Source organism: Myxocyprinus asiaticus, chromosome 10, assembly GCF_019703515.2.
Source record: "Myxocyprinus asiaticus isolate MX2 ecotype Aquarium Trade chromosome 10, UBuf_Myxa_2, whole genome shotgun sequence".
NCBI lineage: Eukaryota > Metazoa > Chordata > Actinopteri > Cypriniformes > Catostomidae > Myxocyprinus > Myxocyprinus asiaticus.
The window spans coordinates 2982053-4135485 of NC_059353.1; the positions used below are offsets into that span (position 1 = coordinate 2982053).

General features: G+C 38.3%; 7 protein-coding genes across 15 annotated transcripts in view; 2 read left to right on the plus strand and 5 right to left on the minus strand.

Moving 5' to 3' along the window:
• The window catches only part of myo3b (myosin IIIB), a 213832-nt gene extending 102595 nt beyond the window's left edge, over positions 1 to 111237 (minus strand). Inside the window, exons 1-19 of the mRNA XM_051708096.1 lie at positions 109712 to 111237; positions 109523 to 109627; positions 109061 to 109144; positions 108668 to 108870; positions 105330 to 105428; positions 100330 to 100444; positions 100059 to 100185; positions 99683 to 99893; positions 95934 to 96081; positions 91638 to 91791; positions 91211 to 91299; positions 88281 to 88410; positions 56942 to 57021; positions 56372 to 56392; positions 46346 to 46423; positions 45781 to 45986; positions 17925 to 18036; positions 15856 to 16018; positions 15268 to 15348 (exon numbers count right to left, since the gene is read on the minus strand). Of these exons, the coding sequence (XP_051564056.1) occupies positions 15268 to 15348; positions 15856 to 16018; positions 17925 to 18036; positions 45781 to 45986; positions 46346 to 46423; positions 56372 to 56392; positions 56942 to 57021; positions 88281 to 88410; positions 91211 to 91299; positions 91638 to 91791; positions 95934 to 96081; positions 99683 to 99893; positions 100059 to 100185; positions 100330 to 100444; positions 105330 to 105428; positions 108668 to 108870; positions 109061 to 109144; positions 109523 to 109618 (2197 nt within the window). The 5' untranslated portion in view covers positions 109619 to 109627; positions 109712 to 111237. The remainder of the gene's footprint in view (positions 1 to 15267; positions 15349 to 15855; positions 16019 to 17924; positions 18037 to 45780; positions 45987 to 46345; positions 46424 to 56371; positions 56393 to 56941; positions 57022 to 88280; positions 88411 to 91210; positions 91300 to 91637; positions 91792 to 95933; positions 96082 to 99682; positions 99894 to 100058; positions 100186 to 100329; positions 100445 to 105329; positions 105429 to 108667; positions 108871 to 109060; positions 109145 to 109522; positions 109628 to 109711) is intronic.
• Positions 111238 to 111239: 2 nt separating this feature from the next.
• LOC127446845 (myosin-IIIb-like) lies at positions 111240 to 179487 on the minus strand. The gene is made up of 13 exons (XM_051708133.1): positions 179477 to 179487; positions 179160 to 179196; positions 176818 to 176880; positions 164972 to 165155; positions 164540 to 164560; positions 164283 to 164417; positions 162933 to 163037; positions 162564 to 162663; positions 161648 to 161724; positions 158794 to 158939; positions 137960 to 138025; positions 116749 to 116904; positions 111240 to 111588 (listed from the first exon to the last, which is right to left on the minus strand). Exons 1-13 carry the CDS (start codon positions 179481 to 179483, stop codon positions 111279 to 111281), a joined length of 1407 nt encoding a protein of 468 aa, XP_051564093.1. The 5' UTR covers positions 179484 to 179487; the 3' UTR covers positions 111240 to 111278.
• A 21512-nt stretch (positions 179488 to 200999) lies between these two features.
• Positions 201000 to 369331, minus strand: LOC127446818 (E3 ubiquitin-protein ligase ubr3-like). 2 transcript variants are annotated; one of them, XM_051708063.1, is made up of 40 exons: positions 364628 to 369331; positions 358127 to 358266; positions 350669 to 350821; positions 347689 to 347838; positions 334642 to 334682; positions 334380 to 334446; positions 332837 to 332967; positions 329155 to 329383; positions 327514 to 327693; positions 324668 to 324801; positions 323156 to 323242; positions 322996 to 323061; positions 321587 to 321676; positions 320495 to 320623; positions 318801 to 318853; positions 318546 to 318679; positions 318283 to 318368; positions 317665 to 317806; positions 314833 to 314929; positions 310012 to 310153; positions 309651 to 309755; positions 296996 to 297190; positions 296866 to 296898; positions 288987 to 289432; positions 286046 to 286134; positions 271802 to 271951; positions 267902 to 268035; positions 264254 to 264364; positions 261056 to 261256; positions 260460 to 260596; positions 254358 to 254443; positions 237744 to 237849; positions 233648 to 233748; positions 227098 to 227222; positions 222963 to 223070; positions 221522 to 221647; positions 217476 to 217652; positions 209739 to 209948; positions 208419 to 208558; positions 201000 to 205761 (listed from the first exon to the last, which is right to left on the minus strand). In XM_051708063.1, exons 1-40 carry the CDS (start codon positions 365056 to 365058, stop codon positions 205644 to 205646), a joined length of 5580 nt encoding a protein of 1859 aa, XP_051564023.1. In that variant the 5' UTR covers positions 365059 to 369331; the 3' UTR covers positions 201000 to 205643. The 2 variants fall into 2 exon arrangements, with proteins under 2 accessions (XP_051564023.1, XP_051564024.1); XM_051708064.1 differs by lacking the exon at positions 296866 to 296898.
• Positions 369332 to 389713: 20382 nt separating this feature from the next.
• LOC127446817 (kalirin-like) lies at positions 389714 to 741815 on the minus strand. 4 transcript variants are annotated; one of them, XM_051708058.1, is made up of 60 exons: positions 741443 to 741815; positions 589361 to 589435; positions 583570 to 583684; positions 570074 to 570266; positions 568100 to 568612; positions 562084 to 562206; positions 556489 to 556680; positions 556254 to 556385; positions 554165 to 554395; positions 544182 to 544304; positions 539136 to 539327; positions 533521 to 533690; positions 531011 to 531185; positions 530106 to 530301; positions 526924 to 527090; positions 526067 to 526186; positions 519212 to 519430; positions 509675 to 509824; positions 504065 to 504179; positions 503228 to 503343; positions 500224 to 500346; positions 499834 to 500016; positions 499548 to 499666; positions 499358 to 499424; positions 494076 to 494185; positions 493767 to 493836; positions 492650 to 492739; positions 492299 to 492391; positions 492081 to 492192; positions 491146 to 491336; positions 489203 to 489304; positions 488158 to 488300; positions 487939 to 488041; positions 463369 to 463615; positions 440100 to 440365; positions 436280 to 436423; positions 428779 to 428874; positions 426845 to 426960; positions 426344 to 426410; positions 424009 to 424112; positions 423828 to 423897; positions 423662 to 423748; positions 422533 to 422625; positions 421044 to 421094; positions 420814 to 420891; positions 420357 to 420542; positions 419766 to 419937; positions 419198 to 419418; positions 414801 to 415054; positions 413184 to 413319; positions 412563 to 412625; positions 410877 to 410904; positions 407335 to 407497; positions 402282 to 402403; positions 402067 to 402198; positions 399793 to 399957; positions 398471 to 398549; positions 398171 to 398371; positions 396662 to 396800; positions 389714 to 393448 (listed from the first exon to the last, which is right to left on the minus strand). In XM_051708058.1, exons 1-60 carry the CDS (start codon positions 741507 to 741509, stop codon positions 392903 to 392905), a joined length of 8916 nt encoding a protein of 2971 aa, XP_051564018.1. In that variant the 5' UTR covers positions 741510 to 741815; the 3' UTR covers positions 389714 to 392902. The 4 variants fall into 4 exon arrangements, with proteins under 4 accessions (XP_051564018.1, XP_051564019.1, XP_051564021.1 ...); XM_051708059.1 differs by lacking the exon at positions 428779 to 428874; XM_051708061.1 differs by lacking the exons at positions 487939 to 488041; positions 488158 to 488300; positions 489203 to 489304; ... (28 more) ...; positions 589361 to 589435; positions 741443 to 741815 and adding an exon at positions 480414 to 480518.
• Positions 741816 to 772715: 30900 nt separating this feature from the next.
• On the plus strand, positions 772716 to 938035 carry LOC127446819 (myosin light chain kinase, smooth muscle-like). Of its 5 annotated transcripts, none has more exons than XM_051708069.1 (32): positions 772716 to 772886; positions 803015 to 803168; positions 851674 to 851881; positions 853636 to 853681; positions 854167 to 854332; positions 854422 to 854587; positions 854717 to 854738; positions 858258 to 858727; positions 860361 to 860564; positions 863330 to 863464; positions 871057 to 871209; positions 872930 to 873067; positions 882797 to 882991; positions 883528 to 883774; positions 885112 to 885195; positions 885545 to 886332; positions 888795 to 888911; positions 890062 to 890124; positions 904439 to 904486; positions 905354 to 905481; positions 909760 to 909916; positions 911058 to 911363; positions 913594 to 913623; positions 924202 to 924292; positions 924674 to 924877; positions 925372 to 925589; positions 925710 to 925833; positions 925936 to 926088; positions 930998 to 931121; positions 931756 to 931846; positions 936164 to 936193; positions 936301 to 936419. In XM_051708069.1, exons 2-31 carry the CDS (start codon positions 803016 to 803018, stop codon positions 936184 to 936186), a joined length of 5052 nt encoding a protein of 1683 aa, XP_051564029.1. In that variant the 5' UTR covers positions 772716 to 772886; position 803015; the 3' UTR covers positions 936187 to 936193; positions 936301 to 936419. The 5 variants fall into 5 exon arrangements, with proteins under 5 accessions (XP_051564029.1, XP_051564030.1, XP_051564026.1 ...); XM_051708066.1 differs by lacking the exon at positions 936164 to 936193 and adding an exon at positions 936605 to 938035 and having other exon boundaries at positions 772718 to 772886; positions 936301 to 936417; XM_051708067.1 differs by lacking the exon at positions 936164 to 936193 and adding an exon at positions 936605 to 938035 and having other exon boundaries at positions 772718 to 772886; positions 885548 to 886332; positions 936301 to 936417.
• Positions 938036 to 945946: 7911 nt separating this feature from the next.
• On the plus strand, positions 945947 to 1103487 carry LOC127446827 (formin-like protein 2). Its single transcript, XM_051708093.1, has 27 exons — positions 945947 to 946303; positions 1025041 to 1025124; positions 1038778 to 1038858; positions 1042742 to 1042818; positions 1049594 to 1049677; positions 1051116 to 1051271; positions 1060200 to 1060308; positions 1060455 to 1060531; positions 1061951 to 1062044; positions 1064546 to 1064620; positions 1064995 to 1065105; positions 1065209 to 1065358; positions 1068218 to 1068319; positions 1069519 to 1069849; positions 1072544 to 1072708; positions 1081894 to 1082018; positions 1086525 to 1086727; positions 1089488 to 1089722; positions 1089917 to 1089985; positions 1090070 to 1090150; positions 1091158 to 1091287; positions 1092985 to 1093148; positions 1093350 to 1093451; positions 1094007 to 1094105; positions 1095475 to 1095598; positions 1098546 to 1098649; positions 1103372 to 1103487. The coding sequence occupies exons 1-26, from the start codon at positions 946190 to 946192 to the stop codon at positions 1098620 to 1098622; spliced, it is 3219 nt and encodes a 1072-aa protein (XP_051564053.1). The 5' UTR covers positions 945947 to 946189; the 3' UTR covers positions 1098623 to 1098649; positions 1103372 to 1103487.
• Positions 1103488 to 1153385: 49898 nt separating this feature from the next.
• Positions 1153386 to 1153433, minus strand: part of LOC127446856 (serine/threonine-protein kinase pim-3-like) — a 2320-nt gene continuing 2272 nt past the window's right edge. Inside the window, exon 6 of the mRNA XM_051708149.1 lies at positions 1153386 to 1153433. This exon is cut by the window's right edge and continues 53 nt beyond it. Within this exon, the coding sequence (XP_051564109.1) occupies positions 1153386 to 1153433 (48 nt within the window).

A 1153433-nucleotide genomic window follows, 5' to 3' on the forward strand; every position in this document is an offset into this window, starting at 1 on the left:
GATTTCAGCCTTTAGCATTTGTTGGAATTCAGGATTTTGCAATAGGGATACATTGAAACGCCAACTATATGATTTCTTTTTCTCCGTATGTGGCAATACCTATAAACACACCAGGGCATGATCTGAGATTAAAATGTTTCCAATTGAGCAAGCAACAACAGATTAAATGAAGGACTTAGATATAAAAATAAAAAATAAAATCTATTCTAGAGTAAATCTTATGGACTGATGAAAAAAAATTATAGTCCCTACCAGATCATACGTCTCCAAATATCTGTAAGACCAAGATTTTTACACATCCTGTGAAGCATCACTGTTGCTCTAGGGGGCTTGCATATTTTTGCTTCACTGTGATCAAGGACTGAGTCCATCAAAAGATTAAAATCTCCTCCCAATATTATATCATGAGGGATGCCAATGGCTTGCAACATCCCTTCAAGGTCTATAAAAAAGCCCTGATCATCAACGTTAGGTGCATATATATTTCCCAAAATAAGATTTTGTCCCTGAATTTCAGCTAAAACAATAATGACTCTTCCTAATTTACCTTTACTCTGTTTGAGACATTTGAATTGTAGATGTTTACTTATCAGTGTAATGACTCCCCTGCTCTTACTCGATCCAGCACTATAAGAAAAATGCCCACCCCATATCTTTCCAAATTTTTCAGCTTCCTGAGGGGAAAGGTGCGTTTCTTGAAGAAACACTATATCATATTTCTTATGCTTAAGAAGTGAAATAACCTTCCTTCTTTTTATGGGGTGCCCCAACCCATTCACATTCCACGTGGAGAGAGACAATACACTCATATTAACATTTGACATTTTGACATGTAAGAAAAAATAGACTGTGTGTCAAAAACAGGATTATAAAGACCACATTCCAACATTAGTGCAACAAACAAAAAGAAAATCCTGTGCATTAACCCTGCACATGACAGCGCCAACTGGCGTCCATCTCTCCAAACTTAAACAGTCCATGCACACCTAGGAGAACCTCTGCGACAAATTTACCATCAGACTGCTCAAGTCCGGTGATTCTATACAAATTTTGTGAGACAGAATTACACAGCAAAAGATAATCTATAAAACAAACTCCAGCCAATAAGCAGAATAAACACAAAGAGCATGTAGCTTCATCCATAAAACTGTCCTAAAGGTGTATTATTTTAAAAAATAAACTCCAGCTGCTTGGCGGAACCAGCACAAAAAGAGCACGCAGATTCTTCAGATAGTCAAACGAATGTTCAGTGAGCCGGTCCATTCGGCTGCAACATGAGTACAAGCAAATTACTTACTCTAATGACTTTGCCAGAAATACTCCACAAAATAAACTCCAGCCGATAGGCGGAATAAGCACAAAGAGTGTGTAGATTCATCCACAAAACCGTCCTGAAGGTGTGTTGCTCTACAAAATAAACTCCAGCCGCTAGGCAGCACCAGCACAAAAAGAGCATGCAGAATCTTCAAACAGTCAAGCGAATGTTCAGTGAGCCAGTCCACCAGGCTGCAACATGATCACCACAACACGACCCACTCACTCCATTGACTTTATGAAGGACATCGCTTGCTGTGGGCATGTGAATGTTTTACAGTCATCCTTAGCATCTATTCTCAATTTGGCCGGGAATATCGGTGCAAAAACTTCCTTCCTTTGATGTAAAAGTTGCATTCCTTGAATTGATCACGTTTCTCTCTTGTCGAGTTCCTAAAATCTGGGAACAAGAAAATGCTGTGGTTCTTCCAAGAAAGCCTTCCTTTACTCCTCGCCTCACGTAACACAAGATCTTTATCGGATGATAAAGAAAATTTGGCCAGAATTGATCGGGGCCTGTCTTCCTCAGTGGATCGCTAAGCCGGAACCCTGTGAGCTCACTGGATTTCCAGCTTATGGCCTGCTATGTTGAGCAGACTTGGAAAGAGCCTTCCAGGAATTCCACCACATTCTGTCCCTCCACTCCCTCCGGGACTCCCACGATACAGATGTTATTCCGCTGGCTACGGTTTTCCATGTCCTCCAACTTCTCCCAGACACGCTTCAAATCCACCTTGGTCGCTAGTGCATTACCAGATAATTCCCTCTCCAGTGACTCCAGATAATCGATCTGTTTCTCAACATCCCTCTTGTGACCACATCAGTGAATTTCACCTCCATGGCAGTGATCGATCGACGTATCACAACAAGATTCTCCAAGTCATCAACGACCTTCGTCAGCATTGCCGACATGTTTAACATCTTTCAACGCATTTCCCGCAACTCTCTGACCAAATCGACACCCTGGTCCATGGCCTTCTCAGGGGTATCAGCCTGAGCACGTAAGTGTCTTTTAATGTCTCCAGAGCCGGAGGATTTTTAATTCTCTGACATACTGTCCTCCTAGAACAGTTATGGAACAGTGTATCGAATCTCACCGGTTTATGTCATTAAAAGGTATTAAAACTAGCAAAGTGCGCAGAGCTCGCCGTTCACACGTCCGATCCTCGCATGGCGTCACGTGACTCCCCATGCCAACATTCTTACGCCACGTGAGAGGCAGATGGAACCGAGTCCCCTCGTGGATGTGCATTGGAGAGTGACCGAAAGTAAACAATTGTAGTAAAAAGAACTTGAATATTAATCTGAATCAAAATGAGCTTTAATGCCTAGTGTGCTCACATACACAAGGAATTTTTGTGGTAATAGGAGAAACAAGTGCACACAGAACATTACAGTGAGACACAGAATATAAAACAAGGCAAGAGTATAAATAGACACAAAAAAATAGGAGGACAAATAACATAGAATGGTGTATGTACATGTGCAAGTGGCACAATATGTGCAAGGTAGAGGTATGTACAGTTATTTAATTAAATATAAGTGAATTTACATATGTACACCTGTTTCTCACCCAAAATGATCGTATCGCTTAAGACATTAATTTAACCACTGGAGTTGTATGGATTACTTTTACTACGATTGTCTGTGCTTTTTTGGTGCTTTAAAGTGCTAATCACCATCAACTTGCATTGTATGGACCTACAGAGCTGAAATATTCTTCTAAAAATCTTAGTTTGTGTTCAGCAGAAGAAAGTCATACATATCTGGGATGGCATGAGGTTGAATAAACTATGAGAGAACTATTATTTTTGGTTGAACTAGCCCTTAAAAGGTCTTTCTTCAGTTTTCCGACAAAATAAAATAAAAACTTGAGGGTTTAGAACTCTAGGACTGCATAGCAATGCCCTGTGCAAGTTAAGAATTTATACAGAAATATATTACTATTGTAAAATAATAATAATAATAATAATAATAATTATTAATATTATTATTATGCAATTTCAGTAATAATTTCTTAACTTATAATAATAATAATAGTTGACAAAAATATTTATTAAAATTAAAGTGGACAAAAACAGGTACAGAGTGGACAGGTACAATGGTACAATGTACAGTTTCTACTGATATTTATTTATTGTTTGTTTTGGCCGAAGAGGAATAGTTCTAAATTTGGTTCTTTTTAAGATGGCTCAAAAGTAGCTCTTTCTTTTGGCATAGAGCCTGGGTTAAACATTACTTTATTATATATATATATATATATATACATACAGGTGCATCTCAATAAATTAGAATGTTGTGGAAAAGTTCATTTATTTCAGTAATTCAACTCAAATTGTGAAACTCGTGTATTAAATAAATTCAATGCACACAGACTGAAGTAGCTTAAGTCTTTGGTTCTTTTAATTGTGATGATTTTGGCTCACATTTAACAAAAACCCACCAATTCACTATCTCAAAAAATTAGAATACATCATAAGACCAATAAAAAAACATTTTTAGTGAATTGTTGGCCTTCTGGAAAGTATGTTCATTTACTGTATATGTACTCAATACTTGGTAGGGGCTCCTTTTGCTTTAATTACTGCCTCAATTTGGCGTGGCATGGAGGTGATCGGTTTGTGGCACTGCTGAGGTGGTATGGAAGCCCAGGTTTCTTTGACAGTGGCCTTCAGCTCATCTGCATTTTTTTGGTCTCTTGTTTCTCATTTTCCTCTTGACAATACCCCATAGATTCTCTATGGGGTTCAGGTCTGGTGAGTTTGCTGGCTAGTCAAGCACACCAACACCACGGTCATATAACCAACTTTTGGTGCTTTTGGCAGTGTGGGCAGGTGCCAAATCCTGCTGGAAAATGAAATCAGCATCTTTAAAAAGCTGGTCAGCAGAAGGAAGCATGAAGTGCTCCAAAATTTCTTGGTAAACGAGTGCAGTGACTTTGGTTTTCAAAAAACACAATGGACCAACACCAGCAGATGACATTGCACCTCAAATCATCACAGACTGTGGAAACTTAACACTGGACTTCAAGCAACTTGGGCTATGAGCTTCTCCACCCTTCCTCCAGACTCTAGGACCTTGGTTTCCAAATGAAATACAAAACTTGCTCTCATCTGAAAAGAGGACTTTGGACCACTGGGCAACAGTCCAGTTCTTCTTCTCCTTAGCCCAGGTAAGACGCCTCTGACGTTGTCTGTAGTTCAGGAGTGGCTTAACAAGAGGAATACGACAACTGTAGTGTCTGTGTGTGGTGGCTCTTGATGCCTTGACCCCAGCCTCAGTCCATTCCTTGTGAAGTTCACCCAAATTCTTGAATCGATTTTGCTTGACAATCATAAGGCTGCGGTTCTCTTGGTTGGTTGTGCATCTTTTTCTTCAACACTTTTTCCTTCCACTCAACTTTCTGTTTACATGCTTGGATACAGCACTCTGTGAACAGCCAGCTTCTTTGGCAATGAATGTTTGTGGCTTACCCTCCTTGTGAAGGGTGTCAATGATTGTCTTCTGGACAACTGTCAGATCAGCAGTCTTCCCCATGATTGTGTAGCCTAGTGAACCAAACTGAGAGACCATTTTTAAGGCTCAGGAAACCTTTGCAGGTGTTTTGAGTTGATTAGCTGATTGGCATGTCACCATATTCTAATTTTTTGAGATAGTGAATTGGTGGGTTTTTGTTAAATGTGAGCCAAAATCATCACAATTAAAAGAACCAAAGACTTAAACTACTTCAGTCTGTGTGCATTGAATTTATTTAATACACGAGTTTCACAGTTTGAGTTGGATTACTGAAATAAATGAACTTTTCCACGACATTCTAATTTATTGAGATGCACCTGTATATATATATATATATATATATATATATATATATATATATATTTTTTTTTTTTTAATTTATTGATTTTTTTTTTTTTTTTTTTTTGGAGAGGACAGCAGCAATCTCCTGACCACTTACAGTTTACACGGCTCTGAATGCCTGCTTGGAGTGTCGCGGACTGACAACATTCATTAGTCAGAGGCACACAGTTTTGATCCAGGCTGATAGAATATGCGCTTTAGGGGAAGATATAGGAGCACTCCACAGGAAGAAAATGTTGAATTTGCGCAAGTTTTGTGAGGTTCGTGAATTACATTTGTTTAAACAAGATTATCTGCATGTTTGCAGACATTGGGCTCTATTGTCGTGAGTGTGCAAAGCGCAGCGCTAAAACCATGTGCAACGTCTTATCCAATTTTCATGAGAGCACTAATTCAAAGTGCAATTTTCATGCCAACGCAAAGCGCAAGTGGCTGTGGGTGGGAGTGTATGTATACTGTGGATGTAGGTGCGCAAACTGTGGATGTATTGTAAGTAAATGAAGTGGCGCAAAGCGGAATTTGCTATTTTCCTAAGAATTTGGTCGTTGCGCTAAGACGTTTCAATACCACGTCTTAACCCAGCGCAAAGTCCAAATTCAGTTCCTGCATTTGCAGTTTGGAGATTCCACCAGCAGGTGGTAATAAAGTTAATGTCCAAACTTTTAAAATATAGTGGAACATTAAATGAAGTCCCTGACAATCACTGTCATAGCCTTTATTAAAAAAAATAAAAAAATAAAAAAATACATAATATATATATATATATATATATATATATATATATATATATATATATATATATATATATATAGGTCATGGCTTATTTTTCAATTATTATCATTATGTTTATATTCACAATTGCCTTTATGATCTAATTTATATTAGCATTTTTCTCTCGTCGAGTGATTTTTATATCACTGCAAAAGGGGCCGGTTGAAGAAATTCGACAGAGTAAAATGTTTGGATTTGGTATAATTGTTTTTGATCACTTCGTTATTTTGATTATATTTCAAATCAAATCCCTTTTATTGTCACTCAACCATATACACAAGTGCAACAGTGGGTGAAAGTCTTGGGTGCAGTTCCAAGCAACATACCAGTATGACAATTACAATAAACATCTGATTTACACATAACACAGTTTACACATCTTTTTACACAACACAATATACACCTAATAATATACAATATACAGTATACACAAAATAAGAAGACTGTATACAATAAAATGTAATCAGTGGAAATAAATATGAAGTGTTGTGTTGATATTCAGCTGTCGGTTGATAGTCAGTTGCCAGTGTGATATTAAGAGAAGTATAAAATGTGAGTCCAATAAAGTGCAGTGCTGATATACGTATCGTGAGTAATCAAGAGTTCAAAAGTCTGATTGCTTGGGGGAAGAAGCTGTCATGGAGTCGGCTGGTGCGGGTCCTGATGCTGCGATACTGCCTGCCTGATGGTAGCAGTGAGAACAGCCCATGGCTCAGGTGGCTGGAGTCTCTGATGATCTTCCGAGCTTTTTTCACACACCGCCTGGTATAGATGTCCTGGAGGGAGGGAAGCTCACCTCCGATGATGTGTCTGGCAGTTCACACCACACTTTTCAGGGCTTTGCGGTTGAGGGCGGTGCTGTTGCCGTACCAGGCGGTGATGCAGCCAGTCAGGATGCTCTCTACAGTGCTGGTGTAGAACCGTGTGAGGATGTGGCGGTTCATGCCAAACTTCCTCAGCCTTCTCAGGAAGAAGAGGCGCTGATGAGCCTTCTTCACAACGACTTCAGTGTGGATGGACCATGTGAGTTCCTCAGTGATGTGGACACCGAGAAACTTGAAGCTGCTGACTCTCTCCACCGGTGCTCCATTGATGGTGATGGGACTGTGTTCTCTGTCTCTTCTCCTGAAGTCCACCACAAGCTCCTTGGTCTTACTGACGTCGAAGGGGAGGTTGTGCTCCTGACACCAGCTTGTCAGAGTGTACAACTCCTCTCTGTAGGCTGTTTCATCATTGTCAGTGATCAGACCTACCACCGTCGTTTCATCAGCAAATGTAATGATGGCATTGGAGCTGTGTGTTGCCACACAGTCATATGTGTACAGGGAATACAGGAGTGGGCTGAGAACACAGCCCTGCGGGGCTCCAGTGTTGAGGGTCAGTGATGAGGAGATGTTGCTGCCCATTCTAACCACCTGGCATCTGCTTGACAGGAAGTCCAGGATCCAGCTGCACAGTGAGCTGTTTAAGCCCAGAGCCTGGAGTTTCACATCAAGCTTGGAGGGCACAATGGTGTTGAATGCTGAGCTGTAGTATACAAACAGCATTCTCACATAAGTGTTCCTTTTTCCAGGTGGGAGAGAGCAGTGTGTAGTGTAGATGCAATGGCATCATCAGTGGAGCGGTTGTTCCAGTAAGCAAACTGCAGTGAGTCCAGTGAAGCAGGCAGCACAGAGAAGATGTAATCTCTGATTAGTCTCTCAAAGCATTTGCTGATGATGGGGGTCAGAGCAACAGGACACCAGTCATTTAAGTAAGTGATTTTGGATTGCTTTGGTACAGGCACAATGATGGACGTTTAAAGCATGTGGGGACCACAGACAAGGAGAGGGAAAGGTTGAAAAGGTCCGTAAAAACACCAGCCAGTTGGTTTGCTCACCCACTGATGACGCGGCCCGGAATGCCATCTGGACCAGTGGCTTTACGGATATTCACCTGTCGGAAGGATCGGGTTACATCTGCTACAGAGACGGAGAGTGAACTAAGCTCTGTAGCTTCGGCCGCGGGAGCTCTCTACGCGAGGGCGGTGTTGTTTCCCTTGAAACTAGCATAAAAAGTATTAAGCTCATCCGGGAGAGAGGCAGCGGTGTTCACGGCGGAGTTTTTATTCCCTTTGAAGTCTGTGATGACATTAATTCCCTGCCACATGCTTCTAGAGTTGGTGTTGAACTGTCCTTCAAACTGTCCTTCGTTTCATTTGAAGTGTAATTTGAATTTCGAAATATGTGGTTTAATTTTTTCGGGTTTCAATAAATGAATTTATTTTTTCAAAATCAAGGTGGACAGGTAGAAGTGAAGTGTGTGCTAATACAATCACTGTTAATACTAGCCATGATTTGCACTGCATGAAAAGAGCTGTATCCTAACCAGTAGACTCCTGTATAAATCACTGTATTCAGAAATCTACTGGCCCGCTGTCTCAAATTCCACAGGCCCGTATACATCCGATTATATACCATTTCATGTATAGCGACTGACAATTCCTTCCGTGTTATGGCCATTTGTTGCCATCGTAAGTAATCCCCTTGTCTGTCAGGAGATTTTTTCACACCTGAGTGACATTTGCATTTCTCAACTTTTGGATAAAATTGTCACCCCTATTGATCATTTATCTCGAACTGGATTGGCTGCCCTTAAACTTAACCTACCCTTAAACCTTGACAACCATTGGGTCACTGCATACACTGGCTTTCATTGTATTTGTTACAATTTATTTAGCACATCCCTAAATCTTGACTGCTATTGGGCCACTGCATGAATTGGCTTAAACTTAAAATTTAGCCCACCTAATCCCAAACAGCATTTAGCTCATGCCTCTTATTACAGGCCTTTAATCAATGTTGACACAACATAAATGCTGAGACAATAATTGGGTTTAAAGATCTTTATTAAAAGGAAAATGAGAAATATACAAAATATACCAATTATACAAAATATACCAATTATAAAATATACAAATATCTGAAACACAGTGTGAAGCTTCAGAGTTGTGATTAGTTCCCAGTATATTGTGGGTCTGCATCAAGTCTCTTCTGTGGCTTCTGGAACAGAGCTTCTCAAAGCTGCTGGTTTTACAACTCACACTGGCCTCCATCTTCATCATTAGACATCATGTCCACGGAATACACAATGCTTCAGTGTCTGTCTCCGTTGACCTGGTCTCCAGCAACTGCAAAACATAATAGTCATGTAACCACTGAAAACACCCACAAAAAGAACTCCTAACATACACCGATCAGCCACAACATTAAAACCACCTGCCTAATATTGTGTAGGCCCCACCAAAACAGCGCCAACCTGCATCTCAGAATAGCATTCTGAGATGATATACTTCTCACCACAATTGTACAGAGCAGTTATCTGAGTTACTGTAGACTTTGTCAGTTTGAACCAGTCTGTCCATTCTCTGTTGACCTCTCTCATCAATAAGGCGTTTCCGTCCACAGAACTGCCACTCACTGGATGTTTTTTTGTTTTTGACACCATTCTGATTAAATTCTAGAGACTGTTGTGCGTGAAAATCCCAGGAGATCAGCAGTTACATAAATACTCAAACCAGCCCATCTGACACCAACAATCATCTATGTGATTATCTAATCAGCCAATCATGTGGCAGCAGTGCAGTGCATCAAATTATGCGGATACAGGTCAGGAGCTTCAGTTAATGTTCACATCAACCATCAGAATGGGGGAAAAAATTTTATCTCAGTGATTTGGACCGTGACATGATTGTTGGTGCCAGATGGGCTGGTTTGAGTATTTCTGTAACTGCTGATCTCCTGGGATTTTCACACACAACAGACTCTAGAATTTTTGGTGGTATGAGGGGGACCTACACAATATTAGGCAGGTGGTTTTAATGTTGTGGCTGATTGATGTATATGCATTAAAAAAAATAGTTACACTAACTGTATAATAGATTTTAAACTTACTCTTCTCTCTCTTTGCCACAATCTTGATTGAGTCTCTCAGCTCTGGATGAAAGTAGGAAAACTTCTTCCTCATAGTCTATTTATATGTCTTGCAGGACGCTTCAAAGACATAAAATATTGTTAGTAACAGAAGACTGGATAAAAGTGGATGTTAAAAGAATGCAACAAAATATTACCTTTTATAATCTCAGAAGATGCGTTGAGTTTGGTCATGTGGGAAAAATTATTCTGTGAAAAAGAGGAACCATTATGTGAGAGATTAATATGCAGTTAAAATGTTTAACTTAAATACAACAAAGTTGAAGTTAAATACAATATTGGTATTTAATACAGTATAAATCATCTGTCTTACCTGGTTAGTGGATTATTTTAAGATTCTTCTTTGAATATTGCAGTCTGACAGTCTGTCTGTAGCATCTGTAGGTGTGTTTGAAATGACTCAAGTCTGACCAGAGATCAGAACAACAAAAGTCTGTGCAGCAGGGGGTGGAGTGTGAGGTAAAGGTGTATGTGGGGTGGAAAGGGGGGGTCAATCATGAAAAGTCAACAATTGGGGAGACCAGGGATAGTTTTTACTCCAGTAAATATGTCTCAAAGTAGGTTTATTTTTTGAAGTCTTTTCTGTATAGACATACACCTTAAAGCCGTGGCTGCAAAAAAGCTGTTAAGCACCTCCACGTTATAGCCCAGGAAAAAGATACAGGTTGCAGCACACATTAACAAAACAGCATGTTGTTGTGAATGATCCATTAGCCATTTAAATTAACTATTAAGTCAGCCCATGGTAACAGGTGTTCAATATTTACATAACTAAAAAAAATTAATTCAGATAAATCTCTGCATTTTAAAATCATAGTTTTTTCTGTAATGTCTATCAAAACTATCAAGTAAAATTAAATGTAGCTATTATTGAATATCACCACTGTCTGGTTAACAATTTTTACATTCAGGGTGTTTATTTTAGCGTTTGTCTGTAAATTAATGTAGTTTGCTGTAGCCGACAATAAGCCAAACTTTCAGTTATTTGCCTTCCCCTGTACTCTGAAACACAGGAAGCACCTAACACTTTTCACTCACAGTTGTCAGTCATTAACATATAAAAGGCCCTCACAGACTGCCATCAGTCAACACAACCAGCCGAATTCCAACTGTAAATGTCCATAAAACTTCACAATTCCCTGTACATGTCCGCTGAATTTAGGTATGTGGCTTTTTGTGGACATTAACAGTTACATGTTACTTGGGTCTGTTTTTTTCCCTAATACATCATCCAGAAAATCTTACTTTTATTGGTGATTTGTAAATTATTGGTGTTATTAAAACTAGTTTTAATAGCTTAGAACTAGTAATCTCAGCTCTGTGTTTTTACTTTTTGGGGAAATCAACCTATTAATGGCTTTCTCTAATGTATAGTTTTCTCTGTATATTAAGCTGAGATGGGATTACATCTACAATAGATGACATTTGGCTTACTGTGCTGGGGGTGGCAAAAGAAACTTGACAAACATCAATCAATTTTGAACAGAAATTTCCTACAGATATTCCTTTAATAAAGTCCACCCCTCTTAAAGTCGCTGTATTATCTGCACACACATTCTATGACCTATAGATCTCAAACATTTGAAAGTGTAGTGTTTATTTAAAAAATGCTAATGTGGCCCAACTGAAAGTAGATACACCCACCTCTACATGGCTCTGAACATGTGCTTGTATACTGTACTACCTGCACCACTGAACACACTGTGTGTGAGAGATGCCTGCCAAAAAGTGGAATTGGAGTACTCAAAAAGAGGAGAGGAGAATAATAGCATCACTCCTCCCTCTCCTTCCTCCCCCCGGATCCCTGCGCCTCCCTCTCTCCCTCCCTCCTCACACCCTCAGAAGACGAGCGATGCAAATGCGCCCTGAGAAGGTTAATATGCTGGCTTTGATCTCCGTTAGGCCACACCGAGTACGAATTCATTTTCATTTCAGATGAAAAAGGGTGACAGTATGAAAAGCCATCTTGTTTCTGGTATGTGAGAGTCTGTAATGGGTCGGGAATGTGAGAAAGGAAGTGGCAGGGAACAGAAGGAGAATATCAACCCCCTCCGCAACCCTCTCTCTCTCTGCGCTCCGCTGCTGGCTGCACTGGGAAATAGATGAAAGGAAAGAGTACAGCTCAAAATGCTTAATTCTAGTCAAACATGGGGACCGAATGCTGTGACCCAAAAGAGACGCTGGCTCCACACATTATTAATTTATAAGCACTGTTTTATGGGATTGTTTGTTGAGATAAAAAAGGTACTTTATGAAAATGCTAAAAAAGTTAAAAAGTTCAAAGTTAACAATTTGAAAAAAACAAAAAATGCAAGTTTGGAGGGAGAGAGAGTTAGAGAGAGAGAGAGAGAGATCTGCCTTGCCTCCTTGTCTATCACTCTAAACTTGCAGAAGAGCTACTGTTACACAAATTGCTGAAAAACTTAATGCTGGCCATGATAGAAAGGTGTCAGAACACACAGTGCATCGCAGCTTGCTGCGTGTGGGGCTGTATAGCCGCAGACCGGTCAGAGTGCCCATGCTGACCCCTGTCCACTGCCAAAAGTACCTACAATGGGCACGTGAGCGTCAGAACTGGACCATGGAGCAATGGAAGAAGGTGGCATGGTCTGATGAATCACATTTTCTTTTAGATCATGAGGACGGCCGGGTGTGTGTGTGTCATATACCTGGGGAAGTGATGGCAGCAGGATGAACTATATGGGAAGAAGGCAGGCCGGCGGAGGCAGTGTGATGCTCTGGGCAATGTTCTGCTGGGAAACCTTGGGTCCTGGCATTCATGTGGATATTACTTTGACACGTACCAACTACCTAAAGATTGTTGCAAACCACGTACACCTCTTCATGGCAACGGTATTCCCTGAAGGCAGTGGCCTCTTTCAGCAGGATAATGCGTCCTGCCACACTGCAAAAATTGTTCAGGAATGGTTTGAGGACCATGACAGAGAGTTCAAGGTGTTGGCCTCCAAATTCCCCAGATCTCAGTCCGATTGAGCATGTATGGGATGTGCTGGACCAACAAGTCCGATCCATGGAGGCCCCACCTCGTAACTTACAGGACTTAAAGGATTTGCTGCTAACATCTTGGTGCCAGATACCACAGGACACCTTCAGAGGTCTTGTGCCTCGACGGGTCAGAGCTGTTTTAGTGTGTGCCATCCTCATTGGTGAAGACATTGATGAAAAATGTGTGTCTCAGATTTCGCCACACGGAGGCTGTGCTAGAGGATTGCCCTAATTGCGAGGTGATGAATGTACAGACACTCCGCACAAGGCTCGCCTCCTTCACGGGGGTTTCGTGTAGGAAGCGTATTCCCTCATTTTCACTAAGTACCACTGCCGTCAACATGATTTTAATGTAAACACAGCCCTTTATGTCTTGTATCTTAAAATATTGGATATGTGCAATGTGTAATTGCAGCCTAATAGTTTTTTAAATTAAAACGTAAACTTCTTCCTCCGAGGTATCCACAGTTGAACACGTTAAAATGCTAAATTGAAACTACTAAAGGCCGAAATTACCGGACATTAATCAGACTTCAAGGCTTTTTGCTGGTAAGTCTTTGTCAAGCTACCACTCTAAAGTTTGTCTTGACGAACTTCTCTATCTTGTTAGGGGCCAAGCCCTGAAGGGGCTAGCCCCTATTGTATACATTAGCATTATTATTATTATTCTGGCTGGGAGTCTATGCCAGCCCTATGAACCGTACGTAGGAAAATTATGAAATTTGGCAAACTGATATGGGTGGGCATGAATAGCCCCTCTACCAAATTTAGGGTCTCTAGGACAAACTCTAGAGCCACTACCATGTAAATAAATGCACTTTTCTTTTATGCGTATCTTTTGAACCGTTTATCCTAGAAACAATATTCATATTTTTCTGATTACTCACCTCCTGATGATTTCAATGGACACCTTACATTAAAACTCCACCTCATTGCAGTGGCCGCCATCTTGGATTAGGTTAACAGTTTAAACTTTTCACATCCTTCAAACTTGATCTGATTTGCCCAGACAATGGCACAAAATAATCTCCTGACTGTGCTGCACAGAACTGACCAGAAATCATTTTATTTTCTGCTACTGTTAAGAAATTATGCCAACGTGAAGTTAACGAGGTCAACATAAAACAGGAAGACTATATCTCGGTAACGCTTTGTCCTATCGAAACGAAATTTGGTATGCTTCCTCAACACCATGATCTGAGGGAACATCCACAGTTTGGTGACAGTGCCACCTACGGGTCAAGAAATGTCAAAATTGGCTATTTTGGACCATAACTTTTTAATCGTTTGTTCTAAACTTATGTGTTCGTGGATTCCTTGGGTCATGAGGATTTCAACTATACCAATTTTCCCAACATTGGCCATATAACCTCTCTGCCATTTTGAATTTCATGAAAATGTAATGTATATTTTAACATATTTCAACATCATGTCCTGAGGGTACCTAAGTCTTCTGAAAATGGCAGAGATACATTTCTAAATGTATTTATTATTTAAAATTTTTATTTTTATTTTTATTAAGCTGTAACTATTTTCTCAGAAATAGTTGTATACTCTCAACCTAGAATGTCTCTTTGATGTCACTCAGACTTGTTGATTGTGTGGTGCAGTGGTTAGATCTCTGGGCTTCAGTTCAAATTACTGGGTGAACCCTGGTTCGATACCCATTTCAGCTGGTATAAACGTTGTGACTCTTGGCTTGGCCCCGATCATTGCTGCTTGCAGCTATATTTATTTTTACTTTTACTTTCAGCATTATTTTTTGATTAATTATGCTTTAGTTATATAATTTACTTAATTTATTTACTTTCTACAGTTATATTAGTTTGCACTATTGCTATTTTACTTTATTTTTCACTTTCTCATTGCCTGCAGTTCAGATGCAAGAACTTTGGCAATACAAATGAATATCATTTTCATGCAGATAAATCGTACTGAACTAAAACTGACAGACAGAGAATGAAAGAAAGAAAGAAAGAAAGAAAGAAAGAAAGAGAAATATGCAGATATGCAGTGGGAATTGCACAGAAAGCACTTCCACATCGTGATATATATATATATATATATATCACTGGCAGCCAAAACTTTGGAATAATGTACAGATTTTGCTCTTATGGAAAGAAAGTTGTACTTTTATTCACCAAAGTGGCATTCAACTGATCACAATGTATAGTCAGGACATTAATAATGTGAAAAATTATGGATGGAAATAAATGCATTTTGACAAGAAAAGAAGTACATATGGTGTCAGATTTCAACACTTTCAAAATCTGCTATTAATCGCTATTAACTACAAAAAAATTATCTGGATTAAAACTTTAATTGACAGCGCTCAGAGATATTGTACCTGACTGAATCTGCACAGCGGCCTGCTTGCGCTCTCTCTTTGTCAGCTTCAGATTCTGACGGACCACGTAACCCCTCCAAGCTACAGAGAAAGAGAGAGAGAGAGATAAGCAATAAACTATGATATACAGTAGGCTCTGTTAAATCATAAATGTAGTCATGGCTAATGACCGTCGTTAGACACAAAGCACAAAGCTCTACAAAAGAGAGCCTCATTGTTTTTTTTTAAATGGTTACCACGTAATATAATTTTAAGGGCACACATTTTCATTTAAATGTTCCACTTTTCACAAAGTGTCATCCTTCTGGCTAGATGATCTATTTCCTGACATGTAACTAAGGATTAATAGTTGGCCTCTATGGGTATTGTGCAGTGATATACTGTACACAGTAGCTATATTAACAAGTGTTTGTCAGCAATGTCATAGCTGTAACTACATTGGGTATTTTAGAAAAACTGGAATGTTGTGTTAACCAATCTCAGAACTATTAATTTTATAAGAGTGGAATCTAATGCACAAAAATAATGCTACATAAAAACAGAAAACAATAAAACGGTCTGTTTAAAATGAGTCTGGGTCATGAGTACCTGACTGTATGACAATTGCCCCTTTGTGTCGTTTCTCTCTCTCTCTGCGGTAGCGTCGAGCTCCCAGCCAGCCCTTGGTGTAGGCCTGCATTAACACAACCCAAGCGATCACCTCTCGCAACATCAGATTGAGCTGCTCCACGTGATAGTACTTTAAAAACACCTGCCACACATAAACATATGATGAAAAGACATGTACACAGACTTACACGCGTGAAAGCATGCTCATACAATCACATTGAGCACAATACCTTCATGTGTGTATGTGGGAATACAAAATAATTGCAATCAAGAGGAAAAAGTAACTTTGAACTTTCCCTTTTTCCCCAGAGGATCAGAGATGTCAAGCATCTGGTCAATTAGATTCACAGATAACTATTTTAACTTCTCAAAAATAGAAAAAGCAAGAGTGAGCGATTTTTTTTATTTATTTTTTTTATTTTTATTTTTTTTAAAGGAGCTAGATGTCAGGAAATCTGGCACCTTTGCACTCTGGGAAACAATGTCCATGAGCATGATTTATATTACGGTTACTTTGTCTTAAAATAAGTGCTGCTGGAAGCTTTAGTCTGCCAGTAAATACATTGAAACAAAATGTGTTCTGGGCTATTAAAGGTACATGTAATAGGGTATACATTCCTGTGAATAGGAATATTAAAAATTATATCAAACAAATTGAGCTCAATCGACAGTATTTGTGGCATAATGTTGATAACCACAAAAAAAAAACAAAAAAAAAAAAACAAGGTTATAGTGAGGCACTTGGAAGTGAATGGGGCTAATTTTTTAATTTTTTTGAGTGTTCAAATGCAGAAATGTGAAGCTTACAATTTTATAAAAGCACACATTAATTCTGTTAAAAATTGTGCATTAGTTGATCTGCAAAGTTGTTTAAATCGTCATTTTTTTGGGATTACATTTTGGGATATAAAGGGTTTTCTGCATCAGGTTGTCATGGCAAAGAAGCTGTCAAATTAAATATATAACTTTACAAGAGAAGGTTAGTAAGAGAAGAGAAGGTTAGAAAGAGATATTTCTCACTAAAATCATGTTAACACACATACTGTTTACATCTTGTGGCAATACTTTTAAAATGGATTGCCCCATTCACTTCCATTGTAAGTGCGTCATTGTAACCCAGATTTTTTTCTTTTTAAAGAAAAGTCTAAATACATTTTTTGTGGTAATTTATATTATGCCACAAATGATGTCGATTGATCTTAACTTGTATTGAATTAAAAATATTCCTTTGGGGCCTGGGTAGCGCGGTTGCTAGGGAGGGTAGAGTCACATGGGGTAACCTCCTCGTGGTCACTATAATGTGGTTCTCGCTCTCGGTGGGGCGCGTGGTGAGTTGTGCGTGGATGCCGCAGAGAATAGCGTGGGCCTCCACACCGGTACGGCATTTCCACAGGGTACGTCTCCGCGGTAACACACTCAACAAGCCACATGATAAAATGCGTGGATTGACTGTCTCAGACGTGGAGACAACTGTGATTCGTCCTCCTCCACCTGGATTGAGGCGAGTCACTACGCCACCACGAGAACTTAGAGCACATTGGGAATTTTTTTTCCATGTGAAATAATGTAATATCACTGGTGTATTATGTATTTTTCTCTCTCAGTGTCTCTGTTTTGTCACAATGATAACATGATGCACAGCACTAATCAGATTAATACCTCCCTTTCAGTCCTATTAATTTGTTCTCGCAGTTACCATTTTTAAATTACTTTCATGCTTGATAAATCACTTTGCAGGTGTAATTTAATCCATTTATATCAACACCATCCTTTATTTTGCGCATGTTGGAGGTATGCCTCGAAATTACATATTAATTACACCAGCAAAAATTGCCAAGATGCACTATTTTACTAATCTGAAAGACACAATCCTCAGTTTAGACCTTTGGTAAATCAGGGCCTAAAACCTATCTACATGGTACTTTCAGAGTGCAATCAATCACACACTAAACTGAACAAAATAGACAGAGAGAAAGAAAGATGATAGAAATAGGGAGAAAATTTATATAGAGAGGGAGTATATTTCATCATAAGGATGATAACTGTACCTTGGTCTGGCCTAGAACCCAGTTGTCGAGTTTGGCTCTCTGCAGTATAAAGATGGCGTTCTCTCTACTGCCTTCTGGCATCTGATGAGCACGAAAGGCCAGATAGTAATACCTATTGGAAATCAAAATGATTAGTCTCTCATTATAACATTCAAGCTTGACAAGGCCAACATACTGTTATTCTACAAATTTCATTTTTTCTTCTTCAAAATTCCTTAATCGAGACCAACATTTCTAACACTAACTCCTAGAGCTTTCAAGCTACATCCACCAAACTTGGCACAGACCTTTAGACTGTTCTGATTTATGGTTTTCCTTTAGACAATTGGTCAACTTCTCTAGGTCAAACTTTTGTCTAAGGTGACTGATCATACTGTATCAAACACAAAGTTTAAAAAAAAATTTAATTGGGTAGTATTTTCGACGTTAATATACTTTATCTTAGTTTATCTTAGTTTAACCTTGTGTGACCCCGCATCCACATGCATGGACGTTGTATTTTGGCTTCACTATACACAACACATAATTTAAATTAATTTAAACTGACTGAATACTGTTCACAAGACTCTAGACTGTCATGTAAGGGTTAAACTTCTGCCGCACCGAGTTACATGACACAACCGCATACCATCGATTTCCTTGAAGCGCTCCTACGGGTACAGCACCACAGTGCCTCTGATAAGAAATCTCTTTATGCTTTTCACTGAAACCTGTTTGGGTGTAAAGAGTAGAGTCTCTAATTTCATTTCATATGCCATTTAAAACATTTTGCACGTCAGCACACTGATAAACATGATGTCCTCATATGCGGATTTTGGTAACAAACACATCTGTGGGTCATTTAACTTAATTTTAATATACATTTTGTTTATTTTATTTTGTTATCGCTTTACAGTAAGATTCTATTCATAAACAATAATAAATGCATTCCTATATTCACTGTGCATTTTCACATTTAGAATCACTGGGTGAAAAGCAGAACAAAAGCGGAAACATTTTTGCTTTCAGAGGCTTTATATGGACTTAGGATGAAAATAAGGTGCATTTTAAACTGTTTTGAGACCAGTGCAGACAGACAGCACACTGGAGGTTAAGTTGTTTACTAAACAGGGAGCAAGGGGTCATCCTATATCTTTCTATGCAGCTAAGTGCATTCACTCCTAAAATCTGACCAAAAGTTCTGTTTTAGGCTGCAGATGATGTTTGGATCACTCAACATGTTTAGCAGACATGGAACAATGATAATCAGTACATAAATTCAGAATTTATTATGTATAATTTTTAGGGCTGTCATTAGATTAACATTTTTAATCAAATTAATTACATGGTATGCCAATTAATTAATCGAATTAATCGCATACATAAATATTTGGTGAGAAAGCCCCTCAAATAACAATAATTTAATATATAATGAATAAATAATTATAAATAGTTATATTTAAATTATAAATAAAACATATACAGTATATTATAAAATAAAATTATACAGATATGCATTACATTATTTTGGCACACAAGCATTAAAAAAAAAGAAAATAAAAAAAGTGGCTTTAGAATGCAATATATTGTTTATTTCCATATTATTGAACATAAGCCTATAATTTGCCAACAGTTCTTAGCAATCCATTTAGCAATTTATTATCAGGGCTTTTGTAAGGACGCGTCAATGTACACCTGCGTCAGACGCTTTTGGAGCGTCTCGGTTGTGTTAAGTCGCTGTGTCAAGTTAAACAATGTTAATTGTTAAATGCATTCGTATTTGCGCTCTATCAAGCTGTGTTTGTAAGCAAGAACATGTTCTCATTGGTAAGTGGGGTTTGTTCTCTGTATAAGCTGTGTGTTGCCTATACAGCTGGAGTTTCCCTTACTGCCCCCTGGAGAAAACAGTTGGTACTTCAAGCTTGAATTGCTCAGATATAAGGAATATTCCTTATTGCGGTCCAGGGATATGATTAATTGCATTTATTTTTTTAACGCATTATTTGTTGAATCGCTCTGAATTAAGGTGTTAAATCGACAGCCCTAACAATTTTATTTTAGCATGGTTGGCAGTGATTGGATGATGCTGGCCATTACTTTGAATCAGAATTAACTATGCATTTCGGATGTAATGTTTGTAACATCTCAAAAACCAACACTTCTAGAAACATAAACAATTTGATTAAAAAAGTCTGACTTTCTATAGCTTGGTATTATTTAAAATTTCACAACTTAGTCCCACTGTCCACATTTGTGGACATACATTTTTTGAAAAACTATTTCCTCAAGAATTTTTCTTTTATTGTTTTGCATGTTTATTAGGTGCTACTAGTTACAAATTAAAAGGGGAAATAAAAAATCACACAGCAGTCAATCTCAGGTTAATATGCAGAGTCAAAAGTTTGAGAAACCATTTGCAGGATGACTTCCAGAAAACTGTAAACATTGTAGCATTTTTTTTTTAAGCGGTCCAACATGTCAACCTCTGGCTCAACAAATGATGTGAGTTTGGGGTTGCACCATCTGTTTGTTCAACCAATGAAAGACAGGAGAGTGTTTGGAAAACCTGTTTGGAAATAGTCATTCTATTTTTAGTTCCATTCAATCAGTGTTAATCGTGTCAATCAAATTACTGACGAATATATTTGTTGATGTTATTGCCGACAATAGCAAAGACAAAACAAATCATGATGCATCATGTTGTTAATCAAACAGTTTTAGTTAAAACATACTGTTATTTTTCTGAAATTAATCAGCTACAGTATATTCACAACATAAACGTTATATTAACTTACATCTCCGCAGACAATGAAGCGAATAAATAGGTGAAGTTGAACTAAGTTACGGCCTAGTCAGAATGTGTATTTTGCATTATGAATACGCTGTTTCCTTAAAATCATGCAACACATAACACAACAACCTGAACTTTAGGGCTGGGTATCGATACAGATTTCCAGATTGGTCACATTTGAGCTTTTTACAAATCAACAAATCAATGTATTTAATCAATAAATATGATATTATATTGCATATATTATATTTTGTTACATTTTCATTGTTTAATTGCATAAATTGTACTATTTACAGGTATTTACATTGATTTGTTGAACATGTGCTAAAATCTGGTACCGTCTCTTTAAGGAAATTCTGTATTTCTGTAAACAGCGTCTTTACAGTGCATTCAGAAAGTATTCAGACCCCTTCATTTTTTTTTTTTCACATTTTGTTGTTGAAGCCTTATGCTCAAATGCTTTAAATAATTTTTTTGTCACATCAATCTATACTCCATACCTCATAATGACAAAGCAAAAACGTCATGGTTACTGGTGTAACCTCCGTTCCCTGATGGAGGGAACGAGACGTTGGTGTCGATGTAGTGACACTAGGGGTCACTCTTGGGAGCCCGAGACACCTCTGGTCTTTGATAAAAGGCCAATGAAAATTGGCGAGTGGTATTTGCATGCCACTCCCCCGAACATACGGGTATAAAAGGAGCTGGCATGCAACCACTCATTCAGGTTTTACGCTGAGGAGCCGATATAAGGTCCAGCCATTTCAGCGGGTAGTTCAGCATTGTGGCAGGAGGGACCAACGTCTCGTTCCCTCCATCAGGGAACGGAGGTTACACCAGTAACCATGACGTTCCCTATCTGTCACTCACTCGACGTTGGTGTCGATGTAGTGACACTAGGGGTCCCTATACAAAACGCCACAAGGCTGAACTGTGTTACGTGAACTGGCGGTGTGTGGTGGGCAGACTTGCTGTGTGCCTCATAGCCAGCGCACCAGGTCGACACGTAACCTCCCCCAACACAGTTATGAGTGTCGAACGGCCCTTTTTGGGGACAAGTCGACTACCCAGAGATAGAGACAGGCTTAACCCAGTCGTGGCCTCTTTCCCCTTCTCTTTTTCCACTCCCTAAAAAAGAAGGGGGATTATCTGACTGGGCCGCCAGGTCTAGTCGGGGGTGTCCCTCCCAAGGGGAGGACACCGCGGAGACCACACCTCGCCCCAAGAGAGGGGGGGATATTTAAGTGGAAGAATACATCACATGGTCTTTCCAACCATGTGGAGAGCCTTCAAGTTAGATCCTGCCCAATGGGGGAGGAGTTATTACAACATGGAGACTGAGGGGCTCTGCCCAAGGAAGACGCAGTTTGCCAGTAGGGTAACGAACTAGCGGAAGATATAGATCGCATGGGGTTAGCCTTACAGGGAACCGCCACATGCGGAGCACCTACCCCAGAACCGGGCTCTTAGTTAGCGCGTGTACTGGGCCGGCAGCGAGTCTCTCCGAAAACTCGACTGCCACAGGGCTCGGAGGAAGTCAACCAGGGAACAACTTTTGTGAACACTACTGGGAATTAACAGCGCACGCCTTCAGCTCAAAAGGAGGTGGAAGGCGCTATGTGCAAGCGATACACCCGGCCGGCTATCCCGGACTTATCCGCTTGTGTTGCGTGCCACTACCTGGGACGAAACCGGTTCCACCCGGAGGTTGTAGAACCTTGCAAAGGTGTTGGGTGTTGCCCAGCCCGCTGCTCTGCAATGTCTGTTAGAGAGGCACCTCTGGCCAGGGCCCAAGAAGCCGCTACACCACGGGTAGAATGGGCTCGTAGCCCTACCGGGGGCGGCATGTTTTGGGCGAGACATGCCATAGTTATGGCGTCAATGAGCCAGTGGGCGATCCTCTGCTTGGAGACAGCGCTTCCTTTCCGCTGTGCACCAAAGCAGAAAAAGAGCTGCTCAGAGATTCTAAAGCTCTGCGTGCGATCCAAATAGATGCGTAAAGCGCGCACCGGACACAGCAACGACAGGGCTGGGTCTGCCTCCTCCTGGGGCAGCACTTGCAGGTTCGCCACCTGGTCCCTAAAAGGAGTGGTGGGAACCTTGGGCACATAGCCCGGTCGGGGGTCTCAGGATCACGTGACAATAGCCCGGACCGAACTCCAGGCACGTTTCGCTGACAGAGAACGCTTGCAGGTCACCTACCCTCTTGATGGAAGTGAGCGCAGTCAGGAGGGCAGTCTTCAAGGAGAGTGCCTTAAGCCCGGCTGACTGCAAAACTCCAAGGGGGCTCTCTGTAGACCCTGAAAAACTACAGAGGTCCGATGAGGGAACAAGGCGTGGCCTGGAGGGATTCAGCCTCCTGGCGCCTCTTAGGAACCTGATGATCAGATCATGCTTCCCTAAGGACTTACCGTCGACTGCGTCATGGTGTGCTGCCATGGCAGCAACGTACACCTTCAAGGTGGAAGGGGACAGCCTCCCTTCCAACCTCTCTTGCAGGAAGGAAAGCACTGATCTGACTGCGCACCTCTGGGGGTCTTCCTGATGGGAAGAACACCACTTAGCGAACAGACACCACTTAAAGGCATACAGGCGCCTCGTAGAGGGAGCCCTAGCCTGAGTGAACATGTCTACCACCGCAGGTGGGAGACAGCTAAGGTCTTCTGCGTCCTGTCCAGGGGCCAGACATGGAGATTCCAGAGGTCTGGGCGCGGGTGCCGGATGGTGCCCCTTCCCTGAGAAAGAAGGGCCTTCCTCAGGGGAATTTGCCCGGGGGGAGCTGTCACGAGGAGCGTGAGGTCCGAGCACCACGTCTGGGCGGGCCAGTAGGGTGCTTACCAGGACGACCTTCTCCTCGTCCTCCCTGACCTTGCACAGGGTCTGTGCGAGCAGGCTCACTGGGGAAAACGCATATTTGCGAATGCCAGGGGACCAGCTGTGTGCCAGCGCGTCTATGCCGAGGAAGGCCTCGGTGAGGGCGTACCAGAGTGGGCAGTGGGAGGATTCTTGGGAGGCGAACAGGTGCATCTGTGCCTGACTGAATCGACTCCAAATCAGCTGGACCATCTGAAGGTGGAGTCTCCACTCTCCCTTGAGGGTAAGCTGTTGTTACGGCGCGTCCGCCGGAGTGTTGAGGTTGCCCGGGATGTGAGTGGCTTGCAGCGACTTGGTGCTGCTAACTCCGTTGGAGGAGACGGCGGGCGAGTTATGACATACAGCGGGAGCACAGACCGCCTTGGCGGTTGACATATGCTACTGCTGCCGTGCTGTCTGTCCGAACTAGCACGTGCTTGCCCTGGATCAACGGCCGGAACCTCCGCAGGGCGAGCAGAATTGCCAGTAACTCGAGGCAGTTGATGTGCCAACGCAGCCGCAGACCCGTCTAGAGGCTGGCGGCTGCATGCCCGTTGCCAACAGCGCCCCAGCCTGTTTTGGAGGCGTCTGTCGTGACCACGACGCACCTGGAGACCAGTTCTAGCGGAACACCTGCTCGTGGAAACGAGAGGTCGGTCCAAGGGCTGAAAAGACGGTGACAGACCGACGTAATGGCCACGTGGTGTGTCCTGTGGTGCCATGCCCGTCTCGGGACTCGAGTCTGGAGCCAGTGCTGAAGCGGCCTCATATGCATCAACCCGAGCGGGGTGGCCACCGCCGAGGATGCCATATGCCCCAGGAACCTCTGAAAATGTTTCAGTGGAACCGCTGTTTTCTGTTTGAACGCCTTCAAACAGGCCAGCACCGACTGGGCGCGCTCGTTCGTAAGGTGCGCCGTCAAGGAGACTGAGTCCAACTCCAAACCGAGAAAAGAGATGCTCTGAACCGGGAGGAGCTTGCTCTTTTCCCAGCTGACCCGAAGCCCTAGTCGGCTGAGGTGTGAGAGCACCAGGTCCCTGTGTGCGCATAACCCGTCTCGAGAGTGAGCTAGGATTAGCCATGCGAATGCCCACCTCCCTTAACGGGGCAAGGGCAGCCTCTGCGATCTTCGTAAAGATGCGAGGAGACAGGGACAGGCCGAATGGGAGGACTTGTACCGATACGCCTGATCCTCGAACGCGAACCACAGGAAGGGTCTGTGTCGAGGAAGGATCGAGACGTGAAAGTACGCATCCTTCGGGTCTACCGCCGCGAACCAATCTTGATGTCGGACGCTCGCTAGAATGCGTCTTTGCGTCAGCATCTTGAACGGGAGTCTGTGTAAGGCCCGGTTCAGTACTCGCAGGTCCAAGATTGGCCGCAACCCACCGCCTTTTTTTCGGTACAATGAAGTAGGGGCTGTAAAACCCCTTCTTCATCTCGGCTGGAGGGACAGGTTCTATCGCGTCCTTCCGTAGGAGGGTAGCGATCTCCGCGCAAGGTAGCAGCGTTTCCATCTTTCACCAAGGTGAAGTGGACACCGCTGGACCTGGGCGGATGCCCAACGAAGTGAATCGTGCAGCCGAGTCGGACGGTCCGGACCAGCCCTCGTGACGGACTGGAAAGCGCAAGCCATGCGTCCGAGTTCCGCGCAAGGGGGACCAAAGGGACAACGTCATCGGATGTACCGGCGGGTGGGGCCTCGCGGCTGGGCGGAGCTTGAGGTGCCACACCACATCGTGGCTGTGCTGAGTCCGAGGACATCGAAGCACTTACCTGGCTCCTTGTGACCACCCCCGGAACAGCCTGGGACGGGGGAGGAAGAGGCCTGTCCTCATGACCCGTGGAGACTGTCACATCGGGGGCGGATTTGTGCCACAGCTGGGCGCTCAGGGCGAGAGACCGCCGCTGGAGCGCCAACCTGCCAAATGGAGTGGTGGACGGTGGTTGTGATGCCAGCCGTACACACCGAATATGTGACCCAGGGAACAAGGAAACCACTCTTGCAGAGCTCTTGAGTACTGCAGCCACTTGGGCATGCAGCACAATTAAATGCAAAAGGTAACAAAAAGAAGATCTGCTTACCAGCTCCAGAGCAGCGGGTTTCGTTGTCCATGGGTCGCCCGTCTCAGGGGCGCTTCGAAGACCACCGTGGGTTCTTCGGTGCCGGCTGTGAGACGGGTGGCGTCGGCTTCCTGCGGTGGGCTCCACGCCGGGGCCGGGCCGGAGGGGCGGGCTGAGGCGGAGCCGGTGCAGTCACCGCAGGGGGACGCCCTCGGCGATGAGTAGATGGGGTGCTGGATCTTGAGCCACGCCGGGGCAGGACAAGCCGGCTAGCATCCATCTACTGCTCTACCGTCGAGAGCTGCTGGGCAAAGTCCTCGACGGTGTCGCCGAATAGGCCCACCTGGGAAATGGGGGCAGCAAGAAATCGTGTCCTGTCGGCCTCACCCATCTCGACCAGGTTGAGCCAAAGGTGGCGCTCCTGCACCACTAGTGTGGCCATCGTCCGCCCGAGAGACCGCGCCGTGACCTCCGTCGCTCGGAGAGCGAGGTCGGTCGCTGAGCGCAGTTCCTGCATCAATCCCGGGGCGGAACTACCCTCGTGCAGTTCCTTTAGCGCCTTGGCAGACTTGCAGGAGAGCCATGGCGTGCAGGGCGGAGGCGGCTTGTCCAGCAGCGCCGTAGGCTTTGACCGTCAGAGACGACGTAAACCTACAGGCCTTGGACGGGGGCTTTGGGCACCCGCGCCAGGTGGCGGCGCTCTGCGGGCATAGGTGCACCGCGAGCGCCTTTATCCACCGGGGGATTGACGAATAACCCTTGGCCACCCCACCATCGGGGGTAGTGAGAGCGGGGAAGCTGAAAAGATCGGGACCGGGCAGTAAAAAGTGCATTTTATCAAAGACCAGAGGTATCTCGGGCTCCCAAGAGTGACCCCTAGTGTCACTACATCGACACCAACGTCGAGTGAGTGACAGATAGGGAACCAGATCTTTGATAACTTTGCAAATTTATTAAAAAGAAAAAACAGACATATCACATTGACATAAGTATTCAGACCCTTTTCTATGACACTTGAAATTTAGCTCAGCTGCATCCCATTTCTCTGGATCATCTTTGAGATGTTTCTACACTTTGATTGGAGTCCACCTGTGGCAAATTCAATTGACTGGACATTATTTGGAAAGGCACACACCTGTCTATATAAGGTCTCACAGCTGAAAATGCATATCAGAGCAAAAACCAAGCCATAAGGTCAAAGGAACTGTCTGCAGAGCTCAGAGACAGGATTGTGTCAAGGCACAGATCTGGGAAAGGCTACAAAATAAAAATCGGCCTCATTGAAAATTCCCAAGAGCACAGTGGCCTCCATAATTCTTAAATGGAAGAAGTTTGGAACATCCAGGACTCTTCCTAGAGCTGGTCGCCCGGCCAAACTGAGCAATCGGGGGAGAAGGGCCTTGGTAAGAGAGGTGACCAAGAACCCGATGGTCACTCTGGTTGAGCTCCTGTGTGGAGATGGGAGAAACTTGCAGAAGGACAACCATCACTGCAACACTCCACTGATCTGGGCTTTATGGCAGAGTGGCCAGATGGAAGCATCTCCTCAGTGCAAGACACATAAAAAAATCACCTAAAGGACTCTCAGACTGTGAGAAACAAGATTCTCTGGTCTGATGAAATGAAGATTGAACTGTTTGGCCTCAATACCAAGCATCATGTCTGGAGGAAACTAGGCACCGCTCATCACCTGCGCAATACCATCCCAATGGTGAAGCATGGTGGTGGTAGCATCATGCTGTGGGGGTGTTTTTCAGCGGCAGGTACTGGGGGACTGGTGGTTGAAGGAAAGCTGAATGCAGCAAAATACAGAGATATCCTTAATGAAAACCTGGTCCAGAAGATTCACCTTCCAACAGGACAATGACCCTAAGCACACAGACAAGACAATGCAAGAGTGGCTTAGGGACAACTCTGTGAATGTCCTTGAGTGGCCCAGCCAGAGCCCGGACTTGAACCCAATCGAATATCTCTGGAGAGTCCTGAAAATGGCTGTCCACTGACGGTCCCCATCCAACCTGACAGAGCTTGAGAGGATCTTCAGAGAAGAATGGCAGAAAATCCAAAAATCCAGCTGTGCAAAGCTTGTCAGATCATACCCAAAATGACTTGAGGCTGTAATCGCTGCCAAAGGTGCTTCAGCTAAGTCCTGAGTTAAGGGTCTGAATACTTATGTTAATGTGATTTTTCAGTTTTTTCTTTTTAATAAATGTGAAAAGTTATCAAAAGTCTGTCTGTTCATTATAGGGTATGGAGTGTAGATTGATGTGGAAAAAATATAAAAGCATTTTAGCATAAGGCTGCAACATAACAAAATGTGGAATAAATTAAGGTGTCTTAATACTTTCTGAATGCACTGTAAATTAGCGCATGTTAACGAGAGAGATTGAATGGCTTTTATCTCATCTGTGGTATGTCTGATTATAATTAAATGTTTCTTTTTCGTTGTTGTTTATGATTAACAACTGAGTGTAAAGTACAGAAAGGGTATTAAAAGAGAGATTATTCAATGATAAATGAGTTGCATGGATCTTGTCTTTGGACACAAACACATTACATGGAACAATTTTTACTCTCAACACGCAGTGAAAGGATCTGAATACTTCACCACTATACAACATATTTACTGGTGAGTGAAATCTAAACATTTACCAGCCAATTGCCAAATACTGTATATAAATTTTTAGTCGCATAGCACGAAATTTGGTTGCAAATCCGAGTGATTTCCTCTCATTGTAGTAGAGGGTTGTGCATAGAGTGAAAGATCGATCCATGGCTTTTGAGAATCTATATAGAATCGACCAAAGAAAAAAGAAAACATTTAAAAAATATATTAATTGAAAGCCCTTCATATCTTTCTAACATAAGGAATTCACAACAGAATAACTCCAGTCTGTTCATTACATGCTATTATCTCAGGAGCTCAAGTTTTCAGGACAGTTCCCTATCTGTCACTCACTCGACGTTGGTGTCGATGTAGTGACCCTAGGGGTCACTCTTGGGAGCCCGAGACACCTCTGGTCTTTGATAAAAGGCCAATGAAAATTGGCGAGTGGTATTTGCATGCCACTCCCCCAAATATACGGGTATAAAAGGAGCTGGTATGCAACCACTCATTCAGATTTTCTCTTCGGAGCCGAACAGTCATGCTCACTGAGCTGAATACTTCTGTTCATTCACCTCTACTGGATCTGACGGCGCATTTCAGCTGCTTCTCCCTCCTCTGCACTGGCGCACTGCAGAGAACGCCCCTGGGCGCTTCGGCAGAAAAACTAGAGAGTATATTTTCTGAAAGAGCATTTTTCCCCTCTAAAAGAGTATATATTTCTCTAAAAGAGCGCACACATGGAACGTCTTTTTAAAGACGCGTCTTTTTAAAGATGCTTTTCCGATTGTGTGTTATTCCTGGTTGTGCTCGTTATCTCTCACCTTCTAATGGTCACGATCACTGTTTTTCGTGTCTAGGCACTGCTCACGCGGAGACAGCATTCATGGATGGTCATGTTCTCATTGCGAGAATATGTCCATGGCAATGTTGCGGTCGCGGCTCGCCTTCGTAAGAAAGCGAGCCACCCCAGAGGCTCCCGCCTCAGTCCTTTTACCCACGGGTTTGAGGCCAGCGCGGCTAGCACTGGGGGCGATTTGGGGACCCCAATGGGACCGCCTCCGCCGGGTATCCCCCCGCGGACCTCCCATTCCCCAGCACGCTCATCTGCCCCGATCGGGCCTCCGGGTGAGTCCGCTGGCTCGTCTCACGGCGAGTTCGACCTCTTATTCGGAGCCCGCGAAAGTGATGAGCTCTCGAGCGCAGCATCGGAGAGCGGGCTCGTCCAGTCGGAAGCCTCAGCTGGGCTCCTCCCTTCGGGGTCGATCGCCCAGTCACAGGCTGACGCGGAGATGATGACATGCTTTCCCGGGCAGCCGCGAGCGTTGGTTAGAGTGGATTTCACCGCTCTTCCCTGAACCCTCGCGGCTCGGTGATTGGTTCCTGGGCTCGCGGCGCCGCTCAAAGCCACGCCCCGCCCCGTTCCTTTCTTCCCGTAAGTGCATGAAGAGCTGACAAGGTTGCGGGAGGCACTTTTTACTGCCCGGTCCCGATCTTTTCAGCTTCCCCGCTCTCACTACCCCCGATGGTGGGGTGGCCAAGGGTTATTCGTCAATCCCCCGGTGGATAAAGGCGCTCGCTGTGCACCTATGCCCGCAGAGCGCCGCCACCTGGCGCGGGTGCCCAAAGCCCCCGTCCAAGGCCTGTATGTTTACGTCGTCTCTGACGGCCAAGGCCTACGGTGCCGCTGGACAAGCCGCCTCCACCCTGCACGCCATGGCTCTCCTGCAAGTCCGCCAAGGTGCTAAAGGAACTGCACGATGGTAGTTCTGCCACGGGATTGATGCAGGAACTGCGCTCGGGACCAACCTCGCTCTCCAAGCGACTCTCTCGGGTGGACGATGGCTACACTAGTGGTCCAGGAGCGCCACCTTTGGCTCAATCTGGTCGAGATGGGTGAGGCCGACAAGACACGATTCCTTGCTGCCCCCATTTCCCAGGCGGGCCTATTCGGCGACACCGTCGAGGACTTTGCCCAGCAGTTCTCGATGGTAGAGCAGTAGATGGATGCTAGCCGGCTTATCCTGCCCTGGCGTGGCTCAAGATCCCACGCCCCATCTACTCATCGCCAAGGGCGTCCCCCTGCGGTGACTGCACCGGCTCCGCCTCAGCCCGCCCCTTCGGCCTGGCCCCGGCGTGGAGCCCACCGCAGGAAGTAGATGCCACCCGTCTCGCGGGTGCCCAGAAGGTGGCGCTCCTGGACCACTAGTGTAGCCATGTTCCGGGGGTGGTCACAAGGAGCCAGGTAAGTGCTTCGATGTCCTCGGACTCAGCACGGCCAAGACGTGGTGTGGCAGCTCGAGCTCCGCCCCGCCGCAAGGCCCCACCTGCCGGTACATCCGATGACGTTGTCCCTTTGGTCCCCCTTGCGCGGAACTTGGACGCATGGCTTGTGCCTTCCAGTCCATCACGAGGGCTGGTCCGGACCGTCCGACTAGGCTGCGCGATTCACTTCGCCGGGCATCCGCCCAGGTCCAGCGGTGTCCACTTCACCTTGGTGAAAGATAGAAACGCTGCTACCTTGCGCGGAGATCGCTACCCTCCTACGGAAGGATGCGATAGAACCTGTCCCTCCAGCCGAGATGAAGAAAGGGTTTTACAGCCCCTACTTCGTTGTACCGAAAAAAGGTGGTGGGTTGCGGCCAATCTTGGACCAGCGAGTACTGAACCGGGCTTTACACAGACTCCCGTTCAAGATGCTGACGCAAAGACGCATTCTAGCGAGCGTTCGGCATCAAGATTGGTTCGCGGCGGTAGACCCGAAGGATGCGTACTTTCACGTCTCGATCCTTCCTCGACACAGACCCTTCCTGCGGTTCGCGTTCGAGGGTCAGGCGTATCAGTACAAAGTCCTCCCTTTCGGCCTGTCCCTGTCTCCTCGCATCTTTACGAAGATCGCAGAGGCTGCCCTTGCCCCATTAAGGGAGGTGGGCATTCGTATTCTCAACTATCTCGACGACTGGCTAATCTTAGCTCACTCTCGAGACGTGTTATGCGCACACAGGGACCTGGTGCTCTCACACCTCAGCCGACTAGGGCTTCAGGTCAACTGGGAAAAGAGCAAGATCCTCCCGGTTCAGAGCATCTCTTTTCTCGGTTTGGAGTTGGACTCAGTCTCCTTGATGGAGCACCTTACAAACGAGCGCACCCAGTCGGTGCTGGCCTGTTTGAAGGCGTTCAAACAGAAAACAGCGGTTCCACTGAAACTTTTTCAGAGGGCATATGGCATCCTCGGCGGTGGCCACCCCGCTCGGGTTGATGCATATGAGGCCGCTTTAGCACTGGCTCCAGACTCGAGTCCCGAGACGGGCATGGTGCCACGGGACAAACCGCGTGGCCATTACGTTGGTCTGTCACCGTCTTTTCAGCCCTTGGACCGACCTCTCATTTCTACGAGCAGGTGTTCCCCTAGAACTGGTCTCCAGGCACGTCGTGGTCACGACAGATGCCTCCAAAACAGGCTGGGGCGCTGTTGGCAACGGGCCTCTGGACGGGTCCGCGACTGCGTTGGCACATCAACTGCCTCGAGTTACTGGCAATTCTGCTCGCCCTGCGGAGGTTCCGGCTGTTGATCCAGGGCAAGCACGTGCTAGTTCGGACAGACAGCACGGCAGTGGTAGCATATGTCAACCGCCAAGGCGGTCTGCACTCCCGCTGTATGTCACAACTTGCCCGCCGTCTCCTCCAATGGAGTCAGCAGCACCAAGTCGCTGCAAGCCACTCACATCCCGGGCAACCTCAACACTTCGGCGGACGCGCCGTCACAACAGGTTACCCTCAAGGGAGAGTGGAGACTCCACCTTCAGGTGGTCCAGCTGATTTGGAGTCGATTCAACAGGCACAGGTGCACCTGTTCGCCTCCCAAGAATCCTCCCCAATGCCCGCTCTGGTACGCCCTGACCGAGGCCTTCCTCGGCATAGATGCACTGGCACACAGCTGGTCCCCTGGCATTCGCAAATATGCGTTTTCCCCCAGTGAGCCTGCTCGCACAGACCCTGTGCAAGGTCAGGGAGGACGAGGAGAAGGTCGTCCTGGTAAGCACCCTACTGGCCCGCCCAGACGTGGTGCTCGGACCTCACGCTCCTCGCGACAGCTCCCCCCGGGCAAATTCCCCTGAGGAAGGACCTTCTTTCTCAGGGAAGGGGCACCATCCGGCACCTGCGCCCAGACCTCTGGAATCTCCATGTCTGGCCCCTGGACGGGACGCGGAAGACCTAAGCTGTCTCCCACCTGTGATGGTAGACAGGTTCACTCAGGCTAGGGCTCCCCCTACGAGGCGCCTGTATGCCTTTAAGTGGCGTCTGTTCGCTAAGTGGTGTTCTTCCCATTGGGAAGACCCTCAGAGATGCGCAGTCAGATCAGTGCTTTCCTTCCTGCAAGAGAGGTTGGAAGGGAGGCTGTCCCCTTCCACCTTGAAGGTGTACGTTGCTGCCATAGCAGTACACCACGACGCAGTCGATGGTAAGTCCTTAGGGAAGCATGATCTGATCATCAGGTTCCTAAGAGGCGCCAGGAGGCTGAATCTCTCCAGGCCGCACCTCGTTCCCTCATCGGACCTCTGTAGTTTTTCAGGGTCTACAGCGAGCCCCCTTTGAGCTTTGCAGTCAGCCTAGCTTAAGGCACTCTCCTTGAAGACTGCCCTCCTGACTGCGCTCACTTCCATCAAGAGGGTAGGTGACCAGCAAACGTTCTCTGTCAGCGAAACGTGCCTGGAGTTCGGTCCGGGCTATTCTCACGTGATCCTGAGACCCCGACCGGGCTATGTGCCCAAGGTTCCCACCACTCCTTTTAGGGACCAGGTGGTGAACCTGTAAGCGCTGCCCCAGGAGGAGGCAGACCAAGCCCTGTTGTTGCTGGGCTTGGTTCCACCTCTGGGTGGAACCGGTTTTGTCCCAGGTAGTGGCATGCAACACAAGCGGATGAGCCCGGGATAGCCGGCCGGGTGTATCGCTTGCACATAGCGCCTTCCACCTCCTTTTGAGCTGAAGACGTGCGCTGTTAATTCCCAGTAGTGTTCACAAAAGTTGTTCCCTGGTTGACTTCCTCCGAGCCCTGTGCAGTCGAGTTTTCGGAGAGACTCGCTGCCGGCCCAGTACACACGCTAACTAAGAGCCCGGTTCTGGGGTAGGTGCTCCGCATGTGGTGGTTCCCTGTAAGGCTAACCCCATGCGATCTATATCTTCCTCTAGTTAATTTCCCTGCTGGCAAACTGCGTCTTCCTTGGGCAGAGCCCCTCTGCCCCAGTCTCCATGTTGTAGTAACTCCTCCCCCATTGGGCAGGATCTACCTTGAAGGCTCTCCACATGGTTGGAAAGACCATGTGATGTATTCTTCCACTTAAATATCCCCCCCTCTCGTGGGGCGAGGTGTGGTCTCCGCGGTGTCCTCCCCTTGGGAGGGACACCCCCTGACTAGACCTGGTGGCCCAGTCGGATAATCCCCCTTCTTCTTTAGGGAGTGGAAAAAGAGAAGGGGAAAGAGGCCACGACTGGGTTAAGCCTGTCTCTATCTCTGGGTAGTCGACTTGTCCCCTAAAAGGGCCGTTCGACACTCATAACTGTGTTGGGGGAGGTTACGTGTCGACCTGGTGTGCTGGCTATGAGGCACACAGCAAGTCTGCCCACCGCACACCGCCAGTTCACGTAACACAGTTCAGCCTTGTGGCATTTTGTATAGGGACCCCTAGTGTCACTACATCGACACCAAAGTCGAGTGAGTGACAGATAGGGAACGTCATGGTTACTGGTGTAACCTCCGTTCCCTGATGGAGGGAACGAGACGTTGGTCCCTCCTGCCACAACGCTGAACTACCCGCTGAAATGGCCGGACCTTATATCGGCTCCTCAGCGTAAAACCTGAATGAGTGGTTGCATACCAGCTCCTTTTATACCCGTATGTTCGGGGGAGTGGCATGCAAATACCACTCGCCAATTTTCATTGGCCTTTTATCAAAGACCAGAGGTGTCTCGGGCTCCCAAGAGTGACCCCTAGTGTCACTACATCGACACCAACGTCTCGTTCCCTCCATCAGGGAACGGAGGTTACACCAGTAACCATGACGTTTTCTCATGTTGTTAGATTGCACATATTAATCTTTAATCTTCATGTTTGATACATGTTTAAATAACTGTAAGAATTTCATAAATTTGTCAAAATATCTGAATATTTGGTTAACATTTGGTGAAATATTTTTGCCATTTTGCACATTTTTGTCAACTAAAATATGTTATTTTTGTTGACTAAACATATATGCCATTTTAGTAAAATTAATGAATATGACATGATGGGATACTGACTAAATTTAAAGGATATTTTCATCAAAAGACAAAAATTATGATTAAAATAAAAAACTGTGAAAATTAACACTGTGTTCTGTGCCGCTGGTTTCACACAAATTACACACTTTACCTTTAAGACAGTTTAGTGCAAAACAAGATAAAAGACTGCGATTCAATCATACAAGGTAGACTAAGATTAGTGATAGTCTAACAATAACATCTCTCTACTACAAAAAAGCTTTAAAAGTGAGAACCAAAATGTACAGTATAGTGTGCTTGGTTTTCTGATAAACGGCTAAAAAATGGGGTCATTGTTCCCTTGTTTGTTATTGGGAGGCCCTCAGTTATACTTCTGAAAATACCTGCCTATAATGAAACTGACATAAAGGAACCTCAAAGAAGCTCCTGAAGCTTGCGGTTGATCCAGGGTATTTATTCACTTTGAAGAGGAAGATACCAGTCTTTGTGTTCAAGAAAGAATCCTGCCTTTGATTCCACTTGAACGCCACCTTTCATAATTATGTTCCTAATAACGAATAATAATGTCTTTGAGAGCTCTCCTTCACAACATCAGAGGAGGCTTTCCAAAAAGATACATGTAAATCCATTTCTTCACACAGAAGCTGGTTTAATGGAACCAGTGTCAGTGTGGATCAGGCAGGAAGATCTCTAGACATTGTCCGACGAACTAAAGGCAAACAGAGCAGTCACAGTGCGTTTCATTTTTTAATGCGAACTGGTCGAGGAAGTCTGGGAAAAATACGGATAATCAGGACACTTCTGTGATCAAAAGGATGACAGAGAAAAAAGCCTGAGAGAGTCTTGCCATTTGAATGGCCCCTCAGAGCGCTGAGAAATTGTCTGGGATGTTTATGTAAAAGAGATGACCTACATGTCCACCATCTCATGGCCCACAAGAGAAAGAGATAGATGGGTTGAAAGAAAAAGAGAAAAGTTTATGGAAAATGAAGTGTGATTCCCCAAGCCTCCAAAAAGTAAATCTGGAACATGAATTTCCTCAGCATTGTGAAACTTTCATCGGATTCACTCCGCCCCTTCAAAGTACCGTTTCACCGCTAATTACTCAACCAGAGTCTAATTTAGCATCACTTGTATTCTCAGAGGGTTAACAACCTATTATTGATGAGATTATGGTCATCTTTCATAACTGTCAAAATATAGAGATAACAAACCTGCGTGAGTTTCCCAGGAGCTTTAGGGAGCACCAGAGGAGGTGGTTAAATTCAATATGCGCTCATGGATCAGTCTCCAGGCTTTGATCTTTCCAACTGTCTTTCTGTCTGATTTTTTTTTCTTTCTTTTTTTTTCTTCGTTTGGTGAAGCCCAAGAGCTATGGCTAATTAAATCTAATAACATTCCTGTAGTCCAACCGGAATGCCTGGAATAATGTCATTTTGACTGTATAACCGATGGAAGTTTGGCCTTAAAATCAGACTTAAAAGTGTTTTTGTTTTTTGTTTTTTTTTTTCTTACAAGATGACATCATTATTATAATCTCCATTATTAACATGATGGTAACACTTTCTATGAATCCCATATTTATAATGCATTTTAAAGGCATTGTAATGCATTAGTAATATCTCATTATATGCCTATATGTTATAACTTCTAATACATTATAATACTGTACTTACCTATTCAGAGATATACCTTAGAGTATAATGCATTATAACACAAGCAACATCCAATTTTATCTGCAGGAGTTATAATGTATTATACATATCTGTAATATATATATATAATAGGTATGCTTTTTAAATAAAGTGACAAAAGCTATGTCTTCTTATAAAACATCCATACTGTATTTTTAAATGGTTATAAGACATTACAGGTCATGCTGGAAGTTATATACATTACACATGCACAAAATACAAAATAACACACATTCAATGTAATATTTTGAGATATTATGAAAAACACTTGTAAAAATACAAGGTTAAAATATATCAAAAACTCTCTCTGGTACAGTATGTCGATCACACATGTAGCCAATCTTCTTGGGTGTAAACACACTCAAGAATAATAATAATAATAATAATAATAAAATCAAACTGATTCTATACTGGACTCTTTGTGCATCTTATTTGGATATTATTTCATAAATAACCTCCATTGTATAAGATTGACTTGGATTGTATGTTACAAGTTTATGTTATGGCTGTTTTTAAGAAGATTTTGCTCTTGTAACTTTACTTAAAGCAGTCAAAGAACGCATAATATGATCACATCATAAAGTCTTTTGACTGTTTACATTATACAGCACTACGATTAACTTTATTAGCTTCTGATGCATTAAAATCGGATGTTGCTTGTGTTATAATGCATTATACTCTTAATGGGTTCATGTCATGAGGAATAAAATTTTCCTTTATATTTTCACATATAAGAGTTCATTCTACTATAAAAACATACTGTACATTTTAGAACTCAAAACTTAATTCCCATTGCAATAGGATTTCCGGGAACGCCATGCAAGAAGCAGATGTGTGAGACACGAGCTCTGCGAACTTTGCTAGTTTTTTAATTATTTTCATGTTATAATCTGGTGAGATTTGATACATCCAGTTACATACTTGCTCTTTGAGGTAAACACGGTAAAGAAGTCAAAATCCTCAGACTCTGGAGACATTAAAAGACACTTACGTGTTCAAGCTGAGGCCTCTGACGGGACTGCGAGCCGGGGACTCGATTTGGATGGCACGTCGGTAGATGAAATTCAGCGTCAACTGTCCAACATCTCGGTGATGCTGACGAAGGTTGTTGCTTACTTGGAAGATCTCGCTGTAATACGTCGATCGATTACGGCGATGGAAACAAAATTCTTTGAATTGGTTACAAGAGTGACAGAAGTTGAAAAACGAATCGATTATCTTGAGTCATCGGAAAGGGAATTATCTGCTAATCCACCCGCGTCCAAAACAGATTTGGAATTAATTTAGGAAAAACTGGAATATTTTGAAAATATGAGCCGAAGAAATAACTTACGAATTGTCGGAATTCCTGAGCACGAAGAGGGCAGAGATATGGTGAAATTCCTGGACGAGCTCTTCCCGAGTCTGCTCGACATAACAGGCCACAAGCTGGAAATCGAGCGAGCTCACAGAGTCCCAGCTCACAGATCTGCTGAGGGAGACAGGCCATGATGGATTTTGGCCAAATTTCTGAGATCATCCGATAAAGATCTTGTGCTGCGCCAGGCGAGGAGCAAAGGAAAGCTTTCTTGGAAGAACCATAATATTTTCTTGTTCCCAGACTTTGCGAATTCGACAAGAGAGAAACGCGATCGGTTCAAGGAATGTAAGAAACTCTTACACCAGCAGAAGATCACTTTTGCTCTGATGTTCCCGGCCAAACTGAGAATAGAAACGAAGAATGGTCGCAAAGTATTTACTTGTCCAAAACAGGCACTCTCCTTTATAAATACATTGGAGTAAGCCATTTGATGTTTCTTATATTAGTGGACTGACTCATGGTTCGGGCACTCTATTATCTGAGGAAGCTGGGTGCCACTTTTGTTTCTTTTTGCACTGACTCCGCCTAGTGGCTCGAGTTTGTTTTGTGGCATGACTCCAAGAAACGTTTGCACTGATGGAAGATTTTTTTTTTTTTACACTGAAGTTCCCGCCCAGATCGAGAATGGACACTATGGATGACCGCAAAATATCTACATGCTCACATAAAGGACGTCATTTATAAAGTTGACGGGCTGAGTAAGTTATGGTCTATTTTCCTTTTTTTTTTTTTTTTGCGGCCTCCGAGTTAGTTTGGCTCTTGATCATCTGAGGAACCGGGATGCCGGTTTTGTTTTTCGTGCTGGCTCCGCCTAGCGGCTGGAGTTTGTTCTGTTGACTATCACTCCTTTGGAACAGCTGTGGATAAATCTGTTTGTTCTTCGTGCTTATTCCTCCTGCTGGCTGGAGTCTGTATTGTTGAGTATTTTTACAGGACATTGGAATGATTATGTCATTCGCTGAACTCATAACAGCCGGCTCACTGAACAATTGTTTGTCTGTCTGAGGAAACTGAATGGCTTTATATCAACTGGAGTTTATTTTGTGGAGGAATACACCTTTAAGACGGTTCTGTGAATGAGTCTACATGTTTTTTCTGTTATTCTGCCTGTTGGCTGGGGTCTGTTTTACAAAGTATTTTCTGTTATGTAATTTTGCCTTACAAAATTTGTATAGAAGCACCGGACTTGAGCAATCTGATGGCAAAGTTGTTGCGGGGACTCTCGTAGGCGTACATGGACTCTTTGAGTTTAGAGGGATTGTCGCCGGTTGCCGCTTTCATGCGCGGGGTTAATGCGCACGTTTTTCTTTTTTCTGTTTGTTTTGTTCGGGGGGAATTTCAGGGTTTGATTGTTGCAGGGGAATGTGGTCTGTGTAATCTTGTTTTTGATACACAATTTATTTATTTTTATTATATCAATATGTCAAATGTTAATATGAATAAGTTGTCTCTCTCCACATGGAATGTAAATGGGTTGGGGCACCCTATAAAAAGAAGGAAGGTTCTTTCTTTTCTTAAACGTAAGAAATATGATATAGTGTTTCTTCAAGAAACACATCTTTCCCTGCAGGAAGCTGAAAAATTTGGTAAGATATGGGGTGGACATGTTTTCTTTAGTGCTGGCTCAAGTAAGAGCAGGGGAGTCATTAAATTGATTAATAAACATCTACAATTCAAATTTCTCAAACAGATTAAAGATCAATTAGGAAGAGTCATTATTGTTTTAGCTGAAATTCAGGGGCAAAGGTTGATTTTGGCTAATATTTATGCACCTAACGCTGATGATCAGGGCTTTTTTATAGATCTTGAAGGGATGTTGCAAGCCGCTGGCACCCCTCATGATATAATATTGGGAGGAGACTTTAATCTTTTGATGGACTCAGTCCTTGATCACAGTGAAGCAAAAGTGTGTAAGCCCCAGCAACACTGACACTTCACAGGATGTGTAAAAATCTTGGTCTTGCAGATATTTGGAGACTTTTGAACCCATCTGGTAGGGACTATACATTTTTTTCATCAGTCCATAAGATTTATTCTAGAATAGATTTATTTTTGAAATCTAAGTCCCTCATTCATCTGATGTTGATTGCTCAATTGGAAACATTTTAGTCTCAGATCATGCCCTGGTGAGTTTGGAAATGTTGCCACATACAGAGAAAACAAAATCATATAGTTGCCACTTTAACGTATCCCTTTTGCAAAATCCTGAATTCCAACAAATGCTAAAGGCTGAAATCAGTGTTTATATGGAGACCAACTGGTCCTCAGTATCCTCTGTGGGCGTGGCTTGGGAGGCACTTAAGGCAGTTCTTAGAGGTCGGATCATACAGTATGCCTCATTCACCAAAAAATCCAAAGCACGAGAATTTGTGGAGTTGGAAGAGAATATTAAAAGAGCAGAGGCAGAGCTGAAGTGCAGAATGTCGTCTGATGGCCTCAGAGAATTGGAAAGTGGAGTTTTGGTTATTCAGGGCAAGACAGTCATACTTTGAGTCAGGGGACAAAGCAGGGAAGCTTTTGGCTAGATATATAAAGCAGAGAGAGTTTTTTTCTACTATTCCCTCAGTGAAATCTGCTGGTGGTGAAATATTTACCTCGGCCACTGATATTAATAATGCTTTTAAAGAATTCTATATTGATCTTTATAGTTCTACGTCTTCGTCTACTGATGAAGATATTAGAAACTTTGTGGAACCATTAAAACTATCCTAAACTGACGACTGAGCACAGAAATTATCTTGATTCTGAGATAACATTGGAGGAACTTGACAAGGTAATTAAGGCCTTACCTACAGGCAAAGCTCCAGGGCCAGATGGTTTTGCTGCTGTATTTTTTAGATCTTATGCTACAGAACTGGCTCCACTTTTGTTATAAGTTTATACAGAATCATTAAAGAACAGAAAGCTTCCTCCAATCATGATACAAGCCCAGATCAGTCTCATTCTTAAAAAGGACAAAGATCCGTGTGTGTGTAAAAGTTACCATCCAATTTTCCTGATCCAGCTAGATGTAAAAATGTTGTCCAAAATTCTGGCTAATCGTTTAAGTAAGGTTATGATATCTCTTATACATATAGATCAGGTGGGGTTTATTCGGGGCCGCAGCTCTTCTGATAACATCAGGCGTTTCATTAATATCATGTGGTCAATACCGAATGATCAGACTCTGGTCGCTGCCATCTCACTTGACGCCGAAAAGGCATTTGATATGGTAGAATGGGATTATCTTTTTAAGATTTTAGAAATGTATGGGTTTGGGAGTACATTCATTGGTTGGATAAAGTTACTTTATAGACACCCTGTAGCAGCGGTACAAACAAATGGACTAATTTCAGATTATTTTACTCTGGATAGGGGCACTCGGCAGGGTTGCCCTCTTTCCGCATTATTGTTCTGTCTTGCCCTGGAACCATTAGCAGCTGCGATAAAAAAGGAGGATGATTTTCCAGGGGTGGAGGCGGGAGATATGGCGCATAAGCTTCTGCTTTACGCAGATGATATTTTATTATTCGTCTCCGACCCCACTCCGACCCCACTTATGCCTGCCCTCCACAGAATTATTAATTCCTTTTCCAAGTTCTCAGGATACAAAGTCAATTGGTCTAAATCCGAAGCTTTGGCTCTGACAGCATACTGCCCAGTAACGGCTTTCCAGCTGGGTGCTTTTCAGTGGCCCAAACAGGGCATTAAGTATTTGGGTATTTTATTCCCAGCAAATTTGTCTGATTTAGTTAGAGTTAATTTTGACCTTTAATTAAAAAGTTTTCGAGCGATGTGGACAGATGGGCTTCATTACATTTATCGATGATTGGGAAGATTAATGTTATTAAAATGAACTGTATTCCAAAATTCAACTACTTGCTACAGTCTCTCTCTGTAGATGTCCCCCTCTCTTATTTTAAGCAATTTGATAGAATTTCAAAGTCCTTCATTTGGAATGGTAAATGTCCCAGACTACATTCCAACAAATTACACAGGCCGATTGACAAAGGTGGGTTAGGCTTACCCAAGATTTGGTTTTATTATTATGCGTTCAGTCTCAGTCATTTGGCTCATTGGTCACTTCCACCTGAGAGAGCCCCTCCCTGGTTTTCTATTGAACAGGAAGTCCTTGCCCCTATTTCACCATTGCAAAGTCTTTCTATTAAACTAACCGGAGAAGTTAAGTCACACCCCATTATTTCACATTTGCACATGATTTGGACAAGAGTGGCCAGAGTATTTAATTCGGACATTTATTTAAATGTTGCCCCAAGCATATGGCTGAACCCAAAATTATGTATCAATATGTCCCCTTTCTGTTGGTCAGAGTGGATTGTGAGAGGGGTTGTTACACTCGGCGACTTGTATGAGAGTGGAGTGTTGAGATCTTTTGAGAATCTGGGTCATCATTTTGGGATTCCTAGATCTCAGTTTTATAGGTATTTACAGCTGCACCACATGCTCTGTACTGTATTTGGGAGTAGCACACACCCCCCTAAAGCGGCAGATGCTTTGGGAGAGGTGATTACTGCTTTTGGAAAAGGTCATGAGGCATCAGTGTATTACTCCCTGCTGGTTCGGAGTCTGGGGGGATGGAGCTTTAGCTTCTATCAGGAGATTATGGGAAAAAGATTTGAATTTGGTATTGGAGGAAGAAGTGTGGACTAGGATTCTAAAAAAATGTCAAGTCTGCATCTAGAGATGCAAGGGTTCGACTTATGCAATTTAAGATTCTACTTAGATTTTACTGGACCTCCTCTAGATTATATAGGCTTGGTCTTAAAGACACACCCAACTGCTGGTGTTGTCAATCAGAAGTTGGAGACACAACTCATGCCTTTTGGGGGTGTGATAAGATTCAAGATTTTTGGATGAAGGTGCAGAGCTATTTGTTTGATGTTTTGGGCAGTCAAGTTTTGCTTTGCCCCAGACTTTGTATTTTGGGCGACGGAGCTGTCATAAATTTGGGGGACAAATTTATAAAAAATTGGGTTTTAACAAGTGTTATGATTGGCAGACAAATCATTTTAAGGGGTTGGAAGTCTGAGTAATAGAGGGGGTTCAGTACTGATTCTGTTTGTATATGTTCTTGCTTGTATGTGTTAATATAGGAATCAATAAAAAAAAATGTTAATACAAAAACAAAATTCCCAATGCAATAAAAGTGTTTAATGAAACCAAGCTGCAAAAACGTCTCGTTCTCTACTTCCGCGATTACCCTACATGACTAGGGGTACATTAATTCATGACTGCCTCTACAGCGGAAAAACATCAACACCTACTTTACATCAATGCACCCTTGGCCCCGCCCACTGGTGCCTCAGTTCCTAAATTTAGAGAGAAGGACAAACAAGGCCTGCTGTGGCCTAACTATTCCTGAACACCAAAGGGGACCCATCTGGACTATTTTAAATAATTTTTGTATTTAAACATGCACAGACAGACGTCTTTGACCACTTGATACATACACTGGCGGCCAAAAGTTTGGAATAATGTACAGATTTTGCACTTATGGAAAGAAATTGGTACTTTTATTCATCAAAGTGGCATTCAGCTGATCACAATGTATAGTCAGGACATTAATAACATGAAAATGTACTATTACAAATACTATTACTATTAGAAAAAAAGCAGCAGCATTCTCATCAAAAAATCCTCCACTTGCAGCAATGACAGCTTTGCACATCCTTGGCATTCTAGCTGCCAGTTTGTCCACGCTTCCTGTAGAACTTGCCATAGATGTGGCTGTCTTGTCGGGCACTTCACACGCACCTTACAGTCTAGCTGATCCCACAAAAGCTCAATGGGGTTAAGATCCTGTGACAGGGCAGAGGGCGGGCCGGGTCATGGTTCTGCACACCCGGCCCCTAATTGGGCTGATTAGCCCGAGAGGGATAAATGCCGACTGGAGACGGCAGTGCGACAGAGAGAGAGTTACGGACAGCTGTCCGACACCTGTGTGTGTTTGTGTCTTTTGGTTTAAGTTCATTATTAAAATATTATTTATATTGTTAAGCCGGTTCTTGCCTCCTCCTTTCCATTGATGTGTTACACTGGTGCCGAAACCTGAGAAGGAGGAGGGATGCACAGTAGTAGAGTTCTCGCCGCTACCATCCACCCCAACGGAGCAGCAGCGGCCATCCACTGGATGCAGTGCAAAATGGAACATGATATCTGTTTACTGTTGGCGTAACACGATGCACTGCAACGGATGCTTCCATGGCAGACAGCATTATTGATTATAAGTTCTATTGCTTTTGACGTGATGTGACTCTTGCATCCGGTGTAGACAGGATGTGAGTGTTAACAGTTGTGCTTGATAAGAGCAGTTTAATATATTCAGATGCAATGTGTTGGATGTGTTATGTGTAACCCCTGACATTTCATTTTATAATGTTGTGGTGCTTGTTCATTCTATTCAAATTGAGTTTCAAATATGGCTGAATTTGAGGGGCTGCACAATATTAGCCAATCATAACAGTGGGGTTTACATTGAAGTTTTAAGGAGGCGCTTATGCCAGAACCAAGCGTTTCAAACGGGGCCAGAGACAGGGTGCAAAATGATCATATATTACAAAATTATTACTGTTTTAATGCAAACAAACTTTACTAACATTATCAGTGGACCTCAGGGAAGATAATAAAACTATATAAAAAAAGAGTATTTCATGACCCCTTTAAGTATAACTATGAATAGGGGAAGTTTTATTATTTATGAGAAATTATAACTTATTATAAGGTGTATTATGAGACATTCTGGATGCAGTATAATGCATGTATAATATCTTTACAATGCAATATAAATATGGGCTCCAAAGAAAGTGTTACCAACATGACCTCTGTCAAACTGAAGAGGAATCCCTGTCAATAATGAAAAAAAAAAACAACAAAAAAACAAACAAACAAAAAAAAAACATAAATAAATAAATTGTTGCTACCAGGCCTGGTGGTTGCTAGGGTGTTCTGGTGGTTGCTAGGTTTGTTGCTACATTACCTGGTGGTTGTTAGGGTGTTCTGGGTGGTTGCTAGAGTGTTTTGGGTGGTTGCTAGGTTGTTGTAGTTGCTAGGTTTGTTGCTACCTAGACAAGTGGTGGCTAGGGTGTTCTGGATGGTTGCTTGAGTGGTGTGGGTGGTTGCTAGGGTGTTCTGGGTGGTTACTAGGGTTGTTGCTACCTGGCTTGGTGGTTGCTTGGGTGCTCTGGGTAGTTGCTAGAGTGTTGTGGGTACTTGCTAGGGTGTTCTGGGTGCTTGACAGGGTTTTCTGGGTTGTTGCTAGGTTTTTTGCTACCTAGACTGGTGCTTTCTAGGGTGTTCTGGGTGGTTGCTGTCAAAAGAGCTCACCCCCAAAATCTATGATATTTTGTTCTCTAGATTCCTTCAGTGTAAGCCTATGGGACTTTTTTGTCCGTTTTATTGCCTGCCAGGCAAAAATCGTAAGAGTGAATGCTTAGAAAAGTAATAGCACACTTTTTCTCGACAAGCCACATGATTTGAGGTACCATTCATCTCCGTAGAACAGCGGGATGAGTTACACGCAGTACTTTAACACTCAGGGTTAGGGGTTTTGCAAATGTTTTGTTATGTTAAGGATCAGTCATATTAGTGATGCTTGCTAGCAACCACAACCAATTAAATTCAACCACTGAACCAACTGAAAACATTTTATTTTGTGTAAATAAAAAACACTCCCTATTCTACGGAAAACGGCAAACTGATTGGTCCTTGTAATCTGTAATCTGTAGACATGAAATCTGTTAGCCTATTGTATTCCCTCTTTGCCTAGCATTTAATTGCCTTTGTTGTTTGCAGGTAAGTTGGTATCACTGCAACACACTTTGATATTTTTCTCTCTGACACCCTCCTCGTCTCCAGCATCACCTTTCTAGATCTGCTTACATGGATTGTATGTATATCTGCTGATAGTGCAGCAGCACCATGTCTTACATGCTTGATGTGGAATGTATTATGTATGTATATTGTGCAGCAGCAGAAGTATCTCTAACATGTTTCTAGCAGTTGTAAGCAGATGCAGCAGCATAAGCAGATCTAGTCCACCAAGACCAAACCTACTAACTTGTCATCCATTATAATACTTAAAAATGTATTGCGAGAGTTGTCATGACCGAATTCTCTTCCTGTGAATTGTGTCAGTCTTTTCTCAGGATGTCATGTTCTGTCATGTTGACTGGTGTTTGTTGTTTCTCTGTTCCTGTGGGATGAATATGACACTCTCTCTTTGAGTGTTGTGTTACTCTGCGGCTGTTCTCTACCTGTGAACGAACTCGTTGATGAGGATGCGGTGAGAGTAGCCCTGTCGCCGGATGTTGACAGTCTCCAGGATGCCAGTGTACCGCAGCTGCACCATCACACGCTCTTTACTGAAGCGCAGAGCCTGACGGTCATCGTTGGGTTTGATACAGCGAACGAAATGAGGAGTGCCAACAACCATCTTCGACAGCAGGTCCATGAGAGAGTACTGAAAAAAGAGACACACAATACTGATACAGATACATAAATGTAGTTTTTAAATAATGGTTGACTAGTTTGTTTTTTTAACCTGTAAACAAATGATGCTAGAGATTTTCTAAGAGCTAACATTTGTGCCATCTTTCTTGTCTTTTCTAACACAATTACATTCATAGAGTACATTAATAAGTTGGTAAGAAGGCATGGTTATCAGCAATGCCAGTAATGGCCAAAAATCGTCCAATACATCCATATGTCACTACTTTGTGCATAATTTTTTGCTTACTCACAATAGTAGATTAGGAATATAATGTACTGTGATAGGAAAATATATGACAAAACTAATCATGTAAAGTGCTGAAGACTCACTCTGAAGTACGACGCCACAGTCTGTCTCCTCATGTTAGTGGTTTCCTCTGGGTGACGCATCATTTCCATGGTGTCCACCTGAACACATATATAAACACACCTGCTTTGACTACATGCAGATCACTAACATTCCATTTTTGTCCACCCATGAACAAAATGAACATTTCTGTCCATGTATGACAGATAGTACAACACATATAATCTTGATTATCAACTTGATTACTACAAACAATAAACTATAAATTACAGAGAGGTTTCTTGTTTAAACAGAATGACAAAACAAGAACTATGGACCCTAGTCAGGGTAGACGCCAAATTAAGTTTGAATGAAAACGAGGCTGTGAGGGATAAAAGTGCAGTCTTTTCAATATACTGCACTTCAGGTCCTAGATCGCATCTGATTTTCACAATATTCTTTATGTTTATCAGAGTTTTATTTATTTATTTATTGGGAAAAAACGTTTTTCCATCTTTAATTGGCTGAAAGTTCAACATAACAGTACAGCCCTTTGAGTCATCTACCCTTAATAAGGTCAATAGTTCAGCAATTAGCATTGTGATAAGTTAGTATGCTAGTGAAAATGTAGGTTAATATTACAAAATTCTATAAGCATGTGTGTTTGTGTGAAATAGAGTGAGGGGTGAATTCACTAAACAATTGTGCCACTTTTGCACAATGTGTTGCAGAGCAAAAACCTATTTCTTTTTCACTTGCAATCTGTGCCATCTTAAACTACTATGTACTTACATAAATACAAATAAATAAATAAATAAAGTATTTGATACAAGCATAAGCATGTGATACATATTTTGTCCATACATGTTGCAATTACATTTTTTGTAATTAACATTTTTTTATTGATTCAAAAAGAAAGCACAACAGAGAAAAACACAACATATACACACCGCATCAACATTTAACTTTTAACACTCATTAACATCCCTCCCCAAACACCAACCCCACCCTACCCCAAAGAACACCCCTGTGGTCACATAAAATAATACACACACACAAACAATAAAATAAAAAATAAAAATAAATAAAAATAAAATATATAATAAATATACATAATTAAACTAAACATCTCCCTTCTCATCCCTTCCCCTAGAGTCCTCCAAAACTGCCAAATACCTACCCCACTTCCTGAAAAATAAGTCCTCCCGCCCCAGCCTTCCATCTATCATCCTCTCATAAGCCGCCACCCTCCCCATCTCCACACACCACTCTGGAAATGATGGTGCTCCGTCTGACTTCCATCCCCTTAAAATAATATGTCTACCGATCATCACGCTAGTCAGAACCCAATTTTTTATATATTTGTCACCCGAATTTATAACTTCCCCATCGCCCAAAATGCAAGTCTGGGGCAAAGTAAAATTTGAGTGTCCAGAATGTCACGCAAATAATTCTGAATCTTTAACCAAAAATCTTGGATCTTAACACATCCCCAAAAACATGGGCTATGTCTCCAACTTCTGACTGGCATCGCCAGCATGTGGGTGTGTCTTTAAGACCAAGCCTGTATAATCTAGAGGGGGTCCAATAAAATCTTTGTAAAATCTTAAATTGCATAAGGCAAACCCTTGCATCTCTAGATGCAGACTTCACATTTTTCAGAATCTTAGTCCACACTCCATCCTCCAATACCAAATTCAAATCTTTCTCCCATAATTTCTTAATAGAAGTTAAAGCTCCATCCCCATACTCTGAATTAACAGGGAGTAGTACACTGATGCCTCATGACCTTTTCCAAAAGCCGCAATCACCTCTCCCAAAGCATCTGCCTCCTCAGGGGGGTGTGTGCTACTCCCAAAAATAGTACAAAGCAGGTGGTGCAATTGTAAATACCTATAAAACTGAGGTCTGGGGATCCCAAAATGTTGGAACAAGTTTTCAAACGATCTCAACACACCACTTTCATATAGGTCACCGAGTGTAGCAACCCCCTTCACAATCCAATCTGGCCAGCAGACAGGGGACTTGCCAATACATAGTCTTGGGTTCTGCCATATGCTCGAGGCAACATTTAAATAAGTGTCCAATTTAAACAATCTGGACACTTTAGTCCATACCGAGTGTAAATGCGAAATAACGGGGTGTAACTTAACTTTTCTAATTAGTTTGATAGAGATGCTTTGTAACGGCGAAATAGGGGCAAGAATTGCCTGTTCAATAACAAACCAGGGAGGGGCTCTCTCAGGTGGAAGTGACCAGTGAGCCAAATGTCTGAGACTGAACAGATAGCAATAAAACAAAATCTTGGGTAGGCCTAGCCCACCTTTGTCAATCAGCCTATGTAACTTATTAAAATGCAATCTGGGACGTTTACCATTCCAAATGAAGGACTTCACTATGCTATCGAATTGCTTGAAATAAGAGAGGGTGACATATACAGGTAGGGACTGTAGCAGGTAGTTAAATTTTGGAATACAATTCATTTTAATAACATTAACCTTCCCAATCATCGATAAATGTAATGAAGCCCACCTGCCCACATCGCTCAAAAATCTTTTTATTAAAGGGTCAAAATTGACACTAACTAAATCAGACACATTTGCTGGGAATAAAATCCCCAAATACTTAATGCCCTGTTTGGGCCATTGGAAGGCGCCCGGCTGGAAAGCCGTTACTGGACAGTATGCTGTCAGAGCCAAAGCTTCGGATTTAGACCAATTAACTTTGTATCCTGAGAACTTGGAAAAGGAATTAATAATTCTGTGGAGGCAAGGCATAGATCTAGTACTGTAGGTTCAGAGACAAATAATAAAATATCATCTGCGTAAAGCAGAAGTTTATGCACCACACCTCCCGCTATCACCCCTGGAAAATCATCCTCCTTTCTTATCGCAGCTGCTAATGGTTCCAGGGCAAGACAGAACAATAAAGGGGAAAGAGGGCAGCCCTGCCGAGTTCCCCTATCCAAAGTAAAATAATCTGAAATTAATCCATTTGTTTGTACCGCTGCTACAGGGTGTTTATAAAGTAACTTAATCCATCCAATAAAAGTATTTCCGAACCCATACATTTCCAAAACCTTAAAAAGATAATCCCATTCTACCATATCAAATGCCTTTTCGGTGTCAAGTGAGATGGCAGCGACCGGAGACTGATCATTCGCCACTGACCACATAATATTGATGAGACGCCTGATGTTATCAGAAGAGCTACGGCCCCGAATAAACCCCACCTGATCTATATGTATAAGAGATGTCATAACTTTACTTAATCGATTAGCCAGAATTTTTGACAACATTTTTACATCTAGTTGGATCAGGGAGATTGGACAGTAACTTTTACACTCACTTGGATCTTTGTCCTTTTTAAGAATCAGACAGATCCGGGCTTGTGTCATGGTTGGAGGAAGCTTTCCATTCTTTAATGATTCAGTATAAACTTCTAACAAAAGTGGACCCAGTTCTGTAGCACAGGATCTAAAAAAATTCAGCGGCAAAACCATCTGGCCCTGGAGCCTTGCCAGTAGGTAGGGACTTAATGACCTCATCAAGCTCCTCCAAGGTTATCTCAGAATCAAGAGAGTTTTTTTGCTCAATCGTCAGTTTAGGAAGTTCTAATGGTTCCACAAAGTTTCTAATATCTTCACCAGTAGACGTGGAACTATAAAGATCAATATAGAACTCTTTAAAGGCATTATTAATATCAATGGCTGAAGTAAAAATATCACAACCAGCAGATTTCACTGAGGGAATGATAGAAAGAGACTCTCTCTGCTTTATATATCTAGCCAAAAGCTTCCCTGCTTTGTCACCTGACTCAAAGTATGACTGTCTTGCCCTGAATAACCAAAACTCCACTTTCCGTGACAAAATAGTATTATATCTATATTTCAATTGGGTCAATTCTCTGAGGCCATCAGCTGACATACGGCGCTTCAGCTCTGCTTCTGCACTTTTAATATTCTCTTCCAACTCCACAAGTTCTCGTGCATTGGATTTTTTGATGAATGAGGCATACTGTACGATCCAACCCCTAAGAACCGCCTTAAGTGCCTCCCAAGCCATGCCCACAGAGGATACCAAGGACCAGTTGGTCTCCATATAAACATTGATTTCAGTCTTTAACATTTGTTGGAAATTAGGATTTTGCAAAAGGGACACATTAAGGCGCCAACTATATGATTTCTTTTTCTCTATATGTGGCATCACCTCTAAACTCACCAGGGCGTGATCTGAGACTAAAATGTTTCCAATTGAGCAATCAACAACAGATGAAATGAGGGATTTGGATATAAAAAAAAAAAAAATCTATTCTAGAATAAATCTTATGGACTGATGAAAAAAATGTATAGTCCCTACCAGATGGGTTCAAAAGTTTCCAAATATCCGTAAGACCAAGATTTTTACACATCCTGTGAAGCGTCAATGTTGCTCTAGGGGGCTTACACACTTTTGCTTCACTATGATCAAGGACTGAGTCCATCAAAAGATTAAAGTCTCCTCCCAATATTATATCATGAGGGGTGCCAGCAGGTTGCAACATCCCTTCAGGATCTACATAAAAGCCCTGATCATCAGCGTTATGTGCGTAAATATTAGCCAAAATCAATCTTTGCCCTTGAATTTCAGCTAACACAATAATGACTCTTCCTAATTTATCTTTAGTCTGTTTGAGACATTTGAATTGTAGATGTTTATTAATCAATATAATGACTCCCTTGCTCTTACTTGAGCCAGCACTAAAAAAAACATGTCCACCCCATATCTTCCCAAATTTTTCAGCTTCTTGCGGGGAGAGATGTGTTTCTTGAAGAAACACTATATCATATTTCTTACGTTTAAGAAAAGAAATAACCTTCCTTCTTTTTATGGGGTGCCCCAACCCATTTACATTCCATGTGGAGAGAGATAGTACACTCATATTAACAACTGACATATTGATATAATAAAAAAAATAACACATTCCCCATTAGTGAAACAATCAACCCCCGAACATCCCCCCGAACAAAACAAACAGAAAAAAGAAAAACGTGCGCATTAACCCCGCACACGACAGCACCAACCGGCGACAATCCCTTTAAACTCAAAAGTTCCATGAACGGCCACGAGCCCCCACGACAACTTTGCCATCGGATTGAAATACTTTGTAAATAAAACCCAGCAAATGGGAAGAATGAACACAAAGAATGTGTAGATTCATTCACAGAACTGTCTCAAATGTGTGATCTTCCACAAAACAAATTCCAGCTGATATAAAAACGTTCAGATTCCTCGGACAGACAAACGAATGTTCTGTGTTCTGTTATGAGTTCAGCGGATGACGTAATCATTCCAATGTCCCGTAAAAAAAAACTCAACAAAACAAACTACAGCCAGCAGGAGGAATAAGCACAAAGAATGAACAGATTAATCCACAGCTGTTCCAAAGGAGTGTTATTCAATAGAACAAGCTCCAGCCGCTAGGCGGAACCAATACAAAAAGAAACAAAACCGGCATCCCTGTTCCCCGGATGGTCAAGTCAATTCACTCAGAGGCCGCATAAACATATATACCATGACTTACACAATCTGTCAACTTTATAAAAGACATCCTTTGTGTGAGCATGTAGATATTTTGTGGTCATCCATAGTGTCCACTCTCAATCTGTCCGGGAAATTCAATGCAAAAGTAATCTTTCATCAGTGCAAAAGTTTCTTTAAGGAAAAGTGTTATTCACAAAACAAGCTCCAGCCGCTAGGCAGAACCAACGCAAAAAACCCAAAATGTCGCCCAGCTTCCTCAAGAGTAAGTACAGCGAGTCAGGCCCACTCACATGAGAAACATCCAATGGTTTACTCAGACATTGATTCTATAAAAGATATTGCCTGATTTGGACATGTAAATACTTTGTGACCGACCTTCGTTTCTATTCTCAGTTTGGCAGGAAACATCAGAGCAAACAAGATCTTTTTCTGATGTAAGAGTTTCTTGCATTCCTTGAACCGATCGCGTTTCTCTCTTGTCGAACTCGTAAAGTCAAGGAACAAGAAAATATTATGGTTCTTCCAAGAAAGCTTCCCTTTGCTCCTCGCCTGGCGCAACACAAGATCTTTATCGGATGATCTCAGAAATCTGGCCAGAATCGATCGGGGCCTGTCTCCCTCAGCAGATCTGTGAGCAGGGACTCTGTGAGCTCGCTCGATTTCCAGCTTGTGGCCTGTTATGTCGAGCAGACTCGGGAAAAACTCGTCTAGGAATTTCACCATATCTCTGCCCTCCTCATGCTCAGGAATTCCAACAATCTGAACGTTATTCCTGCGGCTTCTATTCTCAAGATCTTCAACCTTTTCAAGGAGATGTTCCAAATCAATTTTGGTCACGGGTGGATTAGCGGTTAATTCCCTCTCGAAGATTCCAGAAAATCAATTCGTTTTTCAACATCAGTCACTCTTGTACCTAACTAAGAGAATTTTATTTCCATCGCCGTAATTGATCGATGTATTACAGCGAGATCCTCCAAGTCAGCAAGAATCTTCGTCAACATCACCGACATGTTGGACAACTGACGCTGGATCTCCTCTCCCGCCACACCATCCAAATCGAGTCCCCGATCTGTAGGCCTGTCGGTGCTTTCATCCTGAACACGTAAGTGTCTTTTAATGTCTCCAGAGCCTGAGGATTTTGACTTCTTTGCCATGTTTTGCAACAAAGGACAAATGTGTAACTGGGTGTTTCAAATTTCACCAGATTATAACATGAAAATAATCGAAAATTCAGCAAAGTGCAAAGAGCTCATCGCTCACATGTCTGCTCCTTGCATGGTGTCACGTGACCTCCATGTTACAATTACATTAACTTTACAATTAGTCAGTTAGCAGATGCTTTCTGCAGTATCGCACTGTCAACTTCCCAGAGTAGCTAGAACAGTATAGAAGCTAGTTGGTTTTTTAATGTTGGTATGGTTTCAGCAGATGGAGTGTAGGTTAGAAACTCATTCCACCACAGAGGAACAGAGAAAGTAAATGATCGTGAAATGGACTTTGTGCATCTTTGCGATGGGACCATCAGATGCTGCTTGTTCATTGACCGCAGAGAGCGAGTGGGGACATAGACCTGGAAGAGAGAACAACGTAAGAGGGAGCTGTTCCATTGGCTATCCTGAAGGCAAGAGTCAAGCCTAGAATTTAGTGCGGGCAGCTACTGGTAGCCAATGGAGTGAAATCAAGAGGTGGTTGATGTGAGCCCTCTTTGGTTTATTGAAGTCCAGGCACGCCACTGCATTTTGGAACATCTGCAAAGGCTTAATCACGCAAGTTGGAAGGCCGGCCAATAGAGTGTTGCAGTAGTCCAGTCTTGAAATGAGCTGAAGGTGGCATTCCTCCTTCCAGACCGAGATCTCTGAGAAGCAGGCACAGATACAAATTGAGAAGGTGGGGTCATCAGAGTGGAATAATGGTAAAGCTGTGTATCATTAGTGTAGCTGTGGTAGGAAAATCCATGTGCCTTAATGATCAGTCTGAGTAATGTAATGTAGATCAAAAAGAAGAGAGGTCCATGCACTGATCCCTAAGGAGCACTAGTGGTTAGCTGGTGTGACTTGGACACCTCTCCTCTCCAGGAGACCTTGATGGATCTGCCTGTGAGGTATGACTCAAACGATCCAAGTGAGAATGAGGACAGATAATCGCCAGTCGCAGGGTTTCAGCAAGAGGGCAGTCTCATGGTTCTTGGTACTTAAGAGCATTGTACTTACATTGAAAGTACCTGCATCTATTTATATTTGTAATTACTAACCTAGTCTCATAGAATAGCATTACTACACTTAAATCTTTGCAAAATAATTTTTTTTTCTTCGATGCATTTATTGCAGCAGCTTCTGGGGAAATAAACACTAGAGGCACTACAACAACAATGACTTTTATACATTTTCACACAAATCACGACTAAAACAGCAGATTATCAGTTCATAAACACTTTTCACACTGTTCCTCACAGAATGCTACCTTATGATATCAAAACACTTTTAATATAGCGTAAGGTAATACATTATATATATCCAACTACATTTACAAGCTCTACATGTTCGAGTGCAATAAAATTGCGCAGTAACTCAACTGACCAGGATACGACAAGTTGACAAGTAAGACGAAAACATCATCGAAGCACTACAAAATGACGTGGTTGCATCAGCAATTGTATTTTTCATCTCACATGCTTTAGGACACTATCGGTTAGGTTTAGGTTTAAGGTTTGTGGTAGGGAGGTAGATTTTGTTGATTTAAAACTCGATAGAGCATTAACCATAAAACCCTGTTTTTTTCTGTTTGGGAGAAATTTTTGCTCTCTTTTAGAACTACACAGTGGACATTTCACCTTGGAATTGTCATGATATGTGCAAAGGACCACATAATATTGTTTTGCAAAAATATCGCTACAGTCATTATATCGTATTTTCATGAGACCAGGCTGAAAATTACACTGTTAACACTACCCTACCCCTAATTCTGCCCTTTGTGGAACAACATGCATGTAAACAATAAGTACATTGTATCACATGAGTAACTTTCTAGAACAATTTCTAGTGACCGGTAACAGCAGTAATTCATGAAACAATGGATAAGAGCACATATCCAGATGTGTGGTGTAGTCATGTGCACTTTTAACACTTCGGGTCTCTAGTTTGGGACCCTTTACCTCATCCATTTTTTTGGATTCCTCTTAGAATTCCTCAACCTTTGTCTTATTGTTAGTTTAAAAAAATAAAATAAAAATCTAACTGCTTTATTAGCAAAAGAGTATAGGGTCATTAGTGACCCAAGATATGTAATAGTTTTGCAATACATATTTGCACATCCTTAAATCATATTTTGATGATTATTTCATATTTATATAAGTTTACTGTTCCAAGATATCTATTTCTTTGTTTATTGCATGATTAATGAGTATAACATTTATTCAAATGACTACTATATAATGTAGATTTTCTGTGCAACGATGGTGAATTATCAGTATCCCATATGCGTGTACATACTATTTGTTCCTCAATGTGGCGCTGTTGTTTCAGCGATTGACTTGATTTACATTTGACATTGCTATTTGACAAAGAAGCAACATGGAAGTAAACTATATCAAGTACAACACATGAACAGTATGTCTATTGCCATTTGGGTGTTCATCATTTCATCATCATTTGTTGCATCAACTTTCTGATATATGAAAAATAAAACATCTATATAATGTATATCAGAAGATATTATATTCTATTATTTTCAAATTGTCTTGAAAATGCTTGGAAAATTTGACAGTATCTGGGTATTTTGTAGATCTATTTGAGACAGATGCTGTTTAATTTAGACATTAATCACTTAATTACTGTGTAAAGACACAAAACAAACTTGAAAACATAATGATAAAAGCAAAGATCCCTGAAAATTATGGTTATACAGGATTCTAATACTGAAGGGACATGTTTTTGTAACGAACTTCATGCTTTCAACTGTGTCTTAACAAGGATAAGATATGATATGTATAACTGCCATCTCTACAAAAGATCTCATGAATTTATCAAGGTATTAAATAATGTACCATGAGTCTATAGCAGCAAAGTGTGTCTTAATATTCTATTTCATCTGTGTGAGGAGAGACAGGTGTGTGTGATCTTTATAAGATATGTCAATGTATATGAAGTTTTGGACATGCAGTACGAATAAGAGACAACTGAAGTGAATTAGATCTTTAACAATACATCTGTCCAACTTCTACTTATATGCAGAACTTCTGTGACTGAAGCACTTTAAAGATGTCTTCAATATTAAGTGGAAGCAATTAAGTGGCTTTTGTGCTCTGGTGTCTAATTACAGTATATCTATATGATATAGCAGGTATTTAAAACAAAACTACTGACTATCATTATTAGTGCTCAGTTAGAAGGTTTGTAGTTAGGTTTGATCCGTTACTTCGCAGAGTACACACATAAATCCATACAGGAGAATAAACTAAAGCAATGGAAATGAAATCAGAAAACACAAAACTGATGGAATAAGGGTGAATATATTGACATGACTGAGTGGAGAGAAGTGGAAGACTCTTACCTTTAACAGGTATTTAGGAGACTGAGAAGAGAGAGGAGCATTTAGATACAGAGAAAACAGATAAAAGTACGGAACAGTGAAGAACAGGTTTTTTAACACTGAAAAACATTCACATGCTCACACAGGAGGTCACATGTTCAGACCACCAAATGCATTAATATTAACTTGCCAAAGAGATTTAGATCACAAACTTCAGTGCTAATGTTCAGCTAATTTTATGTCACAGTCTATTTTTGATGCAAAATGTATTTTGGACTTTATCATGTGGTTTATGGTCAGGCTGCTTACCACATCCAGTGAACTATACGGAACCACCTGACATCCTCAATACACAGTCCAAGATGCTGGATTTTATAAAATTTCATGTGACTGAGTTTTCTAAATTTGCACCTTTAATGTTGAATTTGAAAGTCTTTGAGCATGTGGTATATATTCTATGCTGCAATATGTGAAAATTGCTGTTCATGTATCTGAAACTGATCCCTACATATTTATGAACAGAATATTTTTGCGACTGATGTTTGAATGTACAGCAGCCTTTAAAACGGTGAACAGATGAGCAGTACAAACCTTATTTCTGCCGCTGTTCAGTTGTGGAGGCAGAGATCTGGACGCCGCAGTCACTCGAGCTCTGGATGTGGCCAAGTTACCTGCATAGCACAAACACAGACAAATCAGACACTTTCTCTGAAGCACAAATTAATATAACAACATGGTAATGTAGTGGTACAGGGTCTGGGCTGATGACCAAAAAGATGAGAATGCTTCTTTTAGGAGTGGTGGTGGTGTAGTGGACTAAAGCACTGAACTGGTAAGCAAAAGGTTGTTGGTTCAATCCCCACAACCACCACCATTGTGTCCTTGACCAAGGCACTTAACTCCAGGTTGCTCCAGGGGGATTGTCCCTGTCGCTTTGGATAAAAGCGTCTGCCAAATGCATAAAAATGTAAATGCTTCAACCCTGGATCTTGTGATCTTGAGTAAGGTAATGTAAGCTTATTAAAATGAAGGCACCTGCTACTGTACATGACAAGTAACAAATTCATACCATTTTTTTGACTATATAGTATATACAGTACTGTGCAAAAGTTTTAAGCACTTGTTAAAAATGTTGCATAGTTAGGATGTCTTCAAAAATAATGCCATAATTAGTTTTCATTCCTCAATTAACATCATCCAAAGTCCAGTAAACATAAAAAAGCTAAATAAATATTTGGTGTGACCAACTTTGCCTTTAAAACAGCACCAATTCTCCTAGGTACACCTGGACACAGTTTTTCTTGGTTGTTGGCAGATAGGATGTTCCAAGCTTCTTGGAGAATTCACCACAGTTCTTCTATCTATTTAGGCTGTCTCAATTGCTTCTGTCTCTTCATATAATCCCAGACTGACTCAATATTCAGTAGGGGTCTTTGTGGGGCCATGCCATCTGTTGCAGGGCTACATGTTCTTCTATTCTATTCTATTCTATTCTATATGCAGAAGGATTTTTTGGGAGTCTAAAATTTATATTACCTGTTGACACATTAAAGCTAAAGATATAAATAACCATCTTAAGACAAATGCTTTTGTTAAACATCTTATGTGCCTAAGACTTTTGCACAGTATATATATATATATACGCATATATATATATATATATATATATATATATATATATATATATATATATATATATATATATATATATATATATAGGGCTGGGAGTAGTAATATATGTAACAGGTTTATGTATTTAAAACTGTATTCCTCTACAGTTACAATTTAAATCATTAGTAATCAGAATACAGTTATATTCAAAAAGTGTTGAATATACTGAAGAGATTACTTTGCATTTTATTGTCATTTGTTTAAAATAAAATGTTGTCTGCTTAGTTGGAAAACATGATGCACACCATTTTATCAGTAAAACATTTTTTATGCATTTTTAATTTTGTCTTACTCTACTGGCAGATTTTTTTTTCACTTGTTATTAACTTGTTTATAGTCAAAACAAGTGAAAAAATCTGCCAGTGCTGAAAAAGTAATCCAAAGTATTTTGATTATGTTACTGACCTTGAGTAATCTAACAGAATACATTACAAATTAAATTTTACAGCAGGTATTTTGTAATCTGTAGTGGGATACATTTATATATATATACCGATCAGCCACAACATTAACACCACCTGCTTAATATTGTCTAGTTCCCCCTTGTGCCGCCAAAACAGCACCAACCTGCATCTCAGAATAGCATTCTGAGATATTATTCTTCTCACCACAATTGTACAGAGCGGTTATCTGAGTTACCGTAGACTTTGTCAGTTCAAACCAGTCTTGCCATTCTCTGTTGACCTCTCTCATCAACAAGGCATTTCCATCTGCAGAACTGCCGCATAAATTAAACATAAATTAACATGTCAACTGTAACGAAGCTCAGCAGGCAATGACAGGCAAATGAAGACAATGATGAAGTGAGAAACCCAAGTGCAGTTTATTTCCAATCGTGATAACCAGAAACTCTAACTATAAATGTAAACAAAACAAAACATAAACATGAACAACTTGACTTGACTTGACTAGACTAGACTAGACATGGAAACAACGTTACATTAACAATACCTGACAAACGACAATGGCAAACATGAGGGCTTAAATAAAAGGACATGGGTAACAGGTAAACAAAACAACCAATCACAAGACTAAACCATAAACAAGATAACAAGACTAAATTGAAATGAAAAGACAAGAATAATAACAAAGTAATGAACAATGAACCAATGAAAACAAGACACATGAACAGGTGAAACCAAGGGCCCGGAGAACCAAGGCGAGGAAACATCCTTAGGGTGGGTGCCAGGGCGGGAACCATCTCCAGGTCCAATAGCTCAGATGTGGCTATGACATGGCGTGGAACAGACTCAGGCGTGGCTGTGACGTGGCATGGAGCAGGCTCAGGCATGGCTGTGACGTGGCATGGAGCAGGCTCAGGCGTGGCTGTGACATGACATGGAGCAGCCTCAGGCGTGACTGTGACATGGCATGGAGCAGGCTCAGGCGTGTGGCATGTTCACATAAACATGAACAACTTGACGTGACTAAACTTAATTGTTTCATTTTGTTTTAGAGTATTATTCATCACTAGACTAGAGCTGTTTCTTTAATGTTTCTTAAGTGTGTATTACATTGTTTTGACTTGTCCTAAAGTATTCATTGCTAGGTTTAAAGTTGTTTGTTTATTGTGTGTTAAACTCTCACTATTCAAGTTTGTTTTTTAACAGTGCTTCAGTTGTTTTAGAGTAGTTCATTGCTAGGTTTAGCGTTGTTTGTTTATGGTGTCCTGAAGTCGCATTTGTTCCTGTGTTAGTTGAATCGCCACTGATTATTTTCACATGCAAAAGAGCTTTGCGGAAAACTTGCTGCAAATTGTCCATTGTTGCCAAAGGTTAGCTGCAGGTTCACCACTACCGGTGAAGAGCTGCAAACTTCTGGCAAACATTTGCGGCAAAAATAATTAGTGGCAAATTTGCTGCAAATTTGTATCAAGTTTGCCAGAACTCTAGATTTTTTGTAGGGGAAGGAGAAAGCAGAATATATACTATTGTTCCAAAAAACACCAGAAGAAACTAACAATAGGAATAAAGTGTGGTAATGTCTGTGTTGTTGTGCTGTTTCTGGCTATGTGTAGCACCTTCCACTCCGCAGATCCTTTTTGAAGAATCCCAATTTAACAAGATCCTTGATCTTTTCAGGTCAGTTTGAGCGGCACATTACAGCATTGTTTGTTTTGTGAATCTGCCACAGTGTAATGCAGCTTTGAAGGATGGGAAAGTTTAAAATTATGCCGGACCCGACAGCAAACAAGCAGCCCATGAATCAGCACTGTTAATCATTTAACATGTGAAGAGGTTAGCCAGTCATAACAGAGGTAATTCACAAAAAGTGTTAAAGATAAATATGTATATTTTCACTGGGTGGCTTTCGGTAAACAATGTATGATGCAGTTCTGCATGTCTTTTGTCGAGGAAAGCAAGACAAGTGCCTCAAAAACACATGAATATACAAAGAAAAGAATAATAACATTTAATCTGTTGCCATGGCAACACAATTTAAGATATCAAGTAACCCTTCACAATTTTACATCAGCTGAATCTTGACATTATTGGAAACAATTTTGAAGTGATTTGGGTAAATGTAAAAGGACTATTTCAAAGCATGTTGTAAATGCCACACTTGCTGCTGCCAGGTGGTGGCACTATGACCGTGACCCACAATAGCCACATCCATTTGATCAGCCCCAAATACCAACTCAATTTTGATCTAAATCACACAATGCACACAGAAGATAAGAGACAGTTCTTGTTTCTTATTTTTTGCCATTAATTTATTGCCTCGCCATGGCAACACTGTTCAATATATAAAAAATATGTTAGCAATTTAGCATCTTCAATATCTTGGCATAATGTTGTCAAAATGTGGTGACAGTCGCATGGATCCCCTAGGAGGAGTATTTAAAAGTTCAGAGCCTGCAATATAAAAAACATCCAAAATGGCCGAGTTACTGTTAGGCGGAGTTAATTACTGTATTTATAAAAGTTGTACAGCTTGATGAGAACAATATATGTACCAAGTTTGGTGACTCTAGGTGAAAATGGGAATGATACAGTGGCCATCTTAGCACCCATTTTAATGGGGGCGCTTCAGAGCCCCCCCTGCATGCCTTCCCCCCCTGCAACTTTTCCCAGCCCTAATGGCTGATGAATCTGAGGTGTGTGCAAAATTTCAAGAGTTTTCATGCATGTTAAGTATCCCAAAAGTATCGAAAACCTTGAAAAAAATAATACTAAGCACCATGGGTTCATTTTCACCTGGTGGCTTTTGGAAAACAATGCAAGGTGGATGTGGCAGCGGGGGCATGGTCGAGTGTCTGTCCGGAGAGAGAGAATTACAGGCAGCTGCTCTGTGTGTGGTTATGTTTGTGTGTTTTTGGTTAAGTTGATCATTAAACTATTATTTATATTCTCAAGCCGGTTCTCGCCTCCTCCTTTCCCTCTAACCCCCTTACACTGGACACGTGCATTTGGCATTTAACATTATTCTAAACTATTTTTAAGCAATTTGGTTAAATATACAGTAAGAGGACTATTTAAAGTCTGTTGTAAGAGCCACACTTCCTACTGCCAGGTGGTGGCGCTATGATCGTGACCCAGAATAGTCACATCCATGTGATTAGCTCCTGAGACTAAACATACATCTAAATTTTGATCTAGATCACACATTGCACACAGAAGATATGTAACACTTCCTGTTTCCCATTTTTCTCCATTAATTTAATGCCTCACCATAGCAACACCGTTTGATATAGCAAAAATCTGTTCACAATTTAGCATCATCAATGTCTTAGCATAATGTTGTCTAAATGTGGTGACAGTCTCATGAATCCCCTAGGAGGAGTATTTAAAAGTTCAGAGACTACAGTATACAAAAAATCCAAAATGGCTGACTACCTGTTGGGCGGAGCTAATAACTATGATTTTGAAAGTTGTCCGGCTTGATGAGAACAATACATGTACCAAGTTTGGTGACTCTAGGTGAAAATGGGGGTGGTACAGAGACCCTGTTACATGCCTATTTTAAAGGTGGCACTACAGAGCCCCCCTTCTACCCCTTATAGGCCCATGTGTAAACTTTTGCCCAGTTCTAATGGCCGATGACTCTGATGTGTGTGCAAAATTTAATGAAATTTTAAGCATGCTAAGTGCCTCAAAAACACCCAAATATAGGAATAAAAATTAATACATTGCCATGGCAACAGTATTTCAGACATCAAATATTCCTTTAAAATTTTACATCAGCAGTGTCTTGACATTATTCCCAAAATTTTTGAAGTAATTCATGTAAACACAAGAGAGCTATTTCAAAGTCTGTTAAAAGTGACATACTTCCTGCTGCCAGTTTGTGGTGCTATGACCGTGACCATAATAGCTGCATCAATGTGATCAACCCCCATTACCAAACATACAGCTGAATTTACATCAAAATCACGTCATGCCGGTTCCCCGGCCTGAGGCAAAGGAGGGAGGAGTGTGACGAGGAGAAGGGCCGGGACGGGCCGTGGGTGCCCCCAATCGAGCTAATCAGCTGAGGAGAGGGACAAAACTGAGCTGGATGTGGCAGTTCAGGAGAGAGAGAGAGAGCCACACGTAGCTGCAGTGTGTGTTTATGTTAGTCTTTTTAGTTTTCATAAAACATTATTTTGACTGTTCAGCCAGTTCCCTCTTCCTCCTTGCCCATATTACCCTTGTTACATGGAGCTTATGACTGTCAGCATGAAAGTTGTCCTGCTTGATTAGATCTATATATGTACAAAGTTTGGTGACTGTAGCTCAAAAGGGATGTGCTACAGAGCCCCCCAAACATTCCCATCTTTTAGGTGGTGCTGCAGAGCCCCCTCTACACACCCATGCATGAACTTTTGCCAAGCCCTAATGGCCGACATCTCTGACGCATGTTAAGTGCCCCAAAAGCCCCCGAAACCTTGAATAAAAATAAAAAAATAATAAAAATAATAATCCTTAGAAGAACAATAGGGTCTCCGCACTGTCAGTGCTTGGGCCCTAATAATCCTTAGAAGAACAATAGGGTCTCCGCACTTTCAGTGCTTGGGCCTTAATAAATAATCCTTAAAAGAATAATAGGGCATTTGCACTTTCAGAGCCTGTTCAATTGTAAGAGACTGACAGAGAGTTTATAATGGCCATGAACAAAATAAGCATGAGCAAAACTAAATTATGACTAGCATTATACAGTAAGTGAAATTCAGGTGAAAAATACAATGATAAATTATGGTACAACCCTTTTAACATACAGCAACAAGGGCAGTCTGTGTTGACCTTATGACCTATACAGTAGGACAAAGGGTTTGTTCAGGATCAGTGAGGCATCAATGTCACCCATCTCTCTCGCTCTCGCTCTCTCGCTCTCGCTCTCTCTCTCTCTCTCTCTCTCTCTCTCTCTCTCTCTTTATACATTGTTGCTGAGCTTTCTCTTCTCTCTCTTCCTTACACACACACACACACTTCTGGGGATATGAAACCCTACTGTTGCATATGCAGCACCGTCTGAGCTTTTCAACAGTTTCTGCACAAGATGTCCAAATGTTTTCCCTGGCTGGGTCTTCAGAGACTAAACTCTGATTAATGGTACCGAAGGAGCCTTTGAAGCCGGATTGGTGACATCAAAGTGCTAATCCATGGGTGGCAGGAGTTTTATAATGAGTGGGAAGCATTTTAGCATGTTTCAAAGGCTCTGGCGCATGAATAAACAATGGAAGCACAGATGTGCCACACACCTTTAGAAAAATACCCACCGCAGAAATGGTAAGCAACTGTAGTTCCAGCACTGCAGTATGTGTGTGCGTGTGTAAAAGTTTGAAGGAATCCAGAGAAAAGAAACATCTGTTGCGTTTGTAGTCTGTGCTCCAGTAATACACCAGATGACAGATTAGAAAGGGTCACAGACTCAAACAAACAAACAATAAGTCAACAAAACAATTATCGTTTCTCTTCTCCGTCGCCACGCTCGTTTCATAATGACCCTCTGGTGTGAATGAGTGCGCACAGATCGCAACATTCAGGGCAGATCAGGTTTAATTGCTCTATTTGTCAGGGATTAATTGAGTTGTTTCAGATCTAACTATAGCTCAGGAATCCCACGCTATTGCTGATGGGATTAGATGTGTAGCTGCTAGTAAATGTTGTCTCCGCTGTAGTGAAAACACTGACACAGCACTGTAAGATCACTGTAAGCTGTGACCATGCATGCTTTTTCCGCCAAGAAGGTGCCATCTGGAACCGTTTCATGTATTTCTATAACAAAAATAAAAATTAAAAATAAATAAAATAAAAATGATTTTGGGCGAGAAAAAAAAACTGCTAAAAACTTGCTGGTCTCAAACCAGGAACTGGTCATATCAGAGGTCAGCAGGTGGTAAAATTTCTTTAGCAAGTAAAGTTTACAAACAACTGAACAGAAGATTCCACAAGACTAGATCTTTCCCATTATAATAAACAAAGCCAAGATCAATTCAGTTTTCTCAATCAACAGCATTATATCGTAATTTTTTATGGTTGTTTTAAGGTTTATGGCATTATGTCATCATAGCAATGAATTTGTAAAAATGGATATAACTTTATACAGAAAAGGTTAGTAAGCTATTTTATCACACTAAAATCATGTTAACACACAGATAGTTTACATCTTGTTGCTACACTTTTTTTTAATGTATTTTTTTATTGCTATATACAACTCACAAAATAACATTTAACCAAATACAAATAAAACTCACAAAATAACATTTAACCAAAAACAAATACAATTCACAAAATAAACATTTAAACAAATAAAAATAAAAATAAAAATTTAACCAAATGTGGACAAAGACGTAGACAACTAGATAGCATAATATGTAATCTATATCAAGTTTAAGTGTATTAACTTTTTCCTTTTTGGTTCTGCTCTTGGGCACCAGGCCAGGGAAGCAGAGAGAGAGGGAGGAGAGAACAACAAAACCAATACTAATCATAATAATAGTAATAGTTATACCATTGTTTTAATATTAATAATAAGGGAGGGAAATTATAGAGATTTATAATATGGAGGAGAAGTGGGAGATATGGATGGTAGAATGAAATATACTGTTGTTTTAATTTTAATAATAAGGGTGGGAAATTATAGAGATTTATAATATGGAGGAGAAGTGGGAGATATGGATGGTAGAATGAAAAATAATAACAATAATAATAATAATAATAATAAAAATGTACCTACATATATTTTTATAGAAAAAGTTTAGAGGTTCCAAAAAAGCAGAAAACTATTTATTAATGTATAGTCTATATATAAAGATAATTTGTTATAGAGTTGTGTGATGATATGGTGTGAGGCATTAACTCAACCTCCAGGATAGTGGAAAGTCCAAGGCATTGATTAGGGGGAGAAATCTTTCTTGAAAATCATGATTTTGGTTTCTAAGTATTGCTGCATGTTTTTCATTTGTAATGTGGTCTGAAAGAAGGGATAGTCAATATGCAATAGACAGCTGGTTTTTGTTTTTCCAATTTTTCAGTATGTTTTTTTTTTTTATTTTTATTTTGTATTTTTTTGGCAATAGCTAGAGATAGAATTATCGTTTGCTTATTTTAGGGTGATACGTTTATTTGTGATGTATCACCTAGTACACAGAGGGTGGGGTTGAGTGGCACTTCATAACAAAAATATTGTGATAATGTTTTAGTGACTTCTTCCCAGAAATGCTTAACTGGTAGACATCCCCAAATTGCATGGAAATATTCTTCCGGAGTGTTAAGGGTGCAGTGTGTACATGTGTCTGAATTAGAAAAACCCATTTTGAACATGGTGTGTTGTGTGATATGACATCTTTGTATGACTTTATACTGGATTAATTGTATGTTCGTGTTTCTAATCATTCTAAATGTGTTTTTGCAAATACTTTCCCAGAATTTACTGTCTTTGTTAATGTTAAGGTCCTTTTCCCATTCAGTTATAGGTACTGAATATTTAGAGTTAGTGGACAATATTAGGGAATATAATTTTGACAGTAGTTTTGATGAACCCTTTATGTTTTTTTTTTTTATGTTTGCAACAATTGGAGGTAGGTTCGGCGGATTCTGTATATTAATTTTGGAATTACACTTTTTATTTGGTGATATTGTAAGGATTGCTCTTTACCTATATTATATTTCTTAGTTAGTTCTTGAAAGCTGATGAATGTATTTTCACTGAAATGATGGTGTAAATGTGTGATATCCTTTTCTTTCCATTTTACACTAACAAGAGGTAATTTGTTAATAGTGAAGTCAGGATTATTCCATAAAGGTGAGTTTGTGTTTGGAGTTATAGTGTGGCCTGCCAACATATTAACTTTCCACCATACTAATAGTGTTGTTTTAATGATAGAGTTTTCATATAGAGTCAGTGTGGTGTTTAATAGATAAGGAGATAAGGGGTTGATCAGAAATTCTATTTGACGCCATGGGTTATGGTTATGGTTGTCCTGGTCCATTTACAAAGGTATTGTACTTTGCTGGCTAGATAGTAAAAGTGAAAGTTAGGTGCAGCTAGTCCTCCTTGTTCTTTGCTGTTTTGGAGTGTGTGTAATTTGATTTTGAGTTTTTTTATTTTTCCAATAGAATTTAGATATTAAGGTGTGCAAAAAGTCAGTCCATTTAGTGGTTGGTTGTACTGGGGTGAACAGTTGTTGACTTTGGGTAGAACAGACATTTTTACTGTAGCGATCTGTCTTGCGAGGGAGAGTGGCAAATTCATCCAACGCTTTAAATCATCCTCTATTGTTTTTATGAGTGGTATGAAGTTTAGAGTAAATATATCAGATAAGTTTGAGGAGATGTGTATTCCTAGGTATGTAATGTTGCCTATTTTGAATGGGAGTGTTTGTTTCATATTATTACAATACATTCCATTTATGGGTAATATTGTAGATTTAGACCAATTTATAGTGTAGTCAGATATCTTTGAAAAGTGGTTAATAAGCTTGCAGGTTTCTTGAAGTGAAATGTTTGGGTTCTGTAGAAAAAGAAGAATATCATCAGCATACAATGAGATTTTGTGGCTTATTTTATTAATCAAGATATAAGTTATGTTCTTATAGTGGCAGCTAGTGGTTCGATGAACAATGCAAATAGTAGAAGAGATAGTGGGCATCCTTGCCTGGTCCCTCGCTCAAGTTTAAATCGTGGTGATTTTGTGTCTTTTGTGATTACTGCTGCCATAGGGTGAATATATAGTGTTTTGATCCAATTGATTCAATATTTTCCAATGCCAAATTTGTCTAAAGTTGCAAATAAGAATTGCCAGTTTACTTTGTGAAATGCTTTCTGAGCATCTAATGATGCTATCACTGTTTTGTTATTTTTCCGTTTGCAAATATCTACAATGTTGAATAAGCATTGAGTATTACTGGAAGAGTGCCATTCTTTGATGAAGCCGGTTTGGTCTAGGTGAATGAGATGTGGGATGACTGATTTTAATCGTTTAGCTAGTGTCTTACTAATTATTTTTAAGTCTGGGTTAATAAGAGATAGTGGGCGATAGTTCAAACATTCAGTAGGATCTTTGTTTTGTTTGAGTTTGTTTGACTGAAATTATGGCTGTGTTCATGCAGGTTGGGATAACAGATGTGTGTTCTATTTGTATTGCCATTCTGATAATTATAGGAGAAATAGTTTTCCAAAAGTGTATGAAGAACTCTGATGGGTATCCATCCATTCCTCGGGCTTTATTATTTGATAATGAGTGAACTACTTTGTTGAATTCATTCGCTGTCAGTGGCACTTCTAGTGTCTCTATTTGGGTTTTATTTAATCTGGGGAGATTTATATTACTCAGAAAGTTTTCAGTTTCTTTACAGTGATCTACTTTGTCACTAGTGTATAATTCTTTGTAAAATGTTAGGTTTTGTTTATTGCTTAGGGAGTATAAACCATATCCCCGTCTGAATTTCTAATGGCTGATACAAGTGATTATTCCTTATTATGTTTAAGTTGGTTTGCTAAATAGTTCCCAGCTGTTTTATTGCAGTCAAAGTGTAGACATCTTAACTGCTTATTTAAGAATTGTGTCTTATGTTGTATGATTTTTTCTTGGCTAGATTTAATTTCTTGTAGTACTTTAAGTGTATTTTCATTTGCATTGTTTGCATGAGTATATTGTAGTACCCCCCATTTTGTAGCTGTAGTTCATTCTTATGTTTGTGTGTGGAATATGGAATTATTGTCCCTCTTAGTACAGCTTTGGCTGTTTCCCAAAGTGTAGAAGCAGACATAACCAGTGTATCATTTATTTCCATGAAAGTTGCCCACTCTCTGTTAAAATATTCATCAAAGTCATTATCTTTCAGCAGTGATGTATTGAACCGCCATCTATGAGTAGGTTTGATGGTATTGTTATTATTATGTGTATTATTAAGGTAATTGGTGCATGATCTGAGATAATGATTGGATGAATTTCAGTATTGGATATATCTTTGATATGAGAGTTGCTAGTTAGGAAGAAATCAATTTGTGAATAAGACTAGGGGACGGTCGAGAAGAACGTGCATTCTCTTGATTTTGGGGTTGTTAAGTCTCCAGCTATCACCAAGTCCAAGTTCCGACATATATTGCTTGATTATTTCGACAGAGTGCCATTTTTTCTGATGAGATGAAGTGGTAGATTTATCCAGTGACGGATTTATAACTATATTAAAGTCTCCTCCGATAATGATGGGGGATGTTGAAAAGTTATACCGCATTGAGAAGTTATGGAAAAACATTCCATCATCTGAGCTGGGACCATAAATGTTGGCGATAGTTATAATGGTGTTGTTTATTGACACGCTGATAATGACATAACGTACTTCCGGGTCCGTAATAGTTGTTTTATGGAGAATTGCTGTTCTTTTATGAACAAGAATGGTGACCCTATCTTTTCTTTGAGTTATATGAGGCTGAGTATACATGGGCAATTTGTCTTGTCTGTCGTTTTGTGTTCTGATTCTGAATTTTCTTGAAGTAGGCATACAAGTGATTTAGAATTTTAGTTCTTTTTACTGGTGAGTTCATGCCTCTGACATTCCAACTAAGAAATTTTAGTTTTGACATATAAAATCATGTGTTTTAACCAGCCATTTCAGTAAACCACTTAATACTATGCTGATGTATGACAGGGAGATTACATAAGGAGCACTGGATGTACAGATAGAACATGTGAACAGAACATAACAAAGACATAACATAAAAGATCATCGAAGGGATTTATGTAACATACAGGTGTAGGGACAAACGAGATGATTCTAAGTTTTTATGTAAATATATATATATATATATATATATATATATATATATATATATATATATATATACACACACATGTACGCATATAAACATATGTTCAAAGTTTTTATATAAACCTATATATACATATACACGTATGTACACATATGCGGCAGTATGCGGCATGATTGAGGTTGTTGTTATTTCTCTCTCTATTAAAGCCATAATGTGATGTTACTGTCTCTGAATAACTGACCCTCTATGTACAGTTTATCCACAGTTAGCGTGACTCGCTTTCCTTTTCCTCGGAACTGCTCCATTACTGGAATCAGTTTTTTTCATCTCTCCAATTTCTCTGGGGAACTGGTCGTTGATTCCATAATGAGTTCCACGTAATTCCTTTCCTTTGCTTTTTACCAGTTCTTTGTGCTTGAAGTGTTCGAATTTTGCAACGACTGGGCGACATGTTATTGCGAGAGGTATTTTTTGTACCGAGGCGGTGAACGCGATGGAAAGGGATCATGACGAGGAGGAGGGCGGGGTCAGGCCATGAGGACACATGGCCAGCCCTGGATCGGGCTAATCAGCCAGGAGGGGGATAAAGACGAGCCGGAGGTGCCAGTTCGAGAGGGAAAGAGACGCACATGGCCTTGAGCATGTGTGTCTGTTCGTTTATGTTTTATGTTGTTTTAAGTTGAGTTACGTCATTTAAGGTATGTTGACTGTTCTGCCGGTTCCCGCCTCCTCCTTGCCCATTGTGAACCCGTTACAGTGATGTTATCAACAGTTTCTTTGGGAAATTTTAGAGCTGAAGGCATAAAGTTCTTGACAGCATTTTTCGGGTCGCCCTGAGGTTGTTCGGCTATCCCTGAGAATATCAGATTATCTTGCATGTTGTGGCACTGGAGATCTAGTATGGTTTTTTTCATTTGTTTATTCTCAGCTGTATTGTTGTGATTTGACTACTGTTTGCAGTTTGCTGTTTTAATTTTGGAGAGCATGTATTTGCAATTGACTAAATTCGAGACTGGTTTTCAAGTCTTTGATATCTTGATGTAGCAGGTCAAAAACTGATAGCTTATTGTTGATGGATTCTAAAACACTGACCTCAATAGTTGTGGTGTTTTCATCTGAGTCAGCTGAGTATTCACACCGTGGTTGCTTTTTCTGGGTTTGAGGTATGGTAGATGTCCTAAGGAATTGCTCGTTGATAAAGTGTTCCAATGATTCCAAGGTTTCCACGATTGCGTTATAAATGGTATAAACAGATATATACGGTGGCGTGGTGCAGTTGTGTACAGTAGCGTATTCTAAGCACTGGTTGCCGCCATGATGGATCTTGTTCGTCTTCCCGCAAGACTCTCACAGGTCCAAAGTCCCTCTTCCTACCTAATGTCTCTATGAATGTCTTTTGAAACAGTCAGTATTTCAACGTTTAAGAGTTGGTTTAAGAGGCTGGTGTGAAACCGTCTTTCCTTCGGTGGAAAGGCATTGAACAGGGCAAGATTGGGCACTGGCTCCAGCACCAGGTACTGCTGGTCTAATTGCACTGATATTGTGTCTGCCAGGTCACACAAAAAAATTGTCAAAAACAAATGAGAAGAACCGTCATTGTTTCCTCCCTGCCCTCTCTACTCTATACCTCTTCCTGTTCCTTCTGTCTGAAACTCTGCCTGTCTGAGACTCTCCCATACTCTTTCTCTGTCTCATCTCTTGCAGATTATTAAAGGACATTTGTCAAAATGAATTAGTGCGAGTGGAACAAACATGCAGCCCATAAGTGCATTTTCACGCTTTTCACGCACACATCATGGCCTGATGAAGGGGATCTACCCTGAAGTCAGCTTATAACGCACCTACGCCCACTGACACACACATGCAGACTCTCCTTCTCTCTCTCTCTCTCTCTCTCTCTCTCTCTCTCTTTCACACATACACACACACACATGGCCTCATTAATGAAACAGGAGCAGAACTAATTTTTGTAAATTGTTCGTAAAGCCAATCGTATTTTCAAAATGTTCGTTTGTACGAACAAAATTTACATCTGCTCCGGACCACATGTAAATCATAAGACATACAAAGGTGTTGTGTTCTTTCAGACAAACTGCCTTAACTATATTTTGAAGTGAAGTGAAATAAAAGAAATAATTAAAAAAAAATAAAATAAATAAATAAAAAATGAAATGAGTAAAACTAATCTTAAAAATAACATAAATATAAAAGCGGTTTGTCACTTTCTTTTTAAACCACATTCTTAATTAAAAATTGAAAATTTTTAACACTAAATCTTCATGTCAAATCATTTTAACTGACCTCTTGGACTGTTTGATTCACAAAAGAACCTCTGGCAGCCAAAATATGCAAAGACAGTAAGTTCCTCACTTTCTTTGTGACCTCACCAGCATGTTTCCTAAATTAAAACTGTACGATGTGAATGCACTTCATTCATAAAAACAATTTTAACTACTGTTCCACATAGCTGTTAAATGCATTTACTAGCAAGTCTGATGCCTTCCTTATATGGCGGTTTCATGGGTGTGAATTATGATAATTGTGAATGAACATGCACATGCCCCCTCTTTACGAATGTTTGGAATTCACTAACACACATATTTTACTAAAAAAATCTGGGGAGTACGAAGTGTTCGTGAATCCGGAGGAAAGTTTACATGAGGGTCCATTTTACGTGCAAATTACTCTGAATTTTCTCATATATTTACAAAAGTCTCATGAATAAGGCCCACAGAGTGGAGCAGTGCCTTTGTATTTATCCACATAACGATTGCTTTGACAGCTGCATACGAGTTGATGATATGTCCAAATGACATTTAATTATAAATCCATGTATAAAGAATGTGTTTACATATGTGGTTCAGATGCCACTGTCATCACTATTACCCCCAATCCAATTAACCCTATGTACTCCAAGCCATCCTATGTTTTGGAACTCCACCACTGGCTGTATTTCCTACAGATGTGTTTTGTAAATCATGTGGAAAGCGATTAGTCGACTTGAGACTGACAGTGTCAACTACATTAGTTATAGCTGACTAGTCTATGCGACCACAATATAATTATTTGGTAAATCATGAAATGAATGAATGTATGAATTATATCTAATGTAAGATTATTCCCTTTGAAGGAATCATTAATTGTTTAAAATGTTACATTTTATTTAAAAATGCTATTCCTTAAAAATACTGACAGCAGTACATTTATACAAACACAATAAATTTTTTTTAAAAACCTACGTAGAGGTTCGAAAGCAAAAGAAAGTGTGTGTGTTTGTGTGTGTGTGTGTGTGTGTGTGTGTGTGTGTGTGTGTGTGTGTGTGTGTGTGTATGTGTATGTGAACTCTCCCCATAAGGTCAATGTGTCTAAGTCATAGGCCTGTGAAAAAGTATGACACTCTCATCTCTCCTCACATGTGCTTCTGACACAAGCTGCCGAGCAAGAGAGAAAGAAAGCCCTGTCCTGGCATCTGTGTATTCACTTTGAAAATTACACCCAGCAAGAATCTCATAGAGAACAGCAGCTCAAGCTGCCATTCAAATTGCCTTTTATTGACCAGAATAGTCAATGTGCCCTGGATTATAAAGCAATCCCTGCGTCAGTATGACACCTTTTATCCGAATGCAAGTGTGTGAAGCCCGGGAACGAGCTGTTGACACACGGGACAATCAAAGTTGTCAGACAGCAGTCTGCATGAGCTGATGTGTGCTGAGGAAAGCGCCTTCATATCTTCTGGCTTTTCCTTGTACTGCATCTCTTTCTTATTCAGAAGCTCTCTCCTCTTTAAAAAAAAAAAAAGATTTATTCTTGAAATCCAACTCGGTAAGCAGGCAAATGTGATTGTTCCAGCCTAAGACATCCTGCCCTCATCTCTCCTTGACCAGAGGCAGCTTGAGGCAATCGTTTGACAGTCACAATAGATTTGTCCACTGTAGAGGTCTTTGGACTCTTCTACGTGGGTCACTTTAATCAGGAGATGGTCTGCCGTGCCCATTTGGTGTGACTAAGACCCAATATCACAGTGGGAAAAGCAGGAAAAGGATTTTGTGGACCTGACACAGTCCACGCTGCCCTCAGGTCAAGCTGAAGTTTAAAAAGTGGTTCATCCTATTTGAAAGGAAGTAATATTGTGAGACACAGAATAGGATTACTGATCTAGAATCAGGTCTTCTTGACTCCACAGTGAATATATTTCATATGTATTGAATAAAAATATGATTCAAGAAAACTTGAGTAGAATTTCTACCTGAAATCGTTGAGAATCAAAGGACCGTAATAAAGTGACACTGAACTCCAGGGATGGGAATTTTTAAAATATTTTTAAATAAGAATTTCCTGCCCTCAGCAGCCTGTCGATGAGATCACTTCAGATTTTAATAGAACAGATTCTTGCAAAATACTTTTTGATGAAGATTGCTTTTATAAGATACCACTAATTACAACAAAACTCATCATGCATATCTTTACCTTGACACTGTCATATCAACAAACAGTCAGCAATTATTTAAGTTTAACGAGTTGTACATGGCGAAATTTATGACTTACGGTTCAGTACATTTTTGATTTACTAAAAGAACCAGATGAGAGTCATTCATTCAGGAGGTAGCATTGAATGGTTTGCAGTGAAGATTCAAAAGAACCGGTTCTAGGGAATGATTAGTTAGGGAATCATGCTTCAGCGTTTGTGCTTTAAGTTTCGAAGTGAAGATTCAAAAGAAGCAGTTCATAGGAATGATTAGTTTGGGAATCAGTCTCCATCATTTGTGCTGTAAGTTTCGAAGTGAAGATTCAAAAGAACCAGATCAACTGAGTCATATGTTTGGAAAGTGGGCTCCGCTGTTCAGTCTGTATGATTTGCAGTAAAAATTTAAAGAACTGGCTCATACAAGTAATTTGTTTGTGAATCGGGCCCCACTGGTCGCCCTTCTGTCACGCTGTATGTTTTGTGGTAAAGATTAAAAAGAACCAGCTCATACGAGTTATTCATTTGGGAATTGGACTCCACTGGTCGTGCTGTATGCTTTGCCCTGTAGATTCAAAAGAACTAGCTCACTAGAGTCATTCACTGATGTCATTTGTTTGGGAAGTGGGCTCCATGGTCGCGCTGTATGTTTTGCAGTAAGGATTCAAAAGAACTGGTTCATATGAGTTATTTGTTTGGGAATTGTGCTCCACTGTTCATGCTGTATGTTTCGCACTGTATATTTAAAAGAACTGGCTCATGAGAGTCATTCATTCAGGAATCAGGGTCCACTGGTTGCGCTGTATGTTTTGCACTGTAGATTCAAAAGAATCGGCTCAACAGAATTATTGGTTCGGGAATCGTGCTCCACTGGTCACGTTGTATGTTTTGTGGTGAAGATTCAAAAGAATTATAAGAGTTATTTGTTTGGGAATAGGGCTCTGTCTTGAACAAGCAGTGGTTCAGCCTTTAATCAAAACACCAAATCTTGACCTAACTGTTTTATCTAACTTCTGACCCATATCCAAATTACTGTTTTTGTCTAAAATTTTTGAGAAGGTTGTCACATTCCCGTTTTCTCCATTCATACTGGAGAATGATATACTGGACAAATTCCAGTCAGCATTTGGAGTACATCACATCACGCTCTTTTAAAGGTCAAAATTCTGGGCTATTTTAATGATGTTAGACCTTAGGAGCACATTCAACAATGATGATCATGCCATACTCTTAGACTGCCTGGAGTGGGAAGTTTTCATTCAAGGGACTGCATTAAAATGGTTTGACTCTTATTTGACTCTTGAGTCGCAGTAAAGATAAAAAATAAATAAATAAAACAAAACGTTTCAAAAGAGTCATTATTTTTGGAATGGGGCTTCACTGGTCGTGCTTTAAATTTTATAGCAAAGGCTCAAAAGAAGCAGCTCATAAGTCATTCGTTCGGGAATCAGTGTCCACTGGTCACGCTCTAAGTTTCACGGTAAAGATTTTAAAAAGAAGCAGCTCATAAGAGTCATTCATTCAGGCTACACTGGTCACACTTTAGGTTTTGCGCTATAGATTCAATAGCAGTGTTGCATCGCCACTGAATATTAATTCAGGAAACACTGTCAGAGTAAGTTTGTACGGTTTTCCATCCACATAGGTGGAAGAATGCTCTTTTAAATCATAAATGGAACCAAAAGGCATTATTTAAAAAAAAAAAAAAAACTTTTTTTAATCAAACCACGGTTTACAACCCTACTAAAATCATTGGTGCTTGCGCACATTTAAACTTGGCACCTCAAAACACACTGACATCAAAACGCCATTGCTTCTTGAGAATTAAGAGCTATGCCCAGATTTAACACAGATTTTCAGCAAATAATGACAAAAAGGAAAAGCTCACCAAAAATGTATATGTCTGTCATTATTTACTGTTAAATAAAACATCATTAAAGTAGTCTGTATGACTAATGCAACATATTGTCATATATTTAGTCTGTTCCATTACGACCAATGTGAGGACCAATGGTACTCAAACTTGGCACGGTGCATCGTGGCACAGCATACAGGTTTGGAGTGACATGAGGACAGAATGATAACAGAATTGTCATTTTTGAGTGAACAATTTCTTTGAACATACATAAGCATATGTCAGTATACACCAGCCTGACTTGATGCATTCGGTCCATATGTACAAACTTCTCAACAATCAATTCTGCACTCTGTAATTTCCTATACAGCAAAAACACTAGCAGTTCCTCTCGAGAGACCTTCAGAGCAACAGTAACCAGAAGACCATGCGGTTCTGCTCTAACACACAGATGTTCTATGCAAATCCACTCGCAGGCCATACAGAGGGGCATAAACATACAGTGTGGCCACAGGCCTACAGTTAAAGTCCCTTGGAGTTTTCTAGAACAGGGCCAAACCAAACACAACAAACCCCCAAATCCACACAAGATCTCTGGCTTTAGGGGAATTTGTCCATGTAAATATAATCCATTTCCTCTGACAACGCAGCACCACATGGGCAGAATACAGACTGACCCCAGACCCGAACCAGAGCTCTGAACTCAAGACCCTAGGCTTCTAATGGGAATGAGTGTTTGTTCTGTAGTTTCCAAAGTTTCAAATGAAATCTAACCTCTGTGCAACATCTTATTACAATGCTGAATATTAATGTGACATTACTATAGCATTTCAAAAAATAACACTGTTTTTTTGCTGTTCATGCCAATCATTCTCTGAATTACGGATTTCTCTGTAAATTTAAACATCACAAACTGAAGGGAATCTTCTAGGCTTTTCACACTATGCTTAACTATGCTTAAAAATGTTAAACAATCATGGCAAACTTATATAATTTGCTTGTATCCTTCTATTTTTAGGGGTCCAAGCACAGAAGGTACTGGAACCCAATTGTATTTGTACTGATTTTTTTTTTTTGCCCAAGAGGTGTCTGGGCAGCAAAAACCACAAGTTCTAGAGACACCAAATTTGGAAGGATGGTCCCAAATCCCCCTCACTATCTGACCCTAGGTGGCACTATGATACACACTTTTTATGCTTTCACTAATATCTTTGCAACCGTATGGGCTAGAATCAAAATTATTTTCCCTCTGATTCCCTGCGTCAAGCGAAATACCAATAATATGACAATATAATCGTAATAATATATATCTCCAATATTATTTTTAAGACACGTCTTAAAAGTGTCTGCGCAGCAAGAATTTGACTCGTCATATCGTTCAAAAGATATTGGTATATAAGTGACTTGGGGCCAAGGCCTAAAAATTAATTGGCCTATATCTTCTAAATGATTTGATGAATCAAAATTCTATTGATTCCTTTTTGTCATGAGGGTCCCTAGATGAAACATGCCAAATTTTGTGTGAATCAGACCAATGTTCTAGGAGGAGTTGGAAAAAGTAAGTTGTTCAGAAAACTCAAAATGACGGACGGAACACTTACAATGTAACTAGAGTACTTAGTAATGAAATTACTTTGTCCCGACAGATCTGTTCTTTCAAATTGGACAATTCTGGTCACTTTCTCCACTTTTCCAAACTGCCTGGACCCTGTTAATTGCCGCTTGTGGCTATGGGTTGTCTTTTCTTTTTGTAGGACAATTATTCATGTAGATTCATGTGGCAACATTTCCATACATGGACAAGTAATTCATAAAACAGGCTGCATGCTGTCCAATAAATTTTATTAATTTGTGAATACTTAAATATGAATGTTAACCCAGTGTTTCCAATTGTATATTGTGAAATCTTGAATCTTGACTCTCCAGGAATCATTTGCTAACCCAGGGTGAAGTGTCAAATGTGGTAAACATTTGTTAATGATTACATTAACAAAAATGACCAAAAAATGACATTGCTTTAACAATTTCAAGTGTGAAAAGCCCATTATTGCAGTAAAATACTACACATTAATGTATTCTAAATATAAAACAACTTATACAGCTTAGTTTTACATCATTCTCCATTGCACTTTTGCAAACATCATTTATTCAGCACAAACTGAGGGGGCTTATGATGTAGCTATCATTCTGCAGCATGTACATATGCTACAAACATCAAAGAGATCAAAACAGCATGTATAATCAGCAGTAACATGCTCTGTGATTGTAATGTGGTTGAATCATCAAGTCTGACCCCTAGTGGTCAGAACTCACCTTGCACTCATGATGAACTACAGAAAATCACCAAGGACAAACAGATTTAATCAGGTTTTGGCAGAATTTCACGCAGCAAAAATAAATAAATAAATAAATAAATAAGTGAGGAATGAAAATTTATGCAAATTAAAACCACCAGGTACTTTGTCTTGAAGATTAAAATCATCAGGATACTTTAATGGAAAGGAAGCTTATGGGTACAGGAACTACAGTACAAGGACACAAGTGAAGTGTCTCTCACTGGTGAGCATATACCTCATAGTGTTGTGACGAATTTTCGTGAGATCGGGTTGGTTCTTTAAAGAAGATGGTTTTTAAAGAACTAGACAATATAAAGCTTTTTGTATAATGTACAGACTATCCAATGGAATCAGACTGTAAAACTGGGAAACAATAGTGTCATTTCCAGCACATTTAAAATTCTGTATTGAGTGTAATAGCATTGAAAATGGAAATGAAGCTGATGGAAATTACATTTTTTTTTAACATAAAAAAATAAATAAATAAAATAAAAATAAAATAGACTCCTTTGACTTCCTAAGGCTAATTTCATAGCTTACATTTTATGTTTCTTAAATACACATAATTAAATAATATTTTCAAATCTTTTGTGTGATTTGGTGAATTTACAGCTTGATTGGAAATGGCGCCCATTAAAAATATTCTGCTCACAAGTGGTTTTTGAATTTTCTTTGTTTTCTTCAAACATCACTTTTTTCATCTCAAGCATGCTTCTTCACTGACACTTTTGTCCAGATGGTTAACAAGTACACTAACTAACTAAAACTTTATCAAGGGCAACAGTTTTAGTTTTACAGCCTTCATTTTAGAAGGGCCCTAATTTATATCCTTTATATAATTTTCACACCATACATATTAAAATGGTTTATGTTTATTTCACTGTTTGTTTAGATTATCATAGTTTTAAACATTTTTATAATGGATTTGCATAGTTTAATATAGAAAGTCTGGCACTTAAAATACCAAGAATACATGATGAAGGCCTGCTAAAAATAGGCGGGGGGGGGGGGGGGGTGTTGATCTCTGCTCGTTTTAATTGTCCCAATCCCTGGGACATGAAAGTGCATGAAGTTGAAGAAACATTTTTTATTAAAAAATAAGTTCAATTTTTTTGCCATATTTACAAAGTCACCTCAGCGGAAAAAAACTAAATACTTAACTATTAACTATTTTTGTAATTAAAGGAAGCATGTTTTATACCCCTATTTTCAAAATGTGGGTATTTTTTTGCTAAAAAAAAATAAAATAAAAAAAATAATAATAATAATGTAATTATTAGGATTGTCAATCGATTAAAAATTTGCATCGAATTAATTACATGGTGTGCCGTTTAATTAATCGAATTAATCACAATTAATCACATATATACAGTTTAAGTCAGAAGTTTACATACACCTTAGCTAAACTCAGTTTTTCACAATTCCTGACATTTAATCGTAGAAAACATTCCCTGTCTTAGGTCAGTTAGGATCACTATTTATTTTAAGAATGTGAAATATCAGGATAATAGTAGAGAGAATGATTTATTTCAGCTTTTAATTCTTTCATCACATTCCCAGTGGGTCAGAAGTTTACATACAATTGGTTAGTATTTAGTAGCATTGCCTTTAAATTGTTTAACTTGGGTCAAATGTTTTGGGTAGCCTTCCACAAGCTTCTCACAATAAGTTGCTGGAATTCTGGCACATTCCTCCAGACAGAACCGGTGTAACTGAGTCAGGTTTGTAGGCCTCCTTGCTCGCACACGCTTTTTCAGTTCTGTCCACAAATGTTTTATCAGATGGAGGTCAGGGCTTTGTGATGGCCACTCCAATACCTTGACTTTGTTGTCCTTAAGACATTTTGCCACAACTTTGGAGGTATGCTTGGGGTCATTATCCATTTGGAAGACCCATTTGTGCTTTAACTTCATGGCTGGTGTCTTGAGATGTTGCTTCAATATATCTACATAATTTTCCTTCCTCATGATGCCATCTATTTTGTGAAGTGCACCAGTCCCTACTGCAGCAAAGCAACCACACCACATGATGTTATCATCCTTATGCTTCACAGTTGTGATAGTGTTCTTAGACTTGCAAGCCTCACCGTTTATCCTCCAAACATAATGATGGTCATTATGGCCAAACAGTAACATTTTTGTTTCATCAGACCAGAGGAAATTTCTCCAAAAAGTAAGATCTTTGTCCCCATGTGCACTTGCAAACTGTACTCTGGCTTTTTTATGGCAGTTTTGGAGCATTGGCTTCTTCCTTGCTGAGTAGCCTTTCAGGTTATGTCGATATAGAACTTGTTTTACTGTGGATATAGATACTTGTCTACCTGTTTCCTCCAGCATCTTCACAAGGTCCTTTGCTGTTGTTCTGGGATTGATTTGCACTTTTCATACCAAACTACGTTCATCTCTAGGAGACAGAATGTGTCTCCTTCCTGAGCGGTATGATGGCTGCGTGGTCCCATGGTGTTTATACTTGCGTACTATTGTTTGTACAGATGAATGTGATACCTTCAGGCATTTGGAAATTGCTCTCAAGAATGAACCAGACTTATGGAGGTCTACAAATTTTTTTTCTGAGGTCGTTTGCTGATTTCTTTTGATTTTCCCAAGATGTCAAGCAAAGAGGCACTGAGTTTGAAGGTAGGCCTTAAAATACATCCACAGGTACACCTCCAATTCAATTAAAAGTGAAACAATATGTCTGTAAACAATTGTTGGAAAAATTACTCGTGTCATGCACAAAGTAGATGTCCTAAACGACTTGCCAAAACTATAGTTTGCTAATATGAAATCTGTGGAGTGGTTAAAAAAATGAGTTTTAATGACTTCAACCTAAGTGTATGTAATCTTCTGACTTCAACTGTAAATATTTGCTGGAAAAAAATTACAATAATCCAATATATATAAAGATGAAATAATTAGAAATATTTATTTTTAATTAATTACAAATAATATATATATATATATATATATATATATATATATATATATATATATATATATATATATATATATATATACACTGGTGGCCAAAAGTCTGGAATAATGTACAGATTTTGCTCTTATGGAAAGAAATTGGTACTTTTATTCACCAAAGTGGCATTCAACTGATCACAATGTATAGTCAGGACATTAATAATGTGAAAATTACTATTACAATTTGAAAAAAAATGTTCAGAACTTCTTAAACTACTTCAAAGATTTCGCATCAAAAAATCCTCCACATGCAGCAATGACAGCTTTGCAGATCCTTGGCATTCTAGCTGTCAGTTTGTCCAGATACTCAGGTGACATTTCACCCCACGCTTCCTGTAGCACTTGCCATAGATGTGGCTGTCTTGTTGGGCACTTCACACGCACCTTACAGTCTAGCTGATCCCACAAAAGCTCAATGGGGTTCAGATCCATAACACTCTTTTCCAATTATCTGTTGTCCAATGTGTGTGTTTTTCTTTGCCCAACTTTTCTTTTTGTTTTTCTGTTTCAAAAATGGCTTTTTTTTTTTTTTTTTTGGCAATTCTTCCCATAAGGCCTGGACCCCTGAGTCTTCTCTTTACTGTTGTACATGAAACTGGTGTTGAGCGGGTAGAATTCAATGAAGCTGTCAGCTGAGGACATGTGAGGTGTCTATTTCTCAAACTAGAGACTCTGATGTACTTATCCTCTTGTTTAGTTGTACATCTGGTCTTCCACATCTATTTCTGTCCTTGTTAGAGCCAGTTGTCCTTTGTTTTTGAAGACTGTAGTGTACGCCTTTGTATTGTATAGCCTTCATTCCTCAAAACAATGATTGACTGATGAGTTTCTAGAGAAAGCCGTTTCTTTTTTGCCATTTTTGACCTAATATTGACCTTAAGACATGTCAGTCTAATGTATACTGTGGTAACTCAAAAACACACAAAGACAATGTTAAACTTCATTTAATGAACCAAATAGCTTTCAACTGTGTTTGATATAATGGCAAGTGATTTTTTAGTACCAAATTAGCAATTTATCATAATGATGATAGAAGGATAAGCTGTTGGAGTGATGGCTACTGGAAATGGGGCCTGTCTAGATTTGATCAAAAATGACTTTCTTCAAATAGTAATGTCCTGCCTATACTTTGTGATCAGTTGAATGCCACTTTGGTGAATTAAAGTACCAATTTCCTTCCGAAACAGCAAAATTTTTACATTATTTGAAACTTTTGGCTGCCAGCGTATATATGTATGCATGTATGTATGTCTGTATGTATGTATGTATGTATGTATATATTATTATTATTATTATTATTATTATAAAAAAAATAATAGTCAGATAATTACAATGCATTATTGTGGCAGAGGAGTTTAGCATTGATAAGACAATACAAAAAGTGGCTATAGAATGCAATATATTGTTTATTTGCAATTATACCACGGGTCTGTTGAATGCTTGATTCAGATTGGTTCATGGACGTTCTGAGGTGTGCAATTATTTTTCAAGTAAACGCATGGCTATGAAGAAGTTCCAGGTCTTGTCCACATAACGGTTCTATATCACTTCAGCAAATTATTTCAGTTATTTCAAAGAGCCCTACAGTCTATCACAACAAAATAACCAATTAAAACAAAGACATTGGTTAAAGTAAATTGGTTAAGAACATCAAATAATGTCTAAAATATCCTACATTTATTTTCTATTTTGGTTAAAAAGAGCCCTCACGCTCCCTCGTCTCCTCGCATTTACACATGCTCACACACACACACACACATATACGCACGCGCATGCACATGCACACACACACACACACACACACACACACATTGAGACTTGAGTCGCAACCAACAAATAGAGCCGCACCCCCGCAACTTGATCAATATAACAGTTTCTATTATCCAAACTAACTTTTAATGTTTCAATATATTTCGTCCTAACACGCACACTACCTTGTTACTCCAATGCCAAAAAGCAGCGCATCCTCCGTTGCTAGTTCTAAAGTGAAATTTTCGAATTAGCAACGAAGGCTTGAACTGTATCAAAGTTACACTTGATCAATACAACAGTTTCTATATTATCTGAAATATCTGTGGGAAACACTCTCGCACACGTGGACACACATTATACGCGTTATGCACACACTTGAGAGAAAAGCAGAGCCATCATGTCAGCGCACTCCTGCATCTCAGTAGGGTTGAAAAAAGATGTTACTGTTTACAACGGAAATATGGTGACACTCACTGCTGCTGGGCAGTGCTTAATCTTACATCTTGGAGATTTTGAAGCGATGTTACATCTGACGAGATCTGCATCAAAAAAAGGTAATCCCAGAAGCGATCTCTCTCATTTTCTGAGTTTCTCTCTTTCAATCAATCAAAAACAAACTCACACACAAACTCTCTCACACACACACACAAACGCACTAACTTGTTACTGCAGTAAGTGCTCCAGTAAAGAAGCGCAAGCTCCTCTGTTGCTAGTTCTAAAGTGACGTTTTCGAACTAGCAACGAAGGCTTGTGCTGTATCAGAGCAAGACACTGAATCCATGGCAGAAGAAAGTAGTTCCACTCACAAGAGCGTTTTAGGGATGAAAACCAGAAAATGTCTTCAGATAAAACCCTGAACGATGTCTTAAGGTGTGGTAACCATGGTATAAGCAGAATAATTGACTCCGGCCCGTAGAGTTGTTTAAAAATAATGCACACCCGAGGTGCTTAATTTTCAACAATTGAACGGTCCGTCATCAATTATTCCTTACTTACTGAACATAAGCCAGTCATTGGCCTACTGTTCACAGCAATCTATATTCAAATTGAATTTGTCAATCAGTCCGAGTTTTATTATGAGGGCTTTTCTAAGGGCGTGTCAATGAGCGATGTGAGCAGGTGGGCTTCATTACATTTATCAATGACTGGGAAGGTTCACGTTATTAAAATGAATTGTATTCCAAAATTCAACTACCTACTACAATCTCTCCCTGTAGATGTCCCCCTCTCTTACTTCAAGCAGTTTGATAGCATAGCGAAGTCCTTCATTTGGAATTGAAAGCGTCCCAGGTTACATTTCAACAAGTTACATAGGCCGATTGACAAAGGTGGGCTAGGCCTACCTAAGATTTTGTTTTAAGGAATTTCTTGCCCCTATCTCGCCACTGCAAAGCCCTTCTATCAAACTAATTGGAGAAGTTAAGTCACACCCCGTTATTTCACATTTACACTCGATATGGACAAAAGTGTCCAGAGTGTTTAACTCGGGTATTTATTTAAACGTAGCCTCGATGCATATGGCTGAACCCTAAACTATGTATTAATAAGTCCCCTTTCTGTTGGTCAGATTGGATTGTGAGGGGGGTTAATACACTCGGTGACCTATATGACAGTGGAGTATTGAGATCTTTTGAAAATTTTATTCAACATTTTGGGATTCCCAGATCTCAATTTTATAAGTATTTACAGCTGCGCCACCTGCTCTGCACTGTTTTTGGGAGTAGCATGCACCCCCCTAAAGCAGCAGATACTCTGGGAGTGGTGATTGCTGCTTTTGGGAAGGGTCATGAGGCATCAGTGTATTACTCCCTGCTAATTCAGAGTCTGGGGGATGGAGCTTTAAATTCTCTCAAAAGATTATGGGAGAAAGATTTAAATTTGTTATTGGAGGAGGGAGTGTGGGCTAGGATTCTAAAAAACATCAAGTCTGCATCTAGAGATGCAAGGGTTCGCCTTATGCAATTTAAGATATTACATCGATTTTATTGGACCCCTTCTAAATTGTATAGGCTTGGTCTTAAGGACACACCCATCTGCTGGCGATGCCATTCAGAAGATGGAGACACCACCCATATTTTTTGGGGGTGTCGTAAGAGCCAAGAATTTCGGCTGAAGGTGCAAAGTTTAATCTCGTTCTGCCCCAGACTCTGTATTTTGGGAGATGGGGAGGTCATAAATTTGGAGAATAAGTACATAAAAAATTGGGTTTTGACCAGTGTGATGATTGGTAAGCAGGATATTTTGAGGAGATGGAAGTTGGATGGAGCACCCTCGTTCCCAGAGTGGTGCGCGGAGATGGGGAGGGTAGCTGCCTTCGAGGAGGGGTCTTAGGGATCTTTTCAATAAGAAATGGGGCAATTACTTAGCATTTCTGGGGGAATCTCTAGGAGTGGCGGTGGAGGGAGTAATTTAGAGTTTAGTTTTTTTTTTATTATACTTTATTGTATTGTCTTTTTTTTTGTTTTTTGTTATTGTTTTAGTTTTGTGTTTTTTTTTTTGTGTGTGTGTGTTTATATTCTATTGACCACAGGGGTGTTTGTGGGGGGGTCAGGGTGGGGTGGGAGTTTGGTAGGGGGAGGGGATATAGTGGGGGTTTAATGTTAAAAGTGATTGATTCACTATATATATATATATATATATATATATATATATATATATATATATATATATATATATATATATATGTGTGTGTTGTTTTTTCTTTGTGTTAATTTATGAATCAATAAAAAAAATGTATAACAAAAAAGGACGTGTCAATGTATACCTGCGTAAGACCTGCTTTTGGAGCATCTCACTTTGGTTGCGTCGTGTCATAAACATAGCATTTTTAGGTTACTGTGTCAAGTTAAATGTAGTTTAATACTTAGAAAAACATGTCTTGAGATCCCCATGTCCGGATTTGCGCTCTATCTGTTTTCAGCTCTAGCTGTGTTTTGAACTCGTGTTGTTCAGTCTGCTGAAGGGTTGGTCTGTTCTCTGTATAAGCTGTGTGCTGCCTATACAGCTGGAGTTTTGCTTACTGCCCCCTGAAGAAAACAGGTGATACTTCAAGCTAGAATTGCTCAGGAATCTTCCTTTTTACGGTCCTGGGACATGATTAATTGCGTTATTTTTTTATATAATTAATTGCACTGAATAAACGCATTAAATTGACCGCCCTAGTAATTACATACAGTGTATGTCAAGTAACAAAAATGCTCATGATCATTATAACTTAAATTATGGAAAACTTACATTTAAAACTGCTGTAGCAGTGTCAAAGAAGCATCCGGGCCCCTTTGACATACTATTTTCAACATACTATGTATATGGTACTGATAGTATGTGAATTGGGATAGCTTATCTCTCCACATGCACACCACATAATTGACTAAAGAAACCTAGTATAGAGAGATAGCCAACATTTTAATAGGTATTAAACACATTCACTCTTATAAAAAAAAAAAAAAACTTCTGTTCTTCAAATCCCTCAGTTTTCCATTCTGTTCCCACAGCCATATAATGGCTTAACTAAAGAGACGTATGAAAATACACACCCTATAATTACCCAGCATGCTTCTATTCACACCTTACTAAGTGTAGTGACCGTCTAGCAACTCCTGGCTTTATTAAGCACCTGGCAGAGCGATAGCAGAAGAAAAGCAGTTTACTGGCTAAATAGCTGCTTTTCTTCCTCTGGGTATTTGTGAATCTTATCGCTGGAATATCCCAAATGCCAGGAGATTGCAGCGGGAGCCGAGAGGACAGCTTAGAGGAAATGAAAACACATCCATCCACAGCTCTAGACTTCCACTCCATCCCTATGTTCTACTGCCTGGAGATCAGCCACTCCAGAGATAATGGGGAGAGAGATTTGTATTTAAAGAAAGAGAGAGAAACAGAGATGAAGAATGTGGTGAGAATATATGAATTCAGCTCGTTTATATCAGTTAGCCTCAAATGAATGTTTACACACCACGTTAAAGCAATCATACAACAACATCGGTAAAGCACACATTTTCCAGACTGTTTCAGTTAGTGGTAACACTTTACATTAATGTTCTCTTTGTTAAGGGTTTATAAACTGGTTTATTAGTGACTAATACTTCATTTACAAATGCATTATAAATCATTGATATGCAGTTATAACAACATGGGTAAAAGAGTGACTTTCATGAAATACCTGTCAAATAGTGAACCATAAGTGGACACACATGAAGTATTTACTGTATTAAGGAGTTGTCAATGTTAGAACCCTATGTACAGTACATAAATTTCAGTTTGATTTAAGAGTCATCAGTCTTTATTACAGTATTATTTATGCTGTAAATGAGCATGAAGACCTGACAAGTGTTTTTATGTTTGGATATAGGTAACTAGGTCTAGGTAAGTTGGGATACCATTGGGAGTATTTCAAGTAAGTCAAGTATGAACAAGTGTATTTATTAAACTTTTATAACCTGAGGTAAATGGCTCACTATTTGACATGTATTGCATGAAAGTCGACTTTTTTTTCATGTAATGCAATGATTTATAAAGCATTTAAAAATAACTAATAAATCATTACTGAACCCCTTTATACATCTTTAAAAAAGGGAACATTATCGTAAAGTGTTACCCAGTTGGTAAATGAAGGTGTGTGAAATAAACCTTAAACAGAAGTTCTGGTTTCAATACAACTTGAGCTCTATTGCAACATCTGTGACACTCTGTCGATTACCTCAGAAAAATTGTAATCATCACTAAGTTTGTAAAAACAAACAAAAGCCCCATTTACAGTAATGCACTTACAGTTGAAGTCTATGGAGCAATAATGACAAACAGAACTGATCATTTCACTAAAACAGGTGCCTGGGCTGAAGTGTGAAGAGCAACACTCTCAAAAGATCACTTTACGAATTTACAGCAAACATCCCCACCAATCAAAATGTTAAAATTTTATGATCCACCATCAGACATTTTGATGTAGGGCAGGACCTTTAGGCCGCTGGCCCTGGCCTGACCCTGGCGTGACCCTGTGACCTCTGGAAGTCGAAAATGAGGTGAACTTCAAGCGATTGTGAGCATTGTAACACCATTACTACATTTTCTATACACTTGGTCCTAATTTACAAAGAACCCTAAATAAAGGGTACTAATTTGCTCATGCAATCTATCAAATTGTGTGCTTCGTGGGTGTATTGGTGTTGATTTACTAAGAATAACTGCGCAAATAATCACACTTGCAAATGTGTTGCACACACGCTCCAAAAGGAGACTTTGCGTGTGGAACAGTACAAAATGTAACCATGCCACTCACTTATGGCTCTCACTAAACACAATTTTATTTTATTTTATTGAGAAAATGTAGGATAGGGCATTTCTTATAAATGCCACTTATATTAGGCTTATACATGGCCGGGTCAAAGGGGGGCCTAGAGGGGTATGCCCGCATAGATTTGCCTTGAGCTCCCCAAAAATTTCTGAATGCCTCCCTATCCAACTGACAACAGCCCCACCAAAGATCTCATTCTAGTACCAGCCCTGGGCTTATGTTGGTCAAAATACCAGTGTATGACACTCACCGTGTTAATAGTGACATATTGACAATTGTAGTCTTTGGCACACATTTGACCAGATCATCAGCTCAGATGAGCTAGAGAGGTGACAGAAGGGATATCACAGGTGTGAACAGCACATGATATGAATGTTTTATATGGATTTGATACCTGTTTTAGTAAGAGGACTGGAGAAGAGCTGCTGTAGAAGTTTGTTCTCTGATGTTCTCAGAACCACCACAATGTCTGCAGGCAGAGTGTCACGATTCTTCTCCAGAAAACCACTCACATTATACAGGACCTGACAAAGAACAAAGAGACATTTTCAAATGTGGAATTATTACACACTTTTACATGAAAAACTGAAGGACACTTTATATGCTCATACAGTATTAGATAGAGTATGAGATAAATAAATAAATAAATAAACAAACTGCAATTTAAAGGTTTAGACACTAAATTTAAGATTCTCATGATCTCAACCCTTTTTATCTAAAGGTTTACGCTTAATTGCTTGAGATTAGTTTTATTGACAAATATAAATTGTGCTTTCATATGATTTTTTTACGAAACAAAAAGTATTTATTTATTTTTTTTCCAATTAGGGCTGTTAATTTCTGTGATTAACAGTTTATTGTTTAAAGCTTTAAGTAAGGGATAATGTACAGTCAGCCAGCTGTTATCGCAAAATAAACCCCAACATAGTGTTAAGTCTTGTATCAACCTGAAGGTATTTTGTGATATCAACTGTCTGACTGTACATTAACTCGCTTATTACACGGGTAGTAACCTAATAAATAAATAAATGGAGATGAAATATTGATTTGCATTTAAGTTATGTTTTTATGTGAGTATAAATAAATAGCTAAATAGCTGATTTGCACCTCCGATTTGTGTTGGAGTTCTGTTGGTATTTATTTTGTAAATAATGACCATCTGACTGCTCATTATCCAGATTATTACAAGACTACTTGCAAATTATTTGATTTGCTTACTTGTATAGTTCACAGAGTGATACGAGAAGTAGGAGAGATGACTCGCAATACCTGATATGTCTTAATCCCTGAATGTACGGTTGTTACTCAGAAAAATCAGTACAAGATGGTGCCATTGACCAATCAGAATTGAGTATTCCAGAGAGCCGCGTACTAAAAAAATGTGCGCAATTTTTGCAGTATACTTTTTTTCACTTCATGAAACTTCACTATTGTTTTTCCCCACTTCTTGTGGCTAAAATTGGCATTTGTACATTTCCAGGTGGTACATGCTTGACTCGACTGCACATCTTAGCCCAGAAACTGATTGTCTGGAGAAGTGCTTTAGGCCGAAACATACTCTACGCAAGTATGTGTACGCAAATGCGAGTGTCTGATTGAACATGTTTAATGTGCGTTCTTGCATTACTGTGGCGGGAAAAAACCTCAGTACTCAAGGGGGCGATAGAGTTACCTTCACATGTCTGTGCCATTAAACTGAAAGTTGCTATAAATATATTGACTTTAACTTACTTGCTCAGCAATATTCTCTTAAAACTGTTGCTCCGCCATGAAAGTAGTTGAATTGAAAGAGAAAACTAATCTTGCTATAGCGCCCGCTGCGGCAATGTTGAGAATGCATAGTTACATTAAGTTTTTAATTGCAGTCTGACACATTTCAGAACGCAAAGACCTGTGAAATCAAGCTTGCATTGCAAGATGCTTCTGTATGTTTCAGCCTTTATTCATTTTGTCAAATGCATGTCCTGGGCATAAAAAAACACGTGAGTGGATTTACTGTACAGAGAATGGAGTCTCCACCGGCAAGTGGTGAAACAGTTGTAGGAGAGATATGGGCAAGCTGTCATATCTCTTTGCATCGCCCGAAAACTGAATGGCAGCAAGAGAAAATAATAGTCTTAAGATTATAAACTTCAGCAAATTAAACTTCAGCATTATATCATTATATTGGTATGTATAGTGTCTAAAATTGCATTGGCAATGTACAATTAAGTTTATCTTGCTGATAAAGCTTGATATGAATTGAATCTGCCCATTTGATCCTATTATTAAAAAAAGTGGAAGATGCCAGAAGATTTGGCCAAACTTTTATTTGCAGCATGTCCACTGATTTTATGTATACAAATACTTGCATCAAAGATTTAAAGGGGACATATTATGCAAAATCCACTTTTTCAATTTTTTTGAACATAATTATGTGTCCCCAGTGTGTGTAGACAGCCACAAAATATGGTAAAAGACCATCCCCTCATTTCTTTCCTTTACACATCAATAAAAAACAGTGTCTCCAAACGAGCCGTTCAGGTTTGCAGCCCCTTATGACGTCAAAAGGGGAAAGGTACCGCCCACAATTGGCGAAGAGATCTGCCCGAGTAGCTTAGATCCACCCTCATTAAAACCTGAGCGATCAGCGCACAGTCCGCCATATTTATCTCCCCGCTTGTGCTAATTTCATAACATTGAAGCTGTAGCTCTGTTTCAGCAAGATGATTGACTTAGTGTGTTCTCCTTGTTATTTATAATTTTTTAACTGTTTAAGTTCTCCTTCATTGTTGTCACCGGGGTATCCATGGCATCAGCAGGAAAGGCACAGCTCACTTCCAGAAAGGGGTGTGAGGAGCAGCAGCTCCTTTGCATTTAAAGCTACAGACACTAAAACAGCCCGTTTGGAACAGGGCTACAAAACAGGGGTATAAAGGCATGGTAGAATAAACGATCTGTGAGGTATATTGAGCTGAAACTTGACAGACACATTCTGGGGACACCTGAGATTTATATTACATTGTGTAAAAAGGGGCATAATATGTCCCCTTTAAACCTGTAAACATTTGTCTAATTAACTCAAACTGCAAAAAATAAATAAATAAATAAACAGCTAAACATTTTAACATGTTTATATTTAAATAATTAAAAAATAAATGATGACCAACCAATTTATTGCAAGTTCTTTCAGACAAAGTATAAAGTTATTTATGATTATATTTTAATGTTTGTTTCTAAAAAAAACTTTCTATTCATTATAAATAGAAGGTATTGAGGAAAAGGGGAAAGTGAGATTTTTAGGAACGAAAGAAAATATATTCAGTCAGTATTGTAGCTCTTTACCTTGCCAGCATAATGCTGAATTCCAAAGCAAAGCTCCACACGCTTGGGTGTCCAGAAGTACTTGTTTCTCAGGTTATCCTGGAACTTATCTTTAAAAAAAAAGTGGGTAAAGAATTTCATCAAAATCTCCTTATATTGACACCTTTACAACATTCATTTGTCACAAATAGTTTGAGGCATAAGAAAATGATCTGAATCATAATAAACATCTCATTTAGACCTATCTATCAAGTAAAAATACATTATTTTTCATACATTTTAAACCCTTCAATTAATATTGGCGTACTATTTAGTCTATTCATTGATAGTTAGTGATTTAACATGAATGTGCAAGTGTCTCCCATGAATCAGCACACCAGCGTTCTAACACAGGTTTCTTTAATAATAAAACACACAGAGTATCAGGACAGCTATAACTGAGACTAACCGACGAGTGTCTGGTCTGTAGCCTGTGGGAAGCGGCTCTCTTCATCCAGCAGTGACAGTAAACCCATGGGCTTCTGAAGAAACATGTCTAGAATGGGCCGGTTGTCCTCGTACTCAACCAGACTGGCATCTACACCCTCACTCTGATACTCCATCTGAACACATACACATACACACACACACACACACACACACACACACCAGTTAACAATGGTAATCTCACTCGAGATACAATCAGATATCTCACACAATGGACATTTCAACACTAAAATGAGCCCGATGGTGAAGTGACAATTTAAAATGAATACATGATCAAAATAACCACATTCAAGAATCAAAATAATTCACATTATAGTATTCTTGTATAGTAGATTCATTGCTCTTGTATCTGTTTTTATTTTTATTTATTTTTTTGTTTTTGGCTATGCACTTGTTTATATTTTTGTTTTGCACTGTTATGTACTTCTAGCCTTAAAGGAGAGAGCAGCCTGTACACACTTTCCCTCTTTTTGATATTTATTTCAGATACTATATTTGAGAGTGTATAATCCAGTAACCATGACAAACAGAGTAAATGATGAGAGAATTGTCATTTTTGGGTGAACTATTTTTTAATACAATTAATATTATGATGATGATTACTTTATGGAGATTACAATGAGAATTTCATATCAGCTTCTATGTAAGTTTTATTTATTGTTATATTAATCAACAATTAAAAATAATAATAAATAAATGCATAAAATAGATAAATGGACTACTAAATAAATAAATTACACTGAATTGTGCGGATAGCCATGTAGTTGGTGACAACAAAGGTAAAAACAAACCAGCCATTGGCTATACTGCATATGTCTTGGCTTGTCATCCTCGCCCTATCCCTACCCAAAGGAGTCTCACACCCACACCAAATTGTTGTGCAGCATTGGCGTTATCACTTTGGGAAGCAAAGAACAGACATCCACTTGATTGGTGAATGTACCTAAAGCACAGCTTCCAGTCTCCTACTTTACACTCCTACTTTGACAGCACAGTGAACCTCGTTATATTCAATATTTGCTTAATAACTGACAGTATCATTCACAGAAACTCAGTGGCTAACCGCAGTCCATTAACATACGTCTTTACTGATCCAGGAAGCAATTGCACCTCGACCCACAGAATTTGTGAAAAAAAAAAAAAAACAACAACAATTGAAAACACTCATCTAATGAACGAAGCAGTGACTGTCTAAAGGCAACAGATTTTTAAAGGGACAGTTCACCCAAAAATGAAAATTCAGTCATTGTTTACTCACCCGTGTTGTTAAAACCCTATATGACTTTCTTTCTTTTTCTTAACACAAAGGGAGAAATTGTGAAAAAAATTTGTGCTCAGTGATATCATACAATCACAGTTTATGGTGACCACCTCTTCAAGCTTCAAAAGTATAATTCAGATGTCTAATAAATTATTCCATGAGACTCATGATTGTTATGAAAGCATACAATAATGTATTATTTAGTGAAAATGTTCACTGACCATTGATCTCCTGTGTGCGTTCATGATAGGGCACGAGAGCAAAAGTTCACGCAGCCCCCTTGCGACATTGGGGCGTTCAAGCAAAACTAATTTGTTTATCTAAAACAGGTCCTCCACAGCGATAGTGACAACAGAGCACAACACAGCTGCACACAAAACAGAGAACAGAACTTACTCAACATGTCTGAAGAGTTTGTAGATGAAAAATGTATGCACTTCTATACCCAGACTTATTTTTTTTGCAAGTTTTTGGGCCAGTGCCAGTTTACAGTGGTCGGAGTTAACCGCGTGATGCTGAAAATAGAAAACAAGCGATCGATAGAATGTACCGTCACTCCTCTCTGCTGTTTAGGACAAAAATTCTGATTAACATAGAAAAGATACCTTTTATCGTGTGTCGTTTGCCATCAGGTCAGGACACGGTGTGACTGTAGTTGCCTATAGCCTCCTTTATGTTTCTGTTTGATTTCCGAGTTCTCCGTTCAAAAAAATAAGGCTGGGCATAGAAATGCATACATTTTTCATCTACAAACTCTTCAGACATGTTTAGCAAGTTCTGTTCTCTGTTTTGAGTGCAGCTGTGTTATGTTCTGATGTCGCTATCACTGTGGCGGACATGTTTTTAGATAAAAAAAAACGCCTAAATGTCATGAGGGCGCTGCATGAACTGTTACTCTCGTGCCCTATCATGAACGTGCACAGGAGATCAACAGTTTCACTAAATAATACATTAGATTTCAGTTTGTTTCTCACCAAACCTTATCGTATGCTTTCATAACAATCATGAGTCTCATGGAATAATTTATTAGACTTCTGAATTGTACTTTTGCATTCTTTTGAAGCTTGAAGAGATAGTCATTATAAACTGCCATTGTGTGACATCACTGAGCACAACACCATTTCACAATTCCTCCCTTTGTGTTAAGAAAAAGAAAGAAAGTCATATAGGGTTATAACAACACAGGGGTGTGTAAACAATGACTGAATTTTCATTTTTGGGTAAACTATTCCTTTAATTCTCCACATAAAATGATCACAAAACTACATATAATTATGTATTTAATTAGGCTGAGTATTTAAGAAAATAAATGTAAACATTTCCCAACTAGGTAAATTATAACTAGTGAGTTATAAAGGTATGCACAAATATAATGAAGTTACAATGATGTGCGACACAACTCTGTCATATTTCAGCACTTCACATATGGACAGGGACTTTCTAAAGTAGCACTTAAAGTGTGTCTTCACACATTTGTGTTTAGTGCAGCTTTGGGAAATGCACGTAAAAAAAAAAAAAATGAACATTCATAAAGTCGCTCTTAGAAAACGCTCTTAACAACTACGATCAATCGTTATTGGGAAACGAGGCCCTGGTCAATTTGTAGACATTTTTAGAGCATGGCATTCAATAAATGTGTAATTTATTCACACTGTAAAAAGTGGTTACATGCAATAAATTACTCCCTGAACGAATGACTATTACGAGCCGGATCTTATCAGTGAATCAGAAACACATCTACATCAGTCTGTTGACTAATATGAATGGTTACTAAGTGATCTTATTGACATGCAACTTATGACTTTCATCATCATCCAAACAGGAATAAAATATGAACTGTTAGTGTGTTATGTAATGTTGTACTTAAAGGAATAGTTGAAGATGCTCTCATCATTTACTCACCCTCATGCCATTCCAGATGTGTATGACATTCTTTCTTCTGCAGAACAAAAATTACGCTTTTTAGAAGAATATCTCAGCTTTGTAGTTCCTCACAATGCAAGTGAATGGGTACCAAAATGTTGATGCTCCAAAAAAACAAACAAACAAAAAAAAAAACATAAAGGCAACATAAAAGTAATCCATATAACTCCAGTGTTTTAATCCATATCTTCAGAAGTGATATGATAGGTGTGAGTGAGAAACAGATCAACACAAAAAGAAAAATGTGAAAGTTAAAGGGAGGAGACTTTATAGTAAAACCTAAATGTTCATCTATTTCTCACCCACACCTATCATATCACTTTTGAAGATATGGATTTAACCACTGGAGTCATATGGATTACTTTTTTTACTGACTTATGTGATTGTTGGAGCGTCACAATTTTGGCACCCATTCACTTGCATTGTATGGACCTACATAGTTTAGATATTCTTCTAAAAATCTTTGTTTGTGTTCAGCAGAAGAAAGAAAGTCATACACATCTGGGATGGCATGAGGGTGAGTAAATGATGAGAGAATTTTCATTTTTGGGTGAACAATCCCTTTAAGGCTTGTGAGCCTTTAATCAGGCACTGCAGTTTCTAACTAGTTGTACATACAGTATGACAATGTGTTGTTAAAGACACACGAGTTTTGTTGTAATTAGTAACATTTTATTAAAGAATATATGAATGTATTGCATTTCATGTTTGTTTAAAATTTGTATTTAATATATGTTTAGGATCTATTACTGAATTGCATTTATGCCGACATAAAGTCACGCCTTTTACAAGAATTGTATTAAATGTATATCTAATTTGTTATATTTACTCTGTCAAATCTAAAATGATCTCCCATTTGGCAACAGGCTGCTGAGGGCAGTGAATGCAGTAAGAATTGTTTTTATTTCTAAATAATTCTTCCTTAAAAGAATCATTAATGGAACCGTTAAGGAACCGGAATCGCTAAGTGTAAACAAAGGAAATTTGTCATTTTCGTGTCATTGTCGTTCACCTGTTTAAAGGCACCAAGAATCTCATCTGCTCGAAGGTGTTTATATACAGAGTGAGTCTAACCTGTTCCAGGGCGAAGATGTGTTGGTTGAAGTAGAACTGGATCTGTTCATTAGCGATGTTGATACACAGCTGCTCAAATGAGTTCTTCTTGAAGTTCTCAAAACCAAAGATGTCCAGAATCCCTACGTTCATCCCACTCTCAGCCGCACTTCAAAGACACAAAGAACCAAACATTACCCAACCGTCACAAAAAATTAGGCCTTAAAACACTTTAATGACCCACACAACTAAATATTTCACAACCCTCCAACCAAAAAACATAAAAACAAAGCCCTTTAAAAACACATGTTTTTCTCAGAATGTCATTTCAGTTCTCAAAGAGCTCAGGCGCTCATATCTGAACATTCAGTCAATCGTGATCCCCTCCAAACATCTCAGACAGCGAGCAGAGGTCACCTTCTGCCGCCACTAACAGGTTATTACTGGCAATAATGCTGAATGCGCTGCTGATTGGAGTGGAAACGGCAGAATTTGGATGGTGTGTTGAGGTGGATTGTGAGTGTCTCTGACAAGCCCACGGCTGATGTCTGACGGGATTCGTTCGGATCAATGAACGGCTTTCCCACTCTCTCTGAAGTCTTTTTAATCATCTGCATCTTTTTTTTTTTTTAAGTAATTCTGTATCAAAAATTTATAAAAACCTCTTTTTGTACATCTCTTTTTTTCTTTCGATGTGGTTATTACTATTCTGAGCTTTGTGGTGGTCAGGCTGGAGGTCATCACATGCTTGTGCATGTGAAGGCAATCGTAATGGAGAGATTTGAGGAGGGAGACTGGGTTAAAACTTAAGACATTTCCAAAAGAGATAAAAAGCATGGCCAAAAGTATCATTTGAAATCCATATGCGTTAATTGGGAGTTGGTCCCTGGAGGGGACACTAGATGTTGGAACACTGCTGCAAGGATTTGCTCCCGTTCAGACACGAGCGTCGGAAATGTTGCACGATGGGGAATGGCTAATAGTCTCCTTTCCAGTTCATCCTAAAAGTGTTCAAAAGGCGTTTTTTTATTCAGCAGGGTCAATAAGCATGTTTACATGCACGATCTAGACCGATTATGCTTAATAGCTCAAGTGTGTGGTCATGTATGGGTGTTTCTTCAAATTCTGCCACTTTTAGCATGGTGGAATTCTAGAAAGTAAAGTTTTGTTAAAATATTTTTTACACTCGCTAGTTTATTTATTTTTTGTCAACTACAAATTTCCAATAGTGTATGTACATGCATCACAGGAGATTTATGTAACTTTGTCATTTTTTCAGAACGGTGTGATTTCCAGCACATCTCAAATTCTGCATTGAGTTTAATAGAATTCTGTGCTGGAAATGACGCTGATGGAAATGACATTTTTAATGTTTTTCAAATAAAATGGTTGACTCCTTTGTCTTGCTAAGGCTAATTTCATAGCTAACATTTTGTGTATCCTAAACATACACAATTAAATACATTTTTTTTAACTTTTATTTACATAATTTGGCAAAATTACAGTTTGACTAGTAATGGCGCCCAACGAAAATATTCTGCTCACAGAATATGATATAAAAAAAAAATAAAACTTTACCTTGCAATTTCTTTATTTTCACAAACATCACATAGTTCATCTCAACCATGCTCTTCACTGACAATTTTGTCCACTTGTTTTACAAGTACACTAACTTTAAAAAAAAATTATTATTTTTTTTTAAATTTGTTCGGTGTGGGGAAATGCCACAGCTGTGGGACAGTTGTCATAATAAATAAAAAATAATAAAAAATCATTTTCAAAAAGTACAAATTGAAATGGTTAATGTTTATTTTACTCATTGTTCATATGATCATAGTTTTAAACATGCAATAATTTGTATTTTATCAAGCATTTTTATAGTTTAATATTGAAAGTCTGTGTTTGGGACAAGGCTAAAACAGTAAAACCTGTGCAAAAAAGACATTAGAAAAGAATCAAAAATAAATGATGATGGCCTGGTAAAAAGTTTCCATGTTGGTTTTAATGTGAAATTCATATAACAAAAAGAAAAAAGTTTAAATCTGTTCACTTTAAAAGTGCACTCAGTAATTTAAAAAGTTTCACTCTAAAATAAATTCATTGTAATTTTGAAATGTATAAAATCATGAGCACTTAAAAAATGTTGAAGGGCTCTATTTTTGTGAGTGTGCAAAGCGCAGCGCAGCGCTACATGCTACGACTGCGCGCAACGTCTTATCCAATTTTTGTGAGACCGCTAATTCGAAGTGCAATTTTTGTGTCAGCGCAAAGCGCAAGTGGCCATGGGTGGGAGTGTTTGTTCTACTGTGGGTGTAGGCGTGCGAACTGTGGGTGTATTGTATGTAAATGAAGTGGCGCAAAGCACAATTTGCTATTTTCCTAAGAATTTGGTTGTTGCCAAAGAGAGGAGAGAGTAAAATATTTGGATTTGTTTTTTTTACCACTTCGTTACTTTGATTATATTTTCGTTTCATTTTAATTGTAATTTGAATTTAGAAATATTTTTGGTAAAATGTCTTTGTGTTTCAATAAATTAATTAAATTTTTCAAAATCAATGTCGACCGGAAGAAGTGCAGTGCATGCCGATACAATCACTGTTAATACTAGCCATGAACTATATTGTATGTCAGTAGATGAAAATGATTAATAATTCCTTTTTTTATTTTATTTTTATTTAACAGAGCCTACATCCATATCCTGAACCACATTTTCCAAGCTATAAAAGGAATGAATCCCATTTAACAAGGACACACATAATAATGCAAATCAGTATTTTTATTCTTCCAATTCATTGCATACAGTTCATTTACACTACCAACTTCTAATTAATGTTCTGTCTTTGTTTAAATCACTGGTGTTTGACAGGGAATGGACTGTATAATAGGATGCAGACGGTGCCGGAGAAGAACCTCCATTGACCCGATTAGCGCCTTGCCCGCCAATTACACTTGGCGCACGCTTGCACAAAAATACCAAAACTTCATGGCCATGCCCACTGACTTTGTGCTTATGAGTTAAGGCATTGCGCTGCACTTATCGCTTGCACGCTTAAAATAGGGCCAGAAGACACCAGTGATATCAGTAACCTTATAAAAGCTGTTTTATTCTACATGGAGAGGGTCCATGGGGGCAGCCATGTTATGATCACATGACCAGCTGTATACTCCTCGCTTAATCTCAGTAACCACTTTGTTTCTGGACATTTTCACTCATAAATTAAATCAAGCTTATAGCTGACTGTGAATAGTGAATATCTACAATGGCATCAGTAAATGAAAACTATTGCATTTAAATGATTCTACATCCACACCCCTAGGAGTCAGTAAACTAAGAAAAAATACTGAGAGCACCTTTAATAAAAATCAACCCCTGGGACATGAAATAGCCAAAATGTTAAAAAAAACAACCCATATACGCTTGAAACTGTGTTCTTTTATTGGGGGCGTGTTCTTTTTCTTAGCATTGCATGTTAAAACCTTTTCCGGCATTCTTACAGCCTTATCCAATGAGTGTTGTGCGCATGTCTGTTTACGTTTTGACATAAAAATCTGAGAATAACCCGATGATTTGAAAACTCATGTAAACGCGGTTTTCTTATGTTGTCGGATATTTTGAATACACTGATTTTTGGTAGTTATTAGCGTATTGGTGTGCATGTAAACACGCTCATTAAATCACTAAAAGGTTGGAATGGGTATATTTTAAAGATTAAATGGATGGACCCCTGATGATGATATTTTAATACAAGATGATGATATTTTATTCATACCAGATGTTTGTGTCAGGCTGTAGCAGAGCATTGATGCGGTTCACTATCCAGCTGAAGAGGCGTCCATAGAGAGCTTTAGACATGGCATCCCTCACATCAGTGGCCTTGTCCACAGTGTTGGTACGGATGATGGTTTCTCCCCGAGTGACCACACAATGGGAGGTCAGAGCTTCCTGAAGCTCCTCAGAGCCGATACTGAGCAGAGTGGCCGCTGTTCACAGCACAAACACAAATAGATTCAGCAAAGGAATCTCTGTAAGTCTTAGTTCATTGGGAAAAATGACAATAAACTTGTGGGTTCTGTTGATGGGCACACGAACTTGGTTTTCATTAATCAATTTATTCATTCATTGGTATATTAAGGTAGAGCATGTACCGTTATCTAAGGCCTCAGAGTTGGGCACCTCACTCTTGTCGCTCTGATGTTGGGATGTGGTCGATGTGAACTCAATATTCCCTGTGTTTAAAATGGCTGCTAGAATCCTGTACACCGAATTCACTTCCTGTAAGTCAATTATGAAAAAATATATCTCATGTTTCATACTGAAGCATGCAATAAACACACTGTAAGAGTCCTTCACCTAAATGACAGAATCGATTGTAAATAATTGCATATGAATCTGAAATATAATTTTAATTTGCAGTACCTCCTCTGTAAATCCTATGATACGGAAACAATCCTGAATGGCATCAAACTGCTCCTTGTACAGTTTGCTAGATATGATGTCTTGGATCACTTTACCATTAACACAGTCAATGTATCTAAGAGACATGAAAATAATATGAATATCTGCTCTCTGTCAGTGACACTGCAAATGTTAACTGGGTTAAAGGTGCACTCTGTATTTTTTTCCTCATTAAAAAAGCTTTACTTCTAAAGAAATAAATTGTAATTTTGAAACATATGTATAATGAGCACTCATATAGGATGAATACTCTAGTCAAATCAGTAACCTTATAAAAGCTGTTTTATTCTACATGGAGAGGGTCCACACATGGGGGCTGACATGTTAGAATCGCATGACCAGCTGAATACTACTCACTTAATCTCAATAACCACACTGAATTGGACAATTTCACTCATGGATTAAATTAATCATGGCTGACTGTGAATAGTGAATTTTTGAATTTTTACAATGGCATTGGTAACTGAAAACTATTGTGTTTGAATGATGCTGCATCCACGCCCCTAGGTGTCGGTGTAAGTCCAAGACGACATAAAAAAATTTACAGAGTGCACCTTGAAAATGACATGTTTTGCACTAGACTTGTAAGTACATATGCTGCATTCCATTCAACTTGAAAAGTCTGAATTTCCAACTTTCTACTAGGAAAAGTGCACTGGTACGCCACTTGAAGTCAGACTTCCAACTTGGAAAATCGTGCGAAAATCTTCAACTCCGATTCTGCCGAGATGCAGGTGCATGATGTCACACAAACATGTCGGCACCCAGGGAAATGTACAAAGTTAGTGATAAACATTCACTTTTATTAGATAATATTGATCAATGAGTTGATGTTCCTGCATTAAATGATATGAAAGCTTGTTTAACAAATGTTAGCAGAGACAGGTGTAAAAAGTATGGTAAATTATACTATCTTTTGATAATTGAACACCTGTAGCACAAATGCTAGTGTTGAAGATGGTGCCGAGTATGGCTGCTGCGTTGCGAGCTCCGACACAACATGGCAGTGTTTTGTTTGTTTTGTTCACAATTCTTATGTTTTTTGTCTTGGATGTTGTCTGCCTTATTGTCTACGACAGACAAACACTTTTGGACATTGGTTCAGCAATTTAACACCGTAAACCGGACTTCAAATTCCTCAATGCTGACCCGCTGTTTACAAAACGCAAGCAGAGCCCTTTGTCTGGGCAGTCCGGACGCAGAAACGCAGGAGGAAAAGGGGAAACAGAGCCGGCGTTCTCATCAGAGTAAGACGCCACACAAATCGACCCACGCTTCCCACTATTCTACTGGCAAATGTTCAGTCTCTGGATAACAAGCTCTGCGAGCTGAAAGCGCGGATCTCTTTCCAACGAGAGACGAGGGACTGCTGCATTATCTGCCTTACGGAAACTTGGATGTCTGCTGAGATTCCAGACTCAGCCATTGAACCCGCGGGGTTCTCCGTGCACCGAGCGGACAAAGCGAAAGACCTCTCAGGTAAAAGCAGAGGTGGTGGTGTATGTTTTATGATCAACAAATCCTGGTGTGATCAGAGGAACATACATTCTATCAAGTCTTTCTGCTCTCCTGATCTGGAATTTCTCGTGCTTCTGTGTCGACCATTCTGGCTACCGAGGGAATTCACAGCGGTCATTATCACTGCTGTGTACATCCCGCCACAAGCCGACACAGACCGGCACTCAAGGAACTGTATGGGAGTATAAGTGAGCAGGAAACCGCGCACCCTGAGGCCGTGTTCATTGTGACCGGGGACTTTAACAAAGCCAGTTTCAAATCAGTCGCACCAAAATACCACCAGCACATTAGTTTTAACACACGAGGGGACCGGGTTTTGGACCATTGCTACTCTCCGTTCCGGGATGGCTACAAATCCCTCCCCAGCCCACCATTTGGCAAATCGGACCACTCTTCCATTCTGCTTCTGCCCGTTTACAGGCAGAAACTGAAACAGGAAGCACCCACCCTCAGAACAATCCAGTGCTGGTCGGAACAATCAGACTCTATGTTACAGGACTGTTTTGATCACATGGACTGGGAGATGTTCCGGTCCGCCTCTGATGATGACATCAAGGTTTATGCTGATAGCATAATGTGTTTCATCAAAAAGTGCGTGGAGGACGTGGTTCCGACCAGAACAATACGGATCTATCCGAATCAGAAATGGATAAATAACGATGTTCGCGCGGCACTTAATGTGCGGACCTCCGCTTTTAATTTAGGGAACGCGGAGGAGCATAAACAAGCCAGTTATGCCCTCCGAATCAGAACTGCAAAACGCCAGTACAGGAGCAAGATTGAAGGACAGTTTAACACCACCAACTCTAGAAGTATGTGGCAGGGAATTAACATCATCACGGACTTTAAAGGGAATAAAAACTCCACCATGAACACCGCTGCCTCTCTCCCGGATGAGCTAAATACTTTTTATGCTCGTTTTGAGGAAAATAACACCGCCCTCGCGGAGAGAGCTCTCGCGGCCGAAGCTACAGAGGTTAGTTCACTCTCCGTCTCTGTAGCGGATGTAACCCGATCCTTCCGACGGGTGAATATCCGCAAAGCCGCGGGCCCAGACGGCATTCCGGGCCGCGTCATCAGAGCGTGCGCAAACCAGCTGGCTGGTATTTTTACGGACATTTTCAACCTTTCCCTCTCTTTGTCTGTAGTCCCCACATGCTTTAAAACATCCACCATTGTGCCTGTTCCAAAGCAATCAAAAATAACTTGCTTAAATGACTGGCGTCCTGTTGCTCTGACCCCCATCATCAGCAAATGCTTTGAGAGACTAATCAGAGATTACATCTGCTCTGTGCTGCCTCTCTCTCTTGACCCGTTGCAGTTTGCTTACCGCAACAACCGCTCCACTGATGATGCCATTGCATCTACAAACACACTGCTCTCTCCCACCTGGAAAAAAAAGAACATTTATGTGAGAATGCTGTTTGTAGACTACAGCTCAGCATTCAACACCATAGTGCCCTCCAAGCTAGATGAGAAACTCCGGGCTCTGGGCTTAAACAGCTCGCTGTGCAGCTGGATCCTGGACTTCCTGTCAAGCAGACGCCAGGTGGTTAGAATAGGCAGCAACATCTCCTCATCACTAACCCTCAACACTGGAGCCCCACAGGGCTGTGTTCTCAGCCCACTACTGTATTCCTTGTGCACACATGACTGTGTGGCAACACATTGCTCCAATGCCGTCATTAAGTTTGCTGATGACATGACGGTGGTAGGTCTGATCACTGACAATGATGAAACAGCCTACAGAGAGGAGGTGCACACTCTGACACACTGGTGTCAGGAGCACAACCTCTCCCTCAACGTCAGTAAGACAAAGGAGCTTGTGGTGGACTTCAGAAGAAAAGACAGAGAACACAGTCCCATCACCATCAATGGAGCACCATTGGAGAGAGTCAGCAGCTTCAAGTTCCTGGGTGTCCACATGAGGAACTCACATGGTCCATCCACACTGAAGTCGTTGTGAAGAAGGCTCATCAGCGCCTCTTCTTCCTGAGAAGGCTGAGGAAGTTTGGAATGAACCGCCACATCCTCACACGGTTCTACACCTGCACTGTAGAGAGCATCCTGACTGGCTGCATCTCCGCCTGGTACGGCAATAGCATCGCCCACAACCGCAAAGCACTGCAAAGGGTGGTGCGAACTGCCAGACACATCATCAGAGGTGAGCTTCCCTCCCTCCAGGAAATATATACAAGGCGGTGTGTGAAAAAAGCTCGGAGGATCATCAGAGACTCCAGCCACCCGAGCCATGGGCTGTTCTCACTGCTACCATCAGGTAGGCGGTATCGCAGCATCAGGACCCCAATGTCCAGGACTCCATGACAGCTTCTTCCCCCAAGCAATCAGACTCCTGAACTCTTGATCTCCCACGATCAAAATACATCAGCACTGCACTTTATTACCCTTACTCTTATATCTCACACCGGACAGTCATAAATTATATTATTATTATATTATATTCTCTCTTAACAACTGACTATTAACCGACAGCCTGAATGTCAATACAGTACAATACTGTACATTCTATATTTACTACTATATATACTTTTTTATATATTTTTATTTTTTATTTTTATTGAATAATGTGTATCTATATAGTGCGTATTGTATACTGTACAGTGTATGTTATTATTTGTATATTGTTGAGTGTTATTATGTGTATATCAGATGTTTAAATTGTGCTGTGTTTATTTGATGTTATTGTAAAAAAATGTCTCATCACTGTCACGACTGCTATGTTGATCGGAACTGCACCCAAGAATTTCACACACCATTGCACTTGTGTATATGGCTCTGTGACAATAAAGTGATTTGATTTGATTTGATTTGATTTGAACTTGTTTAATGCTGAATAATACATTTTACAGAATCTCACTTAATGTCCTTTCGATATCACAGTTTTCCTAATTTAAATCTACTACAATACAACTGAATTTGATTTTGACACATTAATCTTAGGTTTATAACATGGCATATTGTCGTCATATAATCCAAGTCTTTCATAGATTTTATATATTGTGCAGCCCTAGTGATCAGTTCTTTTTTTTTTTTTTTTTAAACAAAGAAACAAAAATCAAGCTAATATTTAATGTGGTGGGCCAGACAAATGTTCTCGCATTTTCTTAAAATTTGTTTTTAATATTATCCTCCTTGCAATATGTCCCTACCAACTTTTACACCAAACCTATGCCCTTGCTGCATTGTTTATGAATTGGGTTGCTAGGAGTCGTCTGTGGTGACAGTCGAACATATGCTAAGCTAACAGGAACGCTGCAGTTTTGCTTCCTTACATGTATCTTCTGAGCATCTGGCAATGGAATGCCTTTATGGTCAGAGATCGGGGAGATAGTAGGAATATCCAACATCTGATGTTGAATGGAATGCAGCATTAATCTGTTACATTACAAAAGAAAGCCAAAAAGCACATAACCACTTTCTACCTGGGGGCGGTTTTGTTTGGTAGTCTGTATTTCTTGAGGCTGTCTTGGTGGTAAAGACCAGCGTAGATGTAATAAAATATGTGGAAGTTTTTCTCGCCCCTGAAAGACAAAACATTGCCAGTGATGTGATGAAAAGACATTGTAGAGGTGTTTATTTTATTTAGAGTTTATTAAATTAAGTAATGTTTATTAACCCTCCTATGGTATTTTGTCATTTTTTGAATTTTCCTCCATTTGGCATCTAAACATAACAAAAAAATAAATAAAAAAATAAAATATTTTACTTGATTCGATAAGTCTAAGTGGTCATAAAAAAAAAATAAAAAAAGCGACACATTTGGTATTTGTGGTCAGAATTGACAGACCATTGAAAATAAATGGGTAAGACCAAAAAAATTGAGCAATTTTTTTTTATCTGTCAAATACAATCTATAAATCAGCCACAAAACAGAAAATGTGCAGGGTGAAACTCTAAAACATCCTCAGTGCAAAACATACACACCCACTCACACACAAACACACTTACAAACACACACAAATGAACTGGTGAGACTATAACACAGAGCTGTTTTTACATTTGTCACAATTTTAAACACACACACTCAGAAATGAAGGGGTGAGATGATAACACACTCACAATGCAGAAAACACACACACACACACACACACACACACATGGAGAGAGAGAACCAGAGCATCAATAAGTTGAGCTCTACTGCAATCTTTTGGTCATTGTTGACATCAGAAGTCATCTGTTGTTTTTCAGCTGATGACAGCAATCTGACACACACACATACAAACAAACAAACAAACACACACACACACACACACACACACACACACATACACACACTTTTGAAAAATTCATTTTTACTATAGAAGATTTGAAATTGCAGAATGTTTACTCTGATTCTTCTGTTTTATACTCTAAATGAATTTGCAGAATTTTGCAGTTAATTTGTTTCTTGATTTCATTTTCTCTTCATTATAATGCATTTACTTTGAGTTATTACATTAGTATGTTTGAAATAAATTATTGGTAAAAAATGCTTATTCTGTGTCTTCTCTTTGTAACACCATGGTCAGGTTTGATTGCAAGCATAATGACATTAACTGCAAAAACTAGCACTTCAAATCAAATTTGAAATTCTAAACTTTGACAAATAATAGTTTGATAATGTCTAAATATATAAAGAAATGCAAATCTTGTGATAAAATATAAAATCAGGTTACAACAAGCCATCAGACTACACAATAGGTAGCTACAGTCATCTACTGGCCATGTTATTTAAGTCATGTTATTTATATTTTTTTCACCAGATGGCAGCAATCTGCCTCCAATTAATGTAATATTCTCATATTTTCTTCATGTTTCAACTTATAGAAGTGTAGGTTCTGAATTATTATTATTTTTGTCTTAAAAATTTGCTTATTTGTATATGAAAATTAATGGAAAAATGTATAAATTTACATGTAAATAAGATGAAAATAGCATGAAATCCCAAAAGAAATGCATTATTTTATTGTTCTTAATTCAGGGAAGTAACTTACTTCACACTGGCACTTCCAGTCAAAAATTACCACAAACACCAAAGACAGGTGCCATTTTTCAATACCATAGGATGGTTAAACTTTAGTTTATTAAATGCAATTTACAAGTTGTGAGTTTAAAGTCAACATGAAATCGATAAAGTTGATCATATTAGCTTTCTTAATACATGTTGCTGGTCTTGTTGTGAATGATTAATCAGTGCATGCTATCCCAAAGTAAAAATGTAAAGGGCCGGGCAATATGGCTACAAAAAAAATAAAAATAAATATTTGTAGCTTATTGACTATATTCATATATCGATATTCATGTTTTTGCTCTAAAATAGCTTAAAAGACTGGGGGGAGTGGGGTGGGGGGGTTGTTTCAGTCAGAGGAATGATCATTTAAACTATTTTAACATCCATTGTAGCTAGGCAGATTCAAAATGTTTAATGCAAGAAGTAAAAATCTAGTTATGTCACCACGTCGACTTGTTTTTCAACCCGTCCAATCACGTGTCATATATAGAGCTGGGAGATATGGCCAATTATCATGATATTTATTTTCAAATAGTTTGAGATCAATGTTTATCACAATATACATTTCATACCATTAATAGGGAAGGAAATGCATTCCACATGCTTGTTAGGTCTTAACCTGTTGATGCTCATTGACCCCACCCATGGGTTTGACTTTACTTTGCTTAAATGAGTTCACATTTACTATATAGTGTGCTGTTCAAAATTGTTCATAATGTTGATCAGTTATAACTTGTCAACATTATTAACTCTTTTTTGACTAGACTATACAGTAAATATGAACAAATTTAAGCAAAGTGACATCAGTTCTGGGGGGGAGCAAGCACAGCAACAGGTTAAGAATGAATGTAAACACAACTTCTATGTTTACAAGTAAACTCCACAGGGTAAGCTACCCTTCAGTTTGAAGTTCAAGAAGTATACTCAGGTAAGAATTCTACATAAGACCTCTTTTCAATGCAATTTTGCCAATTTCATCATCTTCAGCAACATCTGACTCCACTGAAATACTTTCTTGCGACGCTCCACACTCCAGCTCAGTAGGTGGTGGTAATGCACCATAAGCTGGATTGCCAACTGCCAATAAACATCTCAAGAAGAAGAAATACTTTCTTGCCTTTGTCAAAAAATTTGTGGATGTGACAGAGCTATGGATCATGAAAAAAACGTTAAATAAAAGTAAATAGTACTTACTGTAAATAAACAGCAAATGTGTTGATGTCAGAGTTGCTGTTGTGTTCAGTCGATAGCTGTATTGCATTGTCAGTGCTGTCTTGTATGGTACAGAACGATATCATATTAGCCGAATAGCTAGGTGCTAGCTACCTAGCCTCATTACTGGTTTATATGACAGCAGGGCTATGTAGCCGCTAGTCAGCTAATACTTCCTAACTGGCTAATTTTATGACCATGATTCAGTTAGCTAACTTTGCCGAACTGCTTCCTTTTTTTAGCGACATGCACCTGATCCGATTGTCTGTGTACAACACAGACTAAACGTGAAAATTATTAGAGGAATTATTACTAGAGGATTTTTTTTTTCTCAATAATATCAATATAGTTTTTTCACCCAGCCATAATATAGAGACAATTTTTCAGCATCCTGTCAATTCTGTATAACATAAGGTCCCACCTTATACATTTTTTTTTTTTTTTTTCATTAAATAACCAGCAATCTGTCACATTATGGAAGTAAAATGGGTTGTGAATGCCATTTCATGTTGACTTTAATGTTCTGATGGCCATATATCTAAGCGAAATGGTTCTCACATAGCCTGTTTGATGACTCTTGATTTCTCCAGAAGATACTCAGAGATCTTGGCGCCCATCACCGCTCCAGTAGGTGTGAACTTCATCTCCAGGTATTTTCCGAAGCGGCTGGAGTTATCGTTAATGGCTGTGCATGCATTACCAAACGCCTCCACCAGGGGGTTCACTTGAAGAATCTTCTCACGAAGTGTTCGATTATTTGCCTGGATACAGAATGCAACAGATGCTGTGGGTCTGAAGCCAAAACGATTTATATCTCTAACAGCTATAATTGATTGTATCGCTGGAGGAAACATAAATTTATTTTGACTGTGTTGTTATGTTGTGTTTTTTTGGAGCATAGGAGTACGAAAGAGTGTGTTAGCTAGTATGTATGGTGGGTGAGTAATCTACCTTTCCCAGAAAGGTGAGGTGTTGGACAATGAGGTGAGCACTCTCAGTTTTACCAGCTCCACTCTCCCCACTGATGATTATACACTTCAGTTACACAGAAACAATAGAGACAACATAAACTCTGATTAATGTACACAGAAAGAAATTAAAAGACACATATATAGAAAAGCACACACACACATAGATTACTTGAAATATTGATTTGAGTTTAAATTATTCTATTATGTGAGAAGAAAGAGAGTGTGGAGTGGTATGAGAGACAATTGCAAATCCTGGGAAGGATTTGGATAGGGATAGGAAATTGGGGAAACTATAATTATTTATACAGCTTAGAGATCATTATACCAATAAATTTGACTACAGAATTCTGCTATTGATCAATCTCAATCAAGTATTCAGAGAGTCATGTACTAAATGTATCGCTTTAAGTGTAAGAGTGTGGACAGAGAGAGAGAGCAGTACCTGATCTTTGGAGAGTGTGACCATGCTCTGATAGGCTGCATCAGCAGTGGCAAAGATGTGTGGAGAGTTACTGGAGCGTTTCATCCCATGATACATCTTTGAGAACTGAGAACAGACAGAAAACTACACCTTGCTTCACTTTCTACAGGGAAGCTTTGATTCAGAAAGGATCTTAAAGTGGATGCTCACGTGTGGAGAGTAGATGCTGAGGTTTTGGAAAGGGTTCAGGGCTATGAGGATGTCACCAACATACGTGTAGATCTGCAGTTCCTCATATCGCTTCTGAAGATGTGCAATGATTGTTTCCTTTAAATGAGAGAGAAAGAGGACAATATAATTTGGTCAGATTTAAATGCTTGAAATACAGGTATTTGCTTGTGCAGTGCAGATTCACTAATGCGATTAATCTACTATTAGTCTAGTAACAGATTGCAATATTTCTCCAACAGGTTTTTATCAGTTATTTTTTTGTGAAAAATATTGTAAAGTGGGTCCCTGCAAATACTGAGGTCATGTGACTTGATATATAAACTCTGACAACAACTCACAATCTTTATCTAATAAACATTGCAGTATTTTTGAGAAAGAAGCTGACCTCGAGGCAACTAAACTAAACTAATAACAAAAAAAGAAAAGAAAACACAACTAAACTAAAAAAGAAAAGAAAAAAACACAAAACAAACAACTAAACTAAACAATTAAACAAAACTTATCAAAAACAAACACAAAACAAAACAAAAAACTATGCTAAACAACTAAAAAAAAAACACTAAATACAACAAAACACTAAACTAAAACAAAAAGAAAAGAAAACAAATAAAAAAACTAAACTAAACAACTAAACTAAAAAACCCCACAAAATAGCAAACTAAACTAAACTAAAAATCACAAAAGAAAACACTTAACTAAACTAAACAAAAAACAAAACAAAACAAAACAAAAACTATACTAAACTAAGAAATACAAAATAAAACAAAACACCAAACAAAAAACGTAACTAAACTAGACTAAACTAAACTAAAAAAAAACACAAAACAAAACAAAAAAACTAAACTAAAAAAAAAAAAACACACACAAAATAAAACAAAGCACTAAACTAAACTAAACTAAACAACAACAAAAAAAAAAACCCACACAAAACAAAAAACTAAACTAAACTAAAAACAAAAACAAAACACAAAATAAAACAAAGCACTAAACTAAACTAAAAACAAAAAAGAAAACAAAAAACTAAACTAAACAACTAAACTAAACTAAACTAAAAACAAAAAAAGAATACTAAAACTAAACAAAACAAAACAACTAAACTAAACTGCACAAAATAACAAAAACCAAAAAAAAAATTAAAAAAAATAAATACTAAACTAAACTCTTTCGATCGACTGCTGCCGTTAGGGGTTGCCACAGCGGACCATCCATGATCCGCATATTGGCACAAGTTTTATGCCGGATGCCCTTCCTGACACAACTCCCAGTGACTGGGGGACACTACTAAACTAATCTAAACTAAAAAAAAGAAAAAAAGAAAACACAAACCAAAACACTAAACTAAACAAAAAAAAATAAAATAAATAAATAAAAAATAAAAATACAACTAAAAAAACACAACAAACAAAAAAGATTTTGCTTTAAGGAATAATTCACCCAAAAATGAAAATGTAGCCATCATTTATTCAAACCCCAATGACTTTCTTTATTATGTGGAAGCCAAGTATTTCTTTCCCATGCAAGAAAAGCAAACATTAATCAAGGGTTGTCAAGCTCCAAAAAGAAAACCAAATTTAAGATGGTTAAGCAAATCTGCTTTCAATGTATAAAAAAAGAGTAGTGTGAACATTCGTCCAAATTTCCACTCTTGGGTGTCCACGGAAGAAAGAAAGTCATGAGGGTTTGGAACGACATGATGGTGAGTAAATTTATAAACTTTTGGTTGAACTGTTCCTTTAATTCCAGTTATATCTTGTAAATATTCATATCTGACCTCAACTAAAACCTCCAGATTCACCAGATCGTCATCAGGACAGCTCTCAATTATCAGTGTTTTTCGAGTATTGATCCGCTCATGCCTATAAAAGACAAATACAATGATGTTTCAGCTTCAGTACTACACAGATAAATTCAATCACACACAAAAATGAATCCACCAATTCCTGTATACAGCATCAGTATCTAATGCAGGTCTATCCTCTGGGGTTTACAGGCTATTATAGCATGTAGTGAATGCACTTCATCAGGGTTTGACCCTCTATTGTAGTTTTGACCTTTAGATCAGGAGGAAGCAGCTGCTCTATTCACAGCTCTTAAACCCCAGTGGGCACCGGGGACGTGACAGCGCACACACACATTACCCTGTGCTGTATGTGTGTGAGTGTGTGTGCCACTGTATTTCTGTGTGTGTATCAGTGTTCTCACACTCTCTAATCACTGATATTTGCCATCAGTGACTGAACTGAGAGAGCAGAGACAAGCTCATAATCTCATTATGTGTCTCTCTCTGTTCTGTCGCTATCAGTGTAGCAGATTATATGTGGCCTGGGGAATGAGGGTCGACAATCTGGCAACCCAGGCAGTGACAGTTTATTCACAATCAGAGAGCGTACCAACCCCCAATATCACAGAACTACTTAAAATTGTCTTTATAGACACTCAAAAGCAACAGTGATGAATATCCTGCCCCGATTTATGTATCTCAGTCTTGCTGAGATGAAACGAATCTTGTTGTCAAATCATCTGCATACTAATGAGTTTATCAGGGTTAGATTAATTTAGGTTTAATAGGATTACTTTGTGCATTCTCATCTAACCCTGAATCAGACATTGTTTAGTCTCGCCTAGCCAGACCTTTGACTACTGGCATAAAGACTGGTCCACTTTGAATCACAACATTACAAATTTTTATTTGAAGCAAAAATGTATTTGAAAATTGGACAAAAAGATATAGGTACAAGACTGTGTACTTAACATCTTTCATGAGGGAATGAACTACAATCCCATGAAGCATTGTGAATGACTTAATTTAAATTAAAAATGATGAAAAACATAAAACTATTGATTTAAAGTTGTTGGTTGTAAGTATAGAAAGTATATACTGTATTTATTTTTTTTATATTCAGATACAGTATATACAAATATTCAGTATAAGTAGTTTTATAGAGAGAGCGCCTCAATTCTGTCATTCACAGTGCATCATGGGAGTGGCCAGTAGATCTTTTGCCGCACTTTGTTGGCTGTGATTCTCTGATTGGTGGGTCTTTCTTTTCAGGATCAAGAGTAGTGTAGTTCTTCATCAGTAATTCCGCTTTAACACACTTTCTTTTTTTTTTTAAAATGAAGTTGAAATAATGTGAACTCATGACTTCATTGGAAGCCTATACAATCAATTAACAACTTGAGAGCTCACGGTAGGTCTGTCTTTAAAGGTTTATACATTTTTGTTCAAAATCATTTCACCTATAGAAACAATGAATGGGACTTTTACTTCTGAAACCAGACTGTTGCACTCTATTCTAGTCTTGAACCGCCCACTTAGAAAGAAAGAGATGGTTTGACTGAAAAGTAAAGCGACCGACCACAGTTTGTTTTTTTAGTATGCAAAATTTAAGGGCATGTAAATCTGAAATAGAATAGCATTCTGCCCTCAAGTGTGCTGCTGCTTAAACATGGGATATACATCTTCATTTAGGCCAAAACACGAGATGTCCCGACTAATATGGGACAGTAACTTTGAAACCCTAGATAAAGTATATACCTATGTACCCTGTCTCCTGGAATTTGCATAGCTGTCAACCAATCAGACTAAAAGTGTCAAATTCAGCCAGTTCTTGCCATTTTTGTGTGCATTATGAAAATGTTTAACAACTCTGATATTTCGCAATATAGTAGACACTTTTATACAAATCTAAAGGGTTGAGTTCACCAAATATTAAGTATACAGGGTTGGGGAGTAATGGATACATCCAACGGGATTTAAAATACAAAATATGAGTAACTGTATTCCACTACAGTTACTTTTTAAATCATTGGTAATCAGAATACAGTTACATTCAAAAAGTATTTTGATTACTGAAGAGATTACTTTGCATTTTATTGTCATTTGTTTCATTTAATATTTAATCCTTTCAGATGGAAAACATTTATACATATAAATGATGTGATCCAAAGTGCATTTGAACAGCGGTGAAACACTTTCTTATGATGTGTTACATTCATACGGGCAGACAGAGGGCACTTTCACATTGTTATGAGGGAAAAGGTGGATATGGCCTCATTGAGGAACTCAATAGAGAGAATCCACATACATACGATCAGCGAAAGATGTCGATGGGTACAATCTGTGGTGTTTAGAAGGTTGGAGCATCATAAATTGTTAACCTTGTGTTAATTGTCATGTAAACATTTAGCTTTATGCTAAGCTAAAATGCTACTTCTAGCCCTTTTCAATGCACGGTTATATTTTTTATATCAGGAAATCAGTTTTTCTCTATTAAGTAAGTACATTTTACAGCATGTAAATTCTTTAATCTGTAGTGGAATACATTTTAAAAGTAACCCTCCCAACCCTGTAAGAATACTGCATGACCTGTCTGTTTTTAAAAAATTTTTATATAGAGGTCAGAATTAGAGGTCTGCTACCCAAACAGAGCCAGATGGTTTCGGATTTGTAAATAATGAAAAATGACATGCGAAAACTGAGTTTGGGGCTGTTGATACCGTTGATTGCTTTTCAATGTAAACACTTGCTGGATGAATTAATTGTGCCTTGTTAAATCTGTGTATGTTTACTGTAACAATCCTGTTACGAGCATGGGCATCACTGTTTCGTGATGTCACGATGTGGCGAAACTCATAAATATTAATTAGGTTTTGGCAGAAAATGTCAAATAATGTCTTCCTTAATGACCAATTCAAGCGTTCCAATAAATATTTTGCATAATTAATTTGATAACTTCCGTAAATCTAATACTGTCATCTAATAATGTAAATACTTTACATAGATCAGTAAACTTTAGCCAAAATGACAGATGACAGTTTTTGCCTCTTTTAGAAGGAGTTCCGGGTTCTAATCCGCCCTAATACATTTTTACATTTTAATAAAGGAAGATTACATCTGTTTGTCAGTGGATGTACACTGATGAGCCACAACACTATGACTAAACATTATGAGGCCAGGGCAACACCTTGAACTCTTCATTATGTACCTCAAACCATTCCCGAACAATGTGTGCAGTGTGACAGGGTGCATTATCCTGCTGAAAGAGGCCACTGCCATCAGGGAATACCATTGCCATGAAAAGGTGTACCTGGTCTGCAATGATGTTTAGGTAGGTGGCATGTGTCAAATTGACGTCTACATGAATGGCCGGACCCAGGGTTTTCCAGCAGAACATTGCCTGAACATAACACAACACACATTCCTCCTGTAACCATCATTAAAATTTTCTGTGACTTGTGCCACAGTAGACCTTCTGGCAGTTCGGACCAGATGAGATAGCCTTCGTTGCCCTCGTGCATCGATGAGCCTTGGGCGCCCAACACCCTGTCACTGGTTAGTGGTTTGTCCCTCCTCAGACCACTGTTAGTAATTACTCACCACTGCTAAACGGGAGCACCCCACAGGCCTTGCCGTTTCACAGATGCTCTGATCCAGTCATCTGGCCATAACAATTTGGCTCTTGTCAAAGTTGCTCAGGTCTTTGCTCTTGCCCATTTCTCCTGCATTCAACACATTGACTACAAGAACTGATTATTTGCTTATCATCTAATCTACCAGACCTTGACATGTGGCCTTGTTAGGAGCTGATCAACGTTATTCGCTTCACCTGTAAGTGGTCATAATATTTTGACTCATCAGTGTATATCATGAGTGGGGACACTCTGTTTGAATTTTGTTTTGTGATTTAACTGGAAAGGAGCACGAGCTGCCGAACAGCGGAGCAAGAAGAGGACACATCTGGATGCACAAGAGAACATCGCCGCCCACTGTCATTCAATGTCATCGATAACAGCCGCAAAGAGCACTCGTTACAATGTAATATATAAAAATAACAAACTCCAGTGCTGGATCACCTCTTATTATAACACACACAAATGAAATTGAAACTCCTGCTCAAGAACCAGAGATGTTACCTGATGAAAGCTATATCAAAAAGTGGTGGGGAAAAAAATTGGCAAAGGCAAAAAGTGGTAGGGACATGTCCCACCCATCCCACCCATAAATGACTCCTAAGGTTACAAATGTTGCCTACAATGCTTAAACAAAATACAGCCTATTGCAATAAATGTACTTGTTTGGAGAAGAAATTATAAAAAGTGAACGATTTCGGGTTCTGGTTGGGTCGGGTCACATGGTCTCAGGTAGGAGCCAGGTTTGGGCTTCACTTTAATGCCATGTAGACCCGTAGTCTAAATTAAGCATTTAGTGGAGAAGCCAGTGGGGGCTGTTTTATGATTTTCCAGTGTTTCATGTTCCTCTTATAAGCATTGTCAGATAAATCACTTATTCCTAATAGTCCAAGTCACTGTGATGTCATCCGATTGAATCTCCCTCAGTTATTACTGTCTCCTGGCCTCTGAGGGGTTTAACTCCTCCATCAGATAACACTGCCCTCTGCTGGACAGAACAAACCCTCCTCAAAACACAGGTGATAGCACATGACACAGTCATGAAAAACTCACAACTTACACAATCTGATTCATATATTTCTGGCCTGTGAAAACAGCAGGTCATGACATATTTCCCATTTAGATGTGATAAATCTGCTATGACATCTCTGAAGGAACAGACGAGAGTGATAAAAGCTAGTCAAGCTCCTCACAATGACTACGGTCATGCTCAAGGCTGCCAGATCTTTAAGTTTGACCCTGAGAAGAATTAAAAGAAACTGAGAACATTTGAAAATGACAGTCTGTGATGGACAGGCTGTTATTAAACCTTTAAAAATAATACTTCTGTTTAATCTGTATACATTGTCCCCAAAAAAGTATTTGGACACTTAAAAATGTCATTGCATTATACAACAAAACCTAAAAGTGGCAGAAAAGTGAAGCCAGTTCTGAGAAAAGCTGTAACAGTATTTGTTTGGTATGGCATTTTTCTACCTAAAACAAAGACATTCAGACATTTTATAATGGTATTTAAATGTCCAAAAGTGTTCATAAAAGTCTGGGAGATCATGCAATGATCATATACCATGTTTCTTGTACTTTGTGTTGCGATCACTATGTACCTGGTCTTATTGCTGCTGCTCACGTCTTGTTGCTCACGAATGAGCACTGACAGCTGCTGACTGAGAGATGTGTCCTTCCCATGTGCCTGTTTAATGAACGGATGCTCTAACAGATGAGTCACCGATGGACGTGTCTCAAAGTCCTTTATTAAACACCTGCAAACACCAAGACAAGAAGACAACACAAGAGAATGAGACATTTTACATACTATGAGCATACTACAACTGATTACCCACATATGAAATTATAAATGATTAAAAAATGAAAAAGTACAAAGTTAACAAGCAGCAGGTCTGGCATAATAAGTCATGTAAAGGCCTTCATTAAGGCTATGGAGCATGTCACCTGTGCATCTTCATATAAGTTCAACCTTAGATAGACACGCCTAACTGGAGCCTCTCTGAGATCTGAACATCTGACCAGTCTCTCTCTGTCTGTATGTCTCTCTCTCTCTCTCTCTGTCTGTATGTCTCTCTCTCTCTCTCTCTCTCTCTCTCTCTCTCTCTCTCTCTCTCTGTCTGTCTGTCTGTCTGTTTGTCTGTCTGTCTCTCTCTGTCATCACCATAGCATCCAGTATAAACAGCCTTATCATGTGTCTTCAGGCCTGTGCTATGCTGTATCTGTTGGTCTGACATTAGTCAGAGTCAACACCTTATTTAATTTCTTTGTTAAATAAAACGTTAATTAAAACTTTAATTTCTGGCACTTTTAGCACCGAGAATTTCTAGAAAGTAAAGTCTCGTTCCAGCACATCTCAAATTCTATATCGTGTTTACAGTAATAGAATTCTTGTTGGAAATGAAAGTGATGGAAATGGCATTTTGAATATTTTTGAAATAAAATGGCTGATTTGCTAAGGCTATTTTTCTTAGCTAACATTTAATGTATCCTAAATACACACAGTTTAATAATATTTTCACAGTTTTTGCATAATTTAGTTTCTTTGGAAATTAGACCCCATACAAATATTCTGCTCACAAGTGATATTTACCTTGATTTTTCTTAGTATTTTTTCTTCAAACATAACTCATCTCATATTTCATCTCAAGCATGCTCTTTTGTCGCATACTGTAAGTTAAAAAGTACACTAAATGTAAACAAAAACAAAAAAAAAACAACAACAAAAAAAAAAACTGTGGGACAGCTGTAATTGTTGAAAAAAATTACTGAAATAATTTTCTCACAATAAATACTGAAATGGTTTGTGTTTATTTTACTCTGTGTTTAGATTATCACAGTTTTAAACATGTAATAATTTGTATTATGGATTTTCATTGTTTAATATTGAATGTCTGGGTCTGGAACAAGGCTAGAACAGTAAAATCTGTACATAAAAGAAATTTGAAAAGTACCAAAAATAAATGCCGAAGACCTGTTAAAACATTTCCAATTTATTTTTAATGTGACCTTCACATAAGAAAAATAGATTTTTTGAAATCCGTTAGTTTTAATAAAAATGAACCCCTGGTGACATGAAAGTGCCTGAAGTTGAAGAAACACTCTTATATAGACACAGAAAAACAAATTTTCACACATCAGTAGATATACTATTCTTTAAAAAAATACATAAAAACAATTACATAATTTGCTGAATACTCTGAAAATGTTTATTTGACTAAAGAAGGTAATCAAAAAGGACAATCTTCGACACCATAGATCACGATATTCTCTTGGATAGGCTTGAGAATTATGTTGGCATTTGTGGACAGGCACTAGTATGGTTAAGGTCCTATTTATCAGACCGTTACCACTTTGTCTGAGTAAACGAGGAATTGTCAGATCAAAATAAAGTATGGAGTGCCACAGGGCTCAGTTTTAGGGCTTCTGCTTTTCTCCTTTGAAAATTGCTTCCCCTGGGAGACATTATCAGAAATCATGGAATTAGTTTTCACTGTTATGCCGACAATACGCAACTTTATTAGGACCCAAGCACTGAAAGTGCCGAGACCCTATTGTTCTTCTAAGGATTATTATTAGGGCCCAAGCACTGAAAGTGCGGAGACCCTATTATTATTCTAAGGATTAATAGGGCCCATGAACTGAAAGTGCAGAGACCCTATTGCTCTTCTAAGGATTTTTCTTTCTGGAGACCCTATTGTTCAGTCCTATTGTTTATTTTTATTTTTTTCAAGGTTTTTGATACTTTTGGGGTACTTAACATGCGTGAAAACTCTTGAAAGTTTGCACACACATCAGAGTTGTTGGCCATTAGAGCTGGGCAAAGTTGCGGGGGGGGGGGGCATGCAGGGGGGGCTCTGTAGCGCCACCTAGAAGATGAGCATGTTTGGGGGCTCTGTAGCACATACCTTTTGAGCTATTGTCACCAAACTTTGTGCACATATAGATCTCATCAAGCCAGACAACTTTCATGCTGACAGTCATAAGCTCCACCCAACAGGAAGTCTGCCATTTTGGATTGTTTGAAAAATGTATGCTCTGGATTTTATGTTACAGGTACCAAATGTGGGCGACATCATGCCAAGACACTGACGATGCTAATTTGCGAATGGATTTTTGATATATCAAATGGCACCCCCTTTTGACTAAAGTGGTGGTGTCGGTTTTACCTACAGTCACCAAACTTGGTACATACATAGTTCTCATCAAGCTGGACAACTTTCCATATTACAGTCATTAGCTATGCCCAACAGGATGTTGGCCATTTTGGTTTAAATGTGGATTTTTTGACAATCGCAGGCTCTGAACTTTTAAATACTCCTCCAAGAAAAATCATGCGATTCTCACCAAATTTGGTCAACATGATCCCAAGACATTGAAGATGATAAATAGTGAACAGATTTTTGCTATATCGAATGGTGTCACCATGGCAAGGCAATAAATGCATGGCAAAAAAGGGAAACAGGAAGTGTCTAATATCTTCTGCATGCATTGAGTGATTTAGATCAAAGTTGAGCTGTATGTTTGGTCATGGGGGCTGATCACATTGATGTGGCTATTCTGGGTCATGGTTGTATCGCCACCAACTGACAACAGGAAGTGTGACACTGTGTGATTTTGAAATAGACCTCTTATATTTACCCTCTCAAAAGCATGCTTTGTTTTCCTAGAGCCACCAGGGGGCTATGGCGGCATAGTGCTTGGGCCCATCATCGCTGCTTGCAGCTATATTTATTATTATTTTTATTCTTTTCATGGTTTTCGGAACTTTTGGGGTACTTAATGTGTGAAAACTCTTGAAATTTTGCACACACATCAGAGTCATTGGCCATTAGGGCTGGGATTGTCAACAAATAAACTTTGGTTCAAAATGAAATATGACCATGTAGGGGGCCTGGGTAGCTCAGTGAGTATTGATGCTGACTGCCACCCCTGGAGTCGTGAGTTCGAATCCAGGGTGTGCTGAATGACTCTAGCCAGGTCTCCTAAGCAACCATATTGGCCCGGTTGCTAGGGTGGGTAGAGTCATATGGGGTAACCTCCTCATGGTCATGATTAAGTGGTTCTCACTCTCAATGTGGCACGTGGTAAGTTGTGCGTGGATCGCGGAGAGTAGCATGAGCCTCCATAAGAAGAGTCTCTGCAGTGTCATGCACAGCGAGCCACGTGATAAGATGCGTGGATTGACAGTCTCAGAAGCGGAGGCAACTGAGACTTGTCCTCCACCACCCGGATTGAGGTGAGTAACCGTGCCACCACGAGGACCTAGTAAGTAGTGGGAATTGAGCATTCCAAAATCAGGGAGAAAAAAGGGGATAAAAAAAAAAAACTTAATATGATCATATCAGCCCAATTTTATCATCGCTACATTGGCTATCTGTTAAATTTCATATTAATTATTAAAATACTTTTAACTACTATAACAAAGCTTTGAATGGTCTAGCTCCACAGTACTTAAGTGACCTTCTATCACACTATATTCCATCACATTCACTACGATCACAAAATTCTGGCCTGTTAATAAAACCTAGAATATCAAAATCCACAAAAGGAGGTAGATCCTTTTCCTGTCTGGCTCCTAAATTATGGAACAGTCTTCCAAATATGGTTCGAGACTCTCTCAGTTTAAGTCTAGACTAAACACTCATCTTTTCAGCCAGGCATACACCTAATTTATTTATCAACTCATAGTTATGCTGCATTAGTTAGGTCTGCTTTTATATTCTATAAACCTGTTTTAAAGTGCATGGCATCTACGCTAATATTATTCTATTTGTTTCCCTGTCTTTGAGCCTGTTGTCTGACTCCCACTGCTACGTGTTGCTGAGTGATGATGACCAACTGCAGCCTGTGCCAACATATATCACTTCAGTCTACTACGATGGACTTCACAGTGGATGAACTGATGACAACTCCAACCATAAGGCATGGGGTACTTCACTGGCCACAGCCTGAACCTTGGACTTAGGATGGACTTCACTGAAATGAGCTGCCACAAACTGCCAGTTGAACTGCGATACACGTCACTTATCTCTGCCTGCATCACCTTGGTCAAAGGATGGATTAAACTTAAAATAGAATACATAGATAATAAATTAAATTAATAACTAAAGCCTTCATCAGCAAAAATACAAAGGACAATACATCTATGTGAACTTCCGCAGTTAATCCAGCATGAACTTCAAAGATATTAGTCATTAATCTTACAGTTCATACAAAATCTTTTTGTTTAAACACTGGCCCTTAACACTTATTTAGTTTACTAATTTTAAATAATGATTTGTACTACACATAAATAACTAATTTTGGCATTATATTCATGCTGTTTAGCCAGAGGGGAACTGGCCCCCACAGTGAGCCTGGTTTCCCCCAAGGTTATTTTTCTTATGGATAACATCTTATGGAGTTTTGTGTTCCTTGCCACAGTCACTTTTAGCCTGCTCACTGGGGGTCTAAATATAATTATTATTATTATTTACTTATTTATTTATTATCACGTTTTTATCAAACTCCACAATGATGATTCTGACATTACAGATATTACAGCTTTATTTTCTGTTAAAGCATGATTTTCTGTAAAGGTGCTTTGAAATGATGTGTGTTGTAAAAAGTGTGCTATACAAATAAAAATGAAAAAATAAATAAATAAATAAATGAAAGACAGAGTTGTTTGTAATCTAGATTGACGCTGTCTCTGAACTGGGACTGGCCCCTCTAGAAACCATTAAATGCAGTAGATTAGGCCAGTGGGTCTGTCATTAGTGTTCAGCATGGCTGAGGGTCCAGACAGCAGGCGTCTCTGATAGCAGAGGGGAAGAAATTCAGCTGCACAATTACAGAAATATTTATAAAGGCGGAACAACAGTTCTCTGCTATAAACACACACAAAGAACAAACAGTCTGCACCTCCTGATAACACACTCACACACACACACACACTGACAGGATTTATTTGGGAGAATTATTTCTGATCTGATAGCCCTCAGACACCTTTTTTATTTTCAGTTGGATGTTTATGAGAAGCCTTCTCAAGAGAATGCAGTAGATTTATTTTGCCAAACATGAGTGAATGAAGCATTGCATTTTGACAGACCAATGCAGATATTGTGGATTGTATAAGCTTTATTTAATTAATGACCACATCATAATCAAACAAACAATATTTTTACAGATTTTTTTGGATAAGCAGTTAAATTGGATCATGTAGGTTTGCAAAGTGGCTGTTATTGTTTTGTGTAAACGTACAACTTTTACTATAAAAGTTTAACCCCTAAACCAAACCTAAACCTTACCATGAGTTTAATAGGAAAGTACGTTTTGTGTACCACGGAATAAAGACAAACTCGTTTGGAACGAGACGAGGGATATGTATTACAGGTTATTAACATGCATCAGTCATTTGTATTGCATAAATAAGAAATGAGCAATCAAATTTGTCCACACACTTTTTTTTTCTTAAAATGAAGTGTTGGATAGGAGGCTAACTAACATTTGATGCTTGCATTGTATCAATTTAAAATTCTGTTAGTCAATCGGTCTCTCTCTCTCTCTATGGGAATAAAAGTCGTACGATATCTTTTACGAGTTATCATGAGACTATGTTGGGTAGTGCAAACTACAGTATACTGGACTATCTGTCTATCTGTTTGTCTGTCTATCAAAACAGCATGTTTAACTGTAAGGATCAGAGAGAGAATAGCAAATGATCATGCAAAAACTAAATTATGACTGATTATGACGAAACCTTGTCATACCACGGTGATCTGAGCTTTTGGGACTCTGGTGATGACACTGGTTTATCATGTTTAAGATTTTTACCATACTGATTGGGCCTTATTCATGAAACACTAACAGAACTGATTTCTGTGTAATTCTTTAGTAAACCTGTTTGACACAAATTGTGACATTCAATACAGTGCAACACTTTATGTAAGAATGGCTTAATGAACTATATATCCATTTACACCGACATTCGTTCTGCACGTGTTTAATCAAAAAGCCCACTGCACTTTAGACATAGGCCTATGTCAATTATTATGCTTATATGCACTTTAAAAGTTTGATTTCTGTCAGACCAAACAATAATTTGTCTTTTTAAATGTCATTTAAATGCTAAAGTTCAAATAAAATCATACCAGTCTGATTTTTGCAAAGTTGGACTAACAGACCTAGATAATGTGATTGTAGCTCCACTTAGTCACACGTAAATGTTCTGATAGCCCTTTTGCACTGAACTTGCGATGGTTCTCATGCCGAGCCTGTGCTCGACTGGTTCATGGCTGGGGCAGTCTGGAGCCTATTGTAATTTGGCCGCACTTTTCCACTGACTTGAAATCTGAATGGGTTCCGTGGCTACGTGGTAGCTTTATGTGACTACCTCATAAACAAACATGGCGTGTCACAGTGTTTGTGTACAGCTTTTACTTCTGTTTTTGAGGACATATTTAAACAAAGTAAATGCCACCCAACGTTATTACATTGCTCAGCAAGATTGCCAGAGATGTCATCTACGCTCAAGACGTCAGGTAAAGAAATTACATTATTTTGTATGAACTTTTTAATTGGGCTCAACTTGCTAAGTACTATAAACTGTAACAGCGTAATCGTTATTAACATTGGTGTAGCAGATTGTTATATTTAGATTTTTGCCGTAGCATATAATATTATGTTTACGTCTTGATTGAGAATCCCACCAGTTTAATTAACAGATCTTCCTAACTAAGTGTTCATGACCTCAAGATTAGATTATTGTAATGCATTACTGGGAGGATGTCCAGCAAGTTCAAAACATAAACTTCAATTGGTTCAAAATGCAGCTGCCAGAATGCTGACAAGAACCAAGAAATATGATCATATTAGCTCCATTTTATCGTCGTTACATTGGCTACCTGTTAAATTTTTTATTAATTTTAAAATTCTGTTAACTACATACAAAGCTTTGAATGGTCTAGTTCCACAGTACTTAAGTGACCTTCTGACATGCTATATTCCATCACTTTCATTATGATCACAAAATTCTGGCTTTTAATAGTTCCTAGAATATCAAAATCAACAAAAGGAGGTAGATCCTTTTCCTATTTGGCTCCTAAACTATGGAATAGTCTCCCTAACACAAGAAAGGTCATGGCTAAAAGTACATTTCCAAGGCACTTCAGTTTCCAATAAACAAAGTTGGCAGCACCATTCATACATTTTTTAAATATGGTACAACAGCAACCTTCTTGGGTTGTGGAAGAAAGCAGAACTTCACCAATGGAAATGTTGACTCCAGTTGACTGAATATTCAAGAAGTAATTAGGAAAGACCTGTGGAGTCCTGGAAGAAGGTTTTATAGACGTATGACAATAAACTGAAAATGAGTTTTACAGGGGCCTGGGTAGCTCACTGGTAAAATACGCTGGCTACCACCCTTGGAGTTCGCTAGTTCAAATCCCAGGGCATGCTGAGTGACTCCAGCTAGAGTCACATGGGGTAAACTCCTCGTGGTCACTATAATGTGGTTCGTTCTCAGTGGGGCGCATGGTGAGATAAGCGTGGTTGCCACGGTGGATGGCGTGAAGCCTCCACATGCGCTAGGTCTCTGTGGCAAAGCGCTCAACAAGCCACGTGATAAGATGCACGAGTTGACGGTCTCAGACATGGAGGCAACTGGGATTCGTCCTCTGCCACCCGGACTGAGGCAAATCACTACGCAACCATGAGGACTTAGAGCACATTGGGAATTGGGCATTCCAAATTGGGAGGAAAAAAAAAAGAAAAGAAAATGAGTTTTAGACCCATGGGTCAGCAGTACGTCTGGAGTAAGATGACAAGAACGACACCATCCCCACAGTCAAGCATGGAGGTGGGTCAGTCGTGTTATAGGGGTGTTTTGCAGCTGCAGGAAACGGCTATCCTGACTATGTGTCTGACACCATGGATTCTTTCAGGTATCAGGCCATTTTGGCATGAAAAATGTGATGCCTTCAGAGTGTAAATTGAAGCTCGGTGATCACTGGATTTTCCAGCAAGACAAAAACACCAAGGATACATCCAAGTTGTCAAAAATCTGGTTCAGGGATAGGTCGTGGAATGTCCTTAAATGGCCCTTTCAGTCCATCATTAAAATCCCATTGCAAACTTTTGTTGGGATTTCAAGGAAGCAGTGGCAGCACAGAAACCAAAGAATGTCAATGAGCTGGAAGCTTTTGCTCATGAGAAATGTGTAAAAATTCTAATAGAGAGGTGTCTGAAGCCTGAGAACACTTACCTGAAACATGTATTTGCTGTTATTAAGGATAAAGGATGCTCCATAAATGACTGACTTTGGGGGTTGAATAATTTTGATTGCAACTGTATGTGAACTTCTGCAGTTAATCCAGGATGAATTTCAAAGACATTAGTCATTAATCTTTGTTCATAAAATTTTTTTTTTAAACACTGCACCTTAACACTGACTTAGTTTACTAATTTTAAACCATGACTTGCACTGCACACAAATAACTAATACTGGCATTATATTCATGCTGGTTAGCCAGAGGGGAACTGGCCCCCACAGTGAACCTGGTTTCTCCCAATGTTCTTTTTCTTCATTAACCAACATCTTATAGAGTTTTGTGTTCCTTGCCACATTCGCTTATAGCTTGCTCACAGAGGTTCTAAATTCAATTATTATTTAATTTAATTTTTATACACAACTTACAATCATATTTAATCAAACTACACAATGATCACATTATAGATATTACAGTTTGATTTTCTTTAAAGCTGCTTTGAAACAATGTGTGTTGTGAGTAGAGCTATTCAAATAAAAATTATTCGACTAAGTGACTAGCTGGTCAGAAATCCCCTTACTGAACAAAACAATGCACAAAATAAGATGAGTGTACAGAAAGCTAGCAAAGTTGGCAAATCTAATAACTTACTGAGATCAGCTGCAGAGGACACCAAACACTATGCATCATTTCTTGCTGTATCTCTTCATAGACTAATTTTCCCCCTTTGTGATCTCTCTATTTATCTCGGATCTCCATAGAAGACTATTTCGCAAGCTTTTGAGGCCAGTGTGAAAACAGATTTTTTTTTTTATTTTATTTTATTTTTTTTTATGAACAGGTTGTGCAAAACCTACTACTTCTTCACTCAATAACATTTTGGAATTCAGTTGTTATTTCCTAATATTATAACCCAACAATAATTTATTGTTGTCCAGTTTGTCATTATAATATGATACAGTATTATTATTATTACTTTGAGGATTTGTTGTATACAATAGTAATATATTCTTGTCTTATTTATTTTACTTATATCAGAGCTTATATTCTGATGCTACAGTGTATTGTTCACCATGTTGCTAAAGGCTGTATTTTATGTTAGTATCGTAGGCAACATTCGTAACAGTATTGTAACAGTAAACATACAAGGCACGGCAGCCCCTCAGCACACTAGAGCAGAAGAAAAACAAAACAATGTCTTTTATCAAGCGCTGAAACTTTGCTTGTTGCAGAACAATCTGAAATAATGTTAAATATTGTAACAGTCCCCTCTTTGCAACCTGAACTTGTTCAGAACATTAAATCTTTGTGACACCTGCGCTAAAAACAACCTAGACGCAGCGCAAATAATGAAACAGAACACAGGTGTCTCAACATGCGTTCTTGAGATCTGAAGTTCTTTTTAACTTAACACAGTGTCTAAAAATGTGCCAGTCCTGTGAGACACTGTAGAAACAGTGAGACGCAGTGCAGCAGTCAAGGACGTTCATCCAGCGCATATTTACATTGGAAAACAATGGAAAAACAGACCAGATGCATGCAAAAACACATCCTGTGTGAATGGCCCCTCATAAGTTTGCGCGTATCTGTAAGTGAGAGCGCGTGGGCGAAACAAGTTAGGAAGGCCTGTATATTTTTTCATAAATTACAAACCCAAAGTTCTGCATGGAAAAACTGACCCGAACTTGGTGGACCTATAATGTGAACCACTCTGAGATTGCTGACAATAGCCCCTCAAGCAGTTTTTGCAGAGCTTTCCTGCTGGAGTGCAACAGTAATGTTCTGGAAGTAAAAATCCCATTAATTTTCTCCATAAACTAATAGATCTTTATCGATAACTTATAAACCTTTTAAGGTAGACCTACCATGATATCTGAGGTGGTTAATCAATGGTATATGCTTCTGTTGAAGCCATCAGTCTGTGTTACTTTTAAAAATCATGTTTATTAGTGAAGAACTACACCACCCATGATCCTGAAGAGAAAGATCCTCCAATCAGAGAATCACGGCCAACAAAGTACACCAAAAGAGCTCTGCAGTGACCGCCCACTTCCATGGCACACTGTAAATGATGCAATCGAGTCGCTCTCCCTGCACTCTCAAACTACTATATTTGAATATATCTGAATATTTTGCAATATACTTTAAAAAGTGTTTTTATACTTTTAATCAACAACTTTAAATCTTTCATATTTTTTAGTGTTTTAAAATTGATTACATCATTCACAGTGCTTAATGGGATTGTAGTTCATTCCCTCATGAAAGATGTTAAGTACTTACCTCTTGTACTTTTGTCTTTTTGTCTGATTTTTAAATACTTCTCTGCTTCATATCAAAGTTTGTTATGTTGTGATTCATCTCAGAGCTGGTTGGTTTGGTTCATGGCTTAGAACGCTTTTATGAAGGATTTTATTAAATCCCTATGGAAAAAAAATATTTTGAAAAATACAGTACTTCTGGAACAAAGACTGCTGAAAAAGTGGAGGGCACTGTTGCGCTCTATGGTGATTGTTTATTAATTAACCATCTTCCAGTTACCAGCCCAGACCTTCAACCACTACAGCACACCAGCCATTTGTTTGTCAGATTGCATGTGCACATAGACACTCAGAAGCACTTACAGAGAACAAGAAAAGGCCAAATGAACAGAACACAGTCAAACACTCAGGTTAAAATCCCACCAGCACACACACACACACACACACACACACACACACACACACACACATAATTAATATGACTCCATCTGTGCTTTTAATTCATCAGGACTGGATGGCAGACCTGCCACACTGACAAATGAACAACAAACACAAATAAATGAGTCAATTAACTTTCACAGCCCTCCTGCTGCAGACACAACCTCTTTCTCTCTCACTGATGTTTTCATTTTCAATAATGAAATAATCTTGCCTTTCATTGCTTTTATACTGTACATACAGTACAGGCACATACACAGAGCTGGTGCACTGGCTCTTTTATTTACAGTCTCTCTGACAGGATTAGGACTGTATATCTGAGCAGCGCTTGTGGGAAATAAAAGTTCTAATTGCACGTTTTGCTCATACAGGAAAAGTCATAATTTGGCTTGTCAAGATCAAGTGGATGTATTGTATGATATTCTTTAAATAAATAGCAAATCAAACATATGACCAGATATCAAACAATAGCACTGACTGGTCCTAAAGCATTCACTGAGATCATTTTCACAGCCACTGAAAGTAATGCAAATCACTGAAAAAAAAAAAGTTTGAGAAGTTTTAAACTGTAAAACAATAGATATATTTTCATTAAAAATGTATATATACAGTATATACCATCTTTCATGTCTTTATTGAACACATCCCATTAAACATTCACAGTGCTGTGGAAAAGTAAGTGAACCCTTGGATTTAGTAACTGGTCGATTCTCCTTTGGCAGCAATAACCTCAACCAAGTGTTTCCAGTAGCTGCGGATTAGACCTGCACAACGTTCAGCAGGAATTTTGGACCATTCTTCCTTACAAAACTGCTTCAGTTCAGCCATATTTTTAGGATGTCAGGTATGAACGGCTCTCTTGAGGTCATTCCACAGCATCTCTATTAGGTTAAGGTCTGTGTTCTGAAAGGGCCACTCCAACACTTTCTTTTTTTTTAAAGTCATTCTGTAGTGGATTTACTTTGATGTTTAGGGTCATTGTCAAGCTGCATCACCCAACTTCTACTCAGCTTCAGCTAGCGCACAGCCACCCTGACATTATCCTGTAGGATACCTTGATAAACTTAGAAATAATTTTTTCCCTTGATGATGGCAAACAGTCCAGACCGTGAAGCAGCAAAGCAGTCCCAAATCATGATGCTCCCTCCACCGTACTTCACCGTTGGGATGACATTTTCATGTTGGTATGCGGTTCCATTTTTTACCCAATATGTAGTGCTGCATGTTCTTCCCAAACAATTCAACCTTAGTTTCCTCAGTCCACAAAACAATTTCCCAGTAGCATTGTAGAGTGTTAAGGTGGTCTTTGGCAAACTTCAGGCACGAAGCAATGTTTTTGTTGGAAAGCAGCGGCTTCCTCCGTGGTGTTCTGCAGTGGACACCATGCCAGTTTAATGTTTTCCATATAGTGGACTCAGAGATGTTAACCAGTTCCAGTGATTCCTTCAATTCTTTAGCTGTCACTTTAGGGTTCTTTTTTACCTCATTGATTATTCTGCGGTGTGCCCTTTGAGTCATCTTGGCTGGACGGCCACTTCAAGGGAGAGTAGCCACAGTACTAAATCGTCTCCATTTATAGACAATTTGTCTAATTGTGGACGGATGAATATCAAAGCTCTTCAAGATAAATTTGTAACCCTTTCCAGCTTTATGCAAAGCAACAATTCTTGATCGTAGGTCTTCGGAGGCGTGGTGCACATCAGCAGATGCTTCCTGTGAATAGCAAACTCAAAATGTTTGAGTGCTTTTTATAAGTAAAAGTAGCTCTAACCCACACCTCAAACCTTGTTTCATTAATTGGATGCCAGGTTTGCCAGCTCCTGAATTTAATTAGCTTTTGTTGACGTCTTTAGCCTAGTGGTTCACTTACTTTTGCCATAATATTTCATGGGATGTGTTCAATAAAGACTTGAAATATTATAATTGTTTGTGTGTTGTTAGCTTAAGCACATTGTGTTTGTCTATACTTGTGACTTTGATGAAGATGAGATCATAATATATGACCAATTAATGAAGAAAACCAGCTAATTCCAAAGGGTTCACATACTTTTTCTTGCCACTATATATATATATATATATATATATATATATATATATATATATATATATATATATATATATATACGATTGGCTGATTAGATAATCGCATGGATGATTGTTGGTGCCAGACGGGCTGGTTTGAGTATTTCTGTAACTGCTGATCTCCTGTGATTTTCACACACAACAGTCTCTAGAATTTACTCAGAATGGTGCCATAAACAAAAAACATCCACTGAGCGGCAGTGCTGTGGACGGAAATGCCTTGTTGATGAGAGAGGTCAACAGAGAATGGCCAGACTGGTTTGAACTGACAAAGTCTACGGTAACTCAGATAACCACTCTGTACAATTGTGCTGAGAAGAACATCATCTCAGAATGCTATTCTGAGATGCAGGTTGGCGCTGTTTTGAAAGCACGAGGAGGACCTACACAATATTAGGCAGGTGGTTTTAATGTTGTGGCTCATCAGTGTATATCATTATTATTATTATTATTATTATTATTATTTTTCAAATTGTAATAGTAATTTTTGGAATAATGTACAAATTTTGCTCTTATGGAAAGAAATTTGTACTTTTATTCACCAAAGTGGCATACAACTGATCACAATGTATAGTCAGGACATTAATAACATGAAAAAATTACTATTACAATTTAAAAAAAAAAAAATACAAAATGTTCAGAATACTTCAAAGAGTTCTCATCAAAAAATCCTCCATGTGCAGCAATGACAGCTTTGCAGATCCTTGGCATTCTATTTGTCAGTTTGTCCAGATATTCAGGTGACATTTCACCCCACACTTCCTGTAGTCTTGTCGGGCACTTCTCACACACCTTACAGTCTAGCTGATCCCACAAAAGCTCAATGGGGTTAAGATCCATAACACTCTTTTCCAATGATCTGTTGTCCAATGTCTGTGTTTCTTTGCCCACTCTAACCTTTTCTTTTTGTTTTTCTGTTTCAAAAGTGGCTTTTTCTTTGCAATTCTTCCCATAAGACCTGCACCCCTGAGTCTTCTCTTTACTGTTGTACATGAAACTGGTGTTGAGCATGTAGAATTCAATGAAGCTGTCAGCTGAGGACATGTGAGGTGTCTATTTCTCAAACTAGAGACTCTGATGTACTTATCCTCTTGTTTAGTTGTTCATCTGGCCTTCCACATCTCTTTCTGTCCTTGTTAGAGCCAGTTGTCCTTTGTCTTTGAAGACTGTAGTGTACACCTTTGTATGAAATCTTCAGTTTTTTGGCAGTTTCAAGCATTGTAAAGCCTTCATTCCTCAAAACAATGATTGACTGACGAGTTTCTAGAGAAAGCTGTTTCTTTGTTGCCATTTTTGACCTAATATTGACCTTAAGACATGTCAGTCTAATGCATACTGTGGCAACTCAAAAACAAACATAAAGACAATGTTAAGCTTCATTTAACAAACCAAATAACTTTCAGCAGTGTTTGATATAATGGCATGTGATTTTGTAGTACCAAATTAGCAATATATACTGTATATATATATATATATATATATATATATATATATATATATATATATATATATATATATAATATCATGTAAAATAAAATAGGGCTGTCACGATTACTCGATTTAATTCAATTACTTGAATTAAAAAAAACCTTGATTACAAAATTGCCAAATCAAAAATAAGGTAGAAGTGAGTCCATGGATGAGGGTCCTAACACATAATGACAAGAAGTGTCAGCTGTGTGAGATCACTTCACCTAAGATTTGAAAAAAAATATAGTTGTCTGTTGACTTGAAAAACTATAACATAATTTCCGCAATGCATCAGCACTTGAAAAAAGACATTCAGTTTTCACAGACTCACTGGACAGAAGGTAAGTCCACTGGGTATACTACATGTGATTTGCGGTGCTGCGTCCAGATGCAGGAGAGAAGTTGAGCCCTTTGTTTGGAACATGCTGATTTCATTGGAATGCACTCTAAACCTATTTATCTACACAATCATTTGCAATATAGGTTTTTATAAAGCAACATAAAATAATACCATGAAAAAGACGTCTGTCTGACTTGATTAAAGGGGTCATGACATGTGGAATAAAATTTTCCTTGAGTTTTTGACATATAAGATGTCATTGTACTATAAAAACATACTGTAAGTTTCAGAACTGAAAAGTTCCTCAATAGAAAAATGGTTCGTTTGTATTCGTGGAATTTGTGACATCACAAGGACCAAAGACATCTGCATATGCAACGCATATTTGTCCGCCATTGCACTCTTGGCCCTGCCCACTGGTGCTCAGTCAGTCACAGTTGAAGTGGAGACAGATGGGCCTTTCATGGGGAATTTATCCTAAGTGGACTTACACAGGACACCTTCATGTGCCTGTCTGGACTTAAATGTTTTTCTATATAAACGTGCACGGCTTTGACTGTTATCATACATCTCACGCCGCTTTTAAAAGACGCAATGTCAAGTTATAACTCTAAAATGGAGACCCCCATTGTGTTTCATCTTGCTGTTTGCTCTATTGCTGTTGTTCTGTTTTGAAGGTGTCCTGGACCAGTTTTGCAACCATCTGTTCTATTTTTAATTGTTGGGCTTTTGTAAAAATGGATGACTTTGATCGTATTGGTGCCTTTCCTCACAACACCAGCGATGTGCGCCACATTTTGAGAGCGTACAAGCGCAACTTTTAAAAACACGTCCCATTCTGCTGCTGCCACTGGATGGGTGAATCACATTCAGTCCTGTGTGTAAACAAACACGGAAGATGTGAGATTTGAAGACCAGTGTTTCTGCTTTGGCCTGTTGAAGCACCCAACATCATGGATTGTATGACAGTCACAATATGATTCAAGCTTTGTAAAGGAACTGTTATTGAAGGATGGGGCAGTTAAAACACAATTGGACTGCAAATCCGTATGTAAACAATTTCATTCATGATTATTTCATATGTCATGACTGTATATTTAATGGTTTGATAGTGGTTTGAGTTAGCAAACCTTTGGCAACCACTTATCTAGGCTGTAAAATACAAATAAAACTGCAATAATTAACTATTTTATTAATTTCTCTATTACAATGCATACATTTTTCAGTTCATGCCATATTGTACATTTCAGGATATTAGATAATTTAATTTTTTGGAGGGGCACTGAACAAATCTAGCATGTGGCAAAGAATATGTGGACATCGCTTGTTATTTAATTATATTTTAGTTGAATGTAGTATTTTGGGCCTTTATAACAGTTAGAGCATTTATTACAAAAGTTATTGCATTCAGCACCTTTACTATTTTAAGGATAAAAAAAGAATCATTACATTTGTGAACTCAGGATCAAACTCTGAGTTGACAGAGAACATTTATAGCCAGTGTCTTGAGATCGCTGAACCAGATCTAAACCAGTTTGGCTCTTTTTCCACCTGAAACTTGCTCTGAAACTATGAGTTTGTTCAACTAGCTTTGTGCAACAGGCCACTAAACTACCCTACCCTAAATGCTCTATGAGTTGAGCTAGTGTGCAGCTTGATTGATCATGAATAAGCTTGTAAATGTAGTTGATTAGGTAATGCAAACATTAAAGCTCGTCCTCTGTGTGTGTGTGTGTGTGTGTGTGTGTGTGTGTGTGTGTGTGTGTGTGTGTGTGTGTGTGTGTGTGTGCGCGTGTGTGTGTACCTCGATCGATTTCAGTAAATGTTATATCACCCTCTTGTGGTCTCCCAACGCTAATATGCCAGATTGTTAAATGGAGGCCAACTGAGTGAGTTGAAAAGCATGCAAATTAGGCTTCTAATTTAAATGCTGGTTCATTTTAATATATCAATGCCTCAAAAATATATCGATAAAATAACGTACCGAGCAATAGTCAATATATTGATTTTTTATGACATCCTTAAACCTTTCACAAATTGTATCTCTTTAACTAATATGTGTTGTATAATACAAACATGGTGTGTAATGGATAAAACACTTGTTTATCTTCTTAAAAGCAAGTAATTCAATAGCTACAAATCTGTAGGTACAGACAGGCACTAAAAGCTGCCAGGTCAGCATATTTTAGCAAATTCATAGAAAATAACCACAACAGTCCTAGGTGTTTATTCAGTACTGTGGCTAAATTAGCTAGGAATATAGGATCGACTGAACCAGATATTCCGTCACAGCACAATAGTAATGACTTCATTAATTTATTTATTGATAAAATTAAAATAATCAGAAATAAAATTGGAATTTGTCATCTGTCACAGTACCTCAGAAAACAGTGTCTTATAATTTTCCTCACAAGCAACTTCAATCCTTCGCTGTCATAGGTCATGAAGAGCTAACAAAACTTATCGAAAAATCAAAAGCCACAACATGAATGTTAGATCCAATACCAACCAAGCTCTTAAAAGAGGTATTCCCTGTAATCTCAGAACCTCTTCTTAATATTATTAACTCCTCGCTATCCTTAGGACATGTCCCAAGAAACTTTAAAATGGCAGTTATCAAACCACTTATTAAGAAGTAATTTATGACAGACATACTAGAAAATGTAGCGTCCTCCCAACTATGTTCATTTCTACAGAGAAATACTACACTTATCAGAGTTACAAATGACTTGCTCTTATCATCTGATCGTGGCTGCATTTCTCCTCTAGTGCTTTTAGATCTTAGTGCTGACTTCGACACCATAGATCACAACATTCTCATGAATAGGCTTGAGAATTATGTTGGCATTTGTGGACCTGCATTAGCATGGCTTAGGTCCTATTTATCAGACTGCTACCACTTTGTCTGTGTAAACGAGGAATTGTCAAATCAAACAAAAGTTAAGTATGGAGTGCCACAGGGATCAGTTTTAGGGCCTCTGCTTTGGAATAAGTTTCCACTGTTATGCCGACGATTCCCAACTTTATATTTCTTCGAAACCCGATGAAATTTCACATTTCTCCAAATTAGCAGAGTGTATCAATGAAAACAAACATTGGATGGCCAGAAATTTCCTTTTACTCAATTCCGACAAAACAGAGGTACTAATTATTGGACCAAAAACCTCTAAAAATAAGCCGCTAAAATATCATTTGACTCTCGATGGATGTACTGTTACATCTTCTTCTACAGTGAAGAACTTAGGTGTTATATCTGATACCAAACTGTCCTTTGAAATTCAAATTTCCAATGTTTGTAGAAAAGCATTCTTCCACCTAAGTTACGACACATGCCCTGTTGCTGATGCTGAAAAACTAATTCACACGTTCATGACCTCAAGACTAGATTATTGTAATTCATTATTGGGAGGATGTCCTGTAGGTTTAATAAATAAACTTTAATTGGTTCAAAATTCAGCAGCCAGAGTGCCGACTAGAACCAAGAAATATGATCATATTAGCCCAATTTTATCGTCATTACATTGGCTACCTGTTAAATTTCGTATTAATTTAAATATTTTGTTAACTACGTACAAATCTTTGAATGGTCTAGCACCGCAGTATTTAAGTGACCTTCTGACATGCTATATTCCATCATGTGCATTACGATCACAAAACTCTGGCCTGTTAATAGTTCCTAGAATATCAATATCCATAAAAGGAGGTACATCCTTTTCCTCTTTGGCTCCTAAACAATGGAATAGTCTCCCTAACACTGTTCGGGACTCAGACACACTCACTCAGTTTAAGTCTAGACTAAAGTCTCATCTATTTACCCAGGCTTACACCTAATTTATCCTTCAACTCATAATTAGGCTACTTTAGTTAGGTCTGCAGGAACGAGAAACATTTATCATGATCTATAACTCTGCAAAAAATGTAATGGAATCTACGCTAATATTATTCTATTTGTTTCCCTGTCTCAACCTTGGGATTCATATCCCGAGGTTACCAGAGCTGGTCCGACCCAGCTCTGTACCTGCTTGGTGTCGAACTCCACTGCTTCGTGTCTCTGAGTGATGATGACTAAATGCAGCCGGTGCCAGCCAGACATCACTTCAGTCTATTACGATGGACTTCAGAGGATGAACTGATGCCAACTCCAACCATGAGACATGGGATACTTCATATGTCACTGCCTGAAACTTGGACTTAGGATATACCTCACCGATATGACCTGCTGGTTAAACACCTCACTGATCACCTTGGTCTAATGTTGGACTACACTCTTAAAATGGAATACATAGACTATCAATAACAAAAGACAATGTTGGCAATTCTCTAACTAACAAAGGACAATGCATCTATGTGAACTTCTACAGTTAATCCAGGATGAAGTTCAAAGACATTAGTCATTAATCTTACAGTTCATACAAAATCTTTGTTTAAACATTGACCCTTAACACTTACTTAGTTAACTAATTTTAAAGCATGACTTGCACTGCACATAAATAACTAATATTGGTATTATATTCATGCTGGTTAGCCAGTTCAATATTGGCCCCCACAGTGAGCCTGGTTTCTCCCAAGGTTATTTTCTCCATTAACCAACATCTTATGGAGTTTTGTGTTCCTCGCCACAGTCGCCTTTGGCTTGCTCACTGGGGTTCTAAATACAATTATTATTTAATTATTTATTTTATACACAATTTACAATCATATTCAATCAAACTACATAATGATGGCTAAGACTTTATAGATATTACAGTTTCATTTTCTATTAATGCATGATTTTCTGTAAAGCTGCTTTGAAACGATGTGTTGTCACAAATTTATACAAATTTGTATTTATACAAATAAAAATTATAATATCAACATAAGAAAAACATGTTATGACTGCAGCTCTGCAGGTAAATATCTCAAATCATGAGATTCATCTTAGAAGATCGGTGCTGAAACACTGACATAAAATGTTCCTCAGCAAGTTACTTGCAAATTTAGGTTTCTATCACAGATGTCGACAGATAGCCCAAAGTTCTGTAGTGCAGCTTGTATCGCCTTACAAGTCATGGGCTATTGTAAAAATGTGTTGATGAACTAATATTTATTATATTCGTAAATTGTGTGAAAGGGAATAAAAGTAATTATTAAACCACAAAAGGCTGCAATCTTAGTCTGCATGAGCTGCATGAGCTTTAAATGAATGTGTGAAGCAGACCGCTCCTACACTGGAAACTCCACAGACTATGAGAATCATTCGTGTTGTATGAGAGATGACAGAGCACTAATCCACTGTGAAGCACATGTAGACCATATATTTATGTAGTTAAATCACAGCATTTGCGATTTAACGATCACACTGGGCCATGTAGCGAACAGTTTATCCATCAGAAGAAGAAAGTGAAGCTTCCGGCAAAACCACACATCAGAATAAAAGCATGATTCAAAATAAAAGCTAGACACCTGAAATTGAAGAAATAAAAATTAAGCAATATATCACAAGCAAGAGCGCTGTTGTACTGAATAATTTTTTTAAAAATGCATTGGTGTGTTAAAAGGTTTTAAAAGTTTTGAGAATTAAGTTGATTATACACAGTTTGGTTGATTAAATTACATTTTTAAAACATGGAACTCCTAATTAAAAACACTTAAGCAATGCATACTTAATTGAGAAACACTTGAATGAAAGGTGCATTTCTTTTCATTTACTATTTACATTTAAATTAAACTAAATGGTCTAAAGGAGTATCTCTTAATAGCACATTACCATATTATCATATTTTTGCAGTGGTATTGAAATTGGTATCGAGATCTGTGAAATTTCACTGGTATCGGTACCGACTACTGAAATTTTGGTATCATGACAACACTGGTAACATGATTCTATGAGATCAGGTTGCATAAAACACAATACGACTTCCACTCAAATTGAGAATTACCCTTAAACATAGAGAAATACAGAGAAAAAGAGAGATGAAGCTGTTGTACTCACTGAGTAATGAAGTGACTGAAACTTCTGCACCACTGATCTGGCTGACGAAGTGTAGGAGAAGGGTTCCTGCAGACACATACACAAAGAGGGAGAACAAGCATGAATGAGAGGGAAACAAATGTGTATTGACATAATTCACTGGTAAACTAATTACAAAACTACTAGGACAACTTTGTTTGTTTAGAACAAATGTCTGTTCATATTCATCTTCTAACACAAAGAAAACCTGAACACATGCACACACACTCACACACTCACACATTGTTCAAGTACAGAACTGTGCCAAATGCTGAAAAACCCCTCTAGTATACAGTAAATGGCAAGAAATACATTCTTACATACTCTCATAATCAATATGTTCTCTCCACCTCTCTTTTGTACAATCACCATCACAAATGTAACAAACACTTTTTATTTATTTAATCACAGAGTTCAAATGAGATTAATGTTTCTTTGGTTAAGGGTTTAAAAAGGGGGTTATTAAACAACTAATGAGTGATTTACAAATGCATAATAAATCATTGATGCAGTTATAACAACATGACCAAAAAGGGTGAGTTTCATGCAATACTCACCAATTAGTGAGCCATTAATATAAAGTGTTACCAACCATGCATTAGTATCCATATCTTTCAAAGTTTTAGCAGCATTTTTGTATTTGATTTTCATTTGTTTTATATTTTCATAGGTTTAGGGGTTTGCTCAAATCATTAACCCTCAGAATGAGCAATAGTAATGGTGATGCTTGCCTTAGCAAACACCATTAGCAGTGACTGAAGCATGTCAAATCCCATTAGCCATCAAAGTTTTGAGTTTGTGCTGCAGAGAAACAGTTCAACATGTCTTCAGTTCTCCAGTAGAGCAGGTCGTAACTCAGATGTGCTACTGTATATCAGTGAGGTGGAGTTGTAAGTGTTTAAGTCTTTAAGGCATATCGAGTGGGCCAGGGACGCCCCGGCCTCCTGTTGGATGACAAACGAGCTGCCCCACCGTGAGTCTGGCAGGCAACATCTGTCCGCAGAGCAGCCGAGTTATGAGAACGAATAATCCCTCTGTCAGCGACACTCAGACAGAGCCATTTATTAAGTCACACACACAGTTTCACATGCCCATCTATAACACACAAGCAGCTCTCAGTGGCTGCTATGGTGTGAGGAAACTCAGGCATTGCCAGAGCACAAACTTTGTGTAGACAGTTGTGAGCGACATACAGTACGAAAACATCATTTTAGCTTTTAAGGGTGACATGCTGGGAAATGTGTCTTCCTATAAAACATCTTGTGACTGTAAAACAAGGTTTTCTACAGTACAGAAGCCTCCACTGAATAAAAGAGCACTAAAAAACTTTTTCATTCCTCCTTTTCTTTAAAAAATAAGAAAAAAACTAAATTTGAAGTTACAGTGAGGCACTTGCAATGTAAGTTAATTTTTGGAGGGTTTAAAGGCATAAATGTGAAGCTTATGATTTTATGATAGCACTTACATTCATTTTTCTGTTTAAGCTCATGTATTATTTGAGCTGTTGAGTTGTTTTTACAGTTGTTTTAGGGTTTACGGCATTACGTCGTCATGCAACAAAGTTGTAAAATTGGATATAAATTTACACAAAAAGTTATTAAGCAATGTTATCACATAAAATCATGTTAGAATGCATATTGTTTACATCTTGTGGCTATACTTTTGAAACAGTGAGTATTTTAACATTTTCCGATTGGCTCCTTTCACTTCCATTGTAAGTGCCTCACTGTAAAAAAAGGAGGGGCTTTTTGTGGAAATCAGCATTGTCACAAATGCTGTTAATAGAGCTTAAGTTGTACTATTCTATAGTCTGTTCCAATTCTCGATTCTTATTGGCTGGAATACGTGTGTTAAAAAATGTTAATGCACAGATGATTCCAGTTTATTAATGTGCCTACTCTGCTGTCCTCCGTAGGGAGAGTTTTAAGCCTTTGTTTAAACGACCTCCGGGGGTGAATATAGTCTCAGAGCTAGGATTAACCATCAAATCACAAAACAACATAATTTAACATCGTATTACTCACCCAAAGCACTTACAAAGGAAAGTATGGTTTGACATTCAGCTGTTTTGCAGAGAGGAAGAGAAAGTAACTGGGACCTTTTAAATGCATCTTTTGCTGTCTGGCAAGACGAGGCAAGACAATCTATGCATAGTCACTTCTGCGTGTTGCCTCAGGGGATGCACTTACATCAGGCGCAGAACCAGATATTATTTCTTCCTATGCTGATAAATGCTTTCAAGATGACTCGGCGGAAATTACTTTTTACACACGTTATTTACAGGAGTTTCTGAGGATGACACTGAACAATATCCATCACACATTGTGACACAGAACTGTTTTGATGTTATAAGATAACATTGTGTGAGGAACAGTGTGAAAAGTAAGTGTTTATGAACTGATAATCTGCCTTTTCACTCATGAATTGTGTGAAAGGTAATAAAAGGCATTGTTGTTGTTGCACCTCTAGTGTTTATTTAACCAGGAAACTGTTGCAATATGTACAACGAGGTCCATAAACTCATTTAGCAAAAATGTACATATAGTAACATGATTCTATGAGACCAGGTTGAAAATAACAAGGTCTGCATTCAAAAGTCAGAGATTTTAGTAAGATTTCTCCTCAAATTGCTTCAAGATCAAATTATCCAAGCTATGCTCTTCACATTAATTCTATAGATCAATGCCCTTACTGTATGCCAACAATTGTCACATTTATGTCCTGTATTATTTATCCATGGTAATTTTTGGAGAATCATCTAAGGGAAAATTTGAAACTGTGTGAGAACTCCATAAAACCTCCTGAGCCACGAAATAAAAACCTCTGAGCAATAATAGTGTCCCTCTTGTACTCTGTATCACAATAATGGTGTGTGAACTGTGTCAGGGATCTTGGGGGTCCCCAATCCTACGTCCTGGGTTCAAATACACTGCTGGGCTGCATCCGAATATGCGTACTTCCCTACTATATAGTATGCCAAACAAAAGTATGCCAATGGAGTATGGTGTTCGAATCCTCAGTATTCATAAAACAGTGGGCGAGAAATACCTGGATGACCTACTATATTCGGTGTGAGTGCATACCTAAAGAATGTAAAAAATGTTAGCGGCCAAGAAGTATGTTCTTCATCATATGCAGTACATTTATTGCCTGGCCAAAAAAAAATTAAATAAAAAAATTGCATACTATAATATTTAGACCATTATCATCCTGGAATATCCCTGTGCCATCAGGGAAGAAAAACTCCATTGATGGGATACCCTGGTAATTCAGTACATTCAGGTAGTCAGCTGACTTCATTTTATTACCATATAACGTTGCTGAACCTAGAACTGAGCAATTGAAGCAACCCCAGATCATAACACTGCCTCCAGAGACTTGTACAGTGGGCACTATGCATGATGGGTGCATCGCTTCATGCACTTCCCTTCTTACCCTGACGGGCCCATTGCTTTGGAATAGGGTAAATCTGGACTCATCAGACCACATGACCTTTTTCCATTGCTCCACAGTACAATCTTTATGCTCCATAGAAAATTGAAGTTGTTTTTTTCCGATGAGCCTCACTAACAAGTGGCTTTCTTGTGGCCACACAGCTGTTTAGTCCCAATCCTGTAAGTTCTTGTCACATTGTGCGTGTGGAAATGCTCTTACTTTCACTTTTAAACATAGCTGTGAGTTCTACTAGGTAGTGATTTCACCAAATTGATTATCCTGACCTCAAAGCAGCGATAAACTCTGGCCTTTTCTGTGGCTTCACTTAAACCTAGTCACACCCAGTCATCCAACTACTACTGTTAAAATTATCTAAAAATGCTATTCATATATGGCTTTTTTTTTTTTTTTTTGCCTTCATGTGCAGCGTATGCACTCTTTCCAATGTTTTCACTCAGTTCAATAATCAACACTCTCAATATAAACATAAACTTCTTCACAAATACTCAATAGATTCAACACTCAATGTAAACAGATGCCAATGCTGCACACTCGTTCTCTCTCTCCCTTCTCCATGGTGCTCAGCTGTTTTAAGGGCTCTCTATCACTGTAATGAGAAACAGCTGTTAGAAATCATGTCAACCAGCTTGACGAGCCACACCACTCCCTCTCTCCCGCAGACAGACACACGACCACACCCCCATCACCACATTCTCATTGTTGGATGCAGTCATTTTGAGGCCGATATGAGTGTGGGCCTCTCATCTTTCTATTTATAATCCTTCTACTTCTACTTCTGCTTTAAGACTTCCCTCTTTACCTCAATTACTCTTAATCTGGTTTTGGCTAGATTAAAGTCTCAAACACACATAAAGAGTGGTGCAGGTCGAAGGCATTCTACTTAAAAAAACGTATTTCATCAGAAACTATCAGCAAGAACAAAGTGTCAGGCATATAAACCAACCCCAGCTAAACACAGTTTTCTTTTTTTTACCCCGTAATCTGTCATTCTGGGCTGCTCCAAGTCACTCGCTGCTTTGATAGATATTCAGACAGCTAGTCCTCTCTGAAGAACAGATCAAAGGAAAATAACAGACTCCTTCAATGCAAAATATAATGCACGCCTGCAGCCACTCGTTCGCCTTGATGTTGCAGTGCTGTAGAGAGCTGCTTATACATAACAAAGTGAAGGCAGCATCGCTGATGGCAGTCTTATTGTGCTTGGTAAATTCTGCCGTGTTATTGGCCCTCATTGGGTGTTTGTGAGCACACTCAAACAGGATGTAAACATGCTAGGTTTATTCTAATCTAGCCGCAGAGCCGCTAAACTCTAACAGTTACACTGTCAGCCATGTTGCTCATAACTTCAGTTTGTTACGCTGTAGATGACATGCAAGAGACAAACACAGAGGGAGAAGAAATTAATATACATACAATCAAGTACATGGACAAACACATACAAGGGTGGATTTCACGAAACCTGTCAAGAACATGTCTGGCTCATATTTCCTCATATATATATATATATATATATATATATATATATATATATATATATATATATATATATATATATATATATATATCACTTAAAGTAAATTAAGTCTATTTTAGGGCCATTAAGATTGTTTGTGCATTAATACATTTTTCCATTACACAGTGTAAACACAGTGTGTCTGTGGTGCTATCAAACACCTTTAAACTTAAAGTATTTAAGTTTAAATAATTATCTGGTTTTATTTCATTCAAAAATGTTACTTGATCGAACAGATTTACCTAACAAGTAAAAAAAAAAAAAATCCCTTTTTTTTTTTTTTAAGGGATATATATCAAGTCCTACCGCATTTGCAGGTTACCACTTTTTTTCAGTGTATAGTAAAAAACACTTTATTAAAGTAATGTGAATTTAATGAGAATCACCACTGAGAATAATGAGAATTATAGAAAAACACCCAGTTGCATTACGGTAATAAGGACTGAGAAAAAGTGCTTAATTGTCATGACATTAATTTCACAATGTAAAAAATATTATTAAAATGTATTTTCTATTTTTATTTTATTTATTTATTTATGTTGGGGTGAAATGTGACCTGGACATATTTCCGTGAGATTCATCCACAAACTTCGAATGTACTGTAAATATATTCTCATTTAGTTAATTACAGCACAATGTGAAAAAGTAGATTAACATCTGCCCTATAGAAGGCAAAAACCAGAATCTCAGTGACAGAACAAAGATTTCTTCTAAACACCAGACTATACAATAACACCTCATCAATCTTTTTCACACACACATTCACACACTTAAACGCAAGCACACAAAAACACACAGATATGATGCTGTGTTCAGTGAAAGCAGCCGCTGCAGTATGTAAAGATAGACACACAAACACAAGCGCTGTGGCCACACTACTCTCTCATGATAGATGACACAGCAGACATTTTGTCAATACTAATCTGCCACATATGAAAGACTCTCACAATTTCTCAACCACTTAAAGGCCAGCAGATGATATGTGGGCAAATGGAAATGCAGGCCTCACGTATGCCACCAGCTAAACATAGAAACTGCACTTTGTGTAATCTGAAAAAGTGATGATACTGTAAGTGTCAATTTAAATGATTCTGTACAGTACATACCAATGTTAAAAGTCAAAGTTAAAAATGTAGTCTTCAAGTAATGGCACAGCTGTTACCACAGAATGCTTAGCTCCGAAGTATTATTTATTCAGTTTTATTCACATTTCCGGCTTTGGAACTTGGAAGTAAACAAAAGCAGGATACATTTCTATAGCGATGAATGGGAGACCAAGGCAAATATTATTTTTGTGTTCCCATTTGTTCCAGGAGCAAAAAAATAAATAAAATAAACTATTACTTTTCCACGACTTTCCAAAAGAGGACAAAAATAGAGAACAATTGATTACTGCAGTCAGAAGAGAGAGATATGGCAAATTTACTGTCGCTCCCTAAGCAGCTGTATTAGAAATCTCATCGCAGCTGTATCATGCCATCATTGTCTGTAATAAAAGGGTCCATAAGTATTACCAATTCCGAAAACTCTGGACAATATCAGTATTTACACCGATGAGCCAAAACATTATGACCACCTGCCTAATATGCTGTTGGTTCTCCACATGCTGCCAAAATAGCACCGACCCGCCAAGGCATGGACTCTACAAGACCCCTGAAGGTGTCCTGTGGTATCTGGCACCAAGACATTAGCAGCAGATCCTTCAAGTCCTGCAAGTTCCAAGGTGGAGCCGCCATGGATTGGACTTGTTGGTCCAGCACATCCCATAGATGCTCAAACGGATTGAGATCTGGGGAATTTGGAGGCCAGGGCAACACCTTCCACTCTTTATCATGTTCCTCAAACCATTCCCGAACAATGTGTGCAGTGTGGCAGGGTGCATTATCCTGCTGAAAGAGGCCACCACCAACAGGGAATAGCATTGCCATGAAGGGGTGTACCTGGCCTGCAATGATGTTTAGGTAGGTGGCATGTGTCAAACTGATGTCCACATGAATGGCTGAACATTGCCTAGAGCATCACACTCCCTCCACCGGCTTATCGTCTTCCCACAGTGCATCCTGGTGCCATCACTTCCTCAGGTAAATGGCATACACGTACATAGCCGTACACGTAATTTAAAAGAAAATGGGACACATCGGACCAGGCAACCTTCTTCCACTGCTCCAAGGTCCAGTTCCAGTGCTTGCATGTAGGCACTTTCGAAGCTGGACAGGGGTCATCATGGGCACTCTGATGCACTGTGTGTTGTAACACATTCCTACTGTAACCATCATTGAAATTTTCTGTGACTTGTGCCACAGTAGACCTTCTGTCAGTTCGGACCAGATGGGATAACCTTCATTGCCCTCGCGCATCGATGAGCCTTGGGCACCCAACACACTGTTGCCGGTTTGTGGTTTGTCCCTTCTAGGACCACTGTCAGTAGGTACTCGCCACTGCTGACCAGAAGCACGCCACAAGCCTTGTCGTTTCAGAGATGCTCTGACCCAGTTGTCTGGCCATAACAATTTTGCCTTTATCAAAGTCGCTCAGGTCTTTACACCTTCCCATTTCTCCTACATTCAACATGAGATTTGGTCATGTTAGGAGATGATCAACATTATTAGCTTTAACTGTGAGTGGTCATAATGTTTTGGCTCATTAATGTATAGACAGGCCAGTCTGGGCACACGAGAAAGACAGGGAACATTGAAAGTTTAAGTGTTTCAAATAAAACACTTCTCTCTCCAGTTTCTCCATCTGAATCCATCCATGAAAGTGTCATTTTCATTCATCTGCATGTAAGGATTGAGAACTAGTGGATCTGAACATACTGCTGATACTTATATGAACTTAAAACACATGATCTACAGTATCTTGTTCTAGGAATGCCCGGTTATTGTTTTTAACCAAAAATGTCAACAATAGTTTACTGTAAAAGTAAATGTATTCTCTTTTTTAACATAATATACATTTTAACCATTAATTATAAGGTGAAATCATACTTTTTACATCTAAAAAACATTTTACTGTAAAATTACATGTATTGTCTTGTTAAAAACATATTTTTTAACGTACACTCTCAGAAAAAAAGGTACCTGGTACTGGGGTGGTACCCTTGATTTGAGTCCATATTTGTACCCTTAAAAAAACAAAAATGTAATTTGTATGGCTATAAATGTACCTTTAAAGGTACACAATAGGCCCTTAGGGTACAATTATGTTCCCAAAACAAGTTTAAAAAAACATTAACCAGAGGTACAAAGGTCCCCTTGAAGGTAACTTTTTTTCTGAGAGTATATGTTAAGGTAACTAATTACCTATAAATTATTCTTTTTTCTTTTTTTTTTTTACTGTAGCATTTTTACATCTTTTTCCGTTAAAATGAAGGACATTGTAAAAGTATGAAGTCAGTACACTGCCCTCAAACATATTTTGTCACAAATGTAATGTTTCTAACAATATGATTATAGTTATTTTAGTCAATTCTATGTATTGTTACCTTAAGATATTTGTGCTTCACATGAACTTTACATTTTGCAATTTAGAAAGTTTTTATTCAGAACAAATTATTTGGGTAACACTTTATAATGACTACTTGGTATAAAGTATTTGTAAAGCATTAGTTAATAGTTAATTAATCATTTATAAATTTTTGTTCCTACATTGTTAATACATTACATCCTTAAGAGATTGTTGACAGATCTGTCTATAAATGGTTTTCTTTAAATACAATTTCAGACAGAATTTGAGTATTTCTTGCAAAACTCTGGATGTTTTCTGTATCAATTTGCATTATGTCTGTTTTTTAAAAAGTTTTAGACCCCATTTCCACCTGATGTTAAGATGCATTTCAGGTGATCCAATCACATGTGGTCAGCCTTAAATGAATGTCTAAACAGGGTCTAAAACATTTTGTGATGTGAGCACAGAAACCACATACGAACGTGCTCAAAAACACGTGACCAGATCGTATTTGAGGTGTAAACACTAATCTGTCCCATATGCATCCCGGCAGGAGTGAAGTGCCACCCCTCACCTGTCAATCAACCACTGCGCTAAAACAAGATTTTAAACTTTGCCGTTTACAAGAGGCTTTAAAAGGAAATAACCGTCCGATCAGAAAATTTTAAAAAGCAGATACATACACAATCACCAGAGCTTCACGGATCTTCTTTCATGTGTCTGATATCAACACAGATGACAAGCACGAACACCTGAAGCTCCTTTAATACAGGTAATACAACTAAATTAACGAATAATTCTGCTTGACATGTTGCGTTTGTGCTTAGATAAAATTGTAACTGTATCTGGGAGAAACACCGTTTTCTTTTTTTTTTTTTTCTTTTTTTTGCTCTTTTACACTGACATAGTGATTGATGTATGTCATCATGAAACAGAGACCCTCTCCTCCAAATCTGAACACAAGTGGTCACAGGAGACACATTTAAGATACCAGGTGTAAACAGCGATGTGTCTCACCTGACCAAAAGTGATCGGATCACCCAAGATGCATCTGAATACCAGGTGTAAATGGCGCCTTAGCTTCTGTTTTAAGCCTCAGTTAATGTGAGATGCTGTGGAGATAGTTATTTCGTGGCCAACTTGTCAGAGTAATTAATAGATCATTAATAAATGTTTAACTAGGCACATATAGTTGTCACATGTCAGTTTAGATTAGGACATGCAAAATATTAGCTATTCTTAGTCAGTGCTTTATTTTGACCTTTATTAAGCATCAGTTGCTTTAACAGTAAGTGTTCCAAAATCAGTTAAAAACACATTAAGCATAAATGCATATCCAATTCATTACACATGTAAATGTATAAAACATTCCTTTATCAATTATGGATTTATGCCTTTTAAAGTTATCATTTATGAAATACATCAGCTCAGATTTGTTAGTAAGTTGTTTAATAAGGAAGAAAAACCATTATCAAACTGCTTATTTATGAAGTTATTAAACAACAATAAATACTTTGTAACAGTAAATATAACTGCATAATGTACTATTTGTATATCCTTTATTAAAGGGTTTCTCAAACTTTTATTAACCAAGGACCCCTTTCATAACCCCAAATTCTTTGTGGACCCATGCCACAACTTTTTTTTTTATATTAGCTTTATGAATATATTGTTCTAAACTTCAGTTATCTTGTATTTTTATATTAGTCAATAGCTTTATATTGAGTTGTTTTTTAGTTGCTTTTTTATTGCTTATTTGATTAAAACATTGCAAAACAATGTTCACAATTTAGGGATTTTCCACAGACCCCCTGGCTATTTGAAGAGGACCCCCGGGGGTCTGCAGACCACAGTTTGAGAAATGCTGCCCTATTATTGTATTAACAATGTAGAAACAACAATTTATAAATAATGAATTGAATAATAACTAACTATAAACATACTTTACAAACACCTTATACAGTGTAATTTATTTATTTATTTCAAATAACTAAAATCTTATGGAGTTTTAGGTTCCTTGTTATAGTCACCTTTGGCTTACACACTGGGGGCCTAAAGACAAACCATTTTAAGGTATGATTTTCAATGACGTTTTTCAGTTTAACTGCTCATTGGGGATTTGGGGACATTTAGACATAACAGCATTACAGCAGTAAAACTGCTTTAAAACGATGTGTATTGTGAAAAGCGCTGCACAAATAAAAATGACTTGACATTACTAGTTATTATAAAGTGTTACCTATCTGTGCCTCTGAGTAAGGTTTAGTGAAGATGTTCTGTGAAGTCTTGTGCGTGTAATATACTTTTCAGAGTATTTTGAAGGGATGGTCATTTTCTTTTAAATCCACACTACAGGGGCAAAGTTTAAAATCCTTATTTTGTCGCAATTATTAATTGACAGGTGAGTAGGTGGACCTGTTGTCAGGGACGTATAAGCATTGACACTGTTGTCAAATGCATTTTTTAAAAACCTCAGAATGTGATTTGAGTGATCGAATCACAAAACTTTTTATTTGACACTGTCCATTGATCAGATCACCCGAAACAGATGTTCATACCAGGTGTAAACAAGGTCTGTCTTTCACAATGAACCTGTCTGATCATTGTTTGTTTGAGTTTCCTTGTTGAACAGACCAGCTTATACCAATTTGAATTTCCATGCTGGTGCAGGCAGGTTTATTCTAGTTATTTATGCTGAATATATTAAATGTTTAATGGAGCCACAGTGTACACTTGTTGGGGAAACCAACCAACAAATGGCTTACTTATAGTGTGGGATCCATTATGGGGATCAGAGTATTTTGACATTGAAAAAATTAGACACTTCGGCTTTAAACAAAATAAAATCTGTCAAGGCTACAATGCGAACTAAAAGTTTATTAGCTGATTTAGATTAAATACAGTCCACTTTAAACCTCAACTATTTCAGGCTTTGAGGATTTCCAGTAAATATAAGTGATTTAGTCTTAATTAAAAAACCCAGAATGCTCTTATGGCGGTGAGAAAACCACTGAAGCTTCAGCTGTAATAATTGTACTGTATTCAGGCCGGGGATTGTGCAGCCTTGTGTATAAGATGTTATTCACTTCTCTCTGATGTCCTTCATTAGACGTCAAACATTTCACACTGACAGGCTGTGATCACTCCACGCCCCCTCATAATCTCTCTCTGTCTGAGAACAGGCGGATGGTGGGAACATCACCCCGGACAGATGACATGTTAACAGAATCATTTCACGCTCCAGTACACACACGAACACTGATTTATTCACCTGCCGCCATGCTAAAGGTCCTGCGCATCTGATTTATGTGCCTTCACCCAAATATCTAATTTCATTTGGAAAAAAAGAAAGAAAGGGAGATAGAAGAAGAGAGAGAGAGAGAGAGAGAGAGAGAGAGAGAGAGAGAGAGAGCTACATATAGATGGAAGACAGTAAGAGAAAGAACAGAGAGAGACAGGTGCGTGAAGAAGGAGGGTGTGCACATCATTTTAAAGATGTCATAAAGGTGTAGATACTATTCATGATTATTGCACTGAGGCATAAACGACAGAATATGACAAATGGGCCTACAAATGCACAGCACAGTATTCTAACATTATAATTTCTCATATCCAGCATTCATAATCTAAACCTGAAGCAGCATTAAAGCACAGTCACAACACCAGCACAAATAAACAGATCTTACCAGCCTGGTCTGATAGAATCACGTACATTTTTTTTATTATCGTGGCAGTTTCCTTGTGAAATGAACACTTGAGGCACTACAACAACAATTACTTTTATTCACTTTTACACAAATCACGAGTAAAATGGCAAATTATCAGTTCATAAACATACTTTTCGCTCTGTTCCTCACACAATGCTATCTTATGATATCTAAACAATTTTACTATTGCGCATGACTTGTAAGGCGATACATTTTAACGTTTGCATACATATACAACTACATTTACAAGCTTGTTCGTATGTGATCAAATTGTGTGGTAGCTCAACAGATATAGCGTTGCACTTGCAATGCAAAGGACTGGGGTACGAATCCTGAGGAGCATGTGAGTCAACACATGAGCCGAACGTGTCATAGAAGCACCACAAAATGACGTGGTTGCTTCAGCAATTGAGTTGTTCATCTCACATTTGCTTATCATGACACTATCTGTTTGGTTTAGGCTTAAGGTTTAGAATAGGGAGGATGGTTTTATTGATTTAAAACTTTAAAATGTTCGGAATAACATAGTATGCAAATTGTTTGTGTGCATGGAATATCTGGATAACTGCATTTACCAAAATGTGCATTATACAACAGAGCACATTGTGTGGAAAACTGTATCCTACAATGCATGCAATGCACACAACTTTACTCTTCATTTGCAATATGACAAATGAACCAGAGGTTTTGACCATGATTTTAACATCCCTTTCTTGACTCATTATTTAAACAGACTGCCAAAATGTAAGAAATGTTTACATGATACTTAAAATGCAAAATAAGCATATATATTTTTTAAATTATAACTTGATGCCACTTAGTCAGAATATTTATATGCACAGTTAGGGTTAGGGTTACCAGTTATACTGACCTAATTTCGGACTAAAGTGTCTCCATGACATTCAAAAAAGTAGTGCTGTCAGTCGATTACTGTAGAGCCGAGGAGGGTGGGGCCGGGCTGGAATGACGCACGCCCGGTCCCCAATCAGCCTGATGGGACGCGCGAGGGATAAAGGCGGCCAGGGATGACAGTTCGAGGGAGAGAGAGAATTACAGGCAGCTGCCCTGTGTGTGGTTATGTTTGTGTGTTTTTGGTTAAGTTGTTCATTAAACTATTATTTATATTTTCAAGCCGGTTCTCGCCTCCTCCTTTCCCTAGAACCCCCTTACAATTAAATTTTTTAATTGCAATTAATCACATAATTTTTCGTAGTTAATCGCAATTGATATTTATTTTCCTGTCAAAATGTACTTATTTTCTTCTTAGAAAAGAAAACAATATAATGCTTTATTAATATTTTTCAAACAAAGCCTTCCACAGTATAAAGACAGAAATGCACTAAAATATCACCAATTCAAGTAACATTAAACGTTTTCCAAACTCTAAGTGGGAGGTTAACTAATTAACTAGTCCCCCCATAGGTTGCGTATTCACTGCAATGCACATTATGCTATCAAATTGCTTGAAATAAGAGAGGGGGACATCTACCGGGAGAGACTGTAGCAAGTAGTTTAATTTTGGAATACAGTTCATTTTAATAACATTAACCTTCTCAATCATCGATAAATGTAATGAAGCCCACCTGTCTACATCGCTCGAAAACCGTTTTATTAAAGGGTCCAAATTAACTCTAGCTAAATCAGACAAATTTGTTGGGAATAAAATCCCCAAATACTTAATGCCCTGTTTGGGCCACTGGAAGGCCCCTGGCTGGAAGGCCGTTACTGGACAGTATGCTGTCAAAGCCAAAGCTTCGGATTTAGTTGACCAGTTGACTTTGTATCCTGAGAACTTGGAAAAGGAATTAATAATTCTGTGGAGGCAAGGCATAGATCTAGTGGGGTCAGAGACGAATAATAAAATATCATCTGCATAAAGCAGAAGCTTATGCGCCACACCTCCCACAATCACCCCTGGAAAATCATCCTCCTTTCTTATCGCGGCTGCTAATGGTTCCAGGGCAAGACAGAACAATAATGGGGAAGAAAGAGGGCAACCCTGCCGAGTGCCCCTATCCAGAGTAAAATAATCTGAAATTAATCCATTTGTTTGTACCTCTGCTACAGGGTGTCTATAAAGTAACTTGATCCAACCAATAAACGTACTCCCGAACCCATACATTTCCAAAATCTTAAAAAGATAATCCCATTCTACCATATCAAACGCCTTTTCGGCGTCAAGTGAGATGGCAGCGACCGGAGTCTGATCATTCGCCACTGACCACATGATATTGATGAAACGCCTAATATTATCAGAAGAGCTACGGCCCCGAATAAACCCCACCTGGTCTAGAGATGTCATAACTTTACTTAATCAGTTAGCCAAAATTTTAGCCAAAACTTTTACATCTAGCTGGATCAGGGAAATTGGACGGTAACTTTTACACTCACTTGGATCTTTGTCCTTTTTAAGAATCAGACTGATCCGGGCTTGTGTCATGGTTGGCGGAAGCTTTCCATTCTCTAATGATTTAGTAAAACTTCTAACAAAAGTGGAGCCAGTTCTGTAGCATAAGATCTAAAAAATTCAGCGGCAAAACCATCTGGCCCCGGAGCTTTGCCTGTAGGTAAGGACTTAATTACCTCGTTAAGTTCCTCCAGGGTTATCTCAGAATCAAAAGAGTTTTTTTGCTCATTCGTCAGTTTAGGGAGTTCTAATGGTTCCACAAATTTTCTAATATCCTCATCAGCAGACGAAGATGTGGAACTATAAAGATCAATATAGAACTCTTTAAAGGCATTATTAATATCAGTGGCTGAGGTAAATATTTCACCACCAGCAGATTTCACTGAGGGAATGATGGAAAGAGACTCTCTCTGCTTTATATATCTAGCCAAAAGCTTCCCTGCTTTGTCCCCTGACTCAAAGTATGACTATCTTGCCCTGAATAACCAAAACTCCACTTTCCGTGACAAAATAGTATTATATCTATATTTCAATCGGGTCAATTCTCTAAGACCATCAGACGACATTCGGTGCTTCAGCTCTGCCTCTGCACTTTTAATATTTCCTTCCATCTCCACAAGTTCTTCTGCTTTGGATTTTTTGATAAATGAGGCATACTGTATGATCCAACCCCTAAGAACCACCTTAAGTGCCTCCCAAGCCACACCCACAGAGGATACTGAGGACCAGTTGGTCTCCATATAAACATTGATTTCAGTCTTTAACATTTGTTGGAAATCAGGATTTTGCAAAAGAGATACATTAAAGCGCCAACTATATGATTTATTTTTCTCTGTATGTGGCAACATCTCTAAGTTCATCAGGGCATGATCTGAGACTAAGATGTTTCCAACTGAGCAATCAACAACAGATGAAATGAGGGACTTAGATATATAAAAAAAAAATCTATTCTAGAGTAAATCTTATGAACTGATGAAAAATGTATAATCCCTACCAGATGGGTTCAGAAGTTGCCAGATATCTACAAGACCAAGATTTTTACAGATCTTGTGAAGCATCAGTGTTGCTCTAGGGGGCTTACAGAGTTTTGCTTCACTATGATCAAGGACTGACTCCATCAAAAGAATATTATGTCATGAGAGATGCCAGCAGCTTGCAACATCCCTTCAAGATCTATAAAAAAGCCCTGATCATCAGCGTTAGGTGTGTAAATATTAGCCAAAATCAACATTTGCCCCTGAATTTCTCCTAAAACAACAATGACTCTTCCTAATTTATCTTTAGTCTGTTTGAGACATTTGAATTGTAGATGTTTATTTATCAATATAATAACTCCCCTGCTCTTACTTGAGCCAGCACTAAAGAAAACATGTCCACCCCATATCTTCCCAACTTTTTCAGCTTCCTGCGGGGAAAGATGCATTTCTTGAAGAAACACTATATCATATTTCTTATGCTTAAGAACAGAAATAACCTTCCTTCTTTTTATAGGGTGCCCCAACCCATTCACATTCCATGTGGAGAGAGATAACCTACTCATATTAACATTTGACATATTGATATAATAAAAATTAAAAAAATGAGTGTGTCAAAAACAAGATTACACAGACCACATTCCCCATTAGTGAAATAATCAAACCCCGAACTTCCCCCCGAACAAAACAAACAGAAAAAAAAAACGTGTGCATTAACCCCGCGCACGAAAGTGCCATCCGGCGACAATCCCTTAAAACTCAAAGAGTACGCCTACGAGAACCCCTGCGACAACTCTGCCATCGGATTATTCAAATCCTACGCACAAATTTTGTGAGGCACAATTACATAACAGAAAATACTTTGTAAAACAGACCCCAGCCAACAGGCAGAATAACAGAAAAAACATGTAGATTCATTCACAGAATTGTCTTGAAAGTGTGTTCCTCCACAAAATCAACTCTAGCTGATATAAAGCCGTTCAGTTTCCTCAGACAGACAAACAATTGTTCAGTGAGCTGGCTATTATGAGTGCAGCAGATGAGGTAGTCATTCTACTAGGAGGCATAAGTACAAAGAACAAACATTTAACCACAACTGTCCCAAAGTAGTGTAAATCCACAAAACAAGCTCCAGCCGCTAGGCAGAGCCAGAACAAAAAACAAAACCGGCATCCCGGTTCCTCGGATGATCAAAAGCCAATCTATCTCGGAGTCCGCGAAAAAACAAAACAAAACAAAAAAAAACACCATAACTTACTCAGCCCGTCAACTTTATAAAAGACGTCCTTTATGTGAGCATGTATATATGTTGTGGTCATCCAAAGTGTCCATTCTCAATCTGGGCGGGAACTTCAGTGTAAAAAAAATCTTCAGTTAATGCAAAAGTTTCTTGGAGTCATGCCACAAAACAAACTCCAGCCGCTAGGCGGAGTCAACGCAAAAAGAAACAAAAGTGGCACCCAGCTTCCTCAGATAATAGAGTCCCTGAACCGCGAGTCAGTCCACTAATATAAGAAACATCAAATGGCTTACTCCAATGTATTTATAAAGGAGAGTGCCTGTTTTGGACAAGTAAATACTTTGCGACCATTCTTCGTTTCTATTCTCAGTTTGGCCGGGAACATCATTGCAAAGGCGATCTTCTGTTGGTGTAAGAGTTTCCATGAACCGATTGCGTTTCTCTCTTGTCGAATTCGCAAAGTCCGGGAACAAGAAAATATTATGGTCCTTCCAAGAAAGCTTCCCTTAACTCCTCACCTGGCGCAACACGAGATCTTTATCGGATGATTTCAGAAATCTGGCCAGAATCAATAGGGGCCTGTCTCCCTAGGCAGATCTGCGAGCTGGGACTCTGTGAGCTCGCTCGATTTCCAGCTTGTGGCCTGTTATGTCGAGCAGACTCGGGAAGAGCTCGTCCAGGAATTTCACCATATCGCTGCCCTCTTCATGCTCAGGAATTCCAACAATTCGTATGTTATTCCTTCGGCTCATATTTTCGAAATATTCCAGTTTTTCCTAAATTAATTCCAAATCTGTTTTGGATGCGGGTGGATTAGCGGATAATTCCCTTTTCGATGACTCAATATAATCGATTCATTTTTCAACTTCTGTCAATCTTGTAAACAGCTCAGAGAATTTTGTAATCCATACAATAATAATGTAATTCATAATCGATCGACGTATTACAGCGAGATCCTCCAAGTCAGCAAGAACCTTTGTCAGCATCACCGACATGTTGGACAGTTGACGCTGAATTTCATCTACCGACGTGCCATCCAAATCGAGTCCCTGTGTCGCAGTCCCGTCAGAGGCCTCAGCTTGAACACGTAAGTGCCTTTTAATGTCTCCAGAGTCTGAGAATTTTGACTTCTTTGCCATGTTTACCTCAAAGAGCAAGTGTGTAACTGAGTGTATCAAATCTCACTGGATCACAACATGAAAATAATTAAAAAACTAGCAAAGTTCGCAGAGCTCATGTTTCACACGTCAGTCTCTCGCATGGCGTCACTGAACTATCCCTGGTTTATGTTTTATTAAGGTAAATGCATTAATCGGCTTAAAAAAAAACTAAAAACGTTAAACTTTTAAAATTAATCACATGATTGACGTGTTAACTTTGACAGCTTTAAAAAATTATTGTTTTTGTCGACTGCAATTGAACTTTAAAGTGCATGTTAATGTACTGACTGAATTAAACATACAAAATAGTGTACAATATAGAAATGTGACAATTTTGCAGTTTGTATATTGCGCACAATATGCTAATTTTCTTTAAAAATAGAATAGACAGATGACCTATTTATATTTTATATAAGCTGATACCGATACTGATACCATATCAGTTTTGATTTAGAAATATGTTTTAAAAAATGTACAAAGAGGTATAAATTGTACAAAAGCTATTTTGTTGTTTTGTTATGGATTGGAACAACTGAGCACATTACAGGCCAAGTTTTTAAAAGAGCCACAAAGAAATATAATCATTAAAATTACAAGACAAAAAGTAAAAATAAATAAATAAATAAAAAATAACATGATCCCTGAAGAAAGGTTATTTTGCAATTTGAAGGCATTTTTTGCACTCCTGTTTTTGCAGTTCTAAACAATAGAACTCACATTTTACTATTTTCGGATTTCATTTAATTTGGTAAGTATTTATTTTTATTACACTCTTTATACAATAAATGTATTAATTATAAATAAACCATATTTTTTTCATATCACTGTTTTAATGCTTATGACTGACAAGCTGATGGTTTTATTTGGTCAATAATTGGCCGATAAATATCGGTGGCTAACATATCTGTGCATACCTAATTCATGTGCATTTCAATGCGTCAGATCAGAAATGCAAGCTCATGCAAAGAAATTTCACATTCCATATTTTAAAGCTGCATGTTTTATTTGTTTCAGGAAATATTTATTTAACATTTTGAATATAATGTTACTGGTGATATATTTTTTTTATTAAAACCAGAAGCCCTCAAGTGTGACATTATATTCTGTTTGCTGCAGTGTGTCCACAGCTTTACTATTTCTGCTGTATATAGATATGAAATGGTAAGAGTACTATGGTAGTATGCTATTTCAAACATATCTTTGTGTCTCTCTAGACTAGAAGAGCTAACCGCTGTAGTTTCAGAGTCATAAAGTGTGTGTGCATGTGTGTCAACACTGCCAGCATCCTGACAGTGAGCAGCTCTTCCCCTGCAGGCCTGGAGCGCAGCAGATAACATGACTGTCAGACTCATCTACATGACAATGGAGGAAGAGAGGGCGGCTAATCACAAATGCAAATTACAATCAAAGGACATCACCACAATGCATTCTGGGTGATAATGTTGTGATCGTAAAGATGATGAAAGGTCAGATGATCATCAACGGTCTTAATCAGATTATTGTGTCAATATTAAGGAGTCATATCATGGAAAACAGGATTTCTCTTAGTCTTTTCAAATAAATGCATTGCATTTACTACAGCATGACCACATACTCCAAATACTGTACGAATACAACATACGTAAATAAAAACTGAGCTGCAAAAACAGCATGTTTAGAAGTCGTTATTGTATTGATGTCAGAATCATGAGCACCTTAAAATATATGCCCACATTTACACATCAACACAGACTCAGAGTGATCATTTATATCAGTGTTTCCCAACCTTCTTTCTGCCACGGCACACTTTTTAACGATGAAAAAATTGTACAGCACACCACTATCCCACATAGGCTAATTTGATATAGAGGTCTTAAAGGTACAGTGTTTAGTTGTTTAATTCTGTCAGAGAAAGGGTAGTTTTTGGTGCAAGAAAAGATTAACATTCTAGACACATCACCGTAGTAAAATAATCTGATAGTATTTACTGCTACCACTCAGCAACACAGCTAATGAATATATAGCGTGAAACATACAGAATGACCAGTGTAGTCCGATTCCCAAACAAATGACTCTTATGAGTCAGTTCTTTTGAATCTACACCGCAAAACAAACTTCCTACCGAACAAATTACTTTTATCAGCCTTTTTTTTTTTTTTTTTGTGAATCAAAAACGTACTAAACTGCAAATCATTAATTTCGTTATGTCTGATTTGAAATAAACCAATAATTTAGAGTAATTTTCTGGATGGTTATTGATACGGCATTGTATTAGTTAAAGATTCACATTAGTTTTGTCGTAATTAGTGGTGTTTTATAAACAGGAATAAAATAAATAAATACAATATCTTCATTAAAATATCTGTGTAAACACCTTTTGCAAGAATATGTAATGTTTAAATATGAAATAAGCTAATAATTTGGTAACAGGCTGCTGAAAGCATTAAATGCAATAAAAACTGCATTTCTAATTTCCAAATGTTTCTTCCTCAAAAGTACTAAAATAATAATTAATGGAACCGTTAAGGAATCAAAACCTGAATTGTTAAATTCTTCACGATTCCCATCCCTACTTAGGAGTACAATAAGCTGTCTTTGATTTTGAATACTTGTTTATTAAGTTCAATCTGTTTTAATCTGCTGACTGTTTATGAAATAACTCTCCAGTCAAAGAGCAATATGAATGCAGGGCTATTTCCTGTCTGTCTCTCTCTCTCTCTCTTTATGGTGAACTCATATCTCTCTCCCACTTTTCCACAGTCTTTCTTGTCTACCCCATTGCCCTCTATTTCTCCCTCTGTTTGCTTTCCCCAGCTCTCCCAGTCCTGCGTGAATGGTGTGTGTGTGTGTGTGTGTGTGTGTGTGTGTGTGTGTGTGTGTGTGTGTGTGTTGTGTGTGAGTGCGTGTGCATATAGCACCTCCTGGTGTCTTACCGTGGTATTTTGAAGAGCGCTTTGACCGGGTGCATCTCCGCCAGGGGTGGGTCTCCATCTGCCAGCTCAATGGCAGTGATGCCCAGAGACCAGACATCACAGCGGGCGTCATATGAGTAATCATACTGCTGTTCACAAGCTATCACCTGCACACAAAGAGATACACACACGTGTCACACTCGCCAACAATGACATTCACCTACTGTCAGTGTGTCAAAAATCACAGATGAGATCTCTTTAGTCTCTCAGTTGTTTCTCCTACATGGAAATGAGATTAAATGGAAAGCAAATGGAGACTAAAATGGATTTAAAAATGAAGATACAAAAAGGAAATATTGTTCTAAATAAGAATCTAAAGGGATATTAAGATATCTTGGTAACACTTTACAATAAGGTTCCATTCATTAACATTAGTGAATTTAACCTTACCATTTTCTATATAAAACTCATTTTATAAATGAAACTCATCTGTCAGAAAAGCGCTATATATTTTATATATTTTATATCATTTTTAAATTTTATTTTAGCTCCCGCTTACCAATATTTGTGATGTTTAATCATAACTGGACTGTAAATAATTGCAACAATTATGTTGCACTCCACTGTTCAGTCACTTGTCAGTAACACTGTGACCAATCGTTATACTGCCGAGTGTTTAATTTAGATTGTATTTTAATTGGCCCTGAGGGGCCTCCCCCACTGGCCCCATCACCTCACTTTATTTCACACTCACAGAGGAGCGGCACTCAGCTATTAACCTTTCCATGACCCACACAACACACACACACACTCAGAATTCAGTCACACATTTAAGTTGTGTAAACTGAGCAAAGATATAAATTTTTCATAAATCTGTGCTGAATACTAAACTATCCTGGAACAACTCACAGGTTAAAGAAATTGCTTCAGTGAGTAAAACTACAATGTTTAAAATGGTTCTTAGGAGAAAAAAATAAAAATAATAATAAGTTTAATAAGGTTTAGTCATATAGGAGTAATGCATCCAAAAATTCTGTCATGATTTATTCACCCTTATGGAACACAAAGAGAGAAATTCAGGACAATGTCCAAGCTATTCTTTTCCATACAATGATAGTAAATAGACTGGGGGTGTTAAGGAGCGGTCACATTTATCTTTGCACGCTGAAATTCCGCAGGCGAAGCGGCCAAGCAGCCTCTTTTTTAATGCAGCACTTTATACTCTGTGAGAGTGAAGATAAAAAGAAACTCGCTGCTAAAATGATATTCTTGTCCATTGTGAATATTTAGTGTAGCTGTGTATGAAGCACCGCCCACACAGAGGTCACTGCCAAACCAAGCAACTTCCTATTGGTCAACGAGGCGAATTCGCCTGTCAGAATTCACCAAACTCCATGCAATAATCATGAGGGGGAATTCTTCTTTGCCAGAATGAACGATTGCGCGGATTCCTATTGAGATAACTGTATTTCACCCACAAAATTTCACTGTGCAAAAGTAAATGTGACCGTGCCTTTAAGCTCCAGAAATTACATAAAAGCACCATAATAGCTCTATATTCCAAGACTTCTGAAGCTATACGAGAAACAGGACGAAATTGTAAATCTTAAACTCGGTGGAGTTTGTAAAAACTTAAAATGTGGTCCCTGGATACATAAGTTACATGTGGTACCATTTGAAAGCTTAGAATCTAAACTCCATCACTTTTATAAAATAAATCCAGCATTTATGTTACATAAAATAAAAATAAGACCTGAAAACATCCGCATCACAAATGAGCGCCACCTTGTGATATAAAAGTTTTTCAAATGGCATCTGCATTTCAGATCTGAATATTGTGTTGTAGACCCCATTTCCACCTGGTATTAAGATGTGTATCGGGTGATCTGATCACATGTGGTCAGCCCTAAATACAGGTATAAACGGGGTCTAAAACGTTTTGTGATCAGATCACAAAAACCACGGACGAATGTGGTCAAAAACACATACACATTTGAAGTGTAAATGCTAATCCGTCCTGTATGCGTCCCGGCAGCAGTGAAGCACCACCCCTCACCTGTCAGTCAACCGCTGTGCTAAAACAAGTGTTTAAACTTTGCCGTTTAAGAGAAGCTTCAAAAGGAAATAACCGTCCGATGCAGATACATACAGTAACACACTGACATAGTGATTGATGTATGTCGTCATGAAACAGAGACCTTTTTTTACCTAGTACTTGCTGCCAATCCATGGCTGGATTCACTTTAGCAGGGACGTTTAGCAAACAGAGCCTGAATCACAGACTTTCAAAGACAGGATAAATAAATATATGTCCATCATAGGATTGCAAACATATACCATATTATTTATGAATTATTGGAATCTTTTCATTTATTTATTTTTATTTGGGGGTTTTTCTTTAAAATGAGACCAATATTTTGCAATTAGTCCACTGTATGTGTGTAAGATGAGCTTTTAAATTTGTGTGAAAAATTGGCAGCCAAAATACGCAGCAGAGCTTAAGGTGTTAAGCCATTATTTAATGATAATCTTCCCCTCTGCGAGAGTACGAAGATGCGAGAACCAATGAAGTTTAATATGTTTGAATGTCAGTGTTAAACCTGCAACGATGCATTTTTATGCACCATATTTGAATTGAATTCATTTTTAATTATATTGCAATTCTATGCAAAAGAGCAGGCAGGATAAAAGGTAATCAAGTCATACAGGTGTGAAACAACAAAGAGTTGAGCAAATGATAAAGAGTTTTCATTTTTGGGTAAACTATTCCTTTAAGAATAAGATTTTATTGCAGTTTATCAAGAGAAGCCTATTGCTTAGCATAAGAGGGAAAGGTATAAATAACGAAAGGGAGTGAGGTAATATAAGAGCAGACCTCAGGAGCCATCCAGAACGGGGTTCCAACAGATGTGTTTCTGCGCAGACGGGCGCTCGTCAGCTGAGCTGAGACACCTGCGAAGGAAAAAAGTTCTCATGTTTCACAATCATAGCTTAGTTAAATTTCTTTTCATGTTTTTTCTTTAGTAGATCATTTTCATTATTTGTACTTAATGCAAAAATGTATACAGAACAATAAATTTACTAGTATTTTCCAAGTAGAAATAACAAAATAAAACAGCAGAACAAATTCAGACGTAGTAGGTGGCAAGTAATCTGTCGTGACATGAGGGCAGGGAGAGGGCAACTAGCGTTCATTAGCATTATGTGACGAGGGCGTTTGGCTTCTCAGCCAGGTTCCAATTCTCTCTCTCTCACACACACATACACACACACACACACATAAGATAAACATGCCCCAGGCAGACAAGAATCAATGGCCCACACACCCCTTACCCCTCACACATACTTTACATGCAAAACACCATTTAACCCTTTTATCACAGGAGCAGCTCAGGGTGTGTGAGGGTGAGTTTGATAAAGCAGTTACATGCCTGAGCGGCTAGAACTGTTACTCTGATGCGCCGCCTCAATTTAGTAGCATTTAATTTGTTGACAACACATGAGACATGACAGATCTTTAGCATTCAGCTTATTGTATTTTGTACACAATAACAATATATGATGATGTTTATGTGCATTATAATAATATTCTGTATTTCTCATGTGTTGTCAACAAATTAAATGCTAAATTATTATAATAGAATAATTTTCATGAGATCAGGCTGCAAAGTATTAGGTTATCACGATCTGACAACATCACTGGACCATGATATCACCATAGAACTTTTTTGTAATGGTTGCCATGCTTTTTTCTATGTTTCTCTCAGTGGAGAAACACTGTCAGCCATTACCAAAGTCCACAAGTTTGACTCCACCATCTGTGGTGAGGAGGATGTTGTTGCCCTTCACATCACGGTGGATGATTCTGTTGTTGTGGAGATGCTGGAGACCCTGAAGAGAAAGGCCAGAAAAACTTGAATCAGTTGTTGAGGCCCTGAGGGTCAGACTGCCTCTGCGATCGTCGCCTGAAGCCTACAGCTGGATTCTCTCTATCTCTCTCTCTCTCTCTCTCTCTCTCTCTTCACTATCACAGCACAAAATAAATGCTCTGGCATGCTCAGAGAGCTGAGGCAGCGTTCCCTGTGCTGGGCTGTGCAGATTACCTCTATATGAGTGTGTGTGTGTGTGTGTGTGTGTGTGTGTGTGTGTGTGTGTCTCACCAGAAGCGCTCCATACAGGATGAAGGAGATGATGGGCTCCTCCAGACGTTTTCCCCTCATCAGCAATCCCTTTATCAGGTCAGTAACTGAACCTCCATTACACAACTAAACACCAGAAACACACACAGAGAGAAGGGAAGTAATGAGGAAAAAAACAAGAGTTGCAGTTACTGAGAAGAAAAGAGGGGAACCAAACAACAGGAGCTACATTAGTAAGATTTCAGCACATTTTATGATTTATAGACTACGAAATGCACCACACAGCATTTTCAGTCATCATATGTGCTTGAGTGTATTTGTCAAAACAACAATGGCACAGTTTCATTCAAGCACATGTTAAACCATTGAAATAATTGATCTGAGGCAGCATGTTTAATGTTTTGACTGGGGTTGGGAACCGAGAACCAGTTCTTGCTGAGAACCGGTTCCATTTTTAAAAAAATACCGGAACTATATGATTTTGGATTTCCTTTAGTTCTGTTAACTGTCCCTTAACATGCTATTTTACACCACGTGGATGGAACACCATTTTAAAATACTCTGACAGTGTTTCTTGCAGTGCAATTCAGTGGTAGCGCTGCCTCTCTACTGAATCTACAGCATGAAACATACAGTGCGGCCAGTGTAGTCCAATTACTCTGAAAAGTAGGTTCTTTTGAATCTACAGTGCGAAACTTACATTGCTTCCAGTATAGGACAATTCCTGAACAAATGACTCTTTTGAGCTGGTATTTTGAATCGACAAAGTTAAACACACAGTGAGACCAGTGTAGTCTGATTCCCGAACGAATGATTCTAATGAGACGGTGCTTTTGAATTGACAGCTCGAAACACAGTGCGTGCAGTGTGGTCCAGTTCCCGAATGACTCTAATGAGCCGGTTCATTTGAAACAACAGCGTGAAACATACAGCGCGACCAGTGTAGTCCGATTCCCGAAAAAATGACTCTTAAGAACCGGTTCTTTTGAATCAACAGCATGAAACACAGCATGTGAAGTGGAGTCCAATTCCTGAACAAATGACTCTTTTGAGCTGGCCTTTTGAATCGACAGCGTGAAACACAGCGAGGCCAGTGTTGTCGGATTCCCGAATGAATGATTCTAATGAGCTGGGTTTTTTTATCGACAGCTTGAAACACACAGCTTGTGCAGTGTAGTCCAATTCCCGAACAAATTAGTCTAATGAGCCAGTTCTTTTGAATCTACAGCATGAAATGCTTTGACAAACACAATTTTTGTTTGCATATGCAAAGACTACTAGAAGTTTATTTTGTCAACTTTTAGGACAACATTAGCAACTAACAGCAAAAAAAAAAAAAAAAAAAAAAAAAATTATAATGCTAAATCTCACCTCCAGAACAAGCCACAGCTGTCCTCCTGAGAGCTCGTCTGCTTTGTAGAACATGCCAAAGAACTTGACCACATTGGGATGGTTGGTCAGCGAGCGCAGGATGTTGTACTCTGCCTCAATCTCCTCATCCACATCCTGACAAAACCCATCATCACAACTGAATTATTATTATTATTATTATTTTATTTTATTTTTTTCAAAATCAGTAGTGCTACAAACAGAAAATAACTGCAGGGGAAGGAAGAATATCTGCTTACTCTGTTAGTGTGACTGGGATTCTGAGAAAAGCCAAAGGACAGCAGAAGAAAAGAAAGAAGTTTCTTTTCTATTTTTGTTTTAGTATAGAAGTCATGGTAAGTGGTTGTGAGAGTATTAAGCCTCTTAAATTCACTTGACTGTGGAGGCAAAGGTTACTTGTGTTTACAGTAAGCCTGCTTTTTTTCACAATGCAGTCTTTGCAACTTAATTACTGAAGAGAACACAGTGCCCCCTTTAGAATCTTTTGTTACTAGTACATAAAATAAATTAAGGTTTAAGACTCTCAGGAACAACCCAGGTACAAAAAATGGTCAAATGCATGGAGATCTTTTTCAATGTGCATACATCAGGAAGTGGAAACATTTACAATATGTTAAACAGAGAAGAGATGTCACACATGAAGAATAGCATCTAGCCCAACAGTGACTCACATTAATGGGATCCAGAACTTTGACAGCTGCTTGACTTCCATCTTTCTTGTTGATGACTTTGTAGACTTTGCCATAGGTCCCTTTTCCAATGGTTTCCATGATGTCCCATTCAGCAGATGGATCTGCCAGTGACTCTAGACCGATCATGCTTGACTTGTATGGGTACAGCCCATAGAGAGACCTCCTGAACAATACAAACCCAAAATACAAATACATTAATTCAAAGCTGTGTGTTAATTCTTCATACATTTTTATATATACACTACCAGTCCAAAGTTTGGACACACTTGGACATGCAAGGCTGGCTACTTTGAAGAAACTCAATTATAAAATTTCTGATTAACATTTTTGGTCACTACATAATTACCATTCTGCCATTTGTGTTATTACATAGTTTTTATGATTTTACTATTATTCTAAAATGTGGAAAATAGTAATAATAGTAATAATAAAGGAGTCTGTGTGTCCAAAATGTTGACTGGTAATGTATATTAAGACAAACTTTGACTTTGCTTGTAAATGGCTTAATTGGACAGTCACACCTTTAACACCAAGATTTCCAAGTTTCATAAAACTGTTATACTGACTTTTGCTTGACGTCAATGTTTGATAAAAAAAAAAAAAAACTTTTTATCAGGTGGGATGCCAAAAAGCTAATCTCTCTCTAGAGATTACAGTGATTTTCTCTTTGCTAAATGTCAAGGGTTAAACATAATTTAAAGCACAGTTCAAGCAATGCTGTAAGCCTAATATGCTCTAATAGGTTTTATGTTTTATATAACTATCACTAAAAAAAACTTCAGTTGCACATTTACTTATGGAGCATGTCAAGATTTGTCAAGACTTTGACCAGAAACAGGCACAATGTGTGCCTTTGGAAAGACACCTTGTTTGTAAATGAAGGCATCTACTGTAGGCACTATGTATTGTGGGTTCAGATACTGTATGATCAACATTACAGGTCATGGGGCCAACAATACCAGATTTATAACTGCCATTACAGGTCTGTGCATTGTCTGTATAACAAAGAAAGCTAATGCCATGAGTCCTAATAAAATATCTCAAAGAGCAAGCATATAGCAGGAAAACAAAAAAGGACCTAAGACTGAGCCTTGTGGCACACCACACATTTTAAATTACCGTGTTAGGTCAGACAATTCAATTGCACAAACAAAGAGCTAGTGATCTGACAGGTTGGATCTAAACACACTTACCCAAGTAGGGATGGGTACTGATACGATTTCCCGATTCGATTCCAATTTCGATTCGATTCAATATTGATTCATATGGATATATTTCAGTTACAATGTCATTTTTGCTTAAAAATGAAATAAATTCTTTCCCAGCTAATGCTGTTAATTATACAGGGGACATTCTAACTAGGTACATTCAAAAAATATTAATAAAAAAAAAGAAATCATAATTTTGCTCACATTTAAGCTTTTAAAAACTACACAGATCTAAGTATTCCATCAATAAATGTGATTTTATATTGCAAATAATCTATTTTGTTATATGTTTATTGTTTAATGCATAATTTATACTATTTACAAGTATTTACATTGATTTGTAGAACACGTGCTAAAAATTGGTACCGTCTCTTCAGAAAAACCGGCAGTTCTGTAAAGAGCATCTGTAAAGAGCGTCTGTAAATAAGTGCATATTTACAAGAGAGGACTTGGATGGCTTCTTTACCTCATCCGTACTATTCCCGATTAGAATTAAATGTTTATGTTTTATTGTTTTTGATCACCAATTGAAAGTAAAGAACAGAAAGTATATAAAAGAGACTTTATTCAGTGGCAAATGGATTGCGTGGCTCTCGTCTTTGGACATATTACACGGAATGAGTCAAACCAAACATTTTATCTCATTACACAGTGAAAGGATGCTGAACTTCTTTGCCAATATACTCAATCAGTTGTGAGAGAAATCAGAACATTAACCAGCCAGTGGCTAATCACAAACATTTTTAGTCACATTGCGTGATATTTGGAGTTGCGCAGAGTAAAAGACTGATCTTGGGATTTAAGAATCAATATCGATATTGCTCTAATGAAGATCTCGATGCACTGAAAAAGACAGACAGGTTAAAAGTACAGTGCGATCACAACAGTACACAAGTACTTACGTGGAGAAAGAGACCTTTCTCTGACTCATCCCTTCAGCGTCAAACACACAAGTCTAAAAAATTTCATCATAGTGCTCCAGCCAGGACAAAAATAAATAGTTTTGGTAAAAGGAAAGACAAAAAGGTTCTACATTTACTTTCTCAGAGAGAGAGCTGCATGGTTCTCAACTGCACTAGCACTCAAGAGTATTAGTTGATGGATTCAGATAGCACTTTCCCGTCACTGTGCTCTAAGAAGCTACAATCAGCTCAACAAGATTGGATTTAACAGAGATCAACTCTGTCATCTACCTCCAGACTACCACCGTCTCATTTATCACTGAGAGTCGAGATGTCCAAAAAAACCCATCCCCCGACTGCATTCCTGTACGCAGTCTAGAGTGGTATGGAGAGAGATACCATGGACAGGGACTGCAAAGGTACCAGATGCCTGTCCTGTCTGCTGGGTGATGATAAACAAGGAGCTCTGAATGTGCTCTTATGCTTAGCTTTGGTTTTAAAGTAATGGAATGGAATTGGAAATATTGACTTCAAGTGGTAAAGCATAAAGGTTATTGTCAAATGAAAAAAAATAGTAAGATCCTGTAGCATAACTCGTAGAGTATTGTGTTAGCAATACCAAAGTCATGGCTTTGATTAACAGCTAAAACACACATAAAGCATAAACAGTAGATTAAATGCAATGTCCCCAACAATGATCATGACATGGTCAATATTTAATGGTGTTCTGCCTGTTCACCCATTTCATTAAAAAGTTATAAACATAGGTTAAAGGTCAAGTGTCTTAATTTTGAGCTGCTAGTGTCACTAAACTGAGTTGCAAAAACTGAGTTTTCAAACAGGTTGAAATGTCACTTCCCCCACCTTTCACTGGTTAGCCAAATAGAAAATCCTGCCCAAAACTCATACCATTGGTTGAGTCAATTATGCTAGATGTGCCACAGTGTTTACACTTTTCAGGAAGTCCACCTACAAACAGCTTACGTTTAGTTGCATATTAAACTGGGATATATTTTTCAAATATTTCAACATTGGAAAAACATTGAAAAGTGCATCTTCACCATAAGTCAATGTTAAGTTTAACAGTTTATGATATCACATCAAAATAAATGGTATTCCGCCCATGTAATGTTCATTGTAGATCAATAACCAATCACCCACCCATCTCATTCATTCAGTCTTGTCAAATTTGAACCCCCAACACAAATGGTACCAAAAGTGGCACATGTACCTATGTTGCCGATCCCTGTTGTAGAGGTACAATAAATTGCAAGATGAAGAAAAAAAAAGTTTAATATACTGCAAGAGATGGTGATACTTGCTTGCATTTCATTTTTACCTTCAAAAGATTTTTTTAAATAAATGATAACGCTTTTAAAGAGTCTAATATATCAGATCCATATGATGAATTTTGGCACTCATACAGCCTCCTGTGGGAGGTAAGCATTTATTTTGAGGTAAGGTTGAAGCAGAAAAGGTAAATGGTGTTGTGCCCGTGGGAGCACTGAGCCCTGCACACAGAGTTATGAATAGCACCAGATATCAGACTGATGGATGCTGTGACTCGTGCTTTATGAGATGGATATTTCATACTGCTCATTTGTTAGCTGGGAAGGTTCAGAGCGCACCTGAATCCTGACTAATGTGCTGTTTCCGGAAGAAACAAACATTTGGTAGACCACACAACAAAACAGAACAGACATCAAGCTTTTGATCCTTTATATACCAGGGTAGTGTGTAGGGCTATCAACAGGGCTGAGAAACTACATTCGAATTTTTAACTTAAATATTATAAAAATTTGAATTTTAAAGTCATCAGACTTTTAAATCGATGTTGTTTCCTTACTCCACAAAAAGGTGCAAAGAATACATATAAACCATACAGCACCATGTTATATTGTAAAGAATATTCCTGGCTGTTAAAAAAGAGCATTCCATTTTAAACTAAAGTGCATATAAATACATACATAAATGTAAAAAATTTAGTCGGTTCATATTCTCCAATGTTGAGATGCGCTTAGTCTCCACGGTAGCGCGCTTAGAAAGCCACGTGATAAGACATGGAGATAACTGAGATCATCCTCCAAACACCAGGATGGAGGTGACTAAGGCCCCAGTATACTTCCGGAGAAGTTCTTTTTTGTTCTTTGTTCAGTGGTTAAAAGAAGTTTGAAACAAATTCTGACCCTACCATCTCTGTGCATCAGCAGAAATCGAGATTCATCAGACCAGGCTATGTTTTTCCCCAGTCTTCAACTATCCAGTTTTGTTGAACCTGTGCCCACTGCAGCCTCAGCTTTCTGTTCTTGGCTGACAGAAGTGAAACCCATTGTGGTCTTCTGCTTTTGTAGCCCATCCGCCTCAAGGTTTGACGTGTTGTGTATTCTGAGACGTTATTCTGCTCTCTACAATTGTACAGAGTGGTCATCTGAGTTACTGTAGCCTTTCTATCAGCTCAAACCAGTCTGGCCATTCTTTTTTTACCTCTCTCATTAACAAGAGTTTCCGTCCATAGAACTGCTGCTCACTGGATGTTTTTTGTTTTTGGCACCATTCTGAGTAAATTCTAGAGACTGTTGTGTGTGAAAATCCCAGGAGATCAGCAGTTACAGAAATACTCAAACCAGACTGTCTGGCACCAACAATCATGCCACGGTTGAAATCACTGAGATCACATTTTTTCCCCAATCTGATGGTTGATGTGAACATTAACTGAAGCTCCTGGCCTGAATCTGCATGATTTTATGCATTGCACTGCCACCAAACAAATTGGCTGATTAGATAATCACATTAATAAGTAGGTGTACAGGTGTTCCTAATAAAGTACTCAGTGGAAGCAGTCTTGTTTAAATACTGAATTCATGATGCTAATTTGCTAACATGCTATTTGCGGCCTAATATGCACTGATTACACTCTGTTATTGTAATTTATGATGACACTGATACTACTGCAAAGATGGATGTATAAAAAAGTGTTAATGGGCAAAATACAGACAAAAGAATGATGATAAGTATATCTTACTATGGGCAGATGTGAATGGATTTCACTGCAAAAGGCACCTGAGAGAAGCAGCATATAAAACAAAAAAGTGAATGGGCACTTAAGACTGTTTGAGTAGATTTGATTCCTTTTGTAGACTATTAAACAAAAACAAAAACATGCATGACATGTTGGAAAATGTTTCTCTCTACACAAACGATACAACAGATTTAGGTAAGTTAACACCAGCTCGCTAATAACTCTGAATGCCGGTGTGTTTATGTTGACTGAGCTCCTGGTCACACCTACCGATGACATGGACAAATGGCAGTAAGAAGGTATCTAGCAACGGGTAAGAAGATTTGCTAAAAGTTTGCCCAGGCGAGCTGTTACGAAACACGAAACGAAATCAAAAACACTTTCTTTTCGGCCAGATTTTGTTCTAAATGATGTCACACCCGTTCGTTCTTCAATTTCGTATGAAGTATATCGGGGTCTAAATAACTGTATCACCTCAAGGAATTATATATCATTGGGAATTCAGTGTTAATCAACAACACTGCTGTATAAATGAAACTGTCATGCATTTTTGTTGTAGACATTCAAACGTACAGTGTTATCATGAAAGATCAATTATATAAATAAAGAAATAACGATATAAAGTAGTGTAATTTTAACCTTCTAACAACTGTAATGTTTTAAAGATTGTTACTCTTTCATGGTCATTATGGATGAAAGACATTACAATCTCTTTTAAAGAGAAAATATGGCTTTGACTTCTAACAACTTTAGAAGACATGACAACATTTCTGGCAAGGGAACATAGTGAACAACTATGCTCACTGGTTTTTACAGTGAATTCTGGAAATTTTTGGGAGCGAACGTTTCAGTACACTGTAACAGTTTTGCAATTGGGACAGCCCAAGAAATGGGCGACTTACTGATCAGTGCCCTGACTACTGAAAAAGGGAGCTGATTGGGATGCACCTACAGTGTTTTTCATTCATTAAAGTTGAACGTACGGTAATGGACCCTTTCCACATATCCAGGTTGGAGAGTGGAAGTAGACGCATAGCAGGGTAAACTTGAATGCTGGTGAATGGGGGACCACAGCAAATAAAATTTTTGCATACTTGTTTGCTCCAACAACAAAAGAAAATAAATCAACGATTATGCTTTTACAGCTTTGCAAACGAAGATAAAAATATACAACGCTGGATTACAGCAGTAAGAAGAGAGAAACAGGCCAAATTTTCTGTCACTCTCTCAGCAGCTGTGTTAGAAGCCTCATCGCATCTGTGGTAACTATTTTTTTTAAACTTATTCCAAGGTAATATAATACAAGGTACACTGTTACAAATGTACAATATTCTCAGATAATACTAGTATTCGGCTGAACTCAGTGGTGAACCAGCTCAGACTCTGTGCCAGGAAGGGGCTGTTCATACAGACGTAGCCCAACAGAACGGAACAGAACGTAAGGATCTTGAGACACACATTTCCAGATTGAACTCATTTACTGACTAAGCATTTTAAAACCCATTGCTTAATCTGAGAGACGCTGATAAGAGAGCAAGACGCAACAACCAAAGACCTCTACCTAAGGTGCTGTTCACACCAAATGCTTTTGCAACCATCCAGTTTGCCATTAGTTTTTCTTTTTAAACGTGCTAGATGAACATTTTTGATCGTTTTGCCATTTTCATTGTTTATTTAGTTTCTCGTGCAAGAGTGCTCCGTTTTTCAACTTCAACTTTTAAAAACACTCGAGAAACTTATGTTCTGTCACGATCAGAGAATGAGGCTCAGGACCCAAATGCAGAGTGAAAATAAACAGGGAATTTATGAATACAAAATAAATAAAAAATAACACCCACAAGGGGGAAAAAACAAACATAAACTACCCCTAAGGAGAAAAACACGAAGTAAATAATCCAGGCAGGGGAAACAGGTAACAGGACTGACCGGACTGGGCTATGGGAACCAGGGTAGGCGGAAACAGACCGACTGACAGGACCGACATGAGAGGAACAAACAGACTGGAAACAAGACGAACTGGCACTGGACACAAACATGAGGAGACTAAACTAGGGAGAGAAATCAACAGGTTAACAGGCGGGACAGGTGAGGCTAATAAACTTATAATGGGCAAACAAGGAGGCGGGGTATGACATAAGACAGAGAGGCACGTGGCGATACAGAAACAAAACAAAGCCACGTGCTCTCATAAGACAACAAAACACCCGAATGGCATGAGCGCACATCACCAAGACAATAAGACAATATACGCTCATGCCAACTGACAAACAAGTCGAGAGAATGCATAGTAATGCCAAACAAAGCGATACCACGCATTCTCACACTAAATGAAACCTGAGCGTACATCGTGAGGTGAGGCAAACGCCACGCGACGCACGCAACAGGCACACACACCGGACACCTTAGACCGAAGTGACCGAACTGCAGCACAACATGAAGACAGCTCGCGACCCGGGCGCACAACGCCAGGCGCACCCGTGTTCGCGAGAGACATACAAACTATTGATGCGAGTGCATGCTGCCAGGATGACATAAGCGCAATGCACCCACGTCAATAACAGACAGAACATGGAGCACGAGTGTCCGGATCCTGACACAGACCGAAACCGAACCAGACAGGAAGTCAGGATCCAGACACAATGCTCCGGACATGAAACAAGACAGACCGAAATGTGCACGGCAGGGAATACAATTGAAACCGTACGCTCACACAAAGACAGACAACGAATCGCAAGACAGACATATGATGATGATGCCACGGTCCTATCACTCTGTCAGTTTGGGTTTTGGTCTGACAGGACTGTGGCATCATCGTCATATGTCTGTCTTGTGATTCGTTGTCTGTCTTTGTGTGAGCGTACGGTTTCGGTTGTATTCCCTGCCGTGCACATTTCGGTGAAATGTTCTGTTAAACTGTATTTGTTACGCTGCATCGAGCCTTTTTAAGCTCAACAAAGCGATTGGTCTGAAGTCATCCTCATTGCTAGGCACACATCCAAATTTCGAATGCACATTTTTAGCATTCAAATGTGCATTTTTTTCTTAAATTCAACAACAATTCAAATAATTTTTTTAATCTGACAGCCTTAGTAGTGCGCTATTCAGAATTTAATTGAGAATGCCTTTTAAATTCCAATTTAAATCCTGAATTTGAACTGAATTTCAATTGATGTGGCAAAAAGAATGCAGAGTTATAATTCAAATTTGAATTTAAGGAAATCAAATTAAAATGGAATTAAATTCAAGAAAATATATATAATCAAGGATGTCAAAATTAAAATTAAATAATGTGAATATTTGCCGAGATAAAACTGTACATTCGAATGCTAAAATGACTGACAATTGGAAGTATTTGGCCAGTTGTGTCTTACTCTCTTATCAGTAGAAACTTTACAAAAAGGTTCTATTTGTTAACATTAGTTAACAATATTAGTTAACATGAACTAACAATGAACAATACTTGTACAGCATTTATTAATCTTGGTTAATGATAATTTTAACATATAATAAAACAATTTTAAAATCAAAAGTTTTAAATGTTAACATTAGTTAATGTTCCATGAGTGAACATGAACTAACTATAAACAGTTGTATTTTTTATTAACTAAAATTAACAAGGATTAATAAATGCTGTAATATATATATATATATATATATTGTTCATTGTTAGTTCATGATACCTAATGCTTTAAATAATGTAAACAAATTAAACCTTATTGTAAAGTGTTATGTTAAAGCATAAAGTATTTCCATACATTGACATTAAAGGTTGTTATTTTATAAAAGTCACTGAAGCATCTGTCAGTGTGGAGGGTTGAATTGTCAGTAAGTTTCATCTGATCTGCTCATCTCCATATTTACTTTCACCCTCTCTGATATACCCTCACCTCTACACACCTCACCCCCCACACACAGTGAGTCAGTTTATCTATATTAGATAAGCCATCACTCATTTAAACTCATTTCAAAGATCAGTCACAAGTTTTATATATTTAAATAAGACAAGTTAGAAACTTCAAAGAAAAAAATAATCCATTAGAAATTATATTTATATAAATATTATAAGACTCTAAGTCTTTACAAGTGCTGAATCACTCTGAGAATCTTGCAAAACTTTGTTACAACCAAAAATGTAATTGCCCGCTAATATAACCATATGTAGAACCAGTACAAAAGGTCACCAGTATGAATCATAAGCAATTCCAACACATTTTCCTCAAATTTCACAAGTGGCGCCTTAATAATGGATTAAAATGGTTAAAAATTATAACCAATAAATATGCAAATACACCTGGATTAAAAAATAAAGGACATACCTGAATTTGATAGACCTTCCTAACAAGTTGCTGAAATGTTTGTGAGGGTTTGTCAATGCTACAAGCCTAAATCATTCTAATCAGCCACTGTGAATTATTCATTAGGTTGTAATGTGTAATATGATCCTGTTTTAAATATTCATTAGCCAGATGGAGCTAGTCATAAAGGAGATGTATAAGGTAGACAGATAGTCATACAAATACTAACAGGTGCAGTGGGAGGAATTGTTTATGAATTGTTTTAGTCATGTGACCTGAGCATCACCCATCGTGTTTTGTTCTCCATAATCACTTACATTCACAGATGATCTGTTGACATGTAACAGATTATGAAAGTCCATTCATAATAAAACAGTACCTGATGGCATGATCAATATTTTAAGCTAGAAGGTCTATGAATACATTATTATTAGCACTAGCAGTAGTAGTAGTATTAGTAGAAGTAGTAGTAATACGCATTAACCTATGAGATAGAATGTATAAATATCTCATGGATAAACTATTAAGATATTGATGGTAGAAATATTTTGATATGACACATCACAGCCAACGATCAAGACCAGAAAAATCTACACCACCATATAGCAAAAGAAAACTGGTGCTTAAATGTGCATGCATTTGCAGAACCCTGGATATAAACATCAGTTTCATGCCAATAAAACAGGGTCCCTGTGTACTGAGCTATGAGAGGATGACACTGTTCCTCTGCAGTCATTAACAGACTGTGTTGCTATGGCTTATATTCATTCTCATGGGGATTGGAAACCATTGAAGCAGGACCTGAGTGAAAACAGCCCAGCACAGCAGTACAGCACAGGCTAATGCTGTCTCTCATTCTCTGATACTGCAAGTGTCCGTTTATCATCTGTACAAATACACATTGGTAACACTTTGCATGAATGTCCCCTTTGTTAAGGGGTTATAAAGGGTTAATTAATGACTAATAAGTAATTTATAAATGCATTATAAATAATTTATATTCAGTTATAACAACAAGCATAAAAGACTTTCATGCAATACTTGCCAAATAGTGAACCATTTCACATAGGGTTATAAATGCTTAACACTTATTCAACATTAATAACCTATGAATGCACCTTAACGTAACGTGGACACATATGAAGCATTTATTAAAGAGTTGCCAATATTAGAAACCTGTACTTAAAGTTCAGTGTGGTTTAATGGTCATATGGCTTTATTATATAATATTTGCTGTTAATAAGCATGAAGTGTTTTTGCATAGGAGTTTTGGTAACTAGGACTAGGTAAAACCAGAAAAGTCACCTGGAGAGTCGAGCCATTACAGAAATGAATATAAACACAAAGTAGACAGTAGCAAAATGACATAATCCCCCATTTTGCTGCATTGTGACATAAATCATGAATTAGGGCATTTTCTGTTTTTGATTAATATAGGTATGATTAAGTGTATTTATTAAGCATTTATAACATGTGAGGTAAAATGGCTCACTATTTGGCAAGTATTGCATGAAATTTGCTCTTTTTATTTATGTTGTTATAACCACATATAAATGATAAATAATACATTTGGAAAATGTTACCCAATAAATAAACTAACAGCGTCAACATTCAGTGGCTAATTTGAAAGGTTTTTAATTTTTAATCGCCAAAAATTGATTTGACATACTTTCACAAAATACATGTAAAAATGCGTAATGTAGTTACTTAAATTTAGGTGTTTGCTAAGGCAATCATCACTATTAATTTTGCTCATACTGTACTTACAGTTAGTGATCTGAATAAACCCCTTAACCCTGAGTATTACACTTTAGTGCGTAACCCAAATTGTGACCTAAAATTGTGCGGCTTGTTGAGGAGAGGTTTGACATACTACTACACCTTAACTCAGAAATATAAAAGCAGGCATACTGAGCATAACTTTCAATTGAACAGTTCTCTAACCAACCAGTACAGGCAGAGCTAAATTGTGGAGCTGGTCTAGAGAAGTGTGACAGTATTGGTCGAGAAGCGTGACAGGTAAGCATGTATGTGAAATTAGAGTTGACAGCAAAGGCAGAGAAAAATAAGTTTTTACAAGATAATCTGATTTTCTGACCTCCTCTCTCACATACACTGCAGCATGACTTCATTCAGGGATGAAGTACACAATCCTCCTGTCTGCTGTAATCCTGTTAAGGGGATGCAAGGGACTTTGCTGTCTACCAGCCAAATGTGACTAGTGAATGCTGGATTTAGAAGCATGACCTCTCAACTCTGTCTGACCACTGCTAGCTGCAACCTAGTCTCATCAGACATGCACATTTATAGACTCAGTCTATATTGTAGAGATGTGTGTTCTTCAGTTGTGTACAGTATGATTCATTATTGACACAGTGAAGAACCCCAGTCTGTCTCTCACCATATTCTGCCGTGGAGATGGTAAAACTCTTTCTTGTCTGTTTCCTCAGAGTTATCCAGCCCTCTGGGCACAGGGTAAAAACACATGTCTCAGGGTTAGTTAGCCCTCTGAGTCAAGCATAACACACACACACTTACCATGAGCTTTAATTGGATCCATACACACACATATGGTTCACTACACTCTGAAAGACAAGTGTAATTTCTTTCTTTCCTTTCCATATTAGTCTATTAATAAGTCCATATAAGCTTACATACTATTTATATTTATATTTATCCAACAAACCCTACCTCTTCTGTCATACATTCCCTTGCATCTGTATATAACAGATTTGTATTTGTATATTGTACATACGTGTATATATATATATATATATATATATATATATATATATATATACACACACTACCGGTGAAAAGTTTTGAAACACTTACTCATTCTTTATTATAATTGTTTTCACATTTTAGAATAATAGTAAAGTCATCAAAACTATGGAATAACATAAATGGAACTACAAAATCCAAAATAAATCAAAACTGTGTTATATTTTAGCATCTTCAAAGTAGTCACCCTTTGCCTAGAATTTGCAGACATGTACTCTTGACATTTTCTCAACTAATTTCTTGAGGTATCACCCTGGGATGATTTTTAAACAGTATTGAAGGAGTTCCCATCTATGTTGGGCACTTATTGGCTGCTTTTCTTTATTATTTGGTCATCAATTTCAAAAAAACATTTTCTTTTTAATTAAATTGTAGTTTTATAATGAAATAAATTAATATGGTGGCACAATTAGATTTTTGTCTACAAAACTAATTTCAAACATTTAAGCATACGCCTTCAGATCAAAAGATTTTTAAGATCATGAGAAACATTTCAGTCAAGTGTTTCAAAACTTTTGACCAGTAGTGTGTGTATATAGTCTTATTGTGTATTTCTATATATACTCATATTTTCTATTCACTGTTTATTTTTATTCTATTTTTTTATTATCGCTGTCTTGTTGCTGTATTGTTTATGCACTGGAAGCTTCTGTCACCATGACAAATTCCTTGTATTTTTTTAAGCATACTTTAAGCATATTTAGTGGCCCCAAAAGTACCTGGAAACGTAAAAAATGTTTGTCATTGCATTGGAGTATCAATGTAAGTGACACTCATTTTAAAGAAGGACATGATAATCACACTTTTCAATCAAAAGATTTCACAAAAATATGTTTGCTTGAAACGTGGATATACAGTAGATGTCCTGTTCAAAATGAAGTCAAAAAGTATTTGGATACTCTCTGGTAATTAAATGTTAGTGAAACATGAACATAGTTAATGTGATGAGCTATACTGTACAGTTGTGGTTACTCTACAAACACACCAGTTACTTTAAAGTAATGGCAAAAATGGCTCAGAAAAGTGAAGTTAGTTCTGAGAAAGCATCTAGTATCATTTGTTTGCTGATGCCACTTGGTTTCATGATTTGTTATCTAATGTAATGACATTCAGATATTATAAACGGAACATGTATATCCATCTTTCACCATTTAAAATCTAAAAAGCACCTTTTTGTGAAATATTTTTCTTGAAAATAAATGTCACTTGCTGTGATAATTTGCTCTAATGCAACCATAAATAACTGAACTAATATCCAATGTTATGAGTATGATTTAGGCCAATCCCTTAAAGGAATATTCTGGGTTCAAAATAAATTAAACTCAATTTACAGGATTTATGGAACAATGTTGATTAAAAAAAGAAAAAAGAAAATAATAATAATAATAAGGATACAGAGAGGTACTTACAATGGAAGTGAATGTGGCTAATTTTAGGGGGTTTAAATGCAGAAATGTGAAGCTTATAACTTTATAAAAGCACTTTATATAAAAGATGAATTCTTCTTTTAAATCTTTTATATTATTTTAGCTGTGACAATTTTAGTTGCTTAGATCATCCTTTATCGGCCATAACTTTATACAGAAAAGGTTAATAAGCGATTTTATCACACTAAAATCATGTTAATGCAAATATTGTTTACATCTTGTGGCTATACTTTTGAAACAGTGAGTATTTTAATGTTTACAGATTGGCTCCATTCACTGCCATTGGAAGTGCCTCACCGTAACCCAGATTTTAGCAATTTTTTTAAAGAAAAGAAGGGACGAGTCGAAATTATTTTTTGTCATAATCAACATTATGCCACAAATGCTGTCGACTGAGCTTAATTTGTATATGAAATATTCCTTTAAAGTAACAGAGGTGTAAAGTTATGTAGGTTTTTTCTCAAACTAAAGAGAAGACCGTCTCTCTAAATGGTCAAGATGATGAATGATTTTGGAAAAAAATCCAAATTACCTGTTATTTACCTCATCTGTTCTTCCATTGGTATGTCCTGGAAGAATATGGAAAAATTACAATTGACATTCATTTCTTACTTTATTATCTGTCATTTATTAAATATTAGATAACAGAACAACTGATCGTGGTTAGCCTACACTAGCTCTGTCTCGATGCTTTAACTCTGCTTTAACCGGTCTGTATCAAATAACCTATCACAGCACACTAGATCACCAGCACATCACCTGTAACCACATCCACCTGATTCTTTCTTTGCAGACTTAGATTGCACTAATTTTTTAACCATTTAAAACAATATTTTAGGGAAGACCTACCTGCCATAGTTGTTTTCTGACATATCCAATGTGATTTTCAAGCCTTGCTAGCTATCCTGAGGTTAATAATTTACTAGAATTTGATAAGTTCCTGTGTGAGCACTTCTAAGAGGAAGCAGTGCGCACACATGACCAATCCCAGAGCACCTGACAGCTCAAGCACAGGTGCAATATTACACACTGTTTACTTACAAACAGCCTGACATTACACAAGCCACATGACATGATATTATGCAGGGGTGGGAGAGATTTAAGAAGAAATGTATAATCTATAGGAACTACTAGGCCTATTTGAGTAAATCTCACAAAACCTGTCAAGAACATTGTCTGGGTCATATGTCCCTCTAAACTTTAACACACATTATAGTCTTTTTTAGGACCACAGAGACCATTTTTGCATTGTGGCATTCTTTGACAATAAAGCACATTTCCTCCCAAATTTGTATTACTGCTATGCCAAAAGTAAAACTACTGTATTGCATTCATAAACATTCTATGAGAATCATCACTGAGAATGAAAAAAAAAAAAAAAAACCTCTACGGTAAAACTGCTTTTTTGCCATATTACTACATAAATCTTAAATAAATAAATATATTTTTATATCTTTCATACTTCATAACATGGCACACTTTGTACTCCATATCATGGTGTTTCTTCAACTTTTGGTCACTTTCATGTCCCAGGGGTTGATTTATTAAAAAAACAATCAGATTTAAACTTTGTTTTGTTTGGTAATATGAAGGTCACATTAAAACTAAATTGGTGAGTTTTCAGCAAGCCATCATCATTTATTCATGGTACATTTCAGATGCTTTATAGATTTGACAGTTTTAGCCTTGTCCAAGACACAGACATTCAGTATTAAACAATGAAAATCCATTATTAAATGTTTAAAACTAAAATAATCTAAACAATGAGTGACAATCATAAACCATTTCAATACTTATTATGATAAGATGATATCTATACATTTTGCAAAAAGTAAGACTGTCCCAAAGTTCTGCCGTCATTTCTACCACACCTAAAAATTTGCACCAAACAATATTTTTTTTTGCCTTAAAAGTTAACGTACTTGATAACCAAGTCGACTGAATTCTTGAGATGAAATATGAGACAACTGATGTTTTAAGAATACAAAGAAAGTTCAGGTAAATATCACTCTTATTGGGCAAAATCAAAAACAAAATGTCATTTCCATCAGTCATTTTCAGCACAGATTGCCATTAAACACAATTCAGAATTTGAGATATGCTGGAAATCACACTGGTGGGATTTTTAATGACTTTCAGAAAAAATGACAAAAATGACATACATTTTATGTGATGCATGTACATACACTGTTGTACAGGGGTGGGACAAAATACAGAATTTCGAATTATCACAAATCAAAATAAATGACAAACCACATCGAGGCAAAACTTGATAGGCCATATTTTAAGAGCACTAGCGCTAAGCGCAGCACAATGCCATAAATCATACACGCAAAGTCAATGGGCATGGCCAAGAAATTTTGGAATTTTCGTGCAAGCATGCACTAAGTCTGATGGGCTGGGTCCAGTGCAATTTAATTCTGACACAAATCATGGCTAGTATTAACATTTGTATCGGAATGCACTACACTTCTACTGGTCAAAAATGATTTTGAAAAATCTAATTAATTTATTGAAACATGAAAAAATAAAACCAAAAATAATTCTAAATTCAAATCACACTTCAAACGAAACAAAAATATAATCAAAATAAGGAAGAGGTCAAAAAATCATACCAAATCCAGCATTTTACAGTTTTGCAGTGACTTTACGATAACATAAAAATGAAAAATAAATAATAATAACAATAACAATAATAATAATAATAATAATAATAATTAAAAAATAAACCATGACCTAAAGATAGTTTAATACGAATCTCATAAATATTTTTTTTTCATAAAACGGCTATAACAGTGATCGTCTTGGACATAATTTGATAATCCACTTTATTTTTAGAGTTTGGACATTAACTTTATTATCACTTGCTGTTGGAATCTCCAGACTGCAAATGTAGGAACTGAATTTAGACTTTGCGTTGAGATTAGACGTGCTTTCAAACGTCTTAGTGCAATGACCTATTTCTCAGAAAAATAGCAAATTGCACCAATTCGTTAACATAAATTACATACACAGTAGTGCAAACACTCCCACCCACACCCACTTGCACTTTGCGCTGGCACGAAAATTGCACTTAGAATTAGTGCTCTCACAAGAATTCTATAAAATGTTGCGCACGGTGCACTGCGCACTCATAAAAATAGAGCCTGATATTTCTAAATTTGCAACATTGTTTTCTATCCATGAGATCATAAATAAAATGACCCCATCAAACATCAAAATCTCTCTGTCACTTTTTTCTGCATTGTTTACAGGGTTCACACATGGTCCTGGAAGTGCTTAAGGTGCTTATTCTTACAAAATAAGTACTGGAAAATCGGCTTGTTTTTTTGTTTGTTTTTTTCTTCTTTTTTTTTCAAGTGCTTGAGATTAAAACTGAATGTTTTTTTCCATGTAATGTGTGTCCATTAAAGATGAGATACAGGCACTCCACCTTCATTGAGCAATGTATCTTTTAATATCCTTTCTGTTCATTTCAGTCAGTTTTTGATCAAATTAAAAAAGAAACATTAATTTTAATCACACACAGCACAGATGTGGTAATGAAAGCAAGAGACTCCTCTCTCAAGGAACACTGTGTGAGAGCTCTTTGAACTCTAAGAGACAGTACCATCCTAGTGCTTGCTATAAAAATGAATGTACAGTAAATTCAAACAGTGACAGCTTATATCACTGTTATATATGCAATTTGATGATATAATTTAATTGATAGAATGTAGAATTTTTATATTTTTAAAAATTTAAAATGTGATTATATTAGTAAACAAAGTTAAATATAAATATAATAAATATAAATATATATACTGTGTGTGTTTTATATACAGTATATTGAAAGTGTGAACATTTTTTAACGAGACTAAAAAGTGCACTTGTAAAGCAAAAAGTTGTAGAAGTTGAAGAAACACTGAAAAATTTCACACATTGAGTGTCTGTACTTCATTAACTAGTAACTAGGTAGAACTGCACTTACTGAATTAATAAATTCTCAAAGAATTATGATAAATAATTATACCTGTTGCAGAAGCTGGAATACATGTGGCATCAAAATATTCACTGCGTCATTACAAAGCATGATGATCAACAACTACAACGATATTGGTCAGTGTGTCGTCCGGGCAGCTATTGTGTTGCCAACCCACTTTCCATTCAGCACACAAGCATGTTTACAGGGGTTTGGTTTCTGGGCCTCAGCATGACATCATTGAACACTGAGACATAACACAATTGAGTTATACACCCATCGAGGAAACTGAGAGAGCTGTGAATCTAATGCAGTGTATGTTGTTCTAAATGTGTGTGTTCTATGTTCTAAATCTATTATAACACAAAAGAAAAATTCATTTCCATCTGAAAACAGAGTGATGTATTCACTATTAACTTCTCCAGAACTGATATATTTTTCTTCTGAAACTAATCAGTACAAAAAGGGGTCATTATATTCTTTCTTGGCCTGGATGAACTTGAACAGACTCAGACCTTGGTCTCTAGTTAACCCTCTTGAGAGAGAACAAAACAGCCATTAACAGTGTGCGGTGAAATCACTGTGTGAAACTCAATGACAGTAGCCGCAGATGTCTGAATGACAATGTCTGGCAGCACCCATTAAGACAGTGCTATTCAAAATACACCCTTCATCATGCTTTGTCATTTAGAGTGATGACTCATTTCAGGTGAAAATATAACAATACCACTAGGGGAAAGAAACATGTCATCATGAATAAACAGTCACTGACACTAGTTATCCTCAGCATTTTGTGTGATAAGTTTGTGTCCGTGAATTAGGGTAAACTGGGGCACAGTGGAACAACTAAGCATGATCCCCATTATATCCATAAAAAGAAAATGACACTGACATCTCTGAGCTAAATCTTAAGTTAATATAAAAAATAAAATAAAAAATAATAAAATAATAAAAAAAGTTGACTAAATGTTCATATAATGATGTATGATGTGAAAGTGTATCAGAAAATATAGGCTTTCCAAATAATTTGTAAATATTTTCTATAGAATACATTTTTCTCTGTCTCACTTTACTAGAGGAATATTGGCAAAGTGGGACCAGGTGATACTGGTAAAGTGGGACAGCATTAGGGATGCACCGATGTATCGGCCGTCGATATTTATCAGCCAGTTATTGACCAAATTTAAACCATCGGCAAATTGGTTTCAAGCAAAAGTAGACAAAAAAAACAATGGTTTATTTATAATGAATTTTCATCAAACTTTGTTAAAACTCTTTGAATTCTGCACAATCCAGAAATAATGATACATATAATGTAGAAGGGTTGGCACTCCCAAGAATATGTAATATTACATTTTTTATCATTCTCATTCTCACATTAAAGAGGAAAAACCACTGTTACTTACGTGACAGTTGTGAAAGCAGCACTTACCTATACATGATTAGGTAAAGGTAAAGCCATCCAAAATGCTTTTAAACCAGAAAACTTTAAGATTGGTATGGTATCCATTAAGGCTACATGACTGATTGAGTTAAGATTGTAACAACAAAGTTGGCACACTGTGGCTTCCAAATCAATTTAATGAGCTCACCAAGAGACAAAAATCGTGATGTTTCGAGCTACATGCTCTTCATCAGACATCAGTATATAACTGATATATACCCAATAGAAATTGGAATTGATTCATAGTTTAATCAAATTATGATGCATCGCAATATATCAAATGTGTATTGCAATATGTATCGTGAGGTGCCAGGTGATACCCAGCCCTAGTGCTCAGTGAGTTTAGACTGCATTCAGCGATTCAGTTAGCATTATGTAAGCAAGCGGTGTCATCTAGCGGTGTCCATTATAACACAATGGGTGTTTTGTTCCTTTGGTAACTTTTTATTTCTCCATGATCTGGTTGACGTTTTCATGGAATTGCCCAACATATGCATAATATGAATTTGTGATGTTCTATCATCTACAGTACATGTACAGTTCTGTTGTTTTGAACAGCAAAAGTACAAAAAAATATTTGTTTCACATCAATCATCATGCTTTGATATTTATTTTAAATATATATATATATATTCATATTTTTTATCTTTTATATATCTCTCATTGTGCCTTTCTTTAAAATTCTGGCCTGCCTTGTGCTCAACAGATTCAATCCATGTTCAATGGAAATTATTTCTTTTTAGAACATTAAAAACCTTTTGTACCTCTTTGTGCAGTTTTAAAACATAATTTCTGAGCAAAACAGTGATCTGATGACAAAATATGGTAAGTGGCAAAATATCGGTATCGGACAATAGCTTGTTAAAATCGGTATCGGCCAAAAATCTTCAAATCTTCACATCCCTAAAAGGGCAGTGTAGTGCAGTTCAATGTATAATGTTGTGTTTTTTCATACAATAAAAGGAAAATGTATTATTTCGATTTGTTCTCTTGATAATATTCTAATCTTTATGCATCATTATTTTGAAATACAAATGAATGTAACCTGTTTTCCCTTTTTTGATGGTTTGTTTGAGTTGAGCACCTGCACCTTTGTTGTGGATATCCATGCGAACAATATTATATTATTTTCAATACTGAACTGCATTCATTTTCTTCAGAAGGATTTTTTTGTTCTGTTCACAAAATTGTTTGCACGAATGTTTAAAAACACAACAAATGGTGAATCATAATGGATATTTTAAGGAGAATTAACAACTTAAATTTGTTAATTTTAAGTTAATTTAAGAAGTGTTATTTTATTTTATTTTTTTCATCTTTATGTAGGCCTAAATTAAGTGTCCCACTTTAGTGGTATTGTCTGAAAAAATCTGGGATTTGGTCAAAAGAGGGTTTTCAAAGGATCTTCATCCAGTATTTAATATTTCTCTCTCCTTTCTTGTGTTTAGGTAGGAGACATCCTACACTCTCTATAAAATTATGATGTCAGGTTATTTGACATTTGGATCACAATTAAAAGTACCAGGAAAAGAACATTTTCAAAAAGTCTCACTTTGCCACATTCACTCTATACTGTTCAAACTGACAGGATACTTAATGTATTGTCACATTGTTTGACAGATTTGTTCAAACGAACCAAGCTTCTTTATAAAACATTTTATTCTACAATGCTTGGTTTCGATCAGAAGTTGTGTAGAAGTTGAAGTAGTGTGCCGTTTCCCCTAAAAAATAATGGCTTGATCTTCTGACATCACATTTAATGAAGTGACTTCATAAAAAAGTCTTTTTGACCACATGGTTCAAACACAAAGCACAAGAATATTGTCTGCAATCTGCATCACTGACTGGCAAAAATGTCTAATTTACCTTAGTAAATATCATCGCACCACACCACAGTCTACTCACAGTTTACGTTTTGGCGGAAATTCACCGTTTTTAATCCAAAACTTGTCACTTACTTGATTCATCTACTGTAGATCTGAAGAGTGTAGAAGTTCTGCCTATTTTCACAATACAGTTAATTTGTCAACACAAGAGCTAAGAATACACTTATTCACTTAACTGACTTCAGTGCACTTCCATATCAAATCAAAAGTCTGTCAGTTTTAGTGTGCACAAGGATTCCACACTGACAGGAATGGCCCAAAATATCTGAGGCGAGGCATTTTTACTTTATGAGAAACTGTATACTCGCATTATACATTAATTTTCTTCATCTAAACATAAACAAACATGCTGTTATTTACTTTCAAGTGAAAACACTCCCTACTATTGTCTTTTGTTCACTTACGATTCAGTACACTTGACATTGCATCACTAAGCTGACGTTATGGGGAGTGTCCTTCTACACGACCTAGCTGAAACGGAAGGAAGAGCTCGGTCTTGAGTGGTCTCCTCTAGAGGAACCTGAACAGTCTTGCCTTGATGAATGGTTCTTGCAGTCCGGACGCCATCAAGCGATCGCGTTCCACAGATCTGCCCCATTTTTCCCAGAAGTTTATAACGAACTGACAAAATCCTGGCGTGCGCCCTATTCAGCTCGCTCGCACAGCGATTCCACTCTTCTCACTAAAGTGGACCATGGGAAAGACAAAATTTATGCCCAACTACCCCGTGTGAAAGAGGCGGTAGCGGCACATCTCTGCCCAGTGAATATTAGGGTGTGGAAATCACTCCACATGATGGCAATGCTCTAAATTTTCTAAGCTAAGCTCCTCAAGCAAATGGACGAGCAAAGCTACAATCCAGAGACATTCAAAGAGCTCCGCACCTTTATGGACTTAGCGCTGCAAGCCACGAAAGTCACTGCACAGGCCATTGGCAAGTCAATGGGCAACCTGTTGGCTTTGGATCATCACATCTTGCTGACACTCATGGAAATGAGTGACGCAGAAAAAGCCACTCTATTTGATGTGATTTGGTGTCTCCAGCCGGCCTTTTCGGCGGCTCTGTGGATAGATTTGCTGAGCGCTATGTCACGACTCAGCAGCACTCTCAGGCTATGAGACATTTATGCCAAAATGGAGCAGTAATTCATCACATCCAGCTCGCTTCCGCTCTGTCTCGGGCCAGCGCCCGGCTAAAAACCCCACACCTGCTGCCTCAGCGCTGCTAAATGTCACCACTAAGCCGCCGGTAAAGCCAAGCAAGCCGTGGCCCAAACGAAGGCAGCTGCCTCAGCGCAAGCCCCGCGCCGAGGGGAAAAACCCCCTCCATGCAGCAAAAGTGCTCCTGACGGGCACAGCCCTATGAAGCGGAATGCAGAGCTCGCCATTCCCGAAGAAGGCTCAATTGGAGACACACAATACTGTTCCCCTCTTCCCCACTGCTGTTTGTTGGGAAAGGAATATTGTTGTTCAATATGTTGTTTCTGTGTCTCACATTCAATCTCATGCAATAAAGAATGCAAAAAAAAGAGTACAGCGCTCGTTGCATATGCACGAGACGCTCACACATTTTCAATAAAGAGCTCTTTCCCACTTCAAAGCCCACACATTATGCACAACCGCTTCCCAATGGTGAGTGGCACATTATATAATAAAATGAACAAACCAAATTGCCCTCTGTCCCATTACGCAGACACGTGGCGAGCCCTTACGGGCATTTCCGTCTGGGTGCTAAAAGTGATCGGACATGATTATACGATCCAATTTGCACGTCGGCTGCCCCGTTTCAACAGTGCTCTGTCTTCCACAGTTCCGTCCGTAGACCTGCCGGTGTTACAATACACATTCTTCTCACAAAGAACATGATAGAGGTTGTATCAGATGAATTAATAAGCCTGCTGTCCCGCTGCACGATTGCCTAGCAAGCCCTCACAGGCGTGTCAGACTGGGTGTTTAAAACGATCGAGCATGGTCATACGATTCAGATTGTACACCAGCCACTCCTTCATTTCAGTCTGTCTCTAGCTCCCCGCACATTCACAATGTATTGATGTGGTAGCCAGCCAGCCCCAGGAACTGTCTTACCTCCTTTTTGGTCTTAGGACTCAGGGAGGCTGCAATTCGCTGTGGTTTTATCAATTTGGGGCCGCACCTGTCCGTGGCCCAAGTGGAAGCTCAGATACCATAACTCCACCTGCCCAATTGCCCACTTCTTCAGGAATGCCGTGAGCCCCACTCATCTCAACGATCTCAGGACAGCCCGCAGATGTTGCAGGTGCCGCTGCAAATCATTACTGTAAATAATTATATTGTCTAGATAGGCAGCGGCATAAGCACCATGCGGTCTGAGGATTCGGTCCATTAGCTGCTGGAACGTAGCTGGGGCCCCAGACAAACCGAATGTAAACGTCACGAATTGGTGTAAGCCGAACAGTGTGGAGAAGGCTGTTTTCTCACAGGATATTGGGGTTAAGGGGATTTGCCAATAGCCTTTTGTCAAATCCAGTGTCGAATAAAAACGAGCTGTGCCTAACCGATCGAGCAGTTCATCAATATAAGGCATTGGGTGTGTCACAAATTTAGACACCACATTTACCTTTCGATAACCAATTCAGAACCGGACCGACCCGTCGCTCTAAGGAACCAGCACTACTGGGCTGGACCAGTCCCTGTTAGATTCTTCTATTATTCCCATAGCAAGCATTGCATCCAGTTCTTTTCGTACCACTTTTTTCTTGTGCTCGAGAAATCGGTAGGGATGAGTATGTACCACTACCCCAGGTGTAGTCTCGATATGTTGCTGTATGAGGTTTGTATGACCAGGTAGAGGCGAGAACACGTCCGCATTCTTTCTGCAACTTGGCAACATCTGTGAGCTAAGACGGTGAGAGGTGGTCTCCACAAGTGAGGTGACTGGCTTTTAAGTCCACCTCCGGCCCGAGCTCCGCCCTCTCCGGAACCACCAGTGCCAACATCACAGGGATCACCTCCCTCCATAATTTCAGGAGTTTGAGATGGTATAATTGACGTGCGTCACCTCTATCTGTTTGTTTTACCTCATAATTGAGATCCCCCACTCGTCGTGTGACCTCAAAGGGCCCTTGCCACTTGGCAAGTAATTTGGAGCTCAAGGTTGGGAGTAGTACAAGCACTTTGCCTCTCAGTGCAAATTCCCGTAGCCGAGTTAACCTAGCATACAGCCGGCTTTGGCATTCTTGTGCTTTTCATTCCAACATCGTGAATCACCACATTCTGATTAGTTCAGACAACACAACAGCAGTAGGGTATATAAGTCACCAGGATGTGCTGGCCCACATATGGCTGGCGAAACGCAAGTATGCATTTCCCCTGGTGTGCCTCATGTATTTTGTCATCAGCAAAGTCCGAGTGGACATGGAAACAGTTCTGTTACTTGCGCCGAAATGGTCAAATCAGAGATGGTAGAAAGACTGGATCAAATCAAATCAAATCAAATCAAATCAAATCAAATCACTTTATTGTCACACAGCCATATACACAAGTGCAATGGTGTGTGAAATTCTTGAGTGCAGTTCTGATCAACATAGCAGTCGTGACAGTGATGAGACATATACCAATTTACAATAACACCAAATTAACACAACACAATTTAAACATCTGATATACACATAATTACACTCAACAATATACAAATAATAACATACACTGTACAGTATACAATACGCACTATATAGATACACATTATTCAATAAAAATAAAAAATAAAATATATAAAAAAGTATATATAGTATATATAGAATGTACAGTATTGTACTGTATTGACATTCAGCTGTCGGTTGATAGTCAGTTATTAAGAGAGAATATAATATAATAATAATATAATTTATGACAGTCCGGTGTGAGATATAAGAGTAAGGGTAATAAAGTGCAGTGCTGATGTATTTGATCGTGGGAGATCAAGAGTTCAGAAGTCTGATTGCTTGGGGGAAGAAGCTATCATGAAGTCGGCTGGTGCGGGTCCTGATGCTGCGATACCACCTACCTGATGGTAGCAGTGAGAACAGCCCATGGCTCGGGTGGCTGGAGTCTCTGAAGATCCTCTGAGCTTTTTTCACACACCGCCTTGTATATATTTCCTGGAGGGAGGGAAGCTCACCTCCAATGATGTGTCTGGCAGTTCGCACCACCCTTTGCAGTGCTTTGCGGTTGTGGGCGGTGCTATTGCCGTACCAGGCGGAGATGCAGCCAGTCAGGATGCTCTCTACAGTGCAGGTGTAGAACCGTGTGAGGATGTGGCGGTTCATTCCAAACTTCCTCAGCCATCTCAGGAAGAAGAGGCGCTGATGAGCCTTCTTCACAACGACTTCAGTGTGGATGGACCATGTGAGTTCCTCAATGATGTGGACACCCAGGAACTTGAAGCTGCTAACTCTCTCCACTGGTGCTCCATTGATGGTGATGGGACTGTGTTCTCTGTCTTTTCTCCTGAAGTCCACCACAAGCTCCTTTGTCTTACTGACGTTGAGGGAGTGGTTGTGCCCCTGACACCAGTGTGTCAGAGTGTGCACCTCCTCTCTGTAGGCTGTTTCATCATTGTCAGTGATCAGACCTACCACCGTCGTGTCATCAGCAAACTTAATGATGGCATTGGAGCTATGTGTTGCCACACAGTCATGTGTGTACAAGGAATACAGTAGTGGGCTGAGGACACAGCCCTGCGGGGCTCCAGTGTTGAGGGTCAGTGATGAGGAGATGTTGCTGCCTATTCTAACCACCTGGCGTCTGCTTGACAGGAAGTCCAGGATCCAGCTGCACAGCGAGCTGTTTAAGCCCAGAGCCCGGAGTTTGTCATCTAGCTTGGAGGGCACTATGGTGTTGAATGCTGAGCTGTAGTCTACAAACAGCATTCTCACATAAGTGTTCTTTTTTTCCAGGTGGGAGAGAGCAGTGTGTATTGTAGATGCAATGGCATTATCAGTGGAGCGGTTGTTGTGGTAAGCAAACTGCAATGGGTCCAGTGATGGAGGCAGCACAGAGCAGATATAGTCTCTGATTAGTCTCTAAAAGCATTTGCTGATGATGGGGGTCAGAGCAACAGGACGCCAGTCATTTAAACAAGTTATTTTTGATTGTTTTGGAACAGGCACAATGGTGGATGTTTTAAAGCATGTGGGGACTACAGACAAAGAGAGGGAAAGGTTGAAAATGTCTGTATAAACACCAGCCAGCTGGTTCGCGCACGCTCTGATGACGCGGCCCGGAATGCCGTCTGGGCCCGCGGCTTTGCGGATATTCACCCGTCGGAAGGATAGGGTTACATCCGCTACAGAGACGGAGAGTGAACTAACCTCTGTAGCTTCGGCCGCGAGAGCTCTCTCCGTGAGGTCGGTGTTATTTCCCTCGAAACGAGCATAAAAAGTATTTAGCTCATCAGGGAGAGAGGTAGCGGTGTTCATGGCGGAGTTTTTATTCCCTTTAAAGTCCGTGATGATGTTAATTCCCTGCCACATGCTTCTAGAGTTGGTGGTGTTAAACTGTCCTTCAATCTTGCTCCTGCACTGGCGTTTTGCAGTTTTTCGGAGGGCATAACTGGCTTGTTTATGCTCCTCCGCGTTCCCGGAATTAAAAGCGGAGGTCCGCACATTAAGTGCCGCGCGAACATCGCTATTAATCCAAGGTTTCTGATTCAGATAGATCCATACTGTTCTGGTCGGAACCACTTCCTCAATGCACGTTCTGATGAAGCACATTATGCTATCAGCGTAAAGCTCGATGTCATCATCAGAGGCAGACCGGAACATCTCCCAGTCCGTGTGATCAAAACAGTCCTGTAGCGTAGAGTCTGATTGGTCCGACCAGCACTGGATTGTTCTGAGGGTGGGTGCTTCCTGTTTCAATTTCTGCCTGTAAGCGGGCAGAAGCAGAATGGAAGAGTGGTCTGATTTGCCAAATGGTGGGCAGGGGAGGGATTTGTAGCCATCCCGGAAGGGAGAGTAGCAATGGTCCAAAACCCGGTCCCCTTGTGTGTTGGAACTAATGTGCTGGTGATATTTTGGTGCGACTAATTTTAAACTGGCTTTATTAAAGTCCCCGGTCACAATGAATGCGGCCTCAGGGTGCGCGGTTTCCTGCTCACTTATACTCCCATACAGTTCCTTGAGTGCCCGGTCTGTGTCGGCTTGTGGGGGAATGTACACAGCCGTGATAATGACCGCTGTGAATTCCCTCGGTAGCCAGAATGGTCGACACAGAAGCATAAGATATTCCAGATCAGGAGAGCAGAAAGACTTGATAGAATGAACGTTCCTCTGATCACACCAGGATTTGTTGATCATAAAACATACACCACCTCCTCTAGTTTTACCTGAGAGGTCTTTCTCTCTGTCCGCTCGGTGCACGGAGAACCACGTGGGTTCAATGGCTGAGTCTGGAATCTCCGCAGACATCCAAGTTTCAGTAAGGCAGATAATGCTTTCTCGTTGGAAAGAGATCTGCGCTTTCAGCTCGCAGAGCTTGTTATCCAGAGACTGAACATTTGCCAGAAGAATAGTGGGTAGCGGGGGTCGATTTGCGCGGCGTCTTACTCTGATGAGAATGCCGGCTCTGTTTCCCCTTTTCCTTTTGCGTTTCCGCGGCCGTGCTGCCCAGACAAAGGGCTCCGCTTGCGTGTTTGTAAACAGCGGGTCGGCATTGAGGAATGTGAAGTCCGGTTTACGGTGTGAAATTGCTGAACCAATGTCCAAAAGTGTTTGTCTGTCGTAGACAATAAGGCAGACAACATCCAAGACAAAAAACGTAAGAATTGTGAACAAAACAAACAAAACATTACTATGTTGTGTCAGAGGCTCGCAACGCAGCAGCCATACTCGACGCCATCTTGAGTCCAATCCTTGAGTGGATGGGACTCCATGGGAAATACCGCTGAGGAGAGACCTTCTCTCTCAAACACAAGGCATGATTTGTCATCTGCAGCCTGAGTTATGAAGCCTACACGTGTGTCTTTGGAACGGAGCACAGCGGATGATCCAGAATTGGCTCAGTCAGTTATAAACACCATTTTACAGGCTAGAGAACCATCCACAAGATGCCTTTATGCACTAAAATGGAATGAGTTCACTAATTGGTGCTTTTCACACGGCAAAGTCCCAGTGAACTGCTCCATACCTGAAATTCGTACATTTCTTTAAGAGTGATTGGCTGCAAGGCTAACTCCGTCAATGCTCAAAGTTTATGTGGTGACTATATCTGCATATCACACACCTGAAGCCGGCACCTCTATAGGCAAACATGATTTAATCATAAAATTCCTTAAGGGGGCAGGGCGGCTAAATCCCCATACCGTCAGCTTAGTGACGCAATGTCAAGTGTACTGAATCGTAAGTGAATGTATCGGTTATGTTTGTAACCTCAGTTCCCTGAGATTGAGGGAACATGTTGGATCAGAGTGATATTTTTCTTAAACCATAAAGACACAGACAACCAAGGATGAAGGGCAAAAAAATTATTGCTTAATTGAAGCTCAAGCAAGCACTGGTTGATATGCACCTTGATATAACAAAGTCTGCAAAATAACAGCTGTATTTTATACTCCTCTATCTAGGGCATGACCATGGTCACACACAAACCCATGAGATGCACTTGCTTGCGCACACATACAGACAAAAGAACACTCTGTTCTCTGAAGGTTGTCGCACTCCCATATCTTAGTTGTTTCCACATAACCTCGGACACACACACACACACACACAAAAGGCAGTCAAGGAAATGTCAGAACCTGAGTCACATGAAGAAACAGAGTAAAATCAAGTGGTTATGGTATAGTTGATTAATTATGTAATAAATACATTACAATAAAAATGAATGTTCTCTGGGAGCCGGGTTAAATGAACAATCACTGTTATTGCATTCCTGATATACAGACCCTCAGTCACACCTCAGGTTACATACATGTTACTTGCATCCACAGTTTCATTTATGTCACATGCTGTAACCAAAACAATCCTCTAAATGAGTTAGACATGACAACAATTAAGCACTATCTCCTCTAGGATGGGAGTTTTTCTCATTATCTCGATGGAATGGGGGGCCTCTCGCCTTCTGTGAAAGCAAGACATAAACAAAGCATACAAAGCCTGGTGCAGCACATAGTATGAAAATAAAATCACAAAGAAACTAAAATAAAATCTCTCCCATACAAGTAATAATGATTTAATTAATATAGAATCAAATAGTAATAGAATAGTTGATTAATTATGTACAGTAACATATACATATATTTGTGAATAAATGCAGCACAATATAAATGCATATTCTCTGGGAGCTGGGTTAATTGAATGGTCACTGCCAATTGCATTAATGATAAATCAGACCTGCAGTCACCCTCAGATTACGTGCATGTTACTTGCGCCTTATAGTAAAATAAAATAAAAAAATAATTAATATAATAAGAATAAATGAGGCATTCTAGCGCAAACATAACAATCTTTTCCAGGCGAATGTGGCTTTGCAGTAAAATTTGCATATTTCCAAAAAAGCATTATGTTCATAGTGGTGTCTCAGAATGTTAAAAGCGTGATTTTCATAAGTAGGCACCTCTCTCTTGATTGACCTGCTGTTACCTAAATAAATTACTCCAGAGAGGAGCAGTAAAAATGCGAAGCTCTTCATTTTATCTTTAATTAGAACGTCAGCTAGAAACCAAATCTTAGCGAATTTTTTGTGTGTCTTATATCTAGTAGTTTGTTTATCCTGAATCAAACAGATGTCTCCTGACTAGTAAATTTCACAACTCGGGTCTATATCATCGAGGCTCATTCAAAAACCATGGGTGGAAAATACAAGAGATCTATCTAACTCATGAGTTTCCCCCCAGCTTGGTGTTATTTTTCTTTTAGGAACTGTTTTGAGTTGAGTCTGGGCTGCCAGCCAGGAGATCCAGTCTTTACTCATTGACATCAGCGGATGAGTCAGTCCTCCAGGGTCACACTTGTGGCAGTCAGGCCTGTGTCCAAACAGCCTGCACATCCAATTCCGCCTCTCAATTGTGGCGTTTCACCTGTGAACATGAGCACAAAAACCTAGGCAGTAATTTGTTTTAGAGAGGGTTGACCGGTGTATTCACTCCTCCCTGATTTCCCTTTTCCTTTGTTTCTTTAAGCATTGGCGGTGAGCAGTAGAGCAGAGACATAGAGCAGTCGAACATCTTCACCGTGCAGGGTGGCCCCTCACCCTCTAAATAGGTAAGTTCTTCCTGATGGCTCTCTCATGCCTCTAGTCTCTATCCCCACCTCGGACCGGCCGGCAATGAGAGCCATGTACCCAATGTGTCTTTTCCTGGACTTTTACTGTGGTAGGAGTGATTAGCAAAAAATCAGATTTCTACAGTAATTAAATGTGCCCATTAAAGCTCTCAGTTCATTAATAGTCAATGGGGGTGACATTTCTTTGATTGCAGCTGTTCTGTCTGGTAAGGGCGCTCGAGCACCCTGTCAGTTGCTGCCTTAAATAAACTACAGCTTTTTGTCCTAGTTGAGCTTTCTTAAAGCTTGCTTTGTGTCCTTTCTCATACAGAAAGTTTAAGTGACTCAGCATCTTTACTATGTTGTTCCAAATCCATGCTGCATATTATTTATTTTTTTCAATTAACATTTTTATTGATTCATAAATATATATAACAAAATAAAAAAAAACAACAACATATATACACTGAATCAACATTTAACATTTAACCTCCCTTAATACCCCTCCCTGTCCCCAATCCCCAAACACACCCTAACCCCCAACAAACACCCCTGTGGTCACAAACAGATACATACACACACACACACACACACACACAAAAAAAAAACAACCCACAAACAAACAAACATAATAATCATATATAATTAAAACAAAACATCTCTCGCCACAGCCCCTCCCTGAGAGTCCCCCCAAAACACCAAGTAATTACCCCACTTCCTGTCAAATAAATTCTGAACCCCCAGCCTTCTGCTTGACATTCCTTCATAAGCAGCCACTCTCCCCATCTCTGCACACCACTCTGGAAATTAGGGTGCCCTATCTGACTTCCATCCCCCCTTTTTATGTGTTTATCCCCAAAAATGTATGACTGCCCCATCGCCCAAAATACAAAGTCTGGGGCAGAGTGAAATTTGAGTGCCTAAAACATCACACAAAAAAAATCTGAACTTTCAACCAACATTCCTGAATCTTAACACACCCCCCCCAAAAACATGGGTTGTGTCTCCATCTTCTGACTGGCATCGCCAGCAGGTGGGTGTCTTTAAGACCAAGCCTATATCTAGAGGCGGTCCAATAGAATCTTAAATTGCATAAGGCACACCCCTTGCATCTCTAGATGCAGACTTGACATTTTTTAGAATCCTAGCCCACACTCCATCCTCCAATACCAAGTTTAAATCTTTCTCCCATAATCTCTTGAGAGAAGTTGAAGCTCCGTCCCCCAGACTCTGAATTAGCAGGGAGTAATACACTGATGCCTCATGACCTTTTCCAAAGGCCATAATCACCTCTCCCAGGGTATCTGCCACTTTAGGGGGGTGTGTGCCACTCTCAAAAACAATACAGAGCAGGTGACACAGCTGTAAATACCTAAAGAACTGAGATCTGGGAATCCCAAAATGTTGAACCAAATTTTCTAAAGATCTCAGCACTCCACTCTCATATAGGTCACCGAGTGTATTAACCACCCTGCCAATCCACTCTGACCAGCAGAAAGGGGACTTATTAATACATAATTTAGGGTTCTGCCATATGCTTGAGGCAACATATAAATAAATGTCTGAATTAAACACTCTGGACACTTTTGTCCATACCGTGTGCAAATGCAAGATAACGAGGTGTAATTTAACTTTTCCGACTAGTTTGATAGGCTTTGCAATGGCAAAATAGGGGCAAGGACTTCCCATTCAATACAAAACCAGGGAGGGGCTCTCTCAGGTGGAAGCGACCAGTGAGCCAAATGTCTGAGACCGAACGCATAATAATAAAACAAAATGTTTGGGTAGGCCTAGCCCACCTTAGTCAGTCGGTCTGTGTAATTTATTAAATTTAATCTAGGACGCTTACCATTCCAAATGAAGGACTTCGCTATGCTATCAAATTGCTTGAAGTAAGAGAGGGGGACATCTATAGGGAGAGATAGTAACAGGTAGTTACATTTTGGAATACAATTCATTTGAAGCCCACCTGCCCACATCGTTCGAAAACCTTTTTATTAAAGGGTCAAAATTAACACTAACTAAATCACACAGATTTTCTGGGAATAAAATGCCAAAATACTTAATATCCTGTTTGGGCCACTGGAAGGCGCCCGGCTGGAAAGCCGTTACTGGGCAGTATGCTGTCAGAGCCAAAGCTTCGGATTTAGACCAATTAACTTTGTATCCCGAGAATTTAGAAAAGGATTTAATAATTCTGTGGAGGCAAGGCATAGATCTAGTGGGGTCAGAGACGAATAATAAATGATCATCTGCGTAAAGCAAAAGCTTATGCGTCACACCTCACGCCACCACCCCTGGAAAATCATCCTCCTTTCTTATCGCGGCTGCTAATGGTTCCAGGACAAGACAGAACAATAATGGGGAAAGAGCGCAACCCTGCTGGGTACCCCTATCCAGAGTAAAATAATCTGAAATGAATCCATTTATTTGTACCGCCGCTACAGGTGTCTATATAGTAACTTGATCCATCCAATAAAAGTATTCCCGAACCCGTATATTGCCAAAATCTTAAAAATATAATTCCATTCTACCATATCAAATGCCTTTTCGGTATCAAGTGAGATGGCAGTGGCCGGAGTCTGATCATTCGCCACTGATCACATGATATTGTGGAAACGCCTTATGTTATCAGAAGAGCTGAGGCCCCTCGTCAGTTTAGGAAGATCTAATGGTTCTACAAAATTTATAATATCTTCATCAGTAGACGAAGACGTGGAACTATAGAGATCAAGATAGAATTCTTTAAAAGCAATATTAATCTCAATGGCGCAAAAATTTTACCACCAGCAGATTTCACTGAGGGAATGATGGAAAGAGACTCTCTCTGCTTTATACATCTAGCCAGAAGCTTCCCTGCTTTGTCTCCCGACTCAAAGTATGACTGTCTTGCCCTGAATAGCCAAAACTCCACCTTCCGTGAAAAAATATTATTATATCTGTATTTCAATCGGGTCAATTCTCTGAGGCCATCAGATGACATTCGGTGCTTCAGCTCTGCCTCTGCACTTTTAATACTCCACAAGTTCTCGTGCTTTGGATTTTTTTATGAATGAGGCATACTGTATGATCCAACCCCTAAGAACCGCCTTAAGTGCTTCCCAAGCCACGCCCACAGAGGATACTGAGGTCCAGTTGGTCTCCATATAAACATTGATTTCAGCCTTTAACATTTGTTGAAAATCAGGATTTTGCAAAAGGGATACATTAAAGAGCCAACTATATGATTTCTTTTTCTCCGTATGTGACAACATCTCTAAACTCAACAGGGTGTGATCTGAGACTAAGATGTTTCCAATTGAACAATCAACAACAAATTAAATGAGGGACTTATATATATATATATATATATATATATATATATATATAAGCTGGATTTCCAGCTTATGGCCTGTTATCTTGAGCAGACTCGGGAAGAGCTCGCCTAGGAATTTTACCATATCTCTGCCTTCTTCATGCTCAGGAATTCCAACAATTCAGATGTTGTTTCGCCAGCTATGATTCTCCAAATTCTCCAATTTTTCCAAAACGTGCTGCAAATCTATCTTGGTCGCTAGCGGATTAGCAGATAATTCCCTCTCTGATGACTCCAAATAATTGATCCATCTCTCAACGTCCCCAATTCTTGTAACCAACTCAAAGAATTTCGTTTCCATCACAGTAATCGATCGATATATTACAGCAAGATCCTCTAAGTCAGCAACAACTTTCATTAGCATCACAGACATGCTCGCCAGTTGCCACTGGATTTCTCCTGCCGCACAGTCCAAACCGAGTCCCTGGTCTGCGGGCCTGTCTGAGGTTTCAGCTTGAGCACGTAAGTGTCTTTTAATATCTCCAGAGCCCGAAGATTATGAATTCGTTGTCATGTTGACTTCAAAGAAAAGATATGTAGCAGGGTGTATCGAATCTCACCGGTTTATGACATACAAATATTAAAAAACTAGCAAAGTGCACAGAGCTCACCGTTTACACGTCTGCTCCTCGCATGGCACCACGTGACCCTCCAATCCGTGCTGCATATTAAAATGTCATCTACATATTGAATTACTGTGGACTCGAGATGTAGGCCAGACAAATGCATTTTCAACACTGTACAGTAGGGCTATTATGGAAACCCTGTGGAAGCCTAGTCCACGTGTATTGATTACATCTGACAGTGAAATCAAACCAGTGTTGAATATCAGGATGGAGCGGGACGGACCAAAATCCGTTAGACATATAAATTACTGAAAATATTTTCGCACTCTGTGGGACCGCTGAGAATATGGTACTGCGGTCAGCAATCAAAGGCGTTATTTTGTGTACACATTTATTTAGCTCCCGGTAATCTACTGTGAGGCACCAGGAACTATCTGGTTTTCTGACTGGCCAGACAGGGGAATTACAGGGAGAGGTGGTTTCTTTTAGAATATCTTGTTTAGTAAGGTCATTTACCACCTGAATAATCCAATCTTCTGCCTGTTTGCCAATTGGATATTGCTGTGTGAAGGGTGGTTGTATGCTCGTGAATGTAACAGGTGGCATGTTTAGATGACCACAGTCATTTTTTGATTCTGCCCAAATAGGGTGATCTTTCACCCTGGTAGGTAACTCGCCTGGACTCTCTCCATCGAGCACAGCCTCAATGGCCGTTGCCACCACATGTGATCACCTGACAGCACTAGTTTTCCCTGTAAGTCACATAACACATCTATCCCCAACAGTGGTTGTAAATCATCCCCTACCCACACATTGGTATGTATTTCATTCTTCTGACAGCTCAGCGAACTGTCGATTATATTCATCACCATGTCTAGCTGCATTGCGCGTACTATTTGGATTGTCTATTACTTTACCGGGGTTCCCTTTACCTTGCTCTATCGCAGTAATCTTTGACCAGTCAACTATCCTTTTTCTCAAACCCCTAAAATACTGACTCAGAGCATTCCATCCATCCTAATCATTTTCAGAGGTGGTATGCCCGCTAGATGTTTTGTCATGACTGTCCTTAGTTCACATTTTCGAGCCTTACTACCCCCATTGACATAATGGCAATGCTATATGCATCCCTGTATGAATAATTATATACATCTCTATAGATGAGAATCTTTTCCAGGGCTTCCCTACAGGGTCGATTTCTTTAACTAAAGCGCAGGCTGTTGTGGGATCAAGAGCTTTGTTCACGTAATGTACTGTCTCGTCATCTTCTTTACCCTCCTTAGCCTTCCTCGCCACTTTGAGGGGCCTGAGCTGTGCGCTAGCGCATGCCAGGCTCGTCACTCTCCGTATCCATGATGGTACTGGTGCCATCGTCAGTATTATCATTTTACCCTATGCGCATCATTTTGTTTTGTTTTTTTTAGCTCGGACATGGGATATAAAGGCTTGTGTGGTGGGTTTAACTGAGTTTTCTTATTAAAAACCCCTTTTGGCCTCTTTTTGTATGCTTGTTTAATCTCTGGAGCTGTCCACCCTTTGCCTGCATTTTCTTTTAGACTTATGGCTTTTAGCACCTGTTCTACACAATGTTTGTATCTCCTCTAAGGAGAGATCAGGTCCCTTCATCCCCGGGCCTGATGCCTCTGGATTCTCTGTCCCCTTTTTACTCATTTCGATAGAGATGAAACTAGGAAATACTGTCACCAACTCACACACTGTATGCGTCGTAGGCCGTAGACCATTCAGCGACTCCAGTTCCTCAACACCCTAGGGATTTATGGCTTCCAGAAACCTTCATAGTCTTTCAGTGTGAGTTCTGCCCAGGTTCCCTCAGTTCACTGTCTTTTATCCTGCTGAACCATGCCAAGAATGTTGGATCCGAGTGATATTTTGTCTTAAACCATAAAGGACACAGACAACCGAGGATGAAGGGCTAAAAAAATAATTGCTTTATTGAAGCTCAAGAAAGCACTGGTTGACATACACCTTGATATAACAAAGTTTGCTAAATAACAGCTGTATTTTATACTCCTCTAACTAGCACATGACCATGGTCACACACAAACCCGTGAGATGCACTTGCTTGCGCACACATACAGACAAAAGAACACTCTGTTCTCTGAAGGTTGTCGCACTCCCATATCTTAGTTGTTTCCAAATAACCTCAGGCGCGCGCACACACACACACATAAAAGGCAGTCAAGGAAAGGTCAGTACATGAGTCACATGAAGAAATAAAGTAAAATCAAGTGGTTATGGTATAGTTGATTAATTATGTAATATATACATTACAATAAAAATGAATGTTCTCTGGGAGCCGGGTTAAATGAACAATCACTGTTATTGCATTCCTGATATACAGACCCTCAGTCACACCTCAGATTACATACATGCTACATGCACCTTATAGTAGTAAGAAAAAAATAGAAAATTGATTAATATAAAAAGAAACAATTTATAGAGATCCATCAAACGCGACATTGCGTAAGCGGCCACATAACGGACTCAGGGTTTTTTTGAGGTGCGAGCGGTGCGCTCTTTGTCCCTCAGTCAGAAAATTCTGAGGAATGGTGTTTGTGCACCTGCTTTTATACCGGACATCTTCACGCCTAAAAGGGTGGGGCTTAAACACCATAGCCAATCCTGGTGTTATTGTAGAAAGGTTTCAACTAGGCTGTGTAGAAGAACACTCCTCATAGAGTCAGCTTAGTGATGCAATGTCTCGTTTCCTACATCTGAGGGAACCGAGGTTACATATGAAACAGAGACGCTTTCATGTGTGAAATATTTTCCCCTTAACAAGATGCCCTTCATTTTTGTAGTTTTTTTGTAAATGACTTGGAACAGGGGGACCTGGGTAGCTCAGTGGTAAAAGACGCTGGCTACCACACCAGGAGTTCGCTAGTTCGAATCCCAGGGCTTGCTGAGTGACTCCAACCAGGTCTCCTAAGCAACCAAATTGGCCCGGTTGCTAGGGAGGGTAGAGTCACATGGGGTAACCTCCTCATGGTCACTATAATGTGGTTAGTTCTCAGTGGGGGCATGGTGAGTTGGCCTGAAGCCTCCACATGCACTATGTCTCCGTGGCAACGCGCTCAACAAGCCACGTGATAAGATGCGTGGGTTGATGGTCTCAGATGCGGAGGCAACTGGGATTCATCCTCCGCCACCCGGATTGAGGCAAATCACTACACCACCACTACAAGGAATGTGACAGAGTTAAAATGAAGCGCTTAGGGATAGTAATCATAATGTCAATACTTGCTAAAGCTGTAACCACATATTTAACCCCTTATTGGTTAACTACTAATCTCAATATTGGGGTAGTGAACCCTATGGTGGTCCCTCAATGCCTATGGTGTTACATCCCTGGTACTTTGGGCATGGAGTGGGATAATATGATTTGATTGACATCTTTGCATATCCAGCAGAGCAGATCATATATTAATCCGTGGATTATTCACAAATGCAAAATATCTGGAGAAAAAGTTTAAGGCACATCAACAAACAAACAAAGGTACATCAGAGCATCTGTATATTTTATTCACATATGTTACATTTTGCATTAAATGTCATTAAAATTCACCCCTTCAGAGATGACATCAAAGAGTCTAAATCAGCACTTACAGTAATGTACTGTATTACTGCCTGCCTTACACGCATTCACAGCAGGAGAACACACCAGCTTCCACATCCATTATCCACCAGCACATTGATCAAAAATGTCTGTCTATACAAAGTGGGCAGGAAGAGAAAGCAGAGTGCTGAAAGGGAAAACAAAACCAAAAAAAAAAAAAAAAAAAAAAAACAGCAGCATGCATGAAATCAAGAATTCAAGTGCACCGAAAAACCTTCTTCCTCCAGCATGGCGTGACTGCAGCAATAACAATATCTATCAAATCAAACTGATCAATACAAACCAAAATGCCGTTTCAGTTGAATTTGAGTGTCTGAATATGTGTGTGTGGTATTGTAGGTGCTTGTAAGTCTTAAAGAAGGAAACAAAGTAAGAAAAAGTGCCCTCAACATAGTTGGGTTACATGTGTCCATATAATTGCATTAAATATGATTTTCAGAACAGGCTCTAATGTTGTTATTTTGATTGTGGCTCACAATCAAAATGACATACAAAAATATCATATGGGAAACAGTACTGCATTTAAATTGGTCAATTAAATAAAAAAAATATATACAATGAAATAAGATTTTTTTTTTTAATTTCAAGAGCTCTCAATGTGATACCACCAAAAGAAAATCCATAAAGATAAATTGTAGAAATGAATAAAAATAAAATTGGGTATATTAATGTGAAACTTGATTTTTTAAATTTGAAGTGGGCAACAATGAAAATGGGACATACTCAAACTAAACCACCCCCTGACAGAAAAGCTGAATAAAATAAAAAGTGCACCATACTTTACTGTAAATGTCCACACCTGGACTGGGCTGTAATATTTAGATTTTCATGTGATCCAATTGAATGCATTTTAAAATATTATATTGTGCATAATGCCCTATCTAATGCTATGAATACCACAATTGGCAAAGGTCCAATGACAGATCCTTGGGGAACACCACATTTTTTTATACACTAAATAAGTAATCTAACCTTCACTAAAAGTCTATTTGTGAAGAGGACCACAACTTTTGTTTTTGGTTTTTTGATAAGTTATTTTTTTCTTTTGTTGTTGAGGTTTTAAAGCATCTAAACACAATCTGGCAGAGCTTCAAAGCTGTAGAAAACAGAAAATAGAAATTGACATCATTTTCTCAGGAACATATTAAATCAGGACAGGATTTTAAATTCAATATCTGGGTGAAGTGTGCATCAAAAAGTGTCATATTGACACATAAATTATGTCTTTCAACAAGATTTAACAAGAGAAAACTTCTTAGTCTGCAAATTCCTAAAGAAGGAGAGTATAGGCTCCTTGTAGATATATGTAAGTCCAATAGAACGGTCTTAAACTGTTCTGTCTTAGAATTTAACAGTTGTGAGGATCCAGTTGATGAAACACTGCCACCTATGGACCAACTAGTCTTGGCATTATCATGTAATTCGAATAAAGGAAATACTGTATAGTTAAGACTTTGAGTGACAGCAGTCAAATATTTTGATTGCTATAGTTGGGTAAATCTCACAAAACCTGTCAAAACATTTTTCACCCAAAAATCAAAACATAGAAATAATTTCTATTTAGCATAAAGTAAATGCAAACTTTATGACCATTCAGATTTTTTGCACATATTTTATCACAATCAAGCAGAATTTACTCTACATATTCTCATTCCTGTAATGCAAGCAAAAAAACAAACAAAAAAAAAGTATGACAAAAGTATGATTTAAATCATACAGTACTGATACAACATTGTAGTATTTGTTACCATTGAGAACAATGGGAAACTCAAAAGGGTTCAGACTTATAACCGTAATGAGAATTTGGTGGTAAATGTGCTAAATTGTCATGAGAATAATGTAAAGCAAAAAATAAAATAAAAAAATAATCTTGATGGTCCCCAAAAAGGCTTTGTTGTCCTTTTTTCTCTTGAGTTGGACAAGTTTTTATGACATTAAACCAGCTGTTAGAATCAAATTCAGTCTTGATTTGGAAAATGAAAACCTTTAGACAAGGAAAATGACCAAAGAGCATTGTATATAGACTGGTTCTGAGATAGAATGTGCTTAGAAACACTGTACAAGGTTGCAGGGGAATACTTTTATAAACTCAACAGACCAGCCAACCACCATCAACAGAGCCTTCATTAGGGAAAAAAAAAAAAAGATGCAAACTGTAAAAAGTTTTTTACAAAGCTATAATTAAAATGTTTAAACAAGGAATAGCAGCACTTTTTAAATATTAAAATATTTTATCTGAGACTACAAAACAAAAATAATAAAATACAATTCCTGAGGATGACTGTAACTATACCAGAGACAAATCTTGCTTCATTTCTAATTGGTTGAAATTTTGTCTCATACCCTGCTTTAGTAATTCTCCTTAAAGGGTGTCGAACCCACATCAGCATATAAAGGTCTCTGAGCTTACAGAATGAATCTTATGAGATGCGTTTCAACTCAAATATTATGACATCACTACACATTGCACTGGTCATGGGGTGGCGGGGATATGTGGAGAGTCTACATGTCTTCGTTACTTTAGTGCTCAAAGGTTTGATAATAATTCTGATATCTGTACATGATTTGTTTAACATTGGTCAGATTTTTTTCTCCCAAAGTCTCAAAACTGTCCATTTTCCAAACATAACCGAACAGAAGCATTTTTCCACTTATGCGTCCACAAGGATTAACAGATTCACTCAGTGTAGGACTAGCCTTCGCTTTCACTGTAAGCTTGCTGGGACAAAACAAAACTCTCCCTTTGAATTCCACACAGAAAATCACTTTTAAAACACACACACACAGTTAGTCATTAGGCTTGATTGTACACTAAACTTCACATGAACCCAGGCTGTGGCAGAAGCCAACTCAACTTTTTTTATATTACACAACAGAAGTCATCGAGGCTGCGCTGACATCATGTGTCATCTCCTTTCCAGTATATGGTTTGGGATTGGGACGCTAATGTTAAAGTCCATTGTAGTGGGGACCCCAGCGCTTGTTGATGTGGTCAAAGGTGTGCGAGACCCACTGCTGCTCCAGAACACGGTACCTCTCCTCACATAAATACAGAGGCTTTCCTCGGCTATGGAAAAGAAATGGACAAAAAAGTTACAGCAGGCAGGGTCAATTACTTTCTATATAAAATAATTGAATAGCCTATACAAAAAGTAGTTACAAAAAGATACAAACAACTGTAGTTCTTCTCTGTTCGTAACCCTAGTGAGATGTCCCACCATCTACATAGGCCCTGTTTGCATCACAAGGCTGATCTGATTACAAGTGGACAGGCAAGACACATAACCATTTATACCTGGTAATAATATGTATTTCTATTGACCACTTGTGTTCAGATTTCGAGGGGAAGGTCTCTAATTTCAAGACATCAAACAATCACTATGTCAGTGTATTACTGCATGATAATAAAGTGCAAAAAAGTCAAAGTCAAAAAAATTCTCCTAACTATACTTGCATTTAATCTGAATGCAAACATGATATACATTAATTACCTGAGCTTTAGGTGTGTGTGCTTCTCATCTGTCACTGCATGTTGTTATCAGGCACACTGTAGAAGGTTTGTAAAGCTTGTGCATGTACATGTTAGAGGTCGACCGATAGTGGATTTTGCCGATACCGATAACTAAGGTGGTGGGAAAGGCCGATAGTAGTTTTAAAATCTATTTATAGAATGTCAAAAATACTTTTTGACTTTCTTTACCATGGCAGGCAAAGACAAAGAGTCCAAAATAAATAAAATTCCAGGTGCAGTTTTTTTTTTTCAATCAAAATCCCAAATAATAAACAGAAAAAATTAAGATTTAGTGCATAACACAGGACTTTTTTTTTTAGCATAAACAAGCCCAAAACACATAGTGGACTCTTATTTTGAAATGACAGGGAAAAAAAAAAATATCTGCAACAATCGACATAGATTTTTGCAGTTAACCGATATAAAGCTGATGCTGCAGTAGGCCTACCATCTGTAAGATTCATCAGACCAGGCTATGTTTTTCCAGTCTTCAATTGTCCAGTTTTGGTGAGCCTGTGCCCACTGTAGCCTCAGCTTTCTGTTCTTAGCTGACAGAAGTGGAACCCGACATGGTCTTCTACTGTTGTAGCCCATTCGCCTCAAGGTTCGACGTGTTGTCCATTCTGAGATGCTATTCTGCTCACTACAAATGTACAGAGTGGTTATCCGAGTTACCATAGCCTTTCTGTCAGCTCAAACCAGTCTGGACATTCTCTGTTGAACTCTCTCATCAACAAGGTATTTCCATCCTAAGAACTGCCGCTCACTGGATGTTTTTTGTTTTTGGCACCATTCTGAGTAAACTCTAGAAACTGTTGCGCATGAAAATCCCAGGAGATCAGCAGTTACAGAAATACTCAAACCAGCCCATCTGGCACCAACAATCATGCCATGGTCGAAATCACTAAGATCAAATTTTTCCCCCCATTCTGATGGTTGATGTGAAAATTAATTGAAGCTCCTGACCCGTATCTGCATGGTTGTATGCACTGCACGGCTGCCACATGATTAGTTGATTAGATAATCACATGAATAAGCAGGTGTACAGGAGTACCTAATAAAGTGGTCTGTATATTTATTTTGGGAAAATACAGTATACATATGCACAAGAACTTCACTTAAATTCTTCAATGTGTCTGATCAACATGCAGTGAAACAGATGCGAAGCATGCACATTTTACTCTCATGTTTGTGCTTAGTCTAAACTAGGGTTGCGTGGTTTAACGGTACTAAAGAAGTATTGCGATACCAAAACAATTAAAACGGTATGATGTCATCTTGTTGCTAATTTTGGTACCATTTTACAGTATGCTGTCATTAGCAAATGATAGTTTTTAGATGAAATCAATGACAATTTGAAAATAAAATAAAAAACCTCTGGATATGGCCAAGTGTGATCATTAAACAGCAGAAGGATGTAATTTAATGAAATATTATATTCACATGCGCTTCATGTTACAAAATGAACAAGAGGTGCCACTCTGCTCCGTCATCAGCTTCACACAAACACACACGCACGCATGCTCACACACTCACACAACTCAACACACACTACTGGTGCTTGATGTTCATGCAGTGTGTTTAGAGTTAAACGGCTGTTAACACTTAAATGAACTCCTCTGGTGCAGCTCTAAGATTTCAGCTCCAGAGTTGTGACGGGATTATCCCAGCATTAATGGGAAGCTTGATATAACTAACCAATCAAAAACAGGAAGAACTCAAATATATATATATTTCATTAAAGCTGTATGTATCAATTTGATTAAACACCATTTGATCATAACATTTAATTAAAACATTTAACATGGAATCCAGAAAAATTCAAACCGAAAACGCATAATTTGTATCTGTGAGACTTTATGCAGTTCTTTTAATCGTCATTTTCTGTGTAATTTCATCAAAAATCAGAGGCTTTTTATTTGTTGATTATAGTATCGATACCGAGGTACTAGGGCTGTTATCATACCGAAGGCAAAATTTTGGTATCGGAGCAACCCTAGTCTAAACGCATCTTAATACCAGATGTAAACAGGACCTATGACGCCTTAAAATGCTGTCTAGGTACTGGTAGGTAGCTCAAAAGGGTTTATCTGAACAAGGCATCCAAAAATCAAGACTTAAATGATATTTTAGTAATATCCCCAGACTGAAATCTAGATCCAGTGTCTGAGCATCAGAGCATGAAAAGGTGTGTCAGAAGAGTGTAAGTGTACCGTAGGTCTCTATCCTCCTCTCCATGAGCATCCAGATACACAGACCCCCACAGACAGAAGCGATGGCCTCGGATGATTATGATGACAGAGGCGTTTATCAGGAGGAAAATACCCGTCGCCGCTCCACAGTGCTGGGAGTGCTACAGATTATAAACAGTTATCATCATCAGTATAGTGGTCATTCCAGCCTTATACCAGAAAAAATACGTGACTGTGGCGAAATTTTTCGAAATTATATTTCATGGTTCATTACACCTATCGCAGCAGTTGAAAGGTAAAATGTTGACTATGTTCTACTAAAATACTGTTAATGTTCTCTAGGTAATGCTCTGTCTATTGAGTTTTAAACCAACTAAACCTACCTCCCTACCCTAAACCTTACCGATAATGTCATAAAAGAAATGTGACATGAAAAACACAATTGCTGAAGACTTTGTGGTGCCTCTATTACACTTTCATCTCACGTGTCTACTTGCATGCTCTTCAGGACTTGTACCCCAGTCCTTTGCATCACAAGTGCAACGCTCTTTTCAGTTGAGCTACTGCATAATTTGACCACACTTCAACAAGCTTGGAAATGTAGTTGTTTATGTACTGCAAGCATTAAAATGCAGGGTTTTTCTTGCATAGAGAATTATGAGGCAGCGCCTCCGTCAAATTTCGTGCCGCCTCCGACTGTCGACGAAACTCAGGCAGGCAGTCACGTGCACAGATAGACCCCAAGTGGTGCTCAAGCACCCACCCTCTTTCACTAGATAAGTGTCCTTTATGCAAGTCATTTCTTATTTTTTAATGTATATTTTAGTTTTTATTTAAATTTGGCCCTTAGCATCAATTCTCAATTAAACGTGTGCCCGACATCTGCATTTAAGTTGTAATTCTGCGAGACCACACAAGCCTCTGCCCCTCCCCCTCTTTGACATTCTTTGTCACAGCCTCCACACAAGTTAATGCACATGATCAGGATGGTACCACCTCTGCCTCATTTTGAGCCAGGAAAAACCCTGTTAAAATGTATCGCCTTAAAAGTCATGTGCTATTGTAAAAGTGTTTCAATGTCATAAGATAGCATTGCGTGAGGAACAGGGCAATGAAGTGTTCATGAGTTGATAATTTGCTGTTTTACTTGTGATTTGTGTGAATGGGAATAAAAGTCATAGTTGTAGTGCCTCTAGTGTTTATTTCACCGGAAAACTGCCGCGATACCTACAACGAGCCACGTAAAAATAATTTTGGAAAAATGCAGGTATAGTGACGTGGTTCTATGAGACCAGGTTGGGTAATTCAGACTTGAACTGGTATTGTAAACAGCATACTCACCAGTACACACTCACAGACACCTTGCTGCTTACAGCAGTGACCCTTGAGACAGACGAACGCTCCACACACCAGACACAGCGCAGGGTCTTTGGGGGTCTTGCCACAGCTGGTGCAGGATTTCCTGTGGTAGTACTGGAAGATGGTGTTGTAATTGTCTGGGAGCTGCAGTAGACGAGGGGCCGCCCACTGAGGGTCCTGAACTAACAGAGACTGCAGAGAGAAAACAAAATTACATTTCATTGTTAAGGTGCCAATATACAGTACTTCTAGTGACAATAAAGAAAGAGCAATTGTGACATAATTTTTTTTTTTTTTTTCAAAATCTGGCCAAAAAGGTGTTTTTGAGTTTGTGTGGTTTGAAACAGCTTGCCAGTGACCGACTTGAAAGGGAACATCTCAGTTACGAGTGTAACCGCGGTTCTTGAAAAGAGAGAACGAGACACTCTGTAGCTGTGCCACACTACTGATCTTTCGCTGTTAAGGCGCTAAGCACCACCAGCCAATCACATTGGCGTGACGGCATATGGTTTCAAGGTCACCGCCCTTAGTAGGAGCTCCCATAGCAGCTTCTGATGCAGCATCCTGTTTCCTCCTTTTAGGGAACCCAGGTTTCTAAATGTCTCTCCCAGCGGCATAGCTGGTGTCTGAATCTCTTCACAATCATTATACCATTACTCAGCTGTTTCAACCTTCTCTCTAGCTCTGAGCAAAGAATAAAGCAAACTTTGCCATGAGTGTATCAGCGCCTTTAATCAAAGTGACAATATTTTCACTTTGTAATGTCTTGACTTTACCAGCCATAAATAAAGTTGAAGTGTGGAATTTTTGCATCACTAGTGTCACCGAATAGAAAAATCTTCCAACATGTTTCCCAAATATTACCCCCTCTGCTATGTTGAATTTTTTTTTTTTCAATGGAATCACATGAACTGATTAATCATGCAAAATAAGACCATGAACATGTATCAACCCTTGTGCTGTGTTTACATTTTTTGAAACTAATTTGGTGTTCCGAATCCAAAAATGACCGGCCTATTAAAAATAGCTTATAAATCTCTCGTTATGCTATAATATCACCAAATATTGGATTCGATCTTTTTGTCAATTTGTTTTCTTTCAATTAGCAAAGATTTTGTATTTCTTTTTGGAGCTTATTGATCGTAGGCCTCACTGACCTGAGCTTATGCACCTCCATTTTTGAGTGAAAAAAGCATTATTTGTGGATAATTTTGGCAATATTAATTATGAAAACATTCTGTACTATTTATCACACTAGTGTGCTTTAATGTTTAACCAGGAAGTTTGTTTCGAAATGCTTTTATTTTGTACAACATGGCACAGTCACACTTGTGGTGTTCCCGGTCAAAATTGACCTGCCATTGACAATGAATGGGGGAGATCAAAATAAGAGAAAAATGTAGTGTTCAGGAGCATGGTCATCATGCTCACATATGTGCATTTGTGCTTGCAAACATAAAGGCCTCGGACCTGTGCACACGCACATATACACACACACACACACACACACACACACACGCGCGCACTAACTTTATGTATTTTCTTTAAAATGTATATTTAAAGCACTTTGAATTGTCATTGTGTATGAAATGTGCAATATAAATAAACTTGCCTTGCCTAACACACACACACAAATGCTCACATACACGCACAAACTCTTTTGAGTATTACATGCTTTCTTTTTCACAGAGATGAACTTTATCCTACCCTGAACTGCATCCAACATCCATTCATCCATCCAACATTACCACAAACACACACACACCAGAACTGTATTTACCCCACAGTGGCCCCTCTCCAACAGAATCTTTCTTTGATGATCTTTCTTTCATCAGTCATTGTGTGTTTCAAATGCAGAGCACATATTTGCAAGGCACATGCATTGTCAGTCATGTGCATGAGGACACAAAACCATCAGGTGTTCGTTGATTTGGTTTGTTGTTGAATAGAAAATATAACAGAAATATGAACAGTGTTGGTATTTTTGTTCCATGAAATGTTTTTTTATATGACAGTGTTAATGTGTAAATAGGCTTAGGCCAGTTTTCTTTGTCACAATGGTCAGATTTGACAGGGAACACCACAAGTGTTACTTTGTGCCCCTTTTCAGAAAATAAAAGCATTTCAAAATAAAAGTCCTGTTTTTTGTGATCTTCCCCATTCATATTTAATGGCCGGTCATCTTTGACCGGGAACACCACAATTCTATTGTGGAGGGGACACTGTGGGGCAAAGACAGTTCTGGTGTGTGTTCGTGCATGTTTGTTTGTGTGTGTGGTAATGTTGGATGGATGAATAGATGTTGGATGCAGTTCAGGGTAGGATAAAGTTAATCTCTGTGAAAAAGAAAGCATGTAATACTCAAGAGCTTGTGCATGTACGTGAGTATGTGTGTTCATGTGTGCACCAGAGCTTGTGAGGAGAGCGGAGTGTTGAGTGGAGTGGTGATAATTCCACCTGAGCGGAGAGCGCCTTTTTGAAGATTCTGCTCCGCTCTCTCAGGCCGCTCAGCGCCACTCACTCAACCCAGAATGCGCTTCGCGATATGCTGGTTTGGGAATCTGCGAAATAAGCAATAGGTCTGAAGTTATGGAGGTCAAACATTACTTTAGTGAAGTTGCAAACCTTATATCCTAAATAAATGCAAAGTATAAATCAAAGTTAAGAACAAGGAAATCAAAAGGGAGTGTGGAGAGACCGTGAGAATTAGCAAATATTCCTTTTAAAATCATACGTGTCACACTGCCAGAGAGCACGAGGATGTGCTACATGAACATGGTAGCGCTGCATAAGGTGAGCTAGTAGACTACACTACTGTTCGATAATAAATTAATAGATAAGTAATGTATCTTGTTGTTTTGCCATCATGTCAGCGCAGATGCGAGCCCGGTTACGCAGGGTTGCGAACGTTAGAACACCCTCAATTGAATATGTAAGCTTAATAATACTGTATATTGGCAAAGCATTTTTCCTTGAATCCCGGCGAACACACACAAAATCCCTGCATCAAAACCAATAAACACGTATGATCTTGCAGATCAGTGTGTCATACCTCCATTGTACAATTGAGCATTTGATTAGTAAAGATTTACTCGCATAGAGAATTTCATAGCTCAATTATCTCACTTAATCGCCTGTTCTAGATTGGTGGTTTCGGATAACATGTTTGCTGCATTCATGTGCAGAGAAAAAAACTATAAATGATTGTACATTAGAAAAAAACTACTTTTCTTAAACGAAGGCAGTGTAATTTGTGAATTCAATTATTTGTATTTGTTTTGGGATCATTAAGCATGATTTAATCTAATATATATATATATATTGGACAAAATCTGACTTTATGCAGGACGAATATTTTTTATTTGTTAAATTCATGGTTAAACCCTGCTGTACATATAAAGAGCGCATGCACAACACATGATCGTTTGACATATAAAGTCCAGATTCACTTTATAATGCTTTAAAAATATCAAGGAAAAACAAAGGGGGCACATGGTATCTACTAATATAATCATTATTATATAAATATCCACAGTCCTTTAGATTGCGATCTGTACATATACAATTGTAGGGAATATTAATAAAGCAACAACACTGAAAAAGAGAAAAACATTCACTGATGTTTTCTGGATAACTTAATACATCCTTTAAAACTGAACACAAAATGAGGATGAGAAATTGCTCATTTTAATTTACAGACCCAAAGTCTGTTAATGTATCAAATCTACAGTATAATCATTCCGTGAAGACAACTGAAAAACAATTTTGAATTTCACTTTTACCCGCAATATTTTTCCTGGTACCACTCCATGTTTTCATTATTGCCATAAACGACTCGAACAAACTTTAAAGTTGAAAAGATTGTGTTTTTCTGGGTCGGTTGTATCACTCAGGTCCAGTTTAAACTGAAAAGCGCAAATTTGCGCATGTGCGAGGTTCCGTGCCAACACACATATGTTTTATCACTTGTAGAGGCATGTTTGATGACTTGTTTAAAGTAAATAGAGGTAATTAGAACTGAAAACAAATGTTATGGCATTATTTAAAGATGTTTAATGACATATGTGCTAACAGAGAAATATTTAACTGATTATAAATGATAATGAAGGTCTGGTAGACCCGATTATCTAACAGCAGTTGTAAACCAGTCCAAAATAAACAGCAAGAATTTATATACTAAAACACAACAATACAATCACATAATTTCAGATGTGTACGTTACTAATCATTTGATAATTTAATAAATGTTGGCCTATAGTCTATATTTCACCTAGAGGGGCACCTCATCCCATGTGGGCAAAGGGGCAGTTGCTCGGGCCACTGTAGCGACCCCCTGTGTACGTGCTTGGAATCATGTATACTATAGAGAAATGTAATGTCAGAGCGGGATTTGAACGAACGCTTTTTTACCGGTGAGCATGAGTGGTACTTGTGTGGAGCGTTTGTTTGGGCCGTGACCGGTTGAGTGGAGCGCACACACATGGAGCGGGTTATTGAACAGAGTTTCACACTGCTCACATGCTCTGGTGTGCACGCATGTGTGTGTGTGTGTATGTGCACAGATCCGAGGCCTTTATGTTTGCAAGCATACGTGCACATATGTGAACACCAACATGTAAGAAAGCATGTAATACTCAAAGTTTGTGCATGTACGTGAGCGTGTGTGCACACGTGTGTGTGTGTATATGCACGTGCACAGATCCGAGGCGTTTACAGTGCTAAAACATAAAACAAAGGCAATTTGAGTAAACACAAAATACAGTTTTTAAATGATAATGTCATTTGTTGAAGCAAAAAAAGTTAAAAATACCAACTGGGCCTGTGTGAAAAAGTATTTGCCCTCAGTTACTAAATCCTCAAATCTATGAAACTGCAGGGTTCAGCTGGACTAGACACACCCAGGCCTGATTACTGCCAGCCCTGTTCAATCAAATCAACACCTAAATAGAACTTTTTCAGCAGCACGAAGTTGGCTAAAAGGTCTCACCTAGTAGAACACTCTGCCAAGGTCGAAAGAAATTCCAGAAATGATGAGGAAAAAGTTGATGGAAATTACTGGGAAGGGTTACAAAGAAAACTTGGCACAGTAGTGAACCTTCCCAGAAGTGGCCAACCTTCCAAAATTCCTCCAAGAGCACAGCGACGACTCATCCAGGAAGTCACAAAAAAGCCAAGGACAACATCCAAGAATTGCAGGCCTCTCTCGCCTAAATAAAGGTCACTGTTCATGACTCCACTATCAGAAAGACACTGGCCAAAAATGCCATCCATGGAAGAGTGGTGATGTGAAAACCACTGCTAACCCAGAAGAACATTAAGTCTTGTCTGAATTTTGCCAAAACACACCTTGACGATCCTCAAAGCTATTGGGAGAATGTTCTGTGGACTGATGAGTCGAAAATTGGAACTGTTTGGAAGACAGGTGTTGGAGCAGAGTGATGTTTCTCTTAAACCACAAGAAGACACATGAGGCTGAGGAAGAAGGGCTCCAAAGAGTGGCTTTTATTAGAGCTCAAGCAAAGCACCGGTTGATATACAAATGAAGAGATCTGCAAAACAAAAACTGTATTTGTATTTTATAACCTCTAAATGGGTCACGGGTGTGACCACACAAGTCATGAAATATGCCTGTTTGCACATATACACACATGCTCAAAGGTCGGCGATTTGTGACACTTCGTCCCTTCTTGCAGAAACACAAGTTTCCACACCTCACTTATATCAGGCAAACACAAAGAGAATGTCATAAAAAGGTCAATGCATGGAATGACAGCAAAGTAATAAGAAAACATGTATAAATATATTGATTATAGATCTCACACAGGAGTCCCGTTACATCTGGTGTAAATCAAACACAGAATTCCAAAAAAAAAAAAAAAAAAAAAAAAAAAACATCTTATCTACGGACAAGTATGGTGGTGGTAGTGTGATGGTGTGGGTAAGCTTTGCTGCTTCAGGGCCAGGGCGACTTGCAATAATTGAGGGAAACATAAATTCTGCTCTTTACCAGAAAATCCTAAAGAACATCCGGTCATCAGTCCGTGAGTTGAAGCTCAAGCGCAACTGGATTATGCAGCAAGACAATGATCCAAAGCAAAGGAGTAAGTCCACATCTTGAATGGCTAAAAAGAAGCAAAATTTAAGTTTTGGAGTGCCCTGGTCAAAGTCCTAACTTGAACCTAATTGAGATGCTGTGGCAGAACCTTAAACAGGCAGTACATGCTCGAAAACCCTCCAACATGGCTGAACTAAAGCAGTTCTGCAAAGAAGAGTGGGCCAAAATTCCACCACAGCGTTGTGAAAGACTGATCTCTAGTTATCCAAAGTGTTTGGTTGCAGTTGTTTCTGCTAAAGGTGGCACAACCAGCTATTAAGTTTAACAGGGCCGTTAGTTTTTCACATGGGTGATATAGGTGTTGGATAACTTTCTGGCTTCAATAAAAAACATATATATTTGAAAACTGCATTTTGTGTTTACTCAGGTTTCCTTTGTTTTATGTTATATCTTTTTTGAAAATCAAAAACAATTTAATATGAAAAATACACAAAAACAGAAGAAATCAGGATGGGAGCAAATACTTTTTCACAGCACTGTACTTGTACTTGTTTGCAAGCACACATGCACATGTGAAAATGAACATGCAAGAAAGCATGTAATAAAGAGTTTGTGCGTGTACGTGAGCATGTGTGTGTTAGTGCACGTGTGTGTATGTGCACGTGCACAGATCCGAGGCCTTTATGTTTGCAAGCACACATGCACGTGAACATGAACATGTAAGAAAGCATGTAATAAAGAGTTTGTGCATGTACGTAAGCATGTGTGTGTGTGCATGTGTGTGTGTGTTTGTGTGTGTTAATGCACGTGTATATACAGTATGTGCACAGGTCTGAAGCCTTTATGTTTGCAAGCACACTTGCACATATGTGAACATAAACTTGATGAACATGATCCTGAACACTCAATTTTTCTCTTATTTTTAATCTCCCCCATTCATTGTCAATGGCCGGTCATTTTTGACCGGGAACACCACAAGTGTGACTGTGCCATTTTGTACAAAATAAAAGTATTTCAAAACAAACTTCCTAGTTAAACATTAAAGCACACTAGTGTGATAAATAGTACAGAGTGTTTTCATATTTTATTTAATATTGCCAAAATTATCCACAAATAATTATTTTTTCACTATAAAACAGAGGTGCATACTGCAAGCTCAGGTCAATGAGGCCTATGATCAGTAAGTTCCAAAAAGAAATACAAAACCTCTGCTAATTGAAAGAAAACTAGCAAAAAGATATAATCCAATATTTGTTGATAATATAGCATATTGAGAGATTTATAAGCAATTTCTATAGGCCGGTTATTTTTGACCGGGAACACCAAAAGTGCAACAAGGATGTTGTGATCCCCAGTGTGAGCAACGTCAGTAAGTTTTAGTCCAATAAGATAACATTAACTAGCATTTTCAGGCAAAAGAAAATCATCTTCAGGTCAAAATGACCGGAACACAACAAGAGGGTTAAGAAAGTAAATAGGGTAACTTTTGATTTCATGTTGAAAAAATAAGTGTTGCAATACATGTAATGTTGTCAAACAAACCAAAATTCAACATTGCAGCAGGCTCTTCTGAAGTAGTTGTTCTGTACAATATCATTGGTGTTAGCAATGTATCAAATAAAACAGGGTGTAAATAAATATAACCTAGGAACACAAATACTGACCGCAGACTGCTGGGTAGGCGTATCGGAGAGAGTGATGACCTCTGAACACCACTGAGAGATAAGATCATAGGCTTTGAAATTCCACTGGAGACACGCTGCACTGCTCATGGTCGTGCTGGACTGAACAGAACCAACCAAACCCAGACAGCCGGTCAGCAGGGAGAACTCCTCTTCCATCTGTGACAGAAGAGAGCAGTGAGTGTAACGAAGAATGAGAGCGAAAAGTCATAGAACCTGTTTACACCTGATATCAACATAGATCTCAGGTGATCTGATCACAAGTGGTCAGCCACAACATTAAAACCACCAGCCTAATATAGTGTAGGTCCCCCTCGTGCTGCCAAAACATCTCTGACCCGTCGAGGCATGGACTCCACAAGACCTCTGAAGGTGTCCTGTGGTATCTGGCACCAAGATTGTTGGTCCAGCACATCCCATAGATGCTCAATCAGATTGAGATCTGGGGAATTTGGAGGCCAAGTCAACACCTTGAACTCTTTGTCATGTTCCTCAAACCATTCCTGAACAATTTTTTCATTGTGGCAGGGCGCATTATCCTGTTGAAGGATGCCATGAAGGGGTGTACGTGGTTTGCAACAATCTTTAGGTAGGTGGTATGTGTCAAAATAACATTCACATGAATGCCAGGACCCAAGGTTTCCCAGCAGAAAATTGCCCAGAGCATCACACTGACTTGCATATATTATATTTTGTTAAATATTTATTAACTACATAATTTGTACTATTTACAGGTATTTACATTGATATGTTGAACACGTGCTAAAACTGGTACTGTTGCTTGTTCGAAAACCAGCATTTCTGTAAACAGCTTCTTTAAATTAGCGCATGATAACAAGAGAGACTCGAATGGCATTATCTCATCTGCGTTATGACTGATTAGAATTAAATGTTTATTTATGGTTGTTTTTGATCAACAACTGACTGTAAAGAACAGAAAAGGGTATTAACCCTCTGGGGTCTGAGGGTGTTTTGGGCACTGGAGAAGTTTTGACATGCCTTGACATCTGTGCTTTTTTCAGTTGCTTAAAAACATATTAATGGCTCAAGTCTGATAACACTGTATTCAGCACAAACTGGGCTACAATAATATGTGAACAACATGTATGTACATGTTTGTATTTTTGAGAAAATAACGTTTATGCATGATTTTTGAAAAAATAAAAATGGTAAGTCACTGAAATAAGGCCATATAACACATACTAAACATTTGTTCACAAGACTTTTGAGAACTGGATCTTGTAGCCTAGAATTTTTGCTACAAAATGATGTGAAAACCATCCTGATCACTCATTCATACAAAACAATATAGTCATTTAACTTTTGTAAGACACTTTTAGTGTTAGAAAGGCCATATGCGAGGAGGCATGGATGATCATGAATATTGATGTGATTCACACCTGAGTAGACAAAGACCCCTCCCCTGAGAGAGAATGAATGTGAGGAGACTTAATTATTGAATGTATTGTTTGTAGCTTATTTACAAAATCATGTTTAAGTTAAAAGAAGTAATCTGACTATACATTTTCTTTACATCAAGACTTTACTTAAAAATTTTAGACCTACACTTCCGTTTAAAAAAGTTTTTTTAGATTTTTTAATGTTTTTAAAAGAAGTCTCTTCTGCTCACCAAGGCTGCATTTATTTGATCTAAAATACAGCAAAAACAGCGATATTGTGAAATATTTTTACAGTTTAATATAACTGTCTTCTATTTGAATATATTGTCAAATGCAATTTATTCCTGTGATCGAAGCTGAATTTTCAGCATCATTACTGCAGTCTTCAGTGTCACATGATCCTTCAGAAATCATTCTAATATGCTGATTTTCTAATATGGGCATATTGACAGCACATTTTACACATTTACACCCGAACAGATATTTGCAAGCACAAGCTTTGTTGATGATAATGAGGCAGCATAAACACTAGTTAAAATATAATCTAAACATTCATATTGTTTTTATATCATATTACATATCATATTTATATCATACAGCATACAATTTAAATACCTGCTTTAGCTGAAAAAGCATTTAAATGAAACTAAAACTTGCCTATTAGGACATATTTCAAATGTCAATACTTTGAATACTGGCTGGTAAGTCTGGAAATAGTCCAGCTAGTAAAATATGTCCATGTCTATGTAAAATAGCATGTCAACTAATGTACGTAAAATGAAAAAAACTTACTCATCCGAAATTGTATCCTCGGCTGGATCAAGTCGCTCTTCAAAATGCAAATGTTCCTCATCGGATTCCTGCTCTTCTTCTGAGGAAAATGTGAACTCTTCGTCACCATCCAGGACCATCTGTAGAGCTTCCTCACCTGTGTAGTGTACCATCTTCCAAACGTGCAGAAAAGTGAATGAACGATGTTTTTTAAGGCACTGTCAGGGGACGTTTACCATTTGCATTGATCGCCTCAGCACATTACCGTATGAATAGCACGCTCTGCTGGTGGGTGTGATCACATTAGCGATAATTAGCTGAGCCAGGAGAAGAATATTTGTTTCAAATTTGAATAGTTATTTAACAAGTAGACATTTTAAGCTTTCTTTAGACATATATGTTTCATGTTTGTCTGATAAGTACTTGCTGAGTTTCAGTTCATTTTTGTGACGTGTTTCAGAAAGATGCTCGCGGAGACAGAGACGGCTGAAAGTGCACCCTGTTTATTTTCTTTATTTTACAAAAGCACAATGTTTTGATGTTATTGTGAGTGTACACAAATAAAAGTAGACTCTTTATAGTCTCTAATGATGTCTTACACTTCTCTGTATGCCCAAAAATGACAGAGTATTTTAAGTATTTTAAAAAATCCAGCAGGACGCGCCGGCGTGTCCGTCGACCCCTGAGGGTTAAAAGAGATATTATTCATTGACAAATCAACTTTTACACTCAACACGCAGTTAAAGGATCTCGCTGCTGAATACTCCACCACTATACTACACAATTCATTCACTGGTGAGGGAAATCTAAACTATATAATATATACTGTACATTATTAGAATATATATTTTGAATATATACATTTTTTGGTTGTAAACGCGAGTGATTTCTAGTTCTAGTCGATAAATTCTGAATTTTTTAATTATCGCATCAGCCGATAAATATTCCCATTTGACCGATAAGTTTCTTGAGGGTGCCGAGAATCGCCTGCATGCATGTGAAGCGACTGAGACATGTCAACGACCAGTCATCGTTCATTTTCTTGTTACATGCCTTCCTGTTACTACATGAATAGACCAGTGTGCAACACAGTGTCATTTAAACAGTCCGCATATCAGAGCCGCAGCAGACGCGTTTGAGCTCATAATGTTAAAGTGCTCTCCTGTTTCATTCTCCCTCTCTTTCCTCAACAGTTCCCTGTAACTTTTAACTGTCTTGTCTAATGATAAAAAGGCAAATATCAATAAAACTAATATCATATACCGTCTGCAAATATGTGCACTCTGAGCGGGGAATATCGCGAATGTAAATAGATATGTGGAAAATGAATGCGTTTCTCAGACATGCTAAATGTATAGAAATGTTCCATTTTAATTTAAAACACTTTTAAGCACTTTTCCTAAAAATAAAAAAACAAAGCATGTCAATTTTCCAGGTATTCCAGTACTTAAATGTCTAAAAGCTAAATTCAAGCACTTTAAGTACCTTGTGTGAACCTTGAATCTACCACTCTGATAAAACAAGAGTTTTACCTTTGCCAGTTATGAGTGGCTTTAAAAGAAAATAACCATCCGATCATAAAATTGGGAAACGCCTATGCTTTTACAGTACATACATATCCCTGAAATCAAAATGCAGCAACAGGTTTAGTGAAGCATGCACAACTGAATTTCAGTTAATACAGCAGCTCAATTAGAAGATCATTCCACATGAAATGTCACGTTTGCTATCAGATTTGACATGCAGCAAATATCCTTCCAAAAATTTGAGCTGACCACTTGAGACGGATGTAAATGCCAGGTGTAAACAGGGCCATAGACAGAAAGTGTGTGTGTGTGTGTGTGTGGATGTGTGTACCGGGCAGCCGGGTAAGCTGTCTCCATACAGGTGGTGTTGCAGCAAACAGGACAGTCTCAGGAAGGGCAGACAGAACTGCTGTAGGGTGAACTCAATAGACTGAGGAGACCACACACTGGAGCTCAGCTACAGAGAAACAGAGAAGACTTGATTAATTACAGTTAATACCCTGTTGATAAAGCTCTGATAAATAGCTCTGTCCACAGTAGTTAGGTCTGTGTCAGAGACAACTTATTCTGAAAGAACAAGGTTCAAGCTCAAATAGCAGAGAGCTGCACATGGACATTTCCCATTTCCCTATAATAGATAATGACCTCCATATGGGTGATGCTTATGAAATTCGAACCATAGCAGCAAGGTTATGTATGTATATATATATATATATATATATATATATATATATATATATATATAAAAACAGAAATAGGAATAATTAAATCATATTCTGAGTTTAGACACATTTGACTGAATTGATGTTTCTTTCTGAATTTATGTCTTGTGTGCTTTGTACATTTAATGTTTTTTTTGTGGGGGTTTTTTTTTGTGGGATTTTTCCCCTTTTTCTCCCAATTTGGAATGCCCAATTCCCAATGTGCTCTAAGTCCTCGTGGTCACATAGTGATTCGCCTCAGTCCGGGTGGCGGAGGACAAATCCCAGTTGTCTCCGCGTCTGAGACAGTCAACCCGCGCATCTTATCACGTGGCTTGTTGAGCGCGTTGCCACGGAGACATAGCGCGTGTGGAGGCTTCGCGCCATCCACCGCGGCAACCACGCTCAATTCACCATGCGCCCCACCAAGAACAAACCACATTATAGCGACCACGAGGAGGTTACCCCATGTGACTCTACCCTCCCTAGCAACCGGGCCAATTTGGTTGCTTACGAGACCTGGCTGGAGTCACTCAGCACGCCCTAGGATTCGAACTAGCGAACTCCAGGGGTGGTAGCCAGCGTATTTTACCACTGAGCTACCCAGGCCCCTTTGTACATTTAATTCTTTAATATCTTGAAGTATCTTGAAGTAAAACAAGGCAGCAAGTATCCAGTATACATGGAAACTCCTTTAACGCTGTTTAAAAAGCATCTCGGATACTCTCCACACTTTTATTGAAAAATTAAAATAAAATAAATATTGTAGTTGTATCTGCTTTTTCAACATGTTTTTCTCATTACCACTAACCACTACTGATGTTGAATTTTCTAAGACAATGATTTTAATGATCAATTCTGTCCACTTAATTCATATTTAAATTGCTCCGTAAGATGATGCAATATTTTAGTCTCTATTATTAGCATTTGTAGGTCACCTCATTACCGCAATGCATTCAAATGAAATCATAATGGCTAAAACAATAATGATTGTTATTTAATGATGCTATGAAAGTGTTCTCTAGTGTTGTATGGTTCATTTGTGAGGTTTTAATGTTTTAATTGACCCACCACAGAAGTTTCCTCAGAGTTGGTGTCATATACATCTTTGGCATTCTTCAGCTCAGAGATCACATGACCCAGCAACGACTCCCATGATTTGTCAGAGTTTGGCGTGTTCTGTATATGAAACATCACCACAAATAAATAAACAAAAAAACAATTAACTCAAAGTACATTAAATCCCTCACTCAAAACTAAAATCATTGAAGATATTCCATTGATTTAACTGAAACAAATCAGCTATTTCAAAACCTAGTGAGCCAATTTCCTAGACAGTATTTTCTGGGCATCACTGGTGCATTCTAATATATTTGTCTGTGGTTATTTTCCATAATTTAAGAATGTTGCTTTGCACTAATTCCCTTGAACGCAGCTAATCTGCAAAAGCTTTGGCTATATGAATGTGCAATTATTTGTCATGCCAATATAGCACATTTTAACTGTGTGTGTGGAAATGAGTGGAAGAAGTGAAGCATGGCTCTATAATGTGGAATTAAAGCACTCTAACTGATGGCTCTTCACATCAATCCATTTATTTCCCACAAACCCACTCGACAACAAAAAAATAGACTTTTAATAGACTGCAGAGCCATTGCTAATGCAACACTCTTCTCTGCTCCTGAAAACCTCTGCAACAATGACTTATATTCTGCATTCACAACCGCTGCATATCACCATCTCACAGAGAGATTTATCTGAAAGATTTACCATAGTAACTCCTCACTCTATGTGAAGATTATTGTGATTAGTTCCTTAAACAGGATTGAGGGGCAATAACATTTTATCTCTTAATTTACAGCGCTAAATAAAATATGCTTATGCTTAAGGCTCTCAATACTCCATAAAATCTACACAACAGTGCAGTTTAATCATTATAAAACTGATTGTTCTGCCTCTAAATCTTATTAAATTAGTTAACTACAAATTAGAAGTGTCGTAAAATAACCAACATCGACACACACACACACAGTACAAGCCCACGCACACACACCAATAGTGTCTTTAGCCCACCTCAGAATAAAAAATTAAAAAAAAGCTCTAACTTTAGATCTCACAAATAAGGAGAAATAAGGTGGCAGTTGCAAGACAATCTTGCGATATTAACCTTGCATGTGCATTTTTATATCTTGCGATTGTAAATTTATATCTCGCAACTGTGACTTATAGGTTATTACATAGTGGCAAGATGTAGTGGCAATTACCTTTTAGAATTACCTGCATTTATTTATAAATTTGTCTCAAAATCTGGTTCGATCTTCATCTAAGTTACAATAATGAACAAACAATCAGTTTTAACTAATAAAACACAAATTATTGTATTGTTCTTGTACATATTGAATACATCATTCAAACATTCACAAGCTGATTAGAGTCAGGAGTTGGCAAACCTGGCATCCAATTAATGAAACAAGACACTCAAACATTTTGAGTTTGCCATTCACAAGAAGCACCTGCTGATGTGGACCATGCCTTGCAAATACATTATTCTCAGAAGACCTACGATAAAGAATTGTTGCTTTGCATAAAGCTGGAAAGGGTTAAAAAGTTGTTAGGTATTCATCTGTCCACAGTTAAACAAATTGTCTATAAATGGAGCCTATTTAGTACTGTGGCTATTCTCCCTAGAAGTGGCTGTCCAGTCAAGATGACTCAAAGGGCACACTGCATAATAATCAATGAGGTAAAAAAGAACCCTAAAGTGACAGCTAAAGATGAAGGAATCATTTGAACTAGTTAACATCTCTGTTCATGAGTCTATTATACAGAAAATATTAAACAGTCATGGTGTACATGGCAGGACACCACGAAGGAAGCTGCTGCTTTCCAACAAAAACATAACTGCATTTCAAGTCCATTGCCAAAGACTATCATGACACTCCACAAATTTACTGGGAAAATGTTTTGTGGACAGATGAAACTAAGGTTGAATTGTTTGGGAAAAACACGCAGCACTACGTATGGTGTAAAAAGGGCACTGCATACCAACATGTAAACATCATCCCAACGGTGAAGTACAGGGGAGGGAGCATCATGATTTGAGACTGCTTTGCTGCTTCAGGTTCTGGACTGCTTGCCATCATCAAGAGAAAAATCAATTCCCAAGTTTATCATGATATCCAACAGGATAATGTCAGGGTGGTTATGTACCAGCTGAAGCTCAGTGGAAGTCCAGTGTTGCAGCAGGACAATGAGCCTAAACATCAAAGTAAATCCACTATGAAATGGCTTCAAAAAAAGAAAATCCATCTTTTGGAGTGTCCCAGTCAGAGCCCAGACTTTAACCCAATAGAGATGCTGTGGAATGACCTCAAGAGAGCCGTTCACGCCAGACATCCTAAAAATATGGCTGAACTGAAGCAGTTTTGTAAGGAAGAATGGTCCAAAATTTCTTCTGAATGTTGTGCAGGTCTAATTTGCAGCTACTGGAAATGCTTGGTTGAGGTTATTGCTGCCAAAGGAGGATCGACCAGTTATTAACTCCAAGGGTTCACTTACTTTTTCCACAGCACTGTGAATGTTTAATGGGATGTGTTTAATAAAGACATGAAATATTATAATTGTTTGTGTGTTGTTAGCTTAAGCACATTGTGTTTATCTATACTTGTAACTTTGATGAAAATAAGATCACATTTTATGACAAATTAATGCAGAAAACCAGCTAATTCCAAAGGGTTCACATACTTTTTCTTGCCACTGTAGTTTTGCTTTTAAAAATTAGTTTTAGTTTTAGTTTTTAATACCGTTTTCAATTTTGCTATAAATTTTAGTTTAGTTTTAGTTAGTTTCATTAATGGTTTTGCTATTTACAGTTAAATTTTTATTTTGTGGACACATTTCTATTTCGCTTTCTTATATTTTAGTTTCAGTTTTAGTAAGTATTGTTTAGGAATCAACAGAACACTTCCAGAGTTACCCAAAAATTAAGCAGTCAAACCTGTTTTACTCCATCCATCTACACATAGGCCACAGTCACTTTGCCCGTCTCTCTCAGCTTTTCCTTTTGCATTTTTAGCGCAATCATGGAATTCATTCGTGCAGTGTTTGAAGTGATGAACTTGGGGTCAAAAGCAGCATTAAAAGTTTTGAACCTTGCTGAATCACATAGTCTAGTGGACATACCAGTCTCAACAAACACATCTACAAGTGGGTTTTCACGTTACTTATATTCATGTAAACTTCAGTGTCCAAACCTCAGATCTTTGGAAACACAAGGTCAGAGTATGATATTTCCACACTTTGAGAGCTACTAGCACATACTTTATCATTATCGATGCACTTTTCGCATCATTAGCCATGAATAATCTGTACTCCTTATGATGGTTGATTTGCAAATGCTCTTTGAGGTTTGTGGATATTTTTTCCCTTTATTTCAACACCACAAATCATATGATTGAACGTGACGGGCATTTGCTTTTCCAGTTTTATAGTTAAACTTGAAAACTGTCCCACACAGGGCTCTATCTGCCAGGATGTTGTAAATAATAATTCTGTTCTTAAGTGACTTGCCTGGTTAAATAAAGGTTAAATAAAAAAAATATATAGTTTTCTACCAGCCATCATTCACGTCCCTGTCTTCTTTATCAGTATCACTAACCTCACCTCATATCGCCGTTTGCAGGTCTTCACATACACAGCCATTTGGGTCAACTTATTCCGCTGTGTGACGAGGGAGTGCACAATGATTGTGAAAACAACTATTTATTTTTGACAATGGTTTTTCTATTTCAGTTAGTTTTTCATTTGCTTTGCAATATATATATATATTTTTTTCAGTTTACCGAAATATATATTTTTAAATCAAAAGTTTTCGTCTTATGTTTAGCTTATGAAAATAACCCTGATATAAACCCAGATATAAACTGTATTACTTGGCAGATTCATTCATTATTAATGAATAATATACTATAATAATTATTATATGAAAAAAATTATTATGTATATCACTAACATTACCACACCTTAACTACAGTAAAATAATGGTAAAACACGGCCTCCCATAGCCACATCATCCAGTGTTAATACACAGTCTCTGCCATGATTGGTTTGAGCATGCCTAAGGAAATGTTTTGATTGGTTGTTGAGTGGTTACGTGGTTGGTTTAAATGCTTGTGATGTGTAGATTGAGTCTTCTGATTGATTGTACCTTCTTGGCAGCTCCAATGTTACTCCAGGCTTGCCTCTCCTCTCGGCTAAATCTGATGGACAGAGCAGCCAGAGCTTGTGTGTACTGCAGACTGTACAACACCTGTACTACACACGTGAAGTGCTCTGCAAACAAACACAACACAAATATAGCATGGTCAGATGATCAGATAACACATTTCTCAATATAAGATGGAGTATCTCATGATTAATAACATTGAAAATGTAACTTTCTACACCACTGAAACAACATATCTGCTTACATATCCAAGGCTGTGTGGGTGGGGAAAAATATCATCTTAACCTTGACGCACGTACAATCAAACCGATGAGATAACACGAGGCTGGACTCGGAGGCGTGCGATGAAACTGGTGTGATCTGGATTTGAGCAGCTGTTTACCAGTAGAGAATGACTGAAGCAGGTGACATAATAAAACAGCTGCTCAAATAGTATTTTCAACATCACAATATCTGTATTTTTTTTCTAATCCAAATATTCAAATAATCACAAAATAAAAGTTCAAAGCCATTACTGTCTGAGCTGTATTGATGCAGTGATGCGCCGCTTTTTACTGACGTCAAACAAAGAATGTATAAACTAGTTAGTCCACTTTAGCCTAGTTCTCCCACCACTCATTCTCATCACTTCCGGTGTAACAAAGAGGAAGGGCTAGGTTTTAAGAGCCATCTATGCTTGACAAACTCAGAATCCCATGCCGCATTGCGATGTAAACAACATGGCGGCACACATAGCCCGCAATCGCATTCACGATCGCATCTTATCTATTATAATAATCGTCAATCATTATAAAAATCACATTAATGTCTGATAATATATAATCTGTCCTCCAGTGCATCTGCTGTGAAGTGTAAAGTGACATTAAAGAACTCACGCTGGGGGATTAGTCAGTACAGTAAGAGTTCACATGCAAAGAGGTTATTGCCCAACATTATTTCTTGTAGAACATTCGGTTTCACTCGAAAATACACATTAAAGTGGGTCATAACAATCTTAATTGTGCACCATGTATTGTTAAATTATAATCTTAAACACTACTCCATACTGTAGCTCTCTCATTGTGATTTTAAGGATAGGGATGGACAAAATATTGCAAACTGACAATATCAAGTTTTTGGCAATAAAAAAAAAAGTATCATTGTAACTATCGCAATGATTTTATTTGGTCGTTAAGGGCATTTTCACACTTTGTCCGATTCAGGATTGTTGGCCCATATGTGAACAATCCAAACGATCTCAGACACCTTTAAAGCGAACCGAACCGAGACCATCTCGGGAAGTGGTCTGAGTACGATTCGCTTGGAGTCTGCGGTTCAGTTCGCTAGTAATGTGCATTGTGAACACAAAATGAATGAAATTTTTACTTCTGGAATCCAACATTTGCACTCTATTGCATACTGAAATTAGCCATAAAATGTAAGAGGCAGGTGAGCGTTAAGACAGAGATCTTTATATAGATATTAAAATATATGTGGGCAAAGTGCTGTTATTACTATGCATCCCTATACTAAACTGGTGCATATAAATTAAAACGATTACATTTCATTTTTGCATTCATTTAGTGAAAAACAGAATGGAAAACATGATTACTTTTAGACTTTTACTATATTTTACTGCATGCATTTAACATTTTGAATCAACTTTTTAAATAAATGTCTGTTGTCTAAATTATAATTATATAATTTAAATATAGAGATCAAATTCTGTTCAGAAGGCTGAAAAAATAGAGATATCACACAGCCCTATTTAGGATCCTAATATTTTTTAACCCAAACCACAATGTTTTTTTTTATTTTTTTTTTTTTTAATTAAAAAACAATGTTTTTTTTCTCCCAATTTGGAATGCCCAATTTCCACTACTTACTAGGTCCTCGTGGTGGCACGGTTGCTCACCTCAATCCGGGTGGCGGAGGACAAGTCTCAGCTGCCTCTGCTTCTGAGACAGTCAATCCACGCATTTTATCACGTGGCTCGTGGAGACTCCGCATGTGGAGGCTCATGCTACTCTCCGCGAGACACGCACAACTTACCATGCGCCCCATTGAGAGCGAGAACCACTAATCGCGACCACGAGGTGGTTACCCCATGTGACTCTACCCTCCCTAGCAACCAGGCCAATTTGGTTGCTTAGGAGACCTGGCTGGAGTCACTCAGCACGCCCTGGATTCGAACTCGTGGTCAGGTGAGACACATCGCCGTTTACACCTTGTATCTTAAATGCATCTCCTGTGACCACTTGTGTTCAGATTTGGAGGAGAGGGTCTCTGTTTCATGACATTGACATACATCAATCACTATGTCAGTGTATTACTGCATGATAATAAAGCACAACAAAGTCAGAAAAGACAAAGCAAAAAACAAACCAAAAAAAAAAAACGGTGCGCTGTTTCTCCCAGATACAGTTAAAATTGAATCTAAAAAACATCGTAACATGTCAAACAGAATTATCCGTTATTTCAGTGGGTTACTTGTATTAAAGGAGCTTCAGGTGTTCGTGCTTGTCATCTGTGTTGATATCAGACACACTGAAGAAGATCCGTGAAGCTCTGGTGATTGTGTATGTATCCGCTTTTTTTCTCTCGATCGGACGGTTATTTCCTTTTAAAGCCGCTCGTAAACGGCAAAGTTTAAAATCTTGTTTTAGCGCAGCGGTTGATTGACAGGTGAGGGGTGGAGCTTCACTGCTGTTGGGATGCATACGGGACAGATCAGCGTTTACACCTCAAATATGATCTGGTCACATGCGTTTTTGACCACATTCATATGTGGTTTCTGTGATCCGATCACAAAATGGTTTAGACCCTGTTAAGCCCTAATGTATTTAGGGCTGACCACATGTGACTGGATCACCTGAAATGCATCTTAATACCAGGTGGAAATGGGGTCTCACTCCAAGAGCTGTAGTTGTGTGTTAATATGCCTTGCGTCACCTGGAATTGTAAGTGCTTCATAAAAAGACACAAAGAGTGCTGTTCGCCACTAGTGGATAAAAGCATCTGCTAAATAATCAAGTTACCAAACACAAGCACAACTACACACAGACAGCCACTTGAACGACACTATAGACCACAGAGCTTTTAAAAGAACCATGGCTCTTTCATCTGGACTCAAAAATCAATCACGTGACTGTGTTTGAAATAGGACATCTGAGTTTTTGAGAGGCGGTAATTAGCCCTGTGTGTATGGTGGCAGGACTGTTTGTGTGATGAACATGACACACACACAATGGCAGTCCATTAACATTCCTCACGAGAGACAATGACACCTCACACATACCACTGTCTATATGACAGCACACACGGCTTGTGCTTTAATATGAGCTCTATTGTCATGTGTCTGCAGTGTGACGGGCTCAAATCGATACTATGCTCACAATGACAGCACACATGAGGTTTATTGGAGAGCCAATCAGTGATCAGCCAATGATGGTCACGTTACATCTAAAAGACTAAACACACATGTGAAGGGTAGAGTGTGATGAGGGAGGTGAGAGAGAGAGAAATGTGTAAAGCGTGAGGGTTTTTTAAATGCTATAAATGGTAATGCCGCAGAGAGCATCGTGGTAATTTCCTTTCATGTGTTTTCTGTTGGTGGCCTTGTGCATTAAGGCCCTGACACACCAAGCTGACGGTTGGCTGTCGGCCAATGTCGGGCCGTCAGTGGGCGTCTGTCGGGCTAGTTTTTGCGGTGTGTTCCACATCGTCGGTGAGTCGGATCATTCTGATTAGCTGTTCAGCTTAGCGAACCAGTGCATGAGAAGAAAAATGGAAGTGACGAAGCAAGCAAACGATGAAGTCAAGAGGGAGCCCTTTGAGCCCGTCTCTGGAGTATCCACGATTTCATCCATTTAGTGCGGTTTCGCCACGGATCGAACTTGTTGGTCTAGCACATCCCACAGATGCTCAGCTGAACTGAGATCTGGGGAATTTGGAGGCCAAGTCAACACCTTGAATTCTTCATCATATTCCTCAAACCATTCCTGAACAATGTGTGCAGAATGGCAGGGTGTAATATCATGCTGAAAGTGGCCACTGCCATGAGGGAATACCATTGACATGAAGCATTGTACCTAGTCTGCAACAATGTTTTATGTAGGTGGCACATGTCAAATTGACGTCCACATGAATGGCCGGACACAGGGTTTCCCAGCAAAACACTGCCCGAGCATCACATTCCCTCCACCGGCTTGTTATCTTCCCACAGTGCATCCTGGTGCCATCACTTCCACAGGTAAACGGTGCACACGTATACGGCCGTCCACATAATGTGAAAGAAAGGGACTTATCGGACCAGACGACGTTCTTACACTGCTCCAAGGTCCAGTTCCGACACTTGCATGCCCATTATAGGCACTTTAGACGGTGAACAGGGGTCATCAGGGGCACTCTGACCGCTCTCTGGCTATGCAGCAGGGTGCGATGCACTGTGTGTTGACACATTCCTCCTGTAATCATTAGTAAAATTTTCTGTGACTTGTGCCACAGTAGACCTTCTGTTGGTTCGGACCAGACGGGATAGCCGATTCATTGCCCTCATGAATCGATGCCGTTGTATTATGATTTTAATGGTGGACAATTTTATTCAGACAAATAATCAAATTATTTGTCATTTATCTTTCTTATAATGGTTGTCTAACACGACTAATTCCATTATAAGTTACTTACATAATGACGTAGACATGCGGACAGTTTAATTTAATTCCCAGACCTTGACATGTGGCCTTGTTAGGAGATGATCAATGTTATTCGCTTCACCTATGAGTGGTCATAATGTTATGGCTCACCAGTGTATGACATGTCAGACATTTTCAAAATTCTCAAAAAAGGAGTTTTAATTGTTAAGCAAGTATTGGTATCAAATTCATATTGTGATAACTGCTGAAGCTTTTATAATGCGGTATTATAGGCTATTACATAAAACAGTATGAGTCTTAAAAGATTACAAAGTAACTTTGAAAAAAACAAAAAAAAAGTCATGAATATTTGATAAAACAATTACCAGTAAAATAAACCTTAAATAAATATAAAATCAACTGGTCACTATGTATTAAAATATTTCCACACTTCACACTTTGTTTTACATCTACATAAATATTCAAAAAAATGCTAAATCCATAATACCGGCTGTGAAACTGTATTTTGCATTTTTTTAATTTAAATAAAAAAAGTTATGTCCTTAAGGTCACCGTCATAACCGTGCTTGTAAATTATTGCTGTACACCGTATTACCGAATACCAGCACGTCTAATTGTTATTATTAATCTGGATAAAAATTCTGATATTAATAAATATAAATAATTTACTAATAATGGGCCTTACTCATATAAATCGTACTTTATATTAAAAAAAAAATAAAATAAAAAAAAAAATTCATAAATTGTTCAATGAAACAAGAATTTATGATTTACAAAAATGTGTCCTGCTAATGTTTTTTTAAACAAGGCCAAATCTCTTTTAACACTAATCATCTTTAATAAAACCTTACCTTCGATGGTCATACTGTATGATATATATGCAATATCATATGAACAAGAGTGTTGTACTGAATATCAGCATGGCTGTGATGAAATATAGCCAACTGTTTTTAATTGAAATTATGAGCCAGAACCAACAGATGTATATTATATCATGTATACAATTTGTTCTGAAGGTGTGTAATAATTAGGGCATTGATTTAACGCGTTAATTCAGTGCGATTAATTATATAAAAATTTTATGTTTATAATTAAATAAAATGAATGCAATTAGTCATGTCCCTGGACCGTAATAATGAATATTCCTTCCATATAAGCAATTCAAATATTGTTTTCTTCAGGGGGCAGTAAGCGAAACTCGCTTTATAGGCAACAGGAAGCTTAAAATAGACAGAAAACAAACCACACTTACAGAGAGCAGTCAACACAAGATGAGAACATGTTCTTGCATACAAACACAGCTTACAGGAGCGCAAATCTGAAGGCAGTGATCTCCAGTGTTTTTCGTGTTTTTCTAAGTTTCAAACTTTGTTAAACTTGACACAGCGATCTAAAAACGGCATGTTTATGACACAACCGAGACACTCCCAAAGCATCCGTCTGAAGCAGGTTTGACGCATCCTTAAACAAGCCCTTATAATAAATCTTGGACTGATTGACGAATTAAATTGTAAAATGGATTGCTGTGATTTGTAGGCCAAATGATACGCTTATGTTCAATAATATGGAAATAAACAATATATTGCATTCTAATTCCACTTTTGTATCGTCTTTTTTAAAAAAAAAAAAACTTTTTTTAACTTGTGTGCCAAAATAACATTTTTTGTATAACTTTTTTTAAATAAATATATTTTATTTATAATTATTTAAATAACTACTGAAAATTATTTAATCATTATATATTGAATTATTGTTATTTGAGGGGATTTCACGGAAAATATTTATGTACGCGATTGTGATTAATTCAAATAATTAATCAGCACACCGTTTAATTCATTTGATTACAAATTTGTATTGATTTACAGCTCTAGTAATAATGGTGTGTTACTCTGTGTTACCTCTGCGTAAAGGCTGAGGCATGGTGAGGATGAAGATGATGAGGAGGGACGGGACATCTCTGAAGAGCATTGGCACCTCAGGATGCTCTTCATCACAGTACCTGCACACACACAGTTACACAAATAAAGCAAATATTAGCAAACAGATAAACACACACACACAAACACAGGTAAACTATAGACATAAACTGAGATATATGCTGTAGTGACAAAATACACAACCGCAAAACTGAAATCATTATGTAACATGACTTATCACTGTGGGTGAAGATTCATGAGCCTTCACATCTTTATAAGAGTAGCTTGTTGTTAATTTACTATAGGTGGACAGGTTACATTTACAAAAAGCATTTTGTAACAAATAAACTATGAAAGCAATAATTAAAATATTAAAAAAGGTCAGAAAATCTGGCAGATACTTATTTGAGTGTGTATGTGTGTGTGTGTGAGCTTTAAGTGTTCTGAAGTGAACACTGTGTACAGCACACACAGAGCAGAACTCTAAACTAATGCTGAGTGCTATTTAAATATGTTTAATTCAGCACAAGTGTCATATGCTTTGGTGTACTGTGGCCCCCAGCAACCAAGTATTTTGCCACAGTTAAAATGTTACTGAATTACATTGAAAAGAAATCTAAGCATTCATTTTAAAGAGAGATAGCACAAGCACATTTTTCAAACAAAACATTTCACATAAGACGTTTGTTAGGTTTCCAGGAATGGCACAATATATATACACATACACACATACATACATACATACATACATACACACACACAGGCAGCTAAAAGTTTGGAATAATGTACAGATTTTGCTGTTTCGGAAGGAAATTGGTACTTTAATTCACCAAAGTGACATTCAACTGATCACAAAGTATAGTCAGGACATTACTGATGTAAAAAACAGCACCATCACTCTTTGAAAAAAGTCATTTTTGATCAAATCTAGACAGGCCCCATTTCCAGCAGCCATCACTCCAACACCTTATCCTTGAGTAATCATGCTAAATTGATCATTTGATACTAGAAAATCACTTGCCATTATATCAAACACAGTTGAAAGCTATTTGGTTCATTAAATGAAGCTTAACATTGTCTTTGTGTTTGTTTTTGAGTTGCCACAGTATGCAATAGACTGGCATGTCTTAAGGTCAATATTAGGTCAAAAATGGCAAAAAAAAAAGAAACAGCTTTCTCTAGAAACTTGTCAGTCAATTATTGTTTTGAGGAATGAAGGCTATACAATACAAAGGTGTACACTACAGTCTTCAAAGACAAAGGACAACTGGCTCTAACAAGGACAGAAAGAGATGTGGAAGACCAGATGTACAACTAAACAAGAGGATAAGTACATCAGAGTCTCTAGTTTGAGAAATAGACACCTCACATGTCCTCAGCTGACAGCTTCATTGAATTCTACCCGCTCAACACCAGTTTCATGTACAACAGTAAAGAGAAGACTCAGGGGTGCAGGCCTTATGGGAAGAATTGCAAAGAAAAAGCCACTTTTGAAACAGAAAATCAAAAAGAAAAGGTTAGAGTGGACAAAGAAACACAGACATTGGACAACAGATAATTGGAAAAGAGTGTTATGGATCTTAAACCCATTGAGCTTTTGTGGGATCAGCTAGACTGTAAGGTGTGTGAGAAGTGCCCGACAAGACAGCCACATCTATGGCAAGTGCTACAGGAAGTGTGGGGTGAAATGTCACCCGAGTATCTGGACAAACTGACAGCTAGAATGCCAAGGATCTGCAAAGCTGTCATTGCTGCATGTGGAGGATTTTTTGTTGAGAACTCTTTGAAGTAGTTTAAGAAGTTCTGAACATTTTTTTTCAAATTGTAATAGTAATTTTTCATGTTATTAATGTCCTGACTATACTTTGTGATCAGCTGAATGCCACTTTGGTGAATAAAAGTACCAATTTCTTTCCATAAGAGCACAATCTGTACATTACTCCAAACTTTTGGCTGCCAATGTGTGTGTGTATATATATATATATATATATATATATATATATATACACACACACACACACACACACACACACACACACACACACACATATATATATATATATATATAAGATGTTTCACAAAAGCATTTGTCTTAAGATGGTTATTTATATCTTCAGCTTTAGTGTCAAAAGGAAATATAAATGTTAGACTCACAAACATTACTTTTGCAAATAGAAAAGATTAGAATAGAAGAACAGGGTGCTCTGCAAGAGATGGCATTGCCCTCACAAAGCCCCCCACTGAATATTGAGTCAGTCTGGGATTATATGAAGAGACAGAAGCAATTGAGACAGCCTAAATAGATAGAAGAACTGTGGTGAATTCTCCAAGAAGCTTGGAACATCCTATCTGCCAACAACCAAGAAAAACTGTATCCAGGTGTACCTAGGAGAATTGGTGCTGTTTTAAAGGCAAAGGTGGTCACACCGAATACTGATTTAGATTTTTTATGTTTACTGGACTTTGGATGATGTTAATTGAAAAATGAAAACTATTTATGGCATTATTTTTGAAGACATCCTCACTATGCAAAGTTTTTCACAAGTGCCTAATACGTTTGCACAGTACTGTGTGTGTATATAAGCAATATCACACGAGCAAGAGTGCTATATGGCCCTACATCAGCACTGCTGCAGGCCGAGTGCCGTAGTTAATCACAGCAGTGCTGATGTAGGGCCATATAGCACTCTTGCTCATGTGATATTGCTCAATGAACAGTTCATTGTCCAACAGTTCAATGAAGAAGTAAATTTAAAAAAATTAGGAAAAACTGATTAAGGTCATAAAAACGCATTTGTGCATGGAACTACTTTATTACGTGACGGATCAGAATCTCAGAACTTGAAACAATTCTTACATGGTTAACAAATCAGTTAAGTGTTATTATTTGTTGTGGTATTGAAGCTGGTATCAAGAATCGTCAAATTAAATTACTGACTACTAAAAGTTTGTGCATTGTGACAATGTATCATAATATACCGGACAAGTAGCTTTTTTCGTCAGACAAGTGAATAACCAATTTACTGAACTCACTGAATCAGTGCTGTTTAATGTTCAAATGACAGTGTAGCTAGCTACAGATACACTTTGCAATATTTTTTCAATAAAAATACAAATTAATGTTACTTATATATAATAAACAAATATAATAAACTATATAAATAATGTAGTATAAAATAATATAATACGGGGGGTAGGTGGGGTGTTTTCCCCCCGCTGCAAGAGCTGAATTCTATAGGAAACACTGATAGATTTTTTCTTTGATAAATTATTGCAGGCTGGCATAAACAGGGACAGCGGTGGTTTTATTCTAATGTCTGTATAAATAGCTCAGATAAAGTGCCTGAAGCCTCTAATTGACAGAGTTTTCCTTCAAAAGCCCCTAACAACGTATTTATAACCATGCCTGCCTCCCCTTGGAGTTTGATTTCAGTCCGGCTAACACTCCTGAGAGACATACAGTAAAAGTCCTGTCTTACTGCCCAAACACAGGAGAAATTAGGCCACTTAACCAGTCTGAGAGTGTTAAGTGCCTTTTAAAGAGGAGATGCGTTGGTAACCTCCACACAGCTATAAACCCTCAACTCTCATGAAATGTAGTGCTGCACTTCATTATTTGCCAGATGCAGCAGTTACTGGTATCTATGGAAACCCCCATTTGCGTGAGTCTCTCTCTCTCTCTCTCTCAAACAAAAGATGCTACAGAAGCTGCGTGTAGACCAAACCGTTCAGAGAGGTGAAAAGAGCAAGGCCATTACAGCCAAAGAAAGTAACAATACTAATACAATTTTTTTTTTTTTTTTTTTATATTTTAACATATTTTAATGTTTTTTTTTGTTTGTTTGTTTGTTTGTTTATTCCATTTATTATACAAGACAAAATCCAGCACACTGCTGTTGCTTGCAAACAGTATACTCATTTATTGACACAAATACAGTTGTCTCACATTTTGCACATTACTGCGGTACCCAATCTCATCATATTCAGTTCAGATTGCAAAAATCACACTTGGGTAAAATGTAATTTATTTTGTCGTAGCACGGGTGCAGGAAACTTTGTGTGTTGTGTGCATACTCACTCAGTCTCTCTGCTGTGCGTGCTCTGTGTGAGTCTGGTCCAGGGGTTGTATGCTGAATCTATGCTGTACAGTTGCATGTGCATGGCCAACACATGAAACAGCTGATCTGAAAACACACACATTCAGCCATGTGTTAGTGTGTGTAACATGATGAATGGAGTTTACTTAATGACTACAGGCATGTAGAAGTAGTAGAGTATGAGTGACAGATGTTTGACGAGTCATTCCATGAAAACCTGTTTCTTACACACTGATCAATCCACAAAGACACACACACACACTGACTCTAGATCAGCAGTCATAGACCACTGCTGCCCCCTGCCTACAGTTCATGAATACACCTGATACCTGCAGGGATTTCACAAGCAGTGAAATGTGTAAGGAACCTTTAACTGCAGACAAATCACATCACTCGCTCAGAGAATGACACAACAGCTACTGGCAAGAAAAGCGATTTATTCCACTCTCATCGGAGGCATTCTTCAAGACAACAGTTTGATGCTCTATTCTTAAACGTTTAACTAAGGCTTTGTTAGTATACTACCATACTACTCTTATAACTTCGGCATGGAGTATGTATACTGTATAGTAGAGATGTCATAAAAATACTGATTATTGACAAGCTATTTTATCGAAATATTTTTGAGGCACCGATATATTAAAATTAGCCGACATTCAAGTTAGGAGCCCAATTACCGTGCTTTTCAATTCACTCAGTTGGCCTCTGTTTAACAGTCTGGCATAACAGCGTTGGAAGACCACAAGAGGGCGATATACCATTTAGTGAAGCTGGTCACGATCACACACAAACATACACTGCATCCGAATATCCATAATTTTCTACTATATAATATGCCAAAAATAGAAAGGCAGTTTTTTTTTTTTTTTTTTTTTTTTACTTCAAGAACGAACAAAGTGACGTTGATGAGTTTGCAGGTTAGTGAAACTGGTGTAACTGCACAAAGTTTATTATTCAATTTCTCTGTATGCGGCCATGGAACAGGTCTTTCATTCAAGCTGTCAAACCACAAAAAGACAGACTTGTTACTGAAAATACAGGTGCATCTAAATAAATTAGAATGTCGTGGAAAAGTTCATTTATTTCAGTAATTCAACTCAAATTGTGAAACTCGTGTATTAAATAAATTCAATGCACACAGACTGAAGTAGTTTAAGTCTTTGGTTCTTTTAATTGTGATGATTTTGGCTCACATTTAACAAAAACCCATCAATTCACTATCTCAAAAAATTAGAATATGGTGACATGCCAATCAGCTAATCAACTCAAAACACCTGCAAAGGTTTCCTGAGCCTTCAAAATGGTCTCTCAGTTTGGTTCACTAGGCTACACAATCATGGGGAAGACTGCTGATCTGACAGTTGTCCAGAAGACAATCATTGACACCCTTCACAAGGAGGGTAAGCCACAAACATTCATTGCCAAAGAAGCTGGCTGTTCACAGAGTGCTGTATCCAAGCATGTTAACAGAAAGTTGAGTGGAAGGAAAAAGTGTGGAAGAAAAAGATGCACAACCAACCGAGAGAACCACATGCCTTATGAGGATTGTCAAGCAAAATCGATTCAAGAATTTGGGTGAACTTCACAAGGAATGGACTGAGGCTGGGGTCAAGGCATCAAGAGCCACCACACACAGACGTGTCAAGGAATTTGGCTACAGTTGTCTTATTCCTCTTGTTAAGCCACTCCTGAACCACAGACAACGTCAGAGGCATCTTACCTGGACTAAGGAGAAGAAGAACTGGACTGTTGCCCAGTGGTCCAAAGTCCTCTTTTCAGATGAGAGCAAGTTTTGTATTTCATTTGGAAACCAAGGTCCTAGAGTCTGGAGGAAGGGTGGAGAAGCTCAAAGCCTGGAAGTCCAGTGTTAAGTTTCCACAGTCTGTGATGATTTGGGGTGCAATGTCATCTGCTGGTGTTGGTCCATTGTGTTTTTTGAAAACCAAAGTCACTGCACCCGTTTACCAAGACATTTTGGAGCACTTCATGCTTCCTTCTGCTGACCAGCTTTTTAAAGATGCTGATTTCATTTTCCAGCAGGATTTGGCACCTGCCCACACTGCCAAAAGCACCAAAAGTTGGTTAAATGACCATGGTGTTGGTGTGCTTGACTGGTCAGCAAACTCACAAGACCTGAACCCCATAGAGAATCTATGGGGTATTGTCAAGAGGAAAATGAGAAACAAGAGACCAAAAAAATGCAAACCTGGGCTTCCATACCACCTCAGCAGTGCCACAAACTGATCACCTCCATGCCACGCCGAATTGAGGCAGTAATTAAAGCAAAAGGAGCCCCTACCAAGTATTGAGTACATATACAGTAAATGAACATACTTTCCAGAAGGCCAACAATTCACTAAAAATGTTTTTTTATTGGTCTTATAATGTATTCTAATTTGTTGAGATATATATAATACACGAGTTTCACAATTTGAGTTGAATTACTGAAATAAATGAACTTTTCCACGACATTCTAATTTATTGAGATGCACCTGTATATTGTGTAGGCTCTATGAAAGATACTTAAACACAATATATCATCCAGTTAGAGTAAATAATCTTTGTTCTTTGATAATGATTTGGTTCGAATTTCATGGAAAACTATGCGACTTGCGCTCTGTGGCACTTCAGAATGTTAACGCTGAGACTTGGCTGTGTGCGCATACCTTTGTAGAAATAAATAATTGTTTTTAATTTTTGAACACGCCATGTCGTCCACCAGACTTGTCTGGTGCGTGACCCCCTTTAATTTAACCTACCACTCACAGTTTACCAAAGTTGTATTATGAAATACTATATGTCTGAAGAGACAAAGACTATTGTGCAACAAGCAGCCCTATTTATATCTGAAAACAATCCTGATAGGGAAAACCTTCAGATTAATGATGTGTGAAAAAGGCATTGATCCCAAGCCTACTGTATGGCCTACTACAATAGCCAAAGTGTGCAGTATACTGTATCACAATGCAATGTGCTTGACTTGACCTTTCAATTCCAGTGTGACTAATGAAACCGGTAATAATATCAATCAAACTGAACATCTTTCTTGCCTCATTATTTGACTGAACTGTTAAATGTTACGATATTTTTTCACAAAACGGGATAAAAAATGCAAAACAATTTTATGATGGATATTATAACTGCTGCACAACTATACATACAATCCCCTTGAATCAGATCTAGACCAGTGGTGCTGGGGAGGAGGAGGGTTTTAGTAAGAAAACTCTTGAAGCGCATTGCAGTGAAGCCAGCTTAACTGCAAATAACTGAGGCAATTTAAATGCTAGACAAAGAGGGAGTACACATGTTGATTGGATAACTGATTACCAACATGTGCCATGTAGAGTTTCATGACTCAATGTATTAATAATATTCAACAAAAAATGTTTTTGCCTGATTTGAGCAAAAGAAGCAGCATTTGCAATACCACTGTATACCAAAGATTGTATTACAAATTTTACATAACTAAAAAAAATTTTTTTTTAGATTTTGTGCATTCCCATTTCAAGTAGATAGGAGCTGTGCCTGTATGACTATTGCCTACTTAGAAAATAGCTGCATGGGGGGTTACCAAGATGGCTACCAGGTGAACTGACTTGCATAACCCTATAAAGCAATGTGTATCAAATATGATACACAACGTTTGATGGCTCCTGTTTCACTCTCTGTTCAAGCTGACGAGCCAAACAACCTATGGTATGTAACTTTCACGTTTATGGCACCATCTAGTGGTTATTTGTGGAAATAAAGTGGTTTCGATGTTTATATCGATCTATTTAAAATGTCAGCGGACTTGCGCAAAAATTGACTTATGTTGGGATAAATGACAGCTTATTTTAATAAAGTAAAAGTGACAGTAATGATTATATTGTTAATGATATTTTAAAATAAGTATTTGCTGAATATAAGCAACTTGTGCTTGGTTAAAATTGTGTACATTATTTTAATTGAAAACACAGGCTGAAATCCATGTATCAAATATAATACAGTCTTTTGAAGTATATCTCTCAATCACCATTACATTCATGCCAATATATGCAGTCTACACTGTCATTATAAGATCTCATTATTTTACATTAATAGCTATTATGGTCAAGTTCCTGAGACCCAGCAAAAACGTTTTACAATTTACCTTTTTTTAAATGTCAATATAGTGTTTGGTGCATAAAATACATATGATAAAAAATTTTTATTGAAAAATGAATATTTTATTAATATTGTATTTGATGTGCTAAATTGAACTGATACATTTCAATCCATATTTATAGACCAAGGAGAGGAAGTGGTCATGGTCAAACACTCAAACATTTGGTATCTCTGAAAAGCTCAGGGAGTCCTCTGATAATACGGCTGTATGGGCTAAGAAAAACTTCAATAACAAATGTCCAACACAGAAAATGAATTGCTGGGCCTCAGGAGGATAATAACCTTTAAAGCCTAATGTATCAAATATAATACATAAAAAAATTAGATAAAATAAAAAACATGCAAATTTGTATTATATATATTTGTATAGTTTGTCTAATGGTACTAAACACAGTTTAATTAGAATTCTTTCATATGTCAGGCTTGACAGGGTTAAAAGGAATTTGACACCACTCACTGAATTAAACCAAAATCCATTTCAATGCAAATACAGGGTTGCTGCAGAGTTTTTAAAATCAAACTGAAGACTTTTTAAGACCTTATTCAAGACCTGAACAAATAACATTAATACCGTATCCCCATTCCTAAATAAACCCACACAATCTCAAAATAAATCATGTATCACAGACTCTTACTTAAACAGGCAGGGGCACATATTCAACATGGCCTTAACATTGCTTATCAGTAAAACAGGGTAGGATCTACTGTATGCAAGACACGTTTTCCACATATATATCACATTAAAATTGGTTTATGTATTACATAATTAAATACAAATTAGAGGTCAACCGATATTGGATTTTGCTGATAAGATAATGTGTTAAAAGAAAGAAAATTAATCTGCCAATAGTTTTTAAAATTGGTAGCCTATATTAAATGTACTTAGTCTTTCCTTCCTGTAATGTGGAGGGCCAGACAGGGGATAAGAGTGTCCAAATTGAATTAATATATACCAATAACTAGAAAAAATACAAATAAAAAAAAGATTTGATTCATAGCCCGGAACTTGTAACTTTAAAGGCTGAAATACACCGGGGACTCTTATTTTGAAATATATGCGTTTCACTTCTTCCAATTGCTCATTCAAACAGATAAGGGAAATAAAATATGCACTCCTACAATATAAACAGTTAAAAGTAAGCATTGTCATATTTCATCAACACTATATCATCATTCATCAGCAGTTGATCATTAGTGATCGCTTGTCATAAATTTCAGATATGGCTTAAAGATTGCGAACTGCTCTGCAACAGCTGAAAATGCTCACAAGCCCCCGCGTGCTTGGAAAAAATACACCAGTCATGTTTTCACTCTGAAAGACGCAGCACATGCATTTATTTAATTAAATCGTATTCTTTTGAAGTTTGATAATCACATTGGGTCATATCACAATTCCTGTCTTTCCGCCCCCAAATTTAAGACCTCTTTAAATGATAATTAAGACTTTTGTTGTATCATTTAAGATATTTAAGACTTTTTATGACTTTAAATTTTGGAAAACTGAATTTAAGACATTTTAAGGATCCACAGGAACCATGAAGTAAGTCCACTCTGCGGCCATCTTGCGAACGCTCCCGGGCAGCCATTTTCTTTAGATACAAGCAGTTATGTATGTCTGCTGGGGAAAGGACGAAATCTCCAGAATGGTTGGTCAAGATTAGGATCAAATAACATATTCCAATTTATCAGTAAAATCTGACAACAATGTTATCATAAATTGTGCTTCTTACGCTCAAATGAGAAAAAAATAAATCAAAATAAATCAAGATAGTCTAGCAAATGCGCAAGCACGTTGTCAAGTTAACTGACAGGCGATGTCTGTATATAAAAGGTGATTGACTCTTTTACCTGCAAGGTGGGATTTCTTTTTGTACATGCCCCATATTGGGTGTTCCAATTTTTGTTCATTTTTAAAAAAGTGGTCCGTCCCAGACTGAAACTACAATCCTGAAATCTATTAACAAACTCGTGCACATAGTAACGAGAGAGTTTATTTGTGATAAGACAACAAACAACATGAAAGACAAGCTTGTGCCCGTTACTGCACTAATTTGTACAGAAGGGGAACAGTGGAAATTATGATAAGACAGCCATTCGGGAGACGTAGGTGGTGTTTTAATTTTCTTTTTTTCCTTTTGTCTCCTGCTTCCCAATGCCATTCTCTCCTCTTGTGCTCTCTCTATATTTCATTGGCTGTTGCTAATTGCCAGTCTTTTGCTCGTCAGGACAGTGCGCACACCTGACAACTCGTCACACAAATTTCAAGCAGGTGAGACTTCTAGTCGCAGAGCAAACAGATAGAACAGTGCATACAAGATGCTTGATACATTTCTTAAAAAGCTATTTGTGTCGCTTTACTATAACCTGTGGTGAAGAAAAAACTGACATCTGCACTCCAAAGAAGCAGACCTCATGTAGCTATCCTTGGACATCAACCTCTATTTGTGGTTATAGTTAAAAATAAAAATGAATAGGCTTGGGATATATTAATTCTATTAATACAGTTGTGCTCAAAAGTTTGCATACCCTTGGAGAATTGGTAATATGTACCATTTTTAAACAAAACATGAATGAGCAGGCAAAACAAATTTATTTTATTTCTTATGGGATTCATATTCAACTGTAGGTTATAACAGATTGGCACAATCATAAAACAAAACATGGCAACAAAGAAAAAAATGAAATTACCCCTGTTCAAAAGTCTGCATACCCTTAGTTCTTAATACTGTGTATTGCCCCCTTTAGCATCAATGACAGCGTGCAGTCTTTTGTAATAGTTGTCTGAGGCCCCAAATTCTTGAAGGTGGTATAGCTGCCCATTCGCCTTGGCAAAATGCCTCCAGGTCATGCAAAGTCTTTGGTCGTCTTGCATGAACCGCACGTTTGAGATCTCCCCAGAGTGGCTTGATGATATTAAGGTCAGGAGACTGTGATGGCCACTCCAGAACCTTCACCTTTTTCTGCTGTAACCACTGGAGGGTCAACTTGACCTTGTGCTTAGGGTCACTGTCGTGCTGGAAAGTCCAAGAGCGTCCCATGTGCAGCTTTCATGCAGAAGAATGCAAATTATCTGCCAGTATTTTCTGATAACATGCTGCATTCATCTTGCCATCAATTTTCACAAGATTCCCCGTGCCTTTAGAGCTCACACACCCCCAAAACATTAGTGAGCCACCACCATGCTTCACAGTGGGGATGGCATTCTTTTCACTATAGGCCTTGTTGACTCCTCTCCAAACATAGCGCTTATGGTTGTGACCATAAAGCTCTATTTTGGTCTTGTCACTCCAAATTACAGTGTGCCAGAAGCTGTGAGGCGTGTCAAGGTGTTGTCGGGCATACTGTAACCGGGCTTTTTTGTGGCATTGGCGCAGTAAAGGCTTCTTACTGGCAACTCGACCATGCAGCTCATTTTTGTTCAAGTATCGTCGTATTGTGCTCCTTGAAACAACCACACCATATTTTTCCAGAGCAGCCTGTATTTCTCCTGAGGTTACCTGTGGGTTTTTCTTTGTATCCCAAACAATTCTTCTGGCAGTTGTGGCTGAAATCTTTCTTGGTCTACCTGACCTTGGCTTGGTATCAAGAGATCCCTGAATTTTCCCACTTCTTAATAAGTGATTGAACAGTACTGACTGGCATTTTCAAGGCTTTGGATATCATTTATATTCTTTTCCATCTTTATAAAGTTCTATTACCTTGTTACGCAGGTCTTTTGACAGTTCTTTTCTGCTCCCCACAGCTCAGTATCTAGCCTGCTCAGTGCATCCACGTGAGAGCTAACAAACTCATTGACTATTTATACACGGACACTAATTGTGGCAAATTAACCTTTAATTGCCATTTAAACCTGTGTGTGTCACCTTATGTGTCTGTAACAAGGCCAAACATTCAAGGGTATGTAAACTTTTGATCAGGGCCATTTGGGTGATTTCTGTTCTCATTATGATTTAAAAAGGAGCCAAACAACTATGTGATACTAAATGGCTTCATATGATCACTATCCTTAAATAAAAGACAGTTTTTTGCATGATCAGTCATATTTTCAAAATCAATGCCAAAATTTAAAAATTTCTGCCAGGTTATGCAAACTTTTGAGCACAACTGTAACTTAATACTATTAAATAAACATGATTGACAATGAAGGCAACAACGCTGGTAATGTCTGAGGATCGCTTGCCAACCCTATCGGTCATTGGACCTTTGCACGCACAGCTGTTGGAGAAAAAGTAAGCAGTGCCTCCACCGACACCACAATGATTAAGGACATTAAATCTGCTGTGCATGACAACTTGAAAACATGTTTATTCTACTATAAATTATTTCTTTTTTTTTATAAAGTTCCATTTGTATTTTGGAATTTCTAAAAAAGAAATGTCTTTGTTAACAAATTTAAACATTATTGAATTCATTTTTTGAGTTCTCAATTCATTTCACATTAAGTTTAATCCTAAATATTTTCATCTTTCAGCAGCAAGTATCTCATGCAGATCTGGTTCTACATGAGTGCTTGAAAATGCTAAGCACCCTTAAACGGACATCAAAGCAACCTCACGTGTATAACACTTGTGCCTTCATATTAACTACTAGCACACCTACTAAATTCAGAAGCACCCTCAGAGATTTTGATCTTGAACCGGGATTGATCTGATTGTGCATGTGCTGAAGGCACTGTGCCTGTAAAGCAGAGGGATGACTCTCTGGGTCCTGATGATGTGAATGATGCCCCTACTCCATCAAAGCGGTCAAAGCACTAATCTTCTGCACTGATAGATCTCCTTGGGCCAGTCTACATGCCAGTAGCAACAACATCCCAGAAAACTCCAGATGACAGGGCAAAAGGAGTAGCAAGACACAGGGAAGAGAAACCTTTTCCACTTTTTGAAAATCTCACAATATCAACCCACATATAAAAACTGTCATTTTTATTTAATACATTTCAGTTAGGACAACTCTCGGAGTAGTTTATAAAATATTTTATTAATGTAAATGGCATTGTTGTAGGTTTGGTCGCACTAGATCTGCTTTACGCACGCTGCAGCTGCTGCTTGACATTAGTCAATATGCTGCTGATGTTAGACAAGAGAGAGATGCTGCTGCTGTTGGAAACGTGCTGCATCTGAGACAAGAGACATGCGGCTGCTGCTGAACAAAATCACCCCAGCGTAAAGCAGACCTAGACCAGTGGAGCTGGGGAGGAGGCGGGTGAGTGCTATGCAAGGCTGCACTGCTGAACTTGATTTGAAGCTGTTGAGGTGAGTACCGTTTAAATAGCTCTGGAATAAATTAAGAGACCACTGCAAAATTATCATTTTCTCTGGATTTACTGTTTATAGGAATGCGTTTGAGTAAAATGAACATTTTTGTTTTATTCTATAATGTACTGACAATATTTCTCCCATTTATTTGCAGAAAATGACAACTGGTCAAAATAACAAAAAAGATGCAGTGTTTTCAGACCTCGAATAATACAAAGAAAACAAGTTCATATTCATTTTTAAACAACACAACGCTAATGTTTTACCTTAGGATGAGTTCAGAAATCAATATTTCTGACTCAAACACATACCTATAAATAGTAAATCCAGAGAAACTGATAATTTTGCAGTGGTCTCTTAATTTTTTCCAGAGCTGTATATTTTGACAGAAGGGTGTGATTGCCTGACTGGTTCACGTAGAAGCGTGTTGGGATCTGCCTGCACCATGTAGAGTTTCCTAACTGAACTTAATAGGACATTTAAATGTAATTTTCTTTTTGGAAGAAAAAAAAGTATTGCTCCTTTATCTCTATTATACAGTATCATACCATTCAGTGATGGAAATGAGTACTGCAAGTATTGGAAATTTGTACACAATAGCCAGTGCAGATATTTGTGCGGATAATCATTTGCAAAAGAAGAACAATCTCAGCTGATGCTGTTAGTGATTGAGAGGGCTGACTCACAGCTGTTTATAGAACCAAACATAATCAAGATTCAGTTTTATGTTATTACTTTAAGAGCACTACACACCATTAACAGATGAGACATGCTTGTTTAACACTTTAAGAATAGTGAATTAAAAGCAAAGTTATTTGGCACATTTTCTTTTTTTTTTTTTTTTTTGAGAGTTCGGATTTCATCATCTATTTTGCTCTTGTTGCCTATATGAGCTGATATCATTTCTGTAACAACTGCTGTCTGTGATCATTTTTAACATCAATAAATTTGACCGCACTCCACGCAACTAAACAATTTACATTAATACATTTGATTGAATAAAACACGAGCAAATGTTCACCTAAATAGTGTGATTCATGTTTAGCAAAGCAGTATAACTGAACTATGGTCAAAAAAGCGTAAACGCACACTCCGGTCCGGACAACTGATGATGACTGAATGCTGTTGCTCGCGCCTATGAAAGCTGAGTTTTGCAGAGCAAAATTTGATCAAAAGTCAGTCGGAGGGCCAGATAAAGACGATTGGTGGGACAGATTTGGTCTGCGGCCACCAGTTGACTAGCCCTGCTTTAGAACCTCTGTTAACTCTTTCAGGTTCAGGTTTCAGTTCAGTTTACACATGTGGTACATGAAACCTGCCTTAGGTGCAATTTAAATGTTTGCATACAACTCAGTTTTTGTTTGAGTTGTATGCAACTGTTAATTATTATATCTGAAAATAAATAGCAAATGAATTTAATAGTTTGGGCTCTGTTGCTCATTTTAAACTTTAATATTGTTGTAATGCACCAAGTGAGAGGGTTCCCTATATTGTTTAGAGCAATGGTTGAGAAATAATTTGTTTGTTTTTTATCTTAAGAAAGATTTACATTTTACAATCTCCAGCCAAAGAGTGATTGGCTTTCTCTTTTTCATGTAAATATTATTGCTTGATGAATATGTGATTTTTATATGTGAAGTTGCTCTCAGTCATGTATAAATGTTTTGTGTACAAAGTTGATAAAATATAATAATATATGATAAAATGTAAGTTAAAGAATATATACTATACATACACACACTATATATAATTTATAAATCTAAACTTCGGCCCCCAAGCAATTTCTCTTGGTCCAATCAGGCCCGTGACCCACAATGAGTTTGACACCCCTGGTTTTATGATGATGGTTTAACTAGTATTATAGCACACATTTATTTTTTTACATGCCTTTTTCATCAGGGAAGCAGATTACTAGCTCATTAAAACTCAAAATATATCAATATATTCTCATATACTATTTTCATATAATACTTATCAAATATATTATTATATCAAATATAATAAATATCCTCTTTAGCTAGTCTGAAACTTTTACCTTTCTGCATATTTGTGTCCAGTGGCATACATGAACCCTCATGATGATAAACCTTTGCCTTGCCTTTTTCTCACTGCTTTCCTTTTTGCGACATGGGCCGTGTTTTTTTCTGTGGATTAGCAGAGTAAAACCAGGAGGGAAAGCAGTCCTAAAAATGGGAACATCCGATCATCCTTCATAGCGCACTCGCTCCAATATTTACCATTCACGCTGTCGCTACAGATGGATCTGTTACGGACATTCTCCTGATTTCACCGCACCACAGTGGAAAAAGAAACAGTAACCGTGCCAACTGGCCCGGATCAGCACACAACAGTACAGTTTTGCGATGAGAACTGTTTGGCCCGATTCAGCCGCTTTTAGCTTATGAGAGCTCGTGAATCAGAATCAAATTCAATCGTCAAATCTGTATCAATATTCAGCCTTATTCTGAAGTGTGCATTCACTGGACACTGTACTATCTCATGATGTCACGGGAGCTGAGACGACATCATACTCAAATACTTTAAATAAATAAATAAATAAATAAATAAAAAAGGCAGAGAACCATGAGTCGGGTGGCTCATTTCAACTGTAAGTGCTATACACTCACTGAGAACTTTATTAGGAACACTATGTTCCTAATAAAGTGCCCTACGTGGTCTTCTACTGTTGTAGCCCATTCGCCTCAATGTTCAACGTGTTGTGCATTCTGAGATGTTATTCTGCTCGCTACAATTGTACAGAGTGATTATCTGAGTTACCATAGCCTTTCTGTCAGCTCGAACCAGTCTGGCCATTCTCCGTTGACCTCTCTCATCAACAAGGCGGTTCTGTCTGCAGAACTGCCCCTCACTGGATGTTTTTTGTTTTTGGCACCATTCGGAGTAAATTCTAGAGACTGCTGTGTGTGAAAATCCCAGGAGATCAGCAGTTACAGAAATACTCAAACCAGCCCATCTGGCACCAACAATCATGCCACGGTCCAAATCACTGAGATCACATTTTTTCCCCTTTCTGATGGTTGATGTGAACATTAACTGAAGCTCCTGACCCGTATCTGCATGATTTTATGCATTGCACTGCTGCCACACGATTGGCTGATTTGATAATCACATGAAAATGTAGGTGTACAGGTGTTCCTAATATAGTGCTCAGTAAGTGTATCAACCTTTTTCTACGTCCCGTAATGCTTAGTGCGAAATGTGGCCGTTACTTCAGTTATTAAGTAAACAGTTGTTGTTGCAGCTTACTTCCATTCATTCTTTCGTTGTGGTGTTGGGATTTCTAGGAGAGGGCATCTGATTTATTGATGATATACATCAATCACCATGTCAGTGTGTTACTGATCGATAATAAACTGCAAAAAAGTCATAAAGACAAAGAAAGTGCAAACAAAACCAGTGCACGGTTTCTCCCAGATGCAGTTGAAATTTAATCGAAGCACAAACGTAACATTTTGAGCAAAATTATCTGTTGTTTAGTGAAGTACCTCTGTTAGTTCAGCTTCAGATGTGTGTGCTTTGTCATCTTGTCAACATGCATGTTGATATCAGACAGACACACTGAGGACGAGCCATGCTTGGGTATGTAATCGCTTTTTCAAGTTGTCTGATCAGACTGTTAATTTCTTTTAAATCCATATGCAAGTTTAAATTTTTGTTTGGGGCAGTGGCTGATTGAGAGGTGGCGTGTCGCTGCCGTCCGGGAAGCATCATTCAGGACTTGTGGTCGACCAATGTATCGCCTAGGCTGATAAATCGGTCGATATTCTGACTTTTTTTTTTATTTCCCGTTTGGCCATTTTTTTTCTTGTTACGTGCATCGTATTACTACAATAATAGACCGGTATGCAACAGTGTCATTTAAACGGTTCGCATATCAGCAGACACGTTTGAGCTCATAATGTTAAAGTGCTCGTCTGTTTCATTCTCCCTCTCTCTCCTCAACAGTTCCCTGTAACTTTTAACTGTCTTGTCTACTGATAAAAAGGCAAATATCAATAAAACTAATATCGTATACCATCTGCAAATATGCGCATATCTCGTTTAAACAGATGTAATAAACAAACCTCACACAACTTGAGCAGATCCAGCATCCTGTGGAGTGCTCAATTATTTACCTCTAAAGCATGTATTCTAACTGTCTCTCCACAGCAGTTCCCTGTAACTTTTCTAATGATAAAAGGCAAATATCAATAAAACGTCTATTATATACCATCTGCAAATATGCAGATATCTAATTTAAACAGATGTAATAAACCAACCACACACAACTTTAGCAGATCCAGCATCCTGTGGAACACTCATAAATCTTCCTCTCAAGCAAGTATTCTAACGGTCTCTCTTTTAACTTTATTTTCTAATGATAAAAGGCAAATATCAATAAAACTTGTATTATATACTGTTTGCAAATATGCAGATATCTCGTTTAAACAGATGTAATTCACGAACCTCGCGGAAATCCAGTGTTTTCTTCCCGTCGAGCGCTCATCTAATGTCTTCATCTGAAGCGCGTATTCCATCAGCCAGAATCAAAAACTTCAGGATTAAAAGTTCCTCTCATTCACATATCATGACGGTCCATCTGTGACAATCCAAGCAGGCAATCCAGGTCATTTAAACTGTCAGGAGATTGCTGCTCGGGCTGGATCCGCACAAGCACGTAAATTCAACTTCAAGGCTGCATCCTAAACCAGGAAAATGCTGCTTCCGGTGGCTGTATATGGAGGTACGATGAAAATAAGGTTCTTTTCAAACTGTTCGGAGACCAGTTTGCTTAAGAGTTCCATTCATTCAAAACAGCAGTCAGTTAAGCCATTAACTGATTAGGCAGCAAGGTAGCAAGTCAGCTGTCTACGTTTTCGGATGCAGCCCAAGGTAAAAGCGCTTCACGTGTGCTGTAAGTAAATGTCTTCTTCACTATGCACTATATGTACAATTGATTTGATTCTGTATTTTTTGAGTAAATGCGATTGCTATTGTGGACATGCCATCCATGTTTGCTGGACTACTGTGTGTACTGTTATTTCCTTCTTTCTTATATATTAACAATTTTTTCATGTGCAAATAAATTATTAATTTGATAACTAAACAGAAATCTGAAGAAACTGCTATGTACCTTTAAAATACAATATATCTTTTTTTTTATTTTGTGTGAAATTGGGTTCATATAGTCCTAAATAAGAGTTGCTGTTTGTTTGTTTTTTAGCAATTTTATGTTTATTTACTATATTAAATTGTGTGATATAAGGGCATTGTATTGGCCACCCTGCTCTCTGGATATTGGCATCGGCCATTAAAAAACCCATATCGGTCGACCACTATTCAGGACGGCATTTACACCTCAAATGCAATGTGATCACGTGCGTTTTAGACTACCTCTGTTTGTGTTTTTTATTTTTATGTGATTCAATCAAAAAACCCAGTTTACAAATATATTTAGTGCTGACAATTCATATCATCCAAAATGAGTCTTAATACCAGCTGTAAAAAGGGTCTAAAACTACTGTAGCCGACACTAGTAAATACTAAGGAACGACTTCGGCAGAAGAAGCACCCACATCCGTTTCCCAAGTAAGAACACAAGGAAAAAGGTGCTTGTGCTTAAATTGTATTTGCTTAACTAAACCAGAGCAGATTATAGTCACATATCGTCTGATTACTTCACCTCATTGGCTGATTAAGGTTCGTCATTCTACATAGCGTACCAAAATCTAAGTACCAAAATCTCCCAGTGTCTTGTTAATGGATAATGCACATTGTCTTTTTTTTAAATATTGTAAACACATTTTGAGCAAATACTCTGCTGTTCACTGAATTTTTTAGCAATTTGGTGTACATCTTGATTTGATTATATGTAATCGGCATTTAATTGGCCATCAGTCAGCCTAAATATCATATAGGGCATTTTTTTCAAATGCAGTCAAGCACTATTAAACAAGCCTTGAGACCCCTGCATTCTGTTCCATTTTGTTGTGCATCAACTGGCTGTTTTTGAATGCATGAACGTTTTCTGTGCAAACACCTCCAAACTTCAGTAATGGCACGTGGCAGCATGAGTGGTCTCCAGATATTTCCTCCATTCTCTCATTTCCATTCATCAGAGATTCTCCATCACTTCATTATGCAGACTGACGGCTGAAAGAGAGATCGCTCCATCTCTATATTCCTCACACACTTTCCATCTCTATATTGAACTTCCCTCTCCACCCACCTGTGATTACACTGCTCAACCTCTACTCTATGAACATGTCATCAATCACACATACTGTATAAACTAGACAGAGGGAGAAACACTGAGATATTCAAAGTTAATGTTCAAACATACATTAGCATCCTGAGAAAGAATAAGCACCTTCAAATGAGACTCAAATTGTCCTAAATACAAGAATCACTCCTAATGAACTACTAAAGAGACTACTATTTTAGGGAGGGACTGGAGTCATATCAAGAGACTGGACTTTTAGGGTGGGCTGTTTTTACAACCTAGTACGCCCTAGTAACCATCCATAACAATCTAGCAACTTCAAAGCAATGCACTAAAAAACAGTCGTAACACCTTAGCAATGTCTTTCAAATTGTTATTTCCTCTATTCATCTAAATTTTCATCTCGCATTTCTCAGAACTTCTTCCCTAAACATACATTTATTCTTTCCTTCTCTATATTTTATGTTTTCTTATACTCTCGGTGAGTTGATCTCTAATGAATTGCGAATGAGTAAATCTGGCCATTTCTGTAGATACGTGTTTAATGTAGCTCAAAAAATGGCTGCATTGCTGGAGTGTGAAATCTCTTCAGCTGTGCACCAGTGGCGGGATTTTTCCCCAGAGCTCAAAGACCAAACACACACACACCTCATAAAGCCAGTGTGTGTCTGTATGTGTGACTGGTTTTGACAGGCAGCTTTCAGAAGTGACAATATTCAACCAAAAACCCAAGAACAGCACACTGACAGAGGTGTTCAGTTGTGACATACATTTTTATGATTTTTACAATCATTAGTCAAACACATATCTTGCATGCTTGGCGTGTATACATACCTAATGTATAAATCATGACCTGTGTTACAGAAGTGTTAAACTGACCTGATCAATGCCTGTTTCACATGGCTTTGAAGGGTATGGATACATTATGTACTGTATGTATGACATCAGAATTGGTGTGTTAGACTCACTGAGACAAGAGCGTTTGGCAGCAGCACTAGCCCCTCCACTGCATAGATTTCCTCCACGATGAACCAACTCTAACTCCAGATTTGTCCTGAAAGAGAGAGAGAGAGAGAGAGAGATAGAGAGAGAAAGAGAGAGTGCAGAATGTGTCACTTCGCAAAGACACTATTTTTCCAAGTCAGTTACATAAAATAAAATAAAATGTGTTTTCTAATTTATTAGTATATATTAACCCTTAAACGCATACATCAGACCCAGGACCTAATTTCACCCCCTGTACCTCATCCATTTTTGGAGTAGTATTCATCAATCTCTTATCTAATCTCTTATAAACAGTGTAACACACACACAAAAAGATGCCAATATTATATATATATATATACACACATACATACATACCATAGACTTCGTCAGTTCAAACCAGTCTGGCCATTCTCTGTAGACCTCTCTCATCAACAAGGCATTTCCATCCACAGACCTGCTGCCCACTGGATGTTTTTTGTTTTTGGCACCATTCGGAGTAAATTCTAGAGACTGTTGTGTGTGAAAATCCCAGGAGATCAGCAGCTACAGAAATATTCAAACCAGCCCATCTGACACCAACAATCATGTCACGGTCCAAATCACTGAGATCACATTTTTCCCCCATTCTGATGGTTGATGTGAAAATTAACTGAAGCTCCTGACCCGTATCTGAATGATTTTATGCACTGCACTGCCACCACACGAATGGCTGATTAGATAATCGCATGGATGATTGTTGGTGTCAGATGGGCTGGTTTGAGTATTTCTGTAACTGCTGATCTCCTGGGATTTTCACACACAACAGTCTCTAGAATTTACTCAGAATGGTGTAAAAAACAAAAAAACATCCAATGAGTGTCTGTTCTGTGGACGGAAACGCCTTGTTGATGAGAGAGGACATCAGAGAATGGACAGACTGTTTTGAACTGACAAAGTCTACAGTAACTCAGATAATCGCTCTGTACAATTGTGGTGAGAAGAATATCATCTCAGAACGCTATTCTGAGATGCGGGTTGGCACTGTTTTGGCAGCACGAGGAGGAGGTGGTTTTAATGTTGTGGCTGATCGGTGTATGAAAAAAACCCCCATCAAAATATATAAAAATATATTTTATTATTTTCTAATTGTATTGAAAATATTGTGAAATGTTTACACTATCTGGGCATTTTGTATATCCATTTTTATAGATATAAGTGCTGGGTCTCTAATGACCTGAATAAGTAAGAGTGTTTGGTAAAATGCCCATGCATTTAAGGGTTAAGTGTGAATTAGTTAAATTTGATGTTGTCACCCTATTTGTTTAACCCTTCTGAAAATGAAAAATGCTTTTTCTTATAGTATTGTAGTAACCATGACTGTAGTAACAATGGCTAATTTTGTGGTTACTACGGTTTTACTACAAATACCATGGTTAAACTATGGTTACTGTAGGACAAACATGGTCAATGTTTGTAAGGTACTATCTGGTGATACTGAAGTCTGCAATCTTGCAGAATTAAATAATATCATCCAATTGTTATACATGTAAAAATATTTTCTTCTTTAAATGGCTTAAATGTAGTTAGCTTCTTTTTGTTAGTATCATAATGCATGTTTTACAAACATTATGAACAGTTGTATGAAATCCTGAATAATTATAACCACATTTATTATACTTGACTATACATAATTATACCTTTTAAAATATAATGCAACAACACATTTTCCACACCCAATTGTGTTATATAATATGCATTATACTGTTTGAATGAGTGACCATAAGTAGGTAAGAATTATCATGTAACAATGATTAATATTTACAAATTTATGAAAATATATAATGCATTGTTAATGTAACAATAACAAGTGTTACCAGCTGTTCCTCCAATCACAGGAAAAGAGGCTAATGGACATACATACAAACACACATGTATTTTAGCACTCTCATGGTTTACCCTAATGACAGGAGTGAAAACACATTAACACACACCATTAACTGAGACATGGGTATACATGATGCCCCACTCTCTAAAACACACACACACACACACACGTTGATGAATTTGAGTTGTGCATCTCCTCCATTATTACGAGAGCAGAATACAGTATATAGCCGTTTGTGTGCAATAAAATCAAGTGTTTTAAATGAACAGCGAACATGTTGTGTCTTACAGACACTTAACACTGGCAGAATCATAAAACCCTTCTGGAGGAGAAGAGGGAGTGGGGAGGGAAAGAAGGGGAAAACAAGGAAGAGAAAGGCAATTTCACATAGATAATACACTGGTGTGTGTGTCACCTGCCTGCAACTGATAAGTGAGAGTGAGACACAGACAGGGGGAGGTGTGAAGGGCTAATGGCCTGAGCATTATGAGGCTCATCCTTTTGAAGAAAGGATAGAACTACAGATGATGAAGAGAGAGCAGGTGGACATCCTGCAATCACTGAATCATATGAAGTTAACAGACTAAACAAAGAGACCATCACTCAACAGAATGAGATCAGATGAAAAAAGAAAGACAGACAGACAAAGCAAGACAGACAAAAGCCCTATTCGGACAGGATTATTTTCTAAATGACGGCTGAGTTATAATTTATTATCATCCGACGTCTGAGATTTAATGTACCGATATGGATGGGACTAAAGATCTCTGTGTTTATTACAAAGGTGGGAGAGTCTGTTTTTTAGGTGGTAAAATTAATGTATCTTTTAAACTTTATCAGTTTAAAAAAAATTACTTATTATAAAAATATATTATTTATATTTATTTATTAATTATACATTATAAATTTACATGGGTTTATAGAAGTGGCTGCTTATAATAAACCCAATGAAAAAATAAATAAATATAATTATAACATTATAACATTATGTAACTAAGCGGAGAAATTAAGGTGAGTATCTTACCAGACGCTGATATTACAGTGGCCAGTCTTAGCAGTTTCCGCAATTTGGCTCTCCTTGTTGATTTTATTTTCTTATTTTTTGATTGATGGCAAAAAACCTACATCAATACTGAAAGGTACACAGCAGGCAGAAGACAGGCACGCACCGCGCAATTAAGTGCGATCTTAACGGTAGTTCATGTATGTCAAAATACATGAGGAGAAGCGTTGTGAAAATTCAATATCACAGACATTCACATTCAGACGGGATTCTATTTCTCAGAGGGCCCTTGAATTAGCCGAAAAACAGTAGGTAATTTGCTCTGGAATTTTATACAGAGGTTGTGAGAGAAAAACACAGACTTGTCAACTAACTAGTTCCATCTGAACAGGGCTAAAGACAGAAAAAAATAAAGAAATAAAACAAGAAAAAGAAAAAACAAATGAAAAACTGAAAGAAAGACATAGAACAAATGGAAGCATGAACAAAACAAAGAACGAATTAAAGCACAGAACAAATGGAAGAACAAAGAAAAGAAACAAGAGAAACAAAGAAAGATTAAACAAATAAAACAAACAAACAAAAGAAACAAGCAAAGGACGAATAAAACAAAAATGAACAAAAAAGAAACAACAAACAAAAGAATGAACAAAAACAAAAAGAACAAACAGAAAAATTAAAGCTGCAAGCAGCGATGAACGGGCCCTTGCACCCTGGTGCACATTGGGGCTGCTGTGCCAGGGGAATGCCACTCCAATTTTTTAGCACTTAAATGTCGTTAAGAGTGTATCACAATGTAAAACATGACATTTCCTGTTACCAGTAGGTGGCGCTATGACTATAACTGAATATTGGCATATAGAAGTGTTCAGGCTGGGACTCTTATAAAACATGTAAAGTTTGGAGCAGATTCGACATTTTATGCTTGAGTTATAACAACTTCCTGTTTCATGGCGCAACATCAAAATTTGTCAGAACGCCATGGACACGCCGTTCAAAGAAAACTCAAAAGCTTAGCAATTTAGCATCACCAAGGCCTTTAGATTAGACTGACCGAATATGATGTTGATCTGATTAAATCTCTGGGAGGAGTATGTTAAAGTACAAGTCCTGGAACTGGCTGTTGCCAGTTGGTGGTGCCATGACTATAACTGAATATTGGCACGTAGATGTATTCAGGCCGGGACTATTATCAAACATGTTAAGTTTGGAGCAGATTGGACATTGTATGTATGAGTTACAACAACTTCCTTTTTCATGGCGAAACATCGAATTTTGTCAGACCGTCACGGCCACGCCGTGCAGTGAAAACTCAAAAGCTTTGCAATTTAGCATCGACAAGGCCTTTAGATTAGAATAACCAAATATGAAGTAGATCTGATCAAATCTCTAGGAGGAGTTCATTAAAGTACGAGGCCTGGAAATGGCAAAAACTGAGCAAAAATTGAAGAGAACAATCAAATCAAATACCTTTTTTGTAGGTATTGGCATGTTACACATGTGTACCGATTTTCGTACATGTAGGTGAAATGTAGCGTAAAGCTCACATCGTTGAAGGTTTGTAGGTGGCGCTATCGAGCCATTTTGCCACACCTAATTCTGAAACCCATATCAGATGTACATTTTCGCCACTTCTGATGTGTGTGCAAAGTTTCATGAGTTTGAGTATGTTTAGGTCCTCAAAAATGCGATTCATTTGGGAAAAAAATAATAAACGCCTAGAAGAACAACAGGGTAATCGCACCTCAGTGCTTGGGCCCTAATTACCAAACAAAAAAAGGGAAACAAAGAAAGAACAAACAAAGAAACAGAGGATGAATGTAAGAAACAAAAGAAGCAGAGAATCAATGGAAAAACAAACAAACCAAAGAACAAACACAAGAAAGAATGAACACATGAAACAAACAAGTGAAACAAAAGAATGAATGGAAGTGGAACAAAGATGACAAACAAATGAACAACCAAAAGAAACAGAAAGACTGAAACAAACAAAAAAGAGAAACAAGAACAAAATAAACAAAAGTAAAAAAACAAAAGAAACACAGGAACAAACAAAAGAAACAAAAAACAAATGAAAGAATAAACAAGAGAAACAAAGAACGAACAAACACAAGTGAACAAACAAATGAATGAAACAAAAACAAAAGAACAAGCAGAGAAGAATGAACAAGAGAAACAAAGAACAAAGGATGAACAAAAAACAAAACAAAAATAACACTGAAAAACAAACAAAAGAAACAAAGAACAAATTAAAAGAACAGATTAACAAAAAACAATGGAAAAAAACTAAAGAAAAATAATGAAAGAAAGAACAATCAAACAGCAAAAGAAAGAAAGAAATTATGCTGACAGATTGGGGATGAATAAGTGGTGTTGGTGGCGGGAAGGAAAAACGTATTTTAAGCAGATTCAATGTGTTCAGTAAATGCATGTGGTGAAACCAGGTCCCCATACACGCCTGCTGGTAAATGCAGGAACTACACCCTCAGGTGCTTAAAGGGATAGTTTACCCAAATATGAAAATGCATATTTTTTTTTTTTTTTTTGCCTAATTTGATTGCCCAGGCCACACTCACATAACTGCAGCCTACCATTACAGTGCACACGTTGTGTTTTCTGCAGCTGCAGAGCAAGTCACATGACAACTGGTAACAAGATTGCGCATACTTCCAGAGGAATCGGGTGGACCCTGCACCGACTGAGCACCACAAAAGAGATGAATGGGAATGCTAACTGATTGCTCTCTCCTTGAGTGGAACCGCTGATCTGAGAACAGTCTACACAAGCAGGTAAAACTCAGCCCATAAACTTAACTGCCACCTGAGTAAAAGTCAGTGCCATGTATATACAGCGCATATGACACACGCACGCCAGGAAACACGGATCCTATTCAAACACAAGTCCAAGCTAAAATGCTGCAGAATCACTTTTATGGCACATTCCTGACTTTTAACACACTCCTGAAATAAAACAGAGTAGAAAATCTATAATGCAACCTGCTTCTAATATTAACTACCCCTTTCATGTCTGGAATTACGCCTTAAAATGCAGCTTACGGAGGCAGCTCACTAGGTTTTTCAGCTTTAACTTTAAAGCTCACAAAAAATGTGAAGCTATAAAGCTGTATGAAGCTAAAAATGAATGATTCTGCTGTTAGAAATGGCTTATATGGGATGCACAATGCGTTTATAAAAGGAATTGCATGCTCTTACTCACCTGGCCACAGAGTACATGAACAGGAAGTCATTGTCAGGCGACCCTGGGTTCTTCCCGTAATCCATGTATTTCTTCTGCGTGGTGTTTTTAATGTTCTTTATAACTGATTCCATCTCTTTACTCAGATTTGACTCAGCCTGAAAGAAATTCACAAAACTCATATGAGATTTGTAATGTGTTGGGAATTTTCATGACTTTCAGAAAAAAAAAAAAACATTCTCCTGTGATACATGTACATACACCATTGAACATTGTTAGTAGACAAATTAAATAAACGTGTAAACGTGTAAATAAAAGTGCTAAAAGTGCACAAAGTTGAAGAAACGTACATATAGCTAAAAATTGTTAGTAATTTGTAGTGTTGCCAACTACTTTTTCTAAAGAGTATCTTCACTGTAGTCAAACTACTCTACATAGTAGTTTGTGGCTTGGCAAGTTAAAGCAAAGTATCTTCCCCAACACCGAAGGTGAGTGTCACATCATTTGTCACTGTGAATGAGGATGGAGGGATGAGATGGACAGAACAGAAAGAGGGCAGGGCAGGGTGCTCTATTAAATACCAGCATGAGATCTCTGTGCTTTACATTGCTGCTTACTGGGAAAATGCCCATCTGCTCCTGCAGGTCTTCCACCTCCTTCACCAGTGTGCTCATGCTCTTGTTGCTGGGTGTGTGCCAGCCGCCTGTCTCCATGCCACGCCCAGGCCGACAGGGCAAAACACTGTTGGCAAACTGACGACACAGCGGGCAGGTGAACTCGCCCTTATCCACGGAAAACCCCTGCAGAACCTGATCATTCTGTTGAACAAATATATGACCAAGATTAATGAACAAATACTGCATTTCGGAATATACTAGGACTGCGCAGTTTACCGGTACTAACGAAGTATCACGATACCAACAAATATTAAACAGTACGATATCATCTTGTTGCTAATTTTGGTACCATATTACAGTATGCTGTCATTAGCAAATGATAGTTTTTAGATGAAATCAATGACAATTTGAAAATAAAATAAAAAACCTCTGGATATGGCCAAGTGTGATCATTAAACAGCAGAAGGATGTAATTTAATGAAATATTATATTCACATGCGCTTCATGTTACAAAATGAACAAGAGGTGCCACTCTGCTCCGTCATCAGCTTCACACAAACACACACACACGCATGCTCACACACTCACACAACTCAACACACACTACTGGTGCTTGATGTTCATGCAGTGTGTTTAGAGTTAAACGGCTGTTAACACTTAAATGAACTCCTCTGGTGCAGCTCTAAGATTTCAGCTCCAGAGTTGTGACGGGATTATCCCAGCATTAATGGGAAAGCTTGATATAACTAACCAATCAAAAACAGGAAGAACTCAAATATATATATATTTCATTAAAGCTGTATGTATCAATTTAATTAAACACCATTTGATCATAACATTTAATTAAAACATTTAACATGGAATCCAGAAAAATTCAAACCGAAAACGCATAATTTGTATCTGTGAGACTTTATGCAGTTCTTTTAATCGTCGTTTTCTGTGTAATTTCATCAAAAATCTGAGACTTTTTATTTGTTGATTATAGTATCGATACCGAGGTTCTAGGGCTGTTATGGTACCAAAGCCAAAATTTTGGTATCGGAGCAACCCTAGAATATATATAGGTTTTATTTGATTTTTTCATCAACTGAAAGGTCCTGCGATTTATAATATTTTATACATAAATGATGTTGGCCGGTCAAGTGCACTGCACATCAGAACACATATACTTACACACAAACAGATAAAAACATCAGTAGTAGCGTTTTAAAGTAGCCTATACAGAGTATTTTGTCTTTACAAAGTAGCTACTTTATGTTAGTGGTGCACTGCTCAATAAATTTGAGGCCAATAACGTTTACTGATGATCTGATTGTCGCTACACACGCTACATCATGTATACTCCGATTTGAATTTGCTCCCCAGTCCACGTTTTGAAACTAAACTGTAAAATCAGCTCATTCAGAAATCTGTGATGACAAACCGTGAGCTCATTAACATGTGGCCCCCACACTTACATATCAACAACTAATTAGTGTTCAGCACCATACTTGTCAACATGTATCTCAAATGAGTTTTGTGTGACCACTTGTGAATAGATTTTTAAGGGGAGGGTCTCATTTTGTGATCACACACTCTACCAGTCAGTAGTTTTGAAACACTTGACTGAAATGTTCTCATGATCTTAAAAATCTTTTGATCTGAAGGCGTATGCTTAAATGTTTGAAATTAGTTTTGTAGACAAAAATATAATTGTGCCACCATATTAATTTATTTCATTACAAAAAAATTGTTTTTGACTTGGACCAAATAATAAAGAAAAGCAGCCAATAAGTGCCCAACATAGATGGGAACTCCTTCAATACTGTTTAAAAATCATCCCAGGGTGATACCTCAAGAAGTTGGTTGAGAAAATGTCAAGAGTTCATGTCTGCAAATTCTAGGTAAAGGGTGACTACTTTGAAGATGCTAAAATATAACACAGTTTTGATTTATTTTGGATTTTGTTTAGTCACAACATAATTCCCATAGTTCCATTTATGTTATTCCATAGTTTTGATGACTTTACTATTATTCTAAAATGTGAAAAAAATTATAATAAAGAATGAGTGTGTTTCAAAACTTTTGACCGGTAGTGTACATTTACACATGACAGTATGTTTTAATGTGCTTTTTGTGATCCAACAAAATGGTCTGCAACCCGTTAACACCTGTATTTAGCGATGTCCACTTGTGATCAGATCACAAGAGACAGATCTTAAAACCAGGTACAAACAAGGTCTAGTGGTAAGAGAGATGGTGAAAAGTTATGACTGTTTTTGTCACAAGAAAGCTGATTATAAGTGATGAGCCCTTTAACAGCTGCCTATAGAGCACATCATCAGCTTATCATGTTAGAAAGGACATGTACTAATGGCTATGTGCTGTCAACTCTAAAGCTAAAAGTACAGCACCTTTTCTTTCTCTGAACATCAGTTTATATCTGCTCATGTTCCAGTTTATTAAGCAAATGGTGAAGTCATACATTAGCATAAACACAACGGCCCTCTGAAAGCTTGTGCTCAATGATGGATGAGCCAGTAATGACAGATCAAACCTAACCCCTGTCTCTTTCTACCCCTTCATAAACCCCTCTCTCAGAGATTGTCTGGAATAAATACATTGATTTAGACATATTATATTCATACATGGTGCAAAACTATTGAGCATATCGGTTTGTGGATCGATAAAATGAAACAAAACAAAACAGAATATTATTGCTTAAACTTCATATTTGGCAGACAAATGCATCAGCATCAAATTGATAGTCCTCATTTATTACACATGACGGCAGCTCTCTCAGTCTGGGTTTTGTGGTTCACAGGGGCTCAGCTGCTGTGGGACATTTTAATAAATGATGAATTGATTTTTGAAATGCAGCTGACAGTGTGTGTGAACGCTAAATACTGAATATGCTCTTTGACAGGAAAGTCACACTCTAGCACTGAAGACTGTAGATAGATCAGAAGTCATTTTACATGAGAAAGCATGAATGATTGCAGGATCATCTGTTAAGTCAATTAAGAGCTGCTGTAAGATGAGGCAGCTAGTGAAAGGGCAGTGCATAGTCTAGTAAATCAGCGCCAAATTTCTAATTTTTAAAAAGCATTTCCTGTGTAAGAGTATGGATTCCTACGTTGTAGTTTAAAAAAATAAAAATAAATAAAGCTCTTTAACTCACTGTGCAGTATAAAGTATAAAGACTTTATGGTCTCTCACCCGTAAGGACTCCATGTATGACTTGTGACAGTCTATATGTAGAGTGTGACCGCACGTCTGCACATACACACCCCCATCCCAGCCAATAGACACTGACTGCAGACAGGAACTCTGGGAAAATAAAAACAACACAAAGAAGTCACTGAAAGATTAAGATTAAACTAAAATGTTGCATAACTGATTTTAGAAGTTTGGATGGATGAAAGGAAGGGATTTTGGAAGGAAGAAAGAAAGGAAGTTTGGATAGATGGATGGAAGGAAGGAAGTCTGGAAGGAAGGAAATTTGGAAGAAAGGAAGTTTAGAAAAAAGGAAGAAAGTTTTGAAGGAAGTTTGAAAGGAAGGAAGAAAGTTTTGAAGGAAGAAAGGAGGTTTGGAAGGAAGGAAGGGATTTTGGAATGAAGAAAGAAAGGAAGGAAGTTTGGATAGATGGATGGAAGTTTGGAATGAAGGACATTTGGAAGTATAGAAGGAAGGAAGAAAGTTTGGAAGGAAGTTTGAAAGGAAGGAAGGAAGGAAGTTTAGAAGGAAGAAAGAAGGTTTGGAAGGAAGTTTGGATAGATGGATGGAAGTTTGGAAGGAAGGAAGTTTGGAGGGAAGTTTTGAAGGAAGGAAGTTTAGAAGGAAGGAAGGATAGATGGATGGAAGGAAGTTTGGAAGGAAGGAAATTTGGAAGAAAGGAAGTTTAGAAAGAAGGAAGGAAGAAAGTTTTGAAGGAAGTTTGAAAGGAAGGAAGTTTTGAAGGAAGAAATGAGGTTTGGAAGGAAGGAAGGGATTTTGGAATAAAGAAAAAGGAAGTTTGGATAGATGGATGGAAATTTGGAATGAAGGACATATGGAAGTATAGAAGGAATGAAGAAAGTTTGGAAGGAAGGAAGGAAGGAAGTTTAGAAGGAAGAAAGAAGGTTTGGAAGGAAGTTTGGATAGATGGAAGTTTGGAAGGAAGGAAGGATAGATGGATGGAAGGAAGTTTGGAAGGAAGGAAATTTGGAAGAAAGGAAGTTTAGAAAGAAGGAAGGAAGAAAGTTTTGAAGGAAGTTTGAAAGGAAGGAAGTTTTGAAGGAAGAAATGAGGTTTGGAAGGAAGGAAGGGATTTTGGAATAAAGAAAGAAAGGAAGTTTGGATAGATGGATGGAAGTTTGGAATGAAGGACATATGGAAGTATAGAAGGAAGGAAGAAAGTTTGGAAGGAAGGAAGGAAGGAAGTTTAGAAGGAAGAAAGAAGGTTTGGAAGGAAGTTTGGATAGATGGAAGTTTGGAAGGAAGGAAGTTTGGAGGGAAGTTTGGAAGGAAGGAAGGATAGATTGGAGGAAGGAAGTTTGGAAGGAAGGAAGGAAATTTAGAAGAAAGGAAGTTTAGAAAGAAGGAAGGAAGAAAGTTTTGAAGGAAGTTTGAAAGGAAGGAAGGAAGTTTTGAAGGAAGAAAGGAGGTTTGGAATGAAGAAAGGAAGGAAGTTTGGATAGATGGATGGAAGTTTGGAAGGATGTTTGGAAGGAAGGACATTTGGAAGTATAGAAGGAAGGAAGAAAGTTTGGAAGGAAGTTTGGATAGATGGATGGAAGTTTGGATGGAAGGAAGTTTAGAAGGAAGGAAGGAAGGAAGGGCAGTAGGCAAGGATGCAGGGTTTGGTGCAGATGCATGGTGTGAAGATAATAAAAGAAAACATGCATAAGAGCAGTTGTTCTAAACTGTTCTAATAGATTTGTCAGTTCCCACTCTTTTATGAACACCAGATTCAAGAACTTTCAAGGGCTTTTTCAAGCATCTTTCATTTAATATCAAGCACCTATACAAATCACGCTCCAGCATACATGGTGTAATAAAGGTCTAAATTTAATGTGTGAACATATTATTAAACATTGTATTTATCAATACTTTCAGGCCAACATTATTGTGTATTTCACCTTTCAAAATATCCATCTATGAACAAAGTGAAGGGAGTATTTATTGGACTAGATTTAGCCAAGACTTGTGCTTCATACAAGCTCCGTGTCATTTGAGCAAATGAACTGAACACCCAAACCTCTGTTACTACTGTCCCAGCAAAAGAGACAGCAGCAGAAGTGGACGGCACACTTTCCAGAGTTTGTGGAATTTCTGATCTTTGGACATGTACCCATGCAGTGTCCACAAGGGCTGAGCAATATGGGTACAAAATAATCTCAGTAATTTTCGGCCAATTGACGATATACTCGTATATCTCAATGATTATGTGTTTGCTCTGAAATGGCTTTAAAGTGATTTGTTTTTTGTTTTCAGTGGAACCATTATTTCAACTAAACCGGCACTGTGGACAAGTAGATTCAAAATGTTTAATGCATGTAAAAATCTAGTTAAAAATAAACTAAATGAACACAAGAATGAATGATATTTAATTGTTTTCATTTATATGTACCCATATAAAATGAAGCATACACTCAAAATAAATTATTTTAAGAGTTACACATTTCAATTTCATAACAAAATTCTATCAAATTGAATTGAGTAATCTTTAATAAAGTAAAATAAATAAAAACAAATATTTTACATTTTATTAATTTAGTTTTGTTAAACACAATTCAATTATGGAATTTTGTTATGAAATTGAAATGTGTAAATCTTATAAATAGGCTAAAATATATTTTTTTAGTGTAGTAGCCTAATAAAAAGCATTATTTACCTTCCCTCACTGATTTTTGGAACCGAGTTGAACATTATACAATACTGATTAATAATTGTAGGACCCAGACAAATTCATTATTATATAATACTGAATATATTTTTTTCTATTAGTTTAAGGATTAGATTTGTTTTATTCAATAGCAATGCATTTCTGTCATATTTATTTCACCTGGAGTTTTACATTTTTTAAATATTTTTTTTTTTAATGAAATTCTGTTTGAATGATGTTAGATATTAGGAAACAAACCAGCCATGCCTGCCTCCAGATATTCATATATTCTCTATAGAGATTACGTAATTTATTGAGAGCCTAATGAAGTGTTCACTTTCGTTGGATATTTTGTTACTCGTGTATAATTTCCTTTGCTGCATTGAGAAAATGTTGAGTTTCTTGATGAAAGTTGATAAGAATAAGTCAACTAGTCACTAGTCAACAACATCAAACTGAAATGTGGCATAATGTGAAATTTAGCATTATGGTAAGGTTGATTTAAAACCAAAATGAGGTTTGTTTTTTTTTGTTTTTTTTATGTTGACTATGTCAAGTTCCAAATAAAATGAAAATTATAAAAAAGAAAGAAGTTTTCATTTATAAAGTATTTAATTCACTTACTGAATTATTCAAAAATGGGCATTACAATATGGTTATTTAACATATAAACCAATATTTACTGATTTTTGAATTTTTTATTATTTTATTTTAAATATATATTTTTAAATGTAACTACATTGTTATATATATCTTTATCATGATATAAAATGACTCATATCATGATATACTATTTTGGTCATATCACCCAGCCCTGCATGCATAGTTAAGACGGCAAAATAGAAAATAATAAAAAGTAGGAAAAAGGGCTTTGCATATCATTTGTTGTCACTTTTATACAATAAACATCATGAACTGAGGACAAATAAAAGACAACTACATTTCTGCACTGATGTGCAAAACAAATAGTGTGTGTTTATGAGCTGGATCAACCACATACATCTTTAAAGTAGCGTTGCATAAGGGTCAGTCTAACGTCATGGGTCGCTCCACACGTGTCCTCGGGGTAAATATGTTCTTCATCTGTAGTGGGCAATTGCTTCGGCGTGTCACTACGGCAACGGTGCCCCAACACTGAAACACACACACACGCACTCTCTTTATGAATGGCAATCATATACTGATTAACTCCCATCATAACATTTATGGCACTCGATATTTGCATACTATAATGAAAAACCATGTCAATGTCAAAAGTGTAACACACGTCATTTTCAGAGAGCAGCAGATGTTTGTTCCCTCAAATACTACAAAACAGACTGATGCAATAAACATTAAAAACCATTCAAATCAGCAGTCTGTAAGTCTGTCACACCTCAAAGCAACTGTGTGTTCATTTCACAGCTCATCAGGGGCAGATAGGACTGCTACAAACTAAAGGCAGGTGCACATTGTACGATTTTGGCAACGAGTCTGCCGTCTGAGACAAATTTTGTAAATCCTTTAGGATTTCTGTCTTCGCAGGGCAAAATCGGCAATCTTACAACGTTCAGTGTGACGTGTTCACAGACGGCCGATTAATAGACTTTGCGATGATCTTAAGGAAGGGTCAGGATGGTCAACTAGTCATCCAACAACCGACTAGTCAAATAGTGAGGTCGACTAGTGAGCTTTTTTTATTTATATTTTTATTTCTAATCTTTATAAAGTGCCAATGATGTAATGGCGATGAAGGCATGTCAAATTAAAAGTAAAAAAAAAAAAAAGCATTTAAATATACTTGTACTCTGTTCTATTTCTCTGCACCTCTAGGTGTTTTTCAATGCAAAAATGCATCCTATGTGAAATGCATCAGATTGGTGTGGAGGATATGACTCCAAACCAACCTAATTATACAGGGCTTCCTTTAGATCAATCAGTCGACTAGTCGTTCAGACAACCCACTGACTAGTCCTTTTGAAAACATGTAGTTTTGCACATCCCTTCTACAAATGCATGAAGGTTGTCATCCTGAACTTTAGGCTGTGTTTTTTTTAAGAGTAATAAAGTGCTAAATTCATCACAGCACTGGGATGGAAGAGGACCAGACCATGTCTGCATTCTGAGAGGTTTGGCAAATGCTTGATAAATGAAGCAATTAAAACATTGTTGTTAGAGGATACACTATAAACTGTGTGTGGTTTAATCGACCATATTTAATCTAATATGAACGAAAAACAGGGATAGACATAACGTCCGTTCAGTAGGTTCTGTTGTGTGCACAACCGACAAAAGTTAAAACTTCCAGAAATTTCCAGTAAACGAAAATGAAACAAAAACACAAAAAACAACTAAACAAAAAAAACAAACACATGAAATAAAACTAAACAAAAATACACACACACTAAAAAAAGAACAAACAAAAAAAACATGGGAACCTGCAGAAAACATGGGTTGTGACTATACTTCTATGCCTCACAACCTCGTTTTCATTTGGGTCAGATTAAATGTATAGTTCATAAAAAAATCAAATAAAAAAAATCTCGTATTCCCCCAAAAACTCGTATTCTGTTATTTTTTTGGAAGAAGAAAAAAAAAAAAAAAGGAGTATTTAGGAACTTTCATTTTTGAAGAATCTGTCAAGCCATGGTCATTATGAACTCATTGTTTGGGAAGGAGCATCGTGATTTTCGAAAATGTTTCTTTTGTGTTCCATGGACAAAATACAGTAACAGTGTACAGGTTTGGAACGGCATGAGGGTGAGTAAATGACAGAATTTTCATTTTTGGGGTGAACGATTCATTTAATTATGGTGTCTACTCAAATCAGATTCAGAATGCAGGCATGTTATGTTATATAGTCTGAATCTGAATCTGAGAGGACCTCCATGACAAGCTTCCAATATTGCTTAAACAAACACCAATATTCAACAATACCAGTACAGTCACTGACATATTGTGCAATGCTAAGTCAAGTCAAAATGTATTTCTATAGCACATTTAAAAGCAACAGAGTTACGCCCAAGTGCTGTACAATAAAACGTTGAGCATATAAAAAGAAAGCATTAAAGGAAAACATGCAGCGAACAAAATATAAACACATTAAATAAAATACAATCAGAAAACTTCAACATAAAACCATTAAACTAATCTCAACCAAAAGCCAGAGAGAACAAATAAGATTTAAGAGCTGATTTAAAACTGGCTAGTGAAGGAGCAATCCTCACATTTACGGGCAGACTGTTCCAAAGTTTAGGTGCTGCAGCAGAGAAGGCCCGACCACCCTTAATTTTACAGCGACAATGTGGGACAGTTAAGAGAAGCTGATTACTAGACCCAAGTGCTCTTTGGGGAGAGTAAGGAATCAGAAGGTCACTAATGTATTTTGATTTCGATTCTAAACTTTACAGGAAGCCAATGTAAAGTCGCTAAAATGGGAGAAATGTGATCCCTCTTTTTTGTTCCGGTAAGAAGTCTCGCTGCAGCATTTTGGACAATTTGCAGGCGAGAGATCGCAATTTGAGGCAGGCCACAGTATAGGGAATTACAGTAGTCCAGGCATGATGTTATGAGGGCGTGGATTACAGTCTCCAAATCTTTCGGGGGTAGAAACTGTTTTAATTTCGCAACCAGTCTCAGATGAAAGAAACTGCCCTTTACCACTGTACTGATTTGTTTCTCAAAATGTAGTGATGATTCAAATGTAACCCAAAGATTTCTTACATGAGGTTTAACACTGGCAGAATGAGAACCTAAATTAAAAACAGATGGAGACTAAAATCAGAATTTCGCTTTTGCTTTCGTTTAATTGCAAAAAATTATTAGCCATCCAACATTTGATCTCCTTAAAACAGTCGCAAAGCGCGTCCAAAGGATAACTACTGTCAGTTTTAGCTGATAGAAAATTGTGTATCGTCAGCATAGCAGTGGTAGGAGATCTTATATTTCTTAAAAATGGCACCCAAGGGGAGCATATAAAGTGAAAAGAGAAGAGGGCCTAAAATGGACCCTTGGGGCACACCGCATAATAGGGGAACAGACGAAGAAAACTTCCCAATGCTCACTGAGAAGGTTCTATCTTTGAGGTAAGAGGCTGGGGGGCACTGCAGGGCAACACCCTGAATACCCACCACCTTTTCCAACTGATGTAACAGAATACTATGATTGTATCGGATGCAGCACTTAAATCCAACAAGACAAGCACCGCATACGAACCAGTATCGAGAACTTGCAACAGGTCATTCCTGACCTTCAACAGTGTGGTTTCCATACTGTGCATTGATCTAAAACCCGACTGAAAAGTATCTAAAATATTGGACATACTGATATAAGAACTCAACTGACGATACACAACTCTCTCTAAGAGCTTTGAAATAAAAGGCAATTTGGAGATAGGTCTGAAATTGCTAAGGATAGATGGGTCAAGATGGGGTTTCTTAAGCAGAGGGTGAACCATAGCATGTTTAAAAATAGCAGGTACAACTCCATTTGCTAGAGAACTGTTAATAATGCCTGTTACAGCCGGGCTCAAGGTTACAAACACTTCCTTGAAAAGACGAAATGAAATGGCATCGGACTCACAGCTGGAGCATTTAGCCTTTGAAACAAATGCTTAGCAGCATCAATCACTCTCAGATTTGTTACAGGGAAACCATGTGACAACACCAGATCCAATGTGTTCCCCAAATTATGAGTAGGGCAAAAACTAACTGCGACAGATTTAAAGATTCAATGAGGCATAAAAACTCTTTCACCAAAGGTTTAGACGGACAGCAAAGGTGAATATTAAAGACTCCTAGAATCAACAGTCTATCACAGCGAGACACATTATTAGAGAGGAACTCAAGAGAATTGCTGAATTTCGGAGGCCTGTAAACCAGTGTAAATATGGGACCAGTGAGATCATTGATGTGTATGATACCTGATGAAGCCTGCAGCAGTACCACCAGTCCTGTGGGTCTATCTTCAGTTGATGGGCCGCTCTGACCACAGATTACACAGTCATACAGAACCTCTGAGTCCAGAGGTTCAGCTGAGCCCACGTCCATCACGGCATCTGCTTCAGGTGTCTCTATTAAACACACACAAACATCAAACATCAATACAACACTCACACAACCATTCATAGGCATAATAGTGCAAATTCTCCCTTATAATTAACAAGATCTATCAAGATCTTATCGATCAAATGTTTTTTATATATCGCCCAGCCCTATAGGATGCAAAATGTTGCTGCAAGATATCTTGTTTTGATGGCAACAAGTTGAGAAGTATAAAATAATTATTTCATTCAATACAAAAGTATTCATAAAAATAATTAAATCCAATTAAAAATTAACTAGTCTACCTAATGTGTGTGTACAATGTATTTGATATCACTATCTCAGCAACATGCTAATGTCATACTCTATACAGTGCAACAGTGCCCGCCAACTTTTTCAGCTCTCTCCCCAAAGGGATTTCATAAATTCCTTGTTGTTCATTAAAAGTATATAAACAAAGTTTAAGTTTAGTGCAAAACATTCAGATATATACTAATATATAAGTAGCTTGAGAGTGTAGGGAGAGCGACTTGATTGCGTCATTCACAGTGTGTCACAGGAGTGGTGGTCGCTGCAGAGGTAGTGTAGTTCTCAACCAGGAACCAGTCACTCACAGTTGGAATGTCTTTAAATGTCTATAAATTATGGTTAAAATCCATTCGTCTATGGAGAAAATGAATGAGATTTTTAACCGGCTTTTGTGCTTTATATCAGAATGCATTGCAGTGACCTCAGTGGAAAAAAATAAGATGGCAACGAGTTGAGAGAATTGCAGATTATAAATGCATTTGATTTGATACTAAAAAGAATGAATAACATTTTTATGCATATTAGTGTATCACATTGCTATCTTAGCAAAATGCTAATGTCAGACACTATAGTAATCAATAAGTCGAATATCCTATCCACTCCACATGTTGCTGCATATGTAGTGTTCTAAATCAGTCACTAAAGACCTCTGCATACTTCCTACGAATTCAAAGAATGAACAGCTGTGACATTATTTAGAGCTACATTTGGTGAAAAGGGTGTTTTTGAGTTTGTTTTGGTTGTTAGTAACAGTTCGTCTGGGCTGGCATGCAGAGTTATTAGAAAGCTGGTGCAAATTTACCTACATCTGTATGATTGTTCACGTAGAGACAATTTCCAAGAACACATCATTAATTTGTCATTTTTTTATATTAGTCTACAAAAGGAATCAAATCTACTCAAATACTCTCAAGTGTCCATTCACTCATGTGCCATCTGGAGTGAAAGCCATTCACACATCTGCCCATAAGAAGATATGCCTATCATCTTTCTTTTGTCTGTATTCTAAACATAAAAACTCTTTTAGACACCCATCTTTGCAGTAGTATTAGTGTCATCATAAATCACAATAACAGAGTTTAACCGGGACATATTATGGTGCATACAGCATGTTAGCGCGTTAGCTCTATGAATTCAGAATGTAAACAAGACTACAGCATATATTTTACTGTAAATCATCATTGAGTGGTTAAAAAAGCATCTTTTACTGATCTCGTGTGAATTGATAACACATTTTCATGTCATATTAGCTTATGTATTCCATGTAGTCTTGAGCGTCCCCCTTTTTTTTTCTTTTTTTTTTTTTAAATGTACCTCTAGAAGTGTGGCGGGGGTCTGAATGTTCACAAATAGTATACAGTTGCTCAGCTGTTTCAAACTTACTTTTGGCTCCGAGCAAAGAAGCACTTCTCTGTGAGTATGCTGGGGCCTTGAGGAGGTTTTCAAAGGCAGCTCACTAAATTTTGGAACAAAGCTAAAGAGCATCAATTTGGAACCAGTTTCAAGGATAGTGTGAATCAATACAATTCTATTAGGATGTGAAGATATAGACCGCTTGCAGAGTTTATTAAACTCCACTATCAAATCAATCCAAATGGTGCTACCATGGTTTTTTGGACATGGCAACATGGTAATTTTTGTAGAAAGCTGGGAACATGGGGAACAATGTAAATACCATGGCACATGATTATGGTAATCAGTCAGTACCATGGTATTGCCATCTGACACCATCACAGACCATGGTACTGTCAAAGTACTTTTTAGAAGGGTCTGGTATTTTCATTTACCACAGAAACAGAACCCATAGAGAAACCAAGCATGAGAGCCTGAGAGGAAGAACGGTGTAAAAATTACATAACTGAACATGAATTATGAGTGCAGCAGATTGGCAAAACTTAATTAGTTTTTTGCCCTCTCCTGGTTAAATGAACAAACAGTTGAAGGAGGTTTGAGCAGTCATGCATTTAAAACAGTAACAACAGTGCTAATGTAGTGTGAACCCTATTGTATACATATGCTATGTGCAGAGGGAATAGAACAGTCTCTGGTCTGTGAAGGGCAATTTCAAAACACAGTATCCAAACAAAGTTCATGTGCCTAATAACAGTAATTTCATCATGTTTTTTTTTATTTTTAATTTTTTTATTATAAGACCTGAAAAATCAAGGGATGACTCAAATATGTGAACGAAACACTTTGAACTACAGAAGCTCGATTTCACACACTGCCTTCTGATATGTGAAGGTATGCAATACATAATAATGAAGATTGTGTAGCATTTGCATGAAACACAATAGCGGACATCAGCGTAAACTGTCTTCAATAGTCAATTTTCTTCTTGTTAAATGAGGTTCCAGTGTTAAATATTCACGAGTCTGTTGAACTCTCTTATTCCAGACTGACATATTCCTGAAGATTAATTACCTTTGCTAAATCACTGCTAAATGTTAAAAAACATGTTCAATTTCAGTGTAAATAGAGGGTCTGTAAATGTCACAGTGTATTTGGATTGATTTACTGCTTAAGGTGCAAAGAGAGAGAGAGAGACTATGGGGAAATGAGACATTTGTGTTAAAAGTTCATGTGACGTGTTTGCCTGAGGCGTTCTGTCAAGAACCGCTGCCCAACACACACACACACCTGGCCTTTACCGAATACTACAATACTAGAACAACCTTTTTTCTCATTTATGATCTTTGTACATAGTGCAACAGGGCAAAAAGGTCAAATGTCCTAATGTTTTTTTTTGTTGCAGATTACAATCATCTATCCATATATTGTTGTCAAAAATCCCTCATTCAGCATTTAAACTCACGAGTATGCTGTAGGTTCTCCGTTCCATCTCAACTGAACAGACGTCTAAGATTAATGAACCAGATCAACAAACTAACAGCAGTACATACAGCTTAATTAACACAGGAGGCATTTCTATAGCAGGTCATACAGATTTATGCTAATGAATTATTACCCTACGCACTATTAAATTTAGGATTATGAAATCTGTTACAGTGACAATCACTTTACTGCTGGTCAAGACAAAAAATGCCTTTGAATCCTATAATGATGTAAAATTGTCAAATGTTATACAATTCGCATTATTTTAAGCATCACAACAAAAATATACTACTACACATTCCATGTTATATGCAGAATAAGTACAGAACAATATACTGGCCAGGTTGAATTATCAGCCGATATTTGGCCATTTTGTGATTACTGGCATCCGATAAGTGTGACTGATTGGCTGATTTCCTCCTAATTAGTTCCAAAATCTACAGAAAGCCTTTTCAATGGATAGTGCACGTTCTGTTTGCAGACAATTCTAGTGAATTTTGCGTAAAATTAGTGTTAGTTTAATTTGAGCAATTTTGCTATCATGACATCTGTATCAGTACTGCCATTTCTAAAACTCGTATAAGTCAACCACTTATCCAGACAAACTATGCTATATAAGATATATATTAGGGCTGTCAATTGATACAATTTTTGAATCTAATTAATCAAATTCATTAATCGAATATAGGTACTTTAGATTATAATAATTAAAATAATTATTAATATAATTATTTATTAAATATTATAATTCAGACATTACATCATATACATATATTGTCTCAACAAACAAGTAAAGCATTTAGGCAATACAAAAAGTATCTCTAAAAGTGAAAATATTGTTTGTTTTGTCTCCATATCATAGTATTGACCTACATCCCACTGCTCTATTTTTAATGGCTGGTCTATGTACTCCTGCATCAGACTGAGGCTTTAGAAGTGTCTCACTTTGGTTGCATCACGTCTGACTAGTTTTAAGCACCTGTAGTCATGAGTGCTGTGTTTTTAGGACGTGTCAAGATAAACGTCATTTTTAAACTTTAAAAAATGCGTTGAGATCCCAGCACTGTCCAGCTGTCTTCAAGCGCAAAAGCACATCTGTGGAAGGCTAGACTGCCTGCTTGTTGGTTTGACCTATGCAACTGGCACGCTGACTGCCCCCTTCTGCATCCAAGTGGTACATCAAGCTTGAATCGTTCCGTTAGTATGAACATTAATAATTACAGAATTTATGTACAGGTCGGGGCATGATTAATTCCATAAATGTTTTTATCACCTTATTTTTCATTTACTTAATCGCACTAAAGTAACACGTTAAATCAAGTTGTTTGGACAACCAGGATTTTGCAGCAATTTTTTCTGATTATTTTGGTGTAATTTCTGCAAATGACAGTACCTACTGTACCTACAGTATTCTAAGCCAATCCATATTTGAATGATAAATAAATCTGTACAGGCCTACTAATAAAATACTGGTGTTCCAGTACTCCAGAAATCAGTAGCTGGGAACTTGTGCAAAAGAGTGGATTTTTAGGTCGTAGTTTTAATTTGTCCAGTCTATTTAAACAGACTATCTGTGTAAAAAGGGAAGTGGAAACTGATGCAACAGCTTGTAAATTGCTCTGACTGTGGTAACAAATGGCCGTTCTGAACCCTTACTGTATATGTAGGCTATTTTAAAAGAAAGGAGAAAACGATGGTACAGATACGTATTTAGGTAACTTCAAAACTACAGAAATGTTATACTAAAATAAATAAAATGCATGAATATTGGTAAACTTCACACGATTTTTCTGCCGATGTCAAACATGGAGAAGCGATCAAATAAAACCAGGTTCACGATTAATGTGGAACAATTGCTGAAATTATACAAAATTGCAAGCTATCGCAAACAATGTGGAGAGTGGTTGAACTTGCAGTAATTTGTGTGTTCGAAATGCCGATTTGATCCAAGAGGGGCAGGATTTTGATTTGGGGGTTACTGGTACATCAACAAACTTTAACACCTTTTCTGCAGTTTCTACTCCATTCTTATTCCTGCAATAAGACCTCCAGTGCTGCACTGACAGTCATTACTAGGAGTACAGATCTTTTATTATAATTTCAATGCAAATATCCAAGTGCCACAGTGACCTTTGATTGCAATCTGGAAAACAAATGGAGCCCGTAGAGCAGAGCTCAAGAGTGTGTTTTATCCTCAAACAAACACATCTTTAAAACAGACAGCGCTCAATGTCAGTAAGGACATCCGACACGGCCGTCTAAAGGTAATATTTCAAACAAAATATCAACGTCACTAGCATTCGCTGGTGACTTCTGATGGGAAACAAAGACAAAACCTGTTTCTTTAAACAGATCAGATATGTTTCTCATTTAAATTACATCTTTCTAACCATAAAATGTTAATTTATTCCAAAGCAACTTAAAGTGCATTCAAGGTAGACATTTTATCAGTACGTGCATTCCCTGGGAATCGAACCCATGACCTTGTCGCTGTTAGTGCCATGCTCTACCAGTTGAACAAAAGAAACTGAAATCCACAATTTAGAAAAATTATTGCACTTTCACAATTTTATTTAAACTCTAACCATTCCCATTTCACTTCCCAAACATCACAAATACAACATATTCAGGCATGGAATACTAGCAGCACACCAATAAGGTTATTGGCTGACCACTACTCAATACATAAGGTCTCCTTTGTATATTTCTGTAACACATCCTACAGCTACAAATTCAGAGTTAGTGAAGATCAGGAGATTCTTGTAAAAATATCCCCTGCACATGGGTGGTCATGTGTAAATATGATCTTGACATTACAGTAGGGCTGTATTATTGTTTAAACACAGTGTCTGTGTGTTCTCTCTCTGTGTCCACAGGACCATTAGCGCTCGCACCAGAACCATACACCCCTGAGAATCACACAAGCTTGTGCTAACAGGACCTAAGGGAGTGAGCAGGGCAGGAAGGAGGTGGTTAGAGTCACCTTCATTCAGAGAATGAGATTACTGCCCAGTACCCACAGCTTCAGCCTGCAAGTTTATCACGACCTCTAAACTCAATACCTATTTTACAGTCTGAGTGCAAAAATGTTTTGTTTGCTGTAGGTCTATGCCGATTATTACACCTGATTGTAATTATTTGTTCTAATTGTGTTTATTTGAGCTAACAGTGATTATTGTGCACTTCAAAATCACATTTTACAGTCCAAATAAGGGAATTTTAAGCAAACAAAAACAAAAATGTACTGCTTCTAAAGTGACATTTAAAAAATGCAATGTAATGTAGGCTGTCAACTGGGCTGAGAAACTACATTCACCAGATTTTTAAATCAAATTTGTTTCCTTAGTTTACAAGAGGGCACAATGAATACCCATAGTGTTACAGTATATTACTGCAAAGAACATTCCTGGCTGTTAAAAAAATTTGCATTCCATTTTAAACCAAAGTCAAGCGCATAATACAGTGTGTATACACACCGATCAACCACAACATTAAAACCACCTGCCTAATATTGTGTAAGTCCCACTCGTGCCGCCAAAACAGCGCCAACCTGCATCTCAGAATAGCATTCTGAGATTATACTCCCTCCCTTCCCTCGTTCCTTTTCTCCCCTTTCTTCCTTTTCCTCTCCTTCTCAATTTTTTAAATTTATACAGACACACTGTGGATACTGATACATGTCACTATGAAAAATACAACTAAATAACAACCCCCACCCCCCCATAGATTTTCAAAGATCCTCCTCTCCAGGTGCACTAGCCGAAACACAGAACTGTAAAGTCTAAAGTCAAGTGATCTATAAATGGAGACCATAAATTCCGAAAGTACTGAACGTTACTCCTAAGCAGAGCGTCCATTCTCTCATGGGAGAGCACAGCAAAAATGTCTTTATACCACTGAGTCACAGAGGGGGCAGTCTCTTATATCCACCTATTAAGAATGCATTTCCTTGCCACAAGCAGTAATTTATCTAACAGTTTGTAACCTGATGAGTCCAGTGACAGTGTTACTGCCTGCGTTTTGGAAGGCAGGCCCAGTAAAAAGAGACCAGGATCCCTTTTCAGCTTTATCTGGAGAATGGTGCTGATTTCACAAGCAATACAATTCCAGAATCTGGAGATGTATTTACACTTCCAGAAACAGTGAAGGTAAGTCCCTAAGTCTGTATGGCATTTCACACAGAGGGCCAATATGCTATGATCAATTTTATTCATTATAACTGCCGTTATATGTATCCTATGTAGTATCTTGGGTCTCTCTGAGACGGTTACAAATAAAAGTGGACCTCACACATTTAGTGGCCTCATACCAGTCGTCATCTATATATCTGTTACATCAATCTTTCTCCCATTTATGAGCTACATTATTCAAAAGTCCTGAGACAAGGGGGCCTGGGTAGCTCAGTGAGTAAAGATGCAGACTACCACCCCTGGAGTCGTGAGTTTGAATCCAGCGTGTGCTGAGTGACTCCAGCCAGGTCTCCTAAGCAACCAAATTGGCCCAGTTGCTAGCGAGGGTAGAGTCATATGGGGTAACCTCCTCGTGGTCGCTATAACGTGGTTCGCTGTCGGTGGGGAGTGTGGCGAGCTTCCACACACACTATGTCTCCGCGGTAATGTGCTCAACAAGCCACGTGATAAAATGTGTGGGTTGATGGTCTCACACACGGAGGCAACTGAGATTCGTCCTCCGCTACCCGGATTGAGGTGAGTCACTACGCCACCACGAGGACTTAGAGCGTATTGGGGATTGGGCATTCCAAATTGGGGAGAAAAAGGGGCGAATATCTATAAAAAGAAAAAAAGAAAAAAAAAAGTCATGGGACATGACAGTATAAGAAAGAATAAAGCTTAGATATAAAATGAGCAGCATTACTTGTATTGATTAAAAAACTCTCTAAGTCATTGAACAGTGGCATGTCTGAAGGGGATCTCCGCTTTGAGATGATATAATGCTGAATATGAAGATAGCCATAATTATGTTCTTTAGGGAGATCAAACCTCTTTTGTACCTGCTGGATGGACATTAGGGAATCACCCCACCACATGAATCCCCTTTCTGTGCCATGTTTTAAAGAGTAGTGAACCTATACCGGGAGCAAAATCCTGATTCAAATAGTGTCTGCAAGAAATTTCAACTTTTGTCTGGGTTTTCAGCCATGCAATACAAATCTAGAATCTGCAGAAACTTTCCTGCTCACCCAAAGATGTAACATCTGAAGAGGATCCAATAGACGAGGGAGAATATTCATCTTGATTCAACTTGTCCTACCAAAAAGCGAGAGAGGAAAGGCTTGCCAGCGCTGCAAATCTTTTTCCACCGCCTGGATGATCGGGGCAAAATTGAGTTCCCACAGTTTATTCAAATCAGTTAACACCTTAATCCCAAAATAGAGAAATCCTGAGCTAGACCATTTAAAGGGGAAGTTCATCAGAGAGTCAGTATTAAAATTGCCTAGTGGTAGTCTTCCAATTTCCTGAAGTTAATTTTGTAAACTGAAATTGAACTGAACTCATCAAATAATGACTGCATTTGTTGGTAAAGATGATTCAGGGGATGATAAGAACAGCAAAATATAATCTGCATACAACGCTTTTTTGTGCTCAGTACCCCCTATTGAGATGCCTCTTATGCTTTCATGTTGTCTAATAACCTCAGCTAGAGGTTCCTGGGCCAGCGCAAACAGAAGTGGGCTAAGCGGACAACCCTGTCTGGTGCCCCTAGCAAGTACAAAAAGATCTGACCACAAGCCGTTAGTAATGACACAGGATGTAGAGGAACAGTAAATAATTTGGATCCATTTAAAAAAATCGCCTTCTATACCAAATCTCTGCAAATCTTCAAACAGGTACCCCCACTCTACCCTGTCGAAGGCTTTTTCTGCATCAAGTGACACAGAAATAGCCTCATAGTGTTGCTGATTGGTGTACTGAATTACATTCAGAAGTCTCCTTGTATCTGTAATAGAGAAATTATTCTGTATAAAGCCAGTTGGTCAGTGTTTATAAGATTGGGGAGAACCCCCTCGAGTCTTCTGGCCAGCAACCAAGAGAGCAGTTGTTTATAGTGGGTGGAAGCTGACCCTTTTTCAATGATTCTGCGAACATTTCAGTGAGTAGTCCAACTATGTCTCTTCCCATTTTTTTTTTTTAAATTCCAGGCAGAAACCATCTGGCCCAGGGGCCTTCCCTCCCCTAAGGAATTAATGGTATTAAGAACGTCCTCTTCCGTAATTGGTCTGCAGAGGTCCGCCAGTTCTTCCAGTGTAAGGGAAGGGAGCTTAATTTTATTGAGGAAATAACTCCTCCTTTCAGAGTGGCATTCTGATGAGTAAAGATTTTGATAAAATTCCTTCATAATTGTATTAATATATTTGTTTTCAAATCTGTTAACCCCTAAATTATCTTTTAATGATGATATTATATTAACCTCTGTCCTCCCTCTTGTCAGATGGGCAAGAAGGCGTCCTGGTTTATTGCCTGACTCGTAGAGTCTATGTTTGGCAAAGAAGATAGAAGATTAAGCCTTCTTAGTTAATAACTGGTCTAAAGCCGAACAAGCTGCACTCAACTGTTGAGGCAGAGCCCTGGAGGGTATTAATTTAAATTCTCTCTCCAAAGTCTGAATTTTCTTCTCGAGCTCTACTTGATTTCTAATAGCCTCTTTTTTTTTTTTTTTGGGCTGAAGTATAAGATATGATCGCACCTCTCAAATAGGCTTTTGAAGACTGCCAAAAAAGGGACGGGCTGTTTCGAGAGATTTATTGGTTTCAATAAAGTATTTCCATTGCTGTTTAAGATACTGCATGAATTGAGGGCAACTCAATAAAGATGGGTATAATCGCCACTGTCTACTGTATGGATCTCTATACAGGGGGTGAACAATCATTTTAATGGGAGAGTGGTCGGATAAAGTCGTAATACCAATAGAACATTCCACCTATCCAGCATCCCTCTTGATGATAAAAACAGATCGATGCATGAAAATGGCTGAGAAAACAAAAAAAAAAAGGATAGTCCTTCCCCTTCCTATGTATTAACCTCCAGACATCAAACAGTTCCAAATCATTGCAGAGTTCTAAAAGCCTAGTACTTTTCCTTGACCTGTTACATTTTAGAGGAGATTGGTCTATGGTTGGATCTAACACAGTTAAAATCCCCTCCTACGAGTATAAAAGAGCATGAAAATGAAGAAATGTCTGCAAGTAATTTGGGAAAAAATTGGGACTCATATGCTGTGGGGGCATAAATACAACCAATCAACACGTTTCCCATATAGCAAGTCTGAAAGGAGTACATACCGGCCTTCATTACCTATGATTTTTCTATTTTAAAAGAGAGGTTCTTGTGGAGAAAAACTGCAACTCCCCTATTGTTGGACTTCCGCACAGCTTCATGTGCTCTATATCAGAGAGATGGGTTTCCTGAAGAAGTGCAATCTGACATTTCTCCTTCCGAAAACAAGAGGGAAGTTTCTGCCTTTGGACCACATGTTTTATGCCTTTTACATTAAGGCTAATCAGTTTAAGATCACTCATGGACAAATATTACCTTATCACTGAAATAGCCTAGGCAGTGTCTAAATTCCAGTATGAAAGTGACTCGGGGTGTTGAAATAGTATAGATGATGGTCAGAACAATGAACTAAACCACACATAAAACAAAACCAAACCTGCACAATCCAGCTATTAAAGAAGTTTGGCAAAACAACCCCCAACCCAGTGTACGTACAAGAAAAGTAGAGGACGCGAAAAAGAGTGGCCACATTACACCAAAACATGGAGGTTCAACTCAATCTAACACTCCCACTCCCATCAAACAAATTATCACATTATAATAAACAAGTGGCATTAATCACTGTATGTGCCATCCATAATAAAAAAGGGACACTTTAAATTACATTAAGCTGTATAATTTTAACGAGGTAGAAGCAAACAGCGGAGTATCAACGGAACTCAACACCGTGCAGGGTGAACTGGGGTGTCAGTATTACAGTCTTTAAATTTACCATGAAGGGAACCTTTCTGTCTGTCTGAGCACTCCCTGGCTGAAAGAGTTGACCTTAACACACATCCCAACCAGTGGGGTCTGACCCACAACAGATATGAAGTCCAGCCCATTCAGATACGCTTGGGCATCTTGTTCCGGGCGAAAGGAGTGATCGACCCCATTAAAGTTGAAGCACAGATTAGCAGGATAGCGCATCACATAGAGGACTCCTTTTTGAATGAGCTGGGCACAGACGTCGTTGAATGCCCATCTCGCCTCCCTGACTTTGACCAAACAATCCTGCATGATAAAGATGTTACATCCATCATAGGTAAGACGACCCTTCTTCTTAGCCACAGACAGGATTTTACTCTTGTTCGTGTAGTTGTGGAGCTTAATCAGCAATGGCCGAGCGCAGATAGTTTTAAGCGGGAAAATTGTCCTGTGCACCTGGTCGATTTTACCAGCACCATGTTTTGTCTCCAGATCCAGTAGCCTGGGCAGCCATGTTTGAAAAAATGTAACAGGTTGACGACCCTCCGTGCCTTCCTTCAGGCCAACAACCCAAATATTGTCCCTCCGGCTACGATTTTCAGCATCATCAGCTTTCTCAGTAAGAGACTGCATGGTTTTTTTCAAGCACCGCTATCTTGTTGTGAAGCTCTGCCACTTTGTCTTCAGTCTGGGAAACATGACTCTCCTCCTCCGTTATATGTTTCGTATTATCCTCTGATCGAGTTGTAATTGAGTCCAAGGTCTACTCAAAACGAGCAAATTTCTTATCTAGCAAACACTTAGGTTATCAGTTACAACCTGTGCTAAGCTGGCCTGCTCTGCTGACAAGCTGCCATCTATGTTACTGTGGTTAGAAGCCAGTTGTCCTTTTGCTGTAGTGTGACCCCTTCTAGTTTCTTGTTGGGAAGCTGCGGAGCCTGTCCCTGACATGGTTGAGAGTTGGATGATGAAATTTAACAGTGTAACAGCAACCAAATTTGGAATAAAAATAAGAAAATTGCGCGATGTTCGCAGGAGCTTGGCGAAAACATGCCACTCAGAACGAGAGCGTCACGTGACCCCTAGAACGCTATTCTGAGATGTGGGTTGGTGCTGTTCTGGCAGCACGAGGGGGACCTACACAATATTAGGCACGTGGTTTTATGTTGTGGCTGATCAGTATATATATATATATATATATATATATATATATATATATATATATATATATATATATATATATATGACAATTTATGTTCTCAAATGTTAACTTGGTGTTGCACTGGAGACACAGTCCTATTCAGACTCAAGCTTCATAATAAAAGCGATACAACAGTGTTTTTCATTCATTACAGTTGTATGCACATTAATAATATTCTCAGATAGTAGTGGTATTTGGTTGAATTTGTTGGTAAAGTCTAGGGGCTGTTCAAACAGACGGACCATAACAGAATGAAACAGAATGTAAGGAACTTCCTGGTTAAGCGCTGTAAAACCCATTGCTTAATCGGAGAAACGCTCACCTAAGGGGCTGGTCACACCAAAAGCTTTTGTGTCCATACACAGTTTTCCAATTGTTTTTCTATTTAAACACGTACTAGATGGTCACCTTTGATCTTTTCGCCGCATTTTGTAGTTTATTCAGGGTCTTGTGCAGGAGTACCGTGTTTATACATGCCATTAAAAATATTGCATATATTTCCAATTTTATGATAAACATACATTTTTCAATCTTGTTTTTGAAGTCTGTGATTCAGTCTCCGCAAGAACTTAGAAAAAGAAATCCTCCATCACCTTTCATTAAAATATACAGATCTGAAATGCATGTGGCTCTCTAACGCAGTGAGCACTCACCATGTGCTTGTTCATAGACGTACATTTTGTGATCCAACACACTTTCCCTACTGTTTCATAGAATTGCTTGGCCTCTGAGTGGACTAGAAGCTTAATTTAGGTGTCGTTGGAAAGTGGAGATCCTCATCTTTGATGTATGATATTTTATCATTGGTAGTTGGGAACATATTTTGCTGACGATTTGTTTATCATGCTTTATCTGCTGGACTGCACATTTTGTTCTGGACATCTGAGACATAACATTGGATTATTTACCTAAGCAAGCTCACAGACAGAAGAAAATGGCTTGTTTAATTTAGTGTTATTTTAAAATCTTTCATATTAACATTCCTACATCACCTCATGGTGGCACTTATTGTGACATGGTGGTTTTCAAATCTTTTGTTTTTTTATTGTAACATAAATGCAGAAGTGTTGGAGTTCTGTGAAACGTTCAGATTCTAAGCTTTCAAATGGTACCACATATGACTATTTATGTATCCAGGGGCTTTTAAACAAAATTTTGACCAGGACTGCCAATCGAATAAAAATTGCAATCAAATTAATTACGTGATAATTACAAAATAATTTATAAAAAATAATCGCATATCAATAATCACTGAGATTTGAAAAACATGTCTTGAGATCCCTGTATTCTATGCTTGGTGCAACTGTATTTGAGCGTAATAGCACATCATCGGTGAAAGGCTATAGCCTACTGCATGTTTGCCAGAGCCCCATCTCTGCTGCTCTTGATGTGGCACGTTTCCCATACAGCCCCAAACTGAGGCTGCGCTGACTGCCCCCTACTGCCATAGATTCACAAAAATATCCAGATGTTACTTGAAGCTTGAATTGCTCTGACGGAGCACACACACACACACAGCCTTCCTGCAACCATGCCACCCATGAAACATGCAGAACAAGAGACGTCATCAGCGCAAGATGGCAGTGCCCGTTTCCAGGGGGAGGAAGTGGAGATGCTTCGACCATCTTTATATACAGTCTATGGTGCAAACACATCCCTGCTGTATCTTTACATCAGAAATATGTCAGCCTAAAATTCAGCCATATTAACATGAATCTGATCATCTACAAATCTTGTTGAACTCTTGGATAGATTTCTCAGATTTTTAATAAAGGTCAGCTCATTCTCATGCTCACCAACATCCATGGCCGTCTCCATGAAGCTCTTCTGCCTGGAGGCAAACTCCGCCAGTAGCTTCTGCTGTCTCTCTCTTGCCCGTTGACGCCTGCAGCAAACAACCAATGATGAGAGGCAAATCAGAGTTATGACTTGTGGATTATGAAACGTGTCAATTTTCAAAGGCTCTGATAATGGGATGGAATTAAATGTTGACGCGGGCTTGTGATCACTCTACATTTGATGACTGTTTGAAGGATGCATTTGACCATCATTTACTCCTGTATTCATCAAGTCTGATGGAAATGCTCACTAATTATAGGGATACACTGATGATGAAATTCTGGTTGATACAGATTACAAGGTAATTATTTTAATTCATGTTATTTTATATCATATGCTATGTGATGGCTGACATCCAATAACGATGTCTATAATTTACTCGAAAAGAAAAAAAATGGTTCACAACCCAGAAACGTAGGGGTGCAGCAATGCTTATACCTGAAATGTATACTTTTAGAAATGTTCACCCTCCAAACCAAGTTTACCCTTCAATTTTATGATTTTTCTTTTAACTATTTTGTTTTGCTTGTGGTACAGACAAAACCTGTTGTAAAATTGCCTGTTGTGATTTTTATATAATCATCTGATCATGATTATCTGATCTAACCATGATTATTTGAGATAACTGTTATTATTGTGCACTTCAAATTCCAATCACATTATACTATCCAAATAAGGCAATTTTAAGCGAATATAGAAATGCCATGAACGTCAAGTTTTTGTGTCTCATTTTCCACTGTTATTGCATTATGTGAGGACAGGTTTCTGAGAAGTGCGCATGTGCCTGAACAGACCGGATAACAAATGTCATAGGATGGAGCCCAACAACAAGTCAACACAGTGGAAAGAATTCAACATTTTTGGGAGTACAGTGAGAAAAGCACATATACTATAAACTAGGGATGTCATAAAATATCGATATATTAAAATTAGCCAAAATGTAAATTAGAAGGCCAATTGGCATGCTTTCCAATTCACTCAGTTGGCCTCTGTTTAACAGTCTTGTGTACTTGTGTTGGGAGACCACAAGAGGGCAATATAACTGAAGCCGGTCATGGTCATGATCACACACATAAACACACACAGGATGAACTGAAGCATTGCAGATGGCAGTCCAAAGTTACAAAGGTTTATTTTACTTCTTTAAGAATGAACAAAGTGACATTGAGTTTGCAGGTTAGTGAAACTGGTGTAACTGCACAAAGTTTATTATGCAATTTCTCTGTATGCAGCCATGAACAGGTCTTTCATTCAAGCTGTCAAACCACAAAAAGACAGACTTGTTACAGAAAATATATTGTGTAGGCTCTATGAAAGATACTTAAACACAATATATTATCCAGTTATACTAGAGTAAATAATCTTTGTCCTTTGATAATGATTTGGGTCTAATTTCATGGAAAACTATGCGACTTGCGCTCTGTGGCACTTCAGAATGTTAGCGCTGAGACTTGCCGGTGTGTGCGTACCTTTGTAGAAAATAAATAATTGTTTTGAATTTGAGAACGTGCCATGTTGTCTGCCAGAAGCGTCCGGTGGGTTAATTAACCCTGCCGCTCACAGTTTTTAAAGCTTTAAAGGAAATCATATATCCCTATTTTATAATGCTATTCCAAGTTAAATGTGAATAAATGTGTTTTTGCATCATTTAAGCTAGCCAGCTAATATTCATTCAGAATTTTGTCATTTTCTATAATAAACATTTATTAAATTAACCAAAATCGCTTGAATGCAGACAAAACATATACTATTATAACTTTCTAATTATTGGCAGTACGTTTCATCTGCCCATATCATGCCTTTTGTTCTCCATTTATTAACAAAAATGATAGAACATGAATCAATCATTTTACAATTTCTATAATTTTAAGTTATATCCAACACCACAAAAACCTATTACTATAATAAGTGTCATATTTATTTAGTAAAGTGAATTAACTCTAGATGAAGTTCCTCTGTCTGTCATTCAGATTTGTTCAGTGACAATATTTGTTAAACCAGTAGGTGGCAACAAATAAACGTCTTTATGTTTTGAGAGTGTCAACCAAAACAAGTCTAATTATACTTTATTAAAATCTGCGTATCTACAAATCTGCTAAGAGAATTCAGCAGAGTGTTTAAGCATCATAAGTGTTTTCCCCACAAATGACAACAAAGCATAGCTATCATTTTGTGAACTGCTGTGCATGCCTATACAAAAAGACAACAATTTTAGCTTAAAAATAATCATCAGTGATTCAATTACGTCGAATGCCACTGGTCCGTGCTATAGTCAATTTTTACAGGCATGAAAAACCACCAAAGCAGTCTCGTGTTTCAAACAAGAGCTCATTGGCTTCGAAAGGGAGAGACGTCAGTGAACGAGAAAGATGAGTGTATGGAGGTGAAAGAGAACAATTCGTTAACTTAAAAGATTCGTTTAAAAAGACTGATTAGTTCATGAACAAATCATCTACACAGCGGTGCACCGCTGTTGAATGCATACAGGGGAAACACTCTGTCAGTCTCTTTCTGTCCAAGTGTCTTTTGGCCAAAATAAACTACCAGGTGTACCAGACTTTTGGCTCAGTTTGGCTACGCAAGACTAAAGTATGTCAGAGATAGTACAAAGACTTGCAAAAATACACAGACATGATGTGTTGAGCATGTAAGACATGCATACAATCCCCCTGAAGCACATTTAGAGAGGTGGTGCTGGGGAAGAGGACGGTTTCAGAGTGAAAACTCTCGTAGCGTGCTGCAGTCAGATTGGCTTACAAGCAAATGACAGAGGAAAGACATTTTAAAATGTCAGACAAAAAAGGAGTAGGCAAGTTGATTGACTGACAGATTACATGCCAAGGACCCATCAGCTTGCTTCATGTAGTTTAATGACTGAACTGAAAAATAAACACACACCTCTCCTCCTTGTCCATGTTCTTCTTGTCTCCAGGACTGTTCTTCTTGGGTGGTATGGGTGGACACACCTTCCTGCAGATCTCCTGCAGACATCTCTTGCTGTGTTGGCTGCGGGACGCAGCTTTGGCCAGGATTCTTTCGATGGCTGTAAGGCCGTCTCCGTGTGTGTGCCGGGCTGGATCCGACTCGGTCAGCCAGCTCAGGGACAGAGAGTTCTGCTTGGCAGACAATTTCTGGTGGAGCTTCACCAGGAGAGACAGCATGCTCTCACGGATCTCCAGGATCTCAGTGACCAGCTGCGGCGGTGAGCCCGGCGGCAGCCAGCGAGAGGACGAGGACTTGGGCCGCACTGCCTGACTGGCCTCGTGGTTACTGCGATTTATGATCTCCTGGAACTTCCTCCTGCGCTCTGCCACCAGACTGAACACTTGAGCTTCACGCAGGTTCTGAGGAGACACCAAGGAAACAGAATAAGCAGGTAAAACAGACCAATAAATGCAAGCAGCAATTATGGGGCAAAGCACACCCAATGGTATATTGTAAGGTTGTGCAGATGTTTTTGGTCACAGCAACCCCAATGGTGATTTTTAAATAAAGCCGCATTTGCCACTCTGGGAAAAGAGTGCAGACGGACACAAAAATGGTTCTGTATGAACAGCCGCTTATGTTGCGAGACGCTGTTAAGAGAGCAAGATGCAATGACCAAAGACCTCCGTCATCATCAGTGCTTTGCACACATCTCAAATTCAAATGCACAGTTTTTCATTTGTGTGCATTTTTATCTTAAATTCGACAAATATTTGAATCGCGAATTTTAATTTGACAGCCTTAGTGCTTGTGAGGAAGAACTAGTCAATGGTACAAGTTTATACACTGTGGACCAGACTGCATGCCACATGTCAAGTAAAAAGTCTGGCTACAAGATACTATGGGTAGATGGACCATTATTAATACTTTGAAATGTTGACCAGAATGTTATACTTTAACCAAATTTATGTGGTTTTCTTTTCTTCAGGAACTGAGGCAATGATACATGCACAAGTCTGTGTCAAAAGGCTTTTTGTGAAAACCCTAGACTAAATGTCAAAAATAAATTGGTGACTTTTGTGGGAATTGGACTGAAGACTTGGATCTGAAATTTGTTGAAGATTTAAAAAATTGTATAGGATAAGTGTTAAATAAAATGGTAAGAGATTTAGTTCAAGATGACAAAAAGACCCAAGGAGAATAGACGTGCCAGTTTTCGGTAGTACGGTATGTCGCAATAATTAACATGAATGGTTATGTTATTGTGGGCACTACAATATACAGTTAACAAGATATATATAACCTCTTAGCCAAATTGTTCAGATTTTTCTCACCGCACCGTAGCTGCCATCCACAAGTCAAGATTCACAACTAGGGATGAGCGAAACTAGTCGACTAGTTGACTAAACAGTTCTGATGCTGCTAGACAACACTGGAATTACTAGTCGGTCAATATTTTTCTCCATAAAACTGTTCAGCATTTTTACACATTTACGTTTGGCTTTATAGGAATTGAACTGAATTGGAGCTTTATTGTCATTTGACCATAAGCAGTTGCAATACAGTTAAACGAGATATCGTTTCTCATGGACCACAGTGTATACATAAACAGAAACGTTTTTTTTTTTCTCTTCTATACACATTGAAAACAATGAAACAATGAGACATGGTCAGATTTGGACATATATACAGATTACACATTAAAACATTACGATGCATCATTAAGAAAGAGTTTTAAGCAGTGTTCAAGTGTTCCAGGATATAGAATAGCAGCAATTTTGTTTTATAGTCTTTTCTATTGTCATTAGTGTGTTTGTGTGTGTGTGTGGGTGTGCATATGTGTATAGTTACTTATATCAGTTCCAGATTGCACGGAGTACCTCTAAGTGTTGAGGATTCTGACAGCTTGTGGGAAGAAGCTGTTGCACAGTCTGGCAGACCTAGCTCAGATACTCCTATACCTTCTGTCAGAGGGAAGAAGATTAAAGAGGCTATGTGACAGGTCGTAAGGGTCATTCACAATCCTGGAGGCCCTCCCTGCACACCGTGCTTGGTAGATCTCCTTGATAGATTGAAGAGAGACTCCGGTGATCTTACCAGCTGCATTCACTATCTGTTGTAGAGTCTTGAGATCTAAGGCACTGCAATTTCCATACCAGTTAGTGATGCCGCTGGTTAGAACACTCTCGATGGTGCCCCTGTAGAATGTTAAGATGGGCGTCGGTAATCTTGCTTTCTTTAGCCATTGCAAGACGTGAAGACCCTGTTTGTACCTCTTTGCAAGGGATGTGGTGTTGGTGATCCAGGTTAAGTCTTCCGAGAAGTGTACTCCAAAAAACTGGCTTGGAAATTGGCTGTGCAGTCGTAAGTTAGCAACGTGAAAAAGAGCAGACTGAGCACACAGCTCTGAGGCTGAGGATCTGTAGATCTGTTGGTTCTATATGCGAACTGAAGTGGGTCTAATGAGGTGGGAAGGCTGGATTTGATGTGATGCATAACTAACCTCTCAAAGAACTTTGTGATGATTGGGGTCAATGCTATTGGACGATAGTTATTTAAGCAGGACACAGGTGACTTTTTGGGCACAGATATGATGGTGGTAGTCTTAAGGCAATTGGGGATGACAGCCTGTCTCAGAGATGTATTGAAAATGTCTGTTAGGACCCCTGCCAACTGTGCTGCACAATCTGGTATGTCGAGTACACAGCCTGGTATGTTGTCTGACCCAGCTGCCTTGCTTGGGTTGATCCTGGTCAGGGTCCTCCTCATGCTGTCTATGGACAGATGAAGCACCTGGTCACTGGAAGGTGGGGGGGACTTCATTGCTGGTTCGTTGTTTAGTGCATTGAATCATGCATAACATACATTCAGCACATCTGGAAGGGAGATGTCATTGTCACAGGCCTGTTGCAGTGGCTTATAGCCAGTGATGGCCTGAATGCCCTTTCATAAGCACCTTGCATCTTTGGTGTCTGAGAAATGGCAGTTGATTTTTTTGGCATACAGTTTTGCTTCCTTGATACCATGGTAGAGATTGGCTGTTTCTGTCTTAGTGCTAATTATCTCCAGATTTAAAAGCATGATTACGGACACTTAACAGTTCGTGAACCTCTGCTGTCAGCCATGGCTTTTGGTTGGCTCATGTTGTGATGGTTTTGATTACTGTAACATCATCGATGCACTTACTGATGTAGGCAGTCATTGTTTCTGTGTAATTCTGTAGGTCTGTTTGGTGACTATAAGTAGCTGCCTTCTTAAACATGCCCCAATCTGTCTGTTCAAAACAGTCTTGAAGTGCTAAAGTAGCTCCTTCTGGCCATATTATTACAAAGGCCGCATTAAATTACTGTCATGTTAACGTTACACATTTCAAATATAATTAATAATACAAATATTATAAAAAAAGAGGATATCTGGAGCAGATGTATACAAAGATTAATTTCACTGTGCATGTGCTTCTTCCCTCTCTCACTAGTGACCCACGCAGGAAAATGTCCTCTTGCAAGACCAGCAAAGCGGATTTCCAAAACGTTGGCTTACAAGTCGCTATGGATGTTTTCACATTTGAGTCTTTAAATCTGTGCATGATTAAAATGTATTTCCTGCCAAATGGTTTTCTAGCGCAGGATAATCACCTCAGTCAGGTCCTGTCTTTCACCGTACCATGTTGACGTTCATTTTGTTAATCAAAAATGTATGCTTTTGAGTAAGCAGCCACGAAAATGACAATTTTAAGCTAGGTACGCAAATTACTTTTACCCTGCTGATCAAGGCAGCTATTTTCAAAGATAATGGCTGCAACTATAAGTTAAACCATTTTATTCTGTGTGCACGTCATGTTTAGAACAATACATCTGGGTTATTATACATTTCTCACAGGCCTATTTATTTTGTATTTTTTTAAATCGTAACTGTTATTGTTTAACATTCTTAACCAAACAGCTGCCATATTAGAACAAAGGCTAAAGCACGTCGTGAAATACGTGCAACTTTTCAGCGCATTTTTTCTCTCTCGTAGATTTGGCTTTCCTGCGAATTATTTTCAACAATGTCCTGACTGTTTTAATATGTTAGGTTACTTTTGCTTGCCGATTTCCATTTAGAACAGGCTATTAAGGGTTGCTCTATTGGTCCTGCACTATCCATTCAATTGTTTTCAATAAATATCCTGTATTTGCTAACGTTGAGTCATTAAATGCATGTCATGTTCTATATTTAATGTAGCCTACAATGATGATAATGCAAGTTAAGCACATTGCAGATAAATGCACCTTTTTCATTGTAATTTACCGTCGGATTTGGCTGTTGGAATTATTTTTAATGGGTCGCTGAAAAACACAGTGTTTATTTTACTGTTTTCTGAGGGTTTCTTTTTAGACTAGTCGACTCCAAAATTTTAAATGTCAGTGAAATTGGTCGTTCCAACCAGGGATTATTTGCTTTGGTCACCGGTGACTTTATACTGCACCATAATACATAAGTCAAATTGTAAGAATGACAGGCAGACCCTTATGTGTTCGTGAGCTATTCAAATCAAAGACATACAAACTACAACCCTTTTAAACTTACCAAGTGCTTTATAACTTTTTAAGGGATTGCAGCATAATGGACCCTTTTCACAGACCTGTTATGATGCATTTCCACCGTAGAAAACATTTGTATGTATCCAATTTTAAAAATATTTAGTGTAAATTTGTAACCGTGTACTTTGCATTATATTACCCTGGAATAAGTTTTAAAAAATCAGTTGTTATAGCTGCAATGATGCTTCTAACACAGCTGCTCAGAGAGTGACAGAAAATTTGGCCTGTTTCTCTCTTCTTACTGCTGTTATCCAGCACTGTATATTTTTACCTTCTTTGCAAAGCTATAAAAGCATAATTGTTGATTTATTTTCTTTTGTTGTTGGAGCAAACGGGTAAGCAAAAATTTTATTTGCTGTGGTCCCCCATTCACCAGCATTCAAGTTTAGCCAACTATGACGACTTCTGCTTAGCGGCAAGTGGACGTGTGAAAAGAGTCCATTGATGGTTTAAGTCTAATTGTAAGATTGATAAATCCCTTGCTGATGTACGGTAAGCAACGCAAGCAATTCAAAATAAAGACATTCAAACTGTCAATTAACAAAAACATGTTGCGAGTCTAACAGCTTACCTCATTGACAATATTTAGGTTCCCAAACGTAATGTTTATTTATTTTTATTTGTGTATGTGTTCATTAGGGATGTGCACAGTAGTCATTATTCAGTTAACCACTCGACGCACCTGTATTAGAATACCAAAATCACTATTTCGTAATTCCACACGTGCAACAGAGGTCTTTGACCCCATCCAAGCCCGACGGTACCTGACAAGTCATCAGGTTTTGGGACAGGTTCGGGTCAGTTTTTCAAGTATAGGGCGAGTTAGGGGGTGTCTACACGTTATGCGTGCATCTGTGCTGTTTTTTTCCAATTGCTTTTTTCCATGTAAACACGCTCTGGACAGATGTCTGACCATTATGGCACTCTTATTTTTAAATTTCTTGCGCAGGACTGCCGCATTTTTTAGACATCGTGTCAAGTTAAAAACATCTTCAGGATCTGTAAATGCATCTCTAGACACCTGCAATCTGTTAATTCATTCTAGCTTGTTTATAAAGCAGGTGTCACAAAGACTCGACGTTCTGAGAATAACCCGCAGCAGTGTAACTCCATGCACATGACAATATTAGCGTTTGCTGCCTCACGAAAACGTCAACCTAGCCAGGTGGAGCACATTTTAGGTTTAACACTTAAATTATGTATTTTCCATTAGTTAATAATACTATGTTGCAGGCAGTGACAGTTTGATTATTTTTGTTTGACTTTGATGAGTGTGTTTTTATCATTTGAAGATCAATGTATTGTGCTATTTAGGCTCATAGCTCACTGTGGACCTTATTCCCTGCTGTTTTTATTAGTGTTTGACACATAATCATTGCAATACATTTTCTTTATTCCCAAGTCCCGACAAATAACCATTTGTGAACCCTCGCAGTTAATCAAATATTACAAACGGTTACTGTGCACATCCATACTTTTCTTACAGTTTCTTAAATGTTCAAGGCTCTTTTCTTCAAAGAAACTTTATTTGTGATCTTTTAATTTGAATTACAAATTTGTTGTTTTTTTCTTAAAAAAAATCTTGTCATTAAGAACAACAATAAGGTTTTACATTTTAACTTGTTTTGAAATGTAATACAATCCTGCGATAATACCCTATGCTGCGATATAAACTCTCGAAATTATGAAGTCTAAGACATGTCTAAGGTAATAACATTATTCCAGAATCCTCCAGGGATGTATAGAGTGAAGACTCATGACTGTATGCCACATTACAAGGAATCTGAATTCCTCAATGTGGAATTCCTGAATGTTCTGGTACCAGTATAACAAAGGACAATTCCGTCACACATATGAAAAACTAACCCTTATTAAATGTGTCACCTGTCTAATGTGTGATTAATTTGCATGCTGAACTCACTGAAGCAAATTAATATTTAATAATGAGCATTGAAGCGTCTCGACCACTGAACTCAACACTCATTTTATCAACATGCATCACTACAACACATGCACTCAAACACATGCTCTTATCTCTGGACTAGTCTGACATGTCCAAATGTGATCCGACATGTTGTAAACACATGTACACACATTACATGACACGGTAAATACAACAAACCAAGCAGGAAGAGATAACTAGACAAATAACAGACAAAAACATATATACACACACACACACACACAAATTAGGGTTGGGCAGCAAGCCGCTGTATACCATCAAGTCAAGCAGTACAGATTCTGCTGTATATAAAACTACAATCTACATGTAGACAGGTTTATTGGTTATATTGGGAGTGATTTAGTATTTCACGTTGCAACGCACCACTCACGTCCAGTGTAAACATGGGTAATTGTTAAGTCGGTTTACCGTTTTCAAGCAAGGTAGCAACTTGGTACATTAATATAGATTTCAACAGGTGTGTATATATCAGATATTATACAACAGCTTTAAACATGGCTCATTCAACCATAGTTTTAATGCATTATTGTTTTGATTTTTTTAACATAAGTGTTACCTAATGTTCTGTTTTTGTACTAATGACAGAATTGGGGATAATTTGTTATGAATAATCGTATCTTTTAAAAGAGACCAAAAAGAGCACGATCAGCAGCACGGAGGACAGGGATGCGTGTGCGTGCGTGTGTGGCTTTGATGGGAGCTGCGATGTAAACCAAAGCCTACTGGCCGTTCAACAAGTCCCGCCCCAACTTCATGTTTCACTATAAAATATGTCAACAGGCCAAAGAAAAGTGAGCTCGTCAAGGCACTTCACGGGGACTATCAGTATATAATTCACTGGCTTGTCCAAAAATAGGCATTGATAGTTACTGCATTATATAACTTACTTTTGGGTTGAATTTCCAACAAAAATAACTATATTGTGAGATAAACCATAAAGGTTATATTATCATGCTGTAATATAAGATTATAGTCACACTGCCCACCCCTAATGTAAGCAAAAGCACAAAAATAAAAGGTATTACAAGGTAATTTAGTTATGACCAGTGCTCCATTTCAAGTGCACTAATGTGTAATTTCCAAATAATTACCAATTGTCCCATGTCTGAGGTTGTCATAAATTAATTAAATGATAAAAACACAGGAAAGGAGCAACAAGTCTAGAAAATGTATTTCAAAGAAAAATTAATAAAAAACATACCAAGGAGTGCAGACTTCCTGTTTCAGACCACTCCATACTTATTATTTAAAACACAACTCTAAAAAAATAATTCCACAAAACTTTGAACATTCCCAATCTCTCTACCTCTCTCCAATTCCCTGTCAGCCTCCTGGAACTCTGTGAATTGAGAGTGATGTCATCAACAGGACATGATGCAAAGATCCATCAATACAGTAGACTGTCTACAAACTCTTTAAACCTGATAGTGACTCACCTGTCCGAAACTGCTGCCATCTGCACTGGTGCTGGCCGGAGTCTCTCTCTCTCTCTCCCTCTCTCTATTTTTCTCCACCTCCGGGGCCGTCTCTGGCACTCGCACCCGCACAAAGTTGATGATGTGATGGAGGTTAGACAGCAGACTGGTGCCGGGGAACCAGCTGTCGTGGCAGTGCTCCTCGATACAGGGCTCCTATGACAGAGAGAGAGAGAGAGGAGATATCTCCGTAAAGACAGAGAACACACTGATGAGACACAAAATAACCTTAAAGTGTGTATCTGAAGTTCCTGCTTTCAGCTGCCAAAAAACATCTGGTTCAGAGTGGGTTCTACTCTAAAACTCTGGTTTGATTCATCAAGAGCTAACAGAGTAATTAGAAAATGTAGGCTGGTAGTTGAGTCGAGTGTCTTAGGACTGGGGAAGAACTTCCACGCAAGGGGTTCTTTAAGATTTTAACTGTAAAGCTGTATAACTGTACAAACTGACTATTGGAATATAGTCTTGTTTTCTTTACTTATTTTGGTCAAGAAATGCCTACTTAGGAGGAAAACTGTTTGACTGACATGTTAGTTTCAGACAAATGTAAGGGTCAGATAGATCGGAGGTCAAGTGGAAGCTCACCCAAATAATGGATCAACAATCTCCGCAAAAGATACAGACTATGGCTGTCAAATTAAAATTCCGAGGAGTCCCATGACCCGCTGGCTGAGAAGGCGGCTTAGTTTTTAGCTCTCTACCAACATCCCTTAAATTTCTGTTTTTTAGCATCAGTTGGCATTTAATTTATCTCTATTTCACGTGGGTGTAAAAAATGGCTTATTCCGCAAAAAAACCGTCATTCACTGCAGCTTCAAAGTCGAGTAAGTCGGCTAAAATGATATTCAAGCTATTGGCGAACTGTCATGGAGTTGCAGCGTGAATACCTAGAGCCTAAGCAGGGCCTCCTTCACGAGATGGGTCAAGGCAAGGATGAAAAATTTAACACTATTCAGTCAGAACTTTCATCTTTGATGGCTAGACTCGCATACGTTGATGCGGTTGTTTTAAATCTGAAAGTCGAGGTTGAGAAAAACTCAACAATTATTACCACGCCAGCTTCGCAGTTCGAGGACTTGGAACGCAAGATAGTTGACATGGAGGACCGCAGCAGGTGCTGTAACATTCAGCTTATCGGTCTGGTGGAAGGTGAAGAGGGATCCAACCCTATATTGTTCCTTACACGCTATCGTCCTAAGTGGTTCCCTCCCCAAAAGGATGTGCAGCTGGACATCATGCATGCCCACAGAATCTACAGAGATGATGCCAAAGACAACGGGAGACTCCGAACCCTTATTTTCAACGTTTTGCAATACTCCACACCCATAGCCACTGTCCGAACGGCGAAGAAGAACCCCCCATGTTATCAATGACAGGAGGATTAGATTCACCGCTGACTACAGCAACTACACAGCCAAGCGGCATCAAGCTTTCTCACAAGCTATGGGTCTGGCTCGGACTAAAGTGTTCGAGTTCTTCCTTTTGTACACTGCTCTTCTATAAATCAAGGTCGGTAAGGGGCTCGGCTGTTCCACTCACCTGGAGCAACAAGATTGTCTGACCTCAGCAGCCGCTGCAAACTGAGATGCTACTGCAGCTAACGAAGTTGGTGATAAGCACAGCATTGCCCGCGAGGACGTTGACACAGAAGACTAGTCGCCTATGTCCTGATCTTCGGAACAGTTTACAGTCTATCTGCTGGTTTCACCCTCGGACATGATGCGCCAGATTACTATAATTTTCCAAAGGAACATTATTTGCATTGGCAGATAAAACAGTTTCTTTTTGAGGCTGAGCCTAGTGGCAACCGAAAATTCACTTACTGTTCTCAAGATGTCAACCAGCTGTTGCCGTTGATGGGCCTATATTACATATGTTTTTCTTTTCTTTCTTATTGTTAAATGGAGTGTGACTACGTTTTTATCTTTTAAAGTAGAATGCTGGCCTCACCATTCGTTCCTTATATGGCAATCACCTAAGACTATTTTGTATAATTGGGGTTGTTGGGTTAGCTATTAGACTGAGTATGCCCGCTTCCACACTGGCCACAGTCTTAGTTCTTACATGGGTAGGGGTGGGTTTTTCGGTAAGTGGTTGCTCTCTGATGGGGAGGGGGATATTTGGGAAGCATGAGAAGTAACCGGGAACGCACTGCATAAACGGACCAGTGTTTTAGGTTTATTGCGTAGAAAAAAAAAAGTCAATATTGCACTGTTACAGGAAATGCATCTATTAACTGCTGACGACTTATTTTACGACTCATCCTCGTATAGCACTAAAACTAGAGGAGTGGCTATAGTAGTCAGGCATGGTCTGAAGCTCAAGCTTGTGGATACATGGTCTGACACAGCAGGCAGATTGGTCTGTGCTAAGGTAGAATATTGTGGTAGGAAAATTGCCTTTTTCTCAGTATATGCTCCCAACACATTTGACAAATTTTTCTACACTTATTTAACTATATGCTGGAATTAACCAACTACTACTTTGTAGTTGGTGCCGATTTTAATGCTGTTTGGGACCCTATTATGGACAGGTCAGGGGTTTCGGAGACCAGTGAGCAGTGTCTATGGCCTTGTGTGCATGGGCCACTGATACAGGACTTAAGGACATATGGCGTTTGGTTAGCCCATCTTTGAAAGATTTCTCCTTTTCTTCGAGACATAAGTCTTTTTCCAAAATCGATTATCTATTTGCCTCCCCCCAACTTTTTGTTAATATTTTGAATGTATCCTTACTACCTATGGCTTTGTCTGACCACAGGGGAGTGCTTAGTATTGTAATATTTAATACATTTTCCTCTCGTGCTCCCAGGTGCTTTAACACCATGCTTTTGAATAGTGATGCCTTTAAAACACAATTTAGAGAGAAACGAGTTGAGTTTCTAGATTTGAACTCGGAATCGGTTGTCGACCCCAGAATACTCTGATGCTGTAAAAGATTTCATTAGGAATAATGCGATTCTATTTTTGTCCAATATATGTAAAGCGAGGCTGTCTAAATTCGAAAGCCTAGAATCCCTGTTTGCACATTTTTATACATCCCTTAAGTCAATTTATTTCTGAAAAACTAGCTTTGCAATGAAATCTGGCAAAAAAAAAAAAATAAATGAATGCGATTCAAGCAAAATTCAGAATTTCTTATTCATAGAACTAGATAAAATTACTATTTTTACAGTTCAAGACCAAGTAATCTTTTAGCCGTGAGTATTCGTACTAATGAGCAATTCACTGATATTTCATCTATTAAATCTAGTACCGGGAATATAACAACTGATCCTGCAAAAATTAATTACATTTTCCGCTCTTATTATTCTGATTTGTACCAGTCTGACATAACTTTCCACCAATCACAATGTAATGCTTTTTTGAGTAGAGTGTTATTGCCAACTCTCTCTGAAATTTACTTCAGCCATCTGGGTGAACCCATTGCCTTAGATGAGTTAAGAGAGGCTGCACTCAGAATACAGAAAGGGAAGTCGCCTGGCCTGGACGGCATCCCCCCATAGTTAAGAACTATGGGGCTTGGTGAAGGTTTTATACACATGGTAAAACTTTTATACTCTAATCCTTCAGCGATGATTCTGACAGGGAAAATGTTCTCTACTTTGTTTAGGATCTCAAGGTCCTCACGTCAAAGCTGCCCTCTGAGCCCAGGGCTTTCTGCCTTGTCTCTTGAACCCTTTGCTCAGCTTATAAGACAATCCACTAATATCAGTCATATCTCCGCTCATGATACACTACACTGAAGAGTTTGGAGCTTAATCGGGCTACAAAATAAACTGGTCCAAATCTTCAATGTTACTGTTAAACTAGGCAGCTACAGTAGAACTGTTACTCCCCCTGTAGGAATATGTAAGGTTGAGCACTTCAGATATCTTGGCATGGAGATATTCTCCTCTCTTAACCGCATTAAGCAGAACTATATTGAAACTTGGAATAAAAGTTCTTAAAGATCTTAACAGATGGTCAGCTCTAGCTAGCTCTTTACAGGCACACACTTCCATTGTCAAAATGAATATCTTTCCCAGAGTTAATTTTATTAGTCCCATGCTCCCCTTATCACCTCCTACCGACTACTAGAGTAAATTACACTCTCCACAGTTTCCAAATATGTCTGGAATGGGAAATGACCACGCATAAAGTTTTCCACTATTCAGCTTAAGAAATCAGACAGTGGCCTCTCGGTCTCCAATTTCAAATTATATTATTGCGCCTTCACAATGAGATCTCTGATCATGTGGTTTAATCCCCAAGCTGATGTCTCCTGGTGGGATTTGGAGGAGAAACTAGTCTCCCCCTTTAGGTTACAAGATGTTGTTTATGCAAACATTCCCAATAAGCAATGTCGACTTAGATTTGGCTCTTTAATCACACAGTTAGTACAAGTATGGCGGAGTGTACATCAAGCAGGCTCTACTCATTGCTTATGGCATAACAACACTCTAGGGCTGGGAGATTAATCAAATTATTTTCAATTATGATTTTGGCTTATAACGATTATGAAAACAAGCTAATCAAGATAAAAAAAAAATGATTGTGCCGCATTCCGTTTCACAATGAAACACCCCGGCGTTATATCTTTAAAGCATCCTTTATTAAAGTTCAAAAAATAAGGAAGCGGGTTATGAAAATAAACTCCGAAACCGGCATTTCTCTGTGTGGTCAGTGCCACACCTATGAGTTGTGTGAAGTGACCGGGGAAGAGACTGAATCTTCTCCCAACTGATGCACACTCGTCACTCGTGCGCATTTGCTGCAGCTAGATTATAACGTGATGGCTCGCGACATAGTGAATCATAAATATATGTGTCACTGTGTGTATCTTATCATAAAGAAAATCGGTGATACACAGCTCTATTAAGAAGAGAAAGTTTGTTTTTTGTGAGTTAAAGATGGATCGAAGTGAACATAAAGGTGAGAGAGTGTAGTTTTAGCCCATTATACACTGGAACAAAATACATTTTGATTAGTCTTTTTTGGCTTGCTTTCCAAAATAATATCTAAAACTAATTTAAAACAACATACATTTGCTTTAGGAGCTATACTGCAAAAGAAAAAATTGTTATCAGAGAATGCTAAATACAATATTTAATCAGGGCTCGACATTAACGCTTGTCCAGGACAAGTGGATTTTTGAATGGGCAAGTGAAAGAGAATTTTACTTTCCCGACCGGACAAGCAGACTGATTAAAATGTTAATAACAAAAAAATATACGGCTATATTTGCGATAGCCTAGCCCTGTGTCACTTATAAGAAAGTTCATATTCTTATTCTGCTGTTGAAAGTAATCCAGATCAGAGTAATTTTATAATTCGCTAGCGATCTAGTAACAGCTGTGCCCTGTTTGATTGACAGGTGGTGTATACGTGTGTTCTGAACATGCGCGTGCGTTCCGAAAATGCTTGCACTAATGCGCACCTGACCGGTCAAATACGTTTGAAAATTCAGCCTATATATACACTACAGGTCAAAAGTTTTGAAACACTTACTCATTCTTTATTATAATTTTTTCACATTTTAGAATAATAGTAAAGTCATCAAAACTATGGAATAACATAAATGGAACTATGGGAATTATGTAGTGACTAAACAAAATCCAAAATAAATCAAAACTGTGTTATATTTTAGCATCTTCAAAGTAGTCACCCTTTGCCTAGAATTTGCAGACATGAACTCTTGACATTTTCTTAACCAACTTCTTGAGGTATCACCCTGAGATGATTTTTAAACAGTATTGAAGGAGTTCCCATCTATGTTGGGCACTTATTGGCTGCTTTTCTTTATTATTTGGTCCAAGTAAAAAAAAAATTGTAATGAAATAAATTAATATGGTGGCACAATCAGATTTTTGTCTACAAAACTAATTTCAAACATTTAAGCATACGCCTTCAGATCAAAAGATTTTTAAGATCATGAGAAACATTTCAGTCAAGTGTTTCAAAACTTTTGACCGGTAGTGTGTGTGTGTGTGTGTGTGTGTGTGTGTGTATGTGTGTGTGTGTGTGTGTGTGTGTGTCTATATACAGGTGCATCTCAATAAATTAGAATGTCGTGGAAAAGTTCATTTATTTCAGTAATTCAACTCAAATTGTGAAACTCGTGTATTAAATAAATTCACTGCACACAGACTGAAGTAGTTTAAGTCTTTGGTTCTTTTAATTGTGATGATTTTGGCTCACATTTAACAAAAACCCACCAATTCACTCTCTCAAAAAATTAGAATACATCATAAGACCAATAAAAAAAAACATTTTTAGTGAATTGTTGGCCTTCTGGAAAGTATGTTCATTTACTATATACACTATATTGCCAAAAGTATTCGCTCACCCATCCAAATAATTGAATTCAGGTGTTCCAATCACTTCCATGGCCACAGGTGTATAAAATGAAGCACCTAGGCATGCAGACTGCTTCTACAAACATTTGTGAAAGAATGGGCCACTCTCAGGAGCTCAGTGAATTCCAGCGTGGTACTGTGATAGGATGCCACCTGTGCAACAAGTCCAGTCGTGAAATTTCCTCACTACTAAATATTCCACAGTCAACTGTCAGTGGTATTATAACAAAGTGGATGTGATTGGGAATGACAGCAACTCAGCCACAAAGTGGTAGGCCACGTAAAATGACAGAGCGGGGTCAGCGGATGCTGAGGCGCATAGTGCGCAGAGGTCGCCAACTTTCTGCAGAGTTAATCGCTACAGACCTCCAAAGTTCATGTGGCCTTCAGATTAGCTCAAGAACAGTGCGTAGAGAGCTTCATGGAATGGGTTTCCATGGCCGAGCAGCTGCATCCAAGCCATACATCACCAAGTGCAACGCAAAGCGTCGGATACAGTGGTGTAAAGCACGCCGCCACTGGACTCTAGAGCAGTGGAGACGCGTTCTCTGGAGTGACAAATCACGCTTCTCCATCTGGCAATCTGATGGATGAGTCTGGGTTTGGCAGTTGCCAGGAGAACGGTACTTGTCTGACTGCATTGTGCCAACTGTGAAGTTTGGTGGAGGGGGATTATGGTGTGGGGTTGTTTTTCAGGAGCTGGGCTTGGCCCCTTAGTTCCAGTGAAAGGAACTCTGAATGCTTCAGCATACCAAGAGATTTTGGACAATTCCATGCTCCCAACTTTGTGGGAACAGTTTGGGGATGGCCCCTTCCTGTTCCAACATGACTGCGCACCAGTGCACAAAGCAAGGTCCATAAAGACATGGATGAGCGAGTTTGGTGTGGAAGAACTTGACTGGCCTGCACAGAGTCCTGACCTCAACCCGATAGAGCACCTTTGGGATGAATTAGAGCGAAGACTGCGAGCCAGGCCTTCTCGTCCAACATCAGTGTCTGACCTCACAAATGCGCTTCTGGAAGAATGGTCAAAAATTCCCATGAACACACTCCTAAACCTTGTGGAAAGCCTTCCCAGAAGAGTTGAAGCTGTTATAGCTGCAAAGGGTGGGCCGATGTCATATTAAACCCTATGGATTAAGAATGGGATGTCACTTAAGTTCATATGTGTCTAAAGGCAGATGAGCGAATACTTTTGGCAATATAGTGTATGTACTCAATACTTGGTAGGCACTCCTTTTGCTTTAATTACTGCCTCAATTCGGCGTGGCATGGAGGTGATCAGTTTGTGGCACTGCTGAGGTGGTATGGAATCCCAGGTTTCTTTGACAGTGGCCTTCAGCTCATCTGCATTTTTTGGTCTCTTGTTTCTCATTTTCGTCTTGACAATACCAGGTCTGGTGAGTTTGCTGGCCAGTCAAACACACCAACACCATGGTCATTTAACCAACTTTTGGTGCTTTTGGCAGTGTGGGCAGGTGCCAAATCCTGCTGGAAAATGAAATCAGCATCTTTAAAAAGCTGGTCAGCAGAAGGAAGCATGAAGTGCTCCAAAATTTCTTGGTAAACGGGTGCAGTGACTTTGGTTTTCAAAAAACACAATGGACCAACACCAGCAGATGACATTGCACCCCAAATCATCACAGACTGTGGAAACTTAACACTGGACTTCAAGCAACTTGGGCTATGAGCTTCTCCACCCTTCCTCCAGACTCTAGGACCTTGGTTTCCAAATGAAATACAAAACTTGCTCTCATCTGAAAAGAGGACTTTGGACCACTGGGCAACAGTCCAGTTCTTCTTCTCCTTAGCCCAGTTAAGACGCCTCTGACGTTGTCTGTGGTTCAGGAGTGGCTTAACAAGAGGAATACAACAACTGTAGCCAAATTCCTTGACACGTCTGTGTGTGGTGGCTCTTGATGCCTTGACCCCAGCCTCAGTCCATTCCTTGTGAAGTTCACCCAAATTCTTGAATCGATTTTGCTTGACAATCCTCATAAGCATGCGGTTCTCTCGGTTGATTGTGCATCTTTTTCTTCCACACTTTTTCCTTCCACTCAACTTTCTGTTAACATGCTTGGATACAGCACTCTGTGAACAGCCAGCTTCTTTGGCAATGAAAGTTTGTGGCTTACCCTCCTTGTGAAGGGTGTCAATGATTGTCTTCTGGACAACTGTCAGATCAGCAGTCTTCCCCATGATTGTGTAGCCTAGTGAACCAAACTGAGAGACCATTTTGAAGGTTCAGGAAACCTTTGCAGGTGTTTTGAGTTGATTAGCTGATTGGTGTGTCACCATATTCTAATTTTCTGAGATAGTGAATTGGTGGTTTTTTTTTTAAATGTGAGCCAAAATCATCACAATTAAAAGAACCAAAGACTTAAACTACTTCAGTCTGTGTGCATTGAATTTATTTAATATACGAGTTTCACAATTTGAGCTGAATTACTGAAATAAACAAACTTTTCCACGACATTCTAATTTATTGAGATGCACCTGTATATGTATATATATATCAGACTTTTAGTTGGTACCAACACCAGTGAAATTTCACTGGTTCCATTCTTGATATTTGAGATTCAACACCACAGTAAAAATAGATAATATGCTATTATGCTATTGAACACACTCCTTTATTTAAAAAGTTAAACATTCGTGTAAATATACACATATTAAATAAAAACAATGTCATGTTACCTTGGTAATGTTTTTTTTTTTTTTTAATTATTCAGGTAAATAGTCATAATAATAAAGTGGCCAATACCGATTATTGATAATTTACAGCTTATTGTGGGCAGTACAATAACTGATAATTCACATCTCATTGTGAGCGATACGATAACTGATGATTCTCAACTTATTTTGGACGATATGATAACTGATAATTCACAGCTCATTGTGGGCAATACGCTAACCGATAATTCACAACTTATTGTGGCCGATACGATAATTGATAATTCACAGCTCTCTGTGGGCAATATGATAGCGATAATTCACAACTTATTGTGGGCGATACGATAATCGATATTTCACAGCTCATTGTGGGAAATACGATAATCGATAACTCACAGCTCATTGTGGGCGATACGATAACAATAATTCACAACTTACTGTGGATGATGCAATAACCGATAATTCTTAACTTATTGTGGCCGATACGATAACTGATAATTCACAACTTATTGTGGGCGATACGATAACGATAATTCACAACTTATTGTGGGCGATACGATAACGATAATTCACAACTTATTGTGGGCGATACGATAACGATAATTCACAGCTCATTGTGGGTGACACAATAACCGATAATTCACAGCTAATTGTGGGTGATACGATAATTCACAGCTATTTGTGGGTGATATGATAACTGATAATTCACAGCTAACTGTGGGTGATACGATAACCGATAATTCACAGCTATTTGTGGGTGATACGATAAGTCACAGCTAATTGTGGGTGAAACGATAAGTCACAGCTAATTGTGGGTGATACGATAACTGATAATTCACAGCTAATTGTGGGTGAAACGATAAGTCACAGCTAATTGTGGGTGATACGATAACTGATAATTCACAGCTAATTGTGGGTGATACGATAATCGATAATTCACAGCTAATTGTGGGTGATACAATAATCGATAATTCACAGCTAACTGTGGGTGATACGATAACCGATAATTCACAGCTAACTGTGGGTGATACGATAACCGATAATTCACAGCTATTTGTGGGTGATATGATAAGTCACAGCTAATTGTGGGTGAAACAATAATTCACAGCTAATTGTGGGTGATACGATAACCGATAATTCACAGCTAATTGTGGGTGATATGATAACTGATAATTCACAGCTAATTGTGGGTGATACGATAATCGATAATTCACAGCTAACTGTGGGTGATACAATAATCGATAATTCACAGCTAACTGTGGGTGATACGATAATCGATAATTCACAGCTAACTGTGGGTGATACAATAACCGATAATTCACAGCTAATTGTGGGTGATACGATAATCGATAATTCACAGCTAACTGTGGGTGATACGATAATCGATAATTCACAGCTAACTGTGGGTGATACGATAACGATAATTCACAGCTATTTGTGGGTGATACGATAACGATAATTCACAGCTATTTGTGGGTGATACGATAACGATAATTCACAGCTATTTGTGGGTGATACGATAACTGATAATTCACAGCTAATTGTGGGTGATACGATAAGTCACAGCTAATTGTGGGTGATACGATAATTCACAGCTAATTGTGGGTGATACGATAATTCACAGCTAATTGTGGGTGATACGATAACCGATAATTCACAGCTAATTGTGGGTGATACGATAACCGATAATTCACAGCTAATTGTGGGTGATACGATAATCGATAATTCACAGCTAAGTGTGGGTGATACGATAACGATAATTCACAGCTATTTGTGGGTGATACGATAACGATAATTCACAGCTATTTGTGGGTGATACGATAACGATAATTCACAGCTATTTGTGGGTGATACGATAACTGATAATTCACAGCTAATTGTGGGTGATACGATAAGTCACAGCTAATTGTGGGTGATACGATAATTCACAGCTAATTGTGGGTGATACGATAATTCACAGCTAATTGTGGGTGATACGATAACCGATAATTCACAGCTAATTGTGGGTGATACGATAACCGATAATTCACAGCTAATTGTGGGTGATACGATAACCGATAATTCACAGCTAATTGTGGGTGATACGATAACCGATAATTCACAGCTAATTGTGGGTGATACGATAACCGATAATTCACAGCTAATTGTGGGTGATACGATAACCGATAATTCACAGCTATTTGTGGGTGATACGATAACCGATAATTCACAGCTAATTGTGGGTGATACGATAACCGATAATTCACAGCTAATTGTGGGTGATACGATAACCGATAATTCACAGCTAATTGTGGGTGATATGATAACCGATAATTCACAGCTAATTGTGGGTGATACGATAACCGATAATTCACAGCTATTTGTGGGTGATACGATAACCGATAATTCACAGCTATTTGTGGGCGATACGATAACCGATAATTCACAGCTAATTGTGGGCGATACGATAACGATAATTCACAGCTAATTGTGGGTGATACGATAACCGATAATTCACAGCTAATTGTGGGTGATTCGATAACCGATAATTCACAGCTATTTGTGGGTGATACGATAAGTCACAGCTAATTGTGGGTGATACGATAATTCACAGCTAATTGTGGGTGATACGATAATTCACAGCTAATTGTGGGTGATACGATAACCGATAATTCACAGCTAATTGTGGGTGATACGATAATCGATAATTCACAGCTATTTGTGGGTGATACGATAACGATAATTCACAGCTAATTGTGGGTGATACAATAATCGATAATTCACAGCTAATTGTGGGTGATACGATAACCGATAATTCACAGCTAATTGTGGGCAACGATAATTCATAGTTAACTGTGGCTGATACCGACAACTGACAAATCACAGCTCATTGTGGGCAATATGATAACTGATCATTCACAGCTCACTGTATCCGTTACCGATTATCGATAATTCACAGCTAATTGTGGGCAATAGCGATAACGAATAATTCAGTTTATTGTGGAAGATACGAAAACAGATATATCACAACTCACTGTGGCTGATTCAGATAACCAATCATTTTACTTTTGAGTTTTAACCCTTTTCAACGGAGCTGCTATCTAATTAACTAAAAACCACTCACTTGAACAAGCACGTTTGACTGCTTTACGGATGTTCTGCTGGTCTGACTGAGAAATAAATTATACTTGCTTATATTGTCTTGTGCCAATTTATATGATTACTATAAAAGTGTAGAATGATCAAACATGTTATAATGAATGAAACCAAATTAAGGCTAGAATTTAACAGCATGTAACAAACATTAAATAATAATATAAAAAAATACACAATACAAACAAAACACAAAAGCAACACCTCTATATACATAGTGTAATATTTACGCAAACAACCAGACTGCATGTGCAGTGGTGGTTTGTGTGCGTGTTTGTGTGTACATGCGCAATGCGTAGTGTCTTTCACAGATGATCATTATTATATATTTGGTTGCTCCAGAGAATCGAACTAATTATCAGTGACAATATTGGCAGTAATTCCACGTTTATTCCACTATCAGCACAATAATAATAAATTTTCCGAATTTTCAGTCGCCAATATATTGTGCACCTCTAAGGAAAACATGCTCACCTCCTCTACTTTGTCCTCCTGGATCTGGTTATCCATTCCGAGTTCTATGAGGTACAGCACCATACACAACACATGTTCAGACATATTTTGATGATCCATCCAGATCTACACACACAAACACACAAAAGAGCATTATGATAAGAGTTATCAAACACATTACTGCTAATTTGATGAATGAGTGCTCAAGTGAAAACATTAATTTCAATGTTCCATACCGTCATTTAGCAGAAATCAATATATAAAATGAAACAGTAAACTTAAATTTTAAAGGGTCAGATTCATTACATTGAAGCTCACAATATCCTGTAAAATTAACCGCACACATCTCTTCTAGTGCATTTTATTTGGTTATAAGTTTCACCTTATAAAGCAGTGTAAAGATGACAATGTGCAGAGTTTTGCAGTGCAGCAGGCGCACCAGTCCTCTATAGCACGGGTGCAGAGGGGTCCTCTCTTTATAGGGCGGCCAGGGGTTCCCTGTATGAACGCCTGACTGCTTCAGACTACAGAAGAGACAACCACAATCAAATTCAATCAAATATAATCAGCCAGCAAACCAATTTTCATATTAATTATTAAAATATAAAAAGACCCTTTAGGGCACTGGTCAGTGAAATCTTATAAGGCAACATAAAACAGCATTTACAATACATTTAACTTCCATAATGTGATGCATATCACAGTTCTTCTAGAATTAATGTAGGATGGGACATTATTTTATCCATCATGATTTGATTGGACCATGGATGTTAGGCTATGATATTACATGTTAACATTATTTTGCACCACCCATGTGCCCTTGATTAAATCAGCAGAAAATAAAAGTCATTCAGAAGTGAAGAAAGTTTTTTTTTTTTATTTAACATTATGAAAAAACTTGTTTATTTTCTTCTTTAGAGTAATGTGCACAGTAGGTCTAGAATTTTTTTGTTAGAAAGTCAAGAGATCAATTGTATTTTAATGCTGTCTTCTGGGATAAAAAATAACAATATGACTGACAATGCAAGTGTATAACGTTTCCAGAGATTCAGGAACAAATACAAAAATACACAGTATACACAGACAAAAGGGGCTCTAGTTGTCAGAATGCAGATGTATTTAAATTACATTTTATATTTATTACACTGCTTGTATTATGTTGTTAAGCCACATGATACGTGAATGTAGCCCTGCTTTAAGACATTGACTCCATTAATGTTGAATGGGATGGGAGATATAAAATATTTTGTCCTCTTGACAGGTAATTCATCATCCAGCAGCCGTATGGAGCTAGGACACTGCCTAAAGTATTTGAATCTAAATTGTGTTCATTTAGATTCTAGACATGTGACATTTAACAAAAATTCTCTCATCATTTCCTCACCCTCATGTCATCCCAGATGTGTATGACTTTCTCTCTTCTGCTGAACACAAATGAAGATTTTTAGAAGAATATTTCAGCTCTGTTGGTCCATACAATGCAAGTGAATGGTGGGCAGAACTTTGAAGCTCAAAAAATCACTTAAAGAAAACATAAAAGTTATCCATATGACTCCAGTGATTAAATCCATATCTTCAGAAGTGATATGATAAGAAAAGATATGTGAGAAACAGATACAAATTTAAGTACTTTTTTTTTAACTCTAAATTTCCACTTTCACTTTTACATTTGAACATCACATGTGGTGCCTGTTTAGTTTCACTTTTACATTTGAAAGTGAAAGTGGAGATTTATAGTAAAAAGGACTTAAATATTGATCTGTTTCTCACCCACACTTATCATATCGCTTCTGAAAACATGGATTTAACCGCTGGAGTTGTATGATTACTTTTATGCTGCCTTCATGTGCTTTTTGGAGCTTCAAAATTCTGGATACCATTTGCTTGCATTGTATGGACCTACAGAGCTGAAATATTCTTCTAAAAAATCTTTTTTTTTTTTTGTGTTCACCAGAATAAGAAAGTCATACACATCTGGGATGGCATGAGGGTGAGTAAATGATGAGAGAATTTTCATTTTTGGGCGAACTATCCCTTTTTTTTTCTGCCATATTGCCCAGCCCTACATGAAAGCCATTTGAAAATCTTTCCCCGCTGTCAGTCGCCACATCTTCGGGCCATGCAGCACAGCTGGCTGCCGATCCAATGCAAATCAGGATGGCTCTGGTAAACGATCGATCGCTGGTAAACAAGACGTTTATTTTGCATGACTTCTTCACCCCTAATGATTTGGATTTTTTATTTGTGACTGAGACTTGGCTGAGTGCTGGGGATATAAGTCCCTTTTCTGAACTCGTACCCACACACTGTACATTTTTAAACTGCCCCAGAACAACTGGTAGGGGTGGAGGGTAAGCATCTGTTTTTAGAAGTAATTTCTGCTGTCGGACTAAAAAAACTGAGATGTATTCTAGCTTTGAAGTATTATTGTTCCATTTGGATCAGGATCAAGCATTAGCGATTGCAGTGGTATATCGTCCACCGAAATCAAACAGATTTTTTAAATGAGTTCAGTTTTCAAACTTCTTATGAGAAGCTGTTCTTAAATACGACAGACTCTTGATTGTTGGGGATTTTAATATTCATGTTTGTTGTGACTCAAATTCCCTGGCAAAGGATTTTATTAGTCTCACTGACTCCTTCAGCTTTGTCCAAATGGTGAAAGGACCCACCCATAAACAGGGTCACACACTAGACCTTGTTTTGCAGCATGGTTTTTCTATATGTGACCTAGAAATTTGTGACTTAAGTTTTTCCGATCACAAGCCTGTTGTGTTTACCTGTTCTCTCATAGATCGAATCCCACAAACCAAGAAGCCGGCATACTGGTCTCATATGTTTAATTCTACATCTGGTGATGAATTTTCTGTTTTATTTATGGAGGCTTGTCAATTTTCTACCCTTGATTGCCTTTCCAATAACTTCAGTGCAGGAGAACATCTTATGTTGTTTAACTCTATTTGTAATGACATTTTAGACTCTGTAGCTCCATTGAAAGAAAAAAAACCTAAGTCTGAACCTTGGTTAAATAATACTACACAGGCACTAAGACGGGCAATAATAAACAAGTGTCTCCTCACAAGGACAGTTCCAGAATACTTTAAACATGCAACTGTCAAACCATTGCTTAAAAAACAAATCTGGACTCGACTGTCTTGGCTAATTTTAGACCAATGTCTTCAGAGAAAGTTGTTCTAATTCAACTACAAAGCTTTCTAGAGCTAAATGGTACTTTTGAAGTATTTCAGTCTGGGTTCAGGAAACATCATAGTACCAAATCTGCTCTTTTAAAAGTCTCTAATGATATCTTGCTTTCTGTCAACTCAGGGGACTCGGTGATACTTTCGCTCTTAGATTTAAGCACTGCGTTTGATACTGTTGACCATGGCATCCTTATCCCTCGCCTTGAACACTGTGTGGGCATTAAAGGTCAAGCTTTAAATTGGTTCAAATCTTACCTGGATGACAGAACTTTCTCAGTTTGCATCAATGGGTTATCTTCGTCTAGATCTACTTTGACTTGTGGGGTCCCTCAGGGCTCCATTATTGCCCCATTTTATTTTCATTGTACATGCTTCCTTTGGGATCAGCTTTTAACAAACATGGAGTGTCGTTCCATTGCTACGCAGACGACACTCAAATTTATTTGCCTCTGAAGCAAAATGAAAATAATGGTTTAATAATGTCTTTTGCTGCTTGTCTGTCAGATATTAAAGCATGGATGTTCTGTCACTTTCTTTGCACTGGTTGCCAGTCCGCTACAGAATCGATTTGAAAATTCTTGTATTTTTGTATTTAAAGCTTTAAACGGATTGGCACCTATCTATCTCTCTGACATTTTGAATACTAGTACACATGTCAGACGTCTAAGATCATCAGATCAGACACTCTTGATGGTCTCTAAATCCAGATTAAAGTCGAGGGGTGATCGTGCTTTCGCTATAGCAGGCCTGAAATTGTGGAACAGTCTACCACTATCTCTTAGAATCATTTCGACCGAATCAGAATTGAAATCAAAGATAAAAACCTCTTCGAGCTGGCCTACAACTAATCCCAGAGCCTTTCCTTGGGCGGTGTAAATTTTATTATGTGCTATGATGTGCTTTGGGGTTGTACATAGATGGATTTGTAATTGCATTATGTTATGTCCTTTTAATTATTGTTGTACAGCACAGTGGTCAAACAGTGTTGTTTTTACTGTGCATTAAAAATGATTTGATTGATTGAAAATTAAAAAAGGGCATGGTAAATAGCCCCTAAATCAGTTTTAATAAGACCTTCATATAAGAAAAAGAAAAAAAGGGGAAACATTCAGCAATACAATTTAATCTCTTGTTTTGCAGGAGTCATTTTAGGCTGCTGCTGTTTAATTCTTTTTAGCTGCAGTACATTTGGAAAAATCTCATCTTGCTGATCTGAACAGGAAATTAGTTAATGGACTATCTCCTGCTTGTAAAGGCTTTCATTAGAGTATGAATCTGTTGGTGGAGTAGTCGAGTCTTGATCTACCTGATCTAACTGTTAAAGCTCATCTCAGGTGTAAGCCCTAACAGAGCAGTAGAACTGAGTGACCCTGAATATAATCTCCTCTATCACACGCTGACCCTGAAACTCAAGATGAACAGCACACAAACCCAAACAGTTTAAGGCTCCATTTGTGAGTGTTTTTCTTAGTTCAGTGTGGTTTCAAGATGATCAATGACCACATCTAAGAGAGCTTCCACCTTAGACTGAAACCGTTTTATAGAAGTTGTTCACTATTTTACAGTATTAAATGGCTGGCCACTTCCGGCTCTCCAATTTTCTCATTTAGGACTGACAACATTTAGAATTCTTTGTCTATTTCTGACTTTTGCACAGAGAGACACTCATCATCATATCATATGATTTTAATGACAAATGTTATACTGAAACAAACACCAAGCCCTCTTACTTTTCATCTTCTCTCCAAGCACCCATCATATAGCTACTCTTTTTCACCAACCAATCAATTCCCAATAGATAAAATCAAGACTTGTCCTACACTTTTTGGTTAAATATCCATGATTCACTTGGAAACACTGGACACTTATGAAGTAAAATGGGTTGAGAACAGCATTTCATGTTGACTGTAAGGATAAAAACTAAATATATCAAGGGTATAGTCTGTATATAAAGTAAATGGCAAGATGAGGTGGAGGTGTGGAGTATTTCAGAGACTCACAATGCGGAGTATCGATCCATGGCCGACTGCACGTCTCTGCGGTACACCGTGCGTAAAATCACCATTATAGGGTCAAACTCCTTCTCCCAGACTTCAGCTGAACACACACACATACAAACAAACAAACAAACAAACAAACAAAAAGAGTGAGTGTGAGTAATGCAAAAGACAGCCACAATACAGTTATAATTATTATACAAAAAGTGCAAAGTATCAGTAGAAATGATGGGCCTCCATCAGAAATCTATATTCCACTGCTAGAGTGAATGAATTGACCTTGAAATTATCCCGATATTTAGTTCTAGAACAGATATGGCCATATAATGAAACCCAATTAGAGCTGAACTTGAAATAATCTACAGATGTGCACTAGGTCTTGCATCAGGCAAATACAAAAACACATACAAGTATACAAATGCACACATATACAGCTAGAGAACAGATGCTTCTGTCCAAATGTAGAGAAATGAGCTCAATGCTGAACTTATGGCACCACAGTGCCATCTGGAGGTAAAGAAAGGCACATACAACAAACTGGCGCAATGAATTTATAGGAAAAAAAGTATGCATATGGATAATATATTTATAAATAAAAATAAGGGTAAGGGCTGTCAATTGATTACAATTTTAATCAATTTAATTACATGATGTTCTGATCAATTAATGTAATCACAATTAATTGCATATCAATATTTACTGAGAAAGGACACAACATTAAGATAACTTGGTATACAACAATTTGAATAATTATAAACATATTAATATATAATAAATATTATAATGAAGATAGCTCAAATAAATGATATTGTATACATATATTGTGGCAGCAGACAAGTAAAACATTTAGACAATACAAACAGTGGCTTTAAAAGTCAAAATACTGTTTATTCTATTTCCATATCATTGAATATAGCCCTATAACTGGCCTATATACAAACATACATATACATGCTGTGTATACGTGCTGTGGACGAAAATGGCTTGTTGATGACAGAGGTCAGATGAGAATGGCCAGACTTGTTTGAGCAAGAGACCTCAGCGAGATTCTGTCCCGTGCTAACACTGACAAAAGCAACTTAGTTAAGTCAAGTGTATAAGTCAAGCCCCAGATGCTGTTTTGGATATTTCTTTTAAACTTAAATAATAATTGAAAGAGAATTGGAATGTATTTGTGAGCTTATTTGTAGTGCATCAAGATTACATAAATGTATGTATTTATATTAAACATGTTGTATTATGAAGATTAAAATAAGGTTTGTATTGAGGTCACACTTTATTTTAGGTGTCTTTAAATACGATATACTTACATTAAAATTTCTGTCTCCAATGTCTTAAATATGGAGCACGGCAGAAAGAGTTACGAATGAGCCACTGTCCTTGCGCCTGTAGGCCTAAATCTTTTTAGTTTTTTTTGTTTTTTAGTTGTTGTTGGTGCTCTTGTGCAATAGATGAATAACAATTTATTTATTTTTAGATATTTTATTTTTAGATATTTCTATTTTGCGGGAGTCCCGCAAATAATTGTATTCTCCCGCAACAGTAACCCAGATAACATGCGTTATAACAGTGCTATGCAGAAAAGCATTTCTGAACGTACAACACGTCGAACCTTGAGGCGGATGGGCTTCAACAGTAGAAGACCCCTCCGGGTTCCACTTCTGTCAGCCAAGAACAGAAAACTGAGGCTACAGTGGGCACAGGCTCATCAAAACTGGACAGTTAAAGACTGGAAAAACATCGCCTGGTCTGATGAATCTCAATTTCTGCTGAGGTTCACAGATGGTAGACCCACTGCAGCCTCAGCTTTCTGTTCATTGCTGACAGAAGTGGAACCCGAAGTGATCTTCTGCTATTGTAGCCTATCCGCCTCAAGGTTTGACGTATTGTGCATTCTGAAATTTTATTCTGCTCATTACAATTGTACAGAGTGGTTATCTGAGTTACCGTAGCCTTTCTGTCAGCTTGAACCAGTCTGACCATTCTTTTTTTACCTCTCTCGTTAACAAGATTTTCCTTCCATAGAACTACCGCTCACTGAATGTTTTTTTTGTTTTTTTTTTTGGCTCCATTCTGAGTAAATTCTACAGACTGTTGTGTGTGAAAATCCCCGAAGATCAGCAGTTACAGAAATACTCAAACCAGTCCATCTGGCACCAACAATCATGCCACGGTCCAAATCACTGAGATCACATTTTTTTCCCCATTGATGATTTTATGCATTGCACTGCTGCCACACGATTGGCTGATTAGATAATCGCATAAATAAGTAGATGTACAGGTGTACCTAATAAAGTGCTCAGTGAGTGTATATATATATATATATATATATATATATATATATATATATATATATATATATATGTGTGTGTGTGTGTGTGTGTGATGCATGAGTACATAGACCAACAATTAAAAATATATATGGCAGCAGATTATATAAAAATATAATGAAAATGAAGAAGATCTAAGATCTACTAATTTTGTCATTGCAAGACAACAAATATTATTCATCCTCTCGAACATATTGTTATCTTCAGTCAGATTAGATGCCATAATATTTTTAAATGAATGAAAACAAGGCTAGATAATGCTTCTAGATAATGTTTAATTGCTAAAACCAATTTTTTCCAAAATTTGTAAATTGGCAATTTATTTATCTTTCATCAGCTGAATGACACTAAAGTGCACCACTGTGAGTGAGACACAATTAACAGACCGTTTCTTTTTCCTTCACAGCCTCATTTTCATTCACGTCAAGGTCTACTGGAGGTCTCATATCACTGTACTGCTTCTAGCATCAGGTAGTGTTGTTAGTGCTGTGATTGAGTGTGTCACCTTTAGGTGTGTACATGCCCTGCTGCATAGATCCTCCAGGCTCAAACACTGGGGCTTTAAAATCAGCTACAGAAGACAACATCTCCTCAAAACTACAGCTGCCCGGAACCGCACCGCTCTTAGGGTTCGGATTCTCAGGGATCTACAACTGCAGTCAAGGACAATCTTAAAACCACAACTAATGTGAACGCCCTTAAAGTGAATCAAAATATAATGAGTAGAGATATAAACCCCACACAGAGGTCAATAATGTGATGTTACATAAACCGGAGAGAAATGAGAAAGGCTACTGTGATTATAGTAACTACTGTAACATTGTTATTATGAGAAGAATTAACATAAGGAAATCTTAAACAAGACATGCAGTGTCCAAACCAGACTCAATGCAATTCCAGCTACAAGCAATTAGTTTGTCCACACTGAAAACGTAGCAGCTGTGCGATGTGACACGATCGCAACCAATCAGAAGATATCTGATTAACATGAAAGAGATAGCTTTTATCCTTTGTTGCTTTATTACTTGTCGCCTTATCACATTATGTATGATTAGGACACAGTAAAATACTTGCAAAAACACAATCAAAAGCAGAAAGCATTGCTGTCATGGTGAAAGGATACTAGATCCAGCAGGGAACTATGGGTACGATCATTCATACACAACTGTGACACCATCTCTGCTCTCAAAATCTCATCATCTGACATTCCTGCAGATAGACAAACAGACAGACAGACAGAGAGAAATTCATAAAAGGTCAAGTATTACACAAATTATTGTCCCTAATGAAATCATATCAAAACCATAAATAATCAGGATGCTCAAGCTCTATATAATGATAAACCATGTTTATGGGAGTTGTTATTGATAAAGAGAATAGATATACCTAAGTGTATTCGGAGACTGCTCAGTATGACGAGGAAGGTGAGCGCTCCCTCCAGCATGGGTCTCTCCTGCTCCGAGTCCAGCACTGCATTTTGATGCTGAGATGCCATCGTCAACAAATCCACCACCTTAAACCTGACACACACACCAAGTTTTAAGGGGTTTGTCACTGTGTGATGGTGCTTATTAAAAATGTATGTGAATTATTTGAAAACATTTGAAACCGAAAAAATTCAAGGCAGAAAGATTGCAGTACCTCTCAAACACAGAGGAAATAAAATAATCTGGATCCAGTCGAGATGCACACACCTACAAGAAACAAAATAAGATGGAATGGAGTCATGCTGAATAATAAAATCTTCCATGTTTGTCAGTTTCTAAAGAGTGGGCTGGAGATGTATTACTAATATCTTGTGAGGAAGCACTCAAAGCACTCAAAGTGCTAAATTCAATAAAAAAAAAATAAAAGCACACCCAGTAATTTTTTCTTCATTAAAATAACCCTCTTTTTATCGAATTGACAGAATGATAATCTGATTCTTACTGATGTGCGCAATTCAAATCAAATCTATTAAAGAAAACATCAGTCGTAACCTGATTTACACTAGCAGTCTCGGAATAACTCTATTTGGGTGGGGGGTGTCAAACTTAATGACTGTTTTGCTGAGATCTCGCACTCTTCAGGTGGTCGTATGACACACTTGGCGATACAGAATGGTAGAAGTGTGACAGAGAGTCTCTCAGACCCTACAACATCAGCCACGGCCCGTAAGCCAACAGTCACAACCTGCGACCCTTACAACATCTGTCGCAACCTCATATGACATCAGTCGCAACCCTGTATGACATCAGCCGCAACTTGTACAACTTCAGTCGCAACCTGCAACCCGCACAACATCAGGTAAAACTTGTACGACTTCCGTCGCGCCCCTTACGACATCAGCTGTGACCCTGAATGGCATCAGTGGTGACCCACATGACTTCCGGTAAGACCTGCACGACTTCTGCTGCGATTCGTATGACATCTGTCGCAACCCGTACGTCAGTCACGACATGCGACCCACACGACATCAGGCACGAACCCATAAGACATCAGCCGCGACCCGCATGTCATCTTCCGCAACCCTTTATGACATCAACGGCGACCCACACAGCATCAGCTGCAACCCTGTATGACATCAGCCGCAACCCGCCTTCCGGAAAGACCTGTATGACTTCAGTTGCAACCAGTACGACATCAGCCGCGACCCCATCTGACTTTAGTTAAGACCCGTACGACTTCAGTTGTGATGTGACCCCTACGACATCATTCGCGACCCGTATGTCATCAATTGCGACCCGCACGACATCAGTCGAACGACTTCCGGTAAGACCTATACGACTACCACTGCAACCCGCATGGCATCCATCGCGACCCATACGACATCAGTGACGAACCACATACCGCACGACATCAGAGAAGACCCGTACGACTTGTGTGACTTCAGCCACAACCCATTCTACATCACCCGTGATCCGTATGACTTCAGTCATGACCCACGACACGCACAACATCCGGTAAGACCTGTACGACTTCAGCCACGATACGTGTGACTTTAGCTGCGACACATGTGACTTTAGACTTCAGAACAGAAGTGTTAGGTGACTTCAATATTGTATCTTGGGAACAATGTGTTGAAGGAAGATGTGTACCTTGAAAAGATGCTATTTATTGTCTCTAAAAAGACAATTAACAGAAATTGGTAAAACCCAGGCCCCCCGTTAAGAAATAGAGTGTGTACGATAATGAAGACTTTTTATTGTAAGTCTGTAACATTTTACATTTGTGCAAACGGCTGAGCAGGTATTTGTTTTTATTTGTTTTGTTTTAAATGTGTATTACTTTTTTGTTGTAGACGGATAATAAAAATAAAGTTTTTAACATGTTAGGTGAGTGAGTGCGTGTGTTACCTGCAGGAGGTAGATGTCTGGGTCAATCATAGAGTTACAGAAGTGAGACTGGACATACGTCATCGCCTGACCTTTAATCTGCAGTCCATTTCTCACCCACATGTTACTGTGGATCTCAGACAGACTGGCCTACAAACACACACAGATCAACTGACAGGTCAGATACAATATAGCATGAGTATCATAACACTGTCACATGACATCAGGTCACATGCCAGCAGTGAAACGAAAGACATCAGTTAAGATTTATGACAAACTCCTGCAATATTACACAACATAATGATCTCTGATTGAGGCTACTTAAACACTTATGCATTAAGGTCGTGCTTCTCAACTAATAGGGCACAGGTGTATTCTGATAGGGTTATGGACAGCAGGGGGAAAAAAACACAAAAAAAAAACCAATGCTAAATGTAAATAATGAAATGCAACTAATTATATAATTGTGTATTGTTAGGATAGCAAAATAAAAAGGCTTATCAACTTTTAAAAGATGGGAGAAAAGCTTCCCATATCTTTTGTTGTTGGTGGCTTCCAAGTCTGTGTGTTCAATAAAACTCTACAGTATAATTGATCTGTCACTTAGTAGAAGCAAGTCAAATTAATCAGTTGCCAACATCTGACAAGGTTGTGTGATATGCCCTCCAAACCATCAACAAAACTACACAAGGTAAAAAAAAAAATATGACCCAGACCATAAAAATATGGACCATAATATGTTTTGTGCATTGACTTATTGGTTGCCGAGAGCATAAAACCATTGATATTCAAGAGACATTTACAACCAAACACTTCAAAAACAAAGACAAAGTAAAACTAGAAAGTCAATTTACCTATTCTGCCTGTCATGTAAATAATCTTGAATACTGTTGGGCCTATGCAGCTCAATATTAAAACGTTTAAATGTTTGAAGGGATATTTTTTTAGCTTTGTAAGGTAAACAATTTTGGTACAGCGTTGGGTCGTTTACAAGATTACAAATGGCATCAGTGGGCTCAACATTCTGACATACACAGACTCAAAAATACACACAATCACCTGCTTGTTAGCAGATTATGAATTCTTCTGTTCACATGTTTATTCATGTAATACCTGTATCTGCAGTGGATGAACCATGATCTTCATCAGCATTTCCTGATCAGGCAGCAGACTGTCCAAATCCAGACCTTGACACTTCACTCCCTGCAGAATAAAATCAAAAAGATACAATTTATAGTCATGCTAATAAATGCGTAAAACAGACCAAATGCTGGAGCCAATTAGGGCTGTCAAATTAAAATGCGAAAATTCATTGTATTTAAGAAAAAAATGCACATTCGAATGCTAAAACTGTGCATTTGAATTTTGGATGTGTGCCAAGAACTAACAATGACTTCAGATCGATCACATTCTTGCGCTAAAAAAGGCTAGACAGAGTGCAACAAGATGTCTCAATATGCTTTTAAAGTTCTTTTTAATTAGACACATCATCTAGAAAACAGCACTCCTGCACAAGACGCTTAATAAACAAATATGTACATCTAGTGCGTTTACATCGAAAAACAAATGGATGGTTGCAAAAGCGTTCAGTGTGAACAGCCCCTTACAATTGATGGAGGTCATTGGCTGTTGTGTCTTGCTCTCTTATAAGCATTTCTTAGAAGAAAAAATTAGTTTTTTTTAAACGCTTTGTCAGGAAAGGAGTTCAACATCGCGTTTGGTTCTAGTCTGTTGTGTTCCGTCTGTTTGAACAGCCCCTTGCCTGGGCTCATAGTCTGAGCCGCTTCACCACCGAGTTCAGCCGAATACCACTGCTATCTGTGAATATTGCTACTATACATAAAACTGTACTGAGTAAAAAACAATGTGGTATTTCGCTGTTATTATGAAGCTTGAGTCTGGTGTAATAGAAATCAGTGCAAATGTAACACCATGTGAACTGTCTAATGAAGCGTTTTCCCTTCTCATTTTACTTTTGACTTAACATTTGAGAACATGGACAGACTAAAACTTTTTATTTATTTATTTTATGCACATTAGTTTAAAATGGAATGCTCTTTTTTAACAGCCAGGAATGTTCTTTGCAATAATATAACAAGGTGCAGTATGGTTTATATATATAATGCGCCCTCTTTTAGAATACTAAGGAAACAACGTCAATTTAATTTTGAAAATATTTAAGGTAAATATCTGAATTTAGTTTCTCAGCCCAATTGACCTAGAGCCAATTAAAGACATGACATCCAAATTGACCCCGTTTGCTTTCTAAATAAATCTCTATGATATTACTGTGCACAGTTCATCAGGACACACTATTCTGCATTCATCCATCAGTGCATGAGAGTGAAAAACATTGTGAATGTAATTTCAGGTTGCCTTTAAAAACTTAATGATGTCATCTTAAAAAAAAAAAAAAAAAAAAAACTTTTACTGTGTAATTAAAGATTTACTTCATGAAAGAGATCAATAACTGTATGGCTCAGTATTATTCAGCAGTTGTACATGTGAAATCTCTGAATTACCTTGCTGAGGAACATGGCATAGTATCGGTGAAGAGGTAGATGAAAAGTCAGCTGGTTGGGTGCAGGCTGAGAGAGAGAGAGAGAGAGAGAGAGAGAGGTTACTAACCACAGTGACATGTATCAGCATCTACTGTCTTAAATGTAAGCATCAGTACTGTACCTCATCCACAAACCCAGTGGCATCAAACCACATCTGTAGAGTTTCCAGACAGTACCGCACCACAGTCTTTGTGTACTCCTGTGTCTCCTGACAACACAACACCAAACAAACACTCATGAAAAGTAGTCAGGTTGGCTTTATATGAAATTTCAGAGAAATAGGAACGATTCACTTATGTTAACAGTTAGGAATAGTTTTATGAATTAGGAAAAATTAAAGCTTGACTGGAAATGATGCCCAATTAAAATACTCAGCTCAAAAGTTATATTTAATTTTCTTCAAACATCACTTGTCACATATTTCATCTCAAGCATGCTCATCACTGACACTTTTATCAACTTGGTTAACAAGTACTCTAACTCTTGGAAAAAAAACAAAAAAAACTTCAGGGGCAAAATGTGGTGGTAGAAGTGTGGCGGAAATGACGATGCAACTGTGGGTCATAATTTTCACCTTACATACAGACCTTTTTACTGACTTAAACGATAAAGGAATCACATACATTTCTGGTAGCTGCATTTTTATAACCAAGAACTGTCAAAGTAAAATGACTAGTGCATACTACGAGTCTAGCTAAAACACAATAAGGTGTCATTACTGAATCCTTTAAATAAGACTTCAAGGCAAGAACTTTTCTCAAAGGACATGAAGCGTTCCCTGAAGTGACTCATTTAGACGTGTACTATTAAACGAGAAAAGCGATGAAAGTGTTTCATTGTTTAGATGCTTACAATTATTTCCTCAGCTTTGTTGATTATAATAGGAGGGATCCAATTTTCCCAACCTTTTCACTGTTAACACTGCAAGAGTGTGACTTGCGTAGCTTCATTTATTATAAAGGGAGTGATTCAGAAGGACTCTTTTAGAGCCCGTAAAGCTAGACTCTATTAATCAAACCTTGAATTAGTTGGCAAAAATTTAGTTCACCTACAAGAGAAAAAAAATATCCTACAGATGTTAGTCCTGCGTGTTTTTTTTTTGTTTGTTTTTTTTCTCAGAAATTCAAATACTTTTATTTTCATTAGTTCCAGGCAGGGAGCATCCAGCCATCAAAGAACATGGTCTAAATTTTAATGCTGCCATTTGATGTCAATCATGTTAACGTTACTGGTACGAGTCTCGAAGAATGAAGCGACTCCCGCTGTTGTTTTGAATGAGTTTGACAACTAACCGGAAATATTCTAGCAACCAAGACATCACTTCCCAAATCAATGAATATCATTATAAAATTATGTATTTTTATTTAATTCTATGTTTAGATTATCAGCACTCTAAATATGCAATAATTTGTAGTTTTATAATAGATTTTCATGCTTTAATATTGAAAGTCTGGGTCAGGGACAAGGCTAAAACAGTCAAATCTATACATGAAAGGCATTTTTAAAAATATACCAAAAATAAATGATGATGGCCTGCTAAAAAGTTTCCAAGTCAGCTTTAACATGGCCTTCATATAAGCAATAAAAAAAGAAGAGTGTATCACGCATGTACTGTGTGTGTGTGAGACCTCACTTTGACTTTGCAGTGTGTGAGGAGACCCCACATGGGCTGAGCACACGCCTCCAGCTCAGCTGCAAACGCTGCGTAATACGTCTGAGACTCGAACTCCACGTGCTCGTTCAGCTCTCGCTTATTCAGATTCATCCCTGACACAGCGAAACATAGAGAGACAACAGACAACATCAGAGTGAACCACTGAAACCGATTGTGCTATTAATAAATCTAAAGTCACGTCACAGTAGGCTTTGAGAACACAAAATCAAATCGGACACGGCAACAGACAGCATATGATGTCATGCTAGAGGGCTTCTAGTTTTAATACATAATAAATCACAAGCAACAAATGATATTAAATTCAAAATGTTCAAGTACACGTCTACTCATTTCCTGTAACAAACAGGCAGCTTTGGAAATATTCTTTGTACTAAGCCAAGAGCTCAGCCGTTTTGTTAGTAACAGTTACATCCTTATTGTTTGGACTATTGTATATTCCTCTTTCAGTTTTGGTAATTACAGTTAAGAAATGACTAGTTCACATTTCTCTGCTGAACAATGACGCAACATCACTTTACAAGTAAATGGCTCATTCTTCAATTGGAGTGGCAAATTTGTAAAAATGCTTCTTATTTATTTAATAACATACTTTATTGCTATGCATTTAAAACTAGGTTATTATGATTTATCCAGTAAAATGGAAGCTTAAAGACATTTCAGTTTTTAAATCACTTTAATCAAATATTGGCAACACAACTATGTTTATTAGAAGGGAATTTCTGGGTTGTTCTAAAATTAGTAGGAAAATGCAACTTTAGGGATTTATTCAGAAAAATATTCAATTTAGATTTTGGAATTCAATTTAATTGCTTTATTGAAATGTCAGGTTTTTTTGTTTTTTTTTTAAGGCATTTTTCAGCTTCTACCCTATTTCTGACATAAATGTTTATTTTGATATAAATGAATAAAAAAAGGTTTAAAAAAAAAAAAAAGGTTAAAATCACTTTAAGATTTGAAAAAACATCAAATAAAAAGATGAACTGGCTCTGAAGAAAATAAATGTTGGGTACAATTTAAAGTAACACCACAGACAACTTTCATTACGCCAATGTTTCTGTCTGGGCAGTTACTATGGAGCCTCAGACAAATCTGCACAAATCTGGATTTTTTTTTTTTTTTTTTAAATGGAGGCTTCCTTCATGATTTGATGTTTTAAGGTCAGGGGACATAACACCACAGACATTCATTTTAAGAACACATTTTTTGTAAAATAAATCATAAAATATATTTTTTTCTTGTTACATATTAAATTAAATCTATTTTCGTAATTTTACAACTTTGTGTTAAAAATGTTCTGTTGTTACAATTACATCCCAGGACACCTCTTTGAGGTTCGGTGTATCAAATATGATACACAATGCTTGACAGCTCCTGTTTCACTCTCTGTTCAAGCTGATGAGCCAGACAACCTATAGTGTGTAAAATAAACATGTTTATGGCACCATATAGTGGTTATTTGTGAAAAACTTGGTCAGTTAAAAAATGGCGGCTGACTTAAGTGATGTTAGGATAAATGACATTATATTTTAAAAGTTCAAGGTAACATTAGAATTAAAGTTATTGATATTTTTTGAGAATAAATGTTTGCTTTATAAAACTAGCCTATCATTGTTTCAAAGCACTATGTTTAAGTTAATAAATTACAATGTTGAAATTCTGTATCATATTTGATACATTAGGCTTTACAGGTTAAATATGCCATTAGCACTATGTTATGTATCTGACAGAAACTTTAAAAAGTGTTATATTTATATTATTATTGTTCTTTCCTCTTGAAAGACTAAACAGTAAACTTTGTTATAATTAATATATATATATATATATATATATAAGAAAAATATTATATTTGTTTTTAGAGGGCAAAAAGGTATCTCAAATTTCAAATATGACAAATTTGAAGACATGTTGTAATAGACAAATAAATGATATAAATAATAATTATATGAATGTATATGATATGCATGCCTCTACAACCTTAAATCTATGTTGAAAAAAAAAACAGGACAGTCAAAATATTATAAGGAAGATTACTGAAATAAAACTTTGTAATTTCAATATATGTATATAAACAAATTTAGTCAAAAGGACAGGGAAAAGAGACTTAACTAATGTGGCAGAAAATAAACATTTAAATGCTGTGGAAGAAAAAAAAAAAAATAGTAAAAACACCAAATGGGAAACACTCATCTGGTAAACTAAATGGAGGAAAAACTAAAGCATAATCCCTAAAACATAACGTTTCAAATAAGATACATAAAAAATAAATAAAAAAAAAATGCCCTTTTTTTTTTTTTTTTTTTACGATTTCATTATATATTTTGTCTAATAATACTAAAAACAGTTTGTCAAAAATTTGAATTGTCAGACAGTTATTTCAAATGTCAGGCTTTACAGGGTTAAACACAATAAAATATGTATTTTAAGACAAAAATTAAACAAAGCGCAAATTGCTTTTACCCTACAGAATTCAAATGTGCAAACATTTTACGATTAATAGTAAAGTAGATTTCTATTGTTGCAAAGTAGAGGGACACCATTTGAATAAATGAATAAATGACCCAAATACATCATGACACAGCTAAACTGAAGTGTCAATTTTAGCATTTAATGTTTACAACTTTGACTACATTCTTATTATTTATTTATTTTTTTTGATTTTTTTTTTTTTTTTGGTCTGCTTTTTAATTCAAGTCTACTCATTTAAGTTTAGTAAAATGCTTTTAAATTTAGTTTTAGTATAAGGTAAGAAGCCTGCTTTAAAACCCCATAAAATCCCTTACAGGATTTCCTTTAACTCAACTGACCTTGAAAGAAGGAGACGAAGCTCATCCAGAGCAGCAGCAGAGAGTGATCCTCAAGGAAGCGCTTGGCCACACTTTGGTGTGAGAGGATATTAATAAAATCACTAACTAAAGGCCAGTAGGTGTTATTCTTCAGTAGAGCTTCACCACAGTTCACCACCACATGACGATTGTTCTCCTCATCTGTCAACACAGATCAAACTCATTTCACAACATGTCATTTCCAACTACGTGACCTTAAAGTCATTTTACTTCAGATGGTGAAGCTTCATTCTCATTCTTCATCTATCAACTGCTATGATTGCTGTAACCTTTACTACATTAGTCAGCAATAAATTACTGTTAACTATTGGCAAGATTGGGGACTGGGGATTGCAATTATTTCCCATTAACACGTGTTAATGGGAACGCACGGGCAGCCTATGAGGAGGTCGACCAGGTGAGTACCCGCAGGGGGCGGCGCACATCGGTGGCTGGGCGCGCGGAGATGCTGACGTGGCGCAGTCATAGTCGTGCCCGCGCCACTCCCCGCCCGCCGAGGGGTATGGGTGACCTTGTCAAACAGAGGACAAACTGTGGTTAGCCTCGGGCGGGGGGGGGCGCCACCACCCCCGCCTCAGACTCAGCCTTCTTGCCGCTCTCATTTCTATATATTTCCTCTTTTTGATTTGGGGTTAAATATGACCTGGACATTTTCTTGACAGGTTTTGTGAGATTCACCCTACTATTTTTAAAAATAGTACGTAAAAAAGATTGTGGTATGCAACAAGAAAACAATTCAAAACTATATTGTTGTCACATGCCCACATATTATTGCATGTTTAATTCAGTGGCATCCGGTTACATCTGGTAGACTATTTTTGATTTTTATACCCAATTTTGTGTAAAATGTCTTAACGTTGGCTGTTCTTTCAAATAATGAGTCAAGAAAGAAATGTTAAAAATTACAGATGGTATTATTTCTAGTGATCGACCAGTATGATTTATTTTTATTTTTTTGTCGATATATGCAGGATACATATCACATCACACAATTTAATATGACAGTAAATGGCATAAAATTGCAAAAAAAAAATTTTTAGCATTATATTTACTCAATTTCACAAAAAAATGTAAACTTTGTTAAAAAAAAAAAAAAAAGTGTACATTTTAGATGATAAATAGCAGATTTTTCAGCTTCCTATGAGAGCGCCACAGGAATAGATACTTCGCTGGAAGAAATCGCTGGATTTGCCCAAGCTTTGTGAGGTATGTGAATTAAATCTTTGAAAGATATGCAATTGTTTTTTTTTTAAATGAGATGTCCACATGATATATGATTGAAGTTTTACTGCTATTTGCCTTTTAACAAAAAAAAAAAACAAACAAAAAAAAACAAGATTTGGTACATTATGCAGGACTTTTAATTATAAACAAGCCCAAAATACATCTGGGACTCATACTTTGAAATGTCTGGTGCTCCCAGTTGTGAACTCACTGACAGCTGATTTAATGTATGATTTGCTGATAAAATGACTCTAATTTAACTGCTAACCTGAGTTCAAACCATTTTATGAATCTTTTTGGTTAATTCACTAAAAAGTCTGGCTTTTCGCAGTCCACACACAGCATACATACTGCAGAAATAGCATGAGGTCTCTTTACCTTGCAGTTCACTCTTGATAAGGCAGCTCTCCATCATGTACAGGAGCACAGTGACCATGATGTCCAGCAGCTGGCACTCCTCAGTGACATGTCTTGCCAGCTCCTCGTTACTGAAGAGCTGCACGCTGATGTGGACGATGCGGTTGGACATGGTGTCTGACTCATGACTCTTCATAAGGGTCTTCATGATGAAGGCGTAGTGCTGAACAAATGTTTTAGTGAACATGATCTTTGGCACAGAGGGAGAAAGCACACACAGGATGAAAAACTCAATAAAGCCCACCAAATGGAACACTGTAATTTTACACTGGTAAAACAAAAGTAAATAAAAATGGAGAAAATATTCACTTTAAAGGATCATACTGTATGTACAGGGTCCAAAGTTAACACCCACCTAACGGGTAATGCATGTAAAAATGGGATCTGGCAAGTAAAATGCAATAAAATTTAGCTGGTAACTTTTTAGAAACTAAGGATGTCACCATGTTGGTTCCAAGTCGATACTCAAATTAAAAAGATGGAACTATACCAGTCTTTCTGCAGTACCGGTAGTAATGTGCACCAACTCATCTTGGTGCCCTTGCGATGTCTGACTGACAGATGGCTTCTTGGTGAGGTATTAATTTGGACACGGTCAGTTATGTATAAAGTGAAAGTTAACAGCGGGACATAAAAGTGGATTTTTATCAAAAGATCGGATCTGTGCAATGTAAATAAAAGACAATAAAAAAAACTAGACAGCGGCATTTCTATATTAATCAAACAACAGTAACAAGACAAAGAGAAAACCCACATACAGCTCTTGGCTGGATAACTTTATTAGCTTTAATAAGTATTAATGTATTATATTTAATGATCATACGCTGAAGACTACAGAAGTAATAGAAGTAGTGTTAAATATTCTTCCCTTTCATTATTATTTTTTATTTCTGAATATTCACCCAAAAACTTGATGCAGCTGTTTGGCCAACCTAAAAAAAAAAAAATACTTCAAGCCCCGTTTTCTTAATTTGTATCAATTTTTTTTCATGTCTTGAATAATTGGTTTAATTAATTGGCAAATTAGTTGGTAATCGTTTTTGCTGTGGTATCGAAATTGGCATCGAGAATCGTGGAATTTCACTGGCATTGGTACCAACTACTGAAATTTTGGTATTGTTACAACACTTTTAGGAACTGCAACTGCAATTAGGAACCATCTGTTTTCAAAGGAATATTGCAGGTTCAATACACGTTAAGCTTAATTTATCTTTACTTTAAAAAGATACAGTGCGGCACTTACAATGGAAGTGAATGGAGCCAATTTTTGGAGGGTTTAAAAGCAGAAATGTGAAGCTTTTAATTTTATAAAAGCACTTACTGGTACATTAATTCTTCAGTGAAAACGTGTGTATTATTTGAGCTGTAAAGATGTTTAAATTGTCATTTTTGGGCTTTGCTGTTACATCGTCATGGTAACAATTTTGTAAAAACTGGATAAAACTTTACAAAGAAAAGGTCAGTAAGTGATTTTATCACACTAAAATCATGTTAACACGCATGCTGTTTTAGTTCTTGTGGCTATAATTTTGAAACAGTGAGTATTTTAACGTTTACTGATTGGCCCCATTCACTTCCATTGTAAGTGCCTCACTGGAACCCAGATTATTTTCTCCCTTTTGCTCCCCAATTTGGAATGCCCAATTCCCAATGCGCTCTAAGGCCTCATGGTGGTGTAGTGACTCGCCTAAATCCGGGTGGCGGAGGACAAATCCGAGTTTCCTGAGACCATCAACCCGTGCATCTTATCACGTGGCTTGTTGAGCGCGTTACCACGGAGACATCCACCGTGGCATCCACGCACAATTCACCACCCGCCCACCGAGAGCGAGAACCACATTATAGTAACCACGAGGAGGTTAACCCATGTAACTCTACCCTCCCTAGCAACCGGGCCAATTTGGTTGCTTAGGAGACCTGGTTGGAATCACTCAGCACACCCCGAACTCGCGACTCCAGGGGTGGTAGTCAGCATCTTTACTCGCTGAGGTACCCAGGCCCCCTCTTTTTTTCTTTTTTCTTTTTTAAGAAAAAAGGAGGGATGCGTTGAAATTTATTTTGTGGTAATCAGCATTATGCCACAAATAATGCTTAAATTGTATTGAACCCAGAATATTCCTATAAGATCAATTTTTTATGAAAATTCTACAAATGATTTTGAACTGACTAAAAAGGTTAAGGTTAAAGGTAGTAAGTAGAACAAAAAATAAAAAATCTCAGATGATATTACCTTCCGATAAAATTTACTTATAATACATGGATTGATCACAAGAATTATATTTTGACCGTCCCTTAAGTAAGTGATGTGAGAGATTTAAATCAGACATACAGTACAAATGATCGACTAAAGAATCTGTCATCAACATCTGTCATGACTCATGCATCATCTAACCACTTGTACCTAAGTGCAAAATGTACATGTATCTAGGATATATATATATATATATATATATAAAAAATAGGTTCAAAATCATATGTTTACATTAGGGATGGGACGATATGGTTATCTCATGATTCGGTTCGATATAATCTCGATTCCATATAATAACACTTAAATGACAAAATATTACAGACAATTGTTTATTTTCTGAAAAAATATTTGAGCAAAATGTTCATTATAATTTCTAATCAAAATAAAGTTCTTTAATACACAATATAAATGCTTAAATAATAAGTTTAAATAATAAGAGTTTCTCTATAAGAAAAGATCACAAACTAATGTTTTTAAAAATAGTGAACTGAACCTGTCCTGAAAAAAGTATATTTTAATAATTTGTTTGTCATTATTATTATAATCACATTTTAACTTTGTAAGAATACAAAAATTCTACATTATATTAATTAATGTTACATTATGAAATGGTATTTATAATAATGATATGAGCTATCACTGTTTGAAATAATGTGTACAATTCACAAGTAATAACATTGTTATTACATTTGTTTAAGAAACACTAAAAAGGTTACTGTCACTTTAAGAGTTCAACAAGCGGCTCACAGTGTTCCGGTTCGTTTAGCGCATCCATGCTGTTTGAGATTAAAACTAATATTTCTTTTTACTTTTTTATCTGTCTGTAAAGAACAGAAAGGATATTAAGACACATTATTCAATGAAAGTGGAGTCGCCTCAACTTTGATGGACACACATTACACGGAGGAAACGATCCGTTTTAAGCTCAAGCACTTTTCATCAAAACAAGGTGATTTTCCAGGTATTCCAGTACTTAAATTTCTAAAGCTAAATTCAAGCACTCTAAGGACCTTGTGTGACCCTGTAAACAGTGTAGAAAAAAGTGCAGTAGGGGACAAATCAAACAATAGAGAGATTATGATGTTTGACACGTTATTTCATTTATGATCACATGGACAGAAAACAATGTTGCAAATTTCGAAATATCAATTTATGCTGTCATTTGGTGTCATTTTTTTGGTTCACAATATATCAAAATTTGATATATCATCCCATCCCTTGTCTTCATGTGAGAGATGCAATTTCACTGAGAGAGATATGATGTGATATACCATACACGATGCTACGACACAATTTATCATACATGAAATTGACACAATTTAATAAAAATAATGCTTTGCAAACATTAATTTTGGACCACCCCATATGTAGCAGTTGAACCGCATTAAATACCTTGTAGTCCTGATCTGGCAACATGTTGAGCAAAAATGTGACCATCTTCTGAGGAAATTCATACTTAATAGTCCAAAACAATAACTCTTCTAAAAAACATTTATGCTTCAATGTGTCCATTATAGATGGATCTGTAAAACACAAGAAAACAGCAAGAACATTTTACGGTTATTGTTCTTCTAAATTATTTTATAGGAGTAAATAACAAAAATATATTGACCCAACAATGAAATATTCTGTCACTATTTACTCAACTTTATGTCATTACAAAAATATATTACTTTATGTTCCCACTTTATATTAGGTGTTATATTAACTACTATTTACTAACATTAAAATACATACAATAAAAATGTACTTATTGTGTAACTAAATTTTATTCTGCTAATTCTCACAAGACTCACATTTGCTGCAACTGACATTGAGGTACAGGTAGGTATAGGGTTTAGAGGTTGGGGTAGGGTTATGGTTTAGGATTAGGGGTTATGGTTTAGGGCATGGGTTAGGGTTAGGTTTAGGATTAGGGGTTATGGTTTAGAGGTTGGTGTAGGGTTATGGTTTAGGTTTAGGATTTGGGGTTATGGTTTAGAGGTTGTGTAGGGTTAGGTTTAGGATTAGGGGTTATGGTTTAGAGGTTGGGGTAGGGTTAGGTTTAGGATTAGGGGTTATGGTTTAAAGGTTGGGGTAGGGTTAGGTTTAGGATTAGGAGTTATGGTTTAGAGGTTGGGGTAGGGTTATGGTTTAGGATTAGGGGTTATGGTTTAGAGGTTGTGTAGGGTTAGGTTTAGGATTAGGGGTTATGGTTTAGAGGTTGGGGTAGGGTTAGGTTTAGGATTAGGGGTTATGGTTTAAAGGTTGGGGTAGGGTTAGGTTTAGGATTAGGAGTTATGGTTTAGAGGTTGGGGTAGGGTTATGGTTTAGGATTAGTGGTTATGGTTTAGAGGTTGTGGTAGGGTTATGGTTTAGGATTAGGGGTTATGGTTTAGAGGTTGTGGTAGGGTTATGGTTATGGTTTAGGATTAGGGGTTATGGTTTAGAGGTTGGGGTAGGGTTATAGTTTTGGATTAGGGGTTATGGTTTAGAGGTTGGTGTTGGGGTATGGTTTAGAGGTTGGGGTAGGGTTAGTTTTAGGATTAGGGTTTAGGGATTGGGGTTCGGTTAGGTTTAGGATTAGGGGTTATGGTTTAGGGGTTGAGGTAGGGTTAGTTTTAGGATTAGGGGTTAGGGTTTAGGGGTTGGGATTTGGTTAGGTTTAGGATTAGGGGTTATGGTTTAGGGGTTGGGGTAAGATTAAGGTTAACAGTCTAACTACAGATGTAATTAAACGCAGGTACTTTAAATATAAGTAGAATGCAACAACATGTATGTATATAATAAGTACATTGTATCAAATGCTTAAGTACATAGTAGTTAAAGACACCTAATATAAAGTTGGTCAGACTTTCTTCAAATGAACATAAAACAAGAAGTTTATATATATATATATATATATATATATATATATATATATATATATATTTATTTATTTATTGTTTTTTTCTACCTTTGGTAGTGTTACTGAGCTTGACTCTTTTCCTCTGGCCCACACCCTGCAGTCCATCCTGATCCTCCTGACAAACAAACACATGAAGCGCTTTCACTCTCCTCAACAAAAGCCAGAACTGAAACAGTTCATGACATAAAAGTGGCAAAAGGAAGGCTGCATTCTCAACAATGGCACAAAGGAAAGATACACCCCTCTGTGTTTGTTTTGATTGGTTGCTGGGTCACACATATATCTATCCCAGAAGACTGCATGTGCCTACCTCTTTGCTAGAATCCTCCAGACTGGCAGCTGCAGTGGCTCCTGAAATAATAAAAGGATGTAGTTACAAACATGTTGCAGTCTATTAAACCAATGTTATCATGTCTGAGTCTTCAGAACCACCTTCCTATGAACAAAAAAGGGTGAAAACATTAAATATTTACTGCAGTGTTAAAGAAGCTACTTAAAAACGGCTACAAACCACTCATAATTTAAAGTGTTACAGTAAAGCTATTCTTTTAGATAGCTACACTACAAGCTACTAACATAAAATGCATTGATGCTGAATCATTCCATTTCAACTCAACCAGAGGGCACCGTTTTTTTTATATTTTGTTTTTACTGCTGAAAGAAAAACATAAAAGATGAAAGCCAAAATATGAAATAACATGGATCAATACTTTCTTTGTAATCCAATATGATGAAGAGAAGGGTCAAGGTTACAATTTTTACCCATGATTTTTGAGCAAAACTAAAGGTCAAAAAGATTATCTTAGAAAGGTGGCTGCATCATTATTTTATTTTTACACAAAGATAGGGACGTCTGTTACTAAAATCGGTTCAATTCAGCATCACTTGCTGTTCAGATTTCCTTTTCCTTAAGAAAAAACAAATTATTTATATTTCTTTAGAAAATGCATCAACAAAATACATAAAAATCACCCAAGTTTCTGGTTGATTTAACATGGAATAACCCAAATATTTAAAAGGGATAAACATATTATATACTGTGTATATAAAATAATATTATATACACTGATCAGCAACAACATTAAAACCACCTGCCTAATATTGTGTAGGTCCCCCTCGTGCTGCCAAAACAGCGCCAACCCGCATCTCAGAATAGCATTCTGAGATGATTATTCTTCTCACCACAATTGTACAGAGCGGTTATCTGAGTTACTGTAGACTTTGTCAGTTTGAACCAGTCTGGCCATTCTCTGTTGACCTCTCTCATCAACAAGGCATTTCCGTCCACAGAACTGCCGATCACTGGATGTTTTTTGTTTTTAAATTCTAGAGACTGTTGTGTGTGAAAATCCCAAGAGATCAGCAGTTACAGAAATACTCAAACCAGCCCGTCTGGCACCAACAATCATGTCACGGTCCAAATCACTGAGATCACATTTTTTCCCCATTCTGATGATTGATGTGAACATTAACTAAAGCTCCTGACCCATATCTGCATGATTGTATGCACTGCAGCCACACGATTGGCTGATTAGATAATCGCATGGATGATTGTTGGTGGCAATCTCTCAAAAACATAACTTCAGAACTACTAATATCACAGCTTGGGCTGTTTCTAACATGTTATTGGAGAAACAAAGATGTGTGTGTGTGTGTGTGTGTGGGAGAGAGAGAGAAAGAAAGAGAGAGATATGGAGTGTGTGCGATCAACTGTTGATGATGCTGTAGTCTGTTAGTCAGCTTTCTGAAGATAATGTCATTTTGGTGAAATTCATCCTATTTTCTCAGTGGAAAAATAGCCGTCCAAGCAGGGGTATTCCTCTCTATTTCACGGTAGCCGGTGCGCAAGAGTAATTCACCATAGAATCCGCAAAGTCCTCCGCCATTTTGTCCTCTCCAATGTGGAAAGTCCGTTAAGATGTAAGCGCCTTGAGTTTGTGTAATTAATCAGTCTGTTATTTCTCTCAGCTGTGATGAGCCTTAATGCTGAATTTGTTCGTTTAAAGCCGTTTAAAGTTATTTCCTAGCTTTAGTAGTGTAGAAGTAATACGAGCAATCACGTAGAGTGATGCTGACTCACTTCACATCACCAACTGTCTCATATTACACACAAAAATGGTCTTTTGCCTCCACCTGCTGGCTAAAATATGTAATGTCACAAAATTAAATGTAAAGAGACAGATGGCTCTTAACACATCTGCACTGCTCTTACACTTTAGTTTAGAACGGCACGAACACAAGCGGAGTGATACACACAGTGAAGCGTCCGAGTGATGATGGTGTGAGACATCAGTATTCATGGAACATCTCTTTGTCCAATCAGATATATATATATATATATATAGAGCTCTACAAAAGTTTTAGGCACTTAAGATGTTTCAAAAAAACATATGTCTTAAGATGGTTATTTATATCTTCAGCTTTAGTGTGTCAAAAGGAAATATAAATGTTAGACTCCCAAACATTACTTTTGCAAATAGAAAAGATTTGAATAGAAGAACAGGGTGCTCTGCAAGAGATGGCATTGCCCTCACAAAGCTGAATATTGAGTCAGTCTGGGATTACATAAAGAGACAGAAGCAATTGAGACAGCCTAAATAGATAGAAGAACTGTGGTGAATTCTCCAAGAAACTTGGAACATCCTATCTGCCAACAACCAAGAAAAACTGTGTCCAGGTGTACCTAGGAGAATTGGTGCTGTTTTAAAGGCAAAGGTGGCCACACCAAATATTGATTTAGCTTTTTTATGTTTACTGGACTTTGTTTGATGTTAAGTGATAAATGAAAACTATTTATCTCATTATTTTTGAAGATATCCTCACTATGCAAAATTTTTCACAAGTGCCTAAAACTTTTGCACAGTACTAATATATATATATATATATATATATATACACACACACACACACACACAAACACAAACTCTCAGCCAAAAGTTTGGAATGATGTATGGATTTTGCTGTTTCGGAAGGAAATTGGTACTTTAATTCACCAAAGTGGCATTCAACTGATCACAAAGTATAGTCAGGACATTACAGATGTAAAAAACAGCACCATCACTCTTTGAAAAAAGTCATTTTTGATCAAATCTAGACAGGCCCCATTTCCAGCAGCCATCACTCCAACACCTTATCCTTGAGTAATCATGCTAAATTGATCATTTGATACTAGAAAATCACTTGCCATTATATCAAACACAGTTGAAAGCTATTTGGTTCATTAAATGAAGTTTAACATTGTCTTTGTGTTTGTTTTTGAGTTGCCACAGTATGCATTAGACTGACATGTCTTAAGGTCAATATTAGGTCAAAAATGGCAAAAAAGAAACAACTTTCTCTAGAAACTCGTCAGTCAATCATTGTTTTGAGGAATGAAGGATACAATGCTTGAAATTGCCAAAAAAAAATGAAGATTTCATCCAAAGGTGTACACAACAGTCTTCAAAGACAAAGGACAACTGGCTTTAATAAGGACAGAAAGAGATGTGGAAGGCCAGATGAACAACTAAACAAGAGGATAATTACATCAGAGTCTCTAGTTTGAGAAATGTATTTGGCTAAGGTGTACGTAAACTTCAGACTTCAGCTGTATATATATATATATATATATATATATATATATATATATATATATATATCACACACACACACACACACACACACACAGTTGAAGGCAGAAGTTTACATACACCTTAGCCAAATACATTTAAACTCAGTTTTTCACAATTCCTGACATTTAATCGAAGAAAACATTCCCCGTCTTAGGTCAGTTAGGATCACTACTTATGAATGTGAAATGTCAGAATAATAGTAGAGAGAACGATTTATTTCAGCTTTTATTTCTTTCATCACGTTCCCAGTGGGTCAGAAGTTTATATACACTTTGTTAGTATTTGGTAGCATTGTCTTTAAATTATTTAACTTGGGTCAAACGTTTTGGGTAGCCTTCCACAAGCTTCTCACAATGTTGCTGGAATTTTGGCCCATTCCTCCAGACAGAACTGGTGTAACTGAGTCAGGTTTGTAGGCCTCCCTGCTTGCACACACTTTTTCAGTTCTGCCCACACATTTTCTATCGGGATGAGGTCAGGGCTTTGTGATGGCCATTTCAATACCTTGATTTTGTTGTCCTTAAGCCATTTTGCCACAACTTTGGAGTTATGCTTGGGGTCATTGTAAATTTGGTACACCCATTTGCAACCAAGCTTTAACCAAAAAGTATTATCTTTGTCCCCATGTGCACTTGCAAACTGTAGTCTGGCTTTTTATGGCAGTTTTGTAGCAGTGGCTTCTTCCTTGCTGAGCAGCCTTTCAGGTTATGTAGATATAGGATTTGTTTTACTGTGGATATAGATACTTGTCTACCTGTTTCCTCCAGCATCTTCACAAGGACATTTGCTGTTGTTCTGAGATTGATTTGCACTTTTCGCACCAAACTACGTTCATCTCTAGGAGACAGAATGCATCTCCTCGGTATGATGGCTGTGTGGTCCCATGGTGATTACACTTGCGTACTATTGTTTGTACAGATGAACGTGGTACCTTCAGGCACCTGGAAATTGCTCCCAAGGATGAACCAGACTTGTGGAGGACCACAACTTGTTTTCTGAGGTCTTGGCTGATTTCTTTTGATTTTTCCATGATGTCAAGAAAAGAGGCACTGAGTTTGAAGGTAGGCCTTAAATTACATCCACAGGTAAACATCCAATTGGCCAATTAGCCTATCAGAAGCTAGTTGGCTAATCCCCTAAAGGCTTGACATAAATTTCTGGAATTTTACAAGCTGCTTAAAAGCAACATTAACTTAGTGTATGTAAACTTCTGACCCACTGGAATTGTGATATAGTCAATTAAAAGTGAAACGATCTGTCTGTAAACAATTGTTGGAAAATTTACTCATGACATGCTCAAAGTATATGTCCTAAATGACTTGCCAAAAATATAGTTAGTTTGTTAATATGAAATCTGTGGAGTGGTTAAAAAATGAGTTTTAATGACTTCAGCCTAAGTGCATACAAACTTCTGACTTCAACTGTGTATATATATATATATATATATATATATATATATATATATATATATATATATATACACACACACACACACACACACATACATACACACACACACACACACACACAGTGCATTCAGAAAGTTTTGAGACCCATTTTTCCAAAATTTCTTATGTTGCAGCCTTATGCTAGAATGCTTTAAATTATTTTTTTCTCACCAATCAACACTCCATACCCCATAACGACAAAGCAAAAACCAGATTTTTGACAACTTCGCAAATTTATTACAAATAAATAAATGAAATATCACATTGACATAAGTATTCAGACCTTTTGCTCTGAAACTTGAAATTTAGCTCAGGTGCATCCCATTTCTCTGGATCAACTTTGAGATGTTTCTACACTTTGAATGAAGTCCACCTGTCTCAAATTCAATTGATTGGACATGATTTGGAAAGGCACACACCTGTCTATATAAGGTCTCACAGCTGAAAATGCATATCAGAGCAAAAACCAAGCCATGAGGTCAAAGGAACTACCTGCAGAGCTCAGAGACAGAATTGTGTCGAGGCACAGATCTGGGGAAGGCTACAAAAAATGTCGGCTGCATTGAAGGCTCCCAAGAGCACAGTGGCCTCCATAAATCTTAAATGAAAGAAGTTTGGAACAACCAGGACTCTTCCTAAAGCTGGCCGCCCGGCCAAACCGAGCAATCAGGGGAGAAGGGCCTTGGTAAGAGAGGTGACCAAGAACCCGATGGGCACTATGGCTGAGCTTCAGAGATCATGTGTGGAGATGGGAGAAACTTGCAGAAGGACAACCATCACTGCAATACTACATCGATCTGGGCTTTATGACAGAGTGGGCAGACGGAAGCCTCTCCTCAGTGCAAGACACATGAAAGCCTGACTGGAAGGACTCACAGACAGTGAGAAACAAGATTCTCTGGTCTGATGAAATGAAGATTGAACTGTTTGGCCTCAATTCCAAGCATCATGTCTGGAGGAAACCAGGCATCGTTCATCACCTGCGCAATACCATCCCAACAATGGTGGTGTTAGCATCATGCTGGGGGGTTGTTTTTCAGCTGCAGGGACTGGGGGACTGGTCAGGGTTGAAGGAAATCTGAACACAGCAAAATACAGAGATATCCAGCAGCGCGTTTTCGTTTAAGCACCCTTGTTAACAGATTACACCCTTCACATTGCAAGCGTTAGTCATGAGGTGAAGCATCCCAGACATGGCAGTGAGCTATTTTTGCCGTGTGGCTCACTGTGGACTCAGCGGCTCTGGGTGTAGTAGAAAATTAAAATAATCAGGAAATTATAGAAGAAAAAAAAAACAAAAGCAGATAAAAAATATTTAAACCAAACCTACAATACACTACAATTTATAGTCTGCACGCATGCAAACACAAAATAACTAAATAATGGAAAGAATAAATAAATAAACTGCGTGACTTTTGCCCATGTTGTATATATACAGAGACAGTTTAGAAGAGACGGACCACTGGTACTAAAATGAATGGGAAAAATTGGAATGCCCGCTTTTCAGGTAAAAGAGCCAATCACCTTTTATATAAAGATATCACCTGTCAATCAACTCAAGAACGTGCATGCACATTAGCTGATCCAGCCTGAAAAAAAGTGTTTTTTAGCGTAATCTGAGGTAAAGCTGTACAATTTATGATACTATTGTTGTCAGATTTTACTGCTGACATTAAATATGTTCTTTGATCATTATCATGACCAACCATTTTGGAAATTTCAGTCTTTGCCCATTCAAGTAGATAGGAGCTGTACTTTTATGCCACATGTTTACAAAAAACAAGATGCCCAGCCTGCTCGAGAGGGTTCCAAAGATGACCGCAGACTGGACTGACTTGACTTGAAAGGGACTTTGTTATTTTAACCAATCACGACCAAGTATGCTGATAAACAAGTGCAAGTGACTGCCCGCCATTGCCAAAGGAACATAGAAAAGAGACGTGGTCAATGTGAAAGCCCAAACGCAACACGTTGCTCACACCTTGCTCACGGAGAATGTATGAATCCGGCATTAGGAACAACTCTGTGAATGTCCTTGAGTGGCCCAGCCAGAGCCCGGACTTGAACCCAATTGAACATCTTTGGAGAGTCCTGAAAATGGCTGTACATCGACGGTCCCCATCCAACCTGACAGAGCTTGGAGGATCTGCAGAGATGAATGGCAGAAAATCCCCAAATCCAGGTGTGCAAAGCTTGTCAGATCATACCCAAAAAGACTTGAGGCTGTAATCGCTGTCAAAGGTGATTCAACTAAGTCCTGTGTTAAGGGTCTGATTACTTATGTCAATGTGATATTTATGTTTTTTCTTTTTAATACATTTTCAAAGTTATCAAAAATCTGGTTTTTGCTTTGTCATTACTGGGTATGGAGTGTAGATTGATGTGAAAAAAAATAAAGGGGTCTGAATACTTTCTGAATGCACTGTACACACACACACACACACACACACATATATATATTCACCTTTGGCTTGCTCACTGGGGGTCTAAAGACAAATAATCTATTTTTTTTAAGGCATAATATATAATAATGTCAAACCACACAATAATGAACGTAAGACATTACAGCATTATTTTCTATAAAGCTGCTTTGAAATGGTGTTGTGAAAAGAGCTATAAATTTTTTTTACTTGACATACAGTATAATATATGTGCCTGACCGATTTATCGGTAGCCTTTTACAGATATATCGGTATCATCGTATATATGTTTTCCGATATGCGCAGATATGAAAACTTTTTTTTCAGAGCATATAATGCAGAAAATAATGCTTGGGGTGATTTAGAGTTGGTGTTATAACGTAGTTTGTCCAGCAGAGCGTGCTACGACTCCACTGTTTACAGAGCTGAGCTGACGTGGTTCTGCTGACAGAGTTAAGCGGTGACTTCACGATAAGTTGTTAACTAGTTTGTGAAATACATACTGGAAAGTTAATAAACAATGATCCCATCATTTTCCCTTTTCAATGTAACTAATATAACGTTAACCCTGTCCCTGACAACCATGTCACTCATGTTTATCACATCTGTTTGCCATGTTTGCCAGCTATAGTTTGTCAATGCAGTAAGTAATGTAGCAGATTGAAAGGTAAGCATTAGAGCATCTTTTTGCAACTCAACAGACAACAGTGCGGTGGTGGATTGTGTCTGATGAGTGTTGATTTCACGCTATGTTGTTACCTAGTTGGTGAGATGCAATGCTGGAAAATAAACAACGTCTATCGTTTACTCTCTGTGACAACAAGCTTATAGCTAACTAGCTAACCACGTAGCTACTTTCATACCTTGTCAGCTGAGTGGAAGCTAATGTGTAAACATGTATTCACCAAACTGTTTTGTTCAGGATTCGCAGTTTGGCACTCCCTTCAACCGAAAAATTCCAGTCATTGCATTTATAAAATGTAATATTTAAAAGTCTGGTTTTCCACCGTTGAAAGTTTCCCCTGAACTTGTATAGCAGAATATGGTGTAACACCGCTGCTGCTGTTTATCTCTTGTCTCGGCAGGTGTAAATGCTTCTTGTTTTACAACCTACTGGCAGTATTAAAATAGTCAGCATTTGACTGATACGAAACAGTACTGATGTTTATTTAGCTATAATATTAATTGATTCTTTATTTAAATGGTCAGCAACTGACTGATACTAAACATACAATAATGATTTTTATTTAGCTATAATTTTAATTTATTCTTTATTTAAATGGTCTGCAACTGACTGATACTAAACATACAGTACTGATGTTTACTAAGCTATTTATTGTATTTTTATTTATTCTTTATTTTCTCAGAGTTCATTTCTAGAATTTGCTGACAATGTATAATAATAATGTCAAATATTCTTTGATAAAAATATTTAAGAAAGCATCAGTATATACAGGTTTTTTAATTAGGGTCACAGCATCTCAATTCGGCTGACAGCATTTAACTCGAACAAATAAATGTACACTAAATACCCTAATCCTAATAAAACAAAACAAACACCATACGATATATTCTAAATAAATTAAGTTTAAAACATAGTACAGTTGTGGCCAAAAATATTTGGTAAATATGAGAAAAGGCAGATGTGAAAAATATATCCTTATTGTTTATCCTTTTGGTATTTCATTCAAAATGTTCACACAAATCTATACTCTAATAGATATCAAACAATTCCAAACATAACACAAGTTTTATCAAAAACAAATATTTTTGTCAAATATATGTGACACAATTATTGGCACCCTTGTATTCAATACTATGTGCAACCTCCTTTTGCCAAGATAACAGCTCTGAGTCTTCTCCTATAATGCATAATGAGGTTGGAGAACACATGGCAAGGGATCTGGTGGACACTCCTCTTCAGTTCACCACACAGGTTTCTATGGGGTTCAGGTCAGGGGACTGGGATGGCCACGGCAGAACCTTGTTTTTGTGGTCAGTGAACTATTTTTGTGTTAATTTTTGATGTTTGTTTTGGATCATTGTCCTGCTGGAAGATCCAACCAGGGTCCATTTTAAGCTTTCTGGCAGAGGCAGTCAGGTTTTGATTCAGTATCAGTTGGTATTCGATAGAGTCCATAATGTCATGTATCTGAACAAGATGTACAGGACCTCTGGCATACACAACGTTAAAGATCCACCACCATATTTAACCATGGGCATGAGGTACTTTTACATATGGCTACCTCTCTGTGTGCGCCAAACCAATCTCTGGTGTTTACTGCCAAAAACCAGTTTGACCATAGAACCCAGTCCCATTTGAAGTTGCAGTAGTGTCTGGCAAACTGAAGATGCTTGAGTTTGTTGTTGGATGAGTGCAGAGGCTTTTTTTCTTGAAATGCTCCCAAACAACTTGTGGTGATGTGTGTGATGTCTTATTGTAGTTTTGGAGACTTTCTGACCCCAAGACCCAATTAATTCCTGCAATTCTACAGCTGTGATTCTTGGAAAAATTTTGGCCACTTGAACCATCCTCCTCACCGTGCATGGAGACGATATAAACACACGTCCTCTTTCAGGCCGATTCGTAACATCTCCAGTTGATTGGCACTTCTTAATTATTGCCCTGATGGTGAAAATGGGTATTTTCAATGCTTTAGCTATTTTCCTATAGCCACTTCCCATTTTGTGAAGCTCAACAACATTTTGCCACACATCATAACTATATTCTTTGGTCTTACCCATTGTGATGGTTGACTAAGGGAATCTGGCTTGTGTGTTACCTCATACATACCTCTGTGAAACAGGAAGTCATGGTTGAACATTTTCATGTTCCTTGTCACCCAGCTGTACTACAAAATGTAAAATATGAATGGGAATATACTTCAGATATATTTTACTCATAAGAATTTCTACGGGTGCCAGTAATTGTGGCAAACATGTTTTGGAGAAAAATATTTATTTAATTATGAGATTTTTCCTCCTTTCAATTAGTTTACTTCAACTAAAGTTGAATATTTTGAATGAAAAATCAAAAGGATAAACAATAAAGACAAATTTTTCACAGCCTCCTTTGCTCATATTTACCAAGGGTGCCAATATTTTTGGCCACAACTATAATGATTTTATTATAAAAAAAAAAAGAAATCACTTACTCCTCTTAAAATAGAATACGCAGACAATAAATTACCAACTAAGCCTTTATCAGCCAAATAACAAAGGACAATGCATCTACGTGAACTTCCGCAGTCAATTCAGGATGGAATTCAAAGACACTTCAAGTAAGTTTGTAGTTGAGTACTCTAACCCCCCCAAAAAACGAGTAATCAATTACTTGAAATGTAGAATTTAAGTTAGTAGTTAAGAAGTTAAGTTAGTTAACGGTTTTTGTTTTTATAAATGCATGAACAACATCTAAATTAAAAAATGTCAAACAAATTGCACATTCAAAGACTTCCGAAGCAATATGGACACTTTAAATAATGACAGAATTTTCATTTTTGGGTGAACTATTCCTTTAACAACATCATGTACATGTCATAGCACCACACAATGCACTGAATTGTAATGGCAAGATTTAGGCGAGATGCAGTTTCATTGTTGCCCACAAACAAAGGCACAAGGTAAAACCAATTTGCGTTATTCATGTAGTGTTTTTACAAGTCGAATATTTAAAGCTGAACGAGGACTCAATTATTCGATAACTTGTGCACATCCTTAACACTTACAGATAATTACTAATCTTATAGTTCAATTAATATTCTTTAGTTTTAAACAATTGCCCACCAACATCTCCTCAGTTTACTCAATTAGCACCTGTCTTGTATTTCACATAGAACAATAACTAATATTGGTATTAGACATGCCACAATATCATAATTTTCACACCGGTGCGGTTTTCATGTTCAATCCGACTAACCGCTGGTTGGGCGCTAAGTGGTACTATGGGGTATTTTCGTTAAGCAATAGCCTACACAATAACACAAGGCAGCTTGATTTCAAACTTGGAACTTTATTTTTTATTTATTTAAACTAAAAATTCAAATGAAACTGGAAAAAAATGAAGTGCAATTAAAATGTGTGTTGTTCAACTTTTTGAAAGATGGCTTTTCAACAGTTGTGAAGGGCAACATCTCTCTGGCAACGAACCTTGTAACTGCATCCGTGCATCCTCTCCATCTGGGCTACCAGTCGGGTATTTCGTTGTGCGGGCAAATACATCACTTATTGTGGGTTGTTGCGGGTTTATTGTTGGTGTTTTATTACTTTTCATCCCAGGACCCAGTTTAGCTGCTTTGGAAGGGTAATGACTTTAAGTGTGTGAATAAATTTGTTTTGTTCCCTTCTAGGGCTGGGCGATATTAAAGAAATAGGTTCACGATATTTTTATAAAAACTTTTTTTTTTTTAATCACAGTATCCAATTACATCGTCAACCCCCTGGCTGAGGTATCGGTGAATATTCTTGCTTTAGTGATTTTGCATTGAAAATGTAATTCTTTTATTTAAAAAATGAAAAACTTAAACCAAAAGACATCTCTAAATTCAAATTGCACTTCAAACAAAACGAAAAAGCAATTAAAATAATAAAGTGGTAAAAAAAAACAAAAAAAAAACACATATATAACCACCTTTCCATTTACCGTCACGCAAGTATCCGTCTATGACAACAGGTGGAAAATTACTAATACATATTAAGATATAAAAACAATTATACATGTAAACATAATAATTCTAATGATGATAATAATCACTGAAATATAAATCATGGTTCGAGGTGAATGCATTTTTGTATTATTTTATGATTTAATCACTGATGTATAGGCTACATATAAAGTGACCCTGCAGAGTTGCGCTCACAATGAACTGCTCTGTGGAAATAAAGCGAAATGAACTCAGAGCACCTCCTGAGCCGAGATGGTCTGTGGTCATTTGCAGCATTCTCATAGACGATATTATTCTTGCAAAACATTTTCCGAAGACTGAAACAAAGAAAGAGTGAGAACCTTAACCCTAACCTAACCCTAACCCTACATACGTGTGTTCCACAAGACAGCACGCCTCCGGACAAACAGCGCATCAGACATGCGCATAGACGGCTTTTCTGTCATCTGTTCTTAAAAATGTAATAAAGTGTGTTTCTTCAAGCACGTTTAACAGCATTTCTTGCGTCATTTCAAATCCGAGATGTCTTACAGTTACCCACCAAGAACATTATATTTGCTACCTGCAATTAAACATCTTCTGTCAGTGCACGTACTTTGCTGCCTGTGTAATTTGATACGTTGGTAAAGAACATCTGGGTTTCAATGCATTAATTAGTTTCATTTATCATGGGTCACAAACTTTTCATTAGGCAACTATTATTATTACTTCTATTATATTGATATTGGAAGTTCCATTCATAATATTTCCCCTTTCACCCAGTATCAAATTTCACACCGGTGTTGTCCCTTTTACTAAGTAAAACCGGTAACACGGTACACTGTGGCAACCCTAATTGGTATAATATTCATGATGTTAGCCAGAGGGGAACTGGCCCCCACAGTGAGCCTGGTTTCTCCCAAGGTTATTTGTTCTCCATTAACTAACCTCTTACGGAGTTTTGTGTTCCTTGCCACAGATGCCTTTAGCTTGCTCACTGGGGTCCTAAGCTAAGGCAACTAGTTTAAAGGCATGTTTTTCAATGATGCTTTTCAATGAAACCGCTCAGTGAGGACATTACAGCATCATTTTCTGTAAAACTGCTTTAAAAATATGTGTATTGTGAAAAGCGCTACATGAATAAAAATGATTACTAAGTTAGTAGCATTGCTACTTTTAGTTAATCCACAATGTTGCTCTACTGGAAAAAAGCACAGAAGAGGCAGTGGTGTTACCCAGTAGACTGAGTGCTCCTGCAGCACTGTCTGTTGCCCCAGCGCCCGCTCCTCCTGCCCCCTTCTCCTCCACTGACACCAGCCCTGAACTCTTCAAAGCAGACAAATACTTCTCATAGTTCCTCTTTGCATAAACATTTTCCTCTTGACCTGTGGACAATATAGACATGAGAACAATAAGCCAGGAGTTGAGAGAGCAATGTTTTAAGATTCAGAGAGCCGCAGTAATTACACTCATCCGGAAGTCAACCTACCAATGGCTTACTAATTGTAGTGTGTGTGTGTGTATCCACACACACACAATTAAATGATTGCAAATGAGATATACCCAAACTTTTGTGCATGTCAAAAATGTACACTTATTTTACACAATATTTACACTCAATTCATAATAAAAAAGAAAAAGACAAATGTGCGTTATACATCATCAATGCTGTTGGTACATTCTGAAACACTACTAATCAGGGGCACGGTCTTTGGTCAATGCCAATAATCTCAAACTGCCCAAATATTGGTATATCACTGCCCATTAAACTGGGACAGAAGAAAGTATTTTTATATTAAAGAAATGTACACATATCACCTTTAAACAAAACACACCAGTTAGGATTATAAATTTTATGTGGCTGGTTACAATTTCTAATAATGTATAAGAAATCTGCAAGTTATAGTGGATGCTAGGCCCTGAATGTAGACCTAGTACAGTACATGACAGAAATTTAAAACTCAGTCCATCAGAGTGACAGATAAAACAAATGTCTAGCGCAACCTCTGCTCCTGGTCTGTGTTCTAGTCATTATTAGCATTCTTTACAATGGAAATGTCTAGAGAGCTACCTTATTATTTAACTGTCAAAGTGATAAAAAGCTTTTAATTATCCATCAATGATTTTAAAATGTGCTAAACAAATGAGAATTTTCAGTTACCGCAGCCTCTGATGTAATATGCAGTAGCGTAGGGCTGCACAATTAATTGGAAAAAATAATTGAGATTACAATTACAGCTGCCACAATTAACTAATCATGAAGTGTCAATTATAGCAGTCCATGTAGGTCTACTATTGTTGCGTCAAACATTTCCATTTAAATTACTCTTTATAGTATGTTTTTGCAGTGGTTGATCATTTTAACCAATCACAGACATAATAACAGCTTTGTTTTTTATGCTTTTCAGAGGGCCAATGTAAAGTTGACAGTTTAGGTAACTGCCGGTAGTCTGGATTTACTGATGTATACAACAGCAATAAAGTCATTCAGGAACACAGTTCTCAGTTTGTTTTGGATCTGTAGCCAACATAAACTTGTTTATTTTTTTAGTTGATCCACCAAAATAATTATTTTAATGTAAATTCTATAAATCGAAATTAATTGCAATTACAATATCAAGGGAAATAATCAACAATTATGATTTCTGTCATAATCGTACAGCCCTAAATTTGAGTTTTCCCATTTTGAGCAGCGTGGAGATGTATTTGACTGCAAGGTGTAAATGCAGTCCAGCTAAAGAATACCCAGATAATATTCGGATATGCAACGCATGTTAATGCTAGGTGTAAAGGGGGCCTAAGAAACTCCAAAATAAGCAGTGATATATATATATATATATATATATATATATATATATATATAATTAATATTTTAAAAACGTTTGTACGTCAAATCAAAGTCAGGTGTTGAAACCAACAGGACCAAAAAAAAAGGACCCCTTTAGATCCACATGACTGTGAAGTAAAAAAAAACATCTAATATTTTGTCATTTTATGAAAAGGCACATTTTGTTCAGGTTAAATGGAGTAACACTAAGAAAACTTCTTGATATTCATGATATATATACACACACACACACATATACAGTATACTTGATGGTTACACAACTTTTCATTAATCCTTTTGTAGAAAATGCTATACAAATATTTTCAAAAAATGTATGAAATCAACAGACACAAAGATTATTTTTCTACGAACTTGATAATACATGTGTACAATTTTTCAGTAACACTTTAAAATAAGTTAACATGAACTAACTATGAACAATACTTTACAGCATTTATTATGCTGCATTCCATTCAACTAGGAAAATCAGATTTTCCAACTTCCTACAAGGAAAAGTGCAATGGAACACCACTTCAAGTCGGAATTCCAACTGGAAACTCGTGCGGAAATTTCAACTCCGATTTCGCCGAGATGCAGGTGCGTGACGTCACACTAACATGTCGGCACTCAGGGAGATACACAAAGTGATAAATATTCACTTTTATTAAGTAATATCAATGATTGAGTGTAAGTTCCAACATTACATGATATTAAAGCTTATTTAACAAACGCCTGCAGAAACAGGTGTACAAAACATTATAATCTCTTTTGATAATTGTACACCTGTAGCACAATTGCTAGCATTGCAGCATTGTTTATCAATTGGGCTGCTAGGAGACATTTCTGGTTACAGTCAAACACCTGTTAAGCTAACGGGAGCGTTGCAGTTTTGTTTCCTTACACGTCATCTTCAGAGCATCTGGCAATGGAATGTTTTTATGGTCGGAGACCGGAGATATCAAGTTGGAATATCCCACATCCGAGTTAATTTGAAGGCAGCATTAATCTTGGTTAATGTTAATTTCAACAGTAACTCAATAGTAATACATTTTTTAAATCAAAAATGTTATATGTTAACAACATTAGTTAATGCACTATGAACTAACATGAACTATCAGTTAACAACTGTATTTTTATTAACTAACATTAACAATGATTAATAAATGCTGTAAAAATATATTGTTCACTGCTAGTAATGATATCTAATGCATAAACTAATTCTAACAACTGAAACCTTATTGTAAATTGTAATTTCTCCTTTTTATCATCTCTGGCAAGCTTATTTGTCAATGACCCAGATACATGTATGAAAAGGGAAAACCAAAGGAGTGTCAGAGAGTAGTAGTGTAGAAGTGAGGCGCTAACAGCATCAGGTGTGACACACTCACCCATACTCAGCTCTTTAAAGGTCTGCTGATTGGTTAAGATCTTGGTGAGAACAGTGCGCATGGCCCCACCCATCTTGGTGAGCTCTTCTAGGAACGATATGTGTGGCTCTAACTGCTGAAGAACCTTCTGTAGATCTCTGTCAGCCGCCGACTCTGGGAGCACATGATAAGATGTTTGTGAGACACAAAAAAAAAAATCAGCATATGTGACCCCAGCGTGTTCAGGCTCAGACAATACACTCCACACACACGGGGCAGATATTACACAAAACCACAGGGAAAGCTGTTGAATGATTTTTATTTGTATTTTACACTTCAGACTGTGAGATTGTTTGTATTATAATATTTCTGATGGTTCTGATTCTCATTCTAGAGAGCATTTGATTCAACAGTAATAGGGCTGGGCGATATGACGATATACACTGATCAGCCACAACATTACAACATTTATTATCTTGTTGCAATGGCACCTGTCAAGGGGTGGGATATATTAGGCAGCAAATGAACAGTCAGTTCTTGAATTTCACGTGTTGGAAGCAGGAAAAATGGGCAAGCATAAGGATCCAATCGACTTTGACAAAGGCCAAATTGTGATGGCTAGACGACTGGGTCAGAGCATTTCCAAAACAGCAGGTCTTGTGGGGTGTTCCCGGTATGCAGTGTTTAGTGCCTACCAAAAGTGGTCCAAGGAAGGACAACGGTGAATGCGCAACAGGGTCATGAGTGCCCAAGGCTCACTGATGCACGTGGAGAGCGAAGGCTAGCTCGTCTGGTCCTATCCCACAGAAGAGCTACTGTAACACAAATTGCTGAAAAACTTAAAGCTGGCCATGACAGAAAGGTGTCAGAACACACAGTGCATTGCAGCTTGCGGTGTATGGGGCTGCGTAGCCGCAGACCGGTCAGAGTGCCCATGCTGACCCCTGTCCATTGCTGAAAATGCCTACAATGGGCACGTGAGCATCAGAGCTGGACCATGGAGCAAAGGAAGAAGGTGGCATGGTCTGATGAATCATGTTTTCTTTAAGATCATGTGGACGGCCGGGTGTGTGTGCGTCGTTTACCTGGGGAAGAGATGGCAGCAGGATGCACCATGGGAAGAAGGCAGGTCGGCGGAGGCAGTGTGATGCTCTGGGCAATGTTCTGCTGGGAAACCTTGGGTCCTGGCATTCATGTGGATGTTACTTTGACACGTACCACCAACCTAAAGATTGTAGCAGACCATATGCACCCCTTCATTGTAACGGTATTCCATGATGGCAGCTGCCTCTTTCATCAGGATAATGCTCCCTACCACACTGCAAACATTGTTCAGGAATGGTTTGAGGAACATGACAGAGTTCAAGGTATTGACTTGTCCTCCAGACTTCCCCAGATCTCAATCCGATTGAGCATCTATGGGATGTGCTGGACCAACAAGTCCGATCCATGGAGGCCCCACCTCGCAACTTACAGGACTTAAAGGATCTGCTGCTAACGTCTTGGTGCCAGATACCACAGGACACCTCCAGAGGTCTTGTGGAGTCCATGCTCCGATGGGTCAGAGCTGTTTTGGCGGCACGAGGGGGACCTACACGATATTATACAGGTAGTTTTAATGTTGTGGCTGATCGGTGTATATTATGGGAATGATATAGTACCAATCGATAGGGATTTTGCTATATTGTGTATATCGTGATATGTAAATATCCACGTGCTAGCGTGGGCTTATTTATCAGTGGGCAGGGCTTCACGTGAGACTGAGAGAATTGCAGAAACATGGACAGGGTTTTTCCGGCATTGAACATATTTCTGCGGCCGCACAAGCAAATTTAATGACCTTCATCTAGTGTTTGTCGCTTCGTTAAATATTCTTCTCATCTGACTCGCAAAAGTTTCACGTGACTGTGGCACGTGCTATCTCTGGAGCTCTGAAGTGCGAGAGAGTCCAGGAGGCTTTCTGATATTTGTGCTCCATAGACAGGAGAGCTCAGAGCAGGATCATTTGCACTACTTAACCATTTCTGACATAGGAAAACCCCAAATGGAGAAAGAAATCTCCACAGAATGGGATGACTCCCAAATAGGTCAAGAAAATGAAGAGGAGTTTGTTATTAAAACAGGTGCAACATCTGTGGTTTGGGTTCACAAAAGACAGCACAGAGCAGAAAACTCTGCTAATCTGCAAACTGTTTCGCACGGCGATAATCACTCGTAATACAAGCAATCGGTTTCAAACTGAAATGTAGCATACTGTGAAATTTAGCATTTTGTTAAGGTTGATTTTTGAAAACAAGTTGATTTTTATTTACTTATTTTGACATTGATAGTCTTGTTCCAAATAAAGAGGAAGTAGTTTTCATTTATAAAGTATTTAATTCACTGACTGGAGTTCCAAAAATAGGCATTATAACTGGGTTATTTAATATATAAACCAATTTTTAGTGATTTTCAAGAAAACTTGTGCTAGGGCTGAACGATTAACCGAAATAAAATCGAAATGACGGTATGACCCAGTGCGATTTTCAAACCGCGAGGGCTGCCCGCTGTGCTACGCCTATGTGCATATAGTGTGTAATGCTTTCTTAAATACATGTAACCGGAATCATTGTATTACACGTGGTTTCAAAGTGGTTCTCCGCTCCATACACACAAACTCTTTCTATCTGGTGCCCTGAGTGACAGATGTGCTCTGAGTTCAGTTAGGTGTGCTAACGTGCACTGAGCACATTAAAGCAATTACAGTTATGTGCTTTAGCCCACTACGCCACCACCACTCCACTATACACATTTTACTATTTTATTATAGTAACACCAATTTACTATACACATTTAAAATAAACCCATGAGAGCAGGTTTTTGTTGACAGCAAGGCAGATGAGAGCATTTCACTGCATTAAAAGGCTGCTGTCAACTCAACTTCAAACAATATAAGCTTCCGTTCCTTCAGTTTTCAAAATAAAAGCTTCAACTGAAATAAAGGCTTGAGGGTTTACCGGGACTGCATAATAAGTTAAGAAATTGTTCAAGAAATAAATTACTATTAAATAATAATAATAATAATAATAAATTATTATAGTAATAATGGTAATTATTATTACACAATAATATATTCCTATAACAATTTTTTAACTTAACATTATTTTTATTGCAATAATATAAAATTTACTGGGTTTCAAAAAATTAATGATGAAAACTGAGTTATGATCTGAATCCACCGTGTCAGCTCTAAACGAAACATAAATCTGTCTTTGAAGAGGTTACAGCTGTATTGCATATGGAAAGCCCTTTTGACATTTATTTACTTGCAGGATGTGAACTATAGATATCAGGAATTAAATTTTTACTAGTTAAAATATGTGATATCAGCAATGGAATTACTACTAGTGAAAAAACAAATTTTCTTAAATTAGTATTTAAGATTTCAGTAGTAAAAACATTAATAATTAATATAAAAAATTATGGTATTACGCACGGAAACACACATTCTTGATTTCAAAATTTGTATTTCTAGTAAAAAAAAAAACAATAAAAATAAAAAAAACTAGTATCTGTAACTGCATTTTCACTAGTAGAATTTCACAATGATCTGTCATTCAATCCGTTCAAAATGCAATTACAGATATCTATAAATTGTTTTTTTACTAGTAGAAATTCCAAATACACATACCAGCAACTCTCACTAGTTAAATTTATAATTTTTGATATCAATAATTAAATTGTTACTAGCGCAAGAGTCCATTACTGATTTCAAAATTAAATTACAACTAGTAAAAATGCTCATTTTTGATATCAGTAATTTGGTTTTCACTAGTGGCTATGTTAATTTCAGTAATCTGTAATGTGTTTTTAACTAGTAAGAAAGTCTTTTACAACATCTTTAATTTATTGGTATCTGAAATACATTTCCAGATATCTAAAGCACCAAATCTAACATATTACATAAAATAATTACATAATTGGAATTTTAACTGTGATTGTGTTTTGAACAGGAGTGAAGACAGATCTTTGAAAAATTCTACTAGTGAAAATGAAGTTACAAATATCAAATTTTTTTTAATTGTTTTTTTACTAGTTATAAGTCCATTTTTGATATCAAGAATTCACATTTTTACTAATGAAAACTTAGAAACTGATATAAAAAAAAATCAGCATTTTCACTAGTTGTTATTCAGTTGTTGATATCAGAATTTAATATTTGTACCAGCAACAATATAATTATTGATATCAAAAATTATTTTTACTAGTAAGAACATAGCTGATATGTGAAATTGGAATTTCAACTACTAAACAAATATATATATATATATATATATACATACACACACACACACACACACACACACACACACACACACAGTTGAAGTCTGAAGTTTACATACACTTAGGGTGAAGTCATTAAAACTCATTTTTTAACTACTCCACAGATTTCATATTAGCAAACTATAGTTTTGGCAAGTCATTTAGGGCATCTACTTTGTGCATGACATGAGTAATTTTTCCAACAATTGTTTACAGACAGATTGTTTCAATTTTAATTGACAATATCACAATTCCAGTGGGTCAGAAGTTTACATACACTAAGTTAACTGTGCCTTTAAGCAGCTTGGAAAGTTCCAGAAAATGAAGTCAAGCCTTTAGACAATTAGACAATTAGCTTCTGATAGGAAGTGTACTGAATTGGAGGTGTACCTGTGGATGTATTTTAAAGTCTATCTTCAAACTCAGTGTCTCTTTTCTTGACATCATGGGAAAATCAAATCAGCAAAGACCACTCTAAATTGTGGACCTCCACAAGTCTGGTTCATCCTTGGGAGCAATTTCCAAACGTCTGAAGGTACCACATTCATCTGTACAAACAACTGTACAAAAGTATAAACACCATGGGACCACGCAGCCATCATACCGCTCAGGAAGGAGATGCCTTACGTCTCCTAGAGATGAACGTAGTTTGGTGCGAAAAGTGCAAATCAATCCCAGAACAACAGAAAAGGACCTTGTAAAGATGCTGGAGGAAACAGGTAGACAAGTATCTATATCCACAGTAAAACGAGTCCTATATCGAAATAACCTGAAAGGCTGTTCAGCAAGGAAGTAGCCACTGCTCTAAAACCACCATAAAAAAGCCAGACCACAGTTTGCAAGTGCACATGGGGACAAAGATCTTACTTTTTAGAGAACTTTTCTCTGGTCTGATGGAACAAAATGGACAAAAATTTGGGGCATAATGATCATCGTTATGTTTGGAGGAAAAAGGTGAGGCTTGCAAGCCGAAGAACACCATCCCAACCATGAAGCATGGGGGTGGCAGCATCATGTTGTGGGGGTTCTTTGCTGCAGGAGGTACTGGTGCACTTCACAAAATGGACGGCATCATGAGGAAAGAAAATGATGTGAAATATATTGAAGCAACATCTCAAGACATCAGCCAGGAAGTTAAAGCTCAGTCGCAAATGGGCCTTCCAAATGGACAATGACCCCAAGCATACCTCCAAAGTTGTGGCAAAATGGCTTAAGGACAACAAAGTCAAGGTATTGGAGTAGCCATCACAAAGCCCTGACCTCAATCTGAAAATGTGTGGGCAGAACTGAAAAGGCGTGTGCGAGCAAGGAGGCCTACAAACCTAACTCAGTTACACCAGTTCTGTCTGGAGGAATGGGCCAAAATTCCAGCAACTTACTGTGAAAAGCTTGTGGAAGGCTACTCAAAATGTTTGACCCAAGTTAAACTATTTAAAGGCAATGCTACCAAATAGTATGTAAACTTCTGTCCCACTAGGGATGTGATGAAAGAAATAAAAGCTGAAATAAATCATTCTCTCTACTATTATTCTGACATTTCACATTCTTAAAATAAAGTAGTGATCCTAACTGACCTAGGATAGGGAATGTTTTCCATGATTCAATGTCAGGAATTGTGAAAAACTGAGTTTAAATATATTTGGCTAAGGTGTATGTAAACTTCTGACTTCAACTGTGTGTGTGTGTGTGTGTGTGTGTATGTATATATATATATATATATATATATATATATATATATATATATATATATATATATATATATATATATATATATGCACACACACTGGTGGCCAAAAGTTTGGAATAATGTACAGATTTCGCTTTTTGGAAGGAAATCGGTTCTTTGCCACTTTGGTGAATTATTCAACTGATCACAAAGTACAGGCAGGACATTACAGATGTAAAAAAACAGCACCATCACTATTTGAAAAAAGTCATTTTTGATCAAATCTAGACAGGCCCCATTTCCAGCAGCCATCAATCCAACACCTTATCCTTGAGTAATCATGCTAAACTGCTAATTTGATACTAGAAAATCACTTGCCATTATATCAAACACAGCTGAAAGCTATTTGGTTCATTAAATGAAGCTTAACATTGTCTTTGTGTTTGTTTTTGAGTTGCCACAGTATGCAGTAGACTGGCATGTCATAAGGTCAATATTAGGTCAAAAATGGCAAAAAAGAAACAACTTTCTCTAGAAACTCGTCAGTCAATCATTGTTTTGAGGAATGAAGGCTATACAATACAAAGGTGTACACTACAGTCTTCAAAGACAAAGGACAACTGGCTCTAACAAGGACAGAAAGAGATGTAGAAGGCCAGATGAACTAAACAAGAGGATAAGTACATCAGAGTCTCTAGTTTGAGAAATAGACACCTCACATGTCCTCAACTGACAGCTTCATTGAATTCTACCCGCTCAACACCAGTTTCATGTACAACAGTAAAGAGCAGACTCAGGGGTCCAGGCCTTATGGGAAGAATTGCAAAGAAAAAGCCACTTTTGAAACAGAAAAACAAAAAGAAAAGGTTAGAGTGGGCAAAGAAACACAGACATTGGACAACAGATAATTGGAAAAGAGTGTTATGGATCTTAACCCCATTGAGCTTTTGTGGGATCAGCTAGACTGTAAGGTGTGTGAGAAGTGCCCGACAACACAGCCACATCTATGGCAGTGCTACAGGAAGCGTGGGGTGAAATGTCACCTGAGTATCTGGACAAACTGATTGTGATCAGTTGAATGCCACTTTGGTGAATAAAATTACCAATTTCTTTCCATAGTGCAAAATCTGTACATTATTCCAAACCTTTGTCCGCCAGTGTATATATATATATATATATATATATATATATATATATATATATATATATATATATATATATATATATATATACTGTATGTGTAATTTTGTGAATGACAGATCACTGTGAAATTCTACTAGTGAAAATGTAGTAAGATATAAAAAGAATTACTAGTTATATCAATGATGTGTATTTCTGCAAGTAATGAAAAAAAAAAATTCATAGTGAAAATGTAAATTACTGATTTCAAAAATGCAATTTAACTAGTGAAAATTGAATTAAAGCATCTGCAATTCATATTCTGCACGGGATTAAATGTCAAAAGGGCTTTTGATATCTTGCAAGGATCGCGGTGTGATTTGGTGTCTCACCTGGTTCTATGTAGCCGTCTCTCAGGTACTGGATGATAGTGATGATAAACCGCGGCAGAACCATCTCAGACATGAGAAGCAGATCACGAGGGATGGAGGGCACATTCTCACCAGTTTTTAACTGATGCCTACTGCAAAACCTGTTACACACAGAACATGTGAATAACAAACCTGCCAAATGTCATCCTAGTAGACTACTATTCTTTTTTAGAGTAAAAAGCTGTTGGTGCTTTCATCGTTTAAAAATCCCATTAACTTTCAATCCTGTTTAATTCATGTGATAGACAAAGTTTTTTTATTATTAGGCCAAAAGGTTTACATACAAGCAACTACAATATGCAGACTGAAAGAATATTTTCACTATACAAACCTATTGTAAACTCTTGTAAAATAAAACAAAATTAATGATTCTCCTCAAGCTTCCACCTTTTCTCTTAATCATACTGTAAAATTTGTATAGACTTCAATGAGTGCTTAAAGTCAAGACGTCTGAGCGATCAGCCCCTGTGGGATCCAATTTGCTAGCTAAGCTAATGCACTGAAATTCACATTGTCTGCAGAGTTTGATGGGTAATGCACTGACATTATGGCTCTGAACGCAAGCTGGCTGAACTGAAGCCAAGCCCATGAGAGGAGAGAGTCGAGAGATGATTGGGTGCATAAACCAATGGACAGTCTTTCACTTTGAAAAAGAAAGAGCATGTGAATTGTGTGATGTCACCTGTGGCGGAATGATCCGCCCCTCTGGCTCGTCGTCAACCCCGCCTCTTAGGGCTGCCCTTCAGCCAGGCTCATGACGGGAGTTGGGCAGGAGAGCGAGAAGAGGTGCATAATTAATAAGCCGCGTTTGGTCAGCGGTGAATGAAGCACACCTGATGGGGATAATGCTTCATCACCGCTGTCTTTAAAATGCAGTGCGCACCTCTTCTTGGGGAGCCGGCTTCAAATCTCCATGTGTGCACACACTGGCATCCTCGCACGCCCAGGACCAGAGCTGGGAGGGATCGAACGAGTCGGACCCATTCTTCGGACCCCCGGAGGTTGTAATGAGTTGCCAGGGGTGAACTGCTCACGTTGCCGCCGACGGGCTAGATGTCGGGCCGCCTTCCCCTCACGCTTGCCGTTGGCCTGGGAAGACAGGCCGCCAGTGATGCCGCCACCCCACGCACTGTGGACTTTGGAGGGGAGCGTGAGCAGCCGACTGTCCCAGCCCATGCCTGGGCTTTCCTATGAACACTACCCCGCCCCTTTCACGGAGCCCCGTTCACCGAGAGGATGCCAGATTCCCCCTTTATTATGAACACTATTCCCCCTTTGACACTTTTATTACCCCTTTTGGACATTTTTTAAGTTTATTATTGTTTCCAGTAAATGCCTCTCCGAGGCTTGATGCCACACCCACTGTATCTGTCTCTTGCTCACCCTGCCACACACCTCTAAGAACAAAAGCAAAAGCAGAGCTGATGACTTTTCACACCACGTCAACTAAGAATAAATCCGCCAATATCCTCATTCCCGCACAACATTTAATGTCAACTACAGCCTGAAGCTCCAGAAGTCATATCAAGCCCCATATCTGAACTTCTACTGTCTATGACACATTTATAACCAAGTTTTTGAGAAATGACAGCTGAGTACTGCAATCTATAATCATGCAGAACTTATTTCTGTGTATATTTAGTCCACATAATGCAATGTTTCTCACTCCATAGTCTGTATATTATGTATTGTCATCTAGGTTGTGTCAGGCTGATGTTGCTTTGCAAACAATCTCTCTCTGTCTGTCTGTCTGTCTGTCTGTCTGTCTATCTATCTATGGGGTGCATAGACTAGTCAAATGTAGCTAATGAGGTCGAAACTGTCAGCCTGAAATTGACTAGTTGCTTTCCACGTGATTTACACAACGCATCTGAAGGAAATACAGCAGGTGAAGGATTTCCAATACATAGGATGGCAAGGGAAGACTCATTCGTATTAATGAGGAAAGCTCTACATGATTTGTTAGGGTAAGGTTTAGGGGCTGTGTTATAGCATCTCTGGCCAATCTGGCCAATATATTTTGAATCATATTTATACTGCATTTACTTTTTCATTTTTTGTCTTTATCATATTATATGTGGTACGCTTTGTGTACTGTACAGTGCTGATTGGCTGGCTGCTAATGCACCCTAATTTCCCACACAGGATGAATGAAGCACTATTAAGATCTCATGCAAGTTACATTTAAACTCAAACATTGAAGTGAAGGTCCTGTTCAGTGTAGTGTCAAAAGGAAATAGGAAGGGTGGGAAGAGACCCGTCACTGAACCTATGGGTGGGATAAAAATAACCCAGACTGTGTCACTCTCAGTAAGGCAGTGATCAGGTGCCACAGCAACCACACTACTAACCACACCCCTCCGACAGCCGTCTGCCTGGCACACCAGCACACGTCATATAGCAGTGCACGTCTCTGTCACAAAATCTAGTTAGTTGTATACCTACACACATTCAAATTGAACATTCTAAGGTTTTTGGGGCGTTATAGGCATATTCTGAATGGTCAAAATTTAAAATTTTCTGATTTGGAATGTCTATTTTATGATGCCAAAAAATGCTGCCTATTCGGAATGTGTCTGTTATGATGCTGATAAATGTTGCTGATTTGGAATGTGTCTACAGTTGAAGTCAGAAGTTTACATACACCTTAGCCAAATACATTTTAACACAATTCCTGACCTTTAATTGTAGAAAACATTCCCTGTCTTAGGTCAGTTAGGATCACTACTTTATTTTAAGAATGTGAAATGTCAGGATAATAGTAGAGAGAACGATTTATTTCAGCTTTTATTTCTTTCATCACATTCCCAGTGGGTCAGAAGTTTACAAACACTTTGTTAGTATTTGGTAGCATTGCCTTTAAATTATTTAACTTGGGTCAACCGTTTTGGGTAGCCTTCCACAAGCTTCTCACAATAAGTTGCTGGAATTTTGGCCCATTCCTCCAGACAGAACTGGTGTAACTGAGTCAGGTTTGTAGGCCTCCCTGCTTGCACACACTTTTTCAGTTCTGCCCACAAATGTTTTATCAGATTGAGGTCAGGGCTTTGTGATGGCTACTCCAATACCTTGACTTTGTTGTCCTTAAGCCATTTTGCCACAACTTTGGAGGTATGCTTGGGGGTCATTGTCCATTTGGAAGACCCATTTGCGACTGAGCTTTAACTTCCTGGCTGATGTCTTGAGATGTTGCTTCAATATATCTACATAAATTTCCTTCCTCATAATGCCATCTATTTTGTGAAGTGCACCAGTCCCTCCTCCAGCAAAACACCCATACAACATGATCCTGCCACCCCCATGCTTGGTATTATGCAAGCCTCACCATATTTCCTCCAATCATAACTACGGTCATTACGGCCAAACAGTTCAATTTTTGTTTCATCAGACCAGAGGACATTTCTCCAAAAAGTAAGATCTTTGTCCCCATGTGCACTTGCAAACTGTAGTCTGGCTTTTTTATGGTGGTTTTGGAGCAGTGGCTTCTTATTTGCTAAGCAGCCTTTCAGGTTATGTCAATATAGGACTCATTTTACTGTTGATATACATACTTGTCTACCAACATCTTCACAAAATCCTTTGCTGCTGTTCTGGGATTGATTTGCACTTTTTGCACCAAACTACATCCATCTCTAGGAGACAGAATGTGTCTCCTCCCTGAGCAGTATGATGGCTGTGTGGTCCCATGGTGTTTATACTTGTGTACTATTGTTTGTACAGATGAACGTAGTACCTTCAGGCGTTTGGAAATTGCTCCCAAGGATGAACCAGACTTGTGGAGGTCCACAATTGTTTTTTCTGAGGTCTTGGCTGATTTCTTTTGATTTTCCCATGATGCCAAGCAAAGAGGCAATGAGTTTGAAGGTAGGCCTTAAAATACATCCACATGTACACCTCCAATTCAGTACACCTCCTATCACAAGCTAACTGGCTAATTGCCTAAAGGCACAGTTAACTTAGTGAATGTAAACTTCTGGCCCACTGGAATTGTGATATAGTCAATTAAAAGCGAAACAATCTGTCTGTAAACAATTGTTGGAAAAATTACTCATGTCATGCACAAAGTAGATGTCCTAAACGACTTCCCAAAACTATAGTTTGCAAATATGAAATCCATGGAGTGGTTAAAAAAATTAGTTTTAATGACTTCAGCCTAAGTGTATGTAATCTTCTGACTTCAACTGTATGTTATGATGCTGATAAATATTGTGATTCGGTCTATTTTATGATGCCCAAAAATGTTGCGGATTCAGAATGTGTCCATGTTATGATGCTGATAAATGCTGTTGATTCGGAATGAGTCTGTTATGATGCCCATAAATGTTGTTGATTCAGAATGTCTATTTTACGATGCCCAAACATGCTGCCTATTCAGAATGTGTCTGTTATGATGCCAATAAATGTTGTTGATTCGGACTGTGTCTATGTTATAATGCCCAAACATGTTGCTGATTCGGAATGCGACTATGTAATGACACCCAAAAATGCTGCCAATTCAAAATGTGCCTGTTATGATGGCCATAAATGTTGTTGATTCGGAATACGTATACGTTATGATGCCAATAAACATTGCTGATTCTAAATGTGTCTGTTATGATGCCGATAATTGTTGTTGATTCGGACTGTGTCTATGTTATTATGCCCAAAAATGTTGTCGATTCGGAATGCGGCTATGTAATGACACCAAAAAATGCTGCCTATTCGGAATGTGTCTGTTATGATGCCCATAAATGTTGCTGATTCGGAATGTGTCTATGTTATGATACTGATAAATGCTGTTGATTCAGAATGTGTCTGTTATGAGGTCCATTAATGTTGTTGATTCGTAATGTCTATTTTATGATGCCCAAAAATGCTGCCTATTCGGAATCTGTCTGTTATGATGCCCATAAATGTTGTTGATTCGGAATGTGTCTGTTTGATGCCGATAAATGTTGTTGAGTCAGACTGTGTCTATGTTATGATGCCCAAACATTTTGCTGATTCAGAATGTGTCAATAATTACAAAAGATGCACAAAAATATTGTTGATTTGGAATGTTCATGTTATGATGCCCAAAAAAGCTGCCGATTTGGAATGCAGCTATGTAATGACGCCCAAAAATGCTGCCTATTCAGAATGTGTCTGTTATGATGCCCATAAATGTTGCTGATTCGGAATGTGTCTGTTATGATGCTCATAAATGTTGCCGATTCGGAATGTGTCTGTTATGATGCCCATAAATGTTGCCGATTCGGAATGTGTCTGTTATGATGCTGATAAATGCTGTTGATTCGGAATATGTCTGTTATTATACCCATAAATGTTGCTGATTTGGAATGTGTCTATGTTATGATGCCCTTAAATGTTGCCGATACGGAATGCGACTATGTAATGACACCCAAAAACGCTGCCGATTAGGAATGTGTCTGTTATGATGCCAATAAATGTTGATTCAGAGTATGTCTATGTTGTGATGTCAAAAATGTTGCTGATTCAGAATGCGTCTATGTTATGACACCCAAAAATGCTGCAAATTAGGAATTTGTCTATGATATGATGCCGATAAATATTGCTGATTTGGAATGTGCATGTTATGATGCCCAAAAAAGCTGCCAATTTGGAAAGTGTCTACAATAATGAATGAAGCCCAAAAATGTTGCTGATTCGTAATGTGCCTTTATTTTGATGCCAAAAAATGTTGTTGATTCAGAATGTGCTTATACTATGATGCCCAAAAATGCAGCCAATTCTCAGCGTGTCTATAGTAATGAATGAAGCCCAAAAATGTTGATGATTCAAAATGTGACTATAATAAAGAAGATGAAAAATGCAGCTGATTCCTAAAGTGTCTATATTATGATGCCCAAAAATTTTGCAGATTCAGAATGTGCCTATAATTAAGAATGATGCCCAAAAATAATGTCTAGCTAGTTGGCTCACTAGATTTGAGACTAAAATACCTCAAACTGCAGCTGATTCAGAACCCACCAATGATGTGATGCCCAACAATTGACTTGCTAGTCTGCTCATTATTTTTGAGAATATAAAGGCCCAACAATGCAGCTGACTCGCAATGCGCCTATGATGCCAAAAACTGCTACTGATTCTGAAAACACATATGACATGATGCAGGAAACGATGTATATGTAGTCAGCTCAATAGGTTGGACATTAAATGCTACTGATTCGAAAGACAGCTATGATGTGATGCACAAAAACTATGTCTAGATAGTGGCAATAATATGTCTAAGCTTTGGCAATATTTAATGTACTACAGTCATTCCAATAAAGCTCACTGAATTGAATTGAATAGTGAGCTCGCTCGATTTGTGATTATGCTGCCCCAAAACACAGCCGATTCGGAACGTGCCTATGAAATGATATAATGCCCCAAAAGGCCGACTAGGCAGTGAGCTATTAAGGTGTTTGAGACACAGCCCCTGGCAATCAGCCTGTCAGAGCTCCGAGCCTTGATACTGACCCGCTCTCTCTCATGACATTCCCGTCCCCGCAGTCGCAGGCCCCACCGGCCTGACTCCGGAACATGTTGAAATCGTGGCCCGTGTGATCACCGTTATTGAAGCACTCGGCGCACAGCGACATGCACGGCGAGATGCCGCACGTCCGGCAGCGGTACGCCACAAAGTTGGCCGTCCATACCAGCCCGCAGAGGGTGGCATTGTCGTAGGATCGGACGGTCCGGCAGAAGTCGTCGAAGCCGTCCCCTCCGGCCAGCAGCCATTTACACCACTCCAGCGCCTCCGGGTCCGAGCCGCGCTCCGGGTTCAGCACGCTATCCAGCAGATCCTGCAGCTGCCGCAGCGCCGAGCTGTTGTCAGTCCGCTTGAGGTCTGCCTTCAGATGGGCGGCGGTGGATTTCTTGTCCCGGCGCAGCTGCGACGCCGCCATCATACACTCCGGGTTTGTTGTGCTCACTTTATTTTGGTTGTCTTGTTGCTGCGTTCACGGCTCTTCTCGCGAGCTCTTGTTGCTACTGCTAGCCCTGCGTTGCTCGCGCGAGCTCCATTGAAAGAAGCGCTTATAATGGAAACAAAAGTGCATAAGTTACATTTACATTCATTCACATTCACTTGTTTTTTGATTGATATGGAAAACGTCATAAAGATATAACAAAATAATGTTTTACAACGGTGGGGAAATTATATAATGGTGTATTACAATGGCCATACAATTATTAATGTTAATGGGGATGATCCATATGAATGCCATTTTTATTTCACTTTTTAACAATACTGTAGTGTTTTGTATAACTGTACAAGCAAGAAGGCATGTAATTGTATTATTTAGTATGATATTGATAGATAAGTGAAGTTTCAGCGTTTTGATTTTGTTTTTATTATACTCTGGCACACACTTATTTTATTCTTTGCATAATTTCTGTCTCAGAAAAATCCAAAGAAATTTCACAATTTTGTCATAACCTTTATTCGAATTTGTATAAATCTAATTTTAATGTAGCTGATTTAGATACTTTCTGTAAGCACCTTGGTACTGTTAACTCTATTAATCACGATGGAAAAAAACATGTGTGACTCCTAATTCTGTTGATGAAGTTAAGGAAGCAATTTCTTTCTTAAAAAATGATAAGTCACCTGGTAATGACGGGATAACAGCTGAATTTTATAAGCTTTTTTTCTGAACTCCTTTCCCCTTTCCTTTTAAAAGTGTATTCAGAGAGCCTAAATTGTTCTGAGCTCACTGCTAGTATGAAGCAAGGTGTCATTTGTTTAAAACCTAAACCTAAAAAGGATACTCTTTTCCTAGACAATTAGAGACCTATCAGCCTTCTTAATAATGACTATAAATTGTTCGCCCTTATTTTCTCAAGGCGATTTAAGTTGGTTTTGAACTCCATTATTGATGAGAATCAGTCAGGCTTTATGAAAATCCGTCATATTTTTAATAATATTAGACTTGTCTTCGACATTATTGATTACTCAGATCTTATTGTGGATGATGGTTTAATTCTTTTTTTTTTTTTTTTTTTTTTTTTAAGAGCGTTTTGTTTTTGGGCCCTACTTTTGAAAACTCTGTATGCTGGAGGAAATAGTTCAGTGAAATTAGGACATGGTGCAACACAGAGATTTGTTTTAGAAAGAGGAATTCAGCAAGGCTGCCCAGTCTCTGTATATCTCTTTCTTATTGTAGCTCAGGCCTTTTGTCATGTTATTACGGATAGGAAGTTAGAAGGAATTCATATTGCTGGTAGAAGTATTCTGATTAGTCAACTAGCAGATGACACAGCCTTGTTATTAAAAAAAAAAAAAAAAACTCTAGTCAGATTCATCAGGCAATAAAAAATATTCAGATATTTTCAAATGCTTCAGGTTTGTACCTTCATTTAAAAAAAAAGTGAAATATTAGCCTTGAACAGCTCCTTCCTTTTATCTGTGGATGGTATTCCTGTTAAAGAAGCTGTTAATTATTTAGGCATTGTTGTCTCGAAAAGGGAACAAGATGGAGTTTCTTTGAATTTTAATCTTGCCATTGAAAAGAAATTTAATCTTTGGTTATGAAGGGACCTGTCCCTTAGAGTTCTTCTGTCAAAAGCAGGAGTTTCTAGATTCACCTATGTTGCTTCATTTATACACCTACACAATAAAATTGTTAAAGTTATTGATCAGATTTGAAAACTGTGTGCACTGTATTTGTAAATCTGTTGTTTTAAATTCACTTAAAAAGGCGGCCTTGATTTTCTAGATTTTTCTACTTTAAATAATACCTTTAAAATTAATTGGCTAAAATTCTGTTTGAATAAACCTTCTTTGTGGATTTTTATTTCAAATTTTATTTTGGACCAACTTGGGGGCCTTTCTATTTTATTAATGTGTGATTATAAGAAATGATCTGCCTTTCATGCACAACTTTATTGGCTTGGAAGCTGATTTACAAGCACAATTTTTACTGCAACGTTATTTTATTTGGAATAACCGCTGTATTTTGTAAAAGCACAAAAGTATTTTTTTAAAGCTGGTTTGATAGAAGTATAGTTTTAGTCCATCAGTTATTTAACTCTCAGGGAAACCTTATGACCTATGACGAATTTCTTTTGCAATTTAATCTTCCTGTGATTCCCATGGAATTCTCTCTTGTATTTTCTGCCATTAATTCTGGGGTAATTTCTTTATGTAGAGAAGTAATGAAGCCAACTGATATGCCCATAATTAACCCAACTGATACAGTATGTGGTAAAATTTGTTTTTTACAATCCAAAAACAACAATAAATCTATTCATTCTTTGTTTTTAAAGGAGGTTGCCACCAAGTCTTACACTACTGCTTATTGGGCCAAATTTGTTAATGACCTTCATTGGGAAAGTGTTTGGTTATTGCCTCATAAGTTTTTTGTTACAAATAAGGTAAAATCAATTTATGTTAACTGCTCTTTTTGCTCTTTGCACTTTGAAACAGTGCCCCACATTTTTTGGCATTGTAGTTATGTGAAAAAGTTATGGAAAGATGTGTCTACGTTTATTAATGAAAAGAAACTCGATTTGATTTGCATTTTGAAAATGTCATTTTTGTTTTTTTAAAGTATGACAACAGTGTCAATAGTGAAGCTTACTTAATCTGTTTATTTTATTAGTCAAATTTCACATTCATAAATGTAAGTTTTCTAACAAAAAGCCCCTTTTTTCAGTAGTATTCAAAGAAATTGAGAATTATATTTCTACTATTCAAAACAGTACTAATAGAAAAGCTTTAAAAACTGTTCAGCTGTGCTCTGTCTTCAAAATCTTTGTATAAATCAAAGGTCAAGTGTCTTCGTGAATGTATGTATGTTTTTTTATTTTTATTTTTTTATAATTTTTTTTTTTCTTGCTCCCCTGGTACAAAAATGTATGTTGTATTGTAGCCGTGTTTTGTTGTTCAAAGCATAATAATAATTATTTTTATTTTTTTTAATAAAAAAAAAGATATATTGAGATTACTGGATCGGATGTCCACTTGTAGGAGAATTATTATTTCTTTAAAATGGATGTATTTAAAATATTTTATTTCTCAAAAAATGGGTGTGCAAATGGGTCCAAAAAGACTAAAAACATCCAGAGATTAAAGAGCAGGTCAATGAAGGGTTCTATTTTCAGAGCCGCCAAGTACCCCCTGGAGGAAGAGGACACCTTTAAGTCTGATAGAAAACAGTTAATGGTGTAAACGGCATATGTGTGTGTGTGTATATATATATATATACACACTACCGGTCAAAAGTTTTGAAACACTTGACTGAAATGTTTCTCATGATCTTAAAAATCTTTTGATCTTAAATGTTTGAAATTAGTTTTGTAGACAAAAATATAATTGTGCCAACATATTAATTTATTTCATTATAAAACTAAAATTTAATTAAAAAAAAAATGTTTTTTGAAATTGATGAATTGGACCAAATAATAAAGAAAAGCAGCCAATAAGTGCCCAACATAGATGGGAACTCCTTCAATACTGTTTAAAAATCATCCCAGGGTGATACCTCAAGAAGTTGGTTGAGAAAATGTCAAGAGTTCATGTCTGCAAATTCTAGACAAAGGGTGACTACTTTGAAGATGCTTAAATATAACACGGTTTTGATTTATTTTGGATTTTATTTAGTCACAGCATAATTCCCATAGTTCCATTTCTGTTATTCCATAGTTTTGATGTATATGTTACAAATGCTTTGGCTTTTTACCATGCCAATAAAGCAACTTGAATCGAAATCTATTAGCTTGCAAAATCTTCCACCCGTTCAATGTTCTTGTTTGAAAGAGCCTGAAATGATTGAGCACTTATTTTTTTTTCTTGCTTGAACATTTTGCAGTTTTGGAAGGATCTCTTCAGCTGGCTAAAAATCAGGACAGGTATTATTTCATTTGATTCATTCCAGGTTTTGATTTATATGGATGGTCTCTCAAGAGAGACAACGAAGATGGTTAACATAATCATTATTATGGGTAAATATCACATACATAAAATTTAAATGGAAAAAGAGTAAACCCTTAATTTGTTTTAAAAATGAATGTAAGAATTATTTATTATCCATAAAAACTTTATCTGAAAATAAGCAGTCTCTTAAATTATATAATATGATGTCTAAGTCTCTTTCCTTTTAAGTTATTGTCTATTCAACTCTTAAGCTTGCTTTGTATTAATTCAACCCCCCTTGAATTTTGAAGAACTAAAATGTTTATACACACACACACACACACACACACACACATACACACACATATATATATATATATATATATATATATATATATATATATATATATATATATCTTGTTTTGTTTAGTTGCTTTTGATTTGTTATTTAAACATTTTGAGTATGTGTACAATAACTATTGTGATATGAATGGAGATGTATTTGTGTTAAATTACAAAAGTAGGATTTGATATGCAAATTCTTGTTCCCTACTTGAGTTTGTAAATTGTAATTGTTTATAAAAAAATAAATAAATAAATAAATAAACGTAAAAAAAAAAAAAAAAAAATGTTGTTCTTCTCGCAAAGTTTTGTTTGTATATGAGGTGTATTAACGCTTGTTCTCGCGATGTTTTGTGAGTATATGAGGTGCGTTAAGTCTTGATCTTGTGATGTTTTGTTAGTATATGAGGTGCGTTAACCACTTTGTGCTTGTCAATTGGGCAGCTGTGTGTTGTTTTTGGTGTAGTTACTGTAGAATGATTATCTATCTAGTGACTGTGACCTTCCAAGCCAATGTGACAGACGAAATATCACTCATTCATGTTTTATGATGTTTCTCCTTGTTTTATCCATTCTGCACCATAATATCTGTGTGAATCTCAATGTAAAGCCTGTTAAAATGTCCAGGTCATATTTCATCCCACAATAAGAAGAAAATAATTATACAAAATAAATATATACACACATACACACACACACACACACTGGTGTCTAAAAGTTTGGATTAATGTTCAGATTTCGCTGTTTCGGAAGGAAATTGGTAATTTAATTCACCAAAGTGGCATTCAACTGATTACAAAGTATAGTCAGGACATTACTGATGTAAAAACAGCACCATCACTATTTGAAAAAAGTCATTTTTGATCAAATCTAGACAGGCCCCATTTCCAGCAGCCATAACTCCAACATCTTATCCTTGAGTAATCATGCTAAATTGATCATTTGATACTAGAAAATCACTTGCCATTATATCAAACACAGCTGAAAGATATTTGGTTCATTAAATGAAGCTTAACATTGTCTTTGTGTTTGTTTTTGAGTTGCCACAGTATGCAATAGACTGGCATGTCTTAAGGTCAATATTAGGTCAAAAATGGCAAAAAAGAAACAGCTTTCTCTAGAAACTCGTCAGTCAATCATTGTTTTGAGGAGTGAAGGCTATACAATGCTTGAAACTGCCAAAAAACTGAAGATTTCATACAAAGGTGTACAGTCTTCAAAGACAAAGGACAACTGGCTCTAACAAGGACAGAAAGAGATGTGGAAGGCCAGATGTACAACTAAACAAGAGGATAAGTACATCAGAGTCTCTAGTTTGAGAAATAGACACCTCACATGTCCTCAGCTGACAGCTTCATTGAATTCTACCCGCTCAACACCAGTTTCATGTACAACAGTAAACAGCAGACTCAGGAGTTCAGGCCTTATGGGAAGAATTGCAAAGAAAAAGCCACTTTTGAAACAGAAAAGCAAAAAGAAAAGGTTAGAGTGGACAAAGAAACACAGACATTGGACAACAGATAATTGGAAAAGAGTGTTATGGATTTTAACCCCATTGAGCTTTTGTGGGATCAGCTAGACTGTAAGGTGTGTGAGAAGTGCCCGACAAGACAGCCACATCTATGGCAAGAGCTACAGGAAGTGTGGGGTGAAATGTCACCAGAGTATCTGGACAAACTGAATGCCAAGGGTCTGCAAAAGCTGTCATTGCTGCACGTGGAGGATTTTTTGATGAGAACTCTTTGAAATAATTTAAGAAGTTCTGAACATTTTTTTTTTTTTTTTTTTTTCAAATTGTAATAGTAATTTTTCACATTATTAATGTCCTGACTATACATTGTGATCAGCTGAATGCCACTTTGGTGAATGAAAGTACCAATTTCTTTCCATAAGAGCAAAATATGTACATTATTCCAAACTTGTGAATGTATATATGCAAAAGTTTGGGCACCCCTGATCAAAATTTCTGTTGCTGTGAATAGCTAAGCGAGCAAAAGATGGCCTGATTTCCAAAAGGCTTAAAGATGACACATTTCTTTAATATTTTAAGCAATTTTACTTTTTTATATTCATCTTTTACAGTTTCAAAATAACACAAAAGGAAAAGGGCCTGAAGCAAAAGTTTGGGCACCCTGCATGATCAGTACTTAGTAATACCCCCTGGCAAGTATCACAGCTTGTAAAAGATTTTTGTAGCCAGCTAAGTGTCTTTCAATTCTTGTTTGGGGGATTTTCACCCATTCTTCCATGCAAAAGGCTTCACTGCTCTTTTGAGGTCAATCCACAGATTTTTTGATGATGTTTAGGTCAGGGGACTGTGAGGGCCATGGCAAAATCTTCAACTTGCGCCTCTTGAGGTAGTCCATTATGGATTTTGAGGTGTGTTTAGGATCGTTATACTGTTGTGAAGCAATCCTCTTTTCATCTTCAGCTTTTTTACAGATGGTGTGATGTTTGCTTCCAGAATTTGCTGGTATTTAATTTAATCCATTCTTTCCTCTACCAGTGAAATGTTCCCCTGTGCCACTGGCATCAACACAAGCCCAAAGCATGAGCGAGCCACGTCCGTGCTTAACAGGTGTTCTCTTCATGAAATTCTGCACCCTTTTTTCTCCAAACATACCTTTGCTCATTGTGGCCAAAAAGGTACAGTGGTGTGAAAAAATGTTTGCCCCTTCCTGATTTCTTATTTGTTTTGCATGTTTGTCACACTTAAATGTTTCAGATCATCAAACAAGTTTAAATATTAGTCAAAGATAACACAAGTAAACACAAAATGCAGTTTTTAAATGAAGGTTGTTGTTATTATTAAGGGAAAACAAAATCCAAACCTACATGGCCCTGTGTGAAAAAGTGTTTGCCCCACCTGTTAAAACATAACTTAACTGTGGTTTATCACACCTGAGTTCAATTTCTCTAGCCACACCCAGGCCTGCTTACTGCCACACCTGTTCTCAATCAAGAAATCACTTAAATAGGATCTGCCTGACAAAGTGAAGTAGACCAAAAGATCTTCAAAAGCTAGACATCATGCTGAGATCCAAAGAAATTCAGGAACAAATGAGAAAGAAAGTAATTGAGATCTATCAGTCTGGAAAAGGTTATAAAGCCATTTCTAAAGCTTTGGGACTCCAGAGAACCACAGTGAGAGCCATTATCCACAAATGGCGAAAACATGGAACAGTGGTGAACCTTCCCAGGAGTGGCTGGCCAACCAAAATTACCCCAAGAGTGCAGCGACGACTCATCCAAGAGGTCACAAAAGACCCCACAACAACATCCAAAGAACTGCAGGCCTCACTTGCCTCATTTAAGGTCAGTGTTCATGACTCCACCATAAGAAAGAGACTGGGCAAAAATGGCCTGCATGGCAGAGTTCCAAGACGAAAACCACTGCTGAGCAAACAGAACATTAAGGCTCGTCTCATTTTTTTGCCAGAAAACATCTTGATGATCCCCAAGACTTTTGGGAAAATACTCTGTGGACTGACGAGACAAAAGTTGAACTTTTTGGAAGGTGTGTGTCCCATTACATCTGGTGTAAATGTAACACCGCATTTCAGAAAAAGAACATCATACCAACAGTAAAATATGGTGGTGGTAGTGTGATGGTCTGGGGCTGTTTTGCTGCTTCAGGACCTGGAAGACTTGCTGTGATAATTGGAACCATGAATTCTGCTGTCTACCAAAAAATCCTGAAGAAGAATGTCCGGCCATCTGTTCGTGACCTCAAGCTGAAGCGAACTTGGGTTCTGCAGCAGGACAATGATCCAAAACACACCAGCAAGTCCACCTCTGAATGGCTGAAGAAAAACAAAATGAAGACTTTGGAGTGGCCTAGTCAAAGTCCTGACCTGAATCCTATTGAGATGCTGTGGCATGACCTTAAAAAGGCAGTTCATGCTCGAAAACCCTCCAATGTGGCTGAATTACAACAATTCTGCAAAGATGAGTGGGCCAAAATTCCTCCACAGCGCTGTAAAAGACTCATTGCAAGTTATCGCAAACGCTTGATTGCAGTTGTTGCTGCTAAGGGTGGCCCAACCAGTTATTAGGTTTAGGGGGCAATCACTTTTTCACACAGGGCCATGTAGGTTTGGATTTTGTTTTCCCTTAATAATAACAACCTTCATTTAAAAACTGCATTTTGTGTTTACTTGTGTTATCTTTGACTAATATTTAAACTTGTTTGATCTGAAACATTTAAGTGTGACAAACATGCAAAAAAATAAGAAATCAGGAAGGGGGCAAACACTTTTTCACACCACTGTATATTTTAACTTCATCAGTCCACAGGACTTGTTTCCAAAATGCATCAGGCTTGTTTAGATGTTTATTTTCAAACTTCTGACACTGCATTTTGTGGCGAGGACGCAGGAAAGGTTTTCTTCTCATGACTCTTCCTTGAAGGTCATATTTGTGCAGGTGTCGCTGCACAGTAGAACAGTGCACCAATACTAAATTTTCCTTAAGGTCTTTTGCAGTCAAACAGGGGTTTTGATTTGCCTCTCTAGCAATCCTACGAGGAGTTCTCTCTGAAAGTTTTCTTGGTCTTCCAGACTTGAACTCAACTTGAACTCCACCATTCCTGTTAACTGCCATTTCTTAATTACATGAACTGAGGAAACGGCTACCTGAAAACACTTGGCTATCTTCTAATAGCCTTCTCCTGCTTTGTGGGCATCAGTTATTTTAATTTTCAGAGTGCTAGGCAGCTGCTTAGAGGAGCCCATGGCTGCTGATTGTTGGGACAAGATCTGAGGAGTCAGAGTATGCATAAAGCTTTGAAATTTGCATCACCTGGCCTTTCCAAATGATGATTGTGAACAAGCCATAGCCCTAACAAGCTAATTAAGGTCTGAGACCTTGGTAAAAGTTATCAGAGAGCTAAAATCTCTTGGGGTGCCCAAACTTTTGCATGGTGCTCCTTTCCCTTTTTTCACTCTAAAATTGTACAAAATAAATAATACACTAATAGTGCTTAAAATGTTGAAAAGAATGGTTCGTCTTTAACTTTATGCCTTTTGGAGATCAGTTCATCTTCAACTCACTTAACTATTCACAGCAACAGAAATTTTGACCAGGGATGGCCAAACTTTTGCATGCCACTGTGTGTGTGTGTGTATATATATATATATACACACACACACAATTTCTTTTGTGTAATAATTTTCTGCTTTTGACAGAGCATATAACAAATCAGACATAAATGTAATACAATGCTTGTAGAAGGCTTATTTCCATAGGCATTTTAGAGGCATACATGCAATCCAGTAATTGATCCTAATTATATCTGAAATAAAAATTCTAACCAAACAAAAAAAAAATTGATATTTCGTTCATTAATGTACACTGATTACAACAAAACTCATGTGTATCATTAACTACACATTGTCAAATTAACAGTCAGTAAACGGATAGTTCACCCAAAAATGAAAATTATCTCCTCATTTACTCACCTGCATGCTATCCCAGATGTGAATGATGTTCTTTCTTCTGCTGAACACAAATGAAGATTTTGTAAATAATATTTTAGCTCTGCAGGTCCATACAATGCAAGTGAATGGGTACCAAAATTTTGAAGCTCCAAAATGCACATAAACGCAGCATAAAAATAATCCTTAAAGACTCCAGTGGTTAAATCTATATCTTCAGAACTGATATGATAGGTGTGGGTTTTGGAAAGAGGGGGCGTGGAAAATTCAATGGCTTTAGTTTGTGGAAATTCCAGAATGGCTAAAATCGCTTACAGCACCTTTAAGTACAACATTATATAACACAATAACAGATATTTTTTCATTATGAGTTGGACATGAAAGTCATTTCAGGCACGCTCCAACTAATGTTTATGATTCACTAAAAAGAACCAGCTCATAAAAGTCATTTGTTCGGGAATCGGGCGACACTGGTCACACTGTATGTTTTTGATTCACTAAAAAGATCCAGCTCATCAGAATCATTTGTTCGGGAATCAGACTACACTGGTCACACTGTATGTTTTTGATTCACTAAAAAGATCCAGCTCATCTGAGTCATTTGTTCGAGAATCGGACTTCACTGGTCACACTGTATGTTTTTAATTCACTAAAAAGATCCATCTCATCTGAGTCATTTGTTCGGGAATCGGACTACACTGGTCACACTGTATGTTTCTGATTCACTAAAAAGAACCAGCTTATAAGAGTCATTCATTCGGCAGTCGGACTACACTGGTTACACTGTACAGTATGTTTCTGATTCACTAAAAAGAACTGGCTCATAAGTGTCATTTGTTCGGGAATCGAACTACACTGGTCATGTCACATTGTATGTTTCTGATTCACTTAAAAGATCCAGCTCATAAGAGTCATTTGTTTGGGAATCGGACTACACTAGTCACACTGTTTATTATTGATTCACTAAAAAGATCCAGCTCATAAGAGTCATTTGTTCGGGAATCGGTCTCATGAGAGCAGCATGCGATGGTGTGTTTATTTGGAATCCCACAAAAACACTATACCTACCCCTACACCTAAATCTAACCCTAAACTTAACCTTACGGTACAACTAAATCTAACCTAACCATAGTAACAACAAATGAGACTCTCACGAGACTTTGACTGCCGGGGTGTTACCTTCTAGACACAGCCCTGGCAAACACAGTTACGCTGCGATGATGTAACCAGACTGGACCATATTTATCACAGTGACATTCCAAATTACATCGCGTCAACGTTACTTTGTGAGTAAAGATGCACCGATATGACAATTTTTGGCCGATACTGAAACAGATTTTAACCAAAAAACAAAACAAAAAAACTATAGTTTTTAATATTTTGCCACTTTGCCACAGTTTCAGCAGCAAGACTCTCCGAATGAAGCCTTTGAATGCATGTTACAATATAGTTGAGCCAACAGATGGCATCTTAAACTATTGGTTAGGGGGAGCAGCACAGCTAGGAAGCATTGTGGGAGAAACAGTGTTACATGAGAAAACGTACTTCTGCTGACACGGAATAAAGTTTGTTCAGTGCAACTCAAGCTGGCTTCCTTGTATTCAGAACAGAAAACAAGTGCAACCTTTTTTTCACAGGAATTTGGAGGATGCTTCTTTGGCACTCACAACCAACAATTCTTTACGTGAACAGAAATGTACATAATTGAAAAAACATGAAAATATGATGTTCAAATGTCATTTATTCCCAGGTTGAAGTACCTTAGTAGGCGGGTGTAAAATATATACAGTAATATGTAAAATTATAATATATACCGATGAAATGGACAGGACTAAAGACCTGAGTGACTTTGACAAGGGCCAAATTGATATGACCAGACAATTAATCATCTCCCAAGAGCTAGGGAGGGGAACAAGGGGAGGGGAAAAAAAAACAGAGGAGAGGGAAAGGGCGAGGCAGAGCGACAGTGAGAGAGAGAGAGGAAAGAGAGAAAAAATTGCTCGCCGGTTCCCAGACACGCCATCGCCTGGTCCTCGACCACTCCTCCACCCTCTGGCTGACGACAGCCACTCCTCCCCGGGCGGACAGCAGTGAGTCATCTGACCCCTGGCGGATGGAATGCCCCTCCGCGTTCTGCCGGCCAGTAGCGAGCCCCTCTGCCCCTGGCAGCGACTCCTCTGTCCCCCGGCAGACGGCTGCAGCTGCTCCTTTGGGCGGACGGCAGTGGCGAGGACTCCAAGACAGCGCATCCCTCTTCCTTCCCGGGTTTCGGAACCAATGTAACAGGTATAGTTCGGGCAAGGAGGCGGGAACCGGACAAAGCATAAAAGTAATATTTTAATGAAAACTTAAACAAAAAGCTGCATGCGGCAGCTGCGTGTGGCTCTCTCTCTCCTGAACTGCCATATCCGGCTGCATTTATCCCTCTCTTCAGCTGATTAGCCCAATTGGGGGCTGGCCGTGTGTAGTCACGGCTCGGCCCCACCCTCCTCCTTGTCACACAGGGGTGTCAAACTCAATTTCAGCCTGGGCCATATCAGGGTTTTTTTGTGCCCTCAAAGGGCCCTTTGAAAATGTGGCACCAGCACCTGCTTTGGTAGCACCAATGCAATTACAAATAGGATTACATGTTATGTGCATTGAAATACACATTTGACAGTACTGCATTGATTTTGAGGTTGGGATGCAGATTATGATATTAACAACAGTTACATCTTTGGAAAAAATTAACACCTCATTTTTATATGGCTAAATTTAAATATTCTGTCAGTGTGAATAAGTTGGATTTCTTTACAGATTCCTTTCATTGGGCTCCTACTGATTAAATTACAGTCATATCTTGGAATTTTTGAAGGCAAACAAAACAACTGAAGTTTTCCTGCAATCAGAGAGCATTCCAAGTGTACAGATTTTACACAGATGGAAAACTGATAGCTGGGTCTAGAATTATAAAAATGTACCATAGTCCTTCCATAGTATCCATAGTTTTAACAATGATATTTGTAATAGTTCATTTCTGTAATGAAAAAACAGCAGTCTAAATACATTTAGAAAGTTTTTCTGCCACAACTAACACAGGTAATACAGTACAGTTAGTGTTACTGCAGTAAATCCATGGTAAAGTTTGTAAGCATTGTAATTTGACAATTGAAAAGCCTTCTAATTTATGTTTTCTCCTGTTTTCTTTGTCAGTGCCATTTAGAATGTGGGGGCTGTTTGTTTTAAATTAGTTTCATCACCGAGACATAAGAGTTTTACAACAGACAATTCTGTACCACATTCAAATGGGTTTCGCAATCCCCGCCGCACATCTCACTGGTTCACAAGAACATTTAAAATAGTCTGTTGTTCGGTTGAGACCAGTCCACGAATTACCGCACCTGCTCTGCCCTCGTGCTGCTATGATTAAGCCGTGTTGATAACTGACCCGTGTAGCGCTACTTCATTCCACTTTTGAAGCGAGCAAAATGCGCTCCAAATCATACAGATGACGGGGAAGGCTCATTAATTTTCATGAGGAAAATGCTGATTGACTGATTGATCGGTGAAACGTTGCGATCCCCTGCCATCTTACGTTTGAGAAATGAGCTTGCAGGCCACTTGAAATGAAGCGAGTTTGACACGTGTTGTTATGCGGTGATGTCCCTGTGAGTAAGTAAGTGCATGTGTGTGGTGGGGTCTCTTTCGCAGTGTACAAAACACACAGCTGACTGTGGCTGGCAAATGTTATGTTGCTTCAAGAATATTAAATTAACCATGTGAAATCTCAACAGTGGCGCTCATAATTCATCAGTGGCGCAGCGCCGTTGCAAAATGCATATATGGGAAATTCTGCCTGTCCACCATCGAAATGGACACGCAAGCATCAGAACTGGACCTTGGAGCTGTGGAACAAGGTCTCCTGGTCCAGTGAGTCCCATTTTCTTATACATCATGTGGACGGCCGTGTATGCATGCGCCGTTTACTTACAGGGAAGTGATGGCACCAGGATACACTGTGGGAAGATGACAAGCCGGTGGAGGGACTGTGATGCTCTGGGCAATGTTCTGCTGGGAAACCCTGGGTCCGGCCATTCATGTGGACATCAGTCTGACACGTGCCACCTACCTAAACATCATTGCAGACCAGGCACACCCCTTCATGGCAATGTCATTCCTTGATGGCAGTGGTCTTTTCAGCAGGATTATGCGTCCTGCCACACTGCACACATAGTTCAGAAATGGTTTGAGGTACATAATGAAGAGAACAAAGTCCCTTTAGAAGGGAATGTATGAGTACTTTTAGTCTAATACTTTATTTTAATTATATATTAATATAATTATACATATTATATACTTTGCACCCATCTACTGAGGTACTTCAACTTGGGAATTCAAATTCCTTGCGTTTGAACATCATATTTATGAGCAAATTGGCGTTATTTTTTTTTTAGACATTTCCGTTGAAGCAAAGTATTGTGGGTTATGAGTGCCCACAAAGGATACACCTCACGCATCCTCCGAATTCCCGTGAAAGAAGGCTGCATTCGAAGTGTCCCACTCGCTTTTCTGAAACTACACAGCCTTGATGACGTATACGGCCGAGAAATACGACTTCCGGAGGATGCATCCTTCCAAACGAGACACAGCCGAGACTTGTTTAAAGGAGGACACTCGGTATACTGCAGCCTTCAAAGGACGCGTCCTACCCAGCATGCAGCCTTCCAAACGAGACACAGCCAGAGAATTGATCCATCCTTCAAGATGGCGACTTTGATCGGTTTCCGGTTCACAGGTTTAGGACTGAGGAGTGAGGAAACGAGGATGCACAATTTAGGAAATCAGAAGCGTTCATAGTCTCTGGTTCTATTTCTGTTCGTCCTATGAAAGCCATCTCGTTGAAACAAAGCTCATTTGAAGTTGAGGACGCTAGGCATACTGCTGCCAGGGTTCGTATGCAGTCTTGAAAGTTTGGAAAATGCTTGAATTTTGATTATGTTCCTTGAAAATTTTTGATTTTTCCTAAGGTTGTTGAACGTTATAAAAGATGTAAAATTATTTTGAATTTGAAATAGATATTATACAGTTATGTTTGCGGTGTCTCGTGAGCATGGGAGCACACGTGCGGTGCTCCACATCTTGCTTTAATGTTGCCCGCACACGGAAGTACCGCATGTCTCCATTGTGGTAGATTGGCACCAAAGAAATTATACCTGCATCTCCTGCTTCCATCCACATGCCGGAGTGCCATTTCAATGACAGTTGGCTGGAAGAGGAGACATAAAATATCACTTATCAGCCATTCTGAAGCCATAAGCTGAGACAAAGATTTCAGTAAATCTTGAATTTACTTTGGAATAATTTCCAGTCAACATGTAGTATCGCATGAATACATAAAAGTAGGGCAGAAAGTCAACGTATGTGATAAATTTAATATGTAAAATGTAGAGCTGAGAATATAAATAATTCAAAATAAAATCGAAATCGTGATATGGCCTAGTGCGATTTATTAAACCCCTCAAAAAGCTGCAATTTCATTAAATAAATAAACTTATTTTTTGGATTAACATGATCCAAGCATGGCCACTGTGTTTTCAACTGTCTCAATGGCTCGCAAACAGTGAACAGCCCACACAAACTCCATCTAATGGGAGTGTTCCGAGTTTGGTTCGCTATTAGTCCGTGGTGTGTTTTTCTTATAACGTGCACTGAGAACACAAAGTGCTACGAAATCACTTTATTTCCATGTAACTAAAAACATTCTCATAATAACGTGACACTGGCGCACAGAAGAGGAGGAGGTGGCATTTCACCACATAGTAAATGAGCATGTTTAAAAAAATTATATACAAGAAATACAAATGTCTTCAGTTTACCGTAAAAAAAGGCTTGAGGATTTAATAGGACCAATGCTGTGTGAATGTAAAGAAATTATGACATAGTACTGTTGTACTGTTGTACTACAATAAAAGTAACATATTCAATAATAATCATTCATTATTATATTACAATAATATAATACTGTTCGCTAATGAAATCTCTTAAGAGTTATCATGGACGTCCAAGCAAGACATTTTACATTTAATCATTTAGTATAATTTGTAGGTAAATATTGTTCATTCATCAGTTAAGTATTGAAATGTTGGTAATTTACCAATTTTAATATGATTATCACAAATTTATATTTAAGATGAATTATTGAATTATATTCCATGAACTCATGAAGTTTAAAACGTGACTTGATCATTTTAAATTTACAGAAACCCTGTTTTGCTGATAAGCAGTGTTACATGTTCAAAGGCCTTGTTGAATGCCCCAGCCTGCTTGTACAGCTATCCCCATAGGCAGAGCGTGTGTAAGGCTGGGCAAGGCTTAGTCTTCCCCTGGCCACGGGCATGATATTCGTATTAATGCTTATTAGGTACTGATCGGAAATTCCTATTGAATCTCCAGGATAACACTGCTCATAGCTGCACCAGTAAACTGTCTAGGATCAGTTTCCCCACCTCATATACAAACTTTAATTACTAGTGGGATGGGAAAGCTGACTCTAGATCATTGGCTGTGGCCAGATTCATCTTAAAACGTAAATCGCTTGAGTCACTGTGTGCATGGTGAATGTCTTTATTTCTGAAAGAATTTTACATTTTAAAACAAATATAAAATAACGTAGTGCAATTCGTACATTAATACATATTTATTAGATTATGGTAGCATTGAAACGAGTGTATCCACGTTTGTAACATTGCTTTTTAATTACATCCATTCACATTTAAATCAAAAACCAATCAAACTTGAAACAATCCAGCATGGAGATGACTGAAAATAAATTCATTATTTTTCCTTTAGCTTGTGAAGAAGACTCTTCCACTGGATTTTATCTTAACTTCCAAAACTTTAATTCAACTGCATGATTGCATAGGTGCAGCTGCATAGGTGCGGGACCACTTTTAACGGCGCAGGTCCAAACGGTTCAGTTTTTTATTTTTATTTTGTTGCGTTAGCAAAGAGTGCACTACCAATTATTTAATTTGTTGTTATGCTGATAAAATAAATCGTGCATATTTGCTTGCTGTAGCCTAATATTGAGTTTATCTACTGTTATTGACATCTGTGTAAATAACAATAGTTAACCATTTATTCATCTGGAAGGTTTTGTATGGAGTGTGAACATTTACAGTTGGTAGTAGATGTAATTTAATAAAACATTATGTCTTGAATGCAGGGGTTAAATAGATATTTTGGAGGTGGGGAACCTTAAAATCATGTTATTGCTGATTAACATCCATTCAGTTAAAAATATGGGTGTCTAAATATGTATGTAAAGACTGATCAGCCACAACATTAAAACCACCTGCCTAATATTGTGTAGGTCCCCCTCGTGCCACCAAAACAGCGCCAACCCGTATCTCAGAATAGCATTCTGAGATATTATTCTTCTCACCACAATTGTACAGAGCGGTTATCTGAGTTACCGTAGACTTTGTCAGTTTGAACCAGTCTGGCCATTCTCTGTAGACCTCTCTCATCAACAAGGCATTTCCATCCACAGAACTGCCGATCACTGGATGTTTTTTGTTTTTGGCACCATTCTGAGTAAATTCTAGAGACTGTTGTGTGTGAAAATCCCAGGACATCAGCAGTTACAGAAATACTCAAACCAGCCCATCTGACACCAACAATCATGCCATGGTCCAAATCACTGAGATCGCATTTTTCCCCCATTCTGATGGTTGATGTGAACATTAACTGAAGCTCCTGACCCGTATCTGCATGATTTTATTCATTGCACTGCTGCCACATGATTGGCTGATTAGATAATTGCATGGATGTTTGTTGGTGCCAGATGGGCTGGTTTGAGTATTTCTGTAACTGCGCGCTGTTTTGGCAGCACGAGGGGGACCTACACAAAATTAGGCAGGTGGTTTTAATGTTGTGGCTGATCGGTGTATATTCATAGGCCTGTATGCTATTTCATAGAATATATTTTTTTCTATCAGATGAATCTCTTTTACTGGGTTTCTGTTCTATAATTTGTCTGTCATTATTTAACTTAATTGTAAAAAATGTTATTTGATTTAGTATTTTACATTAAATGACAAAAAAAAAAAATGTAATAATGTTTTCAGATGTATTTTATGCATTTTATAAAAATCAGATGACAAATGGGACAAGTTTATCATCTTCTTGCCCGAGATAAGGCATCATCTTGCCTTTGAACATGCTTAACTAACCAGTTATTTTACAATTTAAAAGTAAATACACATTCTTAAGGGTTTACAGCATTGAAATAAACTAAGAAAAATTACTACTGCATATTGATATCAGAAATGGGTGAGCAGGTGATTCCATACAGTAGGCTATTTTGCAATTTCTGTGAATTAGAGATTGGACAACAGAACCATATAGAAGTGGAATGCGCATCTGCTGAGGTGCGCGGCCTCACGCCGCTCTTGAATAGCTCCTTCTACCAGCATGCGGAACTGACTAGAGTGAAGCAGCATAATGAACTTGAAATGTTTCTGAGCATAAAAGAAATAGAATAGACTGACAAACAAGCAAAGGTGCTAAACCCTTGCAGCCCAATTTAAGCCCTGACTGAATATACAGGTGCATCCCAAACCGCACACTTCTGCACTATTCTATGCCATTGTGTAGTGTAAGTAGTGCGAGTAGTACGTTTACACTGAAAATGCAGCTAGTAGAAGTGTACTTTAAGTACCCGGATGATGCACTTTTTCATCCGTCAAAACAGAGTGTGGAATGTTGGACACCTCATGCACTCAGCACATGCGGCTTGCTGTAGATAGCGGAAGGGGCGGAGTTACCTGGCAGCACTGCTGGTCTGACAAAACAGTTGTAAATAATGAAGAATGTAGCAGCAGGCAAAACTTCACTGGATACAGCTCCTTACAAATGTGAGTTGAATGCTTAACCATCACCCAATCTGTGTGAATAGGTATGATATTTGATATACAACTGAGGTTGGCTAACGTGCTAAAGCTAGCAGCAACAAATCACGTGCATTTGAAACATCAATTCCAACAGCTGTTAAATGGTGAATGCTTTTGCAAAGTTAAAAACTGTTAAGTGTTCCATTTGGGACGATACTACACTTTGAAAATCCATACACTACATGGCTGAGTGCATGACATATTTTATAAGTGCATAGTGTGTCATTTGGAACACAGCTTATGGCTCCAGATGGCAGTAACCAGGGGCAGACTGGCCATCGGGAGCACCAGGCGTTTTCCCTATGGGCCAGCCCGCTGCTGTGCAAGAACCTTCAATAAACTCTTAAAGATGAAGTTAATACAATGGATTTTATTTGAAAATATGAATTGGCTTTTATTTACTACACATTATCTCCATGCCTCACGTGGACCTCATTATTTGACATACAAATCACAGTAATGGTGACAACCAAAAATAACATATTAAGTATAAGATGAGCTCTGAATAATTACAAAATGACAAATAACTGCAAGTTACAACAAATACAATAACAGCAGTGTAAATAAAATTGGAAAACAATAAAGCTATGAGCAGTGCATAGTAATTTGCATAATTTATTCATATCGCAGGGAGCTGAAGTGCGGCTTGCTGAATAATGCTCACGCCTGATAAAAATGCAGAAAATAAGTCATGAAAAATATTACTTTGTGGCAATTTGAGGCTTGAGTCTTGAGGCTTCCTTTGTTTAAAGGATAGCAGAAACAGCACTTGTCAAAGCATAGGGCTTTTCACTTTTACTCAAGAATAATCTGGGGAAGGAATTAAAATACTGCAGATATAAAGACACAACAAACTCACATAGAGTGAAATATGAGCAATTAATCTGCAAAATATCTGCAAAGATCTACACTTTAAGATATATATATATATATATATATATATATATATATATATATATATATATATATATATATATATATATATATATATTGCAGTATATTTGTTTATATTTATATATGTACATATTCTGGCCAACTTTGTTTTCATAGATAAAAAAAAATTAAATAAAAAAAAAAAACATTTATACATGGTTGTGTGGGTAATTGACATGAAATTTTAAGCATTGTCATCAGTGTCGTGCTGTGTGATACTTTCTTCATCTAACTATTTTAAACAACATGTTATGATCTTGTATAGCTATATATACATAAATAATATATTATCATTATACTTGTTGTTTCCACAACCTCATATTAACTAAGATGATAATTTATTTGCACTTCTAGAAAAAGGTGATTAAAATCTTTATGCTGACTTGTCACAGCACCTAAAATACACACTTTCCCTTGTACTTCATGTACATTTTAACCTAACATCTGTATGTTATGTTGGGAAAAAAGTTTTTGGACATGTTATCTGTCTGAGCTTTAAAATGATTATTTTAGTGCTTTCTCTAAAAAAATCCACTCATCACATTTACAGTGGTTTTATTTGTTATAAAGTTATGACAATTTTTTTGCACTGGTTGGGCCCGTTGTCATGACTAGCAGTCAATAGAAATGTCTTTTTTTTTTTTTTTTTTTAACACAAAAATGTGAAATTGAGCTGAAAAATTAAATTAATGAGCCAGTGTCCAGTCCAATCTTTATGCTCCCTAGCAAATTGAAGTTTTTTTTTCCCCGATTAGCCTCACTAACAAGTGGCTTTCTTGTGTCACACAGCTGTTTAGTCCCAATCATGTAAATTCTCATCACATTGTGCGTGTGGAAATGCTCTTACTTTCACTATTAATCGTAGCCGTGAGTTCTACTGTCAATTTTTTACAATGTGACTTCACCAAGGGTTTTAGTGATCTCCGGTCACGATCCTTCAAGATTTTTTTCTGACCATATTTCTTCCACAGAGCTGACGGTTCACCACCATCCTTCCAGGTTTTAATAATGCGTTGGATAGTTCTTAACCCAATTCTAGTGATTTCAATAATCTTCTTAGTTTTCTTTGCTTGATGCAGACCAATAATTTGCCCCTTCTGAAACACAGTAGCATCTTTTCCACGACCACAGGATATGTCTTCTGACATGGTTGTTTAAGAAATGAGAAGCTACACACTGCATCAGTTAGGGTTAAAAAATTGTTGCCAGCTGAAACATATTAATCACTGTAATAATGGTCCAGTCATAGGCTCTTCAGTATCTGCTTATTTAAATCCAAACGGCAACTTTTTTTTGGCCAGGCAGTGACAATAAGCTCAATGAGTTTTTTTTTTTTTTTTTTTTTTTAATGAAGAGTGTAACTTTTTAATTATTCAGCAAAAACATGAAACTTTCGGCACAAATTTTATTTTATTTTTTCTTGTTTCAACCACTGGTATAAGTTATCTGGAGACCAGGGTACCATGTTGCTACAACGTTCTCCATGGGATAAATTAGCAAAAAAGTTTGAGGACATGGCCACAACATTCCTGGAACTATTTTAATAAATGGAACTTTACCAAGATGTCGTAAATTTGTCATAAAGCAATGTCACTCTGACAAAAGGACGACTATCTGGCGACATCATCAGAACAGACTGTGTTTACTGGGAATTCAGTAAAGGGGCAGCACAGCTGCTTAATTGCGCTGCATGAAACACTGCTGGAGTATTTTAGTATGCGTCATGGTTCCACGCTGTTCAGCCCAGATCTGTGTCCCTATCTTTCTGCTCTTTGTATCCTTATATTACTGCCTTTGTTTTGGTTTTGCTGTGGCCATGTGATGATGACCATTGCAGGGTTTCCATGCAGGGGCAATCTCTGTGATTGCTCATCAGTGCAATGAGCCACAGCTGTTCCCTATTCCCCTTGATTGCTATGTTTCCTATTTAAGCTCCTTGTGTTCACTGTTCTCTCTTCTCCCTTCGGCAGGGGAATCTCTCCATCAGGGTCTTCTCGTGTGAGTCACTCATATTCGCTGATGGGCTGGATTATGATGAGTTTACCCTTAAAGAATTCTTCAACCTTGGGATCAGTGAGCCTCTTGGCCCTTGGGAGGTTAAAGGGATGGAGATTCTGTCCTTTTGGGGATTTGTGGAGAACATCTGCCATTGCAGAAAGCTGTAACGCCAATCCCAGGTGGGGACTCCCCAAGTCTGCTTTCCCATCTCCCCACCCATGCCTGTCCAGTTCTTTGGTTCCCCTAAGACCCCTCATTGGAGGAAGAATGGTTCTGAATCATCAATCGCTGCAGCTCCCCCAGAGGCGTGAGTGCCAGCCCACATCACTAAGAAGGAAGAGGGAGAGGTTGGCTATCGCCTCATCTTTGCTGTGTTCTCTGTTCTGTGACAGTTCATATTTACCTGTCCTGGTGTTCAAATCACTGTACTGCTCACATTACTCAACAAGGTTTCTTGTCATCTTGTTGTAGCAGTGCACATATTACACAACAGATCCCAGACGAGGTGCACAAACGACAAGATCTTTGGCCAAGAGGCATCCCTGACCAACCCAAAAAAATTCTCACATAATTTCACAATCAGCTTGCTGTCCAAAAGTTGTCTCTTTACTGATTTTTGTCTGAAAAACAAAAGGAGATGAGAAAAATATGGCCCAAATAATGATTGGGAAGATGTGGGCAGGCTGTTTGTGTCTGTATTGGAAGTTAAGCTAAATAAAGGTAATTAAAACATAGCAGATAGCACAATGTCAAGTATAGTGCCCTGGCCATTTATTCACTTGTTAAATTCATTATTGTTAGTTTATAACAAAACACAATTATGATCAAATTATGACTTTCCATTTCTGTACAAAGATGCATGATAAGATGTGGTTGTCTGGAGCAGTTCACTGTTGTTTTTGCTTCATTCACACAACAAGATTATATGGCAATAATATAAAACATGCTTGAAAATATCGCCGTGACTGTGATGGCTCAAAACAGGCTTATATCATATCGATGAACTGCTCATACTTGATGAGCATCGCTGACTGTAGCAAGCACCAATTTGGATATGATCCGGGGGTTTTGTCACAGACCTCGGAAATCTGTCTGCGACAGCAAAATCCAACCAAAGATCATAGTGGTCTCTGCTCATTCTGCCGTCGACCACGTTGCCCATGTGGCTTTTTCCATCAGTCCTGCTCGGTGGACCTGCTCTCTGGCTCTTCTTACCTACCAACCTCCTTCCCCGGGTGAGTCAGCCTTTTTCCAGTGTCATTCTGCCACGTGACTCAGCTCTCCAGCTCTTACCCATGCTCTGTGGCTTTGCAGCTCCTTGCTGTCCTGGTTGTCTGACGGCGGCCTGTGGCTTAACTCTGGCTGCTAGCTGTCCACTTATCTTTGGACTGACCTGTCCGATTCATTAGTCCAGTCTGGTCCAACTTTCACCCAATGTTGCTTGCTAGTATTTCTGTGCCCTCCATCTCTTTTTCAATTATGTTTTTGCCATTCAGGCACCTTGCGAATTACAGGGGGTCCTGAATGTAACCGGAGACCCCATGGAAAGCTAATTTGTGCTTTTTTGGGGGGTCTCATTAAAATTAATGCCATTAACTTGATCGGAATCGGAGCTGATCAAGACCAGAGCAGTCTCTCTGACTCTCTCTCTTTCTTGCTCTTACCCCACCTCCACACGCACCCAATCAACGGACTTCACACAAGCGTTATCCCTCCAACCCCAAGAATGTAAACAAAGCACTGTTTATTAAACATTCAGTAACAAACAGCTCATATGAATCAAGAAAAAGAATATTTCAATTTTTAATCACAAATTGTACACACAGACTTCTATACAATCTTATTGAAAGGCTATATGCATGGAGTAGAGCAGATGTGGCTATATTCTTCAGATAACTCCTGAGATGGAGGCTGTCTCTGATTCACTGGTTTACACAGGAAACATCACAACTTGAGTGAGACTCAGTAGCTGCTTCAGACTATTTGATGTTAATATGTAATTAAACTAAATGTTATTATGCTGCTTGTTTTAGATGTGCTGATTTGAAACTAAGCCAAACCCATATGATGTTCTGACAGAGGTTAATATTGCAGAGCAGAAGCTTTATACAGCAGGTATACAGAAGTTAAACATGAGATAGAACTTAGCAATGGCAAAGTTACTGTGACGTCATTGATGTTGTGATTGTCCTACTGCAGTAGTCACAGGCGCGTCATGCGGTAATGTCATCATAATACACTGTGGCCCTGACCAATCAAGAGGGAAAAATAGTGATGTCAACTTTAGCATTGTGATGTGTTGTGTCAAATAAATGCATTTTTGATAGATCTGTCCATAGCAGTGTTTCTGAATCTCTTTCACCAGAGACAAATTTGAGGGAAAGAGTGGTTTCTAAGTGAACATGTATGTCATGTAATCTCCGTTAAACCGGTCTTGAACACTCTTTCTACATTGGACGCATTGCAGCGGCTTAAGGCTGTCTACACTGGACATGTAGAAGTGAACAAATCACGTGCAGATAACACAGACCAATCAGTTATGAGCGCAAGTAGACATAAGCAATGGTTAATTGGATGAATAACCTGTATCCTATTTTACTTTCAACAGAAATCTATTGCAATATACATTTACTTATTTAATTCTTACATATGATATTATACACATCTGATATTTGTAAGTAAAATAATTGTATTTCAGATGGGATAATAAAAGTGGCTTGAGCACCTCCGCAACGCATCAGAAATAGAACTGGGTGTCCTTACATCCAGTGTTGACAGTATCATTGTTTACAGTGGGAGAAATTTACTTTTGATGCAATGTTCGAGTCCATTGTAGTCAGGGTGTTAGGCTACTCTCCCTGTCATAGTAGTATTTTACAGTAATAGTGGTTATAAAGTGTTTCTTCAGAGTGTGTTCGCTGATTTGGTCACATTATCATCTGAAAGAGTTTGTTAAATTATGTGTATCTGACTTGTCAAAGCTGATACTGTATATGACTGACATGACATTCAGTTGGACACCTCTGACCGCACATATAACATACAGAACTATAGTTGAACACTACAGTCAAATGTAAATATGTCTTATTTAATAACACATGAAATACCTGGACATTCCTACAATACATCAATATGTTAAAAATAATAAATAAACAGAGTTTAAGGCTTTGGGGTTCTACCTGGACATTGTGTAGGGATTTCGTTGAAATGAAATAAATAAGTGCTGAACTTAAACTGCTCAAGTTAACTGAAACAACAACATTCAAATAAAGAAACAGAAATACAATCACAAACATTCTTGGAACAATTCATCATATTCTATTTAATGACATTCAGAATTGGCTAAAAACTGCCCCACTAAATAATCTACATTGGTGATGAATCTCAAATCATGAGGTCAGACTTCGCAAACTGATTTTACATGGTGGACGTTCAATTCTTTCTACATGCAGTTATATTTGTACAATAATTCTTACCTGTAATATTGTACATCCTTTTAGCTTGGTGAATTTGTGAAAAATAGATCTGCTGAATCAAAGATAATGGATAACTCCTCAAACACTTTCTATACAACTTTGACTTTCTTGCTTTCAACTGACCACAATTAATTCAAGGAATAGTTCACCCAAAAGTGGAACCTTCATGTCGTTCCAAACCTGCATGGCTTTCTTTCTTCTGACGGATGTTATCAAAATGTGCATGCAATGAAATTGAATGGGGACTGATGATGTTGAGCTCTATAAAATAAAAGTATTCCATACGGCTCATGCACTATATTCCGAGTCTTATGAAGCTCTGTTTTCCAACTGCTGTGTTCTGATCGTCGTGTGACAAGCAGTAACGTTAAGCATTATTGACATCACATCTAGTGTGAGGTGACTTCATGCAGCATATTTGAATATAAGTGAAGTCAAATAACATTTATGAGATACAGCGGAGGGCAAAATGTTTTGGTGAATATGAACTTATCTGGTCTGGTCTGTTCCACACACAAAACTATTGTATGATGTCAGCAGCCTTTCATGGTGCTTTTTGTCCTTTTAAAGACACCAATATACTTATAGAAAAATTGAAGAACGAACGGGTGTGACGTGATTTCGAACAAAATCTGGCAAAAATAGAAGGTGCTTTTAAGTTTGTTGCAGTGGTTTGAAACAGATTGCCAGCATTAACTTTTTTTCTTTCCTTTCCTTTCAAATACTGCCTTAATACTGCCTGTTAAACACCTACTTACTGCCATTGGTTCACGTCATCGTAGGGTGTGATCCGGTGCTCCACCTACCATACTTTGACGCCAGCATCTATTTCCGGTTAATATTTTCACACTTACAAAAATCATGTGTTCTGCCAAACCTTTGTGGCAAACTTGCCGCAGATTTGCCACTCATCAGATTTTTCCAGCAAGTTTGCCAGAACTCTAGATTTTTTTGTAAGTGTGGAACTCAATCAAGATAAGTTAACATGAATACATCCCAGATAGCACACATACATCACCCAAACATCTATTTGATGTGTGTGTTTACATCTGGAGGACGTATTTTTAATGTTGTTTGCTCATCTGCAATACATTTATAAGACGTATGTCAATAAGTATGTCTCGGATGTTGAGACATTCAGCAGATGTCTTCAAGATGTTTATGATTTAGTATGTTTTAAGATGTTTAGCATTATTAGATTGTGGTGCTTTCCAGATATTTAGATGTATGTGTGCTATCTGGGATTGGAGTGCAGAGTTACCACCATTTTATACACAATCCGTTTTCATACACCAGTACAGTATTATCAATGTCTTTCTTTAAAAAAACAAGTAAAAGAAACTTTCTCATGATAATATGTGGATTCTATTTATATAAAATACAATAACAAATGGTAACCGGTGCATATGAAGTCCAGGTATAGCATGTTAGCATTAGCGCCATCAATGCAGAATGTAAACATGACAAATTACACATTATCTACCGCATATATCTTTCAACAATCATCAGTTGGTTAAACAGCTTTTTTCACTGATCACATGTGGATTCTGTTTATAGAATGAGGCATAAAGTCACTGATAACACATTTTAATGTCATATTGGTTGATGTTGTAGATGTAGTCTGTAGGACAGCGTGTCATATTTAAATGCTAAACGCCTCCCCCAGTGGCATGGGTAGTGTCCAAATGTTCACAAATAGTGTACCTTTTATCTAGCTCTGAGCAAAGAACGAAGAGGGAATTCGCCATGACTGCACTGATGCCTTTAGAGATTGACAGCCTCAGTCCCCACTCACTTTTATTGTATGGAAAAGATCACTTTTAACATTCTGCCAAACAACATATTTAGTGTTCCACAGAAGAAAGTCAGTACAGATTTGAAAAAAATAGAAGTACAGATTTGGAACAAATTGAGTGAATGATGAAAGAATTTACATTTTTGATTGAACTATCCCTTTAATACTTTCCAAAACAACTGATCATAAAACAATACTGAACTACAGGTCTGTTTAGGACTAGCAAAGCTCAAAAAACATCATCCTAAAACCCTAATTATGAGGTTCATTGATGTCACTATCCCTTCAGTAGCTCTGCCCGGAATTCCAGCATCCCACAAATCCATATGATTTCCTTTAAAAGTGTTTATCTCCCAGGCCGCATTTAAAGAAATATTCCGGGTTCAATATAAGTCAAGCTCAATTAGCAGCATTAGTGGCATATTGTTGATTTCCACAAAAAATAAAGCAAAAAATCTGGGTTACATTGAGGTATTTACAATGGAAGTGCATGGGGCCAATCTGTAAATGCTGAAATACTCACTGTTTCAAAAGTATAGCCACAAGTCATAGTGTCAACATGATTTTAGTGTGATAAAAGTGCTTACTAACCTTTTCTGTGTAAAGTTATATCCAATTTTACAACTTTATTGCCATTACAATACACATACATTCCATGATAACACATAGAACATTTACGTCTTAAAACATTTAGGTCTTTGAAATGGTGTGTATTTTCATTCACTTCTAAGTGACTTACTGTAACTGCTTTTTTTTTTTCTTTTTCTTTTTTTATATATATATATATATATATATATGTATATAAATGAGAGATGAGTCTAAATAAATTTCTGTGGTAATCAGCACTATGCCAAAAATGCTTTTGATTAAGCTTTACATGTTTTGAACCCATAATATTTCTTAAAGAAGTTCCACTCTGTAGGAAACATCATGTAAGTGCACATCTGAAATGATATCATGTAAATGACTTCAGTCTTGACTTGTTTCATAATGTGTGACCCATACTGCTGCTGACTAGTCCTTTAACATTAGTTACCGGTCTGACATCATGTAGCTGTTTGCGTCTGTCTATGAATGCAGCGAGTCTGGCAGTGTCCAGCGGCGTTTTGGAGTAATCTCCGCTGTGAGCACTGACCCACGGGTGCTGCAGGCATGTGGCTGAGCTCGGTCTCTTACGGGGGTCCTGGTGAAGCATGGACACAATGAAGTCTCTGGCGGCCTGGCTCACCCCGCAGAAGTACTCTTCAGGAAAACAAAAGTCCAGCCTGCAGATGTTGACGCAGGTCTCCTCCAGACTCTCATCCAGAAACGGTGAGACACCGCTGAGCATGACATATGCCAGCACCCCCACGCTCCACACATCTGTGGTAAGGGACACTGGAGTGCCCTGTATGAGCTCAGGAGCAGCAAACTCAGGGTTCCCCAGGAGCAGATGCACATAGCGGTGAGCCGAGATCTGCACAGCATCACCCAGATCTGTAAGCTTCACGCAGGGTACTGGCACGTGCAGGTCCACCAACAGGTTTTCAGGCTGTAGGAGAAGAAAGAGGTAAAGATCAGACTAAACTCTCCTTTGGTAGTATAGTCACCTGTACATTCCATGTCCATGTTGGAGAAGCCACTGAAATTATAAAGTTATACACTAAAAATTATTAAAGATTTTCAACCCTCTGAGATCCTCCAGGTACCGTTTAAAGGAGCTTCAAACATCCTATAGGGTCATACCTTGTGATCCCAGCCAACCCATCTGTTGACCATAACCTCACTATTCATTTTGGTTCAACTACACTAACACCGACCAGAACAGCTCGGAATCTGGAAGTGGTGGTAATTTTAATGCCCACATCTCATCAACCGCCCGGTCTTGCAGATTTGCACTTTACAACATCATGAAATGAACATTTTCTGTCTGAATATTTATTTTAAAAAAAAGGATGAACTTCCGATTCATCGTCACAAAGGTACGCCAAATTGTATGTAGCGTGTGTGGCCACTTTTACGAAAACAGCTATAACTCTTGAACGGAATGAGATATTATCACCAAATTTGGTACACTTATGAATGGGGTCATTCTGAGGAAAAGGCCACTGCCTGTTGGTGGCGCTATAGGTGCCATCAAAATCTATGAGAACAGTCACATATCTTTAAAATCATGGCTGCCATCAACCAATCAAATTTCAGCAGCTATTAGATAGGGTTAAAAAAAGGCCTATTTTTCTCTTGGCTCAAGAGGTCTGTGCAAAATTTGAAAACAAATTGGCCACCGGGAGGCGCTATCATGTTTTTCATGCATGTAAATGGTTGTATATATGGGTGTGTTTCACACAGACTCACATTATTCATAGCATATGATCGATCTCTTTATTCTGAACAACTTTGCCTCAAGAACCATTGGTGTGAATCAAATCGTTTGTTAAATATTTATGATTATTTAAAAAAAGTGTTGTTGTTTTTGTTTCCTATTTTTGGACTCCCACCATTAGCAATATAATGCAACAAGTGATACTGAAGTCAGTTGATTTTAGTAATAGACCTACCCATCTCTGTGTAAAAATAAAATGATGTCACTGTCTATACGGTTGTCTATACTACAGGTCAAAGTTATACGGTTAAGCTTTGACCTGTAGTTTTGCACCAAAACCCAATGTTAAAATTGTTCTAATGACCCTCCTCTACAAAACTGATTTCTCAGTAAATATTGATCCATGTCATTCATATTTAAGCTTTCATAATCATCACCTTCGTTCAGAAAAAGTATGAATAAAATAAAAAACAATTGCCAAGCAAGGCTCTGAAATTTGGTTGATTTAACATTGAATAACCATATTTCAAGAGCCTCAATGCCTTTCACTTATGACTGGTTTTCTGAAGGAACCAATGACAACCTCACCAGGTTTTCCAGTGGGTCCCAGTGTTGCATCTGTGGAACCTCAAATGGTGCCCTGTGAATCTTTAAATTTACACTTTTAATTTCATTTATACAGTGCACATCAAGCTATACTACACTGTTTTTTTAAAAAAGTAGTTAGCTACACTACAAGCGACCAACAAACAAACAACATCTTTAGTTTGTACTGTTAGACTTATACTTGTACAACTTATGTATTACTATCACAGATTTCAGATTATTTAATTTATTTCCAAAATCAGACAAGTATTTAACGGGCACAGAAAAAATAAGGATCAATTTGAGGATTACGGCCAAAGTTTACTCCGTTTTTCTTCGTGCTGCTACAGTATGTCTCACGCACAGTTAACGTGACACAGATTTGTCTGCATTCAGCCTAGGTTTTCTAGACCCGCTAACAGTCTGTGCAAAGTACAAGGGTATGCTTAGTTTTTCCTGGTGCAGTTCTGTCTTGCGCACAGTCGAGCGCAAACCATACGCTACTCACTGCCACGGAGTGTTTTGGAGCTGAGTGACATGCTCAAGCTGGGGATTGTGGGATTGACAGTGGAGCAAAGCAAGTGTTAAGAGCACTTGAGAGCGTCAAAAAAGTTTATGCACATTAAGAGTGAAATCATATCATTATGTTTAATTCAGACTTTAAACATACTTCAAATGAAGATTGCACGCATTCATTGTGGCAGTGCTGTGGCTGGGTTTAATGGCTGGGTTTAAGTTTAATAAATCAACACGTTTATATATTTTGGGCATTCAGAAATAAAGTCTCCATCTATTCAACTCTAATCGTGCATATATATATATATATATATATATATATGATTATATAATTGCTTCTGTACTAAAAGCAATCCTAGACAATACACTTTCGCTGTACCTGTTACAGACACGCCCTAAATCGGCAGCTCTCTAGTGTTCTAAGTAGCATTGAGCAGATTTCTTGTATGCCATTGGACACGTTCAGTCTTTCAAAGTACTCTTTCAGGGTGCCTACACACTAGAATTAATGCTGCATCAGAGAATGCTGTGAATGCATTGATTTCAAAGGGGATGGTGCGTCGGAAGCAGGGATGGATTGCCGACCTGGCCAATGGGACCAGTGCCCAGGGGCCCTTGACTGCCCGGGGGTTCCCTGGGCTTTAAGATTGCGTGATTCAGTTTGATGATCCCCCTGCTCAACAACTTAACACCCCCGCCCAATCAACAACTTTTGGGCATGAAAACGAAAACACACCCACCCCCCTCATCCCCGCACTCTGGTGTAGGAATCCATTGACCAATGGGATCTCGGAGAGACAGGACTAGTTGCACTGTGAAATCGAATAAAAAAACATGGCGGACAAACTCAAACTTGTGGTGTATACATTCCCTGTCCTCTATTATCATTCTCTGTCAGGCTAAAAAGATAGTAGTTGTGCAGATAAAGCCCGGAGAAGAGTTTCAATGTTTACTAGTACATTGTCAAAAATATTTCTTTTAAATATCTCTATTCGTGACCACCTCCTGGGCTTCACGCAGACAGTCCGTGCAAACTGTGCTGATGACGAAATTGACCTCAGAATGGTCTTTTACCAGAATAAGATGACAACTGTCATAATTCCTAAATGGATTCATGTGCTCACAAATTTGAAACAGCTGAGCTGCTGTAACACTACTGTTTCAGTGGTGACATGTAGTTAATTTTGTAGAGTCACTAGGATGATACACCAGTAAGTACATTTTTGTAAGTACATGTGTTCAGTATGTCTAATACTAGAAAAAGAAACACGACTGAATTCAAGGCATTATAATTCACAATTGCATGCTGCTGAGTACACATGTGATTGTGTAATATTTCACCTTGAGGTCCAAATGAGCGACTCTGCAGGTATGCAGGTGCTGCAGAGCTTCCAGTGTGTCTTTAATGAAAAAAGCCACCTTCTCCTCCATTAACTCATCATGAGCCACCAGATAATCCAACAGACGACCATCCTCAACTCTAAACATATAAAAACAATCACAGCACTGAATTCAGTCTTTAAAACCAATTAAATAAATACTTAAGATAAATCATACACCATTAAAGCCCCAAAATAAGCATCACAATTATATAATAATTCATTTTAATTATAATAAAATTATACAAAATAATATTAAACAGAAATTTCCCACTCTAACTTAATTCAGATATTTCTGTCAATGACTTAAAGAAAATTAATTGAAATAAACTACAATATAAAAAAAAATAAATAAATAAAAATAAAAAAAAGAATACAAAAATGTAAATAAAATAAAATAAATTGAAAATAAACAATAACATTAAATTCTTTAGTCTATAACTGATGTGTGTAAAAGAATATCCTTTATTTGAACAGAAAAAGAATGTAAAAGTGCTACAGTAAAAAAAAATTTATTGGTTAACAGACACCTTAACAAACACAGTAAAAATGATAAATATGATAAATATTTGACTGTTAATACTAATAATTAAAAAGGCATGATTTCAATCGCTTTATTCATTTAAACTGCACAATGAGGACTTTAAGACATTTTAGCATTTTCTGTTACAGCATAATTTTCTTTAAAGCTGATTTGAAACGATGTGTGTTGTGCTATACAAATAAAAATTACTTGAATATTGAAAAAAAAACATTGCTTTTTTACATGTAAAAAGTATGATTTTACTGTATAATTATCAGAAATATTTATCTTATGTTTAAGAAAAGAATACATGTACTTCTACGGTAAACTATTGTTAAAATTATAGTGAAAAACTATAATTGGGCATTCCCAGAATTCCCTGCGTGACCCATCACATTTCAATATATTTTATGGAAATAAATGCTGCTTCTTATTTTTGTTATCAATTATGCACATTGAGGTGTTCTATGTTATATTTGATGTAGTTTAGTTAATGTTTATTGCATTATTTTAGTGTCACATTTGTTACCCTGTTGGTGTTTATGTGAGTAACACTGTGCACTGTCTCTGCATCTGTTTTAGTCATTTCTCCTGGAAGAGCCACTCTTGATTAACTTTAAGTCATCATGTGGCCTTTTGTTACTATGGCATTTAACAATATATTTTAAAGTGAAAAGCTCCAGAAGGTTGGTAGTTCCAGAAGGCTGGTATATTAAAGTTGACATCATTTAATATTTATAAACAGTAATGAACTGTAGAACACAAAGCCACAAAAATGACATCCCATAATGCCTGAAACATAGTCACTGTGTTTTTTAAGGTGAATTTCTGGCAACCACAGCTGCCAGTATTTGACCGTAAATTTAACCGATTATTTTTTTGTATTTATTTATTTACAGTGTGGGCTGTAAATGTAAGTGTATTTGCTTTCTAAATGTATTAACTTACAGCTCAAGAACCAGCATGTATGCTGTGGGCAATTCATAGGTGTCAACTAGCGCCACCAGCTGTGGATGTTGGACGTGACGCAGGATATCAGCTTCATGGGCCACCTGCTCTTTCTTTTGCATCTTCTTATTGACAAACTTCACAGCAACCTCCTTCTTACTGGATTTACTCAAACACCTCCTGACCACAGAGAAACGACCCCTACAACAGAGCAGAGCAAACGTGAGATGACGTCTGATATTGTTATTAGCAGGGTGAAGGGCATTTGGTTGCATTTTAATGAAGGCAAAAACTGTTTACCGTCCAATTTCACATATTTCTGTGAACGCAGATTCAAAGTTGTCTTTCCACTGGATTCCAGTGCCATCATATATCGAGGCTTTATAGAAGGGAAGAAATTTGGTGTAAAAAAATAAATAAAAAATCACCACAGGTTTTAAACAGATGAATCCAATGTTGAAAATAATGCATTCATTTTAATGAATTTACTGCTATAATTTTAACTAAACAGTTACTGTTCTAAAAAATAATGTTACTTGTGGTACTTACAGGATTTCATTTACAATTACAATTTATTTGAACTTGAAGGACTGAAAGGACAATTTGGTGTCTACACTGATCAGCCAAGGCATGGATTTTACAAGACCCCTGACGGTGTCCTGTGGTATCTGGCACCAAGACATTAGCAGCAGATCCTTCAAGTCCTGTAAGTTGTGAGGTGGAGCCGTCATGGATCGGACTTGTTGGTCCAGCACATCTCACAGACGCTCAGTTGAATTGAGATCTGGGGAATTTGGAGGCCAGAGCAACACCTTGAACTCTTCATTATGTTCCTCAAACCATTCCTGAACAATGTGTGCAGTGTGGCAGGGAGCATTATCCTGCTGAAAGAAGAATACCATTGCAATGAAGGGGTTTAGCTGGTTTACAATGATGTTTAGGTAGGTGGCACATGTCAAAATGACATTCACATGAATGGCCGGACCCAGGGTTTCCCAGCAGAACATTGCCCAGAGCATCACACTCCCTCCACTGGCTTGTCGTCTTCGCATAGTGCATCTTGGTGCCATCACTTCCCCAGGTAAACGGCGCACACGTACACGGCCGTCCAAGTGATGTAAAAGAAAACTGGACTCATCGGACCAGACAACCTTCTTCCACTGCTCCAAGGTCCAGTTCCGATGCTCGCATGCTCATTGTAGGTGTTTTCGACGGTGGACAGGGGTCATCATGAGCACAAAATTTTCTGTGACTTGTGCCACAGGAGACCTTCTGTTGGTTTGGACCAGACGGGATAGCCGATTCAGTAGATTCATTGCCCTCATGAATCGATGAGCCTTGGGTGCCCAACACCCTGTTTGTGGTTTGTCCCTCCTCCGACCACTGTCGGTAGGTACTCACCACTGCTGACCAGGAGCACCCCACAAGCCTTGTCGTTTCAGAGATGCTATGACCCAGTCGTTTGACCATAACAATTTGGCCCTTGTCAAAGTCGCTCAGGTCTTTAATCCTGCGTTCAACACGTTGACTAAGAGAACTGCTTTATATGGTAAATGTCGAAACGAGTTTAATAACTTCGTAAACTCTGTATGAGTCATACAAAATGTATTTGTGATCCTCACCTGTGCTGGGTAACGTCACCATGTTTGAGGGTTCACTGGGTGGGCTGATGCCCCAGGGGTTACTGGCACTGACCCTGAACTGATAATGCCCACCAGGAATCAGATTCTCAATCTTCACACACACATCTGCAGTGGAGACCACCGACTGCTGCCACACCAGAGAGTCTACATTCAAATATACACACACATAGTGTGATTAAAACACAAAGCCAGAACATTGTTACCTTCATTCATTTGTTTTTAATGAAAAATCTTTATAGGCTTTACAGATTTTAGGATGTTTCAATAGGTGAATAGAGAAAAGGAGACATGTCCATTTATAATGCATGAACATAACTTAAGTCTATAAGACTATCTTTGCAATAATACTTAAACAGACAAATTCTAGTGATATTCTACACTTTTGTAGCAGTTATTTTTCCTCTGAAAAATAGTTACAGTGTTAGTCAAGGTTTCTTGCACATCAACAGTCATAACTTTTTAATGTTAATCATGACCATTTTCCACCCTCTCTCTGATCCTTGTAAATTAAAAAGTGTGTTTTAATACCGTACCTTTAAGACTTCTGTGTGTATATGACTTTTGTCATCATTGGCTAACCTCCATGTACCGGTACTGTCGTTTATCAAGTTGTGTCAAGTTGATGAATACTTGAATAGGTGTTGGTTAATGTGGGCAGTCATATGTTAATGAGCTGGTGGTTGTGATGTCATAACCATGAAGCTTTCTGATTGAGACATTTTTAGTCTTTTTAGTTGGTTTTTAGTTCTAAGAGTCAGAGCATATCATCTAGTGTGCTACTAAAAGTTGGTCAAATTAACTTTCTGCAGATTTACACATTTAAAAATGACACTTTTTACTTGGAAAATGGAACAAAAAGACTGGTGACACATCTTACACTTAGAGGCATATCCAAGATTTGTCCAATCAAATGCTGTCTAGAATAAGAATGTCCCTCCTACTAACACCATCAGCCAATGACTAGCAATAGCTTGCAGTAGTGTTGTCACGATACCAAAATTTCAGTAGTCGGTACCGATGCCAGTAAAAATTTCGATACCACTGCAAAAATATGCAAATATGGTTATGTGCAATTGAACATACTCCTTTAGCCTATTCAAAGTTAAATTTCAATGTAAATAGTAAATTAAAAGAATGTTTTCTGCAAGTGTTTCTCAGTTAAGTATGCATTGCTTAAGTGTTTTTAATTAGGGCCCTTCTGAAATCTGTTTTATTGTTTCCTAAATTCTCTATTCTTTTTTTAAAATTAATAATTTATCTAGAATTTCATGTTTAAAAGCTTAATATAATTTAATCGTCAAAATTGTTTCCAATCAAATTAATTCTAAAAACTTTTAAAGATTTTTGCAAGTAAAAATAGAACAATTACTTACCAACATACCATACCAACAGCACTCTTGCTTGTGATATATTGCTTAGATATTATTATTATTATTATTATTATTATTACAGTGAATATTACATTTTACTATACAGTTGTAATATATTTCTGTTGCAATTTCTTCAATTTCAGGTGTAAAAAATGGGACAAGTCCTTCTGTATCTCTGTCCCCAACTTGTTCCAATTGCAATTTCAATAGGAAACAAATCAACAAAGGACACAGGAAATCGACATGTTGTTCCGAAAGATCATGCACCCTGAAATCAACCCCATTTAGCTGAATTACTGACAAGCGGCATCCCCATTAGACATTTTTGCATCAATTCAAGCCTGAACACATTATGCTACCGTTGTGCTGCGCTGCTCATCATCCTTCAAGATATGGGTTCTGGACCCATGGAAACCAGGAAGTAATCACGTTCACATAAACAATGGTGAGAGCCATACAGAGGTTGCATCTTTGCTCTGAAATGACATTTCTACTCCACCGATGGTTATATTTAGGGTTTGGGTTAGAGTTTATAAAATATGCATTCCTGATCACTGTATTACATAATTTACTACTAAATTTACAGCATGCTTTTGGAGCCAAAACACCAGAAACTGGAGCTCACACATGGCCATATGTTTTACAACACTTCCAGCTTCAGCCACTTGGGGCAGTGAATAGAATATCTGTGAAGCACAGACCGATTTCAGCAGCAGAACTTTCGAGCTACTGTCATCGAATTCACAGTGCGATTAGTCTGGTTCGTCAAGCCATTTCACAGGGTCTTCAAATCTTTGTCTGTCATTACAAATCTCAGGCAGTGGTTCTCCCAGTGGATATCTGTCAGTGTTGTTAAGCTGGGACTGCTCGTGTCATTGTTTACCTTCCTGTCTGTACTCCACAGTGTAGCTGGAGATGGCAGAGTTTCCTGAGCTGGATGGAGGAAGCCAGTGGACGATCACAGCTGTGCTGCTGGCTTCCTGTGCCACAGGCCGAGCAGGGGCTGCTGGGATACCTGCACCACATCACAATTGTCAGTAAAACATGCTGAAAGATCAGCTGAACATTTCACATCTTTATCTCTTCATGTCTCTTCACCTTGTACTTTAATAGAGGCAGATGATGAGGAAGTGCCGTGCTCATTAACAGCCACACAGGTGTAGATGCCAGTGTCCTGCGGCATCAAATTACAGATTTTCAACACTATATCACCTGTATCCCTACAGATCAACAGAGAGAGAAAGAGAGAGAGAGAGAGAGTTACTTTCAGGAGAGAGACAATGAGCATATTATACAGTTGAAGTCAGAAGTTTACATACACCTTAGCCAAATACATTTAAACTCAGTTTTTCACAATTCCTGACATTTAATCATAGAAAACATTCCCTGTCTTAGGTCAGTTAGGATCACTACTTTATTTTAAGAATGTGAAATATCAGGATAATATTAGAGAGAATGATTTATTTCAGCTTTTATTTCTTTTATCACATTCTCAGTGGGTCAGAAGTTTACATACACTTTGTTAGTATTTGGTAGCATTGCCTTTAAATTGTTTAACTTGGGTCAAATGTTTTGGGTAGCCTTCCACAAGCTTCTCACAATAAGTTGCTGGAATTTTGGCACATTGCTCCAGACTGAACTGGTGTAATTGAGTCAGGTTTGTAGGCCTCCTTGCTCGCACACACTTTTTCAGTTCTGCCCACAAATGTTCTATCGGATTGAGGTCAGGGCTTTGTGATGGCCACTCCAATACCTTGACTTTGTTGTCCTTAAGCCATTTTGCCACAACTTTGGAGGTATGCTTGGGCTCATTATCCATTTGGAAGACCCATTTGTGACTGAGCTTTAACTTCCTGGCTGATATCTTGAGATGTTGCTTCAATATATCCACATATTTTTCCTTCCTCATAATGCCATCTATTTTGTGAAGTGCACCAGTTGCTCCTGCAGCAAAGCACCCACAGAACATGATGCTGCCACCCCCATGCTTCACAGTTGGGATGGTGGTCTTCGGCTTGCAAGCCTCACCTTTTTTCCTCCAAACATAACGATGGTCATTATGGCCAAACAGTTCAATTTTTGGTTCATTAGACCAGAGGAAATTTCTCCATAAAGTAAGATCTTTGTCCCCATATGCACTTGCAAACTGTAGTCTGGCTTTTTTATGGCGGTTTTGGAGCAGTGTCTTCTTCTATGCTGAGGAGCCTTTAAGGTTATGTCGATATTGGACTCGTTTTACTGTGGATATAGATACTTGTCTACCTGTTTCCTCCAGCATCTTCACAAGGTCCTTTGCTGCTGTTCTAGGATTGATTTGCACTTTTTGCACCAAACTACTTTCATCTCTAGGAGACAGAATGCGTCTCCTTCCTGAGAAGTATGATGACTGCGTGGTCCCATGGTGTTTATACTTGTGTATTATTGTTTTTACAGATGAACATGGTACCTTCAAACATTTGGAGGTCCACAATTTTTTTCTGAGGTCTTGGCTGATTTCTTTTGATTTTCCCATGATGTCAAGCAAAGAGGCACTGAGTTTGAAGGTAGGCCTTAAAATACATCCACAGGTACACTTCCAATTCAGTACACCTCCTATCAGAAGCTAATTGGCTAATTGTCTAAAGAATTGACATCATTTTCTGGAATTTTCCAAGCTGCTTAAAGGCACAGTTAACTTAGTGTATATCAGTGGTGGGCCGTGCATTTAAGGCCTTCAGTGTGATTCATGCAATTAAGAAAACACAGATTCACAATGAATAAGACACCCTATGCCTTTGGGCATCATACATTATGTCGCAGCTAACTAATAATACCAACTGACATTTTAAAAACACGTCCATGCCTGAAAGCCAAAACTTGAAACGACACTTAATACTCAAGCAAGCCTAATTGTAACTGCAGCATAACTGTTTTGTGAAATGAATGTCTCCCTAACAGACATTCAAAAATCATAATGTTTCATATGAATCTACCAAGGAGGTCTATAATACCTGGAAAAATCTATCTAATAATATTTGCGATTTAAATGTTGCTTGCAATAAATTTCATTTCGTCAGGGTACACGGTTATGCTGTGTTCCATACAAGTTGGATGAGGGATATTCCTACTTGATATCTCTGACCATAAATGTATTCCATTCCCCGATATTCGGAAGATGACGTGTAAGAAAATAAAACTGCAATGCTCCCGTTAGCTTAGCAGGGGTTTGACTCTCATTAGAGATGTCTCCTAGCAGCTGAACTGATAAACAATGCTGCAGCGCTAGCATTTGTGCTTCAGGTGTACGATTATCAAAAGAGATTATAATTTTTTATACACCTGTTTCTGCAGGCGTTTGTTAAACAAGCTTTAACAACATGTAATGTGGAATTTAACTCATTTATCGATAGTACTTAATAAAGTGAATGTTTATCACTTACTTTTGTATATCTCCGAGTGTTGACATGTTTGTGTGACATCATGCCCCTGCATCTCGGCGCAATCCGAGCAGAGTTGCACTTTTCCTAGTAGGAAGTTGTAAAATCCGACTTTCCGAGTTGAATGGAACGCAGCACTACTTTTCAAAACTTGATCTGACAATGAATGCTCCAGCAGCCTAATTTACACTTAGAAAACTCCTGAGGTTGCTATAACAATGCAAAAAGCACTTACCAATTTACATGAAGTGAAAATCAGTCTTCCTTTCCTGTTTAATAAATTAATCAATCACACAGTCATGCAGAACATTTCGTGTTTTTAAATCCATAAGGATCTCTTTCTCAATGGTGATAGCGGCAGTGATGACAGCCGACTCGTCAGCAGGATCTTGCGCTCTTCGCTCTTGAATTACATACATCACTTAAAGCGTGATTGCATCACTCAAGGCCAGCTAGAAGGCCTCGACCGGGACATATCCTAAAGTTCACACCCACCAAGAACAAATAAATCAATCTGACTGGCTGATGAATCTGACATTCTGACATTAGATGCACATTCATTTGCACTGTTGAGGGATTCTGTGGAAATTCTGAAGGCCTGACGGTATGGAGCTCAAACTCACGCGCTGCTTTGGGCATGCGATTTGTGAAACAGTTGTCACACTTTGCTTGTAAGCATCAAGGAATACATTCTGACTAGATGAACTTTTCGTTTTTCTCTATTTGTTTGTAGATTAATTAAGAGTGGAAAGCGATTAAAAATACATAGGCAAAAAGGTGATTGAGAATGAAAGGATGAAAAATATTTATTTATTTGGCATGTTAGGCCAGCAGAGAAGGCTTTGCTGAGAATTCGCCACTGGTGTATGTAAACTTCTGACCCACTGGAATTGTGATTGAGTCAATTAAAAGTGAAACAATCTGTCTGTAAAGAACTGGAAAAATTACTCTTGTCATGCATAAAGTAGATGTCCTAAACGACTTGCCAAAACTATAGTTTGCTAATATGAAATCTGTGAACTGGGTAAAAAATGAGTTTTAATGACTTCAACCTAAGTGTATGTAAAGTTCTGACTTCAACTGTGTATATATATATATATACATATATACATATACACACACACACACACACACATACACATTACATTTACAGTAAGTTTATTAGGTTTGTTATGATTAGGGGGTGATTTAAAACAATGCTGACCACATCATTTAAAAAAAGTTACTTTTTTTTTATAATTTGAATTTTCATTTCTGTTTGTTACTCAAATCAATAAATCTTTGCAGGTTTTTTTAGAAGCAGTCCAGTAGAAGTGTGTGCAAAATCAATCCCTTATTCCAAGTGTTGTATTCATACTTCTTACATGAAGCAACATGTCTGTAATAATGAACGGATCATTGCAGTACAGGAGGGGGACTGGGAAATATTCATCAAGTGGTCAAACTGAAGTAAATTAAGATTTATTTCTATAGTGCACTTGTATTTAGTTAAGAGTCGCTGTCAGTGACACAAGGCAACAATGCCACAGAAAAGCCCCTGTAGAGGTGAGAAGAAACCTCAGCAATCATGAGACAATTATATACAGGGTTGGGAGGGTAACTTTTGAAATGTATTCCACTACAGATTACAGAATACATGCTATAAAATGTAATTTGTAACGTATTCCGTTAGATTACTCAAGGTCAGTAACGTATTCTAAATACTTTGGATTACTTCTTCAGCACTGGTAGATTTTTTCACTTGTTTTGACTATAAAAACTCTGCCAGTACAATAAGACAAAATACACATGTTAAAAATACATTCTCTGAAAAACATAAATATCTTATGCAGTGTTGTTTCTAAAACAAGTTAAATCAAATTGGTCTTGTTTTAAGGATTTTTAGATATTTTTACAGGAAATACAAAAATTATTATCAAGAATATGATTTTTGCCCTAATATCAAAGGTCTTACTAGAAAAAATAAATTATTATCCAACGTGAATTTTCTTGATAAAAAATATAATCGTGCCTGATAACATGTGCATGTAAAATGGCCAGAAATAGCATTTTATCTTAGCGTAAAGCTGACAATTTACACAAGGTTTATTTCTATTTCCTCTGCTCCAAACTTACTTCAAACTTACTTCTCTGTCTGCTCATATGAATGTAACACATCATAAGAAAGTGTTTCACCGCTGTTCAAATGCACTTTGGATCACATCATTTATATGTATAAATGTTTTCCATCTGAAAGGACTAAATATTAAATGAAACAAATGACAATAAAATGCAAAGTAATCTCTTCAGTAATCAAAATACTTTTTGAATGTAACTGTATTCTAATTACCAATGATTTAAATTGTAACTGTAGTGGAATACAGTTACTTATATTTTGTATTTTAAATACGTAATCCCGTTACATGTATTTCATTCAAACCTTGATTATATAACACTACACTGAGATTTATGAGGTCACAAGAGCACAATTCCCCACACAATATTTATTTGATAAATACAATTCAGAAGACATGATGTGAATAAACCTGAATGTACAACATTTCTTTGATCCATTTATCCGAACACCACTCACCTGAACATCACTGTCTTATACTCAAATAAACAAATTTGATAAATACTAAAATATCTAGTATTGATAAATACTAGACTGCAACTAGAGCACTTGTTCTTTTACTATCTTTTCAGTTTCAATCTTGTGATCATAGTGTGTGTTGTGACTCATTAATGATCTGTACCTGATGTTGATAGTAAATCTGTTGTTGTTGACCAGCAGACTTTGATCGGGTCCTTTCAGTGTGATGGTGGGTTTGGGTCGAGCGCACACTTTACAGCACAGCACCACCGTCTCCCCCAGAGCACACGTCACGTCTGCTAGAGGGGTCAGGAACTCTGGAGCCACTTCATTACACATACAAGACGTGATTACAATCAGACCACACACTTCATTCAATAAAACACACTCCAGGATTAATACCAGACCAAACATTCACTAACAAAGTATCAGAGAGTACCATAGATATGATGACTATGACTCTTTTAGTTTTCCCTTCCATCTCAGCTTATTAAAAAAAATTAAATAAGGTAAATATACATATGTACATACTACATAGTAATAATATGGTTGGCAAATTCAGATTTGAAAACAAGCTTCAGGAGCCATGCACATGTCCCATTCAACGATACATTCTAGAGGAAAATACAGAAATACTGAACGTCATAGCTATGGAGGATCAAGTCCAATATTAAAAATTAAAAATAAATATAAAAAAAGTACATAAAAATACACACATTTTCAAATTTGACAAATGAGTATTTATACTTTTATTTCCTTATTTAATTATTTATACATTTATTTATTTATTTATTTCCTCATTTATTTATTTAATCATTAATTTATGTTCACATTTATACACTGTATTTCCACATTTATTCATTTCTACATTTCTTTGGCTGTATGTTTATGAGGGGCTGTGTTGTCTTCTTCAGGCATTGCAGTTGACCTCAGAGTGCCCAAAAATAAAGCTTGGAGGCCACAGTGACATCTTTGTTGTTAAATGTGAGTCTACAGACTTGAAATATAGCCACAGATGAGCATGGGCATAGGTTTATAAATGATAAAATATACATGTGAACAGAGTCACATAGGGAAGTTAAATAGGAAATGAATGATTTCTGTTGAATGAATGAATTAGAGATTAACGATTTGTCTAAAATTTTTGTGTTTTAGTAATTTTATATCACGGTAACTGTATGTATCTAAGCAGATCATAGCTGTATGAACTTAGGATTTCTAAAATGTCTGGGATTCGGCTGAAAATCTTGGCAGACAGTCTGAACAGAAACCACAACTTGAACAGATCTGATAACAGACTCTTTGACATGGACAAAATGCAGAGTGTGCACATGAAATGATCCAGTATTAGGGTGGTTTCACATATAGTCTGTTTTAAATGAACCAAACCCAGTTCAGTTAAAGTGAACCAAAAAGGGAACCAGCTGCAAATGACCTCAGTGCTTTTGGTGTTCATAATGTAAGTGGACTAAAAGAGGACCCAGTTTCTTTTTTGGTCCTCTTCACATAATTGTGGTCTCAGACCCCTTGTTGTTCACACCACAGGTCCTTAAGAACTCAGACCCCATGGCAGTCACGATTACTGTATGTCATTTGGCTAACAATAAATTGGCATACATAAATTGTGATTATGATAATAAATTGTCATACTTCTTAAGGTGTATAAATGCTGAATTCACATTCACCTTAAGTAGTAATGTATATAACTTGGAATCAAATAATAGGGCTATATTACTTCCTTTAGGCTTTAACAGGCTTTAACAACTTAAAATATTGCACAGGGATAGAATGACATGAAAAATAATATTTTCAATGTTAAAATATTTCCAAATACTTAAAACATGTCCCTCTTTTAGTCAACTTTACATTTACACAGTTTATAATATAACCCAGACAACCCAGCCAATTCTATTCTATTCTTATCTATTCTATTAATATTATGCAATAGTAATATATTAATGTCCTAAATTCTTTACTTTCACATTATGTTAAGGGTCTCCGATTAAACCCACAAACCCTTATTTCGCATGAAGGAAAACGAAACGAGATTCTATAACTATTTGAAAATATGTTTCTCCACAGAAATAAAGTGAGCGTCTCTTCCTGTATGTCAAGTTTAACACTGCATATATTAATGAACACAATCATTTGCCATTATGCAAACATTAAATTAAAGTGAAATGGAGTGCTTTGCTTTCACTATCAAAATCACTTTGGCACGAACCTCAGCAAACGGCTTGCGCATCACAGCGCTTCAAAGCAGTTCATCTTCACACAGTCTTCAGAAGCTGCTCTGACTGCAGCCGGTTTAATTTGGAGTACTCAGATAATGACGTGGTCATGGTAATCATGGTATTTCTATATTAATTTAAAATTCCCTTATTTGGACAGTAAAATGTGAGTGGAATTTAAAGTTCACAATAATCGCAGTTAAATAAAATAATCTCGATCAGGCGATTATGTAATTCAATGCAGGCAGCTGTGTATGGCAAGCCTCTCGGTACTTATGTCATAACGAAAAGCAAAACAGACTGGTACCTCTTCACCTTCACATAGCAACAATCAATCAAACCACAAAAGGATGTGTAAATAAACCATACTCATACCAACTCCCGAGGTGGTCTGAGTTTGGTTCATTTGTGGGACCTTTTGTGGGGTCTGAGATCATTTGGGTTGTTCACACATGCACATTACATCTCTCTGAGACCATTTGGAGTGCTCAAAAGAACTAAGTGTGAAAATGCCCTTAATCATATTTTACAATTTATAAAAATATGTCCATGCCCATATGTGGCTTTATTTTAAGTCTGTATACTCACTTTTAATTTTGTCAACCAAAAGATGTCACTGTGGCCTCCAAGCTTCGCTCTGGAGCAATCTGAGTTTGTTTGCTATGCCCCCAAGCCATTTTTTATTTCTTTTTGCAATTCTTCCCATAAGGCCTGCACCCCTGAGTCTTCTCTTTACTGTTGTACATGAAACTGGTGTTGAGCGGGTAGAATTCAATGAAGCTGTCAGCTGAGGACATGTGAGACGTCTATTTCTCAAACTAGAGACTCTGATGTACTTATCCTCTTGTTTAGTTGTACATCTGGCCTTCCACATCTCGTTCTGTCCTTGTTAGAGCCAGTTGTCCTTTGTCTTTGAAGACCGTAGTGTACACCTTTGTATGAAATCTTCAGTTTTTTGGCAATTTCAAGCACTGTATAACCTTCACTCCTCAAAACAATGATTGATGGACAAGTTTCTAGAGAAAGTTGTTTCTTTTTTGCCATTTTTGACCTAATATTGACCTTAAGACATGTCAGTCTATTGCATACCGCAAATGGGACCTGTCTAGATTTGATAAAAAATTACTTTTTTCAAATAGTGATGGTGCTGTTTTTTACATCAGTGATGTGCTGACTATACTTTGTGATCAGCTGAATGCCACTTTGGTGAATTAAAGAACCAATTTCCTTCCGAAACAGCAAAATCTGTACATTATTCCAAACTTTTGGCCGCAAGTGTAAATGTGAAAATAAATGTATAAATAAATAAGGAAATAAAAGTATAAATACATTTGAAAATGTATTTATGTTATTTCTATGTACACTTCTTTATTTTATTTTTACATTCTTTGCTAATATATGTATTTATTTATTTGTAATACTGGCAGACTTGGTCCTCCATACACAGCGTGTGTACATTTATAAATAAACTCACCCTCTTGGATGAAATTAGGGTTCAACAACTGCAAAACAGATAGATGAGTGTTACAGGTGCATTTTATTTACACACACACACACACACACACACACACACACACACACACACACACACACACACACAAATCACCAAATTGTACAACACACAACAAAGGAAGAAAAACATTGTGTTGTGTGATCTCAGCAACAGTCACTAGAGGGCAGCACCATCACATGTGATGAAATCCATGTTAGTGCTTAGACACAAGCTATGTTTGGAATGGCACATTCACAGTATGGTAAATAGCAATATGCTGTATTTACAAAAATTAGAACATTGTGTGGAAAACTGTATCCCACTATGTAATGCACTTCACTTTACCTTCCATGTCCAATGGAATAAATGAACAGAAAATAATATCAACCACAATATTGAAATTTATTATTAGTATTTTTCTTGACAAATTATTTGATTGGACTGTCAAAAGTTGAGAAATTTTTAAAAGTGTGATCTCATGAAATTACAACTATGGTGACATTTTTGCAAAATGATATTACTTTGTTCATTACACGTTCGTGGCAGTTCTTTTTGTTTTTTCATTTTTATCCCCTTTTCTCTCCCAATTTGGAATGCCCAGTTCCCACTACTCGATCTCAATGGGGCGTGTGGTAAGTTGTGCATGGATTGCGGAGTGAGACTTGTCCCCACTTCTGAGACCATCAATCCGCGCATCTTATCACGTGGCTCGTTGTGCATGACACCGTGGAGACTCCCAGCATGTGGAGACTCATGCTAATCTTGGCGATACATGCACAACTTACCACGCGCCCCCTTGAGAGCGAGAACCACTAATCGCGACCACAAGGAGGTTACCCCATGTGACTCTTCCCTCCCTAGCAACCGGGCCAATTTGGTTGCTAAGGAGACCTGGCTGGAATCACTCAGCACACCCTGGATTCGAACTCACAACTCCAGGGGTGGTAGTCAGCGTCAATACTCACTGAGCTACCCAGGCCCCATTGTGGCAGTTCTTGAGTTTTTCATCAACAAAGCCTAACTCCCTAACCTAAACCTTAAACCTAAACCTAACCGATAGTGTCAGAAAAGCAAATTTGAGATGAAAAACACTTGCTGAAGCAACCACATAATTTTATGGTGCTTCCTTTGCATCGCAAGCGCATTTTTGATCACATGCAAACAAGCGTGTAAATGTAGTTGTTTATCGCCTTACAAGTCATGCGCTATAGTAAAAGTGTTTAGATGTCATAAAATAGGATTGTGTGAGTAACAAAGCGAAAAGTAAGTGTGTATGAACTGATAATCTGTTGTTTTACTCGTGATTTGTGTGAAAGGGAATAAAAGACACTCTAGTGTTCATTCCACCAGGAAACTGCAACGATGCCTTCAACGAGCCATAAAATATAGGTATAGTATTGTGATTCTAGGAGACCAGGTTGCAATTTATACGCAAGTCTGAATTAAAATGCTAAATTACCGAGATGATAACTTTACATCACTCACTGACTTAAACATGCTGCATAATGAGGTCATGTGACAACAATGTAGTAATTGCTGTTACATTTATCGATGAATACTGTTTCAGTATTTTAAAGCCTCAACTGTTCACTATTAAATTCAGTTCATCACAGATCACGAGAAACCACTGAACTGCTAAACAGCATGCATTGAGAGCAGTGTGTCTACCTCCATACTAGTTTTGGGGTCTAGGTCATCTTCACAGTCGGACTCATCTGAGCTGCGGGTCTCCTGTGATTCAGAGAGAGAGATGTTAAAAACCTCACAGCACAAGAATACAGTGGGACGGAGTTTCAAGTCTATAAAAAGTCCAGGTGTATATTAGAGGAATAAAACTATCCTCAGTTAATGAATGTTATTAACGACACAACTGTGAGACTAAACAAATGGAGAAACTGACCTACTTTACACTGCAAACTATACAGTATATTCTGTATACAGATATATGTATAACTAATATATATATATATATATATATATATATACACACACACACACACACACACTGTATATACATATATACTAAGGCCAAAAGTATTGAAATAAAAAAAAATGGAAAAACCTATTGTATACTGCATATTCCTATAAAACTGTTTGAGAGCTGATTCTTCTGCTTCTAAATTTTGAAAATTATTGAATTACTGAATTATTGATATGATTATTGAAACCTGACCATTAGTGTCACGCTGTCATTAGACAAACCCAAGTAAAGTCAGTGCCATATCTTAGTTTATTTTCACACAAGTGAGGGTGCACACACACACACACACTCCTCATTCTCCTACTCACTTTTACAGTGACCTTGCTGCTGAGAATGTCTTTAGGCTTACGCAGTCCATTCTCAACCTTAATGTCACTTTTGAGCGGCGTACTGTTCTTCGCAGCACACTTGCGAGCACGAAGCGTGTTCCATGACAGAGACTTCCTGTTGTGTCGAAACATCAAGCGGTCAATCCCAACATATGCTCATGGAAATGCAAATGTAACCATGAGGAAAAGCAAATTAAAGCTCTTGAGGGGGGAAATCATTTCAGGAGGGAAATAAAAGAAGGCCACAAAACAAACAGTAAAATCAGCAAGATATTTGATTGTTGTTAACATTATCAATGTCTGAATGTCACTGCATTACAACATATAGTGAAAGCAAGTTCATATTAATGCAATTATACTTTGGGGACATTCGGACATTGTGTCCAAATACCATGTGTATTTCAGTATTAATTTGAGAATTCATTATGATAAAATCCACAAGAATCAAGAGGAATGTAAACTATTTGATTTTATTTCTATTTCTACATATATATATATAAATTAATTTATATACTTACACCAAAGTGGACACACGGTTTGTGTAAGAGCAGAAGCTTCAATTTAAATACATTATCATTCCAATTCACAGCAAAAACTGCTTCACACACAAACCTTTACTGTCAAGGACCGGTGAGGTTAGTACAAACACAAAATAAATGTTCTACACACTACATTATGAAAATAAGGAAATGAAATTAATAAATCAAAATAAGGTGCACCATTTCTATATTTCAAATGAGATCTGGGACTTCTTAAAAGGTCTGAAAATTGTAATACATTTAAATAGTATTTGCATTTACTTTCAATTAGCACTAACATTTTGGAGAAAACATTAAAAAAGTCCAAATAAAACAGGATTCACTCAACTAAGTCATGTTAAGCCATGTGCATGTCAACATTTTATTTTACATATTTAACATAATACATTTAAAATTATTAGTTACACTACAACATTGCAACTGTAGTTCTATTGCACAAACCTGACTTCATTAATAAGGGTTCAGTTAAATAGTGCAAAATGCTCTTTACAGGAATGTGCTAGAAACAGCAAACAAACCAACAGTATTTACATTAAGTGGCCGATGTGATACTGTAGAAGAAAAAAAAAAAAATACTATACAAAAATACAATTAAAACAAATAAACAACTTATAGAAAATTGCCATAGACAACAGAATATACAGTATCTCCATGAGGAGAAACAGGCCAGTTCCTTCACAAGGTCTTTCCTTTCTCTCTCTCTCTCTCTTTTTTATCTTTCATTAAGAAATTTACAAGAAATATATCAACAAAAAACAAAGAAACAATAAAAAACAGGTTGTTAGGAACTGAAATAAGTGTCCAAATGTGTCCGTTTCCACACTGATGTAAGATTCCTTGCAAAAGTCTAAAAAACAACATTTATCTTTCTTTGCTTTTTTACATTTAGCCCAGAAAAAAAAAAAAAGCTCAACATATCTAAATTTCTTTTGCAAAAGGGTCCAAAACATCCGTATTAATTCAAACAGATTGGGGTGGGGGTGTTCACAAAAAAAAAAAAAAAAAAAGCAATCCTTTAAGCAATCCAATCAGAGTTCCAGTTAGTGTTGACACTTACTTGATGTTTGGGTCTGCAGTAGTGTCTTTGAGGGGTTTCATAACCGGGCCAAGGACGTGTCCCGGCACCCAGCCCTCAGCTGCTGGTGATTGGCTGTTCGCGGGACGGTACACCAGATACATGTTTTGCTGGTTAGTGGCCAGTATCTGCACCGTCTCGCCCTGCGTGACACAGATCTCGTTTTCTTTCAGTGCATTATAGTCCTGAGTCACCATCAAGGAGGATGTACCATTACAACCCACACTGTCATGTTGCTGCATGAAAAACACAAACACACAAACAAAAAAATGTGTATGGTTAAAACATCATATGTCAAGCAAAACTTGCATCTCAGATATCAAAATGACATTCAGAATCTTAAAGCCAAAGTGTGTAATTTCAGCGCCACTAGTGGCACCAAACGGTATTGCAACTGTTGTCAAACAGGTTTCACAAACACTCCCTCGTCTGCCATTGGTTCTATATGACTACTGAGGACAGTTGTGTAATCTAAAGCACATGCTGAAATTCAAGGTTGTTTTAAGTGTGCTAAACATGGCAAGCACCCTACAGAGAGGCAGTAAATCTATGCAAGAACACTAATAATAGAACAACAGCAGTTCATTTCTAAACACTGCAGAAGAGTGAGTGTGTGGGTCAACAATGCAGCTCAGGCAACTCCGCAAACCAGATATTCTGTTTTAAAATGCAGGTACACATAGTTTCATAAAAAATATTCCTGGCATGTCCCTAACAACCTGTCTTAAAAATCCAGTTTAACCCGTTTAAAACTGAACTGCAGTGTCTGCCACATAAAGCTGAAGTTTGTAATTTCTGCAACAATAGCGATACCAAAGAGAATTGCGGAAATTAACAGTTTCAAAACAGCTTTCTGAATATGCCACCCGTCTACCGTTGGTCAAACAAAGAGATCAATGAGAAACAGATCAATATTTAAGTCTTTTTTACTATCAATCTCCACTTTCACATTCTTCTTTTGTTTTTGTTGATTCAAATTCTTCGTGCATATCAACACCTACTGGGCATTTATAATAAAACAAATCTGATCTGTCTCTCACCCACACCTATCATATCACTTCAGAAGACATGGATTTAAACACTGGAGTCTTATGGATTACTTTTATGCTGCCTTTATGTGCATTTTGGAGCTTCAAAATTTCAGTCACCATTCACTTGTATTGTATGGACCTGCAGATCTGAAATATTCTTCTAAAAATCTTCAGTTGTGTTCAGCAGATGAAAGAAAGTCATACACATCTGGGATGGCATAAGGGTGAATAAATGATGAGAGAATTGTAATTTTGGGGTGAACTATCCCTTTAACATTCACATTAACCAATAACCCATATCATCTAGAGTTAAAATTATTGAGAAGAATTACGAAAACAAGCATTTATTTTGTTGCAATAACCAGGAATATGTATTAGGAAAGTAAATAAGATCCATTTTGAGTTCATGTTGACTTTAAGGCCTATTTTTACAAGAATTGTTTTACATGAGGCTATATAACATATATAGTAAATCTCAAATATTTAATCATATTACAGTTAATGTTGTAGCAAGTGTTACTTTATGGAACTATCGGTCATCTGCAAAAATCAGTGCTGATAGTTGCTGATAGTTTTTTATTAAAAATTATTACATTTGTATTATTTTATTTAAAATGATTATTCCTCCATTTCTGGCACCGAAAGTTTCTTAGCAACCTCTAGAGGAGAAATCTTTAACTCCGCGTAGTTTGTTGTGCCACATGACTAGACGATGCACAGAGCCGAATACTTAATACTTAAGTTGATTTAAAACATTTACAGAACAAAGCTAAGGTAAGTATACATTACATGTTATCATTATATATATATATATATATATATATATACACATACACACACACACACAGGTGCATCTCAATAAATTAGAATGTTGTGGAAAAGTTCATTTATTTCAGTAATTCAACTCAAATTGTGAAACTCATGTATTAAATAAATTCAATGCACACAGACTGAAGTAGTTTAAGTCTTTGGTTCTTTTAATTGTGATGATTTTGGCTCACATTTAACAAAAACCCACCAATTCACTATCTCAACAAATTAGAATACATCATAAGACCAATAAAAAAAACATTTTTAGTGAATTGTTGGCCTTCTGGAAAGTATGTTCATTTACTGTATATGTACTCAATACTTGGTAGGGGCTCCTTTTGCTTTAATTACTGCCTCAATTCGGCGTGGCATGGAGGTGATCAGTTTGTGGCACTGCTGAGGTGGTATGGAAGCCCAGGTTTCTTTGACAGTGGCCTTCTGCTCATCTGCATTTTTTGGTCTCTTGTTTCTCATTTTCCTCTTGACAATACCCCATAGATTCTCTATGGGGTTCAGGTCTGGTGAGTTTGCTGGCCAGTCAAGCACACCAACACCATGGTCATTTAACCAACTTTTGGTGCTTTTGGCAGTGTGGGCAGGTGCCAAATCCTGCTGGAAAATGAAATCAGCATCTTTAAAAAGCTGGTCAGCAGAAGGAAGCATGAAGTGCTCCAAAATTTCTTGGTAAACGGGTGCAGTGACTTTGGTTTTCAAAAAACACAATGGACCAACACCAGCAGATGACATTGCACCCCAAATCATCACAGACTGTGGAAACTTAACACTGGACTTCCAGGCTTTGAGCTTCTCCACCCTTCCTCCGGACTCTAGGACCTTGGTTTCCAAATGAAATACAAAACTTGCTCTCATCTGAAAAGAGGACTTTGGAACACTGGGCAACAGTCCAGTTCTTCTTCTCCTTAGCCCAGTTAAGACGCCTCTGACGTTGTCTGTGGTTCAGGAGTGGCTTAACAAGAGGAATACGACAACTGTAGCCAAATTCCTTGACACGTCTGTGTGTGGTGGCTCTTGATGCCTTGACCCCAGCCTCAGTCCATTCCTTGTGAAGTTCACCCAAATTCTTGAATCGATTTTGCTTGACAATCCTCATAAGGCTGCGGTTCCCTCGGTTGATTGTGCATCTTTTTCTTCCACACTTTTTCCCTCCACTCAACTTTCTGTTAACATGCTTGGATACAGCACTCTGTGAACAGCCAGCTTCATTGACAATGAATGTTTGTGGCTTACCCTCCTTGTGAAGGGTGTCAATGATTGTCTTCTGGACAACTGTCAGATCAGCAGTCTTCCCCATGATTGTGTAGCCTAGTGAACCAAACTGAGAGACCATTTTGAAGGCTCAGGAAACCTTTGCAGGTGTTTTGAGTTGATTAGCTGATTGGCATGTCACCATATTCTAATTTTTTGAGATAGTGAATTGGTGGGTTTTTGTTAAATGTGAGCCAAAATCATCACAATTAAAAGAACCAAAGACTTAAACTACTTCAGTCTGTGTGCATTGAATTTATTTAATACACGAGTTTCACAATTTGAGTTGAATTACTGAAATAAATGAACTTTTCCACGACATTCTAATGTACTGAGATGCACCTGTGTGTGTGTGTATATATATATATATATATATATATATATATAGTCATAATACAATAAATCATAAAAAAAAAAATATTGTAGGCAATTTGATCATTTTAAATAAATAATTGCTGCATTAGAGAACTGTATGTTTGCCAAAAAGGTGGCAAACATGCTAACATTAGCTGCTTGAATGGTTTGAACAATGTTACAATGTCAAGGATTGAAACTGAGAGGGGTCCAATTTGTGACAGTAAGCTTATAAATATGAGTGCTCTAAATAAGTTTTGTTGTTAAGTAGATATATGTTAATCATAATTTCATGTTAATATTAAAGTTGATTGAGCACAGATATTTCAAAATAAGAGTCTTTGGTGTATTGTGGGCTTTTTTTTTTTTTATAGTTAAAAGTCCCACGTTATGCACCAAATCTCACTTTTTTCTGTTTATGATTAAGATTTTGGTTTCACAATAAACTGCATCTGAGATTTTATTCATTTTGGACTTTTGTAGCCTCTATGCCTGTGCCTGTTACAATAAGGATAGAATAGGAAAAGTTTGATAAATCAATTTGAAAAACTTTAGGCTAATTAATTGGTTATCTGCCTTTACCAAAGCTTCGTAATTGACAAAATCCACTATTGGTCAACTTCTAGTTCTAGCACAGACTGACTGTCTTTGCAATGCCAATTTGGAATTTAGATTTTTCTTTGATGTCTTTCACAGCTCATGCACCTGCAGGACAGTCACGACGTCAAAGTGCGTTTCAGCAAAGGTTAAAATATTCTCAACTTTTTGTTAATTGGTATAAATCCTTGCGTTTTTCTCTGTACGTCCTTCTGACACACTATTTACACTGAAACCAGTGGATTTGCTGCGTCTCTGATGAACCGTAAACTCTAGATGAAACATCCTAAGTGTTTCATCTCATCAGTGCTGTGTTCTCACCCTGGGGGAGTGGTATAAGTCATGGCAGGAGCTGCCGTTCGAGGTAGGTAGCTTCAGTGGGGTGGAGCTCCGTCCGGGCAGAGTGGGTTTCTCTGCTCCCAGTGATGCAGTAGAGCTGGGCCGGCTGTTGGACTGACCCGCACGCCCACTGCTGGATGAGTTACGGGTCAGAGACTGAGAGCCGCTCCGCTCCTTCTGATACTCGATGGGAGACTGCAGAGCTGTGGAGACATATGTACAAACACATTGCTGAAAAAGCTTGAAAGGACACTTTTATAAAGATTTAACATTCAATAATTACATCCTGGTGAAATGAACACTAGAGGCGCTACAACAACAATGACTGCTATTCACATTCAATACTTCACAAGTAAAACGTTAGATTATCAGTTCATAAACACTTAATTATCGTTTGTTTTTCTCACACAGTGGACATTTCACTTTGGAACTCCCGCTATACACGTTATGAACCACGTCATGCACGTTTGCAAAAAACATCACCACAGTCACGTCATTTTAATGTGACCAGGCTGATTTAAGATGTCATGGTACCAGGACGTTTGCTCACCTGACAGGAAGTTGCTCTGTAAGTCCAGTAGATCAGTGATGTGTTGAACCCACAGCTGTTTAATGTCTGTGTTTGCCGCCTGTAGGGTAAAATGCTCGGCTGACCCACGACACGACAGCACAAACTTACACGGGTCGTTTTCAACATGCTCTTCTAGACCAAGGTAGCTCACCTGCACACCAGACATCATATAAAAAAAAAAAATTCCAAGTCAATTTTTTGCACCAAAAACCCCTATTTAATTTTTCACAATCATTTTACACACTCTCTCTGACGCAAAAGCCCTTTACGGACGGAATTCGTTTTATTTTTCGAATTAAATGGACCATTTTTTTTTTTGCTGCTGCACCTTTCAGGAACATCCTTCACATGTGAAATGAGCAACAACACTGATCACTGTGTTCTGGTGCTCACATGCAAGCTTCGGGTTTGCTGTAGTGTCAGTGTAGTTTTTAACTGCCCTATCCTTCAATAACAGCCTCTGTGCAAAGCTGCATTACATTGCGACAGATTCATAAAACAATCCATACTGAAATGTACTGAAGAAACTGTTAAGATCTGAAATGCCCATTACCACTGGTGTCTGGTTACCTTGATGCTCTTTTTAAACTGATATCCTGGCGTGGACGAGCCTTTGCGTAAGAGCTCACTGAAGATGACGATCTGCTCGAAGAGGAAGACTCTGCGCTCTTTACTCCGGGACAAAACGCCCGAATCCTGCTCCGTCACGAAGAACGTCTCCTGCTGCAGGAGCTTGCCCTGACTCGTCAACTTACCCTGAAGTACACAGACATACTCATCAGTGTGATATAATATACTTAGTGGATCCGCACCATCAAAATGTGCATACATTTAACAATGAGGTTTAATCTATATAATAAAATGGATCGCTTAAAGACTACAGTGATTTTCCAATGTCCAAGGAGGTTTTATGCCTAAAAACACACCTTGCTGTAGCCAAATCACCACCTTTTACAATGGTCTCTCAGTACACTGTGCTGTTTGTAAAAGGCACAGAATGTGTAGAGGGGAATTGCTTTTAAGGTACCTCAAATCCCTGCAGTCTTCCCAGGTTCATCATGTCATTGCACAGCTTGGGCACTTGGGACATCAGGTCTACTGCTTTCTGTTACACAGGTAACAAAACAACCTGTTTCACCTCTGGACATACACCAAACTCTGCTTCAACGTACTTTATACAAGTCTAAACTGCACTGCATTGGCTTTGGTTTATTATTTGATCAGTCAATTAAATGAGTATTCTAGATAAACCTTTACCTCTATATCCTGACAATCCAGTCCAGCCTTTGAGCTGTATTTCAAGAAGTCCTTAAGAAATAATAATAAAAAAGAAGACATTAGAAAATGTTATACATTGAGATTTTTTTTTAAAGTATAAATTCCAGGGGCTGGTTGCAGCCATGCATATGTTACAAGTACAACTTAGATTATATATAGTGTAAATGGGCACTAATTTACAGTTTGCCTAAAATACTACTAAATATTTGAGCGTTGCACCATTACGTAAGTGAAACATAAACCTATGTAAGCCTCCAACCAGGAGTAACATTAGAATAAATCTGAAAACTGATTTAATGACATCATTGAGCTGGCATGTGTCACTGGCATGCAAAGTTTCAACACGTACCAAATAAATAAGATCTTAAAAATGAATAAATGTAATTTTATAAAATTAGTAAAAAAAAAAAAAAAAAATTCTGTCTGTTGTTTTAGTATTTATTTATTGCCCTAATATAATATTTATTGAATTTGACTTTTTTTTACATATTGCATTTCAATGGAAACTGCTGACAGTTACGTGAGACAAAAAAAAAAAAAAGATCTGAACGTCAAACATAACATGATAAAACTGAAATGCATGGCTTTTCAACACTCCAATGTACACATTTAAAGGCTGCTTTTGGATCAATAAAGGTAAACGTCACATTTTGCGACTACTACACTTTGAATTACGGAGAGCTTTCAACCTACTAGCTAAGTCTTGCTTTAAGAACTGGTGGTGCAATCAAATTAAGCACTGACTTAGTTACAACTAGCATTTACTAAGCCCTTAGTTTGAACGTTACACCCCAACTTAAAGGGATGTTCCGGGTTCAATACAAGTTGAGCTCAATCAACAGTATTTGCAGCATTTTGTTGATTACCACAAAGCATTCTTTCGACTCGTCCCTCCTTTTCTTTAAAAAAGCAAAAATGGTGGTTACAGTGTGACACTTACAATGGAAGTCAATGGGGCCAATTTTTGGAGAGTTTAAAGGCAGATGTAAAGCTAATAATTTTTACATACATTTTTCTATTAAAACTCATTTATTATTTGAGCTGTAAAGTTGCTTAAATCATCATTTTTAAAGTAGTTTTAGTGTTTGTTGACATTACATCGTCATAGCAATGAGGTTATAAATTTGGCTATAACTTCACACAGATGCGGTTAGTAAGTGATTTTATCACACTAACGTCATGTTAACACACATATTGTTTATGTCTTGTGTCTATACTTTTGAAAATGTGAGTATTTTAATGTTAAACAAATGGCCCCCATTCACTTCCATTGGAAGTGTCTCACTGTAACCCAGATTTCTGCTTTTTTTAAAGAAAAGAGGGGAAAGTCAAAACTAATTTTTGTGGTAATCAACATTATGCCACTAATGCTGTCGATTGAGCTTAACTTGTATTGAATCCGGAATATTCCTTTAAGTGAGACTTTGGTGCAACCTTACTCAAGAGCACAGACTTTTTTTCACTTTACCTTTAATAACAGTTGGTATTTGGTGATTCTCTGAATGGGCTTAATGAGAAAATCACTGATGCTTAGTCTGGAGTTGATGTCTTGCTGAATCCCCTGAGAACCAAAAACAAACACAACAGGGGCTAAGGCACATCTTATGGAAATATTGCTTTTTTCTGGTCACAAGGTGTCTCAAGATTTAAGAAATACATGTACTTTTATTGAATGTTGTTGGAGCAACATAATTTGAGTGAAAAGAAATAACAACAGAAGGTTCTTTTGAATACAATTCGGGGGGTTTTTTTTTTTTTTTTTTTTTTTTTTGTTATGGTGACAGTGTACATACTGGGGAAAAAGTTATAGGGCTCAATTTTTCAACTTATGCAAATACTTTTGAGACAAAAAGATGCTTTTTTTTTTTTTTTTTGTAACAAATAAAGATAATGCTTACTCAAAATAACCACTTCAAAAAAAAAAAAAAAAAAGGTGCATAATTTCTTGTTCATTTCAATCATATTTGACATTTCATAACATCTTAAGTATTCTATAAACAAATTAATCTCCATTGTGATTGTATCAGTCAATGTGAGCCCACTTTTAATTTTTTTATATCAAATCTATTCACCCCACTTAAGAAAAACAATGTGTTTAATAGGGGGCCTTTAGCCCCTGCAATAGGGGGGGCTTTTTACCCCAAATGCTATCTTTTCCCTTATTGGACAGTTATTGAAATAGTTTTGATATAATCAACTTGAACAAAATTGATAATGACAAGTACTTTGTTTCAAAATAAATGGGATAATTTCTAGAAAATTCATTAGCTACATAAATTTACAACATTTAAAAAATATTAAATATTAGATCAAATTGTCTCAAAATCAACCTTTAGACATTACACGCAATGATCTCATGGAAGAGGAAAAATTGGCAGTTCATAGTATTTAGGAAAGTACTGAGATAGTTTTTGATGCTATTTAGTGTATTGGGAGAAAATAAAATCAAAGGAGCCTTTTACCCCGCGGAGCCATTTGCCCCATTGTACCCTATAAACTTGAAATGCTGGATCATTTTTCTTTTCTTTTAATTATTTAATTTATATTTGAAAAGTGACTGTATTGCAGTAAAAGAGCACATTCAAGATGTGGTTTACCTCGAAGTATGAATCATACTCTGCAACGATAAATTCAGATTTGGGTTTGTTCTGGCAGTAAATCACATACATGTGTAGTCTTCTCTCCTGCACACAAACAGAAAACACTTCATAACTGATGCCATCACACACATAAAGCATTGAGAGCTGTCAAACACACACTCACATGTTTACTGAACAGTCCGGGCAGCTTTTCATGATCTTCAAGACATTTTTCCAGTTCACCCACAAAGAAACTTCAGAGAGCAATAGAAATACAGCATTAATTCCATTACAGTCATTTATCAGGACAAACACATTTCTCTCTGCCAATGTAAAATGAGTTGATGAGAACCAGAGAGACTCACTCTTTGTGCCAGTCGTAGATTTGGTGAATGTTTCCAAAGACGATCTTGTCTTTTCCTTTCATATCATCAGGAACTCCTTTCTCCTCTATTGTCTTCATAAAACCCTTCAGAAACAGATGATTTCATCCACATATGAGTCCCCACTCAAAACACACACAGACATAGCTGATAAATGCAACAGTAATTCACATTGTTGTCTGCAGCGCCAGTGATAATGAATGGTAGCATGTGCACCCTGAGTAAATACTGAAACACTGATGATGTCTTACAGCAATGCAAACTAGTGATGACACAGCAGATGATATCAAGGCTATGCAGAGGAGGATGCAAATGGCTTTAATCTTAAGAGCAAACCCACACAGTGAATTGTGAATAGTGAATAAATCGAGATATTTTACCATCCATTAATATTTCTTACAGGCCATGAAACCAACCTAGTTTCACTGAATGAACTTTACTATAATTACATTTTTGCTAAAACAGAGTTTTACGTGCCTTGTCCTACATTTTGCCGCAGTTTCCTGGTGAATTGAACACTAGAGGCGCTACAACAACGGTGCATTTTATTCACTTTCACACGTAACGAGTACAACAGCTGATTATGACTTTATAAACACTTATTTTTCACTCTCACACACACACATACACACACACACACACACACACACACACACACTGCTATGTTATGATATGTAAACATTTTTACTCTTGCGCATCATTTGAAAAAAGATCAATATGATTAGCTTCCACAGTAGCTCACCTGATAGAGTGATGGACTCAAAACTGGGAGGGCTGTGTTTTGAGCCCAGTCAAGGACACGTGAGATAAACATTTCACAGAAGTGACACAAAATGATGTGATAGCTTCAAAAAATGTGCTTTTCATGTCACATTTGCTTTTAGAACACAATCAGTTAGGGTTAGGTGTTGATTTAGACTAGGGATGCCTGTTTTGTTCACCTCTCATTTATCTTTTAGTACACTCTTGGTTAAGTTTAGGTTAAAGTTTAAGGTTAGGGAAGTGCGTTTTACTCATTAAAACCTCCATGTAAATTCACCTTAAAAACCTCGTCTGATTTACGACACCACTTGCTTTTGGCACCCCCCGCTGAACATTTCACTGTGAAACTGCAGCCAAACATGTAATACAGCACGTAATTTTGGTGTGCAAAAATATTTCCATGGTCACATAATTTTCATGAGATCAGGCTGCATGAAACTGTATGCACTTTTGCATTTTTTATCAATAAAATGCATACTATCCGTATGATAATGGAATTAATTAGCTATTTTTTATGTTAGAGTAGACAGATGTAGAATGTTTATGTCTTTGATTGGAATCACTCATGTCAGTTATCAGCGAGGGTCAGACTATCATTTTTATAGTTTGGCTTAAATTATGCATGTTTTATTTGCATGCTTGTGGTGCTTAGCGAGTTAGATCACCCAAAAATGAAAATTCTCTCATGATTTACTCACATTTAAGCCATCCCAGTCTTTCCTCAGCAGAATCGAAGTGAAGATTTTTATAAGCACATTTCATCTCTGTATGTCCATACAATGCGAGTAAACGGGTGCCATCAGGCTGCTGGCTGTTTGACAGTTCAAAAGGAATATTTAGGCAGCATAAAAGTAATCCACACGACTCCAGTCCATCAATTAATGTCTTCTGAAGCAAACTGATAGGTTGGTGTAAGAAACAAAACGATAATTAAAACGCTTGTTTGAAATGACCTAACTCTCACGTGACGTTCGTTCCCCTGTTGTAAACAAAGCGCGTGCTTCCATCTTCTCGTGTGAAAGAGCCATCATGCTTAAGTCACGCGACTGCTCTGTGATGCATCAACTGCTGGCAGGAAGCGTTTTTTGAAAGTTAATAAAGTTTTAATTATCGATTTATTTTTTACACAAACGTATTGGTTTGTTTCAGAAGACATTAATTGATTGACTGGAGTCGTGTGGATTACTTTTATTCTGCCTAAATATTCCTTTTGGACTGTCAAACAGCCAGCAAACTGATGGCACCTGTTTACTTCCATTGTATGGATTAAAAGAGCTGAAATGTGCTTATAAAAATCTTCACTTCGGTTCTGCTGAAGAAGGAAAGTAATACACATCTGGGATGGCTTAAATGTGAGTAAATCATGAGAGAATTTTCATTTTTGGGTGAACTAACCCTTTAATTCTGGATTCTGTAAATAAACCCAGGCAAGAGTACTTTAAGACAAACAGGTTCATGTTAAAGCCATAATACGCCTTCAATCATTGGATTATGTAATGTTGACAGGTTGTTAGGTATTCTCTGTTGTTATTTTTTTTTAATAAGTTGTTCTTACCTCCACCACGATACCTAAATCCTTCACATAATCTTGTTCTGTCTGAATTAATTCATTCAGAACAAACCTAAAACAGAGAACCATTATTAAAGATTATGAACAGTCAAGATAAAACAATATGGCAGCATAAAAACATAAATAGCATGTCAAGATTTTTGTATAACTCTTATAGAATAAGGCACATCACAATAAAAAGGTGTTTTTATTAAAATTTCATTTAGTCACTTTTGCTATCTGTTTCATGCTCTCATACTCAAGAGTTGTGAGACTTACTGGCACAGCCTTTAGGAAACTTAACTGGTCAAATGAAAATGTATATTTGCAATATTCATGGTTTTGTTTGACTAATTATATAAAGATATCATAAATGTTCTCCACATTGTCCAGCCTTCCTCTGAGAGCAACCTGTGTTCAGTTCCTATGATCTGGAATCAGTCCTGTAATGTTTGGAGTATTTACTCATACACAAAATCAAATGCGTGAAGAGAGTGCGTCTCTTACATGCGTCCCCGCAGTGCTTTGGCTTTCTGCTCCAGTTCAGGGTTTCTGGGTGGCGTTGGGCTCTGGTCTGCTGTGTTCGCTAAACTAATTCCTAGGTAAGACCCCGACTCCAGCGTCTAGAGGAACAACAAAGACCCACATATGTTTACAAAAAATACAAGAGTCTACAGTCAATTTACAGTCTGTGTTTGGAGAGGTCAGGCCTGATTAGCATCAGACACTGGACTACAGCTACACCATCCCAACTGCACAAAAGACTCAGCTTGAGGAAAAAAGGGGCTCTCCATGCTAAAGAGTGGGTAATAACATCCAGCACTGGCTGTTTTTATCACAAAAAGCATGAATGTTATGACAGTTTTGGACTGTTAGTATCTGTTGCAAAAACATTAAATATGGTTGTGGATAGTTAAAAGTCATGAAATCAGCCTGCACCCCAATTTACTTTAACAATAAATGTTCCAAATCTTATTGTGCACAATTCACCAGGTCATAAAACATATATAAGAGAGTGCATTTAATATGTAAATTGACATAGCATTACTACTAAGGCTGAATGATTTAGACAAAAAAATGTATTACAGTTATTTAAAAAAATATTGCGATTGCAATTTGAAATACAATATGATAAATGTAAAAAAAAAAAAAAAAAAAAAAAAATTGGAAATATTGTTTTAAAAATGGTATTCACACTTCTTAAAAAGCTAAATAAATAAAACGGTAAAACACAGATGGAAAAAAAATAATCTTCATTGCATTCACTTTGTACCTGTCTGTTACTTTGTGAAAGAGTCTCAGCCCACTTTTCATAACTTTTTGGAACCCTGTCAATGTCAACTTGAATATTATACAGTATTATTGTAATATAATACAAATAATAATTCATAATACTAATTATTATTATAATTCCTTACACTCTGGTCAATTTTGGGTCTGCCGCCTGCAATTTTTCACACTCACCATTCACACATACTGTGGACTAACTGCAAAAAATTGGTGTCATTTCTTCAGAACACCCCAAATAATAAAAAAAGACTCCAATTATTCCTACAATTTTTTATATATGTTTACAATCTTATGATGAACAGGTTAAAGCAGATTTGGGGCTTACAGCTGCACTGATCAGCGCATAAAAAAGACATTTGTATTTGATGTCTTACAGAAAACATATTTCACTTTGTGATTCTTTTGAAAATCTTTCAAACTGTGGTACTGTGGCAGTCACATTCCTGTGAATAAGAGCTTTCATTTGATATCTGACTTTTCCATTTAAGTGCTATGCAAAAGACTTTTCTATTCACATTAATATTTCTACCACATTACCTCTAGGTGGTGCTTTTTTCGACGTGAATGTTTTCAGCCTTTATTTTGTTATTTTATGTAACATAAATGCTGTGGTATTCTATAAAAAGTTCAGATTGTATGCTTTCAAATGATACCTCCTATGCCTGACTTATGTATCCGGGGACTTTAACGTTTAAATTTTAAACTTATTTCGCAATATAGCGCCCCCCTATGGACCTGCTGTGCACATACTGTACGCAGGCAGCGCGTTCTAGGAGACATATTGCGATTTTTATATTATTTTGATTAATCATTTAGCTTAGTTACTACAGTGTATAGTACAACAACACAATACGGCACACATCAGCGTGTATACATTCAAGACAAACTCTAGCAGGTCTCACTGCCTCTCATTAACAAGGTCATGTGTACAGCCTGAGTGTCACAGTCATATTAAAACAATACACAGACACACACAGAACAAAAGCGACATGTTTTAGTATGTGATACCATGGGTGCATGGACACTAGTGCAAGAGTTAATGTCTCAGAGCAAGAGAAAACAGAAGGGAAGAGGGGAGAATCAGGAGGTTAGTTGATCAAATCTCCCTGCATGTGTCAGGGATGGAAAGCTGGCCGGGGTCAGTCACTTACCATCTTAGTTTTAACCAGTTTCTCTATAGCACTGACGAGCTCAGCAGCGCTGGGGACGTCAACCGAATACTGTCGAGAAGCCAAAAGCACAGACGACTGCACAACAGCAGGTGAGGAGGAGAGAAAAGTTAGCAAAGGAGGAAAACACATACAGACAGGTAAGAACAGGAGGTGTTCAAGCCCAGTAAACAAGCTTTGGTTTGGGAAGGAGAGAAGCAGGGGCCATGCGAACAGATTGTGGGCTCTTTGGTGTGTTGACAGAGGTTTGTAAATACATGAATTATTAATACGAATAGTTCACCCAAAAATAACAATCATTTACTCACTTTCATGTCCCTCCAAACCTGTATGACTTTCTTTCTGCTGCGGAACACAAAATATGATATTTTGAAGAGTATACCGTGTAGTGACCAGGGGCTTTCAAGCTCTAAAAACAACATCAAACTATTATAAAAGTATCATAAAAGCAGTCCATGTGACTTATGCACAGGGTTGCAAGGGTTAATTTTAAAATGTATTCCACTACAGATTACAGAATACATGCTGTGAAATGTAATTTTTAACGTATTTCGTTAGATTACTCAAGGTCAGTAACGTATTCTAAATACTTTGGATTACTTCTTCAGCACATTCTCTGAAAAAAAAAATTCCTAAATATCTTATGCAGTGTTGTTTCTAAAACAAGATTAAGCAAATTGATCTTGTTTTAAGGATTTTTAGATATTTTTACAGGAAAACAATATAAAAATGATTATTTTTGCCCTAATATCAAAGGTCTTACTAGAAAAAAAGAAATTATGATCCAACGTGAATTTTCTTGATAAAAAATATGATTGTGTCTGGTAACATGCATGTAAAATGGCTAGAAATAGCATTTTAGCTTAGCGTAAAGCTGACAATTTACACAGGGTTTATTTCTGTTTCTTCTGCTCCAAACTTACTTCAAACTTACTTCTCTGTCTGCTCGTATGAATGTAACACATCATAAGAAAGTGTTTCACCGCTGTTCAAATGCACTTTGGATCACATCATTTATATGTATAAATGTTTTCCATCTGAAAGGATTAAATATTAAATGAAACAAATGACAATAAAATGCAAAGTAATCTCTTCAGTAATCAAATTACTTTTTGAATGTAACTGTATTCTAATTACCAATTATTTAAATTGTAACTGTAGTGGAATACAGTTACTTATATTTTATATTTTAAATATGTAATCCTGTTACATGTATTCTGTTACTCCCCAACCCTGCTTATGCATTATATTCCAAGGCTTCTGAAGCCATACATTAGCTTTGTTTGAGGAACAGACCATAGTTTAAGTCGCTATTGACAGAACATTTTCCCATTTCTTCATTTGAATTATCACGATATCGGTTGTTAAGATCGATCTTTTACCTTTAATTTTAAGTTAACTTCACCTTTGTAGCTGTACTTATTATTATTATCTGCTAGAGGTAGACGATATATCAGTTTTACAGATTAATCGGTGCCGATAGTTGCTTTTTGGAACTATTTGATATCTGCAAAAATCTATGCCGCTAGTTGCTGCTAGTTTTTTATATTTTTATTCCTCTGTGTTCCTCAGTCTTTCATCATTGGCAATATTCATCCATATTTTTTTCCTCACTTCAATACATACTGTATTTTGTTATTTTAATTAGATCAAGTATCTAAAATGAAGCAAGGACATGGAACGAAAAATGTGACTATATGGAAACGTACCCCGTCAGGCACAAAGTTGTTTCTAACTTTATAATTAGTGAATAATAATAAACGTTATTCCTCATTAAATCTGTTAAAACCCTTCATCTGTTTAATATACTGTATTAGTGTTGTCAGGGTGCCAAAATTTCAGTAGTCGGTACTGATACCAGTGAAATTTCACGGTTCTCGATACCAATTTCGGTGCCACAGCATAAATATGCTAATACGACAATGTGCTATTACACACACCAGTTTAGCCTATTTAAAAAGTAACTGTTAATAATAAATGAAAAGAAATGCATGTTTCCTTCAAGTGTTTCTCAATCAAGGATGCACTGCTTAAATGTTTTAAAGTAGCGCCCTACTGAAATTGGTTTTATTCTTTATTCCTTTTTGTTATTATTATTAATTTCCAGAACTACATGTTTTACAGTTTAATTTAATTTCATCATAAAAATGGTGCCTAATCACTCTTAAAACTTTTAACAAGTGAAAACAGAACTTTTCAACATGTTTTCTACAGGTTATATTTTGAAACGTGCTTTTATTATGACATAATTTTTGCCTGAATCTTCACTTTCCAGATAAACAGTTTGCGACATTTTTAAGTCACGTCTGAAATCTCATCTCTTTACACTGGCCTTTGAGTCTGACAAATGAAATGTAGGACACAGTTTTGGAGTGATTGTATTTTTGATTACTGCTGTTTGTGTATGTGGTAATTTTAAAATGTTGTTTTAAATGTTATTACTGTGAAGCACTTTGGTCAACTCAGTTGTTTTAAATACTATAAATAAAGTTGAGTTGAGATTAAAGCGCAAATGCTGTGATTTTAATTATATAAATATATATTTTACATGTGCTGAGTGGTTCACAGTAGATTAGTGCTCTGCTCTGTCATCTCATACAACATGAATGATTCTCAATGTCTGTGGGGTTTCTAATGTTTGAGTGGTCAGATTTATACATTCATTCAAAGTGCGCAGCTCATCTACACTAAGATTGCAGCATTTAGCGGGTTTAATAAATCACACTAGGACATGTCACGATTTTAAGTTGATTAATGTCTGTCATACTGCAAGCTGGAACCGGATTGATTCGGTGCTCGTTATGGATCAACTGGGGATTGTGTTAACTGGGGATGTGCGAGTGCTCGTGGATAATTTTACTTCCATTTTCAACAGATTTGTTTAATGTGAATTGTCAAGAAGCAAAGAAAAGCTTTTTTGCACATTATAAAAAAATTTGGTATCATTATTAAATCAAGTTTTTTCATCGATGTTTGTTCTAATGAATTTGACACAGTTTAAGAGCCATTTTAACCATTTCACAGGGTAACATGGTTGCTCATGTTAACGTGGGACATTGGTTTGAATGGGAACTGGCGATTACACTTGTCAGAACATGTGGAAGTCTTTCATTTGCAACACTAAAGCATCATATGCTGATATGTGTCAATAATATACTTTCAATTGCTTTTATTTCTTTATAATGAATAATGGCTTGATGAATTAATAGTTTGAGTAACTTTCTCTGACAAAGTGAATGAATAATTATAGATAGGTCACTGGTCCAGTGGTAAGTCATATTGGCAGTAAACACAGTGATCTGGGTTCAAATCCTGATCAGTCAGGATGAACTTGACACTTTGCTGCAGATTATGATGTATTTTTAACAGGTATATTGAAAACTATTATGTAAATCACATACACAGACACAATTTATTATATTGTTTTAAACAGATTAATCAAAATTGCAACTGAATCTAACAGCCAGTAGTTACAGTATACTCAACTGAATTTTCTGAGAATGGTTGAATTACTGAGAAACAAACGTGAACTACATTTTCTAAAGTTTACAGGCTTTTTAAAATTGTCAAACAATTTTAAGATTTAAGATTGAAAATCTTAAGATTTTGCCTAACAAACAAAATCATTATGTTTCTGAAGAACTTTCTCATGCTTTCTCAGAGTACAATTTATTCTTACCCATTGATTAATTTGGCCTTTGTACTTGCTCTCCACCAAAAATGTTGCACTGTTCTGAAAGATCATATTTTGGCAGTCATGGGTAGTCAAACAGACGACATTGTCATGCACAGAAACTTTGAAAAGTAAAAGTGCTATTATAACAATTCAAAGAAAAATGCAGGTACTCAGGTCTGTATGCATGGTTAGCAAACACACTACTACTAGACCAACATACCTTCTATGTGAAAAGTAACAATTGTTTTATCAACTTTATCAAGCTATTGTTTTATGTATAAAAGTAATTTAAGAGTATAGGCCTTTTGTTGACACATATAAGCCTATGATGCTTTAGTGTTGCAAATAAAAGTCTTCCACATGTGATTTACTGCTCTGACAAGTGTAATCGCCACTTCCCATTCAAACCAATGTCCCATGTTAACATGGGCACCATGTTACCCTGTGAAACCATGTTAAAATCACTCTTAAACTGTGTAAAATTCATTGGAACAGACATCGATCATACAAAGAGGGTTAATAATGATACCAAAATGTTTTATGTTGTGTAAAACGCCTTTTTTTGGCTCCTTGGCAATTCACATTGAACACATCTGCTGAAAATGCAAGTAAAATGATTCACGTGCACGCACACATCTCCAGTTGAACACTGGTATCGTTACATCTTTTTTTATTTTAGTATTGACTTGGTACTGAAGTACCAGTACTTTTGACAACACGTGTAGTGTATTATGGCAATAAAAAGCTTAATATGGTTAAAACTTATTATAGAGCATTTTAACAGGGCAAAGTCTCCGCCATTTTAAAATAAGATTCCCTGGTGTGTTTCAAACTTGTTAACAGTTAAAAGTCCCACATTATGCACCAAATCTACATTTTTATCTGATTATTATCTGGATTTTGGTAAAACAATAAACTACACCTATTAAAACTATCAGCCGATTAATTGGTTATTGGTCTTTTTCACCACCTTAGTTATCGAATCAGCAAAATCCACAAACGGTCAACCTCTATTATCTGCTAAATAAACAGCAATTGAACTGCATAGTTTGGGCCCTCTTGTTAATTTTTAAAATGAATATTTTCATAATGGACAGAGTTAGAAGGTTCCCTGTATGATTTACAGATTTAGCTAAGAAATAATTTCTTTCATATGTAAGCAAAATGGATATTATAACTGAATCAAACCCAAATAAATCAAAATAGAATCAAATGAATAACTTGTGAATCATTATCTAATCAAATCGGGAAAATCTGTATTGATACCCAGTAGGGGTGTAAATATTTGCACTTACAACAGTTCGATTCAATAAAGATTCTTTACTGAATAATTACGATGCATCGCGAAATTTGAAATTTGGTCATGATTCATTTCGACTGGTCTGATTATTATTTTTTTTTTGAACGATTCAGAAAAAATATTCAACGTTTTTACTGATTATTCTTAATAGCGGACTAGAGTCACAGATGCATTTAGGATCAAGGCCTTTAAACAGAAAAATAATACAAATGTTACATGCATTATAGATCTGATATGAATAAAGAATAAAATAATGCAACATAATTACTTGATGTCATCACACATTCAAATAGTCAGTACATAAACCATGGAATTAGTGTTACAGATTAACATATCATGTAAGGTTAACATTTATTGCACAAATAATTACAAATGAAATATGTCATGTGCATCTATTTAGTGTATAAAGCAGTTTTACACATACATGTATCTGTGGTACCTGCAAGTTCCCTATTCATTTTCAATGGGAGAGACAGCAGAACGGAGGCGGCTCTGCTTATAAAGCACGTTCACCAGAATGGTTTATCTTTTTGTGGCTGCCACGTGTCATTGACCAATCAGAGGTAACTGTAATCAACAGGCATTTAGCTTTTAACTGGTTAGTTCCATTCAGAACACTCTGAAATCACTCCCTATTCCCTATGTAGTGCACCATGTGGCATTCACTATAAATACAGTGAGTGAATGAGTGAGTGATTTCGCTCATTCACATTTATTTAGGCTGTGTTTTATTTGTGGTTAAACAATTTTATGGAGAAATTAGGCATTTTATGAAGATGTCAAACAATATAAACAAAATATATCATAATTGGAGAAGAAAACAATGACAGTGAACTTACTTTGGTCAAATGGATGCAAAGTTATGAATAATGACACAGAAAGCCAAAATCAGCAGCATCCATCCATCCATCAATTTACCGTTAATCCTATGTAGGGTTGCAGAAAGTGAACTCGACAAAATGAACTTCCAAATTGAATGTGCACTTTTTTCTCCTTCAATCTTGCATGCTCCGTGTCTGTTGCGAGAAGTAATCTGTAATCATGTAATCTTGTGTAACCGGACATGGCACGTTAAGTTTAAAAATGCGCAAATAAGTTTTGAGAGTTCTGGTGGAGGGGAAGATTTCCAGTGAATAACGACTTAAATTTCGGTCTGCTTCTCATACAAAGCTATCATATTGGAATCTAGTCCATGACTCATTCTGACAACTTTTATTATGTGACTCCTTTTATTTAGTTTATTATTCCTTTATATTTAGTGTTGGGAACTCTGATTCATTTCAGACGGTTCATGCAAATGAACTTGTTCACATAAATGATTCCCTGATTCACAATGCCTAAAAGGGACTTTGCCTTCTTTTTTTTTAAGCAAAATATTTAGTTAATTGCTGCTGTTCATCACTATATTTCAATTCAGTTATAAAAAATAGGGTATTTTCTAGTTTATTTGTGTATATTAAGAATATAGTCCCCCAATTTGTTTAACCCTTAGGAAAATTAAACATGATTTTACTTTAGTAGGCCTAATATTGTAGTAACCATGACTGTAGCAACCATGGTTAATGTTATGGTTCCTTTGGTTTATCTCATGGTTACTGTAGTAAAACTATTGTTAATTTTCAAATGTGAATGTCACCCTTATTAAATATGTAACTGTCAGGTGATATAATTGAATTCAATCAGAACTTTTGAATGCAGAATTAAATTATATGTATATTATGTATTATATGATTGTTCTTTGATTTTCTTCTTTAAATAGCTTCAATGTAGTTAGCTACTTTTAGTTAGTAACTTGCAGTGTAGCTAACTACTTTTTTAAAAGGAGTAACTTGACTGTATTTTAACTACTTTAAGTTATAAGTAGATTGTAGCTGAGGAAGCTACAGTTTCAAAGTGTCTTGACCAACACTGATTCCCACACTTTGTAACCGAACATGATGCGTCAAATTGAATATACGCAGATGAGATTTGAAAGCTCCAGTGGAGGGTAAGATTTTCAGTGAATGACAACATAAATTTCGGTCTGTTCCTCACACAAAGCTATCGTATGGCTTCAGAAGACTTGGAATAAACTCCATGAGTCATATGGACTACTTTTATGATACTCCTTTTCCTTTTCTGTTCCGGAAGAAAAAGTCATTTGGGTCTGGAACAAGATGTGGGGGAGTAAATGATGACAGAATGTTCATACTGTATTTGGAAGAACTATCCCTTTAAGAGTTTCACAACTAGTCATAATTTAAAGAAAATATGTGAATGTTTCTGCATTGAAAGAACAGGGTGAATTTGTGGTTAGTTGACTGTAAGAGAGGGAGCCTCCAACCAAGCAAAAAAAAAAAAAGAGTACGGCCAATGTGTGTGTGTGTGTGTGTGTGTGGATGTGTGTGAGGGAGGCAGGTGGAGATCATTATAAACACATGATGAGTGACATGGTGTGTATTCTGTTCATGAATTACCAAATCCCTGCCTATGATATCTCTGTAAGTTCCTACCCCTATGACCTGTACCTTTTCTTCCTGAGCAGAGGGGTCTTTGATGATCTCCATGGGTGGAGGCAGCGGGGTGTGGGACTCGTCCTCAGGTTCCTCCTCTCCTCCGCTGTGCATGCCTAAAGAAGATTTGGAGAGTGTTCCCTCTTCTTTACGCACTCTCTAGATACACAAAGACAACACATTCAAACTAAGACATTAGGCAAATTAACGTTGGATGTTACAATAACAGTACGTGTTGACCTTTCAAATGTTAACCTGCATAATTACCCATCTCTCTGAAATAACTGATTGCGATTAGACATTTGTGGTATTCTACAGTCAAATATTTTTGTATAATGACTGCTAAACTTTATAATAACCTTACTCTAACCCTTCTGACTCTAAAGTTAGGAAGATAAAGAGCAATGTTTGAAGATGTTGTAAAATAGCTGACATTTACACACAATTATTACTAGTGATTATTATCATTAATAAAAGTAATTGTGTATTGAACATGGGTCTTTTGTCGTATTGCTGTCGCCAATTTACCACACTCGCGCCTAACAACACACTGTAACGCATGCCCTTGAGTGGTTTATTGCTTTATTATTTGGCTTTCAGTGCACTAGCTCATACATTCTGAAACTGTTCTTGAAGAATTTGCACTTTTGCTCTGGAAGCCAGCAGTCATGGCTAATGCGGGTCATTGTGGTGGGGTTCAAGGACTCTGCTCTAAAAACACAGAGGCTCTTTGTAGCAACACATTATATGGCACACAAAGAAAAGAGTCGGGCTAATCATCACCCTGCCATCTGCCCGGCCAGAGCAGCCCTTTAATAACGCATTAATATAGCACAAAGAACAACAGCGCTACTTTTCTCCATAGCTATGTAAAAAAAAAGTGAAAATGTGATGGTGAATGAAGGAGAGATTATATAATGTTCTGACGTCAAAGCTGCTGCCCATCGTCACCACATACTGTTGATCAAGATGTAAACTATCATCAAACAATTTAGTTTTAACCCTTGTGCGACCTTCGGGACATTTTTGTCTTTTTCATTTTTGTTTTTTCGATCATTTTGGCTGTGTTAATGCCAACGGCATACATTTTGCAGAAGGTATGTATTTTTGGGAGAATTTTGATATTTCAACCTCAGTTCCTAAAATACATCTATAATACATCTATAATACACTGTGTACACAAAATAGTTACACTCAGGACCTTCAGGACAAAAATGTCCCCATTGAAACCCATTAAAACGGCAATATTTGATCCCAGTGCCATTAAAGCATAAAATCATGAATTCTATGATGCCATTTTTCTCATGTTTAGCCTATGGAGCAAATACTTGCTTTTTCCCTATTTTCTGTATTATATTCTGCAGGGCAACTTAATAAATGATGCAGCTAAAATTGTGTGGGTGTGTTGGTATGGATGTCAGAGTGTGTTTTGTATATGTGTATTGAGAAGTTTGTGTGTGTGTAAAAAACAACAGTGGCATTATGTAAACAAACTGGCATTTAAAGGGTTAAAATCCTGAAAAGGAATGAATATTTGGTAGTTATGATCAGGACTGATGCTGGTTAAGAAATATAAGTCAGTGAAAGTGGAAAATATTATTAATTTATAATAATTTTTATGGCAGTATTTTAAATATTTCTAAATACTTAAAATATCTCTCTTTTTGGTCAATTTTACATTGTTGTTTTTGGAACTCATTAAAAAAAATATATTTTTTATTATATTTATATAATATTATATTATGTAACACAATTGTTCCTGGGTAGTGTTATTTCCTAATTGCTTATTCCTCAAAAGTATAGAAAATGGCTTTTATTCCCCACAAACTTTGCTTTTGTGACCAGAACAGTGATATTTTGAAATTCACCTATTTCCAATGAGAAAATGGGCGAATTTATGTCTTTTCGTTCACATAAAGTCAGAAAAAAACAACATATGAATCCGAAATCCTTTTTTATCTGTGGTCCGACGAAGACACCGGCATTGACCTTTTCCTCAGACAGCTTAGGGAAGAAGTCTTGAAGGTCCTTGAAGGCTGGCGACTCATCTAGAGCTCTGACAAATTGTTTCATAAGGCCCAATTTGATGTGCAGTGGTGGCATCAGCACCTTCCGGGGGTCCACCAGTGGCTCCCACTTGACGTTGTTCCTCCCCACAGAGAACTCGGTCCACTGTGGCCAGTTCTGCCTGTGGTAGTGCGCCTTGGTGTCCCTGCTGTCCCAAAGGCAAAGATAGCAGGGAAACCTGGTAAAACCGCCCTGGAGACCCATCAGGAATGCTACCATTTTGAAGTCTCCTATGATCTCCCACCGTACTCATCATACTTCAAGGTGTCCAGCAAGGTCTTTGAGGCTCTTTGAGGTGCACCGAATGAGCCAGGGGAGGAGACGGGTACTTGCTACCATTATGGACCAGAATGGCTTTGAATATTACTTTAGTATAAATACATGTTAATTTGGATTCATATGTTGTTTTTTTCTGACTTTATGGAAACGAAAAGACACAAATTTGCCCGTTTTCTCATTGGAAATAGGTACATTTAAATATCACTGTCCTGGTCACAAAAGAAAAAGCTTGTATAATAATAGCCATTTTCTATACTTTTGAGGCATAAGCAATTAGAAAATAACACTTACTACCCAGGAACAAAAAGAAAAAATATGTTACACAGTGTGTCAAATATTTATTTCCTAATTTATCCACTTTCACATGTCATTATTCTCTGATTAAACCAACAAACCCTTATTTCTCATGAAGCAAAACCTTTGAGATTTCATTTAATCTTTTTATCACTCCACAGAAATAGAGTAAGCATGCGTGTTATCTTCTGTGTCACTCTGTGCCATTAACAATGTGTGAATGAACCCGCTTTGACACATTTGCAATTGCACGATTGTTAAAGTGAAAATGGAGCGCTTTACCGTTCACTATTAAAGTTTATCTTTGTTTGTTTATATTTTCGCGGGAGTTTGGCACGAGCCTCTGCTTACGGTGCGCACATCAGAGTGCTTGAGAAGTGCTTCACACGATCTTCTGGACTGAAGCTGATCTGGTTGACATCTGAGGAGCGACTCAGTGACGATCCGAGTTTAACTGAATGACACACAAACGCTCTAATGGCATTTATATATGCGCTTTAAACTCCCTTATTTGGGCATTAAAATGTGATTGGAATTTGAAGTGCACAATAATTGCAGTTATCGCAAAAAAACACTGTTAGATCAAATAACCGCGATAAAACAATTATTTAATAATCGCCACAGTCCAGGGTCCCAGGTAGCTCAGCGAGTATTAACGCTGACTACCACCCCTGGAGTCGCGAGTTCGAATAGAGGGCATGCTGAATGACTCCAGCCAGGTCTCCTAAGCAACCAAATTGGCCCGGTTGCTAGGGAGGGTAGAGTCACATGAGGTAATCTCTTCGTGGTCTCTATAATTTGGTTCTCACTCTCGGTGGGGCATGTGGTGAGTTGTGTGTGGATGCTGCGGAGAATAGTGTGAAGCCTCCACACACGCTATGTCTCCGCGGTAACGTGCTCAACAAGCCACGTGATAAGATGTGTGGATTGACAGCCGCAGACGTGGAGGCAACTGAGATTCGTCCTCTGCCGCCTGGATTGAGGCGAGTCACTACACCACCACGAGGACTTAGAGCGCATTGGGAATTGGGCATTCCAAATTAGGGAGAAAAGGGGAGAAAATACAAATAAATAAATAATAATAATCGCCACAGGCCTACAGTTAACAGTTACAAGAAACTGTTAAGGTGAGAGAGAGCGAGAGAGAGATATAATGAAACACCCAAACAACTTTTCCAAAAAACATTTATGTTACCTCCTCTAGAGTGTCGTCCTGTAGTTCGGGCGGCCCCAGGTCGATGCTCTTGCGTCCATCTCGTTTCTGCTTCTGTTTGCTGGGGATCTTCTTAATGTTGCTGCCGTGACTGAGGCGCCGGACAGGGCTGGTCAGCCACTTCTTCAGTGTATTCCCAGAGCGCTTGGGTCCTGGTGAACTGCTTTGCAGGGAGTTCAGTGATGCCTGCGGCTGCAATGTGGTCACGGATTCCGTCTTCCCTTCTGGACCGCTAACTGTAAAGTTCTCTGCAGGATGGAAGGCAAGATAAAGAGATTAGACTTTTTAAGAGTCTTTTAAAGGAATAGTCTGGGTTAAATATGACTTAAAGCTGAAGTTTTGGAACATAATGGCTGATTTCTCACTGGTAGACCACCTCAGACCAACAACAAAGAAGCTAGCAGCTGGTCATACCAGCTTAAGGTAGTGAAGCTGTTATTTGGAATATGGTGGCTGGTCCTCCATAATGTCTAGCACAGACTGTATCATTCAACCTGATTTTCATTTAGTTATGAAATGCTTCTGACCTTTGACGGAACTAGAAAATGTATAATGATTACAAAGGATGATCCATACTGATTAATCTGACAACAGTCCAAAATTCTTGACACAACTTCTGCTAACTGGAAATCAAACATCACAATTCACTTGAAATGATGACAGACATATTTTTAGACCAGAACTGACACACAACATCTGAAAATTGTGTCATAGTACTTCTGATATTACACTATACACACACAAACTCATAGTTATTGATTGCCTCCCTCAATGAAACCACACATGTCTAAGAATAAGTCTAGACTCTCATTGTGCAGAAGAATCCTTGAAGCTCTCAAAGAAATAAAACACATATCACATCTGACACTTCGATCTACTAATAAAGATAAATTATATTGCTATGTTGTTAAAAAGTGATTCATAGACTACTGTAATGTAAATGGTATTTTCTGCAAGTGTTATGTGGAGTGTTTAGTTTGAAGAGTCATTCGATCAGAGCTTACTGAATCATCATTATAATTATAAAGATTTATTCTGACACCTACAGTATAGGTTTATAATATTATATAGTTAATAATATGATATGGATGCACATATTGAAATTCTTGCCTATACCTATAAGTTGAAAATAATTTTCAAATTATGCCTAAAAACCAGTGAATGGCAGACAGCTAAAATGTGTTTATTATACAATTTAAATCAGCATAATTAGAGGTTGTGTAAACTTTTTTCCAGTAATAAGCTATATTGTTGCGCATTAGGCTACATGCAAACAGTAATGTGTCCAACATGTGCTCTTAAAGGGACAGTGCTATTCAAGTGATACCTTTAAGTTAGCACTAGATAACGGCAAATTATTAACACATCTGAAAAGGTGAAAATGAAAGTTTAATATCCAACATCGGCCAATGAATATCTTATATAAACCGATAAAAAATGATCACAAATTCTAACTGTAAATTGTGTGTGCTACAGGCCTGATCCAAGTACAGACCAACCAACCTTATTCTCCTTGAAAACAAAGTGCTCAAAATGCTATATGTGTTGATGACGTCTGTCTGTGTTGAGTTCAGGCTGCAGGGCTTAATGGCTGACTCATTAGAGGAAGTGACCTTGAGAGTGTTGATCATAGAGCTTCTGACAGAAACATGAGGGTAAGTACACTAGATAGAACACACAAAAAAATCTGAACAATTATGGCTATTATCTGTTAGTAGCACTCAGCTTGCCTGTGTTTGCGGCATTCCAGATCCAGACCAGAGAATGTAAGCGGTGCGTAGTGGAAGCAGAATGGTGAGAGGAGCAATGTGATTTTGCTTGGAGTGTGCGAGCAAGCAAAATTATTTTTATGTATCTTGTTGTACGTATTGCGGCAGTTTCCTTGTAAAATGACACTAGAGGCGCTCCAACAAAAATTACTTTTATTCCATTTGACACAAATCACGAGTAAAACGGCAGATTATCAGTTCATAAACACTAACTTTTTTGCCCTGTTCCTTACACAATGCTATCTTACAACATCTAAACACTTAATATAGCTCATGACTTGTAAGGCGATACATTTTAACATTTGCATTACATAACTAACTACATCTACAAGCTTGTTCCTACTGTATGTGATGAAATTGTGCAGTAACTCAACTGATAGAGTGTTGCACATATGATGCAAAGGACTGAGGTATGAGTCCTCAAGAGCACACAAGTCGACATGTGAGCCAAAAGTGTCATTGAAGCACTACAAAATGCTGTGGCTGCTTCAGCAATTGAGCTTTTCATCTCACATGCTTTAGGACACTACTGGTTAGGTTTAGAGTTTAGGGTAGGGAGGTCAGTTTTGTTGATTTAAAACTCGATATAGCATTAACCTTAAAATCTCTTCAGTTTGGGAGAAATTTTAACTCACGTTTAGCACCACACAGTGGACATTTCACTTCGGAACTGCTGTGATGCGTGCAAATAACCACAGGCCTTTTTGCCCACACATTTATAATATCTGGAGCATTTTCATCACTTTCTGAGCCATTTTTGCCCCAAGTGCTGTTTCATGTCTGCCCGTGACCTCAGATATACCCTCTCTGATAATGTAGAAACACTAATTTTCCTGGGTCAGTTATCAGAGGAGTGTGTGTTTCCAGCTGCTGTGTGTGTGATGGAGTGTGTCTCTGTAAAATGTTTAAGTGCATTTTGAAGAGTGAATCTGTGTAACATACAGACTGACTGATGACAGAGTGCCATCTTCTGAGTGTGTGTGACTGTGTGTGTGTGGAGTGAAGAGAGGGCTTGAGGAGTGCAGGCATTTGAACTGCTCTTTAAACACACACATACACGCTCTTCTCCTGCTGCTGCCTCAGTAACCAATAGAGAGTGTGAGAGAGAGTGAGACAGAGAGAGAGAGAGAGAGAGAGAGAGAGAGAGAGAGAGAGAGAGAGAGAGAGAGAGAGAGAGAGAGAGAGAGAGAGAGAATGTCTTTGTTACATCACTTTTACATATAAGGCAGCATTTGGATCATATGACTACTTTTACTACAAAACAAAACTAAACCCAAACACAACGAGGAACTCCCATTGACACAAACTGTTGTTCATGGAAGTTGCTTTACGAAATGTTAAAGCAAAAAGTAAACTAGATTTTTACATTTTCTGAAGAACATGTGCGGGATGCCTGTGCAATACTTCTGGGGCATTCTGGGTGGTTGGCAAGGTGTTGCTATGCAGTTTATAAGGTATTATGCATGGTTCTTGGCACCTTTCTAGGGTGTTCTGGGTGGTTGCTTACTGGCTAGAGTCAAAAGAGGCCCGAAGTCTCTATTATAACCTGCTCTCTAGATTTGCTCAGGTCCCCCCTTCAGTGCAAGTCTAAGAGATTACTGTAAGAGTACAGGACGAGTTATGCAGCAAAGTTGAATTCTTATGGACTGTTTAAAGCACTAACCCAAAATATGATCAATAGTGATAATGCTTGCCTTAGCAAACACCACAAACACATCTCTTTGACAGAAATACCACAAGGAACAACTGTAAACTAAGGAGTAATATACAGTTGTGCTCAAAAGTTTGCATACCCTGGCAGAAATTGTGAAATTTTGGCATTGATTTTAAAAATATGACTGATCATGCAAAAAAAACAAAAAAAACTGTCTTTTATTTAAGGATAGTGATCATATGAAGCCATTTATTATCACATAGTTGTTTGGCTCCTTTTTAAATCATAATGATAACAGAAATCACCCAAATGGCCCTGATCATAAGTTTACATACCCTTGAATGTATGGCCTTGTTACAGACACACAAGGTGACACACACGCAGGTTTAAATTGCAATTAAAGGTTAATTTCCCACACCTGTGACTTTTAAAATTGCAATTAGTGTCAGTGTATAAATAGTCAATGAGTTTGTTAGCTCTCACGTGGATGCACTGAGCAGGCTAGGTACTGAGCCATGGGGAGCAGAAAAGAAATGTCAAAAGACCTGCGTAACAAGGTAATGGAACTTTATAAAGATGGAAAAGGATATAAAAAGCTATTCAAAGCCTTGAAAATGCCAGTCAGTACTGTTCAATCACTTATTAAGAAGTGGAAAATTCGGAGATCTCTTGATACCAAGCCATGGTCAGGTAGACCAAGAAAGATTTCAGCCACAACTTCCAGAAGAATTGTTCGGGATACAAAGAAAAACCCACAGGTAACCACAGGGCCAATGCCACAAAAAAGCCCGGTTACAATATGCTCGACAACACCATGACACGCCTCACAGCTTCTCGCACACTGTAATTTGGATTGACGAGACCAAAATAGAGCTTTATGGTCACAACCATAAGCGCTATGTTTGGAGAGGGGTCAACAAAGCCTATAGTGAAAAGAATACCATCCCCACTGTGAAGCATGGTGGTGGCTCACTAATGTTTTGGGGGTGTGTGAGCTCTAAAGGCACGGGTAATCTTGTGAAAATTGATGGCAAGATGAATGCAGCATGTTATCATTCTTCTGCACGAAAGCTGCGCATGGGACGCTCTTGGACTTTCCAGCACGACAATGACCCTAAGCACAAGGCCAAGTTGACCCTCCAGTGGTTACAGCAGAAAAAGGTGAAGGTTCTGGAGTGGCCATCACAGTCTCCTGACCTTCATATCATCAAGCCACTCTGGGGAGATCTCAAACGTGCGGTTCATGCAAGACAACCAAAGACTTTGCATGACCTGGAGGCATTTTGCCAAGACGAATGGGCAGCTATACCACCTGCAAGAATTGGGGCCTCATAGACAACTATTACAAAAGACTGCACGCTGTCATTGATGCTAAAGGGGGCAATACACAGTATTAAGAACTAAGGGTATGCAGACTTTTGAACAGGGGTCATTTCATTTTTTTTCTTTGTTGTCATGTTTTATGATTGTGCCATTCTGTTATAACCTACAGTTGAATATGAGATAAGAAATAAAAAGAAATGTTTTGCCTGCTCACTCATGTTTCCTTTAAAAATGGTACATATATTACCAATTCTCCAAGGGTATGCAAACTTTTGAGCACAACTGTATATACTGTATATACAGTATATAATTAATATGAATACTTTGATCATATAATGATTATATATTTAATATAATATAGGCAACATTTGTGCTGGTGCTGTACCAACAACTGTTGCTCATACCATTTAAAGCTCTTTGGCTCATACACAGAAAACACTATTATTAGCATTTCGCACTCTGTTTGTAGCAGATGACTGCGAGCCGATCGCTAATTCACTATGTAGCGCGAGGCACATACAGACTACATATTTATTTAATGAAATAGCAGCCTTTAATAATCACATTAGGCAACCTTTACCAGTGGTGAGAAGCTACCGTCAAAAACACACAGAAACTGAAAGGGCTTTATTCCAAAATAAAAGCTTCACAAAAAAAAAAAGCTCAATTTAAATGAAAAAAGTACGAAAGAAACATATCACAACTGTATATCTATGTAATATTCATTGCACTACTACTACTACTACTACTACTAATAATAATAAATCAATAGCAATTGTATTATATTCAAGCAATATCTCACATCTGTGATGCTCTTTTATGCAGCACTTTATTTGACAAAATATAACATCAATAATGTATTTTGGATTGTGCTGTGAGGTTCTGTATAAAACGACTAAAAATTATACAATATTATATTGAAAATTAATTGTTACATTTTAATTTGATTAAAATTTTAATGGATTAGTTTATTTAGACACCATTTTGAAGGAAAAAATGTAATAAATATACAGTATGTAATTCAGACAAAAACGAAAGAAAACAGGTATTGGGTTCAGTATCGGTGAGTACTGAAAAGGAAGTATCGGTACTCGTACTCATTCTCAAAAATATGGTATCATGACATCCGTAGTAGTAACCATCTTATAAAAGCTCTTGAGGTCATTTTACATTGTGAATATACTCCACTGTGTGTCATGTCTAACAATGCCCTTTAATCGTGACTTTATTCACAATAAAGCAGAGCCTCTCATACCGTATTGCCTAAATGTATCATAACTACTCAGAGTAAAAATTGAGCAAAACGGCTATCCATTCATAAACTGCATTAGTTGAGCTTAGCTGCCAGACAATGTGGCGACTCTTACGTAACTTCCTGAAACACATCGAGTTAACGCTTTCGTCTTCAATGAATCAAACAGGAAGATGTGTCTGTCTTTATCTGCTGTTGAGTGTACGCTTTGACATTCCTCTGTTGTCAAAGGAAACCCTGATATACTTAAATGAATGTGGAATTTATTCAAATACTTCACATACTCTGATGATCTGAACCGGACTGGTTATGAAACCCACACCCTCACCCACAGACAGGCAGCATTCCATTCACAGATAAGGAGTTTCACTTGCTTCACTAACACCTCCTCTCACATCTAACACGCTACATTTGTGCTGACTGTACATTACTGCAGCGTAAAATTCTCCAGAGATCAGCGGGGAAACAAATGAGAAAATCATTTTCATGTTCCCACATTATCTCTCCCTCAGAGCTGTCTTCAAAGAGCCAGTAAAGCCGCTCTGATCAAAACAGGATTTGGACTAATTTGGTCTTCAAAGACTGTAGGATTTGTGTTCAACAACAGCCATGGACAGACATACCAGGCCACACATTAACCGATCACTTTCATAATTAGCCCATAACATGGGTGATGCTCTTTACACCTGCCATAATAAAGAGCCACAAAAAGGTCATTTGCTGGACACAACAGTAAATACCATTCAGAGAAAATCTTTGTAAATTCTAGCTAGAAAGAATAGACTTTGACCAGAGTTGGGAATCACTCTGGGGTGGTGTGGTATAGTGGTTTAAGCTCAAGGATGGTAAATCGATTTATTGAATGTTAAAAAAATGTCTTAGCCTTTTTTTTCTGTGACGGGCACAGACATAGAGGCTACAAGCGTCCAAAATGAATAAAATCCTGGATGCAGTTTATTGTGCAACCAAAATCCCAACAATAATCAGGAAAAAATAAGATTTGCTGCATAACGCGGGACTTTTAACTATAAACAAGCCAAAAATACAACGGGGACTCTAATTTTGAGTGTACGAATGAACATAAAAAACAAAAAACAAACTAACAAAGTAATAAAAAAATAAAAACTACTGGCAAATATCTGTGTTGATTTTTGCCAATAACCGACAGTTCAAAAAGCAACTATTGGCACCGATTAATCAGTAAAAACCATATATCGGTCGACCTCTACTTTGGGCATTTTACCATTCCCATTGTTGTCAATGATGATTCTCATTACTGTACCAGTGCCCTTTTTTCCAATATTACTGTAAAAAAAAAAACATGCTGTTATTACAAATACAAATATATAACATACAATAATATGGAATAATATACAATTATTATCTAACCTTTTAAGCTTGGCCCTAACCCTAACCCTAACCTAACCCTAACCACAGTCTTGACCAACACAAAATAAACAAGCGCTTTGAAATTGCAGACAAATCAGTGTTCCGTTTTGATAATTTATATATATATATATATATATATATATATAAAAATCGCACTGTAAATACATTTGCAATCAGTAAAACATCAAACTCATCAAATAACCATGTGTCATATGTTGTTGAAAAGCTCTCAAAAAGTAGAATACAACCTAATTTTTACTAACAGACAAAAATATAGCGAGTAATAGCTATGTATATGTCTTTGACAATTATGTTTGTGTTGCTTATGTGCCACGTTTTCACTTATAACTTCACGAAAAATAAACAGAACAAAATATCACATACCATTATTTAGATGAGGTGATTATCTTTCAAACGAGTCCACACACAAGGTAATTGGATGCACAGATTATTAGATATTCAACAAATGAAGCACAGTGTTACATATGGCCATCAGGAGATGGCGCCAAGTACGACACAGCCATTCAGTGCACTTGAAGCACTAAAGTTGCTATCTCTTGCGGATCCAGCGACAGCAACTGACCTCTTGCAGTTTACACGGCCCAGATCACCGCCTGCTTCTGTCACGGACTGACCGTGATGCAGAATTCACGAGTCAGAGGGACACAGTTTTGATCCAGTCTGATATAACTGCACTTCACAGGAAGAAATCGCTGGAAGAAAAGTTTTGTAAGGTTTGTAAAAGAAAGATATCCATCTGCATATTTGTTGTACTATAGGGTTGTACGGCAGACCGGTGCTACGGTAGTATCGCGATACTAAAACTTCAAAATACTAGTGATGCCACAGTATTTTTTAAATGGTAGTACCGTTAATACGGTAGTACCATAAGTTAGGTTGTATGTGCGGTAGTAAATATTAATTTCGCTAAAACCTTCATTTATATCAGACATATGTCTGCAATAACTTTATAAATATAGTCTTTGAGTGGCATCCCCTTCACACAGTGCCGTTTAAGAGTGCAAAATGCTGTTTAGTATTTGCCCCTTATATGGTATTGTTTATTTTTCAATGAGTGGTTTTCCCATGCTTCAAACACACACATCTGAATTCCTGCATCTTAATTTGGCGGTCGTGTCTCCCAATGAATAATACGGATTTAAGTAAAACTTCGGAGAGTGAGAAGCTTTTTACACAACACAATTCACGTAGCAAGATTTGGAATTATTTGGGGTTTTGGCTGAGGAGACTGGGAAAACCCATCTGCCGTGAATGCCTACAGAGATTTCAAGCCAAATGGGGTAACACCAGCAACCTTATTTAACACCTCCGGACACATCCCACAGCCTTTGCAGAATACACATGGGTTAGTGGCACTTCATTGAACCTACATGCTTTATCTTAACATTTACAGATTTACCGTTTCTCTGAAAAAGTGGCATTAACTTTGCACTTATGATTACCGCAAATGTTCTTTACCATCTTAAGCTTGCGATGCTTTTGGGAAACGTAGCCCAGATCGGTTTGATCATGTCCCTGAGGCGGGCGATCAAACCGGTGTGTGTGTAATCTGCATTCACGCTACTATTTACCAGGAGAGAGGAGCTGAAGCGGTTGTAATAACGAAAGAGCTGCTCAAAACAGTCTTTTCAGCGTTACAATATCTTTATTTTTATGTTACCATCATTCAAATAATCACAGAAATAATGGAATAAAAGTTTAAAGATGTTGCAGTTTGAACTGGCTGTTTTGATGTGGCGAAGATTATTATTTGTATTTATTTTTTATACATCAAACTAAGAATGTATTAGCTGACAAGTTAGTCCATTTGAGTCTTCTCCCTATTCATCCATCAGTTATTTTCACCACTTCCAGAGCAACAAGTGGAATTTATTAGAAACACCTTTGCTATGACAAACTGTGTTAAGAACTAACACACTATCGTGTGGTATCGTGATACTACTTGTTATCGTGATACTCTAGCTGGTATAGTATCGTAAGATATGATTATAGTATCGTGACAGCCCTAATTTGTAGATGGTATATGATATAAGTTTTAGTACTATTTGCTTATTTGTTATTAGACAACATTTTATAAATGTTATAGGGAACTGTTGAGAAGAGAGAGGGAGAATGAAGGCACAAGCACTTAATATCACAAACTTGTGTGCGTCTCGAGCAGGCGGTACTGTTTAAATGAGACTGTGTTGCTATTATTGTTGGAACACAATGGCATGTTACAACAAAACAAACTGTGATTGGTCGTTTACATGCCTCAGACAATTATCGGCACCGTCGTAAACTAATCAGCTAAACGCGAAAATGTATCGGCCGATGTAGATTTAAAAAAAACAAATGGCTGCAGCAATATATCGGTTGGCCACTAGTAAATAGCAATCTGCTTATTAGAAAGAGCTTCATCTCTTCACTTTTCCACAAAGTCTGAAAACCAAAACTTGGACTCCAAACTATTGCAGAATATTGTTGCAACTATAACATGAAATCACACTCAAACCATTTATAGCTTTCTGAGCACTAACACTAAACATTTCTCTGTGACTGTGGCTTATGATGACATCACAAGTGACATACAGTATGAAGTGTTTTTGAACCCCATCTTTCTCTGCATCTCAGATCATCATCGATCCTCCACCTGGTCGTCTAATGGTTAGACAGAGACCTGGAGAGGCTTACAAGCTACAGTGCCTTGCACCCACTGTGAAATTTGGTGGAGGATTGTTGATGATCTGGGGGTGGCAGATTCGTCTTTGTGAAGCATGCATGAGTCAAGCCATGTACAAGATTATCCTGGAAGAAAACTTGCTTCCTTCTGCTCTGACAATGTTCCCCAACTCTTAGGATTGGTTTTTTTCCAGCAGGACAATGCTCCATGCCACACAGCCAGGTCAATCAGGGTGTGGATGGAGGACCACCGGATCAAGACCCTGTCATAGCCAGCCCAATCTCCAGACCTGAACCCCATTGAAAACCTCTGGAATGTGATCAAAAGGAAGATGGATGGCCACAAGCCATCAAACAAAGCCGAGCTGCTTGAATTTTTGCACCAGGAGTGGCATAAATTCATCCAACAGCAATGTGAAAGACTGGTAGAGATCATGCCAAGACGCATGAAAGCTGTGATTGGAAATCAGGGCTATTCCACCAAATACTGATTTCTGAACTCTTCTTAAGTTAAAATATTAGTATTGTGTTGTTTAAAAATGAATATGAACTTGTTTTCTTTGTATTATGAGGTCTGAAAACACTGCATCTTTTTTGTTATTTTGACCAGTTGTCATTTTCTGCAAATAAATGCTCTAAATGACAATATTTTTATTTGGAATTTGGGAGAAATATTTTCAATACTTTATAGAATAAAACAAAAATGTTCATTTTACTCAAACACATACCTATTAATAGTAAACCCAGAGAAAATGATAATTTTGCTGAATATATATATATATATAAATTATACATAGACAATTATACAAGTCACAAATTACATTGTTTGCAAAATAATAAATAGGAACCATGATTTGATTTTCATTAAAACAAACAGATTTCAGATTTGTTTTTTGTTAGATGAAGGTCTCATTTCTTTTTGGTTCTTTATTAAAGCCTTTTATGTATAGATTTTACTGATTTAACCTTGTGCTAGGCCCAGACTTTCAATATTACAGTTTATTTATTTATTTTTTACAATTGGTTGTGCTTTTCTCAATACTGAGTACCTTTTTTTTTGCAAAAAAAGCTTGACATGCAGCTTGACACATCAGCTAATTTCTCTACACTTACACCACCAAAACACTTCATATAAGTCTCAAAATCAGCACATTCTACCATAACATTCTCACCTAGCAAACACAGTTTGTCATAACACAATTACCATAAAAACACTAAATACTGGTAACATGTAATGTATAATTATAATTAGATATTTATAAGCATCATGGATTTTTCCCCAGAAACCAACATTTACAAACATGTGCAGGATGCACTGCAGTCCAGGTTACATCCACAAATTATGTAATGATTCTATATGCATACATGCATGGATACAGCTCTTGCACCTCACATATGTACTCTTTCTCTTTCACCTCCTTTTCCTCATGCTACCAGTCTAACTGCTCTGTCAGTTATGTTTCCATTACACAATCATTACAAAGTTGGCCCCATTTGTATAAATGGTTACAACTTGATAAAGCTAAACAGCTGAGTAAGTCATCAGCTAAAAGAGAAATAAGTTTTGGTAGGTGTTACAAATTGTTTTACATTTTATTGTTTTATAAATCTGTTCTGAGTGTTCTTCAATGATATATAATGTAACATATCTATATGCACAATATCATGTATGTAACACATGCATTATAGATATGAATGATATAACATTATTTCTGTATATATATGCAGCCACACATAAAAGTAAAACCTCCTTGGTCGTAAATGCATCTGTCACTCTATAGTGCTCAAGTCTGGTGCATGTCTGTACTATCTAAATTAAGAATGCTTAGTAAAAACGTGAAATCTTTTTGCGCCATAAAAAAAATAATAATCGTAATAATTGAAACGAATCGAAATGTGAACAAATTTGAGATTTCACGATGCATCGTAATCGAATCGAATATTTGTCAGAGCAAATATTTACACCCCTATAAATTATGGTAGAAATGAAGCATATTTCTGTTTAATCCAGTTTATTTTACTGTCTTGAACAAATGTAACAGTTTTGAAAATGCTATGTAAAAGTGTGCAAGATTGGCTGTAGAAACACAGTGCCTCATTCATGAAACAAGAGCAGAACTCATTTTAGTGCAAATTATTCGTAAAGCCGGTCTGATGTAAATTCTCGGATTCATGTATATTCAAGTTTTCGTATGATCAAAACGTTGATTGGTACGAACTAAATTTACACCTGCTCCCGAACATGTGCAAATCGTGTGTAAGACATCTGAACGTGTTGTGTTCTTTCAGGCAAAATTTCATGACTACATTTTGATAAAAGTAAAATTAAATAAGTAATGAAAAAATTTACTAATAATTAGATGTGAAATTAAGCTTAAAAAAAAAAAAACACGTTTTCTTTTTAAACCATAGCCTATTGAACCATAGAATATTTTCTTTACTGCTTGTATTTAATTTTTCAAAGTATAATTATTATTTATTATTTATTTTTTCCAGCAGAAGTGCTTAATTTCTCTCAAAGAAATAAATGCCCCCTAACATGATTTTTTTTTTTTTTTTTTTTATGAGCTCTATAATTTAGGTTTCATAATTTAATAGTCATTGGTAAATCACGTTCAGTTGATAACGTATGGTCAATGCTAATGCTGTTAAAACCATAAATAAACACATCACGGGCAGGTGCATATGCAATATAATGGGGGGAAAAAATAGAAAAAGCCCTCACATACAGTTATCATCATGATTTACCTGAAAAGTTTCACAAATGATTCTGTCGGTGTGCTGCGACCTGAACCAGGGAAGGTTAACACGAACTTTACACTTTATTTTTCACACTCATGTCAAACCATTTTTATTGACTTCTTACAAAAGAGCGTAATATGACAGCAAAAACATTCGATGACAGTAAGTCCTCACTTTCTTTGAGACACGTGCTCACTAAATCAAAATTTGGCTATGTGAATGCACTTCATTCAAAAAACGATTGCATTACTGTTACGCAAAGATGTTAACGGCATTTACTAGCAAGTCTGATGCCTTCCTTATATGGCGGTTTCATGGGTGTGAATTATAATAATTGTGAATGAACGTGCACATGCCCCCTCTTTATGAATGTTTGGAATTCACTAACATACATATTTTACTAAAAAATCTGGGGAGTACGAAGTGTTCATGAATCCGGCAGAAAGTTTTCGGGAAGGTCCATTTTAAGCACAAATTACTCCGAATTTACTCATATATTTACAAAAGTTTAATGAATGAGGCCCAGACATCTAATTGTCATGTTTGAGTGAGAAAAATGTGGTAATTAAATGCACTCTTTATCAAATAATTGACAAGATGATTTACAGTTCAGTCCACAGACACTGATGTTGTGTTGATAGTATGAAGAGTTTTGAAAATATATACCAGGTATTGAGAAAAGCACGAAACCATTTCATAATATGTAAAAATTATGAAAATCCATTATACAAATAGAATTTATAACATGTTTAAAACTATGATCATCTAAACAAAGAGTGAAATAAACAAAAACCATTTTAATATTTATCATGTGAAAATAATAATAATTATTATTATTTTATTACGACTGTTCCACAGTTGTGACATCATTTTCCCCACACCAATCCATTCGGACAATTTTAAAAAGTTAGTGTACTTCTTAACCAAGGCTGTGTCTCGTTTGGAAGGACGCGTCCTCCGGAGGTCGCATTTGTCGGCCGCGTACGTCATCGTGACTGTCTTGTTTCAGAAAAGCGAGTAGGACACTTCGAATGCAGCCTTCGAATGCAACCTTCTTTCATGGGAATTCGGAGTATGCATGAGGTGTACCCTTTGTGGGCACTCACAACCCACAATACTTTGCTTCAACGGAAATGTCTAAAATAATATAACGCCAATTTCCCCGTAAATATGATGTTCAAACACAAGAAATGTTAATTCCCAAGTTGAAGTACCTCAGTAGATGGGTGCAGAGTATATAGTATGTATAATTATATTAATATATAATTAAGTATTAGACTAAAAGTACACCTGTAAAATCTATCGAAATCTTTTCTCTTTACATCATTATATCTCTCCTAAAATTTACCTCATACATTCCCTTCTAAAGGGACTTTGTTCTCTTCTCACTCAAAGCTCTCCTGCTTGTTAAAGAGTGGCGTGCTGTCATAGCAACCATGTTACGTTCCGTTTCTCCTACGAAGGCCGTTTAAAGGAGGACACTCGGTATACTGCAGCCTTCAAAGGACGCGTCCTACCTAGCACACAGCCTTCCAAACGAGACACAGCCCAAGTCAACAAAAATGTCACTAAAGAGCATGCTTGAGATGAAATATGAGAAGAGTTATGTTTGAAGAAAACAAAGAAAAATCAAGGGAAATATCACTTTTACTGCACGTCAATTCCAATCAAGCTTTGCTAAATTACGCGAAGAGTGTGAAAATATTATTTAAATGTGTATATTTAGGATACATAAGATGTTAGCTATGAAATTAGCCTTAGCAAGACAAAGGAGTCTGTATTTGAATGTTTGTATTTGAGAAACGTTAAAAATGGCATTTCCATCAGTAGCATTTCCAGCACAGAATTCTATTAAACTCAATACAGAATTTGAGATGTGCTGGAAATCACACTGTGGGGGGAATTTTCATGACTTTCAGAAAAATGACAAACATCTCTGGTGATGCATGAACATACAATGTTGGACACTGTGAGCAGACAAATTAAAATAAAGTAGCTACAGTGTGAAAAATGTTTTATCAAGACTTTACTTTCTAGAAGTTCACAGTGCTAAAATTGCATAAAGTTGAAGAAACACCCATATATAAACCTAAAATCTTGATGTTAACAGAAAAAACGTACAAGTCAACAACCAAGGCAGAGATCTGAACACATAAACAGTTCACACATAGTTGAACACACTCCATGCAAATCATATATAGGCTAAATTTTTTGTACAAAGCCATAGTTGTGCAGCAAACTGGTGCTCCGTGTCCATGTGTATGAAACCCACCTGTTACAGGACAACAGCAGCGGCACTTTGCGAGTATCCAGCCGCAGCAGGAGTGCGCACCTGTACCACTCCTCATGACCGCTCAGAGACGCATGTCTCACACCAGAGAGATGTTCCCCACGTCACTGAGTGACTACTCGCAATTCAGCCTGACTTTACAGTCACAGCAACAGGAGGGGAGGAGCAACACAAACGCTCTCTGTGTGTCTCATGTTTCACTTTCTGTCCTCACAAATGCCGCAGTCAGAGTGCTGGATATGATAATGAGCCCATGATAATGTGTCCAGCTGTAGTGTACTTACAGGACTGCATATGTGTCCATACTCTCTCTCTCTCTCTCTCTCTCTCTCTCTCTCTCTCTGTCTCTCTGTTTGATATCTTTTCTTAAACACTTGAATGAAAATGCCATGAAAACGAAGCACACATTCCCATGCAGATAACATGAGCTGAGCTGGTGGGTGGGTGCGGGGGATTGTGCCCCTTTTAATGAGCCTTACATGGCACCCCTATGCATTCCATACCTCTGGATCCACCTGTTGTGTGTCGCAATACTAAATGCTTGGAATGACTGGAATCACATCTCACTGGACCAATACAAAATAAAAGCACTTATGTTTCTATCTTACAAACAAAACCGAGGTCAAAGAGATCTACTAACTGACTATAAAAAAAGCCATTTTCTATGAAGATCACATTCAATTCAGACATAACACAAATGACTTGTGTGCTTCCTGCTGACACAAACACAACAGTCTGACTTAGTCTCAAGTAGCCAGATGTTTATGTATCAGCATAAAGTCTGGTCCACATTGCCACTTATTCTTGACAAAAGAACTGCCACTTAGACAGGAAGAGACCAGCTGACTGACAGATAAAGTGACCAAATGTTGTTTAGGAGCAAAGCATGTAACTGAAAATCTCTAAAAGATCCGATGAAACAAACCTTACAAACTTTTTTTAAAATCCAGTGACTATAGTTCTTCCTCAAAATGTTCATTGCACTTGTAAACCGTGTTTACCATCAGACAGACATAAACCTGTGACCCTGACTCCTGAATTGTGTGAAGTGTATGTGTGCTTCATACACCTTAAAGGGATAGTTCACCCAAAAATGAAAATTCTCTCATCATTTACTCACCCTCATGCCATCCCAGATGTGTATGACTTTCTTTCTTCTGCTGAACACAAACAAAGATATTTTAGAAGAATATTTCAGCTCTGTAGGTCCTTACAATGCAAGTGAATTGGTACCAAAATCTTGAAGCTCCAAAAAGCAGCATAAAAGTACTCCATAAGACTCCAGTGGTTAAATCTATGTCTACAGAAGCGATATAATAGGTGTGAATGAGAAACAGATCATTATTTAATTTCTTTTTTACTATATATTCTCCTCCTTGCCCAGTAAGTGGTGATATGTACAAAGAATGTGAGTCGTCAAAAGCAAAAGAAGAATGTGAAAGTGGAGATTGATAGTAAAAAAGGACTTAAATATAGATCTTTTTCATATAACTTCTGAAGACATGGATTAAACCACTGAAGTCATATGGATTACTTTTATGTTGCCTTTGTGTGCTTTTTGGACCTTCAGAGTTCTGGCCACCATTCACTTACATTGAATAGACCTACAGAGCTGAAATATTCTTCTAAAAATCTTTGTTTGTGTTCAGCAGAAGAAAGAAAGTCATACACATCTGGGATGGCATGAGGGTGAGTAAATGATGAGTGAATTTTCATTTTTGGGTGAACTATCCCTTTAAAAATGGATACTGATCACCCAGCACTACCTCTTACCCATGATAAATCACTTTAACACCTGGTAACGAGTGTGTAACCTCTAAGTGTCTTCATTTAAATGACTTTGAAAGTGGTTCATCCAATCAGATTTTAGAGTTAAAATATTTTGGATATAATTGGGGTGTTATTTTTTTTTTATCAGATATGTAATTTATGAATTTATATATTACTTATGTTTAATATTGTATGTATAAAATTTAAATGGGCAGAAGAAAACATAGCTTGGCACCCTCTGAACAGCAGTGATATTTTATTTAAAAACATTGCAAAAGGACTCTAAATATATACGTGATATGTATACCCCTTATGAATATAAATTGGTTCACATTTATATACAAAATAAAAATATTTGTCTATAGTTGAAGCATGAAAATTCTGCTCCACTAGCGCCACCAAATAGAACAGTAAAAATAAATGTTGTTTTCAAACAGATTTCCGAATACATCCTCCATTCGCCATTAGTTGAACAAACAAATTGTCCCGCCCCCAGCTAACACTATCGGTTGAGCCAATGCTGTTGTGTCAGGCTGGTCAGGATGCACAAAAAAACATCCCAATATTTCAAAGTGCCACACTGTTTACAATTTTCTGAAAAATCAACTTACAAATGGTTTACTTAGTTCACTATGCAAAGGAAGCTGTGATATGAGAAAGTATTTTAACACAGAAGAACATACACTGTATAGGCCCACACTGTATGTCTGACTTACATATTCAAAAAGCACTGAGGATTTTAAATAGACAACTAACCTGTTTGTACATGTGTAACAGTAGTATTATGTTGCAGATGCTGCAATTTCCATAATGATCCACTCTGCTATGTTTTCTTTGTTAAACTGTTTTTGCATTTTGCAGCGGAATCTTAATATTAATTACTTCACACACACCACCCAACCAGAGCAGAGGGGAGAAGCTATGCAAATCAGACACTAAAATAAACCAAATATTAAAAGGTGCATTAAAAACCTCTTTCAAACACGCACACACACTGAAAGCACACATAATTAAACTAAAGCTCACAGTCAAGAGACAAAAGAATTCACTGAGAGAGAAACTGTTAAGATGAGTCACACAGTTTGCTTGATTATATATAGTACCAAGTTTGGACACACCTAAAAATTATTTATTATTACATTTTACACATTTACAATAATAGTTCAGTCATGAAAACTATGAAATAACACAAATAGAAGTATGGGAATTATGCAGTGACATATATATATATATATATACAGTACTGTGTAAAAGTTTTAGGCACTTGTGAAAAATGTTGCATAGTGAGGATTTCTTCAAAAATAATGACATAAATGGTTTTCATTTATCACTTAATGTCATACAAAGTCCAGTAAACATAAAAAACATAAATTAATATTCGGTGTGACCACCTTTGCCTTTAAAACAGCACCAATTCTCCTAGGTACACCTGGACACAGTTTTTCTTGGTTGTTGGCAGATAGGATGTTCCAAGTTTCTTGGAGAATTCACCACAGTTCTTCTATCTATTTAGGCTGTCTCAATTGCTTCTGTCTCTTTATGTAATCTCAGACTGACACGATGTTCAGTGGGGGGCTCTGTGGGGGCCATGACATCTGTTGCAGGGCTCCCTGTTCTTCTATTCAAATCTTTTCTATTTGCAAAAGGAATGTTTGGGAGTCTAACATTTATATTTCCTTTTGACACACTAAAGCTGAAGATATAAATAACCATCTTATGACAAATGCTTTTGTGAAACATCTTAGACTTTTGCACAGTACTGTATATACAATTGTTATATATTTTATTTATATATATATATATATATATATATATATATATATATATATATATATATATATATAAATTGTGACATTATTTTCGGGACACTTACTGTAAGCACATTTTACCTCCCAATTCTCATTACTGTAACTCATCCGGATGTTTTACTTTTACCATTACCATTGTTTTAAATTATGATACTTAATCCTGTAACTGTTTTTTTTTTCTGTATTAAAGTTGATGTTGTTTAAGGATTTATTATTTATTTATTAAAATCTAGAAAATTAATGGCAGCTCCAACGGAGTACTACTATGATGTATAAATACTTCACAATATAATAATATACACTGCTTGGCCAAAAAAAATAAAAAGTTGCCATTTGGATTTAAATAAGCAGGTACTGAAGAGCCTATGACTGGACCATTATTACAGTGATTAATATGTTTCAGCTGGCAACAATTTTTTAACCCTAACTGATGCAGTGTGTAGCTTCTCATTTCTTAAACAACCATGTCAGAAGACATATCCTGTGGTCGTGGAAAAGATGCTACTGTGTTTCAGAAGGGGCAAATTATTGGCCTGCATCAAGCAAAGAAAACAATTAATGAGATTACTGAAATCACTAGAATTGGGTTAAGAACTATCCAACGCATTATTAAAACCTGGAAGGATAGTGGTGAACCGTCAGCTCTGTGGAAAAAATATGGTCAGAAAAAATCTTGAATGATCGTGACCGGAGATCACTAAAACACTTGGTGAAGTCACATTGTAAAATATTGACAGTAGAACTCACGGCTACGATTAATAGTGAAAGTAAGAGCATTTCCACATGCACAATGAGACAAGAATTTACAGGATTGGGACTAAACAGCTGTGTGACACAAGAAAGCCACTTGTTAGTGAGGCTAATCGGAAAAAACAACTTCAATTTGCTAAAGATTTGACTGTGGAGCAATGGAAAAAGGTCATGTGGTCTGATGAGTCCAGATTTACCCTATTCCTAACCGATGGGTGCGTCAGGGTAAGAAGGGAAGTGCATGAAGCGATGCACCCGTCATGCATAGTGCCCAATGTACAAGTCTCTGGAGGCAGTGTTATGATCTGGGGTTGCTTCAATTGCTCAGGTCTAGGCTCAGCAACGTTATGTGGTAATAAAATGAATTCTGCGGAATACCTGAATGTACTGAATGACCAGGTTATCCCATCAATGGATTTTTTTCTTCCCTGACAGCACGGGCATATTCCAGGAAGACAATGCCAAAGATTCATTGGGCTCAAATTGTGAAAGATTGGTTCAGGGAGCATGAGAAATCATTTTCACACATGAATTGGCCACCACAAGAGTCCTGACCTTAACCCCCTTGAAAGTCTTTGGGATGTGCTGGAGAAGACTTTACAGAGTGGTTTGACTCTCCCGTCATCAATACAAGATCTCGGACAAAAATGAATGCAACTCTGGATGGAAATAAATGTTGTCACGTTGCATAAGGTTGTCGAAAAAAATGCCACGATGAATGTACACCATAATCAAAGCTAAAGGCGGTCCAACAAAATATTGGAGTATTAGAATATTTTTTTTGGCCAGGCAGTGTATTAATATAGTATTGTTTTCACATAGCGGTAATGAGAATAGGGGTGTAAAATGTGCATAATGGTCATGAAAATAATGTAAAATATATAAAAAATATTAGCTGGTTGGAAAAAATAACATGAGAAATAAGGAAATGTTAATGTTCCACATCAGAAAACTTACATTTCATGTCACTCTTCATTGTTGGGTTATTTCAGAGAAATGAGCAGCTATGTTAATAATGTTGACATTCTGACCTGCTTTCATTTCATAAACTGCATTCCTGACAACACATGAATTACTAATTACAACACTGATACTATTTCTGAAATGAAGGAAGTCAAGATAGAGTAAGGATTACTTAATCATGGTTTGATGTCTAAGACTTCACAAACGGACCATCACAATTATTGGCCAAGGAGATATACATGATACTGTATGTATAATAAATAAATAAGCACTTAAAATGCTCTGTAAAATCCATAGTGAGTTAGTAGATACACCTGCTGCAAGATTTTATTTTTCACTATGGTAACTGTCAATGAACACAATGGAAACTTAAGTCTCATCAGTGCACATTATTCTAAAGTGAAATAAAAGTTTGTTTTTGTTAGATATCATTCAAATTCAATACTTTCCTCTGCTTCTGAAACAAATTTTCTGATAATAACGTCCTATCTTAACATGTTCCACTTTCCACAATCCAATCAAATCCTGATGGAGAGAATCTCACTCCCTACATTTTATAGAACAGTGTTTCACTATAAAATATGTCACATTATAGAAGTTAAACGTGAAGTGAATGCCATTTCCTGTCTCTTTAAATGAATCTATCACGCTAGTGTGTCGGACTCTTCTAAAGATGCAGGAATCAAAGCAGATCTTCAGTGCAGTTTAATGAACACCGAAGATGGACATCATGATAACCTAAACTACACAACACTTGAGAGGGATCAACAGTCTCAGATCATCTCTGGTGAACAGCTCTCTATACAGAGAGCACTAATGATGACTCTGTAAATAAACATCAAGTGTATTGAGCTTCATTTGTGTACTGTTTACTGAAGAAGACATTTGGGTCATGTATTTAGAGCTGTCAATCATATCAGGAGCTCTTCTACAGTCACTATCAGCTCTATCTGACACATGATATGAGTGACAATTAACGAGACTTGAGTTATAGCGCACTCTAGAGGACACATGTGGTGGTGTCAGTGTGAGTACTGTAGTGTAGTGTGGTACAAATGTAAGATAATCTTGAATTGTTTCCCATTTTTGGTCACTATTTGATTCCCATACTTCTATTTTTTGAGAGTTTTGATGACGTCACTATTATTCTAAAATGTGGAAAATAGTCCAAATAAAGAATTGGTAGGAGTGTCCAAATTTTGACTGGTATTGTATGTATACTGTCCAAAGCATGCAAATGTTCTGCAGTCATGGAATACCTAAGCTACTAATGTACATTTCCCAATATGTGCAGTATACAACAGAGCACACTGCACAGAATACTGTAACCCACAATACAATGCGCTCAAGTTGACCTTCCATTTTTAGTGTGACGAATGAGCTGGAAGTAAAATCAACTATTTGACCACACTGACAAAAGCATTAAAAATGCAAAATAACTCTAATTTTGCCAAAAAAGCATGGAACTACTTTCTTCCGTGACGGATCAGAATCTGTCATTGCTGGTTCAAACCAAATGATGTGTCCAAGCCTCTCAAAAACATAACTTCAGAACTACTAGTATCACAGCTTGGGCTGTTTCTAACATGTTGTTGGAGAAATAAGGATGTGTGTGTGTGAGAGAGAAAGAAAGAGAGAGATATGGAGTGTGTGCGATCAACTGTTGATGATGCTGTAGTCTGTTAGTCAGCTTTCTGAAGATAATGTCATTTTGGTGAAATTCATCCTATTTTCTCAGTGGAAAAATAGCCGTCCAAGCAGGGGTATTCCTCTCTATTTCACGGTAGCCGGTGCGCAAGAGTCCTCCACCATTTTGTCCTCTCCAATGTGGAAAGTCCAGTAAGATGTAAGCGCCTTGAGTTTGTGTAATTAATCAGTCTGTTATTTCTCTCAGCTGTGATGAGCCTTAATGCTGAATTTGTTTGTTTAAAGCCGTTTAAAGCTATTTCCTAGCTTTAGTAGTGTAGAAGTAATACGAGCAATCACGTAGAGTGATGCTGACTCACTTCACGTCACCAACTGGCTCATATTACACACAAAAATGGTCTTTTGCCTCCACCTGCTGGCTAAAATATGTAATGTCACAAAATTAAATGTAAAGAGACAGATGGCTCTCAACACATCTGCACTGCTTGTTCACTTTAGTTTAGAACGGCACGAACACAAGCGGAGTGATACACACAGTGAAGTGTCCGAGTGATGATGGTGTGAGACATCAGTACTCATGGAACATCTCTTCGTCCAATCAGATTCGAGGAATGGAACTAACTGTTGTATTTAAAAATATATCAAAGATTTATAACTATATATTCACAGTTAAAATTCTATATTCAGAATTATAACTAGATATTCTGATTTATAAGTATATATTGATATCTACAGTTATATATTCAGGATTTACAAATATATTTTCTAATTTACAAGTATTTATATGGATTTTTTAGTAAATATTCAGATTTACAACTATATATTCAGGATTTTTAACTATATATACATAGTTACAGTTATATATTTGGATTTCTAACTATATATTCGAATTTTTATAAGTATATAATCAGGATTCAGAGTTACAAGTATATTTTCAGATTTTGAACTACTGGTATATAATCAGATTAACAACAAATTATTCAGAGTTATAATAATATATTCATATTTATAACTACACATTCAGATTTATAAGTATATATTCAGATTTATAACTGGATATTCAGAATTTATTTAACCATTTCCTGTTTGGTCCCTCATAATATACAGTAGATGAGGCAATGTTTACACGCAAAATACATATCATGTTAATGAGCTGATAACCAAATAAAAGAACAGAGCATTATCAATGAATGCAGTGAAACCTGCTCTTACCTTTGCCTGCTGGGAAAAAGCAGTCCATCTCCACACTGCTGCGAGAGTGAGAGATACACAGAGCACTGCTGGGGACCAGTCCCTCCTGAGGAGGGGTTCGATCGGTGGTCCGCACCAGACACCAGCCCGGACGCTCACTGGGCCGCTCTAACAGCTCCACAGTCTGACCTGTCTGGATACTGAGCTCAGATGCACTGCCCGACACGAAATCCTGCATGACCACCGTCAACTCACATCCTCCAGAGAGCTAGAGAGAGAGAGATTTAAATAAAATGTAGATTTCAGATGCATTTTCTTTTCATTTGTCCCAAATACCACACTGATAAAATAGACATTTGTCCTAAATTTAAAGCATTTAATCATTTCTTTCAGTAACTGTGATCAAGTGTATCAAGTGTGTGTGTGTGTGTGTGTGTGTGAGAGAGAGTGTTTAAGTGTGTGTGTGAGTGTGTAAGTGTGTGTGAGAGAGTGTACGGGTTTTGCTATACTTGTGTGGACCAAGTATTGAGAATCAACCTGTTCTGTGAGGACATTTCTGGTTGTGAGGACCTTTTGGGTGGTCCTAACAAGGGAAATGGCATATTAAACAATGTTTTTTTTTTGTTGTTTTTTTTAATGTAAAAATGCAGAAAGTTTTTTGTGAGGATAAGGTTTAGGGTCAGGTTTAGGGGATAGAATCTATAGTTTGTACAATATAAAAATCATTATGTCTATGGAGGGTCCTCACAAGTATAGCAAAACCAACATGTGTGTGTGTGAGAGAGAGAGAGTGTGTGTGTGTGGGTGTGTGTACATGTTTATACTACACTGTGGGGACATTTGGTCATTAAAGAATATTAAAACCTGAGATCTCATGGGGCCCAGACAGCTGTTCCCACGTGGGAAATGGCTTATTAAACATACTAAACGATGGGGGGTTTTTTAAATGTAAAAATGCAAAAAGGTTTCTGTGAGGGTTAGGTTTAGGGTTAGCGGACAGAGATGATCGTTAGATCCATAAAATGCATGGAAGTCCATGAAGAGTCCCCACAGTTATATAAAAAACAAGTTTGTGTGTGTGTGTGTGTGTGTGTGTGTGTAACCAATGCTGGGCAGATTACTTATGAATTGTAATCAGATGCTGATAACAAATTCAATGGCAAAAAATGCAATCAGTAACATAATCTTGTAGATTACCTTTTGGGGTAATCTAATCTGATTACTTTTGGATTACTTACAACTAAATTCTATTTTATTTGATGTCACATGCATTTGAGTAGGACAACCTTGTATCATTTTAACATAAAAGTACAATAAGAAAGGACATTTATTCCATTCTTTATTACAAACAAAAAGAGCCTCACAAAAAGAGCTCCTTATGACATTTTTAAAAATGCATTAAACATTACATGAATGAGAATACAATAGCAATGACAGTGCATGGCCAAAGTTTATAATTCAAAACACTCAGACATCAAGTTAATTTTAAGTGCATAAAACAATACAACATTATGAACATTCATTGGTCATAAAATCATAAAATCATCATAAAATGATTATAAAATGAACATAAATTAATGACCATAAAATCAACAGCAATGACGTTGCTAGGTATATCAGTGGTATGCTGATTTAGAATGAAAAATGCAAAAAAGAGAATGATTAGGGTGATCAATAAATTATTAACAATTTACTGCCATTGCCTTCTTAATATGTAATCATGTAATCCACAAAAAGTGACTGTAGTCCAAATATGAATATTTAAAAATGTAATCCAATTACAAGTACTTGATTTTTGTAATCTGATTATGTAATACAGATTACATGTAATCAATTACTACCCAGCACTGTGTGTAACAAAACTGAGAAAAGTTTAGCTTTAAGGCTGCATGTATGACATGTGTAAGTGTAATAAATGTGTATGTGTAATATTGTGGATTAACCCTTTTTCTTCCCTTAATCTGGCAACGTATCTCAGGGGATACGCACACTTCAAAATGTGCTAAATAAAAGCATGAACAACATATGACTTCATTTGCAAGCCTCACCATTTTTCTTCCAAACATAACAATGGTCATTATGGCCAAACAGTTACATTTTAGTTTCATCATACCAGAGGACATTTCTCCAAAAAGTAAGATCTTTGTCACCATGTGCACTTGCAAACTGTATTCTGGCTTTTTTTAATGGAGGTTTTGGAGCAGTGGCTCGTTTTCTGAGCAGCCTTTCAGGTTATATCAGTATAGGACTCGTTTTACTGTGGATATAGATACTTGTCTACCCGTTTTCTCCAGCATCTTCACAAGGTCCTTTGCTGTTGTTCTGGGATTGATTTGCACTTTTCGCACCAAACTATGTTCATCTCTAGGAGACAAAATGTGTCTCCTTCCTGAGTGGTATGATGGCTGCGTGGACCCTTGGTGTTTATACTTGCGTACTATTGTTTGTACAGATGAACATGGTACCTTCAGGCATTTGGAAATTGCTCCCAAGGATGAACCAGACTTATTTTTCTGAGGTCTTGGCTGATTTCTTTTGATTTTCCCATGATGTCAAGCAAAGATGTTCTGAATTTGGAGGTAGGCCTTAAATTACATTCACAGTTACACCTCCAATTGACTCCAATTAGCCTATCAGAAGCTAATTGGCTAATTTTCTAAAGGTTTGACTTCATTTTCTGGAATTATTCAAGCTGCTTAAAGGCACAGTTAGCTTAGTGAATGTAAACTTCTGACCCACTGGAATTGTGATGTAGTCAATTAAAAGTGAAACAATCTGTCTACAAACAATTGTTGGAAAAATTACTTGTGTCATGCACAAAGTAAATGTCCTAAACGACTTGCCAAAACTATAGTTTGCTAATATGAAATCTGTGGAGTGGTTAAAAATGAGTTTTAATGACTTCAACCTAAGTGTATGTAATCTTCTGACTTGAACTGGATCTTGTGGTGCACGTTGCCTGTTTTATGGTTAAACTCTTGTGAACATACTGTGTTCACATTACATTATTGTTTTTAGAACACACTCTCTTTCTAAAGCCATTTCTGGACAGGTTGGATGGTAATAGTAATTAATAAACACATATTGCAATGGTTTCCTCTCATGAGAGGGGATTTCTGTAAAATGGAGAGGTAGCCACTCCCAGACCATATAAGGACATTGAGTAACAGGAAATGAAAAGAGAGTGTGTTTGTAATGCAGGTCAAATCTAGCAGGATAATTCAAGATCAGATGGTCACCTGCTCAGAATGAGGTAAACAGGTGGATGGCCCAGACAGGTGTAGTTAATTTCATACATTAAACCCAGACTTCTGAATGACCCAACAACACACAGAAGAACTCTTTAATAACCAACAGACTGAGACACAAAGAACACAAGGCCTTACTGATGAGTGACTGAAAGTAACTTGTGTTGACTGTCCTGCTCCCCATCAAATACACACAAACCACTCTAATCTCTGGTGAGATGTGGCATGCAGCCTCTGCATTTCCTGAATATTCCCCTCTTTCCTTTCTCTGCCACCAAAACCTGCACATGTAACTCATCACTGCAGTAATCAAAGCTAATTTTCCAATAAACTACTGAAGATCGCTCCTCTGGGATCTGCAGCTCCACACCCAAAGTACTCAACTACTGCTCCATCTTCATACGAAAATGCTTTTTCATTACTGTAGGGATACCGACACAAAAGCATCATTGAGCAAAGATCAAAAGGTAACAGGATGCTAAACACAAAGGTCTGGTTTTAAAAAAAAGAAAAAAAAAAAGTTTAAAATGTGATGCGTCCATTTAATCTTAGTTATCTTATCCTCATGAAGACATGAAGGCAGTGAGTCCTGACAGATAAACAAGCAGCTTGGGAAATCCGAGTTCAACAAAAATGAACATTTTCTCATCATTTACTCACCCTCATGCCATTCCATGTGTATGACTTTCTTCTGCTGAACACAAACAAAGATTTCCAGCACATCTCAAATTCTGTATTGTGTTTAACAGAATTCTATGCTGGAAATGATACTGATGGAAATTTGGTTTTTCCAAATACAAAGGCCGACTCTTTTGTCTTACTAAGGAAAATTTCAAAGCTAACATTTTAAGCATCCTAAATGCACACAAATAATATTTTCACACTTTTGCCGTAATTTGGCAGAATTCCAGCTTGATTGGAAATGACGCCCAATCAAAATATTCTGCTCACAAGTGATATTTACATTGAATTTCTTTCTTTGTTTTCTTCAAACGTCACTGGTCACACATATTTCATCTCAAGCATGCGCTTCACTGACACTTTTGTTGAAAAACCTTATTAGGAGCTAAACTGTTTGGTGTTGTGGAAATGACGCCACAACTGTGGGACAGTTGTAATTTCGGAAAAATGTATAGAAATCATTTTCACACGATAAATACTGAAATGGTTAATGTTTATTTCACTATTTGTTTATATCACCATAGTTTTAAATGTGTAATAATTAGTATTTTATCATGTATTTTCAGTAAATAGAAAGTAATTGTTTTAAATACCTTAGACTTAACTGTCTTGAAGTTTATAAAATTCCAAAACAGATAGCACACCTAAGGATGAAAATTATCTACAAAGCAAAGCTTGAATGGAGCATATTCAGTCGCACATTAAATTGTAAAGAATGGAGAAAAACGTAGGAATTTTTGTTATGCCTACACTGTCTTAATGTCTGCTAGACTCAAAGCTATTATTTCTTTATATTCTTGATCATATGCTTTTCATTAAAAGGGTCAGTTTCTCTCAAATCACATAAGCATGAACTATGAACAGAATGGTTGCAGGTAAATGATCATACAAGTGCAATAATGACACTCTAAATGTAGCCATTGTGATTTGTTTTATGGAAGCTGAGTTCTGGTTATGTAATGAGAGACTTTTATCATAGCTAATCCAAGGGTCACAGGCATAACATTTAGAATCTCAAATCCTTATACAACCCTTATAGACATATACTGCATACATCAGCTGCTTTACCTTTTCTAACCAATCAGAAAAATAAGTGGTCAAAGATATCTAATGTATTACTTATTAGAAGACAAGCATAATAGCCATGACACAAAGAAAAACTAAATTAATTTGAGAGTGTTGTGGAATTTCATAGCCATCTTAATGGCAAATAAGCATTTCTAATGAAAGTGTGGTTAATTTAGTAGTCTAAACAGAAAATCCAATCTGCTTTTAAAGACAAATAATACAGTGACCCTAAAACACATTAAGACAAAAAAAAAAAAGAAAAAGTACACCACACTTTTCACAAAAGGTCTGTGAGGTGATATATGACTGAAATTATTTAAATAATAAAACAATTGCTATAGGGTAGTTCTGTGTCAACTCAGCCAGAGGTCCCCAACTTTTGTTTATAATGATATATATATATATATATATATATATATATATATATATATATATATATATGATGAAAGCCAAAATATGAAATTAAGTGGATCAATATTTACAAAATAATCCTATATTTTCACTAAGATGAAGGAGTCAATCAGATAATGTTCGCCTATGATTTTGGAGGCAACAACAGGTCAATAAAATAACCTTAAAAAGGTGGCAGCATAATTATTTTATTTTTACACGGGGATGGGTAGGTATATTACTAAAATCAGTTGATTTCAGCGCCCTTGTTGCATTCTATGCCAATGGAGTCCAAAAATAAGAAAAAAAACTCTTGTGTTGTTTTTCCAAAGTTGGAGTGCATATAACTCCAGAAGTATTAAAGACATTCTTTTATGTTCTGCTTCAGAACAAACCTTTCTTTTTGTATCTTAATTCTTGAGGCCCTATATGGTTAAATGCCAGAGAAATGGTGCTCTCAGTGTGACTCCATTTTTTATTTCACCCACTTTCAGTAGTTGAAAACCAAATGTGGGTCACACGGTTACGATGCTAGTATTGCTTGTCTAACAAAACAAAGGTCTGAAGTACAAATAATGTTAAAACTAAAAGTGTACCTTTATTTATTCATATAAAACCAATAATATAAAAAATCTAGCTCTTTTGGCTACATTAAAGGGGTCATGAAATGCTCTTTTTTTTTTTTTTTTTTTTATAGTTTTATTATCTTCCCTGAGGTCCACTGATAATGTTAGTAAAATTTTTTTTTTATTAAAACATGCATAATTTAGTCATACATGATCATTTTCCACCCTATCTCTGGCTCTCTGTCTGAAACGCTCGGTTTTGGCATAAGTGCCTCCTTAAAAAGTAAACACCCACTGTTATGATTGGCTAACAGCGTGCAGCCCCTCAAATTCAGCCATATTTGAAACTCAACTTGAAGAGAATAAACAAGCTCCACAACATTATAAAACTAAATGTCAGGGTTTACACATAACGCACATTCAAAACATTGCATCTGAATATATTAAACTGTTCATCTCAAGCACAACTGTTAATACTCACATCCTGTCTTCACCGAACGTGAGAGTCACGTCGCATCAAAAGCAACAGAACACATTATAATCAATGATGATGTCTACCATGGAATCGTCCGTTGTGGCGCGTCACGTTGCGGCAACAGTAATCAGATGTCCCGTTCCATTTTGCGCTGCACGCGCTGGCGTTACTACTGCCAACAACACAAATAAACGGTTTAGAGACAGCCTCAAGCTGCTGCGTCGCGTCAACGGATGAGCCCGGTGTAAACAAGGTGTCATCACACAGTTATGACATTTGAAATATTCATGAATGGAACTGTTTACTTACTGTTTTTCATCAGGTCCAAGTGTTTTTAACTGCCCCATCCTTCAATAACAGTTCCTTGGAAAAGCTTGAATCATTTTATGACTGGTTCACAAGCAATCAACATTGATACGAGACATGCAATCCACGCTGAAATCACATCCACTTCTAGTTTCCAGTATCATCCTGCACTGAAATGCACATCGCTGGAAATGCATCTAAACGGTCAAAGACGTCCATCCAGCATGTTTACATACGACAACAATTAAAAGTAGAGAAGATGGGCGAAAGGATGCATCCATGATGCGTTTGTGCTCAAAACAGCAAGAGGCAGTAGCTGAATGACAGAGAACAGCTTCTCCTATTCAGAGTTGTAACTTGACACCACGTCTTTTAAAAGTGGCCTGAGATATATATCAAGTGGTCAAAGACGTTTGTCTGTGCATGTTTAAATACAAAAATAATTTAAAATAGTCCAGATGGGTCCCCTTTGGTGTTCAGGAATAGTTAGGCTAGAGTAGGCCTTGTTTGTCCTTCTCTCTATGTTTACGAACTGAAGCAGCACTAGGCAGGGCCAAGGGTGGATTGATTTTAAGTAGGCGTTAATGTTTGTACCCCAAGTAATGAAGGGTTGTCGCGGAAGTAGAGAATGAGGTGTTTTTGCAGCTTGGTTTTAATAAATGCTTTTATTGCATTGGGAATTAAGTTTTGAGTTCTGAAATTTACAGGATGTTTTTATAGAAGACCTCTTCTATGTGAAAATATCAAGTAGAACGTAATTCCTCATGACATGACCCCTTTAATATTTTGCCTTTCATCATATTATATGTTTATCTTTAAGAAAAATTATTAACTAAATTTAAAAAATTTCAACAGGGGAAGTTTCTGAAATTTGGTTGATTTGACATGGAATAACCCTATAAAAAAAAAGAAAAAAGTATTGTGACACTTTTTGGTCATAGTGAATGTGCTGAACTTCACATGTGGTTACTCTGCAAGGACACCTTTGTGAACTTGAGGGAAACTGACTTTATACGTCCACTAAAAACACTGCAACACCAGTTGCTTAAAAGTCACTACAAAAATGGCACAGAAAAGTGAAGTTAGGTCTGAGAAAAGCTCTAGCAGCACTTGAGTGCGAATGACACTTGCGTTGATATTTTTTATCTAATGCAATGACATTTAGACAGTTTTAAGTGTGACACAATTGGGGCCACTCTAAATGAGTATAACACTATGGTTATTTTATAATATTTTGGATGAACACCAACAGTCTTTACCATCATAATAAATCATTCATGTCACACAAAACTTAAAAGGTCAAAACATGCAATTTAAAAAAATAGGACATCACAATGCACCATGTCAAATCGATTTTGATGCATCGATTTAAGAATCAATTATCATTGGGGCCTGGGTAGCTCAGCGAGTATTGACGCTGACTACCACCCCTGGAGTCGTGAGATCGAATCCGGGGTGTACTGAGTGACTCAAGCCAGGTCTCCTAAGCAACCAAATTGGCCCAGTTGCTTGGGAGGGTAGAGTCACATGGGGTAACCTCCTCGTGGTCGCAATTAGTGGTTCTTGCTCTCAATGGGGTGTGTGGTAAGTTGTGCATGAATCGCAGAGAGTAGCTCCACATGCTGGGAGTCTCCGCTGTGTCATGCACAACGAGCCACGTGATAAGATACGTGGATTGACTGTCTCAGAAGCGAAGGCAACTGAGACTTGTCCTCTACCACCCAAATTGAGGTGAGTAACCATGCCTCCATGAGGACCTTCTAAGTAGTGGAAATTGGGCATTCCAAATTAGGGAGAAAAGGGGATAAAAAAAAAATTCAATTTTCGAAGTTAGTTCATTGTCGTTGCCCTCTTCTCCAGTTACGATATATTTTGTTTATATTCCTTATATCTTCATATCTCTCCATAAAATAGTTTAACCACAGTAATAAAACACAGCCTAAATAAATGTGAATGAGCAAAATCACTCACTCATTCACTCACTCTCTTTATGGTGAATGCCACATAGTGCACTACATAGGGAATAGGAAGCGATTTCAGAGTGTTCTGAATGGAACTAACCAGTTAAAAGGTTGATTACAGTTACCTCTGATTGGTCAATGACACGTGGCAGCCGCAAAAAGATAAACTATTCTGGTGAACGTGCTTTATAAGCAGAGCCGCCTCCGTTCTGTTGTCTCTCCCATTGAAAATGAACAGGGAACTTGCAGGTATCACATACAGTGTAAAACAGCCTTTTAACGCTACTAATAGATTTTTTTATTTTTTCTATGACCCTGCTTGATAAAAACATGGGCTTTATATGTCTGCACATGACAAATTTCATTTGTAATTATTGCAATAAATGTTAACGTTACATGATATGCAAATCTATAACACTAATTCCAAGGTTTACATAGTTTGTGTGTTTGCATCAAGTCCTTATGTTGAATTATGTTATCCTTTATATCGGGATTTGTAATGCATGTTGAATTAGTATTGTTTATTAGTATTATTATATACTGTATGCAGCCACACATAAGCCAAACCTCACTGGTCCTAAATGGATCTGTAAAAAATGTTAATCTTTTTCTGCATATATATTTTTTGAGGAATAACATTTTCCTTGGTATTTTGAGATATAAGAGAACATTCTACTATAAAAACATACTGTAAATTTCAGAACTCAAAAATTAATCCCCAATGCAATAAAAGCATTTATTGAAACTAATCTGCAAAAACACCTCATTCTCTACTTCCGCGACTACACTACGTTACTAGGGGTACATTAATTCATGACTGCTTCTAAAGCAAAAAAACATCTACACCTACTTAATGTTACTGCACCCTTGGCCCCGCCCACTGATGCTCAGTTCGTACTCAGATAGAGAGAGAGCAGGACAAATAGGCCTACTTTGGCCTCACTGTTTCTGAACACCAAAGGTGACCCATCTGGACTATTTTGGATTATTTTTGTATATATTCATGCACTAGACAGACATCTTTGTCCGCTTGATATATATCTTGCACTGCTTTAAAAAGATGCGGTGTCAAGTTACAACTCTGAAGAGAAGAAGCCATTCGGTTTCATTCAACTGCTGCCCATTGTTGTTTTGAGCACAAACTTGTCTGGGACACATTTTTTTGCCCATCTGCGCTATTTGTAATTGTTGGTATATAAAACATTCGCTAGATGGAGGCCTTTGACTGTTTTGATACGTTTCTGGTGATGTGATTCTGTATGTGTGTGTGTCTAGTTCACACCGTGCTGTGGACTATGTGTGTGCATCATGTGGATGTGTCTTCATCATATTTCAGTGTGGATTGTATGTTTTTTCCGCTCTTATCAGCGTAGATTGCATGTGAACCAGTAATAAAACGATTCAAGCTTTGCAAAGCAACTATTATTGAAGGATGGGCAGTTAAAAACACTTGGACCCCATGCAAAACAGTAAGTTAACGTAACTGTTTGATAGTTTATGGTGCTGAGTGTTAACGGATGTGCTTGATAAGAGTAGTTTAATATATTTGGATGCAATGTGTTGGATGTGCGTTGTGTGCAAACCCTGAAATGTAGTTTTATAATATTGTAGGGTTGTTCCTTCTCCTCCGACTGTGTTTCATATATGGCTGATTTTGAGGGGCTGCACGCTGTTAGCCAAAGAGAACAGTGTTTGTTTATGTTAAAGTTTTAAGGAGGCACTTATGCTAAAACCAAGCGTTTCAGACAGAGGACCAGAGACAAGGTTCAAAATGATCATATATTACTAAATTATGACTGTTTTGGTGCAAAAAAACATTGATAACATTATCAGTGGACCTCAGGGAAGAGCATTTCATGACCCCTTTAATAATTATGAATCGTTGTAAAATAATAAAATCGTATCAGTTCAAATCGTGATCAAATTTCACAATGCATCATAATCGTTAGGTAAAATATCGCAGTCGAATCGAAGTCAAGAAAAATGAATGACAACATCGAATCAGTCTGAGGTTCTTGCATTTTCTGTTGAAGACAAAAAACACACACACACAAAAAAAAAAAAACACTACATTTACAACCAGACTGATTTCACTGTGAATTCGGCTACAGTAGGTCGAGAATTCTGTGTCTATCACAGTCTGTGAAATTGCCTTTTTAATGTATTTTCTCATCAGAAAACTTCAGTAGTATCTTTTATTTATTTTGCTAGCCTCTGCTAGCTTGCAAAAAGCCAACACAACTCTGCTTCTCATAATTCTGTTTCCACAGTAACAGCAACTTCTCTGAATGGTGGATCTTGCTTCAGGATTATGGGTAGTGTAGTTCTGCACAGGGAATTCGGCAATTAAACATTTTTTTAGATTTTGTTTTAATAAAGGTGAAAATCACACAGACTTGTGGCTTCTACAGAACATATACAGTATCATCACTAAACCTCATGGTAGGTCTTAAAACATTTATAATAACGTTTCAATATAATATATTATTGCTAAAAATCAATTTGATCAATTCTGAATGGCAGTGACTGTTGAGTTCGATATTTACAAAACGCAAACACAACCAGCTTTATACTGAAATGTCATTGAGCATCTAGTTGGTCAGCAGATGTGATTGGTTTGTTTCCTTGTTCGCACTCTCGCACCATCTGCTTGGCAGAGTATCAGGTCGCCGTAGTGATAGAAAGGAAAAGTGTGTTGCTAGGAAATTTTTGGTCTCAGAAGCACTTCAGAAAGGACATGGACGTCACAGGGGCTTCATGTGAAAGGTCTGGCGGGCAGCAGGGCTTTGTCATGGAGATCTGAGAATCTGGAAGCTTTAACCTTCACTCACAATTATTCAGAATCTGTGTGTGTGTGCTGACTGAGGATTTGGTTAGACATGACACCTTCAAACATACAGGAGAACAAGGCAACTGATCTGAGCTATCTGAATCCTGCTTTATGTCTAACTTATATGCTGCTAAAGGAATAATTTACCCAAAAATGAAAATTCTCTCATTTACACATCATCATGTCATTTATTTACTTTATTTGTTGATATTTTTGTGCAAGCATGTGCTAAGTCTAGGCGTAAGTGTGTTGGTGAAACAGCACGTGCAAAGCGCTAATGGGCTGGGTCAAGTGCAATATAATTCTGAGGTTACTCTCCGGTTACTGCACCTTCCTATTATATATTCTATTTGTGATTGATATCTCTTTGATATAACCTGCTTGTTGAATCCCCAAACTGCAAATGCAGGAACTAAGTTTAGACTTTGAGTCGAGAGTAGACGTGCTTCTCAGACCTATTTCTCAGGATAATAGCAAATTGCGCTTTGCACAACTTCATTAATAGGGGGGTAACGATCCACTGATCTGGAACAAAGCATAGATCAAATAACCAATGATGCAATATCATTGATAAAATGTGTAAACATTGATGTTTATTTTTTTAAGATGCACCTTTATTTTAACACTCTATTGCCAGCCACGTCCATATGCATTTCTGTCATGCGATGCAGCAACCTTATGATATTCATCTCAATTTATAAGCTCAAAATATGCTTCTCATGTGTGACACGGATGTGTGCAGAGTGATTGAAGTTGCGCTCGGCTCTATCCGTGCACACACGCTACATGTAGCGCAGAGCAGCTCACATGCCTGATTAAATCAGGCTTCCCTCTATATCGTGGCACATGCGACCATTTGAGTTCTAAATGAGAATTTTCTATTTTAAAGCAATATGGAGCAATTCAACCATTTTAAACGACTACATAGCCAAGACATTCTGAACAGAACTGATGAGGGAAAGAGAAAACACTGACCAGCACCAGCATCAATTACAAGACTTTTCACATCTACACATCAACACTCTTACTAACATTTATCACAGTAAACTGTAACAGAATTTTTCAATACAACTGTGGAAGATGTAGCCATGAAAAGACATGGATAGCACATACTCTCCTGTCGGAAACAAGTCGTGGGTATGTAAGTATTTTGGATTGAAAGACTTGCTTGACTGTTGAAGAGATGACAAATTGTCATCGTAGTGTATACCTCATTCCACAAGGTAATGAGCTGTCATCAAAAGATTGATGATCTTTGTGTGTGTGACTTTATTTTCTATATTACTTTTTTCAAAAATTGAAGTACAGGAAGTACTTTCAAGAACCGAAGACTGAAGTCAGAGAGCTCAATAAAATCTGCAAATTATATTTTGGCTGCATTTGTGAGATAATAAATGTAACTGATTGTGTAAAATAGGCGCATAATATCATAATATCAATCACAGGCCTCTGAATTTAATTTAATTGAAATCGCATTGTGGCAGATTTTGAGGAATCGGCATACATCAGATCGCTATATAAGATCGTATCGTGATGAAACTGATGATTTACACCTCTATTCATTAACAAACAATAAACCCATATTTTGCACACATACACCCACAGATAGCACAAACACTCCCACCCATGCCGACTTGCTCTTTGCACTGGCACATTTTGGATAAGGAGTAGCATGTGGTCGTTGTGCGTAGTACTGCGCCTAGCGTGGTCACAAAAATAGACAACTTTACGTGGCTCACTGAACGGCTCAGTTTCCTGGTGAAATGAACACTAGAGGCGCTAAAAGAACAATTACTTTTATTCCCTTTCACACAAATTACGAGTAAAACATCGGCAACCTTTTTAACATAGAGTGTCTTTTTATGCACTGCTTCGGTAGCTGTCTGGACCTCAAAATAATAATTTTCATCTGATTAATTATACTGAAAAACTTTAATATACATTGAAATAAAAACAGACCTAAGACAATAAAAAAAAAAAAAAAAAAAAAAAGCCGTAGTGTGGTTCCCCCTGGATAGTATTATTAGTAGAATTTACAGAAAACTCAAACAAGTTTCCCTTGAACTTTTTAAAATGACGTGTGTAGTCAACATATGTTAGTAATGGACAGTTTTCAGCTATGTTTACAAATGCAACCAGAAAGCAATGTGTAATTTTCTTTTCTTTGTTATCACAGCTATAGTAAGGGGAGCTCATCTACCTCCACCTCTATGAAATGGCATACGTCTTCATTCGCTTAGTGCAAAGTAACTTGGCACAGCGATTGTTGTGGATTTTGTGTAAAGCATGACTTTGGTTGCTTGGAAACATAAAAAGTTTCTAATCTTTCCTTTACCATGTCATTCTGTATTGCTAGATAATTGAGGTTCATTTTACGCTAAGCAGTTCTCTAATAAAGGTAATAACTGTCTTTAGAAATAATGTGAAACGTAGAGAGTCTGCAAAGATTATTGATATGAGGGACAATAATAATCTGTCCTTAACAGTAGAAGTCTGTTCACTTGATTTCAGATGTTTGTTTTTAGGCAAAGCAATTATATTATAGTAGTAATAAATAACTTTAGAAATGACCTCAAACTCTGACATTTTCCAGATGCAAATGATATTCCAAAGCTGACGAGAACAGCAGAGATGATCATGCTCATCCATATCGATAGATGGCAGTACAGTGTCTAACACCACTGTCACATCGGTACTTAAAATACAGGAAGAAGAGCTATGCTAACAGCTAGCTAGAGAACTACTGAATGCCCCTTTAAGGAGGGTGTACCTCTATGCTGGGTTGGAAACCTCAAGGATTAATAGTGGTGTTTTCCTTACTACATCACGTGTTGTTCTGAAAGCAAAAAGAAACAAATGAAACACGGAATGTAGGCTGTCATCCATGTAGCCTGACCGAAGCAAAGCGGGTGCGTTTACTCGCATGATTAAACGAATGTGATGCGTGAATGGCTTGCATACGCTGCACGAGTTTGTTGGGTATACTGTAGTCTCGTCACATTTTACCTTTTTGTTTAGCCTCACATTCAGCTCATGAAAACACGCTGTGTGATCTTGAGGAAGAATTACATAAAGATGTAGATTGGAATGCAGGTGCGGAAATTATATAAATAAAATGGTCTACTCCTCTCTCTCTTTGTGCCAATGCTGGCATGTGTGCCAAAGGTTGTGACCCCTGTCATAAACACTTACTTTTCGCCCTGTTCCTCACACAATGCTATCTATGACATCTAAAACTTTTAGTATATTGCATGACTTGGAAGGTGATTTTGCAATGCATTACATAAACAACTACATTTACAAGCTTGTTCAAGTGTGATCAAATTACTAAGTAGCTCAACTGGACTGGGTTGCAGAAGACCAGGGTACAAGTCCTGAAGTAGACTTGTCAACAGAAAGAGAAACACCACAAAATGATGTGGTTGATTCAGCAATTGGACTTTTCATCTCACATTCACTTTTATGACACTATCTGTTAGGTTTAGGTTTCAGATTTATGGTAGGGAGGTCAGTTTTGTTGATTTAAAACTCAATAGAGCATTAACCTTAAAATGTTCATCTGTTTGGGAGAAAATGTAACTCGCTTTTAGCACCACACTGTGGACCATCTTGGAACTGCCGCGATATGTATAATGAACCACGTTATATTTTGCAAAATTACTGCCAGTCATGTATTTTAATTAGATCATACTGTTTCTTCCAAATTAGGGCCCTATGATTTTATTTTTTATTTTTTATTCTGTAGTTTAAAATTCAACTAAATGTTATCATCAAAATACTGTCTAATCAAATTCATTAATATAATTTTAAATCAAGTGAAAACAGAACAATTACTTTTCAACATACCATTGCATTATTTTTGACAAATGAAGTACTACTATTAAGATCCTCACAGCACAATCCAAAACACAACCTTGGATATATATAATTCTTTTGCCAAATACAGTGCTGCACAGCAGAGCATCACAGTATTAATGAAAGCATCTATGAAAACTTTTTAGTACAAGAGCACAATTACATATAATGTAATTATTATTCATATATTATTATTAGTATTATTACTACATTAAATATTACATTCTACTATACTGTGGTAATATATTTCTGTCGCATTTCAATTTCACGCATATAGTTAAATTTAGCTTTGGAACACCGAATTAGCCCTTCTCAGTTTGTATGTTTAAGGACAGCTTCTCACCTCCAGATAAGCAGTTCGCTATATGGCATAATGTGCTTATTAAACCGCAAAAGGCTGCGATTTAGTTCTACAAATATATAGTCTGCATATGCTGGGCCCTTAAAAGTAAATACTGCAAGCGCTCTGCTCTGTCATTTATTACACACACACACAGTGCATTTGATGGTCATGATGTGTGTTTGTGTTTGAGCAGCCGGCATTACACATTCACTTTGAAGCATGCAGCACATGCAAACTGTAGTTATTTAACTAAATTGCAGCCTTTTGTGGTTTAATCATTACACTAGGACATATTATGATTTTAATGTGATTTATTGTGCATTCATTTTATTCCAAATATGTCAAATTCCATGACATTGCGCATTTTATAATTAATTCTATTTTTATGACTGGATTCCGCAATTCCATCCGTGTTTTTCGCATCGCAGAATTCATAGGGCCCTACAAAATGCATTTTGTTCTGCTATAAACTTGCTCCGCCTCTGAAATGACTTTACTTTATGGCTGATGTCACTGAGGCCTCACAGGGTATTTGCTAATCTCATGTTTAACTTGGAAATGTGTCACATTATGAAAGTAAAACTAGTTGCGAAAGCCACTTCATGTTGATTTATCAAGTATCAAGAGGTAAAATGATTTAATGTACTTGTGAGTTACAAAAAAACCCATCAAACTCCAAAGACAAAAAGTAAAGGCCAAGCAGCTTTATGACGTGCACTTAAATATGATTAGTAAAAAGGGTGTGTTTGTATGATTATCTTAATATGAGTCGATGGTGTTAACAGCCTACTTCCTGCCACTGCTCTGGACCTCACAGTTTAACATGTAGTTTAAACTCCTCATGGAATGTGAACAGACAGAGATACACATTAAAATACTAACTTAAAAATTAAACATTTATAAATTGCTCTAATGTCTAGCACAGACATTTCACACACTCTTCTAACATCTGAGGAAAAGATGTTGTGCTGAAATAAAACCCAATTACACATTATATCATACTAAAACACAAGTGATACAAGTGAACTAAACATGTGATACAGCTAATAACAATACACAATTAGGAAAATACACTTCCAAAAAAACACAAAGTATTCAATTCTCCTTTCATACTAAACAGAACCACAGAAAGGAGATGTTTCCATAACACAGTTCTCTGGCTTAAAATGCTTTCACAGCATATTGCACAGAAAATGACTAATTTCCACACCTTTAACCAGCGTGATCACAGACGACTGGCTCACACACTCTGTCAATAAAGTTCTGATCTCTCTCTCACACACAAACACACAACTATATTTGGCTCATAGCAGTGAAGAAATGAATAGAAAAATGCCACTTACACGGCTGCTCTCTTTGAAGAGTTTAAAACTCATCCACTTTGGCATTTCAATTTGTCTGTCCTCTTTACACGACTCTCCCTGTCCTTAACTCGCTTTCTCTTTCTCCCTTCACCCCTCCCTCTCTTTATGTATCTGGCTGAGTTCAGTGTTCAGAGGTTAAACACTCAGTAATGGAGCTCTATTCTGCTCTGTGATTGTGGCTCAATTGTCTTTATTTGTCTTTGGTGTCCACCTGTGCTCAAATGTGTCACATCAAACCATCTCAAAACATTGGTCGAGACGCAGACACTGTATAATTTTAACTCAGTAGATAATTTATAATCACACATTTATCTAGGATCTACACTGAAGAAAATGACTAGTAAAATTTGGATTACTTCATTTTTCTTTCACAAGTTTTTACACAGTTTATTTCAGTAAATTTTAATGGTATAAAATTAAGTAAACTGCATGACATATAGCAATACTGAATAAAGTGAGCAAGTAAATCCAACTTAAATCTATCCGTTTATACAGAAACTTTTACTTGCAAATTTCAAACGATGGTACTTGATCATAACATTTTAAAGTACAGAACATTATATTCCAAGTTTCACATTTTGAACATGTAACGTACTCTGTGAGAGGATATCACCTTGCATTATTGGTGTAAGAAACAAGTAATGCTGCAACAAACACAGTCCACAACATTTGGTACCCACAACATGATAACAGTAATAATTTATAAAATCATGAATGGGTCATTTTGAGTAGAACCCCCCCCCCTTCAAATACAAGTTATCAAATGTAACAACAAAATAATAAAAACAGTGTAAATTATACTCTCAAACCATGTAAAGTGTATTTATTATTTAAGTCCGGTGCATGCTGGGAACAACCTACATTAAAAAGTGATGTAAAATTTACTTATATTATTCGAAAATGTACTCAAATCAGCAAATACAACATTTATCAACTTTAGGATTGATACTTGAGGACGCATTGTAAAGATAACAATCATAAATAATATTTACTTATAAGCGAGAGCAATCATTTCTACTTATTTGTCTGAATTAAGTACAAAGGTAGAATTTACTTAACATGTTCAAGTTCATGCTCTAACAAATTTAATCAATGAAGAAAACTCCATGATGACTTAGGTGGAAAATCCTTGCATTAAACCATAAAAATGAAAATATGAGGAATATAATCATGATGTGATATACAGTATATGTACAGTATTTTTTAAACATGGCTGTTGGGGGCAATGTCATTCAAGAGAGCATTTGATTGGACAAAAGTCAAGGTAGTCCAAGATGATGTCATCAATATTTTTGGTCTGTTTTTGCAGAAGAGAAAGACTGTATATTTTAAATGCATCTATCTGCTAAAATATAATTTTGCCAAGTATTAGGAGTAGTAGCATATAGATGACCTCAAAACTAACAGACATGGACCAGATGTCACCAAACTGCAATTTTGATTCCTATGCGGTCTTGAAAAAATATCTATGGCAGGTCGATTCACCCACCATGACATGAAGTTAATAAATGACAGTGACCCAGCTGTGCATGTGCATGTAACTCTGCTGAGCTCAACGATTTTTATGTGAGTATATCCAACTGTGCTCAATTGTATGTGTGTAACTAAGCAGTGCTTCCGTGTGTGTGTGTGTGCGTGATGGTCTTGTGACATGCTTTGAGCACTGAACAGTGCAGATAAAAGCTTCATTATGCAGTATGATGAATGTAATTTGCACAGTGTACAGTAATAAACAGACTCGGAGCTGCTGTGAGTGAATGAAGGAAGCTCTTATTCCACAGAAACAAACACACACATAGTGTCCTCAGCTCACATTAGCCTGAAAACACTCCAAAACACACAGGACAACTTCCACTGCAGCGCTCAACTCAATTCAGGGAACCTAAAAAAAAATTTGTGCAATTCCATTTGGTGCCACTAGTGGTGCAGAAATTAAAGCTCAAATGAGGTGTGAGATTAAGACACTACTAGTGGCATCAAATGGAATGTTGTAAACACATAATCCCATCCCAAACTCACACCATTTCTTGAGCCAATAATGAACATGTTTACATCCACGATATTACACTGGTTATGCTTAATAAGCCAACAACATGTGTGGTCATGTAAATGCCTTAACTCTCCTATGGAACTAAACAATGGCACCTCCCTTTGGTATTCACAGTCATTTTTGACAGGAAGTGTCAGATGTGTAACCTTTTTTTTTTTTTATGATGATAATGATAACATTTCTTCTTCCCTGAAGAACAATACAATTATGCATTTGTTTTGGGATTTTATGCTATTTTGATTTCTTATTTACATGAACATTTTTACATTTTACCATTAATTTGCATATACAAATAAGCACATTTGTGAAAAAAATAAATTAAATACAAATTCAGAACCTATACTTCTATAAATTGAAACATGAAGAAAATATGAGAATGTGACATAAATTGGAGGCAGATTGCTGCCATCTGGTGAAAAAAATATAAATAACATGACTTGAAAACCCATTCATGCCAGTAACAGCCAGTAGATGACTGTAGCCACCTATTGTGTAGTCTGATGGTTTGTTGTAACCTAGTTTTATATTTTACCACAATATATGCATTTGGATATATATTTAGACAGTATTACATTTTGATTTGTAAAAGTTATCATTTTAAAACTGATTTGAAGTGTCAGTTGTTGCAGTTAATGTCATTATGCTTGCAATCAAACCTGACCATGGTGTTACAAAGAGAAGACACAGAATAAGCATTTTATTTATTTATTTTTTTTTTTTTTTACAAATAATTTATTTCAAACATATTTTAATATAACTCAAAGTAAATGCATAATAATGAAGAGAAAATGAAATCAAGAAATCAAAACAATTGCTCTGTTTTTTGTTCTATTCCATTCATTTTCAGTGGTCGGTCAATTTTGACAACGAATACCAAAGGTGCCGATTTATTAATCTTTTTACGACCACTTATCGAATCAAGCTCGATTTTTAATTTTTTATGTTCAGATGGCAAATGGAGGAAAATACACGAAGTCTTGTACTGCTTGGATAAAGGAAAACATTTTTATTAAATGAGGAAATGTATACCATATATACCATAGGAGGGTTAAACACTGTTCTTTTATTGGGGTAAGATCAAAAACAGTTAAAGCATAAACCAGCTGACACAGGTAGCTTTTTGCCCATTACACCAATGTTGCGTTGCAAGTAAACATATTTACTGGTGTTCTTAATGGCTAATCCAATGTGTGCAAGTGTTGTGTGCATGACTGCTTATGCATTGACATCAAAACCAGAGAACAACCAGATGATTTCAAGTCTTATTAAAATGCAGCTGTCTTGTGTCATCTGATTTTTTGAATGCACAGATATCGCTAGTAACTGCTAGTATTGGTGTGCATATAAAATGTACTCATTGTTGCAATGCTCAAAAAAACAAAGTACTGTTTTGATAGCAGCACAGAGCCACTGGGAAATAAAAATAAAAATAATAATAAAAATAAAAAGACAAGATCTAGTATGATTTATACATCATTTCAGGAACATTTTTATGATTTGCGATTTAAAGTCTGACATTTAATTTTCTTAAAATGTAAAGTTGAAGCTGCTGAATTTGTTAGAAAAAGTGCTGCACTGATGGCTGTAGTGGAAGATTTTAAAGGCAATGACAGTAGCAGTATACAGCTAAAACACACACACACACACACACACACACAAAAAGAAATCAAGATAAACTCACTTGTTGACCTCACTTGTCAGTTGTTGGACAACCAGTCAGCCATCTTGAATGATCCCAGAAGACACACCTTACCACATTAATACACTACTAGGTCATTTATGAACTCATCACACTGCTTCAATTCATGAATAAATTAACCAAACTTAATCTTTTGCAAAATAATACAAAAGTGCAGAGTATTGTAAGCATGTATCTGCGTAAGACTCAATCAGAGAATAGGTGTATTATGCAGACTATGTTCAGATCCTAGCATGATTCTTTGCCCTCTGCCATCAGAGGAAATCATGCAGGAAATGAACCTCCACCAGACAGAAGACAATCTGATAACAATTAGGATGAAGAGGTGCTGCTGTGTGTCTATACTTTATGTGTTCAACATCCAGACTCAAAGCAGATGTGCACAGACACATGTCAAATGAATCTGTGTGTTATGCATGAGGCACTGTCTTCAGATATTGCATGTGTCTGCTATAGATTAAAATCAGAACAGTGACTGTGTGTGTATTTCTCAGATACAAAATTAAGTCACAATGATGCAGTCATCACCTAAATAAACAAACCTCACAACACAAACACACACAACTCATAAAACATAACAAAGCATCATGAATGTGCCTAAAACACCAGCACAAACGGTCGCTGTTTAGATGACATGTTAATGTGTCTTACTTTGTTCTGATAGGGCGTCTCATAGTTCCTATGTAGACTGAATCCAGCACACAGTTTGAAGAGACTTTGCATAACTGTACATGACTTTCTAACATTGTTTACTGCTCATGATTGTTGTACACATCATGTTGAGCTCTAGCATGACAGCCCCTACTTCAACTGAAGTAGGGAAACCCTGTGTGACCTATACCTCATCACCTGATCCTTCTGGGGGGGCGGAGTCTGAGGCCAGATCCTTGGAAAAGTAGCCTATGTTTGTAATAGTAATAGTATACAGGTGCATCTCAATAAATTAGAATGTCGTGGAAAAGTTCATTTATTTCAGTAATTCAACTCAAATTGTGAAACTCGTGTATTAAATAAATTCAATGCACACAGACTGAAGTAGTTTAAGTCTTTGGTTCTTTTAATTGTGATGATTTTGGCTCACATTTAACAAAAACCCACCAATTCACTATCTCAAAAAATTAGAATATGGTGACATGCCAATCAGCTAATCAACTCAAAACACCTGCAAAGGTTTCCTGAGCCTTCAAAATGGTCTCTCAGTTTGGTTCACTAGGCTACACAATCATGGGGAAGACTGCTGATCTGACAGTTGTCCAGAAGACAATCATTGACACCCTTCACAAGGAGGGTAAGCCACAAACATTCATTGCCAAAGAAGCTGGCTGTTCACAGAGTGCTGTATCCAAGCATGTTAACAGAAAGTTGAGTGGAAGGGAAAAAGTGTGGAAGAAAAAGATGCACAACCAACCGAGAGAACCGCAGCCTTATGATTGTCAAGCAAAATCGATTCAAGAATTTGGGTGAACTTCACAAGGAATGGATTGAGGCTGGGGTCAAGGCATCAAGAGCCACCACACACAGATGTGTCAAGGAATTTGGCAACAGTTGTCGTATTCCTCTTGTTAAGCCACTCCTGAACCACAGACAACGTCAGAGGTGTCTTACCTGGGCTAAGGAGAAGAACTGGACTGTTGCCCAGTGGTCCAAAGTCCTCTTTTCAGATGAGAGCAAGTTTTGTATTTCATTTGGAAACCAAGGTCCTAGAGTCTGGAGGAAGGGTGGAGAAGCTCATAGCCCAAGTTGCTTGAAGTCCAGTGTTAAGTTTCCACAGTCTGTGATGATTTGGGGTGCAATGTCATCTGCTGGTGTTGGTCCATTGTGTTTTTTGAAAACCAAAGTCACTGCACCTGTTTACCAAGAACGTTTGGAGCACTTCATGCTTCCTTCTGCTGACCAGCTTTTTAAAAGATGCTGATTTCATTTTCCAGCAGGATTTGGCACCTGCCCACACTGCCAAAAGCACCAAAAGTTGGTTAAATGACCATGGTGTTGGTGTGCTTGACTGGCCAGCAAACTCACCAGACCTGAACCCCATAGAGAATCTATGGGGTATTGTCAAGAGGAAAATGAGAAACAAGAGACCAAAAAATGCAGATGAGCTGAAAGCCACTGTCAAAGAAACCTGGGCTTCCATACCACCTCAGCAGTGCCACAAACTGATCACCTCCATGCCACGCCGAATTGAGGCAGTAATTAAAGCAAAAGGAGCCCCTACCAAGTATTGAGTACATATACAGTAAATGAACATACTTTCCAGAAGGCCAACAATTCACTAAAAATGTTTTTTTTTATTGGTCTTATGATGTATTCTAATTTGTTGAGATAGTGAATTGGTGGGTTTTTGTTAAATGTGAGCCAAAATCATCACAATTAAAAGAACCAAAGACTTAAACTACTTCAGTCTGTGTGCATTGAATTTATTTAATACACGAGTTTCACAATTTGAGTTGAATTACTGAAATAAATGAGCTTTTCCATGACATTCTAATTTATTGAGATGCACCTGTACTACCATGAGTTATGTAGTATGTATTCTATGCACAGTGTACCTGTTTTATGTATGCATGGAACAGCTGGACAACCTACTTAATGTACTAATTACTTTATGTTGGACAGTATACTGTAAATGGATCAGCATATGTATATGTTTCTTTAACTACGGAAGCTTAGCCTTGTGAATTTCTACATAGTAAAGTCTTGTTAAAACATTTTTTCACACTCTCAATATGTATACAGTGTATATATATAATGATTTGTCTTCTATCAATGTTCAAAACTGTATATACATGCATCACAGGAGATTAAGGTGTTTTTTTTTTTTTTTCTTAAAGTCATGAAAATTCCCACCAATGTCATTTCCAGCACATCTCAAATTCTGTATTGTGTTTAACAGAATTCTGTGCTGGAAATGATGCTGATGGAAATGACATGTCTAATGTCATGGTTGACTCCTTTGTCACACTAAGACTAATTTCATAGCTAACATTTTATGTATCCTAAATACACACATTTAAATTATATTTTCACACTTTTTGCATAATTCTGCAAAATTCCAGTTTGATTGGAAATGACGCCCAATCAAAATATTCTGTTCACAAGTGATATTTACATTGAATTTTCTTTGTTTTGTTTAAACATCACTTGTTTCATATTTCATCTCAAGCATGCGCTTCACTGACACTTTTGTCTACTTGGTTAAGAAGTACACTAATTAAAAAAAAATAAAAAAAAACTTTATAAGGGGCAAAACTGTTTGGACAAAATTACTGACAGTAATTTCAATTTTAAATTGAGGTGAAACATAAAAAAAAAACAAAAAAAAAACAGTCCCACTAAAATACAGCCAAACTCTGTATGCAATCTTTTTGTAGCGTCCTACAAGGACAATTCTGTCATCATTTACTCATTCTTAATTTGTTCCAAACCTATATGTCTTTCTTTTTTCCATGGAACACAAAAAGAGATGTTAGGCAGAATGTTAGCTTCAGTCACCATTCACTTTCATTGTATGGAAAAAGATCCAATGAAAGTGAAAGATGACTGAGGCCGTCATTCTGTCAAACATCTCCTGTTGTGTTCCACAGAAGAAATAAAGTCATACAGGTTTGGAACAGCATGAGGGTGAGTAAATGATGACAGACTTTTCATTTTGGTTGAACTATCCCTTTAATGTTACTATTGACAGCAGTGCAGCTTGATACTTGGTGAAATATAGAGCAGAGGTCAGAGGTCAGATAAGTGTGTTTGTGCTGTACCTTGTCACTGTCCACAGTGTTTTGAGAGGTTCTGGAGGCAATGGAGATGGTGTCCGGCTGACTGCTGCCATCACCCTGACTGTCTACATCCTCACCGACATCCCTACAAACATACACACATTTTCATTTTCAGCAGAAGTGATCACTCTTAAAATAAGTGTCCAGTACAAACAGGTAAGCATGTCATAGTACAGTGTTTAGTGTTGAGTTGTGTCTGACCTCTTGCTGTTGTTGCGGGGTTTGACAGGGGTTTTGGGAGCGTGGATTGGCTCCTTTAGCGCCCCCTTTAGGTGAATGATTCTTTCCTGAATGACCTCACGTATATTCTTGATCCATTCTTGCTTCACCTCGATACTAGATGCCTGACAAAACAAACACAATCACACACATTTATGTCACATGTCCATACTAGAACCCATCAGGACAAAACAATGCACAACTGTGAAAAATGTAGGACGCAATTTATCTACATTTTTGTACTTTGTACTACAACGGTTTGTTCTCAAGCCATTTAAATAAAGGGACCATGTCAAAATTAAAAGACAATGATGCTCTAATAGTAATTCATAAAATAATTAAAGGGATAGGTCACCCAAAAATGAAAATTCTCTCATCATTTCCTCACCCTCATGCCCTCCCAGATGTGTATGACTTTCTTTCTACTGCAGAACACAAACAAAGATTTTTAGAAGAATATTTCAGTTCTGTCGGTCCCTACAATGCAAGTGAATGGTGGCCAGAAATTTGAAGCTCCAAAAAGCACATAAATGCAGCATAAAAGTAATACACACGACTCCAGTGGTTAAATCAATATCTTCTGAGGCTTCAAATTACTTTAAATTCTCCTCCTGCCCAGTAGGTGACGATAAGGACAAAGACTGCAAATCGCCAAATACAAAAGAAGAAGAATGTGAAAATAAAAGTGAAAGTGGAGATTTATAGTAAAAAAAAAAAGACTTAAATATTGATTTGTTTCTCACCCACACCAATCATATCACTTCTGAAGATATGGATTTAAATACTAAAGATGTATGAATTACTTTTATACTGCCTTTATGTGCTTTTTGGAGCTTCCCAGTTCCGGCCACCATTCACTTGAATTGAATGGACTTACAGAGCTGAGATATTTTTCTAAAAATCTTCATTTGTATTCAGCAGAAGAAAGAAAGTCATACACATCTGGGATGGCATGATGGTGAGTAAAGGATGAGAGAATTTTCAATTTTCATTTTAAGATTAAAATTAATATTACTGTGTAGTGTACCTTTAAGACAGTTTTGTTGTCTGATGAGGGTGTGCGTCCAACCCAGAGAGCAAATTTACATGGGTCGCCCTCCACATGCTCTGTTACACCCAAGTCAGACGTCTGAAAATATCACAACATTACACACAAACAGTATTTTGGGAAAATGTATTTAAATTACATCAAAGTGCAACTGTACTAATAAAAATAAAATAATTAAAATGATTAAAATGTGTTGTATTATGGCACTTTTACCTTTTAAATGGTTTATATAATATGAAGAATTTGATATGCTATAGACATACTCTAACATTCCATTTATTAAAACTAGGCTCGTCAATCTATTAAAAATTGTAATCAAATTAATTACAATAAAAATGATGTGCCAAATAATTAATCACAATGAATCACTGTTGATCATATATCAGTGTTTACTGAGAAAAGCCACCCAATTAAAGATAATTAAGTATAAAACATATTTAGAATATTAAATAATTCTAAATATAATACTATATAATAATTCCTAAAATGCAGATAATTCAAATACATTGCATAATATACACAGTATATTGTGGCAGCAGACAAGTATAGCTTTTAGACAATAGAAAAAGTGGCTTTAAAAGTGAAAATATTGTTTGTTTTATTTCCATTTCATTGAACATAACCCTATTATTGGTCCACTTCCGTCTGTGCTATTTTTAATGGCTGATCGTTGTCTCGTGCATCAGACAGATGCTTTTGGAGCAGCTCACTTTGGTTGTGTTGCATTTCAGCCAATCATAACAGAGGTTATTTACATACAGATGTTTTAAGGGTACAGTAGCACAAAAGGCTGTTTAATTGTTAAAGGTTAATTGTTAATTGTTAAAGGGTTAGACAGAAAGTGGAAAATGGTCATGAAAAACTCAATTATGACTGATTTTGGTGCAAGAAACCTTGACTAATATTACAAGAGAACTTCAGGGACAACATTATATGCTAAAAAAGTATAGTATGTGACCCCTTCAGTTAGTTCAAAGGATAGTTTATAGTCTTAATGGATAATTGAAGTCTTAAACGGTGGTTGTTAGAAAATCCCACAAAACCAGAAGAAAAACCCAAGACAAATGAGGATTTGTTCACACTCACAGACATACTGAACAAAGCAAGGGCGACAAACATCACATCTGCTTTACACAAATACAACACCTGCACTCACTGCTTACAGGTACATCTGCACAGAGTTAACAGAGTTACACAATCTACAAACAGACGGAAATGTGAAACTCAGGCATAACTTTGTTCCTGAATGCACCTACTGGCTTTCCCATAGGGCTTAGCTGATGTTTATGTCACTGAAATGATATCTGAAGTGATATTAGCTATGTTCAAAATGCTAGTGAGCTGCCTTTCTGTCTACTCTCTACTATATGTAGGTAGCAAACTTCAAATGGAACTCATAAGTGACTGATTTGGAACACTTAATTCGGCAGAAACAGTCACTCATGCACCACAAAATAGCACTATTCGTATGAAGCGGACAAGAGATGTGAATCACAATTGATTCCAATAAAGCCTGACATTAGCATGTTGCTAAGCTAACAGTGACTGTCTAATAAGCATAAAAAAATTCTGCACAAATACATCTTTATGGTTATTTTTCAGTGGTAAATGAAATATAAGCATTTATAATCAACAATTCTCTACACATGCCCACCATTTTGGATTAATTTATTATTTTTATTTTTTTCCACCGAGCTCATTGAAATGCATTCTGTGAAGGACACGTGATGCTGCTTTAGAATTTGGACAAAACAAGGTATCTTACAAGCCAGCACAATGTTGCTGTCTACTGTCTGAAACAGCTTTTGCATTGAGATTATGGCAACAATATGTTGCCTTAAAATGCTGTCTAGAACAGCAGCTCGCTAGGTTTTGAAACAGAGCTATAAAGTGTATCTAGTGAGATAATGTTTTTGAAGTACCAGTAGTTTGTTCTTGAATATGTATTTAGATCGTCCCGCCGAGTCTTTAATCTCTTTACTGAAGACGAGGGAGATCTCGAACAGGAAGAGGTGTCGGTCTCGTCCCTTACGGATCAGCGATTTGGGGTCCCACACCTGGAAGGTGTCCTGCAGAATGAGTTCACCATGGACATCCAGATTCTCATCGAAACCTGAGGTCACAAAAGGTCATATTTCGTATACGTTATGCAAGTATCAGTAGAAAAGCAACAGTCCGATCAAATAATAGGTAAAAAAAAGAGATGTAAAAAAATCATGGTTGGTATTACTTTTAAAGGTCTGCTACCCGACCCAAGGACGATGGAACCTGAAAAACCGTCGGGTTTCGGGCCAGGTTTGGGTTTTTTTAATTTAAAAATAACAATAATGCTGATTAAATAATAATAATAAAAAAAAATTAAAATAAAAAATATTTAAGAATAAACTGTCACATAAATAAATAAAGTAAATTATATAATTTAAAAATGTATTTAAAAAATAAATAATTATTATTATCACACCGAACATGTTTTTCCGCGCTGTTTTACATATATTTCTATGTAAACGCACTGGACGGACGTCTTTGATCGCTGAGTCACCGTGTCTTGCTGTTTTTTCAGTGTCTCGAACAGGACAGCTGCATTTTTAAGACTACGTGTCAAGTTAAAAAGATGTTTATTTTTTTAAAATACACCTCGAGACACCAGGGTTCTGTTTCACTGGCTGCTCTGTTGTATGCTGCACATTTTAGCAAACATATTCAGTCATCCAGGTATTCCATTCATACTACAAATTCAATTTGCATACTAAACACAGTATACATACTGACCACTGCAGAAGTAGTAAGTGTAGTATAGTAGTATGCAGCTTTTCCAAATACAGTCAATGTTTGTTTTTGAGTGTGTCTGTGTGTTTACCCTCTAGCATGCTGACATGCATTGCATCGTTGGCTCTCTTTGGCACACTCAGCATGACCTCCAGCCCGTCTTTAATTTCACCTTTGCCCTCTTCACAGCAGGACAGCAGCTCCTGCAGACATACATTGTGTACTGTACACTACACAACAATTAACACTACATTTGACCTTCGGTCTGAATGCGTTGACACAAGAGAAACAAACACTCATGTATAGTACCTTGAGCAGCAGCTGGTATTTGGTGATTCTCTGCACAGGTTTGATGAGGTATGATGATATAGAGTTGGTCAGACCATGTCTTTTCTGTATCTCCTGCTCAGAACACACAAAACCACAAAAATGATCATACACAATAATTATGATATAGCACACCATTCTCATACACACTGACCTATGACCTATGTCAACTATTTCTATAAATATTCACTCGCTTGTGCTACAGTGACAAGTTCAGAGTGAGTGACTCACTGGCTCCATCTACTGATCTCTGTTGAACGTACAACATGCCATTTGAGTTTAGGTGATAACACATAAAAACAGAAACATGTAAGCAAATGCATATGTACTTACATCAAAAAAACTCCCAGCATGTTCCAGAATGAGTTGACTTGAATCTGGTTTATTTTTGCAATACGTGACATAAATATTAAACTTATCAGCCTGAAACACAAAGACACAAGCATGATATTAGCATATCAAAGACAAGGTAAAAACTTGCCCACAATTTCAGTTTCATTTGAAACCATTTTAACGAATCTGTCTGTGATTACAGAATGTCAAATACATTTCCAGCTGCACACCTGTTATAATTTCTCATCTGATAAAATGGTAAGCTGGTGCTGAATTATTTACTAATTTTGGCTAATTTAGGCTTACTGTTTGAACTGGACAAAAGCCCCGTGTTGCCTGTTTCAATATCAATGTAATCATACACTCAAGTTGATGGTTAAAAAATACAGCAAAAATTGGTCACAATGTCATAAATGTGGTATCATATACACTCACTGAGAACTTTATTAGGAACACTATGGTCCTAATAAAGTTCCCAACGTGGTCTTCTGCTGTTGTAGCCCATCCGCCTCAAGGTTCGACGTGTTGTGCATTCTGAGATGCTATTCTGCTCACTACAATTGTACAGAGTGATTATCTGAGTTACCATAGCCTTTCTGTCAGCTCGAACCAGTCTGGCCATTCTCTGTTGACCTCTCTCATCGGCAAGGCATTTCTGTCCACAGAACTGCTGCTCACTGGATGTTTTTTGTTTTTCGCACCATTGTGAGTAAATTCTAGAGACTGTCATGTGTGAAAATCCCAGGAGATCAGCAGTTACAGAAATACTCAAACCAGCCCATCTGGCACCAACAATCATGCCACGGTCGAAATCACTGAGATCACATTTTTTCCCCATTCTGATGGATGATGTGAACATTAACTGAAGCTCCTGACCCGTATCTGTGTGAATTTATGCATTGCACTGCTGCCACACGATTGGCTGATTAGATAATCACATGAATAAATAGGTGTACAAGTGTTCCTAAAAAAGTGCTCAGTGACTGTATCTCTAATTTGTAGCTGTACATTTGAAACAACTGCATATTTGCATACTTGCACAACGCTACTAGTGATAATCACATCTATATCAATTAAAATGGCATACAGGTGTTTGATAAACAAATGTTTTACTGACCCATGTGACAAAGCAATGGCCCACATCCTCTGGTAACTGCTCATAATTGATCAGCTCTTTTAGAAATATACTACAACACAACAAAACAAAACAATATGCAAATGAGTGTTAATCTCTACAGCAGCTCATTTCCATATCAAGTGGAAAACACATAGACCTAGCAAACAAATCTGCATATTAAGCCTATAATTTTATTGGAAAGCATATTATTTCTCTCTTTATCTGTCACAATAAGAGAACCATCTGTATGCTGGTAAAAAGTTAAATCATTTTGTTAATGTTTGCTTTATTGAGAGTCCAGAAACTGACTTATTGTGGAAGTCGTAAATCTCCTGAATGTTTCCGAAGATGATGTGTTCTTTATTGGCAATTCCTGAAGGTACTTCCTCCACTCCATTGGTCATCTCCCACAGATATGTCTAATAAAACCAACACACACAAGAGATGTGACAAAGACCTTTAGCTTTCTGGGCATACAATTTTACATTTACACTGTACATGAGCTGTTTTGCTACAAAAAAAATAGTCGTAATATTTCGAGAATAAGTTGTAAGGAAAGTAACATCAAAGTGATGTGGTGGACAACAGCAAATTGGAGTGTCTGTATCTCTGGATACAGTAAACACCACTAACCAGAGAGATAGCGCTGGCTATGCAACTTTGTTGTCAATTAGCAGAGCTAAATCTGTGGGAAGTTTTTGTGTCTGTTCGTGAATGAAGTGTGCATTAGTACAGGAGTTTTCAACCTGTGGGTGCCTGTCAAGGGACGCGCGAGATATAGGCTTACACCCAAGTGAAGGTATAAATAACTGGTACTTCTGTGAACTGTATAGGCCCTTTCAAGACATTGTTCAGTATGTGGTAACATCCCTTCAGTTATAGTATTGATCTGAATGCAAAAACCAACACAAATCCAGACCAAGTATCACCCATGCTGAGCGGGACTGCGCAAATGTCTGTCTGGTTCTTTCTCTTGAATAAAATCAATTTCATACATAACCGCTTCAGTGTCCGGACACTTAATAACTCTGTGCTGATGCACCAAAAGACCAAGGATTTCTTAAATGCTAAATCCTATCCTAAAATATGATTTAATTAAATCCTCCAAATCCTTTTCATGCATTGATAAAGATGCTGGCTCAGCGTTCAATCATTGTGATAATGATGCGCTGTTTCTCTTAATTTTGTGATTTTTTTTCTCAAAATATTTCTGCTTTATTCACCCAATATAACACTTTATTCTCATAATTTTTACTTTATTCTCTAAATATTACGATTTTTATTCTCTAAATTTTAGAATATATATATATATATATATATATATATATATATATATATATATACATTTATTATTATTATTATTATTATTATTATTATTATCATTATTATTTTTTTTTACATGGCACTAAAACACCGTCATAGTTTTGCAACTTAGTTTCAAAACATGTTCTTTTGGGACTGAGGAGGAATTTACAGTATGTTTTCAAAACACATCAAGCTCTATAATCTCAAATGTAAAGGAAAATTTGGTAAGAGAAAAAGGCATAATGTACATTCAGCCTGTCATAATCGCAAAATAACCCTGACAGTGTGATCATGACCAGTTCAATTATACAATCATCATACAACAATATTTAACTGCAGAATGCCACAATTGACCAACCACAATCAAGTATTCAAGAGTGGCTAGTAACAGTTAGTGGAACAGCGCCCGCCCAGTTTTTCAGCTGTCTTGGTTCCAGAAGTATTTTTCCTTTACATTTTTTTTTCCTTGGAGATTTCATAAATCCTTCGTAAAAGAGTTTTAAGCCATGAACCAAACCATCCAGCTCCGAGGTGAATCACAACATTACACATTTTTATTTGAAGCAAAAAAAAATAAAAAACAAAAAATAAAAATAAAATTTTAAATCAGACAAAAAGACAAAGATACAAGATGTGTGTACTTAATGTCTTTAATGAGGCATTGAACTATAATCCCATGAAGCATTGTGAATGGAGTTAAAGCTACACTATGTAACTTTTGGCCCTCTAGTGGATGAAGCATAAAACTGCAAGTTATTTGCAGAGGAACACTTTACGTCAGTTGTGATTAGGCACTGCTCTACTGAATCTCAAGGATTGAGGACTCTGATATCTCTGAGTCATGACAAGCTATTTTCATGTTGATATAATGTTATTCGCTTAAAAAAATTATAACTGATGTAGTACTTACTTTGAAGAAGATACACAACACTCTTAATTATATTTTAATATGATTATTAAAGCATTTTATTCACTACACAATACACAAACATTTTTGTATTGTATTACACATATCATTTTAAGAGGTGAAACTCGTGAAATGGCTGGAATGAGGCCAATTGAAGACACTTTATTTTTATATTACAATCTACAGCCTCAGTAGTCAATGCGAGTGAACTGTCATATTATAATAGTAGGTCTATGCACTGCAAACAATAAAAGACTGTAATATTAAAATGCAAAACGAGGATTTAATAATGATGAAATACTTTATTGAACATGAAAACAATACGCAGAAATATGCAATATAACAATTACAATAATACATTTTTAATTGTTTATTTGGAAGTAAATTTACCACAGAGAGATGGTTACATGCTAAACAAATTAATAAACATTACTGTGCTATGAAAACTGTACATTATAGACAACTTGAGATGAGCATACATTCATGGGGAATAACCTTGTGTGTATATATATATATATATATAGTGCCATTTAGATCTGTTTAAACATCTGCTAAAAGGATAAAATGGAAAGTGTCTGTACACTGATTTATTGCTCCGAAAATACTTTATTGGCTTACAATTGCTTGCAATGTTTAGACAATTAGGTCTTCATCAGGCAAAAAAATAAATACAAATAAATTATTAAAAAATGTTCTGCTACAAGGACAATGTAAAGTGACAACTTGTGCATTCCTGTGACTGAGGTAAAAAGAAAAAAATAGCCTAAGAAAACCGCGGCACAAACATTTAGAGACACAATTTAGGAATCTCGAAACTGCAGCAATGTTATAAAATACTATAATAATAATAAATCATGAATATTAGTAAGATTGTAACAGAAACATAAACACTGATCATAAATGATTGACAAACAATATAAGCTTCAACAACCCTACCAGAAAACATATCCAAGCATTATAGCAACTAAACAACTTCACCAAACAGTAAAAAAACAGTTAAATCCATTAGGAGAGTAATTTTACTCTGCTGCTGTCCTGACTCCTGAAACAGCGACTGGACTGACTGAACAGCTGTTGCACTCACTTTCCACTTCTCGTGACACAGCCGGATCTTCTTTCTCAGCTTACAGATATGACGTAAACACGCAAGGATGAATGACATATGCCTGCGATTTCGCGCCAAATCCGACCCGACGGCTAAAATTCCCTCAAAATAAAAATCGTTATTGTAGGCTTACTGTAGTGAATCAGGGTGAGACAAGGACATGGTTTTGAACATTCATTTTTTATGTACTCACTCAATAATGAACTTTTGTTAATGGTAACCCAAAAAATCTTACATAGTGCAGCTTTAAAATGATGAATACAAACTGTTGATTTAAAGTAGCTGATTATAAGCATTGAATCAATATACTTTTAAAAAAATTTGTTAAATATTTTGGGCAAGTAGTTTAATTAGAGTGTAGGAAGATCAGCTTGATTGCGTCATTCACAGTGCGTCGTGGGAGGGTAGTTCTGTAGTTCTTACAGAACTACCTTTGTTATCTTGGCTGTGTGCTTAGGGTCGTTGTCCTATTGGAAGATTAACCTTTGCCCCAGTCTGAGGTCCAGAGCACTCTGGAGCAGGTTTTCATCAAGGATGTCTTTGTACATTGCTGCATTCATCTTTCCCTCGATCCTGACTAGTCTCCCAGTTCCTGCTGCTGAAAAACATCCCCACAGCATGATGCTGCCATCACCATGCTTCACTGTAGGGATGGTATTGGCCAGGTGATGAGCGGTGCCTGGTTTCCTCCAAACATGACGCTTGCCATTCAGGCCAAAGAGTTCAATCTTTGTTTCTCATGGTCTGAGAGTCCTTCAGGTGCCTTTTGGCAAACTCCAGGCGGGCTGTCATGTGCCTTTTACTGAGGAGTGGCTTCCGTCTGGCCACTCTACCATACAGGCCTGATTGGTGGAGTGCTGCAGAGATGGTTGTTCTTCTGGAAGGTTCTCCTCTCTCCACAGAGAAATGCTGGAGCTCTGTCAGAGTGACCATCAGGTTCTTGGTCACCTCCCTGACTAAGGCCCTTCTCCCCCGATCGCTCAGTTTGGCCAGGCGGCCAGCTCTAGGAAGAGTCCTGGTGGTTCCAAACTTCTTCCATTTACGGATGATGGAGGCCACTGTGCTCATTGGGACCTTCAATGCTGCAGAAATGTTTCTGTACCCTTCCCCAGATCTGAGCCTCGATACAATCCTGTCTCAGAGGTCGACAGACAATTCCTTGGACTTCATGGCTTGGTTTGTGCTCTGACATGCACTGTAAACTGTGGGACCTTATATAGACAAGTGTGTGCCTTTCCAAATCATGTCCAATCAACTGAATTTACCACAGGTGGACTCCAATCAAGTTGTAGAAACATCTCAAGGATGATCAGTGGAAACAGGATGCACCTGAGCTCAATTTTGAGTGTCATGGCAAAGGCTGTGAATACTTATGTTCATGCGATTTATTTTTTATTTTTTATTTTTAATAAATTTTCAAAGATTTCAAACAAACTTCTTTCACGTTGTCATTATGGGTTATTGTTTGTAGAATTTTGAGGAAAATAATGAATTTAATCCATTTTGGAATAAGGCTGTAACATAACAAAATGTGGAAAAAGTGAAGCGCTGTGAATACTTTCCAGATGCACTGTATACCATCGATTAACAAGAATGGTATTTTTACTTCCAGAACCCGACCGATTCGCTCTTTTGCTTCTGCCAGCCTGATCTCACATAAAAATTGGCATGTGTGTGACGATTTTACTTTAGCCGAAATCGGTATACGTTGACCAAATTTGAAAACACTGCCCCCAAAGGCTAAAACGGTAAGTGTTTCAGAGCATATAAACATCCATTTATATCCAGGAGAGGTCAACAGAAGTCAGTTGTAAAAAGAATTGTTTTCAACTGAACAGGGTGTAAAACAGTGAAGAGAAATGCTTATTTTATTTAATCTACACCCCAACCAAAACCCATATCTAATCCTAACCATTAGTAGAGACAAAATGCAATGTTAGGGATAAAAATGCAACTTCCTTATCACACTTGTGAGTGTTTATACAAACATGATTACTTCCTCGTTTGAATGGGGATCGATCTGTGGTCTACCATGCAACTGACGCAACGTGCTACCAGTCGTACCACGACGGAAAGTAATTGTTGTTGAGCCATTCTAAATATGTCCGATGGGAGATAGGGCATGTCAGTGAGTCGGCATACTGTTGCCGTTCCTAGGGTACCGGAACTTTCGGAAACAGCATGCCGACTTCCTGTTTGATCATGTTGCTTCTGCTGTGCCTATACAATACAGAAAATGAAAATGATCATCATGAATATGATAGAATCACTTACCTCTAAACATTCATGTAAGTCCCTCACATAGGCTTTTTCTGTCTGTAACAGCTCTGCGATTATAAACCTGTAACAACACAAACAAGAAACTGATTACAAATGCACATCATATGTCTGTGACAGTACAGTATGACCCCACAGCAGTGTTTTTGTTGTTGTTTTCCTTGAGGCTGTGCGTATGATCACTTACTCTTTCTTGCGGGCTGATTTCCTCTTCTCCTCATTCATCTCATGGTTGGGGTCACGCAGTTTGACCTCGGTGTCAGTCAGACTGGCAGGAATGATATCCAACTCCAGATCCTTATTATCCTGAAACACACAAGCACATAGAGAGAGATCATTTAAACTGAAATGATCTACAAAACAGAGTATGACTGGAGTGTAAAACCCTAACCAGAACATTTGAGGAATATCAATACAGTTCTGCCTGTCTAAAAGATTGTATTCATGTAAGATATGGACAAATGGTGGTGTACCTCAGAGCTGATGCCCAGCGTGTTCTCCAGACTGCAGCGGTATTTGCCCATACGCAGGGAGAAATCCCTGTAACGCTTGTCCACTGTCGACACCCATTTCTTCAGCTCGGTGACATGCATGTGTCCCTTCTCCACAAAATTATCTGCCAACTGGATCAACATCTTCACTTTCTCCTTAGTTTGCTGTGTGACATACAAATACAATGTGTGTGAGTGTCAGAGTGTTTGGTTTGATCATTTACATTTCATATTAGTGCAAAGAAACAGAAGTTATGTCTAAAGACAGATCTATAAATGTCCCTCGGTGACAAGTACATGTTTTATTTGGCCTTATGTGACACGTTAGGCTGATGTGAGAAAGAGAGAGAAGGGAGGTTTGTGTCTCTGTACCTTGGCAGAGATGCGGAACTCTTCATACTCTTTCAGCAGTTCCTGAGTTTTCTCCACTGAGTCTCCAGGGCTGGTGTGCGTTGTGAGGTAGACCTCTCCAGCCTCTTCTATCCACTCTAATGCCTAGAGACACCATCAAATCATCATTCAGATCAACACACCAATCACAATCTCAATATATAGTTCTGAAGTCTCTGTGAGATCTTAGAGTCCAAACACAAACATAAACCTCTACCCAAGGTCAAACACTCAACCGAGACTTTTCAGGTAGGCATCCTATGAATGAAATGGAAAATTTGCCATTAATCAGAAAACACACAGTTGCAGAAAACCAGATGAAATGTAAAGATAAACACAGTTACAATATTTATACAAACTGGTGCAGGCAGTACTATCTTAAAAATATCACTTTTAATATGTTTATAATGTGGGTAATACTTTACATTAATGTTTCCTTTGTTAAGGGATTATAAAGAGATTATAAATGACTAATAATTTATTTATTGCCAAATAGTGAGCCACTGCATCTCACCTGTCTTAAATGCTTAATAGCACTTATTCCACCTTAATGTAAAGTGGACACATATGAAGCATTTGTTAAGGAGTTGTCAACATTAGAAACATATGTACATAAAGTTCAGTATGGTTTAATGGTCATCAGGCTTTATTATATGACATATGCTGTGAATGGGCATGAAGTCAAGACATTAATATAATAGTAATTAATATAAACACAAAGCGACTGTAGTGACATAATCCCTCCTTTTAATCTCACTATAATAGTCTATTTTTGCTGCATTGTGACAGAAATCATTTTATGCATTTTATGTTTTTGATTAATACAAGTATCACTATTTGGGAAGGATCCAATGAAAGCTGCCCTTGTTGATATAACTGCACACAAATGCTTTATAATGTATTTGTTAATGACTTACTAGTTATTAATGAACCCCTTTATAAACCCTTAACAAATGGAACATTAATGCATAGTATTGCCATAATGTCTTTATACTGTTCAGACATTTGTTGAGAATGTTTAGCCTTCATCGTAACAATAAAGCTATTTTTGAAATTGTGAATTTCAAATTAAGTACAATTTATGATAGATACAAACAGTTCATTTAGATGTTACCACATGAAGCACATTTTTAGGTTATAATTTTTTCAGTGTATAATTCAACAATATTAAATCAGACTACATTAGGTTACACCAACAAAACTAATTTCTATGAGTCAAATTAAGTAGAAATAAATCCTAAAGGTATCAATTGCAGGTTACCATTTTGTAAAGTGTACACATACAGTAGTTATTGATATGCATGCAAATACAAACATTGTCAAACACACTTTAATGAGTCCTTGAGGCAGTTAGTAAGTGAGATCCAAGTGCAGTTTAAAGGAGTCAGAAATAAGCAGAGAAACCAGGAGCACAAGAACACAAACAAACTCATTACAATAACAACGCTTGACTAAAGGGCAAGGCAAACACTAGGGAATATACAGTATATGCCCTTCAAGTGGAGTTCCGTGCACATGAATGACCCAGCAAAGTCGTATTTACAAATGGGAAAGTGGAAATTAATAATTTTGCTAAATTATTTTAACTCGGTACTTTATTTCAAAAATATGGATTTGTTATACAGTATATGACAGTCTCTTTGCAGTTTGTTTTATGCTAATTCATTAACAATTTGTTAGATACCATGCATTGATGAAACATATACATCGTGTATAAGTGATGCAGGTTTATTCACTTATGTTTATTCACCGGTACAACAGAAAAAGAGCTTTTGCCGTCATTCATTGTGAATTAGTTTGACTTTGGCTTCTTCCTTACAGACGCACATAGATGCACACAACTTAAAAATGTTCATCATGTGGTAACACATAAATTAACTGGCTTTATTCAAATGAAAAATATTATTTAAAATAACTAAACTGACATGATTACATTGGGTTCAGTGTTGGGTAAGTTACTCAAAAAAGTAATCAACTAAAAATGACTAGTTAGTTCTCTAAATTTCTAATCAGATTACATTATTGACTGCTTTAATGAAAAAGTAATCACATTTCTAATTACTTTAGTCACATTTTTTAAACACTTTTCATTAATTTGTTTTGCTCAACAATTTCTAAATCATGTCTATATTTCCTCCTTGTTCTTTGTCACATGTAAGTCATACACTTGTTTCTCCCTTACAATGAATCATTAGGAGGTTTACGCCCTTCAGCTGTCACAGAAATGCAAAGACGTACATATGAACATTAACATACAACTACAGTATATAACTACATATTTATTAACTACATAAATATTACTGTTTTAGAACTGTTTAACCAAAGTAATGTACTTAAAAGTAATTAATTTAATTGAAAATCAGTAAATGTAATCATATAAACTACTTTTTTGACTTAATTAATTAGATTACAGTAACTGATTACTTTGTAATCAGATTACATTACTGATTGGGTTACACCAACCCGATCTCATGAGTATGCGAAATCGTACGAATTCTAGATGTGCAAATACCCGGATGTGTAATGCGGAAGTAAGCGAAAGTTCCACATGTCAGACATGGTGTAAATGCTTATTAATGTTATGCCCTAACCCAAACCCCATATCTAAACCTAACCATAGAGTAGAGTCTGTAATAATGATTTGAAGTGTAAAGAGTATGTTTTGTATGACGGAAGAAAGTAATTGTCGCGTTTTAGAAGAAGATGAGGGAGAGTCACCTGATTAGCTGTTGCAAAATTCGTATGAATTCGTACGACCCAACTTGTACGATTTCAGTGATATACAAATCTGTATGATTTCTCCAAGAGAGTGTGTTAGTTACACCAACAAAATAATTTTTAAGAGATAGATTCATTAGAAATAGCTCCTTAAGGTAACGATTGCAGGTTACAACTTTTTACAGTGTGCATAGAGAAACACACTTAGAAACAAATAAAGTGCAGTTACTCAAACACACACATGAGAAGTGCAGTTCTGTGTAGTCACCTGTTTGGCACTGCGTTCAAACACTATATACTGTTGACACTGATCCAAACATCGCTTCTTCATCGTCCAGAAATGCAGAACTCTGTTCTCCCTCTGCAGCAGTTCATTCAGGATGGCTATAAAACACATGATGCATGTTTTAGGTCTACATACATAGATAACACAATATTATAATTACAGTAACATGTATAAATGAATGTCTGAATAAATGGAGGGATATTACAACAAGTGAAAAAAATCTGCCATGCTCATATCAAAATAACATACACTATATAGCCAAAAGTTTGTGGACACCATATGTGCTTAATGAACATTTGATTTCAAAACCTTAGGCATCAATTTCCCTCTTTGCTGTAATAACAGCTTCCACTCTTTTGGGAAGGCTTTCCACTATACTGTATGTAGTAACATGGCTGCAGGGATTTGCTCTCTTTCAGACACAAGGCTATCAGTGAGGTCAGGAACTGATGTTGGTCGATGGGGCCTGACTTACAGTTGCTGTTCCAGTTCACCCCAAAAGTGATCAGTGGGGTTCAGGTCTGGGCTTTGTGCAGGCCAGTCAATTTCTTCCACGCCAGACACAGTAAACCGTTCCTTTATGGACCTCACTTTGTTCACAGGGGCATTGTCATGCTGGAACAGAAAAGGGCTATCCCCAAACAGTTGCCACAAATTTGGAAGCACACAAAGCCCAAGCCATTACATAAAGAAACATAAAGTAATCAAATTCATTAATTAGAAGGGGGTGTCCACAAACTTTTGGCCATATAGTGTATATCATGATGGGCATATATAAAGATGATCTACCGGTAATGAATCCAAAATATGAGCTCTGACCTTTGACCTGTTGCTCAGGGCCACGGGTGTTGCCAGACGAGCCCTGAGAACTGACGTTATTTCGGTGGATATATTTGAGGAAAACCTCAGCATTGCGTCTGGCCAGAGTACAAGCCTGAAAAACACAGAACACTTTTTTTTTTATCTAACAAACACCAGCACAACACACAAACACATGCGCGCGCTGGTGCGGCAATCCTTATGAGGACTCTCCATAGACATATTGATTTTTATACTGTACAAACTATAGATTATATCCCCTAACCCTAACCCTACCCCTAAACCTAACCCTCACAGAAAACTTTCTGTATTTTTACATTTTCAATAATACATCGTTTAGTATGTTTTTTAAAGTGATTTGAACTATGGGGACACTAGAAATGTCCTCATAAACCACATTTATAGCATAATACCCTTGTAATTACTTGTATTACTTGTAGCTTGTAACCTAAAAAATGTCCTCGTAAAGCACACACACACACACACACACACACACACACACACACACACACACAGACACTGGACTGCTGCCCAGAGGTGAGATACTGTATGTACAGTTGGGCTCAAAAGTTTGCATACCCCTGGAGAATTGGTAATATATGTACCATTTTTAAAGAAAACATGAGTTAGCAGGCAAAACACATTTCTTTTATTTCTTATGGGATTCATATTCAACTGTACGTTATAACAGAATTGCACAATCATAAAACAAAACATGGCAACAAAGAAAAAAATGAAATTACCCCTGTTCAAAAGTCTGCATACCCAATACTGTGTATTGCCCCCTTTAGCATCAATGACAACGTGTAGTCTTTTGTAATAGTTGTCTATGAGGCCCCAAATTCTTGCAGGTGGTATAGCTGTTCATTCGTCTTGGCAAAATGCCTCCAGGTCATGCAAAGTCTTTGGTCGTCTTGCATGAACCGCACGTTTGAGATCTCCCCAGAGTGGCTTGATGATATTAAGGTCAGGAGACTGTGATGGCCACTCCAGAACCTTCATCTTTTTCTGCTGTAACCACTGGAGGGTCAACTGGGCCTGTTGTGCTGGAAAGTCCAAGAGTGTCCCATGCGCAGCTTTCGTGCAGAAGAATGCAAATTATCTGCCAGTATTTTCTGATAACATGCTGCATTCATCTTGCCATCAATTTTCACAAGATTCCCCGTACCTTTAGAGCTCACACACCCCCAAAACATCAGTGAGCCACCACCATGCTTCACAGTGGTATGGTATTCTTTTCACTATAGACCTTGTTGACTCCTCTCCAAACATAGCGCTTATGGTTGTGACCATAAAGCTCTATTTTGGTCTCGTCATTCCAAATTACAGTGTGCCAGAAGCTGTGAGGCGTGTCAAGGTGTTGTCGGGCATATTGTAACCGGGCTTTTTTGTGGCATTGGCACAGTAAAGGCTTCTTTCTGGCAACTCGACCATGCAGCTCATTTTTGTTCAAGTATCATCGTATTGTGCTCCTTGAAACAACCACACCGTCTTTTTCCAGAGCAGCCAGTATTTCTCCTGAGGTTACCTGTGGGTTTTTCTATGTATCCCAAACAATTCTTCTGGCAGTTGTGGCTGAAATCTTTCTTGGTCTACCCGACCTTGGCTTGGTATCAAGAGATCTCCGAATTTTCCACTTCTTAATAAGTGATTGAACAGTACTGACTGGCATTTTCAAGGCTTTGGATATCTTTTTATATCCTTTTCCATCTTTATAAAGTTCCATTACCTTGTTACGCAGGTCTTTTAACAGTTCTTTTCTGCTCCCCATGGCTCAGTATCTAGCCTGCTCAGTGCATCCAAGTGAGAGCTAACAAACTCATTGACTATTTATACACAGACACTAATTGCAATTTAAAAAGTCACAGGTGTGGGAAATTAACCTTTAATTGCCTGTGCATTTAAACCTGTGTGTGTCACCTTATGTGTCTGTAACAAGGCCAAACATTCAAGGGTATGTAAACTTTTGATCAGGGCCATTTGGGTGATTTCTGTTATCATTATGATTTAAAAAGGAGCCAAACAACTATGTTATGATAAATGGCTTCATGTGATCACTATCCTTAAATAAAAGATTTTGCATGATCAGTCATATTTTCAAATTCAATGCCAAAATTTCACAATTTCTGCCAGGGTATGCAAACTTTTGAGCACAACAGTGAACAGTATGAATGAATCAAATTGTGCACAATTGTCAAAACATCTGTGCTCAGATTGTTAAAATTGTTAAAAGGTTAAAAGTTAGTTACCACCTTATAATAACTTCATTAACAAGTTATTAGAAAACATTAGGGTATATCAAGTTTAACAGAACAGTAGTTCATATATATACACAGTAACAAACAAACAAACAAACAAACAAACAAACACTCAGTAAACACTGCCTTTAAATTCAGCAGTCTGACACAGAGACAAACACAAACACACAGAGGTCCGGCCCTTTGGTTTGTGGTGCGAGATCATGAAAATGTGCACAACTGACAAAAAACTTGTCATAGCATTAAAACATTAATAGAACCACATGCAGACATTTCAAGCACTGAAATAAAAAAATTAAAAAAATATATGTAGCTGGTGCCCTGTAGCTGGGAAGCTGACAAATAACATGTCAATAAACATCAAGACTACTATGTAAAAATGTTTATGTAGTGATGCAGAGCTATATTCAAAAGTGAATAGATGGGAAAAAAATAACTGAATTAAATAATTTAGTAAGGGTCTATACACAGATACACCTCGAAAATATATTAAAAATAAACAAATGTAAATATCATTAATATCTATATATAGATTTATACATTTCCCAGATTATTCTTGAGAAAGCGTGACAAGCCTTTAGCGATGCAATGCACCAGACCAATTACATTGTGAAGATGTTACTTATTATTTATTTACTTATTTACTATTTTACTTTTTGCCTATTTTTTATGCTGTTGTTGTATTTGTTGTCACTTTGGGCCCATTTTTTAAGTGCATTGCTATGCCATAAGTCATAAGCGCAAAGTCAGTGGGCATGGCCATGAAGTTTTGGTACTGTATTTTCGTGCAAGCATACTCTAAGTCTAGTCGCAAGTGGGTTTGGTGAAATCACATGCGCAAGGCCCTATTCAGGTCAAGTGCAATTTAATTCTGAGGTTCTTCTCCGGCACCGTCTGTGTTCTATTATATACAGTAGTCCATTCCCTGTCAAGCACCAGCTATATAAACAAAGACAGCACAATCATAAGATGTTGGTAGTTTAAATGGACTGTTTGTAATGAATTAGAAGAATAGAAATATGGATTTACATTAGTTTGTGCATTAACAGCGTCCATGTTAAATGGGACACGCTCCTTTTATACGCATGGCAAATATGGTTCAGGATATGGATTTGCGCTGGGATAAGACATGGTATTAAAACGTTTTAGGGCAATGACCTATTTCTCAGGAAAATAGCAACTTGTGCTTTGCACCACTTCATTAACATACACACAGTTTACATACGCAAACACTCCCACCCACGGTACTGACAGCTCATACTTAATAAGTTGCTTTGATTGACACCAGTATTGTGGTTACATGCTGAGGTCCATATGCGTCGATACATTATAAATGTAATTCCTTAAAACTGTATTCACATCTTGATACATCAATATTTATCTAAATGTATTTGTTAAGTAGAGTAGATCAAACTGTTTGTGCCTCGTCGCGTTGTTCGATTCTTGTAAAGCGGAGGATGCCTGTCAGGATGATACTGACATGTCGTTAAAATGTGGCTGGCATGTTTCTCATTCCAAACACCATAATCAAGTAATTTAGAAATTCGTCAGGAGTACAATGGCAGATAATTCCTTAGAAAGAGTGGTAAGGGGCACCTGCCAAAATCCCTTAAAGGGGCCATGCCATGAGGAATAAAATATTCCTTGATATTTTGACATATAAGAGGTCTTTCTACTATAAAAGCATCCTGTAAATTTCAGAACTCAAAACTTAATCCCCAATGCAATAAAAGCATTTATTGAAACCAAGCTGCAAAAACACCTCGTTCCCTAATTCCATGACTATCCTATGTCACTGTGGGTAAATTAAATCATTCCACTTCTACAGCAAAAAAACATCAACGCCTACTTAAAATCATCGTACCCTTGGCCCTGCCCACTGGCGCTCAGTTCGTACTTAGAGAGAGAGAGCAGGACAAACAGGCCTACTGTGGCCTACTAACTATTCCTGAACACCAAAGGGACATCTGGACTATTTTGGGTTATTTTTGTATATATTCATGCACTAGACAGACATCTTTTACCACCTGACACATATCTCGAGCCGCTTTGAAAAGATGCGGTGTCAAGTTACAACTCTGAAAAGGAGAAACCATTTGAAAACCACTTACATAATTTACTAAGTTACGGGATGTTTTCTCATTCAGATATTGATCCTTCAGCAGTGCTAATTGTCCAGGAACAGTATGTCAAAAGTCAGATGAATCAGACTTTTGAGCAGAGAGTAACTGTGCACGGGACAAAGAAACGTCAGTCCCAGCAGTTGACATTTCTTCTGCACCAACAGATGGATATGTTTCACAGAATACGGAACAACCAAAGTTCCTATTGAAATTTTGAATTTCAGCATCGACAGACTCAGCTTGCTTTTGCATCTGGGCCCATGTGACAGCACAGGACATAAATGCATCTGGAAACTTCTGAACACACTCTTCTGGACCATCAGACAGAAGCGGGAGAGGAACAACCTCAGGACAAATGACAGAGCGAATCCATACATATTCCACCAGCCAAATTGTTACCCAAAATAAAAGCAACCAGAGGGATAGGCACGCCGACTACTACATCGCCAGCCACCAAGTCTGATATGATATGAATTTGATGTAATAGCACATTGACGAAACCCATCTCAAATCCTGTCACAAGTACATGACTACCTGTAGAGGTCGTCTCAGAAAATGGTGACTGAGTGGTGACTGAGTGGTGCCCGTGTCTCTTAATATACAGACTGGCACCAGCTCTTCCTAGCCAGGGATCGACACAATGGCAGTTTTGAGAAAAGGTTTGTACCCATTCTAAACCTTGGAGTTAACAGCATTAAGCCATGATGATGCCATGTCAGTAATTGACTAAATTAAACACACAGATTTAGCAGCCTGAGATTTTTTAAGTACTAACTGTTTCATACTTTCAACCATTTACGAAGCCACTTCATACCAAATAGGTGCTCCTTCTCACAAGCAATCTCGACAAAGGGTTGATGCTCTCGGTTTTTGTAACTTCACAAGCGTTGCCTGTAAGCTTCAGGCACAAGCTTGTATGCTCGAAGGATAGTTGTCTTAACTGTATCTTAGTTTGAGATTTGTTCAAGTGAAAGGCTATTGTAAGCATCCTGATGCAGGACACAACTTCTTACCACAGGATGTAATGTAGAGAAGCCACAAAACAAATTATTAGTTTGGTGCAAAGATTCACAGTAAATGTAAATAAAGAATCAACTTTTTATTCTGTGTTGCTTTCTAAGATAAAGGAGACATTCATGTTTTTAGGTAAATGTAATTTAACAAGAGTTTGTGTAAACATTCTGATTTGACAGAGATGGTTGTGTGTTGGCTGTCAGTTCAGTACTGACCTTGAGAAAAGCCTCTTTCTGCTCCAGGTGTTTGCTGATAAGTGGAAGAATATGATCCATCTCTGCTGAAGATCCCAGTTTATCATGAGCTCCACACCAATCTTCATCCCGCCGGTACTCCTGCTCCAGACTCTCCAACACACTACAAACCTGAAACACATACACACCAGCACACCATCATGAAACAGGGTGGACCTGAAAGTGAACAGGGCAGTAGCCTGGATGTTGTTTCTAATTTTATTCTAATAATAATATTTTATTATTTTTAAGGTAATGTGTGTATTTTTTTTTCAATGACAAAATACTTCTTTCCCAGATTTATATGTATATACAGTTGTGCTCAAAAGTTTGCATACCCTGGCAGAAATTGTGAAATTTTGGCATAGATTTTATTTAAGGATAGTGATCATATGAAACCATTTATTATCACATAGTTGTTTGGCTCCTTTTTAAATCATAATGATAACAGAAATCACACAAATGGCCCAGATCAAAAGTTTACATACCCTTGAATGTTTGGCCTTGTTACAGACACACAAGATGACACACACAGGTTTAAATGCACAGGCAATTAAAGGTTAATTTCCCACACCTGTGACTTTTTAAATTGCAATTAGTGTCTGTGTATAAATAGTCAATGAGTTTGTTAGCTCTCACTTGGATGCACTGAGCAGGCTAGATACTGAGCCATGGGGAGCAGAAAAGAACTGTTAAAAGACCTGCGTAACAAGGTAATAGAAATTTATAAAGATGGAAAAGGATATAAAAAGATATCCAAAGCCTTGAAAATGCCAGTCAGTACTGTTCAATCACTTATTAAGAAGTGGAAAATTCGTGGATCTCTTGATACCAAGCCAAGGTCGGGTAGACCAAGAAAGATTGCAGCCATAACTGCCTGAAGAATTGTCCAGGATACAAAGAAAAACCCACAGGTAACCTCAGGAGAAATACAGGCTGCTCTGGAAAAATATGGTGTGGTTGTTTCAAGGAGCACAATACTTGTTGACCCCTCTCCAAACATAGCGCTTATGGTTGTGACCATAAAGCTCTATTTTGGTCTCGTCACTCCAAATTACAGTGTGCCAGATGCTATGAGGCGTGTCAAGGTGTTGTCGGGCATATTGTAACTGGGCTTTTTTGTGGCATTGGCTTCTTTCTGGCAGCTCGACCATGCAGCTCATTTTTGTTCAAGTATCGTCGTATTGTGCTCCTTGAAACAACAACATGATCAGTTATATTTTCAAAATCAGTGCCAAAATTTCACAATTTCTGCCAGGGCATGCAAACTTTTGAGCACAACTGTATGTAGAGTCAGCTACACAGGTATATGTAGGTTGATTCCCCTGAGATGTGGGGAGTATTTGGGAAGTCATTAATTTTGCTATTCTTTTTGGTTTTAGATGCCCAAGAAACCACATCAGACCCCTTAAGACCTCATCAGACCTCCAAGAAACCATTTCAGACCCTTAGAGACCACATTAGAATCCATAGAGACTTCAAATCCCATTAGACATCATCAGACCTCCAAGAAACCACTTCAAACCCCATTAAACCTTGTTAGACTCCCAACACTGCAAATAATATTTTAACTAAGAATTTTTTCTAATTTTCCAGTTAAAATATCTAAACATCCTTAAAAAATAAATTAATAAATAAATACTTGAGAAGCAGAATGACATAAGACATTCTGTCTTGTTTTCATGGAAAACACAGGGTCTGAAATGGTCTGTTGTGGTACAGTGGAGTCTGAAGTGGTCTGACGTGGTTACTTATGGGCCTTATGAGGTCTGTACTTTCTGTTTCTCTAGTGCGACCAAAAAGAATTGCAATAATTTATTTTGTTTTAAGAATGTTTATATATTTTACTGAAAAACAAGACAAACACTTAGTAAGAACATAATTTTTTAACAGTGAAGAAACCACATCAGAGCACATTAGACCACATTAGACCTAAACGGACCCCCAAGAAACCACATCAGACACATTTAGACCTCATTCGACCCTAAATAAACTACTTTAGACCACACAAGACAACATAAGACCCAATCAGACCCCTTTAGACACCCTAGAAACCACATCAGACCACTTCTGACCCTATCAGACCTCCAAGAAATAATTTTAGACCCATTGAGACTGCAGTAGAATCCATAGAGACTACTTCAAAACCCATTAGACTTCATTAGACCGCCAAGAAACCACGTCAGATCACTTCTGACCATTTGACCTCATCAGACCTCCAAGAAACCACATCAGACCACATTACCCCCAAACACAAATAATAATTTTTTTGCTAAGGATTTTTGTCTTATTTTCCAGTAAAATATCTAAACATCCTTAAAACAAGAAAACATTACTTGAGAAGCAGAATGACACAGCGATTACAGAATGAAAGATATTTTCTCTTGTTTTTACAGAAAACACAGGGTTTGAAATGGTTTCTTGGACCACATTAGACCTACATTAGACCACATTAGACCTAATCAGACCTCCAAGCAAGGTTATTATAGTAAAAAAAAAAAAAAAAAATTGTTTTAATTTCTATTTCGTTTGAAATTTTTTGCTCCAATTTAGTTTAGTTTTCGTTTTGTTTGTCAGTTATTTGTTAGTTTTAGTTTAGTTTTTAAATATTTTATAGTTCAGTTTTAGTTTTTCATTACATTTTGCTTTTATTTTAGTTTAGTTTTTATATTAAGTGATACTTATAAAATGGGGAAAACAGGCATTTGTGCAACGTGGGTTGTATAGCTGGACACCCAAATGTACAGTTTGTAAATAATAATTATAATATTAAAAATATTCATTTTAATAAGACCAACTGAATTTCATTACTGATATTACAGTAGAAGAAAACACACAGCAACACATTTTTACACAAAATTTGCAACATCGGAACTTAAAAGTTAAAATACAATTCCACATTTCACATTTAAGTTCTTGTACTATTTTTAAAAAATACAGCTGTATGAATATGACCTGCAATCTCTTATTAACACTGTGGCCATGGGAAAGTGAACATTTACAGTGACAGCAAAACATTTCAATTCCATTTTCACATGTTGTGCAAAGAAATAGATTGGCTTCTTTCAGCTTGTTGAACATGCATTTTCATTTGGGCATTTCTAATTTGCATTGGATGATGACAGAGAGCAGCAGAGAGTGCCAAGCGTGTGAGTCGTTGTCATGGTAATCTGAGCGGATTGCTGCGGAATGACAGAATGAAAGTCTCGTCAAATCATCATGCAATGCAATAAAATATCTTCCCTTCCCTGCAATCGATACCAGACACGATACCAAGAAGGATGTTGAGGATATTTAATTTCAAAGAAAAAAAAATCAGTGAGCCTAACAGCTGAAACATTACCGGGACATTATTATTTCTTTTTTTAGAGAAACGACAGGACACCGGGACACACCTTGTAAATCCGGGACCAACTGCTGGTCACCCTAGTTTTCTAACTGCTTGCTTCTCTCCATGATGTACTGTAGTGATTCCCACCCGCGCTGTCTTTGCTAATGTAATGAGGGCAATAGGCCATCTGCTTGTACTATAGTGGCATCTTCATGTTGATAGCGGGTTTAAAGGTTTAAAAACCTATCACAACAAAAACGAAACTAAATATTTTTTAAGATTATTTTTATTTTAGTTTAGTTTTTTCCAGAGCCATGAAAATTTATTTTAGTTTCAGTTTTTCCAATTATGTTAATTCGTATTTTTATTTCAGTTTACGAAAATGTTATTTTTACATTTAGTTTTCGTTTTAGTTTACGATCATAACCTTGCCTCCAAGGAACCACTTCAGACCACATGAGACCGAATAACACCCAACCAGACCCCATTAGACCTCATTAAACCTCCAAGAAACCCCATCAGACCCATTTAGATCCTGCAAGACCCCAAAGAAAGTACTTCAGACAACACAAGACAACATAAGACCCAATCAGACCCCACTAGACACCTTAGAAAATGCCTCAGACCACTTCAGACCCTATCAGACCTCCAAGAAACTATTTCATACCCCTAGAGACTGCATTAGAACCTACAGAGACTACTTCAAATCCCATTAGACCTCATAAGACCACCAAGAAACCACGTCAGATCACTTCTGACCATTAGGTCACATCAGACTTCCAAGAAACCACTTCAGACCACATTAAACCCAATCAGATCCCATTAGACCTCATTAGACACCCAACACTGTAGAAAATAATTTTCTTAGTATGTTTGTCTTATTTTCTGGTAAAAATATCTAACATCCTTAAAACAATTTCTTGGATGTCTGCTGGGGTCTAATGGGGTCTGATGTGGTTCAATGAGGTCTGAAGTGGTCTGAAGTGGTTTCTAGAGGGCCTAATGAGGTCTGTACCTTCTGTTCCTCTAGTGCGACCAAAAAGAATAGCAAAAATGTACTTTGTTTTAAGAATTTTTACGTATTTTACTAAAAAACAAGACAAACATACTCATTAAGAAAAAAAAATTTTGCAGTGAAGAAACCACATCAGAGCACATTAGACCTAATCAGACTTCCAAGAAACCACTTCAGACCACATGATACCGAATAACACCCAACCAGACCCCAGCATACCTCATTAGACTTCCAAGAAACCATATCAGACCCATTTAGACCTTGTTAGACCCCAAAGAAACTATTTCAGACCACACGAAACAACATAAGACCCAATCAGACCCCACTAGACACACTAGAAACCATATCAGACCACTTCAGACCCTATCGGACCTCCAAGAAACCATTTCAGACCCCTAGAGACTGCATTAGAACCCATAGAGACTACTTCAAAACACATTAGACCTCATATTATGTAAAATGATGGTGCCACGGATTGCCGCCTCGGTGTGGAGCTCTCCAATTCTTTTGTTGTTTTTGTTTGTTTGTCCTATGTTTAGTAATTTTTTTCCAATCAGTTTTACCAAGGACAAACTGCTGAACATTTGGCAGCACATACCAGACAATCTTTTCCTGGTTTATGACTATTCAGATGTTTTGCTGGACATTTTAGTTGCTGGAGCAGCTGTGTTGTTCAAGCACACTACGAGACACAAGCAGCGACATCGTGGCCAAGCTCAGACAGCGCAGCTTCGAACAGCACTATTTATTTAGTATTTATCTAGTGAATCTCCGCTCTCTTCCTAACAAAACGGACAAACTACATCTCCTCACCTGTACAAACAAGGACTTTTCAAACACTGCTCCCTTGTGATTAACAGAAACCTGTCTGAGTGAAGCCATTCCGGACAGCGCATTACATCTACCAGGCTTCCAGCTGTTCAGAGCGAATCGCATTGCGGAGTTAACAGGGAAAACAAGAGCCAGTGGAACATATTTTTACATCAATGAAAGTTGGTGTACAAATGTAATAACGTTTAAGAAGATGTGCTGTCCTAATTTGGGAGCACTCTTTACTGACTGTAAGCCTTTCTACTTGCCACAGGAGTTTTCCTCATTTATTCTGGTGAGTGTTTACATACCTCCACATGCGTGTGTGAGCGCAGCGCTGAATCAGCTGGCTGATCAGATCACAGACACGGAACAACACTACCTGGACTCAGTTATTATTATTCTCTGCAATTTTAACAGAGCCAACCTCACCCGTGAACTTCCAAAATACAGACAGTACATTACATTCCCCACCAGAGACAGAAAAATACTGGATCACTGCTACACAACTTTAAAGGATACATATTGTGCTGTCCCTAGAGCAGCTTCGGGACTCTCTGATCACTGTCTGGTTAATCTTCTTCTGACCTAGAGGCAGAAACTTAAATCAGCTAAACTTGAGGTAAAGACTGTAAAAAGATGGACCAATGAAGTAGAGCTGGAACTACAAGCCTGCTTTGACTGCACTGATTGGAGTGTTTTTGAAGCTGCAGACACCAATCTGGATGAGCTCACAGATACTGCGACATCATATATCAGTTTCTGTGAGGATATGTGCATTTCTGCTAGGACTTATTTAATGTTCAACAGTTACAAACCATGGTGTACAGCAAATGTCAGGCAGCTTTGTCAGGCCAAAGAGGATGCTTACAGAAGTGGGGATAAAATCTTGTATAATCAGGCCAGAAACACACTGACAAAGAAGCTACTCTGAGAAACTGAAAACAAGTTTTCAGCTAACGACCCTGCATCAGTGTGGAGAGGCCTGAAATACATTTACAACTACAAGACACCATCCCCCAACTCTGTAGGGAATCAACAACTGGCTGACGACCTGAATGTGTTTTACTGTAGATTTGAAATGCCCAGTCTCATACTCCACACCTTCGCTTCACACAAACACCAACACCTCCTGCAACCTCCCTCTTCCCCTCTCCTGCTACTCAACCTGCGCTTAAGATCTGTGAAGAGGATGTGTGCCGGAAACAAAAGACAAGGAAAGCACAGGGCCCAGATGGTGTTTCACCCGCTTGTCTGAAAGCCTGTGCCAACCAGCTGGCCCCCATCTTCACACAGATCTTCAACACATCACTGAAGCACTGTGAAGTTCCCAGCTTCTTCAAATGCTCCACCATCATCCCCGTCCCAAAGAAACCCAAAATCACAGGACTTAACGACTCCAGACCCGTTGCTCTTACATCTTTGGTCATGAAGTCATTTGAGAGACTGATGTTGGCCCACCTGAAGGACATCACTGGACCCTTTCTGGATCCTCTTTAATTTGCTTATGGAGCAAACAAGTCTGTGGATGATGCACTCAACATGGGATTGCATCCTATACTGCAACATCTGGACAGACTAGGGACATATGCAAGGATCCTTTTTGTGGACTTCAGTTCGGCTTTCAACACCATCATCCCAGTTATCCTCCAGACTAAATTAACCCAACTCTCTGTTCCCACCTTTATTTGTCAGTGGATCACCAGCTTTCTGATGGAAAGGCAGCAGCAAGTGAGACTGGGGAAATTCACTTCTAGCACCTGTATGATCAGCACTGGTGCCCCCCATGGATGTGTGCTCTCTCCACTAATCTTCTCCCTGTACACAAATTACTGCACTGCCAAGGAACTGTCTGTTAAGCTCCTGAAGTTTGCAGATGACACTACTGTCATCGGCCTCATCCAAGATGACGACGAGTCTGCATACAGAAGGGAGGTTGAACAGCTGGCTGTCTGGTGCATTCAAAACAACCTGGAGCTGTACATGCTCAAAACAGTGGAGATGAATGTGGACTTCAGGAGGAACACCTCAACATTGACCCCATTCACCATTCTGAACAGCACTGTGGCAGCAGGGGAGTAATTCAGCTTCCTGGGCTCTACCATCTCACAGGACCTGAAGTGGGGGACCCACATTGACTCCATTGTGAAGAAGGCCCAGCAGAGGTTGTACTTCCTTTGCCAGTTGAGGAAGTACAACCTGCCACAGGCACTGCTACTCCAGTCCTACTCAGCAGTCACTGAATCTGTCCTCTGCACTTCAATAACTGACTGGTTTGGTTCAGCTACGAAATCGGACATCAGAAGACTACAAAGGACAGTTCGGACTGCTAAGCGGATTATTAGTTGCCCCTTGCCCTCCCTTCAAGAACTATACACTTCCAGAGTGAGGAAAAGGGCTGGAAAAATCACTCTGGACCCCACTCGCCCAACCCACTACCTTTTTGAACTGTTGCCTTCTGGCCGGCGCTACAGAGCACTGAGCACCAGAACCGTCAGGCATAAGAACAGTTTTTTCTCTCAGGCTATCCATATCATGAACATTTAAACCTGCCCCATTGAGAAATAATTATGTGCAATACACAGCTTAGTCTATTTATATTTATCTAACATATCGTACCTCTTCTGCCATTACATTCCCTTGCATTATCTGTATATAACAGATATGTATTTGTACATACGTTTATATATATATATTTTTGTCTTATTGTGCATTTCTATATATACTTCTTTTCTATTCACTTTTTATTTTTATTCTATTTTTTTATTATCTCTGTCTTGTTGTTGAATTGTTTGTGCACTGGAAGCTTCTGTCACCAAGACAAATTCATTGTATTTTTAAGCATACTTGGCAATAAAGCTCATTCTGATTCTGATAAGACTGCCATGAAACCATGTCAAATCACTTGTGACCATTAGACCCCATCAGACCTCCAAGAAACCACTTCAGACCACATCAGACCCAATCAGATCACATTAGACCTCATTAGACCCCCAACGCTACAATAAATCATTTTTTTTATTACGTTTGTCTTATTTTCCAGTAAAAATATCTAAACATCCTTAAAACAATAAAAATAATTACTTTGAGAAGCAGAATGACAGGTTTTCTCAGAAAACACAGTATCTGAAATGTTTTTTTTTTATTATTTTTTTTTTTTTATGTCTGATGGGGTCTGATGTGGTCCAGTGGGGTCTGAAGTGGTTCCTTGGAGGTCTAATGGGGTCCTTACTTTCTGTGCCTTTATTGACACCAAAAACAATAGCAAAAATGTTACTTGTTTTTAGAATGTTTCTATATTTTTACTGAAAAACAAGACAACATTTTCAGCTAGAAAATTATTTTTTGCTGTGAAGAAGCCACACCAGAGAACATGAAACCCCATTTGACCTCACCAGATCTCCAAGAAACCACTTTAGACCACATGAAACCAACTAAGACCCAACCAGACCCCTTTAGACCTTGTTAGACCAACAATAAACCACATCAGACCCCAATAGACCTCATTAGACCCCAAAGAAAGCATGTCAGATCACTTCTGACCCGTTAGACCTCATCAGATCTCCAAGAAACCACATCAGACCACATCAGTACCATTCAGTTTTAACTATTTGTTGTGTTTTTTTTTTTGTTGTTGTTTTTTTTTTTCATTTCAAGATGTCACATGGTACCTGTTATTCTTCAGGATGGATCAATCACAGTAATTTATTGAATAAAAAAAAATAAAATAAAATAAAAAAAAAAAAAAAAAAAAAAAAAATATATATATATATATATATATATATATATATATATATATATATATATATATATATATATATATATATAATATATATATATATATATATATATATATATATATATATATATATATACTTCAGACCACATGGGACAACAAAAGACCCAATCAGACCCAATTAGACCCACAAGAAACCACATCAGACAACAATAAACTTCATTAGACCCCAAAGAAAGCATGTCAGATCACTTCTGACCTATTAGACCTCATCAGATCTCCAAGAAACCACATCAGACCACATAAGTACCCTTCAGCTTTAACTATTCGTTGTGGGGTTTTTTTTTCAGTTCAAGATGTCACATGGTACCTGTTATTCTTCAGGATGGACCAATCACAGTAATTTATTGAATAAAATAATAATAATAATAATAATATATATAATTTAGAGATTGCTGGGATGTATTTCATATGTATGTCAGGTAAAAACCCACTTTTGCCACCCAAAGTGTCCCACATATTAATCTTTGTACCACTGACTGTCTTTTGTAGGAATGGGTATTTTTGTGTGTCTCAGCCTTTGTTAAGTGTCGAATGCTTGTGTGTTTGTCAGGTGTTGTTGAGCACCTGTTCAGATGTCTTGTAGAAGGCCACAGAGGCATTGACTAGCTTCAGTCTGTCCTCCATCTTCAGCATGAGCTGCTGCCAGTGCACTGCCACCTTCTCAGCACAGCTGCGGATGGCCTCGGGGTCATAGTGTCCAGCCTGTAACATCAGCTCTGCCTTCTGCTGCACCTGTAGTGCACTCTGATGAGTCTTCTGCAGAGAGTTAGCGTGAAACAAAGACTGCGAGAGAGAGAGAGAGAGAGAGAGAGAGAGAGAGAGAGAGAGAGAGTGAGAGAGCAATAAGTATACCTCAGCTTTGAGATGAAAAAGCAAACTACCGTACTATGTACCAGTGCTGGGTAGTAACAGATTGCATATCTGGATAACATTATCAGATTGCAAAAATTGTGTAATTGTAATTGTATTACATTACATTTTATAATGTGTGGAATCAGATTATAGGTAAATTTGTGTGGATTACATGATTACATTATTGATGACATCATCAATCAGCCAAAGGCAATAACTAGTGAGTAATTTACTAATTATGCTCCAAAATTTTAAAAGAGCATTCTGAGCAATGTATTTAAAATATTTAATGTAACATCTAGCTAGGTGTGCATGTAGCTAAACAAATTGATACACTGCATTGTAAGTGCTCAATACAATACAGCACAACACAATACAATACAATACACTTCTAACATTTTTCTAAATTAATGAACAAATAAATGCCATAATGTTTGTATCTGCTTGTCCACCTGTCCATAATTCTAGACACTTTTCTGTAAAAACACATGTCTGCAAACAAACATTTTAGAAGTGTCGGTCAAATCCAATGTTGTGCTTTTGCACCATGCAAATTCACTTTGGCCCGTGCTTCAGGATGGCATAAAAAGCACATGTTTTAGGTTAAGGCCACATGAATAATCGTACATTTCTACATCATATCTAGAGACACTGTCTCATTATTGATTTCAAAGCTGGATAATGAAAAGTCTAATTCCTATTCTTAATTTCCTAAATAACAATAATTATTTTAAAATTAACTAACAAATAGCAAGTTTCTGTTTGATTTTATGTTTACTAATGTTTATTGAAAGGAGTGTTAATTGGTACTGTGGGATTGCAAATTTAAGTGTAACTATAAGATCAGCTGGTCTACTGTCTTTCATATAAAATCACATGAAAAACTTAAGTGATGCCCATTGTATTGGCTTTCAAGGTTTTTCGTATCATGATTCTGTGAGATTTTCTGCCAATGGCTGCATTCTGTTTGTCCTTTTGACCAAGAGTGTATGTGAATGAAAACATGTTTATCATGCCATCTAGGTCTATCCCATATTGTCTGTGATGGCTCTAGGTGCCCCAGCCCTATGCTGCATTCCATTGCAATCGTTTGTGTTCCCTCGCAATAATTTTTGCATTCAATCACAATAGTTTGAGGTCCCTCGCAATAAGTTTTGCATTCCCTCGCAGTAAGTTTTGCATTCCATCACAATAGTTTGCCTTCCCTCGCGGTAAATTTTGCATTCCATCGCAACAGTTTGCGGTCCCTCACAATACGTTTTGCATTCCATCGCAACAGTTTGCATTCCCTAGCAATAATTTTTGTATTCAATCGCAATAGTTTGAGGTCCCTCGTAATAAGTTTTGCATTCCTTCACAGTAAGTTTTGCATCCCATTGCAATAGTTTGCTTCCATCGCAACAGTTTTGCATTCATTCGCAATAGTTTGAGGTCCCTCGCAATAAGTTTTGCATTCCATTGCAATAGTTTGCATTCCCTAGCAATAATTTTTGCATTCCATCGCAATAGTTTGCGGTCCCTCACAATACGTTTTGCATTCCATCGCAATAGTTTGCATTCCCTAGCAATAATTTTTGTATTCAATCGCAATAGTTTGAGGTCCCTCGTAATAAGTTTTGCATTCCTTCACAGTAAGTTTTGCATCCCATTGCAATAGTTTGCTTCCATCGCAACAGTTTTGCATTCATTCGCAATAGTTTGAGGTCCCTCGCAATAAGTTTTGCATTCCATTGCAATAGTTTGCATTCCCTAGCAATAATTTTTGTATTCAATCGCAATAGTTTGAGGTCCCTCGCAATAAGTTTTGCATTCCATCGCAACTGTCTGCATTTTCTTGCAATAATTTTGCATTTCATCGCAACAATTTGTGTTCCCTCATAATACATTTTGCATTCCATTGCAACAATTTGCATTCACCCACATCAAGTTCCGTATCTGTCACTCACTCGACGTTGTGTCGATGTAGTGACACTAGGGGTCACTCTTGGGAACCCGAGACACCTCTGGTCTTTGATAAAAGGCCAATGAAAATTGGCGGGTGGTATTTGCATGCCACTCCCCCGAACATACGGATATAAAAGGAGCTGGTATGCGACCACTCATTCAGATTTTCTCTTCGGAGCCGAACGGTCATGCTCACTGAGCTGAATTCCCACGACTGTTCATTCACCTCTGCTGGATCTGACGGCGCATTTCAGCGGCTTCTCCCTCCTCTGCACTGGTGCACTGCAGAGAATGCCCCTGGGTGCTTCGGCAGAAATAAAAGAGTATATTTCTCTAAAAGAGTATATATCTCTAAAAGAGCGGCACACACGGAACGTCTTTTTAAAGACGCGTCTTTTTAAAGATGCCTTTCCTTTGTGTGTTATTCCTGATTGTGCTCGTTATCTCTCACCTTCTGACGGTCACGATCACTGTCTTTCATGTCTGGGCACTGCTCACGCAGAGACAGCGTTCATGGATGGGTCATGTACTCATTGCGAGAACATGTCCATGGCAACGATGCGGTCGCGGCTTACCTTCGCAAGAAAGCAAGCCACCCCAGAGGCTCCCCGCTTTGGTCCTTCTACCCATGGGTATGAGGCCAGCGCGGCTAGCACTGGGGGCAATTTGGGTACCCCAATCGGACCACCTCTGCCGGGTATCCCCCCACGGACCTCCCATTCCCCAGCACGCTCGTCTGCCCCAATTGGGCTTCCGGATGAGTCCGCCGGCTCGTCTCACGGCGAGTTCGACCTCTTATTCGGAGCCCGCGAAAGTGATGAGCTCTTGAGTGCAGCATCGGAGAGCGGGCTCGTCCAGTCGGATGCAGAAGCCTCAGCTGGGTTCCTCCCTTCGGGTGTGGTCGCCCAGTCACAGGCGTGGAGATGACGACATGCTTTCCCGGGCAGCCGTAAGCATCGTGCTAGAATGGAACCCTCCGCTCTCCCCTGAACACTCTTGGCTCGATGATTGGTTCCTGGGCTCGCGGCGCTGCTCAAAGCCACACCCCGCCCCCGTTCCTTTCTTCCCGGAACTGCATGAAGAGCTGACAAGGTCGTGGGAGGCACTTTTTACTGCCCGGTCCTGGCCTTTCAGCTTCCCCGCCCTCACTACCCTCGATGGTGAGGTGGCTAAGGGCTATTCGGCAATCCCCCAGGTGAATAAAGGTGCTTGCGGTGCACCTATGCCCGCAGAGCGCACCTAAAGCTCCCGTCCAAGGCCTGTAGGTTTATGTCGTCTCTGACGGCCAAGGCCTACAGTGCCGCTGGACAAGCCGCCTCTGCCCTGCACGCCATGGCTCTCCTGCAAGTCCGCCAAGGCGCTAAAGGAACTGCACGAGGGTAGTTCCGCCCCGGGATTGATGAAGTAGCTGCGTTCGGCGACCAACCTTGCTCTCTGGGCGACGAAGGTCACGGCGTGGTCTCTCGGGCGGGCGATGTCCACCTTGGTGGTCCTGGAGCGCCACCTTTGGCTCAACCTGGTCGAGATGGGAGAGGCCGACAAGGCACGGTTCCTTGCTGCCCCCATTTCCCAAGTTGGCCAGTCCGGCGACACTGAGGACTTTGCCCAGCAGTTCTCAGCGGTGAAGCAGCAGACGGAGGTTATCTGGCAAATCCTGCCCCAGTGCTGCTCAAGATCCCGCACCCCGTCTGCTCATCGCCAAGGGTGTCCCCCTGCGGTGACTGCACCGGCTCCGCCATGGAGCCCACTGCAGGAAGCAGACGCCACCCGTCTCGCGGCCACCAAGAACCCGCGAAAGGCTTCGAAGCGCCCCTGATATGGGCGACCCAGGGACGACGAAATCCGCTGCTCTGGAGCTGGTAAGCAGACCACTCCATCCCCCAGTCGAGGGCCGGGAGGATCTTTTGTTACCTTTGCATTTAATTGCGCTGCATGCCCAAGTGGCTGCAGTACCCAAGAGTTCAGCAAGAGCGGTTTCCTTGTTCCCTGGGTCACATATCCGGTGTGTACGGCCGTCATCATGACCACCATCCACCACTCTATTTGGCAGGTTTGGCGCTCCAGCGTATAGTTTGCGTTCCCTCAAAAAACTTTTTGTGTTCCCTTGAGAGAGACTTAACTCATACAGCAAATGTCATGCAATTTCTTTGCTTTTCTGGAACAAAAAACACATCAGAAGCGCAAAATATTTTTTAATAACTTTTTAAAACTTTTCTTTCTAATAGATTTTTCAAAATACTAAAACTTTCTGTTGATTCTCTGGGTTTTTTTAATGAAATTCTGATTTTTAATGTGTACTCAAAACATGTGGACCCCACTGTAGCATGTCTTTCAAACTGTGTTAAGTGTGAATTTCCTTTGTTGAAATATTGACCTTAAATATACACTGTTGAGGTTACAGATTATACTAGAAACAAGCCATGAACAGCAGTAAAACCAGTGGAATAGCCTTCTGAAATGTCATCTAAACCTAGGATATGTAGGACTGAACCTATTATATTTGTCGCTATCCACAATAAGTTATTGTGGTCAATTTCTACTCTTTTGCAGCATATTTACTTATCTATATGTACAGGTGCATCTCAATAAATTAGAATGTCGTGGAAAAGTTCATTTATTTCAGTAATTCAACTCAAATTGTGAAACTCGTGTATTAAATAAATTCAATGCACACAGACTGAAGTAGTTTAAGTCTTTGGTTCTTTTAATTGTGATGATATTGGCTCACATTTAACAAAAACCCACCAATTCACTATCTCAAAAAATTAGAATATGGTGACATGCCAATCAGCTAGTCAACCCAGAACACCTGCAAAGGTTTCCTGAGCCTTCAAAATGGTCTCTCAGTTTGGTTCACTAGGCTACACAATCATGGGGAAGACTGCTGATCTGACAGTTGTCCAGAAGACAATCATTGACACCCTTCACAAGGAGGGTAAGCCACAAACATTCATTGCCAAAGAAGCTGGCTGTTCACAGAGTGCTGTATCCAAGCATGTTAACAGAAAGTTGAGTGGAAGGAAAAAGTGTGGAAGAAAAAGATGCACAACCAACCGAGAGAACCGCAGCCTTACGATTGTCAAGCAAAATCGATTCAAGAATTTGGGTGAACTTCACAAGGAATGGACTGAGGCTGGGGTCAAGGCATCAAGAGCCACCACACACAGACATGTCAAGGAATTTGGCTACAGTTGTTGTATTCCTCTTGTTAAGCCACTCCTGAACCACAGACAACGTCAGAGGCGTCTTACCAGGGCTAAGGAGAAGAAGAACTGGACTGTTACCCAGTGTTCCAAAGTCCTCTTTTCAGATGAGAGCAAGTTTTGTATTTCATTTGGAAACCAAGGTCCTAGAGTCTGGAGGAAGGGTGGAGAAGCTCATAGCCCAAGTTGCTTGAAGTCCAGTGTTAAGTTTCCACAGTCTGTGATGATTTGGGGTGCAATGTCATCTGCTGGTGTTGGTCCATTGTGTTTTTTGAAAACCAAAGTCACTGCACCCATTTACCAAGAAATTTTGGAGCACTTCATGCTTCCTTCTGCTGACCAGCTTTTTAAAGATGCTGATTTCATTTTCCAGCAGGATTTGGCACCTGCCCACACTGCCAAAAGCACCAAAAGTTGGTTAAATGACCATGGTGTTGGTATGCTTGACTGGCCAGCAAACTCACCAGACCTGAACCCCATAGAGAATCTATGGGGTATTGTCAAGAGGAAAATGAGAAACAAGAGACCAAAAAATGCAGATGAGCTGAAGGCCACTGTCAAAGAAACCTGGGCTTCCATACCACCTCAGCAGTGCCACAAACTGATCACTTCCATGCCACGCCGAATTGAGGCAGTAATTAAAGCAAAAGGAGCCCCTACCAAGTATTGAATACATATACAGTAAATGAACATACTTTCCAGAAGGCCAACAATTCACAAAAATGTTTTTTTTTTATTGGTCTTATGATGTATTCTAATTTTTTGAGATAGTGAATTGGTGGGTTTTTGTTAAATGTGAGCCAAAATCATCACAATTAAAAGAACCAAAGACTTAAACTACTTCAGTCTGTGTGCACTGAATTTATTTAATACACGAGTTTCACAATTTGAGATGAATTACTGAAATAAACTTTTCCACGACATTCTAATTTATTGAGATGCACCTGTATATGACTGTTCTGATTGGCTAACCACATAACAGTTTTCCTAGCAACAATGGCAAGTGAACCAAGTTTCTAAATACTGATTAGGTGTTTATATGTAAATGTAGGTCGTCATATGTTAATGAGATAATTGTTGTGACGTCATAATCATGAAGATTTCTTATCGAGTTACTTTTGCAGTTCAGTTACAATAAATTGTCTGAGCAGACTGGAGAGAGAGCTTTGAGTTCAGAAAGTTACTGTATGACTACCTAGTCCATTAAGCTTTTTAATTTAGAAAGAGCAAGAAAAACTTTTTTCTATGATCTGTCCATTTGAGATAGAAAGAGAGGGTTACTTCAGTCATCTGTATAAAGGTCAGAATTAAAGAAGCATTACTATAGATGTCTGAGAGATAAATGCTGTACCAAAATTTTCCAAGTGTACAGAAAGAGAGACAGTGAGAGAGAGAGAGGGATGTGTGTGTGTGTGTTTACCTCTATTGCGAGCTGGAACTGTTCATGTTCTCTCTGTAGTTGTTCGGCCTCTGACAGTGAACTTGCGTTCACCATACTGGCATCCAGCATGGACTCGCCATTACGAATCCAACTCAGAACCTAAACAACACACAAGACAAACAACTTTAGCACTGAAACACAAAACACAACACATTCATCTATTCATCCATCCATCCAACACAAAGATTTCACAATTTCATTACAGGTTATTAGCTACACTTCCAGATGCATTATGACTTTTGCAGTAAATTCCTGGAATCATTTGCAGTAAGTGGCAAACTGATACAGCAGTACATCTGACCTGTATGTGACACATTGTCTACACAGACTGATTTCATTAAGAGCTGAAAGAATTCAAAACACTATCTTTCTCTGCTCATTTCTCTGCATTAGTGCTTAAGTAATGGCAGACACTTGATTGTTGACCTTGCCGACAGCACTCTGGCCCTCACTGAGAAAGAGACTAACACAGAGAGAGACAACCTGAAGCAGTGATTACAGCTTCATCTCTCTCTATTGATTATCAATCAGAGGAGCTCCCACTGACAGAGACAGCAGGACTCCACATAACACCCACAGTTACTCAAAGCGGATCTCAGAACTCACATACTGTATCAGGAGCGTTTAGTGGTATATACCTTTTATGCCGTTTAGTAAACAAGTGTAATCACAATTATAATACACCATAATGATGCATTATACATAATGCATAAGACATGATAATACCAATACATTATGAACAAACAATTTCATATGTTAAAACACATTTACTGTGTTGTTTCACTTGGATGACACACAATGAGTAAGCCACTACTGTATGTTTATCTTTGTGTTACCTGTTTAACCTCAGCCTGTAGGTGGCGTAGCTGCACACACTGCTCCAGACGTTTGTGTGTGTGTTCTGCACTCACATCCAGCTCATGCTGTTTCTCATGAAGAAACTCCAACAGCTCTTGAACCTGAGTGGCCAGGTCCACCTCCTTCTCACCACTCAACTCAATACCTGCACACATAAATTTCCCCAATCAATCAATCAATCAATCAATCAATCAATCAATCAATCAATCAGTCAATCAGTCTGTCTGTCTGTCTGTCAAACTAGGAACATGTTTTCAGTTCATCACCACTGGGTGGCAGTATTGTGGCTACTATAAATCAGTGTTCTCAGCATTTACATTAAAAACTACTCTTTTTGTCCTCAGATCTGATACTATATCACAGATTTACATTCAAGGGAGCTTCATGGCTGTTATCTGTAACTGAACATGAAATCATTAATAGCATGATCAGTGTCCAGACCAGAGTTCACACAAACAATGCTCATTTTCTCCAGACAAAGACATGAATAAACACAAGAGATTTTTACAATAGTGATGTCCTATTTGACAACAAATCATTGAACTTATAAATGATTCAGTCAGACTTCATAATATAAACAATGTTTAGATCTTATTAGAACTTATTATTTAGAACCTATTTTGTTTAAGGTTATTTTAGTTTAGATTTTTTTTTTTTATTATTATTCAGAATTTTTGAATAGTGACATTATTAATAACTATGCGGAAACAATTTCTAGTTTACAGTACTCCTTTGGAGAAACCTGGGATGCCTACTCAAGGGCACAATAGGATGACATGGGTCCACGCATGGGTTCACGTTGATATTTCACCCCAACCAAGGAAACGTAGGACTGAAATAATAAAATAAAATAAGTAAATTTATATTTAGCACAAAAAAATGAAGCCTATTTTTAATATAATTTTTTATTATTATTTTCATATTAAGATTTATTTTTTACATTGTGACATTATTAAGAATTCTAATGTGTTTTACTTTAAAAATAAAAAGTAATATGTCGCCCAGCAATTTCTTGGAATGTTATTAGGGTGAACAAAAAAAAAAAAAAAAAAAATATATATATATATATATATATATATATATATATATATATATATATATATATATATATATATATATATATATATATATATTATTAAGATTTGTTACTGTTAAGACTAAAATAGCATTTTTGGATTTTGTTGGACATATTCACTCAAACGACTAATTGTTTTTGAACCAGTTTACTGAACTGTCCAAATGAACCGATTTGCTAAAATGACTTCCCAACTCTAATTTAAAATTTTTCAAATCTAGTTAAATCTAGTTAAATTCATTTAAACAACATTTATAATATAGTATATATTAAAGCACCTTCTTAATTCAGAGATCAAACACACCCATGGATTGTCACTAAACAGCCTGGAACAGACTGTGTCCGAACCCCACACAGAAAAGTGTGTGCTTAGCCAATACCCATATGTGAGATAGAGGGGGTGAGAGATGGGTCAGCAGTTTGATAGAGAGAGGAAGTCTGTTTCATATATTACAAATATCTGTGACACACAGAGCTGGACGTGAGGTGATAAGCAAATAAGTGAGAAAAATGCTGATTAAAGACAAACAGAGAGATGGTAAATAGGTGAAGAGAGGGGTGACATAAAAGTGTTTAGACTCATTTCATTATAACTTAATTCTTTAATTGAAATAAAAGCTTCAATGCCATCTATGTGACTGCGGACTGAGTTCACAGCACAGAGGAGTTTGAATGCTATTGGTCGAGCTCTCCGTGTCTCTATGGGTTGCCATACATCAGTGACGCACAGCCACCTGACACTTCCAGCGTTTTTCTCTTCTCTCTGTATGTTTATCTGTCTAACTCTTCCCTGTATCTCTTGCTAACCTTTCTGTCTTAATAAATTCCTTTTCTGGGCTTTATAATATTTTACAATTGTAAATGTATAAGCCGTTTTTATTATTATTATTATATATATATTTTTTGAGCTTTATGTGCAGACAAAAGTTTGACTTCAGAGTTTGGTTTGTTTGGTTGGTATGAAATCTGTGCACATAGAACTACACCCAAATCCAATTGAAAATTGGGGTCTGAGGAATCGTTTATTATTTCACAGACATAAAAAAAAAAAAAACAGCTGAACATTATTTTAATTCAGCCATGAAACCCTACATGGTGCAAGCTAATAGGTCCATAAACTTAATCTGTTAGCCAATCAACTTGCTTACTCTTTGTCACTTTGTCTAGCATTTAAATTGCCTTAATTGTTTGCCGCGCTACACAAGTTTTCTCTCTGAAACCCTCCTCCTCCTCAGCATCACTTGTCTAAATCTGCTACTGGGAGATTGCATGTATGTCTAATTGTGTGGCAGCTCGACACAGCATGTCTGTGTACGTTCTAGGAGTTGCAAGTCTTGTCATATTCAGTGTAACATCTTAAAACCTAAAAATGTATTTAAAGCGGGGCAGTCGTATGACGAAGACATAACTGTAGCGATTTGTTGCCTGCATCACGAAAACGTCCTTGTCATGTCGCTCTCACCTCAGCTCAAATGATTCCGTCAAAGGCTCAGCAATCTTTGGATTTATTGCATGTATTTAAGGGAATATTTTAGGTTCAATACAAGTTAAGCTCAATCGACAGCATTTGGGCCATAATGTTAATTACCACAAAAGTTAATTTCGACTTTTCTTGAAAACAAAATTTCTATAAAAGTATTTCAAATGACTCATGATCTGTGTTGGGTGTAATCTAATTACAATTAAATTAGCTATTGTAAATACTGTAGTTACTTTTAGTATTACATTTTAATTCTTGTAATCAGATTACGGATACTGACTTTCAGTTAAGAACATTAATTGGGTTACACATTTTCTACAATATTATTTCAATGTGACAACGAACAAGGAGGAAATATAGACATTACTTGAATTGGTTGAGCGGAAAAACAAAGAAAGTAACTTAAAAGGTACGTAATTAGTAATGTGATTAGTAATTTTATTAATTATTTTATAGAAATAAATAGAATTTAGAATAGAATGGCTTGTGATGTTGACAAGTGCTTTCCATTTTTGTGTGCAACACAGTGTTTTGGTGACCTGAATGAATATGATGAATGTAAACGCACCTTTAGTCTGTTCAATCTTCTGCTATCTGTCTCTTACCTGAAGCTTGGACCTCCATGATGTACTGGTGCAGGTCTTGACCCTGTTGCATAACCTCATAGGTCATGTTGTTCATGGCCAGTTTTCTCTCTGCGTGTCGCTGCAATCTCTGCTCAGCCAGACTGGGCTCTTCTGCGGTGAAGTCGCTCACCTGACGCACCAGATCTTCATTCCACGCATCTAACTCTGCTGTTACCTGCGGAACAGGGCAGACAGATGACCTTCTGTAAAGCCACTGAGTTGACCAACTCACTTGTACAAATAAACACACTAATTCTGTAATTTACAGTAAACATAATAGCATTAATGAATCTGGGTTAATCATTGAGACTAGACTGTAATCTAACATCTGTTACGATTTTACGAGCAGCCAAGAATAAATACATTTGATAATGATGCTTATATGAATCCTGTGTGTGTTTGTTACATGTAATAACTGGACTGTTAAAAGGACTGTTGCATGTCTCATTTATTGACAGATCTCAGAGGAACTTCACATACAGAGATAGTCTTCACATCTTCAAAGGGAAAACTGTCTCATCACAAACACTGAATCTAGTCTAGTTATTCTGTACTTTCCCTTACAATGAAGTACTGTGGTGGGACAATGGTACAGTGATGGTCTCTGCTGGTAATACTATGGTACTTTGATATTTACCATGGAATTGATTAATTACCATATTTGTGAACCATTTAATTTACATAGTACTCCAGGGAATATGATGGTATTACCATTGTACATGACGAAAAATGGTATTACTGTTTTACAGTGTCCAACATGGTAGTACCATTGTACTGGTGTTTTTCCGATAACTACCAAACACACTAACACTGTCTAGTGTATATACACATACACACACACACACACACACACACACACACACACACACACACACACTGGTCACCTCGATGGTGTACTGCTCAAAGATGCGCAGCTGCAGGAAGATGTCGAGTTTGATCTTCCTCTCATGGAAGAGCTCCTCCATGTGTCCCTGCGCCTCGTCCAGCTGCTGTAGCACACTCTCAATATGAGCGATAGAGCTCGTGTGTGGCAGCTTATTACTGCTCATCGCTGAGTCTCTGTACAACACAGAGTTAATGTGTCAGACAATGGGTTAAGGTTAGTCTTAGGTTCATTCAAAGTCCCTTTCAAGGCAAATCAATCCATTCGGTGGCCATCTTGTGAACCATCCCAGGCAGCTACTTTCTGTGCATTCAATAAGTACAGCTCCTATCTACTTGACTTCCTTTTCTACATTTGCCACATTGGGTGTTTCAATTTTCCAATTCATTTTAATGCATGTGCTCTGTCACCCGTAAACAGTCTCTGCTTCAAAGCTCTATTGACAGCAGCTGTTGATTGATCACCACAGACAATCATTTACTAGCAGAAATGTGAAGCTTGTGTTTTTGTTAATGTACTTGCTTAGCTGTAAAGTTGTCTAAATCCTCCTTTTAGTGGTGGGACTACTTGTCTAGATTAACTTTTGGTTATGTGTTACTGATGTAACTCCTTTGGACGGAGTTTGCTCCATGTAAACAATGCTTTATGGATAGTTACATATAGTCCCTTACTGGCTTTGTCACACAGTTAACAATCTAAAGTAATTGGGTTTATCTTTTTGGCTGGTCCTGACATGATTAGATATAACTTTGGGTATAACATGGATTTGCTATGAAGTAACACAGTGTTGCCAACTGTCCCATATTTTGCCGTTCGGGACACCTATTGTTCAGTATTTTAGTGGCTAGATGCAGTCTCACATTCAAGTGCTGAAAATATTCAAGTGTCCCATATTTGTGTGGCAAAAAGTTGGCAACCCTATATGAAGTGAAATGTTAGTGTTATAGTTCAATATAAGGGTACTACTGTTAATGGGTTTTCCATTTGTTTATACAGACTGAGGTACAAGAGATAATCATTTTATGTGGAAATCGACACTATGTCACATATATGGTATATACTGTAGATATTAGGCTGCCAATAACCTGGAACATTCCGTTTACATAAGTGCCATCTGCAAGCAAATTATGTTAGATATTTTGTCAGAACTAACTTAAATTTTCTGAGACATATTTGCAATGAATTTTAAGCACAATTAGGGCTGTCACTATTTCTCGATTTACTTTGTTTAGTCGATTTTAGAGTGTAAGATGTTTGATGCGTAAATTTTCTTTAATGTGATTAACGCATTGACCAATTTTCACATTAGATTCTGACAATTTATTCAGCGCCGTGTGAGTTCTGAATACTGGTTGGAATAGGGCAGAACCTTTGTGATGTGTCCAGGTTAATTACACTGACGCACACACCACAAACACACACAACAGTGATTCCGCGTCAGTAATCAAGTGATGGAGAAGGGCCTCTTAACCGTATTTGTTTCTGTACAAAACAAACCCAAATACGACCTATGAAAAGCTGCATTCATGTGACACATGACACATGCATTTCATGACTGAAGCATCAGTGTATCCTCAACGCCATGTCGCACTTCCGTTTTACCGGATCATTTGGATGAAGTATCATTAGGTGTGCAGTGCCAGACATTTTCTGCAGCGCTTTTCATGTGGAGTTCAAAATGGAAAGAACCATGTGAATGCAGCTTCATGACTGATGTATTGTAATATATATATATATATATATATATATATATATATATATATATATATATATATATATATATATATATGATAATTTATGGCCATCATCACAGGTAAAAATCAATATGGGAATCTAGAGCACTTTATTTAAAGAACAGAGCTGCAGCTCTGTATGTCAGTCAAAGCTCTATGTGAGCCGTTAAAGACATAAATGGATGCGTGACTCGTGTCCTGCAGACGCAATATAAAACAGGCTAACCTGAGGGGGTAAAGGCTAGTCTTCGCATGTGAAATTATTAACAGCATTAACTGAATGTCCAGATGCTTAAGGGCATTTTTTGTGAAATGTTTTGCTTGAAAAGTGTGCTTGTGCTTAATTTTAATTGATGCTTGCTTTGAAATTGTGTTATCTAATGCAAAGACACTCATTCCGTCATAATTTACATACAAAAAGGTACGATAGACTGTGTGTATTGTGAATATAGTAATGTGAGAGGGGCATTATTAGGCTTGTATATTCACAATATGGCACAGCAACGAGTGCCTTTTATATAACAGATCCAGGACCGGAACTATTGGTTTACTCACCCTCATGTCATTACAAACATGTATGACTTTCTTTTGTGGAACACAAAAAGAGATATTTTAATGACTATCATGGTTTGTCTTTTCAATACAATGTAGAAAAGGACCCAAAAGTAAAACATGTGGAACAACATGAGGGTTTGTAAATGATGAGAGTATGAATTTTTTTTTTTTTAAGTGTCTGTATATACCTTAACACTGAATATACAACATTGTGTATTGATACCTGAGTTGTTGTATAAGGTCTTCTCCCTCTTTGATGACATTGAGAGTGGCCTCTAGTGTGGCCGTCTGCTGCTGCTGAAACTGTTTGATGAGCTCCTGAACTGAATCAACAGAGTCGGAACACACCTCCTCCAACAGCTCCTTCTGCAGATCCTCCATCCAAGTCCACAACTGAAACACACACGCACACACACACACACACACACACACACACACACATTAATATACACACACACACATCAATACACACAAATACCACAAAAAAAAAAAAAAAAAACTACAGTCACAGAGATGGGGAGACCTGTTTGTAGATTATATCTAACAAGAATCTGTTCTCAATCCAATATTAGAAAACAGTCTGAAATACTGTACATCTCTTCCATATTTCAGAGAAACTGGTCTCAGTTTTAAGAACACAGTAACAATGAAACAGAAACCACACTATTAACTCACATTAAAGTGAATTCTGAATATCCTCTTGTTAGGCTTTACATTAAATTGGTAACATTTCTTCATTATTTCACCTGTTCTTAACTCACATTAACTGAATTCGTCCTAAATGAAGCTTGTCCCTCTTCAGCTAAAACAGCCTCCACTCTAGTTTAAACTAATTTATTTGGGTTGTTCAGATACCATTTTTTTTAAAAATATTTTTCCGATACCTGTTTTTTTTTTTAACTCAATATCAGCAGTTTATTTCAATATTATCATCAAAATTGTGTTTAAATAAATACATAAATTAAAACTTTAATCAAATGAAAGTACAACAATTGACATGAAATATAATACGAAATGTTATTATTTTTAATCAAATGAAGTGCTTTTATACAGAACCTCACAGCACAATCCAAAATACATTAGTGAAGTTATATTTTGTTAAATAAAGTGCTGCGTAACAGAGCATCACAGATGTGAGATATTGCTTAAATATAATACAATTACTATTGATTTATTATTATTATCATTAGTAGTAGTAGTATAACAGTGAATATTACATAACTATATTGTAGTGTTCTATTTTTGTCATACTTTTTCTCATTTTAAATTGAGCTTTTATTTTGGCAGAGCTTTTATTTTGAAGTGTCTCTAATGTAATCACGGCAGATTCCCAATCCGGAAAAGCCATTCGCTACGTGAATCACAGTGATTATTAAACCGCAAAAGGCTACTATATACAGTAAATAAATAAATAAATATGTAGTCTGTATATGACTCATGCTAAACAGTGAATTAGCGCTCTGCCTGCTGTCATCTGCTACAAAGAGAGTATGCGATGCTCATGATGGTGTTTTCTGTGTATGAGCCAAGTATCTCTTAATGTATGAGCAGTTTGTGTCTCTATGCCTGCACAAAACTGGCTCAACACATTCACAAGAACTCACATTTAAAACGCTGCATGTGCAAACGATCTATTTATTTCATTAAATTGCAGCTTTTGCGGTTAAATAATCTCACTAGGACATGACGTTATTTTTAATCTGTGCGCTGAATGTTTACGTGGTGACATTCGTACGTCAGATGGAAGCATTTTTACGAGACTAGTGTCTCGCAGTTTTAAAGAAGAAACATGGATGCCAACAGTTGAACCGTTTTAAGAGTTGGCCAAATATTACTAGTGACCAGAGACATATTATTATTTTTAGTTTTAGCAATTTTTAGTTAACGGACGTCGACAGAGATTTGACAACATTCAGAATTCTTGCATGACAAAGTTAACTGTAGAGTTTTGAGTCTGTCTAAAGCAGCCACAGAAACCAAATTACATTCAGCTCACACTCTATATCTGTGTGCATGTTAGTGTGTGTGTGTGTGTTTGCAGAGTGAAATGAGGTGTTTGTGGAGTGCTGTTAAACCCGAGCTCTATCTAAGGGTTCATTTGATGAACTCTAGATACAGTAGCTCTTTCAGTAGGTCCAGAAACGCTGCTGTTGGAAGACCTGACTGTTTCTCTAGGCCAGTGTGAAACATTGTAAAACTTTTCTGGCCTGCAGGAGAACTTTCTTCAGCCATAATTCACTCCTGAGTTATGCTCAGGCAAAGTCAGTTTCAAGGTAAGTCGGCGGCCATCTTGGGAATGCTCCCGGGCAGCTATTTTCTATAGATACATGCGGTATAAAAGTACAGCTTCTATCTACTTGAATGGGGAAAGACATCTCCAAAACAGTTGGTCAAGATTATGATCAAATAACATATTTCAAATCAGCAGTAAAATCTGACAACATTAATATGATAAGTTGTGCTTCTTTAGCTCAGATAATGCTTAAAAATGCCATTTTTTAGTGCACTGCACTCAAAAGTCTGAGATCTCAATATGAACTCTGAGCTATGATATCTACTTTCATTATATAGCTTTATACTCTTACTTTATGTCAACAATTGTCTCATTTGTGTCTATTTTTAGAAAGATAAGACTTTTAGAAGCATCTGAAATCTAATACTTATATGAAAAAAATGAGAACAGCTTTTATAAGGCTACAGAGTCTTCATCTCATGCGAGTGCATGATTTTATACATATTTTTCAAAATTACTATTCTCTTTAGGAGTAAAACTTTTTTTTAATGGGGAACAAAAATACTGAGTGCACTTTTAAGTAAGGCCTGTAGTTCTTCCCCCTCATTAAATGTCTATTTTATGCTCTTATTGCCTGTTGAAAAAGATCAAGACTTCACAGGCTGCTGTGCCATGAGAAAACCACATTCCTGCAATCTCCATACATCAAAACTATAGCTCACAGTACAGATCCATTACACAAACACAGCACAGAAACGCCTTAGAGAGATGAATTGTGCCACTTTACCCTTCCACGTATTTACTCTTTCTCTGTCTCAAATGCAGAGTGCATAAGGTAATGGATGTAGAATGACCTCACATGACTGCATAATAAATCACTAAGGCTACGTTCACATAGTAAGTATTTGGTTTTGACAAGCGTATTTACTAACGTGTGATTCTCGAATTGTTTTATTCATACAACAGCTTGAAAGTGGCTTGAATACTGTCTGTATAAATGAATAACTGAAGTCAAGCCCTTTTACTATAGAGCACAACAGTGCCCGCCCACTTTTTCAGCCATCTAAGTTTCGGAAGTATTTTTCCAATTATTTTTTTCCATAAGGATTAATATCCATAAGGATAAAATCCTTCAAAAAAGAGTTGTATGACATGAACAAAACCAATCTGCTCCGAGGTGAATCACAACATGTATTTGAAAATTGGACTAAAAGACAAAGGTAAAAGACTGTGTACCTAACGTGTTTCATGAGGGAATGATCTACAATCACAAAAAGCATTATGAAAAATGCAATCGAATTAAAAATAATGGAAATATATAAAACAATTTATTAAATTGTTGATTGTAAGCATAGAGTAAATATATTTAAAGTATATTGCTAAACATTCAAATATGTACAAATAGAACGGAAAGAAAAAGTATGTGAACTCTTTGGAATTAGCTGGTTTTCTTCATTAATTGGTCATATAATGTGATCTCATCTTCATCACAGTTACAAGTATAGACAAACACAATGTGCTTAAGCTAAAAACACACAAACAATTATAATATTTCATGTGTTTATTGAACACATCCCATTAAACATTCACAGTGCTGTGGAAAAAGTAAGTAAAACCCTAGTCTAATTATAGTCAGGAGTTGGCCAACCTGGAATCCAATTAATAAAACGAGATTGAAGGTGTGGGTTAGAGCTACTTTGAAACAGTTTGAGTTTGCCATTCACAAGATGTATCTGCTGATGTGGACCATGCCTTGCAAAAAAGAGATCTCAGAAGACCTATGATCAAGAATTGTTGCTTTGCATAAAGCTGGAAAGGGTTAAAAAGTTATCTCAAAGAGCTTAGATATTCATCTGTCCACAGTTAGACAAACTGTCTATAAACAGAGACCATTTAGTACTTTGGCTACTCTCCCTAAAAGTGGCCATCCAGTCAAGATGACTCAAAGGGGACACCACAGAATGCTCAATGAGGTAAAAAATAACCCTACAGTAATAGCTAAAGACTTGAAGGAATCATTGGAATTGGTTAACATCTCTGTTCATGAGTCTATTATATGGAAAACATTAAACAGGCATGGTGTACATGGCAGGGCACCACAAAGGAAGCTGCTGCTTTCCAACTAAAGCATAACTGCATTTCAAGTTTGCCAAAGACCATCTTGACACTCCACAAATTTACTGGGAAAATGTTTTGTGGACAGATGAAACTAAGGTTGAATTGTTTGGGAAGAACATGCAGCACTATGTATGGTGTAAAAAGGGCACTGCATACCAACATGTAAACATCATCCCAACGGTGAAGTACAGAGAAGGGAGCATCATGATTTGAGACTACTTTGCTGCTTCGGGTTCTGGACTGCTTGCCATCATCAAGAGAAAAATCAATTCCCAAGTTTATCATGATATCCAACAGGATAATGTCAGGGTGGTTATGTACCAGCTGAAGATCAGCAGAAAATCCACTATGAAATGGCTTCAAAAAAAGAAAATCCATCTTTTGGAGTGTCCCAGTCAGAGCCCAGACTTTAACCCAATAGAGATGCTGTGGAATGACCTCAAGAGAGCCGTTCACACCAGATATCCTAAAAATATGGCTGAACTGAAGCAGTTTTGTAAGGAAGAATGGTCCAAAATTTCTTCTGAACGCTGTGCAGGTCTAATCTGCAGCTACTGGAAACACTTGGTTGAGGTTATTGCTGCCAAAGGAGGATTGACCAGTTATTAAATCCAAGGATTCACTTACTTTTTCCACAGCACTGTGAATGTTTAATGGGATGTGTTTAATAAAGACAAGAAAGATTATAATTGTTGTGTTGTTAGCTTAAGCACATTGTGTTTATCTATACTTGTGGCTTTAATGAAGGTGAGATCACATTTTATGACCATTTAATGCAAAAAAAACAGCAAATTTCAATACACATACTATTTCTTGCCATTGTATGTAAGTAGTTTGAGAGTATATGGAGACCAACTCGACTGCATCATTCACAGTACATCATGTGTGTGGGCGGTCGCTGCAGAGCTCTTTTGGTGCACTTTGTTTGACTTCTCTCCTCGGGATCATGGGTAGAGCAGGTCTTTACAAGGAATAACTGTCAGTGTCTTGTCTTTAGTTTCTTGATCTGGTTTCTTGCTTCATTGTACTTTGTTGTGGATTATTCTCTTATTAAACCCTGCAGTTGAGTTCTACAACTCCTGACTCGCCAGCATCAATACAATTGCGCTATTAAACACAATGTTTGAAAAAATTAAGTTGAAACAACATAGACATTGATTAACAACCTCAGAACTCATAGTTGGTCTGTCCTGAAAGGTTTATAAGTTATTGTTAATAATCAATTCTCATAAGGGAAAAAAATAAATAGGATTTTTACTTCTGGAACCCAACTGTTGCACTCTATTGACTCTTCCATCAACGTGCCTTAAACATTTAATGAATTACGTCATGACAGAAGAATTTAGCATTTCACAAGTGCCCGGTTGACAGTTGGAGAGGTAAACAGCATATCAGCATGTTCATGTAGCACATCTGCCACAGCTCAGAGAAAACTCCCAGAATTCCTCTGTTATCCAGATGGTATGCATGCCAGTGAGCAGTCTCACCTCTTTGGTGTGCGTGTGGAAGGAGACAGACATGTCCAGCAGTAGTTTTCTCTGCTCGACTCTCCTAACGAAGTCCTGGATCCTGACCTCCAGCTGTCGTGCCGCCTTATAGATCTCCTCCGGGTCACACTCCCCCGTCTGGGCCAACTGCTCGGCCGCTTCCAGGAGTTTATCAGCATTGGTGTAAGTGTTCTGATCCGAAAGAGATGAGAAGAGAAGGAAAAGTTTTATCATTTAGTGTAGAATGAATGTAGAGATACAGATCTTGACATAATTTCAACACTTGCCCCTAGACCCAAATCTGAGTGTTATGATTAAAAGATTAAAGGAGCTTTGCCTGAAGTCAAAATGTTAGTCAAAGATTGTTGCAGAAAAATAGTGCAATTTAGTTTTTCATGACCATTTTCCACCCTATCTCTGGTTCTTGAAAGTTTGGGTATGTCCATACTCTAAGGAAATCCAGCAGTTATCACCTTATGGTCCAAATGTGGCCAAAAAGAGAGGAATAATGGCCCACTGGCTGCTAGGACAGTCTCTTTAAAAGATTCCCACCCCAGTACACACTGTTCCTCTCTGTCAGACATGAGGTACAGATCTGCTAATTAACATGAGATAATTACATGTGAATTCACGTGCTGTGTCCGTAGAGAATGAGAACACATTTACAGACCCAGAGGGGTTTAATCTTTCATTAAACACACAGTTAAGACATTTAAACTCACAAGAGAGATTTCATCTGTTTCATTGCCAAATATTATCTGAATCCACATGATAAAAGCCCTGCTGATTTGAGAGTTATTTCACTCTGCTCAACTGGATAGCTTCTTCAAATTAGCCACTCACTGTCTAGATTAGAGCTCTTTTCATGTTCTCAAGCAACTTCATAAAGTACATCCTGAGATGATTTTTAAACAGTTTTGAAGGAGTTCCCATGTACAGTACACAAAAAAGTGGTAACCTGCAATCGTTCCTTCAAGGATCTATTTCTACTTGATCTAACTGATAAAAATGACCTTTGTTGGTGTAATCAACCACATTTCTTAAATTACATATTTGAATAGAATAAATCCAGTTAATTTAGATTAACTGATAAAATAAAATAAAAACCAGGCTGAGGGATAGACTGTTCAATAGGTTGTTGTATGCCTGGGCAGCCTGATCTCATCATTATTCATAGCTGTTTGTATGTAATATTTACATCTTGACATCATCTGAAACATTTTTTTTTTTTTAGATATTTAGATCCCTTATCCCTACCCCTAAATGTAACCATTTCTCAACAATATAAAAAACGTAACAGGCCAATGACTTTACTCACAATAATGGCAAAAGACATTACAAAAGTAGTGCTCTCTGAGGGCATACAAAAGGTATGTGAGAAGAACTGGATTTTTTGAGAGTGGAATTGAAGTTATTAATCGATGAAAATCCATGATCAACTCTGTAAAGGCGTAATATTGCATCAATACAATAGATTCCATAGATACATCCGGATACATCACCCGGAATATGGCATGTCGCAATCGGTCACAAGACACGCAAGGGCTAATGTGCATCTGTTCTGTTACATTCTGAGGTCTGTTCCTCGCACAAAGTTATCATATGTCTTCTGAAGACTTGGATTATAGTGCACAAATAGAATGAATTATTTTTATCATAGTTCTTAAAACCAGATCTTGTCCAGTATCACTGTGGATTTGTTGTGTTGTTTGTGGTCACACAGTAGTTCAAAGTGATTAGTGGGTATTGAATAGAGGAGATTATGGCATCAGTGTTCAGTGATGAGACATGAAGCTTAGAGCAGGCATACAGCTGAAAGTGACCACCACACTCACATCGGTCAAACTACAGTTTGTTATTAAGGGACAAATCTTTTTCTTTTTACTCAACCAATAACCTGCTCTTATATTTCTATATTTGTATCCATTGTTTCAATTTTAACTGTCCAATAATCCATAAACTACTCAGCTAGAAAGCAATATAACTAGCTGGCTGTTTTTATCAAACTGATTTAGGGTCAGCGGCACTAAAAATCCATCATACATGATGCATTCCTGATTCGCTCTTGACCGCACACACACCTCAATCCACACGTAAGACGCATAACAAATGAATCCATAACTCCATTCATCAGAATGTGCCCAAAGTCTGTACAAGTGTTTGTGGCTTCATTATAATGTCTCCTCTCTTCATCTTCATCAGTCTGTTCTTAGATTCTACAAGTCTGATAAGCAGCTGTCACAATAACAATAGCTGAGCCAAAACAAATCCCTTATGCTTGTTTAGACGGAGTCAGACTGTCTCAAGCCCTTCTTATGACACTGAGACCGGATCTCTGCCACCCACACTGTTATGGATTATTAAACTCAGGGGAATTATGTGGATATGTCACTGTTAGCTTATCTGCATTTTTTTAACAAATATAAGTTCAGTAAGATGTGACCAAATTAAAACAACAAAAACTGTGATTTAAATTCCAATTTGTACAACTCAGTGTTTCCCATAGGATTTTTTTCAGTAGCGGTGCTGCTGTGTGTGCGTCCACGAGCCTGCACGGCAGATCCGTATTTCTGCATGTCGGTGGAGTAATAGCTTAAAATGACCTTAGAATCATTATAGATGGGTTATTAATGTTGGCCTTGTCATGTGTGTGTTTACTATTTACTGGGAGCTTTTGACACTTGAATGGCTTTAGAAGCTCTGATAGCTGTAATTATAAATGTCAAATAATGAAATGCCTCAACGCAGAAAATTATTTTCACTCTTTTTATTAAACATAAACACCAATAGATAATATAAACCTATTTAACAGAACATACAGTACATGTCACCACAGGGCTCCGGACTAACATATGAGAGCGGTGCCACCAGTGCCACCAAGTTCTACACATGGTGGCACCAGCACCTCATTTGGTAGCAACAGTGAAAAAATTAAATAAAAATTGTCCTTAATAAAAAAAAAAAAATAAAAAAAATGGTGTGCCGTTAAACATGGTTTTAAACTCGTTTAAACACCAAGGCAAGAGACACTAAGGGTTTTCATAGGATTTTTCCACAGCCAAATTCAAATGAGTTCTGCGTCTCACGCCACGCTTCTCACAGCGTTGTTTGTAGGCTCGTTTGAGATGAGCAAGTTCTGCACAGAATCAATCACTGGTGCATGCCGGTTAAAAATCTGTCTGACTTGCTGTGATGTCATGACGACATACTGTATGTCAAAAAATGTCCCGCAAGAGCCAGGTGGCTCCGCAAGCAAGCACAATGGGAAATGACTTGCTGACGACACAGCTTAATGCTCATTGGCTTAAACAACCGTGATTTTTTGTTCTCTTCTAAAATGTTTGACTTTTTTATTTTATCTCTAATATCATGTTTTTATGTGTATAAATTATATGTGAATATTCCCAACACTCTTTATGGGATATGTGTTTGGTATCATATTTCAGAAATATCTAAAATACGTGTCTTTATTAAATTAAAAATGGATGGAAAGACACGTCTTATAGGGGGAATTAAATAACAGGAACATTGAGAGTTTTGTTCATCATACTTATTTCATTTAAAAACAGCATCATTTAAATTGCATCCACTTTATTACCAACAAAGCACTTGAACGTGAATCACGTGATATCTGCCTTTGATCTCGTAGCGGCTGAAGACTACAAGAAGTGAGAACTGCCCAGCTTGACAGCACTTATTTCACTCCTCCCCTGACTGCATCCGGCTACTCTCATCTACTTTCAAGACGAGGCGTTTGGCATCTCAAATGAGCCTAATGATTTGCGCTGCGTGGGTAAGACTGCTCTGCGCTCGCACTACTCTTTTTATTAAGCCGGCTGATAATTGATCCGGGTAGTGGCTAGCGCTGTTAAATTCCGCTTTTCTCATACGAAACAGAAAATGGACGTGCATCATCAACGAGTGCTGGCAAACTCTGTAGTCACACCTGTGTGACCTCTAAAAAAACATAGTCTCACCTGCGGGAAAAATGGTCGCAATATGTGACCATTTAGTCACAGTCTGGAGCCCTATATTTCTACTACATTTGCCAAAGAAGTTATCCAAGTAAAAGACTTTCCACTAGAAGAGGTAGGTAGGTCTATCATGTCGGGTCTCCTGCTTCTCTGTTGTGTATGTGTACGCTCATGAACAGCCTTTGATGGGCTACTATTCGATGACGTCACTGTGAATACGTGCATGTATGGTGGGTACTTTTCACTTCATATAGGTGTCCCATTTAACTGCAAGCAATGTAGAAAGCACGCAACTGACTGGTGCCTGCAAGTTTTATGTTGCGCCATGCATATAAATGAACCATGTGAAATGTCAATAGTTATTAGCAGCACTCATGCTAGCTATTAATGGGAGCACATCAGCATATACAGTTATTTTCCATTCTGTTGAACTGAGGGATGAACTTTCCTCGTGTGGCTGCTCTCCAATATAATTCAGCACTCAATCAAATTTACTTGGCCATTGTCTTGTGTGTACCCAAGAAACAACTGCCTGAAAAACACCAGATCTCTGCCAAAGCAATAAAAATCATATATATTTCCATCACAACTCTGAGATGAGTTCACAACAACAACAAAACATATCTGCTGTGAATTTTCACACCTCTACCCATAGTTCTGTCACTCAGTTATTACTGTCAAGTATTTATGATGAACTATAATACTCGGGCGTTTGTAGGTTGCTTTATTATCATAGTAAACAATAGCTAAACTCATTCCACAGACAAAAAAAAAAGCAAACCATTTGTGATGCTCATTTGATGGAATTCTGGTAATCATGAGATGCAGAAGCACAGAGTCCTTACGATGAAAGAAAACGGTTCAGCCTTAAGTCTGACGCTATATGAAATTTCCTTTGCAGAACATCTATCAACAATGCATATGCTCATGATCTGTACAGTATTGTTTGATGAAACACCACAACACAGAGAGACTTAAAGACATTTGATATTGTGTAGTATTCTTTTGATATTAATATTTGATATGTAATATTTGTGTTTTACAATGTGATTGAATGTAGCTGATGTCTCACCTGTGCGACCTCCTCAAAGTCGTCATGACGTTTCTGCAGGGCTCTGGCTCTGTGCAGCGATTTCCCCACACCTGTGTGTTTACTGAGGAATGCCTCCCCATGATTCTCTATCCAGTCAATCACCTGGAACACACACACACACACACACACACACACACACACACACACACACATCCATTCAGTTCAGGAACAAAACATCACAACACACAGCTGAATGTCAATCTATCAAGTATTCTTGTGTTTCTTTTAGTCAGTTCAATTGATCGGACATACAGAGAGATGGATTTATTAGAAAACACAGAATAATGCCCAGTGTCTGTGACTGCACATGCTCTCATTGGCATAAAGTAGGAGAGTAATCAATCAACATGTGCCTTCTGTCCAAACATGAATCAAAGCTACTTTATCATTTTACAAACAACTTCATTTCTCCCATGACATCCTCAGATCAGACAGATATAAATGTAACTCAGACAACCCAGTCAACCTGTGAAAAATGTAAGCATACAGAACAATATGCACAGTATATTTGCGTGTTCAAATGATACAATGATTATAAAACATACCAACGAGTGCGTCAGAGAGTGCTTGTTTCTAGTACATTGATTAAAGCATCTACTGCATGTTCTAAAAACAGCTTCCTTCTCTCATACACACATTAACAGAGGATAAATATAACCCTGCTGAATGATTACAGTACATCACAGGATATGACTGCTAACAATAACCGTTCACAGATGGCACGGATTAACACCAATCAATACAAACACCTGTTTGGCTTAATAAACAAATGCATAATGCAAAAACAATCAGGCCTTTGTGTTTGACTATCAGTCATTTTGACATTCAAGATGTTTGACTCCAGAAATCTGTGCTGGGTTCGTGACTATTAATGATGGTATGTAATGACTGTTTACTTAGTGAATTTCTGCAAATCAAACTCATGACAATAATTAAGCAAAAGGAAGATTACATCATACACTTGTAGGCGGTGTTTCGTAAACATTCAGAACTGCTAATATTGGGGTCAATGTCAAGTAAGAAATTAAAAATTTAATTAGAAAAAATCTAATTAAAACGCATTTGTCCGGTTCTTAGAAGTGCAATCTTTGTATTTGTGTTAGTTTAATATTGGTTTTTGAAAAGCTTTTATAATATGTTTAACAAAAGCTTTAATTTCATCCTGATCTCATGAAAATACGTGACTGTGGCGACAGTTTTGCAAAATGATACTACGTGGTTCATCACATGTATCGAGGCGGTTCCGGGGTGAAATGACCACTGTGTGGCAATAAACAGATGAGGATTTTAAGGTTAGTGATCAGAGTTGGGAGGGTTATTTTTGAAATGTATTCCACTACAGATTACAGAATACATGCTGTAAAATGTCATTTGTAACGTATTTCATTAGATTACTCAAGGTCAGTAACGTATTCTAAATACTTTGGATTACTTCTTCAGCACTGGTAGATTTTTTCACTTGTTTTGACTATAAAAACTCTGCCAGTACAGTAAGACAAAATACACATTCTCTGAAAAACCTAAATATCTTATGCAGTGTTGCTTTTAAAACAAGATAAAGCAAACTGATCTTGTTTGAAGAATTATTAAGATATTTTTACAGAAAAACAATACAAAAATTCTCATCAAGAATAAGATATTTGCCCAAATATCAAAGGTCTTACTAGAGAGAGAAATATTTTTTTGATCTAACATGGATTTTCTTGATATAAAAAAAAAAAATATGATCATGCCTTGTAACAGGTACATGTAAAATGGCTAAAAATAGCATTTTAGGTTAGCATAATGCTAAATGTTCACATGAAAATTTACACAAGGTTTATTTCTATTTCTTCTGCTCCAAACTTACTTCAAACTTACTTCTCTGTCTGCTCGTATGAATGTAACACATCATAAGAAAGTGTTTCACCGCTGTTCAAATGCACTTTGGATCACATCATTTATATGTATAAATGTTTCCATCTGAAAGGACTAAATATTAAATGAAACAAATGACAATAAAATGCAAAGTAATCTCTTCAGTAATCAAAATACTTTTTGAATGTAACTGTATTCTGATTACCAATGATTTAAATTGTAACTGTAGTGGAATAGTTACTTATATTTTGTATTTTAAATACGTAATCCCGTTACATGTATTCTGTTACTCCCCAACCCTGTTAATGACCTATCGAGTTTTAAACCAACAAAACCTACTTCCCTACCTTAAAACTAATCCTAACCGATAGTGTCATAAAAGCAAATGTGCGATGAAAAACAATTGCTGAAGCAACCACGTCATTCTGTGGTGCATCTCTCTGACACTTTCGGCTCATGTGATGACTCTTGTGCTCCTCAGGACTCGTACTCCGGTCTTTTAAATAGTAAGTTCAATGCTCTATCAGTTGAAAAACCAAGCGATTTGATCACACTTGAACAAGCGCGTAAATGTAGTTGGTTATGTAATGCAAACGTTAAAATGTATTGCCTTGCAAGTCATACGCTATAGTAAAAGTGTTTAGATGTCATCAGTATTGTGTGAGGGAAAGGGTGAAAAGTAAGTGTGAAAGGGAATAAAAGTAATTGTTGCTGTAATGCCTCTAGTGTTCATTTCAACAGGAAACTGCGGCGATATGTTCGAGCCAAGTAAAAATAATTTTGCAAAAATATAGGTAAAGTAACATGATTCTATGAGACCAGGTTGCTTAATTTAACACATTAAAAAGTGAAGTAGTAGAACCATCAATAAAAATATAATAATAATATACAGTTATTTATAACTTGAATACATCTGAGTGTACATATTATTATCATGATCATTATAAAAAAAAAATATTCAAGGTATAAAGATTTTATTTTATTTTTTCAAATATCATGTACTACATCATGTAATATCAAATATCATGTTACAAATATCAAGTATCATGGGTTACTCCACAACCTGAACTAATCTTGCAATATCATAAAAGCTTGAGTGTCTAAAGGTGTCCTCTCTGTGATATAATTTCCTGTTTTATGGTTTTCTTGTCACATGACCAAAAAAAATAAAAAAAAATAAAAATAAAACAAAAAACCTCCTGCATGTTGGACTGACTTTGATTTGGCAGGCAAATGTTTAAAAAATTTTTTTTATTAGTATTATACATTTTTTTTAAAGGGGACATATTATGCAAAATCCACTTTTTCCAAAATCCATTGAACATAATTATGTGTCCCCAGTGTGTGTAGACAACCACAAAATATGGTAAAAGACCATCCCCTCATTTCTTTCCTTTACACATCAATAAAAAACAGTGTCTCCAAACGAGCCGTTCAGGTTTGCAGCCCCTTATGACGTCAAAAGGGGAAAGGTACCGCCCACAGCTGGCGAAGAGATCTGCCCGAGTAGCTTAGATCCACCCTCATTAAAACCTGAGCGATCAGCGCACAGTCCGCCATATTTATCTCCCCGCTTGTGCTAATTTCATAACATTGAAGCTGTAGCTCTGTTTCGGTTACGATATAAACTGACTGGCGTCCTCCACAGTCCCGCTTGAGTGGTCATGCAATGAAGATTTTCCATGTAATAAAACCGGTCATTATTTCAAAATGATTATGAAAAGATAGTGGTAATTTCAAAAACTATAGATGTTTTTCATGGTACCAGCAGGAAAGGCACAGCACACTTCCAGAAAGGGGTGTGAGGAGCAGCAGCTCCTTTGCATTTAAAGCTACAGACACTAAAACAGCCCGTTTGGAACAGGGCTACAAAACAGGGGTATAAAGGCATGGTAGAATAAACGATCTGTGAGGTATATTGAGCTGAAACTTGACAGACACATTCTGGGGACACCTGAGATTTATATTACATTGTGTGAAAAGGGGCATAATGTCCCCTTTAATAACAGTTTAAAACAAAACTGCTTCTCTAGGTCTTATTGGTTTTAAGAAATAATAATAATAATAATAATAATAATAATAATAGATAGTAACAGAATATATAACAATAATAACAAAAGATTATGCCAAGCAACTTCAAGAATTAGTTCACCCAAAAATGAAAGGAAGCGGTGGAGCTGTTGCCGTCCACCAGGGGACAGAGGACCCGCTGCCATCCGCCGGGAGGCAGAGGAACCGCTGCCGTCCACCAGGGGACGGAGGAGCCGCTGCTGGCCACCAGGAGGCGGAATCCAGTGCCATCGGCCGGCATCGCGGAGGATCGCTGGACAGCTGGCTGAGGACCGAATGGTGGCATTGTCAGGAACCGTTTTCTTTTTTTTCTCTCTCTCTTTACTCTCTCTCTCTGTCTCTCCCACTATCTTTCTCTCTCCCCTCCCCTCCTCTCATCCTACCCAGGTACCCAGGAGGCGGGGAAGACCAGCTGGTGACGGAATGGCCAAAGGGGCAACTCCTCCCCTTCATGAAGGAGAGGGAGTATGTCAGACCGGAATTGGGCGGTGGGGGTATGTGACAAGGAGGTGGGTGTGGCTGGGCCAAGAGGATTCACGCCCGGCGCTGAGTTGCCCAATCAGCAGTAGAGAGATAAAAGGAGGAACTGGGGATGCCAGAGAGAGAGAGAGAGAGAGAGAGAGAGAGAGAGAGAGAGAGAGAGAGAGAGAGAGAGACGCACGCAGCAGTGTTTTGTATGTGCGCTTTTGTTATGTTTCAGTTCAGTGTTTTATGTTGAATTAAAGTCTTTTTGAATGTTAATCTGGTTGCTGCTTCCTCCTTTCCCGATGAACGAGAGGCTTGTCTGCCACAGTCTTTCCTTCTTCAGCAGAACCAGAATGAAGAATTTTATTAGCACATTTCAGCTCTGTTTGTCCATACAATGCAAGTGAATTCCGTCCTTCAGATGAGACGTTAAACCGAGGTCCTGACTCTCTGTGGTCATTAAAAATTCCCCCCATTGGCCCTTATCAATCATGGCCTCCTAATAATCCCCCTCCATTAATTGGCTGTATCACTCTACTCTATCCTCTCCACCAACAGCTGGTGTGTGGTGAGCATACTGGCGCACTATGGTTGCCGTCTCATCATGCTGCACACTGGTGGTGTTTGAGGAGTGTCCCCTGTTCACTTTGTAAAGGGCTTTGAGTGTAGAGTCAGAAAAGCTCTATATAAGTGTAAAGTTCATAACGTTCAGTGGGTGCCATCAGGCTGCTGGCTGTTTGACGGTACAAAAGGCAAATTTAGGCAGCATAAAAGTAATCCAGACAACTCCAGTTGATTAATTAATGTCTTCTGATGCAAATCGTTTATTAAAATGTTTTTAACTTTAAATCGTTACTTCCGGGCAGCGCTGGCACGCTGTTTGAAATGACCTAACTCTCACGTGTCGTTCACTCCTCTGCTGTAATCAAAGTGTGCACTTCCGACACCTCACGCGTGAATGTGCCATCACGTTTGCGTCACGTGACAGCTCCATGATGTGTCAAATGCTAGAAGGAGGCATTTTATAAAAGTGAATAAAGTTTTGATTATCGATTTATTTTTACACAACCTGTCGGTTTGCTTCAGAAGACATTCATTGATCGAGTCATGTGGATTACTTTTATGCTGCCTAAATTTGACTTTTGGACCATCAATTAGCCAGCAGACTGATGGCACCTGTTTACTTGCTATGTATGGACAAAAATGAAATGAATGTGCTAACAAAAATCTTCATTTTAGTTCTACTGAAGACAGAAAGAAATAAACACCTGGGATAGCTTAAAGGTGAGTCCATCATGAGAGAATTTTCATTTTTTGGTGAGCTATTCCTTTAAGGCATTTCTTCACCAATTTCAACCATTTAATGGCACATTTTTCTTCATTATGATATCAGCATTGTTATAGTGACACAGGACAACAAAAGTATTGTGTAACAAAACAGAGACTCATTTGGATTGTTAAAATGAGCCCCTTAGAGGACAGGGAGGCGATTTATTTTCTTCAATTTATTTTCTTTAATAGCTTTGCATTCCCTCGCAATACTTTTATCCACCCCTTTCGAAAATTTACCATGGTTTCACTACAGTGATCGAGTTTCATGCGCTTTAGAAAATCTGTGGGTGTTGCTTTATAAAGCCAATCAGCAAGTCAGATCAGCTCAAAACAATCCTCTCAATGCAAAAGGCAAATTAAATGATTTATATTATACAAAGGAATGAGTGAACAGAAACATAGCAACAAATCATGTATGAACATTACTGGCATGCCTGAAACTAAATGACCTGAAAAATACATGAAATAACTATGCTATGGCAAAATAAAGGTTCTTTAAATGTTCTCTGTATTAGCTGTGCTGCTTTCTTCCCTTAGTTTGGCCTATGGCTAGCCTGGATTTGGCCTTGTAGCTCATTAGCTCTTTGGTTCTGGTACAGATCTTGATTTGGCCATGTTGGCTTTTCTGCAAAGCTGACCCTGGCCTGATAAACCCTGAGCTGAATACAGGCCCAGAGCTGCCACAGAACTGCTGAAATGTCTAATGGAGTGATATTACAGTAACTGCTTCTCTGGGCTCAAATCCAACACTGAAAATACTCACTGTGTATAATACTGTACAACTCTAAATTTACAGTCAACTGTTGACAAATTTCCTCATTCAAAACTCTACACTTTTAAAATATGGATGAATTATAGCACATTTACAAAAAAGTAACATGAAATTTGTGTAGTTAAGCAGAACTTAAAAGTTAATTTATATGTAAGTTAATCAATCTGGTAAAGCAGAGGCATATACTGTATAACTGGAATAGGTTTGTAATGCTATGAGATTTTCATGGTATGATAACCATAACAAAAAATACCACAATATTATGTAAACACAGTATTAAGGTGCATTGCTAATATTATTAGCTGTTTAATATTTATAGCTAATTGTAATTTAGTTTGATTCTAAACAATATCTACTGAGAAAATGTATTTATTGGTGTTTCTATTCTCCAGTAAAGTCTGTTTTCTGCTACAGTATCACTGTCCATTTTTTGTATGGCACAGGTTAACACGGGTTATTACAACTTCTGGACCAACGGAAAAAAGGAAGCAAAGGTGTTCTCTCCAAGACACAGATTCTGGGCCCATGGAAACCAGGAAGTAATCATGTTCATGTTGAGACACAGGTTCTGGTCCTACAGAAATCAGGAAGTATGCCTAAAGCACTTTGTATACCCTATTTAGTACTTTACAATTAAAACATATTATTAGTAATAAACACAGTGTAAGCCTAAAGTTGTAATTAGGAGTATGTCATGTTCAAGTGCTTTATTGTCAGATAGAAAAGGGAATATGGAGGCAATCAGAATAATTCTTGCACATTTCTTGGGGAACTCTTATTCTGATACCGTAATACATGTTAGTCAACTTGCCTTGCAGATGATAAAGGAATTTTGGTAAAATACATGCTATTTTCGGTGTGAAAAATTTACAATATGCATCAAATGTTTACTAATATTCGAAAATGTACATGACTGAAACGGGAAGCAATAACAAGGTATCTGCATTTTAAAAAAAATGATAAAACCTATCATTCACTAGAGAAACTGTACACTCCCCTTCCATGTTTAAATGCACGTCTCCTTCCAACTCGGAAACTCTGGCTTCAAAATTTTTCAAGTTGTAAATACCACTTTAGGAGCAGTTCATCTGCAACTTTCAAGTAGGAAACTTGCATTTACAATAACTCTGATAGCATGTGAAGGCAGCATAAACGCATGAACAAACAGACTGCCCATCGTAAAGTTATATAAGTGCTTAAAATCAGTTTTCTGCATTTCTGAGTGTGATAGAAAGCACAAATCATTTAAAACTGTGATGTATCTGGTGTTTTTTTCATAAAATGGTCGATAAATTTACTATCCTATATACTGTTGTGACGAGGAGGAGGGTGTGGCCGAGCCGTGACAATGGACGCCTGGTGCTGAGTTGCCTCAATCAGCAGGAGAGAGATAAGGAGGAGCCAGAGACGCCAGTTCGAGAGAGAGACGCACGCAGCAGTCTTGTGTGTGTGTGCATTTGGTTATGCTGAAAAGCAGTTTCATGTTGTGTTTGTTTATTAAAAGTCTTTTTGGTTGATAACCTGGTTCCCGCTTCCTCCTTTCTGATGAACAAGAGACCTGTCTGCCACAACTGTATTTTACTTTCATTCCGTGAATTCCATGGGATGATGCTCGCAGAGATGGTGCTTCAGGTTTGAAGTGTTTCCTGCTTGAGTAATTGCAAAGTACTAGCGTTTACTTCGAGACACAGATTCTGGTCCCATTGAAACCATTAAGTAATTATCTTCCCTCCGAGATACGGTTTCTGGTATTATGGAAACCAAGAAGCAATCGTGTTTGCTCCAAGATACGGGCACTGGTCCCATTGACACCAGGAAGTAATCACCTTCTCTCTGAGACAGTTCGAGTACTTTCTATTTTTTGCTACTGTATCACTGTTTATTTTCTGTATGAGATGAGTTAATACGGGCTATTACAACTTCCTATGGAAAAAAAGGAATTAATCATGTTCAGTACGAGACACGGGTTATGGTCCCACAGAAATTGGTAAGTAATCGCAATCACTCCAAGACACGGTTCTGTCCCATGGAAACAAGGAAGTAATCACATTCACTATGAGACACGTGTTCTGGTCAAATGGAAATTAGGACGTAATCACGTTCACCCAAGACACAGGTTCAGATCCCATGGAAACCAGGAAGTAATCACGTTCACTTCAAGGATCGGGTTCTTGTCCCATGGAAACCAGGAAGTAATCACATTCACTCCAAGGATCGGGTTCTGGTCCCACAGAAACCAGGAAGTAATCACATTCACTCCAAGGATCGGGTTCTGGTCCCATGGAAACCAGGAAGCAATCATGTTCATTCCGAGACGCAAATTCTGGTTTCATGGAAACCAGGAAGTAATCGCGTTCACTCTGATACACGGGTTCTGGTCCCATGGAAACCAATAAATGAGTGCGTTTATGTTGAGACAAGTGTTTTGAATCCATAGGAACCAGGAAGTACTTGTGTTAACAAAAACAATGGCGAGTGTGATTCGGAGGTTGCATTTTCCTATTAAAATGACATTTTTACTCCACTAGGTTTAGGGTTGGGGTTTGGCTTAGGGGGTAGAGTTAATAAAATATGCATTCCTGTTGACTGTAATACATCATTTACAACTAAAAACACAACTCACTTTTGGTGCCACGCTGTGGACATTTCACCTCAACAACACTTCCAGCTTTGGGCACTGGGGTTAGTGATATGAATTTTATATTTTGCAGCAGAACTTTTGACCTACAGTTGCCAAATTCACAGTATGATCAGTCTGTTTTGTTAGTGTGTCAAGGGAGTGAATGCATTGTTGGTAATTCCCAAACCTGCAGAGTTAAACCACGTCTCAGCCAAAACCTGCCAGAACAAGATAATGTCATGACACGGGCTCTTTTACAAATCCTAGTGAGCTTCTTTACTGTCTACATAGACAGCTAACTTGTAAGATGACATCGTGACAGATATAAAACACTCCTCACGGACAGCAACTAACAATAACTCACACTGGACAAAAAAATTATTCTTTACAATAATCCCACAAAATACTCGACTGATGCTAACAAATGATTCCAATTGTGTCTAAAATTAGCATGATGCTAAGCTAATGATGCTATACTCTAAGACGCACACACAAATACTGGGTAAAACAACAAAACAAAAAAACAAAACATTTTTTAAAATGAGATTAAACTACTTTATTTCAATATTTATCAGTATTTAATTAAATATAATTATGCCATGTTGGATTGAACATTTTCTCCTTGAAGAATATGCTCAACACTGCTTTAGATTTTGACCAAAATGGGCTCTCTTATAAGGCAGCACACAGTATTTTTGCTGCAAACTGTTTGGAATAGCCTTTGTACCAATGATGCTTACAACTGCTATCTAGGTAGGCAGCTTGCTAGAGTGTAGAGCAGTGCCATTCTGTCAGAGTGACCACTGTCCTGAGAGAGCATGCAGACACATGTGTGAGCTTCTGTACCTGCTGGACATCCTGCTGGAAGACGCAGAGCTGCAGTCTTTGATGCAGACGGACCTTGCGGTGCTGCCAGATGTTCTCCAGTCGCCTCTGATGATGCAACACCTCATGCACCACGTCCAGGATGCAGTGCACGGCTTTAGAGTAGTTGGCTGTGGCTGTCAGAGACTCTGCATTACCAGGACTTAATGGACGCTGAAGAACATCCAGCAGAGCTTTACCATCCTGACTCACCTGTACACAGAGAGAGAGTAAAGTGTGATCCAAACCCAGTTAACTGAATTTTTAGATACAGCCAATGTATCCAAAACCTTTACATTTTGTATTTACTTTTGATAAGACTTTCTATAAAGTATTACATAGTAGAGCTGTCAAAATTAATGCGTTAATGCATTTCTTAATTGCGATCAACGCATAACTGTTCATACAGCATAAACCAGCATAAACACTGGCGGAACCTTTGCGATGTGTCCACCCAGAGTCATTACACTGATGCACACACCACAAACACACACAGCAGTGATTCATTGTCAGTGATAAAGTGATGGGGAAAGTAGCTCTTAGTGCTATTTGTGGTACAAAACAAGCCTAGATGGAACATTTTTCAGCCTATGTGAGGGACATTTAAATGACCACAGAAGCATGCCAAGTCTTAATTATCACCAAAACGCACAATTAGAAGTTTTTGTCTGCAAGCGCTTTTCATGTGGAGTTCAAAGCGCCGTTTGACACTGGCGTTGACGCCCTGATGCGAATCATGAACACGGCTTCACAATTACTTTAACAAAGCGGATAGTCTTAGTCTACCGGCAGATTAATATTGCAGAGGATGAGAGTTTAAGAGATTTAATGCCCACTGCAATGAATATGCAACCTATGGGGAAACTAGTTCTTTCAATTAGTCAAATTCTCATGTAGATTTTAGGAAACATTTAATATTACTTGAATTGGTGATATTTTAGTGCATTTCTATCTTTATACTGTGGAAGGCTTTGTTTGGAAAATGTTAATAAAGCATTATACTGTTACATATTATTTTGTTTTCTTTCCTAAGAAGGAAATAAATGCATTTGACAGGAAAAAATGTATATTTAGAGACAAATTTCAGCACTTTCAAAATCTGTAATTAATTGCGATTAACTACGAAAAAGTATGTGATTAATCGTGATTCGTGAATCGAGTATTTTGCATTAAAACACATAATCAACACAAAATTTAATGTGCTATAGATTATATATATAAAACTTGCATAACACGAAACATTATTTATAATACCTGTATTATAATGTATAATACTTATACAATGTATTACAATGTTTATACCATTATAAATACCACTGTATTTACTTAGAATACAAAAAGGCCTACATGCTTTGTAATTTCTTTTTCAAGGTCACAAAAGCGCTTGCCAATCTGAAAATGGCCATTCTGAAAACTGTAAAAGCAATCAGTTCAAAACAAGAAGAATCTGACTACATTACATGAGAATTTCTAGCCATGAGTGCACAGATATCATACAGTCAAGCAGAATTTACATACAGTATGTTTGTGTGAAACTGATGTAAATGCAGCTTTAAACATAATCTGCACTTTCTCCAGTGTCAGATCTTTAAATAGTTGTATGGGTCAAAGGCTGGAGAGTTTGAAAACATGCATATAAATATCCAATCATACACAAGGCAGCTTGGGTGGAACAAAGGTAGCACAATTACACTGGGACATTGTTTTCCTGTTGTGTCTTCAGCTTAATTATGGTTGGCTCTCTGATTTGTTTGAGTTCAGATAAATGCTCATTTTTGAAGAAAGCATAGTGCTTTGCTGCTCAGTTTTTGAAATGACCCATTAAGACTGCTTTCTGTGACTGACTGGTGTGCATCGATGTTGCACAGTTCCTACTGAAGTGAAATTTACATTTGATGCACCTGATAGATTTTGACACAGTTATATATTTAATGTGCATGTTTACTATCAGATTATAAATGAATCTTGACCAACAATATATCAGCTGAAATCAGAATTCGGTATGTTTTATTGGTGTGAAAGAACCAATGAATCACACCTGAGTCTGAGGAAACAAGTGCTGTTTTCTCACCTCCGTATATGCCTGTGTGACCTGTTCATAGAGCGTCTGATGATGGTGAATGGCCAATTCCAGATCCTGCATCTCAGTTGGCAAACCACCTTCACTGCACATCTTACACCATGCTTCCACACCGGACAGAAACTGAACACAGAGAGATACAGACCCTTACAAATAACTCCATCATTCAATTCAATATAAGTTCTATAGCGAAATAAATGTTGAGTAAATGAGAGAGGTGCGGTACCTGTTCAGATTTCTGATGGAAGACAGCAGACATGGCGAGGATGGTGCTGCGTTCATCGAGAGCGGCGGCGAAACTCTTCCACTCCTGATCGAGCTGCGTGCTGATCTGTTTGATCTGCTGTGATGCGTAGTGACCCGCCTCCGACAGCCGCGACGCTACCGACATGATGCGGTTTATGTTCACATATGCATTCTGAGAAACATGATCAGAGAGCAGTGTGACATCCGGGCAACAGTAATTGGATTGTCTTTGCAGAGGTTTTGATAGAGGGAAAGGAGATATTTTAAAGAATGTTCACACCGCTCTTTTACATAAAATAAAAGCATAGTGACCATGGCCTGTCAAGCTCCAAAAAGGTTCAGAAAAGTAGTCATGCTTTACATTCCAAGTCCACTGGCATTTTGTATCATTGACATCAAAAGGCTTGGTGATGTAAATTTGAATGATATTTGAGAGTTATGACAACCCGGTCACATGACAAGTCGTGATAATTAATACGAGATTGTAAGAAATCGTACGAGTTGGCTGTTTTCATTATTGTTTTCTATGTTTAACACCTGACCCAAACTTAAATCTAACCATAAAGCGTAACCCCTTACCCTAAACATAAAACATGATTTTAATAGGAAAGTAATTGTTGTGTACCAAGGAAAAAGAAAACATCAAGGGAACCGTATTACAGGTTACTGACATACATCAGTCATTTGTTTTGCATAAACAAATATGGAATGTGTAACCACATTTGTTCACAGTCTTTTATTTCTTAAAATAAAATGTTGGATAAAAGGCTAGCTAAAATTTGATGCCTGTATTGTATCGATTTGAAATTCTGTTTGTTGATTAGTTGGTCTCTATGGAAATTAAAGATGTACCTTTTCATCCGAGCCAAGATGTACGATATCTTATGATTTTATCCTGATTTTATAAAAATATGTGACCGTGGCAACATTTTTGCAAAACAAAATTATGTGCTTTATTACACATTTGGCTGCAGTTTCCCAGTGAACTGGTGTCGTAGTTAGAAAAGGTTTTTAAGGTAAATGTTAAATGGAGGTTTTAATGAGTAAAATGTAACTTCCTAACATAAACCTAACCTAGAGTGTTCTAAAAGCAAATGCGACATGAAAAGCACATTTTCTGAAGCAACCAAGTCATTTTGTGTTGCTTCTATGACACTCTCGTGTCACGTGTCAGCTTGTGTGCTCGTCTGGGCTCAAGCCTCAGTCCGAGTCGAAATTCCAACACTCTATCAGGTGAGCTACTGCAGAAGTTAATCACATTGGAATAAGTGTGTAAATGTAGGTGGGTCTGTTATGGTAGGGTGACCATACGTCCTCTTTTTTCCGGAAATGTCCTCTTTTTCGGACCTTAAAAAATCGTCTGGCCTGGATTTCTAAATTTGCGAAAATGTCCGGGATTCGGCTTTAGTTGCATTATGATGTGCATCTGGTCTCATACTTCACTGTGTGTGCGCGCATATTTGCATTGCTTTAATTCCTGTTTGTAAGTCCCACCTTTGCGCACACCAATTGGTCAATTATAAGAGGCTTGCAGCAACTATTGGCCAACTTCCTGCCTGTCAATCTCTCCGAGAACGCGTGAAGTGTTGTTGTGTTCAGCATCAAACAGTTGCTTGACTGTAGCAGCAAATGACAGCTGAGTGGAAACAATGCCCAAACGAAAGTGCAAATTTACATGTAAATGTATGACATGTAAAGCTGGCACTTATGTGTCAGTTGCTAATAAAGGTGCAAGTGATTCAGAAGCACACATTAGCTTAAAGCATAAAGGGTCAGCAAAAGGTGAAAGTTCATCAGGTAAATTAACGGACTACTTTTTGCGACCAGGTAAAATTGTTATCACATAGCTTCATTTTCCATAGCCATTCAAAATAATAGTAATAGTAAATGAATGTGCACTCATGGCATCAAATATTTTATTTTAGTACATGGACATTCAAAAGAATGTTGGAAATTTGTATTTATTTATATATATATTTATGTTATGCTAATAGAGTGCCTTTTTCACTGTATTAAAGTTTGCATTCAAAGTAACACTGTTTTGAACCCAATTATTCCACCCAACCCCAATTCCCCCCGTCTAGAGGTGTCCTCTTTTTGGAAAACCAGAATATGGTCACCCTAGTTATACAAGCGTTAAAATGTATCGTTTTTCAAAAGATGCGTTAGAGGAAAAGGGTTTCGATATCATAACATAGCAGGATGTGAGTAATAGAGCGAAAAATAAGTGTGTATAAAGTCATAATCACCCATTCATGACTTGTGTGAAAGTGAATAAAATGCACAGTTGTTGTAGAGCCTCTAGTGTACATTTCACCAGGGAACATAGAGCGTGTCACGTAAAACTCGTTTTGCAAAAATGAGTTATAGTAATATACATTCTATGAGACTAGGTTGTATGATTTCACCATCTGGTACGAATTATTACAAGTTGTCATGAGACTGTGTTGTAGAGCAGTGGTTCTCAAACCTGTCCCGGAGGCCCCCCAGCACTACACATTTTGCATGTCGCCCTTTTCTGACACACCCAATTTAAGTCTTGGAGTCTCCACTAACGAGCTGATGAGTTGAATCAGGTGTGTTTGATTGAGGAGACTCCAAAATGTGTAGTGTTGGGGGGCCTCCAGGACAGGTTTGAAAACCACTGTTGTAGAGGATGATTTTCAATGCATAACATCTTACATTTTAGCCTATTCTCACAAAAAGCTATAGTATGGCTTCAGACGACTTGGAATTTTAGTCATCTGGAAGTCATATGGACTACTTTTATGTTACTTTATTAATTCATGTATTTGTCCTTTTAAGAGTTTGACAGTGGCTTGTCAGTTTATGCCTTCATTGTATGTTTAAAAGCAGTGTGAACATTCTTTAAAAAATGATCTTGTTGTGTTTCATAAAAGAAAGAATATCATAAAGTGTTGAAATTACAAGAGTGTGAGTGAATATTGACAACATTTTCATTTTTGGGTGAACTGTTCTTATAGAATGTTATAGACTAGTGAGAATTCAAGGTGCAATGTGTCGAAAAAACCCCCATCTTTCTCTCATAATTAGAGAAACTAGAGCTGTTACATAAGTAGGGAGGACTAAAGGGGGGAAGCTTTTAATATATAAGATTTAATGATCCAAATGAATCCGAACATAAACTCTGCCTCTGTTTTTAATGAGCTGTGTTCTTACTAAGCAATGACAGATGATTAGCACAGATAAAAGTGAACAGAAAGCAATAGTCATTCACACAGGTCACACATTTTCATCTTCCTGGTGTCTCAATCCATGTCTCCATTCCTTCAGCTTCAAATTCCACATCAGCCTGAAGACCCCATGAGCACAAATGAACCGCTATCAAAATCAAAGCTTAATGAGGTATAAAGCAGATTTCATGTTGGGATAAAAAACGTGAAATAACAGCAATAACGAGAATGGTCTCAGAGGAACACGTTACTATACTACATTTTTGCAAAATGATTTTTACATTGGATCGTTGTATGTTTCGTGGCAGTTTCCTGGTGAAATGAACACTAGAGGAGCTACAACAACAATGACTTTTATTTCCTCTCACACAAATCCAGCCTGATCTCATGACCTAAATCTTCAATCAGTAGTGTCATAAAGAGCAAATGTGAGTTGATAGAACATTAACCTTAAAACCTTCATCTGTTTTTGTAGTTTTAAATAAACAAAACCAATGCCCCTACCCTAAATCCTACACGCAAACCTAACTGATAGTGTCATAAAGCAAATGTGAGATGAAAAGCGCAATAGTTAAAGGATCCACATCATTACGTGGTGCTTCTATAGACTCGAACGTCGGTCTTCTGTTTTTAAGGACAATGCTCTATCAGTTGCTCCACCAGGCAAGTTAGTTATGCTTGAGTAAGCTTGCAAATGTAGTTGGCTATGTAATGCAAGCGTCAAAATGTGTCATCTTTTTTAAAATCAGCCATTATAGTAAAAGTGTTTCAGTAATATTGTTATAAGGTAATATTGTGTGGGGTACAGAGCAAAAATAAATCATTATTATTAACACAGGCTATAATAATTAATTATTAAATAATAATCTGCCATTTTAACCGTGATTTGTGTGAAAGTGAATAAAACTCGTTGTAGCGCTTCCGGTGTTCATTTCACCAGGAAACTGCAGTGATACGTAGAACGAGGCAGGTTAAATTCATTTTTGCAAAAATGTAGTAATAGCAATGTGGTTCTATGAGACCAGCACAAATCACAAGTAAATCTGCAGATTATTGGTTCATAAACACTCACTTTTCACCCTATTCCTCACACTTTTACTATAGTGCATGACTTGTAAGGCCATTTTAACATTTGCGTTACATAACCAAGTACATTTACACGCTTGTTCACGTGTGATCAAATTGTGTGTATGACCGGAGTATGAGTCCTGAAGAGCAAGTGAGTCGACATGTGAGCTAAAAGTGTTATAGAAGCACCACAAAATGATATGGTACTTCAGCAATCACTTTTTCAACTGAAATTTGCTTTTTATGACACTATCTGTTAGGTTTAGGTTTAAGGATTAGGGTAGGTAGGTAGGTTTTCTTCATTTATAACATAGAAATGTATAACATTTAAAATAAAGACTTTACTTGCTTTTAGCGCAACACAGTGGACATTTCACCTCAGAATCTGCAAAATTGCAAATTTTGCAAATTTCATGAAATAAGACTGCTTACATTAGACCCTTGTTAGTGGCAATGTTATGGTTTTATACAGAGCTACTTATTTGTCCAACCTATAGAAGACGAGGAGAGAGTTTGAAAGCAGCCATATTGTTTGGTGTTAAATCTGTGCTAGTGGCCTTTTTCACCATTTCAAAAATCTTTGACATTTTTTAACAATTACATCACCAAAAATATAGTAGCTAGGCCAGAAATACATTCATATACAGACAAAATCTGAGCACAGCATTCTGGATCTGAAAGTAAAAATCCCAGTCATTTTTCCATTAGGAAATTGATCATTAACAATAACTTATAACTTTAAAGACAGAAATACCGTGAGGTTGTTCATCGATGGTACATGCTTCTGTTGAAGCCATAAATCCACATTATTTCAACTCCATAAAAAAAAAAAAGTGTTTAATAATCTAATTCCTGCCAAAGAACTACACTACCCATGATGAATTAGAGAATCGCAGCCAACAAATGGCACCAAAAGAGCTCTACAGTGACCGCCTACAATTCAAAAAAGCATTCGCAGTGCTTCATGGTATTGTAGTTCATTCCCTCATTAAAGACGTTAAGTACAACAGCACATCTTTTATGAAGCATTTTATGAAATCCCTATGGAGACAATTAATGGGAAAAAATATTTCCGGAACAAAAATGGCTGGAAAAGTGGGCGGGCACTGTTGCGCTCAATAGAGGTAAAAATTTGATTGCAACAAGAATGTCTTATGTGTCAAAATGACATGGGGATAAAAGATGATAAAACTTTAAATAAAAGGATAGGGAAATTTTACACCACCATTAAACAGAATCTGTAAAAACACCTGTGTTAAAGATTGATCATATCATCAGAAAGTGATATGTGACATCACCATTGATTGACGTACCATAGAGTTCATGGCAAAGTGGTTGTGTTGTGTCTGCAGCTCCACAGCGTGCTGGTAACTCAAACCAATCTCTGTGTGACTCTGAAGAAACAACTCCTTATTGTGACTGATCCAGTCAAACATCTGCAGAGACAGGAGGATATAAAATCATTACACATAATCCTCCACTATTCATTCATGAACTTTACACATACACATTATTAATGATGGGGGTTTGTTATTCATTTGACAGCACACATCATGAATCAAACAAACTCAGGGCGGATAACAGGACTTTTATTACGACACATGAAAACATGTCAAATGGTTTGTTTTAGCAGACGATAAGGAATCCTTTTAGATAGGCATGTTTAAAAAAGGAGACGTCTTTGGGGTCAGAGCACTGTGTGTTTTAGTTGGAAAATTGACAGATTACTGTGTACAATCAGCAAGGTTTCCTGGGAAGTTTGCTGTGCTGTCACCTAATTAAGAATAATCCACTTGTTGATAAAATTCTGCATTAAAACACTCATATCAGCTGTAGGACCTTTTAAAGGATTTACACTGTTTGGAACGCTGGTCGAGCCATTGGCGCCGCTAGGGCTGGGCTACCGGAGCTTTAGCCACGAATGTTTTCCGTAAAAGCCCTGAATATTTTTATCATCTTGAAGTGATGACCAGTGCTTCGGTATCAAGTTGATACTAAAACATATTATATTTTAACAATATATTTTAATATTAAGTAAAATATATAAATGAATTATACTTGTCTTTCTACAGTATCGATAACACCAAATACAGACTCAATTCAGTACACACACACTGTCTTGCTGGAAGATGCTTTCCATTACTCATGGATGTGTGCACATGCAAGAAGAGCACTCGTGACTCACGATTGCAGCTTTGTGTCTAGTCAACCTTCCTAGCTTGGTGAGATATTGGAAACTGTGTTGAGTTGGTAGATCCAGATGCAGTTAGTACCAAATATTAAGTTACAGTATATAACCCTGAAAAAGCGACTTTTTTTTTACACAGTCTGCAAAACAAATGCATTTTTTGAACATCAGAGTTCACCATTACCACCTTTGAAATGATATATTGCTGATTCTTGAATTAGGGGCGATTTTGACTACTTGAAATTGTGATAGCTGAAACTTCTTCAAACTATGTTTCATCAATGGTAAAACATGGCCTTGATCGACCTTTAAGTGGATTTTGGTATAATGTGTGATGGTGATTATAAAGGTGATCATTAATGACTAATAAGTCGTTTACAAATGCATTGTAAATCATTAATATACGGTTATAAAACCATGTATAAAAGGGCAATTTTCATGCAATACATGCAAATTCTGAGCCATTTGACCTCACATGTAATAAATGCTTAATAATACTTATTCAATATTAGTAACAAATAAAAATGTACCTTAACATAAAGTGGACACATGTGGCATTTATTAAGGAGTTGCCAACATTAGAGAACTATGTACATAAAGTTCAGAATGGTCATCAAGCTTTATGATATTTGCTATAAATGAGCATGAAGACCTGAAAAGTGTTTTTGCAGTGGACTTAAAGTAACTCAGACTAGGTAAAACAATTCGTTTCACATCAATGTGACAAGGAGAGTGACAAGACATTAAGGTAATGAATATAAACACAAAGCAGACAGCAGCAAAATGACATAATCCCTCCTCTTAATCTCACTATTATAGTCTATTTTTGCTGCACTGATTAATATAAATATGAAAAAGTGTATTTATTAAGCATTTAAGTCAAATTGCTCTCTATTTGGAAAGTATTGGATTAAAGTTGCCCTTCCGTGCATGTTGCTATAATTGCATATAAATGAATGCAATTGTAAATTACTTAATAGTCATTAATTAACTCCTTTACAAACCCTTAACAACAGGAAAATTAAGGTAAAGTGTTACCTTAAATTCTTTGTAGAATCATTAGTGACAGCGATTATTTGTAAAGTAAATAAGTAAATAAATAAATGAAAATTGTACAAATAAATACCAAATTAATAATAATAATAATAATAATAATAAATATTTTCTTTTCTTAAAAATAGTCAACTAGAAATATGCCTGATATTAACACATTTTTAAAATAAATGTATTGAAGAGAAGTAAAATAAATAAATACATAAATAAATAAATACATTAATAAATAAAAAAATAAAAAAATAATTCTTTCAAATAATTTACAATTTAAAATAAAGGGTCAGAAATGTTTCCCTATTTGAAGAATCAACCAAAAACTGTACATGTTTTACATATCAAAGCTTTAGAGAAAAATGTATTGTCATTAGTAGTTCATAAACATGCTTTAATTATCTGATGAAAATTCAACATAATGAATAATAAACAAATATGCAAATATCAGAGTCAATTAAAATTCTGTCACCATGTTGAACTGCCATGGCCTCGTTGCTTCGGAGATATAAAAAAAATTCATCCTTATCAACAATTCAACTGTCCTAAATAAATATTTAATTAGAACTGCAAATTAATAGCACTTGTAATTAAGATAAGAGCCGAAAGACAGTATAATTAATAATCTCGTTGACTGCCTGCATTCCTATTATTAAATGGATGGTTTAATCTAAGAGGTCTGGCTAAGAGAAGTTGGACAGAGATATTAATTATCAGAATGACTGCTCGCTGTTGGCCTTTTGACATTAGGAGGTCTGGCACAATGACAGACAAATGATTTTCAATCATGATCACTCGAGACAAGTGAAATGTTGTGTACCTTGTAGCTAAAAATAAAAAAAAAATAGAATCATCAGAACAAAGCACTTGTGTCTACTCAGTGTTTTTGCAGGTTTAGATTCCAAGTGGGCCGATACTATACTATGCTATGCTATGCTATGCTATGCTATACTACAATATACTATATCGTACTGTGGCTACTATTATTTATCAAAAGAGATAATGCAATACAATAACCTAGTTTCCATCCACTTTTCGTGCTGTTTTGTTATCAACAAAATGAAAATGCGTAAAATAAATGTTTGGGAAATTTGCCGTCTTCTGCCTGTTTCCATTCAAATGGCCTTTTATCAATAAAAATGGTGTGCGTGACGATGTCATGCTTAAAAAAATACTTTGTCGCATAAGTTTTGGTTTATCGCAAAATAAATCTGCCCTTAAGCCATTTCCATACAGAAATGTGTGTTTATCGCAAATTGTGTACCTTTCGCCTCCCAGATGTCCCTAATCCCCCCCCCCCCCCAAAGTTTTGGTAAAATGGGGAGAGTATTGAGACAATTCATTGAAATTAGCCAGCTTACTGTCATTTTAATTTCACAAATAAAGCAACCAGAAGAGGAAGAATTGCAATCAAAAAGGAAGAGTTGCCCTTCTGATAGGACTGTAATATTGGTCCTGATGTTGCGCCTATCGCAGGTTGCTACTGGTTCTGACTTGAAAGCGAATCATCATGGCCCTTTTCAAGCTAGCAACCTGCACCAAGTATGGGGGAAAATTTCGGTCTTAGTATAAGGACCATCCATCAATGTGTATATGCTGTGTGCACAGCTATTAAAGAAAAACTGATGCGGTGTAATATCAGGGTTTACATATATGATACATTCCTGATATTCTGTTTTGAACAATCATCTAATCTAAAACATCGCCATCACAGCTGCATTATGTCCCACATATTTGTCCAGCAACTTTTAACAACCAACTGAACTTGATTGTCATATAAAATGAATTTTAGCGTCATAATGCAATTTATATTTTCTGAAGAAGCTCAGCAAATGTGATCCAATGTGAAGAGGGCTAGATTTAAAATATTTCAAAGTTTTAAAATGTTCAAAAGCTCGTTTTCTGAAAGTGAACTCGGCATTGGACAAATAGTCTTGAAAAAATACTTTTTTCATCTGTAGAACAGGGTAAGGCTAATATAGGTTTGTGTAAAGAAAAGGCAAGTATATAGGCCTAACAATATAATTGTTTTGTTTGGTAATTTCTTTTTTTTAATTAATGCTTTTTTTGTTTGGTAATTTATTTAATTTAACACAGGGAATTTTGCCAGCATTTTTTCAAAAGTAAGCTAAACAATAATTTGATAGAATTGGGCTATATGTTAGTGTTCCAAAAAAGCACACTGATGCTTTTCTCCAAGTATTGTGTATTTATTTTTCATTTAAAACATATTTGTGCACAGAAATGATATGTTTTTTTGTATTGTGGGCTAATTCCATGACTGCCGTCTATTATTTTGAATGGTGTGGAAAAGCAACTTTAATAAATAAACGGATGGATTAAATTAATCGCAAAGAGTAGCCATTCATTTGTTCTCCGTGCACTTGTTGATGACAGGTGCATGATACGAGATATTTGTGTTGGCACTCCTGGAAGTGTCATGATGCAGATGTGTTTGCAGCATCAGATCTGTGCAGGTATGCCATTTAGATCAATCCATAACAGTGCGAGTAATGCTTCATGTAAAATAAATTGCCTTTTAAGGATGTATACCTTGTCGTCATGATTAACACAGGTTAACGATTGGTGTAAATTCTGTCATATGACACTACATTTTTGCATTAATGCCTTTTTTCTCGATAAAAAGTGTTTCCAAACCAGTTTTTCACGACATTTGAAGTATCGACATAGAGTTTATGCCCTAGCATTAAATGGAAAAATATTATGTCGACACAATAATTTGCATTTCCATCAGCTATATCGGTAAACTTTTTGATGCGCTACACTTTTTGTCGCAAAAAAAACCTTGGATGGAAACATAGTTATTGTGTATTATAAGGCACTATGAGAGGAGAGGAGCAATTTAATAAGCCTCATTTGGCCAGCAGATGATGAGGCACACCTGAGGTGAACAGAGTCTCATCACCGCTGCCATTAAAACGTAGAGCATCTCTCCTCAGCAAGCTGGCTTCTATCTCCATGTTTGCACACACTGGCATCCTCGCAGGTCCAGGAATGGAGCGGGAAGGGTCCGGCCCAATTTAGATGTGTTGCCGGACCCACATCCCGAACCCTCCGTGCGAATTAGATGCGATGCCGGGGTTAGGAGCATGCGTCTGCATCACGGCCAATGGGCCAGGATGATGGACCGTCATTCCGCTCACATGCTGCAGCCCCAGGGAAGCCGAGATGCTCGAGGAAGCCGCCGCCCCTTGTGCCCCAGACCCAGTCTAGAGACTGTTGTACGTGAAAATCCCAGGAGATCAGCAGTTACAGAAATACTCAAACCAGCCCATCTGGCACCAACAATCATGCCATGGTCCAAATCACTGAGATCAAATTTTCCCCATTCAGATGATTCATGTGAACAACCCTCCTGACCCGTATCTGCATGATTTTATGCATTGCACTGCTGCCACACGATTGGTTGAGTAGATAATCGCATGAATAAGTAGGTGTACAGGTGTTCCTAATAAAGTGCTCCGTGGGTGTATATTGTGATGCATCGATACATCATGCACCCCTTCAAAATATTATTTGTTTTATTTTCATATCATTGACCATAAATCTATAACTGGCCACAGAAATCCATTTTACAACTGAGTTCCTCAATCTGTTCAATGTAAAATTTAGGGCTGTTTTCACAGGACAGAATTTATAGTTTATAGATTTTCAGTGTCTTGCGCCATAAACGCTGCATTTTTAGGACGTTTTGTTCATATAAATGTTGTTTAATTCTTTGAAAAATGCATCTCAAACCATCCAGCTACTCCATGCAGCTGTATTTGAATGTAAGAGTGTGTCCTGCTGTATTGTACTGTTCTGGTAAGTGTGGTTTGTTGCCTGTACAGCTGGAGACTGTCCCCTGCAAAAACACGAAGGTTTTCTTCCTTTTAAATTGGCCCATGGGTCGGAAAATTCCTCATTACGAAATGTACATGTGGTCAGTAAGCATGATTAATTGCTTGAAGTTTTTAATATGTTATTTTTTAGATTATAAATTACACTAAATTAACGCATTAAATCGACCACCCTAGTCCTTAGTCAAAGGTCTGGCTATGTTAGGCTATTGACGGGTTAAACCAGCGCTCACTCACCTTCTCTGCGTCCTGTTCGAACAGTCGAAGCTGGAAACACTGGTCCAGCTTCAGCTTCCTCAAATGCCACATCTGGTGCAGGTGCTGTCTGGTGCTGTGGAGTTTATCCAGCAGACTGGCGATCTTTGGAACTATGCTCTGGAAGTCAGCACTGCCAGAGATACAGTTCCTCCCTGAGAAGCCGTCACTGGAGCGGATGCACTGAAGCAGGCGCTGACCCTCATGGTCCAGCTCCTCCACTGGAGCCTTCATCACCTTCTTCTTCAGCTTGGTGTGCTCGTCTATGAGTCGCCGCGAGTCCTCCACGTCCACCGGGAGCTCCTTCTTGGCCAGCATCTCCTGCAGGTCCTCCAGGCGAGAGAGGAGGTGAATGGCGCTGGCCAGGAACTCCTCCAGAGCCACTCGGAGCTCGATCCATTCCTCGTGATTATACTCAAGAGAGCCCTCAAAGTCGTCCGTTAATTGAGATGAGTCCACAAGCTTGGTCAAACCCTCAACGGACACCAAGCTAGTCTGTCAGCAACATGAGAAGCAGACGTGTGAGATAAGGGTGAACATTAGGACAGTCTGCTTCTCATTATGGTGTCAGTCATGAATTAATTATAACGTGGGAAAAATTGTGGAGGATATTTTAACAACAGAGTTAGCACTGCTGAATATACAAACAGTTTTCAATACTCACACATTACAGACTAAGGCTGATAAAAAAAAAAAGTTTGTTGTAAGTGTGTGTGTGTGTGTGTGTGTGTGTGTGTGTGTGTGTGTGTGTGTGTGTGTATATATATATATATAAACACTGTATATTTAGCTAATGTAAACCAAATTGCAGGAGTATGTTTAAAAAAGGTGGGGCTGCCAAAATCCTGTCATTTATCTTAGTCATTTGCAGTATTTGTAAAGTGAAACTTTATTTTGACCGAAGCTCAACATTTCTGAAATATCACCTGCAACATCATATAATAGCAAAACACACAATGATACTAAAGTTAATGATAAGAAACTGCTGGGATAATTAAACATTTTTGATGCATGTTATTTTGCTATTGGGGGGTTCTGAAAGCACTAATTATGTTTTTTTAATACATTATTTTTCATATAATTAATCACACTGAATTAGCGCATTAGATCGGCAGCCCTAATATAAACACAAAGCGGACTGTGGCTAAATGACATAATCCCTCCTTTTAATCTCACTATAACAGTTTATTTTTGCTGCATTGTGACATAAATGATGAATTAGGGCGTTTTAATGTTTTTAACTAATACAAGTGTGAATAAGTGTATTTATTAAGCATTTTATTGCATTAAAGTAACATTTTTATTTACGTTGTTATAACTGCATATTAATGATTTCCAATGCATTTGCAAATTAAAAACTTTACATGTCTAACGAGTCAAGTGTTTCTAAACTTTTGACTGCTACTGTATATATTTTGAATGAGAGAGAGAGGCAGCTTCAGAAAATTAATAGATCAGAGATTAAATAATAATTTTAACTACAAAGAAATCAATAGATGAATCTATTAATGAGCAGACTGAATCCCCTAGATTTTCATTCTGTGTGTGTACAGAATATGACTCATTCTTGAACTCTTATTCGTTGACAGAACTCCGTTTCGTGGCAGTAAACAAGAAACACGCATGTTAACAGTTTAAACCTATTTGGCTATTTTTGACCAAAGTAATAGCAAAAGCCAATGATTAATTATCGCTGTTGCAAGAGACGCTGTGTTTTGTTTCTGTAAATTAGCTGCTATTAAACAGTACACTCTCTCTGGACCATTAAGTAAAGGAATTTTTCCTGAATGGCTGTAGAATGCAGATGTCGTAAAAAATCAGAACTGTGTGTGTACAGAAAGGGTTTCACCACTTAAAAGAGGAGTGACAAGCATATTCAGCTGCAGTGTGTATGTAGCCATAGAGGCAGCTCAAAAGAGGCCCTGATTCTAGACAGTTACTCGTTTATTGCATTACCTCAAAGGTGAACTTGGCACTGCCAAAGTTGGTTTTCTGTTTCTGCCAGAAGTTGTCTGGTTTGATGATGAGAGCCACGCAGATCTCAGCCAGAAAAGCTTCCTGCAGGGTCTTCAGTAACGGCTTTATCAGATCCCACTTAGAGCCACGCATATCAATAATCACAGTAAAGCCCCTCTTACACACATCCTCACTGAGAGAGAGAGAGAGAGAGAGAGAGAGAGAGAGAGAGAGAGAGAGAGCACTATATCAGAAGCCAGACATGTGGGAATTATTAGTCAACAACTAGCAAAAAAGTAATGTTTTGGCACCATGTATAGTTGTTTCAGATGGTAATACCTTGGTACTTTAAAAAAGGCTTATGGTACAGTATGATTGCCCTATTCATACATACAGTGCCCATAGAAAATCATCATACCCCTTTGGAATAGTCACTTTTTTTGTCTTACGGCCTGAAATCAAATCCATATAAAAAAAATAAAAATTAAAGTAATCCATCTTTATTTACAAATTTTGCCTTAAACATTCAAGTAAAAAAAAAAGGCAACAGTTCCAAATATTTATAAAATATGAAAAACTGAAAAGTGATCATACCCCTGGATTTAATGTACTTCATACAGCTACCTTTTGCTTTAATGACAGTTAAAGTTTGAATATGTCTCTAATAGCTTCGTGCACCTAGATTGGGGAATATTTGCCCATTCTTCCTTGCATAATTGTTTGAGTTTATTCAATCTGAGGGGTGAGCGGCGATTGGCTGCTCACTTCAAGTTCATCCACAGGTTTTCTTTTGGATTTAGGTCAGGGCTCTTACTTGGCCACTCAAGGACTTTAACCTTCCAATCCTTAAGCCACTGTGTTGTTTTTTTTTTTTTGTGGTTGAATGTTTAGGGTCATTGTCATGCTGAAAGGTGAACCAACTGCCCATCTTCAGTTGTCGAGCAGAGGGCCACAGATTTTCCTCAAGGATTTGGGTGCTCATGGCAGCATCCATTTTCCCTTCAACCCTAAACCAATTGCACAGTCCTTGCTGAAAAGAACCCCCACAACATAATGTTGGCACCACCACGCTTTACAGTAGGTATGGTATGTTCTGAGAGGTGTGCTGTGCTTGGTTTTCACCAAATGTGCACTTGGAGTTAAATTAAAGTTACATTTTGGTCTCATCTGACCATAACACTTTTTGCCACATGGCATCAGAATCCTCCAAGTTTTTTTTGTTTTTTTTTTTGCCTTTTGTCTTTTTCAGAATTTTTTTACATGTTATTTTTACTTTGACATTGAAGGTTATAATGTATGAATACAGCTGGAAAATGTTAGATTGATTTTATTTCATTGATTTCATTTCATTTTTATTTCATTACATCAAAAAATACCATGGTATTCATGGAAATAAAGAAGATGAGCAGCAAGAAATAATAAATAAAAATATGCAAAATTTAATAATAAAAATACATATTGAGTTAATCATCTAAGTACAAAATAAAACAATTACTTAGGCATTAGGTAATAAACATACACACTCACACACACACACACACACACACACACACAAGCACTCAGTTTCAGTCTTAGTAAATGCAAATAGCATATTTTAGTTGATAATATTGTGCAAAATGATGACAACATATTATACTGTAACAGACTTTTGAAATGTTTACACATGTATCAAACATATTAAAGATTAATATGTTTCAAAATGTAACATTAAACAATATCTGAAAAACTAAGCTCCTGAAATAATAGCAGAAGATGAACATACTGAAGTACTATTAGCTACTTTTAGAAGTTACTCTGTTGTGAATTCCTCACATTTAGACAGTTTAGGATATTGTGTTATATGTAGCATGTTTTCAACCCTTAAATGCATATTTCAGGTCTTTAGTGACCCAGGACCTCATTCCACCCCATCTACCTCATCCATTTTTTGGAGTTATGCCCCCACCTCTTTAGTATTCCTCAACCTTTCTCTTATTAATTGTGTAACAATAAAAAATGCCAAAACTGGCATTTTTTCTAAATGCTTAGTTAACAAAAGTGTATAGGGGCATTAGTGAACCCAGATATGTAAAAGTGTTGCAATATACACTCACTAGACACTTTATTAGGAACAACTGTAAACCTACTCATTCATGCAATTATCTAATCACGTCTACAGACATCTAATCGTGTGGCAGCAGTGCAATGTATAAAATCATGCAGATATGGGTCATGAGCTTCAGTTAATGTTCACATCAACCATCAGAATGGGGATTTCGACCTCAGTGATTTGGACCGTGGCATGATTGTTGGTGCCAGACGGGCTGGTTTGAGTATTTCTGTAACTGCTGATCTCCTGGGATTTTCATGCACAACAGTCTCTAGAATTTACTCAGAATGGGCCAAAAAGGGGCAGTTCTGTGGACGGAAATGCCTTGTTGATGAGAGAGGTCAACAGAGAATGGCCAGAATGTTCGAGCTGACAGAAAGTCTATGGTAAATCAGATAACCACTCTGTACAATTGTGGTGAGAAGAATATCATCTCAGAAGGCACAACACATTGAACCTTGAGGCAAATGGGCTACAACAGCAGAAGACCACATCGGTAACTTTATTAGGACCAAAGTGTTCCTAATAAAATGCTCAGTGAGTGTATATTTGCGCTTCCGTAAGAAGTCAAATGGATGATTTAAATCAGTGGTCCTCAATTCTGGTTCTGAGGTCTCACAGCACTGCACACTTTGTATGTCTCACTTGTGACAGATTCAGTTCAGTTCATGGTCATCATGCTAACGAACTGATGATTTAAATCAGCAGTGTTAACTAAGTGATCCATCAAAAATTAGTAGTGCTGTGGATCCCCAGGTCTTGTGTTTATCTCTTTGGCAATGTTGAGCTATGAGAGCTGAGTGGCACAGTATATAAAGCACTGAGCTACACTATAAATGCACACCAGTCGGGTGTTCGAGTCCCACTGAGACTGGTGTGAAAAATTTGCTTTTGGTGATGCTTGAGTCCTTACATTGTGCTTCAGTCCTTACTTTGTGTACAATACATTGAGAGTTTGGACACCTTTTGATTATTCCGTTTGACTATATAATATTATATAGTCATTTGACCCGCCAGAAAAGGACAAGAGGGGATGTGACAATATACTGGCGTACAAGTGTGCCCTTCACAGCATAAAGTGCAGCACATTTTGCCACATCATTGCATCTGAGCCACTCTGGTTCTTGAATTTCCATATAAATGACATCACTCAAAATCACTTCCAAGCATAACAGGGTAATTTGTCCAGACATATTTTCCAGTAGTTCCTGAAGGATTGTTCTCATCAGGTTAAGCAGAAACAGCCCAGCTTCTATTTCTGGCTCTTGCTTTTGAAGTAGCACAGAGACTGGAAGATTAAAATAACTCCCAGAGCTAGTATTCCAATAAAGGCAAAATTAATAACACACAGATTTCTGTACATCTCAGAGTAAGAAGAAAAGCAAAGATCACAGAAACGCTGTGTGATTAGGAACAGCATAATGGCACATATAAGCCTCTATCATTTCCTGCCATTCTGTGGTCTGAGTGGGAAACTAATCAAAAACAACAGCAGTAAAATCTAACAGATTACTCGTGTGATAGGACAAGCTGCTGCCAAACCCACGCTATCAGTTTAGTGTTGAGAAATTCAATAGCTGGACATAAACAAGAGAAATACTGTAGATTGCTTAGCACAGAATTTATTCCACACAAATTAAGAATAACAAAGAACATTGCATATAAAGAAAATGTCATCTTAGACTTCATCATCTTTTCCTCTTCCAAGATTCCAAACATTTGTAATTGGGTCCTTAACTAAAGATTGAATGTATGCAAAAGAACACTTTCATAATTCTAATAATTTAAAGGAAAGACATTTTTTATTTATTTTTATTTTATATTTACAGAATGTGTGTATGTATGTGTGTATCTTATGTATATTGTTATTATGTTTTTATATATTATATACTATCAATGAATAAAAATAATAATATTATATAATATAAAATTCATATATATATGTATATATATATATATATATATATATATATAATTTGGCTATGGTGTATGTAATCTTCTGACTTCAACTGTATATATATATATATATATATATATATATATATATATATATATATATATATATATTATATATTTATCTAAATTATTATTAATATATTCTATTATATTCTATATTACCTGCATGACTTTCTTACAAAGAAAACACAAAAGATGTTTATGCAGAATGTTCATGCGTACAACGATCGGTTACAATAGATTGAAGAACCAAGAAAGTTTCACATCAATGATGTTAAACCAGTTGTGACGCATGTGTTTTTTAATAAACTGTTTGGAGCTTGACTGCCCCTGGTCACTGCCCCTGCTTTCCTTGTAAGGAAAAAAAGCAAGGTAACCACTACGCCAAAATTTTCCTTTAGTGTTCCACAGAGCAAATGTCATACAAGTTTGGAAAAACATGAGGGTGAGAAAATGGTAAAATTATTTTCATTTTGGGGTTAACTATGCCTTTAAGAACTGAAGTAAAAAAGGAGCTACACAGACAACAACAATATACAGCAAACATGAAAAGGGCCTTACCTTCTGTTAACGTGTCACCAACACAATATCGTGCCAGTACAGGAAACAGAGGGCATGAATCATAGCCTGAAGGGGGGTTGGCATGCTGGCTCAATAACATTGATTTCCCTCTCCAACAAACCAGCAGCCGGCACTGCTTTACACAGATCTGAGACTGGTGATGCAAGCTCTGCAGCCGAGTGGAAATCGAACAGGACTGGGCTGCATGTCTAGAATGATATTTACATATCCATAATGGATGTGGATGACATATACTTCTTGCTAATGAGGATATCTCTTGGTTGACGGAATGGAAAAGCTCAGTTAGTGTAAGTGTGCAGGAAAAACACTTTCAAAACATACAGACCAAAAGTCTGAGACCACAAGTGAAAATGCTCCTATTTTGCATTATTTTCTAATTTATATATATATATATATATATATATATATATATATATATATATATATATGCGCAAAAGTCTAAGGCACATAAGATGTTTCACAAAAGCATTTGTCTTAAGATGGTTATTTATATCTTCAGCTTTAGTGTGTCAATAGGAAATATAAATGTTAGACTCCCAAACATTACTTTTGCAAATAGAAAAGATTAGAATAGAAGTACAGAGAGCCCTGCAACAGATGTCATGCCCCCCACAGAGCTCCCCACTGAACATCAAGTCAGTCTGAGATTAAATAAAGAGACAGAAGCAATTTAGCCTAAATAGATAAAAGAACTGTGGTGAATTCTCCAAGAAGCTTGGAACATCCTATCTGCCAACAACCAAGAAAAACTGTGTCCAGGTGTACCTAGGAGAATTGGTGCTGTTTTAAAGGCAAAGGTGGTCACACCGAATATTGATTTAGCTTTTTTATGTTTACTGGACTTTGTATGACATTAAGTGATAAATGAAAACTATTTATGGCATTATTTTTGAAGACATCCTCACTACTCACCATAGTGCATTTTAGTTTTAGTGCCTAAAACTTTTGCACAGTACTATATATATATAAAGTAGCATTATAGCATTCTGAGATGCTATTCTTCTCACCATAACTGTGCTTATCTGAGTTACCATAGACTTTGTCAGTTCGAACCAGTCTGGCCATTCTCTGTTGACCTCTCTCATCAACAAGGCATTTCCGTCCACAGAACTGCCCCTAACTGGATGTTTTTTGTTTTTGGCACCATTCGGAGTAAGTTCTAGAGAATGTTGTATGTGAAAATCCCAGGAGATCAGCAGTTACAGAAATACTCAAACCAGCCCATCTGGCACCAACAATGATCCATGTGATTCTCTAATCAACCAATCATGTGGCAACAGTGCAGTGCATAAAATCATGCAGATACGGTTCAGGAGCTTCAGTTAATGTTCACATCAACCATCAGAATAGGGAAAAAAATGTGACTTCAGTGATTTGGACCATGGCATGATTGTTGAATTTTTTGTAAATTATATTTATATATATATATATATATATATATATATATATATATATATATATATATATATATATATATATATATATATAATTCACAAATTATACTACCAGCAATTTAAGTAAAAAAAAAGTCCAAGTGTTAAGTCTTGTGCTTTAAAGACGGCATGCACTCGAGCTGACATGAACAAAACCTGATAGTCCAACATTAAAAAATGGAAAATCAACATGTTTCTGTCAAAAGTTCATGCACCCTGAAATGAAACCTAAGTGCCATCTCCCATTTTTGCATAGCATGTTGTACAAGCAGCATCAGGCACATGTGTTCTGGTCCCATGGCAACCAGAAGGTAATCGTGTTCAATCTAAAACAAGGGTTCAGGTCCCATGGAAACCAGGAAGTAATCGTGTTTGCTCCAAGACACAGTTTGTGGTCCTGTCGAAATCAGGAAGTAATTGAGTTAGCTCCGAGACACAGGTTCTGGTCCTGTAGAAACCAGGAAGTTATCGTGTTCACTCCGAGACACAGGTTCTGGTCCCAAGGAAACCGGGAAGTAATTGCGTTCACTCCGAGACATGGGTTCTGGTCAGATTGAAACCAGGAAGTAAACTCATTCACTCTTAGACATGGGTTCTGATCACATTGAAACCAGGAAGTAATTGCGTTCACTCCGAGACATGGGTTCTGGTCACATTGAAACCAGGAAGTAAACCCATTCACTCTTAGACATGGGTTCTGGTCACATTGAAACCAGGAAGTAATTGCGTTCACTCCGAGACACAGGTTCTGCTCCAGTGAAAACCAGAAATAATCGCATTCATTTTGAGACACAGATTCTGGTCCCATGGAAACCAGGAAGTAAATGTGTTTGTTCCGAGACACATGTTCTGGTCCCGTGGAAACCAGGAAGTAATCGCGCTCAATTCGAGACACTGTTTCTGGTCCCGTGGAAACCAGGAAGTAATCACGCTCACTTTGAGACACAGGTTCTGGTCCCATGGAAACCAGGAAGTAATCGCGCTCAATTCGAGACACTGTTTCTGGTCCTGTGGAAACCAGGAAGTAACTACAATTGCTCCGAGACGCATGTCTGGTCCTGTAGAAACCAGCAAGTAATTGTGTTTGCTCCGAGACACAGGTTCTGGTCCCGTGTAAACCAGGAAGTAATCGTGTTTGCTCCGAGACACAGGTTCTGCTCCAGTGAAAACCAGAAATAGTCACGTTCATTTTGAGACACAGATTCTGGTCCCATGGAAACCAGGAAGTAACTGTGTTTGCTCCGAGACACATGTTCTAATCCCGTGGAAACTATGAAGTAATCACGCTCACTTCGAGACAAAGGTTCTTGTCCCATGGAAACCAGGAAGTAACTACAATTGCTCCGAGACACACGTCTGTTCCTGTAGAAACCAGGAATTAATTGTGTTTGCTCCAAGACATAGGTTCTGGTCCCGTGTAAACCAGGAAATAATCGCGTTTGCTCCAAGACAGAGGTTCTGGTCCTGTGGAAACCAGGAAGTAATTGTGCTCACTTCGAGACAGATGTTCTGGTCCTGTGGAAACAAGGAAGTAACGGTGTTTGCTCCGAGACACAGGTTCTGGTCCCATAGAAATCAGGAAGTTATCGTGTTCACTCCGAGACACAGGTTCTGGTCCCAAGGAAACCAGGAAGTAATCACGCTCACTTCGAGACACAGGTTCTGATCCTGTGGAAACCAGGAAGTAACTGTGTTTGCTCCGAGACACACGTCTGGTCCTGTAGAAACCAGGAAGTAATCGTGTTCACTCCGAGACAAAGGTTCTGGTCCCATGGAAACCAGGAAGTAATCGTGTTCACTTCGAGACATGGGTTCTGGTCCCATTGAAACCAGGAAGTAATCCCATTCACTCTGATACACGGGTTCTGGTCCCATGGTAACCAGCAAGTAATTGCTTTCACTCCGAGACACAGGTTCTGGTCCAGTGAAAACCAGGAAGTAATCCCGTTCACATCGAGACACATTTACATGGTCAATGTCACAAATTTGCTTACATTTGAGTAGTGAAATATAATAAGTGCAGAACATCATAAAATCATACAGCATTCTTTTAAATACCAGGTTTAAGTAAAAATACTAAACTGATTTTCAATGTGGTCTCAAGACTTTGCGTTTGCTGTGTCCACACACAGTCAGGCAGACTATTTTATGCTAAATACACAGACCCTCATTACCAGATGACATCATGAAATCTGGCAATTGATATCTTCCAGTGAAATAGCAGTGCTGTTTCATTTCATCTGTGTGAAGTTTTAAAGCTGTTTCAAGTTAAAAAGCAGCTGATCGTGACAGAAGCTTAGAGTCTGTGGGCAACAACACATCAAAACACTGAGCTTGGATGATGAATCATGGTTTGAGGGAAAAGGGTTAAAGACAGAAAGAGAGAGAGAGAGAGGGGGGGGTGTTTCTCTCTTTTGCTCTCTTTTGTTCTCTCTTTTTCTTAATTAAAATTGCATTAAGTTCATCTTTGTTTAATGCTTAGATCACAGGCTGTGAAGCTGACATCAGACAGCAGTGGCAGCATTGAACAATGATCCAGCAAGCAAAAAATACACACAAACGTGCTACACGTAATGTAATATCCTAAAAATTATCTAAAATACAGAACATAACAACAGTCTTTGGAAGCATGAAGAATTCATAAGACAACTACTAAAAAGTAGCTAATATTTCAGTATTCTCGTTATAGGCTCTTATATTTTCAGGAGCTCAGATTTTCAGGACAGTTTTCTCATGTTGTTTCTGTAAATAAATCTTTAAAATGTCAAGGCACCCCCCTAGTTCAGCACCAATCATTCACACCTCAGACAGAAAAAAAAGACTCACGGAGTAGGCATGAACAAAGGTAAAAATGTGGGCGGTTAAGGGGGTGGGAGGGCTCAAGAGCTAGCTTTCTTCAAAACACATTCACAACAGAGATGACTGAACATCACATTATGAATGGAGATGACAAAAAAAGAGTTTTGGGGCACTTTGCTATATATCAATCATGAGACAAACATTTAAAGAGTGAAGATGATATAACAGTCTGCAAATCCGCAAAAAGATTTGGATGTTTTCTTCAAACCTTTGTGAATGAAGTGAGAACTCAAAGCAGAAATTACCATCAAAACAAGCAACGCTTTGAGACTTCACATTAATTCATTGATATGTATTCTTTCAAAGACATTTACGGGTTTAATACAAGTTAAACTCTATTGACAGCATTTGTGGCATGTTGTAACGTTGCCGCTGGCAGTAACAAAGACGATGATGTGTGATGAACCCAAGTGCAGTTTTATTTCCAACCGTGAAATCCAAAAACCCTAACTATAAATGTGAACAAATACAAAACATGGACTTGACTTGACTTGACTTGACCCTGACTTGACTTGACTTGCACAAACAAACAATGCCTGACAATGGACAATGGCAAACATGAGGCTTAAATACATGGACAAGGGTAAAAAGACAAACAAGTTAACAAATGGCAAGACATAACTGATGACAAGATAACTAGACAATAAACCAATGAAAACAAGACACATGAACATGGAGGGAAACATGAAATCACATGACCAGGGGACCACATGACAAGATCACATGACAGGAACAAACATGGCATGGAACAAAACACATACAACCCTGACACATGTTGATTACCACATGAAAATAATTTCGACTCATCCCTCTTTTTCTAAAGAACATAATTGCACTCAGTTAGACAATAAAATTCTTTACAATAAAAGAAAATGGGTCCAATACACAAAACATTACACTGTTTTTTCAAAGTACTTCTTAAGCACAGTGACGTGCACAGACCTTAGCAGGGACAGGGGCGGAAGGATAAAAAAGGGCACTGATTTATTTTTGTATTTTTTGTATTTTTTTGAATGAGTAGTAATAATAAATGCTAATTTCTTTGCTTATTGAGTATTTAACCATTTTCTTATATATACTGTACATAATTTTTAAAAAATTTCCTTTATCACAAATATTTGCCTATTCTGTTACATTTCTCACAAAAAGCAACATGTGATACACTTGTTTATTTATTTATTTGCAGACATGGTCTGTGATAACCCCATGTTTATGACATGTGTCATAGTAAAATCATGGTAATTTTTTAAAGTACCTTGGAGTACCATGACAGTATCATGAAATATGAACATGATCAATCTTTCAGTACCATGGCATTACCCTGGTAACATGATGCACAGTGCGAAGCCGCGATAAGAAAGTGTGTGCTACAGGGTGCTTGAATAATGTATAACATGCGATTGAGGGCAGCCAGTGGAGTTTCTGGTGTCCCCCTAGGGTATGATGGTGCCCCACTAGGGAGTTGGTGCCCTACACAGACTGCGTAATATACGTTTAGGGAGCTGCGGTACTGTGGTAGCCTAATGGTATTTTTCTGAAAGTGATTAGTCTAATGGCTTATTAGTTTCAACAAAACCAAACTATCTTTGGCTGAACCTGTCAGCTCCTTCAGTTTATGTCAATATTCTAAAAAAGACTAATTTAATTTATATCACTGAAAGCGACGCGACCACTCCCATTATAATTAATCAATCTGTCTACACTAGTGGTACACAATGTCGTAAATGCGGTAGCAATCGAGTATTATTCTTTTGATAACTGGAGTGGACTTTTTATCTGACCTGTTACTCGTCTGAGGTAACAGCACTTCAATGCTCCAGGGTGAATTCAAAACAGCATTTTTTGCTTTCTTTAAGGGCACTCCTGCGGGAGGGGACGCCACTCGAAAGCTAGTTCAAAACGAAAGTGAGAACATTAACATTTTCTCAGAGGGCCTTTCCACAAGACTATTTGTGAAGGGTACATTCATACAGTAATGCCATGTTTCCTTCAGCATAACCCCTTCAAGGGCTCTGCAGTTCGGAGTGAGTATAGGGCATAGGGAGGATCACTTGCGATTGGAATCTGCCCCCGACCTCTGCATAATTTTCTTTAATTCGCCTGCAATTTACAAATAAATCTCATAACACATTATTACTGTTATTGTGAGATTATGATGAGATTTTAATTTTGTTTTATTTAACTATTTTAATTTAATTATTAAAATGTCTCCCCTTTTTCTGGACGACCAAAAGGGCACCTTTAGATTTGTGAACGAAAGGGGCAAGGGCTTGCGCCCCTGCTGCCCCTATTCTGTGCACGTCAGTGCTTAGGCATAATGCGTGGTAATATGACTCTAGTGTGATAAAATCACTGACTAACCCTGTCTGTGTAAAGTTATAATATATTTCAACTTCGTTGTCATGACGGCGTAACACCGGTAAACCATGTAGGCCTAAATCCTGGAAAATTTTGCACAATGTGAAGGATACAAAAAAGAGAGCTGACATGACTTTGAGTTTTCGGTCTTCATCATTGTCTTCTGTTTTTGAACAAGCCATCATGTTATCTGGTCCATTATCAGACACATGGAGAAGAAGCAATAAATCAGTGCTCCGACAGCTTCCCTCATAAGCAGTACTGCAGCCAAGAAATGCTTACGCCGGGCTGGTTATGGAGTGCGGTCCATTCTGACGAGTGATTTCGATCTCATCGTGGTGTTTAGTGTAAAATCCACTCTCATGTCTGTTCCATGAGTGCTTTTGAAGTCTCGCACCTGCCCTGAACACCTGTTACGTCCATGAGTTTGATTTCTCCACATAATGTGAGCATGTGCATGAGGCAGTGCTGTGATTGGATTGAAACACTCACAATCTACTGACGTACATGTGTACAGTCATCTGTTAACATCTCAAAAAATGTGTTTTGGGGTTTCATGACCCTTTAATATGTTTGATACATAAATAATGAATTAAATTAAAAATCTATTTTATAAATTTTTCAAAATGTTTGAATATTTGGTTAAGGGTGGTCTCTTACAGTTTAACAAGTGTTTGAGAATTTTGTACATTATCGTCAACTAAAATATGTTATTTTTCCAAATAGTTCCATTTGTTAACATTAGTTAATGCATTAGGTATCATGAACTAACAAAAAACAATATATTTTTATAGCATTTGTTAACCTTGGTTAAAGATTTTGAAAATAATATTGTTTATTGTGAGTTCATCAGGCATTAACTAATCTTAACGTATGCAACTTTTAATTAAAATAATGTATTAGTATTTATTCAAACTAACATTAACCAAGAGTAATAAATGCTTTAAAAGTATTGCTTATTGTTAGTTAATGTTATACAATGTAGTTAACTAATGTTAACAAATGGAAACTTGTGAAGTGTTACCAAATTAACACTGCATAATAATATTAATATACACTACCGGTCAAAAGTTTTGAAACACTTGACTGAAGTTTTTCTCATGATCTTAAAAATCTTTTGATCTGAAGGTGTATGCTTAAATGTTTGAAATTAGTTTTGTAGACAAAAATCTAATTGTGCCACCATATTAATTTATTTTCATTACAATTTTTTTTTTACTTGGACCAAATAATAAAGAAAAGCAGCCAATAAGTGCCCAACATAGATGGGAACTCCTTCAATACTGTTTAAAAATCATCCCAGGGTGATACCTCAAGAAGTTGGTTGAGAAAATGTCAAGAGTACATGTCTGCAAATTCTAGACAAAGGGTGACTACTTTGAAGATGCTTAAATATAACACAGTTTTGATTTATTTTGGATTTTATTTAGTCACAACATAATTCCCATAGTTCCATTTATGTTATTCCATAGTTTTGATGACTGTACTATTATTCTAAAATGTGAAAACAATTATAATAAAGAATGAGTAAGTGTTTCAAAACTTTTGACCAGTAGTGTATATATATATATATATACATTTTAAAATGTTTCTGTATAAAGAGAAATATAAGGGTATAATTTATTTTACATTTTTCACTACTTTTAATTACCCTTTAGCTTTTTTTACAGCTTGCGTAAACTGCCCTGTGGTGTGACAAATTAATTTCTCAATCAATATGAGGTCATAAAAACATATATGCATAGTATTTAAATAATAATTTAGAAAACTGCTGTTGAAAATAGTTTTAGTTGAAGTATAGCACAGATGTGGTGATCAAAGACATGTTTAAATAAAGTTATGTCATTTGCAATGTAATTTTGTAGAGCTAACCTTGATGCAATGAATCTTTTCACTGTGCAATGTAAATGCTTGCTCTTTAATAAATCTTTCTGTAAGAAGCTTAGAGAGCAAAAGCACAGAAAGACCGTTTATTCAAATCCATATGCAGTGAATATATTACATTGTGATCCTTTAATAAGTTACATAATGCAGACTAATATGCTGTATAATTCCTGTAATACTAGTATTGGGTTCTCTGCCCTGAAAAAATGCTCAGGGGGACAGAGCAGAGACTCATTTATGCAGGATAAAGACACAATAACATCGATAATGCCCATGTCTGCACTGCAGTTTGTTTATTCAGTCATGCAGAATCCATTCATTATTATTAATCTTACCTGGGCACAGTGGACAGGTATGTGACAAGTCGTCTCAGGTCCTCTTGTTTTATTCGGTCATGGTTACTACGGGCAGGGAACGTCAAGATGGGGCCGCCTCGCTTATCACGGCCTCCTGCAAACAGCCCATAGAGAACATGAAGTCTTACACACACACTCTACACATACATAACAGAGCTGACAGATTTTGCTCAATGCAGGCTGTGTTTTAAAACCTAGAGAGTTGCCAACAGAAACAGCATTTCTGGGCATCATAGTCTGACACAAAGTTTTTTTTTGTTTTTTTTAAACTGTACAAAGTTGTGAACTTTGATCTAATCTCAGCCTCTGATGGCATGCCCATTTGACCGCTGTGTACATATTGTAAAAATGGCAAGCACATTCTGTATCTGACAAGCTCAATTCTGACTGGCTGGCTTTATGCAACTTCTGGAAGTCAGGGTACACATGTTTTTTATTTAGTCTGATCTGAAAATTACGTGACTGTGGTGACATTTTCGCAAAATTATATTATGTGGTTCCTTACACGTGTTGTGGCAGCTCCGGTGTGAAATGTCCATTGTGTAGCACTAAAAGCGAGTTACATTTTCTCCCAAAGATATGAGGTTTTTAAGGTTAATGCCTTATCGAGTTTTAAATCAACAAAACCTGCATGCCTACCCTAAACCTTAAATCTAACCGATAAAGTCATAAAAAGCAAGTATGTTGAACATGAAAAATGCAGTTGTTGAAGCATCCACGTAATTTTGTGAGGCTTCTATGCAGAGGTGCTGCTAGAGCAAAATATTTGGGGCTCGAGCCCCAAATGATTTTAATCTAGCCCCGAATGTTTTTTGTTTGGAACTGCCCAGGTGTTGAGTGGAACAGAGGTGGGAGTTATTAAGTACATGTTGGTTATTGCTGGGTTTTCCCTGCTTTTAAAACTAAATGTTATTCAACGTTCAGCATTGTAAATGCACTAAATATGCTTCTCAACTGAAACACGCTTTTGTGAGGCACAACTGAAGCCTGGTTTTTGCATTGGAGCAATCACAGGAACCAAAAACTCAAGTTATCCGCTCTGCTCTATCCTACTGTATCTGGAGTGCGTGAGCGTCAACCGGACTTCCCTCGATATGCCAGCTCCAGAAATATCATAGCTCAGAGCGAATCACTCACATAAATCAATGGCTCATACCACAAAATGTATGCGATCTATATTAATTCTACTGAGAATGTTCTACTGAGAGTTTGAAGCAGAAGAAGTTTTTAAAATCAAATTTAAGACTTTTTAAGACCTTTTTTAAGACCTAAACAAATAAAATTAATGGCGTGTGTTCATACTAGAACAAACCCACACAATCTAAAAATGAATCAGGTATCACAGATTACAGGCTGGGGCACACATTTAACCAGCAAAACAGTGTATCTGCCAGCTTAAAATACTCAAGATATGTTTTCCACACATTTTTATTCCACATATCATATAAGTATATCACATTAAAATGGATTTATGTATCAATATATTAATACCTACAAATTAGAGGTTGACCGATATTGGATTGCCGATGGTTGTTAAAATTGATAGCCTATATTGAATGTGCAGCTTGATCAGTAATAAACGTAGCCATTTGTACGTTAATATTTGTAACATTTTAAGGTTTAAATAGACACTAAAACGTTCAGTATGGATGTTTGAAAGCATCTAAAACGTAAACAGTTTTACGTATTTACAGCTTTAGAAACATAAAATATAGACATCCATGACAAATATATTTGAATACAAAAATCTATTGTAAATATATTTGTACATTTTTACTGTTTTATATATATTTTAGATCCCTTAACCCTACCCCATCTCCTAAACATAACCACTTTTCAACAATATAAAAAGATGTAACAAGTAGATTAATGTATAGTGACAATCATTTTTGTTACAATATATTAATTTATATATATATATATACTGTATTATAGCCGCTAATCCCACCCCTACTCCTGAACCTAACCATAAACATTTATTAAGCATATAAAACATGTAACAGGCAGATACATTTAATAACAACAATTTATTCAGAAAAATTGCAAAATTCAGTACAAAAGTAGTCCAAAGGGTGATGCGCTCTATCCGATATGCTCCCTGACGGCATCTAATAGCTTTGTGTGAGGTAGAGAATGAAATTTAAGTTATTGATGTCTGTAAATCTTCTCCTGATGCACTCTGTAACCACACTGTCAAATCTCATTCAAGCATATACATCATGGAATACGACAATTGCAAACAGTCACGAGACACTTGAGAGCCAATGAGCATTTGACATCACTGTCGTACAACCTGTGTTCGTGCTTCTTGAGGTGGCAATTTTTTAATTATGAAAACGAAAGCAACGTGGGTTGGCGGTTACAGCAGGGGCGCAACGGTGGATGGAAAAAACCTTGAATTTGGGTCTATTCCGCAAACAATTCTATCTGAAGATTTGGATTATAGCGAACAAATTACATTTATGACATTTTAAGACTTTTTAAGGACCGACAGGAACACTGCAGCAGCTAGACAGCCCAGATACTATTAACAGCACTGACGAGGAGAAGCAACAACACTTCCATAACATATACTAGAATATATTTTTTAGAAAGACGATTTACATTGACCTGACCACAGTAATGAGCCTTCCATGATCTTACCTGTGCTAATGACATTGCACTGTAGATAAAAGGTCAAATACATAAATGGCTTTAAAATCTGGATGTTCAAGACTTGTGGACAAATTATGGACAAATATTTTCTACAATGTAATATACACTCACCAATCACTTTATTAGGTACACCTGTATACATAATTTTTATGTGATTATCTAATCAGCCAATCGTGTGGCAGCAGTGCAATGCATACAATCATGCAGATATGGGTCAGGAGCTTCAGTTAATGTTCACATCAACCATCAGAATGGGGAAAAAATGTGACCTCAGTGATTTCAACCGTGGCATGATTGTTGGTGCCAGATGGGCTGGTTTGAGTATTTCTGTAACTGCTGATCTCCTGGGATTTTCACACACAACAGTCTCTAGAATTTACTCTGAATTGTGTAAAAAACAAAAAACATCCAGTGAGTGGCAGTTCTGCGGATGGAAAATCTTGTTAACGAGAGAGGTCAGAGAATGGCCAGACTGGTTCGAGCTGACAGAAAGACTACGATATCTCAGGTAACTGCTCTGTACAACTGCAGTGAGCAGAATAACATCTCAGAAGGCACAACATGTCGAACCTTGAGGTGGATGGGCTTCAACAGTAGAAGACCACGTTGGGTTCCACTTCTGTCAGCCAAGAACAGAAAACTGAGGCTACAGTGGGCACAGGCTCATCAAAACTGGACAGTTAAAGACTGGAAAAACATCGCCTGGTCTGATGAATCTCAATTTCTGCTGAGGTACACAGATGGTAGACCCACTGCAGCCTCAGCTTTCTGTTCATTGCTGACAGAAGTGGAACCCGAAGTGGTCTTCTGCTATTGTAGCCTATCCGCCTCAAGGTTTGACGTATTGTGCATTCTGAAATTTTATTCTGCTCATTACAATTGTACAGAGTGGTTATCTGAGTTACCGTAGCCTTTCTGTCAGCTCGAACCAGTCTGACCATTCTTTTTTTACCTCTCTCGTTAACAAGATTTTCCTTCCATAGAACTACCGCTCACTGAATGTTTTTTTGTTTTGTTTTTGGCATTATTCTAAGTAAATTCTAGAGACTGTTGTGCGTGAAAATCCCAGGAGTTCAGCAGAAATATTCAAACCAGCCCGTCGTGATTTTATGCATTGCACTGCTGCCACACGACTGGCTGATTAGATAATTGCATGAATAAGTAGGTGTACAGGTGTACCTAATAAAGTGGTCGGCGAGAGTATGTTCGGCCTTAATGTTGTTTGTTATAAAATAAAAAAAAATAAAAATGGCCTTGCTTACCTTTAGATATTCCTAAGTATTACTTAAAACATTACGAGCCTGATGAAATGAAAACAATAGGTGCATTCCAAACCGCACACTTCTGCACTATTCTATGCCATTTTGTAGTGTAAGTAGTGCGAGTAGTATGTTTACACTAAAAATGCAGTAAAAAGAAGTGTATTTTCAGTACCCGGTTGATGCACTTTTTCAACCGACAAAACAGAGTTTGGAATGTTGGACACTTCATGAACTCAGCACACACAGCTTGCTGTAGATAGCGGAAGGGGCGGAGTTACCTGGCAGCACTGCTGGTCTGACAAAACAGTTGTAAATAATGAAGAATGTAGCAGCAGGCAAAACTTCACTGGATACAGCACCTTACAAATGTGAGTTGAATGCTTAACCATCACCCAATCTGTGTGATAGGTATGATATTTGAGATACAACTGAGGTTGGCTAACGTGTTAAAGCTAGCAGCAACAAATCACTTGCGCTTGAAACGTCAATTCCTTTATTTTTAAATGGCTAATGCTTCCATGTTGTAAAAAAACATCAAGTGTTCAATTTGGGATGATACTACACTTTGAAAATTCATACACTACATGGCTCTATATTTTATAAGTGCATAGTATATAGTGTCGTTTGGTACACAGCAAATATCTGTTATGGAGTAGATAACACACATTTATACTTGCACAGTACAAACTCAGTAGTCTACAGAATATTATAACAAGTCCTGTAGAAATGAGGTGTTTATTAATGTAAATCTAATTTAGTTTGATTTCACATAGCACCTTAAAGTAAATAATTCTGTGTCAAACTCAAAAGGTCACAGATGTTTAGATGATTTAAAATATAAATCTGAAGAAATCTAATTTTGACCAACATGAGTTACTGTATGTTACGGGCTGCATAATTTCAGTACCTATAATCTAAGACAGCTATTGCTTCAGAACATGCTAATGATGCCCAGAAATGCTGTCTAGATAGGCAGCTCACTAGGTCTTAAGCGAAAATCACTGTGTTTGTCAAATTTATAGTGTACTTTATTAAGTTGCTCGCTTTTGAGTTTGCATCCACTGTGTGTGGTCCTCTTAAGTTTATGTCTGTGTTGGGTCATGTAGTCACTAGTAAGGTTTGTTAAAGCTCATCAGGCTTCCTCTTTAGAGTACCCTGAGTTTAGTTCTTCAGAGAGCAGAATGAGAAGGAATAATTCATCTGAGGGCAGAAGATGAGATCACTGAGAGCAGATACAGTAAGTAAGGATGGAAAAGGGGGTCAGAGACAGGATAAAAATGTGTGTAAGAGGAAGGAAGGAAGGAAGAAAGAAGAGAGGTTGGTTAAATCTGGGAGAGATTACGCTGACAAATCCACACTGATGCCTCTAGAGTAAACCTCAACGAAGGGGCAGTCACAGTACACTTTTTATTCCATTCACTTCCATTCATACGCATGCAAACCCAGGAGAGCACAAACAATTTGACTAATAGAGCAGTTGTTCAAACATACAGCTGTGGACAGAATAAAAAGTTACAAACAATGCTAAAGGCAAATAATTAAATGCATGTACCTTACTATACAATCATGCATAGTTAGGATAGCAAAATAAATGGGCATACCAACTTCTAAAAGGGAGGGAATTGCTTCTTGTGATAAATATATGTGCCAAAAACCTGAGGTATATAATAATGTTTAGCGAAACACATGCATTTAATGGTTAAATTGGGTTTGGTCTCTTTTGTCTACAGACCTGAGAGCAGCATTTCTCTTTCTGTAAACTGGATTATGTTGAGAGTTTGAGTGTGAGAGGCTGTTTGTAGACCAGTTGTGTTAGTCAAACCTTCAGAACATCTCAGAGATTTCACACTTACCTGAAACAAATGCTATTTTCTCTCTCAGCACAGGAAGAACATCAGATGCTTTAATGCATTCACTCCTGAAAGACCCTGTGGAGGAGAAAAAGACAGATTATTTCATTCGGTTCCTCAGTCACACATTACATTCCCACATACAGTAACACAGACACACTGGCACAGGGGCGCAACTACACATTTCCGAGCGGTTATGCAAAACTAAATTTTGTGCCCCATGTATCTGTCAAGCAAGGGGGGGGTGGAGTTCATCCATTATAAGCATTGAGCTGGGGTGTGGGTGGTGAGGGGAGGGGAGTGTCATCCATTATAAGCATTGGGGGGGGGGGGGGGGGCTGTGTCGAGGAGGCCGATTGCACCACCTTTAGTGAGCTGCTGGCGCCCCCCTTTACATGCCGCCCCTATGCATTGCACACCTTGCATATATGTTTTTGGCACCTCTGCACTGGCATACTCAAACAGGAAATGTTTTTAAAGAAATATTACTTAAGTTTGAGGTGTCAACAGATTATTTTACAAAATATATTAATCTCAGTGTACCCATGTTGTCGTACAGTATAATTTTTGGAGTTGTGCCCACATCTCTATATTATTCCTCAATCTATCTCCTATAAATAGTGTAACACACACACACACACACACTCAAAAAGCCAAAATTGCAATAACATATACATATACAATAGTAAATGTATATGTAATGTATACTCAGGGGTGTAGGCCTTATGGGAAGAATTGCAAAGAAAAAGCCACTTTTGAAACAGAAAAACAAAAAGAAAAGGTTAGAGTGGGCAAAGAAACACAGACATTGGACAACAGATAATTGGAAAAGAGTGTTATGGATTTTAACCCCATTGAGCTTTTGTGGGATGAGCTAGACTGTAAGGTGTGTGAGAAGTGCCCGACAAGACAGCCACATCTATAGCAAGTGCTACAGGAAGTGTGGGGTGAAATGTCACCGGAGTATCTGGACAAACTGACAGCTAGAATGCCAAGGATCTGCAAAGCTGTCATTGCTGCACGTGGAGGATTTTTTGATGAGAACTCTTTGAAGTAGTTTAAGAAGTTCTGAACACTTTTTTCAAATTGTAATAGTAATTTTTCATGTTATTAATGTTCTGACTTTACATTGTGATCAGTTGAATGCCACTTTGGTGAATAAAAGTACCAATTTCTTTCCATAAGAGCAAAATCTGTACATTATTCCAAACTTTTGGCCACCAGTGTATGTTATTCTATTATTTTCTATTTACATCTGGGCATTTTGTAGATCCATTTGTGACAGATATATGTAAGAGTGTTTGGTGAAATTCCCATGCATTTAAGGGTTAATCAGATTACTCACATATAGGATGATTCAATATAAATAATACATAACAATTCAAATAGATTATTATGAAGGTAATCAATAGCAAAACCCGAGAACTTGTAGATTTGAATTTGAGAACTTGTAAAATAAATATTTGTATTCATAAGTTGAAATTTACACTCGCAGCCACAATGTGAAAACTTGTAAAATAAAAATCTGTAGTTGAATTTAGCAATCTGCACTCACAGACAATATTCAAAAATCTTTGTTTTAAATTCAAAGTTGCAGAAAAATAGTCACAAATGTGTGGCGATGACAAACGACAGACACAAACCATACGTACTTTTGTACTTTAGTTCACCTTCGCAGGACAACCACAAATCGGCATTTACAACCACTCAAATCTGCCACTGCAACTTCAAATCTTCGCTTCTTGACTTTTGCAATAACTTCAGCAAAAAAAACAGTAGCAAAACTCACTTGTGCTCTTATAAATCTAGATGCAAGTGATCAGGCTGTCAGTGTTGGGTGGGGGGCAGGGCCAATGAAGTCATGACCAATCACAAGAGCTGGAACAACTGATTTAGGACCAACCAAAACAAATCATCTTAGAATGTGAACAACGCCATTTTTTTAAAAAGTAAAACAAGTTCAGCGTTGGCGGATGCAGTGGCAGGAGGAAATAATAAGTCAAATAACTTGACAATGAAATGATTAAGAGTGAAATTATCATTGTGACGAGGAGGAGGATGGGACGCACGGGCCGACCCCGTCCTCCTCCTCATCACAATCATGTAACAAATCAAAGGGGCCGATTTTATCACACGGATCAAAGCAGAAGTCGGTGTTGACAGACCACACATGTAATGTCTAAGGATGGCAATGAGAGAATTGTTTCTGCAGGATGTTTGTATTCAGCAAAACTACATGGGATGCTTCAATACAACCATCTGTCATATGTCATGGGTTCCATATTTCCATGAAACCATGTAATAGAGGTTAGGTATCAATAGTTATCAGAGTTAAGTAAGAAAATCTCAATTATCACCAGAGAACTGTTCCAACATATCAAATAAGATGAATTATTGATAACACCAGAGACATGATGGCAAATCCTTAAATTGTCAAGAGTACAGCATTCTGATATATTTCAGTCATTTTCTGACATTTATTTATCTTCTGTAATATTTGTACTGTATAGTGTAAAACACAGACTTGAGTGTTATCCTTTCCAAAAAAAATTATCTTCATTTTCACATGAATGAGTAAATACATTATATATTAAATACATTAAATATTTCCCTTATACTTGTATAGCACTTCGATGCTGTAACTGATATTGTTGCAATTTGGCAAGCAAAGGTTAAATCTAAAGAAGCCATACTTGCTTATATAAGTGAATTGTAATGCTCCTGTAATTATTGTAAGAGTCACACTTGTAAAATTAAGATGATAATATTGTACACAGTGTGCATTCCTGTTTCATATAAGAATGTTTGTATATTTATCCATTCAGAATAAAACTCATTAAATAGGTAATTTATTTTATATAGATAGATAGATAGATAGATAGATAGACAGAATTAAACCCACTATACACTGAAGGATCTTTACAGTCCTTTAAGATTTTTGCTTGTCAGACTGTACGATATGAATGCATTGATATCACCATGGCACACTGTGCAACATTATGTCAGACTGTACGATACACATCGTAGCCGACTGTGGTCCCAATCGTCCCAATCAGTGAACATGACTCACGTTACGGGAGTAGAAGTGAAACGGCAAGATTTGTTGGTGGAATGTGAGTTGCGAGGCGAGGGGCTATAGTTTATGTTCCGCAATGGCTACAGGGTCCTTGAATAACGTGTAACATGCAAATAAGGGCAGCCGGTGGAGTTTCTGGTGCCCCCCTAGGGAGTTGTTCCCTAGGCAGACTGCGTGATAGGGACAGCCTGATCGCAAATACAAAAAATTACAGATGTTAAGAATGAATGCAATTGGGAGATGTAGCCTACAGTAATAATTAGAAAAATGACAAACTTCTGTATAGGCTGATAAGATATTGCACTTGCAAATTTCCTATGGATACTGCACAAACATGACAGATTTCTATAATTGTATCCAATTGTATATGATGATTTGGATTAAAATGTCCCATAAATTGGGGTTAAATTGGGCCAGAACGTCGTTCCGGCACCTTCGATTCTGAAAAGAAAAATAAATGCTTGTTTGTCAATCAGTTCACTTTCTTGTATTCTCCCATGCGGTTTTTGTTTGATCCATTTGACACATTCCATCTCTATTTAGTGAGTGAACTTGTTCATAAATATTTCAAGTTCATTTTGCTTCACTCTAGTCAGTTGTGGACCCTGGTAGAGTATACGAGAGCGGCACGAGACCACGCGCCCCCACATACAGACACGTGTTCTGCTTCTGTATCGCGCCATGGTCCGATCTCTGTTTCATTGAAATTGCGAAATAAGGAATCAACTGTTCACCCTTTTATTAGATCCACTGATGTGCAGAAGTGATTTTGATTAAAAAGCTGTAGCCTATACACTAAGGGTTTTGAATCGCATCCAAAGCGACATCAAAATAGATAAAAATACCATAACTTGAGATCAAAAGACCACTCAACCAACACACTGTAAAATGTTTCACTGTTATTATTTGTATATTTATGTATGTACTCCATTTTTGTTGATTCAGCATTTATTTTTATTTTCTGTGTGACAAAAAGTTTACTAGCAAATATACAGCGGGATTCACTTGTGAAAATGCTTCACTCCACAGTGAAGAATTTTAAACTCTTTTATAATTGAATGCAAATGATTTCATTACAAATTAAATGATCAGAATAACAATTTGAGCAAAGTTAGAAGGTGTTTGTTTCCACCATTAAGAACAATGTGTATTTATTTGTAAATTGTAACATAATTAGATATACGTTTGGCATGTTATTTAAGATGACCCAAAACCTAGGGCAAGAAGAAGGTAGCTTGTCCCAGCTATCATCTGATTTAAATAAAATGTATAAAATACATTTGATATCATTCTTAATCAAGTTTTTTGTCATCTAATGTAAAAACAGTAAACCAAATATTCCATGTAATTATGTATTTTCACAATTAAGTTGAATAATGACATGCATAAATAATGACAGACAAATCATCGCCAGCGTCATTGGAGAAACTTCTCGAGTAAATCAAAGACAGTACAATGATATACTTCCCTTAACAATCCTCAAAGAAATTGACAGAATGCCTGAAGAAGGTCTTTAACTGAAAGGCTGTAAGATATTACAGATTTAAAAGTTATACGACAGTGTGCAGGCTTTTTTTTCTTTTTCGTTGTATTGTTTACGCACCTGCCCGCGATGTGTTTATCTATGGTTTTACCACTGACTATATGTAAACTGAACGTGATTTACTGATGCATATACTAAATTATGAAATCTAAATAATAGAGCCTATATTAAATAAATACAATTTGTTAAAAAGTCCAGCCAGTCACGTTAGAGGGAAAATCAAACGCAAACCCATATCAAGAACTTCTGCTGGAAACAAGCAGAGTTGTGAAAAAAAAACAACAAAAAAAAAATGTTTCTAAATAAAATCTTTATTCTTTTTTTATTATTTGTTATTTTTAAGGTTAATTTCACTCATTAAAAAAAAAAAAAAAAAAAAATTCATTAATTTTACTTCTAGCAAAATGTAGTCATGGCAGTTTTCCTGAAAGAACACAACACGTTTGGATGTCACGTTTGGATACACGATTTACACATGGTCGGAAGCAGGTGTACATTTTGTTCGTACCGACTAACGTTTTGAAAATACGAAAACTTACATGAATCCGAAAATTTACACAAAATGATTTACATAAAAATTAGTTCTGCTCGGGTTTCATGAATGAGGCCCACAGATAGAGGGAGTAACTCATGCAGACATCATCATCTGCAAAGAAAAATTCCTTTCAAAAGGAAGTTGTTTTCTCAGTAATAATAAATACCATACATTCCCACTGTTAAACGTCTCTCAGATCTACAGTAAATGCTTATATAATGCTGCAAACAAGAATCTTTCTTCATGTCCTCACTCATATAACTTTTTATCTCCATTTATCATGATATCCCTCCATCTCCCTGTCTCCTTCATACTTATTCTCTCTTAGAAGTCAGAAGCCTTTCACCTGACGATCATAAAGTAGAGGCTTCAGAGAGACAGATGATAAGAAGAGTCAGAAACACTATAGGATTAATACATCTAAAGCGAGGTGTCTTCTCACACTACACTTCTCCCTGAGGACTCTCAGATGTATGAATCAATGCTGCTGAGACTTGGCGAGGGACACTCTGCTAATGAACAAGTAGCTTTCAGAACTTCAGTGAGCAGACAGGATGATGAAAGAGCTGCTTCAGCATGCAGAGTGATTATGCATCACATCAGACTGAAGCAGGATGTAATTCAGCAGGTGATTAGAAACATCTAACAGGGATGAAAACAGTTGTTATAATAACGTGCAAATGCCTCAGGAGAACATAAAATCTGTGGTGTTCAGTGTATAAAGTGTTCCGCCACAGCAGCAGGTGGATTGTTTGTGAGAGTTCATGCTCATATGCTGCCTTCAGGTTCTCCTTGGAAGTTTTGATTAGTTTAGAAATTATAATTATGATGTGATCGGTGTTGGGAAAGCTACTTTGAAACTGTAGTTTTAAAGCTACATGCTTCTCATAATTAAAGTAGTTAAACTACAGTCAAGTAACACATAAAAAAAGTAGTTAGCTACAAAATTTACTAACAAAAAGTAGCTAACTACATGGAATATATTTAAAGAAGAAATTACACACTAAATATAGAATATACAAAATGTCAGTGTTTTGTTTATGCACATCTAAAAAGCATACACACTCTCTTTGGACTATAATGTACGAGTTACCATATTACCAGTTACCAGTTACAGGCTGATGAGAGAAACCTACAGTGGAGAGAGAGACTGGAATATACATATATGAATAAAGGCACATACCTCTGATTGTGTGATTTACATCAGGAAAATATGGACACATCTCACACGTGCTATTAATCACGTCATTAACAAATATGTTCAGTTCGGTTCCGTGCACATTACATGGAATTTATGTTATCCCACCGAACTGTGCTTGTACAGAACAGGATTAAGCAATCGAAGCTGAACTGATGAACATATTTAGCTGCAGTGTGTATGTGGCCAGAGAGAGAGGGTGAGAGAGAGAAAAACAGTTTTGGGTGTGTTTATATCTGAATTCTTGACATTCGAGTTTGAGTTCGAGTTTGTATTAACAAGCATTCCGTTGGTCCATTTGAGTTTAATCCCGTCAATGAAAGTCTATGGGAATTTACCAAATTTTATTGTCCGCTGTGCAAAAACTGGAAGTCTGATCATTTAGAAAAGAGATAACACACTATTCCAGAACAGTCTGAAGGTCTGTGTCAAGTTTGATGGATGTAGCTTGAAAACTCTAGGAGGAGTTAGTGTACCAGATATTCCATCGCAGCTCAGCAGTAATGACTTTAAGAATTTCTTTACTGATAAAATTAAAATCATCAGAAATAAAATTGGAATTATGCAACCGTCTGCCGTAGCACTTCAGAAGAAGGTTTCACTTCACTATCATGGGTCAGGAAGAGCTAACAAAAATTATCAAAACATCAAAAGCAACAACATGTATGTTATATCCAATACTGTCTAAGCATTTAAAAGAGGTGCTTCCAGTAATCTCAGAACCTCTCTCTCTCTCTCTCTCTCTCTCTCTCTCTCTCTATATATATATATATATATATATATTGCCTTATTGTGTATTCTATATACACTTTATTATCTATTATCTATATTTTATTCATTTTTTTATTATTTTTTATTATTATCTCTGTCTAGTTGCTGTATTGTATTGTTGTGCACTGGAAGCTCCTGTCACCAAGACAAATTCCTTTTATGTGTAAGCATACCTGGCAATAAAGCTGATTCTGATTCTTCTTAACATTATTAACACCTCATTATCCTTAGGGCATGTCCCAAGTAAAGTTAAGCTGGCAGTTATCAAACCATTTATCAAGAAACCACAGCTTGATCCTGGAGAGTTAGCTAATTAACTGCAATTATGTTTAACTACATCCAACTTTACTACCGCATGACACCATCTGGACATTGGCATTATGGCAGGCTGTACTATCTCCCCCTTGACCTTTACGTTAACTTTGGAAGTGAACATCAGAGCCTCCAAGTGGGTAGTGGGGGTGCGGCAGAAGTCTGGAGTCCCTCTACCACCTATCAGGGCCAACATGAATAACATGACAACTCTGACCACAACAGCACCATGTACCAGACGCCTACTAGGGAAACTTTAAGAGAACATCTCAGAGGCAAGGATGAAGATCAAGTCATCTAAATCAAGGAGCATCTCCATTATCAAAGACAAGCTGGTAGATCAAAGGTTCTGTATTGATCAGGAACCAATACCAATGGTGTCAGAGAAACCAGTTAAAAGCCTAGGAAGGTGGTATGACACAAAGCTAAAGAACACCGACCAGGTGCATGATCTTAAACTGAAAGTCTGGTGTCTGCAGTTTGGCTTGGCGTTCCTCTGTGCCTGAGCACCATAGGCCTATATGAAACAGGAATACTTGAGCTGCCGCTCTCAAGTCTCAAATAAGAGTTTAAGTGTGCCAAGATAAGGCTAGAAATGAGCCTATCAGAGTCTAGAGATGCAGTAGTCAGAGCAACCTCCCCAGTTTTGACACAGGATGGACGTGGACTCCAAAGAATGCTACACGGCAGGCAATATCTGCCCTCAACGATGGTGATATAGTGGGCCAAGTCCAACATGGGAGAGGAGGCTTGGGACATTGCTGGACAAATGCTGGACAAAAAACATTGCTGGATGGCGAAACTTGGTAGTAGTGGACGTTCATCGACAGGAGGAGGCAACAAGGTGTGCCAAGGCTGTGTCAAGTAGGCTCAGCTACCTAATTCATTCGACCTATGATGTCCTTCCAACCCCCAAAAACCTCTACCAATGGCTCGAGGAAGATCCGTCATGTCCCCTGCGTTCAGAACCAGCTCCACTGAGAAACATCCTTACTGGGTTCAGGGTCAGCCTGGAGACATAACTGAGTACTCAAGAGCCTGGCTGCAACTCTCAAAACTAAGAGGGCAGACCCCAGCTGGGCCTCTAGGTGAATAGCCTGGGCAGATGCAGAGGTGAGTTGATTCGGGGATGCCAGAACTCACTGCTGAAGCTACTGGAGACATTGTGGGCAAATCAGCGAAACGTTAATGATGGTAGGAGCCCACTCGATAACCCCAATACGTGTCTTCCCAGTCTCTGCCATCCCTCCACATCAGAGCAAGAACAAAGCAAGAATAGGTAAGTGCTCTTCCATTTTATTTGGCACTTAAGGATTAGTAACATCATGTCCTGTGTATTTTGAAAACATAGACCAATCTCAAATCTCCCATTTGTGTCAAAAATATTAGACAAAGTAGTGTCCTCACAACTTTGTTTATTTTTACAGAGAAATTTTATATATGAAGAATTTGAGCCAGGCTTTAGTCTCCATCATAGTATGGAGACTGCACTTATAAGAGCTACAAATGACTTGCTCATATCATCTGATCACGGCTGCATTTTTCTTCTTTTGCTTTTAGATCTTAGTGCTGCCTTCAACACCATAGATCACGACATTCTCTTGGATAGGCTTAAGAATTATGTTGGCATTTGTGGACAGGCACAAGCATGGTTTAGTTCCTATTTATCAGACCACTACCACTATGTCTGTGTAAACAAGGAATTGTCAGATCAAACTAAAGTGAAGTATGGAGTGCCACAGGCATCAGTTTTAGGGCCTCTGGTTTTGTCCTTATATATGCTTCTTTAGAGCATATAACATTATCAGGAATCGTGGAATTAGTTTTCCCTGTTATGCCAATGATACCAAACTTTATATTTCTTTGAAACCCGACGAAATTTCACAATTCTTCAAGTTAGCAGAGTGTATCAATGACATCAAAGATTGGATTGCTAGAAATTTCCTTCTACTCAATTCTGACAAAACAGAGGTACTAATTATTGGATCAAAAACCTCTAACTCTAAAATATCATTTGACTCTCGATGGGTGTAGATATGTTGTCTTCTACAGCGAAGAACTTTGGAGTTATATTTGATAGCAATCTGTCCTTTAAAAATCACATTTCCAATGTTTGTAGAATAGCATTCTTCCACCTCAGAAATATTGCTAAGATATGACATATGCTCTCCGTTTCTGATGCCAAAAAACTAATTCATGCGTTCATGACCTCAAGATTAGATTATTTTAATGCATTACTGGGAGGATGTCCTGCAGGTTCAGTAAATAAACTTCAATTGGTTCAAAATGCAGCAGCCAGAGTGCTGACTAGAAATAAGTAATATGATCATATCAGCCCAATTTTATCGTCGCTACTTTGGCTACCTGTTAAATTTCGTATACATTTTTAAATACTTTAGCTACTTACAAAGCTTTGAATGGTCTAGCTCCACAGTACTTAAGTGACTTTCTATCAAACTATATTCCAACATGTTCACTACGATCGCAAATATTTGGCCTGTTAATAATACCTAGAATATAAAAATCTGCAAAAGGAGGTAGATCCTTTTCCTATATGGCTCCTAAATTATGGAACAGTCTTCCAAACATGGTTTGGGACTCAGGCACACCCTTTCAGCTTAAGTCTAGACTGAAGACTCATCTTTTCAGCCAGGTATACACCTAATTTATCCATCAGCTCATAGTTATGTTGCATTAGTTAGGTCTGCTGGATCCGGAAACACTTCTCATATTTTATAATCATGTTTAAAAGTGAATGGCATCTATGCTAATATTATTCTATTGTTTCCCTGTCTCAACTTCGGGATACATATCCTGAGGTTACCATAGCTTGATGTCTGACTCCCACTGCTACGTGTTGCTGAGTAATGATGACCAACTGCAGCCTGTGCCAACAGATTTCACTTCAGTCTACTACGATGAACTCCATAGATGATGAATCGAGGCCAATTCCAACCATAAGACATGGGATATTTCATTGGCCACTGCCTATACCTTGGTGTTAGGATGGACCATACCAAAATGAGCTGCCACAAGCTGCCAGTTGAACTGTGATGGACCTTACCAAAATGAACTGCCACAAGATGCCAGTCGAACTGCAATGCACATCACTGACCTCTGCCTGCATCACCTTAGTCAAAGGATGGACTACACTCTTAAAATGGAATTACACAGATAATAAATTATATTAATAACTAAAGCCTTCATCAGCCAAATAACAAAGGACAGTGCATCTATGTGAACTTCTGTAGTTAATCCAGGATAGACTTCAAAGACATTAGACATTAATCTTACAGTTCATACGAAATCTTTTTGTTTAAACATTGGCCCTTAACACTACTAAATGTAAACTAATAAAACAAGAAACACCCTATTTTATAAAAGCGAGTCGAAATACAGTGATAAACAGCAGCAATTAACTAAATATTTGGCTCAAAAAGAAGGCAAAGTCCCTTAAAGCTGTGCAGGGGGTCAAGTGAATCAGCGATTCATTTATGTGAACTACTTCATTTACATGAGCTTTCCGAACAAACCGATTCACTAAAATGAATTGGAGATCCCAACACTAAATTTAGGTGAATGGTTTATTTTAACCAATTGGTTTACTTGAACTGCCCGAAAGAACCGATTCACTTAATTTGGTTTTGCCAGTGCTGCATGTGAGAGAGAGAGAGAGAGAGAGAGAGAGAGAGAGAGAGAGAGAGAGAGACATGTTTCTCTTTAGTGAGCATGTTTTGTGATGCTTCAAGCACTACTTGTTTGAAAATGTAGCTTGTTACTGGAAAAGCTACATTATAGTTGAGCTTCTGTCAAGCTACTGAAAACTGTAGTTACATCCACATTTAGTTTGTTACTCCCCAACACTGAATATGATAGGATATTGTTCAGAATAAAATGTACACATTTCATATTTTACATGTCTTTTTCTTTTTTAGCTTACTGACAAAAGCACTGGTACAACTAAATTAACAGCAAAAATGTGCATACCACAAAGAATGATGGCAAATGTTGTTTCGTTGTGCAAGCCTTATAAACTGGCTAAATGAGTTATATTTTCTAGCAAGCTTTATTGCTATTCTTTATCAGCAGTACACAAAATGTATGCAAATTAAATTGTACAGTCAACATTCACAATGAAACTCAATTATGATGACCAATATAATGATTCTTTAAATGACAAGACTCAAATCATTGTCTGGGCCTAAAGAAATTCTAGTTTCCCACTGGTAATTCCGACACTGTGCTGGTGTTCATATGTGTGTACAGTATCTCATTAATATAATCATTACAACATCCAAGAAGATAATCAAAGAAAGATCAACTGAAAGAGAAGAGGTAGTGGAAGACCAGAGTAGGTTCAGAATAGTTCAGAATAGCATAACATTTTTGAAAGAAAGTAGTATGCAATATGTATGCTGTGCACAGTATGCAAATTTTCTTTATGCATGGAATACCAAATGATCAAATCTAGACCAAACGGATTGGTGCAGAATAAATTAAATCACCATGACGTCCCACTGCAGGCAACATTGCTTCTAGATTCTTTTGAGCAGCAGCTTTGAATGGTGTATATGAGCAGTGCTATGGTTTTAATACTCTTTAAAGAGTTACTTAATCTAATAATGTTTGTTTATGTCAGTAAAAGGTATAACAAAGGACATGTAGGTTATTTTTGAAGTATTGACAAAACCAGTTTTAACTTGTTCCAATAGTCCTTTATTATTTAGTCAGGCATGTAACAGGTTGATGAATACATATCCTTGTACATTTAACACTTCTAAACCCTGAGATATGGGGCCTATATATATATATATACTGTATATAATAATAATAATAATAATAATCAAAACTACCATCAGACATTTAATATGTGTCTTTATTACTTAAATTACTGGTCCACATACAGTACATACAGCAAATAATATTTGACATCTATGTCATCATCTTCAATATTCAAACTTAATAACATGCGGTTTCGATTGAACACGTTACTAACTGCATTCAAAATAAATGAAAAGACATCCTGAAATGTGCTTGTTAAATCAGGTGGGGATTATTAGCAAAGCAATCTGAAATATATGTAACTGCTATAAAAGGTTGAGTTGACTTGAAGAGAGGTGGAATTTAAGAAAAAATTAGGAAAAGAGGAGAAACATATACAGACAGAGTGAGGGATGAACTGAGAGTGATAAGGAGAAGTAATGGAGCAGAAAAGAGGGATTGGATTTCACAAATACTAAAGCTCAGACAGAGAGCTCAGGCCACTCCATTAAAATGAGAGACAACATCAGCAATTTAAGAAGGCCAGAGGAAAGTGCAATTTACTCTACCTTTACCTCTCTCTCTCTCTCTCTCTCTCTCTCTCTCTCTCTCTCTCTCTCTCTCAATATCCAAAGCAATGCATTGGTATTTCATCCATCTAGTCTTGTTCTAGCAGCTCATATCATGTGGAGCCCCGCAGGGATCCATTTTGGGGCCTCTTTTGTTTTCCATTTATATGCTTCCTTTAAAGGTTTCATGCATTGAGAAATTAAATTTCCCTTGATATTTTGATATATAAGAGGTCATAATACTATAAAACCATACTGTAAGTTTCAGAACTCAAAACTTATTCATTAGTCCAAAAAAAAGGCTTTATTGAAACCAATATTCATAAACGACTCGTTTTCTACTCCCTCGTCTCTATTACGTAATAGAGATGAATTCATCAGCACAAGTCTGCCTCTGCATAAACAGGTCAACGCCTGCTTCTTCATCATCGCCTCTTTGGCCCGCCCACAGGTTCATGGTTAGAGTGGTGATAAGAGTCGTCATGCAGGAAGAAACGCAGGGATAATTGGAGCAACAAGAGGTTCGAGATGCCTGCAAAGTTTACAAAATGTTGTGCGGTGCAAGGTTGTGGAAAAACAGACTCTTTGCATTTGATTCCTAATGATCCTAACATTAGGAAAGAGTGGCTGACATTTATTTTTAATGAAGTCCTGGATCGCGTTAGTAAGACAGTGTTTGATTGTTTGCTTCATTTTACTGATGATTCTTTCACAAACAAGACACAGTTCGACGCAGGCTTTGCAGAGAGACTTAAGTGAAAAGTTGATGCAGTGCCAACTATATTGGACCTGACAGTGATGTCGCAAGAATCAAGTGTGAGTATCCATGTTAATTGTATTGCTTCATATTACAATATATGTAAATATATAACTACAAACTCCGAAACTGGCATTTCTCTGTGCGGTCAGTGCCTCTTCTATGAGTTGCGCGAAGTGTCCCGATCTAAGGGGGAGAGATTGAAACTGCACCTGGCTGAGGCACACTCTGTCACGGGGACGCATCCCTCGAGCACACACGCTTAATACAGCTAGATTATAACGTAATGGCTCGTGACTTATTGAATCATAATATATGTCACTGTGCATTTCTTATTGTGAAGAAAATTGGCAATACGCAGATTTATTAATAAGCGAGAGTTTGTTTTTTTGTGAGTTAAAGATGAATTGAAGTGAACAGAAATGTGAGAGAGGGTAGTCATCACCCCATTATACACTACAAAAAAATACATTTGTGATTTGTTTTGGCTTGTTTTTCAATATAAATATCTAAAACTCCTTTAAAACAATATACATTTACTTTAGCAGCTATACTGCAGAAGAAAAATAGTTATCTGAGAATGTTGAATATAATATTAAAAATACAAATATTTTAAAATATCTAAAAATCCTTTAAAAAGATGCATTCACCTCAGAAGCAGCATATCTGATATTTAGACTTGCTTTTAGAGAATAGATCTTGAATAGAAGTATATTTTGTCTTTACTGCACTCGCAGAAGTATAACCAAGTGAAAAAATACACTTATATACAAAATACACTTATATTTAAGAGACAATCTCTTAAAGCAAGTCTAAATATCTTATATGTTGCTTCTCAAGTAAATGTATCTTGTTTTAAAGATTCTTAGACAATTTTACATGGAAAACAAGACAAAAACACTTGATAACAATAGGATTTTTTGCACTTATTTCATATGCAAAGATGTTACCCAGTCATAGCATGGGTGTTTACATTGAAGTCTTAAAGGGGACACGACCCGAAAATTTAGCTTTTTAATCAAAGGGCCAAAAACAGGATAGAAAATTGACAATTATTTCTAAATTATGACTATTTTTGATGAAAAAATCTTACTAACATTATAAGTGGACCTCAGTGAACATTATAAAAAAAAAAAAAAAAAAATCCAATGCATGACACCTTTAAGTTCCATCTTCCATAAATCTAAAATTTCATATTACTGCTATGCTGATGATTCTCAGCTTTATCTCCCCATCAGACCGGACGATACACGTTCGCTCAATAATCTCTTAGCGTGCCTAGCTGAATTCAATATTTGGATGGCCAATAACAACTGAATGAAAGGTTATCTTGCTAGAATCGCATGCCTCTACTACTGCTTTTAGAAACCAGTTGGATTCACTAAGTAACAACTTGCAAAATCATGTTAAAAATCTTGGTGAGCCCCTGCTGCATTTTGACAAACAAGTAAGTGCTGTCATTAAGAGTAGTTTCTTCAGATCTGTTGCAAAATTAATCTTTCTCGCAAGGATCTTGAAATCGTGATTCACGCACTAATTTCATCACGTTTGGACTACTGTAACTCCCTGTCTGACAGCCTGCTTCAATCCATCTCGTTTGCAGATGGTCCAAAATGCATCAGCCAGATTGTTAAATCTGCCACGAAGCTTTGGAACTGTCCTCATTTTCAAATCAGGGATTCATCGTCATTAGCTATTTTTAAAACGTGCAAAAGGCCTATTTTTATTCTTTATCTTTTGAACTTGTCTGAAGTCTTACTGAATTTCAGTCAACTGATTATGCCTCCTCTGGTTGTTTTCATCCATTTAATAATGTATTTTGCTTTATTTATTTATTATTATTTGTATTATTATTATTATCTTTTCATTTTTATTTCATAAGTTTAACACCCTGTCTCTAAATTGTACAGCACTTTGGTTCAACTCCTGTTTTTAAATGTGCTCTATAAATAAAGTTTGACTTGACTCCTGATCAATGTGTGTGTTTTGAAATACATCAGTCATATCTTTTGTACATTTCTTCCAACTTATTTAATCTTTATTTATTTATTTTCATCAGTCATCACATTACACGGTGTTAATGACGCTGTCAGTTTGGAGAAAATTTCAATTGCTTTAGCACCAAACAGTGGACACCTGCCGCAATACGTGTCATAAGCCATATAATACCACTACACTGCTCTTATTACCGTTGCGAGTTCTGATTCATTTTAGCAAATCGGTTCGTTTAAAAGAGCTGGCTGAAAGAAACGATTTACCAATTAATTAGTCATCATTTAGAAGCGCTCCCAGAAGCCCCAATGAGCCATGTTCTGTTTGGTTATGTTTACAATACATTTGTCACATGCTGCATTTGTCAAATGCTTTGCAAATGAGTTTGAACAAATCATTAGACAAAACAATGATTTGTTCGCAAAAGACGGTTTATAATTCAATAATGTTTTATAGGCTACCAAGAGTGTAGACAGTATCACAGATCACTTCGACATCTTTCCAGACAAACACATTTCTAATGCATTTGATTCACTCCATTAAGCCTTTACATCTTTGTAAGGAACTGTAAATAAGTGTTTCAAAGTATCTCAAACATACTTTTCGTGACATTTTTGAGTTGTTTTTTTTTCTTTTTCTTTTTTTTTTTTTTGCAGTAAAAAGAGAGCTGTCTATTCAATAATTTTTGCTGAAATCACAAGCATTCAAGATCTCTGCACTTTCACTTTAGTCTTTGGCATGTTGAGAAGCAAAACGGAAATGTGTATAATTAAATTTGTTGCAGGAGAGAGAAGTTCAGAGAAGTTTAATGGAGGATGTTAGTGTGTGTATTAGCTCAGACCCTGTGAATAAGGTTAAAGATGTCATTATAAAAAAAAAATTAAAAAAAGAACTATGAGCCTACGAAGCCTACAAACTGATAAATGTGACATCATTAGATTCATATGTGTCTTTGAATAGAGCCTCATTTTCATCCATTTAACAGACAGAACTGTTTTATCCTTAACACTCAGACATCTGGCAGTGCTGATTGAATGTGAGGGGGAATAAATGTGTGTAAGGGAGGGAGTATTCAGAGTTATTTTGCTCAAAGAAGAAATAATTCCATCCATGTAGTCATGCTTTGGAACAAGATCTTATTTAGTTATGTTTGCTAAGGCAAGCTTTATTATTGCTCATCCTGAGGGTTAGAGATTTAAACAAAACCCTAACACTTAAGTATTAAACCTCAGGCGTAACTCATCCCACACTGTTTGTGCTATGGACCTTAAGGCAGAGATGGGGACTCGAGTTAGAGACTCGGACTCGAGTCACATTTTAATAGACTACAGACTCGACTCCAGACTCGACCTAAAATAACTTCAGACTTGACTTGACTCCACACAAAGGACTCGTGAATGTTTCAAAAACAGCTCGGGTCTTTTTAACCTTAACTATTAATATCTTAAAAGGAAGCATTTGTGTTTTATTTGTATGGTTTTATTACATCTGCTTCACATTTCCCCATGTGTCATGATCAATCGGACCCTTATCATAGAATTCGATTATGTATTTCCACGGAAATCCCGAAATGTGATAAGAGACCCATTAAACATGATGGCACCTGCTGTGTCATTTGGTTGTGCCCTCAGAAGCAGAAACTTCAGGAAGAACACATTCTCAAAAGTTAGTCACACTAATTAACACACAAAGCTTGCTAATATTGTACTGTCGCAAACATTGGGTAGTGTAGCTTCATAGCTCATTAGGATCGCAGAGTCGCCGACCAGAGATTGCGGCAATTTAAACCTAGCATTTTTCTTAATGTTTTCGTAGTATATATGCTGCCTCTCCCCCCTCTCTTTCTCTCTCTGAGATTTGTCCCGTATTTTAGCACGTGTACAGTTTTTTGTCGACTTAAAACAGCTGGCAAGTTTTTGTAAAACAATATCGATATTTATCGGGAAAAAAAAGTTTTGATATCAATGATAAACTATTGATTAATTTTCTATATTTTCCTATGTTCTAGAGTTGGGGTACTCAAGTTTGGACTTTGGAATTTGAATGGACTTGGACTTGTCACGGACTCGGATGCATTTTTTCTCAGACTTGACTTGGACTCGAGCCTTTGAGACTCGGGAAGTCCAGCAGAGTCCATGACAATTGTGATGCAATGAAAAAATAAAATAACAAAACAGAAATGAATGAACACATCTCTGTCAGCTGTATTAGTCACTGAAGCCATAGACACAGCCAGAGTTGTTTCACTGTGTTTAAGCACACGCACACACACACAGGCACAGGCAAAGGCACACTCATCAGTCAACCAATACGCTTGAATATTACTACAGAGACTACTGTATAACATCGACTACCGAGGTAGCTGGCACGACGAAAACATAAAGACTGGTATGTATCCAATGTAATAGAAACTAAACAAGGCAGTTTCACACGACACGGGACCTGACAACTGGTAAAATTGCATGTGCTGTTTGTGCAGCCAAGATGGTGCTCGCATTGCGATTTCATCGTGGTTAAAAACGTAAAATAAAGAACTTCATTGAGTGAAGTCACCCACATCATGTCTCTCACAGTTTACTAATAACAGCATATCGAAATAAAAATATATAAAAATAGTATTCATATTGGATATTAAATCTTTTTAGGCATAACGTTTCCACACATGTAGGCTTCTGTAGTCTCTTGTGGTCCACTCAGTGTTGTCAGCTTGAATTGGTCCATAATAGCTTGATGAATTAACTGTGTAACTTTTTAAATAGTCAGACAGCAACTCTAAACAGATAAACAGCACCTGTTTATTATTGACTGACTATTTTCAAAGCATTGACGAGTTGCTTAAAATACATTCTTTTACAGCAATTGTCCACCATTCACAACATTCAACCATGCACAATAAAATATTAGGATATTTTGGGCAGTGAAATATTTTGTTTATAATTTAATTATAGACTATAAAATACATTTATTATTCGATGACAGAGTTTGTGTATGAAGCTAAACTTCATGTTACGAGATGAATTTAGTTGGTTATTACGTTTTTATTTTAAATGTTTATATTATTTAATTTTTATTGTAAACCACCAGGTAACTTATGCACGTCTTTTTTTAGCCTACAGTTGCAATCAAAATTATTCAACCCCCCTGACCAGCAATAAATTATGGTGATGTGAATTAAAACACATCAACTAAAACCTCAGTAAACAGTCAAAGTAAGTTTTTAATACACATTTGAGTGATTTTGAGAACAAAGAGTTCAGTTTACCCAAATTTTAAAATACAAAATAACTAATTCTCTCCACAAATGTCATGCCAAAAATATTCAACCCCCAAAGTCAATCATTTGTGGAGCATCCTTTATCCTTAATAACAGCAAATAAAGGTTTCAGGTAAGTGTTCTCAGGCTTCAGACACCTCTCTATTAGAATTTTTACACATTTCTCATGAGCAAAAGCTTCCAGCTCATTGACATTCTTTGGTTTCTGTGCTGCCACTGCTTCCTTGAAATCCCAACAAAGGTTTGCAATGGGATTTGAATGATGGACTGAAAGGGCCATTTAAGGACATTCCACGACCTATCCCTGAACCAGATTTTTGACAACTTGGATGTATCCTTGGTGTTATTGTCTTGCTGGAAAGTCCAGTGATCACCGAGCTTCAATTTACACTCTGAAGGCATCACATATTTGCCAAAATGGCCTGATACCTGAAAGAATCCATGGTGTCAGTCACATAATCAGGATAGCTGTTTCCTGCAGCCGCAAAACACCCCCATAACAGGACTGACCCACCTCTATGCTTGACTGTGGGGATGGTGTCGTTCTTGTCATCACCTTGTCCTCTTTCTCCAGATGTACTGCTAACCCATGGGTCTAAAACTCATTTTCAGTTTAGTGTCATACATCTATAAAACCTTCTTCCAGGACTCCACAGGTCTTTCCTAATTACTTCTTGAATATTCAGTCAACTGGAGTCAACATTTCCCTTGGTGAAGTTTTGCTTTCTTCCACACCCCAAGAAGGTTGCTGTTGTACCATATTTAGAAAATGTATGAATGGTGCTGCCAACTTTGTCTACTGGAAATTGAAGTGCCTTGGAAATGTACTTTTAGCCATGACCTTTCTTGTGTAATGAAATAATCTCCTCTATTAGCTTTTGAGACGGCTTATTTTTAATAGCATTTTTTGCATAGAAATACATTTTTGCTCAAACTTAAATTTTAAAACTTAAATAAGTGCCATTTCAGATTGATGACTTAATTTTGTTTTAAAACAATTACTTATGTAGCCTTACATATTTAAGAAACAGCTTCATGCAATAGGGGTTGAATAATTATGACATGGCTGTATTAAAAAAAAAAAAAAAAAAAATCCTGCTTTTTAGAAATATTAGGTTAAATATTCACACTATGACTTTTGAATGTGTCACTCAACCGACATATGATTCTGGGTCATCAGAAAATCTTACCTTTGTAAATCCTTTCTGTTTTGGGGGGGTTGAATAATTTTGATTGCAATTGTATATCTCTGACACTTAAAGGAAAATTCTGTAAAATTTATGACTCAAAATTATTATTCTCCATGTTTCTGCGGTTAAAGAAGTGCTCAATAAAATTGTATTTGGTTGGTATTTAAAGATTTCAGACTGATTTATGTGAAGAATGTGATGCCTTCAGAGTGTAAATTGAAGCTCGTGATCACTGAACTTTCCAGCAAGACAATAACACCAACGATCCAGACTAAAGCGGCTGCCGCTCAAGCAAATATCAATTTTATTTTGTATTTTTTATCTTCTGCGGCAGCTGCTGCGAGATGCACATGGACGCATCAGGGATTTAGGTACATGAGCAGCATGCAGAACTGCCCTGCATTGTGCGGTTTCCCACAAATTAACTAGAAAATCATGTCCGTGATGACATGGCCCTAATATTATCAGTGGGCTTTTCCGGTGTTTTTGGATGTAGCATTTCCAGTCAAATCATGAGACGTAACTTCTCAGTGAGTGCTAATTACTACTGTGTTGACTCATTTGTATGTACTGTATTTTCCCAAATCAGTCAGCAGATAGAGAAAAAAAGATTCAGAAAGAAATCTCAGTATAGACTATTATTTCTTTAGATAGGGATCATTTTAAATAAAACTAAATTAAATTGAATTGAGAAATTGAAAATGAAGTAGAAATAAAAACTAAATTAAATTTGAAACATAATAACTCTGGTTGCAATGACTAATGCAGCTTTCACTTTCTTTAGTCTATGTTTGAGTGGAGGGGAAAAAGCAACAAATAATTGAAATGTTTGAATTGTGTTGAAGGACAGATTTGTCTTCATACACCTAAAGCATATGCCTTCATTCTGAAACCACTTTGAAGTTTGTTCAGCAGGATACTATTCATAAAATGTATATATGAAATGCAACAGAGAAAAACAAAAAACTGTTTTTCTTAATTGTGAAGTTTAAAATAAGCTTAAAATATTGATGTTGAGTTTACGGTTACAATTTTAATTCAGATTCATGAACAGATTAATTCGGACTCGGCCTGTTATGGACTCGGACTTGAGTCTGACTCAGCCCCTTTTGGACTCAGAATCAACTTGGACTCGATTGTTTAAAGACTCGGACTTGACTCGGACTCGACTAAGGTGGACTCAAACCAAACACTACTATGTTCTACATCTAGAGTAGCTGATCGAAACAGGTAGGTGTCGCTAAAAATGCAAGCAGTTCGGCAAAGTAATACACACAACTAGCTAACTGAATCACAGACAAGAAATCAGCCTGTTAGGAAGTATTAGCAAGCAGCTCTGCTGTCATGGAAACCAATCAGGCTAGGCAGCTGTTAGCCATTAGCTAGGTATTCAGCTAATTTAATATCACTGTGTACCGAACGAGACAGCACTGACAGTGCAAGCCAACAGCTGTCGACTGAACACAACAACAACTCCAACATTAACACTATTGCTGTTTATTTATGTTTATTTAGTTGAACGTTTTTTCATGATCCATAGCGCTGTCACAGGCAAGAACTTTTCTTCTGGTGATGTTTATTCAGGGTTGGCAATCCAGTTTATGGTGCATTACCATCACCTACTGAGCTGGACAGTGAAACGTCACAAGAATGTCTTCCAGTGGAGTCAAACATCAGCTGAAGATAATGAAACTGGCAAAATTTCATCAAAAAGAGGTCACACACCTTATGTAGGATTAAATCCTAAACTGAGTGTACTTTAAAGATAGCTTACCCTATGGAATTTACTTGTAAACAAACAAGTTATTTTTAATTAATTTCTGAGGTCTAACAAACATGTAAAATGCAGTTCTGCCCCCATTAATGATAGTCCATAAATAAACAGCAATGGTGTTGATGTCGGAGTTATTGTTATGTTCATTGCACAGTCAGTGCTGACTTGTTCGGTACACAATGATATCATATTAGCAGGATAGCTAGCTGCTAGCTAGTGGCTACCGAGCCTCATTGCCAGTTTCCATGACAGCAGGGCTGCCTGCTAATACTTTCTAACAGGCTGATTTCATAACTGTGATTCAATTAGCTACTTGTGTGAATAAATTTGCAGAACTGCTCGTGTTTTTAGTGACAAACACCTAAACCGATCGTCTAGATGTAGAACATAGGCTAAATATTACTCAAAGGTTTATCATCAATATCGAAAATAGATATATATAAATAAATATCTATATTGTTTTATCACCCAGCCCTAAATCTGAGTTTTGATTTCAGCCTTACAGACACTGAAGGAACCTGAGTCATATCTAGAGACCAGAATATCATCAAATCATGGGGGTGTGCTCTTTTTAAACTATGCCAATAAGAAACCACCTAGAATCCACCCCGGCAACTGCATAGCAATACACTAAAAAGCACTCAGAACACCTTAGCAGCCACATAGCAACTCCCTGACTACCACCCATAACACCCTAACATAATTGTGGCAAGTTTTGCAAGGGCAAACACTGCCAAAATTTATTTCAGAAACTATAAAAATCTTGTTACGAGATTTGGCTAGGGCCTCAGGGGGGCTACCAAGGGCCTCAGTATAGCGCACTGAGTCAAAAGAGCCCACCCCAGTGTCTCCAAAATGTTCTGGTACCAAGACATGGTGTTCTGGGTGGTAGCAATAGTGTTGCTAGGTGGTTGCTAGGGTGTTGTGGGAGGTTGCTAGGTGTCACTAAACTTGCCTTACTGCCCCAAGCCTGCCCCTATGTCTCTACGATGTTCTGGTGCTGAGATATGGTTTTCTGGGGAGAATGGTATAGCTGAAGGCATTGCTCCAAAAAGGGGCGTGAGCTCCAAATTGCCACTGAAGATATAGGGAGCCCCTAACCTAACCCTAACCTTAACCATGAGTGGAAGTGGCACCATTTTTGACCTAATATTGACCTTAACACATGCCATTCTATTTACATACTGTGGCAACTCAAAAACAAACACAAAGACAATGATAAGCTTCATTTAATGAACCAAATAGCTTTCAACTGTGTTTGATATAATGGCAAGTGATTTTCTAGTACCAAATTAGCAATTTAGCATGATTACTCAAGGATAAGGTGTTGGAGTGATGGCTGCTGGAAATGGGGCCTGTCTAGATTTGATCAAAAATTACTTTTTTCAAATATTGATGATGCTGTTTTTTACATCAGTAATGTCCTGACTATACTTTGTGATCAGCTGAATAACACTTTGGTGAATTAAAGTACCAATTTCCTTCCGAAACAGCAAAATCTGTACATTATTCCAAACTTTGGCCACCAGTGTACTTGTGTTTTGGATGGTTGCTAGGGTTTTGTGGGTGGTTGCTAAGATGTTACTAAAATTACCTTACTGCCATAAAGGAATAATTCACCCAAAAATGAAAATTCTCTCATAATTTTCTCACCCTCATGCCATCCCAGATGTGTGACTTTCCTTCTTCAGCAGAACACAAATGAAGATTTTTGAAGAATATCTCAGCTCTGTAGGTCCATACAATGTAAGTGAATGGATGCCAAAATTGTGAAGCTCCAAAAATCACTTAGGTCCGCATTAAAAGTAATCCATATGACTCCAGTGGTTAAATTGATGTCTTCAGAAGCGATTTGATAGGTGTAGGTGAGAAAGAGATCAATATTTTAGTCAGTTTTTACTATAAATTCTCCTCCTTTCTAAGTCAATTTCCACTTTAACTTTCACATTCTTCTTCTTGTGTTTTTGGTGATTCACATTCTTCATGCATATTGCCCCCTACTGGGCAGGGAGGAGAATTTCCAGCAAAAATGGACTTAAATATTGATCTGTTTCTTACCCACACCTATCATATCTCTTCTGAAGATATGGATTTAACCACTGAAGTCATATGGACTTTAATATTGCCTTTTTGTGCTATTTGGAGCATCAACATTTTGGCACCCATTCACTTGCTACCTGTATGGATCTACAGAGCTGAGATTTTCTTCTAAAAAAATATTTGTGTTCTACAGAAGACAGTAAGTCATACACATCTGGAATGGCATGAGGGTGAGTAAATGATGAGAGAATTTTTATATTTGGGTAAACTATCCCTTTAAGTGAAAAGAGGTCACCCTCATGTCTCTACAATGTCCTGTTGCTAAGATATGGTCTTTTGGGTGTTTGCTAGTTGGGATGCACTGATCCGATTCAGTACTGACATTTTTAACCGGATTGGGTATCAATCAGACAAGCTCAATCCATATCTGACACTGTGTTAGTCATGGTCATTACCATCAAGCTCCAAAAATGATATAAAAGAACCATGAAAGCACCATTAAAATAGTCAGTATGACTTGTGCGTTTAAATCATAGTGTCATGAAGATGTACAAAAGCTTTGTGAATCTCAGAAAGCTGTGTTTAATAAAGATACAGATGTGTCTTCAAAAAAGCAAGCATTTTCAGGTGGCTTCACGCCACCCATCACGCAATCTTACGCCAGATCAGTCTGTCGGGCTTCTAGGAATTGAATTTAAATACATTTGTTACGCTTCTCACAATATCTCCCAGGTGGCATGTGGAAGGTTGAAAAGATCAACTGTGAGGCATTGGAGGTGCTAACAAGGAGGCTAAAGGCTACAGGCTCTAGCGTCAGTCACTAGTGCGCCTCTTGAGGCCGGGGGAGTGAGGTTTACACATACCGCACGGCTAACACGTACCAGCTGGCTCCTGTTACACATACAGTAATAGTATACAGTAACCTTATATTAAGCAAAGCTAAAATATAAACTACAAAAGGTGGAAAAAACATAATAAAAAAAAGATTTAGTTATTTAGTATACATGTATTAACTGAGTTTCTAAAAGTAAAAGAAAAACGAAGCGCTAAAATATGGCGCACAGTTTCTCTTACTTGTATTTAATATTAGTGCAAACATGAAGTTAAGAGCAGAATTTTACGTTATTTTAGTGGAATGTATTAAATGATTTTCTGGTATGTGTGCTTCTCATATGTGTGTTCCTGCATGTTGATATCAGACACACTGAAAAATTTTGTGAAGTTCTTGTACATGTACTGTACGTGTATTTGCTTTTTTTTTTTTTACTTTCCGATCTGATGGTTATTACCCTTTAAATCCTCACGAAACTGGGTGCTTTGGTTGAAATTGTGTTATTACTTTCTTTCTTATTCAATGAAAAAGAAAATACCATGTGTGTTTGATCACGTGTTTGAAGTTGACAAATCTTGAAATGGTCGGAAATTCACGGCCTTACATTACATGACTGGAAGATAATAAGGCATTGGCTTAACAAACTTCTCTGAACTAGACTTTTCCCCCTTTTTAAAGCCATTTCTCTGTGCTGCATGTATAATAGTAATTATACAACAGTTAGTTTCTGTCCTCGAATCTGATTGGATGAGAGGCATTCCAAGAGTGCTGATAGCTCACACCATCAGCACTGGGACGCTTTACTGTTTGTAACACATCGCTACGTGAGCCCTGAATTGCAAAAAAAAAAAAAAAATTTCTCTAAACAAAAGAATTCTGCAAATCACAGCTGAGAGTAGCAACACACAGAGTAATCAAACACGTTACCTGATACCCCAAGTTTAGAGGTTGTGAGGAGACGTACATTTTCAACATGGCAGAAGAGCTTTCTGTGTCTCTGTCAGAATACAGTTCTCCAAGAAACTGGCGTCCTCCATGTTTTCTCTCCGGCAACAAAACACTTGAACCTGAGTTAAATACTCACTGGATAATTCTGATAGCAGCATCACTCCACTATTGAAGCAGGTTACTATCACACTACAGCTGAGGAATAGAGTTAAACTAACAGCTGCAGCATTACTGTTCATCACTGCAAGATAATCACATGCTCAGTCTCTCTCTCTCTCTCTCTCTCTCTCTCTTACACACACACACACACACACGTCCTTGTTTCTCCAATAACTTGTTAGAAACTATGGACACCACAGAGTGCCGATTAAAAAAGAAATAAATTATCAATCTATTAATTTGAAAATAAAAATGTGAATAAATAAACCAATTTATAAATAGACAAATGTAAATGTGTTTATTTAATTCACATTTAAAAATGTATTTATATTTAATAATAAAATTGTGCATTAATAAATCATGTATTTAATTAATGTTTCAAATGCAATTAAATGTAACAATAAAATAGCACATTAATAAGTTTAAATGCACCTTTTAATTTGCATTTACAAAAAGCATTTGGCAATTGCTTTTCTTCATTCATTTACAAGTTGCTTTTCTTCGTCTATTTGCCAGTGGCTTTTCTTTTTCGTTTTTTTGTGGCTTTTCTTTTTCATTTTACTTTGGCTTTTCTTATCCATTTGACAAACAGAGAAGTGTTTGCTTCAGGTAGGAACTAGCAGCTGCTGCAGCCCGGAGCTACGGCATCTTTCTCCAGCTGCTCGGTACCTCACGCATGGAGTGCGAGCATGGTGGGCGCGTGCTTTCAGTCAGTGGCGCGGATCGGTTCTGTTGACGGCATTGCGGTTACCGGCTCCCTTCCTGGACACTTACCACTCTGCACGTTCAGGGAGGGCAGCACTCTGCATTTAACTGCAGCAGCGACAAGTGACCATTAACTTCTGATATGCCTCGCATCCGTTTCTTTTGCGCGGGCTTTATAGACCGTAAACCTCTATTAATAGCCATCCAATGACAGACTGTCTTACATCTCCTTCGAGTGGGATGTGGGAGAGGGGGTATGTCTTAAAACTTTATCTTTAAAAAAATGTATCCATGTTTTTATTTTCAAATTAACAGATTGATCATTTATTTCTTCATTCTTTTTTAATTGGCACTCCACGGCTTCCATAAAAACAGCCCAAGCTGTCGTTACAAGTTCTAAAGTGTGTGTTTTTTTTTAATTATTAGTAATAGAGGCTTGGGCACATCTTTCAAACTAATAATGGCAGATCCAGAATATGTAGCATAAGAAAGTAGTTCCGCACACAAGAGCGTTTTTTTTGGGACAGTCCTTAGTTTTTACCCTACTTATTTATTTACTTGTTCGTTGAAATGTTGTTTAAAAGCAATATCACACTCGCAATTGTGCTGTATTTTCCATCTATCAGCACGGCTGTGATTACTTGCAGCCAAATCACAGCTGATAGCTGGACATACAGCACTCTTGCTCTTGTGATATTGCTTTAATAAAAAATATGTTTTCTAAGTACTATTCATTATATTGATTTCAGTAGATTTCAGAAACAGTGCTCTTTACTCATCTCACTCACAAAAACACAGATTCCTTATTTCTTAAACTGCATCACAATGCACAGAAATGCACATTTTCTTTAAATAATATTAAAATTTTCACTTTGATATACAATAGGCTGTTCTTACATATGTACATAGCAGATGTTTTGCCGTTGCTGTCCTCTGATGGACTTTTCATTAACGTTTGTACAAATTACAATAATTTTAAGTCAAGAATATATGACTGAAATATATTACTACTGTAAAATTCAAACATTTAATAATAATAATAATAATAATATAATATCATTATAGTTGCTAGGGTGTTGCTAGGTGGTTGCTAGGGTGTTGTGGGTGTTTGCTAGGGTGTCACTAAACTTGCCTTACTGCCCCAAGTGAAAAGCCACCCCTTTGTCTCTATGATTTTCTGTTCCAAACATCCAAACATCCAAGTCATGTGTTCCCTTTTCAATGTTACACCTATAGGATTTTTTTGCTTATTTAATCGTCCGCGAAGCTAACATTGTACACCCAATCCCTCATATACTGTATGTCACAGCATACCTCTCCTCATTAAGCAACAAATAGTGTAGGAAGAGTTATATTCCAAAGTTTTGGCGAAAGAAATAGTGGTTTAGGGATTTGGAAATTCCAAACAAAGGTCAGTGCAATAGTAATAGTGGCGGCTTGCTAAAGCAAGCACCACTAATATAAGCCAATAAATGACAGCAAACATCTCTGTGACAATTAGGAGGGTGTGGCTAGGCCGTGAGGATGCACGCCCAGCGCTGAATAGTCCTAATCAGCCGGGAGGGGGATAAGGATGAGCCGGAGACGGCAGTGGAAAAGGAAGACAGAGACGCACATGTCTGTGTGCATCCATGTTTTGTTGTACTGTTTAAATTTGAGTTTGAAATTAAAGTTCTGTTGATTGTTCACTTCGATTCCCACTTCCTCCTTGGTAGAGAAGGCAGAGTCTGCCACAGTGGTGCCGAAACCTGGAATAGGAGGAAGACACGCTGTCAGAAAAGCCCTCACCGCTGGGGGAGGGTTGCGATGCTGAGGAGGTATGATACGGTGGTACTGGAGCGGTTCGCCCAAAGGCGGAGGAGCCCGCTGCCATCCACCAGGAAATGAACGAGGTGCTGCCCTCCGCCAGGGGGCAGGGGGAGCTCACTGCCATCCGCCAGGAAGCGGAGGAGCCACTGCTGGTCGCTAGAGGGCGGGGGAGCTCGCTGCCGTCTGCCGGGAGGCGGAGGAGCCACTGACGTCTGCCGGGAGGCGGAGGAGATGCAGACGTCTGCTGGGAGGTGGAGGCTCCACCCCCTACCCAAACCCCTACACCGGTTGTCAAAGACCCCCTAACCCCCTGCAACATATCTACAAAGGAAACCAGGCCCATCCCACTGTAATAAGCTCTGGCGTGCTTTCTGCACACTCTCTCTAGTACAGCTCAAACATTATTACAACACACACCAGAATGAAAACAGCAGCCAGACCCTGACTGTATGGTTTGGATCCCTCTCTGGGAAGAAGAGTGAAGATCCGAGTAATCCACAAAACAGTCTTAACTGAACAAAAGATAAATCCCATTTGATGGATCTCCATATTGACTCAGTAAATCAAGCCATTGGGAATACACAGGGTCCCTGTACTGTACTTGATGTCTGAAATCTGCCTGCATGGGTCAAAACACATCTATACATTGGGTCAATGACAACATATGCTTGCTTATGCTCTGTTATGCAGCTGATCATGTGTACATAAATCTAACAGACAGTCTGTTAGATTCATTTTAGTCTGTGTGCAAAATAAGAAAGGGCAAATTACATGTTCTTTGTCCCCAAGGTACCTTACTGATGTCCCAAACATTTCACTTAAGCTAGACCAAACAAATCACTCTTGCTTCCATGACCTGAGAAGGCAACATAAGAGCTACCTCCATACACACACAGACAGAGTGAAAGTTTCTTTTAGTACTATTCACTGGGACCTGCACTTGTGGTAGATGCCAATGTTGGTATTCGGCTATCGTAAGTGAGATTCCAAATTTTAGGGAACATATGAACATGATCCCAAAGGAAATCGACATGTAGCTTCTGAAAGTTCATGTCCCCTGAAATCAACCACACGCTGCTGAAATACTGACAAGCGCTACCCCACATCAGATATTTTTGCATCAATTTATGTGTAAACATATTTCCATCTAATGCTTCTGAAAGCATGCTGCGTGAGCAGCCTCAGAACAAAGGTTCTGGTCCCATGGAAACCAGGAAGTAATTACATTCACATAAACAATGCTGAGCATGATTCTGAGGTTGCATTTTCGCTCTAAAATTGATTTTTTTTCTCCATAGACAGATAGGTTTAGGGTTGGGGTTTGATTTAGGGGGTAGAGTTTATAAAATATGCATTCCTGTTGACTGTATTACATAATTTACAACTAAAAACACAACTCGTTTTTGGCAGCACTCTGTGGACATTTCTCCCGGAAACTGAGATTATGTCCACATTAATCCAGATAAGTGTGTATGCAGCGTTTTCGTTTTCCAAACATTCTCTGTCCACACTGCCTTTTTCAAAGGTTTTCTAAAACTTGCTCGTCCACACGAGCAAGTGTGGAAAACTCTTTAATTCTCTTAATTTGCACGCAAAAAAAATAAAATAAAAAACGTAAGAAGTGTGGCCATGTGTCTTTTCCATGTACAGTCTGAAACGGAATTGTCCTCATGTTCCGCCATCACATGTATCTTTAACAACACTATTAAAGTGAATAGCAGGCACAACAACGCTGCTACAACATGGGCCGCCATCTTGATTGTTTTGGGATAAAATGGATCACATGACTGCATTACATGACCAAAAAATACATCATGGGGGCCTGGGTAGCTCAGCAAGTAAAGACACTGACTACCACCCCTGGAGTCGCAAGTTCGAATCCAGGGCGTGCTGAGTGACTCCAGCCAGGTCTCCTAAGCAACCAAATTGGACCGGTTGCTAGGGAGGGTAGAGTCACATGGGGTAACCTCCTCGTGGTCGCTATAATGTGGTTCGCTCTCAGTGGGGCGCATGGTGAGTTGTGCGTGGATGCCACAGAGAATAGCATGAAGCCTCCACACGCGCTACATCTCCGCGGTAAATCGCTAAACAAGCCATGTGATAAGATGCGTGAATTGACTGTCTCAAACACGGAGGCAACTGAGATTCGTCCTCTGCCACCCGGATTGAGGCGAGTCGCTATGCCACCACGAGGACTTAGAGCGCATAGGGAATTGGGCATGCCAAATTGGGGAGAAAAGGGGAGAAAATCCATAAAAAATACAAATAAAAAATACGTCATAGTTTTCAAATGTCTCAGTTTTTGTCCACACTACAATGCGAAGATGGAGTTTTCAAATGTATCCATTTGGGAGCGTTTTCGAAAAGCTCAGTTTTCAATGGACAAAAACGCTGTTGCAGTGTGGACAGAAGGCCGAAGCATAGTGAATTAGTGGACGTGGCCTGAAGCTCAAACGTGCCCGTACGCTCAACAACACTTCCAGATTCAGCAACTGGGGGCAGTGGTTCGAATTTCAGTAAAATCACAGACTGATTTCAGCTGAAGAACTTTTGACCTACTGTCGTCAAATTCACAATGAGATCAGACTAAAGATACATACTCAATCCGAAGGGCACTGCAAAGGGAACAAGTGCACATCAGTATATCATTTTACATTACGTGGACAGGAATAGTCAAGTCATTTTTATTTGTATAGCGCTTTTCACAACACACATCGTTTCAAAGCAGCTTTACAGGAAATCATGCACTAACAAAAAATGAAACTGTAATATCTATAAAGTCTTAGAGTGATTACATTGTGTAGTTTGATTAAATATTATTGTAAATTGTGTATAGAAATTAAATAATTTAATAATAATTGAATTTAGAACCCCTGTGAGCAAGCTGAAGGTGACTGCAAGGAACACAAAACTCCATAAGATGTTGGTTAATGGAGAAAAATAACCTTGGGAGAAACCAGGCTCACCGTGGGGGCCAGTTCCCCTCTGGCTAAACAACATGAATATAATGCCATTATTAGTTATTTATGTGCAGTGCAAGTCATGGTTTTAAATTTGCAAATTAAGTAAACGTTAAGGTCTATTGTTAAATAGTAAGGTCTATTTAACTAAATTAAGGTCTATTTTTTTTTTTTTTTTTTACTTTAAGATTAATGACTAATGTCTTTGAAGTCCATCCTGGATTAATTGCAGAAGTTCACATTGATGCATTGTCCTATGTTAGGTGGCTGATGAAGGCTTTTGTTGGCAATTAAATGATGGTCTATGTATTCCATTATAAGAGTGTAGTTCAACAATAGACAAAGGTGATGCAGGCAGAGATTAATGAGGTGCAGCACAGTTCAACCTGCAGGTCATTTCGGTGAGGTTCGGTGAAGTCCATCCTAAGTCTAAGGTTCAGGCAGTGGCATATGAAGTATCCCATGTCTTAAAGTTGGAGTTGGCATCAGTTCATCCTCTGAAGTCAAAAGACTGAAGTGATGTCTGGCTGGCACCGGCTGAAGTTTGTCATTGAATATTTACAAAGCAGTCAGTAAGTACCACATAGTTATGCTACTACTCATAGTTTGGATAAACTAAACACAGTGAAAAGGAGTTGAGAGACCAGCATTTTTTTTTTTTCAGCTTAATTTAATTCAGAAGTGGTTACTAGGCAGTTGTGCATGAGTATAAAGCACATATAATGTGACTGTTACAATGCAATTATCATGATCATGTGTTACACTGGTGGCCAAAAGTTTGGAATAATGTACAGATTGTGCTCTTATGGAAAGAAATTGTTACTTTTATTCACCAAAGTGGCATTCAGCTGATCACAATGTATAGTCAGGACATTAATAACATGAAAAATTACTATTACAATTTGAAAAGAATGTTCAGAACTTCTTAAACTGCTTCAAAGATTTCTCATCAAAAAATCCTCCACATGCAGCAATGACAGCTTTGCAGATCCTTGGCATTCTAGCTGTCAGTTTGTCCAGATACCTCACGCTTCCTGTAGCACTTGCCATAGATGTGGCTGTCTTGTCGGGCACTTCTCACGCACCTTACAGTCTAGCTGATCCCACAAAAGCTCAATGGGGTTAAAATCCATAACACTCTTTTCCAATTATCTGTTGTCCAATGTCTGTGTTTCTTTGCCCACTCTAACCTTTTCTTTTTGTTTTTCTGTTTCAAAAGTAGCTTTTTCTTTGCAATTCTTCCCATAAGGCCTGCACCCCTGAGTCTGCTCTTTACTGTTGTTGGGCCTCGTGTATTCAGATATAAGACAAAGGCAGGCCTAACACAGTCGTAAAAAGCCTGACTGAGGCCCACACACAAAGTCATAAAAACTTTGCACCAGAATCAAACAAAGGGAGTCCAAAATAGACTACAAATCCCATGAAGCCTTGCTCACTAAAGGATTGAACTCTCAACTCCTATTGGATGAGGCACACGACAGAACGCCCCTCAACCATGACGTCATCAGGAGTAGAAATACCTCTGAGATCCTTCTGGGCATTGCTTCCAGCAACTTTGCTTGCCGTGTGTAAATGCAGCTCATTGCTGCTCTCAGGTGTAGCCTCGTGGCACAAGGAAGTAATGTCCGACTTGAAACTGTGGCCATACAATCTCCATCTCGCTGGACGAGCTGAGATTACTCTGTGTTCCACCGAACACTCTAACGGATCCGAAGGAGACCGCCGAGCAATCCGCATCTTCATCCGTTTGCCTGCAGAAGTGAAGAAAAAAGATTTCTCTTCCCTCTTCAATCAAGTCGATGTCGCTGATTTCTCCGCCAGCCCGCCGAGAATCAGCAGCCATACCGCCTGCCAACAGAGCGAGGAAACGACCTCTCGTCATCACCCGAGCCTTGAGGAAAGGTGTCAGAGTCAAAAGACGGATGAACACACATTCTACCTGCGTCCTCATACGATTCAAGTAAGAGGTTTACGTCTGGGCAGAGATAGAATATTATAGTGTGTTATTCTTGGGTATCAAGGTTATTGCTTGTACAGTTTACGGACCGCCAAGTCCGCTCATTGCTGCTAATAATACTCAAGGTGTTACTGTAATGTACTGTTATCACAAAAGAGATCTGCTGTGTTGTAGTCCAACCACGTTGGACTTTTGTGTATTTCCGTCATTGCGGGTGAGACCTGCACACTGAGTTTATCCATTAAAGAACCAAAGACCACAGGATGGTTTACGAGCCGTTCACCGTGGTTCTGAGTGATAAACTAACAGCTGCTTTCTCTCCCACGATCGTGAAACCGGCTTTGGTGCCATCACTTTATTTTCTCTCTCTCTCTCGTACTAACCACACACACACATGCGACCCCTCACAAACATTCTTGCACACACTTCTGGCTAGTAGATAACTTAGTGATAAAGCTCAGATTTGTCCCTAAGTTATCGTACAAGCGGAGACAAGTGGTAAACGGGCAGACACCATTAACCGGCTTCTCTCCGCCCACATTCGCGGCCATATTCTCTGGCCGGAAATCTCGTGTGACGTACTCTCCACGAGAGTCACATCCGCCATTCTGTGCGTGTCACTCCTTATACACACACACACACACCCATTCACACACACACACACACACACACCTTCCTCTCATGCAGGTTAGGCTTATTTTGGTTACCATATCTAATCATGTCACTGTTTAGTTTGTAGCTGTAAGTCGGAAGTTTATTGACTGCATTGTATTGATTATTAATTGATATTACTGCATAAATAAACTTTGTTATATTTCAAAGAGAAGTGTTTTGGTTTGTTTTGCATACACCTGTGTCAAATGCTGGCAGGGGATGTCAGTGCTTGGATTCAAGCCTTCATTGTTTCCTTTTGAATGTCAATTTTCTTAAGAGAACAATCTAATATTGAGACTGTTATACTGTCTGGTTATCAGTCTCTGATTCCAGGGTGGTGCCCCAGCGATATTAATCCTTAATAATATTCTATTGATTTTGATAATTGATAATTATCTTTGATGATTATTGAATTTGAAGGATCAATAAGCTAGTGTTAATTCTAATCAATGTTCCATTGATTTTAATAATTAATGATTATCTTTGATAATAATTAATATTCTATTGAATTTGATGGTTATCATTGATTGTTGATGTGAAAGATTAAAAGAGCTAACACTGATTCAAATCAATGTTCTATTGATTTTAATAATTGATAATTATCTTTGATAATGATTAATTATTGCTAATAACCAAACCCGTTCCTGAACGTAGCGCACTACATTTACTGGTGCCCCGTATGATGCTTTAATAAGTTAGATTCTATTATTTAATTTAATAATTAATAACTAAAGAAATAATTATTCATTATTTCTGATAGTAACACTGATCTAAACAACCAGTAGAACCTACACTGTTGTACATGAAACTGGTGTTGAGCGGGTAGAATTCAATGAAGCTGTCAGCTCAGCACATGTGAGGCGTCTATTTCTCAAACTAGAGACTCTGATGTACTTATCCTCTTGTTTAGTTGTACATCTGGCCTTCCACATCTCTTTCTGTCCTTGTTAGAGCCAGTTGTTCTTTGTCTTTGAAGACTGTAGTGTACACCTTTGTATGAAACCTTTGTATAAATTATATATACACTCGGGACAGGATCGATTCAGCCAAAAGGAACTGGACAGACTGGGCGGCGACCACAGGGAACTGGATGGTGGATGCTGGGGATAGGACAGACTCATCGACGGCCACAGGGAACTGTACAGGCTCGGCGATGGCCACAGTGAACTGGACAAACTGGCCGATGGCCGCGGCCTCGAGACCAGTCTGGCCGGTGGCTGCAGGCAAGGGGTCAGGCTGGGTGTTGACGAGGATTCAGAACGAGCAGTGGTGGCTGCTGAGATGGTAGATGGAAAACCAGCAGCCTTCAGGGGAGCTGCATGCATCCCGACCCCTCATGGCAAGCTGCAGTGGGCTCGGACCCCTCCAGGGTCGCTGCAGCAGACTCAGACCCCTCCAGGGGGGCTACAGCAGACCCCGACGCAGGGAACCCTCTCTTCTTCCTCCTCCTCTTGTGGATGGAAAGAGCAGCGCACCTGGGCTCCTCTGCCTCATGGCGGTCAGCCGCGGGCTCATCCGCCTCCTGGTGGTCAACAGCGTCCGCTGCTGGTGAGGGACTATCGTTGACCTCGGGCTGAGATGAAGGAAGGAAGTCCCCTGAGGCACAGGCTGAGAAAACTCATCCCATTTCATGGCCAACTTGATGGTAGCGGCAAGACTTCACCTGTCTCTGGGACACAAGACCTGATGGGCTCATTCAGACCAGCCCTAAAGAGTTGAATAAGGCTGGCCTGATTGTGACCCAGACCCGAGGACAGCACCAAAAACTCCAACGTATACCCCCTCACCGACTTGTGCTCCTGCTGGAGTTTGAAGAGCTTCCTGGCCTACTTGGCTCTGCATCGTGTGGGAAGTAGTGAATAAAAAGAGAAACTCATTCCTGCTGGGTCCATGCTGGTTGGATCGTTATGTCACGGAATGTGTCAGGAATGAGGACCCAAAAGCAGGAATGAGGCAAAATAAAGATTTATTAAGTAAGCAATACAAACAGGAAAAACAAAACACTCACAAGGGAGAAAACAACTGGAGAGGAAAACAACAATGAACTTAAAGACAAAATGACAAACCGGACTGGAGGCTGAGCAAACAAAACAGACTTGGACATGGGAAACAAAACAATCCGACAAACACAAGAGGAAAGGGAGCACAATATATACACAAGTAAGGCACATGAGAAACAGGTGAAGACAATTAACATAACAAGAACTAGACTAGGGGTGAGGCCAGAAGAAATGAGGGGGGTAGTTAGGAAAACGCATACTTGTGCGTATACACACCACAAACACACACAGACAGAAAACAGACAGGGACCAAGGGGCAGACGGAGCAGGATCATGACACTTCCACGTTGGAATGAGGTTCTGGTTGCTAAAGACACGAGGTATGCATTTAAATGTTAACATGAAAGTATAGTAAATATATTATATTTATTTCCAGAAGCTTACGATGTCAGAATACTGGAAACCCCTAATCTGTGCGGACAACCTGTTATCACACAATCAACCTTCATTATTTCTAACAAAAAAAGCCCATGACTTCAAATTCCCCCCCCCCCCCACACACACACATACAAAAACCAGTAAATCTATACAGTATTGACAGAGAATGCATGTCACACTGCTAAGTAGAATCAATGTGCCACCAGGACCACCAATATGACCCGCAGCCACTAATCCTCACTAATGCTATGGAAAGAAATCACTACTCTAGCCCAACACTGCAATACACACAGTAACACACCGCCACACAAATTTACATACAGAATATTGTCTCTCACTGGGATAGATGACAACACAAACATCTTCAAAGATCCATCTAAACCATCACAGTGACCTAGTAAGTGCAACTCTTATGCATAACAGTATTTCCACTATTTATGGCATTGCAGTACTTATACAATATAACTGTGCAAAGGAGATTATGTCATCTTAAATTAGACCACAGGACAAGCTTTGTGTTCAATTAGAAATAAGCCTTGAGGTTTTGATGATTGACATCAACTCCATACTAAATTGTCCAATTTTTCATTACATAAGTACTTTTTTACTATAAATTCTCCACCTGGCCCAGTAGGTGGCAATATGCACGAAGAATGTGAATTGCAAAAACAAAAGAAGAAGAATGTGGAAGTGGAGATAAATAGTAAAAAAGGACTTAAATATTGATCTGTTTCTCACCTACACTTATCGTATCGCTTATAAAGACATGGATTAAACCACTGTATTATTGATTACTTTTATTCTGCCTTTACATGCTTTTTAAAGGTCTGGTCACCATTCACTTGCATTGTATGGACCTACTGAGTTAAGATGTTTTTCTAAAAATCTTTGTTTGTGTTCAGCAAAAGAAATAAAGTTATTTACATCTGGGATGGCACGAGGGTGAGTAAATGATGAGATAATTTTCATATATTGTTAGTGATTTGAAATTTCAAACCCATTTTGGGAGGCTCAAACATGCTTAACTTACTGTAATGACACTCCTGCTGTGTGCTCTGAACACAACTGCATTTGCGTAAATTGCAATATGACTGGACAGATCCAATTGGTCCAAAGACAATGACACATAAGGTTGTCTGAGATAATAAAAATGAGAAATATTTTTAAAAATCTAGTTAAAAACGGATGTGTGAAACTTTAGAAATTTTATTTTTGTGTCCAATATGGTTTCAAATGTCATGGGGTGTAAACATCTAGTAAAAAGTAATACAATACTTGTGTATACAACTTAATCATTAATTAAAAAAATAAGCTTAAAATATATATTTTTTACAAATACAATATTTTTTAAATAATTTTTGAGTCAAGAATATCAAGTGTTCTCAGGGTTTGACCTAAACAAAATGTGCCTTTTCATAAAAACTAGCAGATATTTCTTTTAAAACACACACGCAGTCAGGAGGGTCTAAAGGGGTCCTTTCTGTTTAAAGTTTAGGTTTATTCTTTTTTTTCCATTCACTTGACAACTAAATGGCTACCTACATGTTTGTTACACCACAAGATTTTGGTGTGGTGGACTTTTTTAATAATATTTTTAAAACAAAATTGTTTCACTGTTTTATTTATTTATTTATTAGTTTATTTTATTTTTTTTTTGAAATAATAATAAAATAATTTTCTTTACTACTCATACCAACATTTCTTTTTTCTTTTTCTTTTTTTTTTTTATCATTTTTAAAACTTTTTTTTACTGTCTCTGGATGGTTACTCCAGCATGTTTGTACTTTAAGCCCCAGAAAGATATCAAAATGAGTGTCACATCATGGACCACTTTGTTCATATCTGAATGAAGAATATTATACTAAAAGAAATAATAGAAAACAAATTGCTCACACATTTTTCTCTTCCAATATGTCCTCACACCTTCAGGCAGAGTAATTAACAGCTCTTTGTATTTCATCATGGAGTATGAGATGAATGAAGAGGAAATGTGAGTGGAGAAAGATGACTAAAGATTGTTGCTTATTTCAGCAGAGGACTGTTCCTCAGGACCTAAGCTTGATAAGAACATAATTAGCTGTAATGAGACGTGATATAAGACACTGCATGCGGTTTTCCACCATCAGGCTGAACGGTTCTCGTTAAGGAACCATGCCTTTCCGTACCGATCAGGGCTCGTTGGCACGGTTACGGTATCTTTTTCCAGTGGTGCTGCAAAATCAGGATTAGAATGTTCTGACTCAACAAGAGACCAATCATGATTCGCAAGATCTCTAAAGCAATTTCACCAGAACGGTTATCCGTCCTGAGCACAGTTAGCTAACCAAGAATTTTCAATTTACTGAGTGTTTAATAGTATTGTACCAAACCGTGCTCAATTGGAAATGCTACTGTTGACATTTCTTACCATTCTGCTCACAATTAGCCACGAACTTCTGGACAGGATAACATTGAATTGTTATCAAATAATATTTATACCCTTTACACTATCCAACAAACAAAAGTATTTCACAAACCATTCAATTCTATCTGTCTTATTACACTGAATAACATTTATAAAATTAGTAATCACAGGTACTGAAAATCTGTTGTAGTGTTCAGACTATAGACTAATGTCCTGATACATGTCCACAAAACTTCTGTAGATCTTCATCACAAACAGACAAGCACTGCAATCAACACAAACTCAAAATAATCAACTACATCAAACTAATGATTAAATGACACCACAGAGTTGATATCAAAGACCAAAGTATACCCACATATATGTGACACAACACAGAGATAAGGGAGCAGACAGATAGTATAGTGTGTGATGAGTATAAATACCTGTCTCTCTGCTGCGGTTGAGAGAGGCAGACAGCTTGCCACACCCGTATCTCCATATTATATACATGTGTGATTCCACCTCACACTATCAACTTATGTCTAAACATACAGACGTTTACATGCATACACTGTCTTTCTACACAACAAACTGTTTGCCTCTCTTTGACATCATCAGTAATCATCAGTCTCTCTGATTGGAGGATAATTAATTCATTCCAATCAGAAGCTTACAGGATAATGACATTGGGGTATAAAGATTATAGCTGGAAGGCGGCCATGAGACTCTGTGAATGTGTGTGTGTCTGAGGTCTCTGGCATAAAAGCAGATAGAGAGAAATTGATCATTGATTGGTGACTCTGTTTACAACAGCATGCTAAGAAAAAAGCAAACACACACCCACAATGATGAACCACACGTGATTAACACTGTAGAATCAATGTTATAATAAGTCTATAATAAGGGATATTTCAATGTGATCTGATTAGAATTTGTAGGTTTTCGTATGTACAGTGTTTTATATTAGAACGAGTACGAATATGCTATTGAATGAGTACGAATATGCTAAAACACACATACACATACTGCTCCAACCTGTAAACTGCAGTTTACAGTAAATTTCAGCATTACCTTTTTTCTTCCCAGTGTCAAAAACAACTCCGTCAATGATCCGTTCTAAAGGATTCATTCTAAACTCCTCCTTTCAGAGAGCCTACTCTGCTCTGATTGGTCAGATGCCCCAGTCTGTTGTGATTGGTCTACCGCTTACAGCGCATGTAGGTAAGGAAACGCCCACTACAATATCTGAGTTTCAGCTCCGTCTGAAAAAATGTCTGTTTTACCTTACCAATTTGAGCCCGAGTCCGATAGTGATACATCGGAAGATCAACCCGAACCACCATCACAAGCATGACGAGAACAGGATGTTTCTCTGTGGTAAGTTTATATGTAGTTTGACAATAACGTGAGTTAGCCGGTTAGCAGATGCTAACAGCTAACAGGCTAACAACCTGCACTGGCTGTACATGTAAACAGACCAGAGGCGGGTTTTTTGTTACCAAATTACGTAGGTTAGTACAGGAAGTAAGTCTGGAATTACTAACGACTCCTTTCAGGTGTTCAGAATCGGTTCTTTCATTTGGGTGTCAATAACTCCATATTTCGTGCACTTTGATTTTTGAAACTTTGCAGACTTTTATACATTCACAAACAGCTATATAACAAACCACATGAAAAGTAGTATTTGAAAAACCATAATAGGTGCTCTTTAAGACCGTCAGAGAAGCAGTTTAGACAGGACACAATTTATGAATGACATAACCATGTGAATGTCAACTTTGAAACAAAGGGATACTCAAACATCTGCTAGTGATTATATGAATAAGAGAGAGAGAGAGAGAGAGAGAGAGAGAGAGAGAGAGAGAGAGAGAGAGAGAGAGAGAGAGAGAGAAATGCATGTTTTTTTAGTAAAAACTCCTAATCACAAATTCTCCGGATGTGTGGATATGGACACACTATAGCAGAAGTGTTTAAAAGGATTTTAAAATATGGCTGAAATAAGAGTTGATTAGCTTGTATTTAATTTAAACTTTGTGAACCCAATTATTTAAATCCACATCATTTTCCAAGTAGTACCACATTCTGGTTAAGCCTCTGTGCTTATTCAAACCACTGTCCCCAGTGGCTGAAGCTGGAAGTGTTGTTGAACATATGGGTACGTGTGGGCTCAAGTTTCTGGGCATAATCTCCACAGAATGTATTTTTAGTTGTAAATAATGTAATACAGTCAACAGCAATGCATATTTATTAACCATACACCCTAACCCAAACCCCAACCCTAAACCTAACCATCAGTGGAATAAAGAATTTTACAGCGAAAATGCAACCTCCGATTCACGCTCATCATTGTTTATCTGAACATGATTACTTCCTGGTTTCCACAGGACCAGAATCCGTGTCTCAGATCTTGTTGATGCAACATGCTATCAGCTGCGCTAGAAGGAAACTTATTTGAATTTCGGCAGAAGGGGGTCGATTTCAGGATACATAAACATTCGGAAGTAGCAGGTCGATTTTCTGTGTGATCGTGTTGACAATGGGTTAGGGATTTGAACAAACCATTAACCCAATGTCAAACATTTGGAAATCCTCAGATATCAGTGCTGGAAATGAATTTAACTAAAACTAGCAATGCTACTAACCTTACTAAACTTTTCAGTAGCGCAAGCTACATTTTCCAACAAGTAACGTTGTAGCGTCACAAAACGCTACATTTGTCATGATAGCTGCTTTTCCAGTATCGAGCCAGTATGAGCCAGGGCTATCAGCTGGCCAACTGGCCAAAATCAATCTGCGTTCCAACCATTGGGTCAATAGCCACACAGCATTGCCCTAAAACTCGCCCTTAATATGCCGCCCTAGTGCCAACGTCACACACCCCACCCATTTCACATGCAAGAGGGAAGCTCAAGATGAGGTATCATTTTATCTAGTTATCTAGAATATTGAGTTTATATAATTTGTAAATATTAGCTAGGTAGCAAGATAAGTTAGCATTGACAACCCATCGACTTTAACTGCCATGGTGTCCCGAGTGGTCTCTCCACTAACAGCAGGACGATGTCCCAGCACACCGTCCATAATCTCGAACCATGGAAAGTTCTTTCTTGTGGCACCCCTTTGTCCATTGTGCATTTAAACTGAGTTGTACTGTGTTGGCAAGTTGGCCTTGTTTGGCCCAAGAGTGATTGGCAGGCCAAAGGCCATTGGCTGTTGGCCCCGAAAAAGCCCTGAGGTAGCACGATGAAGCCCCAGAAGTGACAGTGGGAATACAACTGGCCCTGGCACGCACTAGCATGCCCTCATTTGGCCCGATAGTGGAAACGCGGCTAATGTATTGAGAATGCACAATGGAGGCAAGGGAGTAAACAAACACACTCACCTGAACCATCCTCTCTCTCTCTCATGCAGTGCTGAGAAAACCAAATCATTTAAGTGAACCGGTTCTTTGGATAGTTCATAATTCCTTATCTTTAGCATTGGGAACTCCAATTAATTTTGGTGAGCCGGTGCTTTCAGATGGTTCATGTACATGAACTATGTACATGATTCCCTGATTTATTTGAGCTGAGGTCAGACTTAAAGGGACTTTGCCCTCTTTTTAGAAGCAAAATATTTAGTTAATTGGCTCTGTTTATCACTACATTTCAATTCAGCTGTTTAAAAAAGGGTGTTTTCTAGTTTATTAGTGTATATTAAGCAAGGGCATAGATTTGGCTTGAACATTGGGGGGTTACAGCATGAAGCATTTACTCATGATTCCATTGATCATGGTATAAATAATGGGGGTTGTTGTACTTGCTTATTTTGATTATCTCCTTTCATACTATACCTGACAACAAGCAGTGATGCACTGACTAGTGATATATGTAGTCATGAAATCAGAGACCCTCCCCTAGAAAATTCCATCACAAGTAGTCTTAGGACAGGAGACACATTTGAGACGGATGTTAATCCCAGGTGTAAACAGCCTGAGTTTAGTCAGTGGATCTAGTTGTGTTGGGCAGCCAGAAATGTGTATTCTCTTGTGTTTTAATCTCGATGAACTGCTATGAGAATCTGGATTTTCCCACTCAAGAGAGGAAATGTGGAAACACAGGAACCACATTTAAAGAAATATATTAGTTCACTGCAGATGTTGCACTAAAAACCCCAAACAAGACATGTGATATTTTCCACAACTCTTCAGAAGGACTGATGAGTTTTATATAACATGCTAAACTCATTCATATTTAATATTATCTGCTACACACTTCCAAACCATTCCATATATACAGTACAAGCACTTTGATATATGGTACTGTATGGGATATTCATGTGCCATGATATTTACTTGGTACTCCAAGTTACTTCAAAGAATATCATAGTAGTAGCCATGGAATGTGTCCATGGAAAAACCATGGCACATGCCCACAAACCCAAGGTAGTTCCATGATACCTGTTTTGAAAAAAAAAAAAAAAAAAATGGCAGTACCATGGTACTTTTTTTTTTCTTAGTTACAATGTATGTATTATGATATCTAATGTATTATGATTTATAACAATGAATTATAATCATACTTGCTGTATGTACTATAACATGGTATTTACATGACGGAATATCAAGGTGCAAGGTGGTGCCATGTCCAAACACTGTAAAACATTTTTTAAATCAACATTTTTGTTCTGTTTTCCAGTCAAAATATTTACACGTCCTTAAAAAAAAAAAAAAAAAAAAAAAAAAACGTAATATATTATATAATAAATACGGTTTTCAGAGAATATATACAGTACTGTGCAAAAGTCTTAGGTACATTAGATGCTTCACAAAAACATTTGTCTTAAGATGGTTATTTACATTTTCAACTTCAGTGTATCAATAGGAAATATACATTTTAGACTCCCAAACATTTATTTTGCAAATAGAATAGAACAGAAGAACAGGGAGCCCTGCAACAGATGGCATGACCCCACAAAGCCCCCCACTGAACATCAAGTCAGTCTGAGATTACATAAAGAGACAGAAGCAATTGAGACAGCCTAAATAGATAAAAGAACTGTGGTGAATTCTCCAAGAAACTTGAAACATCCTATCTGCCAACAACCAAGAAAAACTGTGTCCAGGTGTAACTAGGAGAATTGGTGCTGTTTTAAAGGCAAAGGTGGTCACACAAATTTTGATGTAGCTTCTTTTTATTGTTATTGAACTTTGTATGACATTAATTGATAAATGAAAACTATTTATGGCATTATTTTTGAAGACATCCTCACTATGCAACATTTTTCCCAAGTGCCTAAAACTTTTGCACAGTACTAATATATATATATATATATATATATATATATATATATATATATATATATATATATATATATATATATATATATATATATATACACACACACACACACACACACACAACAGAGACCAGCAGGGAAACCAAATATACAATGAATTATTTTAAGGAATATCAACAGCTTTTCTAACCTGTCAAGAAAATCGCTAACACACTGAATAAATTGGGATTCTCCTGGGAATACTGCAGCTACACTCACAGCACTGTAAGTAGTAGATGGAATACAGGTAATACAGCTAATACAGGATCACTCCTCATTAATTTCTCCTGCAGGTGAGGAGACGAATGTGAAGCTACCTGCAGGAACCTCATGTCCCAAGAGAGAATCCGACTCATGGGGAAAATGCTCATTAGCCACTGTCACCAATCATTAGAGCTAACCCTTTTCTGATGTTTAATACACACTCACACACACACTAAACCAGTCAAAACACTGCACTACTATCTCTTTGCCAAAAGTCAAGTATTCATAATAAATGTTAAGTTAATCGAACATGAGACAAAAGATAGGACAAACATTCTAGATAGAGTAAATGCATGTCAACTTTACTCTTCTCATCTGCTTTATTACTATGCTTAAGCTGCTGGGATATGCTAATATGGCCCATAAATAGGGAGTATAGATGACTGATGCATGAGAACTGCAGAAAATCATTAATCTTAGTAATATTTTACCTTTGATTAGGGATGCTCCGATCGATCGGACACTGATCAGTATCGGCCGATATTCATGTCCTATGACTCGATCAGTGATCGGTAATTCGGCCGATCACGTAAACCAATCGCTCATGTCGCAAAAGACACGTGGCTCCTTTAAGACTTCAGCAACACTGTCATGGCATCACGGAGTGTGGGGAATAGTGGCATAGTGTTGTAAGACAACAAACTTGATTCAGCAGTTAAGAACAATGCAGGGGAGAGGTATGGCGAATATAAAACGGTCTTTATTGTTCATGGCGGCAGCTTCTCAGTCTCCACCAGGCATAGGCATCTCGGTAATAACACAAGTTACAATATATGGTGTAATTCAAACATCTTTATTAAATATTTCCCAATTAAACAGCATTAACTGTAGCACCTGAAGAGTCCAGAAGCATGCGCTCTTTCTCTGCTTTCCTTTTATCTCTTGCCCTTATGAGAGAGCGTATGTTCCCCTCATTAAAGTTCAAGCAGCAGCAAGTGAAAAATGCTTCAGATCATGATAAAAGGTGAAATGATCGGTATCGGCCGATCAGGTGACAAGAAGATCGGTGATTGGTATCGGCTGTATAAATCCTGATCGGAGCATCCTTACCTTTGATCAACTCTGGAATTACACATCTGAGCTTTCATCAAAGGAATATTCTGGGTTCAATACAAATTAAGCTCAAATGACAGCATTTGTGGAATAATGTTGATTACAACAAAAATTAATTTAGACTTTAACCTCCTTTTCTTTAAAAAATGTAATAAGCAAAAATCTGGGTTACAGTGATGCACTTACAATGGACACTTACAAGTTTTAACAGAAAAATGAATGCAAGTGTTTTGTAAAATTATAATCTTCACAATTCTGACTTTAAACCCCCCAAAAAGTTGCCCCATTCACTTCCATTGTAAGTGCCTCATTGTAACCTCCATTTTTGCTCTTTTTTTTTTTTTTAAGAAAAGGAGGAACAAGTCGAATTTATTTATTTTATTTTTTTTGACAATCAACATTATGCCACACATGCTGTCGAATGAGCTTAACAGATCTGTCGGTGCAAAGTAATTCAATTACTAATACTCTAGTTACTTTGTAAGTATTCCATCTGCCATTCTGAGTTTTCCTCCTTGACAGTTGGTCCGATTCGCACAAAATTTTGCATGTATCATCTAGAGACCCTCATGACATAATGTTATCAAAACTATTTTGATTCATCAAATCTATTAGAAGATATAAGCCAAAGTATTTGTTTGTCTGTGGGACAATTCACTTCTTCTGAACTATTTTATGATTCAAAATTATGTTTGTCTTGCTGTAACAATTATGTTACTGATTACAATTTTAGTCATGTAATTTGTAATGCATACCAGATCACATTTCAGAAGTAATCTACCCAACACTACACATGCATATATGCATATATTCAGTTCAATCAACACAGAAACACTCAATGTTAAATCGCTAGAATAACATTACTTCATATTTACTTCCTGCATATACAGCCATCTCCCAGTTTTTGCAAACAACACTGATGTAATATCATTTAGCATTGAGCTGTTATTAATTTATACAGGTGTAATATGCAGGTGAACGCTCCGTAGAAAAGTGGACAATTCTGGAATTCTGCCAACTAGCTCATAAGGCCACTAAAGCACACCTGGACGCATGCTCCTGTTGCCATGGTAATGAGAGCTGTTGTCCAACAAAGAGACTCAGAAAGCTCACTGCAGGAATTACACACACACGTGCAAAATGCAACATCATCACCAATTAAATTTCACTGTCTTTATGTAAACTAATCAGACACTAATCAGATTCAATGGCTCTCTCAGGACATTAGACCATAGACAGTGAAACATGTGACTTAGAGTTGTGTGAATCCTCACAAGAGTAGACAGGAAGTCATTAGTCACTGGGCAGTAACACAGCAACTCAGACACAGAGCAGACACTTGCAGTCTTTAAAAAAGCAAGGAGCAACAAGGGTTTGTGCATTACAGTTAATTTACCATGCTTAAGGGGTGTTGTTAATCCTAAAATCCCCTTAAACATAGTAAAATCAAGTGACTATTTGCTTTTATAAAACAACTGGAATGTGCTTAATAAAGTGCAAAAGGCAGCAATTTAATTATATAAATATATAGTCTGCATGTGCTACACACTTTCCAGTGAATGAACGCTCTGCTCTCTGTCATCTACACACACACAAGTGCGCGTGATGCTCATGATGAGGTTTTCAGGGCTTCACACATTCACTTTGAAGCATGCAGCACATATAGACTGTATATTATTTTCATTATATCACAGCCTTTGTGGTTTACTAATAACACTAGGTTATATCACAGTTTATTTTGATTAATTGTGTATTCAAAAATAAATTTTTATACTAAATATGTTAAATTCAGTGACATTATTCATGACAATCCTTTTTTTTTTATGTATGGATTCCGCTATTTGCGGAAATCATTGAGCCCTACATGTGCTTTACACTACAGTAGATTTTTAGATTTCTCATTTTTATCACCTTGGACAATCTTATTTGTCAAAGACCTATTTAATGATTTATTTGAATATTTATTTAATTATTTAATTTAGAGAAATTTGGCCCTCCATAAAATCATCAATTTCACTATTGATCATATCAGGGTACCTGATTTGAACAAAACCCTAACCCTATTTAACCGTAATTATTATTATTATTTTTTATTTATTTTTTTTAACAGGATAATTTGTGTTATTTCATTTATTATTTTGTCTTCTGGAATACATGTAAATATCTGTTATGTCAAATAGCTTCATCTGGGCAGCATTAATTAAATAAAAAAAAGCCATTTTTTTTCGATCCAACTTAAAAAAAAAATTAAAAAAAAAAGGATAAACATCTCATACAACCTGCAAGGAGCATGTAAATTTATGAGCAAAACTGTATATGCAGTAGATATACTGTATAGACTTATATTGCTTATATTGGCTATGTTACAACAGCATGGCTCATCCGATCACATTTTACAGCTAGAACTCTGTTTTATAAACACCTTCAACAAGCCGAGAACAGAAGCCTGTAAGAGGTTGAAGGCAGCTTTCTAAATATAGCTGACATTGAGTCATGAGAGCTGAAATGTGATTGTTATTCATATTGGAGTCTCACTGCTGTGTAGATTTAATGGGGCTTGACCAAACACAGAGGGTGCAGACACATACAGAATACTTTCTGAAGGAGAGAGCATGTATTTACCCACTGACACTTAACTTCACTGCCCAGAGGACACAGCTCACATGGGAAATGAGACAAGGTTAAATTGAGCCAGTGTCACACACACACACACACACACACACACACCTTACAAAAACATTTTACCCACTATGCCTCTCAGCAGTGTAGTGCAATCGAGCATTCAGAAGCTGTCAATCATCTCTCATATCCTCCCACTTCTTGGAATACAGGAAATCTCCATGGATACAGCACTACTCTTCCCTGTTAAGTCCATGAGGGGACTGCCAAAGTCTGTTCTGTCAGTCCACTTCTGAATGATCAACTTTTGAAAAATGGATCTTTCAAAAACTCATCCCTTCAGGAAACATCACTGTTTGGAAGTGTGACGTTTTGTGTCTGTGCATCCAGGCCTTGTAAAATATTCTCTAGAACAACTGAAAAGAGTTTTTCTGGTTTATTTGAAAACATTTGGACCTGGATGACTGAGAATCAGACTTATTGGTGCACATTTTTGGAACTGGTGCAGGAATATAAACCATGACACAGATTTTAGCTGACTACTGGAGAACTACCGAGGCTGCAACCTTGAATACAAACTGGAGAAGTTCACTCCTAACAAATTACATCTGAGGTCTAACAGTGAGAGCAAAGAGCTCTTGAATGCATGAGTCACTTTACAATTAATGTAGGGGAGACCAGGGCTAGCTGTCACAATCTGTGTACAGTGAATATTTCTCAGGGTTGGTTTATTTTTGAAAGCCAATTTCTGCATAGCCACATACAGTACCTTAAAGTCTTGTCTACAAAAAAGCGTTTGTATATTTTAGCTGATATTTCTCAGGAAAAAAAGATACAGTTCACTGAACACACCTTGACCCAATTGGAGGGCATGCTGTCACATTATATGGGGTAAGCTGTCACAATGTATCAAAAATATCAAAATATTTTTTGGCCAACATATATTGCAATTGATAAATGATTCACATTTATTACATTAAAAACACAATAAAACACATTAAAAACATGACTTTCATGAAAAATACCTTTGACTTAAAACAAAATTAAACCTTTCTGTAAAGTCTGCCATTATAATACAGTTGACCCTTGCCTTAATATATGCCAGTGTGCTTTCATTATGTTCACTTGTTTCCCCAACAGCTATAACAAAAGTATGACTGGAAAAGTTGTCAAGACAAACTTTGATGTTAACCTGACAAAGCCTTGTCTGAAGCCTAGTTAGTTTGATGGTTATAAAAACATTACAGTAAGACAAATAGTTAGCTAGATAGTCAGACAGACTGTCACATAGTCAGAGAAACCATCAGGTAGATAGACAGAGAGACATATCCAAGGCCTTTTGTGGGCTTGTTTTAAATGTGAATTTTTTAAAGTTGGAGTTTGAATTAACGAGCATTCCGTTTGACCATCTGAATATTCCGTCAATGTAAATCTATTGGATTTTAAAGATATTTGATCATCCGCTGTGAAAAAACAACAAGTCTGATCAGTTAGAAAAGACATAACACACTGTTCCAGAACAGTCTGAAGGTCTGTGCTGAGTTTAGTGGATTGTAGCTTGAAAGATCTAGGAAGAGTTACAGCCAGTGACGTAGCCATAGGTGGACCGGAAATTAGACCCTGGCCCACCCAGAATATTAGAGATTATTCTTTGACTCCAAATATATATTTAAAACATAGTTTTAAAAATTAATAAATTCAGATTTCTAGAAGTGTGAAGAACTGTTTGAATGCACCACTTCTCTGTTGTTAACGGAAATTTTGTAAAAGAATTTGTGGCCGAAAACTTTGCTCATCCATTTTTGTTGAGGCCCACCCAAAAGTAATTTCCTGGCTATGCCCTTGGTTACAGCAGAGACTATTTAGCAGAGATGGGCCACTTCTGTTGAAATGAATGGGAGAAAATGAAACACTCAACGGTCAAAATATAGAAATATGTCAAAAGAAAGTACCGCCTTACAGGTAAAAGAGCCAATCACCTTTTAGATACAGACAAATAGCAACAGAAGTACCAGGGCACTGTAGAAATTCAGGCAAACTTTTTCATTTACCCAAAATTGCCTCAAAACAGTTTACACTTCTCAACTGTGAAATTTCCCATTGGTTTGTATGATCACAATGTCTCCATTACTGAAGATCAAACCATGTAGTGTCAGTGCTGCTCTGAGTTCAGTGTGTAACTCAATCATGACATTCTCTCTCTGCAGCACACACTTGTCCTCAGTACAGATAAGTCTGTCACCCATTTGTTGAGTGAGTGGATGCCAGACATCCAGCACAAGCCACTGAACTGAGAGCAGTTTGACTCTGAAGCTGACATGATACACTGAACAGGGTGAGCAGGCCACTGGTGTAAGAGTGTATTCATGCCTAGTCATAATGCTCAAGACCCATGAAACAGCTTGAGTGCAACTTTATCTCGTGTGTTGACACAGGAAGTTTGGGTGGGACATCTTGAATGGCTTGTTCCAAAAGCCTTTAATTTAACCCTTTAAGCTCGAATGGGCCCGCAAGAAAAAAAATCTAAATATTAATAACTATAGCATTGACCAACACAAAACTTTTATCGTTTTAAAGCTTAGAAGCTGTACTTTACAATGCATGAAGGCATTATGACCAAAAAGGAACAAGTGCTTTGAAATTTGCAGACAAATCAGAAGTGTTCTGTTTTGATAATTTATTACAAATTATGCACGTACATATTATTGCAATCAGTAAAAACATCAAACTGATCAAATAGCCATGTGTCATATGTTGTTGGAAAGCTCTCAAAGAGTAGAATACAACCAGCCTATTTGTTTTACTAACAGACAAAACATAGCAAGTAATAGCTAAGTATATGTCTTTGACATACATGTTTCATGTGGACAGGTGTTGCTCGTATGCCGCATTTTTGCTTATACCTTCACGAAAAATAAACAGAACAGGCGGTACTGTCGTAATACTCTCCTATGATAGAGCCTCAGAGGTTATTATTTAAGTAAATAAAAGAATCTCTGACTGCGCTTCCCTGTCAGTGATAAAATGATGGAGGAAGGAGCTCTTAGCAATGTATGATGTAGAAAACCAGCCCAGATAGGATTTGTAAGGCACACTTTAATTACCACAGAAGCAACTCAAGCCTTAACTATCACCAAAAAACGCAGAATGAGATGTTTTTGTCTGGAAGCGCTGAGTTCAAAGCTTGATGCTGGCGTTGATGCTCTTCACGATTGCAGTAATAAGTGTATAGTCTCAGTCTACCGGCAAATTAATATTGTGGAGGATAAGAATTTAAGAAATGTAATGCCCACTGCAATAAATATGGAACCTATAGGGGAACTAGTTCTTTCAATTAGTCAAACTCCCACTTAGGGAAATGTTTAATGTTACTCGAATTGGTGCTATTTTAGTGCATTTCTTGTGGAAGGCATTGTATGGAAAATGTTAATAAAGCATTATATTGTTACATATTGTTTTGTTTTCTTTCCTAAGATGGAAATAAATGAATTTTGACAAGAAAATCAGTATTTATAGTGTCAAATTTCAGCACTTTCAAAATCTGCGATTAATCGTGATTAACTGCAAAAAATTATGTGATTAATCACGATTAAAAATTTTAATTGACTGACAGCACTAATAAAAATACAATGCATTCAGTTTAATACATTGCTTTTCCCTCTTAACATAAAAAAACGAGACGTTATGCATTTACACTATGTAATACAGTTCTTTTTTGATGCAGAAGGTCAATAAAGTTAGTTTTATTGAACAAAAAAAACTGATTATTATCAGTATATCATGCTGATTATTCATTTTAAGGGTATTAAACATGTTTAATAATCTCATAAGTTAATATGTAGAGATAATTGCACACTTAACATTTAATATAGCTATAATTCACATTCACAGTGTGAATGCAAAATGGACTGAGACCCCGTAACGGGTCAAGTGGACCAAAAAAGAGATCTGAGCCCACTTTCAAGGTCACAAATAGTGTGAATGCAAAGAAAATTGGGTCTTTTTTCACTTGGTTCACTTTTTGGTCCAATTAAAGGGGTCTGAGTTTGGTTCTTTTAAAGAGGACCCAAGTGTGAAAACACCCTAAGAATTTATCATAAAAGTTTTCTTTAAAATGATACCACATACTTCACCCTCCTTGTTTTATTTTCATTTTATTTATTTATTTAATTTTTGTCAAGTTATAAGAATGTAATTATGGGTATGCCACTGAAACAGGAAATTTTTAAAAACACCCTCAGAGCTTAAAGGGTTAAATGTCACAGCCATGACAAAAGTATTGTGTACAGTAATGCATTTACAATGTAAATTAATATGCTTTCATGGTATGGGAAGGAACAGTGTCAACACTTTGTGTTCCGTGGAAGAAAAAAATCATTCAAGTTTGGAACAACGTTAGGGTAAGTCAGTGATGACTGAATGTTCATTTTTGGGTAAACTAACCCAATAAGACACTAAAAACCCTAAAAATAGAGCACAAGTATTAAATTGTACACTTGATTTTAATCAGAGCTATGTAGTGGTTGTAGACAAGATATGAATACATCAAACGCAACATCCTGGCCTTGAGAGCAGCTCATCCCTGCTGAAGCACTGAACCTGTTCTAGTAATTACTTATTCGCCAGGTGGCTAAAAGCTTGATCGCTGCTTCCCTGCGACGGATGAGAGTTGCGTGATCTCTCGAGCAGCCGTATCCCTCCCTGGAGACAAACATGGGAGTTAAATGACTAAAACAAGACAGCAGGTGCTGCTGTTTTAACACACACACACGGAGCTCTAAAACCGATCAGAGGAATCCCTGAGTTGTTTCACATATTGCAAGGAGTCATACATACATATCAAAGTAAATGTACATGCTGAGGCGTTGCGTTTGTAGAGTTTGATTGTACGGTTCTGTGCAAGTGCTGTAAAACAGGTGGCTTTTTGAGAGTGGTCTGCTACCAGATTGCTGTATATTTTCACTGAGAGACACTATAAACATCTGTTAAATATATCCTCACGTGCAATCACAAGGTGTTCATTCTTAGACAGAGAGATTTGAGATGTGTTTGTTGTCTCAGAGTGACCCACAGGTGAGGGTGAACTCTCTAAAGATATAAAAAATAGGGAACAGGGGAAGAGAAATAATGGAATATTCCCTAAACACAACCTGGGCATTCATTTAACCTTTAAACTGGTCAAGTCCCACAGTACTGTTACAAGTACACATTAGGAAATAATAATAATTTTTTTTTTTTTATATTTAGTTATGAAAGTTTGTAATTTCTGAAAATGTTGAAATCATGATGCATCTTTTTTGTTAGGTAGTAATGGAGTACATGTAATCTGGATTTCATAAATAGCAAATTGTTGTTTGATTTCATGTTTGCAAAAGGAGTGTAAAGTGAAACATTTTAACACACTTAAAAAGAGAAGTTCATCAAAAAATGCAATAAACAATCCAAAAGTAATCGGATTAGATTACTGTGGCAGCGGGGGCGTGGTCAAGCATCTCTCCGGAGAGAGAGAAAGCGGTAAGGGCGCTTACACCTGAGCTAAATTATGTCTAACACCTGTCTATAATTTCAGTGAGCACGGGGAGAGTGGCATAAATAGAGCGACACAGCACTTAGTCGGGGAGAGAGACTGGACACGACAGAGCCGAGCCAGAGCAAGGATTTTTAGTAGTGAAAGTTTATTTGTGAAAGCAGTGTGTGATAGTGTTTAGCTTAGTGCTTAAAGGAAAACTGTAATGTGGTGTAGTGAAGAGGGAAAAATAAAGCCTCACCTTAAGAAGGAAAACTGCTTCTCGCCCCATCTTTTACACATGTGCCGAAACCCGGGAATTGAAGTTTGGGTCGAAGATGGATGGAGGTCGTCCCGTAGAGTCCTCCCAGTTGGCGGAGATCCTCCAAGCCCTCGCCAGCCTACATCAGAGCCACCAACAGACGCTGCTTGAGCTCCGACAAGATGAAGACCGCCGGATTGTCGAGCTCCTGCATGCTCAAGCCGAAGACCGGCAGGCAATCCGGAGCCTCCTCAGCCAGGAGGCATCCTCAGTCGCGACCCCGGACACTCCCACGCCGTTACCCCCGCCAGCATTACAGAAAATGGGGGCAGCTGACGACCCTGAGGCCTTCCTGGATTGGTTTGAGCGGACCGCCAAGATCTATGGCTGGCCGCTCGGCCAATGGGCAGCCCGACTGATCCCACTATTGTCTGGGGAAGCCCAGCTCGCGGCTCAACAACTGCCAGCGTCGAGCCTCCTGGCCTACGGAGATTTAAAAAGAGCCTTCTTGCAATGGGTTGGTCGCACTCCGGAGGAAAGTCGTCAACTCTTCCGGAGCTTGAAGTTGGAGAGCTCCAACCGCCTGTTTGCCTTTGCCCAGCAGCTCCGTGATGCCTGCCGAAGATGGCTGCTAGCGGGGGATCGCGACGTCCAGGGAATTATCGACCAGGTGGTACTGGAACAGTTCACAGATCGATTGCCAAAAGGGACGGCGGAGTGGGTCCAGTGCCACCGCCTGGCGTCATTGGAGGAAGCTATCCAACTTGCGAAGGACCACATGGTGGCGATCCCGAGGGCGGAAGAGCCCTCCTACATTTTCTCTCCTCCCTCTGTTTCTTCCCCTTCCCCTCTCTCCTCTTGTTCTGCTCTCTCTCCAGGTCCCGTTCCTGCCCCACGCAGACGAAGAGGACCTCAGCACCTGAGACCAGTTCCCCAGGTGTGGGAGGCGACACCTTCCCCTACTCCAATGCCCCGCCGCTCTCCACCTCAGGGGGGGGTGCCCGCCGACGCAAGTGTGGGCGTAGCGCCTGGGCCGGCCTGCTGGAGGTGCGGAGACCCGAGCCACTTCCGAGATCAGTGCCCTCTGATGGAGCTGGGGACGGTGGTGTGGGTCTCTCACCTCCCACAGGCTGCCCCCGACCGGGCCGGAGCGTACCGGATACTGATAAGTGTCAAGGAGGGTACTCACCAAGCGTTGGTGGATACCAGTTGTAACCAAACCACTATCCACCAACGCCTGGTTCAACCCGAGGCATTGATCACAACTAAAACGGTGAAGGTGAAATGTGTACACGGGGATATTCACAAGTATCTGGTGGTGACCTGACAATTAAATTTCGGGGGAAAAATCGTAGAGTGGAGGCCGCGGTTAGTTCCCGCCTCACCCATCCGCTGATTTTGGGGACTGATTGGCCTGATTTTAGAGTTTTATTAAAGGGAATTTGCGCGGATGGGTCCTGTATGAAAATAGGGAGATGTGTGATGTGCAATGCTCTGGCAGGTGAGGCGGAGCCGGGGCCGTCCTCGACAGCTCCGCTTCATGATGACGAGAGAGGGGGAGAGGCTGCAGCCCCTCCCTTTCTCAGGGAATTCCCTGACGGGGATTTCCCTTTGGAGCAGTCGCGAGACGAAACCCTCAAACATGCCTTTGACCAAGTGAGAGTCATCGATGGTCAATGACTCCAGCCTGACATCGCCCTTTCATACCCCTATTTTGCAATTATAAATGAGCAGTTGTATCGAGTGACACAGGACACTCGGACCAAAGAGGATACAACCCAACTTTTGATTCCAAGGAGCCGTCGGGAAATGGTATTCCAGGCGGCTCATTATAATCCCATGGCGGGTCACCTAGGAGAAAGGAAAACACTGAACCGTCTAATAGCCCGTTTCTATTGGCCGGGCATTGGCGGCGATGTCCGCAGGTGGTGTGCGGCATGCCGCGAATGCCAGCTGGTTAACCCACCGGCCACCCCTAAAGCGCCATTGTGCCCTCTCCCTCTGATTGAGGTCCCCTTTGAGAGAATTGGAATGGACCTCGTCGAGCCATCAGAACGTTCTGCACGCGGACATCGCTTTGTATTGGTCCTAGTGGACTATGCAATGCGATATCCGGAAGCAGTGCCTCTTTGCAACATCTCAGCACGTAGTGTTGCGGAGGCACTCTTCAAAATAATCTCCCGGGTGGGGATTCCGAAAGAAATCCTCACCGATCAGGGCACAACATTTATGTCATGGACACTACGCGAACTGTACGAGTGGTTAAATATTAAATCGATTCGCACCAGTGTATACCATCCTCAAACAGATGGCCTGGTGGAACGATTTAATAAAACCCTCAAAAACATGATTTGTAAGTTCGTGCATGATGATTCTAGAAATTGGGATAAATGGCTCGACCCCCTGTTATTTGCAGTACGAGAGGTCCTGCAAGCCTCCACTGGCTTCTCCCCATTCGAGCTGCTGTATGGGTGATGCCCACGTGGCGTGCTTGATGTATTGCGAGAGGCCTGGGAGGAAGGACCTTCAAACAGTAAAAATGAAATTCAGTACGTTCTTGATCTTCGGGCAAAACTCCACACTTTGGGGCAACTAACACAGGAGAATTTGCTCCAAGCTCAAGAACGACAGCGCCGACTGTATGACAGGGGAACTCAGCTAAGGGAATTTGCACCGGGAGATAAAGTACTTGTATTGCTTCCCACATCGAGCTCTAAATTACTCGCCAAGTGGCAAGGACCCTTTGAGGTCACACGACGAGTGGGAGATCTCGATTATGAGGTTAAACAAACCGATAGAGGGGACGCTCGTCAAATATACCACCTAATCTCCTGAAATTGTGGAGGGAGGCGGTTCCCGTGACGTTGGCTATGGTAGTTCCCGAGAAGGTGGAGCTCGGACCGGAGGTGAGTTCAAAACATAAACAGTTCACCCCAGTCATTTGCGGAGACCACCTCTCACCGAGCCAACTCACGGAGGTTGCTAGGTTGCAACAGGAGTTTGCAGATGTGTTCTCCCCTCTACCGGGATGCACAAACCTCATCCATCACCACATCGAGACCGAGCTGGGGGTGGTGGTACGTAGCCGCCCCTATCGATTACCCGAACACAAAAAGAAAACTGTTCGGGAAGAATTTGATGCGATGCTTGATATGGGAGTAATAGAAGAATCCCACAGTGATTGGTCCAGCCCAGTTGTTCTAGTGCCTAAGAGCGACGGGTCTGTGCGATTCTGTGTGGATTATAGGAAAGTCAACGCGGTGTCTAAATTTGGTGCATATTCAATGCCTCGCGTTGATGAGTTGCTCGATCGGTTGGGCACTGCTCGTTTTTATTCGACATTGGATTTGACGAAGGGTTATTGGCAGATCCCCTTGACACCAATTTCCCGTGAGAAAACCGCCTTCTCCACCTGATTTGATTACACCAATTTGTGACACTTCCGTTCGGTTTGTTTGGAGCCCCGGCTACATTTCAGCGTCTCATGGACCGAATCCTCAGACCGCATTCAGCTTACGCCGCTGCCTATTTAGATGACATCATCATTTATAGCAATGATTGGCAGCGGCATATGCAACATCTGAGGCGGTTCTGAGATCGCTGCGCCGAGCGGGACTCACAGCGAACCCGAAGAAGTGCGTGATTGGACGAGTGGAGGTACGGTATCTGGGGTTCCACTTGGGCCACGGGCAGGTGTGTCCCCAAATTGACAAGACAGCGGTGATTGCGACCTGCCCGAGACCCAAGACCAAAAAGGGGTGAGACAGTTCCTGGGGCTGGCTGGCTATTATAGAAGGTTCGTACCTAATTATTCGGACGTCACCAGTCCGCTGACTGATCTCACTAAAAAGGGAGCTCCAGATCCGGTCCAGTGGACGGAGCAGTGTCAATGGGCGTTCACGCAAGTTAAAGCTGCACTTTGCGGGGGGCCGCGTTTACATTCACCTGACTTCTCTCTCCCTTTTATTTTACAGACAGATGCTTCAGACAGGGGGCTGGGGGTCGTACTCTCGCAGGTGGTGGAGGGGCAGGAGCGCCCGGTGCTGTACATTAGCCGTAAGCTCTCGTTAAGGGAAACTAAGTACAGCACCGTGGAAAAGGAGTGTCTCGCCATCAAGTGGGCGGTCCTCACTCTCCGATACTACCTGCTGGGTTGGGCCTTCACCCTCTGCTCGGATCACGCCCCACTCCAGTGGCTCCACCGCATGAAAGATACTAACGCCCGGATCACCCGTTGGTATCTGGCTCTTCAGCCGTTTAAGTTCAAGGTGGTCCACAGACCGGGGGCGCAGATGGCTGTCGCCAACTTCCTTTCTAGGAATGGGGGGGGGAGTGGTAGGCAGGCTGGACGCCGCCCTGGCCTGAGCCGGGCGGTGGGGATATGTGGCAGCGGGGGCATGGTCAAGCATCTCTCCGGAGAGAGAGAAAGTGGTAAGGGTGCTTACACCTGAGCTAAATTATGTCTAACACCTGTCTCTAATTTCAGTGAGCACGGGGAGAGCGGCATAAATAGAGCGACACAGCACTTAGTCAGGGAGAGAGACTGGACATGACAGAGCCGAGCCAGAGCAAGGATTTTTAGTAGTGAAAATTTATTTGTAAAAGCAGTGTGTGATAGTGTTTAGCTTAGTGCTTAAAGGAAAACTGTAAAGTGGTGTGGCGAAGAGGGAAAAATAAAGCCTCACCTTAAGAAGGAAAACTGCTTCTCGCCTCATCTTTTACAATTACCTAAAAAGTGTAATCTAAAAGGTTACGCTACTGATTACAATTTTATTTGTGTAATTTGTAATCAGTACTAGATTGCATTTCGGAAGTAATCTATGCAATACTGTGCATATTTCATATTTTTGCAAGGGTTAGTTCATTCAAAATAAAACAAGCACCATAATAGTAGTCCGTGCAAATCCTTCATCATATTTCAAGTATTTGTGTGAGGAGGAACAGACTAAAATGTTATTCTTTATTTGCTAAAATTTTTTCCATCCACCATAGCTCTCAAATCTCGTTTGGGTTTGTGAATATTCAAATTGAGAGAGAAGATGCGGTGTGGTAGGTTTTGTGTCACTGATGTCAAACACCATTGTTTCTCACGCATCTTAAAGAAAATGTGACACAGCATACCATATATGGAAGTGCAAAAAAGATTTGAGCGTTATGGCGTAGGGCAAGAATTTTAGTGAATATGGATGTAATGTCTGCCTGTTCCTCATCTGGCTTCAGAAGACTTCAGAATATAGCACACAAGTCATATAGACTACTTTAAGTTGCTTTTTTTTTTTTTTTTTACATTTTTGAAGCTTTACAGCTCCAGTCACCATCCACTTTCATTGTATGGAAAACAGCAGCCTGGACAGTCTGCTAAACATTTCTTTTTCAAACTCCACAGGAGACTTTAAAAATGTTTTGTCAACTAACCTAAAAATGTGCTTCATTTTGTAACACCTAAAATAATTTGTTACATTCAATTCAAAAATATTATTTAATTCAACCAAATCAAACTGAATTGTTACACCACCAAAAGTAATGTTTAAGGGCCAGAAATGAAGCAAAAATAACACCCTAAAGTAACAACTGCATGTGATGATGTTTTACAGTGAAGAACATCCATGTTTAGAACGGCATTAGAGTGGGTAAATGACAGAATATTCATTTTTGGGTGAAATATTCTTTTAAAAAGACAAAGCGAAGGGTCTTTGTCAGTTCTGTCAGTTCATGGGAGACATCTGTCTGTCTCTCGGCCTCTGTCAAGACCATCAGCCACTTTTTTGTTGTACTGTGTGGGTAAAATCTCAAAACATGTTCAAAGTCACCATTCTGCTTGTTTGTTGTGTACTTTGTAATTATCTGTGAATAATGGATGTCTTTTTCCTCTCTGTTGTCCCTCATTGTCTCTTAGCTCTGGGTTAATTACAGACTGAGTTGACAATGCCTGGCAAATTCTGCAGCGACATTACAGTAGTATAGTGAATGTGACCTACACATAAAAGAGTAAGTCAAACTGTGAACTTTTTCATTACAACACAAGGTTAAATTACAGATAAAACACACACATAGTCTTTGGATCAGAGTAACATGTTTGTAGTCATGTACGCACGAAGTCAAGTAGTTATAAAGCTCATTCATTCTGTTGATTGAATTACTGGATTTTACAGAATACATGGTAAAGATATACCAGCTCTGATCAAACTCTATATGATCTTATGCAGTTAAAATAAAGGTGTGCTAATGAACAGGTCCTGAATCAGTTCTATATTCAAAACCACCGATATCACAAACAGCATATATGAGAGTTGCCAGATGATAACATTTAAGTCAGTTCTATATTACTGTGGCAGGTAACAGAACAGTTTTCACTTCACACATCTAATATTTGAGTGGTATAATAGAGCTTGACACAAATTGGATACAGCAGGTGAGTCTCACGAAACATGTCAAGAACATGTTGGTGTCATAAAAAAAAACATGAAAATAAAAACCTTTTTAAAGCTTTTGCATAAAGAAAAAGGTATTTTTGTGACTTAATGTTTTCGTGATATTAATTTCATGAGAGTGTAGCACGACAAACCAAGACATGACGGCTGCATTGAAGATACCCAAGAGCCCACTGGCCTCCATAATTCTGAAATGGAAGAAGTTTGGAACAACCAGGACTCTTCCTAGAGCTGGCCGCCCGGCCAGACTGAGCAATCAGGGGGAGAAGGGCCTTGGTAAGAGAGGTGACCAAGAACCCTATGGACACTATGGCTGACCTTCAGAGATCATGTGTGGAGATGGGAGAAACTTGCAGAAGGACAACCATCACTGCAACACTCCACTGATCTGGGCTTTATGGCAGAGTGGCCAGACGGAAGCCACTCCTCAGAGCAAGACACATGAAAGCCCGATTGGAAGGACTCTCAGACAGTGAGAAACAAGATTCTCTGGTCTGATGAAACAAAGATTGATCTGTTTGGCCTCAATTCCAAGCATCATGTTTGGAGGAAACCAGGCACGGCTCATCACCTGTGCAATACCATCCCAGCGGTGAAGCATGGTGGTGGTAGCATCATGCTGTGGGGGTGTTTTTCAGCGGCAGGGACTGGGGGACTGGCCAGGGTGAAGGAAAGCTTAATGCAGCAAAATACAGAGATATCCTTAATGAAAACCTGGTCCAGAGCGCTCAGGACCTCAGACTGGGCTGAAGGTTCACCTTCCAACAGGACAATGACCCTAAGCACACAACCAAGACAATGCAAGCGTGGCTTAGGACAACTCTGTGAATGTCCTTGAGTGGCCCAGCCAGAGCCCATACTTGAACCCAATCGAACATCTCTGGAAAGACCTGAAAATGGCTGTCCACTGACGGTCCCCATCCAACCTGACAGAGCTTGGAGCTTGAGAGGATCTACAGAGAAGAATGGCAGAAAATCCCCAAATCCAGGTGTGTAAAGCTTGTCCCATCATACCCAAAAAGATTTGATGCTGTAATCGCTGCCAAAGGTGCTTCAACTAAGTACTGAGTTAATGGTCTGAATACTTATGTCAAAGTGATATTTCAGTTTTTTATTTTTTATACATTTGCAGTTATCAAAACTTTGGTTTTTGCTTTGTCATTATGGGGTATGGAGTGTAGATTGATGTGAAAAAATAAAATAGTTTCAAGCATTTTAGCATAAGGCTGCAACATAACAAAATGTGAAAAAATGAATACATTCTAATGCAATATGTGTGTGTGTGTGTGTGTGTGTGTGTGTGTGTGTATATATATATATTAGGGCTGTCATACGATTAAAATATTTAATTGCGATTAATCACATAATTTTTTTGTAGTTAATCGCAATTAATCGCAATATCTTTATAAACATGAGTGGACAAAATATGCTTCATCCAGATGTATTTTTCAGTCATCCATACAAAACCAACAGAGCTGAACAACAGAAAATGAACACAACAAAACTCAATTTAAATTATGAACAAAATATGGTAGTTGTAAGTGTATTATGACAGGATTTATTCGCTTCTTTTTATGGAGTTTTGACAGACATAATCTTTCCAGGAGCACAGTGAAATTAAATAGCTCTGGTCATGTGACTATTTGCACCACTCATGAAAAAAAGTCTGAACTGTCATTTACAATTGACAACTCTGTGCAAAATACATCAAAAACTCAATTTATACCCCAGTCACAATTGCAACTGGTGGGATAAAATGGTTTAATGACAGTGTAGATTACCTGCAAGGTTCCAGCAATGTCTCCAACTTTTGCATTGGCTAGTGCACTATCAAACAGAGACACTGTGACAAAACATTGGAGACAGCAGCAGGGATTCCATTAGCCAGTAATCAGTACCGCTGCTCCTTATACGCATATTACGCAGTTTGCGTAGAGCACCAACTCCATAGGGGGGCAACAGAACTTCACAGGCTGCCTTTACTGGCACGTTATACGTTATTCAAGAACCTGGTAGCAGTCACAGAACACAGACGATCGTCTTGCGCTCACACTTTCACTTCACGCTCACACTGTGCCTCACAACTTTCGTACCGTGCTTCGCAGTGCATCATCCATGCGATTATCTAATCAGCAGTGTGGTGCATAAAATCATTCAGATATGGGTCAGGAGCTTCAGTTAATGTTCACATCAACCATCAGAAAGGGGAAAAAATGTGATCTCAGTGATTTGGACCGTGGCATGATTGTTGGTGCCAGATGAGCTGGTCTGAGTATTTCTGTAACAGCTGATCTCCTGGGATTTTCACACACAACAGTCTCTAGAATTTACTCAGTCTACGGTAACTCAGATAACTGCTCTGTACAATTGTGGTGAGAAGAATAATATCTCAGAATGCTATTCTGAGACGAGGGTTGGTGCTGTTTTGGTGGCACGAGGGGGACCTACACAATATTAGGCAGGTGGTTTTAATGTTGTGGCTGATCGGAGTATATATATATATATATATATATATATATATATATATATATATATATATATATATATATACATACACACAGTATATATTAATATTATTTATTAATATTTTACTGCTACAATCAGATTAGACATTTGAATGACATAAATGTATATTTCTTTAAAAAAAAAACAAAAAAAACAACAACAACAAAGAAAAAACACCCAAAAACAGGTCAAACATTTTTGTAAATTATAATCATTAAAATTGAGGTCAAAATTGTATTTCTTTTGATTTTAGGGTGAATTGTAATCGGACATCCTTACAAAAATTTACAGTGGTAACCTGTTAAAATTGTAATCACTAATTAATATAATATCTCCTTCAAATTGTGTAATAAAATGTAATTTGTTTAAATTTCTTTCTTGTTTTTGGATGTCGGTAGTGTAGCAAGTTACTACAGTATTATCGTAGTAACAATAACTGTAGTATCTATGGTTGAAACTATGATTGCCATGGTGAATCTCTATAAGGGCATAAGTGAAGCATATATTCAGAAACAAATAAAACACAATTTAAGGATAACAATAAGATATCCCAGACAAGACACTTTGATTATTTTAAATGTATCAGGTTCTCTCAGTCAATTCAGATGAATTTTACTGCAATAAATATTTTTATTTAAATAGCAATGAACCTCAGTCATGGTAGAAGCGGTGTAGAGTGAGCTGATCTATTGAAAATCACATCATAACTGCTTTCATACTCATACAAACGACACACAGAGAACCAATACAGCCATTAACTCCCTGACAGGTGATGTAAAAGTCTCATACACTCTGTTCCAAGTCTTTTAAAAACACAATTTTAAAGGGGAGACACAGAGGGGAGGTGGAGGAAAGCAGTGTTGTTGTGAGCGACTGTGGGAGTAATCTCACCATCCGTCATCTTTATGGAGGTACGATGTACATGAGCTGAAGCTGAGACAGAGAAATGTTGAGAAAGCTGAGAGTTAATGAAGTGCATGAGATCAGCAGAAATCCAGCAGCAGTGATCTGATGTCACTCCATTACAGCCCTAAAAAAATCCCTGAAAGAGCTTTAAAAACCAGAACATTTCATACCAGACACACAAAACACACAGCAGCTAATAGAGCCATTTAGAGAGAATGAGAGACGTGATTCAGGATACAGAGGTTGGGGGTCAACCATCGTTTTGAACCCTCATATCCCTATTGCAGCATCACAGTACGATACATGCAGTGGTGGAAAGAGTACAGATTTTTTTTTTTTTTTACTGAAGTAAAAGTACTGTTACTGAAGAAATAATTCACTTAAGTACAAGTAGAAGTACTGAGAAATATTATGACTCAAGTGAAAGTAAATAAGTAGTTACTTTATGAAAATTATATTATATATAGTATATACGCTTCCGTTTTTAAAACATTTTTGTTCCTGAAAGAAACTGATGCTTTCTTTCACCAAGGATGCATAAAATTGATCAGAAATACTGGCAAAATCATTCATTGCAAATTATTAGTATGGTTTGAAATAATTGTTTTAAGTGGTATTTATTCCATTTTTTCTTTACCCGTGATGGCAAACATATACTGTGTCACCTATTCCTTACAAAAGCATTCTAAAGTGCTAATCTGGTAATCTTATTATTAGAACAATTGAAAATGGTTGCGCTACCATGCGGAAATCACAATACAGTGGGTTTTTCCCCCATTTGCTGAGGTATTGAGTTCTTACAAGTTGCTTTACACTTGCAAGTCAAATTTTGGCTTTAAAATAAGGCAAAAAGAAACACATTTCTCCTGAAATTCTATTTTCTTCTAAAGTCTATTAACCAGGATAGAGAGGGAAGTAGACAGCCAGATGCACAACAAAAAGAGAAGAAGCTAGAGAAGAGAGGACACCGGTGGCAGATTATGCAAGCTGCTGTGCTCATAATGCTGTGCCATGCGGGTTTCCGTCGTTTTAGTTTATAAACAGATTTAGCGCTTATAACTTGCTGCATTCTTCTTCCCAAAAAACGTCCCAAAAGTTCTGAAATATTATGTTTGTTTTTTTATTTGTAATTGTGGTGAAAAATAACTGTAGCGAAGTTGAATACATCATTTTTAATCAACTCAATTAAAAGTAAAAGTACTATTATTTATACTTAAAGTAGAACAATGTGAAAAATGTACTCAATTACTGTAACGAGAGTAGTTGTAATTTGTTCCTTTCCACCTCTGGATACATGTCACATTGTATAGTGGATGCAGTAATGAAGCCGTGGGAGAAAACAAACGAACCAGTGGCATAATACAGGCCTCGTAGGGTGAAAGGGGGCGAGAACTATTGCTGTCCCAAAACAACAGAGGGGGGAAAACAGTGTATAATTTTGGACACTTCATGCACTCAGCGGTCGTGGCTTGCTCTACATAGCAGAAGGGGCAGAGTTACCTGGCCGCAATGCTGGACTGACAAAACAATTGTAATTAATTGTGAATGTGGCAACTAGTAACAATTCTGTGAAGACAGCACCTTGAGCTGATTGCATTATCATCACCATTGTCAGAATTTATTTTGAAATGAAATGGCTGACTGTATGTTATCCTTTTTTTTTTTTACATGTCAGATGTACCAAAAATTACTCCTACATCACCTCAGAGGAGAAAAGTATCTTTATAATCCCAAACTACGGAGCGCAACAGTCCTTAACCCACTTTTTCAGCCTTTTTGGTTCCAGAAGTAAATTTTCCTAATCAAGTCTTTCATAGTGATTTTATAATATCCTTAATAAAAGCGTTCTAAGCCATGAACAAAACCAACCAGCTACAATATGAATCATCCATTACAAACTATGATTTGAAGCAAAAAAGTATTTGAAAATCAGACAAAAAGACAAAGATACAAGACTGTGTACTTAACGTCTTTCATGAGGGAATGAACTACAATCCCATGAAGCATTAAAGTATATTGCAAAATATTCAGATATATAAGTAGTTTGAGAGTGTAATGAGAGCGACTCGACTGCATTATTCGCAGTGCGTCATGGAAGCGGCCGGTCACTGCAGAGCTCTTTCGGTGCACTTTGTTTGCCGCAATTTTCTGATTGGTAGATCTTTCTCTGCTGTATCATGGGTAGTTTAGTACTTTACCAGAAATCCCACTATTAAACACATTTTTTAAGAAATTAAGTTTAAATAATGCAAGCTGATGGCTTCAATAGAAGCACATATCATCATCGATAATTATTGTAAAAAATGAATTCACCTAGAGTATAGCAAAAATACTGTTGTGCTATATTACATTCAGCACTGATAACATTCTTCCTGACTAATAATCCCTCACTCAGTAAACTACTTTAGTTGAGCTTTTCTACTAGTAGGGATATTTCCTACTGCTTACCCAAGAGATATTCTTCTAAAAATCTTTGTTTGTGTTCTGCAGAAAAATGAAAGTCATACACATCTGGGATGGCATGAGGGTGAGTAAATGATGAGTGAATTTTCATTTTTGGATGAACTTTCCCTTTAAAGTCTTCTGAAACCATTCAATAGCTAATAATTATAGATATCAAAAGTGAAAATTTTTACTACATGTAATTCAATTGTTGATTTCAGAATCTGACATTTGCACTAGTAACAATGTAATTATCAATATCAAAAAAAATGTTTCTAGTTAAATGCTGATATGTGAAATTTTAATTAGTAAGAAATTAATTATAGATATCTGTAATTGTGTTTTGAACAGGAATGAATGACAAATCATTGTGAAATTGTAGTGAAAATGTAGTTACAGATATCATTAATGATATTTGCTAGTTGAAATTCCATTTTTGATATCAAGAATGGGTGTTTCCATAAGTAATGATGTAATTTTATTATATGTAGAATTAACATTTTTACTAGTACATATCAAAAATGAGCATTTTCACTAGTAGTAATTCCATTACTGATATTAAGAATTTCCATTTTAACAAGTGAAAATGTAATTATAGATATCTATCATTCATATCCAGCACATGAATAAAAGTGAATTCAGCTTGCCAAATAAATAATACGTGAAACTGGAATTTCCAGGTCATTCAGAAAATCTACAAGTGAAAATGAAGTTACAGATATCAGTAATTAATTTTTTTAATAGTTGAAATTCCATTTTTGATATCAAGAATGGGTCCATTTTTTTTTATTGTATTTTAAGTATTAACATTATTACTAGTGCAAACCTTATTACTGATATCAAGAATTAACATTTTAATTAGTGATAACTGAAATATAGTTATCTATAATTCATATCCTGTACATGATTAAATGTTGCGAGGGCTTGTGATAATTTTTGTTGCCACAAACCATGTTTTTGGGTTGCAACCCACTGCCTTAAAATGCTGTCTAGGTAGGCAGCTCTCTAGGTTTTTGAGCTATCATGTGCCGAGATTGGGATTTAATTTATATTCAATAGCCTAGTTTCCATCCACTTTTCACGCTATTTTGTTGTCGACAATGTGAAAATGCGTAAAAAAAAAATTCCGAAATTTGCCGTCTTCTGCCTGTTTCCATTCAAATGGCCTTTTATCGATAAAAATGGTGTGCGTGATGACGTCATGCCTAAAAAAACACTTTGTCGCATAAGTTTTGGTTTAGCGCAAAAGAAATCTGCCCTGAAGGTGTTTCCATTCAGAAATGTGTGTTTATCGCTAATTTGCTTCCCAGATGTCCCTAATGTTTTTCCCCTGAAGTTTTGGTAAAATGGGGAGAGTATTGAGACAATTCATTGAAATTAGCCAGCTTACTGTCATTTTAATTTCACAAATAAATGCAATCAGAAGACGAGGAATTGCAATCAAAAGGGAACAGCTGACCTTCTGATAGGACTGTAATATTGGTCCTGATGTTGCGCCTATCGCAGGTTGCCACCGGTTCCGTCCCGAATGCGAATCGTCATGGCCCTGTTCAAGCTGTCAACCTGCACCAAGTATGGGGGAACTTTCAGTCTTAGTATAAAGACCATCCATCAATGTGTATATGCTGTGTGCACAGCTATTAAAGAAAAACTGATGCGGTGTAATATCAGGGTTTACATATGTACATAGGTTTACATTCCTGATATTCTGTTTTGAACAATCATCTAATCTAAAGCATCGCCATCACAACTGCATTATGTCCCACATATTTGTCCAGCAACTTTTAATGACCAACTGAACTTGATTGTCATATCAAATGAATTTTAGCGTCATAATGCAATTTATATTTTCTGAAGAAGCTCAGCAAATGCGATCCAATGTGAAGAGGGTTATATTTAAAATATTTAAAAGTTTTAAAATGTTCAAAAGCTTGTTTTCTGAAAGTGAATTCGGCATTGGACAAATAGTTCTGATGGTTTACTGTCTTGAAAAAATACTTTTTTCATCTGTAGAACAGGGTAAGGCTAATATAGGTTTGTGTAAAGAAAAGGCATATATAGGTCTAAAAATATATTTTTTTTGTTTGGTAATGAATTTTTTTTAAATTTAATGTGTTTTTCGTTTGGCAATTTATTTAATTTAATACAGGGAATTTTGCCAGCATTTTTTCAAAAGTAAGCAAAAAAATAATTTAATAAAATTGGGCTATATGTTAGTGTTCCAAAAAAGCACACTGAAGCTTTTTTTCTAGTATTGTGCATATATTTTTAATTTAAAACATATGTGCACAGAAATTATATGTTTTTTTGTATTGTGGGCTAATTCCATGACTGCCGTCTATTATTTTGATTGGTGTGAAAAAGCAACTTTAATAAATAAACGGATGGCTACCGCGATTAAATTAATCACAAACAGTGGCCATTCATTGCACTTGTCAAATGTGCATGTCTTGAAACGAGATATTTGTGTTGGCACTCCTGGAAGTGTCATGTTTGCAGTGATCGGATCTTCATGCCATTCAGCTCAATTAACACAGGCAACGATTGGGGTAAATTCTGTCATGTGACATTACATTTTTGCGTTAATGCCAATTTTCTCGACAAAAAGTGTTTCCAAACCAGTTATTCGCTACATTTGATGTATTGACATAGAGTTTATGCGCTAGAGTTAAACGGAAAAATATTATGTCGACACTTGTGAAATTTTAGCGATAAATTGCGTTTCCATTTTGATGCGCTAAAACTATTTTTCGCGAAAAATCCTTGGATGGAAACGTAGTTAATGAAAGAGGGTATCATTTCCCACATAAACACACACACTTTGTACACACGGTATCTGTGTTTCTACAGTCATGCCAGAAACAATGAGAGTAACAAATTAGGCCACTACTAATTGGGCTCATGAATAATAGCAGGGAGGGAAATGTTTGACACATCCTAAAATGAGTTACAGGAAATGTTCAATGATAAACTGCATATTGTGGCCTTGAAATCTCTCGCTAAAGGTCTCTGGGTTTTTCCCGGCACCAATATCAGAATACATCACTGCAGCACTCTCCTACTGTTGACATTGGCCTGATAAACAGAAACGGAAAAAGAGAAACATAGGAGACTCTTGTATTGGAATGGACAATGTATTAAAAACGAGAGAGAAACGAGAGAGAAACCATACAAATATGGCCTTTGCAGTCTGCTCTACTTACATTGTTCTGCAGTGTTTACGATCAGTGAGAACAATGCTTTATTTCTGCCAATGCATCATGAAAAGAAAAAGTCTGCATGTCATGGTTAAGGGTGCAGCAATTGTTTGAGAGAAAAAAACAACTGCTTGTTGCAACCTGGTCTCATAGAAACACACTACTACACATTACTGAAATGAACACCAGAGACGCTACTGTACAACAACGACTTACGTTCAACAAATCACAGGTAAAACGGTAGTTCATAAATACTTATTTTTCGCTCTGTTCCTCAAACAATCCTATCTTATGACATCTAAACTCTTTTTCTATAGCGCATGACTTGTAAGGCGATACATTTTAACATTTGCATTACATAAACAACTACATTTACAAGCTTGTTTAAATGTGATAAAATTGCGCTGATATAGCGTTGCACTTGTGATAGAAAGTACCAGGATACGAGTCCCGAAGAGCACGTGAGTCATCACGTGAGCCGAAAGTGTCATAGAAGCACCACAAAATGCCGTGTTTGTTTCAGCAATGTCATGGTAGTTTTGTATCATACATTTGCTTTTTTGACACATTCTGTTAGGTTTAGGTTTAAGGTTTAGTGTAGGAAGGTCGGTGTGAAAATTAGGCAGTGAGGTTTTTATTTTGGGTCTAATGCAATCTGATTCTACCTGAAAATGTGAAAGTTGACCATTCAAACTGGCATAATATTTTGTACCAATTTTCCAATATAATGTATTTGTATTGATGAAGGTACAAAAGATAACCTTAAGTTTAGTATCTCTCTTCTACATTAAATCAACTCTTTCATGAAAACAAAAATGAAAATCCAGTTTTCCATATGACACCTTGAATATATTATTATATTATAGATTCAGTGTTAAAAGTGCACTCAGTAACTTTTGTCTTTGTGTCAAACTTACACTGACACCTAGTGGCTTGGATGCAGCATCATTTAAAATGAATAGTTTTCAGTTTCAGATGTCATTGTAGAAATGTAATATTCACAGTCAGTCATGATTACTTTAATCATTGACTGAAAGTGTCAAATAACAGGATGGTTACTGAGTTTAAGTGAGTAGTATTCGGCTGGTCATGTGATTCTAACATGGCAGCCCCCATGTGTGGACCCTCTCCATGTAGAATAAAACAGCTTTTATAAGGTTACTGATATGACGGAGTCTTATTTTAATGTGAGTGCTCATGATTTCCTACATATGTTTCAAAATTACAATTCATGTCTTTAGGAGTTCAACTTTTTTAATGTGGAAAAAATTCCAGAGTGCATTTTAAATACAGTTTTGCACATTAAAATGTTCTTTTCCAAATACAAACACTGACTTTTCAAAAATGCAAAAAGTAATAATAATAATAAACAAAAAAAAAAGCTGCTAACACTGAATGTAAACAAACCCCGCCTACTCTGCTCATTTATATTCTGAACGCAACACTGCCATTTGCTGTTACTCATTTCCTAGGTAACCACTCATTTGCATAACAGCTTGCTGCTACTGAATAGCCACACGAGAACGTGGAAGATAATTAAACATTCACAAACACAAAAGAGAGCAACTTAGTTAAAGAACTTCATATCTGACCAGACTACATAAGGGTAGTTGACATAAAAATACTTTTGGAAAGTTGACCTGGGGTGTGACATACCGGATATACTCCATCAAAAATATTATTTTAGAATAATTATGAAGCTTTTATGAGCTCATAGTAATTAAGAGACTTCTTTGTCATCTTATAACTGGAAATGAAGTGTTTGATATAATCTTCACAGAACAGCTCAGACTAAATCCTTGCAAGACAAACTAAATGTCTTGATACATAAGTGATGCTATTTTTATTATCATCAGCAAATGTCAAAGATCTGTGTTATTTCTACATTCCCCCACTGTGTGTGCGTGTGTGTGTGTGTGTGTGTGTGTGTGTGTGTGTGTGTGCGTAGACCACAGCTGTGACCAGTGCTGTCTGGATAGTTTGACCTCACATTAGCCAAACAAAACCAGTCTGTACCAGGTGAAGCCATGCACACACACACTCACACACGTTTGATTTTCTATCATGATAGGCACCTTCCATTTACTTCTATTGTTATATACTGAGCTACTGATATTTTTTATTACCTAGCGTTACCCATACACCTAAACCTAACCCTCACTGCATTTTTTCAGCATTTTTAGATTTTTTAGTATGTTTATTAAGGCATTTTCATTGTGGGGACCACTGACCGTTCCCATTATTTATTTTATCACACACACACACACACACACACACACACACACACACACACACACAGATATTGTTACTGTGTCATCAAATACTTCCATTTCGATTCGAGTTGTTTTCAATAATAATAATGTTACATGCAGGATATTTTAGAGATTTATTCTAAAAGCGAAGTTTATATCTATATAGGAAGAATGAAAATGAAACACTGAGCTTAACCATCTCAAACTCCATATGTACAAAATATCAAAGGAAGCAAAAATGACCCAAGAATGCACTCTGGCAAAAAGAAAGCAAAGAGCCATGTGTCAGCATATACTACAACAATATTTTTCCACCCTTCACAAACCCTGTCGATCTCCATTCATTCAGCGCACATCATGCTGTATGGAGACAGACTGTGAGTGCTCTGACAAACCCTGGAGAGATGTTTGCTTTTGCTCAGCGAGTAGATCCTGACTGACCTCTCTCACCTCCAGACCTCATTCAAGATATATGCATACAATCCACATACAGCACTTTTATTAAAGGAATAGTTCACTCAAAAATTATCATTCTCTTATCATCTACTCACCCTTTTGCCTTCTCAAACTCGTATGACTTTCTTTCTTCTGCACAACACAATCAAAGATATTTTGATGGAGATATGGTGTCTGTTTGTCCATACAATGTAAGTCAATGGGGTCCAACATGTTTAAGCTCAAAGAAGTGAGAACAGACCACAATGTAAATTTGTGATCCAAAACGGATCAGGGGAGTGTTTCTCAAAAGCACTGTTAGCCAACTATGGTTGGAAGTTCCATCGATTCAAACATAGTTCAACGACTTGGTGTTTCCCGAAATTGAGTCCCAACGAACATTCGCAAACAGCACTGCAAATTTGTGTGGTTGGAATTTCCATTCACTTAGCTGAGGCTTCTATTTCTTTTATTCCATATACATTGTTCATTCTGTCAACACTTTGAACACGCTAGCATACACTTAAAATGGCTCTTGCAGAAAGCGGCGATCTGAAACGTAAACACGAATGGAGCCGTTTAAGGGATTAAAGGCTGTTAAGAGAAAGCACTTCAACACACGGTTATGCTTATGTGTCCATGTTAATGCAATAGTAAAGTTGTGTATGTGCTCAAGTGTGTTGGGAGAATCCTGAAGCCTGATGTAAAGGGAAACCGCTCTATTGCAGCACAATGTATCTGTCGCATTACACAGTGCATGTTGCTTTTGTGTCTTTAGCAGCTTTCGCTCATTAAACAGCTTTCTGGAGTACTTGTAAATGAACTTTTATAATTTATTATCTGCAGACTCCACCCACTGCATAACGTCATTAACGACAGCTCTATATAGTTGAACCAACGTGGTTCGAATGATGGATGTGCAAGTTACTATGGTTTCGGGAAACAGTAGTGATTAGCTAGTTAATTTCTCCAAAGATCCATCATACAATGGTGGTTCAGCAGTGAGTTACGTATTTGAACGGGAAATGCACCCCTGATCGATTCAGAAGACATGGACCACATGAGTCATATGGATTGCCTTTATGTTGCCTTTTTGGAACCTGAAAGTGTTGGACCCCATTGACTTAAATTGTATGCATATGTACAGATCAAAGGAACATTTGTCACAAATTCCCTGCACTCCACAGAAACACTTTGCTGAATCACACCAGAAATGGGTTTGTGTGGCACCTTTTCACACACACACACACACACACACACACACACACAAACACACACAACACACACACACACACACACACACACACACACACACACTTTCAAAACGAAAATGAGCATTAACATGATTCAAGTGTGTTGCTTAAGTGCAACGATGATGGAGCTCTGTTGCTAAGAGACATAATTAAGAAGAAATAGGCCAATTTATTCCATTAGTACAGCACACAGAAAGAGGGAGAGAGAGAGTACAGAATTCATAAGACGGAAGAGAGAATGACAGTAAAAGTGAAAAAAAAAAACTGAGATAAAGCGAGAAACAGCTATAAAGGGGTATTCAGTCATTCAGCAAAGAACAAGATCAATGTTGAAACAAAAGGATGGAGAGATAGTGAATGTTTTCTCTCCTCCAGTCCCTCAGGACACACACAGACACACATGGGCACAGCCTGTATTGACAGATTGAATTATTTGCTGTTGCCGCAGCTGAATTAGACTAATGCATCTGTGAGTGTCCAAAAGCAATAGAAATGCAGAACACATTAACACACAAATAGAGAGAGAGATAGGAAATGTGTATCAGACAGAGGCAGATTAAACCAGATTTTTACATGAAGAAAATGTGAGTGGTGCTGGCCTGTGGAAAACTCACTGCCACAATGTTAGGGTATAGTGAATGATTGACAGAGCATTGCTTTGTGGTTGCTAAGGTGTTCTCAGTGGTTGTTAGAGCATTGCTAGGGTGTTCTTGGTGGTACAGTAGCTTAGCGGTTGAAGTCAAATGAGCCCCTATGATTTCTGATACAGAGATATGGCTTAAAGTATATGGTATATATATATATATATATATATATATATATATATATATATATATATATATATATATATATATTATTATTATTATTTTTATTTTTTTTTTCTTGTTTTCTCATCTGTCAGGCAAAAATTTTTACAATATGAGGTATCATTCATGTCAGTAGCACAAACATGTGGAAGGAGTTTCATGCTGAAGTTTACAGTTTTTCTCAATCGCTTTGGCTCATTTTTTTAAACAGTCTTAACATTCTCTAAACTGTAATTTGTGCAATTGTCACAACTGTTTTATGGGACATCACAACTCTATTGCATGTCTGCAAAATGTAGTAACTCACCCAAAACATTTAATACATGCTTCAAAACCAACAGTAGTTATTGTGTCAGTAAATTGGCCAATGCCACCAAAATGAAAAGTTTTTTTTGTCATCGTATGAGCCGTACTGGTCAAACTGTTTAGATATTTTTTCACCATGGCAGTAAACCCTGGAAATGTTTGTTATATACAAATTTCATTTTTGTTCTACTTTTTTGTTTACACTGACTGTTTACTGTACTATACAAGAATGTCAGTTTTGTCTAGCTGAATGTTATTGTGTATCACACTGAGCTATTTAGATACCGATTTCAACAGTAGGTAAAAGTTTACTGGGAAAAGTAAATACTGTACAGTACTGTAGTACACAGAAAAAGGATATGCACATTTGTATGCATACAGTAAATCTATTTTTGTAGCAGTATGTTATATGTAAACAGAAAATTCACATCTGCATTGCATTTTTACACATTTCTTACATGTAAAGTCAAATATAGTGAACAGAAAATTGCCAAAAAATGACATCCATACAATAAAAAAATAAATAAAAAAAACACAACAAATGAAAAACCCTGCGGTAGTTCTGTGAAAAACAATAAACTGTACATCCTCACAGCATGTAACACTACAAGTTCCCATGTTCTTGGTGGACATCCTGTCACTCTTGTTGGTCTGGCCAAAGATTTAGCAGACATCACAAACATTCCATGTCATAGATATTTATGGAATATACATGTATGTCTGACAGATTTTGATAATTGAATGGATCATTTTGCATGTGATGTCTCACATGATAAAAGAATGTTTAGAAGTTGTGAAGAGTATGGCAATTTCACTGAGAATCAACTCATCAGTTTTGATCAGCAAGCCATGTGCATTTAGTTTTTGTGCAAATTGTAGACAATTGTACTTACACTTTTGCACACGTGTCAAAACACGTGCAATTTGCTTAAATGAATAAGAAATTCAAATCTGGTGTGAACAAGAAACTAATTGTTCAGAGATCTGAATTTACAGTTTTGAAAAAAAAATATTCTCATTCGAGAACTGAGCCAAAGCGATTGAGAAAAACTATAATAGACCTTATTCACAGCAGTGCCATCTTTGTTTTTTGACAGGAATGACAACCAGGCTGTGAGGGATAGACTTACAGTCTCTTCAATGGGTTGTATAGTTGTTTAAAGTGTTTTGGATCATTTTGCTGAGGAGACATTTAAAAAATATATCTTTCCAAGAAATTTCAGTTGACAAAAAAACTCCAGAAATCATGAATTGTTGAAAGTGAGATGTGATCTACATACTTTATATAGCGTTATACAGTGCATGTCATTGAAGAGGCCCTACTGTGACTAAGGTCTATACTGAGGGTTAGGGGGTTTGTTCCTTAGTCTAAAGTACCATACTATATGAGCAGTAGTAATAGTGATGATTGCCTCAACAAACACCACTAATATTATTATAATTTGACTTTCTAACAATGAGGGGATTAGGCAGAAAATAGCATAATAACATAAAATATATGTTTGCTAACAAAATAAAAAGTCAAATACTGGTAAAACTTTGTTGTTCTCATTGTTAAGGGTTTATGAAGTTATTAAAGACTTATAATCAGTGTTGGGTGTAATCCAATTACAAAGTAATGAGTTACTGCAATCTGATTACTTTTTAGTAAAAAAAATAGTGTTCAGCATCACATTTTGCATTCTTGTAATCAGAATACAGTTACTGACTTTCAGTTCATTTAAATACTTTTAGGTACATTATAGGGTTATGCTTTCTTGTAATATATTATTTATGTAGAATACATGAATTATGGCCCTGAAACTTGTGTGTAACAATGAACAAGAAAGAAATGTAGACATTATTTAAAAAAAAAAAAAAATGAGTGGAAAAGTGTTTTAGAAAGTAACTTAAAAGTAATGTAATTAGTCATGTGATTACTTTTCCAATTACATAATTAGTAAACTAATCTGATTACAATGTTTAGAGAAATCATTAGTAATTTGTAGTGGATTACTATTTTTTAATTATTTACGCAATGCAGCGAAAATCTTCTATTATGGTGAGATTAAAAGGTGGGAATATGTAATTTTGCTACAGTCCACTTTGTGTATATATTCATTACTGTAATGTCTGGCCTTACTTGTGTTGTCACTTGTCACATTGATGTCAAAATAATTGTTTTACCTAGTCTGAGTTACTTAAAGTCTGCTGCAAAAAACACTTTTCAGGTCCTCATGCTCATTCACATCATAAATTAAAGCAATATCACATGGGCAAGAGTGCTGAATGGCCCTATATACTGTAAGCACGGCTGTGATTTGGCCACAGGTAATCACAGCCGTGCTGATTTAGGACCATATAGCATGATTGCGAGTGTGATATTGCTTATATACAACAGTCCAACGAACAAGTAAATAAATAAAAAAAAGAGCAAAAACTAAGGACTGTCAAAAAAAAAAAAAAAAAAAAAAAGAAATAATAATAATAATAATAATGCACTTGTGCATGGAATTACTTTCTTATGCCACGGATCAGTTTTTGCAGTTGCTAGTTCAAAAGATGCACCCAAGCCTCCGATACCAATTCAAAAATGTCACTTTAGAACCAATAACGACGGCTTGGGCTGTTTCTTACACGTGTGTGTGCGTGTTTGTGTGTTTGAGAGAGAGAGATTGAGCGTGTGAGATTACCTGCGTCTGTCGCAACTCATTAGCAGAATTGAACAGTAAAGCTTTATCTCTTTAACTATCTTTTATTCCTCAGCTGTAGCATAGTGTTAGTCAACTTGCTGAAGATAATGAAATTTTGGTCAAAAACATCCTATTTTTATTTTATTTTTTTGTAAAAATAGCCGTCCATGTGGGGTATTCCTCCCTATTTCGTGGTTTCCGCTGGCGGTGCGCAAGAGTCATTCACTATAGAAACCGTACTCTCCTCCATCATGTTGAATGTTTGTATACATCTCCTCCCGATGCAGACACTCCGGTATCCAATAGTATCAGGTAAGCATATATGTGATTACTCAGTCTGTTGTGTCTCTCAGCTGTGATAAGCCTTAATGCTGAAGCTGTAAGTTTAACTGTATTTCCCAGCTGTAGTGTAGTATCTGAGCGAGTGAGAGGCAATTGCCATTGACTTGGCAAACACTTGCTGACTGGCAGCGCTAACTTAAATAAACATCAGCTCAACTCGCTTATTACACACAAAAATGGTCTCTCGTCCAATCAGATTTGAGGATTGGAACTTATTGCTGTATATCATATACTAAAGCCTGATGACCATTAAACCACACTGAACTTTATGTACATAGGTTTCTAATGTTGAAAACTCCTTAATAAATGCTTCATATGTGTTCACTTTACATTAAGGTAAATTGTACTTACGTTGAATAAGTGTATGTATTAAGCATTTATAACACGTGAGTCAAAAATGCTAACCATTTGTCAAGCATTGCACAAATGTCGCCCATGTTATAACTGCATTTAGTTGATTTCTAATGCATTTGTAAATAAATTTTTTGTTGTCACTGAACACCTTTATAAAACCCTTAACAAAAGGAACATTAATGTAAAGTGCTACTAAAATACCATGGCTCCACAATACTATGTTTATTTTATTTTTGTTTTTCAATACAACAATAATGGTAATACAGTAGTACCATTGAACCTTAGAGTAACATGCAAATACAATGGTTCACACACTCACACACACACACACACACACACACACACACACACACACGACATTGTCTGGCTGAAAATAGACAGTCAAAAGGTCACTGTTGGGCAACCTCAGATTCTTTAACCTTCATCAGCAGGAAACATTCGATGATAAGATGTGTTCACTCAACAACCTGCTGCTGTGTGTCTGTGTGTGTCTGTTAGGGCTGGGTGATATGTAACCATTTTTTTTTTTTTTTTTGAGATAATTGCCTTAGAAAATATCGCGATATCCGATTACAACGTCAACCCCCCTGCCGAGGGTCGGTGAATATTTTTGCTTTATTGATTTTGCTTTAAAGATTTTATTAATTTATTGAAACATGAAAAACATAAACAAAAGACTTCTTTTTTTTTCTCCCCTTTTTCTCTCCAATTTGGAATGCCCAATTCCAAATGCGCTCTAAGTCCTCATGGTGGTGTAATGACTCACCTCAATCCAGGTGGCAGAGGACGAATCTCAGTTGCCTCCGCATCAGAGACCGTCAATCTGCACATCTTATCACGTGGCTTGTTGAGCGCATTACCGCGGAGACATAGCGCGTGTGGAGGCTTCACGCTATTCTCTGAGGCATCCACGCACAACTCACCACACGCCCCACTGAGAGTGAACCACATTATAGCGACCACGAGGAGGTTACCCCATGTAACTCTACCCTCCCTAGCAACTGGGGCAATTTGGTTGCTTAGGAGACCTGGCTGGAGTCACTCAGCACACCCTGGATTCGAATTCACGACTCCAGGGGTGGTAGTGAGTGTCTTTACTCGCTGAACTACCCAGGCTCCAACAAAAGACATTTCTAAATTCAAATTGCACTTTAACTAAACGAAAAAGCAATAAAATAACAACGTGATCAAAAAATTGTATTTAATCACCTCCACAAATCCAAACATTTACCGTCTCCAACGGCTCCATTTGCCATCATGCAAACATCCGTCAACGACAACAGATGGAAAATTACTAATACCTACAAATTAAGAACTAAATTCAATTATAAATGTAAAGATAATAATAATCAAAATAAATAATTCCCTTGTGTTCCCAAATTAATGCTGCCTAAAGAAAAGAAAACTCAATTTTAGGTTCAAGGTGAACGTGTCTTGTATTACTTTATGATTTAATCACTTTTGTCTTTGTTTCTTTTAATACAAAGATATATATTACTGAACCTGCAGAGTTCAAAATGCATGCAAACCGTGTGGAAATAAAGTGAACTAAACTCACAACACCTCCTGAGATGGAAAAACATAAATTCTAAATTCAAAGTGCACTTTAAACTAAACAAAAAAAGCAATAAAACAATTAAGTGCTCAAAAAATCTTATTTAAACACCTCCCCAAATCCAAACATTTATCATCTCCAACGGCTCCATTTGCATCACAGAATCCACAATGCATGACAACCGCGAGGAAATAAAACAAATTAAACTCGCAACACCTCCTGAGATGATTGGAGATAATTTTCAGCATTCTCACAGATTACATTATTCTTGCAAACAGTTTTCAGACGAATGAAACAGAGAAAAAAGAGTGAAAACTCTTTACATGCATGTGTTCTACATGACAGGCTCGTGCTGCACGCCTTTGAACAAACAGCGAATCAGATACAAGCAGTGACAGCTTTTCTTTTGTGTGTTCTTAAAAATATAATAAAGTGTGTTTCTTCAAGCGCATGTCTTTGTGACTAACAGCATTTCTTGTCATGTGTCACTCCGAGACATCTTACAGGTCGCCCGCCTGTTGCGGGTAGATGAGCAAAATTACCCGCACATGAAATAAATTTGGATGAGGAGCTTGCGAACTGGTTTCAACCTCGTCACATTTTGCGGATTGCGGGTGCTAATTTCACACCTTGGCCACTGTTTAATATATATAGCGACTTCCCTAAATCCATGGTTTTGCCATTTCCCAAGATTGTCGATCATCATCTGTTCACAATTGGCATCGGGATCTTTGTAAGACATCGTCGATATCTGATTACAATGTCCTATCGCCAAGCCCTAGTGTGTGTATGTGTGTGTAATAACAGCACAGCACTAATCAGGCGCCTCAGTTTAATATCTCACAGGGGAGAAACTCAGAGGCTTCAGTCTAAATAAATGCAGTAAAGCAGTAAAGCTGTTCATCAGAGACATGAAGCTTTCAGCATCGTCTGTCCAACAGCCCTGTGTGTGTGTGTGTGTGTGTGTGTGTGTGTGTGAGTGTGTGTGTGTGTGTGTGTGTGTGTGTGTGTGTGTGTGTAAGATCACTATACAACTGTCAGCTTTCACATAGGTGAGCTTTCAGTATCAATGGTCCATATGGGAAACACTTACACCCTGTCAACAGCAAATGTAAAGTATATTTACAATGTACATTTCTTTCTCTTTCTCTCACACACACTGGAATTACAACATTACACTAACATACCAACACACAACTTGAGATGGTTTACATGGTAACCATATACTGCATATAACTGTCTATTTCATCACCATAATGTTTGAATCTGGTTAAACCTGTTTTTTTATTTCTTGCAAAATGAAAATCTATAATTTTATTTCTTTTATTTTGATTTTGATTTTGGGTGAAATATCACCCAGACATGTTCTTTGTGAGATTTACCCTAATAAACACAGTAAAGAGAGTAATGAGAAATCTTAATTAAAAATATCCAGGATACTGTCATAAATTTCAGTTGATATAACAGCAGTCTAAGGTCTGACTGCAAGTACAGACACAAAAATAAAAAGCTACTATAGACGATTACTTTATGAAATAACGTCCATTAAAAGTACCTACTCCCTGACAGATATCACTGTAGGTGTTGGGAGAAATCCCACCTGTTATTACACCCTAATATTATTGAAATCTTCATTCATCCCAGTGCCACAAAAAAAAAAAAAAAAGAAAAGAAAAAAAAGACAAATAGAGGGCACAAGACACGTGTAAGTCTTTACAGTGAAGTTTGCATTGCTCTCAGTATTTTACTCAATACAGAATGGGACAATTTACTTACAAATTGTTTAACTAATGACTTACACACAAATTTGTTGTGCTTCATGAATGAGGCCCATTGTTTGTCTTAATAATTAGAACATGAATGGTAAAATTGCAAGAAATCATACATGTTGCTCATACTCAAATATACAACTTTTATTCCCAAAAAGAAAAATAAACTAACCAACAAAGTTATTACGATTTTTCCTAAGTATATAAACCCTAGTGCAAACCTTAACCTAACCCTACCTGTACCTCAACCTCAAAAGCAGCAAATGTGAATCTTGTGAGAATTTTGCAGAACAACATGTAGTTACAAAATAAGTGCATTGTATTGTATGTATTTTAATGTTAGTACATACAGTAGTAGTTAAAGACACCTAATATAAAGTGGGACCAAAAAATAACTTTTGAACACAACAGAAGAATGAAAACATCTAGGTTTGTAATGAGACGAGGGAAACACATTACAGGTTATTGATATTAACCAGTTATTTGTATTGCATTAATAAATATGAAATGAGTAACCAAAGTTTGTTCACAGATGTTTCCATTCTTAAATAAAGTGTTGAACTGTATCGTTTTTGAAATTCTGTTTGTTGATTGGTTGGTCTATATGAAAATAAAAGTCATACATTTTCGAAGGAGCCAAGTCATATGGTATCTTACTATTTTATATAACATGGGATGATATGGTTATCTCACAGTTCAGTTCGATATACGATATGAGGTTCATGATTCAATATAATCTCGATTCCATATAATAACACTTAAATGAAAATTGTTTATTTTCTGAAAAAATGTTTGAGCAAAATGTTCATTATAATTTATAATCAAAATAAGTTTAAATAATAAGAGTTTCTCTATAAGAAAAGATCAAAAACTAATGTTTTTAAAAATAGTGAACTGAACCTGTCCTGAAAAAGTATATTTTAATAATTTGTTTGTCATTATTATTATAATCACATTTTAACTTTGTAAGAATACAAAAATTCTACATTATATTAATTAATGTTACATTTTGAAATGGTATTTATAATAATGATATGAGCTATCACTGTTTGAAATAATGTGTACAATTCACAAGTAATAACATTGTTATTACATTTGTTTAAGAAACACTAAAAAGGTTACTGTCACTTTAAGAGTTCAACAAGCGGCTCACAGTGTTCCGGTTCGTTTAGCGCATCTATGCTGTTTGAGATTAAAACTAATATTTCTTTTTACTTTTTTATCTGTCTGTAAAGAACAGAAAGGATATTAAGACACATTATTCAATGAAAGTGGAGTCGCCTCAACTTTGATGGACACACATTACACGGAGGAAACGATCCGTTTTAAGCTCAAGCACTTTTCATCAAAACAAGGTGATTTTCCAGGTATTCCAGTACTTAAATTTCTAAAGCTAAATTCAAGCACTCTAAGGACCTTGTGTGACCCTGTAAACAGTGTAGAAAAAAGTGCAGTAGGGGTCAAATCATTTCAAAATATCGAGTTATGCCACGATATGTTTCGTCAATTGTTTTGGTACGCGATAGATCACAATTTGAAATTTCAAATTGATATCTCATACAAATTATTATGACTTGTCAAGAGACTATACTACTGTATGTTTCAATAATGGTTTAAGTGTTTATTGTCATATCTTTAAGTTGCAGACTTGATAAAACAACATTTTCACATTCTTCAATACACATAAAGAAATGATAAATCAACAGCTAAACTCTTTCTGTGTATTTACTATGCAGATGCCAAACTATGTTCAGCATGCAGCTGTATCCTCAGACTGGAATTATATGATGGAATTCATGCTAACACAGTATTTATATGACACAATGCTCACCGATATGACATGTGGTGTAATTACAGTTATTAGAGGTATAATACTAGTGTCTCTAAACCCCCACTGAGAGAAGCTCTAACCAACCAGTCTCTCTCTCTCTCTCTCTCTCTCTCTCTCTCTCTCTCTCTCTCTCTCCCTCTCGCTCTCTCTCTCTCTCTCCCTCTGTTTGTCTCTCTGTCATGGGACCAGTGTCTATTGCAGTGAGTGTGGTTAAACTCTCAGCAAGCTTGAACACAGCCAGTGTTATAAATGCCACGGCTGCCCAACCGTATAATCACAGTCATGAAGATATGCAGATATGTCACATTGAGCATGAAAAACTCTCTTAAAATATCAGCTCAGTCAGAGAAATATGAGCAGCTCAAAATATAAGCAGAGGAAGCTGTCCAGAGCAGGTTAATCAGCAACATCTCTATCCTGGTCTACTAGAGAGGAAATATAAGTCAGAGCCAAATACATGTCATCTCAGAGTGGATATCCATACTGTATATACATTAACACAGATGCTCACACAAACACATACATTGGCACTCAAGCGTCACACTTTCATGCATAGGAATGCACATGAATCCTGTTTTAGAAGGATAAAGTGATACAGTTTAGATAAAAGAGGTACTTCTCACTCTGGGATGATGTATTTACTAGAGAAAGACACAATGCAAAGCAAAGAGAAGAAAGTTCCAAGAAAAGCACTCTACTGCATACTGCAACCTGGTATCATAGAAACACATTACTATACCAACATTTTTGCTAAATTATTTTTATGTGGTGCTTTTGTATGTATCGCCGCAGTTTACTGATGAAATAAACACTAGAGGCGCTACAACGACAATGACTTGTATTCCTTTTCACACAAATCACGAGTAAAACGGCAGATTATCAGTTCATAAACACTGAACTGATAAACAACTTTTCGCCCTGTTCCTTACACAATGCTATCTTATGATATCTAAACACTTAATACAGCTCATGACTTGTAAGGCGATACATTTTAACATTTGCATTACATAACTAACTACATCAACAAGCTTGTTTGAGCGTGGTCAAATTGCGCAGTAGCTCAACTGATAGAGCATTGTTGCACTTGCAATACAAAGGAACAGGGTACGAGTCCTGAAGAGCACGCGAGTCGACACGTGAGCCGAATGCATTAATCTTAAAAACCTTGTCTGTTTGGGAGAACATTAAACTTACTTTTAGCACCACATAGTGGACATTTCATTGAAATGAACCACATATTATTGTGCAAATGTTGCCACAGTCCTCACATCTCACATTTTTAATATCAGGAAACTAATGTGAAAATATAACTTAATGCTCTGAAAATGGGTTCGAACTGAAACTACCACTGAATCAGTGACTAACTGCCGGAGATATTTTTTGCATTTAAACTACAAAAAAGAATAACTATAATTTCCACAAAAAAAAAAAAAAAAAAAAAAAATGTTTTTTGTTTTGGGGTGAATTTTGTGTGAGTGTAGCACACAATTGCAGTCAATGGTAAAATCTTGATTTGTAAGCATATCATCCACTCGGTGAATTTTGTGTGACTTCAGCAAGCTGTGACATTCAATATGCCATTTGTTTCCCCCCGACCAAAACTGTAGTTGTGATACAGTTCAGAGTGGAAGCTACTGTTATGTGTAGTTTTTCTACCATTTCTAATTAAAACAAAAAGTGGTATTATTTAATTGCTTTAAAAGAAAAAGCATTGCAATTCTGCTACGCTGGGTCTCTAAAGGTTAAAGTTGCCACTGCATGTTAAGCCGGGATACGAGATAGTCCCGTGGGAACGAACGCAACAGAGTGCGGTGCGTGTCAAGTTTTGATTGCTGAGTGCGGGTGCGAGCGGGAACACACTGATGTGTGCGCGGGAAGAGGGAGAAAGAAATTAATCACGGGACTCCCGCAAAATATAAATATGTAAACATAAAATTTAAATCACTCAAATTTATTTTATGTTTTTAAGGTACAGAATATTATTTGTTATTCTTCTATTGTGCAAGAGCAACAAAAATAAATGATTAACAGGTGCAGGGTTAGAGGCTCATTCATACAAATTCTTCCTCGTGCTTCATGCAGCGGAAAGTACTACTCTGAGGAAAAATGTCTGAGCATGAAGGTGGATCCCACAGTGCTATAGGTGTTAATGCTTCATTAAAGAAAGGTACAAACAAAACTATGAAACCAACCACAAGTAAATCAGATTTTTGGAAATGTGTTAACGAAACGTGTTTCTCTCTCTCTCTCTCTCTCTTTCTTTCTGTTATTTTATGGGTGGGAATTATGCTGGTGGGCCTATGACACCAGAGTGGGCAGGAGCGAGACAGAATCTTACGAGAGTGGGACTGAAAAATTCACATAAACCTCTACCTGCGGGCTTTTGGTGGCAGGAATGGGACAAAACATGAAAGTTGCTGGTGGGAGCAGGACAAAATCTCGCGGGAACGGCCGGTCTGAAAAATCCATCCCCCGTAGACCTCTATTTCACACTGCATCTTTGAGGTTGGATATGCAAACACAGTAGCCGCATTTCCACTATCGGGCAAATGAGGGCGTGCTAGTGCGTGCCAGGGCCAGCTGCATTCTCACTGTTAATTTCGGGGCTTCATCTTGCCTCCTCTAGGCTTTCTCAGGGCCAACAGCCAATGGCCTTTGACCCACCGAGTACCCTTGGGCCAAACATGGCCAACCGGGGATTGAGGCGGGTTCAATGTCAAAGGCGGAGTTTCGCCGAACTTGTCAGGATATGGATTCAGCGCACAATGGTACAGGTTCGGGATGTTATTTTTATAAAAAAATCTGGACTAAAGACAGCCAACGAAAACACAGGAAACCACACCAGAGCTGTGGCTGCTTCTGATTGAAACAAAAAAGATTCTGTTTGGTTTGATGAGAAATCCATTAATTGTTGATCACAAAAACAAAGCAAAGAGACAATGAGTGCAGAAAGTTGATCTTTGACAGCAACATAGAGGAATAACACATGGAAAACGTCAGCTGGGCCTACATCAAAATCGTACTTGATTACAATTACATAACCTCGTCGTTATTGGTGCTAATGTAAGCTCCATTTCATGAAAGTTCTCCAGAGAAACATAAGAAATCAAACCAGACAGAAATGACTCAACATCAACATCTCTGTCACTAATGAGCCAGTAGCATGCGAGAGTGAGAGTTTTATGACTTCTGAAGCTGAACACCTGTGAATGAAGCTCAACACTTTCACTAGAGCACTGACCAACCGTATCACATCAGGCTTTTGCATAAAAGTTGAATTTTTGCATAACGTTCTTGAGAAGAGGAAGAATAACATTTGTAACAACGATAATCTGCAGAATAAACAAATGATGTGGTTTTATGCCCTCTAAGTATTTGACCATGACAATTGGTTGCTACTTAACATCTATTTGGCAAATCCCACAAATTAACCAAATGAGAGAAAATCTGTTGTCACAGAAACAAAGTAGTAACTGAATAGTTACTATTGCAGTAGACAGATTGACCAGGGCTGCGTTAAAAAAAAAAAAAAAAAAAAAAAAAAAAAGCATTGCAAGTTTAAGTTGATCATAGAGTCCATTGGTGTAGATGGTTTCTACAATTTACTTAGGCTTATGATGCTTTTGGGAAACCCAGCCAAGGATTAAGTCTAAAAATAAAATATATATAAACATGAATGCGTGATCTACCACAGTTAAAGCCATCGGTCTCTTTAATACATCCTCTCTTGGAGTCAACGAGGCGACTATTTCCGTACCCTGCTCACTGACAGATATAATGCACCAATGGCTCTGTGACTCTCAGTTGTCACGTTTGGCTTTAATAATGGCAGGAGGAAACAGCAGGTGGGACTTGCGGTCCAGGAATCCCATCTTATCGACAGCTGCTACAGATGCCCTTTGACCCTCCTCATATCCACTGGGGTCTAGTTTTCTGTGCTAGATGAACATAAGTCTCACTATAAGGTCACTTTCTTTCATTCTCTGTCTTAATAGGTCTGTTTCTGGCAAAATTATTTTCTTATGTGACTGTTAAAGGAATATTCTGGGTTCAGTATAGGCTACAATAGAAGTTAAGCTCAATCGACAGCATTTGTGGCATAATATTGATTAGCACACATATTTATTTCAACTTGTCCCTCCTTTTCTTTAAAAAACATGCAAAAATCAAGGTTACAGTGAGACACTTACAATGGAAGTGAATGGGGCCAATCTGTAAACCTTAAAATACTCACTGTTTCAAAAGTATAGCCACAAAAATATGTGTGTTAACATGATTTTAGCGTGATAAAATCACTTACTAACCTTTTATGTGTAAAGTTATTTCCAATTTTACAACTTCGTAGCCATGATGATGCAACTCCAAAACCCGAAAACCCGAAAATTACCGTAAAAGTGACAAATTTAACAACTTTATAGCTCAAATAACATACAAGCGTTAATAGAAGAATTTTATACAATGTATGTACTTGTATGTACTTGTATACAATGTATGTACTTGTATGTCAAATAACATACAAGTGTTAATAAAAGAATTTTATACAATGTATGTACTTGTATGTATATACAATGCATGTACTTTTATAAAATTATAAACTTCACATGTCTGCCTTTAAACCCTCCAGAAATTTGCCCCATTCACTTCCATTGTAAGTGCCTCACTGTAACCTTGATTTCTGCTCTTTTTAAAGAAAGGTGGGATGAGTCAAAAAAAAAAAAAAAAAAAAAAATATATATATATATATATATATATATATATATATATATATATTTTTTTTTATTTTTATTTTTTTTTTTTGGTAAACAACATTATGTCAGAAATACTGTCAATGGAGCTTAACTTGTATTGAACTTAGAATATTCCTTTAATTTTCGAAAGAATTCATGAGCTTTTGAAAGTCATATCTCTGTAAGACAACCATAGCCTGAGGCCTATGGAGTTTGTACGCTCATTATGAAATTGCATATTTTGACCAATTTTTACTCTGGATGACTTGTAGGGGACCAACAATTATTTCATTCTTTAAAGTTCACCAATTATAAATGAGTGTGTTAATATGTACAGCAGCATGTTGATAACTACCAAAATCAGCTCATTTTATAAAACACATTTTGAGGACTTACATGTAAATCTAAGAACCAACAAAGCATGAAAGCTTTTCTCCACTCTTGATGTCAAATCATAAACATAAAAACTGTATGCACAAGACAAGCACATGTTAAATCTGCTAGAACAACAAAAAAGTGTATATACAAAGTGACAAAGAGTTTTCATTCAACTGTTTATGACCTTTATGACTGTTTTATCCTTGATAAAAGAACACTGTTTAATGTGTTAAGTAAAATCAGCGTAAGATTGTGCATTTAAAAACACTATTCACAAAATCTTTATTTTATTCTAGCGAATCAGATTCAGTTGTAACTCAACTATGCTAACAGCCTTAAAAAATGAACGTTCACAAAACAAAACGCTGAAACAGGTACCATGAAATACCTCAAATTCAAAACATACACAGACCATTAAACCTCAAGCGGCCTGTATTTATTTCTGTCATTAGAAGAACTGCTCAAAACAGCCTTGAGTGCACACACTCAACATTTTTTCAAGAAAATGAAAAATAAACACATCTTCTCAAGGCAAACATTTAAAGTGTTACTGATCTGTGCTTATTTAAAATGAAATCTCTCTTGTTCAAGCAAGACACACACTCAAAACATTTCAACTGGTACAGCACATTATGAAGCAAAACCAAAACCATCTATTTGTTGGGAGAGATTTTCAACGGCGTATGTAGTGTGCTTATTCAGCTGCAGTCCATTGCTGTTTCAGCCTGCTGTCACAACACATACACACACTGAATTAAGGAGGCAATTTAAATCGAAATTGAGAGTCGGTTGTTTGGCACTTTTTTTTTTTTGCCTTTATGATGATGCAATATAGTTTAAAGCTGCACTTTGTAAGATTTATTTTGGTTTCAATTAACAAAAGTTCCTAATTGAGTAAGTACATTAAAAAATCTGTGTTAAAAACCCTGTCTTTTTCTTTCCACGATTCACTAATGTAAGCCTACAATAATGATTTTTATATTTTCGTCCTTGCGCGTTTACATCATGTCCATAAGTTCAGAAAAGAAGGTCCGGCTGTGTTGCGTATGTTTTGGCTTGAGATGCTTTAACAGTTCAGTCAGTCACAGTTCAGGACAGCAGCAGCAAGAAATCAGTTTCCGGATTGGTACTTAACTGTTAACTGTCTGGCGAAGTTGATTATTAGCTATAATGCTTGGATATGTTTTCTGTTTCTTCAACATGTTTGTTGAAGCTTATATTGAATCGAACATTACCCTTACAATAAAAGTTGCCACAGATTTGCTGTAGATTTGCGACTCATTATTTTTACATGCAAATGAGCTAGTGATTCTCCGCAAATGTTTGCCAGAAGTTTTCAGCTCTTCACCGGTAGTGGTGAACCTGCAGCTAAATTTTGGCAACAATGGACAATATGCCGCAAGTTTGCCACAAAGCTCAGTTGCATGTGAAAATAATCAGTGGTGAATTTGCAGCAAGTTTATGGCAAATTTGCCACTCAGTGGATATTATGCTTACTAATTGAGATGTGTTTAATACGCTACATTAGAGGTCTGCAACCTGACCTGGACCCGACGGGACCCGAGAACCAGACTCAGTTTTTCCAAGTAGGACTTTGGGTTTGGGTCGGGTTTGTAATTAATGAAAAAATAAACAGGCCTACCGAAGCTTTGTTTCACAGACACACGCGAACAGACGAGTTAGGGGCTGTTCACACCGAACGTGTTTTTGTGCGCGTCTGTTCTGTTTTCCCATTGTTTAAACACATGCTGGACAAATGTCTTTGACATTTGCACTGCGTCTCGCTTTTTCTTCAGCGTCTCGGGCAGGACTGGCATATTTTAAACACCATGTCAAGTTAAAAGAACTTCAGATTTTCAAAAACGCATATTGAGACACCTGCACTCTGTTTCATTCTTTGCGCTGTGTCTAGATTGTTTTTAGCGTAGGTGTCACAAAGATTCAACAATCTGAACAAGTTCAGGCTGCATAGAGGGGACTGTCGCGTTGTTTCATATTATTCCAGACTGTTCTGCACCAAGAGGGGACTGTTGCATTGTTTCATATTATTCCAGATTGTTCTGCACCGAGAGGGGACTGTCGCGTTGTTTCATATTATTCCAGATTGTTCTGCACTAAGAGGAGACTGTTGCGTTGTTTCATTTTATTCCAGATTGTTCTGCACCACGAGGGGACTGTCGCATTGTTTCATATTGTTCCAGATTGTTCTGCACCGAGAGAGGACTATTGCATTGTTTCATATTATTCCAGATTGTTCTGCACCGAAAGAGGACTGTTGTGTTGTTTCATTTTATTCCAGATTGTTCTGCACCGAAAGGGGACTGTTGTGTTGTTTCATTTTATTTCCAGATTGTTCTGCACCACGAGGGGGCTGTTGCGTTGTTTCATATTATTCCAGATTGTTCTGCACTAAGAGGAGACTGTTGCGTTGTTTCATTTTATTCCAGATTGTTCTGCACCACGAGGGGACTGTCGCATTGTTTCATATTGTTCCAGATTGTTCTGCACCGAGAGAGGACTATTGCATTGTTTCATATTATTCCAGATTGTTCTGCACCGAAAGAGGACTGTTGTGTTGTTTCATTTTATTCCAGATTGTTCTGCACCGAAAGGGGACTGTTGTGTTGTTTCATTTTATTCCAGATTGTTCTGCACCACGAGGGGGCTGTTGCGTTGTTTCATATTATTCCGGATTGTTCTGCACTGAGAGGGGACTGTTGCGTTGTTTCATTTTATTCCAGATTGTTCTGCACCACGAGGGGACTATTGCATTGTTTCATATTATTCCAGATTGTTCTGCACCGAGAGGGGACTTTTGCATTGTTTCATATTATTCCAGATTGTTCTGCACTAAATGAAGTTTCAGCAAATAAATGGTAAGGCAATGCTTTTTTCCCCTTCTGCTCTAGTGTACTAAGGGGCTGCCGTGACTTGTTAAAACTGTATGTTTACTGTTTCAGTACTGTTATGAATGTTGCCAAAATGCTTACATAAAATACAGCCTATTGCAACAGTACTTGCTAGGAGAAGAAATTAGATGGTAAGCAATTTCAGGTTTGGGCTTAAAATCTGATGGTATCATTTGGGCCGGGTAGGGTGAGGATTGAATTTATATCAAGCATATTACGAATTTCATATCTTAAATTGATAAGTGTAGTACAATTCAAACATTAATGTGTAGTGGATATATAATCATATAAAAATATGTAAGACTGTTGTTTGTCTTCCTTTAAGCAAGAAATATTTTGGATATAAATGATTAAATGAATAACATAATAGCAACAAAAAGTATAGCATATAATGACTCTGGCTTTGCAGGTGAAAATCACCTGTGACCACAGGCCAAGCAGGTAACCTCAATCCATGAGATTCATCCGCGTAGAAGAGCAGTGCTGACACACAACTCACACATAAAATGTTTACCCGCAAGTTGCTTGCAATATTAGGTTTCAACCACAGATGTCACTAGAGAGCCCAAAGTTCTGTAGTGCAACTTTAAAAAAATAAATAAAATAGAAGTTGACAGGCCATGTTTGACACCGATGACATCCAATGTTATTATTCTCATGTTTTGATCTGTTCCTCACACAAAGCTATCATATGACTTTATGATACTTGGAATAAAATTGAAGTTATCATATACTTTCATGATACTTTTTTTGGTCATTGATATAAATGAAGTCATTGTCATTCCTTTCCGTGCAAACACGCCTCCTTTCTATGTTAATTAGGCTCATTAAAGATTGCGCTTCATTTACAAAACGTTGCGCAATTTGCCCTGCACAATTTACATTGTGCTATTACCACTCAATTACTTTAACCCAGAAAGAGAGAGAGTTTATTTGGTTCTGATTGCAATTTACTATCTAGGTCCAATAACGTAGTTATGGACTTAAGGTGTCTATTACTTTTTTCTCTCAGTTTGTCAAAATACCTGATGTTTTCATCAATATTGTATGCAAATGGCTGTTATTTTATAGAACAAAACAAAACAAAAACGTATGAATTCCTTTAAAAGTTCAAATACACGTAATATGTTCAAATGCAATCGAAAACTCACTGAGACTTGACGAAACTACAATATTTCAAATTCTCAGTAAACACCACTCAAACAAATTGAACATTTAACAGTTATAACAAAATAACTGTATAAGAAAACAAAATACAGCATTCACTCAAATATCAAAATCCCCAATATCAGTCTTGGATGTTAGGTTTAACTGTCAGTGAGAAAAGAAAAGGAAAATTATCAAGTGTTTTCAAACATAAAATAAAAAATTTTAAAAACAATTGGGTATCCAGTATATTGTTTTAGAGAGCTCTCTTAATGTATGTGTGTATAAACGAGTACTTAAGTGCTCCGAAGACAGTAATGCTGTGCACAATTTCTTCTTGAGTCCTTGAAACCGACTGAACCCACCAGACCGCGATGATTCCAACACTCAACGTTGAGGCATCAGTCAGATAATAAAGCACATACACTGCATAACATTTTGCTCACACGATCACAGGAACTCCGAATGTGGATGAAAAAAAAAATGAAACAGTGTTCGTGAGAACCTCAAAGATGTGTTTTGTCAGTATTGTCACCCAATATTTTCATATAATGCAGAGCTCCACAAACGTGATGCAATTGCTGATTTCTCCACGAGACACACAAAACGTCAGACACACACACTGGTGGCCAAAAGTTTGGAATAATGTACAGATTTTGCTGTTTCGGAAGGAAATTGGTTCTTTAATTCACCAAAGTGACATTCAACTGGTCACAAAGTATAGTCAGGACATTACTGATGTAAAAAACAGCACCATCACTATTTGAAAAAAGTCATTTTTGATCAAATCTAGACAGGCCCCATTTCCAGCAGCCATCACTCCAACACCTTATCCTTGAGTAATCATGCTAAATTGATAATTTGGTACTAGAAAATCACTTGCCATTATATCAAATACAGTTGAAAGCTATTTGGTTCATTAAATGAAGCTTAACATTGTCTTTGTGTTTGTTTTTGAGTTGCCACAGTATGCAATAGACTGGCATGTCTTAAGGTCAATATTAGGTCAAAAATGGCAAAAAAAGAAACAGCTTTCTCTAGAAACTCGTCAGTCAATCATTGTTTTGAGGAATGAAGGCTATACAAATCTTGAAATTGCCAAAAAACTGAAGATTTCATACAAAGGTGTACACAACAGTCTTCAAAGACAAAGGACAACTGGCTCTAACAAGGACAGAAAGAGATGTGGAAGACCAGATGTACAACTAAACAAGAGGATAAGTACATCAGAGTCTCTAGTTTGAGAAATAGACACCTCACATGTCCTCAGCTGACAGCTTCATTGAATTCTACCCGCTCAACATCAGTTTCATGTACAACAGTAAAGAGAAGACTCAGGGGTACAGGCCTTATGGGAAGAATTGCAAAGAAAAAGCCACTTTTGAAACAGAAAAACAAAAAGAAAAGGTTAGAGTGGGCAAAGAAACACAGACATTGGACAACTGATAATTGGAAAAGAGTGTTATGGATCTTAAACCCATTGAGCTTTTGTGGGATGAACTAGACTGTAAGGTGCGTGAGAAGTGCCCGACAAGACAGTCACAGCTATGGCAAGAGCTACAGGAAGTGTGGGGTGAAACGTCACCGGAGTATCTGGACGAACTGACAGCTAGAATGCCAAGGATCTGCAAAGCTGTCTTTGGTGCACGTGGAGGATTTTTTGATGAGAACTCTTTGAAGTAGTTTAAGTTTAACTTTTTTTTTTTTTTTTCAAATTGTAATAGTAATTTTTCACGTTATTAATGTCCTGACTATACATTGTGATCAGTTGTATGCCACTTTGGTGAATAAAAGTACCAATTTCTTTCCATAAGAGCAAAATCTGTACATTATTCCAAACTTTTGGCTGCCAGTGTATGTCGTTTTCGCAATGACAGGATGAACAGTCTGACCAATGAGACTACTCTATTTTCACAGATGGTTAGCGCTGAACAGGACATGTTGCACAGCATGTCGCAAATTGAATGTCACTTTAAGGTCTCTTTTACGACTTCTTAAAGAAACACAGTCCCATGTTTTCTTTCTTATCTTTTTCAATACCAGAAGATGACACTTCAAACTCACAAATCATTATATGACAAATATAATAAATTGTCAAAACATTCAGTTCAACTCTGTACAATTTTGTTAACATCATATTAAACAGGAAACAATCATGAATACATCTGTTATGAAAAAAAAAAATACAGCTGGGTTACATCAGCGCTTGCAAAAAAACCCCACCACTTTTAGCGGGCACAATGCATTCTTAGTGAATCTGCCCCCCAGTCTCTATTCTCTTTTAATGTATAGTATGTAAAATAATCTTTTGAAACATATAGTACATAGACACTTCCATACTAACAGAGTGCAACAGTCAGGTTCCGGAAGTAAAAATCCCTTAAATGTTTTCCATAGGAGAACAGATCTTTAATAATAAATTATAAACCTTTAAAGGCAGACCAACCTTGAGCTCCGATGTTTTTAGCCGATGGTATGTGCTTCTGTTAAAGTCAACGGTCTGTGTAAATTCGACTTAATTATTTTTTTTTTTTTAATGTAAACCAAGTGTAGTAGCAGAATATAGCAAGGACTATACTACCCACGATCCTAAAGGGAAACCAATCAGAGAATCGCAGCAAACAAACTGTGGCAAAAGAGCTCTGCAGTGACTGCCCACTTCCATGACGCACTGTGAACGATGCAATTGAGTCGCTCTCCCAACACTGTCAAAATACTTATATACTTGAAAATAGTGTTTTTATACTTTTAATCAACAAATTTAAATCAGTAGTTTTATATTTTGGCAATGTTTTTAATTCGATGATACGTCATTTGCAGTGCTTCAAGGGATTGCAGTTCATTTCCTCATTAAAGACGTTAAGTACACACGTTTTGTACCTTTGTCTTTTTGTTTGATTTTTAAATACTTCTCTGCTTCATATCAAAGTTTGTTATGGTGTGATTCACCTTGGAGCTGGCTGGTTTGGTTAATAGCTTACAACTTTTAATGAAGGATTTAATGAAATCCCAGTGGAAAAAATGAATGGGAAAATATTTCCGGAACCAAGATGGCTGAAAAAGTGGACGGGCACTGTTATGCTGTATTAATCGCTAATTAGGTAATTACAGTGGATGTACTCCAAATGAACCTAATGAAAATTTATAACTAAAACCCTCAGCAGCTCAGTACTAGATTTTGTCAATCATTTCCAAACCAGATTCAAACCAAATAAAGAAGATTAACAGCTGTTAACTTCCTCCTACTCTTGAACTTGACAGTGACACGTGTGACTGGTCTTGTGTCAGATATGCAACACTTCAAAAGTGTCTGGTGTCCACCAGAGACAGAGACACACGTTGAAAGGCTTTCTCTGTGTGCAGCTGTTGGAACACACACTCATATAACAGCCTCTCTTAGCTGACACACAGAGTCAGACACGGAAAGACAGTTGTACCACAGTTTTCTAGCTGGCACATGGGCATCAGGGTACCCTAGTATCACCCAGGAGAAATCATTAACAGAGAAGAGAGGACTCTTGTGTGTCAAAACGCTCTGTCGGTGGCTGTTTTCCCATGTACTGTTTTTTTTTTTTTTTTCATCTTAAAGGTCCTGTGACTTATAGTCCAAAGTGACATCACAGATAGCACACATACATCTCCGAGATGTCTGTTTTAGATTTGGAAAGCATCAAAATCTAATTAACATCTGCTAAACATCTTTAAAAAATCTGATTTACATACATTTTAAATCATAAATATCTCAAAGACCTCTGCTGAATGTCTTAGTGTCATCCGAGACATACTTATTGACATACGTCTTATAGATGTATTGCAGATGAGCAAACAACGTTAAAAATACGTCTTCCAGATTTAAACACACACATAACATAGATATCTGGGTGATCTACGTGTGCTATCAGGAATATTAATATACTTTAAACGCAACTGAGGTCGGCCAGTTAAACACACTACACATGTACTGGGCCAATGAACAGTATTACTCTAAGGGCGAATTCCAGTCGAAAGTGATCATTCCTATGCCCCACTCACTGCAAAAGACAGAGCTCTTGATGTGGGCACTCTAAAGGGAGCAAGGCATCACAGTTTAAATGTAGCTTTCACTAAAAGTCTTGTGAAAGGGCCCTTTGTGAAATAATTAACTTTCTTACTTTTGTTTGGACCAACCTTTCAAGTGGTGAATTCCTGAAGTGCCCTTCAAGGGTGCATAAATGCCGTTTGGAAAATGACCTAAGACCACTGTTACATGCAACTAATCACATGCCCACAAAATGATGTTTTATCACACTCACACTAAAAATAATCAGTTATTGAACCAGGCAATTAGTGCATAACAAATAATGTTGCAAATATCAGAAATAGATCGACAGTCTTTAAGGTTAATAAACTAAATAAAATACAAGAATACTGTTTCACTCACAGACTAAATCTCGAGTTTATTTGTATTTTAAGCAAACAGAGTTCCATATGAACAGATGTGGATAATTTGTCATGTTTTTTTTTTCATGAAACATATACAAGTTATGAAAAAATAATGAAAGATTACTTAAAGCTGCACTATGTAACTTTGTGCTCTCTAGCGACATCTGAGGTTGAAACTTAAAATTGCGAGCACTTTGCAGAAGAACACTTTACGTCAGTCGTGTTTTGGCACTGCTCTTCTGGCGGATGAATATCCCAATCTGAGATTACCTGGACATCGCCTGTGTGTGATCATGACTGGAGCCGGAGTCATAATATGCTATTTTCATATTGATACTGTGTTATATGATTGAACATTTAAAATGGAAATATGAATCGCTTTGATGAAGATAAACAACACTCTTATTTACATATTTCAATACATTGTACACTTAAATCGCTTTTCTGACCAGACATTCAAAGCACATTTAAATAGAGAACAGGTGACTCTCCTCAGCCACCACCAGTATATCTTAATAAGATTATTCAAGTGTTTTATCTACCTATTAATGTTTTACTTTTCATTTTAAGAGGTTAAACTCGTGATATGGCTGATACGAGTTCAATAGAAGACTATTAATTTTAAACTATATTGTCCAGCCTCAGTTACTACAATAGTATGTCAATGCAATGCACTCAATAACACACAATAAACTAAAAACATAAAACGAGGATTCAATAATGATGGGGATAAAATATACTTTATTAAACATAAAAAATAATAGGCCTAAATATGCATGTGACGAGGAGGGCATGGCCGGGCCATGATGGAGCACGGCCGGTGCTGAATCAGCTGATCAGCGGGAGAGCGTGATAAGGGGCAGATACACACGCGGCCACGCTGCATGTTTGTTTATGTTGGTTTTAAGTTGAGTTTGATATTAAAACTTTATATTGACTGTTCAGCAGGTTCCCGCCTCCTCCTTGCCCATCCTTTACCTTTTAGAGTGGTGCCGAAACCCGGGAAGGTGGAGGGATGTGCTGTCACGGAGTCCTCTCTGCTGCCATCTGCCAGGGGAGCAGCCGCGGCTGTCTGCCTGGGGATGGAGGGGTCGCTGCTCGGCCGTCTGCCGAGAAGGGGAGGAGTGGTTCTGCCCACCAGGGGCAGGAGGACTCACTGCCGTCCGCCAGGGGAGGAGCGAGCTGGCGTCTGCCAGATGGTGGAGGAGCGGTTGAGGATCGGGTGACAGCGCGTCCAGGAGCCAGCGAGCAAGTTCTCTCTCTCCTCTCTCTCTGTGTGTGTCTCCACTCACCCTTTCCATCTCCCCACACCTCCCCTCGTCTCTCCCCCAGGTTTACAGGGGCCGGGGTGGACCACCGGCTGACAGAATGGCCGAAGGGCAGCGTCTTCCCCCTGGAGATGGGGGGGAGTTAGTTAGACCGGTGGCACCCCGGCCTGAATCGGGTGGGGGAGGAGTGTGACGAGGAGGGCTTGTCCGGACCGTGATGGAGCATGGCCAATCAGCTGATCAGCGAGAGAGCATAATAAGGGGTAGCTGGAGACACTGGTTCGAGAGAGAGAGATGCATGTGGCCACGCTGCATGTTTGTTTATGTTGGTTTAAAGTTGAGTTTGATATTAGAACTTTATGTTGACTGTTCAGCCTGTTCCCGCCTCCTCCTTGCCCATCCTTTAGCTGTTACAATGTAATATTACAATTACAAGAAGTCAATTTCAGAAGTCATATGTATTAAACATGTTACAGTAACTTCACCGAACAACATAGCTACATCGCGATTGGTTAATATACACCTAAACCAAGCTAACCATAATGTATATCCCCTTACCCAACAACATGGTCACACAGAAATTCGGCATGTTGTTTCAGAGAGTTACAGTACCACATTATGATCCATTTGGATCGGCCACATTATGCTGACTCACTGACAAGCGGCATCTCCTATCAGACATTTTTGCATCAGCTCCAGCGTGTTTGCCTTCTCCTGTAGCCTGACCAGAAGCGCGTTGTGTAGGCATCATGAGAGACCAGGGCTCGGATCCTGCATGGAAACCAGGAAGTATTTGCGTTCACATAATCAGTGACGAGTGCGATTCGGAGGTTACATTTTCCCGTCTAACATTACGTTTTACTCCACTGATGGTTGGGTTTAGGTTTGAGGTTTGGGTTGGTGGGTACAGTTTATAAAATATGCATCCCTCTTCACTGTATTACAGCCTGTACAGCTGAAAACAATTCCCCTCACAAGTCACTTTTGGTGCCCCTCAGTAGACATTACACCTGAAAAATGGAGCTCACACGTGCCCATATGCCCAACAACGCTTACCGCTTTGGCCACTGGGGGCAGTGTTTTGAATTTCGGTAAGCACAGACCAATTTTACCTAGAGAAAAGTCAACCTACTGTTTACGATTTCATTGTGAGATCAGTCTGTACCCAAACCCTAAACCTGACATTGATTTTACTACAAAAATAAGCTTTGAGCATGACAGAAAGAAAACATCAGGTTTGGAACAAGACCAGGGAAATGTAATAAAGGCTTGCTAAAATATGATGCCTGTATTGTTTTGAAATTATGTTTGTTGATTGATTAGTTGGTCTGTTTGGGGTAAAAGTCGTACCTTTTGGTACGAGCCAAGTTGTACGATATCTTATGATTTCGCAGACTCGTACAAATGATTATGAGTTGTCATGAGACTATTTTGGCATTCTTTAGAAAACGATGATTTGAAGAAACTGAAAACTGAGTTTTCATTCGAAAACAGACAGTTTGTACATGGTCAAAGGCAGCATCCTACCTGAAATGGAACCTCAAAAGTGACTGATTTGGAACACTCTACAATGAAAGAAACTCTGTGCACCACAAATAGCACTTCTTATGCAAAATGCACGGGAGACTTAACTCACAATTGATTTCAACAGAGCTAAATGTTAGCATGTTGCTAAGCTAACAGCACAATACAATGCAGTATAACAAACACATATTTATATTCGAAAAATCTCTCACTTTGTCTGCCATCTTGGATGTATTATTTTATTTTTTTATTTTTTGTAGCACGTCTCAATTCATTCTGGGATAAACTTTTATACAATTGATATATGCGATGCTGTCGTAAAATTTGGCCAAATCTTGTTATCTTACAAGGCATAATGTTGCTGATTAACCGTTCGAATAGCCTTCAGGTCGTGAGGACTGTGGTGCCGTAAAATGCTGTCTTTCTCCTTTGCACACAGCCACTGAAGCAGCGTGTCAGGACAACTTTATCAGCAAACAACGCTTGTGCTTTTACACCAACAGTGTTTCTGCTACTGCTGCCCTCTATACAGAAAATAAAATCATTATCAAGAGGGAGCTATTTATAAGTTTTACAAACTTAATCATCATGAAATTTTATTTAAATGAAGCTGGTGTAATCTAATGCAGTTTTGTAGAATTATTTTATGTAGTGAGAGCCAACACAATAAGCTCTGCTCATTTCAAACATAATAATTCAGTGAAATGGGGAGGTGGAGGATGATAATGAGCATGAGTAGCGCAGCAAAAACAGACTCTGTGCCGAAACTATCGCTGCAGTGATGCTGCACGATGCATTTGCCACGCTCTTCCGTGTTGCTTCTGTTTCCGATATAAATACTCTAATCTGTTAACATGGGCACTGCAAAAAATGTGCGCTGCTTCAGCTCTGCTTTGCCACGTGGTGTGCAACAGTCTTATTTTGTAAATACATAGCTACTGTGTCCTCCAGAAGACAGCAACCATATGAATTTTGAACTGTCTTGTCAGAATGCAGCAGTAGCAGTCAGAGTTTGGACATTTGTTGAGCCTGTGGTGAGGGGGTGAGTAATTGCCTTACCTCCACATGCTGCACAAGGGGCTATTTTTGGTAATGTACACCCAGGCTTCACATAGCGCACATTTTTGGGTAATTGCTTTAAAGTGAGAGAACTAATCCCTTGTTTCCATGGCATTAACAGAGCTCTCCTTCCTGTCATTACAGTAAATGATACACAGCTGAGGGAAATAAATCAAATAAATCACAGCCTTTTCCAATAACCTCCTCCATTACCATATGATGACGAAATGTTTCACTACACACTGTGCACAATATGTGGCTCTCTTCTTCAACACACACAAAGAAAATGTTTCACATAAGCACAACCAATAAATCAAATAGTGTTTTTTGTCTCTAAAGTCCCCGGGATGTCAAATCTCATTGCTAAGTAGGCCTATATATGTTGTACTTAAATGCAAGCCATCAATATCTTACTCGTTTCTGTGGCGGGGGAAATAATTCCATTATGCCGACCCACCCCTACTCACTCAGCTAATGCTCAACTGGAGTGATTTCCTCAGCGGTGATGTCACAGAGAGCAGCCTGAGTCAGCGGCCATTCCCTCAACAGGGATCTAGGGGTGCTTCTCATTTCTTAAATTGTGTATCTTCATTTCCTCGCACTTCCGTCCTTAAGTGTGCCATCATGAAGTATGTACAACCCTCTATGGAAACGTTGGAGAAATATTATCCACTGGCTAGTAAATTATAGCTTTTAACTTTCCGACATGTAAGCGTAATGCACAGAAAACTGAAAAAGATATTTAGCAAACCGAAAAGTGGGCATCTTCACATATACAGTATATATACTTATCAGCCACAACATTAAAACCACCTGCCTTATATTGAGTAGGTCCCCCTCGTGCCACCAAAACTGCACCAACCTGAGATGCTATTCTTCTCACCACAATTGTACAGAGCGATTACTTTGATAGACTTTGTCAGTTCAAACCAGTCTGGCCATTCTCTGTTGACCTCTCTAATCAACAAGGCATTTCCATCCACGTTTACTCCATTCGGAGTAAATTCTAGAGACTGTTGTGAGTGAAAATCCCAGGACATCAGCAGTTACAGAAATACTCAAACCAGCCCATCTGACACCAACAATCATGCCATGGTCCAAATCACTGAGATCACATTTTTCCCCATTCTGATGGTTGATGATTTTAAGCATTGCACTGCTGCCACACGATTGGCTGATTAGATAATCGCATGGATGATTGTTGGTGCCAGACGGGCTGGTTTGAGTATTTCTGTAACTGCTGATCTCCTAGGATTTTCACACACAACAGTCTCTAGAATTTAAAAACAAAAAACATCCAGTGAGCGACAGTTCTGTGGACGGAAATGCCTTGTTGATGAGAGAGGTCAACAAAGAATGGCCAGACTGGTTTGAACTGACAAAGTCTACGGTAACTCAGATAACTGCTCTGTACAACTGTGGTGAGAAGAATAGCATCTCAGAATGCTATGAGATGTAGGCTGGCGCTGTTTTGGCAGCATGATGGGGACCTACACAATATTAGGCAGGTGGTTTTAATGTTGTGGCTGATCGGTGTGTATATATATACTCTACCAGTCAAACATTTTGAAACACTTGACTGAACTTTTTCACATGATCTTAAAAATCTTTTGATGTGAAGGCGTATGCTTAAATGTTTGAAATTAGTTTTGTAGACAAAAATAGAATTGTGCCACCATATTAACTTGTTTCATTATAAAACTAACATTTAATTTAAAATAAAACGTTTTTGAAATTGATGACTTGGACCAAATAGTAAAGAAAAGCAGCCAATAAGTGCCCAGCATATAGATGGGAACTCCTTCAATACTGTTTAAAAATCATCCCAGGGTGATACCTCAAGAAGTTAGTTGAGAAAATGTCAAGAGTTCATGTCTGCAAATTCTAGGCAAAGGGTGACTACTTTGAAGATGCTTAAATATAACACAGTTTTGATTTATTTTGGAATTGGGAACATAATTCCAATAGTTCCATTTATGTTATTCCATAGTTTTGATGACTTTACTATTATTCTAAAATGTAAAAAAATATTATAATAAAGAATGAGTAAGTGTTTCAAAACTTTTGACCGGTAGTGTATATATACTGTATTTGTGAAGATGCCCACTTTTCGGTTTGCTAAATATCTTTTTCAGTTTTCAGTTCATTACGCTTACATGAGATGCAGGTTGCCGCTGTTTTGGCAGCACGATGGGGACCTACAAAATATTAGGCAGGTGGTTTTAATGTTGTGGCTGATCGGTGTATATATATATATATATATATATATATATATATATATATATATATATATATATATATATATATATATATATATATACACACACACACACACACACACACACACTGGTGGCCAAAAGTTTGGAATAATGTACAGATTTTGCTGTTTTGGAAGGAAATTGGTACTTTAATTCACCAAAGTGACATTCAACTGGTCACAAAGTATAGTCAGGACATTACTGATGTAAAAAAACAGCACCATCACTCTTTCAAAAAAGTCATTTTTGATCAAATCTAGACGGGCCCCATTTCCAGCAGCCATCACTCCAACACCTTATCCTCTAGAAACTCATCAGTCAATCATTGTTTTGAGGAATGAAGGATACATTGTTTGAAATTGCCAAAAAACTGAAGATTTAATTCAAAGGTGTACACTACATACTTCAAAGACAAAGGACAACTGGCTCTAACAAGGACAGAAAGAGATGTGGAAGACCAGATGTACAACTAAACAAGAGGATAAGTACATCAGAGTCTCTAGTTTGAGAAATAGACACCTCACATGTCCTCAGCTGACAGCTTCATTGAATTCTACCCGCTCAACACCAGTTTCATGTACAACAGTAAAGAGAAGACTCAGGGGTGCAGGCCTTATGGGAAGAATTGCAAAGAAAAAGCCACTTTTGAAACAGAAAATCAAAAAGAAAATGTTAGAGTGGGCAAAGAAACACAGACATTGGACATCAGATAATTGGAAAAGAGTGTTATGGATCTTAAACCCATTGAGCTTTTGTGGGATCAGCTAGACTGTAAGGTGCATGAGAAGTGCCCGACAAGACAGCCACATGTATGGCAAGAGCTACAGGAAGTGTGGGGTGAAATGGATCTGCAAAGCTGTCATTGCTGCATGTGGAGGATTTTTTGATGAGAACTCTTTGAAGTAGTTTAAGAAGTTCTGAAATTTCTTTTCAAATTGTAATAGTAATTTTTCACGTTATTAATGTCCTGACTATACATTGTGATCAGCTGAATGCTTTCCATAAGAGCAAATCTGTATATTATTCCAAACTTTTGGCCGCCGGTGTACAGTGTCTATTCAAGTACTCGAAGACAAACGTCTTTGGCTGCTGCATTGCATCTTGTTGTTCCAGTGTATCATCTATTCATTATTATAGGCTGTTATAAAATAATCTGTTACAAAATGTACAAAAGATTGCATAATCAAAATATAATGCATCATATTTTGTCATTATATGGAGATTTGCTGCCCAACTCAATGTAAGAATATGCACAATGCGCGTCTCTGTCTGTTCTTCCTTTAGGTTACCATAATAATCTTTGTAAGCATGCATCAGTTTTTTTAGTGACTGTCTGAACCGTCTATTTTCAAATCGCAGTTGACTTAACAGGAGATGCCATTTCCATCGTGTTTTTAATATGCATGTTAATTTGAAGTTCAGTTTTGAAGACACTGCATTCTGTTCCATTTAGCTGTACTCTGTCTAGCTGTTTGAAACACTCGCCTGCTGTATGCGCTGCTTCATTGCGTTGAGTCCACTGCCACACGCCTGGTGTGTGTGTGTGTGTCTCCCCATGATTTGCTCCTATTGGGAAAGCCTCGATGCTCCATATTGTTTTTGCTGTGATGATTCATGAAGCATTCCATTCAACTCGGAGAGCCGGAATTTCCACCTTTCAACTGGGGAAAGTGCAACGGAATGACACTTTATGTCGGACTTCTAACTTGGAAACTCGTGCAGAAATCTTCAACTCTCATTTCGTCAAGATGCAGGTGTGTGTTACGTCACGCAAACATTTTGGCGCCCAGGGCAGAGAGGTTTACAGTCAGTGACATACATTCACTTTTATTAAATAATATCCATTAATGAGTCAAAGTTTGTACATTAAATGATAATAAAACATGTTTAGCAAACGTTTTGCTGAGACAGGTGTTCAAAACACGGTTAATTACACTCTCTTTTTATTATCGTAATGATAGCATTGCAGCATTGTATATCAGTTTGGTTGCTATGAGATGTCTCTGACAATCAGTGTACCCCTCAAAATCACAATGTAATCAATCTCAAAATGAAAAATAAGCTCTCTCTTTGACACGTTTGTGTTTAAGTGAAAAGTCACATCATGCATGATCACCATCGATTATCATTTTCATGATCGATCATTGCTGTCATGTCTGAGTACCCGAGTACTCAAGTACTTGTGCCCATCCCTAATATATATATATATATATATATATATATATATATATATATATATATATATATATATATATATATAGTATTCTTATGTATTCATATAGAATTCAAGCGATATACTATATGTGAGATTTTTCATTTTGTTTTCATATTTTGATTTTGATCATTTTAATCACATTTAAGCTTGTGTACAAATGTACAAATTTAACATTCTATTGTTAAATTTGTCATTAAATGCATGTTCAATAAAGATACAAGCTGTTTTCTCTGTGTTAAATTTCATAATTTTAAACCAAATATTCACAAGGTTGTACCCTAATAATAAAAATAGAATGACACAAATAAAAATTATTAAATAATTTTTATTTGTGTCTATATGTATCTATATGAAAAATTCAGTCATTGTTTACTCAACCCTGAGCTGTTCTAATCCCATATGACTTTATTTATTTTTATTAATATAAAGGTAGTATAAAGTTTGAGCTCAGTGATATCATACAATGACAGTTTATAGTGACCACTTCTTCAAGCTTCAAAAGGACACAAAAGTTCAGAAGTCTGATAAATGATTCCATGAGACTCATGATTGTTATGAAAGCATACGATAAGGTTTGGTGAGAAACAAACCAAAATCTAATGTATTATTTAGTGAAAATGTTCACTGACTGTTGATCTCCTTTGCGTGTTCATGACAGGGCACGAAAGCAACAGTTCACGCAGCGCCCTCGCAACATTGGGGTGTTCAAGCAAAAAAATGTTTTATCTAAAAACAGGTCTGCCACAGCAATAGCAACAACAGAACACAACACAGTCGCACACAAAACAGAGAACAGAACTTACTAAACATGTCTGAAAAATGTATGCATTTCTATGCCCAGCCTTATTTTTTTGAAAGTTTTTGGGCCAGTGCCAGTTCACAGTGTTCGGAATTCCCCACACGATGTCGAAAATAGAAAACAAGTAATCGATAGAATGAACCGTCTCTCGTCACTGCTGGTTAGGACAAAAACTCTGATTAACATTAACATTTTATCGCATGTTGTTTGCTGTCAGGTTAGGGCAAGGTGTGACTGTGGCTGCCTGTAGCCTCCTCCATGTTTCTGTTTGATTTCCGAGTACTCTGTTAAAAAAAAAAGCTATTGCTGTGGAAGACCTGTTTTTAGATTAACAAAATTAGTTTTCGCTTGAACTGCGTGAACTGTTTCTCTCATGCCCTATCATGAACACGCACAGGAGATCAACGGTCAGTGAAGTCATTTTCACTAAATAATACATTAGATTTCAGTTTGTTTCTTATCAAAACTTATTGTATTTCTTCAGAAAAATCATGAGACTCATGGAATAATTTATTATACTTCTGAATTATTCTTTTGTGTCCTTTTGAAGCTAAGAAGTGGTCACCATAAACTGCCATTGTATGACATCACTGAGCACAAACTTTTTTCATTTTTGGGTGAAATAATCCTTTTAGTGATAATATATATATAATTTTTTTTTTTTTTTTTTGAAAAAAAGTTTTTTTTACCAAACCCTTGCATTGATGCGACATGAGCCTATTTGTTAACTTCTTTAATATTTACAGTGTTGTCTGAAGTCAAAATATTTCATAATGTACTATGTTTGTGCCTTAAAATACTTATGAATTTACACTTTTATTACACTTCATTCCTACATTTTGTTAAATGTTTGTTTATATGCACTTGTGCAATTTACTTTTTACATTGATATGTATAAAAAGCACTAAATTGTTACTTTCTCCACAAGCAAATGTTTACGGTTGAATGAGCGCAGCACACATCAGAGCCCTTCTAGCAAGGGAAGCAAACAAGCTTAGCATAAAATGACAATGTACCAGTTCTCAAATTCAAATCTACAAAGCTCTCGAGTTTTGCAACACTTTTAACTTCTAACAGACATCCAATAAGTGCATTAAATGGTCTGCAGCCATGCTTTTAAACAGAGCATGTTGTAAAAACAGTCCATGGAAAAATTTTAAGCAAAATGCGATGTTGACACCTCAGGACCCACTGCAGCCAAACAAGGTCAATTTCCTTCAGAGTGCACGCTCACAAGACACAACACTCAGTAAAAGATGAGGCTGAATCCAGCCTCTTAATTGCTAGCTTCTTATTCAGTAAAAGGATCTCGGTGCTTCGCCACTACACAACTCAATCACGGGCGAGTAAAATCTGAATATTTACTAGCCAGTGGCTAATTATAGACATATTTTAGTCGCACAGCGTAAAATTTAGTCGCATATGTGAGTGATTTACTCATAATGTAGAGGGCTGACGTTTAAATTCTCTAAATACACCGCGAGGAGGCGAGGACAGAGGAAGCTTAACGAGAGGTTTTGAGTGTGAAGCACAGGTGCATCCTATGTGGAAGACTTTTTGGTCTAAGCACCTGACGCACTCATAAATTCTCCTTCCCCTTCACATCTGACACAACAGTTTTAATTAATGTTTATCCTTTGAGATTTAAATAAACCATAAGTGTCACATTTTTAACAGTGCAACTTGAATTATTCGATTTAATTGTAAATATATATCTATAAGTCAAGTTGCAACAGCATAACGGCAAGTGCTCCGAGGTTATGCAGCTGCGCTAAGACGGCGCTCTGAAGTGACGCTTGAGTGAGCAGGACATTTTACAAATACATCTTGCTTCTTTCCTCCATCTTCATTTCCTTTCCTTGCATCCGTTCCTCGTTTCCTAAGAGGAAGGAGCTATGAAGCGAAGAAAGGAAGCATGGAAAGGAAATGAGGATGCACAATTTCAGAAATGAGAAGCACCTTAGAATGCTAGTACACAAAGAATCACACATCTACAACAAAAAAAGCACACTAGTCAAGATACACTGAATGAACCAGAAAGACCTCTAACTATGCTATTTAAAACATCCAAAGTGTACTTTAGAGCGTTAAAAAGTTCCGGGCTGGAAATATTATCAGCAAGCGATGGTAGGGTTTAGAGGGAACAAGAGAATGGCTTTCACAGGAATGACTGATTGGGAAAGGCGTCTGATTGCTGCTTTTCTGTATCAAACTCAATAATTTCATCTCACACAATGTGTGTCACACAAAAGATGAGTCACAGTTAGTCAATGATTCACAAGTTGGCAAATTGCTTTTATGTTAAACTTCATAAATGTGAATTCAGACAAATACATTCATAAAGATGATCTTATTAAAAAATGAAATGGGCTTTGGACACTTGACATTGTTAACCCTGGGTTAACATACCTTAAAGGAGCACTCAGTAACTTTTGTCTTTGTCGCATCTTGGATTTACACTGACACCTAGTGGCTTGGATGCAGCATCATTTAAAATGAATAGTTTTCAGTTTCAGATGTCATTGCAGAAATTTAGTATTCACAGTCAGCCATGATTAATTTAATCAATGAGTGAAAGTGTCAAATAACAGGATGGTTACTGAGATTAAGCGAGTAGTATTCAGCTGGTCATGTGATTCTAACATGGCAGCCCCCATGTGTGGACCCTCTCCATGTAGAATAAAACAGCTTTTATACGGTTACTGATATGATTGGAGTCAATCATGAGTTGTCATGATTTCCTACATATGTTTCAAAACTACAATTCATGTCTTTAAGAGTTCAACTTTTTTTTTAATGAGGAAAGAATTACTGAATGCACCTTTACGCCTGGGTTATCTTGTTCCATGGCTCACACTGGTCATACTGCCCTGTGTTAATGTAATTAATTTAACACTACATTTGTAACCACTGGGTTAACATTCTTATTAGCATACTGTATTTATAAGGTAAATAATATCATTATTAATTTACACGGCTTACCTGCCCCAGAGGAGGTTTTTATCTGGGTTACAGATCGCAAACATATACTGAACCAATCAGCTGTTAGTAAAGTGACATCTCTGATGCAATAAAGTCACTCCACCTGCATCTCTCGCTCCAAATTAAAGCACACTTCACAGGGTAATATATATATTTAATTGATTTACTTATGCATTTGCATGTACTTCAGGGTTAAGTATGAACTCCGGATTAAACTCTACAAAGCGCATGTATATTTAATGATGCAAGCATTGTTTATGATTGGTTGTCTTGTGTTAAATAACCATGATATTACAGCACTGCATTGTTTCACATTGTATACATCTGACACTGCAAGAGCACAGCCTCTGAGTTAAAAGTGGTGCTAACCCCTTTCAAAACTGAGTGAAATGATCTATAACCCAAGATTAAAAGTGGTTAAGTATAGTAAAAAAAAAACCTAGAGAACAGTAAAGATAAATATCCACTTATTGTGGGAGATTTACAGTACAGTTAGTAATGCTGCAATCTGTATAACAGTTTGTCTTGATTTGCGACACAAAGGATAAGCACAGAAGTCAGTGGAGAACTGTTGTGTAAGTGTTTTACCTCAGGACAGATATGATCCAGAACAATCTACTACTCTGGGTCTGTACTCTAAAAATAGACTGTGTTGTTTTGTTTTCTTTTAGAAACACATATACAGCATCCAGCCAAGAGAGTAATAATTCCAGCAGAGTTTTAGCACTGGAGAGAAAGCCATTAAACTCAGCTTAATGGAGTTTATCTAACAAACAATACATTGAGTTAGTTTGTGAGCTAAGATCTGAACATAAATTCCCTTGATAACCTTTTCTGTAAATGTATAATGTAGACTGTGCATGAACTGTGTTAGTTTTACCACCATCTCTTTGATAAAGGTTAAATTATTCTTCAGAAATAACTAATATGATCCACTGGGATTCTGATATGTTGCTAGCAGTTACCTCAAACCACAAAGAGTCTTGTTACATTCATGAAATTATGATTTTTCCTCCTACCTGACAGTATATATTAAAATAGGTGTCCTGAGAAATCACACTTGTCTATGACAGCCTTTGACCTCCCAATCATTTTGTACATTTGAGTTTGCTGACATCTGGTTGGCTAACATTTCTTTGGAGTAGAGGTCTACACTGCATTAAGTTTAAGCCCGAAACCGTCCTGTAACAAAGAACACGTGACCCAATCCGACCGGTACTCCAAAATTTAAAGCCAAAACCCGGCCTGACTCACTCTCTTTCTTCTCCAAGCAACTCAGCATGTAGCAATAGGCTGTAGATTATTCAAGCATTGTATGAGACATTCATAATAGTACAGTAAAAGTAAACATACACTGTTTTAGTAAGGCATGGCGGCCCTTCAGCACACCAGATCAGGAGGGAAAAAACATTGACTTACTGTTTATCAAATGAAGAAGAACAATCTGGAATCATGTGTATTAGAATAACAGTCACATAAAGTTCTCTTTACAACCCGAACTTCTTCAGAACATTGAATATTTGTGACACCTGTGCTATGAAAAGCTAGGCCACATCCACACTAATACATTTTTGTTACAAAAAGCATTAATTTCGCTACATTTGCGGCACTCATTCAGACTGGAGTGGCACAGAAAACTGAGATTTTTGAAACTCTATCCAAAAACTTACACTTTGGAAAATGATGACGTTATGAAACCGAAAACTGAGTTTTCAAACTTAAGCATATAAGTGTGGACGTGGCCCTAGAAGCAGCACAATGAATAAAACAGAACATGGGTGTCTTGAAATGAGTTTAAAAAAAATGTACAGTAAGTTCTTTTAAACTTGACAGTGTCTAAGACCACGTCCACACTAATCGGAGTGAAACGGAAGTCTACGCCAACACTAAGACCCCGTTTCCACGTGGTATTAAGATGTGTTTCGGGATCCGATCACATGTGGTCAGTGCTAAATACAGGTCTAAAACATTTTGTGATTGGATTACAAAAACCACATACAAGTGAGGTCAAAAACATGTCACCACATCACATTTGAGGTGTCAACCCTTATCCGTCCAGTATGCGTCCAGGCAGCAGTGAAGCGCCACCCCTCACCTGTCAATCAACCTCTGCACTAAAACAAGAGTTTAGACTTCGCCAGTTACGGGCAGCTTTAAAAGGAAATAACCGTCCGATCGAAAACATTTAAAAAAGCGGATACATACACAATCACCAGAGCTTCACAGATCTTCTTCAGTGTGTCTGATATCAACACAGATTACAAGCATGAACACCTGAAGCTCCTTTAATACAGGTAATACAACTAAAGTAACGAATAATTCTGCTTAACATGTTGCATTTGTGCTTAAATTAAATATCAACCGCATCTGCGAGAAACAGTGTGTAGTTTTTTCGTGCTTTCTTTGTCTTTACTGACTTTGTTGTGATTATTATCACACAGTAATACAGTAATATAGTGATTGATGTATGTCACCGTGAAACAGAGACCCTCCCCTCCAAATCCGAACACAGTTGGTCACAGGAGATGCATTTAAGTGACCAATGGTAAACCGCAATGTGTCTCACCTGACCATGTGTGATCAAATCACCCGAGATGCATTGCAATACCAGGTGTAAATGGAGTCTACTATTTTTTTGTTTAAAATGCATACATTTCGCTACGTTTATTCCTCTCATCTACACTAGAATGCTATTTTCCTCCACCAAAAACAGTGTTTAGAAAACACTGTCCATCAACGCATTCTTTGGAAAACATTACGAAACTGGAAACTACATTTTCTAACAAAAATGAATTAGTGCAAATAATACCAGGTGCATGCGCACTCAGTGCTTAAGCACTTTGCTGATGACAAAATTTGTGTCACATGTCCTGTATGCAGATGCTCAGCGTTTGCATCTGACCGAAGTATACTTTGGGCTTTAATATGGACGTGGCCTAAAAATTGTAGCGGAAAAAACATCGAGATGCAGCGCAACAGTCAAAAACGTCCGTCCCGTGTAAATTTACATAGAAAACATTTTAAAAACAGCACAGACGCACGCAAAAACATGTTCGGCATGGACAGCCTGTTCATGTGTGTCTGAGTGAGAGTGCACATGTGTTACTTTAAAATAAAATAAATATTTTATATATCAAATAATTTTAGCCTATATTATTTTTTTCAATATACTGTATATAATAATATTAATAATTCTTTATTTTTTCATTTAACTACAAACCTGAACCCTACCCCAAAGAAAAGTTATACTTGATAAACTGACCTCTACTTTGGAGGACAGGGTTTAGTAGAGAGTGCCTGTGGTTGTAGAGATGGTTGGGTTTGGTCTAACTCAGTGGCTAAGTCTGGTAAAATTTAGCAAGATGACTAAAATCGCATACAGCAGCTTTAAACATATCTTACTTTAATAACAGCTGTCGGCCAAACAACTATCAAAAGTATGCTTCAGAAGTGTTTCAGAAAGAGAGATTTATTACACCTCATCGGTTTTAAGAATTAGAAAATGCTAATATACACCCTATTTGATTTTGTATCTGTTTGTTAGCTCAGTTAAATTTCATTAAGTTTAAATGCTTAAATGTTGGGTGTATATTAAAATAAAGCATCTAGGATGAACTGACTTAAGTGATGATTAGAGATAATTTAAGAAACCTGCCCATGTGAGTAACTGACATTATGATTAACTGTAACTGCAGATCAATTTTAATTTCTATGATGTTACTTGAAACATAAGGTTCAGTCGATTCCAGTCGAAAGTTGTCCATAGTGTCTAATCAAGGTTAACATGACACGCCTCTCACATACTATAACAATTCAATGATGGCAAAGGAGGAAGCTGGGACCGGCTTGACAATCCACGTAACGCTTTAATTATACACCACAGTACTACACTTTTCAGTGTCACACATAACACACTGCTTTTCAGCAATACAAAACCAAATACACAGAATGCTTGCTTTTCAGCAGTGGCCTCACACTGACACGTCGACACAGACACAGTCAGCTCCGTGCGTCTCTCTGTCTCATCTGCCGCTGTCTCCTCTCCTCAAATACTCCCGCCGTCCCTCACTGGAACGAGAAACCGGTGTGGCACACAGGTGGAGCTCATTCACCACTTATCTTCCCGACTTCGCTCTGCCCAGACACCTCTCGGCTCCGCCCTGCTTGCCACATACCCACATCACCAAACTCAGGTCGGGGAATCCTCCGGCCTGTGACATACCCCACCCCCCCATTTCTAGTGAGGGAGTGCTGATACGTCGTGATGGTCTCCGGATCCGACCCGCACATGCCTGGGAGTGGGAACAGGATGAGGGAGAGGAGAGAGGGAGGGGGAGAATAGAGAGAGAGAGGAGGAAGCAGAGAGGAGAGAGAGAGGAGAGAGAAATGGAATCACCGGCCCCGGACACACCGTCGACTGTCCCTCAGCTCGCTGTCGTGCTTCCGTCTGCGATGCTGGGGGATGGCACTGGACCCCTCAGCCGTCCCTTTCGGTTGCCGGTTGACGCAGAGCTCCAGCGCCACCGGATCAAGCACTCCCTCGGCGTTGCGATCCTCAGTCAGCGGCGAGGACTCCTTGATGGCACATCCTTCCTCCTTCCCAGGTTTCGGCTGCAGTGTAATGATTCAATGATGGCAAAGGAGGAAGCTGGGACCGGCTTGACAATCCACGTGACACTTTAATTATACACCACATTACTACACTTTTCAGTGTCACACATAACACACTGCTTTTCAGCAATACAAAACCAAATACACAGAAGGCTTGCTTTTCAGCAGTGGCCTCACACTGACACATCGACACACACAGTCAGCTCCATGCGTCTCTCTCTCTCTCGTCTGCCGCTGTCTCCTCTCCTCAGTACTCTCGCCGCCCCTCACTGGAATGCGAGACTGGTGTGGCACACAGGTGGAGCTCATTCACCACTTATCTTCCCGGCCTCGCTCTGCCAGATGCCACCCGGCCTTGCCCTGCTTGCAACACATACTCTTCACCTTAATCGGTGAAAACACATGAGGAGTTCGTCATTGTAGCATTTACATGGCATATACTGTATGTGCTGTATACCATTACGAACAATATTCATACAATTGATAGATATGGTGTAGCCAAGGTTACTGGGGCTGGTAACCAAAAAGTTTGTACGTTAAAAACTCACAAGGGTTGAACCATGAACTTGATCAAGGCAAGACAGTTTTCAATGCCTGTTTTATTGTTACATGTTGAAGTTTAATACTGAGAATTAGGGGTTTGTTCATATCCATAATACTACATACAAGCAATAGTCATAGTGATGCTTGCCTTAGCAAAATGTCCAAATCCCTTATATAGTATAAAAGTCTCCATTATCCACTAATAATGCAAAATTCTCCACCCTTACAATCCATTGCCAGTATCGTTTTTATTCTGATGATAAAATCTGCAGTGGAACAGTGTGCACAGTCTGTTTAGTCAATTGTGGTCTGATGGTCTTTCTTGTTCCAAGCACTCATATCCACAATGAGTTTGTGGTGTGGTTGTCCTGGAGATGGCCACATATAAGAAAATGAGCTTTAATTACTGGTGACATCTGTTTTTAAATACACTTTCAGAAACCAGACATATATTTCACACACGCTAAAAAACACACAAATGCTAAAGGGCTCCCGGACGCTTGTTAAAACATAATGAAGTTGAGAAATTCTTTCCCTTAGTTAAGGAAGAGGAAAAATTGCCAACTTCAACTTGCCAACACAATGTAGGGCAGCAGTTGTCAAATGCCAAAGATCACTGCAAAAAGACATGACTGGGACTCCATAGTGGATTCTTTAATACAATTGAGGATTTCAGGACTTTTAGATCAGAGATAAAAATCAAATTTCAAACCTTTTCATACCAGCGCACCCAAAACACTTATATTTATGCCTGCCATCCTCAGGTAACATGCCCACAGACCACCCCTAGTTTATTCACTGACCATCTCACATAAAAGGGGCAGTGGTGGCTCAGCAGTTAAGGCTCTGGGTTACTGATCAGAAGGTTGGGGGTTCAAGCCCCAGCACTGCCAAGATGCCACTGTTGGGCCCTCAAGCAAGGCCCTTGACTGCTCAAGGGGCACCATATCATGGCTGACCCTGCACTCTGACCCTAGCTTAGCTGGGATATGTGGAAAAAAAGAATTTCACTGTACATGTGTGATAAATAAAATTAATTAATTATATTGCACAGAAAACTGGAAATTACTTCACACAAAAGCTCCATTTTGCCAGACTGAGAGTAAAGGGCCTGTAAAATGAAGCCAGTTTAGGTGGCTGACAAGGTAAGTTTTAGTTTAGTTTGCATCTACCCTGGGTTTTAAGTACCATGAAAGTGGGTCAGCCTTTACCATTGTTCTTCGCCATAGCTACTAACGCTCCACAGCTAACCATGTTCAAGATAAATCCCGCTGACTCTCGTGAGAAGAGAATCGATCTTTCTGTCTCTCTCTTTTTCCATGTTTCACATGATTGGCTGTTCGCTGCAGATGTCACTCATTCATGTGAACATGTGCATGAACTAATCTTAACTCAGGATCAAAGCCTGAGTTGACAGAGAAAGTTGATGAGCAGCATCATGGTACCAATTAAGCCTGATTGTTTTTGGTTTGGATTTGTCAACTAGAAACCAATTCCGTAACACTGAGTTTGTTTAACTAGCTTCATGATACAGGCCCTAGTTGTTGGTGCAAAGGTTTTTATTAGTCCACTCTGAAATAAAATCATGTCAATATAAAAGGCACCGGGTTGATAGTATGAGTGCTTCTAAAAAAGAACTAGTCACTGGATTTGCCAATGTTTGCCACCAAATCTTTGCAATCAAAGGAGATTTACAAGCAGAATCGCATATTTGCTATATTTTCTGTCTGTGAAATAATCAGCACTTATTACTTTTGGATGGACAAAAATTCTGATCACAAAATTTCCTGTATTCACCCTACTTTGTTTAGAACAAACCCCTAACCCTACCACCTAAAGCATGAGCAAAATTAATAGTAATCCTTGCCTTGGCAAACACCACTATGATATTTTTACAGAGCCTTTTAGAGGACAAGTAGGGAATTTATTTTCTAAAATAGTTTTCTGTTCCCTGGCAATAAGTTGTGTGCTCTCTCACAATAAGTTTTACGTTCCTTCGCAATTATTTTGGGTTCCCATGCAATAGCTTTATCCATCCCTGACAAAAATTAACTATGGCTTTTCTACAGTAACTATAGTTGAATTGTAGTATTTGCAGGGGTTAAATTGAGACGGAATGGTCCGGAACACCGTTCTGACACCTCCAAATCTAAAAAAGAAAAACAAATATATTCGCCTTCTATATTCGCCTAGAGTAGCACTGTTTTAAGCTCACATGCACTCCACCTTGCTCTGCTGCCCAATTCAAGTAGTTCAGACAGTGGTAAGAAATGTAACCCACGTTTTTTTTTTTTTTTTTTTTTTTGCAGAATAATAATGATTTTATTTCCATGGTTTTCCTGTTTTTGCAATGAAATATCATGGTTAAAATATGGTTACTGTGGTAAAACCATGGTTAATTGCCATAAGGAATAGATTAAGCTATTGCGAGGGAACCCAAAATAATTGCGAGGGAATGCAAAACTTATTGCGTGGGAACACAAAATTTATGGTGAGGGAATATATCAGTTATTGTGAGGGAATGCAAAACCATTTGAGAAACTAAATTCCCTCCCTGTCCTCTAAGGGGCTCCATATATTTTGGTGGAAACTATGATTGTAATAATTTTTTTCCCATTCCAGTCTATTATCGTGATATCAAATGTTTTAGATAAATGCCACCCTTAAATGACATGGAAAAACAAACTGTGGTTGGCCCCTTTACAACTCAGACAGTCTCTTCCAGTCTAAGTGGGCTGTTCTTGGCCACAATCAGCTGCAATATGGATCAGACCTTTTGCTTATAGTCAAAAGTCTGGCTAATGGCTATGCAAGACTACTGCCATCTCAACCACAGCATGAAACAGGCACTACACCCCAAAACCCAATATTACTCCTTCAAATTAATCTAGAGAAACCCTGGAAAACATTCCCGCCATACTGGAAGAATGAAATATGCGTCTGTCTGTACAGTTTGAAATCAGTCCTCATATGTCCTGAGTGAAGATCAATCCAAAGATTTTATTTCCTTCCCACATCCTTTAAGGAAGCAAATTCCAGCATGTCAGATACTAGAGGTTGTTTAATGCATCACAGAAGCCAGTCTGAATCAGAATCAGAATGAACTTTATTGCCAAGTATGCTTACACATACACTGTCTTGATGACAGGAGCTTCCAGTACACAACAACACAAAAACAGCAACAAGACTTAATTAAAATTGAATAAAAATTAGATAAATATTGAAAAGAAAAAAGTATATATAGAATACACAATAGACAATATATTATATATATATATATATATATATATATATATATATATATATATATATATATATATATATATATATATATATATATATATACACACACACACATGCATATATATATATATATATATATATATATATATATATATATATATATATATACATACATATATATATATATATATATATATATATATATATATATATATATATATATACACACACACACACACACACACACACATACATACACATACACATATACATACATATACACACACACACACACACACACACGCATATATATATATATATATATATATATATATATATATATATATATATATGTCTGTCAGAAAGCTGGTAATCCACTGACAGATAAATGTGGGAACAGAGAGTTGGTGTAATTTAGTCTGGAGTATAGCTGGGATGATGGTGTTGAAAGCCGAACTGAAGTCCACAAAATGGATCCTTGCATATGTCCCTGATCTGTCCAGATGTTGCAGGATATGATGCAATCCCATGTTGACTGCATCATCCACAGACCTGTTTGCTCGATAAGCAAATTGAAGGGGATCTAGAAAGGGTCCAGTGATGTCCTTCAGGTGTGCCAACACCAGTCTCTCAAATAACTTCATGACCACAGACGTCAGGGTGACAGGTCTGTAGTCATTTAGTCCTGTGATTTTTGGTTTCTTTGGGATGGGGATGATAGTGGAACATTTGAAGCAGCATGGGACTTCACACTGCTCCAGTGATCTATTGAAGATCTGTGTGAAGATGGGGGCCAGCTGGTTAGCACAGGATCTAAGAAATGCAGGTGAAACGCCAACTGGGCCCTATGCTTTTCTTATCCTTTGTTTTCGAAAGACGCGGCTCACATCATCTTCACAGATCTTAAGTGCAGGTTGAGTAGAAGGAGGGAGGAGGAGGGGGGTTGCAGGAGGTGTTGGTGTTTGTGTGAAGTGAAGGTCAGAGTGGGTGTGGGGTGTGAGATTGGGCCTTTCAAATCTGCAGTAGAACACATTCAGGTCGTCAGCCAGTAGTTGGTCCACCACAGGGTTGGGGGTAGGAGTCCTGTAATTTGTAAGTTGTTTCATGCCACTCCACACTGATGCAGGGTCGTTAGCTGAAAACTTGTTTTTCAGCTTCTCAGAGTATCTTCTTTTAGCCACTCTGATTCCCTTATTCAGTATGTTCCTGGCCTGATTGTACAAGATTTTATCCCCAACTCTGTAAGCATCCTCTTTGGCCTGACGAAGCTGCCTGAGTTCCGCTGTAAACCATGGTTTGTTGTTGTTAAATGTTTAATAAGTCCTAGTAGGAATGCACATATCCTCACAGAAACTGATATATGATGTAACAGTATCTGTGAGCTCGTCCAGGTCTGTGGCTGCAGCCTCAAAAACACTCCAATCCGTGCAATCGAAGCAGGCTTGTAGTTCCAGCTCTGCTTCGTTGGTCCATCTCCTTACTACAGGCTTAGCAGATTTTAATTTCTGTCTGTAGGTTGGAAGAAGATGAACCAGACAGTGATCAGATAGTCCCAAAGCTGCTCTAGGAACAGAGCGATATGCATCCTTTATTGTTGTGTAGCAGTGATCCAGTATATTTCTGTCTCTGGTTGGGCATGTAATGTGCTGTTTGTATTTGGGCAGTTCACATGTGAGGTTTGCTTTGTTAAAATCCCCAAGAATAATAATAACTGAGTAAGGGTATTGCTGTTCTGTGTCTGTGATTTGATCAGCCAGCTGTTGCAGCGTGGCATTCAAACATGCATTTGGTGCGATATACACACTCACCAGAATAAACGAGGAAAACTCCCGTGGCGAGTAGAAAGGCTTACAGTTAATAAAGAGCGCTTCCAAATTAGGACAGCACACCTTCTTTAACGTTGTTACATCTGTACACCAACTTTCATTGATGTAAAATCATGTTCCACCACCTCTCGTTTTCCCCGTTAACTGGCAGATGTAACGCGCTGTCCGGAATGGCTTCACTCAGCCAGGTTTCTGTGAAGCACAAGGCAGCAGAGGTTGAAAAGTCCTTGTTTGTGCAGGTGAGGAGATGTAGTTCATCCGTTTTGTTAGAGAGAGAGCGAAGATTCGCTAGATGAATGCTCGGCAGCGCTGTTCAAAAGCCACGCCGTCGGAGCTTGACCAGCACGCCTGCTCGTCTCCCTCGCCTGCATCTCGTAGCACATTTAAACAACACAGCCGTGCCTCCAACTAAAATGTCAAACAAAACGTCCAAATCTTCAAAATCCGGGAAAAGATTGACTGGTATATGCTGTCGAATGTTCAGCAGTTCGTCTCTGGTAAAACTGACTGGAAAAAGATTACTAAACACAGGACAAACAAACAAAAACAACAATGCATGTGTGTGTGTGTTTTATTAATACATACACTTTCACGTGCTGAATCACTTTCTAGACAACATGTGTCCTTGACTGACCCTCTAATCGTATTTTCTGAAGTTCTGTAAGTTCCTTAAACAATTTGTTTGTTTAATTTTTATCCTCTGCTCAAGGCACAAGTATCATGTTAAACATCTCAAATGAGTCATATTGATAGTGAAATCAAATGCCAAAGCCGAAAGCCTGTAGTGTTTGTGGTTTCTAGGAATTGTTTGACTCCTCACACACACATAACACAAATCTGGTTTTCAGGCTTTCTCGTTCTAACTGAGGGTGACACATATGACCAATTAAAGTGGCCAAATCCATAAATGATCTGAACATCTGGGTTGTACATTTCCTTTGTTGTTACCAGCTGCACACTTATACACCCATCTGGATTAGAGAATTTATCAAGATGAACACACACACACAAACATACATACATACTCAGGGGCGTAGAAATTATTTCAAAAGTGAGGGGGACAGAATGATTAGCGCAAGATGAACATAAATATATAAGATATATTTTTAAGGCTCTCAATCAATTAACATGTTTTATTGAATTAATTTCATGACTGACCAGTGAATTTTACATTTTGCATTTACACATTTAGACATTTGCTGTAAGAAAGACACAGCTTAAACACATTTTCCCTGTGAAAAAGTGCAGGGGACGAACTTTGGTTTTATTAAAAGTGACATGTCCCCTGCATCCCCCACGTATTCTATGCTCAAGTATATACTGTATGTATGCAAGGCTTTGATTCACCACATGAGCAGAGTCAAAGTTGCAAAAAATTACCACGGTAACCAAAGTTTCAACCAAAATACCATAGTTCCAGTTAATGTTACTACAATAAAGCAAAGGGACCCACCACTGTTACTGGGGAATTGCTATGTAGTTGCTGGGGTTTTGCAACGTGATCACACGGAAAATCAACATGTTGTTTCGAAAGTTCATGTACTCTGAAATTGACCACATTCTGCCAAATTGCTGACAAACGGAACAGTTGAGCTGATATTAGAGGTGCTTCTGTGGGAGCAGAATGAAAGTACTGCTGCGGCACTGGATTAGTTGAAACAATAGTAAAAAAAATGCTTCTTTGGGGACGGGGAGTTAAAGCACTGCTGCAGCAGTGGAGTAGATGAGAAAGAATAGTAAAAGTGCTTCTGTGGGGATGGGAAGTTAAAGCACTGCTGTGGCAGTGGAGTATTTAGGACAGTAGTAATGGTGTTTTGAGGAAGATTCATGAAATCACTGCCTTTTTGTGCAAATGAGTTAAGTAAAACTTTCATGTGGCTTCTGTGAAGGAAGCGATAGAGAATCTGCGGACACAATTGTGAAGGAACATCACAAGTCCAAGGACACCTGCAAAGGGAATCATAAAGGTCCCAACATGCACCTGAGAGGTGGGTGGGGAAGAAAGGAGCCTGGAGATATATCAGGTAAGGTGTGGAAACACCTGTGGATTCATTTCTTTAAAAATAATGTGTCAAACCCAAACTGTGAACACCTGTAGAGGGAATTAAAATAGTTTGATACATCTGTAAGGGAAGCAAAAGGTTCGGAAATGCGGTTTGCAAAATCGAAATACGTTACTTGCATTTATAGCTAATACAGACAATATAGCAGTCAAATGTAAATTCTTGCACTTGCCGAAACACCTCTCAAGTGCTTTTAACAACTCTAGCAACTAGGGTTGTTACTGTATAATCAGTCGTCTAACCCCAACCTAAACAAATTAAATAGGGAAGCTCTAAGTCATTCTGTGGAGATTATATTAAGCTCTGTGTATTGTGTATTTTGGCTCATTTTAATCAGAAGCATCTGCTCTAATTAACCGTGAGTGTTTTCATTTTCTGTCATATTTCATGAAATAAGTGAAAACTCAATGAAAAGCCACATCTATTAAAGGCATTGCGCAACTCTGGAATGTAACATATAAATACTCACCTTTACTTTACTCTGGTCTGCGAGTGCTTATTGCATTCTACTCATTGAGACTTCACCAAAAAACATCACATAATGATCTGATTTGCATGATGCTGAACCCAATGTTTGACAGAGTGGTATACAGCCATCATATAAAAGTTATGAGAACGGAACAGTTCCAACACAGCAAATCAAAAAGCATGTGTTAAGAGTTTGTCATGTTGCCTAAATGCACTGTAAGTTTGAGTTTCTAAGCTTTAAAACGATACTATTTGTGTTGGTCAAGCGAGTTAGTCATTATTTGTTAGGGGTTGCAAGGTACCTCCAAGCACCTGTGGAATGCAAAGTGGATATGTTCTCATGCCTGTATAGAGGAAAGAATAATTAAAGGTAGTGTCTGCAGACAATGTTGGGAAGGGGTAATAGACACATGCAAATACACCTGTAAATAGAGTGTTAATGTGGCCAGCATACAATCCTATAGTAAGAATGGAATAAACTCTTGTAAACACTTGCTGAAAGCAATACCTTTAGTAGGTTTACCTAAATTGGGAGCTGTAAAGATGAATGCAGGAACATCTGTAGAGAAAGCAGTGAAACATTTTGGTGAAATCCTGAATCTATGAAATCAGAGAAATACAGCTAATAATGGCAGCACTGTAACTTTGGCTGTTTTGGTATTTATTATTGCTGCAATAATTATTTCAATATTATCAGTTCTGTTTGGTTACAATAAGCCCAGAGGGCAATTTGAGTGTGAAAAACATAACAAATACATTGACATTAATTGTTAAAATAACAACACACGAGCCCAGGGGCGGGTTTACGATTTCTGAGGCCCCAAGCATCCGAACAAGCCGGGGCACCATTTCGAAAATGTTTGCTTAAAAAATTACATAAAATGTATTTTAAAACATAATTTTAAATTCATCCTATCAACCACTGTAGCCAAGTACATTCAACATGTTTAATGAAATAAAAATCTTGTTAAAGATAATTAATGCATGTTTTCCAGTTTTTCCACAATACAGTGATAAAAAAACAAAAACAATATTTACCTACATATATTTTTACAAAACATTTTGGAATTCAGTTGTTAATTCTTAATATTATAACCCAACATTTATTTATTGTTGTCCAGTCTGTCATTATAATATGATACAGTATTATTATTATTACTTTGAGGATTTGTTGTATACAATAGTAATATATCCCTGTCTTATTTACTTTACTTTCACCTGGAGTTTATATTCTGATGCTGAGGCTGTATTTTATGTAAGCATCTTAGGCAAAATTCGTATTGTAACAATAAACATACAAGGCACGGCAGCCCCTCAGCACACTAGGGCAGAAGGGAAAAAAACCATTGCCGTTTATCAAGCGCTGAAACTTTGCTTGTTGCAGAACAATCTGAAATAATGTTAAATATTGTAACAGTCCCTTCTTTGCAACCTGAAATTATTCAGAGCATTAAATCTTTGTGACACCTGCGCTAAAAAAAACAACAATCTAGACGCAGCGCAATGACTGAAACAGAACGCAGGTGTCTCGGCATGCATTTTTGAAACCTGAAGCTCTTATTAACTTGACACAGTGTCTAAAAATGTGCCAGTCCTCCGTGAGACACTGAAGAAACAGCTAGACGCAGTGCAGCATGTATGGACATTCATCCAGCATGTTTACACAGGAAAACTTTGGAAAAACAGAGCAGACGCAGGCAAAAATCCGTTCGCGCATATCTGTGAGTGAGAGCGTGTGCGCGAAACAAGTTCAGATGGCCTATATATTTTTTTACATAAATTACAAACCCGAACCCTACTTAAAAAAAACTCATCTGTCCCAACCCCGGCGGCTTCTAATGTGAACTGCTCTAAGAGCGCTGACAACAGCATATTTGCACAGGTACCCAGAACATCGTGTCACCCCTCAAGCATTTTTTTGCGGAGCTTTCCTACCGGGACGGAGGCCCCCTCGACGTCCAGGGCCCCACGCAATTGTGTGGTTTGCATGGTGGTAAAACCGCTATTGCATGAGCCATGGACATATACTGAAAGAAACCATGTTAAGGTTAATAACCTAATTGCAGTGGGGATGAAGAAATACTTATAGTATGCTGGTTGCTATTTAGTCTGTTAATACTGTAGCATATGCCAGAGGGCAGGATAATAAACTCAATGAACAGCAGGTGATTTTTGGTCACCATGGATGGCTCACTTTCTGCAACACACATTCCTCAAAAACATTTCACAAGATATTTTGTTTGCCCCAATTACTTTTTTTTACAGGAGTAACAAAGATATTTAATACATTTGTGTTTGGTGTTCAGATTTCCATATTTGCAACAATTAGAAAAGCAAAGTATAAATTCAATATACCACCTGTAGAACATTGTCATAAAGAACCTACAAATTTTCAGTTAGAGTCAAGCCTCTTCAAACAATAGAGGAGCTGCTGGCCTCACACATTCATTAATGTACAGAGTGCAAAGGACGGAAGGATACTCCTGTCAACACGGAGAGATATCTGAAAACTGCTGTTTACTTTCAACTCAAAGGGAGTCTTTGTTTGTAGTGGAGAGATACTGTTCTCATCTCCTTAGAGTTTTTGAGCAGGGGCAGAGTATGCAGAGGCAAAACGTACATTTATGTTTGCTCGATTAAATTTCTGGATCATCTGTGAAGCGATCAGGATAAATACTTGCACATTTGCATACATATACAACATCATTTTATGAATACCTTTTTAAAGTGAAATTTGCAAAGCTGCAAAAATGGCTCGTTTGGATTTTCCCTATTTTGTGACATCACACAGATGAATACATCAGCACATGACTGCCTCTACAGCAAGACAGCAACGCATACTTTTACATAATCGAACCACTGGCCTGCCCACTGGCACACAGATAGGTGAAGAGGAGAGAAAAAGACAGATGGGTCTAATATCCCTGCACACCAAAGGGACTTACACAGGACACCTTCTCGTGCCCATCTGGACTTTTCTGAAATGTTTTTCTACATAAATATGCAATAGATGAACTGCTTCAACCGTTATCATGCATATCACTGTGCTTTTAAAAGACGCAATGTCAAATTATAACTCTTAAATGGAGACCCCCCATTCTGCGTCTTGAGTCCTGAATGCATTTTTGCACCCATCTGCGCTATTTTTAATTGTTGGTCTATGTAAACATGCACTAGATCAGCGGTCACCAATTAGCGGGACCGGACCCCGGCTTGGTTTCATCTGGACCACAAGGCTTCATGACAAATGTTTCCCATTTTACTGTTTCTACAGTTTAAGTGAGCAACTTGTCAAAACTATGGAGCTGAACACACCACGCTAATTCATATTTTTCTCTATCGCCTAACGTGCTTCATTCCCGCTCCCCACTCCACATGCATTGCCTCTCTCTCCCTGCTATAGACATAAGGTGTTGCATAAACCCTAATAAGTGAGCTGCAGGTGCAGTTATTTTAACAACAGTAGTGGAGACACAGTGAGCAGAAATATAGATGAATACTAGCATCTTTCACCTAAACACATTGCAGAAAACAAGAATGAAGCAAAGTGAAACTATCTTCATCTGTCTGATATATGACTCAGATGGTTCAGCTAAGGCAGGTTTGTGACAGGAGAAGTTAATGTGGCGCCTATAACGTTTTTTTTTCCCCTTGTCTAAATTTAGCTTCATTAATCAGCGTGTTACAAGCCTTTTATAATAAACAAACTGATTTTGTTCTAATTTTGTTAAAATTAATCAAAGATGTCATAATTTCTGGCATGGATGGCAAATAAAGACAACCAAAACTTTGAAATTACAAGTTATCCAAGTAGAGCTGTTGTTGCTGTTGAGAACATTTCCATTATTTAATATATAGCAAACAGTATTTTTATGCTGCACTGTTATGTAAACTGTTTGTTTGTATTAGTAGATTGTCACTTTAAGGAATATATAAAAATGGTCCATTCAGATTTAAATTGTATACATTTTCTTTCAGGGGACACCCCTGAAACCCCATACAGCATTTTTTGATCTATTAAAAGGCCTCCTATGTCCCATACATAGGTATGTATTCTGAATGTAAAAAATATATTCAAACACAAAAACTGGACCGCTGTCATTCAGCTTAAAAACAAACTGTTGATCTTATATTTTAATATTCATATCCAATTGCCCTTGACTGATGAATTCGAAATATTTGAATCTTATTTAGAAAAGATCCCTCAGACCCCAATGGCTGCTCAGACCTCTTGGAACTTTAACTGAATATCCAAGCAATAGATGGACGTATTTGACCATATTGATGCATTTTCACCAATGTGTGCTGCATTTTATGAGCGGTACAAGCGTATATTTTAAAAAATGCGTCTGTTCTATTCCATTCCATTGCTGCCGCTAGCTGGGAGAACCGTGTCTTGTCCAGAGTACACAGACGAAGAAAGATGTAAGATGTAGTGCCTGTGAAGAGCAGCATCTCTGCTTTGGCCTCTTTTGAAGCATCCCAACATCAGGAAATAGTGACTGAATTTGAATAAAGTTCCTGATCGCATAAGTGCACGATGTGTGCACATCATGTTTCACCTTGTACTGGACTATGTGTTTGTGTCATGTTTCACCGTGGATTGTATAATTTGTGTTCAGCATATTTCAGCATGGACTGTAAGTGTTTTCAGCTCATATCAGCATGGATTGCTTGTGAACCAGTCACAATATGATTCAAGCTTTGCAAAGGAACTGTCCTACTACTGGACCTGACCGCAAAACCGTAAGTAACCAATTCCAATCATGAATGTTTCATATATCATGACTGTTGGATATTTATAGTTTATTATTGGATTCAATGTGTTGGGTGTGAGTGTGGTGGGGTGAGCAAGAGACAGACATAGTGGGGTGTGGCACGTTCTATGTTTATTTGGCAGCGGTGATGAGGCTAAACACACAACCAGGTGTGCCTCATTCCCCCCACTGCCCAAACGAGGCTTATTAATTATGCTGGCGGGTGACGATGACAAGTGGGAGGGGTGGGTCTTTACACCACAGTGAGTTATGTGTAAACCCTAAAATGTAGTTTTTTTTATTGTTGTGGAGCTAGTTAATTTTCTTACGATTGAGTTTCAAATTTATTTGGCTGTATTCGAGGGGTTGCACAATGTTAGCCAATCATAACAGTGGGCGTTTACATTGAAGTTTAAAGTAGATGCTGAGGCCTTTTGGCGCCAAAAAACTTTACTAACATTGGAAAAATAATACAATTATAAAAAAGGGAATGTCAATTCACCTCCGTGAACCATTTGTCCTAGAAGTGTCAAGAAGTGGCATACTTTGAGTTAGGGGTTTTTGAAAAAGTTTGAACAACAGTAATAGTGACGCTCTCTTGGCAAACACCACTAATAACCGTATTTAAAATGTTATTTTGATGAAAAAAATGGTCACCATGGTAAACTTTCATAAGGGCACTGAGTTCGTTAGTTCTTACCTTACATCTAGGGGGCTGTTTACACGACAACGATTTCAACTAAAAACAGAAAACTTTTTATGCATTTTGGCTGCTGGTTTATACGACAATGGTGTTTTGAGGCCTGAAAACGCAAACTTTTGAAAATGGGTTTCAAAGTGCACGTTTTTGAAAACGATGCCGTTATCGTCTCCGTGTAAACATACAAAAACGAATTTGTGAAAAGGATGACGTCATGCGCACGCGTATTACGTGTTACATAAAGAATGATGGATTGATAGGCATCAATTTGAGATGTATAATTATCAATATGAATACTGGTGTCTGTGCAAATAACAATAATCAACAATTTATTCATTTGGAGTATATTGTATGGAGTGTGAACATTGTACAGTAGGCAGAACCTGCAATTTGAAAATCTTGAAATTAATGTATGGATTCAGATGGGAAAAATGTATTTGTATTTTAAATGTTATTTATTTATTTACTTAATTGTATTTGATGTACCTTTACCCTGCAATTCAGAGATGTGATGCCATGTACAGTATTCAATATACTTAGAATATGAAAACATGAGGCAGTGAAAATGCATGTTAGATCCAGTGTACACAAGACCTCTTTCTCCATCAGAAGATATCCATATATCAGAGTTCTGTCTGATATTCAAAACCAGTCAACAACAACAGCTTGTTATGTTAACTTAGTCTCCTACCAGCCCAAGAGTCAGCAGGGGGAATACAGAAGAAGGCAGGAGATGAAGTGATGGTAAAAATGAGCAGAGTTTATTGAATAATCTTGAGAGTTCAGTCTATAGGCATGCGCACGAGTACAGGACCTACAGGACTGTGTTTGTGCTGCTCAAGATTTTGAGTTTATTGACGTTTCTCCAGCAAAGTAATTGTAGTAATAAAGCAACCTCATCATCCGTCCAGACAAAATTGCTCGATAATTTTGCCATCTTCATTGTTTGTATTCACCGCTCTGTGGAAGAATGCTTATGTCGCAGGCGCGTAGTGTTTCTTTACAAAGCGATATCTTCAACTACTGGCCTGGCATGCATAATACAGCGTTTTTAGTCGTTTTCGCGGATCCGTGTGAACGGGGATTGTTTTGACAATGTTGTCGTCTGTACGTGAAACTTTTCAAAAACGCAAAGGGAAAACTTTTCCGTTTTTAGTACATCGTTGTTGTGTAAATGTACCCTAAAATGCCACTGATTATCAGGCTACATGAAGCTGCCTCTAACAGTTTCTTTGTCTCTCTCCACTCTTAAATGTTCCAGTTTCATTCATACTGGCAGTCAGCCGTGTGGTAATAGTGCCGATACTCACGGTGCGTTCATTACTACACCAGCTGTGTTCTACACCAGCACAATCCCAAAAATACACCATTATTCACACATCTGAATATGAGGTAAAAGCTGGCACTAAACAGTGGGACATACCAGCCGCCAAATCCAAACTCTGACCCTTGACAATTACGTGAGTGAGTGCCAAAGTGATTTCAGCCAAGCAAGAGCGTTTTGACCTGACACCCTCATCCGAGTGTGCTGATACGGGTCTTTCCTTCAGTCAAACTAGGGTGAAACCCATATCACACCAACTTTCTTCAGAAACCCGTTTCACTTGTTTTTTGGTAGGAAACCAGCTGTATGTTACTTATCTGTAATACATATTTCCCCCCTAAGGATTTCAGAGAGAAGGTCTCTCTTTCTAAGAGTGGATAGTTTAACCAGATGTTCACAGAAATATATAAGGAGTTTGGCAGAGTTTGTTGAGGGGGAGCCTGTCGTGTTCACTGGGTAGTAAAGCCAGCAAAGAAGAGGAGGGTGATATCATTAAAACCATTTCAAGCATCACAGGGTTATATAACACCCTGAGAGAAGGAGCAGAGATTTACAATGCACTCTACACATCAGTCCACCTGTTCAAAGCCTTTGTGTTTCTTTAAGAGCTTATATTACAATACCTGCAAGATTTGTTGACTATTATGCGTTTAAAAGTACTGAGATGTTTTGACTAGTGTCATTAATCGGGTCCACTTTGCTGCTTATTTTGACCAAGAACCACCCACTTAGACACGAAAAGACCATTTAACCACCAAGTGATCGACCACAGTTTACTGTTTGTTTATGTGATGTTTAACCCTGTAAAGCCTTACATTTGAAATAATAGTCAGAACATTTAAATGATTGAAATGGAGCTGTTTTTTGAACCTATAAAAAAAATCTTAAAGAAAATTTTTAAATAAAAACATTTGTTATTTATTTATTTATTTATTTCATATTTGATTCATCAGATTTTAAAGGTGATTATTCTCCTGAGACCCAACAACTCATTTTGGTATAGAACATTTCTTATTTAAGTTTCTCTTAAGCCATACACGTCACAGTGATAAATCTTATCTTAAGAGGACAACCTGGGCTTTTCAGAGATCCATAAATATTTGGGAATTTGACCATGACAACTTCCTCTCCTTTCTCTATAGAAATCTAGGACACTGTAACCCTTTAGGAGGTTATAGTAAAATAACATCATAATAGCTTGTAATGTAAAACTATGAGATCTTTAAAATGACAGAGCAGGCTGCATATATAAAATACATGTAAATATTCGTTCACACTAAATGTATTTTATAAAAATAATATTTCAGTATTTTCAAAGCTCTGTGTTTTTTATTGCGGTGGGCATGAATGTAATGTAATGATGATTGAGAGATATACCTCAAGCCTGTTGTATCATGTTTGATGTATGCATTTCAACTTGATTTTTCTATAAATAATGTACAAGATTAGGCAAGCAGGATTTGCTTTAATTCAGCAAATACCCATTTTGAAATATAATTAACTTCTCACAAGATTCACATTTGCTGCTACCGAGGTTGAGGTATGGGTAGGTTTAAGGGTAGGGTTATGAGTTCGATCAGGGGTTTTCAAACTGGGGTCTAGGGACCTCCAGGGGACCGCAAGGGGATTCTAGGAGGTCCGCTGAAAATAAATAAATAAATAATTAAAAGTGTAAACAATTTTTTTTTAAAAGACTTAATTTCATTTATTTGTTTATAAAGCACTTTTAAACTACACAGTAGACCCAAAGTGCTAAACATCAACAATACAAATCAACAATAATATAAAAATTAAAAGGCCATATAAAAAATAAAAAATAAAATCTTTGAACAACCTTTAAAAACAGAAATAGATGAAGAAGCTCTAATTTCAAAGGATAAACTATTACATAACCTCGGACCAGAAACAGAGAAAGCACGATCACCTTTTAATTAAAGACGCACCCGTGGAATACTCAAAAGTAGCTGATTAGCTAATCTTATGCTTTACTCGAATTATATATTTTAGTTGAAAATCGTGAGATTAATCAGGATTATTTTATTCTTTTGACTGCCACAGTTTTTATAGGTTTTTAGATAGGCTTGTGATAATAAAAAAATATATTTTTTGTAAGGCCATATTCTCAATAAAGCTGCTTTGGAACAATATTTATTGTGAAAGCACTAAATACATTTGAATTTAGTTGAACACTTTTATCTTCAGGTTTACATACAAACATTAATAGTGAAAATAAGACGATAAGAACAAATAATGCATACAATTTATCTTTTGGAGATAACATTTTAAAGATAATATTTTAATCATATATTTTGGCTTTAGTACAATGACAATATAAAAGCCAATTATTTAATTTTGCCAAAATGTTATCTTACTAATATAATATGTAATATCACACTATGTTTTCTCACACAGTAAAATTGGGCTTTATACATGAAAATATAAAGCTGCTTTTATATTTTAGGAAGGTGGTCCCTCGCAAGGATATCATATTTGGAGGTCCTTGGCATCTAAAAGTTTGAAAACCCCTGGTTTAGATTAGGGTTTAGGATAAGGGTTGGGGTAGGGTTGGGTTTGGATATAAGCATATGCCAAATGCATAAAATGTAAAATGTAAATGTAAAATGTATCAAATGCTTAAGGCGCTATATTGCCAAAAGAATTTACGCTTAAAACGTTAAAGTCTCCATATACATAAATCAGGCATATGAGGTATCATTTGGAAGCTTAGAATCTCAACTTTTCAGAGATATCCATCACTTCTGCATTTATGTTACTTAAAATAACAAAATAAGGTCTCAAAACATTCGCATTAAAAATCAGTGAGGTAATGGGGTAGAAATATTTATATAAAAATAAAAGTCCCTAATACCACAGTTTGAAAGATTTTCAAAAGAATCACAAAGTGAAATATGATTTCTGTAAGTTATCAAATACAAACGTATCTTTTATGCTCTGATAACTGCTGCTGTAAATAGCTAAAAACATTATCTGCTTTTACCTTAGGAAGTTCTTTAAAAAAAATGAGCCAATGTTTACTTGTCTGTGAGCTGGCTTGTCTAAATAATCCAATGTTATATCTTAGATGTCCAGAACAAAATATGCCATCCAGAAGGAAAAGCATGAAAAAACAAATCATCAGAAAAAATATGTTTTCAACTATTAATTATAAATGTTATATCACAAAGGGGTGGATGTCAGCTTTCTATTGACACCCAGATTGAGCTTCTAGTCCACTCAGAGGCCAAGATATTTAATGAAACAGTGAGGGTTGTGCTTGAACTGAAAATTAGACTGAATGTCTATGGACGAGTACATCTGTGAGGGCTAAAATGCATTAGAGCGCCACCTACATTTCAGATCTGCATATTGTGCTGGAATGTGATAGAGAAAAAAAACAATTCTAGTGCTTTCCACCATCCAGTGTAACAAAATGAGACTTTTCAAAGTAAGGTTGAGTGAACAGAACCAGAATTACATGTTTACAAAGTTAGGAAAAAAAAAAAAAAAAATCCTGTTTATCATAAGATTATAAACACACAATATTACTTATGAATAATTGAAGTCTTTTTTTTTTATTTTATTTGGGTGGTTCTCTAAAAAATGAAACCATTTTTTTTGCAGTTTGTCCAAAGTATGTGTGAATGGTGAGCTTTAAAATTTAAGTGTGACGGTGACAGTCCAAAAATGCACCAGAGTTTAAGGGGTTAAGTGGGTCCATATCTTCTTCTTCCAGAAGAGCACAGAAACTTTCACCAGGAGGCAAAAGACATCTAGTACATTGCATATAACAGTTTTTTCAGCAAAGAATGTATCATGTTGTTGATGTCTTTAATCATGTATCAAATATGATATGCATGGCATTATCCGGTTAAGGATGGTTCAATCTGAAATGGATGATAATGATAATAGAACAGTGTTCAAAAAGGTGGAAGCTCATTCAAATAACGTCACAGCAGTTTACACAAATGACTGTTTAGACTACACCAAAGAAATCAGTCCAAAATGTGCGTAGACTTTGTGGTCAGAATTCCCATACTTGAGGGAACTTGAAGATATCCCATTTACTTGCTAAGCACATCAAACAAAACTCTTGAATATATTTCAAAGATTTGATGCCATACCTTGCAAACTTTGGAAAATCAAGTGTCTAATTCTTCCACAAGAGTGTTCATTGTAGCAGGTCGGGAACTTGTAAAGACTTAAGGCTGATACATACTATACCTAAGTATGTGAACGCAGACGCTTTTAGAGACGCAAGCTCGATTTTGTGCATTTTTGTGTTCCAAAATGTGTCAGACCGCAACTCATAACACAACGCAAGTACGTGTGGTATTTTCAACGTTGCTGCAAGTTGCGCTATAGCAGAAATTAGTGTAAACTGGTCAGTTTTCTCTAGAGTGAGTGTTCTATTGCAAGCCAACTATTGTCATAGCCGAGCAATAGTTTGAAGAGAATATTGCTGAGCAAATAAGTTAAAAGTCAATATATTTATAATAATAACACGTCTGTTTAAATGTACAGACTTTTAAAGGTAAGTCTATCAATGAGTACTGAGGTTTGTTACTGGCACAGTAAACAGCAAAGATCTGGGGTCTATCGCAGCTAACATTGGCAAAGAACCACCCCACTTAGGCAGGAAAAGCCATCTAACTGACATGTAAAGCCACTAGTCACAGCCGGGTTTGTCATTACATGATGGTTAGGGGCGGGGTTTTCGGAGATGGCTCATACCATAATAAAATGGGAAAATAAATAATTTATATAATGGTCTCTGCGAGCGATTGCACAGAAAACACACGGAAAAATTGCGGAAAATGTGTAGCGAGTGCAAGTACAGCACAGAACCTCATTACAGTGTATTTCACAGACATAACTAAGTAAACAGAGCAGAATATGCAGCTCTGCTCATGGATATTTGCTTTACTTTCTGCTACGTGCTTCAAATCAAACACTGAATATCTTTAAAAGAGTTGATGTGACTAACCTGGCAAACTTGGGCAAATTATGTGATTATTTAGGCCTCAGGAGTGCTCATTGTATTAACACGGAACCTTGTGAACTCGAATAATGCTTCCTCCCGGACCAGCGCAAACTAGGCTCTCTGAAATCCTGTAGAAGTCAGCCAATCAGATTTGGTCTGACTGGACTGAGAAAGCGTTTCCAATTTTGTGTGCTGTAAGCGTCAGACGGTTAGTACACAGACTGTGAGTGTGCCGTCTGAGGCTGAGACTACTGGCACAGTAACGCAAAAACGAAGGTTAAGTATGTTCAACCGGAATGTGCGATGGCAATGTGTTGGTCAAGTGCTCGCATCTGCATGCACATACATAAAATATGTTTTTATATGAACATGTGCACACACTAATAAGTTCATCATTTACACAGTACCCCTCAGCATTCTGATTTGATGAGTCGTCACTCTAATCTGAAACATGACCCCAGACACACATACACAAAAACATGCAAACTCAACACATTTAATCCACAATGCTTTACATTAAAGCATGCTCAATCGACTAAAGTAACATCTTAAGGTCACTTGCTGTATAGTAATGGCAGCTGGCAAAGATGTGAGATATTGGGACAGTGTCCAGTTTAACATCTCAGTTAAAATCGCAGTTTGAGATTTATGTTTGTGGGTTGTGGGTTATGAATCAGTGTGTGTGTGGTTCTGTTATACTGGAGAGATTAGCTCTCCATAAACTGACAACAGAAAGCAGTGCGTTTAAGTTTGAAACACCACGTTTCTGATTTTAAAGGTGCACTAAGTATTTTTTTCCACTGTTAATAGTTTAATACCTAAAGATATGAATAGCACTTTTGACAAATTTGTTTTTTTAGATTAACAATTTTTTACTGGTTGCTCCACAAACATGACACATAACAAAGCAAAACAGTCATATACAGAGTCAACCATTATCCCCCTTAAACCCCATTATTTCCCTTCCCTTCCCCCCTCTCAATCCCCAACCCCACCCCGACCTCCAACAAACATCCCTGTGGCCAAAGCCCGAGTATACACACAGATAAAAATAAAAATAATAATTATATATATATATATATAAAATAATAATAATAGATGTTTACTTATCAATGTAATGACTCCCCTGCTCTTACTTGAGCCAGTACTTAAGAAAACATGTCCACCCCATATCTTTCCAAATTTTTCAGTTTCCTGCGGGGAAAGATGCATTCCTTGAAGAAACACTATATCGTATTTCTTACCTTCCGTCTTTTTATGGGGTGCCCCAACCCATTCACATTCCACGTGGAGAGAGACAATCCACTCATATTAACATTTGACATTTTGACATATAAGGAAAATAGATTGTGTGTCAAAATAACATTTTAAAGACCACATTCCACATTGGTGCAACATTCAACCAGCACAAAACTAAACGAAAAAGGCGCCCAGTTTCCTCGAACAGTTAAGTGTATGTTCAGTGAGACAGGTCCACTATGCGGCAACATGAATATCACCAAATGGCTTACTCACTCCAATGCTTTTATAAAGGACAATGCTTGCTGTGGGGATGTAAATTCTCTACGGCCATCCTTAGTATCTATTCTCTATTTGGCCGGAAACATCAGAGCAAAAGCGATCTTCCATTGATGTAAGAGTTTCTTGCATTCCCTGAATCGTTCATGTTTCTGTCTTGTCGAATTCGCAAAGTCTGGGAACAAGAAAATGTTGTGGTTCTTCCAAGAAAGCCTTCCTTTACTCCTTGCCTCGTGAAACACAATCTTTATCGGATGATCTCAGAAATTTGGCCAGAATTGATTGGGGCCTGTCTCCCTCAGCAGATCTGTAAGCTTGCTCAATTTCCAGCTTATGGCCTGTTATGTCGAGCAGACTCGGGAAGAGCCCGTCTAGGAATTTTACCATATCTCGGCCTTCCTCATGCTCAGGAATTCCAACAATTCGGACGTTGTTTCTGATTACGATTCTCCAAATCCTCCAGTTTTTCCCAAACGCGTTCTAAATCTCCCTTGGTCGCTAGCGGATTAGCAGCTAATTCCCTCTCCGATGACTCCAGATAATCGATCCGTTTCTCGACATCCAACAATCTTGTAAACAACTCAGAGAATTTCGTCATGGAAGTGATCAATCGACGTATCAAAGCAAGGTCCTCCAAGTCTGCAACGACCTTCATCAGTATTGTCAACACATTCATCAATTCACGGCGGATTTCTTTCAGTTCACCGTCAGAATTGAGTCTTGAGGCTTCCAGCCTGCTGCTGCCGGGAATCAGCTTGAGCACGTATGTGTCTTTTAATGTCTCCAGAGCCCGAGGATTTTGAATTTTTTGACATATTGTCTTCCTAGAACAGTTAAGAATCAGGGTGTACTGAATCTCACCGGTTTATGACACAAATAGTATTAAAACTAGCAAAGTGCTCAGAGCTCGCCGTTCACACGTCTGACCCTCACACGGCGTCATGCGACTCCCCGACAAATTTGTTTAAGTTATGTTCACTTACATGAGATGAAAACTTCAGTCATATCAGCATTCTAGAATTGGATCTGATTAGTTTGTATGCATATTAGTGATAAAGCTTTCCAGAAAATACTACTAATTTAGCTGGTTTACGAAACCGACAGGCTTGTGTGACAAAACATTTCCCATCATTCTCTGTAACAGCACGCAAATGATCAAACAGAGAAGTAAAGCATTAATGGACCCTTTTCACAGACTATGATGACACGTTTCCATCTTATAAAGCAGTTCAGCTGTGACATCAATTTGTATGCAAACCTGGAAAGCTAATTCACAATGTATTCCCTCAGGAATTTACCTCTGGGTTTTTAGAGTAGGGATATTCAAATTACGAGTCAAATAAGATCAGTGGTGAAAATTACTTGAAGAGACTTTCACGTTTTGTTCCAGAACATAAATTATACACAGTAATACCTCAGTTGGGGATTTTGAAGCCATTGTGTCTTTTAAAAATGCATGTTGCTAACCCGTTGCTAAGTAAGGACTACAACAGTCCTCCATTTTATACATCACATACCTCCCATGCTCATGGTAGATGTAGTCCTTAATTAGCATTGTGATAGCAACATGCTTTTTTAAAAAACACAGTTTAAAGGGATAGTTCACCCAAAAATGAAAATTCTGTCATTATTTACTCACCCTCATGATATCCCAGGTGCATATGACTTTCTTTCTTCACCAGAACACATTTGAAGAAAATTAGAAAAATGTATTAAGCTCAGTAGATCCTTAAAATGCAAGTGAATGGTGATCCGATTTTTGAAGCTCCAAAAATCACAGACAGTCAGCATAAACGTCATCGAAACTCCAGCGGTTAAATTAATGTCTTCTGAACTGATACGGTTGCTTTTGGTGTGAAAAAAAAAAAATATTTAAGCACTTTTTAACTCTAAATCATTGCTTCCAGTAAGCTTCATGAGAGGGTGGAGTCTAAGCGGTCTCTGAAGTAATGAACTCATGTTGCCATGATACGGGCATGATCATGATCTCCTCTTGGTTGAGACATCCAGGATAAGCAAACAAATGCACCATTGTGAGTAAAGAAACAGATAAATACAGATCTAAACCAAAACCAATTAATCTACTGTACAGCGTTCCTCCTTCTCACTTGTAAACAGCGCTGATCTTCCAGCTGTGACTCACGTGCCTCAGTTCTCGCGTGTTTAAAATGCCAATGCGATTACGTCACTCACGCGTACCGCTGCTCACCGGAAGCATGATTTAGAGTTAAAAAGTACTTAAATATTGATTTTTTTCATACCAAAAGCGATCGTGTCGCTTTAGAAGACAATAATTTAACCACTGGAGTATCTATGACATTTATGCTGACTGTCAGTGATTTTTGGAGCTTCAAAATCGGATCACCATCCACTTGCATTTTAAGGACCTACTGAGATATTTTTCTATTTTTCTTCAAATGTGTTCTGGTGAAGAAAGAAAGTCATACACACCAATGATATCATGAGAGTGAGTAAATAATGAGATAATTTTCATTTTTGGGTGAACTATACCTTTAAACTTAACGTTTTAGGTATGACTGTGTGTAATTTATATTCTAGAACAAAACGTGCAAGTCTTTTCAAATCCTTTTAACCACAGGCCTTATTTTACGCAAAAATCAAAAACTGCCATTTTTAGTTTGACAAAGCTAGCTACCACAGCTGCAATTTTTTTCTTTTGCTGTTGGAGCAAATGGGTAAGCTATGGTCTCCCATTCACTGCTATAGAAGTTTACCCTGCAATAGTTTACTTTCACATTCCAAAAGCCAGAAATGTGAATAGGGTCTATTAAACACCAAATACACACCTTTTGCTCTTCATTTTGTTATTGCTAGCACTAGCGCTAAAGCTTCCTGTCTTCAGGAAGACATCAGGAAGTGAAAAAGAGAAATTGGCCAACGTGTCTATTTTAATTTAATAAAAATCACTTGAACATCATAATTACGACTTTAGACATCGAAAGCAGAAACTTCCCAAGAGGACTTGAATGCAACATTAGTGCACTTTTAAAATTTCAATCTTAAAGGTGAAGTGCGTAATTTTGGAATTGTGAAAATAATGATTTTCTAACACTCCTCCCATCTGCCATTGGACGGGAAAACAGATTGTTGCATCCAAACTCACGACATTGGTTTAGTCGGGCTGGATGGGAATTACTCAGACAAACAAAGCAATGTCTGATAGTGTCACAGAGCAACAGTATTTAAACTTTTCAGGGAAATCAACCTATTAATTGTTTATCGTTGTCTCTGCACATTAAACTGAGATATGAGGAAGTATTTTAACATTGGAAACAATTACACACTTTACTTTTAAAATGATTTTTGGGCAGTGAAGGGCATTGAAGCACACATATTGATTGGAGCTCCATACCCACAGAGAGCCTCCATCAACCATTATTCATTTCTCTCTTCTAACCATTCCTCCCTCCCTCCCTCTCTCTGTCTCTCTCTCTCTCTCTCTCTCTCTCTCTCTCTATCTCTCTCTCTCTCTCAGTTAAACATAATGCTCTTAAAAGCATTAGCCAAGCAGCTCTTCTTGCACCAAGCAGTTTGATTACCTTAGCTGGCTTTCCCCACACTTTCATCTCTGTGTGTGTGTGTGTGTGTGTGTGTGTGTGTGTGTGTGTGTGTGTGTGTGTGGGAACACAACAGTCAGCTGTCCTAAAGTGCTGTACTCTCAGACCAGAATGCGCATTCACCTCAGCATCAGAGCACTCAAACATTACCTGAAAGAACACAGCTCGCCTGCATTACACTGTGGGATGCAGAAATGTACGCCTGTTATGCATAACAGAAATTAGATCTTTACATTTTCCGATTAAAATGAGAGTGGTGCTGGCCTGTGCAAAAGTCACCGCCATGATGCAAGAGTGTTGTGGGTAGTTGGCAGGGTGTTGCTATGCGGTTGCTAGGGTGTTCTGGCTGGTTAATAGGGCCATGCTAGATGGTCGTTAGGGTGTTCTAGGGCATGTTATTAGGCCGTTGCTAGGGCAGTTCTAGGTGGTTGCTAAGGCATTGCTAGGGTGTTGCTAGAGTGTTCTAAGTGTTACTGGCCCAAGTCAAAAGGGCCAGTCCATTTGAACGCAACAGTCGACTTTTTCCTCCCTCTTAGAAGTATTTTTCCCACTCTTTTTATTTCATTTTCATAGGGATTTCATAAACTACTTCATAAAAGAGTTGTACTGTAAGCCATGAACCAAACCATGGCCAGGCTCAAAGGTTAAAAAGTATTTGGAAATCGCACAAGTATTCAAAAGTACAAGACTGTGTACTAAACGTCTTTAATGAGGGAATGAACTACAATCCCATGAAGGATTGTGAATGATGTAATCGAATTGAAAAAAAATAAAATACAAATAAAAACTATTGATTTTAAGTTGCTAATTGTAAGATTACAATCAATATATTTAAAGTTGCAAAATATTCAGATACACAAATATATAAGCTTGAATGTAGGGAGACTCAATTACATCATTCACAGTGTGCGATGGGAGTGGGCAGTCGCTGCAGAGCTCTTTTGGCATGCTTTGTTGGCCGCGATTCTCTGATTGGTGGCTCTTTCTCTTCAGGAGTTCTTCACCAAGAATTATGCTATTAAACACGATTTAATAAAAATGAAGTTGAAATAACACAAACTGATGACTTCAACGGAGGCATATACCATTAATTAACAACCTTGGAGCTCACGGTAGGTCTTTGTGTCTCAAATCATCTCTCTTTCTCTCTGTCTCAGTAGATTAAAAATGTATGAGCGCTCTCTGGTTTCCTGCATGTGTCCTCATTTAACCTCTGACTCTGTGATTATGTGTCCTGCTTAGGTGATGTTAGTTCACAGTACCCCCAACCCCTGGAAGACAATAAAAGAGAATTATTATCTCTCCACTGGAGCTGTATCAATATATGTTTTTATTTCCTTATTCTATCTCACAGACATAATAATCACTAATGAGAACTCTTTAATATTTCAATTCTTTCTTATAGAGAGCATAGAGATTCCTCTGAGCTCATCACGATGCATTCTGGGATCACCTACCCGGGGAAGGATGCATATGATGCTACCTTAGAATTTGGCCAAAATGAGGTATCTTATGAGGAAGCACAACTAAGGCACCTACCTTTTGGAACAGCCTTCGCATGGGGTGCGCCAATGATGTTTCCTGAGAAGGCTCACTAGGTTTTGGTACAGACCCTAAATGTAGAGCAAATGGGGACTCCTGCTTCTCAAATTTTTCACCTCATAAAAAGACTCCAGTAATCTCACGTGTTTCGTCTAGAGTTTCGGAAGAGATCTCAACAGTTTTTCATATTGTACTTGCCAAGACACTAAAGCCTGCAATCAAAAGTCAGGGATCTAAATTTTTTCTATCAAGACCAAATTATCTGAGCTATGCTTTCAACGTTCATTTTATAGCTCTATAGTCTTACTGTCAACCAGTGTGTTGTTTGTGTCTTTTTTCTGTCACAAAGGAATTTTAGGAGAAATAATGGTAACACTTTACATGAATTTTCCCTTTGTTAAGGGTTTATAAAGGGCTTCATTAATGACTAATTATACATTTACAAATACATAATAAATCATTTATATGTAGAATAATGAGCATTTTAAATGTTATAAATGCTTAACAAATACACTTATTCACACTTATATTTATGTCAAAATGCAGCACCAATCGACTATTATAGTGAGATTAAAAAGAGGGATTATGTCATTTTGCTACAGTCTACTTTGTGTTTATGTCCATTACTGTACTGTCTTGAATCACTTGTGTTGTCACTGTCCTTGTCACATTGATGTCAGAAGATTGGTTTTAACTAGTCCTAGTTACCTGAAGTCCTCTGCAAAAACACTTTTCAGGTCTTCATGCTCATTCACAGCATATATCATATAATAAAGCGTGATGACCATTAAACCATACTGAACTTTATGTACATAGGTTTCTAATGTTGGTGATTCCTTAATAAATGCTTCATTAGTGTCTACAGGTACATTTTCATAGGTTACTAAAATTGTATAAGTGTTATTAAGCATTTATAAAATATTGGGTAAAATGCTCAATATTTGGTAAGTATTCCATGAAAGTCACACTTTTTTATTCATGTCAACCATACATCAATGATTTACAATGCATTTGTAAATTAATTAGTCATTAATGAACCCTTTGAGAACTCAATAAAGTCTCCTGAGCTACAGTATGAAAGAGCAACTTCAGACAATTTTCCTCTGGGCAGCCTCACATGAAGATGTCTGTCTGGTTTTCAGAATGGTTTTAATTGGCCTGATAGATGTCAGATCTGCTAATGACACAAAGGAGTCAACCTCTGGTAAGAAGTTGAGGACAAAATACTTTTTGATGATCAGTCATGCAATTCACATCAAATATGGATTACAGAGTGTGTTTTACACACCATTCCACACACGTGTTTGGAGTAAAACTGCAGTACTGTGCTACATCTTCACAGTTCTTTTCAAGATTAATGGATTGAGAAGCATTTTTAAAGGGTTATATTAGTTTCTCATTTCATTAAACCCCATGAAAAGCATGTATATTCTCTCAAACCGCTCTGAAATAGAGTTGATTGACTACAGATTAATGGAAAAGAGAAAGCCAGAGCAGGTGTTCTGATAACATGTGAAATGCAATTTCATATTGTACCACATCCAAAATCCACAGGGCAGACAAAATACCGTAATCTGTTTTATATAAAATTATATATAACATACCTCTTTGCACTTTAAATATCACTCCCTGTACAAAGCTATAATAGTTCAGTTCATAGCAGGTAATATGCTTGTGTCTTTAAGAGGTTTCTACATGAACCTCTAGTAGACATCCTGCAGCAGTAAGGAAAGGTATTGTTTATCCCCCCAAAAATATCATTTAATCATACTGTTCCAAGCCCGTGTGATTTACTTTCTTCTGTGAAACATAAAAGGAGATATTTAGCAGCATATTCACTGCAGCTCTTGTCCATACAATGAAAGTGAAATAAGGATAAAAAAGGATAAAAAAAAAAGGATTAAAAAAAGCTAAACGGATGTCTTCTGAAACCATATGATAGCTAAATTTTTGGCAAACTTATTTTTATGCAGCTCGTTTCGTGTCAGTTTCCAGGTGAAATGAACACTAGAGATGCTAAAACAATGACTTTTATTCACTTTCACTCAAACCACAAGTAAAACGACAGATTATCAGTTCATAAACACATACTTTTCACCCTGTTCCTCACACAATGCTATCTTACGCCATAGAAGCACCACAAAATGATGTAGTTGCCTCAGAAATTGTGTTTTTCTTGTCACATTTGCTTTTTTATGACATTATCGGTTAGGTTTAGGGTTTATGGTAGGGAAGTATGTTTTGTTGATTTAAAACTTGATAGCATTAAAGGTGCATTCAGTAGTTTAGAGCCAATTAAAAAGGTTTACACATTAACAAATTAATTGTGTTTTTGTAAAGTGTGATCTGAATGGTGTACACTCACCTGAGACTGTACTCATAATAGTTTTCTATAAAAAGGTTTTTATTATACATGGTGCAGGTCTGCCCCCTCAATGTCTGTCACCATGTTGAAATCACATGACCCGTGGTGTTTCACTAAACGTCGAAGAAGAGAATCCTTGCACTCATTGGCTGCCGCCTGTGTAGATAGATACGCTTGGCTATGCTTAGAAGATTGTTGTTTGGTGACGCGAAAAGCGAAAAGAACCAGAATGAGCTTTATTGCCAAGTATGCTTACACACACAAGGAATTTGTCATGGTGACAGAACACAATGGAACATACTTACTTATCATGCGTTTAGTATTGGAGACAATGGGAGATCCAGTAGCTGTACTGCCGAAGAAGCAAAAAAAAGGTCTGAAGCAACTTGCTTCAAGCAAGAAGACAGAAAGACCAGCAAAGGCAAAAAACTAGAGAAAACATTGGTAATGGTAAGGCATCTATATCTTCAACTGTTTAGTGCAAAGTAGCTTTGCACAGCGATTGTTGTGGATTTTGTGTAAATCATGACGTTGGTTGCTTGGAAATAAAACGAGTTCTTCAAATACAGTATTCATGGACATGCTAAATTTGATCATCAAAAACAATTCTAATCTTTCCTTTACCATGTCATTCTGTATTGCTAGATAATTGAGGTTAATTTTACGCTAAGCAGTTCTCTAATAAAGGTAATAACTGTCTTTAGAAATAATGTGAAACGTAGAGAGTCTGCAAAGATTATTGATATGAGGGACAATAATAATCTGTCCTTAACAGTAGAAGTCTGTTCACTTGATTTCAGATGTTTGTTTTTAGGCAAAGCAATTATATTATAGTAGTAATAAATAACTTTAGAAATGACCTCAAACCTCCAACATTTTCCAGATGCAAATGATATTCCAAAGCTGACGAGAACAGCAGAGACGATCATGCTCATCCACATCGATAGATGGCAGTACAGCGTCTATCACCACTGTCACATCGGTACTTAAAGTACAGGAAGAAGAGCAATGCTGATGCTAGCTAGAGAACTACTGAATGCCCCTTTAACCTTAAAAACCTCATCTGTTTGGGAGAAAATTTAGCTTGCTTTTAGCTCCACTTAGTGGACATTTCACCTCGAAATTGCTTTGATACATGTAAGGAACCATGTACAGAAGCGGGTTTACAATTTCTGAGGCCCCAAACAACCGACCAACCCGGGGCCCCATTTTGAAATGTTTGCTTAAAAAAATTACATAAAATGTATTTTAAATCATAATTTTAAATTCATCCTATCAGTACATGTGAAGTACATTCAAAATGTTTAATGAAATACAAATCTAGTTAAAGATAATTAATGCATGTTTTCCAGTTTTTCCACAATACAGTGATAAAAAAACACAAAACAATATTTACCTACATATATTTTTACAAAACACAGGGTGTGCAAAACCTACTTCTTCACTCAATAACATTTTGGAATTCAGTTGTTATTTCTTAATATTATAACCCAACAATAATTTATTTGTTGTCCAGTTTGTCATTATAATATGATACAGTATTATTATTATTACTTTGAGGATTTGTTGTATACAATAGTAATATATTCTTGTCTTATTTATTTTACTTATATCAGAGCTTATATTCTGATGCTGCAGTGTATTGTTCACCATGTTGCTAAAGGCTGTATTTTATGAAAGCATCGTAGGCAAAAAAAAAACAAAAAAAACATTGCCGTTTATCAAGCGCTGAAACTTTGCTTGTTGCAGAACAATCTGAAATAATGTTAAACATTATAACAGTCCCCTCTTTGCAACCTGAAAATATTCAGAATGATAAATCTTTGTGACACTTGTGCTAAAAACAACCCAGACGCAGCCCAACGAATGAAACTAAATGCAGGTGTCTCGACATGCGTTCTTGAGACCTGAAGTTCTTTTTAACTTAACACAGTGTCTAAAAATGTGCCAGTCCTGTGAGACACTGAAGAAACAGTGAGACGTGGTGCAGCAGTCAAGGATGTTCATCCAGGCATGTTTACATTGGAAAACAATGAAAAAACAAAGAACATGCACACAAAAACACATTTGGTGTGAATGGCCCCTAACTCATCCGTTTGCTCTTATCTGTGAGTGATCATTGAATCATTTTGAGTCATTCATGACCGAAATCTACCAAGAGACTTTATAATATTTAAGCATTATAAGAAAAAAGCAGATCTATAGTTTTCCTTCAGATTGAGCATGATTTTTCCAACACACTCTCATGCCGAAAGTGTCAGGAATCGTACGACTTTTCTAAATTTGCCTAATTCATATGATATCGTGCAACTGCACTCGTTTGAATTCCTACAAATTTCACTACAGACAATGACGTCGCTGGACATTGTTTCCATCTAATACGCGAAAATTACTTGCTTCTGTCGCACACAACAGCTTCCTGTCATGTTTACACACTCTACTGATTGGTTAAGTTTAGATAAGGGGTTTGGGTAATGGCATAATATTAATAAGTATGTCCTTAACACCTTGTGCGTGGATCTCGCGCTTACTTCCGCATTAGATATCCGGGAATTTGCACGTGTTGAAGTCGTACGAGTTTATGCGAACAACATCGTGTGAGACCATACGAAATAGCCAACTCATAAATTATGTATGACTTTTCATGAGATCAGGTTGGATTTTTCATCCAAAAAGTGAGTTTCAATAACGTCCTTACCCTCTCCTTTATTACAACTTGTATGACTTGTATGTAAGAATTATAAATACAAAGCAGATCTACGATATCGTTTTCCTACAGATTTAAACTGTTGAGCATGACTGTTATCAGAAAAGACCACAATAATAGTCTACTAATAATAATTTTGAATTTCAATAATGTTCTTTTGTCATTGTAAAGCGCATTTTACATGAGTTGAGTTGAGTCGAGGCGTCAACACTCCGGTGTACACTTTGGTGTGAAATGGCGTCACTTCATAGATTTCAATGTATTCTGCAGCACTGATGCGAGTCATGTGAAAGCCACTTAATGTGTATAAATATCAGTCACATTTGCACATTAATCGTAGCTCTTCACAATCACAAAAGTGCCTTTGTTATGGTTTCAATACAGCGAATTTCGCCGAAAGGTGAGGAGATTGCATCCCTGAAATTATTTGTATTATTATTATTTGAATGTATTTATTTATTTTGTGTAATTTGATAATTTTCCATGGCACACCTGACAAACCTGACAAGAAACGCTGCTCTAACGTGAACCACTCTAAGAGTGCTGACAACAGCATATTCACGCGTGTACCCAGAACAACACGTCACCCCTCAAGTGGTTTTTGCTGATCTTTCTTATTGGGACGTGGGCCCCGCCGACGTCCGGGGCCCCTTGCAATTATGTGGTTTGCATGGTGGTTAAAACAGCTACTGACCATGTGATGTAATTTTGCAAAAATGTTGCCACAGTCATGTAATATTCATGAGATCAGGCTGTAAATTTAAGTCATTACACTCTGAAAATCTTCCCCTCAGCTCTCAAATCTCATTAGCACTTCTGTATAGTATTCAAACTTGCCACATAGCAAATGGTCACAAGATCCACGAGAATCACTTACGTCAAAACTGGTGTGAAGCTTTTTCACATGCCAAATTTGAATATACGCAAACATGACATTTGAAAAAGAACGATTTTTAGTAAATAACAACTTGTAAATCATACAGGTTTGGAACTAAATGATGACCAAATTTTCAGTTAAGTCTCACATATGAATTCTTATTCTCTGGTTATTTAAAATAACTTCTGGTCTAGAAACTAATTTTCTGACTTTGAAGACCCTATTAAGAAACATCAAGAACGTATTAATCTCCAAACCCTACACAAAAGAAAAATGGTTCTTGATAAAGAGGATTCTTTGATGAACCTCAGATGCCACAAAGAGCCATAGAACCTTTAAGGATGTATATCTCAAAGAAGTTCTCATTTAAGTCTTTTTAAAGGCATGTGGGTGAAACAACTGAAAGACAGTTGCAGTTCAACATTTCAGGCATTCTCTGCCATTGTGCATTAAGAATAAACAGAATTAGCAGTTAAAATGGTGAGTGGTGGAGCATGTTTATTAGTGTAGCACAGATGCAGGCTTGCGGGTCTCCAGGGATTAGTTCCCTTCAATCCATCTAAAAGTCTCATTCAAAGCAGAAGATCAGCTAATGAGATCTGACTATATTAGCTGCAGTGCTAAGTGTCTGCCCATGCTAACACTGCAAACAAACGGAAATGGGGGATCCCTCTCTCTCTCTCTCTTTCTCTCTGTTTCAACTCTACCCCTCAACGTCATATCATGACTCTATAATCCACTTAAATCTCCTCTCAGTGGCTTTATAACCCTAGTGACTCTAACCGGCCAATTAGCCAGCTGCCACACCCTAAGTGTGTGTGTAAGTGTGTGTCCTCAAACCACCCATAAATTTGACAAAACCACCCATTGGGGACAACAGAGGGCTATATATATATATATATATATATTTGTTATTTTATTTATTTGGTGCAGCTATCATTATGAGGACTCTCCATAGATATAATGATTTTTATACTGTACGAACTATAGATTCTATCCCCTAACCCTCACCATACCCCTAAACCTAATCCTCACTAAAAACTTTCTGCAGTTTTACATTTTCAATAAAACATAGTTCAGTATGTTTTTAAGTGATTTAAATTATGGGGACACTAGAAATGTCCTCATAAACCACATTTATAGCATAATACCCTTGTAATTACCAGATTGTAACCTAAAAAAAAGTCCTCGTAAACCACTTAAACCTGTCCACACACACACACACACACACACACAAACTGTCTGGCCATAACTGGGTGTGCATGTGGAGTGTTTTGTGTGTGTGCTGATGCTGTAGCATCATACTCTTTTGTTTAGCTCAATACTGGAACCCAGGAGCAGCACACAGACAGCATGGAGTGGGGGAGGAGGGGGCACACACACACACACACACACACACATTGGCAGGAGGCCAAGGCATTTTGCATCACCGGCTGTGTGTGAGTGTAATCAGTCTGATTCTGTCTGTTGCTTTTGTATCTGCTGTATTCAGCCCTGTCTAATATACACATGAATACAGAAGCATAGAATCAAAGCATCAATATAAAAAAAAAAAAATGTGTATATATATTTTTGAGTCCATAAAATCACATATAATTTATTCCAATTTAAATCATATGGTTCACTTATAAAAAGGTATTACCATGTTCTTTTTTGTTCTTGGTATTTTGATAAATCTTTGATAAATACTATGGTACTCTATGATTAACCTATTCATACACCATGGTACTTCAAAGAATACCATAGTATAACCATCACGGTAGTGTCTAAAAACACATCTTTTACAATCAGTTTTACATGGTACCACCATAATACTTTTCTTCACCACCATTGTTCCCTTAAATCAGGGCTCTATGCTATCATTTTTGTTTAGGAGCGCTCATGTCGCTAACTGACAAATTTTTAGGTGCACAATCATAGTACAGTTTTTGTGTTTTTACGTGTAACTTCTAAGTTGTCACAATGCAACATACATATGCACAAGCAGGCATTAAGAATCACATAAAAAATCACATAAAGACAGTAATCCATATGACTCCAGTGGTTTAATATCTGTCTTCTGAAGCGATGCAATCATGTTGTGTGAGAAACATAACAATAACAATTATTTTTGTTAATTATGAGTTGTTACCTTCGGTAAATCAGTGTATTATGAAGAATCTATGTTGTTCATGACTGCCAGACTGACTAGCCATCACTCACACCAGAGAGAAACTCAGTCCTCAGGGCAGCAGGATCAACCAGCTGCTAACAACAGACTGTGTTTGACACATACACACACACACACACACACACACGGCCAGGTTTCTTGAATTGTGAATGAAAATGAAATGTGCTTTTCATATCCAATTTCATTTTCTACACTATTGGTTAGGTTTAGGTGTTCGTTTAGATGTCTATTTTGCTTACCTCTCATGTGCGTTTTGGACAGTATCGGTTTGGTTTAGGCGATACCATTTCACTTGCTTTTGCCACCCCTCACTGGACATTTGTATGATTTTTGTACTGTGTTGGGTTGAAATCCCATGTAAAATCTGGCTCTAGTTGAGAACCACTGAAAACATTTAGTGTTTTCCAGAATATATTCGGGGCTACAGCCTCATCAGCCCTAGGTGCTCGGCGGCCCTGTTATCTGCTCTAAATAGTGAACCACTCTGGGCGCACACACTTTGAAACCTGAACATGGCACATCAAACCGGGCGAGTGTGTGTTATTACAGAGGTTCCTCTAGCCATGTGAGTACACAGGCAGTGAGTGAGCCATGTGGCTGAGAGAATAAAAACCTCTTCAGATCACTGAGCGTGACGCTTGTGAATGGATTACACAGCCACGTAACGTCTTTTCTCTAGCAAGGCAAACACCCACTACAACTGGATGTGGCGTAGAAGAGAGGGGATTTATGGTCCCATTTACTGTGTTTGTACCAATCTCTCTCTCTCTTCCTCATTATATCTTCTTGTCTTTTTGTTGTCCCCAGGGGCATGGGCTGCCAGGATGGATCTGTATATCCATTGATGAAGACTGACTGTGTTTTTCAGGCAGATATCCTTACTTCCACTGAGTAAAACCACAGTAAAAACCCCATCTCCTCTCTGAAACCTCACCCAGACCTCCAAAACATCTGCAAACCATCTCAGCACTGGAGAGCCTAAAACCAATGCTTTGATCAACTCAATCTCTTTATGATCATATGCCTAAAATAGGCTTCTTTGATCTTTTTTTGAGGTGAGAACAAAGCTATTACTATTGTTGATATTTAGAGTTTGCGATTTGAACAAACCCCCTACTCTAAGAATGGTTACCGTAAGAATTTGCCACATAATTGACACCATTTGTGCTACAGACATGAAATTGTGTAACTTCTTCATGAAAGGTGTGCTGTTATGCTATGACTTACAATTTTCACCTGGTAGATGATAAAACAAGAAAAATGTCATAGACTTACATTGAAGGAGGGACCTGAGCCATATCTAAGGACAAGAATATCACAAAGACTCAGAAATCACCTTGCAAACACCTAGAACACCCTAAAGCACCAACAACACCCTAGCATTGTGACAGCAACTTTTGCACAGCACACCACTCAAATTTTCTTCAGAAAATATCAAAATTGAGTTCAATCTGGCTGTGTTTCAGGACTCTTGATTCTGTTACTATTTACTCAGCATCATGCTGTTAAGAACCCATATGAAAACACATAAGGAATTTGTTAGTGGAATGTTAGCCTCAGTTTCTATTCCCTTTTAGGTAACACTTTATATTAATCTTTCCTTTGTTTAGAGAGTTTATAAAGGGTTTATAAAGGTGTTAATTAATGACTAATAAGTCTGCAGTTAGAGAAACATGCATTAAAAAGGGCAAATTTCATCCAATACTTGCCAAATAGTGAGCTTACATGTTATAAATGCTTAAGAAATATACTTATTCATTCATATATTAATCAAACAAAAATTCTTGACTTGTCACAATGCAGCAAATATAACAATAACAGTGATATTAAAAAGAAGGATTATGTCATTTTGTATTTATGTTCATTACTGTAATGCCTTGATTCACTTGTGTTGTCACTTTCCTTGTCATGCTGATGTCAAAAGAATGGTATTATATTGTCCTAGACCTAAAGTCCTCTGCAAAAACACTGTTCAGGTGTTTATGCTCATTCACAGCATATATCATGAAACAAAGCCTGATGACCATTAAATCATCCTAAAATGTATGTACATGCATATGTTTCTAATGCTGGCAAGTCCTCACTAAATGCTTCATATGTGTCCAATTTACATTAAGGTACATTTTCATAGGTTACTTATGTTGAATAAATGTTATTAAGCATTTATAACATGCAAGGTAAAATGACTGACTATTTGGCAGGTATTGCATGAAAGTCACCCTTTATATGCATGTTGTTATAACCACGGATCAATGATTTATAATGCATTTGTAAATGAATAATAAGTCATTAATAAACCACTTTACTAAACAAAGGAAATATGAATGTAACGTGTTACCCTTGTTTATTGTGTGGAAAAAAGATGCAATGAAATTGAATGGTGACTTAGGCTCATATTCCTAACATCTCCTTTTGTGTTCCAAGGAAGAAAGTATGTTTTTTTTTTTTTTTTTTTTTTTTTTTAATGATGACAGACTTTTCTTTTTTGTGTGAACCATCCCTTCAAAGTGTGAGTCTTTCTTTCAGTTGTTTGTGGGTTTATTCTGAAAGATAAGATTATTTTTTTATCAGTCTGTCCTTGTAGATATGACCTTCAGAAACACATTCATACTGAAGCAACAGTCAACACAGAGATTTTATACAGCTTACTGTATGACAGTGGCCTCCTTTACAGAACCTCACCTTGAACTTCACTCACATGGATACAAATAAAGCAACACATTTGATGTTTTGTGCTATTCTATGAATACACATGTGTTTGTTGTTTGCATATATGAGAGCAGTGTACCAGCATCTTGACCCATAACCCATTGTGTAAAGCCGCAGGGTGCATGCATCACTCCTCAGCTGGTGGTCAAACAGCCAAAGCAACCGCTAGAACTGGACTACTGAACATTAGCATTTCAACCAGCCATTTCCTCTCGACAACACTCCAAATTCAGCAAATGACACAAATGTTTGCTTCTAAAGTGACCCAGTGTCCACTTGTAGAGCTCAAGGTCTCCAGCATCACCAAACAGAATGGCAAATATAATGGCAGTTTTCAAATAGGGCTGGATAATGATAAAGATTTCCTGATTCAATTCTGAATCGCAAGCTCTCGATTCGATTTTGATTAATACAGGTACATTTTATTTCAAATGTCCATTTTGCTTACATATGATGGAAATGTTCTCTCAGTTAACGTTGTAACATTTTATGCAGGGGACCTTCTAACTAGCTACATTACAAAAATATTATTTAAAAAAATAAATATATATATATATATATATATATATATATATATATATATATGTTTGTTTGTTTGTTTGTTTTTTTGTCTATATTCACAAGACATTTTATGTGTTAACATGCTTTTAGTGTGATGAAATTACTCACAGGGTTACAGAGTTGCATCGTCATGACAACAAAGTTGTAATATTGGTAATAACTTTAGGCTAATAAGGTTAGTAAGTAAGTTTATCACACTAAAATCATGTTAACACACAAACTGTTTATGTCTTGTGGCTATACTTTTGAAACAGTGAGTATTTTAATGTTTATGTTTTTGACATTTTAAGTGTCTTACAGTAACCCTTTTGCATTTTATTTATTTTTTTAATTTATATATATATATATCCAAATTATTTTCTGTGGTTATCAACATTATGCCACAAATGCTGTCAATTGAGCTTAATTTAGTCTTTTAAAACTATTTTCTACACAAGTAACCATATTTCCAAAAAATAAAAATAAAAATAAAAATGTCTGTTTGGAAGCTGAGAGATGCTGAATGTGAGATTTTAAAGCTGTTGTTTGGTGCTGTTGAGGCGTGATGGCTTGGGTTGGGTTTTCATACCAGGACTGAAGCTCAGTGTAGCTGTCAGTCAAAGTGGCTAATAGTACTAATGCTCAGCATTCCCCAAACATAAACATGCACTTTAAGCATTTAACCACTTAACACACTGATTAACCTCATTAGTTTCAGCTCATTCAAATATATCAAGCAGACAGCATCAAGACACCAACTCCCAAGCTCTCATTCTATTCATAATCTTGACTTTATACAAAATGCGTGTCTCTATTTTCAGTTCAGTTCAATTGTAATTTAGTGTGGTTTATTGGCATGGCAAAAACTGCTCATTTTTTATGTCCAAAGTCGTGCAGAATAATTAAATTAAGTAAAATAACTATAGTGCAAATGGAGTAGTCAAGCAGTAGCTACAAAACAATAGTGTAAAATGAAATCAAATGACAATGAAGAAAAAATGAGAAAATAACAATCAGGAAATTTAACAAAGGAATCTAAGTCACAAAGGTGACATAAACAAGAGTTATTAAATGAGGGAAAACATGACTAAATGTGACTTAGAAAGAACGAATATAGGTGTAGCATGAACACAGTCTCTCCATCTCTCCTGTCATCCTACCTGTTTTGAAGAACGAATCCGTATCTGAATCATTGGGTCCGTCCTCAGCCGCCTCAGCAGAATTCATCTTTCCTCTTAGATCTCACAGCTGAAATATAACGGGAAATATATCCAGATTCAGCGCTCCATCATCTCCATATCCCTGTGTTTTCACGGCACAGCCCTCGATCAGCGCCGCATTCGCTTCTATTGTCTCCAGATGCGCTTCTCCTCCTCAGATGGCTCTTCCAGTAGAGATGTGTGATTCTTCTCAGTGAACCGGTTCGCAAATCGAACTGAACTGAACGGAACCGAACTGGACTGATCAGGTCAGAGTGGTTCGCAATTTGGCGATACACTGAATCTCTCTCTCTCTCTCTCTCTCTCTCTCTCTCTCTCTATCGGTGATGTCTGTTTCGAAATGAGCCGAGAGCCTGTGAATATAGGCCTAAATCATCGAAACAAACAGATCGAAAGAACCGATTCGCGAGAAGGAGTCGGACCTGCGCAAGGAGTCGGACACAAAGCGACGAACAGCCCGTGTGTGTGTGTGTGTGTGTGTGTGTGTGTGTGTGTGTGTGTGTGTGTCAGATGGGCTGGAGCGCGAGCTTGACAGTGAAAGCTGATGATGTCATGAATTCTGTATCATTTCAGAGGGTAGCTGCTTCCCTCTTTTCCTCTATAATTATTTTCTTTAAAAAGATAACGAGTTGTCCCACAAACACAAGCACACTCATTTAGAGTGTATTTTCTTCTTACAATAAAGCACAAGGAAATTCACGTGCATGTGTTTTTTTCCCTCAGGCTATCCATCTCATGAACAGTTACATTGACCCATTGAGCAATAACTATGTGCAATACACAGTTTAGTCTTTTTTATATTTATCCAATACATCCAACCTCTTTTGCCATTTCATTCCTCTGAAAAAAAAAAAAAAAAAAAAAAATGTGCACTGTACATAACAGATTTGTATTTGCACTGTACATAACAGATTGTATTAGATTTGCACTACGTATGTGTATGTGTGTATGTATGTATGTATGTGTGTGTCTGTGCGTGTATGTACGTATGTGTATAACTATTTTTATTTTTTTATTATTATCTATGTCTTGCTGCTGTTTTTGTATTGTTGTACTCTAGAAGCTCCTGTCACCAAGACAAATTCCTTGTATGTGTAAGCATACTTGGCAATAAAGCTCATTCTGATTCTGATTCTGATTCTGATGTGGGACTTTGGGCTATTGGAGAATCCTAATGCTTATATATATATATATATATATAAGCATTAGGATTCTGTATTGTGTGTTGAATTTAATTTTTTTATTGTTTTACATTGTTTTCTTTATATATTTATATTCATTATATTAGTATTAGGCTATACTTTGAGGAATGTTTACTGCATTGTTGTGGAGGAAGCCTCCAAAATCGTCACTCGTCATTTTTAAACGATAATGTGACAATCTGGAGGATGTGCAACGTTTGATTTTAAATGAATTATTCAGCCGTAATAGGTCGAGAGTTGACTTGGTTGCGATTTTCTATTGATAATGTATTACATATTTAGCTATTAAAGTCGTTTCATTTTAAAATACAGCCTATTCAAGCCTAATGCAAAACACACTGAGTTTAATACGGGTTCTGCTGCTTGAAAATTAAATTGAAAAAAATGAGAATTTACTGCCCTCTGGCGACAGTTACTGAATTTCACAGTTTCAATTATGCTCATTCTTCTGACCGAAAAAAGCAGCTTTTCAAAGACACTGGTTTGTAAGAATAATTCAAATGAGTAGAAAACTATCTACTTGATTATTTCCATAAGCTACTATTTTAAAGCATCCAGCCTTTTGGTAACATTTGACATTAATGTTCCCTTTGTTAGGGATTTATAAAGGGGTTCATTAATGACTGATGCATCATTTACAAATGCATTACTTATCATTAATATGCAGTTATAAGAACGTGAATATAAAAGGGTGCCTCTCATGCAGTACCTTCCAAATAGTGAGAATTTTAAGTAATATGTTATATATGCGTAATAAATCGAATGTATACTTATATTAATAAAAAAAAATAATAAAAATAAATAAATAAAAAACATAAAATGACCTAATTCATGATTCATGTCACAATGCAGCAAAGAGAATAAAAAGAGAGATGATGTCATTTTGCTACAGTCCACTTTGTGTTCAAATTAATTACTGTAATGTCTTGACTTGTGTTGTCACCGTCCTTGTCCCGTTGATGTCAAAAAAATGATTTTAACTAGTCCTAGTTACCTAAAGTCCATTCTTTGTAAAGGCATGAATAAAAGACCATCAGGGTTCAGGCCCCTTAATTTTTAGTATTTACATTTTTCCTCCTGGTCAGCTCTTGAGATCACTTGGTCTTAACTATCATTTTTATGCAAACAGCACACAGATCTACATTCACTCTAAACCTAGCCATAGTGTGGCAGTCTCAAATATTTCAAATAGTATTTCTGAGATTAAAAACATGGATGACTCACAATTCTTACCAGCAATAAGACTGAAGCTATGCTTCTTGGCTCTCCTCACCAGCTTCATAAAGCTGGCTCTTCAACTATGTCTGTCGATGACACTGTTTTGAAGTTTCAGAGAAAAGTCTTGGAGTTATATTTGATGCAAGTTTGACATTTGATCCACATGCGCAGAATACTGTTAATAAGTCCTTTTTTATCTCAGAAATATTGCAAGATTACGCTTTATGCTATCTTTCTTTGTAGCTGAAAAACTGATCAACACTTTTGTTTTTTCATGCATTGACTATTGCAATGCACTCCTTGCTGGGATCTCTAAATTTACACTAAACAAATTGCAATACTCCTATCTTGGAATCCTTGCACTAGCTCCCTGTCATGTTTCGTGTTGATTTTAAAATCCTCATACTCACTTATCTCTTGGTTGTCCCTGATACTCGTCCACGTTCTATGGGTGACAGGGCTTTCTCTTCTTATGCTCCTAAATTGTGGAACTCACTTCCAGCTGATATAAGAGAAGCACAGACTTTAGGCATTTTTAAATCTTTTCTTAAAACATATTTCTTCAGGATAGCTTTTACTTGACTCTTTTTTATTTTTGTATTCTGATTTATTTTTATCAGTGTTTTGATATGCATGTTTATACCCTATATTTGTTTTTATGCTTTGTATTATTATATGCTTGTGTTTTTATTGTGTAAAGCACCTTGAGAAGCTACTTTTAAAGGCACTATATAAAAATAAAGTTTATTAATATTATTAAAAATTAAGTAATTAATAATAGAAAATAGACATAGAAACAATACCTTGTGTCAGTACATTTTCTTAATCTCTGTAGTTACTGGATTCATTACAATTCCTGTAGTTTTGTAAGGGAATGAACATGCAGTGTCATTACTCACTGCCAGATGGCCAAGTTGAACAAGTAAAATGAGTACAAATCACTTGCACTAATGTCACATTTCAAGAGACACTTCAACCAAAACACTTTCAAGATTTCTCTTGCAAATCATGATTGCTTGTTTTTCAATAACAGTTTGAAAACCATATCCTAAATTCCTAGAATAATTATATATAGTTCTTATATATTACAATTTAAATATACTTCAAGAACCCAATGTGATTACTCAGCAAACATCTCAGCTTGACATTTTGGTTCCAATTCGCCATGTTAATCTTCCTGTTACCATGGACATTTTTGGCAATGTATTGCTGATGGTGTGTGTGTACGCACAAGTAGTTATATGCCTGGAGGTCTGTTGTTAGCTGCCTCTCAGCTGGCACAATTCCAGCTTCCTTCTGCTACACTACAGGCCCCTGTAACTCAAACATTCAGCATATGGTTTAGCTATATAACTGCCAAAATTGCACAACCATTTGAAGGACTAAACTATAAATTAACTGTGTGTTTTATTTGCAGTGGAACAGAAGTTGAGCCGGTAAGTGCAAGTTTAGAAGACCAAGGTGACATCTCTAATTAAAAGCTTCAAAGTTCATAATGCAATGTTCATAGAAATAAGTGAAATCATCTGGTACACTTTTAAAAAAAATATGGTTCTTCAAAGGTTCTTTGCTGACCTTAATAGGTCTATTTAGAACCATATCTTCCTGAAGAACCCTTTTGTGCTGAAATGGTTCTTTGCGTTGCAGATTAGGGGTTCTTTGTTCCCATTCTTTGAGTTTTTGAATATAACTATCAATAATTTTTTTCAAAGCCACCACATCATTGGTTCACTCGCAGCACTGGAGTCCTGGCAGCTCAACCGACAGCTACACAGACTGTCACCATGGGTAAAACTTGATATATATTTTTTTAAATATGTCACTGAAACATTTTAACCATTAGTAGTTTTAGCAAGAATGTTTTCAGGGACAAAAAATTCCCATTAGCTCAGTTAAATGTGAGTGAGCATTTGCTTATTTTCTTTCGCTTCACTCTTGGTTTTTGAAAGTGAAACCGTGGCGAATTTAAAGTTTACAGTTTATCATAAACGTATTGTTTGGCAGCAAAAAAATTTTAAGAGGTTGAACAAATTTGAAGTTATGATTTATACCACTTTTGTTACCGCTATGGCTGTAACTGTTTGTGTTGGGGAGATTGCACTTTCTCAGCTCATTCACATCATAAAAATCCTAGAAGAATATACAGTAAACTGTGTGGCAGAACTTTCCACAAGCTTTTAATATTTTAAGCATTAACACGACTAACTGTGCAAAATGCGCAAAATTATTTTTCTGTCACGGTATGCTTAGCAGGATGAAGGACCCAAGAGCAGGAATGAGTGAAAAATAAAATAACTTTTATTTAACTTGCTAACAAAATGAATCGACAAACACAAGAGGAAAGAGGGCACAATATATACAGGAACATTCATGAGGGACAGGTGCAGACAATCAACAAGGACTAAACGAGGAGGTGTGGCAGAAGGAAACAAGCAGGCAGGGAAAGCGGAGCGCTTGGCATACAGAAAATGCAACAGAGCCATGCGCTCAAACACAAGACAGACACAAAAACATTCACAGATAACAGAAAGGAGAGGGCTGTCAGACCGAGGTCATGACAGAACCCCCCTCAAATGGACGCATCCTGGTGTCCAAACCAGACAGACCAGACTGAGGAACACATGACAGACCTGGGAGGGTCGGTGGGGGAGACCAGGAGGATGATCTGGGCCAATCTGTAGGTGGACCGGGAGACCAGGGCTGAGCCGGAGAAGGACGCAGAGGTCTGGATGGACCAGGGCCGAAGCAGAGGGGAACCCAGAGACCAAGCCAAGTCCGAGCTGCTGAGCAGCTGGTGAAGTCAATAGCGGCCACAGAGGACTGGACGGACTGTTCAGTATTTGTTGGGGACAGGATTGGGTCAGACTGGTCGATGACCACTGGGGACAGGACTGGACCGATTGAGGACTGCAGAGAGCTGGTCAGGCTGTGCAGGGACCTCACAGGGCTGAACAGACTGGTCGGTGATCGTTAAGGACAGGACTGAGTAAGTGGCACCCGCTGGGGACTGAACAGACTGAGCAACAAACTGGTGACTGGTGACTGGTGTCTGATGGGTGCTAGTTACTGGGCTGAGCAACAGACTGGTGGCTGGTGTCTGACAGGTGCTGGCTACTGGGTTGAGCAACAAAATGGTAGCTGGTGTCTGATGAGTGCTGGCCACTGTACTGAGCAACAGACTGGTTGCTTTTGTCTGACAGATGCTGGCCACTGGACTGAGTAAAGGGTTGGTCAATGGCCGCTATGGCCTGGACAGGATAGTTGATTGTCACAGGGGACTGAACAGGCTCGTCAAAGGTCACCGGGAGCTGGACATTATCGTCGATTGTCACAGGGGATGGACAGTCTTGTCGACAGCCTCAGGGAACTAGACGGACTCATCAACAGCCATGGGGAACTGGAAAAACTCAATGACTACAGGGAACAGGACAGGCTCGTCGATGGCCACAAGGAACAGGACAGACTCGATGACCACGGGGAACAGGACAGACTCGATGACCACCGGGAACTGGACAGGCTTTGTGGTGACTGCCGTGGTTGGGAGCGCTGACAGTGACTGGGAAAGGGCCTCTGTGGCTGAGGGAGCTGGCAGTGGCAGGGGAATGGTCAACGAGCCAGCACCTGAAGCCTCGTTTGTCCCAGAGCCAGCATCCTCAGCCATGGAGGCCATTCCAACAGCAGTGCTCCCAGCCGTCCAGAAGAGGAGGACAGGTTGCTGCCAGTGCTCATGACCACGGAGGTCATTCCCCAGTCGCTACCAGTGCTCATGGCCACGGAGGTCGTTCCCCTGCCGGCGCTCACGGCCACGAAGGCTGGTCCCCTGTCACAGCCTGTGCTCACGGCCACAGAGGCCATTCTCCTCAACCTCCACGGAGGTCGTTCCAACAGCAGTGCTCCCAGCCATCCAGAAGAGGAGGAGGAGAAGGGCTCCTGCTTCCCAGATGCTGCCATCACTCATGGCCACAGAGGCCGTTTCCCTGTCACTGCCAGTGCTCACGGCCACGGAGGTCATTCCCCTGCCGCTGCCAGTGCTCACAGCCACGGAGTTTGTTCCACTGCCGGCACTCATTGCCACAGAGGCCATTCCCCAGTTGCTGCCAGCATTCCCGGCCACGGAGGCTGTTGATGAGCCTGTCCAGTTCCCTGAGACAGTGTATGATCCTGTCCAGTCCCCAACAGCCATTGACCAGTCTGCTGCTCAGCTGCTTCATGCTATTCTCCGTGGCATCCATGCACAACTCACCACGTTCCCCACCGAGAGCAAACCACATTATAGCGACCATGAGGAGGTTACCCCATGTGACTCTAACCTCCCTAGCAACCAGGCCAATTTGGTTGGTTAGGGGATGTGGCTGGAGTCACTTAGCACACCCTGGATTCAAACTCATGACTCCAGTGGTGGTAGTCAACGTCTTTACTCGCTGAGCTACCCAGGTCCCCGTCCCATGAACGTTTTTTGTTATAGTGTTAAGGTGCTTCTGGAGCTGCTCCTTAGATGGGGGCTTTGTAAGGAATACCCGAGCGACCACCAGGGGTCACTATGTATATTTCATGTTCAATTTGTTTCTTTCATTTGTTTATGGGTTTTGTAGTTCTTTTTCATGATCTTTGCTCATTGGTCCTTGTGTTCATTAGTGTCAGGTGTCCCTCAGTCTCTGCATATTTAATCCCTGTGTTTTCCTCTGTTCATTGTAGGTTCTTGTTCTATTTATTTCAGACAGTAATATAGCTGTGTTCAAGGTTTGCGTTTTCTCCAGTGTTTTGCAATATTCTCCAGTGTGTTGTGAGTCTTTGAGTTTTTTCATTGAGGAACTGCATTTGGATCCAGACGTCTTCAGCCTGCTATTGTTACAGAATGAAACTACACCAGTTATCAGACAACAGACAAATTTGTCACTGCTTGATAAAGGCAACACAGCGTATGGGTACGTTTTTGCAAAATGTTGAGCAAGTCCATATTTAGCACTTTAAATTTTAAACTTTACAAAGTAAAACTTTCTGTAACTGTTGGTTTCCTAGCCACAATATTGTCTTTTTTATTTTATAGATATCTACAAGAACATGCAAGTGAACAACTCAAGAGGTGAACTGTCATTTTGTAATTTTCTTTAAAATACTGACACAATGTTCTGAAAAAGGTGGTAATTAAAAAAAATTTTTTGTTGTGATTTCAGTATTCATTATCTGCTCTGATAACAGCATATGCCTGCCTAAAAGCTATCAGATTATGTGAGTTTTGAGTGATTTTATCTCTCTTTTTTCATATCGTTTTTTGACATTAATTTATACACTATGATTATTTAATACAGTGTAATTTCTTTGTGTCATAGGTTTACAGTTAAAACACAGCTACACTATGTCTTCCAGCTGTGTTTGGTGAGAATACTTCTCTCCACTTCTCCACTAAGCACGTGAGTGATAAAGACTGAATTTGTGAATTTGTGTTTGGGTTTATGCATAAACCCAAATAAATAAATAAATAAAATAAAAACCTGTCACACTACATTTCACTTTTTCTTTTTCACATTGTGAAGGGCTCACATATATTGTACACATATACTAAAACGCTGACTTTGAACCTAATTGTGTATTTCTATTCAGACAGACGCTGTTGGATCCCATAACCTCATTACCTGCAGAGAAAGGCTGCAACTCAAATACACCAAAATACATAGTGATGGATGGTGAAGACATCATAGAATATTGTGCAGATATTTTAGTGAAGCCTTCAGTTTAGCTTTCATTACATCTCTTTTGTGTTTTCATGGGGCGTTGTTCTTTCTTGAAGGATTGGTTGTCAGTATGAAAGAAAAATACTCTCTATATAAAAGATAAAAGAATGTACAAGTTTCTATCCAGGCTTTAATGTGTGGAGCAAAATAGGTGTCTTCTATTTCATTTGAATATGCATTTATTGACTCTTTCACGTTATGTATTTGTTGATGTCTTTATTAATGTGAGTGATTTATGCATTTTGAATGATTTAATGACAATAATTTATTAATGTGTTCTACTAATGATTGCTCTAAAAGCATTGTTATTCTTTCTAAAAATTTCATTTAAATAGAAAATAAAACTTCTTAACTGACACACATGCCTTGCTTTTATTTATTTGTTTGTTTGGTTATATTAATGCAAAATCATAATTTAGGCTATAATATTTTATATGAGCTTATACATAGAGGGGTATAAAAAAAAACCTTCCTTGCATCAAAAAGGTTCTTTATAACACTGTTGAGGCTCTAAATAGTACTTTCAAATGAAGGTTCTTTATGGAACCTCTAAAAAAGTGTTCTATTTAGCACCAAAAAGGGTTCTGCTGTTGTTACAAGCCGAAGAACCCTTATTTGGTACTATTTAGAACCACTGTTTCTTAAGAGTGTAGTTTTACTGTAAATAAAAGGACATTTTTGAGAAAGATGGACTTCAGAGAAAGGTTGAATAAACATAAAATGTAAAAATGACTTTAATTTGGTCTGTTCCTCACACAAAGTGATATGGTTTCAGAAGTGTTGGAATATTGTGCAGGAGTCATATGGAGCTGGACAATCACAAATGAACTGTTGTTGCATCCAAAGTCTGTGTACAGAGTCTTTAGAAATTATCCCTGTGTGTCGAACAGCAAATGTTTGGAACTATATGAGTGTGAGTAAATAATGACAGAAACAATTACTTTAAGCTTTGATTGGTCCGTTTTCTCTGTAAAACTCTAGTATGGGAATGTGGAAATGAGTACTGACCTGTATCTGTCCACTGTGAGAGATGAGCTGTGCCGAACAGAAGCAGTGACATTTTTATGGTTAGCTCTTGAGGAATGGACTGTACCAAATAGCTCCCAAGGTGAGTTTAGTATTGCAAGTTTAGTGTTGTTGGGTAATAATATGGTCAGAGCAGTGAGCATGGAGAAGTGTTTAATGAGAAACATCTGTTCTCTTTCATTCTCCCTTTAAATAGTCTCTCATGATCATGTCCGTCACTCCAGTCTTAGATTACTGAGTGTGTTTATGAATGTTTATGCTACAAGGATATTGTATATAGGAATTTATGTATTTATTTATTTAAGTACATAATAAAGGCTATAGCTAGTTAGTTAATGAACTGTTTTTTAAATATTGTTTTTTATATTTTTTCTTACAATACCTTGGGTCCAAATGGTGTGCCTTGGGTGTCACGATTTTAAGGAATACAATGTGTAATTTCCTTATACATTCAAGAATAAGGAAATACTTTTTTAATGGGGGGAAATCATGTGGCGACAGAGTTTAATGCAAAATATGGAACACAGTTAAATGTTACTAAAGAGTTATAAAAGGTAATTATAAAAGCTTTTAAAAATTATATTTATGGTAATTAAATTAGCTAATAATAATAAAAAGTTCTTTAAGCCTTTATGTTCTGGTCAAAACTGATCGATGAACTTTTTTTTTTTTTTTTTTTTTTTTGGGAAACTGTAGTTTATTTCATCCATTTGGAATAAAATTCCATGCCTTTGTTCACACAGAGCATTTCAACCTGTGGTCTTCCCTGTTTAAATTGTCGTGAGATAGTAAGTAAAGGACTGAACTACAAAATACAGAAATATTTCAGTAAGTAATAAGGAAAAATGTGATAAAAAGACACTCCTGTTCATTATATTTATGTGTGTCAGTGGGAATTTCATACACTAAACTCACTGCAGTTTGGCCTTGGAGTGAAACAGTTTTTTTTTAAATTATTTTACCAATTCTGAATATAATTGTTGTGATAACAAATTTGCAAATGATGAGAATGAAAAAGTTCTTATTTGTCAGCAAATTTAAAAAGCTTTATTTAAGAATTGGTAGGATCACTGGCAGGGATAGGGGAACAGTCTCAGTGGCTATGAGCGCTGGCAGTGACAGGGGACCGACCTCCGTGTTCACTGGCACTGGCAGGGACAGGGGAACAGTCTCAGTGGCTGTGAGTGCTAGCAGTGACAGGGGACCAGCCTCCATAGCCAGGATCAGTGGCAGTGACTGGGGAATGGCCTCCGTAGCCGGGAGTGCTGGCAGCAACAAGGGAACGGCCTCTGTGGCTGGGCATGTTAGCAGTGACTGGGGAATGGCCTCCTTGGTCGGGAATGCTGGTAGCAACTGGGGAATGGCCTCCGTGGCTGGGAATTCTGGCAGCAACAAGGGAACGGCCTCCTTTGCCGGGCACGCTGGCAGCGACTGGGGAACGGCCTCCATGGCCGGGCATGCTGGCAGTGACTGGGGGATGGCCTTCTTGGCTGGGAACACTGGCAGCGACTGGGGAATGGCCTCCTTGGCTGGGTACGCTGGCAGTGACTGGGGAACGGCCTATGTGGTTGGGGGCACTGGCAGGGACAGGGGAACAGTATCAGTGGCTGTGAATGCTGGCAGTGACAGGGGACTGGCCTCCATGGCCCAGAGTGATGGCAGTGACTGGGGAACGGCCTCCATGGCTGGGAGTGCTGGCAGCGACAAGGGAATGGCCTCTGTGGCTGGGGCGCTAGCAACGACTGGGGAACAACCTCCTTGATCAGGAATGCTGGCAGCAACTGGAGAATGGCCTCCTTGGAAGGGAATGCTGGCAGCAACTGGGGAATGGCCTATATGGCCGGGCGCACTGGCAGCGACTGGGGAACGGCCTCCATGGCCGGGTGTGCTGGCAGCAACTGTCGAATGGCCTTCTTGGCCGGGAACACTGGCAGCGACTGGGGGACAGCCCCCATGACCGGGTGTGCTGGCAGCAACTGGCATGGCCTCCTTGGCCAGGAATGCTGGCAGCGACTGGGTAATGGCCTCCTTGGCCGGGCATGCTGGCAGTGACTGGGAAACGGCCTCCATGGCCGGGAATGCTGGCAGCGACAAGGGAATGGCCTCCGTGGCCGGGCGTGCTGGCAGCGACTGGGGAACGGTCCCCTTAGCCAGGAACACCTGGGGACCAGGAGCCCTTCTCCTCCTCCGGGCGGCCGGGAGCACCACTGTGGGAGCGGCCGTCATGTCCAAGACATTGGAACTGGGACGGCTAATGCTTCAGATTTGGGTTCTGGGACGGACAAGGCTTCAAGCGCTGGCACTGGGACGAACAAGGCTTCAAACGCTGGCACTGGGACGGACAAGGCTTCAAACGCTGGCACTGGGATGGACGAGGCTTCAGGCGCTGGCACTGGGACGGACGAGGCATCAAGAACTGGCTCGTTGGCTGTGGCAGGTGTGGGCACTGGCTTATTGGCCGTGGCAGGCATGTGCTGCAGCAGGGAAACGGCCTCACTGACCGTGGGTTCAGACAGCAGCAGGGGAACGGCCCTCATGGCCGTGGACATAGGCAGTGTCAGGGATATGCCTTAACTGACCGTGGGCGCAGCCAGCAGTGGGGGAAAGGCCCATGTGGCCGTGGATATTGGCAGTGGCAGGGAAATTGCCTCCATGGCAGCAGAAATGGACAACGGCAGAGAAATGAGCATCTGGCTCCTCCTCCTTCTCCTTCCCCGGGCGGTGATTGGTTCACCACACTGCAGCGCGACTGGGTCGAACACTCGACAGAGCTCCGCGCTGGAATCCAGGAACGAGGCGCAATACGGGCATTCGTTGTCCCACATGGCGATTCCCCAATCTGCAGCCTCTCCGGTGAGGAGCAGAATGGTGTTAGTCACCTTCAGCTTCTCATTCAGGAAAGCAGAGGGCTGTGAAGTGAAGAACAGAGCACACAGGGATAAAAGACTTAAGAAATTTTTTTTACATTCTTAAAATCGATTCTAAAAAGAAACTATGAAATACCACGGGCACAGAAGGATTGGGCGGATGTTAAGTGCGTATGAAACCAGCAAAAAACGAATTGTAAAGCAGCCTCTTTTTAATGCAGCACTTTATACTCTGTGAGAGTGAAGATAAAAAGAAACTCGCTGCTAAAATGATATTCTTGTCCATTGTGAATATTTAGTGTAGCTGTGTACGAAGCACCTCCCACACATAGGTAACTGCCAAACCAAGCAACTTCCTATTGGTCAACGAGGCAAATTCGCCTGTCAGAATTCACCAAACTTAAACTCCACATGAAATCTGTGAGGGGAAATTCTACGCCACCAAAAATCCATCGCGCAAAATTCACGATCGCATGGATTCCCACTGAGATATTTCGACTGTGGAATTTCATGTGAAGGTAAATGTGACTGCACTTTAATACCAAATACTAATAAATTTTGAAATTCATGTAAATTCCTCCACATCTTACTCAAATTTTTTTGTGGCTAATATAATTTTAATCAAATGTATTAGTAATATACTGTATGAATAAAATTATAAAAGAGGGCAAAATAGAACCATTTTCACTACTGGAAATTAGTGTTGGGTTTGAGTCCACCTTAGTTGAGTCCGAGTCAAGTCCAAGTCTTTAAACAATCGAGTCTAAGTCCAAAAAGGGCTGAGTCGGACTCAAGACCAAGTCCATAACAGGCCGAGTCCGAATGAATCTGTTCAAGAATCTGAATTAAAACTGTATCTGCAAACTCAACATCAATGTTTTAAGCTTATGTAAAACTTCACAACTAAGAAAAATTGTTTGTCAATATAAATGTAACAAAAACACCTCTGTTGCCTTTCATATACATATTTTATGAATAGTATCCTGCTGAAAAAACTTTAAAGTGGTTTCAGAATGAAAGCATATGCTTTAGGTGTATAAAGACAAAACTGTCCTTCAACACAATTCTTTTTGAGTTCTGTTGACATTTTCAATTATTTGTTGCTTTTCCCCTCCACTCAAACATAGACTAAAGAAAGTGAAAGCTGCATTAGTCAATACAACCAAGTTTATTATGTTTCAAATTTAATTTAGTTTTTATTTCTACTTCATTTTCAATTTGTCAATTCAATTTAATTTAGTTTAATTTAAAATGATCCCTATCTAAAGAAATAATAGTCTATACTGAGATTTCTTTCTGAATCTTTTTTTCTCTATCTGCTGACTGATTTGGGAAAATACAGTACATACAAATGAGTCAACACAGTAGTAATTAGCACTCGCTGAGAAGTTACGTCTCATGATTTGACTGGAAATGCTACATCCAAAAACACCGGAAAAGCCCACTGATAATATTAGGGCCATGTCATCACGGACACGATTTTCTAGTTAATTTGTGGGAAACCGCACAATGCAGGGCAGTTCTGCATGCTGCTCATGTACCTAAATCCCAGATGCGCCCATGTGCATCTCGCAGCAGCTGCCGCAGAAGATAAAAAATACAAAATAAAATTGATATTTGCTTGAGCGGCAGCCGCTTTGGTCTGGATCGTTGGTGTTATTGTCTTGCTGGAAAGTCCAGTGATCACTAGCTTCAAATTACACTCTGAAGGCATCACATTTTTCACATCAATCATTATGAAATCTTTAAATACCAACCAAAGAAAACTTCATTGAGCTCTTCTTTAACCGCAAAAACATGGAGAATAATAATTCTGAGTCATAAATTTAACAGAATTGTCCTTTAACAGAGATATAGGCTAAAAAAGACAAGCATAAGTTACCCAGTGGTTTACAATAAAAATAAAATAAAATAAACATCATAATATCCTAATATGTTATTGTGCATGGTTGAATGTTGTGAATGGTGGGCAAAAGCTGTAAAAGAATGTATTTTAAGCAACTCGTCAATGCTTTGAAAATAGTCAATCAATAATAAATAGGTGCTGTTTATCTGTTTAGAGTTGCTGTCTGCTTTAGCAGTTACACAGTTAATTCATCAAGCTATTATGGACCAATTCAAGCTGACAACACTGAGTGGACCACAAGAGACTACAGAAGCCTACATGTGTAGCTACATTTATATTTAAGCAAACACAGTGAAACAACTCTGGCTATGTCTATGACTTCAGGGGCTAATACAGCTGACAGAGATGCATCACAAATGTCATGGACTCGGCTGGACTCGGAAAACAATCCCGAGTCCCAAAGGCTCGAGTCCGAGTCAAGTCCGAGTAAAAATGCATCAGGGTCCGTGACAAGTCCAAGTCCATTCAAACTGGACTTGTGACTTAGACTCAAGTCAGAGTCCAAACTCGAGTACTCCAGCTCTCCTGGAAAATGTTTTAGTTTTGCAAGTTGCAACATTTCTAAAAGATTAAAAAGTTTAACCAGTATTTGCTAAAAACAGAACATGTGCACTCCGAAGTCCAGATTTCTGTTAATTGGCAAAGCGAGAACAGTTATCGGCCAATAGCGATCATACTGAAGTGGCCAAATATCAAATCAGGCTAGCCAATATAACAGTTTATCAGAGTATCATGCTTGTTGCCTTTGACCTCCTTGCCCTTGCCTTTGGACTCTCTCTTCCTTTCAGCGGAGGAGGAGTCTTTGGCTGGTGAGAGGGTGGGGCGTTGTGTATCCCTCTGCACTGATTAGATGGCATTTGATTTGTTAATAGTAAAATGCTACTCATGCTAGGTTATTTTTTATGTTAGATAATTATGTAACATATCTAAAAGTTCTCACAACAAAAAAATATGGGATTTTTCCCATACTAAAAAAGTAATGGAACACCTAAGTGTATCATATTCATGGAAAGTGCCATGTGCGTGTGTATGTTTGTGTAAAATGTTGGGGTCACTCCAAACTGTTAATGCATGCACTCAGGCTGACAAATCTATACAAACCCTAAAAGAACTTCAATGAACTCCGATGAATACTGAATTTACAATGATAGAAAAAAGAGTAAAAGCACAAACCTTTTACTAATTTTTACATTTTAGCTCAGATCACTAAATCAAAGGGTGCAAGGGTGAAACTATCTGCCTAACTGAGCTGTTACCAGTAATCTGACTGATACGAGGAATCCATGTGGATGAGAGAACAAAACACTATACTGAAAGCAAACAAACTTTTGGATGTGTAACCTATGTGATCATAAAGAAAAAGTATGCGTAGGACTTTCTGCTAAACATCTAATTACCTTGGGAAGAAAAAATACATAAGGGTTTGGAATGACAAAAGGGCAAATGACAGCGACTAAAAATAAAATGTTTTTCATTTCAGTTTGTTCTGAATAGAAACAGTTTTCTTTGTTCCGGTTCTAGTGTTACGCTGCCTCATTTCCAATTGGTAACCAGTTAGAACTAATTAAAAGAACAGTTAATAATGTTATTCTTTTAAAATAACAGTACTCTGTGCTAACTCTGTGTAAGTGTGTACCAGTTGCAATGTTGCCAGATCTCACAAGAGGAACAAGCGACCTGGTCTGGAAAAACAAGCTCAATAAAAACTACTGGCCTCAACCAAAATGAGCAAAAATATAAGCATTATGTTTTCCATGTGGGGTAATTATCAGCATTAAAAATCATAGCAAGCATAGTATAGTAACCTATATAAAATAATGTCTTTTCAAAAAATGTATTCTTAATATTAAATATATTCACAAAAATATTCAGAATATTTCTAAAATACTCGATCTGCAGCTAATTTTAAGATTAATTAGCCTAAATCTCTCTCTCCTGCATACACGCACACACTGCAGGGGCATGTTTGGACTTAACGTCATCTAATGCTAAAACTTTTATTTTAATTATTTAATAATTGTTTATTTATTTTATTTTAATTATTTGTTTTAATTACAGATATGCTTCTCGGTAAGAACCCGGCAGCATCAAATCTGTATCAGTGCATCATATCTAGCAATAATTCAGTGAAGAATTTTTAACTCAATATGTTTCCTTGCATCTGGATCATGCATGTATATCTAGTAATTATATATAGTTGTCTAAAAAGTCTTAAGCATGTCACAGAAGGCTACATCCACAACATGCATTAAGGAATGTGTGATGCAGCAGTTTCCTATGGACTCAAAGCACATGCTTATCATATTCTACTAAAAAGAGTAAAGCCCAATTGTGTAGGTAACTGGAAGTGGTGTTATTCTGAAAATTTACTCTGATAAACCCTTTGATCTTTCATGAAAAAAAATATCGGAACAAAATTAAATGGTTATTAACCGGTTACCATCATTTAAATATAATGTTTTCAACCCAGAACAATTGAAAGAGACTTTTTCCTGTATTCAGTCATGTTCTGCCAAAAATGTCGTTCAATTTCGATTTACGTTCCTTGAACCGTTTTTAGTCCCTGGTAAATAATTACAGAATTAATTTTTCCTTTAAATGTCCTGTACTGCAGTGTAAGCTTCTATCAGTCAGTCTCTCAGACAGATGTTTTGTCTAGAGTCTGGCTCGGGGCAGAGCTCCCAGAGAGTGTTTACTTTGTGTTTCCTGTGGGTGCTTTGTGTCCCTCGAGATGGAGCCGGTGCATCAGGAACCTCCTTTTACTGGAACACACTCACAGATAAGACCCTCCACATGCCTGAAGTTTATAACACACACCCACATAATGTACACTACAAGCTTTAAAGAGAGAATACATCTGGTAAAATCACAGTTTTGGAGGATAATTACTCAGGCTCTATAGATTCACAAATTTTTTTAACTATATGTGCCATCTCATTTTTAAAATCAAGACAATTACTTCACATCCTCTAGGTGGCACATCAGTCTTCTCAGTTGAGATATACAGTAGAATCAGAAAGCAGACAGAGATGAACTCATGAACTACTGAGCTTCTCGAAAGTGACTTCATGGAGTACTCAGTTATTATTTAAGTATCAGCTTAATATAAGATATTCCTCCCAAACTTTCTTAGGAGAAATAAAAATATACACAAATGAGTTAATTGTTGACATGCAAGTCAGAGTACAGAGATATATAATCAATGCGAATAGGGCGAATCTCACAAAACCTGTCAAGAAAATGTCCTGGTCATATTTAATCCCAAATAAAAAAAGAAAAGAAAAGAAATTATATTTTGCATAAAGAAAATTAAGTTTACATTTAGGATCATTAAGATTTTTTTTGAAATGTGACATTGTTTTCAACACTCATTTTACCCCCAAATTCTCATTACCGTAATGTGTCCGGATGTTTTACTTTTATTATTCCCATTGTTTTCTATGGTAATTCTCAAAACTAACACATCCGGACGTTTTACTTTTACTATTCACATTGTTTTTTTTAATGGTGATATTATTACAGTAAAAAAAGATGCTGTTGTACAATATTGTTTTTTTTTTTTTTTTTAAACAGTGAACATTATAAGCAGTACAAAGGGAGTACTACTATGATGTATACATACTACACATATATTTATATACATATGTAATTTTTTTTACATTATTGTTATGAGAATATCCATCTTTTTTTGCATCGCTGTAATGGGAATTGGGGGTAAAATATGCATAACCATCATGAAAATAATCATGCAATGTTTGCAAAATATAATTTATTATTTATTTCTTATAATTTTGAAGTAAAATAGGACGAGGACATTTTCTTGATAGGTTTCATGAGAATCACCCAATTTAGCATAGCTCTAATAATTGTGGTCTTGGAAAAATTTCATGAGATATGTTTGAATTCATGTTGAGATGTCAGACTTTGGTATCTTTGTAAAGAAATCTAAAACTCTGAAACTCAAGAGGAGACACATCAGTTTACTTGGGAGAAAAATCTGAGAAAATCCCAATTTGCTCTCCATTGCTGTCTAAAAGAAACAATTGAAATTGTCTTTCCTATGAGATTCCTTGCCTCTAAGTGAAAAGTTCTTAGTTAATGAGTTTTTTAGCATCTGTTTCAGGTATGGCTTTAAACTAAACTCTCATGGTGGCAGTTGATTCATAATATTGAATAATATATATATATATATTTTATATAATTTTATTAGGTTGACTGTTACTGTCCTGTTTTGTCAATCTGTACACTGAGATGCAGGACCTGCAGAGTTGTTTTTTTTTTTTTGCACTGGTCTGTTCTGGCAGTCATTAGTCAAATGTTGACAGGGAGTACTATGTCATTGGTCATGTTGAAAGGCCAATCATGCAACAACAGGTGTTTTCTCTATTCAGAGCCTAACTCAAAATCCATACACAAACACAAACTCACACAGATGATACAGATGGACAATAGCCGGGTTCCCTCTCTCACTTCACAGCAGATCCAAAAACATATACAGTATTTCTCACAGCCATATTTCTTTCAAAGTCTCTCATTATTGAGCCAAAGGCAGCAGGACTTGGTTTATGCTTTGTTGAAAGTCTGGTAGACAATTAGTGTCACTGGTGCAGATGTTGAGGCAAATGTTGGGTTTGTGTGAAGGCTGTTGTATAACAGTATATAGGGGGCTGTAAAATATCTACCTATCAGTCTTTATGAGCTGTTTCTGCCTCACCACCACAACCTTGTAAAAAAAAAAGCGGCTGTGGTTGCCAGAATAATTATGTAAAAATACAGTAAAAATGTAAACATTTTACAGAACAACTTGTAGATTTTACAGTTTAAAACTGTTGTAATTTACATGACCACGATGGCACTGAAAAAAAAAATTGTTACATTTACACTAAAAAAAACTTCACAAACTTGATATTAATCTTCTGATACTGTAAAAATCTGCTTTTTACTTTATAAGGTATTGTTAATCACTGTAAAAATTACAGAAGAGCACATGATGATGTGAAGTTCACCAATAGTGGCTCTTCTAGGAGCAATGATCAATAAACATGTAGAGACGGGGCTCAGTGTCACTCACACAAACACTAAACACCATCAGGGTAACACATGTGAAATTAAAATAATACAATAAACATATAGAGACGGTGCTCAGTCTCACTCACACAAACACTAAACACCATCAGGGTAACACATGTGAAATTAAAATAATACAATAAACATACAGAGACAGTGCTCAGTCTCACTCACACAAACACTAAACACCATCAGGGTAACACATGTGAAATTAAAATAATACAATAAACGTGTAGAGACAGTGCTCAGCGTCACTCACACAAACACTAAACACCATCAGGGTAACATGTGAAATTAAAATAATACAATAAACATTAACTAAACTACAGCAAATATAAAACAGATCATCCCAAAGTACATAACTGATATAAAAATAAGAAGAAACATAACTATTCCCATAAAATATAATGAAATATGATGGGTCATGAAGGGAATTGTGGGAACATCCTATTATAATTTTTTAAATTTTTTTACTGTAATTTTAACAATAATTTACTGTACTTGCTTGTTAAACATAATGTAAATTTTTACCATTAATTATACAGGAAAATCATACTTTTTACATCTAAAAAATGTAATTTTTACAACATTCTATTGTAAAAATTATTATATTGTCTTTTAAAATATATTTATTAGCCACCGGTCTGACTAACTCCCCCGCCCCCATCTCTGGGGGGTAGGGCTACCCTTCCGGCCATTCTGTCAGCCAGTGGTCCACCCCGCCTCCTGTGAACCTGGGGGGAGAGACGAGGGTAGGCGTGGGGAGAGGGAAAGGGTGAGAGGAGACACACACAGAGAGAGAGAGGAGAGAGAAGAACTTGCTCGCCGGCTCCCGGATACGCTGTCACCCGGTCCTCAACCGCTCCTCCACCCTCTGGTGGATGCCAGCTTGCTCTTCCCCTGGCAGACGGCAGCGAGTCCTCCAGCCCCTGGCAGACGGAACCGCTCCTCCCCTTCTCAGCAGATGGCTGTGGTTCCTCTAGCTCTCGGCGGCCGGCAACGACCCCTGCGTCCCCAGGCAGACGGCCACGGCTGCTCCCCTGGCAGATGGCAGCGGTGAGGACTCCGCCACAGTGCATCCCTCCTCCCTCCCGGTTTTCGGCACCACTGTAACAGTCTAAGGACAGGCAAGGAGGAGGCAGGAACAGGCTGAACAGTAAACATAAACTTTAATTATTTAAATTACCTTAAAACAACATAAAACATAAGGACACAGACACACATGCAACGTAGCCGTGTGCGTCTCTCTCTCTCTCTCGAACCGGCCACCCCTTATCTCGCACTCCCGTTGATCAGCTGATTCAGCGCTGGCCGTGCTCCATCACGGCCCGGCCACACCCTCCTCCTCGTCACAGTGTAGTAGCTCTTTTTGTCTAGATATGCGGAAAACTCTGGGTGTCTCTGGGTGTTGTCTGTACATGCGCCCAGAATTAATTAAGTTACGTTTCAGAAAGCAGTCGTAGTGTTCATGCGTTGAAAGTGTTCTTACAGGCTCACGGTCAAAAGAGTCAGTAGTATGACTGTGAGCAAGATGTAATAGCACAAAATAATGGAGTATACCCTTGCCTTCAGACTAGTATGATGCCCCTTAGAGGACAGGAAGGATTTTTGTTTCTGAAATAGTTTTGCATTCTCTTGTGTCTATGGGAGGCTGTTAGTCTGACAGTGAGAGTATTCCGCAACTGCTATCGGTTCTTGAATAATGTATAATGTGCAAGGAAAGGCAGTTGGTTTACTTTTTGGTGTGCTTTTAGGGTAAGATGGTGCCCCTCTAGGGGGTTGGTGCCCTATGCAGACTGTGTAATCTGTGTATAGGGAGTGGCGACCCTGATTCAATGTGTTCTATGTATAAGTTCCACTGTACATTTGCATGTATGTGTATATCTATGTACTAGCATGTTTTATGTAAGCACATTCTTTAGTATGTAAGCAAAAGTATGTTAATGTGCAAGTGTTTCAATGGATTTGCCATAAACAGCCTCCCATAGTTGTGTGTTCCCTCTCAAAAAGTTTTGCATTCTATCACAATGGTTCGCATTCCCTTGCAAAAGTTTTGCATTTCCTCACAATAGTTTGCATTCATTCTGTATACCTTTATCCATTCCTTCTGAAAATTAACCATGGTTCACTATCAAGTTGGTCACTTCAAAGCTGCATCAGTAGCTGAAGCTATGGGAACTCCTCCCAGTAGTGATGATTTCTGAAGCCCTTTTTAATCACAGCAATCTATTAACCATTGTGTTTGCTCAAGGCATGAAACTACTGACGACTATGTGCTTCAGTTCACAAAGCATCCGCCTTGCTTTAACTCTGACCCCTCCTCCACCATCATGGTGCGAGACATGCCAATTTTTCAGCCAGAAATACAATGTTTCTTTGCCAAAGATGTAATAGGTAGCATACAAGCATGCAGAAAGGCTCCTACAGGCACTTTTTTCTGCTAACGCAAGGAAAGACTATGGGATACAGCCAGTGCTGGGCTTGAGTGCCTGAATCGGACACTCAGAATTCTTTTCCTTCTAGATAATTACTTAAAGACATATTTTGTCCATTCTTGAGATTCACCTTCGACGGGACTACATACCAGTTCAAAGTCCTCCCCTACGGCTTGTCCCTGGCTCCCCACACATTAATGAAATACGTTGATGAGGCACTCACTCCGCTAAGGCAGAGTGGTGTCTGTGTACTGAACTACATTTTCAATTGGTTGTTGTTAGCACAATCAGAGGAACAAGCATGCAAGCACATGAATCTGCTGCCTGCACATCCGGAGCTTTTGGGCCTAAAAATAAATTGAGGCGAAAAGTGTGTTGGTGCCAATTTCTTGGAATGAAACTCGACTCAGTGGCCATGTCGGTGTGTCAGAAAAGCATATGAGGCCTCACCAGTTTTGGGTGAACTCATTGAGTCCCTCATCACATGTGGCGACATGGTCTCCCAGTGACTTGCTATAGTTTGCCATGCTAGCTATGTGGAGAATGCCCAGCTTCTATCAGAAGGGCGTTGCACTCAGCTGAGTGGCAGAAGCAAAATTTTCATGACGAACACATCCGACACAGGCCGGGAAGCTCTGTGTGATGGTTGTCCAGTCTTCAGCACCTGGACAGGTGCACAAACTACGGGTCTGTTCCAAAACTTAAGGAGCATGCCTATGATGTTTTAAAATGCTGCCTCCTAAGGAAGCTCATTAGGATTTGGAACAGACCCTATGTGTTACATGAATTGCCTAGAACTGCTTGCTGTCCACATGGCTCTGAGAGCTTTTCAGACAGACGTGCAGGTTCAGGGTCTGATCTGCAAAGACACCACTGCAGTTTTGACCCCAGAGACCACTTACTGTCACCTCTTGTACTTCATGTCTCAAGGTACTCTGGGTTTGGATGTTCTAGCTCACAACTGGCCAGCGAAGTGCAAGTATGCATTCCCTCCCATTCGTTTCCTACACCAAGTGTTGTGCAAAATTCGGTAAGACAGAGAAACCATGCTGTTGATTGCGCTGGAGTGGCCCAACCGCCCTTGTTTCCGGGAGCTGGTAGAGTTGTTGGATGCCTCCTGTGGAAAATTCCACTAAGGAGAGATCTGCTCTCGCAAGCACAAGGCATGATCTAACTTCCTTGGCTGGAGCTGTGGAAGCTTCATATCTGGCCCCTGAATGGTGCTAGTCTGAAACAGATGGATTGTTGCAACCTGTGCTTGACACCATGTTACAGTCAAGAGCCCCTCAACTGGGTGGCTATATGCTCTGAAATGGCAGTTTTTATGCCTCACTTTTTGCAAGAGAGTTTGGATGCAGAATTCATTCCATCCACGCTTAAAATGTATGTCGCTGCTGCAGCGAAGAAACGTGCCTCTTTGGCTGGTTTGCTCGCCTTGCTTTGGACAAGCATGTTAGGCACCTTCAGGCCCTGTCTGTCCATGATTCTTGCTTAGAATACAGACCTAGCTTTTTAAAAGCTGTTCTCATGCCTAGGGAGTGTTTTGTGCCCAAGGTTTTGGCCACTAAATTTAGAGCTCAGGTGGTAACTTTAAATGTTTTCTCCCCTGCTCTGTCCGGCACAGAGACTACACGTGATTTGCCCTGTTAGGGTGTTACACATGTAGATTGACTGTACGAGTTAATTCAGGCTGACAGATCAGCTCTTTGTCTGCATGGAGGCCGTTAAAGCTGTCTCCAAGCAAAGGCTTTCTCAGCATTGTCGACGCCATTGCGCTTGCTTACAATTCATAGTGTGTACAGTGTCCCAAGGGGTTTAAGGCCCATTCGACCAGGAGCATGGCTTCCTCCTGGGCTTGGGCAAAGAGTGTGTCCTTGAAGAACATCTGTCTGACTGTAGGCTGGGCATCCCCTAATACCTTTGCCAGGTTTTTTAACCTGGATGCTTCTTCTCTCACTTCCCAATTCCTTTCTGTGAAGGGGAGTTAGTTTCTCTATGTTAACACTGTCCTGAGGGCTGGTGTCATTGTGTATTGGCCATTGGTCTCCTGACCTGCCATGTTTGACTCTTCTGATATTAGGAGTAATGTTTCTAATGTTTGCTACCTTTTGATTAGTACCATTACATTATTCTATCAGTCACTGACCATCCGGAACTCTTTCCTTGTCATGATGCTGATGAGTATTTGTGTACAATGTTTCACTACTATTTGCTTCACTTGTTTTAGAGTAGTATTTATTGCTAAAGTTCAGCATAATTTATTTGCAGTGTACGGAAGTCGCGCTTGTCACCCTTAGTTTCTGTTGACCACGTGACTAGCTTTGTTGTGCTAAGGAGCATTAAGGCGTGTCCTGCTTTTTTCATTGAACGGCTCATTATCATCGTGTATATATTTCACTTGAATGCTGACGCAGAAGCGGCAGCGGAAGTGGTAGCCCTCGTGTAAAGCCCTCCTCGTGTGAAGACCTACATGGGTAAAGACCAGCGAGTCTACCTGTGCGAGTCCACCGAGCAAGGACACCGACAAGGCGCCACTCACCATAACACTTAAGTATCTTGTTATTGTATCTCTTTTCTTATTTTCCTTCTATATACTAACATGTCTATTTCACAAATAACACATGCCTTCAAGCACATCCCTGTTATCTGTTACAGACCATTTACACGATATCGATGCGAAACCAAACGCAACCCACACAACCTACGGCCACTTTGCACTTCAGCACCAGCTCTGCTCTCTTTCTCAGTGGGACTCTGGAACTGCCAGTCAGCTGTGAACAAAGCTGACTTCATTCCAGCCATTGCCATGCAGTCCACCCTCAGCATCCTGGCACTGACAGAAACATGGATACGTCCAGAGGATACAGCAACACCTGCTGCTCTCTCCAACAACTTCTCCTTCTCTCACACCCCTCAACACACTGGTATGGGTGGGGGAACAGGTTTGCTCATTCATAACGACTGGACTTTTTCACCACATTCTTCACTATGTAACAATACTAGTTTTGAATTCCATGCTATTACTACAATGCAACTCACAAAAATACATGTTGTTGTCATCTATCGCCCTCCAGGTCAGCTGACAAACTTTCTTGAGGAGTTGGATGTCCTGCTGTCCTCCTTATCGGAGGATGGTAGGCCACTTGTGGTTCTTGGTGATTTCAACATACACCAAGACAAGCCCCAGGCCACTGAACTAAATACTCTCCTGGCCTCATTTGACTTGTAAAAACTACACACCACAGCAACTCACAGATCGGGCAACCAGCTGGACGTCATTTTTACACGTAACTGTACCAACTCAAATATTCTTGTTACTCCTTTACATGTCTCTTATTACTACTTTGTTCAATTCAACATGACCCTCCCATCTACATTAAAACAGTCTCCACCTTTGGTTTCCTTTTGCCGTAACCTCCGTTCTCTTTCACACTCACGCCTTTCCACTGCTGTCTCTACCTTTCTTCCCACATTAAATGTATTTACCACGCTTGATGTAAACACTGCCACAGACACACTAAGCTCTACTTTAACAACCTGTCTAGACAACATCTGTCCTATCTCCTCTAGGCCAGCACGTGCTACACCACCCAGCCCCTGGCTGTCTGACGTCCTTCGTGAACATCAGACTGACCTCAGGGCAGCTGAGAGGAGATGGCAGAAATCTAAAGATTCAGCAGATCTAGGTAAATATCAGTCTCTGCTTGCAACTTTTTCAGATAACGTTAAATCTGCAAAAACCTCCTATTACCAGAACAAGATCAACAGCACCACAGACACTCACAGCTTGTTTAGAACATTCAACACACTTCTCTGCACTCCCCCTCCACCACCAGACACATTACTGACAGCAGATGTCTTCACAACATTTTTTACTAATAAGGTTACAACCATTAGCAATACATTCTCAGCACCACACCCTGTCAAACATTTGTCGCCTGTATGCAACTCTTCTGTCTCTATGTTCTCTCCTCTGACTGACACTGTCTCTAAACTCCTCCTCTAAAACCACTCCACCACCTGTTTCCTTGACCCCATTCCTTCTCACCTTCTCCAGGCCATTTCTCTGTCCATCCTACCTGCACTCACACACATAAATAACACATCTCTACTTACAGGCACTTTTCCCACTATATTTAAGCAGGCTTGAGTAACCCCGCTGCTGAAGAAACCTGCACTTAATTCCACACAAATAGAACACTACAGACCAGTCTCTTTCATCCCATTCGTGGCAAAAACACTTCAAAGGGCAGTTTTCAATCAAATCTCTGCCTATCTCTCACAGAACAAGCTGCTGGATGACAATCAGTCAGGCTTCAAAAGTGGACACTCCACCGAGACTGCCCTGCTGTCTGTCACTGAGTCGCTGAGACGGGCAAAAGCTGAATCCAGATCATCCGTCCTGATTCTGCTGGACCTTTCTGCAGCCTTTGACACAGTCAACCATCAGATCTTACTCTCTACCCTCTCCTCACTGGGCATCACAGGAAATGTGCTTGACTGGTTTAATTCCTATCTCTCAAGTAGGTCCTTCAAGGTAGCCTGGAGAGGTGAGGTATCCAAGCCACATCAGCTACTTACTGGGGTACTGGGGTAAGGAGTGGTGGTGGTGTAGTGGACTAAAGCACTGAACTGGTAAGCAAAAGGTTGTTGGTTCAATTCCCACAGCCATTGTGTCCTTGAGCAAGGCACTTAACTCCAGGTTGCTCCAGGGGGATTGTCCCTGTAATAAGGGCACTGTAAGTTGCTTTGGATAAAAGCATCTGCCAAATGCATAAATGTAATGTAAATGTACCTCAGGAATCAGTGCTTGGGCCACTTCTCTTTGCTATATACACAACATCACTGGGACCCATCATTCAGGCACATGGTTTCTCTTACCACTGCTATGCTGATGACATGCAACTCTACTTGTCTTTCCAGCCCAACAACACCACAGTGACTGCTTGAATTTCTGCCTGCCTGGATGAAGGAGCACCACCTACAACTCAACCCATCCAAGACTGAACTCCTTGTCTTTCCAGCCAACCCTGCTGTTGAACACAACATCACCATGCAGCTGAGTGCAACTACAGTAAAGCCTTCCAAATCAGTCAGAAATCTAGGGGTAACCATTGACAACAGACTAAATTTCACAGACCACATCTCAAAGACCTTTTGAGAGAGCATCTGCCAAGAGAGAGATTTACACTCTACAATATCAGGAAGATAAGACCCTTCCTCTCTGAACATGCCACACAACTGCTTGTCCAGTCACTTGTCATAACTAGACTGGACTACTGTGATGCTCTCATTGCAGGCCTCCCTGCATGTGCAATTAGACCCCTGCAAATGATCCAGAAAGCAGCAGCACATCTGGTCTTTAATGAACCAAAGAGAGCACATGTTACACCACTCCTTATCTCTCTCCACTGGCTGCCGGTTGATGCACGTATCAAATTCAAGGCTCTGATGCTGGCATACAGAACAGTCACTGGGTCTGCTCCAGCATACCTAAAATCATTTATGCAGAGCTACGCGCCCACTAGAAGCCTGCGGTCGGCTAAGGAACATTGCCTTGTTGTACCAACACAAAGAGGCACTAAAACGCTTTCCCTGACTTTCAGCTTCATCGTACCACGTTGGTGGATCGACCTTCCCAACTCCATCCGTGAAGCTGACTCGCTCTCTGTCTTCAAAAAAACGACTAAAAACACATCTTTTCCATGAGCACTTAACCAGTCATTAAAAAAAAAAAAACATTCCTGTTGCACTTTATTCTGTTTTGAATACTATTATGATGCTAGTGAAACTTTGTAATACAGCACTTTTCATACCACTGTCTCCTTAAGATGATTCGCTTATGTTTTCCTCTTTTGTAAGTTGCTTTGGATAAAAGCGTCTGCCAAATGAATAAACGCAAATGTAAATGTACTATGCATATAGGGTCATATTTATATTTTATAATCATATGTGGTTATTGAAGTTATCTTTTTTGTGAAGTGTGAAGTTGTACTGTTGCGCTGTAAAGCTAACAAGTTTATGAGTTTAATAAAAGACATTCCTGTATGGGAATCGCCGTCTTCCACTTCCTCTTTTTGATCCAAATACGAACATCTGATACACTGGTGCCGAAACCTGGGATAAGGAGAAAGGGTACACTGCTATGGAGTCATCTTCACCACTGGTGGAAGTGTTCCGATCCCTCACCATCATCCACCAGGCTCAATACCAGGCCCTCATGGATCTGCGGGCAGAGCAGCAACAGTGCTTTGAGGTGCTCCTTCGAGACCAAGAGGAGGACGACGGGCATCGTGGAGCTTGGTACCCCAGGGGGGGCGCACACCACGACCCCGGCAGCAGCGAACCCCCATGTGAAGCTGGCGAAGATGGGGGTGCAAGATGACCCGGAGGCCTTTCTGGAGCTCTTCGAGTGCACAGCCCAAGCTCTGGAATGGCCGTGGAACAATGGGCACTCCACCTCCTGCTGCTGCTAACCGGGGAGGCCCAACTTGTGGCCCAACAACTCTCGGTTGACAACCTCCTGAGGTACCCTGAGCTGAACAAAGTCATCCTGCAGCGGATCGGCCGCAGTCCCAAAGCGCATCACCAGCGATTCCGATCCCTGATGCTGAGGGAAGTCGGCCGCCCGTTTGCCTGCGCTCAACAGCTCCACAACGCCTGCCAGCAGTAAGTGCTGGCCGAGGAGCCCAGTGATGTCGGGGTTGTCATCGATCTCATGGTACTGGAACAATTCATCTCCCAACTATCGACATTTATTTCCATATTCAGATTGCGCTGAAGCACAGGCGCTTTTTCAGATTCACTTTTGGGGGCGACAGTTTTGTGTCCTTCCATTCAGACTTGCACTGGCACCACGCACTTCACAAAATGCTTGGATGCAGCTTTGAAACCCTTGAGGCTTCAAGGCATCCGTGTTATTAATTATCTCGACGAATGGTTGGTGTTTGCCCACTCGGAGACTTTGGCTGCCCAACATCGAGATGTCATTCCCAGCCATTTGATCTAGGGCTGTGTGTAACCTAGACAAGAGTGTCCTGATGCTAGGGAAACAGACTCTGTTTCTAGGGGTGGAGCTGGATTTGCAAGCAATACAGGCACATCTGTCTCCAGTTCGCGTTCTGTCGTTTCACCGGTGTCTAGCGATGTTCAGAGTGGGACGTGTTCTCCCTGTGAGAACATCATTCCCCCGGGCATGTTGCATGCGAGACATTTTCAGTGCTGAATGAACTCCACAAAGGGACTTCAACCACTGACGCATGCGTTCCGTCTCTTCAAAGTGAAGCGTGGGTGCTATCGAACTCTGTTACCATGAAAACGAACCCGCCTTTTGATGTCAGGCATTAGGTTGGGACAGGTGTGTTGCCGCAAAGTTATTGCCATTTTCTCATCTGGTCGGACAACAGGACGGTGGTGTCCTGCATCAGTCGCCAGGAAGAAGTGTGTTCTCATGCTATGCTGAGACTATCATGTCGCATTCTTCTGTGCGCATGGGATAATGTGCTTTCTCTATGAGCCGTGCATGTCCCGGGTCGGTTGAATTTGTGGGCGGATCTCCTATCCAGACAGAGTTTGATGCCCGGAGAGTGGACATCACATCCTCAGATTATGGAACAAATCTGGACAAGGTTCGGCAGAGCAGAAGTGGACCTGTTTGCTTCGAGTGAGACATCACACTGTCCCCTCTAGTTTTCCCTCTCGCCCCCGGCACCGCTGGGCATCGATGCGTTGGCGCTTCAGTGGCCAACAATGCATCTTTACACGTTCCCACCAATCAGTCTGCTGCTCGCAGTTCTGCAGAGAGTTTGGGAGGATCAGGTTCGGCTTCTGTTAATCTCAAGTATGGTTTTTGACTCTGGTCTCTCTCCTGGAGAAAATGTCTTGGGAGATTCCAGTCGGAACAGATATATTGTCACAGGCTCGGGGCAGCGTTTGGCACCCCCGGCCGGACTTGTGGGACATTATGGGTATGGCTTTATATGTTCAAGTGGTGTATTTTTGCTTCTTGGTGTACAGCGCGAGGTAAAAATCCAGTTCACTGCCCTGTCGGTACAGTGCTGGATTTTTTTGTAAGAGCGTTTTTGGGACCAGGGTTGCCCAGGCAATGCTTAAAGTCTGTGTTGCCGCTAGCATGTGCTTATCAATGGAGTCTCTGTCGGTAGACATTCTCTTGTTTCTAGTTTTATGTGCCGGGTACGCAGGCTTAGACATCTTCGTCCCATCCACTTTCCTTTATGGGATTTATCTGTTGTTTTAGAGGCATTCTCGGGTGCTCCGTTTGAGCCCTTGGCAACAGTTGCTATAAGTTTCTGATTTTTAAAACGGTCCTGCTAGTAGCATTGGCATCGTTTAAAAGGGCTGGTGATTTGCACGCCCTGTTGATCAATCTCTTATGTATGGATTTTGCGCCAGGGCATTTAAGACTGGTGTTAAGACCTTGTTAGGGCCATTTGCTCAAGCTTGATTCTACATTATTTCGCTTGCAGACTATTAATTTTCATACTTTCTATCCAACCCTATTTGAGTCGGAGGAGCATGAAAGATTGTATATGCTTTGCCCAGTTTTGGCGTTGCAATTTTATGTTGTCCGCATTAGTCAGTGGCCAGAACAGTTGTTTGTGTGCTTTGGTGGCTGCAACAGGGGTGTTTCGGTGTCCAAACAAAGGCTGTTTTATTGGCTTACTGATGCAATTTCAAGTGCTTACGAATCATGCGTCTTACCTTCGCCTTTGGGTATTCAAGCCCATTCTACGAGGAGCATGGCATCCTTATGGGCTTTGGCTAGAGGTACGTCCTTGGAGGACATTTGTTAAGGTGGCAGGGTAGTCCTCTCGGCATACATTTGTTAGATTTTATAATCTGGATGAGGGTTTGACTCCTGCTTCCCAGTTTCACTCTGTTGGAACAGGAGTAAACTCATCATTTTATCATAGTTTTATTCAGACACTTTAGCTCGCTTGTGTGCTGCTATATGCTTGCCTCACGGGCGTAGACAGTTGGCAGCTACTGTTCACATGGTGTGAATGTATATTGTTCCCAATGTGATTACACAGCTCAAGTTCCTACGAAAGGGAATGTCTCGGTTACGTGAAACGTAACCCTGGTTCCCTGAGTGGGAACGAGACACTGTGTAAGCTGGCCATACTCTTTAGCAGCTGCATAGCCTTATGCCTTCCTGCAGAAAAACTGACTCGAAGGCGTCAAAGCAAGTGCTTTTATGGAGCCCATGATGTAGCTCCTTAGGGGTATCGCTAAACGCCACCAGCCAGTAAATTGCAGTGATTGTACAAGGACTTCAGACCACTTGACACTCAGGGTGTGTCCCCGATGCGATTACACAGCGTCTCGTTCCTACTCATGGAACCAGGGTTACATTTTACGTAAACGAGACATTCTTAAACTTCCAGAAATGTTTTTGTGAAGCCAATATCAAAGCTTATCTTGACAAACTTTCCTCATATTGAAGCTGATGTTCTTTTGGTATTTCCTTCATGATTTAAATAAACTTTTACTTTCTATCCTCCAACTGTTAAAAAGAGCCATAGGGGCTTTATGAAATATATACCTATATAAAAGAAGCCCAAGGTAAAAAATATTGCATAACCATTGAAAAACATATATGCTTTCCACAGGCTGTAAAGGGAAAACAGAAAGCAGTGAAGCACATATCACATTTTTTGCTCTGTTCAGTGTTCAGTCCTCCCCCTTCAACTGCTTTAACCTTGCGACCAATGAGGAAGCTCTCAGCCTGTGATGTTAGGATCCATGCCAACAAGTTCAGTGCCGACAGGGAAAACACGTTAAGAGTGGATCAGACTCAGGACAGAGAGTCTGGAGGTACACTCAGCACTGTATCTGGCTGAACTCCTGTGAATGACAGACGTGCAGCAGACAGACTCTGATCTCTCCACAGTCCAGCACAGCTGTTTGGGTGAGTTTTCTCAGACTCTATGTCTTCAGGTTAATGTGTAAATACTTTCCGTTACCTATTTGAACTCATAATATCCTTAACGCAGACATTCAGCCAGTCTAGACCAAGCTGATATAGACACACTTACTTTGAGTTTATCAGTATAAAATGTAATTTGGTAACACTTTACATTAATATTTCCTTTGTTAAAGGTTGATAAAGAGGGTCTAATAATTCATTTACAAACACATTCTAAATCAATGATATGCAGTTATAACAACATGCATAAAAAATGGTGACTCATGCAATACCTACCAAATAGTGAGCCATTAAACCTCACTATAATAGTCTATCTTGCTGTATTTTTATGTTTTGACTAATCTATATGTATGAAGATGTGTATTTATTAGGCATTCAAAGTTAAATGTAAGTTAAAATGCTCACTATTTGGCAAGTATTGCATGAAAGTCACCCTTTTTATTTATGTTTTTATAAATGTATATCAATGATTTATAATGCATTTTTTAACATAAAAACATTAATATAAAGTGTTACCATTAATTTTATACTTTGAAGGTGGGCATAATTTTAACTTTAAGGAAGGTTTTTTTTTTTTTTTTTTTTTTTTGCGTTTACATGAGTTTTATGTATAATTTATTCAAAACCTTTGACTTCTATATATTGGGCATTAAAAAAAAAAAAAAAAAAAAAAAAAAGCTTGTTGGGTTTTAAATGCAAAATGAAGAAGTATTTGGACACTTTGTAGCTGTCATATGTTAGTGCAACTTGTCCATATAGTAAATATGTTGAACTCCACCTGTGGTTACTCTGCTAAGAAACCTTAAGGGCAACTAACCACCTACATCCACTAAAATCACTGCCACACTAGCTTATTAAAAGTCATTGAGCAAAAATGGGTCAGAAAAGAGAAGCTAATTCTGAGAAAAGCTGTTGCATCATTTGTTTGCAGATGACATTTGGTTTGATATTTGAATGCAATGGCTTTTTATTCATTTTTAAGAGTGACTTAAATGTCCAAATACTTTTTGGAACCATTGAAAATAAGGTTTATGATGAAAACTTGAAATAGAAGGATCATCAGACACATAAAAAGTGTTTCGTGTGGCCACATTTGTCATAATGCCACACTCAAAGTGCATATAATTAAGCTTAATCGACATAAACGTAACGTTTATTCCGGTCTGATCTCTTTGATCCAAATGCTGTTGTAAAATTCCCAGAACAGGAAAAGAATCCTACTGATTGCATGATATAAACAATTCCCATGAGGATGACTACAGCCTGGAATATACATTTACAATTTATTAACAATTATTAACATAACCTTAGGGTAAGGCATGTTAGAGGATATTTAACATTCATAATGCACTTTAATTTTATTCAGTTTTGTCCTTTTTCTGCAAGGATAACTGCATGATCATTCTTTTTACGAGAGATGTTACCCTCCCTCTCTCTGTCTGCACCTTCCAGATGTGTTAGATCCAGTGCTTAAATGCTCATATGAACGTTAGATGCTCAGGTTTTTGTGTTGTATTGTGTTTTTAGAGCTGGTGTGAGTGACAGGCCCTTTTGTGTCTTATCTGTGTTTGTTCAGAATCCTGTGAGTGCATGAATAAGCACAATTGGTTCCTCTTGTTATGTGTGCAAAAATCTATACAAAGTGTTTGTGCAGCTGGCTGAAATTATGTTTAATGAGAAGTCTCATGACCAGTGTATGTGTTGTTGTTGTTTTTTATGTTGACAGAATAGAACACTTTTTTTGGCTTGATTACGTCAATTTACCTGCAGCAGAACCACACACCAGATTTAAGTCCTCCACCACTCTCATCTTTAAAGGAATAGTACAGCCAAAAATGAAAATTCTTGCTCATGTTGTTACAAACCCATATGATTTTCTTTCTTGTTCATGGCATTTGATAGGGACTCACTTGAAAAGTATCATAAAAGTAGTCCATGCTGTTAGTGCATCATATTCCAAGACTTCTGAAGGCATACGTTTTGACAAGAAGTTTAATTGAAACTCTTCTTTTTTTTTATTTCTTAAGAACTGTCAAGAACATGTCCAGGTCATATGTCATCCCAAAATTAAAATATACTGTATATATATTTTTTATTGTCTATGCATAAAGTAAATTAAGCCTATTTTGAGGGTCATTAAGGTTGTTTTGCATTGTGACATGTAAATAAGCTGCAGAGTGGCTTGTATAAAAGTCATCACACATCTTAATGACATCCCTATGACCTCAAAACAAGCCACTCTACAACTTATTTTGGCCAAGAACCGCCCGCTTAGACAGGAAGAGACAGTCTGGCAGACATGTAAAGTGATCAACCACAGTTTGTTTTGTTTTTACATGTCATTTATTGGTGGGTTCATCTGAGATTTACAACAAGAATAGCCAGGCATGGAAAAAAACTAATTCAATAATAGCGCAGTAGAGTCGATCCATGAACATAAAGACATAACCTGATTTTATGCCTGTCCAAAATGCTGATTATTTCACAGACCCAATGTAGAAAACAAAGCAGAATGTAAAGCTCTGCTTGTGGAGTTTAGTTGCTAAAGGCGCGGTCACATTAACCTTCGCACTGCAAAATTCTGCGGGCGAAATACATTAATTTCAATGTGACTCTACGTGATCGTGAATTTCGCGCAATGACTTCCGTTGTCATTCAATTTCAAATTTGGTGAACTTTGACAGAAGAATTCACCATGTTGACCAATAGGAAGTTGCTTGGTTTGGCGGTGCCAAAACTTGACTGTGACTGTGCTTTGTATACAGCTACACTAAATATTCACAATGGACAAGGATAACATTTTAGTGGCCAGTTTCTTTTAACTACACTATTCCAGAGTATAAAGTGCAGCATTAAAAAAAACTGCTTGGCAGTTCGTTTTTTGTTGGTTTTACACTCGCATGTCTGCCCACGTCTTCTTCGCCCTTGGAATTTTGTTGTGCAAACTTAAATGGGATTGTGCCTTAAGTGCCTCAAACTAAACTCTGTATATCTTTCAAGTGTTTTATGCCACTGACCTGGTAATCTTTGGCAAATCCTGTGACTACTTCTTCCTCATCAAATCAACACATATGCTTCTGGACAGACAGGTGCACCATGACTCAGCTCTTCCTTCTCTTCTGCTATTAAACAGCAACAACAAATTGCAACACTAGGTAACATTATCATAGAGATGGTATCCAGCAAACGTCCCACTCCCAGCACAACACCGACTCCTACACACACTCCGAGTAAGCTAAAAATAAAACATTTATTTACTGAATCCCGTCTGGCAAAGCGGGAACGTGATCGTGGTCGAGCGAAAACTAGAGTAAACATCGGCAGGGCATTTGATTCCTGGAGGGACCTTCGTTCGGTTTTGGGGATCAAAACCAACCCTGAATTGGTGTTCTTCTTATTGGACAGGTAAGCTTACATAACTGCAAAGCATGTGAAATATAGTGCCATAAGGATTGATCTGTGTAATTTTAGCTAACTTGATCTTGCCTGCTAATGCCGACAAATTGCAAGCTACCTTGCTTCATAACTTTCAAATAATTTCAACGATCTTCTCTTTATACTAAATGTCAGGTATACGGGATAAATTTAAGCAAATACGCTGGTTTCTTGATCGTAGTACAACATAAGACATAGAAAACATACAATAGTGCAACATAACAGTGCAGCGCAACAGTAAACTGTCTGGTGTAGTTCTGTAGTATGTAGCTGTATGTGTGTAGCAGTATGCTATGTTAGCTGATAAGTAGTTTTAGTTTAGTCTCAAAGTTTGTAGTAAAACAATCATAACTGTGTAATTTTAATTATGCTGCCTCATCTGTCAGCATGATGCCGGTGGATCACATTCAGTCTCTTTGTACGTTACGTCATTGTTTTGGCCGATGCTCGCTCGCTCGCGTCCCTATGGATTGTGTGCACGAGCAACAGGTAGCTGGCTGCAGTTCACTTAACGGCCACAGGTGTCATTAATAACTTAATGACTGAATGTTTCTGAATCTTACATACTGCACCTTTAACACTGAAGTCTAATATAGAGGGAAACCCCACTATTGCAGCACAATGTATCTGTCGCATTACAAAGTGCATGCCGCTTTTTGTGTCTTCATCAGCTTTCTCGCATTAAATGGTTTTCTGTTGTAAATGAGCTATTATACTTATACGTACTATGGTGGTTACGCAGTAAGTTACTTCGTTGTACGGGAAACGCACCCCAGATTGGAACTGGTAATTTCAGCCAGCTCCTGCCATTTTTGTGTGCAATATAAATCAGATGCTCAATGAATGGACTGTTGGCAGTTTGTGGGCAGGATGTCTGAGGCTAAAACTAGGTTAGACCAGATGGTAACCCTTTTCAATAAAGTTTCATTTGTTAATATTAGTTAACAACATTAGATAACATGAACAAACAATAAAAAACTTTTACAGCATTTATTAATCTTTATTAATTGAACATACAATAATAGATTTATAAAATCAAAAGTTGTATATGCTAAAATGAGTTAATGCACTATGAACTAACATGAAATAACAATGAACAATTGTATTTTTACTAACTTACATTAACAAAGATGAATTAATAAATGCTGTAAAAGATATATTGTTCATCGTTAGTTCATGACATGTAATGCATTAACTAATGTTAACAAATGAAACCTTACTGTAAAGTGTTACCAACCAAATAATGCTCATGAATCAAACCCAAAAACTCTGAATTAAAGGAACAAAAAAGCTACATATACAGACACATCTGTATTTGCTCTGAAACATATGTAAGCATTGCTAAGGGCTGGGGTTTGGGTTAGGGGGTAGAGTTAATAAAATATGCAATAATTTCCTGATTCCCACAGAACCCAAAGCTGTGACTTTGAGGCTGCTCACAGAACACACTATCAATAATGCCACAGGAAAAGGTAAACGCATTTGAATTGATGCAAAGATGTCTGATGGGAGATGCTTGTAAGTAGCTCGGCAGAATAGGGTCGATGTCAGGGTACTGGAACTTGCAGTAACATACATGTAACATGTAGGATTGAGTTGGATATTTGTCAGGGATTGTCAGGCTCTTGGGGTTTTAATTGTATGAACAATCATTTATTAAAAATTATTTGCAATTTAGCCTTACCATGTGAACACAAGGCTCTGCAGTCTTCAAACACTGATTCTAATCATGTGTGTAATAACTTTTTTTGGGTTGGACAGTTTCTGAAACGAGAGTGATATCTGAGTATCTACTGTATATGGCATCCAGGAATAGTGTGTTATCAGACTATGAACAGGAGATTGAGTGTGTGTGTGTGTGTGTGTGTGTGTGTACTCTCATTCTTTCATGGTGACCTCACTCAGTTGAGGTCCTGCATTGTGGATGAGTAGACACCTGTCTGTGAATACTTTACTGTGATAAGGTTCTTGTACTCTCTCAAGAAGGAATCGGGGGCCAGGTGAACAGTTCTCGCAATTCTTTATTTTTTAAAATGCTTTTCAGCCCACCACATTTACCTTACATGAACGCAGCTTTTGGAGGTAAATGACCAGATGGTCGTGTAAACTTGCACGGTGAAAATTGCTTGGGGAAAAATGACCGGCCCAGTGTACATATCAGAGACCATTGTGTATCAGGTCTTAAATGAATAATTATTATGGCCTCAGTTAAGGGTCACTGTGGAACATAAATAGATGTATCTTCCATGCTTGGTCCATGGAATAAAGACTTTTTCGACCAAGGTAACCTAGAACCTTACTTTATTAATTTTACAAAAGTGGAAGCAAACGATTCCAGGGGTTAGACAGGCCAGATTTGCAAAGAAAAAACTTAATCTAACAAGCAAAAAAATATATGACATAAAAAGAAAATAACTGCAAAAGCAAACAACAAATAAAATGTCACCAAACTATTGTACTTATAGTTACAAACTACATACACTATAGTGACCAACACCAACCACATAAACACAACAGCAAGAACTGTATGAGCTCCCTTTACAGTCTGCAGTGTTACAATTTATGCAAATCTGTTTTTTCGGCCACACCGAACACCAGTGTGGACCAATTAGCAGTGCTGTAATAGAGACCAGCTCATCTGAGTCCAGGCTGAAACCAGAGAGGGCCAAGTCCAATTCGTGACCAAGACCAGAAGAGGCTCAACTTATATATTATTTGCTTATGCTTATGTTGGTTTAAACAAAATTAACAAACAAGAATAAAAATTAAATAAATGCCACATTCTAGGTTAAGTGAACACAATTTTAATACAATTATGACATGTCAGTGTTCATATATGGCTTAGCATGGCAATACAATCTATCAGCTTCTGTGTTCTATATTATAGTTGAGAAAACATTTATGCTATACAAAAAACAGTATAATTGTACTATAATTGCAAAAACCACTAATGTCCTGGCTCATGTCTTAAAGGATTAGTTCACCCAAAAAGGAAAATTCTCTCATCATTTACTCAACCTCATGCCATCACAGGTGTGTATTACTTTCTTTCTTCAGCAGAACACATATGAAGAAAAATACAAAAAATATCTTAACTCAGTAGGTCCTTACAATGCAATTGGATAGTGATCTGACCTTTGAAGCTCCAAAAAGAACAGACAGTCAGCATAAACGTCATCCATATAAATCCACCGGTTAAATTAACGACTTGCTACTGTGGCTGTGTGTGAGAACGCTCAAAATTACCTGTATGAACTGTATATGACTTTCATTCTTCAGCAGAACACATTGAAGAAAAATAGAAAAAAATATCTTAGCTCAGTATGTCCTTAAAATGCAAGTGGATGGTGATCTGACCTTTGAAGCTCCAAAAAGAACAGACAGTCAGCATAAACGTCATCCATATGAATCCACTGGTTAAATTAACGTCTTCTAAAGCCAAACGATCGCTTCTGGTGTGAAAAATATCAATATTTAAGTACTTTTTAACTATAAATCATTGCATCCGGTGAGCAGCAGTACGCGCATGTGATGTAACCGTGTTGGCCTGTTCACGCGAGAAGAGTGGCGCTGTTTACAACTGAGAAGGAGGAACACTGTACAGAAGCTTTGTTGGTTTTGATCTGTATTTGTATCACTTGTCACTGATGTAACCATGGTTCTATGAATAGTGGAAGACCGGCAGAGATGGTTTATCATAGTGAAAAGAGCCGTGCGCTCGCGCATGACATCGAAAATCTCGCGTTATTTTGTCACACATGACCCTGACAGATGACGTGTTGGAAGCCACATATGCTTCTGTTCACGTCATGGTCTGCCTCTGTAGTCATTCTTGTTAGTGCGAGTGAGCAGAGACTCTGGCTCTAGCCAGTAACCAGTATTCTATTTCATTGTTCCAGACAGCGACAGAGATGGTTTAACAAAGTGGAAGACTAATACAACCAAGTCACGAGGACTATATACACAACACCCCACCACCCCCACAAACATGCACCCCAGTAGTCATAATTATTTAGAACATAAAAAAAAAAACATTAAAAAAGGATAAGAATGCACACACACATTTAAAACTACAAATCCCTCTCCACTGCCACTCCCCGAGAATCCTCCAAAAAAGCCAAATATCTACCCCAATTCCTATTAAATTTTCCCAGCTTTCTATATGTCACCTCCTCAAATGCCGCCACCCTGCCCATCTCTGTGAACCACTTCTGAAATGAGGGTGCTCCAGCCGACTTCCATCCCCTAAGAATGATACGTCTGCTGATCATAACTCCGGCTAGGACCCAACTTTTTATATATCTATCCCCTATATTAATGACCACCCCATTGCCTAAAATACAGAGTCTGGGGCAAAATAAAAATTGAGTGCCCAATACGTCACACATAAAACTCTGAACCCTCAACCAAAACTCTTGGATCTTAATTCACCACCAAAAAACATGGGTTGTATCCCCTTCTTCTACATGGCATCGCCAGCAGGTGGGCGTATCATGGTTGGCAGAAGCTTTCCTTTTTTTTCTTAAATGATTCCATATAAACTTCTAGCAAAAGTGGAGTCAGTTCTGTAACATAAGATATAAAAACCTCAATGGGAAAGCCATCTGGTCCCAGAGCCTTGCCTGTAGGCAAGGCCTTAATTACCTCGCCAAGCTCCTCCAAGTTTATCTCAGAATGAAGAGAATATTTTTGCTCAGTAATTCCAAAAAGTTCCTAATATCCTCTTCAGTAGACGAAGACAGGGAACTATAGAGATCAAGATAGAATTCTTTAAAAGCATTATTAATATCAATGGCTGAGGTTAATATTTCATCACCAGCAGATTTCACTGAGGAAATGGTAGAAAAGGACTCTCTCTGTTTTATATATCTAGCCAGAAGCTTCCCTGCTTTGTCTCCTGACTCAAAGTATGACTGTCTTGCCCCGAATATCCAAACCTTCTGAATCTGTATCGAATCTCACCGGTTTATATCATTAAAAGTGTTAAAACTAGCAAAGTGCGCAGAGCTCGCCGTTCACACGTCCGATCCTCGCATGGCGTTACGTGACTCAGTGACACTCATTGTTACATTTTGGGGGCAAAACTATGGAGTGGAGGCTGCGGTTAGTTCCCGCCTCACCCATCCATTAATTCTGGGGACTAACTGACCAAAATTTGAAACTCTATTAAAAGGAATATGTGTGGATGGGTCCTGCGAGAAAGTTATTAGATGTGAGATGTGTGATGCGCTGGCTGGAAGGTGGAGCCAGGGCCATCTGTGTCAGCTCCACATCCTGATGCAAGGGAGGGGAAAGTCCTGATTTCCCCAGCCCTTAGAGGATTCCCTGTAGGGGATTTCCCTCTGGAGCAGACGCGAGACGAAACCCTGAGACATGCCTTTGACCAAGTGAAAGTAATTGATGGTCAATGCCTTCAGCCAGACATTGAACTCTTATACCCGTATTTTTCTATTATGAATGATCGGTTGTATCGAGTGATGCAGGATGCTCAGACAACAGAAGATACAACCCAGTTGTTGATACCGAAGAGCCGTCAGGAAATGTTATTCCAGACAGCTCATCATAGTCTGATGACGGGTCAATTAGGGCAAGTAAAAAACTCTAAACCGTCTAATGGCCTGTTTCTTTTGCCATTCTCGGGGATTCACGGGAATGTTCGCAGGTGGTGTGCAGCATGCCGTGAATGTCAGCTGGTGAATCCGCCGGGTACACCAAGAGCATCTTTGCGCCCGCTTCCTTTGATCGAGGTCCCCTTCAAAAGAATTGGTATAGACCTCGTCGGGCCATTAAAGAGGATGGCACATGGACATTGTTTTGTTTTGGTTCTGGTGGACTATGCAACGTGATATCCGGAAGCAGTGCACCTGTGGAACATCTCAGCATGTAGAGTTGCGGAGGCACTCTTCAGAATTATCTCCTGAGTGGGGATTCTGAAAGAAATCCTCACTGATCAGGGCACTACATTATGTCACGGACACTACACGAACTGTACAAATTATTGGGTACTGAAACGATTTGCATCAGTTTATCACCCATAAACAGATGGGTTGGTGGAACGATTGAATAAAATCCTGAAGAATATGATTTGGAAGTTCGTACATGAGGATGATAGAAATTGGGATAAGTGGCTCGAGCCCCTATTATCTGCAGTGTGATAGGTCCCACAAGCCTCCACAGGGTGTTCCCCATTCGAGCTGCTGTATGGGCATCGGCCACGTGGTGTGCTCAACATCATGCGGGAAGCTTGGGAGGAGGGACCTTCAAACAGCAAAAATTCAATCCAGTACATTCTTGAACTTAGAGCAAAACTCCACACTTTAGGTCAACTAACATAGGAGAATTTGTTCCAAGCACAAGAACGACAAAGCCAGCTGTATGATAGGGAAGCTTGACTAGGGGAATTCGCACCGGGAGATAAAGTGCTTGTATTACTCCCAACCTCGAGCTCCAAATTACACGCCAAGTGGCAAGGGCCCTTTGAGGTCACACGACGAGTGGGAGATATCGATTATGAGGTCAAACTAACAGATAAAGGCGACGCACATCAAATATACCACCTAAACCTCCTCAAATTATGGAGGGAGGTGGTCCCTGTGACATTGGCAACTGCAGTTCCGGAGAGGGCGGAGCTCGGGCCAGAGGTGAACATAAAAGCCAATCATGTCACCCTGGTCACTTGTGGAGACCACCTCTCACTGTCTCAAGTCACAGAGGTTGCCAAGTTGCAGAAAGAATTTTCAGACGTGTTCTCGCCTCTGCCTGGTAATACAAACCTCATACAGCACCACATCGAAACTACAACTGGGGTAGTCATACATGGTCGTCCCTACCGGCTTCCAGAGCACAAGGAAAAAGAAGTGCGGGAAGAATTAGATGCAATGCTCGATATGGGGGTAATAGAAGAATCCCACAGTGATTGGTCCAGCTCGGTCGTCTTAGTCTCTAAGAGTGACGGGTCGGTTCGGTTCTACGTGGATTACAGAAAAGTCAACGCGGTGTCTACATTTGACGCATATCCAATCACTCATATAGATGAACTGCTCGATCGGTTAGGCACAACTCACTTTTACTCAATGCTGGATTTAATAAAGGGTTATTGGCAGATCCCCATAATGGCAATGTCCCACGGAGAAATGGCCTTCTCCACTCTGTTTGGCTTACACCAATTCGTGACACTTCCATTCGGTTTGTTCGGGGCCCCGGCTACATTTCAGTGCCCGATGGACCGAGTTTTCAGATCGCGCACTGCTTTGCCGCTGCCTATCTGGATGACATCATCATATACAGTAATGATTGGCAGCAGCATATGCAGCATATGAGGGCTGTTCTGAGGTTGCTGCGATGAGCGGGACTCACGGCAAACCCCAAGAAGTGCACAATTGGATGGGTGGAGGTACGGTATCTGGGGTTACACCTGGGTTATGGGCACGTGCTCCCCCAAATTGATAAGACCGCAGCGGTTGCTGCTTGCCCGAGACCCAAGACCAAAAAGGAGGTGAGACAGTTCCTGGGGCTGGCTGGCTATTATAGAAGGTTTGTGCCTAATTATTTGGACGTCAACAGCCTGACTCATCTTACTAAAAAGGGAGCTCTAGACCCGGTCCAGTGGATGGATCAGTGTCAACAGGTGTTTATACAGGTGAAAGCTGCACTTTGTGGTGGGCCGCTTTTACATGCACCTAATTTCTCTCTCCCATTTTTTTTTACAGACGAACGCTTCGGACAGGGGGCTGGGGCAGTGCTCTCGCAGGTGGTGGAGGAGGAGTGGCCAGCGCTGTACATTAGTCGCAAGCTATCGCTGAGAGAGACAGCACCATTGAAAAGGAATGTCTGGCCATCAAATGGGCTGTTCTCACCCTCCGATACTATCTGTTGTGGAGCACCTTCACCCTCTGTTCTGACCACGCACCACTCCAGTGGCTCCACCGCATGAAGGATACTAATGTGTGGATAACCCATTGATATCTGGCTTTACAGCCTTTTAAGTTCGAGGTGGTCCAGAGACTGGGGGCGCGAATGGCAGTTGCTGACTATCTCTCCAGAAATGGGGGGTGGGGGGGTGAGTGACAGGCCAGATGGCTCCCTGGCCTGAGTTGGGCAGTGGGGGTATGTGGAGATGGGGGGCATGGTGGAGCATTTGTCCGGAGAGAGAGAAGCGGTAAGGGTGTACACACCTGAGCACAATATGTCTAACACCTGTTGCTGATAGCAGTGAGCAATGGGGAGAGCGATATAAGGAGGAACCACGCTAGAGACTGGGAGAGAGAAAGCAAGCACACACACACACTCCTGTACACGGTTCAGGATGGCCCAGAGAAGTGGAAGGGGAGGACAAGCATATAATAGTAGATCTGGCCACTCGTCAGCCAGGGCATTCTGAACTAATGCCCCTTGTTCCTCCTGTGACTCAAACCACAGTAGACAATGTGTTTTTGTCCTGCTGGCAAAGAGGTCCACTGACGCTGTCCTGTGTATCTCCCAAATCGACTGAACAACTGCTCTGTGAAGACACCATTCCCCTGGCTTTGGACCAGAACGGGAGAGTGAATCCGTCATGCTGTTGACCGGGAATGTGCATTGCTCTGTTTGACAGGAAGTATCTGTCTGCCCACAGCAGTAATACCTGTGTTAGCTGGAGGCATGGTAGAGACCTCATTCCCCCATGGTGATTGATGAGAAACATGACTGTGGTGTTGTCCGTCTGCACCAGTAAGTGTCTCCCTGAAAACTCCTGTTAAATGTGTCTCAGAGTAAGAAGCACTGCCCACAGCTCCAGAAGGTTGATGTGACAAGTCGCTAGCCATGTACTCCACTTGCCCTATATGCCCCGATGTTGCCACAGTCCTTCCCATCCTGTGAGGTAAGCATCTGTGGTTACCACCTCCTTGCGTGAGTAGTCCAGCCAGTCATGCGTCGAACATGAAACTTCGCTACGGCCCTCAGTTTGCCTCCTGTGCACTGTGAGAGTAGCCTTCAATGTACTGGAGTCCAGGTGCATGCCCAGGAAGCACACAGACTGACATGGGACAAGGCAACTCTTCTGTAGATTCACTCTCAGCCCTAAGGCTGTGACATGTTCTAGTAGGCGCAGCTTGTTTCAGACAGCCTGCTGAGGTGATATGACACACAGCAGCCAGTCATCCAAATACGGAAGAATCAACATGCCTTCCCGCTGCAATGGTTCTAGTGCTACCTGAATTCATTGCATGAATACGAAAGGGAAGATGCTTGAGGCACTTGTTTAGGCATCTGAGGTTGAGGATGGGTCTGAAACTTCCATCCTTCTTGCAGACAAGAAAGTATTTTGAGTGGAATCCCCCAGGGTGATTTTGAGGGTCTACTGGTTCTACCGCACCCTTCCTCAGTTGCTTCTGGACCTCCTCTGACAGGGTGAGAGCCTGGCGAGGGTCTCAAATTACTGTGAGTCAAGTACCATTGCATAGCGGGGGTCTGTGATGGAACTGAAGAAAATAGCCGCGCTCAAGTGTGTTGAGGAGCCCGAAATGTTCTGTAATGTCTCTCCAATGTTGTAGCTGAGAGGCTGAAAGTCCCATCACAGATCCTGGGCCATCAATGGCAGCAGGAAGCAGTCTCATTATCCTTAGGGGGTCGACGGTATGTGGTTGGAGGTCGTGTTGGTGGTCGAAAATAAGAGCAAGCCCATTACCTTTTGCGAGGGCCTATAAGACTGCCCCTGTATCCGCTGCAGCAAGGTTGTATGGCAGCCAGGAGCCCTTTTGTTGAATGACCAGAATAACTCACACTATGCTCCAGATGTTGGGAGCGGAATTCAGCTGTATGCGCTCTAGGCTCAAGAGCTTCCTGGGCAGTTGGTCCAAAGACCTGTCAAGGCACTAACGGTAGCTGGCTGAGGCTGTTACGGCATGCTTCTGGCAGTTTAGACTGTGCCAGCCATCCTTGATGTCTAGTCTGTGTGAGAAGCCCAAGAGCCTTCCCTCTTGAAAAAGCAATTGACCCCAAAGGGAGAGGTAGGGGTGCATAAACCCGAACCCTCACCCACATCCTGGTTGGTGGCAGGAAGAGAGACTTCCTATAAGGCCTGAAGGCACTGAACAGTGTTCGCGAGGTCAACACAGCTCAGGAGGACCATTTTTTCTTTAACTACCCTTCAGCCTTATCTGCAGGGCATTTGTTGCTAAACAGCAGAGCTGAAGCCTTGGTTGGTGGAGGGATGTGCTGAAAATCAGTGTACACACCTATACAAATAAATGGTAATATCAGATTTTTATAAGCCACGAACAACCAAGCTGCCATGACAACCGCACATTACAATGAACAAGACTCTGGTCAACCAGTGAGTATTCATCAGGCAGGGTAAAATAACAGTATGTAAACAACAGCTAAATAAGTAAAACGGCATTAATAAGAACCCTGGTTAACCATTGAGTTCCTGAACAATAACACTCACCTTAATACCGCTGGTAAGTGAATGCCACTGACGAGGCACCCTGGATAAACAATGGGTCCTTTAGTCAGGTAAAGATCCACGCAGCCGAATCCCTATGAGGCTCGCGTCCAACTTCCAGCGATGTTTAAATCCAAAGTTAAATCCAATGTTAAATCCAATGTTTTCCTGAGACACGGTTATAGCAGGAAGCTAACTGCTAACCCCCCAAAAAACTGTGCATGCTCGAGCAAGATCTCTTCATCAAGAATGACAAAGAGGCAGACCATGATGTGAACGGAAGCATATATGGCTTCTGACACGTCATCGGTCGGGGTCATGTGTGACAAAACAATGCAAGGTTCTCTATATCATGCGTGAACGCACGACTCCCTTTCAGTATGTTAAACCATCTCTGGCGGTCTGGAACAATGAAATAGAACTGTATGTTTACTCACAATGGGGCGTTTGTGTGCTCATCCTGGATATCTCAAATAAGAGAAAATGTTTTGATTAAGTCCGAACATGCCTACGCGAATACATCACAGGACAGACCGTGTGAACTCTGCCCTCTCGTGAATGCGCATAGTGCTGTTAAATCTTGATCTTTTTAACACCAAAAGCAATTGTTTCGCTTTAGAAGACATTAATTTAACCAGCTGAGTCGTATGGTCACTATTCAGTTGCATTTATGCTGACTGTCTGTTCTTTTTGGAGCTTCAAAGGTCAGATCACCATCCACTTGCATTTAAAGAACATACTGAGCTAAGATATTTTTTTCCTATTTTTCTTCAAGTGTGTTCTGCTGAAGAATGAAAGTCATATACAGTACATACAGGTAATTTTGAGCGTTCTCACACACAGCCAAAGTAGCAAGTCGCAAGCACTCGGTAAAAAGTCCGATTTCACACTTGTTAGAGTCCGAGTTGAGACCAAGACCGGAGAGGCTTGAGTCCATGGCAAGACCAAAACCATAAAAATATTGTCTCAAGACCGAGTCCAAGACTGAGTCCAGTCTCATATACTACAACACTGCCAATAAGGCTGTGGCCGCTCAGAGAAAAGTTGACTGAGCTGAGTCAATGCGAAAACCAGATGACAACAACAATATATGAATTTAAACAAATTACTTTACTGGATACTGTTCAGATTAAAGGGATAGGCCTACAGTTCACCCAAAAATGTAAATTTTGTCATAATTTACTCATCCTTATGTTGTTCCAAACTTGCATTACTTTCTCCTTTCTGTGGAACACAATAGGAGATGTTCAGTCTCAGTCACCATTGACTTTCATAATTTCATCTTTTTTTCCATACAATGAAAATAAATGGTAACTGAGGCTGTCGTTCTGCCTCCTTTTGTGTTTCATGGAAGAAAGTAAATCATGCAGGCTTGGAACAACAAGATGGTGAGTAAATGATGACAATATTTTTGTTTTGGGTGAACAACCCCTTTAAAACAGTTTAACCAGGTGAAACGTGTATTCAGTTAATATCACCAGAAGATAAAAAATTATATTAATCATATTAGAAGATTTTTCAGATCATCATGTTTCATGAAAGACTCTTCTGCTCTTTAAGTTCTGCTCTCATAGACTTCAGATCATATCATTAATGTGTGTTTGTTGAATCAGGTCATTATTGACTTTGAGCCATTCACACAGAGTCAGTGGAATATGTACTGTGTAGTGTTAAACTGATAAAGCTTTGGCTGTTTTCATGTTATCAGTGCTCTAACAGACACACAGAAACAAAAACATGCCTGACTGCAGCCACACTGATAATACACCACTATTTCCAAAGAATGGCATGTTTATAGTCTTCACATGCAAATAAACATCACCTTATATGGTGTTTTATTTTACCACGTTTTTTTTTTTTTTTTTTTTTTTGGGGGGGGGGGGGGGGGGGTTGGGGCATAAGTAGGAACTCATAGCACTTTTCACAGCAATTGTAGCTTCTTGTCTTTTGTGGTGTCAGATTAACATATTGTGAGGGTGTGATTTTGGCCCATTATTCCAGACTGATTTGCTCCAGGTTGTTCAGTTTGAATGTCATTTGTACAGTGTATTTTTCAAATCAAGTCATCTAGATTTAATTTGGCTGAAAATCTTGTAGGATACATGACTTTTTTTTTTTGCCACTTGTGGCCTTGTGTTGGCCTTTGTTTTGCTGAAAGATGAATTTTCTCTCAAACTGCAATTGTTTTAGCTGACAGAAAGAGGGTCTCTTGCAGTGTTTCCCTTTCAGCACCCTATTTAGCACATCCATTCTTTCCTCTATTTCTATAATATGTCCAGTTCCTGCTGATGAAAAGCAGCCTTATGCACCACAAGCAGGGCTAGATTATATCAAAATGATCACACAGGAAATCTCTGTGTTAGTTCTGTTAGTTCTTTTAGTTCAAATTCAGGCCCAAATACCACATCCCGACAAGCACCACCATGCGGCAAATGTTCATGCCCCAAAAATCACTCATGCTGTGCCTTTGAAATCAAATCCCTTTTGATCTGCGGCCAGTTAGACTGTTTTGGTCTCAGTACTGTTAGGGTTAGGAGTATATTAATGTAATTACTAGGGCTGTCAATTTAACACGTTCATTAATTATATAAAAAAAATAATGTGTTAAAAAAATTAACACAATGAATAATGCCCCCTGATTGTGCATACAGTAAATTATTTTGCACTTCCTAGTCAGCAGGGGGCAATCAGCACAGTTCCATCTGTACAGAAATATTTACAGAGATGAAAATGAGCCTCACACAACAGCTAGATGTCACACAAATAGAATGCAGAGATCTCTAAACGTGTTTTTTAAAGTTTCAAACTATGTTCAGGGTCATACTGAAAAATGAAACACTGAAAACCAATAAGATGCGACACAGCCAAAGCAAGACACTGAAAAGTGTCTGTCTAAATTATGATGTGTACATGTGAAATACAACAAATAATATATTGACTTCCAAAGCCACTTTTTGTATTGTCTAATCAATGCTTTACTCACAGTTTGGAAATTCGGAAAAACATAATGTAGACAGATTTTAGCCACCAAAACGATCGACCTCTGATCACCGATTTTCCCATGACATCTGTCTGACTAGGCCAACAGGGCCAAAGCCCTGGGGCCTCTGACTGCTAGGATGAGCCTGATGCTGCATATTGTGTTTTCCGAAAACTATTAAAAGTTTCTAAATATGACAGCTAAAATCTATATTTTAATGTTTAAGATTTATTTGCATCACTAATTTTAGGCCATGTCAACACTGATACGTTTTCATTCGAAAACGCATCTTTTTCGCTACGTTTTGGCCTTCTGTCCACACTGAGATGGCATTTTTGACAGTGAAAACTGAGCTGAGTGGATCAGTTTGAAAATGCCATCTTCGCATTGTAGTGTGGACAGGGAAAAGGATATATTTGAAAATGATAATGTATTTTTTGTCATGTGTAGCAGTCATGTGGTCTATTCAACCCAAACAATCAAGATGGCGTCCCATGTTGTGGTTGCATTGTTGTGCCTGTTATTCACTTTGAAAGCATTGTTAAAGATAAATGTTACTTTGTACATCCTTCACATTGCATTCTTTCAAAGGCGACAGGAAGTTTATTTGGAATTGCTGTCGGTGACGGAACATGAGGACATATTTAAGGGCTCTATTTTCGTCGACCGTGCGCAACGTCTTATCCAATTTTCGTGAGGGCGTTAATTCTAAGTGTCATTTTCGTGCCAGCTCAAAGCGCAATTGGGCGTGGGAGGGAGTGTTTGCGCTACTGTGGGTGCATGCGTGTAAACTGTGGGTCTATTGTATGTTAATGAAGTGGCGCAAAGCGCAATTAGCTATTTTCCTGAGATGTTCCTGAGAATTGCGCTAAGACGTTTCAATAATACCTCTTATCTCTGCGCAAAGTCCAAATTCAGTTCCTGCATTTGCAGTTTGGAGATTTCACCAAATTTTTATTTCACAAGTTTTTGCACACAGTCATTCTAAGTAAATACTTATAGAATAAAACTAAGTAAAACCGCACAAAAATATGTTTAATCATGTTCTACATGACACACGGGTAGCTTTCAAAGCAAATCTTAATTCATGTTATGCAGTCTATGAGACAATATTGCCTTGCATTACTGGTTGGTCAACACTTGGTGCACAAAACACCATGATGGTGACAATTAACAGATATTTTATTTTTTTTTATTTATTTTTTTTTTATCATGAACGGGTAATTTTGAGTAGAAAATGAATCTAAAACTACACAAAACAAGTAACAAGTACAAATGTAACAAAAGAATGAACAATAAAACTGTGTAAATAAACTTGCAAAGAGTGAAACCATGCAAACTCATTCATTTTTCAAGCCCAGTGCATGCTGGGAACACCAAATTCGAAAAGTTAAGTAAAATGTTATTCTTTTATTTACCAGTCAAATTGACTCAAATTAGCAAATGGAGTTTCATAACAAAGTTCGGGAGGAGCATGTTAATTTAATCTGTGCAATCACATCGCCAGAGTAAGCGTATATAAACAGCTGCTTACATCCATGCTGCGATGATTTCTCCAGCATCCCTCACCACCCCAACTCCTCCCATCTATTCATTAATAGCTCAACAAGTCCGGGGGGCTATTCGAGCTCGGGTCAAGTCTCGAGCCTCGAGCCCCCCTCCAGGGACAGCCAGCCAAACACATTTACAATATCCTCATGGCAGGATTACATTAACTTGCAAACTACTAAAATAAATATGACAAGGTTTTCTATTTTAGGATTAAACATGATGACACATTGTAAAAAAAACAAACAATCATAAACATTATTTACTTATAAACTAGAGCATTAATTTTTACATGTTTAAATGAAGAATTTACAAAGTTCTTACTTTAACTAATTAAAAGTAGAAAGTAATTAATCTATTCTTCTATATTTACTTAAACACAAAATATGCTGTATTAGTATCCAGTCCCTGTGTGTGAAAGTTCAGAAAATGTGAATTATTAATATAATCACCACATGCATCACATCTGAATGTGACCACATGCAACCATCCTCACAGCAGATCCAGTTAAGAGAATGAATAAGATACACTGGCGGCCAAAAGTTTGGAATAATGTACAGATTTTGCTGTTTTGGAAGGAAATTGGTACTTTAATTCACCAAAGTGGCATTCAACTGATCACAAAGTAGTGCATTACTGATGTAAAAAAACAGTACCACCGCTATTTGAAAAAAGTCATTTTTGATCAAATCTAGACAGGCCCCATTTCTAGCAGCCATCACTCCAACACCTTATTCTTTTTTTCCTTCTCCCCTTTTCTCCCCAATTTGGCATGCCCAATTCCCAATGCGCTCTAAGTCCTCATGGTGGCGTAGTGACTCGCCTCAATCCGGGTGGCGGAGGATGAATCTCAGTTGCCTCCGTGTCTGAGACAGTCAATCCACGCATCTTATCACGTGGCTTGTTGAGCGCGTTACCGTGGTGACATAGCACGTGTGGAGGCTTCTCTGTGGCATCCATGCACAACTCATCATCGAGAACCAAACATAATTGCAACCACGAGGAGGTTACCCATGTGACTCTTCCCTCCCTAGTACCCGGGCCAATTTGGTTGCTAAGGAGACCTGGCTGGAGTCACTCAGCACACCCTGGATTTGAACTTGCGACTCCAGGGGTGGTAGTCAGCGTCTTTACTCGCTGAGCTACCCAGGCCCCCCCAAGACCTTATTCTTGAGTAATCATGCTAAATTGCTAATTTGGTACAAGAAAATCACTTGCTGTTATATCAAACACAGTTGAAAGATATTTGGTTTGTTAAATGTAGCTTTACATTGTCTTTGTGTTTGTTTTTGAGTTGCCACAGTATGCAATAGACTGGCATGTCTTAAGGTCAATATTAGGTCAAAAATGGCAAAAAAGAAACAGCTTTCTCTAGAAACTCAGTCAATCATTGTTTTGAGGAATGAAGGCTATACAATGCTTGAAATTGCCAAAAAACTGAAGATTTCATACAAAGGTGTACACTACAGTCTTCAAAGACAAAGGACAACTGGCTCTAACAAGGACAGAAAGAGATGTGGAAGGCCAGATGTACAACTAAACAAGAGGATAAGTACATCAGAGTCTCTAGTTTGAGAAATAGATGCCTCACATGTCCTCAGCTGACAGCGTCATTGAATTCTACCCGCTCAACACCAGTTTCATGTACAACAGTAAAGAGAAGACTCAGGGGTGCAGGCCTTATGGGAAGAATTGCAAAAAAAAAGCCTCTTTTGAAACAGAAAAACAAAAAGAAAAGGTTAGAGTGGGCAAAGAAACACACATTGGGCATCAGATAATTGGAAATGAGTGTTATGGATCTTAACCCCATTGAGCTTTTGTGGCACTAGACTGTAAGGTGTGTGAGAAGTGCCTGACAAGACTACAGGAAGCATGGGGTGAAATGTCACCTGAGTATCTGGACAAACTGAAAGCTAGAATGCAAAGGATCTGCAAAGCTGTCATTGTTGCACGTGGAGGATTTTTTTTTTTTTTTTTTTCAAATTGTAATGGTAATTTTTCACATTATATTTTTCATTTATTTTTTTGGATTTTTCCCCTTTTTCTCCCAATTTGGAATGCCCAATTCCCAATGTGCTTTTAAGTCCTCGTGGTCGCGTAGTGATTCGCCTCAGTCCGGGTGGCGGAGGACGAATCCCAGTTGCCTCCGCGTCTGAGATCGTCAACCCACGCATCTTATCACGTGGCTTGTTGAGCGCGTTGCCATGGAGACATAGCGTGTGTGGAGGCTTCACGCCATCCACCGCGGCAACCACGCTCAACTCACCAGACACCCCACCGAGAACGAACCACATTATAGCGACCACGAGGAGGTTACCCCATGTGACTCTTCCCTCCCTAGCAACCGGGCCAATTTGTTTGCTTAGGAGACCTGGCTGGAGTCATTCAGCACGCCCTGGGATTCGAGCTAGCGAACTAGCGAACTCCAAGGGTGATAGCCAGCGTCTTTACCACTGAGCTACCCAAGCCCCCAATTTGCCACTTTGGTGAATAAAAGTACCAATTTCTTTCCATAAGAGCAAAATCTGTACATTATTCCAAACTTTTGGCCACCAGTGTATGTTGAGGATTGATTTAGTGTCAGACTGGAGAACATAATCTCCTGACCTCTCAATGTGACAGGATACAATGCGCACAGCCAAGGCGAGAGTCACTACATCTGTTAGAATCCAGAAAGCTCTTAAAGAGGAAATGACTGTGTTATCACATGCTGTTTGGCATGTATTTTTTGTGTCTGTGCTTGTATGTGTAAAATATGCCAGTACACGTGTCAAAGTATAGCCTGTTCACTCGGTTTAGGATTCCATATGGTTACACTTTGACTCAAAGGTGAAAGGTAACATATTTAGTGATCTTAGTGCTTTGTGCTCGTAATTCAGTTTAAGTTCTTGCTCGTGAAGAAGCTTTTTAACTATTTAGGGTGGGTGCAGTTGAAGAACACCATTAAAAGCATAAAAAAATTGTATCAGTATCATTGACTTTAGTCAAATAAAATGTCTCATTGGATAGGGGGAGTTTTCATCTTCATACTTGAATGTTGTTTTTGATTATACATGTATATAAATGTGTAATTACAAATACAAATGGCTGTCCATCCATGGTCCCATCCAACCTGACAGAGCTTGAGCGGATCTGCAGAGAAGAATGGCAGAAAATCCTCAAATCCAGGTGTATAAAGCTTGTCATATCATACCCAAAAAGACTTGAGGCTGTAATCACTGCCAAAGGTAATTCAACTAAGTACTGAGTTAAGGGGTCTGAATACTTATGTCAAAGTGATATTTCAGTTTTATATTTTTGATAAATTTGCAGTAATCAAAAATCTGTTTTTTGCTTTGTCATTATGGGGTATGGAGTGTAGATTGATATGAAAAAATAATAATAATTTAAAGCATTTTAGAATAAGGCTGCAACATAACAAAATGAGAAAAAAATGAAGGGGTCTGAATACTTTCTGAATGCACTATGTTATAACGTGTAATTACAGGTTAGCATGTTTTTGTGTTTTCACTGACGATTATGCCTCTCTATTTACTCCATATGTAACTGGCCCTGGAGGGCACAATACAAAAACTTTAGTGAAGCAAACAGAGCATTTTTTCATGCTGGAAAACCACATGTTGCATTTGTGGTCTGAAGTGAATCCATTCTCAGCTAATTTTTGCAAAAGTTTTGTTGCTATTAATGCTGCTGTAAAATGTGGAACGTTGCAATTTGTTTAGTATTTGATTAGTTGTATGTTAATGTCGTGTTGACAATTTTTGTTCACTTTGCTAATGCTGTTGTGCTGTATCTCTTAGAGCTATTGCACGATACAGTCAGAGCAAATTTTAATGCATAGGTCACTGTCAGATTTGACTGTAGTCATCAAACGTCTGAACTGAATGTTCAATATTTGTAAAACAGAGACTGTCAAATTTATGGATTATATCAGCCAGAAATACATACTGTACAGCAGGGCTCTTTATCTACTTTCTTGCAGGGGCCAGATTATCCATACGAAAATTTGGCAGGGGCCAAAATGTTTTCTGTATTAATTTTAGCTAGCACTTTCATCGCAAGTAACGTTACATTAAAATAACACCCTTAATACTATTTGTTTATTTATATTAAAATAGTCACAGGATATACTGTACACAGTCTGGCCATAAATTCCTTCATAAGATCTGGCTGAAGAACAAACATGACTTACACTCTTAACTAACAAATAAGTTTTGATCAACTTTACATGGAAGAAAAAAGCTAAACAAAACGATGATCATTTTAACATTTTAGGGCTATTGTTTACAAATTATGAACACTGATGAGGAACATTTAGAACTGCTAAAGCCTTATTACAATATCAACCCACATATGTAAACAATGGTCATATAAAAATGTCATTTTTACTTAATTAATCAATTTAATTTTCTTTTTGGGGAAAAAAGGAGATAAAATGTCTATTCTTCCATTTTCTCTATAAAGTATCATCTTACTCATTGAGGGAAATATTAGTCCTTCAAATGTTGTGAATTTGCACACAATAGCCAGTGCAGGAGCCAGATTTTTGTGCAGATAATCATTGGTAAAAGAAGAACAAATTGTGTTGATTCTGTTCTTGATTGAGATGGCTGACACACAGCTGTATATACAACCAAATATTATCAGGATATTTGCAGGATCAGTTTCACGTTATCACTGTTTTTATGAGCACTACTGACCCTGAATAGATGAGACATGCTTGTTTGACACTTCAAGAATCGTAAATAAAAGCTATTTTTTTTCAGCACATTTTCTTTAAACGTTCGGTTTTCATCATCGGTTTCTCTTTTGTTGCCTAAGATGTGCATATGTGCTGACAACATTTCTGTAACAACTGCAATTGTTTTTTTTACATCTGTAGATTTGACAGCACTTCACACAACTAAGAAATTTATATATATATACATTTGATTGAAAAAGGCGCTATCAAATGCTCACCAAAATGATGCTATCCATGTTTTGCAAAGCAGTGCGACTAAACTATCGCCAGAAAAGCTTAAACATGTGCTCCGGTCTGGTCAACTGATGGCGGCGGAATGCTGTTGCACGCACCATTGAGCGTTGTTAAACTCACCTTCTGATTGCTGTGGCTCACGCCTTTGAACTCTGAGTTGTGTGCCGAATCACTCTGGTATATCTAAAATAAAAAATTTGGAGGGCCAGATAAAGATAATTGGTGGGCCGGATTTGGCCCACGGGCCGCCAGTTGACTAGCCCTGCTGTACAATGTTGTCCAAAGGTCTGAATCCACTAATGAAAACACTTCATTAGTGGATTCAATATATATACACTGTATATATACACAATCTGAGAAAAAGGTTTAATTGAAAAACATGAATTTCAGATTGTCTCTGTATTTGGTATGTCTCCCTTTTGCTATCATGACAGCATGCACTTGAGCTGTTATTGCTGAACCATTTTGGACTCAAGTTGGCAATGAGTATGGCTGCTGCGTTGCGAGCTCCGAAACAACATTGCAGTTTTTTGTTTGTTTTGTTTACAATTCTTATGTTTTTTGTCTTGGATGTTATCTGCCTTATTGTTTACGACAGACAAACAATTTTGGATATTGGTTCTGCAATTACACACCGTAAACCGGACTTCAAATTCCTTAATGCCGACCCGCTGTTTACAAACACGCCAGCGGAGCCCTTTGTTTGGGCTACCCAGCCGCGAAAACGCAGAAGGAAAAGGGGAAACAGAGCCGGCGTTCTCATCAGAGAAAGAAGTTGTGCAAATCGACCCCCGCTACCCAGTATTCTACTGGCAAATGTTCAATCTCTGGACAACAAGCTTTGCGAGCTAAGAGCGCGGATCTCTTTCCAACGAGAGACAAGGGACTGCTGCATTATCTGCCTTACAGAAACTTGGATGTCTGCGGAGATTCCAGACTCAGCCATCGAACCTGCGGGGTTCTCCGTGCACCGAGCGGACAGAGTGAAAGATCTCTCAGGTAAAAGCAGAGGTGGTGGTGTATGTTTTATGATCAACAAATCCTGGTGTGATCAGAGGAATGTACATTCTATCAAGTCTTTCTGCTCTCCTGATCTGGAAGTTCTCATGCTTCTGTGTCGACCGTCCTGGCTACCGAGGGAATTCACAGTGGTCATTATCACTGCTGTGTACATCCACCCACAAGCCGACACAGACCGGGCACTCAAGGAACTGTACGGGATTATAAGCAAGCAGGAAACCATGCACACTGAGGCTGTGTTCATTGTGATTGGGGACTTTAACAAAGCCAATTTTAAATCAATTGCACCAAAATACCACCAACACATCAGTTTTAACACACGAGGGGACCAGGTTTTGGACCATTGCTACTCTCCCTTCCGGGATGGCTACAAATCCCTCCCCCACCCACTATTCGGCAAATCGGACCATTCTTCCATTCTGCTTCTGCCCGCTTACAGGCAGAAACTGAAACAAGAACCACCCACCCTCAGAACGATCCAGTGTTGATTGGACCAATCAGACTTTATGCTACAAGACTGTTTTTGATCACGCAGACTGGGAGATGTTCCGGTCTGCCTCTGATGACGACAGCTAGGTTTACGCTGATAGCGTAACGTGTTTCATCAGAAAGTGAGTAGAGGATGTTGTTCCATCCAAAACAATATGGATCTACCCGAACCAGAAACCTTGGATTGATAGCGATATTCGTGTGGCACTTAATGCAGCACTTAATATGTGGACCTCCGCTTTTAATTCTGGGAACGCGGAGGAGCATAAACAAGCCAGTTATGCCCTCCGAAAAACTATCAGAGCAGCTAAACACCAGTACAGGAACAAGATTGAAGGACAGTTTAACACCACCAACTCTAGAAGCATGTGGCAGGGAATTAATATCATCATGGACTTTAAAGGGAATTAAATCTCCACCGTGAACACCGCTGCCTCTCTCCCAAATGAGCTAAATACTTTTTATGCTCGTTTCGAGGGAAATAACACCGCCCTCGCAGAGAGAGCGCCCACGGCCGAACCTACAGAAGTTAGTTCACTCTCCGTCCCTGTAGTGGATGTAACCCGATCCTTCCGACGGGTGAATATCCGTAAAGCCGCGGGTCCAGACGGCATTCCGGGCCGCGTCATCAGAGCGTGCACGAACCAACTGGCTGGTGTTTTTACGGACATTTTCAACCTTTCTTTGTCTGTAGTCCCCACATGCTTTAAAACGTCAACCATTGTGCCTGTATCAAAGCAATCAAAAATCACTTGCTTAAATGACTGGTGTCCTGTTGCTCTGACCCCCATCATCAGCAAATGCTTTGAGAGACTAATCAGAGATTACATCTGCTCTGTGCTGCCTCCATCACTGGACCCATTGCAGTTTGCTTACCGCAACAACCACTCCACTGGTGATGCCATTGCATCTACAATACACACTGCTCTCTCCCACCTGGAAAAAAGGAAGGCTGTTTGTAGACTACAGCTCAGCATTCAACACCACAGTGCCCTCCAAGCTTGATGAGAAACTCCGGGCTCTGGGCTTAAACAGCTCGCTGTGCAGCTGGATCCTGGACTTCCTGTCAAGCAGACGCCATGTGGTTAGAATGGGCAGTAACATCTCCTCATCACTGACCCTCAACACTGGAGCCCTGCAGGGCTGTGTTCTTAGCCCACTCCTGTATTCCCTGTACACACATGACTGTGTGGCAACACATAGTTCCAATGCCATCATTAAGTTTGCTGATGACACGACGGTGGTAGGTCTGATCACTGACAATGATGAAACAGCCTACAGAGAGGAGGTGCACACTCTGACACGCTGGTATCAGGAGTACAACCTCTCCCTCAGCGTCAGTAAGACAAAGGAGCTTGTGGTGGACTTCAGGAGAAGAGAAAGAGAACACAGCCCCATCACCATCAATGGAGCACCAGTGGAGAGAGTCAGCAGCTTCAAGTTCCTGGGTGTCCACATCACTGAGGAACTCACATGGTCCGTCCACACTGAGGCCGTTGTGAAGAAGGCTCATCAGCGCCTCTTCTTCCTGAGACGGCTGAGGAAGTTTTGAATGAACCGCCACATCCTCACACGGTTCTACACCAGCACTGTAGAGAGCATCCTGACTGGCTGCATCTCCGCCTGGTATGGCAATAGCACCGCCCACAACCGCAAAGCCCTGCAAAGTGTGGTGCGAACTGCCAGACACATCATCGGTGGTGAGCTTCCCTCCCTCCAGGACATATACACCAGGCGGTGTGTGAAAAAAAGCTCAGAGGATCATCAGAGACTCCAGCCACCCGAGCCATGGGCTGTTCTCACTGCTACCATCAGGCAGGCGGTATCGAAGCATCAGGACCCGCACCAGCCGACTTCATGACAGTATATCAGCATACATCAGCACTGCACTTTATTAATCGTATTATCTCACACTAGACTGTCATAAATTATATTCTCTTAACAACACACTGGCAACTGACTATCAACCGACTGCCTAAATGTCAATACAGTACAATACAACCTACTGTACATTTTATATATACTATATATACTATTTTTTTATTTTTTTTTATTGTATAATGTGTAATTATGTGTATATTAGATTTTTAATTGTGTTGTGTTAATCTGAAGTTTATTGTAGATTGTTATATGTCTCATCACTGTCACGACTGCTATGTTGCTCGGAACTGCACCCAAGAATTTCATACACTATTGCACTTGTGTATATGGTTGTGTGACAATAAAAAGTGATTTGTTGACTCCACAAGTTTGTTCCAAACCTGTTGATATCTCAGCATGATTTAAGAAAGTTCAAAAGAGCATCTTTTGTTTTTCAATGTAAGCAAAGAAACCTGACCTTTTGTACCAAAGAGCTAACATGGTTAATGTCCCAAATTTAATTAGTGATCTAGAAATAGTTTAATATTTCTTATTAATTTTAGGTCATAATATGTCTTAGTTTTAAATTTGTCAAAATGAAAAAAATCTATTAAAAAAATAATCCCAGATGTTCAATGTGGTCTCAGATATTTGGACCACACTGTATATGCTGTTTTCACTCTTAAATGCATGGGTGTTTATAGAATATAACTGTTATATTTTTCCATGGTGAAATTTTATAAGATGCAACTGGCTGTCGAATACATTTTGAGCTACACAACACATAAGCTACATAAAATCTACATATGTATTTTCTCAGGCATAAAATGTACAGAATTTCAGGAGTACACAAAAATGTCAATAATGTTCGTTTGTTGTACTTGCTCTAGTTTACTTCCACATTGCTTCTTTGTCAAATAGCAATGTCAAATGTAAATCAAGTCAGTCACTGAAAAATCAGTGCCACCTTAAGGAACAAATAGCATGTATGATATGTATGTGTACACGCATTTGGGATACTGATATTTCACCATTGTTGAAAAAACAAAAAAAAACAAAAACAAAAAACTATATGATATAGTAATTTGTATGAATATAGTAAGCCACTTATTTTTCTTGTAATACACAAGTAAATAGTTAACCTGTCATAATAAACTTATATAGATATGAAATAATCATAAAAATATCAAAATATATTTTGTGACACAATACTCCTTATACCCTATACTCCTTTGGTAATCAAACAATTAGAAACAATACATTTTTTGCAATATTAACTTGTTAATATGTTATTAACTTTTTTTTTTTTGTGGATTTTTTTATTGTTACACTACTCATAAGAGAAAGGTTGAGGAATACTAAATAGATGGAGGCATAACTCCAAAAAAATGGACGGGGTAAAGTGTGTCACTAAAGAACCGATGTATGCATTTAAGAGTTGAAAAGAAAACTGTGTTATGAGTATTATATTGAAAATATCTGCAATTTACTTGCAGCACTGTTTAAACCCCAGTCTTCCCTCATGAATGTAAAAACACTGTGTTTTATATGTAACGTATTAAGTGCAGACAGCTCTAGTGGAGTCTGTATCTAAAACATGGACATATATGGTGCTAAACTGTATGTGTGAATGTAAAGAATTTGGTGAATTTATTATAGGTCATTGAAAATCTTGACCTGAAACTCAACCGAGGGATGCTTATCCATGCTTATGGAGTAGCTAATACATGCTTACATATCTGTTGAACCTTACCTGCATGCAGGGTTAGGAGGGTAACTTTTGAAATGTATTCAACTACAAATTACAGAATACATGCTGTAAAATGTAATTTGTAACGTATTCCGTTAGATTACTCAAGGTCAGTAACGTATTCTAAATACTTTGGATTACTTCTTCAGCACTGGTAGATTTTTTCACTTGTTTTGACTATAAAAACTCTAAAGTCTAAAACTCTACAGTAAGACAAAATACACATGTTAAAAATACATTCTCTGAAAAACCTAAACATCTTATGCAGTATTTTTTCTAAAACAAGTTAAATCAAATTGGTCTTGTTTTAAGGGTTTTTAGATATTTTTACAGGAAATACAAAAATTATTATCAAGAATATGATTTTTGCCCTAATATCAAAGGTCTTACTAGAAAAAATTAATTATGATCCAACGTGAATTTTCTTGATAAAAAATATGATCGTGCCTGATAACATGTGCATGTAAAATGGCCAGAAATAGCATTTTAGCTTAGCGTAAAGCTGACAATTTACACAAGGTTTATTTAAATTTCTTCTGCTCCAAACTTACTTCAAACTTACTTCTCTGTCTGCTCGTATGAATGTAACACATCATAAGAAAGTGTTTCACCGCTGTTCAAATGCACTTTGGATCACATCATTTATATGTATAAATGTTTTCCATCTGAAAGGATTAAATATTAAATGGAACAAATGACAATAAAATGCAAAGTAATCTCTTCAGTAATCAAAATACTTTTTGAATGTAACTGTATTCTAATTACCAATGATTTAAATTGGAACTGTTGTGGAATACAGTTACTTATATTTTGTATTTTAAATACATAATCCCGTTACATGTATTTCATTACTCCCCCACCCTGCCTGCATGTTTTAAATGTTAAGTTTTTGTCTGCCTAACATGTTTTTTTGGGGGGTTTTGATGCGTTCATGAATCTATTCCTTGACTTTTATTTTGAAGTTTTGTTATGTCTTGTTGGTGTTCTTTTTTCATTGTCATTGATTGGTCCCTCCACTCATTGTTTTCAGGTGTGCCTTGATAATTGATGTTAACTAATTAGCCCTTGTGTATAAGTAGCCCTCTTGTTTCCTTTGTTCTTTAGCAGGTGTTGTACTTTAACGGTTGTTAGTTGGTGAGTCCTAGCTCATTCTGTGTCTTGAGGGTTTTTATGTTTGCAGTATTGTAAAACTGCGGTTTATTTCTATTAAATAAATGTGTAGTCCTTTCATGATCACTTACATTTGCACTGTTGCCTGTAAGTTCAAGGGCCTGAAAATCTGGATTTCAAAATCTAATTTAACTTTAAAATAAATGGTTGTAGGATTTTGAAAAATGTGAAACTTAATGAAGAAAAATACTTTAATAATTCATATTTCTAGGTAAATCAAATAAGCAACTTTGAGAAATTGTCCATGTTAACTCCTTTTGGAAGGTCAGAATTCCTTGATTTCATTTAAGTGCACAAGATGCTCTTTGGAATATGGATCATCAGGTTTTTCATAAACTTCATGCTGAAGGGGATATTGTTTTATACATGTTCAATGTTTCCCTCAAATTGTTCTGCTGATTACACAATTTGTCAAAAATAACATGGCACTGAACTTCATTTATGTGTGTGTTTGCAGAATGATGGGTGATGTTCAGTTTATGAGCTCTCATGTCTCAAAGACAACTGTGACTCTGGGCCGAGGTTCCCCCAGTAATGAAGCCCCTGTTTTTACTCTACCGCCACGTAATACCCGTGTCTGCCAGGGGAGCAGCGCACGCCTCGAAGGCAAGGTGAGAGATGCTTTAAATCCACAGTCTGCCATCCAGTCTACAGCCGGGTACAGACTGATCCCCACTGGAATCACGAAGAAGACACTGTGTCTGTCTAGTGCCTCTAATATCATTCGAGCTTCCCAACAACAAGCCGTGTTCTAAAACCTTGTGAGCTGCCTTGTCTACAGCCTACATTGGCAGTATCTAAACCTAAAAGGAACCTCATATGTGACTGATTTGAAATGCTTTATATAGGTTGCAACTACCCATACCACACTTGTATAGTGGTCCTCACAAGAAGCAGGCACGAAATTGAACTGATTTCAATAGTTTTGTTAGCATGTTGCTAAGCTAACAAAGCGATACTCTAAGCAGAAAAATACTTAAGCAAATATGGGGTACAATAGTCCCTTTCAGGCAGCTCACTTTTGAATAGAGCAATTAATACATTTTCTGTACAGTATTCTATATCAGACATATGATACATGCCAATAATTTGAGATGTTTTGGAGCCAAAAGGCCTGAACATCTTCCCCTGCTGTATTTCTGCTGGTCTAGTTGGATGGCCTTGTTTTGTCCTCTACATAGTTGACTGAAATACTGTATGAGACCCTTCATTTGAAATGTCATCCCTTACTCTTTTTCCTCAGCTGATAACTGAAACATACAAAATAAATCAAGTGCTTTTTTTCTTCCCCTATTTAACAGTTATTATTTTAGAAGTTTTAGACAAATGTATGTCTAATGTTCTGAGAAAGTGTTTAGAACAGGAAGTGCTTTTAGAATTTAGACGCGTCCTTGCAGCCTCAGTGACACAGCAGGCAAACACAGTGGAAACTTAAATAATAAATGGCTTCTAAAGCTGTGTATGTTTGTGTGCTGTCTGGGGTCTGAGAGGAGATTGAGAGACTTTTCTTGCTGCTTTGTCTCTGAAGATTTAATCAGAATCTCAAATTCCAAGTGTTTCTTCTGCAACAGTCAAGTTTATACAATCCTGGTCTTGCATAGACAGTTTTTTGGCATACGGTCCCTTGCTTGTTCTGGCCAAGAACTGGCCACTTAAACAGGAAGAGACTGTCTAAATGTCATTTGAAGCAACCAGTCATAGTTTAATTTGTTCTAATGTGTTTAGGGGTAAGTGTATCTGATACTAACACACCTGACATGAAAAACTCAAAATAATGGCGCAGTAGTGTTGGTCCCCAACTAGCAAAAAAAAAAAAGAAAATGTGTGTAGACTAAGATTATAATTTCTGTCCATCCTAAAGTAATAACTAATTCCACATAACTCAGACAACAAAGTTTAATATGAAGTTATGTAGTGCTATTATGTGCACCAAACAAAACTTTAAAAAGAGCACTGGATACTTTGTTTCACCTAAAAAAATAAAATAAATGCATAATGATGAAAGCCTAATTAAATGCCATAAATCCATCTTTAATAAGAAAAGCATTATTTTTTTTTTTGTAGAGGGTGGTGAAAATGAAAAATGTCTGAGAAAGATGGCGGTCACATTTTTACACAGAGGTAGGGAGGTTGATAATAAATCTTTAGACTTTGCCACCCCTAATTGTGTTAGATGCCAATGATGGGGAAATTCTTTTTTTTTTTTTTTTTTTTTTTTTATCCTTTTAGATTCTGGTTGTGAACAAACATTTTTTTTTTTGGGGGGGGGGGGTATTTAAGGCACTACACCATTAAATCCCAGAGATATGGAGCTCTTGTTTTGTTCCAAATCATTAGTAAATATTGTCATTTTGACCCCCTTCTACAAATTAATGAATTGCTCAGTAAATATTGACTCATGGCAACTCATATTTTGGGTTTCATTATCATTTATCTATCTTCAGGACAAGTATTAATAAAAATTACAGCTGGGGACATTTCTGAAATTTGGTTGATTTGACAAAAACCCAATATCTTTCCATGAACCTGAAAACTAACCTTGGTCATTCAGTGACTACTACCTCAAATGCTCAATGTATCTTGTAACCACTACCTAATCAGATGAGAACTGCATATTTTCACCAGCTTTTGACCTTAGTCATCAGGGGCATAGTTTCCGGGGTGGTGGGGGGTGTGTGTGGAAGTAACCCCCCCCAATAATCAAAACAAGCAAGTACAACCCCCCTAATATTTATACCATGATCAATGGAAACATGTAAACTCAGCAAAAAAAAAAAAAAAAAGAAACATCTTCTCACTTTCAACTGCTTTTATATTTAGCAAACTTAACGTGTAAATATTTGTATGAACATAAAAGGTATAAACTGAACAAGTTTCACAGACATGTGACTAACATAAATGGAATAATGTGGGGGGGTCAAAAGTAACAGTCAGTATCTGCTGCAATGCATCTCCTCCTCATGGACTGCACCAGATTTGCCAGTTCTTGCTGTGAGATGTTACCCCACTCTTCCACCATGGCACTTGCAAGTTCCTGGACATTTCTGGGGGGAATGGCCCTAGCCCTCACCCTTCGATCCAACAGGACCCAGACGTGCTCAATGGGATTGAGATCCGGGCTCTTTGCTGGCCTTGGCAGAGCACTGACATTCCTGTCTTGCATGAAATCACACACAGAATGAGCAGTATGGCTGGTGGCATTGTCATGCTGGAGGGTCATGTCAGGATGAGCCTGCAGGAAGGGTACCACATGAGGGAGGAGGATGTCTTCCCTGGTGATGTCTGGTAAGGGCCTGCCTTACAACAGGCCTACAAGTCCTCAGTCCAGCCTCTCTCAGCCTACTGCAGACAGTCTGAGCACTGATGGAGGGATTGTGCGTTCCTGGTGTAACTTGGGCAGTCGTTGTTGCCATCCTGTACCTGTCCCACTAGTGTGATATTTGGATGTACCAATCCTGTGTAGGTGTTACACGTGGTCTGCCACTGTGAGGACGATCAGCTGTCCTTCCTGTCTCCCTGTAGTGCTCTTAGGCATCTCGCAGTACGGACATTGCAATTTATTGCCCTGGCCACATCTGCAGTCCTCATGCTTCCATGCAGCATGCCTAGGGATGTTCACGCAGATGAGCAGGGACCCTGGGCATCTTTCTTTTGGTGTCAGTATAAAGGTCTCTTTAATGGCCTAAGTTTTCCTAACTGTGACCTTAATTGCCTACCATTGTAAGCTGATAGTGTGTTAACGACTGTTCCACAGGTGCATGTTCATTAATTGTTTATGGTTCATTGAACAAGTATGGAAAACATTGTTTAAACCCTTTACAATAAAGATCTGTAAAGTTATTTGGATTTTTACAAAATTCTTTAAAATACAGTGTCCTAATAAAGGGATGTTTAGATGCTTTACGCTGCAACCCCCACCAATATTCAAGCCAAAGCTACGCCCTTGTTAGACACTATGCATCAGATGGTCTGTAGAATGCAGGTAGTCAGTGGTATGCCGTTTGAGGCTGAAACTAATAGAAACCTGAAAAAAATGGAAACTGCGGGTGTTAATCTTTAAAATTGAGGTGTCATTTCTGTGCCTCTAATATCACCAAAAAAAAAAACTGTTTGAAACAGTTTTCCTAAATACTCTTCCCATTTGCCATTGGTTGGACAAAACCTGCCATCAGGATAACTGGTCAATCCACAAAAGAGATTTTAGTGATTTGAAGTTTGAAATTACTAACCTGCTGGTGAAGAATATTGCAGGCATGGATGAGACAGTTTTGTCTACTTTTTGTCTTTTTGCTTACTGAAATAAAAATAGGTCAAAATAAGTAGAAATACCATAAAATTACTGAAATTTATTTCCCATTTCATTTACCAGTGTAACGTCACTCTCTTTGGCTCTCAGCTCAACTGAATTTCTGTGACGGTTGAAATTTGAAATTGGACGTGCAGATTTTTGATAACTTGCACAGCTTAAATGTGGCTTTTCGCTATGCCGATGGGACCAAAATAACATTCGCATCACGCTTATTGTTTGCTGTTTGACAAACACAATGTAATACACAGGGTTGGGGAGTAATGGAATACATGTAACGGGATTACCTATTTAAAATACAAAATAAGTAACTATTCCACTACAGTTCCAATTTAAATCATTGGTAATTAGAATACAGTTACATTCAAAAAGTATTTTGATTACTGAAGAGATTACTTTGCATTTTATTGTCATTTGTTTCATTTAATATTTAGTCCTTTCAGATGGAAAACATTTATACATATAAAAGATGTGATCCAAAGTGCATTTGAACAGCGGTGAAACACTTTCTTATGATGTGTTACATTCATACGAGCAGACAGAGAAGTAAGTTTGAAGTAAGTTTGGAGCAGATGAAATAGAAATAAACCTTGTGTAAATTGTCAGCTTTACGCTAAACTAAAATGCTATTTCTAGCCATTTTACATGCACGTTACTAGGCACGATCAAGTTTTTTTTTTAATCCAGAAAATTCACGTTAAATCATTATTTCTAATTTTCTAGGAAGACTTTTGATATTAGGGTAAACATCATATTCTTGATTTTTGTATTTCCTGTAAAAATATCTAAAAATCCTTAAAACAAGATCAATTTGATCTTGTTTTAGAAACAACACTGCATAAGATATTTAGGTTTTTCAGAGAATGTGTATTTTGTCTTACTGTACTGGCAGAGTTTTTATAGTCAAAACAAGTGAAAAAAATCTACCAGTGCTGAAGAAGTAATCTAAAGCATTTAGAATACGTTACTGACCTTGAGTAATCTAACGGAATGTTACAAGTTACATTTTACAGCATGTAATCTGTAGTGGAATACATCAAGTAATCCTCCCAACCCTGGTAATGCATCTGTTGAATTGAGTCAAGATAGACTGTTCCGTGGACTGTATTGATTCAGCCAATTTTCTTCTAGGGTCAAGGGCCCCTGGCACTGGCCCCATTGGCCCGGTCCATAATTCACCTATGCTCACAAGAAGCAAGCAATCTGGTCTGGAAAAACATACATGGTTGTTAAAAGGGTCTTCATTCACAGAATACAACATCCACAACGGACAGTTATGCAAAGAAATGTGAGATTCAGCAGTTTCCTTCAGGTTCAAAGCACATTTAGTATTTTTGGGCAACATGAAGTGCTGTAGTTCCAAAAATATACTGTGATTAAACCCTTTGGCCTTTAGTTTCATGAAAAAAATATCGGACCAAAATTAACCAGTTATGACCGGTTTCCAGCTTGTAAAAATAACGTTTTCACTCCAGAAATTTTGAAAATTACTTAGTTGCAGTTTTCTATTACGTTCTGCTAAAATTTGTTTCCGATCTTTGAACCTTTTTTAGTCCCTGTATGTTAAAGGGGTCATGAAATGCTCTTTTTATTTTTTTTTTTATTTTATATATATATATATATATTATATTAGTTTTATTATCTTCCCTGAGGTCCAGTGATAATGTTAATGTTTTTTTGCATTAATCATAATTTAGTAATAAGATCATTTTGCTCACTGTCTCTGGCCCTCTGTCTGAAACGCCCAGTTTTGGCCTAAGTGCTTCCTTAAAACTTCAACGTAAATGGTTGGCTAACATCATGCAGCCCCTCAAATAGAACCATTTTTGGAGCTCAGTCAGAATAAAATGAATGGGCACTAAAACATAAAACTAAATGTCAGGGTTTACACAACGCACATCCAACACATTGCATCTGAATATATTAAACTGTTAATCTCAAGCACAACTGTCAACACTCCCACCCTGTCTACACCGGACATGAGAGTCACATCAAAAGTAATAGAACCCATTATAATCCTTGATGCTGTCTACCATAGAAGCATCCGTTGTGGTGCATTGCGTTGCGCCAACAGTAAACTGATGCATGCAGTGGTGCTACTACGACCAACCACACAAATAAATGGTTTAGAAAGTTTGTGTCAATGTGCCTGATGTAGACTGCCTCAAGCCGCTGCATCGCGTTGCGTTAACGGACGCGCCCGGTGTAAACAGGTGTCGGCACCATAATCTATCACACAGTCATGACATATTAAAGGGATTGTTCACCCAAAAATGAAAATTCTCATTTGCTCACCCTCATGCCATCCCAGATGTGTATGTCTTCCTTTCTTCACCAGAACACATTTGAAGAAATATACAGTCAGCATTAACGTCATCTATACGACTCCAGTGGTTAAATGCATGTCTTATAAAGCGATACGATTGCTTTGTGTAAAAAAAAAAATAAAAAAAAATCAGTATTTATGTACTTTATAAATATCATCACGTTCAGTAAGCAGCAGTTTGCGCATTCATGAAAGGGCTGAGGTCACGATGTCTTTCCAGTGATGGCATGGCAGACACTCTCTACTTCTGTTGGCTTTGCCTACATGTGCACCACCACGTCTCCTGAGCTCTCCGTCTCTGAGGCTTGTTGGTCCAGCCTCCATCTCCCTGTGCTCCTGGTCAGAGTACTCGTATTCAAATAAATATGACATGCAAAAACTTGTATCTCTTCTCCTCTTAAATGAAAGTCTTCTGACATTCGTTTAAATTTGCTTCAATTTGTTTACGGTGTTCGGTCTGTACAGCATTCCTCCTCCTCCGTTGTAAATAGCGCTGCTCTTTTGGGTGTCTCACATGCGTCACTTCTCGTGTGAACATGCCAACACTAATACGTCATACGAGAGACCGCATGACCTCAGCCCTCTTGTGTATGCACATACCGCTGCCTAACGGAAGCGATTATTGTTAAAGTACCACGAATATTTATCTTTTTTGCACCAAAAGCGATCGTATTGCTTTTAAGACATTCATTTAACCACTGGAGTTGTATGGATGGTGTTAAAGCTGATTGTCTGTGCTTTTTGTAGCATCAAAAATGGTTGCCATCCACATCCATTATAAGAACCTACTGACCCGAGATATTTTTCATCAAAGAGAAAATAGTCATATACATCTGGGATGGTATGAGGGTAAGTAAATTATAAGAGAATTTTCATTTTTGGGTGAACTATCCCTTTTATTCATGAATGAAACGGTTTACTCAGTTTTTGCAATCGCGTTCAAGTGTTTTTAACTGCCCCATCCTTCAATAAGAGTTCCTTTGTAAAGCTTGAATCGTATTATGATTGGTATGATATGAGCTGAACGTACAATTCACTCTATGCTGAGGACACGTCCACATCCAGTTTCCTGTAACATTCCATGTTTTCATACGCCAATAACTAAAAATAGCGCAGATGGGCGAAAGAACACGTCCATGATGCATTTGTACTAAAAACAGGAGGCAGCAGCTTCTCTTCAGAGTTGTAACTTGACACTGTATATTTTAAAAGCGACCTGAGATATGTATAAAGCGGTCAAACGAAGGGAACGAGACATTGCGTTCAGCTAACGCATACATTCTAATATTGGCAATGGTGTTTGAGCCCCGCCCTTTTAGGCGCAAAGCTGTCCGCTATAAAAGCAGGTGCGCAAACACCATTCTTCCGAATTTTCTGACTGAGTGACAGTGCATCGCACCTCGAAGAACTCGAGTCTTGTAGTGCGGCCATTCACAATGTCTCGTTCCCTTCGTCTCAGGTTATGTACGTAATGGAGATGTTCCCTTATGACTCAGTACATTTGACATTGCATTCTGTTAATGCGCATGGGGAACAGAATCCCATCACGCCACACTACACGACATAACCTTCCCAGAGAGGAAACATGATGGCGACCGACATGAGTATGCCGCAAGAGAATGATTCTCATTGTCAGCCAGGAGGTGAACGCTCAGAATATATATATATATATATATATATATGAACTATCGTCATTATAGTATGGATTAACCCCTTCACGAACCCAGTCGGAAAGGAAGTTTATTTATAATGAAGTGCACAACGGTCCAAATGCAGGCGGTTGTGTAAAGTGACAGGGAGCCCATACTTGGAGGCAAAAGTATATATTTGGCCAATAAAATAGCAAGCGCTCTAGACAGAGGACTTGTTTTGAGAGACAACATGTCTAATTGTAAAACCTTGTGAATGTGTTTTAAGAAGACCATCCTATACACTGTTCGTCCATGCCCATGAAGAGGCCACGCCTCTAGTGAGTGTACTTTAACACCAATTGGCCAATTCGCACCCTGCGACTCGTAAACCAGGGTGACCATATCAACGATCCAGTGAGTAAGTCTTTGCTTGGAGACGGACATTCCTTTTGTGTGGCCTCCACAGCACACACAGAGTTGGTCAGACAGTCTGAACTAGCTTGTGCGCTCAATGTATGTGTGTAGCGCAAATCACCAACCTGCATTACTGAGGCCAAGGCCAGCAGTGATGTGGTCTTAAAAGAAAGCACACGCAATTCAACATAGTTCAGAGGCTTGAAGGGAGGCACCATGAGCACTTTTAGGACCAAGTTAGGTCCAAAGTCGGGGCTGTAGCCGGACGAGGAGGATTTAGCTGCCCCGCCCCCTCGTATTTGATTAAATTGTTTTCCTGTAGAAGTGCTGGTTTCAGATGCGTGATGCGCAGATATAGTCGCTATAAACTTTGACCATATACGGAGTGAGCCCTGCGTCCGATGGCTCTTAAGAAATGTATGAATTTCAGGTATGGGGTAGTTCACTGGGTCTTTGACATGTGAAAAGCACCAGTTAGTGAATACATTCCATTTCAGTGTGTAAAGGCGTCTTGTGGACGCACTCTAGCCTGTAATATGGTGTTCATTATCGACCGAGCCAATTCTGGCTTGTCCGTTGTGCTCCGTTCAAAGGCCACATGTGCAGGCTTCGCAGCTCTGACTGGGGATGCCAAAACTTGCCTTGTGTTTGAGAGATCTTCAGTGGTATTTCCCATGGAGGCCCGTCCAATACTTCTACCATCTCCAGAAACCAGGACTAATTGGGCCATTTTGGTGCAATTAACGGAACTGTTTCCATGTCCGCTCGGACTTTGCTGATGACAGAATGGAGGCGAACCGGGGGAAATGCATACTTGTGTTTCGCCGGCCATACGTGGGCCCCTGCGTCATATGTACGCCCCTACTGTTGTGTTGTCTGAACTAATCAGAATGTGGTGATTCCCAATATCGGAATGAAAAGCTTTCAAAGCTAGAAAGACAGCCAGTAGCTCTAGGTGGTTGACATGTCATGGCCGTTTCACACCTGTCCAGGTGTCGAAAGTCAGGCATCTATTACACAATGCTTCCCAACCTGTGTTGGATGCATTTGTGGTCAGCACTGTCCTTTTGAAAACTTGACCCAGCATAACACCCTGTTGGTAGAAGGCTGGCGCTGTCCGTGGTGCTAGAGCAGCCAGACAGTGGCGAGTCACCGCAATGCACATGAAAATGAAATTACTTCAGTGGTAATGTTTCTTTCAGTTTTAACTGAAACCGACACCGAAGAATGGTCTGTACGCGCTTGTTCGTGAGGTGTGCATGCATGAACTCATTAAAAGGAGATTTACTGGCTGGGGAAATGTGTGCTTTTGCCCAGTTGACATTCTGACCAGATTTTCCCTTTGGCAAAGCAGCAAGTCTTTTGTTTTTGCTCAGTAGTGCCTCTGATTGGCTAGTAACAACCAATCGCTGAGGTAATTCAAAACACGCACACTGTTCATTTTCAATGGGGCGAGTGCCGCATCGATACGTTCCATGAATGTGCGGGGAGCCAGAGACAGACTGAAATGAAGGACTTCAAATTGATACACAGTTCCCTTGAACGCAAATCTAAAAGCCGCCTGTAACGCGGTGCAATTGGTACATGAAGTACATGTTCCTTCAGATCTATTGACGCAAATCAGTCCTGAGGACAGATTTGCGATTAAGGTCTGTTTCTGAGTTAAAATTTGAATGGGCAAGTGCGCGACGTCCTTCTCCAGAACAAGGAAATAATGGCTGTAAATCCCGCTGTGTGTGGTCGGACCACAGATTGTGCTTGACGTCGTTGTAAACACCAGTTCTGACACGCCCGTGAGGACTTGCCACGCTTTCACACAGCGGGACAGCAGGCTTATTAATTCATATGAAACAACCTCGTTACACCAGCGCATCTTTGGCTGGAACCGTGGAAGACAGAACACCGTTGAAACGGGGCAGACCATATGCAAATTGGATCGTATAATCATGTTTGATCATTTTTAGCACCCAATCGGAATGCCAGTAAGAGCTCACCATGCGTCCATGTAACAGGACAGAGGGCAATTTGGTATGTTCATAACATGGTATAATGTGCCGCTCACCATTGGGAAGCGGTTGCGCATAATGTATGGGCTTTGAAGTGGGAAAGCTCTAAGTTGAAAAAGTGTGAGCGTCTCGTGCGAGCGTTGTACTCTTGCAATCTTTGTTCATACATGAGATAATGCGCCGCTCACCATTGGGAAGTGGTTGTGCATAATGTGCAAACTTGATTGCAAGTGATTAATGTGAGACAAAGAAAACAACATTTTGAACAACAATATTCCTTTCCCGACAAACAGCAGTGTGGAAGAGGGGAACAGTATTTTGTGTCAGGAGCGCTTTGCTGCACGGGGGTCCCGTCGTCACGGCGCTTGTGCAGAGGTGGCTGCCTTTGTTTGGGCCACTGCTTGTGTGGCGTTACCAGTGGCTCGGCGACGACATTTGGCGGCACTGAGGCAGCTGGTGTGGGGTTTTTAGCCGGGTAGTTGGGCATAACTCTTGTCTTCCCCATGGTCCAATTTATTGAAGAGTGGAATCGCTGTCGGTTCGTTATGAAGTTCCGGGAAGAGCGGGGCAGATCTGCGGAACTCAGTCACTTGACAGCGTTTGGACTGCACAAAACATTCATCAAGGTGTGATTTTTCAGGTTTCTCTGGCACTTTTGAAAGGACGCAAATCATCTCCTTTTCAGTGGCACGTGCACGCTCCTCGCCCTTGCTGGGGGAAGGGGTGGCAGCGTCATTGACCACTCGCCAGATGCAGCGAGACACACAACATCATCCCCAGCATCTGAACCGCTGAACGTGATGAGGCGGCGTGCTCATACAGAGGACTGAAGCTCTTTACGCACATACTGTATCGGCATAGATGCAGTACATGGAGATTGAGGGGCTCGCGGGGCATGTGCCAGCACGAGGTCCACCTCAAATTCATTCTGCTCGACCTCGCAGCACCACCGTGCCGCCTTGTGTGATCCCTCGGGTGTCACAGAGGCGGGTGGGAGGGCACGTGAGGCTGAACCGTCCCTCAGAAGGAGGGTGATTCGTGAGCAACGCATCTCGAGACTCATGCCCTCATAGTGAGGGCAGTCTGTCTCTGAGAGCTGTCTCTGCATGGGCACGGCCCAGACAGTGATTGCAGCTCATGCTGATCTGACTGCGAGATATGTCCCTCACATAAGAAAATACTTAGACATTTTAAAAAGATGCAAACACAAGCGGCTCTTTTAGCCTTTTCGTTGCCATGAAGATCATGGCCGCTGACTTGTGTATGTCAACGCCGAAGTAGTAGAGGGCTTCTAGACGAGGGATGAAATGCTGTCGTGAAAAAATTCTGAGGAATGGTGTTTGCATGCTTGCTTTTATAGTGGACAGCTTTGCGACTAAAAGGGCGGGGCTCAAACACCATAGCCAATATTAGAATATTTGCGTTATTGTAGAGCGGTTTCAACTAGGTCGTGTGGAAGCACACTCCCCATATGCGTTAGCAGAACGCAATGTTGAGTGTACTGAGTTGTAAAGGAACATTTAAATCCAGACAGGCACATGAAGGTGTCCTGTGTAAGTCCACTTTGGATGTATCTCCCATGACAGGCCCCATCTCTCTCCTCGTCACCTGTGTGACTGACTGAGCATCAGTGTGCGGGGCCAAGGGTGAAATGATGGAAAAACAGGCATTGCATATGCAGATGTATTTGGTCCTTGTGTCATTACAAGTTCCACGAATTCCAAAAGACATTTTTGCAGCTTGGTTTCAATAAATGCAGAGATGTTTTGTTTCAAGTCACTCAGACGTGTTTAGAAACTCAACATTACCTGCAGTGCTTCCATATGTCATGAGTGTTTTATGCGAGAATAACTCAGAATTGCCCTTAAAGTGTAAAGTGTTTGAGCAGACAAACACTCACTGTAGGTACAGCTGCAGGGGTTTGGAGCATATCTGTAATGGCTGTCATTGGAAAGTCTGACAGCATCTCCTCTTTCTTCATGTATTTTCACTTTGGCTGAATTCACATCCATTTTTAAATTCTGAACACAATGTCTGTTTTTGCTCTTAGCAGACATTCCTAGGCTTAAGTCACCTGAACACAACATGATCCAGCTTTATTTTTAACATTTATATGCACTTTCTTGATTTGCTTCCAGCTGTTGACTAAAATGTGTGGCAGTCAACTTTAGACTTCATAATAAACTAGCATCTTGGCTATATATATTTCTTAATTTTAGAACCTTTTAGAATATAACGGCAGCATTTTATGATGCTGTAATTTTAAGACTTCCATATATCAGACTAATGATCAGGGATCTTGTTCAAAATTACCCTAAGCCATTCGTTTCTAACGTTGGGATTCTTCAGAAGGATGTGCAGAGCTTCCAGTGCTACAGAAACGGCACAAGTTGTGACAGACTTTACCACGGTTTACTAGGGTCAGTAGTTCTTCTGTGTTTCGGTATATTATCTATCCCACTTGTATTACTCGCCATGACAGGGAGGTCCAAGTTTCTGATCACCCAATAGGTGTCTTTCATGTGTAAATGTAGACGGTCATGTTTTGATGCATTCATTTGTCTGACCTCAGAGTTGCAGGAGTTCAGAATGATTAATTTGTGCAGTTTTTTTTTTTTAATGCTAGAAAGGAATCTTGGAGTTCTAAAGTGAATGTTTTCATAGAAAAATAGTCATATTTCAAAAGAGAAATTAAAATGTCCTTGATCATATGACCCTTTTAATAGCCTGACCGTGTACTCTACAGCAGTGACTTTAGATTTGCAGTTTCGATTTTCTAATGATCTAAAGTATGAAGCTGATGCTCTGCTTGTGGTAATGTGCATGTGTTGTAGTGGTTTTGAGAGACAGCACAGCAGAGAGAGCACAAACAGATTAAAATTCCTTTTTCTTGTGACTCCTGGTTTCCTGTTGGACTCTTGTTTTCTTTCACTGAGGTGAAGTCAAGCATCAGAAGATACACTGAGGCACACCACAAGGAGATTTTGTAAAAAAGGTTTAAACTTTATTGTATATGCCAAAAATATTTGGGTTGCCTGCCAGACGGATTGCACAGTGTATTTCGGCGACAGTAGGTTGAGGTTAAGTTTTGCTGCTGAAATCTGTCTGTGCTTACCAAAATTCAAATCACTGCCCCCAGTTGCCAAAGCTGTAACGTATGGGCAAGTGTACTCCAGTTTCCGGGTCAAATGTCAATAGCGTAGTGCCAAAAGCAAGATGTAATTTTAGTTGTAAATCAAACCCTAAACCTTACCATCAGTGGAGTTAAAATATGATTTTAGAATGAAAGTGTTCATTACTTATGTGAACGTGATTACCTCCTAGTTTCCATGAGACCAGAATAGGGATGCCACTGAGTTTTTTGACTGAGATTACCGTTAACCAGTTTTACGATTATTTGCAATTTTTCATTATACAACAGCACTGATGCAAAAAAATGCTTATCACAACTTAAGTCTAAGTGGATGTATTTCTGAGGGATATGTGGAGGCTAAGGGCAGTCCTAAAATAAGAACTGATAAATACACAAAAATAAATAGGAGGTATGTAATAAGAGATGCTCCAATCTAGGGCACAGCACCGCTTATGTGCATCCCGACCTCAGTGGTGTGCTCCATTGTAACTGGGGTGCTTCAAAAGTGCATAAATGTAAGATTATTGTGGGTGCGCAACGTGTAGCCTAGTTCAAGGCATCCAACATTTTTTTTATTTATTTTTTTTATTCTGCAACAGTTTAAAGCAATCCGTTGACTGTTAGGCACCCCAACATAAAGAATCGTCAACAGACTCCTATAAAATTACTGTCCACAACACCTTACAAATAAACCTGTGGACTATGCATAATAATGGGTACATTGTTCACAGTAGGCAATTTAAAGTCTGATAATTACAAAAATGTTTATTGTTGAACAAGATGAATTTATACAGAAGCAATGCTTTAAATAATGAGGACGAAGATGCAACTTTTCAAAGTTTACTCATTGATAGCAAAGTCTTTCTAGCTAGTCAGTCCATTGTTGGCCATCTTTGGAATGCTCTTGGGAGGCTATTTGCAGTCATGCCAGTGCAGCTCCTATCTACTGAGACCAAAATCTCAAGCGGTTGGTTAAGATTACGATAAAAGAACATATTTCAAATCAGCAATAAAATCTGACAATACTGGAATCATAAATTGTTTTTTCATATTACGCAATTAAAAAAAAAAACCTTTTTTAAAAAAGATGTTTGGCTATTTTAACTGGAAAGGAAGTCCCACTTTATACATCCCTTGACCGTTGGACACTAGAGAGTTCCAATTTCTCCCATTCATTTTAATAGAGATACATCTCAGGGGCCTGGGTAGCTCAGTGGTAAAGATGCTGGCTACCACCCCTGGGGTTCGCTAGTTCGAATCCCAGGGCGTGCTGAGTAACTCTAAGCAACCAAATTGGCCTGGTTGCTAGGGAGGGTGGTCTCACATGGGGTAACCTCCTCCATGATTGCTAAAATGTGGTTTGTTCTAGGTGGGGCGCGTGGCGAGTTGGGCGTGGTTGCCTCCACATGCATTGTCTCCGTGGCAACACGCTCAAGCCACATGATAAGATGTGCGGGTTGACGATCTCCAACGCGGAGGCAACTAGGATTCGTCCTCCGCCACCTGGACTAAGGCGAATCGCTACACCACCATGAGGACTTAAAAGCACATTGGGAATTGGGCATTCCAAATTGGGAGAAAAAGGGAAAAATTCTACACAAAAGAAGAGGTCCATCTCTGCTGATAGTAACTACATGCAATGCACCATGTGCTGTCAGCACGCTTTAAACATTACAAAAAGTTGCATATTAATTCATCACTTTAAAATCACCACAGCTAAAAATATTAAAATTAATTTGTTGTTGGATGACTAGTGGGGCATTCTGTCCCATTTGTAGGATATGTTTCTATGACTTCTGTATTCATAATTTACAAATGTCATCTTCAGTCATTCATTTTAAATGCTCCTAACAGCCGATTTAAGTTGCTCTTTTTGGTGGATATGAGTCTGGTAGATCGAATTCCTCTGTTATATTTTGGAGTTTGTGTGTTGTAGCCCCAGTTTCATGTTAGCAGTTAATGTTCAGTCCGCGACACCTGGCTAAGCACCATGCGGCCACCATCTGTAAACTCGGCAACAGCTCCAGTACCCACACAGGCACAAGAGTTTTCACATTTAGGCTTACAAAATCTTATGAATAACTCGTACGTTATATGTATTATTTTTGCTACGTCTAAAAGCATTTCATGGTTTTAACCGTGGATTCAAAATTCTTGCGGCTATTTTTAACCGTGGTTAATAGTAAAACCGTATAATCGCGGCATCCCTAGTCCCGAACCCATGTCTCAAAGGTTGCTCATGCAACATGCTATTAGTAGTGACACAGGGAAATATAAACACATTTGAGATGCAAAAAAAGTCTGATGGGGGATGGCGCTTGTCAGTAATTCTGCAGAATGAGGTTGAATTGTGTAACGGTAATAAGAATCATTGAAAATGAGAATATTGAAAGTCCAGACGTGTTATGGTAATGAGAATAGAGGGGTAAAATCAGATTATAGTCCTAAATGTAGGCTTCATTTTCATAATGCAAAATATAGTTTCCTTTTTTTTGGTGGGGGGTGTTATGACCAGGACATTTTCTTGAATGGTTTCGGGAGAATTGGCATTTGTGTAAAATCAACTAGCTGTGTTTGTTCATTAAGTTTGATTAATTTATTCAAATTATAATTTAGTATTACAGTATCCCTGAAAGTTTGAACCAGTTTTAGAAGTTTGATGGTTATTGGTTAGAGACAAAACAAAACACCAGCTAGCTTGCTAGATACAGTTGTGCTCAAAAGTTTGCATACCCTTGGAGAATTGGTAATATGTACAATTTTTAAAGAAAACATGAGTGAGCAGGAAAAACACATTTTTTTATTTCTTATGGGATTCATATTCAACTGTAGGTTATAACAGAATGGCAGAATCATAAAACAAAATATGGCAACAAAGAAAAAAATGAAATGACCCCTGTTCAAAAGTCTGCATACCCTTAGTTCTTAATACTGTGTATTGCCCCCTTTAGCATCAATGACAGCGTGCAGTCTTTTGTAATAGTTGTCTGAGGCCCCAAATTCTTGCAGGTGGTATAGCTGTCCATTCGTCTTGGCAAAATGCTTCCAGGTCATGCAAAGTCTTTGGTCGTCTTGCATGAACTGCACATTTGAGATCTCCCCAGAGTGGCTTGATGATATTAAGGTCAGGAGACTGTGATGGCCACTCCAGAACCTTCACCTTTTTCTGCTGTAACCACTGGAGGGTCAACTTGGCCTTGTGCTTAGGGTCATTGTCGTGCTGGAAAGTCCAAGAGCGTCCCATGCGCAGCTTTCATGCAGAAGAATGCAAATTGTCTGCCAGTATTTTCTGATAATATGCTGCATTCAGCTTGCCATCAATCTTCACAAGTTTCCCCATGCCTTTAGAGCTCACACACCCCCAAAACATCAGTGAGCCACCACCATGCTTCACAGTGGGGATTGTATTCTTTTCACTATAGGCCTTGTTGACTCCTCTCCAAACATAGCACTTATGGTTGTGACCATAAAGCTCTATTTTGGTCTTGTCACTCCAAATTACAGTGTGCCAGAAGCTGTGAGGCGTGTCATGTTGTCGGGCATATTGTAACCGGGCTTTTTTGTGGCATTGGCGCAGTAAAGGCTTCTTACTGGCAACTCGACCATGCAGCTCATTTTTGTTCAAGTATCATCGTATTGTGCTCCTTGAAACAACCACACCGTCTTTTTCCAGAGCAGCCTGTATTTCTCCGGAGGTTACCTGTGGGTTTTTCTTTGTATCCTGAACAATTCTTCTGGCAGTTGTGGCTGAAATCTTCCATGGTCTACCTGACCTTGGCTTGGTATCAAGATCCCTGAATTTTCCACTTAAGTGATTTGAACAGTACTGACTGGCTTTTTCAAGGCTTTGGGTATCTTTTTATATCCTTTTCCATCTTTATAAAGTTCAATTACCTTGTTACACCGGTCTTTTGACAGTTCTTTTCTGCTCCCCATGGCTCAGTATCTAGCCTGCTCAGTGCATCCACGTGAGAGCTCACAAACTCATTGACTATTTATACACGGACACTAATTGCAATTTTAAAAGCCACAGGTGTGGGAAATTAACTTTATTTGCCATTTAAACCTGTGTGTCACCTTGTGTGTCTAACAAGGCCAAACATTCAAGGGTATGGAAACTTTTGATCAGGGCCATTTGGGTGATTTCTGTTATCATTATAATTTAAAAAGGAGCCAAACAACTATGTGATAATAAATTGATTCATATGATCACTATCCTTAAAAGACAGTTTTTTGTTTTGCATGATCAGTCATATTTTCAAAATCAATGCCACAATTTCACAATTTCTGCCAGGGTATGCAAACTTTTGAGCACAACTTTAGATAGTCAGGCAGACTGTAGATCGTTGGATAGATCTTCTCTGTACTCCGAAGGACAGAGTTCTCGGTGTGCACAAAGTCTTGTGGACGGGGCATTCTTGAAAAATGTAATTCTTTCACTTCCCGCAGTGCCCTTCAAGGGTGCAAAAATGCTGTTTGGAAAACGCCCATATATAAATAGAGGGAGAAAGGAATTGATGGAAAGAGAGAGCAACTTTAAAGCAGATTAAAGGCCTTTTTTTGGGTGGTGGGGGGGTTACATTAGGATTTTGACATTTTGAATTAACGAGCATTCTATTGGCCCATTTGAACATTCCGTCAATGTAATTCTATAGGAGTTTTATTTTTATTTTTTTGCTGTGCAAAAAAATTTGTCTGTTCATTTAGAAGAGACATAACACACCATTCCAAAACAGTCTTCAAAATTCGGTTATCCATTCACCTTTTGTGCTTAATCCTGTTCTGTACACACACAGTTCGATAAAATACGGGAGTGACAACCGCATTCTAAAACCGAATTAACTCCTGAAATTCAGGTAGTGACAACTGCATTTTCAGAAATTCCATGCAGTATGTAAGGAACTGAATTGAACAACTAGTTGATGACGTGATTAATGGCTCGTGTAAGATGTCCGTCTTCTCCTGGTGTAAATCACACTATCAGAGGTACAGTATGTGTCTTCACGCACTCATATTTTCAGTCTGTCTCATCTGTAGTTTCTCTTCAGCCCTGCAGTCTCAAGTTAATAGGTACATTTACAGTCTAGAGTGTACGCTGTTTAACAGCTGTTTAGACATGCATAAACAAAACGGCGATTCTGTCGACAGCAGCTAATGAAACATTGTCGGATGATAATATACAGTATCTGTGGTGGATCTTTGCTCAAACTGCGAACACAAAATTCGTTTAGATGGTGGCATTCATGTTTCACAGGCGTGAGACGCTACAGCATTACTATGGTTATCACCTGTCTATCATCTCAATTGCGTGAGTCAGCCCTGTACCGTACACGCATGAAATGAAAATTTAGGGGCTCCACTTTTAAATGTGATTGTCACTCCTAAAACTTTGTAGTGTGTACATGGCCTGAATGTCTCTACCAGGTTTTTGTCTCGGTTTAGCGTTAAAAAAAAAAAAAAAAAAAAGCCAACATAAATGTCCTGTCATTCTGTCAATGCGATAATGCCCGCCTCTCATGCTTGTAGCTGGTCTCCGCAGACTGCCATGAATGGAACGAGCTGTTGGAAGTGGACATACTCTTTGGAGTAAACAACTAACTGACTTGGACAACATCACTTCTGGTCATGTCTGAAATCAAAATGAACTTGATGTCTGAAACACGAAATTGTCTGTGAGTGAAATGGTTTTTAGGAGGCCTTCTTAAAGGTACAGCTCCATGCCATTGACACTTGGGAGTAGATGACTAATGATCCAAAAATAAGAGGATTATTAAAAATAATAGCCGAACAGATTATAGATCCATGAACTATGCTTGTTGCTGTATTATTGTTGGTATTATTTTTGAAGCAGTCTATTCTTAAACACATTAACTTGTCATTTGACTTGGTTTAATAAATGGTCTTAATATAAACGTACAAAAATATTGTAAGGCTTTTTAACAGTGCAAGTTAAAGGGTATTGTATATGCCTTCCCATACAGAAATCTTTTATACAGTATGGCCATGAACATATATAAAACTTTAGTTCATTTATTTAGCATATGTACACATTCAAATTTCACTATGATTTGGGTAAATGTTACAAATGAAAATTGCCATTTTTGTATTATTTTGACATACTGTATGTTGTTGCATACATGTGCAAGTATGTGTCTTTTTATATCAGTGAAAACCACACATGAACATAGGCTACGTATAATGTTTTACATGTGATATCAGATTTCTGTATGGGTTTAACCTGAAAACTATGTAAACATCAAATGGAGCTCAAATATGAATTTACATTGGACATAATTTAAATAAATAACAAACCCAAAACCTGAGATGGCACTCTGCCTCATTTCCAAAGGTCTACCACAAGCCACTGGTCTCCACTAGAACTGCAAAAGAGAAGATACCAAATGCAATTAAGAGATTTCATTATAAACATGCATTTCCCCAGAAATTCCTCAAATCAGACTATTTTGTTCTTGAGCTGTTACTGTATGTCAACAATAGACTCATTTGTGTCTCCTTGTTAGGAATTTTAGTAGAAACATCTGAGACACAGTTGATACATTGATACTGAAACAGTTGAGAACTCCACAACTGTAACTCTTCTGAGCTATGAGAGAGCAACCTCACAAACATTCTCTGTCTGATTTATGGAGGAGTGTGAAGCTGAGTTCAGGGGCACTGTGTGCAGAGTTTTTTTATTTTTTATTTATTTATTTTTTTTTTTTCTGATTCCCACCAGATGAAATTGTCAGAACATGTTTGAGAACATTGTAGCACTTTACAGGAGATAGCAGTGAACTAATCTCAGAAAGCCTATCGGCATAATGTCTAGTCCATCTTGCAGCTTATTCTGGCCAAGAACATTCAACTTAGACAGAAAAAGACTGTTGAACCGACAGGTATAGTGACCAATTGTTCAAAGATTTGATGCTATGAATGTGGGAAACTTTGGCAAGTCCAGTAACTAATTTTACCTTAGAAGTACCTCAGCCTGGAAACTTGTAAACATGACTTCAACTTTCTTTCCTGTGGGACTGATTAACCAAGTAGGACTAATATCTGGTGAGAGCTATTCCCGAAGTGGGGGACTGATTAATTGGAAGGTAGATTTCTTAAACCCTTAAACTCCTCATGGGAGCCACCAAGACCCAATTTGAGCAGGAGTCCTATCGGGAGAAAGAATTGTCAATAAAACTAGCAGATACCTCTCTTACAGAGACAGTAGTACAAGCTCATTTCTTATGACTGGAAGGAGCTACAGTAGCATCAATATATCATGATTAAGGCCTCTTAAATTTTAGTTTTGGAAGATGGTGTCGTTTACCTGGATGAAAGTTCAGATCACCCAATAGTGACCCAGTAGCAAGTAACATATGAAAGCGGAAATCCAACAGCGCATAAATATGTACAAACAGCGTATTGTTATCAAGTAATTTGGAATGGTGTCTAGCAAGACATGTTCAAAACATGGGTTTTGTTTTGAGATTGTTGCAGATTCAGTGGGCATAGATGCTTTCCAATGACATTCCACAATGCAAGGGTGTTGTGGGAGGTTGTCAGGACATTAATAGGTGGTTATTAAAGTTTAGTGAGTATTTTTAACATGTTGCTATGCATTTAATAAGGTGTTCTGGGTGGTTGCTAGGAGGTTGCTTACAGGCCCAAGTCGATACAGTCCACCCTCCAATGTAAGTCTGGGATTATTTGACCCATTTTATTTTCAGCAGGGTGAAAATTATAAATTTGATTGCCTAGACAATGTATAGCACACCTCTACTCAATAAGCTGTAATTCAAGGTATCATTCATGCTCATACCACAAATGATGTGGGACAATTTAAATGCTGAAGCTTAATACTTTGGAGTTTGGGGTTTGTTCAAATCCTTAACCCTAAGTATGAGCAATAGCAATAGTGATGCTTGCCTTAGGAAACACTACTGAATAATCTCTGTCATTGTGAGGGTCTGAAAAGTCCTACAGGAGTGTATTGGAAACAGATGTGGTAGATTGTTACTCCCACATACTTTTGCTTTTCCTCATTCTTCTCTTTATCTGTTTATCTCTCTCTAAATTCTTCCTTTATCTGCCCACTTTAACCATTACAGTACTAATATTTAGTCACAGCCTTTTTATTTCTCAGTTGTTCATGTGGACTTCTTTACAGCAAAATTACCAAAGATAGATAAAGTATTTGTTAATTCATTGTTAACTGTGTTATTGTTAGCTATGTAATTGTTGTTAGTATAAGAATGAACTACATAGGCAGCTGCCTTCTAAGCACTCTGTCATGGAAACTGCCTGGTCTCAACGTTACTGTGCCTACATTTTTGAAAATGATTTGTGGCTAGTTGTACATTTGTGGCGGAATGAACATTAGAGGCGCTACAACAATTTTATTCCATTTGACAAATCATGAGTAAAACGACAGATTATCAGTTCATACACTTTTTTTTTTTTTTTTTTCACCCTGTTCCTCACACAATGCTATCTTATGACAACTAAACACTTTTACACTACACACTACATCTTTTACACTTTTACACTACACACTACATTAAAAGCTTGTTCAAGTGCAGTAAAGTTTTGTGGTAGCTAAACTGATAGTGTTTCTGATGTAAAGGACTGGCGTACGAGTCCTAAAGAGCACGTGAGCTGAAAGTTTTATAGAAGCACCACAAAATGACGTGGTTGCTTAAGTACTTGTTTCATCTCACATTTGCTTTTATGACACTATTGGTTAGGTTTAGATTTTAGGGTAGGGAGGTCGATATTGTTGATTTAAGGGTGCTTTCACACTGGCAGTTTAGTTTGAAACAGAGCACGGTTCGCATGGAAAAATTGGTAATGTGAAAGCTGTCATGCGGACCGGGCAGTGCACCACGGTACCTGTAGGAGGTCGTCTGAGTTCGGTTGCAATGGAACTGTAGCGCGATTCGGGTGAATGTGAAAGCAACTCTGACTCGGGTGCACACTCGTTCAGGAAGTAAAGTAACCTGTGCATGTGTTTTAGCCGCTGATGACATTATTAGTTTCAACTAATAAATATAGGGTATAATAGGAGATGACAGTGGCAATAACTTCACCTTAGACACGAGCGTGAATACGTGTGCAGTGTAATAAAAGATGCAAATGAATTCCTTGCAATCAGCTGTCTCAAAAAACGGCAGCAAGCCGCCTTCCCCTGGACATCTGATGAGTTACGCCATGAAGCGCACATACGCAGTTGTTCACTCTGCTGTGCATAATGCCACCAAAATAAAATAATAAAAAAAACGATGTATAATGAGTCGCATTGTGTACTTCAAGCATGTTTGAGATGACGTAAGATGAACGCAAACGGACCAGGGTTCAATAGAACCGAATGAGTGTGAAACCAGACCAATGCTGCGGGGGGCACCGGGAACAATCACGCTTGGAATCGGACCGCAGTGAACGTGCCCAGTGTGAAAGCCCCCTAAAACTCGATAGAGCATTACCGTATTTTCTGGAATATAAGTTGCATTTTATTCATCATCTGAAAGGTCATGTGACTTATAGTCCAAAGTGACTTATATACATAATTTTTTATTTTTTTTAACCCAATTTGGAATGCCCAATTCCCAGTGCGCTTTTAAGTCCTCGTGGTTGTGTAGTGATTCGCCTCAGTCTGGGTGGCAGAGGACGAATCCCAGCTGCCTCCGAGACCGCCAACCCGTGCATATTATCAGTGGCTTATTGAGCACATTGCCACGGAGACGTAGCGCGTGTGGAGGCTCCATGCCATCCACCGCGGCATCCACGCCCAACTCACCGCGTGCCCCACCGAGAACGAACCACATTATAGCAACCACGAGGAAGTTACCCCACATGACTCTACCCTCCCTAGCAACCGGGCCAATTTGGAGACCTGGCTAGAGACACTCGGCATGCCATGGGATTCGAACTAGCGAACTCCAGGGGTGGTAGCCAGCGTCACTTACCACTGAGCTACCCAGGCTCCCACTTCTATACATAATTTATACCTTATTAATATCGGCTGTTCAAATGCACGCACACTAAAACGCATGCTTGCACACAAACGGATGAAAACATAAGTCATAATGATGGTAGTAGTATTTTGCCTTTAAAAGTACTTTATGCAAACATTTTAAATATTCTGTCCCATCAACATTATTGTTCTGACAAACTCTAGACTGCTGTCACGTGCAACTCCTCACATGCCCACAATGTTTCATCACACTCGTAGTAAAAACATTCAGTTATTGAACTGAATAGTTCAGAGCAAAATTTAATTTTCGAAATATCCACAGGTAGACAGTCTAATGAATAGAATACAGCAGGCATACTGTTTTACTCAGACTAAAAGCTGTTTATTTGAATGCAGCATTGTTACAATGCATAGAAATGTGTATTTGCTGAGGTAATTTTCCTAAAGGAGCACCTCTGACTTGTTGAACAGTTGAAGGTAAGTTGGGACTCGGGCAGCTGCTCCCGGGTCCTAGTGCCTGCCCAATTTAACCTCTGTCAGTGCGACTTACAGTATAAAGTTGCGATTTTTTTTTTTTTTTTTTTTTTATATATATATATATATATATATAATATTTTTTTTTTTTTTTTTTCCTGAACATGATTTTGACCAGGTGTGACTATTTCCTGATAATACGGTAACCTTAACCTCATCTGTTTGGGAGTTTAACATCTGTTTTACCTTTTAGCACCACACAGTGGACATTTTACTTTGGAACTGACACGATACGTGTGATGAACCACGTAATATGATTTTGCAAAAACGTTGCCATAATCATGTTATTTTCTTGAGATCAGGCTGCATGGAACATCATAAGTGTCTCCCAGTTGATTTAAATAGAGTTTGAAATTGAGCTATTTCAATCTAACAACATCATATTACACGCAAATATGCAGCACACACAAATATTGGGTAAAATATTCTATTCCTAATTAGATAAAAAAAATCAGTGCTGAATTGAATGAAACGAGTATATTTGCACTTTTACATTTTATCACGGAGCTCAACGCAGTGAATTCTGGAATTGCCTTCGCAAAGTTTACATATGATTGTGCCTTTTGCATTTGGCTAAATCTTGGTGTCTTATAAGACTGCCTAGTTTTTGGAACTGTCTTTGCGTCAGGAACACATGGAGCATAAACATTTAGGCCTAACTGTTCTGCAGTTTCAATATAGATTTTTATAAATATTTTGTCCTATGTTATAAACATATTTGAATATCTATACACAAAACAGGGACATACACTCACTTAGCACTTTATTAGGAACACTGTTCCTAATAAAGTGCCAGATGTGGTGATCTGCTGTTGTAGCCCATTCGCCTCGATGTTTGACGTGTTGTGCATTCCGAGATGTTATTCTGCTCGCTACAATTGTACAGAGTGATTATCTGAGTTACCGTAGCCTTTCTGTCAGCTCAAATCAGTCTGGCCATTCTCAATTGACCTCATCAACAAGGCATTTCTGTCAGCAGAACTGCCACTCACTGGATTTTTTGTTTTGTTTTTGGCACCATTGAGTAAATTCTAGAGACTGTTGCGCATGAAAATCCCAGGAGATCAGCAGTTACAGAAATACTCGAACCAGCCCATCTGGCACCAACAATCATGCCACGGTCCAAATCACTGAGATAAAATTCCCCATTCTGATGTTTGATGTGAACATTAACTGAAGCTCCTGACCTGTATCTGCATGATTTTATGCATTGATTAGATAATCGTATGAATAAGTAGGTGTACAGGTGTTCCTAATAAAGTGCTCAGTGAGTGTACATGGCTATGACTATTAATGAGACAGTGCTGCAGCAGAATGAGTTCTGTGTGCAGTTCAGTGAGCATGTGTTTATGTGATCAGTGTGTTTGAGTGTGCACTGGGAGTATTTGGACTGATTGTGCAGCAGTATTTCAGGTGTGTAACTTAGCCAGGTTTGAACAGTGAAGGTGAAGCCAGGGAAAAAGTGATAACAGGAAACAAAAAGCAAGAGAGCAACCTCAGGTTAAGTTCACTGTCTAACAACACACTGATTTTTCGGCCCAGTGCTCAGTGGAATGTGAGTGGTATGTATCAGTTTACTGTATAAACCTTCACGCCCTACAGGGGCTTTAAGAGTGACCATGTGCCGCCTGCTAGATCTGAGTTATTTACAGTGATTGCAATGCAACACTGTATTGAAATACCTAGTGGTGATTGCTAAGCCAAGCATCACTGTTACTATTGCTCATACTCTGGGTTAGTGATTAGAACAAACCTCTAACCATATTAAAACCTTGCTGTTTAACTCACCCCACACCATGGACCAGAGCCATATCTAGATAACAGTATCATACAGACTTGGGGGTGGACTCTTGACTTGTGCTAGTAAGCAATCAGCTAGCAACACCCTAGCAACCACCCAAAACACCATAGTATCTGTTAAGCAATGAGCTTAAAACCCCTCAGAACACCTTAGCAACCACATAGCAACACCCTGGCTGTCACCCATATCCCCCTAGCAACAAGGTGACGACTTTGAACTGTTCAGCGCACATTTGACACCATTTAAACATTGTTTTGCAGATAATTGCTTAAGCAAGTTGTCTATTTTTGGTTTTAATAAGCTATTGTATACTTTAAGAAATCTAATATTTAAGTTTGATTCTTACATTGGCTGACTTTTATAGAACGTTCACAATTTTAAAATAACAGACGGATGATATTGTGGTAATATTTGTATACTGAATAGTGATTGGTCTTGCATGTATTTACATTCTGAATTATTTTCTTTTACATCTATGCAACTATATATAAAGTGGCAAGAAAACGTATGTGTACGTTTTGGAATAAGCTGGTTTTCTGCATTAATTGCTCAATGTGATCATATGTTCATTAAAGTCACAAGTATAGACAAAGAACAATGTGCTTTAACAACACACATTTATAATATTTTATGTCTTTATTGAACATATCCCAATAAACATTAACAGTGCTGTTAAGACAACAAAAAAGCTAATTAGAGTCAGGAGTTGGCAAACCTGGCATCCAGTTAATGAAACTAGATTGAAGGTGTGGGTTAGAGCTACTTTGACTTTATAAAAAGCACTAAAACATTTAAACGGCAAAGCGGCTCTGCATTTCATTTACACAAACTTGTGCAAGTCCAGTTTTATTATAGTGATGTCAGCTGGTTTACGTTAACACAATGGAAGAAGGGGGAAAAAAAATAAACTTTTTTTTTTTCTGATCAGAATGCGTTTAATTAAACTCTGTAGTTGATTGCTCATCAGAGTGTGTGTGTGTGTGTGGCATATGCACAGTACTGAATGGGTAGCTCGAAATACACCAAATTGAGCATAAACTTTTTATATATTGTGTTTAGTAGCTATGTAAGTATAAGCTATGTACAGTTTTGGCTGTATTTCATTAACTCTACAGTAAAGCAGGTCATTAGTGAATATTTGTTGAGGCCTCATAATGAGAGCCAGGTGGAAGGACCCTAATACTGACTCCAGATCAGCTCAGACAACCACTGAACTCTGCACATCAGTTTCCACTCTTATTTATGGAAAGCACTGTCTCGGACTCGAGAATCCATCAACATTGATTCGACTGAGTGCTTCCAATCATGTTTAGATTTACAAAGAAGAAATCACAGACATTAATAAATTAAATCGCATTTTAAAATAACAGGCTAAATCCGATGCAAAACTAAATGCCCCTTTCCATCTAGACTGGCTCCGAATTGTGTCTCGGTTTGGTCTCTGCATGAGAATTTGTGCGAGACGCCTCTGAGCTTGTTGCACCAGTCTGATGGTCTATGGAATGAGTTCTGGGCAGTGTTTAAAGGGGTCATTAAAAGATGAATGGGTTTTGATTACTGCTGATCGTGTATTGTGAAAGAGAATAATGATTAATACAAGCTGGGTATGTGGTTTTGTTTGCTTATATTCATTTTTGTCATATCGCTGGGGTTTTCCTGGAGTGGCGTGCTTTTGCAGTACAAATAAATACTATGTCACCTCCTGGTTATCTTGTTAACCGAGGATGCATTAAATTGACTGAAAATAATTGAAAAATTACAGTAATTTTACATTTCTTTTCAAATAAATGTTTTCTTCAAACTTTCTGTTAGTCCAAGAATCCTCTACTTGCAGCAATGCAACTGTTTGACATATTCTGTTCATTAAAGCTGCTAGTTTAGGACCTGTGAGGAGTCTTTTTTTCTCAAATTAGAGACTGGTGTACTTGTATTCTTTTTGTGCTTCTAGGTTGTCCACTTCTCTCTCTGTCCCGGTTTGATAAAGTTTGCTTTATTCTTACAAAACAGAAGTGCATGGATGGAATAGCCTTCATCTCTCAAAAGAACAATAGATTGATTAATTTGAGGACATGTTTCTTTTTGGTCATTTTTGAAACTGAAATTTGACTTGCAAGTGTAAATTTTACTGTACAGTAACTAAAAAAAAAAATGCAATACCTCAGCTACAAAACTACACTATATTGCGATTTCCACACTTCATTAAGTAGCACAACCATTTAACCGTTCTAACAAAAATTTTACTTCACTAAGTTAACAAATTATTTCTTAAGGATTATGTGACATTTAAGTGGTAGACTGGAGTAATGGCTTTGCCATCATGGATAAAAATTGAATTTTATTATAAATAAAAACAAATAAAACACAGCCTATTTCAGATTATAGAGATATCTCTGACATAACCACATTACACTTGAGAAATAAATTCTTGGGCGAAACTGAACATTTGGAACCAATTTATTTTTTTAACTTTTTGTTAAAAAAAAAAAAAAAGTTTGCCCAATCTACTGGATATTTTCCTTCATTCTGATGAATGGGCTTTTGCTGTCAGCCATGCTAAACCACACCCCCAGCATTGCACGCGTGTGTCAAGACTGCAGAACACATTCTCGAAGAAGAATACCAATAAAGATGGCTCTGCATTTATTTGTGTATTAAATTACATTACATATGTACTTGTGGATGGTATTCTGAGCAAAGACAACCATATATTTGTGCAGTCTTCTGGTGCGTGGATTTGTAAATTGAGCGCGTGTGGATCTGTTGTGTGCATGTTTGGATCGGTTGCCCATGGATTCCCGTGTGCATCTGTCAATCTGTTGCTTGAATGTGTTCTGGCCACTCAAGATTGTCAACACTGCGCAACCACAGACGCAGAAGATCCCACGCATGTGCGGAACCCACAAAGCTTTCATAGGCTATTTAGTGGAGAAAAGAGAGAAATACTCTAATCCCCTAACAAATGCCATTCTCCCACAAAATTCACTCAGTCCCCTGTGTACCCCCCCCGATTTCCAGCCCTGGATATGACTAGCAATCCTAATGTCGTCATTGCCTTGTGTAACTTGTATAACGCTTTATTTTAAAAACTCTTAAGTCAAAACAGTGGAAGATATGCTACTTACCTGCTCAAGACATGATTTTCGGATATCTGTCTCTACATTTATTTTTTTGAGGGGAGGGGGCGAGTTTGGTTGTCATTAGTGACATTCACTCTGAGATGATCACCTGTAACCATTGTTACTACCCAAACCATCAGATTCATCCACGCAGAAGAGCAGAGCCGAAGTCCAACTTGCGTAATTACCAAAAAAAGTTATTCCGTAAGTAACCTGCAGTTTTATGCTTCAACCGCTAGAGGGCCTAGTGCAGCTTTAATTTTAAACTTGTCATGAAATGAAAATTCACCCTATTTTTTTCTAAATAAATGCATGTTATTGATCTTATTGTGAATGATTCATGCATGCGTTTTTATTTATTTTTTTTTAACCTTATTCATCAATGTCATAACTCGATCTTCGGTGAAACGATAGACTTCTCTCTGATGTATGCAGGACTTCAATCATTTAGTCCACTTAAACTCTGCCCCTTATAAATACCACAACCTTGGTAGAGTTGAACAGAGTCAATCACATGTTGGTGAAGATGGCAAGGTGTATTTTGTCTGTTTTCCTTCAAAACTATCGTTCATTAACCCAAATTTCCTTGGTTACGGGTCAGCTGGCTTGAATTTACATTTTGAATGAGGAATAACGGCGAATTTGCGGTTTTGAGACGTTTCACGCCTGAAGCTGAGGTGATCACTAATTAATACAATGCTTCGGATGCCTCCTGGAGTTTATTTATATTTCTGAATGCAGTTATCTTTGGATGCACAGCATGAGTGATTTTTTTTTCTTTATATTGAGGGTATTGTGATTTCAAAATGTTAAAATATTTTACTCATTTTTAAACAGCTACAGCCTCTTCGTAAGCAAAGACCGCAATGTGCTCGTGCATTTATGTTGTCAGTTTGATAATGTGTTGATCACTGCTCGGTTTCACTGATAACCGGCTCTGACGCAGAGCACCACAGTGTAAACTTGCATTCAGATCTGCCTTTGTTCCGCTATGCAACGCCCATATTTTCACAATCCAATCAACAACCAATGGATACATTCAATTCCCTACCCTACATTTTATTTTCTTGTTCAATAAGTCATTTCACTTGGAAATGCGTCACAATACAGAAGTCGGTCGCAACTTCTGTTTCATGCTGACTTTATTTTATTTTTCTTCATTTTAGCTTTTTAAAAATGAATGGGCGTTCAAAGGATGCCGGGGGCGCTGAGAGCAAATTAGTGAGAGGGGGGCGTTAGGTTACAAATGGGGGGCGTTTATCAGTAATTTTAATCAGATTTATCGTCAAGTTCCTGTTTGCATTCAAATGTTTATCTAGACTCCATTATACAGGTTGGTATGCATTTGTACCAGGGTTCATCTGATTTTGAAGTCTAGCGACGCATCTGAAGTATCTGGTTTAGCAGCATCAAATAGACAGGTGAAGTCACAACTTCCACTAATGCACCTGTATGGCTCTGTAGGTGGATATGGCTCAATGGACAGAGCAGTGCGAGTGCATAGCAGGTGCGTTTTTACTCACAGACTGGTCTCGAGCTCTTAAACGTGCACCTCTGATCTTTGCAGCGCTGCAAGAACTAGTGAGAAGCATGGCGCGAGACACGGCAACCATTTGAATCCGGCACAGTATTCTACATGACCACCCTTGAATTTACTATAGTAACATGTACTTTAGGCAGAAATAGATTCATAATACATATCACTACTTCAGCTCTTAACTTTGTCATAGGCTACATTTAGTGTTTTGTTTTTTTACAACTTTTAAATGTTTATATTTTATATTTTTTTTTACATGTTTAGAGTAGGCCTACTGTTTGTAATTACTAAAATGCCATTGTTTAATCAATCATGTTACATCTAACCACTGTAGTGAAGAAAATCCACGCTTCCATGTGCTTGCTTTATGGTCTTGTTACAAATACCACTGTCAAAACTATAAAAATAAATATTTTCATTTTCATGAGGACATATGCAAAATAACTTTTTTTTTTTTTTAAGATGAAACAAATGTGTAAATCCTAAAAAAAAAAAAAGAAATAATAAAAAAAAAAGGTCAAAATATTTTTGTAAGAAAATATAACTTTTGTTTGCCTTCAGAAATTCCAAGAGATGACTCGTTTGAATCAATAAAAACCAGATGAAAGGAGTTCCAACTCAGTCACACTGTTAATATAAAAAATTTAACTTTTTATAGATGTTATAGATATAAATTTACAACAGTAAGGTTATCTAAATCCAACTCCAAATCAATGCTGTAATGTAGAATGAGCATTTCAGTGGGACAAAATATGCAATATTATTGGTCTTTTCACTTTTGAAATTTAATAACTATCACTTTTATTATTAGTTTCCGTCTTCGCATTTTCATTTTATAGGCCCCAGATATCGCCCTCTATCTGCTTGAATTCAAGGAAACGCAAGATTTGCCCTCTCATTCGTGATGCGTAAGCCTGCTGAATTTATTAACAAAACTTTAAAATTATGCAATGCATCGAAGTTGCATCAAGCAAATTAAGCAAATACAAATATTGAGTAGTTGTTTTTTTGGCAACACAAAGTCTTTCAAATTATGTCACGTAATTTGTGGGGGGTGGAGGTGGGGGTTTATCTTGAGTAGGGGAATGAAGTAGGGGGGCATTCATCAAAAAAATGTTGAGAACCACTGGTTTAATTGCATAATTTCTACTATTTTCAAGTATTTACATTTTGTTGAACGTGCTAAAACCGGTACTGTCTCTTTAACAAGTGTCTGTAGATGAGTACATGTTAACGAGAGACTCCAATGGCTTTTATTTTTCTGTGCCATACATGATCAGAATATTGTGGTATTATGTTAAATATAAATCAAAAGATAAGCTTACATGTTGCATGTTTTATTATAATTTATTAAAAAACACGATGAGAAAAAACAAATATCAGAGTGTTAAATACTTAATCACAATCTTTGTTTTGCTTGCAGAATTTTTTTTTTTTACTTTTAAAGATCTATAAAAATGCCCTAAAAACAATTTTGTTTTACATTACTCACCCGTCAAAGTTTTAGGAGTGCTTTGAACCGAGGCGAGTTCCGTTGATATAATTAACTACTTTGAGTTACGACAGCCAACAACTGCACACATTGAGCCTGAACTCAGTTTTACTCCAACTAACTCTTAACATGATTTTTGTTCTCTGCCCTATCAACCACCCAGAAGACCCTAGCAACCACATAGCAACACTCTAGAAACCACCCAGAGCACCGTAGTAACCATAGTGCAACGTCTTGGCAACCACCCACAATGCCCTAGCATCATGGTGGTGGGTTTTGCACATGCAAGCACCATTCACATTTTTCTTCGAAAATGTAAATCAATTTTTTTTTGCGTGCGCGTGTGGACTTGTTTCTATAAGGGGTTGCGCAGTCTAGTTGACTATAAAGTAGTCGACCCTGGGTGCATCCCAGTCAGTAGTCGGGGCACTGGTCATGAATTTCAAAATCATTCCAGTGTACTAAAATGTTTGCTCCCTAAAAATTCCCAGAATGCACCGTGAAAACCTGGGATCATCGTTGCTCACTTTGTTCCCTTACAGAAAATGATGTCGGGTCTTCTGAAGTCTCAAGACAAGCGTAAGTGTAAATACATGATGCCTTATTTTCTCTTTAAAAGAGAATTATCTTTCATAATATTAATGAAAGGAGAACTTTAAAGGAAAATTTTGAAGTTGTTATAAAAATATTAAAAGTATACTCCTTTGTATATTATTGCAGTTGTGTACTTGATCGTCCAATCAGTTATCATAATGAATATAAATGACTCTTCCTCTGCCATCCTACATTTTGGGAACTTGACAGCAGGTGTGAAGGCCGATGACTCAGCACTGAAAAAGTGAATTGGCTCAAATGTACTTTGATAAAGATGACACACATGCTACAGTAACCTCCGATATATGCAAATGGCCTTCAAATATAACACATACTAATGCTTTGCATAATCATTTAAAAAGGCACCCAGTGGTGCTAGTTAGTTATTTTGACATCAACATGATCAGCACTACTTGATGTGTTTGGACATCTGACCTCGTTGCTGTTCGTTCCTTCAAGTACACAATTTGGTGACAAAGCACTTAAAGTTGGAGAAAACATCACAACTAGTCAAATTCGATGAATGGGTTGACTATTAAAAATCAGTGGTCGTGCAACCCCTAGTTTCTATGTGAGTTTAGATGTGTGCATGTTAATGTGTGTTCTGGTGCCAGACGCTGTTTTCTTAACTTTGTGTAAAAACAATTCTTCACACGTTAAAGCACAGGTCTCTTCTTGATCGATTGTAACAATAGAATCTTCTCTGTGTCTGGCCTTGTCAGAGATATCTTGTGCCTTCAGTATGAATTGAGAGAGAAAGTGGGGAAAAAAAAGCAGAGGTTTTGTGTAAACAACCCTGTTTTTTCCTCCCCTCAGCATCGGATTTGAGTCCTGCTGGATTTTTGAGGTAGAGCTCTTGACCACAATCCGTGAGTGAAGACTTCAAACTGAGAGTGAGTACACGCGAAAAACAGCAGCCGACATGGAGGAAATACCAGGGCTGCTCTGATTTAATAGAGAATTCAGAGGTAGTATTACTATTTTGGGGGAAATCTGCATTAAAGTGGACCTGTCCCTGTGAGGCAACGTTTGACTGAAACTGAAAGAAGGCAATCTGACAGGCTTGTAGAAACCCTTGCTTTTTTTTTTTTTTTTTTTTTTTTGCATTAAAACGTGATAGGAATTTTGGAAAACCATCTGGAATCAGATAGTTGTCTACTAACTGTCAAGGCATATTAATTTGTGTATTAGATACAAAATCGGTTGCAGCTTGCAGTGGTTAGTAGTTTCCTCTGGTTTTTATTTCATGTAAAGTGGATCTGTGGTACATGATCATGTGCTGCTGGTTTTCAGACTTTTGGGTTTCAAAAGACAGATTGTTTCATGATTTTTACCATGGTCCTCTTCCATTGTACTACTAGATTCAAAAATTTTCTGAAGAAAATGAGAGGTGCTTGCCACGATGATAGGGTGTTCTGGGAGGTTGCTAGGATAGTTGAAGCCCACCCCTAAGTTTCTATGATATTCTGGTCTTTTGATATGGCTCATGTCCCTCCTTAAATGTAAATCTGTGGAATTTTTTCACATGTTTTATTGTCAGCCAGAGAAAAATCATACGTTTGATTATTTGGAAAAGTAATAGCACACCGAATAAGCCACACCATTTAAGATCTACATGTTTGAAGAAACAGAGGAACAATTGACATACTCTGCAAAAATTTTTTCTTAATCTGTATTTTCATCTTGTTTTCAAGTGAAAACTAGAGGTCGACCGAAATGGTGGAAAAAGCTGAAAACTAATTAATTGGCAATTAATTTCATCTTGCGGTTATAGTGCGACGTAAATTGCACCAGTAAATTTTTGTGAATGAAGCACAATCCACAGTATAATAAGTATAAGTATATTTACATATAAAGGAGCAGTGTTAATGTGGAATGGAAAGCGATTTGACGAAATTAAACTACTATATAAGATGCAGCACGATTTCAGTGCTGATTGCACCTGCTTACACTGGATTGTGGCTGGTTAGTGAATAAGATGCAGACTTTTTGCATTTGAAATACCACACGCAAAAGTACCGCAACCGTTGGCCCTTGGTATATAATGCGTGATTTTTTGCTAGGGCTGGGTGATATGGCCAAAAATATCACAATATTCTTTTTCATATTGTTCGCTATTTATCACGATATACATTCACATAAAAAATCCTAAACAGTCAAAATAGTCTATACAAAACTGCATTTGGGGCCCAGAGACAGCCAAAGCCGTGGTGTCTGAGGGATCTTCTACCAAAATATTTAATATATAAAATATTTTCTAGTTTATCCACCGAGTGCAGTTGGATATGAAGGTTAAAAGATCATCTGTTCGTTTTGAAGCATAATGATAGCGTATTTCATGCAAATTATTTTTCTTTCGTTACATTCAGATACCCAAGTATGGGGGCATAGAAGCCCTTGTGGCTGAGGACTGATACTGTATGGGGTTCAGGGGTATCCCCTGAGAGAGAATTTAGAAAATGTAAAAGTCTGAATGAACCATTTTTATATTTTAAAGTGATAAAGACTAGGCTACAGACTAGTAATTTTATTATCTTCCCTTGTCATCCATGCCAGAGATGATGACATGTATGATTTAATTTCACAAAATTAGAACAGAAAACTATTTGTTTAAAGCTAAATTTAGAAGGAAAAAACTTTATGGTCTAAAGGCGCTCTGAAACCACGTTAACTTATGTGGCGCCTCGTATCTACTCGCATGCGGGGAAAAGAGGCTACTCGTGAAAAATATTTAATACAGCGCAGAAAGATCAGATCTAGTGTACACAGCACTGTTTTTTTCGCACTGCTCACTAGAGATGATGAGGGGGCGCAGTCGTCGTCATGATGTCTTGCTTTCCATATGGAATCAATCTGGGGTCCTGACCCGTGGTGACTGGTGTAGCCTAATTGTTAGCAACTTGTTAGCAACTTCATACAGTCTGAGAAAGCTTGCGTTTAGATGTAGAACACTGGAAAAATATAGAAAATTACTCAAAGGCTTATCATTGATATTGTGGATTTATTTATTTTTTTCGCAATAAATATTGAGATTGTTCTATTGCCCAGCCCTACTTTTAGCATGAACAAGCCTGCAATACACCTGTGACTCTTATTTTGACCTGTCTGTGTGCTCCTAACTCAAAGCATGCACTCTTCAGGCCTGGCCGACCGTGTTGCCTTCCAAAGTATACTTTTCTGACTGCGAACATATACGAATGCGTTCAACGCGTGCGCACTACTGTGGTTTGTGATTCTCTTTTTTTAGTACAGTCAATGGCCAGCGCATGTTGCGACGATGCACACAGACGAGGACCGCGTCCGTCGGTCAAGGAAAATCTGGGTAGCGTGAGGTCAGGCCAAGCAGCTGTGCTGATGACGAAATTTGTCACGCATGCTGTGTGCGGAGCGATCACATCGATATGCGGACAACTGAAGTATACTTTGGCCTTGACAATCATCTACAATGTATTACACTACATATAAAAACACTACAAAGTAAATATTGTCGTCATAGGCTAATAAATACAGTGTAGATCATGTATATTAACATGAAATTATGATTAACATATATCTACTTAACCTCTTCGGAGTGCTCATTTTTATAAACTTTAACAAATTGGAACCCTCTCAACCCCCAAAAATAAAATCTCTATGATTTTCATGAATCATACGTGACATTTTTTTCAAAATGGCAAATTAAGACGAAAGGTGAGCAGTTTCAATCCTTGACTTTGTAACATTGTTCAAACCATTCAAGCAGCTAATGTTAGCATGCTCTCCACCTTTTTGGCAAACATACAGTTCTCTAATGCAGCAATTATTTATTGAAAATGATCAAATTGCCTACAATATATTTTTTTTTTTGTGTGTGTGTCTCAAATGATTTATTGTATTATGACTAATTTTATATATAATATAATGATGTAAAGTATACTTGGCTTTGTTCTGTAAATGTTTTAAATCATCTTAAGTATCTGGCTCTGTGCATCATCTAGTTATGTGGCACAACAAACTCTACGTGGAGTTAAAGGTTTCTCCTCTAGAGGCCACTACTGTTGAACCGTTTTAAACTGTGGAATGACACCGGAAACAGAGGAATAATAAAAACTATCTGCAACTATTGACTTTTGCTGATAACTGAAAGTTCCAAAAAGTAACTCAGTTTTGATGCATCAGTAAAACTGAACTCTAGTAAACATATCTAAACATCCTTAAAACAATATACATTTTTCTTGAGCAAACTTGCATAAGACACTTAAGACATATTTTCGGAGAATATATCTTGAATAGTTTATTTTTCTTAACCCATTGGCATATCGTTTTTTTTCTTGTTTTAAGCATAAAATTCCCAAAATATTGTTAGGTTTATGCAGTGATGGGCAGTAGCTTTGTTATAAATAGAGAAGCTATCAGCTTAACTACATTTCTGAGTAGCGAGGTGTTAGCTTTGCTAGTTTTTATATCAAGTAACTTCAGTAGCGAAGGTATATTTTTGATTAGCAAGTTAAAAAATATTTTATAACATGTATTTTAAAAATGTTGTTTTTGAACTTAATTTCAGAAAATAATTTAATGTAAAATTGGGTAAAATGTAGGCTAATTAAAAAAAAAATTAGTAAAAGGTTTTAAAACACTTAATGTCCAGAAAGAGTAGAGAAGTGTTACATTTTTCACTTTTATAAGTGTACCACATTGATCATTTAAACTTGAACATACCGATTTATTGATGTGATCTGGGAAGCTAACTCAACTCTGCCATCTCCTTGTTGCAGACTTGTGTTGTAACATCGGGAAGTTGTTTTTGTTTGCCAATTTACTGTCACAAATTTGGCATGTTACTTTATTTTAATCCAAAGTAAAAATACCGGCAAACAATACAGGTCTGGAAAGCAGATATGTTGAAGGACTTGTGTGATTGCGAATACAGATGAACAAACGGAGCAGATTTACAGATGCTGACGGAGTACAAAAGACTCAGTCAAGTTGATGATAGTCAAGATGCAGCCATTTTGTAAATTGTTTGTGCTGTTAGGCCTCTGAAATGTGTAGTAGTTCTGTGGTTGAGGAAATAAACAGTCTAAAAATGTCAACCGGTTTCCCCGAAAAGAAAGGAGTTGATTCCAACGTTGAGTCTATTCTCAATTCCCATAGTCTCAGAATCTATTCTATTTGGATTCGATTTCCAGCCCTACATATTAGCCTACACAAACACAAAAAAATTACTTTGAAGCATGGTATGTAAATATTGGTAGTTGTATTTCAAGGTACTACGGTATTACCATCTGATGCCATCAGAAATCACATTATTGCCCCACTCAAACACAAGGAATTTGGCCTTTTAATAAAAGCTTCCAGTACATAAATACAACAGCTAGACAGAATTACAGGATAAGATTTACAGTATACTGTATGTACGCAGAGTTTTTAGGAATGTGCAAATTAAACTGTTTAAATGGGTATGGGTTTGTAGAGTGAGTAGTATAAATCTAAAAATAGGTTTTTCATATTGAACACGTGGGTTTGTATAGGTAGCATGTCTATTAATTTAAATGTATTTTACGTGCACATACAGTACATATTGCACCATACTGTTTTTTTTTTTTGTTTTCTCTTTTCTCCCCAACTTGGAATGTCCAATTCCCAATGCACTGTCCTCGTGGTGGCGCAATGACTCAATCCGGGTGGTGGAGGACGAATGCCTCTGCGAGGTGATTGCCTCCGCGTCTGAGACCATCAGTCCGCGCATCTTATTATGTGGCTTGTTGTAGCACGTGTGGAGGCCCACGCTATTCTCCACGTCATGCACCCCACCAACAGCGTGAACCACACATAGCGACCACGAGGAGGTTACCCCATGTAACTCTACCCTCTCTAGCAACCAGGCCAATTTGGTTGCTTAGGAGACCTGGCTGGAGTCACTCATCACACCCTGGATTCAAACTCACGACTCCAGGGGTGGAAGTCAGCTTCAATACTCGTTGAGCTACCCAGGCCCCCACCATACTGTATTGTATATTGTATTGTACTAAACTGTAATATACTGTACCATGGCTTTGATAAACATCATGTGAATTTGTCAGATGCTCCGTGCATCTGCGGTTGAAGAAGAAAATTAAGTAGCTTAAATGTAGCAAGCTACTTTTGCCGTGTAACTTGCTACTTTCTCTGAAGTATAGCTTTTAGCTTAGCTGAACTAATTTTTCTGTTGAGAAGTTGGTAGCTTAGCTAGCTACATTTTTGGAGTAGCTTGCCCAACACTGGGTTTATGATTAAAACAAACAAAACAAAAAAATGTAATGATTGGTTTAAGAAAATATATTCTCAGAAAACAAGTCTTAATACAGTATCTTATGCAAGTTTGCTCAATGTATATTGTTTAAAGGATGTTGAGATACGTTTATTTTTCTTAACCCAATCATTAGTGTGTGTTTATTTTTTAATAAAAAAAAAAACGCATGATTAGCGGTGCTTGCTAAGGCCTGGTCTCAAAGAATCACGTCACCATACCTACATTTTTGTGAAATGACTTTAACAAGGTTTGTTGCATGTATCGCTGCAGTTTACTGGTGAAATTAACACTAGAGGTGCTGAAACAATGACTTTCACTTTCATACAAATCACAAGTAAAAAGGCAGATTATCAGTTCACTCTGTTCCTCACACAATGTTATCTCATGACATCTAAACACTTTTAATATAGCTCATGACTTGTAAGGCGATACATTTTAACGGTTGCATTACATAACCAACTACATCAACATGCGTATTCAAGTGCGATCAAATTGCGCAGTAGCGAAACAGAGCGTTGGACTTGATGCAGCTGAAAATGTCAGAAGCACTATAAAATGACATGGTTGCTTCAGTTGCATTTTCTCACACTATCGGTTTAGGGTAGGGAAGTAGGTTTTGTTGATTTTAAACTCAGCATTAACCTGGAAAAAAAAATTTAACTTTCTTTTAGTGCCAAACAGTGGACATTTAAAATCATAACTGCCACAATACATATAATTTTTCAAAAATCTTGCCAGTCACGTAATTTTCATGAGTTCTCCAACCTAGTCTCATAGAATGAACGTTATTACAAAATTTTTGCAAACTGACTTTTACATGCCAAATTCTACTTTTCGTTTTAAATTCAAATTCTACTTTCCTAACACGAGGCGCTACAACTATTTTTTTATTCAGTTTCACACATCACAACTACAGCAGCTAATTATAAGTTTATAAACATTTATTTTTTCGCTCTATTACTCGCACACTCTTATGTTATAATGTCGAAACCCTTACAATAACGTATAATTTGGAAGACGATACATTTTAAAGCTTGTATTACAGACTCTCCTACATTTTACACACTTATTCCAATGTGATTAACCTCCACAGTAGCTCACATCATAGTGTTGGACCTTGGACTTGGAACACTGATGTTCGAGACCAGTCAGGCACACAAGCTGACACGTGAGATGAGTGTCAAAGAAGTGACATGAAATGACGTGGTTGCTTCAGAAAATGTGCTTTACATTTTTTTTCATCTTGTTTTTTTGACACTGTTAGATTTAGGTGGTTTTAGAGTGAGGATGTCTTGATCACCTCTCATTTGGTTTTAAAAGTTAGGTTTAGTTTAAAGTTTTAGGTTAGGGAGGAAGTTTCACTCATTAAAACCTCCATCTAATATTCACTTTAACCTCGTCTGATTACGACACCAGTTCACTTGCTTTTGGTGCCCCCCGCTGGACATTTCACTGGGAAACTGCAGCTAAACATGTATTAAGGCACAATTTATTTTGGCAAAAATGTTGCCACGGCCACAATGTTTGAGACCTGCTGGATTTTTCTAGGGACCAGAATATCAGAGACATTGGGGTGGATGCTTCTGACTTTAAGCAAAGCAGGGTAAAGCAACCATCTAGCCATCACCTAGAAACACCGTCAAACACTTGGCAACACGCTTAAAACCACTCAGAACAACCCTTTTGCAACTGCATAGCAACCACCCACAACACCCCCTTACATCATTGTGGTGGTGTTTAACATTGTATTCCATGGTACTTTAAAGCAGGGGTGCGGAGGCGAGGGCATGGTCGATCATTTGTCTGGAAAGAAATCGGTAAGGGTTCTCACCTGAGGTAAACTGCTGGTAATTGCTTGTTTCTGTGTTTGGCGTGAGAGACAGGGGAAATAAAGTGCCAGTCCTCAGTGTGAGATGAAAGAGAGTGAGACCTGACGCTGTGTGTGATTACCAGATTGGAGCTTCTCCGTTACACCTTATGTGAACGTGTTTGTTTTGTGCATTAATAAAGAGACCTTCTTGAGTTGGAATCGCCATCTCATGCTTCCTCATTCCATTGAACTGTTACAAGGGGTTTTTTTTTTATGCCAAGGACCCCCAAAATTGATGATTTGCTTTTTAAGGGACCCCCTTAAGTATAAAGGCAGCTACAGTGGCAAGAAAAAGTATGTGAACCCTTGGGAATTATCTGCAATTATTTATAAATTTGTCTTATCTGGTTTGATCATCTTAGTTACAATAATGAACAAACACAATCTGTTTTAACTAACAACAAACTTTTGTATTGTTCTTGTATTGTATTGCATATTGAATACATAATTTAAACATTCACAGTGTAGGTCTGAAAAAGTATGTGAACCCCTAGCCTAATGATGTCAACAAAAGCTAATTGTGACTCCAGCCAGGTCTCCTAAGCAACCAAATTGGCCCAGTTGCTAGGGAGGCTAGAGTCACATGGGGTAACCTCCTCGTGGTCAATATAATGTGGTCCGTTCTCGGTGGGGTGCGTGGTGAGTTGAGCGTGGATGCCGTGAAGCTATGTCTCCCTGGCAACGCACTCAAGCCACGTGATAAGATGCGCAGGTTGACGGTCTCGGACGCGGAGGCAACTGAGATTCGTCCTCCGCCACCTGGACTGAGGTGAATCACTACTCGACCACATTGGGAATTGGGCATTCCAAATTGGGAGGGGAAAAAGGCTAATTAGAGTCAGAAATTGGCAATCCTGGCATTAATGAAACTAGATTGGAGGTGCGGGTTAGAGCTACTTTGACTTATACAAAGCACTCAAATATTTTGAGTTTGCTATTCACAAGAAGTATCTGCTGACATGGCCATGCCTCGCAACTGAGATCTCGGAAGACCCACGATCAAGAATTGTTGCTTTGCATAACACTGGAAAGGGTTACAAAGTTATCTTGGTGAGCTTAAATATTCATCTGTCCACAGTTAGACAAACCGTCTATAAACGGAGATGATTTAGTACTGTGGCTACTCTCCCTAGAAGTGGCCGTCCAGTCAAGATAAATCAAAGGGCACACTGCAGAATACTCAATGAGGTAAAAAAGAACCCAAGAGTGACGGCTAAAGAATTGAATGAATCATTGGAACTGATTAACATCTCTGTTCATGAGTCTACTACGGAAAATGTTAAACATGCATGGTGTCTATGGCAGGACATCACAAAAGGAAGCCGCTGGGAAAATGTTTTGTGGACTGATGAAGCTAAGGTTGAATTGTGTGAACACTACATATGGCATAAAAATGAGCACCGCATATCAACATGAAAACATCATCCCAAAGTTGAAGTACATCATGATTTAGGGCTGCTTTGCTGCTTCGGGGTCTGGACTGCTTGCCATCATCAGGAGAAATTTATTCCCAAATGTATCAAGATATTCTACAGGATAATGTCAGGGTGGTTGTGCACCAGCTGAAGCTCAGAAGAAGTTGGGTGATGCAGCAGGACAATGACCTTTAACATCAAAGTAAATCCACTACAGAATGATTTGGAAAAACAAAAAATCTACCTTTTTGGAGTGTCCCAGTCAGAGTCCAGACCTTAACCCAATAGAGATGCTGTGGAATGACCTCAAGAGAGCCATTCACACCAGACATGGAGAATGGTCAAAAATTCCTTCTGAGTGTTGTACCGGAAACACTTTGAGGTTATTGCTGCCAAAGGAAGATCGACCAGTTATTAAATGCAAAGGTTCACTTTTTCCACAGCACTGTGAATGTTTAATGGGATGTGTTCAGTAAAGACATGAAAGGTTATAATTTTAAGTTTGTGTGTTGTTGGCTTAAGCACATTGTGTTTGTCTGTACTTGTGACTTTGAAGATGATCACATTTTATGACCAATTCATGCAGAAAACAAGCTAATTCCTAAGGGTTCACAATCATATACTTTTTCTTGCCAATGTATAAACAGTATTTTCATGTATAGGGACATACTGTGTTAAACACCAAGCATGAAATTATAATATAAAGGCAACAAATTGTTTGGAAAATTAACAAAGTTAACTAAAATTAAACTAAACTAAAATGAACTTATGTTGTCATTGTACTAAGCTGAAACAAATTAGTAAAATATTATCCGAAACATTTACTTTGTATTAAATTGACATCTTTTTTTTTCTACCCATAATGTTATATTTATTAACCTGAGAAGAAACATTCAATTCAAATTTGTTGATTGCACTTCACAATAAATATTGTCCCAAAGCACAGAATACTGCCTTACAAACCCTCAGTGATTACCTACGTAGAAAGATACAGTGCAAACTGTTCTTGAAAGTATGCAAAAATGGAGAGATTAACATGATTTTATATATATATATATATATATATATAATATATGCAGATTTTTTTTTTTTTACCAAAAAACTGTTTCAATAGTATAACATAGTGAATAATCTCATGATTTTGACCAGTCTTTAGAAAGAATAATGAAACTTGTCATTTTAACACTTATTTTTTTTTTTCTCTCTGACATAAATCCTTAGTTCATCACACCACTAATCACATTTAACATTCTCAAAAATCAAGAAAATACACTGTCTCTCTGTAAGCAGGTCAGTGGTGTTGATTAGAGTAGCTAATAATGAAGGCTGTTCCTGATGCTGTTCACTGGGTTTTAATCATGTCCAGAATGTTGTTTGTGTTTGTCGAAGCTCAGTCTTAACCTCACATTTTAGTTACAGAACACAGACTTGGCCTGTTTCAGCCAACAGTTTCATGTGGTCGCACAAAAATGCCTGTGACAGCAGTCCATTATCTCACATACTTGTTTGCATGCTTGCTAATTACTACTGATCGGTTTGTTTGTTTGTTTGTTTGTATGTGGTTTGTGCAGATTCAGTGAGAGAATTAGTTAGGCCTAAGTCTGTTTAAAAAGAAAAAAAAAAAACCTCATGCATCCCAGATGTCTGCTGAACACTGTGAATGGTATCCAGAGCTTTGAAGGTCCAAAAAGGAGATAGTCAGCATAAAAGTAATCCATAAGACTCCAGTGGTTTAATCCGTATCTTTTGAAGCATTCTAGTTGGTAGAACAGACCGAAAGGCAACTCGTTTTTCTTTGCATCCTACCATTGCAGTCTCTTGGCACGATCATGATTTCAAGCTCTATTACACTTCTTAGTGCTTGATGCATGCACAGACTGAGCGCTAGATGGTGCTATAGGAAGTATAATCGAGCTTCAAGTCATGGTCGCCAAGGACACTGCTGTCAAGATGTACAGTGAAAGATTATCTTAAGAAGAATACTTACCGACCGTAGCAAGCACTGATTTGGCTGCGATCCAGGGGTTTTGTCGCAGACACCGGGAAATCTGTCTGCAACAGCAAAATCTGACCAAAAATCGCGTAAAGAAAAAAAGGGGGGGGCACGGCTTAACCTGTCTTGAAAAAGAATGTCTTAATAGACTGGGCTCCTCAGTTCTCCTGGCCTCCCACTCATTCTTTTTCCACTTGTTTCTGGTATCCAGAATTTTGTGTTTTTTATTATTTCTAGTGTGTGTCTCTTAGTCTCCAGTCATACCCACTAATTTATTTAACTTTGCGTCGGTGCAGAATCTCCATAGTGGAAACCAAAACTGTTCTCAGAAAAGCATCAATATTCTAAAAGCTGATTGGTGGTGTTCACTGGTTGGGGTGGGACTTTCCTTTTTTTTCGGGTCGCTCTTCATCCTGAGGCCATTTATATTAAGCATGAGCAAACGATTGAGACTAAACCATTTTTAGGAAGGGAAGAGATGGGTGACAGTGATTTTGAAGACTTATTTCTCCAATATTGCTTTTTTTTTTTTTTTTTGATATAACTTAAGGCATACATGCTGTATCTATGATCATTTAGTCATAGTGTAGTGAACAACTGGAGTTTTTGTTAGCCTCTAGAATTGTCACTACGTTTCACCCCACTAGCAACGGCCCTGACTGGCAATGATGGCCAATAAAAAAATATTCTGTTCACAAGTGACATTTACCTTGATTTTTCTTTGTCTTCAAACATCACTTGTCTAATTTTATCAAGCATGCTCTTTACTGACACTTGTCCACTTGAATAACAAGTACACTAACTTTTAGGAGGGAAATTGTTTGGTGTGGTGAAAGTGATGCCACAACTATGGGACAGTTTTTGAAAAATGGATAAAATAATTATACAGTAAATCTTGAAATGGTTTTTCACACTTTTTTTAGATTTTCAAAGTTTTAAACATGTAGTAATTTTATTTTTTTTTATAATGGATTTTCATCCATTTCACGTCTGGGACGGGGCTAAAACGGAAAAAATCTATACATTACATTTGAAAAGTTCCATAAATAATAAATGAAGGCCTGGTAAAGTTTTCAGCTCTATTTTAAAGACCTTCATATCCAAAAATGAAATTTCACATTTGTTTTTCTTTGGTAACACTATTTTAAGGGTCCACAATAATGCACTAGTAAAGCATGAATAAGACAATTAATTAACTGAATATGGAGAGAGGCTATCTTAGCCATAATTTATCATGCATCAAGTTTACTAAACAATATTAAGCCAGGAAGTAAGGCTAATTTGTACTGGATTTACAAAGCTGTTACTAATAAATGTCTAAAATATTCTATATCCCCTTGTTCTAATGTGAAAGTTCAACCTACCAAATTCATAATATTGGTTTGTTTTGCACGTTTAAGTTACAGTAAATCTCTCTGAACATGAAGTTTACTGCAAGTACTGTAATACAACATGATCACACAGGAAGTTGACATGTTTACAAGAGTTCTGGTACCTAGGATCGGCTACGTTATGACTCGCTGACAATCGGCATCTTCTAACAGTCAATTTGCCTATTTTAAGATTTTAGCCATTTATTAGTAACGGTTTAGTAAAACCAATAATAATTTGTAGAGATGTCAAAGTTAATGTGTTAGCGCATTCGATTCATTTAAAAAGTTTAACACGTAATTTTTTTTTTTTAATCGCGATGAACGCATTTATTTAAAAAAAGCATAAACCACCATATACACTGGTCGGAGTAGGGTGGAACCTTTGCGATGTATCCGCATGGAGTCATTACACTGACGCGCACACCCCAGACACCCACAACAGCGTGTCAGTGATCAAATGATGAAAAACAGACCTCAACACTTTGTTGAACAAAACAAGCCCAGATGGGATAAAGGCGCATTTTTATTACCACAGAAGCACATCAAGTCTTAACTATCACCAAAATACAGAACGATATGAAAAGATACTTTTCATGGAGTTCAAAGCGGTGCTTGACACTGGCGATGACGCTCTGACGTGAATCATGAACGCGGCTTCACGATTGCTCTAGCAAAGCGGATGGCCACAGTCTAGCAGCAGATTAACATTGTGGAGGATGAGAGTTTAAGAGACCTACTACCCATTGCAATGAAAATGCAACCTACACTGTGAGGACTAGTTCTTTCAATTAGTCAAATTCCCACTTAGACTATGGGAAACATTTAATTTTACTTGAGTTGACGCTGTTTTAATGCATTTCTGTCTTTATATTGTGGAAGGCTTTGTTTGGAAAATGTTAATAAAAAATAAAATAAAAATCCTAACATGGAAATACATTTTGACAGGAAAAGAAATACATAGTCAAATTGCAGCATTTTCCAAATCTGTCATTTATCACGATTAACCACGAAAAATGATTATATTAATTATGATTAAAGGTCCTTATTCATGAAACATGAGTAGAAAGAATGTTTAAATCGCTCAAAGCCGGTCTGACGTAAATTCATGAAAGTTCTCAAAGAAAAAGCTTGCACACTGTCGTATAGCTTTTAAATCTGTAATACCTTACAGCGTTTCGGTCAAAGACCTCCTTTAGGCATTCTATCAGTTTTTTTTGGGAGAATATTCCAGTTGCAAGTACACTGGTGGCCAAAAGTTTGGAATAATGTACATATTTTGCTCTTATGGAAAGAAATTGGTACTTCTATTCACCAAAGTGGCATTCAGCTGATCACAATGGACATTAATAATGTGAAAAATTACTATTACAATTTGAGAAAAATGTTCAGAACTTCTTAAACTACTTCAAAGAGTTCTCATAAAAAATCCTCCACGTGCAGCAATGACAGCTTTGCAGATCCTTGGCATTCTAGCTGTCAGTTTGTCCAGATACTCAGGTGACATTTCACCCCACACTTCCTGTAGCACTTGCCATAGATGTGGCTGTCTTGTCGGGCACTTCTCACGCACCTTACAGTCTAGCTCATCCCACAAAAGCTCAATGGGGTTCAGATCCATAACACTCTTTTCCAATTATCTGTTGTCCAATGTCTGTGTTTCTTTGCCCACTCTAACCTTTTCTTTTTGTTTTTCTGTTTCAAAAGTGGCTTTTTCTTTGCAATTCTTCCCATAAGGCCTGCACCCCTGAGTCTGCTCTTTACTGTTGTACATGAAACTGGTGTTGAGTGGGTAGAATTCAATGAAGCTGTCAGCTGAGGACATGTGAGGTGTCTATTTCTCAAACTAGAGACTCTGATGTACTTATCCTCTTGTTTAGTTGTACATCTGGCCTTCCACATCTCTTTCTGTCCTTGTTAGAGCCAGTTGTCCTTTGTCTTTGAAGACTGTTGTGTACACCTTTTGTATGAAATCTTCAGTTTTTTGGCAGTTTCAAGCATTGTATAGCCTTCACTCCTCAAAACAATGATTGACTGAGTTTCTAGAGAAAGCCGTTTTATTTTTGCCATTTTTGACCTAATATTGACCTTAAGACATGTCAGTCTATTGCATACTGTGGCAACTCAAAAACAAACACAAAGACAATGTTAAGCTTCATTTAATGAACCAAATAGCTTTCAACTGTGTTTGATATAATGGCAAGTTATTTTCTAGTATCAAATTATCAATTTAACATGATTACTCAAGGATAAGGTGTTGGAGTGATGGCTGCTGGAAATGGGGCCTGTCTAGATTCGATCAAAAATGACTTTTTTCAAATAGTGATGGTGCTGTTTTTTTACATCAGTAATGTCCTGACTATACTTTGTGATCAGTTGAATGCCACTTTGGTGAATTAAAGTACCAATTCCTTCCAAAACAGCAAATTCTGTACATTATTTCAGATTTTTGGCCGCCAGTGTACTTATTCCAATATGATTAGTTTGCACGGTAGCTTAACTCATAGAGCGTTGGACTTTGGACTAGGAGGACCGCAGTTCAAAACCAGACAAGAACTCAAGCTGACACGTGAAACGACAGAGATGTAATTTTTTTTTTTTTAAAGTAATCTAATCTGATTGCCTTTTGATTACTTCTGACCTAATTGTTTATTTAATGCCATATGCATTTGAGTATGGTAAGCTTTATCACTTTGAAATAATGTTGCTTAATTGTAAAGTAAATGGTACAAAATGTATTGTTTAAATATGACTATGATTTTTATTTTTTCCTATTTGTTTCTGAGTGAAATAAAGGCACTTAAAATGTTCTTACTCTTTGGCATTATGTGGCAATGTATGGTAACAGATCAGACCAGTTATATTTAAGAATCAACGTCACAAAAAGTCACAAAAGTGCATTCACATACATTTTTGAAGCAGAGTACAAAATCAATTCACAAAGCTAAACTTTACTGCACTGAATACAATCTGCATTTGTGTTCTGCATTTATGTGTGGATTACTGCTGCATCTTCAGTGTAATTATGGCTGGTGGCTAGTAACAGGTCTGTATGCTATTTCGACAAAACTATCGTAGTTTTAAAAATGTCAATATTTTTATAGTATGTTTTGAGAGCTTGAGATTAAAATCTACAGGCAAATCAACACTCAAAGTGGCAAAATTAAATGAAGGCTTGATACAAAAGTTTCCAAGATGGTGTAATGTTACCTTCATTTAACAAAAAAAGAAAGAAAAAAAGGTGAATAAAAATCAACCCCAAGGTGAAAAATAAGGTATGTTTGTGTGGATTTCTGTTTGCGAATGTTTAACAGAGTCTTTGTGTACATGTGATGTCTGTCAGGTGCGTGGTCTTCCAGAGCCGCAGGTGTGCTGGTTTAGGAATGGGAAGCTGTTGATGGCTGGAGATCACTACTCCATGGAACAAAGTGCTCGAGGAACCTTCAGTTTGCTGGTCCGTGAGGTCCAGGATGAAGATGGAGGGCGTTACTCCTGTGAGGCGGTCAATGATGCTGGCAAATGCCAGGTTACCGTGGAGATCATTGTGGAAGGTACAGCACCTTGAAAGACCTGAGACTCGGAGCTTGAGATGGTGTCAGATGTTAGGTTGATGTGGTACTGATAACAGGACCCACGTTTCTTTCATAAGCCTGTTGCCTTGAAAGGTGACCTAAAACCACATTAGAGCATGATTTGCTAAAGCATTTTAGACATGTGTCTGTAACATTTTATAGACAGCAAAGACATGCAATAAAGATTTTGATTCTCATTATTTTAATCATATCAGTAGAATTGAATGAATCTTATAAATCTGTTTAAGTAAATTAAAAGACGCAGGGAATTAGAACAATATAACACAATGTTAGATGATACCATAAATGCTAGATGCTTCCAGTAAATACCAGCTGTCATCTTTCTTTTTTTGCCAGGTTTGCTGATTTACTTGCACCCTCGGCATTTTAATTTCACAGTTATGTACATGAGACACTGACGGAAGGATGTCCAAAGTGATAAAAAATAAAAAATTAACTATCTAGTTTAAAACGCGTGTCAAGTTTGTAGAAATTTAATCTCTGAGCCCATGTTGGTTTCAAACATAAAACATTAATAGCATTTTTTTTTTTTTTTTGTAAAAAAGGATTTAATGACTAACATTGTCAACCAAAAAGGAAAAGATATTAAAAAAACTTTACTTGCACCTTAAATACATGCAAGTATACACGACTTAATTGTTCAAATCTTTTCAAACTTTTTTTTTTTTATTTATTTTACAAATATCATGAATTTGAGTCACAAATATAAAAAAAATAAGTTTGGTGCCTCCCTTTGACCTGTACAAAATGTGCCTTTTTTTTGTTCACAATTTCAAAATGTCTGAGAAAATAGACAATTATCGCCAAAATAAATGTTTTGGTTTTTTTACATGCAGTCATGTGGTTTAGGATTTGCATTTATTTTTTTCAGAATAGCTGGTTACACCACCTGACGTTGATTTGGTGGACAAAACTTTTCAAATATTAATCATATTTAAATATATTTCACTGTTTAAATTTTTTAAAATACAATATTTTTCCAAACTACTTCAACATTTCTTGTTTCAAGAATTTTTGCTTAAATTTTTTTACTGCTTCTGTTACATCAAAAAACAAAATGACTATACAATGGTGAACATGTTTTCAGTGTTCAAAGTTGAGGTGTATTCAAGGAATTGTTTTTGTCCGGATCTATTAAGTTATTAAACAATCATTTTGTTGACCTGCATTCAGCTTGTAGAAACACACACAAAAAAAAAAAAATTATTCTTGTAATGTGACGTATCGTTACCACACTTCATATTTCAGCTTTAATGTTTCACAATGCTGTTTACTAGTGCAGTTAACATTAGTTTAATATCGTGTATATTATAAACATAACTGTGCATAGGTTACCCATGTATATAGTCAAAAGTTTACCATATGGTTTAAACTGCATTTGTCATTTTTCACTCTTTACAAACAAATTGCTTTTATGCAGTGGTGTTCAGAGATGCAGTGCTACATGTGTACTCATTTAAAGCCTTATACGTGCTTAATAAACTCCCTCCTGCATACTTCACAAAAACACAAACATGTGGAGCCGCAAAGTATTTTACAACCAACAGCAGATAATAACATGTTTATAATTGGAGAGACGGCGAGAGAAACAGAGAAAGAGGAAATATGTGCTTTTATCTTTCTAATGAGTTCTTTATGTTGCTGTATTGGTGTGTATACTTCTATATCAGTTTGTTTGGAGCTTCATGAATAATCATTTCCATCCCTCACAGAAAATACTGGAAAGAAATACAGTCTACCCTCCTCCAGTAGGATTGGGTGAGAAACATAGTCCTACATGCACTCACAATAAGAAAGTCTCATTTAATGCATGAATAGGGAATATACAGCATGCCGGATCCTTCAGTTAACTTGCTTTACCGCTCTTAAATAATACAGTTTATTCTATTGTTGTGATATGGAGAGAGTGCTGTTTTATGTATGGTTACATAGTGAAAATCCCATTGCATGTGAAGTAAAAGTACTACCCACAATTCTGAAGCGATATGTCAATCAGAAAAGTTGCTGTTACCATGAAATCAGGGATTGTGGCCAAAGAGCTCAACAGTGACCATTGCGAATTACATAATTAAGCATAATTAACTACATTTCACTTTACACAATTACACTTTTTATATAACAATTTCTGTTAGTCACCTGTGGACCTATTTGGACCAATTTTACGATTTTCACATGTAAATCTGATATATTTATTTCTATAGATGTGTGAATTAGTAAAGTTACAGTAGTTTTCTTGTCCTCAGTGGCTGTATTGGGGTTCCTGCAATAGAGAACAGACCCAGTATCTGGGGTGAAAGCCCCCCAAAGTTTGTGACTAAACCTTCCCGCCTCTATCTCAAAGTGGGGCAGAGTGGCAAATTCTCAGCCAAGATCACGGGACGACCCCAGCCACTGGTGCAGTGGTACAAGGTAAGACATGAGTAATGAGTATTAGAAATCACAGGAAAGGTTTGTTGAAGTATTAATGAAGTGAGAAAATTCTCTGTTTCATTTGTCAGGGAGAAGAGAAGCTCCAGTCATCAGATCACTGTAATGTGTTTGAACGCTCAGGAATGCACTTCCTAGAGGTCTGTCACGTTTGCTCTGAGGATGCTGGCGTGTACACCTGTCTGGTGACCAACAGTGCCGGCAAAGCCTCTGCCACCGCTGAACTCATCGTTCAAGGTAACAGAATGAACTGCAGCTGTCAGGACAATTACTAGAGCAATATGGATGTGAGCAAACAATGAAAATGATCCAGTTAGCTTAAGTCAAACTCATACTTGTTTCCATGTATGTTTTATTCTGTTGTAGATGCAGACAATGAGAAAGCCATGTAAGTAAAGACTTTGTGTATTTGCTGCACACAAAATTCCAAAGACTTTTGGTCCACAAAGTAGTTTTTTACAATAGCATCTGTCATCATAAACTTTAACATGATCCACATCGATATGTGTCGGTATAACCCTCCACCCCCCATTTGTAATGCAACAAAATTTCATTCTTAATACTGTAATGCAAAATTTTTTTAAAATAAATAATTCTCAATGCAAAAAAGATAAATATCATACTCATTACTGTGTGAAATCTCATTCTCATTACTTCAATCTAAAAAAAAAACCTTTCATTCTCATTTCTGTAATGTGAATAATCTCATTCATATTATTGTATTGCAAATAAAATGTCATTCTCATTACTGTAATGCAAAAAAATAATCTCCACAATATTAAAAAAAATCATTTTAATGTCGTCAAAAAATCAGTTTCTGTAATGCAAAAGAAATCTCAATTAAAAATATCTGATGCGAATAAAATCTCTCAATTGTTATACAAAAAAAAATTACTTCAAATGCAAAATAAAATCTCATTCTCAATACTATAATACAAAAGATTACTTCAATTCGCATTAAAATCTCACTCTCAATACTGATGAAAAATGTATGTGAAAACTCTCCTTCATATTAATGTATTGCGAATTAAATCTAATTTGCATTACTCTAATTTGCAATCCCATTCTCACTACTGTAATGTGAATAAAATGTAATTCTTATAACTTAAGCAAAAAAAAACATTCTCATTACTGTCATTCAGATTATATCTTGCACTCAGTAACATAATGCAAATACAGGTGCATCTCAATAAATTAGAATGTCGTGGAAAAGTTCATTTATTTCAGTAATTCAACTCAAATTGTGAAACTCGTGTATTAAATAAATTCAGTGCACACAGACTGAAGTAGTTTAAGTCTTTGGTTCTTTTAATTGTGGTGATTTTGGCTCACATTTAACAAAAACCCACCAATTCACTATCTCAACAAATTAGAATATGGTGACATGCCAATCAGCTAATCAACTCAAAACACCTGCAAAGGTTTCCTGAGCCTTCAAAATGGTCTCTCAGTTTGGTTCACTAGGCTACACAATCATGGGGAAGACTGCTGATCTGACAGTTGTCCAGAAGACAATCATTGACACCCTTCACAAGGAGGGTAAGCCACAAACATTCATTGCCAAAGAAGCTGGCTGTTCAGAGTGCTGTATCCAAGCATGTTAACAGAAAGTTGAGTGGAAGGAAAAAGTGTGGAAGAAAAAGATGCACAACCAACCGAGAGAACCGCAGCCTTATGAGGATTGTCAAGCAAAATCGATTCAAGAATTTGGGTGAACTTCGCAAGGAATGGACTGAGGCTGGGGTCAAGGCATCAAGAGCCACCACACACAGACGTGTCAAGGAATTTGGCTACAATTGTCGTATTCCTCTTGTTAAGCCACTCCTGAACCACAGACAACGTCAGAGGCGTCTTACCTGGGCTAAGGAGAAGAAGAACTGGACTGTTGCCCAGTGGTCCAAAGTCCTCTTTTCAGATGAGAGCAAGTTTTGTATTTCATTTGGAAACCAAGGTCCTAGAGTCTGGAGGAAGGGTGGAGAAGCTCATAGCCCAAGTTGCTTGAAGTCCAGTGTTAAGTTTCCACAGTCTGTGAGGATTTGGGGTGCAATGTCATCTGCTGGTTTTGGTCCATTGTGTTTTTTGAAAACCAAAGTCACTGCACCCGTTTACCAAGAAATTTTGGAGCACTTCATGCTTCCTTCTGCTGACCAGCTTTTTAAAGATGCTGATTTCATTTTCCAGCAGGATTTGGCACCTGCCCACACTGCCAAAAGCACCAAAAGTTGGTTAAATGACCATGATGTTGGTGTGCTTGACTGGCCAGCAAACTCACCAGACCTGAACCCCATAGAGAATCTATGGGGTATTGTCAAGAGGAAAATGAGAAACAAGAGACCAAAAAATGCAGATGAGCTGAAGGCCACTGTCAAAGAAACCTGGGCTTCCATACCACCTCAGCAGTGCCACAAACTGATCACCTCCATGCCACGCCAAATTGAGGCAGTAATTAAAGCAAAAGGAGCCCCTACCAAGTATTGAGTACATATACAGTAAATGAACATACTTTCCAGAAGGCCAACAATTCACTAAAAATGTTTTTTTTATTGGTCTTATGATGTATTCTAATTTTGAGATAGTGAATTGGTGGGTTTTTGTTAAATGTGAGCCAAAATCATCACAATTAAAAGAACCAAAGACTTAAACTACTTCAGTCTGTGTGCACTGAATTTATTTAATACACGAGTTTCACAATTTGAGTTGAATTACTGAAATAAATGAACTTTTCCACGACATACTAATTTGAGATGCACCTGTATTTTCATTCTCATTTCCGTAATGTGAAACATCTCATTCATATTACTGTAATGCAAAAAAAAATCTTATTTGGGTTACTGTAATGCAAAACTCATTTTCATTTATGCAAACAAATGTCATTACTGTAATGCAAATAAAATTTCATTCTCACAACTGTTATACAAAAACAAATCCATCTCATTACTGTAATGTCAATAATTCTCAATACTGTTGTGCAATAAATCTCATTCTTATTACTGTAATGCAAAAAAATCTAATTCTCATAACTGTTATTTAAAAAATATCCTAATTACTCTAATGCTAAGTCTCATACTGTAATGCAAAACACTCAAATCTGTAATGCAACGGTTTTCATGTGTTATGCAAAAAATCTCATTACTCTAATGAAAAAAATCTAATTGATTACTGTAATGCAAAAATCTCTTAATACTGTAATGCAAATACAATCTCATTTGCTGTAATGTGAATAAAAATCTCACTTTCAATACTGTAATACAATTTCACACTGCTATTATGCAAAAAAATTGCATTAATTACTGTAATACAAAAATGATCATTCTTATTACTGCAATACAAAATCTCATTCTCACTGTAATGCAAAAAAAGTATTCTCATTACTTTGTGAATAAAATCTCAATCTCAATACTGTAATGCAAAAAAATCTCATTACTGTAATTTTTAAATATCCTCATTACTATAATGCAAATAAAATGTCACTCATTACTGTAACATAAAAAAATAAAATTGTCCAGCAGAGGATGATTTTCATTACTGAGATTATTTTCAGTAAATTGTAATGCAAATTTGGGGGTTAATGTGCTTAACTGTCCTGAAAATAATGTCACAATGCAAAGAAAATAAAAAATATAAAAAACGAATAGTCCCAATAATATGCATTATTTGCCCAAATATGTATAAAAAAACTATCCAGGAGAGGATGATATTCATTACTGTATTACAATGAGAGAGAGATTATTGTAATGCTGAAAATAATGTACATTTAGGGGGTGAATGTGCTTAACTGTCCTGAAAATGTCAATTCTAAAAGAAAAAACTAATTTTAATGGTCCCACAAATACGCCTATTGTAATGCAAAAATTGAATTATTTCTTTGATTTTGACCTAGACACTGACCTTTCTGATCTGTCAACAGTGTGACCAAACCATCTCCAGATCTCGTTGAATCCTCTGTGGTCAAGCACAGCAGCAACGGCCTGGACACTGAACACAGAGCTTCTAGCACATCCGTCCAAACAGTAATCACAGAAACCCTCACAGCAATGTCTAGTGCCACTACAGCCAGTGTTTCCCCAGAGACCAGAACAGAGGGACCAAAAACAACACCATCCTCACAACCACAAGCCACAGATGACAGATCAACAGCTGGTCAACTAAAGACTAACTTTGTAAATGTAAGGGGTCAGAACATCATAAAGAGAGAGTCAGATGTGTTCAGAGCTCCAGGACAAACGTCTGAACTATCCCGGGTGGAGTCCAGCAGAGACACCCGCCAGCATGCTAGAGAGAGCAAGACTGATGTCCTTGATGTGTCGCCCAGTTTCGATTTACAGCCCCAAAGCCAGGAGGTCATGCAGGGTGCAAAGGTTATGTTCCAGTGCCAAGGTGAGACCAGTGAACTGATTTCATTAATATTAGTTAAATAATTGTAGGAATGTATTTTATTGCACCATAGACATTTCAGAATTAAAGCTGCACTGTTATTTTTTTCCTCATTAAAATGTTGTACACATAATGAAATGATTATTTTGAAAAATACGTTTAAAAACATGTACACTCATGAGTTGAAGATTCCAGTCATATCATAATTCCAATAAAAGCAGTTTTATTTTACATTGAGCAGGTCGCCTCATGGGGGCCACCATGTTGAGATCACATGACTAGCTGAGAGAAGAAATGAATCATGGCTGACTGTGAATAAAGTGTTCCTACAAAGACAATAAGAAAAAAAAAGATAAATAATGAAAAAGACTTGAATGCACCCTGCTTAAATACAATTTCTTAAACCAGTTTGGACCAGTTTAAATTTAAAGACGGTCTTACTTGGGTTTTAGATGAGCAGTACTTGTTTGTTATTGGTCCAAGCTGGTTAAAGGTGCTGTAAGCAATGTTTTCATGGAAAGGAATGCACATTTTTTTCCTACTCCCTAAAATATGAAAGATTATGAACTAAGTGTCCTGAGAGATCTCACCAGTCTCTGTGACAGCTCTAGACTCTGTAAACCGCAAACAGAAATGTGTCCGCGGGCCATGGTCTCTGACAATTTCTACCTGTCAGTCATTTTGCGTGTTCTCATACTGTTGAAGTTGCAGCGAATTATTGAAGCTTAATGCCATTTTTATGCCATGTTTTTCATAACAGTATCAGTTGAGGGCGCTATTTTGCTACTGTGTCTGATAACTGTGGGACGGTGCTTTTTTTGCTCGGACAACAAAGCTGTCTTTGATGTGAGGGGTTTTGGAAAGATGCGGCATGGCTTAGAGGTCGACTGATAGTTGATTTTGCCGATACCATAACTAAGGTGGTGGAAAAGGCAGATAACTGATTAATCGGCCGATAGTTGATAATTTATAGAATGATAAAAATAAAAATCAGCCTTTCCTTACTATATAGGCCAAATACATTGAGGCTACAAGAGTCCAAAATAAATCAAATAACAAAAGCAGTTAATTGTGCAACCAAAATCCCAATAACTAGAGAAAATTCAGATTTGGTGCATTTTATGGAGGTTTTTCAACTTTTTAAACGCATCCGAAATACACCGGTTATTTTGAAATGAGAGACTTGCGTATCTTACAATGTTCTATATGCAAGTATTTACCAATGACGCTTTTTACAGCCTATATATTCAAAAGATGAAGAGTTTATATGCATGTTTCACCAGAAAAGAAGTGAGGAAAAAAGAAACTATCGGCGTAGATTTTTGCCGATTAAAGGATAGTTCCCAAAAGCAGCTATCGGCACCGATTATCCTGTGAAACCGATGTATTGGTCTACCTCTAGTGGCTAATTCAACAGCTCAGTTTGTGAAAATTCCAGAACAGAAAAAATTGCTTACAGCACATTTTAGCTGAATATTCTCACAGGTAGACCTGCTTGATTAGTGTAGCCATGATGGAATTTAAATTGTCAATTAAGCAAGTCACCATCTGAACCAGTTTAGCTGGACTAGGCAGTATTTTTCAGTATGGTAATTTTACCTTGTGTTAAATCAGTGATGTATCTGTGCTCTGTCAGTGACTGGGTCTCCAGTGCCGACAGTGATGTGGATGAAGGATGGAGCTCCTGTCAGACAGAGAGCAGGTGTCAGTTCACGACAAGAGGACAGTGTTCACTCCCTGTGTCTAGAGAATGCTCGCATAACAGACACAGGACAGTATAGCTGCACTGCCATCAACAAGAGAGGAAAGACCACTGCCCAGTGGAGCCTTGCAGTCAAGAGTAAGAAATCAGCCATTTTTAAAAGGAAATGGATTTTTAAAGAGAATAGAGCGTGAAAGTCTGGTTTCGGAAGTAAAAACCTTTTTCCATTTGGGAATTGATTATTAACAATAATTGATAAACTTTAAAGATAGACCAACTGTGAGCTCTGAGGTTGTTTATCGATGGTATTTGCTTCTACTGAAGCCATCAGTCCACGTTATTTCCACTTAATTTTTTTGAAACTGTTTCATAGCTGGTGAAGAACTACACTACCCATGATCCTGAAGAGAAACGATCCACCAATCAGAGAATCGCAGCCAACAAAGTGCGCCAAAAGAGCTCTGCAGCGACTGCCCGGTCCCATGACGCACTGTGAACAACGCAATCGAGTCTCCCTCGCTCTCAAACTACTCGTATTTGTATATCTGGATATTTTGCAATAAACTTAATGTATTATGAGCCATTTTAAATCAATAGTTTTACATTTTTCTATCATTTTGATTTCAATTTCATTCGCAATGCTTCATGGGATTGTAGTTCATTCCCTCGTTATACAGGTGCATCTCAATAAATTAGAATGTCATGGGAAAGTTAATTTATTTCAGTAATTCAACTCAAATTGTGAAACTCGTGTATTAAATTCAATGCACACAGACTGAAGTAGTTTAAGTCTTTGGTTCTTTTAATTGTGGTGATTTTGGCTCACATTTAACAAAAACCCACCAATTCACTATCTCAAATTAGAATACATCATAAGACCAATAAAAATTTTTTTAGTGAATTGTTGGCCTTCTGGAAAGTATGTTCATTTACTGTATATGTACTCAATACTTGGTAGGGGCTCCTTTTGCTTTAATTACTGCCTCAATTTGGCGTGGCATGGAGGTGATCAGTTTGTGGCACTGCTGAGGTGGTATGGAAGCCCAGGTTTCTTTGACAGTGGCCTTCAGCTCATCTGCATTTTTTGGTCTCTTGTTTCTCATTTTCCTCTTGACAATACCCCATAGATTCTCTATGGGGTTCAGGTCTGGTGAGTTTGCTGGCCAGTCAAGCACACAAACACCATGGTCATTTAACCAACTTTTGGTGCTTTTGGCAGTGTGGGCAGGTGCCAAATCCTGCCGGAAAATGAAATCAGCATCTTTAAAAAGCTGGTCAGCAGAAGGAAGCATGAAGTGCTCCAAAATTTCTTGGTAAACGGGTGCAGTGACTTTGGTTTTCAAAAAACACAATGGACCAACACCAGCAGATGACATTGCACCCCAAATCATCACAGACTGTGGAAACTTAACACTGGACTTCAAGCAACTTGGGCTATGAGCTTCTCCACCCTTCCTCCAGACTCTAGGACCTTGGTTTCCAAATGAAATACAAAACTTGCTCTCATCTGAAAAGAGGACTTTGGACCACTGGGCAACAGTCCAGTTCTTCTCCTTAGTCCAGGTAAGACGCCTCTGATGTTGTCTCTGGTTCAGGAGTGGCTTAACAAGAGGAATAAGACAACTGTAGCCAAATTCCTTGACATGTCTGTGTGTGGTGGCTCTTGATGCCTTGACCCCAGCCTCAGTCCATTCCTTGCGAAGTTCACCCAAATTCTTGAATCGATTTTGCTTGACAATCCTCATAAGGCTGCGGTTCTCTTGGTTGGTTGTGCATCTTTTTCTTCCACACTTTTTCCTTCCACTCAACTTTGTTAACATGCTTGTATACAGCACTCTGTGAACAGCCAGCTTCTTTGGCAATGAATGTTTGTGGCTTACCCTCCTTGTGAAGGGTGTCAGTGATTGTCTTCTGGACAACTGTCAGATCAGCAGTCTTCCCCATGATTGTGTAGCCTAGTGAACCAAACTGAGAGACCATTTTGAAGGCTCAGGAAACCTATGCAGGTGTTTTGAGTTGATTAGCTGATTGGCATGTCACCATATTCTAATTTTCTGAGATAGTGAATTGGTGGGTTTTTGTTAAATGTGAGCCAAAATCATCACAATTAAAAGAACCAAAGACTTAAACTACTTCAGTCTGTGTGCATTGAATTTATTTAATACACGAGTTTCACAATTTGAGTTGAATTACTGAAATAAATGAACTTTTCCATGACATTCTAATTTATTGAGATGCACCTGTAGACGTTTAGTACACAGTCTTGTGCATTTGTCATTTTGTCAATTTTTTTTTTGGTGCTACAACTCGAAGTTAGTAATGTTGTGATTCACCTCAGAGCTGGATAGTTTGGTTCATGGCTTAGAACTCTTATGAAGGATTCTGTGAAATCCCTAAGAAAAAAAGAAATTATGGGAAATACTTCAGTAACCAAGACAGCTGAAAAAGTGAAATGGCACCTTTTGTGCTCTGGGGAAAAAAATAAATAAATTATGAATTGATGAATGTTAGCATGTAGTATGTCATTTTCTACATTTTAGGTCTTATGGTTTTATGGGTTGCCATATCATCATCATCATCATCATCATCATCATCATCATCATAATTTAATGAGTATGTGGGTAGTTGGCATGGTGTATCCTGCAGTGTGACAAGCATCTAAAACTATTAAATCAGTTATGAAATTATTATACTTGCAATTTTTATGGCCTCATTAACTAAGACACTATATGGAATATTTGTACTTTTAAACATTAATATACTCTTTTCCTTAGTATTGCGTTTTATTTGTAATTTATTATAAGTCTGACTGCGCCACCAATTAGTGAAAGTAAATAGTACATGCATTCAGAAGCAGTGGGGATTCTGATGATCAGATGTTTGTGGTTGTGTGTACGCTGTAGGTGTTCAGATGGAGGGAAAACCTCCAGTGTTCAGCTGTGCTCTGAGAGATTGTTCGGTGTGTGAGGGGGAGGACTTCAGACTGCAGTGTTCGGTAGAGGGCAGACCTCTGCCTGAGCTTTCCTGGCTGCTCAATGGTAAGATTACACACTGTGGGGCGAATTCACTGAACAACACTTGAGTGTGGTATTTCGGCACAAAAACCTCCATCTTATTCACTTACCATCCACAATCTAGTTTAAGCTGCCGCAATCAATGTTGAAATAGTGCTGCGTCTTGAGTATTTAAAGTAGGCCATTGTCCTTCCTTTCCGCAAAAACACGGATACTTTATGTAAATTAGGTTCAAAATAGATTGTGCTTCAATCACAAAGCTCCGTGTGATTTGCCGTTTGACCAAATGTTACTACAAGGATATTAAATCTTGAAATCACCTACTGTACTTTGTGAGGAGCAGCAAATGGTCCCCACCAAAGGTGTAGCTGGACTCTCTTTGGGTGGGTGCTTCAACCCCTATAAATCTGCGATTAACTTGTCTTCTGTTCATTCATTTTTAGGCTTTGGATTGATGCCTTTTTCTCGCATCGGTAATCAGAAGATTTTCCTGATGATTATCGAGATGTATATAAATTTCAGATATAAATAGGGCTGCTCATTGCACAATAGTCTGTCTCTTCAGACATGCAGTATTTCTTAACTTTGGTAAACTGTGAGCGGCAGGGTAAATTTAAGGGGGTCAGACACTGGACGTGTCTGGCAGATGACAGCGTGTTCTAAAATTAAAAACAATTATTTATTTTCTACAAAGGTACACATACACTGCCAACGCTCAGCATCAACATTCTGCAGCGCCACGGAGCTCAACTCGCATAGTTTTCCATGAAATTCAACCCAAATTATTATCAAAGGACAAAGATTATTTACTCTAGTATAACTGGATAATATATTGTGTTTAAGTATCTTTCATAGAGCCTACACAATATATTTTCTGTAACAAGTCTGTCTTTTTGTGGTTTGACAGCTTGAATGAAAGACCTGTTCATGGCTGCATACAGAGAAATTGCATAATAAACTTTGTGCAGTTACACCAGTTTCACTAACCTGCAAACTCAATGTCACTTTGTTCATTCTTAAAGAAGTAAAATAAACCTTTGTAACTTTGGACTGCCATCTGCACCGCTTCAGCTCGTTGTGTGCGTGTGTAATTGTGACCGCGATCGGCTTCAGTAAATGTTATACCGTCCTCAGGTGGTCTCCCAACGCTATTTTTGACAAATCAATTGTTTCTTTAAAAAAAAACATTTTATACTTCATCTGAGCGGCTCGAGGCTTGGTGACTTACTATACATTTACCAACTGAACTAACATAAAAAAATGTGACTGGATTTGATGAGTTTAGGCTGTGTGGGGAAAAAAAACCCAAAGAAAAACCTACACTTGTGGTGTTTGAGGTCAAATTTGGCCGACCATAGTAAATTAATGGGTGAGTCTATAACACAGAGCAATTTTGGGGGAATTTGTCAAATAAAATCAAAAGTTCAGTCACAATGCAGAACACACACAGACAGAAATGAAGGGGTGACTATAACATCCAAAATGCAGAACACATGCATTCTCTCTCTCACACACACACAAATGAATGGGTGGGAACATAACACATCCACAATGCAGAACAAACACACACATTCATCTTATTACAACCAGTAAGAAATTAGTGGATCTCTGCAGCCATCTACCGTTATTTTTGTCATGACATGATTTTTTTTGTCATACATCTGACTGAAGAGAGCGAGATCTCCGCAAAACAGTCCATGCGTGACACCTTTAGCCAAATCGAGCTATTTTGAGTCTGCTAGTGTAGAGCCAGCTTAAGACTGAATTCCTAGAATCGCCCCAGGTCCCCACAAGGCAAACAGTTTAATATACAGTAAATAATAAATTAATGAAAATTGAAAAATACTAAAAGGTTTGTGTTAGTGGATAGAAAATACCATTACATCACTATAAAACAATAGATGTCAATGGAAAATCCACATCATGATAGAAAAACATTAGGTTTGAGTGATTAGGTCCTGCTATAATTAGTCCAGTTTTTTTTTTTTTTCCATGTTGGCTCATTGCCCTGTCTGCAACAATGTTCAGTAACAGTGTTAGTACCGTAGTTACCAGTCTCATTTAAGTGAACTCAGCCTTATGTTTATAAAATGAGTGAAATAAGAGGGGTTACAGTAAAAACACTTTCTTTGTTTTTGACCAATATAGGGTAGCAGTGCTTATAACTTTTCTCTAATGCTGCAACAGTGAAAAGGTTCATGTTTTTAAAAACCCCAAAACACACAATGAAAAAGTGGAATTTTTTAAAAAAAGAGGAAGAAGCTTTTCCTTGTGGTTTTAAGAGGAAACACTCTTTGAATCATGGTGGTCTCAGGGACCTTTTAACTGTAAAATCATAAAAGCAAATAAAATTATGTAACACTGAATTATACAGCAAGGCCTGAAGTCTCTCTGATACAGTTCTAAGATGATTAGCATCCATGATGCATTATTTGTGCCTGAAACCAAGATGTTCGTATTGGAATACTAACGTACTGCATAGTACACACTATACACTGTATACTGCCTGCTTTTAAAAAAAAAAAAAAAAAAAAAAAAAAATTATATTTATTTGTATAGCGCTTTTCACAGCACATCATTTCAAAGCAGCTTTACAGAGAATTATGCATTAACAGAAAAAGCTCTAATATAGTAATGTCTTCAAGTCATAATAGTGCGGTTTATAATAAAGTAAGTAATTGTATTTGGACCCCCAGTGAGCAAGCTGTAGGCGACTGTGGCAAGGAACACAAATCTACAGAATATGTTGGTTAATGGATAAAAATAACGTTGAGAGAAATCAGACTCACTGTGGGGACCAGTTCCGCTCTGGCTAACAGCATGAATATAATGCCAATATCAGTTATTTATGTGCAGTGCAAGTCATGCTTTAAAATGAGTAAACGAAGTGTTAGGGGCAAGTGTTTAAACAGGATCTTAAAAGATTTTGTATAAACTGTAAGATTAATGATGAAGTCCATCTTAAGTCCAAGTTTCAGGTAGTGTCCAGTGAAATATCCCATGTCTGACCTTTGGTGCTGGCATCAGTTCACCCTCTGAAGTCCATTGTAGTAGACTGAAGTGAAATCTGGTTGGCACTGGCTGCAGTTAGTCGTCCTCACTCATATATATAGGGCCACATAGTGGTGGGAGTGGTGCATTTTGAACCAATTGAAGTTTATTTATTGAACCTGCAGGACATCCTCCCAGTAATGCATTAAAATAATCTAATCTTGAGGTCATGAACGCATGAATTAGTTTTTTGGCATCAGAAACAGAGAGCATATGTCATATCTAGGTGGAAGAATGCTGTTGTACAAATGTTGGAAATGTGATTTTTAAAGGACAGATTGCTATCAAATATAACTCAAGTTCTTCGCTGTAGAAGACAACATATCTACACCCATCGAGAGTCAAATGATATTTTAGAGTTGGAGGTTTTTGATCCAATAATTAGTACCTCTGTTTTGTCAGAATTGAGTAGAAGGAAATTTCTAGCCATCCAATCTATATCATTTATATACTCTGCTAACTTGGAGAACTGTGGAATTTAGCTGGTTTTCGAGGAAATATAAAGTTGGGTATCGTTGTCATTACAGTGAAAACTAATTTCACGATTCCTGATAACGTGTTCCAGGGGAAGCATATATAAAGAGAAATGCAGAGGCCCTAAATCTATAACAGTATGCATTATACAATGATAAACAATATGAAAGTTACATTTTTGTAACATGATCTCATTTTCATGTTTATTTCATCTCATAAAGATTTGCATTGTTATTGAATTTTTATAAAAAAATATAACAATATTATTTGTTAATCTTTGGTAGTACAATCAAATAATTAGTCAAGAAAAAGGGTGAGTTTTACTTCTGGTTCATTCATCATACTGGAAATGAAAGGTTGAGTATATTGCATTGCACAGTATTCCACACATGCAGTGTGCTTTGTTGTATACTGCACATTTTGGCAAATGTAGTAGTAGTAGTAGGTCATCCCAGTATTCCATGCTGTAATGAAGTTTAAGGAATGCATGGGAAGGAGGAAGCTGGGACCTGCTTTACAATCCACGTCACATTTATTGACAACACTTCAGTGTGACGCACACAATAACATTCACAAACACTGTTATTCAGCATCACCATCATCGTTGCGCGCACACACACACACACACACAGACAGCTTTGCTGCATCTCTCTCTCCCCCGTCTGCCACTGTCTCCTCTCCTTAATACTCCCACCGCCCCTCACTGGAACGCAAGACCAGTGTGGTGCACAGGTCGAACTCATTCACCACTTCCCGGCATTGCTCTGCCCAGACGCTGCTCAGTCCTGCCCTGCTCGCCACACATGCATACATACAATTTGCATACCGGGAACAGTATACTGCAGAAAAAGTACAAGTAGGATGGTAGTATGCCAAAGAATCTATTTTGCCAGATCCTTTGGCTATGTTTAGAACAGTAGGGAACAACAAGGCTAAAGGCACACTTTATAGAAAATGTGATTTGGTCACATGGTGTATCAAGATTGAAAACAAAGAAATATATATATTTTATTGAATATTGATGGAGCAACAATTTGTGTGAAAAGGAATAATAACGGAAGGTTGTATTTTTTATTATTATTATTATTATTATTATTATTATTATTATTATTATTATTATTTTATTTATTTTTATATAGAGGTAGTGAGGGAGCCTTTTACCCCACACTTTGGGTAAAAGGCCTCCTGTGGAAATTTAGTGATATCGTGTATAGCAGTGGTTCTCAACCCTGTTCCTGGAGGCCCCCCAACACTACACATTTTGGATATCTCCCTAATCAAACACCTGATTCAACTCATCAGCTCGTTAGTGGAGATGGGGGATGGGCTCCAGGAACAGGGTTAAGAACTAATAGTGTATAGGGACAATAGTTATAGGGTAAAATGTCAACTGAAATAACTACTCCAAAAAAGGGTTACCCGTTTTCTGTTCATTTCAATCACATTTGGAATTTTATAGCATTTTAAGTATTCTATAAACAAATTTGATCCCTGTTAGTGAGCATTTCTCCTTTGCCAAGATAATCCATCCACCTGACAGGTGTGGCATATCAAGAAGCTGATTAAACAGCGTGATCATTACACAGGTGGACCTTGTGCTGGGGACAATAAAAGGCCCCTAAAAATGTGCAGTTTTGTCACAACACAATGCCACAGATGTCTCAGGTTTTGATGGAGTGTGCAATTGGCATGCTGACTGCAGGAATGCCCACCAGAGCTTTTGCCAGAGAATTGAATGTTCATTTCTTCACCATAAGCCGCCTCCAATGTCGTTTTATAGAATTTGGCAGTACGTCAAACCAGCCTCACAACCGCAGACCACGTGTAACCACGCCAGCCCAGGACCTCCACATCCAGCTTCACCTGCGGGATCATCTGAGACCAGCCACTCGGCCAGCTGATGAAACTGTGGGTTTGCGCAACCGAATAATTTCTGCACAAACTGTCAGAAACTGTCTCAGGGAAGCTCATCTGCATGCACGTCGTCCTCACCAGGGTCTTGACCTGACTGCAGTTTGGCGTCGTAACTGACTTCAGTGAGCAAATGCTCACCTTCGATGGCCATTGGCACGCTGGAGAAGTGTGCTCTTCACGGGTGAATCCCGGTTTCAACTGTACTGGGCAGACAGCATGTATGGCGTCGTGTGGGTGAGCGGTTTGCTGATGTCAACGTTGTGAACCGAGTGCCCCATGGTGGCGGTGGGGTTATGGTATGGGCAGGCATAAGCTACGGACAACGAACACAAATTGCATTTTATTGATGGCAATTTGAATGCACAAAGATACCGTGACGAGATCCTGAGGCCCATTGTCATGCTATTCATCCGCCACCATCACCTCATTTTTCAGCATGATAATGCACAGTCCCATGTCGCAAGGATCTGTACGCAATTCCAGGAAGCTGAAAATGTCCCAGTTCTTCCATGGCCTGCATACTCACCAGACATGTCACCCATTGAGCATGTTTGGGATGCTCTGGATCGACGTGTACAGTAGCGTGTTCCAGTTCCTGCCAATATCCAGCAACTTCGCACAGCCATTGAAGAGGAGTGGGACAGCATTCCACAGGCCACAATCAACAGCCTGATCAACTAGTGGTCACACCAGATACTGACTGGTTTTCTGATCCACACCTTTTTTTTTTGTTTTTTGTTTTTTTTTTTTTAAGGTATCTGTGACCAACAGATGCATATCTGTATTCCCAGTCATGTGAAATCCATAGATTAGGGCCTAATGAATTTATTTCAATTGACTGATTTCCTTAAATGAACTAACTCAGTAAAATCTTTGATATTGTATGTTGCATTAATATTTTTGTTCAGTGTATTATTTATTTATATATGGGTTTCAAAGACTACTTTGCGCATAAATAGAACACGCTGACACACTGACTGATGTTTTGGACACATTATACTTTACGACACAACCTCATTTACTCTCGGGTGCTTATGTACTGTATATGCAGCTGGATGGTAATAGGCAAATTGCGATAATGAAAATGTTTAAGTAAAAAAAAAAAAAGTTTAGGATTGGCAACATTCGAAGTTATTTTTTCACAAAAACTTTTGTAGAGAAGAAACTTCATTAAATTACAGTAAAGACCAAAAAATCTGCATGTGTGGTTTGAAATTGACACAATTGCTGCTATTGAGGCCCTATGGCACAATGCAATTTCAAATCCAATACATAATAAAATCACAACTAACCATGCCCAAAAAATTGTCGTCATAGACAAACACTGTGATCCGGTTGATCAAGTCTGTTTTTTTAGGAACTTCAGAATAAACCTTCTCTTACATGCCAGGCAATGGCAGAGTAAGGTACTTAGGAACTTGAAGACGAGCCCAATGACATTGTACGTTTTTGCGTCCATCCGTGCTGTTTCAATTATTTTCCAATGTAAACATGCACTAGATGGTCTTCTTTAACCATTGTGCCCCTTGCTGTTGTTAGTCTAGTGTAGGAGTGCCACTTCTTCAGTGTTGGATGTAAGCCAGTTACAAAGTAAATACCGTAATCTAATAAATTGTCAAAAGTAGTGTAATGCATTACATTTTAAATTTTTGTAATCAGATTACAGTTATTGACTTAAGTACATTTTATAGGGTTATGCGTATTCCTTATATATTTATATAGAATACATGAGTTATGGCCCTGTAAAGAGTCATTTTCAAGGAGAAATGTGAGGAGAGATTAGTTTAATTGACTTATTATGTCTGCCGTTGGCTGCCGTTGGGCATTCCAATTTCTTCCAGTAATTTTAATAGAAGTGGCCCATCTCTGCTAAATCATCTCTGGCAGTATTCATTAAGTAGCAAGCTAGTATCTAATACATTCCAAACCTAGCAATTCACACCAACAAACCCTCGAGTTAGACACCAGAGGGCATTGTTTTGAGTGCTTTGTGTTTAATTGCATTTTTGAGCAGTCGCATCTCCTGTACCTGTCTGTTTGGGTCATCTTTAACTGGTCCATCTCAACTTTTACATAATTTTTTTAAAATATTTGCATTGTTACCTCATTCAGCATCTTGGTGTAATGCATTCTCTCTCTCTCTCTCTCTCTCTCTCTCTCTCTCTCTCTCTCTTCAGATAAGCTTATTCCATATTCACACACAGTTTATGAGAATGGTCAGGCTCAGCTGAGAGTTCAGGCAGCTGTTATGGAGGATGCAGGCATGTATTCTTGTGTAGCAGTGAATGATCATGGCCGAGCTGTGTGTTCAGCACGTGTGTTGATTAAAGGTAAGACATACAATCTTTTAAACACAGTTTAATCCCAATTTTATTTTAATTTAATTGTCTAAAGTCAACAGTAATACTCTAAGTGTATAATATACACACCATCTGAGTCTTAAACAGAATTGAATTTGATAGCCAGACCCAGTGTAAGCTAAATCTTTCCCAACAAAATAAAAAAAACAAATCCTGAATCTTCTTTTATGAAGAGCTATTTTAGGGCCCTCAGAGCAGAGAAAACATTTGCTGTGTGTGTATGGCTGCAGTCTGCGAGTTGACTAATGGCAGATGGTTCCATGTTCAGCTGGGTTAAAAATGTAATATACCAGTCTTTTCCCACACACATGGAGTCTCAGAGGACAAAATGAAGAGCAAGAGAAATTACTGTCTCTCTCTCACAATCCCTGATTGTTTTAGTTGTGTTTTCAAACTGTCGGACAATGTATGCACTTAAAGTAGTTGTAAAAAATGTCAGAAAAGTAAACCTATTTGATGTTTTCAATCATTAATAAGTATAACTTGCAGTGATTGGATGAAATTTTATGTACTGAGGATTAAAGTACATCCAATTTAGGAGAGTACATCTACAAAATGGTCTTTATCAATGTATTTAGCGTATTATACTGAAATAGGAGGAAGTATGTTAACAAAACAACTTACACTTCACTTTTATTTTCAAAGATGTTCTGTTCTAAGCATATAAAAGATAAATGGGGTATTTTAACAAAAATGAGTAACACATAAGCTACACATGTACTTTCTCAGGCACTTAATCTTAATAGACATACAACGTACAAAATTTCAGTAGTACACCTAAAAGACAAAAGCCGTATCATAATGTTTGTGTTGTACTTGCTATAGTTTTCTTCCACATTGCTGCTTCATCAAATAGCAATGTCAAATGTAAATCGAGTCTTACTGAAATAACAGTGCCACCTTGGGGAACAAATAGCATGTATAATATGTATGTGTACATTTCAGATGGGATACTGATAATTCATCATCATTGTGCAGAAAATCAACATGATATAGTAGTTATTTGTATGAATATAGCACTCATCTTGTAATAAATATCCTGCGATAGTAAACTTGTATAGATAAAATATTCATAAAAATATAATTTATGAAAGTACAAGTAGATATTGTGACACTATTACATATCAGTTTATTAACGAGCCTGCACACTTTTGGTAATTAAGCATTTAGAAAACTTTTTTTTTTTTTTTTTGCACAGTTAATAAGAGAAAGGTTGAGTAATATTAAAGAGGTGTGAGCATAACTCCAAAAAAAAAAAAAAAAAGGATGAGGTAAATGGGGGAGGAATGAGGTCCTGGTTACTAAAGACTCGAGGTATGCATTTTAATGAATGTTTCATAATGTGGTTTACAAAATTCTTGATACATTTTTGACCATGCTGAGGTTTCACATAAGGTCAAGTTTCAAGTGAAAACAATTTTATGATGTTAAACAGAGCTTCACTATCAGATGAGAAAACACCAGTGTCATTACAAAAATATAATAGTCATGTGCTATACCTTCCTAATGTATTAATCAATCATCTTTCCTTTCTGTAATTGTTGGTTTCAAATATGCTTTTCTCAGTTTGTGAATAATTTGAGAATTGTGTATTGAAATATTTCCCTACACTCTCTCTTCACTTTATTTTTCTGCATGTCATGTATGAGCTTTAGTTTGGCAGCATTCATATGATCTGTGTGTTCTCCAGCTAAGCTCAGTGTGAAGAGGTCTTCTGCTGCTCCTGTGTCCGTTGTGAGAAGACCTTCAGCGCCAGTGTTCCTCAAGGGTCTGCAGGATCTCAGGGTGATGGATGGCAGTCAGGTTATCATGACCGTGGAGGTGACAGGTATGGTTATCACACTGGGATACTTCAATTGAATAAATTAATAAATACTGCACACAATATCATCATAACAAAATAAAGACACTGCTACAGTACATTTTCAAACATTTGCCAGTCTCTGTGTTAGACTATACAGCTCTCTACTGTCTACCATCACAGTAGATTTTGGCATAAGCTCTTCGTAATGTAATTTCAGGTTTTGGAGTTGTTTTCTTAATGTAGCTTGTTTTCAGAGCTTTTTTTTTTTTTTTCTCTTCAAACCAATCAAAAACACTGGTCTCTGAGTCTAGGTCTACAGGTCACTACACTGTAGGGCTGGGTATCACCTGGTACCTCACGATACGATACATATTGCAATACACATGTCATGATACAATATATTGCGATACATCACGCCATCATAATTTGACTATGAATACATTTCAATTCCAATTTCTATTTGGGTATATTTCAGTTATATACTGATGTCTGATGAAGAGCATGTAGCTCGAAACATCACGAGTTTTGTCTCTTGGTGAGCTCATTGCGTTGATTTGGAAGCCACAGTGTGCCAACTTTGTGTTTACATTATGATTACACAAATATTTGAATATAAATAGTAATACATGGATCTAAAGTATCAATAAAATATAAGTATATCGATATTTGATTGTAACGACACACCCTGCCATGTCTGCAGAGACATGAAACTCATAACTCCTGTGTTTCTTAAACTTTGGGCATTTTCATAGTGTTTATTATTATTTAAACTAAAAAATTTCAACTTTTTTTTTCTATTTGTTATATGGTCACATTAAAACAGATTTTGAAACTTTTTACCAGCCCTTCATCATTTATTTTTGGTACTTTTTAAATGTATTTTATGTACAGATTTGACTGTTTTAGCCTTGCCCCAGATGTTCGATATTAAACTATAAAAATTCATTATAAAAATACAAATTATACATTTAAAACTATGATCATCTAAACAGAGTGAAATAAACTATTTCAATATTTGAGTGAAAATGATTTCTATACACTTCCTGAGTTGTTGTCATTTCCACAACACCAAACAATTTAGCTCCTAAGGTTTTTTCAAAAGTTTGTGTACTTAACCAAGTCAACAAATGTGTCAGTGAAGAGCATGCTTGAGATGAAATAGGAGACCAGTGATGTTTGAAGAAAACAAAGAAAATTCAATGTAAATATCACTTGTGAACAGAATATTTTGATTGGGCGTCATTTCCAATCAAGCTGGAATTTTGCAGAATTATGCAAAAAGTGTGAAAATATAATTTAATTGTATTTAGAATGCTTAATGTTGTCTATGAAATTAGTCTTAGTGTGACAAAGGAGTCAACCATGACATTAGACATGTCATTTCCATCAGCATCATTTCCAGCACAGAATTCTGTTAAACACAATACAGAATTTGAGATGTGCTGGAAATGACATTGGTGGGAATTTTCATGGCTTTCAGAGAAAATGGCATAATTCTCCTGTGATACATGTACATACACTGTTGGACATTGTTAGAAGGCAAAAAATTTTTTTTATCGCAACTCTTTCTAGAAGTGCATAGTGCTAAAAGTGGCCAAGGGGAGCCCGGATGACGCGCGTGCACCAGAGATGGGGCAGATCATCCGTGCTAGTGATTCTGTGATGGCTCGTGCGACACTCACACCAAATAACCCTGTGTAGATGCGCATTTCAGATGAGAAGCATATTTGGAGCCGAGCAAGAGATTTGCTTCAAAATATTTTCAATGCAGGAAAAACTCAAATATTTCAATGTTAGATAAGACAAAAAGATTTAACAATAAGGTCTTTTCCCCCACAAGCCCTGATAATTTCTGACACTGGTGTATATAATCTAGTAATACAAATCTTTGGTCAGTTCTGTTCATATTTTTAGAGGCTTGTTAGATCTGATTTGTCCCGAAATTTCCATGATCTCTTCTGTATCTCAGTAGATTCAGTGTTTTGAGCAGCTTTTGTTGTGCTGTAATGAATGGAATTTCCTTTGTACTCCCTCAAGAGGCATCATTTTAACTTTGCATGTGTGTCTCCGGAAGTGTCTGTGTGCTTGTGTGTGTGTGTGGAGATGATTTAACTTCAGTGATTCTATAATTGTGAGCACTTCCTGTTTAGCGGGCTGTCTCTAACTTCTTGAGCACACTCTGAGCATTTGCATGAACATATAACTTCAGCTGCGTGTTTGCTGCAGTCATATGAAGAAAAAAGCTTTTTTTTCTTATTATAGAGCGCAACAGTAAAATTATGGAATAACATTTTCATTATTTTTTTTCCATACAGAAAAGATTTTTAGCAATAAAATAATCCTAATACAGAACCTGGCATGAGCTCTGAGGTTAAGCGATGATGATTGTGCAATCCACAAGTCAGTGTGATTTTAACTTAAAAAAAAAAAAAAAAAAAGTTACTAACCTAATTTATGGTGATGCGGGTCAGTTAAGGATTGTCGGCTGTTCAGACCAGTATCTGATATGGCCTACATTTCTGAATGTTCACATGACATTTTAAATTCATTCAAACTTACAAAAAATCAGATTTGAGCAGAAAATCAGATGTGGGTACATTCAGCGGCGGTGGGAACATAACCACTCCAAATGCGGCGGGGACCAGGACAACTGCTGCAGTTCAGAGAGAGCATGGACACCGGTTAGGGTTCCGGTGTGATGTCACCAGCCTGGCACGGCTACACTCTTCCTTAGACCCCATGGTGGAGTCTTGTTCATTGGATGTGGGAAAGTGTTTTAAAGGTTATTGAATGCTGTGTGAATGACTGTGTGTGATTTATAATTTTGTGTTTTAAACTTTGAATTTGCAATATTGGCCTGGATGAGTTTAGCTGCCTTTTCACTGTGTTTATGATCACATTGTCTTTTGCCTGTGCAGTGTGGTGAGGATTCTAATCACCAGAATAAGATTGAGAAATTTTGCCACTGTTCGTGCTAGTGAAATCATTCAGTGACTTTTGCAAACTTATTCAAATGCCTAATTAATGACATTTTCTACTATTGACTAAAGTGATATTTTTTTCTATGACATCATGGTTGTGTGGTATATCCTTTGTCCTTTTGACCTCCTTGTAAAAAAAAATACGATCGTCTTTGGTATTAATCCCATTGGGATATTAAAGGGATGGTTCACCCCAAAATTACAATTCTTTCATCTGCTCGCCCTCATGCCATTCCAGATGTGTATGACTTTCTTCTGCTGAATGCAAATGAAGAGCTCTGTAGGTCCATATAATGCAAGAGAATATTGGCCAGAACTTTGAAGCTCCAGAAAGCACATCAAGGCAGCATAAAAGTAATCCATATGACTCCAGTGCAGGGGTGGACAACTATTTTGGTACAGGGGCCACATCGGGAGGGCCACATTGTACTCCTTTTGAGATGCAGTGTTCTGCATTAATTTGGTTTTTGTAACTTTTAAACCCAGAAATAGTTGTGTACTCAATTTTCTGAAGTGAATATGTGACTAATGGGACTATTCTGCCGTTGGCTTATGTATTGCTCTACAAAGGTAGATCATTTTCTATCAGGCATTTTAAAAAAAAAAACTGAAAAGGCTGAGCATAATTATAAATTATTTAATTTACCATCTCTACTTCCCTGGTCATTTATTATGCAATTTCACACTCTACATCAGGTGTCTGTTTTAATAAAAAGAATTAAACTAATTTGAAAATTTATAGAACTTTTAATGTTTGTTGCAAATCGGGTCAGTTTACTTATTTTATTCTTAAAGCAAGCTGGGCTGGTTGTGACATCACAACATTCCACAGTCAATATGGTATATATATATATATATATATATAAAAGAATATGGCCAATTTATACCAGACCAGCTTCCAAGATTGTCAAATTCATGATGACTGACTAGTTATTAACATACACAGTTAGAATGAGATTCAAATGTGCTTCTGCACCGACACAGAGACTGGCTATAAACTTGTCATTGCACAGTTCACACATACCTTTGAGGCAGCTCTCTTCGGTTTAGGATATTACTGGAAAACTGCATTGGTTCAACTGCCGGTTCTTGTGTATGGTTCCCTCTTTTTATGTGTCTATTACAGGGGTGTAGCAGTCATTTGAAATGTGGGGGGGGGGGACAGCTGTTAGTGGGTGGCTCGCACAGACCCAACACATACAGAGCACTATTAATATATTACATTATATATTAATATACAAGTATAAGTATTATATTAATATTTATGTATTAACTTTTAATATTTGTAGTATTTTAAAGATTCAAGTATTGCAAAATAATTGCAACATTTTGCTAAATTATCTGCAAAAATAAAGGGCATCTTGTGGAGCTCTTGCTTCTGTTTCACACATGACAATAAAAGACTGAGCACAAGCTGGTCCTGAAAAAATTAAGTACAAAAATGTCAATCATGCATGTGCACAATTTTATTTTTTATTCTGTGCTTGTGCATTGTTGGATTTATCCAAGTGGTTTAAATGTTTTGACTACGTTCACCAACATTTTTTCAGATTCATTTAATGATTCAGTGACCAGGGGGCCTGGGTAGCACAGCGAGTATTGACGCTGACTACCACCCCTGGAGAGGGCGTGCTGAGTGACTCCAGCCAGGTCTCCTAAGCAACCAAATTGGCTAGGGAGAGCAGAGTCACATGGGGTAACCACCTCGTGGTCGCTATAATGTGGTTCTCGCTCTCGGTGGGTCGCGTGGTGAGTTGTGGGTGGATGCCGCAGAGAATAGCGTGGGCCTCCGTATACGCTACGTCTCGCAGTAATGCGCTCGAGCCACGTGATAAAATGCGCGGATTGATGGTCTCGGATGAGGAAGCAATTGAGATTCGTCCTCCGCCAACCGGATTGAGGCGAGGACTTAGAGCACATTGGGAATTGGGCATTCCAAATTGGGGAGAAAAGTGGAGGAAAAAAAAAAAATTCAGTGACCATTTGTGGTGATGCCAGAAGGTGGTGACAAATGAGTGTCTTGTGTGAAGCGAGTTAGTCACTGAATCAACAATCAAAAGAACATTTTTATCCTTTAAAATTAGTATGTCTACAGACCTACAAAGATACTTTAGTAGAGGTTTTAAGCATTATAAGAACAAAGCAAATATATCATTTTCCCTACAGTTTGTGAGCTGCTGAGCATGACTTATCAAAAGACAACAACAATAGTCCTATAATTATGAGTTTCAATAACGTCTGTACGCTTTCATGTATAAAAAAAAAAGCGTGTCTACATATCTATTGACTTCAGTAAAATGCCTATGTGTTCTAAGAACACAGCAGATCTCTTTATCCTAAAGTTTGTCAACAGCACACTAATATAGAGGTAAAAAACAGGAGCTGATCATTAAAAAAGCTTTACATATTTAACACAGATCTAGTAATCTGCTTAAATTGGAAAAAACAACCGATGAAACTAACTCACAAACATAATGTAAAAAGCATAAATTAATGAAGACTCCACTTACAATGTGTGTGCTTAAGAAGGATTGTCCTTTGTTTTTTCTGCAGTGCATTTCACGTAATGCTGCCAATCAAGAATGATATGCCAATAAATAACTCATTTGTGTGTTCCTCATCTCTAGATTATTAATTTAGATCAACATCAATGCTGATAAAAACATGGATAAATGAGCATTGTTGAAGGCAACTTTGTAGAAATGAATGGAGCTGCGTTGATTAGACTGTCTGACTGATGGCCTATTACGTAAGGGATATTTCGGCTCATGAAACTCACCTGTGATTGGCTGGATGGTCGCTCATTCAGCCCAAAGAAAAAAAATGCAAAGAATACTGTATACAAATCCACCATTTGGACTAAGGGATTAACTTGGAAAAGTTAAAGTGCGGGGGTCAAATCACCTTTTTAAAGAGTGTGGCTGCTACACCTTTGGTCTATTATATCGTTTGACAGTAAGTTTGTGTCTGCATTTTAATGTTACAAGCACAATATGTCCTGCATTTTAAAGCTTTTTAAAGCAGCATATTGCATTTCGACATTGTGACTTGAAGAGGTAAGGGTTAAAGTTTTTTCCTCATCCCCAATAATAGAATACAAAGCAATATTTGTTCATTCTCCTACTTTGTCTAATGCTGCTGACTTTGACTGATCTTCAATATCTATCTTGTCTTACTGTGAATTGAGTTAGATTTCTCTTTTGAAAGAATAACATGAAACCCGCATAGGTTAAGTTATTTTACTTTGTAAGCTTGATAACATTGTGCAAACAGTTTAGCTTGATAATCTTGTGTAAACATTATATGGTTATTCTACGACTATCATATAACATCTGCACTTGTTTACCGGAATTTATGGTTCGACGTGCATCTGCAAACAACATAGAATGGCAGTACGCCCTCATCCACTTTCATTTGTTTTTTTTTTTATTATTTATTTATTTTTTTTTTATTCAGGTTCTAGGGCTTTTGTAGATCAGTGGTTTGATCAGACATCTTCATTGTTTAACTTTTTTTGGTGCAGAGGGCAAAATGGCACTTTTACCTATTTAAATGAATATCAGATGCTAAAACTACATTGAATTATAGTCCTTACCAGGAATATACTTTAACGTCCGTTTATGCTTGAGGACTTGCTATTGGCTGTTGTCATGAGGTACATCAGTCCAGGTTCTGGGGACTGTTTGGGGGTGTTATTAATGAACATTTAAAAGTTAGTGGGGGTTATAGTTATGTTTTAGGTTCCATTTAATGTTAATTATGTCTTATGACATGTTTTTTTTTTTTTTTCTTAACCGTGGGTGAGATTAGTGTTCCTTTTGAGTTAGCTGTGATACTGTTTGACATAAAGATGGTTTACATAAAGCTTTTCAGAGTTCTGAATCAAATGAATCGATTGATTTGGTAAATGATTCAGTAAATTATTCTGTTTCAAAGCGCCCGTACCTCCACACACTGGTGACACCTGCTGGTGAAATCATTTGACTTAACCAGTGTGATACATGCTTAAAAGCATTAGATCGAAACAAATGGTTTAAGATTTCAAAGCTTTATGAAGCTTGTTTCTTAAGTCCTCATAACTTGTTATAGTTTGCTGAAGCCTGACCTTTTGATTGCTTGAGGGAGACATCAGTTTCATCATTATTTTCTATCAAGAATAGGAAAGCAATAACTCAAAGCAGCTCCTTTTCAGTCAATTACCATGCTATACTGCTATTAATGCGTGCACTAGAAGTGCACATATTTTTATGTCAGCAATAAAAATTGTGGAGGCGAGTAAAATAACTGAAAAATCCAATGAAAAAACACTTTTAGGATAAATGAGCCACGGGCCAGATTAAACTGTGTGGAGGGCCGTATCCGTATCATAAGTTGCCTATGTCTGCTCTAGTGGTTCAATCCGTATCTTCAGAAGCGATATGATGGGGTGGGTGAGAAACAGATCAATTAAGTCCTTTTTACTATAAATCTCTACTTTCACTTTCATATTCTTTTGTTTTTGACTATTCACATTCTTTGTGCATATCGCAACCTAGTAGGCAGGGAAGGGGAATTTATAGTAAAAAAGGACTTAAAAATGGAGCTGTTTCTCATCCACACCTATCATATCACTTCTGAAGACATAGATTTAACCAATGCAGTCGTGTGGATTACTTTTATGCTGCCTTTACATGATTTTTGGACCTTTTAAAGTTTTGGGGCCTCATGTTTAAAACTCAAAGTCCTCCTAAAAGTGTGCGTACACACAAGTCAGATTTCGCGTATGCACAATTTTCAGATTTAAAAGACCGTACGTACACCAGAACCTGCGCAGAGTTAATTTTATAAATCTCAGCTAGCAGAAGATTGTTCGTACATGCACATGATTTATTCCCCACCCAGTCTCCTCCCCGAAATAACCATATATGGAGTGTACAATGCCTGTTTTTACCATGTGTAACCTCCTTTTACATTCAATTACCATATACAGATCGCCATCCAGACACGTGACTACCGAGTTTAACAGTACGAGAAGCTATGAACGCAGGAGATAATACAGACTGTTAATGCCTCAAGTGCCCATAAGTTGGATGCTGGTGCTAAAAATCATTACTTAATTTTTGTCTTGTTTTAGAGTAAAATATCTAGACATCTTTTAAAGAAGATCTGTTAACCCAAGAAACAATTAAGATATTAACTTGTTTTCAGAGAATATATCTTATCCCTGGACAATTAATTTTATTGATGCTATTTTGCTTCTCAGTGTTTTAAATTGTTTTAAGGGTGTTTTATTGAGTAGTTAAATATTTAATACTGCAAACAAAATTTCAAGATTATAAAATGTGTGCAGTGTTAAACTATTGTCTGTCATCATTGGATTACTAAGAGCTTTTTAAAAATAAAATGTGCAAGCTTACCTTTTTTGTTTTTGACTGACCACTACCAATATTTCCTTATTACAGCTTATATTTGAATGCCTTTTCAATTACATTAATATAGCCTAATATTAGCTCTAACTATTCATTTTGATTCAAGTGCTTAACTACGTACTTTTTTTTTATTCTAAATGCTGTGTTTTTAAAGGTGCAATATGTAATATTTACTGTACTAAAGCATAAAATTATCATGTTATCAGAGATTTAGGAAACATGTGAAGTTGAAATACTGGCTTCTCTGAAAACAATGTTACAGCCAGTATGTTCTACTTAATGTCTGTTCTGGGCTGGAATTTCTGTGTGTTTTGGCCTGTTTGTGATCCGCCCACTGCCCATTTCCCAATGGTATTTGACAGAGTTATAATAAATCCTCATGAGCTGGTTTGTAATTTGCAAACAATAAAAACATTGCAAACGTATACATTAGCTGATCAACTTAGTGTAAGTCTCGTTGCTTGCCATTGTCAGTGTGCTCATTCCTGTTGCGTGTCCTCAACCTGGCAACCCACGTGAGCAATACCCATTTTAAACGATTGATGTCAATGTTACATATTGCTCTTTTAATGAAAAGTTGATAAAAGTTGATGAGTTGATAATCGGTCTGTTCAGTTCATTACTTGTCCAGCTGGAGTCACTAATTCACAGACAGCAGTAAAAAGTGTATGCAATGGGTACAGTTCGCGTGGCGGTGCACACATTTTCACGTCAAGTTTACTTTTTATAAATCCCATCGTGAACTTGAAGTGACATACGCAACATTTTTGTGCCTACCCAATGTTTATAAATGAGGCCCCTGTAGTAAAATATTCCATGTCGAATATAATTTATTACAAGATGCGTAATAATGAAGTAATAAGCAAAAAGCATTGTCATGTCAACTTCCCATGCCAACTAGTTGTTTCTATCTGAATAATTTGCAATTAACTTAAAATATATTGTTTTATACAATTACAAGAAGTCAATATTTTAATATTGTACCATGTTATTTAATTTGATTACAGCATTTGCAATGCTTCATGGGATGAGTAGTTAATTCCCTTTATAAAAGATAAGTCTGGTTGGTTTTGGTTCATGGCTTAGAACTCTTTATTGAACCTTAATCTGGAGAAAATAAATGGGAAAAAATACTTTGGAACCAAAGCAGCTGAATGATCTGAATCATTGTTGTGCTCTAATTTGACTAAACCCAGCATTTACCTTTCAGCACTGTGGGTTTAGATTGAATCATAGTTCAAACCTGGATTTGTTGCTGTGGGAGTCAGTGCTGTAAATTGTTTATTTCTGCTCCACTGACATCCAGTCATTGTCTCATTCCAATTTGCTTCATCATTTGAAGGTGTGATGTGTGTTTAATGTAGGAGATCCTTCTGATGTGGTCTGGCTGCATGACGGAAAAGAGATCCAGGAGTCAGAGGACTTCCATTTTGAGAGGAAGGGGAGTCAGTGTACTCTCTTCATACAGGAAGTGTTTCCTGAGGACACAGGCACATACACCTGTGACGTGTGGAATGAGACTGGAAGAGCTCGAACTGAGGCCTCACTCACTGTACAAGGTACAATGATACAGTATCTTCCTCCTATTATAAAAATGTCATTGGAGATGTCGAAGTTTGTGGTATCTGGAAACAAATTATGCTAAAATGTTTCTCAGAACCAACTGGTCTTTTAAAGGAGCACTCAGTAACTTATCTTTGAGTCATCTTGGACTTACACTGACACCTAGTGGCTTGGATGCAGCATCATTTAAAATCAATAGTTTTCAGTTTCAGATGTCATTGTAGAAATGTAGTATTCACAGTCAGTCATGATTATTGATATTACTGAGTCTTAATGAGGAAAAAATCCTAATGAGTGCACCTTTAAGCAGCTGGTGTCAAGGTGATTGAAGTGGGTGTATGATGTTATGCTATCTTTCAATAAAATTACACTTGGTTTTATATTTTGTATCTAATGCAAAGACATGCGTGTCCAAATACTTTTTGTGGCCACTGTAAAAAACAGACTGTAATGTTGAGAAGTTCAAATTCATAATATGAATGATCTAGGAATTTGTCATTTGACTCGGATAATTATGCTTTCTTGTTGACAGAGCCTCAGGATGGAGTTCAGCCCTGGTTTATCACTAAACCAAAGTCCTGTTCTGCCTGTCTGGGTCAACCCGCTCTACTCTCCTGTGCCATTGCTGGTGATCCATTCCCAGAGTTCCTCTGGATGAAAGATGGGCAGGTAATATGTGGAGGTAGAGATTTTGAGATCCTGCAGAAGGAAGATGTGGTGTCACTGCTCATCAGGAAAGTGAAGACGTATCATGCTGGAAACTACGAGATTCATCTCAAGTAAGAAGTTTTGCACTTGAAATATTGTTTGAAACGTAAAATATACTTTTTCTTTTGTTCTTGTAATGTTGTAATATGTTACAAAATACGTTTGTAACTTAATTTTTTACAGTTTAGAATCTCTGTAAATTGACAAGGTTTGGTTATATTGTTTGAGTTTCAGTCATAAACACTGCCTGGGTCATATATCACAACAAAAAAAAATATGTACGTATGTTTAGCATACCCATGCAATTTTCTGCAAAAAAAATTAAACCTATTTTAGCATTGTGACTGCACCCTGTAATTGTCATCACGTTTAATTGTAAAGTATTCATATATGATGGTAGTATCTGTTGTACTTCATTTTATGCTGATTAAAAAAAACTGAAGTTTAGTAAAAAAAAAAAAAAATTGTTAGAACAATTAGACCAAGACTTTGACTCTTCATGACTAATTTTGACTGTGTTTAAAAAAAAATAATTATATTGGTCAGATTGCTGTGTCAATTTACACTAATTTTTTACTGTAGTAATCAAATTCAAAAGAAAAAAGTTATATTATGCATATAATTTGCAAGAAAATTAAGCCTATTTTAATATCGTGATTCAATTTTCATGACAATTAACCACATTAATTACCCCCAAAATTACATAACTGTAATCCAAAAAATCTCATTCTCATACTGTATTGTGAAAATTATATACTAATAAATTTAAAAAATAGTATTACAGTAAAACATGTTTTACTGTATTTTTTCTGTATTACATACAGATCTTTTGTTTAGATTCTCTGTAAATTGATAAAACAATTTGTTCAAAACTTCTGACTCAAACATTGTTATAAAATAATATAACCAAATTTTATTTCAGCTCTTGGTCAAATTGTTCCATCATTTTTTTTAATTTTAACATCTTTTTAATAAACAAGACATTATATTTGCATGAAGTTTTAATGAAAAATGAAGCCTATTTTAGCATCTTGACTATATTTTAATGACAATTAAGCAGATTTTACCCTGAAATCACTGTAATACAAAAATATCATTATCATTAGTGTTATGTAAATATAATGATATACTGTCAATAAATATTGTGAAGAATTTATATATTATGGCAGTATTTGTTGAACTTTTGATTTAACTGTAGTATAGTTAAAAAAAAAAATATTGTAAGAATCTGAGAATCATCATTGAGATTAATATGAGAATAAAAAACATATTCAAAGTAAACTTTTACACAGAACATTTATGCTGTAGCACGGTGATACGGTCAAGGAAAGGTTGTGCATTTTAGTTCCTAATTTACTTTTTCAATCCATGAACTTTTAAAGTTTAAAATCTGTTCTTTTGTTCTCAGGAATAAAGTAGGAGAGTGCAGATCAGTGGCCCCACTGCACATCAGCGAGGACCCCATCCCATCTGCTGATGAATCTCATAAATGGTACAACCTTCTATTCTTGCTCTCGTCTGCCTCAAGGCTATGTTTGCAGCCCCTGCCCTCTTAACCCCGGCACTAAATCTATATAATCTCTCTATATAACCAAACACTCTGTTTATGCTTCCGCAGTCAGCTGTACTGTTGTCTAGAGAGGAGCGTGGGTTAGTCTAGGGGCCCATTCTGGGCTCATTTCCCTATAAGGCCTCTGAAGTCATCTGTGATGCAACTTTGTTGTGTTGAGCTAACTCTCCCCTTCATTAAACTGCTCTCCAGTGTGGGCTGAGCTAGCAGAGGCTTTAAACATCTCTTGATTTTTTTTTTTTTTTTTTTTTTCCCTCCACTCTTCCTGTAGCAGCCTAGGGGTGGAGAGCACTGCACCAGGCAGGGGAGGACAGCGCAAGACTCCCAGCCTCGCTGAATCGCACTCTGTGCCACCGTGGGAACGCGACAGTCGGGATTGGGAAGAAGAGGAGGCGCACGCCACCCTAGGTCTTCTCAAAAGGCGCATAGAGACCAAAGAGCATCAGGAAGACCAGATCCGACAGCAGGAGGCTGAACAGATCGACTTCAGAACTGTGCTCGGCCGCAAGGTTACCACGAAGAGCGTCTCGGAGGAAGACCTGAAGGAGATCACGGCTGAGCAGATGGACTTCAGGGGGAACCTCCAACGGCAGATCAAGCCCAAGACCCAGACTGAGGAGGAACGCAAGGTCAACTCTCCTCAACAGGTAGACTTTAGAGCAGTGCTGGGAAAGAAGGGAAGCCCTGGTCCAAAACCTGGTCCTGGATCCTTTGTGAAAACGCAACCCAACAAGAATGAAGCTGTTGACTTCAGATCTGTGTTGGGCAACAAGAAAAAACAACCGTGCCAAGACAGGAATGGAGAAAGTTCAGCTCTTAAAGACAGTGAAGGAAAGGAGAATGATGTGAATTGTGTATATGGAAGGATGAAAGAGAAATCGAGAGCAGGTGGAAGGAAAGAGCCGGTGTTCACTCAGAAACTGAGGGATGTGACTGTGCTGGATGGGGAACCTTTGCATCTACTGTGCCAACTTTCATCTGAATCTCCTGCCAAAGTGACATGGACCCTTGATGGGAAACTAATCAAACCATCCAAATTCATCATTATTGCCAATGAGGGTCAGTGTTTCATCTTAATTTTATATTTTCACTTATACTTATCTCATAGAGAGAATTAATTTCTGTTTGGGTATTTATTAGGGGGTGTTACACATTCCCTAACTCTGTTCACATAGTGTATATGCACGCAAGGAGAACAGATATTTCTAACATCTAAACATCATACTTCACATAGTGGCTTTATCAGTGTTCAGTTCCATTCATTTCATTTGTTGCTAAAGTATTCTACTTTGGTCACATAACACCTACATGTGATAGAATGGCAGGCGTGTGATTGGATGAGGGTTTTTTAATGATGTTTTTTGATGCATTGGGGCAGTCAGTGGTCATGATTAGAGATGTGCAGAGAAAAGCAGCAGAGGTGTGTAGGGAGAGATGTCTCTTTATGGCTTGGACAACTGTTCTGTCTCAACAGGGAGCCAATGCTACAGAGTGTACTGTTCTACCAGCTCTTCGAAGGTAGTTGTGTATGTTTCACTTGACTCGAGTGTATCAATGTAGTTACCACGATCATGGTGTAAGCTGCCCTGTCTTACTATAGGAGTGGCAAATAAAATAATGGATGTGAAAACAGAACCATCATACTTTGAATCTCTGATTTAAAATGTATGTATGCATTTCAGAAATATTCTGGGTTAAATGCCATGGAAGCTCAACAGCATCTGTTGTTTGACCCATAGACTTTCATTATAAGTGCACAACAGTCAATTTTTTTTTTTTTTTTTTTTTGTCACACACTGTGGGGCAAGTTATAATTTGTCAGTTAACAGCATGCATGTAAGTGGTGAGACAAGTGTCTACACTATTTATTTATTTATTTATTTTAGATTTACACATTCAAATGTATAAAAATATTATACATTTTTAAAATATATACGTTACAATAAATGTAATTTATGAAATATATAAAGTACAATGCATTAAATACCCCGAGGACCACAGTGTCCTCTTTTTGGACAACTACAACCTGGTCACACTAGTGGATAGGGAAAATGGAGATATCTGAAAACAATTATGCATTTGTTGTCATTACACAGTCATTTGATCCATTCAACCAAAAACAATCAAGGTTGTGTCCCATGTTGTGGTGGCATTGTTGTGCCTGTTATTCACTTTGATAGCATCGTTAAAGATAAATGTTACTTTGTACAACCTTTATATTGCATTCCTTCAAAGGCGATGAGACGTTTACTCGGAATTGCTGTCCGGCGACTGAACAAAAGGACAGTTGCGTTTCAGACCGTAAGTGGAAAGGCCATTTTCTCGCATGCGCAGTAAGGGGATTTAAGCGGTTTCAGTGTGGATGAGCAACTTTTGGAAAACGCTTAAACGGCAGTGTGGATGGAGATCCGGATTAATGTGGATGTAGCCTAAGTTTACTGAGCACTCCCTGTATGCCACTGGTCAAACAAACCGGTTGTGGTTTTCTAATTCTGATGTGTCAGGCTTGTTGGGATGCTCAAGCAAACAGTGTTGATGGTGCCACAGAGGCACAGTGTTTAAACTCTTAAAGAGAATCAACCTGCCAATGGCTTATAGTACTAGATTGCCACGTACACACTACAAAGTTTTTATTTTGGTTAATTAAATCGGAGAGTGAATCCCCTAAATGTTCATTCCATGTGTATACGGAATACAGATTTACTCCCGCATCTGCAATAATATACAAGTGGACTATTCTCTGGACTGTACTGTATGAGTTACCCTGAGAACGCAGGGCTAATAAGAGAAACTAAGGTGGAGAGAGACAGACACTGGAAATGAAGTTAATAAACGTAAGTTAGGGAGGAGCACGGCCATCTTGTCTTCCAATTAATTACCAGTATATAAAAGCGACCTCTTACCTCGTCATAACGTCAGCTCTCCCAACACCCCACATCCTCCCCTACTCCTTTTACATCGGTCCAGACTGCCATCTCCATCTTTACTACTGTGGGGGGGGGTATTATAAATTTGCTCATGTTTCGAGTCACCTCCTCGAGCTCCTCCATTGTGGACAGTAGGCCAAACCAATTTTACCATTCACACAAAGATTATAGGGGCACGCAAACTTGTGTTTATACGAATGAAGACGTGTACTTCTGTTTGTGTGATTTACATCTCATGCACGCCATGAAACACATTAACAACTAGTTGTTCAGTTCGGCTCCTTACACACAAGGTGGAATTTATGAAATGCCATTGACACTACCTGAATTTTTCGGGAGTTAATTTTGTTGTAGAATGTGATTGTCACTCTCATAAATTACCGAACTGTGTGTGTGCAGAAAAGGATTAAGAACTCAAAGCTGAACTGAAAACCATATTTAGCTGCAGTGTGTACATGACCATTGTTGTCTCTGCATATCAACCCGGTATAGGAGAAAGTATTTAAACAAAAAAATTATACACTTTAGCTTTAATGTATTTAACCCTGAATATTAAAGAGCATAACCATTAAATGTTTGTGCGTGTGTCAGCAGGTGGTCAATGCTCTTTAAGTATTAATAAAGCTCTTCCTGAGGATGAAGGACAGTATGTGTGCAGAGCAGAGACCAGCGAGGGCAGCGCAGAATGTTCTTGTATGGTCCTGGTGGATGGTAAGTAGACGTTATCACACACACACCAGCATACTCGGCTGTCTGAGTGTAACGTTACCCTGTGACTAGTATTGTTTTTTTTACAATGTTTAGTAGGTAAAGTGTAAAAAATGTATATACCATAAACCATAGTTTTGTATTATAAAATTTTTTAAGTACTTATTTTCCAAAATTCTCTAACATAGATCTGTGTTAAAAGAACATTGGGTTCTCAGAAAATATAATAGTTTGAGCTGTCTGTTTGGGGTTGGGCAGTGTGCCTGACTCTCTCCCCAGAGTCTCTGCCTGAGTTCTGCAGCTTCCGGTAATTACTGACCAGCTCAGGCTGCATAGCATCCCTAACATGTCCTAAGACCTCTCTATTCTGCTTTACACTGGACATGTACCTGTAGTTGTTTCTAGATCTCTCTGTCCTGACAGCCGTCTCTAGATCTCACTGTCCCACTTTGCAGAACGTGTCTCTGTCTTCACAGCCATCTCTAGATCATTTTGACTCGATTTACAGTTTATATATACCTACAGTCTGTCTACACTTTGCAGGACACACCACTACAGTTATCTATCTCACCGTTTCGCTTTACAGATAATTATACAGCAAACTAATATTGAAAACCATTATACAGACATTTAAAGCAGTGCATAAAGATTAACCATTGTAAATGCATTCCATCCAATGTATGTGGCAGAAACCCAATGCAGATTAAAGCAAACCAATACATAGTTCAGCAAACCAATGTATATACTTTAAAACCAATGTCCAGAGACATAAGCCAGTATTTATTATGGCAAATCAATGTATAATGTATAATGTATAAAATATTTGACCAGTGGACCAATACATCTTCACGCAATATACACTCACTGAGAACTTTATTAAGAACAATATGGTCCTAATAAAGTGCCCAATGTGGTCTTCTGCTGTTGTAGTCTGCTCACTACAATTGTTCAGAATGGTTATCTGAGTTACCGTATCCTTTGTCAGCTCAAACTATTCTGGCCATTCTCTGGTCATTTAGGTTTTTTTTTTTTTTTTTTTGATCCACAAGTTGAGAAACTAAAGGGGAGGCAGTATGTGCTGTATTCATGAGGGTCACATGAATTTCTCATTTTTGCTCTGTGTTTCTCTCTGTATCCATCTGTCTGTGTTCAGATCCCACTGTATCCACAGCAGCTGATAAGCGGAGCAGGAAGCCCTCTACCCCGACCACAGAGAGTAAGTTTCCAAAATATGTATGTACTTTTTTATAGCCCAATATGGAGTGGCGTGGGAGATGTGAACCTTTCCCACTACTGTGAGCACACACATACAGAGTCATACACACATGGCTTCTTGAAGCTTTTTTAGACTAAATCACCATGACCTCAGAATAATCCCTTTTTTAATCTGTTAAACCAAACATGCGTAGAAAGAATGAAAAAAAAGAAAGGGGCTGATAACTAACTCTAACAGGAAGCAGTCCATTTGATCTCTGATAAGGTGAAATTGAGTGAATTCATATTAATGAGCTGAAAAGGCTTTTCAGCTGTAAATAAGCTGTAAACAAGTAAAACAAAAATAATAATAAAAAATGGGTTGATTATTTGTTGTTGTAGAAATATATTACCCTGCTTGAATTCACCAAATTAGAAACGCAAACAGAGAAACCTCTCTACATGTAGCCTATTTCATAATGATCTTTTCCTGAATCTGTCATCATGTAGTGTTTAAACCGTTTTGTGCACTGACTGAATGTTCACTCACACAACATGTTTTTTTTGGCAAAATAACATGTTTAGAAGGAACAATATACAGTAGAAGTTGTTGTCTTTTATAGCGTAGTATTGAAGTGGTATAGGAGCATATTATAGGACAACACAGGAGCAGGTCCTTGTTGTATTTAGTTGTTCTCAGGGCTTGAACTGTTCACTTCTGAGAAGCTTCTTTGGATGAGGTGTTTGACATGACTGCTGGACAGTAGATTGAAAATTAGAGAGATCAAGACGTGTACTGCATGAATGCTTGGCAAAACTAGCCAAAACTTCCATGTATGGACTCGGTTTCTCCCCTCTCTCGGGATCATGGAGTTTTGTGCGAGGTATTTTAAAATTCCTAACATTCTTCAGTGGTTTTATTAAACCTTTATATACTGTTGGGTCTGCTCTTTCCCTTCTCTTTTGCACTGTATCTTAAGAAATGGCTGGTTACTCTTTAAAATATCCTGTATGTGTCTCACGGAGTGTGTAAAAACTGCTTTCAAAACATTGTGTTTTTTTTGAGCATCCCAAACAGCCCGACATAGCAACACTGGCTTAACCAGTGGCATGAGTTTGGGGCAGGACTATTTGTTCACGCATCTGTCATGCATGCAACTGTGCCGAAATGTTCAAGCATCTGCCATGCATGCGCCTGTGTTATACTGTATCTATGCATGTGTCATGCATGCACCTGTGCTGAAATGTTCATGCATCTGCCATGCATGCACCTGTTATTCTGTATCTATGCTTTTGTCATGCATGCACATGTGCTATAATGTTCATGCATCTGTCATGCATGCACCCGTTTCATAATGCTCACACATCTGTTATGTTTGCACCTGTGCTGAAATGTTCATGCATCTGTCGTGCACATGTCATAATGCTTACACATCTGTCATGCATGCACCTGTGCTGAAATGTTCATGCATCCGTTATGCATGCACCCATGCTGTAATGCTCATGCCTCTGCCATACATGCACCTGTGTTATATCTATTCATGTGTCCTCATGCATCTGTAATGCATGCAGTTGTGTTATAATGGTCACACATCTGTCATGCTTGCAATTGTGTTAATGTTCATGCATCTGTGTTGTAAAGGCCGTCTCTGATTACACGGACTCTTGCAACAGACGCGGGGCACTTGACTGAGGAAACAAACGTGCACTTAAGAGTTTAGTTTGGATTTCCGCTTCATTGTTCTTAATTGCGCTCATCTATATGAGCAAAATAAGTTAATCTCCAGTTACAGTATATTATGCATATTGTGAAATATTTGGAGAATACACTTGGAAAGGTAGGCGATACTGTACTGCACCTTTACTTGTGATTTATTATTGGTCCTTAACATGTTTCACAGCATTAAGTTTTTAATTCTGTGAGACTTCTTGGCTTAAAGATCAGACTCATCTGCCTGTATAGATGACAGATTTCATTTATATTTCATTTACTGGTTCAGTAAATGTTCCAGTGATGATATGCAAATCTATAACGCATAATCAGCACTCTACTTATCGTCTGTTTGTGTGAGTTTGCATTAGGTCAGACATGACATTGTTCTTTGCTCATTTTGGCTCAATAATTAACGTATTTAACTTTTATGAACCAAACCTCCCTGTACTCCATATATATCCTACAAAGAATGTTCAGAAAAGATTTTGAAACGTACAGTTGAGCATTGTTCTGTTCAAAATGATGCAAATATATTTCTTTCCACAATTAAGTGTTTGAACCAGATTTTTGTTTTTGGTCAAATTTCCTGTATAGTGAAAATCATACCACCATTTATATTTTCGTCATTAGCATATTTTGGAAAATAATTATGAATACAAAATGATTTTGTCTAATTTTATGACACATTAACAGACCTACTCCATTGATAATAATTGCCTGTCTGTGGACAATTTTTAAGCAACTGCCTCAATGTGCACGTCCCTGGTGGTTCCTCAATCATAGAGGTTACATTCTGTCATTGAGTGTTTTCAGTCATGGAAAATCTTTGATTACAATCATAATGCTGTGAAAACAAGCAGAACTCTCTTGGACAATGGAAAACGGAAACCTACAAAGCATCTTTAATTCGCTGTTGGATATTGAACCCAATTAGTGTCACCGTTATTACTGCTGATATCTCAATATGTAACATGTTAAATTTAAAATTTTACATTGAAGGAGTGACCCGAGCCATATCTAGAGACCAGAGTATCACAGAGACTTGGAGGTGGCCTCTTATGACAGTAATCGAACACACTAGCAACCACCTAGAAACATGTTAACAACCACCTCAACATCAACATGGCAATGCACAGGCAAGCATCAGTCACATTTTCCTACAGAAAATGCGCAAATCTAGTTCCTATGTTCCTACATCGTGTTTCTTAGTAATTGGCTATGAAAGCTGTGTGAACCATACAACTTTGTGTCTTCTACTGTCAATTTGTTTATGCAGTGGATTAAAAGTTGTTCTCATTTTTATTGTCTTCCTATAGTTCACTTCTCTCCATATACCACCATGTAGATGTTTCAGTAATCTAAATTAATTAATTTGCTTATTTAGATCAATTGTGAAAGTCTGAGTTTTTCATAGCATGTTTATAGTATTATAGACCGAATCTGAAGAGTGCATCGTTGTGAAGGATAAAGTCTTTTTCCTGCTTTCCGTGTCTTTCTTTGACTATCCGTTTGTTTTTAAGCAGAGGGTGACTGTGTTGGATTGGGTGATAAGCACTGGAGGGCACATATTGTCTGTTCTTCTCTGACTTAAAGTTGTCAGGATTTTAAATAGATGTTTGATCTAGTGCCCTCACACATTGTAGACTAAACATTGTGAAATATAAGAGTAGGGATTCTATTGGCTTGTGTGTGTTGTAGTGAGGATCTTTAAGCATTTGCTCTGTGCTGAACTGGCTTTGTGGTGTCATCTAATAAACCTGTGTGATTTACATTTTTATTCAGAGCAGACACTTTCTTACCAAGACAAGTGCAGACGTGTTAGTGGAAAATTGGACAAGTATCTAAGAATACGTGTCACATAGTTAGCTTAGAGCTGAAAATTATACCTTTTGGTATTAAGGTTTGTGGGCTGAAAAAATTTCTAAACAGAAATTAGCTAAGTTCAGTCATACAGAATATATAAGGAACACCATAATTTGCTCGTATGCTTTTTTTATTCTGCATTTTTCTAATCTAACCAACTCTCTATGGACATTGGAGAAAGAATCACCATTGGCTAGTAAAGTTTTGTTTTTACTCACCAGAATTTTGATGACGTACAGTAAGCGTAATGCAACTAAAAACTTCAGCATCGAGAAGGCGGGCATCTTCACATACTGTATATATAGTATCCATATACACTAATGAGCCAAAACATAATGCTCACCTGCTTAATATACTCTTGGTCCTCTGCGTGCCGCCAAAACAGCACCAACCTGCCAAGGATTGGACCCTACAAGACCCTTGAAAGTGTCCAGTAGTATCTGCACCAAGACATTAGCAGCAGATTCTTCAAGTCCCGTAAGTTGCGAGGTGGAGCCGTTGTGGATCGGACTTGTTTGTCCAGCACATCTCACAGATGCTCAATCGTATTGAGATCTGGGGAATTTGGAGGCCAGGGCAACACCTTGAACTTTTCATCATGTTCCTCAAACCATTCCCGAACAATAGCAGGGTGCATTATCCTGCTGAAATAGGCCACTGCCATCAGGGAATACAGTTGCAATAAAAGGGGTGTACCTGGTCTGCAACGATGTTTAGGTAGGTGTCAAATTGACATCCACATGAATGGCTGGACCCAGGGTTTCCCAGCAGAACATTGCCCAGATTATCACACTCCCTCCACCGGCTTGTCGTCTTCCCATAGTGCATCCTGGTGCCATCACTTCCCCAGGTAAACGGTACACATGTACACGGCCGTTCACATGATGTAAAAGAAAACAGGACTCATCAGACCAGGCGACCTTCTTCCGCTGCTCCAAGGTCCAGTTCCAACACTTGCGTGCCGATTGTAGGCGCATTCGACAGTAGAAAGGGGTCATCATGGGCACTCTGACCGGTCTGCAGCTATGCAGCCCCATACGCAGCAGGGTATGATGCACTGTGTGTTGTGACACATTCCTAACGTAACCATCATTCAAATTTTCTGTGACTTGTGCCACAGTAGACCTTCTGTCGGTTCTGACCAGACGGGTTAGCCTTTGTTGCTCTCCCGCATCGATGAGCCTTGGCCACCCAACACCCTGTCACCGGTTTGTGGTTTCCTCGGACCACTGTCGGTAGGTACTCACCACTGCTGACCGGGAGCACCCCACAAGCCTTGCCATTTCAGAGATGCTATGACCCAGTCATCTGGCCATAACAATTTGGCCCTTGTCAAAGTTACTCAGGTTGTTACTCCTGCCCATTTCTCTTGCATTCAACACATTGACAACGAGGACCGATTGTTTGCTTACCATCTAATCTACACAGACCTTGACATGTGGCATTGTTAGGGGATGATCAACTTTGTGCGAGTGGTCATAATGTTTTGGCTCATGTGTATGATTTCACACAATATAGTATGAGGGATTGAACATTTATTTTACATTCCACTTTTCATAATTTTAAAACACATTTTAGCTTTTGTTTTTAAGACATTTTGAGAAATGTCACTATCAATTGATGTGTCATGAAAAGCTATCACTTTCTGAAATTTCATACACATTTTTAACAAAATATTCACAAGGTTGGAACCTAATAATGAACAAAGAACTGCATATATAACAATTATTTAATAATTATAAAATGATTTAAGTGCTACTATCAAAACCACTATGCCCAATTTTTTTTTTTTTTTACCAAACTCCTTTGAAGATCCTGCAAGAGCCTATTTGTTAAATTATTTAATATTGACTTTTCTGAAGTTAAAATATTAAGAGCTGTCAGAATCAACACGTAACGCATGCGATTAATTAAATATTAACGTGTACATTTTTTTTTAATCGCGATTAACGCATTTATCGTTAATACAGTATAAACACTTGTGTGATGGGCGGAACCTTTGTAATGTGTCCGCCCGGAGTCATTACACTGATGCACACACCACAGCGCAAGACATACATAGCATCATAGACATACATACGTAGATGCCTCACTCTACTGGTTCAGATACGTCAACCATGGTGCAATCTTGGAACGGTCAACAAGGAGAGCAGTTTGAATGTAAATGAATGGAGAAGAAGCCTCAGACTGCTGCATAAATTGCTTTTGTGTGGAAACAGTTAATCATGTAATGAATTGAATGACTGGGTGCTAATTTTCAGTATGTTTGCCATGATATATTAATTTGTATAGGACTTTATTTGCAGTTTGCAATGGGGATTTTATTTATTTATTTTTTTTTTGTGAATTCAGGATTTTTTTATATCATCTAAAATATTGCACAATGTTTATGGAAAATCAGATAATCTGAAAGATAGCTGGTAAAGACCATAGACTTACAGACTGTATCTGTCAACTTACATTCATGTGTTGACGGATGGCTCTTGGTCTATCCAATATGGCGGACGCACAGACGTATTGTAGTCCATAGCAAATACTGCTAATAAGGTATTTACGTATAGATTTCTATGCTTGGCATAAAACAGCATTTTGCAGCGGTCCCATAGACATTCTGTAGGTGTAACTGTCTTAACACACTAAAGTTGACTGTTATGCTTTCTCTTATGATGGAGCCGCGGAGGTTATCTCATTAAAATAATCTCTGACAGCGCCTCCTTGTCAGTGATAAAATGGAGAAAGGAGCTCTTGGTACTATTTGATGTACAAAACAATCCCAGATTGGACTTGACAGAAATAAAGTATTTTTCAGCCTATATGAGGCACATGGTGAGTTCAAAGTGGCATTGATGTCCTGACGTGAATCATGAACGCAGCTTCACGATTCCTTTAGGAAAGCGGATAGTCACAGTCTACCGGCAGATTAATATTGTGGGTGATGAGAGTTTAAGAGATTTAATAACCATTGCAATGAATATGCAAGCTATGTGGGCACTAGTTCATTCAATTAGTCAAACTCCCGCTTAGACTTCGGGAAACGTTTGATGTGACTTGAATTGGTGATGTTTTAGTGCATTTCTGTGTTTATATTGTGGAAGGCTTTGTTTGGAAAATGTTAAGCATTACATTTTTACATTTCATTTTCTTCCTAAGATGGAAATAAATCAATTTTGACAAGAAAATATGTGTGTGTGTGTGTGTGTGTGTGTGTGTGTGTGTGTGTGTATGTGTGTATGTATGTATGTATGTATGTATGTATGTATATATATATGTCGAATTTTAGCACTTTCAAAATATGCGATTTAATCACGATTAATTGTAATAAAAAATTAGCGACTGACAGCACTAATTAATCATACTGTATGATTGTGCCTTTTTAAATATTTATGTATTTACACAATACATTTAGTTGATTGCTTTTTAAATGCACTTGTGGGATTTACATGGTGTATAACACGTGCTTAAATCGTACTGTCTCTTTAAGAGATGCGACAGCTCTGCGAGCAAATGTTGGTTGAATAAGCGCATCGTACATTAACGAGAGAGAAGTTGCAGTTGTTTTTACTTCATCAATGTAATGTGTTATTAGAATGAATGTTTCTTTTTACCTTTTTTGATCAACTGACTGTAAGTAACAAAGGATATTAGAAGACATTAAATGAAAATGGGGTGCTAGGATCTCGTCTTTGGACAATACATGGAGTGAATCAGAAGGAAACCTTTACTTAAGTATTGACTTGCTTGTACAAATATTTATTGTACAAGTTCTCATTCAAATCTACAATCTCTCGAGTTTTGCATCACTATTTGCCTTCCAACAGATATCCAACACAGGTGCATTACTGGTCTTAGCCGTGCTGTAAAATGGAGAATGTTGTGAAAACGGTCTGTGGTAAAGTTTAAGCAAAATCAGAGTTGATGTGGTTAAATGCAATGTAAATTTAATTATGGCATATCATGGCTCAACTAAAGCGAGACACCACAATCCATGACACTTCAGGACCCACTGCAGCCAGATAAGGATAATTTCCTTCACAGTGCGTGTTCACGAGACAACACTCAATAAAAGATAAGGCTGAGTCCAGCTTCTTAACTGCTAGCTGCTTATTCCGTAATTGAACAATTAACAGGAATTTCTTTATAATTTATATCCTCCAACTTTTATGACAGCATGGACTCTGAATGGAATGTTTTAAGCATTTTGTGTGCTTCTATGGAAGCAAGAAAATCTGAAATTTTGCATTAGTTACATTTTCTAGTTTGTTTCCTGGTTTAATTGAGATTTCGAATCCGACTCAGACCTTTGAACCCAACTGTGTTTGTGTTTGCGCATTCCCCTCATGTAGTTTGAAAGTCACCATCATTGTGGTTTAAGGAGCGGGTATGCATGGATGAACATCAGTGTTTAATATTTTACATAATGTGTTGCAAAAAGGAGAAAAGGAACAAATAAAACAAGAAAATATAGGCTGTCATCCACTAAGCGATACCAAAACTGTCGACTTAAAGAAAGTGAAGCGCTTCGATATCAGCGGCTCGAAGCACGAATGGTTTGCATGTGCTGCGCTCATCTGTTGTTGACTAGCACAGTATAGTCACACTTAAATAGTGTTTTGCTTCTCATTCAGCTCATGACTAAATCATGCTGCGTGATTATGACGAAGGATTACAACAAGTGGTAGGTTTGCATGCCACATGCAGGTGTGAGAGACTTTATGCTTTGTAAATAAAATACATACTACTATTTTGCTGTTGATCATGTGCCAATGCTGCAACTTGTGCCCTAGATTGCTGACCCTTGCTTTGTGGAATCATTAAGCTTTTAACTTTGTTTTAATGTCTGTTTGTAAGTACAGCTGAGAGCAGAGATTTTGGGCCCTTATAAAATTTTTTGGGATTCAGGTGAAAGCTAGCTGAAAGTCGAGCCTGAAACAGAAACAGAGTTTTGTTGGAAAAAGAATGTTGTCATTTCCATGGCTAGAGAGAGAGGAATGAGAGAATAAGCTCTTTAGCAAAAAGAGGACTGGAATGTCTTACAACTGACAGAATAACTCCTCAGAAGTTTGCCATTGCTTCAGATTAGAATAGCTTCATTGCCACCACTGCTGCACTGTGCTTGTGTTTGTTGGCTCTGCTTTCACATTGTTTCATGACGGCAATCAGATGTAAAATAAATAGGGACCAAGAGCTGTTTCCTGGATTCCTGGAGGGGATATTTTTAGTATGACCAAAAAAGGCAAAGAGCAAAGTACCTTAGCAGCTGATCTCTCTCAGGACATCCAGAAAAACAAATCTCTTCTCATTTTCTCCTCTCATTGTATCCTCTCCTTTTGTAAGTGACCATGTTCTCTCAAATATTTTGGATTCTATGAGTACATATGGTGATCCATATTAACATTAGTATACGTATGTATACATGTTATATCAACGTTATTTTAAATGTGTAGTATAAACTAAAAAAACCCCATAAGAGGACTGTTTTGTAAAGCAGAATGTACAGTCAAACGATCGTCACAAACCCAGCGGGGTTATCAGGACCCCAATTTGAAATGATTCAGAGTTCAGACACGAAACTGTACACTGCGCAAGCTGATAGGTCAGTTGAACATGCAATCTACTAGCCACTCAGCTTGCATACTCTATGGTCAAACTGATATATCCTTCATGTAATCTGTTTGCCCATGGATCAGCAACTTTTTTTTGCTGCTTTGTTTCAAATTTTCAAAATCTTGAAACACTTCAAAATAAAATCCATTCTCCACTCTTGCTTTTGCTCGTGTGGCACTTCCCAACGGTGGCAGGCATACCATAGTTTGCCGACCCCTGTGTTAGCCAATCAACTTGCATACTCTCTCTTTGACTAGCATTCAAATTGCCTCAGTTGTTTGCAGCGTGCTATGAGAGTTTTATCCTCCCTAGCACCACTGCTTGGGGATTGTATGTATGTCTAATTGTGAAGCAGCAACAGCAGCAGCATGTCTTGTGGGGCTGTCACTGTTATTTTTGTAATAGAGTAATCTGACAATTCTTCTGAGGATTAATCAAGTAATCGGAAAAAAATATTTAATTACTCGGATTGCATGATGTTGACTTAGTCATGTTTGGCTAAAATGTGTTAATTAGCATAAGTATTGATTGTGCTCTACGTTCGAGTCATATCGACAACAAAAATGATTGCGCAAACAATTTAAGCCAACAGACACCCAAAGAGGAACTAATAATTTAAAAATGTAATCAATTCCAGCTGACAGAGATTGTCTACTTTATATTCAAGATCTTGTTCAATGAATACTTGCAATCTGCCCATTTCAGTGTCAAACCACCAATCACATTTATTGAGAATGTTATATTCGTGATTTAACTATTTTATGGAGAAATAAAAGCCATTTATTTTTTATTTTTTTTACTATGCATCACATACATGCAACACAGAGTAATTGCATCATTCAGAGATGCATGTTTTCATTCTCTTGCATTGAGATGCAGCAGTTGCGGGCATTGTTTTGCTTATGCTACTGTACATACTGTCCAGATCACAACCAAATCTTTTTGCTTGCCACGTACAGTGTAAAAATACCTTAAGCCTCTGGACGTTCAGCTCTTTGAGTAAACACCGATCATTTCGCATGCGGCGACTCGCCGCTACTCCCTCAGGTAAACCAGTTTTATTTTGTGTCTGCGGGGCATTGGGAAGTGGGGCATGGTAAACTATTACAAACTCAATTGTCATGAAATCTACTTAACATGAGCAGAAAGATGGCATTTACATTCAAATGGAAATGAATTTACACAGAACCCAAATCTGAATTTGTTGAATGTAACCTCTTTATATTATCTGGATTCAGTCAGATTTACTGAATGCATTTTTTTTTTTTTTTTTTTTTACACACAAGCGTTTTCATTACTTTTAGTTATGCACCGATCAGGAAATTTGAGGCCAATACCGATCTCCAAATTTATTTTAACAAAATTAACACTAAGATCAGCCGATACCAATACCAGTTGAAGTGCCATTTGCCACACTTTTGCAAGTTATATGCTGCAGTTATGTTTATGCCCTACTCAGTAAAATTACATTTAATCATGAATTGCTAACATGTACAGTTGTAATCGAAATTATTCAACCCCCCTGACCAGCAATACATTCTGGTGATGTGAATTAAAACACATCAACTAAACCTCAGTAAACAAAGTAAGTTTTTAATACACATTTGAGTGATTTTGAGAACAAAGAGTTCAGTTTACCCACATTTTTAAATAAAAAATAACTATCTCATGTCATGTCAAAAATATTCAACCCCCAAAGTCAATCATTTGTGGAGCATCCTTTATCCTTAATAACAGCAAATAAATGTTTCAGGTAAGTGTTCTCAGGCTTCAGACACCTCTCTATTAGAATTTTTACACATTTCTCATGAGCAAAAGCTTCCAGCTCATTGACATTCTTTGGTTTCTGTGCTGCCACTGCTTCCTTGAAATCCCAACAAAGGTTTGCAATTGGATTTTAATGATGGACTGAAAGGGCCATTTTAGGACATTCCACGACCTATCCCTGAACCAGATTTTGGACAACTTGGATGTATCCTTGGTGTTATTGTCTTGCTGGAAAGTCCAGTGATCACCGAGCTTCAATTTACACACTGAAGGCATCACATTTTTCATGCCAAAATGGCCTGATACCTGAAAGAATCCATGGTGTCAGTCACATAATCAGGATAGCCGTTTCCTGCAGCCGCAAAACACCCCCATAACAGGACTGACCCACATCCATGCTTGACTGTGGGGATGGTGTCGTTCTTGTCATCACCTTGTCATCTTACTCCAGACGTACTGCTGACCCATGGGTCTAAAACTCATTTTCAGTTTATTTTCATACGTCTATAAAACCTTCTTCCAGGACTCCACAGGTCTTTCCTAATTACTTCTTGAATATTCAGTCAACTGGAGTCAACATTTCCCTTGAAGTTTTGCCTTCTTCCACACCCCAAGAAGGTTGCTGTTGTACCATATTTAAAAAAATTTATGAATGGTGCTGCCAACTTTGTCTACTGGAAATTGAAGTGCTTTGGAAATGTACTTTTAGCCATGACCTTTCTTGTGTAATGAAATAATCTCCTCTATTAGCTTTTGAGACGGCTTATTTTTAATAGCATTTTTTGCATAGAAATACATTTTTGCTAACAACGCTAAACTTAAATTTTAAAACTTAAATAAGTGCCATTGCAGATTGATGACTGTTTTAAAACAATTACTTATGTAGCCTTACATATTTAAGAAACAGCTACATGCAATAGGGGTTGAATAATTATGACATGGCTGTATTTTTAAAAAATCCAAATATTTACAAATATTAGGTTATGTATTCACACTATGACTCTGAATGTGTTACTCAACTGATATAGATGTAAAGTTTAAAATTTCTGGGTCATCAAAAGCTTACCTTTTGTAAATCCTTTCTGTTTTGGGGGGGTTGAATAATTTCGATTGCAACTGTATTTGTATGGAAAACGGTTATGAATAGTTCTGTTGTCACTATTGAAGTTCATTGTGACATACTAGCAACCAGTAAAAACAATGAGAGCATCACACACAGAGATATGTTCAAAAATAAAAAAAATATACAGTATAAATCCATCACAAATTATTAAGCAACTGCGTGAATACGTGGTGCCTATAAGGTTACATTTTAATTGCTCTTATTAGTGGTTTTGTGACCAAAATTAATCTAATTTAAATTGGGATTTTCACAGAATAGCTCTGGGATGAGTGACAGATATTGAGAGCACCTGGAGAGCGCTGCTTATTTGACACGGAGCACACATGTTGAAGGGAGTGAAGCTGAAAGCGCTCATGATCAAACAGTTTCTATCGCTCAACACACCGTATGATTGTCACGACTCACGTTACATCACATACTCAGATTTGTATTTGCATGTGTGTTTGTTGTTTAATTCGTTTTTATACCCTTTTGCATTATCTTTGTCCTCTCTGTGCTCACTGAGCAGTGACTCGAGTCCAAATAGAGCACAACAGTCTGGATGTAAAAATCCTATTCATTTTTACCATAGACTAATTGATTTTCAGTGATAACTTATAAACCTTTAAAGACAGACCTATCATGAGCTACTGTGTTGTTCATCTATTGTATATGATTCCGTTGAAGCAATCCGTTTGCGTTTTCAACTTCATTGTTTAAAAATCATTCAACATGGTCCAACAGAGAAAGCTTCAATCAGAGAACTGTGGCCAATGAAACCCTCAAACATGCCTCGGAGCGACTGCCTACTTCCATGACGAACTGTGAATGACATAATCGTGTCGGTCTCCCTTCACCCTTAAACCACTTATATATCTGTACTTATCGGAATACTTTGCAATAAACAAAATATATTGTTTCTATACTTATAATCAACAACTTAGTTTTATATATTTCCATAATTTGTTATTCAATGACATAATTTACAATGCTTCATGGGAGTGTAGTTTGTGCCCTCATGAAATAAGGTAAGTACACATCCTTGTATCTTTGACTTTGTCTGATTTTCAAGTACTTTTTTGCCTCAAAGTAAAGTTTTGATTGTTGTGATTGACCTCGGAACTGGTTGGTTTGGTTCATGGCTCACAACTCTTATGAAGGATTTTATAAAAAGTCTATGGAAGAAATGAATAGGGAAAATACTTCCAGAACCAGACGGCTGAAAAAGTGGGAGGGCACTGTTGCACTATTATGAATGTAATAACTCTTCAAAATGGGCAATTTAATATTAATGCACATGTAATTCGTACACATTTTTTAAAACAACCTGGCATGTTCATCTGAATTACTGCATGTCTGAATTCGTGAATGTTTAGAATTGCCAACAACTCGCCCTCCAGAGACCAGACTGTATGCTTCAAGGGCTGAGCAATCGCTCATTCATTAGTGTAGCAGTGTATGTGTGATTCAGTGCGTGCTGCAAAAAAGATCAGCCCTGAATCTAGGCATGATCAGCCAACTGCCAATCACAGATTTAAGACGAAGATCAAATTTAAGTCAAATTGAGATCATTGGCTGATCAACTGGTGCACCCCTAATTTTGTTGCTTCATAAAAGCCTATATTACCATACCAACAACGGTATAGATATAAATGGGTTTGGAGTGCATTTCAACATTTTTTGCAGAGTTAAGCATGCCCCACGTGCCAACTAAGGGAGCAACTTATCTACCCCATCTCAACGCAGAGCCCCAAATCACATGCAGTCTATCTAGTGAACTTACCATGCTGTGCTGTTGCATTGCAGAAGTGATGTTATGGTATTTCAGGTCGACAGACAACAACATTTTCAAATCTAAAATGAAGTGCTCTCACACAGCTGACACTTCTTGCCATTGTGTTCTTCAGACCCTCATCCATGGAATGCTTCACTTTTGCCTTATTTTCTATGTCAATTGGGCAATTTTGTAATTGAGGAATTGTGACAGCCCTACTTAATTGCCCTTCAGCTGCAGCATAAACAGATTTAGTCTGCCAACACCGAACCTACCAACTTGTCATATTCATTATAACACCTTAAAATTATTCCGAGAGTTGTCATGACTGAGCTTAGGTTGTCTGTTTCCATTGTCTGCAAGTACTTTGTAAAAAGGACTGATTGAATATACATTATGCTTATTTCATGGCTACTTACTGGGGAAAAAAATGGACATGAAACTTTGTGTAACTGAATAATGTCTTGTTTGATTATTATCTCTGATCTGTTTGTTTCTTGTGTTAACTCCAGATGAGGCCAAAATAAAGAAACCTCTTCCCAAAACACTGCCTAAACAAGGTAGGTCAAAATCAGTCACTCATCAATTGACTCAAGTCTAGCAGGCAACTGTGTAGCACTTAAAATTTGCAATTATCACACTGTTTCAGAAGTGTAACCATGAGACTGGTTTAGTAGAATCACTTTCATTACTAACCCCATCTGTGAAAAGATACATCCAAATCTTTCAATTCATATCAAGACCAGCTAATAAAGTAAACCCAGTCAAAGATTTAGAACTGTTGGGCAGACATGTACGTGCAGGTGACCAGTGTTCAAATCTGTCTTGGATCATTTCTCGATCCCATTCCCCATCCTCCCCCTAATGTTTTAATATGAAATAAATATCTGTAACATGGAGCAACTGCTAGACTACTTTTACTGCATTAGTGTAAGCACATTGTTTTTTTTTTTTTGTTGTTTTTTTTACAAATTGAGGGACGAGTCAGTTTTTTTCTTTTATAACCAACATCTTAATTGTATTTAACCTAGAATATTCCCTTGAAATTGTCACCCAACAATCTTTGTGTATAGTTACTGACAATCTGCTTAATAATCTTATTCATATTTCTGTAGCAGTACTCTTTATTATACGTTACCCTGTAAAATCAAATGGACCTTCAGTGAGCATAAATAGAGCTTGAATACTCTGTATAATTCTAGTGTGTATGTGTGTCTGTGATGGAAATGCTCCCATAAACCTGGAACACGTGAGATCATGTGGTTTATTGGGACATCTGAACTTTCCCCATAAATCTGTCTTTAAAAACATACAAAATAATGTCAATTAAAAATGTAGAACGGTTTGTGTGAAGGTTAGGGGACAATAGTAGTCAATGTAAAGTCCTTGTAGTGATGATAATGTCTGACTGTGTGTGTGTGTGTCAGGTGCTCCTCCTCAGATCCAGCAGTTTCCAGATGATATGAAGATCATGGCAGGTGAGAAGGTCAGTCTGCAGTGCAAGTTCACTGGAGCGCCGCCCATAAGCTGCACCTGGCTCAAGTTCCGCAAACCAGTAAGAGTCACTTTACCTTCTCATGAGTAGAATCCCAGAAGATTATCATAGATGAAACTTGCATTCACTATGCCAATGAACATGTTTTTGTTGGTTTTATTTATTTAAACTGTTTTTTTGGCTTGCTACTTTAACACTAGTAATTAATGTAAGAAATATCAGCTGTGTATCAAAACCTAGTGAGCAGACTCGGTGTCTACTGTGTGTGTAGGCATTGTCAACATAAATGGTAAACACATAGCATTGGCTCAATTTCTGTCCAAAATGTGTAATCTTAGAAGGTACACTAGCATAATTGCTTTGGGAGTGACTAGAATGCCCCAAAATGCTGTTTGATATTGGCAAGTCTCTAGGTTTTTATAAACAATCAGCATATTTTGAAGGACCATTCCAGGTTCAATACAAGTTAAGATTAACTGACAGCATCTGTGGCATAATGTTGGTCACCACAAAAAGTAATTTCGACTCATCCCTCCTTTTTATAAAAAAAAAAAAAAGCTAAATCGAGGTTATAGTGAGGCACTTACAATGGAAGTGAATGGAGCAAATTTTTGGAGGGTTTAAAGGCAGACATGTGAAAGCTTATAATTTGATAAAAGCACTTACATTAATTCTGTCATGGCAACTAAGTTGTAAAATTGGATATAACTTTATACAGAAAGGGTTAAGCGATTTTATCGCACTAAAATCATATTAACGCATATTGTTTACGTCATGTGGCTATACTTTTGAAACAGTGAGTATTTGAATGTTTACATATTGGCCCCATTCACTTCCATTGGAAGTGTCTCACTTGTAACCCTTGTGCGCTGTTTGTTTGTCAAGTCATTGTCGTTTGTATAGCGCTTTTCACAACACACATTGTTTCAAAGCAGCTTTACAGAAAATCATGCATTAACAAAAAATGAAACTGTAATTTATATAAAGTCTTAATCAACATTGAGTAGTTTGATTAAATACAATTATGAAGTCTGTATAAAAATAAGTAATTAAATTGTATTTAGAAACCCCATGAGCAAGCCGAAGGCGACTGTGGCGAGGAACACAAAACTCCATAAGATGTTGGTTAATGGAGAAAAATAACATTGAGAGAAACCAGGCTCACTGTGGGGAATATAATGCCAATATTAGTTATTTATGTGCAGGGCAAGTCATGCTTTAAAATCAGTGAAATAAGTGTTACAGGCCAGTGTTTAAACACAGATTTTGTAAGAACTGTAAGATTAATGACTAATGTCTTTTGAAGTTCATCCTGAATTAACTGTAGAAGTTCACATAGTTGCATTGTCCTTTGTTAGGTGGCTGATGAAGTCTTTTGTTGGCAATTAATTGATAGCCTATGTATTCCATTTTAAGAGTGTAGTCCATCATTAGACAAAGGTGATGCAGGCAGAGATCAATGAGGTGTTCAACCGGCAGGTAATTTCGGTGAGGTCTATCCTAAGTCCAAGGTTCAGGCAGTGGCATATTAAGTATCCCATGTCTTATAGTTGGAGTTGGCATCAGTTCATCCTCTGAAGTCCATCGTAATAGACTGAAGTGATGTTTGGCTGGCACCAGCTGCATTTAGTCATCATCACTCAGCGCACAGCAGTGGAGTCCAGTACCAAGCAGGAATGGAGCTGGATCCGGCCGGTTCTGGTGACCTCGGATTAGAAGTCCTGAGGTTGAGACATGGAAACGAATAGAATAATTTTAGCGTAGATGCCATTCAATTTGGTTGTGAGTCACACTTGTGGTGTTCACGGGTCAAAATGACCCGAACATACATGTTTATATTTTAAGTAATATACATTTTTTTAATTGTAAAGATATGTAATATCACTAATTTCACTAAAGGCACTAAAATTATTTTGTGAGGGATTTAATGTTGTTTAGAACTTAACTGCTAAATTACTAAACACCATTAAATACCATTCATATAAAACAACAAATTTTATGTTACTTCAAAGGTGCAGTAAAAGATTCAGAAACTCTTGTTATTAATGACACCTGTGGCCGTTAAGTGAACTGCAGCCAGCTACCTGTTGCTCGTGCACACAATCTATAGGGACGAGAGCGAGCGAGCATCGGCCAAAACAATGACGTAACGTACAAAGAGACTGAATGTGATCCACCGGCATCATGCTGACAGATGAGGCAGCATAATTAAAATTACACAGTTATGATTGTTTTACTACAAACTTTGAGACTAAACTAAAACTACTTATCATCTAACATAGCATACTGCTACACACATACAGCTACATACTACAGAACTACACCAGACAGTTTACTGTTGCGCTGCACTGTTATGTTGCACTATTGTATGTTTTCTATGTCTTATGTTGTACTACGATCAAGAAACCAGCGTATTTGCTTAAATTTATCCCGTATACCTGACATTTAGTATAAAGAGAAGATCGTTGAAATTATTTGAAAGTTATGAAGCAAGGTAGCTTGCAATTCGTCAGCGTTAGCAGGCAAGATCAAGTTAGCTAAAATTACACAGATCAATCCTTATGGCACTATATTTCACATGCTTTGCAGTTATGTAAGCTTACCTGTCCAATAAGAAGAACACCAATTCAGGGTTGGTTTTGATCCCCAAAACTGAACGAAGGTCCCTCCAGGAATCAAATGCTCTGCCGATGTTTACTCTAGTTTTTGCTCGACCACAATCACGTTCCCGCTTGGCCAGACGGGATTCAGTAGAAGCCAGACGGGAGCGCACAAACATCACATCCTTTGGATTTTCCCGGTAAAACCGACCCGCTCCCTTATAAAAATCAGTCTATAGGCTTTAATAAGCAACCTAGGAAGTCCGGGCAGGGCTCATTTTTTAAGTTGTGTTACAAGCCGTTCACACATTGGCAAAAAAAAAAAAAATGAACCTTTAACTTAATGTTATTCAAGTTCATACATGAAGGAAATATCAAATGTATCATGCATTGGGGACAGATTGCTGCCTTATGGGGGGGAAGGAAAATCACATGTAATATCAAGTTTAACCACTAAATGACTACAGAGATCCACTCTTTGGTGCCTGGTTGTAGAGAAGAGGTTTTCTAGACATTATCACAAGCAATGCATTTGGATATGTTTAGACATTATCGAAGACTATTTTTTTTGTTAAATTTTAGCATTTATTTGTTCGAAATATTGTTCTGAAGCCTCAGTTTTTGCAATGATGCCACATTATGATTACTGTCAAAACTGATTCTGGTGTTAGAAAGGAAAGACAGTAAGCATTTTTCTTACCCATCATTTATTTAAAACGTCAAACATCAGGCTTTAATAACTCAAAGTAAACCAATAAAAATATCAAGAAAACAAACATCAATAAACAAATGAATCATTTTTTGCAGAAACAGAAGACTTAGAATAAACATTTTGCAATGGCAAAATTGGCATTTCTTTTGCAAACATCAAAATTTGTCAGTGAAGTAACAGTAAGGGTGTGCGCACACATTGAGGTCAGATTGCTGCCATCTGCCACATGAAATGACCAGTAAATCGCTGCATAGATCCACTAATTCATGCCTGGTTTTAATATATGAATTTGTATGTGTTTGTGTGTGTGTGTGTGTGTGTTTGTGTGTATGTGCGAGCGCAAATGTTCCGCATTATGAATGTGCTATAGTCTCACCCCTTCATTTTTAAGTGCGTGTTCTACATTGTGGCTGATTTATTGATTTATTCTTTTTTTTTATGCTCTGTTTTAGTCTTTCCCATTCATTTCCTATGGTGGGTCAGAACTGACCCGGAATACCATTTTTTTTTTTGTCACGTGGCCTAACTCATAGAATGCAGTCCTGTTTTTTTTTTTTTTGTGTGTGTTCAGAAGGCAAATGTAGGTAAAGTAACCAAGCCTTGGCCCACTCAGATGAAGGATACCATTTTTATTAAAGAAACAATCAAAATGGTTCAAAAATGACCCGAACACCACACGAGTTAAAGAAAAGGATGGATGAGTTGTTAATTTTCTGTGCTGTCGATTGAGTTCATTTGTATTGAACCAGGAATAGTCCTTTTAAAACTATTTATTTCCCAACATGCGCGTAGATTTAGGTAGGATTGGTAGAGACTTTACTGCCATTCTATCAAAAGGGCATAATTTATGCTGACATGAATTCAAACCGAATACGTCTTTATTAGTTATCTAATTAGGAGTTAATTAAATGTAATGTATTCTAATGAACTATAGTAACTTTGCTCAATTGTTTTTATTGCACATGTGATGTAGACCTTTCCTGCAAAAAGCCCCTACGCTCATGCTGACATGATGTTTTTATCCAGATTCAGGAGGGTCAGAGTGGCATCTCTATAGTGAGCACAGACAGCAGCAGTGAGCTGATCATCACAGAAGGACAACAGGAGCACTGCGGCTGCTACACCATTGAGATCAAGAACTTCTACGGCATGAGACAGGCTGCTCTCAACCTTACTATAGTCGGTAAGAGAGAACACTTGGCCATTTGACATCTATATACAATACAAGTTTATTGCTATGTCACATTTAAAAACAACATCGGTGCTTTACGAGTCAAATAGCTAAGAATAAGAAAAAAAGATACTCAATGTATATGAAATGATCAGATGGTCAAACTGCACCTTACCTCTGATCTTTACTTAATAGGGATATCAAGTATTTAGAGTATATTTGCACTTTGCATACATTTGCACATTTCTTTAAAGTAGCATATTTCTTAGCATTTGCTTAGAAATGAATGTAAATAGTACACACACTAAAAGGGCTGTGATGTGTACAATGTGTAACAAGGTTCTCACGGTCTTGGAAAACTTGGAAATATCAGAACATTTTAAAATTGTGATTTCAAGACCTAAAAAACTCATGGGACTTTCTATAGTGAATATACATTTTTCTAAGTATGCTCTGCTCTAAAATAAATTGCTTGTTGTGAGTAAAATCTCTTAAATTAAAAAAAAAAAAAAAATCCTTATCCAGTTCATTTGTTCTTTTCAAAAAGTCTGCAAAAGTCATGGAAATTCACTTGTCAAAAGGCGTGAAAATGGTATGAAAATTCAGCAGTTTTTTGCCTGTTAACTATGATATTATGATGTTAAACAAATGCATTAGAAAAGAGTCAAAGATCTCAGCAAATCACAAACCGGACCAATACACACCTGTTAAACAGTGATGTATCAAATATATGTTGTGTCTTTGTTTGTATAGTGGCACACTAGCATGCTAGTGTCAGCATTGTTGTCTGTTGCTGATGTTGTGTCTGGCAGTAACTGTTTAGAAAGGGCCTTAACCTTTGACATTCGACCTGAGACTTTGACATCTGTTTTTGAGGTTCCAAGATGGCAATGTCAGCATTTGCATAGAACATAGTAACTTTGGCGTTTCCTCATTGCAATCATCCAATGCTAGGCTTTAACCCATGTTGCCATTTTAACATCCAAATAGAGCATATGTAACTTTAAAGGGGATTTGGCCTCTCTGGTAAAATTTGCAGTGTTTAAGGTTTCCAGAATTGTACTTTTAAAACTGTGCTCTCACACACAATTTCCACTACACTTGTTTATTCTTAATTCAGTCCAGCTTTCTCCTTTACCTGTTTCTTTCACAGATAAGCCCGACCCTCCTGCCCGAGTCCCAGCAACCTCTGACATCCATAAGTCCAGCCTTACACTGTCCTGGTATGGGCCGACTTATGACGGTGGCAGCGCGGTCCAGTCCTATAATCTGGAAATGTGGAGCTCTGTGGATCAACAGTGGACTGATCTGGCGTCCTGTAACAGCACTTCATATAATGTGCAGAACCTTCTGCCAGACAGACAGTACAAGTTTCGTGTGAGAGCTGTAAATATTTACGGTGTAGGAGAGCCCAGTGCTGAGTCTGAGCCCGTACAGGTGGGGCTGAAGAATGAAGAGGGTGAGTGCATTTTAGTGGTCGTAAAGGGTAATGTTCAGTAGTCATAAAGACCCCATGACATCAAAATTAGTTTTTTGGCTCACCCATGCCTGTTAGCCAACTATATGCTTGTGTACTCTGAAAGTTAATAACAAAAAACTTGTTGCTATACTGTATGTGCAAATAATACTGTTAAGAAATTTACATAATACTAATTTACAATACTATGAGAAATAAGACATTTACAGAAATTTATCTTTTGGGAAACAAACAAAAATATTGATCACTCATCTTATTTGCATGGGTGTATACAAACTTCTATCCAATAAAATGCTCTATAGAATGAGAAAGTCCCTCCATTGTCATGATCCTGCCATTTTGGTCTGGTTTTATTAGTTATGTGGCAGGATTGTGACCATTTCCTCCCCTCTCTCAGGTTGTCCATGTGCTTTTGTTTTCCTCCTTCACTCTTGTTTCCCCACAAGCAGCATTGTCATGACAGTGCTCATTGTGATTATTGGCAGCACCTGTGTTTCAATCTTCGCTTCCTCTTTATATTCTCTACTTTGTCTCGTCTTCCCTGTCAGATCGTTGTTATGTTCAGTCTCCAGTTCCAGTCATGTTGTTTGGATCCTGTCCTGTTATCCAGTCAGTTCGTTCTCAGTTCCTTTTGTCTTTTGTTTTTTCTCCCTAATGAGTTTTTGTTTCCTGTTTGGTTTAGTTTTCCTAGTTGGTTTGTTTTCAGTTCTGTTTTTGTCTTATTTATTTCTCCCTTGTGAGTTTTGTTTGTATTTTGTTGGATTTTCGTTTCAATAAAACACCTTTCATTGCCATCCTGTATCTTGGGCCCTTCCTAAAATATACCGTGACAGAACAATCTGAGCAACTTTGGACCCAGCTGAGGCATGAGGGGTGTTTTATTTAACCTAGCTCTGGCCCTTGAGGAATTGGTCTCCCAATGCCTCGCCCGGTTGCCCATTCCCTTGGCCTGCTTTCAGTACGGTCGTACCGTCGACATCTTTGCTGAGGAGTTGGCTGAAGCGGCCTCCGGACGGGCTATTAATGAGACCATCCTCAAGCAAATTTTTTGGCAGGTCTGGACAAGCCCATCCATCCAGAGGAGCTGGGTTTGATTTTTTTTTTTTTTTTTTTTTTTTTTTTTTTCCTTTTTGGATTTGGTGGACCACCTCTGCTGGTTGGCAGAGATGGAACGTCTGCTGCGAGGGTGGAACACCAAGTCTAAAATCCCTCTCTGTCTATGTCTTTGGAGAGGCCCGCCGAGCCCTGTTATTGACCACCAGGAGGCGTTATTGACCAAGTCAACTGTATCTCCTTCGGGCACCTCTGGGGCTTCTCGATGCCATCACCAGAGGAAGCATGGTGCCGACCGCCTAGAGGCAGCGGCCGTTCCTGCTGCCGACCTTCTTACCACCCGGAAGTGGAGGAGATACTCTTCAGGCACTGCCAGCGTCCACGGCCACGGAGGCCATTCCCCAGTCTCTGCCAGTGCTCATAGCCACCGAGGCCATTCCACAGATCACTGTCATGATCCTGCCATTTTGGTCTGGTTTTATTTGTTATGTGGCATAATTGTAACAGTTTCCTCCCTCTCAGGTTGTCCATGCGCTTTTGTTTTCCTCCTCCTTCCCTTGTGTTTCCCATGGGTGCTGCTCAGCAGCGCAGTCATCGTTGTTATGGCAGCGCTGATTTGCACTGCTTGTGATTTTTGGCAGCACCTGTGTTCAATCGTCGCTTCCTCTTTATATTCTTTCCTTTTTGTCTTTTTTTTTTTTTTGTTTTTGTCATCTTTTATTTCTCCCTTGTGAGGTTTTTTTTTTCTTTCATTTCATTGCCATCCTGCATCTTGGGTCCTTCCTCAAATATATTGTGACATCCATCTAATACCACCTGCCACTGACTGGCAAGTCTCAAATCATGGTTCATGGCTGTGACCAACCAAAGTCTGTTGTTGTCATTGCTGTGACACATTATTTAGCCCTTTGAAATGTCCAGCCCCAACTTCCTGTTTTCAACATAAGAAAAAATACTTGTCAAGGAAAATGGGGTCTTTAAAGGAAGGTTTTTTAACGAACACAAAACAAATTGACATTCCAGTCATAAGGCAACAAAAAGAACAAAAATTTGAGGTCTTCCATATGTAAAATATTTTCACAATTGCTATGAATTTAATTTTCATATATTTAAGTTTAAAATATGTTGTAAGTGTTTGCTTTTGTTTTGTTTTTTACAGAAAATAAGGAAGATGAGCCCTCAGATGACGGTATGTGTCATATGTTTGTTTCTTTAACTTTGGGCACACTAGCACTGTGGACTTCTAGAAATTAAAATCACATTAAAATACTTTTCACACTATTGCTTTTTAAAATACTTCTGAATTTAAGTTTGTCTAGCAACAATGTCCAACAGCCCTTACGAAAATGCTCATGATTATTTTCACATGTAAATGAGCTTTGCAGCAAACTTGCTGCAAATTGTCCATTGTTGCCATTTTATTTCTAAAATCTGCCTGAACATCCCTACAATGCAAACATCCTACACATTTATTTATTTAAAGTTGGGAATTTTTCCTGTTTCATGAAAGCCAGAGCGAGTTATGTACAGTATATCTATTAAACAGGCAAACAGATCAGCTGAATGAAAACAAGTTAACTGAATCTGAGATGAGATGCAAGCAGAATTGTTTTGCAAAAATGTTTGTGAACATCAAAATGTTCGTTCAGAGTTAATTGTTTCACGTACAGTAAAGGTTTTCATGAAAAAGTGCCCTTTTCTCACGGTCACTTGCCTGAGCATGCATTCTCTCTCGCTCTCCTTCTCTATCACACACGCAGCAGGCACGCAGAGAGTAAGGGAGACAAGCAAATTAAAAATGGTTATACTGATAAGGCAGGTTTAAATGGCAAATACCCACAAAATGTATGACATGTATCTATGTAATACTACAGAGAGCACTTCAGTAGGAAAACGGGCAAATCCCGGGCATTTTAGGCAATTTAGAAATCCCAGTCTGACTTTTTTTTTTTTTAAGAACCCTCCGAGGGAAAGGATGTGTTGTCACCCTAAAACAAGCAGATATTACAGATTTTCCAACTTAAATTACAACTTGTGGAAAGTTTTGCCACGTCCCTTGATGATCGTTGTGCTGCACACCGTTACATTTACAACTTGTGGAAAGTTTTGCCACATCCCTTGATGATCATTGTGCTGCACACCGGGACCAGTGAATGCTCTGACATCTGGTTTATATCTTCTCCTTCGTAACGAATATCATCCATAACGAGCAAATTAAACATTAATCATGATTGGCGCTAGAGTGCGAAATGCCTCTGTTGTATCCGGAGATTAGAGACCATGAAACGGCGAGAAGGATATAGCTGCAGGCTTTGATCCAAAATGGGCCGGAAGGCTCAATCACCATTAAAGATATAGGGAGGCCCTTACCTAAACCTTTCCCTAACCTTGAGTGAAAGTGATGCCCCCTTTTGGAGTAGGTGCAACCCCCTTTTGGAGTAACCATGCCCCCTTCTGGAGATTTCGCCCCCATTTGGAGGTCTCCGGCCTGCAGCTATACTTGGAAATGGCGGATTTATCAGCTGTCACTGAAGCTCTGTGGCAGATGGGGCACACCTAGATGACCGCTCTAACACTTCCGGTGGCTTCATCTTCTGCCTGCAGTTTATTGATGCATCAGTGATCCAGTTCTATATACAATTTAAGTCAGAAGTTTACATACACTTAGGTTGAAGTCATCAAAACTAATTTTTTTAACCACTCCACAGATTTCATATTAGCAAACTATAGTTTTGGGAAGTCGTTAAGGACATCTACTTTGTGCATGACATGAGTAATTTTTCCAACAATTGTTTATAGACAGATTGTTTCACTTTTAATTGACTCACAATTCCAGTGGGCCAGAAGTTTACATACACTAAGTTTGCCTTTTAAGCAGCTTGGAAAATTTCAGAAAATATCGAGCCTAATTTGGCTTCTGATGGGCTAATTGGAGTCAATTGAAGGTGTACCTGTGGATGTTTTAAGGCCTACTTTCAAACTCGGTGCCTCTTTGCTTCACATCGTAAAAAAAAATAAAAAATCAGCTAACACCTCAGAAAAAAATTGTGGACCTCCACAAGTCTTGTTCACCCTTAGGGGCAATTTCCAATGTTCATCTGTACAAACAATAGTATGCAAGTATAAACGCCATGGGACCATGCAGCCATCATACTGCTCAGGAAGGAGACACATTCTGTCTCCTAGAGATGAACATATTTTGGTGCGGAAATTGCAAATCAATCCCAGAACAACAGCAAAGGGCCTTGTGAAGATGCTGGAGGAAACAGGTAGACAAGTATCTATATCCACAGTAAAACAAGTCCTATATCGACGTAACCTGACTACAGTTTGCAAGTGCACATGGGGACAAAGATATTATGGAGAAATGTCCTCTGGTCTGATGAAACAAAAATTGAACTCTTTGGCCATAATGACAATTGTTATATTTGAAGGAAAAAGGGTGAGGCTTGCAAGCCAAAGAACACCATCCCAACTGTGAAGCATGGGGGTGGCAGCATCATGTTGTGGGGGTGTTTTGCTGCAGGAGGGACTGGTGCACTTCATAAAATAGATGGCATCATGAGGAAGGAAAATTATGTGGATCTATTGAAACAACATCTCAAGACATCAGCCAGGAAGTTAAAGCTCGGTCGCAAATGGGTCTTCCAAATGGACAATGACCCCAAGCATACCTCCAAAGTTGTGGCAAAATAGCTTAAGGACAACAAAGTCAAGGTATTGGAGTGGCAATCACAAAGCCCTGACCTCAATCCGATAGAACATTTGTGGGCAGAACTGAAAAAGTGTGTGCGAGCAAGGAGGCCTACAAACCTGACTCAGTTACACCAGTTCTGTCTGGAGGAATGGGCCAAAATTCCAGCAACTCATTGTGAGAAGCTTGTGGAAGGCTACCCAAAATGTTTGATCCAAGATAAACAATTTAAAGGCAATGCTACCAAATACTAACAAAGTGTATGTAAACTTCTGACCCACTGGGAATGTGATGAATGAAATAAAAGCTGAAATCATTCCCTCTACTATTTCTGATATTTCACATTTTTAAAATAGTGATCCTAACAGACCTAAGACAGAGAATGTTTTCTATGAATAAATGCCAGGAATTGTGAAATTGAGTTTAAATGTATTTGGCTAAGGTGTATGTAAACTTCTGAATTCAGCTGTATATATCATTGGGAGAAACCCATACAGAAATCTGCTATATTAAAATAGGGGTAGGCTATAACCGGTACACACGATAAACCGGTAGAAATTTGATAACTAGTATACATTTTGGATTATAGTCTCTATCGCGGTTACACAAAATTGACACTGTGTGGCAAGAAATGTGCACAGCACTCTTCACATTGAGCCCAATGTATACTTTGGTCAAACATGAATGCTGAGCTTACGCGAAAAGAATGCGTGACAAATCTTGTCGTCGGCTGAGTGCTCGAGCACTGAATGGGCGCAGTCTGATTTTTTTTTTTTTTTTTTTTTTTCTAACAGCAAGTCTTTGAATGCGCAGAATGCACATGCGCCTGGAGTTATTTGCACTAATTAGTGGGTCCACTAGGTGGCAACACTCGCATTTCAGTTGTCATGAAGAATTGCTGGATGTAATCGATGCCTAACATTAGGAGATGAAAGTAAAAAACTACAGTGGATGAGCAAATCAAGAGCATGTGTGTGAGGAGGTCTGGAGATACCTGCATTTGTATAACTTGAGTCTAAAGGAATATAAAACATTTTTATGGGTCTGAACTCCTGAAGATAAAATCTGGTGTCTCATAGCAGTCGTAGTGTACAAACGCCCAACCGCCTGTGTATGCACGCATAATTATATGGAGTATAATTTGACAGGCTTGCGTTTGACTGTACACAGACGCTGAATGTTTGCGTCAAAATGGGAGTATTCCTAGGGCTTTACACATTTGTGGTACACATTCTGTCAGCGAATTGGAGGAAGGCAGAGCAGCTGCCGGTTCCTTAAATCCTGTGAATAAGAAGAGGAGATTGTGAAGAAAAAAGTTGTGTCCTCCATTGTGTGGAATTGGTTTGGCTTTTAAAAAGCGATCAGAGCGTGCAAGTACTGCAGGCTTCCCATTTGTGCTCCAGAAACGGGTGCAGAGCGGGATCACTCAATCTGGTTTCTCTTGATATCGTGGCACAAACCACAAATTATGTGACCCATTTGAATTCTGAGTTTTTGTTTTTTTTTACCTTAAAGCACTATGAAGTCAAACATCTCAAAAGGTTAGACAGCCCGATATTCTAATCACCACTGTGTAGGGGCAACAGCTTGGTCCCAAATAAGGGTCATGTATAAACCACTCGGAGTCAAGATTTCAATAAATTAATCAAATATTTCAGTACGATAGTCACATGTTAAACGTTGACTATAAACATGTCTACAACAAGATAATTTAGAAAGGGTAGCTTGTGAATTATCTTCGCGGCAGCCTTTGTGGTTTTGGTTGGAATGCAGGTCTCACCATTTGCGAAAACACTAGGGACAAGAACAAAAGTCCAATACAAAAACTACTAAACTCAGCAAAAAAAGAAACGTCCCTTTTTCAGAACACTGTATTTTAAAGATAATTTTGTAAAAATCCAAATAACTTCACAGATCTTTATTGTAAAGTGTTTAAACAATGTTTTCCATGCTTGTTCAATGAACCATAAACAATTAATGAACATGCACCTGTGGAACGGTCATTAAGACACTAACAGCTTACAGACGGTAGGCAATTAAGGTCACAGTTATAAAAACTTAGGACACTAAAGAGACCTTTCTACTGACTCTGAAAAACACCAAAAGAAAATGCCCAGGGTCCCTACTCATCTGTGTGAACGTGCCTTAGGCATGCTGCATGGAGGTATGAGGACTGCAGATGTGGCCAGGGCAATAAATTGCAATGTCCGTACTGTGAGATGCTTAAGACAGCACTACAGGGAGATGGGAAGGACAGCTGATCATCCTCGCAGTGGCAGACCACGTGTAACAACACCTGCACAGGATCGGTACAACCGAATATCACACCTATGGGACAGGTACAGGATGGCAACAACAACTGCCCAAATTACACCAGGAATGCACAATCCCTCCATCAGTGATCAGACTGTCCGCAATAGGCTGAGAGAGGCTGGACTGAGGACTTGTAAGCCTGTTGTAAGGCAGGTCCTTACCAGACATCATCAGCAACAGCATCGCCTATGGGCACAAACCCACCTTCCCTGGACCAGACAGGACTGGCAAAAAGTGCTCTTCACTGAGTCGCAGTTTTGCCTCACCAGGGGTGATGGTTGGACTCGCGTTTAGCGTCGAAGGAATGAGCGTTACACTGAGGCCTGTTCTCTTGAGCGGGATCGATTTGGAGGTGGAGGGTCCGTCATGGTCTGGGGCGGTGTGTCACAGCATCATTGGACTGAGCTTGTCATTGCAGGCAATCTCAACGCTGTGTTACAGGGAAGACGACATCCTCCCTCATGTGGTACCCTTCCTGCAGGCTCATCCTGATATGACCATCCAGCATGACAATGCCACCAGCCATACTGCTCGTTCTGTACATGATTTCCTGCAAGACAAATGTCAGTGTTCTACCATGGCCAGCGAAGAGCCTGGATTTCAATCCCATTGAGCACGTCTGGGACCTGTTGGATTGGAGGGTGAGGGCTAGGGCCATTCCCCCCAGAAATGTCCGGGAACTTGCAAGTGACTTGGAAAAGTGGGGTAACATCTCACAGCAAGAACAGTCAAATCTGGTGCAGTCCATCAGGAGATGCACTGCAGTACTTAATGCAGCTGGTGGCCACACCAGATACTGTTACTTTTGATTTTGCAACCCCCCACCCCCCACCCCCCTTTGTTCAGGGACACATTATTCCATTTCTGATAGTCACATGTCTGTGAAACTTGTTCAGTTTATGTCTTAGTTGTTGAATCTTTTTGTTCATACAAATATTTACATGTTAAGATTGCTGAAAAAAAAAGCAGTTGAAAGTGAGAGGACTTATTTTTTTTTATTTTTTTTTTTGCTGAGTTTAAGGAATATTTAAGCTATACAAGATATTACAGGATAAAGAGTGAATCAAAGGATTAAATGATATTTGATTTAGTGATGATTATTGAATCTATATATATACAGTTCTGCACAAAATTTTGCATACCCTGGCAGAAATTGTGAAAGTTTGGTATTGATTTTGAAAATATGACTGATCATGCAAAAAACTGTCTTTTATTTAAGGATAGTGATCATATGAAGCCATTTATTATCACATAGTTGTTTAGCTCCTTTCTAAATCATAATGATAACAGAAATCACCCAAATGGCCCTGATCAAAAGTTTCCATACCCTTGAATGTTTGGCCTTGTTACAGACACACAAGGTGACACACAGGTTTAAATGGCAATTAAAGGTTAATTTCCCAAACCTGTGGCTTTTTAAATTGCAATTAGTGTGTGTATAAATAGTCAATGAGTTTGTTAGCTCTCACGTGGATGCACTGAGCAGGCTAGATACTGAGCCATGGGGAGCAGAAAAGAACTGTCAAAAGACCTGCATAACAAGGTAATGGAACTTTATAAAGATGGAAAAGGATATAAAAAGATATCCAAATTCCAGTCAGTACTGTTCAATTACTTAAGAAGTGAAAAATTCAGGGATCTCTTGATACCAGACCAAGGTCAGGTAGACCAAGAAAGATTTCAGCCACAACTGCCAGAAGAATTGTTCAGGATACAAAGAAAAACCCACAGGTAACCTCAGGAGAAATACAGGCTGCTCTGGAAAAAGACGGTGTGGTTGTTTCAAGGAGCACAATACGATGATACTTGAACAAAAATGAGCTGCATGGTCGAGTTGCCAGTAAGAAGCTTTTACTGCGCCAGTGCCACAAAAAAGCCCGGTTACAATATGCCCGACAACACCTTGACACGCTTCACAGCTTCTGGCACACTGTAATTTGGATTGACGAGACCAAAATGGAGCTTTATGGTCACAACCATAAGCGCTATGTTTGGAGAAGGGTCAACAAGGCCTATAGTGAAAAGAATACCATCCATACTGTGAAGCGTGGTGGTGACTCAATGTTTTGGGGGGGGTGTGAGCTCTGAAGGCACGGGGAATCTTGTGAAAATTGATGGCAAGATGAATGCTGCATGTTATCAGAAAATACTGGCAGACAATTTGCATTCTTCTGCACGAAAGCTGCGCATGGGACGCTCTTGGACTTTCCAGCACGACAATGAACCTAAGCACAAGGCCAAGCTGACCCTCCAGTGGTTACAGCAGAAAAAGGTGAAGATTCTAGAGTGGCCATCACAGTCTCCTGACCTTAATATCATCAAGCCACTCTGGGAAGACTTTGCATGACCTGGAGGCATTTTCCCAAGACGAATGGGCAGCTATACCACCTGCAAGAATTTGGACAACTATTACAAAAGACTGCACGCTGTCATTGATGCTAAAGGGGGCAATACACAGTATTAAGAACTAAGGGTATGCAGACTTTTGAACAGGGGTCATTTCATTTTTTTCTTTGTTGCCATGTTTTGTTTTATGATTGTGCAATTCTGTTATAACCTACAGTTGAATATGAATCCCATAAGAAATAAAAGAAATGTGTTTTGCCTGCTCACTCTTGTTTTCTTTAAAAATGGTACATATATTACCAATTCTCCAAGGGTATGCAAACTTTTGAGCACACGTGTGTGTGTGTGTGTGTGTGTGTGTGTGTGTGTGTGTGTGTGTGTGTGTGTAAAATTATATATATATATATATATACTGGATGTGAAAGTTCATTGATTAAAGATATATATATATATATATATATATGTCAAAATATATGGTTTATGATAGAAAATGGGTAAAACAAAGGGGATTAAAAATCCACTCCCACAACTGACAAAGAAAACGGCTACAACAATGTGTCATGCTGGTTTTTTAAACTACACATCACCCTTTATACAATTCTGTTTGAATGATGTTAGATATTAGGAAACAAACCAGCCATGCCTGCCTTAAAATATTCATATATTCTCTATAGAGATTACTTAATTTATTGAGAGCCTAATGAAGTGTTCACTTTCGTTGGATATTTTGTTACTCGTGTTATTTCCTTTGTTGCATTGCATTGAGAAGATGTTGAGTTTCTTGATGAAATTTAATAAGAATACTAGTTGAATCAAATTCTAAATAAAGAACCAATTATAAAAGAGCAAGTAGTTTTCATTTATCAAGTATTCACTGACTGGATTATTCAAAAGACATTATAATATGGTTATAGACAGTATAAACCAATTTGTATTGATTAAAAAAAAAGTTAACTTCGTGATATCGGTATCGTGATATAAAATTACTCATAACATTTATATAAGGTTTTGGTCATATCGCCCACCCATATACCACAGTATATTTTAAACACATTTATTACACCGCTCTCTGGAATATCGATTCTGATTGGTCAACTGCGCCATCCAGCAGTCTGATATTTGTCTAACAACTGCACATCCATGGATTACCTGATATCAGACAGGTCATACAGGGGTTAAGTATTTTATGTATCACTCTGCTGTCTCTTCTCACACCAAAACACACAAAAATAACTAACTTGTGCTATCTTGTACTTAAAACGTTTAAACATGACTAACAATGCAGGACTTCAATATTAATTTCTACATGCATTGTGAAAACAAAAAAAAATGTTAGCGATGGATATCAACGCAGGTACGTGACCACAGTTTGAGAAGCACAGCTGTACAGCCCCTCTCCCGTGCAGGATTGCAAAATTGTGTGCGCTCACTATAGAAATCCCACTCTGACCCTCCTGAATCTGGATAAAAACATCATGTCAGCGTGTGCTTAGGGGCTTTTTTGCAGAAAAGGGCTACATCACATGTGCAATAAAAACTATTTCTGAAGAAAAGCTACTGTTGTTCATTGGAAAATATTACATTTGAATTAACTCCACCTTGCAGATTCACTGCAAGCATGAATAGGTATTATCGCATTGCTGAATGTATGACAGGGTAATGACCAATAGAATCAAAGTGGAGACGTTGCCTCATGTAACTTTTTGCCTATATTCCACAGTTACCACACTCTCATTTATGCCACGCTTTATAAGCTCAATGAGATCGATCAATGAGCTGAAGGGAGGCAAGAGAGGCGCTGCCACCTCCTGAAACTTTATCCGCTGGTGTCGCTGTTGGACAGTGTAATTTTAGAAATATGACTGCTGTACACATATCAGCTCAAATTTAGTAATTATTGTTTAATTTGTGCAGTTAATTATTTTTCCTCACCTGAATTTTCTGAGGATGCACTGCCTTCCTTGCCTCCTCGGAGAATACGCCACTGCATCAAAAACTGTGGGATTGTTGTAATTTAAGAAATTTAAAGAAATCATTTTCACCCGCACTGTTAAAAATCAAAAGTTGAGAACTAAAAGTAGTAAAAAAAAATAAATAAAAAAAAGTTAAGTTCAACAAATGCAGAAATAACAGTGATATCTACACATATACCTACGTTGAACAAGCTTGCATTTTTACGTTTAGCTGAGAAAAATATAGTGTTCCTGGTTTAGAAAATGGTGTTTAGGACAATTACTTCCATTACCACTAAAGTTCATGAGTCAGACCCACCAACCTACCAATTAGTTGGGATGACTTAAAAAATCAGTGAAAGTGATCACCACTTAAACTTACAAAAAGAAACCTCAAAGTGAACACTAATCACCCTGATGGTGACTTCTAACAAAAACACTTTTTACAGTAAAACATAATTTAAAACACTAAATAGAGCAAAAAATATCTATTTATTCCAAGCCACAGTCACATGTCCTTGTGTAACCTTGCTTTGACCAAACACGCATAAATTCAAGCGTAAGGGATTATGGGTATTTCCTCTAGACAAATTGCTTATCCAGTGGGCATGCTCAGTTGCCGATACAACAATATGAAATAAATAGTGCTTATCCTAACAAGGTTCCCAGATTTGTTTGAGCCATGAATTTATTAGGACATGTTCATGACTGGAGAAGATCCTTAACAGCAGTAAACTTCCCAGAAGTTTACGAACTTTCCACAGAAAATTGAATAATGGGCAATTAATGTAGTTATTGTGCATTATCCTGTCAATTAGTAAGGTTAATAGAGCAATCAAACATTCTGACAAAAATATTACTTAACGATATTTATGATACGCAAGGGGAATTATTCTGCCACAAATGGCTTCCTCAGTGATCAAGCTGAGCATGCTCAAAAGCCTGTAAGTCCTACCTTCAACACCGAACCTTACATTGTATGTTCTCGCTGTTTAAATGTTTAAGTTCACTGTACTGAATGGCTTAAAAGTTAACCTTTATCATTTTTAAGTAATTTCAACATTTTCTACATTAGGTAGTTCAGCCAACTTTTAAAATAGTTTGTCTGACAAAATGGAAGTTGGATTTTTTTTTACAGTGTAACCTTGAAATGGTTTTTCATTCTTTTAGATTATTATAGTTTAAACGTGTAGTAATTTGTATATTTATACTGGATTTTGATAGTTTAATATTGAAAGTCTGGGGCAGTAAAAACTAAACAAGATTCATTTGAAAAGTACCAAAAATGTGTTTTAAAATTTTCCAAATCAGTTTTAATGTGAACTCAAACCCTTGCCCAATGTAGAAAAAACACCTAAGTATGAAATTCATTTCAAGATTGCAACCAGCACCATTTCTTAAATATTGTAATGTTAGTGATGATAGTGATAACCCAAATACATTTTGTCCCCTCTGACCTCAGAATCAGAGAAGGAACCAGACTACAGAAGTGTGATGATCAGGTCAGATGTGAAGGTCAAGGACCTGTATGATGTGGAAGACCGATTGGGCACGTAAGTTTAGATATAACATAAGATCAATTTGGTGGGGTAACACTTTAGTTCCATTCTTTTGTTAACATTAGTTAACATTAACTTAACATGAACACTTTTACATCATTTACTAATCTTGTTTAATAACATATAGTTATGCTTTGGTTCTTATTAGTGAACTTCTGTTAAAATCAGTGTTGTTAAAGAACAGTAAAGATATGTATTTTAGATGTATAGACTTGTGTGATGGATGTGTGTCCCATGAAGAACTCATCATGAAAATACCTAAATGATTCCTTATTCAACTCTGCACCCAACATTACCAGCTCAAGGTTTGTGTGGTGTTCTGGAATTCTCAATAATTTAATCCTAAGGCTTTTTTATTGAATTTCTCTGTTTCAGAGGGAAATTTGGGACTGTTTTTAAACTCATCGAGAAGTCCACGAAAAAGGTCTGGGCTGGGAAATTCATAAAAGCGTATTCTGCCAAAGAGAGAGAAAATGTCAGACAAGAAATCGCAATCATGAATGATCTTCATCACCAGAAGCTTGTGCAGTGCGTTGATGCTTTTGAGGGAAAAACTGACATTGTTATGGTGCTGGAAATGTAAGTTTATATGAGTTTTAGGCAATCTATTCTCATAGAATCACATTACTATACATACATTTTTGTAAAATGATTTTTACGTGGATTGTTGTACATGAAGTAGGTATAGCTGCAGGCCGTAGACCTCCAAATGGGGGTGGAATCTCAAAGACGGAGGGGTTACTCCAAAAGGGGGTTGTGCCAACTCCAAAAAGGGGTGTCACTTCCACTCATGGTTCGGGAAAGTTTAGGTTAGGGGCTCCCTATATCTTCAATAGCGATTTGGAGCCATGTCTGCAAAACACTAGAGGCACTACAACAACAATTACTTTTATTCACTTTCACACAAATCACGATTAAAATGGCAGATTATCTTAGTGGCTGCCAGTGACTTGATCATCTAACACTCTTAAAACACCATCCAGTAGATCAGTCAAAGAGATGTGAACTGCAAGAAGAAATGTCCAGAATGTGTCTCTTGTGTTAGCTGAATGTTGGTGTAATGTGTTCTTCAGGATCTCAGGAGGAGAACTCTTTGACCGGATCATCGATGAAGATTTTGAGCTGACAGAGAGAGAGGTGATCAAGTACATGCTGCAGATCGTGGATGGAGTTAATTTCATTCATAAGAAAGGCATCGTCCATCTGGACCTCAAACCTGAGAACATCATGTGTGTCAATAAAACCGGCAGCAAAATCAAGCTCATCGACTTTGGTCTGGCACGCAGACTGGGTCAGTTTAAAGCTGTCTTTCTATATAGCTTTATTGCTAAGGCAAGCATCACTATTAACTGCTCATACGGAATACTTTCATAGTAAATGATGAATTGTTTTGTCTCTCGTATGACTATAGAGAGTGTAGGATCTTTGAAAGTGTTGTTCGGCACACCAGAGTTTGTGGCTCCAGAGGTGATTAATTATGAAGCCATCAGTTACGCTACAGACATGTGGAGTATAGGAGTCATCTGCTACATACTGTGAGCACACAGTGATTCTGAAAGAGCTTTGAAATCATCTTTTGCTTCATGAGTGTAAGTTATTCTGCTTATTTTTTTCCTTCATCGCCTCTTTTACTTTAGTGTCAGTGGTTTGTCTCCATTTATGGGTGATAATGACAATGAGACACTGTCTAACGTCACATCAGCGACGTGGGACTTTGAAGACGAAGCGTTTGATGAGATCTCAGACGAGGCCAAAGACTTTATTAGTAACCTGCTGAAGAAAGACATGAAGTGAGTGCATATCTCAACAGTTCTGCACTTCTGTGTTGGAGGTACATTTTATTTGTCTTGGTTTCACAGTAGTTTATTTGGTTCACAGCTCTGTCTCTCAGCAGTCTGGGTGTAATTAACAGATCGGGGCTGTTATTTGACACACTTGCATAGATCAGTGTCTTTGCTTAGTGAAATAAACAGTTTGGCTGTGGATTGTTACATAATTGTTTAGACCTATTATGTACCTTTAAAGGTACATTTACGTTTACATAAAAATTTACCTGTGCAGTACCTTTTTTCAAACTTAAGCTCTGAAGGTATTTTTATAGATTTCCTGTTTCAGTGGCATACCCAATATTAAAGTCTTGTAGCTCAAGAAAAAAAGAGGGTCAAATGTTTATCATTGTAAAGAAAACGTTTACATTTTTGTAATGAAATAGATTGTTAAATTCTGAGACTCTCATACTAAGAAACTGTCACAATCAGTTGAGCCAAAAATTTACTTTTTGCTTATTTTTCTTATTTGACATGATATATCTCTGGATGTAAATAAGGTGGCTCCAAAAAACGAAAAAGCATTCAAAAGTTATAGCCTTTCAAAAATAATTTCATAGTGTCCAAAAACGTCTCCATGCGTCTAAAAGCCTCTCCAAACAAATAAAACATAATTGTAAATAAGAACTAATTACACATGCAAGCACAACAATGACTTAAGGTTTGCATAGTATGCAGACATGATTTTAGTAATGAGATTTCACAGAATGAGTGCCTATTGACTCAATGATTCTGCATCATTGAATCTGCGTCATTTACTTGGCGCCATCTCCTGGTGGCCATATCTAACATTGTGCTTCATGTTGAATATCTAATGATCAATGCATCCGATTACCTTGTGTGTGGGCTCGTTTGAAAGATAATCACCTCCTCTAAACAATATGATATATGTTCTGTGTATGTTTCGTGAAGTTAAGTGAATATGTGGCATATAAGCTACACCAACATGATTGTCAAAGACATACTTAACTGTTACTCACTATATTTTTGTCTGTAAGTAAAACAATTCTGCTGGTTGTCTTCTACTCTAGAGCTTTCCAACAACATGTGACACATGGCTATTTGATCAGTTTGATGTTTTTACTGATTGCAGTAATATACAGTGAATTGTTTTTTATAAATGATCAAAACGGAACACTTTGTCTGCAAATTTCAAAGCACTTGTCCAGTCTTGGTCATAATGCCTACATGCATTGTAAAGTAGAGTTAAGCTTTCATACGATAACTAGTTTGTGTTGGTCAGGACTGTAGTTGTTAATATTTTGACTTTTTTTTTTTTCCTTGTGGGCCCGCTGGCCCCATTCGAGCTTAAAGGGTTAAAAGGTACGGTTTTGTACTTTAACGATTTTTAAAGTATATGTTTGAAGACTGTGCTTCACATATCAGTTGATCGATATATTTTAGTAGAAATGATTGAACTAATTTCAAATCGTTATAATGTAAGTTTCACCAAAGTCTTTCTAGCAAGTCAGTCCACTGGCTGCCATCTTTGGAACACTCCTGGGAAGCTATTTCCAGACATGAATGTGCAGCACCTAGTATATACAGTACTTGAATGTGGAAAGACTGTAATCTCCAAAATGGTTGGTCAAGATTACGATCAAAGAACATATTTCAAATCAGCAATAAAATCCGACATCGCTGGAATCATAAATTGTGCTGCTTTACCTCAGATTACGCTAAAAAACAAAATTTTCCCAACTTGTATAGCTAATGCGCATGTGCGTTCTCGAGTTGATTGACAGGCGATGTCTGTATCTAAAAGGTTATTCTCTTTTACCTGTAAGGCGGGACTTTCTACATCCGTTGACCATTGGGCATTCCAGTTTCTCCCATTCATTTTAATAGAAGTGACCCATCTCTGCTAAATAATCTCTGGTTTCACTGGGACTTTGGCTTTAAACTAGGACCATCAATTTTAATGCATTAACTCAATCTGATTTAATTATATAAAAAAAATTCATGTTCAAAAAATGTATGCAATTAATCAAGCCCCCTGACTCATACATAAATTCTGTAATTAAAGTACATATTTTCCTACCAATACAAGCTTGAAGTGTATGTAAATTAGGGCTAAATGGTTCTCTTTGTGAAATGGTGCCATTCTGCTCAGGGCAAGTTGGCACAGTCACTGTTTCTTTCCCTTGTAGTGCTTGATTACATAACAAAAGCATCAGTTGGCAACGGCTTGAGAGGTAAGCATTGGAGCAAGTGCACTATTGAGTTTTCACTGGTTTTTACTCTGCAAAAGCACAGGGAAGACATGTCCCATGAAGCAAACAAAAAAAAGGCGAGAGGTTTACCATCATTTGCTGAGGGGTTGTGCATGACTCTGGACATGAGCACACAGAAAGGTAAAAGTGCCCAGATTAACTAAAAAGGACATTTATTGACAAATACAAGTAATATTATGATATAGTATGAGTTTTAATGAGCTAGCTAGCATAATCTACCTCCCTGAAGAAAAAGTGTTGCTAGTTAGTCATAAAATCATGAAGATGCACCAAACATCACTATTTTTTTTTTATTAAATTTTTCCCCATGTATATTATATTAACTTTGCCAGCTACCCAGAAACAAATGCATTACCTAGGCGATGGCAAATTGACAACCCGAGTCGCCACATACTAAAGCCATTCTATGAGCATGTTTGAGCACAGTTAGCTTACCCTGCCGAGAATGGTTTGTAATCGTGCCATGCTCTACCGTGCTCAAGTGGAAATGCTACTGTGCCTCACCGTGCTCAGATCTGTTCAGTCCGATGGTGAAAAAAGCAGCTTTTTGTGTGTTTCCAAGTTGCGTCAGCAGAGGCCGATCTGTGAGTTGCAGGCAGAGCTCCAAAAAGGGGCGTAAGCTTCAAAATGCCAGCAAAGATACAGGGAGCCCCTAACCATAACTGTGTGTGTGGAAGTGATGCACCCTATTGGAGTTGGTGGCCGCAACCCCCTTTTGGAATAACCACGCCCCCACTTGGAGAAATCCGGCCTGCAGCTATACCTGCTTGCGATCTAGGTGCCTCAAAGCTCACAGGCAGCTCCTGAATAAGAGCCGGTCACACAGGACCTATTTTCCAGGCCCTTGCGCAGCTTTTCAGCTGTCTTGTCAGCGTTCTTGTTAGCTGGACAAAGCACAACCGAATGCACAGGGTTTCAAGACAAGATTTAAGTTTCAACTACATTTAACTTGACACATTGTCCTAAAAACGTGGCGTTTATGATGCTGAAAACCAGTCAGACTTAGAAAACACAGAGCATTCCCCTAACAATAGCGTATGGTTGTATTTAGGTTGTATTTATGTTCTTTTTCTTTTTTTATATATATATAACCATAAACTAATGTTCCCAGAACATTGCAGGGAGGTTTTTGTGACAAGATTCTTTTGGGATATAATAATTACTTCTAGATCTGACATTGTATATATGTGTATATATACACTCACTGAACACTTTATTAAGAACAATATGGTTCTAATAAAGTGCCCATTGTACAGAGTGGTTATCTGAGTTACCGTAGCCTTTCTGTCAGCTGGAACCAGTCTGGCCATTCTCCGTTGACCTCTCATCAACAAGGCATATCCGTCCTAAGAACTGCCACTCACTGGATGATTTTTTTTTATTTTTGGCACCATTGTAAATAAATTCTATAGACTGTTGTGTGTGAAAATCCCAGAAGATCAGAGTTACAGAAATACTCAAACCAGCCTGTCTGGCACCAAACATCATGCCACAGTTGAAATCACTGAGATCACATTTTTTCCCCCCATTCTGATGGTTGATGTGAACATTAACTGAAGCTCCTGATGCATATCTGCATGATTTTATGCATTGCACTGCTGCCACACGATTGACTGATTAGATAATTGCATGAATATGTAGGTGTACAGGTGTTCCTAATAAAACGCATGTGTGTGTATACACAGATCAGTCACAACATTAAAACTACCTGCCTAATTTTGTGTAGGTCCTCCTCGTGCTGCCAAAACAGCACCGATCCGCATCTCAGAATAGCATTCTGAGCTGTTACTGAAGACTTTTAGTCAGTTTGAAACAGTCTGGCCATTCTCTGTTGACCTCTCTCATCAACAAGGCGTTTCCATCTGCAGAACTGCCACTCACTGGATGTTTTTTGTTTTTGGCACCATTCTGAGTAAATTCTAGAGACTGTTGTGTGTGAAAATCCCAGGAGATCAGCAGTTACAGAAATACTCAAACCAGCCCGTCTGGCACCAACAATCATCCATGCGATTATCTAATCAGCCAATCATGTGGCAACAGTGCAGTGCATAAAATCATGCGGATACGGGTCAGGAGCTTCAGTGAATGTTCACATCAACCATCAGAATGGGGAAAAATGTGATCTCAGTGATTTGGACTGTGACATGATTGTTGGTGCCAGACGGGCTGGTTTGAGTATTTCTGTAACTGCTGATCTCTTGGGATTTTCACGCACAAGTCTCTTGAATTTACTCGGAATGGTGCGAAAAACTGAAAACATCCAGTGAGTAGCAGTTCTGTGGACAGAAATGCCTTGTTGATGAGAGAGGTCAACAGAGAATGGTCAGACTGGTTTGAACTGACAAAGTCTACGTTAACTCGGATAACCGCTCTGTACAATTGTGGTGAGAAGACTATCATCTCAGAATGCTATTCTGAGATGTGGGTTGGCGCTGTTTTGGCGGTATGAGGGGGACCTACACAATATTAGGCAGGTGGTTTTAATGTTGTGGCTGATCGGTGTTTATATATTTGTAGTAGGTAGTAAGTTATGAAAGTAAATAGAAAAAATGGTACAACTGCCCCCCGGTCTTCAATATTACGAATTGTACTCGGGCCATAATATATTTTTTAATGTGTAGCTGATTGTTTGTGTGCAGGGCACGACTGACCTGTGATCAGTGTTATCAACACCCCTGGCTCAAACAGGATACTACAAACATGGAGGCCAAGAAGCTTTCTAAAGAGAGGATGAAGAAGTATATACTAAGAAGAAAATGGCAGGTTAGGATCTCGGCACTCTAGGATGACCATTATGTAATAGAAAATGTTTTCTTTACTGCTTTTTCTAAAACTGATCAAAATAAGCAAAGGCACTACTGAAAATGAACAATTATTTTGCAGAGCATAATATAAAATAGCAACAAAATACCTTTTAATTGTTCCAAGTGAAAATGTTTTTATGAAATACTGGTAACCTGTTAATAAAGTTATTATTTTGTTCTAATATTTTTCATGAAACGAAAGATGAAAGGTTTTTTTTTTGCATTAAGCAAACTTTCTAGATAACACCACTTTCAGGGATGGTACTCATATTAAAAAGAACATTATTAAACATCCTTTTATTTTGTTAATCCATCCTTGGTTGTCTTGTTTCATGTTTCACAATGTTTTGGCACTGCAAAGCGGGTATGACTGCTCTGGACCAGGGTTTCATAACCCAGGGTTGGTTATGCTAACTCCTTTCAAAACTGCATGTGTGAAAAGTGTATTTACCCAGAGTTAAAAGTTATGTTTAAAAAGACTATATCCCAGTGTTAAGCGTAGTGTGAAAAGCCATATTTAGTTTTAAACCCCTGGTTAGGTTATACTGATGTGTTACACTGATAAACTTAAAGTTTTGTGATGTCTTCTCCAGAAAACAGGCCATGCTGTAAGAGCTATTGGGCGACTCTCTAACATGGCATTGATGGCGGGCGTTCATGCCAAAAAGGGCTCACCCACTGAAGGTACCATGGCAATAACTTTTTTTTTCTGCCCTCTCCACCCCTTAAATAAAAGCCTAGTGGTGTCTCAGCTAGGGATGTGCTAGGGTGTTCGACTAATCGACTAGTTGTCCAAAAACTGACTAGTCGATTAGTGGGGTCGACTACTAACATTAATATTTTTTGTGGTGCTGGTTTTAATAGAAAACACATTTCTCAAATTAATTGAGACGCAACTTCTTTGAGACATTTTTGCATGAATATAACTTGCTGTGCTTAACAGTAAATAATATTGAGCACAGTCATATCTTCTGCAAGAAGTTTAGTCTGTTTATGCCCCGCTGCTGTTACAGCAATCAAAGCACTGCATCAACAGTACATTTCAAGACGATCACTGTCGGATCTTAAATCCTCTGCTGCGAGTAATGTTCCCGTATTTCTGAGGTACTTTGGAGAGATTTAAGTCTTTTGTTGATTCTGTCTGACACTGCTTAAATAGTTGCAGTAAAAAAGTTTTGAACTGCTTGATGTCGTGAACTAGACGTGTACCCGCTATCTTTATCTTGCAGTTCTGCGCTTTTGAATGTGCAGCGAGGATTGCCCTGAAACACTGCGGCTACATTGAAGCATGTCATTATGCATTCATATGTAGTACATTGCATTAGGGGTGTAAACGTGCCACAAATTTGACCGTTTGCATGGTGGGTTTAAAAAAATAAATCAACAATCAACAACAGAGGGCATAGTCAGTCAGGTATGATACATGATGCATCAATTGTCTAAATAACCATAATGTGTTATGGACATTGCATATTCAATCAATATGGTAATTAAAGTAGCACAAATCTCCATCTCTCATTTACCATGATGATTCAGATAGGCCGCTGACTTTTTATTTGCTCTCTAACGCGATTCAAGTTTACTGCTATTATAATTAAAACCCCTTAAACTCTGTAGGGGTGCGCTATATCGCAGAAAAAGTTTAAGCATAAAATGTTAAAGTCCCTATATACATAAGTCAGGCATATGAGGTATCATTTAAAAGCTTAGAATCTGAACTTTTCAGATATAACCATCACTTCTGCATTTGTTACATAAAATAACAAAAGGCTTAAAAACATTTGTTGAAAATTAGCGCCCCATAGAGGAAATGGGGTATAAATATTTATATGAAAATAAAAGTCCTTCACATATCACCTTATTGGACAAGTCATATATCAAATGAAAGCTCTCATTCTCACAAATGTGACTGCAAAGTTAATTTTGTTGCCCTAATACCAAAGTTACCACTCTTATGCACTGCTGCTGTAAGCCCCAAGTAGCCAAAAACGTCATATCTACTTTAGGGAGTTTTCTAAAAGATGAGCCATTGTTTTCATGTCTGTGAGCTTGCTTGGCTGAATAATCCAATGTTATATCATAGATGTCCAGAAAAAATATGCCATCCAAAAGGAAAAGCATGCTAAACAAATCATCAGAAAATATGTTTTCGACTAATGATTATAAAATTATATATCATTACAAAGAGGCAGATCTCAATTTTCTAATGACACCCAGATTGAGCTTCTAGTCCACTCAGAGGCCAAGATGTTCAAATGAAACTATGAAGGGTGGTGCTTGAACTGAAAATTAGACTGAACGTCTATGGATGAGCACATCTGGGCTAAAGGGCTAAAATGCTAGAGTGCCACCTACATTTGTTTATCATAAGATTATAAACACACAATATTGTTTATGAATAATTTGAGATTTTATTTGGGGGGTTCTCTGAAAAATGTGACCAAATTTTTTAATTAGTCCACAGTATGTGGTGAGCTTTTAAATTTGAGTGTCAAAAATTTCCAACGGCAGCCCAGAAATGCACCCGTATATAAGGGGTTAACATCTGGGAAGAGATCATATTGATACACTTTGCGATCACAGCAGACTGCTCAGACTGAGCTGCACACGCGTTTCATTCTGACAGAAGCACACACGATCGTCTAGGTAAACAATCTATATGATTTAAAATGTAACGTCCATGAAAGCACAATAATAATTGCAACCTTTTGCATTTTAGATGGTTTCCTCTCACCGTGTACAGTAAGCGAAAGTAATACAGGGAGAGATGTGCCTTTTCTGTACGAGGGATCAAATGTCCGCTTTAAGCATGAGTGCATCTGCACTGCGCAAGAGAAAATTAATTAACAGCGGTTTATAATTTATATAATTTTATAATTGATTTATAGAATATAATTCTAATGTCAAATATTATGTCTGATTTGATTTCATCAGTAAATTTAAGTAGAGCCTACATTATACGCACACTTCCATTTAAAATGTATTTTTTAGAAAATAATTTTTATGTAATCGGTGATGATACTATTCTAGGAAAATAAAATATTAATTTACAATATTTTAAATGTATGTAATCAGTGACGGTGTGTAAGCATTTGTATCTAACATAATTCTGTATTTTCAGCCAAGCAGAATTAAGAATATTTCTATTCTGGTGTCACCATTGCCCTGTTGTGGGCTGATTTTTAAGCCCAGTACATATCTGATGGAACATTATGCACTTTAATGAACAATATTTTTAGTTAAATTTCAAAGAAAAGGAACTGTTTTCTGTTTTAAAAGTAATAAAAACATTCAGTCTTGATTCAGGCTTTGTTTAAAGTATTGTGAGCCGAACCGAATTGTGAATTCAGTATCGGAAACCGAAACGTGAGAGGAGTGAATCGTTACACCCCTACACTGCATACAACAGGTTTTTCAGCAAAGGATTGATCATGTTGATGATGTAGAATCTTTAGAAAATCATGTATCAAATATCATATGTACATCATAATAGGGTTTAGCTTTTATGCAGTCAGTAAACAGTCACACTGAAAAAGACAGCTCAATCTAGAATGTAAGTCATTAATTTACACACATCTAAAAGTGAGGTTGAAAGCTAAGGTGTTAATAAATTCATTACATGTAAATACAAATTATTTAATGTTATTAACCCTATAACGTCACCTGTATCAAATTTGATATGCAATTTTCTAAAGCCTGTGCCTCATCATCAAAAATTGCCAAACATTCTGTTGTATTAGTTGTCTGCTGCCACCTGTTGGACGTTTCCGGGCATTTCTTGATGGAAAAATATTTTTACACATTTCCAAAAATGTCCACTTTTATATTGCATGAACTCGTTGATGTGAAAGTGACAGTAATGATTATATTGTTAATTATATTTTAAAATAAGTATTTGCTGAATATAAGCAACTTGTGCTTGGTTAAAATTTTGTATATTATTTTATTGAAAAACCCCCTTTGAAATCCATGTATCAAATATGATACAACAGGCTTTTGAGGTATATATCTCAATCACCATTACGTTCCATCCATGCCCACCACACAAAGAAAAATCTCAACTTTTCTGACATACTTTTTATAAGATATATTTGAAGTGTGAAATAATGTTTCTGTGTATTTTCATATATGCAGTCTGCTCTCATTATAAATATCTCATTTTACATTACAAGCTATTATGATGTCATCTTATTACTTTCTGAGACCCAGCGAAAAAAGTTTTTCAGTTTTCCTTTTTTAAAATGTCAATATAGTGTTTGGTGCATAAAATACATATGATAAAAAATTTTTATTGAAAAATGAATATTTTATTAATATTGTATTTGATGTGCTAAATTGAACTGATACATTTCAATCCATATTTATAGACCAAGGAGAGGAAGTGGTCATGGTCAAACACTCAAACATTTGGTATCTCTGAAAAGCTCAGGGAGTCCTCTGATAATACATGTATGGGCTAAGAAAAACTTCAATAACAAATGTCCAACACAGAAAATGAATTGCTGGGCCTCAGGAGGATAATAACCTTTAAAGCCTAATGTATCAAATATGAACATGTGCAAACTTTTTTTTTTTTTTTTTTTACTAATGTCTAATGGTACTAAAAACTGTTTGCCAAAAAATTATAATTTTCTGACAATTCTTTCATATTGTTAGGCTTTACAGGGTTAAGGTAGGCACTTCACTAGACCTAAAGGAACAGTTCAACCCAACAATGAAAATTCTCTCATCATTTACTTTGTCCCAAACCTGAATGAATTACTTCTGTTGAACACAAAAGGAGAATTTTTTTTTAAGAATGTTCTTGCTGCTCTTTTCCATTCAGTGAAATCATACAGTAACCAAAGCTCCAAAAAGGGCAAAAATCACCATAAACGTAGTCCATATTACTCATGCACTATATACAAAGTTTTCTGAAGCTATACGATAACTTTGTGAGGAACAGACTGGTGCTGTTACTCAGACATTCTGCTTAACATGTCGTTTTGTTTTTCATGGAAGAAAATCATGCAGGTTTTGAATGACATAAGGGTGAGTAAATAATTACAGAATTTTAATTTATGGGTGAACCTTTCCTTCAAGGTGACCACAGTTTGTGGCATTGATCAATATATTGCTGTTTGTTGTCTGTTTTAAAGAGGATATACCATTTTCTGCTGAAGCGAAGATTTTAATGAAACCCACGTTCACCTCCGTTATTAAAGACGTTGAGGTGGTGGAGGGCAGCGCTGCTCGATTCGACTGCAAAATTGAAGGTAAAATGACACCGCTACAGTGCTGGTTTTCTCAACACTGATAAAATGACATTTGGTGACACTGGTGGTGCAGAAATTGCCAGAAAATTCACCTTGAAGTTTTTAGGTTTTTCTATATACACATTTCATGTCAAGTTATTCATACATTTTAATTAGTACACACATTTGTGGAATTGTTTACCTTCAGGTTATCCTGACCCAGAGGTCGTGTGGTACAAGGACGAACAGCCGATTAAAGAGACCCGTCATTTTCAGATCGACTATGATGAGGATGGAAATTGCAGTCTGGTCATTTCTGAGGTCAGTGGCGACGATGATGCAAAGTACACCTGCAAAGCCATGAACAGTGTCGGGGAGACCACCTGCACTGCCGAACTCATCGTCGAGGTGATGGGAGAAGAAGAGGAGGAGGAATAAGACTATCTCTTCATATGTCTCTCTCTTTCACCTGGTGCTTTTATTCTCACTCTCTTTTTGGACTTGTGAATGATGACAATGATGATGAGGATGATGGAGACCTCGTATCACCTTTTGCTACATTTATTTTAATGCACTTCCAATGTGTTCTTTTTGTATTAATGCAACAGCCAGAAGGCATACAAGTCTGATATTATATCTGTTTATCACTTTACTGTTACTCACTTTCTATTGGTTCACAAAAGAGTCTAATTTTTACTCTACAACAAGGTTTAAACTCACATGTGTTTGTGTGACTGAGACTGAAATAAGCAGCACCTTCTGTCTGTATTTAAGCACTGTAAACTCATGTGTGGTTGTGTGTTTTCGTTTGGAGATATTTCCTCTTGTTCACCATCTTTCATTATAGCACTTCACAGATATTTGGAGACCTATGTTAATTTTTTTGTTTGTTTTTTTTTGTTTTGTTTTTTATCAGGAGTGTCTGTAGATGACATTTCTTTAACGTCTTTAACTTTTTTTTTTTTTTTTTTAGTATGTACCAGGGTGATTCTCACGAAACAGTTAAGGACATGTCCTGGTCACATTTAACCCCAAATCGATACAAAAAAATATAAAATTATATTTTGTATAAAGAAAATGAAGGCTACATTGGGGACCATTAAGATTTTTTGCATTGTGATATTATTTTCAGTACACTTAAGCAACCCACCCCCAGTTCTCATTACCGTAATGCATCCAGATGTTTTACTATTCCCATTTTTTTTATTGATGATTCTCATTACCGTAACAGATGTTTTTATATTAAATTAAAAAAGATTGTGTTGTACAGCGACTTTAATTAAAATAGGCAAATTAATTGCAGTAATAATTTGCATGCAGCAATTTTAATAATATAGAATTTTACATTGTGGTAATGATAATAAAGTGACAATTTTAACTGTTACAGTAATGACAATTGGGAGAGGAATGTGTCAAAAATAATGTTGCAATGTAAAAGCCCTAAAGAGGCTTGCTTTTCTATATGTCAAATTTAATTGATTCGATTCTTTTGATATTGGAGCGAAATTGCATCTGGACATTTTTTGGCAGGTTTCTTGAGAATCACCCACCAGTTTGATAAAGTGCAGATTGCATGGTAATGCGAATACTACAAATGTAGTTTTTCACTTTTAAAGAATAAATTTTTAACACAAACGAATTGTAAATTGTTTGGGATGAGATGACTTAACGGCGCTCTTGTTTGTCCAAGTAAGATTTCCAAAGCACTTTCGCCTCCTTTTTTTCCCCCTTTAAAAAAAAAAATTGAATACTAGTCTCTCTTTGAATTTTAGTTAATCACAGAACCAAAAACATAATTTGTACTGTAAACTGTATCAGACAAATGTGTCCTGTTCTTTGAAATGATGCCTGCAAAATGTGCTGCTTTCTCTGTGACTCACTGTGATCAATTAGGCCACTTTATATTCATTTATACAGTATAGAAATGTGAAGGTTGAAAAATGGAATCATCACAGCTCCTTTTGTCTCGTACATTCTTGACAAGATATTTATAAAAAAAAAAAAAAAATTAAAACCTGGCCCACACTGCACTCTCTAGCACATCTGGGGCAAATAAACGTTTACTCTTCACATTCTTCACTAGATGGTGCTGTTGTATCATGACCACTATACATTCTCTCAGGGGTCCACAACAGTTAAGGGAGACTGCAGTCGATTGGCACAGGGCAATGTTTTTTTTTATTATTATTATTATTGGATGCCGTCACAGAAATGTAACACCTGAACGATTGCCCTCTTGACCCACATTCTTTGATATTTTCAAGAAGTTAAAAGATTAAAACTTCAACAATGTTAAAAAGCTCAACATAAACATATATGAAATATATATTATAAATTAATCAGATTTTTGGTTTTTATGCACTAAGAAGAGATATAATCATTAAACTAAAGGTCAAAGTGACTCAAAATAATGGAGCAGGTCACATAATATTTCATGTTACATTATCACTCAAATGTAAGATTTCAATTGCACCTATAGATAGGATATCCTAATATTTGTTCAACAAGGATATTCAATGAAGAATGAAAATGGTGCCAACCAGCCTTGGTCTACTTGTAATAGAGACATTTTCTTATGGATTGTACAGAAGAGCTTTTTGTTCTGAAATACAATCATTTAGCAATGGTAGTAGGCTACTGTAAAACACTTGCATTAGCGCAGTATAGAGAGTATGTGTAATAAAATGCATTCCAGATACCAATTGACTAAGTTTTCTTAATGCTTTACTGACTAGAATAGACTATCAACACAAACAGAACAATCACTGTGGCGCATACAGTACAATGTCATCTCTGTATTCTGTTCTGCCCCTCACTACACTCTTGTGATTGTGCATATGGAGTTAAAGAACACTGCTTCAGCTGGCTCACAGAGAAATTTAGCAACATCTGTGAATTGGAGATCCCTCGACAGAGATTTTATTCTTCCTGACTTATTTATTGCCATTTTATCATTCCTTTTAGTGCACTTAGAAATATAAGGGTCCAGAGGGCTGTGTCTCTATTCTCCACTGTGTTGTGGAAATTAATGAAAATTAATACAATATTTGAAGTCATGGCAATTTCTGGAGTCAATATACTGTAAATATTCTTAGTTATACTCTCCTCTAAATTATGTAATTGGCACAAATGAAAACCCACCCCTGCAATCTTTATAAAATGATTTTTAAAAAAAAATTGTTGTACAGCAATAACTGAAAAAGTCATAAATTATCTGCTCATCAAAACAGTGTTCATTCATCTGAAGATAGATAGAAGGATGGATAGATGAACAGACAGACAGAGAAACTTTAGATAGATGGACAGAGAGAGACAGACAGACAGACAGACACTTTAGATATAGATATAAACTCAGCAAAAAAAAGAAATGTCCTCACGTTCAACTGCTTTTTTTATTTTTTTCAGCAATCTTAACGTGTAAGTATTTGTATGAACATAAAAAGATTCAACAACTAAAACATAAACTGAACAAGTTTCACAGACATGTGACTAACAGAAATGGAATAATGTGTCCCTGAACAAAGGGGGGTCAAAATCAAAAGTAACAGTCAGTATCTGGTGTGGCCACCAGCTGCATTAAGTACTGCAGTGCATCTCCTCCTCATGGACTGCACCAGATTTGCCAGCTCTTGCTGTGAGATGTTACCCCACTCTTCCACCAAGGCACTTGCAAGTTCCCGGACATTTCTAGGGGGAATGGCCCTAGCCCTCACCCTCCGACCCAACAGGTCCCAGATGTGCTCAATGGGATTGAGATCCGGGCTCTTCGCTGGCCATGGCAGAACACTGATATTCCTGTCTTGCAGGAAATCACGCACAGAACGAGCAGTATGGCTGGTGGCATTGTCATGATGGAGGGTCATATCAGGATGAGCCTGCAGGAAGGGTACCACATGAGGGAGGAGGATGTCTTCCCCGGTGATGTCTGGTAAAGTCCTGCCTTACAACAGGCCTATGAGCCCTCAGTCCAGCCTCTCTCAGCCTACTGCGGACAGTCTGAGCACTGATGGAGGGATTGTGCGTTTCTGGTGTAATTTGGGCAGTTGTTGTTGCCATCCTGTACCTGTCCCGCAAGTGTGATATTCGGATGTACCGATCCTGTGCAGGTGTTGTTACACGTGGTCTGCCACTGTGAGGACAATCAGCTGTCCTTCCTGTCTCCCTGTAGTGCTGTCTTAGGCGTCTCACAGTACGGACATTGCAATTTATTGCCCTGGCCACATCTGCAGTCCTCATACCTCCATGCAGCATGCCTAAGGCACGTTCACGCAGATAAGCAGGGACCCTGGGCATCTTTCTTTTGGTGTCAGTATAAAGGTCTCTTTAATGGCCTAAGTTTTCCTAACTGTGACCTTAATTGCCTACCATTGTAAGCTGATAGTGTGTTAACGACCATTCCACAGGTGCATGTTCATTAATTGTTTATGGTTCATTGAACAAGCATGGAAAACATTGTTTAAACCCTTTACAATAAAGATCTGTAAAGTTATTTGGATTTTTACACAATTCTTTAAAATACATTGTCCTGAAAAAGGGATGTTTCTTTTTTTTTGCCGAGTTTAGATACAGTGGAAAGAAAAAGTATGTGAACTCTTTGGAATTACCTGCATTTATGTATAAATTTGTGTTAATATCCAGTTTGAACTTCATCTAAGTTAAAATAATGAGTTTACACAATCCATTTTAACTAATAACACAAATTATTGTATTGTCCTTGAACATATTTGATACATCATTCAAACATTCTAAATGTAGTTTGGAAAAAGTATGTGTACCCCTAGGCTAATGATGTCAACAAAAGCTAATTAGAGTCCGGAGTTGGCCAACCTGGCATCCAGTTAATGAAATTAGATTGGAGGTGTGGGTTTGAGCTAATGCTCAAACATTTTGAGTTTGCTGTTCAGAAGAAGCATCTGCTGATATGGACCATGCCTCACAAAAAACAGATCTCAGAAGACCTACATTCAAGAATTGTTTCTTTGCATAAAGCTGGAATGGTTTACAAAGTTATCTCGAAGAGCTTAGATATTCATCTGTCCACAGTTAGACAAATTGTCTATAAATGGAGACTATTTAGTACTGTGGCTACTCTCCCTAGAAGTGGCTGTCCAGCCAATATGACTCAAAGGGCACAACGCAGAATGCTCAATAAGGTAAAAATGAACCCTAGAGGGACAGCTAAAGACTTCCAATACCACATACCAAAGTAAAAACATCATCCCAATGGTGAAGTACAGTGGAGGGAGCATCATGATTTGGGGCTGCTTCGGGGCCTGGACTGCTTGCCATCATCGAGGGAAAAATCAGTTCCCAAGTTATCAAGATAATGTCAGGGTGGCTGTTCACCAGCGGAAGCTCAGTAGAAGTTGGGTGATGCAGCAGGACAATGACTCTAAACATCAAAGTAAATCCACTACAGAATGGCTTCAGAAAAAGAAAATTCACCTTTTGGAGTGGCCCAGTCAGAGCCCAGACCTTAACCCTCTATTGTTAAATCTCGACCAGCTATTAAATCGAAGGGTTCACTTAATTTTTCCACAGGACTGTGAATGTTTAATGGGATGTGTTTAATAAAGACATGAAAGATTATAATTGTTTGTGTCTTGTTAGCTTCAGAACATTGTGTTTGTCTATACTTGTGATGTTGATGAAGATGAGATCATATTTTATGACCAATTAATACAGAAAACTTGCCACTGTAGACACATAGACATACACGATAGACAGACAGACAGATAAAACTCAAAGATATTAATCCATTGCATCTTAAATTCTACATCTTGTCCACTTAACTGTAATGCGTATGTCTATAATAAAAAATCTGAAGTGGATAAAGGAGTTACACTACATTAAAAGAACCATGTGTCTTAATATGATATTACACATGTCCATCCCAAAGGAAATAAATGCATGAGATCACAGTCAGTTGGTCTGCTATAGTTGAGCTCTGAAATGGATAACGCCCTATAAGTGAATCTGGACGAAACCAAGACATTCCTTAACTGAAGTCATCCTTTGCTGGACGAGGAATCACATCCATACCTGCCCCGAATCACGTACTATCAGAGTATGTACTGTTTTTAATGATGGACATGCTTCTCAGCCGGTAAAACAGTATGTTCTTTAGGTATGTATGTGAGTAGGATGAATAGATTCTGGAAATACTTGATCCAGTGATGTGGTTATTGACATGTGACCCAAATATATGATGTAATAACAGCAAAAAAAAAAAAATAAATAAAATAATCTACACTGGTTTTGTTAAGCAAGCATCATTAAAGCACAAGGAAGAATTTTTTTTGTGTATATCACTTACAATTGAAAAGACCCGTACAACTCACTGTTCTCCAATGTTTTTTTTTTGTTTGTTTTTTTTTTAATTCTGCATTTTGAACATGATGTTTTCTCGGCTTCAGAGGTATTATGGGATCATAATGTGTCCAGTCGATATGCACCTCAGAATCTTGCCAGAAATAATAGGTAATCTGGGTATTTCTCGCTTACTTGTAATAGACCATCTTTTTTTTTTCTCCCAAATTTGGAATGCCCAATTCCCAATGTGATCTAGGTCCTCATGGTGGTGTAGTGACTTGCCTCAATCCGGGTGGCGGAGGACGAATCTCGGTTGCCTCCGCATCTGAGACCATCAATCTCGTGGCTTGTTGAGTGCGTTACCGCGGAGACATAGCGCGTGTGGAGGCTTCACGCTATTCTCCGCGGCATCTATACACAACTCACCACATACCCCACTGAGAGCGAGGAGGTTACCCATGTGACTCTACCCTCCCTAGCAACTGGGCCAATTTAGTTGCTTAAGAGACTTGGCTGGAGTCACTCAGCACACCCTGGATTCAAACTCGCGACTCCAGGTGTGGTAGTCAGCATTCTTTACTCGCTGAGCTACCAGGCCCCGCTGTAGTGCAATCTTTGATTTTGAATGGAAATGACAACGAGGCTGTGAGGGATAGACTTACCGTCTCTTCAATGGCATGAACAGTATAAAGATATAAAACGCCCATAGATCACTTCTGATTTTCCACAGCTCTTGTTGTCTGGAGATTTTTGTCTACTGAATGTTCTTTTAAAAGATGTTTTTTCAATGTTTTGTCCGCAGAACGATCCAAAAACACTGTAAACTACACTACAACCCATTGAAGAGACTAAGTCTATCCCTCACAGCATCGTTGTCATTCCCGTAAAAAATCAAAGATGGCACTGCTGTGAATAAGGACTATGAATACTGAGGATTCGGAAATAGTACTCCATTGGCATAAGGTGCGTCCCAAACCGCACACTTCTGCACCATTCGATGCCATTTTGTAGTGTAAGTAGTGCATGTTTACACTGAAAATGCATTTTTTTTAAAAAAGTGTACTTCAAGCACCCGGATGATGAACTACTTCAACCGTCAAACCGGAGTGTGGAATGTTGGAAACTTCATGCACTCAGTGCTCGCTGCTTGCTGTTGCAGAAGGGGCGAAGTTACCTGGCTGCAGTGCTGGTCTTACAGAACAATAGTAAATAATGGTGAATGATGATATTACACTTTGAAAATTCATACACTACATGGCTAAATGCGTAGTATATTCTGCAAGTGTATTCTGTAGTGCATAGTGTATTGTACATCATTTGGGACACAGAAATACAGTTTTTAGCATACTATAAAGTAGGGAAGAATGAATATTGTCATGTTTATCTCCATTTCATTGTGGAACGTTTTCCTTAGGTCATGTCTCATGTCACTGTGCATTTAACATTACTTGAGAGCCTTCCATAAAATAAGGAATCTTGAAAAAAAAAAAAAACTAATTACTTGATCATGTATGTACATTTTTTATGCCCATCTTTTTTTTTTTTTTTTTTTTTTTTTAACATTTAAAGTACAAAAACTATGCAAAAAAACTTTATACGTGTTATTTCTTTCTAGAAATAGTTGGGATGGTATTGCGCAGGTGATGAGCAGTGCCTGGTTTCCTCCAGACATGATGCTTGGAATTGAAGCCAAACAGTTCAATCTTCATTTCATCAGACCAGAGAATCTTGTTTCTCACAGTCTGAGAGTCCTTTAGGTGATTTTTTTATGTGTCTTGCACTGAGGAGATGCTTCCATCTGGCCACTCTGCCATAAAGCCCAGATCAGTGGAGTGTTGCAGTGATGGTTGTCCTTCTGCAAGTTTCTCCCATCTCCACACATGATCTCTGGAGCTCAACCAGAGTGACCATCGGGTTCTTGGTCACCTCTCTTATCAAGGCCCTTCTCCCCCGATTAGCTCTAGGAAAAGTCCTGGTTGTTCCAAACTTTTTCCATTTAAGAATTATGGAGGCCAGTGGGCTCTTGGGTATCTTCAATGGAGCCGATTTTTTTTTTTTTTTTTTTTTTTTTTTTTTTGTAGCCTTTTTCAGGTCTGTGCCTCAACACAATCCTGTCTCTGAGCTCTGCTGGCAGTTCCTTTGACCTCATGGCTTGGTTTTTGCTCTGATATGCATTTTGAGCTGTGAGACCTTAAATAGACAGGTGTGTGCCTTTCCAAATCATGTCCAATCAATTGAATTTGCCACAGGTGGACTCCAATCAAAGTGTAGAAACATCTCAAAGATGATCCAGAGAAATGGGATTCACCTGAGCTCAATTTCAAGTGTCATAGCAAAGGGTCTGAATACTTATGTAAATGTGATATTTCAGTTTTTTCTTTTTAATAAATTTGCAAAGTTATCAAAAATCTGGTTTTTGCTTTGTCATTACAACATTTTAGCATAAGGCTGCAACATAACAAAATGTGAAAAAATGAAGGGGTCTGAATACTTTCTGAATTCAATGTTTAATAAAGTAGGGAAGAATGAATATTCGGACGCAGCGTATGTGTCTGTATATCTCCATGTCACTGTGGAATGACTCCTAGAGTTTTGTGCATTTAACAATACTTGAGAGCTTTCCATAAAATAAGGAATCTTTTTTTTTTTCTTTTTTTTTTTTTTTTAAACTTTAATTATATCTTATAATTAAATTAATTATAACTTTAATTTTTTTTAAACAATCATATTATGTACATTTTCATGCACATTTTTTTTTTTAATGTTAAGCACAAAAAACTAAACCTTAGTGTGTTAGCCTATTTGTTTTATAGAAATAGAAAACTAGCTATAAAATTGGACGATAACTTGGATTTGTTTTCTCCCACTCTTAGCCACACCCCTAGCAAATGACTATTTAATTAAATATGCCACTCGTTTGGACACTGTAAACAAAAAGATAGTGAAGATAACAATACATGATTTAATGTATTATGTATGCCTGAATTTTGTGGCTGTTGTTTGTTTTGTATTCTTGCATGTTATATAATGACAGAATACAAATCTTTAACTTATAAACAATTAGCATATATTTAGGAAGGTCTGCCTTTCAGCCACTCAAACAACGCAGACCAAGCCAACGTCACGTTACGTTATTAATATTCATGAGTGATTGGTAAATCCGCTTGAGGGGCGGAGTGTAGCTCCAGCGACTTCAGTTCTCCGCTGAAGTGTGTTTCAGATCTCTTGAATCATTGAGGCTGAATCATGAAGAACAGAAGAACTCACTGGGAGTGGTGCGGACATCGTGCAATATGCGGATAGGACACGTTATTAACTCTCTTGTTGCCTGTGTGAAGTTATAATGCCGCTGCGCGCGGATCCTGCTACTTATCTCCATGAAGCGTTCAAGATAAAGTCGGACAGACAGTGATACTGGATATACTGGACATTAACAGGACAAACCCGCTGAATAGGAGTGTGATTGTGTGCTGGAGGAGAGATGGGGAACGCAGGCAGCATGGACCAACACACTGACCACAGAGGACCGCACATCCCTCTGAAACTGCCCATGCCCGACCCGGGGGAGCTCGAGGAGAGATTTGCGCTGGTTCTGGTGAGTATTCATCTGATTATCATCAGCCAAACTTACCATAAAGAAACTTGAAAGAGATGCACACTTTCAACGTTTACTTCTACTTGTTGCAATTCGATTCTATTCCATTCTGTTCTAATGTAGTCCAGTCTCTTTTAACGGAAGTTTATGAATCAGTTTTGTTTACTTTTGTCTCTATTCTATTCATTCAGTTGGTAGCTGATATTCTTTTTACATTAATATTGTAGAAAGTTTAGGAATCCGTTTTGTAGAATAGAAATAGATATTTACTTTGACATTTTACTTTTGTAGTTTGTCACAGCTCTGTTCTATCCTATTCTATTCTATTTACTTGTTCTTTTATGTAAGTACACTAGTTTTGTTGAAAGTTTGTGATTAAATAGAGATTTTTACTTTGACATTATACTTTTAGTATTGTTGAATTTGAATAGTTTACAGCTTTTTAGAAATATATTTCATTTGTGTTATAACTGGGCACGTTTTAAATGTCATGTTTTGAGATTCAGGTCTGTGTCTGGGTTACTTTGACATTTTATTTTTAGTAGACTGAAACAAAACAGTTTAAGCTGGAATGGTAATTTGATGTAATTTTGTCAGCTAGCCTAAGGAAATGACGTGGTCAGTTGTAATAGATGTTTAATGTGCTGTTGAGAATGTTAACTCATACAGGTGTGTATAAGGACTCTGCTGGGCACTTGTGCAGTTTGGTATGCACTATTAAAGGTGCACTCAGTCATTTTTTTCCTCATTAAAAAAGTTTAACTCCTAAAGACATGAATTGTAATTTTGAAACATTAAAATGAAGACTCCAGTCATATCAGTAACCTTATAAAAGCTGTTTTATTCTACATGGAGAGGGTCCACACATGGGGGCTGCCATGTTAGAATCACATGACCAGCTGAATACTACTCACTTAATCTCAGTAACCGTCCTGTTATTGGACACTTTCACTCATTGATTAAAGTAATAATGACTGACTGTGAATACTACATTTCTGCAATGACATCTGAAACTGAAAACTATTGATTTTCAATGATGCTGCATCCAAGCCACTAGGTGTCAGTGTAAGTCCAAGATGACACAAAGACAAAAGTTACTGAGTGCACCTTTAAAGCAGTCTGTGTCTTTCTGTCAAAGTTCAAGGACTCAAAAAGCAGCTGAAGAGACATTTTAAGATCTTTTACCCTCTATATTTTGTCTTGGGAATGTTTGCTTTTCATACATTGCCTCTTCCACCAGTGCATTCATCGACTCATCTGTTTAGATGCAAACAAGTTCATTTTATTTAATAATACTTTTTATTTAATATGGCCCATTGTTAGGATCTTCATGTTACATCAAGAAAGATATCTAATGGTCATCATTTGTTTAAACTCTGGCATCACGTGCCATTGTCTACAACAGCTGTTTCTAAACATAAGCTCTACTCATCCAGTTCTTTCCAGCGTAACAGTGACTTGAATACAGCACAGGAAATGATGTCATGAAATTGGAATGAGCAATCCTTTGCCTCCGTGTCTGAAGAATGTAAGGAATGTATGAGATAAGTATGCAGCTACCAGAAGTGTGCTGTGTGTGATTTCTGGCCATCTGCTAGTGCCGGTTTTATGGGGACTTTAAATGTAGGTCAGACCTAATGCTTCACTAAAACTAGACAAACCCTTTCAATTAACACACACACTCTCAAACACACTATTTAGTGGAGGTTTTGTCAAGAAATGCAGTTTGTGGCAGAATGGGGGATTTCAGTCTCTAACTAAGTAGAGTTGGATTGGTTTCTCTTCTTCACAGAGCCTTTTAACAATTGTGGAGGCAGGATGAGTAGTTTCCATTCAATATCCTCAGGGAGAAAATTTTCTCTTAGTCTCTGTTCATTGGCCTCTTATTTCTTGGCCACCACTTTCTCACTGAGTGCAAGACAAGAGTTGCTAATCAGGAGACTAATTCCCAGTGGGCCATGCATGATTTAGGCTGGTCGATGGCTGGCAACACTGCGTGAACAATTATGAAATGATCAGCTATGACAATAGTGGTGGATAAAACTATATTTATATATATATAGTTTTTCCTACTCATCCAATCTTTATTTGAATGATATTGATGAATAAATCCCAAGATGGATGTGAGTAAATTACTTGCATATGCAGCTAAAAATGTCTGTGATTAGCCACTGGCTGGTAAATGTTCAGATTTCACTCACCAGTGATTGAGTAGTATAGTGGTGAAGAAGTTCAGTAGCGAGATCAAAAGCTGAGAATAAAAGTTTAGTTTGACTTTCTGTTCTTTACAGTCAGTTGTTGATAAAAAAAATAAAAAAATAAATAGAAACATTTCATTCTAATCACACATAGCACGGATGCTGTAAGACACTCACTTTTAATCTAAAATGTGACCAAAATGATAAACTAACGATACAATGAAATTTGTATAATCAATATATTCATTATGTTCCAAGCTAGAAGGTCCCCTGTATAAATAACAGCATTAGATGAGAGAGAATGTATTTTATATGTAAGCAAAATGGACATTATAACTGAAATATACCCAAATTAATCAGAATCAAAATCTGAATCGAACCGAATCGGGAAATATGTATCAACACCCTACTCTATAGGATAATACAATAAAAACTATCGCCTATGGGTAAAAGCATAGGAAATATCCTTGAATGAATGGGAAATAGAGGCCGTGGCATGGGCGACCACTAATAAGTTTACATGCTTTTTAAATGTTTGATTTTAATTTAACTAAAACAATAATTTGTCTTTTTTTTTAAATGGTTAGCTTGATCTCATGAAAATTATTTGACTGTGGTGACATTTTTGCAAAAATTATATTACGAGGTTCATTACATGAATTGTGGGAGTTCCGAGGTGAAACGTCCACTGTGTGGCGCTAAAAGCAAGTTAAATGGTGTTAAAAAACACCACAAAAAAAAAAAAACTACCTCCCTACTCTAAAACTTAAACCTAAACCTAACCAATATTGTCATGAAAGCAAATATGAGATGAAAAATGCAATTGTCGAAGCAACCACGTCATTTTGTGGTGCTTTTATGACACTTTCATCTCACGTGCTTTTCTGGACTTAGAACAGAGTGGCAAATAAGTGTTTATGAACTGATCATCTGCCATTTGACTTGTGATTTGAGTTGTTGTTTTAGCGCCTCAAGTGTTTATTTTACCAGAAAACAGCCGTGTTACATACAATGTGCTACGTCAAAATAATTTTCAACACTTGAAAATCAACACTTTAGTCTGGCAGTTATCGTTTCAGTTTGATTTTTACAAAGTAATGACATGTGGTGTGTAGGCTATTTAACACTTCCTCAGCTTTACGTAACACTTCCCTTACATTACGTATTGTGTCATGTATTTTTGGACAGACAGATGAGGACTGTAGCTCGTCTCTACAAAAACCTCCTGTAGCTGTAAACTGTTGATGCAATTCACATTTCAGTGTTAACAGTGGCTTCTCTGATTGGTGGATCTCACTTCAGGATTGTGGGTACTGTAGTCTTCATGGGGAATTCTTTACAGTTTTGTGTGAAGTTATCGTGCGTTCCATTTGTATTGGAAGTCGGAGCTCCGAGTTATTTTCTGAGTTCCGAGACCAGAACTGACGATTGGAACGCCCCCCAATGTCGGAAAGTTGGACGAACTCAGAGGACCCCCAAGTTCAGAAAGCAAGATGGCTGCGAAGAGCATTGACTGTAGTATGCTGTGGGTTTAAAGTTTTTCTTTTAGCACTTTTGTATTTTTTGTGTCAAATTTAGTAAGTCGTATACACAATACTGTATTACCGTTGCCTAGGCATGTTGCTACGATCCTGTTATCCGTGAATTACCGCATAATGTGTTGTTTATAAACTGGTACAGCTAAAATTGGCTTGGTTGCTGCTGCTAACAACAACAATGGTCGCTGCTGCTATAAGAACAATGGTCAATGTTGCTACAACAACACTGCCTAACATTACAAACCGTAAAACCATTTACACATAGACCCCGCTAGGCAAATTTATATTGCAAATATACATTTGTACTTCCATAGGGCATTGCCCTTTGTTTACACCGCTGGTTCGATTAAAACGGGTTAACATGTTTTGATACAATCAAATACGCGGAAACATTAACATACCTCCTCCGCTTTCTGTCATCTTCCTTGAGGTCTCTTAGGTGAAGGGCATACTTATTTTGTAGCTCTCTGTACTCCAAAAGAGCTAGTGCAACAATTACTTTCCTGGAGGCGTCCATCTTTTTTTCCGACTTGTCGTGTTGTGTGTAATGGAACGCATCCAACTCGGATTTCTGGGTTTTTTTAACGGATAAGACATTGATCCGAGTCCTGAGCTCTGACTTCCGAGACAAATGGAACGCAGCATTAAAATCACTGGCTTGACTTGAAGAATTTAACACTATTTAATAACACGTTATCACTAAAATCAATTTCTCTAAGGAGATTTATTTAGCTGTACATAGTTATGAATTTTATATTTGAATTATATAATAAAGTTTTGTCTAATAACACTTTAGTGGCTCGTAAATAAAATTAAAAAAGCAATTGAAATCACCCTTTGTTTGGGCTAATGTTGCAAACTGAGATTTAAAGGATTTGAAAAGCTTACGGAGTTTCAAATGTTTGTAAATATTCAACACAGATTATTGTGGACTGGTTATGAAAACTCCTGCAAAATGGAGTCCTACTCCATCAGTGTCTGAGTTTGTGGCTCACTGTTTTTATTTGTGGTCATCTAATAGTAGTCACAGGTGTTCTTATTGTGGTAACAGGTGGATGAATCCTGGTTTGTCACGGCTGACGTCACTGTTTGTTAGAGCAGATTGGAAGTCTTATTCCTAATTTGTGTGTTTCAGGATCACCTGCTTCTCATGCTCTCTGACATGTAAGATAGAGGACTGTTACAGCCCTAATTTTAAATTGCACTGTAACAAATGTCCGTAATTTTAACGTTAAAAGACTGTATGACTCCAGCCAGGTCTCCTAAGCAACCAAATTGGTCCGGTTGCAAGGGAGGGTAGAGTCACATGGGGTAACCTCCTCGTGGTCACGATTAGTGGTTCTTGCTCTCAATGGGGTGTGTGGTAAATTGTGCATGGATTGCGGAGAGTAGCATGAGCCTCCACATGCTGTGAGTCTCCGTGGTGTCATGCACAATGAGCCACGTGATAAAATGCACAGATTGACTGTCTCAGAAGTGGAGGACTAAGACTTGTCCTCCACCACCCAGATTGAGGTGAGTTACCGCGCCACCATGAGGACCTACGAAGTAGTGGGAATTGGGCATTTCAAATTGGGAGAAAAGGGGATCAGTTTTTTTTTTTTTTTTTTAAGCCTGTAAAAATGCTACATTAAAAAAACGTAAATTGGTTAATGAGTAGTTACCATAAAATATAAGTAATTTTTTATATATATATATATATATATATATATATATATATATATATATATTTTATTGAAAAAGTTTTTGAATCTTAATTCTGTTTTCATAAAAAAAAATAAAAAATAAAATAAAAATGACTAACGCATATTTTTTGAAAATACTTTGCATATGAGTTTAGATGCACTAGGGAGTTTTTCTTTGATTGTACAATATAAGTTTGTGAGTTTGGATGTCAGATGCCACAAACACCTGTGCACTCAAATAATTATTCACAGTCGCATGCGGTTATTTTCACTCGCAAATTCGAATAAAATGCTTGTGCTGTAGAGCCCTGGTTCAGTTGCTTAGAAGAGTGATTTCACACCTATCACACACAAAGGTAATATCATATCATTCATGTCCGTTTCACAAAAGTTTCACAAAAGTTTATTATGGTGGGTTAGGGGTCATGAAAAATCCCGAATATGTGGAACCGTGCTGTTTGTCTTAAAAAGACCACTAACAAGCATCTGAGATTATTATTTTTACGTAGCTGGTTCTACGTGCAGTGGGTTCATGGTGATGGAAATATGTTTCGGGTCCAACTGGGCCAGAGGTATTTTCAGCTCATAATGTTTTGTGGTGTTGGCATATTTTATTCCAACAGCTAGATTCTGACGTTAGAGACTGGATTATAAAATCTCAGGGACTTGACAATAAAATGATTACGTGTGAATTTATCATGTAACAAATCAAAAGAGACAATTTTAGCATGCTGATCAACGCAGAACACGGCGCTGACAGACAGCACATGTAATGTCTAATTATGTCAATGAGAGAATTCTCTGAAGAAATATTTCTGTCGGATGTTTGCGTTCTGTAAAACTTCATGAGATGCGACCATCCAGCCAGCTGTCATATGCCATGAGTTCCATATATCCGTGGAAAATATAAAAGAGGTTGGGTATCAGTAGTAATCATAGTGATGTTAGAAATTCTCAATTGTCACCCAAAAATTATTCCAACAGCTAAAATAAAATTAATTATTGAATAATATAATAATATCAGAGACATAATAGCTAGGATGACAAAACCTGAAATGGTTAGAGTGCAGTGTTTTGCTATATTTTAGTCATTTTCTGACATTTAATTAGCCTGTCTTATTTACTTACACGTGCATACACTGCAGCCATCAGCCTTTTAAATTAATATATCAGTTCCTTGTTTCCCTTATGTTTACTTTAATGCTTTAGCTGATATTGCATTGTTGCAAATTGGCAAGCAGAGGTTAATTGTAAACTCAGAAGCCATACTTGCTTAGATAAATGAATTGCAATATTCCTATAACTATTGTAAGAGACCCACTTGTGAAATAAAAATGATTGATACTAATTCAACACAGTGTGCGTTCTTATTTGAAACGAGTCTCTTCGTTGTTCACTTAAAATTCCATTATATAGATGGCAATATGTCACAGGAATTACACAATATGGCACAATAATCCTGCTTATCTCTACAGATCATGATCAGGCAATTGTGTATCTTATAAAGTGTTAAGCACCAGCTACTGCTTGATTCTTGTTACTGATCAGCATGGACGGGCTAATAACATTGATAGACCTTTAAACAGAAAAGTTTAAAGAGACCTTTAACTAGAACTAACAAAAGAATTACTGTCATATAAAAGACATTTAAAAATGACATATATTAATACGTTTTATTCTGAATTATGTAGATTTATTATAACTTATTCTGAATTCTTTATAAAGTAGACATCTATCACCTTAGTAGGTAATATAATCTGTTTTGATTGGTCCGACATCGTTTGTTCCTTCCCTTGTGATTGGTCACAGTTGCCCCGGCTATCTGCTTTCTTGCATCTGGATTTACAAGTGCAAAAGTGAGTTCTGCTACAGGTTTATTGCAAAAGTTGTTGCAAAAGTCAAGGCATGAAAATGTGAAGTTATAGTGTCAGATTTGAGAGGTGCAGACTTGTGGTTGTATTATGAATCTGAATTAAAGTACAAAAGTAAATACGCAAAGTTTGTGTATGTCGTTGTATTTATGTGAATGTGATTTTACACATTTGCGAAGATTTGTTTGCAACTTTGAATTCATAACACAAGTTTTTGATAATTGTCTGAGTGCAGATTGCAATATTCAATTTAAGATTTTTATTTTACATGTTTTCACGTCGGGCTGTGAGTGTACATTTTGACTTACAAGTTGTACAAACATAAAAAAACAAAACAACAATTATTGTACAGTTTCTCAAGCTCTTGAGTTTTGCTAAAAAAAATTCTTAATATGCTCACAGGAACTTCAGGATGTATAGCTAAAACTAAAAACAAATGCTTATTTCTGGCTGAGATAAGTTATGCTATTTCTAAGCCATGACCTTGGCCATGAAAATGACAAGCTTCAATGTTTAGGCTAAAAGTAAATTGTTTATTTTACAGAAATAATTCAGAAAACAGGTTAATTTCCTTGAATAGTGTAAACACTGACAATGAAAATGTTAATCTAAAAAATGTGCTTCATGTGGTAACATCTACATTTTCATTTTTTTTTTTTTTCCAAGTCAAAAATATAATTTAAAGGAATATTTCAGGTTCAAAACAAGTTAAGCTCAATCGACAGCAATTGTGGCATAATGTTGATTACCAAAAAAAAAATTTTGCATTTGCATTTTACATTTTGACATTACATTTCTTTAAAAAAAGCAAAAATCGATGTTACAGTGAGGCACTTACAATGGAAGTCAATGGGGCCAATTTTTGGAGGGTTTAAAGGCAGAAATGTGAAGCTAATAATTTTATAAAAGCACTTACATTAATTCTTCTGTTAAAACATGTATATTATTTGAGCTGTAAAGTTGTTTAGATAGTAATTTTTATGTCAGTTTACGTCGTTATGGCAACAAAGTTGTAAAATTGTATATGACTTTACACAGAAAAGGTTAGTAAAAATGAGTTTATCACACTAAAATCATGTTAACACAAATATTATCAACATCTTGTGGCTATACCTTTGAAACAGTGAGTATTTTAACGTTTATGATTGACCCCATTTACTTCAATTGGAAGTACCTCAGTAGCCGCTTTTCCACTATCGGGCCAAATCAGGGCGTGCTAGTGCGCACCAGGGCCAGTTGAGTTCCCACTGTCTTTTCCGGGGGCTTCATCATCCCACTTCAGGGCTTTCTTAATTCAAAATCATTATTTTTGCAATTCCGGTGCCACTAGTGGCACATAAATTACACCCTTCACCTTTAAGTACAATGGTAAAACTGGAAAAACTGAACCAACTGAATCAACTCTGAAAAACTGAATCAACTCAGTTCAAGTCGCAGTGATTTATTAACACATATTCCACAATTGTTCTAATTTGTTCTTGGTTTCAAACTCATTTGTCTAAAGGTCTTTAGTGAAAGTACTTTGAAAACATTTTGGCTGGGCTATACATTCAGCTGGAGGGTGGACGTCTCTATTTAAATGTAAAACCTCGATGCAGCCATGTTTGCGACTGAGTAATGTCCCTCAGGCTCCAACACATCTCCAAGCATTAGTGGGGTTACCATAGCAGCCACACACAGCTGTTCACTGTTTCTGCATGGAAAAGAATGACAGAAATGGGTTTCACTATGGTAGAGGAATGTAGCTTGCAATACAAGTTTATTGGTCATAAAAAGACCATGATTTTGTCATGAGTTATTAATGCTAGAGACAACAAGATAAACCTTTCTCCAAAACACAAGATTGACTGCCCATCTAAAAGTGCTTTAGAGTTTGCTTTTTAAAGAAGTAAAGTTGAACAGTTGGACAGTCTAGACCACAGAGTCCCCTATATGAGTCACATGTTGGCTTAATGTCTTAGACTTCTCACTGCTACATGAAAGTGACTTATATCAGTGAAATTGCAGTAGTTTTTCCATGAATGGCTCAATGGAAATGCTGTGTTCACCATTCCTACAGCACTTCCTCATAACACACAGCAGTACGGTGGAATTACTAGCTTTTTTATGAGTTGGGCTGGTTGTGTGACAGTTTATTCTTAATATAACACACAGATTATATTAAGAGACTTTATTTTAACCTAGTCAGGGGATAGGGATAATCTGATCATCTTTGTCTTGGTTGTATTGCCCAAAAATGTATATTCTGTCATTATTAAAGCTGCACTACGTAAGATTTATTTTGGTTACAATAAACAAATGTCCATTATTGAGTGAGTAGTACATAAAAAATTATGTTCAAAACCCTGTCCTTGTCTTACCCCGATACACTTTGGTAAGCCTTCAATAATGATTTTTATTTTTAGCTGTCGGTTCAGATTTGGTGCAAAATCGCAGGCTTACGTAATTCATCCTTGCGTGTTTACATCATGTACGTAAACTCAGAAAAGAAGGTCTGGCTGTGTTGTATATGTTTTGGCTTGGGAAGCTGTGGTGGTTCAGTCAGTCACATTTCAGGACAACAGTCTCCGAATAGAATTTTAACTGTTAACTGTCTGGGGAAGTTGTTTACTTGCTGTAATGTCTGGATATGTTTTCTGGTAGGGTTGTTGAAGCTTATCTTGGTTGTCATGTTTTAATGAATCGAACATTATGTGTTTTTCCGATTGCAAAGTGTTCAATAGGTCAGTAATTCCCAAAATTTTAAACTATGGCATCCCGTTATAGTGTTTTTACCCCCACAGCACCACAACAACTGAGAAATAAATAAACACATATGCTATTAAAAACACTGCTTTATTTAAAAAGTTACAGCTTATATATATATCAGGGCTGAAACTAATGATTATTTTGATAACGATTAATCTAACAATTATTATAATAATTATTCGACTATTCGGTGATTATTGCAACGATTAATCATTAGCTCTTAACTGATTATTCAGCTTGTGCCCCGACATAAAAGGTTGTATTAAACGTGCTTACTAACAATAAAGAGGACAAAATCATCTTTTAAAAATACCTCTAAATGACATTCACTGAATTAAAGGGAAAACATACTTTTTATTAAGTTTAATTCAGTAAAGAAATTCACTGCAAAAAATCCTATTGTTATCAAGTGTTTTTGTCTTGTTTTCCATGTAAAATTGTCTAAGAATCTTTAAAACAAGATACATTTACTTGAGAAGCAACATATAAGATATTTAGAATTGCTTTAAGAGATTGTCTCTTAAATATAAGTGTATTTTGTATATAAGTGTATTTTTTCACTTGGTTATAACTTGAGTGCAGTAAAGACAAATATACTTATTCAAGATCTATTCTCTAAAAGCAAGTCTAAATATCGTATATGCTGCTTCTGAGGTGAATGCATCTTTTTAAAGGATTTTTAGATATTTTAAAATATTTGTATTTTTAATATTATATTCAACATTCTCAGATAACTATTTTTCTTCTGCAGTATAGCTGCTAAAGTAAATGTATATTGTTTTAAGGGAGTTTTAGATATTTATATTGAAAAACAAGCCAAAACAAAAACAAATCACAAATGTATTTTGTTGCAGTGTATAATGGGGTGATGACTACCCTCTCTCACATTTCTGTTCACTTCAATCCATCTTTAACTCACACAAAAACAAACTCTCTCTTATTAATAAAGCTGCGTAATGCCAATTTTCTTCATGATAAGAGACACGCCGCAACACATGTATTATGATTCACTTAGTGGTGAGCAATCACGTTATAATCTAACTGAAGGAAGTGTGCGTGAGGGACGAGTGCACTCACGCCAGAGTGTACATCAGCCGGGTGCAGTTTCAATCTCTCCCCCGATCGGGTCACTTCACGTGACTCACAGAAGTGGCGCTGACCGCACAGAGATATGCCAGTTTCGGAGTTTGTACTTATTACATGACCTGCTTCCTTATTATTTGAACTTTAATAAAATATGCATTAAAGATTTAACAGCGGGGTGTTTCCTTTAAAGATGCAAGTTTTGCTTCAGTGGAACAGCAGCTCCGGCTCTACCGGAGTTCTTCTGTGTTTAGTTATTTTGTATTTTTGTATAATTTCATCATACTTTGCAATCTACATCTCCTGAAGCTGTTTGGAAAGTTTGGAGTGCGTCTGGACTGTGTTTTCTCTCCTCAATCAGGCGCAAGATGCAGTGATCCTCTCGCACGCCATCATTAGTTTCATATGATCTCATGTTACATTAAATTAGATCAAATGACTATTCGACAATGAAAATTTTTGACGAATTTTTTTATTGTCGACATTGTCTTTCAGCCTTATATATATATATATACACTACCGTTCAAAAGTTTGGGGTCACTTGCCTGAAAAGTTTCTCATGATCTTAAAAATCTTTTGATGTGAAGGTGTATGCTTAAATGTTTGAAATTAGTTTTGTAGACAAAAATATAATTGTGCCAACATATTTATTTCATTATAAAGCTACAATTTTATTTAAAAAAAAAAGTTTTTTAAATGGATGACTTGGACCAAATAATAAAGAAAAGCAGCCAATAAGTGCCCAACATAGATGGGAACTCCTTCAAAACTGTTTAAAAATCATCCCAGGGTGATACCTCAAGAAGTTGGTTGAGAAAATGTCAAGAGTACATGTCTGCAAATTCTAGACAAAGTGTGACTACTTTGAAGATGCTAAAATATAACACAGTTTTGATTTATTTTGGATTTTGTTTAGTCACAACATAATTCCCATAGTTCCATTTATGTTATTCCATAGTTTTGATGACTTTGCTATTTTACTAAAATGTGAAAAAAAAAAAAAAATTTGTAACCCTAAACTTTTGAATGGTAGTGTGTGTGTGTGTGTGTATATATATATATATATATATATATATATATATATATATATATATATATATATATATACTGGTGGCCAAAAGTTTTGAAAAATGTACAGATTTTGCTCTTATGGAAAGAAATTGGTACTTTAATTCACCAAAGTGGCATTCAGCTGATCACAATGTATAGTCAGGACATTAATAACGTGAAAAATTACTATTACAATTTGAAAAAAATGTTCAGAACTTCTTAAACTACTTCAAAGAGTTCTCATCAAAAAATCCTCCACGTGCAGCAATGACAGCTTTGCAGATCCTTGGCATTCTAGCTGTCAGTTTGTCCAGATACTCAGGTGACATTTCACCCCACACTTCCTGTAGCACTTGCCATAGATGTGGCTGTCTTGTCGGGCACTTCTCACACACCTTACAGTCTAGCTCATCCCACAAAAGCTCAATGGGGTTAAAATCCATAACACTCTTTTCCAATTATCTGATGTCCAATGTCTGTGTTTCTTTGCCCACTCTAACCTTTTCTTTTTGTTTTTCTGTTTCAAAAGTGGCTTTTTCTTTGCAATTCTTCCCATAAGGCCTGCACCCCTGAGTCTGCTCTTTACTGTTGTACATGAAACTGGTGTTGAGCGGGTAGAATTCAATGAAGCTGTCAGCTGAGGACATGTGAGGTGTCTATTTCTCAAACTAGAGACTCTGATGTACTTATCCTCTTGTTTAGTTGTACATCTGGCCTTCCACATCTCTTTCTGTTCTTGTTAGAGCCAGTTGTCCTTTGTCTTTGAAGACTGTTGTGTACACCTTTGTTTGAAATCTTCAGTTATTTGGCAATTTCAAGCATTGTATCCTTCATTCCTCAAAACAATGATTGACTGATGAGTTTCTTTTTTTGCCATTTTTGACCTAATATTGACCTTAAGACATGTCAGTCTATTGCATACTGTGGCAACTCAAAAACAAACACAAAGACAATGTTAAGCTTCATTTAATGAACCAAATAGCTTTCAACTGTGTTTGATATAATGGCAAGTGATTTTCTAGTATCAAATGATCAATTTAGCATGATTACTCAAGGATAAGGTGTTGGAGTGATGGCTGCTGGAAATGGGGCCTGTCTAGATTTGATCGAAAATGACTTTTTTCAATAATGATCGTGCTGTTTTTACATCAGTAATGTCCTGACTATACTTTGTGATCATTTGAATGCCCCTTTGGTGAATTAAAGAACCAATTTCCTTTACGAAAGATAAATGCAAAATTCTCAGGGTTTGACTGAGAAGCAGGCCTGTCATTGAAATGTACTGGGCTTAAAGCTACTAAAGATATCCAGCCAAGGACAGTGAGTGCTTTTCAGTTTTTCTTGTCAATATTGTTGTCTGATTAATATTAAAGGGGTCATGAAATGCTATTCCCTGAGGTCCACTGATAATGTTATTTAAACATTTTTTCACCAAAACAGTCATAATTTAGTAATATATGATCATTTTCCACCGTTTTTGGCCCTCTGTCTGAAATGCTTGGTTTTGGCCTAAGCACCTCCTTAAGACCTCAACGTAAATGCCAACATTGTGAGCCCCTCAAATACAGCCATATAAGAAACTCAATTGGTAGAGAACGAACAAGCCCTTATTTTTGTAATTAACATTTTTTTATTGATTCAAAAAGAAAGCACAACAGAGAAAAACACAGCATATACACACCGAATCAACATTTAACTTTTAACACTCATTAACATCCCTCCCCAAACACCAACCCCACCCTACCCCAAAGAACACCCCTGTGGTCACATAAAATAATACACACACACAAACAATAAAATAAAAAATAAAAATAAATAAAAATAAAATATATAATAAATATACATAATTAAACTAAACATCTCCCTCCTCATCCCTTCCCCAAGAGTCCTCCAAAACTGCCAAATACCTACCCCACTTCCTGAAAAATAAGTCCTCCCGCCCCAGCCTTCCATCTATCATCCTCTCATAAGCCGCCACCCTCCCCATCTCCACACACCACTCTGCAAATTGTGGCGCTCCGTCTGACTTCCATCCCCTTAAAATAATTTGTCTACTGATCATCACGCTAGTCAGTTTTTATAAATTTTTTATATATTTGTCACCCGAATTTATAACTTCCCCATCGCCCAAAATGCAAAGTCTGGGGCAAAGTAAAATTTGAGTGTCCAGAATGTCACGCAAATAATTCTGAATCTTTAACCAAAAATCTTGGATCTTAACGCATCCCCAAAAAACATGGGCTATGTCTCCAACTTCTGATTGGCATTGCCAGCATGTGGGTGTGTCTTTATGACCAAGCCTGTATAATCTAGAGGGGGTCCAATAAAGTCTTTGTAAAATCTTAAATTGCATAAGGTGAACCCTTGCATCTCTAGATGCAGACTTGACATTTTTCAGAATTTTAGTCCACACTCTATCCTCCAATACCAAATTCAAATTTTTCTCCCATAATTTCTTAATAGAAGTTAAAGCTCCATCCCCCATACTCTGAATTAACATGGAGTAGTACACTGATGCCTCATGACCTTTTCCAAAAGCCACAGTCACCTCTCCCAAAGCATCTGCCTCCTCGGGGTGGTGTGTGCTACTCCCAAAAATAGTACAAAGCAGGTGGCGCAATTGTAAATACCTATAAAACTGAGGTCTGTGGATCCCAAAATGTTGGATCAAGTTTTCAAACAATCTCAACACACCACATTCATATAGGTCACCGAGTGTAGCAACCCCCTTCACAATCCAATCTGGCCAGCAGACAGGGGACTTGCCAATACACAATCTTGTGTTCTGCCATACGCTTGAGGCAACATTTAAATAAGTGTCCAAATTAAACAATCTGGACACTTTAGTCCATACCGAGTGTAAATGCGAAATAGCGGGGTGTAACTTAACTTTTCCAATTAGTTTGATAGAGATGCTTTGTAACGGTGAAATAGGGGCAAGAACTGCCTGTTCAATAACAAACCAGGGAGGGGCTCTTTCAGGTGGAAGCGACCAATGAGTCAAATGTCTGAGACTGAACGCATAGTAATAAAACAAAATCTTGGGTAGCCCTAGCCCACCTTTGTCAATCGGCCTATGTAACTTATTAAAATGCAATCTGGGACGTTTACCATTCCAAATGAAGGACTTCGCTATGCTATCGAATTGCTTGAAATAAGAGAGGGGGACATCTACAGGTAGGGACTGTAGCAGGTAGTCAAATTTTGGAATACAATTCATTTTAATAACATTAACCTTCCCAATTATAGATAAATGTAATGAATCCCACCTGCCCACATCGCTCAAAAACCTTTTTATGAAAGGGTCAAAATTGACACTAACTAAATCAGACAAATTTGCTGGGAATAAAATCCCCAAATACTTAATGCCCTGTATGGGCCATTGGAAGGCGCCTGGCTGGAAAGCCGTTACTGGACAGTACGCTGTCAGAGCCAAAGCTTCGGATTTAGACCAATTAGCTTTGTATCCTGAGAACTTGGAAAAGGAATTAATAATTCTGTGGAGGCAAGGCATAGATCTAGTGGGTTCAGAGACAAATAATAAAATATAATCTGCGTAAAGCAGAAGTTTATGCGCCACATCTCCCGCCACCACCCCTGGAAAATCATCCTCCTTTCTTATCGCGGCTGCTAATGGTTCCAGGGCAAGACAGAACAATAAAGGGGAAAGAGGGCAGCCCTGCCGAGTTCCCCTATCCAAAGTAAAATAATCTGAAATTACAGGGTGTCTATAAAGTAACTTAATCCATCCAGTAAAAGTATTTCCGAACCCATACATTTCCAAAACCTTAAAAAGATAATCCCATTCTACCATATCAAACACCTTTTCAGCGTCAAGTGAGATGGCAGCGACTGGAGACTGATCATTCGCTACTGACCACATGATATTGATGAGACGCCTGATGTTATCAGAAGAGCTACGGCCCCGAATAAATCCCACCTGATCTATATGTATAAGAGATGTCATAACTTTACTTAATCGATTAGCCAGAATTTTTGACAATATTTTTACATCTAGTTGGATCAGGGAGGTTGGACGGTAACTTTTACACTCACTTGGATCTTTGTCTTTTTTAAGAATCAGACTGATCCGGGCTTGTGTCATGGTTGGCGGAAGCTTTCCATTCTTTAATGATTCAGTATAAACTTCTAACAAAAGTGGAGCCAGTTCTGTAGCATAAGATCTAAAAAATTCAGCGGCAAACCCATCTGGCCCCAGAGCCTTGCCAGTAGGTAGGGACTTAATTACCTCATCAAGCTCCTCCAAGGTTATCTCAGAATCAAGAGAGTTTTTTTGCTCAATCGTCAGTTTAGGAAGTTCTAATGGTTCCACAAAGTTTCTAATATCTTCACCAGTAGACGTGGAACTATAAAGATCAATATAGAACTCTTTAAAGGCATTATTAATATCAATGGCTGAAGTAAAAATTTCACAACCAGCAGATTTCACTGAGGGAATGATGGAAAGAGACTCTCTCTGCTTTATATATCTAGCCAAAAGCTTCCCTGCTTTGTCACCCGACTCAAAGTATAACTGTCTTGCCCTGAATAACCAAAACTCCACCTTCCATGACAAAATAGTATTATATCTGTTTTTCAATCGGGTCAATTCTCTGAGGCCATCAGATGACATACGCCACTTCAGCTCTGCCTCTGCACTTTTAATATTCTCTTCCAACTCCACAAGTTCTCGTGCATTGGATTTTTTGATGAATGAGGCATACTGTATGATCCGACCCCTAAGAACCGCCTTAAGTGCCTCCCAAGCCACGCCCACAGAGGATACCGAGGACCAGTTGGTCTCCATATAAACATTGATTTCAGTCTTTAACATTTGTTGGAAATCAGGATTTTGCAAAAGGGACACATTAAGGCGCCAAGTATATGATTTCTTTTTCTCTATATGTGGCATCACCTCTAAACTCACCAGGGCATGATCTGAGACTAAAATGTTTCCAATTGAGCTATCCACAACAGATGAAATAAGGGATTTGGATATAAAAAAAAAAATAGAATAAATCTTATGGACTGATGAAAAAAAATGTATTGTCCCTACCAGATGGGTTCAAAAGTCTCCAAATATCCGTAAGACCAAGATTTTTACACATCCTGTGAAGCATCAATGTTGCTCTAGGGGGCTTACACACTTTTGCTTCACTATGATCAAGGACTGAGTCCATCAAAAGATTAAAGTCTCCTCCCAATATTATATCATGAGGGGTGCCAGCGGCTTGCAATATCCCTTCAAGATCTATAAAAAAGCCTTGATCATCAGTGTTAGATGCGTAAATATTAGCCAAAATCAATCTTTGCCCTTGAATTTCAACTAACACAATAATGACTCTCCCTAATTTATCTTTAATCTGTTTGAGAAATTTGATTTGTAGATGTTTATTAATCAATATAATGACTCCCTTGCTCTTACTTGAGCCAGCACTAAAAAAAAACATGTCCACCCCATATCTTCCCAAATTTTTCAGCTTCCTGCGGGGAGAGATGTGTTTCTTGAAGAAACACTATATCATATTTCTTACGTTTAAGAAAAGAATTATCCTTCCTTCTTTTTATGGGGTGCCCCAACCCATTTAAATTCCATGTGGAGAGAGATAGTACACTCATATTAACAACTGACATATTGATATAATAAAAAAAATAAATTGTGTGTGAAAAACAAAATTGTACTGACCACATTCCCCATTAGTGAAACAATCAACCCCTGAACAAAACAAACAGAAAAAAGAAAAACATGCACATTAACCCCGAGGGGTGCGCCAACCGGCGTCAATCCCTTAAAACTCAAAAGGTCCATGAACGCCCACGAGCCCCCATGACAACTTTGCCTCAAAAATTACATAACAGAAAATACTTTGTAAAATAAACACAGCAAATAGGAAGCATGAACACAAAGAATGTGTAGATTCAATCACAGAACTGTCTCAATGGTGTGATCATCCACAAAACAAATTCCAGCCGATATAAAACCGTTTGTTTATACAAAATAATTCAATATAGCCCAGATGGGTCCCCTTCCGTGTTCAGGAATAGTTAGACACACAAGGTCTGTTCTCTCAAACTGAGCGCCAGTGGGTGGGGCCAAGGGTGTGATGATGCATGTTGTGAGATGTGTAAATACACGATGTTTCGTGGTGTCACAAACAGACTTATTTCAAAAGGAGAAATTTCAGGAGGGTGGCAGCTACAGTATAAATGCTCTTTTAAGACTGGGGAGGAAGTTTTATGTTCTGAAATGTACATTATGGTTTTATAGTACAGTTACTTCTTATATGTCTAAATATCAAGGGAATTTTGATCTCCATTTCATGACCCCTTTAAGGTCTATTAGGCTGCATTTACACATTGCACAGATCTGATATTTTAAAATATAAGATTTTTGTCCTGTCTGCTTACACTCTCGCAATACATTAACGTCTGTGTTTACATTTATATTGTGTCAAGAGTGGCATTTTGACCAAGAATCAAATTTGGCTCTTCACGCGTGTTGCTGCATTGTGCATTCACATCGATCACTCTATAGAGCACGCACAGACATCTGCATGTGAGCGTTTAAAAGTAGCACGCTGTTCTCAAAACAGTGCGTGGGTACCGAATTGAGTCAGTACTCGGTACAGCCATTACTTTTAACATCGGTGGGTATTAAAATATTGAACTTAACAGAGGTTCCACGGCACCCCTAGCCAGTCGTGGTGGCACCCAGAGTGCCATGGAATCTTTGCTCAGTTAAATTTTTTAATACCCATCGATGTTCCCAGTTTGGGAACCTCTCTAATAGCCGTGTTTTCTGGTGAAGTTACTGTAACATGTTAACTAATATTCAAAACATTGCTGCAGTCTCGAGATTCTCTAAGTGTGTGTGTTCTTAAGTGTGTGTGTGCTGCTGTAATTTCTTTTACCCCAGTCACAACAATGCACAAGTTGTTGTCACTTTCCATTGCCCTTTTAGCAGATAGTGTGTTTAAACAGAGTGGACAATTTAAAATTGCATCTGAAAGCCACTATATGTACAAGCAATTCCCCATAAATGCATGCTCATCTAAAGTTGTTTAGAATTTACTGATTTCATAGCACTTTTTCTTTAGTTTTAGAGTGTTTTTATATAAAATGCAGCAGTACTCGTTGCATCACATCATTAACAAGATAAACGATCTATCAATGTATGAATCAAATTCATTCAGTATTCAGACAATTTCTTACATGCATCTTTTTTTATTCTAAACATGTATGTGGTTACAGACAAGGTATATAAAACAGTGAAATCGATCACAGTAACTTATCTTCTCCATCTTGTCTGCACTCGACACCAGAGAGACAGATGACGTGAGCTCCACTGACTTCAATCATTGGTAGTCGCTCCTTAATGTTGCTCATCATTTGCATAAAGTTAAACTTTTCTCAACTTTGTCGTGTCGCTCGCCATGCCCACATCTTGTCGCCAGCTGTTGCTGTTGCTCATGTCGCTGGAAGTCGCTCTGCTCTCATTGAAAATGAATGACATCATGTCGCATTGTGTCACTGGTGGAGTGAACGGGACATCATTTGTGGGGTTTTTTTGTTCTCAAACAGTGTGACTTTATTTACGGAAAATACGGTTAATCCATTATTTTGTAGAGGGGTCCAAAGTAAGAATTTCCCCTTTGATTTTAGAGCAAAACTAAAAGTCAAAAAAATACCTTTGAAATGTGTCATTATTTCAGTTTTACACAAAAATCAGTTAACGTCAAGAGTCCAAATATGGGAAAAACACTTTTTGTGTTGTTTTTCCTAAGTAAATATTCTTAGCTAAGTTTTAAAGATTTCTTAATATCCTTTTAGATCTTTCTTCAGAGCAAACTTTCCTTTCTGTATCTTCATTTTTAAGGCCCTGTATGGTTAAATCCCAGAGATATGGGGCTTTCAATGTCACTCCATGCATAAATTGTTTTATTTTACCAATTTTCAATGCTCAAAAACCAAATGTGGGTCTCATGGTATGAAGTTAGTTTTTCTTGTCCAACAAAACAAAGTACAAATAATGTTGTGCCGGGGACCTCTGGTTGAGTTGACACCCTTATAGTTTTGTGTGTGAATATTTATTGCGATCTCAGTAATGTTCGGAGGTATTAATTTGTAAACTGTAGTTCTACTGTAGCAAAAGTACCTTTTTTTTACGTTTGGATAGACACTGACATGTTCATATGGAGAGCTTCATAAACTGCTCCCGTTTTTACTTTAAGGACTTATTCGTCTATCGAAACAAAAATGTGTTCAAGTATATATGAATACCAAATACTAATGAGTATGAGTATGGTGTTGGAATATTACTGACTCTATTTACTTTATTTATACTATACATGCTCCTGGTCTTACTGTGAATGCTATTTTCTCTATGTTTGTATCTTCGCTATCTTTCATCAAAATTTTTTCTAACCCTAACCCTCCTCTCCAACCACCTGTCATAAAGAGACCACTTTTTTACCATCCCATCAATAGACAAAAATCAAGTACTGTTTTCTTGTTGAATATCCTGTTTCAATCGGACAAATATGTCAAATTACAAAAGTACATTTGGTTGTGAATGGCATTTCATGTTGACTTTAAACACTTATATCTGTACTATGAGTCAGGTTGACAATTCAGACTAAAGTGAGAGTATTTCGCCTTGTTTTGTTTTATGGTAAGCACAGTGTAACACTCTTCTCTCTTATGTTGAGGAAACATAAACACTTCATTTCTCATCTCTTACTTCAATAACAAACTACTGTAAGGACACACATCTTACAGTTATTTCATGCACAGCATGTACAACATTAGTTTGCGTCTTATGGAGAATAATGTGGCTGCTGTCTAAAGTGGTTTGCTGTTTGGGAACATTTAACTAATTTTGTGGTAACTGCAAAAAGAGTCTCATTTGATCATTCAGTTTGCTTGTCTTCATGTGTAATCATCTGAGGAGAAGAGGAGCTTGTCCTTTCGAGCGGTGTGCAGGCCACACAGAGTGAGTCTTAAAGCCTGTATTAAAGGATCACTCAGCGGGCTTTTGTTAGCCAGATGCTGTGAATTAAACACTGAGGCTGTTTTTCCTGTAAAGAGGGGGCCATTTTTTCCATGTACAGGCTTTACAGAATCCCTTGGAGAATTCAGCTCGGGTTAAAAATAGAGAGAACAATCCTAATGGGCAAAGAAACTTCACAGAAGAACTGAAGTTGTGTTCGCTGAGTTGTTGAATGTATGAAGATTTTCTGACAATATCTCTTATGTTTGTTTGGGTACCGCCAATTAACATCAGACTGAGTTGGAGTCAGTTTCTGTACACATACAGTACCTTAAAGTCTTGACTACAAAAAACTAGAAAAACTACATTTCAGCTATTACTAGAAAATAAGATTCATTCAATACACATTAAGCCATATAGTGGGCAGTGTTGGGCGTAATTTAATTACTAAATAATGAATTACTGTAAACTAATTACTTTTTTAGTACAAAAAGTAGTGTAGCGCAGCATATTATAACATTGTTGTAGTCAGATTACAGTTACTCACTTTCAGTTAGGTTATTTATACATTTTACATATTTACTAGGCTTGGGATCGATGCCGTTTTCACGCAACGATAATCGGAAGATTTTCTCGATGATTATCGATATATAAAGATTTTTTTTCAGATATAAATAGAGCCTGCTCGTTCCACAATAGTCTTTGTCTTTCAAACATATTTCTCAACACAACTTTGGTAAAGTGTGAGCGGCAGAGTTAATTAAAAGTGGGTTGGCGGACGAGATGGCATGTTCTAAATTTTGAAACAATTATTTCTGCCTTTTCTGCTTCAGTAAATATTATGTCGCCCTCTTGTGGTCTCCCAAAGCTATTACGTCAAACTACATTTAATGGAATGCAATTGGCAATGAATTTAAAGCACACAAATTAGGCTTATATTATAAATAATGGCTGATGTTAATATATCGATACCTCAAAAATTTATCGATAAAATAATATGCCAATCAATAATCAACATATCGATATTTTATGACATCCCTAATAGGCACTTGTGAAAAATGTTGTATAGTGAGGATGTCTTCAAAAATAATGACATAAAAAGTTTTCATTTATCAATTAACGTCATACAAAGTCCAGTAAACATAAAAAAGCTAAATCAATATTCGGTGTGACCACCTTTGCCTTTAAAACAACACCAATTCTCCTAGGTACACCTGGACACAGTTTTTCTTGGTTGTTGGCAGACAGGATGTTCCAAGCTTCTTGGAGAATTCACCACAGTTCTTCAATCTATTTAGGCTGTCTCAATTGCTTCTGTCTCTTTATGTAATCTCAGACTGACTCGATGTTCAGTGGGGGGCTTTGTGGGGGCCATGACATCTGTTGCAGGGCTCCTTATTCTTCTAATCTATTCTATTCTATTTGCAAAAGGAATGTTCGGGAGTTTAAAATGTATTTTTCCTATTGACACACTAAAGCTGAAGATATAAATAACCATCTTAAGACAAATGTTTTTGTGAAACATCTTACATGCCCAAGACTTTTGCACAGTACTGTACATATTTGTAAAATAATATTATATATGTAGAATACAATTAAAACATACATTATGTTAATACAAACATCTCATTGCATTTTGTGACAGCTGAAGGCCCCCTAACGAGTCAGTGAACAAGGAGTAAATATTTAGTGGAAAGACTAAAGCTTTTCTGTAAAAAGTGTTTTAGAAACTAACTTAAAAGTAATTAGTGATGTAAGTACTTTGCCCATAAAGTAATTACTAAACTCAGTAATCAGATTACAATTTTATAGTTATTAGTAATTTGTAATGAATAACTCTTTTGGTTTTTGAGTAACTTTACCAACACTGTTAGCTGGGCATATTGTCGCTCTATATGGGGCACGTTGTCACAGTGGGAACCTGCAGTTTATGGACTGTTATTTGAGAAGAATACATATATATATATATATATATAATATTATATTCTATATATTAAACAAAATAAAAAATATTAAATAATACATATAATAAAATATAAAGCAATTTTTAAAAAAAATCTTTTTGGGGGGCCTGGGTAGCTCAGCGAGTATTGACGCTGACTACCACCCCTGGAGTTGCGAGTTCGAATCCAGGGTGTGCTGAGTGACTCCAGCCAGGTCTCCTAAGCAACCAAAATTGGCCCGGTTGCTAGGAAGGGTAGAATCACATGATGTAACTTCCTCGTGTTCGATTAAGTGGTTCTCACTCTCAATGGGGCACGTGGTAAGTTGTGCGTGGATTGCGGAGAGTAGCATGAGCCTCCACATGTTGTGAGTCTCCGTGGTGGCATGCACAACGAGCCATGTGATAAGATGTGCAGATTGACGGTCTCAGAAGCGGAGGCAACTGAGACTTGTCCTCCACCACCCAGATTGAGGTGAGTAACTGCGCCACCACGAGGACCTACTAAGTAGTGTTAATTGGGCATTCCAAATTGGGAAGAAAAGGGGATAAAAATAATAATAATTTTAAAAAAAATCTATTTTTGGCTTTTTTATGGCTTTTCAGCAATATTTAAAGAGTTAAACAATTATTAAGCACAAAGCAATCCATGAAGCATCAAGGAGCAAAAAGGTAAACAAAAATATCAAATCATTGTTTTGAGGAACAGAAACTGTAATTGATTAACTGCAACATTTAAAACACATAACAACTTGCCCCAAACCTCACCAGTCTATAAAAAATACAGATGTTCTGAGAACGAAGTTTAAATCTACCATCATTAAATAGTTGACCCTTTAATTTATGCTGTTTTTTTATTGTGTTCATTTGTATACCCTACAGGCACTATAAAAATACACTATATTGCCAAAAGTATTCGCTCATCTGCCTTTAGACACATATGAACTTAAGTGACATCCCATTCCTAATCCATAGGGTTTAATATGACGTCGGCCCACCCTTTGCAGCTATAACAGCTTCAACTCTTCTGGGAAGGCTTTCCACAAGGTTTAGTAGTGTGTTTACGGGAATTTTTGACCATTCTTCCAGAAGCGCATTTGTGAGGTCAGACACTGATGTTGGTTGAGAAGGCCTGGCTCGCAGTCTTCGCTCTAATTCATCCCAAAGGTGCTCTATCGGGTTGAGGCCAGGACTCTGTGCAGGCCAGTCAAGTTCTTCCACACCAAACTCGCTCATCCATGTCTTTATGGACCTTGCTTTGTGCACTGGTGCGCAGTCATGTTGGAACAGGAAGGGGCCATCCCCAAACTGTTCCCACAAAGTTGGGAGCATGGAATTGTCCAAAATCTCTTGGTATGCTGAAGCATTCAGAGTTCCTTTCACTGGAACTAAGGGGCCAAGCCCAGCTCCTGAAAAACAACCCCACACCATAATCCCCCTCCACCAAACTTCACAGTTGGCACAATGAAGTCAGACAAGTACCATTCTCCTGGCAACCGCCAAACACAGACTCGTCCATCAGATTGCCAGATGGAGAAGCGTGATTCATCACTCCAGAGAACGCGTCTCCACTGCTCTAGAGTCCAGTGGCGGCGTGCTTTACACCACTGCATCCGACGCTTTGCATTGCACTTGGTGATGTATGGCTTGGATGCAGCTGCTCGGCCATGGAAACCCATTCCATGAAGCTCTCTACGCACTGTTCTTGAGCTAATCTGAAGGCCACATGAACTTTGGAGGTCTGTAGCGACTGACTCTGCAGAAAGTTGGCGACCACTGCACACTATGCGTCTCTGCATCCGCTGACCCCGCTCTGTCATTTTACGTGGCCTACCACTTCGTGGCTGAGTTGCTGTCATTCCCAGTCGCTTCCACTTTGTTATAATACCACTGACAGTTGACTGTGGAATATTTAGTAGCGAGGAAATTTCACGACTGGACTTGTTGCACAGGTGGCATCCTATCACAGTACCACGCTGGAATTCACTGAGCTCCTGAGAGCAGCCCATTCTTTCACAAATGTTTGTAGAAGCAGTCTGCATGCCTAGGTGCTTCATTTTATACACCTGTGGCCATGGAAGTGATTGGAACACCTGAATTCAATTATTTGGATGGGTGAGCGAATACTTTTGGCAATATAGTGTATGTTGATACTGGAATTTTAGTTTAAGGATATGATTCACAAAAAATATATTAATTTGAGAGTTTTGAACTAGTTGTTGAAAACCAACATACAACACCTATCTTAGAGAAAAATGTCCAGTACTTACTCAAAACCATACTGAGATATAGCCCTTGTGACATCTTGCCACAGTCTCTCCTATATAAATATGCCCTACTACTACAATTGAATTAGTTAATTTACTTATTTGGCACAGTGATGTAATTTGCAGCCTGATGCCTTTTGTCTGAGACTGACCTTCTCTATTGTCTACTTAAAGTGTCTACTGTATTTCTGGAAAATGTCATTTGTTCACTGATAAAGTCTGCATTCATACAATATGCTTGTGAGTAACAATGGAGACAGGGATCGTATGTGCACATAGCATCAAGAGTGACTGCTGGTGCCAGACAATATGCAGAAAACAAGAGATGTGCTTTCAGAGACATCAGTTTTACATCATATAGTGAGCACTTCACTATGTCATAACTAGGGTTGCAAAGGGGCGGACAATTTCTGGTAAATTTCCGGAAACTTTCCATGGAAAGTTAAGCTGGGAAATTTTGGAAATATTGGAAAAAACTTTGGGCACTTGGCTATATGCTGCTGCATCTTTGTGGCATTCTTAACATAGGTCTTTGCACAGTATTTGCAAATGCAGCCTTTCCTTCTACATTGGCTGAGGTGAAATGTATCCACACATCAGATGGCGCACGTGGTATTGTTCTGTAGAATAAGATTAGAAAAACGCTTGTAAAAAACACTAATACATTGCCATGCCCAGATATATAAATAGTTAGCTAAACAATTGGAATATTCTGGAATGGTAAAAATATTTTACAATTGATGCTGGACAGATGAATAGAAATAGGCTAGATGAATAGATGAACACTCCTCAATCAGCATGCTAAATCAAACTATAACCTACATTCCAGAATAACAGAAAACTGGCTAGCAGAAGGCAGAAGAAACAGCATCACAGTTGAGCTAGCTAGCACCATGATAGGTAGCCTCTTAAATTGTCAATGAAATTGTGTTAGCTAGCTTACATTTAGCATATCTGATTTTCTGGCTAGCTAGCTACTGTATAAACACATTTTGATTTAGTATTTGCTAGTTAAACTTTAATACCATAAATCAAATATATTTACCCTAGTAATATCATCAAAACTTACTTGACTGGATGTAGTCCTTGGGCTCAAATGCAGTAGTGTGGCTTCAATAGTCCTGCTGATAGTAAGTAGCCTGCAGTAAGTAGTGTGCTGTGTGCATGTGATTGAGGAATGCGCAGGGTAGAAATTCAACTGAATTTGCATTAAATCTGGTTGTTTTTAACCAAGATTATACTGCAAGATGTTTTTTTTTCAACTACATTTAAGTTCCCTGTTATTGGCTAACTTGCAATTTTGCAAATTTCCAGTTTATTCCCATTAATTCCCATTAATTCCCATATATTCCCATTAATTCCCGTTAATTCCCATGGAAAGTTTCCATCTTTGAAAATTCCCGGAAGTTTGCAACCCTAGTCATAACTATGTAATATTGTTCATTTAAAGATACTGTTGTGCTTTTTTACAGTGATTGCAAAGGCACACTGTATTGATATTGCTCAAACATTCTGGGGTTTGTTCTAAATATCTTACCCTATTAATTAAACTTCTGCAATTAATTCAGCTCAGACCATGAGTTTTGTAGATAATTTCAGTGTTAGGTACGCTGTTTTTTTTTTTTCTTGTAAATTTTACTAAGAAATATTTTTGATTTACACTGAGCACGTTTACATGCACAACAATATGCTGATTACTCCCAAAATTCAGCTTTTTTAAAAATCTAACAAAGCAAGAAAACTGTGTTTACATGAGATTTGAAATAATCGCGTTAAATGTTGTCACGGGACCAAAATATCAGTAGTCGTACCGATACCAGTGAAATTTCACTGATCTTGATACCAATTTCGATACCACAGAAAAGTTTGCTGATAAGATAATGTGCTATTGAACACACTCCTTTAGCCTAAAGTTAAATTTCAATGTAAATAATAAATTAAAAGATATGCATGTTTCCTTCGTGTTTATAACACTTGTTTGTTTTTAAACAGGGCCCTACTGAAATCTGTTTTATTTTTTTCCCCAAATCCTTTTTTACTTTTTTTTTATTTTTTATTATTTTTCCAGAATTGCATGTTTTAAAGTTTAATTTAATTTCATTATCAAAATGGTGTCTAATGAAACATTTTTCCTTAAATTTTTAAAAACTTTTAACAAGTAAAAAATAGAACAATTACTTATCAACATACCATTGTGTTTTTTAACAAACTTTTGTTCAAGCACTCTTGCTTGTGATATATTGCTTAATTTTTATTATTACAATCATTATTCATTAATCATTACTTATTATTATTATTATTATTACTATAATTATTATTTTTTCTACAGTGAGGATTGCATTTTAATGTACAGTCATAATATATTTCTGTTGCCATTTCTTCAATTTCAGGCATTTAGCTTTTATTATGGATCGTGCTTTTATTTTGACGTGTATTTTTGGCAGAAGTTTAACTTCTCTGGATAAACAGTTCGCTACATAGCACAGAGTGATTGTTAAAGTGCCAATGCTGTGATTTAATTATATAAATTATATCAAATAACACTTCAGAGTGGATTAGTGCTCTCTCATACAACACAAATGATTCTCACAGTCTGTGGAGTTTCCAGTGTATGAGCGGTCTGCTTCACACATTCATTTAAAGCTCATGCAGCTCATTCAGACTAAGATTACAATATTTCGCAGTTTAATAATCACACTAGGACATATCACGATTTTAATTTGATTAGTTGTGCATTTCAGTGTAAAAGGAGTAACAGAGCTCACGTTCAAATAAGCATGTGAGCATTAGCATCGTGTGTCAGTAAGTCAGTGTACCGGTACTGTATAATCACTGGCATTGTTACATCTTTTTTATTTTAGTACCGACTTGGTACCGAAGTACCTGTACTTCTGACAACACTAATCACGTTATTCTCTGCTTCTGACGTCAAACCGTGAAGAGACATGCGCGCCTGTGCACTTTAGATAAGCCTGTAAGAACTCAGGTAACGGTGTTAACATGCCACACGAAATTGGTGTAATGTTTAATTTTTATTAAATGAGGGATGCATTAAAATGATTTTTTGTAGTAATAATAATAATAATAAACTTTTATTTTGTATAGCGCCTTTAATAGTGGGTTCCCTATCTGTCACTCACTCGATGTTGTGTCGATGTAGTGACACTAGGGGTCTCTCTTGGGAGCCCCAAACACCTCTGATCTTTGAGAAAAGGCCAATGAGAATTGGCGAGTGGAATTTGCATGCCACTCCCTCAGACATACGGGTATAAAAGGAGCTGGCTCGCAACCACTCATTCAGATCTTTTCTTCGGAGCCGAGTGGTTGATTCTCACACAGCTGAACTTCACTGCCGGTCCATTCACCTCTTCAGAAGCGTATGCTGTTGGATATACGGTGCATTTCAGCAGCTTTCTCTCCCTCTGTGCGATCAGTGCAGAGTACGCCCCTGGGCGCTTCGACAGCCTTTAAAAGAGTATATATTCTGAGAAATAAGAGTATATTTTCCTCTAAAAGAGCAGGCATTGACGGACAGCATCTTTTTAAAGATGCCTTTCCGTCTTTGTGTAATTCCTAGGTGTGGTCGATATCTCTCCACCTCCGATGGCCACGATCGCTGCCTCGCATGCCTGGGCCGTAATCACGTTGAGGCAGCATTCGTGGATGGTTCATGTTCTCATTGCGAGAACATGACCATGGTAATGTTGCGGTCGCGGCTTTCCTTCTTCCGGGGGAAAGCCAGTCCAACCGCCCCCTGCGCCGGGCCTTCTACCTACGGGTACGAGGCCGGCTCGGTTGACGCTAGAGACGATTTGGGTACGGCTCCGCCGGATAATCCCCCACGGACCGCCCATTCCCCAGCACGCTTGTTTGCACCGGTCCAGTTCTGTGATGAGACAGGCAGCTGGCCTCAGTGCCAGACTAATGCCTCTTTCGGAGCTCACGAGATGGATGAGGTTTTGATAGCAGCATGTGGTTGGTGATGTCGGATGCCGAGGACTCGACTGGACTGCCACCTTCAGGTGTGCCCGCCCAGTCTGAGGCTGACGCGGAGCTGACCGCCATGCTTGCCCGGGCTGCCGCAAGTGTCGGGCTGGAGTGGAACACTCCACCTATCCCTGAACCCTCACGGCTTGACGACTGGTTTCTGGGTTCGGGGCGCCACTCAAGGACCCTTTCTTCCCGGAGGTGCATGATGAACTGACGAGGTCGTGGGGGACACCTTTTTCTGTCCGAACCCGACTTCCCAGTTCTTCCGCTTTCACTAGCCTCGATGGCGGGGCGGCCGAGGGATATACAGAGATTCCTCAGGTGGACAAGGTGGTTGCGGTGCACCTGTGCCCACAAAATGCCGCCACCTGGCGGAATCGTCCGGCACTGCCCTCCAGAGCCTGTAGGACTACGTCGTTTCTGGCGGCCAAAGCCTACAGTGCTGCTGGACAGGCCGCCTCTGCCTTGCATGCTATGGCCCTCCTGCAAGTACACCAGGCCAAGGCACTGAAAGAGCTGCACGAGGGTAGTCCTGATCCTGATGAGATGCAGGAGCTGCGCTCAGCGACCGACCTCGCACTCCGGGTGCGAGCACTTGGGCAGGCGATGTCCACCTTGGTGGTCCAGGAGCGCCACCTATGGCTGAGTCTGGTCGAGATGAGGGATGCGGACAAGGTTCGTTTCCTGAACGCGGCCATCTCCCTGATCGGCCTATTCGGCGACACCATTGAGGACTTTGCCCAGCAGTTCTCTGCAGTGAAGAAGCAGACAGATCCCATACCCCGTCTGCTCGCTGAGGGCATCCCCCTGCGGTGGCGAAAGCCCAGGTGGCTCCGCCTCAGCCCGAGCCAAGTTCTCGGCCCTGGCGTAGAGCCCCCCGCAGGAAGCTGACACCCCCCACCTCACGGTCTGGCGCTAAGACCCAGAAGAAGGCTCCTAAGCGCCCCTGAGATGGACGACCCCAGGAGGAAGACGTCTGCCGGAACCCTGGAGCTGGTGTCCAGACCACTCTGTCCCCTGGTGGAGGGCCAGGAGGAGAATCTTTTGTTCCCTTTTATTTTGTGTTCGCCGCACCCCGGACGGGCTGTGGTACCCACATTGTCAAAAAAAGAGTGGTTTGCTCTCTCCTTGGGTCACACAGCCAGCATCCACGGGCGGCGTTATCACGGCGACCAGACACCGAACATTTGCGGCCAGGGAGCCACAAACGTGGGCCCCCTGCCTTCGCGCGCCCAGCCACACAAAATTCACACCGCCAGCCAGCCAGTTGTGACGAGTTATGAGGACGGCCAAAAAGGCCCTCCTCCTCTGTTGCCGACCCACTCTATGCCGGGCGCACGGAGCAAGGTAAGTGCTTTGAGGTTCCCCTCAGTGCGGCCACGATCTCGGGACGAAGCGAGGCTCCTCGACGTAGCGTCTTCTGCTCCCCCCCTGCTGCAGAGACCCACCTCCAGGTACGTCAGATGCGATTGTCCCATTAGTGCCCCTCGCCCAGAGTTTGGGCGCATGGATAGCACTCTCCAACCCATCATGGTGGTTGGCCAGGACCATCCGATTCAGCTATGCGATTCAGTTCACCAGGTGCCCGTCCCTGCGCGCGGAGATCGCAGTCCTTCGGCCTTTCCCTCCAGCTGAGATGAGGAAAGGGTTTTACAGCACTTACTTCATCGTGCCAAAGAAAGGCGGTGGGTTGCGGCCAATCTTGGACCTGCGAGTGCTGAACCGGGCCTGGCACAGACTCCCGTTCAAGATGCTGATGCAGAAACGCATTTTAGCATGCGTCCGGCATCGAGATTGGTTCGCGGCGATAGACCTGAAGGACGCGTACTTCCATGTCTCGGTTCTACCTCGACACAGATCCCTCCTACTGTTTGCTTCCGAGGGCAGGGCATATCAGTACAACGTCCTCCCCTTCGGCTTGTCCCTGTCGCCCCGTGTCTTCACGAAAGTCGCGGAGGTAGCCCTTGCCCCGCAACACAGCGACGGTAGCATATATAAGCCAGCGCACGCTGGCTTATGCTCACGTCCCATGTCGCAACTTGCCCACCGTCTTCTCCTCTGGAGTCAACTGAGGTCGCTGCAGGCCACTCACATACCGGGCAACATCAACGCCACAGGCGTGGCAGGTGACGCTCAGGGGAGAGAGGAGACTCCACCCCCAGCTGATTTGGAGTCGATTTGGCAAGGCACAGGTAGACCTGTTTGCTTCCCAGGAATCCTCCCACTGCCCGCTCTGGTATTCCCTGACGGGGGCTCCCCTTGGGACAGACGCATTGGCACACAGCTGGCCCTGGGGGCTGCACAAGTATGCGTTCCCCCCAGTGAGCCTACTTGCACAGACCCTGTGCAAAGTCAGGGAGGACGAGGAACAGGTCATCCGGTGGTGGTAGACACGATCACTCAGGTCAGGGCTCCCTCTACGAGGCAGCTATATGCCCTGAAATGGCGTTTGTTTGAGAATCTGTGTTCTTCCCGAGGCGAAGACCCCCAGAGATGCGCAGTCGGGTCAGTGCTTTCCTTCCTGAAAGCCCTCTCCTTGAAGACGGCCCTCCTGACCACGCTCACCTCCATCAAGAGGGTTGAGGATCTACAGGCGTTCTCTGTCAGCGACATCTGCCTGGAGTTCGGTCCGGAGGACTCTCACGTGGTCCTGAGACCCCAACCAGGCTATGTGCCCAAGGTTCCCACGACCCCTTTTAGGGATCAGGTGGCGAGCCTGCAAGCGCTGCCCCAGGAGGAGGCAGACCCAGCCTTATCGTTTAGCTTTGCACACCTACTTGGATCACATGCAGAGCTTTAGACGCTCTGAGCAGCTCTTTGTCTGCTTTGGCGGACAGCGGAAAGGGAACGCTGTCTCCAAACAGAGGCTTGCCCACTGGATTGTGGATGCCATCGTGCTGGCATACCAGGCCCAGGCCGTGCTTGCCCCTTTGGGAATATGAGCACACTATACGAGGAGTGTGGCATCCTCGTGGGCACTGGCCAATGGCACCTCTCTATCAGACATCTGCAGGGCAGCGAGCTGGGCAACACCCAATACCTTCGCAAGATTTTATAATCTCGGGGTTGAGCCATTTTCATCCCATGTATTGTCAGGTACGAACAGGTAAGTGTGCGGGGCAGCCGGCCGGGTGTATCACTTGCGTACAGTGCCTTTCCCCTCCGTGAGGCGAAGATGTGCGCTCTTTTCTCCCATGCGAGTTCACGAGACCATGAACCCTGGATGTATTTCCTCCCTAGCCCTGTGGCTGATGAATTCGGGAGAGGAATTCATAGCTGGACCCAGTACGGGTGCTAGCGTGCCCTGTACTGGGGTAGGTGCTCCACAGGCGCCGGTTACATCCAGTAGCCCCCTGTGATGTATTTTCCGCGGTATGGTCTCCCTGTCGGTCGACCTGCGTCTCCCTTGGGCAGAGCCCTCTCTGCCTCCGGTGCTGTGTTTGAAGAGCTCCTCCCCTTCGGACAGGACCTACCACCGCGCCTCTAACGTGTGTGGCTGGTGAGCCCACATGACGTATGTGCCACATGTTAACCTCCCCTTCAAGCAGGATGTGGTCTCTGCGGTGTCTTTCCCCCCTGAAAGAATAGGAAGGGAAAGAACTCCTTCCCTGGCATGAATAATAGCATTAGATGGCCCCAGCCGAATCTAAATACTCTGTGGAGAGAAAAAACATAGAGAGAAAAGGCCACGGCTGGTGCAGCCTGCTCCCATACTAGTTACGTCACTCCCCAGGGATGTGGGGAACTACATGATGTCTTTTGGGGCATTGGGGGAGGCTACATGCAGACCGGTGCACCTGCTATTACGCACGCAGCAGCTTGCTTGCACCTGCATTGGCAGTCCATGTAACATGTAGTGTTGGATTGGGGTTAGGGTTTAGGGTGAGGGTTTGGTTTGGTGTGAGTTTAGGGGTAAGGTTAACGATGTAACTACTAGGGATGTCATAAAATATAAATTATTGGTCAGCACATTATTTTATCGATATATTATTGAGGCATCGATATATTAAAATTAGCTGACATTTAAATGAGAAGCCCAATTTGCATGCTTTCCAATCCACTCAGTTGGCCTCTATTTAACAGTCTGGCATAATAGAATTGGGAGACCACAAGAGGGTGATATACCATTTACTGAAGCGCACACACACGCACACTCCCACACACACAGGGCAAGCTGAAGTGGCACACGAGTTTGTAGTTCAAAGTTACGAAAGTTTTGGTACTTCTTCAAGAATTAACAAAGTGATGAACATAGAATGAGCAAACTGAACGATTAGAGATGGCGATGTTTATTATGCAGTTTCCCTGTATGTAGCCTTGAATAGGTCTTTCATTTAAGCTGTCAAACCACAAAAAGACATACTTGTAACTGAAAATACATTGTGTAGGCTCTGTGAAATATACATGTTCACAATAGATCATCCATTGATGGCTAGAGTAAATAATGTTTGTCCTTTGATAATGATTTGGGTCGAATTTAATGGAATACTATGCCAGCTGAGCTCCGTGGCGCTGCAGAATGTTGACATTGAGCGTTGGTAGTGTGTGCATACATTTTGTAGAAAATAAATAATTGTTTCTAATTTTAGAACACGCCATGTTGTCCGCCAGATGTGTCCGGTGTGCGACCCCCTTTAATTTACCCTACCACTCACAGTTTACCAAAGTTGTGTTGAGAAATAAGTCTGAAGAGACAAATACTATTGTGCAATGAGCAGCCCTATTTAGATCTGAAAAAAATCCCAATATATTGATAATCATCTGGAAAATCTTCTGGCATCGATCCCAAGCCTAGTAACTACAAATGTAATGAAATGCAGGTACTTTAAATGTTAGTACAATGCAACAACACCTACGTTCATAATAAGTACATTGTATCAAATGCTTAAGTACATAGTAGTTTAATGCACCTACTATAAAGTGGATCCGAATATTTTAAACTGGTTATGCCAACATTTCTTTTTTCATCAATCTCAGCTGAAACATTATGGCAAATGTAGTAGGTATCCTACTACTAAGTTGTCCTTGTATACTGAACATTTGCATACTGCAAACTCTATATACTGCAGCAATAGTAAGAGTAGGATTATGCTATGCTATTCCGAGCATAGCCAGTGTGTTGATTCTTGTGCACAGCTGACTGAAAGAAGTCACAACAGCAACAAATCTGATGCAGCGGCTCTGATGCCACATTTCAGAACTTGCCTAAAACATACCTAAAACTTTATCATTGCTTTGCTAACACCGGTATTTGCTGCAGGAAAGGCAAATCTAGTTTGTTTGCTGTTGCAAATATACTATATTTGTTCTCTCTTCAGATCAGTAAGGTATACAAATCCATAAAAAATTTTTTGTGAATGTTGCTGTTCAAGCAAAGTCATATTTGTCTGCGCTGTGTGTGATCAGTATTGTGGTCACAGACTGTGTTCTCCTGCTTAATCTTAATTAATGTAAATGAACAATAGCTGCTCACCCTTCAGCAGATGCTTAAAGCAGCACTGTGCAAACAGCCAGAGAAACACAGACACTCTTTATACACTCTCGGAGCAGAGCCTGGCACTAACCTTACCATACACTCCTCACATCCATCCATCCATCCATCCATCCAGGTTCTAGTCCCAGGGAAACCATGAAGTAATCGCATTCATGTAAATAATGGTGTGCATGCTTTGGAGGTTGCATTTTCACTCTAAAAATAAAATTGTACTCCATTGACGCTTAGGTTTAGGGTCTGGGTTAGGGGATGGAGTTTATAAAATATGCATTCCTGTTGACTGTATTACATATGGCGGAACGACCTGCCCCTCCCTCTTGTCATCGTCGCTCTGCCTCTGAGTGCCGTCCTTCAGCCAGGCTCATGACGGGACTTGGGCAGGAGAAGAGGTGCATAATTAATAAGACTCTTTGGGACAGCGTTTCATGAGGCTCACCTGAACTGGATGGAGCCTCATCAGTGCTGCCATAAAAACACAGAGCGCTCCTCTTCTCTGGGAGCTGGCTTTTATTCTCCATGTGTGTACACACTGGCATCCTGGCAGGCCCAGGATCAGAGCGGATAGGGTTCAGCTGAGTTAGATGCATCGCCGAACCCGTTCCTCTGACCCCCGGCATGAGTTAGAAGTGTCACCGGGGAGGACAGCACATGTTGCGGTCGACAGGCTAGAGGCCGGGCCTCTTTCCCCTCTCACCTAACGTGGGGAAGACAGGCCGCCAAAGATACCTTTGACCCAGGATGGGAACGCATGCGGCCGCCGGACCCCGTTTATGCCTGGGCCATTCCATGGACACTCCCCCGACCTTCACTGAGCGAGGATGCCAGATCCCCTTTTGTTTTGGACACTTTATTTCCCCTTTTGGACATTTTACGTTTATTATTTCCAATAAATGCATCACCGAGGCTTGACGCCACACCCACTCTGTGTCTGTCGCTTGCTCACCCCACCACAATCATTAACATCTAAAAATACTTACTTCTGGCACTCACACGTGCCCATATGTTCAACAACACTTTCAGCTTCAGCTACTGGGGGCAGTGATTCGAATTTCAGAAAGCACAGACCTCCTGTTGCCGAAATTCACATTGTGATCAGTTTGAGAAGATAGCGAAATTAGGCAGATGCCAACATGGACAGGTTTCGTGACATGCCCTCATCCTTAAACCATGAGCAAAACTGCACAAATCAAAAGAAAATACAACCCAGACTACTTTAAATATGAGTAATAGGTTTTGGTCACCACTTAATGCCCAATGTAAAATCTGTGTCCTAAAGTAAAACCAAGTGAGACTTACCACTTTGAAAACTTATGAAGAAAATTTAGTTGAAATTCTAAAAACTTATAAAATCAAGTAACAGAAGTTAGCAGAACATGCTAAATGGTTTAGAATGAACAGAAGTACTTTTAGAGTAGGTGTGTTGATTTCACAGACCCTTCTTGATGAAATCTCTGACAGCAAGCAACAAACCGAGACGCTCATAAAACACGATGGCTCAATTCACTCTGGTTTATAGTTGTTTTATAGCCATAAAAGACCTACAAGACAGAGTGTTTGTGTACCCATTAACTCAGAGTACCACACACTGTTCATAGGCTCTGTTGTCTTGAATATTGTGTCATACACAGTATGAGTGTGATCAGTTCTGCTGTGTGGCTGTACTGAGCGATGTGATGATGTCACAGGCTGCTCTGGCGTCTTCATCAGTGAACAGATACAGCTCAGACTCACTGCTGGCGCTCTGCCCTCAGCATTGTCATGCAGGGCATTATGAGAGCCAAGGGGACAGCTGCAAGACACCTCAGCATGGCCTGAGCTCCACACGCAGATGGTGTAGATGTGTGTGTGGGAGTTAACTTTGGCCAGGCGATGTGTTTGTGAATCCAGATGTTATTCTGACTGTAAAAGCACCAGAGTACTTAATTACTCAAAGAAAGGGGGATACAAAAAAGAGAGAACGTGAGAATATGATGAATAACTGGTTTGTATCAAGTCAAATTTGAGTTCGCCTGTTCCTTTGTTTTGATCTTAGGGAGGGATTCGTTTTGTGCTTTCAGTAGTTATTTTGTCCATTTTAAATCACCAGTAAGATCTGACAACAACGGTATCATATATTGTGCTTTTTAAGCTCAGATCTTGCTAAAAAAAACGCTATTTTTCATGCTGGTCCAGCTAATGTGCATGCGTTTTCTCAAGTTGACTGACAGGCGATGTTTGTATCTAAAAGGTGATTGGCTCTTTTACCTGTAAGGCGGGACTTCCTTTTCTACATCCGCCATATTGGCTGTTACAATTTCTCCCATTCATTTTATTACAAATGCTCTGTCTCGGGCTAAATAATCTCTGGTTCTAATACAGACCATTTGACCGAATTGTAAGTGGCCAACCATATTCCACTTTTTTAAAGCTGATTAGGGGTAAATCAGACATTAGGCTGAGAACAAAGCAGAATATACAGTTGTGTTTGTAGAAAATTTTGTTTATTTCCTACTCACTGTCCAATGTGATCTTGTATTAGTATGTACAGTATTCTTACGTAAAGTGTGGTTCTAGCACAAATACATTATCTTACGTTTGCATAGAGCTTTTATGTATGAACAACTTTAGAGATGTACCAATCTTTACGGATACTTATAAATAAATATTCTGGAATCATTTAATCATCACTTAATGATTCACTTAATCAATCAAAAGGAGTTTTCAAAATGTGCTGCCTATAAAAATTTTTTAAAATAATACCACATAAGCACCATAAAACAATTGTAAAAGTAATCCATTCTAGTTGTGCGCTCTAATCCAAGTAAAATAATTTTCCTTGGTGAATTTCATATTGGTTTCAAGTTTGGTGAACCTTTCCATGCAAATTTGCATAAGGACATTTTTTGCATCCGGAAAGATTCCCAATCATGCAGATTCCCATTGAGATGACTGTATTTGACCTGCAGAGTTTCACTGTGGAAAGATAAATGTCACACTGTGTCTATAAAATGGTAAAATCTAACTATACATATAAATCTATAATATGAAGGATTCGTAAAAATCTTTTTATTTCTGAAGCTGTAAATGCATAAAATTGTTTGTTTTAGATGATGTCGCTGAAACGTTTTTGAAACAAAAACCTGCTGTGAACCTGCTGTCAGTCCGTCACCGTCACCGCCTACTTCACAGTTGGAAGTGGTGGCAAAAAGACCGGCTCAAACAGTAAACCAAACTTGTAGTTAGCTGTTACATTGAAATTGTCTGGTTAAAATAAATAAAATGTTGTGCTGTGCTGTTGACTTTCAAAATCTTTTTTATTACAGGTATTTTAGTAACTCATATAAACATAATAATTTTATAGCTAATTTCTGTATTTATGATGGCTTTGTGTCTCACTTTCGTTTAATCAATGATTGTAACTAGACGTTTTACTAGCAATAGTTTACCCAAACCCAACTAGCTTTGATCTTGAAGGCTAATTTTATTCTATATTATATTTTAGCGATATTTAGTGGAGCTAGCTAGTGCTAGCTATCTAATCTATCAAATCTAACACAACAGTTTTCTGGCTTTCTGCCACCACTTACTGTGCATGTGCTGCAATGTGTGTAAACAATGCGATTATTCTGTACTGTGTGTACTTAAGCTTCAGTGATGCTCAGACACTTTGGGATTTGGACATAACCTCAATTAACCAATTCAGACTCATGCAGCTGCCGTAGTTGTCTAGAGATCTTTATGTGTCATTATAGCAGCACTAGCCAATCAAAAATATTTGATTTCTTTTTTTTGTATGTATGATTTGAGACTGAAGTGGTAGTGGTAGAAAATACACATTTTCTGTTTTTTTAATACTTTTAGTGAATTTTATGTAAATATGATGTAAATTAAGTCATTTATGTATTGTAATGTTGTGTACATCTCATTTGCTTTCATTAGATAGTACTCATAGATATCAGTCATCTGCCTGCCTGCACTCTAATACAAATTATTGTATTGGCACAAAAAACAAAAACAGGAACTAAACATCTTGTTTAGCTCAGAATAAAATGTAAAATGGCATACTGGAATTTCTGCAAAGACTTTTGAGTAATTATTTAAACAGCCTAAATCATTTTTTAAACTGTGTCATAATCAAATGAGTCCGACCATGAAAATGAGTCTGCGTCTGAAGCCATAGCCAAGGCCGGGTCTATAACTGGGCCGATTGGGCCAGTGCCCAGGGGCCTCTGATGTCTAAGGGCCTCCGGCTGATGAGAGGAAATAATTAACACAGCGTTCTGAAATAGCTGAATCCTGCTTGTAGAGATTCATTCTGAGACGCGTCCGCTTTCTCTTAGCCAATGGATGGCATTTTATGAACATTTTATAAATAAATAGCTTCTTATTGGCTTTTGTTTCCCAGAAATAGTATGGACCAATCAGAGGCCAATATTTAGCACCACACCCATTTTTCACATTAGCGATAGTTCATACTGATGTGAGTTTCTTTGGGGTACGAATGTAATAATGGAGTTTTGGCAGTGCTGTAGTGGAGCCAAAAAAAGAAAAGTAAAGAAAGATAGAGAAGCAAGAGAGGCTGTAGTGTTGGCAGCAGTTCCAGACATCTCAAATGATATATATATATAAAAAAAGGGAAAATATCATAAATGTTGACTCCAGCCCCATCGACTCAAGAGGTGGATAAGCTATCTATCTATCTATCTTTCTATCTATCATATTTTAGATTCCCTCAGTTAGATAAGCTAGCTGTCTTTGCCTTGCTAATTTGTTTTTACTTAGAAAAAAAACTGTTGGTGTGACAGGTACAGCTGGCAATGGCAGTGTGAGATCAGTGTGTGATGAGGAGGGCATAGGGAGTGACGACACAGGTACAGAGGAGAACGGGAGTAAGGACGACGAGCAAAATGAGAGTAAAGCCATCTGTGCAGTTTGAACAAAAAAGCAAGATATTGCAATTGTGATTTTAATTGCGATTTTGGTAAATGTTTTTCCTTATGCTCAAAAATGCATTTCGTTGTTCAGATACACATTTCAGGCAGTAAAATGGTCTTTGCATAAATTATAGATAATAGCGTTGGTTATAGTTTTTTTTTTCTCTTTCTTTAGGCTATTCCTTAATCCAGTGTTTCCCAACCATTTTTCTGCCACGACACACTTTTATTTTTTTATTACGAATAAAAAAATCCCACTGCACACCATTATCCCACTAAATCCATCGTCGATAGTTTTCCTTTTCAAGAACTTATCCATGTTTTCTGTCCGTCTTAGTAGCATTTTAACTTGTAATGTTTGAAAGTCAGCTATGCAAAAAACAAGTAACATAGGTACACTGTACGAGATCACAGCTGACAAGAGCGCTAATTGGGTAATGAAAAACCAACAGATTTGCATCTTTTCTAATTTGTAGATTTGTACATGCAAATTAATTCTTGCAATGCCACAGCAAATACATTTTTTATTTATGTAGCCTATTTATTTACAGGGCTCCAGACTAACATTTTTTAATGTTGAATGAATGCTCAGAGAGCATTAGGAAAAGATTTTACACAGAAGGAAAGTTCCATTGTATCCATAGTTTTAACTGTGGTATTTGCAATAACATAACAAAATAAGAAACCAAAGGTAAAACCACGATTAGCAGCAACCACAAAACAAATAAGAAAAATCCAGAAATTAAATTGCATTCCTTCGCTACCCCGATATATTGATATAAAAAATATAAATTTGATCTGTGATGTGTGTGGACTGAAAGCGTTACCATTTCTGTCTGTTCATGGTGCAGAATGCAGATTTCTCCTTTATTTCTTTTCAGTGCTGTTTAGAATGTTGGGGCCATTTAATACGATTTTAAATCGTTTATTCAACGACACATTATGGGTTTTCATAGAGGTTTTAAACAAATAATCAATGCTGAATCTGCGACTCAGCCCACGCTTCTCGCAGCTCTGTCTATGATGATCTGCGCAGCTGTGCGTTCGAGACCGGTCCATGTGTAAATGCACGTCTCTGCACTGATCTGTACATTGAGCCTTGAGCCACGCTGACTGATCCGGGTAGAGCCGTTTCCTTTCGTGTTTGAAATATTTGCCATTTATATTACTCATCCACAACAAAAAAAACGACAGCGCAGAGTCGGCTGACTTTGTAGTCGCACCAGTGCGACCTCTTGCAAAGTTTAATCGTTTGGGAAAATATTTAGTCACAGTCTGGAGCCCTGATTTATTTTTCGTTATTTGATAATTTTCCATGGCACACCTGACAATCTTTCACGGCGCACTACTGGGCTGGGGCACAGTGGTTGGGATCACCTTCACGATTTCAGTTCTGTTCCCTATCTGTCACTCACTCGACGTTGGTGTCGATGTAGTGACACTAGGGGTCACTCTTGGGAGCCCGAGACACCTCTGGTCTTTGATAAAAGGCCAATGAAAATTGGCGAGTGGTATTTGCATGCCACTCCCCCGAACATACGGGTATAAAAGGAGCTGGTATGCAACCACTCATTCAGATTTTCTCTTCGGAGCCGAACGGTCATGCTCGCTGAGCTGAATACTACTGTTCATTCACCTTTTGGATCTGACGGCGCATTTCAGCGGCTTCTCCCTCCTCTGCACTGGTGCACTGCAGAGAACGCCCCTGGGCGCTTCGGCAGAAAAACTAGAGAGTATATTTTCTGAAAGAGCATTTTTCCCCTCTAAAAGAGTATATATTTCTCTAAAAGAGCGCACACACGGAACATCTTTTTAAAGACGCGTCTTTTTAAATATGCTTTTCCGATTGTGTGTTATTCCTGGTTGTGCTCGTTATCTCTCGCCTTCTAACAGTCACGATCACTGTCTTTCGTGTCTGGGCACTGCTCACGCGGAGACTGCGTTCGTGGATTGTCACGTTCTCATTGCGAGAATATGTCCATGGCAACGTTGCGGTCGCGGCTCGCCTTCGTAAGAAAGCGAGCCACCCCAGAGGCTCCCGCCTCGGTCATTTTACCCATGGGTTTGAGGCCAGCGCTGCTAGCACTGGGGGCGATTTGGGGACCCCAATGGGACCGCCTCCGCCGGGTATCCCCCCGCGGACCTCCCATTCCCCAGCACACTCGTCTGCCCCGATCGGGCTTCCGGGTGAGTCCGCCGGCTCGTCTCATGGCGAGTTTGACCTCTTATTCGGAGCCCGCGAAAGTGATGAGCTCTCGAGCGCAGCATCGGAGAGCGGGCTCGTCCAGTCGGAAGCCTCAGCTGGGCTCCTCCCTTCGGGGTTGATCGCCCAGTCACAGGCTGACGCGGAGATGACCACATGCTTTCCCGAACAGCCACGAGTGTCGGTTAGAGTGGATTTCACCGCTCTTCCCTGAACCCTCGCGGCTCGGTGATTGGTTCCTGGGCTTGCAGCGCCGCTCAAAGCCACGCCCCGCCCCGTTCCTTTCTTCCCGGAAGTGCATGAAGAGCTGACAAGGTCACGGGAGGCACTTTTTACTGCCCGGTCCCGATCTTTTCAGCTTCCCCGCTCTCACTACCCTCGATGATGGGGCAGCCAAGGGTTATTCGGCAATCCCCCGGTGGATAAAGGCGCTCGCCGTGCACCTATGCCCGCAGAGCGCCACCACCTGGCGCGGGAGCCCAAAGCCCCCTTCCAAGGCCTGTAGGTTTACGTCGTCTCTGACGGCCAAGGCCTACAGTGCCGCTGGACACGCCGCCTCCGCCCTGCACGCCATGGCTCTCCTGCAAGTCCGCCAAGGTGCTAAAGGAACTGCACGAGGGTAGTACCTTGCGCGGAGATCGCTACCCTCCTACGGAAGGACGCGATAGAACCTGTCCCTCCAGCCGAGATGAAGAAAGGGTTTTACAGCCCCTACTTCATTGTATACCAAAAAAAGGCAGTGGGTTGCGGCCAATCTTGGACCTGCGAGTACTGAACCGGGCTTTACACAGACTCCCGTTCAAGATGCTGACGCAAAGACGCATTCTAGCGAGCGTCCGGCATCAAGATTGGTTCGCGGCGGTAGACCCGAAGGATGCGTACTTTCACGTCTCGATCCTTCCTCGACACAGACCCTTCCTGCGGTTCGCGTTCGAGGGTCAGGCGTATCAGTACAAAGTCCTCCCTTTCGGCCTGTCCCTGTCTCCTCGTGTCTTTACGAAAATCGCAGAGGCTGCCCTTGCCCCGTTAAGGGAGGTGGGCATTCGCATTCTCGATGACTGGCTAATCTTAGCTCACTCTCGAGACGTGTTATGCACACACAGGGACCTGGTGCTCTCACACCTCAGCCGACTAGGGCTTCGGGTCAACTGGGAAAAGAGCAAGCTCCTCCCGGTTCAGAGCATCTCTTTTCTCGGTTTGGAGTTGGACTCAGTCTCCTTGACGGTGCACCTTACGAATGAGCGCACCCAGTCGGTGCTGACCTGTTTGAAGGTGTCCAGATAAAAGACAGCAGTTCCACTGAAACTTTTTCAGAGGCTCCTGGGGCATATGGCATCCTCGGCGGTGGCCACCCCGCTCGGGTTGATGCATATGAGGCCGCTTCAGCCCTTGGACCGACCTCTCATTTCTACGAGCAGGTGTTCCCCTAGAACTGGTTTCCAGGCGCGTCGTGGCCACGACAGACGCCTCCAAAACGGGCTGGGGCGCTGTTGGCAACAGGCACGCAGCCGCCGGCCTCTGGATGGGTCCGCGGCTGCGTTGGCACATCAACTGCCTCGAGTTACTGGCAATTCTGCTCGCCCTGTGGAGGTTCCGGCTGTTGATCCAGGGCAAGCACGTGCTAGTTCGGACAGACAGCATGGCAGCGGTAGCAAATGTCAACCGCCAAGGCGGTCTGCACTCCCGCTGTATGTCATAACTCGCCCGCCGTCTCCTCCAATGGAGTCAGCAGCACCAAGTCGCTGCAAGCCACTCACATCCCGGGCAACCTCAACACTTCGGCGGACGCGCCGTCACAACAGGTTACCCTCAAGGGAGAGTGGAGACTCCACCTTCAGGTGGTCCAGCTGATTTGGAGTCGATTCGGTCAGGCACAGGTGCACCTGTTCGCCTCCCAAGAATCCTCCCCACTGCCCGCTCTGGTACACCCTGACCGAGGCCTTCCTCGGCATAGACACGCTGGCACACAGCTGGTCCCCTGGCATTCGCAAATATGCGTTTTCCCCCAGTGAGCTGGCTCGCACAGACCCTGTGCAAGGTCAGGAAGGACGAGGAGAAGGTCGTCCTGGTAAGCACCCTACTGGCCCGCCCAGACGTGGTGCTCGGACCTCATGCTCCTCGTCACAGCTCCCCCCGGGCAAATTCCCCTGAGGAAGGACCTTCTTTCTCAGGGAAGGGGCACCATCCGGCACCCGCGCCCAGACCTCTGGAATCTTCCATGTCTGGCCCCTGGACGGGACGCGGAAGACCTAAGCTGTCTCCCACCTGCAGTGGTAGACACGTTCACTCAGGCTAGGGCTCCCTCTATGAGGCGCCTGTATGCCTTTTAAGTGGCGTCTGTTCGCTAATTGGTGTTCTTCCCGTCAGGAAGACCCCCAGAGGTGCGCAGTCAGATCAGTGCTTTCCTTCCTGCAAGAGAGGTTGGAAGGGAGGCTGTCCCCTTCCACCTTGAAGGTGTACGTTGCTGCCATAGCAGCACACCACGACGCAGTCGACGGTAAGTCCTTAGGGAAGCATCATCTGATCATCAGGACCCTAAGAGGCGCCAGGAGGCTGAATCCCTCCAGGCCGTGCCTCGTTCCCTCATCAGACCTCTGTAGATTTTCAGGGTCTACAGAAAGCCCCCTTTGAGCTTTGCAGTCAGCCGGGCTTAAGGCACTCTCCTTGAAGACTGCCCTCCTGACTGCGCTCACTTCCATCAAGAGGGTAGGTGACCTGCAAGCGTTCTCTGTCAGTGAAACATGCCTGGAGTTCGGTCCGGGCTATTCTCACGTGATCCTGAGACCCCCGACCGGGCTATGTGCCCAAGGTTCCCACCACTCCTTTTAGGGACCAGGTGGTGAACCTGCAAGCGCTGCCCCAGGATGAGGCAGACCCAGCCCTGTCGTTGCTGTGTCCGGTGCGCGCTTTGCGCATCTATTTGGATCGCACGCAGAGCTTTAGAATCTCTGAGCAGCTCTTTGTCTGCTTCGGTACACAGCGGAAAGGAAGCGCTGTTTCCAAGCAGAGGATCGCCCACTGGCTCATTGACGCCATAACTATGGCATATCTCACCCAAAACATGCCGCCCCCGGTAGGGCTACGAGCCCACTTCTTGGGCCCTGGCCAGAGATGCCTCTCTAACAGACATTTGCAGAGCAGCGGGCTGGGCAACACCCAACACCTTTGCAAGGTTCTACACCAGTTTCATCCCAGGTAGTGGCACGCAACACAAGCGGATAAGCCCGGGATAGCCGGCCGGGTGTATCGCTTGCACATAGCGCCTTCCACCTCCTTTTGAGCTGAAGACGTGCACTGTTAATTCCCAGTAGTGTTCACAAAAGTTGTTCCCTGGTTGACTTCCTCCGAGCCCTGTGGCAGTCGAGTTTTTGGAGAGACTCGCTGCCGGCCCAGTACACGCGCTAACTAAGAGCCCGGTTCTGGGGTAGGTGCTCCACATGTGGCGGTTCCCTGTAAGGCTAACCCCATGCGATCTATATCTTCCGCTAGTTCATTTCCCTGCTGGCAAACTGCGTCTTCCTTGGGCAGAGCCCCTCTGCCCCAGTCTCCATGTTGTAGTAACTCTTCCCCCATTGGGCAGGATCTACCTTGAAGGCTCTCCACATGGTTGGAAAGACCATGTGATGTATTCTTCCACTTAAATATCCCCCCCTCTCTTGGGGCGAGGTGTGGTCTCCGCGGTGTCCTCCCCTTGGGAGGGACACCCCCCGACTAGACCTGAAGGCCCGGTCGGATAATCCCCCTTCTTTTTTAGGGAGTGGAAAAAGAGAAGGGGAAAGAGGCCACGACTGGGTTAAGCCTGTCTCTATCTCTGGGTAGTCGACTTGTCCCCAAAAAGGGCCGTTCGACACTCATAACTGTGTTGGGGGAGGTTACGTGTCGACCTGGTGTGCTAGCTATGAGGCACACAGCAAGTCTGCCCACCACACACCGCCAGTTCACGTAACACAGTTCAGCCTTGTGGCGTTTTGTATAGGGACCCCTAGTGTCACTACATCGACACCAACGTCGAGTGAGTGACAGATAGGGAACGTCATGGTTACTGGTGTAACCTCCATTCCCTGATGGAGGGAACGAGACGTTGGTCCCTCCTGCCACAACGCTGAACTACTCGCTGAAATGGCCGGACCTTATATCGGCTCCTCAGCGTAAAACCTGAATGAGTGGTTGCATACCAGCTCCTTTTATACCCGTATGTTCGGGGGAGTGGCATGTAAATACCACTCGCCAATTTTCATTGGCCTTTTATCAAAGACCAGAGGTGTCTCGGGCTCACAAGAGTGACCCCTAGTGTCACTACATCGACACCAACGTCTCGTTCCCTCCATCAGGGAACGGAGGTTACACCAGTAACCATGACGTTTTCTCATTGGTAACTTGCACAGCCCTTCATCTATCATATTTTAGTAAATCTTTGACTTTCTGATTTTGGTTGTTATTATTTTCCTTCAAAAAATGTTTTAGCCTATTAGCCTATTTTTAAGATTAAGGAAGGCGAGGAAAAAGCACTCCTAGAAAGCCAGAATGCAAGTATTGTATGTACTGCAACTGATTTGTATATTGCCTTTTATGGCACAAGTGAACTCGAAATCGATGGAAAAACAAAGAATGTAAAGATGCAAAGATAAGGTATCGTAGATGACGCCTGTATTCTGTTGTTTTATTGTTTAGGGGGGCCCTATGTTGTGTCGGCCCATGGGCCTCTCAGGCCATAGCAATTCCTAGCGATTCCATTGGCTCATAGAACTTTTAATGAGTATTATATTCACTGCCTGAGTAGAAATCCTACAAAATCCTTTTATGATGTATGTCAATATAACTTTGTAAATATGACATTTAATGAATTTTAAATCATATTTCACACATAATAGTATCTTATAGATTGTGAAATTAAACATTTCTTGTCGTGTTTGTTTTTCAGTTATCTTACATCTTGCAAGTTATGTGCCACAGAATTACTGAACCATAATTGCGCACCATAATCGTATATGCACACCAGCAATTATGATGGAAAAATAATTGTGTCAGATTTGATTACATTTAAGAACATTTAGCTAAAACCAACTTAAAACGTGTCTTTAACACATGATAGTTTTTTTTTAAATAAACATTCATTCATTATGTGAAGCCAGTCATATCTATAGTGCTTTTCACTGTTTCAAAGCCGTCACGATAACAAACAATCACCCCCTGGGGACACTATTTCACGGGCGGACTCATTTGATTATGACACCATTTTATTGATAACATATACAACACAAACATAAACTAAGCATAAAGAGGTGTGTGTGTGTGTGTGATGATTTATTAAGGTTAAATTCACCAAGTTCCCTCTCATTTGTAAGTTGCTTTGAGGAAACAAACTCCTATTCTAGGAGACGTGTGACACTCAGGTTGCTTTCACACGAGCACTTTTTGGTGCGCGCCTGTTGTTGGTATGTGTGTTTTAGAGGTATGTTTGTCAGAGAGAGGGCAAAACAGGGAGAACACCCTGAAGATCATAAACGGAATCACTCATTCTCCCACCAATAGGATACACACTTGTGACACTGCTGAGCAATGACCACAGAAGCTGTTCACTGCTGCCAGTGTGGTGGTTCCTTCAGATCTGTGTATGGCTGCATTCAGTCCTTGATCTCCGTCCAGTGTTTTATCTGTAGATAGATCTAATGAAGATTTTAAAGCATTCTCAACTCATCAGCTGAGTTGTCAGATGCTGTAACTTAGAGTCACAGGCTGTTCACTGTAAATGCCATTACTCATTAGTCTCTCTATATCTGTAGATTTAGACTGGAACACAAACTGCTTGAGCTTACACATAATAAATGTAGGCGTTTTAAAAAAAAAAAAGGTGTTCACAACACATTTTAAATGCTAGTTGCTACATATACACCAGTGATAATTGCTTTTAGACTACACAGGAAGCATGGCTTCCCCCAAAATTTCATAGGAAATGTGGCAATGACAATATTTGTACAAATAATGTTTAGTCTATACATTTCACTCATTGCACATTGTGAATTTTTATATTTAAGCCTATAAAAGTGTAAAATATCATACATCGCTATCGCAATGTTCATTCAAGTAACTCAATCCATGTTTTTCCACTTGAAAATGTTTGTAGAAGCACGGCCCATAGAGCACTATTGAAGCCATGCTTTAACGGGAGTCTATGACAGATACCTGCAATATTCAAAGTAATGGCGGAAAAGATCAAAGCTGATTGGACGAGAGGCTCTAAACACGCCATTTTTGGTCCTGCCTGGTAGGGATGCACTGATATGAACATTTTGGCCAATACCGATAACTGATAATTCCTTAGATTAGAAGGCCGATAACCAATATATTTTCCTATAAATCTAAATCTGGATATAAATCTACATTTTGTGTGCCTGATTACAAAAACAAAAGGCTCAACTTAAAAAGCCACATCCAGAGTACTTCAAATGAAATCAAACATGTACAGTAAATAACTGCTTTTATTTTAAAACAACTTCAACTACAGAAAACAAGAAAACCGACTATACTATACGCCACGCTGGTAAACACATTGTACACTAATGTGTACTTTAGTGCATTTATTCCATAGAAATTATATATTTACTGTGCATTATCTTATTGAGATTCAATGGGTTCATCCAAAAGCTGAAAAATGTTGCTTTCAGGGGCTTTATATGGACTTAAAAAGGTGCATTTCAAACTGTTCTGAAACCAGTGAAGACAGGTAGCACACTGGATGTTGTCATTCACTAAATAGGGAGCAAGGGAGCATTCAATACAAACTTCCTATCAAAAGTTCAGTTTTGGGCTGTTGATGATGTTTGGACCACTCAGCATGTTTGGCAGACATGGGACAATGGTAATCAATACATAGATTCAGAATTTATAATGAAGAATTTTATTTTAACATGTTTGGCAGTAGGGCTGCATGATTAATCAAAAAATAATCGAGATTACAATTTCGGTTGCCACAATTAAGTCATTGTGAAAAGTGTCAATTACAGCATCCCATTGGGGTCTACTCCCATTGCGTTGAAATTTTCTATTTAATACTTGTTTTTGGTCCATTGTATGCATGAATGCAATGAAAAATACATTTTTCATGCAATTAAAATAATAAAACAATTCAGGAACACAGTCATAATGATGTGTAGCATACATAAAGAATATGGCATGCAGTTGGCCCACACAAAATAAGTATTATAATGTAAGTTATATTAATCAAAATGAATAATCACAATTACAGTATCAAGGGAAATAATCAACAATTATTGTTTTTGTCCTAATCGTGCAGCCCTAGATAGCAGTGATTGAATGATGCTGGCCATTACTTTGAATCAGAATCAATTATGCTAAATTCTGATGTAATGTCTGTAATGCAGGCATGTTCACAAGTCCCTGAGGTAGAGTCCAAGTCAAGTTTCAAGGCTTTCGGGACCTGGGTAGCTCAGTGAGTATTGACGCTGACTACCACCCCTGGAGTGGTGTGTTTGAATCCAGGGTGTGCTGAGTGACTCCTGCCAGGTGTCCTAAGCAACCAAATTGGCCCGGTTGCTAGGGAAGGTAGAGTCACATGGGGTAACCTCCTCATGGTCGCGATTAGTGGTTCTCGCTCTCAATGGGGCGCGTGGTAAGTTGTGTGTGGATCGCGGAGAGTAGCATGTCATCAGATACTGGGAGTATCCGCGATGTAATGCACAACGAGCCACATGATAAGATGCACGGATTGACGGTCTCAGAAGCAGAGGCAACTGAGACTTGTCCTCCACCACCCAGATTGAGGTGAGTAACCGCGCCACCACGAGGACCTGCTAAGTAGTTGTAATTGGGCATTCCAAATCGGGGAGAAAAGGGGAAAAAGTCTTAAGTCTTTCAAGGCTAAGTCTAAGTCAAGTCTCAAGTCTTTGTTCATGAGTCTTCGTTCTTTTTTTCTTTCTTTTTTTTTTTTCAATTTTGAAATATTAAAACTGACTACTCAGGGCTCCAGACTGTGACTAAAATGGTTGCAAAAGCGACCAAAAATAATTGATTGCGATAATAATTTAAAATCTAGTCGCCATTGGCAACAGTCGTGTTGTGTGCGTTCATATGCGGTTTTGTCAGATATCATCTTGTGAGTTACTGAATACATCTTTAGAGCACCAGTGTGTCTTGCACCACTGTTCACATGTTCTGTTTCTGACGAGCTCGCTGCACTGCATGCAAAAACATACCCAGAGCGAGAGAGTCGTGACCAAATGACTCTTTTGAACCAGGTCTTTTTCATGAATCACCCAAAAAGAACTGAGGTTGTGAACTCAGGAGCTCAGGTTAGCAGTTTGAATCAGAGTCACTTTCTCAGCGACTCATCTGTCAGTGTGTTCACATTGATGAATATATTTTCTCAACTATATATACTGTTTATTAAACCTACGATTAATGGGTTATCAGCTGTCTTCCTTCTACCTTCTATCTTGTTTCTGAACAACAATCTAAATTGAGCAATTATATGATTTGGTAACTAATTTGGTATATGACTAAAAACAGCCATTTGGGTCCTTAATGTTTCAATTAAGGAGCCAATGGCTTCTAAGGTTATGTTCAGACTGCAGGCAAATCAGATTGTTTCTCAAATCAGATCTTTTCAGGGAGACTGTCCGCACTGTTAATTGCAAGTGATCAAATCAGATTTGTACGTTCAGACGTAACCGACCTATCTGTATGGGTTGCTTTGGTAACGATGTAGGCGTACCCACGTGACGATGCTTTCAAAACAGATGCAGGAAAAATGGAGGTGCATCATCTCGCTCTCCAAATAAATGCCCTGTCCAGTCGTAGTGCAGAACACCTCCGTCGCACAAGAAAAACTCAGCGATGGAGGAGACATGGTAAATATTGTGATGTTCCGTGCTGCAGTCACCAAAATCTTTGCACATGCCATTATGAATACTTCCGGTATTTCCATCACCGATTTTTGACATCATCGTTGCGTGTCGCGTTAAGAGTGACACAAAAGACCATTTGAAATCTGATTTGAGTAGCCAGAGCGTCTGGACTGAGACACATCTGAAAAAATCTGATTTCAGTCAGATTTGAAACCACCTCCCGATGTGGTTTGAATCAGATTCGGAAAAATCTGATTTCATGTGTTTTTTTTGCTGTCAAGACTATAAAAACTCATCTGGATACAATCTGGATATGCAAAAAATCTGATTTTTAGTGGCAGTCTGAACATAGCCTAAGTCATTTTTTTTTTTAGTCTGGAGCCCTGCTACTTTAAAGGATTGCCTTGTTTATTTATTTAAACTTGTCTAATAAAGTACATAAGGTTTTACTTTAATCATGATTTTTATTTTATACAGTAAACAATCAATAAACTATCATTTAAAAAAAAAAAAAAAATTGCATTAAAGAGAACACATTTTACACAGAAGGAAAACTAGCTTTGTCCATAATTCTTTAGGGCTTCTTTAAGCCCTTTATTATTTTTTGCATTTTCCCTTATGAAAATGTACCATTGTTTTTATAGTTTAAACAGTGGCATTTATTTGTAACAAGACCATGGTAACCTCAGGTAAAATCAAGCATGGATCATCACTACCATGGTAAAATGTAACATGATTTCTATAAAACAAATGTTAGCGTTTAAAAACAAAACAAAAACAAAAAAACAGTATAACACATTTAAAACTAAAAATACCAAATATAAACATTTATAACCTTCCATAGTTGTAACAAAAATGAATGATACTTCCCCACTCCCCTAATGTAGCCTATTATACAATAGAGCTATTATAGTAATATAATATTTATTATGAATATATTTCTGCCTAAAATAATACAGTCAATACTGTTATTGTTATTATAGAAAATTCATGATAAAGGTGGTAATGTGTGAAAAGTTTGTAAGACTAATTTATGTCTGTGCATGTCACAGTGTTTTCTCAGTATCAATATTGTTTTGTTGGGCCATTTAATGTGGTTTAAAACTAGTTTGCTATCGGAGAGGTTTGCACCAGAAAATTCTGTGGCGAATTCAAATGTTTCTGTTTCTGGTCCTCGCAGCGCTGTAATGATTACGCTGTGAGGTTGAGAGCTTGAGACTGGTCCACAAGATGAGCAAATGCACCTTCTCTGCACTCGCGCTGCTTTGTCCATTGATCTGAGTTGCGAATAGCATCGTTTGATTCCACTTTTGATGCGTTTGCTGTTTGATATCGCTTAGCAGAAAACAGCAGTGCATAAATGGAGAGAAAGAGAGAGAGGGATATTTGGCCAACTTTGTAGTCGCACCAACGGGAAAAACAGTCGCAAAATGACTTGTGTTTTTCAGTGGAGTGGCAAGTAATTTTTTTGTGACTTAAGTCGAGGCGTAGACTCGAGTTTCCATCTCTGCTGTAAAGTCTCAAAAACATGAATAACCAACACTTCTGGAAACATAATGAACAATTTGACTTATTATAGCTTGGTATTATTTACAATTTTACAACTTATTCCTGCTGTCTACCAATATTTTGCCATACATTTTTAGGAAGACTATTTGGTCTAGAATTGTTATTTATTTTTTGCATGTTTATTAGGTCCTACTAGTTACAAATCAAAAAGGAAAATGGAAAATGCATACAGCAGTCATGCTTGGGTCTCAGGAAGATAAGGAAAGCAAATAAGTCTCAAAATCCCTGTAAACATCAACAACATGACCAAATTTACCAAAATTACCACATTTGGTGTGTGCTAACTCCATAACCTAAATTACATACATAAATAATAAAGAAACAAAATGCATAAGTGGCATGAATAAATAAAATTGACTGTTTACACTGATCCATAATGATCTTCTAAAGCAAATTCTGCAGTGTACGGACATGTCACATCATGCGGAAGGTACCAGACAAAACCCTCATAGCGAGTAGCGTGTGACTAAAATGCCATAATTGCCATAATTTATCTGCTTTCATATATTGGCCTTATTTTATAATTGGACTGATAGCGATAACTTTAAAAATATTGGCTGACCACCGATATATTGCCCGGACGCCGAGCTTCTCTGGGAGTCTACAGGAGCTTCATGAGTGCTATTTGCATTGAATCTGCATCTGATTGCCTTTTGGACATTAGGCTTTCAATCAATGTACTGTATTTTTGTCCAGCTTGGAAGTCTGGCTTCTCATGATGATGATTTTCGAGCTCTTAAATGTGTTGGACTTTGCAACAAACGGCTAATAATTGAAACACTGGTTTATGTTATTGACAGCGTATGAAATAATAAAGCACCGCTGTCAAACACAGTGTTCTTCAGCTCAGAGATACACGCGCAGCTAGGCTAAATGCAGTCTAACATAAAACATTTATTTCAGCTTTCATGATAAGATATTTTGCCTATTAGAACTTTTAATTGTTACAGATTTGAGCTTAGTTAATTATCTTATGTTTGAGTAGCTGTTTGACCAGCTTTTTGGAACAACATTGCAGACACCAAAAACAATAGTCTGTGCTTTTCCCACTTTTCAAACTGTTAAAAACAGAAAGCTTATGATTCTTGAAATGTCAGTCAATCAAGAATTTTTGTCATAAAAGTTTAAAAAGAAGCCCCGAAACTGAATATAAAGTGCATTTCTGTCAAAGACAACTTCTTTGTTCGGCCATTATACAAACACATTTGATCGCAGAATGCTTCGATTGACCAATCAGAATCAAGTATTCCATAGAGCTGTGTAATAATAGTATCATATCAAATGAAAGAGAAATAGATCATTGGGTTTCCCATTTAGTTTTCAGTGGAAAAAGAGCAAATCAGCTTAACTATACAGAAAATAATAGGATTAGACCCTGATAAACCATCACAGATCTGCCACTGTTTAAGAATGAATCTGCTATAATCTGCTCATGCTAGTAGTGTAGACACTGAGACCAAACTCTCATAAGTAGTTTATTCATCAATACCAACAGGACGAGGTTTTGTTTAACATTGTTTTGCAGTAACCTTTAAGTTTTACCAGCAGTACCATGAAGGACAAATATAAACATAGTGCTGCAGTCCACATACTCTTCAGGAAATCTTCTCCCTTACATATGTCTTTTTTGGGGGGATGCATTAGGGGTCTGAGATTACACAACTAATCCGCTGGCAGACGGGGGACACCTGCGCAGCCCCGCACAATTGACCGGATTACAGAAACATGTTGCGCTAATTAGGGGATGACGTCACGTGCCACCTGGCTAAATCTGCAGAAACCCTTTGGAGTTAAGGGAAATAAGAGAGGGAGAGAAAAAAAGAAAGAACTTCCTGTCTGAGGTCTCGTCTGTTTGCAATCACTGAGTTCGGTGATGACAGATCTTGTGTTCTCCTGTCCTACAGATGTTATTCAAACTAAACTAATGCTGCCTAGATTTTCTCTTTGCTACAGAAATATTCAGAAACACTGATTAGAAACAACAAAACACAATGAGGTATTTATGAAGGAATCAGCTGAGCTCTGCTTTTTGGCATTAATATCGTTTTTTTAAGCCTGAAGCTCTTTGGTACCAAAGGCTGACTTTCTGTGTAAAATTTCTTCATGCACTAGCCGGTTCAAAAAAAGATTCCCACAAACTGCTATTGAAACTGTTAAAAAAAGTGGTATTTTGTAATATGTTGTCCAGACTGAAACAACAGGAGTAGGGACATTATTTGTATTTATTTTATTTTAGTTTTTGTGTTATTTTTATTATTATTATAGTTATTTTTCTGGAATTTTGCCTGGCATTTCATTGTGGGAACCAGAACTAGACAGTGAGAGACTCAGAGAGACAGATGGCTAATGGGGTTTTTGGTCCAGAGACACTAGACACAGGAAAATATGAGAAAGAGCGATCACATGCCTCACAGAGAGGAAATAAATTTGAGGGTGTCTGAGAGACCAGCTGTCTGACATACTTATACACTCTTCACCTCATAGACAGAGACTAGATGGACACTTGTGTGTTTTGAATAAATTCAATGTGGATCTGATGAAAGAGAGAAAATTCAAACTGTACAGGGATGCTGGTTGAAATGTGATGGCATTTGTCCAGCCTCAGACATTCACTCTTTGTAACTTTGAACCTATTTTAATGTGAACTCAATCAAATCCAGTTCTGGTATACTTGTTACATACTGTACTTTCAGTTCACATTCATTAAAAACAGCTGCTTTCCCAATGTAAATACTGTGTGTCTGCTTGACTTTATACCAGACCAGATTATTATTAGTACTCCTACATTTTGGCTTAAACTTTTATATTTACAGCTACATTTATGTTTATGTGGATGAATCTCTCAGCAAAAAAAGACAAATAATTGAACTTATGTTTTGTATTAAGAAAATGAAGCATTTTTTAGGACCATATTTTTATTATTATTTTGGTGCTAATTAAGCAAATGGTTAAAGGTGCAGTATGTAAGATTCAGAAACCCTTGTTATTAATGACACCTGTGGCCATTAAGTGAACTGCAGCCAGCTACCTGTTGCTCGTGCACACAATCCATAGGGACGCGAGCGAGCGAGCATCGGCCAAAACAATGACGTAACGTACAAAGAGACTGAATGTGATCCACCGGCATCATGCTGACAGATGAGGCAGCATAATTAAAATTACACAGTTATGATTGTTTTACTACAAACTTTGAGACTAAACTAAAACTACTTATCATCTAACATAGCATACTGCTACACACATACAGCTACATACTACAGAACTACACCAGACAGTTTACTGTTGCATTGCACTGTTATGTTGCACTATTGTATGTTTTCTATGTCTTATGTTGTACTACGATCAAGAAACCAGCGTATTTGCTTAAATGTATCCTGTATACCTGACATTTAGTATAAAGAGAAGATCGTTGAAATTATTTGAAAGTTATGAAGCAAGGTAGCTTGCAATTCGTCGGTGTTAGCAGGCAAGATCAAGTTAGCTAAAATTACACAGATCAATCCTTATGGCACTATATTTCACATGCTTTGCAGTTATGTAATCTTACCTGCCCAATAAGAAGAACACCAATTCAGGGTTGGTTTTGATCCCCAAAACCGAACGAAGGTCCCTCCAGGAATCAAATGCCCTGCCGATGTTTACTCTAGTTTTCGCTCGACCACAATCACATTCCCGCTTAGCCAGACGGGATTCAGTAGATAAATGTGTTTGTTTTTTTTTTTTTCTTGGCTTACTCTGAGTTTGTGTAGGAGTCCGTGTTGTGCTGGGAGCCGGACGTTTGCTGGATTCCATCGTTACCTAGTGTTGCAGTTTGTTGTCGCCGTTTAATAGTGGAAGAGAAACACTGAGGCAAGGCTTTCGGGAGCACGCATAAACGTCACATCCTTTGGATTTTCCCGGCAAAACCGACCCGCTCCTTTTGCATGAAAATCAGTCTACAGGCTTTAATAGGCAACCTAGGAAATCCGGGAAAGGCTCATTTCTTAAGTTGCGTTACAAGTCGTTCACACATAAAAAAAGGTGAATATTACATGAAAATTGTTACATAAAGAACCTTTAAATACTACCAAATACTGCCAAAAGCAAATACTGCCATGATGTATAAATACTTTACAGTTTAAATAGTATATAAGTTTTATTTTATTTTATTTTGTTATTACAGCAGTGATTAGATTATTTTGCATTACGGTAATTCGATTTTTGGGGGAAATGTGCTTAATTGTCATGATGATGCTTTTAATGTCCTAAAAATGACTTTTTTTCTTCTTTAATCAAAATATAATTTCTTATTTACAGCTACATTTATGTGGGCGAATATGACCAGGTGACATTTCACCCCAAAATCTAAAATAGAAATAAAATAAATTATCTTTTGCATTAAGAAAATGAAACCTATTTTTAGGACCATTAATATTTTTTCACATTGACATTATTTCCATGCCAATTAAGCAAATTGTCAAGTACTGGCAAATACTATCAAAAACTAATACCATAATTTAGAAATACTTTTAATATGCCATATATCAGGTCATTTTGTCTACTCGAGTACTCGGACTAATTATTCATCGAGTACTCGAGGGGCAATGACATGTACATAATAGTATATATAAAAACATGTCTGACAAACGTCTTTGGCTACTGCATTGCATCTTGTTGTTCCAGTGTATCATCTATTCATTACTATAGGCTGTTATAAAATAATCTATTACAAAATGTACAAAAAAATTGCATAATCAAAATATGTTGCAAAATATTTTGTTATTATATGGAGATTTGCTGCCCAACTCAGTGTAAGAATATGCACAATGCGCGTCTCTGTCTGTTCGTCCTTCAGGTTACCATAGTATTCTTAGTAAGCATGCATCAGTTTTTTTAGTGACTGTCTGAACCATCTATTTTCTTTGTATTATTCGAGGTCTGAAAACACTGCATCTTTTTTGTTATTTTGACCAGTTGTCATTTTCTGCAAATAAATGTTCTAAATTACAATATTTGTATTTGGAATTTGGAAGAAATGTTTTCAGTACTTTATAGAATAAAACAAAAAAATTAATTTTACTCAAACACATACCTATTAATAGTAAACCCAGAGAAACTGATAATTTTGCAGTGGTCTCTTAATTTTTTCCAGAGCTGTATATATATATGTGTGTGTGTGTGTGTGTGTGTTGGCGGGTTTGGGTGGTTTAAGAGGACATTTTTTAGGTTACAAACTGGTAATTACAAGGGTATTATGCTATAAATATGGTTTATGAGGACATTTCTAGTGTCCCCATAATTTAAATCACTTAAAAACATACTGAACTATGTTTTATTGAAAATGTAAAAATGCAGAAATTTTTTTGTGAGGGTTACGTTTAGGGGTAGGTTTAGGGGATAGAATCTATTTGTACAATATAAAAATCATTGTGTCTATGGAGAGTCCTCATAATGATAGCTGCACCAACATGTGTGTGTGTGTGTGTGTGCTTATTTTGTTCTTTTTATATAATATTCTTTAAAGTTACAGCAGTTGGTATGGAGTAGTCATGTGGACTGATAGCTCAGGGGCAGTGCGTTTGCGTCAATTTATACTGTCTATTCGGGCTGAAACAATTAGTCTACGTATCAACAACGTCAACAATAAATAACTGTCAACAATAAATTTTCATTGTCGAATAGTCATTTGATCTCATTTAACGTAACATGAGATCTAATTCAACTCTAATGATGACGCGTGAGAGCAACACTGCAGCTCTCGCCAGACTGAGGATAGGAAGAATTACATAGCTCACAGTCCAGATGCACTCTAAACTTTACAAACAGTTTCAGGTGATGTAGATTGCAAATTATGAGGGAATTATAATACAAAAATACAAAATAAGTAAATACAGAAGCACTCTCGTTGTGGAATAAGCGGAGCCGGAGCTCTTTAAAGGAAACACTCTGGAGTTACATCTTAAATGCAGTTATATTTAATGCGTTATAGCTTTATTCAAGTTCAAATAATAAGGAAGTAGATCATTTAAATAACTACAAACTCCGAAACTGGCATTTCTCTGTGGGGTCAGTGCCTCTTTTATGAGTTGTGCGAAGTGTCCCGATCTAAGGGGGAGAGATTGAAACCGCACCCGGCTGAGGCACACACTGTCGTGGGGACGCTCATCCCTCAAATGTGGACGATTAATGCAGCTAGATTATAACGTGATGGCTCGCGGCTTATTGAATCATAATATATGTGTCACTGTGCATTTCTTATTGTGAAGGAAATTGGCAATACGCAGCTTTATTAATAAGAGAGAGTTTGTTTTTTTGTGAGTTAAAGATGGATTGAAGTGAACAGAAATGTGAGAGAGGGTAGTCATCGCCCCATTATACACTGCAACAAAATGTGTTTTTGATTTGTTTTTGTTTTGGCTTGTTTTTCAATATAAATATCTAAAACTCCTTTAAAACAATATACATTTACTTTAGCAGCTATACTGCAGAAGAAAAATAGTTATCTGAGAATGTTGAATATAATATTAAAAATACAAATATTTTAAATATCTAAAAATCCTTTAAAAAGATGCATTCACCTCAGAAGCAGCATATACGATATTTAGACTTGCTTTTAGAGAATAGATCTTGAATAAGTATATTTGTCTTTACTGCACTCAAGTTATAACCAAGTGAAAAAATACACTTATATACAAAATACACTTGCTTTAAGAGAATGTATCTTAAAGGGGTCATGAATTGGAAAATCAAACTTGCCATGATATCTTGACATATAAGAGGTCACAACACTATAAAAACATACTGTAAATTTCAGAACTGAAAACTTCTTCATTAGTCCAAAAAAGGCTTTACTGAAACCAAGGTGCCAAAATGGCTTGTTCTCTACTTCCTCCTCACTAATACATCATAGTGAGGTATTACATCAGCACAGGCCAGCCTCTGCATAAACAGATCAACGCCTACTTTATCGTCAACACTGCTTAGGCCCGCCCACTGGCCTTGTGGTTAGAGTAGAGCGGTGAGATTATTTTTGGAGCAACAGGAGGTGTCACAATGGCCACGAAGATGTCAAGACGTTGTGCAGTGCCAGGTTGTGGGAAACTAGATTTCTTGCATTTGCTTCAAAAGGATCCCAACATTAAGAAAGAGTGGCTGATCGTGTCGCTAAGAATGTGTTTGTTTGCTCGCTTCATTTTACTGATGATTCTTTCACAAACAAGACACAGTTTGAAGCAGGCTTTGCAGAGAGACTTCAATTAAAAATTGATGCAGTGTGAACTATATTGGACCCGACAGTGATGTCGCAACAGACAAGTGTGAGTATCCATGTTAATTGTTTTGCTTCGTATGTTACAGACTGTTAGATGTGTACTGAGTATTTGATTTGATCCTAGTGATTTTACATGCTCATGTATTAGTTTTAATGCACAGGGATCTCTAAGCAGCATATATTTTCTTGTACTGTTGGCATGATGGCACAATTGCCACAGATTAGACAATCTCTTTCCTTTTTAATGAAAACATGATTCATTGTAATGAACAACGTATGCGTTTGTTACTACACTGAATATATGATGAAAGATGATTAAATGACGAACGATGGTGCGACAACACCGGTGAATGTATCCTGTATATGTTTACATGTTGCACAGTAAGTGTATCCTTTCACAGTTATAAATGTGATAGCACCATGTATTTACACTTTATTTGGTACTGTCATGCGTTACTCAGCATTTGTAAAACACGGAAATGTTTCACTGTAGAAAAATGCCCCAACTATGTAACAAGATACACACTGTTGTGTTGCGTCTTGGTTTAAACAACAATAAAAGTAATATCTATTACACAAATAGACAAGTAAATTACAGTGATTACTTACCACGCTGTCACAGACTGTAGTATCCGTGGTGTTTGTAGAGGGGGTTAATTTTATTCAAATTCGGGATCAGACTCTGGCTCAAACATGTATGGATTTGTAATTTTTTTAACCATCCGAAGTTTTCAAAACAACCCCACATGCGCGTAATGGCAGGGGCTTTTACACTTATCCACATAAAAAGATGTAACCCAATCACAGCAGTGGGTGTTTACACTGAAGTCTTCAAGAACACAGGTCCCAAAAATGGAGTGTTTGAATCAGAGGCACAAAAACTGGATAGAAAATGACCAATTATTCCTAAATGATGACTACTTTTAATGAAAAAATCACACTAACATTATAAGTGGACCTCAAGGAACATTATAAAATAAAATAAAAATCCAATTCATGTCACCTTTAAATATAAGTCTAAATATCTTTTATGTTGTTCATCAGGTAAATGTATCTTGTTTTAAAGATTTTTAGACTATTTTAAATGGAAAACAAGATAATAATAGGATTTTTTTGCAGTGAATTTCTTTATAAAAAGTATAATTTTTTTTTAAATATTTTTTTTCCCTTTAATTCAGTGAATGTCATTTAAGGTATTTTTAAAAGATGATTTTGTCCTCTTTATTGTTAGTAAGCACGTTTAATACAACATTTTAAGTCGGGGCACAAGCTGAATAATCAGTTAAGAGCTAATGATTAATCTTTGCAGTAATCACCAAATAGTCGAAAAATCGTTCCAATAATCACTAGATTAATCGATTATCAAAATAATTGTTAGTTGCAGCCCTACTGTCTATTCCTGAAAATCGCAGGTTCGAGACCAGCTTTACTTATCTTATTGTCTGTTTGGATACATGTAGAAAGTAAACTACATCCAGCAGATTCACAAAAAGCCATTTTGCGCTGTGGCTGCTACTGACACTGTGTCCTGTAATATCATTGTATATACTGTATATATTTTTTACATGGTATTTAACTTATATTTGTCACCACTATTGTGTTTAAAATGTAAAATAATTGGCGATACAGTCGCATAGGGTGGCAGCATTCATGATTACATGATAAAGTTTATTATTCAATTAATTATATTATACAGAAGCCTACAATAGTGTGAGTGTAGTTCACAATAGTGTGGAACATTATTGCTTTTTGTCACATTGTATTGCGCATGATGCAGCGCTTGTAAATAACAAACATAGTGATAGTGGTGGTTCCCTCTACGTCATTCTCCGATGTTACGGTTCAACTGGGGCTGAGTTCTCAATAAACGTACTACATAATTTTGGCATCCTTGTATAGGTTAAATTAAGTGGTATAATTAGCTCAAATGGCAGAATGACACAAAACAAATAGAAAATTTCCCAAGGCAGGAGATTTGATCTGGTTCATAAACAATATGATCAGCGCAACTTCACACAGCGTTATCAGTTTGAGCTATTAGGCGGCGATTACAGTTGAGAGCACCTTTATGTTCAAATGAAATTATGAAATTGTGCACATTATTAAGCAATGTTAACGGCATGTTAACTTGTGCTTCACGTTCACAATATAATGTTAACTTGTGCTTCACTTTGACAATATGATGTTAACTTGTGCTTCACTTTCACAATATGATGCTAACTTGGGCTTCACTTTCGTAATATGATGTTAACTTGTGTTTCACTTTAACAATATGACGTTAACTTGTGATTCACTTTCACAATATGATGTTAACTTGTGCTTCACTTTAACAATATGATATTAACTTGTGCTTCACTTTCACAATATGATGTTAACTTGTGCTTCACTTTCACAATATGATGTTAACATGTGCTTCACTTTCACAATATGATGTTAACATGTGCTTCACTTTCACAATATGATGTTAACTTGTGCTTCACTTTCACAATATGATGTTAACGTGCTTCACTTTAACAATATGATGTTAACTTGTGATTCTCTTTCACAATATGATGTTAACTTGTGCTTCACTTTCACAATATGATGTTAACTTGTGCTTCACTTTCACAATATGAAGTTAACTTGTGATTCACTTTTACAATATGATGTTAACTTATGCTTCACTTTAACAATATGATGTTAACTTGTGTTTCACGTTCACAATATGATGGTCTTGTCAGATTATGATATTGTATTGTATGAAATCTGAACGTCTTTTTCTCGTCAAAATGATGCTCCCAAATATTATGCAACATTATAAAATCAATCAGTAATTGAATGAACAACAAACTGCCAGAATTAATAAAGCCCTACTGAGTTTGTTTGTTCTTAGTGTAAATATATTTTTTCAGTATATATTGATAATATAATTGATCATGTTCTTGGCTGGCATCTTGTGAGTCCCCACTGCACCTTTTTCAGTTCAAACAAAAGATTTAAACACCTCCTCCCCCGTTGAGTTAAGGTGTGAATCGCTGAAGCTAAAATTTTCTAAAAAAGTGTCTAGATAAAAAGTGTTAAAGGGTTCTAAAGTCCTAAATAATGCAATAAACTGATTGGTTCACGGATCTGCCTGACATCCTATGCAAATAATATAACCATAGTAACACCATGGTATTTTGCAGTAAAATAATTGTAACCACAAAATTAAACATGGTAACTATATTAACACCATATTACTGTAGTAACACAATTGTTAATATCATCAAATCTTTTTTCTGCCAAATAATCATGGTCACTACAATATTACTATAGCACAACTACCTTTATATAATTTTTTATTTATTATAGATAGTAATAAATAAAATATTAAGAGTGGAGTCAAGAAAACAAAATGGGAAAAATAACATGCCAAATGCACAACCGAACCCTGGTTGTACAGATACCTGTGGTTGTACACACCAATGTCACTCTGAAAAGTGATCAGTGTTATTAAGCTTTGGGGCAACATAGGTTAATAGCTAATATTAACTACTAATAAAATACTATGACAGATAATGAATTAGAGCTGGGCGATACATCGAGTACCCACGATATAATCGCAATGATTTTGCTGACGATGTAAAATTCAACAATATCGTGATGATTTTAATGAGCCTTTTATTTGGCCATTAAGTTTCATAGAGTGCATCAGTAGACTCATTTCACGATCCTTCAGGGCTGTATAATTAATCAAAATAACATCACAATGGAGATATGATCATATGTATTAATTTAACTGTCAAAGGCTGCGACAGATAAACTTGGTTTGTGTGTGCTTCAGAATGAACCGGCGACGCGCTGATCTGTGTGCACACACGGACAGAGGGGCTCATGGGCTTCTGTTTTTATTGCAGTTCACCTGCATAGTGAAGCTCTGCTGGATCAAGCATTCACGCAATTCCAAACATTAGTAACCGCTATTAAGTTATTATACAAATCTACAAACGCGGAACGGTAACGGAGAGTTTGACAGCGGTTCACAAGATGCGAAACTCATAACTTTCAAACAAACATTGCACTTCCCGTTTCATAATAAAAGCTCCTGGTGAAGGTGAAATAAACACGACTGCACTTGCAGTGTCAAAATAAAAACCCCAGTTTAGGGGGAAGTAAATAAATAATAATATAATATATAATATAATAATTATATATTATAAGTAAATAATATATTAATTTATCTTTAACAAATCTTATCCTGAAAATAATAATATTCCAGTTTTATTTTATAATAATAAACTTGACTGGGTTCCACAATAATAATTTAGTACGATGCAATATTCATCTGTTTTCCAAAAAATAAGTGAAGTAGTTTTTGCACACCTTGTTCATTCACAAAGAATAATGTTTTAGTAAAAATATATGAAGGTAAATAAGATTTTTATTAAGCTTCCATGTATGATTGTTTGTTAAATATAGGTATAAACATGCAAATCAATGAAAATGATTACATTTTCCTCTCACTTTTGTTAATTTAGTGAAAAACTGTGGGAAACATGCCTTCATTGTTTTTAAATAGATTTTTATTTAATGCCTTTGAAATATGAATTCTACATGGCTACAGTGGCTGTTTAGATGAAATGATGGTTCCTCTGATTTAAAAAAAACACTTATGCTATTTCAGAGCAAAAACATAATTATCGAGATATATGTCAAATATTGTCAATTTGCTGAAAAATATCAAGATATAAATTCTGAAGCCATATCGCCCAGTCCTATAATGAATATCAGTTTGTAACCTACAGGTTTGAACTGCATAGCATTTCTAGTTATCACATGTGTTGCGTAAAACTCAAGCACATATATTGAGACAAATATTATACAAATAATGTGGTCACAGTACTAACTTCCACCCTAATTCATGTAATGGAAAATTGTGATTATTTTTTAAATATTTTATAATATTTCATTTGATGAGTATTCTGCTCCCATGAATAATGATTCTGTTCTCTGTTTCTATAGTTTTTATTTCCAGGAGAATATAACATAATATGACACAATGGTATACATATAAATGATTTAATTCACATTTGATAATCCTGTTTAATAGTAGAAAATATGGGCTAGACTATTGGCACATTAAAAGAAAGCACAGGGTTAGAGTCTTTATCAGTTTTTGGAAGTCACAGTTGTTTGAATATGTGGTCTAATGATGCTTGCTCGTAACGTCTGTGCATATGTATAAAAATACTTTAAAATGATAATTCTCTCTAATGAACTGTGAATGAATAAATGCTAACAAATAACTCTCCAATGTGTGGATGTCCTCGTGAATGTTGAATGCTGCAGTAAAGTCTTTATCAAGTGCCTCCAATGCAGTGTTTAACCAGAAAATAAATTCTGTGGTGTTTTTAAGTTTGTTGTTCTTCTTTCTCCACTTTTTTTCTTTTTTATGGTGGTTGGCAAAACAAGTTTAACTTGCCCTTACCACCTCCAACTTAATGATTGCTACGTTGGGAGAAAGAGCTCTGAGGCATTCAGCTCTGGCCTGTTGAAATTCTATTAGCGCCCCTTAGCGGGATAGAGCTGCTAATGACCCATTCACGTGGTGATCGCGGTGGTAGAAAGCCTATTTTGAATGGATACCCACTGTAATGAGGGCTCAAATGGCTATTCCCATTCGCCGACAGCTTCCATATACCTGGGAGCGCCCGCTCTTAAAACAGTTCTGGTGGATTGTGAGGACCCGCTTTAATGACGATCTGTGGGTGAAGCACTTTCGACTAACCAGGGCTACGTTTGAAGAATTGTGTGTCACGATCAGGCCTTTCGTTGAGCCAGTCATGTCAAGCTCTCGCACACCTATCCCATCCAACGAACGCATTGCCATCACGCTTTACAAGCTTGCAAATTGTGCCGAGTACCGAGTTGTTGGTGAGACCTTCATTGTAAGCAAGACCAACGTGCAAATGGTCATGTCACATCATCGTTCATGCGAATAAGCCGTTACCATCACTTTAATGTGCATTTTAACTAATATGAAACTCTAGAAAATCCACCTCCTCCTAGCATATTACATTTTATGCAAATTTTGAGAGTTTATTCACAGATTTCATAATGTCAAATAATGTGCATCATAATTTTAAAGACAAAAGCTAATCTGGAAACAGCCCTCTGACATGTAATGACTGGTGATTATGGCTTTTGTGTTGTAATTCATTAGAATTCTACAAATAGAACACAGCACAGGTCTAATCTGAGACTAAACACAGCAGTGATGTTTAGTTTGAAACACTTCATAGTGTGTGGGATAATACATTCATTTGTTTTAAAAAATATATTTTTGAAAACCTGCCAGAGCACCCTAATTACACTCCTGTCAAAATGTGTAGAGTTCATGGCAATTGTAGCATGTGTTCAAGTATTCTCTTTCTGTGAGGTTATAGAACTGCCGGAGAGATAAATGGATGGATGGAATTTATGCCCTCTCTGATGACTCATGTAATGACAAACTAGAAGTCATATCTGTCTTTCTTTCTTTTTCTTTCTTTCATTCTTTCTTTCTTTCTCAAGGATATCTCCCTCTTATTCATGTTCTCTGCTGTTAATGCGGGGTAAATTGGCAGAGCTGTGTTTAGTGGTGTGTGGGGTAGGGTGGGGTAGATATGTAGGAGGTTATTTGGATTTTTGAGCAGTTAGGACAGACCCAAAGGACACACTTAAACACAGGTAATCGTCAGCTGCCAAGGTCAAAATGACCATAACTACACAGAGAGAATCAGTTGCCTAACCAAGGATTTGTTCCTGGAAACATCATTCTTTTTTAAGAAGGTTCTGCATTGTAGTGAATAAATGATGCTACATTTGAATATAACTTTATATAACTTAGAATTTTTGAAGAACTTTTTCTCTTTGTGAGGACTGCTCATTGTAGCATCCTGGATGTATTCATGTGTTCAAAAACAAGTAGAGGGAGTACATCAAAATGGAAAAGAACACAGGGGTCTTGTGATTCATTGTAAAAGCTGAAATGACTTTAAGTTCAGTCATGGAACTCCACATGGCAGAAACTGGTAGGTCCTTTGAACCTGTAATCTGTTAGCCAATTCCAGTATGCTGTATTTTAATGACCCAATCTGGTAGTTCCTTTGACATGTTATATGTTAGGCCAATCAACTAGCACACTCACTCTTTTTCTAACAGGTAAGCTAGCCTTACTGCCGCGCACTATGAGAGAGCAAGATGCAAAGCAACGGCCAAAGATGTCTTTCTGCATGTGTACATAAACTAACATTAAAGAAAATAGCACAGACTACACAGCCCTTTAAAAGTATAACTGACAGATATTCAACAAATAAATAGGCTAAATAGCTCTATCCATAATTGCAAAAAAACTTTAGATTATGTATAAGAACAGAAACATTTAATTAATTTGTCAGAGAAATGGGTCTTCATTAGCTGTAGTAGTGGTACTTTAAAGGGTTCATGTCATGAGGAATGACATTTTTTTTGTGACATATAAGAGGTCTTTAGCTTCATCATGCCAAAGAGGATGCTTACAGAAGTGGGGATAAAATATTGTACAAGCAGGCCAGAAACACCACTGACTAAGGAAATCAGAGTGGCTATAAGAAGCTACTCTGAAAAGCTGAAAAACCAGTTCCCTATCTGTCACTCACTCGATGTTGTGTCGATGTAGTGACACTAGGGGTCACTCTTGGGAGCCTGAAACACCTCTGGTCTTTGATAAAAGGCCAATGAAAATTGGCGAGTGCTTACCACTCTCCCGGACGTACAGGTATAAAAGGAGCTGGTATGTAACCACTCATTCAGATTTTCTCTTCAGAGCCGAACGGTCGATGCTCACTGTGCTGAATTCCCATGGCTGTTCATTCACCTCTGCTGGATCTGACGACGCATTTCAGCGGCTTCTCCCCCCTCTGCACTGGTGCACTGCAGAGAACGCCCCTGGGCACTTCGGCAGAAATAAAAGACTATATTCTAAAAAAGAGTATATTTCTCTAAAAGAGCAGCACACACGGAATGTCTTTTTAAAGATGCCTTTCCATTTGTGTGTTATTCCTGGTTGCGGTCATTATCTCTCGCCTTTGACGGCCACGATCACTGTTAAATGAGGCCAGCGCGGCTAGCACTGGGGGTGATTTGGGGACCCCAATGGGACCACCTCCACCGGGTATCCCCCCACTGACCTCCCATTCCCCAGCACACTCATCTGCTTTGATCGGGCTTCCGGACGAGTCTGCCGGCTCGTCTCACAGCGAGTTCGACCTCTTATTCGGAGCCTGCGAAGGTGATGAGCTCTCGAGTGCAGCATCGGAGAGCGGGCTCGTCCAGTCGGACGTGGAAGCCTCAGCTGGACTCCTCCCTTCGGGTGCGGTCGCCCAGTCACAGGCTGACACGGAGATGACGGACATGCTTTCCCGGGCAGCCGCGAGTGTCATGCTAGAGTGGAACCCTCTGCTCTCCCTTGAACCCTCGTGGCTTGATGATTGGTTCCTGGGCTCACGGCGCCACTCACAGCCACGCCCCGCCCCAGTTCCTTTCTTCCCGGAAGTGCACGAGGAGCTGACAAGGTCGTGGGAGGCACCTTTTACTGACCGGTCCCGATCTTTCAGCTCCCCCGCCCTCACTACCCTCGATGGTGGGGCGGCCAAGGGCTATTCGGCAATCCCCCCGGTGGATAAGGCGCTCGTGGTACACCTATGCCCGCAGAGCGCCGCCACCTGGCTCGGGCTCCCGTTCAAGTCCTGTAGGTTTACGTCGTCCCTGATGGCCAAAGCCTATGGTGCCGCTGGACAAGCCGCCTCCGTCCTGCACACCATGGCTCTCCTGCAAATCCACCAAGCCAAGGTGCTAAAGGAACTGCACGAGGGTAGTTCCGCCCCAGGGTTGATACAGGAGCTGCGCTCGGTGACCGACCTCGCTCTCCGGGCGACGAAGGTCATGGCGCAGTCTCTCGGGCGGGCGATGTCCACCTTGGTGGTCCAGGAGCGCCACCTTTGGCTCAACCTGGTTGAGATGGGAGAGGCCGACAAGGCACGGTTCCTTGGCGCCCCCATTTCCCAGGTTGGCCTGTTCGGCAACACCGTCGAGAACTTTGCCTAGCAGTTCTCAGCGGTGAAGCAGCAGACGGAGGCTATCCGGCACATCCTGCCCCGGTGCGGCTCAAGATTCCGCACCCTGTCTGCTCGTTGCCAAGGGCGTCCCCCTGCGGTGACTGCACCGGCTCCACCGCAGCCGGCCGCCAAGAACCCGCGAAAGGCTTTGAAGTGACCCTGAGACGGGTGACCCAGGGACAACGAAACCCGCTGCTCTGGTGCTGGTAAGCAGACCACTCAATCCCCCAGTGGAGGTACCGGGAGGAGAATCTTTTGTTACCTTTGCATTTAATCGCGCCGCATGCCCAAGTTGCTGCGGTACCTAAGAGTTCAGCAACAGCGGTTTCCTTGTTCCCTGGGTCACATACCCGGCGTGCACGGCCGTCATCACGACCACTGTCCACCACTCCATTTTGGCAGGTTTGGTGCTTAGCGGTGGTCTCCCCGCCCCTGCGTGCCCAGATGTGCCACAAATCCACCCCCGATGTGACAGTCTCCACGGGTCACGAGGACAGGCCTCTTCCTCCCCGTCCCAGGCTGTTCCGGGGGTGGTCACAAGGAGCCAGGTAAGTGCTTCGATGTCCTTGAACTCAGCACGGCCACGACATGGTGTGGCACCTCAGGCTCCGCCCCGCCAAGAGGCCCCACCCACCGGTGCGTCCGACGAGATTGTCCCCTTGGTCCCCCTCGCCCGGAGCTTGGACGTGTGGCTTGCGTTTTCCAACCCGTCGTGATGGTTGGTCCGGACCGCCCGACTTGGCTACGCGATTCAGTTCACCAGGCATCCGCCCAGGTTCAGCGGCATCCACTTCACCTCGGTGAAGGGCAAGAACGCCTCTACCTTGCACGCGGAGATCGGTACCCTCCTACGGAAGGATGCAATAGAGCCTGTCCCTCCAGCCGAGATGAAGAAGGGGTTTTACAGCCCCTTCTTCATTGTATCGAAAAAAGGCGGTGGGTTGCGGCCAATCTTGGACCTGCGAGTACTGCACCGGGCTTCACACAGACTCCCGTTCAAGATGCTGACGCAAAAACGCATTCTAGCGAGTGTCCGGCATCAAGATCCGGCATCACTGCTGTGTGTAGACCTGAAGGATGCGTACTTCCACATCTCGATTCTACCTCGACACAGACCCTTCCTGCAGTTTGCATTTGAGGGTCGGGTGTATCAGTACAAGGTCCTCCCTTTCGGCCTGTCCTTGTTCCCTCACGTCTTCACGAAGGTTGCAGAGGCAGCCCTTGCCCCTCTAAGGGAAGTGGGCATTCGCATCCTCAACTATCTCGATGATTGGCTAATCCTAGCTCACTCTAGGGATGTGTTGTTTGCACACAGGGACCTGGTGCTCTCGCACCTCAGCCGACTAGGGCTTCGGGTCAACTGGGAAAAGAGCAAGCTCCTCCCGGTTCAGAGCATCTCTTTTCTCGGCTTGGAGTTGGACTCAGTCTCATTGACGGCGTGTCTCACGAATGAGCGCGCACAGTCGGTGCTGACCTGTTTGAAGGTGTCCAGATAAAAGACAGCGGTTCTACTGAAACTGTTTCAGAGGCTCCTGGGGCATATGGCATCCTCAGCGGTGGCCACGCTGCTCGGGTTGATGCATATGATACTGCTTCAGCACTGGCTTCAAACTCGAGTCCCGAGATGGGCATGGCACCACAGGACACATCGCATGGCCATCATGCTTTTCTGTCACCACCCCTTCAGACCTTGGACCGACCTCACGTTTCTATAGGCAAGCGTTCCTCTAGAGCAGGTCTCCAGGCGCGTCGTGGTTACGACAGACACCTCCAAAATGGGCTGGGGCGCTGTATGCAACAGGCACACAGCCGCTGGCTCATGGACGGGCATGTGGCTACGTTCTGCTCGCCCTGCAGAGGTTTCGGCCGTTGATCCAGGGCAAACATGTGTTAGTTCGGACAGACAACATGGCAATGGTAGCATATGTCAACCGTCAAGATGGTCTGCGCTCCCGTTGTATGTCACAACTCCCTGCCGTCTCATCAAGCACCTCAAGTTGCTGTGAGCCACTCACATCCCAGGCGACCTCAACACTGCAGCGGATGCGTTATCACAGCAGGTTACCCTCAGGGGAGAGTGGAGACTCCACCCTCAGGTGGTCCAGCTGATTTGGAGTTGATTCAGGCAGGCACAGGTAGACCTGCTTGCATCCTAAGAATCCTCCCACTGCCCACTCTGGTATGCCCTGACCGAGGCACCTCTTGGTATAGACACGCTGGCACACAACTGGCCCCCTGGACTTCGCAAATATGCATTTCCCCCAGTGAGCCTACTTGCACAGACCCTGTGCAAGGTCAGGGAGGATGAGGAGCAGGTCATCCTGGTAGCACCCTACTGGCCCACCCAGACATGGTTCTTGGACCTCACGCTCCTCGTGACAGAGGAAGGACCTTCTTTCTCAGGGATGGGGCACCATCTGGCACCTGCGACCAGACCTCTGGAATCTCCATGTCTGGCCCCTGGACAGGACACAGAAGTCTTAAGCGGCTTAACATGATCACTCAGGCTAGGGCCCCCTCTATTAGGCGCCTGTATGCCTTTAAGTGGCGTCTGTTCACTAAGTGGTGTTTTTCCCAACGCGAAGACCCCCAGAGATGCGCAGTCGGATGCTTTCCTTCCTGCAGGAGAGGTTGGAAGGGTGGCTGTCCCCCTCCACCTTGAAGGTGTATGTAGCCGCTATAGTGGCACACCACGACACAGTGGACGGTAAGTCCTTAGGGAAGCACGACCTGATCATCAGGTTCCTGAGCGGTGCCAGGAGGTTGAATCACTTCAGACCGCACCTCGTTCCCTCATGGGACCTCTCTGTAGTTCATCAGGGTCTACAGAGAGCCCACTTTGAGCCCTTGCAGTCAGCTGAGCTTAAGGCATTCTCTTTGATGACTGCCCTCCTGACTGCGCTCACTTCCATCAAGAGGGTAGGAGACTTGCAAGCGTTTTCTGTCAGCGAAACGTGCCTATAGTTCAGTCCGGGCTACTCTCATGTGATCCTGAGACCCCGACCAGGCTATGTGTTCCCAAGGTTCCCACGACCCCTTTTAGGGACCAGGTTCTGAACCTGCAAGCACTGCCCCAGGAGGAGGCAGACCCAGCCCTGACGTTGCTGTGTCTGGTGTGTGCTTTAAGCATCTATTTGGATCACACGCAGAGCTTTAGAGTCTCTGAGCAGCTCTTTGTGTGCTTTGGTGGACTGCGGAAAGGAAGCGCTGTCTCCAAGCAGAGGATCGCCCACTGGCTCATTGACGCCATAACAATGACATATCACGCCCAGGACGTGCCACCCCCGGCAGGGCTACCAGCCCACTCTACCAGGGGTGTGGCGGCCTCCTGTGCCTTGACCAGTGGCGCCTCTCTAACAGACATTTGCAGAGCAGTGGGCTGGGCAAATCCCAACAACTTTGCGAGGTTCTACAATCTCCGGGTAAAACCGGTTTCATCCTGTGTAGTGGCATGCTCAAGCAGGTAAGTCCGGGACAGCTGGCCGGGTGTATCGCTTGCGCATAGTGCCTTTCACCTCCCCTGAGCTGAAGACGAGTGCTGTTGACTCCCAGTAGTGTTCACAAACTGTGTTCCCTGGATGATTTCTTCCGAGCCCTGTGGCAGATGAGTTCACGAAGAAACTCGCTGCTGGCTCAGTACATGTGCTAACTAAGCCCTGTACTGGGGTAGGTGCTCCACATGTGGTGGTTCCCCATAGGTAACACCATGCAACATATATCTTCTGCAAATTCGTTTCCTTGTTGGTAAACTGCGTCTTCCTTGGGCAGAGGCCCCTCTGCCCCAGTCTCCATGTTTGTATAAACTCCTCCCCTGTAGGGTAGGACCTACCATGGGACCTCTCCACATGACATCTTTCCGACAAAGTTTGGCAAGACCATGTGACGTATTTCCACTCAAAATACCTCCCCTCTTTCTGGGCAGGGTGTGGTCTCCATGGTGTCTTCCCTTTGGGAGGAACACCCCCCCGACATAGACCTGGTGGCCTCAGTCAGTTAATTCCTTTTTTTTTGGGGAGAGAAAAAAAAAGAGGATAAGAGGCCACGACTGGGCTAGCCTGTCTCTATCTTTTGGGCAGTCGACTTGTCCCCAAAATGCCGTTCATCACTCATAACAGCGTTGGGGGAGGTTACGTGTCGGCCTGGTGTGCTGGCTACGAGGCACACAGTGGTCTGCCCGTCACACACCGCCAGTACACGTAACACAGTTCAGCCAGTTGCGGCGTTTCGTATAGGGACCCCTAGTGTCACTACATCGACACAACGTCGAGTGAGTGACAGATAGGGAACATCCTGGTTACTTGCGTAACCTCCGTTCCCTGATGGAGGGAACGAGACGTTGTGTCCCTCCTGCCACAACGCTGAACTACCCGCTGAAATGGCCGGGACCTTGTCTCGGCTCCTCAGCACAAAATACCCGTATGTTCGGGGGAGTGGTATGCAAATACCACTTGCCAATTTTCATTGGCCTTTTATCAAAGACCAGAGGTGTTTCGGGCTACCAAGAGTGACCCCTAGTGTCACTACATTGACACAACGTCTCGTTCCCTCCATCAGGGAACGGAGGTTACGCAAGTAACAGGACGTTTTCAGCCAACGATCCTGCATCTGTATGGAAAGGCCTGAAAAGCATTATCAAGTATACTTTCACCTCCTGGAACCCCCCTTCTCCCCCCTCCTGCTAATCAATGTGCATTTATGGTCTGTGAGGAGGATGTGTGCTGGGTCTTCCGGAAACAAAAGACTAGGAAAGCTTCAAGCCCAGACGGTGTCTCACCTGTCTGTCTGAAAGTCTGTGCTGACCAACTGGCCCTCATCTTCACACAGATCTTCAAAAGATCACTGGAGCAGTATGAAGTTCCCTGCTGCTTCAAACACTCCACCATCATTCTGGTCCCCAAAAAACCCAAAATCACAGGACTTAATGACTACAGACCTGTTGCTGTCGCTTGTGGTCATGAAGTCATTTGACTGGTTTTGGCCTACCTGAAGGACATCACTGGACCCCTGCTAGACCCCCTTCAGTTTGCTTACCAAGCAAACAGGTCTGTGGATGATGCTGTCAACATGGGACATTTTCAGACTTATTTATTGTGATCATCGAAGTGTTTGTTCAGAGTCACTTGTTTTATGTTTTTATCAAAAATTGCCTTTTTCTCACGGAAACTTGAATAAGACCACGCACTCTCTCTCTATCACACGTTCAGTGGGCGCTGAGTTTGAGGGAGACACGCAAAGCAAAGCTGGTTAAAATTAAACTGATATGGGTTTGACTGGAGGACAATGAATTAAACTGACTACAGAGAGCACTTCAATGTGAAAACAAGCAAATCCCGGGCATTTAAGGCGATTTAGACTTTTTTAAGTCCCGTTTGGGGGTAGGACGTATTGTCACCTTAAACAAGCAGATATTACAGCTTTTCCTACTTACTTTACAACTTGTGGACAGTTTTGCCACTACCTATGGTGATTGTTGTGCTGGACTGATAGACTGAACACCGGATCAGGTGAATGCTCTGATATCGCGATCTGCGTGTATCTTCTCCCTCGTAACGAATATTATCCATAACAAGCAAATCAAACATTAAACATGATTGTCACTAGAGGGTGAAATGCAACTCATATCCACAGTATCTGTAGGTCAGAGATGGTGAAACGGGGGTGTTTTCGCCTGTCAGTCATTGATGCTCTATGAGAGTTTGGGCATACCAAGATGGCCGCTCGAACACTTCCGGTGGCTTCACCGCCTGCTGGCAGTTTAACGTTGCATCAGCGATCCATGTCTATTTATATATCAGTGGTCCTTCCCTAATGACAACAGTGGTCTCCAAATATGACCGATAAACTGAACTGGATGTGCTATTTAAGTGTTTTTGAATTGGGTTGGTTGTGTTGTAGTGCTACACTGTTATGTTTGGAATCCTCTCTCTCTCTCTTTCTCTCTGTCTCTGAGGAAATGAAAGCTTGGCTTAAACTGGCATGACTGATCAGCTCAGAACACACATTTATCTGTGCAATTTCAAAATGGTTTTGCCCACTAAATGTGTGTCTGTGACTCTGCAGAGTTTTATTTCATTTGTCAGACATAATCCCTCGTATATTAGATTTGGGTTTGTCTGTTGTCATGGTAATTTCTCATTACACAACCTTTATCAACATGTTTTTCCACAAGAGCAGAGCCAGAAACTTTGTGTTTCGCTCTTCTGAAAAGACGCTAGGTCAAGATCTCCTTCATTTGCAAACATGGTCACAGCAGTTGTGACTCAAAATGGAGTAAAAACCTCTTGCTTTTTAACATTTAAATCAATGTTCTGGGATCAATATGAGTAAAGTTTCATGGACAGCATTTGTACAATGCTGTCGAATGTGTTTACAATAATGCACTTACAGTGGAAGTCTATGGGGCAAGACATTTCAGAGGGTTTACGAGAGGAAATGTCAAGCTCATATTTTCGGTAAAGTGCTTTTATAAATTGTTCTGTAAAATAAATGTGTGTTTTTTGAGCTGTAAAGTTAGAGAGTCTATAGAGTCTAAAATATTCTTTTTAGTGGTGGGACTACTTTCTAGGTGGATGAACATCTGGTTATCCATTACATTATTCCTGTAAGTGTAGTTTGCTCCATGCTGCTAAAAGTGCTTTATATTAGGGATAATGCACAGTCATTCAGTAATTTTCACAAAATAAACCCCAACTTTGTGATCAGAAACCCTGAACGGTTTTTAATCACCCTAGAGGGGTTTATTTAGGCAATTATGACTGTCTGGCTGTACATTATTCCATGTATTACATGGCTACCTAACAATACATGGACTTGAAATATTGATTTAAATTTAAATTGTTTTATTATGTGAGAAGAAAGAAAGTACAGAGTGATACACAGCTATGTAGGACATAGGTTGCCTTAGGGAAAGTTAAATGATACAGTTTTGCTGTCATTATTAAAATATTGTTTAACGCAAATATTTAAGGTCACCACTGACAAATCACAATCTAGTATTGTAGAAAACTATTTTATATGTAAAGGATTTGTACGGCATCTCCCTTTTTGGTATTCTTGCACATATCGTGTAAAGGTTACCATGTTTATCAGCTTTGCATAGTCATGACAGGAGTTGAAAGTTCGGATTGGAATTTGACATAGTTTACAAGGTAAATTATTTTTATCACACTAGTCTTATGTTAACATGTATAATGTTTAAGTCTGATGGCTGTACTGTCAGTATACAGTTTAGTATTTAACAGTGTGTATTTACAGTATCTCAGTGATGTGCCTTGCCCCATATACTTCCATTTTAAGTGCATTACTGTAAATGCAGATTTTGTCTCATTTATGTGGCAGTGTGTCAACTTCTCGCTAGACAACTATCTGTCTTTACACTAAAGACATGCGGTAGAAATAGCCTTCATAACAAGTATGATGGCTTGTCTTGGTGTGTATAGATCAGAAGTGTTGTTTTTTTTCTGGTCAACAGCTACTGTGTTGAGGCTGGAAAAGACAACAAACCCATCCCCTTTAAAGCGTCTCCCTGTGTGCGTATTGCTTCTCTAGAATTTTATGGAGAAAAAACAACATGAGCAGCCCACAACAACACACACAGATAAATAATACAGCTGCTGAACAATAAGCTTTTCCAATTGAAGATGTAATGTAACAGCCCTGGCCGTGTTTTGCCATCAGCTCACAGTTGGAGATGGGCTTATGTGTTTGTGTTTGGTTGGGTGGTGTGAGTTTCGCTTAGATGGGTGGGGTACTGATGGGGCTCTGGTGACTGCAGTATTTTGGGGGAGTTCCACGCAGCTGATGTGTGTAAGTAGGGCAGATGGAGGGGACAGCGCTTGTGTAAGAGCTAAGAGAGGGAGGTGAAGGTGTGACCTCAGCACGTTTAGAGTTTGAGTGTACATATGTGCAAATGTGCTGTATGTTACAGTATAAATATTTCCATGTACATTGTGGAGATAATTTCCAACACAAAGAAAAAAAAGCTAAAGGATTTTCACCTATTGGACAGTAAAATGGAGTAAAATCCCTTGGAAGCTGTTCAAACAAGACACACTGTTGTTAGTTTTTTCAGATTTATGAGATTAGATTGAGGTTTTTCACCAATTGGACAATAAAATATATGAAAAAATCTGTTGGAGGCATTTCAAACAGGACACGTTCCTGTTACTTTTCTTGGACTCACGAGATGGGACCTACGATTTTCACCTGTTGGACGATAAAATGGGCGAAAACATCCTTTGAAGGCTGTTCACACAGGATACGCTCCTGTAACTTTAATCAGACTTATGAGATTGGATTTACAATTTTCACTCCAGACGATAAAATGGATGACATTTTTTTTTTTTTTAGGATTTACACCCGTCAGGCGATAAAATGGATGAAAAAATCATTGTTCACACAGGATAAGCTCCTGTTACTTTTCTCTGACTTACGAGATTGGATTTACGATTTTCACCTTTCGGACCATAAAATTGGAGGCTGTTCATACAGTTAGATGCAGCACAGCAGAAGGAAATAGTAAACAGGGGTCTCGAGATGCATTTTTAAAATTTGAACTTCTTTTTACATTATACTGTCTTAATACGGTGCTCATTGCACAATATGCTGAAAACACAGAAAGACGCATCACACTGGCCAAAAATGTCTGTCTAGTGCATGTTTACATTTAAAAATTACAGTTAAAAACACAAGAATGCATTCTGTGTAAATTCCACTATAGACTTACATTGAAGGAAAGACCTGGGGGTGTATTACAGAAAGATCCTAACTTTAGAATCTTATCTTTTCTGTTTGGTAACCATGGCAATTTCAGTTAAGATCTCATTTAAGACAAAAGCTATTACAGAATAAAATTTCTTAAGTGCATTATCTTATTTGAACTACAGATAGGAAAAGAGTGTTGCAGAATCATCCTAACTTGCTAAAAATCTTTTAAAAAAGTGTCCTAACTTTAGGACAACCCCACTGGCGTCCTAACTGATAACTTATTTGAAAACCAACAGTAAAAGTCACATTACAATACTGTGGATCATAACTATAGCACTGTCCGAGAATGGCATTACATTTATTAGTGATACAAAATGAAGAGCAGCGATGTTTGATGGTGGAAACCTTTTGGAAGACTCAGATGATGTGCTACGCTTTGACAACAAAACACTAATAAATAATTACAGATGAAATATGATAATGTAGATATCAAACTTTTATTTCTGCAGCCTTGAAATTAAAATCGCTTCGATTTTGTTTCTCCATTTTCATCTTGTGTCTATTTCACTGTAGCTATTTGCGCATCATTGGTTGCTTGTTAACAGACATAAGAGTTGATTACCAAACTCGATGGGATGGTTTAGGATTTCCTAACTAGAGATAAAGTAAGATTTTGTAAGATAAGATAAGGTTCCTAAATCAAGTATAGCTTTCTGCCCTGATGGAAATGTTTAGAGTATTTGCATCTAATGGTGCTGTTGAGCAGCTCTTGCAGCTGTCTGTGTGCAGAGGAAGAGGATGCTGGCTTACACATACAGCCCCTAGCGTCTCTCTCTCTGCTGTTCTGCTGAAACTGCACATTTTATATACAGACACACAGTGGAAGATGGTTTGAAATCGATGTTGGGAGTGACAAGCACATGCACATATTTCTCCACTTCAGTCCACTCCATGACACTATTAAAGCCTCTTGTAAACTGCATTGTATGTGATACTAAAGCACTCTTCACTTCACTTGAATTTTGTCTGTGAGCTTTGTAATGCAAAAATAAATAAATAAATAAAAATCAGCTTTTTTATCAGTATCTGTGTAAATGTGTCTAAACATCCCAAAAGACCACCAAGGAAATTAAAACTGAGAGTTTTTGGTCCATATGGGTTAGCTTTGAGGTCAGCTATGAGATCTGGATTGATTTATTTTCAGTCTTGTTATGTCTGTTTTTCTGATAGCCTTGTAACATCTTTTGGTACTTACTCCAGTCAATGTGTGTGTGTTTATACAGAACTCAATGAACCTGCCTCCAGACAAAGCAAGATTACTACGGCAGTATGACAACGAGAAGAAGTGGGAACTCATCTGTGACCAGGTAAAAAAATGTCCAGCCCTTTCTACCTTCTTTCTCACAGTATACCAGTCTTTACTTAAGTTCATGCAAGGGATGTGTGCTATGACCATAATCTTATATCATGGTATGAGTAATTTTATATAATGGTAACGGTATAAATTATGATACTGTTATTTTTGCTAGAAATTTAATGAAAAAAATGGGTTAGCTATATAAACTACAGTATATATGAAAAACTTTTAGCTTATGTAACTTTATAAGCTATATATGGTAAAGCATAATTTTTTATATCCCTGTGAATTAAATACTTTACAAATGTACTTCATCTAATTATATATATATATATATATATATATATCATATATTTTTTTTTATTTTTATTTTTTTTACTTTGAACTTGATGGATGCAAATTCATAACAAATGAACAAATAGTCTAGTATCAGTGCAAAAACAGCTGCACATTTTGTAACGTGATTTCAAGGGCATCTGCAAGATTTCATCTCAAGGTACACACAGAAACCTAACCAAGTAAAGAAGTGGCTAAAGCATTTCTAAAAGAATAAGAGGCCGTTTAGACCGAATGCTTTCCTGTGCTAGTAAAACAAGATGCTGCGCAACGAATAGTGCAGAACGCAGGTGTCTCGAGACATGTTGTTAAAGGGATAGTTCACCCAAAAATTAAAATTCTCTCATCATTTACTCATCCTCATGCCATCCCAGATGTACTGTACTGTGCAAAAGTCTTAGGCACATAAGATGTTTCACAAAAACATTTGTCTTAAGATGGTTATTTATATCTTCAGCTTTAGTGTGTCAGTAGGAAATATACATTTTAAACTCCCAAACATTACTTTTTGAGAATAGATTAGAAGAACAGGGAGCACTGCAACAGATGTCATGGCCCCCACAAAGCCCCCCACTGAACATCGAGTCAGTCTGAGATTACATAAAGAGACAGAAGCAATTGAGACAGCCTAAATAGATAGAAGAACTGTGGTGAATTCTCCAAGAAGCTTGGAACATCCTGTCTGCCAACAACCAAGAAAAACTGTGTCCAGGTGTACCTAGGAGAATTGGTGCTGTTTTAAAGGCAAAGGTGGTCACACCGAATATTAATTTATGTTTTTTATGTTTACTGGACTTTGTATGACATTTAGTGATAAATGAAAACCATTTATGTCATTATTTTTGAAGACATCCTCACTATGCAACATTTTTCACAAGTGCCTAAAACTTTTACACAGTACTGTATATGAATTCCTTTCTTCAGCAGAACACATCTGAAGAAAAATAGAAAAATATCTCCGCTCAGTAGGTCCTTATAATGGATGTGGATGGTAACATGATTTTCTGTGCTCCAAAAAGCACAGAAAATCAGTATTAACATCATCTGTACAACTCCAGTAGTTAAGTGAATGTCTTATAAAGCTATACGATCGCTTTTTATGTAAAAAAGATCAGTATTTAAGTACTTAAGAGTGACTCCAGCCAGGTCTCCTAAGCAACCAAATTGGTCTGGTTGCTAAGGAGGGTAGAGTCACATGAGGTAACCTCCTTGTGGTCGCTATAATGTGCTTTGCTCTCGGTGGGGCACGTGGTGAGTTGTGCATGGATGCCGTGGAGAATAGCGTGAAGCCTCCACATGCGCTATGTCTCAGCGGTGACGCGCTCTACAAGCTACGTGATAAGATGCGCAGGTTGACGGTCTCAGACGTGGAGGCAACTGGGATTCGTCCTCCGCCACGATTGAGGCGAATCACTACGCCACCACAAGGACTTAGAGCACACTGGGCATTCCAATTTGGGAAGAAAAAGGGGAGGGAAATATATATATATATAAGTACTTTATAAATATAAATCATCGTGTCCGGTAAGCAGCAATATGTGTGTTCACGAGAGAGCTGAGGTCTGAGGTCAGAGTTCTCAGGTTCAAATTAGTGATGGGAAGATCGGATCATTTTACTGACTTGGATCTTTGAGTCTTGTTCAGCAAAATGAACGAATCTTTATTCAAGTCATTTAGTTCATTTCGTTCATTTGAGCAGAATTAAATTAAAATGTTAAATTTTCAATAACCAAACTCCCCCCAACACGTCTACTTACGCAAACTTTGATTATAGTCCCAATAAGGAAAAAATGTTAATGCAGCCAAGGACAAATTATGAGAAACAGAAAGATTAGTTCATCTCTGGATTGAACCTTCTTGTACGAGTCGTTCGTTCTTTTGTCACGTGACAGCCATATATAGTGTATTTAGACTGTTTTGCCTAACATGTTTGGCCAGTTCACTGCAAAGAACTGACTCTAAAGAATAATTCATTCACGAATCGGGCACATGCAGTTGATTCTGATTCTACACAGCCGACATAAATAAGGAACACACAGCATGATTGCTGAAATATTCTCAGGAAAAATGATTTTCAGATCAGTCGGAGCTTAGTGAGTGCTCATGGTATGCACAGTGCGTACAGCCGACAGCTGCAGGTGCCACTGCTTGACACTTTAGTTTTGGGGATCAGAAATTAGACAGTAATTAATAACTAATAATTGGACTTGTAAGGGACTGGTTACAGACTTGTTTAGAATTATAAGGTATTTATTAGTCCTTTGTTCGCTGATTTCTTACCCTTGCCTAATAGCCTCTTTACATTTGGTTTTTTCCTATCAGTGAACTTATTAGACACCCTACACCAATCCCTAACCCTAACCTTCCCTGCTTTGTTGAAATACTATATGCATTCTACATGTATTTTATACTTATAAGCCGCACATTCACAGAGTACTGAGAACCTATAAAGGATGTCATTTGCATCATACTTTTTAGCTAATAAATTCATTGTTATGACAAAAGCAAATGTAAATGTGCTATAAAGCAAGAACAAGAAATCAGCCAATAAAGGCTTAGTAAATACAAAAAAAAAGTGTACTGTAGTTATTAGTCATGAATAACTGTCTAATATATGATCCCTAAAATAAAGTGTTACCATTTTAACTAATTTAAAACCAAAAGTCACAAAATGGTAAAACTAACATTTTGAGACAGATTTTTCCAGAATCTTACTGGATGAACCACATTCAAAGGCGATATACACACACTTGTGACTGCATATCAGCTGTATTCAAAATAATGCAACAATCATAAACATCTAATCTCTGCTAGTTGTTGTGCCTAACAACACCATAAATTCTTAATCATTTTTTATATGTTTGGAACATCTTTACATTACTCCAACAAATTCCAGCAGCCTCAGTCAGATATTTAAGATACATTTTTACCAAGTGTTTCAGTGAGAGCAAGAGAGGGTGATCTGTGCTCTAAAGTGGGTCATTGTCTGTAAGTCAGATGACTGTGTGTCCCTGCAGACATAACATATTGCCTCAGTCTGATCCTCCTGAAGAAAACAGAAGTTGTTTGGCTGTTTTTTTTTTGTTTTTGTTTTTTGTGCTAAATAACGTCTTCCACTGTGTTTATCTGGTCCAGCCAGTGTCATTGACAATTATAATAAGTATAGAAGATAACAATGTCTCCTGCAATGCTGTTCAGTGGTGGTGCTGCACTGCTACTGAATCTACAGTGCCACAACAACAGATCTAATATTTCACCCAAATTTGAATTTTGAATTTAATGTGATTGGAGAGAAAAAGTGGATCCCGTGAGATAATACTAAGACAACAGAGCACAACAGTCTTTTTCCGCAAGTAAAATTAAGTAAAAGGAAATCTGTAAATAAAAGGGTTTCACACATTTCTTCCCACTGTCTGAACTGCTCGAAGCAGGCAGCCTCACATTCTGTGATTTTATGAAATCCCCATGGAGGAAATGAATGAGAAAAATATCTCTAAATCCAAAATGGCTGAAAAACTGGGCAGGCTCTGTATAAAATACAACACATCTTTCTGTTGTATTGTCTTCACTGGCAGCTAGGGGTGCACCGATCAAAATCGTCCGATCTTCGTCTTATATCTGTGATCGACGATCGGCCGATTGTGCCTAGATTTAGGGCCGATCTTTTTTGCAGCACGCAGGGAATCACACATACACTGCTCCTCTAATGAATGAGTGCTTGCTCAGCCCTTGAAGCATGACAGAATGGCCTCTGGAGGGTGAGTTGTTGGCAGTTCTAAGCATTCACGAATTTAAACTTTCAGACATAATGTAATTCACATGAATATGCCATTTTGTTTTTAAAAATATGTAAGAATTACACGTGTATGAAAATTAAGTTGCCCATTTTCTAGAGTCATTACGGTAATTATCCTGACTCGCTGCACAGTGAGGATTAAGAGGCTGCTAACGGGTATAAAAACTAGGTCTGTTCAATTCCAGAAATTTTGGAGTCGATTCCGATTCGACTTTACTCATCCTTAATTCATGCACACTCACTTTGGTCCTAGTAAATTGCCCGACAAGGTCTTCTTCTGTTGTAACTCATCCGTCTCAAGGTTCGGTGTGTTGTGCATTCTGAGATGATATTCTTCTCACCACAATTGTACAGAGTGGTTATCTGAGTTACCATAGACTTTCTGTCAGCTCGAACCAGTCTGGCCATTCTCTGTTGACCTCTCTCATCGGCAAGGCATTTCTGTCCACAGAACTGCTACTCACTGGATGTTTTCAGTTTTTCGCACCATTCTGAGTAAATTCTAGAGACTGTTGTGTGTGAAAATCCCAGGAGATCAGCAGTTACAGAAATACTCAAACCAGCCCGTCTGGCACCAACAATCATGCCACAGTCAAAATCACCAAGATCACATTTTTCCCCATTCTGATGGTTGATGTGAACATTAACTGAAGCCCTTGACGTGTATTTGCATGATTTTATGCATTGCACTGCTGCCACACAATTGGCTAATTAGATAATCGCATGAATAAAAAGGTGTACAGGTGCTCCTAATAAAGTGCTCAGTGAGTGTAGTTGTCTCTATTGTCTTCATCTCCATCATTTATTGCTGTCCTGCCCCCCCCCCCTCTTGTGTTTCCTTCCACTTCTGGCTGCCAGACAGGTATGTCCTCTTCATTTTCAGGAATTAAAGCTTTCTACCTCACGCACATTTATTGGTATAGCGTGAGTCTGGGGCATTATGACTTGAGTGTGAAGGGGTAGCGCAGAGCGCATAATGAGTTGCACATCACACTCGTCATGCAGATTTGAGCGAGATGGGGACCCACAAGGGGGGTTGGTGTGATGTTGCTGCGCATTAATTTGAGAGTTGAGACAAAAAGCTTATTAGTATTTTGATAGACCTCTGCCCCTTTGAAGTTTGTCTCTGTCCCACACAATGAGCTCCAGAATCTCAATAGAGGCCTGCTGTCCTGTTACCTTTACACACACATGTTAAATGTGGATGTGATATCAGTGGGCGATCTGATGTTTGTGTTTGAGCAGGGGCCTTGTGTTGTTTTGTAGGGAACTAGGTCTCTTATTCTTTTCTGTTATGTGCTGCCGGTGATTGGATTTGGCAAGGACGACCAGCTCTATAGAATCCACACATCAAAATGAGTGATGTTATTGAATTATAGTATTTATCTCTTGAGTGAGAGATTAATTTGTACTTGTTCATGTATCATTTAGAACAGGGGTTCTCAGTAATTCAGGCCCCCCAGAGAGGCTTTACATGACCCTTTTTTTTTTTTTATTTATTTTTTTTTTATTGTTTTATTGTTGTTTTTTATTTTTTTGATGAGGCATTACGAACTTAAAGAATAAGAACTTGAAATTGCTACTGTAAATCCAAATAAAAGGTAACTCATTATATTAAAGGTAATATTTTTGTAGTTTATGCCATAGTAGATGGGCTATAACTACCAATATTCCTATTTTTAAATATGATAAAAAAAAAATTCTATAATGAATAAATAATTATAAATCTTTTATCTGACCTTCTCCATCATTTTCAGTCACACTGACCCAGAATCACATTTTGAGTGTTATGCATTAAAGTAAAAAGGAAGGTCTCAGCTTTATAATGATATATTTTTTAATGCTTATATCCCAAACCATTGCTGAGATATAATCATTTAAATGTTGGCTGTCATAAAACCTTGTTTTTGAGAAAATAAACATTCCATTCGCACATCCGCAAGGAGATCCCACTTCCACTGGCTAAAATTTCTGAAATTAGTTGTATCCACTTCGCATATTTTGTTGCATCTCTGACAGTGATGGTTTTTTAAATTTTTGCTATTTGCTCTTGACTACAGTTCCTTTATCAAGCTAACAAACTATGGACATTGGAGAACTTTCCTAAGGTAAATGTATACAGTTAAGTGAAGGTTGTTGATGTAATTAGATGTTTCCATCCAAGGTTTTTTTGTTGTTTTTTTTTGCGACAAAATGTGTAGTGCATCAAAAAGTTTACCGATATAGCTGATGGAAATGCTAATTATTGTGTCTAAATAATATTTTCCCATTTAACTCTAGTGCATAAACTCTATGTCGATACTTCAAATGTCATGAAAAACTGGTTTGGAAACACTTTTTGTCAAGAAAAAAGGCATTAATGCAAAAATGTAGTGTCATATGACAGAATTTACACCAATCGTTAACCTGTGTTAATCATGACGACAAGGTATACATCCTTAAAAGCAATTTACTGTACATGAAGCATTACTCGCATTGTTATGGATTGGTCTTAAAGGCATACCTGCACAGATCTGATGCTGCAAACACATCTGCATCATGACACTTCCAGGAGTGCCAACACAAATATCTCGTATCATGCACCTGTCATCAACAAGTGCATGGAGAACAAATGAATGGCTACTCTTTGCGATTAATTTAATCCATCCGTTTATTTATTAAAGTTGCTTTTCCACACCATTCAAAATAATAGACGGCAGTCATGGAATTAGCCCACAATACAAAAAAACATATCATTTCTGTGCACAAATATGTTTTAAATGAAAAATAAATACACAATACTTGGAGAAAAGCATCAGTGTGCTTTTTTGGAACACTAACATATAGCCCAATTCTATCAAATTATTGTTTAGCTTACTTTTGAAAAAATGCTGGCAAAATTCCCTGTGTTAAATTAAATAAATTACCAAACAAAAAAAGCATTAATTAAAAAAAAGAAATTACCAAACAAAACAATTATATTGTTAGGCCTATATACTTGCCTTTTCTTTACACAAACCTATATTAGCCTTACCCTGTTCTACAGATGAAAAAAGTATTTTTTCAAGACTATTTGTCCAATGCCGAGTTCACTTTCAGAAAACGAGCTTTTGAACATTTTAAAACTTTGAAATATTTTAAATCTAGCCCTCTTCACATTGGGTCACATTTGCTGAGCTTCTTCAGAAAATGTAAATTGCATTATGACGCTAAAATTCATTTTATATGACAATCAAGTTCAGTTGGTTGTTAAAAGTTGCTGGACAAATATGTGGGACATAATGCAGCTGTGATGGCGATGCTTTAGATTAGATGATTGTTCAAAACAGAATATCAGGAATGTATCATATATGTAAACCCTGATATTACACCGCATCAGTTTTTCTTTAATAGCTGTGCACACAGCATATACACATATATTACAGTCCTATCAGAAGGGCAACTGTTCCCTTTTGATTGCAATTCCTCCTCATCTGATTTCTTTATTTGTGAAATTAAAATGACAGTAAGCTGGCTAATTTCAATGAATTGTCTCAATACTCTCCCCATTTTACCAAAACTTCAGGGGAAAAAAATTAGGGACATCTGGGAGGCGAAAGGTACACAATTAGTGATATACACACATTTTTGTATGAAAAGGGCCTAAGGGCAGATTTATTTTGCGATAAACCAAAATTTCAGCGACAAAGTGTTTTTTTAAACATGACGTCATCACGCACAAAATTTTTATCGATAAAAGGCCTTTTGAATGGAAACAGGCAGAAGATGGCAAATTTTGCAAAAAAAACAAAACAGCGCGAAAAGTGGATGGAAACTAGGTTATTGACGTCTTCCCATGGTTGAAACACTGATTTGTTGATTACATGAGATATGATTATTTCAGCCAGTGGCATTGTGTCTTTCATCATCCCATCTGATGTCAATTCATGTGTTTTTCTTGCTGTAATTTTGTAGTAAAGAGGAATGCTATGCAGTGCTTCCGTCTGGAATGACCGCAGCGCGATTTGAAACACCACATTTAAGTTTAATATAAACCACATAAAAATTTATAGTTTGAATTTCGTGATAACATAACATCAGTTTAAATCTATTTTGGTTGTTTTTGATGACCCAAAACAGTCAAAAACCAAGCGTAGCATCAGTTCAGGCAGGTCACGTGAGTCAAGCTGCAATCAGCTGATGCTCAGATGATCATGACGTCTACAATACAATTCAGACGCTTATCAGGGCGGTTCTGTTTAGGCCCTCCATTTATTTATTGCTTAGCTGTCTTTCCATTGCATGGATGCAAGCTGCACTTAACACCCTCCTTCATCCCCAGCTCCACCTCTGTATAGCAGCTTGCCTTTACATCTCTACATCTGTCTCGTTGTTCTGTGCTTTTAGACTACAGATGTTTGCCAGTTGGAATTCATATGTTCAATGTATTTTTGCGCCTTGTTCTTGATTTACCAACTTGATATGCAGCATTTAAAGTTCTATTAAGTGTCCATTTAATCTATTATGCAATGAAGGATTGTACCATTTTGCACTTTCAGAATGCTTAAATGTTTTTACAGTGTTGTAATATTTCTGCTGGATCTGTTCCGTTATCGCTGCATTCCCTGCTCTGTCCATGCATGTCTGCATGGATGGGCAGAGAGTTTGCCCAGAACAGAACCATACCTCGGTATTGGAACCATACCTTGAAGTATTCATTTTACGGAAATGGTCATGACTGAATTAGGTGTGCACCGATTGATCGGCCTCCGATCTAAATCTGCCGATTTTCGTCTTAAATCCATGATTGCGATCGGCTGATCGTACCTAGATTCAGGGCCGATCTTTTTTGCAGCATGCTGTGAATCATACATACACTGCTACACTAATGAATGAGCGCTTGCTCAACCCTTGAAGCAATACGGTAGTTATTCTGACTCGCTGCACAGTGTGCAGGAAGAGGATAAAGAGACTGCAAATGGGTATAAAAACTAGTGCTGTTCGATTCCAGAAATTTTGTCCAATGTGTTGAAGGGCTTGTGTGATCATACAGATTAAACAAACGGAGCACATTTTATGGCTGACGAACTGCAAAAGATTCAGAATCAGGTTGATGATCGTTTAGCTTAAGTCATTTTATAATCCTTTTGTGAATTGAATTAGTGCTGTTAAGGCTTCTGGAACGTGTAGAAGTTCAGTGGTCACGAAAATTATCATATCAGTCCATTTCCCCGAGCGGAATCGATTCCATCTTTGGAATCGATACCAAGAGTTAGAGTCGATTCTCGATTCCCAATGCCTCGGAATCACTTCTTTTTGGAATCGATTCACAGCCCTAATAAAAAAAAAAAAATTAAACAACAAATAAACATGCGAATACAAACCTGAGTATACGTGATGTAACGAGATGGTGTGTTGAGCGATAGAGACTGTTTGAACAATCGTGAGCGCTATTAGCTTCTCCCCCTTAAACATGAGCGCTCTCGTGTCAATCAAACAAGCGTGCTCTCCAGGTGCTCAAAATAATCAATCGTTTGCATTAGAAGAATTTATTTGTCGAGTCGTGTGGATTATTTTGATGCACTCAAAATATGCATTTTGGACCGTCAAAAAATTGAGGATATTCACTTGCATTGTTTAGAGGAGGAGGCCTGAAATGAAATCCTAAAAGTCTTAAATTCTGTTTTGATGAAGAAAGAAACTCAGATACATCTTGGATGGCCTGAGGGTGAGTAAATTATCAGCAAATTTTCATTTTTGGATGAACTATTTCTTTAACTGAAGATCAACCCTCCTTCACAGCAAGAATCTGGGAAGAGAGGTATCCAAGTTAAGGAACCTGGCAAAGGTGTGAGGGGTGGCCCAGCCTTCCGCCAGACAAATGTTCTCTGTAAGGACACACCATTCACCTATGCCCGGAAAGAAAGCCAAGTGAGCCCTCACCCCTTTGGATCACTCTATGCCTTGCAAACTGCAGGCAAGTGCAATGGCGTCAGCAATGCAATGAGAGAGTCTTTGCTTAGAGATGGCCACCTCTTTTGAATGGCCTCCAAAGCAAACAAAGATCTGCTCTGTCAGTCTAAACTTAACCATAGAATCAATATAGATGCGCAATGTCTTAACTGGTCAAAGCATAAGAAACATTTGTGCTTCATCTGACTCAAACGGAGGAGAGGAGGAAGCATGCAAGCCCTGAAGGAAGTTGTTGAAACCTTAGGATTATAACCCTGTCTAGGCTAAAGGATGGCTTTAGAAAAGCCAGGCCAGAATTCAAAACAATAACCATGGGCCTGAAGATCACCAACACACTTCACTGAAGCCAAGGCAAGCTGTAGTGCAGTCTTTAAAGAGAGCACGCACAAATGAACTGGCTAAAGCGGTTAGAACGAAGAACGCGTGAGGTCATTCAAATCAAGTCCCGTAGCAGAAACATAATCATCAGATGATGTCAACCAAAAGATAAGCTGCCCAAAGGGAAATGACTCGTCGCTATGTACAGCGTCAGTGTACACTTTGAGCGTGAGTTAGGGCTGGGTGATATGATGATGTAATCGGATACTGACGATGTTTTTCAAAAATCCCGATGCCAATTGCGAACAGATGATGATCGACAATATTGGGAAATGGCAAAACCATGGATCTGGGAAGTCGCTAAATATATTAAACAGTGGCCAGGGTGTGAAATTAGCACCCGCCACCTGCAAAATGCGACGAGGTTGAAACCAGTTCGCAAGCTCCTCATCCAAATGTATTTCATGTGCGGGTTATTTTGCTCATCTACCCGCAACAGGCGGGCGACCTGTAAGATGTCTCGGAGTGACACATGACAAGAAATGCTGTTAGTCACAAAGACATGCACTTGAAGAAACACACTTTATTATATTTTTAAGAACACACAAAAGAAAAGCTGTCACTGCTTGTATCTGATTCGCTGTTTGTTCAAAGGCATGCAGCACGAGCCTGTCATGTGGAACACGTGCATGTAAAGAATGTTTCATTCATATGTGTGGTGGTGGGGGCGTGGTTGAGCGCCGGCTTGTGAATGGAGAGTGAGATCAGGAGATGAGAATGGTAAGGATCATCACCTGGCAATGATTGTCTCTAGCAGCTGTTTGTCATTGCAGTGAGAGTTGGAGACGGATTTAAGAGTGAGCCAGATGCCAGTGAGGGAGAGAGAGAGAGCAACCACACAAACCCTGAGACTATGCTAAGATGTGTGTGCTGAAAAGTGTGATTATTGAGTGAAGTGCTGAAAAGTCAATTTTGTGTTATAAATACCGTTTGAGTTGGATTTGGATCCCGCTTGATCCTTGCAAACCCATTGCGAACATTGTTACAGTCTGAAAACTGTTTGCAAGAATAATGTCTATGAGAATGCTGCAAATGATCTCTGATCATCTCGGGAGGTGCTGTGAGTTTAGTTCGTTTTATTTCCACGCGGTTTGCATGCATTGTGAACACAACTCTGCAGATTCAGTAATATATGTCTTTGTATTAAAGAAACAAACAAAAGTGATTAAATCATAAAGTAATACAAGACACGTTCACCTTGAACCAAAAATTTAGTTTTCTTTTCTTTTCTTTAGGCAGCATTAACTGTATTACCAAAATGCAATACAAACACAAATTCGATAAGAACACACATTTGGCAGCATTAATTTAGGAACACAAGGGAATTTATTAGGCTTATTTATTTGTATTATTATTGTCTTCACATTTATAATTGTCTTTAGCTCTTAATCTGTAGGATATTAGTAATTTTCCATCTGTTGTCGTTGACGGATGTTTGCGTGATGGCAAATGGAGCCATTGGAGATTGTAAATGTTTGGATTTGGGGAGGTGACCGAAGTTGCACTGGTTCGGATGGAACCATTCATCAAGTCAAGATCGCTCCGGCTCGCTTGGGGGAGACCAGTTTAACTTGAGCCTCTCAACTGCCCGAGAGAGGACCCGTATCAACTTGGTGTCATGACAGCCCGCCTGGAGTTTGCCAAAAGGCACCTGAAGGACTCTCAGACCATGAGAAACAAAGATTGAACTCTTTGGCCTGAATGGCCAGCGTCTTGTCTGGAGGAAACCAGGCACCGCTCATCACCTGACCGATACCATCCCTACAGTGAAGCATGGTGGTGGCAGCATCATGCTGTGGGGATGTTTTTCAGCGGCAGGAACTGGGAGACTAGTTAGGATCGAGGGAAAGATGAATGCAGCAATGTACAGAGACATCCTTGATGAAAACCTGCTCCAGAGCGCTCTGGACCTCAGACTGGGGCAAAGGTTCATCTTCCAACAGGACAATGACCCTAAGCACACAGCCAAGATAACAAAGGAGTGGCTTCGGGACAACTTTGTGAATGTCCTTGAGTGGCCCAGCCAGAGCCCAGACTTGAACCCGATTGAACATCTCTGGAGAGATCTGAAAATGGCTGTGCACCGATGCTCCCCATCCAACCTGATGGAGCTTGAGAGGTCCTGCAAAGAAGAATGGGAGAAACTGCCCAAAAATAGGTGTGCCAAGCTTGTAGCATCATACTCAAAAAGACTTGAGGCTGTAATTGGTGCCAAAGGTGCTTCAACAAAGTATTGAGCAAAGGCTGTGAATACTTATGTACATGTGATTTTTTTTTTCCGTTTTTTTCTTTTTAATAAATTTGCAAAGATTTCAAACAAACGTCTTTCACGTTGTCATAATGGGGTATTGTTTGTAGAATTTTGAGGAAAATAATGAATTTAATCCATTTTGGAATAAGGCTGTAACATAACAAAATGTGGAAAAAGTGAAGCGCTGTGAATACTTTCCGGATGCACTGTACAACACAATAAAACACAAAATCACAATTGACAAAGGATTTTACAGTTCTTCAGAGCAAGACTGGGAAGTAGAAAATTATCCACTCGCTGTGAAGGTGTGCAATTTTAAACGATAAAATGAAGACGAGACAGAATTGTCACCCTGAAGAAGGATATCTGATGATATGGTGTTGCGCTACTGGTTATATGCAGAACATAAAATGCCATCTGCCAATAGATTGCCGTGATTTTAAAAGGCTTCAGAGATCTCCACTCTGTGAGGAGTGTGTTATCCCACACCATCAGTAATTGACGCAGCATTTAATTGACCGATTTTAAAGGGAACTATTATAAAGGAATGCAAAACTAGTGTGAAGAAACTCAAAACTTATTGCGAGAGAATGCAAACTAGCGAGAGGGAATGCAACATTTTTGTGAGGAAATGTAATTACGGGGTAAGGCAAAACTATTGTGAGGGAATGTAAAACTTTTTCTGAGGGAAAGCAAAACTATTACGAGGGAACGCAAAACTTTTTGTTAGGGAATGCAATTGCGAGATAAGGCAAAACTAATGTGAGGTAATGTAAAACGTTTTGTTTGGGAACACAAAACTTTAACAGGCAATGTGTGTCTTTGAATGTGTGTGTGTGTGTGCGCACGCATGCACAGATTACACAATCCACATCCTTCACATCCACTCATATTTACAAACACAAAGTGGCATCAATAAATAACATTTATACACTTAACATCACTGAAAACATCTCTCATTATTTTTCCAGGAAAGGTTCCAGGTGAAGAATCCTCCTCACACATACATCCTCAAGCTGCAGAGTTATCTTGACCCAGCCATGACCAGGAAGGTGAGTTCTGGTTTGTGAGTGTGTGTGTGTGTGTACATGTTTATACTACATGTAGGTGATCTCAGGTTTTACTATCATTGTGGGGACATTTAGTCCAGTCAGCGGTCCCCACGAGGGAAATGGCTTAGTTAACATACTAAATGATGTTTTTTTTTTTGTTTTTTTTTTTAAAGGTAAAAATGCAAAGAGGTTTCTGTAGGTTTAGGGGATAGAAATTATCGTTAGATCTGTATAAAATCCATAAATAGTATAGAAGTCTATGGAGAGTCCCCACAATGATATAAAAACAAGTTTGTGTGTGTGTGTGTGTGTGTGTGTGTGTGTGTGTGTGTGGATGAATTAGTAAAAAAAAACAGCTCCTGATAACTCAATTATATTGGCCAGAGTCCTGCCCTCACAGCAACAGTACAACAGCTGGCCTTGGAGAGGAGAATTTTACTTCCTGTTGGCATTAAATCTTACTTCCTGTTTGGACAAACCTGCCCCATGTCTGATTATGCATACTTCCTTTTATAATAATTCCTTACATTTATATAACGCTTTTCTGGACACTCAAAGCGCTTTACATAGTAGCGGGGGAATCTACTCAAATACCTACAGTGTGCAGCATCCACCTGGATGATGGGATGGCAGGCATAACGGCCACCACACACCAGCTATTTTTGGAGAGGAGAGAACAGTGATGTAGCCAATTAAGTGTAAAAATGTCTTCAATGAGATATAAAATGTTCTGAGATTTAAATGTGGATCAATAAAGGATTCGGTTTTCTGAGCCGCCAAGCGCCCCTGGCTGGAAGAAGAACTCTCATAGGCACAGTTAGTGGCTGACAACATATAATGCAACAAGTGGTGCTGAAGTCAACTTGTTTTATTAATAGGCCTCCCTATCTCTGTTTAAAAATAAAATAATGAGACTGCAACCTTTCTAAGGTTACTTTTTGACCTGTAGTTTTGCTCCAAAACACACAGGCAGAAATTGTCATATTGGACCCCCTCTACAAATAATGGATTACTCCTTAAAAAGTTATCCATGACATAAGGTGTCATTCATATCTGTAGCACAAACAGTGCAAGTAAAACAACAAAGTTTAATACTTAGTTTGTTCAAATCCACAACCCCAAACATGCCAGCAGCTGATATCATGTCCCTGAGCTCAGAGAGAGTGAGAGACAGAGAAAGAAAGAGAGCAACAGAGGCCGTGGGGTGGGGTGTTTATTAGGAGATGTGGCTAGGAGCGAGTGAAAGGATGGACAGAATGAGTGAACAGAGAGAAGTAGATAGAAATTCCCAGAGAAGGTAGTGGACGAACATAGAGACAGAGAGATGGACACAGAGAGAGTTACGGCTGTGCATTCTTGCCACGGCTTTGCAGACGTGAACAATCGTTACTTTGTGTGAGCTGAGAGCTTTACATATGGTACATTCCACACACTGCTCTTAGCCAATCAGATGGCAGCAGGAAGAGGGTCATTCCAGAGGGTCCTGAAGAATGTCTGCAACATTGAGTCCATTCCAGGATGACCTCTCTGTAGAACAGCTCTCTCTCTTTTTCTGCATCTGGGAATGCTTAAAGTAGAGATGGGAGCATAAGCCCTCTCATACACACACACACACACTGCATCCCAACTCCACATGTGCCAAACACACCCACGCTGGGAACAAAACAGCACACACTCCCCTTTTTCTCTCTACACTCACTCTTTTTGTTGTTTTTATACGTCTGTCTCTTTCACTCTTTGCCAGTTTGCCTGCTATCCATCCTAAATCGTATGCAAGATTAGAATTAGTGCGTCACAAATCACATTGTGTCCCAAATAAGGCTGTTGATTTAAAGTGTTAATTCAGTGCAATTAATTGTATAAAAATCATGCATAAAAAAAACAACTCATAGAATTATGCCGCTATTAACCAACTAGACCACTGAAAAGAGCACCGACAGAAAGCAAAAATGTGTCCTATGAGATTCCCTTAAAGGAGTAGTTTGCCCAAAAATGAAAATTCTCTCATAATTTACTCATCCCAGATGTGCATGACTTTCTTCTGCTGAACACAAACAAAGATTTTTAAAAGAATATTTCAGCTCTGTAGGTCCATACAATACAAGTGAATGGTGGCTAGAACTTTGAAGCTCCAAAAAGCATATTAAAGTAGCATAAACATAATCCATAAGACTCCAGTGGTCTAATCAATGTCTTCAGAAGTGATCCAATCGGTTTTGGGTGAGAACAGACCAAAATATCACTTTTTCACAGTACTGTACATCTTGCAGTCTCAAGGCACAGTCATCATTTCAAGCTCAATTACACTTCCTAATGATTGACGAGTCCATTTTACTTATATGAATGATTTTGTGTGGGTGGAGTTCCTATTTTACCACCAAACATGGAAATTGCTCATATTGATTCATGTCACTCAAAAGTCTTACTCCATTTTCAATGTGTCTGAAATACTTTAGAATTCAATAAAATATACCAACTATTTCAAAATTTTAATAACTAATAAAGTTATCATTACAGTTAATTTTCCTTGAAAAAATAAGTAGTTTTATAAAGAATTTTACACTTATGCTTTTAAGGAGGGTGAAGTTACAAATGCATTCTTGGGTTAAAGACATTAAGTACACAGTCTTGTTTCTTTGTCTTTTCGTCTGATTTTCAAATATATCTATACATATTGCTTCAAATCAAAATTTGTAAAGATGTGATTCACCTCATAGCTGGTTGGTTTGGTTCATGGTTTATACGTCTTTTATGAAGGATTTGATAAAATCCCTATAGAAAAAAATGAATGGGAAAATACTTAAGAAACCAAATGAAAAAGTGGGTGGGCAGTGTTGTGCTCTACTAAGAAAGTAAATAGGCTTCATTTTGATTTTTAATTTTAAAGGTGCACTCAGTAACTTTTGTCTTTGTGTCATCTTGGACTTACACTGACACCTAGCGGCTTGGATGCAGCATCATTTAAAATCAATAGTTTTCAGTTTCAGATGTCATTGTAGAAATGTAGTATTCACAGTCAGCCTTTATAAGGTTACTGATATGATTGGAATCTTCATTTTAATGGAAATACTCATGATTTCCTGCATATATTGCAAAATTACATTCATGTCTTTAGGAGTTCAACTTATTTAATGAGGAAAAATGACTGAGTGCACCTTTAAATTTAAGGTGATGAATTTTGCTAGATGCTAACACTTTCATGCAAACAATGGGTTTTTGTTGTATCAAGAATCTATTTTATGACGTGATACTATGTCCCAGTAATGGCCTACTGTTTTATGATATACCAGGAGAGTGTATACTTTAAGTGTGCAGTATAAGTTTGCATATTGGGATGCAGCCAGAATCTCTCTCTTTCTCTTTTTCTATCTTTTGCTGTCTCCACCCCTCCCTCTTTTTGCCTTTGTTCGCTCTCTAACATACTCTGATGCAATCATTTCATGAGTGTGACATCAGTTAGTCATTTATTGAGGATTCATGTATGGCCTGTCACTCATCATCATGGCTGCAGTCTAATTAGGCGTAGAGCGGTCAGCAAGTCTCATTCAGCTGATGACTCTCTCATTGGAAAGTGTGTTTGTATGCACTTCACCTGACACATAATTAGCCACAAAGCCACTGTAACCATGGTAATAGCATGGGGGACAAGAGCAGGCTCACAGATTGGCTCAATAAAGAGAAACGCAAACTATTTACCCACTATAATAATGAGACAATTTGGAGAAATCATCCAATACTAGCAAAAGTTTCCATTTGCTCTCAGTTTAATCTCTGCACTCTTGGAGAAGCAACTGAAAAATAAAAGAGATATCCTTGGTGATTATTAAACCAAATAAAGAAAGACTACTGTAAATATTCAAAGTTTTTTCTCTCTCCTGTGCAGAAGTTCAGGAGGAGGGTTCAGGAGTCGACGCAGGTCCTGCGAGAGCTGGAAATCTCATTACGAACCAATCACATCGGGTGAGTTCATATGTGTGTGTGTATGTGTGTGTGTATTTATTATATACTGCTCACACTGGTTGTGTTATTACTTTTCTGAGTAACACAGAAACACTCCTGCAGGAAAACTCCCTCATGTAAGATGAATTGAATTTGCAATAATGATCTTTTGTGTGAGGAGGCACATGTACCAGCCAAATGATCCTGACCGGACTTGTCACATGTACAGCTGTGTTTTGCAAGAATGCCGTTTGATACGTTTTGTGGAAATCTCTATATAACTGTGAACAGGACCACTCTTTCACATACTCATGTATAGGCTGTGTTCAGAATGGAATACTAGTGTACTATTCTTATAATTGTTGCAATATATACTGTAGTAGGCCTATATAGTTTGTACAAAAATCAATGCACTTAACTTGACCTTCCATTTCCAGTGTGACTGATGACCTGGAAGTAAATACAGGTGCAGTTTGTCACATGTTTTTACTGAGTATTTAAGACTACCAAAATATATTTTGCACAAAATTTGATCAAATATGCAAAAATAATAGTTTTTATTTACAAAATGTTAACAATGTAAATGTCATGGGGTCATGTGAAAAATATAGTTAGATCAGTGTAGTGTTAGATAAGTGTTTAAAATGTTTATTGTGGAATAATACTCTTTCACTTATTATTTTTTAATATAGTAGGCAGTATGGAGTATACACTGTGCTGTATTCCAAGAAGTAACTAGAATTAGATTTTTAACATGGCTATAGTGTGTGAAGCAGTTCTCATTATACAACAATAAACATTTAAAACAGTTACAACTACAGTATCGCCAACTTGGGGTTGGTAATGGGGTGGCGGACACCATGACTGGGCTTCAGCCCGTGTAAGCCCATGCGTTAATGTGCCCCTGGTGATATGTATGTCATGGCAAAAGAGGCCACCAATTTGAGTTTAAATCTGTAAATGTTTGGGTTTGGGGAGGTGGTTCGTTACTTTTTGTTTTTGACCACTTTGTTATTTTAATTACTTTTCTCGTTTTCTTTGAAGTGCAATTTGAATTTAGAAATATATTTTTTTAACCTCTTAAACTCTGCGGGTCTGTAGGTGGGGCTAGAAGTGTGTAATAAGATTACCCTTAAAATGTAAAAGTCCCTGGATACATTAGTAAGTAATATGTAGTACCATTTGAAAGCTTAGAATCTGAAATTCTCACCGAACTACAATTGCATTTATGTTACATAAAATAAAAAGATAAGACATCTCAAATGAGCGCCACCTTGAGGTAATGGTGTAGAAATATGAATATAAAAGTTTTTCAAATAGCACTCTGTAACACTACTCAGTGGAAGGAGGAGACAAGAAGCAAGGTCTTCTGGTTCAGGTAGGCGTTTAATTGTGCACCCTGTCGCTTACAGTTCCACACACACTCAACAGTTTCACAAGCAAATAGTTACTTAAAGAGTCCCACTTCATTACATCATCAGCATAACAATATATAACACCGTGGCCTTCCTTGCGCCAATCTCTCTCCCCGACTGCTGGCGGTGTGGCTCTTTTAAGCCGCTCTCCCCATGCTTACGGAAATTAGAGACAGGTGTTAGACATAATTTAGCTCAGGTGTAAGCGCCCTTACCGCTTTCTCTCTCGCCGGAGAGATGCTTGACCACGCCCCCGCTGCCACACACTCATTCTCAGGAATGTGACTATGTAATTTTGTTGGCAAAAGATTAACGAAGTGAAATATAATCTGTAAAGCAACAAAGACAAATGTCCCACATCTGCTCCAATCTCTGCTTCTGTAAGCCCCAAGTAGCAACAAACTCTCAAATATTATAAATCAACAAAAAGCTTTCCAACGATACCTAAATTAAGCTTCTAGTCCACTCAGAGGCCAAGATGTTTGACAAAACATTGGGAAAGATGTGTGGGATGGGGTGACTGCTTTAAATGCAGTATCAGTGTGTGAAAAATTGCAGGTGGCAGCCAAAATATTCATCAGAGTGTAAGGGGTTACGTTTTTCCTGTTTCAATAAATTAATTTAAGTTCTATAACAAAAATCGACTGGTGGAAGTGAAATGCGTGCAAATATCGCCGACAGTTATCATCTCTGGAATAACAATATATTGCATTTTAAATTCATTTATTGTGTATGCATGTTGTGTAAAACTTTGTATAAAACTCAAGATGATAAAAATCATCATATATTCTGGGTCATTCATCACACTGGAAATTAAAGTTCAAGTTGAGTGCATTGTATTGCATTGTAGTATACGGTTTAATTGTATAATGCACATTTTGGCAAATGTAATAGGTCATCCAGGTATTCCATGCATACAGAAAAATGTGCATACTAAGCAATGTATGAAATACTGCAGTGCATACTGCAGTTAATAGCAGTATGGTAGTATGCTATTCCGGACATAGCCAAAGTAATTTTAGCAAATAAGCTGCTCACAAAGTGAAAAACAGTATAAAGGAAAATAAATGTGGGGTACCTTCAAGTCAAGTTCATTGACAGGAAGTGAAAATCAGCGAGGTCACAGTCACAACAGGAAAATGGGAAGAGTTGATGTTCCAGTACCACCAAACACACACTCTTTCCATATCATCCCTGCAAATAAATACTATTATATTTTCATTAGTTCAAGGCCAGTCCGGACCAGATAAACACACCTCAGACATTATGAAAACCAGAGCAGCCAGATCTACTGCAAATGGAGATTTCAGCAACCGTATGGTACTAAACTAGATTACATAAATGATCTGGCTAATCTAGATGAGATAATGCAGTCTTATCCTGTTTACAGAGAGTGAATGGACACAAAACAACACAACAGCACTTCACATCCTGCTTTTACAGTTTCAGATGCAAGACAAATGCTGCTCTGCCTAGTTTTCAACAACATAGTAGTGGTGTATGCTAAGAAAAGCATCACTGTTGTTATTGCTTACACTTATTATCGTTCTTTCACCCAGTTTGTGCTAAGGACAGTGAGATACTCAAATCGTGGGGCTATTACTAAGAGGGTTGGGCTCGTTTGATTTGGGCTAGTAAACAACCACCTAGCAATCATCCAGAGCACCTTAGCAACCACAAACAATATCCTGGAAACCTTATGCAAGACCTTAGCACTGTGGCGGCAAGTTTTGTGCAGGCAAGCAAATGTAAAGATCTAGTTTTATATGATTTAAAATACCTGGTATGTGGTGCCTTTTCCCTAATTTGTAAATTATCTTAAATGTCGACGTAATACATAATGTACAATTGCTCATTATCATAAAGTACTGTAAACCCCTTGAGGGTGATACAGGATCCTGACATGGAATATTTGACACAATTGACCAATTCGAATGTAATCCAGAGATATTTGTAATATAATGGTATACTCTGACTTTTGTTTGAAAAATAATATGGTCAAATGCTAAAGTGGAAATGTACACATAATTCATCATTTAAAACTATAACCCATAAATGTACCCATAACACATCATTTAAACTAGTCACGTATTCCATAGTTCCCTCATATACACCGATCAGCCACAACATTAAAATCACCTGCCTAATATTGTGTAGGTCCCCCTCGTGCCACCAAAACCGCGCCACCAGAGTGGTTATCTGAGTTACTGTAGACTTTGTCAGTCTGGCCATTCTCTGTTGACCTCTCTCATCAACAAGGCTTTTCCGTCCACAGAACTGCTGCTCACTGGATGTTTTTTGTTTTTGGCACCATTCTGAGTAAATTCTAGAGACTGTTATGTGTGAAAATCCCAGGAGATCAGCAGTTACAGAAATACTCAAACCAGCCCATCTGACACCAACAATCATCTATGTGATTATCTAATCAGCCAATCATGTGGCAACAGTGTAGTGCATAAAATCATTCAGATATGGGTCAGGAGCTTCAGTTAATGTTCACATCAACCATCAGAATGGGGGAAAAATGCGATCTCAGTGATTTGGACCGTGACATGATTGTTGGTGTCAGATGGGCTGGTTTGAGTATTTCTGTAACTGCTGATCTCCTGGGATTTTCACACACAACAGTCTCTAGAATTTACTCAGAATGGTGCCAAAAACAAAAAACATCCAGTGATCGGCAGTTCTGTGGATGGAAACGCCTTGTTGATGAGAGAGGTCTACAGAGAATGGCCAGACTGTTTTGAACTGACAAAGTCTACGGTAACTCAGATAACTGCTCTGTACAATTGTGGTGAGAAGAATATCATCTCAGAATGCTATTCTGTGATGCTATAACGCTGTTTTGGCGGCATGAGGAGGACCTACACAATATTAAGCAGGTGGTTTTAATGTTTTGGCTGATCGGTGTAATTTTAATTCTCTAACTTTTCTAAGCTAAATAAATGTATTCACTTTGAGTTAATGTGCTTATTAGCATGAGGGATTCCTGATTTGCATCTGAATATAAAGTTTCATGCTGTGAAGGAGAATGAGTGAGAATGAAAAAGAAATAGAGACGGAAGTCATTTCTATTTTTGATTTCTAATCTCAGTTATGCTGTGTTCAGGTGGTGACCTACTTTTTACTGCTAAGAACAGGTGAAAAGCAGCTTTTGATCATTTCTTGGATCCTTGCGGTCTCTGTCAGTGTGTGTGTCTTTGAAATCTGTCTCATCGCTATTACTCCCAGTGAAAAATCCTGCTACATGAAACCTTTGCTTTCAGTCTGTGAACTGAGTTGCAGCTGTGTTTTAAGCTACCAAGATGTCTGAATTTCATGGTACATATTTCACGATGTCTGCCTCAGTATGTAAGTGCAGTTTGTGAACACTGGGACACTCTTTGTGCTCAATTTGGCATCTCTTGGACCGTCAAGTTGCATATACCGTTGTCAGTGTTGGGTGTAATCTGATTACAAAGTAATGAGTTACTGTAATATAATTACCTTTTAGTCAAAAAAGTAGTGTAACATTTTAAATTCTAGTAATCAGATTACAGTTACTGACTTTCAATTAAGTCAAATACTTCAACATTACGTGGGTTAAACATTTCTAAAACGGTATTATTTGTGTAGAATTTAAAACATGAATTATGTTTATTTGTACGTCTCTTTGAGTGTCTGTAATCCTCCTAACTATTCAGTGTAAGGGAGAAACAAGTGTATGACTTACGACAATGTACAAGGTGGAAATATAGACATTATTTTGAAATTGTTGAGCAAAAAAAAAAAAAGAAAAAAGTCTATGAAAAGTGTTTTAAAAAGTAACTTACAGTAATAAGTAATGTGATTACTTTTTATTAAGTAATCGGTAATCTAATTAGTCATGTGTAGTGGATTATTTTTTTAGTAATTTACCCAACACCGATCGTTGTGTATTTAAAGCTTTTTTTCATGTGATGTTGCATATTATCTGCCTACACTATAAGAATCAGTGAGTCATACAGTATTTCACTAACAAAAAAATTTACCAAAAAGTGCCTTGGTAATACTATGAAGTACCTTGGAATACCATGTAATTACCGTGGTAAAGTACATGAATATGGTAATCATTCAGCACCATGCACTAACACCTCCAGCCAAAAGTTTGGACACATTTGAAACGTTTGAAATGTATGTTTCTCATGATCTTAAAAAGCTTTTGCTCTAAAAGCTTATGCTTAAATGCTTGAAATTATTATAGTAGGCAAAACTAAATGTCTATACAAAACTACAATTTGAATGACATTTTTATAAAAGCATGAGTTGATAGTGAAGGAAAGCAGTTAGCAAGTGTTCAGCACACTTGGGAACCCCTTCAATACATTTGAAAAAGTTGGTTGAGAGTTTTTTTCTTTTCTTTTCTTTTGGTTACTATATAATTCTCATACGTTCATTTTTGATATTTCATCGTTTTGATAAGTTCACCATTGTTCTTAAATGCATAACAATTATTGTGTAAATTATGTAAAATAGAAGAATGAGCAGGTTTGATCAAACATTTGACTGCTAGTTTTAAGATATAATCACTTTACATTGATACTGCTATGGATGTTTTTTAGGTAACACTTTAAATGAATGTTCTCTATCTTAAGGGTTCATTAATGACTAATAATTCATTTACAAATGCATTATAAATCATTGTTATGCAGTTATAACAACATGAATAAAAATGTCGACCCTCATGCAATACTTGTCAAATAGTGAGCATTTAAACTTACAAGTTACTTTATAAATGTTTAATAAATACACTTATTCATTTTTATATTAATCAAAAAATAAAATGCCCTATTCATGATTTGTGTCACAATGGCGCAAAAATCAACTATAATAGTGAGATAGTGTATAGTGTTGTCACTTTCCTTGTCACGCTGATGTCAAAAGAATGGTTTTACCTAGTCCTAGTTAGATAAAGTCCTCTGCAAAAACACTTTTCAGGTCTTCATGCTCATTCACAGCATATATCATATAATAAAGCATGATGACCATTAAACCATACTGAACTTTATTTACAAAGAGTTATAATGTTGGCAACTCCTTAACAAATGCTTCATATGTGTCCACATTAGAGTACATTTTCATAGGTAATTACTGTTGAATAAGTGTCATTAAGCATTTATAACATGTGAGGAAAAATGGCTCATTATTTAGCTAGTACTGTGTGATAGTCGTCCCTTTTCCATGTTGTTATGACTGCATATCAGTGATTTATAATGCATTGGTAAATGAGTTATTGATAATTAATGAACCCCCTTTATAAACCCTTAACCATTAGAAAATGTAAAGTGTTACCCTTTTTTTGTAAGGGTCTCTTTTCTGTTTCTTATTTTAATTTTTTTTCTCTCTGTGTCTGTGTCATTTAGGTGGGTGCGTGAGTTTCTGAATGAGGAGAACAAAGGTTTGGACGTGTTGGTGGAGTATCTTTCGTTTGCACAGTGCGCTGTCACGTAAGTCATCCGTGATTGTACAGAACACCAGCACAATGAACACAAAGCCTCCTTTTACACAGAGAGACCGCTGCACAGACTGCATGTCAAACTGTTGCTCTGTGCGTGTGTGTGTGTGCGTGCGTGTGTGCGTGCATGTGTGTGTGAAAGATCAGATAAAGTCACAAGGTTCTGTTTACAGTGGCAATAAAAAGTATGTGAACCCTTTGGAATTAGCTGGTTTTCTGCATTAATTGGTCATAAAATGTGATCTCTTCTTCATCAAAGTCACAAGTATAGACAAACACAATGTGCTTAAGCTAAAATCACACCAACAATTATAATCTTTCATGTCTTTATTTAACACATCCCATTAAACATTCACAGTGCTGTTGAAAAAGTAAGTGAACCCTTCGATTTAATAACTGGCCAATCCTCCTTTGCAATAACCTCAACCAAGTGTTTCCAGTAGCTGCGGATTAGACCTGCACAACATTCAGAAGACATTTTTGACCATTCTTCCTTACAGAACTGCTGCATCCTTCTTAGGATGTCTGCCGTGAACGGCTCTCTTGAGGTCATTCCACAACATCTCTATTGGGTTAAAGTCTGGGCTCTGACTGGGACACTCCAAAAGATGGATTTTCCTTTTTTGTAGTCATTCTGTAGTGGATTTACTTTGATGTTTAGGCTCATTGTCCTGCTGCGTCACCCAACTTCTACTGAGCTTCAGCTGGCACACAGACACCCTGACATTATCCTGTAGGATATCTTGACAAACTTGGGAATTAATTTTTCCCTCTGATCAAGATGCTCCCTCCACTGTACTTCACCATTGGGATGATGATTTCATGTTGGTATGCGGTGCCCTTTTTATGCCATACTTGTGTGCATGTTCTTCCCAAACAATTCAACCTTAGTTTCATCAGTCCACAAAACATTTTCCCAGTAGAGTTGTAGAGCGTCACGGTGGTCTTTGGCAAATTCAAGCGTGAAGCAATATTTCTGTTGGAAAGCAGCGACTTCCTTCGTGGTGTCAGCAGATGCTTCTTGTGAATAGCAAACTCAAAATGTTTGAGTGCTTTTTATAAGTCCTGCTGCATCACCCAACTTCTACTGATCTTCAGCTGGTGCACAGCCACCCTGATATTATCCTGTAGGATATCTTGACCAAGATTAAACCCAACATTGCAAATGTCCTGAATGTCTTCACAGTTTCTCACATTTCAATAAAATATTCAATTTAAAAACTTTTTGCATGATCATTGTATTTATCAAAGCAACATATTCAAGATACAGTACATGCTCTGAAAATAAGTCTTAATACCTGATATACATTTTGTTTCCCAAGTGTACTTATCTTGTTTTAAGGATGTTTAGAGAAATACAGTACACTTTACATTAGCTGGTTGTACAAGACTAAAGTAAATGCTTTTTAATAACCTGTGTGTTTGTACAGGTATGATGGCGACTGCTCTGAGAACAGCACAGATAACTCTGTGGATAAATCTAAAGCCTGGAGTCGATCAATTGAAGATCTTCATGGAGGAAACCATCTTTCTTCAGCTGTTATAGGACACAACAGCTCCAGAACCAGCAGACATTCAACTTTAAGGTGTGCATGTGCATAAGTACATATATTTGTTGTTGTTGTTAGAGCGTAATCATAAAAATGAACAAATAGTACAGGTCAGTAATGTGAACCTGATAGTGTCCGAGAGATCTCAACTGAACTTGATCTGGTTTAGGAGTGTGTCCAACTGCAGGGAGTGCGTAGCGATTTCGTTTGATTTCTGAAAGGCTTTTTTGAATAGTCATGAGGCCTGTAAGTCTTTAAATAAGCTTAGGAAACAGCACACAATGTCAGTATGACCAAGAGTGGAACACAGTTGACACATGTCTGTCTGTCTGTCTGTCTGTCTGTCTGTTGACTCACAGCGCTGGTTAAAAACTTCTGATGAGCACTAGGATAGCTAACACATCTATCTATCATATGAGTATTAATGCAGGAAGTTCCTGTCTGTTGTTTACCAGTCTGGTCATAAGACTGAGGTATTTATACTGAGCTTAATCTGTTTGAATGAGTTCAATATGCTAAACCCCCCTGTCATTTCAGTTGGAATGTGGTAGCTTGAAAATTCACAATTCTGTTTCGGGATTTCTTCTCCGTTATGTTTTTTTTTTTTTTTTTTAGAAACTTGGAGATCGACATCTGCTAACACATGTATAGGGTTCAAATGTGTTGTAGTATTGGATAAGACAAAGTAAAGCCCTTGCAGTGTAACCCTGTATGGCAAGCCCTTTTCGACATTTAATCACATGCAGGAATCATGGCAAGCCGAATTAACTTTTAATCATGTGCAGGATATTAATTATAGATGTTAACAATTACATTTTCACTAGTTAAAATGCTAATTCTTGTGGTCAACAATGGAATTACTACTAGTGAAAGTGCTAATTTTTTATATCAGTAATTTACTTTGCAATAAATCATTAGTAAAAAACATGAACTCTTTATATTAATAATGACATAATTATCCATTTTTATATTAAAAAAGAATTAGTATTGGAATCTTGTAAAAAATCAATTCTGAAAACTGATAAAAGATATCTTAAACTGCATTTTCACTAGTAGAATTTCACAATGATCTTTCATTCACTGCTGTTAAAAATGCAATTACATAATTTATTTATCTTCTAAATACACATATCAGCAATGTACTTCCTAGTAAAAAATTATAATTTTTTATTTCAGTAATTTAGTGCTGTCAGTTGATTAAAATATTTAATCGCAATTCATTGCATGAGTTTTCATAGTTTATGCAATAAACTTAAAACCCTCACCCTCCACAATATTAATGGTTTGGCATTATCTACTGTGGCTGTCCACTTTGGAATGGCATACTACCCATACTACTCTTATTGCTTCTGTCATATATAATAGTGTCAATAATAGTGTTTAGAACTCACACAGAGCTGAATAAAATGTCAGAATCTAATGTCAAATTGGTAAACACGTTAATCATCTAAAAATTAATCAATACATTATTTTTATATATAGCATTATAAATCAACTGCATGCATTAACACATTAATTTCGACAGCTCTACTATAATTACATTGTTTTTATTTCAGATATCCATTCCTGATATCAACAATTAAATTGCAACTATTGAAAATGCAAATTTTTTGCTATCTGTGAATGTATTTCAACATGTTAGATTTGGTATTTCAGATACCTGGAAATTGATTTAATATATGAATAGATTTAAGAGTAATTAAAGATATTTTAAAAGGCTTTTTACTAGTTATAATCCCTTAACAGATATCTGAAATTAACACTGCCACTACTGAAAACTAAATTACAGATATCAAATATTAGCATTTTTAATAGTTGCAATTTAATTGTTGATATCAGGAAATACTATTTGCACAAGAAACAATGGAATTATTGATATAAAAAAAGAAAACGTTTATTAGTAAGTAGATTGCTGAAATGTGAAAAATGAATTAAAGATATCAATAATTCAGTTTTTTACTCATAACAAGTATGAGTATTTTTGTGAGTAATGAAGTAATTTTTTATATCAAGAATTTAAGTTTTTACAAGTGAAACTCAATTATATACAAAATGAGCATAATCACTACGAGTAGCAATTTCACTGCTGATCTCAAGAATGAACATTTTGGGCTCTATTTTTGTGAGTGCACAAAGTGCAGCGCTGCAACCACGGGAAATCTCTTATCCAATTTTCGTGCCAATGCAAAGCGAAAGTGGCCATGGGTGGGAGTGTTTGCGCTACTGTGGGTGTAGGCACGCAAACTGTGGGTGTATTGTATGTAAATGAAGTGCCGCAAAACGCAATTTGCTATTTTCCTGAGAAATTGGTCATTGCGCTAAGACTTTTCAATACCACGTCTTATTTTAGAGCAAAATCCAAATTCAGTTCCTGCATTTGCAGATTGGAGATTCCACCAGCAGGTGGTAATAAAGTTCATGTCCAAAATCTGAAAATATAGTGGAACATTAAATTAAGTCCTTGACAATCACTGTCATAGCTGTCATAAATTAATTAATTAAATTAAATTAAAAAGCTGTTTTGATTAAAAAAAACAAAATTATTATGAGATTGCGTTAAACTATCCATAGGTCATGGATTATTTTTCAATTATTATCATTATGTTTATATTTACAATTGTATTTATGATCTCATTTATATTGGTATTTTTCCTCGTTGTCGTAGAGTGATTTAGAGTGCAGAAGAGGCCGGTGGAAGAAGTTGGACAGAGTAAAATGTTTTGATTTGGTATGATTTTTTTTTTACCACTTAATTATTTTAATTATATTTTTGTTTCGTTTGAAGTGTGATTTGAATTCAGAAATATGTTTGGTTTAATTTTTTCGTGTTTTAATAAATGCATTTTTTTTTTCAAAATCGACCAGTATAAGTGAAGTGTGTTCTGAAACAATCATTGATAATACTAGCCATGATTTGTGTGTCAGTAGATGAAAATGATTAATAATACTTACAATCTCTATAATTTAACTGAGCATACATCCAAATTCTGATGAGAATCACATTTTCTACGCTTTTAAAAAAGTGTCACTGTCATAGAAATATGCCTGACATTCATCAAGGACGCATTAACGCACAGAAGAAAGTAAGTCCATATTTCTATTCTTCTAATTCATTGCATACAGTCCATTTATACTACCAACTTCTTATGAATGTGCTGTCTTTGTTTATATCGCTGGTGCTTGAGGGAGTGGACTACATAATAGGACGCAGTTGCTGGAATAACGGGAGAAGAACCTCAGAATAAAATTGCACTTGATCCAGCCCATTTGTGCATTGCACGGGTGATTTCGCCAAACCCACTTGCGCCTAGACTTAGCGCATGCTTGCACGAAAATACCAAAACTTCATGGCCATGCCCATTGACTTTGCTCTTATGACTTAAGGCATTGCACTACGCTTAACGCTTGCTCTCTTAAAATAGGGCTCTTTAGCAAGTTAAAATTGCTGTTATCTATAATTTATATCCTGCACACGATTAAAAGTCAATTCAGCTTGTCATAGACCCTGAAATGAAAATTTCACCCTAGATTTACAGAAATTAAAGGTGAGGAAACAAAAGTCCTTTTTAGTTTCTGTGTTGCTGGCTGAAAGGACAGTGGTCTTGGACTTTGTCTTGTAATAGGGGGAATGTCTGAGACTTAGTTGTGCTGCCTTCAAGTCAAGTCAAGACTAGTGGGAAACTCTGGATTTTCTTAATGCCCAGACTTTTTTTCTATAACACTGACATGAGTGGTGATATTAGTACTTACTATTAAATTCTTTAGGTGTAATTATTTGGGTAATATTTTACAGTGGAAAATCTTCCTTAAAATTACTACAACGTATGATCTTCTTGCCAGATTTATAGGACTTCTTTGTCACTTTGTCATAACTTTGTCTCACATTGCTAAATTTATCTGTTAAACTTGTTTATCTTCTGAAGCCAGTTTTGTAATATGGTAATGTTTGAAATGCATCTGTTGGCAGTAGAATAGGCTACTGTTATCTGTGATATTAATGCAGTTGTCGCTCTGTCACCAGTTTCCTGTTGTGCGTTCCCATCGGCAACACAAGGCATGTTAATTTCATCCTTTACAAAGAGCCACCACACCAATGTCCTGACTGCTCTTTCCTCTCATCTGTAAAGTTGTTGTTTCATATAGCAAATGATATGTATTTTATGTTCCAGAGTTCAATTGTTCTGCCCACATGCACTAGTTTTTCTCCTGTGTGTTCCTTTTGCTCTTAGTAACTCTCAGGCTTAAATCTTAAAGGAATATTCTGGGTTCAATACAAGTTAAGCTCAGTCGACAGCATTTGTGGCATAATGTTGATTACCACAAAAAAGAATTTCGACTCGTCCCTTTTCTTTAAAAAAAAGCAGAAATCAAGGTTACAGTGAGTCACTTATAATGGAACTGAATGAAGCAAATTTTTGGCGGGTTTAAAGGCAGACATGGCTTATAAATTTTATAAAAGCACTTACATTAATTCTTCTGTTAAAACGCATGTATTATTTGAGATGTATAGTTGTTGAAATTCTCATTTTTACATTACATCGTCACGGCAACAAAGTTGTAAAATAGTCTAAAACTTTACACAGAAAAGGTTAGTAAGTGATTTTATCACACTGAAGTCATGTTAACACACATATTGTTTATGTCTTTTGTCTATACTTTTGAAAATGTGAGTATTTTAATGTTAAACAAATGGCCCCCATTCACTTCCATTGGAAGTGTCTCATTGTAACCCACATTTTTGCTTTTTTTAAAGAAAAGGAGGGGCAAGTTGGAATACATTTTTGTGGGAATCAACATTATGCCACTAATGCTGTCAGTTGAGCTTAACTTATGTTGAACCCGGAATATTCCTTTAACATGATTTTAGTGTGATACAATTGCTTACAGGGTTTACCGGAGTTGCATCGTTATGGCAACAAAGATGGTACAGTTGGATAAAACGTTTCATAGATTCACGCTAAAATCATGTTCACATGTATAATGTGTACGTCTTGTGGTTATACTTTTAAAACAGTGTATATTTTAGCATTTATGGATTGGCCCCATTCACTTCCATTGTAAGTGCGTCACTGGAACTCAGATTAGTTTTTTGGTTTTTTTTTTCAAAATATTTTATTGTGATAATCAACTTTATGCCACATTTGTTGTCAGTTGAGCTTAACTTGTATTGAAACCTGTACATTCCTATAAATCTTTTGCTATTTGTGCAGTATTTTTTAGACAAATAATTGTTACATTTCTCAACGCTCTCCTAAAGGACACCTCCACAGTGCCCAAAGTGCTCACAGAAACAAGGGTACGTCTGATGCGTTCACTGTTAATGTTTAGCTTAGAGTTTTGTAGAGTTTTATAGAATACTGTAGAGCATTCAGTTGACGGGTCATTCTCAGGAAATGGTACCTTTTATGTCTCCATGACTTAGTATTGATATAATTAACTGATATATTGACATTATTTTCTAAATGTAACTCTATTTAGTGTGGAATAAAAATTACTATAGAAACAAATTTTATTTTTAAATATTTGTAAAAAAAATATATTGATAAATTTTTTACAGGGAGAAAATATTGTTTTTGCTTTTGGTTTTTTAATTTAGATTTTTTCTGTTTTTTATTCAATTTATCATTCCAGTTTAGTTTTTCTTAGTTTTCTTACTTTGTCTTTTAGTTTTAGTTTAGTTCTCTTTTTTCACTAAGGTGGGAAAATACGAATCAATGACCATGTTTACATGCACTTAAGAAAACGGTTTATTCCAGGGTTTTTGCAGAAAGCAGCATTCTGAAATGTCATTTAAACTAGAATGCTGATTTCCTTACTTCACTTAAGGTATTAAGAGGAAGCAGTTTAACACACCTAGGTTTCTCCCGGAGAACGCAGCTTAATGTGCTCATGTAAACACATAAGTGCCATTCTAACAGGTTTTTGAGGAGTGCGCATGTGCGTGAACAGACCGGAGAGAACAAACGTCAAAGGATGGAGCCCAACAACAAGTCAACAAAACATTTCTGGGAGTAGAGTGGGTAAAGCACATACACTATAAACTATACCCATTTATACACACCACTGTAAAACACCAAGGGTTCCTCATGTTCACGTATATGCACTCATCCATTGGGGGAATCCCGGAATTTTAAGTAAGAGGGAAACACCATTATTGCAGCGAAATTCAGCTGCATATCGTGATGGGAAGTTGAGAAAACAAACACAGAAACAACTCTGGAAATAAAGCTAAGCAACAGAGTATAAAATAGTGAAATCTTCCTCGGATACCAGGTTTGTTATTGAGACAAGCGTCGCCATTGAAATTAGGTTGCTTGGAGAATGCTGCTTACTGAGAGTAGCTACACTGCTGATACAGTGCATGTAACCGGGAACGCTACTTTCTCGCAATAAGCTGCTTTCCATTGTCCATGTAAACATAGTCATTGAATGTTCAGTATAAAACTTTTCAAATTAAATACATTTTCAATTAAATAATAAGTATTTAATTTTGAGATTTTCAGGCACAAAGGCACCTTTTCCTGAAATTGATCTACAGTATTCCTAGTGTTTATAACATAATTTCTTTATAACAACAAACATAAATTTAAAATGGAAGCGACCTCCCCTATAACTCTAGAGATGAGTTCAGTAGAGTTTGCCGCATTTAAGAAATGATTCTTGATTCTCTAATCATGAAACATGTAGCTTGGAGCAACAACTTTTGCAATTTCACCCAGAACCTGTTTGAGCATGTGTGTGTGTGGGCTGTGAGCTTATGAAATTACCTCACAGATAAAAGTCAGGAATATTCTGTTCTTTCTCTCTCTCTCTTCCATACTGTAACAGTTCAAGGATGGGCAAGGAGGAGGCGGGAAACGGCTGAACAGCAAACAGAGTTTATATATAAATGAATATAAATTAACTTCATAAAACATAAACAAACACAGACACACAACACGGCTGCATGCATCTCTCACTCGAACTGGCACTTCCGGTTCCCATTTATCTCGCTCTCCCACTGATCAGCTGATTCAGCGCCGGGCTGATTCACGGCCAGGCCACGCCCTCCTCCTTGGCACACTCTGCCCCCGCCTGATTGAGGCCGGGGCGCCACCGGTCTGACTAAACTAATATTCGTAGATATATATCAATCATGTGATAATATTTCATTATGCAATCAGAAGTTCAGAAGTTGCTTTAATGATGGCACTTGTAGTAAAATCATAGTTACCACAAAATTAACCATGGTTACAACAATATTACTATAGTAAAACCATGGTTACTATATGGATACTACAATATTACTGTAGTAAAACTATGTTAACCCTAAAACGTTTTTTGTATCGTGGTGAATACCAACATTTGAGGGGCTGGGGGAAGGAGCACTGAGCAAGCGGGCCAAATTTCTGTGAAAATGGTTGAAAAGGTGGTCCTTGCAAATACTGAGGTCATGTGATTTTGTTTAAAACTCTGGCAACAAGACCTGACTCAATTCTGTGCGCATGAACACTAAAACGCACTTCTTAGTCAAAATGCCTCTCTTGACACAATATTAATGGTAACACAGCCATTAATGTATTACGAGAGTGAAGATACAATCACCGGTAGTTAAGTTAGTAGCATCACTACTTTACACTCACTGAGCACTTTATTAGGAACACCTGTACATCCACTTATTCATGCGACTGTCTGCCAATTGTGTGGCAGCACTGCATAAAATCAGGCAGATACGGTTCAGGAGCTTCAGTTAATGTTCACATCAACCATCAGAATGAGGAAAAAATTTTATCTCAGTGATTTAGACAGTGGCATGATTGTTGGTGCCAGATGGGCTGGTTTGAGTATTTCTGTAACAAAAGCCAAAAACAAAAAACATCCAGTGAGCGGCAGTTCTATGGATGGAAATGCCTTGTTGATGAGAGAGGTCTACAGAGAATGGCCAGACTGGTTCAAACTGACAAAGTCTACGGTAACTGAGATAACCACTCTGTACAATTGTGGTGAGAAGAATAATATCTCAGAATGCTACTCTGAGATGCGGGTTGGCACTAGGGGGACCTACACAATATTAGGCAGGTGGTTTTAATGTTATGTATATATATATATATATATATATATATTGAGAGAGAGAGAGAGTATATATATATAGCGTGTGTGTGTGTGTGTGTGTGTGTATATATAAAATGCAATAAAATATATGCAATTTCAAGACATATTTATTGATGGAATACATGGAATTTGTACATTTTTAAGAAGCTAAAATGTAAGCAAAATGATGAAAAATGTATGATTACATTTGTAAAATTGTAATTTTCGTAATGTATTACGTTAGACGGTCGCTTGTATAATTAACAGCATGAGCTGAGCAAAAATATCATATGTAAACAAAATGGACATTTTAACTGAAATATAACCAAATGAATCGGAATCAAATCACATCCACATTGAATCAAGAGCTTGTGAATCGGAATTGGATTGAATGTGTACATCTCCAGCCCTAGATATGTTTGATGTTTTTCAAAATGTTGTAGATGGTAAATTGTTTCAAATGTTTAAAGAATATTAATAATTGTAGGCATCTATGTTAAGAAAGAAGAAAAGCACAAAGTATTTAATAGATTGCAAATTGAGACTTTTGCTTCTTAGATTTCTCTCCTAAGAAAAAGATATTCCGACATCAATTATTCTGAGCTAAGCTATCACCTTAATATTATAGTACTGTATTCTTACTGTATGTCAACAATTGTCTTATTTGTGTCTAGTTTTATTTATTCATATTTATTTACTTGAGGAATTTTAGGAGAAAGGTCTGAGACAAAGTTGATGCATAACAGAGAACTCCATTAAGACTTATAAAAGAGCAACCGCTCTTTCTGTAATTATCCTCTGAGATTCTTTGATTCTCGTTAGTGAAGTCATTACTGATGTAATATGTGGGTTTGGAGTTGGTTTGTAAAGTTCTGTTTTTGTTTTTGTTCTCAGGTGTAATGCATTACCCAGCAGGAGAACACTGAAGAACTCCAGATTAGTGTGTAAGAAAGACGATGTTCATGTGTGCATCATGTGCCTACGAGCCATCATGAATTACCAGGTAGATTACACTTGACCTCTCATTCCTCATTAGTGAAAGGATATTCAGAGTCAAGTTCAAGTGACAGCTCCTGTTTTATGTTCAGTTAAATCTTCAAAATCCTTCTATGTTTACTAATTAGCTCTCTCTCACTCTCTCTCTCTAAGTATGGCTTCAACATGGTCATGTCTCACCCACATGCTGTGAATGAAATTGCACTAAGCCTGAACAATAAGAATCCCAGGTAACCCATTGAGAGGGAGTGTGTGTATGTGTGTGTGTGTCTTTGAAAGAGAAAGAGGGAGTACTCTATTTTCCAGAATTCGCCTCTTTAATTAATGCAGGTTGTGATTCCTCTGACAGGGTCATAAATACTGAACCCCTAATCTTTCCCTCTCGTTGTGTGTGTGGGAGGCGTGTATTTTACTCCTCCAGTTTAAATGACTGAAATCAGTAATTCCTCTGAAAATACTGATAATTTTGGATTATATATATTCTGTTTTTCTTTAGAGACCATCTTTTGTAGAAATTTTGATTAATTTATTCCACTGATGGTACATGGGTTTTAAAAATGGCAGTTTTAGTTATATGAGATAAAATAAGGCCTGTGGTTAAATTATTTGAAGAGACTTTCACATTTTGTTGTAGAACATAAATTATACACAGTCATACATCAAACATTAATTTTGAAGCTACTGTGTTTTTTAAAAACGCATGTTACTATCACTATGCTAATTAAGGACTACAACTACCATGAGCATGTGAGCTACTTGCTTAATGAAATGGTAGTCCTTATTAGCGGACGTGTTAGCAACATGCATTTTTAAAAGACAAAATGGCTTCTTAATTTTCAACTGAGGTATGACTGTCTGTGATTTATGTCCTAGAACAAAACGGTAAAGTCTTTTCAAATAATTTTCACCACAGATCTTGATTTGTAGTTCGCAAATCCCCATTGTAAAATATGTGAACCTACAACACTTTGCTTTCACAATGTGCACAAACTGCTCTTAGAGTGCTGAAAACATCACAAGCCCTGCAAGTGCACACAAAACAGTCACCCGTTCACTCTGAAACGCACACAGATCATGTATTCATTTATTTTATTTTGATTACCGTAATTGTGCAGCCCTGGATGGTAATGAAATAAGTCTAAAGGCACACTCTTTAGGAAACATAGTGGATAATTACTGCAATATTCACGATATTGCTTAATTTTATATTGGCAACGAAATCATTGTAATTATCGTGAATATTCAGTAAGTCACCCAACTCTAGTTTATTCTTATTTTAATCTTAAACACAGACTTTTCCTCAAAAAAGCAAACTCAAAACCAAGCTCAGCAGACAGACATTATGCAGTGTATTTATTGGAGAGAGAGTAACTCTCAACTCCCAACTTTTTTCCATTGACTATGGGGTAAAAAAGAATTCTGTGAAATGGATTTAAATATGGTATAATGTGTTAAACAGAGCTGAGAGTACTACACTCCTATTGGTGTGTAGTTTTATAACTATAGAACTTTGTGAATGACGAGTGTTTGAATTCTTCGAAGCTCTGTTGAGATTTCTGTGGAATTCTGTGGGCGCAGATTTAGGCCCAGCGATAACTGATAATTGAATGAAGGTGTTTTAATAGTGGTTTTGCTCTCTGCTGGTGCAGGACTAAAGCTCTGGTCCTGGAGCTCCTGGCTGCTGTGTGTTTGGTTCGAGGAGGTCATGAGATCATTCTGTCTGCCTTTGATCATTTTAAAGAGGTACATACGTGCAGATGTACAAATGTTGATAACCACAAAAACAATTTCCCTCCTTTTCTTTAAGAAAATACAAAATCAAGGTTACAGTGAGGCACTTACAATGGAAGTGAATGGGGCCCAATGTTGGAGGGTTTTAAGGCAGAAATGTGAAGCTTATAATTTTATAAAAGCATTTATATTAATTCTTCTGTTAAAAAGTTGTTTGTTAAAATCTTTGTTTTTATGGTCGTTTTAGGCTTTATGTCGTTACTTCATAGCAACGAAGTTGTAAAATTGGATATAACTTTACACTGAAAAAGATGGTTTATCACTAAAACGATTTTTATCACACTAAAATCGTTAACACAGAAATTGTTTGCGTCTTATGTCTATACTTTAGAAACATTAAGTATTTTAATGTTTACAGACTGGCCCCATTCACTTCCACTGTAACCTTGATTTCCTTTTTTTTTTAAAGAAAAGAAGGGGCATGTGGAAATTAATTTTTGTAGCAATAAACATTATGCCACAAATGCTGTCGATTTTCAGTGTGTAGAAAAATACAATGACATTTGAGCATAAATAAAGAGGGAGTAAAATAATGTATTGTTCATGCTCACATTTCATTGTATTTTTATGTACTGACTGCAACACTTCATGATTTATTTATTTATTTTTGTTACATCTCTCTATTATGGAGCATAATTCTTGTCAAAATTGTGAGACACACGTTTAGTGTATGTTTGGGTTTAGACTATGAACATTCATTAAAAAACACTACAGTTGAAGTCTGAAGTTTACATACACTTAGGTTGAAGTCATTAAAACTAATTTCTTAACCACTCCACAGATTTCATATTAGCAAACTATAGTTTTGGCAAGTCGTTTAGGACATCCACTTTGTGCGTGACACGAATAATTTTTCCAACAATTGTTTACAGACAGATTGTTTCACTTTTAATTGACTAAATCACAATTTCACTGGGTCAGAAGTTTACATTCACTAAGTTAACTGTGCCATTAAGCAGCTTGGAAAATTCTTGAAAATGATGTCAGGCCTTTAGGCAGGACAATCAGAAGCTAATAGTCTAATTGGAGTCAATTGGAGGTGTGCCTGTGGATGTATTTTAAGGCCTACCTTCAAACTCAGTGCCTCCTTGCTTGACATCATGGGAAAATCAAAAGAAATCAGCCAAGTCCTCAGAAAAAAATAAATTGTGGACCTCCATAAGTCTGGTTTATCCTTGGGAGCAATTTCCAAATGCCTGAAGGTGCCACATTCATCTGTACAAACAATAGTATGCAAGTATAAACACCATGGGACCATGCAGCCATCGTACCACTGAGGAAGGAGACGCATTCTGTCTCCTAGAAATGAACATAGTTTGGTGCGAAAAGTGCAAATCATTCCCAGAACAACAGCAAAGGAGCTTGTGAAGATGCTGGAGGAAACAGGTAGACAAGTATCTATATCCACAGTAAAACGAGCCCTTTATCATCATAACCTGAAAGGCTGCTCAGCGAGGAAGAAGCCACTGCTCCAAAACTGCCATAAAAAAGCCAGACTACAGTGCACACGGGGACAACGATCTTACTTTTTGGAGAAATGTCCTCTGATCTGATGAAACATAAATTGAACTTTTTGGCCATAATGACCATCGTTATGTTTGGAGGAAAAAGGGTGAGGCTTGCAAGCCGAAGAACATCATCCCAACCGTGAAGCATGGGGGTGGCAGCATCATGTTTTGGGGGTGCTTTGCTGCAGGAGGGACTGGTGCACTTCACAAAATAGATGGCATCATGAGGAAGGAAAATTATGTGGATATATTGAAGCAGCATCTCAAAACATCAGCCATGAAGTTAAAGCTTGGTTGCAAATGGGTCTTTCAAATCGACAGTGACCCCAAGCATACCTCCAAAGTTGTGGCAAAATGGCTTATGGACAACAAAGTCAAGGTATTGGAGTGGCAATCACAAAGCCCTGACCTCAATCTGATAGAAGATTTGTGGGCAGAACTGAAAAAGTGTGTGCGAGCAAGGAGGCCTACAAACCTGACTCAGTTACACCAGTTCTGTCTGGAGCAATGTGCCAAAATTCCAGCAACTTATTGTGAGAAGCTTGTGAAAGGCGACCCAAAATGTTTGACCCAAGTTAAACAATTTAAAGGCAATGCTACCAAATACTGTTTGGGAATGTTTTCTACGATTAAATGTCAGGAATTGTGAAAAACTGAGTTTAAATGTATTTGGCTAAGGTTTATTTAAACTTCTGACTTCAACTGTATGTACAGAGTACTAGCTGTAAACTGTGTCCAGAAACTCAGGAGGGGAGGGATCATGCTAATATTATATTTATTCAATAGATAATTTATCAAATAAAAAGGACTGCTGCGTCAAGGTGTTTTGAAATGTTAAATATATTATTAGAGGCTGAAAACTGATTCTACCGGCATTTAAATCTCATTCTCTCTGGATATTGTTTTAATGGGTGTCTAATGATCTGTTTCTTAATTGCTTCACAGGTTTGTTCAGAAGATCAGCGCTTTGAGAATCTCATGGAGCATTTCAGGAATGAAGATAATAACATTGACTTCATGGTATGTGTTGGATCAAGACTCAGACAGCCAATGCGATTTAAACAAAAATGCCTAATTACTATGACTATGACTATGACTATATCCCAATATATAGCCTCACTTAGCTGCATCAAAAAGATACAACATCATCTCTTAACATTACAGACTTAAAACAGTATTAGCAGTGCATGGAGAGTGAAACACACTTTACACTTGGTTAATATCTGAGCATTTAATGTCTTATCTTTGTGTGTTTTTTACTACAAAAAAAGAAATAGATACAGTTTATGTTGTATGGTATTTTGTATATGTTAATTGGCATTGCATTATATGTTTGTACATAACCATTCAATATTTTGAAACTGAACTTATAAATGTAGTATATTGTATTGCAGGTTGCCTGTATGCAGTTCATAAACATTGTGGTTCATTCTGTGGAAGACATGAATTTTAGAGTGCACTTACAGTACGATTTCACAAAACTGGGTCTGGATGAGTATCTGGATGTGAGTAAAAGTGTCTGAAACACTGAGCTTTCTGTCACTAATGTTCAGTATTGCTCTGGCTGTTGAGTGAGTGCCAGTACTGAACTGCTGTCTGTCTCTGTAGAAACTGAAGCACACAGAGAGTGATAAACTGCACGTGCAGATTCAAGCGTATTTGGATAACGTGTTTGATGTTGGAGCACTGCTAGAAGATGCAGAGACAAAGAACGCAGCACTGGAGAGAGTGGAGGAACTAGAAGAGAACATGTCTCATGTTAGTACAGTCTTACAACAACACACTCACTTTCTCGCCACAAAGCCTTGAAACACAATAATAAGTGACCTGAGAATAACTGTCATAAGATATATAAGAATCAATTAGCAGAAATCCTGAAAAAGAGCAATTAAAGACTTGTTTAGGAGTGATTTAAAGCTTCCACTGCAACACCTGAAAATACTAATGCCATTTATTGGCCGATATTTGTTAGTTAGTTTATTTAAGTGTAGCAGAACATAGTCATTATGAATAATGGCAACCATAACAAATAATAAGATGTCACATCTTATGTATTTTATATGTATTTGACTATATATAATATTTTATTATATTATGCAATAGTAAACTATTTCTGTCCTAATTTCTTCACTTTCACATGTTATTTTAATGCTCTGATTAAACCCACGAGCCCTTATTTGTCATGAAACAAAACCTTTTATCACTCCACAGAAATAGAGTAAGCGTGCGTCTCCTCTGTGTCACTGCGTGTATGAACCAGGAACATTTGCCATTACGCGATCATTTAAAGTGAAACCGGAGCACTTTGCATTCACTATCACAGTTTATACTTGTTCGCGAGAGTTTGGCGTGAGCGTCTACTGACAGCACGCATCAGAACACTTGAGATGCACTTTGCGTGCTCTTCCGGACTGGAGCTGGTTGACCTCCACGGTGCAGCTCAGTGACGCTCGGACTCCGAGTTCAACTGAATAACACAGAAACGTGCCGTTCGTTGCATTTATACAGTATATTTGCTTAAAATTCCCTTATTTGGGCATTAAAATATGATTGGAATTAGAATGCCCAATAATCGGTTTGATCAAATAACCGCTATCAGACGGTTATTTAATAATCGCAACAGGCCTATTCTCTCATGATTTACTTACCTTTAAGCCATCTCAGATGTGTATTACTTTCCTTCTTAAGCAGAATCGAAGTGAAGATTTTTATAAGCACATTTCATCTCTGTATGTCCATACAATGCGAGTAAACGGGTGCCATCAGGCTGCTGACTGTTTGACAGTCCAAAAGGAATATTTAGGCAGCATAAAAGTAATCCACACGACTCCAGTCAATCTATTGATGTCTTCTGATGCATATCGATAGGTTGGTGTAAAAAACAAAAGGATAATTAAAAAGTTTTTAACTTCAAATCATTGCTTCCGGCCAGCGCAGGATTGGTGTTTGAAATGACCTAACTCACGTGACATTCGTTCCTCTGTTGTATATACAAAGTGCGCGCTTCCGACTTCTCGCGTGAACACGCCAATGTGCTTATGTCACTTATGCGTCGACTGCTGGCAGGAAGCCATTTTTTTTTTTGTTAATAAAGTTTTCAATTATCGATTTGTTTCTTACACCAACCTATCGATTTGCATCAGAAGACATCAATAGATCAACTGGAGTCGTGTGGATTACTTTTATTCTGCCTAAATATTCCTTTTGGACTGTCAAACAGCCAGCAGACTGATGGCACCTGTTTACTTCCATTGTATGGATTAAAAGAGCTGAAATGGGCTTATAAAAATCTTCACTTCGGTTCTGCTGAAGAAGGAAAGTAATACACATCTGAGATGGCTTAAAGGTGAGTAAATCATGAGAGGATTTTCAGTTTTGGGTGAACTAACCCTTTAATATCGTAAGTCATTCTGCTTCTAAAGTAATTTTTCTTGCTTTAAGGATATTTAGATATTTTTACTGGAAAATATGACAAAAATATTCAGTTACAAAATGATTTTTTCCAGTATACACACCCAAATCCAACCTCTTACCTGCAGTACATGACATCAGGCTTTTTTAACAAGAGAGATCTGTACAATAAAAATTCTAATATATTTTGATAAATATAAAAGGCTCACAAGCAGCGATAGAGGCACGCCAAAACACCTTTTGAAAATGCAACATGATCAGCTAGTGGTCTCACATGAGGGCCCCATCTTAGTTTGACCTTTGACGTTTTGTGACAATAGGGCCATCTGGCTGCCATGAGGTCATTTCCTCCTCAGTGTGACATTGATTTTTATAGTGTATTGCACACCTCAGCCTACACTTTGTGTATTAACATACTGCCAATGTTGGGTGTAATCACATTACAAAGTAATGAATTACTGTAATCAATGACTTTTTAGTACAAAAATCATTTGGTAATTTATAAACAAAAATTTCACTGTACATATTATTGCAATTAGTAAAAACATCAAACTGATCAAATATCCATGTGTTATATGTCGTTGGAATATATAATATAGCGAGTAATAGCTAAGAATATTTTATGTTGGTGTTGCTTATATGCCACATTTTCGCTTATAACTTAAAATATCCCATACCAATACTTGGGGGATTAGTTCTTATGTACAATTATTATGTTTTATTTGTTTGGAGAGGCTTTTAGACACATGGAGACGTTTTTGGACACTATGATAAATTATTTTTGTAATGCAGTAACTTTTGATTGCTTTGTCATATCAACACAGCATTTTTCTCAGATACAGTTGACATGATTGGGAACAAAAACAAAAGCAGTTTTGGAGCCACCTTATTTACATCCAGAGATATATCAGGTCAAATAAGACAAACATTTCAGCAGTTTCTTAGGCTGAGAGTCTTAAAATGTATCATAATCTATATCATTAAAAAAAAATTGAAAAGTTTTCTTTACAGTGATACAAAACACTTCTTTTTTTAATTTTTTATTACGCATTTTAATTAGTTATAAGCCTTTAATTTTGGGTATGCCACTGAAACACCTTTAGAGCTTAAAATGGTTAAAGCGCAAAGTTAATTTCTCAACGTTTTAGAAAGCTAATATTTTTGATAGCTGGAGTCTTATATCTTGTTGATGTTGTGGATTTGTAGCTGACGGAGAAGTTGCAGGACACAGAGAATGAGGCGATGGCGAAGATCGTTGAGCTGGAGAAACAACTCATGCACAGAAATAAAGAGCTGGAGTCTATTCAGGTAAAAAAAAAAAACATTACATCACTTACATCATGAGGAAATCTTCTGTCCTGTTGCTCTCATCTCACTATCCAAACGCCATACATTCTTTAACATAAAGGTTCTTCAATGGTTCTTTACAGCACCTGAGGTTCAGAAATGAACCCATTTTTCTTTTGTACAGGGTTTTTGAATTGATTGGTGTTTTATTATAGGTTCTTATTGTCTAATTTGAACCTTTATTTATAAGAAAGATCTATTTTGATTAGTCTATGTTGACTTGAGTCTTTTCTTCTATTAAATGTTACTCAGTTTTATAAAAAAAATAAAAAATTCAGGGGTAAAGTAGATGCAAACCTTCCCATGACAGTCGACATTAAATCAAAATCTATTTACCTATTTACTTTCTTAATACACAGCCCTGGTCTTTTTGTGAATGATTCATTGGTGCATGTTATTCCAAAGAAAAAGAAAAAAGTTTGACTTCATAATCTACCATAAAATAGCTAGCTTCGCCCCTGAAACAACCTTCCTTTTCTGCTGACATCATTGAGGCTATGCAGGCTGTTAGATAATGTTAACCGATAGTCAAAAAGAATTGTTTTAGGCTACTGTTGTAGGTAACGCAGTCTTTCTTTTCCCATATAGAATGCAAACTTTTTACTGTCTAATCAATTCCCAATTGGAATTGAAATCCTGAAGTCCCACTCTATATTTTTTTCTAATTCACTTGGTAATATGACTCATTGTGGAAGTAAATGCTGTTGAATGTTGACTTGAAACATTTTTAAAGGGATATTTTACCCAAAAATGAAAATTCTGTCATTAACTCACCATTATGCTGTCCCAAATCCATATGACTATCTTTCTTCCGTGGAACACTAAATGAGATGTTAGGCAGAAGGTCACCATTTACTTTAATTGTGTCTGTTTTCCATAAATGAAAGTGAATGGTGACTGAGGTTTATAATTCAGCCTGGTGCCTCATTTTGTGTTACACGGAATAAAGTCATACAGGTTTGGAACACCATGAGGGTAAATAAATGAGGAAAGAATTGTATTTTTATGGTGGACCATACCTGTTGATTCCCTATTAACATGGTCCGATCAAGAAAATGTCAATAAAAAATAATTACAGGTGCTTTTAATTCTCTGCAAAAAAAAAAAAAAAAAACTTTTGTTGGTGTTCACTTCCTGTTCCTGTTGTACTTTGGACACAGGAGGTGTATAAAGACGCCAGTTCTCAGGTGCACACGCTGCGGCGGATAGTGAAGGAGAAAGATGAGGCCATTCAGAGGCAGAGTAACCTGGAGAAGAAGATACACGAGCTGGAGAAACAGGGAACCATCAAGATCCAGAAGAAAGGAGATGGGGACATTGCAATCCTCACATCCCATTTGCAGGGGAATGGACATCTGCGGGGTGCAGAGGGGGTGGCTGGGGTGTCCAGTGAGGGTGTGGTCAGTTCTGAGGGTGTGGCTAACGGGGCAGCACACAGCATGCCCATGCCTGAACCGCCCCTCCCACCTCCTCCTCCGATGCCTGCGACAGGTGCGGAACAAGTCTTGATTCTCAGTATTGGACATGTGTTAGTCAGGAACTCTTAGTGAGTGTGCTTTAGTAAATAATCTCATTTAGAATTGTAGCAGTACAGATCAATCTACACTATCGGCCTAAAATCTGGTCCACATTGCAGCATATTCTGACCAAGAATCACCCACTTAAATAGGAAGTGACCATCAGAACGACATGTGAATCAATTAACTACAATTTGTATTCGTATCGTTTGATATATTGGGGTGGATAATATGAAATCAGAGTTAAGTCTGATAGCAAAATGAATTATACAGGTGTGTTCAAGGATATCTTGTTTAGTTGCTGGATGAATCTCACAAAGCCTTTTAAAGGGATAGTTCACCCAAACATGAAAATTCTCTCATCATTTACTCACCCTCATGCCATCCCAGAAGTGTATGACTTTCTTTCTTCTGCAGAACACAAACAAAGATATTTTAGAAGAATATTTCAGCTCTTTAAGTCCTTACAATGCAAGGGAATGGTGACCACAACTTTGATGCTCCAAAAAGCACATAAAGGCAGCATAAAAGGAATACATAATACTCCAGTGGTTAAATCCATGTCTTCAGAAGCAATATAATAAGTGTGGGTCAGAAACAGATCAATATTTAATTTATTTTTTACTATAAATCTCTACTTTCACATTCTTCTTTTGTTTTTGGCAATTTCCATTGTTTGTGCATATCGCCGCCTACTGGGCAGGGAGGAGAATTTATAGTAAAAATTGACTTAAATATTGATCTGTTTCTCACCCACATCTATCATATCACTTCAGAAGACCACTGGAGTTGTATGGACTACTTTAGAGCTTCAAAGTTCTAGCCACCATTCACTTGAATTGAATGAACTTACAGAGCTGAGATATTCTTCTAAAAATCTTTGTGTTCTGCGGAAGGAGGAAAGTTATACACATATGGGATGGCATGAGGGTGAGTAAATGATGACAAAAATTTCATTTTTGGGTGAACTATCCCTTGCATTGTTGCATTCCAAAATGTGGCAGGTCGTAAGTCGAAGTACGCTTTGCATTCTCAACTACAAGGGACGCTGCAGCACAGATTAGTGTAAATCATCCTCTTCTACTGGGAGTTTTCTTCCGCCTTTGTGCAAACAACAATAAGGTAGCCATAATATTAATCGAGTTCTCATCATAGGTTTAGCAGACTTGTATGTAGGTGTCAGAGGTTCACATGTTAAAAATTAACTATAAACAAGCCTACAACTAGATAATTTAGACAGGGAAGCTTGTGAATTATCTTCGCCGCAGCCTTTCCTGTGGCCTTGGTTGGAATGCGGGGCTCACCGTCAGCAAAACAGTAGGGACAAACCAAGTCGAGAAAGAGCAAAAGTCTTGGATGACTAAGGAGTATTGAATTAGTAATACTTAAAATATATAAAATATACAGTACTGTGCAAAAGTCTTAGGCACATAAGATGCTTCAGGAAAACATTTGTCTTAAGATGGTTATTTATATCTTCAGCTTTAGTGTGTCAATAGGAAATATAAATGTTAGATTGCCAAACATTACTTTTGCAAATAGAAAAGAATAGAATAGAAGTACAGAGAGCCCTGCAACAGATGTCATGGCCCCCACAAAGCCCCCCACTGAACATCGAGTCAGTCTGAGATTACATAAAGAGACAGAAGCAATTGAGACAGCCTAAATAGATAGAAGAACTGTGGTGAATTCTCCAAGAAACTTGGAACCTCCTATCTGCCAACAACCAAGAAAAACTGTGTCCAGGTGTACCTAGGAGAATTGGTGCTGTTTTAAAGGCAAAGGTGGTCACACAAATTTTGATGTAGCTTCTTTTTATTGTTATTGAACTTTGTATGACGTTAACTGATAAATGAAAACTAATTATGGCATTATTTTTGAAGACATCCTCACTATGCAACATTTTTCCCAAGTGCCTAAAACTTTTGCACAGTACTGTACATCTAAATAATTAATGATTAGAACTATAAAATATATCAACGGTTGCTTTTACGAACCATGAAAGAAAACAACAGTAATATTAAAGTACAAATAATAATCATGCAATGAAATCTGTCTGTTCGTTAAGAATTGATGTAATAAGGAGTGAATCAAATGGCTAATAGATGATTAAGTGTATGTATATGATAATTATTGGAACTCTATCTATCTATCCATCTATCCATCCATCCATCTATCAATGCAGTACAATATAAATGCATATTCTCTGGGAGCCAGGCTAAATTAATAGTTACTGTTACTGTATTCCTGGCATGGGCCAGACCCTCAGTCAACCTTCAGAAAACATAAATATGGCAAATCCAGTAATTAGTTCTTCCTCAGAAGTGCTTATTTTGGGAGACTGGAAACTTGATAACACAACTTGATTTGCTACAATGATTTCCATTTGACTAATAAAAACCTGATTCACACCAATCAGATTGGAGCTTGCTGTTTTTAGGTACTGTAGCTCATACCATTTTTGGACGATACACCCAAAATAATCAGATAGACAGTGAATGGTCCATGGGTGTGTCATCTGAGGCTGAGAGATTAGTGTAGATTAGAGTAGATTAGTGACAGGAATTATGAATTTATACTCTTGGTGTAAATGAGACTTTCATTGAAAATCACATATCTTTCCATTTATTATCTCACTTAATATATCTCTTTCTCTAATGTTTTCCAGTACCAAACAGTATGTTGGCTGCTCCTGCACCTCCTCCACCTCCTCCTCCTCTCCCAGGCCCTGCTGTGGATATATCTGCCCCGCTGCCCCCTCCTCCACCCCCCATGGCACCACCTCTTCCTGGCTGTGGATCGCCCACTGTCATCATGAACTCAGGGCTGGCAGGTAACTGCACCTTCTATACACTATGATTCAGACCATAACATCTGTTAAATATTTTTTGTAAAACTATAACTACATCCTCCTAATATGATTCAGTAAACCAAATCCCCAGTGATTTGGACTCACATACACCTCTAAAACTCTTGAAAAGAATTAAGTAAGCAGTGGTTTGATCTTTGAGGTTCACGCATGAGTTCAGAACTGCTGCAGGTCTTTGGAGCCACTGTCACACTGTCTCCTGATACAACAGATAACAATCATTCCAGCTCAGACTGATTGTTTAGTTTCCTGTAACAGGTCTAATGTCTGAACAGGCTCAACTTAATCATTGATGTGTTGAAGCAGTCTTGCATCATAACCTTAACTCTGGAATTTCTCATAGTTGGAAATTGATATATTGAAACCTGAACCCCATAGAGTTTGTGGCTACTGCCCCATAAGCCTCAAACTCTATATCAGCTCTTACCTTGGACTGTTTTATTCAAAATGAGACATGCCTGTGAGCTTGTTTGGGTAAATTATTCAGTGTCTCGGATGTCCAAAACAAAATATGCAGTTCATAAGAAAAAGCATGTTAAAAAAAAACATGGGCAAAACATTTTCTAAACTATCAATGATTTAAACTGAGGATCTCAGTTTTCCAACGACACCTAGATAAAGCTTCTAGTCCACTCAGAGGCCGAGATATTCAACGAAACAGTAGGGAAAGTGCGTGGGGTCACAAAATAAACTGGATGTCTATGGACAAGCACATGGCGAGTGCTCAGCTGCGTTAGAGTGCCACATGCATTTCAGATCTGTTTATTGTGAAAAAAAGGTGATAGAGGAAAATTTATTTTTCTCAGTTCTTGCTGCCATCTAGGGGAATGAACTAGGGCTGTCACTATCGATTATTCTGATTGTGAAAAATTAATAACTCAGAATGCATAATGTTCTTGAGGTAAAGTCACTCTTGGCAAAAATATGTTCATTAGCTTAAGTTTTGATGTACTCGATGATTGAATAACAACATAAAACAATTGTGTAAACGATATCTAAAGCCAACAGACACCCTCAGGTAAACCTTTTTTATATTGCGTCTGCAGGGTGCATGATGCACAGCTGTGTGGCTTTAACGATAGACTCATGTTGAGCTTTGACTGAATTAAAAGTAAATAAAGTTCTCTAGATTCCCACATTGAGTTTTTTCTGTGATAATGGCCATAACCTATAAAATACTATAGGAAATGGGGCATTGTGAACTATTGTAAACCTAATCATCATGAAATCTAATTTATGTGAGGAGGAAGATCACATTTACATTCAACTTGTAGGCTAGATTCACCCAGATTTACTGAGCAGAATTTGTTTGTGTATCCGTCACTGCGTGTGAAACTTCAATCAAGTCCGACGGAGTAATTTCATTATTTTATGTTGCTTCATAAAGGCCTATATTGCAAACGACTGTGTAGATAAATAGGTTTAGAGTGCATTCCAATGAGTTCAGCGTGTCACGAACAAAGGAACAAATGTCTCTCCCACATCTGGAAGAAACACCACACATCGCATGGAGCCTACGTAGTGAACTTACCATGCTGTATCCAGCAGGTCTGTGAAAACTAGATGGCTTCTTTTTAAGTGCTGTTGCTTTGCTGATGTGAAGTTATATTTTTTCAGGCCGACAGACATCTCAATTTATTTATTTTCCAAATCTTAGGTGAAATGCTCTTATACAGCAGTCACCTCTTGTCGTTATGTGTTCAGACCCTCGTCCGTGGACTTCGTCACTTCTGACTTATTTCTGATTTGTCAATTTTAACATTTTTAAATTGATTAATTGAATTAAATTGAGTAATCGTGAAAGCCGTAAAGTTAACTGATAGGGACATAGAGCAAACAGAGCCTGAACCACAGGTTTTCAAAGACAGGATAATAAAAAAATAAATGTTTGTTCATCTTAAGATTGTAAAAATGTACAATTTCATATATTATTATCCTTTTTTCCTTTATTTTTAGTAAAATTAGTCCAGTATTTTGAATTATTTAACTGTATGTGTGTAAGTTAATCTTTTATATGTGGGTGTAAAAAATTTCAAGCAGCAGCCAAAATATGCAGCAGAGTTTAAGGGGTTAAAATGCTTAGGAGTCATATTAATGTTTTATCTTTATCATCTGCATTTAGGATCCTATAATAAATGATGTCTGTTGTCTGTTAGTTTAGATAACTGTAATCTAGTGGAAAAGCTTCCTTGGAAATCTTTGAAAACTGGTTTTGTTTAATCTTCTCCTAACCAACTCTTTCTCTCTGGTTATTTGTGCTGCCATAGAGGGACCCATCAAACTGTACTGTAGGTTTGCAGTGTGTCGTGTTGTGTTTACTTTCTGTCTTTTTGTGTAGTCATGGTATTTTTAGTCTGCAAGATAATTCACTCAGTTAATTTGTAATCACAATCTGACAACGGCTCTGGTGCCCCATTTCAAATTATGATTGTTGTTCCTCTTGAAGCCAAGCATGAAATCGGACGCTGTGTTGCTGGACTTTTCCTTACCATTTGAAAACCAGAGAGGAACATTCTTTAGACCTCACTTAGCAGAGTTCAGCAAATAACAGGAAACTAATGCCAAACTTTGAGACCACATGTTCCATGAGATGCAAGCTTGTATTCCTACACTACACAACAGACAAATCCCTTTTTCCAAAGCTCAACCCATGAAAAAAAACAAACAAAAAAAACACACAAAAAACAACTATAGTTCACATCAACTGCCATTCTATGATGCTGTTTGACATCAAGTTGATTAGAAGAGAACCTCTGTGTCAACAGATTTGTTTATCATTTCAGACAATGAGGAGTTCAGAATTTGGAAGAGTGCATTTGAATTTGGAGTGCAATTTAGTTATACAGTGGTCACGAAAAGTATTTGGAAATTAGGCCCAAAACATAAATGTCATTGCATTAAGCAGAAAATGTAAAAGCAAGTAGCATATAATCAGACGATGCTAGAGACTTGACTTTTCTGAGCCATGCTTTTAGCAATTATTTTAAAGCAACTGGTATTAAGGTGATTTTTAGTGGATGTATGAATCAGTTCCCCTCAAATTCACACAGGTGTCTGAGTTCAGCAATCACTATGTTCCACTAATGTTTCACAACCAGAAAGTGTTCAAACACGCTTTGTCCTCATTTGACATAGAACATAGCATCCGAATGTACACTGGTGAGCCAAAACATTATGACCACCTGCCTAATATGCTGTTGGTCCTTAGCGTGGCACCAAAACTGCGCTGACCCGCCGATGCACGTACTCTACAAGACCCCTGAAGGTGTCCTGTGGTATCTGGCACCAAGACATTAGCAGCAGATCTTTCTTGGCCTGTAAGTTGTGAGGTGGAGCCGTCTTGGATTGGACTTGTTGGTCCAGCACATCCCACAGATGCTCAATCGGATTGAGATCTGGGGAATTTGGAGGCCAGGGCAACACCTTCCACTCTTTATCATGTTCCTCAAACCATTCCCGAACAATGTGTGCAGTGTGGCAGGGAGCATTATCCTGCTGAAAGAGGAATACCATTGCCATGAAGGGGTGTACCTGGTCTGCAACAATGTTTAGGTAGGTGGCACATGTCAAATTGACGTCCACATGAATGGCCGGACCCAGGGTTTCCCAGCAGAACATTGCCCAGAGCATTACAATCCCTCCACCAGCTTGTCGTCTTCCAACAGTGCATCCTGGTGCCATCACTTCCCCAGGTAAACGGCGCACAAGTACAAGGCCGTCCATGTGATGTAAAAGAAAATGGGACTCCTCAGACCAGGCCACCTTCTTCCACTGCTCCAAGGTCCAGTTCCGATGCTCGCGTGCCCATTGTAGGTGTTTTCGATGGTGGACAGGGGTCATCATGGGCACTCTGACCGGTCTGCGGCTATGCAGACCCATACGCAGCAGTATGCAATGGACTGTGTGCATTCCTCCTGTAACCATCAATAAAATTTTCTGTAACCATCAGTAACATTTTTTGTTACTTGTGCCACAATAGTCCTTCTGTTGGTTTGGACCAGACGGGATAACCTTCATTGCCCCCGTGCATTGATGAGCCTTGGGCGCCCAACACCCTGTTGCCGGTTTGTGGTGTGTCCCTCCTCAGATCACTGTCGGTAGGTACTCACCACTGCTGACTGGGAGCACCCCACAAGCCTTGCCATTTCAGAGATGCTCTGACCCAGTCGTCTGGCCGTAACAATTTGGCCCTTGTCGAAGTCGCTCAGGTCTTTAGTCCTGCCCATTTCTCCTGCATTCAACATGTTGACTACAAGAACTGATTGTTTGCTTACAATCTAATCTACCCAGACCTTGACATGTGGCCTTGTTAGGAGATGATCAATGTTATTCGCTTCACCTGTGAGTGGTCATTATGTTTGGTTCATCGGTGTAACTAAAGACTAAATAATTTGCTGTTTGTTCAGAGGTTCAATGGTGCTGTGCCACTTACGTGTGCAGCACAAACGTGTCTCATGGAACACGCGCATGTAAAGAGTTTTCATTCATTCTTTTCTGTTTCAGTGCTATGAGTTCACCCAAAAAATGAAAATGATCTCATTTACTCGACCTCATGCCATCCCAGATGTGTATAACGTTCTTCACACAAGAATATCTCAACTCTGTGGGTCAATAAAATGCAAGTGAATGGTGGCCAGAATTGTGAAGCTCCAAAAAGCACATAAAGGCAGCATAAAAATTATACATATGACTCCAGTGGTTTAATCCATGTCTTCTGAAGCGATATGATAAGTTTGGGTGAGAAACAGATCAATATTTAAGTCCTTTTTTTACTATAAATCTCCGCTTTGAGCAGCCCTCCTATGTGCGTTCATGAGAGGACCGAGTTCTTCTGTTTTTTTTTGTTTTTTTTTGGATTCACGTTTTCATGCATATCGCCATCTGCTTGGCAGGGAGGAGAAAGAAAGAAAGGAGGGAGGGATAAAGGAAAGGAAAATAATAAATAATATTTGCAAAACAGCTCAGTAGGTGGTGATATGCGTGAAGAATGCGAATCGCCAAAAAACAAAAGAAGACCTCTCGTGATGGCGCATAGGGGGACTGGTCAATATGCATTTTGAACGCATCTCTGCAGATTCACTATATGAAAAATCAAAGTGGCTGGTAAAATTAGGCATTCAGCAGCCACTGTGGCTGTCGGGTAAAAAAGTTAGTTTTGTACCCTGATTATAAGGCAATAAGACTAAAACTACCATGACCATGCTGTGTGATAGTAAGTGTTTGATTGTGTTGTTTTTGCATGCTGAAACATCGTGGCATGCCGTTACAGGCGACTGATCATCAGATATGGAGAAAGTTGCGTAAACTAAGGAATGCAGTTTTGGCTGCTGCACACACTCTGCATGGCCCAATATCACATCCTCACAAATTTCACTCATAATCCTCTTTGCACATCCAGCTGGACTGGACACTATACGCTTATTCCTTTAGTGAGTTTAGTTTGGAAGCGTTTTGTGAGATTTATACTGGCATAGACTGTGCTTTTAATAAAGAAAACACAAGACCTGACTCATTCTCACACTAGGACATAATTTGAGTCACATCCTCATGTAAAACCAAGAACAGAAATGAGTGTCTGTCTGGCTCACTTCCTAAACACAGAGAACAATTTTATTTCTTAGAGGTTTCTCAGGTGTTCAGGAGCATGAAGATTTTTTCTATGCCTTTCAACATTTAATCATGTGCAGGATGTGAATTATAGGTATCTATACTCTATAAGGCTAATTCTTGATATCAGCACTGGAATTAATACTAGTGAAAATGCTCATTTTGGAAATCATTAGGTTTGCATTAGTAAAAATAGTTAATTATTGATATAAAAATGACTGAGGGATCTCTTGTGTGAATTTTCTTTCCTATGAGTGTCTGAAAATACATTTTTATGTGGGATTTATGATCAAAATATCCTGCCATGATCATATTCATGAGGATATGACAGACTAGAGAACTTTTAATCTGAGAGTGTTGATACATAGAACACCAGTGTTAATGTTCACAGGTGTTTTATTATTATTATTTTAGACAAAATGTTTGTCTTTTGACAAAAATGTCCTTAAATTTAGTCAATATTTCATCTTGAAATATCATTTATTTTACTCAATTTTACAGTGACTAAAATGGTATATAATTTTAGTCAGCAAAACTAAAATCAAACTGTAACAAACCAAACTTTAACCAAATATTCAAATATTTTTAAAAATGTGTAAACTACTTAAAATTATTTAAATATTTAAATGTATATTAAATATACTATTAGATGTTATAAAGATGAATATGTTTAATATGTAAGATTAAACAACATGAGAAAACTGTCCTGAAAATCTGAGCTCCTGAGATAATAGCATAGTATGAGCTACTTTTTAGAAGTTACTCAAATGTGAATTCCTCACATTTAGACAGTTTAGGATATTATTTTACGTGTAATGGATTTTTTTAAAGAAACAGCATATTCACAACACAATTTACACATTTTGACTAGCGCGTAACTTAGTTTGAGTTCACCTGTTCATTCGCTTCTTTGTCTATGCAGATGCAAGTTATAATTTGGGTCCAAGCCCTGAAGGGGCGAAGCCTCTATGGCCACGTACACACTACAAAGATTACTGAGTGACAACCACATTTAAATGTGGGAGTGAATCCCCTAAATTTTAATTCCATGTGTGAACGGAATACAGGAGTTACTCCAGCAATTGCGATGATTGACAAGTGATGACCATAGCAACGTTGCAGTGTCTCGGGCTTGTGAACAAGAAACATGAATGCCATCAGTTTGGCCCTTTTTTTTGTGCTCGCTATTTTTAAGAAAGACTGGAAATATGAATGAGTGAAGACATACCTCTGTGTGATTTACACAACTGTGTGTGTAATATTTAGCTGCAGTGTGTACGTGGCCTATTGTTTTCATTAGTGTTCTCTTACTATTGTTATTCTTATTCTGGCTGGAAGTCTACGGCAATCAATAGAATCAAATATAGGAAAAATTATTACATTTAGCACACTGATAGGGGTAGGTATGAAAGACCCCAGACAAAATTTGGTGTCTCTAGGAAAAACTCTATAGCGCCACCACCAGTTAAAAAATTATTTTTTTAACAGCTAATAACTTTTGAAACGTATGGATTATAGACATAAATCCTCTGATTCATCTGCTTGTGAACTCTTTAATGTTTCCAACCACTCCAGTCTCCTCCAACAACTTTGGCAGCCATCTTGAGACACTGTTGGCCAAAAGTTATCAAAATATTTTTGATAGACCAAACAGCTTCTTTATAACGCATCAATGAATTCAGCGACAAAGATGCCAAACAGAAAGTGAGGCTAAATCTCGGCAACGCTTTGTCTTATCTAAACGAAACTTGGTATGCTTCATTAGGACCATGATCTGAGAGTACATGGCAAGTTTAAGATAATTGAGCTATGAGAGCCGAGTGGCACAGTATATAAAGCACTGAGCTACACTACAAACGCACCCCAGTTGGGTGTTCGAGTCCCACTGAGACTGGTGTGAAAAATGTGCTTTTGGTGACGCTTGAGTCCTTACATAGTGCTTACTGCAACATATTACTTGCTTTATAAACTCAGCAAAAAAAGAAACGTCCTCTCATTTTCAACTGCTTTTATTTTCAGCAAACTTAACGTGTAAATATTTGTATGAACATAAATTCAAAAACTAAGACATAAACTGAACAAGTTTCACAGACATGTGACTAACAGAAATGGAATAATGTGTCCCTGAACAAAGGGGGGGTCAAAATCAAAAGTAACAGTCAGTATCTGGTGTGGCCACCAGCTGCATTAAGTACTGCAGTGCATCTCCTCCTCATGGACTGCACCAGATTTGCCAGTTCTTGCTGTGAGAAGTTACCCCACTCTTCCACCAAGACACTTGCAAGTTCCCGGACATTTCTAGGGGGAATGGCCCTAGCCCTCACCCTCCGACCCAACAGGTCCTAGATGTGCTCAATGGGATTGAAATCCGGGCTCTTCGCTGGCCATGGCAGAACACTGACATTCCTGTCTTGCAGGAAATCACGCACAGAACGAGCAGTATGGCTGGTGGCATTGTCATGATGGAGGGTCATATCAGGATGAGCCTGCAGGAAGGGTACCACATGAGGGAGGAGGATGTCTTCCCCAGTGATGTCTGGTAAAGACCTGCCTTACAACAGGCCTACAAGCCCTCAGTCCAGCCTCTCTCAGCCTACTGCGGACAGTCTGAGCACTGATGGAGAGATTGTGTGTTCCTGGTGTAATTTGGGCAGTTGTTGTTGCCATCCTGTACCTGTCCCGCAAGTGTGATATTCGGATGTACCGATCCTGTGCAGGTGTTGTTACACGTGGTCTGCCACTGCGAGGACAATCAGCTGTCCTTCCTGTCTCCCTGTAGCGCTGTCTTAGGCGTCTCACAGTGTGGACATTGCAATTTATTGCCCTGGCCACATCTGCAGTCTTCACGCCTCCATGCAGCATGCCTAAGGCACGTTCACGCAGATGAGCAGGGACCCTGGGCATCTTTCTTTTGGTGTTTTTCAGAGTCAGTAGAAAGGTCTCTTTAGTGTCCTAAGTTTTTATAACAGTGACCTTAATTGCCTACCGTCTGTAAGCTGAAAGTGTCTTAATGACCGTTCCACAGGTGCATGTTCATTAATTGTTTATGGTTCATTGAACAAGCATGGAAAACATTGTTGAAACCCTTTACAATAAAGATCTGTGAAGTTATTTGGATATTTATTAGATTTGTCTAATAAATAAATCTAAAAAATAAATTAAAAAGTGTTAATGCATTGTTAATATCTTGAGATATAATTTTTTTCCTCGTCATATTTTCATCAACAGTATGTTTAAATTTACGTTTGATTATCATCATAGTGCGTTTTATTCGTCTCATCTTTGTTATTGTTGACAAAATCAAAAAACATTCGGCAACTTACATTTTCGTCAGTAATTTTTCTTGTTAACAAATTAATACAGCACCAGAGGTCTTGTCACTGCACATTTCCCCCTCACAGACCCTCATATACTGTATGTGCAATTGACCCACTCAGATAAACCCTTCCCGTGTGTGTTGTGTTCAACACTCTTGTAATTCACACTGCATGTTGTGTGTTTGTGTGATACTGATACAATGTTCTTTTTGTCATGTTGTGTAGCTGTGAAGATCAAGAAACCCATCAAGACTAAGTTTCGTATGCCGGTGTTTAATTGGGTGGCTCTGAAACCCAATCAAATCAACGGTACTGTATTTAACGAGATCGATGATGAGAGAATACTGGAGGTAAGGTTCAACCAAACACACACACATACACACACACACACACACACACACACACACACATTTGTATATATGGTTTATGACAACTCTCCATTGATATAATGGTTTTTATACTCAACAAACTTTATATTCTATCCCCTAATCCTACCCCTTAACCTAAGCATCACCATGTGGCATTTTTACATTGTTTAGTATGTTTATTAAGCCTTTTGAATTATGAGGACACTTGAGGTAACCATATATACCTGAACACACACTTTGGGTCTGTTCCAAAACCTAGTGAGCTGCCTCCGGAGGCATCATTGGCATGCTCGCGACGCGTAGGCTGTTCCAAAAGATAAGCAGAATTTCAAACAACAGAGTGAATGGGCACTTAAAAGTATTTGAGTAGATTTGGTTCCTTTTGTAGACTAATTAAACAAAACCAAAAAAAATCACATTACATGTTCTTAAAAAATGTCTCTATGCAATAGGGCTGCAACTAACGATTATTTTGATAATCGATTAATCTAGCGATTATTGGAACGATTATTCGACTATTCGGCGATTATTGCAATGATTAATCAGTAGCTCTTAACTGATTATTCAGCTTGTGCCCCGACTTAAAAGGTTGTATTAAACATGCTTACTAACAAAGAGGACAAAATCATCTTTTAAAAATACCTCTAAATGACATTCACTGAATTAAAGGGAAAACATACTTTTTATTAAGTTTAATTCAGTAAAGAAATTCACTGCAAAAAATCCTATTGTTATCAAGTGTTTTTGTCTTGTTTTCCATTTAAAATTGTCTAAAAATCTTTAAAACAAGATACATTTACTTGAGAAGCAACATATAAGATATTTAGAATTGCTTTAAGAGATTGTCTCTTAAATATAAGTGTATTTTGTATATAAGTGTATTTTTTCACTTGGTTATAACTTGAGTGCAGTAAAGACAAATATACTTATTCAAGATCTATTCTCTAAAAGCAAGTCTAAATATCAGATATGCTGCTTCTGAGGTGAATGCATCTTTTTTAAAGGATTTTTAGATATTTTAAATATTTGTATTTTTAATATTATATTCAACATTCTCAGATAACTATTTTTCTTCTGCAGTATAGCTGCTAAAGTAAATGTATATTGTTTTAAAGGAGTTTTAGATATTTATATTGAAAAACAAGCCAAAACAAATCACAAATGTATTTTTTTGTAGTGTATAATGGGGTGATGACTACCCTCTCTCACATTTCTGTTCACTTCAATCCATCTTTAACTCACACAAAAACAAACTCTCTCTTATTAATAAAGCTGCGTATTGCCAATTTCCTTCACGATAAGAAATGCACAGTGACACATATATTATGATTCAATAAGTCGCGAGCCATCACGTTATAATCTAGCTGTATTAAGCGTCCACATTTGAGGGATGAGCGTCCCCACGACAGTGTGTGCCTCAGCCGGGTGCGGTTTCAGTCTCTCCCCCTTAGATCAGGACATTTGCGCAACTCATAGAAGAGGTGTTGACCCCACAGAGAAATGCCAGTTTTGGAGTTTGTAGTTATTTACATGACCTGCTTCCATATTATTTGAACTTTAATGAAGCTATAACGCATTAAATATAGCTGCATTTAAGATGTAACACCGGCGTGTTTCCTTTAAAGACGCTCGACACGCAAGTTTTGCTTCAGCATAGCTGCAGCTCCGGCTCCACTTATTCCACAATGAGAGTGCTTCTGTATTTACTTATTTTGTATTTTTGCATTATAATTTCCTCATACTTTGCGATCTACATCACCTGAAGTTTAGAGTGCACCTGGACTGTGAGCTATGTAATTCTTCCTATCCTCAAACAGGCGCAAACTGCAGTGTTGCTCTCACGCGTCATTATTAGAGTTACGTATTTTACGTTAAATGAGATCAAATGACTATTCGACAACAAAACTTTTTGTTGATAATTTTTTATTGTCGACGTTGTCGATAACATCAACTAATCATTTCAGTCCTGCTATGCAAACGATCGTACAGATGTAGGTATGTTTGCAACAGCTCGATAATAATCACAAAAATCTGCACTGTAAAATATACAGCCCTGCTTAGTTGGAAAATATCCCATCCTGGCTGAAACAAATGTTCTGATAGGTTGTTTAGCTGATTCAGGCTGTCTATCTTGCCTGTGCCTTCAGGTCAGCGTTCCTGAGTCCTGAATCCCACTGCTCTGTGCACTTGTAGGGAGAATCTATGTATACTTTTGATGTAAAAATCAAACTTTTCTCAATGGTTCTGCGGCATCAGCTCAGTAGTTTGAAAAGTTACGGGTCAAATGCCAGCTTGTTGTTGTGGCAGCCTTTGATAGGTATCATCACTTATTTTAGGGCATACGCTAAATCACAGAATTCTAGATCTGACAACCCGTAGATAACATTTTTGTAATTCTTCTAGTCGAAATATGCACTGCAAAAAACAATGACAGCTGGCAATGCTGGCAAATGTCCATGGTATAAGCGGGATAATCCATGGCTAGGTTTGCTTTAAATGATTGTAATGCACTTTGTGTGGTGGTTCTTTGCCTCCACGTCATACAGTAAAATAGTTTAACTCAAATCTAGCCGTGGATTATCCCGCATATTCCATGGTCACTTGCTATTATAACAATGATTATAATGTTATATATACAGTATGTATATGTATATATACATTTAGATTTACATTGAGTCATTTAGCAGATGCTTTTATCCAAAGCTACTTACAATATAAGAAACACAAGCAATTTTTTCATGCAAATGACAACTATGTCCACAATATCATATTTAGTGTAGTACAGAAGTTAGAGCAAAAAAAAGATATATATTTTTTTATAGAAAGCAAATGCCTTATGCTTGTGGACTGATTAAGTGCTCATGGAAGAGATGTGTCTTCAGCTGTTTTTTGAATGTTGAGAAGGTCTCAACAGATCGGATGGGGGTTGAAAGCTTATTCCACCACTGAGGAACAGAGAATGTGAATGATCTGGAGAGTGACTTTGTGTCTAGTTGCAATTGAACCACCAGGCATTGCTCATTATTTGATTGCAGGGAGTGAGAGAGAACATAGACCTAGAGGAGTGAGTTGAAGTAATAGAGTGCTGTTCCATTGGCTGTCCTGAAGGCCAGAGGCAAAGCCTTGATTTTGATGTGGGCAGCTACAAGTAGCCAGTGGAGTAAAATCAAGAGGGGAGTGATTTGAGCCCTCTTTGGTTGGTTGTAGACCAGACATGCCACTTCATTCTGGACCATCTGCAGAGGCTTAGACATGCAGCTGGGAGGCCAGCCAACAGAGCATTGCGGTAGTCAAGTCTTGATATGACAAGGGATTGGATCAGAAGCTGCGCAGCATATTCAGAGAGGAAGGGTCTGATTTTCCTGATGTTGTAAAGCGTACCTGCAAGACCTGGCAGTTCATGAGATGTGAACGGTGAAGTTAAGCTGCTCATCAAACACCACTCCCAGGTTCCTGGTTCTCCTAGTTGCCATTAGTATTGGTGAACTAAGATGAATTGTGAGGTTGTGGCCAACAGATGGGTTTGCAGGGATCACCAGAAGTTCTGTCTGGGCAAGGTTGAGCTGATAGTGGTGTTCCTTCATCCAGGCCGAGATATCTTATTTATATTCACCGATCAGCCACAACATTAAAACCACCTGCCTAATATTGTGTAGGTCCCCCTCGTGCTGCCAAAACAGCGCCAACCCTTTCTTCTCACCACAATTGTACAGAGTGTTTTTTTGAGTTACTGTAGACTTTGTCAGTTCGAACCAGTCTGGCCATTCTCTGATGTCCTCTCTCATCAACAAGGCATTTCCGTCCACAGAACTGCCCCTCACTGGATGTTTTTTTTTTTTTGCACCATTCTGAGTAAATTCTAGAGACTGTTGCGTGTGAAAATCCCAGGAGATCAGCAGTTACAGAAATACTCAAACTAGCCCATCTGGCACCAACAATCATCCATGCGATTATCTAATCAGCCAATGATGTGGTGGCAGTGCAGTGCATAAAATCATTCCAATATGGGTCAGGAGCTTCAGTTAATGTTCACATCAACCATCAAAATGGAGAAAAAATGTGATCTTGGTGATTTCAACCGTGGCATGATTGTTGGTGCCAAATGGGCTGGTTTGAGTATTTCTGTAACTGCTGATCTCCTGGGATTTTCACACACAACAGTCTCTAGAATTTACTCAGAATGGTGCCAAAAAACAAAAAAACATCCAGTGATTTATATATATATATATATATATATATATATATATATATATATATATATATATATATATAAATATATTTAGTATAAATTATTTGCATGTTACTACAGAAGAACAGATATTTCCTACCTGGAGAGATGACAAACATTATTAAACTGTCTACACTTCATCAGGAAGATTATTCGTATTCTTTAGTCACGTGCTGATTTAAATCAGGGTGCTTGTTATTGTTTGACTGTGTCAGATATACAGGTGAACGTGCATAATGGTGACTGTTGTTTGTGTTCAGGATCTGAATGTGGATGAGTTTGAGGAGATGTTTAAGACTAAAGCGCAGGGACCAGCCATAGACATAACCTCCAGCAAACAGAAGACTGCTCAAAAAGGACCAAGCAAAGTCTCGCTGTTGGACTCCAACAGAGCAAAAAATCTGGCCATCACACTGAGGAAAGTGGGCAAAACATCAGAGGAGATCTGCAGAGCCATTCAGATGCAAGTCGCATGAGACACACACACTACACAATTTATGATTTCACCAACACTTCTGATTTTCAGTAGTGCACATATAGAAAACAGTCATGCTTTCATGTTCTTAAAAGGTTTCTGAAAGGATGTTTATTCTAACTTATTGACGTAGACATCTGTGTAGATGTTCTGTGTAACTGTCACATTCAGATAACACAAACAAATACAGTGGTCCTACAATTCAATGTATGAAAGTTATTGTATTAGGCACAAAATATCAAACCAAGTGTCATTTATTATAAAGAAAGATACCACAAGCTCTCATTTCAAGCATAACATTTAACAAAAAATATATATAAACATATACTGTAAATTAAACAATAGATATACACTCACTTAGCACTTTATTAGGAACACTTTGGTCCTAATAAAGTGCCCGACGTGGTCTGCTGTTGTAGCCCATCTGCCTCAAGGTTCAATGTGTTGTGCATTCTGAGATGATATTCTTCTCACTACAATTGTACAGAGTGGTTATCTGAGTTACTGTAGAATTTCTGTCAGCTCAAACCAGTCTGGCCATTCTCTGTTGACCTCTCTCATCAACAAGGTGTCTCTGTCAGCAGAACTGCTACTCACTGGATGTTTTTTGTTTTTGGCTCCATTCTGAGTAAATTCTAGAGACTGCTGTGCGTGAAAATCCCAGGAGATCAGCAGTTACAGAAATACATAAACCAACCCGTCTGGCACCAACAATCATGCCACTGTCTAAATCACTGAGATGAAATTTTTATCCATTTTGATGGTTGATGTGAACATTAACTGAAGATCCTGACCCATATTGGCATGATTTCATGCACTGCACTGCTGCCACACGATTGGCTGATTAGATAATCACATTAATATAGTGCTCACTGAGTGTATTTTTCTAAATGAAAACTAAGTGTATTGTGACACTTTCTGGTTATCATACATTAATGGAACATGATCATAGTTAATCTGATGAACTACACCTTTATACATCCACTAAAAATCACCTTGATATCAGTTGGTTAAAAGTCATTGCAAATATGGTTCAGAAAGTTAAGTTCTCAGAAATGTTCATGCATAATGTTTTTTAGGGATGTCCCGATACTGATACTGGTATCAGAATTGGGTCCGATATCACATTCATGTACTCATGCTTGTAAAAATGCTCCAATACCAAAAACCGATACTATCTGACGTACGAATGTCATAACATAAACAATCAGCGCACAAATTCTAATCACGTCATGTCCTAGTGAGATTATTTAACCACAAAATCTGCAGTTTGATGAGATAAATATATAGTTTACTTTGCATGTGCAGCGTGCTTCAAATGTGAGCAGAGCACTTGCAGCACTTTATTTGACAAAATATAACTTCAATAATGTATTTTGGATTGTGCTGTGAGGTTCTGTATAAAAGCACTTCATTTGATTAAAAATAAAAGAAATAATAATATAACATGATGAAAATTTATTTGTATATTTTCATTTGATTAAAGTTTTAATTAATTCATTTATTTAAACACCATTTTGATGATAAAATGTAAATAATCTGTTGATATGGATTTCAGAAAAAAAATAAAACAAAATCGGCATGGATCAGAAAGAAAGTATCGGTACTCGTACTCGTTTAAAAAAAAAATGGTATCGTGACATCACTTTTTTTTCAGATGCCACTTGGTTTGATATTTTGTTATCGAATGCAATGACATGAAGACATTTTTCACTGTGACTTAAGTGTCAAAATAAATTTTGGGGCTCAATGAGATCAGACAGCAATACCGTTTTGAGTTTCATCAGAGGGATAGTTCACCCAAAAATGAAAATTCTCTCATCATTTACTCACCCTCTTGCCATCTAAGATGTGTATGACTTTCTGTCTTCTGCTGAACACAAACAAAGATATTTTAGAAGAATATTTCAGCTCTGTAGGTCCTTACAATGCAAGTGAATAGTGAAACTCCAAAAAGGAGATAAAGTCAGCATAAACATTATCCATAAGACTCCAGTGGTCTAATCAATGTCTTCTGAAGCGATCATGTTGGTTTTGGGTGAGAACAGACCAAAATATAACTCCTTTTTCACTATACATCTTGACAGCAGTCTCCTTGGCAATCATTTTTTCAAGCTCGATTACACTTCCTAGTGCTTGACACATGCTCAGAGCTCTAGATGGTGCTATAGGAAGTGTAAACGAGCTTGAAAAAATGATTGCCAAGGAGAGCTTCAAAGGCATGATCACCATTCACTTGCAGTATGGACTTACAGAGTTGAGATATTCTTCTAAAAATCTTTGTTTGTGTTCAGCAGAAGAAAGAAAGTCATACACATCTGGGATGGCATGAGGGTGAGTAAATGATGAGAGAATTTTCATTTTTGGGTTTCATCTACCCATTTTTTAGTTTTAGTATTTTCTAGTTTCAGTATTTTTCCAAAACTAAAGCGTTTACTGGTATATGCCTAACGTCCTTCCATTTCTCAGGGCAGTTTTGTGTTACTTCTATCTATTGGCATTTTCCTGTTTAATTAAGGTGAATTGTAAATTTTTCAAATTGTATAATATACTGTAAATCAAAAACTAAAACAAAAATTCATTCATGGTTATTTTTTAATTGTAATGTAGTTAGTTTTGTATGGAAGAAGAAACCTGCAAAAATAAATAAATAAATAAAAAGGCTGGTGCCTTTTTTAAATTTTTAATACAATTATTTAGGATAAAGCAGTAATTGATGCTTTCTCTGTTGATCTGCGTGGGGATCAGGTTTGACCTGCGGACGTTGTCGGTGGATTTCGTGGAGTGTTTGATGAGGTTCATTCCGACAGAAGCGGAGACGAAAGTTTTACGGCAGTACGATAAAGAACGCAAACCGCTGGAGAACCTGACAGATGAAGACCGCTTCATGATCCAGTTCTGTAAAGTAGAGCGCCTAATGCAGAAGATGACCATCATGGCGTTTTTGGGGAATTTCACTGAAAGCGTTCAGATGCTCACACCGGTAAATAAATGTTTCTCTAATTCTTTCATACTCTTCTTCCCATGACACTTTCTATATCATTTGGTTACAGTGTCGTACGCAAAGTGTTGTCCAAGTGTCTTTTGTTTCATTTTTAAGTTTTCTTCCTCTGTTTGTGAATGTGTGGGAGAGTGTATCTCAGTGTTTAAAGATTTTATCTCTTTTTGTCTCAACAGCAACTTCATGCTGTTATTGCAGCGTCTGTGTCCATCAAATCCTCACAGAAACTCAAGAAGATTCTGGAAGTAAGTGTTTCACTTCTGTTCTGATGCACTCTTCTTCAGACTGATAGTGTGTTTACTAAGAGAGGTTTGTTTTCTCTCTCTCAGATCATCTTGGCTCTGGGAAACTACATGAACAGCAGTAAAAGAGGAGCCGTGTACGGCTTCAAACTGCAGAGCTTAGACCTGGTAAAATTCATGTTTTATTTCACTTTTCAGTCTTTTTCATCCATTTACATTGACTCATGTTAACCTTATAGTTGTTATGTTAATTCGTTTTTACTAATGCACAAAACTACTTGTCAGTTTTTAAAGACCCTGTTCAATCCAAATTGATGTTTTGTGTCTTTTAGTTCATGTCTATAAACTTTGAGGCTGTCTGTATGTTAGTGAGTGTACTCCTAATAAACTCCAAAATAAACATTTAGCCGATATACAGTACACATTTACTTATAGTTATTTACTTAGTAACAGTCTTTTCTTCTGTGAAAATGAACCAAAATACTGATGAGGACAATGCAGCTATGTGAACTTCTGCAGTTAATCTAGAATGAACTTCAAAAACATTAGTCATTAATCTTACAATTCATACAAAATCTTTGTTTAAACACTGACCCTTAACACTTACTTAGTTAACTAATTTTAAAGCATGACTTGCACTGCACATAAATAACTAATATTGGCATTATATTCATGCTGGTTAGTCAGAGGGGAACTGGCCCCCACAGTGAGCCTGGTTTCTCCCAAGGTTATTTTTCTCCATTAACATCTTATGGAGTTTTGTGTTCCTCCCCACAGTCGCCTTTGGCTTGCTCACTGGGGGTCTAAATACAATTATTATTTAATTATTTCTTTTTATACACAATTTACAATCATATTTAATCAAACTACACAATGATGACTCTAAGACTTTATATAAATTACATTTTCATTTCCTGTTCATGCATGATTTTCTGTAAAGCTGCTTTGAAACGATGTGTGTTGTGAAAAGTGCTATACAAACAACAATGACTTAACTTGATGACATAATTTCCTGCTCAGTGGTGTATCACAAATTTTTGTGTAATAAAATAACAAGAAATGTCCCTCCCCCTTATACCACCTGCTACCGTCTAACAGTAGCAAGTAGAAAATCATGGTTCATGGCTATGTTGATAGGATGTAATCTGTTGTTTATGTGTGCTTGTAATTTGCAGTTATTAGACACCAAATCAACAGACCGCAAGATCACTCTTCTGCACTATATCGCAAATGTAGTGAAGGAAAAATACCAGCAGGTGTCGCTCTTCTATAATGAACTGCACTATGTGGAGAAAGCTGCAGCAGGTATGAAGTATATTTCAATTTGATCTTATGTACATAAACAGGGCAGATCATATTTGCTCACTAGTTGAGGCTTGATTTAAACTTCTCTGATTGAAAAGGTTTTCACTCTGTTTTTGTATCTGTAAATCAGTGATTCTCAACTAGTGGGACACAACCCATTTTGATATGGTTATGGACAGCAGGGAAAAACTATTTTAATTGCAACTACCCATCAGATTGTGTAGTTAGGATCAGGGTTATATAATTCTGGATTTTTTTATTTAGTTTTTATTTTATTTTAAATTTAGTTGGTCAATTCAGTTTAGTTTTCGTCAGTTTTCACTCTTTGTTTGTTTTAGTATTTTCTAGTTTCAGTATTTTTCCAAAACTAAAGCGTTTACTGGTATATGCCTAACGTCCTTCCATTTCTCAGGGCAGTTTTGTGTTACTTCTATCTATTGGCATTTTCCTGTTTAATTAAGATGGATTGTAAATGATTCAAATTGTATAATATACTGTAAATCAAAAACTAAAACTAAAATTCATTCATGGTTATTTTTTAATTGTAATGTAGTTAGTTTTGTATGGAAGAAGAAACCTGCAAAAATAAATCAATAAATACACAAATAAAGTAATCTGCATATTCATGCATAAATATGTACATAATTGAATGTGTGAGGAGATATACAAATAAATAAATGCAAAAATAATACAATATGAAATATAAATAATGGTTGGGGAAATGCAAAAGTAAAGTAGATTTTTAATTCCACATTTCTATATTTCTTTAATCATTTATGTATTTCTGTATGCTGTTCCGTATACATTTTTCCTTTGTGTAACATGCTAATGAGAGGATGCCAACAGCTGTGCATCACAGTCAAACTATCAATACCAAGTGCAACAGTTTTTGGCGGTAGTTTGCAGTTTCACCATAGTGAAGAGAAGGTTGATAGCAGAGTTGCTCTGTGAGGCAATATAGTTTGGAGAATCGTAAAAGCGAGATCCTTTGCTAAACTTTTATTTATTGATTGATTGTGAAAATTTGGTAATGTCTTTATTAATTTCATAGTCTAGCGAAGCACTTTGACAATGATCAGCCAATGTCATAAATTCTGCCTACTGATGTTTGATTGACACCCTCTCATTAGCATAGTGCACAGAGGAAAAATAAATATGGAACTACATACAGAAATAAATGAATGATTAAAGAAATATAGAATTGAAAATCAACAATTTTACATTTCCCCAACCGTTTTATGTTGTATTATTTTGCATTAATGGGTGTATTTATTTTTTTATTCATGTATTTATTTAATTATTTGTACATCTCCTCAATGCACAAATATATGGATTTATTTACTTATGCATTTGTGTATTTATTTATTATTTTTGCAGGTTTCGTCCTCCATAGTTGTTTAGTTTCAGTTTTTTCCAATCATGTCAGGGTTTTTTTATTTTTTATTATTTTTTAATTTTTCGTTTCCATTAATGATAATAACACTGGTTAAGATAACAAAAAATAATCTTAACAACTTATAAAAGGGAGGAGAAAATGCTTCCCATAGCTTTTTGTTGTTGATATCAAAGAAAAACACTACACAAGACAAAAATGTACAAGACGTACAACAATAAATGCACATGGGTACAAATACACCACTGTATTAAAACACAAATAAATGATAGACACAACAGTGAATTCCTTCTCTGTCCATCAGTGTCTCTGGAGAATGTGTTATTAGATGTGAAGGAGCTTCAGAGAGGGATGGATTTGACCAGGAGAGAGTACAGTATGCACGGACACAACACGCTGCTCAAAGATTTCATACAGCAGAACGAGAACAAGCTCAAAAAACTCCAGGACGATGCCAAGATCGCTCAGGTACCTGAAACACAGCACACGCGTGACCAAAAACACGCAGTAGTCATCTGATCTACTTAAAGAAAAGCTTTGTCTGCAGCAACATTGTTACTTTAAAGACTCTCATTACTAAAATGTAACTTTTGCCATTGCATGAAATTAAATGTAAAAAATTATTTAATTGTATAATGTATCAACAAACTGTGTATTTCTCTTATTTAGGATGCTTTTGATGAGGTGGTGAAGTTCTTTGGAGAAAATTCCAAAACGACGCCACCATCTGTGTTTTTCCCAGTAATTGTGCGCTTTGTGAAGGCATACAGGGTAAACCGACCAATCACACATCATCTGCCTCACTTTATCCAATCATAGGCCTGTTTCTCACCATATTTGTGTATTTATTTCCACATTCATATTATCAGGTTACAGTATTCACACAGCCCACGTAAGCAGAAGTGTAGCTGCAAGAAAAGTTTGGGCACAAAGCATATTTTTGCTGTGTATAACGTGCATAAACACCTATTTATCAACTTTTGCAAACTAGCTTTTTAGGAGGCAACATCAAATTTGTCTGGCTTTTTCAACATGTGACAGGCAAACAAACACACTTTTTATTCAGTACATTTAGCTCAATCCAGACAACACTTTTGGGTTAGGATTCTGTGTAGGTTCATTATTATTTGGATGTAAATATGGTTCTGCTTCTCATGTAAATTACATTTCATGAGGATTAAGTCTATAAAAGCAGCACATACGCTGTCAGCATGAAAATACAATGCAAGCCTACTGTAACAGACTTGAAGAGCAAACGACTGTTCATACAACTTCCCAAATAACTAAAGCCACATCACTGAAGGCCGTGTTCTCTCTGTCCCTCAGCAAGCAGAGGAGGATAATGAGCAGAGAAAAAGACACGAGCAGATGATGATGGAGAAACGAATAGAGCAAGAGGCCTTGATGGAGCTAGATGATCAGAAGGTAAAGAGAGTGTTTTTGTGTGTGTGTCAGACTTCACTGGGGTCACACTGGGTATAATGTAGTGTTTTTTGTTTTGTTTAGTTTTTTAATGAGTGTGACAGCATTTAAAAGCTTCATTTTCTGTATCTGGTTACAGGAGAGTGTGGGGATGTTTACAGACAAAACAGCCATTTATTGCAAGCCCTTTCTACATTTAATCACGTGCAGGATATGAATTATAGATATCAACAATTACATTTTTACTAGATAAAATGCTCATTCTTGATATCAGGATTGGAATAACTACTACTTAAATGTTTATTCTTGATATCAAATACTGCGGAAATACGCATTCTTGATATCGAAAAGGGAATTTAACTAGTAAAAAACTATTACTTTCGATTATTATTTCACAATGATCTGTCATACACTCCTGTTCAAAATGCAATTTCAGATATCTATAATTACTTTCTTATTAGTTCAAATTACAGATTCACATATCAGCTATCTTACTAGTGAAAATGAATTTTGATATCAATAATTACATTTTTACTAGAGCAAATGTCCATTCATGATATCAATAATTGAATTGCAACTAATGAAAATGCTCACTTGTGATATCTTTAATTTGGTTTTCACTAGTGGCAGTGTTAATTTCATATGTCTGTATTGTGACTGTAGCTAGTAAAAAAGCTTAATATTCTGTATCTGTAACCCAATAATGCCTTCTGTATCAAATTTGAAACACTATTTTCTGAAGCCTGTGCATCATTAACTGCTGAAAATCCTGTTGTCTGTAATTAAGTAGATGTCTGCTGCCACCTGGTGGACGTTTCCAGACATTTCTTGATGGAAAAATATTTTTAACAATTTTCCAAAAATGTCCACTTTTGTAGTGCATGCACTCATTTTTTTTAATTTATTTTTTTTATGTATTTTTATGTGAAATCATTGCTGATTTTAATAAAGTAAAAGTGACAGTAACGATTATATTGTTACTGATATTTTAAAAGAAGTATTTGCTGAATATAAGCAACTTGTGCTTGGTTAAAATTTTGAATATAATTTTATTGAAAAAGCCCCTTGAAATCCATGTATCAAATATGATACAATGGTACTAAAAACAAAACAAAAAAACAATAGATTTTTTTGACAATTCTTTCATATGTCAGCTTTACAGGGTTAATTCCTGAAAAACCAAATGTAACATGGAATTACATTTGAAACAATCCAAAAACTTGGAATACTTTTACAGATATCAAAAGGAGCATTTTCACTAGTTGTAATTCAGTTGTTGAAATCAGGAATGGATATTTGTACTAGTAAAAATGTAATTAGTAATATCAAAAACTATGTAAAAAAAATAATTTGAGTATGTGTGTGTGTTCAGTCTCCCTCTCATAAAAATAAACGGCAGCAGCAGGAGCTAATCACAGAGCTGAGGAAGAAGCAGGTGAAGGACAGCAGACATGTGTATGAGGGGAAAGACGGAGCCATAGAGGACATCATCACAGGTAAAAAACAAACACACACACATATATACAGCTTAGTGTTTTGGTGTGAATCTTTTGGTGTGTCCTACAGTCGTTCTGCATGCAGCGACCTTTAAACATTATAACATTTTATATACCCATTTGTTTCAGCCACTAACCAGCTCTTTGTGATTGGTGGGAAGTTTTCTGTCTGAAACCTTTACTGCTCAATAACAGTTTACTGACCCAGTGTCATTACAGGCTGACAGTATGTGTGTGCTTTTACTGCTTATTGATCTGAGCTAGAGCACATTTACTAAATAGAGTGATTACTATAGTCTTAAAGGGGTCATATCATATACTTTTTATCATTTTTGTGCCCTCGTTATTTCATTTAAACCTTTAGAATATAACAGTCCTCTTTTTGCTACTGTGCCTTTAAGATTTTTATGTAAACGCCCTCTTCACATGTTAAATGAGTGACAGCCCATACTCATAGGCTGTCAGGTCCAATATAGTTTGCACTGCTTTCTCAGTAATGGCCTCTTTGCAAAGCTGCTTTACATTGTTTCAGATTTACAGAACAATCAACGCTGAAATATGCTGCTCAAACTGTTAAGATCAGCCTGAAATGATCAGCGATCTTGTTAAAAATGTACTTAAGCTGCTCGTTTCTAACACTGTGATTCGACAAAAGGTTATGAATTAGGGCTGGGTATTGATACAGATTTCCTGATTCGATTCCGATTCACAAGCTCTCGATCCAATTCGATTCCAATCTAGATTCGATATAGATTCAGATGAGTACATTTCTGTTACGATGTCTATTTTGCTTAATACAACCCAGCATCTTTGAGTCAAAAGTGATATTTAAGATCATAGACTTTAAGGAAGTCTGAGAATGTGTAAAATACACGGAATGATATCTTGCCTCAATCGCATCAGTTTTTGCTGTTCTGTTTTCTGCATGGGAATAATATTGTGGTGTGCGCATAGAGACATCAGCACAGCCGCACACAATGAGAACATTACCTATTCATATCCTGCACTGCCGATGTAAAAAAAGAAAAAGGTGGGCTATCTTAAAGATATATTACAATTGTAATCATACATTAGAAATAAAACATGGAAAACATTTGAATAAAATTTATATTTTTATTTTTTTAATGTAAATATCCTGGGTCATGCTATGTACCACCTGAGGGCACTCCACATACCACTGGTCTATGGCATTAATAGTAAAATAGTAGTATGTAATTCGAACTCAGTGACAGTATGTAGAACAGGTGCTTTATCGGTACTGTCTCTTTAAGACAAGAGGCATCAGCCAGTAAGCACTTGTAACGAGAGAAGACGTGCGTAACTTCCTAAGCGCATACATGTATGATTAGAATTCAATTTTTCTTTTTTTCTTTTTTTTAATCAACAACTGACTGTAAAAAACAGAAAGGGTATTAAAAGAGACATTATTCAATGACATATTGATCTGTGATCTCATCTTTGGACACACAGAACGAGTTAAATCAAACTTTTACTCTCAACACACAGTGAAAGGAACTCTGTGCTAATAACTGATTCTCCATTATACTACTCAATCACTGGGGAGTGAAATCTGAACATTTACTAGCCAGTGGCAAATCATAGACATTTTTAGTTGGATAGTGTGAGATTTGGCTGCACATGTGAGTGATTTACTTGCATTATAGAGGGTTGCTACTCAGAGAAACAAAAACGATCTTGGGATTTTAGAATCGATATCGAGATTGTTCAAATGAAGATCGCGATGCATCAGAAAATCTATATTTTTACCCAGCCCTATTATGAACTCTTTTCATTAGTTTTTCTGGTGTTTAGGGAAGGGCTTTCTGTATATTAAATCAAGTACATTTCAGAAAATTCCCCAGCTGAAATGTCAAATTTTGTTAATACCTTTTCTAAAGAAAGATAAACATAAATGATGTTGAAAGGCAAAATATGAAATGCCTTGGATCAATATTTACAGAGTAATCCAATATTTTCTAGAGGGGGACAAAAGGACAATTTTATCCAATGCTTTTGGAGCAAAACTACAGGTAACATAAATAACCTTTAAGGGATTGTTCACCCAAAAATAAACATTATCTCATCATTTCCTCACCCTCATGCCATCCCAGATGTGTATGACTTTCTTTCTTCTGCTGAACACAAACAAAGACTTTTAGAAGAATATCTCAGCTCTGTAGGTCCTTACAATGCGAGTGAATGGGAGGCAAAATGTTGATTCTCCAAAAATCACAGAAGGAAGAATAAAAGTAATACACACAACTCCAGTGGTCTAATCTATTACTTCAGAAGCAATATGATAGGTGTGGGTGAGAAACAGTTCAATAATTAAGTCCTTTTTTTACTATAAATCTCCACTTTCACAAAGAAAGTCATACACATCTGGGATGGCATGAGGGTGAGTAAATGATGAGAGAATTTTCATTTTTGGGTGACCTATCCCTTTAAAAAGCACCATTATTTTTACACAGAGATAAGTAGGTCTGTTGCTAAAATCAGTTGACTTCAGCACCCCTTGATATGCCAATAATGTGATTCTGAATATAGGAAAATAAAAAAACACTTTTTAAGCCGGGAACCTCTAGTTGAGTTGACCAATGGTAAATACATTTTTTTTCATGATATGACCCCTTAAAGAATATTTAATTTCAATGTATAACCATAAAAACCTGAATCTTTATAATGAGCTGCTTCTTTAAGGAGAGAATTATTTTGTGATATAATAGTATTTTTAATGTACCTTATGTGTAATACTCTTGATTACTATTTTATGCCTGTATATAATTCACATTGAAATAGTTTTAGCTTCATATAACGGCTATTAGTATAATGTTATTATAATAGATTGTACTGCTGTGCTGTAGAGAGTGCTAACCTTGTGCTTGTTGCTCTGTCAGTTCAACCCTCTGTTGTTTGTGTTGTGTTTGTGTGTTTTGTCTGGACGCAGTGCTGAAGATTGCCCCCTTTACCGCGCGCACGGCCAAACGCAGCTCGCATTACTTCAGCGAGGAGTTCCACTTCTAAAGCTTAGACTCTCTTTCTCTCTTAAAGGTCACTGGAGAGAGCGCCTCTCTCTCACTCTGTGTGTGTGTGTGTATGTGTGTGTGCAACCCTTCACATTCCGGCTTTTATTTCCCTTCTGTTGTTCACATTACTTTATTTTCCAACCAAACTTCTTTCTGCATGTCAGGGGGTTTGGGCAGGAAAGGGTATGATGTCATCACAGTTTTCTTTGCATGGAATGTGTCATCAAAATTTCATATTCATCAGTGTAACAAAACCAGTGTAACAATGAAACATGATGTCACAAACGGCCAGACACATCAGGGTTGACTGTAAGGTCACTGTATACATGTAATTTGCATACTATTCCTAGTATACATACTTCATACTCCAGAGTAGTTTGGTAGTATATGCCATTCTGAGGTTTCGGTTTCTTTCAGGTAAAATCAAACACAGGTGGTTGCGTCAGACAATTGAGAGTGCTCTCTGCTTTTAATGTGTAGAAACACATAAACTGACATACAAGTTGCATATTTGTGAGCAACTTATGTGTTTAATACCCTATCTGTGTGTTTTGTGTTAAATTCAGTTGTAATGTTTCTAACCTTAAAATGTTTGGCATGGATTGTGACATCATGATTTGCTTATGAGTCATGTACATTTGTTCATGTCACAGTGAGATAATATGATGTCATTGATTTTTGGGGGTCATTTGCATTATGCTGGTGTTCTGCATTTGCTCACTCTCCCACCATCTTACCCTGCTTTCACAGGAAGTACCTATATCACATGACATCCTGCACTCCACATGTGTTTAACCTGTTGCATGAAGTATGCTGGGTTGTGGTTGTATGCTCTTCTATGCGTGTTTGGCAAATTTGCTTCACTAACTGCATGTAATTGCAAGGCATGTTTGACATTTCAGTCATATGCTGTGCTGTAGTCCAGCTTAATGGGTGAATCTCACAAAACCTGTAAAGAAATGTCCACGTCAAATGAAAACCAGACTCAAAAGAAAGAAACATGAAATTGTATTTTACTTAAAGAAAATTAAGCCTGTTTTAGGAGCATCTAGATACATTATTTTCTTGACAATTCAGCACATTTCCCCCAAAGTCTCTTTACAATTTTTTGCCAAAATTAAGCAAAATTATAGCCATAAGTGGCAATTATCAGGGTTCAGACAGTTTGGAAAAGTGGAGAAAATGACCACAAATTCCAAATTTGACAGAAAAAATCTGTCAGAGGCATTACTAAGTACTCTAGTTACTTTATAGGTATTCCATCCGCCATTTAGATTTTTCTGGAAAACCTTGCACGATTCGCATGAAATTTTGCAAATTTCAAATCAAATCATTTAGAAGATATAAGCCAATGAATTTTTGGCCGTTGCTAGGCCTGTCGCGATTATCTGATCGTGGTTATTTGGTGATAATAACCACGATAATTTGAGATAACCGTGATTGTTGTGCACTGCAAATTCCAGTCACATTTTGCTGTCCAAATAAGGGATTTGCTTTTGTGTTTAATTGTTCAGTGTTATTACATGTGAGCACTACAAATGAACTCCTACCGACACGTACCACGAACCGCACTCAGAGCAGCTCTTAAAGAGCGTGGAAAGATGAACCGCTTCTGAAGCACTGTGATGCACGCGATATCTGCAGATGTTTGCTCCAAACTCCCACATAAAATAAACGAGGATTTTGATAGTGAACACAAAGCATTCCGGTTTCATTTTAAATTAACAATCATGTAATGGCCAATGTTCCTGGTCATTGTGGGTTAATACATGCAGTGTTAATGACATGCAGTATGTTCAACAGAATCTCAGTCTCAGTTCATATTAGTTCTTCCTAATCAGGCTGGCTGAGTTCTAAACACAACAGTGTAAGTGTTAAATGGATCAAGACTAAAGTTGATCAAAATGAGTGACATACAGTATTTTAAGTATTTGGAAATATTTTGATATTTAAATTCAGTCTCATACGTTTTAAAAGAAACTTAAAACACTATGGAGTCCATAGGGGGACGCTATATCACGAAAAAGTTTAAGCTTAAATCGTTAAAGTCTCCGTATACATAATTCAGGCATATGAGGTATCATTTGAAAGCTTACAATCTGAACTTTTCAGAGATAACCATCACGTCTGCATTTATGTTAATTAAAATAACAAAATAAGGCCTTGAAACATTTGCGTTGAAAATTAGCACCCAATAGAGGAAATGGGGTAGAAATATTTATATGAAAATAAAAGTTCTTCACATATCACCTTATTGGACAAGTCATATATCAAATGAATATGGGGGGGGGACAGTCACAGTGGTTGAGATATAATTATTGCGTGCCAATAGAAATAGATTGCACATAGGTCAGCATGTGTAAGTGTGTAATGTGTATAGTGTAGCTGAGGTCCAGTACAGTTACAGTAGTGGTGCTGTTATAAGCTGCTGTGTACTGTACCTAGTGTGTGTGTCTCTAGGACTTACGGTTTTGCTGTCCAGACACTTTTAGGTCAGAAAGAGAAGGATGTAATTATTTTTTATGAAAAGATTGTTTCAGTGCTAAAAATCTTAAATAGACTTGATTCAGTTTTTTGATGTTGGGGTGCATTATAACACGGGACATGTTTTTGTGAGATTCAACCACATAGCATTGCCATTAGATGCACCATGCCTGCTTGAGCTTGTTGCACATAAAAATGCACTTCTGGGAAGCTTAACACATTTTACAGTGACCTGTCATTGGGTTTATTGTTTAAATATGAAGTGATCAGTATTTGCTGGATGCTGGGAGTCATTGTGCATAGCAGCTTGAGTTAGTAGTGTTCATTACTGCAGTATCAGCAGTGCTTCAGCTATAGTAACACCCTACAGCACCTACTTGTGACCTTTCAACTTTCCTCTCTGACCCCTGGGCAGCTTGGCTCGCCATGCCGTGACCTGTGTCCGGTCCACTACGGTCTGATCTAACCTTCGTTTTTGTTTCCTTTCCACTTAGCCTTAAAGAAGAATAATATTACTAAATTTCCCAATGTGCACTCGAGGGTAAGGAACTCTTCCAGTAGTACCCCAGTGGATGCTACTCAGACCTGGCAAGCATCTCTCTCTTTATTTTTATCATTTATCTCCCTCCATCACGTATCACTTTCTTTCTTTTGACATTGAATACAAAAGCCACCCTTTTGTGTTCTTTCTATCTGTCTTTTCTCTCTCTAACACACATCAGGGCTATTGAAGTCTGACGTTCAATGGTTGAGTCTCCAGGTACTTGAGTACATCACCTTATTGAACTGACCTGATGCATAAATTAGTTTGATTAGGTGATGCTGTGACCTGAGACATATAGGATCATGTTTAGTCTCATTAGCCCCCCATCATTACTGTAATATGAAAAATAAAACTCATTCTGATTACTGTAATGTGAAAGAAATCTCATTCCGATTACTGTAATGTGAAAAAAATCTATTTCCAATTACTGAAATGCAAAAAAGTCTCCTTTCGATTACTTTAATGCAAAATATTTCATTCCAATTACTGTAATGCAAAAACAAATTCTCATTCTGATTAATGTAATGTGAAAAATCATATTCGTATTGCTGTAAAATGAAAAAAGTCTTATTCTTAATACTGTACTGTGAAAAAATCTCATTCTGATTACTTTAATGTGAAAAAGTATCATTCCGATTACTGTAATGTGAAAAAGTATCATTCCGATTACTGTAATGTGAAAAAATATCATTCCGATTACTGTTATGTGAAAAAATCTCATTGCAATTACTGTAATGTGAAAAAGTATCATTCCAATTACTGTAATGTGAAAAAGTATCATTCCGATTACTGTAATGTGAAAAAAATCTGATTCTTAATACTGTAATGCAAAACAATCATTCTGATTAATGCAATGCGAAAAAAACTCTCATTCCAGTTACTGTAATGCGAAAAAGAAAATCTCATTCTTAATACTGTAATGCAAAAAAATTATTCTGATTACTGTAAAACAAAAACAAAAAATCTCATTTTTAATAATGTAATGCAAAAAAAATATTTCTTAATACTGTAATGTGAAAAAAAATCAAATTTCAAAATCACACTACAGTAATCACGGAGACTGATGACTGCCTGCATTAGTCTTGTTTAACTTACCCACACTTAGAGATAGATACGTATTCACTAGTGCCATTAAAAATTTGAGTTACTAGAGTTAGGCTTCTGTTGTAGGTACAGTGGCCTTAGCAAGTGTTTGGACATTAAGCCACACTTAAAAGCACAAGAAAACTTTTCAAGCAAAGCATTTCACAAAATGTCTGTTTGGCTTTAAATGATTAGATGGCTCAGCAATGGCTCAGAAAATTAAAGTTAGTTCAGAGACAAGCTCTGTCAGCATTTGTTTGCAAATGCTATTTAGTTTAATATTTTGTATTTAATGCAATTACAAACTTTTGTAGGTGTGAATTAAGTGCCCAAATACTTTTTGAGGCCACTGCAAGTTGTAGATGGTTACATTATAATTTGAATTTGGATTGAAATAAATATCATTGAACAGGTTTAAAATCATGGACAGTTTTTGACCAACAACGTTGTCAAAAAACAAAAACAAGCCTCTAGAATGCACAGTAGTTCCCATTCCAATTGTTTAATTCTGAAATAAAATGTAAAACACAAAAGAATCCAGTGAAACTCAAGCTGCTTTGCCCAGTTGGCCACCAGCATGTCCAGAACACCTCGATGCAGAGACTGACAATTTTTTATCCTGTTGTTCTGCATCAGATCTGAGAAACCAGCCTTACAGGCGCGCTGATGCCGTCCGGAGGAGCATTCGAAGGCGATTTGATGATCAAAATTTGCGGCCAATCAACAGTGCAGAGATAGTCATGTGACAAGGGCAGAGTGGATGTGAATGGATGAGCTAGAGGAACGGAGAAGGAGCTTACTGCTCCCAAGTGCGTTGATGAGGAAGTGACGAAGGGCGTAAGACGATGACAGTGGGGTCGGAAACGTCAGAGCAACTCTTTACAACAAACCAAATGCCTACATTTAACATCTCTCGCATCAGAATCATTAGTGTTTAGTCATTGTTTTGTGATTTTTTTGTTTTTGTTTTTTGTACTACAAACTGTGTCTTCATCTACCTTTTATGGTTTTTGATCTGGAAATGGTGATTTCTTTACAGAATACTTCACACAAAACTGAAAATTCTGTCAGCATTTCCTCATTTTGTTCCAAACTCATATGACTTTCTTCCATAGAACAGTAAAAGAGAATTTTCATTTTTGGGTGAACTATCCCTTTAAGAAAGAGTGCAAATGTAAAATTATTCAAACACTTTATGTATCATAAATCTGTACAATGGCCTTTTATATTCCAGTGCTTTTGCCACATATCTTGGCTTGATCAGATGATGTTTAAAGCACTTTTTTTGCATCTGAACACAAGGGCTAATGACCTTCCTGAACATTACAGTCATGTTGGGGATGCTGCAGGGGCCGTGAGCCTGATGTCACTCGCTTAGTCACAGATTTTAATAGCAGTAGATGGATTGAACTAAGTCAAGTAATAGAAGGTGTACAGAAAGTGTTTTTGCTACTCGTATGGGTAGGTAAATGTGAAATGTCAATAGGAATCTTCTGTGACCAGACGTAATTATGTTGGAATTAAAACACAGAGCAAATAGACTTGATTTTAGGTTTTAGCCCTCAAATTGTGAAATTTAAGAGAAAATTATTAACACACTTAAGGAATATTTCGAGTTCAATACAAGTTATACTCAATCAACAGCATTTGTGGCATAATGTTAATTACCACAAAAAAATGATTTAGACTCATTCCTCATCTTTAAAAAAATTCAACATTGAGTTTACAGTGAGACACTTGCAATGGAAGTGAATGGGGCCAAATTTTGGAGGGTTTAAAGTCAGAAATGTGAAGCTTATAATTTTATGAAAGCATTTAAAATAATTATTTTTAAACTTGTGTATTATTTGAGCTGTAACGTTTTTTTAAATCATCATTTTTGTGGTTGTTTTAGAGCATTACGTCGTCATGGCAACGAAGTTGTAAAATTGGATATTTTTACACAGAAAAAGTTAGTAAGTGATTGTATCAATCTAAAATCATGTTAACATGCATATTGTTTACATCTTCTGGCTATACTTTTGAAAAAATAATATTTTAAAGTTTACGGATTGGACACATTTACTTCAACAGTGCCTCACTGTAACCCAGATTTTTGCTTTATTGTTTTGTTTTTTAAGAAAAGGAGGGACAATTCAAAATACATTTTTTTGGTAATCAACATTATGCCACAAATGCTATCGATTGAGCTTAACTTGAAGTGAACCCGGAACATTCCTTTAATGTGTTTTCACATATGGTTCGAAAATGAAAGCACAATGGTTTAAACAGACAACTTTGCAATGCATGTCAAAGTGAAGAAATTATGACAGAAATATATTACTATTGTATGATCATTTTATAATATTCATTATAATAATAATGTGTTCCAAGTTTCACAAAAAAAGTGGACTGAGAAATGGTCACAAATGAAATCAGTTGGTTTGGTCCCTTAAATGGGTCTGAGGTTAGTTCCTCTACAGAAAACTACACCGGACGTGAGTGGCACGTTGCATCAAAAGCAAATATAGAACAGCCTTATTCACCGTAGCGCCAACTTTAATTTTTGACGTGAATGATAACAGGCTGGTAGGGATAGATTTAGTCTCTTCAATGACATGCACTGTATAAAGCTCCTAAATCACACCTCATTTTCCCCAACTCGTGTTTTCTGTAGGGTTTTGTGAACTGAAATTTCTTAGAAAGATGTTTTTTTTAAATGTTTCATCAGCCGAATGATCCAAAACAATTCAGCAAGAGTACAACCTATTGAAGAGACTGTACATCTATCACTCACAGCCTCATAGTCATTCCCGTCAAAAATCAAAGATGGAGCTTCTGTCTATAAGGTCTAATATAATTAAGCTATTAGCCGCTTTTCCACTATCAGACCTGTGTGAGCCAGGGCTATCAGCTGGCTAGTTGGGGCAAATAGCCACGGACCTTGAGCCACAAGACCAAAATCAATCTGCGTTCCCAACATCGGGCCAATAACTCTGCAGCGTTGCCACAAAAACCTGCCCTTAATACACTGCTGCGGTGCCAACGTCACACACCCCGCCCATTTCACAAGCAAAAAGGAAGCTCAAGCTAAGGTATCATGTTATCTAGTTATAGAATATCGAGTTTATATCGTATGTAAACAGCAAGATAAATTAGCTCTGACATCTCACCGACTGTAATTGCCATTGGTCTCTCCACTAACAGTGGGATGATGTCCAAACACACCATTTATGAAAGTTCACTGAACCATGGAAAGTCATTTCTTTGGGCACCACCTTTGAGTTGTACTGTGCCCGCATTTTTTTTTTTTTTTTTTCTGAACCTGTACCGTTGTGTGCTGGACACATAACCTTGGAAGTTTGGAGAAACTCCGCCTTTGACATTGACCCTGCCTCAATCCCCGTTTGACCTTGTTTGGCCCAAGGGTAATCGGTGGGCCAAAGGCCGATGGAAAGCTCCAAGGAGGCACAATGAAGCCCTGGAAGTGACAGTGGTAACACAACTGTTCCTGGCATGCACTAGCATGCCCTCATTTGGCTCGATAGTGGAAATGCGCTAATGAGGCTGTCTACACTGGATGTGTCTGTCGCACCAACAGTAGACGGATGACCCTAGTTCTATTTCAAATAACTTCTGACTGTTACATCAAAGCCAGCTCATGATTTTTCTGGTTTTGAATCTACTAATTTAAATCAGCTTATGTTTCTAACCACATGTATACACAGTTTTAGCAACAATAACATCATAATAATGAATGTATATTGAGTAAATGTTTAATACAAGTTGAATTTCCATTGGAAATAAAGTAGGAAACAGGATATTCACTCATTTAACCATTGCTAAAGTTTACTCAAGCTCACAGGTGATTGGACCATTGACATCTTTTAGAAAATTTACTTCAATGTGTCCAGTGTAGACAGCCTCAAGCCTTTGCATTGCGTCTGTGTAGACAGGGTGTCAAACACATTAAACAAAGTGTACACATAAGACTCAAGAATACAGCAGTCTTTGGAGAAAAATCTGAGCCCTGAATGTAGCATTTTCAAAAGTTTCATTCATTAATTTCAGGCACTTGCTAATACTCACTGCATTAACTGTATGTTTAATGTACGGCTTCTGACCACTAAAGCAATCTTTTCCCCTGTGGCACCTTTGATCCACTACACAATATCAAGTTCTTTATAGAATTGAGTTTGTATAACTCTATACAATTTTATAGGAATATTCTGGGTTCAATACAAGTTGAGCTCAATCGACAGCATTTGTGGCATAATCTTGATTACCACAAAAATTATTTTGACTCGTCCCTCCTTTCCTTTAAAAACATTAAATAAAAATGGAGGTTACAGTGAGGCACTTGCAATGGAAGTGAATGGGGCCAGTATTTTGAGAGATTAAAGACAGAAATGTGAAGCTTATAAAAGCACTTACATTAATCCTTCTGTTAAAACGTATATACTATTTGAGCTTTAAAGCTGTTTTTATGGCGTAATGTCATGGCAATGAAGATGTAAAACTGGATATAACTGGTACACAGAAAAGGTTTTAAAGTGATTTTATCATACTAAAATCATGTTAACAAAAATATTGTTTACGTCTTCTGGCTGTACTTTTAAAACAGTGAGTATTTTAACATTTACAGTTTGGCCCTATCCACTTTTAAGTGCCTTGCTGTAACCTAGATTTTTACATTTTAAAGATATAATGCTGTGGTAATCATCATTATGCCACAAATGCTGTCGAATCATCTTTACTTGTATTGAACCCAAAATATTCCTTTAAAACAACATGAAATATGTCAAATAAGTGACTAAATTTGGTATGATGACCTGGACAAATGAAAACCATAGTTTATGTTTCTTCTTGTTCTATTTAAAAACAATGGCAAACAGATTAAAATAAAAAAAAATAAAAAAAAAAAAGCTTTTGTAAATGTACAGATATTTTGCTACAAAATTGTGCATCATTTTTAACTTTTTAATCTTTTAATATTGTACATATTGTTTAAAAAAAAATTGAAATTTCAGCATCCTGTACTACACCATTTGAATATTTTAACTTATGTTTTGTCCTTTACTTTGAATTTTGTATATTTAATTAAACTGAAAACCTGAATTGGGCCTTTTAGACATGCCTTATAGAAACAGCACACTGCCATGATAGAATTGTACATTTCACTTTTACAGTTAAACATCTCATCTTATAGCTGCTTAATTATAGCAATTATTAATGTTTTTCTAATCGTTGTGCATTCCATTCATAAAAACGGGATTTAACTGGCAAGATTATTATTATTGTTATTATTCTGTCTCAAATAAAAAATGTCTTAAAAAATGTCTTATGCATTGTTTGGCGCTGCAAATCTGTTCTCAGTTTTTAAGTTTGATACTTGATTTCTCAATGTCTGATTAAATAAACTATTTACACAATTCTAGTTCTTTGTGCTGTTGGGATTTCACTTAGGATTCTGTATATATGATTATAAATTTATGTACAACACTGGTCTCCAAAAAACCTGGTGCTGGCACTTTAAAGAGTAGCATAATGGTGAACCAAGTGGTGCCTCCAGCCTCTTAATTTTTACAGTGTATGTGTGTCTTTAAACATTTAGGTCTAGAAGTTATCATTAAAAATAATTTTCTATATGGAAAAAAATATGATTTTAACTTACAGAACCAGACCTACAGATGCACCTCAGATTTTAGAAAAAAAATGTAAGCACAAAAAAAACAAACACTGGTGGACCCCTAGTAAAAACAGGCAACAAAATATATTCATAAATATTTCATATTAAATTCTAATACACAGGTCTGTATTAATATATAAAACATATTTTTTAGGTATTTCTCATTAAGTGCATCTTGTGAATAAAGTAAAGATAATGGCAGAGGAAATGGAAAAAATTATGCTGAAACATTTTATGCCGTTTTGTAGAAAACAAATAATGCAGGGTAGCTGCAGGTTTAGGAGAGTTACATTTAAGAATTTTTTTAATGCCATGTAGAATTAAATTATAGACCTAAAAACATGCAATACCACAAATTACCAAGCTTCACAGACATTGTGTATTGAATATAAAAGCGTGAAATGGTGAAACAAACATTAATAAATTGCAAAACACAGTTATTGTGCTGACAACATTGACAGCCAATGAAGATTTCAAACAAACATTGCACAGCAGTAACATCAGTCATTTCATTACTCTTCTGCTTATCTAAGTGCATTCTATATCTAGACCTAGCTGATGCAGCAGACGCCCACAGCTCCTTAGAAATAGGGACCTTGAGGAGCTCCCCACAGATGTTCACATAATCACATATCAGTCGATGGGTGATCTTTGTCTTCTCCTGCATATTGCAGGTCTTGAATTCTTTGTTTATGGAGAACCCTCTCTCCACTGTTGCCTACCCATTGTAGCGTTGGCCCAGAACACCATGTAAGAACACATCCAGCCAGGTTTCTGTGGGTCAGTAGGATAGAAAAGTCTCATTTTTAGCTTCAACAGATAAGTAATCACCAAACTGCTGGATTATCACATCACCTGCAGAAAATAAAGGAAAAATAGAAAAAAAAAATTTATAATAATTTAGATGCATGTTGATATTTACACATGCCAAATTTATATGACATTTAGAAGCACATTTCATAAAAACTTGAATGAATAAACGTTGACTGAATTGCACTATTCTCACCTACCAGCAGAGACTTCCTGACAACTGTTGGTCTTGCAAAAACCTTTGCACAAGTTTTGTCATATGGCTCTGGCACCAATCAGGGTCAGACAACATCATGCTGGGGTCCAAACAGGCCACCTGCCTCACTACAATATACTTTACGGGGCTCTTGTCCTGCACTTTCTGGATGATGGTGAATATCACCTTAATGCGGTCTGTCTTATACTCCAGGACTTTTGAGTTCACCCAACTCTGTCTCTGTAGTTCCTGACAGGAGATAGTGTAAGAAACCTAAAGTGACCTATTATAATAGCAACCTTTCAGCTGAATCTAAATTAAAATTGTATAGGTAAAACACTACCTAAAGAACTGTATCTGCACCCATGCCTATGTTTACTTCCTTTAGGTTGACCCAGCTCTTCTTGTCACTGACATCCAGCCTGACCAGCTGCAGTGGACTGATATCCTTGAGGACCTCCCTCTGCCAACAGAAGTTTTTTTAGTATTATTATTAAATTACATTTGAAATTAAATTTAATTAATTGACATTCGTTGGGGGGAAAAAATACTAGAAAGCACTGTTCTTTGTGGTCATGTTTCATACCCTTGTCCCTTAAGCCATGCATGTCATGTTAATAGTACCCCATAACAAGATTTAAAATCAAATGGCATTATCATCGAGTGCTGGACTAGAATGACAATAACTTCATCAGCACAGCCAAGTCTTTGGCAAGGAATGGCATCACCGGTTCATCTGTCTGATAGGAAGTCAGGAAAGGACTGAAAGTCCTGGTGATAGCTGTGCAGAAATGTAGCTTTGCCAGAATAAGAGGGTCTTTTTTAGCAACTTCAAGAGTGTCATATGACACTGTTTATGGATTTGGTAGCTTTTTTTCCTGACTGCATCAATGTACATGGTCACTGATGGCCAAACCTCTCTCTGTAGGTTTTCAAGCCACTTTTGCACATTTGGTCAGAGCAGTGAAGTCCTCCCTCCTTGCTGGTGAGTAGTGGAAGAGAATGTGCAAGGCCCTTAGAACCTTTTCCAGCTGACACATGGAGAAGCCATGTTTGCAGGAGTTATGAAGCTCCCCACCACTATCAGCTGTGTGCCACCAAACTGTTCACGATGCAGCACTTCCAATTAACATTTATATGAGCTTTCGCAAGTCCAGCTGCACTGCACATTCCTGCAGAAGAAATACAAATGATTTATGAAAGTGGTATACTTTAGAGTTGTGTGACATGGTTGAAATAATGAGGTTAGGTTTTCTATACTGATATCATAATATGGCTCATCTATGTAAAATAAAAGTTTAAATGAAATTGATGCACACAAATGTAAGGTAAAGTTTTATGTATAATTTTCACATAGTATTTTTTTCAAATGATATACACTTCTTGTCAGACAATAAATAAAATGTGCTCAGCCACCAATCTGGATTATGGACTATGGATAACAACAAAACCAACAATAAATAGCAGCCCATCTATAGGTCCTTCTAAAAATCCAAGTGCTGAAGTCTGCTTTAGAAAAGTAATAATTATAGCTACCTAGATTACAGAGAACTGATTAGTGTTGGCTTGCTACTTACTTTAAAATGGTGAAGCAAACCCTGGGCTGTCCCATTCCCCTTAAATTGCGACCCCAGGTATCTAGATTGGACGTGATCCTCTCTCCAATATCGAATACGCAGGTCCAGTTGCTTATTTTTGGACGTTTCATTAAGGCTTTCATCAAACATTTCCTCACTGACATCTGCAACAAGAAGCTTAGTTATGTAAGGAGCCAGTCCAAATCTGGCAATGTAGGCAGTTTTGTCTTTACCGCACGCAAATGTGCAAGCGATTTCAGAGGCAGGAAACATAGCTTGGAAAATGTCCCCGAACTTGTGACAAATGCTTTTTCACAGTGTGCTTGCACATGACATGGAGCAGTACTCTGTGGTGCAGAGGTGGACGCGATGGAACAGAACTGAGAAATGCTTGCCGTTTTCTGACAGGTTTCCGCAGCCGCTTCGTGCTTCTCGCATTGCATGTGGGACTCCAAAGCTCTGATCCCCATTGTTCCGAGTTTTATAACCTTCTTGCAAAATGTACAATTGGCCTCGTATACATTGCCGCTAACTGGTTTCAACTGTGGTGCAAAACTAGGGTTTTGTAACCAGTTTTTATTAAATTTGCACTTTCCTATGGTTAAATCGTAAAGTTTTTTCATTACCTCAGATTCACAAATGTCCGGTTCGCACACCTAAAACTAATGACCAGTGTTTCCAAACTTCTCCCTCTGAAAATTACCAGAACCACCCTCAAACCCACCCCAATTTCCACAAAAAGTCACCAAATTTGTCAATACACAATATGCAGGGAAACATGTAAGCATAGCTATGTGTACAGTAAAAAGTAAAGGTGTGCTTACCTTATCTAAAACAGGTCAGAAAGATCTTCAATTGGATCATCTTTCTCCTCATATGATGCCATTGTTCCAACTTTCTGAATTACATAATGTGGAAGACTGTAATTCCAACAGGTTCTGCTACACGTTAAAAGTTAATGTCTTACTTGAAGAATGGAGTTCACAATTCCAAGAGTTAGACGATTCCTGAGTTTGTTTTTTACAATGTTCAGTTGACTGAAAACACGCTCCACGTCTGCGTTGCTGTATGGCAATGTCAGCATCCTAACCGCTAAATTGCACAGCTCTTTAAAGGAATTCTCACCTGCTGCGTATCTGTACAAGTTTACTTCCGCCCACAATTTCTTTGTATTGTCTACATTTTGCCAATATACGTAGGGAATGTTTTGCCACTGTTTCTCAATTTTGCTGATTTCCTCGGGGGAGGTCACAAATGCTTTGGCCAACTCAATAATTGGTGGTTTTGAGTGAGTCAAAGCATGACAAGCTGATAGTGTGTTGACCTTCCATAGAATTTAAGTTTTCAGGCAATCGGTGTATTATTTCTTCGAGAAGGATTACTGTGAATTTTTTGCAGCACTCTCCGATTGCGGTTTCTGCAGCTTCTGCCACAGTCTCTTATCTTGTCTCATATCCGAGACGTGGTTGAGAATCCAGGTATGGGGTAATATCCTCTGTTAAAAAAAATAAATAAAAAAAAAAATCAACATTTGTGTAGGGCAATGTCACACATCGTCCAAATGATCCAACAAGTAGTTTGAGTCCATCTGTTAACAAGGTCGGATCAGCTGCTTTGGCCTGGAATGATTTGTTAACCGCCTGTACCTCTGATAGCGTGTTCTTGACACGCTATCATTAAAGTGAGTTTTCAATTCCAGTCACTTTTGTAGTAGTCTCAGAACCACTGGTTCCACAGATATAAATCTAGTTGCACATGCCATTAAAATTTTCAGTGGTTCTTCACCATTATAAATGGCACCATACACAGCTTTGTATGTAATTTGCTGTGAGGCACTGTGAGCAAACCAGTTATAAGTCTCTCTGACTAAGAAGTCAAAACATTTTGGCAGTGACTTCCCGTAAGAGTGAGATACCGCTAAAACTAGACTGTGACACACACATTGCACTAACACCAAATGGGGTATTTCTTGCTTCAATTTTGCATACATGCCATTATTTATTCCAGTCATTACTGATGAATTATCAGTTCCTATCCCTGACATCCTCTTGATATCTAGGCCCAGAGATGACAGGCAGAACTTCAGTGAGGATATGAATTTTTCTAGATCCACTGTTGCCAAATAATGGCTAATGACACAGTTTTGAGAAGTAACGTATCACAATGCCCAGAATTTTCTATACAAAATTTAATTTGACTCATCTATCAAAAGACTGAAGGGTCCCCCTCCAATGTCGGCAACAAGTTCACTGATAAAGTTTCAGCCAATCACATTTTTGATCAAGGCAGTGCATTTGGTCCTGTATCATTTTGATGGCAGCAGCATCTTTAATATGAGCTTTACATAAATCTGTTAAGAGGTAGATATTGATTGATCCATGTTCAGTGATGTAAAGGGCTAAGTTAGATTCAGTTTCAGCAACAGACAAATTCCTAGGTGAAGTAAATGATTCCATATGCACATACTTCTGATCAGAAAAAGGTTTTGCACTCACTATGTGCTTGGTGGTCAATGCATGTTTTGTTAAATACAATTTTTTAGCACACAGTATGACTTTGCAGTATTTGCAAAATGCCTTTGTAGCATTTCCCATAACGGGCTGGAGCCAGTCTTTAAATGCATGGTCTCTCAACCAGCTACCTCTGAAATGCTGCTCATACTTTTTCTCTGCCATCTTGATGCTGTCGAAATCCAGGATGATGAGTAGCACAGGGCCTTCTACTGTCTGACTGTGATGACACCTGAATCTGATAATTGAGCTTGAGTCACTCAAGTCAATCATGACAGGGCGTGGCTGATAATTGGTGTGTGTGTGTTTGATAATTAATTGCCAAATATACTTAAATATAACCAAAATAGCTCCTTGTTGCAAATAATAACTATAAGTCTCAGCGACCTTGAGAAAGTCGCTAAATTTGGTGACAAATTCCCCAAATTTGCAACACTGCTAATGACCCCTGAGCAAGCATGCTATTTCTGTTGTTTCCACCTATTTCTGTCTGCATGACAAATAGACGAACACACAACATTTAAAAAACACACACAATTTAAAAAAAATTTAAGACATTGTATTTAAAACATTTTAATGCTAATTAATGCTTTTTTTTTTTATTTTTTTTTTTTTTAATATAAAGGAATTTAAGACATTAAGACATTTATAAGGATCCGTGGACACCCTGAAATGGAAAGATGATAGGAAAGCACCCCGTTATTTTGTTTTCCCCCTTTATGAAAGCACATACTGTACAGTTTTTCTACTGTTACCTCTGTACTCTCTGCAAACTTTCACAGTAGTGGTTGTGACGTAGCAAGGCAGGACCCAAGTGCAGTTTCAGTTTATTTACAACAAAACAAAATACTAGACTAGACTTGATTCCAACATTACATTAACAATACTCAATTAAGGGCAAGAGTACATGAGGGCTATAAATACACAAAACAAAATGTAACAACATAAGACAACCAATGACAGTGGTGGATTTAGGCATGGGCGACATGGGCAGTTGTCCAGGGTGGTATCTTGCGGGGAGGCACCCCCGCTTCCAGGAACAAAGAACCAAGACATGACAAGGACTAGGGACATAAACTTTAAAATAAAGGTCCAACATAACAAATGCCACTTACTGGTCACTAGGGAGGTCCGATTTGTTACAGAGCCCAGATGCTGCATCATTCAAACAGTAGTTTTCACAGTAGTTACCAATGCCATTGTAGAAATTCACTATGCACAATAAACCAGGATTAATTTAGTCCATGATTGAAAGTGTCCAATAACAGGAGCCTATACCATGAAGCTCATTTAACAAACTCAGGGTTACAGGATTGGTTTCAAGTTGACAAAACCAAACCAATCCAATCAAGCTTAATTGGTACCATGATGCTGCTCATCAACTTTCTATGTCAATTCAGGCTTTGATCCTGAGTTTATAATTTTTTATTTTTTTTATTAAAGTTCCTTCAGCACATTACAGTAAAAAGACATTATACAAATGGTTGATACAACAATTATCATTAATGTGTCTTATTTTTGTCTTATGTCTGTTTTTGTTGTGTTGACCTTAAAACTTTTTTACCTTGTATGGTGTGCTTTCTTGGCCAGGTCTCCCTCGAAAAAGAGATTTAATCTCAATGGACTTCTTGGTTAAAGATTAATAATAATAATATATACAGTATTTTGATCATACTGCAAAAAGAGTTACCAAAACCTATTTTTTGAAGGGCTTGAAACCAAAAAATCATGTTCTAGTGTGTCAAAAGCCTTATAGTAAAAATGAAACTGTCCTTATGAATTATATGTGAATAATCTAATATGTCTCATATTAATTGTATCTTATTTGATATGTCTGTTTTTCAGAAATCCTGACTGTGTTACATCAATAATGGAGTTCAGTACACATTTTAATCTTTTGGCCAGTACTAGGGCAATTATTTTGTTGTCATTATTTAATAATGTTATAGGACGGCAATTGTCTATGTGAAGGGGTCTTTGTTTGGTTTTGGGATAAGTGATTAATCCTAGGTATAAGGTACTGTAGTTGGGAGAAGCATTTTCTCTATGCTCTCCCTATAAACCTCTAACAGGAATGGTGCTATTTTTTTGCAAAATAATTTATAAAACTCTGAAGTGAGTCCATCTGTTCCAGGAGATTTGTTGTTTTTTTAATGAATTAATGGTTTCAATATATTTCTTTCAGAGTAATAGAAGCATCACAAAGAGCTTGATATTTTTAACTTAATTGATTTATATTCTGTAAAGATAAAAAAAAAAACTGATAAAAGACTGGTAATTTACATATGATAGAATTATCGTTAGATTTCTTTTTTTGCCAAATCACTACTAAATTTTCAAAGATATTTACCAATTTCATATTTAGTTAATTCCCAGTTGCTGTAGTAGTCATTTGCTTTTGTAAGGAAAATAACACACACACAGGACCAGGCGTCTATCTTTTTTTTGTTTTTTGTTTTTTTATTTTCTCCCTTTTTCTCCCCAATTTGGAATGCCCAATTCCCTATGCTGTCTAGGTCCTCGTGGTGGTGTAGTGACTCGCCTCAATCTGGGTGGCGGAGGACGAATCTCAGTTGCCTCCGCGTCTGAGACTGTCAACCCACGCATTTTATCACATGGCTTGTTGAGCGCATTACCGCAGAAACATAGTGCGTGTGGAGGCTTCAAGCTATCCTCCGTGGCATTCACGTACAACTCGCCACGTGCCCCACCGAGAGCGAACCACATTATAGCGACCACGAGGAGGTTACCCCATGTGACTCTACCCTCCCTAGCAACCGGGCCAATTTGGTTGCTTAGGAGACCTGGCTGGAGTCACTCAGCATGCCCTTGATTCTAACTCGCGACTCCAGGTGTGGTAGTCAGCATCTTTACTCACTGAGCTACACAGGCCCCAATCCAGGCATCGATCTTGAGATGAAGATGTTGAAGTCTTTATTCCAGTTTCACAGTAACAAAGTACATGAAGCAATTCAGATTCGTCGGAGTCAGAACTGAACAACAAACATTGTAAACTCAAACCTTTTAACCAGTTTGTAAAAACGTTCACTGCTCTTCATGTATATTAAGAATCCCAAAAGATATGGTCTGTATGTTAATTAAACTCAGACACACCATGCCACCCCCATACTTCACGGTTGGGATGGTGTTCTTCGGCTTTTAAGCCTTTCCCTTTTTCCTACAAACACAACGATGGTCAACATGGCCAAAAAGTTAAGTTTTTGTTTCATAAGGCCAGAGGATATTTCTCCAAAAAGTAAGATCTTTATCACCATGTGCACTTTCAAACTGTAGTCTGGCTTTTTTATGGTGGTTTTGGAGCAGTGGCTTCTTCATTGCTGAGCAGCCTTTCAGGTTATGTTGATATAGGTCTCATTTTATTGTGGATATAGATACTTGTCTACCTGTTTCCTCCAGCATCTTCACAAGGTCCTTTGCTGTTGTTCTGGGATTGATTTGACTTTTCGCACCAAACTACATTCATCTCTTTGAGACAGAATGCGTCTTTTTCTTGAGCGGTATGATGGCTGCATGATCCCATGGTGTTTATACTTGCGTACTATTGTTTGTACAGATGAACCTGGTACCTTCAGGTGTTTGGAAATTGCTCCGAAGTATGAACCAGACTTCTGGAGGTCCACAATTTTTTTCTGAGGTCTTGGCTGATTTCTTTTGATTTTCCCATGATGTCAAGCAAAGAGGCACTGAGTTTGAAGGTAGGCCTTAAAATACATCCACAGGTACACATCCAATTCAGTACACCTCCTATCAGAAGCTAACTGGCTAATTGTCTAAAGGACTGACATCATTTTATGGAATTTTCCAAGCTGCTTAAAGCACAGATAACTTAGTGTATGTAAACTTCTGACCCACTGGAATTGTGATATAATCAATTAAAAGTGAAACAATCTGTCTGTAAACAATTGTTGGAAAAATTAAATATCTGAGTTTGCGGAGCTCACCAAATCACGTGTTGTTAGAGTGCCATCTTGGACTCCACCCCGTTTATGTTAAGTTTAGTCATGCATGCACATGAATGAGTGACGTTTACAGCAAACAGCCAATTACGTGAAACACGAAGAGAGAACGCACGATTCAGATTTACTTCTCGTGAGAGAGTTAGTGGGATTTAACTCTCCGCTAAAGCCCCAACATTATTAAAATATGACAAATATAAATACATTTAAACAACACAGCAAGAGATTGTTATACAAATATGAAAAATTAAAACTGATTTTATACTGCACAGGAGATTGCCATGAAATCATGAAGAATTAAACCACATTTACACAGCACAAAGGATCATTATACAATAATACAAAAATTAAAGACATTTACATAGCAAGAAGAAACACTGCGGCTGCTGCAAGAGCTGAAGAGGACCTAAGTGAGTTCATATATGTCCAAAACAAGAGCACACAGGCTTATTAATTTTATAAGCATAAAAACTTTATTAAAATATAAATGCTTTTATATTCATTTAAATTGAAAACTTTAATTTAATATTATAACAAATTAATATGGTCTACTCCTGAATAATTCAAAAAATTGAGCACTCAGAATACTGTATACAATAACTGGCATGCAATAACAAGACGTATTTGTATAAATATATATATTATGTACCTATTATGTTGAACTTCATGTGAAATACTGTATTTTCATCTCTAGCCTGTGAAAGAAGAGGTTTGGGTGGCATTCATCCCTTTTGCCATCTTGGAGAGATTAAGCTTTTAATATTTTAATAATTTATCACTATAGACCCTATTCACGCTAGCGCCATCTTTGATTTTTAATGGGAATGACATCGAGGCTGTGAGTGATAGACAGTCTCTTCAATGGGCTGTACTGCAGTTTAAAGTGTTTTTGAATCGTTCCGCAAAACATTGATTAAAATATCTGTACAAGAACATTCAGTACACAAAGAACTCCAGACAACATGAGCTGTAGAAAATCAGATGTAATCTAGGAGACTGTCAATCTATCCCTCACAGCCTCGTTGTCATTCCCATTAAAAATCAAATATGGCGCTAGCGTAAATAAGGTCATATTGGCAGGATATATATTATTATAATGTTTAATATTATATTATGTTTATATTTTCATAGATATTTTTATTTTATGGCTAGAGTAGGTAAATGAAAAACAATTACAGTGTATTTAATTGAAATACAACAATCCATCTGCCGGAAATTTAGATTTACACTTACAAATAAATAATTTATCATGAAGAGCCGATTTTGTGGATTTGTAAGATTTTTTTTTCTGTAAAGTTCATTTTAAGAGACACAGACTTCATTGCGTCAGAGATGTCACTTTATTCAACAGATTGGTTCAGTTAGTAATCTGTTACCCAGAACAAAACCTGCTACGGAGCAGGTTAGCCGCGTAGTTTAATTACACATTTAAGGTAAGCTACCGTAGAAAGTTAGCAGGACATACGGCGTATGCCCGCGTAAGCCCTAAACCAGGGTTTCTCAACTGGTGGGTTCAGATTGGGTCGCAGACAGCAGGGAAAGAACAATGCTATGGTTTCCCATTGAAAATGTTTCCATGGTCACCCAATTGAAATTTAGGGTTGGTGAGGCGTACTCTCGCGTTCGGCACTTTATACGTGCTAAAGATGCTTCTCATCGGCAACGCGATATTTTCGCAGTATGGTTGAAGCCTGGGGCACGTTCAGCCCCGACAAAACGTAGCAAAACTTTTATTTAAATGGTGCGTTGAACACCCTGTTGTGTTAAGCAAGCGCTGCAACTATGGCAGCTGAGAAGGCCATTCTTTGCGTTGTTTTAGAAGAATTTTCGGAGCCTGATGAAATCAGTTTAAATATACGGAAGCTCTGAACCGCACGGTGAAAAAAATAAATAAATAATAATAATAAGAGTGAAAAAAATAAAATAATAAATTGTTTCTCAGTTCCTAAGTCTTAAATTTTTTTTCTCTCTTCCAATTTTTTTTTCTCTCTTCAAAAAAAATTTTTTTTCTCTCTTCCAAAATTTTTTCTTCTCTCTTCCAAAAAAAAAAAAAAAAAAAAAACATTTTTTTCTCTCTTCAAAAATTTTTTTTTCTCTCTTCAAATTTTTTTTTTTTTCTCTCTTCTAAATAGGGGTACATCTGGTAATGTTAATATTGTTGTAAGTAATCGAATTTCTAAACGAAAAGATCATTTATAAATTAAATCCTCACGACTGAACGGGGATGTCATGTGCAGACTTTCATGGTGGAATTTAATTATAATAATATATTTTAATATAACAAGTTGTCTATGCTTTTGAAACACACTGTCTACTGCAGAAGTGAAGAGTTCCAGATGAAGAATGTCAAATAAATATCCAAATGTTGTTGGTCTGTCTAAACATGAGCTAGACAGTTACGCTGATGTAAAATGCTGATCCCAAACAAATTGGTGAGGGGTGAGGAATCACCTATAGTATCGCTCCCCTGGTACCGCATGCATTTTTTTGAAGAGAGAAAAAAAAATTTGAAGAGAGAAAAAAATATATTTTTTTTTTGAAGAGAGAAGAAAACATTTTGGAAGAGAGAAAAAACATTATTTTTTTTGAAGAGAGAAAAAAAAATTTGAAGAGAGAAATAAAAATTAGGAAGAGAGAAAACAATTTAAGACTTAGGCTCAGGAAAGAACTGAGACTATTTTTTATTTTTTATTTTTTCACCGTGCGGTTCAGAGCTTCCGTATAAATACGTGTTTAATACTTCAAAATACGCTTGATGTTACAGTCACTGCCCTTGCCATCCAGAGAACATCCCAATCGAGTGAAGGGATATGTGGAAACTGTGGTTCCATACCCCAGCCATGGCCTCTCCTCTTTTTCCTCCCCAAAAAAGAGTGAAAATCGATCAGCTGGGGGCCATTAGTGTCCTTGTCGGGGGGGTGGGGGGGTGTCCCTCCCAAGGGGAAGACACCACGGAGACCACACCCTGCCCGAAGAGGAGGTAATTGTGTGGAAATACGTCAAATGGTCTTACCGAGTTTCGTCGGCATTGTCGCATGTGGAGGAGTCCCCGTGGTAGGTCCTACCCAGAGGGGATGGAGCTCTACAAACACGGCGACCGGTGGCAGAGGGGACTCTGCCCAAAGAAGACGCGGGTTTACCAACAGGGAAACCGTTCATGGAAGATACATCACATGGTGTTACAGACAGGCAACCGGCGCATGTGGAGCACATACCCCAGTACAGGGCCTACTAGCACACGTACTGGGCTGGCATCGAGTTTCTCCGCAATCTCGCCTGCCACACTAAGGAGGAAGGATATCCAGGGTCCACGGTCGTGAACACGGCACATGTCTCCCCCTCCAGGAGGGGAAAGGTGCTCTGAGCAAGCGGTATACCTGGCCAGTTGTCCTGCAAACTTACCTGTTACCTGTATACCTGACAACACATGGGATGAAACCGGCTCAATCCGGAGATTTTAGAACCTCGCGAAGGTGTTGGATGTTGCCCAGCCCGCTGCTCTACAGATGTTTGCTAAAGAGGCGCCATTGGTCAGGGCCCAGGAGGCCGCCACACTCCTGGTAGAGTGTAATCGTAGACCCAAAGGGGGCGGCACGCCCTGGGCGTAATATGCCAAAGCGATGGCTTCAATGACCCAGTGGGCGATCCTCTGTTTAGAGACAGTGCTCCCTTTCTGCTGTCCTCCAAAGCAGACAAAGAGCTGCTCAGAGCGTCTAAAGCTCTGTGTGTGATCCAAATAGATGCACAAAGCGCGCACCAGACATAGCAATGACAAGGCTGGGTCTGCCTCCTCCTGGGGCAGCACTTGCAGGTTCACCACCTGATCCTAAAATGGGGTTGTGGGAACCTCGGGCACATAGCCCGGTCGGGGTCTCAGGACCACGTGAGAGTATTCCGGACCGAACTCCAGGCACATGTCGCTGACAGAGAATACCTGCAGGTCCCCTACCCTCTTGATGAACGCGAGCGCAGTCAGGAGGGCAGTCTTCAACTCAACTGACTCCAGGGGCTCAAACAGGGCTCCCCGCAGGCCCCGTAGGACCACGGAGAGATCCCATGAGGGAATGAGGTGCGGTCTGGAAGGATTCAGCCTCCTCGTGCCTCTAAGGAACCTGATGATCAGGTCGTGCTTCCCGAGAGACTTACCATCAACTGCATCATGGTGCGCTGCTATAGCGGCCATGTACACCTTCAAGGTGGAGGGGGACAGCCGCCCCTCCAGCCTCTCCTGCAGGAAGGAAAGCACTGACCCGACTGCACATCTCTGGGGGTCTTCGCGTTGGGAAGAACACCACTTAGCGAACAGACGCCACTTCAAGGCATACAGGCACCTCGTAGAGGGAGCCCTAGCCTGTATGATCGTGTCTACCACCTAGGTCTTCCGCATCCTGTCCAAGGGCCAGACATGGAGATTCCAGAGGTCTGGTCGTGGGTGCCAGATGGTGCCCCGTCCCTGAGAGAGGAGATCCTTCCTCAGGGGAATTTGCCGGGGGGGGGGGGGCGTGGGGTCCAAGAACCAAGTCTGGGTGGGCCAGTAGGGTGCTACTAGGACGACTTGCTCCTCGTCCTCCCTGACCTTGCACAGGGTCTGTGTAAGTCGGCTGACTGGGGGGAACGCATACTTGTGAAGCCCCCGGGGCCAGCTGTGTTCCAGCTCATCTGTGCCGAGGGGAGCCTCGGTCAGGGCGTACCAGAGCGGGCAGTGGGAGGATTCCCAGGAAGCGAACAGGTCTATCTGCGCTTGACTGAATGGACTCCAAATCAGCTGGACCACCTGAGGGTGGAGTCTCCACTCTCCCCTGAGCGTGACCCGCCGCGACAGCACATCTGCAGCGCAACACTGCCAGCAACTCAAGGCAGTTGATGTGCCAACGTAGTCGCGGCCCAGTCCAAGAGCCGGTGGCTGCGTGCATGTTGCACACAGTGCCCCAGCCCAACTTGGAGGCATCTTGATAACGACACGCCTGGAGACCTGCTCTAGGGGAACCCCTGCCCGTAGAAATGCCAGGTCCTTTCAAGGGCTGAACAAGTGGCGACAGATCGGCGTGATGACCACGCGATGTTCCCCGTGGTGCCATGCCCATCTCGGGACTCAAGTCTGAAGCCAGTGCTGAAGCGGTCTCATAAGCATCAGCCCAAGAAGCGTGACCGCTGCCGAGGACGCCATATGCCCCAGGAGCCTCTGAAATTGCTTCAGTGGGGCCGCTGTTCTCCACCTGAATGACTTCAGGCAATTCAGCACCAACTGCGTGCGCTCGCTCGTGTGGTGCGCCATCATCGAGACTGAGTCTAACTCCAACCCGAGAAAAGAGATGCTCTGAACCAGGGAGAGCTTGCTCTTTTCCCAGTTGACCCCGAAGCCCCAACCGGCTGAGGTGCCTGAGCACCAGGTCCCTTTGCGCACACAACAAGTCTCGAGAGTGAGCTAGAATTAGCCAGTTGTCAAGATAGTTGAGGATGCGGACGCCCACTTCCCTTAGCGGGGCAAGGGCTGCCTCTGCGACTTTTGTAAAGATGTGATGCGACAGGGACAGACCGAAGGGGAGGACCCTGTACTGGTACGCCTGGCCCTCGAAGGAAAACTGCAGGAAGGGCCTGTGTCGAGGTAAAACCGAGACGTGGAAGTATGTGTCCTTCAGGTCTACCGCCGCGAATCAATCTTGATGCCGAATGCTTGCTAAAATGCATTTCTGCGTCAGCATCTTGAACGGGAGTCTGTGCAAGGCCCGGTTCAGTACTCACAGGTCCAAGATTGGCCGCAACCCACCGCCTTTCTTCGGTACAGTGAAGTAGGGGCAGTAGAACCCCTTCTTCATCTCAGCTGGAGGGACAGGCTCTATCGCCTCCTTCCACAGAAGGGTTGCGATCTCCGTACACAGGGCAGCGGCATTCTCGCCCTTCACCGAGGTGAAACAGACCACGTATCGGCGGGTGGGGCCTTGCGACGGGGCGGAGCCTGAGGCGCCACGTTAAGGGGGCTCGAAACCCGAACTAGTGGCCATGCTGAGTCTGGGGACATCGAAGCACTTACCTGGCTCTGGATACCCACCATAGGACCCATCAGGGATGGGGCAGGAGGGAAACCGTCCTCGTATTCTGTCACAACCGCCCTGGCGATGGTGTGTTTGTGCCACAGCTGGGCGCGCAGGGAGCCCGCCTCCGCAGCACCGTGCCTGCCATAAAGGTGAGGTGTGAACACCAGATGTGTGACCTAGGGAATGAGGAAACCGCTCTTTTCTTGAAAATGTGGGTACCGCAGCCCCTCGGGCATGCGGCGAAATAAAAAGAAAAGGTAACCAAAGATTCTCCTCCCGGCCCTCCACCGGGGGATGGAGTGGTCTGCTTACCACCTCCAATGCAGTGGGTCTCCACGTCCCTGGGTCGCCCGTATCAGGGGCGCTTCGAAGTCTTCCTCGTGTTCTTGGAGGCGGGCCATGAGACGGGGGGCGTCTGCTTCCTGCGGGTGGCTCCACGCCGGGGCAGGCCGCAGGGGGACACCCTTGGCGACGAGCAGACGGGGTGCGGGATCTTGATCTGTGCCGGGGCAGGATGTGCTGAATAGCCTCCGTCTGCTTCTTAACTGCTGAGAACTAATGGGCAAAGTCCTCGACGGTGTTGCCAAATAGGCCAACCTGGGAGATGGGGGCGTCAAGGAACTGTACCTTGTCAGCCTCCCTCATCTCGACCAAGTTGATCCAAAGGTTTCTGGACCACGAGGGTGGACATCGGCTGCCCGAGAGTCCGCACCGTGACCTTCGTCACCTGGAGAGCAAGATTGGTCACCGAACGCAGCTCCTGCATCAATCCCGGCTCAGAACTACCCTCGTGCAGTTCTCTTAGCGCCTTGGCTTGGTGCACTTGCAGGAGAGCCATGGCGTGCAGGGCGGAGGCGGCCTGTCCAGCGGCACCGTAGGCCTTAGTCGCAAGAGACGACGTAAATCTACAGGCCCTGGATGGGAGTCTCGGGCGGTTCCACCAGGTGGCGGCGTTTTGCGGGCACAGGTGCACCGCAACTGCCTTATCCACCTAGGGAATCGCCAGGTACCCCCTGGCAGCCCCACCGTCGAGGGTAGAGAGAGCGGAGGAGCTCAGACACCGGGTCCAGGCAGTGAAAGATGCCTGCCACGACCTCGTGAGCTCCTCATGCACCTCCGGGAACACAATGTCGAGTGAGTGACATATAGGGAACTAAATCAGTTTAAATCAGATGGCCACCACCCAAATAAACTTGGTGCAAAAGAGCTAAAGGACAATATCTACTTTTCCCTCCTTCATCCATCTGCAACGTGCACAAATCAACTCAAGTTGGATGGCACACAAACACAACCGCAGTGTCAGGATGACCACAGGATCGCACTTCAGCACCTGGATGGACATTTGATCGACAAATCCCACAATAACGAAGAAAGCTCTTCCACTCCATTGCTGCAAATCTCTCAGAGAGAGCTTTCCGGCCGCTGCCACAACGCCAGGGCACATATCGTCCTCTCGGCAACAAACATCCATCCATCCATCCAACTATCGCTTTTGTAGATTTTCTTATTGTTATTTCGCCATTAAGTCTATGGCAGCCCTATGAACCATACATAGGAAAATGCTGAAATTTGGCACACTGACTAGCCCCCATAGCAAATTTGAGACCCCTAGGACAAACTCCAGTTCAAAAATTCCCTTTTCTTTTGTGCATATCTTTTGAACTGTTTGGCCTAGAAACAATTTTTTTTCTGATTACCCTCCTCCTTCTAATTCAAACAGACCCCTTACATTAAAACTCCGCCCATTCCAGTTTATGCCATCTTGGAATATGATGTTTACAGTTTAAAAGTTGTATGTCCTTCAAACTTTGTGCGATTTGTCCAAACAGTGGCTCAAAATAATCTAGAGATAGAACTAGAACTGATCAGAAACCATTTTAATTTGTACTACAGTTCAGAAATGATGCCAATGCGAAGTTAACGAGGTTGATGTGAAAATGGATTTGAGGCTGTATTTCAGCAATGCTTTGTACTATTGAAACGAAACTTGGTATGCTTCATCAGGACCATGAGCTAAGGGTACATGCAAAGTTTGGAGACAGCGCCACTTATGGGTCACAAGATGTGAAAAATTGCTATTTTTGCCCATAACTTTTGAACCTTAAAATCACGTGGTTGTGTCTTTGGATTCCTTGGGTCATGAGGATTTCAACAAAAAAAAATGTCCAACATCAGACATTATCAACCATATAACCTCTCCGCCATTTGGAATTTTATGAAAAAGTAATGTATATTTTAAAAGTTTTGTCTGATTTTAATGAAAATTGTAAGGGGTCAGTTTGGAGACAGTGCCACATAGTGGTCAAAATGCTTAGTCAATTTAAACAAAACTTTGAATGTATCATTGCTTCCTTATTCTAAATCTTCTGAAATTGTCAGAGATAAATTTCTAAATGTATTTATTATGTTATTATTATTTTTTATTTAAACCTGCTGCTCTCAGCTTGGAATGTCTCTTGCACATTTGAGCTGTGTCAACTGAATGCCCCAGTGGTTAACATGTTGGAATACAGGTCAAAAGGTTGTGAGTTCAAGTCCAGGAAGGAGTGGTTTAAAATGTGTACTTCTGTTGATCTCTGAGTATTCATATTGTGCCTACTACAATGCAGACTGTACTTAATTGTGGAATTCCTGCTTCAATTTAAAGAAAACTTAGCTGTTCCCTCCCAACCCCCCACCCCCCCCCCCCCAGACGATTGTGTGGTGCAGTGGTTATAGCTCTGGGCTTCAATTCAAAGGACTGGGTGAACCCTGGATTGATACCCATTTAGCTGGTATAAACATAGTGACTCTATTGTACTAGAGGTGATAATGTGGTTATTTATAGTACATTTATATGTATTTACAGGAATACATTGTGCCATCTTACTTGAACCCAGTGATCAGCACGACTCAAGCATTGTCTGTTTTTCATGACATTGCAGGTATTCCAAATGAACACATTTTGTCAAGTGAAGTGAACTTCAACAGATATCTCATGCTCGGTGAGTTGAGAGCAGTGAACAGTGTGTAGGGACCCTGCGGATTCGAACGCACCTGTAGTGTCACAACCAGTGGTGTGTCCAGACTTTTTTGACTAGGTGGCCCATGTGGGGCACAGACTAATTCAAGGGTGGCATGAAGCATAACTCAAAATCCCTGATATTAATAATAATACGTAAATTTTCAGAATTTTTTAATAGTCAAATGTTACTTTCCTAAATAATTGATTAACTGTTATAAAAAGTTTATACTGCGAAATACAGAAGACTCTAAATAGCATTTATTTTTTGCATATTGTATTTTTTCAGTATAATTTGTTATGTATGCAGTGTCTCTCGAAACTGCATAAAAGTTATGGACACTGCTAATATGAACACGGTAGTTCTGTGCAATTTTGTGGAGTTTTGGAGTTGGAGAGATGATGCTACTGTGGCATGACGTAATACTATCAAGTAGGCTATTGTTTTATTTTGAGACAATAAAGAAGATATTGAAGGTGTTTCTTTTTTTTTTTTTTTTTTATTTGGAATGCCCAGTTCCCAATGTGCTTTCAAGTCCTTGTGGTTGTGTAGTGATTCACCTCAATCTGGGTGGCGGAGGACCAATCCCAGTTGCCTCTGCGTCTGAGACCACCAACCCGCACATCTTATCATGTGGCTTGTTGAGCACGTTGACATGGAGACATAGCACGTGTGGAGGCTTCACGCCATCCTCAACTCACCACAGGGCCGGAGTGGCAATCAGGAAGATCGGGAGAATTCCCGTTGGGCCGGTCAAAAATTGGGCAGGTTAGGTCCGCATGTTGATTGACAAACTTTCATCATATGTCGCATAACAATTGCCAACAGTCCGTAACATCCTGTATTTAAAGGATCAGAATTGCGTTCCGTATTATAGCGGATGCAGTCTGTATTTTATCATCTCACACCCAAACAAATGAGAGAGTAGCCTGTGAGAGACAAAACTGATGTTGCACCGCTTCACTTGACAGCGTGGGAAGGATCACGGAAGATCCATCGAGAACAGGTAGGCTACTAATAGCTGAATGGATGAACGTGCTTCAGGTACAAGATCATCACAAGTTTAATACTGACTGCAGTCTCACAATCTCAATCAATTAATCTCTGAAATCCTCTTCCCTAACAGTGCAGAATGATAATAGCAAAATTATTTTTTGTCACAAAATAACAGAATACTTAAAGTATATGAATACAGATGCAACAGCACGACACGGTACGAAAATAATGGGACTTTACAACTCGCAAAAGAATAAACTCAACGAAACAAACTGCACAAAGTGCCTTCAATGTTGTATCATGCGATAAAACCCTCTTAAAGAGACAGTAACCATTTTGCCTTTGTCCTGAACATTTACATTCCAAATAAAAGAAAAGTACAGCTGTGTTATTTTTAGTCTTTTATTTCACTCTTATCATTGTAAAATGGCACGTTTTTGAATGGCATGTAAAAATGTAAAAACAATCACTCAAACTTAATTGTTTCACTGGATCTGTTGCTATTTTAATTATCTAAAATACAAAGCACTGACCATTTAAAGTGTGAGCCTGTACATCTTGAAAGAGTTATAAACATTTACAGTTCTATAGTGTTATTATGTGCCTAGATAGTCTTTAAAATAAACTTAGTTTACCCAAAAATGAAATTTCACTCATCATTTACTCACCCTCATGCCATCCCAGAAGTGTATGACTTTCTGTCTTCTGCTGAACACAAATGAAGCTTTTTAGAAGAATTTCTCAGTTCTGTTGGTCCTTTCAATGCAAGTGAATGGTGATCAGAACTCAGAAGGTACAAAAATCACATAAATGCAGCATAAAAGTAATCCATACAACTCCAGTGGTTTAATCTATGTCTTCAGAAGCGATATGATAGGTGTGGGTGAGAAACAGATCAATATTTAAGTTGGTTTTTTTTTACTATAAATTCTCCTCCCTGCCCAGTAGGAGGTGATATGCTTATGTAAATCACCAAAAACAGAAGAAGAACTCTTAAGAGAGAAGAGTGCTTGTGAAAGTGGAGATTTATAGTAAAAAATTACTTAATTATTGATCTGTTTCTCACCGCTTCTCATTGAATGGACCAACAGTTCTTCTAAACATCTTCATTCATGTTCTGCAAAAGAAAGTCATACACAACTGGGATGGCATGAGGGTGAGGAAATGATCAAATATCCCTTTAACATTCACTTATTTTTACAACACATACAATGATGTCTTATGACAAAGTGAAAATCTTAGTGAATGCCGTATGTGGTATAGTGACATGGAGAGCTTAAATAATTTTCAAGTAATTACATATATTGCATATTTTTGCTGTGATCTTGTCTTGTTATCATCTTCACCTCCAACCCCCCTTTTGGGTGTGGGCTGACTTGGAAATGACATCCTGGTCTGAATATGAATCCCACTCCGGCCCTGACTCACCATGTGCCCCACTGAGAACAAACCACATTATAGTGACCATGAGGAGGTTACCCCATGTGACTCTACCCTCCCTAGCAACTGGGCCAATTTGGTTGGATTCAAACTAGTGAACTAGTGAACTCCAGGGGTGGTAGCCAGTGTATTTTACCACTGAGCTACCCAGGCCTCCTGTTGAAGATGTTTCATAATCTTATCATAGGCCTACACATGAAGAATGTGCATGGATTTCAGTTGTGTAGCCTACTCAATTTAGCCATATATTGGGACTGCCAGAGGTAATTAGATTAATGAAACAGTGCATTAAAAACAACTTACTTCATTTGATATTAAAACAATTTTTATGATCTCCAAAAAGATCTTTTCTTAAGAGACATACTATAAAATAAGACTGAATGCATTACATTATGAAAGGAAATAAAAGCAGGCTATATGAAGACTCAACCTCCTGCTAATTAAAAAACTGATATGTGTATTAATTTAATTGTAACTCCAACACATGATTATGATAAAGAACCTGCAAAGGTTTACAAGGTTTGTGGCAATGTGGCATCGTATCTTTTAAAGATTTTTAAAAAACTTTGAGGCAGATAGTTTTAAGTAAACGTGATATCCCTGCATTAAATACTTATAATGCACACATCAATGTTATACACACCCTAAAACACCACATGGGAATGTAGTCAGACATTTCATATCTGAATTAATGAATGGTTCTTGGCCAGAATAAGAAATATGCATTAGTTTACAGCATTTCAGTTTTTGTCTAGTTGGGATAGAAGAGAGTACTGGCTTCTTCACGTCATTGTGACGGGACACGTAGAGATGCTTTCCCGGAGGTTGTTTCTTGCCGTGCGGGATTACGTTTCTGAGTTGAAGGCGGGAGCGCACGTGTTCCATGAAATGTGGACAAGAGAGGGCAGTCAGAAAAATATTATGAAAAATCCAATGTGGATATCTTTTTTATTTGATTAATTAATGAATGCAAGAAAAAAAAACAATAATTGTTATTATTTTACAAGATAAAATTAATGTGCACACAGCACGTGCATCAAATTATACAATATTTAGAGCATGCAAGTTGTAAATAAAGCTTTAGAAGAATGGCAGAGCAAAGCATGGGCACACTGTGTCATCAAAAGATGTGTAAATCAGACAAGAAAACGGTCTATTTAGTGTTAAGAAACCAACCTCAGGCAAGTCAGATGGGCATCATGTCACGTGTCATCTGATAATTGCATTAACAGAAAAATAAAATGCTTTTACATCTGTACGCTTGTTGTCTATTTGTATGACTTTCACCCTATGTGGAAAACAAATGCGGGGTTGATGGAACGGGAGGGAGCAAATTTGCTTTCTTTCACTGATGTTTGTGATTGTCTTCCTTTTATTTCTTTCACATATTTTGACTCAACAACACACCATGAGAGCTAAAACAAGCAAATAAAATAGTATGGGAATCTGCAGGGGGAAAATGCTTTAAACAAACCAATGATACAATACAATTTGCTATTTTACAACAAAATCACACATTTAACCCAACATCTAAGCATAAACAACTTAAAACTGACCATGAACCAAAGTAACTGACATGAAGACAAAAATATACAAAATATAAACACATAAAATAAACATTACTGACCTTGTGCCCTTATCAACCAGGTACTAGATCAAAAATAAAAACGAAATGGGCAAATTTCAACTTTACAACTGCTTTAACTACATTGTGGCTCATTAACTGTTGTGTATGTGGGTGTGCTGATTGTTCTCTTCTCTTCCATTCACTCTCCCATTCTTCAAAGGCACTTAAAAATAAAAGTCCCCATAGGTGAAATAACTCAAAAAAAGGGAAATAATAAGAGTAAAAACATAAAAACACACATCTTGTAGCTTTTAATGGCATACTAATATAATCAACTAAAAACTAAGCTGTAAATAAATGAGGGCTATTTATACCAGGTTCTTGTGAAATGATCAATTACAGTTTAGAATTTGGGGTGGCACCTGGGGCGGCCAATCAATTTCTAGGGGGGCCAGGGCCACCCCATGCCACCCATCTGGACACGCCCCTGGTCACAACACATCTGGGCATAATGGTGCTTTTTTTTTTTTTAAGTTGTTGTGGTTAAAGCTCATCAGATTTCATTGTTGTTTTCATGGCAAAAAGAAGTTTAAAGAAAAACAGAAAAAGAAACAAAATGATGAGCAACTAATAAAATTGATATATGTATATATATATACAGGTGCATCTCAATAAATTAGAATGTCCTGGAAAAGTTCATTTATTTCAGTAATTCAACTCAAATTGTGAAACTCGTGTATTAAATAAATTCAATGCACACAGACTGAAGTAGTTTAAGTCTTTGGTTCTTTTAATTGTGATGATTTTGGCTCACATTTAACAAAAACCCACCAATTCACTATCTCAAAAAATTAGAATACATCATAAGACCAATAAAAAAAACATTTTTAGTGAATTGTTGGCCTTCTGGAAAGTATGTTCATTAATGGATAACACTATATTCAGTCCCACCAGGATTTCGCGGCACTTTTTCCTGGGTTTTGCGGCCCAAAATGACTGAATTTGCTGCGACATTTTTGGGGGGTTGTTTTGCAGTGAAAACTCACAAATCATCATTATATACCTCTGTAATTGTGTTAATTAAATGCAATTACATGTAAATATTTTAGTGCACAATAACTTAATATGCTGTTAGCAGTCCAAAAAAAAAAAAAAAAAAAAGAATCACACACACACACACACACACACAAAACATACATTTAGGTAAATCCTGTGGATAATGGAAGACCCTTAATTATTTTTTATTAACATTTTCTGCCTCAGACAGTAATTATGCCTTTTGCAGTTATTGCATTGTCTGATTTTTGGCCATAAAAAACAAATTCATATATTTGAGAATTTATGTACAAATGTAAATTGTGTTTCAAAAAATTTTACATATATGAAAATGCTATTTTTGTCATATTTTTAAATATATGTTGCATATATGTATGTATGTGATCAGTAAAAAACATTTATGAACATTTATTTTCAGCAAAGTGTTCAGCATAATTTGCCATTTTTAGATTCATTGCCTACTCTATTAAACATTCAAATTCTAATGACATTTTATTACACAACTAATGGGGATTTTAAGTGAATGTTAGGGATTCTAAGTATAAACCAGTTTTTGTATCTCACCTGCAGCACTTAGGGTGCAGATTAAACACTAGCTGTGATGTATGTGTGCTGTCTGCGATCTCGCCAAAGTTAAGACAAAGATCTTGATAGTGAACGCACAACGTGGAGGAGACGAGATGGAGACGCTTACACTGTTACTATGGAGATTAACCAACAGCAGCTGTGCATTTGGATATGTTGTGGCTGCTTCAAGCTTTCAAGCATTTGTTTTGCCGTTGTCAAACATGAAGGAAAGCGAAGGTATTCCCTCAGATTTATGTTTTTTGCAGAAAATTTGCAGAAATTATAAAAAAAATGGCAAGCTACTGCAAATAATGTGGAGATTGGTTGAATTTGCTAGAAAATCCTGGAGGGACTCTATATTTAACAGATGACCATGGATTTCAAGATTATACGAGACACGTATCCTATCGTATGCAATAAATTGAAACCTGATGAGGTCTAATGGGGTCTGATTTGGTCTCAAGTGGGTGTGATGAGGTCTAATGTGGTCTGATGTGGTCGCGACGGGGTTTCATGAGGTCTAATAAGGTCAGATGTGGTGTGATGTGTTCTGATGAGGTCTAATAAGGTCAGGTGTGGTCTGATGTGTTCTGATGAGGTCTAATAAGGTCAGATGTGGTCTGATGTGTTCTGATGAGGTCTAATAAGGTCAGATGTGGTCTGATGTGTTCTGATGAGGTCTAGTGGGGTCTGATGTGGTCTCTATGGGGTTTCATGAGGTCTAATAAGGTCTGATGGGGTCTGATAAAGTCTAATGGGGTCTGATGAGATCTCTAGGGGTCTGGTCTATCTCTCTATTTATCTATCTGTCTGTCTTTAGGGCATGCAAGATTTGTATTTTTCTGTTTAGACTGTCCAATTATAATCTCACTGATCAGTTCTGTTAATGTGGTCTGATGTGTTCTGATGAAGTCTAATGGGGTCTGATTTGGTCTCTAGGGGGTCTGATGATGTCTAATGTGGTCTGATGTGATCTCAATGGAGTTTCATGAGGTCTAGTAAGGTCTGATGGGGTCTAATGTGGTCTGATAAAGTCTAATGGGGTCTGATGAGATCTCTAGGGGTCTGGTCTGTCTCTCTATTTATCTATCTGTCTGTCTTTAGGGCTTTTGAAAAGGTTTTTATTGTTCTGTTTAGACTGTCCAACTATAATCTCACTGATCAGTTCTGTTAAAGTGTGACTTCAGTTCCCTATCTGTCACTCACTCGACGTTGTGTCGATGTAGTGACACTAGGGGTCACTCTTGGGAGCCCGAGACACCTCTGGTCTTTGATAAAAGGCCAATGAAAATTGGCGAGTGGTATTTGCATGCCACTCCCCAGGACATATGGGTATAAAAGGAGCTGGTATGCAACCACTCATTCAGATTTTCTCTTCAGAGCCGAACGGTCATGCTCACTGAGCTGAATTCTACTGTTCATTCACCTCTGCTGGATCTGATGGCACGTTTCAGCGGCTTCTCCCTCCTCTGCACTGGTGCACTGCAGAGAACGCCCCTGGGCGCTTCGGCAGAAAAAAAAGAGAGTATATTTTCTGATAGAGCCTTTTCCTCTAAAAGAGTATATTTCTCTGAAAGAGCGGCACACATGGAACGTCTTTTTAAAGATGTGTCTTTTTAAAGATGCCTTTCCGATTGTGTGTTATTCCTGGTTGCTGTCGTTATCTCTCAACTTCAGATGGTCATGATCGCTGTTTTTTATGTCTGGGCGCGACCCATACGGAGGCAGCGTTTGTGGATGGTTCATGTTCTCATTGCGAGAACATGACCATGGCAACGTTGCGGTCGTGGCTTGCTTTCGTAAGAAATAGCACTGGGGGCGATTTGGGGGACCCCAATGGGATCGCCTCCACCGGGTATCCTCCCGCGGACCTCCCATTCCCCAGCACACTCGTCTGCCCCTGTCGGGCTTCCGGATGAGTCTGCTGGCTCGTCTCATGGCGAGTCTGGCCTCTTGTTCGGAGCCCACGAAGATGATGAGCTCTCGAGTGCAGCATTGGAGAGCGGGCTTGTCCAGTCGTATGCAGAAGCCTCAGCTGGGCTCCCCCCCTCGGGGATGATTGCCCAGTCACAGGCTGATGCCGAAATGACGGACATGCTTTCCTGGGCGGCCGCGAACATCGGGTTAGAGTGGAACCCTCCACTCTCCCCTGAACCCTCGCGGCTTGATGATTGGTTCCTGGGTTCGCGGCGCCGCTAAAAGCAGCCACGCCCTGCTCCAGTGCCTTTCTTCTCGGAAGTGCACGAGGAGCTGACGAAATCGTGGGAGGCACCTTTTACTGCCCGGCCCTGATTCCGCAGTTCCCCCGCCCTCACCGCGGCATGGAGCCCACCACAGGAAGCAGACGCCACCCGTCTCACAGTCGGCTGCTAAGAACCCACGGAGGTCGTCAAAGCGCCCCTGAGACGGGTGACCCAGGGATGAAGAAACCCACTCACCTGGAGCTGGTAAGAAGACCACTCCATCCCCCGGTGGAGGGCCGGGTGGAAAATCTTTTGTTGCCTTTTTGTTTTATTTCGCCGCATGCCCAAGTGTCTGCGATACCCAACAGTTCAGCAAAAGAGTGGTTTCCTTCCTCCCTGGGTCACATACCCAGTGTGCATGGACATCATCACGACTACCGTCCATGGGTTTTTCCTTGCAGGATTGGCGCTCCAGCGGTGGCACACAGCCGGCCCCGATGTGGCAGTCTCCATGGGTTATGAGGACAGGCCTCTTCCTCCCCATCCCAGGCTATTCTGGGGGTGGTCACAAGGACCAGGTAAGTGCTTCGATGTCCCTAGACTCAGCATGGCCACAACGTGGTGTGGCACCTCGAGCTCTGCCCCGCTGCGAGGCCCCACCTGCAGGTATGAACGACGACGTTGTCCTCTTGGTCCCTCTTGCACCGAACTTGGATGCATGGCTTGCGCTTTCCAATCCGTCACGATGGCTGATCCGGACCGTCTGACTCGGCTACGCGATTCAGTTCACCAGGTGGAAGTATCCACTTCACCTTGGTCAAGGACGAAAATGCTGCTGGTGATCGCTACCCTCCTACGGAAGGGCGTGATAGAACCTGTCCCTCCAGCCGAGATGAAGAAGGGGTTTTACAGCCCCTACTTCATCGTACCGAAAAAAGGCGGTGGGTTGCGGGCAATCTTGGACCTACGAATTCTGAACCGGGCCTTACACAGACTCCCTTTCAAGATGCTGATGCAAAAATGCATTCTGGCAAGCGTCCGGCATCAAGATTGGTTCACGGCGGTAGACCTGAAGGACGTGTACTTCCACGTCTCAATCCTTCCTCGACACAGACCCTTCCTGCAGTTTGCATTCGAGGGTCAGGCATATCAGTACAAAGTCCTCCCTTTCAGCCTGTCCCTGTCTCCTCACGTCTTCACGAAGGTCACAGAGGCAGCCTTGCCCCGTTAAGGGAGGTGGGCATTCGCATTCTCAACTATCTCGACGACTGGCTAATCCTAGCTCACTCTCGGGACGTGTTGTGTGCACACAGGGACATGGTGCTCTCACACCTCAGCCGACTAGGGCTTCGGGTCAACTGGGAAAAGAGCAAGCTCCTCCCGGTTCAGAGCATCTCTTTTCTCAGTTTGGAGCTGGACTCGGTCTCGTTGACAGCGCGCCTTGTGAACGAGTGCGCCCAGTCGGTGCTGGCCTGTTTGAAGGCGTTCAAATAGAAAACAGCGGTACCACTGAAATTTTTTCAGAGGCTCCGGGGGCATATTGCACCCTCAGCGGTAGCCACTCCGCTCGGGTTGATGCATATGAGACCACTTCAGCACTGGCTTCAGACTCGAGTCCCGAGATTGGCATGGCCCAACAGGACACATCGCGTGGTCATCACGCCGGTCTGTCACCGTCTTTTCAGCCCTTGGACCGACCTCTCGTTTCTACGGGCAGGTGTTCCCCTAGAACTGGTCTCCAGGCGCGTCATGGTCACGACAGACGCCTCCAAAATGGGCTGGGGCACTGTTTGCAACAGGCACGCCTGCATTGGCACATCAACTGCCTCGAGTTGTTGGCAATTCTGCTCGCCCTGTGGAGGTTTCGGCCATTGATCCAGGGCAAGCACGTGTTAGTTTGGACAGACAACACAACAACGGTAGCATACAGTATGTCAACCGCCAAGTCGGTCTGCGCATCTCGTTGTATGTCACAACTCGTCCGCCGTCTCCTCCACTGGAGTCAGCAGCACTTCAAGCCGCTGCGAGCCACTCACATCCCGGGCAACCTCAACACTACAGCGGACATGCTGTCATGGCAGGTTACCCTCAGGAGAGAGTGGAGACTCCACCCTCAGGTGGTCCAGCTGATTTGGAGTCGATTCGGATGGGCACAGGTGGACCTGCGGTGGTAGACGCGATCACTCAGGCTAGGGCCCCCTTTACGAGGCACCTGTATGCCTTTAAGTGGCGTCTGTTCGCTAAGTGGTGTTCTTTCTGACGGGAAGACCCCCAGTCAGATCAGTGCTTTCCTTCCTGAAGGAGAGGTTGGAAGGGAGGCTGTCCCCTTCCACCTTGAAGGTGTATGTTGCCGCCATAGCAGCACACCATGACGCAGTCGATGGTAAGTCCTTAGGGAAGCACGACCTGATCTTCAGGTTCCTAAGAGGTGCCAGGTGGCTGCATCCCTCCAGACTGCTCCTCGTTTCCTCATGGGACCTCTCTGTAGTTCTTCAGGGTCTACAGAGAGCCCCCTTTGAGCCTTTGCAGTCAGCTGAGCTTAAGGCACTCTCTTTGAAGACTGCCCTCCTGACCGCACTCGCTTCCTTCAAGAGGGTAGGAGATCTGCAAGCATTCTCTGTCAGCGAAACGTGCCTGGAGTTCGGTCAGAGCTACTCTAACGTGATCCTGAGACCCCAACCGGGCTATGTGCCCAAGGTTCCCACGACCCCTTTTAGGGACCACGTGGTGAACCTGCAAGCGCTGCCCCAGGAGGAGCCAGACCCAGCCCTGTCGTTGCTGTGTCCGGTGCATGCTTTATGCATCTATTTGGATCGCACGCAGAGCTTTAGGATCTCAGAGCAGCTCTTTGTCTGCTTTTGGCTCTTTCCAGCAGAAAGGAAGCACTGTCTCCAAGCAGAGGAGCGCCCACTGGCTCATTGATGCCATAACTATGGCATATCATGCCCAGGACATGCCGCCCCCGGTAGGGCTACGAGCCCATTCTACCAGGGGTGTAGCGGCTTCCTGGGCCCTGGCCACGGGTGCATCTCTAACAGACATTTGCAGAGCAGCAGGCTGGGCAACACTCAACACCTTTGCAAGGTTCTACAACCTCCGGGTGGAACCAGTTTCATCCCAGGTAGTGGCATGCAATACAAGCGGATAAGCCCGGGATAGCTGGCCGGGTGTATCGCTTGCACATAGTGTTCACAAGCTTTGTTCCCTGGTTGACTTCCTCCGAGCCCTGTGGCAGTCAAGTTTTCGGAGAGACTTGCTGCCGGCCCAGTACACATGCTAACTAAGAGTCCTGTTCTGGGGTAGGTGCTCCACATGTGGTGGTTCCCTGTAAGGTTAACCCCATTCGATATATATCTTCTGCTAATTCGTTTCCCTGTTGGCAAACTGCGTCTTCCTTGGGCAGAGCCCCTCTGCCCCAGTCTCCATGTTTGTAGTAACTCCTCCCCCGTTGGGTAGGATCTACCTTGAAGACTCTCCACATGGTCGGAAAGACCATGTGATGTATTCTTCCACTTAAATATCCCCCCCTCTCTTTGGGCGAGGTGTGGTCTCCGTAGTGTCTTCCCCTTGGGAGGGACAGCCCCCGACTAGACCTGGCGGCCCAGTCAGATAATCCCCCTTCTTTTTTAGGGAGTGGAAAAAGAGAAGGGGAAAAGAGGCCACGACTGGGTTAGCCTGTCTCTATCTTTTGGGTAGTCGACTTGTCCCCAAAGGGCCGTTCGACACTAATAACTATGTTGGGGGAGGTTACGTGTCGACCTGGTGCGCTGACTATGAGGCACACAGTAGTCTGCCCACCACACCCCGCCAGTTCACGCAACACAGTTCAGCCAGTTGTGGCGTTTCGTATTGGGACCCCTAGTGTCACTACATCGACACAACGTCGAGTTACTTGTGTAACCTCCGTTCCCTGATGGAGGGAATGAGACGTTGTGTCCCTCCTGCCACAACACTGAACTACCCGCTGAAATGGCCGGACCTTGTCTCGGCTCCTCAGCATAAAACCTGAATGAGTGGTTGCATACCAGCTCCTTTTATACCTGTATGTCCGGGGGAGTGGCATGCAAAGTGAGGAAGTGTGTTTGTGTGTGTGTTTGAGATTATTTGACTGTTGATGTGTGTGTTTGTAGATTTAAATGTTCATATAATCAGAACAAAGACTCTGGACTCAAGATGGCGCCGAGTATGGCTGCTGCGTTGCGAACTCCGACACAACATAATAATGTTTTGTTTGTTTTGTTCTTATGTTTTTTGTATTGGATGTTGTCTGCCTTATTGTCTACGACAGACACACACTTTTGGACATTGGTTCAGCAATTTCACACCGTAAACCGGACTTCAAATTCCTCAATGCCGACCCGCTGTTTACAAACACGCAAACAGAACCCTTTGTCTGGGCAGCACGGCTGCGGAAACACAGGAGGAAAAGGGGAAACAGAGCCGGCGTTCTCATCAGAGTAAGACGCCGCGCAAATCAACCCCCGCTACCCACTATTCTACTGGCAAATGTTCAGTCTCTGGATAACAAGCTCTGCGAGCTGAAAGCGTGGATCTCTTTCCAACGAGAGACAAGGGACTGCTGCATTATCTGCCTTACGGAAACTTGGATGTCTGCGGAGATTCCAGACTCAGCCATTGAACCCGCGGGGTTCTCCGTGCACCGAGCGGACAGAGCGAAAGACCTCTCAGGTAAAAGTAGAGGAGGTGGTGTATGTTTTGTGATCAACAAATCCTGGTGTGATCAGAGGAACGTACATTCTATCAAGTCTTTCTGCTCTCCTGATCTGGAATTTCTCATGCTTCTGTGTCGACCATTCTGGCTACCGAGGGAATTCATAGCGGTCATTATCACTGCTGTGTACATCCCCCCACAAGCCGACACAGACCGGGCACTCAAGGAACTGTATGGGAGAATAAGTGAGCAGGAATCAGCAGGATCAGTCACACCAAAACACCACCAGCACATTAGTTTCAACACACGAGGGGACCGGGTTTTGGACCATTGCTTCTCTCAGTTCCGGGATGGCTACAAATCCCTCCCCCGCCCACCATTTGGCAAATCGGACCACTCTTCCATTCTGCTTATGTCCGCTTACAGGCAGAAACTGAAACAGGAAGCACCCACCCTCAGAACGATCCAGTGCTGGTCAGACCAATCAGACTCTACACTACAGGACTGTTTTGATCACACAGACTGGGAGATGTTCCGGTCCGCCTCTGATGACGACATCGAGCTTTACGCTGATAGCGTAATGTGTTTAATCAGAAAGTGCGTAGAGGACATTGTTCCGACCAGAACAATACGGATCTATCCGAATCAGAAACCATGGATAAATAACGATGTCCGCACGGCACTTAATGTGCGGACCTCCGGTTTTAATTCCGGGAACGCGGAGGAGCATAAACAAGCCAGTTATGCCCTCCGAAAAACTATCAGAACCACAAAACGCCAGTACAGGAGCAAGATTGAAGGACAGTTTAACACCACCAACTCTAGAAGCACGTGGCAGGGAATTAACATCATCACGGACTTTAAAGGGAATAAAAACTCCACCATAAACACCGCTGCCTCTCTCCCGGATGAGCTAAATACTTTTTATGCTCATTTTGAGGAAAATAACACCGCGGCCGAAGCTACAGAGGTTAGTTCACTCTCCGTCTCTGTAGCGGATGTAACCCGATCCTTCCGACGGGTGAATATCCGCAAAGCCGCGGGCCCAGACGGCATTCCGGGCCTCGTCATCAGAGCATGCGCGAACCAGCTGGCTGGTGTTTTTACGGACATTTTCAACCTTTCCCTCTCTTTGTCTGTAGTCCCCACATACTTTAAAACATCCACCATTGTGCCTGTTCCAAAGCAATCAAAAATAATTTGCTTAAATGACTGGTGTCTTGTTGCTCTGACCCCCATCATCAGCAAATGCTTTGAGAGACTAATCAGAGATTACATCTGCTCTGTGCTGCCTCTCTCTCTTGACCCGTTGCAGTTTGCTTACCACAACAATCGCTCCACTGATGATGCTATTGCATCTACAATACACTCTCTCCCACCTGGAAAAAAAGAACACTTATGTGAGAATGCTGTTTGTAGACTATAGCTCAGCATTCAACACCATAGTGCCCTCCAAGCTAGATGAGAAACTCCGGGCTCTGGGCTTAAACAGCTCGCTGTGCAGCTGGATCCTGGACTTCCTGTCAAGCAGACGCCAGGTGGTTAGAATAGGCAGCAACATCTCCCCATCACTGACCCTCAACGCTGGAGCCCCACAGGGCGGTGTTCTCAGCCCACTACTGTATTCCTTGTACACACATGTCTGTGTGGCAACACATAGCTCCAATACCATCATTAAGTTTGCTGATGACACGACGGTGGTAGGTCTGATCACTGACAATGATGAAACAGCCTACAGAAAGGAGGTGCACACTCTGACACACTGGTGTCAGGAGCACAACCTCTCCCTCAACGTCAGTAAGACAAAGGAGCTTGTGGTGGACTTCAGAAGAAAAGACAAAGAACACAGTCCCATCACCATCAATGGAGCACCAGTGAAGAGAGTCAGCAGCTTCAAGTTCTTGAGTGTCCACATCACTGAGGGACTCACATGGTCCATCCACACTGAAGTCATTGTGAAGAAGGCTCATCAGCGCCTCTTCTTCCTGAGACGGCTGAGGAAGTTTGGAATGAACCGCCACATCCTCACACGGTTCTACACCTGCACTGTAGAGAGCATCCTGACTGGCTGCATCTCCGCCTGGTACGGCAATAGCACCACCCACAACCGCAAAGCACTGCAAAGGGTGGTGCGAACTGCCAGACACATCATCGGAGGTGAGCTTCCCTCCCTCCAGGAAATATATACAAGGCGGTGTGTGAAACAAGCTCGGAGTATCATCAGAGACTCCAGCCACCCGAGCCATGGGCTGTTCTCACTGCTACCATCAGGCAGGCGGTATCGCAGCATCAGGACCCGCACCAGCCGACTCCATGACAGCTTCTTCCCCCAAGCAATCAGACTTCTGAACTCTTGATCTCCCACGATCAAAATACATCAGCACTGCACTTTATTACCCTTACTCTTATATCTCACACCGGACTGTCATAAATTATATTATTATTATATTATATTCTCTCTTAACAACTGACTATCAACCGACAGCTGAATGTCAATACAGTACAATACTGTACATTCTATATTTACTACTATATATACTTTTTTATATATTTTTATTTTTATTGAATAATGTGTATCTATATAGTGCGCATTGTATACTGTACAGTGTATGTTATTATTTGTATATTGTTGAGTGTAATTATGTGTATATCAGATGTTTAAATTGTGTTGTGTTAATTTGATGTTATTGTAAATTGGTATATGTCTCATCACTGTCACGACTGCTATGTTGATCGGAACTGCACCCAAGAATTTCACACACCATTGCACTTGTGTATATGGCTGTGTGACAATAAAGTGATTTGATTTGATTTGATTTTGATTGAAGACATCTTAGTTAATTTGTCATGCATCTGCAAACAGCATTAAAATTTAGCACCAATGCAATCAATATTTTCACCAAATTTGATGGCATATTTTTTGTAAAAGCATAATAAGGTTCACATTTTGCAGCATTTGTGAGCAGCAGTGGTGCTTTTGCGCTTGCAGATGAGCATGCATTCACTTTTCGAGAAATGTTGCACCCCCTGGGTGAAACCGAAAATATGATTGGCTAGGAAATACCTCACCTTGGCAAGGTTTTTTATTTTCGTTGAGCCAGAATGGACCCTTTTCACATTTCCGGGTTCATAACATGGAAGTAAACTATAGCAGTGTATAAACGTCGATAGCTGTGAATCCGAAATCACATCAAATACAGTTTTTGCTCCAACACCAAAAGAAATATTACACTATCATCACAGTTTGTGAAAAGAGTCCATTGCCTCTCTTGTTCATTTCTACAGATTAGTGTTCCGTGTCGAGAATCTCTATAGGAATAAACCTGTAACTTACTCAAATGCACGGTGGCATTACCCCAGTTGTTTGAAAAATACTAGGTCAAATGCCTCATTGCTCTGGCGGGCTTGTGTATGGGTCCATTAAAATAAAGTGTTACCAATGTTCCTATCATCGGACCAATCCAGGCTTGAAGTACTATACAAAGCATGTTTTTGCAGGTTCACACACAGCCCAGTCCCAGTTGCAACTACAGGCATTATGCTTCATCATACCACTCTTACCGATTTACTCGAAATGAGGAAGGAGCTGTTCGCACAGCTGGACGAAGCACAACGGAATGGAACAGAACACAGGGGTCTCAAGTAGGGTTGCCAACCTTCTTGCATTATACAGAATCGTCCCATATTTAAAGGGGTCATGTCATGAGGAATCAACTTTTACTTTATATTTTGACATGTAACTTACATATACTGTAAGTTTCAGAACTCAAATCTTCCTCTCCAGTCCAAAAAGAACATGTAGAGCCCTATTTTAAGAGTGCTACATCTAAAGAGCAGTGCTATGCAATATACCCTACGTGCAAAGTCAATAAGCATGACCATAAAGTTTTTATACTAAGTCTAGAAGCAAGTGGATTGCTGAAATCGCATGTGCAAAGTGCTAATGGGCTGGGTTAGCACCTACAGCACCTTTAAGCAAATACCCTACCTAAATCACTTACAATACATGTAATTACAGCAATCCTTAGTGTTATTACGTCAGTGTTAGATATGGAGATATTTTATTTTCATTTCATATATGAAAAAGAAATCCTTTAAGTCTCGTAATGTTGTTGAATTATGCATTTATCATTATTTATCAATTGTTTTAGGACAAGATACATATTAAGTGAAATGTTAAAGAAATTACATTATCCAAACAATTTTTGTTCTCATTTTGTTTCATTATGGAATGTATGGTAAATCATTCATTCACACCAGATTATTTTAATTGAAAATATGTACTTAGTATAACTTTATTTACTGTAATTTTAGAATGTTATTACTTGTACATAACATAATACAGCATGGAATTACTGAATCACAAGAAATATTACATATAACAAATGTACACACCTTTCAATCAATATGTACACCAGCAATTATAAGGGTACAGCTGTGTCAATGTCAGTTCTGTGCAGCCTGAATACAGTATACTGTATATATGTATATTAATTTATTTTAGTTTTTTTTTTCCTCTCAAAAATGTGTCCTAAACATCTACAAAATTATTAAATTAATTATTTATATCAAGTCATTTAAGTTATTTTCATTTGTATATTGCTTTTCATAATAGGGTACAACAGGGCCCTATATATATATTTTATTGAATATTGATGGAGCAACATAATTTGTGAGAAAAGTAATAGAAACGGAAGGTTGTTTTGATTAAAATTCAGTTTTTAAAAAAAGTGGTGAGGGAGCGTTTTACCCCACACTTGGGGTAAAATGTCCCTAGGGGGGCTATATTGATATTGTGTAGATATAGGGGAAGTAGTTATAGTGCAAAATTTGTCAACTAATTCAAATAATTTTGAGACAGCAAGATGCTTTTTAGTAACAAATTAATTATCAGTCTATTTTCAGAACAAATCTATTCCTCCTATTTAAAAAAACAAAGCAAAACAATGTGTTTTATAGGGACCTGTGCAACAGGGGGGCTTTTTTACCCCAAATACCATACTTTCACTTATTGGACAGTTATAAAAAAAACTTTAGATTTAATGACACTGAAGAAAACTGAAAATGATAAGTATTTTGTCTCAAAATGAATGTGTTAATTTCAGTGTTAAAGACGTGTAGTTAGTGGAGAAAAAAAAAAAAACCTTGAAGAAAAACTGAACTAGGGGAGCCTATCCACCTCTGGCTTTACAGTACATGAATATATGCCAATATTATTTAGCTATTACAGTATGTGTAATACAACTCATGTATTCATTAAATAGATTAAGGGTGGGTTGCACCAATAATGATTAAATTAAGCAGAGTTTAGAGCTTATCCAGGGTTTGTTGATTTTAATTTGAGTTATGTTGCCCCACTAAATTGTAAATATGGTTTAAGGAATTACAGATTACATTTTTAACCTGTGATTAAAACCTTCACCTGCAATTCATTTAGTCCACCATGATGGATTCTAAACTTAGCTGTAGATCATTAGTACACATGCAGGGTCGATCGAGGTTAAGAAAATGTTGCAGCAGCGTGTACAATGTCACAAGCTTAAAAATATGGCATCATAATTTAAGAAAAAAGGACTGCACAGTTCTCGGATCAACCACCTCCCCCTGTCAGTGCCACTATTGTGGCCAGAAATTAATAGCCCAGGCTGCCATTTGAAAAGAGTATAAGAGAGGAGGGGAGCAACAATGATCACCTGTCGCTTGTAATGCTCTCTTTAAATGCTGAAATTATGCTCTGCTCTTGCTTATCCACGAGAGATCTGTCCCGTGTCCCTGCATGTAAAGAATGGGGTCCACCGAGAAGAGTCGCCATACTCGCACACCGGATTTGAAACGGCCCAAGATTTATTAAACATAAATAACATGATAAAAGTCTTTCAGAGGGCTGATGGCACATCCACAGTTCGTTTACCTAGTCATTCATGTTTAATCGTAGGTATGTTTTTTATTTAAACAACCTCAGCTACTAGTTTAAAGTTAATCCCTAACTGAGATTTAAATAAAAGTTTTAAGTATTGAGCAACAGGATTAAAGTTCATTCAGATTTACTGTGAAATTTAAATCAGGATCAAATCGATGTTTGAAATGTAACCCTCATTATTTTTAAACAAGGATTAAAGTTTGGTGCAACAGAATTATCAGATAAACCTTGATTTAATCTAAATTTAAGATTAATCCTTGTTGGTCAGCCCACCCTAATTGATGCATTTTTTCAATATGTTAGTAAGGCAATGTTTAAAACTGTAAGGGTAATGATGAAGAGTCTTTAGAGTCCAACCATGATGGACTGAAGAGAGGTAATGGTCGGTGAAATGTCACACGATATTCAAATTGGAATAGGCTGCAGTTGGTAGTAGTTTATTCTCTGCGAAGTCCATCCTAAAGATCGAGATGATGCAGGCAGTGGTCATTGAAGCGTCCCTCTCTGTCTGGTTGGCACAGGCTGCAGTTAGTGTTCATCATTCGGTGAAAGTGGCTCATGAGGATGGACCCGAAGCTGGAGCTGGCAAGTTCTGGTAACCTTGGGATGGGTATCCCGAGGTAGAGACAGGGAAGCAAATGACATAATATTAGCGAAGATGATATACACTTTTAAAGCAGAGTTATAAAATAATGCAGCATAACTACAGGCTGAGGAATAAATTAGGTGTATGCTTAGCTAAACAGAACTAAACAGATGAAAACATGTACTAAATAGGTGAAAAACATGCACTACAAGCTTTTTTTTAAACAATTCACTAAAGTGCTTTAAGTAAAGAACAAAAAACTTTTTTACTAAAGTGTGTTCAAAAATACATCAGAGTTTGTTACAGCAAAAATTGAAACGATGGGGCTTATCTTTCGCAAATTCTTGCCTTTTTGCGCTCTGTCCTTCTAGCGCAATATTACCATTGAAATGAATCATTTCGCAGCATTTTCTGACGCAGCATAATGTCTAGTCTGTAGGTCCCTTACGAGACTGTGTTAAGTTAAAAGTACTGTACTTCAACTTTGCAAATCATGTCACAATACCCCTGTGTTCTGTTATATTGTGTTGTGCTTCTTCCAAATATCTTTGAATGGAAAAACACATTCTATGTGAGCGTTTCCTTACTTACTGTGTGCTGCCTGCAGGGCTGACCTGATTGCAGAATTCGCATAAAGGTGCTTTGCATTTAGCTGTTACTTCAAGTTTGAATAGACCTTAGTCATGGTAGACGTCAAATTTAAACTATGTCGAAGATCACGTCAAATTATCACAACTCATGTTTTCAGGAGTTTTTCATATCTCGTTACAAATTACTTATGGACTCTAGCACATTAGCACAAGTAATTTGAACGTGTGCTCCCCATTTCTCCTTTTGTGTTCCGCAGACAAAAAAATAATAGTATACAAGTTTTGAATGATGTGAGAGCAAGTAAATGAAACATTTTTAATGAAAAAAAAAAAAAAGACTTTTTTGGGTAAAATATTCCATGGGTGTGAATGCGTCTATTTTTTTAGGGGCCACCAAGGTCGATGACCCCAATATCAGGCATCGCATAGGGGTCATGAAACATCTGTATGTGCTCCTGTTTGTCATTTGACATGCACACCATCCTTCTACAGAGGTGGAGGACTCTATGAAATGGACATTCAATGAGAAAAAAAATTAACATTTTCTGCTTATTTTTTTAAAGTTAATTGTATAAAAGAGATTTGGATTAGGTTTTTAAATAATATACAATTATTTCCATACATGCTATTGAAACATTTGCATTTAAAAGCTATATACTGTATACATTTATAATTTTACCCATAGTACAAATAGTAAATATTTGACCATAGTATTTGGTTTTTGACAAGAATTGATTTATTGACATAGTATTTGGTTTATTTAACCATAGTGTCTGTTTATAGACGAGCACACTGCCCTATACTTTAGAGGTGAAGAACTCATTCAGAGGGATATTTACATCTTTTTAAATACATATTGTGTGTTTTATTGTTATAATTGTAAGACCATTTACTCTAAATAGTTTATAACAGCTATTTTCATTAATGAACTTGAAACATTTGCATTTAAAAGTTATATTCAAAATTTAAATAGACATACAGTTAAAGGGATAGTTTACCCAAAAATAAAAATTCAGGCATCATTTACCAAACCTCATGTTGTTCCAAACTTTCTTCTGTGGAACACAAAATGTTCAGCAGAATGTTTGCCTAAATCACTATTCACTTTCATTGCATTGTTTTTCCACAGAATCAAAGGGAATGTTTTGTCTAATATCTAAATAAGTGAGTAAATGATGTGTAAATTATGGCAATTGTTATTTTTGGGTGAACTATGCCTTTAAATATTTTTCTGCATCTGTCTAGTGTTCCTTCTAACTGTTCAACAAACCTTTACTATCTTTAAAAAATAGAAATAAAATATAAAATATAATATTAATGTTTTGCATTATTTATTTTATTTATACCTAATATTTTATTATTAATTTATATTATGTATATTATATTATTATATGAATATCGAATTTAAATAAGTCTCTACAAAATGGGCACAGCTATTTTCATGTATAGTATTAAAACATTTACATTTGAAGCTATATTGATTAAAGTGCTTTGCAGCATTTGTTTTTGTCTTTGTTAATAAAATCAAGTTTTGATAATGTCACCAGAAGTGCAATTTTGCATAAGTTTTCAGAGATTTAACAGGCTGTGCTTCAGGAACATTAAGCATGTGCTCAGAAATGTGCAGCTAAGTGAGAAAGAGTGTCTGGTTCTCTGGTAAGCTAGAAAGTCCAGTGAAGCACAATCACGGGGAAAGAAGAACAACAAAGAAGATGAGTAGGGCACTTTGAGGAACTGCTGAACCAACCTGCACCGCAGTCCACATCAGGCATACAGCTAGCTGACGAAGACCTGCCTATCATTTGCAGCAGACCAAACAGAAGAAATACGACATTGACACAACAGTTGACATTCTCTACCATATGTTTGGGAAGATATGGGAAGAGGAGGAAGTACCAACAAACTGGAGAGATATCTCGTTAGCACTTTATTTTACAGTACTGTTCCATATTTACATCCTATATAATTACAGCAGCTATAGTAATTACTAGGTACTAACCCTAAACTTAACCTTAACCCATATTATGTACATGTAGTTACCTAATATTAGTCAGTACTTTCTTGGGTAAGTACAATGTAAGTATACTGAAAGTACACTGTGAAATAAAGTGCAACCAATATCTCATTAAGATTCCAAAGAAAGGAGACCTTAGTGACTGTGCAGACTACAGAGGGATCACACTCCTGTCAAAGTGATTGACAAAGTCAACAGAATGAAGGACCAGGTTGACACTCAGCTACGGGACCAACAAGCTGCCGTTCGTAGAGGCAGATCCTGCACAGATCAAATTTAAATGATGCATGTCATCACAGAGCAGTCAATATCTTCTGTATATCAACTTTGTTGAATATGAGAAGGCATTCCACAGCATGGACAGAGAAACTCTTTGAAAGCTTGTGAGAATTATCAAGAATTCATATGAGGGTATGACCCGCACAATAGTCAGTGGAGGATATCTCACAGAGGCCTTCAAAGTGAGAACAGAAGTCAAGCAAGGGTGTTTACTTCCCCATTTCTCTTTCTATTGGCGACTGATTGGATTATGAACACATCCACATCACAAAAGAGAAATTTGATTCAGTGGACACCTTGGGCACAGCTTGACAATCTGGATTTTGCAGACAACCTGGCCCAGCTGTCCCATACCAAACAGAAGAAGCAGGACAAGGCAAACATGTGGCAAATACTTTGGCACAACTCTACTACTAAACTAAACATTCACAGAGGAAAGATCAAGATTTTGAGTGTCAATACGACTTGTACAGACCCAATCACTTTGGTCAGAATTGCATTAAAAGAAGTGGAGGCCTTCACCTACCTGGGTGGCGTCATCAACAAGTAGGGTGGCACAAATGCAGATGTAAAAGCAAGAATTGGAAAAACGAGCAGTTTTCATCCAGCTGAGTTGTCGTTTTCAAAAATTGTTTTGGGGATGTTTTTATAGATCCTTATAATTTAGATTTTTTTTTTTTTTTTTTTTTTCAGGAAGCAAAACAAAGATAGTGATTAATACAAATGTTTTTGCAGTGTAAACACTATCTGACATCATCAGATCGCAGCCTTTTTTTCAATAAAGCATGAAACGTGTAAGATAATCTTTTGTTTTGTATGGTATTTTTCATAATGTTTTTCAGTACCAGGAACAGGGTTGTCATTGTATTTCGCATCGGGATAACCAGTAGATGGGGCCGGCAAGACATTTTATGCCTATTTTGTGAAGTGCTGCACCTGTGTTCAGCTGTACATAAACCTGTTTCTGATAAGATCTATTCAGACAGCCAGTCTTTACAATGGTCCATATTCTACTGAATGCATCTGTTTTATCATGCCATTAGTCAGAGTCAAGTGTGCATGACAGATCTTCTTTATTTGAATATTATCTTTTACTTCAAAATGTGATTTTTGTAATATTCCAAGTGTATGGTCTTCGGGAATCGAAAATATCAGGATCCAAAAAATCCTTGCTGTTATTAAAAGTGTGTTCCCTCCATTTGATGCCTACGGGAAAGTCCTCCAAAAGCAGCACATCCATTACCAATTTTTCTTTTTTACAGCTTATATTTTAATGCCTTTTCAATTAGTTACGTTAAATTAGTAGAGCCTAATATACGCTGCATAACAGTTGCTTCTGATTCAAATGCTTAACTTCATACTTTTTTTTACTCTAAATGAGGTTTATTATATGAAAAGTGGAGTTTAAAATCAGTCTTTACAGTTCATTACTTGGACAGTTGTAGTCGCAAATACACACACCAGTAAAAGATTGCATAAGCACAGCGAAAAGTGTGCGAACGGTATGCACATATATACGGCAAATATTTTTTTATAAATCCCGATGTGTGCATGGGGAAATTGCGTACGCACATTTTAATGTCCATTATGTGCGTACGCAATGTTTCTATATCCGTCCCTTGATCTTCATCAACACCGGACTGAGAAGAGTCCTCCAATTCCGCTGGCCAAACACCATCAGCAACAACAACCTCTAGCAAAAGACAAACCAGATTTCAGCCCCCAATGAAATCATGAAGAGATATTGGAGATGGATTTGTCAACAGCACTAGACAAGCATTGACCTGCAATCCTCAAGGAAAAGAGAAAGAGCACTTCTGAAAGGGGTTTCCTGACAGGAACCTTTGGACCAAAGAACGTCTATGGCAGCTGTGACAAGTACCTCTGGGGTGGTGGAGACAGGGAGCCCTTTGGACAGCAGCAGGTTGTGTGGCTGTAGCCAACTCCCGGGCAGCCATGACAGGAAACTTTTTGGTAGCCAAGAAAATAACCTTTGAAGCAGCGGAGACAGGGAGCTCTTTGGGCAACATTGGGTTCTAGTAGGTTCTGCAACCGGCTCTGAAGTGGCCATGACAGAATCCTCTGAAACAGGCATGAATTTGCAGACAACCCTACTTTCCCAAACCAAGCAAAAGATGCAAGAGAAGACAGACATGTGGCAAACACCTTGACACAATTCAGACTTAACATTCACAGAGGAAAGATCGAGATTTTGAGTGTCAATATGACCAGTACAGACCCAATCACTTTGGCTGGAGTTGCAATAAAAGAGGTGGAAGCCTTCACCTACCTGGGCAGCGTTACTGACAAGCATGATGACATCCAGCTGAAGAACATTTAGAACGCCAAAGATCTGACACTACAAACCAAGGTCAGGCACTTCAGTACCAATGTTAAGTCAGTTCTGCTATATGGAGCAGAGACCTGGAGAAAAACAACAACCACAATCAACAAAGTCCAGCTCTTCATAAACACCTGCCTGAGAAGTATCCTTACAGACTATTAGGGTTGAAAGTTCTGAATATTATTTTGAAGGTTTGATAGGTTTTAAGGGTAATAAATGTCAAACAATGTAAGGAGGGATGTCTTTGGATGGTAGCATGTTCAGCAGCTGCAGCCTCTGAGATGGCCATGATAGGAACCTCCATTGACCTTTGAACAACAGGAACATTTTTGGTTCTGTAGCTCTGGAACTTGTGCTGCTGTGACAGGGAGCTCTGGGAAAAACAAGGGGTGGAAAGATTAGATGATGATAAGCAAACAAACTGTTTACAAATGTACATTATTTACACATCCCTTAGCAAGCAATACTGCCAGACGCAAATATTCCTGCTTCAAGCCAAGGTGCCAGATGCTACCACAGCTTGCCAGCCTCGCAAGACGCTAAGGCCTATGTGAAGGGATAGAGACCACTCATGTCAGCCCGCCAGATGCAAAGCTGACTGAAGAGAGAAAAATCCACTGCCGGGATGACTGTGACAGGGAACTAATTTCTCCTTATCTCTTTGGTGACCTGAAACAAAAACAGAAATCAGATTTATAGTTAAATAAATCTTCACATGTCGCAGACAAGTCTGCTGCTTTGTTTTACGCTGCAGTCAATGATTAATCAAATGACAGAGTTCTGTACAGAAAGATGGGAGAGACATTTTATAATTACCTTACAAATATACATTTCAACATCCCAGCAAGCAATACTGTTAGATGCAAATATTCTTGCCTCAAGCTAAGGTACCAGACGCTACCACAGCTCTTCAGCCTTGCAAGACGCTAAGGGCTACATGGAGGCATAGAGAGGCCACTCATGTCAGCCCGCCAGACGCAAAGCTGACTGAAGAGAGAGCACAACACTCCTGGGGTGGCCGTGACACAGAGCTCGATTCTCCTGTTCTCCTCATTTTATGCAGTGACCTGAAATAAAAACAAAAATCAGGTTTATTGTTGAATAAACCTTCCAATGTCACAATAGACAAACAACATATATATACAGGGTTGGGGAGTAACAGAATACATGTAACGGGATTACATATTTAAAATACAAAATATAAGTAACTGTATTCCACAACAGTTACAATTTAAATCATTGGTAATTAGAATACAGTTACATTCAAAAAGTATTTTGATTACTGAAGAGATTACTTTGCATTTTATTGTCATTTGTTTCATTTAATATTTAGTCCTTTCAGATGGAAAACATTTATACATATAAATGATGCGATCCAAAGTGCATTTGAACAGCGGTGAAACACTTTCTTATGATGTGTTACATTCATACGAGCAGACAGAGAAGTAAGTTTGAAGTAAGTTTGGAGAAGAAGAAACAGAAATAAGACTTGTGTAAATTGTCAGCTTTACGCTAAGCTAAAATGCTATTTCTAGCCATTTTACATGCACATGCTACCAGACACGATCATATTTTTTTATCAAGAAAATTCACGTTGAATCATAATTTCTTTTATTCTAGTAAGACCTTTGATATTAGGGCAAAATCATATTCTTGATAATAATTTTTGTATTTCCTGTAAAAATATCTAAAAATCCTTAAAACAAGATCAATTTGATTTACCTTGTTTTAGAAACAACACTGCATAAGATATTTAGGTTTTTCAGAGAATGTGTATTTTGTCTTACTGTACTGGCAGAGTTTTTATAGTCAAAACAAGTGAAAAAATCTACCAGTGCTGAAGAAGTAATCCAAAGTATTTAGAATACATTGCTGACCTTGAGTAATCATTACAAATTACATTTTACAGCATGTATTCTGTAATCTGTAGTGGAATACATTTCAGAAGTAACCCTCCCAACCCTGTATATATATATATATATATATATATATATATATATATATATATATATATATATATATATATATATATATATATATATATATATATATATATATATACAAGTGCAGGGAAAAAGAAGGCAACATTCTTTTTTTCTTTTATCCCCTTTTCTCCCCAATTTTGGAATGCCCAATTCCCACTACTTACTAGGTCCTTGAGGTGGCGCGGTTACTCACCTCAATCCAGGTGGTGGAGGACAAGTCTCAGTTAGCTCTGCTTCTGAGACAGGCAATCTGTGCATCTTATCACGTGGCTCGTTGTGCATGACACCGCGGAGACTCACGGCATGTGGAGGCTCATGCTATTCTCCGCGATCCACGCACAACTTACCATGCGCCCCATTGAGAGCGAGAACCACTCATCGTGACTACAAGGAGGTTACCCCATGTGACTCTACCCTCCCTAGCAACTGGGCCAATTTGGTTGCTTAGGAGACCTGGCTGGAGTCACTCAGCACACCTGGATTCGAACTCGCGACTCCAGGGGTGGTAGTCAGCGTCAATACTCGCTGAGCTACCCAGGCCCCCAGAAGGCAACATTCTTAAAATAAGAACAGAAATATAAATTTTACAATGAACATTGAAGTACTTCAAAAGGTATTGTACAAACATACACCTTGACATCTGTGCAGTGTATGTTAAGTGACAATGTGGAAGTTGTCATTTCAGTACTTTAAACCAATTGTGGAGAAGAATCTGCCCCAGACG

What these genes read in the sequence shown, in the direction of transcription:
- LOC127446818 (XM_051708063.1), bottom strand. Translation starts at nt 365,058, where the DNA reads ATGATGGCGGCGTCGCAGCTGCGCCGGGACAAGAAATCCACCGCCGCC. An exon ending in ACATTGGAGCTGCCAAGAAG is followed by an intron (nt 223,071 to 227,097) that starts GTACAATCAATC and finishes TTTCATATACAG; the next exon opens with AACACGCCAAACTCTGACAA. An exon ending in GAGGAGGATAGAGACCTACG is followed by an intron (nt 205,762 to 208,418) that starts GTACACTTACAC and finishes TCTTTTCCATAG; the next exon opens with CCGAGGAAAGCCTCTGTATT.
- LOC127446817 (XM_051708058.1), bottom strand. Translation starts at nt 741,509, where the DNA reads ATGAATTCTGCTGAGGCGGCTGAGGACGGACCCAATGATTCAGATACG. An exon ending in GCATGTCAGCATGCTAGAGG is followed by an intron (nt 491,337 to 492,080) that starts GTAAACACACAG and finishes TTGTGACCTCAG; the next exon opens with GTTTCGATGAGAATCTGGAT. An exon ending in ACACTGTGGACAGTGACAAG is followed by an intron (nt 463,616 to 487,938) that starts GTACAGCACAAA and finishes CTCTCTCTCTAG; the next exon opens with CTCTCTGGAGGATGTGAGTT.
- LOC127446819 (XM_051708066.1), top strand. Translation starts at nt 803,016, where the DNA reads ATGATGGGTGATGTTCAGTTTATGAGCTCTCATGTCTCAAAGACAACT. An exon ending in CGCTGAACTCATCGTTCAAG is followed by an intron (nt 854,588 to 854,716) that starts GTAACAGAATGA and finishes ATTCTGTTGTAG; the next exon opens with ATGCAGACAATGAGAAAGCC. An exon ending in GGCTCAAGTTCCGCAAACCA is followed by an intron (nt 905,482 to 909,759) that starts GTAAGAGTCACT and finishes GTTTTTATCCAG; the next exon opens with ATTCAGGAGGGTCAGAGTGG.
- LOC127446845 (XM_051708133.1), bottom strand. An exon ending in ATCCCAGTCACACTAACAGA is followed by an intron (nt 164,418 to 164,539) that starts GTAAGCAGATAT and finishes GGGTTTTGTCAG; the next exon opens with GATGTGGATGAGGAGATTGA. An exon ending in AGCAGCAGCAATAAGACCAG is followed by an intron (nt 111,589 to 116,748) that starts GTACATAGTGAT and finishes TGTCTTTTATAG; the next exon opens with GCATGAGCGGATCAATACTC.
- LOC127446827 (XM_051708093.1), top strand. Translation starts at nt 946,190, where the DNA reads ATGGGGAACGCAGGCAGCATGGACCAACACACTGACCACAGAGGACCG. An exon ending in TAGAAGAGAACATGTCTCAT is followed by an intron (nt 1,065,359 to 1,068,217) that starts GTTAGTACAGTC and finishes GTGGATTTGTAG; the next exon opens with CTGACGGAGAAGTTGCAGGA. An exon ending in CATAGAGGACATCATCACAG is followed by an intron (nt 1,095,599 to 1,098,545) that starts GTAAAAAACAAA and finishes GTCTGGACGCAG; the next exon opens with TGCTGAAGATTGCCCCCTTT.